Source organism: Bos taurus, chromosome 5 (assembly GCF_002263795.3).
Source record: "Bos taurus isolate L1 Dominette 01449 registration number 42190680 breed Hereford chromosome 5, ARS-UCD2.0, whole genome shotgun sequence".
NCBI classification, from domain to species: Eukaryota; Metazoa; Chordata; class Mammalia; order Artiodactyla; family Bovidae; genus Bos; species Bos taurus.
In genome coordinates, this window is record NC_037332.1 from 6,784,606 (window position 1) to 7,938,038 (window position 1,153,433).

At 38.6% G+C, this 1,153,433-nt stretch overlaps 1 protein-coding gene, 1 long non-coding RNA gene and 1 pseudogene across 8 annotated transcripts; 2 read left to right on the forward strand and 1 right to left on the reverse strand.

The window, feature by feature from the left end:
* Positions 1-5,312: 5,312 nt before the first annotated feature.
* NAV3 (neuron navigator 3) lies at positions 5,313-899,131 on the forward strand. 7 transcript variants are annotated; one of them, XM_059886494.1, is made up of 40 exons: positions 5,313-5,400; positions 282,591-282,982; positions 624,566-624,683; positions 625,332-625,384; positions 643,613-643,685; positions 646,710-646,893; positions 677,878-677,946; positions 681,050-681,189; positions 692,334-693,360; positions 706,946-707,061; positions 728,726-728,834; positions 729,499-729,882; positions 743,289-743,408; positions 796,521-796,653; positions 797,316-797,586; positions 798,743-799,451; positions 801,431-801,919; positions 805,652-805,693; positions 807,086-807,246; positions 813,426-813,614; positions 816,139-816,191; positions 824,484-824,507; positions 827,154-827,231; positions 836,612-836,695; positions 846,578-846,689; positions 857,555-857,676; positions 858,667-858,687; positions 859,373-859,545; positions 861,121-861,274; positions 862,691-862,865; positions 867,568-867,665; positions 870,344-870,439; positions 870,712-870,880; positions 872,224-872,459; positions 882,359-882,513; positions 883,992-884,063; positions 884,628-884,824; positions 885,980-886,098; positions 890,089-890,292; positions 896,502-899,131. In XM_059886494.1, exons 2-40 carry the CDS (start codon positions 282,911-282,913, stop codon positions 896,619-896,621), a joined length of 6,921 nt encoding a protein of 2,306 aa, XP_059742477.1. In that variant the 5' UTR covers positions 5,313-5,400; positions 282,591-282,910; the 3' UTR covers positions 896,622-899,131. The 7 variants fall into 7 exon arrangements, with proteins under 7 accessions (XP_059742477.1, XP_059742474.1, XP_059742478.1 ...); XM_059886491.1 differs by lacking the exons at positions 5,313-5,400; positions 282,591-282,982 and adding an exon at positions 516,299-517,054 and having other exon boundaries at positions 895,898-896,656; NM_001192669.2 differs by lacking the exons at positions 5,313-5,400; positions 282,591-282,982 and adding an exon at positions 516,812-517,054 and having other exon boundaries at positions 896,502-896,658.
* LOC112446634 (ASNSD1 upstream open reading frame protein-like) lies at positions 330,989-331,320 on the reverse strand (annotated as a pseudogene).
* Positions 899,132-1,033,153: 134,022 nt separating the features above from the next.
* Positions 1,033,154-1,044,732, forward strand: LOC132345236 (uncharacterized). Its single transcript, XR_009494441.1, has 3 exons — positions 1,033,154-1,033,252; positions 1,036,912-1,037,056; positions 1,043,792-1,044,732. It is a non-coding gene; the product is annotated as an uncharacterized lncRNA (long non-coding RNA).
* The last annotated feature ends 108,701 nt before the right edge of the window (positions 1,044,733-1,153,433 follow it).

The window sequence follows — 1,153,433 nt, forward strand, 5'->3', positions numbered from 1 at the left end:
GCACTAAGAAGTTTTTTTTTTTTTTTTTTTTTTTTTTGCTTTTTGAGAATGAACAGGTTTTTCTTTCTTCTTCAAGCAATTACAGGAAGAAGAGTAGCCTCTTTGGGAAGGCAAATCGGCTCATATGTGTAGCCAGAGAGGGCAAAATTTTCACCAGCAGTTTTCTTATGCCCTGGACCTGGTGCTTTGGTTTGAGGAGATAGGGACTGTCTTTTCTTTCTTTTCTTTTTCCTGGGGTTTTTCTGCAATCCAATACAGGAACTTTTTCCAATCACATTCATTAACATGGTGCCCATAGCTTTTAGTGCTGAATGCCAAAGGTTTTTTCTGATCTGGTAATTCAAAGTAGGTTAAAAAGTATGTATTACATGATCTTCCTTACTTTTTTTTTTATTGATTCTTAGGGAATAAGTACAAGAATAATCATAATAAGCTTGATGGAGCCATACACATTGGTTTTATTTTGGGACAGATTCCTTTTGAAAACAAATCTCAGGATTATTAATGCTTAGTTACAGGGCTGGGGACATAATAGGACAGTGGTTCTCAAACTGTGATCCCTGATCCTACAACATCAGTATGACCTGGAAACTTGTTAGAACCACCATGGTAGGGATTCAATAGATGCTTACTGAAGGTAACGCTGAGTTCTTAATTTCAAGGGAGAATGATGGCATTTAATACCATGTTGTAAGGTATGTTGGTGCTTGCATGCATGCTCAACTGTCTTTAACTCTTTGTGACCCCCATGGACTCTATCTAGCCTGTCAGGCTCCACTATCCCTGGAATTCTCCAGGCAAGAATACTGGAGTGGGTTGCTTCTCCAGGGGGATCTTCCCAACTCAGGGATCGAACCCACATCTCCTGCATTGGCAGGTGGGTTCTTTACCACTGAGCCAGGAGGGAAGCCCAAGTTGTAAGGCAGTGGTCCCACACTTTAGTGCACATCAGAGTAACCAGGAGGACTTGTGGAAAGACCACGTTCTGGATCCCACCAGGAGCATTTCCGACTCGACAGATCTGGGGTGGGAGTGAGAGTCTGCATGTCCAGCAGGTTTCCAGGTGATGCCTCTGGTGCTGTTCTGAGGACTCTGTGTTGAGAACCGTTGGTATAAGACCATAATCCTCAAACAGAGCACAACATTAGACTCCCCTGGGGTTGCTTTTAGCTGCAGAAAGGACTGGGCCCCAGCTAAACCAAATCAGAGTCTCTACAGGTGGGTCTGGGCTTGGTGGCCTTTAACATTTCCCAGGGGATTCTAAGGAGTGGCCACGACTGGAGTCTGCTGCAGATCGTCTCAGACGTGGTCCTCAATCCTGCTTGTCCATTAGAATTACCTGGTGGGTTTCAGCACTCTTAATGCCTGGATACCAATCCTGGAGGTTCTGATACAATTGCTTCCAGATGCAGCATGGGCACTGAGTTATTTGAATGCTCCAGAAGTGACTTTACTATGCAGCTAACATGTGAACTACTGCCCTAAAGATACCCTCTAGCTGTAAGAATGTCATGATTTTAGCATAATCCTACATAAAGGACAACATTCATGGAAAACGAACATTCCTATAAAGAGGTTCTAATTTATTCTGTCCTTGTATGGTTCCCAAATTTACACTCGTTTTATGAGCTCTGAGAGTTGGTTTATTTATAACACATTAGCTGAACTTTTCATTGAAGCCTTATCGCAAACGTCTATAAAATCTACTTTTTGAAAAATCTCACTTCTGTTAAATATAAAAGAGGGAGCACAAATAATTTTATCTACCATATCTTTAATATTCACATATTTCCTTGCTAGTTAATGTTTACCTCTATTATAATAAAAATGTAGTATAGTGGAAAGAATGGCAAGTGAAGAACTCTGACCCTGTCACCATAATGGATGTTTACCTGTCTGGTTTGGTTGGTTGGTTACAAATTTATATAACATGAAGGATACCACACATAGGTTGAGTACGGCCTCACAGATGATATCTAGCACTCAGAGAAGCCCCTCGCCTCAGTGGACCGCTGAGTCACGGGAGGATCAGTAAAGCCTTTGAGGCCTCAGCCCTTGAGGCAGAGTCCCTTCTGATGGGAAGGGGAGTGAGAGATCAAGCGGCATGCATCAAAATAACAAAAACCCATGAATATTTAGATATAAATTAAACACATCATACGTGTGGTAAGCTGTCTTTGTGGTGCTGGCAGTGAAGCATAAGCTCCCTCCCTTCGCTCCACAAGAGCCACCAAACATTTGTGTGATGTTAAGCAAGTGACCTCACTTTTCCTCGCCTGAGCTTTCGGGTAATGTTTATCTTGCAGGGTAGCTTTGAGGAATAGGAGAGGTAAGAGTATCTGCCTGCTCTAACAAGAATATCCAAGGTTGTTTAAATGACAAATGTTCATTTCTCACAGTTCTGGAGGCTGCTGAGTCCAAGATCAAGAAGCCAGATTTGGTGCTGGGTGGGGACAAACTTCCTAGGTCACAGATGACCATCTTCTCACTGTGTCCTCCTGTGGAGAAAGGGCCGAGAGAACTCTCTGGAATCTCACACAGACACTAAATTCCACTTCTGAGGCACTATCCTCATGACCTAATGCCCTCCCCAAAGTCGTCATCTTCAGATACTGTCACACTGCAGATTAGGTTTCAACATACAAATTTTGGGGAGATACAAACATTGTTTATGATAGCAGACATGCAAAGTATTTATCCCAGCATCTGATACATGCTAGAAGTTCAGAAATATTCTCCCCACCCCCGCCTTTCTAATATTATTGTGTGCGTTAGTCACTCAATTGTGTCTGACTCTTTGAGACCCCACAGACAGTAGGTCACCACAGTCCTCTGCCCATGGAATTCTCCAGGAAAGAATACTGGACTGGGTTGCCATTCCCTTCTCCAGGGGATCTTCCTGACCCAGGGATCAAACCCAGGTCTCTTGCATTGCAGGCAGATTCTTTACCAACTGAGCAACCAGGGAATTACTACTTCCTTTATGTCACTTGGTCTTTTGTCTTTACCATCATCACAATGAAAAATGGTGTCCATCTTCCTCTCCTTATCTCTCCCTATCCGCCTCCACATTTATTGAGCTGCAATATCTTGGCCAGTGTGCTAAGGACTTGGGGATGAGGTAATAAGTAAGCTATCGTCCCTGCCCTTAGCACAGCCAGTCTAGTGAGGAAGCAGACAAACGTGCAGTTTTTATACCTAAGGTGTGAAAAGCGGGCACTGGCAGCACAAGGAGTGGTGTAAACTCAGATGTGGGACCCACGAGTGCTTAGGGAGGCATCCTGAAGGACCTGAGTTTTCTGGTTGAGCAAGTTATCAGATGTGGTGATGGGGGATGTGGGGAAAGTGGGGGAAGGAATTCCTGGCAGAAACCAGCAAATGTTTGAGAAAGCATGGCATCGGTAAGTTTGACCAGCTTAGCAAATGCAGGGTAGGTGTAAAGGATGAAGCAGGAGGAGCAGGCAGGGGCTACATCATAAAAGATGGTTTTAAAAGGATGGGTCCCAGATGCATCAGCTGGGATCTTGTCAGGACTACAGATTCTTCTGCCCCACCCTAAACCCATTAAAGAGGAAAAGTTGAACAGGAATACGGGGCCTAGAAATCTTTGTTTAATAAGCGCTTCTGGTTATCATTTTGATGCATGATAAAGTTTGAGAAGCCCTGTACTATGCCACAGTAAAAAATTTGGTTATTCCCCTGAAGGAAATGGGGAACTACGGGAGGATTTAGATAAGGCTACTCTTTTTTGCAGGCTCACTCTGGAAGCAGGGTAAAAGAGAGCATAATGGATGCACGGAACAGGTGTCAGTACTGGAGGTAAGTCCATAGGGAGAGACAGGGAAGAAATTTAAGACTCGAGTTAGAATGTAGCTGGGCTTCTGAGAATGTGTAAGGTCTAAGAGAAGGATTCATAACTCCTGCCCACAAGCTGTTGATAATCTAGACTGACTGGATTCAGTCCTTCTGACAATACATTCTTCCAACCCGATAGAGTGCCATCCCTGTTTATGGAGTATCTACTACTCTTTGCAAGGGTAACTCTGTGAAATCTGCTTGATTGATTTGGACAAGACCATAGGGAGGGTCTCCTTGTTTTTTATCCCCATGCTTTTTATTCCCCATTGTGGAACTGTACCACAATGGCTGTTTACTATATATAAAGCAGTGAAAGGTAGTGGTTAGAATAGTAAAATAAATTGGATCATAATTTCTCTGATACTCGTACATCCATGGTGGCATTACACCATCTAATTTATAAACACCTTCTACCTGGGCTGTATGTTGGGAATAGCACAAATCTGAACCTTATTTACAATAGCAGTGTGAGAACTACCCAATGAAAACTGGTTTTCCACTAGGCATTGAAGAGGGCCAGCCAGACTAGATGTTTCTTTCTGATAGACACATCCATCGCTATAGAGAAAAGGAGCCAGCAGGAATGTAATTTGTCGGATAATGCTGGACCAGAGGTTGGATTCTACCTTCGTGCGTATTCTCCACGGCTGGGAGGGAAGGGAAAGGGAGGTGCTTCGCTAGCTGAGAGGAGGAGAAAAATAAAAATTATTTTTTTTTTCAAGATGTTTGACAGCTATATCTTCCCGCCACCACCTTCCTTCCAAACCCATGCGGCTCCGCTTAGAGTCTGACATAAAAGGAGGAGTGACCCCCTCCATTTGTCTCTTGGTGCTTTCATTGAAAAAAGTCGCTGCACAAGGACAGAAACGAGCGCTGCTGAAAATAGGTGCATGACTTGTTGAGCATACAAATCATTTCCCCGCTAGTCTCCCAGGGAGGGGGAAAAAAAAAAAATCCCTATCACTCTGCTTGCAGCCTGTGTTCTGCATTCGGGAGAGGAGGCCGGGGCCGGTTTCAGGCGCTCCCCCAGACGTCCCCGCAGAAAACTTTTCTCGCGGGGCTGGCTCGGGCCGCTGGGCGGGGGCGCAGGCGGCGGGCGCCCGGTGTGCCGCTCTCGCGGGCCGCGGCCCCGACCTCGCGCCGCGCCTGTCTCTTTAAATTCCAGCTGCGCGGCCGGGAGACAGCGCCGCCCGGCGCCCAGGCCGGCAGGCGGCGGCTCGCTCGCGCTCCCGCTCCCGGCTGCGCGCCGCGGAGGGCTCGCTCGGCCCGCGGGCTGCTCGGCGGCGGCGGCGCGGGGCGGGGAGGCGCGGCCCGGCCGAGGAGCGAAGAAAGAGCGAGCCGGGCCGGCAGAGGCGCCGCGCCCGGTCCCGCGTCCGCGCTCGGCGGCCCCGGCGGCTCCCTTCGGGGGTGACGAGGATGTGCCTGGCTGCTGGCTTTCCCCCCCGCCCTCCTCCTTAAGACGATTTCCATAGTAACCTGATCAAGTGGCTCAGGATCGCAAACCTGAGGATCTCCGCGGCCCGCCGGCTTGACCTCAGTCAGGTAACGCTCGGATCTCGTCCTCTCCCCTGGCAAACGGCTGCGCTCCCTCCAAACTTCCTTTTGTGGACAATCGCCCAGCCCCACGCAGCCCGGGGTATTTGCAACAGCGTGCTCCTTCCCAGGTGCCTTCCACGGGTCTCCTCCCCTGCTGCTCCCCCAGGACCCACGAGCACCTTATTTAAATATATATATATTACATATAATTGTATAATATGTATATAATTTCTTCTTGGTCGCCCCCCCCCCCTTTGATTTTTCCCATCTCTGTTCTCTCGCTAGCTTTTTCCCTGAGACTAGTGATGGGGGCGCGGGGAGAAGTAGGGGCGGGGGTGGGCGGCCAGCGCGGTCCAGGGAGTGGCGGGCTCGGGTGGCTGGGCTCCGGCGGGCTACTTTGGGCATTTGGGCGCTGGGTGCGCCGTGCAGGGGTCGCGGGGAGGGCTGTCAGCCCTAGGGCGGCGGTACCCGGGAGCCCCGCGTCTCCAGACGGGCGAGCGAGGGACGCAGGCTTGGGGGGCGATGGAGCGCTCGGCTGGGTGGCTGGCGAGCGTCCATGCATCATAGCTTCCCTTCCTACTCCCCCGCCCCTCTCCGGGTTTCTCTCTTTCTCTTCCCCCTCTTCCCATTTCTTTCTTCCTTTTCTCATCGCTGGCTCCATTATCTTCCCTTCCTTATCTCTTTTCCCCCCTCCTCTCGTTTCCCTTTCTCCTTTCCCTCTTAAAAGCAAGGGGAATGGTTTGTAACCTTTGGTTTTTCCAACATGGGAAGAGCGGTGAAACCTGCAGCGTGGCCACCTCAACCTGGTCGTTTCCCGACTCGTCTTCATCCATCAACATATTTGTTTCCTGAGTCTATTGATCTCCCTTGATTCTGCAGAAATGTGTTCTGAGCTGGGCGTCTGTATGTCAGAATCAGAGTTCTGCAGCTCGCTTCAGTGCTCGCAGGAGGACGTGTATTGTAAGGACTGCTTATGTTTTAAATCCACATAAGCCATGGGTGTAAAGAAATCTATCTTTTTTTTTTTTTTTTAAACCCCTAGTTTTCTTCTCGAGGAACTTCCCTCTTAGACTGATAGACTCTTCCCTCTTTGATATTTAATTTTAGGAGAACCGAGAGACAGGTGTGTTTTCTTCTCTCAGTTGATTAGGAACATGCAACTTCTATTACCTTAATTATCTCCTCTTTAAACCTCATTCAGTTTTGCGCTTCTTAGTCCCTACAATGAGTCGATAGAGCATAACTAAGGTTCAGAGGCTTGCTTCCGAAACTCCAGGCTGGGTAAGAAAATCAAGTAGGGGGCCAGGACATTGGGACCTGCCAAAGAATAGAAAAGGCGTAGCAACTCTAGTGTGAAATACATAGCTAGATTCAGACTTCAGTACTGAAGACATGAAAATCCAATAAAATGAGATTTTTGGTTTTGGTTCTTAGCATGTGTATAACCATACTGAGTAGGTATAAGTTAAACTTACTTGAAAACAGAGCCCCTATGTAGTATAGAACCCATTCAACCTTGTTTATGTTGAAGTGATTTTCACCATGGTTTTATTTTTCTTTGAAACTTAAGATGTCTGTATCATGTGAAAACAAAGGGAGAAAAGGATGACTTCAATTTTTACCAGAAATAGGATTTATATGGATTTCCTTTGTTTCTCAAAAGATCTACTTGTTATGCTCTCAAGTTTTCCTGAGGTCAAAATATTTCAGGGGTGAAAACAATATTCAGCAATGATTTTCCTCCACTGTTTCAGCGGTGTTCATAGTTTATACAGAAAAAGGTCTCAGTTTTTAGAGAGCCCCCCTTGCCTCCTTTTCCTTTGTCTGCACATTTGTTTTTAAATTCAACTTTTAATATAGAATAAAGGATCTTGGAGGAGAGAATCAGTCAGGAAGAAGAGAAACTGGTATAATGGAAACTATACCGAAACCAAGAAAAGATAAATATTGCCACGCCACCTCACAGTGTCTTTGTTTTTAGCCATTTAAGAAGCTGCAGCTGTTTTAAATGGATTTTCCTCTGCTTAAATCTGTACCTGATACTTTTCGGATCTGGGGTCGTATTTATGCTGTTCAGATGAATATTTACAAAAGACTTAAATCTCCTTGCCAGTGATATCTGAAAAGCATGTTTTTCCCTACAACATTTTCTTCTAGTGAATGCTGATAGGAGTAATGGTCCTACGTGATTGCTTGCACCTGTCTTCTGATTTTTGGCATTCTTTGGGTATGGTGGGTTGCTCCTGACACATTTACAAGATCCTAGCACGCTGCTTGGAACTTGCATGTGTAATTAATTGTGTGTATAATAAATGTTCATTTTTGTTGTTGTTCTTTAGTTTAAGAGATGGCTTGCCCTCCTGGACATTTAGTGTTTTGATGTGATTGCGTGTGTGTGTGTGTGTGTGTGTGTGTGTGTGTGTGTGTATGTAAACGATTTAATATAAAGCCTGTTCTGACTAAGCCAGTGTGATTTGAGGTTAAAAGGTATGTTAGTGACAAGACATAAATTACTCTTATTTATAGTACATTGATCCTAAAACAGTTTTCTCCTCCTTGTGATTGTATGTTTATATGGATCACTTAATGAAAGGTTGGGAATGTTATCTGTTTTATAATAGGAAAAATATCCCTCAAGTTTACTTACCTCAAGTCCACATTTTCATCTCAAGGGATTAATAGATATTTTTGATATTTTAATAGACTGTATTGCTGAGCACTACTAATTACCAGGAATGTATTTTGTTAATTCTGACATTGGTATAAGACATCTCTCAAGTTGTCTGGAGGGCTGCAAGTGACTCATCCCTGTAACCCATGGCAACAGGAAATGGTTTTCCTGGGTGGAAGCTGAAGTGTGGACCCATATCCACACTTTGTCATCATTCAGGGACTTGATAGGAAAAGTGTGCTGCCTCCTTGGTTTGGACTGGCGTTAACTTTTTGACTTTAGTCAGAATAGCAGTTCCCCCCTTTGCAATTCCCCTTAGCTCCTCATTCACTTGAATGTTCTAAAATTCTCAGAAAACAAGTGAGTTATACTTTTAAATTTAAAAGTGTTTATAAAGAAGTGCATCTAACTTTGTGCATAGCTAGGATAATTAGGGTGAGAATAGCACCCAATCAAACATGAGAGGCATTGTCAACTTTAAAATATTGAGAGTCGGGGAGGTGTGTTTGTAAGTAGGAGCCAAGAGGCCAAGCTTATATCCTCCCTTCTCACTGTATCACAGAGTGCTTCTTGGAGTGGCTTCCTTGTTGACAGATGTCACTTAGCTTTGTTTTTCTTCCAGAAGAAAAATGGGCATAGTGATCTTTTTCCTGTTTTTTTGAATTCTCAAATATATGTGAATATGACATAATCATACATACAAATGTACATGTGTAGAAGCGGTGGATGTTAAAACACATACACACATGCTCAGAGGCAGCAGACAAGACTTCTGTCTCAGGAAAGGAAGTGTTTCCTTATACCATTGAGATATGTGTAATGATGCTGAGTATTTCCTTCCATTCAGGAAAAGGCAAATGCAGTCCTTTCTGTTCTGTGGGTATGGGTAGTCAGTGCTCAGTGAGTAATCATATAATTGAATATGCTGAATAATCCCAGCAGGTATCAGCCTTTTTAGTTATGTGAATGCAAGTGAGGAATACATTCTTTTTTTTTTTTAAACCATTTAAGATCTCCTCCTCCCCTCCTCCATTTTGTAACAAAAAAGTAATTTTCTGTTAGGTTAAGTGGACCTCAGGGTATGAAAAAATCCCCTGAGCTTTCTGCTCAGACTTCATTTTTTCCTCCTAAGTCTGACTGTCAACAGTAATATGTGATATGTGCCTCAGGTGGTGGAGTTTCTTCTCTGGCCCAGATGAAGTCTCAGGACAAGTACTTCAGTAACATAGATTCTGAGATCAATGCATCACTCAAGTTGGTTATGTAACTCAATGGTCTTTTTTTTTTCTTTTTAAGCTTGAGGTCTTTATATCTGTTTACTACTGTATTTTTCCAAACATCATAATTTTTAAAATTAGCTTGGTCCCTGTGAGAATTTAAAAGCGGCTTGTTCATTATACCGTGTTTGTACAGGCCTCCTCTTTTTTTAAATCTGTGCAGCATTTTCGTAAGAGCCGTGGCAGTTGGGACCATTGCTGGTTGTGCTTCTATGATTAACGGGGGCCTGGAGATATCAAGGTCTGGAAGCACCACCAGCGACATAGGGCCAGAGTTTTCTAGAGAGAAGACTGGAAGTCAGCGTTTTTGATAAGTGATAGAGAACAGTTCAGATATAGTCAAGAAGATTTGAAAAAAAGTTTCTGTATTTTAAAATCTTTCTTTGTAGCTATTTATATGCAGAACTCATATCCAGCTTTCATTATTTTTTCTACTGGAAGCACCTTTGAAATCTCCAGTCTCACTTGGCTTTTGGTAGGTTTGAATGCATAGTGTTGAGAAGAAATGGTTCCTTTTACATGCTTGTGTTAACAGCTACAAGCAGGACCACAAAATCAAACCATTAGTTTTTTTCCCCAATCAAAAGAAACATTTACGTTATTGAACTCCATCTTAGGCCACCTTATTAAGATGGAATCAGACACCGTGGCTGCCTGATTATATTGATGCATTTTAAGGCAGTATTGCACAGCGCTTAAAGATGTGGCTTCTTGAGTAGACTGCGTTGGGATTTGAATCCCAGCTCTGGCACTTACTATGTAGGTTACTTTTGGTACCTTTCCTAATCTGAGTCTTAGTTTCCTTCTCTGTAAAACAATTGTTGAAGGATTTTTGTAAAGACTAACTGGAAGAGGTTGTTGCTAATAATATTGAGGACTGCTTCTGACATGTAGCGCACATTCATTATTATTGTTCCATTTTGACAACAACAGCATTACCAGAAGTCCAGTTCTTTTTCTGTTGACTTTTTTCCGTCTGAGTCTGAATGTGCTTTATAATATTTGTCCACATAAGAGCTGTGCCCTTTTCTTGCTCCCCCCACCCCGTGCCAACTTCCCACCTTAGCTTTTCCTGACAATTTCAAGGTGAAAATAATGACCAGGTGCCTGGGTGATAAGAATACATTTATTTGGAAGGGTTTAATTCTCCTTATTTCCAGAAAAGCTTATTTTATATTCAGTATCAACATTATCCATAGAATTTTTTTTTAAATTCACAAATTGAAACTCGAAATCAGGATTAGCTCCAGTAGTACTATATTATATCAGCTTAGAAAATGACAAACATAAAACTTACGTTATGCTTCAGTGTTTCAGTGCTGTTTGCTCACAAGCCACACCTGCCTCTTATTACCCTAATCATAAAGCGACAGACTTTTGCTAAAGAAGGTTGCCGAATAATTTTTTTGTATGAAGTTGCTTGAAGTCTCATTGATGAGAAAACGTTGTTTAAAGGTTTGTTTCATCCTTCTTTTTTTCCTTTGTGAGCTCCAGTATAAACAGTTGCATTGAATAGGTCAATTTCTTTACATGTTGAGAGGTTGTTCTCATCTGCAAAGTGAATGTATTGGGTTAGTATACCTCTTTTTTTCCAAAACTTTCCATAATGAAAAAAAAATTAAAAACCAAAGTAGAAAAGACAAGTACAGTGGGTTTCCAAGGACCCATCATTTCGCTGCAACAAATTAGGTAACAACCTCTTAAGATCCTTCCTAGTTCTGTGATTCTCTGACCATGGAAATTCTGATTCCCTCTGGTTTTGAGAATCCAGAATATCTGCTTTTAGATAATATTGACACTATTGTCAGGAATATTGATACTAAAGTGATAGCGTTATAACACTGAGAATTTAATGGCAGGTGAACAAAATGATACATGAGCAATATGTTGGGATTAATTTGGTTCAATAGACATTTACTAAATGTCTCCCTCAAAGAAGTTAGGGCTTCCCACATGGCATGGTGGTAAGAAATCCACCTGCCAATGCAGGAGGTGCGGTTCGATCCCTGGGTTGGGAAGATCCCCAGGAGGAGAAAATGGCACCCTACTCCAGTATTCTAGCCTGGAAAATCCCATGGACAGAGGAATCTGGCAGGCTACAATCCATGGGGTTGCAAAGAGTCATACATTACTGAGCATGCACTCAAAGATGTTATCCAGTAGGATCCCATATTACCACATTTGAGATGAAATTCCCTGGTGGTCCAGTGGATAATTCTCTGCTTTCACTGCCAAGGGCCCATGTTCAGTCTCCCTTCGGGAAACCTAACATCCTACAAGACATGCAGTGTGGCGAAGGAAAATTTAAAAAAAAAAAATGGGCTATGATAAACTGTTCTAAAACTCGACTGAGCATTGTCTTTCATTTGGAAGCTTATTTTAAGATAGTAAAAGCCAGCTTCCAAGATGGTCCCCAGTGATTCTTGCCTTTTGCTATTCATTCTCTTGTTACTTTCCCACATTTACAGGGTGTTTCTCTGTGACCAGTGAAATATGGCGGATGTGATGGTGTGTGACTTGTGTGGCTAAGTTGTAAAAGACATTGCCCCTTGTGCCTTGCTCTCTTGGATGACTTGTTCTGGGAGACTCTGGCTGCCCTGTTGTGAGGATACTCAAGCTGGCCATAGAGATTGGGAGGCCTTCTGCTGACCCCCAGCACTGGGTTACCAACCACTTGGAGCATCAGCCTTGGAAGAGGGTGTTTTTAAGCCCTGGTAAAAATCTTCAGATGACTGCCGTCCTTGGTAACATACTGATTGTATCCTTTTGAGAGACCACAAGCCAGAACCACCTAGCTAGGCCACTTCTGAATTCATAACCCATAGGAACTGCATGAGTTATTAAATGTTTGAAACTGCCAAATTTTGGAGTAATTTGTTATGCAGCAACACTATGAAAACCTTAAACTGCCTCAAGATTGTTAGTGTATAAATAGTTATGATTGTTCTATAGGTAGAAGCGTCAGTTAGTAGAATTCTAGCTGTGAGACTGCTGTTTAAATCTGCATTTAGCACAGTGAATTTCTGGCATCCTAGCTTCCTTTTAAACTTTTAACTCCTCAGAATGAATCTTCTGTGGACATTATCCATAATTAAATGAGGGCAGAAGGCATGGTGTCTCTTCTTTCATTAATTGCTCACCTTGAACCTAATCTCAGCATTTCCATTTGGCAATGGATCTGTTTAAGAGGGTGGGGCTGGAGGTTGAGGGCTGGGACGTGCTTTAGCTGATGCTCAGGTAAACTTTGAGCAAGTATTGTAGTTTACTTTGAGTGTGTGTGCGCTCAATTGTGTCTGCTCTTTGTGACACCATGGACTATGGCCTGCCAGGCTCCTCTGTCCGTGGGATTTTCCTGGCAAGAATACTGGAGTGGGTTGCCTTTCCTTCGCCACGGGATCTTTCCAGCCTGGGGATTGAACCCATGTTTCCTGCTCTGGCAGGCAGATTCTGTACCACCGAGCCACCTGAGATCCCCCAGTTTACTTTCGGGCTATCCCCCAGAGAGTTCCCCTGACCCTCAGACACACAGGAAGCATTTAAAATTTTGGCTTTCATTGCCATAGACATTTTCTTCTGTTATCTTCTGAACCAGACAAGATTAAAGTGCCTCAAATAAAATATGCCCCAGTGAGGCCCTGGTGGTGTTACCTAACGTAGCCATTCTTCATGAATTTGTCTGCACTTCTGGTCTTTTGTGAATATTGTTAGACTCAGACAGTAAAGCGTCTGTCTGTTGTGTGGGATACACAGGTTTGATCCCTGGATCAGGAAGATCCTCTGTAGAAGGAAATGGAACCCACTCCAGTACTCTTGGCTGGAAAATTCCATGAATGGAGGAGCCTGGTGGGCTACAGTCCATGGGGTCGCAAAGAGTCAGATATGACTGAGCAACTTCACTTCCCTCCTTAAGCATAGTTCTGGGTTGTACATATCAAACTTTTTTTCTCATAAGTTTAAGGGAATCTAATAGGAATAAAAGATTCTGTATAACTATGACATTTTGGTACATACAAAATGACATGATTTGGAAAACCAAAAAAAGACCATAACGTCACTTTTTACTTCATGGATCTGTTTAATGCTATCTACATAAATTATCATCCCATAAACATTTAAAGGGTGACTGAATCGGAGACCTGGGTTCAATCCTTGGGTCGGGAAGATCCCCTGGAGAATGAATGGCTGCCCACTTCAGTATTCTCGCCTGGAGAATTCCATGGACAGAAGAGCCTGGTGGGCTACAGTCCGTGGGGTCACAAAGTTGGACACGACTGAGTGACTCACACACATACAAGTGGATATTAGGCACTTGGAGAACACTAAGAAGTAAGATTTTTGAGCCTTTATATTGGCGTGAATATTATTTTCATAAATGAGCCATTAGTCTCATTCTTTGGAGCTTAAGGTTTTAGTACATTTGCTTTTTAATTTGTCAGGTAGGGTTACTAATAGGATTCTTTTGCCTCTGAGAATGTTTTCAGATCCAAGTTTATCTCAGTATAAAACAGTGATGGTGTTCACTGACCTGTACCAATATCATGCTCTCTGGGAATTGAAATTGATTTTTTTTGGTCCTTGGTATGTGCGTTTGCTATTTGAACAAGCATCACCTGAGATGGCTTAGGAAAACCAGTAAGTAGATGTTCAGAAATTAGTTTTCAAGACATCACAAATTAGTTGCATCACAAGCCTCAGGAGAAAAATAATGAAGTCACTAGCTCTTCTTGATATTTTTATGTTTGAGCACAGTGTGTGATAAGAACTGCCTTTAGAGCTGAGGATAAGCAACATGTCTGGTTTTTCTGTTCTTTGAAGATGTAGAAATTAAACTACTATTCATTTCCGGTGAAAAGGCTATATGGCAGATGTGTATAGAGTCTGGGAGTGTTTTCATAAATGTCTTCTGCTAAGCAGGTTTTTGTTGGATAATGTGACTCATCTTATGTGCTTGTTTTATGTTCTTTGCACACTTGATGTGGCTTTAATTTACTCTATAAAGTAAGCATGATTTTTAAGAGAAAGTTTTAGGTATATATTAATTACTTTCTGTACTGTGATGAGGATAACAGGGGTACAGAAATGAATAAGACAAGGTCCTTGCCCTAGAGGAAATTGGGATGTGCTTAATTAATTTAAAATTTTTTTCAGAGTATTTAGCTGCTTATTTATGGTGGACTTTACAAGTTAGGGTTAGGCTGCACTCAACACAAATCCAGTTAAATTATGTTACCATAATTGAGAGTTATCCTGAGTTCTACACTGTTAATGAATGCTAATACTCTTTTGAAGGTCTCCTATGTATGGCCTCAATAACCACAAAGGCTTTTCTGCCTACAGCAGATAAACTCTCAATAATGTCACAGGAAGTTGCATTAGAAATTCTGCCATTACCTATTTTTTAACTGACTAGCTAGTTGTGTCTGTTCAGTGTATTCCCTATAGGGCAAATGTCTGTATCATACTTGGGAGATTATATATATATATGCCAGAATTGAAATGCATCTTATGAATGTTTAAGTAAATTTTCTGATATTTGTGCTTGCTACTTGCATGCTTTAAGAATTGAGGTGGGGATTAGGTAGTATGTTAGAATCCCAGACATACCTGAATCTGTTCTGTCAATTACCTTTGTCCCTGTTCAGGGCCCCTAGGGAAGATAAGTGCAGGCAATAGCAGCCAAATGGTAATCAGAATACCACTTTATTAATTGCTTGAGCTGGGGCCAATTACCCTTGATGCAGGTCTCTTTGGAAAGAAGTGGTTTTGAGCATGTACTCTTGGCTTGAGTCCAAATATATATGTATTTAGTCTTGATATGCTCTGATCTAGCCATAGTTTGGGAAGGAAGTCAGGAAGAGAAAGAAATGATCATGTCCCAAGAGGGGTCCTAATTTCAACTTAAAAACCACGTAAAACTAGAAAGTAGAAAGAGAGAGGGACTAGATCTTGGTTTTGTTGTCTTTAAAGTGTGGTGACCCTGCTCCCTCATAATTAAACTCCAGTCATTGTTTTTGTGTCTGACCTACCAGAAGAGCAATTCCTTCTTTGACAGGGGTGGACAGAGGAGTTCCTGATGAGGAGGGAGAGATCCATCTGGATAGATTCATCATAGTACGGGTCACAGTCACTTATCTGAAAGCCTAGGGGCAAGAAATATTTCAGAATTTGCACTTTCTCATGTTTTAGAAAGACAGGAGTGTATGTGTGTGTGCATGTATATGTGTATATATCATGTAACAAACCCAGTGTGACCTGTGACAGCTTCTCTAGACGTAACATATGACTATTTCTGTAAGAAAATCCTTGAATATTCAGAATAAGTGAGCAGGGTGGACAGAATAATGCCCCCTTCCTAAAATGTCCATGTTCTAATCCCCAGAACCCGTGAATACATCACCTTTCATGGCCAAAGAGGACTTGAAATTTGTGATTAAGGTTTAAGGACTGTGAGATAAGGCCATGATGCTGGATGGGCCCCGTGTAATCACAGGGGTCCTTGAAAGCAGGGGACCTTGCCCAGCTGTGGTGGGAGGACGAGCTGTGGTGATGGAGACAGAAGATGCTACCTGGCTGCCTTCGGAAATGGAGGAAGGGGGCTGGGGTGAAGAAACGCAGGTGGCCTCCGGAAGTCAGCAAACACAAGGAAACACTGTCACCTCGAGCCTCCAGACAGGAATGCCGTCCTGCTGACACTCTGGTTTTGGCTCAGTGAGCCCACTGTTGCACCTCTGCACTCCAGAACTGTAAGACAGTACATTTTTTAAGCTACTACTTCAGTGGTAACTTATTACAGCAGCGGTACAAAACTAATACGGGCTTCCCTGGTGCCTGCATTGCAGGAGACCCAGGTTTGATCCCTGGGTTGGGGAGACCCCCTGGAGAAGGGTATGGCTACCTGCTCCAGTACTCTTGCCTGGAGAATTCCATGGACAGAGGAGCCTGGCGGGCTACAGTCCATGGGGTCACAGAGTTGGACGCAGCTGAGCGGCACTAACACGGATGCAGTGAGATAATGACTACAGCCTTATTTTACTTCAGGTCTAGTTATGTGAAACCTTTGGATTTGCAGAGCTTTTTAGATTATGAATTGCACTTAGGAATTGTGAGCCTGTAAAAGAAATGGAAAGTCTTGATGTTTTAACTGGATGACTTTACGGTGTTTGAATTAATCATGGGATGAAGAGTTCTTAGGAGGAAAGCCTTTTAGTTGTTATCATCTGAATACTTGAGCCTCTGGTGATTTCTTTGTATGCGTGTCCATTGCCTGTACGGACCTTACACTGGTTGATGATGGCTCTGGCCAGCTTGCCCCGTGGACCTCGGTTCACCTAGATTTAGATTAAAGTAATATATATGGAGGGACTCAAACTCTGAAGTACTGTGTAAATGTTCGTGGTCCTTGATGATGATATTCATTATTGGGCAGCTGCCTCCTGTCCCTCCTTCCTTGTAGAGGGGTTGGAGGGGAAGACATACCGCAGGATGATTTTGTGAGTGTGGCTGTGGGTTGCTTCTTCCTTCTGCCTCTGAGAAATCCGTCCCCTACGGACGTGGCATCTGGGATGAACGTCTCAGCACAGAAAGGCTGCATACCATGGGCTCATCCACGGACCCCCATTCTCAACCATTTAGTTACATTAAGTGAGTAAGAAATGTCCATCTTCTGCTCCTTCCCAGAAAATAACCTGCAAAGTATAAAGCATACTTTAGAATACAAGGCAGCAATTCGCGCTCAGGAGGCAATATTTGTTTTATTTTGTTGTGAGGCTGTGTCCTTGTAGTAGATGCCATGATTCTGGAATGACTGTAGTTGTCTGATACACGTTTGAAGGTTATACCTTCAGTGAAATGTTTCAGCATGATGATGCTAGCTCTGATTCAAATTAAAATGCTAACATCTAGCTTGCACCTTACACTGTCCTTGGTCTATAAGTGAAACTTCAGGAACATCATTTCCCTGTTGATTCCTTTGCTCATTTGCTGGGAGAGTGAGTGTTGCTTTGCCTGGTGCTGGGTGGTGTGGGTGTGTGGTTGTGTTACTGTTTTTCTTTTTTCTTCTAGAAAATTGGTAGATTTTAAGCTGTGGTTTATGACCAAATACATGACTTTAAACGTTTTTTCTCACTGAAGACTATATCTCCTCTTTGTCCCCACAAGCACATCACCCTTACCCATAACACAACCCTTTTCTTCCCCAACATCTTCAGTAGGAGACATCTGAAATCTCTTCTAAGCTTCTGATGGAAGTTATTGTGAATCAAATACAACCTTACAACGTACCCTAGACAAGAGACTGTGTTGAGACTTCATGTGTGTGTCATCAAGAACAAGATGGCTAGTTGTGCAAAGTTGTGTTCCCAAATGAAGATCTAGACTGTTGGGAATTCCGGAGAGAAATTTTATTTGAAATCTGTCTTAAAATTTAGCAGTGATGTATAATCATAAATTGGTTTTCATGCTTATAGACTCTACTGAATTTACTATGAAGTAGTTTCAGAACCTAGGGAATGTGTTATTCTTCACACCACAATGTATTAGGCTTTGGGCTGTGTTCTGGGTTGTAAGTGGCCTGAAAAAGGATCTAGACTTTGCCCTTAAGGAGCTTATGCTCAGCAGGTAAGGTAAGCCTTGTACAAAGGAAGAAGTAGGTGGCTAGTTCTCTGGACGATTAACTTGTGTCCGTGCAGAAGAGCAGATGAAGGAGGGAGGGAGGCTTCCTCCAGATGGGAGAATACAGTGTGCTTGATGGAGGAAGTGTCATTTGAACCATTAAGGTTAGGAAACCATTCATGCAAAATTTAATCTGTACCATTGCATACGGGCCTCCAGGACCTAGCTCTGCCTCTCTCGCCTCTGGCCACCTTCACCTTCCACTCCAGCCACACTGAGCTGTTCATAGCGTCCTACAAGCATCGTGCCCTTCACACTTGGGACCTACGCTAACAGGTCTAGTTGCTGTACAGTGAGAGTTCCATGTTGAGTGTGTATATATATATATATATATATATATTTTTTTTTTTTTTTTTAAAACTCCTCTTAAGACATAGACGTGACTTTCTGTAAATAACGTCTTCCTGGTTCTTCAGTCTTGCCATCCACAAGGTCCTGGAATTCCCGAGCTTATATGTAGGTGATGTTCACCTCCAATAATGCCACCTATGCCATCTTTGCTTATTTTTTGAAACGTGTACTGCTAAATGGATGACAGAGAAAATAGTTGTTCTTAAGGATCTCACTGCTGGAGAGACTAACAAACAGTTTTAATGTGAAACTTCCGTAGCCATACTAGACGTGTGACGAGGACGCCTGGGAGAGCAGGAGTGGGGGTGACCGTTCCTCCTGCTGGCAGGGCCTCAGGGATGAATGCCCAGAGAGGAGAGGCTCAAAGTGAGTCATGGAAGATGAGTGGGAACCTGCCAGATGGACACAATGGAGGAGGATGTTTTGGGATGTGACTCTGCAAGTGTGCAAAGCCATAAGGGAACATGAAAAGTTAGAGTACAGTCAGTCCCCACCAGCAAAATATGTGTTGGGGTGGGTGCATCGTGATGAAGCTGGAAGGGCAGGCAGAGAAAGTGTATACATTCTAGATCAAGGAGTTGTACTTTATTCTGCAAGTATCAATTGTGGAAGGATGTTAAACAGGGGAGCCTTATGTCTAATTCCCTTCAAAAGCAGATACCAGGATTATAGTATCTTAATAAAAAAATTGTTCAGTGCAAAAGCAATAAAGGAAAGTGAAGTCGCTCAGTCGTGTCCGACTCTTTGTGACCCACTGGTCTGCAGCCTCCCAGGTTCCTCCGTCCGTTGGATTTTCCAGGCAAGAGTACTGGAGTAGGTTGCCATTTCCTTCTCCAGGCAATCTTCCCGACTCGGGGATTGAACCCAGGTCTCCCACAATGCAGGTGGGCGCTTTACCCTCTAAGCCACCAGGGAAGCCCTACCATGTGTCAACTAAGAGTTGAGGCTTCACAATATGCTGACATTTCTTATAGGTTGTGTGAGTGTGGGCAAATTATGTAGCTTCTCTGCATCTCAGTTTCTTTATCTGCTTAGTGGGCATGATAATACCCCTGTTGCAGAATCGATGTGAGGATTTGGTGACTTACTGTTGCTAAAGAACCCAACTATTATACTAAGTACACAATAATTAAGTGTACATTTACTATGCATTTTGATTTTATTAAGAATAAAGACTAGATGTCCAGCAAGAACTTGATGTGAAAACTGAAAGAGTCCTTAAAAGTCAGTTGCAGCATGTATTGTTATATGTGCTAAGTTGCTTCAGTCGTGTCCCACTCTTTGCGACCCTATGGACTGTAGCCCCCCCAGGCTCCTCTGTCCATGGGATTCTCCAGGCAAGAATACTGGAGTGGGTTGCCATTTCCTTCTCCAGGGGATCATCTTTCTGACCCAGGGATTGAACCCACCTCTCTTAAGCCTTTTGCATTGGCAGGCAGGTTCTTTACCACTGCACCACCTAGGAAGGCCATTTCAAGTTTATAATAAAAGCCCAAAGCCATAGGCTGAATGTTACATATGTCCTGAAATCTGAGATGGTCATGTTTACCTGCTTGAAGAAGGGTCCTTAAGAAAATGAGATGTTAAAAAAAAAAAAAAAGAAAATGAGATGTGGTAGAAAGCAAAAATGAGGCAGTCTGTGGCAAATAGCGTGTGTGGGGCCTTGACTGGGATTAGCCACATTTGGGTGAGGCTTTTGAAATCCCACCCCGCAGTCAGCAGCATTGTGTTGGGATATCAGGAAAGATGGCGTCTTCATGTGATGCAATCGACAGAACACAGGGAATGTTGGAGATTGAAAGAGCTGCCCCTGCTGTGACTCAGTTGGTCCAGAGAAATGTGAGCGGAAGCTAGGGCACCAAAATGATGTAAGGGTTTGGCATGGCTTTGCTGGCCTGGCCGAGCAATTATCAGTGAAATGTGGATAACCACAGAAACGTGTGTTTGAATGGTCGCTTGAAAATCTCTCACATATCCTTAGGTATCACAATTCAGCTGATAGTAACCACTTATACATAATAAATCTTTCTCAGAACAGAATGAGACACAGATTAATGCTTCAACTGGTGAATGTACTGATGTATGTAGTATTGCTGCTGCTGCTGCTGCTAAGTCGCTTCAGTTGTGTCTGACTCTGTGTGACCCCATAGACGGCAGCCCACCAGGCTCCCCCATCCCTGGGATTCTCCAGGCAAGAACACTGGAGTGGGTTGCCATTTCCTTCTCCAGTGCATGAAAGTGAAAAGTGAAAGTGAAGTCGCTCAGTTGTGTCTGACTCTTAGCGACCCCATGGATTGCAGCCTACAAGGCCCCTCCGTCCATGGGATTTTCCAGGCAAGAGTACTGGAGTAGGGTGCCATTGCCTTCTCCGGTATGTAGTATTAGCACAAAGCACTTCACAGACACAAGCATTCTAACACTTGAACTCCTGTATACCAAGACATATTACATATATCATTGGTCTTTCTGTTAGTGAACAAAATCAAATGTTTTTATGAGATGGAAAGGTGGACTGAGACTTCCTAGCATTTTATTAATTGATGATTACATTTTTCTTTGCTGTTTTGAAAAGTGTTTTTGCTTCCCTTTTACTGTAGCAAGCTTTTAAGGTAATAACCATGATAATTTTTTTTAATGTGGGGTGTGACTTATTTTTTTAACTGGAAGGTGATTGTGTTATAATGTTGTGTTTCTGCTGTACATCCAAGTGAATCAGCTACACGTATACATATATTGCTTCCCTCCCGCTCCTCCCTCTTCTCCCATCCCACCTCTTGAAGTCATCACAGAGCACTGGGCTGAGCTCTGTCCCGTTTTACGCATGGTAGTGTATATATTGGAGAAGGCAATGGCACCCCACTCCAGTCCTCTTGCCTGGACAACCCCATGGACAGAGGAGTCTGGTAGGCTGCAGTCCATGGGATCTCGAAGAGTCGGACACGACTGAGTGACTTCACTTTCACTTTTCACTTTCATGCATTAGAGAAGGAAACGGCAACCCACTCCAGTGTTCTTGCCTGGAGAATCCCAGGGACGGGGGAGCCTGGTGGGCTGCCGTCTATGGGGTCGCACAGAGTCGGACACGACTGAAGCGACTTAGCAGCAGCAGCAGCAGCAGCAGTGTATATATGTCCGTGCTACTCTCAGTGTGCCTCACCTTCTTCTCCCACTCGTACAAGTTTATTCTCTATGTCTGTGTCTCTATTCCTCTCCTGAAAACAGGCTCATCAGTACCGTTTTTCTAGGATCCATATATATGTATTAATATATGATATTTGTTTTTTCTGGGAGTATTTTTATTTCACTGACTTTCCAGGGAAAATTGAGGTGTCCCTAGTTCATCAGGTTAAACAGCAGGACTTTTAAATATTTGTAACTTCTCATAAAATCTGTCACAGGTAAAACAAAATGAAGTCAGGCCTTGGTCCTTCTTGCTGAGCAGTTACTATAGATCGAATGATGAATAATTGTTACTCTGCCAGTCACGTGAATCACGAGTTCCAATGGAAAGCACAGTCTGGAGAAGTCTTTAATGACGAGTTGGTGCCGCTAATGAAGGAAGTGGTTGGTAAATTACAGCTCCAAGCCCTTGAAAATTAATCTCTAGCACATGTTATTAGTTTCATTTTTTGCTTAGAGTTTAATTTTTTGGGTAAAGCAGTTTATTGTCCTCTAAAAGATAGTTAGAAAAATGGCTTCTTTTGTGGTGCTTACAGTGCCCCCAAACAATCTCCCCGTGTCTATATTGTGGCTGCTTTTCTCATTTGCATTCTGAACCCACTATTAGGGCTCTTGTTAGGAACCTGTATGGATTTATTTGTAGAGGAGGACACATTGAATTGGACCTCAGGATTAAATGAATTCTGTGAATTAGAAGGATGACCTTGTAGACAGGAAAAGACTTCTTTATATGTCTTCCCTGCTTTCTGTGTAATAGATTTTGTTGTATGCTTCATATTCAGTCTTTGTGTGTGTGTGTGTGTTTTATGTTGAAAGAATAGATCGAAATTCAGCACCCTGACAGTGGACAATAAATTGACTGAGTGTTAATTGTGAAGACTGTAGCACTGCATTTTATTTTTCCTCCTGTCATGCTCAGCAAATAAATAATCCCATTTACATTTCAGCCTCCAAACACGCCCCTGTCTTTGGGCATCATGGGAATACCATGTAGGCAAATGGGGTTATGGTTAGAATCCTAGTTATATGGATTCTTATTTCTTGTGTGTGTCACCAAGTAGCGTAGAGTCTGCTTTTACACAGGTATTAAAGCTTAGCTGGGGCGAGGGAGGAGAAAATAGAGGGGGAGGAAAGCACTGGACTGCCAGGGCCTGTTTCTAGTGGAAACACAGTTCATAGCCAGCTGCTGCAGGGGGAGGCTTTGGAAGCTGCAAAAGGATCAAACCAAATGGTAAAGTTTTAACAATTTACCGCTAATTGATTGACTTTATGTAGAAGGAGATGCAGCTCCATGCTCTTACAGCCTACTGTCTTTTATTTATTTGTTTTTTTGCTCAGTTTATGTGACTTCTAAACCAGATTCATTCGCTGTCTCTTCAGAGTCGTTTTATTCTGTACAAGGTCTGATTGATTTGACCAAGGGCTGAGTCTCCATGATAGCTAACTGTGATGATGGGGGATAAATTAAAATTGCCTATGGCCAGGACCAGACCATCTCCAAGAGGTAATAGAAGAGTCCCTGAGGCCTGGAGCCAGAGTGCTCAAATTCTGTTTTCTACTTTGGTTAAAAACTAGTTTAAAATGGTATCATTTAAAGTACATGGAATACAGTAAGTCATTTCCTCTCTACAAATTGTTTATGGAAATCTCTAGGAAGTCCTTTTGCTTTATTCTGAAGTACTTTAGCATATGATGGTTTTAAATTTGGAAGGCATGTGGTACATATATTTGCTTCAATGTACAGGTAGCTAAACTGGGATTTGGAATAAAGTGCAGTGGTTTATTCAAATCCAGAACAATGCTTGGTGGTAGAGCAGAATTAGAACCCAGCTCAGCTAGTGTAGACTTTTGAATTGGCATCTGTAATTAATCAGGAAAGGCATGTCGTTGCTAAGGCAATGGATAGGGATGCTCTTTCTCATTACTTCTGGGGCATTTTCAACCATAATAGGGCTTTAATTATATCTGCAACACTGGGGGAAGCATGCATATTTTAAAATTAGTAATAAAAATTGAAGGAAAAAAAGCTTGATCTGCTTATTAGGGAGGCATGGATGGAACAAATACATGCTTTTGCAAAACAGTTCTGCTTATGTTTGGGGTCAGTGTGTCTCATCTTTTGACATAGGCTTCTGCAGAGTCTATAGTGATGATAAATTATAGTTCTATGATGTAGTCTCCTCCTGCTGTACATCACAATGAATCAGGTATGGTAATTTTTGTTTCCATTCTCACCGTAAATGATCATTGTGGATAATTTACTCACTTTTTTTTCTCAGGAGTGTCTGATTTAAAGTATCATCATGGTTTTCTTTTTTTTTTTTTCATTCTCGAAAGGGACTAATAAAACCCGCCTCTGAAATGAGTAAGTATATTATCATTGGTGTTGAAATTGTTCAAATAGAAATGCTTATCCCATCCTTGAGTAAAGATATATTATGTTCAACACAAACACTGTTAATAGAAGCGTTTGAATGTGTCCTTCAATCAGCTCAAGATCACTTTGTGTAGCTAGGGTTCAATCAAACACCACTTTTAATCACCTAATTACATAAAAGCCGATCAGGTTTTCCTGCCAAACAAATGACTGGGGAGGACTAATTCTGTAAGTGTATAGCCCTGAAGAGTTTCCCCCTTGACTCGATGGACGTGAGTCTGAGTGAACTCCAGGAGTTGGTGATGGACAGGGAGGCCTGGCGTGCTGCGATTCATGGAGTTGCAAAGAGTCGGACACGACTGAGCGACTGATCTGATCTGATCTCACAAGTAGTCCTTTGAGGAAACCATGCAGACAAGGTGAAAGTTGTATACATTTCAGATTTTGAAATGTTTGCTTGTTACTTGGGGAGGAATTTGGGCATGTTTGATTGTATTTAGAAAAGAGAATTCTTTTGGCCTTCCTTCCTTGTGCCTGCTACTGAGTCCCCGAATCTCCACGTTTCCTTTTGTGCAGTAACCTTTTCTCCCCAAGTCTTCAGGGTCCTGAGGCTCTGAAGCCCCAGAGCACATGCTGTCTGTGTGGTGACACCATCCGTTTGTCATGGCGACACCATCCGTTTGTCATGGCGATGGTTTCCTGGTCCTCAGAAAAGACCCTGCAGCCTTTCTGTGGTCTTTTACAGCTGGGTAGTTGTATATGTCTTTTGATATTGCTGCTGCTGCTGCTAAGTCACTTCAGTTGTGTCCGACTCTGTGTGACCCCATAGACGGCAGCCCACCAGGCTCCCCTGTCCCTGGGATTCTCCAGGCAAGAACACTGGAGTGGGTTGCCATTTCCTTCTCCAATGCATGAAAGTGAAAAGTGAAAGTAAAGTCACTCAGTTGTGTCCGACCCTTAGTGACCCCATGGACTGCAGCCTACCAGGCTCCTCCGTCCATGGGAGTTTCCAGGCAAGAGTACTGGAGTGGGGTGCCACTAGAAGCCCCCAACTTACATCATTTTGCACAGTTAGTAGGGTAAAGTTCACCTCGCCGGTGCCCAGGGAGGCTAGAGATTTGCACAAGCAGGTGAGTCCTGCAGTGGAGACAAGCGTGCAGGTTTGCTTGCGTCCAGATCTTTGCATTTAAACTAGGACATTGAGAGGTGATTCAGTTGCCAAGGTGGAATAGTCTATTCATCCTTCTACTTACAGTGCAGTCTCAATTACAGTGGGAAGCCGTATCTCACATACAATAAATAACTTTTGAGGCTGCGAGAGTCGAGAGAGCGGCGCTGTTCCCGACCCGGGACTGTTGGAAGCTGTGCTTCAGCTCTTCTTGTTGTTGTTCCAGTGCTCTGTTCCCTGCTTCTACTATGTGGTGTTTCCTCTGTCACCAATAAAGCTTCATATGAGCATCAGTCAAGTAGTGGGGGTTGACAAGATTTTCTCACGTAAACAGCTTAGCACCTTGCTTGGGAACGGGGGCATACAGCACTGGGAGTGCATGTACCGTAAGGGGCTTGTCATAACCCCTGCTCTTTTCTCTCTGCATTTGTGTTTCCCTCTGGGTGTGCAGGCAGCATGGCTGTGCTGAGGTATGTCGCTGGGTCAGCATTTGTAGGGCAGTGCATCATCTCAAGTGAGTGTCAGCAGTCTCTCTCCCCCAGCTAGCAGAAGTTCCTGTTTGGATGTTAATGGCCCGATTGGGACGTGGTCCTAAAGGTTGAGGGAAGAGGCAATACCTTTTTTTTCAGGGAGGCACAACATAAGGAAGACCATAAACAGATGCGGTCACATCCTGAAAAGCAATGATAGTGACCACCATGGCAGGTCAGGGGTGGCAGCTGTAATAGTTACCATGAGGCACTTACAGTAATGTTGATCAGCTTGAAGACGGAAGATAGTGAATACATGCTCTGAGGTTCATGGGGCTGGTCTATGGAAACGAGAGAATCACTTGAAATCTCACATTTCATATGAAAAATGAATGCAGATTTTCCATTCAGCTTCCTAATTTTTATGTTATTTGCATTATTAAAAAATGAGTGAAATAGAAAATCTGGAAATAAGGACCCTGTCTATAGTGGGAATTCCCTCTAGTACACATCTCTGGGTCATTCCCAGATGGTTTTTATACCTCAATTTAAGTCTGGGCCACTGAAAAAAAATCCAGAAGTCTAACATAACTTTTCAGAAGGACAATACAAACAGACTCTATGGTGTTTGATTAATATCTAAGCAAAGAAGCAATGTAGAATAAAATAAGGAAAACGTTCCAGTGATCATTTATATTTTTTCTACGGGTGCTATTAGGTTATAATGGAATTCCTTCCCCTGTCAGTGAAACACACACAAAAAGCAAATAAAAACCATTCTTTCTGATAAGAGGCTAAGTCTGAGTAGCAGGAATAATCCTAAGAGCCATGATCTGGTACTGGCTGAGGCTAGGCAATAGTCAGTCAGTCATGTCCAACTCTTTGTGACCCTTTGGACTGTAGCCCACCAGGCTCCTCTGTCCATGGGATTTTCCAGGCAAGAATACTGGAGTGAGTTGCCATTTACTTCTCTAGAGGATCTTCCTGACCCAGGGATCAAACCTGAGTCTCCTGTGTCTCCTGCATTGTAGAGGGAGTCTTTACCTGCTGAGCCAATGGATACTGGCTGAACCCCACAGGAATGTGGGACCTTAGGCAGATCTGTAACTTAACTGCACTTGGGTGACTACATAATTTATTGTCACATTATGGAGCTGCTATTCAAAATTACAGCAGGTCATCAGGCATCAACCCAACTGTCCTGGGCTGACTTGTTATCCTCTCCAGTTCTCCATGTTTGTTGGTAAAATTAGATGGTTGCATTAAATTAGATGTTATTAAACCTCTTTTCTTTTTTCCATCAAGAGTCCCAAAATATAAAAGGAAAGTTCAGTTTGCAGATAAACTGGGTCTGAGTTCCAGTTCCCCACCCTCCGTTCCACACACACACCCCAGCCAAAGATCCTAGGAGATCCCTGGAGCACAGTTTGAAAACTCTGACATTCCATGAGTGTATTCCACCCATTGCTTGCCCTGGGCTGGAATCCCATGCCACATCTCTGTATCCGGAAGATCATAGGCAAACACATCCTAGCAGGAGGAGGACACAATCTCATCCAGGATGTTCCTTGGGGGCTTCATCTTTTTATTTGTGCCTTAAAAAAAAAAAAAACTCATATTTTGTCTTTCTATCTGGAGTAGGAGCTTGGGATAATTTCATTTCTTCTAACCTTTTTACTGTTTTCTTGTTCGAAAGACCTGAGCCTGCAGATATAAATGTAAGGGTGAAAATATAGATGAAGCTCTTAAAAACAGAAATTCTGTGTGTCTGGAAAAGTGATCAGGTTGTTTCCTAACTCTCTGTGATCATCAAGAAGAACCTCCTAGTGCTAAGAGCCGCCCCAGGTCACGTATAATGAAAGATATAAGGCTCTTTTTAGGGCTGTATATAGAGGCACATAGGGCTTCCCAGGTGGCACAGTGGTAAAGAACCCGCCTGCTAATACAGGAGATACCAGAGACGCAGGTTCCATCCCTGGGTTGGGAAGATCCCCTGGAGTAGGAAATGGCAACCTGCTCCAGTAGTCTTGCCTAGAAGATTCTATGGACAGAGGAGCCTGGCGGGCTGCAGTCCACGGGGTCACAGAGAGTCAGACATGACTGAGTGACTGAGCACATGAAGGCACATACAAAAATAAAGCCCTGATTTGCCCATGAGTTTCACAGATGGAAGAGTCGGTTAATCCTGTCCTTCTGTCCCCACATTGCTCTGCTGTATTCTTCTCCCTTTCCAGTCTCTTCATTGCAGATGTCCCATCCGTCTTCCCACACGTGATTTGGTAGTGTTATTCCTAAGATCGCCCTAATCACTGTGTCTGTTTCCAATACCCAGCGGCAGGAATCCATACCCCTTGCAGAGGAGGTAGAAGAAGTCAACACGCCCCTCCATGTGCCAGCAGACATGCTGCCAAAAGTGATTATAACCCTCCCTCCACACCGGACGTTAAGTGAAACGGGAGAGGAGCAACCTCCTGATTTTGTGTTTTCCCTCGTTATTGACTGGGGCAGCAGGCTCTTGAATTTTTGTGTGTCAGCCCTTCTCAGTGATCATCTGGAGGTTCCTTGTTATGGATGCCATCCGATTTATAGGCTCGGTAGTCTTAGACCTGACCTGAGGCGAGTAGACATCCTTTTTGTTATTTCTTTTCAAAGCACTGTGGTTTTTTTTTCTCTTTTGAATTACAAGATTGCCTTGGGCTAATGATATTCCTGTCTAGGTTTGCTCATCTTCAAAATTCAGCTGCTGCTTGGTCGATGGTACCCCCCTTTCTGGTTCATTTAGTTATCTGGACTATTTCAGGTGCAATTATCTGAGAATGGATGGCTAGAGTGTGATGTCTATCTATAACTTTGATATGTGGCAGGAGGCATACAGGTTGCTACAGGTAACAGACATCAGCTGCAGTGGCAAGCTAGATGACTGAGGTTTCTGAGAAACATTGAGTCCCTCTAGTCACTGGCATCTGTCAGATAGAATTCAACAGCCATCATTTATTCAGAGCCTATTATGTGTGGTGCATTTTGCATAATACTCACATCTCCGTCTCTGGCTCCTCTGCTTCCCTCTTCCTTGTAAACACCCTTGTGATTACATCAGATGTACCTGGATAATCCAGGCTCACCTCCCCATCTCAAGACTCTTTTGTATAATCACAGGTACAAACTACCTATTGACATGTAGAGTATGTATCCACAGGTTCTGTAACTGAAAGTGGGGTCTGCCTGCTTACCCCTCTAGAGCCAGTAAGGAGACCATGTTAATGGAAAGGAAAGTTTGCTTTATTCTGGATGTGGGCAACCAGGAGGCGACTGGGGCTGGTGAGGGTGGGGAATTGGGTTCAAAGGCTGACTCCCCCCCCACCCTCCACCTCTTGCCCCTACCGTGAAAGAGCTTTCACATGTGAGGGGCGGGGGCTGCATGCAGACGTAGTACAGTTAGCTCTGACCGTCATCTTGAAATTGGTCTTACAGTGGTCTGACCAGCATCATCTTGATTATTTTAAGTACAGTGAATCTGCAGTCCCTGAGTCAGTTTGTTGCCATTTCCTTGAGGCCAGTTCTTGGAACTGCAGTGGCTTTTGTCAGGGCCACAGTCTAGTCGTCATGCAGTTAACTGCTCCCTGTTAGGGGCTTCAGTATCTAGTATATAAGGTAGTTCACAATATATGGCTCAGAATATTATCCATAGATCTTAAGACACTAAAGTTTCTAGACTTTGCTTAATGACTAAGCGAATTTCATTTTGTCCCTTTTGACCGCTTTCCTTTGTTTCTACACTTGCTCACTGCTCTGATTGAACTGACTCTTTGGCTAAAGCTTTACTGCAGACAAAAGGCAGGAGGACTTGGCGGGCAGGCAAGGACCATAGGGCCTGGCTCCATCTCAGTCCCAGGGATTAGGATGCGGCCACCTTTAGGGGAGCATTGTACCGCCTACCATAGGTAGTCAGCTCCTGCCACCAGAATGACGGCAGTGATCCGAACCGTAACACGTGTTCAGTTCCTACTGTGTTCCAGTCGGGGCTTATTCAGTGTTCATGGCCACTGTAAGGGGTGCTTAGTTGCTCAATCGTGTCCAGTTCTTTGCGGGCCCTAGGACTGTAGCCTACCAGGCTCTCTGTCCATGGAATTCTCCAGGCAAGAATACTGGAGTGGGTTTCCATTTCCTCCTACAGGGGATCTTCCAGACCCAGGGACTGAACCCACATATCTTGCATCTCCTGCATTGGCATACCAATGGATGCCATATGCCATACCAATGGCATACCATCTGGGAAGCTGTTGGGGGTAGGTAAGGTTATCCTTATTTTACAGTGGAAAGCACTGAGGCTCGGAGAAGTTAAATAACCTGTCTAAAGTCACACAGCTAGTTGGCCACAGACAAAGGATAACAATCCATGCTGTTTGTGGCCATTACGCAGTTCGACAGTCACTGCATTGTTAGTACATAGAGGCTTAGGTGAAAATAGGGTGCTTTCTCTGGGTCATGTTGGTAGTCAGTAGCTGGGTCAGTATTCAGATCGAATATCTGACTGCAAAGCCTCAGGCTGAAATGCTGTTCTGCCTGTGCTGGTGATCCCGGACCTCTGTTCTGAGATTTTTGTTTTCGGCTGTGGTTACAGTGACCTTTGTTTTGTTGATTTGCTTTGATTCCCTTTCTGGTTGGTCTTCATATATTGGTGAAGGCAGGTGGAGAATGTTGTCCCTTAGGTTGAGGTGTCACAGGGCTGAGAGTTAGTGCGTGAAAGCCGTCGGTGCTCCGCAGCTGAACTCTCCTGGATGGTGGCTGCTACTCTGCTCCTGTGAGGTTTGTTTTTGGCATGGCTTGCTGAAAGTAGAACTAGCTCAAAAAATGTTTGGAGGCAGAGGGTTCTGCCCACCCTATGAACAATGAATTGATCCCCTATATACAATTGCTTCAGAGAAGGCAATGGCACCCCACTCCAGTACTCTTGCCTGGAAAATCCCATGAATGGAGGAGCCTGGTAGGCTGCAGTCCATGGGGTCGCTAAGAGTCGGACACGACTGAGCGACTTCACTTTCACTTTTCACTTTCCACTTTCATGCATTGGAGAAGGAAATGGCAACCCACTCCAGTGTTCTTGCCTGGAGAATCCCAGGGACAGGGGAGCCTGGTGGGCTGCCGTCCATGGGGTCGCACAGAGTCAGACATGACTGAAGCGACTTAGCAGTAGTAGCAGTATTGTAGGTAAAGGTGCCAGCGTTGTCTCATATGGAGCGGAGACCCTGCCTCACGGTGGATTGTAAACATGATCCCTGCGATGGAAGGCTAATGTTTGATGGAACCAGCCACAATTTAGTTACCATAACAACTTGGTAATACTCATTCTATCTTGGCTTAGTGCCTCCAAATGTGATGTACAGCAGTCATTCTGGCCAGCTGAAATGGACTCTAACCTTCTTCTTGTCAGGCGTGTTGATAAATGACTCTGTTTCATGACACACATTTCAAAGTCATCACTTTTTGTATATGTCTGATCTTCCTGTAAGCTGCAGGTTGTAGAAAGAGAAGTGGTTGGAGTAACACACTGCTGTTTTGCTGCTTTTCTGTTCCTGAGCTATTTTATTGTAAAATAGTGTGTGTGTATTGTGTGTATGTGTGAATAGGACAGGGGTCGTGAGAGAAATAAGTACATGGTTGAATCCAAGTCTTGGAGCAGAATATCATAGTATTGTAGTAGTGTTTTTATGTCATCTGCCCTGCCCCGAAGCTTGAAATAATGTTATTAAATTCAGTCTCATTCTTTATGCAGTAAATTTGACATACTCTGGAAAAGGTGTGTGTAGTACAATCAAAGAGAGGGTTCCTTTCTTTCACTTAAGTGTTACAAATGCACCGACTATTTATGTCCAATGTTGCTTTGATGATAAGTAACCTGTAGTAGAATTTGAATTTTTTCATGGGGAAATAGCTGGGTTGGTGGGAATTTGAGAGAAGGAAGACATCATCTATTCTAGTAGGTAGGAGAGTGTTCTTCCCATTCAGGAAGGGTTAATAGGTTTTCCTTAGCGGGGATCAGGGAAGGAAGAGGCTGGGTAATGATGCATTCTTTATTCCTCTCTGGGAGATACAGAATCTATATTCACATTCCAAGGCTCTGAAGAGTCCAGCGGCAGAGAAACCTATTTAATTAACTGTTTCACTCAGCCGTGGGGGCCATGGGAGCCCCCTTTCTAGCAGAGCATCTGTGAATTTCTCATAGAACACTGTTTGGGAAATGGTGCTTTTCTAGCAGTAATGATGACGAGGAAACCAAAGTCAGAATTTCGCCTTCTGTTCCTAACTGTCTCTGTAGTGATTCAGCTACAGGACAGGTTCAGTACTGTACTTTGATTCTTCTTTGTGAGCAGACACATTTTCTCTGTTTCCCTCCCCAGATGTTAGCATGGCATTTCTTTTGATTTGTGCCATCCAGGGCTCCATCTTGGCATTGACTTTGGGCACTTTGTACAACATTCTGTTTAGTTGCTGTCTCTCTAAGTATGTAAGCTTATTGCTATGGAAGATTATGGAATCTCCTTTGAAGAGTTCCAAGGATAAGTAGTGATCATCTTTTTTTATGGGATGTCTGGAGTTCAGTCTTCTAGGAAACCCGTAATGCAGCCACAAAAATCTCTATTTTTATTCTAATCATTTCATGAAAACATGAAAGTCTAGTGCTGAATAATAAATTCTAAGCTCTTTGTATACATTGGAGAAAATCTTAGAATAAGTTAGTTATACCTCTCTTTCTCTAATGATGAAAAAACTCATGTCTAAGAAAACCGCCTCTAGAATTTGGATCTCCCAAGTCCCTAAAAATGGATTTCTGTGTTTTGTTATTGGTAATCTTAATAAAGTTAGGGAAGCAGAAATACTTATGAAAGGGATATTAAACCCCTCTTGATGGCAGCCCCTTTTTAAAGAGATAAGCTGGAAAGATCCTCGTCCTTGTTGGCTCTCTAAGGCAGATTGTTTAAGATATTAAGGAATAGAATTTTTAAGATAATTGCCTTCATGCATGCTTATTCAAGATATTATCCAGGGTTATGTGATTTTCTTCCAATCTCAGAGTTGGAAGGAAGCATATTTGTGCAACTTGTTATGTAGGAATAAAGTCATTGACTGCTATTGACTTACCAGATGTTCTCAGATCCAGCCCCAACCCAGCTGGCTTGTGGGATTATTTGACCACAGTCGTGGAGAACTACTGGTCAGTGTATTGTGTGTGATTTAGCAGAGTCAGTAGCTTTTTAAATTCAGAACAGCCTTTGTGTACTGTGTTGTCTACTCATGGTTAACATTATCCAAATGACAATGCCATGCCATGGTTTTCAGACACTTGTTAATCTGTCTGATGAAGCTTTCCCGTATCCCATTTGTTAGAATTAATATGCTTCTCTCTTCCTTTCTTTCCTTAAGTTTTTTCCCCCTACAGTAGCATTGTATGACATTTTTATGTAATTGACATTTGCATTCTGGTTAAAAAAAAATGGATTTTTCCAGCACTGTCTATATTGTTAGCCAAAGTAATTGTACGGTAGGATAACTTAATAATGGAGCACCCAAATGTATACTTAAGAATTTCAAGTATTTTCTCTTTTGTTGATAGAAATTAGAGCTTAATGGCAATAAGCAGATAATAACCCAAGATGTGTGGAAATATTGGGGAATTGTACACAGCCCAGGGGAAAGAAATAGACACGTGTGTGTATGACTGCTAAAATGCTGACTCTGTTTATTTTCAATAAACATAATAACTGGTTTCATATGAGTATATAATTTCTTGGAAGAAATTAGAAAGAGCTGGAGTAAAGTGGAACATATATAAGGCACATATATTTACCCACTAAAGATACATTTCCTGGTATGTAGTCACTCAATTTTTATTTTTAGGAGGGAAAATCAGATGAAGACAATGTGTTAAAAATCCTTCTTGGCTTCAGAAATGTTAGTACTTTGCATATTTTCTTAGGTGCAGTTAACATAGTTACTCATTTCCTGGCATGATATGCTAAAAGTATGTCTTTATGATGATTAAAATGAGAAGGAAAAGGAATATAGGGATCGGGCTTTTGGAAAATTATCTCCCAAGGCAGGATAAAGGAAGAAAGACATCATCTGTGTTGCTTCAGTGAAGCTATAAAAATAAGGCATGCTGTGGGCATGAATAGGATTGGAGCCCAGTGAAAGTCAGATATCATAAAGACAAGAAATGTGTTGACACTGTCATTTCACATGCTCTATTTTTATCTTAATTTTTTTGTTCTGATCAGCTGCTGGGCTGAAGACTCTCTTTTATATCATTAAGTCTTTGATTGGTTAGTGAGTGTGGTTTAGCCTTTTCAGTCTGATCAGCATTGTTTGTCACTGATAGAATTGAGTTATAGAAGGACCATCCCCTGAAATTCACTGAGTTCAAAATATGCCCTTTGAGTGGGCATCCAGGTGCTCCTGTTGAGCACCTCACACTCTGAACAGCCATTCCAGAGAATGGCCCAGGCGCTGTGGGAGCCTAGAGATGGGTGTCAGTTGCTGCAAGAGGGAGGGTTTATGTCAAGAGAAGTCTTCAGAGGAGGAGATGATGTTTGAATTGAGTCTCAGAGGATTTATAAGAGTTTGCAGGAGGTATGGAGGGGTAAATCAGCACAGCATATGTAGGGCTCTGAAAATATACTCTGAGTGCTACATGGCTGCACTCTAGAGAGCATGGTTGGCAGGGGGCGATTGTCAAGTGTCCAAAGGCAGATAGGGATGGTATCACATGGAACTTTCTGAGCTATGCTGTGGGTTTAGAACACGTGGCACTGGAGAGAGTGATGACCTTGCGTCTTCCAAGGATAAATGCTCCAGGGGAGTGGGGGATTGGTCGGGAGAGGGCTGAGACTTGAGAGTAGGAATTTAGTGAGAAAATACATTCAGTGGTTTATGTTAAAGGCCTTGAGGACCTAAGATAGTGTAGTGGCAGAGCGAATGGAAAAGAGGAATGGGTAGCCGGAAGTGTGATGCCTGGATCCTCGACACTTGGGTAATGAACATATTAGAAATGAGGAGCAACAGACTTAGGATTAAATGAGATGCTATGTTTTACGTATTTAACACAATGTGCGGTACCTGGTGCATTGTGAGCACACAGGAAATGAGAACTTGTAGTTCTTTTATCACCCCTGTTGACAATAAGAAACATCTTGGAGATTCCCAGTAACGGTAACTCGGGACTTCACCTCTGTAAAACCCCATCTCCAAATATACACTCTAGCAGGTTTCCTACGTTTGGATTTTACTTATTAGAGCAACTGTGGCCATCTTGTGTTCACTTTACATGGTGGCCTGAGAGTAATATTGAAGTATTTTCAAGTTGTTAACAGTATCTTAATTTTTACACACCCTCATCCAATGACCTGACTCATGTTTTAAATGCAGTTTAGTTGTGGGACCACATCTGTTTACCTTTATGCTCTCATTAGGGAGAAAGCCCCAACCCACCACTCACATTTGACTATTTGTCTAGGGTTTTATTCTGCAAGTATGCTTTTCCTCCGAGTCGTTGGAGGTACCTGAAGATTCTGTTCCTGCTGATGGCTGACTTCCTAGCTTTGTAGACAGCTGCCTTCTCTCAGCGTTCTCACTTGCAGAGAGAGAGAGAGAGAGAAAGGTGTCTTCCTCTTCTTGTAAAACCACTAATCCCATCATGAAGGCTTCACCCTCATGAACCCTCATTGAACCCTAATTACTTATTGAGGGCCCCATTTCAGTACCCTGACATTGGGGGTTAAGGCTTCAGCATAGCGTTTTTGGGGGATTCAGTTCTGCCTTACTTACTGGGATTGGGAAATGTGAATTAAGGTGTTTGCTGCCTTTATGCCCTGCTTTTACATTTTACCATTTCCAGAGCTGTCTTAAGCTGGTTGTGCTGGTTGTTTTAGGTATCTTGAAGAGCCATTCACTAACTGACTCATCATACAGCCACAGAGCTAGGATTTAGAAGCCAGTAAGACAATTTGGTGCTTTAAAAGCTTGTGGCGCATAGCTGTACTTTCTTAACTGAGGGAAAATAAACACACGCAGATTCTAACAATGGGAGTAATTGTCTCTTAGGGAATGGGAATCTGGAAGGTATAGAATCAGGGTCTGGCAAAAAGGCTACTCTCCGAGATTCCTTTCAAGGCCCATATAACACTTGATGTGCTGCTGAAATTGACATTGCATCATGATGAAATTCTGTCCTTTGATTAAGTTAATGATTGAGTTAATCTTCACTATAAACATGGATAATTTCCCTTCAGGTATGGTCCTGTATTTAAAGGAAGGCTGTTAATTTAATGACTTTTAGTTAGTATCATTTTTTTCTCTAATGCTAAAACACACATTTTTCCACATTAAAAAAATCTCTGAGGGCTTCCCTGGTGGCTCCGTGGTAAAGAATCAGCCTGCCAATGCAGGAGACACAGGTTCGATCCCTGATTTGGGAAGATTCCCACATGCCACAGGACAACTAAGCCCATGCACCACAGCTACTGAGCCTGTGCTCTGCAACTAGAGACAGACCCATGGGGCAATGCAGATCCAGCCCAGCCATACATAAATATAGAAAATTATAGAAAGAAATCTCCAAAGCCAGGATGTATCTTAAAGTCAATGATGTATTATGGTTCCTTGATGGTTTTTTTCTTTTCTTCCCTTTTATTGTATATTTTATATTGTTAATTTTATTCTTGTATACAACTGATGGCACAGAACATTTAATGAGATACAGTATTAAAAGCTATGGTAATATGTACCTACATGAGCTCTTTCCATACTATCTCGTTTAATGCTCACAGTGATCCTGTTATCATGCTCACTTTACAGAAGGTTTAGTGATGTTAAGTTACTTGCTCAAGGTTGTTTTTTCTTTATTTAATTTCTCCATGAAATAAACATATATTTTTCTTAGAAGGCCAGGGCACACATCTTTTAGTAACTCTCTAAGGCTGCATATTTTAGAGGAAAATGCTGAGGAGTTGTTCTCTTAATTTTGTATGAATTTGAATCACATAGTTGTTGGAGGAAAATTCCATCTTCTTGTATTTGCTGATGTCCCATATGAATTATATAGTAGTTTTATCCTTCAGGGTATTAGATCTTTGAGGACAGCTGAAATGACACATCTGGCTTCCTCCTCCTGCAGTTTTCTGAATTCTGTAGCTGAGACTCCTGAGGTCTTGCTTGCAGGCTTAGTCTCATCCCTGTCTCTAAGGGGAATCTCTTAGTCAGAGGGAATTTCAGAAAGCCAGGCAATTATCTTGATTGGCTAAGCATAAAATTAGCCATGCTTCTTGTCCTGCTCTTTACAGAGTCTGGGTTCCATTCACTGGGTTCTCTTGTGAGCAAGCTTTGAACCTAGTATCAGTAGCTGTGTCTGCATTATCTCAGCATGTCAGAGCCTCTGTCCAGGCCTTCCAGCACCCAGGCAGTGCCTGCCTTCATCCTCTCTGATAAAGGCCTGGATCTGCTATATCTGGACTTGTTCTTTGGTGCCAGACACTTTGGCCCATCTGCCTTTCTTTGGGGAAAGTCTATGCGCTCTGCTGGCATTCCCTGGCTCTGCCTGTTGCAGAGAGGGGCTGGGTCCTGGCCTCAGTTCTTTTTACTCTCCACCCTGGGCTCTGATTCAGACGTCGGAGATGCTACCTTGAACACTGCTCAGCTTAGCCTTAGCCTAGCATTCATGCTCTCCAGAATCTACCTCTAACTTTTCCAACAGTTTTGTACTATCCACTACTATATCAAACTTCCTATATTATGGTATTCTTTTTTGTTACTGTATCATGACTTCTGTATTTGTATATTTGTCTAATCTTGGCTAGTACATTCTAAGTCCCTTGAACATGGGACCATGTCTTTCATTTTTAGATACTCCCATAATAACTTGCACACAGGAAGCATAATGAATGGACGTAGTAGAGCTAATAACTGTTAGGCACCCAATGTGTACCTGATTGAAGGCTCATAATAAACAGAAAAGCATTCACAGGAAGTTGTCCCTGATCATATAATCTGTGCCTTGTGGGTTCATGTGTTTTGTCTTTGGAATAAAGCTCTTTAGGTTTTGGGTCTTTGGTTATATATCTCTCTAATCCATCTTGTGTATAATCTACTAACTCATTAACCTAGAATTTTGCTGTTTTTCAATTTATGGGTACATATTTTATGCATGATTTATGCATTAGTCTTTCTGTATAAATGAAGGTTTATAATGGTTTGAGTTTTTTGTAGTTCAGGTACTTTAGAACTGTTTGAATGTGTCACTAGAATATAAGCTCAGGGGGGCAGTGGCTTCTGTCAGTTTATTTCTGTATGCCCAGGTCCTAGAACAGTGTGTAGCACGTGGTTCAGTTTAGTTCAGTCGCTCGGTCATGTCCGACTCTTTGCGACCCCATGAATCGCAGCACGCCAGGCCTCCCTGTCCACCACCAACTCCCGGAGTTCACCCAAACCACATGGTAGATGCTCAATAAATATTGAAAAGTGAAAAAGTCTAACACGCTCAGCTTTTCTTGGGAGAAAAAGACTTCAGATAGGGGTGTGTGTGTGTGTGTGTATATATATATATATATATATAATTTTATTTTTAATTGAAGGATAATTTTACAATATTGTGTTGATTTCTGCCACACATCAACATGAATCAGCCATAGGTACACGTACGTCCCTTCCCTCTTGAACATCTCTCCAACCTCCCACCCCATCCCACCCCTCTAGGTTGTCACAAACACCAATTTGAGCTCCCTGAGAAAATTGCTGCTGGCTATGTATTTTACATGTGGTAGCCTATGTGTTTCCATGTTACTCTCCCCATGTGTACAGCCTCTCCTTCCCACCCCCCTCCATGTCCACGACTCTGTTCTCTGAGTCTGCCTCTCCATTGCTGCCCTGCAAACAGATTCATCAACACCATCTTTCTAGATTCCATATATACATTATGTTGTTTGCAGTTTGATTCAACTTTAATTTCCAAGTTGCATGAGCTTATACACTCTTGTGTTTGGATTGGAACTTAAAGCTATATATAGTCCAGCTTCTCTGCCACAGAAGAGCTAACACGTACCATACATGCTGCTGCTGCTGCTGCTGCTAAGTCACTTCCATCGTGTTCGACTCTGTGCGACCCCATAGACGGCAGCCCACCAGGCTCCCCCGTCCCTGGGATTCTCCAGGCAAGAACACTGGAGTGGGTTGCCATTTCCTTCTCCAATGCATGAAAGTGAAAAGTGAAAGTGCAGATGCTCAGAACTTGGACTGGTGATCAATTTTTGCCAATTTTTTAAAATAGGAAGTTTCCTTTAAGTTGTCATTTGTTTGTTTCAGCTCCTGCGCACTATTATTAGTTCGATGTTGGTGCCTTCAGGAACCTGTCTGACCCCTCTCACATAGGTGGCTCTTCTTGGGTTCAGTCTGCTTCCCCAGCCAAGCCTAGAACTGCTTCTCACATACCGTGAGAAGCTCGCTCCCCTTACTATCCCACTATCGTTATTTCTTTATTTTTAAAATAGTTTTATTAATTTACCTATATTTGGCTGTGCTGGGTCTTCCTTGCTGCATGGGCTTTTTTCTCCCGTTGCGGCAAATGGGTGCTGCTCTCATTGCGGTGCCTGGGTTTCTCATTGTGGTCATGTCTCTTTTCTGCAGAGCATGTGCTCTAGGGCACACAGGCTTCAGTAGTTCCGGCTCCTGGGCTCTGGACCAGGGGTTGAACCTGTGTCTCTTACATCGGCAGGTAGATTCCTCACCATTAAACCAACAGGGAAACCTCCCGTTTCCTTCCTTTACGTTAGATGTGTCTTTCTTGCTATATGCTATTTTAAAACAGATTTTGGACAACAGGAGCATAGAGCAGGTTGTATTTTGGGCTATAATCAAAGAGGCTTTCTCTTGAAATAAATGAAGTTTTGTGCATTGTGAAGTGAAAATTTAATCTTAATAAATGAGGCAGGCATCACTTTTTTCCAATTTATAGTTTGTTTGAAAATGGTCACTAGGTCTCTGTGCCTGCTATTATGATCTTTACAACAAGCTCAGTGATAATGGGTTCTTCCTCAAATATGAACAAACACAAACAGAAGGGACATAAACCTGTAATTGCATAGCTGAGACTTAAGGCTAGAAAGATTGTTTAATATGTATTTAGCATACATAAAGGAGATTAGAAATGAGAAGCTCTGTCATCTGCACTTGCTCCAGCCCAATTCTTGTTCATTAAAATGAAAGACGGTTCATTCTCTTTTGGAGCACTGCCATTATAAAAATAAATGTCAATATGTTTCATACTTGCAGAATTTTAGCACTTGTCTACAAAATGCCAAAGGATGACTACACCAGTCCTTCTGGGTGTGGGCTGTGTATTCACAGTAGAATGACATCAATTACAAAAATGTAAGCTTGTGCTCTTAAAGGAGTTTCCCAATTGCAATGGTTATTTAATTACACCAAATGCTTTGTTGACTGGCGAATTCTAAGAAGAAATGTAGGAACAGACTAACTGAGAACAGTTTTGGAGGTTTTCTCTCTACCACTTGCTCCCATCTAGTTCCAACTCTTTTTTTTTTTTTTTTAATTTTCCGTCTGACTTGTCTAACTCTTTCTCTCTTCAATCATTTTCCCCTTTGCCTTGCACTGAGCAGCATGGACATTACTTTGTCCCAATGGTGGCATAGGGATTTAATAAGATTGCTGACCTCTGGGTCAGAATGACTCTTGCCTGGCTGACAGTGGTTAACTCCTAGTGGGCTCTGTAGGTAAGAGAAGTGAAGTGATTGAATTTGCAGGAGCTGCTGAAGCAGGCGTTGAAGACTGGGAACCTCTGTCAGCACTTCCCACCCCCCCTTTCTTTTCTAGCCCTGGGTCTGGATGGGCATTGATCTGAGTGGTTCAGAATTAGATAACTAGAAGGGATTGGTAGTTTTGTATTCCATTTTGCTTATAATCACATGTGCTCACTGTAGTCAAGGAGTTAGAGAGGTAGAGGGGAAAGAGAGCTAAAGAGGCGCCGTAAAGACCAGTTGTGTGCTCCTTGTTCTGTTGCTTAGAGCGTGGGTTCTGACTGTGCTTGTGGAGGTGGGGCTGCTGTAGTACTGACGAGGACTGGGACCTGAGAAGTGGGTTTGGACGAGGAATTTCTGGGAATGTAGGGGCGATTGCTATGGGTTCTAGAGAGGAAACCTATAGGAAATGCTAGTTCACTGTTAGTGCAGTGGAGGTCAAGCCAGTTTTGTGAATTATGTATTTGTTTAATTTACTGCTGTTCACAGTAGAACTGCTATGATTTTTATATTTATATAAAACTTTACAAGTTTTGGACTTCTTAATGCCAATAAATGGATACAGTTTTTTAAAGGAATATTTCCTTCTAGATGCTGATACCTTATGACTTCTTAATACCTTATTATATGGTATATAATATGAGAGAATATGGTATAGTCTCTCTCTTATATATATCTGATTTACAGGAAAAAGATGTTAGTCCCAAACTGGCCTTATACACAAGGTACCTGTGAATTCCTAGCTTTGGGAACAGACAGATCAGTTTCATGGTATTCTTGCCTGGAGAGTCCCACAGACAGAGGAGCCTGTCAGACTACAGTCAATAGGGTTGCAAAGAGTCAGACACAGCTAAAGTGACTTGGCATTCACACGATTCACACATGCTTGCTTACATGTAACCATTTGCCAGAAAAGAACTGAGAAGGGGGCAGAATGGATGGGTGGAGAGTTTTCTGTAATCTACTGAGTTGTTTTTTTGTTGTTTGTTTTTTTTTTTACCCAGTACAAAATCAAATAGCTAATCCAAGGCAATCGATTTCTGCTTATCCCCCCTGCCCCAAACCCTTAAACTCGGATATAAGATTTGAAATTTGAAAGTAGTTCTTAAAACTCTTCTGTGAATATATGTATCTATTGCAGTTATTTGAAATGGAGAGGTCTACTGACTGACTTGATCTTCCTCTCTACTCTTTCTACCAATAAAACAAAATAAGATTTAGTATTAAATAAGTCTTTGATTAGGTCAGTTTTGATTTATGGGGAACCCATTAATGTACTGCACAGACAGGAATTGCACAGATTTGATGAATCAACAAAGCAGGAAATGGAAAATACCTTCTCACCTCTGGGTTTTATGAGTCAGGAAGAACACGTCCCTGGCTACGGTTAGGCTTTCTTATCAGTCATGCGAAAGAAAACGTAAATTAGTTTCCGTTTGTGCTGACCTATTATGCTGTGAAAATACTCTGTGTATTTTCATCTTTAAGAAAGATTTCTGCAAACAGAGCTCTAAGAAAGGAACATAAACGATTGTGGAGATTGTCTAATTTTTCCTAAAAGCAATATCCTTTCTGTCAAAGCAAGGGATTGAGATGGCAGAATCAATAACTTGGTTTCCGTGTCAGACTTGCTAATACACAAATTAGTGTATGGTGCTTATGAGCTAGATAAGCTTAAAAGGCTGTATTCTCTCAGTATTTTATTGCCGTGCAGTCAAATGAAAGAACAGACAGAAACAACGTAAGGGAATGAAACGATATATATCATAATCTTCCTAGGATGTTAATTCACACGCATAGTGGCAACAGCTGACATCTGTGTACTACCTCAGTGCATGACAAACTCCTATAACAAATCACTGGTATTGTGTATGGTATGTTTTCCTAAAGCAAAAATCAGATAGAACCTGTTTTTTTTCCTGTTTTTTTTTTTTTTTTTTTCTAATAAGAGCTTATCATCCTTTGGCATGTATAACTAGGAAGCATTGGCAAATGGACACCCGGCTGGGAGATTTATTCCCTGAAATGCTCTTTTCAGGTCTCCGTGTGAAAGCGTTAGCTGTGTCAGTTAGTTGAGATGAAATGACATAATTTATTGACTGGTAGTGATAACTTTCTAAATACATCGAACATTTGGTGCCACATAACTGCATGCCTCACTAATTGCTTAGACGCATGCCTGCTTTTGTAATCAATGTGCTACTTGGGCTAGCCTCCGCAGAATTTATTGCCTCATTTTCTGTTTCAGACTGCTTAACTATTCACTGGGTGGTATCCCTGAAAATGACAGTCCCTAAGGAGAGGAATTTACATGTCAGGGGCCAGAGGTCTCCCCTTTTCATGGCTTTGGAATCATTCTTTCATATTCTAAGAGCAAGGCAAAGCTGGCAATTTGCATTTAAAGCACTGCTCTCCAAGGTTACCTTCTGCTGAGTGTATCTTTCAGATAGTGGACATTTATCATAGTGTAGCTCTCAAATCTGAAATAGCTGCTGAAGGTATAGCCAAGGAGCCATCACAGTCCCGGGGAACAAGGTAATAAATCAGAAGCTGCCACATGATCACTATGGTAACCGTCAGGCCCTGTCTCACTGCAAACATTATTGAAGGGTAGGTACAATGTTCAGCTCATCAAGTGTTTGTGATCATAAACCTGTTGACATTATAGATTTGATATGATCATATTATTGTCTTTGTGGATTGAAAGGGAGTGCTCTCAGACTCCATGTTGGAGGAAAATAGTATCATATTTAAGGGCACATTTTATGAATGTAGGCTTGAACTTGTCAATATAGATAGGCGCAATAGAGTAGCATGTAGTTTTTCTTTTTAAAGATAAAACCGGTTTTTTCATCACTGTGAAGATACACATTTTTTTCTAATGAGGCATTTCATACTGAGCTATACATGTAGACATATATAATTTTATCCATACTGATTACAGTCACTTTTAGCTATTGAATCACTTAGTATTCAATACTTATATTTGACATAATTTCTTTATGATTATTATGAATAAAGGATCTTAAGATAATGCTTTCTTCCAACTCTGGTTTTAAATACATGCACATAATTGTATTTTGAAATTTTATAGCATGACATTTAGAGTTAGATATAGATAGCATCTTGGTAAAATTGTTGATGAATTTGTTGTGAAGCAATTCAACTTGATTATGAAAGGTAGTGTTTTTTAATTATAAGAACTAACTGTGAATTCTCACAATTATAGTAACTTTAGGTAAGTATGTTCCCTAAAAGCAAAATTTGTGTATCCAGTATATCTTATATGAATGTCATGAGTAGTGGTATTTCAATTGTATTACTCATAATAGAAGGTGGTTCCCCCAAACACATTTAATATGTACTCATTTGGCATTTTATTAAATCACATATATTTAGAACTCATCAGCCAGGGAGGAAAACTCCACATTTAATATTATTATAAAATTGTTAGTATTTTCATAATTATTTTTGAATTTTAACATCTTTCTTTCAGCTGTCTGGGAGGGCATTACTAAACGTTAATGGCAGTAACTATGGTAATCCCCTTGGAAGCGAGATAAAAACTCATTAAGAGGATAATAGGGCTGTCATGTCTCTATATTCCTCCCAAGGATTTGAATTTTCTTCCTTTCCCTCTCGCCCTTTGAAAAGAGGAATCGAACATTAAATTAGTGAGCACACAGCCATGGTTACATCTTCAGAACCTCCTGTCCAGTGATAGGCAGGCGTCACGCCCTGGAAGGCTGGCACTGAGCATGGTCCTTGGTTTCCCGAGTGTGTTAGCAGGCAGGAAGGAGCGAAGGGCTGTGGGAGGGAAGAAGGGAAGCCACCTAGCATGTCCTCTCTTGTACACTGCATGAGTGTGGAATCAATATAAATGTATTTCATGAGCTGCACAGGAAGAGGCACAGCACATATTCAGCAGTTTTCAAAAAAAAAGGATTTCTCCCTGCCACCACTCTTTTCACTTGAAGGGCAGCCTGTAATAGGGTCCTGATGGTGCTGAAATGTAGTGGAACTCAGAGATAGGGCTGCACAGCTGAGTCTGAGCTGGACGGTGCGCGCTGCCTTCTCATGTGGGAGGCCGAGCAGCTGGCACATGGGGAGCTCCTTTGTGCTATTTATGAGCTAGAGTTGAAGTAGCAGGCTGGAGAGGAAAGACTTGGGGCCCACCAGCTAGCTTCTGAGGGCTCTGTCTGAAAGAGTGCTTTTGAGGCAGCAGTTAGCTGTCACTTCTATCCTGACTCAGTTCACTTTGCTCAGACTCAGTTTCCAGTATGCTTATTGCATTAGATTCGTATTCAGAGTTACTTGCACTAGTGTTTTTGTAAAGAAAAACCCCATGAAGAAGTCCAGGATAATTGTACACTGTCAATCAAAGAAGGATGCTAATACTGCTCACTCACTGCTAGGTACTCTGATAAGTATTTGCATATATACTTTAATCCTGAGCACCATCCTGAGAATTCCCACATTGCTGATAAGAGGGCTGAGCCTAAGAAAGATTTAAATGCCTAGAAAGTGGCTGAGCTGAATTTTCAGCCCAATTCTCTCTGATGCCATGTCTGTGCTCTATTTTTTTCTGTACAGTGTGCATGATGCTCAAGAAGGCATAACTTCTTGTTTCTTTTTTGTTTTTTACTCTTGTGGTAAGGAATACTTAACCTGAGACCTATCCTCTTAGCAATGTTTTTAAATTAATTTTTTTATTGAAGGATAATTGCTTTACAGGAATTTTATTGTTTTCTGTCAAACCTCAATATGAATCAGCCATAGAAATATATATATCCCTTCCCTTTTGAACCTCCCTCTCATGTCCCTCCGCATCCCACCCTCTAGATTGATGCAGAGCCCCTGTTTGAGTTTCCTGAGCCATACAGCAAATTCCCTTTGGCTATCTATTTTACATATGGTGATATAAGTTTCCATGTTACTCTTTCCATACATCTCACCCTCTCCTCCCCTCTCCCCATGGCCATAAGTCTATTCTCTATGTCTGTTTCTCCATTGCTGCCCTGTAAATGAGTTCTTCAGTACCATTTTTCTAGATTCCGTATATATGCATTAGAATATGGTATTTATCTTTCTCTTTCTGACTCACTTTGCTCTGTATAATAGGTTCTGTGTTCATCCACCTCATTAGAACCGACTCAAATGTATTCCTTTTTATGGCTGAGTAATATTCCATTGTGTATATGTACCACAACTTCTTTATCCATTTATCTGTCCACAGACATCTAGGTTGCTTCCATAGCTATTGTAAATAGTGCTACAATGAACAGTGGGATACATGTGTCTTTTTTGATTTTGGTTTCCTCAGGGTGTATGCCTAGGAGTGGTATTGCTGGGTCATATGGTGGTTTTATTCCTAGTTTTTTAAGGCATCTCCATACCGTCTTCCATGGTGGCTGTATCAATTTACATTCCCACAAACAGTGCACCGCTTAGCAAATTTTAAGTGATGTTAACCAGAGGCATAATGTTATACAGCAGGTCTCTAGAACTTATTTATCTGTGTAACTGAAATTTCATACCCACTGAATAGCAACTCTCCATTTCCCCACCCCTATCCCCTGGCAACCACCACTCTACTTTCTGCTTCTGTGATTTTAACTGTTTCGGATAACTCATCTAAGCGGAATCATGGAGTATTTGTCCTGGGTCTGCCTCATTTCACTTAGCATATCTTCCAGGTTCATCCATGTTGTTGTGTATGGCAGGATTTCCTTCATCTTTAAGGCTGAGTAATATTCCTGTGTGTGTGTGTATCACGTTTTCCTTCTCCTTTCATCTGTCATGGGCACTCGGGTTGCTTCTGTGTCTTGGTTATTATGATTGATGTTAAATTTTAACAAGGGAGGGCAGATTTCTCTTTGAGATCCTGATTTTAATTCCTTTGGATAAATACCAAGCAGTGGGATTTCTGGGTCATATGGTAGTTCTGTGTTTAACTTGTTGAGGAAACTCCATATGGTTTTCCATATGGTTGCACCATTTTTCATTTCTACCAGTAGCATACAATAGCATCCTATATCTCTGCATTCTTGCCAACACTTGTTATCTTTTTTTTTTTTTATAATAGCAAAGAGCAAACATGACTTACTGACTAAAGACCAAATTCTAATAGATAGGAGATGATATCTCATTGTGGTTTAAACTTGAATTTTCCTCATGATCGTGATGCTGAACATCTTTTCATATACTTGTTTGTCATTTGTATGTTATCTGTAGAGAAATATTTGTTCAAGTCCTTTGCCCATTTTAAATTGGATTTTTTTTTTTGCTATTGAGTTGTAGGAATTCTTTATATATTTTGGATATTAACCCCTTAACAGATACATGATTTGCAACTATTTTCTCCCATTCCACAGATTGTCTTTTCACTGTTTCCTTTGCTATGCAGAAACTTTTAAATCTGATGTAGTTCCATGTATGTCTTTGCTTTTATTGCTTGTGTTTTTGGTATAATATCCAAGAAAGCATTTGACCAATGTCAAAGATTTTTCCCTGTGTTTTTCTCAAATAATTTTACAGTTTCAGATCTTGTGTCTGAATATTTAATCCATTGTTTATTTTTTGTGCATGATACAAGGATCCACTTTTCATTCTTTTTGTGGACATCCAGTTTTCCCAACACCATTTGGTGAATAGACTGTCCTTTTCTCACTGTGTGTTTTTGGCACCTTTATCTAAGAGCAGGTGATATACATGCCTGGGTTTATTTCTGGGCTTTCTGTTCTAGTCCGTTAGCCTGTGTGTCTGTTTTTATGCCAGCACCATACTGTCTTAATTACTGTGGCTTTGTAATAGAAACCTGAATATTGAACAGTGCAGGGGTTAAGGATGCTGAACCTCTGTGCAGTCCAAATTCTGGGTATGATTTATAGTTGACCCTCTGACTACATATAGTTCCACGTCCACAGATTCAACTGACTGCATGTTTTGTAGCTCTATAATAATTATTATTGAAAAAAAATCCTCATATTCATGGACCTGTACAGTTTAAACCCATGTTGTTCAAGAGTCATTGTAACTGAAATTTGATGTGATGCTTTCAACTTTGTTCTTCTTTCTCAGGATTGTTTTGGCTATTTGGAGTTCTTTGTAAAAGGTTCCATATGAATTTTAAGATTTTTCCCATTTCTGTAAGAACATGCCATTGGGATTTTGATAGAGATTTGTGTTGAATCTGTAGAGCAATTTGGGTAGTATGGACATTTTAACAATATTAAATATTCCAATTCATGAGCATGGGAGAAATAAAAGATAGCCATATTGGGAAGGAAGAAGTAAAATTACCTGTTTAAAGATCACATGGTCTTGTGTGTTCAAAACCCTAAAGATTCAACAAAAAACTATTAGAACTAATTAACAAATTCAGAAAAGATGCAAGATACAAAATCAGCATATTAAAATCAGTTTCTGTTTTCTTTTTAAAATTGAGATATAATTGGCATAACATTGTATTAACTACTTTTCTATATACTAACAGTGAACTCTTCAAAAAGGAAATTAAGAAAACGATCGCATTTAAAATAATGTCAAAAAGAATAAAATATTAGAGCATAAACTTAACCAAGGAAGTGCAAGGCTCATACACTGAAAACTGTTTAATATTGATGGAAGAAATCAAAGAAGACACGAATAAATGGTAACACTTCTCTCAGTTTCATTGGTGGATATTTGTATTTTCTTCCACTGTGTAGTCATCATTGCGTGCATGCTCAGTGGTGTTGGACTCTTTGCAACCCCATGGACTGTAGTCTGCCAGATTCCTTTATGGAATTTTTCCAGGCAGGAATACTAGAGTGGGTTGCCATTTCATACTCCAGGGGTCTTCTCAACCCAGGGACTGAACCCGAGTCTCTTGCATCTCCTGCACGGGCAGGCAGGTTCTTTACCACTGTGCCACCTAGGAAGCCCCGTGCAGTCCATCCCCTCTTAGAATTACATTTTAGACACTGTACCTGGTACTAGAAGAGTGTAACCAAGTTCAGACCTCTGGAATTCCATCTGGTGTTACTATAAAGATGACTAAGGAAAAGTCAGCCACTTCTTGGAATGGTACACTTCCATTGGTAGAAGGTGATAGGGAAGAGAGGAGCCTGCACCCTAGCTCTAATGCAGGCAGATTAGGGTAAGAAATCATGCTTTAGCAATCATACTTGGGTTTGATTTTAGGCCTTAACCTGTATTACTTAACTCTTTAATTTGGGGCTGACAAGCTTACCATTCTGGACCATTTTCCTCATCTATAGGGGAGCGATGGTAATGCTTACCTTGCTGTGTTGTAGTGAGGATTCAGTGAGGCATTTGATGATGACCTGGTGTGGATTGGGTGCTGCTCCTCTCCATTCTTACTTGCTGACACTTCCAATTATAATATAAAGTTAGGTTCGGTTCAGTTCAGTTCAGTTGCTCAGTTGTGTCCGACTGTTTGCAACCCCATGAATCGCAGCACGCCAGGCCTCCCTGTCCATCACCAACTCCTGGAGTTCACTCAAACTCAAGTCCATCGAGTCGGTGATGCCATCCAGCCATCTCATCCTCTGTCGTCCCCTTCTCCTCCTGCCCCCAGTCCCTCCCAGCATCAGAGTCTTTTCCAATGAGTCAACTCTTCGCATGAGGTGGCCAAAGTACTGGAGTTTCAGCTTTAGCATCATTCCATCCAAAGAAATCCCAGGGCTGATCTCCTTCAGAATGGACTGGTTGGATCCCCTTGCAGTCCAAGGGACTCTCAAGAGTCTTCTCTAACACCACAGTTCAAAAGCATCAATTCTTTGGCGCTCAGCCTTCTTCACAGTCCAACTCTCACATCCATACATGACCATAGGAAAAACCATAGCCTTGACTAGACAGACCTTTGTTGGCAAAGTAATGTCTCTGCTTTTTAATATACTATCTAGGTTGGTCATAACTTTCCTTCCAAGGAGTAAGCGTCTTTTAATTTCATTGCTGCAGTCACCATCTGCAGTGATTTTGGACCCCAGAAAAATAAAGTCTGACACTGTTTCCACTGTTTCCCCATCTATTTCCCGTGAAGTGATGGGACCACATGCCATGATCTTAGTTTTCTGAATGTTGAGCTTTAAGCCAACTTTTTCACTCCCCTCTTTCACTTTCATCAAAGTGTTAGGTTACAGTAAGCCAAAAAAGTTAATTAGATCAGGGTCAGCATTCATTTTCATGCAACTCCATTGTGTATAATACACTTACCAGTAGAGTATATGACATTCATAATAGTGATATTGCACTCATATCTTATTAGAGAGTTCTTTCTTCACTTATACATTTAACCCTGAAGTATTATCTTGACCACTGGAGGCAAATATGGAAGAGAAAAAAGAGAGACACTGTTCTCCTCAGGCCTCAGTCTGCAGCTGAACCCTGGGGGTCACGCAGCATCCACCTGGGGAGCCTGTGCAGAAGAGAATCCTGCAGACTAGAATATGGAAGGAAATGTTAATGTGCTAACCCTTACCCTTCCTCCAGGAATTGGGTCCTGTCTGCTTCTGTTAACTTGCCTGCCTTTGTTTTTATTTGTCATCTCATTCTTCAGAGCAACATCTTAGGTTTTATCCTTTTCACCTCTTCTTACATTTTATTATAAACTTTGCTGCCCAAGGGTGGGCAGTTGTTTCGTTTCGTCTGGGTTGTTATAGTTATGTTGATCTTTAAAAAAAAATAGGCTTCTGGTTTTGCAGCCCCAATACCTGGAGAAATCTGAGTGTATAAAGGCTCAGTTCACCCCTGGTGTGGAGAGAGGCAGCCAGTGTGGCTGGCTGGGGTCATCAGGGTCATAGTTACAACTTCCTGTCATTGCCAGGCTGATTAACATTCTTTTGAAATGATGGTAATTATTTGATTAATTGAAAGATCCTTCTCATAATAAAAGATTAAAAAAAATTTAAGGTTTCAATTTTGTAATAACCTTGTCAAATGCTGTCAGTTGATGGCGATAGTCTGTGTTTTGAAGTTTTTGTGTGTGTCCTTTTTATTTCAAAGGCTGATGGATGTGTGCAGAAAAAAGATAAAATGCTGTAGGTTTTGTTATCTCGTGTAATACTTAGAATAGAGTGGCCATGGTAAGGCATGTTTGGATAGAAATTCTGATGGCAGTGACTTTTCCTCTATCATCGCTATTCAATTCTGAATATCAGGCAGTAGCTTGAAATTCTTTTTCCTATTAGATGAAAACTCACCTTCTTACTGCAGTGTTTTATTTATCTTGGCTTTGCTTTTCCAGTGGTAAACAAATAAGCATTACTGTGTGCAGAGTTGGACTAAGTTTAAACAGGTTTTTATATTTAGGATTCTTGATTCTAGTCATACTATCACATATATTTTAATGCGCTGTTTTCTAAGAAGTTGAAACGGAAATACTTATAATTGGCGAACCAGGAACTGCTGTGATTGTTGGATGTGTATGCGCACGCACAGTTGTCTAGTTCCAGAAGTTCTGCATTTTCTTATAAGATTTGGGAGCTGAATGAAAGGCAACAAGAGACTTAGTGAATATAGGTACATTTCAAAAATAACATTTGTGTGTTGAAAAGTTTTCAGCAGTTTTACTCACTTTTTGATGAGTAATTCTGTGAATTATGGCAAGTTGCATGGGATAGTATAACTATTAGCACAGTCAAAGATCAGATTATTCCTTAGCTTTTATTTCTTTTTATTTATGTATTATTTAGCTGTACTGAGTCTTAGTTGCAGCATGCGAAATCTAATTCCCTGACCAGGAATCAAACCCTGGCCCCCTGCATTTCTTAGCCACTGGACCACCAGGGAAGTCCTTGTTCCTTTTCTTTTAAAAATTCCCTCACTCTGCCTCTTGTAGTTAACACCGCCCCGTGACCCTTGACAACCACTGATTTGTTTTCCTTCCCTATAATTTGACCTTTTTCAGAATGTGATATAAATGGAATAATATATAGCCTTTTATGTTGGGCTTCTTCCATTCAGTATAGTGCATCTGGGAGCTTCCCAGGTGGCACTAATGGTAAAGAACCCACCCGCAAATGCAGGTGATGTAAGAGACCTGGGTTCTATCCCTGGGTTGGGAAGATCCCCCTGGAGGAGGACACAGTAACCCATTTCAGTATTCTTGCCTGGAGAACCCCATGGACAGGGGAGCCTGGAGGGCTAAGATCCATAGTGTCACAAAAAGTTGAATTTGACTAAAGCAACTTGGCAAGCCTGCATGCATACTGCTTTTGAGATTTCTCTAAGCTGTTTGTGTGTATCAGTTTTTTCCTTTTTATTGAGTAATATTCATTGTGTGGATTTACCATAGATTGCTTACCCATATTCCAATTGAGACATCTGGGCTGGTTCCACGTTTTGGCAGTTATGAATAAGGCTGCTCTAAACATTCACATACAAGTTTTTATGTGAATTTTGTGAATTTAAGTATCTTTCTCGGATAAACATCTAGGATTGGGATTGTTGAATTGCATGGTAAGTGTATAATTAACTTTATAAGAAACTGTCAAACTGTTTGTTTTAAAGTGACTAACATTTTGAACTCTCCCCACTAGCAAAGTATGAGTGTCTTTGTTCCTCTCCTTCTTTGTCAGCACTTGATATCTTTTTTTTAAATTTAGCTGTTCTAATAGGTGTGTAATTATCTCATTGTAGTTCTGTTTTATGTCTTTCTAATGACTGATGTTGAGCATCTTTTCATGTGCTTATCTGTCTATCTTCCACAGTGAATTCTGTGTTCAAACGTTTTATACATTGAAAAAAAGGGTGTTTTCTTATTCTTAAGTGTTCCTTGTGTACTCTGGATAAAAAGTCCTTTGTCAGTTTTGTGACTTGAAAAAAAAAATTTTTTTCCCCACTCTGTGGCTTGTCTTTTAATTCTCTTTTTTGGAAAATATTTATTCAGCTTTTTTGACTGCACAGCATGTGGGTGGGATCTTAGTTCCCAGCTGAGGGATCAAACCCGTGGCCCTGCAGTGGAAACATAGCTTCTTAACCACTGGACCACTAGGGAAGTCCCTCTTTTAATCCTTTTGACAAAGGCCTTTGCAAAGCAAAATATTTTAAATTTTAAGTCCAGTTTATCCGTATTTCTTTTTGGGGTCATACTTTTAATGTATATAATGTATTTTAATACTTTTAATGTATTTAAGAACTATTTTCTTCATCCATGGTTAGGAAAAAAATTTCTTCCTTGTTTTCCCATAAAAGTTTTATGTTTTTTGGCATTACATTTATTAGTTAATTTTTGTATAAGATGTAGAATATATGGCAAGAGTTCTTTTTTTCTTTTTTTTTTTGGGAGGGGGCATTATATATGTTCAGCTATGGGCTTCTATGGAGGCTCAGTGGTAAAGAATACACCTGCGATGCAGGAGATGCAAATTTGATCCCTGGGTCAGGAAGGTCCCCTGGAGAGGGAATGGCAGTCCACTCCAGTATTCTTGCCTGGAAAATTCTGTGGACAGAGGAGCCTGGCAGGCTGCAGTCCATGGGATACAACTTAGTATCCAAAGAGTCGGATACAACTTAGTGACAAAACAATGACAATGACAACATACATGTTCAATTATTCCAGTACCAGTTATTGGAAAAATTCTTCATTTAATCACCTGGACATCCTCGTTCAAATTGATTGTATTTGTGTGCTTTTATTTCTGGTCTGTCCTTTCTGTCCCATTGATATATGTGTCAATTCTTTGATAACACCATACTTTGCTGATTACCATAACTTTATAAAAAAAAAAAAAGCCTCAGAATCAGGTCCTGGAAATCCCCCAACTTTTTTTATTTTCAAATTTGCTTTGGCTTTCTGGTTCCTTTGCCTTCCCATATGAATTTTAAAATCAGCTTGTTTGATTGCTACAAAAATTCCTCCTAGGCATTTTTAAAGAAGTTGTATTGATTCTATAATGCAATTTCTGTATATCAATTTGCGGTAATTGACATCTTAATATTGAATCTTTCAATCTATGAACATGATATATCCCTCCCTTTATTTTTTATTTCTCTTATATCAATGTTTTATAAATTTTCAGCATACAGATACTGGATATTTTAAAGTATTAATCATCTAAATATTTTAGAGAGTGCTGTTATAAATGGTAGTTTAAAACATTTTTTATATCTTAATTGCTTATTGTTACTTATAGAAATACTAAGTTTTGCATTTCTACTTGTTTCCTATAGTCATAGTAAACTTTATTTACTAGTTTTAGGAACTGCTTATGAGTATGGGCTTCCCTGGAGGCTCAGATGGTAAAGCGTCTGCCTGCAATGGGGGAGACCTGGGTTCAATCCCTGGGTTAGGAAGATCCTCTGGAGAAGGAAATGGTAACCCACTCTAGTACTCTTGCCTGGAAAATCCCATGGATGGAGGAGCCTGGCAGACTACAGTTCCATGGGGTCACAGAGACGGACACGACTGAGTGACTTCACTATGAGTATTTCTTGATTTTTTTTTTTAATTCAGGCAATCATCTTGTCTACAGATAAGAACAGTTTTACTGCTTCTCTTCAATCTGTTGCCTTTTCCTTTTTCATCTTATTGTACCTGTTAGAACTTAGAGATGTTAAAAAGAAATGGTGAGAGAAGATAGCTTTATCAGATCAGATCAGTCGCTCAGTTGTGTCTGACTCTTTGCGACCACATCAATCGCAGCACGCCAGGCCTCCCTGTCCATCACCAATTCCCGGAGTTCACTCAGACTCACGTCCATCGAGTCAGTGATGCCATCCAGCCATCTCATCCTCTGTCGTCCCCTTCTCCTCCTGCCCCCAATCCCTCCCAGCATCAGAGTCTTTTCCAATGAGTCAACTCTTTGCATGAGGTGGCCAAAGTACTGGAGTTTCAGCTTCAGCATCATTCCTTCCAAAGAAATCCCAGGGCTGATCTCCTTCAGAATGGACTGGTTGGATCTCCTGGCAGTCCAAGACACTCTCAAGAGTCTTCTCCAACACCACAGTTCAAAAGCATCAATTCTTCAGCGCTCAGCCATCTTCACAGTCCAACTCTCACATCCATACATGACCACAGGAAAAATCATAGCCTTGACTAGACGAACCTTTGTTGGCAAAGTAATGTCTCTGCTTTTGAATATGCTGTCTAGGTTGGTCATAACTTTCCTTCCAAGGAGTAAGCGTCTTTTAATTTCATGGCTGCAGTCACCATCTGCAGTGATTTTGGAGCCCAGAAAAATGAAGTCTGACACTGTTTCCACTGTTTCCCCTTCTATTTCCCATGAAGTGATGGGACCGGATGCCATGATCTTCGTTTTCTGAATGTTGAGCTTTAAGCCAACTTTTTCACTCTCCACTTTCACTTTCATCAAGAGGCTCTTGAGTTCCTCTTCATTTTCTGCCATAAGGGTGGTGTCATCTGCATATCTGAGATTATTGATATTTCTCCCAGCAATCTTGATTCCAGTTTGTGTTTCTTCCAGTCCAGCGTTTCTCATGATGTACTCTGCATATAAGTTAAATAAACAGGGTGACGATATACAGCCTTGATGAACTCCTTTTCCTGTTTGGAACCAGTCTGTTGTTCCATGTCCAGTTCTAACTGTTGCTTCCTGACCTGCATACAAATTTCTCAAGAGGCAGATCAGGTGTTCTGGTATTCCCATCTCTTTCAGAATTTTCCACAGTTTATTGTGATGCACACAGTCAAAGGCTTTGGCATAGTCAATAAAGCAGAAGTAGATGTTTTTCTGGAACTCTCTTGCTTTTTCCATGATCCAGCGGATGTTGGCAATTTGATCTCTTGTTCCTCTGCCTTTTCTAAAACCAGCTTGAACATCGAGAAGTTCACGGTTCACATATTGCTGAAGCCTGGCTTGGAGAATTTTGAGCACTACTTTATTAGCGTGTGAGATGAGTGCAATTGTGTGGTAGTTTGAGCATTCTTTGGCATTGCCTTTCTTTGGGATTGGAATGAAAACTGCCCTTTTCCAGTCCTGTGGCCACTGCTGAGTTTCCCAAATTTGCTGGCATATTGAGTGCAGCACTTTCACAGCATCATCTTTCAGGATTTGGAATAGCTCAACTGGAATTCCATCACCTCTACTAGCTTTGTTCGTAGTGATGCTTTCTAGGGCCCACTTGACTTCATATTCCAGGATGTCTGGCTCTAGGTCAGTGATCACACCATCGTGATTATCTGGGTCGTGAAGATCTTTTTTTGTACAGTTCTTCTGTGTATTCTTGCCATCTCTTCTTAATATCTTCTGCTTCTATTAGGTCCATACCATTTCTGTCCTTTATCGACCTCATCTTTGCATGAAATGTTCCTTTGGTATCTCTGATTTTCTTGAAGAGATCTCTAGTCTTTCCCATTCTTTGTTTTCCTCTATTTCTTTGCATTGATCGCTGAAGAAGGCTTTCTTATCTCTTCTTGCTATTCTTTGGAACTCTGCATTCAGATGTTTATATCTTTCCTTTTCACCTTTTCTTTTCGCTTCTCTTCTTTTCATAGCTATTTGTAAGGCCTTCCCAGACAGCCATTTTGCTTTTTTGCATTTCTTTTCTATGGGAATGGTCTTGATCCCTGATAGCTTTATATTTACCCCCAATTTTAGAGGAAAGCATCCAGTCTGTTATCAAGTTTGATGTTAGCTCTGGGGATACTTTTGGAGAAGGAAACAGCAACCCACTCCAGTGTTCTTGCCTGGAGAATCCCAGGGACGGGGGAGCCTGGTGGGCTGCCATCTATGGGATGGCACAGAGTCGGACACGACTGAAGCGACTTAGCTAGGGATATTTTTGTAGATATCCTTTACTAGGTTAAGATTCTCTTGCTGTTGACATAACTTTTAAAAAATTATGCATGGGTGTTGAATTTTGTTATGTGCTTTTTTCTGCATCTACTAATATAATCAGATTTTTTCACTAGTCTCTTACTAGAGTGAATTACATTTATTTTTAGAATGTTAAAGTAGACTTGTATTATTGGAATGAACCTCAATTAATTATGAAATAATATATGTTTGTATACGGTACGTATGAATTAATAAATGTTTGCAAATGCTGTGTGTACGTGGGTGCTCAGTCACTCAGTCGTGTCCGACTCTCTTACTCCATGGACCATAGCCCGCCAGGTTCTTCTGTCCATGGAATTTCCCAGGCATGAACACTGAAGTGGGTTGCTGTGTCCTCCTCCAGGGCATCTTCCCGACCCAGAGATTGAAGCTGCATCTCTGGTGTCTCCTGCATTGGCAGGTGGATTCTTAACCACTGTGCCACCTGGAAAGCTGTGTTTGTGTATACATACATACATAGGGTATGCTGGTATTTTCTTGAGGATTTTTGAATCTATATTCATGAAGATATTTATACTTTTCTTGTATGTCTGTTTGGGTTTAGTCTCAGTGTAATGCTAGACTCAAAATGAGTTTGGATGTATTCTTTCCTCTTCCATTTTCTGAAAGAGCTACTGTGAAACTGATACAGTGTCCTCCTTGAGTATTTGGTAGAATTTCTAAGTGAAACCATCTGAGCCTGGAGTTGTCTTTGTTGGAAGGATTTTAATTGTAAATTTAATTTAAAAAATTATTCATTTTAATTGGAGGATAATTACTTTATGGTATTAGTTGTAGGCCTATTCAGGTCATCTGTTTGTTTCAGTTTGATATTTTGTGTCTTTCAAGGAATTATCTGTTTTATATTTAAGTTGTCAAAAATGCTATTCATAATGTCCCTTATTATCCTCTTAATGTTAGTAGGGTTTGTAGTGATAGTATCTCATTCCTATTATTGGTAATCGTGTCTTTCTTTCATTCTTTGTAAATCTGCATAGAGATTTACATCTCTATCTGATGAGAAAGATCAAATCTGATAAAAATCAATTTTATTGGTCTTTTCAGAGAGTTGGCTTTTTGTTTCATTGATATTTTTTTCTGCTATTTTTGTGTGTGTGTGTTGTTGTCAGTTTCATTAATTTTTTCTCTTGCCTTTATTGTTTCACTTTTTTCTGCTTGTTTTTGATGTAATGTGTCAGGTTTTGAACCCCGGTCTCCGGCATTGCGGGCAGATTCCTTACTGTCTGAGCCACCACGGAAGCCCAAGATGGAATCTTATATTAATGATTTTGAACTTTCTTATATAAGCTTTTAATGATACCATTTGCCCTCAATGGACTTTGGCAGAATCCAGCAGATTTCGATGTATTGTAATTTCATTTTATTTTTATTTATTCAAAATGTATTCTAATTTCCCTGGGGACTTCCTTTTTGACCTGAGGATTATTTAGAAATGTGTTGTTTAATTTCCAAATATTTGGGCATTTTCCAGTTATCTTTCTGTTATTGTTTTTAGTTTAATCCTGCTGTGGTCAGAAAACATACTTTGTTGCCTTTAATTTCTTTTAAATTTGTTTATTTTGTGGCCCAGGATGAATGTTCCACCTTCACTTGAAAGAATAGGCTGTTGCTGGAGTATATTAAAAATGTCAAGTCAAATTGGTTGGTAGTATTATTTACTTCTACTTTTTTATCAATTTTTCCATATACTTTTTCCATAAGTTTCTGAGAAGTATTGAAGTCTTCCAGTGTATTTGTGGATATATTTTTCCTCTTTTCTGTTCTGTCAGCTTTTGCTATGTATTTTGATATTCTGTTGTTAGATGAATAAAATAGTTTTTTTTTTAATGTCTCCTTGTTGAATTGATGCTTTTGTCATCATGAAACATTCCTTTTTAATCCTTATTTTTTTGGTTCTGATACCTTCTTTGCCTAATATAGCTACTCAAGCTTTCTTTTGATTTGAATTTGCATGATATGTTTTTATTTCTTTTGACTTTTAACTCACCTATATCCTTGTATTTAATGTGAGTTTTTTGTAGACAAAATATAGTTTGGGTCTTTGGTATTAATGTTGCATTTCCTCATACTTAATCCTTTAGTGTGTGTGTTTAAACCATTTTCACTTAACATAATTACTGATATAGTTGGATTTAGGTCTACCATTGTATTATTTTCTGTTTTTATCTTCTGTTTTTTCCCTTCTCTGGTATCTCTTCCTGCCTTTTTTTTTTTTTTTGGTATGATTTGAAATTTTAGTATGTTGAAATGCTTTTTTGACTCTATTTTATTCATAGGGTTTTAAAAAATGTACAGTGTACATAACTGACTTTTGCAGTCTACTTTACACATCTTTATCCTTCCTACCTACACAGTGCTAGAGTTTTTGCTTTATGTATCATACATATTTTTAAAAGCTTTGAGATGAAAAATAATCTATTTACCCTGTTATTTATTATTTCTCTTGGTCCTTCGTTCCTGGTATTTCCCTTTGACATGACGGACTTCCCTTAAGCATTTCTTTTATTGTTAGTCTGCTGGCGACAGATTCTATTTGCTTTCTTTTGTCTGAGAATGTCTTAATTTTGATTTCATTCCTAAAGTGTATTTTCACTGAATCTGTAGACGTGGGCTGATTAATTCTTTTCCTTTAGGACTTGAACAGTGTTGTTCCACTGTCTTCGGCCCTCCATGGTTTCTCATGAGAAATCCACAGTCATTTGGATCCTTTCCTGTGTTAAATGTCTTTTTTCCCTCTGACTGCTTTCAGCCATTTGATTACAATGTGTCTGGATATGATTTTGAGTTTATCTTTTTTGAGGTTCATTTGGCTTAAAGCATCTGTAAATTAGTGTTCCACCAGGTTTAGGGTTCTGTCTACCATTATTCCTTCATATACTTTTTCTGCACCCTGATCATTCTCCTCCGCTTCCAGGAATCCGGTAATACACATGTGTAACCTTTTGAGTTTTGTCCCACATGTCCTTGAAATTCTGTTCCTTTAAAAAAAAAAAAATCAATCTTCTTCAGACTGGTTAATTTCTGTTGATTTATCTTCAGGTCCACTGACACTTTCCCTCTTCATCTCTGTTTTGCTAGCGAGACAACCTGCTGAATTTTTAGATTTCAAAATTTTAGTGTGAGTGCTTTACAAATTTTTAACTTTTTGCACTTGCGTCAAAATAAAAATGGGAAAAAAATTTAATACTCTTTCGTTTTTATGATTTCTTGATTTCTATGGAGACGTTTCCCTTTCAACTCAAGAGTGTGTTCATGTTTACCACAGTTATAATTGCTTTAAAAAAATCTTCATTAATTTTAAGATCATCTTAGACTGGTCCCTATTGTTTGCTGTTTTCCTTGTGAATGGGTCAGAATTTCCTAGTGTTTTGTATGTGGAATGAGTTTGGATTGTATCCTGGACTTTTTGAATATTGTTTTCTGAGACTCTGAGTCCTGTTAAAGGCCCCTTGAGAACGCTGGTTGCGTTTCTTCGTTTAGGCAGGCAGTCAGCCCACTTAGGTTTGTACCATTTCGGTGGGTGGTTTTCCCAATGTCAGTCCTGTTTTCCAACCCTTGGCTCTGCTGCTTTGGGTCCACTTCATGCCTTCCTCACTCTGGGTTTCATTTCAGATGCGGGTGGTGGTTTAGGTCATAGACTAATTCTCAAAGCTTGTGTTGGGTTTCTTTGTGTCTGTGTCACAAAGTGCACAGTTGGAAGGCACTGGTTTATACACAGTATTAGAGGACCTCCTTCTCCAGATCTTTCCTCATTGGATTTCCCCAGTACTCTCTGACTCACAGGGGTCTGTTTTCCTATTTCTGTTGGGGAAAAAAAAGGCTAGTTCCCTGTGCTGTTGCATAGTTCTGCCCCTTTGGGCTGCCCTAGGGAATAGAGCAATAGGGGTTGAGTGGAGTGGGAGGTTTGGGGGAAGACCGAGACAGAGAGAGAAATGCTGATACCGTCACATTCTTCAGACCGCTTGGGTTCATTTGCACAGTTCCTTTGAGTTAAGTGATGGGTTTTCTCTCTAGATCTTAATGCTTGAGTCATAGCTGTGGCAGAACTGCATGGCTGGGACTGCAGCTGGTTTCTGGGCAGGGCAGGGAGAGGAAAAAAGGACGGACGCCCTCCATACACTCCTGTTTGCAGGAGTACCTTTCCCAAGTCCTCTGTCTGTTGTTGTTGTAGCCATTTGTGCCTCCCGTGTAGTTCTGGGGGTCAGGTTCAGCCTTGAGTCAAGTCAGGAATGTAAAGAAGAGGGGTCAAATCTAGAAACCACCATTGAACTGGTTCTTTAGGGTTTTACTTCCCTCCCTAAATCACCTGCTCTTGTTTATTTCTCAGAGTTTTCAAGTGGCTGCATTTTGTGTTTTGTCCAGAGTTTTCAGAAGAGGATGTAAAAGTATTTCTCCATCTTGGGGTGGTATAAAGAAACAAAAATAGTGTTTTTTAAAATTATTATTTGATTTGCCAATAATAAAATACACATTATAGAAAGTCTGGGAAATACAAAATTAAGGGGAAAACTACCCGTGTTACTGTAACTTAAATTTAAGTACTCCAGGCATTTTTACGTATACCGATTCTCATCTTTTTTTTAATTTGGCTGTGTGAAGTCTTAACTGCCACACTCAGGGTCTTCATTGTGTTGTGAAGGGTTTTTTGCTACAGTGCTTTCTAGTTTTGGCCTGGGGGCTCCAGAGCATTGGGGCTCAATCGTTACAGTGTAGACTTGAGTTGCTCCATGGCATGTGGGATTTCGTTTCCCAGACCAGGGACTGAACCTGTATCCCCTGCATTGCAAGGCGGGTTCTTAACCACTGGACCACCATCAGTTCAGTTCAGTTCAGCTGATCAGTCGTTTCCAAATCTTTGCGACCCCATGAATTGCAGCATGCCAGGCCTCCCTGTCCATCACCAACTCCCGGAGTTCACCCAAACTCACGTCCATCGAGTCAGTGATGCCATCCAGCCATCTCATCCTCTGTCGTCCCCTTCTCCTCCTGCCCCCAATCCCTCCCAGCATCAGAGTCTTTTCCAATGAGTCAACTCTTCGCATGAGGTGGCCAAAGTATTGGAGTTTCAGCTTTAGCATCATTCCTTCCAAAGAACACCCAGGACTGATCTCCTTTAGAATGGACTAGTTGGATCTCCTTGCAGTCCAAGGGACTCTCAAGAGTCTTCTCCAACACCACAGTTCAAAAGCATCAATTCTTCGGACCACCATGGAAGTCCTCAATTCTCACTTTTTAATATACAGTTTTTAGTGGTGATCACATCAAATACAATTTTGTATCTAGCTTTTTTTCACTTATTACAAAAGAAACTTGTTTTGTGTTATTAAAATTATACTTACAATGATTTTATGAGTTAATTGAATAAATACACTATCGTTTATTCAGGCATCTCTCTGTCATTGGATGGTTTTTTTTGCCAAATATTTGCTCCCATAAAATTGCTGTGATTAACATCTCTGTGGATAAACACTTCCCTAATTTTAGATTGTTCTTTCGGCTATCTTTCCAGACACATAATTACTAAGTCAAAGGGTATGAATGTTTTTAAGAGACTTGCTGCATAATTCTAAATTGTATGACACCATCATCTTAGCAACATGTAGGGTTGATCAAAGAGTTTTTCTGTAAGATGTTACGGGCTCTTTGGCCAACCCAGTACTGTCCCACTAGCAGTGTGTCATGGAGAAGGCAATGACACCCCACTCCAGTATTCTCGCCTGGAAAATCCCATGGGTGGAGGAGCCTGGTGGGCTGCAGTCCACGGGGTCATGAAGAGTTGGACACGACTGAGCGACTTCACTTTCACTTTTCACTTTCATGCATTGGAGAAGGAAATGGCAACCCACTCCAGTGTTCCTGCCTGGAGAATCCCAGGGGCGGGGAGCCTGATGGGCTGCTGTCTACGGGGTCGCACAGAGTCGGACACGACTGAAGTGACTCAGCAGTAGCAGCAGCAGTGTGTCAGAGGGCCCCATTCCTAGCAATGGAGGTTGCTTCATAATCTTTTAGAAACCTTTATCTTCCATCTCCCTGGACCCCTTGGACATAACCAGGAATCTGCTCACCATAGGAATACGTATATGTATATATGTATGCATATATGCTTGTTATAGCTGTATTCAATTTATTTTCCATAGATTTCCCCCCTACAGTAGATTATGAACCATGCACACTGAAAGTGTTTATTTTATATCCCCAGAACCCAATACATGCATGCCTGCACTTTAAGAAACACTGGCTAATTGAATTAATGCATATCTACAGTAATAAATGCATTCCTCTGAAATGCTCTTGCTTCTGCTTGTTTTTAATGTTCCAGTGACTTAGAGGAACATCTTACTTTTTCTTGTCTGTTTCCACGTGCGTGTGTCTGTTACTGGTGATGGTGGGAAGTGCTGTGTGTGGACTACTGTCTCAGCACTGCTACGTTATGAATGACAGTTCTTGATTCGCAGGATTAAAATGAATATAGGTTCACGTGGCTTGAGCAGTTATTTCAGACTCCGATATATGACAGCAAAACGCAAGTCTTTGTGTATGTTATGTTAAGTAATGTTGTGTGCTGTGCAGTAAGTAAATGCTTTTTTGTCTTTGTTTTTATCTTCATTTCTTTCCCTGTCCTTTGAAGGTTCTACATTTTGTGTCTATAAAAACTTTAATATATATGATTGAAATCATTTTGCTATTGGTCAAAGAACTCTGAGAAACATTTGGCTTCACTCTTAGAAAGTAAAAACAGATTAAAAATGATAAAATACCATAAGTGGTTTTTCGAGGAAGGGCATTTGAGATAATAAAATTTTTCACCTATAAAAACATTGCCTGAGCTTTCTGCTTTTTTCTCTCCCCCTAATTCTCTAGGACGTACCCAAACTCGGTTAAATCTGGATTTTAACGATTTCCAAATAGGTACTCACTTTAAAGTAAACAGGCCATGAAATAACTGTAGGCAAATAGGCACAGCAGAATATAAAATAGAAATAAAGTGAGGCAAAATCTCACTTGATTGTCAGTTATATGTATTCTCTTTGGATCTTAATCCATTAATGTGGACCGACACGTCAGAATTGTCATTGTAACTTTCACCTTTTTTTCCCTGGCAGTGTTTTCCATCTTTCCCTATCACTAAGCATCCTTTTATGTCCTTCTACAAGCACCACCAAGGGGCAAACACCCACCTTTTTCTTTTCTCGTTTAATGAAATATTTGTTCTAGTTTCAAATTGCCTTTAGGTGATCCTGAATTCTGACATGCTATCTCTGGCTCTCAAGATGAGTTGGGGTTTAGAATCTGACAGCTGGTTTGGCCTGTATCATTCATTCATTCAAAAAAATGATCGGGTGTCTGTTATGTGCCGGGTGTAGTACAGACATGGAGTATACATGTGATAAGACACAGTGTCTGCGCTAATGGACCTCATGTGGGGACCAAGTCAACAGGCACCTGCCGATCACGGTGCTGTGAAAGGCACCAGGATAAGAGTGAATGCGTGGTTCTTTGAGGGCATCTACAGTAACCTTGGGCTTCCCAGGTGGCTCAGTGGGTAATCTGCCTGAAATGCAGGAATGAAGGCAGACGCAAGTTCGAAGATCCCCTGGAGGAGGGCATGGTGACCCACTCCAGTATTCTTGCCTGGAGAATCCCGTGGACAGAGAAGCCTGGTGGGCTACAGTTCATAGGGTTGCAAAGAGTCGGACACGACTGAAGCAACTGAGCACGCACGCATGCACAGTAACCTTGGTGAATCAGGAATCGTTTCTGGGAGGCAGTGAGCACTTCAGCTGTTGATGTTATTGATTTATCATCTGGGATATAAAAAATCCTTCTGTGCCTTTGGATATGGGTGTTTGGCTCTCACCCCTGGGTTTCCAAGTCAGTCCTTATGACTCTATACCTTACTACTCAAGCAATCTGTCCTTTCTCTTTCTGGCACTACATCTTTAACACCATGAAGCATCCAAAGAAGTCTTCTTGGAATCTGTGATGAAATGCATAAGGCACATTTATTCAGGGCCCCGGGCTTTCTCCCCTCCCTCTCTGGATCCTTGGGCCAACTGAGAACAGTCTTTCCATCCATGTTTCCCAAGAGCTGTTTGCCAGAAAGAGTGCTGGAGGAAGCAGGTGGTTAAGGTGAAGTTGTGTGTGGCCTGGCTAACTCTTTGGCTATTGACAAATTGTTATTTAAATTTCTCAGAGGCAAAAGAGGGAACTTTTGTCAGCAATTTCAAACAGAGGAAAAAGTGTTGTCGCTAGAGAAATGATAATTTAAAACATACTGTTTTCCATTTTGGAGCTCGTCCTGGTAGCTGTGTGTATTTTCTTTCCCAGCTGGGTGAATGACACTCTGTCAACTTCCAGCAAATTGGGGTGAGTGTCTTGGCTCCAGTCCCCAGGTTATGGCTGAGTAACTGTAAGCGCCACGTTGGCTACACATTCTCCCCTTGAAACATACACAACTATAGGAATTCACATTAAAAAAAAAAAAAACCCACCCATATCTCTTGGTCTTATATATCACTTTACAAATAGATTGAGTGTAATTTTTTTGAGGGGGAATACATTTAAACAGAATATATTTATTGTTTGTTATAGTCAGTGGTGGTGTAGGTTTTAAGGTTTTTTAATTGAAGTATAGTTAATTAACGATGTGTTAGTTTCAAGTGTACAGCAAAATTATTCAGTTATGATATATATATATATATACACACACTTATATTCTTTTCCATTATGGGTTATTACAAGATATTGAATATAGTTCCATGTGCTGTACAGTAGGTCCTTGCTTACTCATTTTATATATAGAACTGTGTATATGTTGGCCACCTGATGTGAAGAGCTGACTCATTGGAAAAGACCCTGATGCTGGGAAAGATTGAGGGCAGGAGGAGAAGGGGACGACAGAGGATGAGAAGGTTGGATGGCATCACCGACTCAGTGGGCATGAGTTTGGGCGAATTCAGGGAGATAGTGAAGGACGGGGAAGCCTGGCGTGCTGCAGTTCATGGGTTCACAAAGAGTCAGACACGACTCTGCGACTGAACAGCAGTGTGTATGTTAATCCTAAACTCTTTAGATCTAGATTGTTTGGGTTCAAATCTGGTTCTATTTAACTTTGTTAAGTCACTGAATCTTGTGTCTCGTGTAAAATGGGAACAGTAATAATCACTTTCTGTAAGAATTAAATAAATTTATATTCATGCACGCATGCATGGGTGTGCTCAGTCATGTCCTCTCTTTGCAACCCCATGAACTATAGCCCACCAGGCTCTTCTGTCCATGGGATTTTTCCAGGTAAGAATACTGGAGTGGGTTGCCATATCCTGTTCCAGGGCAATCTCCCAACCCAGGATTCGAACCATGTCTCTGGAGTCTCCTGCATTGGCAGGTGAATTCTTTACCACTGTGCTACCTGGGAAGGCCCCAGGTTTATATACATAGAGCACTTAAAACAGTACCTGGCGTAGGAAAAGTACTGAAGTGCTATTGGAAGTCATTAAAAATGAACAACACTGAATTATATGGCATCAGAGAATAACAGAAGTGGGAACTGATTAGGGTTTTTGTTAAAGATCTGCATAGCCGTTGAAGATTGCTTTGTGTGGCATGTATAAATTAAAAGAAATATGTTGGCAGTTTCTGTATTCACTGTATTGTGACATTTTTCTACTCTGCCCTCCCTGATCCATATCTAAGGGAGAATTTTGGTCCCCTCGGACATATCTCATTCTTTTATCATAGTTAGTTATCATATAAGTTAATTTAAATCACCCTTGAGGTTACTAGTCCAATGGTAGTCTCTGGCAGCCTTTTTAAAAGTGTCTCATCTTAAATAAGTTTCATAAATAAAGCTTGTTTATTAGAGTCTGGGTTTTTTTTTTTTTTTTTACTCTTTCATGTTATTTATTTACTTGCTATTTCTTCGGAGTGCTTTCTTTTTTTGTTTGAACTTTGTTTTGTGAATGGAGTTTCTCCCTTTGTTTATAATGTTGCTTTGAAATGCTTTCTGTCTGCTTCTTCCTGTTTCATTTCTTACCAATTTGAGGAAATTTTTTCTTTCATTTAGTAATAAAATGAAAGGCTTGAAGTGCATTTAATGCAGCTTCCACATTGTCTTATTCCTGTTTGCATTAGAGCAGTGAGTGAATCTCAAGTTCAAGGACAATTGTTGCACAGCCTACATATGTGAAGCTTTAAAAGCAATATAAGGGGTAATTTTCATTTGGTGAAGTTTGACTCTTGTTCTCCTCTCAACAAAAATCCTTTAAAGTCACTAGGGTAGGCTCTTCTCTGAGTGCTTTGCTATATATATGGATTCATAATCTGTGATAAAGCTTTATCATCAGTCTGCCTCATTGTAAATGTTGCCTAAATGAAAAGGAACTTTTCTATTATATCTCACTTCAGTCTCTATTCAGGGAAGACCATGACATGTGCCCTTTAATTGGCTTAAACATAGCTCATCTCAAAGTTAATAAACCTTTCCAGAAATGCCCTTCCCATAACATATACGGAAAATTGTACTTAAATGATAAAAGGACGCTTAGGGGAAAACACTCTCTGCTGCTGCTGCTGCTGCTAAGTCACCTCAGTCATGTCCGACTCTGTGCGACCCTATAGACGGCAGCCCACCAGGCTCCTCTGTCCCTGGGATTCTCCAGGCAAGAACACTGGAGTGGGGTGCCATTTCCTTCTCCAATGCATGAAAGTGAAAAGTGAAAGTGAAGTCGCTCAGTTGTGTCCGACTCTGTGCGACCCCATAGACGGCAGCCCACCAGGCTCCTCCACCCATGGGACTTTCCAGGCAAGAGTACTGGAGTGGGGTGCCATTGCCTTCTCCAAACACTCTCTAGCAGCTGCTATTAGATTTTTGGTAAAAGGTCGCTAGTATGTGCTAGTCTTATTCTTTCTTAACACCCGAAGCTCACAATTTACTTATAAACACATTTCCCCAGTGTTTTCAGATACTTTTCCTCAAAATATAAACGTAATATTCTTCAGTGTCTCCCTTGGTGTGGACTTTTCCTATTGAGTCCCCTGAATTTTGCACCCTTTTTATTGATCTGGCAGCTTTGAACACACTCAGCTTGTTTTGAATGCTCCTTGTTTCCTCTAGTTTTTCTTTCTTTCCTGAGATTCTGTGTAGATATTGTTGAGTTATGAGATACCGAGTGGGTTGTAAAACTCAAAAGTGGCTTTGTTTTGTTCCATTTACCTCAGCTAACAGTTCTTAGGTGCCTATGCTGTGCCATGTTGAAGATGCCCAAGTGTATACAGTGGATACATGCTTTTGAAATTGAAATCAGTGGTGAAGCTATCTGGAAAGGTGTCATTTCTGTACGTCATGCCAAGTGTAATGATAGAAGCACCCATGGAAAGTGCCATGAGAGCCCAGAGAAAGAGCACATAAGTAGGCAGGCTGGCCAGCCATGGAAAGTTTGCTGGAAGAGCTTAATTTTAAGGGAGAGTAGGATTTAATTAGAAAGAGTGAGCGTAAACCTCAGATGCAGGGTGGCACTCCAGCCAATGGGAACAATTTTACACGGTTATGTAAAATATCAAAATCATGTGGTCATTGCAGGATATAGTCAGGTCTGCTAAAACGTGACATATGCATTGCTAAAAATCACTGTTGCAGAATTGCACAATGAAAAACCACTTGGCTTATGGGGTAAAGGGGATTGGAGCGAAGCATTCAAAAGCTGTATAATCGTAAGGGATTTGATTTAGGTCATACCTGAATGTTCAAGCTGATTTTAGAAAAGGCAGAGGAACCAGAGATCAAATTGCCTACATCCGCTGGATCATCGAAAAAGCAAGAGCGTTCCAGAAAAATATCTACTTCTGCTTTATGGACTATACCAAAGCCTTTGTGTGGATCACAACAAACTATGGAAAATTTGGAAAGAGACAGGAATACCAGACCACCTGACTTGCCTCTTGAGAAATCTGTATGCAGGTCAGGAAGCAACAGTTAGAACAGGACATGGAACAACACACTGGTTCCAAATAGGAAAAGGAGTGCGTCAAGGCTGTATATTGTCACCCTGCTTATTTAACTCATATGCAGAGTACATCATGAGAAACGCTGGGCTGGAAGAAGCACAAGCTGGAATCAAGATTGCTGGGAGAAATATCAATAACCTCAGATATGCAGATGACACCACCCTTATGGCAGAAAGTGAAGAGGAACTCAAAAGCCTCTTGATGAAAGTGAAAGAGGAGAGTGAAAAAGTTGGCTTAAAACTCAACATTCAGAAAACGAAGATCATGGCATCCAGTCCCATCACTTCATGGCAAATACATGGGGAAACAGTGCAAATAGTGACAAACTATTTTGGGGGGCTCCAAAAATCACTGCAGATGGTGATTTCAGCCATGAATTTAAAAGACACTTTCGCCTTGAAAGAAAAGTTATGACAAACCTAGACAGCATATTCAAAAGCAGAGACATTACTTTGCCAACAGAGGCCTGTCTAGTCAAGGCTATGGTTTTTCCAGTGGTCATGTATGGATATGAGAGTTGGACTATAAAGAAAGCTGAGCGTGGAAGAATTGATGCTTTTGAGCTGTGGTGTTGGAGAAGACTCTTGAGAGTCCCTTGGACAGTAAGGAGATCCAACAAGTCCATCCTATAGGAAACCAGTCCTGAATATTCATTGTAAGGACTGATGCTGAAGCTGAAACTCCAATACTTTGGCCACCTGATGCGAAGAACTGACTCACTTGAAAATACCCTGATGCTGGGCAAGATTGAGGGCAGGATGAGAAGGGGATGACAGAGGATGAGATGGTTGGATGGCATCACCAACTCGATGGACATGAGTTTGAATAAACTCCGGGAGTTGGAGATGGACAGGGAGGCCTGGCGTGCTGCAGTCCATGGGGTCACAAAGAGTGACACACGACTGAGTGACTGAACTGAACTGAACTGATTCAAAACTTCCTAAGTGACTTTCAAGGAAAAAGATAGAAACCTAATAAACATGAAATCACAGTTTTACATAAGTTAAGTGTTAGGAAATACAGAAATACCACAACAAATGTGGCACATTTCCTTGACAAGAATCTGAGGTTTACCTGTAGAAGCTGCTGTCAGAAGAAGGGTTGTAGCCTGTGAATTATTGCAAAGTGCTGCCCAGAGGGTTATCTGAGATAGGAGTGAAAATTGTTAACAGCAGCCTTGGTGGCGAGGCTCATAGTACAGCACAGGGAGCTGGTAGATGCTCAGGTATAGGGTCTGCCAGGTCCTTTGTATGCCTACCTGGCTTGGTTCAGCCGGCTTTGTTCTCTTTGTTCATCTGGTCTTCCCCAAAGATGACTTTGCACCTAAGCCAATGCAGAATCTGCTTATGCTTAAATTGTTTTCTGATACAGTGAATCATGTTGGAACCCATTCTTGAGCTGTAGCAGAACTGACTGTCTTGCGCCACTGGAGGGTGATAAGGCACATCTGGTGGGGGAGGGCAGGATAGTGGGGGCTGGGGCCCAGCCCGTGGCTTCCATTTTCATCTCCAGCATTTTTTAACCCTCTTTCATTAAGTAGGGTCATCAAGACTTCTTTAAACCTTTAGCAAGTCTGTCTGATCTTTCCTGACCTTCCTGGTTTTCTTGTCAGTTCTCTTCAGTACTCCACCTTGAATCCCAGAGGAGTTTCCCCTGTGGTCATGCCGTCTGTTTCTGACCTGGTTGCTCCTGAGTGGCCTGCTTTTTTGTCAGCAGCCCCAGCTTTTCCTTGGCCCTCCGTCCTCTCCTTTCAGGCCTTTTCTGCATCAGTGTGAGGCCACTGGGACCTCAGGCCTGTGCTCCCAGCTTTACACTGAGTGCCCCCCTTGCAGTAGTTTGGTTTCTGCGTGGACTGGTCACTCTTACACCTAAGATGTTGCTGCAGGTATGTCTGTATGTCGTGCTTTTGGAAAATTTACCCTCAGGTGCTCACTGTTTATATCTTTGCTTAGCAATTAAAGTGGACCTATGAAGGTGGAAGGACTTCCCTGGTGGCTCAGATGGTAAAGCGTCTGTCTACAATGTGGGAGAGCCGGGTTCGATCCCTGAGTCGGGAATTCTCTGGAGAAGAAAATGGCAGTCCACTCCAGTACTATTGCCTGGAAAATCCCATGGACAGAGGAGCCTGGTAGGCTACAGTCCATGGTGCCGCAAAGAGTCAGACACGACTGAGCGACTTCACTTACTTACTTACTTACTTACTTACTTACTTACTTATGAAGGTGGGGGGGAGGAGTAGGAGTTCTTTTAAATCATTTACCTATTTGGAAGTTACTAATCCCTTGCATCTCTCTCATTCAGTTGTGATAAGTAGCTGCTAACATTTTCTGAATGTGTAGTATAACATTCAGGTTGACTTGGGTTATCTCATTTCATCCCCACAATGGCCATAGGAAGTAGGTACTATTACTGTCTTCATTTTACACGGAAGCCGACTGAGAGTGAGACAGTTAAGTGGCTTGTCCAAAGTCACCCAGGTACTTGTTCAAGATCACATGGTCTAACGCACATAGGGCTCTGGAATGGTTTGATCCAGAGCCCGCACTATTGATCACTCCTGCATAATTGAAAATGTTTCCTTCAGACACTGTCATAGACATCTTGAACTTACACTGGAAGAGGGCAAATGTCACTGAAGGATGATGACATTTGGATAGTTTCCAAATCAGATATACTAGTATTCTAAGACTTTGCCCTTAGCCACATGAGTGTTATCTTCATCACACTGTATGTGTGGCATTCATTTAGAATATTTCAGTGCTGTGTTAATAAGTGTCAGCTAACTTTTTAATCCACACTGTATTATTAGTCTTTTGTTCTCCTTAGCTAAACTTGCCTTGTGGTAGCCCAGATGGGGAGAAGAGAAATGTGATCCTTACCCTGTTTCAGGTTATAGAATCCTTCCTATATACTGGGGTGAGAGAAGGGAGATGTTGTGCGATCTGCCTATGAGAAATGTGCTCAAGTATGAAACCTGAAAAGTTCATGACTGTAAATAAATCAACTTTTTACTTCTGTTGCTGTAGAGCTTAGTCACTCAGTCATGTTTGACTCTTTGCAACTCATGGACTGTAGCCCACCAGGCTCCTCTGCCCATAGGAGTTCTCCAGGCAAGAATACTGGAGTGGGTTGCCATGCCCTCCTCCAGGGGATCTTCCTCACCCAGAGATCGAACCCTTGTCTCCTGCATTGGCAGGCGGATTCTTTACTGTCTAAGCCACCAGGAAAGGTGTGTCTGTAAGCAAAATACTGAAGGTGAAAACGGAAAGCGAGGAAGCTTTAGCGCCATCTCGTGGAAAGACCGCCTCCGTCAGGCTCTGCCGTTTCTGCGACCATGCTTCTGCCGGTGGCACTTGGTGATGCTGGCACTCGGATGAGGGTGTTGCGACATGTTTGCAGCTAAGCATTTCTAACCAATGTTTCACCTCTAACAGTTAGGGAAGGATAAAATTGGATATCTGTGTCATAGGTAACATTGACTGTTTACAGTGCCCTTCCGTATGTGTTATTTTATTTATTGCATTTTTGTAAGGTAGACAGGGAAGCTATTATTCTCATTTAATAGGAGAGGAAATGGGCATTCTGGGAGGGTTAATTTACTTGCCCAGGGTCACAACCAGTAAGTGATAAAGCTGTGCCTTGAAATAACAGCCTTGTGTGTCTTAATCCAGGGGATTTTCTTGCTTTCCTGTGTTCTTCATAATGTATGAGACGGTTTCACGTGCAGGAGGCAGCTGTTTCATCAGACAACTGCTTCTGCAGCTTCTTTTATTATTTTATAGTATTTTGATGCCTCTCGTCATTTTCTTTGTGACTGGCAGTCTGGGATCTGAGGACTTCATATACTTAAGGAAGCCACAAGCCTAGTTTTTTCTAGAGCTGGATGGATAGAAAGTGGCAAGTCCATATGTATATGGGCTTCCCTGGTGGCTCAGGCAGTAAAGAATCTGCCTGCAGTGCGTGAGATCCAGGTTCGATCCCTGAGTCGGGAAGATCCCCTGGAGAAGGGAATGGCTACCCACTCCAGTATTCTTGCCTGAAGAATCCCATGGACAGAGGAGCCTGGTGAGCTACAGTCCTGGAGCCTGGTGAGCTACATTTGTTGGACAAATTATATATACAAATTATTTATATGTATATAATTTATGCATATGTATAATTATTATATACATATTATAATATGTATAAATACATGTATGTATTAATATATTAATACATAATTATATGTGTTAATTATGCATATATAATATGTATAATTATATACACATAAATAAATTATATTATATATTATATAATATACAAATTATGTATATATGTGTATATATACACACATGTATGTGTATATATGTGTGTGTATGTATGTATGTATATATATATATATATATATATATAGTTTGGAATTTGGCATCAAATGGTCTTTGTTGGGGAGAAAGAGCTCTATTTGTATGGGAAGCAAAGTTTAATTTTGGGTTTTAAGGGAGGAGAGGCCTCCGTACATGATTAGGCTGTGCTTTGCCCTGGGCCTAGTTAAAGGGAGTCAGAGTTTCTTGAACAAATAGAAAGCTCCTGCTTCTGCTTTGTCCTTACAGACTTTATCATCAAAGACTCCAGCTAACCCCCAGAGTTTCATTCTGGAGATTTCTATCCCTGCTGCTCTGTTAGTTGTCTGAGATCAAGGCATCTGTCTGTCCTCTTCATTACAGTATTCTTAGTTCCTAGGAGGCACTCAGATAATTGAGGGATGAATGAAGGAACGTTGTTTTTTGCCTCTTTCTTTTGGATCCGTACTCTCATTCATTAGGAAGTTGGTATGGTACAGTGGTTAAAGCTAGACTCTGGAGTCAGGAATATCTAGGTTTGATTCCTACATTTTTCTAATTATTACCTTATCCAAAATGTAAAATAAAGTTTATAATAGCCACACGATATTGTGTCTGTAAAGAATCCAGCATGTATTTGGCATGCAGGGAGTTTTGAACTGATGCTAGTTGCTGTTTTCATCATGATCGTTATCTGGATTCATTTAAACTTCCATATGTTTCGTAGGATGAACTGAAAATCCCAAGGGTATAATGTCTACTTTTGTTTCATCTCTAAATACAGATGCAATGCTTAAGATTTTGGTATCTCTCCAACCCCAAACTCTTCATCTCACCGAATCACTTTGCATATTTGGGTGCCAGCTAGACTCACGCTCATATTCTTTGGTCAGTCGGATAGCAGCTAGACCCTTTCACATTACTATCAACATTTGTGTTAAAGTTTTGTAGAAAACAGTGGCCTGCCTCTGGGCTATGCAGATCAGCATAAGCAAAGTGAAATCTTTCCTGGTGAACCTTTTGTACCTGGTAAAAAGACTCGTGTTTAATTGTCCCTGCAATTGTTTTTCATGTTTTACAGGAGTTTAGACCAGGGTTTCTCAACCTCAGCACGAGTGGTGTTCTAGGCTAGGATGGATAATCCTTTTTTTTTTTTAATTAAAAAAATTTTAAATTGAAGTATAGTTGATTTACAATATAGAGTTAGTTTCTGGTGTGTAGCAAAGTTATTCAGTTTATGTATATATATGTATATATATAAATTGTTCATTTTGTTTTATGTGTGTGTATATATGGCTTACCTGTTTTATGTATAGTAGTATGTATTTGTTAATCCTAAACTCCTAATTTAACCCTCCCCCTCCCGTTTCCTCTTTGGGGAACATAGGTTTTTTTTTTCTATGTCTGTTTCTGTTTTATAAATTATTTCATTTGTACCATTTGTTAAGATTCTACATATAAATGATATCACATGAAATTTGTTTTTCTCTGTCTCACTTCTCTCACTCACTGTGATAATCTCCAGGTCAGTCCATGGGCTGAATGGTTCTTTATTGTGGGGGCTGTCCTATGTATTGTAAGATGTTGAGCATCACCCCTGACCCCATCCGCTAGACGCCGGGGTGTTCTTTCCCTCCCAGTTGTGACAACTAAAAATGTCTCCAGGTGGGCCTAGTGTCTTCTGGGGGCCAGGATCACCGCTGGTTGAGAACCGCTGCTGCAGGCCTGTGAAGTGCTAGAAAAGCCTCCTTTTAACAAATAACTGGCTTTTCTCATGTCTTGCTTTCTCAGTGTCCTTCATTCTCTCAGCTCCCTCCTTTTCTCTCTGAAGATACCCGTGTGCTTAGGTTGAGGGAATAACTAAAGTGCCGTTCTGCCATTTCAAAAGCATCCAATGATTATAAAAGTCTCAAGGGCCAAAACAATCTGCAGAATGTAAAAGTAGTGTTCTTGTTCTCATTTATTAAGGAAATTCAACTTTTGAAGGAAGGATGGGCTTTTGTCAACATTCTGAGACAGTGACATTTGTCATGCTTCCTACTTTCTTTTATCTCCATATGTTTCCTTTCCCAAACTTCAAACTTATTCCTTAATTATGCTCTATAATGCAAAACATTTTACTGTCAGTCCTCACTTTATAAGGAGTTCCATAGGTATTGGATCTCAGCTAATTATTAGAGGAGCCAGATGATCCATCTGATTTATGTGAAATCAGAAATACAGTTGACCCTTGACCAGCATAGGTTCGAACTCTGTGGGTCCACTTAAATGCAGAGTTTTAAAAAAATACATATTACAGTACTACATGTGATCAGTTGAATCCATAAATGCAGAACCTGATTGTAAAATTACATATGGATTTTCAAGGATCTGTACCCCTAACCCTTAGGTAGATCAAGGGTCAAGTATAATTCGTGGGAAGCAGTATATTGCTCTTCTTAGCATTTGCATTTTGTTGACAGTAAAGCTTTCTATTAATAATTTAAATAAATTTCATGAATTGTTCTGTTGATACAATGAAATGAAGCATTTTCAGCAGATGGGTGAGATACTTTTAAACAGAGGAGTCTGCCTTGCACTTATTAAGTCATGTCTCCCAGCCAGCTACTCTTTCTATATAGTGACAACCAAAATCCATTTCAAGAATTTTAAAATAGAGTCTCATTTTTTTTTGCCATTTTGTAGCTTCTTTGAGTCTTCCCCTATTAAGTATAATCATTTCTTCTAATTAAACTAATTTTGTTGTTATTGGTATTGATGGGACTTCCCGTATTTATGGTCTGCCAGCGGATAAGGACATTGAGCAGTGGGACAGTTGATTGGGCATTGATCCAAGCTGATGGAGGCTGGAAGTGAAATTTCAAAATTGTATGAGTTATCTGGGAGGCTTTGGAGAGAAGTGGTGTTGAAGATCTGGTTATGGGAAAGAGTTAATTTATTCTGAAGATTTAAATAACTTTAGAAGAGAAGAGACAACTGGAGAAAAATGTTCTATGTGGCAGAGATGAGGATACTCTAATGAGGAAGATTGGGGGAAGATTAGAGAGACTGTCGGAGAACTTTTGAAAGCTTGCATAGAAGAGCTCTGTAAGGATTTATTTATTGTCTGTAAAATGAGACTATTGGCTTGCTGTCCTCTGAGTCTAATACTCTGTTATTACTAGATGACATTCTTGAGAAGCTGAGAAAGTGGGAATGCTTGCTCTTTATACCAAAAATGCAATAGGAGGACCTTCTTCTCTGTACTTCATTATAGGGAATGTCAGTAACAGGGAAATAACCACAGGCTGTGAGGGTTGTTTAGGCAGAAACCTTGGGCGTATTTCCTCTCCTTTTATGCTTGAGTGTATTTGTGTTCACAGGCTTAGGATTTACAGGTATCTGAGTTTGATTCAAAATAAATTTTTCACTTAACATATTTCCATGGGAAGGGATAAATTAGGAGGTTGGGATTTATATGTATACCCACTACTGTAATATAAAATAAATAACAACAAGGACCTATTCTGTGTGTGTGTATAACTGAGTTGCTGTGCTGTCCACCTGAAACTTACGTGGTACCGTAAATAAACTATATTCTAATAAGAACAAATGAAAAAATAAGATGCTCTCATGGGACTAATTAGCTTTCATAGGTCTTGCTTTCTTTCTGGATGTTGTGAAGTATCATAGAATAATTTAGTGGAATCACTTTCTTCTTTCATAATTTCCAAAATTTGTCTGGGACGATCTTTAAAAACATGTCATCAGAGCAAGTACAGAGGCAGTCAAAGCAATGCCTCTCAGTAGAACATGACATTAGAAAAGTCATTCTTCAACAAGCCATTCTTAAGTGCCTACAATATGCGAGGCATTGTGCTGTATGCTGGGGCTATTAAAGAGGAAACAAACAAATGCAACATCAACCATTTTCAAATTGTAGTTTGCCCTTCTCAGATCACAGAGGTGCAGTGATTAGCATGGAGTCAATACACAATACTAGGGACCCACGGGCTCGGAGTACAGATGGCCAGGGCCCTTTGCTCTGGACATGTCTAAACATCTGGGGTCAGCTGCAGAGGAAGTTTCTGAAGGCAGGGGGAGAAGTGGAGAAAGGTACCCCAGCGTGGGAGTGGCTGTGGTTCTTGTGGAGTCATTTTCTGGTGTTCTGGATGGATTCTTGGTACACCCTGCCCCATTTAAGTTTTTCTGAAAGATTGATTCTGGGTTCAGGTTTCAGCTAGAGGCCATACAATTCTTGGGTCTTTTCCAGGCTATGGGAAAAGGCCAAAAACAGGTTAAAATTCTGGTGCAGGCTCTACTTTCATGGAGGGTCTTCCTACCTACAAGTGGGTCACCTGTGTGCTTTTGTGGGATCTTCAGGCTGAACCTCTGTCTCCTTCAAAGAAGTTCTGGGTTGCTAAATGGCCCAGATTCGAAAGAGAGAAGCCTCGGACAGGAAGGTTAGAAGTGGGTTGTTAATGACGGTTTAATGTAACCAGTTGTTATCCTTGTGGTAAAATGTCTAACTGGTAAAGAGATTGAATTCCACCTCTGGCTTTCAGCTCCCTTTGTGACTGTCAAGTCATGTTTATTCGTTGGGACTCTGCTTCACATCTGTCACATGAAGAAATTAGACTCCATAATTTCTAAAATTGATCAAAGCAGAAATTGTCTCTAATTGTGTGTCTTCTTGCTATTTCTAGTGTTTTTTTTTTAAGAATAGGATTTATTCTGAAGCAATTTATCTAGTTAACAAAATTGTGCTTGTAAAACTCTTCTTTGCGTTAAAGAGGGAGCTGTTTTAGGGTAGGAGTAAGCACCCATGCTTCCTCTTCCAAATAAGATGCCCCATTTAGTCCTACTGCCAAGATCAAGATGGGTTCTTCGGGTGACCTGCAGCATCAGAGGAGAATAGCGATGATGAAATGGGAGAGAATGGATTGGTTGTTGTTGCTGCCTGAGTGGACACAGGCATGGGGCCTCAGGCTTCTGGCTGCCAGTATCATTCTTGCCATATATCTAGAGAAAACGGGCATGGCTTCTGAGTTGGGAGATTCAGGGGGTAACTTACAACAGAGAGTATTTCTGTGTAGAAGGAAAAGGATAGCAATGGGCAGTGGTAGCCAGCTTCAGAAAACGCAGGACTGGTTTGAGATTAAAACCTCATGATGTCCAGAAAAATGATTATGTATGAATGGTACATTCTGACTGGATTTGTCATCAGCCATAGTGTTTGATTCATACTGACCTCTTTTGTAGGAAAAATAAAATAAAATTAGGTACACATGGCTGTTAACATCAAAGAAGCAATCCAGATCTAAAGAAAGAGCTGGACGCTTTCCTCGCATTATCTCCAAAGCTGTCAGTGATGTAAAATGTGATCGTGAGCTTCTGCTATTGTGGCAGTGTTATAAGTAGGAGGGGTCCCAGATGAAATGTGTGTGACTGGCACTTACATCCTTGATTTTGATTTATAAAAACAAGAACAGAATCATGAAGGGAGTGTAAGATTTACCCTACCTAATCTGTCATGTTGTTGGGTTACATCCAATTTTATAACTTCTTTCAGTACAGTTTTGCCCCCTTCCATCTTACTAGAAAAATAAATGCAATGCTACCATTTTTAGAAAGAAAATTCCAGTGTTTATTGTATTTAGAGGGAATCATGAATGATTTATTTATATTAAGTATGAGAGTTTCCAGAACAGTGATTAAAAATGCTTACAAATTCTAGATTAGAAGTGTGGGAATTTCCTTTTGGGATAATAACCCTTTAGAAAGTTAATATTATAATATAACTCACAGGAACCAATTAAAATCAGGTCATTTGCATTTATTCTCTTCAGAGCAGTGTATACCTGTTGCGATTTTTAATTCTAAAAAATTTTTAACTTGCCATCAAAATTTTGAACATTTATTGATATTTGGAAATCATAGTTCTCCCTGATTTAATGTGATCGAAACCATTCCTGAGACACACATCTCGTATCCTCTGATTAAACTCAGTTTTACTTCTACTAAGTTGGAAATAGGGAATGTTTAAACTGCATACAGTAATTCTTCTCCAGTATTCTTTGTTGGAAACATCTGGAACATGACTAATGTTTTGGGAAATAGGACCTATGAGTAAAAGTGAACAAGAATTGGAAATTATTTCATATGTAGATAAATATATGGTGATTTAAATACAAGTTGCAAGTTCATGAAGAGGAGTTGGAAGGACAGTAAATGTCATCCATTCTTCTCAAAACTAAAGAAAATCCTATAAAACAGCAGGAGAAATTTGTGTTGGGAAAGAACTTGAAGATTTGTAGGCATGGCCCAGGGAGATAGCAGATTCTATAATATGTTAGAGAAAGGACAAATAGTTAACTGTCTATGAGGATTTTGGAGCCGGACACAATTATTTCTGAAGTCTGTAGTAATTTTTTTCACTTATCAGTGGAGTGATAAATATGAACTCATATTCTTGAAGTTCATAACATTCATATCTGTTTTTCTGCAGAAGTGTGATTTGATCGGATTCTTCTGGAAGCAAACTGATGTCTGTGGAATTGGTTGTTTCAGAAAACAAAGTCCAGGAGTTAGAGACTCTGCTGGATTCTGAGTAGATTAGAGGTGCTCTGGTAAGAGACAAACCATGATAAGCTGTGTTTACCTGAAGGAGTCTCTAATGTCCTGAGACATGAAAGAGTGTGAGTAGGGATTCATAATTTCTTGGAGAGGAGTTGTGGGCAAAGTGAACACATTGGTTTAAAAATCACTATTGGAAAATGTACATTTTTTTTTTTTTTTTGTAGTCAGACTTCCAGTGCTGAAACTATGGCCCAAATGAGGGGCTTCAGTTAAAATGTAGTGAGAGCAATCTGTTAGATCAGATTTTCATATATTTTTGAGAAAGTGCTAAATATGTTGAGGGCATTTCTCGACTCACTGGCATTCCCTTTTCTTTGTTTCTTTACTTCCTAGAATGATATTTTATGATGCATTCTTTTAGTCCACAAGCACCTCTTTTCTTCCTCTGTGCTTTTTCCTGGGATTGAAATAAAATAAAAAATGTAGGGCTACACAGTGCTGTCAAGCCCATAATGAAATCTAGCTTTATTTATGTGTGCTTAGAGGGTTTAGGGCAGTCTAAGCTGCTAACTGTGGTGTTAAACATTGTTTGACACTCCCCTCCCTTAAATCCTTTGAAAGGAGCTGATTTTTTATGTTCATGGAAAGAGCCCTTAGAGGATTGTGAGGGAGGCATGTGATTTGCTCATACATGGGATTATCTTATTAGATATAACCTATGCAGCTGTTAGAAGCAGCAGCAGACTTAACGTAGGACTGAGCTGTTTCCTATAGGGTGATGTGTGATGTTCAAGTGCTCTATAGCTTGGAAACTTACAGGAAAACCTTGGGCAATTTAATATTTTCCTGAGTATAGATGATGATTATTAGGGTGCTTTTTAAAAAAAAAAATAGGATTTCATGACCTCAAATATCTGAGCTGACTTTTCCCATGAATAGCTGCCTAGATATTGCATAATCATGGCCTTCTGTTTGTATTAGGATATTCTTGATGATTTTGTGAGAAGGGACAGGGTACCTCACGTTTAGCAAGAGGAATATGCATACTGGAAGAACAAGTGATAACTAGCAATTAGGAATGGTAAGGTCCAGGAAAGTAAGGGGGATGAAGAGAAATGTGTTATTCAAATTAGCAAGACCTGCAGCCTAGGCGTGACCTGGGAGCCTGTTAGAAATGCAGAATCTGAGTTACTGCCCTGGACCAGCTGATTCCAGATCTACATTTTTCACAATCCTCTGAGGTGGCTCGTATGAGCTGTAAACTGACTGCTGTGTTCTTAAAATTCATGTGTTGAAACCTAACCCTCAGTGTGATCGTATTTGGAGGTGGAGGCTCTGAGGGATGATTGGATCATGGGGAGAGAGCTTTCAGGATTAGGATTAATGCCCTTATAAAGGAGACCCCAGAGAGCTCCCTGCCCCTTCTGCCAGGTGAGGGCACACCTGGGAGACTGCCTTCTAGGAAGCAGGGTCTCGCCAAATGCTGAACCTGCAGCTTCCTGGATGCCGGGCTCCCCAGCCTTCAGAACCATGAGAAATACATTTCTGTTTATCTGCCTTCCAGCCTATGGTATTTGTTTCAGCAGCCTAAACTAAATAGGGTGCATATTCAAGTTGGAGGAAGACTTGATCTACAGAGTCCCCAAGATGGAATGGGCCAGAAATTGAAATGTAATTTAGAATACACAGAGTTGAAGGAGCTGGAGCCTGGGAAGCTCAAGTAAATCAAGGGAATCAGGATCAAAGGGAAATATATGAGTTTGGGTTTGCTTTTTAGTGATGGGAGGGTAGGAGTGAGGGAAAAGATGGTTGGTATCGAGTGTTTTCCACAGTTAAAGCCACAGTTGTAGCTTGGCATTTGGTTTTATGGAGTGTGCATGGGATGAATTTGTTTACAGTTGAGGATAGAACACACACTGGATTACTGTGGAATTTTGCAGCTTTTAAACATTGGAACAGATCAGAAACTTGGATATCTGGGGAGAATGGAAGACCCCCACCGAGTCAAGTCTGGGGAAATGAATGTTGTTGGCTGAAGGTGGTTCAGCCTTATGGAATTGGAAATCCAATCAGATCTTGCCCTCAGGAGAAAAGACATTTTATTGGTGGGATGTTTGCTGAGTCTGGCTTAGCTGTGTCTGTCTTCCAGGTCATATGAGTAACTATCGCATGCATGGATTTTCTCCAGATGCTGGTGAGGTGGGTTTTTATGGGCAGGCCCAAAGTTTAGTGGAAAAAAAAAAAAAGAAAAAAAAGGCATGAGGTTTTGCAAAGTTGAGATAAGAGAAGCATTAAGACGTACATTGTCTACTGGAAATAACAAGAAGTCACCCATCTCATAACTGGGGACATGTCAATACTTAATTTAAAATTTTAAAAATTCGCACATAGTAATATAAAAAGTTAAAAAAGAGTAAAAATTTAAATTAATTCATATTATACTATACTTCCCTGGTGGCTCAGTGGTATAGAATTCACCTGCCAATTCAGGAGATATGGGTTTGATCCCTGGTTCAGGCAGATCCTCTGGAAAAGGGAATGATAACCCACTCCAGTATTCTTGCCTGAGAAATCCTATGGACAGAAGAGCTTGGAGGGCTGCAGTCCATGGGGTCGAAAAAGAGTGGGACACGACTTAGGGACTAAACAACAATTATACTATACTGCAGTACTATTTTTAGGTTGTATCTCTTTATATACACTCCCTCCTAATTTCATTTCTTTTTTCTTTCCTTGGTAACCGTATTATGGCTTGGTTTACACTTCTTATGAGAAGAACTTTACACTTCTTATGAGCAGAAAAGAATCTTACTGTGATCGCATTTGGAATTTTCAGAAGAGAACAAAGCATATTTTAGTAACAAATTTTCTGAGTAAAAGTTGTATAGGGCTTTTAAAGATTGTAGTAAAGACCAAGACAAGATCTTTCTTTGAACTACTAGCACCGTAGGCAGGAAATGAGGGAGATGAGTTGCAGTATATTTGCAGTGTATTTTGGTCTGTGCCATTTATGTAGTTGAGATCAGAGGTATATATAAAATATATTTTTAGTGGTTGTACAGCACTTAAGCTCTGGCGGTCCTTGTCCTGCACTTCTGTGGTTTAGCTTGGCAGATGCGAGATGAGACATAAGCCACAAAGTGCTATGGGTCTTAAGACATAATGAAGTCATGCATTCATTACGGTAAAGGGTAGGGAGAGGAAAACCAGTGGTTTTCAACAGCCAAACTCTGTGCATCGAGATGCTTCAGATATGTTTCACTCTTTCTGTATTTATAGCCTATTCAAACTCACTCTTTCTGTATTTATAGCCTATTCAAACTCAGTAAAGATTGCCTAAATTTCTCCACCTATAAATTTAGAGGACGGAGTGACTTGTCTTTGTTCATGTTTGTGGGGTTACTCGGTGCTGTGCAGAGCCGTTGAAAACAATGACCTGGCCCTTCTTGGTGCAGTGAGCGTTATGTGGCCCGTTTTCGTCGTTGTTCATAAGTATTAATATTTTGTTGGGTACCCACGGTAGAACTTCTTGACATTGTAGCTGGAGAGGAAAGAACTACTGAGGTCCTTCACTTGCCTAGAGTGGTGCATCTGGGTGAGAGGTGAATATGGTGGAGTGAGGAGATGGTGTGGGTGCACTCCAGCCAGATACAGGAGGATGACAAACCGTTTATGATCAGGTGGCTGATGGCTCACCTCCTTGGCCCTCATGGTCTCGATGACATGAGTGGCGTACGACTGTAGGAGCTCCTGGACTGTGAGTAACTAGGATGGTTAGGAAGCCTTTGGTCTAAGTTAATACTTCAGTTGGAAATTCCCACCAGAGTGTAATCATGCCTGGTAAAGGATGCTTTATCCAAGTAAGTTAATGTTGTTTGGGCTCCAATTATCTGTAAATGATAGAGTGAGAATATATGCTGAAATACAAAGATGAGTGAAATGTTCATCTTTTTGTTGCTTCTGTTGTGTTTTCTATTCAGAATTATGACTATTCCTTCTTTTTGGCATCCACTTGTATTAGAAAAGTTGTTAGTATGAATCCCTTGCAGAAAAATGACTACTTTTAGCCATTTTAAAAAAATGCAAACGCATATTGGTCTTTTTTAAGAGTTGGTTTGTTGGTATAGGAAAGTCCATTCATTTGAAATATTTCCCCTTTGCATGTTTTTTGTTATTTTAGCCTCATTTGACTCAGTAATCTGTGCTCTGCATTTATGTACATCCCTTCTGATTTGGGGGGATGTATTCCTAGGCTTAAATCCATTTCACCTGTAGGTGTTTATGATGTGTTCAGAAAAGGGGACTGAAAACTATCCTCAGAGTAATTCCTGAGAGTTTTCTGTTGCTTCTTTCTTTTTAAAAGACGCTAAAGCATTTTCTGAATTGTTTCCCCTAAGATTGATTTTGTTTCTGAATGGTCATAGATAATTGAAAAGGAACCCAATAATTATTTAAACAGGGGTTGTTAAAATTCACCTGGAGATGTTTTTCTTGGAGAAAAAGAATGTCAGCTTACAGTTTACTGTTCAAGTAACTATCATTCCACTGCACATCAAGCATAGAGGTGTGTATTGTGTGTTAAAATTTACAGACTAATTCTGAATAAGTGCATAGTATTTGTACCATTGTTTTCTATTAGTGCCTTGATCATTTTTTTATATTCACGTCAAGTCCCTGTTTGCAAATCAGTTAGTTAAATGTATACTTGTTTTTTTAGAGGCAGAAGATTTTTCAAGGGGAAGAGGCAGCCTTTTGTCTTTCATAAGTGGATTCATGGAGTGCATTTCAGAAATGGATTTTCTGTGGCAAGACTTGATCCCACATGTTGTTGGAACTTTTATTAGTCAGGCCTTATCAAATTTCCATTTAGCACATTGCCCCCTCCATTTAAACACCAGGACGTGAAGAGAAGTTTAAATAGCCTAGAAAATATACACATAACTATTCATGGAATTAAACTACTTCCTTTTACATTTATAATTTTGTCATTGAAGATTATGTCATAAAGGGTGATCGTCATTTGTGAGACAGCATGGAGCAATAGACAAGAAGGTACTGGTGCCCAGTATGAAGAGTAACAATTTTAATGGGAATTTATTTTTTTTTTTTTTGAGGAATAGTATTTAAGGTCTCATTTGTAAAAACCTCCTTGACACTAGCTCTTAATTCAATTTCCATCTAAAAGCCCTCTATGTAATAAGCAATGAGCCATCCAGGTTGGAGGAAACTTCCCTGTGTGTAAGTACAAAGATCTTGTGCCTGTGTGTGTGCTGGATTTGTAAGTGGAGCTGAGGAGCATATGGGTGTGGGGGTGTGGGTGTGTGTGTGTGAGTTGCAGGTGAGCGTAGGATCTTTGCTCCTGAAGATGCTGTGTAACTGTCTTTTGTTTTCGTGTACTTTTCTCTCCCTTTGTCTGCAGTCAGCTGGATTCTCCTCTGCACCAGTGCCCTGTGTGACAGCCCCTGGCAGTAATGAGGCTGCGCGCTCCACTGTAATTGAACCCTGTCAGGGCTGCCCATTAAGGCCACACTGTGTATGCCAGCTCATTAATCCGAAGCCTCTTTCTTCTCCTCCGTCATCTCCCTTTTTTATCCTGGCACTGTTTCAAGTCCTGATCCCCTCATTGTGCGTGTGGAGATTCAGGAATGGAGAGTAATTGGTGTTGTTGCATCCGTCTTGAGGAGTAACCCTTTTAATAAAAGACATGTTCACATCTGCAAACTAAGATCATTGTGTCATGATTGCGTATTGTTTGGGTTTCTTGGATAGTCTATTTGCAGTCAGAATTTTTCATCTGGGTTTAGATCTAGCATATCAAATTTGCACAGTTCCATGAGCTAAAGATAGGTCTTTATGATTAAAACACACACATATGTGTATATGTGTATTTCTATATATTTTTTCTTATATAACTGATTATATATTATGAAATCCCAGTTGACTCTAAAACTGCAACTAATTGTTAGTTTTCTCCCATGTGCTGGTATATAAATAATGGGCTTCTTTATTACTATACTCTTTTAGACAAAATTTCAAAGAAAAATCTTCCCTTCTTTCTTCAGATATTGTTAAGTGTTAAGATATTAACATCAAAATAATAGCCAGCTAATACTAGCAGGCTTTCATCTTCTTTACTGTTTCTCATACAATGCATTCAGATTTTGTAATTGTTTTCATTTTTTGTGCTTTGTACACATGATCCTTTTGCATGTTCAAATTCTGTGACAGTACAGCAGAAATGACTTAATTATCACTTATATGGCAAAATGTTTCTAACATTATTATGTGAAACTCTGCTTAGAACTCTTCTTTCATCCCATCATGCTAAGTACACCCTCCCTTTTTTTTACACTTGAAAAACGTAATTAAATTCATTTTTGAATCATTTTGAATCTGTAATCTAACTGAGGCTTATCTTTTAATGTGCTTTCTAAGTAGGAATTAAAGAAAATATACTTTGGGCCTTAGTGTAGAGAAGGCAGTTCAACTCAAGGTATCACCTAATTGAAAAGCAGAAATGAGAAAGTGGTCTGGCCTGTAGATCCTGGATGAGGAGATGGGTGTGGGAAATAAATTGGAGGTACTGACAAAAATGGTTTAAACATTCAGGTGAGTCTCCAGAAATGAACAGCTCTAAATGAGTCAAATTTGTCAACATTACCACTTGCTTCTGTTGTAGACAACTTTGAAGTTTATCATAATGAGATTAGGGAACGCTTTTTAAAAAAACCAATAAATGGAAATGCTTGATACTTGATAATTTATTATCTATTAAGATTTTTTTTTAGGCTAACTTGGGCCTAAGTATTCTAGGATGCACTTTCTATAAAAGTAAAAAAAAAAAAAAGAAAAACAGGGAAAATGCAAAAATAAAGTTAGCAGGAATAAAACAAGTAAATTGTGACTTCTTGAGGGCGAGCTTGTGTTTTCGTCACTGTTAATGGATTTGCTGTTTAGTTCAATGTCTGAACACACAGTGAGTTTTCAGTCAAGATTTAGTCAAAGAATGAAAGCTGTGTGTGGACAGAGATTATTTGCCTCTTTTTGTCTATATTTTCCCTAATTCCCAGAATGGTGCCTGGCATAGAGGATGGTGCTCAATAAATAGTTATTGAATTCATTAATTAATTCATTTTATAATAGGGAGAAAAAGATTGCTGTTGAAATGGGGATTTTCAGTCTAGCATCTAAATTGATGATGGAAAGCAAAGAGGAGTGTGTAGCAGAATAGCCAAAGACAATAATCCTTTTATTATCTAGAAGAAGTGAAGTGAAGTCACAGTCGTGTCCGACTCTTTGTGACCCCCATGGACCGTAGGCTGCCAGGCTCCTCCATTCATTGTATTTTCCCAGGCAAGAATACTGGAATGGATTGCCATTTCCTTCTCCAGAGGGTCTTCCTGACCCAGGGATTGAACCAGGGTCTCCCATGTTACAGGCAGACTCCTTAACGCCTGAGCCCCCAGGGACCTAGAAGAATAGTGTGCAATATGAAACTTAGTCTCTAAAGTAAGCCTTGAAACTTTCCTCAACCAGTCATCTTTGTAACTGTTCCTATCCCTGTAACCAGATGTCTAAACTATTAGTTTTAATTTTTACATTTTTCCGATAATTTTTTTCTGTTTCACTAATTGTCAGTTAAAGCATATACTATATAAATTCAAAATTTAATCTCTGTTAAAGGCCATGTAATTTTATTTAATCTCTGTTAAAGGCCATGTATATTTTGATTTGTTTTTTTAGAAAAGAAAGTTCAGAAAAGGCTCTTTGCGGTTATTCAGTTGTTTTGAGGTAAATGAAATTGGCACGTTTTAGATCAGACCTACCAATTTATATCTAATTTCTGGATCATGAGGTCAGAAGATATTTGAGCTTTTGAGGGTTTGTGTGTGTGTGTGTGTGCATAAGGGAGTGGAGGTGAAGGAAAATTTGAACACTGAATGTGGAATAGGGAGTGCTGTCATGGATTTCTAAATAAATCAACCAAAAGGCCAGATTGCTTGAAGCCTCTCTTTATCCTAAAAAGAAAATGTTAAGGTGGGGGTGGCAGTCAAGTGGGCCCCCCTTCTAATTTCAGTGCTCACATTGATTTTGATGTCATTAGCAATTTCACCCTTGATTAAAACCACAGGACTGGGAATTTTCACCAAGATGGAGACATGATTCCTTTTTTTTTTTTTTTTTTTAATAACAGCCCAATTATAGTGAAAGGAAAATAAACATATGCTACAGGTCTTGAAAAATACTTGAGGGATTTGACATCATGCAAGTTTTATACACTGTTTAAATGAAAGCTAAGTATTAATTAACCTGTGGTATTGTGAATATATATGTGAATGAAGACATTAGCAGATTATTTTCCTGATATTTTTTTCCCTGATCTTCATTTTCCTCCCCATTTTCCGCCCAGTTTTTGGAATTGGCCACTATTGTACTTCTTACAGATGTCGCATTACACAAGAGTCCTCACAAAATTGGGTGTGTGACAGAATGAGCCTCTGGGAGCAATAGACAGTGTGGCAGAGGGGTGGGTATATTCTCTCTCATACAGGAGGTATGGCTCTTGCAGAAAAGACGATCAGGCTTAAAAATGAAAAAATAAACTTACCTATTCCCTGGTGGCTCAGATGGTAAAGAGTCTGCCTGCAATGTGGGAGACCTGGGTTTGATCCCTGGGTTGGGAAGACCCCTTGGAGGAGGAAATGGCAACCCACTCCAGTGTTCTTGCCTGGAAAATCCCATGGATGGAGGAGCCTGGCGAGCTACAGTCCACGGGGTTGCAAAGAGTTGGACACGACTGATTGACTTCACTTCCACCCCCCCCCCGACCCCGGCTTTTTTCTGACTTTCATTGAGGTTCAAGCAAACTAATACCTCCAAAGTTTCATTGAATCCCAGTTCCTAAACTCATCACCTTCCTCTTAGACCCTACCTTTAGACCTTGGTGGCCTCCAAATCAGCTAATGGTTGTATTTTCAATAAGGGTAAAGACCTAGTCTGGTCTGGTAGAGAGATCTTATAAGTCAGATTGTCATGGCTCCCCAGTAACTTTGGCTGGGGTCATCCGGTATTTGGGATGGTTGTGTGTGTGTGTGTCGGTGGGGTCGGGTGGGCAGCTAATGCTGACTCTTCTATAAGCTGATTGATGTTAGGTGCTTGGAGACCAATAATCAAGACTTGCAAATAGATGGGACTCTGCATGTCATGCGCCAAAGAACTGTCGTGTCCATCAACGTGAATCAGTCAATAACTGTTCGATCAATTCATGCCTTAAATTTTTGATGATCTTCTTTTTACTGAACTTTCTTGTGGCTTGGAACCTTTTGTTTACTGTGATAGAATTAAATGATAGGATATTACTATCTTTTTATTTTCCTGTGTTCTAGTTTATAATTTTTTTCTTAGGTTTATCCTCTTGTGTTCTTTGCTAAGAGCTTTACCCATGTCTAGTTACTTGGACCCCTTTGTCTCAGAAAATATGGAACTTTTTGCCTTCTCCCAAACACCTCTGCTTTACCTCCTTGAGATGTACATAGAACTTGACTTCCTTTGAGTGAGATAAATGAGTAATTTTTCACTCATTTATTATCTTATTACTCTCATTGGCACGGAATTACAAAACTTAGATTTTACTTAATAAAACTCATTCTTCGATTCTCTTACTTCTTTCACACTGTTATTTCTTCTGCATTCAGCTCTGGGATTTTTGGCCTCTTGTGTACCTAGGACAAGTCATTGCGTCATAGTATTGTTATATGGTTGGTTTCCTGAAGGAGAGGTCAGATTTTAAAAGTCTCTTGATGTGTGCCATTTGTTGATGGTGGAGTTCTTGAGTCATAGCTTCTGACTCTTAAAATTCTGAAGATGAGTCTTCTGTTGTGCTTGCTGTGCTGTGAGAAGTTAGTCTTTCTGAAGGATACTTTGGACGTGCACAAGGGTGTTACAATGTACATGTCCTTTCCGGAACATGTCCTAAAGAAACTGTTAGGGAGTGCACAGAGAGTTGACTAAAGAGGAGAACAATAACAGCTGCTGCTGCTGCTGCTGTTGCTAAGTCGATTCAGTCGTGTCCAACTCCGTGCGACTCCATAGACGGCAGCCCACCAGGCTCCCCCGTCCATGGGATTTTCCAGGCAAGAGTACTGGAGTGGGGTGCCTTTTCTTTCTCCAGAATAGTAACAGAGGAGGAATAATTTAGATCTTCAGTAGTAGAGGCATTTCTTAAATTTCATTTATTCCTAAAATGACTGTGTATGTGGCCTTTCATAATGAAGCTGAATGTTATACCAATGATACTAGTGAGGATTAGCATGGAGTATGATTCCTTGTTTGTTGAAAAAATAAGTGTCTTGAAGTATATTTACTAGGGTACAAATGGATGTTAAATGTAAATTGTGAGGATTATGTTTTGCTTTTGTTTCCAAATTTTATCTCTCTACAAATGCATACTAGGTTGGTAATTAACATGTTTTTCCTTTAAGAGCCCTGCATGCTTATTGAAACATATTTGTTGAATGCTTAGTGAAATAACATGTCATGAAATAATAGCCAGTATTCCTCTAGACATCATGTAACCAAAGTGAACTTGGTGCAACTATTAGCAGTCATTCCCTACTGAACAAACAAAAAGTCTGTTACTTTTCTTTGAAAACTGAGCATGAATATTTTACAGAGTTGTGCTTTTTATCACCAAGGGTATTCTCGCTGACAGTGGTGGTTAAAGAAAACTTGTTGAGGACCATTTTTCATAATCAATATTTTTGTAGACTTCAGCCTCATTCCCTTTGTCCTGAATTTCCTTTAGGTGTGAAGGTGAAGTGTGTCAAGAGATTGTACTACATACAGGTTATCTCCTCTAACTTAGGAGCAGTTTATACTTAAGAGTCTCTAATCGCTTACAAAGTCAAAAAGTGTATTTTTGTAAGAAGAGAACTCAGCCTAATTAGTAACTTTGAATACGAAGTGGAGCAGTGATATTTCACTATGGATTTCATTAGTGGTGAGAGGGAGAGACTCTACAATCACAAACCTGTTATCTAAATTAGATTCCAAATTAGCCTTTTAGGAAAATTGTTAACAGGAATGCTGTAAGACTCTAAAATACTGTGGTATTGTGTCACTGTGTTTTTTTAATTTAAATTATGTTTTGTAGTAATGTATTTAACTGCCAAAACAACCATTCTGCTGTTAATAGACCAAGAAAACATAAATAACTTTTTGCAAATTAAAATGGCTTAAACTGTTCAGGATGGTGGTAATGAAGATACCACAGGTTAATTTTAATTAGTACTTAATCAGTACTTTTTTCAAATAGTTGCAAAAGCAAGATACCTCAGTTAGATCGTTTAAGAGAATGACTTCATACACTGGTATTCCACACAGTATTATTTCTTGAGATGTGGTAGTATAGAGTGAGGGGTTTTGATAACAAAAATAGTTGGGTAACATTATATGCTGTGTTCTCTTGGAGATACAAAAGAACATAAGCATGTTAAAGGTTACGAGAAATCGGGCAACAAAGAGGCCAGCTCAGCTTTGTTTAATCTAAAGTTTTTTAAAAATTTAAAAAATTTAATAGTTGATATACAGTGTTGTATTAATTTGAGGTGTGTGTGTCTGTGTGTGTGTGTTAGTCGCTCAGTTCTGTCCGACTCTTTGTGTCCCCAGGGACTGTAGCCTGCCGGGCTCCTCTGTCCATGGAATGCTCCAGGCAAGGATACTGAAGTGGGGCCATTCCCTTCTTCAGGGGATCTTCCCGACCCAGGGATAAAACCCAGGTCTTTCTCATTACGGGTAGATTCTTTACTGTTTGATCCACCAGAGAAGCCTGATTTCAGGTGTACAGCAAAATAATTCAGTTATACATACATAACCCAATATTGTCACCTTGCCTATTTAAGCAGAGTATGTCATGCAAAATGCCAAACTGGATGAAGCACAAGCTGGACTCAAGATTTCTGGGAGAAATATCAATAACTTCAGATGTGTAGATGACACCACCCTTATGGCAGAAAGCGAAGAGGAACTAAAGAGCCTTTTGAGGAAAGTGAAAGGGGAGAATTAAAAAGCTGGCTTAAAAAAAGCCAGAGAATATTCAATATTCCCCAAACTAACATCACAGCATCCAGTTCCATCACTTCATGGCAAATAGATGGGGAAACAATGGAAACAGAGAATTTATTTTCCTGGGCTCCAAAATCACTGTAGATGGTGACTGCAGCCATGAAATTAAGACACTTGTTCCTTGGAAGAAAACCTATGACCAACCTAGACCGCATATTAAAAAGCAGACATTACTTTGCTGACAAAGGTGTGTCTAGTCAAAGCTATGGTTTTTCCAGTAGTCATGTATGGCTGTGAGAGTTGGACCATAAGGAAAGCTGAGCACTGAAGAATTGATGCTTTTGAACCGTGGTGTTGGAGAAGACTCTTGAGAGTCCCTTGGACTTCAAGGAGATCAAACTAGTCAATCCTAAAAGAAATCAGTCCTGAATATTCATTGGAAGGACTGATGCTGAAGCTGCAACTCCAATACTTTGGCCACCTGATGTGAAGAACTGACTCATTGCAAAAGACCTTGATGCTGGGAAAGATTGAAGGCAGGAGGAGAAGGGGACGACAGAGGATGAGATGGTTGGATGGCATCACCTATGCAATGGACATGTGTTTGAGTAGGCTCCGGGAATTGGTGATGGACAGGGAGACCTGGTGTGCTGCAGTCCATGGGGTCGCAAAGAGTCGGATACAACTGAGTGAATGAACTGAACATATACATATACCCATTCTTTTTCAGATTCTTTTCCCATATAGGTTATTACAGAATACTGAATAGACTTCTCTAAGCTACAATGTCCTTGTTGATGATCTGGTTTATGTATAGTAGTGTGTATATGTTAATAAAAACTCCTAATTTATCCTCCTTCTCCCTGCACCTTTCCCCTTTGGTGACCATAGGTTTGGGGACTTCCCAGATGACTCAGATGGTAAAGAATCTGCCTGCCAATGTAGGAGATGTGGGTTTGATCCTTGGGTTGGGAAGATCCCCTGGAGGAGGAAATGTCAACCCACTCCAGTACTCTTTGCTGGAAAATTCCATGAACAGAGGATCCTGGTGCTCTACAGTCCATGGGGTCACAAAAGAGTCAGACATGACTTAATGACTGAGTGGACATACAACCATGCATTTGTTTTTGAGTTATGTGAGTCTGTTTTGTAATTCTTTTCTCTCTTTTTTAAACTAAAGTTTTAAAAATTTGCTTAACCAGGAGTGTTTTTGCATTTCCTTCCTGATATTCTGTGGACCCTCCTTGGCCTGGATGGTCTAAGCTCTAGAGCAGTGTTTCTGAAACTATTGTAGTAACAAAGCATCTTGACAATTTCTTCTGTCCTAATAGGTCACTAGTGGTGATGAGCACACAGCTGGTATGTAGCACATGAGTCCGCCCACATTCCAGCTGACCTGTATCCAGTTCAATATGATGAGTCCAGTGACCATGTAGTTGGATTTTTGCAACAACAGTAATAGTCTCTCAAAGCTCATTCTCAGTTTTCCCTTTCTGTTCCTGCCTCCTTTAGACTGATAGATACTTGTGGAACAGCACTGCTCTATACGGTACACTTGGGGAGCACGATGTAAAGAGCCTTGATTCCCAAAGTGAGGTCTGCAGACCACTTCCGTTGGGATCAGATTCCCTGGGAGTTTGTTAGAATGCAGCATGTTAGTCTTCATGCCAGACCAGGTGGATCATGAAGCTACATTTTATCAAGATCCCAGGGGAGTTTGATGCACATTGAAAATTGGGAAACATGAATATAGAACCATGCTGTCCAGTAGAAGTAGAATGCAAACCACTTGTGTAACTTCATATTTTTTGATACACTCATAAAAAGTAAGGTGAAATTAACTTTAATAGATCTTGTTTAACTCGTATATCCCAAGCAATGATCATTTCCACGTATCTCTAAGAAGTGTTGGTAAGATATTCTGTGTTTTTCTTGTGTTTTTGAAACTTGGTGTGTGTTTACACTTACAGCACATCTCAGTTCATACTGGTCACATTGCAGGTGTTCAGTGGCTACTTGTGGCCAGTGGCTATCATATTGGGCAGTGCAGAATGGGCACACAGTAGGTGTTTAGCAAATATTTATGAAATAGAAGTATTATAGTTGGGGGGAAACACTTATTGAAGGCCGGATATGTAGCACCTACATTGCCAGCTCATAACTTGAAGGGTGGGTAGTTTTCTTGAAACAGCACTTCCTTGGGCTACCATGTTCTTTTTCATTCCTGACTTTTTTTTTTTTTTTCAATTTCTGGTGATTCTCTTTAAGTAGAATTTTTAGAAATTTAACTCTTAAAGAGCTTACTTTTTCAGTATGTATATGCTTATTTTCAGATTGTTCTGGAAAAAAAAATTAACTGTAAATAGATAAATAATCAAGACTTGAGTTTTTACGGTTTCTTTGTTTCTGTGATACTGTCCTGACCATGTCTCTTTCTCACTTGTTGGAATTTGTAACTTAAAATCCACTTTAAGAAAACTAATCAGATATGTCCTTTATTCCAGAAATTCTTTTTCCAAATTTGCTGAGAAAAGTCTTAGGAAATGGAAAACAATTTGTCAAATAAACAGATTATAAATCATGATACTTTTCTATGTAATGAGACCAATTTAATTAAAAAAAAAAAACTATCGATTCCTGGTATCCAGGAGATGTAGAACCTTGTTGTCTTGGAGAACAAAACAAAACACCCATAGGGTGCTGAGGTAATTATGAACGTACAGAGTTTATTGTCATAGGTAGAGCATGTGTGCCCAGTCGTGCAGTCATGTTTGACTCTTTGTCACCCTGTGGGCTGTAGCCCACCAAGCTCCTCTGTCCCTGGGATTCTCCAGGCAAGAATACTGGAGTGGGTTTCCATTTCCTCCTCCAGGGGATCTTCCTGACCCAGGGATCAAACCTGTGTCTCCTGCATTGGCAGGTGGGTTGTTTTTTTTTTTTTTTTTAACCACTGAGTCACCTGGGAAACCCAGAGATTGGGAGAGAGTGGTATTGAAAATTTCTCATGGCACAGGATGGTGAAGGGCAAGTACTTTGAAGCCTTTTTCTCCTAAGGGTCGTGGTTAGTGATTTTGATAGGATGAGAAATATTTTCCTCTTCTGTTTTTGTTCTTTCCCCTGACTTCTCCCAGTTTATTTCTTTGGCTGTGCCGGGTCTGTTGTGGAGCACAGGCTCTTCACTGCAGCCCGTGGGCTTTCTCTCCGGTTGAGGCACGGGGTGCCTTCACAACTTGCAGTACCACCTTCTCTCGCTGCACAGCACGAGCTCTCGAGTACGTCGGCCTAGTAATTGCGTCATGGTCTTCTCTAGTCGGAGCACGTGTGTCTAGTTGCTCCGTAGCATGTGGAATCTTAGTTCCCTGACCAGGGCTCGAACCCCAGACCCCTGCACTGCAAGGAGGATTTTCAACTACTGGATCACCAGGGAAGTCCCTCTACTCCTATGCGTGAGGCAAATAAAACAGAATATTGACTCTGCACACCTAAATAGCTATTCTGAGGTTACTGTTGCTTCTCAGTCATCTACTGCTTGCTTTGGTGGGTGAAACTTCTCAAGACAGTTGGTGGGGCAAGTTCCCGAATTTTAGTTATGAGCCCACAGTCTGTTGAATCACATGGGAACTTAGTAGATGGGAAAAAGCTTGTCTCTAGGAACTAGGCAGCCTAGGTTTTAATCTTGATTTTGCCTCAACCCAACTTTTCTAAATCTGAGTTTCCCCATCTGTTAAAATGAGGATAATACAAAACTTGCAAGATTGTGTTGAGAGGAATAAATGAAACAACATGTTTTAAGATTCTTCCATAAAGTTGGGCCAACAGAACTGAGTTATCCACCCTTTTTTTTGAGTGAGGGTGTGGAGAAATGGGAGTTTTCACAACTAATAGAGCATTAATAAGGGCAGGCTTTACGGAAGGCAGTTTGACAGTCTCTGTGCATAACTGTACTATCTTTCTTGTGTTTTGGCAGCCTAAGTATATGTTCCTAGGATATATGGACTAGGGGGCTCATGATAGCATTGTTTTATAAAATTTAAAACTGCTGACAACTGAACTGCTCATAAGTTAGAAACTGATTAAATTATGGCAAATCCGTGCAGTGAGATCGATAGAGATTACAAAGAATCTCTATCCTAGGTATCCTTGGGAAGATAGCTAAGGCATAGTAAGTGGGAAAAAAAACGTTGCAGGATGCTCTTCTTTGTACAGAAAATGTATTAAAGAATATGCAATAAATTATTAAGTGGTTCGCTCCTGAGAAGTAGAAATGGGGTCTGGAGGAAAAGAGGCCTTTGATTTTTTACCTTCTGTGTTGTCTGAAATTTTTGTCATGAGCAGGCATTACTTTTTCAAAGTATTTCTATCAATATTTGTAATAGGGAGTGTATTGCCTTTTAGCTAACTATTTCAAATTTTGGATGCAGAAAACAATTTAGGGGTGGGAGCTCAACTTCTTACAGTGTAGTCATTTTGAAGTTTTGCCAGACTCGTACTACAAAATCAATACAAACGCCTGCGTATTCTGAATTTGATTATTCAGCGTGTGAAGTTTGGTCTAGAAGTGATTGTTCCGGTGATCTCATTTTAAACAATCTAGTGTTCTGCATTGGGATTTTGGGAACAACTTAATTCAATATCTTATAAGGATTCAAATGCTTAACGTAGATAGGAGAAGTGCTGCCTTAAAGTCCTCGATGGCGTTTCTTCTCAGTTTTGTATAAACTCATTAGGTCTGACTTAATCTTTCTGGGGGAGGTCAGTTTTTAACTCTTTTTTTTTTTTTGCACTGCATAAAGATACATGAAAGATGAGATAAATGCAAATTGATTTATTATAGGAGGGGCATATTCTGAATGAGCTTAGCTAAGTAGATATTAAAACAAATGCAGCTTATGAAAAAATGCAATAATGTAAGGATTTTTTCCTAATCCTGATTAGATTTCAAATTGTCCCTTCAGTACTTTGCATAATTATAAGGCACTGCCATAGAATGAGTAACAATAGAAAATAACTCATTAATGTCTGTTTCTCTCTGGCACTGTTCCAGGGCATGTAGCTTGATGTTTGCTGAGGAGACAGTCTGGAGCGTCTCCCTGTCTGATAGGGAACATCAAAGATGACTAAGATTTCTCTGTGCTCAGACATTCCTGATTTTGTCTGAAGTGGTAATATCCTGAGGAGCCAATAGCAGCATGAAATTCCAAGTGTTTTGGCACTTCCTATTTCTTGTATTATTTTCAAATGTAGTGATATTAGAGAAGTGGGTTGAGATTTCTTGGCTTTTAAACAAAGAAAACTGTTACAAATCAGGGTTTTGCGCCCAAGGTTAGAAGGTCATTATCATGCCAGTGACTGAGCTGATTTGGTTTCCAGAGCTAGGTTTTAAATACCCGCCACTTTTAAGCCGTCATTTCATTAGCCTTAGTGGATTTTCAGAGGATTGCTGTGACAAGATACTAGATATGCATCCCTGATTAATAAATAATGAGATGTTGAATCTGGAGTATTGCAGTTTGTCTTCACTTTATAACAGTTCTGAATATAGACTGTGCCCAACCATAGTGTATTAGGAAATAGCTATATGCAGCTGATGACTTGCAAATACTTATAAAGTAAGAAGTTCCTGTCTTAAAATGGTTCAATCATTGACAGCCTCTTTGGGTTTAGACTGATCACACCTACTTAGAGGAGAACCCTTTGATATACAGACATGAGTCCAAATGGGAAACTTACATGTGTGTGTTCTTGTGTGTGTGTGTGTGTGTGTGTGTGTGTGCGCGCGCACGCGCGCATCCGTGTGTGCTCGGTCGCTCAGTTGTGTCCAGCTCTTTGCGACCCTATGGACTTTAGCCTGCCAATCTCCTCTGTCCATGGAATTTTCCAGGCAAGAATACTGGAGTGGGTTGCCATTTCCTCCTCCAGGGGATCTTCCTGACCCAGGGACTGAGCCCATGTCTCTTGTGTCTCCTGCATTGGCAGGGGGGTTCTTTACTACTGTGTCACCTGGGAAGCCCGTGTGTGTGTGTGTGTGTGTGTATTCTCCTTGGAACAGACACTGTGGAACAAATTAAGACACACTCTAGTGGTTTAGTGCAAAGATATAGAGTAAATATTAAGACAATCAATTAATCATTTGACATATAATTCTTTACTGTTGTTTCTTACTAATAAATGCTAAGTTTATCGTTTGAAACACTCAAATAATTATTCCTTAGATCTCTGCTTTTTAAAAAACACATTCTTTGGGTATTTGTTAAAAAATTTTTTTTTACTACTACCACCCAGTGACGTTTGAACATTGAACAAGGATTATATAGTTTGTTGTTAGTTTTTTATGAGATATAATATTCATGACAGTAAGATGTGTATCTGTATATGTTTATATGTCTATATAGTACTTTCACACAATAATACCTATAATATGTATTGGCAATGGTAATTTGAAAGTGTTAGGATATAGATATTGAAAACTGGTTTTACTGAACTACCTGAAGGAAAAAAATTCATCATTTAACTTCTGACAGTGAACTTCCATATAATTTATACTTGACAGTGTAAGAGAAACTTGCCCTCTGTGTTCCTCAACCTGATAGACACGTGCTTTACCAGATGTGTGGCCTCTGTCTACTTTCTGGCTATCATGTTTATGGTCCTTAAATAGCCCCAACCAGCAGGACCGTAGTCACTGATGTCTTCCCTAGGATTGGGGGTCGCCACTTCTGAAATAAGACTAGTAAAACATGCTGCCCTTGTTGACCATACCTGAGTGCGTGGAAAGGAAACCAAACTCAGGTAGAACTTTTTTTATGGACCTCTTTAATTCTGAATTGTAGACCCAGTTTTACTACTGAATATGTGGATCCATGGATCTGTCAGCTATAAGGTACCTTTAGTGGCTCTGAACAACTCTTCCTGTGTTCCTCCTGTGAAGAATTTCATGGTGTGCATTAGGAAAGTGAAAAGAGCTCAGTCAACATTATAGAATATCTCTTTAGATACATAAGGACAGTTTTACTTTCAAATACATAATTGTGTTACTCTTACAGTAATACCTGTTTGCTTCAAGCAGGCTGATTGTGACCTAGAATTGAAAAAAAGACAGTTCTACCAGCATTCTGCATAGCTGTATTTTCTGAAATGTCTACTGCAACGTCTAGGAAGACATAGTTCTTGTTTTTATTGAAGTATACGTGATTTACACAGTTGTGTTAGTTTCTGCTGTATAGCAAAGTGGTTCAGTTAGGCATATATACAGATTTTTTATGCTTTTTTCCATTATGGTATATCACAGGATATTGAATATAGTTCCTTGTGCTATAAAGTAGGCCCTTGTTGTTTATCCATTCTGTATATACCGGTCTATGTTTGCTAACCCCAAACTCTCACTCCGTTCCTTTTCCACTCCCTCAGCAACCACCAGTCTGTTCTCTGTTCTGCGTCTGTTGCATAGGGAAGTTCATTTGTGTCATAGTTTAGATTCCAATAGAAGTGACATCATATGGTATTTGTCTTTCTCTTTCTGCGGACTTCACTTGGTGTGATCCAGCCATGTTGCTCAAATGGCATCGTTTCATTTTTATGCCGGGTAGTACTCCCTGGTATGTGTGAACGTGTGTGCACCACATCTTCTTTATACATTTATCAGTAGATGGACATTTAGGTTGTTTCCAGGTCTTGGCTACTGTGAATAGTGTTGCTATAAACAGGCGGGTATGTGTGTATCTTTTCAAATTATAGTTTTGTCCAGCTATATGCCTAGGAGTGGGATTTCTGAATCATAGGGCAACTCTATTTTTATTTTTTTGAGGAAACTCCATACTGTTTTTCCTAAAGGCTGCACCAACTTAGCTCCCCACCAACAGTGTAGGAGGGTTCCCTTTTCCCCACACCCTCACCAGCATTTGTTATTTGTGGACTTTTTAATGATGGTCATTCTGATCATCTGAGGTGGTATCTCATTGTAGTTTTGATTTGCATTTCTCTAATAATTAGTGATATTGAGCATCTTTTCATAGGCTTGTTGGTCATCTGTATGGAAAGACATAATTCTTGAACATAAATTTTCCAGATGTAGAGTATTATTGAGAATGTTGTGAAATGAGAACTTCTCTGAAGTGTTGTTCTGTTTCAGAGTGATGCTCATATGACCTTGATTTATTTTTGTTTAATATTTTCTTTTTCCCCCTTCATTTTTCTTGGCTTTTAGATTTTCTCCAATAGATATGGATTTTCTGAATGAAAAATAAAATTTAACTTGTAAATACATTACAAGTCCATGAATATATTATGAAAGATGCTGTTAAAGAAAATAGTTTATTACTGACCTACTTAATTATACCAAGTCAATGCATCAGTTCAGTTCAGTTCGGTTCAATTGCTCAGTCGTGTCTGACTCTTTGCGACCCCATGAATCGCAGCACTCCAGGCCTCCCTGTCCATCACCAACTCCCGAAGTTCACCCAGACTCACGTCCATTGAGTCAGTGATGCCATCCAGCCATCTCATCCTCTGTCATCCCCTTCTCCTCCTGCCCCCAATCCCTCCCAGCATCAGAGTCTTTTCCAATGACTCAACTCTTCGCATGAGGTGGCCAAAGTACTGGAGTTTCAGCTTTAGCATCATTCCTTCCAAAGAAATCCCAGGGCTGATCTCCTTCAGAATGGACTGGTTGGATCTCCTTGCAGTCCCAGGGATTCTCAAGAGTCTTCTCCAACACCGCAGTTCAAAAGCATCAATTCTTCAGCGCTCAGCCTTCTTCACAGTCCAACTCTCGCATCCATACATGACCAAAGGAAAAACCATAGCCTTGACTAGACAAACCTTTGTTGGCAAAGTAATGTCTCTGCTTTTGAATATGCTATATAGGTTGGTCATAACTTTCCTTCCAAGGAGTAAGCGTCTTTTACTTTCTCTGATAGATATGGATTTGCTGAATGAAAAATAAAATTTAACTTGTAAATACATTACAAGTCCATGAATATATTATGAAAGATGCTGTTAAAGAAAATAGTTTATTACTGAACTACTTAATTATACTAAGTCAATGTATAAGAACAGATATAAAGTATCTAGGCTTCCCAGTAGGAGACACAGGTTCAGTCCCTGGGTTGGGGAGATCCCCTGGAGAAGGCAATGGAAACCCTCTCCAGTGTTCTTGCCTGGAAAATTCCCTGGACAGAGGAGCCTGTTGGACTACAGTCCATAGGGTCACAAAGAAGTCAGACATGACTTAGTGACTAAACAACATAATTACAATAAAGTATCTATAGATGTGCCATCTGTATTAGTTTTCTAGGACTCCGCCATAACCCAGTACCCAAAACTGGATGGTTAAAACAACGTAAGTGTATTGTCTCAATTCTGGAGGCTAGAAGTCTGAGAGAAAGTGGTGCAGGGGAAAATCCTTCCTTGCTTCATTTAACTTCTGGAGTCTGCCACGAGACTTGGTGTTACCTGGCTTTGAGAGGTGTCGTTCCAGTCGTGTGTCCGTCTTTTCTGTGGGTGTTGTCACATTGTCTTCTCTCTGTGCATGTCTTTCTCTTTGTCCAAACATCTCTTTTTCATAAGCTCAACAGTAATACTGAGTTATGGTGTACACTAGTGACCTCATTTAACTCCATTTCCTGATAAGGTCACGTCCTTAGGTCCTGGAGGTTAAGACTGAAGCATAACTTCTCTGGAGAAAACCAGTCAAGCCGTAATACCATCTCATGCTTGAAATGTGGAGGATGTTTATTCATTCATTTAGAACATGTTTACTGAAGTCATGTTATAGGATACAGACAAATAAGCCAGGTAGCAGCAGACAAACCTCTGAATAATCTCTTATCGTTATTCATTATTTAATTACTTAAATAGTTTAGAGAATCTCATAGATTAAAGCAGCATCAGAGTTAGCACAGTGTTTTAGGGACACTGGCGCTTGAGACTGTAATCATGTGAGAAAAGGTTTCTAGGGCTAAAAAATGTACAAAATGCTAGGTTAAATAGTTGAAAAAGTTGTTCTTTGCAAGACTTGTCAGAGCCTTGAATATGCTGTTGTGATTTGAGAGCAACCAGCAAGAGGTCACAATATTTTCCAGCTTACTCAACCACAGGATTCTTTTTTATAATCATCTCCAAGAATTATGTTCCCTAGGACAACACTGGAAAATAATTTAGCATCAAACCATATGATCTTATTTAAAATGTCATTACAGAGTTACAGTAATCTAATGGTACAAAAATAATTCATGGGCCTTGGGAGTTAGACTAAAGGTTTTCAGAATTTACAAAACTGTCATGTAGATAAAGTCAATCTTTCTCAAGAGTACAAATTTCTTTCATGACAGATGCAAGAGAATTATGATTAGAGGACTGAATTCTATGTTTTACCCAACAAATTTGATTTACTTTTGAATTCATAAAAAGCAAGTGACCTGCTCTTGAAACGAAGCAAAGTAAAAAGCTTTACTTTTTACACACACTATTTATTGCCATATTTGAGACACAGGAAATATTCTTAATGGCTGATATTGAACTCTGCCTGATATCACCTGGGGAATTTGTATATCTCAATATGGGTGTGGTTAGAAAAATGTGATACATAGCTATTATTCTGGACCTTGAAAATGTGTATATCCTGTGTACTTTTGAGACAATGCCCCATTACTTACTGTCTGTGTTAGAATGTGAAGCCATGTACTAAATTAGGAAAAATATTAGTGACTACATTTGTATTAGCAGATTACAGTCGAAACAGTTAATATAAACCCATCTTCAGTATGAGGGAATCTGGAAAATAAGGTTACTGAGCAGTGGTCTTAACAACATTAAGAACCACAGATCAGCTAAGAGATACTTAAATGAGTAACCTGGCTCCCCTTTTCAATGGGGATATGGGATTGAGATGGTTCTAGCTCTTGCAGAGAAGACTAGTTTTATTCTGATTATTTGCCGTACCTGTTGGAAACCCATTTCCAGTCATGAAGTCATGGCCAATCTGAGGTGTTATGGAAACTTTTAGACGTATTTACTCTCCCCAGATATGGCAATGGTAGTCAGTTTCCTACAAGTTTCCAATGACAGAAGCTACCGATGTTACTGAACCAAACTTAGGTTCCCTCACCCGTGTGCTTTGTAAAGCCAATCTATTGACACTGGATTGTGGTGAAGGAAAGTGCAACATTGATTGTAAAGCCCCATACAAGTAGTCTTGGACAGTTAGTGCTGAAAACTAGCCCAAAGTCCCCATGCGTTTCAGGAAAGCATTTTAAAGCCTAGGGAAGGGATGGTGGTTTTGGGGTCTGTGATAAGCCCCTGAACGGTGCTCTGGTTGGTAGATGGTGAGATAACAGGGTGATGTCACAGAGGTTAACATTTTCAGTCGTTAAGTTCTGGTAGGTCTGGGAGCTATGTGTTCCTGGTCATCAGGTAGTTAATATCTTCTATTTGTTAGGGGTTTTCACATCTGTAAAACAACTGAGGAAATGTGCATCAGATGCTATCATCTGGGTACTTAAGAGAGGAGTTAAAGCAGAGAATATAGGGTAGAGGTCTGTCTCAAGAAGGCCCCATAGATTCCTTCACAGTTACAGCAAGAATCACTGAACTGTTCTGCATGTGGTTTCTTTTCTTCATTCTACAGCCCATCTCCTAATCTTTTTTATCTTCATTATTCCATACCTACAGATAGAGCTAGCTTAGCTATCCATCTCAGTGGTTCCACACACACAAAAAAAGAGATGGCATGCTTTCCTCTAACCACAGGTCAAATAACTGTGCAGAACTAAACATGAATTCTCTGACTTCCAGGTCCCAGACTGATGATTTTCCAAACTTCCAAACTCAAATATCTCATTAAATGTGTCTGTTTTGAGTTTCGTAGATGTTGTTGCTATTAAAAAAAAAAAAAGAGGCTCAGGTCTCACTGGCGTTGGTTTTGCATTTAACATCTTAGTGTCCAGAAGACTCTGTGTGCCTGGTACAGCATTTGTTGAATTGCTTGAAAATGTCCCTGATGTATAGACTCATAGGAAAGCTAAGTGGGTACTCTGTACAGCCAGACAGCCGTCAGAAAGGTTACATGTTCTCCAGAAATGGAAAGCCACAGCACTAGACTGTGGCTCCCATTGCCTCTCTGGGGCCTCTGTTGAATCATCCAGCCTGTGGTATTCTTTAATTGCAGAGTAAATCTGGAGGTCTTGATGATATTCTTTACTGCCTCAAGAATGGCTCACTTTCAGAAATGGATGTTGAAACTTCTGTGTTTCTTAAAATTTTTTTCAGTCTTCAGATTAATAGCAAAAGAGAAATGTAACACATGATATTATTCTTCATGGTGATAATCTTCTTTGAGGCTACTCCCTGTAAAGAGAGAAAGCCAAGAACTTTCTATTCATTTAAGCTTACGAGGAGAAAGCAGAGTATTGGACAGCAGAGGAAGCTCTGGGATGGATATAAACTTCTCTTTGCAGTGGCCAACAAATGTTTCCCCTCCATTAAGCTCATACAGCAGATGTTCTTAATATCTGTCTGATAACTGGAAATGCAACTCATCATTTCAGAAATGCACATCAGTGACTGGTGTTCAAGCAATAGTGTCTGGGAGGAATATTTTTACAGATTACAGGCATTTCTCTAATGTTCTGAAGGCAGATTTGAGGGTTGTATTAAATAATACTATTGTGGCATGCATTTAACTCCTGGGAGGAACAACCATGCAGTTTATTCCGTCCTAAGTGTGAATCCACAAGACATGGTTGTTTTTGTTGAGAGCATGTGCAGAAATTTTTGTTTACTTAAGTTATCCTCATTTAATTGGAGCAGCTGTGGAAATGTATTTGGTTTGCTCATCTAAGCTTAGAGCAAACTTTTCATTAGAAATTCCATTGAGGACTGGAATTGCCCCCTTTCCCTTGCATCGGAACTCCCAATTTTCAGTACCAATACTTAAACTGTTTTCGGAGTATTAGGTCTTCCGTTCTGTATGTTTATCTCATTGTTACCCCAGGCAGGTGTCATCAGCTGACTGCATGTTGTTTCTTTGGACTTCCAATTAAGATCCTTATTGTTGGCAACTTGATACATTTGCTGCCCAGTCCAGACCGACTGATCTGATCTGATCTGATCTGATCCAAACTGTCTTGTAGCATTCCAGATTTGCTTTCATGCAGAGGTAGCAATCTAAGTAATATCAAATAGGGATGTAGCGCTTTTGTTTGGCAGGACCGGACCATTTACACATATAGAAACTTGTTACCAGAAAAAGCATATATTCTAATGTAATCTATAAATATATTGGGTGGACGGAAAAAAGGAGCTGATTGTATGGCATTGAAATGGTTTGTTTTCACCTTTGGGCTGTAAGTTTCTTGAACATGCCTCTTTTTAACTGGTATCACAAACCTTAACCATCACCTGACTGCTGTAGTTTAGCTTGAACAACATTCTCAATAATTTTGAGTGGCTATTTCTACGACCAGTGAAGGGAAATCTTACATCTGATTTATTACAACTTTCAAATCTTTGTTACAGATTTACAGGGTATGAATGTAATTTGACTTGATGGCTGTCACAACCCCATGAAGGAGAAAAGGCATTTTCCTCTTCATTTTTCATAAAAGAAAAGAAACAGGAACAAAGAGAGTACATAGTATCCTCAGAGCTGCAACTGGGATTTCTCTGTAAGGAAGAATCCAGCATTCTAACTGATACCATATACTTTGTAAAAAAGAATAAACTTTCTAATAGGCTTTAATTGGAATCACCTGTGAGTTATAGGAAGAAATGAATTCTGGTTGGCTTGTCAATTTTAAATGCTAAATCTTTAAATTTTAAATACTAAATCTTGGAAAAGTGGAAAGATTCCAAATTAAAATTAAAAATTATCTTAATTTTGATTAGTTGACTAACTATATATGGATTTAGTTACTTCTCTTTATTTTTGCCTGCTTTTACTTCTGAAATATTTGGATGATAGCAGTTCTACTTTAAAGCACGTCAATAGGCTTTATTTTTGGGTAACTGACATAAGATATGTCTCATATTAACTTCTGTGTTTCTCTATATTTAAACTTTATTTTCCAATGGGATAATTAAAAAAAGAAATATATTCATGTAAGGCATTATTATTTTAAAAACTTTTTATGGTATACTACACATATCCTAAAATTCACTCATTGCAGTGTATAATTCAGTAATTATTAATCAGTTTATGGAGTTGTGCCACAATATAGTACAGTTCGGTGTTGCAGGATTTCTATCAAACCCCAAATTCCTTTGAGCATTTTTGCAGTCACAGTCTAGGTTCACTAATATTTTTTCCCATAGATTTACACTCTCTGGATATTTCATATAAATGTTACCATAGAATACACAGTTTTTCTGTGTCTGACTTACTTCACTTGGCATAAATATTTGAGGTTTATCCGTGTTGTTTCAGTAGTTCATTCCTATTTTATTGCTAAATGGTGGTCAATTGTATGGATATGTTACTCTCATTTATGTATGGATATTTGAATTGTTTCCATTCTTTTGGCTAATATGAATAATAATATTGTTAGCGTTTGTGTACAAGTCTTTGTGTGAACATGTTTTCATCCCTTTAATTTAGATTCCCAGAAGTGGAATTGCTGGGTTGTATGATGTGTGTTCTTCCCTGGAGAATCCCAGGGATGGAGGGGCCTGGTGGGCTGCCATCTGTGGCGTCACACAGAGTCGGATACGACTGAAGCAACTTAGCAGCAGCAGCAGCAGCATGGTGTGTTTTATGTTTAATTTTAAAGAAACTGCCAATATCTTTTTCAAACTGTCTGAGCCAGTTCTCTCCAGAAGTGTATAAATGATCCAGTTTCTCTGTGTCCTCACCAATTTGGTCTTATCTTTGATTTCAGGTATCTCATTTTAGATTTAGTTTGCACCCGCTAATGAATAATGGGCTTCCCAGGTGGCACAGTAGTAAAGAATCCACCTGCCAACGCAGGAGATGCAAGAGACACAGGTTCGATCCCTGGGTCAGGAAGATCCCCTGGAGTAGGAAATGGAACCCCACTCCAATATTCTTGCCTGGAGAATCCCAGGGACAGAGGAGCCTGGCAGTCCATGGTGTCACAAGGAGTCAGACATGACTGATCGTGCACACACCTTTAAAGAATAGTGATGTTGATCATATGCTTACTAGCCATTCTTCTTCTTTGATAAAATGTCTATTGAATTGTTTTGCCAATTTTTAAATTGATTTGTCTACATATTGTTGAGTCGTAAGAGTTCTTTTAGTCGTAAGAGTTCTATAGACAGAGGAGCCTGGTAGGCTACAGTCCATGGGGTCGCAAAGAGTCGGACACGACTGAGCGACTTCACTATATCACTATACTACTTCACTAAGAGTTCTTTATGTATTTCACAGACAAGTCCTGTATCAGATATATGATTTACAGGTGATTTCTGCTAGTCTTTGATTCATCTTAGAAATTTCTTATTGGTGTCTTTTGATGTGGAAAAGTTTTAGCTTTAAGTCCAGTTCATCAATTTTTTAATTTTATGGTTTGTGATTTTGATGTCAAGATGTTAAGTGGTAGGATTGCTATAGTTTTTGACTTCAGCATCCTTACTGACTTCTATTTAGACAACTGAAAAATGAAAATATAATAGAGTGTGAAAGCTGTTGTGGGAAGGATTTTCTTTTTAGGAAATATTAAGGGAAAGGAGCCTGTCTGAGAGTTGGGATGTATGCTTGTGAACTCCATGTTGGCACCTGGGATTAGTGAGCACCTGTGATCAGTGGTCGGAGAAGGCAATGGCACCCCACTCCAGTACTCTTGCCTGGAAAATCCCATGGACGGAGGAGCCTGGTAGGCTGCAGTCCATGGGGTCGCTAAGAGTCGGACACGACTGGGCGACTTCCCTTTCACTTTTCACTTTCCTGCATTGGAGAAGGAAATGGCAACCCACTCCAGTGTTCTTGCCTGGAGAATCCCAGGGACAGAGGAGCCTAGTGGGCTGCCGTCTATGGGGCTGCACAGAGTCAGACACGACTGAAGTGACTTAGCAGCAGAGAACAGTGGTGGTGTCCAGGGACCATCCTGACTTCTTGTAACGCCTGGGTCTTTGTATTAACATTGGTTTTTGTGAAGAAAAAAACCATATGCTGTCACTTATCCTCTTAGCGCTCTTATATTTTAACTCTTATACATATATGCTTGCTTTTATAAAGAAAAAATGTTGATTTTAACACCTCACTAGATTATTCTGGTAAACATGTATTTCCAAGAATTCTGTGTTATAAAAAAAGTCTTTAGGCTTTTTATTGTTTGTCCAGTTATTTAAGAGATACTAATGATCATTGAGCTCCTTTTTCAAAAGCAGGGTCTCATATGATTTAACGTCACTTCTTGATGGCATTGTGAAAAGTTGGACACAACTGAGCAACTGAATTGAACTGAACTTGAATTTCTTACACAAAGTGACACCATAGTGTAGATTTGTTTTGTTGTTGTTGTCAGCAAGCTCCCTGGTATTAATACCAAGATTGACTGTGCCTGTGAAAGTAAAGTTGTTCAGTCGTAGCCGACTCTTTGCGACCCCATGGACTGTAGCCTGCCAGGCTCCTCTGTCCATGGAATTCTCCAGGCAAGAATACTAGAGCGGGTTGCCATTTCCTACTCCAGGGCATCTTCCCGACTCAGGGATTGAACCTGGGTCTCCCGAATTACAGGCAGATTCTTTATGATCTGGGCCACCAGGGAAGCCCCTGACTGATGCCTGTAGCAGTCACCTTAGAGAGGTGTGGTGTTACAGTATGCTGTAGAGAATGCTTCTGTGGGAGAAGAATTAGCATCAGGACAGAGGTGTTGCCAGGAAGAAAAAATACCTGTCCTCTGTGTCATCATCCCCTTATTCATTTCATTATACCAATATCACAGCCTGGCTGACCCCTTGGTCTTTGGGTGAGAGCTTTTTGCCAACTTTGATTTGATTTCTAGCTCTCCTGGTTACCAGTTGAATGACTGCGGACAGGCTCTTTGACCTTGTAAACCCTGCAGTTCCATCGCCCATAAAATGGAGTAGCTATACGTGCCTGTGCTGGGTTGTTTTAAGAGAAAATACACACAAGTCATCTAACATTGTGCTTAGCATATGGTGGGTGCTTTATTGGAGATGGTTATTATTGTTAATTTTTTTATCCTCTTGATTGTTTATGATTTAAAGGACTCTTACATACAGAAATATGAAGAATGAAAAATTGAAGGTGGAACAAATAACCTGAGTACCATAATGAAACTTCACCTTGAAAAATGTATAATTGTTCAGATGTGAATTCATGCCTTTCTCTTATCAGTTTTTTTCTTTCTTTTACATTCTCAAAAATAGAATCTCTTAAGAAGTTTGTGTGTCTGTGTTAGTCGCTCAGTAGCGTCTGACTCTTTGTGACCCCGTGGACGGTAACCCTCCACGCTCCTCTGTCCATAGGATTCTCCAGTCAAGAATACTGGAATGGGTTGCCATTCCATTCTTCAAGGGATCTTCCTGACCCAGGTCTCCCTCCTTGCAGGCGGATTCTTTACCGTCTGAGCCACAGGGGAAGCCTAAGAAGTTTAGAGACAAAAAGACCCTAGAATGAATGTAGTCTGTAGCTTGGAGAGCTTTGAGCCTTCTGTAAAAACGTGGGATGCTCTGAGATCTATGGAATTCCTATATGTGAATCATTTTTTTTCTACCTCACAACCCTCAATACTTCCATGGTCTAAAAAGCTGAGACTCCTGCCTTTGCTTTCTTTGAAGTATCACTTTTGATAATGAGTAATTAACATTTTTAAGCCTAAACATGAAGCATGCTCTCTCAATTCATTATGAAAAAGTGAAGATATCTTGCAGCTTTAACATAAAATCAAATTAAAATTGTTATATTGTAATAGTCAAAGATCAAACATTGTCAGATACTCTAGACATGAAGTGAATAGTTTGTCTCTTGATACGTATCACTCATTATTAATGTGAATTATTTAATTATTTGCAGCTGCTCAAAAGATTTGTTTTCCTGTTTCTTTCAGGTAAATGTTAGTAAAAGTATGGAAAAGGAAAAGAGAAAATGACTCTCCTCTGTGTGTTCTCATGGTTAAAGTTCTTCATTTCCCTCTAACGTACACTTTCCCCTCATAATTATACATCTGAATTTCAGAGCTCAATTACAGATTTATCCATACTAATATTAATAAGAATCTCTCCTTCTGAATATATTGACTTATGAAATATTATAAGGCATTTAATTCTCATATCTACCATTTAAAATGCTGCTGAATATCTTGACCACTAAGCCATATTATGTGTTAAAAATATCCCCAAATTTATGAGTTTAATCTATGTACAAGTTTTAAGTATTCAAATTAATTAATGTATTATGTGACCCATAGAAACAGGAGCACATGGGTATCTATAAATATGATAGAAGTGTTACTTACCTAGTCTGCATAGAATCCTAATTGTAATTTTCAGTTGGCTTCATCTCAGGTAGCTTTCTTTAACAATATCTAAAAGAGTGATTCTAATACTGAAAAAGGAGTCAACATTTATCAACTGCCTACAATATATAAGAGATGTGCTACATGTTGTATTCTGTCATATTTTATTCATGAGTGTTTGTGTGTATGCGTGCGTGCTCAGTCATGTCCAACTCTTTGCCAGCCTATGGGCAGAGTGGCATAACAGTGTAGATTTGTCTTGTTGTTGTCAACAAGCTCCCTGGTATTAATATCAGGATTGACTGATGCCTGTGGAAGTGAAAGTTGCTCAGTTGTTGACTCTTTGCTACCCCATGGACTGTAGCCTGCCATGCTCCTCTGTCTGTGACATTTTCCAGGCAAGAATACTGGAGTGGGTTGCCAATTCACTGTCCACTGATCTCCCCGACGTAGGAATTGAGCCCGTGTCTGTTGCATTCCTGAACTGGTAGGTGGATTCTTTACCACTGTGCCACCTGGTTAGCTCCCATTTTATTCATACACGTGGCTAAAATATTTAAGCTCCCATTTGGTGTGGAATGGTAAGCAAGCAAGCAAGTGAAGTTGCTCAGTCGTGTCCGACTCTTTGCGACCCCATGGACTGTAGCCTACCAGGCTCCTCTCTCCGTGGGATTTTCCAGGCAATAGTACTGGAGTGGATTGCTATTTCCTTCTCCAGCAGATCTTCCCGACCCAGGGATTGAACCCGGGTCTCCTGCATTGTAGAGAGACGCTTTACTATCTGAGCCACCAGGGAAGTCCATGGAATGGTAAAGAAGTAGCTAAATAGCTCAAATGTGAAAACATATGCAGAAAATGAAAATGAAAATATTACTCTGATTTTGACATAGTCAGCTCCTTCCTCTGCCTAAGTACTGGAGCCCCTTTCCTACTCCTCGGCCTCACTTAGGTTCCTCTGGTCTTGATGCTTTTCTTTCCTTATTTACCTGCTTTGTGTTTCTCAGTCATTCTCTGTACCATTTTATCCTACATTCCATGAGAAGGCTTCCTAGACTTGCAATGTCTGACATGCTAGCCACTAGCCCCCTGTGGCTATTTGAGTTAAAATACAATTAAAAATAATTAAAAAAATTAAAGGTTCACTTACTGTATTTCAAGTTCAGTAGCCACATGGACATACTAGATAGAAAAGAACAGAATCTTTCCATCATCACAGAAAGTTGAATTGGACAGCACTGCATTAAGCCAGTTGTGTCTTTATTAGAACTAATAGGCTAATTGCAGAATATCTTTGCTTCCTCTTCCTGAAAGTTCAAACTCTGGTCTTCTTTAACTCTCATTTTATTGTCTTACCTGATTTTCTACATACTTCACTACTTTACTGCACTGTGGAATGCTGGAAGTTAGGGCTCTTCATTCTTCTCTATGAAACACAGTCACTGCTCTGTAACTTGCTTTGCTCCTTTAGCAGAACAAGTCTGAAGGATTATCTTTCCATTGAAGGATGCTTTTTTTGAAATACACTTTGGTATTTGATCTTTTAAAATGTTTTCAATACTCAGTACTCCAGGAAAAAGAACTAGCGGGTCATGTCATGTATTTCTTCTTGTAATTGAAATAAGACAAAGATGGGAGAGGTGCTTACTACTACAAGTGGGGTGATGGACATTGTTTTTTCTTAGCACTCATCAGCAGCAATTATAATTTAATTAGCGCACTCATCAGTTCAGATTATTTCAGGTCAGTCACTCAGTCATGTCTGATTCTTTGTGACCCCATGAACTGCAGCATGCCAGCCTCCCTGTCCATCACCAACTCCCAGAGTTTACTCAGATTCATGTCCATTGAGTCAGTGATCCAACCATTTCATACTCTGTCGTCCCCTTCTTCTCCCGGCTTCAATCTTTCCAGCATCAGGGTCTTTTCCAGTGAGTCAGTTCTTCACATCAGGTGGCCAAAATATTGGAGTTTCAGCTTCAACATCAGTCCTTCTAATGAACACCCAGGACTGATCTCATTTAGGATGGACTGATTGGATCTCCTTGTAATCCAAGGGACTCTCAAGAGTCTTCTCCAATACCACAGTTCAAAAGCATCAATTCTTCAGTGCTCAGCTTTCTTTATAGTCCAACTCTCACATCCATACATGACCACTGGAAAAACCATAGCCTTGACTAGATGGACCTTTGTTGACAAAGTAATGTCTCTGCTTTTTAATATGCTGTCTGCTGCTGCTGCTGCTGCTAAGTTACCTCAGTCATGTCCAACTCTGTGCGACCACATAGACGGCAGCCCACCAGGCTCCCCCATTGCTGGGATTCTCCAGGCAAGAACACTGGAGTGGGCTGCCATTTCCTTTTCCAACTATGCTATCTAGGTTGGTCATAACTTTTCTTCTAAGGAGAAAGCATCTTTTAATTTCATGGCTGCAGTCACCATCTGCAGTGATTTTGGAGCCCAGAAAAATAAAGTCAGCCACTGTTTCCCCAACTATTTGCCATGAAGTTATGGGACCGGATGCCATGATCTTCGTTTTCTGAATGTTGAGCTTTAAGCTAACTTTTTCACTTTCCTCTTTCACTTTCATCAAGAAGCTCTTTGGTTCTTCACTTTTTGCCAGAAGGGTGATGTCATCTGCATATCTGAGGTTATTGATACTTCTCCTGGAAAAGGTCAGTTTTCATTCTAATCTCAAAGAAAGGCAATGCCAAAGAATGCTCAGACTACTGCACAATTGCACTCATCTCACACGCTATGAAAGTAATGCTCAAAAAATTCTCCAAGCCAGGCTTCAGTAGTACATGAAGCATGAACTCCCAGATGGTCAAGCTGGATTTAGAAAAGGCAGAGGAATCAGAGATCAAATTGACAGCATCCGTTGGATCATCAAAAAAGCAAGACAGTTCCAGAAAAATGTCTACTTCTGCTTTATTGACTATGCCAAAGCCTTTGACTGTGTGGATCACCATAAACTGTGGAAAATTCGGAAAGAGATGGGAGTACCAGACCACTTGACCTGCCTCTTGAGAAACCTGTATGCAGGTCAGGAAGCAACAGTTAGAACTGGACATGGAACAACAGACTGGTTCCAAATAGGAAAAGGTACTGGGGTCCAGCCCCAGTGGATCCAGGGTATTTGAAGGGGAGACGGCATCGGTGATCAGGATACGATACAATTAAAGATATAAAGAGTGGTTAAATAGGGATAGCTCAGCGAAGAAATTCAGTGAAGAAAAGAGGCTGAATAACTTGGTTTATGTGGAAAACCAATAAAATTCCAAAACAAGGAATTTGCGCCACCTACGTAGGCCGCAGGTGTCCTCCCATTCTCCCCAAGGAGAGGAGACACTAAGGCCTCCACGGTCAGATCTTAGAAGCCCAGGCAAAATTCGTAGGCTTGGCGAGCCTCCATGCTCCAGATGGGAATTCAGCCAGAAGGTGAGAGAAAGAACGACATGGGGAGACCAAGCTTCTGTGAGCAAGGCCCACACTTTGTTTTCCAAAGTAGTTTTTATACCTTAAGTTGTGCATAGAGGATAATGGGGGAAGGGGTAGAGCCATGCAGGGTCAGCAGTCCTTGATCCTTATCGAAGCCAGGCTTTCTTCCTGCAAACTTATCATATGCAAAAGTTTAGGTGATTTACATCATCTTCTGGCCAGGAGGCCTATTAACATTTTATGACCCTTTCTTCAGAAAACTTATTTTTCTCTAAAGGTGATTATTCTAAAGTCAGGCGCCACCCTCTGAAAGCATTAGATAAAGTTGCATTCCTATAGGGCAAAGGTGTGGTGGGCTATAACAAGAGAAGAATTAACTCAAGGGTCCAAGGTTACAAACATTAAAGCTACTACTTACATTCCTTTACACCAATTATATTAATCAATATACTCCCAGGGACACAGTAGGTAAGGGATATGGAAACTTAGCAGCAGATATTGGCCCAATAAGTGAAAACCCTTCACCAATATAATTTCTAATCAACCCACTATACTATACTAATAATCTTCTAACTGCTCAAAGGAATCTGTATTTAGAAAGTTTAGAACATCTCGTGCCTCTCATGGTTGAGAGGCTGTGAACAATCACATGTGGCCAGAAGAACCTGTTCAGGCAGGCTAGAGAACTTCCAAAGGAGTTTGTGAACTAAAACACTCTTGTCATGCCCAGGAACTTTATTAACTGGAGCTTTAAGTTAACTCCTTCTCTGAGAGAGGTGGTGGGGGACAGCCCCCCGTAAAGTCAGAGATGTAGGTGAGAGCACAAAGCAGTAAAGTAGGCAGACTCTGGTTTTGGGGGTAGATGCTCGAGAATTTCCAGGGGAACTCCTGAGGCTCGATCCCGCCTTTGCGTATGCTGAGCCTCCTTCCTCATGACCTTTGCCACGGGCGGAGTTCCTCACGCTGGCTCCTGGCAAAAAGGAGTACGTCAAGGCTGTATATTGTCACCCTGCTTATTTAACTCATATGCAAAGTACATCATGAGAAACGCTGGGCTGGAAGAAGCACAAGCTGAAATCAAGATTGCTGGGAGAAACATCAGTAACCTCAGATATGCAGCACACTCATTAATATACTCAAAACATGAATAGTTTAACATGTCTAATTTATAAACCTGATATCCACTTGGTGGATATCAATAGACCATCAGTGATTCATTGACCCTATTATGAAAATCAGTGCTTTAGAACTTCAGATGCCTTGAAAATGACACAAATAATTTTATTTTGATTTAAAAATATTCTAATGAGTTTTATAACTGCCTGCTATATTTGCAAGTAGAATAACTTTCTGGGGTGTCTAAAGGAAATAGGAAGCCATTTATATTGATTATTTAATGCAGAATTTTGTCTTCATGATATATTAAAACTTTTGGAATATGAGCCCAAGATTTTTGTTTCTTCTGAATGACCTCGTATATTTGTTCCATTTGATCAGTACTGTATCAGTTTCAATTATCTTACGTTGACTCCTGGGAAAGTTCCAGTGACCTCAGCATTTTAATGTGAAAAGGAAACTGAGAAAACTATGTGTTAAATAACTTTTAAGACATAGCAAATGGCACGAAGAATGGCTGTAAATGCTTTCTATCTATTTGTCCCTATAAGCCTGAGATTGAAATATATCAAGCTAGGCTAGAATTGCCACCACTTTAGTCATTAAACTTCACCATGCTGATGCTGCTATATTAAATGTCCTTTCAGGAGGAGACATCCAAGCAGTTTTCACATTCTCCAGCAATTTTCAGGTACACAGAAGAAAGAGATAACTTGAAGATATTTGTAAGATTAAAGTATTTCATTAAAAATGGCCTCTATGGAGCCACCCATAACTCTACAGATTTGGATCCACAAAAAGCTGGTATGAGACAGTAAAATAATGTCCTGTATTGAAAACTATCTCTTGCAAAGCAATTCAAAACATGGTAGACAATTGGTACAGCATTTTGGGTCCTGAAAAAAAGGGTTTTGGGGAACAAGATTGTATGTAACGTGAAGTGAAAGTGTTAGTCGCTCAGACTTTTTGCAACCCCATGGACTGTAGCCTGCCAGGCTCCTCTGTCTTTGGAATTCTCCAGGCAAGAATGCTGGAGGGGTTGAAAGTCCCCTTTCTCCAGGGGATCTTCACAACCCAAATATGGAACCTGGATCACCTGCATTGCAGGCAGATTCTTTACTGTCCGAGCCATCAGGGAAGCCCTGTGTAAAGTGAGGTTCCTGTTCAGTGAGCAGTTAGTATTCCTGTTTTGCTTAGAAAGCAGATCCATAAAGTACTTAGAATTTATCTAGTATATTAAAATAGATTTTTATGAATATATCCTCTAAATGTCTTCATTTGGGGAGAAATGTCAGTGTTTTCCTTCAAAGAAAATACCACTTGCACAGGAATGGTACATAGTAAGCATAATGTTTGTGGGGTTAAAGAAATGATAATGGTGATCATTTGGTAAGCTTTGTTCTCTAGACTGTGTACAGAAAAAGAAAAATAAAAATTCCATCAGCACCTAAAAGGTATTCTTAAGCTCAATGTACTTCTTCCTCTTTTCCTAAATGTAGGTTCCTATCAGTTCTAGATTTTTGCTTTAAGCAACTACAGGAAACTTAAAGCTCATTATACTTTTACAAAGAAATAGTGCTTTCAAAGGATGTTGAGTTTCTTAACAAGGACCAAGTAGTTGTAACAAAATAGTAAAGGTAACAAGATTAACAATTTCAGCTAAAATTCACTGTGGTCTCAAATACTTAAAAGATTGTATTTCTGTTAAATATTTAAGGAGTTTTAATACATTTTATTTTAAATACGCTCATAAAATTTGACATAGTTCAAATAAACATGCCAGTTAGAGTTGTTACAGTGAATATTTGATTACCAGTAATTTCCTTTACCTGAGAGTTGAGCACAATGTTTACTTTAGGAAGGATTTGAATTGTTCCTCTGAAATTTCTTTTCGGATTGATTATTCCCACAGAGTTGCATTTATTCACATTATTTGAATTTCCCAACAGCCGAGCAAGAATGTTTTAATCAATTCTGTAGCTCAGTAGACTCAGTCTCGGCGAGTAATTCACTAACAGCACACATGTTTAATCAAAAATTTTATTGCAACTTTCTTTTAAATGTACTCTCAGTCTAACATAAGAGATGTTATAATGTAATTTCATACATGTTGAAGACCTGGATATAAAATTCATTTGGACCTGACCTTGTAGACTGGGGGCTGTCTGAAGTCACTTGGTGTAAAGATAAATCTTTCACTTTGACAAAGATGACTGTACTATCACAGGGTGGTAAGTTTGGGTCATTTCCAAATAAAGGGTGTGGGTAGGATATTTTTGTGTCTCAAAATGTTGCTGCTACAGAGCAGGACCCAATTTCGTACTCAGGTCTTCTGATTCCATGTTACGGCCTGCTTCTAGTGTACATGTGATAAAAGTTAAGTGATTGCTTATTTTAAGTACTTAGAATAATTTAATGAATCCTGTCATTTTAAGTTGTGATTATCCTTTTAAAATAGGAGACTTAAATGTTTGGAGACTTTCATTATTTTAGGTGTGAAAATTTGAGTGATTTGTTTTTTCTTTGTTGCTCTTCCCAGTAAAAAACATTAATATAAACTAGGAAGGGTAAATTAAAAAAAAAAAATCCTAAGGGCAGAGAATGAGTCAGAGAGCCATACTTCTTTGCTACAGTATTCTGGCCTTAGAGCATGTATGTAAGTTGGGGAACACGTGACAGGATTATGGAAAAGATGTATATTTATTAACCTCCAAACTTTAAGCTCTGATGGCACACCTGTATCAGCATATACTAGGGTATGCTGCACAACAATCCCCAAATCTTAGCACTTTACCAAAATAAAAGTTTGTTTCTCACTCGTAAAACATTTCTATTGTGATTCAGCTGCAACACTGCTTCACATTTTCTCCAGTCAATTCCATGCCTGTAAGGCAATAGAATATTTCTGGTCTTGTGGCAGAGAGGGAGTTAACATCCAGTGCACTGATTCTCAAAGCCAGAGGTGGCATATATCACTTCTGCCTACATTTCATTGGCTGAATTGCAGGGAAGGGCATCATGGAGGTTGCCACAGAATGAATATGTGGTGAACAGGAATCCAGTCCACCAAAACCCCCTTCTAACATCTTCAGTTTTTTCTCAGAATCATCAGAGGCAAAGGGACCTTTATTAATCTATTTTGTTATGTTAGTCGAACAGAATATATATGAATATAGAAAATGTGTGTGTATGCACATACGTGCATGTATATCCATGTGTGTGTATCCACATACATGAATGCATGTTAATGTAACGGCTACCTTTTATTTATTTATTTTTAAATTATTATTATTATTATTTTACTTTACAATATTGTATTGGTTTTTCCATACATCAACATGCATCTGCCATGGGTGTACACATGTTGCCCATCCTGAACCCCCCTCCCACCTGCCTCCCCATACCATCCCTCTGGGTCATCCCAGTGCACCAGCCCCAAGCTTCCTGTATCCTGCATCGAACCTGGACTGGCAATTCGTTTCTTATATGATATTATACATGTTTTAATGCCATTCTCCCAAATCATACCCTGCTTCCCTCTCCCACAGAGTCCAAAAGACTGTTCTATACATCTGTGTCTCTTTTGCTGTCTTGCATACAGCTACCTTTTTTAAAAAAATAATTTTTGGCTGTGCTAGGTCTTTTTTGCTGCATGTGGGCCGCTCTCTAGCCGTGGTGCACAGGCTTCTTATTGAGGTGGCTTCTCTGTGGAACACTGGTTCGAGGTGTGTGGGCTTTAGTTGTTGCGGCACTCAGGCCCAGCAGTTGTGGGGCATGGGCTTAGCTGTTCCACAGCATGTGGAATCTTTCTGGATCAAGGATGGACCCCGTGTCTTCTGCACTGGCAGGTGGCTTCTTTACCACTGAGCCACCAGGAAAACCCACAGTTACCTTTTTTGTTTTGATATTTACATTTCTCATTCTTATCGAGTCTCACTGCCTTTCATCACCAGTATTTCCTGAGCATTTACAGTGCACGAGGCACAGTAGAACTACAGTAGAAAAATGTATCTGTGCTCTTGAGGACTGTGCATTCAAAAAAAAAAACAATCTATATGTACCTCTTTTAAAAATAAGGGAGTTTTACGTTCAAAACAACATTGAGGTGAAGGGACATAGTTTTCCTATGTAGCTCCTGAGCCCGCACACCCATAGTCTCTCCCATTGCCAGTATTGCCTGCCAGACTGGTAAATTTATTTCAGTTGATGAACCTGCATTGACAAATCATTATCACTTAGTCTGTAGTTTACATTAGGATTCACTCTTGGTGGTGCACATTGTGTGGGTCTGGACAGATTTATAATGACATGTATTCATTGTTATGGTATCAGAGAGAGCAGTTTCACTGCCCTGAAAACCTTTTGTGCTTCACTTCGTCATCCTTCCCTCTGTTCCTCCAGTCCCTTGCAACCACTGATCTTTTTTAGTGTCTTTATCATTTTGCCTTTTCCAGTAAGTCTTATAGTTTAAATCACACAATGTATAGCTTATTCAGACTGGATTCTTTTACGTAGTATTATGATATTTGTTTCCTCCATGTCTTTTCATGGCTTAATAGTTTATTTCTTTATAGCACTGTCGAAAAAGCATTGTCTGGATGTGCCAGAGTTTATCCGTTCACATATTGAAGGACATCTTAGATGCTTTCAGTTTTTGGCAATTATGAGTAAGGCTGATGTAAACATTTGTGTGCTGTTCTTTGTGTGGACATAAATTTTCAACTCGTTTTGGTAAATACTAAAGAGCCTGATTGTTGGATCTTGTGGTTGGGGCATGTTTAATTTTGTTAAAAACAAAACAAACAAACAAAAAAACCCATAAAACTGTCTTCCAAAGAAGCGTTACCATTTTACCTTCCCTCCAGTGAGTGAGAGTTTCTGTTACTCCACGACTTCACCAGCATTCGGTATCAGCAGGGTCTGGATTTTGGCTGCTCTGAGAGGTGTGTAATCTTCACTCATGATTGTTTTATTTTGCATTTCCTGGATGACATGTAACGTGGAGCATTTTGTCACGTTTATTTGCTATTTTTATATCTTCTTCGGTGTGGTGTCCTTTAAGACCTTTGGTCAGTTTTTAAATTTTAGGTTGTTTCACTGTTGTTGAACTGATATGGATACAGAAGTGAAATTTTAGTGAAGTTGTGCATGTTACATCACAGGAGAATGATACTCAAGGCACTTCCACATGGAAGCATAAAGTAATAAAAATGGTTTAAGATGTAGTATAACACTTTGAAAACAGGTTGTCATGATGAAATAATAAAGAAGCAGCAGTGAAAATTGCCAATGGAGAATTAAAGCTGAGGGTCAACAGGAGACACATCTGTTAGATTGCATCAAAACCCTGATTAGCCTAGGTATCATAAATTAAAATGAACTTTTATCACAAGAGTCTTTCAGTTGTTAATACACTATTCCACTGAAGTACTTTGTTTTATAATAAACCAGTAGAAGATGTCTTAATCCAATTTCTTGTTAAGGAACTTGTTTTGAAAGAAGATAACAAGGTAGTGTTTTGTCTGTGGTCAGTCTAGAAACTTTTAGCAATCAGTTGTGTTCAAATGGTTTTGTGGATGTCCGTCCTTGTGGAAATCACCAGGTGTTGGATTTGAAAGTGTTAGTCGCTCAGTTATGTCCATCTCTTTGCAACCCCTCTGTCCAGATTACTGGAGTGGCTAGCCATTCCCTTCTCCAGGGGACCTTCCTGACCCAGGGATTGAACCTGGTTCTCCTGCAATGCAGGCAGATTGTTTACTGTCTGAGAAGCTATCTGGGAAGCCCAGGTGTTGGGTGTACCAAGTACTTACATTTGATCCAACTAGCAGTTCTGTGAGGAGGCTGCTGCTATCACCCCCTTCTCCTTTTTACAAATAAAGAAACTGAGATACGTAGTAGTTACACAAGCAGCTCAAGATTGTCTGACTAGTACATGACTGTGGCTGAAATGTGATTCATATCAATATTGTTCTGGTCCCAGATCCTGCATTTAACCACTCTCTAATGACTGTGGGCTTCCCGGGTGGCAGAAGTGGTAAAGAACCTTCCTGCTAATGCGGGAGACGTAAGAGACGCAGGTTTATTCCCTGGGTTGGGAAGATTCCCTGGAGGAGGGTGTGGCGACCCACTCGAGTCTTCTTGCCTAGAGAATCCCATGGACAGAGGAGCCTGGCAGGCTACAGTCCATAGGGTCTCACAGAGTTGGACACGACTGATGTGACTTAGCGTGGAGCATGCACAGTGGAGTCTGTAAATTATCTTTAATCTTCCAAAAGCTCTATGAGAAACACCTTAATAATTAGCATTGTTATTGCGTACGCTATTTAAATTGTCCTTTAATTTGGGTTGAAGTTGCCACAGATTCTTTTGAAATACAGGGTCTGAGGGGAAAAGGAATAAATATGAGGTCCTTGGTGGGGAGCTGTGAGATGGGACTAATATTTAGAGCAGGAATTAGGAATTGAGGCACGCCTGGACTGAACTCAGTCTACAGAGATGTTAGTTTCTGTCAAATATGGGTTTAAAAAAAAATTCAAGTTTGGATACGTTGGATCAAGGTGTGCACAGCCCACCTGAGTTCCTTTCCATCCTCAGATCTTTCGTCGAGTGTGTGGTTCCAGGTCTGAAGAGAGGTTTTAGGAAAACTAGAGAGTCTTTAGGAAAATAATCTCAGTTGTCCTTGAGAAGGAGCTTGCATTTAGCAAAACCCCAATTCTTCATGATGAAGTTCGAGTGTCTTCTCAGAGGTCAAGGTTTTTGACTAAGAAAGTGTTCCTATCCATCATGTTCAAGGAGTGCTCACCTATACAGGTCCTCTGAATACAAACTATAGAAATGGATTGAGTCTTATTTTTTTCCCTCGCATAACTAGCTTTTGAGAAGTAACATTTGATGGCAAAATATTCTACAGTTGTTTTGGTAAATAAATGAAGAGTGAATGTAAAAGTTTCTACATGGCACACATTCCGAAGGAGACATTGGTGTCATCACTAAGAGCTAAGAGTAGGTCTAAAAAAGAGTGAAAACATCATAAAATTTTGTAGGTGTTCACTTTTTATGGTATTCATGGCCTAAAGGTTGCAATAGGTCTGCTACTTAACTCAGTACATATGCAGTTGGTGGCTGCATTTTCTTTAAAATTTTGAATTTTTGATGTTAAGATACTGAGAAGGTTTCAAATGAACTCTGCCCTCTGAGGACTGATAATATTCATTACACGTTTATGCAGCTCCCTGGCTTCCTGTATCCCCGTCTTTGCTCTTGGGCCACAGCAATGCACTGTAGTTTGCTCTGCTTAGGAACTCTAAATTTAACATTGATTTTGGATGGGAGGAATCCATGGGTCTGCTTTTTTCTGGGCCCAGGAAGACAAGAGATGGGGTGCTGTTAAATAAGATAGAAATAGAGATGGAGTGGGAGTTTTCTGGCTTGTGTATTCAATGAGGGAAGTAAAATGCTTTCAGGCAGAAGATAATTTTTCTCTGGTTCCTCTATAGCAAAAATCTAAGTTCTCTGCATAATGGAAGAAAAAAAATAGGACTTCTATTTTCAACACCTCCTCCAGCTCCTTGTAGACAGACTCCTTATAGAAGCAAGGAGCTCATTAAAACTACACTTACTATCCCTTGCACTGCCCATCTGCACTCTACGGGTGGAGAAGGTGAGAAAAAGCCAAGAAAGCCATGAAAATAACCACTATTAAATTTGCTCAAATCTTACATTAATACGTATTTAAAATAAACTTAGAATGTTCTTTTCCTATTTATTCTTACAGTTGTAATTCTCTTCGATGGACAAATATTTGTTCAGGTAGATTTTTTGGTATCTTAGTGCAGCTGTGTGAGAACTTGTTAATTGCAGATAGGTGAAGGGAAACATTGACAGTTTTGAAGTGCTCTCCCAAAGTATACTAGATTTTTTTAAGGGTATTTACTGTTTATGCTGTAATTTTTTGCACGTCATTAGCTATGAATTTATTCCTTAATTGTTTCTGGCCTTGTTTCTTCTTGCATGTAGTAAGATATTTGGAATAAACCTTGTTAATGTCCCATGGTGCACATAACATGCCTTTGACTTTGTTTTCATTCCCTACAACCCTAGTGGTACTGGGCACTTAGTAGGCATTCACTAAATACTTGAATAATCAGTTATACTTTCCGCCCATTCCACAGAAGAATAGGGATAACTATTACCGTAGATTTAGTCCCCGGAGAATGGACTGCTTCCTAAGTCCCCACGAGTTCCCTTCTGCATCTGTTGTTTGTGTGTAAACCTCTTGATGGCTGGTCTTCTCTAGTTTAGGAAGGATTAGACCCTGTTCTTTCCTTATGGTTGTATAGTTGCTTGTTTTAGCAGAGGTGTTATCGGTAGTGGCTAAGAGCATGGGTCAGTCCTGTTTCTTCTGTTTATAAGCCATGTGACCTTGAAGTTGTAATCATACCTACCTGTTGTTGAGAGAGTAAAATAGAAGTAAATTACAAGGTCGAGAAGAACCTGATACATGGTAACAGCCATATTAGTGTTAGCTTTTTAAAGTGATAGTCCTTTATTCCCTGAACTATGACAATACTGGATATTCAAAAAGCTCTGTGGAAATGCAACTGCTTATTTTATTTAGACTAATTCGGGCTTTTTGTATTGGGTTTATTTCCCTTGACCTTGGATTCCTTTCTTCAACAGAAACCTTTTTCTTTAGAGTTGCCTCCTGGACAAGACAATGATCTTTATGTTTAGAGGAGATAGGCTGAATTACAGACAGAATATTCCTTATTTTCACCAGGTTTCCTTGGCATATTGAATACAGGTAGTCTCTAATGGGCTGATGAGACCCTTGATAATACTAGTGTATGGCCAATTTAGACTTTAAGATTATATATCTTTGGATGTAAAGGGAGTTTGAGGTTTTTTTAAAAATTATTTTCTCAAACAATTTTGTTTTGAAAGAGTGCAGTAACTTGTTCTTTTCTTTGGTAAGTGCTTGTAGATGATCAGATCTTCTTAATTTTTGATATTGAGGTATTATAAAAGTATTCTTCTGGCTTTAGTAAATTTGATACCATTGAAGCAATAAATAGTACCTTCTTGGAATCCATAGACCATTAGTTGAATATTTTAAAAACTGATTTCATAGGCTGTATAAGTACCTTCCCTCATTAGATCTACACAGACTTAAATGACTTGGTTCTCATAGCCTGATAGTTTTGAAATGTATTTATGCTGACCCATTATGAGGACTGGAGTTTGTAAGGGCATCTCTCTTTAACTCCAGGGAAATTGGCCTAACTTTACAATTCATCTAGAATTCCAAGTTATCAATTAGCTGTCAAGTTTGCTGCTTTAGAAATCAAATAGCCTCTAAAATCCAACTCTAAATCTCAGTAGACTTCTTTCTAACCACATCTGAATCATGGTCCACAGTTGTAAAGTGCTGAATAAAATCAACCAGATATTATTTCTGCCTCTACCCCTCCCCATCAAATTGAAACTTCTAGTGGATCAATTAGGAAACATATTAAATTTTTTATAAGAGGCTCTTATCCTAGATAGAACTTATAAACCACAAGAGCATCTCTGTATATTTATGTACAGTTTTGATCAGTAACTCAGATGGCTCTCCATCCTTTGCCAATATGATACTGAAGTACAATTTGCTGTGAATTATGGTCTTTTTTTAAATGGGTCACCAATGAGGATTCATTGTTAAATGCCAGCAGGAAATAGAGGCACCATATTTAGAGTGTGTGTTTCATTTTAGAAAAATGTATTTCAACATTAGAGATGCTAAAGATTCAAAAATAAATCTTCCCATTTACAATAATCTGCATTGGTTATTGTCTGTTTCAAGTGAATTAACTCATGGAGGTTTAGGTTTTTAATAGTCCAATTTAGAAAAAAAAAAGATTCTGTGTTCTGTGATAGTATTTACTAAAAAATCCTTCAAAAGCATTAATAATCATATTTATAAACATTTAAAGTAAAATATAGCTTATTCAGGATCAAACTTATATATATAATGCAGCATACAATTAGATTGATTCCATGGCAGCTTATTTCTCTTTCAAAGATGATGCATATAACCTGTTGCTTTTCCCTCTGTGAGCTCTAGCTTTATGTAATATGTCTGTTTTTATAATGAACTATTAAAAATAAAATATACAAAAGTATCCCCTGGGAGGTCAAACAATAAATGTTGCTGTGAACCTAAGTATTTTTGTCACTTCTGTTTTGGAATTACAGAGGTTGAATCATGTAAGTTAACTTTATAGAGTTAAGTTTTTCTTCTTAAAGTGAAAGTCGCTCAGTCATGGCTGACTCTTTGTGGCTCCATGGACTGTATAGTCCATGTAATTCTCCAGGCCAGAATACTGGAGTGAGTAGCCTTTCCCTTCTCCAGGGGATTTTCCCAACCCAGGGATCAAATCCAGATCTTTCACATTGCGGGTGGATTCTTTACCAATTGAGCTATCAGGGGAGCCCCTCTCCAAGCACAGTGTTGCCCAAAATCACCAACCTCATTCATGAACTTCTGTCTGCATGACTTGGCTATAACCAAAAATTGAAACCCTCTTCAAATAATGAAGATATTCATGTGACAGTGATGCAGATTCTACAGATAGTTCAGCTTTGGAGTCATTCTTATCGATGACTTTGGGGGTTGTTATTAAATGTAATAGCTTTGCCAAAGGAGGCAAACATTTACAAAGAAGAGTGGAAATTTGCTGTTTGTTGAGTAGGGGAGAAAGGGGAGATTGAATCAGCATTCACTGCCTAACTCCAGTCCTGAATATTTTCCCTTTTCTTCCTTCAAGTATATATCAATGGTATTTTCTAAATTCTCAGAATGTGTCCCAAGTTTCCTAACAAAATACCAGCTTGTTTTGTTGAACAGTGGGCCAAAGGGGCATGATGGAGGAGTAGAAACAGTCCTGTGTACTATGTGGAACTGTTTTTGATGTGGAGAATTGCTCACTGTAGGAAGTTATAGAATCAAAAGATAAATTACCTTTTCTTGAAATAGCCCTGATTAAAGAGTTGAACTTATGAAACAGCTTAAACGTATTTATTACATTGTCCTGATCATTGTTGAAAACACAGTCTGGGAATCTTCTTTGCCTTCATATACTGAAGACTTGATGGGGATGTGAAGATATAAATCCCATTGTAGGAACTAAATAACCACTGTGAAAGGAGAGAGAGCAGAAGGCATTTCATGGTTTATTGATAGTATTTTACATGTGTTTTACAATTGTCAAAGTACTCCATGTACCACATCATGTTAGCTTTGCACAATGACCAGGTCCACAGGCTAGATACTGTTATCCTTATATGTTGTTGTTCAGTTGCTCAGTCGTGTCCGACTCTGCAACCCCATGGACCGCAGCACACAAGGGTTCCCTGTCCTTCACCATCTCCTGGAGCTTGCTCAAACTCATGTTCATTGAGTCCAACTATCTTGTCCTCTTCTTCTCCTGCCTTCAATTTTTCCCAGCATCAGGGTCTTTTCTAATGATCAGTTCTGAAGTATAGAAGCTTCATCATCAGTCCTTCCAATGAATATTCAGGATTGATTTCCTTTAGGGTTGACTGGTTGGATCTCCTTGCAATCCAGGGGACTCTCAAGAGTCTTCTCCAGCACCACAATTCAAAAACATCAGTTCTTCGGTGCTCAGCCTTCTTTCTGGTCCAACTCTCACATCCATACATGACCACTGGAAAAAGTATAGCTTATGGACCTTTGCTGGCAAAGTAATGCTTCTGCTTTTTAATGTGCTGTCTAGGTTTGTCATAGCTTTTCTTCCAAGGAGCAAGCGTCTTTTAATTTCATGGCTGTGATTATCATCTGATGATAAAGAAACCTTTCAAAAATTAGCATTCGAACTGACACAGCCAGAAAAAAATTTTGGCAATTGAAAATAAAGGTGGATCTTGAAGAAGATACAGATGGCGTATTCTGGAAAAATGTGAAAATGAGAAAGTCTAACAATTTTCTAAACTAGAACTGAAATTTTGTTTTAGAAACATTCTGTGGGGGCCTCTTGGTTATAAAAACTGCTGGAAATGTGGCTTGTGTTATTTTCACAGTGATTTTCAATAGGACCTGATCCTTGGCCATGTCTGGAGATGGCTTTGGTTGTCACATCTGGGGAGGAATTGCTGACATCTAGTTGGTAGGGACAGGGACGCTCCCAAAAACTAAAAAATCAACAGGACTGTCCCACATAAATAATCTTCTGGCCTCAAATGTGAGTAGTGCTGAGGCGGTGAAATCCTGAAGCAGATTGTGGAAGGTCAAAAATGTCAATTCAAGGAGTTAGAACTTAGTCCTATGTACATTAGGGAGCTGTTGAGTTCTGTTTTTTCTTTTGGTTTCAGGAGGGAGAGCCTGTACCCAGTGGAAGTAGGTCAGAGATGGTAATCTATAAAATAGATGTGACTTTCCAAGTTCTTTGACAGTAATAAAACTCCAAACTGCTACCTTTTACACACAGGAAATTACAAAATCACTTTCTAACGAGCTTTTTAGGTGCTCCTTGCAGGGAAGAGGGAGGTCTTGAAAGGTACTTAAAACCTTACAGGCAAACCCTTGCTAGGTGTGTGAGATAATGAGAATTCAGCTCACAGAAAGGTAGAATCGAGCAGCCAACACAAATTTCTTTTACTGAAATGAGTCTGGACGTTCCTGTTGCGCCCAGCAGAGCTGAAAGGGCACAACACGTCTGCCGATGCCTATAAATCACAGACGTGGTTTACAGCAAGGGCACGCTATACTGATGTGATGGGTGTGCTCCAAGCCATCAGTGGGACATTCCTCACGATGATGAGATGAGAATGCTGCCAGGGTCATGGGAATCTTGGATTTATCCGCTCTTCTCTACTCTGAGTAGCTTCACCAAGAGAGAATTATCACAGCCCCAGCCCCCATTTCTAACCTGCAGGAGATTTCAAATTGGTGAGCTACGCATGATGAAATTTAGCGGCTAGCTTCTGCTCCGTTTGAAATCATCTTCCCATTGCTTTCCCTGCTTTTTACTTTTCACTTACATAATGTTAGTTTTCATTGAGTCATTGCGTTCTAGGTGCTGAAAAGCTGGTTCCTTTTTGCTGCTGTTCCATATATCTCTCTTTCAGACATTCTCATGTGAGAAAAACAACCACTAACAATGTAAGGTGTCTGTTGCTTTAATGGGCTAGCGAAAAATGGAAGGTAAATATCAGGTTATCATTTGATAGTGGGCTCAGTGCCAGGATTGATAAGTATGTTGCTGTACCTCTTTGGGCTGACTATCTGGGCAGAATATGATTAATGTGATGCAGACCTCTCCCAGTGGAAAAACTGTACGTTTTCAGTTACCTGGATAGGCTACTGCTTGCTTTAAGCAAAATCGCATGTTTGCTCCCGCTGTAAACCACCTTGAGGGCCAAGAAAATATCTAACCTTATAGATTGCTTCAAACTGATTCAATCCTGCAAAAAGGTCAGTCTGCAAAAATTTTATTTTGTACTTTTCAAAATCTTCCAGCAGAGAATGTCTGTGTCCTGAGGTATGCCTCCTGGGCTTGGGGACACTTGGTCATCATCTTTTATTCATGTTCTCAGTTTTCTGTGGCGCTCTTTCAAGTGTGGCCAGATTCATACTCTGGATCAATGCTTATTTTTAGGGGAATAAAACCCATTTTAGGTTCATTGCATTTAGCTAGTCTTTAAGGGAAAAGAATGTGACTCTTAGGGAGATATTTTAAACCTTTTAGGTTGGAACTTTACTCAAGAAAACCACAAATGCAGTTGGTAAATGACTTAAGCATAGGATGTGGTGGGTGACCATTTTGTTGGTTTATTGCATCAATTCAGAAGAAATATATTGTGAATATCAAACATTAGCATGAGATAATACAGGGCTGAGCCTAAATTTAGCTATTAGAATGAGGTGCTTCCTGAATTTTATCAATTATACTCCTTTCTTACTGAATCCATAGCTGTAGTTACTAAATATCCTTTGAATGTAAATATGTTGTTGGTTGAGTGTTTTTCTTAATAGTTTGGCGATGACATTTCTTTCATATTCTGAATCTAATACATTTTAATACATGCACCCAGCATTTATGGTTAGTCTTAAATTTTATTTTGTTTGCTGTCTATTTTTACCTTCTAATTTTCTAGTTCAATAAATTTAAGTTAATGGGTTAGATAAAAAGCAAATGTAACTAGTTAGAAATTTATAGGCATATACTACTTGGCACACTCAAGAAGGGCGTTTGTATTTTGCATTGCCAGTTTTGAGAAGACTATTCCTACTTTAAATTTGTTTGAAAAATACTACAGCTTGGGGAATTCCCTGACGACCCAATGGTTAGGACTCTCTGCTTTCACTGCCTTGGCTTGGAGTCAGTCCCTGGTTTGGGGAACTAAGATTCCACAAGCCACATGGTGCAGCCAAAAAAAAAAAAAAAAGAAGACTACAGCTTGATTTGGCAAGTGTAGGTTTGCTGTAAGGGAATCTTTAACTAAAAGAACTTAAAACAAGCCTTAGAAAAGTCTTCAGAATTCTCAAGAAGCCTGAAATCACTTTGATGATATTTGTCAAAATGTTGCTGAAGACTCCTTTTTGAATTTTATGATCCTAGATTTGATGAGAAAACAATAGAACATGGCTTATATAGCACTCAGCTCATGTTAAATAACATGTAACAAAATTGGTTACTGGATTCTTTGACTTCTGTGAACTTTGGAAATTTTTATGCTATGTTGTACCCCAAATGGCTAAATACAATATTTATGCTCATTTCTATAAAAGTTAGGCATTTGAACCTTGCACTTGAGTGTAGACTTCAATTATAAAACATTCATCTTGCTTAATTTATGCTTGTGGATCCTTAGTTAGAAAAGCAATTAGCCAAACGCATATGAATTTTTCTTCCTGACTTTGGTTTTGGGTTCTAAGATCTGGAATCATAGGAGAGATTTTTTATTTATATTAATAATTAATATATAAATATTTATAATAGGCTGGCTGGTATGGTTTACAGTATGGTAAGATGGTAAGGTTTACATTATGATAAGATGATCCATAGCTATTAGATAATGAATAAGTATCCACATAGTCCTCTGTGTGTCTTGTAAAATTCGTTAAATGAAGGTATCTGGTTCAAGATGGCAGAGTAGGAAGATCCAGAGCTCCTCTCTCCCTAGAGCAATACCCAAAATACAAGTGCATATTGAATGACTGTCTCCGAGAACAGCCTGAGGACTAGCGGAACAGACAACCACGGACATGAAAACTGAGATGAGATGAGGAGGAGGAGCTCAACCCCAGTCCAGTCAGAGCCCTTGGCTCCAGTGTTGCAGCCCACAGGTCCAGTGGGAGCGAGGCTCCGCCCAGAGGAGGGAGGCATTCGAGCCCCACGCTGGGCTCTGCAGCCCTGGGGACCTGCGCTGGGAAGAGGAGATCCTCATGGCACGAGGCTTCGAAACCAGCAGGGCTTACAATTAAAAATAGAATTACCTGTCCAGGAATTCCACCCCTGGGCATTTATCAAGTGAAAATGAAGACGCACATTCAGAGTAAAGAACATTTATGTACATTACAATCACCACAATAGGCCTGCTAATCACCTGTCACTATACAAAGTTATTGTAGTATTATTGACCATATTTCTCTGCAGTACATTGCATCCTCATGGTTTATTTATGTATAAGGGCTTTCCTGGTGGCTCAATGGGTAAAGAATCTGTCGACAATGCATGAGATGTGGGAGACGTGGGTTCAATCCCTGGGTTGGGAAAATCCCCTGAGTAGGAAACGGCACCCCCTCCAGTATTCTTGCCTGGAAAATTCCGTGGGCAGAGGAGCCTGGTGGGCTACAGTCCACGGGGTCACAGAGAGTCATACATGACTAAGCATGAGTGCAATGTATGTAAATATTGAATTACTTTTGTACACCTGAAACCAATATTGTATGTCAACTCTAGTTCAATTAAAAGAAGGTACATTAAAAGAAAACAAAAGTTCAGACAATTCATACCTGTTGAGACAAGATAACTTATTTATATATTAAAGTCCAAATTATTTTCAGTGTCTTATTTAAATAACATTCCATCTTCCATAAATAAGCCTTTCATATATAATCGCTTGATACATTGGTTTTTGAATGTTTGCTAAAATTAAGTCAGTTTGAATGAGTCTTTGCCCTTAGACTAGCTTGCTTTATCTGTGATATGTGCTCAGTGCTTTTCACTCAGAGATTGTTTTCTCCCCATGTTTTCAGTTTTAAAAGGCAGTTTGTGTCAAAGATTGTTGGTATTCAAATTCCTATTGATGGTGCTACCGTAAATAATAAAAAAGTAGAACTTTGACCATGAGCAATACAAATAATTGTTTATATAAATTTCAGTGTACTTTTCAGCATGTAGTAGATACTAAATAAAAAATATTTTGATGTCTTTAAATTTCACTGCAGCCAGATTTAGTCTTCCTGGTTGCCTTTTCCTGTTTAACTTCACTAGCCCATACTTGTAACGCTTTTCTCCCTCTAGCCAACCGCCAACTGGATTTGGCCACCGTCACGTTTTAAAGTGATGGCTGTTTCAGTTTTCTATTGCTGCCATAACAAATTACAATAGATTTAGTGGCTTAAAACAATATCTTTTCCTATGCAACTAGAGATGATCATACTAAGTGAAGTAAGAAAGACAAATAGCATGATATCACTTACTCAGGGAATCTAAAATACGGTAGAGATGAACATACCTACAAAAGAGAACAGACCCACAGACATTGAGAACAGACTTGTGGTCGCCAAGGAGAAGTGAGGGGGGAGGGAGAGGACTAGACTGGGAGTTTGGGGTTGGTAGATCCAAAGTATTATAATAAACAACAAGGTCTTAATGTATAGCTCAGGAACTGTATTCAATAAACAATAATGGAAAAGAATATAAAAAAGAATGTATATATGTGTATAACAATCATTTTGCTGTATAGCAGAGTTTGGTGCAACATTGTAAATTGACTATACTTCAGTAAAAAATACGTAAACACACATGCACAAAAAACACTATCCTTTTATTATCTCACACATCTGTGGGTCAGAAACCCAGGGTGCAGTGTGACCCAGCTGGGTTCTTTGCTTATATCTCACAAGACTGGTATGAGGTTGTTAGGTGGGCTGTGTCTCTTTCTCTGGGGATGGATCCACTTCCAAACTCATTCTGGCTCATAGCTGAGTTCAGTTTCTTGTAGTCTTGGGACAGAGGCCACTCTTTCCTTGCAGGCTGTTGACCAGGGGCCGGCCCTTGCTGCCAGAGTCCTTGTTGCATTCCTTCACATGCTTTCTGCTTTGCATATGTCTCTTCTTTCCACCCTCAGCAGCAACAGATCATGTCCCTCTTATACTCTAGGTTTCTCTGACACCAGTGAGAGAAATTGCTCCGTCTTTAAGATCTTGTATGATTTGGCTAACCTGGATGGTACAGGCTAATGCCCCTGCTTTAAAGTTTGCAACCTTAATCACATCTCCAAATCACCTTTGCCACGTAACAGATTCACAGGTTCCACAGATTCACAGATTAGGATGTGGACGTCTTTTGAGTGCCATTCTGTGTACTGAAATTGTAATAAAAACAAACCCCAGAGTTCTCCTAGTCCTCTTTAGTCTCCCCCACTAGCCAGTTTGTGACCTTGATCTTTCTGTTTGCTTGTTGAATATGTTGGATCATGAAATCTTAACAAAAGGCCCATCTGGTTGTTTACACAGTGAGTGTTTAACTCTTTCTAACTTTCCTACTTTTTCTATTTAATCTTGTCTCCCTCATTTAAGTTTTGCTCAAAATATTTTAATTGTTTCTATTATATTGTTTTCACTTTTTCTCTTAATGTGTTTGATGACAGCATGATACTCTTAACTCCCCAGAAAGAGTTGTGTAACATATGGAACATCGCCACATTACTTTCCTAAAATCTGGATTATTTTGAGTTCTGTATCAATCTGACTTCAGTCATTTGGAAAAGACAGCTTCCTGAGTGGTGCGGTCTTGCATTCCTATGCTAGGCCATTTGGTTTTAAGGCCATTTCTATCTTCACTATGCTAGGTGTCAAATATTTGTTGAAAATTAAAATGGATCATACTTAACTGTGATTTGTTTAAAGTACTTTTGAAAATTGCCCACCCATTGTGCTAATAACACGCATCACTTTTGAGAATTGATGTCACAGAGCTTGGCCAGAAAAATACAGTCTCCAAGAATGTGTTGCCAAGACTATTGAGAAGCAAAATGTGCATGAACCACGGAGGGAGGAGACCTCTTTCTTTCAGGGATTCATTTGGTTTTCAGTTAACAAAAAATTCTGGGCATTGTTCCAGAATTTAAATTTACAGTGTTGATAGCAACACATGAATTTGAAACTTGGGAGATTATGCTAATTGTGGTGGATTCCCATAAGATGCACTGGACTTCAGCTACTCTGAATACAAATTGTGATGGGAAAATTTACTGTGTATATCTAGCAACCTTGCTAATTTATTAATTTGTTTAATTTGTGATGCTAAAAATAATTCTTTTCTTGAGCTTTTCCTTTTATTTTGGATATAGCTCCTGTTAACACTTCATCTGGTTAATTTCTTCACTTGATTTTTAGAACGCTAAAGAAATCTTATTCAAAAACAAACCTATGGCTGACTTTTAATTGCTAATTTGCAGAAATGTGAATGCATTTATTTTCTGGTAGTGTTACAGACATTTAAAGCAAGAATCGCATATATTGGAGCTGTGAATATGTTGGCATAGAGTTAAACATCTCCAGAATAATGGACTGCTGCTGCTGCTGATGTTAAGTCGCTTCAGTCGCGTCTGACTGTGCGACCCCATAGACGGCCTCCTACCAGGCTCCCCCATCCCTGGGATTTTCCAGGCAAGAGTACTGGAGTGGGGTGCCATTTCCTTCTCCAATGCATGAAAGTGAAAGTGAAGTCGCTCAGTTGTGTCCAACTCTTAGCGACCTCATGGACTGCAGCCCACCAGGCTCCTCCGTTCATGGGATTTTCCAGGCAAGAGTACTGGAGTGGGGTGCCATTGCCTTCTCCGAGAATAAGGTTCAACTTATATTTAAAAATTTGCTGTCCCCACTCCAACCTTTCTGGAGTTTTACCAATTGAGCTCCAGGTTAGTTACTTTAGCAATGAGCCTCAGGCTCTTAAAGAAGAGGAGTTCTTAGGATCTTGCCCCATTATGTTGCTTGGATTCCCTGAGGTGTATGCTGAGAGGATGAAGATGAACTGTGAACTTGTAGCTGTTTTATATTTATGCTTCTCCATGATGGCAGTTTTTTGCTTGTGGTAATCCCCAAAGTATCAAAGGGGTGGTGGTGGTGATCGCTGCTATTGTTGCTGTTTTTCATAACTCTCATTGATTTCTGAACTCAAATAAGCTTATTTAGATATCCAACTATTCACTTAAATTAAAATATATCTACTGTGGTAAATTATTATTGCTTGCTGCTGCTGCTGCTGCTAAGTCGCTTCAGTCGTGTCCGACTCTGTGCGACCCCATAGACGGCAGCCCACCAGGCTCCCCCGTCCCTGGGATTCTCCAGGCAAGAACACTGGAGTGGGTTGCCATTTCTGGGTAATTCATTTTCATCAAGTTCTACAATAGCATTAAAAATAATTTGACATTCTGACTTTTGTTTTCTTGGTTTATTTTTCTCTTTTATAAGTAAACACTAACAGTAGGTAACATGAAGAAATATTTCTTATTCATCACATCTTCACTTCTTTTGGGTGTGGAGTACTTATGGGAATGGAAATTTTTACTCTCTTCTCTTGGCCATTATGAATTTATTGCCTGTGAGCATTTCAAAGTCCTTTCAATCAAAATTATTTGATTCCTTTGAAGTTTTTGTCACATTCTACTATTTGTTCAAGTTTATCACCTAATGATGAGAATCATTTCCTTGTTTGTGTCCAAAAAACTTATCTTTTAAGCTTCTAAATGAGTATATGGGATGGGTAGAAATTATAGTTTTTGTTTTCTATAGGAAAATTAGGGTTAGGGTTGTAGGTTAGGGTTTCCGTAATTTTATTATTTTTAATATTCCCAGATGGTTTAAAATATCAGGTTTTTAATATAACATCTTTGTACTTTGGTCATATTCTTCGTTAGCTTTTGGAAATAAGGAATACCCCCTTTACCAGTGGTTCTTGAAGTTTGTCCTGGGGACCCTTGGAGGCTCCCCCAATTTTCAGGAATCCACAAGGTGTACCAGCTCTTTTCAACTACAAATCTCTGTGAGTCAGATCATCTTGACATACTTCAACCAAAACAGTATACTCAATAGAATCCATATTGTTTTTATTTAAGCCAGATAGTAAAAAGCTTAACAAAAAAGTAGATTAATGCCACTCTTCTAATTATTTTTGTTAAAATAGTTATTTTTCACAACAGATATATATGTATGTTTTAACAGGCATTGGGTACAATGTTGTTATTTAAAAGACATTAGGAAATACTGGGTTGGCCAAGAAATTAAACTTGAATGAATTTCTTGGTCAACCGATTATTTAAACACTTCTCAATTTTAATTCTAAAAGAAAGCTGAGCACTGAAGAATTGATGCTTTTGAACTGTGGTGTTGGAGAAGACTCTTGAGAGTCCCTCGGACAGCAGGGAGATCCAACCAGTCCATCCTAAAGGAAATAAATCCTGAATATTCATTGGAAGGACTGACGCTGAAGCTGAAACTCCAATACTTTGGCCACCTGATGCGAAGCACTGACTCCTTGGAAAAGACCCTGATGCTGGGAAAGATTGAAGGCAGGAGAAGAAGGGGACGATGGAGGATGAAATGTTTGGATGGCATCACCAACTCAATGGAGATGAGTTTGAGTAAACTCTGGGAGCTGGTGATGGACAGGGAGGCCTGGCATGCTGTAGTTCATGGAGGTCACAAAGAGTTGGACGTGACTGAACTGAACTGAATTTTAATTATAACAGGTAGATTTTTTTAAAATTTAATTAATTTACTTTTAACTGAAGGATAATTGCTTTACAGAATTTTGTTGTTTTCTGCCAAATATCAACATGAATCAGCCATAGGTATACCCATATCCCATCCCTCCCGAACCTCCCTCCCATATCCCTCCCCATCCCACCCCTCTAGGTTGATACAGAGCCCCTGTTTGAGTTTCCTGAGCCATACAGCAAATTCCCATTGGCTATCTATTTTACATATGGTAATGTAAGTTTCCATGTTACTCTCTCCATACATCTCACCCTCTCCTCCCCTCTCCCCATGGCCATAAGTCTATTCTCTTTCTGTTTCTCCATCGCTACCCTGCAAATAAATTCATCAGTACCATCTTTCTAGGTTCTGTATATAGGCATTAGTATACAGTATTTATCTTTTACTTTCTGACTTACTTCACTCTGTATAATAGATTCTGGGTTCATCTAGCTCATTAGAACTGACTCAAATGCATTCTGTTTTATGGCTGAGTAATATTCCATTGTGTATATGTATCACAAATTCTTTATCCATTCATCTGTCAGTGGACGTCTAGGTTGCTTCCATGTCCTAGTTACTATAAATAGTGCTGCAGTGAACAATGGGATACATGTGTCTCTTTCAGTTTTGGTTTCCTCAGGGTATATGCCTAGGAGTGGGATTGCTGGGTCATATGGTGGTCTTATCCCTAGTTTTTTAAGGAATCTCCATACCGTCTTCCCTAGTGGCTGTATCAATTTACATTCCCACAAACAGTGCAAGAGGGTTCCCTTTTCTCCACTCCTTCTCCAGCATTTATTGTTTGTAGACTTTTTGATGAGGGCCATTCTGACCAGTGTGAGGTGATATCTCATTGTGGTTTTATTTGCATTTCTCTAATAATGAGCGATGTTGAGCATCTTTTCACATGTGTGTTAGCCATCTGTGTGTCTTCTTTGGAGAAATGTCAGTTTAGGTCTTTTTCCCATTTTTTGATTGGGTCGTTTGTTTTCCTGGTATTGAGTTGTATGAGCTGCTTGTATACTTTGGAAATTAATCCTTTGTCAGTTGTTTCATTTGCTATTATTTTCTCCCATTCTGAGGGTTGTCTTTTCACCTTGTTTGCTGTGCAAAAGCTTTTAAGTTTGATCAAGTCCTACTTGTTTACTTTTGTTTTTATTTCTGTTACTCTAGGAGGTGGGTCATAGAGTATCTTGCTTTGATTTATGTCATCGAGTGTTCTGCCTATGTTTTCCTCTAAGAGTTTTGTAGTTTCTGGTCTTACATTTAGGTCTTTAATCCATTTTGAGTTTATCTTTGTGTATGGTGTTAGGAAGTGTTCTAATTTCATTCTTTTGCACGTAGCTTTCCAGGTTTTCCAGCATCACTTATTGAAGAGGCTATCTTTGCTCCACTGCATATTCTTGTCTGCTCTGTCAAAGATAAGGTACCCATAGGTGTATGGGGTTATTTCTGGGCTTTCTATCTTGTTTCATTGGTCTGTATTTCTTAACAGGTAAATGTTGATAGATCCAACTCATATAAACAAAAGATTGCTGTGTAATTTTTAAGGGTTTTCAGGGGTTCTGAAACCTCAGTATTTGATAAGACCTACCTTATATACCTTTCACAAAGCCTTCTAAACTTGTATTTCCTTGAAATCTTTTCTTGTGAGTTTTAGCGCTTGGGTATAGAGGATTTATAACTATTTTCTGAAACTTCTCTTTAGTTTTCTGACCTAAAAAATATCAGAAAAGCAATGTTCTGTTTTCCTGTACCTGTCCAGGGATATTTGACTGGTTTAGGGAGTGGTAGTCCAGAGTGGGGAGATTGTAGCAGAATATTGTACCTGAAACTCTTGAAGCCATCAATAAGTAGAGGAGGGAGAATGATGAATAGCTTTGTAGTCACCACTCAGCTTTATCAAAATTCAACATATTGCTATATTTGCTTTGTTTGACCTTCCTACCTGCTTGTTCTTATCAGAACCCTTACTATTATATTGGATCCACTTGGATAATCCCTCACCCCGTTTCAAATCTGCAAAATCCCTTAGTCATATAATGTGAACATTAGGTTTCCGGGATTAAAAGTTAGACATCTTTGGTAGTGGTTGAGTCACTAAGTCGTGTCCTACTCTTTCGACCCCATGGACTATATAGCATGACAGGCTCCTCTGTCCATGGGATTCTCCGGGCAAGAATACTGAAGTAGGTTGCCATTTCCTTCTCCAGAGGATCGCCCGACTCAGGGATTGAACCAGGATCTCCTGCTTTGCAGGCGGAATCTTTACCAACTGAGCTATGAGGGAAGCCCTCAACATCTCCTAGACAACTTTGGAGAGCCATTTTTCTGCCTTACTGTGGGCATATATGTCTTTACTAGGTATTAACACTTCATCATCCAGAGCTGTTTACCAAGTTTTTCAAGAATTGGTCAGCTTCCTTGTCAATACTCCTTACTATCAGACTTTATTATTTTTGCTACTTTAGGCATAAAAGATTTTGTATTTTCATTACTTAGTAAGGTTGATCATCTTTTCACTTGTATTTTTCCCTTTTGCATAATCATTCTCTGATTACATTGTAAGTACCATCATACGAAATGGAGAAGGAAATGGCAACCCACTCCAGTACTCTTGCCTGGAGAATCCCATGGACGGAGGAGCCTTGTGAGCTATGGTCTATGGAGTCACAGAGAGTCGGGCATGACTGAAGTGACTGAGCACACCGTCATACAAATATAACTTGGATTATTTTGGCTAGGAATATTTGGTCACATTTCTTCTCACATAGCTGTGTGCAATCTTCTAGCAATGATTCTAGCAATGATTGACATTTTGCTAGTCAGAAATACTTAGTATCGCCTGCAAATTGAAAAAGACACTATCAAGTTGTAAATTAAAAACCATTCTCAGATTTAGATGGATGAAATTCATCCAGAGATTTACCAGAAATCCACTTGTATGTAATGCTGTACTTGGTAAATGTATCCTTGGAGATTTAAAATGTATACATACTTGTAGACTTATTATGGTATACCTGATTATAGCAAGAATATTGTTGCCTGTTGGTTGTTCTCAATAGAAATTCTGAGCTGCCTGATTTAAGTGCTGTCTGTATTTTTTGTAGCCTGGGCACTTCCTATAGTCTCTGACCTGATTTCCCTTCTTCAGTATCGTGTATTGTCTGCCCAATCTATATTCAGTCCTTGATCCAGATTCATCTCTCCAATGCATAACCTGAAGAAAATTTCCCTGCAGGTGATCCTAAGAGATTTCATAACCATTCTTCATTCATGGACTACTTTTAGAATTTAAAAACAGGTGTAGATCCTTTTCCAGTGTGTTTTTGCTCACGTACACACACACACACACACACACACACACACACAACACATTGTAATTATAGTCTCAGAGTATTCAGTGACCACATCTATTGTCTGTGTCTTCCAAATTAAAACATCTGACTTTCAGGATAAAGATGAAACTGATTAGCCCACACATAATGTCATGATGCCTTTTATTATCTGATCCCTATGTACTGCTTCTCCTGATTAATTTCCTACTGCTGTATCCTGCATAAATATTCTACTACTTGAAATTCTTTGAACATTCTGTCCTCTTACCAGTTGAAACGAAATCTGAAATTCTGGCTATAGAATCCTGATATCTAATTCTGGATGTCTGAGAACCTTACTGGGGCTTTCCTGGTGGCTCAGATGATAAAGAATCTGCCTTCAATGCAGGAGACCCAAATTTGATTCCTGGGTTGGGGAGATCCCCTGGAGAAGGGAATGGCAACCCACTCCAGTATTCTTGCCTGGAGAATTCCACGGACAGAGGAGCCTAGCGGGCCACAGTCCATGGGGTCGCAAAGAGTTGGACATGACTGAGCAACTAACACTTTCGCTTTCAAACAGGTAAGAGACTGCTCATGCCTTCCTTTGTCAAATGCTCTAGATGGCTTTCAGTGCTTGTTTTTTTAGTGTTTTTTCCTTTGCTCTGAGTAGTTGGTTGTCAGTGTGTTAGCTTTGAATCCCTTTCATGCCAGAAGCCCTGGACAAGAGGAGACTCTATTTCTTCTATACCATGTAGAAACTTTGGGGTAATTATTTGCTGCTCATTGTCTTAAAAAAAATCTTACTGTGTTCTTGATTCTGCAGTTTTCTACAAGTAATAGCTGTTCGAGTGTCTGACAGTGGGAAAAGTTGGAGCCAGTATGGTGTAGTGGTTATGAAGTTGTGTTTTAAAGCCAGGTGGACTGGATCAGTCAGCAACCTGAGAGTTGCAAGTTTTGGAAAATGCACTGGAAGGTGGCTTGATGAAGGGCATTTTTCTGATTTATGTAAGCAAAGGTCCAGCAATGTGTTCTTCAGCTGTGGTTTGATCTCAGCTCCTGCACCATTTATCTGTGATTATCTTGGTCATGTCAATTCTTTCAGAATTGTCTTTTCTTTAGAATACTGTCTCTCATAGGAAAAGTAACTGCCCTAATTCTAGGCCTTATACCCTATATCAAGCCATCCAAAGGTACCAAGTGTACTCTTTCTAAACCCTAAAATAGGAGCTTTAGAATTTACATAACTTGAAAAAACTTGGACCACATGCTGAGCTCTGTGGCTAAGGAAATCTCATGTACTAATTGATATATAATGGGGCTGCTGCTGCTGCTAAGTCGCTTCAGTCATGTCTGACTCTGTGCAACCCCATAGACGGCAGCCCACCAGGCTCCCCCGTCCCTGGGATTCTCCAGGCAAGAACACTGGAGTGGTGTGCCATTTCCTTCTCCAATGCTAGTGCTCATCAATAAAAACAGTTGTCTTTGAATAAATTAGCACATTAAAAATTAGTACCTGGAGGACAAGAACATTTAAGGTAAATGCCAGGGGCATGAATTCCTCTTATATCATGCCTGGACTAATATCATTGAGATATAGCTTGATTGATCTAAAATACTAAGTGGTTTAGGATACCACACTTGGCAGAACTCATCTGAAAAACGTCTGCTTCTGAGATTATGAGCGTTGGGAAATGTGGAGCGTCTGAGATTTTACTCTGTTTGCAAGATAATATATTAGTCTGCTGCAATTCATGTTTGCTGGCAGACACAGCCACAAGACTTCTGATTCAGATACAAAGGATTTTGTTACTCATCGCAATAGCAATGGCTGAAGTATTAACATTTGCACTATTTTTCTTAGCCCTGTTTCCATGGACAGTTCAAAGACAGCTTGATAATGTCTGTATGCTGAGAGGGTTACATTAGAGAAAGGGAATGCCAAAAACCAGGACTGGGGAACTGAATTTTTTACATTGGCCTCTGAGCAAACCTGCCTGACCTTTGCCTTGGACAGAGTCTTTGTCTTGATTATACTGGACAGTAAAAATAAACCTGGTCTTTGCTTCAGAGAGAGATACTGTTCCTGTCTTCCAAAGATATTTTCTACACAGACGTCCTTGAAAACATAGTCCAGAACAAAGGCTGTTTGTGCTTCTGCTTGTACTGCTACTACTGCTAAGTCGCTTCAGTCGTGTCCGACTCTGTGCGACCCTATAGACGGCAGCCCACCAGGTTCCCCTGTCCCTGGGATTCTCCAGGCAAGAATGCTGGAATGGTTTGCCATTTCCTTCTCCAATGCATGAAAGTGGAAAGTGAAAGAAGTCGCTCAGTCATGTCCGACTCTTTGCGACCCCATGGACTGCAGCCTACCAGGCTCCTCTGTCCATGGGATTTTCCAGGCAAGAGTACTGGCGTGGGTAAGATATGTGTGAATGCGAGGACCTCATAGAAAATTGTCTCTAATAGTACCCTTCTTTTGTTTCTATTTTGTCTTGACTTCTGAAGAATTTTCCCATGGGTGTGCCTCTCCACTGGCCATGCTAATTAATCTGACCAACAGAAACTGTATCAAATCTGTTTATCTTACATAGTATTTAATTAAGACTCCTATCAACAGGATTCCAAGCAGCATGATGAGGCCAAACTCAACCTCCAGGGTCCCAAACTAGCTAACTGAACAAATCCCATAAAACATCAGGGCCAATCTTAGGAAACCTGTTGCTTTTTCTCTGTAAGCTTATATATTGAGCTTTCCACTTGACCTAAGGCGTTAATTCAGCCATAGCAATGTATGTTGGTGACTGTATATACTCTGCCTTGGCCCAAAATGAGTAGATTAGTGCATTTTTATCATCCATAATAGCCTTGGCCAGTGAACTGAGGCTGACCTGAATGCCTTCCAGAGCCTAGGTGGTGTCATTGATCACTTCAGCTAAAGTCAGGGATAAATTTCCCACCACCTTTTCTAATTACATGGCTCCTGTTGTAGGGAAAAGTGCCCACAGGGTGTGTGTAAATAACAAATCAGTTATAACTCTGGGAAGCTCACCCAAGTAACCCTCTTTTTTTTTTATTATGGATTTTTGCCGTTTTCTGAGAGCTATGTGATATACTGGTAGTATTTCTAGAAGCAGTTGTAGTATTCCTTAAACCTGCTATGGCTTCTCATCCTTAGCAGAACCTATGAGCCTGTGTGTCTGATCTGGCCTTTGCCTACCTTTCAGCTTTATCCTGTCCTAGCCTTCTTGAGCATCCTAGGTGATGCTAGTGGTAAAGAATCTGCCTGCCAATGTAGAAGAAGGTTCGATCCCTGGGTTGGGAAGATCCCCTGGAGTAGGAAATGGCAACCCACTCCAGTATTCTTGGGTGAAAAATTCCATGAACAGAGCAGCCCGGTGGGCTGTGGTCCATGGGGTCGCAAAAAATAGGACACAACTGAGTGACCAAGCACAGCCTTCCTCTCCCTCTTTGCATTCTTTAATCCCCTTTTGTTTACCATGCTCTCTTGCCACTTAGCCCATGTATAATCTGGGCCCTTGATATAAAGTGCATTTCCTGACAATCTCTGACTAATTAATTTCTGCTTACCCATTGTTGTCTCTGCCCTCTCCTTTTGCATTTTCATTATATTCATGGGGTTCTCCAGACAACAATACTGTAGTGGTTTGCCATTCCCTTCTCCAGTGGACCACGTTTTATCAGGCCCTGACTAGCAGGTACATGTCCTTCAGCCACTCCATGTTGCTGGCTCTAGAATCACTGTAGATGGTGACTGCAGCCATGCAATTAAGAGACGCTTGCTCCTTGTAATAAAAGCTATGACAAACTTAGTGTATTAAAAAGCAGAGACATCACTTTGCTGACAAAGGTCCATCTAGTCAAAGCTATCGTTTTTCCAGTAGTCATGTATAGATGTGAGAGTTTGGACAATAAAGAAGGCTGAGTGCCAAAGAATTGATGCTTTCAAACTATGGTGCTGGAGAAGTCTCTTGAGAGTCCCTTGGACAGCAAGGAGACCAAATCAGTCAACCCTAAAGGAAATCAACCCTGGATATTCACTGGAAGGACTGATGCTGAAGCTCTAGTACTTTGGCTACGTGATGCAAAGAGCTGACTCATTGGAAAAGACCCTGATGATGGGAAAGATTGAGGGCAAGAGGAGAAGAGGGTGACAGAGGATAAGGTTGTTGGATGGCATCACCGACTCAATGGACATGAGTTTGAGTAAGCTCTGGGAGGTAATGAAGGACAGGGAAGCCTGGCATGCTGCAGTTCTTGGGGCTGCAGAGAGTCAGACTTGACTGAGCAACTGAAGAACAACAGTAACACCCTCTCCTGGGCTCATTATCCTATTATACTATATCTTCTACTTTTTTTTTTCTTTAAGATATTTTTTGTTGCTCTTGTGGACTATTTTTAAAGTCTTTATTGAATTTGTTACAATATTGCTTTTATTTTATGTTTTGGTTTTTTGGGTGCAAGGCATGTGGGATCTTAGGTCCCCGATCAGGAATGGAACCTGCACCCTTCCACTGGAAGGCAAAGTCTTAACTACTGGACTGCTCGGGGAGTCTTATCTTACACCTTGGGTGTGTTAGGCATCACTTCATAGCCCTTGTCATACCTGTAGTCTGCATCTACTTGAGTCTCATCCGTGTCTGGTCACTGCTAAGTCATATGTTATCTGATGGCTGGTAATGCATTTGATTTGTTTTTACTTACCTTTGTATCCCTGCACCTGCCTAGCACAATCTATGGGAGGTAGTCAGAGATTCAGTAAATGTTATGAAATGAGGGACTTTTGTAGTGCATTTAGAATTAAGAGTTTAGAATATTAGCATCAAGACCTTAGGCAGTCACTTCGCACTCATCAGGGCCCACTCACCGTGGTTGGCTGTAGCTTGATTGACCAGAAATCAGACCGAGTAGTAGGATACCAAGGAAAATAAAGGAGGGTGTAATTAGCAGTCAGTAAGGGAGACCGAAGAGACTTTTGGAGCATTCAGGAAAACAACACCTTGAGGCCAAAGAATGTGACATTGGCTTCCTTGGAATCAGCAGCAGTCCACCTAAGGGGCAGGCAACAATTAATCAAGCGGTGACATAATCTGTAACTAAACCCTGGGCTGCTTAGAAGGCTTAATAGAGTTGTCCTTCTAAGAGCCAGGGTAAAGAAGTGAATGTCAGCTGATTCTGTCCCTTAGCTGCTTCCTCCAGGGATTCAGGGTGAGGAAGGCCTTGGGCTGATGCCCGTGTGTTGTAGATGTTCGTTCAAATGGAACGAACGGGAAATTGCCATACCAAATTTACTTGGACGTTCTTTTTATTTTGTTTGTGCTTTTATTTATTTTTATTAAAGTGGTTTATTATTAGAGTGTTTTTTAGGGTAGTGGAAACTCTCAGTGTTCGCTTTCAATCATTTCCCCCCTTGACTGTAAAAACTTCTCAAAGTCAGGAACCCTACATGGTCTGTGTATCCCGGTTACCTGGCTCAGTGCCTGGGAGGTATGAAATAGTGGCACCCTGAAGATTTGTCCTGAGAGCGCTGCAGAGAGTCTGCTGGATTCAGCTGAGCTCTGCCACCTCTTGCTGTGTGACCTTGTGTGTTTACTGAGTGTTCCCTAGCTTCAGCTTCCTCCCGGGGATAATAGGCCAATCCATTCTCGTGAGAACTGTGCCATAATGGATAGGTAACACTTAGGAAGTGCCTGGTCTGTATGTAGTCCTCAATGAATATTAGCTTTTGTTTATAGATATATAACATCACACTCTACATTTTGATAGAGTTTGAGAACCTTAAAGTCAGTTGGAACATGAGCAGCTCTGTTAGTAGAGGTAATTAGTGGTAACTGCAAGTTAAAAGGCAGTCCCGGGCGGTTCTCATTCAAGTGGAGACACACGGATGCAGAACCCTTCTTTCTTGTGGTTCTGTCTGTGCCCTAAATCAGGGGTCCCCAGCCTCCGGGATCTAATGCCTGATGATCTGAGGTGAAAGTGATGTGATAATAATACAAATAAAGTGCATAGGAAATGTGCTTGGATCATCTGGGCCACCCCCCTGACCCCATGCATAGAAAACTTGTCTTCCATTAAACTGGTCTCTGGTGCCAAACAGGTTGGAGGCTGCTGCCTAGAACATCCTTGGAATTCTAATTGGAATTTCAGTGGCCAGCATCCCCTCGCCCTACTCACTGACCAGCTGGATTGGGGGGATGGAATTCCCTTCTATCACTGTTCTCTTAGCCAGAAAATGGTCACATAGCCCCACCTAGATTGCTAGAAGACTGGACAACATCTTTCTGTGTGCCTAGAAAATGTATGAGGGCCTCCTTATATTTCTCTTGCCACAGATTTCATTACTAATTGTCAAATATCCATGAGCAGCTTGAAATAGTATCATTTTTCAGTGCATTTACTCTAGTTTTATTAATATTGTTATTATTTTCCTTACACTTGTTTTCACAGATTGCCTCATATGATCGTGTCCTGCCTGTGGGTAAATTTATTTTGGCAACTGGAAGAACAGTAGGAAGGATGATGAAAACAAGGGATCTGCCTCCAAACAGGCACCATTAAATTGCTGAAGCTGTTTTATGTCTTGGAAATTATAAGAACTTCAGAGATATTTCATTATAAAATCTGTTGATTTCTCATTAAATTCTAGTTTGGTTTAACTATAGGTTTAAACAGATCCAAGTTTAGGCATTAAACAGCTTCATATTTGAGATTCTAATTAATCTAAAGCTTTTTTTAGTATGGTACATATGGGTACATCTTGGGCTTCCCAGGTGGCACCAGTGGTAAAGAACCCACCTGCCAAGGCAGGAGATGTAAGAGATGTGGATTAGATCCCTGGGTCGGGGGGATCTCCTAGAGGAGGGCATAATAATCCATGCCTTAGAGTTGGACATGACTAAAGTGACTTAGCATGCACGCATATGGTATGTCTTACTTGTTAGTTGTATGATAAGCTTTTAGCAGTTATTTCTCAAGAGACTCATGATCCAGAGGTCAGATATTATCTCTATTTCACCAAGTAAAGGTTACTTAATTCTTACACTAAGTCAGTTGACCAAGTCGGTTTGGCATCCATTTGGGTTTTAGTTTCTTGGCACTTAACCTGGCACATTTCACCTGACCTGCCTCTTGAGAAATCTGTATGCAGGTCAGGAAGCAGCAGTTAGAACTGGACATGGAACAACAGACTGGTTCCACATAGGAAAAGGAGTACATTAAGGCTGTATATTGTCACCCTGCTTATTTAACTTATATGCAGAGTACATCATGATAAATGCTGGGCTGGAAGAAGCACAAGCTGGAATCAAGATTGCCAGGAGAAATATCAATCACCTCAGATATGCAGATGACACCACCCTTATGGCAGAAAGTGAAGAGAAACTAAAAAGCCTCTTGATGAAAGTGAAAGAGGAGAGTGAAAAAGTTAGCTTAAAGGTCAACATTCAGAAAACTAAGATCATGGCATCCAGTCCCATCACTTCAAGGCAAATAGACGGTGAAACAGTGGAAACAGTGAGAGATTTTATTTTGGGGGGCTCCAAAATCACTGCAGATGGTGACTGCAGCCATGAAATAAAAAGATGCTTACTCCTTGGAAGAAAAGTTATGACCAACCTAGATAGCATATTAAAAAGCAGAGACAGTACTTTGCCAACAAAGGTCCATCTAGTCAAGGCTATGGTTTTTCCAGTGGTCATGTATGGATGTGAGAGTTGGTCTATAAAGAAAGCTGAGTGCCGAAGATTTGATGCTTTTGAACTGTGGTGTTGGAGAAGACTCTTGAGAGTTTCTTGGACTGCCAGGAGATCCAACCAGTCCATCCTAAAGGAAATCAGTCCTGAATATTCATTGGAAGGACTGATGCTAAAGCTGAAACTCCAATACTTTGGCCACCTGATGCAAAGATCTGATTCATTTGAAAAGACCCTGATGCTGGGAAAGATTGAAGGCGGGAGGAGAAGGGGACAACAGAGGATGAGATGGTTGGATGGCATCACCGACTCAATGGACATGAGTTTGAGTGAACTCTGGGAGTTGGTGATGAACAGGGAGGCCTGGCATTCTGCAGCCCATGGGGTCTCAAAGAGTCAGACACGACTGAGCGACTGAACTGAACTGAAGTTCTTGGCATTATTTTTAGTCATTCTTTTTTTTGTTTGTTTCAATTTTTATTGATTTATCTATGGCTGTCCTGGGTCTTCACTGCTGTGCAGGCTTTTCTCTAGTTGTGGAGAGCGGGAGCTGCTCTCTAGCTGCAGGGCAGGGGCTTCTCATTGCTGTGGCCTCTCTCTCTGCAGAACACTGGCTCTAGGGCACATGGGCTTCAGTAGTTGCTGCCCACAGGCTGTAGAGTGTGGGCTCAGTAGTTGTGGTGCATGGGCTTAGGTGCCCCATGGTATGTGGGATCTTCCTGGACCAGGGATCGAACCTGTGTCCCCTGCATTAGCAGGTAGATTCTTAACCACTGTACCACCAGGGAAGTCCTATTTTTAGTCTTTTCTTATTATCTGTATTTTTAATTCATTTGATGAAGAAGGTTTTAGATTCCCCAAGGTAAGAAGCAAGTGAGACTGAGTGTCCTCCTTATTGCTTTTAAACCTGAGGGATTATCAGATGCATTACAACTCTGTTAGGCTCAAGGCAATTTAATAACTTGCACATTCCAGATCATAAGAACATGTAAAACAACTAGGACAGTAACAGCTTAAGTAGGACATTTCCTTACTAACCCCTGAGAGGTAGAAGCATTAGACTGAGCCATAATGGAGCTAAATTCTCCTCCTGTACCTGACCTTTGCAGTCAGTTAAGACTCTGAAATTATTTGTAGTGATTGGCTGGATTACCTTTGAGTCTTACCAAGTGCTTATCTTGAATATTATCAAAACTATATGTGAAATTTTGATGGTTGATTATGTGTGTGGAGAAGGAAAAGGCACCCCACTCCAGTATTCTTGCCTGGAGAATCCCATGGAGGGAGGAGCCTGGTAGGCTACAGTCCATGGGGTCGCAAGGAGTCAGACACGACTGAGCGACTTCACTTTCACTTCACTTTCTATGTGTGTGGAAACAGATGTGGGTCATGAGGTTATGTTAATATTGCTGCCACTTGGGGACATGTGCTTTAGTGTTAATACTAGCCCTATTGTGGCACTTCTGCTCTGGGAGCCAGAGGCACAGGAGTTGGTTGCAGGCCTTAAGTTTTCTCCTTTTCACTTTTGGAGAGCTGTAAATCTAGATCAGAAAAACTGCAATATGCCTGCTGGGTGATCTTGTGTAAGGATTCATGATATTAGGTTTAAAGGCCTGTTTGATTGAATACATTTCCCTGTAACTCATACTCTTTCATATTATCTGTGCCAGGAACTTCTGAAAAAGGGCTAGAAGATGAAGTATTGTAACTTCTCTCTCCGTGGTTTCCAAGTAGTTCTTTATTCAGCTGTATTTAATGACCACATCTAGGAGCTGTTTCAACAGACTCTAAGGTTGTCTTACAGGGACTTGTTGATCAGCATGAAGCTTTTACCCCCCGGTAAGATGTCAAGGGCATATTTTTGTCTGTGGGACCTTTCTGGATGTTGGCTGGAACCCGAGGAGCCAAAGAGAAGGGCGATGCTGTTTTTCTTTGATTTATTTTTTTCCTGACTGTTGTACTTTCATGTTTTATGTGTGCTTAGCAGCTCTGTGCAGTTTTTATTGACTTCTAAACTAAGCAAATAGAGCAAACGCTGGTGGTATAAAGCGCTAAGTGAGTGAGCCGCAGGGAGCACATTATAGCAAGGCTCTTGACTCACGTGGCTCTAGCTGCCAGTTTACTTTCAACTGCAATTCAGGAAACTGGTCTTTGGTCGATCAGGTCCTAAGTAATGTAGGCCTGTTCACCTTAGAAATTAGCTCCTTGTGTTTGTACCATCCCCAAGATTAATCATAACTCATCATTCTCAAGTCACGTGGAGGAAGTTTCTGCAAATATGGCATCTGATGGACTCTTCGTACAACATCGTCCCCCTTGTTTACGATGAGCAGCAGTGTAGACGAGTGGTTAGGAGCTGGACATTTTTGAGAGTGGAGTTCAAAATTCAGATTTATAATGTAATAGCTGTGGGATGTTGGTTGACATACTACAGCCAGTGGTATTGTTAATGATATGAGCAAATGCAGCACAACACAACTATATGTCAGGTACTTTTGTAAATTTTAACAAATATTAATTCTTTCACTTATCATTCCCACCCATGTCCTACAGGTATTATTGTTTTCCCCATTTTGAAGGTGAAGAAACTGAGAAAAAATAGTGAATATTAAAGTCTTCCCACTTAAATGTTAATCTCATTCAAGAAACACCCAGAATAATGTTTGATCAAATACTTGGATACTCTATGGCCCAGTCAAATTGACAAATTGAAATTAACCATCACAATCGTATATCTGGTGCCATAATTCATATGATAAATATATTTCTCATGAAATATAGTCTTCTTAGGAGAGTCACGTCTGATTTATTTTTGATAGTTCGGCGTTTTAGTTCCACAGGAACTAAACCCATATGTTTATGGGTGTGTGTGTGTTTATTGTTTCCTGTCTAAAATCATCTATTTCCCCCATGCAGAAAAGGACATTGCTTTTTTTTTTTAATGCTTATTTTGGGGAAGGAGCATCTTTCTTAACTCCTAGATTCCTGGGTATTTGGGCATCCGTGAGGGATGCCTAGAGCAGTGACTCCAGTTTGCTCCAGTTGTAACTGCTATTAGGTGAGGATGTGCCTAAAAGTCTTCTACATGAGTGTTTGTTCTAAGGCTGAGACCCAATCGATCACTTTTGTGTCAAATATATATTTGACTACGAGGTAATTTTTTTTAAGTTCACCTTTTATACTTGAAAGAATCCGGTCAAAATCCACATTTTACTACTCTGTCAGTTTCAGTTTCTCTATTTTAGTTGTTTAAAAAAAGGAGAGGAAATGATACTTTACGTTTGTGAAGCTCTTCATGTTTTATGCTGCTCTTATCTCCGCAATGGCATCTAGTTATTTCAAGATGTAATTTAACTGGCTTTGTGTACAAACATGCAGCAGCCATTATGAAATCATCCTTTCACCTGGTTCTTTATAGCCACACTGTAACATGTTATCTTTGTATGCAATTGGGATAATTTGAAACAAAATGCCAGTTTATCAGAAGACATCTGATAATTAATCATTTCCTATATCTACATTTTCTCTCCTAGACTTGTTTGCAAAATCTAAGGCTCCCTAATACTCACTCTAACTCTATTTAACTCACTGTTTAGTAGGATATTTTCAATGCTGCAGCTGCTCTTTAACTTATGTAATAATTTACACACCTCATGCTGTTTTTGAAACTTCTGAACTATTATAATACTGAGATTGCTGATAGTAAGAGACAGGTCAGAAAAGGGATGAGATATTGAAAACTGGACTCCATACAGCAGGTTGAACCTTTCTATTTAAAAAAAAAAAAAAAAGAATTCGGTCAGTGGGGCTGTCATCCTCTTACATTGGGAAAGCCAGGGTAGAAAGACTAGGAAGACAAACAGTAAAATAGCCAGAAGAAAACAAACCCCCAGGGCGGTTAAAGGTCTTAAACAGTGGGGTGATATTTCTGCCATTCTGTCCGTTCCTATCTTAGGCAAAATGAATCTGCTTAATATTCCTTCAAAATCCTTTCAGTAAACTACTATAGGTGGGGAAAAAGACAACAAGAAAACACTGACATTAAGGAAGGTCTTCTCTTAGCATATATAATGCCCCTTTTCTCTTTGTAAAAGCAATACAGTGCCCTACTGTGACTTTCTCTGTGTTACATAATTTGTGTGTAAGGTTCCCCAGTTGATTCCACATCATAACTGGTTGAAGAGAATATTTCTTTCTTTGAGACTCTGGTGAGATACAGGAGTAAAACCTCAGTGCCTGATGACTTTTGAGGTGGTGCATTTAAACGGTTCTGCCTGTAGGCAATCACTCTAGAAAGAACGCCTTTCGCGTTTATCAGTGGCTCATCGTGACTCCTTAATGAGGGGGACCTTTTGGTGTTCAGCTCTGTAGTCTTGAGTAAGAACTAATCTCCAAGGTTAGAAATGGGCAGAGGGCAGGTAGAATAGAAGGTATGTGTTTTTGTTAGTCTTGGTTTGCTTTTTGAAAACAACGTCTAGATAGAAACGAGCCTGAAGACAATTTAACGACGTGACTCCTGCTGTTGAGCCCAGAAGTCTTGACAGCCATCTCTCACAGTCAACATGGAGGAAAATGTACTTGACTCCACCCCATTGTTGGCTTGGAAACAGACCCATTGAGGCAAGAGGGACTAGGCCGGCCCAAGGACAGCCTCCTCATGTGGATAGGCATTAGGCAGAATGCAAAGCCACCTCCTGTGTTGCACTTACTGAGGCCATGACAGGTGGAAAATTGGCATCTGAAACAGAAATTTTATAGCATCTGAGCAGGAAGCTCTGACCATGAAAACCTTGGAGGAGGCACAATGAAAATGTACAGGTTGCTGATGACGCTGAACAAACTTCCTTCTGCATATAGCGTTCGACTAGTAAGGGAACATTCAAAGGAAAACAGCTCTTAAGAGTGCATGTAGGGTAGCTTCAGGAGACAGATGCACAGCATCAGAAGCTGATGCAACCTGGGGCAGTCCAGGCCACCCCTCAACCCTCCTCCCTTCAATGAATATTCCATTCCTAATCAAAAAGACCCCCACCCATTCAAAGGGCTAAAAGTAAGATAAAAGGGGGGATTAACAGTCCTGCAGGGCACCTCTCATTTGGGAGGATGTCCATACTCTTCTTAGAGAGTATAACTTTTGCTGCTGCCCTAAATAAACTGCTTCTTTGTTCTCAGCTCTTGACAAGGTGAGGTTGTTGCAAAGTTGTGAGATGGAATAAATACTGTGGCCTATTTTGTACACTCTACTGAGATAAAGAATGCTTGTGCTAATTTATGGAGATTCTTGACCTAGACTTGTGGCTGTCCGCGTAGTAGAGAGAAGCAGAGACCGCTCCCCGAAGGCTCAGGCTGCATGTTAACAAAACAGGTTCTACTGATAGCTACTCTCCTGTTAGGATCATTGTGGAGAGCAACTCTTCCCAGCGCCCCTGAGGCTCCTTTCTGCCTTAGGGCCTCTGAACTTAATATTCTCTTCCCCGAAGCTTGTGACCCAGATCTTTTCGATGCAGGTGCTTTTCTGTTGTTTAGAAATCAGCTCAAATATTTACTTTTCAGAGACTCTTTTCCAGTTTGCAAACTAAAGCATCACTTGCTGTCACTTCAGCTGTTTTAGCAGAACACTGTCACTCTGTCTGTGTATTTATTGTCTATCTTTCTCCATCTCATCACTGGAAGGAGGGAGCTTGCCTTTGAGCTTCTATTAATGTGTATAATAATATATATCTGTATATACATGTATTCCACATATATGTATATAGATATAGTGTGTGCATGTATGCACAGTCGCTAGATCCTGTCTGACTCTGTGACCCCATAGACTGTAGCCTGCCAGGCTGCTCTGTCCATGGGATTATCCAGGCAAGAATGCTGGAGTGGGTTGCCGTTCCTTTCTCCAGGCGATCTTCCCGACCCAGACATTGAACCCAGGTCTCCCTCATTGTGAGCAGATTCTTAACCATCTGAGTCACTAGGGAAGCCTGAAAGGTTCTTAACACTTGGAAAGCTCACCTAGCTGGTAAGTGGCAAAGCTGGGAGTAAGACGCACGCGATATGAACTCTTAATAGCTAACTGTGTATTTCAGATCCAGAGATGTTTTTCTCTGGATTATGACAGTTTCTGAGCTTTGCTTTTATATGAATTAAGAATTATTGATGCTTGGCAGTTTGTGCTATGATAGTTTTGGGATTCCATTATGAATGATATTGAATGACAGAGTCTCTGAAGGTAACTCTTTTTTTTTTCCCTCATGCACACTTTACATGTTCTTAAGCTTTCGTGGATGGTGCAAATGGTAATCGTTATTGTTCAAGACATATGAAGCAAGTGTTTTCTGTATTCTGTCTACTGGCAAAATTTTTCAGTTTACGTGTATCAACTGTTGATACAAGATGACTCTTTTTGAGACTTGTGGTAGTGTCTCATTCGCTAAAAGCTTCTTTTCATTTGTCATAACTGGCAATTTTAGTTCACTGAAGGGCTTTAGGAAGAAGTTACCTGTGATCTTCACATATATAAACCAAAGGTAATATATTCTGTTAAAAATCCCTCAAATCTCAATGTTGAGACATTTGCCATGTTTGTGCTGTATATAACTCTTAGCAGTGTCTGTCATTTCTTTGAGTAATGAGGCAAAATGAAAAATGGTCCTTCATTTGACCTGCAAAATCATTGAATGCCCTCATCTTTGGTGGAGCGAGGATGGGGAGAAGGCTTAGCATACCAAGCATTTGATTTTGACCGATTCTCAGTAGAATATCAAAGTAGGTAGCTAGTCTGAATTACCCTCCATAAACTTAAGTATGCTGAAGATGCTGCACCGCTTCACATTCTGTAACTAACAGAATTCCATTTTGCAGAACCTGCTGGCATGATGGGAAGTCCAAGCTCGTTTAAAATTATATATGCTCTCCTTCCTCCGTGGCTGTGCAGAGGTCCCAGGGATATGCAACCCAGTAAGGCGTGGCATGTCATCAGTGTCGTGGTGGGGACTATAGGGACAGCATCATTCCTATCCCAGTTGTTTCCTTAGGGTCCTCACTCCCTTAACTCCATACTAGAATTGTGAGTCAGGATTCGAAAGTGATGTTGAGAATCCAGGAGCCCTGGAAACTAGGACCTCTTCTCCCTCTGTGTCCCACATGGTGGTTTCCCTTCCTGGCCCGACTACCTCCCTAAAGCAGAACAAGGTGCCAGCCCTCAGACCTCGGTCCCTCTGCTAGTCCCAGGATATCCTGCCTGCCCCCCTCCTCCCGTCCAGTTCTTCTCAATGGACCAGTCCAAATCTCCAAAATAAGAAATTACAAGGGAAGGCAGTTTAGTGTTTCAACAGATTATTTTGTCACAATAAATTTGAATGCTTTTTTGAAAAATGAATCCTACCATGCAGCATGACTTCTATCCATTTACTTCATAGAACAAAATAACCGTTTTGGAGTAAGGTCTGGGTCTACATGCAATGTAGGTTGGAGATCATACTAAATGTTAGCCCATAATTCCTTAGAGCAGGGTTCAACATACTGTCTTGAAAAATGCTGTTGTCATCAGGGCCCTATTTCCTGCGAGAACTTATTTTATTGTATATTACTAAACAGGTCTTTTGGAGAAGGAAATGGTAACCCACTCCAGTATTCTTGCCTAGAGAATCCTGTGGACAGAGGAGCCTGGTGGGCTGCTGTCCATATGGTCACACAGAGTCGGACACAACTGAAGGGACTTGGCATGCATGCATGCATGCATTGGAGAAAGAAATGGAAACCCACTCCAGTATTCTTGCCTGGACAGTCCCAGGGACAGAGGAGCCTGGTGGGTTGCTGTCTATGGGGTCGCACAGAGTCGGACATGACTGACGCGATGCAGCAGCAGCAAACAGGTCTTTTACCAGGGAAGCCTTCATAGCTTCCATACTTTTCCACCATATCCTTAAAAAAAAAAAAAAAAAAAGAATGAACAAACAACTAAAGAACGCAAATTGGTTAGCCTCCTTCACTAATAGGAATCATACAACTCCCTGGTCCACACCATAGAGCAGCTGAGTGGTGAGATAGGAGAGGGCCCCACAGCACACCTACTGGCCTCTTCTGGAATAGCATCCTTGGAGGAGTTACTTCCATTTGGAGGATTTGGAAAAGGGCAATACTTTGGCCACCTGATGCAAAGAGTTGACTCATTGGAAAAGACTCTGATGCTGGGAGGGATTGAGGGCAGGAGGAGAAGAGGACGACAGAGGATGAGATGGCTGGATAGCATCACCAACTTGATGGACACGAGTTTGGGTGAACTCTGGGAGTTGGTGATGGACAGGGAGGCCTGGTGTGCTGCGATTCATGGGGTCGCAAAGAGTTGGACACGACTGAGCGACTGAACTGAACTGAAGGCTTACAAATATTTGATCATTATAACACCAGAAACGCGGATTGGCCATAAACAAATATGAAAGAGACATAGAAAGAGCACTTTCTGTTGGTGTTTGTGCACAGTTGATTAGAGAAATGTTCTTTTTCCTCCTTTTTTATTACTGTAGTTCTAAATGTTCTTAGAGGTGTTTGGCCTTTGGATAAGAATAAGTGTCATTCACATTGTTTAATTGTAGTGATTTTCTTGACTTTGTTTCAACTGTTATCTAAGTCTTGTTTCTAATTTCACTTTGAAAAGTCCACGATAGTGGAATTAATTTTGCTTTGATTTGGGGCCTTCTCTGTTGACTGAATACTATAATTTACCCAGTGCACTGACTTTGATATGTTTTTCTTCGTTAAGCTTACACAGGTATTGCATGTCATAACTGGTGGTGCTCTAGTAATTCTACTGTTCACTGAATGTCAAATTAAAAATGTATATGAGATAGTTAAGGATCCTATCCCATTAATTATTCTTTTGGGATTTTTGAAACTCTTCATTAATGAGCTGAAACATTCTAAAGACCAAATTCCTGGATGTTTTAAAAATGAGTGAGTGAGGAAGCTGGAAAATGCACACCAGACCTCCCTGTATTTCCCCATCTCTGAGAGTTTGCTCCAACTCATGTCCAATGAGTCAGTGATACCATCCAACCATCTTACCTTCTCTCGCTTCCTTCTCCTCTTGCCTTCAGTTCTTCCCAGCATCAGGGTCTTTTCCAAAGAGTCAGCTCTTCGTATAAGGTGGCCAAAGTATTGGAACTTCAGCTTCAACAACAAGAAAGTTCATTTGAGTTTTTCTGTAAAATGTTACTGAACTTTTTGGCCAACCCAATATTTTTAATTTTGAGTTCTTTGAATAACTTCTGCAGTTTCTTAGCAATGTATTGCCATTCTGATTGAATTGAAGGAGCTTTGTAGAGTGTGTTCTGTGTGTTGATTACTCTTAGTTCATTGAAGCACAATCTGATAATTGCTTTTTCTGTTTTGGTATAGTAATGGTTTGTTAGAAAATATAGATCTAACAAGCTACACTCATTTGGGCAAGTAACAAAATAGGCTGGAGGAAGGGGTGTGTCAAAAGAATTTCAAATACATTATGGAAAGTTTGAGCTCAGGAATGAATCTTGGTAATGGGATTTTGTGCTAAGCAGCCAGGTGGTCCTATATGGCAGAGTTCAGTTCAGTTCAGTCGCTCAGTGATGCCACCCAGCCATCTCATCCTTTGTCATCCCCTTCTCTTCCTGCCTTCAGTATTTCACAGCATCAGGGTCTTTTTCAATGAATCAGCTCTTCTCATCAGGTCATCAGAGTATAGGATTTTCAGCTTCAACATCAGTCCTTCCAATGAACACTAAGGACTGATCTCCTTTAGGATGGACTGGTTTGATCTCCTTGCAGTTCAAGGGACTCTCAAGAGTCTTCTCCAACACCACAGTTCAAAAGCATCAATTCTTTGGCGCTCAGCTTTCTTTACAGTCCAAATCTCATATCCATACATGACTACTGGAAAAACCATACCCTTGACTAGACGGACCTTTGTTGACAAAGTACTGTCTCTGCTTTTTAATATGCGGTCTAGGTTGGTCATAACTTTCCTTCCAAGGAGTAAGCGTCTTTTAATTTCATGGCTGCAGTCACCATCTGCAGTGATTTTGGAGCCCCTCAAAATAAAAGCAGCCACTGTTTCCCCATCTATTTGCCATGAAGTGATGGGATCAGATGCCATGCTCATTGTTTTCTGAATGTTGACCTTTAAGCCAACTTTTTCCCTCTCTATTTCACTTTCATCAAAAGGCTTTTTAGTTCTTCTTCATTTTCTGCCATAAGGGTGGTGTCATCTGTATATCTGAGGTTATTATATTTCTCCCAGCAATCTTGATTCCGGCTTGTGCTTCTTCCAGCCCAGCATTTCTCATGATGTACTCTGCATAGAAGTTAAATAAGCAGGGTGACAATATACAGCCTTGGCGTACTCCTGTTCCTCTTGGGAACCAGTCTGTTGTTCCATGCTCAGTTCTAACTGTTGCTTCCTGACCTGCATACTGATTTCTCAAGAGGTAGGTCAGGTGATCTGGTAATCCCATCTCTTTCAGAATTTTCCACAATTTATTGTGATCCACACAGTCAAAGGCTTTGGCATAGTCAACAAAGCAGAAATAGATATTTTTCTGGAACTCTCTTGCTTCTTCAATGATCCAGCAGATGTTGGCAATTTGATCTGCATTTTCTAAATCCATCTTGAACATCTGGAAGTTCGTTGTTCACATACTGTTGAAGCCTGGCATGGAGAATTTTGAGCATTACTTTGCGAGTGTGTGAGATGAGTGCAATGATGCGGTAGTTTAAGCATTCTTTGGCATTGCCTTACTTTGGGATTGGAATGAAAGCTGACCTTTTCCATTCCTGTGGCCACTGCTGAGTTTTTCAAATTTGCTGGCATACTGAGTGCAGCACTTTCACAGCATCATCTTTTAGGGTTTGAAATAACTCAACTAGAATTCCATCACCTCCACTGGTTTTGTTCATAGTGATGCTTCCTAAGGCCCACTTGACTTCTCATTCCAGGATATCTGGCTCTAGGTGAGTAATCACAGCATTGTGATTATCTGGGTCATGAAGATATTTTTGTATAGTTCTCCTGTGTATTTTTGCTACCTCTTCTTAATCTTTTCAGCTTCTATTAGGTCCATACCATTTCTCTCCTTTATTGAGCCTATCTTTGCATGAAATGTTCCCTTGGTATCTCTAATTTTCTTGAAGAGATCTCTAGTCTTTTCCATTATCTTGTTTTCCTCTATTTCTTTGCACTGATCACTGAGGAAGGCTTTCTTATCTCTCCTTGCTGTTCTTTGGAACTCTGCATTCAAATGGGTGTATCTTTCTTTTCTCCTTTGCTTTTTGCTTCTCTTCTTTTCACAATTCTTTGTAAGACCTCCTCAGACAACCATTTTGCTTTTTTGCATTTCTTTTTTTGGGCATGGTCTTGATCTCTGTTTCCTGTAGAATGTCATGAACCTCCCTCCATAGTTCATCAGGCACTCTATCAGATTTAGTCCCTTAAATCTATTTCTCACTTCCACTGTATAATCGTAAGGGATTTGATTTAGGTCATACCTGAATGGTCTAGTGGTTTTCCCTACTTTCTTCAATTTAAGTCTGAATTTGGCAATAAGGAGCTCATGATCTGAGCCACAGTCAGTTCCCAGTCTTGTTTTTGTTGACTATGTAGAGTTTCTCCATCTTTGGCTGCAAAGAATATAATCAATCTGATTTCGGTGTTGACCATGATGTCCATGTGTAGAGTCTTCTCTTGTGTTGTCGGAAGAGGGTGTTTGCTATGACCAGTGTGTTCTCTTGGCAAAGCTCTATTAGCCTTTGCCCTGCTTCATTCTGTACTCCATGGCCAAGTTTGCCTGTTACCTCAGGTGTTTCTTAGCTTCTTACTTTTGCATTCCAGTTCCCTATAATGAAAAGGACATCAATTTTGGGTGTTAATTCTAAATGGTTTTGTAAGTCTTCATAGAACCATTTAACTTCAGCTTCTTCAGCATTACTGGTTAGGGTATAGGCTTGGATTACGATGATATTGAATGGTTTGCCTTGGAAACTAACACAGATCACTCTGTCATTTTTGAGATTGCATCCAAGTACTGCATTTTGGACTCTTTTGTTGACCATGATGGCTACTCCATTTCTTCTAAGGGGTTCCTGCCCACAGTAGTAGATATAATGGTCATCTGAGTTAAATTCACCCATTCTGGTCCATTTTAGTTCGCTGATTCCTAAAATGTTGATGTTCTGTCTTGCAATCTCCTGTTTGACCACTTCCAATTTACCTTGGTTCATGAACCTAACATTCCAGTTTCCTATGCAATATTGCTCTGTACAGCATCGGACCTTGCTTCCATCACCAGTCACATCCACAGCTGGGTGTTGTTTTTGCTTTGGCTCCATTTCTTCATTCTGTCTGGAGTTATTTCTCTACTGATCTCCAGTAGCATATTGCGTACCTATTGACCTGGTGAGTTCATCTTTCAGTGTCCTATCTTTTTGCCTTTTCATACTCTTCATGGGGTTCTCCAGGCAAGAATACTGAAGTGGTTTGCCATTCCGTCTGCAGTGGACCACATTCTGTCAGAACTCTCCACCATTACTCGTCCGTCTTGAGTGGCCTTACACGGCATGGCTCACAGTTTCATTAAGTTAGACAAGGCTGTGTTCCATGTGATTAGATTGGTTTTCTGTGGTTGTGGTTTCAGTCTGTCTGCCCTCTGATGCCCTTTCTCAACATCTACCCTCTTTTTGGGGTTTCTCTGACCTTGGATGTGGGGTATCTCATCTCAGCCTCTTGCCCCTCCAGCACCATGTAGCTGCCACTCACCACTCAGGACCACTCTAAATGAAAGCTTTAATTTTGAAATTGCAAAGAAGCTTCATTTTTAGGTTTTCATTCATCTTGTCATGTGAGCCACCAAAAGCTTTACTCAGAAATTTTGCCTATGTCTGGCTAGATTTCTACATTCTTGACAATAATGCTATGTAGCTTTATCCTAAGAATAAATATCACCAAGGAGTTACATAATGTAAGACTGTATTTACTGTTTCATGGGCAGTGAAGATTTTCATCTCGTTTTTGTGAACTCTGAAAATTGACTAAGAGCAAAAGTGACTAGGAGGAGTGTGGGATAAGGGCCAACAGAATTTTAGATTTTTGGTTTCTTTTTTTCCTTTTTATTTATTTATTTTTGGCTGTGCTAGGCCTTCATTGCTGTGCAGGGGCTTTCTCTAGTTCCAGGGAGCAGGGGCTACTCTCTAGTTGGGACGTGTGGACTTCTCTTGTTACAGAGCACAGGCTCTTGGCAGGCTGACTTTAATAGCCGCAGCTTGCAGGCTCGGAAGTTGTGGAGCACAGGGCCATAGCTGTCCCGCTGCATGCGGGGCTTTCCTGGACCAGGAACTGAACCCGTGTCCCCTGCATCAGCAGGCAGATTCTTAACCAGTGGAGCACCAGGGAAGCCCATGGTTTCTTTAATGAGTCTTTAAATGAGTTATTAAAGAATCAGACATTAAAGAAATTTAGTGAAACTGGGAGATACATTTTGCATGATCTGAATTGTCTGGAAAGAGGAGCTAGCACTTCTTAAAATGCTTTTGTTTTCAATATGCAAGAGGGAGTCCAGTCTGCAGGTGTTTTAGCGAGGATTGCCTTTCCATGACACCGAGCTACGGCTCTAGCTCCCTTTTTACCTCTATGGCATCCCTACCCTCTGACCTGTAACTCATGCTCAATTTCATATAGCTTGGTAGTCTGTCTGAACCTTCACCTTAATCTTATGCAGTTTCTTCTCTTCAAGTTTTTTCAAACATGTCTGAAAGTGTTTCCATATTCTTACCTTCTGTTGAAATTATGTACCAATTAAAGGCAAATTTTCTGTGCAGCTCCTGAGGCTTAAACTTCAGGGCCTCTTATTTGTATGAACTCTTTCCTAGACCTCCATAGGGGCCTTCACAATTTTGTATTGATAATTTTGTCCTTTGAAAGGGGATTCTAAAACTGGTTAAATTTTAAGTCCCCCTAAATCTATATCTGTCCCAGTTTCTGTTGCTGGCCGCCTCTGACAGGTTGATACTAATGCTAAAATTATCACTAACTTTAAGTTATGCCTAAGTAGACTTCTTGTACTTAACTATTAATCTCTTTTCCATGAAAACATCATTCATTTGGTCCTTATTTTTCCTTGTATCTGTGTGTTTTTTTAAGTTCCTCTTCATCTCAGATGTAGGTTATTTTTTCATCATCTCCACTGATGCAATCCAGGGCTCTATTCTTAGGCATTCCTTCTTATTTTGCTTATCCATTCTATGTGATACACTCATTCTCAAGTCTTCAACTACCCTCAGTGTTCAGTGCAGTAGCCACTAACAGCATATGGCTGCTTAGCTTGGAACAGGGCTAGTGCCACATGCTGAAAAAATATTTTGGATACATTTGTAAAATAAAATATAACTTCATTTATTCCTTTGTTTTTTCTAAAAATGGAGCTACTAGAAAATTTTCAACTTCATAGGCCAATTGCATTATATTTCTGAGAGCACTTTTAAAAGATGCTGATGGTTTCCCAATCTGTCTCTGGTTCACACCAACCTCACTGGAATTTCTAATATGAAACTCCTACTGGATATTCTCCTGGGCATCTTATGAAGTTCTGGACTGAATGAATATGTCACCTCCTTAGCCAATTACTTTTTCTGTTTTCTTTATCTCAGCTGGAGGTACTTACTATTAATTCACCTAAACTATAGACCTGATTTCATACTTGATTTCAATTTCTTGCTCATGTACAAATGCAATCAATTAGAAGTCCTAGTCAATTTGATCTCAAAGTCGTATTTCAAGTATTTCCTTTTTTGTCCTCACTGCATCTAACCTGGTTTTAACTTTTATAAGTTTTTACCCTAATTATTGTAACTTTCAAGTATTTTCCCCATTAGCTACCCCTCAAACACGTTCTCTGGTGACTGATGGTTTATACAGAAGAAGAAATATAGGCAAACTCTTGGGAAACAAAACAAAACAAAACCGTGAGGCTTACCAGGAGACATTGCCATAACTTAGAGTGAAGAAGTAACCATTCTAGTATAAAGCAAGTGCCTTAATATATAAGGCACTTATATATATATATGTGTGTGTGGAGTGAATTACTGTATCAGATCTTTAATCCCTAGGTACAAACTGCCAACACCATTAGAAGATAGGTTCAGTTCAGTTCAGTCGCTCAGTCATGTCTGACTCTTTGTGACTCCATGGACTGGAGCATGCCAGGCTTCCCTGTCCATCACCAACTCCCAGAGTTTACTCAAATTCATGTCCATGAGTCAGTGATGCCATCCAACCATCTCACCCTCTGTCATCCCCTTCTCCTCCCACCTTCAATCTTTCCCAGCATCAGGGTCTTTTCAAATGAGTCAGTTCTTTGCATCAGGTGGCCAACGTATTGGAGTTTCAGCTTCAACATCAGTCTTTCCAATGAATATTCAGGACTGATTTCCGTTAAGTTGGACTGGTTGGATTTTCCTTGCAGTCCAAGAGACTCTCAAGAGTCTTCTCCAGCACCACAGTTCAAAAGCATCAATTGTTTGGCGCTCAGCTTTCTTTATAGTCCAACATCTGTACATGAATACTGGAAAGCCATAGCCTTGACTAGATGGACCTTTGTTGGCAAAGTAATGTCTCTGCTTTTTATTATGCTGTCTAGGTTGGTCATAGCTTTTCTTCCAAGGAGTAAGCGTCTTTTTATTTCATGGCTGCAGTGATTTTGGAGCCTCAAAAAATTTAGGTCTGTCACTGTTTCCATTGTTTCCCCATCTATTTGCTATAAAGAGATGGCACCAGATGCCATGATCTTAGGTTTCTGAATGTTGAGTTTTAAGCCAACTTTTTCACTCTCCTCTTTCACTTTCATCAAGAGGCTCTTTAGTTCCTCTTCACTCTCTGCCATAAGGGTGGTATCATCTGAATATCTGAAGTTACTGATATTTCTCTCAGCAATCTTGATTCCAGCTTGTGCTTCTTCCAGCCCAGCATTAGTCAGCATATAAGTTAAATACGCAGGGTGACAATATACAGCTGTGACATACTCCTTTTCCTATTTGGAACCAGTCTGTTGTTCCATGTCCAGTTCTAACTGCTGCTTCCTGATCTGCATACAGATTTCTCAAGGGGCAGCTCAGGTGGTCTGGTATTCCCATCTCTTTCAGAACTTTCCACAGTTTGTTGTGAACCATACAGTCACAGGCTTTGGCTTAGTCGATAAAGCAGAAGTAGATGTTTTTCTGGAACTCTCTTGCTTTTTTGATGATCCAGCACACGTTGGCAATTTGATCTCTGGTTTCTCTGCCTTTTCTAAGACCAGCTTGAACATCTGCAAGTTCACAGTTCACGTACTGTTGAAGCCTGGCTTGGAGAATTTTGAGCATTACTTTGATAGTGTGTGAGATGAGTGCAGTTGTGCAGTACTTGGGGCATTCTTTGGCATTGCCTTTCTTTGGGATTGGAATGAAAGCTGACCTTTTCCAGTCCTGTGGCCACTGCTAAGGTTTTCAAATTTGCTGGCATATTGAGTGCAGCACTTTCACAGCATCATCTTTTAGGATTTGAAATAGCTCAAGTGGAATTCCATCACCTCCACTAGCTTTGTTCATAGTGATGCTTCCTAAGGCCCACTTGACTTCGCATTCCAGGATGTCTGGCTCTAGGTCATTGATCACACCATCATGGTTATCTGGGTCATGAAGATCTTTTTTGTACAGTTCTTCTGTGTATTCTTGCCACCTCTTCTTAATCTCTTCTGCTTCTGTTAGGTCCATATCATTTCTGTCCTTTTTGGAGCCCATCTTTGCATGAAATGTTCCTTGATATCCCTAATTTTCTTGAAGAGACCTCTAGTCTTTCCCATTTTGTTGTTTTCCTCTGTTTCTTTGCACTGGTCACTGAGGAAGGCTTTCTTATCTCTCCTTGCTATTCTTTGGAACTCTGCATTCAAATGGATATGTCTTTCCTTTTCTCCTTTGCCTTTTGCTTCTCTTCTTTTCTCAGCTATTTGTAAGGCCTCCTCAGACAACCATTTTGCCTTTTTGCTCTTCTTTTTCTTGAGGATGGTCTTGATCTCTGTCTCCTGTACAATGTCATGAACCTCCGTCCATCATTCTTCAGGCACTCTATCAGATCTAGTCCCTTAAATCTATTTCTCACTTCCACCATATAATCATATGGAGAATGTTGGATCCCACCAAAAAAAGATACCCCATGCCCAAGGGCAAAGGAGAAGCCCCAGCAAGACAGTAGGAGGGGTGAAATTGTATTTAGAATTAAACCCTTTACCCACCAGAGATCCTCAGTGGGCTCAAACAAACCTTGTGCACACCAGGACCCAGAGGCCCCACAGAGAATGAGCCAGAACTGTGTTTGAGTGTCTCCTGTGGAGGTACGGGTCAGTAGTGACCTGCCCCAGGGACAGGGGCTCTGTGTGCAGCCAACTGGGTATGGCATAAGCCCTCTTGGAGGAGGCTGCCATTAAGCCCACCTAGAGCCACCAGAACTTACACAGGACTGGGGAAACAGACTCTTGAAGGGCACAAACAGAACCTTGTGTGTACCAGGACCCAGGAGAAAGGAGCAGTGACCCCACAAGAGACTGACCCAGACTTGCCCGTGAGTGTCCAGAGTCTCCGGTAGAGGGGTGGGTTGACGGTGGCCTGTTGCAGGGTTGGGGGCACTGAGTGTAGCAGTGTCTGGATTGGGATCTTCTGAAGGAGGTCACCATTATCTTCATTACCTCCACTCTAGTTTGGCCTCAGGTCAAGTAACAGGGAGGGAACACAACCCCACTCATCAACAGAAAATTGAATTAAAGATTTACTGAGCATGGCTCCCCTCATCAGAACAAGACCCAGTTTCCCTCTCAGTCTCTCCCATCAGGAGGCTTCCATAAGCCTCTTATCCTTCTCCATCAGAGGGCAGACAGAAAGAAAACCATAATTACAGAAACTAAGCAATCTGATCACATGGACCACAGCCTCGTCTAACTCAGTGAAACTATGAGTCATGCCATGTAGGGCCACCAAGATGGACAAGTCATGGTGGAGAGTTCTGACAAAATGTGGTCCACTGGCAAAGGGAGTGGCAAACGACTTCAGTATTCTTGCCTCGAGAAGCCCATGAATAGAAGATAGGTGGATTTCTCAAATTCCGTGACCCAGCAAAATGCCTGTGCATTCTCTCTGAGAATTTGGGTGAACCCATATGACCTCATAGCATTTTTCTCTTATAACAGAACTTAAAGTTCTTTCCCTGGCTTTACTCTATGATATGCTCAGGCTAAATAATAAGCTACTGTGTGTGTGACAACTATTGTTTTCATACTCCTCTCTTGCTCCTATTCTGTGGTGTCTATTTTGGTTGACTGCTTTAGATTATAGGTGCCTAGAGTATAGGACGGAGGAGCCTGGTGGGCTGCAGTCCATGGGGTCTCTAGGAGTCGGACACGACTGAGTGACTTCACTTTCACTTCTCACTTTCATGCATTGGAGAAGGAAATGGCAACCCACTCCAGTGTTCTTGCCTGGAGAATCCCAGGGATGGGGAAGCCTGGTGGTCTGCTGTCTATGGGGTCTCACAGAGTTGGACACGACTGAAGCGACTTAGCCGCAGCAGAGTATAGAAAGTAAATTTGCTTAAACAACCTGTGCATGTTGGAAATCAATAAATTTATTTTAATTATGATAATCATGTTCCCATATTAATATTTATTAAAGCAAGTGCTAAGGAAAGTAAATATTAGTCTTCAAATCGTATAAGATTGTTAGTGAGAAAAATTAGATAACAAATTAACCAACTGCCATCTTTTAATCGTTCTTTTACATTGAAATTCCCCTTTTCTTTGACCGTGCATTTAATTTATCAACATCTTCACTAATTTTTCTCTTTAGAGTCTGTACATTTACCAAATCAGTACCTGGCACCTGGTCATACTGCCTTCTCTTTATCTGACTTGGAGAAGGAGGACTGTTTTTTTCATAGAAAGTGGCAAGCCTAGTAAAGACGTAAAAAAAGAAAGTCATCTCCAGATGCAGAAATGAGTTATCTTGGTTATATGTCATGTATGCAATAATACATGGTTAGAATCATGTTTTGTCTTTTAAAGGTATAAAGGATCTCTGTTCTCCACTCACAGCCTTCTATTTGGTGTGATCCATTTCAATTTAAAATTTGTATCAAATATGCATTCAATTATTTAGATTTCAGTGCAATTTAATAAGCATTCTTATTAACGTTCTCTATTGTGAACCCTTCAATTTTACTTCTGTGCTGAACTAGGGTTGCGCTGGGATGATTACATTAATAATACATCGCTATCCAAAATTAAAGTGCCGAGTAGAGAACATGCTAATAGGTTTCATTGATTTCAACTTGGAAATGGGTGCAGGCAATCAGAAGGCAGGTGCAAACCTGACTAGCAGTGAACTACTGTGGAAATATTGAGCTGGGATCAGTGGCAAGATTCATAGCTGCGATCTGAGTTAGAAAAATGTTAAACTTAATTAAGTTGGAGCCATTAAAGCCTTCTGGGAGAAATGTGAATGCTTCATTATGCTTTTCAGATTGTGGCTTTGAGTAATAAGAGTTCTAAACTCTGTCATAGGGATTTCATTGGTTTTCTTCTACTTCCTGTGGTGTTATCTACACATAGATTGACTCATTTTAGTTTTCTAAAAATCAAAGGTGTGGTTAAAAGTGCAGCTCAAAGTATTCAAATATGACACTACCCATGCACTTTTCTTTAAAATTAATTTGGATTTCATTTCAATATATATAAAACTGCTTTGTTATTTTTGCTAGTTCTGTAGTTAAGTGTATATTCCTTTATATTTACTCTTGCCTTTGCCCTTAATTTTTTTTTTTTGGCTGTGCTGGGTCTTCATTGCTACATGAACTTTTCTCTAGCTACGGCAAGCACAGCTCTAGCTGTGTGAGTGCTTCTTACTGCGGTGGTTTCTCTGGTTGCGGAGCGTCAGCTCTGGGGCATGTTCAGGAGTTACGGCTCCCCGGCTCCAGAGCACAGTCTCAGTAGGTGAGGGCCACAGGCTTTGTTGCTCCACAGCTTGTGGGCATTCCCAGGTCAGATATCAGAACCCAGTCTTCTGCATTGCCAGGCAGGTTCTTCACCACCAAGTCATCAGAGAAGCCCTGGCCTCAGCAATTTTAAAGGATAGATGGTGATGTACATAAGAAGTGATTTTAGAGTTAATTGAAGGGAAAGATCTCTTAAAATGTAAAGCAAAAGCAGCAGTAATATTTCTACTTTCTTTTTTTTTTTTGTCTGCTTGAAATGCATACTTTCAGGCATGGTACTTCTTGATGCAGGTAATAATTCAGATGATCATTGTCATCAGAAGCCTTCAGTAACACATAGAAATTGATTTACTCACTAGAAAGGAAGAGGTTGATTTGGCTTCGTCATACAGTTTACAGTGGGTGCTGGATTAAAGATCGGTCCTCTGTTTTATGCCGATACCTATAGTACCTAATATCAAAACATTATATATGGTTGAGGGGTCGCTCTTTAGGCATCGTCTTTGGAATCTGGAGCAGACACTTAGAATCTAGGTGACCTGAGTTTTAAACCCTTTTCCAACCACTTTGTGTCTCAGTTTTCTCATTTAAGAAGTGGGGCTCATATCCATGTCTGCTGTAGAGGTGTTAAGAAGATTAAGTGAGTTAATTAATTTAAATCTCTTGGCGCGAGGCCAGGCGCGTGGTCAGCACCCTATAAATGTTAACATGAGTAGTAGTTGTTGTGCTGCCCCATGCCTGCTTTCCCAGGAGTGGCCTCACAGCCTGTGTTGCTCCTTAGAGACACAGCTCCTGTTGTCATTCATTCAAGAAAAGTCTCTTTCTTTGGCATTCCTGCTGAAATATCGCACTACATCTAGTTTGTTTTCATTCTTGAGAAGTCTGAAATTGACTTTCTGACCCTTTCTACCAAATCCTTAAGCGTGGGTGTATATGATGCCAGAGAATGCATTTTATTCATTGTATTGAATGGGAAGAGTGCTCTTGCTTGAATCAGGACCAGATCTACCTCAATGGCTGATTCTTATCCTGGGATTGTTGGAATGATATGCAAAGAATAACTTGGTCCCATGCAGGACTCTCCTTCCTGCAGCTCTTTTCCTAAATCTCCTCAGCTACTATTTTATTGGCATAATTTTAGTTTTTAATGATCTTTCATGCATCTAAAGAAATAGATGTCTCTTTTTTGCTCACGCCACTTCCAGTTGTGTGGTTTTAATCACATTGCTTAATTTCTCTGAGGCTGTTTGCCAATCTATAAACAAGGATGAAAATAGTATCTACTTGATACGGTTGTAGCTAGGATTTACTGATTTAATGAATATGATGTAGCTAGTATACTGTGTGTGAGCTTAATAGAATGTTGCCATTGTTATTACCAGTAAATCTTTTTTATAGTTATATTCCTGGCAAGATCCTGACAAGTCCTTCAGGCCACAGCTCTACTTCTCACTGTGGCATTTGGTGAAGGCCTTTGAGCCACATGAAGGAAATTTACTTAAGCCAGCCCCAGGCAGAATTGGGTACCAAGCCCATTCCCTAGGCCACAGCTCCTTCTAACCTGCTGCCCCCTTGTAGCTGAGAACGGTCCTGATTCCTTCTGCTTTCTTTACACTTGATTATGAATATTAATTTGTTCATCTCTTCAACTATAAGCATGGGTCTTGGTGAGCTAGAGATCAGTATTTTCTTTCTTCAGAAAAAGAAAATAATATTTAAAATGAAATAACTGAAGCAGGAAAAATGGTAAGAGGACATACACAAAGAGGAAAAAGACAAGTGTGATGCTTGGTACATGGTACATGTCGGTAGTCTTATGTGTTCTACAACAAAATGAAGGAATAGAAAAGCAGACTCTCAGAGATTCATATTCTTCATTAATGTTCGGTTAAGGGCTAGAGCCATCACCCTGTGAACTGTTTTACCTGCTGATAACTAAATTAAAAGTGAAGAAATTGAGGCTGTATAAAATTTTCACTATAGCGAGGATACAACCAGAAATTCAGCCATTGATTCATTATAATCAAATTATTCCCTTGTGCATTTTGTCTTCTATGCTGCAAAGTGCTTAATGCTGTTGGTGAGCTTATTAGGAAGCCCTGTGTCATTGTTTCTTAATTCATTTGATGGTGATGTTCATTAGAGTTTGTGAGGTGTACATGGCAGGTAAAATTAGCTGTTGTTAAGCTGCCAATACACATGCTATGGCCTTCACTTATACACTAATTCCTCCAATTATTCATTTTAATTTTCTAAAGCAAGGGTCACAAGAACACATTTTCTTTGAATGAATAAGCACATGGAAATTATTTGAGGCCATGGTGTTACATAATGTCCACTTTTCTTCTAGCAGCAGAAAATCCCAGAAGCTTTGGGAAATAACTGCCTGATTTTGTTTTGGATATCTAAAGAAAAAAAAAGCTTGCAAAGGATTGTTGTGTATTTCCTTAGCTATGTTTGAAAAAGAAATTCAGCTTGGTCGATTTATGGATGTGTATATGCTTCAGAAATACTGCTTCTCTCTTAGCAATTGGATATTTGTAGACATATCCTTAAGTATGTAATATCACAGTGGATTAAGTGAAATTGTGCAGAATACCTCAGTGAGCCATACCTACCATTCAGTTCAGTTCAGTTCAGTTGCTCAGTCGTGTCCGACTCTTTGCGACCCCATGAATCGCAGCACACCAGGCCTCCCTGTCCATCACCATCTCCTGGAGTTCACTCAAACTCACGTCCATTGAGTCAGTGATGCCATCCAGCCATCTCATCCTCTGTCGTCCCCTTTTCCTTCTGCTTCCAATCCCTCCCAGCATCAGAGTTTTTTCTAATGAGTCAACTCTTTGTATGAAGTGGCCAAAGTACTGGAGTTTCGGCTCTTGCATCATTCTTTCCAAAGAACACCCAGGGCTGATCTTTAGGATGGACTGGTTGGATCTCCTTGCAGTCCAAGGGACTCTCAAGAGTCTTCTCCAACACCACAGTTCAAAAATCATCAGGTGGTCTGGTATTCCCATTTCTTTCAGAATTTTCCACAGTTCATTGTGATCCACATAGTCAAAGGCTTTGGCATGGTCAGTAAAGCAGAAATAGATGTTTTTCTGGAACTCTCTTGCATTTTCCATGATCCAGCGGATGTTGGCAATTTGATCTCTGGTTCCTCTGCCTTTTCTAAATCCAGCTTGAACATCTGGAAGTTCACGGTCCACGTATTGCTGAAGCCTGGCTTGGAGGATTTTGAGATTACTAGCGTGTGAGGTGAGTGCCATTGTGCTGCAGTTGGAGCATTCTTTGGCATTGCCTTTCTTTGGGATTGGAATGAAAACCGACTTTTTCCAGTTCTGTGGCCACTGCTGAGTTTTCCAAATTTGCTGGCAAATTGAGTACAGCGTCATCTTTCAGGATTTGAAATAGCTCAACTGGAATTCCATCACCTCCATTAGCTTTGTTCTTACTGATGCTTTCTAAGGCCCACTTGACTTCACATTCTGCTACCATTAGGAGAAAGTTTATTCCATGACCACACATGTATTTGTTTCTAATTTGACTCTTCCTGTCATAAGTGTGTACAAGTGTGTGCTTTTATGTGTGTGTTTGTCTTAGATTCTGCTTGACTACAGTTCAGTTGAGGGAGTATCTATGTTTCCTATTGATATTTGACTATATCCTTTCCATTTTTGTGACTTCTGAGGTGGGGGGTGCAGGTTGCAATATATCTTATTGTTTATTTGCTAAGTCGTGTCTGACTCTCTTGTGACCCTATAGACTATAGCCTACCAAGCTCCTCTGTCTGTGGGATTTCCAAGCAAGAAGACTGGAGTGGGGTGCCATTTCCTTCTCCAGGAGATCCTTCTGACCCAGGGATTGAATCCAGTCCTCTTGCAGTTCCTACATTGGCAGGTAGATTCTTTACCACTGCAACACTAGGGAAGCAGTATATCTAGAAAGTATCACATGCTAAATTTGTTTTCCTTCCAAATCTTTAAAATATAAAACAACAGACCCAAATCTTATTTTCTGGCTAGCTTATTGCTGCAGGAAATAGATGTTATAAAACTGACTTGCTGAATTTTCCACCCTCCCAGCCTCCACCTCACTTCACACCCATGATCTTCAATTAAGGGGTGTATTGTGGAACTTCTCTGGTCGTCCAGTGGTTAAGACGTCAGCTTCCAGTACAGAGGGGTGCGGTCTCCATCGTTGGTCAGGGAGTTAAGATCCCACATGACTCCTGGACAAAAAAACCAAAACATAAAACAGAAGCAATATTGTAACAATTCAATAAAGACTTGAAGAGTGTGTATTGTGAAATTCAGTTCAGTTGCTCAGTCATGTCAGACTCTTTGTGACCCCAAGAACTGCAGCACACAAGGCTTCCCTGTCTATCACCAACTCCAAGAAATTACTCAATCTCATGTCCATTGAGTCAGTGATGCCATCCAACCATCTCATCCTCTGTCGTCCCCTTCTCCTCCTGCCTTCAATCTTTCCCAGCATCAGGGTCTTTTCAAATGAGTCAGTTCTTAGCATCAAGTGGCCAAAGTATCGGAGTTTCAGCTTCAGCATTAGTCCTTCCAATGAATATTCAGGACTGATTTCCTTCAGGATGAACTGGTTGGATCTCCTTGCAGTTCAAGAGACTCTCAAGAGTCTTCAACACTGCAGTTCAAAAGCATCAATTCTTTGGCGCTCAGCTTTCTTTATAGTCCAACTCTCACATCCATACATGACTACTGGAAAAACCATAGCCTTGACTAGACAGACCTTTGTTGGAAAAGTACTGTCTCTGCTTTTTATTATGCTGTCTAGGTTGGTCATAGCTTTTCTTCCAAGGAGCAAGCGTCTTTTAATTTCATGGCTGTCACCATCTGCATTGATTTTGGAGTTCCCCCAAAATTGTCTCTCACTGTTTCCGTTGTTTCTCCATCTATTTGCCATGGAGTTATGGGACCAGATGCCATGATCTTAGCTTTCTAACTGTTGAGTTTTAAGCCAATTTTTCCCCTCTGCTCTTTCACTTTCTTCAAGAGGCTCTTTAGTTCTTCACCTTCTGCCGTAAGGGTGGTGTCATCTGCATATCTGAGGTTATTGATATTTCTCCCAGCAATCTTGATTCCACCTTGTGCTTCTTCCAGCCCAGCATTTCTCATGATGTACTCTGCATATAAGTTAAATAAGCAGGGTGACAATATACAGCCTTGATGTACTCCTTTCCCAATTTGGAACCAGTCTGTTGTTCCATATACAGTTCCAACTGTTGCTTCTTGACCTGCATGCAGATTTCTCAGGAGACAGGTCAAGTGGTGTGGTATTCCCATCTCTTTTAGAATTTTCCACAGTTTGTTGTGATCCACACAGTCAAAGGCTTTTGTGTAGTCAATAAAGCAGAAGTAGACATTTTTCTGAAATTCTCTTGCTCTTTGATGATCTATCTGATGGCTGTTAGCAATTTGATCTCTGATTGCTCTGCCTTTTCTAAAACCAGCTTGAACATCTGGAAGTTCATGGTTCATGTACTGTTGAAGCCTGTCCTGGAGAATTTTGAGCATTACTTTGCTAGCATGTTAAATGAGTGCAATTGTGCAATAGTTTGAGCATTCTTTGGCCTTTCTTCTCTTTGGGATTGGAATGAAAACTGATCTTTTTCAGTAATGTGAAATTACTCTACCTCATTTCTGCCTCATTATCTGGGGGAAAGGAACCAATGAGGAGGTACACTGTGTCTATAGAGCTCAATTAATTAGTAGTTTTCAATAAATGCTAATTAATGAAAAATCCAGGATTCTCTACTTAGGTATTCATTTATTGATGCATTCTAAAAACAGGTATTGAATATCTGTGTTATTTAGGTATCACATATGTAAAACCATGTTTATGGAGTATGGCTATTGAAAATTCATTGCAACATGTTCATCCTAGAGTTATTTGGCATACAGCACAGTAAACACTGGAAAAGACCCTGATACTGCAAAACATGGAGGGCAGGAGGAGAGGGAGGCAACAGAGGATGAGATGGTTGGATGGCATCATCGACTCAGTGGACATGAGTTTGAGCAAACTCTGGGAGACAGGGAAGCCTGGCATGCTACAATCCACAGCATCACAAAGACTTGGACTTGACTGAATGACTGAACAACAACTATAGTAAACGTAATTTCAGGTAGTTTCTAATATAGTAAAAAATACAGGAATTAGTATACAGAAGTACAAATATAGAATGCAGTAAATATAGAATCCATGTGTATAGTAACAAGCAACATTTTCTTATTCAACAATTTTCTGATACATATAGAATATTGATGTGATTGCTGTCAAATCTAACATTTATAGATGTCAGAAACTGGAAATAATTTACCCTGTACTTTTATTTTCCTCTGTTATGCTTTTATTCCTTTGTCTTGCAGCATTTAGAGTATTTCGTTGTTTCTTTCATTCCAGGTTTTTTTGTATGCATATCTGTCTCTTGACAACTACTGTTTGACTTCTGAGTACATAGATACACACCCTGTTCAGACTCTTGTGGATATTTCAGCGTGAAAATAGTGAAGATAGCTGGTGATGTGTGAAATGCTGCCACAGTATTGATTTTCCTGCCACACAAACAAGAACAAACTGAATTACTGCCATCATCCGAGCCTTTTAATAATTATGGGAAAAGGCCAAGGTTAAGCTGAAAGGTGAATTGTATTTGGAATGTAATATGACATATGGATTTTTTGGAAAGGATGGAGGTTGAAGATGGAGAGCTTGTGAACTTTGCCCTGTTACATAGTATGCATTTGTTTGACCAAGATTAAAAATCTGCTGTAATAGGCAGACATGTCCCCTTCAGATAATATAGTTATTATTTAACTGTAGATAAGGTGGTTGAAAAAATTGTTACCTAAAAACAAAACAGTCTCATAGTTAGTGATTGATACATATCACTGACAAAATGATGTAAGTTTACTGATTTTAAGATACCAAACAAAACAGTGAGAAAATAATATTTCATCCTTAGTACTAGAAGCTCTGGCTTGTAGGCTTCTAAATTTCAAATTAAAACTGGTTTCCTGCTTTGGAGTTTTCTCAGAATTGTTTTCTTTTAGTTTTCAGAAACCTGCGTTCTTCAAATGTAAACATTCCATTTGCTTTCAAGTGATTAAAAAATCTTGAGTTTAATATGTGGGTATATGACATCTGAGATAATATTCAAATCATGGTTTCTGTTAATCATCAAAATGTTGAACTCAATCAAGTATCTTTTGTTTTCCTCTAAATAAACATTTTCCCATGGTTTCACATTTTAGTCACTTGCTTTAGAATGATGTAAAAATATAATCTTGTGAACTCTGTGGTCCTAGTTAGTAATATTTAAGATAGAAAACTTGTTAGGCAATAATTTCTCCTTTTAAAAAATCTTTATGAGACACTGATGTATAGAACAGTCTTTTGGACTCTGTGGGAGAGGGAGAGGGTGAGATGATTTGGGAGAATGGCATTGAAATATGTATAATATCATATATTCAACGAGTCACCAGTCCAGGTTTGATGCACGATACTGGATGCTTGGGGCTGGTGCACTGGGATGACCCGGAGGGATGGTATGGGGAGGGAGGAGGGAGGAGGATTCAGGATGGGGAACATGTGTATGCCTGTGGCAGATTCATTTCAATATATGGCAGAACCAGTACAATATTGTAAAGTTTAAAAATAAAATAAAATTAAATTAAAAAAAAATAAAAACAAAAAAACCACATCAGCTTAAAAACTAAAAAAAAAAGAAAATCTTTATGAGCTGTGGTTATGTTCCATCTCACACATCTCAGCACTTGATTACATTCTTCCATTTAATTTTTTTGTTTTATATTGAATGTTTTATCTCATATATAATGGTAAACTTATTCAAGGCAAGCAACGTAGAAAACCCTCAGAATTATCACCTTTTCTGAGGCTAACGTGCCATAGTATAAATGGTGTCATGCTGTGAAAAAATAAGAAACAAAATGAAAGAATTCTAAATCCAGCAATGTTAAAAGTCCACATGGCCCTGATTGTAGAGATGGTCCAGTCTTCTAGTGCTGGACAGTATTGGCCAGGACCTATGGGAAACACTGCCAGGAGCAGACAGTGATGAAAGAAGAGAAGGGGACAGAGATAAGAGCAGAATGATTATTGGTAGTAACGAGGAACAGGGAGAAGGGCATGAATGATAGTAATTTTTCACATGAATGAGTCAGAAATGCACTACATAAGTCAGGTGTTTAATTATTGCCTCTAGGTGGAAGATTATAACAATCTAATACTCTTGCAGGATTAGGCATATAATGAAATATTGATTTACATTTTCTATACCAGCCCTGTCCAGTAGAAATATAACACAAGCTGAATATACAATTTTAAGTTTTCTAGTCACTGTATCTCAGTAGTAAAAAGAAACAGAGGAAATATTGTCATCATAGCGTGCATATGACACCACCCTAATGGCAGAAGGTGAAGAGGAACTAAAAAGCCTCTTGATGAAGAGGAAAGAGGAGAGTGAAAAAAGTTGGCTTTTACTCAACATTGAAAAAACTAAGATCATGGTGTCCAGTATCATCACTTCATGCAAACAGATGAGGAAACAATGGAAACAGTGAAAGACTTTATTTCTTGGGCTCCAAAATCACTGCATTTGGTGACAACAGCCATGAAATGAAAAGATGCTTGCTCCTTGGAAGAATTGCTATGACAAACCTAGACAGCATATGAAAAAGCAGACACAAATCACTTTGCTGACAAAGATGCATATAGTCAAAGCTATGGTGTTTCCAGTAGTCATGTACAGATATGAGAGCTGAACCATAAAGAAGGCTGAGTGGGAGGAACAAGGTAGCAGAGGAGTAGGTTGACGTGGAATACATCTCTCTCCATGGATACAACAGGATTACATGTTCAGACACAGAAGTGCACACAGAACACCAGCTGAGAGCTGACAGGAGTACGTTGCCAGCCAAAAAGAATATATAGACCCACTCAAAACTCAAGATCAAGTCCTCAGCTTTTGAGTGGGAGCACTGACTTTAAGACCCTAGACTACCAGCTAACTAACCCTAGGGGGTATCAAATAGTGATAACTCATACAAAGAAAACCACTGTAATACAAGACCTGGCATCACCCAACCACCATTAGCACCCTTTGCAGGACTCCTCATCTAAACAGCAAACAAAAATGCAAACCCAATCATCAGCAGACAGGATTACCACCTCACTCAGCCTTGCCCATCAGAGGAAAAACAAAGTCTCAGCACAAATCTCACCCTATAAGAAGCTTACACAAACCACTGAGCCAAACTCAGAGGGCAGAAACCAAAAGAAAGAAAGAATTCAACTTTGAAGCCTGGAGAAAGGAGACCTCAAACACAATAAAATTAAAAAAAAATAATGAAAAGGCAGATAAATACTACACAAATGAAGGAACAAACTAGAAAACAGAAGTCCAAATAAATGAAGAGGAAATAGGCAAACTACCTGAAAAAAATTCAGAATAATGATAGTAAAGATGATCAAAAACCTTGAAAGCAAAATGGAGAAAGTGCAAGAATCAATTAACAGAGACCTAGATGAATTAAAGAATAAACTTGCAGAGACAAACAACACAATTACTGAAATTAAAAATACTCTAGAAGGAATCAAAAGCAGAATATCTGAAGCAGAAGAATGAATCACTGAGCTGAAAGATAAAATAGAGGAAATAACATCTGAAGAATAAAGCAGAAAGAATGAAAAGAACTGAGGGTAGTCTCAGAGACCTCTGGGACAATATCAAGTGCACCAGCGTTTGAATTATAGGGGTCCCAGAAGAAGAAGAGAAAAAGAAAGGGTATGAGAAGTTTTTTGAAGAGATTATAGTTGAAAATTTCCCCAACATGGAATGGAAAATAGTCAATCAATTCCAAGAGGCACAAAGAGTTCCTCACAGGATAAACCGAAGGACAAACAGGCCAAGACGCATACTAATTAAACTAAGACTAAACACAAAGAAGGAATATTAAAAGCAGCAAGGGAGAAGCAACAAGTAACATACAAAGGAAATCCCATACACTTAATAGCTGATCTTTCAGCAGAAATTCTGCAGGCCAGAAGGGAGTGGTAGGATATATTTAAAATACTGAAAGGAAAAAATCTACAACCAAAATAACTGTACCCATCAAGGATCTCACTCAAAATTGATGGAGAAATCAAAAGCTTTTCAGACAAGCAAAAGTTTACAGAATTCAGTACCACCAAACCAGCTTTGTAGCAGGCAATGGCAACCCACTCCAGTACTCTTGCCCGGAGAATCCCAGGGACAGAGGAGCCTAGTGGGCTGCCATCTATGGGGTCGCACAGAGTCAGACACGACTGAAGCGACTTAGCAGCAGCAGCAGCAGCAAACCAGCTTTACAACAAATGTTAAATGGACTTATATAATCAAGAAGTACAAGAGAAGAAAAACGATCTACAAAATCAACCCCACAATTAAGAACATGGCAGTAGGAACATATATTATCAATAATTACTTTAAATGTAAAAGGATTAAATGAGCCAGTCAAAAGACATAGACTGGCTGAATGAACACTAAAATAAGACCCATATATGTGCTGTCTACAAGAAACTCACTTCAGACATCAAGACACATAAAGACTGAAAGTGAGAGGATGGAAAAATATATCCCATGCAAATGTGAAGCAAAATAAAGCTGGAATAGCAATCCTCATATCAGACAAAATAGACCTTAATGTAAAGAATATTACAAGCAATAATGATCAAGGGATCAATCCAAGAGGAAGGCATAACAATTGTAAATATCTATGCACTCAACATAGGAGCACCTCAATGCATAAGACAATCACTAACAGACATAAAAGGAGAAATTGACAGTAACACAATAGTAGTAGGAGACTTTAACACCCTACTCACACCAATGAACAGATCATCAAAACAGAAAATTAATAAAGAAACAAGTCTTAAATGATACATTAGATGAGATGGATCTCATTAATATCTTCAGGACATTCCATCAAAATGCAGAAGAATACACCTTCTCTAGTGCACATGGAACATTCTCCAGGATAGACCACATCTTGGGCCACAAATCAAACCTCAGTAAACTTAAGAAAATTGAAATCGTATGAAGAATCTTCTCTGACCACAATGCTATGAGACTAGATATCAATTACAAAAACAAACAAACAAAAACAAAAACTGTAAGAAACACAAACACATGGAGATTAAACAATACATTTCTAAAAAACCAATAGGTTACTGAAGAAATCAAAAGGGAAATCAAAAAATTTCTAGAAACAAATGATAATGAAAACACAACTCAAAACCTATGGGATGCAGCAAATGCAGTTCTAAGAGGGAAGTTTAGAGCAAGACAATCCTACTTCAAGAAATAAGAAAAACATCGAATAGACTGCCTAACTTTACACCTAAAATAACTGGAAACGGAAGAACCCCAAAACCCCAAAATTAGAAGAAGGAAAGAAGTAATAAAGATCTGAGCAGAAATAAATGAAAAAGAAATAAAAGAAACAATAGTAAAGATTAATAAAACTAAAAGCTGGTTCTTTGAGAAGATAAGCCAAATTGACAATCCTTTAGCCAGACTCATCAAGAAAAAAAGAGAGAAGAATCAAATTAACAAAATTAGAAATGAAAGAGGAGAGGTTTACAACAGACAATGCAGAAATACAAAGGATTATAAGAGACTATTATGAATAACTATATGGCAATAAAATGGACAACCTGGAAGAAATGGATAGATTCTTAGAAAAATTCAATCTTCCAAGACTGAACCAGGAAGAAATAGAAATTATGAACAACCCAGTTATAAGCACTGAAATTGTAGTTGTGATCAAAAAACTCCCCAAAAAACAAAAGCCCAGGATCAGATGTCTTCACAGGAGAATTTTATCAAATATTTAGAGAAGACCTAAGGCCTGTCCTTCTAAAACTCTTTCAAAAAATTGCAGAGGAAGGAACATTTCCAACCTCATTCTGTGAGGCCACCATCCCCCTGATACCAAAACCAGACAAAGGCAACACAAAAAAAGAAAACTCCAGGCCAATATCACTGATGAACATAGATGCAAAAATCCTCAAAAAAATTTTAGCAAACAGAATTCAACAGTACATCAAAAAGCTCATACACTGTGATCAAGTTCCTGGATTTATTCCAGGAATGCAAGGATTCTTCAATACACCATATTAACAAATTGAGAGATAAAAACCATATGATCATCTCGGTAGGTGCAGAAAAAGCCTTTGACAGAATTCACCCATTTATGATGAAAACTCAACAAAAAATGGGAATAGAAGGAACCTACCTCAACATAGTAAAGACCATATATAATAAGCCTGCAGCAAACATTTTTCTCAATGCTGAAAAACTGAAAGCATTCCTCCTAAGATCAGGAATAGACAAGGGTATCCCCTTTCACTACTATTATTCAACATAGTTCTGGAAGTCCTAGGTACAGCAATCAGAGAAGAAAAAAAAATAAAAGGAATCCAGATTGGAGAAGAAGTAAAGCTCTCACTGTTTGCAGATGACATGATCCTGTACAAAGAAAACCCTAAAGATAGTATCAGAAAATAATTAGAGCTAATCAGTGAATTTAGCAAAGTTACAGGATACAAAATAAATACACAGAAATCACTTTCATTTATATATACTAACAATGAAAAATCATAGAAATTAAGGAATCAATCCCATTTACCATTGCAGCAAAAATAATGAAATATCTAAGAATAAACTTACTGAAAGAGACAAAAGAACTATACACAGAAAATTATAAGACACTGATGAAAGAAATCAAAGAAGACATAAACAGATGGAGAGATATTCCATGTTCTTGGGTAGGAAGAATCAATATTGTGAAAATGACTATACTACCAAATGTAATCTACAGATTCAATGCAATCCCTATCAAATTACCTATGGCGTTTTTCACAGAACTAGAACAAAAAATTTCACAAATCATATAGAATCACAAAAGACCCCAAATAGCCAAAGCAGTCATTAGAAAGAAGAATGGAGCTGGAGGAATCAACCTTCCTGACTTCAGATTATACTGCAAAGCTACAGTCATCAAGACAGTATGGTACTGGCACAAAACAGAAATATAGTCCAATGGAATGAGACAGAAAGCCCAAAAATAGACCCATGCACCTATGGGAACCTTATTTTTGACAAAGGAGGCAAGAATATACAATGGGGCAAAGACAGCCTCTTCAATAAACAGTGCTGGGAAAACTGGACAGCTACATGTAAAAGAATGAAATTAGAACACTTCCTAATACCACACACAAAGATAAACTCAAAATGGATTAAGGACCTAAATTTAAGACCAGAAACTATAAAACTCTTAGATGAACGCGTAGGGAGAACACTCAATGACATGAATCAAAGCAAGATCCTCTGTGACCCACCTCCTAAAGGAATGGAAATAAAAACAAAAGTAAACAAGTGGGATCTGATTAAACTTAAAAGCTTTTGCACAACAAAGGAAACTATAAGCAAGGTGAAAAGACAACCCTCAGAATGGGAGAAAATCATAGCAAGTAAAACAACTGAAAAAGGATTAATTTCCAAAATATACAAGCAGCTCATACAACTCAATACCACGAAAACAAACAACCCAATCAAAAAGTGGGGAAAAGACCTAAACAGATGTTTCTCCAAAGACACACAGATGGCTAACAAACACGTGAAAAGATGCTCAACATGGCTTATTATTAGAGAAATGCAGATAAAACCACAATGAAATATCACCTCACACTGGTCAGAATGGCCATCATCAAAAAGTCAACAAACAATAAATGCTGGAGAGGGTGTGGAGAAACGGGAACACTCTTGCACTGTTTGTGGGAAAGTAAGTTGATACAGCCTCTATGGAGGGTAGGATGGAGATTCCTTAAAAAACCAGGAATAAGACCACCATATGACCCAGCCATCCCACTCCTAGGCATATACTCCGAGGAAACCGAAGTTGAAAAAGACACATGCATCCCACTGTTCATTGCAGCACTATTTACAATAGCTAGAACATGGAAGCAACCTAGATGTCCACTGACAGATGAATGGATAAAGAAGTGTTGGTACATATACACTGAAATATGGCTGAAATATTACTCAGCCATAAAAAGGAACACGTTTGAGTCAGTTCTGATGGGGTGGATGAATCCAGAACCTATTATACAGAGTAAAGTGAGTCAGAAAGAGAAAGATAAATATCATATTCTAATGCACATATACAGAATCTAGAAAAATGGTTCTGAAGAATTTATTTACAGGGCAGCAAGGGAGAAACAATCATAGAGACATGGGGAGAGGGGAGGAGAAGGTGAGATGTATGGAAAGAGTAACATGGAAACTTACATTGTCATATGTAAAGTAGATAGCCAATGGGAATTTTCTGTATGTCTTAGGAAACTCAAACAGGGGCTCTGTATCAACCTAGAGGGGTGAGATAGGGAGGGAGATGGGAGGGAGGTTCAACAGGGAGGGGATATATGTATACCTATGGCTGATTCATGTTGAGGTTTGACAGAAAACAAAATTATAAAGCAATTATTCTTCAAAAAAAATTAAAGAAGGCTGAGCACTGAAGAATTGATGATTTCAAATTGTGGTGTTGGAGAAGACTCTGGAGAGGCCCTTGGATTGCAAGGACATCAAACCAGTCAATCCTAAAAGAAATCAGTCCTGAATATTCATTGAAAGGACAGATGCTGAAGCTGAAGCTGCAATACTTTGGGCCACTTGATGTGAAGAGCTGGCTCATTGGAAAAGACCTTGATGCTGAGAAAGATTAAGGGAAGGAGGAAGTGGGGATGACAGAGGATGAGATAGTTGGATGGCATCACTGACTCAATGGACAAACTCCAGGAGGTAGTGGACAGGGAATCAGGCATGCTGCAGTCCATGGGGTCCCAAAAGGTTGGACACAACTGAACAACAGTAGAATTTAATTTTATTTCATCCTATGATCAACTGAAAATTTAGTGAGCATCATATATGTGTGTGCGTATGTGTGTGTATACAAACACATACATGTGTGTGTAGGTAGTAAATTTTAGAAATCTGATTTAGACTCGTAGTCACATTTCCATTGCTTAGTAGCCAGTAGTGACTGTATAGGGTAGTGAAGTTAGGGATTTTTTAAATAAATAAAAAGTATTATTTCCTGTCTTCTAAAAAGAGAAGCACGCCCAATTTGAGGGCATTTCTCACATCTGTATGTTGCCATTTATCATCTTAGAAGTAGTCTTTCATGCATAGGGTTTAGAAAATTTAGCAAGATATTCCTAGTGTTATTAAAGTTGCACTGTGTCCTTGGGATCTTACTCTGGCTATGAATGATGAGGGAAGCCCAGGAGACCCGAGAATATTGTTAAAATTCTGTGTTTGTGCAGATATATGATATGTAAATGCACATGTTCTCATGTACTTTTCTGGGAGAAGACTCTGTGCCCGTTTTTTTCTTTTTGTGCCACTGTAATTTTTAATTGAAGGATATTTTCTTTACAGAATTTTGTTGTTTTCTGTCATATATTAACAAGAATCAGCCATAGGTACGATTGTGTGCCTTTTATTTAATTCTCCAAGGGGTCATGACATCTGTACCCCGTCCCCCAAGTAGAGTAAAAATGTTGTCAGTGTTTATTTCCTTTATGTGAAGAGCCCCCATATTAAAAAAAAGTTGGTGAAGTGAAAATACCAAGTGTAGTTAAAATTGCTAAAAAGCCTAATATGTTGGTTCAAATACACATTATAGCAAATGCCTAATTAGGAATCTGTGTTTCGTACGTACAGTATGAATTAAATTACGAGATTCTATAATAATGTATTCATTATCAAAACATGACAAGTCATTGTTTAATCCTTTAGGTTTTTAATGAAGTATTTGCAGAACTTGGAAATGACACATTAATTAACATAACTTGTCTGGGGGCTCCACAGTCTTATTCTTCAATGACACATTTCTGGCAAGTTTACCTATTCAAAGAGTGTGGTGAGAATAACTTCAGTTTATCCAGGAAGCTTTATTTCTAGTGCAGCTTATACTATAGGATTTTTAAATCTCACATTTACATGGGGGAAAAAAATGGAATTCTCTAGTTCAGTGATCTATACCCTAAATCTATGTTATTTTGTTTTCCATGAGATATTTTCCTTGTTTAAAGAGATCAAAATTATATTTCCACTTTGATGTATTTTAGGATGAGAAGAAGTCTGTGTTCCATATTTGTTTATAAGAGGTATCAGGTGGTGAAATCTTATTTCCTTTTTCTAAATAAATCTCCATTTAAAAATGCACTTGAAATGCAGAGACTGGAAAACATTTTTTAGCAATTTGTAATTATTAATTGATTACCAGTGTATTATACAAACTCCCTAGTGACTTGGCTGGAGACAACTGTAATATATCCCAGTATTAACATAAATTAATCATGAAAGAAAATAGGAGTTATGTGAAGAGCTGAAAATAAGATTAGAGGTGACATTCCCTCTAGAAAATAACAAAACAAGAACAAAGGCTTTAGGGAGAATAGAATTGGATCATCTCACAGACAAGTAGAGATGAAAAGCAGATCTCAAAGGGTTGATAACATGAGCGGCTGGGTGAGGTGAGGTCCAGGTTTATGTACAGGCAGCACAGGAGATAAGAGGAGAGTGAAAAACTCATTGGTGGGTCAGAAGGTGAAAGTCAAATCTAATACAAAGCCATTTGGAAAGGATTAAAATGTAGTTAGTAAAGATAATTGTCATGGAGAAGACAGGGGGAAATTATATGGAATGAAAAAGAGAAAATCCAAGAAATGGGTACTCAGTGCAGCCTGGCAAAGCTGGTGCTCCTGAAGCCAGGCTCCATCATGACCTTGATGGAGTTCTCACTGTGTGGCTTGGGTCTCCCAGTCTTCTCTGAGGAACTGAAGCTGACGTCTCGGTTGTGATGACAAGAAATGGACTTGAAGGAGTATTTGTGTCTTAGCCTGTTTGGGCTACAGACTGTGGGGTTTAGAAACCATAGAACTTTATTCCACTTGGTTCTGGAGTCTGGGAAGTCTAAGACCAAGGTTCCAGCAGATTCCGTGGCTGCTTCATGAATCATGCCATCACCCCCTGTGTCCCTGAGTGGCAAAAGGCGAGAGAGCGCTCTTGGGTCTCTTTTTAAAAAAAGTTTACATAACTTTATTTGTTTGGGCTATGCTGGCCCTTGCTGCGTGGGTGCTCTCAGTTGCCATGAGTGCGGCTGGCCTGTAACCAGCACGTGGGCTCCTCATTGCAGTAGCTTCTTTTGCTGTGCAGCACAGGCTCTAGGTTGGGCCTCAGTAGTTGTGGGCGTGCGGGCTCCTCGGCTGGGGCTCCCAAGCTCTAGAGCACAGGCTCAGTCGTTGTGGTGTGCAGGCGGGGGCTTAGTTGCTCCGCCGTATGTGGGATCTTCTTGAATCAGGGATCAAACCTGTGTCTCCTGCACTGGCAGAAAGATTCTTAAGCCCTTAGCCACCAGGGAAGCCTGTCTGGTCTCTCTTGTCAGGACACTAGCCCTGTGCAGAGGACTCTTCCTTTAGCACCTAATCACCTCCCAAAGGCGCTTACCTTCTAGTATCACATTGGGAATATGGTTTCAACATATGAATTAGTGGGGGACACAAACATTCAGTTTATAGCAATTTGCACCTATAATCCTATTCAAGGGGCTGACTTTGAAAATCACATTGAACACAGGGACACGCTGTTTTGTGCTGGTCTCATCCTATCAGTAACCAGCGTTGTAGTTGGACCAGCCCCTGTGGTTCTTACTATGATTGTGAGATGCCCTCCTGATGGTTAGAACACAAAAATATGATAAAAATAGATTTGTTGCTTAAAAGACTGATAAAACTACAATGCACAGTTTGGGGAGGGAGCAAGCTGCAGGGGCTGTTGTTCTGCTTTTATTGGGGTGGAGGGTGGGGGCCTAGGATTTCTAGGGCTCATTATTTGTTGGTGAATTTAAAGCATAGAGCAGAAATGTAAAGAGTGGTAAGAGGAAAAAAGCAAATAGTCCAAATCAGTTGTTGAAATCAGCCAAGATGTCTAAAACAAAGGAGCCTGCTATGGGGAGACGGCCTGGCTCTTTATCTAGTCTAGTGGCTGGCAATATGTTTCTGTAAGATAGCCAGTTTTGGAGTGCATGCCTCCTTGAAATGAAAGCCTGGGCAATCAAAGCTTAAGTCAGGCACTTGTATTACAGAAAAGAAAAAAAAAAAAAAAACAAGCATCTGTGAGCCCTTATACTACACAGACACACACACACACAGGGGAGTGTACAAATACTAAGATCTTCTCGGGCTGAATGGATTTGAAGTACGTAACAATGGCGGTGCTGCTACATTGGAATTTGCAGGTTTCAAAGAAGTCCAGGAGCCGATGTGGCAGGGCCTTTCCTGTAGCTCTTGTGGATCATTAGTTTGTGGAATGTGGGTTATGGAGAGGAACTTAGCTTTGAGGTGGGCATAATTATTAAGGGGATGGGGTTAATAAGTATGATACCATCACAGTATCTCTCCTGCTGACTCCTCTTTGTATGGTGTGTGTGTGTGTGTGTGTGTGTGTGAAGTAAATAATGTCTTGGAAAGGGAAGTGGGGAGCTACGTATGAAATAAGGCAATACTTAGATGGACAGTCTGTGTGGGTATTGATACATTAGGAGTTTAGTAGTTGGGACTCTCATTTTTATAGAAAATATTGTAATAGAGTACAGCCAGAAAAGTCTGAATCGAGACAGTTCCTGCAGGAAAGGAAAGTGGTGCTTTTGGGGCAGGCAGAAGGGAAGGCTACTGTCAAAAGCCCTAACAATATTGCACTTGCCTTCTCCCTGCCCCTCAAACACTCGTTTGCTTCCTTCTGATAAAAGAATCCATCGGGGATCTGGTACTTTCTTCTGAAACTCCGTCCTGAAGGTTCTCAGCAAAACCTTGGTTCACTTTTCCTTCTGCACTGTGAGCATATGTTTCTTCTCTAGCCCTTGATGCTTCTGAGATCCCAACAAGAATGTTCTTATGTATAACCTGTGACAGCCCTCTTCAGCATTAATTGACCCAGCTTCTTATATCCAGAAGTTCCTGGAGTCATTTATACCCACTAATTTTTATGGTGGTACATCATTACTTTGCGGTTCTTTCATTTTCTTTCTTTCCAGCTTTATTGCAAAATAATTGACATACAACATTGTATAAGTTTAAGGTGTACTATGAGATGATTTGATTTGGGTTATTTCTTTGATTTGTTTACACATTGCTTCCAGCTGCAAGTCTCTCTTCGACCAGAGACTCAGCATTTTCTGGGAGACGAAGACTTGTTGAATTGCCTAATAGGACATGAATACATCAGTAATCCTACTCTCTATTTACATATTTGACTGATGATACCCAGCGATGGATGGTAAAGCTGTGTTGTTTTTACTGCTAGTATTTCAAGAAAGAAAATGTGCGCCAATAAAGTCTATAAATTTTAAGAGCTTTAGAACAAAGTGTGTTTCTGTTAATCATAACAAAGGTAAATAAGTTCAGATTTACTGGTACACAGAAATAACTGCCCTCTGAAAGAGCAGTAGAAAAACTCTTCTTCCCACCCTGGTCACAGAGCCTGCTGTCCCCGGGTCCTGTGCATAATGTTTAAATGGTGATCGACACCACAAAATGCAGAAACTGTTTGTGCTGTCTGTAATGTCTAAGTCCGTGCGATGAGAATTTCCTTCCTTCCATTTTCCTTGGTAAACAGAACCTGAGTAGAATATAAAGTAGTCTTAATAAATAAGATTAATGAAAGTTGGTAATCAATGTATCTTACTCTGGATAATAAAATTTCCCAGTAGGAAATTTTCTCCCCAGCAGCCTTCTCAAAGTAATATTTATTAATCTTCCTCATACACATGGTCGTGTGCTATGGGAAAAGATTTTTCTGCTCAATACTTGAATAGATTACATATTTTCTACCCAGCATGTGGTATATTTTAAAAGAATATTGGTTTTGCTGTTTTAGTGTATCGTGTGTCTATAAACAATATAATCTTTCAACTTGAGCCAAAATATTTGCATTTGAGAAATAGCTCATTTGCTTTATTTATTGTCTCCTATTTCTTCCTGTCTGTGTCTGGTTACTCACAAGCTTAAGGGAAAAATAGTAGTGATGCTAGATTTTGGATGTTGTTGACTCAAGCCAGTTGAATTTGTGTCCATTTTGCAGTGCTTTAAGCATATTGTCTTTGTGTGCCCCACTGTAGAAAAAGAACTGAAAATATTTAATTTTGAATAGCATCATTTTCCTTCTAATTGAGACAAAAAAATGTATGATCACTTCATCCTTCTTTTCTTTCACTGAATGAGAGAAAACATATTGATTGTACTCAAGCTCTGAATAACTGTTCATTAGAAAAGGTAATATTACATTTCTCTTTATACATTTTTCCTCACTCTGTAGTATATTAACAGTTGCACCCATTGCTTTAAACTTAGAGACACTTGACCCAAAATGTTTTCTAGGAGTTGATGTAAAATGCACTGAGGATATCAATTTAAAAATGTAACCAACAAACTGTTTTCAAGTCAGCTTTTCCTATGTTTGCAGACTTTTCAGAACTCTGTGTGTGTGTGTCTGAACATACATACATACACAACTACATTGCTTGACATTACAAAGTTGAGTGATCTTACCAAATTCTACCGTCTGGGTAGCAAGTGAAGGTAAATATAAATTTAGAAAATTAGCTCCAAAGTCATTGTGGACTGGCAGACAGTATGTATTGAAGAGAACTGAGATTTATACTAAACCAAGTTTTATAAGGTTGGCATAGAATTTGGAGAGATGGTTCCCCTACATCCAACTACTCAAGCAGTTGCGTCCACATTTCCTGTGTGTTCTACTCAACACCATGCAGCTCCCTGCAGTGGGAGACCTCCAGATTCCCTCAGCCGTGCTTCTTGAGAAATTCCACTGAACCAGGTATGTAAACGGAACGCCGGACAGCAAGACCTCCCACCAGGAGGCGTTTGTGGAAGCAGAGAGAATTCAGAAAAAGAATCGAATCAGAAATTAAAGGCATAGCCTGCCCATAAATGTCAATTCTAGGGATAGAGTCACTTTTTTGTAACTCTTCTGAATATATATCCAGAGGACATGAAATCTGTGTCTTGAAGGGATACCTGCACTCCCATAGTTACATGTGTGCTTGGGCGCTTCATTGCGTCAGTCATGGCCGACCTCGTGTGACGCTATGGCCTGTAGCCACCAGTCGCCTGTGTCCATGGGAATCTCCAGGCAAGAATACTGCAGTGGGTTGCCATGCCCTTCTCCAGGAGATCTTCCTGATCCAGGGATCAAACTCGCATCTCTTATATCTCCTGCATTGGCAAGAAGGTTGTTTAGCACTAACATGCACCCTGCAAAGACAACTTCTATTTATATTGAGGCATTATACCAAATAATCAAAATGTGAAAACCCAAGTTTGTCATTAAATAGAGAAATTGTGACAATATACATATATATCACTATATATGTGTGTATATATATTATATATACACATAAATGTATATAAGATGCATTATCATTATAATATGTTGGAATATTATTTAGCTTTAAAAAGGAAATCCCGCATTTGTGACAACATGGATGAACCTGGAGGTCATTATACTGAGTAAAATAAGCTAGACACATAATTAAAGATACTGCATGTTCTCAGATACGGAATCTAAGTAAGTTGAATACATAGAAGCAGAGAGTAGAATGGTGGTTGCCAGAGGTGGGGAGGTGGAGGAAATGGGGAGGTAATGACCAAAGGGTACAAAATTCCAGTTATGTAGGATGAATAAATTTAGAGCTATAATATGCAACATGTTGGCTATAGTTAATAATACTGTGCTGAATATTGGAAATTTGCTTGATTGTAGATTTCAGGTACTTACCACCCACCCGTACACAAAAGTTATATAAGATGGCGTTCTGTAGTAACCTTTTCAAAACCTCATATGGTACTTCTTAAATGTATGCAGTTATACTGAAGTATAGTTGATTTACAGTGTGTGTTAGTTTTAGCTATACAGCAAAGTGATTCAGTTATACATATACGTCTATCTGTTCTTTTTCAGATTCTTTTCTCGGATGGAAAATTACAGAATTATTACACAGTATTGAGTAGAGTTCCCTGTACTGTGTCCTTATTGATGATCTGTTTTATATATAGGATTGTGCGTGTGTTAATCTGAAACTCTCTGTCCCTCCCCTTTGGTAACTATGAATTTGTTCTCTATGTCTGTTAGTCTATTTCTGCTTTATACATAAGTTCACTTGTATCATTTTTTTTAGATTCCACATATAAGTGATGTGTATTTGTCTTTCTCTTTTATTTCACTTAGTATGATAATCTCTAGGTCTATCCATGTTGCTGCAAATGGCATTATTTCATTCTTTTTGATAGCTTAGTAATATTCCATTGTATATTTGTACCACATCCTCTTTATCTGTTCATGGGTATTTAGGTTGCTTCCATGTCCTTTTTACTTTTAAAAAGGACAGTCTTTCATTCTGGTCAAATTAAAACAAAAAAACAAAAGAAAGTTCACCATAGAATCTGCTAAACTAAGCTGCACACAGTGGCAAACTAGACCCATTGCAGCTCCAGCCACAAAGCTAGGACCACCCTCCTGTATCTGTCCTGTAGATGTACCTGTGGATTTTGTAAGAGATTCTCAGATATCACTACATCCTCGTAACCAATGGCATTTCCAATAGAACAAAATTAGGATTTGGAAACAAGAGTTTTTCCCTCTGTTTCTATCCTGTTGTCATTTTTGGATAGCAAAACAGGATTTAAAAAAAAATTACTTCATGTATTACCAGTTATCCTACTGGGAACCTGCTCAAGTAAAGGCTAATATTAAAACAGGCAGCCTGCAAGTCATCTGAAACTCTGTAAAGTAATACGGATAAAGTTTGCCCAACATGGGAATTTAGAAGAGGAGGTGTAAGATTTTAGTTCCACATGGCCCCTAATTAGGTCAGTGCGTTTCTGGAAGCCAGATAAATACCAAATGATGCTGCTGCTATGTTAAATAAATGGATAGTTGATATGGGACAAATCCATGGAGTATCTTTTGCTACTTTTTTGAGAAAAGAAAAATGCAAATCAGATCTTTTATATTGATGTTTATTTAGTTGAAGATGTGTAGCATGCGGCCCTTCGAGGTCATCCATGGTTTAAACTGGAATTTGTACACTTGAGACCAAATGTCCCAGTTTGTTTTAGGTAGATGTTTGGGTGGTGGGGGAGGGGCGGGAAGTAAGCTGACATTTAAAAATTAGATGTTTTAATTAATTAATTAATTTATTTTTTTGGCTGGTGCACTGGGACGACCCAGAGGGAGGGTATGGGGAGGGAGGAGGGAGGAGGGTTCAGGATGGAGAACACAGGTATACCTGTGGCGGATTCATTTCGATATTTGGCAAAACTAATACAATATTGTAAAGTTTAAAAATAAAATAAAATTAAAAAAAAAGAGGTTTTAATTTAAATACTTGAATGCTTCACTTCTGGGAATACTTGGAATACATGCTGAGCCTACCTTCTTATGTGGTGATATTTTTCTAAGACTCAGTCGATCCCACTGTCATCGTTAAAGGAGTGTGTGTGTTCCCTAGTCTACAGGCCCCATGACTTTCTGCCATCTAAAAGTGAGGTCATGTGCAATGTTATGCTGGGCAGTATTTTCTTGGCTCTGCAGACAGTGAAAAAACCTAGACCTGTAGCATTTGATTTTCCACCATGGCCAATTTCAGGTTACCTGGTGAAGTTGTTGAACACAGAATAGGGAAGATGCTCAGATAGCATGGTATGAGCTTGTCCTAGCCTACTATGGTCAGTTTCATTTATCATCACACTTGTACTATTTTTCTTATGGTAAATATCAAAATATTTCTCGATTCTCTTCTCTATTAAAATTGGAAACTTAAGACAAAAGACAAAATGCTTAAAAAAAAAAAAGGGTGTTTTTTTGTGGTTCAATATGCTAATAACTGGCATGGTTTACTAGTTCGTGGTACCTGTCTGGACCTTCTACGTATTTGTTTGCTCCCTGTGGTCTGAAGGACTCTGAGGATTCAAGAGGATTCTTAGGGAGCTTTAAGGACGCTGTGCTGTGGTGGAAAGCATAGCAGAGGAGCTCTTGGGAGTTTCAAGTTTCAGACTTCTGCCTACTTACTGTTCAGTCTTCAACAGATCATTAACCCCACTGTTAATATTTTGAATCACAGACCATTCGATTTGGAAGGAGCAAAAGCAGCTCTGTCTAACCCACTGTTCTAGACCCAGCTGTGTCTCCCCCGTCCTTGGTAACTTGCCTGATGGATGGCCCCACCACCGTTGCCACCACTGCATCTCCTAACAACTGCTCTTCTGGAGCAAGGTCCAACCATAGGGGTTCACACCCAAGGCCAACCTCCAGGGCCAGACTGACAAGACTCCCTCCGGGAGTCCTCTCACAGCTTCCTGTCTCAGGGGAAGTGTGGTCCCAAGATGCATAGGGTCTGGCTTCTGTCCCTTTAGTGAGATAGAGGGCAGGATAAAGAAAACAGAAAGTATTAGAGGATTACATAACAGGAGGCTGACTCTGACCAATGAGGAAGATATGACAGGAAGCAGTGTGTAGATAAAATTCTCTCCTGCTTGTCCCGAGCTGCTATGGTTCCATGGCCTCTCTGAGGACCTCCTCTCTCTGTACCTGAACCACTGACTATTTTCTTGTAAGCTTCATAAATACCCCACCCTGTATTTTCTTTCCCTCCTTATCTGCTTTTTCCCGTCCCTCCTCAGCATAGCTGCCTTGGAGTTGCCCCTTTCATTCAAGCCTCAGCCCATAATGTTTGCCTCAGACTTGGATTTTTAAATAATCAGTATTAAGATATTAGCCACTTGTCAAAGCAGGGATTCAAATAGATGGCCTTGTGACTACATCTACTTCTGCTTAATTGACTACGCCAAAGCCTTTGACTGTGTGGATAACAGCAAACCGTGGAAAGTTCTTCAAGAGACAGGAATACCAGACCACCTGACCTGTCTCCTGAGAAATGTGTATGCAGGTCAGGAAGCAACAGTTAGAACTGGGCATGGAACAACAGACTGGTTTGAAATTGAGAAAGGAATATGTCAAGGCTGTATATTGTCACTCTGCTTATTTAACATATGCAGAATACATCATACAAAATGCTGGGCTGGATAAAGCACAAGCTAGAATCAAGTTTTCTGGGAGAAATACCAATAACGTCAAATATGCAGATGACACCACCCTTATGGCAGAAAGCGAAGAACTAAAGAGCCTCTTGATGAAAGTGAAAGAGGAGAGGTAAAAAGTTGGCTTAAAGCTCAACATTCAGAAAACGAAGATCATGGCATCTGGTCCCATCACTTCATGGCAAATAGATGGGGAAACAATGGAAACAGTGAGAGACTTAATTTTGGGGGGCTCAAAAATAACTGCAGATAGTGACTGCAGCCGTGAAATTAAAAGATGCTTGCTCCTTGGAAGAAAAGCTATGACCAACCTAAGCAGCTTATTAAAAAGCAGAGATAGTACTTTGCAAACAAAGGTCCATCTAGTCCAAGCTAGTCAAAGTTTTTCCAGTAGTAATGTATGGATGTGAGAATTGGAGTTCAAAGAAAGTTGAGTGCCGAAGAATTGATGCTTTTCAACTGTGGTGCTGGAGAAGACCCTTGAGAGTCTCTTGGAGTGCAGGGAGATCCAACCAGTCTATCCTAAAGGAAATAAGTCCTGAATATTCATTGGAAGGACTGATGTTGAAGCTGAAACTCCAGTACTTTGGCCACCTGATGCGAAGAACTGACTCACTGGAAAAGACCCTGATGGTGGGAAAGATTGAAGGCGGGAGGAGAAGGGGACGGCAGAGGATGAGATGTTTGGATGCCATCACCAACTCAATGGACATGAGTTTGAGTAGTTTTGGGGAGTTGGTGATGGACAGGGAAGCCTGAAGTGCTGCAGTTCATGGGTTGCAAAGAGTTGGCAATGACTGAGTGACTGAACTGATATGACTACTATTTGAGTAAATATTTACTGTATTCTAAAGCAGTTTTAATGCCAAGCTTTCAAGGGGTATTCAGAATAAATATAATTCCTATTTCACATGCTTTGCAAAAAAAAAACTTATAAAATGGTTAATAGTTGGGACTGTTTGAGTCAGGGAAATCTGAGGTCAGATCCTGTTTCCAGTACTTGCCATCACTTGGTATGTGATTGTGGCAAAATGTATAAAAAGTCTCCCCCAGCTTCGGCGTTCTTAAAATATAGGCCTGTGACAATTTAACTCTGTGTCCTGGGCCTTGATGGAAACTGCCATGGCCTTGAGGAACTTAGCCTTTGAATGACAAGGTGGGAGGGGACTGAAGATAGTTGATGGATGTATGGTCCAGCCCGCTACTTTGCGCCAGGTATCAGTCACATGGATTCAGGTGGGGAGGTTATCTGACAACAGCATCTATACGATTGGAAGAGACTGGAAGGAAAAAGAAAATGCAGTCAAAACCAGAAACTGCAGTTGTGCTTGTCAGCTTGTCAGCTGAATAAAAAAATAAACAAGAGGTTAGTAAACAGCACACAGGAATGTAAGATAAGATTAGATGTGACAGCTTTGCCTGGACCTCTTCTTGGGGCTATGGAAAAAGAAGAAGCAGAAAAGCACATTTTGGTTTCTCTCTGTTTCTCTTATCGGCATAGCTTAGGGAAAGTCTCTGTGTTAGAAATATCACTTCCCATACTGTTTTCTGTTTCTCCCAGACAGTTTACTAATCACTGGTTTTCATCTTGATATATTGAATATATCATTTGCAAATATCCAAAATCCTAAGAGGAGGAAAAGTGAGAGAAAAAAAAAATACTTCAACATAAGTTCTTTTTTCCTGGCTAGCTGACATCAGTTAAAGGAATCTTTTGTTTGTGAAAAGTTACCCATTACTGTATTTTTTAAGATTATTAAGTGTCATGAAATTAGAGTTTTGTGACAAAACATTGTGTTTGAAGTTAAAAATGTCTTTCAGAATATGTATTTGATCCACACTATGTAAATTTTTTTGGACTCACTCTCCATTTAGTAGTATTTTCATTTTACAATGAAGAAAATTGAGGCCATGTTGATATTTATTGGTTCACAGTAATAGCATGTGGATGTTATTGAGTTCTTACATAAACCTCAAAATGCATTTGGCAGGGAGGAGCTAACTACAGGGTATTGGGTGACCCAAAGAACATTTGAGCAGTTAGTACTTGGACTTAGGACTTAATTTTCTGGAACACTGAATCAAGTCAAGCTGCTTAGCTGGCCTGTTGAGGAAACTGATGCACCCAGCCATTAATGCTAGAAACTTGAACTTGTTGTATTGATGCCCCTTGAACATCAGTAACTTGACCTTGCCTCCACTGAGGTCTCAGGAAACTGGATGCCTACCAATGCCTACCATCCCCAGTGCCAGCAATATGGAAGCTGCCTGGAGAGCTTGTTTTCACTTGTTGCTCGCCTGTGAATTGATGGCTCAGTGGGTGCAGCTGATGAGTGAAGCATAGGTCCTATGTCTGGGATCTGGCTGCAGTTTAGCATCAACAATGGGGGCATGGGAATACCTCCAAACATGGAAAAGTTTCTAATCTGCCAAATTTAATGCGGTTGGGAGATCCTAGTGCTCACCTGCATGTCTGGTCCTAAGCTGGTGCTCTTCACCATTGTGCTGAGCAGCCTCAGTACTGCCTCTGCTTTATGCCTGCGCTTTGTGAAGGGTAATTCCTGGGCCAATAGCATTGGGACCCTTTAAAACCTGTAGAAATGCGGATGTCTCCCCAGATCTACAGAATGAGAGATACATGCTGGAACCCAGCCAGGAAATTTTTTTTTTTCAACATTTTTTTTTTTTTTTGATGTGGACCATTTTTTAAAAGTCTTTACTGACTTTGTTACAATATTGCTTCTGCAGAATATTGTTTATATTCTGGTTTTTTTGGCTATGAGGCACATGGGATCTTAGCCCCCGGACCAGGGATCAAACTCACCCCCAGCTTTGGAAGGCAAAATCTTAACCACTGGGCAGCCAGGAAAGTCCCCGTCATGTATGTTCAGCCAGTCCTCTGGGTGATTCTGAACTGACTGAAGTTCGAGAAGCACTATATAACCAAAGCTTCATTTTGAGGGACTTGGTACTTTTTGAAAGCTGGGGGAAAAGCAATGGAAAAGTGAGTGAATTAGAAACCATTAACATATTTTTACATAGTTCCTTTGCGATTCTTATCCATGTATATGTGATGTCTTCATTTATTAGGACTTCATAAACTCATAGTAATTTTCTAGAGTTGAAATATATCAAATAGAAGATTTGTTCAGTTGAGCTTTTAAATGAAGATGATGGGGTGCCAGAGATTTTTAACTCCATGTTACAGACCAGAAGTTCCCTTTATAACTGCACCTTAGAAGCTGAATCTTTTAATTTTGCATAAGCCCTGGAGGAATTCTCAGGCTTGGTTACTCTAAGGAGTTATTGCAAAACAAATGGCGCTTGCCTGCAAGGGCGGGAATGTGCATAAAGTCTAGAGTTAAGCGTGCCTTTCCTCCAGGTCTGTATGCTTTCGTCTTTCTGAATTTAGAATTGCTGGCTTGTTAAAATTCTTAGCCACATCTGCAATGAATGGGATAGGAGATGATAGAACAGATTGCAAGGTCCTCAATCACTTGTTCACTCGTTCATCCAGCAGTTATTTATCAAGAAAATAGCTTGTTTTTTTGTGCTTTTGCTTTATTGGGCTTCACAGATACGCAGATACTGTGTTTTTGAAAAACGGAACGTTTGTGGCAACCTTGAATCAAGCGAGTCTACTGGTCCCGTTTTTGCAACAGCATTTGCTCACTGTCTGTCTCTGTCATATTTTGGTAATTCTCAAAACATTTCAAAGTTTTAAATGATTTTTATATTTGTTTTGGGGATCTGCGCTCAATGATCTTCAGTGTAGTTACTGTAATTGTTTCGGGGTACCACGAACCACATTTATATGAGACAGTGTACTTAATTGATCGATGTTGTGTGTTCTGACTGCTTTACTGATGGGCCATTCCCCGTCTCTCTACCTCTCCTCAGACTACCTTACTCCCTAAGAAACAACAGTATTGAAATTAGACCAGTTAATAACCCTACATTGGCCTTTAACAATCAGTATGACAAACTTGATTGTTGTCTTAAGACAATAATTTAAGAAATTGGCATAGCCACCCCAGCCTTTAGCAACCACCACGTTGCTCAGTCAGCAGTGATCAACATTGAGGCAAGATCCTCCAGCAGCAAGAATACCATAGCTTGCCAAAGGCTCAGATGATGGTTAGTTTTTAACAATAAAATGTATTTACTTTATTGTTCAGTTATGCACATTGTTTATTTAGACATAATGCTATTGCTTAAGTATAGCGTGTGTGTGTGTGTGTGTGTGTGTGTGTGTGTGTGTGTGTGTGTTAGTTGCTCAGTCGTGTCTGAGTCTTTGTGACCCCATGGACTGTAGGCCATGAGGCTCCTCTGTCCATGGAATTTCCCAGGCAAGAATACTGGTGTGGGTTGCCAGTTACTTCTCCAGGAGATCTTTCCAACATAGGAATCAAACCCAGGTCTCCTGCATTGCAGGCGGATGGATGCTTTATCATCTGAGCTACTAGAGAAGACCCGCATATAGTGTAAACATTGACTTTTCTCTGCACTGGGAAACTGAAAAATTTGGCTCACTTTCTTGTGATGTTCATTTTATTGCTGTTGGATTCTTTTCCACTGAGCCACCTTGGAATCCCATATAACATACTAACAATGTTCACAGAGTTAAGTAGCAAGTGAAATACTTCAACACAAAAATTAATGGCCTGACACTTCCTCTGGGGAGAAGACAAGGTAGGTATGATTTAAGAGCACTGTTAGCTACTGAGAGTCTGCTTTGGGCTGAGCATTTTACTAGTCACTTAGATGTTTAAACTGCAGTCCACGTGAGGTAGGTGTGCTGCACGATGAGTGCTGGTGGGACAAAGCCCATGAAAGAGCCGCTGCCCTGTCCTCCAGGAGTTTGCACTCCAGTGGGAGACAGGCCTGGGTAATTTCAATATAACGTGACCTAAATCCAAGAGCATAGCAATCTCTACCTATAAATATACGAACTGAAATCCATCACATGCTACACACACCCAACAGTCAGCCTAGGCCCAGTCAGGGACACCCTGTTCCATCAGAGTGGATGCATGTGGATTGAGTTGTCTGGGGTCAGTGGCCTCAGTGTGTGTGTTCTTCTGTTTGGATGCTGGAGAATGAGAAACTGGGCGAAAGATACGGGTATGTTATTTGGCGTCTGTAGCAGGGCTAACAGTGCAAGCTTTGAGTCAGCCAGATGGGTCTCCCTGTAGCCTTGGAACAAAGGTAATGTTGGGACGCACTCCCAGTACAGTGGGAGTCAGTAAGAGTTATAGTGGCTACCCAACTAATCCATCTTTTTGGGTTTAAAACTAATGCGTAGGCACTCCCGAGACACAGAGATAAAATGACTTGACAGAAATTATATAATCGGTAAGTGGCAGGGCCAGGATTACTCTAGAGTGCCTGCTTTTAGCCATTATATTAGAACGTCCACTTAGTCACCACCACTAGACAGAGCAAAGTGGGGTTTAAGGACGTAAAGGAAGACCCCTGCTCGGGCTGGTACACCTCTTAAGTGTCAGACAACTGGGCCTAATTACCTATTGATCTTGCGCCAAAGTCGTATCATGAAAGTGAAAGTGAAAGCGAAGTAGCTCAGTCGTGTCCGACTCTTTGCGACCCCATGGATTGTAGCCTACCAGGCTCTTCCCTCCATGGGATTCTCCAGGCAAGAATACTGGAGTGGATTTCCATTTCATACTTAAGCTAATTGTTGTCAGGAAAAAACATTTATACTTCAACTGTGTCAACTGTTGGGGCTTGTTTTAGGCATAAATTGTCCAAATTCACATGGATACGATTAAATAACATTTCTTAGAGGCACAGCTGGGAAGACAATTTGAGTATCTCTTTTGGGGCTCATTCATTCTGGCAGGCCCTTCAAGAGGTAGTGTTGTGTGCTGGAGAGTGAGAACAAAAGATATTTACATTTCCCTGGCCCGATGCAACATTTTTTTGCATGTTCCCCAATACAGACCTATGCAGTCTCAGCTTAGTACTGGTCTTATCACTTGAGCAATTCCGACTTTTATTCCTTCATAAAAATGTTAGCTTTTTCTCCCAAGGCATCTCTGCAACCTGTTGAGAGCTGAAATAACCTTTGATCTGGGGGGCATTAGATGCCACAGTTTTCACTGTGCAATGTCTGCTCATCACTTTCCTCTCATGTTTCTGAAGGCTTTCGTTCTCCTTTCAATGAACAGTATTATGTTTGTCCTTCGGGCACTCACTTGAAATGCAATTGTGAATTGACTGCTGGGTAAGTTACTTTAAAATGTACAAGATGCTCACAATATCTTAGGCACGACTGGCTACGTAATTTGGGGATGTGTTCGTGCGTGCTCAGTCACTGAGTCATATCCAACTCTTTGTGACCCCATGGACTGGAGCCCACCAGTCTCCTGTGTCTACGGGGTTTCCTAGGCAAGAACACTGGAGTCGGTTGCTATTTCCTTCTCCAGGGGATCTTCCCGACTCAGGGATTGAACCTGTGTCTCCTGCATTGGCAGACAGTTTCTTTATCACTGAGCCACCTGGGAAACCCTTGGGGATGCCCAGGGCAAACTAATAACAGTAGGCATTTTGTATTTTTGAGAAGCTCAAGGTAATGACAAAGCCTTAACCCCCCAGGTGAGAGGCCCTTCTGAGTCCTGGGCCCTGGGAGACTGCAAGGACCACTTACCTGTGAGGCCAACTCTTCATTTTAGGAAAAATGTCTGAGGGGGTAATTCCCAAATATCTGTGTTCTGATACTATTCTGTGGCAAAGCTTTCACTGTTGGTGGCAAATAGTGAAAAAAAAAAAAGAGGACATTAAAAGTATGAGGTGATCTTTAAAAAAAATGTATGAGGTGATCTTACACATTTTATAAAATTTACTAAAGGGCTAATGCTTTAACATATCATTTTGCCATTTAAAATAGCCTTTCTTTTTGAGGTTATTGAAATGACAGACATAAAATTATCTTTATCTGACAAAAATAACACATGGCAACTCCCTGTCCTGGTGTTTTTTTCCTCCCCTGCGCCCTGATTTTACCCATTAGAAATTCCTAATATCTTGGAACCATGGGTCTAAAGTACCTAATGAGACTATATCATTGCTTTCCCCAAATTTTCATCGGGAGGTACCTTCAGAAAGCAACATATTATTTAAGCTTCATGAAATTATCTGCTATTATGTTCTAAGGGATCATCAAGGATTGTTATATAAGAAATGGCTGTATACTTAGGCCATTCTGTATTAAGAAGATGGGGCTCCAGGTGGCACTAGTAATGAGCCCACCGGCAGTGCAGGAGATGTAAGAGAGGTAGGTTTGATCCCTGGGTTGGGAAGATCCCCTGGAGCTGCAGGAAATGCAGGAGGAGGAATCCCCTGGAGGAGGAAATGGCAACCCATTCCAGTGTTCTTGCCTGGACAATCCTGTGGACAGAGGAGCCTGGAGGGCTACAGTCCATAGGGTCACAAAGAGTCAGACTCAACTGAAGCAGCTGAGCCTGCGTGCTTGCATATTAAGAAGATCGTTTGGCTACTCCATGTTCAAATGATAGTTTCTGTCCTATTTCTAGTATCTCCTTTGCCTGTAAGGATCCACAGAATGCATTCTTCCCAGGATTTAATGCCAGCAAAATCTGCCTCTCAAATGAGCTTGCTTGCACAAAGAGAACTATAAAATCCATCCCAAAATTTACTTGAGTGCTAAATTCACTCTTCAATTGCAGGATGGTTTTATGTCATTTTTCTAGGATCTCTCTTCCTTTTCTTTAAATGGTTTCTGATCTCTCTTGAGAAATTTGTATGTTAACTGTTCTTACTCGGTTTTAAACATTCTTACTGTGACACTTTTCAGATCTATTCTTTTTTAAAACACTAGGGTGACTACACATTGTAAACAGTCAAAAATACGGGATACTGAGTGACAAGAGCTGTGAGCGTAGAGCAACATTTTGATGAGCTTGGAGAACTGATCATCCAGAAGGAGTAATGCTTCAGTCAAAGGGATACACTTTCTTCTCCTGATACTTCCTGTATCTGCCTTATTTGCATTTTTCTCATATGATCATGCCAACTGGTAGGAAGACAAGGAAGATGAAGATGACTTAGCTTCTTAGTGTATACGTGTCAATTCCAGGTTCTGCGACGTTGACAGGCTGTTATTCTTTTTCCTCAGATGTGTAGTCAGTGTGAAGTATAAAGTATTATTTCTTTCTCCTCTAGAATATAAACTGCTTCTCTAAATTGCAGTTTCAAACATGAAGCATAATCCCAGGTTCAGTCTGAAAATGCATAGGCAAAAGGTGGTGTGTCTTGAAAATATTGTAGAAGGGAGCCTCTAGCTAGCTGGGTTCTATGTCAGTAAACCTACATCTTAAATGGGGCTTTACAGATGTTTTCTTTCATTTTAACAAGCGACTTACAGTTCTGTAGAGCCACATTCAGTCAGCAGGGCTCTATATTCTTACACTTACGCATGTTTTAACTTGTATTTTCATGGAGGATTGATGTGTGTTCTTCATGAGGAAATAGTACAGAATGGTGGTTACATGTTCCAAAAGAGGGGGAGCTGACCTCATTCAGTAACCTAGAGTTACTGCATGTCAAGAATGCATTCATTGGTCACCCATTATTTTATTTCATTTTCTTTTTTTCTTTTTTTTTTATTTTATTTCATTTTCATGATAATTTCATGAAAATAAATTATTTCTATTTTTTATATATTATGAAAATGAGACTCAGAGAAGAAACTTGCCCAATATGACACAACTAGTAATTTGAGGAACTAGTCTGTGACTATATCTGTCCAATCCATCTGATTTCAAAGACTGCACTTTCCCCTTTATGTTGCTGAGCTGGATATTTGAGGTCTTCAGGCAGCTTGTAAGGGGGTCACTTGGGAGTTGATGATATTGGCTGTATTCCTGATTTATCATCACTCAGCCATACTTTACTGCATGAAGACTTACCTACCAGAGCCAGCCCCATCATCTTGCTAGAACTTTCAGAGCTCCTTTGACACTGCAGTTGTTATCTTTGACAAGAACAAGATTAGGAAGCCTCAGATTTGAGGGAAGCCCTCTTTTTCCCACTCAAGGCCACTCAGTGTAACATCTCATCTATACGTTAATTTGACACAAAGCATTTTTTTTTTGACTATGTGTCATGTTAGAATGTCTTAGGAATGTAGTGATGAACAAGCACATGGGCTTATTTCTCAGAGTGCATTGTTTGAGATGCATGCTGCTGCTACTGCTAAGTCGCTTCAGTCATGTCTGACTCTATGCGACCCCATCGATGGCAGCCCACCAAGCTCCTCTGTCCCTGGGATTCTCCAGGCAAGAATACTGGAGTGGGTTGCCATTTCCTTCTCCAATGCATGGAAGTGAAAGTGAAGTCACTCAGTCGTGTCCAACTCCTAGGGACCCCATGGACTTCAGCCCACCAGGCTCCTCCGTCCATGGGATTTTCCAGGCAAGAGTACTGGAGTGGGGTGCCATTTCCTTCTCCAATGCATGAAAGTGAAAGTGAAGTCGCTCAGTCGTGTCCAACTTCTAGGGACCCCATGGACTGTAGCCCACCAGGCTCCTCCGTCCATGGGATTTTCCAGGCAAGAGTACTGGGGTGGGTTGCCATTGCCTTCTCCAATAATCACACAAATAATTCATTAATTAGAATTCTGAACAATATTGCAACAGAGAAGTACAGTGCCGGGATCCAGCCCCGGCTGATCCAGGGTATTCGAAGGGGAGACGGCGTCGGCGACTATTTAAATATTAATTAGAGATATAAAGAGTAATAGAATGAGGATAGCTCAGTAGGAAAATTCAGTGGAGAAAAGAGGCTGAGTAGCTTGGTTTACGCGGGAGACCAATAAAACTTCAAGACAAGAAGCTTGCACCACTTACGTAGGCCGCAGGCATCCTTCTGTTCTCCCGAAGGAGAGGAGACACTGAGGCCTCCCTGGTCGGATCTTAGAAGCCCAGGCAAAATTAGTAAGCTTGCTGGGTTCCTCACTCAAGATGGAGACTCAGCCAGAGTGAGAGAGAGAGTGACACGGGGAGACCAGTATTTCGAGGAACTGATCCCCATTCTTTATTTTCCAGAGTCTGTTTTTATACACTGAGATGTTATACAAAAGTCACATGGGGACAGCAGTCCTGACTTTTATTAAAGTCAGGTGCTTCATACAAATGTATACAGAGGTCTTAGGGGTGCTACATCATCTTCTGGCCAGGGGGGCCTGCTGACAATTTATGACCCTGTCCTTGTGACAGCGGTCAGTCAACACTTATTTCTCCAGGGATGATGATTCTTAAAACAGACATCACTCAAATAAAGTTACATTCCTATAGGGTGAGGGTGTAGTGGGTTTTAGTTAAGGAAAGAATTTACTTGGCCTAAGGTCTAATGTGATTTATATCAAAGGTTAATACTTATTTCTTCTATATATTCATTAATGTGTGTAAGGGCAGGGGATGTGGAGACTTAGCAGTAAACATTGGCTCAACAAATGAAAAACCCTTCACCAATACAGTTTCTAATCAGCCCACTATACTTATACTAATAATTTTCTAACTTCTCTAAAGAACCTGTTTTTAGAAGGTTTAAAGCATCTCGTGCCTCTCACGGTTGGGAGGCTGTGAGCAATCACATGTGGCCGGACGAGCCTGTCAGGCAGGCTAGAGAACCTTCAGAGGAGTTTGTAAGTTGAAACACTCCTGTCACGCCCAGGAATTATTATTAACTGGAGCTCTAAGTTAACTCCTTCTCCGAAAGAGGTGGTGGGGGACAGCCCCCTATAAAGTCAGAGGTGTAGGTGAGACCACAAAGTAGTAAAGTAGGCAGGCTCTGGTTATGGGGGTAGATGCTCGAGGATTTCCAGGGGGACTCCTGAGGCTTGATCCCACCTTTGCGTATGTCGAGCCTCCTTCCTCATAACCTTTGCCGTGGGTGGAGTGCCTCACGCTGGCCCCCAACAGTACAGGGTGTTATGAGTGTTAGAAAGGAGAACTAATATGTCTGAGATTGAGTAGTGATCAGCTAAATGAAACAGGTGGGATGGGCTGAGCATTCCAGGCCTAACGTGCAGATGGTTTATAGAATTGTCACATGAAAGTAAGCAACGTATGTATTAAGTTGCTGGAGGACAGAATATGAGGATGCGATTACCTGGGGCTGTCAGATACTTTCAGTTGATACTTACACTAATTCTGAATTCCATCCTCAGCCCAGACAGTTTTGGATACACAGTACAAGCTAACTCAGTACCTACGTATTCATTAGGGCTCATGTGTTTGTCCTGAATTTTCAAATTACCTATTGCTGTGTAATAAACCATTCTCAAACTTACTAACACATTACTGATAGTTTGTTAATGACCTCCTGTAATTCTGTGAGTTGTCTGCCTCCATCTAGGTGGTTCCAGAAAGCCCAAATTAAAGCTGTAGGATTCCTTATCTAGCTTTCTTGGTCTCGTGACTTCAGTTTTGCCATATTCTATGAGTCAATAAATATCACTAAGGAAATCCCAGAGTCAAGGGACAGAGGATTTGATTTGACCCTTCAGGGGTTATCTTAGGACTTGAGGAGTGGGTAAGTCCCATTGGAGATGAGCATGTGGGAAGGGAGATATTATTGCCACCATCTTTGAAAAACACAGTCTGCCACGCTGAATAAAGGAGTTGGATGCCAGTCAGGACTGAGATACACTCATGGGAACGGGCTTATCTGCTCCTTATGGTCTCGAGTTTCTGATTCGATTTATATTTTAGGAACTGCCAAGATAGATATATCTTCCTTTTAATCAGATCTTACTTGGATTCATTTAATCTTTATGATATGGCTTTGCAAAATAGATTCTTGCCAAGTATTTTTGGTCAACTTATGTTATTTCTCTAAGTTAAAAAATCTGGTAAAAATATAGAGTGTAAAATCTTCCTTATCTGCTTCATCAGGTAGTGACAAGGTCGTCAGTGATCCGTTGATTCAGAACGAACAATGTCAGTAAACACTTGGGGTGCTTGCTGTAGACGCGAAAGTCTTCCATTATTCTAAGGACTGCATATAAGACCTCGTGACAGGATAAGGGCCCGCTGTATGTGAGGCAGCATGCTCTGCTCTGGGTGTGTAAATATATAGAGGAAAAGTTACAGTGCTGCCCTCATCGGAGAAGGCAATGGCACCCCACTCCAGCACTCTTGCCTGGAAAATCCCACGGACAGAGGAGCCTGGTTGGCTGCAGTCCATGGGGTCGCTAGGAGTCGGACACGACTGAGCAACTTCAATTTCACTTTTCACTTTCCTGCATTGGAGAAGGAAATGGCAACTCACTCCAGTGTTCTTGCCTGGAGAACCCCAGGGACAGGGGAGCCTGGTGGGCTGCTGTCTATGGGGTCGCATAGAGTCGGACACGACTGAGCGACTTCCCTTTCACTTTTCACTTTCATGCATTGGAGAAGGAAATGGCAACCCACTCCAGTGTTCTTGCCTGAAGAATCCCAGGGGGAGCCTGGTGGGCTGCCATCTCAGGGGTCTCACAGAGTTGGACACGACTGAAGTGACTTAGAAGCAGCAGCAGCAGCTGCCATCATGAGTCTCTAGCATAAAGGAAGGTTAGATTAGTCAAATGTTCACACAAATGTGAATTGGCATCTCATACACAAAAGCACTTCATGAGGAGAATAGCAACTTAGCTCAATGAAGATGTACGTACTTCATTCCCAGGCCCTGGAGTACTTTGCAACAGTAGATGGTAATTCCTAGTATGAATGATGTTTAGGAATTATCATCCACTGATGTAAACTGTTCCATGAATGATGTATAAAGGGCATTACTTAGGTGAGTATTCTGGGGTTTGGGGAGTTACTGAGTAATCGTAAGCTTCAGTCTAAGCAGACTGTAGAAAGGAGCTGAAATAGAGATTTGATGATGAGGAAGATCCTTTGAGTGCTGTGGTAGAGTTAGCTCCTTGTGGTATTGATTTGAATGGACAGACATGACTGAAGAGCGATGGGGATTACTTAAAAATAGTGTTTCTTAGCAAATTCAGTCGTTTTTATGACATGTGCCCACTTTTTCCTCCTGGAAAATAAAATAAAAATAAATTCATTTTTCTGGCCCCATAAGTTAGAAAGAATGATGTTCCCATCCCATAGAAGTAATAAAGAAAGGTACTTCTCTGGCCTTTTTGCCAAAACACTTACAAATACTCTTTAGAAGTCACGGAAGTACAATTTAGAACACCAAAATCTTTACCTTTGGAGCCAAGATTTGACTCTGTATTTCATCTCTACCTTTTCTAACCAAACATCCTCGGGTGTGTCACTTAGCACTTTTGAGCCTCAATTTCCTCATCTATAAAGTGGGATAATAATGTCTTTATATTATATAGGCAGTAAAACACTATGGAAAGCATTATATTAACACATTATAATTATTTAATTCTATTTGGCAGCACTTGGGATAGAATATTGTTTCTAGCTTAGACAAAAGCCTTTGTATCTCATATATTCTATTTTAAGATCAATAATTGCTTTCAAAATAGTATTGGACCTTGATATCAGTTGTTGTTAGGGCTGATGGCTACTTGGTGGGTAAGATCACATTTTATGTCATCATTTGAATATTTGACTTAATTTGGTCACCTATGGGTTTAGTGACCAGTCAGTTTATTCTGCTCTATAATATTTTATCATAGAGACTCCTTATTATCTATTTTTTAAAGTTGAGTAGGACAAGTAATTGCTATAACATGAAGTGGTTTATTGATATTTACCTCAAAAAGTAGTCTCCATTCAAACATCTCCTGCTCTTAATGAAGCCGTCTTATCCTACACTTGACATCAGATATCACAATGAGTAGTTGCTTGCTGAAATATAATGCAAATAATGTCAATCACTGGAAAATTATCTCTTCTTTTGAGTGAATTAGAAATGAAGTGTCTTGTAATTTTTTCATGCAATTTTGTCAGAAAAATAGTGCCTCTGAAATTGTATTTTTTGTTTCACTTAAAATATAACTGATTTTTAAAATTTCCGTTTCAAGGAATTCTATCAATTCATCATTTATTATAAGATTACAGTATCTTCTTGATTGGCTGCTTCTGGGTACAAATGTCCTCCAAAACAGAACTCTTATTTTATTTTAAATTGGAACCTGACATTCAGTTTAACAAAGTGTGAAAGGAATTTGATAGAGATCAAGAAAATAAGTTTTGAGGCCTAAAGTTATTTTTAGCAATTAAAAAATGGATTCATATTTTCTTTGTATTTATTTAAACTATATATAAAAAATTCAGCTTCTTAAAAATAGTTACTAGTTTAACATGAATTATTGTTAACTTGATTGTTAGTTCAATAATAACCACTATTCTTCTTTGGAGACTTGGGATTAAAAGAAGTAATGATAATTTGAGGATGACCCAGAGAGTAGTGGATTAAAATATAAGTTACAGTTTTTCTTTTAATTTCTTCTACCTTCCCCTTGTTGCAAATGTTTCTGTTGAAATCACTGAATATTATTTGCTCTGATTGATGATTCTCAAAGTGAAAGTGAAAGTTGCTCAGTCGTGTCCGACTCTTTGCGACCTTGTGGACTATACAGTCCATGGAATTCTCCAGGCCAGAATACTGGAGTGGGTAGCCTTTCCCTTCTCCAGAGGATCTTCCCAACCCAGGGATTGAACCCCTGGGTCTCCCGCATTGCAGGTGGATCTCAAAAGAGGTGACAAACTCTAGAATCACCTGGAGAACTTTTAAAACACTAACATCCAGGCCCCACCCAATCCAATTAAATGAGGGTAAGGCCCAGCCCTGCCTACTTTTAGGATTTGTCCAGGTGACCCTACAGTGCGACCAAGGTTGAGAACCATTGACTTAGATCCTTACCTAGCACTCTCTCAGAAGTCAGTGTAGGATGGCAGTTAGCAACCCCTCCAACTCCTGGAACCCATTGAGTCAAGAAAGTCTGCAGCTTTGATTTGTTATCTATTCTCAGCTGTCCTCCTATTGCTCCCGCTCAGGAGATCTCAGCATCATCATTTAGAGTGCAACAGACCCAGGATGCCGTTTAAGCGAGGTTCCAGCTTGGCTGCCATCGTTGACTGGATTTGCTTTCTATAGAACCAAGCCAATTATTCTCTCAAGCAACTTTCAGCTTAATATCATCATAGATTGGCAAGGGATAAACAGCTGCTTAATCTTCTAAACACCCTCCGACCCTGCTGAAGCTTTTTAGCTGCTACATACTGCCCTTGAAATGGCCTGGTACAAAGTCATGGTGGGAATTTCGCTGATATTCAGTTGAGGAGGTGCCCAGACAAGGCTATGAGGTGGAAAGATCCAGCTGCTGAGAAGGATGAGGCTGCCAGGAATAGCTTTAGTGCTGGAGCCGGGAACTTTGTCTCTCTTGCTCACTGCTTGGTCCCTGGCTCTTAGAATGGTATCAACCACAGAGTGTGCACGTGATGAAAGCTTGTTGGCTGAAGGCATAAAGCGTGAAAAGCTGAAGTGCTGAGTGGCTCTGAGAAAAGCTATGAAACACCAGCCCTCTCCCTCCTCCAACACAACTGAATAATTGTATGATAATGGTTATTATTGAGTGCTTTTTCGTGACAGACATCGTACTGAGATTACACATACACTCACACACATATATGGGCACACAGGTATGCACACACAAATTATATTCTTTCTTGTTTAAAACTCATAACAGCCTATTCAATACTCATTATCCTTATGGCATAGTTGGGGGTAGTGAGACTTCGACTGGCTGACCAACATTTCTAAGTAACAACCAAGTAATAGCAGAATTGTCATCAGAGATCAGATCTCCCGATTCTAAGCCTGTGTGGTAGAACCAACTATATGATAGTGATAAATCTTTCCACGTCCAGCTTCAGATTCCTTAAACATTTTCATAAGCATCACCCCTTATAAAGCAATTATCACTCTCAGAAGTTAGGTTATTCCTGTGTCTGTTGCCTTGCCTACCTCTCTTAGAAAATCAGTTTCAGGAGAAGAAGGGTATTGTTTTTGCTGTTGTTCACCTTATCACCCCTGGAGAGTGATCAGGTACTCATCTTTAGTCCCTGTTTGAATGACTAGCCCCACCATCCAGTTGCTCAGTTAAGGCAGCTGGGCATTGTCTTTGCCCGTTGTTAAGCCTCATTCACTACCCATAATTGGATGCTGTGTTTGCCTCTCCAGTGGCACCCAAATCTATTTTTTTCCCCTCCATTCTCCACACTACTGCTTTAGTTCATGCTCTTACTCTTTGTAGAGTAGCCTTCTGATCGATCTCCCTGTCTTGAGTTTCACCTTCTGATCCACAAAACTTACAGGGCAGTGATTCTTCCCTGGAGGAAATTTTACTCTCTGCCTCCAGGTGAAATTTGTCAGTGTCTGGAGATATTAATTGGTTGTCACATGTGGGTTGTACTGGCATCTATATGGAAGGGACTAAAGATGCAGCTAAATATTCTGCATTGAGCAAGACAACAAAGAATTACCTGGCTACAATGTCAACAGTGCAGGTGTAGAAAAACTCTTCCAGAGTGACCTTCTTAAAACCTCATTCTAAATTTATGTATAATCAGTCCTTTTCAGTGACTGCCCTCTACCAAGAGGGTAAAACACGAAGTTCGTAGTGTCACATATGGAATATAGTTATGATTTGCTGCTTCCTTGCTACTTCAGCTACATCTTTCATTTTTCTTCCAAGTGTGCATAAAATTCCAGCCACTTTAAACAGTTTGCATGTTCTCAAAAGCATTCTGTTATTTGCTGTATTTTACCTGTTAAAGTTCCCAGGCAAGATTCTGAGATGTGCTCTTAGACTATCCTAGATACAGTCACTCAGTAAGCCTTGAGTGAGCTGTGTGGGTGCCGTGTTAGGCGTGGAAGGCACAGCAGAGAGTAAAATAAATGTGGTTCCTCCCTTGGAGGTTCCTGTCTTCATCTGCTGTGGCTAGCTTAGAGCTGTATAGCACTTGAAGCTGTCACTCCATCATCAGTAGACCACTAAATGCAATTTAATTATCACTTCAAAGAAAATGAGCAATACTTACGGTTATTCTCAATTCATATCAAATTCACATTTACTTGTCTAAAAAATATGTGCGTGTTTTAAGCATTTGTTTCTTCAGATCAGCTTCTAGACAAGATCCATACCTTGTTTGTGGTTGTGTTCTTTAAGTCTCTTTGAAGTCTCTTGGGTTTTTGGGATCTAAGAAGCAACTTCTTCCATCTTCCCCTCCCTTTCCCCTTCCTCCCTCCTTTTCTCTCCATCCTCCACCTTTCCTTTCTCCCTTCATGCCTTCTTAATCTCACCCATCCCAGTCTTCCTCTCTTCTATCTTCTCTGTCTCCCATTCAGTTATTTTGTAGAAGCAGTCAGTCGGTGGTCCTGTAGAAAGTCCCACGTTTTGGAGTTTAGAGTTTTCTGACTGCTCCTTTGTGCAGGCATTTAGCTCATTCCCCTATTCTACATGTTCCCTGCAGACAGGAGTTGATAGAAATACTTAGATTTACATGTGTTTTTGCAAGAACAATTCATGAGGGCTGCTGTGTATTTTCATGTATCATCATATCAGTTGTAAACAGTGTCTGGTGGTTTCAGTTTTCAGTTCAGTTCAGTCACTCAGTCATGTCGACTCTTTGTGACCCCATGCCAGGCCTCCCTGTCCATCACCAACTCCCGGAGTTCACCCAGACTTACATCCATTGAGTCAGTGATGCCATCCAGCCATCTCATCCTCTGTCGTCCCCTTCTCCTCCTGCCCCCAATCCCTCCCAGCAGCAGAGTCTTTTCCAATGAGTCAACACTTCGCATGAGGTGGCCAAAGTACTGGAGTTTCAGCTTCAGCATCATTCCTTCCAAAGAAATCCCAGGGCTGATCTCCTTCAGAATTGGACTGGTTGGATCTCCTTGCAGTCCAAGGGACTCTGAAGAGTCTTCTCCAACACCACAGTTCAAAAGCATCAATTCTTCAGTGCTCAGCTTTCTTCACAGTCCAACTCTCACATTCTCACATCCATACATAACCACAGGAAAAACCATAGCCTTGACTAGACGGACCTTTGTTGGCAAAGTAATGTCTCTGCTTTTGAACATGCTCTCTAGGTTGGTCATAACTTTCCTTCCAAGGAGTAAGTGTCTTTTAATTTCATGGCTGCAGTCACCATCTGCAGTGATTTTGGAGCCCAAAAAAAAAAAAGTCTGACACTGTTTCCACTGTTTCCCCATCTGTTTGAGCAATATTTAAATTGGGTCCAGATGCTGAGAGATGACAGTCTGAACTTCCCCATCAACTTTGCACTTACTGGTTTTACTCTTCATTAATGGCTACTGATTGCACAAATCAGTTATTTATTAAATATTGGAAAATGGTGGCAGTCTGATTATTTCATTCTGTTTGCACTTATTAGGTAAGATTTCCCTCTATCAACTTGCCTTATATTTACTGTGAAATACAACTTAAATAGGAATAGTAGCATAAATTTTATTTTCTCTCTTTATTCATTATTTTTTGGAGAAATACAGTGGTGCCTTAACATGTTTTAGTGGAATCCAATGAATTTAATTTTGTGTTTCCCTTTATCCCTTCTCTTCCTTTCCCCCTGTTATGAGTGCATGGCCCTTTTATCTATTACCTCTTTTAAATGGATGTCTTCCAATATTTAATACAAACCTTTGTCCACAAACAATGAATGTTTATAGTTTTTTCTAATAATCAAAGAAGCAATATTTATTTTAGAATGTGGAAAAAAGTTATCTTAGAGAATTAAATAGGGGCTGTTACTTAGGACAATAGATCTCACTGTTCTGGATGTCTTGCCTTACTTGTTAAAGACCTACTATGTGTCAAGACATCAGACTAGGTATTTTTATAGCAGATTTACTGTTGGTCATCAGATCTATGAATTATTTATCATTAGAACCAGATATTAGTGGAATATGCAGTTTGCTAGATGGTCTAGAGCTGTCTCAAGCCTCCTCTTTGCAGCAGGCTTGGGAGGATTACAGGTCACAGTAGAACCTCTCTGACGTGTGTGCAGTTCCCTTGTGTAAGCAAGTGTTAGAGGTTCTTGGATAGTGACATTTTCTAGGTGAACTAACTGGTTGGAAAGGACTTCAGCTGCGTTATAACAGGAGCATAAGTTTAAAGAAATTCCTGCAATATTTTAATTTGCAATTGATTTCCTAGACTTTCTTGGTCAGCTCTTTGCATCTCCATTTTTACCTAATTGCTTCACATTTAGCAAATGGCATTTATGCCAACCTGCTTACCTTTTAGAGTTGTGGTGTAGTTTAATCAAGGGGCTTCCCTGGTAGCTGAGCTGGTAAAGAATCAGCCTGAAATGCAGGAGACCTCCATTCGATTCCTGAGTTAGGAAGATCTGCTGGAGAAGGGATAGGCTACCCATTCCAGTATTTTTGGGCTTCCTTTGTGGCTCAGCTGGTAAAGAATCTGCCTGCAATGCGGGAGACCTGGATTCAATCCCTGGGTTGGGAAGATGCCCTGGAGAAAGGAAGGGCTACTCACTCCAGTATTCTGGCCCGGAGGATTCCGTGGACTGTGTAGTCCATGGGATGGCAAAGAGTCTGACACAACAGAGTGACTGTAGTTTAATCAAGGTTATGTAAAGAGCCTAAGTTATAACTGAGTTTTCAATATCCTATTCCTGTATATGTCTTGATGTCTTATAATTTTACCTGGTTGATGCACACAGACATTCTGTGCTGTCAGTGGACTGTTATACAGCTGATTTCAGTTACAATTGCCTTTCATTATTGGAAATTGGAACACATAGAACAATCTGGGTTTTTTGCTTGTCATTTGTCAATTTAAAAAAATGATGAATATAGTAGTTACATGACCTGGTGAGTGAAAGTTGCTCAGTTATGTTTGACTCTTTGTGACCCCTTGGACTATAAATCTCTAGAATTCTCCAGGCCAGAATTCTGGAGTGGGGTAGCCTTTCACTTCTCCAGGGTATCTTCCCAATCCAGGGGTCAAATCCAGGTCTTCTGCATTGCAGGTGGATTTTTTTTTTTTTATCACTTGAGCCACCAGGGAAGCCCACATGAACTGGTAATAAAGACTGAATCATTGAATGATCCTGTTCCTTGTCTGATTGCTTACAGGAGCAACATATTCTAATGTATCCACTCACTTTCTCTTGATTACAATGGACTATATCTTTGGATTATCTGCTTTGAAACACTTTTAAGACTTATAAAATAATTTTAAATAAAAATAGCTTCCATTTACTGATACTATGTGCTGGATTCTAGGATATTGTACTCTTAATATGCCTTTTATCATTTGATTTTCAAAGCAACTCATGGATTTTCTGAAGAAAACTGAGTTTTATATAGGTTGAGATATTTTCCCAGTCTATCTGGCAAAATATATAACTGGAAGTAAAAGTTGGATTAACTGAAATCTGCTTGACTCCAGACTTTATGCTTTTAACTGTAAACTACTGTCATCTGTTTAAAAGATGAATTCCCTCTCCATAGGCTTTTCCCATCATAATAAATACCTGTTTATATAAATTAGCATATATTTGTAAGTATGAATATATTATGTAGTTCTTAATAACCTAGAAGTCCATTTCTTAACATCCGAGCAGAATGAGATGAAAGAGGCAAAGTTTATAGTCCAAAATTATTTAAAATATATTCTTTATTTTCTCTGACCTTTAACAGACATAAAAATAACCTAAATATGTGGCTTGCTATCAGTAGTTTTTTAAATTCCCTTTTGTAACTCACAGCTCTTCTCTCTTCAGATTAATTCTTCAAATTCCTTTTTCACCATCTGTCTTTTATAAATAATATTCCCCTTTCTATCTTTTTCAGTTAATTTAGGAAAGAGTTATTCCTGTTTAAGTGGTAAGAGATAATCAAATTTGTGGCTTTCAAACTTTCTTGAACACATAAAATGAGTGAAAAGTATCAGAAAATAATGTATTGGACTCTAACATTTCTATTTTATTCTGTTCCATTCTGCTCCACTCCACCCTTCTTCACCCCTCTATTCTCCTCTGTCCTCTATTTAAAACTTCCAGTTACAATTTTATGATTCATTAATAGATTCTGGGCAGTAATAAGAAACTGAATCACATAATTATCTTTGATTAGAGAAAAAGAGAAGTCTATGAACATGGCTAAATTAATAATTTTGCTCCTAACACCCATATAAATGCATGTCACAATTGCTTTGGTAAGAATTACTTTAGTGGGAATTTTTATTTTGAAAAGTCTAATTAAAGTCATTATCAATGAAAGAAAAAAGGGTAATGATGAGGTCAGAGGGGAATGAAGTAAAACACTTTGAAAATAATAGGATTAAAATGGATTATGGCTTTAGTATATTTTGTATCATTTAAAAGTTGTTTCATAGAGTTGTTAGGCAACTTGGTGTTTCCTTGGAAAGGAGATCAGAAGACAACAAGCGATTTTAACAGGGAGTAAACGGAACAAGAGACATTATAAGTATTGAAAATACATGTTTTAAGACAGACAATGACAAGTGTTGGTGAGAATGTGGAAAAAGTGAAAACCTCGTGCATTGCTGAAGGGAACATAAAATAGTGCAGCCAGTCTGGGAAACAGTTGACTGTTCAAAATGGTGAACATAAAGTTACCACTTGATACAGCAGTTCCACTTCTGGGTATGCATCATTTTTATATTTGGCAAAACTAATACAATTATGTAAAGTTTAAAAATAAAATAAAGTAAAAAAAAAAAGAAAACATATGTCCACACAAAAACTTGTATGTTAATGAATATTCATGGCAGCTCTATTCCTAATAGCCCCTAATTTGCAAGAACCCCCAAATCTATCAGCTGATAAATGGATCAACAGAACATAGTATACTCACTCAATGGAATCTTATTTGGCCATAAAAAAGGAAGGATGTCCTGTTACATATTATAAGATGAATGAATCCTGAGAGCATTATGCTAATTGGAAGCAGTCACAAAGGACCACCTGTTGCATGATTCCATTGATGTGAAATGTCCAAAACAGGCAGATTTATAGAGCTAGAAAGTGGATTAGTGGCTGTCTGGGCTAAGGGTAGGGTGTGGAATGAGGCGGGGCTGTTAATGTGTTTGGAGTTTCTGTTGTAGATGATGAAAACATTCTAAAGTTAGATCATGTTGATGGTTGCATAACTCTAGTAATATAATAAAACCCACTTTCAAGTACACTTTAAGTGGATGAATTTTAGAGTGTATGAATTATATCTCAATAAGGCTATTTAAAAAAGGAAATATATATTTAAGGATCATGTGGAAGTATTAAATAAATTCTGCCTGGTGGGCTACAGTCCACAGTGTCACAAAAGAATTGAACACAACTTCGTGTTTAAATAACAACAGCAGAATACTTTGATGAACCAAGTGGCAGTCCTCGTGTTTGCAGTGTAGTGTGCATATGTACTTATCACGTTATGCTCGTAGCACTTGGTGCCTTCACATGTCGAAGCACACAACCAGCATAGCAGTTTGTACATCCATAAGAATATAGCCGATTAATATAAAAGGTTTTTTCAGAAAGACATCTAAAACTAAGTCCAATAAAATGGCCAAAATAGTTTAAGAACAGAAGGAAAGCAACTATAAACAGAATAGGTTTTACAATGTAGGCAGTAGATTTCATGTTTCTAATTTTAATTCAAGATTTTTATAACTACACTTCAGAATTAACCTTTGATCCTTTCTCATGCTTTAACTGGGGACATGATTGCTTCTCTTGCAGAAGTTTAATTACAATTTGAAGTAATTCAGAAATAGATACCAGGCTTTTCTGGTGGCTCATATGGTAAAAGAATCTGCCTGCCACGGGGGCAACCCAGGTTTGAATCCTGGGTCAGGAAGATCCCCTGGAGAAGGGAATGGCAACCCACTCCAGTATTCTTGCCTGGAGAATCCATAAACAGAGGAGCCTGGTGGGCTACATACAGTCCATGGTGTCACAAAGAGTTGGACATGACTGAGTGATTAATACACACAGAGAAATAGATACCAGGATTTTAATTTAATTTCTTTTTTGAAAATAAATTTATTTTTAAATAAACTTTGTATTTGGGAAGTCATTTTTTAATGTAGAAAAATTGTGAAGATGGTAGAGAGTTTCTTTCCTCCTCTTACTCATTTCCCCTTAACGTTAGCTATGGTATTTGTCAAAACTAGGAAACCTATATTAGCACATTAATATTTATAAAGTTCCAGAATTTGTTTGGACTTCTTAAGTTTTTCTGCTAATGTCCCTTTTTCTGTTTAGTGATTCAGTCCAAGTTATCACATTGTACTGAATCATCGTGCCTTCTTAGTTTCCTCTGACTTGTGTTGGTGTTTTACTTAGCCTTCTTTCATACGACCTTGACACTTTTTAAGAGGTACTGGTCAGTGAGAGGTCTAAGAGGGAGGGTATATATATACCTATGACTGATTCACTTCATTGTACAGCTGAAACTAACACAACATTGTAAACAATTATATCCCGATTGAAAAAATTCTAGAAAAAATAGAAATTTTTAACATGTGAACAAAAGAAAAGAATTCTTCAACTTAGTTTTGACTAAATATTAGACTTGAGTTTTGAGGCTTGGGAAAGAATATCACAGAAACCATATTCCCTCCTTCTCACCTCCTATCAGGAGTACAGAGTACCAACATCACTTACTCCTGGTGTAACTTTGATCACTTAGCTTGGGTAGTGTTTGCTAGATTTCTTGACTGGAAAGTTCCTATTTTCCCCATGTGTATTCTATTGTTTGGAGGTAAGAGCATAATTTTATATGATAAAACAAGAGCTACATTTTAATTTTTCTGTTTTATCTAGACACAAATACACCTTGTAAATCTGTGCAGTAGGAAGATTCTTTTTTATCTTTCATTAAAACATTCAAATGATACTGTTATGATTCTTAAGTGAAATTGGTTTTCAGAACACACCAAAGATTCCACTGTAAGTTAGGTGGTGACAGTGAAAGAGTTAATATAAGATGAAAAATTCTCCTATCAAAGGGAACGTATATTTAGGGCAATCTAATTAAAAACTCTTTCATGAGTGTGGGGAAAATAAGTGTGTATTTTGTGTTGTACCTGGGAAGATATGTACATGTACTTTTCATGGGTTTGTCTTTCCACTTATGGAGTTCTATTTATCCTTGGAAATAGTATTTTTTATTTAGTCCATCATACTTTACAAGTTCTACATCAAGAATTGTATTTCCACCCTCCCCCTCGTCTCCTCCAGAGATTAAAATTATCTTTAAGACTTTAAGATTTAAGACTTTTCCTATCCAAGGCTAATAATTCCTCTTGGTCCCGTTACCTCCTTTCCTCTCCAAGAATTGATTCCTTCAATTAGTTCCTCTTTTTGATTTAATTTTCAGCCTCTCCTTTAATATGGGCTTCTTCACTAGAGCTGGAAATAAACTGGCTTAGCTTTAAAATGAACATATGTGCAGGCCCCCATATGTGTGTGTGCGTGTACACACACATGCACGCATGCATGCATGTTCTAGCACTTTCAGGCAAACACAGAACAGTGTCTTGAGGCTTAAGAGCTTAGTCTGTCTGTGTCTCTAAATCTGCCATTCTTCTCCTAAATCTCTTAAAAGAAGAGATTACATTTTCTCTTTAGCATCCTCATTTGCCAATTTTAAACCAGTTTCATTCTGATTTCTACTGATATCTCTCTAATGAAATTGTTTTGTCTTTGTCACCAATCGTCTCTAAATTTCAAATTAAATGGACTTTCTCCTCCTAGAGTTTGACAATTACTGACACAGTGTTTATTTAATAAATATCAGTTTATTGAATGCTGCAAGAACTTTGAATACTCAATGAAATTTTGGCATATATAAAAATACCTTTCACAGTGTTGTGAAATTTAAATTTGCTTCCTTTATTATAACTGATGCCTTTTCCCTTCCATGGATGTATGGTTCATATCTGTGAATCTGAAGGGAGCAGTAATAGCTGGTATAGTGAGACAATGTAATAGCCTTTGTAATGTTCATATGGATGATTATTGTACATTTTACTTAGTTCTATAATTTTAGTAAATGGTTTCAGGCCAGTCCATGACCTTCTTTTATCCAAACACTCTACCCTTTGGATTCCCAAAGGAAAACTTGTACTTGTTCTAGACAAGAGAAAATGGGACGAAGAGAAACATTCCTTACCCAGAATGGGTTACATGTTCTCTCTCCTGAGAAGGATCACCTGGTCGTCTGAACTAAAGACACAAATTCTTAAAAATGAAGGAGGAGCCCTATCCTCTGGTTACAGAAGCAGAATGAGTATCCGGCCACAGAGGAGAGTGGTTTTTAAGCAACGCTAGAGAGAGTTTCACTAATCAGTCCTTGAGAAATATTTTCCCAGGCTCAAATACAGAACCAGAAGAGACTTCTGCATCCTTACATAAGGCCAAGCTGCTTTTCACAGCGGAGTTTTGTCTGTGCTTGTTGGGTCCCAGTGGATCTGCTCAGAGGTTTTCTCCCTTTCTTCTCTCATAAATATACCTTCATTTAAGCTTCCTTTATTTCAAGGCACATTGTAGAGAGTAATGGCATAGATGTTCCTACTAGGGGAAGGTACCTTGGTCTCATCTCAGTATTGTCAGCATTTTGCTGAATTGAGAGTAATGCTGCTGCTGCTGCTGCTGCTGCTGCTGCTGCTGCTGCTGCTAAGTCGCTTCAGTCGTGTCCGACTCTGTGCGACCCCATAGATGGCAGCCCACCAGGCTTCCCCGTCCCTGGGATTCTCCAGGCAAGAACACTGGAGTGGGTTGCCATTTCCTTCTCCAATGCATGAAAGTGAAAAGTGAAAGTGAAGTCACTCAGTCGTGTCCGACTCTTTGCGACCCCATGGACTGTAGCCTACCACGCTCCTCTGTCCATGGGGTTTTCCAGGCAAGAGTACTGGAGTGGGGTGCCATTATGAATATTAATAACAGTGACAGTATCCGTTACCATTTATTGAGTACCTGCCATGTACTTACAAAAGGCGTCCAGGCATTTTACAAATATTGTGACGTCAGGAACCACGTCTCTCTCATTCACTGCTATATCCCCATCCTTGGCAGAGTTACTGTGATGTGGAAGGCAGTTAATAAGTGTATACACACACAACTTAAGACATTGAGGGTTTGGTTTCCAGCTCAATGCAGAGAAGGGAACATAAGTTTATATTTAGTTTATGCTAGTTTTATTAGTCTATCAAATGTGCATTAGCATTGTCTAAAAATGTGCATACTTAGTTTAGAAATGCTTTGTTATTAAAGAAATCCTGACCATCTCTGAGCCTTCAGCAAGCTGTAATCTTTTTGCTGGTGGCGGGCTTTGCCTAAGTTTGATGGCTACTGACCCATCGAGGTAGTGGTTCACCGTCACCCCAGGTGAAGGAGGGGTGGCTTTAGCAATTTTTTAAAATAAAAAAACCAGTAAGGTTTGCTGCATCGATAGACTCTTCTGTTCAAGAATGATTTATCTGTAGCATCAGTGCTGTTTGATAACATTTTATGCAGAGTAGAACTTCTTTGAAAATTGAAGTCACTTCTTTCAAACCCTGCTGTTGTTAAAACAGCTAGATTTATGTAATATTTTAAATCCTTTGTCATCCTTTCAACTTAGGGTAGATTTCATCTCTAGAGAACACTTTCTTTGCTTATCCATAAGAAGCAGCTCCTTATCCATTTAGGTTTTATCATGAGATTACAGCAATTCAGTCTTAAGTTTCCACCTCTAGTTCTAATTTTCTTTTTCTTTTTACCATATTGCAGTTATTTCCTCCACTTAAGTCTTGAGCCCCTCAGAGTCATCCATGATGACTTTAAAAGAGTCATCCAACTTCTTTTAAACTTTTGTTAATGTGGATATTTTGACCTTTTCCCATGAATCACAAATGCCCTTAATGGCATCTAGAAGGATGCCCACATTCTTCAGAGGAATCACTATCTATGGCAACTATAGCCTTTAAATAGCCTTTAAACTATAGCATATTAAATGTCTGTCTTTTTTTTTTTCTTTTCTTTGAAATATTTGGTCGTGCCATATGGTTTTGCAGGGCTGACCAGGGCTAGAATGCACGCCTGCCACGGTGGAAGTGCAGAGCCTTAACCACAGGACTGCCAAAGAAGTCCCCCCAACGTATTTCTTAAATAATAAGACTGGAAAGTTGTAATGGCCACGGGCTGCACAATGGATGTTGTGCTAGCAGTATGAAAACAACATCACCCTCATTGTGCATCTCCATTATAGCTCTTGGGTAACCAGGTGCATTGTTCACGAGTGATGATATTCTGAAAGGAATCTTTTTCTCTGAGCAGTGCGTCTCAACATTGGGCTTAAAATATGTAGTAACCACGTTGTTAACAGATGTTTTGTCATGCAGGCATTGTTGTTCTGTGTATAGAGTACAGGCAGAGCAGATTGAGCATAATCCTAGGATTATGCTAGGATGTTTGGAATGGTAAGTGAGTTTTGGCTTCAACTTCAGGGTGCCAGCTGCATTCAGTTCAGTTCAGTTGCTCAGTCATGTCCGACTCTTTGCGACCCCATGAATCGCAGCACGCCAGGCCTCCCTGTCCATCACCAACTCCCGGAGTTCACTCAGACTCACGTCCATCGAGTCAGTGATGCCATCCAGCCATCTCATCCTCTGTCGTCCCCTTCTCCTCCTGCCCCCAATCCCTCCCAGCATCAGAGTCTTTTCCAATGAGTCAACTCTTCGCGTGAGGTGGCCAAAGTACTGGAGTTTCAGCTTCAGCATCATCCCTTCCAAAGAAATCCCAGGGATGATCTTCAGAATGGACTGGTTGTATCTCCTTGCAGTCCAAGGGACTCTCAAGTCTTCTCCAACACCACATTTCAAAAGCATCAATTCTTCAGCGCTCAGCTTTCTTCACAGTCCAACTCTCACATCCATACATGACCACCGGAAAAACCATAGCCTTGACTAGACGGACCTTTTTGGCAAAGTAATGTCTCTGCTTTTGAATATGCTATCTAGGTTGGTCATAACTTTCCTTCCAAGGAGTAAGCGTCTTTTAATTTCATGGCTGCAGACACCATCTGCAGTGATTTTGGAGCCCCCCAAAAATAAAATCTGACACTTAGCCCCTAACAAAAGCATCAGCCTGTCCTTTGATGCTTTGAACCCAGGCAATGACTTCTCCTCTCTAGCTTTGAAAATTCTAGATGGTGTCTTCTTCTGATGGAAAGCTGTTTTGTCTACATTGAAAATCTGCTTCTTGGTGTGACCACCTTCACTAATGAACTTAGCTAGATCTTCTGAATGACTCGCTGCAGCTTTTACATCAGCAGTTGCTGCTTCACTTTGAGCTTTTATGTTACAGAGGTGACTTCTTTTCTTAAATCTCATCAGTAATTTAAAAATTTAATCCAGTTTTTAAAAGTACAATGTGAAGTTTATCTCATCTCAAACTCTGCTAGCTAGAAAAACTTCTGCAGCTTCCTCAATTCTCTCTGCCTTCTTAAAACTGAAGAGAGTTAGGACCTTGCTCTGGGAGGCTTTGGCTTAGGGCAATGCTCTGGCTGGTTTGATCCTCTATCCAGACTTTATGCCTATCAGCAATAAGGCTGTTACACTTATCATTCATGTGTTCACTGGAGCAGCACTTTAAACTTCTTTCAAGAACCTTTCCTTTGCATTTACAACTTGGCTAACTATTTGGCACAAGAGGCGTAGCTGTCCGCCTGTCTCAGCTTTTGACATTCCTTCCTCACTAAGCTTAATCATTTCTAGTTTTTTTATTTTTGAATTCGAGAGACTTGCAGCTCTTCTTTTTCACTGGAACACTGAAAGGCCAGTGCAGAATTATTAATTGGCCTAATGTCACTATCGTTGTGTAGAAGCCCAGGATGACAGAGAGATGGGTGAAGGGAGGTTGACTGAGCAGTCGGGACATGTGTTTACTGATCAAGTTCACAATCTTCAGTGGGTACAATTTGTGACATCCCAAAACAATTGCAATAGTGATGTCAAAGATCTCTGATCATGGATCACCACAGCAATATAATGAACAAGTTTGAAATATTGTGAGAATTACCAAAATGGGATACAGAGACACAAAGTGAGCAAATTCTATTGGAAATAGCACCAATAGATTTGCTTGATTCAGGACTGCCACAAACCAACTTATTAAAAAACACAGTTATCTGTGAAATGCAGTAAAATGAAGCACGATAAAATAAGGTACCACTGACTCGATGGACGTGAGTCTGAGTGAACTCCAGGAGTTGGTGATGGACAGGGAGGCCTGGCGTGCTGTGATTCATGGGGTTGCAAAGAGTCGGACACGACTGAGTGACTGAACTGACTGATGTTCAATCAAAGAGTCATTCTCATCCTGAGAACAATCCTGAACAGATCTGTTATTACTTCTCTTCTATAGACGGAGAAACTGAAGCTTACAAACAGGTAACTTTTACAAGGTCATTAACTAGTAATCAGTAGTATCATGTTTGAGCTCAAGTATATACAGCTTCAGAGCTGTAAATGTTTCCACTCTGCCATGTGGTTAGTAAGTGGATGGATGACATGATAAAAGAATGAGTTTAGTGAACGAATTGTTGCCCTATTTACTTGAATTTATTACTCAACCATCTGTAGGCTGGAGAAGGCGATGGCACCCCACTCCAGTACTCTCGCCTGGAAAATCCCATGGACGGAGGAGCCTGGTAGGCTGCAGTCCATAGGGTCGCTAAGAGTCGGACATGACTGATCAACTTCACTTTCACTTTTCACTTTTCACTTTCATGCATTGGAGAAGGAAATGGCAACCTACTCCAGTGTTCTTGCCTGGAGACTCCCAAGGACTGGGGAGCCTGGTGGGCTGCCGTCTATGGGGTCTCACAGAGTCAGGCATGACTGAAGTGACTTAGCAGCAGCAGCATCCCTAGGCTACTTTGCTCATGAGAATTTGTTCCTTTGGTTAAAATAATAGAATTGCACTTGCTACTGGGGAGAAGGTGACTTTGAACACTGCTCCCTGTTCTCCATCTCCATAGCATCTGTGGAGATCAGAAAAAGCCAATGGGCATCAGGTTTCTAGATGGATCCACACTGTGGAGACTAGCCTGCTTGTATAGCTGTCAGTCTCCAAGTCTTCCCTCTCCATTAAGTCATGAGAGCTTGTCACCAAAGGTTCTCAGGACTCTCTTTGTCACCAAGCATGGGTCTGTGTGAATGAACGATTCAAATGCCTTGTGAGCTCAGCTTCCAAATGCATTATACTTAGGTAATTCTGTTCTGTGTTTGTCTGGCCCAGAACCTGATTTACTGTCAAAACTTGGGGAACTCACAAATCAAAACAGTCAATTTCAGAGAAGAGCGGCCTATTTAAATGCAATTCCAGGAAGGTGCTGGAACAGGAGGAGTCTTGAATAGAAGGGGTCTTTAATATGGCAGATCAGAGCAAAAGACTGAAATGGGCAAGGACAGAGGAAAGGCATTGTTTGCAGAGAATAACAGATTCATTATCACACTTGGGCACCTTCAAATTTTGATCCTTTTATTTCCTTTTTGTATCTTTTCACTAGAAATCGCTAAGGGAATTGGCCGGAAAGTGGAGTGAAGATGATAAAAGGCTGTAAATCATCGAAAAGTTTAATAATTCTTGTCTGCATTAGAGAATTTTGAGTTATTGGATATTTAAATAGCATCACATATGGAAAGAAAATTGAAGTAGCCAACAAAACTCCCAAAATACTTTTGAAGGATCTATTTAGCAAAAGACATGCTATTTCAGAATCTTTTCCAAACTTCTAGTGAGAGTTCTAGCACTAACAAGGTGTATCAAATATTATGGCCTGTTTATTAGAGGGCTGTAGTTATTCAGCTGGAAATACAGTATTTTAGTTGCTAGACAAATTATGCCTGCTATATTCAATGGTGCTTTTACATACATTTATCTGACAGTTTGAAAGAAATGAATTCCCATCCTCATTTATATCACTAGTGTATGCTTTTGACTCTGCTGATTCTAAAACATTGGTTATGACCGTGTTATATTGTTAATTTATACAGTAGTACACTGTTTATAGACTACAGGCTTCTGGGACTTGAGACATTTTGAGGAAGAACATACTGGCATTCTTCCTATAAAACATAAAAGTATTTTGAGGTTGTTGAATTAGAATTCTTTGAAGATTGTTGCATGCATCCTATTTGTATTAAATCATTGGCTCTTTGTGCTTTTCTTTGCATGTAAAACAAATATTTGAGGAAAAAAGCAATCTCCAAAATTTTGTTTTACATCACTTTTAAGTCTCTTCCACTTAACTTCCTCTTTAACTTAACATCTATCTAAACATGAAATAAAGCCATTTCTTTTATGGGCATAATTGAAGACTTCTTTGATAGTGTTTTGGTACGGTTAAAAGTATGTGCTGCAAATGGACTTTCAGGAGTCATATGCTGACTTCGTTTGCTAGATGCATGGTTTTCAGAGGACGTGATATTTGGCTGTGCTGGGTCTCCGTTTCCGCGAGCTTTCCTCTGGTTGTGGCGAGCCGGCCCTCCCTCTGGTTGTTGTGTGCAGGCTTCTCTTTGCGGTGGCTCCTCTTGTGTGGAGCAGAGACTCGGTAGTGTCCTCGGACTTCAGCAGTTGTGGCGCGAGGGCTCGGTTGTTGTGGATTCCCCAGACTCCAGAGCACAGGCTCAGTCGTGGTGGCACACGGGCTTAGCTGCTCTGCAGCATGTGGGATCTTCCCAGCTCAGGGATTGAACCCATGTCTCCAGTATTGGCAGGAAGATTCTTTACCCCTGAACCATCAGGGAAGCCCTAGCTGTGAGATTTTAAGGCAATGTATAAACTGCTTTGTGCCTTAGGTTTGCCAGCTTTAACTGGGGGTTATAAGAGTTTGTACTAAGGATTGGATGAGATCCTTCTGATAATATGCTTACTTAGAACAGTATCTGGCACATAGGAAACATAATTTATATTATAATTTTTGTCTCTGAGGTTTTATAATCTCTATTTTATTTTGATTGATAATTAAATTTCTAGTGATCTAGTCTACCTGAGTCTTGATCAATCAGGGTTCCATTTACTGCATTTACTGTGGGTTCCTATTCTAGCAATTTGTGAAGAATATTCTTTGAGAGAATCCAAAGATAATGTACAGTGGCAATCAAATCTAAATATATAAGTACATATATAATCATTTTGTATTATTATTTTGTAAATGATAGACTATTTCTACCTAGCTTATCTGTTTTGAAGACAAAGTGCTTTAGTACTTTGAAAAATTCCTGTTAATACTGTATGCTGCACTCTTTTCTTATGCTCCTTAGTAAGCTATGCTTTGTTCTCAAAAGATGAGCACTTCACAGTTATAAAATCACTGAAGTAGAATGATTAAATCTTTTAATTTGGTAATTTGTGTTATGCCCCTTCTTTAGAGAAATAATAGGAAAGTTGGAAACTTTATAGAGCCTATTTTTATTTTAATAAGGCATGGGATGCAAAGCTCTACGATATGGTAATAACTTGATTTCATAGCATGTTGTCAGGAAAGGATATATTCTAGATAAATACACTTTTTTCCAGGTGATTTCTCCCCGTGATGTGGTACTCTCTTCCTTGTCTTTTGATGCAGTACGCAATGAAAATAGTATCAGCTTTCTTCATAATACAAGGTCGTCATTAGGCATTTTTTATTATAACTGCTCAGTGATACAATACTGTCCTCAGATGTATGAAAATATGTAGGCCTTCTTGACCATGTGCTAAATGGATCCAGACAGCTGTCCTGTTGTGAATTCTCATGTCTACTGTTATTTCTCACCACTGGCAATGTGCCTACTTTTAGAAAGCTTATCTTTATTTGCTAATTCTGACTGCAAGCTATGCTTGCTGGGATCGTGTCTAAAATAACACCAGAGCTTGTGTGAAGACGATATTTTCTCAAGTGCAGTTCATGGAATAAGGGAAATGTTAGTGTTTGTAGATGGGCTGAAGACTGCCTTAGGGACTTACTTTGATTTCTGGAACACTGTTTTCTAATATTCAATCAAATGACCTATATGTTTAATATTTTTAATATATGCCTAATATAAGAACTCGAGCACAAATGCTAACATTATATAGATATTATTTAGCTCAGTTATGCCCTACTATTTGCAACCCCATGGAGCCCACTAGGCTCCTCTGTCCATGGAATTCTCTAGGCAAGAATACTGGAGTGGGTAGCCATTCCCTTCTCCAGGGGATCTTCCAGACCCAGGGATTGAACCCTGGTCTACTGCATTGCAGGTGGATTCTTTACTGTCTGAGCCACCAAGGAAGCCTGATTTACTAAATCTGTGAGAAGGAGTGACAGAATTGTGAATTCATGAATTAGACATCTCAAATATAATGATGGTTAGAGTAGGTGGTGGTTTAGTCGCTAAGTCGTGTCTGACTCTTGCGACCCCATAGACTGTAGCCTGCCAGGCTCCTCTGTCCATGGCATTCTCCAGGCAAGAATACTGGAATGGGTTACCATTTCCTTCTCCGGGGGATCTTCCCAACCCAGGAATCAAACCCGGTTTTCCTTCCTTGCAGGCAGATTCGAGGGAAGCCCAAAGGTTAGAATGGGAACAGAATCTAATGTAAGTGGTGGAGAAGTCTCCATCCCTGGAGATATTTCACAGCATCCCTGGAGAGTGGCTCACCCATTTTGGGGAAACCCTTTGGTAGCAGGTGTTTTATGGCCATTTGAAAGTTCTTTGGCATTGCCTCTTCTCTACTTCAGATATGAACATTGATGGATTGCTTCATTGATTCATTATTTGTGAGCTTATCTTCTAAATTAAAGGTATTATTGGAGGGACCATGAAGGTGAATGAAATAGATACGGCCCTTTCCTTTCTGAAAGACAGGAGTAAAACAATTTCAAAGAAATACGTATTTTTCAATTGTCACGTCTTATGAATGAAAATAATTGAATGCTATGAGTTAGGAAAAAGAGATAATTAAATTGGAATTCAAAGACTAGTTGAGCTCAAGTTGAGGTCTGAAGGATGAAAAAAAGAACACTCTTAACAGAGTACACAGCATGGGAACATTCTTAGAAATAGAAAAGACCTTGGCATATTCTGAGAAGTGAAAGAAGGCCGAGGTAACTGGTGTGCAATGAGCAAGGATGGACAAGTTAGGTAAAGATGGATAAATATGTCAGTGCCAGGTCGTGAAGTGCTTTGTAAGGATTTTGAATCCATTCAGAAGTGAAATGACACTGAAAGGTCTTAAGTAGATGATGGCATAATTACAGATGAGTTAAAAAATATTTTCTACTATTCATTGATTAATGAAATTTGGTAAAGGATTGAAGGTGGAAGTGTAGAGACTGGCTAAGAGGATATTGAAAGAATATAAGAGTGGTCAAAATGATGGAAAGAGTCAGGATATACAGACCTAACCTTCAGTTTCATTATCTGAAAAATGGGAGTAGTCATGTTTGGTATAGAGTTCACGTAAGTAAATATTACCTACTGTTGTTATTTGTATTACCCAGTAGAATAAACTAGTTGGTTAGTTAATTGAAAAGTTGATTAAAGGGAAATATTAAATAATATGTACTCTGATCCTATATTTTATTTTAACTTAAAGACTATAAACACTCATTGCCAGTCTTTTGATACAGCTTGGGACCATTTGTTGAGGGTGAATTTGTGAACTGCAATTCTGACCTGATTTTGTTTGGTTTACTTTTATGTGAACTGTACCTATAGTTTCATCTTCCACAATTTCCAGTTTTGGTTCCCTTATATGAAGCAAGAATTTTAAAGACATCTGTAAATGGCTTTATGAATTAGGGATGAGAATGAGATCACAAAACTTTCTAGTTTCTTTTTTTCCCCCCCAGTTTTGCCCATTATGGGATTTTAAAAACAATTCATATAGAAAATTTTCTTGGAGATTTGCCAAACATTCTACCTAGTTTTTATGAAGCCAAACTTTTTTAAAATTCAAAATTACCCAGTCTATGTAGTGTTTAATTGAAATATATCATTTCAGTAATAAGTGCATACTGGTATCAGCAAGTTTGGAGAAAAATACAAGTGACTTCTGGCACAGATGCCATTTAACTGGAGGGAGTAGAAGTGTAGGGTGATGCTCGAAGCAACCCTCGTGTTGACTGCAAGCATTCAGTGTCCCATGGTCACAAGTCTTTTTATGGAAGTGAAAATATCAGTTACTCTAACAACCAGGTAATTGGAGAGTAGATTAGAGTGCTTTTACTGGGTCATGTGTACCCCAATGTTCATCGCAGCACTGTTTATAATAGCCAGGACATGGAAGCAACCTAGATGTCCATCAGCAGATGAATGGATAAGAAAGCTGTGGTTCATATACACAATGGAGTATTACTCAGCCATTAAAAAGAATACATTTGACTCAGTTCTAATGAGGTGGATGAATCTGGAGCCTATTATACAGAGTGAAGTAAGCCAGAAAGAAAAACACCAGTGCAGTATACTAACGCATATATATGGAATTTAGAAAGATGGTAACAATAACCCTGTATACGAGACAGCAAAAGAGACATTGATGTATACAACAGTCTTTTGGACTCTGAGGGAGAGGGAGAGGGTGGGATGATTTGGGAGGATGGCATTGAAATATGTATAATATCATATATGAAACGAGTCGCCAGTCCAGATTCGATGCATGATACTGGATGCTTGGGGCTGGTGCACTCGGATGACCCAGAGGGATGGTATGGGGAGGGAGGAGGGAGGAGGGTTCAGGATGGGGAACACATGTATACCTGTGGCGGATTCATTTTGATATATGGCAAAACCAATACAATATTGTAAAGTTAAATAAAATTAAATTAAAAAACAACAACAACAACAACAAAAAACAAAAATAAGACAGGCCCTGGTGTGTGGTGAGGGAAAGGAGAGTCCCAAGAATGTTTCCAGCATTTCTGGTGTAAGCAAGGAGGAACTGATAGATGGGTGGGAAGATGGGAGATAGGGCCCAAATGTGGTTTTCCATTTAAGATGCCTGGAAGACATTCAAGTGCCAGTATTACAAAGGCCATTGACAAGTCATCCCCAAAGTTTAGAAGGGGATCTTGGCTGCCTTTGCTTGAGGAGCTTTAAGGGGAAATGCCGTGGGGTTCTAAACAAGGATAGAGAGGCCCATCTGCTAGCCTGGATTATGCCAAATATGGAGTCATGGTGGCTGGAGGACAAGGGGTGAGCGGATCTGAATCCTACCAGAAGCAGAGGGGTGTAGCTGCAGAGGTAGTACTCATTGTCAGCAACCAGGGTCAGGGTAGAGCTCCAAATGCAAAAATGAGTAACATGCGTAATAAGAACATGACAAGTCTACAGAATTAGGAGTAGGAAATAGTGAAGTATGGCAGGAAACATATTAAGGTAAATGCTTTAATAGTAAGACTGTGAAAAATGCCAAGGTGTTGGAACATTATTTTTGTATAGTACCGACTGAACAGTGTGTGGGCCAATCTGGGAGCTCCTGATACACAGTCACCCAGGCATAACATTAATTTGATTTTCTGGAAGTGTCAATGGGTTTTTCATAATATGGCCTAAATATGAGGATACCCTTGAAATCAGTTGTGTGTGTGTTTATGAGCACATTAGCCCATGTTGGGGTGAATGAAAGAAAGCAATTTTGAATTCCCCCCAAAAGGACTAAGCTCTTGAACTTGGCCTTATTCACATTGTTCTGTTACAAAATAAACAAAGTCTGATCCTACCAGTGTATCATCTGCATGCACAGCAGTACAGATGTTTGTTATCACCAGATCCCTCAATTCATATGGATGTGAGAATCATTCAATTGTTTTGGAATTCATGCTGAAAACACAACATGTTCAAAAATTGGTGAAAATTATCATTAGATCTGAAAGTACTCTGTCAATCACAGTGAATACTGTGTTGTTTTACCCAGCTGAGTTCAGAGGCAAATTGTGGTCAGGAAGGAAGTGTTTATTTTTAGTTGATGAGTATAGCTAATCTGCCTCTCAGTGTAGGGATGCTGGGCTGTGATATGATATAATTTGGCTCAATGACCACGTGATGGGTTGTTAAGTAATTCCAAACACCCTGGCATGAACATTCTCATTGATTTCCCATTTTCTGAAAGATAAGATTGCTGAATCTGGGTATCTTTTCTTTTTAAAGAGGCAGTTTCTTAAAGGGTAGTTTCTTTCTTCTGATGGGAATATTTATATACTGAATATTAAAACTGAGAATAGCAACTATTGATTTGGGGGAGGGAGGCTTGATCCCTTTCTGACATAGTGAAAATCATTTCCTAAATGTTTTAATATTTAATGTACAAATATTTGGTGCTTATTAAATTCTTTTCCTTAAGCATCTATTTTAAAAACACCCCAGAAGGAATATTCCTATATGTGAGAAATCTGTCAATTTCTCATGTGTGTAATTTTTTTTCATTTTATATTTAAAAGGAGCCAAACACTTCATTATGATTTACCATATTCCCCTACCAGCTGTTCTTCTTTTCATTTCCCTTTCACAGACTTTGGTTCTACCATTGAATCTCTTGTATAAGTCAACAACCTGGGCTTCATCCTTGACTCGTATTTTTCTCTTTTTGTTTGTTTTTAATTTTAGCTACCAAAAAAATTAAAGAAGGATTTAAAAAACATTTTACTTTATTTGGCTGTACCTGGTCTTAGCTGCAAGCTTTGGTATCCAGTTCCCCAATCAGGGATCGAAGCCGGGCTCCCTGTATTGGGAGGGAAGAGTCTTAGCCACTGAAGCACCAGGGAAGTCCCTCTCTTTCTCTCCGTTGAACGAATCCTAGAATCTGGTCAGGATTCCCCATCTCCAGAGCCACCACTTAATTCAGCCCACTATCTCCCGGATGACCGTGGTGGCTTTCTGCATTCTCTCTGCCACTATTCTCAGTGCGGCCTTCCCACGTTAGTCAGCAGGATGTGCTGTCCTGCAGTCTCTGTGCTTAAAGCACCAGTGGTCTTGCCCTTAGGGTCAGAACAAAACTACTTAGAATGTTGTAAAAGCATTCCAAGGCTTGACGCCAGCCACCCCCGCCCCGCCCCGCGCCCCACTTTGTTCAGCTTCAGACTCACTTCTTAACTTCCTCCCTTTCTGAAGCTTAATGCATGGTCTCAAATCTTGCATGGCTACATGGCCCCCCTAGACTTCACGCATGATCTGCCTTTGGTTTCAAATGCTGCCTTCTTGCTTTCTTGTCCTCAATTTAGGTGGTGCTACATGGAGGAAATCTTCCCCGAGAACCACAGACGAGGAGAGGTGTTCTTGCTAACATCCCAGTGCGGGCATTCCATCTTTTCATGGCGCTTTTTAGTTCTTCATTGCTGTTGCTTATTTACTTCTCTACACCTCCCAATAGACTATAAGTGAAAGTGTTAGTTGCTCAGTTGTGTCTGACGCTTTGTGACCCGGCAGGCTCCTCTGTCTGTAGAATCCTCCAGGCAAGAATACTGGAGTGGGTTGCTATTTCCTACTCCAGGGGATCTTCCTGACCCAGGGATTGAACCTGCATCTCCTGCATTGCAGGCAGATTCTTTACTGTCCGAGCCACTGCTGCTGCTGCTGCTAAGTCACTTCAGTCGTGTCCGACTCTGTGTGACCCCATAGACGGCTGCCCACCAGGCTCCTCCGTCCCTGGGATTCTCCAGGCAAGAACACTGGAGTGGGTTACCACTAGGGAAGTCCTAAAAGACTGTACGGGATGGGATGGAATGGGACCATATCTGTTGTTCTGTGTATCTATTGCTACGTGTTTTAGGTTTGTTACAGTGGTACTCTGCTTACAGGAATCAAAATCTGTTCCTGTTACAATAAAAAAAAATACCCTCAAAGCTTAGTGGTAGAAAACAGTCATCATTTGTATGCTCATGGAATACATAGATCAGAATTTTGAAAAGGACATAATGCAAATGTGGGCATGTTTTTCTCTGCTCCATGGTGTTGGACGTCTTAACTAGAAAGATGAGACATGCAGGGGCTATTTTAATGGCCAGAGGATGGAATCCTCTGAAGCCTTCCTACTTCTTTACTTTTAATAAAGTCCAGTTGATTTTTTTTCCTATTGTCACTGTATTGTACTAGTACCTTTGGTGTTGAGAGGTCATTGTCTAGCTCAAGATCATGGAAATTTAGCTCATCAGTAGTAAATGTAGTAGTTCCCACATGTGCTGTGCTTAGTGGCTCAGTCGTGTCTGATTCTTTGTACCCCCATGGACTCTAGTCCACCCGGCTCCTCTGTCCATGGGATCCTCCAGGCAAGAATACAGGAGTGGGTTGCCATTTCCTTCTCCAGGGGATCTTCCTAACCCAGGGATCAAAGCCGGGTCTTCTGCATTGCAAATGAATTCTTTACCATCTGAGCCACTTGGGACTCAATTTGCCTTACACATAATATAAAAAAGGATAACAAATATACGGTCCTATCTCCTGACCATTCCTCAAAAGAAGCAAAAGACAAAACAATGAAAACAAACAAGCAAAAAAAAAAAATGACCAAGTAGCAAACAAACGATCATAGGGCAGCCCGGTAAGGTGAAATAGTATCGTATACCAGCTCAGCTGCTAGGGAAGCCCAGCAAAACTTAATTTAATTTGCAAGGAAGCAGAAACAAAACAGAAATAAGTTACTCATAAGGCAGAATGTCACATTACGGTTAAACGTCCACGGATCTATCGGTACACACCTGCACTGACATACACAGACTACACTCCGGGTAGGAAAAGTTTCTTTAGTTTAACTAAAACCTCTTCAAAACAATGCAACTTTTCCAAGTTGCCACATACTGAACCTTTATCCATAATATTTTGGCAGGAAAAAAAAAGTCTTAAAACTCACCACTTATCTTTAAATTAAAAATATGTGCCGAAATTCTTTTCCTGTTTTTGGTATCTGCCATTCTCTGATAGCTCAGTTGGTGAAGAATCTGCCTGCAATGCAGGAGACCCCGGTTCGATTCCTGGGCTGAAAAGATATGCTGGAGAAGGGATAGGCTACCCACTCCAGTACTCTGGGGTTTCCCTTGTGGCTCACCTGGTAAAGAATCCGCCTGCATTGTGGAGATCTGGGTTCGATCCCTGGGTTGGGAGGATCCCTTGGATCTTCAGGGAATCTTCAGGAAGATTCCCTTCCTGGAAAGGGAAGGGCTACCCACTCCAATATTCTGGCCTGGGGAATTCCATGGACTGTGTAGTCCATGAAGTCACAAAGAGTCAGACACGACTGAGCGACTTTCACTTTCATTCGTTAACATTGCCTTGAAAAGTACTCGGAAAGCAGCATGGCTAACTTAAGTCAGCACCATCTAAGGAATATATACATGCACAAAGCTGTGTACAAGTTAGTGGGATGGTGTTTCCAAGACAAGTAGACAGGCTATAACATTAAGGATTCCAGAAACCACCTGCTCAAACAAGCTCGTTAAGTCAAGTAATTGTGTAATTTGTGTTGACCCAGCTATTAAACCGACTCTCTGAGAAAGCTTATCAGTTTTTATTCATGGAGAAATCATATTAGAAAACAAGATTACAATCTCTAGTGGTATCTTTGGAATTGACTGTATAAGTTAAGGTTCTTTCTTTCAATCAGTGAATTATGATTGGCTTAAACCAATAAATGAATTTATTTGAAGTTTATGGTATAGTTTCCATTATTGAAAGGAATAATACAAGCCAAGCTTCAGATAGACCCGGACCGGGAATATTAATACGGCTTTTGGGAGTAGAGACACTTTAATCATCTTGCTCTGGCAGCTCCCTGGGATTTGTGAGCTCATGCTTACTCTGTCCTTGCATTACCTTTCTTGAATTTCTCAGAGCTTGTATTTCAGGTTGTTCCCACAGCTTAACCTTATATGGATGGAAAAAGAAAAAGACCCATGATGAGACCTTCCTTGGGAGGGTCTGTAGCGGGAGTGTGTGGCACCTTGACTTACTGCTCCAGCAAGATACCCTGTAGAGAAGGAAAAGTTGTTTCCTGAAATGAAACTGGATGTTGTTAGCAAAGCAGGGGTCTATCAGGCAGCTTGAAGGCAAGAGCTCTCCTCTACACTGGCCGTTTCAGGAAATTTCAGGGCAGTTTGGCTTTGCATAATTAGTCCTGCTTCTGCTCACAGTTCTTCTTTAAAAGTGTGAACTGCTGCTGCTGCTGCTAAGTCGCGTCAGTCCTGTCCGACTCTGTGCAACCCCATAGACGGCAGCCCACCAGGCTTCCCCGTCCCTGGGATTCTCCAGGCAAGAACACTGGAGTGGGTTGCCATTTCCTTCTCCAATGCATGAAAGTAAAAAGTGAAAGTGAAGTCGCTCAGCTGTGTCCGACTCTTAGACCCCACGGACTGCAGCCTACCAGGCTCCTCCATCCGTGGGATTTGCCAAGCAAGAGTACTGGAGTGGGGTGCCATTGCCTTCTCTGAAAAGAGTGAACAACCATAGCTTAAAACTAAATAAATATGTGTTCTGGAACTTTCTTCACAATGTTGTCCTATAGACTCACTGTGATACTATACTATGCTTAGCACAATACACCTAGAAAATACAGTTTAGATATTAAAACAAGTACTGTCTTTGGAATGAAAAAAAATTGGGTTGCTACCAGTTTAAACAGAATTTGAGGATAGAACTACAAGAAAATCTTACAAAAATGAACTGCAACCTTTAATCTAATGGGAGAGCAATTAGAAAATTTTGTAACTGTCTAAAAGATAAATATTTGCCTTTAAGAAGCTGCAGAGCATTCAACAAGCTTGCCAAGATAATTCAATAGGGAAAGAACAGTCTTTTCAACAGATAGTGCTGTGCTAATTGGATGTGAAAGTGTTAGCCACTCAGTTATGTCTGCCTCTTTGCAACCTTGTGGACTGTAGCCCGCCAGGCTCCTCTGTCCATGCAGTTGGTCAGACGCAAGAATACTGGAGTGGGTAGCCATTCCCTTCTCTGCGGGATATTCCTGACCCAGATAACCACATGTGAAAGAATGGATTTGGTAAACTTCATACCATATAAAAAGTTAACTCAAAATGGATTACAGACATAAAAGTAAGAGCTACAACTATAAAATTGTTTTAAAGAAAATGTAGGAGTAAACTTTTATGATCTTGGATTAGGAAATGGTATGACATCAAAAGTTAAGCAATGAAAGGAAAAAGATTAGACTTTATTAATATTAAAAACTGTTGTTCTTAAAGGGATACCATCAAGAAAGTGAATCAATAACCCATAGAATAGGAGAAAATACTTGAAATTCATTTGTCTGATAAGAAATTACTATCCATACTATGTAAAGACCTCTTATAATTCAATGGTTAAGACAATTCAACTAAAAATAGGTAAAATATATATGAGTATGTTTTTCTAAAGAAGATATCACAAATGTTAAGTGCCTGAAAACATTATTAGTCATCAGAGAAATGCAAGTTAAAACAACATTGAGATACCATTTCATACCCACTAGAATGGCTAATATCAGAAAGACAATAACAGATGTTGTTTGGATATGGAGACAGTAGAATCTTAATTGTTGTTGTAATTGTAAAATGGTGCAGTCACTTTAGCAAGCAGGTTAGTAGTTCCTTCACATGTTAAGGACATAGTTTAGCTATTCTTCTAAAGAACTCCACACCCAAGAGAAATGAAAACCTATGTCTCATGAAGACTTGTATACATAAGTTTGTAGCAGTATTATTTATAGTAGCCAAAAAATCAGAACAACCCTAATAATTGATCAGTTGATTAGTGGGTAAATAAAATGTAATAATTTATGCAATAGAAGATGGTGTGGCAATGAAAATGAATGAAGTAGTGATATATACTACAATACGGATAAACCTTGAAAACGTGCTTAGTGAAAGGAGTCAGTGACTAATGGCCACATATTGTATGATTATTTATATGAAATGTTCAGACTAGGCACATCCCCAGAAATGGACGTAGATTAGTGGTTTCCAGAGACTGGAGGGATGAGGAAATGGGGAATGGCTGTTAGTGACTATACGGTCTCTTTTTGAAGTGAAAAGATTTTCTGAAATTATGTCATGTCGATTGTTGTACAACTCCATGATTTTTCTAAAAATCTCTGAACCATATCCTTTAAAAGGATGAATTTACTGTCATGTGAACTAAGGATCAAAAAAAAACAAAAAAACAAAAAAAACCAAAATAGTGAAGTCAGGATCAAGACTTGGTACCTGTGTATTTGTAAGAGGAGTGCATCTTTGGTCTTGATTTTCAAGAGTGATGTGTGCTCCTGGTATGCAGAGTGACTTTAACCCTTTACTGGCTGTGGGTGCAGGGCGGAAGATCTGGGCCTTCCTTCTCTTTCTGGAGCTGTGACCAAAAGAAGGGAGTATAAATTATCCTTTAGTAAAAATTTCATTGGTTCAAGTCAGTGAGCATTTATTAGGCACCTAGTGAATGACAACCCATGTGCTAGACAAATTGGCAAAGATCACTTGAGGCATTTTTGTTATTCGTGAATTAGAGCATTAGTTTCCACCTCTGCTGACAAAATTGCTAGAGGTCAGAGGAGAGGAGAAAGTCCTGAATTGAAATTGGATGGCATTTCAAAAGAGACAATAAACTGCATAAAGCACAGCCATTAATTTCAATATTAAGAATATTTATTCACTTAATTTGGTGATTTAATGCTATGCTTTTTAAAGCTCCAATAACTGGTAGCTTGTTTTCTGTTTACAGTAATGCAACGAAAATAGTAAAGACCATTTATTGTGTTGTATTGTTTATTTGTTCATAATAGAAATTATTTCTGGGTATTTAAATGATATTAAAGGTTAACATCTGTTTTTAATCTGTATGTTTAAAATAGTTCAAAGATAATTGTATGCTTGGAATAAAATAGTAATGTTCTGTTGTGTTTTACTTGAGTAATTAATATCATCATGCTTTGTAATTTAATTCAGCTAAAAGAAAATCTGTTTTCTTCACGTTTGCTTTTTATTATCTTATTTCCATTTTTTTGGAAAAAATACACAGATTATTCTCAACACAGAAAAAAGATGAAGAATGAGATGTGAGTAAATTATTTTGACACATGTATTCATTAAATAAAATACAGTTGTCTAGGAAGGGAGTTTAAAGCAAGCAGTGTAAATGAATTAGTGACAAAGTAGGAAGAATGAGTTAAGATACATGTAGAACAGGTTTGGGGGGCACTCTGGGATGTTTTCATGTGCTTAGTTGCTTTCTATCAGTATTTCTGCTAGTTGAATTTGGTAGTTTTGAATTTTATGTATCTACTATTTAGTAACTTTTTAGTAAAGGTAAAGAGTACACTTTTTAATATTATAATCGTGAAAGCAACTTCTTGTTTGTATGGTGGTGCTAGCGATAAAGAATCTGCCTGCCAACACTGGAGATGAGGGTTTGAATTCCTGGGTCAGAAAGATCCCTACTCCGGTATTCTTGCCTGGAGAATCCCATGGACAGAGGAGCCTGGTGGGCAACAGACCATGGGACTGCAGAGTCGGACACGACCTAGTGACTGAACACACACACACACATGTGTGCGCGCGCACGCACACACACACACACACACACACACACAAAGCTATTAAGTATAATGGCTAATGTTGAATATAAGCAGTCTTATTTGAGAAAAATATGAACCCTTAATTTCATTGCTTAATATAATCACATGTCTGATTCTGTTGGCAAAAATAAAAAGATTTTGCAACAATCTAGGATGACTAAAATCTATTTTATCTTAGTAATTTCATTGACCAAGAATGTAAATGTACCCAAAGATACAAAATTTACCTTTTTTCTGTGGCTATACCAATGATATGTCCTATACTAATATTAGAAAATTGTTATGTTTTCGTCTTTATAATGAGGCATAAGATCCTTTAGAGATTATCTGGTAAGAGTGGTAAAAGGAAGACCTTGGTGTTAGTTCACTATTCCTTCTGTGTGATATTTTGTTATATATGTGGAGTGTCCACAACTCCGTAGTTTATAGCAAATGTTATGAAATGCATACATAACAGATTCTCACTTATAGATTTGGCACTTACCACATTTTTTTACATAGACAAAAGTTATATCAAGTATACTTTTAATTTTGTTTTTAACATCACAGTTTTAGCCCTTGTTAATGAGAATACATGAAAGGTGGGTTTGGCCAATAGCAGAGTCTCCATGCTTGATATTCTGTTCAAGGAGGCTTTGATATATCTGCACATGAACAAGGATGTAGATGTTACTCTAAGTAATTTTAAGTTCACTTCAGTTCAGTTGAGTTGCTCAGTTGTGTCCGACTCTTTGCAACCCCATGAATCGCAGCATGCCAGGCCTCCCTGTCCGTCACCAACTCCCGGAGTTCACTCAGACTCACGTCCATCGAGTCAGTGATGCCATCCAGCCATGTCATCCTCTGTCGTCCCCTTCTCCTCCTGCCCCCAATCCCTCCCAGCATCAGGGTCTTTTCCAATGAGTCAACTCTTCGCAAGAGGTGGCCAAAGTACTGGAGTTTCAGCTTTAGCATCATTCCTTCCAAAGAAATCCCAGGGCTGATCTCCTTCAGAATGGACTGGTTGGATCTCCTTGCAGTCCCAGGGACTCTCAAGAGTCTTCTCCAACATCACAGTTCAAAAGCATCAATTCTTCGACGTTCAGCCTTCTTCACAGTCCAACTCTCATATCCATACATGACCACAGGAAAAACCATAGCCTTGACTAGACGGACCTTTGTTGGCAAAGTAATGTCTCTGCTTTTCAATATACTATCTAGGTTGGTCATAACTTTCCTTCCAAGGAGTAAGTGTCTTTTAATTTCATGGCTGCAGTCACCATCTGCAGTGATTTTGGAGCCCAGAAAAATAAAGTCTGACACTGTTTCCACTGTTTCCCCATCTATTTCCCATGAAGTGATGGGACCGGATGCCATGATCTTTGTTTTCTGAATGTTGAGCTTTAAGCCAACTTTTTCACTCTCCACTTTCACTTTCATCAAGAGGCTTTTTAGTTCCTCTTCACTTTCTGCCATAAGGGTGGTGTCATCTGCATATCTGAGTTTATTGAGATTTCTCCTGGCAATCTTGATTCCAGCTTTTGTTTCTTCCAGTCCAGCATTTCTCATGATGTACTCTGCATATAAGTTAAATAAACAGGGTGACAATATACAGCCTTGACAAACTCCTTTTCCTATTTGGAACCAGTCTGTTGTTCCCTGTCCAGTTCTAACTGTTGCTTCCTGACCTGAATACAAATTTCTCAAGAGGCAGATCAGGTGGTCTGGTATTCCCATCTCTTTCAGAATTTTCCACAGTTTATTGTGATCCACACATAAGGCTTTGACATAGTCAATAAAGCAGAAATAGATGTTTTTCTGGAACTCTCTTGCTTTTTTGATGATCCAGCGGATGTTGGCAATTTGATCTCTGGTTTCTCTGCCTTCTCTAAAACCAGCTTGAACATTAGGAAGTTCACGGTTCACATATTGCTGAAGCCTGGCTTGGAGAATTTTGAACATTACTTTATTAGCATGTGTGATGAGTGCAATTGTGCAGTAGTTTGAGCATTCTTTGGCATTGCCTTTCTTTGGGATTAGAATGAAAACTGACCTTTTCCAGTCCTGTGTTGATAATAAATATGTTTCAGAGTTTAATATGTATTTATTGAACATAACACTATAAGTTTTGATATCTTTTTTAAAATTTAACTTTATCTTTCAATTTGCATTCTTTTTCTTTCATTATAGTTAGTTTATAGTATTACATGTTTCAGGTATATCGCATAATGATGCACTATTTTTGAATGTTATACTCCATTTATAGTTATTAGAAATATTGATTATATTCCCTGTGTGCAGTATCTCCTTGTAGCCTGTTGAATTTTTACATCGCAGCTTTTATCTCTCATTCCCCTACCCCCTTCCCTCTCCCCACTAGGAACCCTAGTCAGTTCTCTATATCTGTGAGATATATGTCTGTATCTTTTTTATTATATTCACTAGTTTGTTTTCCTTCTTGGATTCCATATGATATGTGGTTTTGTACAATATTTGTCATTTTGTTACTTTGCTAGATTTAATACCATCCATGTCCATCCATATTGCTGCAAACTGAGTTATTTTATTCTTTACTATGGAAGGGTAGTATTACATTGTGTGATTATGTGTGCGTACCTCTGTGTCTGTCACATCTTTATCCATTTATCTGTTGATCGACATTTAGGTTACTTCCATATTAGCTATTGTAAATAATGCTGCCATAAACATTGGGGTGTATGTATCTGTTAAATTCGTTTCTTTGGATATATACCTAGGATTGGAATTTCTGAGTCATGTGATAGTTCTATTTTTAATTTTTTGAGAAGCCTCCATACTGTTTTCCACAGTGGCTACCCCCATATACATTCCCACCAACAATGTACAAGGGTTCCCCTTTCTCTACACCCTCACCAACATTTATTATTTGTGTTCTTTTTGATGATAGCCATTCTGGCAGGTGTGATGTGATACCTCATTGTGGTTCTGATTTTGCAGTTCTCTAATGAAAAGCAGAGACATTACTTTGCCAACAAAGGTCTGTCTAGTCAAGGCTATGGTTTTTCCAGTAGTCATGTATGGATGTGAGAGTTGGACTATAAAGAAAGCTGAGTGCCAAAGAATTGTTACTTTTGAACTGTGATCTTGGAGAAGACTCTTGAGAGTCCCTTGGACTGCAAGGAGATCCAACCAGTCCATCCTAAAAGAGATCAGTCCTGGGTGTTCATTGGAAGGACTGAAGCTGAAACTCCAGTACTTTGGCCACCTGATGCAAAGAGCTGACTCATTTGAAAAGACCCTGATGCTGGGAAAGATTGAGGGCAGGAGGAGAAGGGGATGACAGAGGATGAGATGGTTGGATGCCATCACTGACTCAATGGACATGGGTTTGGGTGGACTCCAGGAGTTGGTGATGGACAGGGAGGCCTAGCGTGCTGCAGTCCATGGGGTCGCAAAGAGTCAGACAGGACTGAGTGACTGAACTGAATTGAACTGAATGACTAACAAAGTTGAGCATCTTTTCATATGTCTGTTGGTCATCTGTATGACTTTCTTGGAAAAATGTCTGTTTTGATCTTTTGTGCATTTTTCAGTCAGGTTGTTTGTTTTTTGATGTTCAGTTGTATGTATGAGCTATTTGAATGTTTTGGATATTACCCCTTATTGATCATATAATTTTCAAATGTTTTCTCCTATTCAGTAGGTTGTCTTTTAATTTTGTTAATCATTTCCTTTGCCCTGCAAAAGCATTTCGATTTAATTAGGTCCTTTTTTTTTTTTTTTTGCTTTCTCCAATAGGAATTTTTCTGTGGTTCATACTTTTAAAGAGACAGATCCAAAAAGATATTGTTCTGATTAATGTCAAAGAATGTTCTGTTTGTTTTCTTCTATAAGTTTTATTGTTTCTGGTCTTATATTTAGGTCTTTAATCCATTTTGGGTTTATTTTTTATATGGTGCTAAAAATGTTCTAACTTCATTTTTTACCATGTGGCTCTCTAGTTTTCCAAGCACCACTTATTAAAAAGACTCTTTTGTCTGTTATGCCTTCTTGCATCTTTTTTAATAGATTAATTCATGTGTGGGTTTATTTCTGGGCTCTGTTTGGTTCCATTTTTCTATATGTCTGTTTCTGTGCCAGCAGCAGTGTTTTGATTACTGTAGCTTTGTAGTATGGTCTAAAGTCAGGGAATATGCTACTTCAGGCTCTATTGTTTTTAAAGATTGTTTTAGCTATCTAGAGTCTTTGTGTTTCCTTACATGTTAAAAAACAATTTTGTTCTAGTTCTTTGAAAAATGCCACTGCTATTTTTGATATGGATTGTTTTATCATTTTTCTGATTCATTTTTGCATTTGGAGCTCCATGGTGATCCCGGTACTATGGGTACTTTTGGTGCAAACTATCTTGCTTTGCCTCCTTTTTCAAGCAAGATTTTGACCCTCTCACCCCTTGTCCTCCAGCTACCATGACTCCATATTTTATATAATGCAACCTAGCGGATGGGCCACTCCATCTTGATTCAGGTTGTCACCACACTTACAGCTTCTCTAGTGTGGGAAACAAATGTCTAAATGAATAATAATGATTGCAGTCAGTGCTTGGAGAACTTAGATAGAGATGTGGCATTGGAGCCCAGCGGACAGAGTGACTGACAACCAAAAGCAGACAGAGGATGACCTGGATCAGGGATGAACCGTCATTTCCGTGACAAAGGAGGATAAATGCTTTTAGGGATGAGAAGGAGCACAATTAAAGCTCTGGAGTTGTGAAGAAGAACATGCCTTGAGGATGGGGATAAATGAAGCAGGTCTGGAGTTTGAGTTGTCGAAGTGAGAACATTTGGAGCCAGATTTTAATGCTCTCCAGTGGGAATTTTTATGTGGTTCATACGTTATTCTCGGTAATGAGGAGCTGTGCTAAGAGTGATAACAACCACCATTTATTGAGGGCTAACTGTGGGCAGTGGGTTGCTTAAGTTATTTGCATGTATTATCTTCTTCCTAATTGGTAGATAAGGAAACTAAGAGGTTAAGTGACTTAACCAGAGGACCTAGTAGGTGACCCGCATAGCTGCATTTGGAGCCACACAGGCTCAGACTCCAAAGCTTTTGCTCTTAATGTAGTACTTCACTGCCTTCTGTTAACAGTTTTTAAGGAGAGGAGATATCGATTGACGCGAGATGTGTTTAAGGATGATATTGTAGAAATAATGTGGAGGAAGCCTCTGGAGGAAAAGGTAGGCTACAGCAGTAGTGCAGGTGAAAAATCCTGAATCCAAATAAAAACATTGGTAGGAAATTGTTGAGTCTGTTACTGAAGAAGCTTTCTCTGCCTGTGATTCCTATCTTTACTCCTAGAACCCACCCTGCCTCCCCTTGGAATCAGAATGGCTGTCATCCAAAAGAACACAAATAACAAAAGGTAACAAGGATATGGAGAAAAGGGAACCGTAGTACACTGTTGATGGGAATGTAAATTGGTTCAGCCCCTGTGAAAAACAGTAAGGAAGTTTCTCAAAAAGCTAAAAATAGAACTACCATATGACCCAGCCATTCCATTCCTGGGTGTATATCCAAAGATAATGAAAACACTGATTTGAAAAGATATGTGCACCCCAGTGTTCATAACAGCATTGTTTATAGTAGCCATGAGATGGAAGCAAGATAAGCATACACACACAGACACACACACACACACACACACACACACACACACACACACACATACATTAACACAATGGCATGCTGGAAGTGAAAGTGAAGTCGCTCAGTCATGTCCAGCTCTTTGCGACCCCAGGGACTGTAGCCTATGAGGCTCCTCTGTCCATGGGATTTTCCAGGCAAAAATACTGGAGTCAGTTGCCATTTCCTTCTCCATGGGACCTTCCTGACCCAGGGATCGAACCAGGGTCTCCGGCGTTGCAGGCAGACGCTTTACCATCTGAGCCACCAGGGAAGCCCTCAATAGCATGCCACTCAGCCACAAAAAAGAAGGAAATCCTGCCATTTGCATTAGCATGGATGATACTATGATAAGTAAATAATTCAGACAGAGAAGACAAAGCTATATGATACTACTTATAGGTAGAACCTAACAAAAATTTTCAACACACCAGTGAATGTAACAAAAAAGACTCACAGAGATCAAGCTAGTAGTTACCAGGAGAAACAGGAGCAGGGGAGAGGCAGTAAGGGGTGGGGATTAAGTGGTAGACTGATAAATGTATAGAGTAACTTACAAGGATTTAGTGTACAACACGGGGAATACAGCCAGTACTGCCTGTACTGCGTGTGCGTCCTCAGTCATGTCTGACTCTTTGTGACCCCATGGACTGTAGTCCACCATCTTCCTCTGTCCATTGGATTTTCTAGGCAAGAATACTGAAGCAGGTTGCCATTTCCTTCTCCAGGGGATCTTCCTGACCCAGGGATCAAACCTGTGTGTTTTGAGTCTTTTACATTGGCAAGCAGGTGCTTTACCAGCTAAGCCACCAGGGAAGCCACATTGCCAACATTTTATAATAACTGTAAATGGAGCATACCTTTAAAAATTGTGAATCACTATTTTGTATAAATTGCAATGTATAATACTGGACCTCAGTTTTACTTCAATTAAATTTTTTTTTAAAAAGAGAAGAAGCTTCTTGTAAGCCAAAAGCTCCCCAGCCATTGTAGTGTGCCTATATAAACACTACAAAGGAGGAGACCTCCATATCAGAGCTTAGACCATTCACTCACACAGCATCTCAGAAGCAGTAATCCCGCTGTGTTCCAGTTCCTTGTGGGGCCACGCAGTGCGGACTAGACACATCTGTGCATGCAGAGACTGCGCTGAGGGAGAGGAACCCCTAAATTATGAAACTCAGAGTTTTCTATAAGGCAGCAAGCATGTTTTCCCCTCTTTCTCCATGGAGAGATAATTTCTGTCTGGGGAGGGGAGGGAAAGGTCTAGAGATTTTTATTACCCTTAACACGTAAGCAAATATCTCTGAGGCAGATAAGCCCTTAGATCTCTCTGGGAAAATTCTCTGTCTCTAACTTCCATTCAGTCATCTTTTAATCCCAGGTTGCTGGTAATTTTTACCCAGAAAGTCCTGAGTATGCAGAAATGTGAACCTATTCATGAAACATAGTCTCCCAGCAGTGGTATGAACAATCTATTGAAATTAGACAGAATTGCTACAGCTTTTATAAGATACTGGAATCAGTCCATCTCTAGCTTTGAATATCTACTACACCAATTGAAGTGGACAGTTTTTGAGACCAAATTATCTGTTTAAAAGGTGTTCCTGAAAGAAATTTCTGGGTTATTCAAGTGATAGTCTTGGTTTGTATGTTTTTACATTGAGTGCGAATAAATTATGTTTGAAGGAAATCTTATTTATTCTGTGTTCTGCAAGTTTCTCAAGAAATATTGATAAATGTTTAACAGAAAGACCAAGGAATCTTGTTTTTATTCAGAAGCCTGGGAATTTCAGGATTATAGAAATGTATCTTGTGAATATATTCTATGTAATAAAAAATTGCATGGGGTGTGAAATTTAAAAAATAGTTTATTTTAGTTGATAATAGAAATCTTAGTTTAGACTTTAGTTGAATACTTTGTAGGTCTTGCATTTTATTTCTCAAATGTATATATATATTTATGTATGTATATATATATTGAAATGTATGTATATATATTGAAATGATGATAGCAATAACAAGTCATGTTGAAATAAGAAATTCCACTATACTGCCACCACCAATTTACTTTTCTATATTACCTTGTACTTCAGACACACTTAGCAGAATTTTAGTACACATTAGACACTTTCATCTTTCCTTTTAGCGTTGTGGTATGTTTATTTATGGGGTTGTGAAAAACACAAAAGAGAAAATTAATCATATGAGTTAGATGTAGTCAGTCTTTCTATTTTAAGTTTGCCAGAGTCGCCCAAGGCTACTGTTAGTCCTGACAGTGACAAGTTAAACTACTGACAGGGATAAAGCGATCTCTTGTCATAGCTGTTAGCCAAGGTGAGAGTGCCAATTTCACTTTATGCTGATAGCTTTGGAATAGTGATTTTACAAGGCCCCTTTGGGAGCTTGACTGTTGCTTCATCAGAGTTGTTCAGTCTATAATTTCTTTAAAATATCAATTATTTTTGCATGTATATTCGTACATCATAATCATTTTAAGAGAAATGCTTTTGCTACATAAGCCAAAAGCTCCTAGATCTGTTAAAAGCACTTGCATATCTGAATATGGATCAAGTGAAGTCTCAAAATTTGTCGTCTGCCTGGAGTATTGCTTTACAGTGGGGGTTCGTACACATCTCCAGAGAATCTGGTTCAGTCGGTCTGATGGGAGGCCTGCTAAACTTGTATTTTTAAACTGTACCCCCAGGTGATTTTGATGCAAGTAGTTATTGGACCACCTTGAGAAAACTTAAGATTTTGTCTGCTTACTTCAACTTAAGATTTTGTCTACTTGACGCACTTATTTATCAGGTCAATACACTGTGGACTAGGGAGAGTGACTATCAGAAAGGCTGCAGTTAACAAAAAGCAGCTGCACACTGTGTTAATAAGAAATTTTATTGGCTCCTTCAAGAGGAAATTGAGAGGCAAAGGGTTTCAGGTCTGGCTCAGTTAGGACACAGCTCTGTCTCTTCCTGTTACTGAGCTCTTTGCTTCCCCTGAGCGACATGTCGCTCGCTCACTTCTCCTGTGGTTGCTGGACGGTCACATTGGCCACGGGAACTGTATGTTCCTTATTTCTGTTTGGCAGTCATTCCCTGAAACTTCTTAGCTTATTGGCCAGAATTGGATCACAGTTCCATCCATAAAATAATTTTTGACAGAGGAAACAGAATCACTATGATTGATGTAGACTAATTCTCATTTTTGGAGCTGAAATCAAGTTTATGATCTACCTTGCCTATTACTGAATGGGCAAAGGTGAAATAAATGTAGTAGAAATTGAAAGCTACAGTGCCTTGTTTAAGAAAACATTTATCTTGAATGCTGTTTTTCATCGAAATTATGCAAAGTGTTATTGCTTCTCTATAAAGCCTTTCTGTTATTTTTCTTTTCTTAACATGCTTAACAGTCTTGCAGACTTATCCTCTCTTAGGATAACACTGTAATCTCCAAACTTTAAAGTGTTTTTAATATGTAAAAGTTAAAGTCGCTCAGTCGTGTCTGACTCTTTGCGACCCCATGGCCTATACGGTCCATGGAATTCTCCAGGCCAGAACATTGGAGTGGTAGCCTTTCCCTTCTCCAGGGAATCTTCCCAACCCAGGGATCAAACCCAGGCCTCCCACAATGCAGGTGGATTCTTTACCAGCTGAGCCACCAGGGAAGCCCAAGAATACTGTAGTGGGTAGCCTCTCCCTTCTCCAGTGGCTCTTCCCTATGCAGGAATTGAACTGGGGTCTCCTGCATTACAGGCGGATTCTTTAATAGCTGATATCGCAGGGAAAGAAAGCACCAAAGAGCAAGTTTTTATATTATTATTTAATTGAGGTTCTATTTGGAAATATAATTAACGTGTCACATTTGTGTCACATCAGCTTGCTTTTGTCAGTAAGTCTCTTAACTATACACTGCCATGTCAGAGACCATGTCAGTGCTGAGAACATGGTGTTGAATCCAGATAGGTAAGTCTCTGTGCCAGTGGATGTGTATGCGGTTGAATACAATATTGTCTCTGTTCAGAGTGCTGTAACTTATCATAGACTGAGTCCTTAAATAACAAATAATCCTGTTCTGGTGCCTGCAAGTCTGTAAGCAGGTTGCCAGCATGGTCAGGTTCTTGGTGAAAACCCTCTTCTTGATTATGTTGTCACATGGCCTTTCCTTGGTGCTTAGAGAGGGGAGGGGAGAGAAATCTTTGAGTCTGTTAATTTCTTTTCTAATTTTCAGTTTCTTAAATAATACTTATTTTAAATATTTGTTTTCAAATAAGTTCAGTTGTGTCCAACTCTTTGGGACCCCATGAACTGCAGCACACCAGGCCTCCCTATCCATCACCAACTCCCAGAGCTTACTCAAACTCATGTCCATTGAGTCAGTGATGCCATCCGACCATATCATCCTTTGTCGTCCCCTTCTCCTCTTGCCTTCAGTCTTTCCCAGCATCAGGGTCTTTTCCACTGAGTCAGCTTTTCGCATCAGGTGGCCAAAGTACTGGAGTTTCAGCTTCAGCATCAGTCCTACCAATGAACACCCAGGACTGATCTCCTTTAGGATGGACTGGTTGGATCTCCTTGCAGTCCAAGGGACTCTCAAGAGTCTTCTCCAACACCACAGTTCAAAAGCACCAATTCTTCAGTGCTCAGCTTTCTTCATAGTCCAACTCTCACATCCATACATGACTACTGGAAAAACCATAGCCTTGACTAGATGGACCTTTGTTGGCAAAGTAATGCCTCTGCTTTTTAATATGCTGTCTAGGTTGGTCATAACTTTTCTTCCAAGGAGCAAGTGTCTTTTAATTTCATGGCTGCAGTCACCATCTACAGTGATTTTGGAGCCCAAAAGAATAAAGTCGGCCACTGTTTCCACTGGTTCCCCATCTATTTGCCATGAAGGGATGGGGCCAGATGCTATTTCATTTACTGATTTGACTCTGTCAGGTGTTAGTTGAGGCGTGTAGGATCTAGCTCTCTGATCAGGGATTGAACCTGGGACTCCTGCATTGGGAGTACAGAGTCTTTGCCACTGGACCACCAAGGAGGTCCCTTGGGTCTTAAAATTTTTAATAAGGGCATTAATCCCGCCATGGGGGCTCGACTTTCATGATCTCATGTAAACCTGATTATCTGCCAAATGTCTTACCTCCATCCACATTGGTGATCAGGGCTTCAAAATGTGAATTCGGGGTGTAGGGGACACAAACGTTTAGTCTGTACCGAGTATAGTGTGGTGAGTATGGTGACAGGAAGGCACACCAGGAGCCATGGAAGCCTGGATTAGGAGAGGATCTAACCAAGATCAAGAGGGCTGTGTCAAGCACCTGGAGGAAGTAATAGTTAAGTTTGATCTTTAACGGTAATAAGGTAGAAAGGGGTAGCAGAGAGAGTTTCCAGAAAGAGAAAGCCAAGGAAGGACAGTTTGGTTGAGTATCCCCCAAGTTCAGCATGTCATTGTGTTTGGAGCAGGGCTGGCTGGTGGGGGGGAGCGGTGCAGAATACCCAGGGATGTGGGTGGAGAGACTCCCAGTGCCAGATTCTTAAGGACCTTTGTAAGATATACTCTAGAGCTGCAACTTCATCTTGGAGCAAATAGGGAGCCAGTGAATGCCATTTAAAGAAGGAATTGCCATTCTTGAATCCATACCTGCAAGGGGTGACTGTTTCCTCTGAGAATAGTAGATTTCAGAAGGTAAGCTAAACAATTTGAAGTGTTGGTTGATCGAAATGAGGGAGGCTGAAAGTCGGATTGAAGCAGCAGAGGTGTTTCACAGGTTGAATCAGTGGGGCTTTGTGTTTAAGGGACTTCCGTGGGTTAGGATTTAGATCCCTTGGAGAAGGGAATGGCTGCCCAGTCCTGTATTCTTGCCAGGAGAATTCCATGGACAGAAGAGCCTGGTGGGCTACAGTCTATGGGGTCACAAAGAGTCAGACGTGGCTGAGTAACTAAAACTTTCACTTTTTTCAGTGGGTTAGGAAGAGGGGAGTTTGGGGATTGATGCAGGGTGTCTAACCTAGAAAACTGTGATTTGTAATGCCAGCGACTGTGATGGCCATAAATTGGATGATGCCTCTCCATCCTTTTCAACGCCTGCACTATCTCCAGGACGTGAACATGATGAATACATTTGGGCCTGACAAAGTGATATATATGTATATCACTTCTCCATATATATATATGTGTGTGTGTGTGCGTGTGTGTGTGTGTGATGTTATCAGCTCTTTTGTTCTTAAGTTTTACATTTTAAGTTTTATATCAATACCACTAATATCCATAAACATAAAAAATGTATTTAGACACATCTTTTCAACTCTTACTTGAAGTCTTCCTGATTTTGGTCCTTTAAAAATGACTAATTTTCATTTGGCATTTAAACTTATAATACTGCACAGCTATGTCAGTTTTGAATTATGAAATACCAATAAATGAAATATTTGTTGTTAAGAGTTTTTGCACAGTAATTATTTTCTGATTACTGCAACACATAGAGCTTTCTGATATAAAATATAATCAGGTCTCTATGAATAAATCCAAACCAATCAGAGTTATTTCACAAAAGTGTTTCCTACTGCTCATGGTGAGCTTGAAGTTCCTTGCCAGCTGCAAAAGTATGTTACTGTATCATCAAAAAAACTACATGAAGAAAATGAAATGTATGATAATTTCTTACATTTTCTTCAGATCAGATCAGTCGCTCAGTCGTGTCCAACTCTTTGCGACCCCGTGAATCGCAGCACGCCAGGCCTCCCTGTCTCTCACCAACTCCCGGAGTTCACTCAGACTCAGTCCATCGAGTCAGTGATGCCATCCAGCCATCTCATCCTCTGTCGTCCCCTTCTCCTCCTGCCCCCAATCCCTCCCAGCATCACATTCTTTTCCAATGACTCAACTCTTCACATGAGGTAGCCAAAGTACTGGAGTTTCAGCTTTAGCATCATTCCTTCCAAAGAAATCCCAGGGCTGATCTCCTTCAGAATGGACTGGTTGGCTCTCCTTGCAGTCCAAGGGACTCTCAAGAGTCTTTTCCAACACCACAGTTCATTTTTCTTAGTTGAGCATAAATGTTGACAGAGCTGACAGTCTTACATATACAAGCTCTTACATGCAAAACATGTCTGATTTAATACTCAAACACTCAGAATCTTTCATGCTTTCTTACATTTTGCAATCAATTTTTTTTTCCTTAAAGGATCTCCTTTTTGTTGTCGTTCATTACGAAGTACCTGGGATTCCAGTGTAGGATCTCTAAAGATTTTTGACAAATAAATAAGAGGAAAGAAACTAAATTCTGCCTTTCTACATATCTTATTTATATATTCATTGTTAGACAGAATTGCATTATGTATATAGGTTGACTTTAAAATTTTGAGCTCCAGGGTCATACTTGGTATCCTTTTTATTTATTTATCTTTTATACTGTATTATTTCAGAGCAAAGTGTCCTGATTTCTTTTTTTTTTATTGCATGTGTCCTTACTAAAATGTTTTTAAATCCCATTCGGTCCTATTATTCTGTTGTTTATTCACTTTAAACTGTATGTGTTGAGTGTTCTCAGCTGATCATCAGGTTATTATTTAGCTTTAATGTTTTAATACGTTGGGTTATTATATTTGTTCTATTTGTCTTAGTCTCTTCCTCCAAAAAATACCCGCTATCCGTGAGTTGAAAATCAGGTATCTAATTTCATTATTAACTCTCTTTGTCAGAGTCAACTTTTGTATTCTTCCTTCCCATGTTTGGAAAGTCTGTTAAATATGATAATTTATGATTTGATTTTTACATTATTACGTAATGTTCTTTTGAATTCTACCATGGCTTTAGAAATGATCTATGATTCTTTGTGCAACCCCCTTAGTATATTTTATTCTTAGTATTTGTGCTAAATGGTATGAAATAATCTATGTTGCAAGAATAAATGCAAATGTATTTCTTCTCATGCTGCATAACTTATGGTGATGGTGTGCACTATTCCACATAGGCACTCAGTGATCAAAGCTGATGGAGCCTGACTGTTACCAGCACCACTTGGGACAGGCCACATTATCAGTTACCACATTGTGACTTAATTTTTCTGGCTTACTGGCCAGAAGCAGTCATTAAGCCCCTCTCTTAGCCCACAAAACTTCATGTGCCTAGAGGAAAGAGAGACCCATGTATGAGTGAGGGCTAGAAATCAGTGGTTACCTTTTTAAGATTTATCTTTTTTTTTTTTTTTTTGCAATTGTGGGTCTTTGTTGCTACACCCAGGCTTTCTCTAGCTGCAGAGAGCAGGGGCTATTCTTTGTTGTGAGACCCAGGTTTGTGATTGTGGTGGCTTGTCTTGCTGTAGAGCATGGATGCTAGGTACACGAGCTTCAGTAGTTGTGGTTCCTGGGCTCTAGAGCACGGACTAAGTGATTGTGGCACACAGGCTTACCTGCTTTGTGGCATGTGGGATCTTCGGGGACCAGGGATCTTACTGATGTCCCCTTCATTACAAGGCAGATTCCTGGAACACCAGGGAAGCCCAGTTATTTTTAAAAGTTGTTTGAGTGTATAGAGCAGATGCTATCTAATTGTTACCTGTGTTTTTGGTGCAAAACTTTCTCAGATGTATGATTGTTCTCTTGCTTTGGTTTGGCAGAATCTAGAATGCAAAGCATCAAAATATCATGTTTTACTTGTAGTTAGTATATTTTAATATACCAATTTATACTGTATGAAATACTTACAGGTATCTTAAAATGCTGTCTCAGGTTGAATACTAGCCGGTTGCTCCTGTCTACCACTTACTGGATATTTCTTCTCATTGCTGATTTGAATTGACTCTTTGTGTACTAAATGCTAATGTCTTTTAACCAGCTGGTAGGGAAAAGCATTACATTTATTTTTTCTTAAGATTTTTTTGAATCATCTGTATATATTTAACCTTCAAGTGAATTTTAGGGTCATTTTATCCCTCTTAAGATTTCTGAAAAAAAAGTAAGTGAAGGGGTTTCATCCCATCAATATTATGCATGATTAGTAGAAAGCCTTAGGATTATTTTTTGTGGAGTCGGCTTCCTGGAATCTAATCTCCACTGAGCCACTTTACAGCCATGTGACCTTCGGAAAATGTAGGCTTTCTGTCTCAATTTCCTCATCTGTAAAATGGGGATAATAATATCATCTATCTTACAGGGTTTCTATGAAGATGAGTTGAGTTAATATTTGTAAGGCTCGTATCACAGTGTCTCATATGTATAAGGTTTTGTATATGTGGGAGTTTTAAATTTTAACTGAAGTAAATGAAAAGCATAATGCTGGAATACAGTAGAAATGTGTGAGCTTCTTAAGGATATCGTGTTAGAGAAATGTAGTTATTTCCCTGATAGGAGAGAGACACCATGTGTGAGTGGAGGCAGACAGTATCATTCTTTTGGGTGTTGGTTTTTAGGGCGAATGAACTGTAGATGTACCTGAGAACACCTGAGCTTAAAACGTTTGCTATTCCTAAGGAAAGAGTAAAATTCCTGTCAATGGACCCATACATATTGGGGAAAGGCTAACTGAACCCTGCCCTCAAAGCATGGTTTTCATAGTAAAGCTTGCCTTTAGAAGTCTGCATCTTTAGCCAAAACAAACTTGTTGGTTGTGAATTCTTTGAATCAAAGATATCAATTAAAAAAAAATAATGTGTGCAGACAATCATACATTCTCTGAATCTTCTATGTCTGTTAGTAAGGGTAAGTTGGAAATTTTATGTGCTGATAATGCTTTTTAAAAGTAGGCTTTGTTACATTGGGTATTATATTTGAAGAATTATGAAATCTACAAAGAAGTAATATGATCTGACTAATGTACATTAATATTAAAATATGGAGCTGTATGAACTGAAATATGAGTATACTGTTTGCATGACCACCTGAAGCCACATGAATCAGCTCACTTTAAAATGTTAAGAATCCCTTGCCTTTCCCTGAAAGAGGAAGAAGTATACGAGATGAACTATTATTGCCATACTAGTGGAGAGCAATATACCTTCTTTATTACAGAATCAGGGAACAATCCTCTGAGATTCTTATTTGAAGTAGAAAGGAATGAATTTTTATTGATTCGTTATTTCATTTAAGACATCATCCTGCCCTCTTGCTCTCTTGTAGTATGTGTGTTCAATAAATAATACATTCTCTTTTCTCCATGTTGCCATCTAAGAATCTGTTTGGCTCAAAATAAGCCAGGTGTTTCCACAACCTACTGTTCCGGCTTCTCTGTGGTTTTGCCTAACAGCTGTCAGGACTGGCCTTCTTAATTGCTTTATGTGAGTGATGTTAATTCGGGTTGTAACATCAAAGGTGGTTGGGGGTCACTAGCTGAATGCCCCTTGCCCAACTGCCGTGTTAAGGAAGTGTATGTTTCATACTGACTCTGGTTGATTGCGATGATGGCCGTTGACCCCTGACTGTTGTATGTGCCTGGAGACTGATCGATTGAATCCACCTCGGAATGATCAGGAGCCGGGCTTGTGAGGCCAGCAGCAGCCAGAAGCAGAATTGCAAGTAAGACCCTCGTTTCATGGTCTGCTTCAGCAGGGAGCCTGGTTGTGACACAAGCTACTACATTTCCACAATCAGGAAAACAAATGACCAGACAGGTCTTTCCAGAGAAGGTTATTTATATATTTCATCAATGATTCCTTTTGGTTTTTGTTAGGAGGACGAGGGTTGTCAGTTTTAGATTGTTTTAGTAGCCCTAAAATAAGAAGACAAAGGGTATAATTTTATTTTTTTTAATTTATTTGTTTGTTTTTAATTGAAGGACAGTTGCTTTACAATATTGTGCTGGTTTCTGCCATACATCAACACGAATCATTCATAAGGATGCATATGTCCCCTCCCTCTTGAACCTCCCTCCCATCTTCCACCCCAGCCCACCCCTCTAGGTTGTCACAGAGCACTGGGTTTGATCTCCCTGCATCATACAGCAGATTCCCACTGGCTCTGTATTTTACATATGGTAATGCATATGTTTTAATGCTACTCTCTCAATTCATTCCACGCTCTCCTTTCCCCACCGTGTCCACAGTCTGTTCTCCGTGTCTGCATCTCTCCATTGCTGGCCTGCAAACAGGCTCATCAGTACCATCTTTCTAGATTCCATCCATATGTGTTGACATACACTATTTGTTTTTCTCTTTCTGCCTTATTTCACTTTGTGTAATAGGCTCTAGGTTCATCCAGAGGATACACTTTTAAAATGGTACCTAGAAGGATTTCTGTGAGTGTTTTAGTTGAAGTTTGGATTGAGCTAGAAAGCCTCTTTGGTTGTTTCCAGACATTCATTCCTCTGTGAAACTGCTGTGCTCTTTAGGGGAACTGCATAGATAGAGATCAGTCTCAGTGGGAGGTGTCACAGTTAGAAAGGCTGCATGAACTGGGTATGTGGCTTGCATAACATTAACTGCCTCAACTAGAGGGTAGATTTTTACTGTCAGCTAACAACATTCTGGAGAGAGTATGTTCATTTTTATTCTTAGTATCCCACTTGGTCCTTCCCTGTCACTTCTAAGAACTCAGTTTACTATATTCTATGCTTGAACCCTGACACACCTTGACCCCGGCTGGAAGGACAGGATTAAATAGAGTGAAGGCATATCTCTTCGACGATATATTTGTAATGAAGCGTCTCTCTGGGAGCCTACTTAATACAAATCACCTTTCATTTTCCAACAAGGTTGCCAATGTTGGAGTCTGGTAGTAGTTTTAAATAAAAGTTCATTTTACTTCCAACTTCAGAGCTCAAATTTAACATGATTTTTAAAGGGCCATGACATAATATCTTTTTAATATGTTTTAGTTTCCAAATATCACTTTAGAATAAAACATATATTTTGAAGGTATACAATGATTTGTGCTTGATTCTCATCAGGTTTTAAAATTATAAATATCCTAGGTTTTTATCTCATTCAGCATTTGAATAGTTTTGAATTATACAGAGGATGTACAAATAGATGTTAAACATGCATTATAACACAGAGCAGAGATGGCAGAAGGAAAGTGTACGTTGAGGTATTGAGGAGGAAATTGGTGACTTTGCTGTGAGCATTCATCTTAATTTCAAGTTTTGTTTCCCAGCAGTTTAAAGGCCTGTACATCCTCCAAAATTGTGAAAACATTAAGAAGTCAAAGATAATTGAAATAGGAAATGGTAATAAGAGGTCTTCAATGCCAAGTCACTACATATTATGATCCTTTGTATTTCTTATATACCTATTCTTTGTTAATAAGAGTTTACAGTGTCTATTTAGCACTTAATAGTCTCTTGGTCCTGCCTTGGATTCTGTATTTTTATTGAGAAAACATATTGTCTTTTTCTAGTATAAAAGAAATAGTCATGTTAAAATATTTAGAAAATATATACAGTAAAAATTAATGAAAAGAATTCAGGATTAAATGATACATGATGATATTTGCTTCAAAATAATTTTGGATAGAGAAAGAGATGAGGGTCTAGATGAAACTGTATTGGCACTGGTAAGTTTTGGGTATGTAGTGGTTCATTGTGCTGTTCACTTTATTTTTGTATCTTTTGATAATTTCTGTAAGCTAAAATAATAAAAGTCTCTAGTCCCATTGCTCAGAGAAAATTATTTCTTCTTCTCTATAAAAACAGATTCACAGAAATACACTTAACACATATTCATATATATGTTTTTTAATTTAAGCAAAATTGTACCACCCTAAAATAGAGACTCTGAGCTTAGTAGACTCAGGCTGTTCTCTCAAATGCCTGGGAGGCTCCTGTGTAGGGCCACCATTTAAGATCTGTTGACTTGTTGGACGGTCAGGTTTGGTGAGTGAGTAAAGCTACGTGTGAACTCATTTAGGGGGCTTCAGTTCCAAAACACAGTTAATTGCTGTATTTGTTGTTGTTTAGTTGCTAAGTTATATCCGACTCTGTGACCCGATGGAGTGTAGCCTGCCAGGCTAGCTTTGTCCATGGGATTTCCCAGGGAAGAATATTGGAGTGGGTTGCCAGGTCCTTCTCCAGGGGATCTTCCTGACCCAGGAATTGAACCTGTATCTCCTGCACTGGCAGGCAATTTTTTTTTTTTTTTTAACTACTGAGCCACCTGAGAGCCCTTGTGTTCAGTCGCTAAGTTGTGTCTGACTCTGTGACCCCATGGACTGCAGCGCACCGGACTTCCCTGTCCTTCATTATCTCCTGGAGTTTGCTCAGACTTGTGTCCATTGAGTTGCTGATGCCATCCAACCATCTGTCTTCCTCTTTTCCTCTCACCTTCAATCTTTCCCAGCATCAGGGTCTTTTCCAATGAGTTGGATCTTCCCATTAGATGGTCAAAGTATTGAAACTTCAGCTTCAGCATCAGTCCTTCCAATGAATATTCCAGGTTGACTTCCTTTAGAATTGACTGGTTTGATCTCCTTGCTGTCCAAAGGACATAGCTTAAATATTTTCTGTAGGCTGATATTTAGAAAAAAAATAGAAAAATAGGGAAGCTACCTCATTCTTTCCTCTCTCCCTTTGTATTGTTACTCTCTCTTCCTCTGAAAGAAGAAATGGAGGGAAAACAGAGCAGAAGCTCAGAAGGGTTTATTTCAGAGTGAGGAATGAGAGTTGGATTGCCATCTGCTTCTACTGGTTCTAGCCCCTCTATGTCAATACCTAAGCCCAAGTGTGTGTCCATTTCATATGTACAAGTTCTTTTTCCATACCCCAAGCAATAAAAAAAAAAGGTATAAAAATAGAATTTCCAGGATAGATCCTTAGGTAGCATGAGTCAAAGAGTTGTACAGGTGGCTAGGTAAGTCTTCTAGAAAGATAGTTCCTTTAAAGAGATTTAATTATAGTTCCTTTATTTACTTTAAAGGTATCTTTTAGCTTAGGCTTTTAGCAGAAGTTCACATGACTTCAACTTTGTGTGAATGGCATTATACCCTAAAAGCATGTGAGAGGCATTCTTGGTGTACTTGGCCCTTATCCACGGTAATTTTCAGAACACTACAGGAAAGTGTTGACCCTGTTATGGAAAATAATCTCATTGATTATGGAAAGTTCAGTTCGATTCATGAAGCAAATGGCTGCCGATCTGTAAGACTTTTGTTAATGCAGCACAGGTCTCTTGGACTAGCCTACCTTTGCATGACTAGGCATTCTTGAACAGTTTTTCATGGTGCTGAAACTCCAGTACTTTGGCCACCTCATGCGAAGAGTTGACTCATTGGAAAAGACTCTGATGCTGGGAGGGATTGGGGGCAGGAGGAGAAAGGGACGACAGAGGATGAGATGGCTGGATGGCATCACTGACTTGATGGACGTGAGTCTGAGTGAACTCCGGGAGTTGGTGATGGACAGGGAGGCCTGGCGTGCTGCGATTCATGGGGTAGCAAAGAGTCAGACATGACTGAGCAACTGATCTGGTCTGATCTGATGATCCTTTTAAAGTGTTGGTTTCTGTTTGCTAGTACTTTGTTGAGGATTTTTGCATCTATGTTCATCAGTGATATTGGCCTGTAATTTTCTTTTTTTTGGTGATATCTTTGTCTGGTTTGGATAGCTGGGTGATGGTGGTCTCATGGAATGCGCTTGGCAGTGTTCCTCCCCCTGCTGTTTTTGGGAAGAGTTTGAGAAGGGGTAGGTGTTAGCTCTCTTCTAAATGTTTGACAGAATTTGCCTGTGAAGCTATCTGGCTCTGAGCTTTTGTTGTTGGAAGATTTTTTTTTTTTATCACAGTTTGATTTCTGTGCTTGTGATTGGTCTGTTCATATTTTCTGTTTCTTCCAGGTTCAGTATTGGAAGGTTGTACTTTTCTATGAATTTTCCATTTCTTTCAGGTTGTCCATTTTATTGGACATTGGATTTTCCTTTGACAAGGGAAAAAGTGTTTGTTTCTATATTATGGGTTAGTTTGCAAGCCAGAATGATAAAGACATAAACCCCTTTATTCCTCTATCTTGGCAAGGGAACACTATTATTTTCTGATATTTGGATCAATAAAACATTGTTTTTATAGAAAACTGGACACTGTCACTTACTGAGGAATTTGCTTAAAGTCACTTCTTTTTAATTTGCTCAGACCAGGTACTGGAAGATGGTTTTTTCTAAGATGTAGAAGGTATACCCCTTGCTTTTTAAAATTGCTTTGAGTTTCTTTGGGAAGGTAGGGATTTGTGAGATGTTTGAATTAATCCCTCTTCTGGCTATGATGGCAGAAGTGCACGTTTATTTAACTGTTAACCTATCCTCTTAAGACATCTTCCACTTCTTGTTAGGTTTATTCTCTAGACTACAGAGAGGTTTATTCTCAAGGCTACAGAGGTTTATTCTCAAGGCTACAGAGAGCCTTGAACTGAGAGCTCTCATCTCACCCCTTCTCTGTCCTCTCCTCTGTTTCATCACCCTTTCTCCCTTCTTTGCTGTCTTTTCTCTTCTCCCTTTATTTTCCTTCCTCTCTTCTTTCTCTTCCCTCTGTCTCTCCTGCTTTAAGCCCCCCTTTCTCTACCCTCTCTGTCTCCTTCTATCCCCCCTGTCCTGGAATGTGCAGTTTCAATGGTGACTAAGTTAAAATGAGAGATCACTAGATGCCATGGCTAAGTGGCAGCCAAATACATAAATAAGTATCCAGAAAAGATGTTTTCAAACTTGACTTTAATTAAAAATTAATCTCTCTGAAATAACAGGATTCCTTTATTGCTAAGGAGTAGTTCAATCAAACATTACTTGAAGCAACCTATCAACTTCATTTTGAAAGTGCCCTAGGTCTGTTGACCTTAAGTGTTGGCTTAAAGACGATCTTGCTTTGGTTTGGCAATATGTTTCAAAAACTTATTGTTATTTTTACATGGGTCCAGGAATTAGTGGAAATTTTCAACAGAAATTAACTTATTAGAACACAACTGAAAATTCAAAGAACATAAAATTTTTCCTAGTTTCTTAGAGTTTGAGTTGAAGACTTAAAATGCAAGTAGACACAACACCTACTATGAAATGATATTTGGAGGAAATATTAATACTTTTACTAAATGTTTAGGTATCATCTGATATTAGAAAAACACAAGATTACAGCAAAAGTCAATGTAAAATATGATAGAATATAAAGATACTAAAACTAAAAACTAAAAATCCCTCCTTAGTTGTGCCAGGTACTCCTTAGTTATAATCAACATGGGTTTTTAAAATAGCCATTAATGGAAAAAATCATGAATCATAAATTATGTTATGTGGCTATATCATTTAATAGTTCCATCTGCAAAACTAAATCAGTAACTAACTTGAGAGTATAATTCACAATAAATCTGTATTTTAAAACATAGAGCTTTCTAAACCCAGATTAGGGGTGAGATAATTAGATGGCATCACCAACTCAGTGGACATGAATTTGAGCAAACTCCAGGAGATAGTGAAGGACCAGGAAGACTGAGGTGGTCTCAGAGTCAGACACAACTTAGTGACTGAAAAACAACACCATCAAAATATTTATGTCCCAGGTACTACCCTGCTGGTCCAGTGTCTCAGACTCCACTCTCCCAGTACAAGGGGCCTGGCCTCAATCTCTGGTCAAGGAACTAGATCTCACATGCCACAAACAACAATTTGCATGCTAAGGATCCTGCAGGCTGCAACTAAATGAATAAGTAAAAAGAAGTAAAAAATGCCATGGCATCCTAAGTTGCTGGAAAGATTTTAAAATCAAATGATGGAACTGTAAGTATTAAACAGAAGACTGCCAGGAGTCTTCTCTTAATGTAGTCATCCTCTTCTGTTGGTGTAATTTGAAATGTGTCCTCAGGAAAAAGCTTCCGTGGGAGGAGAACGAGGACAAGTATATGGGATCATAAGAACCTAGAAAGTGAGATAAACTAGTTCCTTTGGTGAAGGACGTAAGAGCCTCGCAGCCAGACTCAGTCTGGCACATTGCTGAGTGCTTCCAGGCCACAGCCAGCCGGCGTCGTCCAGGGGTGACCCAGTGAGGCAGAGTGTAAGACCAAGTCATGCCAGCAGATTTATAGTCTAAGCACAGCTGGGAAGGAGGGGTAAGGCTAAACTTTCTAGAAGTGGAACCTGGTAGCAGTAGAGCAGACCCAGATACTGAATAGAACAGTTGTCCTGTGGAGTTCAGTACAGTTCAGTTTAGTCGCTCAATCGTGTCCGAGTCTTTGTGACCCCATGAACTCCAACACACCAGGCCTCCCAGTCCATCACCAACTCCCGGAGTTTACCCAACGCATGTCCATCAGTTGGTTGGACTGATCATATTGATCAGTTCAGTTCAGTTCAGTCGCTCAGCTGTGTCCGACTCTTTGCAACCCCATGGATTGCAGCACGCCAGGCCTCTCTATCACCAACCCCCAGAGTTTACTAAACTCATGTCCGTTGAGTACCTGATCCATCCAGCCATCCCATCCTCTGTTGTTCCCTTCTCCTCCTGCCCCCAATCCCTCCCAGCATCAGGGTCTTTTCCAATGAGTCAGCTCTTCGCATGAGGTGGCCAAAGTATTGGAGTTTCAGCTTCAGCATCAGTCCTTCCAAAGAACACCCAGGACTGATCTCCTTTAGGATGGACTGGTTGGATGATCAGTTAAAATTGCTATTACAAGTAGTTCTCCCTCATAATGTAGCTTAAGTAAGAAAGGTTTTTGGAGTGTGTGGCGTGTGTGTGCATATGTATGGGGGGATGTGGATGCATGTGGATGCTCATATGTGTGTTTTATTCTTACATGGTGCTCTACAGGTAGACCAGGTCTAGTGTGTAATTTTTCACATAGGGACTGAGGCTCATTCAATCTTGTTACTTTATTCTCAATAGGCAGTTTTCATGTGATGGTTCAAGAAGAGTGTCGCCATCATATGTATACTTGAGGTCATCAGAAGAGGAAAGGTCAGCTGAGCATACATCCATTCCTTCTAAGGCAGTACCACACTTCAATTCTCTGTAGGCTCCATTAGCTGGGTATTAGTCATGATCACATTAGATGCAAGAGAGGCTGGAAAATCTCTAGCTAGGCTGTTGTTTACCTATTTAATTCAAAAATTTAAATTTGCCATTTTTGCTATTAAAAGAAGTAGATGATGCATATTCATGCAAAGCCAGTGATCTCTTCCAGAAGTTTTGGGTATGCTAATCCACCAGTGCCTTCTGGTTTAGTCAGTAGGTGAGCCCAAGCTACTGGTTCTGATTCTTATTGGGCCTGAAGAATATAATTTATCACCTGCCATACTTGGCAGGAGCCGAAGGACTGCAGTTCTAAAAGTGACTGGGTGTCGTCTGATATTACAGTGGGTGGAAATATTTCCAGTTAGCAAAGAACAAGCTAAATTGTCTTACTAAGAAATGTAGTTTTTGTACCTTTAAATGTACAAAAGGATTTATTTAAATCTACTAAAGGATTTAAATGGACTAAAGGATTTATTTAGTTAATTTTGTTCTTGTGTGTAAATAAATGTTCTGGCATGCTCCAGTGAAAAACACATAAATAGGGAAGATAATTTATAGAGAAAGTTTAAACATACTCAATTTGCTGTAATTATAGTCAGAGCAGGAAAACATTCCATAATGTATTTGGTACAAATACTATGCATTTTTACAGATATGCTATTTATGGCATATCTTGTATAGCCTTTTTTCTCTGACCTGAATAGCAAGTCTTGTCTGTATCTGATTTATTTGAACAACATATTTTGATCTTTTTGTGTATTTCTGTTAATATCCCAGGGTAGATGCTTTCATATACATTATACTGTTTAATCCTTTGGATATGAAGGGTGTTGTTATTTTCTCCTTTTCACTGATGAGGTCAGGAAGTCTGTTGTCAGAGGAGGGTGGGGATACAAACCTCGTCTGATCACCGTCTTTTGCTTCTTGCAGTTTACTCTACATCCTTTTATTATTGGGGCTCCCCCAGTGGTGCAGCAGTAAAGAATCTGCCTGCAATGCAGGAGACCTGGATTTGATACCTGGATCAGGAAGATCCCCTGGAGAAGGAAATAGCAACCCACTCCAGTATTCTTGCCTGGGAAATCCCATGGACAGAGGAGCCTGGAGGGTTATAATCCTTTTGTTCTGATAGCTACCAATTATTACTTTATATTTGTCTATACTTTAACTTATTTACTCAGTTCTGAGTTCTTTGTAGACAAGAACTTAATTATAGAAAACAAAGTATTTGCTTGTCACATGTCAGCTATGAAAGATGCTCTGAAAGATGCTCATTTTGATTAGAAAACATCTATGCATGCTGTTTATTTTCCTTTTGTATATGGAGCCTAGGTTGTGTGTGTGCAAAGGATCTGAGGAACTTCCTTGAAATTTCTTCTGTGCTTTCATCTCAGGTGTTTCTGCAAGTCCAAAATCATTTAATAATGACTTCCAAACAAAATAGAAAATATAAGATGAAGTTATTAAAAATTAATCAGTAATTAAAATAGATACTTTTGATTTTCCTTTTTCACAAAAATATTTTTTCTATTTAAAGAAATTAAGAATTTCCTCTTCAGTTGTTTTTTAGTTAATATCACTTAACTAATTTAATTTGTAGAAATATGTTTGTGTAAAAAAAAAAATGTTGAGAATTCCCTGGTGCTTCAGTGGCTAAGACTCCATGCAGGAGGCCTGGGTTTGATCCCTGGTCAGGGAACTAAGAATTCTGCATGCTGCAACTGAGATCCCACTCACCACAACTCAAACCCAGCACAGCCAAATAAATAAATATTTTAAAAAAATTGTTGTCATACACACACTGAAAGAAAACAAGTGATTTCCTCTTTACCTTGGTATAAGGAAAGACATGTCTACTTATCATGTATGAAGCGAGATGCCAGTCCAGGTTCAATGCACGATACTGGATGCTTGGGGCTAGTGCACTGGGATGACCCAGAGGGATGGTATGGGGAGGGAGGAGGGAGGAGGGTTCAGGATGGGGAGCACATGTATACCTGTGATGGATTCATTTTGATATTTGGCAAAACTAATACAATTATGTAAAGTTTAAAAATAAAATAAAATTAAAAAAAAATCCAGTCAATAAAAGAAAAAAATTGATAATTTGGATATCACACATGCATAGCTCATGGGATAAAACACCATTAGCAAATCAAAGACAACTTACGAACCGGTAGTTGCCTGGAGCCGGTGAGGCATTCCACTCATGACAACGATCACGAGGAAGGAGGCTCGGCATACGCAAAGGCGGGATCGAGCCTCAGGAGTCCCCCTGGATATTCTTGAGCATCTATCCCCCCAAAAACCAGAGTCTGCCTACTTTATTGCTTTGTGCTCTCACCTCTGACTTTACTGGGGGCTGTCCCCCACCACCATCTCACTCTATCTGTCAAAGAATTAACTTACAGCTCCAATTAATAAAGTTCCTGGGCAATTAGGAGTGTTTAAATCCAAACCCCTCAGATAGCTCTCTAACTCACCTGACAAGTTTACCCGGACTCCTACAGCTATGCATACGATTGTTTACAGTCTCCCAGCCTCGAGAGGCACGGGAAGCTTAAGATATTCAAATAGCTTAGAGCCTCTCAGAGAGTTAGAAACTGTCAGAATAAAACTAGTAAAAGATTTCATTGATGAGCCAATGCTTGTTGCCAAGTTTTCACATCCCCTGTATTGTATCCTTGAATATGTATTAATTAATATAGTTGGCATATAGAAAAAATATAAGTAGTGGCCTTAGTGTTAGCAACTTTAGACCCTTAAGGTAATAAATTCTTTCCTTTGTTGTAAACCCATTACACATCCGCCCTATAGGAATGCAATTTTATCTAACACCTTCGGAAGATGGCGCCAAACCTTAAAATAATTACTCTTAGAGAAAATAAAGCTTTGTCAAGAGTCATAAAACGTTAATAGGCCTTCTGGCCAGAAGATGATGTAAATCACCTAAACCATTTGTATACGATAAATTTGCAGGATAGAAACCCTGGTTTTTGATAAGGATCAAAGACTGCTGATTTGCATCCCCTATTATCCTCTATGTGTAACTTAGGGTGTAAAAGCCCCTGTTGAAAATAAAGCTATGGGCCTTGCTTACCAAAGCTTGGTCTCCCCATGTCATTCTTCCCCTCAGTTTCCAGCTGAGTCTCCATCTGGAGCGTGGAAATACTCTGCAACCATTTATTTGCCTGGGCTTCTAAGACCCACTCGAGAAGGTGTCTAAGGTGGGGCACCTTCTGCTATTCGAGAGGGCGCCTGCGGCCTCCGTGGTCAGAGCTAACCTGGTGTCACAGGTTATATTGATCTTCCACGTAAACCAAGCTACTCAGCCTCTTTTCTCCACTGAATTTTCCTACTGAGCTATCCTCATTCTATTATTCTTTATATCTTTGATGGATAAGTAAATAAATAGGTTGCCGACGCCGTCTCCCCTTCGAATACCCTGGATCAGCTGGGGCTGGACCTCGGCAGGTAGTAAATATTTGCAACATATACCACAAACATAAAGCTTAATACATCCTTAATGTACAAAGACTTCTGAGAAGCTGAGAAACAAAAGACTAAAACATCAAGAAAATAAATGGGAAAAGTTATGAACTATCAATTCAAACTTGCAAGTAAAGATATAAAAATGGGACTTGAGCACGAGGAAAAAAAAGTTCAAGTTCACCCATAATTAGGTAAATGCTAATAAAAATAGTACTGAGATGCCTTTTCTCAACTATCAAGTTAGTGAAAATTAAATACTGTGGTAACACATCCCACTGATGAAGCCATAAAGAAATAGGCTGGTAGGAATGGACCCACTACAACCTTTCTGAATGGAAATTGGACAATACTTGGCTGTATTCCATGTGCTACTCTCTTTTGACCCGCAGCTGCACTTTTAGGAATCTCCCCTGTAAGTACAGTACTCTGGAAATACCTATACAAATTTATGCAGTGCAATTTCAATGAGAATTACAGAATAGTGGAAACACCCAAATACCCACATACAAAGGAATGGTTGAATCAGCTATTGTATAGTCATTGAGTGGAATACTATGCAACAGTAAAAAAAAAAAAAAAAGGCAGGATTATTCACAATTGGTAAAACCTGAAACCAATCCAAGTGTCCACTAACACATAAATGGAAATACAAAATGTGATGTATATTATTCAGAATATACAGAATATTATTATTCAGAATATTATTCAGCCTTTAAAAGAAAGGAAAATCTGCAATATGCTAAAACGTGAATGAACCTTGAGGACATTATACTAAGTGAAATAAACCAGTCACAAAAAGGCAAATGCCGTGTGATTCCACTTACATGAAGTACTTGGAGTAATCATATTTAGGGATTAGGTTGTTATTATAAATGTGTGAAGTGACTAGTTTTAAGATAATAGCAAGTGTCCAGACATGTTGGGAATTGAGAATGCATGATAGCAATTAAACAACAGCAAGAAAAAAATTCCAAAACCTCTCCGAAGCACATGTAACCCCCATGACTAACATACACTCTCTGGTGCTAGGTTTCTGGTCAGGTAGGCTGTCCTTTTCTTTCCTTGAGATGAAGCTGAAGATCTGTCATTCTTAATGAACGCCTTCCTATGATCCTTTTTCATTTGAAGTCATGCTACAAAAATTTAAATATAACAGTTTTACCAAAATTTTACTAAAATAGATAATTGGAATCAGGATTAGTTTGCCGTTTTCTAAAGTCTGTTTTTTAGAATATATTTGAGAAGATATCACTTTATTGTGCTATTGTAAAGTGAAGTAGAGTTCATGCTTGACATTTAGTAGGTACTTGATGCATAGTAATTGAATGAAGGAATACCTGAATTGCTTTTATGAATAATAAGAGCCATTTGTAACTAACCGATTCATCACTTGTAAACAAATTACATAGAGCTGAAGTGCTTTGAAGCATCTTGTGCTTGTTGAAGTACTATTTGTACTGTTGATTTGCTCTGAAACTCCTTTCAAACTAACATTAAAGAAAAATTAAGTCCAATATAATTCTAACTTCTTAATATAAATTATTAGTGTGATGGGTCACTGGTGATTGAAATATTTTAAAAGATTATATTTCCCATTATTAAACAGTTCTTTTTTTGATACATATCTTTATAATATGTACAGACCCAGAATTTCAGAAAGTCAAATATAGAATAATCCTTTACAAAATACTGCTAAGTCACTTCAGTCATGTCCGACTCTGTGTGACCCCATAGACGGCAGCCCACCAGGCTCCCCTGTCCCTGGGATTCTCCAGGCAAGAACACTGGAGTGGGTTGCCATTTCCTTCTCCAATGAATGAAAGTGAAAAGTGAAAGTGAAGTCACTCAGTCGTGTCCAACTCTTAGCAACCCCATGGACTGCAGCCTACCAGGCTCCTCTGCCCATGGGATTTTCCAGGCAAGAGTAGTGGAGTGGGGTGTCATTGCCTTCTCCTTACAAAATAATTGAGTAGTAAATTTCTTTGGTTGGCTACTGCATTCTTCCTTCCTTCTTCCCTTTCTTCATTTCTGTTTCCTTTCTTATTTCCATAATCATTTCTTAAACTCTGTGCTAAGATAAGTTACTCCTGAAGAATAAAAATAAGATAGTCTTAACTGTTCGTAAGTAACATTGTGTTAGAAGGGTACGAGAGTGGCTATATCTCATTTGACTATATTTCCTGTTTCTCAGATATTTATAGTCATTGTGATTGTTTAAACATAAAAGAGCGTGTCTTTGCATTTCATTTTTATTTCTTAATGCCTAACATGAATGAGCAGGTTAAATAATTAAGTATTAAAAACTTTTCCATAATGAAATTAAGATTCTATAAAACTCTAGTCCATTTGGAAACTGAAGCACTATATAACGCATACCTTCCTTCTTCCTGAGTACTCTTCTTGAGCACTCCAAGAGTACTCTTGTGCAGTGGTGCGTTGTGTATGTCAGCAGAAATAGAAACAGAAAAAAAAATTAGGGGCGTTTTTCTTTATTTCTGCTTCATAGGTTTATCCAAGTTTCGTTGATGAACAGAGGAAAACGGTTTTCAGTGCGTGATAGCATCATTCCAGTAGAGAAGAAGAAGAACTGTGCAAAGCTGTGTCGGGATAGGAGCCAGTGATCTTGTACGGGTGAGGGAAACCGTGGTATTAAGAAATTTAAGATGTAAGTGGATTAATATGGCACAGGTTTATTTCTCAGTTGTATCACTTCCTGATGTGAGTTGGGCCACTCTTCTGGGTGACACTCCCTCAACAGTAACTCAGGAATTCCAACTGTTTCCCTCTTAGCTACATAGACGGGAAAGACTCACACTCATTGTATTTAACCATCTAGTTCCAGAAGTAACAGCTCACTTTGGCTTTTGGTGAGAACTAAGCAACATATTCCTAATCGTGTGGCTGAGAATTGTGGTCTTGCTTATGCACAGGAGGAGAAAACGCTGTGGTGAGCACATGGCCTGGTTTCCTATACACCTGTGGATAGTAATACATAAAAATAAACTGCTGAAGAAAGAAAAAAAAATTATGTCCAAAGCAGTTTTTTTTTTTTTTTTTTTTTTACTGGGCACAAAAATAATACAGACTTTCCCTGAAGGGCTTCTGGTATCCCCATCCTTTAACAAATATTACAAAACAGAATGACCTCCACTGAAGGCTGGTGTTTCTTTGATCTCTCTTCAAAATATATTACTAGCCTCTCTAGTAGAAAGTTTCCACAGTTTTATATGCTGGCCAGAATTCTGATTCTCTAATTCACATTGAATTTGTGATATTTAATAATATAATTTGCTCCTTTATTTGTGTCATACTGATGTCCAAAAGTTGGATATTAAGAGAAAGTAAACTGTAGACTCATTTGGCTATAAAATGTCAACAAATCACGACTGAGGATGATCTGAAATCACAGAGGGCCGCAAACATCTCTCAACAAGGAGAATGTTACTCTACTCAGAGTATCTGTAGGTTGCAGTCCACTGATCAAACTAGTAAAGACTCTTGGCTAAGGAAGTGGTGGAAATTAGAGAGCCTACAAAGTCTTAGAAAATCAAAGTTGTGGGGATCCTTAAAGATAGCGTACTTAACCCTTCTGTTTTTGAAGATCAAGTGATTGAGTTGAAACCACATAAAATTTTTTAAAACTTCTAGTTCCAAGTTCGTGAAGTACAAATTGTTTTCTTTAACATAGCATCCCATCTTCTGTCTTTTCAGTATGATATATTAGTTCAATAATGTTGCCTAACCTCTCCCTATTATCTTCCCCCCAAACACAATCGCTCAGAACAGTGGGTATGGAACTTCCCTGGTCGCCCAATGGGTTTTACTCCGTGCTCCCAGTGCAGGGGGCCTGGGTTCCAGCCCTGGTCGGGGAACTAGATCCCACATGCTGCAACGAAGAGTTCACAGACACAACAGAAGGATCTCCCACGCCACAACTAAGACCCAGCACGGCCAGCTAGCTAAATCAATACGTGTTTTTTAAAAAGTACAGCCAGCATTTATTTTCCCATTGATGGGTAAAGCTGGGCTTGACTGAGTTTGCCATAATGCTGTGGGTTGGATTTAGGTTTTCTCCATGTATTTCCTCTTCCTTCATGAGCCAGTGGTACCCAAGATTCTCAGGTTCTTTCCATCTCAATGCCCTGACATTGCCCATAGGACGGTGTCCTCGTCACACGGCTGAAGTTTTCTGACCAGCACAACGTTGCATTCCAACTCATGGGAATTGGGGGAAGGGAGAAAATTGCCACAGAAGCAATGGCCTTTTGAAGTTATTTGAAAAGGATTTCTGCTCTTATTCCATTGGCCAGAGCATTGTAAAGGGGCAGGACTTTGTGACCAGGTAAACTGGTGGATGTAGCCTTTCATTTTGAGGCCCTGTATTCAGGTAAATAAAACCTTGAGGATCGACAGAGAACAGATATTGACAATCAGCAGTCTGTACATTCAGAAAAGTTTGAACTAATATATATATATATATATATATATATACACACACACACACACACACACACATATGTATGAGTGTGGGTATACACACACGTGTATTATGGGGGAATGAGCATGAGTAGAAAAGATGAAAAAAGCCCCCTTCTGCTTAGGAGAAACTATGTAGATAACAGTCTTTTCATAGCAAGAAAATGAGATTTTTGAACTTTTCTTAGCTCATCAGCGTTCAGTATAACTTATATGATTACCTCAATAAAATGATTGTCTACTTGTTTTTGCAACAAGAAACAGCCATGTGTTTCAAATCTCCCTTATGGGAGCCTGTATTTTGTAAATAACCAAGTTCATGTACAGATTAAATGTGAGGACTTGATCAAATGAAAAGTTTGATTAAAATGACATAATAAGGCCTTGCATGTTTATAAGCACACATCATAATTTTATTTCACATAATGTGTGCTGTATTGTCTGGGTTGTGACCTGAATTATTGGAAATATCATGCATGTATGTGTTTTTCTTCTCTCTTCAGAGCTTAGAAACTCCATTTCAGAACTATTATTGAAGATCGAATTGATGTCAGCCAGGAAACCGTAATTTCCTGTCACTTGGCATTGAATTACTACCTTGAGGTTTTAGACAATGAACAAATTTAGCTAAAAGATGCAAGCTTTTTTTTGACTTATCATTAGTACCTAAGAATATGAATCTTTGATACTGTTTCATCTCCATTACAGATATGGTTATTGGCTCAGAATCATATTCAACCCTCTTTGCATCCTTTTATCTTGAACTAATCAAGTCCAAACTTCCTGCTGGAAACCCATGTATGTTCTTTAAATGTGGACTGCAGAGCCAATTTATCTGATAAAGCAAATAACATACCATTTTCTACAGAAATAGAGCAGAGCAGCCATGTTGCAAGGAACATAATGTTTTCCCCTGCTGTTTTTATTTCTCCTGTGTATCACCAGTGGGAAAGATGGGATTGTACGAGAATGTAGTTTGTGAAGCCTGATGCAGGCAGTATTTTTTAAAAGTAATTTTCCTGAATATGTGGTAAACAAGAGGAAGATTTGTTTTGTCTTTGAAAATTGGGTTGCAATTTTCTGAAAACCCACAAAATTTGCATTATATCTTTGTTGACTTTCTGGTTGCCAGGTTCTCTGTGACACCTAAAAAAAGTATACATTTATGTGTGCAAGGGTGTTTTTGGGGCAACCAATAATACCAAGGCTCTATTTCATTGTATACAGCCTAGTTCAGTGGAGCATGAAGGTGTCCTGGGGTTGACTTGATGGAGATCATGTCTTTGCCTGAGAGGATGAGCTGGGAACTCAGCTTATGGGGAAGGGGCAAGACGGAGCCTTAAGCATCCGCTTTCTTCCTGGCCCTACAAAAATCTCTGATACATGGGAGGCTCTAGGAATAAAAAATTTATATATATATATATATATATATATTAAAGAAAGAATCCCAAGGGAGACACCATCTTCTCAAGGCAAGGATCTTGAATTTATATTGTGATTAAGTCAGACATGTTCCAGGCTGCTTGGTATAGTGACTCTCGAGATGTAGGGACAATTTTTCTTTGTGCTGAACTGTACAAATTGCACTGCAAGATGTTTATGTTCCCGCTCCCTCCCAGTAAATGCCAGCAGTGTCTCCAGTTCATGGGACAACCAAAAAGAGCCCACTCCTCCTGGTACATTGTAAAATGCCACTTATAGAGAGGTTCTAGCTCTGCGGAAAATCACTTGTTACAGTCCCATAGTTGGTTAGTTGGTTGATTTGAAGTGAAGTTGCTCAGTCGTGCCCAACTCTTTGTGACCCCATAGACTGTAGCCTACCAGGCTCCTCTGTTCATGGGATTTTCCAGGCGGTAATACTGGAGTGGATTGCCATTTCTTTCTCCAGGGGATCTTCCCAACCCAGGGCTCGAACCCAGGTCTCCCGCATTGTACACAGACACTTTACCGTCTGAGCCATCAGGGAAGTCAGAAAGTGAAGTCGCTCAGTCGTGTCTGACTCTTTTCAACCCCGTGGAATGTAGCCCGCCAGGCTCCTCTGTCCATGGGATTCTCCAGGCAACAATACTGGAGTGGGTTGCCATTTCCTTCCCCAGGGGATTTTCCCAACCCAGGGATTGAACCTGAGTCTCCTGCATTGCAGGTAGACACTTTATCCTCTGAGCCACCAGGGAAGCTCTTGGTTGATTGATTGATTTATCTCTTACAAATAATTTTACATTCTGTAAATTCTTTTTTTTTTTAATATTTCTTATTTTTATTGTGAACTAGTTTAAGTGTTAAGAAAAGCACAATGAATAAGCATAGATAATATACAGAATTAACACTTATGTGTACTCAACATCTAGCCTTGGCACATATTAGCATGTGGCTTTCTAAATTTTTTGAAGCCATGGGGTACTGCATCATTATTATAGCTTTCTTTGCGGTCCTCCTCAGTCTCTTTTCTGTATCCTTACCCCAGGAAAAAAACTGCTGTCTTGATTTCAGATTTTTAATTTCTTATGTGTTTTTATGATTTTTACTGTATTTCTGTATATTTCTTAGTGGTATTTGGTATTTATTTACATATTTTATTTTATTATTTTTTAATTTTATTATTTAACTTTACAATATTGTATTGGTTTTGCCATATATCAACATGAATCCGCCACAGGTATACACGTGTTCCCCATCATATTTTAAAACTTACTATAAATGATATTACAGCCTATTCTTATGCATCTTCTTTACTTGATGCATGATTATGTTTTCAAGATTTGTCTATGAGATATGGGCGCTTTAGATTATTCATTTTAAAAAGCTATAAACCGGGTAATACAAATACCTACCACAATTGATTTATCTATATTTCTGATACTTGTATATTTAGAATATATCTAATTTTTTAGAACTCAGTACCAAGGATGCTATATTGAATGTTCTCATACATATCTTTTAGTGTATGCGTTTATCCCTAGAAATTCAACTTATGGGTGTGAGGATCTGCTGGCATTTAATATACTAAGTTTTGCAAGATTACTCAATAGTGCTTGCCTGTACCAACAAAGCATTGCAGGGCGCACTGAAAGTTCGTGAAATTTCAGTATTATCTTTTGCAACTGCTACCATTGGCAACATTAAAAAACATTAACAGTCCTTTGTGTGGGACATTGTTTGTTTTTAACACTTTGTATTTTCACAGTTACTACTTTTCATATGTTTATTGGCTATTCATGGTTCCTCTTGTGGGCCTTGCCTGCTCACATGATTTTTCCCATTTTTCTACTGGGTCTTTTGTCTTTGTAGATTTTTTTAGCCAGATTTCTGTTTTTAGTATATATACACACACATATGTATATGTATGCTATAAACAGATTTTCCCAGCCTCTGACTTTTTGTATGTTATATGCTTTTTGTTGTACAAATGGCTGAGGCCAATTTTTATCAGTCTCTTTTATTAAAGTTAGCAGTTTTCCTGTATTGTGTCAAAAAATCTTTTTATATTAGTCTTATTTTCTCTAGGTGAAAAGCCAGTTATGCAAAACTCAGCTTTTAAAATTATCATTTTTTTCCACATTGGATTGCATATTAAATAATCTTTATGTGGTATTTCTATTTCTGAGCTATATATTTTATTCTGATATTTATTTATCTTTTCCTTTGTTCAGTACCTCTATGACCTAAATATCTTTGTTTTAGATAAATCTTGATTTTATGAAAGTGTGCATTTTTCAAAATTGTCTTGGCTAGCCTTACGCTTTACTCCTTTTATTTTCTTTGACCACCCCAGGTCTTCCTTGCGGCGCGGGTTTTTCTCTAGCTGTGGTGAGCGGGAGCTCCTCTCTGGTTGTGGTGGAAGGGCTTCTCACTGCCATGGTTTCTCTTATTGCGGAGCCCGGGGTTGAGGATGTGCGGGCTTCAGTAGTTGCATAGGCTCCGGAGTCACAGCTTCTGGGCTTGTAGCACAGGATCAGTAGTTAAGACACATGGGTATAGTTGCTTTGTGGCATGTGGGATCTTTCTGGATCAGGGATGGAAGCTGTGTTTCTTGGCATTGGCAGGCATGGTCTTTACCACTGAGCCACCAGGGAAGCCCATTCCTTTCTCATATATGAATTTAATAATCCTTTTACGTTATTAATACATAAAAGTTATACATTGAAATTTTGATTGGCACTGAATTGAACTTACAGAATAATTAGAATAAAACTGTAATTAACAGAGTTTATTATTAATAATAATTAATCATTAATCATTAATAAAACATCTCTATGCTATTCATGCCTCCTACTCATGAACCTGTTATCTCTCTATTTATATAGAAAATCTTTATGCATTTCGATTTAAAATGAGACCATTCTATAAAAAACTTTTTTCTAGTTGTATCTCTAGGATATTGTGTTCTATGTGTCTCTTATTAATGGAATTGGTTTTAATATTATATTTTCTTTCACTGTTTTTATTGTTGTTCCTGATACAAAGGTATATATTTTCCTGGTGTATTGTAAATTATAGCTTTATTTCTTCTAAATCATTTCAAGATAAATTTTCTCAAACTCTCCATATAATTGGTAATATTATATGCTGATATTTTTCCTACCTTTTCTATTCTTATTACTTTGTTTTAATTTTTTGTCTCAACATGGTGATAAGTGCCTGTGGTATAAAGGTTTATTGAATGGGTGACAGACATTTTTATCTTATTCCTGCCTTTAGAGACTTATCATTTCATGCATGATTTTAAACTTTATATATATTTATAAATGATGCTTAGTAATGATTTACATCGTTTCAGTTGTATATATTGTTCAGTCACTAAGTCATGTCCAACTCTTTGAGACCCCGTGGACTGCAGCATGCCAAGCTTCCCTATCCTTTGCTATCTCCCAGAGTTTGCTCAAGCTCATGTCCATTGTGTCATTAATGCCGTCCAACCATTTCATTCTCTGTCAGCCCCTTCTGCTGGTATCATATTCTATATGTTCACCATTAATATGGTCTTCTCTACTGTAGCTTTTGACTTCTTTCTATTCTTATTTCTGTTATTTAAAATTTTCTTTTTATATTTAAATCATGAATGGGTATTCATATTTATCAAAAATAGTTGTAGACTTTTTTCCTTTTATTTACTGGAATAGTAATTTCCTTTTATTTATTTACTGGAATAGTCATGCTATTCCAGTAGTTTTCTAATAGTTGTACAGTGGTCGAGTCCTTTATTACAGGGAACACTGGAGTCATGGGTCTGGGACCCACTGACGGGAGGATGAGTGGAGCTTCTGGCTAAAAGCCATTTTCTACTGAAGCAACTTCTTAGCCCTTTCCAGTTGGGCTTGGCTCTTTGTGCTTCAGAAATACTGACTGAGCTATGTAGAGATGACAGTTGGCCCTTGAGCAACATGGGTGTGAACTGTGAATGTCCACTTACTGTGGACTTATTTCACTAAATGCGCAGTGGTGTTAGTACAGTATCCAAGGCTGGTTGAGTCTGGTTGCAGCACCATGGATATGGAGGGCGGCCTGTGAAGCTATCCTCAGATTTTCTACTATGCAGAGGCGTGGGCTCCCTTAAACCCCCACTTTGTTCAAAGGGCAACTGTATTTAACAATTCATTACCAGAATTCAAAGCGTAAACAATGGCTGTTTCACCTCAGATTGATGGCTTAAATTCCAAAAGAAACTTCCAGTCATTTCTTAATGATTTCTGGATCTGGTTTTATTACTCAGTCAGCAGTATGGACACAGAGACTGTTGATTCTTTCTGCATTCTCTTTGCCTTGAATAGAGGTCATAGAGCCTGGGGGAAATATGTGAAATAAAGTGAGCCTCTTTATTTCTTCATTTGTAAACACAAGGCATCCGGAAAGCCTGTATTAGGATATTGAGTTCTGGATGGTTAAAAATCTCAGATGAATTTAGGCTTTCTTTTGGGCAAGTACATGAATTGGGATGCATAAGCATAGTCCCCCCTCTATAGAGCAAAAGAAAGTAATGAACTACTGCTGCAAAAAAATGATGCAGATGAATGCTGCAGAAAACAAATAGAAGGGAGATACTATGTGATTCCACTTAATGCGAAGTTTTAAGAATAGAGAAAACAAATCTGAGGTGATAAAGCAGAAGAGTGGTTACCATCCGAGTGAACACAGCTTCACTTTGGGCTTTTCCACGTGGCTTAGTGATAAAGAATCCACCTGCCAGTGCAAGAGACACAGGAGACTCGGGTTTGATCCCTGGGTCTGGAACATCCCCTGGAGGAGGAAACAGCAACCCAAGCCAGTATTCTTACCTGGAAAACCCCATGGGCAGAGGAGCCTGGTGGGCTGCAGCCCATGGAGTTGCAGAGTAGGACACAGCTGAGCACTTACACATGCACTCTCACTGCTGTGGGAGAGGGGAAAGTAGTAAGTCTCAAGGAGTTTTGGAAACATTTTGTATTTTCATATGGGTAGTGGTTAACTAAGTGAATTAACTATGCCTTTAAGATTTTTGTACTTTGTATGTGTGCGATGCCTTAATTAAAAAGAGAATGGCTGAAATAAATTCAGAAAGGGCTCAACTATATGTTTTTGATAAAATACAGTTTTGATATAACCATTTTAGGTTCGGAGGAAATTACAGTTGACTCTTGAACAACAAAGGTTTGAATTGCACAGGTCCACTTATATGCAATGTTTTTCAACAAGTAGGTACTCCAGTTTTATATGATCTGTGGATGGTTGAAGCCATGGATGCAGAGGGCTGACTGTAAAGTGGATTTTCAACTGTGTGATGGTTGGTGATCCTGAAACCTCCTTTGGTCAAGATCAACTGTATTGGTTGGAGCATGTATGTATGTAAGCATGCGTGCATTTCACATGCTTGCTTCACAGTCATATGAATCCCTTTATGAACGGCTACCAGCCTGAAGGCATTGTGTCAGGCCTTGGGGGAATCTGAGAAAGTATATAGGGCTGACAGTCCAGTGGGTGCTGAGTAGCTAGATAAGTGTGATGGTATGGGGGAAGTCTGTGAATGCCAGTACACTCTTAGGAAAGAAGGGGTCAGTGTGCTTGGAGCAGGGTTGGGGGCATAAAGAAAGTAGAGACTTTGGAGAGGAGATGGATTTGAGGAGACATTTTAACGATAAGTAGGAGTTTGTCAAGTAGATGTGTGGCACTTAGGGGATATGTTAAAGCTCAAGCTGTAGAATGAGGCATTGTACTCAGGAACTCTGTATTTCTTATAAAAATATAAGCTCAGAAGCAGTACTATATGAAGCTGGAAAGTTGAGAAGGGATCAGGAATAGGGTAGAATGTTGAATGACATGCTAAGGAATTTTGATTTTGATTTTCCTTTTGGCTTTAGGGGTTAGGGAACTGCTGAAGAATTTTAACTAAGTGTCATGATTATGTTTGCATTTTTCAAGATAATTTTGGCAGTAGAACCTAAGACAATTTTGATCTTCCCTGGAGGTATGCCTTTGGTGCTTTTCTCAATTTATGTAAGTTCTATGAGTTATCTCTTTAGACTGATGACTCTTAAATCCAAATCTCTATTCCAAATGTCTCTCCTTTTTCTTCACACTTCTTTTTTTTTTAAATTTTATTTTATTTTTAAACTTTACAATATTGTATTAGTTTTGCCAAATATCGAAATGGATCCGCCACAGGTATACATGTGTTCCCCATCCTGAACCCTCCTCCCTCCTCCCTCCCCATACCATCCCTCTGGGTCGTCCCAGTGCACCAGCCCCAAGCATCCAGTATCGTGCATCGAACCTGGACTTCACACTTCTGAGTAGAATTATTTCTCTGTCCCTGGATAGAAACTTGTCTTATTTCATGTGTTTGTTCACCTTTAAATAATATAATCTTTATGATCACTTAGGTCACAAAACAAGTTTCAATTTTAAAATTTAGAATATTTATTTCAATACATTTATAAACACATCATTACTCAAAGCTCTTCCTGTTCCACCAAACCAGGACTGGGTTCCAGTTCCCCTCCCTAACCACACTTCAGCCATGTGGAAAGAACCTTCTTTTTTCACCTCCACACATATTCACAAGGATCTTTGTAAGGGAGGTGAGGAAGAGAGAGGAGGTGTAGCGGTAGAACATTTCTTATTGGTTGCTCCTGGCTTAATGGCCAGTATTGGCTTGGTGACCTAATGGCCTAATTCTCTGTAGGACTGGAGGATATGAAAACTAACTCTTGGTTATTTATGTGAGATGCTTGAGGACTTCCCTATTGGGTCCCTCTGATCTCACCTCCTTTGATCTGGAAAATGACCTCTCCTTGAGATGAACATTTCAGATTACCTGAGCTTCTCTTTTCTGCAGTCCCTATAGCCGCCTCCTGCAGGAGTCCCTTACCCATCCTGGCAAATTGCTTTTTTGAGCAGGATCCCTTTCCTATTTTATATGGATTCAGGCAAACATTGCTACCACAAATTCCTGTTCTTGTTCCAAGACAGATGCATCTCTGATCTACAGTCAGAGAAGACTACAATTTATTCCTCAGATGCCTTGCCCTCTCCTGCTGCCACAGGCCACCGTACAACACTTAGGTTCTGAGCTTCTGGGTTTTCTTACTTGCAGGGGACCTACAAATGCAGGGAGCTCTCTGATGATCCCCTTAAAATCCCTGAGAGAAGGCTAGGTCAGGAAGTGGCACATATCCCAATCACCCAAAAATCCTTTCAAAAATCTCTTCGTCTTCATCTTTTTCATCCTGCATTTGTGTGAGGGACTTTTAGATAAGTTTGAGCAAGATGGAAACCTCTTAAGCTATATAAAAATGAAATTATTTATATTTATGCATAAAGTGAATTTTACTCCCATACCCGACCACTAAATTATATTGAGTAAGAGAAGCAGAGAATCGATATGACATACTTGGGATTACCTCCGTAATGAGAGAATAACCTATGAGAATTTTTTCAATATACATAACCTATTCTTTTTGAGCCAGTTAGTTTTATTGTAAATGCTTTTTATTCCATGAAAGTAAGCATAAGTTGTGTTAGATTGTTTATGCATTTAAAATGAACTGAGTGTTAGTTACTTAGTTGTGTCCGACCCTTTGTGACCCCATAGACTCTAGCCTGCCAGGCTCCTCTGTCCATGGAATTCTCCAGGCAAGAAAACTGGAGTGGCTTTCCATTCCCTTCTCCAGGGAATATTCCCAACCCAGGGATCTAATCTGGGTCTCCCACATTGCAGGCAGATTCTTTATTGTCTGAATCACCAGGGAATATATTTAATATTCATTTCATCCCATTCACGTGAAATTCCCTTTTATCATTGGTGTAAACTTCTCATAGGTATTCCAAGGTTTTGATGTTAGACAAAACTGAAGAGTTTTCTGGTGCTTCTTGGTTTTAGTTAAATCTGACTCCTCACTGGACTGTAAATTCTGTAAAGACAAGGACTAGATTTGAAATTTGACTCCTTTGTCCTGCATGGTGGTGAGTACATATTAAGCACTCAGTGCTGTGTGTTTTAAATGTCTTTTCACACTGTAATGAAAAGTAAATTAGATAACATTGGTAAATTTAAATAATTTAGAGCATTAATGGTACTTTGGAAATTCTATTTTATACTCATATAAATTTGTTCACTTGCTAAGTCGTGTCTGACTCTTTGTGACTACATAGACTGCAGCATGCCAGTCTTTCCCGACTCACAGAGTTTGCTCAGATCCATGTCCTTTGAGTCAGTGATGCTATCTAACCATCTCATTCTTTGGTGCCTTCTTCTACTTTTGCCTTCAGTCTTTCCAAGCATCAGGGTCTTATTTCCAGTGAGTTAGCTCTTTGCATCAGGTGGCCAAAGTATTGGAGTATCAGCTTCAGCATCAGTCTTTCCATTGAATATTCAAGGTTGATTTCCTTTAGGACTGACTGGTTGGATCTCCTTGCAGTCCAAGGGACTCTCAAGAGTCTTCTCCAACACCACAGTTCAAAAGCATCAGTTCTTCAGCACTCAGCCTTCTTTATGGTCCAACTCTCACATCTGTATGTGACTACTGGAAAAACCATAGCTTTATCTAGACGGGCCTTTGTCAGCAAAGTAATATCTCTGCTTTCTAATATGCTGCTTAGGTTGGTCATAGCTTTTCTTCCACAGATCAAGTGTCTTTTAATTTCGTGACTGTAGTCACCATCTGCAGTCATTTTGGAACCCTCCCCCCCAAATAAAGTCTCTCACTGTTTCCTTTGTTTCCCCATCTATTTGCCATGAAGTGATGGGACCAGATGCCATGATCTTAGTTTTCTGAATGTTGAGTATTAAGCCATCTTTTTCCTTTTCCTCTTTCACTTTCCTCAAGAAGCTCTTTAGGTCTTCTTCACTTTCTGCCATAAGGGTGGTGTCATCTGTGTAACTGAGGTTATTGATAGTTCTCCCAGCAATCTTGATTCCAGCTTGTGCTTCATCCAGCCCGGTATTTCACATGATGTACTCTGCATATAAGTTAAATAAGCAGGGTGACAATATACAACCTTGATGGACTCCTTTCCCAATTTGGAACCAGTCTGTTGTTCCATTGTGAAGTTCTAACTGTTGCTTTTTGACCTGCATACAGATTTCTCAGGAGGCAGGTCAGGTTGTCTGGTATTCCCATCTCTTGAAGAATTTTCCAGTTTGTGATCCACACAGTCTAAGACTTTGACATAGTCATGTAGTCAATTATGACGTAGTCAATTTATGACATAGTCAAAGTCTCATATGAAGCATATTAGACATCAGAAGGACTGTACAGATTGGTTATTGACCATTTGTATATCCTCTTTTTTTTATAAAATTAAAAAAAAATAATTTCAGCTTTGCAGGAAGTGGTTGAACCAGTTACCACCTCTTTTTCTCCAGTGGTAACATCTTGCATAACTGTAGCACAATGTCAAAGCCTGAAATTGGCATCAGAGATACCAGAATCGATTCATATGTCACCAGACTTATATGCATTTATGTATGTGTGTATGTATATGTGTTGCTTCATGGAGTTTTTCACATGTATAATTTCAAACAACCACCTCTACATTCAAGACTCAACATTAGTTCCTTACTGCAAGACTTCTTTGTATCATGCTTTGGCAACCTGACCTTCTCTGTCCATGGGCAACCCATAGTAACCACTAATCTGTTCTTCATCTCTATTATTATTTTTGGAGTGCTGTTAAAATATTTTTTTATTGTTACCTGTCTTTGCTTGATTTTTGGATGTTTTTACATGTAATTTTATGTTTAACTACATTTTCCTACTCTCTGGGTTGCATTTATATTTTCTTCTTTGTACAATCTGATGATTTTGGTCATCTCATGTGCACAGATGACTCATTGGAAAAGTCCCTGATTCTGGGAAAGATTGAGGGCAGAAGGAGAAGAGGGTGTCAGAGTATGAGATGGCTAGATGGCATCACCAATGCAATGAACATGAACTTGGGCATACTCTGGGAGATGGTGAGGGACAGGGAGGGCTGGCGTGTTGTAGTCCATTGGGTTGCAAAGAGTCAGACACAACTGGGTGACTGAACAACAGCAACAACAGTCTAATGAATAAAATTCTTGATTTTAGTATAATCTTATTTATATATATATTTTATGTAAATATTTCCCTTCCCTCAGATCGTGAAGGTGTTTTCCCATAAGCCTTATTGTTTTGTGTACAGTCCACCTGAAACTGATTACTGGTGTGAAGTTGAGGTCAAGTTTTATTGTTTTCCTTATAAATATCCGGTTGACCCAGAACTGTTCATTGAAGGCTTTCCCCCGGGGCTTTGCAGCTCCCACCTCTGTGAACTGCATATGTGCTATGAGTCCTTTGGATTTTTGCATTCCACTGTTGAACTTGTCTACCCTTGTACCGGTGAAACAGTTTTTTATTTACTGTTGGTTGATAATAGGTCGTCACATCTGCTAAAACAAATAGTTGCAACTTGTTCTTCATGAGTGTCTTGGATTTTCACGATCTTTTACATTTGCATATGTATTTTACAAACATCTTTTAAAGTTATAAAAAGAAAATGGGATTTTGATTAGTAATGCACTGAATCTAGGCATGAGCTGGCATTTCTAGAGTACTGAATCTTAATTTATTAATATGGCATAGGCTTCTTTCGTTTAGATATTTATTTTTGATGGTGTTTTATTGCCCTCTCATAACGTTTTTGTCATCTTTTATGAGATGCATTCCAAGATATTTGTTATTTTTGTGACACCATTAAATAGTATATTTTTAGAGCTTCATTTTCTGAGTATTTGTTGCTGTTATAAAGAATATAAAGGAATGTTATATATTTTTATCCAGGAAAATTGCTAAACACATTAATTCTAGTAATTTATCTCTTGATTTTTTAGTGTTGTCTGCGTGCATCATCATGACATTTACAAATAATATTTTCTGCTTTTTGATGCTTTATACCACTTGCCTGCCTCTGTCTCCTTCCTCCCTCTCCTTCCCTCTGTCTCTCTGCCTGTCTCATATTTTCCTTTCTCAATGCATGACTAGGACTTTAGGTACAATATTTAGTAGACGTAACATTAGCAGGCATTATGTGCTATTCCTGAGCAAATGGAAAATCTTTAGCTTTTCATCCATAAAGTATGTGTTTGCTATAGACATTTTATGAATACACTTTATCAGATAAAGGGTGATTGTGAAAATCCCTTTTTGGTCCTCATTTGCCCAGATATTTTTGCTTTTTTTGATCATGAATCAATGTTAACTATGTCAAATTATATTTCTGTACCAATAGAAATGAGCACATCATTTTTCTTCCTTGTTGATATGGTGAATTATACTGATGGATTTTTAAATCTCAAACCAGTCTTGTATTCACAGGGTGATACCAACTTGAAATTGATGTATGATTCATTTTATACTTTACTGGATTCAGCTTGCTCGTGTTCCTTTAGGACTTTTGCTTCTATGTCTGCCAATGAGATTGGCTTGTCATTTTCTGGATTTCAATAAGCATCTTTGGTTTGCTTTACAAATTATGTGATCTTCCCTGTATCTAAAGTGCTTCTCTTATGGGATTTGCTATCTTAGATAGTGATATCATCATCTGTTCTCAGGATGATGTTCACACACGGATGATGCTCACGGATGTTCACACATGCATTCTCGTGTCCAAGCAGTTACCAGTTCCCTCGACTCCGCCTGTGCACCGTAGCACTCAGTCTTGTCATTTTTTCCCATCTGTCAGCTCCTACACTTGTTCAGAGTGCTGTTGTCTCTTTGATTGTTCTAACGATCCCTATAAAGTTTCTCTGCCGCAAGTTTTGTTCTTTCCCACCTATTTTCCATACTTTAGTTAGATGGACTTTTAAAATTAAAAAAATATATATATTCTTTTTTGTTACATTCTTTATTTAAAAATGTCATGGCTTCTCATTGAATTTCTTTGAATTTCTCAGATAGGCTACGTTTTCTCCCATGTCCAAGTCTTTGCCTGTGTAGTTTCCTTTGCTGGTAACCTTCACGTAGGACAGAAACTTTGTACATTGTATATAGTAAAAATACCTATGCTGCAGAGCAGAGGAGTTGTAGAACAAGCAAGGGTTGGCCAAAGCATGACTAGTCAGGAAACAGTCCAGGAGCTGATTTTTCAAACATTATCTGTCTACTTTATCATATATTTTATGCTTGGCTTGGCATGTTTAGTGGTACCTGGAGGTGAGTTCTTAAAGGGAACATACCATGTTCAACTCTTGTGCTCGTTTCTGGATAGAACAGTTTATGGGTCATGTCAAAAGTAAAGCCTTTTAAGTAAATAACCAGGGCGGTGAGGAACGGTTGCAGGCACAAGGCATAGTTAACCCTGCTAAAGTGATACTTGAAGAACTGTCAGATGAAAAGGGAAATTTAAAAGATTTTGTGTACATTGAGCACTACAAGGATATGAATAATTACAATGTACAGACACATTCAGGAATGCAGACTTCATTTCCAAATTAGGGAGAACAATCTAAAGCCTGGAACTATCCCAATCTGGAAAGAGCTGCCTCCTGAGACACTAAGTTTCCTCCTGTTCGATGTATTCTTGCAGTGGCTGGTCAATTATGTAAATGGAATTTATATATTAGAGCAGTGGTTCCAAGACTCAGGTCATATCTCAGACTACTTAAATCACAGTCTCTGGGGATGAGACACAAGAATCAGTTGTTTCTGAAGCTTCCCAAATAATTCCAAAATGCAGAAAAAAGTTTGGAAAGTGCTCTGCATTAGAGGGGGGTTTCAACTCCTCAGTGGTTTTCTTGCATCAGAAGGGTTTAGAAAAGATGGAAAAACGAGAAAAGCCAGAGTGTTTGTGAGCACTACCCTGTAGCTCCTGAATTGGCAGGGTGGGGTGGACCCCAGGAATCCATGTGATTAAGATTATTACCAGTTGATTCGCTCTTCTGGCTGGGTTTGGAAACCGCTGGATTATAAGGAGAGTGCCTTGTGTGTTCATCGTCTAACAAGGCACTTAGTGAACTCATTTGTGGTTTCCTCGTGGACAATAAAATGCATACTGTGAATTGAGACCACTGTGTCTGGGACAAACAATGGGTTTTGGATTCAAAGTTATCTGAATTGAAATTCTAGTCCTGTTACACTTATTTAACTAGACTTACAAAATTTACTTACCCTCTCAATCTCCTCATTGTAAAATGGAATAATAATATCTATTTTATAGATTCATTTGGAAGTTTAAATAAAGTTGTTTATGAAAAGTGTCAGTCTTGTATGCTGTCTATCAGGCTCTTTTCTAAATTGTAGCTCTATGAATGCTGACATTAATGAGTGGGACCATAGAGCATATACACATTTGGTGAATGTGTGTGTTTTCTTGATTGATTTTTTTTTTTTTTTTGCTTCAGTATACTGTCAATCCCTGGTTTTAATATTCTATTTTGGTTCAGATATTATAATTGGTATTTTAAAGGCCCTAGGGTTAAAGAATAATGCCGTTTATTTCCATTCCTATTATGTGAAATATAATCCATGCCTACAGTTTTTTTCTAAATTTGACATTTCAGATAAAAATTTTTCATTAATTGTACTATAAATGGTGGGCTAGTAGAATTAACTGTGTGCTTTTTTTTTTTATTATTATAGGCTTACAGGAACTGTAATTATTGGTTAAAATGGAAAACTGTGAAGAAAGAAAAAGATAGCAGTTGCAGTTAAAGTTCCTGGATGAATATTTTGCTTTTGAGAAGTCTGCATTTAAAAACGATATGTTGATTTGGAAAGTCCCGGAAGTCAGTTACAAAATCCACTTTTTCCATTCAATCAATGGATTTTTTAATCATTCTTGGAGCTGATGAAATTCAGAGATGGTGCGTGATGGGAAGTGTTTTCCTAATGATTGCATCTTGGATTAGCTTGCTGCTTTTTTGAAGATATTCTATTGTGAAGGGCAAGAACCTAATGTGATGGATTTATCTTCAGAGATGAGCAGACATGGGAAGAATCCAGTGAGTCACAAGCTAGAAGATCAGAAAAAGGTAATACAGATACATTTCCTTTTGCTTGGTCACTTTTTTTTTTGCTTACACAGAAGACTGTAAATTGAAAATGAATATGCTCTGAGAAATAACATGCTATTTCATGAAAATTAATCCTGCCATGTAGCCAAGTGTTGCTCTGGGCCTGGATTTCATCATCAGTTAGTGGTTTAGTTTCTAAAGGCTTCTGAATTCATCCATCCAGTGGGTTTGTAAAGGATTCTACTGTGTTTGCTCACCCTTGACTTGATTCTGTTAATAGTAACATGCTGGTCTGACTGCTCATGAACAGTTTTCTGAGATCCAGATGAAGTGTGAGTCGGGCATCTCTGGAGTAATGGAGCAAGACAGCTGCTGCTGCTGCTAAGTCGCTTCATTTGTGTCCGACTCTGTGCGACCCCATAGACGGCAGCCCACCAGGCTCCCCCGTCCCTGGGATTCTCCAGGCAAGAACACTGGAGTGGGTTGCCACTTCCTTCTCCAAGGAGCAAGACAGAGTTCTCCTAAAAGAGAACAACTGCCTTGCTGCTATTGCTGCTGGAAGGCTTGGGTGGCATTTGAAATTCTCTGATTTCGTGTCCTCGGGGCACATCAACCTCTTAGATTTCCACCTAGCCAAGAAAGAGAGTCATGAGCCAACTGTGAGCTATGGTTTGCCTCTTCATGTGTGATGTCCAAGCAACTAATGGAAAATATCAAGAAAGAACTGTGCTAATATATATATTTTTTTAAGTGGGCTTAGAGAGCTTCTGAGAGGGAAGCTGGGAATTGAATACTGAGGGTTGCATTTCAACCTCATTTTTCTACCTTTTGAGAAACTCTTACCTGCTAAACTGTTGTACTGTTGTGAGAGCCATCTAAAGAGCACTTAGCGGAAGGGTCAGGGATGGTCCCCGGGAGAGGAAGCCTACTCTTAATGAAATGCATTCTCTTTTGTGGTGCCTTTCATTGAATCCATTAGTACAGAGAGGCTTGTGGGCACCCAGGGGCTAAGGCACAAAAGCAAGGAATAGTGAGAAAACAGAAAGATTTTTAGTTAGAGCTGGATCTCAGGGACACGATTAAGGTTTGTTTTTACATCTGTCTTGGAAATTATTTACCACTCACTTTGTACTCCCAGAATGCAACTAGCTCTTTCACAGTTTTAGAGGTAAGAAATTTAGAAGAAGCCAAGAAGAGTCAATAGCTTATTAATTTGTTCTGATTTTGTGACCATTGCCACTAGAATGGGGGCTACAGGGATCCTTTTTGCAGCAGTTTGGGCAGAAATGGATGGATTATTTATGCCCAATTTGGGTCCTTCATGGAATCTACCTTCAGTATAAGTAAGTCTTAGAAAACACTAAGTATTGTAAAGTCCAAAATGGCTGGAATCTGTTTTCAATTCATTGTGGATATAAATTTCTGCACAAATAAGTGTGTTACCAAGAATGCTGTTTGTGTTTTAAATGGTCAGCATTTTTTTTTTTTTTTCCTTGCTGTTTAGCAGTAAGGGTGTTAATCTGAAAAAGTTGGCAAGGTAAGTTTCTATCTAAAGTATGCTCTTCAATTTCTTAACTACAACGGAACCATTTAATCTGTTTCCTCTATCCACATTTCTAAAAATGTTCTTCACACTGATGATAAAATTTTACCTACTGTATCGGACCAGTGAGGAATGTGAATGACAACTACTGCCGGCCATGTCAATAGACAAAGGATGTTGCAGCTGTCAAACCATCGGCCACTACAGCAAGCCCTGATGGTGTGTACCCTGAGGAGACTCAGGATGAAAAAGCACAGGATACTGGCCCCAGATAGCTGAGGTGCATATCAAAGGAATGATTCCAGTGAGCCAAGACTCTTGCCTCTTCCCATATATAGAAAAGCACTAAATTCCTTAACTTCAGTATTTAGTTTTCTTTAATTAATGATAATTTTCCAATATCTGACTACCTGGTCTTTGTTGCAAAAACTCCTTCATATTCTGACTTCTCTGGTAGCTCTTTGGAGCAGTCACTCAGAGCTATGTGAGAGGGTGTGTCCTGGGCTTAAGCCTTCAGTGTTGTCTGCCCGGATAAAACGTAAGTCTCAACTTTTAGGTTTTGAATTATTTTTCATCTGACTAGAGGAAAATGAGTTCAGTTCAGTTCAGTCACTCAGTCATGTACAACTCTGCAATTCTGTGGACTGCAGCATGCCAGGCTTCCCTGACCATCACCAGCTCCTGGAGCTTGCTCAAACTCATGCTGATTTGTCAGTGATGCCATCCAACCATCTCATCCTCTGTCATCCCCTTCTCCTCCCACCTTCAATCTTTCCCAGCATCAGGGTCTTTTTCAGTGGGTCGGTTCTTTGCATAAGGTGGCCAAAGGATTGGAGTTTCAGCTTTAGCATCAGTCCTTCCAATAAATATTCAGGACTGATTTCTTTTAGGATGGACTGGTTGGATCTCCTTGTAGTCCAAGGGACTCTCAAGAGTCTTCTCCAACACCACAGTTCAAAAGCATCAATTCTTTGGTGCTCAGCTTTCTTTACAGTCCAACTCTCACATCCACTACTGGAAAAACCATAGCTTTGACTAGATAGACATTTGTTGGTAATGTAATGCATCTGCTTTTTAATATGCTGTCTAGGTTGGTCATAGCTATTCTTCCACGGAGCAAGTGTCTTTTAATTTCATGGCTGCAGTCACCATCTGCAGTGATTATGGAACCCCCCCAAATAAAGCCTCTCACTGTTTCCTTTGTTTCCCCATCTATTTGCCATGAAGTGATGGGACCAGATCCCATGATCTCTCTTAGTTTTCTGAATGTTGAGTATTAAGCCATCTTTTTCCTTCTCCTCTTTCACTTTCCCCAAGAAGCTCTTTAGTTCTTCTTCACTTTCTGCCATAAGGGTGGTGTCATCTGTGTAACTGAGGTTATTGATAGTTCTCCCAGCAATCTTGATTCCAGCTTGTGCTTCATCCAGCCCGGTATTTCACATGATGTACTCTGCATATAAGTTAAATAAGCAGGGTGACAATATACAGCCTTGACGTACTCCTTTCCCAATTTGGAAACAGTCTGTTGTTCCATGTGCAGTTCAAAATGTTGCTTCTTGACCTGCACACAGATTTCTCAGGAGGCAGGTCAGGTGGTCTAGTATTCCCATCTCTTTTAGAATTTTCCATAGTGTGTTGTGATCCACACAATGAAAGGCTTTGGCGTAGTCAATAAAGCAAAAGTAGAGGTTTCTCTGGAACTCGCTTGCTTTTTGGACGATCAAGTGGATGTTGGCAATTTGAACTCTGGTGCCTCTGCCTTTTCTAAATCCAGCTCGAACCTCTGGAAGTTCACAGTTCATGTGCACCTGAAGCCTGGCTTGGAGAATTTTGAGCATTATTTTGCTAGTGTGTGAGATGAGTGCAATTGTGCGGTAGTTTGAACATTCTTTGGCATTGCCTTTCTTTAGGATTGGAATGAAAACTGCCCTTTTCCAGTCCTGTGGCCACTGCTGAGTTTTCCAAGTTTGCTGGCATATTGAGTGCAGCACTTTCACAGCATCATCTTTCAGGATTTGAAATAGCTCAACTGGAATTCCATCACCTCCACTAGCTTTGTTTATAGTGATGCTTCCTAAGGCCCATTTGACTTCACATTCCAGGATGTCTGGCTTTAAGGGAGTGATCACACCGTCATGTTTATCTGGGTCATGAAATCTTTTTTGTACAGTTCTTCCATGTATTCTTGCCACCTCTTCTTAATAACTTCTGCTTTTGTTAGATCCACCCCATTTCTGTCCTTTAATGTGCTCATCTTTGCATGAAATGGTCCCTTGGTATCTCTAATTTTCTTGAAGAGATCTCTAGTTTTTCCTATTCTATTGTTTTTCTCTATTTCTTTCCATTGATGGCTGAGGAAGACTTTCTTATCTCTCCTTGCTATTCTTTGGAACTCTGCATTCAAATGGGTATACATTTCCTTTTCTCCCTTGCTTTTCGCTTCTCTTCTTTTCTTATCTATTTGTAAGGCCTCGTCAGACAACCATTTTGCCTTTTTGCATTTCATTTTCTTGGGGGTGGTCTTGATCACTGCCTCCTGTACAGTGTCATGAACCTCTGTCCATAGTTCTTCAGACACTTTATCAGATCTAATCCCTTGAGTCTATTTGTCACTTCTTCTGTATAATCGTAAGGGATTTCATTTAGGTCATACCTGAATGGTCTAGTGGTTTTCCTTACTTTCTTCAATTTAAGTCTGAATTTGGCAATAAGAAATTCATGATCTGAGTCACAGTCAGCTCCCAGAGGCAGAGAGACAGGCTTGTAACAGCCAGAGCCAGAAGGCAAGGGGCTACTGCAATCCTAGCCCCAGAGATGGCTTCCTCCACCAAACTGAGAGCAGGCTCCCAGTTGCTAACCAAGTCTTCCTGGGATCCTGGATGGTTGACATCCACCAGGAGGGTCACAGCCTGAGATCAGCTCCCCAGTGGAGACAGACAACCCACCTGAGACAGTGCTCTCGCGGGGCACCCAGGAAACTGGGCAGCTGGGACTAGGGAGGTGATGAAGATGCACAGTCCACCTGGGACACTGCGTTCACCAAGCACCTGGTCGCCTGAGCTGTTCAGACTTGGGAAGGGCACAAAATTCACACCCAGCCCACAGATACTGAGCCAGACTGTGTCTGAATGTCGCCTGTGGATGTATGGGTTAGCAGTGGCCTGCTGCAGGGGCTCTGGGTGCTGCAGACCTACGTACGGCATAAGCCCTCTTGGAGGAGGTCACCATTAACCCCATCATAGAACCACGCAAACTACACAGAACTGGGGAAACAGACTCTTGGAGGGTACAAACAAAAGCTTGTGGATGCCAGGACCCTAGAGAAAGGAGCAGTGACCCCACAAGAGACTGACCCAGACTTACCCATGAGTGTCCAGGAGTCTCCGGTGGAGGCGTGGGTCGGCACTGGCTTGCTTCAGGGTCGGATGTACTGAGTGCAGCATGGGACCTTTTGAAGGAGGTCGCCATTATCTTCATTACCTCCACGTTATATCTATTCCTGTGGGCAAGACTCCCTTAGAAGACATGGAGTAGCCATAATAGTCAACAAAAGAGTCCAAACTGCAGTACTTGGTTGCAATCTCAAAAACGACAGAATGATCTCTGTTCGTTTCCAAGGCAAACCATTCAATATTCCAAGTAATTGGATATTGACAGTAATCCAAGCCTGTGCCCTGACCAGTAATGCAGAAGAAGCTAAAATTGAGCAGTTCTATGAAGACCTACAAGACCTTATAGAATTAACACCCAAAACAGATGTCCTCTTCATTATAGGGGACTGGAAAGTAAAAGTAGGAAGTCAAGAGCTACAGTAACAGGCAAATTTGGCCTTGGCGTACAAAATGGAGCAGGTCAAAGGCTAATAGAGTTTTGCCAAGAGAACACACTGGTCATATCAAACACCCTCTTCCAACAACACAAAAGAAGACTCTACACATGGAAAGTGGGTTAGGTAAGCAATTAGTGCTACAGAGTTCTGATTTTTGATAGCAGCCCTGGTTTTCTCGCAGGCAAACAAAGTACTGCTGCATGTGTTATTCTTTCATTTCCTGAATAAAAGAGATTTTTGCAAACACGGAAGGGAGTGCAAACTAAAGAATGGAATGAATGGCAATGGGATGTATTTTAAAAGTCATTTGAAAATTTCTTGAGTGGAACTTTAAACAATGGTCTGTAGTGATACTTGGTTTCCCAGGCCAATTCACAGAGGACTGTTTAGTACATAGAGAATAGTACTAGAATTTGGACAAATTACGGGGATCCATGATTTTGTGGAAAACAACATAAAAGAACAGCTTGGTGTTGTGTTGTAAGAGAATCCTTATTGCCTTACCTTCTAGTTGGCAGGGAGATGTGGGAGGAATGAACATTTTCATTAAGCAGTATCAAGACAGAAAACAGGGTTCTAAGGATATTGGCTGCCCAATTGGTGCAGGCATTTGCCGTGAGTAAGTCAGGAACTCAGGTGTTGATTGATCAGTACATAAGATGGAAATCTGTTACATGTCAGCAGGAATACGTGTTCTAACAAGTTTTGTGAGTTTGTATCAAGGAGAAAAATGAAATGTTGCATCATAAATCTTCATAGATTAAGCTCTGGACACAGCTCTGACACCACACAATTGCCAGCAGAGATTATAAGATCATTCATGTAATTACTCTAAGTGTTTGTAGTCCTTTGAGATGAATTCATTAAACAGGAGCAGTGTTTCACAGATGTGGAATAAAATTCATTAATTCTAACTCACAACTTGAAAATCCAGTGGTGAAACTTCTTTTTGGCATTACTGAAAAATTTGTACTTTTCATAGTTTGACACATGGTAGACATTCAAAGCAAGATGCACTGAACTAGCTTGAGTCTAGATTCTTATTTTGAACTTTGAACAACCAATTTCTTGTTTTATGAATAAATAGCTCACTAGCTTTTTTTCTTACCTTAGATAGCTCAGTAACTTTTGTTCTTAATTTAAAATGGGTGGATTTGTACTTATTCTCTGCTTCCAAGTGGAAACTTTTAGAGTACTGAGAGTTTGTGAGTATGTCTGTTTTATTGCAATGAGTAGGTAAATATCAGAGATCATTTGTGGAGTACTTACTATATACCTGGGACTTCCCTGATAGTTGAGTTGGTAAAGAATCTGTCTGTAATGCAGGAGACCCTGGTTTGATTCCTGGGTTGGGAAGATCCGCTGGAGAAGGGCTAGGCTACCCACTCCAGTATTCTGGCCTAGAGAATTCCATGGACTGTGTAGTGTATGGGTTCAAAAAGAGTCAGACACGACTGAGTGACTTTCACTTTCACTTTACTGTATACCTGGCACATGCTTGGTCCTTTCTCATTAATTAAGAATGTACCTTCATACAAAGATAAAAACTGTTTTTTACATCTTTAAGATAGTTGGTCTTATAAACATAATGCTCAGTTCTCAAGTATATATACACACTTATATATACACATACATTGGAGAAGGCAATGGCAACCCACTCCAGTACTCTTTCCTGGAAAATCCCATGGATGGAGGAGCCTGGTAGGCTGCAGTCCATGGGGTTGCACAGAGTTGGACACGACTGAAGCGACTTAGCAGCAGCAGCAGCAGCAGCAGCAAATACATACATACATACACACACTATTATTCAAAACTAATAGTTCAAAAGTGTGTGTGTGTGTGTGTATGTGTGTGTGAATTCTTTGGCTTCTTTTAAATAATACCTCATCATCTCACTAACTCTGAACAGAGGAAAACATACTTGAAAGTTAGAAAGTTATCATGTCTACAAATCCTATACTAAAGTGCTCTTCATTATGGATAAGCCAGAAATGTGGATCTTATAGGAACTGAGAATACATCTAAGAATTTCAAATCACCTTGGATTAGTGTAGGAGTAGGTGGAATTCCATTGTCTTTTTTGATTCCTATGATTATTATCAGTAGAACTTCCAGTTAACATTGGCACATGATCCTCCTCTTGGCATTCAACTTCTGGAATGTCCCAGATGGCAGAGTTATGATGGCATTGCAAAACTTCTGGATGCCTCTAATGAGGTCTTTATTTTTGGAAACTTTACCTTCTGAACCTTGTTTGCTCATTGATGCCTGTGAAGTCGGTATATTACTTTCCACTAATTGTATTGCTTTGTGGAATTATTTCTGCAAAAGCTCCCAGAACAGTGTAAGCCCTATAGGTACAAATGTCACTTCTATGTAATTACTTGTGACCCTGAACTCAAAAGCACAGCTCGGATGATTTTACTGTCAGTCTAATTGTAGCAGTTTGCTGACCAGACAGCCCTGGAACACTGCATTTTTGCTCTACAAATATTTTGTGTATTAAACAAAACTGTTTGTCATAGTCAGTGATTTACTAGGTACTGCTGAAAAAGGTAGCAGGATACACATTTTGAAATTGTGGCAGTGGCATACAATAAATGTCCAGTGACCTGTTGGAATTACTTTGTTTCTCTGTTCTCTAAAGCAGAAAGGAATGAGCAGTATTGTTGCATTTATGTGGAGGTACTTACTTTTATGGACATATCCAAGACGGATGCCATCTCGGTTTGTCACTTTTAAAATTATGTCTTTTACACGCTCGGCCTTATCTTCACAGTGCAGTGCAAAAAACTCGAGATAAATCCCAACACGTCATGTCTTTCTTTCTGAGTTGACAGTTATTTCAGTAGTGAATGAGTCTGAGATGTGGAAAATCATGGAAAATGAGAGAAATGATTGTATTTATTAATAGAAAAGAATATGCTGATTGTTGTTCAGTCACTCAGTCATATCCAGCTCTTTGTGACCACATGGACCACAGCACACCAGGCTTCCCTGTCCATCACCATCTCCCGGAGTTTACTCAAACTCATCTCCATTGAGTCGGTGATGTCATCCAACCATCTCATCCTCTGTTGTTCCCTTCTCCTGCTTTCAATCTTTCCCAGCATCAGAGTCTTTTCTAATGAGTCGGCTGGAACAAGCCTGTTATTTTAAGGGCAGGCCCTGTAATGCTGTGGAATTAAAATCAAGTTTAAGTAGTGGGTTAGAGGAAGCATCATCTGTAAATGACAGTGAGTGCTTTGTCATTGTCTTTGCCCATGGACTAGTTGTGTTCTTTTTTTTTCTTTCCTGTTGACATCATGCAGAAGTGTGACCCAGGTATGTATCTGAATATGACTGTGTTAGGCTGCTCTAATAATTTTACTGAAAAATCTTGCCCACTTATGGTTGCCACTGCTTTATAGAGTAAAACTGCTTTATCAGTTTAAAACTAGCATAATCTTTACTATTTATTTGGTGTGATGAGATTTTAAATTTAGACTACCTTTGTTGCATTTTCTTACAGTGATGGTAAAACAGCATCATGCAGGAGTACAGAAGTGTGGGATTATTCTCACAGGTGTTGAAGACTACTTGAAACTTTATGTTAGAAACTAATTAAAGGTCTGTCTTCTTAAGATAAAGTGTGAAGATAAATCACCAGAGAAGAGGGGCTTAGGATAGATTCAGCTCTTTATTCTTTGATATTCTTCAAGGTTAGACTCATTTCATGGTGCTTTATTTTTCTAAATCTGCCGGACTTCTTTTATGTTAGTGTGTAAATATATGTTGAAAGGACTGTGCGGGAGGATGAGGTTTCTGAAGCAAAGCCACATCATTTGTTAATCATCAAGTTCTGAAGCATGAGAGCTAATTAATGAATGCATTATCAAGGGTTTCAACAAAACTGACCAGTCATCCTGTTATGGGTTACTCAAAATTTTAATTTTTGAAATATTGCTGACCTTTTATTAACACTTGGCTTGAACTGTGTGGGTCTGCTTATATGCAGACTTTTTTTCCCCAGTGAATATGTACTGCAGGACACGGTCCATGGTTGGTTAAATCCAGAGACTCAGAACCTTGGCTAAAAAAGACAAGTAGAAAATTATATGTGGGTTTTTGACTGCAAGAGGATTAATGCCCCTAACCTTTGTATTGTTCAAGGGACAAATGTACATCAAGCAACCATTTTGCACTCAGTTCAGTCAGTTCAGTCGCTCAGTCATGTCCGACTATTTGCGACCCCATGAATCGCAGCATGCCAGGCCTCCCTGTCCATCACCAATTTCCGGAGTTCACCCAAATTCATGTGCATCGACTCGGTGATTCCATCCAGCCATCTCATCCTCTGTTGCCCCCTTTTCCTCCTGCCCCCAGTCCCTCCCAGCATCAGAGTCTTTTCCAATGAGTCAGCTTTTCGCATGAGGTGGTGAAAGTATTGGAGTTTCAGCTTTAGCATCAGTCCTTCCAAAGAACACCCAGGACTGATCTCCTTTAGAATGGACTGGTTGGATCTCCTTGCAGTCCAAGGGACTCTCAAGAGTCTTCTCCAACACCACAGTTCAAAAGCATCAATTCTTTGGCACTCAGCTTTCTTCACTGTCCAACTCTCACATCCATACATGACCACAGGAAAAACCATAGCCTTGACTAGGTGGACCTTTGTTGGCAAAGTAATGTCTCTGCTTTTGAACATGATATCTAGGTTGGTCATAACTTTCCTTCCAAGAAGTAAGTGTCTTTTAATTTCATGGCTGCTATCACCATCCGCAGTGATTTTGGAGCCTCAAAAAATAAAGTCTGACACTGTTTCCACTGTTTCCCCATCTATTTCCCATGAAGTGATGGGACCGGATGCCATGATCTTTGTTTTCTGAATGTTGAGCTTTAAGCCAACTTTTTCACTCTCCTGTTTCACCTTCATCGAGAGGCTTTTTCTGCTGTTGTATAAATCTGGAATACATGTGTAGATACAAATATGAATATCAGGGTCACAAAAAAGTAGTACTGGCATTGTGACACATTATAATGGCAGTTAGGACTGCCCCTAATTTCTTCTTCTGCCCGACTGTCTTTTACGAAAGGATGCTAAAAATGGCTGTCTCTCAGCCATTTGACCTGGAGTTCTCTAAGGATGAATTAGATAAGGTGAGTTATTTTTCTGCTCAGAAGTGATTCTAGAAATGTTTCTTTTCAATCTGAACTTGGATTTGAATTGCACATAATTTCCTTTAAAACTTCCTTTATCATGTCATTCATGTTCCTCAAGTGGACTTCTGAAAGCTTGTACAGCCACTGGCCTTTTTGCTTCTGGCAACATACATTTGCCCTATAAACAGACTTGGGATAATGGAAAGAGCTGGAAATAGGTAAAAGTAAACACTGTATACCATGCTGCTTCTTGGGACTATTGCTTATTTTCTAAATGAAACCATGCTCTTTTTCCTGATTGCTGAATTTAAAATGTCAGAAGATATAATGACCATATAATCTGCATATAGATAAATAGACCAGTCTTAAATATATGGTACTTGAATTATAAATTAAGAAGTGGTGGCAAGAATACCCAGAAAAACTGTACAAAAAAGATCTTCATGACCCAGGTAACCATGATGGTGTGATCACTGAGCTAGAGCCAGACATCCTGGAATGCGAAGTCAAGTGGGCATTATGAAGCATCATTACGAACAAAGCTAGTGGAGGTGATAGAATTCCAGTTGAACTATTTCAAATCCTAAAAGATGCTGTGAGTGTACTGCACTCAATATGTCAGCAAACTTGGAAAACTCAGCAGTGGCCACAGGACTGGAAAAGGTCAGTTTTCATTCCAATCCTAAAGAAAGGCAATGCCAAAAAATGCTCAAACTACTACACAATTGCACTCATCTCACATGCTAGCAAATACTTAAAATTCTCTAAGCCAGGCTTCAACAGTACGTGAAATATGAACTTCCAGATGTTCAAGCTGGATTTAGAAAAGGCAGAGGCACCAGAGTTCAAATTGCCAACATCCGCTGGATCATCCAAAAAGCCAGCGAGTTCCAGATAAACCTCTACTTTTGCTTTATTGACTATGCCAAAGCCTTTGACTGTGTGCATCACAACACACTGTGGAAAATTCTGAAAGAGATGGGAATACCAGAGCCCCTGACTTGCCTCCTGGGAAATCTGTGTGCAGGTCAAGAAGCAACAGTTAGAACTGCACATGGAACAGTAGACTGGTTGCAAATTCGGAAAAGAATCTATCAAGGCTGTATATTGTCACCCTGCTTATTTAACTTATATGCAGAGTACATCATGTGAAATGCAGGGCTGGATGAAGCTCAAGCTGGTATCAAGATTGCCAGTAGAAATATCAGTAACCTCAGATATGCAAATGACACCACCCTTATGGCAGAAAGCAAGGAAGAACTAAAGAGCCTCTTGATGAAAGTAAAAGAGGAGAAGGAAATGTTGGCTTAAAACTCAACATTCATAAAACTAAGATCATGACATCTGGTCCCATCACTTCATGGCAAATAGATGGGGAAACAATGGAAACCATGTCAGACTTTATTTTTGGGGGCTGCAAAATCACTGCAGAAGGTGACTTCATCCATGAAATTAAAAGACACTTGTTCCTTGGAAGAAAAGCTACGACCAACCTAAACAACATGTTAAAAAGCAGACACATTACTTTCCTGACAAATGTCCATCTAGTCAAAGCTATGGTTTTTCCAGTGGTCATGTATGGATGTGAGAGTTGGACTATAAAGAATGCTGAGTGCCGAAGAATTGATGCTTTTGAACTGTGGTGTTGGAGAAGACTTATGAGAGTCCCTTGGGCTGCAAGGATATCCACCCAGTCCATCCTAAAGGAAATCAGTCCTGAATATTCATTGGAAGGACTGATGCTGAAGCTGAAACTCTGATACTTTGGCCACCTGATGCGGAGAACTGACTCATTGGAGAAGACCCTGATGCTGGAAAAGATTGAAGGCAGGAGAAAAGAAGGAGACGACAGAGGATAAGATGGTTGGATGTTATCACCGAAACAATGGACATGAGTTTGAGTAAGCTCCAGGAGTTGGTGATGGTCAGGGAAGCCTGGTGTGCTGCAGTCCATGGGGTTGCAAAGAGTCAGACACGACTGAGCGACTGAACTGAACTGATGTGCATGTGTTTTGAACATTATTTATTTTTGCCTGTGCTGAGTCTTTTGCTGTGTGGACTTTCTCCAGTTTTGGCAAGCAGGGACTGCTGTCTAGTTGCAGTGTGCAGGCTTCTGTCTGCGGCGGCTTCTCTTACTGCCGAAAACGAGCTCTAGGTGCACGGGCTTCAGTAGTTCCTGCACATGGGCTCAGCTGTTGTGGTCTCCAGGCTCTGGAGCACAGGCTCAGTAGTTGCGGGGCATGGACTTAGTTGCTCTGCAGCCTGTGGGATCTTCCTGGATCAGGGATCAAACCTGTGTCTTCTGCATTAGCAGGGCGATTCTTTACCACTGAATGACCAGGGAAGCCCTCTTTTGAAGGCAGCATTATATATAAATTGTTTTATGGTTATCAGTCATTAGATCTGTGATAGTGCTTACTTAAATACAAGACTTAGTAAGTTTTAGTTTCTGTCTTTTCATAAATACCTTCCTCTGTCTTGGTATTATCATGGGAGTAATCATGCTTTTATCATTTCATGAAAGAATGACTGAGACTAATTTTTTCCTTAAAATATCTGGGGAAAAATGTGTGCATATTCAGTGTAGAAAACTTGAAATGTGTGAATACATCGTTCTCTTTCACAGTTCTATACACATATCATTAGATTATATATATATATATATATATATATATTTATGCCTAGTATATATAAATACCTTTGGGGCTTCCCAGGTTGGCTAGTGGTAAAGGACTGCCTGCCGATCCAGGTTAGATGTAAGACACTGCATTCCATCCATGGGTTGTCGAGATCCCCTGGAGAAGGTTATAGCAGTCCACTACAGTATTCTTGCCTAGAGAACCCCAAGGACAGAGGAGCCTGGCAGGGTACAGTTTATAGGTTCACAGTGACTTGCCACGGCAATAAGTAAATGCCTAAGTTTTTAAGCAAATGCTAAATCTTTTGTGACCTGTCTTCAGTGGTCATTCAGATCATTGTTGGTTTCTGGTTAAGGCTGGGTTTGTAAAGGGACTGGGAAAGCCTGACAGTGCAGTGCCTGGGATAAGAGTTGCAGGAGATGAAGCAGATTTAATGATAGGTGATGAAAGCAGTTGGCAGGAGAAATTCTGTCAATTTTAGATGCAAATTTTGAAAATTTGAATGAGAATTAAGTATCAGCATCTTTGTTCTTCAAAGTGCTCTGAGGAGCAGCAGCAGCATCTTTCTAGTCTGGAAGCATGTAAGGAATGTAAAGTCCCAGATATCAGGCTAAATCTGCAGAATCAGCATGTGCCAGATCCTGAGGGGATTGGAGAAGCCCTGCCCTGGAAACCATGTCTGAGAGGCCCTCAGTGGAATTGAGCTCTGGTTATCTACTGTTGTGATAAGGTGCCCTTTATTTTCTGTCTTCTGGTTCTCATCTCCCATTCTGACTTCCCTCCTAGTATTTCCTGGAATCATCAGCCAAATCCAAAACTTGCATTTGAGTCTTTCTTTCTGGTCTGTTCTGGGGAAACTTAAACTAGGACATTGTATAGCGAGAGTTCTGGGCTAGTGTTCAGCTCTAAGTTCATGCAAATGCTTAGAATTTAATTTTTTTCACGAATTCCTCTATCTTTTTTTATTCAGATGTATTTTATTCTTGGCTATCCCAAGTGTGTGGCTTCCCCGGTGGTGCTAGTGGTAAAGAATCCGCCTGTCAATGCAGGAGACACAAGGGATAGAGGTTTGATCCTGGTTCGGAAAGGTCCCCTGGAGGAGGGAATGGCAACCCACTCCAGTATTCTTGCCTGGGACATCCCATGGACAGAGGAGCCTGGCTGGCTACAGCCCACGAGGTTGCAAAGAGTCAGACATGACTGAACACACATGCACACACACACACAACCCAAGTGCACACCCAGTGCACACACAGACATCCTGAGTCCACACTCAGACAGATGATAAATCAGCACCTGTATGCTGTGGCTGGCCTGGACGTGTATGCTCCCGCTGACAGGTGACCACTCACAGCACTGCTCTTGCCTCCTCCCACTGTCACCCACTGTTGATGGCCCTTGCGACGGGAACGTTTCAAGCAGTTGCTGAAGTTTCTGCTAGTACCTCTTTCCATCTCCTGCCTTTACCCCATTCACTGAAAAATCACACAATTAGAAGTCATTTATTCGGAGAAGGCAATGGCACCCCACTCCAGTACTCTTGCCTGGAAAATCCCATGGATGGAGGAGCCTGGGAGGCTGCAGTCCATGGGGTCGCTAAGAGTCTGGCGTGACTGAGCGACTTCACTTTCACTTTTCACTTTCACGCATTGGAGAAGGCAATGGCAACCCACTCCAGTGTTCTTGCCTGGAGAATCCCAGGGACGGGGGAGCCTGGTGGGCTGCCGTCTATGGGCACAGAGTCAGACATGGCTGAAGCGACTTAGCAGCAGCAGCAGCAGAAGTCATTTATTAGGGATTTCCCTGGTGGTCCAGTGGTTAAGACAGGCTGGGCTCAGTCTGCCTGTTTCCTGAAGAGAGAGTGTAGGTGGTGCTCAGGGTATTTCCTGTTTTAAAATATGGATCAGGGTCAACCATGTGTGTTTAGAGCTCAACCCTAGAGGGGGTCAGAAGGAAGGTCTGTAAGTTCAGAGTCTTTATTTCCCTTGGAATAGTGAATTTGATAAACCAAAATACTTTCTGGCCATGACATGGTTTGACAGATACTCACTTGCCCTCTAATACATGGTACATTTTATTTTATTTTATTTTTTTATTCCTTTAAACTTTTATTTTATTTTATATATTTTTAAAAATTTTATTTTATTTTTAAACTTTACAATATTGTATTGGTTTTGCCAAATATCGAAATGAATCTGCCACAGGTATACATGTGTTCCCCATCCTGAACCCTCCTCCCACCTCCCTCCCCATACCATCCCTCTGGGTCGTCCCAGTGCACCAGCCCCAAGCATCCAGTATTGTGCATCGAACCTGGACTGGTGACTCATTTCATATATGATATTATACATGTTTCAATGCCATTCTCCCAAATCATCCCACCCTCTCCCTCTCCCACAGAGTCCAAAAGACTGTTCTATACTTCAGTGTTTCTTTTGCTGTCTCGTACACAGGGTTATTGTTACCATCTTTCTAAATTCCATATATATGCGTTAGTATACTGTACTGGTGTTTTTCTTTCTGGCTTACTTCATTCTGTTTAATAGGCTCCAGTTTCATCCACTTCATTAGAACTGATTCAAATGTATTCTTTTTAATGACTTGAGTAATACTCCATTGTGTATATGTACCACAGCTGTGGTACATGGTACATTTTAAATAAAATTTTATTTTCTAAATTCTAAACATTAGTATGGATTTTATTTCAAAGAGAGGCAAAGATTATTGAATATAGGGAAAATTGTCAGTACATTGAGTAATTCATGCTTTATCTGTCACTTCCAAAGTGAAGCTGAGAGTGTAAAAATTGTGTGTTACAAAGACATATGATAAAGGAGACATAGAAAATTGTTAATTGTAGACTCTAGTGTTAGGTGTATAGGTGTTTACTGTAAAATTACTTCAACTTTTTTATATATCTGAAAATATGCATGAAACAGCATGGGGGAATATGTTAACAAAATGTGATGCTTGCTTTCAGTGTATCGGGTTGGCCAAAAATTTCATTTGGTTTTAAGTAAAATAAAGGACACGTATTTCATTTTCACAAAGAACTTTATTGAACAACATATTTCTTAAATGAACAAACGTTTTCCAGTATGTAAAATCCGTTTTTCTGCCTTACTTCCACTAGCTTGATCCTTCTCTCCAGTGTAACCTGGGGATCCAGAGAGCCTGGTGGATTTTAGAGAAGTTAAAGGAGACTACTATAACTAGTTTTATTAAGCTGAACTAGGCAGTTTTTTCAATTCTCCTTGGATCCTCTGTAAGTGTTTTTTACATGATATATATGGGAAATAGACTCACAATTTTTAACGACATTCTTAAAAATCAGTTTTAGGACACCATCACATGTGTCGATTTTTGCCTTGACTTAAGAATAAGTTTTGTATATTTGATCATTTGTATGTTTCGTAAAAGGGCACGATTCTTGTGCTCCAGTTTGAATCTGAGTTGTCAGTTCTAAACATTAATGCAATAAAAGAAAAAAAATCCCTATTAATCATTTTTGGAATCATGTCCTTTGATCAGTTTGTCATATTTGGCAGAATATGCTCTTTTATAAATGCTCCTTAACACATATTTTACTGGACAGTGCAGTGGTTAAAGTACATTAAAACGTGCAATATTAACTTGCCTTTTTTGAAGCTATTTCTTATGAATATTTTTGCATAATGGTAAAAGAGTTCTTTGGTGCCCAGTGGATGCAGTTCATGCCTAAGAATTTTCCACAGTATATTCAGAGGGCTCTGCATATTACTTGCTACCTTCCAGTTAGCTAATTAGATTTTGAAAAGTGATTGTTTCAGAAATAGAATTAGTTGATTCAGGCTAGTAGTGCTTCTTTTAGTTGTATTATATATATATATGTATTAGCATAATATTTTGTTTGAAGGTGGAAATTATCTATTTGTGGATTTACACAGATTTAAATGGCACAGTATTTTGGCTGAATTCAATGTGTTTTCGTGTATTTGTAGAATGCCTTCTAGTGCCCTGTGGTAGGTAACAGTAATACACTTTATGGTGTTAACTGCATTACTAATGGGTTCATCCATTTATATCCCTCCATCCACTTCCTTTTGAATAACAAACAGGGTTAGGCTTCTAACCAATATTTGAATAGCAGCCTGTGGTTTACAAAGCACTTTTCCTCACATTTGTATCTACCCTTGCATCTCAGTGGAGCTGAAGGTCAGATATTCTTTGGATCCCTTCTTGTGAAGGACTTGGCCAAGGTCAGAGAATTCACGAGGCTGCATCTGTCTTTTGTGCTTAGTGGTCTATGATTTTATTCAAAATTCTTATCTACCTATGTTTAGCATGTTTTCTGCGTACATGAAAATTATGTGTCAAATAATTTCTTTTCTTTCTTAAAGCCATTTAATTTATTCATGGTTTATTAAAATCTGTTTGAAGGATATACATCTACAGAAGCCTTTCTAATTTTCTATTCAACCTTTCTGCCATATGAATCTGAGCATGATATACATTCTTTGAGCAAATATTTTTCAAAAGCAACTCCCTAAATGAGTTTGGAAATATGTGAAAAATGAGAATTCAGATTTGGGAAAGTGCAGTTCTTTGTTGGCATTCAACCTGGTTTGGTCACATTAGACTTGTCACATTTGGGGACCCAGATTCAAGGTTCTCTAGCTTATTAAAGGTGACAGATTTCATTAAATCACATCAGGAAGCTTCATTTAGTTGTTGGAAAATACATTGTAAGGAACACAGGTCACGTTTAAATTTGATGGGCTGCATGGAGAAAAATCATCAGTCCATACCGGTAGGGCCATGCTCCATCTCAGCTTCTCAGTTTTGCCAGGCTCGTCAGCCACCAGATAGCCCACAAACTTGGCTCCCAGGTCCCCCGGCTGTGCCAGTGACACATGTGAGCGCATGTAGGTATGAGAGCCGTCCTGCCCTCCTGTCACGAGGCAGCATGTTCTGTTGGATCACGTTCATGTTCAGAATGAATGCTCAGCCTGGTGGAAATGAGTGGGACGCAGGGCCTGTCCCAGAGGTAATATGGCTGACCATTTCCAGGCACAGCCACGTCATTTTTGAGGGAATATTAAAACATAAAATGGATTTGTGCCTATCTTTGGACCTAATTTGCCATATGTTTGATTTGTCTGATGCAAAATGAAGATGAGCATAGGGTTCCAGATAAATGGCCCCTTTGATTTTCCACTCTGATAATATTTTTCTTGTTTTCTGGGGTTTTTCTTTTAAATTTTTTTTTAATAATATTTTACAGTGGTGCTCTGGGTACAAGCATCACATTTTCCTAATGTCTGTGTTTTCATAAACACTAATAGCTATAGGGTACTAATCTAAGTGTTCTCATTCAAGGCTACCTCTTCTTGCAAAGGTGATAGAAACCACATGAATTTTCCTGGTTGCATTTTGCTGCTGATAGTTAATTTTGTACTTTATATTTTTCATTAAAATTAGATGTTCTCCTTCAAAACCCTGAAAAACTCCCTGAGGAAACATCCATGTTAAGTGCAAGGTAGGAGTCTCACCTCATGCTATCTTGGTGAGAAAGGCCTCTGGCTTTTAGCAGAGAATCCCAGGGACAGAGGAGCCTAGTGGGCTGCTGTCTATGGGGTTGCACAGAGTCAGACACAACTGAAGCGACTTAGTAGCAGCAGCAGCAGTATTGGCAAATAGTAATGTTTGCAAATAACAGATAAACACCTTTTATATATATGTAATCTCTAACAGTGGGAAAGGGTTTAGGGTTAAACTTTAAAAACAATGTGAATTTTGTAATAAATATCTTAGTCTTCTTCGTGATGTAAAATCTTTTTTATGTAATTATGAACTGATGCAGTGATTTCCACATTGCTCTGAGAGAAATGTACAAAATAATGTTAAAAACCAGGCCTTAATATTTCTATAGCGCTTGCCACTTATGTCTTTCATAGCCATTATCAAGTGCTACATTAGTGGGTTCAGCCTAAGAGATGACCCTAAGCGTATCCATGGGTATTAACAGTGGGTTTTTTTCCCAATACACTATGCCTCCAGATTTATTCCTTGCTGTTGTAAAGCCTTTTAGTGGCTTTTCAGTGCATTCAGAGTATAATCTGAACTCCTTCACATGGCCCGTGGGGCCGTGCGTGATATGACTTCCATTCTCTCTTCCAGTCTGGTCTCCAGGCCACAGTGTTCAGTGTTCCACACTTTGGGTCTGTACATGTATTCACTTCCCAGGTATCAGCTGGCATCAGGGGCACTGGATCACGTCTGTTTCCAGGGTCTCGCCACTACAGGCATTTACACGAAGATATCAGCCACCGTTTTTTCCCCTCCTGTCAAACACAATGTGCTTAATTATACTCTCTTTTTTTGAGTAGTGGGCTTCTAGTAAAACTTCCTTGAACCTTAGACAAAAATCAATTTCAACGACTTTAAGATAATTTCTAGCAACTCTCTTGCTGGGGAAGAGAAAACATAAAAATGAAAAAATAAACATTCCTCTGAGGAGTCATACTGCTTTATGAAATATATGATGTCACATTAGGCTTGTTGGTTTCCTTACCTCTGAAATATTACGCATGTCCATCTCAGAAGCTTACTGTAATGTTATTTTGTCATTTACATTGACCACCAGCTCCTTTTACATCAATTCTCTTCTGTAAAGTCTTATGATATTGATTGGCCAAAAGTATTGATATTCTTTCCTGGAAGAAAGACTTTATTGTTGGTACTTAGGAGAGCACTTTCCTAGGTAAGAAAATGTAATCAAGTCTCTATGTGCTAGTTTTATATGATGAGATTCTTTCCAATATTTAGGGGTCCTTTAGCACATGCTGCTGTTTTATTTTTTTTCTCAGAGATAATGGACTTCTCATACTCTTGTTTACAAACATAATTAAAAATAGGCTTTTTGTAGAGAGGAACTTGATTCTAATAGAATACTGATTAACTGAAGTGTTATTTAGTTTTTTTTTTAAAAGTCCTAGAGAGCACCTGACAAAATTTAGGATTATTTTCAAGAGAAAGTAAGACTAGAACAACTATTGCAAAATAGAAATGAGAGCTTAGAAAAAATTTGAATACTTTATCTGTGCTTCTTGATACTGTATTCACTAGTCAATTTAAAATGATTAAATTAATTAAAATCAAATCAGTTCTTCAGATGCTCTAGCTACATTTTAAATGCATAGTCATCACATGTGGCTACTGGCTGCCACATTGGACAGGACACATTTACAGCATTTTTATCACTGCAGAAAGCTCTGTTGGACATCGTTGCTGAAATGTCATCCCGGTTAAAATGCACTGGATAATGGGATGGTAGGGGAGCCAGAGTCAGAGTTTGACCAGTGAAAGGAAGGAAAAAGAGCATTCATGAAAGGTATTTTTAATTTTTTAAGTGCACAAAATTGGAATGGGAGGCCATCATTGTTCCATGATAAAGAGGACACTTACCTCTTTTTCTGCTATAAATTAGTGAATAAAGTGCTTGAAAGAATCTTAAAGATCAGTTAGACCAATTACCAAATTAATATTTGAGCTATTTATATTTCTTATTTTTTGCTTACTTGGAAAAACCCAAGCTCCTTACCTTAAGCAGCAACATACAATGAATGAGATGATCAGCTTTGTGTTATATATAAGGAAAATGTTGAATTATCATAAATGATTATCCATAATAAATTATTTGATCATAAATTTTCACTAGTGCACTGAAGTGAAGGCTTTGCAAAGCAAAATTGCTTGCCATGATCTCACAGGGAACTAAATGCTATTTCGAATCTTACATCGTAATACAGTCAGCCAACAAATTAGTATTGGGGCAAAAATATTGAGGTCAAAAAGAATAGTAAAATTCTTACAAAAATACTTGCCTAATATTTTCCATCATTTTAGCAAGTGATTTAAAATCGTAATTGTGCCCATTTATATTTATTGTCTTCTTGCCAAATAATAAGATCAACAGAGCCGTATGTTTTCTGAGCTCTTGTTAGAAATATTATTAATGCTAAAACAAGTAAAATGTTAGCTAGTTAGCAAAGGCATCATTAGTCAAATTTGTTTTCCAGGCAGCATTGATCCAAATAGGTATTGTGAAATCCCATTTTCAGTGAGGTAATGTCAGACCACTTTAGGTACAAAATATAAAACTGAACAGACCTCAGAAAAGCATGGTGAAGCCATTATATTCATTAAAAATGAAAGATTTGCATGGAATTTATATAGTAATACAAATAAGATATGTGAATACTTAATTTACCAAGAATGTTAAGTCTTAGTAGACTGAAGTATGTGTTTCATGTAATAGTTACAGAATTTTAAAACCAAAAAAAGAAAAATCTTAGTGATTACATAGTTCACTTGGAGTGTGAGAAATCTGAGATTGAGGGGCTGTGTAACTCTATAACCAAGGTCATAGCGTCAGATCTGTGATCAAAGACACATGTGTACTAACAGCTACAGTTCCATCAGGGAGATTTTAAAAATTAGACCGACCATTACAGTGTTTAACAACTTATAATCATCCCATGTTTTTTAAACATACGTTTATATACACCAGTCATTCCTAAGGGAGAGGGTGGGATGATTTGGGAGAATGGCATTGAAATATGTATAATATCATATATGAAACGAGTCGCCAGTCCAGGTTTGATGCACGATACTGGATGCTTGGGGCTGGTGCACTGGGACCACTCAGAGGGATGGTATAGGGAGGGAGGAGGGAGGAGGGTTCAGGATGGGGAACACATGTATACCTGTGGCAGATTCATTTTGATATATGGCAAAACCAACACGATATTGTAAAGTTAAATAAAACAAAATTAAAAAAAAATAAAATAGAGAAGCTTGTCTTAATGTTATAAGCCAATACAGGTTTACTGTTATGTGTGACCAGTGATAGGATAGGAACAACCCACTAGAGGACTTACATTGAGCATCTTTCACTGTCATCTTGGCAATTTCAGACAGTGGTGTCCACATTCCAACTTGTGCTATAGTTCTTGATGAATACTAATCAGTAGGAGATGAAAGAAGTCAGTTTTAGGTAAGGACTACGTGTGCTTAGTCGCTCAGTCATGTCCAGCTCTTTGTGACCCCATGGACTGTAGCCTGCCAGGCTTCTGTGTCCATGGGGACTCTCCAGGCAAGATACTGGAGTGAGTTGTCATACCCTGCTCCAGGGGATCTTCCCAAACCAGGGATTAAACCCAGGTCTCCCACAATGCAAGTGGATTCTTTACTGTTTGAGCCACCAGGGAAACCCAAGTTAGGACTAGGCACAGCAAACTAAAACCTAGGAGGAGCTGAAGAGGTTATTCAGATGGGTGATATACTAGAGCTTCAAGTAAAGGCAGAGTACCAGTTTCGGGAAGAGGTGGGGTACCTGTGTCTGCATTGGGCACTTTAGGTCGGTGATGGGCAAACATGGACAGCCAGGGGTTGGGGCTGTGAATGTCTCATCAGTGATGGGTTAAGCTCCTGGCCTATCTTTTGCTTAAGCCCTCCCTCCACAATTAAGATGAGAAGACTCGATAGCATATTCCTCAGTAGGAGGAATGAAGTTAAGACCCCATCTTGTAGTTTTAATTATTCACATCAATGTACTCATTCGTGGAGATGGGTCATCAAGAGTATATACATAGATGCTTTTGTGGAATTTGTGAATAGACATAGAATTTTATAATGATTAACAGAGAACATTGTAGAGTCCTACAGATCTGGGTATGAGTGCCAAGATTACTCTTTGTCTTTATGTGATCATAGCTCTTTTAGCTTCAGTTTATTTATCTGAATTATGGGAGTCATAATAATATCCACCTTATTAGGTATTTGTCATAATAAGGGTGATAAGCCATGGAAGTTCCATTGTAAGTGCTCTTTGTGTAAGAATGGCTCAAGGAAAAGAGGAAGAGGAGGAAATGATATCAGATAAGCAGTGGTGACTTATCGAATTGATTTCTCTGAATATTGCTCATAGTCATTTAACTGGAAAATTGAGGGGGGCAGGGGCCTTCTCATATATGTTAGTTATTTTTCTAAATTCACTGCTCACCAAAGCCAATATCTTCTTAATCTGTCATTTTGAAACCTTATTTATTAAAAAGAAAGTTGTAATTAATTTAAACATTATGTTACTTAAATTCATTTCAAATACATTGAAAGATATTTGTCTGTTTCATTTACTTTTATGGCTAATTGGATAGATCTTATCCACCAGATTTCTTTTGTAGGTTTTTAGGATTATTTGCTGTAAGAGATTTTATAGCATGGGGGACATGCTGGTGATGTTACCTATTTAATTATTTTGTACAAACTTTAAAGTTGAAGATATTTCTGGAAAATTTAGAAAAGATACAGACATTAATGCCAACTCTATACAGATGGAAGAAGCTGAGGAAGCCCGTGCTACTAATTTCTTGAATCAGCCAGTAGAGATAAGTTGAATGGTCAGGAAACTTTATACATAATACTTTGATCAGTCTTATTTAGATGTATCATTTGATTTCAAAACCACTTAAATGTTAAGCATATATTCTAGATATACGTATCTAAAAATCAGTGTACCAGGAGGTGATCATATTTAAATATAAGATTAATATGCACATATTTATTTATATAAGCTTGGATTTATATATCTATGTGTGTTAAATATGTTTATATATGTGTTTCTATATAAATATATATATATTCAAATATGTACATGTGTGGCTAAGTACAGTATCATATTTACTTTATTATTGATCAGAATATCTGTGTGATTTTTAGTAAAATGTAAAGAATATGAATTTCCATGATGATTTATAAACTGTAAAATATACTTTTCTTTTGAAGCAAGGCTTCTGAAGTAGGTTTCAATGGTAGGTTGGTACACTGGGCTTCTTAATGACTAGACGCTTTGCACAGTGTCTGGCTCCAAAACCAGCTTGGGATCCTGCCTGGCTCACTGGGCTTTCCTCTCAGGTTTCCTGATCAGGAAATTGAGGGCCAGCTGCTGCCTGTCATCAGGAAGCGTATTGAAAGTCAACATGGGGTTGGGCGCTGGCTGAGGGCTACTGGGGTGCTGTCCACACTCAGCTAAAGGGTCACTTAGAGCGAGCCTGTGCTGATGCTGCTTGCGGCCCATTGTCTGATGCTCTTGCTCTACAAGCAGCCACCGAGAGGTAATAAATCAGTTCAGAGTGTTCTATCGTAGATGTATGTTGCCTGCCTTTTGTCATTCTTTGAGCTCATGCAAACATTATTATGGGCTTCCCTGGTGGCTCAGTGGTAAGGAATCTGCCTGCAGATGCAGGAGACGTGGGTTTGATCCCTGTGTCAGGAAGATCCCCTGCAGAAAGGAATGGCAACACACTCCAGTATTGTTGTGAGGAGAATTCCATGGACGGAGGAGCCTGGAGGGTTACAGTCCATGGGGTCGCAAAGAGTGGGGCACGACTGAGCGACTAAACAACAATTATTATGCTCTAATAAAGATCCCTTTGGTGTTATTCTGAAACTTAAATTTAGCTGCTTGTCCTTTCCCTTTCTGACAGGAGTCTTACCAAGCCGACCCAATTGTTTCAGTAGAGTAAACCTCAAGGGGTGAGTTATCTTCTGACCCTCCTTAGTGACGATATCAGATTATGTCCTGTAGCTTAGTTCCTAAGCTGTTCCTAAGTCGGACACACTGAGCAACTTCACTTTCACTTTTCACTTTCATGCATTTCACTTTCATAACTCCATTATGTCCTGTAGCTTACTTCCTACACTTTGGTCGGATATATTAGTTGGTGCTGCTACATATGTTGTACTTGTTCATATATGCTACGTTGTAAAACTCTTGTGCCGCTGCTAAGTCGCTTCAGTCGTGTACAACTCTGTGCGACCTCATAGACGGCAGCCCACCAGGCTCCCCCGTCCCTGGGATTCTCCAGGCAAGAACACTGGAGTGGGTTGCCATTTCCTTCTCCAATGCATGAAAGTGAAAAGTGAAAGTGAAGTCGCTCAGTCGTGTCTGACTCTTAGCGACCCATGGACTGCAGCCTCCCAGGCTCCTCCATCCATGCGATTTTCCAGGCCAGAGTACTGGAGTGGGGTGCCATTGCCTTCTCCGGTAAAACTCTTCTAAATTCCTCTGAATATTTTGGTTGAATGATCTCCTGTGCCAGTTGATTATCCAGGTTGCCCATATACTAGGTATTCTGAATTCGTCCTTCTTGTAGCAAACCATTTCACAGAGTCATACTTTTGTTTAGCAAAGTCTACTGAATGAAAAGAAAATGCTGACATTTGAATGGAAAGGCCAGTAGCCTGAGGAAATGCCAGAGGAATTCTACAAATACCCTTTCTCAGTGGCCTAGACAACTGGGATCTAATTCTTCTTAGGCAGCAGATGGAGGTGGTTAAAAACTGAGCTTCTAAATGGTATGAGTCTCTGAGTTAAAGGGCTTGGTGCTGTGGCGTGCAAACAATCCTGCTTTTTGTAGCCTGGAGCAAGGATAGAAGCCAGCTTGCAGAAAAGACTGGGCCTGCCAGAGAAAAGAGAAACCCCAATCACCCTTGGGTGCCTAGAAATGATCATAGTGGAAAAATAATGAATCTGTTGAAAAGGAATGTAACTGTTACGCCAACTGTAACACTCATTAACTCTCTGCAGTATGTGTGTGCATGTGTGTATTTTTATCCTTTATATTTTAAATAATACAAAGCTAATTATATATTGTTTTAACATATTTAACTTCTCTCTCCCTCTCAATTTCTCCCCCTCAATTTCTCCCCGCTTCGCCCTCACCCCTCTTGTCTTCCCCTTTCCCTCTCCCTGGCTGTCTCCTAAATAGCCAAAGTGTCACATTTTTTGTGATTTTTTTGGGCGGGGAGGATGAGTATTTTGGGTAGATGAAAGTGAAAGCTGATGTTTATAGCGTGTTTCATTGTCAGATGTCTTCATGCTCTTTTCTCAGTATTTCCCCTCTTCTTTAACATTCCTTGGTTCTGCTGCCTTTTTGCAGTCTTGAGTATATGAAACTGCATGTATGCTGGGACAACTTCTGTCACATAATATTCACTTACTAATTTTTCAACACATTTCACATGATTTTTATCTCTTCTTTTTTTTAGCCAGCAGATCTACTTAATGCCAGTGACTAACAATACCCTAAAAGGAAAATCTTACTAATGCCCTTTGCTGTTGGAACAGCAAAAAAGATTGCTAATAGTTTTTATGTCTTTTAGCGGAGGAATTGTGGGGACTGTCTCACACATTTACAATTACATTTTATGTAATCATTCCTACTGCCCACAGGGGAAGTGGTGATAGGAGGAATTAGCTAGTGTGCTGTCCTGAAAATACTGTCATGGAGAAGAAAACAGTCACTCAGGATCCAAGCATCTTTTGTAATCATATATCTGTGCTAAGAAAAAAAGAAAAACAAAGGCTTAGCCCTTCTTCCAGTGTTTAAATAAAAGTGCCCAATTATTTTAACTAGTTTCCACTGACTTGTCAAAGATCCTTGTGTATCATAATGGTCTGCCAGTGGCAAGACTGGACAGAATATTGTGCAGTAATTGATTTTGTTAGTTGAACATCTGGCAGAAGAGCCTGAAGATTTACTTGGAAGGAATGCTCCCCAAGCACAGCAAGGTTGCTGTTGGGTTTTAGGGCACTAAAGTGCCAGATCAGGCTTCTTTGGGCATAAAACACATAGTTGACAATAGGCAAGTGAATCATAAAAGAAAATGAGGAAGAGACAGGACACTTAGACATGGATTGAAGGTTAGAAGACCTTTTCCCAGGCCCTCCTTCCTGGGGTGCAAAATGGAAACCAGGCAATATGCAATAGGATCATTGTTTTTACTTCATATGATTTGTAATCACCTATTATTTTCCTTAAATGTAGTTTTACTTTAATAAATGCCAGGTGAGGAAAACCCAATTATGAAGAAAAAAGAATTCATTGTCAGTGTAATGCTTGCAGAAGTTTATCTGTGGTGTAAGAGCCTACTGATTGGAATGCAATACTGGTTATGATAAATACAATCATTGGGCTTATTGCATATCTAACATGCATAGCATGTGTATCTGTATGTTGAATGGTTTAATTGCTTTGCTCATGAATGTGTGATTTGGACAACAATGAAAAGTACACAGTGGGTTCTTTTCTCACCCTTATTTCTCTAGGTGGGCTATAAGCCACAAAGTGTGCCTGAGGATGTAAAATGTGGATATTTTTGCTGTTTATTTAATTCTAAAGATCTTGTGGTAGCTTATTTTCTTCTGGGACACTAACAAAAAAAAGTTTTCCAAGGAAATGGTCAATTGTGCTAAGCATGAATGGTAGGATATGTTGGCATGACCTCCTTATTTGTGTTCCTCAAATCACAACAGTTAATTCATTGTATCTATAGAGGTAGACTTGCCAAGTGGCTGAGGTTGCCGTGTGGGTAAGACTATATCAGACCAGTTTGTATATTCTATTCAGTTTCTGACTTTTAGTCGATTATTAAGTAAATACTTATCGAAAAATAATCCCTCTATCATTTATATTTATTTTCAGCACATCTTTTATCATGTCAAAAAAGTTTATGGAAGATATAAACCATCCTATACAAATGTGAAGTGTTACTTTGCTATGTATATGTTTAACTTGAATACTTGTCACATTCACATACTTCTAATTAGCTTCACGTCAGATACATTTGTATGGCAGATACATAATAAACAAGAAAGTAATGCACTGAACTGTGAAATTGTTTATCTGAAGTAGGAAGAAACTTACCTTAAGAACATTGGAGATTTACTGGACGCATAGGTTTTATTCAACTGTCGGGTCCATTCTGGCCATCTCTGAGCAGCATGTCATTGTTTAGTCATGTAAGTAGTGATCAAAGGTTGGGGGGCGGGCAGATCTGAGTGTAGTCCTAGGTCCATCACTTTCCAGGATGTCTGACCCTGGACAAATGGGTTGATCTCTCTGAATTTCTTGTACTCAAGGGAAATGTTAATAGTATTCTGGGACGGTTGCAGTGTATTCTAAAACCTTTATGAGTGCAAGATACATGGCAGGAACTCAGAAAATGGTAGTTTTTGATTATTTGAGCATATCAACTTAACAGGTTTTATTTGTACAGACTCTGGATTTGATCACTGTTTGGCCTTTATGGGGGCTTCCCCAGTGGCTCAGCAAGTTAAGAATTCACCTGCAATGCAGGAGACACAGGAGATGCAGGTTTGATCCCTGGGTCAAGAAGATCCTCTGGAGGAGGAAATGACAACTTGCTCCAGTATTCTTGCTTAGGAAATCCCATGGACAGTGGAGCCTGGTGGGCTACAGTCCATGGGGTCGCGAAACACATGGCATACATATGTGTGTGTGTGTGTGTGTGTGTGTGTGTATCCCATTTTATTGAAGTATAACTGATTTACAATGTTTCAGGTGTACAGTGAAGTGATTCCATTTTAGATATATATATACATATATATGTTCTTTTTTAGATTCTTTTATGTTATAGGTTATTTACAGTAAAAGAATCTGAAAAAATTTAGACTTTTATCAAGTCTATTTTAGTATTTATTCATTAATACATTGGAACATAAATATTTTACCCTTTTAATACCAGTAAAATAAAAATTTAAATGTAATACTCCCAGTATAATGCTGTTTGTGCTTAGTCACTCAGTAGTCTCTGACTGTTTGAGACCCCATGGACTGTAACTCACCAGGCTCCTCTGTCCATGGGCTCCTCCAGGCAAGAATACTGAAATGGGTTGCCATGCCCTCTTCCAGGCTGAATAGTAGTACTAGTATTTAAATGCAATACTAAAATTTAAATATGGTACTAATTAAATGTATATAATTGGCGGTTCAGTTTTCTTAGCTATCAAGTAAAATTGAAACAAATCTGAGAAAAAAAAAAGTATGCAGATAATCACATATTCAGCCAGTTTCCTAGATTTTAGTTAGAGTAAGTCAGAATATGTTAGCATATCTTTATACTTTCAAATTAAAGATTTGTTCAACAGTCTGGTCTTGGAGCAGTCCGTTACAGATGCACACTAAGTGCTGAGAATAGGCAATGTGAATGACAGCATCTTAGAGACAAAGAATGAAAGAGTTTAATAGGTTAATCAATGAAACCAATACAATATTGTAAAGTAAAAAAAAATAATAAAAAAATTTAAAAAAATGAAATGAGAAGCTTGAATAATGTAGAGAGTTAACACAGAGGAAGTAGTGATTAGCTATTAAAGAACTATTAAAATATTTAACTTCTTTAGTGATGGATATTTATTCAAGAATTTTCAAACATTTGTTTTTTATCATCAAGTGTCATAGTCCACTTTGACAATGAACAAACTCCAAGTATGTTCCTCAGGCTTTCTTATTTCTTTCAACATAATAATGTTATTAAAAGAAGACTCACATCGGGTTTCCTTCTCTAATAAAATACTGTGGTTTACATTTGAGAGACTGTTAATTTTTAATCTGGTTAGTTTTTAGTTCATAAGAATCTAAACACAAACCCAAGAAATACAGAGCAGGAAGGCACATTAACGATTATTTAGCTTTTAGTCCAGTCCTCTCACACTATGAATGGAAAGTCAGTTTGCAGAAATATTTTGCCATTAGGCCAGTGCAGCAGCTTTTTAATTATTAAAGAAGACTGTCAGCTCTTTGAAAAGCTACACAACATCACAGATTTTCTTCTCCTTTGTAGCTGTACTTGCTGTCAGAATATATTTAGAAACATTGATGCTTAAGCAAATGTGTAATACATGTGGTCAAAGTAATGCAGCATTGAGTGTAAGCTTACTCCAGGGAATGCAAAACTAGAGTTTTGATGTTTGCGCTTAAATGTTTAGTTCCTAGGCAGAATTGGGAAAGCATTAGTAATACCTTTGGCATTCATGTATTCTTTCATCGTTTTTTCTATATTCTGTATACTGCGTCTGTGTCTGTGGTTTGTTACTGACCAGTACATCTTAGCTCTCTTTTTTACTTACGTTTACTGGTTCCTATGCCCTCCTGATGGTCTGTTCTCTCTAACCCATCTTTCCACCATGAAGTCTTGTCCAGTCTTCATACTCAGTCTCTGAGGTTTCAGTAGGAATCATGCCAGGTCAAGTGGTGATGGATGACCACTGGATAGGAATAAAGGTCCAGTGTAGGATCAGTCCAGGAGACAGTGCACTCTGGCTTCCAGTATCTTTGCAGATTTCTCTACAGGTATCTTTTCATGTGCTGGGCCTTAAAGTGGCAGTCTTCTTTCAGGCATCCTGTAACCTTTGAACTTTAATTATTTATACAATAATTAGCCAGTTTTAGAAATGTATCCCTACCTGATAATAATGAGAAAAGATAACAAGGAGTCACCCCTACTGTTCACTGGCATCTCCCAGTACTCTCCTTAGCCTTCCTTGTAACACTTTATTTTGAAATTATAAGAACAGCTAACTTTTCTATAATGCTTAGTGTGTGGCAGTTGCTGTTTTAAGTGTTGTGTATGGAAACATTACATATCCAATTCATTTACCCTTTTTATATTTTTACAACTCATTATATAACTAAACTTATAACATCCTCAGTTCAGTTCAGTCACTCAGTCAGGTCTGACTCTTTGCGACCCCATGGACTGCAGCACGCCAGGCTTCCCTGTATGTTCCTCAGGCTTTCTTATTTCTTTCAACATAATAGTGTTATTAAACTCCTGGAGTTTACTCAAACTCATGTCCATTGAGTCGGTGATGCCATCAGCCATCTCATCCTCAGTCGTCCCCTTCTCCTGCCTTCAATATTTCCCAGCATCAGAGTCTTTTCAGATGAGTCAGTTCTTTGCATCAGGTGGCCAAAGTATCAGAGTTTCAGCTTCAGCATCAGTCCTTCCAATGAATATTCAGGAATGATTTCCTTTAGGATGGACTGGTTGGATCTCCTTGCAGTCCAAGTGACTTTCAAGTGTTTTCTCCAACACCACAGTTCAAAAGCATCAATTCTTTGGTGCTCAGCTTTCTTTATAATCCACCTCTCACGTCCATACATGACTACCGGAAAAATCATAGCTTTGATTAAACGGACTTTTGTTAGGGAAGTAATGTCTCTACTTTTTAATGTGCTGCCTAGGAGGCAATGGCACCCCACTCCAGTACTCTTGCCTGGAAAATCCCATGGACGGAGGAGCCTGGTGGGCTGCAGTCCATGGGGTCGCTAAGAGTCAGACACAACTGAGTGACTTCACTTTCACTTTTCACTTTCATGCATTGGAGAAGGAAATGGCAATGCACTCCAGTGTTCTTGCCTGGAGAATCCCAGGGACAGGGGGGCCTGGTGAGCTGCCGTCTATGGGGTCGCACAGAGTCGGACACGACTGAAGCGACTTAGCAGCAGTAGCAGCAGGTTGGTCATAGCTTTTCTTCCAAGGGGCAAGCATCATTTAATTTCATGGCTGTAGTCACCATCTGCAGTGATTTTGGAACCCCCCAAAAATAAAGTCTCCCACTGTTTCCATTGTTTCCCCATCTATTTGCCGTGAAGTTATGGGACTGGATGCCATGATCTTAGTTTTCTGAATGTTGAGTTTTAAGCCAATTTTTTCACTCTCCTCTTTCACTTTCATCAAGAGGCTCTTTAGTTCTTCACTTTCTACCATAAGGGTGGTGTCATCTGCATATCTGAGGTTATTGATATTTCACCCTTCCAACTTGTGCTTCATCCAGTCCAGCATTTCTCATGATGTACTCTGCATAGAAGTTATAGTATCCTCACAAACACTGAATTAGGTGAGAATAATTCCTCATTTCAGATGAGAAAACTGAAGCCCAGAGGGTAAGTAGCATGCCTAGGGTTGTACAACTGGTAGGTGGCAGGGTTAGGATTTGAAACCAGCCACTGTGACTTCAAGTCTCATGCACTTTACAATTCCTAAGCTACTATGTCAACTAATACTTTTCTTTTTGTAACCAAAAAGAGTGACTTGATAGGGGCGGAGACTAGGCTGACTATAAGGGAGAACGGTCACCATTGTATATCTTAATACAGGTAGGATGCTTCCTTACATTCCTTAAATCAATCTTTGTAGATATGCTTAAACTTTTGGAGCTTTTGTGTAGTCATTCAAAAAATATTTACTACCGTTTACATACCAGGGTGATAGAGATACAAAGATAAACAATAAAATGATTTCTATCCTTTGGAAATCTTAGAGTGAGTCAGATGTGCAAATAGATACATTAAAGTACGATTTATAACTGTAGTTACAAAAATATGAGCAAAATCATATAAATAGGACACAGATAACAGAACAGTGATTTCTAAGGGAAGATTTCTAAGCATCTTTATTGATGATATCACATTTATACTGGGACTTAAGTGTTTTTTTCATGTAGATGTTTTCATGACTAAGGAGAGGAAAGGGGATATTTTAATCAAAGAGACTTCAAAAACAAAGGCCTAGGGTCTTAAGAAAGCTGAGGTCATTTCAGAAATAAAGGGAACTTCTGTGTGACAGGAGCAGGTGGTATATAGTGAGGGTGATAGGAAGCGAGAAAGATTTCAAAGATCTGGGTACACAAAACTAAGGGATTGGAACTATATTTGGTAGATACTGGGAACCTTCAGAAGATTTGCTGCTGGAGACTGATATTTGAGGGGTTATTTGATAGAAAGATTGTGCTGTAGGCTGTTGAAGAATAGAAAGCAGCATCAAATATGAGACTTAGAAAATTCTAAGCCAAAGGTTTTGGCAGCTAGAACTAACGGTGTCCGTGCACTTGGGGAAGAGAAATTGGAGATTTTAAAAAACTTTTAGATTTTTAAAATTTAAGTATATTTGATGTATAAGATTATATGTTACAGGTGTGCAATGTAGTGCACAATTGTTACAGTTTATACTCCACTTTAGTTATTATAAAATATTGGCTGTATTCCCCACATTGTACAATATATCCTTGTGGCTTATTTTGCCTCTTATTCTCCTATCCCTATATTGTCCCCTCCCCCTCCTTTCTCCCAGCTGGTTACTACTAGTTTACTCTCTACATCTGTAAGTCTGTTTCTTTTTTGTTGTATTCACCAGTTGTATTTTTAAGATTCCACCTATAAGTGATATTATGTAGTATTTGTCTTTTTTGTCTTACATATTTCATAACGCCCTCCAAGTCTCTCCATGTTGCTGAAAATGGAAACATTTCATTCTTGTTATGGCAGAGTATTATTCCATTGAATATATACTGTGTCCTCTTTATTCATTCAACTGTTGATGGACAGACAATTAGGTTGTTTCCATATCTTGGCATTTGTAAATAATGCTGCTATGATCCTTGCAGTACATGTATGTTTTTTTGAATTAGTGTTTTTGGTTCATTTGGATCCATATCTCCAGGTGCAATCGCTGAGCCCATTTGGTAGTTCTATTTTTACTTTTTTGAGAAACCTCCATATTGTTTTCCACAATGGCTATACCAATTTACATTCCCACCAACCATGTACCACGGTTCCTTTTTTTCCACTTCCTCACCAATGCAACACTTTTTACTTGTGTTCATTTTGCTGGTAGCCATTTCTCCGAGGTGTAAGGTGATCTTTCATTGTGGCTTTGATTTGCATTTCCCTGATGGTAATGATTTTGAGCATCTTCTCATGTGCCTGTTGGTCATCTGCCTTTGTTCACTGAAGTGAAAGTTGCTCAGTCTTGTCTGACTCTTTGTCACTCCATGGACTCTATACAGTCCATGGAATTCTCCAGGCCAGAATACTGGAGTGGGTAGCCTTTCCCTTCTCCAGGGGATCCTCCCAACCCAGGGATCAAACCCAGGTGTCCCGCATTGCAGGCAGATTCTTTACCAGCTGAGCCATGAGGGAAGCCCAGCAAAACTGGAGTGGGTAACCTTTCCCTTCTCCAGGGGATCTTCCCAACCCAGGAATTGAACCAGGGTCTCCTGCATTGCAGGCAGATTCTTTACCAACTGAGCTATCAGGGAAGCTCATTTGCTCATTGGAAAATGTCTATTCAGTCCTTCTGCCCATTTTAAAAATGGTGTTATTTGGGTTTTTTTGATAATGAGTTTTATCCACTGTTTATATATGGTGGATATTAAGCCGATATTGGTCAGTACATTTGCAAATATTTTCTCCCATTCAGTACGTTGTCTTTTGGTTTTGTCAGTGGTTTCCTTTGCTCTGCAGTTGCTTTTCACTTTATTAGGTCCCATTTGTTTATTTTTGCTATTATTTCCTTTGCTTTAGAAGATAGATCCAGGAAGTGTTGCTTCAATTTAAGTCAAAGAATGTTTTCTTTTCCTCTAGGAATTTTATGGTTTCTGGTCTTACATGTAGGTCTTTTATCCATTTTGAGTTTATTTTTGTATATGCTGTTAAAGAATGTTCTAATCTCATTGTTGTATAAGTAGCTATCCAGTTTTCTCAGCACCACTTATTGAAGATAGTCTTTTCTCCATTGTATGTTCTTGCCTCCTTTGTCATAGACTAATCAACCATAAGTGTGTGGGTTTATTTCTGTTCCAGTGATCTACGTGTTTTTGTGCCAGAGCCATACTATTTTGAACTTGAGACTTTTTTTTATCAGAATAAATAAGATTTGTTAAATGAGTAAAGGTAGGGGATGAGATATATTGATGAGACATACCTATGAAGTTTATAGCTTGAGAGATGCTGTGTAGTATTTAGAATCCTGGTTGTCCTCTGTACCAAATCCAGTTTAACAACACTTGTTTAAATAAAGCAGAAGTTGATAGGTGAATGGATCAATAAAATGTGATATTTATATATTTATTCACATGGGATATTAGTAAACTTTAAGAAAGAAAGAAATCCTGCCATTTGTGACAACATGGTTTGAACCTAAGAGACATAATGCTAAATAAAATAAGCCAGATGCAGAAAAACAAATACTGTATTATCTCAACTATATCCAGAGTCTAGAATAGTCTAAGAGACATAATGCTAAATAAAATAAGCCAGATGCAGAAAAACAAACACTGTATTATCTCAACTATATCCAGAGTCTAGAATAGTTGAACAAATACAGTAAGCAGGTGGAATGCGGGATGTTGGTCAAGGAGTACAAAGTTTCAGTTGTGCAGGATGAATTTATGACAGCAGTGCAGCTATAGTTAATAAGATTTTATGCTTGAACTTTGTTGAAAGTATAGATCTTAAGTGTTACTACGTTAAAAAAAGAAGAAAAAGGTACTTGTGAGGTGATGGCTATGATAATTAGCTTGACTGTAGTGATTATTTCACAATACATACATATATCCAATCATCAAGTCATATACCTAACATGTGTATAATTTAAAATTGTCAGTTATTAAAAAATAGCAGAAATTAATTTCTCTTTCAATGAAATCATCCAAGCACAACAGTCTAGTGATGATATGGGAATCTGTGGTATTACCAGTTCAGGTATATATTTTTTTCTTGTTGCTCTGCCTTCCCTTAGGCTGATACCCTCATTCATATGTTTGAAGAAATCTCTTTCCCAGTCTAGAAGACAGAAAGAAGCGTGGTCAGGAAGTCTGCTCACATTTTACTGGCTACCACTTAGTCACATAGCCATTTGTAATAGTAATGAAGGCTGGGGATTATAGTCTTTATTCTGGATGCCCATGTATCCAGCTAAAACTTGGATGTTCTGTTGTTAAAGGAAAGGAGAGAAAGTGAATTCTGAGGTATAATTAGTAGTTCAGCTCTAGAATGTTTTATGACCACATTAATAGAGATCTAAGATGAAGGAGGTGGGACAAATTTAGGAAGACATGGGGAGATAATGAGTTTTGTTTTGGATATTTAAAATTTTAAGTGTCTGTGAGACTGTCTGATAGGTAGTTTGTAATAAGGATTTTGGTCATGAGAGAGATAAATTTGAGTCATCAGAAATTTGCTGCTGTTTCAGATGGACTGAGGAGGGCATTAATAGTGAAGATTAATAGCAGAATCTAAAGGACAGCAACGTTGGAGGGAATGGATTAGAGAGAAGAACAGAAAGCAGTCAGAAATGTTAGTGATGGGGAAGATTGACATTAGGGTTCTCTTTTGAAGTTGTGTACCCCAATCCACTGCTCCTGTAGCAGCAGTCTGTAACATCCTTGCATATATCACCATGTCCTTCAAAGTGATTCCACTTTGCAGCCTCCTATCTATCAGAAAACAATTTCCAAATTCCTTGAACGAAGTCACAATGACCATCAAACAAGGCCTCAGTCTTGTTTGAAGACTACTGTTCTTCAGACACAGTCTACTGTTCAGTCTAAGCACGCAAAGCAAAGACCAGTGCAAGAGGGAAGTCTAAGAAATTTTGAAACACTTAGCCCTCAGTTCAGACAATTGAATAATATATCTCTCAATTCCTTGCAACAAACAGCATTTATCTCCTACCTTATTGTCCTTAAGGAAAGAGTAGAAACAAAGCTATGGGCATCCTGGACCTTCTGATGCTGAACCGTGTTGGATATTAAGGCAACAGACTTTAGAACTGACTCATGGGATTGTGGCCCTTAGGTTCACCTGTAAGCGTATCAGTCCATGCTCATTGGTGTGTGGAAGCCACGACAGAGTGCATATTTAGAAATAGCAAGTGCTGAAGAGAGATCAAGTGAGCTGAGAATGAACATTAATGATATTAACTGACATTAATGAACTCTTTGGTGATTTCAGCAAAAGAATTCCAGGCCAGAATACTGGAGTGGGTAGCCTTTCCCTTCTCCAGGGGATCTTCCAACCCAGGGATCAAACCCAGGTCTCCTGCATTGCAGGTGGGTTCTTTACCAACTGAGCCACAAGGGAAGCCCAAAAGACATTTTAGTACATTGGTATTAGTAGAAGCTGAAGGGTCATAACTTGCTAAGTAATGCCCATTGGACTGTTCATTAACAAAAATTGAGCAAATAAAGACAGAAAATGTAGACTGTGATGCTTTCAAAAACTTCTTGCTGATGAGCAGAAGCTGGATACATGATTGTGATGAAGGGAAAGGGAAGCAGGATAGAACCTTGAATGGAAGACAGATCTCTAATGAGTTATATTCTTCCTTCTGCCCTCCTTCCTCCTTATTTTCTCCCTCTCTTCCTTCCTTTTACATGGAAGTTTTAAATGTGTTTATAATCTCGGAAGAAGTAGCCAATATTAAGGAATTTGCTTGAAGCATAGGAGCGAGAAGTCTAGTGTATGGAGGAAATCCTTCATAAGAAAGATAGGAGCAAATGGCATAAGAAAGTATTCTGTATTGGATAACTTTAGAGATTACATTTGAGGAGACATGTTGGTAGAGTCCCTGTTTGATATTTTCTCTATGAATTAGAAAGCTGGTTTTTCAGGACTTCCCTGGTGGTCTAGTGATGAAGAGTCTGTGCTCCCAATGCAGGGGGCGTTTTGATCCCTGGCTAGGAACAAGATCTCACATGCTGCAACTAAATAGTAAATATTTAAAAAAAAAGAAAAGCTGGTTTATCAACTATGTATAATGGCAACCCACTCCAGTACTCTTGCCTGGAGAATCCCCATGGACAGAGGAGCCTGGTAGGCTACAGTCCGTGGGGTCGCAAAGAGTCGGACACGACTGAGCGACTTCACTTTCACTTTCACGATGTCTGCAGTTGCAGACATGACAAGGAGCTCACTGAGGGCAAACGTGATGAGTGTAGAACAGCACCGATTGCCCAGGTGGAGTCGGAAACCACTCATCATGCGTAGTGGGTAGGTTTTTATCTAGTACAAAAGGATGGGTGCAAGAGAAGAATAAGAGAGGAAATGAATCAAGAATTAGAAGAGGATTAGCATTCTCATAAAGATGAACACTTAAGCCAGACATACTGATACCTTAATAAAACTGTGAACAGAGTCGTTGGTAAAGAATCTACAATGCCTGCTAAGTGTAGCCCCAGATAAATATTCTCTAAGAACCATACATTTATTCTTAAGTGGCTTTCGAGGGTGGGGACACATTTTGGGAAAATAGTTGGCTAGAATGTGGGTGAGATGCAAAGTGAGGATTGGATTGCATTGCTTTTTCTTTGATGAGATTTTCTTCCTTTGGAGTGTCTACTAGGCTGTATAGTTTGTGCTGATATAGTCATTGGTTCATTTCTGTGTCTTTTGCCCTTATTTAGTTGGGTTTAAGCTTTGTATATAAGGTATAAACTTTGTTTATAGTTGGTAAAATTCCAAATATCTTGGGGATGTTTAGATAGCTTATTAAGAGGATTTATTCACCATTTCTCACAAAATTGGACTCTTGTATTAACACTTCACTATGTATAGAAATAAACCTTGTTCCTTTAAATTCTAAATAAAGACTTAACTATTTTAGATGGTGTGCTTAAAAAAAAAAAAAAAAGTAAATGGGATACTGTAGAATGGTTGTTTGCTGTATGAGTTGATCTTATGTTGCCCTTCTTTATTCAGTATTTGTTAAGAGCCTGGTTTTTTTAATAAAGCCGAAGAATTGATGCTTTTGAACTGTGGTGTTGGAGAAGACTCTTGAGAGTCCCTTGGCCTGCAAGGAGATCCAACCAGTCCATCCTAAAGGAGATCAGTCCTGGGTGTTCATTGGAAGGACTGATGTTGAAGCTGAAACTCCAATACTTTGGCCACCTCATGCGAAGTGTTGACTCATTGAAAAAGACTCTGATGCTGGGAGGGATTGGGGGCAGGAGGAGAAGGAGACGACAGAGGATGAGATGGCTGGATGGCATCACCAACTCGATGGACATGAGTTTGGATGAACTCCGGGAGTTGGTGATGGACAGTGAGGCCTGGCGTGCTGCGATTCGTGGGGTTGCAAAGAGTCAGACACAACTGAGCAACAGAACTGATGGACTGACTGATAGCTTATATTATGAAAGATGAACTGAGGACTCAATACTTAGGGAACAAGAGAGAAGGGGCTGCATTAATGATGGATCATTTCAAAAGCAGCTCAGTTTCCTATGCTATAGAAATGCCTGTTAGCTACAGCTACTCTAAAGAAGATGATTATGAGATAAATTGGAATCAAGTTTAACAAAATACCTTACAAGCATTTGTTCAGTCAAGTCATTTAAGCTTTGAGAGTCTCAATTTCCTCTTTTGTAAAATGGGAGTAATTATGCAAACAAGGTAGTTATGAAATAAAGTTGATAGCACTTACCCTCAAAGGGAATGGCTGGAGAAGAGCATGGTGGCCCGCTCCAGTGTTCTTGCCTGGAGAATCCTGTGGACAGAGGAGCCTGGTGGGTTATAGTTCGTAGGGTCGCACAGAGTCGGACACGAATGAAGCAGGTTGGCACACACACCCACTCCAGTGTTCTTGCCTAGAGGATTCCACAGACAGGAGAGCCTTGCAGGTTGCAATCCAAGGGGTTGAAAAGAGTCAGACACGACTGAATGACGAACACTTTCACTACTTCATTCATTTTCTTGCCCACTTTCCTATTACATTAGAAGATTCAATTAATCAGTTGACTCTTACTATATTCCTTCCTCAGTGATGAAAAGTAAAGGAAACAAAACTCCAAACCACGCTGTCTGGTTTTATTTGTACATATCCCAGTAAGAAGAGTGAAGATATCAGTCTTTATTTTGGCACAGTGATTTGTATTGGGCCTTCCTTAACATGTTCATTTTTTCCTCTGAGATTAAAGACATCAGAGGTAACTGCAAGGCATAATCATACTTCCTGCATCTCTGATTATAGTAACAATGTTCACTCTCAAGAGTGTCAATAACCAGCATTTGCCTTCAGTTCTTTATACTCTGTAACTTTCTTTCTTATCTTTTATTGCATATGATTCCATGGGAAACATTTTACTGGTAGAGGAGTATATTTTAACATCCAGCTACTGTTTTACCACTGTGGTTTTTTGAAACTGCCTCACTGAATTTGTTGAATTCAGGTCTTCAGAGATTCCTTCTGAAAAACCCCTCAGGTAAAATAAGTTACTTGATAGTGGTCTAGGAGTTAATACTTTGCATTTTATTCACTGGAATGTCTTTGTCATGCCACACAGTAAATGACAATTTATTTCAGGAATGATTTGGTGATTTCAAGGGGCTCAGTGCTGGGTGAGAGTATTAGTATTTGGCATTTCAACCTCGGGCATTTCATATTGAATGCATAGGGAGTAGCCATGCTGCTAACTGGTTGATACTGTTATACTGTGTATAAGATAATGAGGTAGTTCAGTCTTTATGTTAATTTTTAAGTCATTTTTTTTAAGCAGTGCTGGATTAAGTCCCCCTCTTCATAACTTTCTCTTGTTCTCTTTACCTTCCTAATTTATTATCACACTGTATTGTTCTGTTTACCTTCTTAATTCATTATCACACTATATTAGTTTGGTTGTGTTGTTGTTTTATTTTTTTCAATTTTTCTGCTAGAATGTTCGCGACTTCAGGGAAGAATTTATGTCTCTTTGCTGCACTTCTAGAATTAGCGCATGGCATGTGCTCAATATATATTTGCTCAGTTCATGAGTTATTATGTGTTTGGTTGCAGGTTAAGGGAAAGCCTGCTAAAAATGCCTTGAACAATGAAGGAATCTGACTTAATAATTTAGGTCTACTTCAATCAAGACTCTCATCACATCTCTCTGCAGTTTGGCCCTTTCCATCTCCGGGTCAAAGCATCACCCTTACGCTTCCCTCAGGCTGCAACGTGTATCTCCACGGATTTAGGGCAGGGAATAGCATTTGTGTTCCACACTGCTGGAAAGAGTCCTGAGCTCACTCCAAGAAATTGGATTCTTGTGAGTCACATGCCGTTCTTAAACCTGTGACTGTGGTCAGGCATAGAATCTACAGACTGACTCTGCTGGGATTATAGTCTGCCAAGAGAGGATTGGAGTCAGGAGACAAATGAATGCAAGGATGCTATAAAAAATATTTACTACGGCTAATGAATGGAATTCCAAAACTTTTGTGGCATTGTATTTAATGAAGTGTAGTGAACTGAGGACATTGAAAAAGTTTTTTTAAGTCTGAATTATCTCAGTCTATCATAGTTCAAAAACAGTGGCACACACGTGTGTAAACATGTGTTTTGAATCTATTAGTAATGATTCCGGCAGCACACAATTAACTAAAACCTAAGACTCAGTTTAGCAAAAGTTGTAGTATATACTTGCATTCATGATGCAATTTAGGAGAAATCTTCTACCACCCCCATCTCCACCAACCTACCCTCCTAACTCTGAGAGGAGTTTTAGCCTTCAGCAAGGGATGTATTTTCCTTTTGACACTAGGGAAATGACTGAATGACTAGGTAAGGGAAACACACATCGGAAAGGGAAAAGGGAGGGAAACAAACTTGGCAGATGCATAGTTTTGCCAAGAACCATCCCAGGGATCTCAGACTTCTTACAAACTTGATTTTGTGTGAGCATTTCCACTTTGAAAGAATATACATCACGAGTGCATAAGGTGTCTAAAGGATGGGAGAGGAATAGCCAGGAGGGGAACCAGGAAGCCAAACCAATATTGTGGGGTTGGTGCTGCATATAAAACTTAAGTCATCAACTTGTAGGATGTGTGTTTATCAAGTATTCACCTCCATGGCAGTTCTCCTTTCTTCTCTTTCAACCCCATACAAATCCTATTATCTAGTCCGTCCTTCTCTTACTCCCCTTACTGCTCTGAAATATCATTTAACTGTTTTCTTCCACATATATTGTCTCCCTAAATAGAGTGTAAACATCCTCAGAGCAAGAATTTTGTCCTGTCCTTTTCTGGAATTAACATCTGTTTTCTGGAAAAAAATATCTGTTTTCATCCACATATATTGTCTCCCTAAATAGAGCGTAAACATCCTGAGAGCAAGAATTTGGTCCTGTCCTTTTCTGGAATTAACCTCAGCATTTTGAGAGTTGTGTAGTAAATAATTGGTGCTGAGTAAATGCTTGTGAGAATTGGTTCAAATGTTCTATTTCATAGTAATTTGGACACAGGTAATTGGATTACAGCGATGTGAAAGTGTTTGCCTAGCTTTTTTTCCTTGAGAAACTCAGATTAAAATTTAAATATTGCCAGGCAAAGAAAAAGATTCAGTAAGAAAGAAGACTGTTAAAAGGCTTTCAAAGGGAATAGAACCACTTGAAATTATTTTTCCTGCTTTCTGATGCCAGGTTTCTAATGACTTTCAAACAACTAGATTATAAAGGAAGAAGTTTTATGGGTGTGTCACTGTATTTATCTTACTTCCAAAAAATTCATAAAAATGTCAAGATATGGACATGCTATAGTGTTATTCAAACATCCTTCTTAAACAGATGCAGGGAAATGAGGAGAGATGGTACAGTATCATTATTGTTTCCATATTTGTTGTCATAAGCAGTGAAATCCTTGTCTTTGTGAATTGTCAGTTTCAAACGTTCTGCCAAAAACTTTCTAAAGCAAGTTCTTATTAGAATTAATCACAAGTGTCAGTTGAGACAGTATTATCCTTTCCATGTAATTTAAGCAGACTGTTAGAGCCTATATGCAAAACATTTGCTTTGTTTTAGATGTGGAGTTGGGCCATAACAAGATACTAATAAGATTCAGTTCAGTTCAGTCGCTCAGTCGTGTCCGACTCTTTGCGACCCCATGAATCTTTTGGCATGGCTGAGGCTCAGCATGCTATGCAGCCGGGGTCTTAGCCTCTTGTCTCTAGTACAGCTCTTTTCTATGTCTCTGTCTTGATTTATCCAGGCTGGTGGTAGCATTTTCCCAGTCACATTCCAGAGTGAACTGGGAATTCTCCATTTCATTCTCCTTATCTATGCATTTGTCATGTCTTATCAGTCTTCTCCTTGAACATTCTGGCTATATTTTCTGTAGCATGCAGTGTGGCGTGGGAGAAATCCCTGTGGACTGGAGACAGTCAAGGACGTTGAAAGAGTTGTGCTGGTCGTGGACGGAACTGGTGATGCCTCAGTAGCTTCTGTAGTTGAGATCTCATCCTAAAAGTCTTGCTGGAATCAGTCAGGCTTCATTTATTGAGATTCAGAAGAAAATTTCAAAGAATGTCTCATTTGTGCTTGGAACTGTAAGGCTTCCTACCTGTAGACAGTACTACAAGAGTCGAGTTCTGTGAAGGACCTGAGAATGGGAATGCGGTCTCTGTGGACTCAGACGTAAAGTGCCTCTTTTCTGCCTTCTTATTTGGAAAGTGGGCTGTTTTAGGAGCCGAAGCGTATCTGACCCAAGATGTGTGTGATCTGTACACTTTTAGAAGTAAAATAGACAAGAAACTAGACTAAGAGGGAAGTGAAAATGAAACCCTTGAGAATGGAGGATGCCCAGTTTTCAAGTAATTCTGAAAAGTCTTGTTTAAAAAATATTCCCTAGCTCTGCTTAACAGGAATATTCATGTTTGCTAATTTTGATGACTGTAATAATAGTTTTTCATTTTAAATGTTAGTATGAGAACAGTTTAGTCTTGTACCTAATAACCCACATCAGAGAGTGAAAATAAAAACACTTTAACCAGGGCACCCTGCAGGGCAATGCTTCCCAGTGAAATCTCTCTCCTGACAGGGCAATTTTGTTTTCTAATTTTCCATTTCTTTTAATGTTCCATTTTTGTTTATCTTTTCCTCCTGTCAGAAAGCTTTTTCTTTGAGTTGGAGGATATTAGTGGCAATGCCTAGATTTGTATGCCTCTCTTTTCTGGGGAAAAAATAATTATAATTTTGGTTGAGTTTGATGAGACTGGGCAAAAGGATGAAATGCTAAATATATATACTAGCTGTTTATTCTCCTATTAAATATTACACTCTTTGAAAGAGTTGAAACTCAATTTTAAAAGAACTATGTGCACATAGAAAATTGCATAAAATATGTTAAAAGGAAAATTCTTCTTTAAAACTCATTTTATTTATTTATTTGTGGCTGTGCTGGGTCTTTGTCGCCGTGAGGGCTTTTCTCTCGTGCCAGAGGGGCCACTTTTCTGGTTGGGCATGCGGCCGTCTCGTTGCAGTGGTTTCTCATCACAGAGCATGGTCTCCAAGGTATGGACTCGGTAGTCGTGGCCCTGGGGCTTAGTTGCTCCATGATATGCGGGGTCTTGAAGGATCAGGAATTGAACCCATGTCTCCTGCATTGACAGGCGGATTCTTTACCACTGAGCCACCGGGAAAGCTCCAAATGAAAATTCTTTAGGACATTTTCTGTGAATTACCAGTTCTCCTTCCCAGAGGCAGTCACCATTAACAGTTTTTTGTGTATCCTTTCTGTTTGTATAACACACACACACCAGAAATTGAATCATGTTCTCTATAGTTTACAAAGCCTTGATTTTTGTTTCAAAAGTGCAAACTTTAATGAGAAGCAAAAGTGCTATAATAAAAATAGAAGAAATAAATAATCGAGGACAGCTTAGCAAGTGTACCTTTTGTAGAAAAAAAACCTGAAGCAGATTAACAGTACTCTATCCAAAAGCACATAAGCATCTCTTCATTGTTAAATTGTTGATACAGGAAGCTGGTTTTCATTTATATTTGCTTCTACTCATTGCCTTTTTTAATTCTGTAAGTACTGTTAATGAGCTAAGGAGATAATGACCCTAGAAACATCTTCTCAGACATTTTGGATGGTATTAATGTTATGATTTTATTGTACATTTCTAGTTTAAATTCTTAATAAACTATTAGCAAAACTAAATTTTAGATTATTTGCCAGAAAAGACTAGACCTTATGAGTTCATAATCCCATAGTAAATAGTGTGAACAGACTTATAGGACTGTAATTGCAGCAAAAATATTTTGTATTACAATATTATTTGAAATATGTGAATTTGGTGAAAACACAGTCTTTATTTGACCTTGGTTGTGGAAGAATCACTCTTCAGTCATTCATGTGGAAGGTACCTTCAAATGGTGATCTACACTTGAAGAAAATACATAACTTTGAGTTTTTATAGAGTAAAACTTAAATACCTGCTTCACTGTTGGATAACTCTGTGATTCCTATAATTTCCCCGTGCCACAGGTAGGAAGCAGCAGAATAGAAAAGATGCTCTGTGGTGGTAGCGTACGTGCGTGCGTGCTAAGTTACTTCAGTTGTGTCCGACTCTTTGCGACCCCATGGACTGTAGCCCAACAGGCTCCTCTGTCCATGGGATTCTCCAGGCAAGAGTACTGGAGTGGGTTGCCATTGCCCTGCTCCAGGGGATCTTCCCAACCCAGGGACTGAATCCCTATCTCTTAGGTCTCCTGAGTTGGCAGGCAGGTTCTTTACCACTGGTGCCACCTGGGAAGCTGTGCGTTTATCTGAACCTATCACTGCTTCTTGTGGATTTGGAAGCCACCCTAACAGATTTTGGAGCAAGGAAATATTTTTCTTTAATGTTGCTTTATTATTTTATATAATTAAATTTTTCATAAAGATTTTTGGTGACCTAAATTCTTTCTTCTCACTTTCAAAATGCCACCCCTTCAACTGGAAAGGAGTCTCCTTTAGCAGCAGTTGCAATCTCGTTGAGTTCTAGATTCATATTGCCCTGGAAGCAGAATAGATTTTATTCGTTTATTGGCCAGCTACTTGCCTACTTTTTTTTCAGAATTCTAAATAGGGCAGTGAGTGGATTTCATGCACGCATGAGTCCTGTACTGTTTTAAGTTTTTTGTTTACCGAGGAACCCAACAACATTCATTTCTGTTTACCAGTGTTTTCTCTGTCTAAGGGCATTGATTATACTGGTGCACCATTTGGGAGCACTTGGGAACACTGTCCTAAAGAGAGGTCTGGGAGGTGGTGGTAGCAACCTTTAGCCTCCAGGACCGGTACACAGCCTTTTTACATGAAAGCGGTGCTCCAGGGACCCAGGCATCCTTTGTCCGTGAAGTGTGCAGCCTCATTTCCCGCTCTGCTTGCTTTCACCCTTACTTGGTACTCACTTTGTAGAGAAGAGCAGAGGGACAGTCTTGGTATTCAAGGCAGCCCGTGTTCTTCCAACACTTGTGCCCGTGTCTTAGAAGAGGACTTTGTTCTCAGTGGTTGTGGGTGAGGCTGGAAGGAGTATGTGGAGAATAAATGGCCTTTTCACAGCACAAATCCACATATGATGCTGACGTTTGTTTTCTGTGTTTTGTATGACAGCTCACTGAGCTTTTGTCACTTCTCTGGGGAGTTGTCTTTTTGTCTATTCGAGATTTCAGGGTTCTTCTCCAAGAAGCCATTTATATAACTACAAGCCAAGCTTGCCTGGCAGCTGTTTGTTGGTTTGGTACCAGGGGGCCTGCCTGGCCTTCTGGTTGGGCACCCCTATCTAACGTTAAGTTTATGATCATGGAAAAGGGGAGCTTGGGTCTTTAGACCAGGTACCTATGTGTCAGGGCCTTGCTGCTGCATTGAACCTATGACCCCAGCAAAGCTACTTTGTCTTTTTAGAACACAATCCCTTCTTGAATGAAATATCTAGGGTGTTGGAATGTTTCTAGATGCCCAGCCCTTGGCCTGAACCAAGTAGGTGTATTTAGTGAATAATTCTCCTTCCCACCAACCTTTACTTTTATTTTCCTATTATCTATATATTCCTTTTTAAACAAAAATTGTTATGTTAAATTTCTTATTTAGTATAACTTTTATTGACGTATAGTTAAAGTGTGTTAATTTCAAGTGTACAGCAAAGTAATTCAGTTACACACACACATAAACATACATATTTATAAAATAAGATATTGCGTATAGTTCCCTGTATTATACAGTAGGTCCTTGTTTGTCTGTTTTATGTATTAGTACAGAGTATATGTTAACCCCAACTTCCTAGTTTATCCCTTTCCCCATTTTTACTCTTTTCTTACCAAAAGTTTGTTTTCTCTGTCTGTGGGTCTGTTTGTTTTGCAAGTAAGTTCATTTGTATCTTTTTTTTTTTTTTTTTAGATTGCACATATAAGTGATTTCTCTTTCTGACTGACTTCATTTAATATGATTATCTCTGGATCCATCCATGTTGCTGCAAATGACATTATTTCATTCTTTTTTATGGCTAATATTCCATTGTATGTATATATACCCTGTCTTTCCTTTTTTTTTACAATAAGGCAGCAGGGTATTTTATTCTTTTTAAAAATTCATCATTCAGTAAATGTTGTTACACTCTGAAATATTACATTTTAATCTAGTTTTCAATAGAAAGGTTTTCTAAGGAGATGACTTGGAGCCTTCCACATTTATCAGATGGCTTTTCATTATTCTTTTCTATTTTTGCAATTCTGGATCCAAATTGCCTGGCCTGCTTTGGCAGAAGACCAGAGATCTGTTAGACCAAGTTCCAGTGCTGCAAGGTGCAAAATTCGTTTTTCACCGATTCCACGAGATAAAGTTAAGTTTGCCTTTTCCCAGACTGGTAGGAAATTTAGAAAGGAGACAGTATTTTCATTCAGGAAGGGAAATCTTGCTTCTTTTCCATGATCACCAATAACTCGATCATCACGACCAAGATTTCTAGAAGAAATTTGACCCAGTTCCATTTCAATTTCCTTATTCAGTCTTTCCAACCTGTGTGTCTGGAAGTGGACATGATGATGAGAATAACTTGCAAGCTGCTCCTCTGCACCAACTCCAGAAAGAACTGCCTTCCCACGGCTCTGATATGGGTTTGCTTCATCTTGGGTCACTAACCAATCAACTCCTCTGGGAGCAAATCAGGCCGTGCAGCCACTGCTGTCATTCAGTACTGAAGCCAAGGGCTGAACTACGTGGGATATTCAAGTTCTTCTTAATCTTTGCAATTCTAGAGAAACATTAATTTCAACAAAGTTCCAAATGCGGGAAGGGTTGGCAGCTTGTAGTTCCTTCAGTCCTGCTCTTCCTGTGACGCGATCTGGTACACTGAATTGTTCACCAGGGTTAGCAGCAGCAGTTCGTAGCAATAACATTTTTGGAGCATTCCTCAGAGGGTATTTCATAATGATTTTTCTGTTTTCTTCCCTTTTTGTTAAAACTAGCTGGTACAATCTATTCTTTAGTGATGAAAACCACATTAAGAAGATCAACTGATTCATTGCACAGCAAATACCACACACATTACTATGTAAAATCAAGTTGGCTATTTCTTGATTTTACTCTTCTCTGAGTTTTTTATTCCTTGATATTCTTTCCTCAGCTCACCCAATATATCCTCCTCTTCTTCAGGTTAGAAGGTTTATCCACAACAAATTTTGTTCTTTCAACTTGCTGCTGAGCGCTTCCTTTTGCAGGGTCAGATTGTCAGCAGGGACCAGCCCAGCATTGTCCTTTGGTCATGCACCCCAGCTGGGCACCCCCATGGAGTATCACATACACGCAGCCTGCCCGGCACTCCACAGCCCGCAGCCCCCACCATGCCTTGTTTATCCATCCATTCATTTGTGATGAGCGTTTAAGTGGCTTCCAGGTACTGACTGGTGTAAATGGTGCTGCTATGAACATTGAGGTGCTTGTATTTTTTCAAATTAGATTTTTCTCTGGATATATGCCCGTGAGTGGGACCACTCTGTTTTTATTTTTTTAAGGAACCAACATGCTGTTTTCCACAGTGGCTTTACCGATTTACATTTCTACCAACTGTGGAGCAGGGCTCCTTTTCCTCCACACCCTCTCCAGCATTTATTATTAGAAGACTTTTATTTTTGTCGTGCTGTGAGACATGCAGAATCTCAGTTCTCCGACCAGGGATCAACCTGTGCCCCCTGCAGTGGAAGCACATGGCCTTAGCCACTGTGTCAGCCTTTGCTTTTGATGTTCTAGGATTCTTGGACGTCAGTGTTCATCTTCCCAGAAGTCATTATTTTCCAAAGCATTGGCCTCTCTCTCTTGTCCTTTGAAATTGTGGGTTTGTTTTTATTATTTTTTGTTACTGCTACTTAGAATATTATTAGGACATTATGGGATTTGGAGGTTAGTGGAGATTCCTTAAATATTAATCAGCATATTAGAGTTTGGAAGGGAATGTACATTCAAGACTAGCTCTATAGCACTGCTGACGTTTGAAGCCAGGCTGGGCTTTGCTGTGGGGGTGGTTTTCCACTGGGTTAGGTTGTTTTGCAGCATCGCTGGCTTCTAACCACTAGATGGCAGTAGCATTGCCCTCTCAGTTGTGACAACCAAAACTGTCTTCAGCCAGTGGCCCCCCCACGCTCCCCAAGGGCAAAATCCCCCCTGATTGAGAACTGCTGATCTGCAGGGAAAGGACGTCTGCATGGGGATGCCTCTTAAACATATAGCCTTTATAATGCCAGTGCCTCCCTTTACTGTGGCTCTGTGTGTTTGCGTGTTCAGCTGCACACTTTCCAATTCTTTGTGACCCCATGCACTGTAGACCGCCAGACTCTGCTGTCCTTATAATTTTTCAGGCAAGAATACTGCAGTGGGTTACCATTTCCTACTCCAGGGGACCTTCCTGACCCAGGGATTGGACCCTCACCTCTGGTGTGCCCTGCATCGACAAGATGATCTTTTTCCACTCAGCCACTTGGGAAGAATTCTGTATTTTCCAGTAACCTTTTGTCCTCGGTCTGACCGTAATAGAATAAAATTTTAATTAATATTTAAAATATTTATCACTATGCTAAGTCACTTCAGTCGTGTCCGACTCTGTGCGACCCCATAGACGGCAGCCCACCAGGTTCCCCCGTCCCTGGGATTCTCCAGGCAAGAACACTGGAGTGGGTTGCCATTTCCTTCTCCAAAGCATGAAAGTGAAAAGTCAAAGTGAAGTCGCTCAGTCGTGTCCGACTCTTAGCAATCCCATGGACTGTAGCCTACCAGGCTCCTCCATTTATCACTATTATATTTTTAAATCACTTATTTATATTTTAAAAAATGAAATTGAGCACCTACATGGACTAGGCACTGTCCTACATAATGAGTATTTTAAAATAAATCAGATGAGGCGGTATTCACTCAGCAGTTAAGAGGCTGTGTCCTAGGGTCAGACTGCCTGAGTTCAAAGACTGGTTCCAGCATTTCTGGCTGTGTGATCTTAACCAGTGAGTACCTCAGTTTCATCATATGTAAAATGATAGTTGTGTTGCTATTCAGTCACTAAGTCGAGTCCGACTCTTTGGGATCCCATGGACTGCAGCACGCCAGGCTCTGTCCTCCGCTATCTCCCAGAGTTTGCTCAAATTCATGTTCATTGAGTTGGTGATGCTATCTAACCATTTAATTCTTTGTCCCCTTCTCCTTTTGCCTTCAGTCTTTCCCAGTGTCAGGGTCTTTTCTAGTGAGCCAGCTCTTCACGTCGGGTGGCCAAGAACTAGAGTTTCATCTACAGCATCAGTCCTTCCAATGAATATTCAGGGTTGATTGATTTCCTTTAGGAGTGAATCCAGATCAAAATAATAGTTACGATACTGCCTGTTTTTACACACTTGTTCATAAGGTTAAACAAAACCATGTATAAAGCATTTAATGCAGTGATTGGTGCATATGCTATGCTATGCTAAGTCACTTCAGTCGTGTCCAACTCTGTGTGACCCCATAGACGGCAGCCACCAGGCTCCCCCGTCCCTGGGATTCTCCAGGCAAGAACACTGGAGTGGGTTACCATTTCTTTCTCCAATGCATGAAACTGAAAAGTGAAAGCAAAGTCACTCAGTCGTGTCCGACTCTTAGCGACCCCATGGACTGCAGCCCACCAGGCTCCTCCGTCCATTGGATTCTCCAGGCAAGAGTACTGGAGTGGGGTGCCATTGCCTTCTCCAGATTGGTGCATAGTAAGTGCCTAAAGAATGTTAATTGAGGTGGATGTTACCACTATCCGCATCAACATTATGACTGAGGATGCTGTTCTCGTCAGGAGAGCAATGCCTCATCTTGAGTGGAGGGGTGCTAGTAACCTCAAAAATCTTTCTCATATAGCTGAGCCCTGTAGGACTAGGTCACCCAAAAGGACGTGTGGTAAAGAAGAGGGTAGGGCATTCCAGCAGAAGTATTACCTTTTAAAAAATGTATAATCTGTGATACAGAAACAAATGCATTATTTAAATATTTTAATATGTAACATTTACTTTCAACCTGTATTTCTTAGGTCACAACTCTCTATACCTTATAAAAGTGTATTTTGCTATTAGAATTTTCGTGGAGTATTTTTAATCCATTTTAATGAAGTATTGACTCTCAGTGAAAACCTAATATTTTCCTTGAAAACGATATCATTGCTATATGATAATCTTACCTAATTTTAGAATTCCTTCTTATCACAGACTCAGGAAGGCCTGGCTATTTCCTATTTCCTTTTGCTTCTTTACAAATAATGTCAAAGGGCAAGTATTATTTACCAGATTTTTTTTCCTGTCCTTCATTTCCATGTTAGCTATCCTATTTGTGTGAGAATAGGCATCTAATCATCCTTGGGCAATTCTTGATGAACGGTCAGCTGCCCTGGTGATACAAATATAATATTCAAAAACAAATCACACCCCTTCCTAACATATGTAAGACCTGGTGCTGTTTCTGACACATGTACAGGTCTCTGGAACCCACATAATAACCAGTGGGGTAGGTAGGACAATTTTCAAGATTGGGAAACTGCTGTCAGAAGTATTATTGCTTGCCTAAATTGACCCAGTAAATATCAGAACTGGGCAGGGAAACAAGGTTCTCCTGACTTCAAAGCCTGTTATTTCTAATATAAACACAAACATATATTAAAGTAGACCCTATGCTGTCATACACCCCTTTCAGAGACCTCTTATTACCTGTGAAGGTTGGATGATGTTCTGCATAAAAGCTCAGTATGTCTTCTTTATTTTTATTTTTTACATTTTATGATCCTAAGCTTCTGCCAATGGACTTAAATTACTAATTATTTTAACTCTTCACCGGTTTAGTGATTTTTTGAATAATTCAAGAAGAATGTATTAGAATCCATTTTAGTATTTGCATGATTCTTTTTTTTTTTGGATAGCATGATTCTTGAATAATCATTTATCTTGCCCATTCTTGTGAGTTTCCTGAGGACACCTTCTATGACTTTATCTTGGACGCAATTCACAGTTTTTCTCACTGAGTATCACACCTACTGGAAATGTTTTGGATGAATGACTGTTGACTCTTCTAGAGTAGATCACACAGTTCTTTATTTTTGACCATTTTACAAGATAGGTGGTTGTAGTAGCCAACTTCCAAATGTTCCCCACTGATCCTTACTCCCTTGTATTCATGCCCTTGGGTTCCATCCCACTTGTAGTAGGGCTGACTTGTGTAAAAGGATGCTGCTGTCAGAGACTGAGACCCAAGACTAGATCATAAAACCCATTGCAACTTCCATCTTGCTCTTTTGGATCCCTTGTCCTGGGCGAAAGCTAGCAGCCATCTCCTGAAGACATAGCCGTCTTGGCTCAGCTTTGTGGAGACATACATGATGAACCAAGGAGACCCTTCAAGTCTATGTGAGTAAGCTGTCTAGGAGGTGAGTCCTCCAGCCACAGTCAAGCTTTCAGATGACTGCAAAATCTGCCACTGTATTGACTGAACATCATGAAAGATGGACTGGACCCACACAACTAAACCGCCGCCAAAGTCATGACCTGCGTAAACCAAAAAATAATGTTTATTGTTTTAAGCCACTAGGTTAGGGGATACTTTGTTATACTGAGCAGTAATTAACAAATGTAGTCTTTATTTGAAATGATTTTAAACCTCTTGATAGTTGGGCACTTTTAAAATGGACGTGCTCATCATTTCTTTGTGTGTATTTAAAATGGAAAGTGAAAGTGTTAGTTGTAGTCATGTCTGACTCTTTGCAACCCCATGGACTATAGCTTGCTTGTGTCCATGAAATTCTCCAAGCAAAAGTATTAGAGTGGGTAGCCGTTCCCGTCTCCAGGGAGTCTTCCCCACCGAGAGATTGAACCTGGATCTCCAACATTGCAGACAGGTTCTGTACTATCTGAGCCACCAAGGAAGCCTACAAAATGGAATACACCTTTTATTTGTTCATCTACATTCGATACTATATTTAAAAATGATTCTTTTAATTCATTTTACCAATAGTCATTTAGTATTTTTAATTTAAGATGGAGGAAATAAATGGAAAACATTCAAAACTGAAGTGTTAGGCAGTGATAAACTATTGAACTGAATTCACTTCATAACTGTTATAATGTGTTTTAACCTATTTATATCTCATAATATTAATAAAAGAGCTTGAAGAGACTCCCCCTTAATAAAAAAATAGTTGTAATCCTTGAGTATTACTTTTATCTTAGTATTTGTAAGATTTACTATTTGATCTAATAATGACTCAATGAAGGTGAAGTAAGGATGAGAGGAAGAATGATAAGGCAATAAATATTTTTTGCCCTCATCTACAAATCAAGAATTGAAAGCATGCAACGTCTAAATTGATTGCCAGTAGCCTGGTAGAGTTTGCTCCTGGTATCCAAGGAGCTTATGTTTCTTTTAGTTTCATTGTCAGGATAAGCTTTGTATTGTGTAACCAAAAAGTGTAGCTTTGAAATCTAAGAGTGTAAAGGATGGCTCAAGAGATTTGCTCAAAAAATGAGTATCTTGTAATAATCATTGAAAATATATTTTCATAAGTCAGGTTAGTAGTGTATCAAATGCTTTTAGTATTCAATTTAGTATTTAGTATATCCTCTTTTGCTTTTAACACAATACATTTCCTTCATGAAAGAATTTTCCATCTCCATGTTTTGAAGAAGTGGTTTATTCTGTTGGCATAACATAATGATCACTGCCAGCCACGTTCTTCCATGCTTCTGTAGAATATAAAGCTGCTTCTTTATCCCTACTTAAGTTTATGAATATTGTCAAAAGCCACAAAGCTTCCTGAAATGTTTAAAAGGAATGTGTGCCCATCAATCATATTTTTTAGATTTCATAAGCTTCTGCTGACTAAGACCATAAACCACATCAGACAGATCCAGAAATCGGGCTGGGTTAAGTCTTCTGCTGGTCCTTTGTTCTGACCCGGCCAGTTGCCTTTGATGATTTCCTCTTACTTTGACAACTTTCTTTATTAGTAAGGTAAGGAAAATGCGTGTGTTAAAAGTGTAGCTGTGAATCTTAGCATGTTTTCTTGTCTTGAGCTCTGATGGCTGCATTACTTAGCCTTCTAAGCAGGCCTTTCGTGGTCACAGCAGATGGTGTGTCCTGTCAGTCGGACTCACACATGATGTATGGAATTAATTGTGTCTGCACTATTGAAGGAATGAATGCTTTTGCTATCACAGGGAACTTGTGAGAAAGAAAAATGAGTCAGTAGAGTTGTCACATGTGAATCACGTTTTTATGTCACCATTTTTCTTCATGCGTATTAAAAAAAAAAAAATAAACACAGGAAGGCACTCCATCCTCAGAATGACTTTGGAGTGGAAGCGTTTTTTAAGACAGACTGCAAATTTGGAAGGTCTCTCTGTTTCTTTTTTTCTCTCTCTCTCTCATGCACACACACGCAAACCCACCCCAGATTTGGAAATTTTCAAATGTTTATACACCTTTTGGGTAAAGGGTTTATTAAAATGATATGAAAGATGATTCTGAGTTTATTTCCACTGCCCAAATAGACACATTTTGTTCATTGTAAAATTAAGGATGCTTTTAATTTGGAGACTACCTTTTAGACCAAATCATAAAAATAAGTGTCATTTTTAGAAAAACTAGCGATGTTGCTAGTCTCATACCTGAAATTCAGCCTTCCCCTCCTCCTGTGCCTGACTTTGCTACCTATGAAATCCTAGGCAACTAACTTATCTGCCTGAACCTCATCTTTCTAATCTTGGTAATGGGTTTTTTGAAGATAATAGATGATGGAAACTTCTTATGACATGCTACTTCATATAGAAGTCACCTGGTAAATATGTCAGTTTTGCTACTCATGATGATGTTGGCAGGTGTTGCTGAGACAAAAAAGTAGGCTTCCTAATGGAATCCATTCACACACCACTTACCTGTGCTTGCGCCCAATCTTCAGAATAACATGTCTGATTTTGAACATTTGTTTTATGAAAAAGAGGCCAAATGGCTGATGAAAGAGTACAGAAAGAAGATATTTTGGCATTTATATGAATGAATTGAATGAACAGTTAAAAGCTTAAAACTTACAAAAATCAAGTCGTAAGACACTTGAATCAAAGAGTTGATACACTTAGATGACATCATGACAAAAGCTAGAAACTGGCGTTGGTGTGGCAGCACGAGTGGTGGAAATTTGGAGAAACTGATGGAGGGGTGAAACAAGTGGCTCAAGTTTTTATTTTTTAGTAAGTTATTCTTGAAGAAGGATTGGATTTTTGATGTGTGTGAGTCCATTCTGAAAGTCTGTGAGATGTACTGAAAGTGATAAGCAAACGATTGTTTGCCATTTACAAGTTTGTCATTTATAAAACTATTCTCCCTGCATTCTATGGGTCAATCACCGTGAAACCAGAGGGGATGGTAGTTAGGAAGCCTTCCTACGACTTTTGGGCCTTATTTTCATAGTGGAACTATAGTCATTGGCACACTACCCAACAAAGCGCCCAGCAACCTAGGACATGTGAGGAATGAAATGCTGTAGGTCCTGAAACAGATCATCGCTTTGCGGCTTCCCTGGCGGCTCTGCGGTGAGGCGCCCTCCTGCCAGTGCGTGAGACTCAGGTTCCATCCCTGGTCCAGGAAGGTTCCACATGCCGTAGAGCAACTAAGCCCCTGGACCACAGCTGTTGCGCCTGTGCTCGAGAGCCCGGGGACCACAACCAATTAAGCCACCGCAGTGAGAAGCCTTGTACCACAGCCAGAGAGTAGCCCCTGCTTACTGCAACTAGAGAAGAGCCTACGCGGCAGGGAAGACCCAGCACAGTACCCGCGCTCCCACAAATAAATAAATAAATTTTTAAAAATCCATCACTTTGTTTAAACCCTAAGGAAGTAATTAGAAGCTAATACAACCATCATTGAACTCTCTCTTTGAACCACAAAGCTCCGTTGCATGTCACCTTTGAGCTCAGAAAGTCTTATCAAAAGAAGATAACCCCCAACCCCAACCGACAATCACACGGTTAACATTTTCCTGCCCGTTAATACATCACTCATGTCTTAGAACCTGAGAAATAATATATGAGTGAATACAGTGTATAAGCTTCAGTGATGCTGGGGGGGATTATTGGACATGTTCAAATTTAACATCTTATTCTTTCAACAAGAATGTTTTGGCTCCCTTATCTTTCTAGCATAACGCTTGCCCGAGCCATTATTATTATTTACGTATATAAATGAGGAAAATGAGCAGAGGAAGCAGGAGACTCACAGCGCTGAATTTCAAGTCTTCAGTGTTTCTCTACCGTACCACATTGATCAAGGCCATTGTGTTCTGCATGATGCTCACCCTTATGAATTTTTCATCGGAAGTTGGAGGAGAAATGATTAGGCAGGCACCGAGAAAACACAATGCATAGGCTGGTTGTACTTGTTCCAAAATATTTAGAAAGGCAATAAAGTCCTCGTGTTTTAGTTCCTGGCCTCAACACATTGTGTTCTATCAATCACAGTGATTTTGTTCCATTTGCTAAATGAATTTTGATGTGGAGAATTTATGAAACATAAAGTTGAATTAAATATGTATGCGTGTGTATCTATAATGTGTATCTATAATTTATATAGTTTAAAAAATGCATTTGGTATCCGAAATGTACTGAGAGTTAGATGCGGATGTACTGTTTCTTTCGTCATCTAGAAAGGTACGAGAGTGCGTACGTGTGTGTACCCGGAGAATGTTATATACACATAGTGATTTTCAGTGTATGATATTTGTAATACAGCTTTATGTTGGACAGTCTCACAATGGAAAGTAATGGGTACCAATTTATGTTGACAGGAATGTGCCTTGGCAAATATCAGGGCAGGAAAAGAAATGATTCACCAAAGTGTCTGCTTAGATATCTCGGTATAGGATGGCTTTGAGGTCAGAACACATTTGTCTTACTATAAGTATGTTCTTTTCCAGTTAAAACATAGTATTCTTTTGTTACATAAAATTGCTTGATTCCTTTATAAGAATATAAAATACTGTAAGACTAAAAATAAAATATTAATTAAAATTAAAGATATTAAAGGCCCTTTTTACCCATCGTCTCTTATGCAACCAGAGAGCTGTGGGGGGCATCTTGTTTAGAGATGGGCTTCAGGAGGTTAGTCTGAGGATAATATATTCACTGGATTATAAGCCAATAAGGAATTAAGTCAGACTTGGAGGAGAATATTACAGAAGAATAAGAGTGAACCTGAAAGGCTTCTAGCCTATTACAGGTTCTTCACTGGAGGTGGGGAATGTTTGGGAACATTTTTTAGTTGTTATCAGGTCCCTGGGGATGCCTGTGGTGTTGAGTTGGTGGGAATCTGGAGAGTGAAAGATCCTACATTATGAGAGATCACCTTTACAGCAGAGTTTCTGATCCCAAGTGTAGGACAGCCCTTTAGTGAATTGTCTAACACAGTCAGTGGGAGTTTGGGGTGATACTGTCTAAAAGGCAGCATAGTAAGGGATGAGACACTTCAGGGGAGTCTGTCTTACTTCTGCACACCATTATTAAGGCCTAGCATGTCCTCTAGATGGAGGTATCTTTGTGTTTTTGTTCTTGTCTTAAAGAATGCTCAAATGCCAGGATTTTCCTTGAATTTTTTCTTGCAGAGGATCAGGAAGATAATTCTTATCAGTAATATAAAGATAAATATTTCAACCTTTAAATTATTAACAGCATTTTACAGTAGAAAATTATAGATAAAAATATCCGTTAGAAACTCAGGGCAAGAGCTTATGATTCATTCTCCGTAAAGAAAATAAGATGATGAAGGACTAGATTCAATTTACTGCTGTCCTAGTGAAATGATTGTAAGAAGAAATATTGTATCTAAATTCACCTCTTCTTTCAGCCAATGTTTTTCAGCATCCACTGTGGGTCAGACACTGCTCTAGGAATTAAGCCTACAGCAATGTCTAAAGGGAATTTACATAATAATAATGAAGGCAGAATATCAGTAAGGTCAGATAGTGCAGGAAGCACTAGGAAGACAGGGTGAGTAGACAGAAAATGACAAAGGGTTATTTTAAAGGGGCTGGCCAAGGAAAGATTGTCTTAAGTGGCATTTTGAGTAGAAACGGAATGAAGGGTGACGTCAGCATGTGAATATGCGAGATGTAAGAAATTAAGCAGAGATACCAGTGAAAGCTCTGAGAATAATGGTCATGTTGAGCACCTGTAAGGAGACCAGAGAACAGGAGGAAAGTTGTAGAAACCAAGTTGGAGAAGCAGCCAGTTGGCCACAGGAATGGCAGCTCCATGTTAGCCTGTGGAACGGCTTTTGTTCCGAGACGCCTTAAATGCCCCTGGAAGATCCTGAGTGCAAAAGAGACGCAATCTGATGAGTGTTTCCAGAGGTGCACTCTGTGCTCAGCAGTCTTCTTCAGTAGTCTGACAAGAGTGGATGCAGAGGTTGACCTGAGCCCGGCGAAAAGGCAGAATAGGGAAGTGGCTGCTGAAGGCAGAGCTGGTAGGATATGCTGAGGGATGGCGTGTAGGCTGGGAGAGAAAGAGAAGAGCCGAGAATGACTGCAGAGTTTATGACTCCTCTCAATGTTTGGGATGTTCATTTGAGAAATTAACATGTTACTGCAAAGTTAAAATCAACATCATCTATCAGATTTAACCTCCTTAAGTCCTTTGAAATATTGCATTAGTATTAATGGCTGCTGTTGCTGCTGCTAAGTTGCTTCAGTCGTGTCCGACTCTGTGCGACCCCACAGACGGCAGCCCACCAGGCTCCCCCGTCCCTGGGATTCTCCAGGCAAGAACACTGGAGTGGGTTGCCATTTCCTTCTCCAATGCTTGAAACTGAAAAGTGAAAGTGAAGTCGCTCAGTCATGCCTGACTCTTAGCGACCCCACGGACTGAAGCCTGCCAGGTTCCTCCGTCCGTGGGATTTTCCAGCCAAGAGTACTGGAGTGGGGTGCCATTGCCTTCTCTGGTATTAATGGCAGACATCCTTAATTCTCAGGGATATTTTAGTGGCTTATTGCAGATTGGAGACTTTTCCAACCTTTGGCTTTGATTTTCTGTAGTTTTGTAAATAGTCACTCTAGAGCTTAAGGTTAAAAATACATATAAGAAATACTTTTGGAGGAATGAAGTATCAATAATAGTGTAGTTGTTAAAAGTGTGAATTCTAAAAGTAGACTGCCTGGGTTTAAATACTGACATCCCCACTCATGAGCTTTGAAACTTCAAGGCAATTAGCTACCCTCTTTTCCCTCATGTGTAAATTAGAAATATGAATATTGCCTACTTTAGAGGATTATTGTGATGATTTAGTGGTTTACTGTATGTCAAATGTTCTGAGCAATGCTTGCACATAATAAGTTCTTAATAAGCGTTGATTTTTATTGTCTATCAATACCATTGCTAGTAAGAACAGATATGTAGTGATTTGAATTTAAAAAGAGGCAGGTTCAGAAACAAAAGGCCTAAATATTCCATAAACTGAACAAGCCAAAATGAATAATTGAAAGCGAGTTCTGCATAAAATTAATGGAAAGAAATGAAACTCAGTAAATTCATGTATAAGAAGTTAAAAATTACATCAGACTATTCTTGCCTAACAAGATGTTTAAATTTGTAACCTGAGAGAAGAAACAAAAGAAACTATTTTTAAATTGTTAAAAGAGAAACACTTTTTCAATTATTATTTGTGTCATTAAAGTATAATTATGGTATACATTTGCTGTTTTTTTGTTTGCAAGTTGCTTTTGAGAAATCCAGACTCTATATGTTTTCTGCATTTTCCAGAATTAAAAAATTTTTAATGGCATTCTCAAGCACATTCAGTTCAGTTCAGTTCAGTTCAGTCGCTCAGTCCTGTCTGACTCTTTGCGATCCCATGAATCACAGCACACCGGGCCTCCCTGTCTCAAGCACATTGAGGGTACTGAATTGAATGTACACAGTAAGTAAATCTTAATTGCTCATATAGTTGAAAATAATTTTATCATATTGAAAGAAGTTCTCAAAATTGCCTAAAGGCACAGTTTTATAAGCTGTTGATCAATATCTATACTACTTAATAACAGTTTTTTCCTAGCATAGAAATAATAAAGTTGTAAAAAAAAATGAGGGCTGACTTATTTACAAGCCCATAAATACTGTCTTTCTTCTAGAGTCTAGTAATAGGATTCCAGCTGGCTTGGATGTAAGTATTCAATAAATATTTGCAGCTTGATCAATGTTTAATTATAAATTTCATGTGCTAAGTGAAGTGAAATAGAAATTCTGAGTTTGCTCTATGAATCAAAATAACTTGACTTTTAAAGTGTAATTGTGATAAGTGGCCTTTAGTTTGACATTTTGAAGCTGACCTGACAGCATGGGATCATCCACAAATGTTTATCCAGTGCCCATTATTTAATGTGCATTGTGATTGGAGCTTGGGCATTTCATTTGCAAAGCTGTGGATAAATTTGATTCTTTTCTGGTTCCTTTTATCTCTTGCTTTGGACTATTGCAATACCATTTGCTTTAATTTTCCCCTAGAATAAAATCCAAAACATTAAATATTCTTTTCACTGTGGTACCAACAAATCTTTCCAAGCTGTTTATGAAGTAATATCCTATTTTGCTATCTTGATATGCTTTATTGGTTAAATATATGTAAGCCATATTAACTTTTGTATATTGAAAACACTCCTCTCTTTAAAATGACATTCTGCTTGTTACCTGCTTCTTGGGTGTTCTGGGAATTCCTGGTATGCTGAAAATAGGAGCCAAGTAGGCTTGGGAGAAGATGGGAGAAGCTACCTATGTAATGGATGATTCCTTGCCAGGTTTTAGTAGTCTTAAAATATCCATAATTGCATAATCCAGCAATCTGTGTTGGGGCCAGCTCATGGCAATAATGGTTACAAAAGTAGTTCTTGGAGAGGGTCCCATAGGTTTAGCACCAGAGATGATGGAAGTAAGGTGAGAGAAACATTTCAGTCAGAAATTGGACAGCAAACTCCAGGATTCAACTAACCAGGCTCAAAGTTGAAAAAGCTGCAGCCAGATTCTCTTTCAAATACTTTGGAACATAGGGATTTGTCTTGGGTAGTTTAGTCATTTTAACAATATTGATTCTCCCAATCCAAAAACATGGTATATTTTTTTCCATCTGCTGTGTCATCTTTGATTTCTTTCATCAGCATCTTACAATTTTCAGAGTATAGATCTTTTGCCTCCTTAGATATGTTTTTTCCTAAGTATTTTATTATTTTGATGTGATGGTAAATGGGATTGTTTCTTTTATTTCTCTTTCTGATCTTTTGTTGTTAGTGTATAGAAATGCCACAGATGTCTGTGTATTAACTTTGCATCCTGCAACATTACTGAGTTCATTGGCAAGCTCCACTAGTTTTCTGGTAGCATCTTTAGGATTTTCTGTGTATAGTGTCATGTCATCTACAAACAGTGACAGTTTCACTTCTTTTCTAGTTTGTACACACTGCTGTATTTAAATAGATAACCAACAAGGACCTACAGGAAATAAATAGCACCAATAGGAGAAGCGGTCACCAGTGGTCGTGTAGGGGGACATAGGAGTGTGACGAGCAGGCGATCAACTGCAGATTGCTCTCCATTGTGGTGTCTCCCGATTCAGTGTCCGTACCATCTTCCTAGTGGAATTCAAGGTTATGTCTGCAGGTGAGCAAGTTATTCCTTCTGGCAGCTATGAGCAACTCAGCGGGCCAGAAGTTTCACCATCCTTCAGGGATATTGGGTAAAATCTGTTTTCATCAGTCTCCTGGGCTGGATTTAACCTGCTTTTCTTCTAGGTTCTTAGTGCTTTCTGTAACTCGTTAATGGACCCTAATAGAGTTGGCTTTGTAACAGAGTAAAACCACGTTTCTTTAGACCAGGCCTCCATTCCTCCCTGGTACCTGGTAAGAATTCAGTACATACCTTTTTGAGTGTGTTGGGTGTGTGAAATATTTTAATGAAGTGAGGGAAGAATCAGATTTATTTTTTCTTGGCAGCACCTTCCTATTCTCTTAACTGCTTATATTTAAGATTTTAGGCTCCAATAAGGACCGCCCCCCCCATTTTTATTAAAGCATATGGGAGAAAGACAAGTCTTTTATATTTATTGCTTTATTTAAATAAATTGGCAGATTCACACCTGAAGATTTAATCATCTATTTTTAGACTTCATTCACCCTCTGCACACTGGGTGAACAACTTGCTGCTCATTAAACAGATTGTACATTAAAAACTATAGAGTACAAAAGCAGAAATATCATACATTTGGTGATAATTAGTAGTGTTCATTTCCTCAATAAGCACTAGGGCATACCACACTGTTTCCATAGCAACCTCTATTCTGTTCAATTAACTGCCTAATGTGAATATATGAATAAGTTTCTGTATTTAAGGAAAAAAAAACAAACAATGGGGTGATTTCAGAGTTTACAGTTACAGATGTAAGAATACTGGTTTTACCTTATTTTCTACTTTACTTTTAGAAACACATTTTTGATGTTTTTAGGTACTGGTCATAGCCAGAAAAACCATAAAGAGTGAATAAATTTTAATGAATTTCTAAATGGCCTACTGAACCAGATTCTCCCAGTCCCCAGCTACTCCCTGGTTGTAAATTATGCAAATAAACAAGCTGCTTTAACTCTTTCAGGACATTAGGGTACCATTTGGCAAGTAGCTACTCCAGGGAACTCATCCATCATGGGGGTAAAGAAAGAAAAACAAAGGCCATTTCATAGCAATTAAGTCATTGTTGCTTTAGTTTATAAAATATCCCTGGAAAGCAGGACTGACATTAAGTTTGTTTTTCTGAAGAGAAAAGCTTAGATATTTTCAGCAGAGTCTCAGACCCCATGGCCAACAGCATGCCACAGAGGAGAGAGCAATGACTGGATTCAGAGAGCAAATCCTGGAGCCAAAATACGCTAAGGCTGAGGCTAGAAATACCAGCTTGCCCCACCGTGAAAGTGATAGCAGTACTCTTGATACTGAGTCGATGCTTAATCTTACTTTATCACCTTCTTATGTGATTACGTCAAGGCACAGTGAGTAAAGCTTGATTAGTTTTCCTCTTTTCTTTGGTGGAAGCTTATTAAATTGTTAGCATTAAGCATTTCTGACACCAAAGAAAGTATAGTTCACTGGGGCCTAGTCCATTTTCCTAAAGCACTAAAATGTGTTGTTTGGCTAAATAACCTGTGTAGCCTGACACATTGCAAGCAGCCAGGAATCATTAGTACCTTTTCTATTTCTAATGATTGGTGGGTAGTGGGTGGAATGTCAACCAGAGCAGTGTTGTCATCAGCCTGGTGCTTGCCTGCATGATTTGGGCTGTTGACATCAGGTGGGGAATCAAGAAAACAGATTTATGTCCTACTCATTCCACTAAGACGCACACCTGGTGAGCTTAACTATTATTCCTCTGCTGCTGCTGCTGCTGCTGCTGCTAAGTCACTTCAGTCGTGTCCGACTCTGTGTGACCCCATAGACGGCAGCCCACCAGACTCCCCCGTCCCTGGGATTCTCTAGGCAAGAACACTGGAGTGGGTTGCCATTTCCTTCTCCAGTGCATGAAAGTGAAAAGTGAAAGTGAAGTCGCTCAGTCGTGTCGGACTCCTAGCGACCCCATGGACTGCAGCCTACCAGGCTCCTCCATCCATGGGATTTTCCAGACAAGAGTACTGGAGTGGGGTGCCATTGCCTTCTCCTCTATTATCTAAAATGAGAATGATGATGTTGATGTACTTTTTCCAAAGAGGTTGCAATCTTTTGATGTTCTTTGTAAACAACAACAACAAAAAGCTAATAGGTTTATATTACCATACGTTTTTATATCACTGCCAAATATTTAATATCACCTCTGTTATCTTTTCTGGCTATTTTAAAGAAAATAAATCTAAATTCCAATGCTGGAGAGGGTGTGGAGAAAAGGGAACCCTCTTACACTGTTGGTGGGAATGCAAACTAGTACAATCACTAGGGAGAACAGTGTGGAGATTCCTTAAAAAACTGGAAATAGAACTGCCTTATGATGCAGCAATCCCACTGCTGGGCATACACACTGAGGAAACCAGAATTGAGACACGTGTACCCCAGTGTTCATCGCAGCACTGTTTATAATAGCCAGGACATGGAAGCAACCTAGATGTCCATCAGCAGATGAATGGATAAGAAAGCTGTGGTACATATACACAATGGAGTATTACTCAGCCATTAAAAAGAATACATTTGAATCAGTTCTAATGAGGTGGATGAAACTGGAGCCTATTATACAGAGTGAAGTAAGCCAGAAAGAAAAACACCAATACAGTATACTAACGCACATATATGGAATTTAAAAAGATGGTGATGATAACCCTATATGCGAGACAGCAAAAGAGACACAGATGTATAGAACAGTCTTTTGGACTCTGTGGGAGAGGGAGAGGGGGATGATTTGGGAGAATGTCATTGAAATATGTATAATATCATATAAGAAACGAATTGCCAGTCCAGGTTCAATGCAGGGCACAAGATGCTTAGGGCTGGTGCACTGGGCTGACCCAGAGGGATGGTACAGGGAGGGAGGAGGGAGGAGGGTTCAGGATGGGGAGCATGTGTACACTCGTGGCAGATTCATGTTGATGTATGGCAAAACCAATACAATATTTTAATTAACCTCCAATTAAAATAAATAAATTTAATTAAAAAATTAAAATAAATAAAATTGGGGGGAAAAATAAAGTCCATAACATATGCTATGAGGAATGATGAGTCTTTTAAAAGCAATGTATCAAGTTTGGGGTTTCCTTTTTTCCTATGCTATAAATATCTATATATGCTCTCTCTATATATAGTAAAAGATATACATACATATATGTTGATTTTTGAATAAAGTATGTACAGGCATTTTTGGATAGCTGTATATTGAAAATATCTTAGAAAAATATACAGATACACATCCCCTAATTTAAAATCTTTACTAATGTTTAGCCTTGTGCCTAGTAAGTACTCAGAAATGCCAGCTGTCATTTCAACTGGTTTCCTGTTATTTTTCATATAGTGATGCTGATTTAAAGAAAATTATATTATAGATATTTCCAGTTTTGACTAAGAGGTTCATATTCAGAGATAAGTGGAAAAACATTTCTGCTAGAATAAATTCAGCTGTAAAGTGAATTTTATTGATTTTTAAAAAAATGCTCAGCAGCATATGAAATGTTATATGATTATTATTTCATTGTATGCTCATTATATCCCTATGAGTTATGTTCCACTGTTGTGTCCCTTAGTATCTTAAGTGTACATATCACTTTAATACTTTTATGAATCTGTAACTGTTTCATTACGTTTTTTTTCCATAAGCAGAAGGAAGCATACTTAAGATGAGTCATCATTACAGTCCTTAGACTTTTAAAAAGTGTTTCTAATACTTATTGTTAAAGTCAATGCATACTTAATATAAGAGAACATGTATTTTGCTGAAGTTATTCTACACCATTCCTTATCACAAATTTTTCACAATGAAGAAGTTAAAATGATAATTAAAATAGTCGTCCTTCAGACTTCTCTGGTGGTGCAGTGGTTAAGAGCCCACATGCCAATGCAGGGGACACAGGTTTGATCCCTGGTCAGAGAAGACCCTACATGCCAAGGGGCACCTAAGTCCGTGCACCACAGCTCCTGAGCCTTCACTCCAGAATGCATGCTCCTCAACAAGAGAGGCCACTGCAGCGAGACGCCTGAGCACTGCAGCTGGTGAGCAGCCCCCGCTCCTGGCTACCAGAGAAAGCCCATGCGCAGCAATGGAGACCCAGCACAGCGAACTTTTTTTTTTTTTTATAATAGTCATTTTTCTTCAAAGTTGACAATTCTTATGCGTTCATAAAGATGTTTATCAAAGAAAACTAGATATTATTCTTAGCATTGGCCAGAAAAAGGGCTAAAAGATTCAAAGCACTTTCCAAATATTAAATAATTGACTTAAAAAATTTAAAGGAAAAGCTAAACCAATATACATTCCCAAGTAACATTTTATGTTAGTAGTGAGGTTAGAATTTGGCTACTATTTTTAAAGTGCTGAGAGGTCTTATAAATGTGAGGTTCATGGTCAGAAAATATTTATACACCATTGTTTCAGTGAAGGGGTTTGCAAGATAAATATTTCCATTTGCCACTTCTTTCTTTGAGTAAGAATATACTTAGGTAAAATTAAAAATACTCATTTTACTCTGTTTGAAAAACATGATTATTAGAGTGCTGTTTGGAATTGCATCAAATGTATATATTTATCTTGGGACATCTAACATCTTTATGATAAATTTTCCCATGTCAGTCTATAAAATGAGTTTTTAATTGTTCAGATCTTATTCTATATCATTCAAAGATATTGTGATCTTTTCTTCATAAAATCCTGATCTGTTCTGTTACATTCATCTCTAGCTACTTAACAGTTTTGTTTTTAAGGTAAACAGAATATTTTTTCTGGTTCTATTTCTCACTTTGCTGCTGCTGCTAAGTCGCTTCAGTCATGTCTGACTCTGTGCGACCCCATAGACGGCAGCCCACCAGGCTCCCGTCCCTGGGATTCTCCAGGCAAGAACACTGGAGTGGGCTGCCATTTCCTTCTCCAGTGCATGAAAGTGAAGTCTCACTTCTTTATGTGTATTTTAATTTAGTTTCCAGCCACCTTGAAAAATCTTCTCTTTAATTCAGGCTGTTTTTATAAGAATCCTTTGAGGTTTTGAGAGGATTGAAATGAGATGTGTTGTTTTCAAGCTTAAATGATGCCTGACACAGAGCAAATCCTCAGTAAATAGTGGCTGTTCTCATTTTCTAAGGATACACTTTCAGGCTTCATGGTTTTTATCTATAGGACATCCTCTTCAGCGTTGGATTGCATGCACTGCTATTTTGGTGGTTTAATGCATTCACTTTACTTTTGAACAGTGAACAGTGAAAGTCGCTCTGTCGTGTCAGACTCTTTGTGACCCCATAGACAAAATCGTCCATGGGTTTCTCTAGGCCAGGATACTGGAGTGGGTAGCTTTTCCCTTCTCCAGAGGATCTTCCCAACCCAGGGATCGAACCCAGGTCCCCTGCATTGTGGGTAGATTCTTTACCAGCTGAGCCACAAGAGAAACCCAAGAATACTGGAGTGGGTAGGCTCTCCCTTCTCCAACGGATCATTTATTGGGCTTCTGCCATCACACGCTTGTTGCATTTACAGAGAATTTTTTTCTTTCTGTGAAACAGCATGAGCAATAATTTATTTGTTCTAAAGACTATCATACCATAAACAGTACTACAAGGGACCAACTGCAAGAAAATCTAGCTTTGGGATGACAACTAATGTTAATTAATTAAAGATAGTTATTAAACATGTTGAAAAGAGAGATGCTCTTTTCCTTGCAGTGCCATCATCTTTAATAGATGATGACAATATTTTTGCATCCTCAAGCACAAAAATATATATGTTTTAATGTGAAAAATGTGACATTCATAGTGTGAAACTTTGAGGTAGCCATCATGGTTTGTTTGTTTGTTTGTTTCTATTTTGGAAATTTCCTTAAAATATTCCCTGTGGAAATTATTCCTGGGGAAATTAAAGCTTTGAGAATTGAATAAACTTCCCAAAGTTACAGAATTACTGTAAAGCTGATATAATACTCAAATCTTAATTAAATTCTAAAGTCATCCTCGTATCCTCTAATTCTACTACTCATTACATCATAAATAATGATTTTATTGAAATAAATAATTTTACTTTAAAAATATTCAGCTAGTTTATAAATATCTGCGGCTGCTAAGTCGCTTCAGTCGTGTCCGACTCTGTGCGACCCCATAGACGGCAGCCCACCAGGCTCTCCCACCCCTGGGATTCTCCAGGCAAGAACACTGGAGTGGGTTGCCATTTCCTTCTCCAATGCATGAAAGTGAAAAGTGAAAGTGAAGTCGCTCAGTCGTGCCCAACTCTTAGCGACCCCATGGACTGCAGCCTGCCAGGCTCCTCCATCCATGGGATTTTCCAGGCAAGAGTACTGGAGTGGGGTGCCATTGCCTTCTCCATTATAAATATCTAGGGATGCATAATGGATTTAATATGTAAAATAAATCAACACTATAAATGTTTGACTAAAGGTGATTACCGATGCTTGTGACAAAAAATTTGCCATAGAATTTGTAATATTTAAACCATCACTGAGATTGAAAATTTACTTATGGCACTTAGAATTGTAAAGTTAAGTATTCGTTAGAATTTTAGGGGGGGGAAATAGCATCATGATCAGGAAGATTGCAGCCTTTTTACAGTTTTTGTCCTTAAAGGTAAGAGTTGAAGCAATTTCCAATACTGATAAAAATTTTTTACCCTACAGATACATCGTAGCTGCTTTGTTCTAGAGATTGCCCTAAGCATTTTATAAATATTAACTTACTTAATCCTCATATTCATGGGAGGTAGGCACATTATTATTCCCATCTTAGAGTAAAGAAAATGAAGCATACACACTGGCTTATGTTTACACAGCTAGTAAATGCGGCCATCAGATTTCATCTAGGCTGTCTAATTCCAGAGTTTGTGCTCAGGGCTGCCTTTCATCCATATCATCCAAATACTTCAGTCATTCAGTCAGTGCTTTATTTTAAACATATTGCCTATATTTCCATGTTCTGTGTTCTACAAAGTAGCTGATGCACGCAGCTGTAATTTCAGAGAATTCCATTATTTTTAAAATTGTGCTATGATAGGGCAGAGTCATGTTTTTAAATAGCATTTCCTTATTTGACTACTGTCATAGAAATTTTTAAAATTGACATTTTAATTAATGAGTCAAAGGTTCTCAACAGACACTGTTTGATGGATCATGAAGCAACCTTTGTGTGTGCTCTGCTGCCGTTTGTCATCTCATCTGTGCAGTGGAGCAGAGGACATAATGCTTCTTGTCTATAGGGATTTCTTTTGCAATTGATCATTAATTGAAAAATGTGGCATAACTAAGTCTTAGGAGAGAAATTAATGTCTCGTCCCAATTAAATGCATTAATTAAAAAAATAGGATCTTTGAATGATTTTTATGAATGGCCAAATGTCTTTATACTGCTGTCTTGAGTATAATGGGGGATTTTTTCTGTTGCTTTGTTAGAAAACAAAGGATAAAATCATGGAATTTCTCTTAATGTATCTTCTGCTGTGCTTAGTCGCTTAGTCCTGTCTGACTCTTTGAGACCGTATGGACTGTAGCCCACCAGGCTCTTCCGTCCATGGGATACTCCAGGCAAGAGTACTGGAGTGGATTGCCATGCCCTCCTCCAGGGGATCTTCCCCACCCAGGGACCAAACTCAGGTCTCCCATGTTGCAGGTGGAATTTTTACCATCCGAGCCACCAGGGAAGCCCAAATGGATCTTACCAGCCCCTAGAAAGGATAACTGTTTGCTCTTCTACATCTTCATTCTCTTCAAAGACTGGGATTCCATGTTCTGTACTTCTTGTCAGTGTACGCCACCTCCTGCTCTTTCTATGCTTCGTCCCTTTGCCATTCTGCCACATCCAATGTAGGTGTCTGCTTTCTCTGAGAAGTCACGGTCTCTGGTGTGAAGGTGTACAATCTTCCACAGGAATCTATAGGTCATACTGTGTTAGCTATAGTTCTCTTATTTGATAAGTATCGTCTGGATATTCTGAAAGTACTGATTGGAGAATAGAGCAATTTAAGAGAGGATTTTTACACTATTTTTGAACATGTGACATTTTTATGTATGAATAGTTCATCCATAATACTTGAATAGATTAAAACTCTCCAAACAGCAATAAAATCCATAATATTCATAGCAACATCACCACTGTGTCACAGTGGTGCAAATGACAGATATCATCTGAGCTGTTTATTCTTACCTTGTTACTCTATTTGAGTAGGACTATTACCTTGAACCTGCTCTCTAATGTGCTTAGGTGACAATGTTTAAATGTTCTCTGTTGCTGCTGCTAAGTCGCTTCAGTCGTATCCGACTCTGTGCGACCCCATAGACGGCAGCCCACCAGGCTCCCCCGTCCCTGGGATTCTCCAGGCAAGAACACTGGAGTGGGTTGTCATTTCCTTCTCCGATGCATGAAAATGAAAATTGAAAGTGAAGTCATTCAGTTATGTCTGACTCTTAGCAACCCCATGGACTGCAGCCTACCAGGCTCCTCTGCCCATGGGGTTTTCCAGGCAAGAGTACTGGAGTGGGCTGCCATTGCCTTCTCCATTAAATGTTCTCTAGGAAGGATGAATATCTATTTGGACTGATGCTTCACTTTTTTTTCCCCTTCAATATATTTCACATTCTATTTAAAGGACATTGGAGTGACTGTATCTATATTCAGCAAAAGTTTTAAACATTGAAAAATAATTGGTAATAGACACATTGCATCCTGATTTAGAACCACTGAGGTAGGTGTGGGGAAAATGCCCATTGAAATAAAGTTTGGGGTAGCTAGACCATCTCCCTTTGGGTCTAGATTGCTGACAGATCAAGGATCTATAAGTAAGTTTTTACTGACCTTCATCTTCTGTGTATAAAGGACATTTGAGATTCCTTCATTACTTAATTTAGTCAGGTAACAATCTGATCTAGGTGCTAGGCACTTGTCTAGGTATAAATGGCTCAGAAATGAGCAGGATAGACCCGCTGTCCACTCTTGAGCAATGTATAGTCTATGGAGGACTGCTGAAGCAGAAACTGAATGGCTCATTCATTCCCTGATTCAGCACACTTTATCTGTAGCACTTTTTGTGATTTGCCCCATTATACATTTGTTGGCGGTCTCCCCCAACCAGGATGTAAATGGTCTGAAGGCAAGGGTTTGTCTACTTTGCCCATTGCTGGAACTCCTCTGCTAGAGTATGTGCTGGCTCCTACTGTGAGGTCAGTGTTGAAGGAGAAGAATTAAGTGACACATATTTTATATTTATCTGCTAAGTAAGAGGGTGCTTACTGCCAGGTATAAAAAGATGAATGGAAACCACAGGGAGTAGGAAAGTCTGTTTGGGAACAGACAGTCCACCGAGAGCTGGCGACATGCAGCGACAGACCGAGAAATCAGGTACTTTGAGAAGCACAGAGCAGGACTAATAGGTGCAGACTTTAGAGGTGAGCAATAGCCTCCTAAAAGACATGCTGTCTGACTGCACGGAGCAGTCATCAGCCTTAAAACTCAATACTCTGGGATCTTAGTGTTAGTCCCCGCCTCACCTGCATATGCCCCACATCCAGACAGCTGCCTGCACAGAGACGTTACGCGTGCACTGTTGCTCCTAGGGCATCCAGGCAGCACAGAGGGACATCTGACTGGAGGCCTAGAAGAGACATGACAGGGAGGAAAATGGACCTGAAGTTTCAAAGGGGGTACACTGTTACGGAAAAAGCTGAGAAGAGGTCCCATGGCAAAGGTGGTGGTGGTGGTTTAGTCATTACGTCATGTCTGATTCTTTTGCAACGTCATGGACTGTAGCCTGCCAGGCTCATCTGTGCCTGGGATTTCCCAGGCAAGAATACTGGAGTGGATTGCTATTTCCTTCTCCAGGGGATCTTTCTGACCCAGGGATGGAACACATGTCTCCTGCTTTGGCAGGCAAATTCTTTACCACTGAGCCTCCTGGAAAGCCACATGGCAAAGGTTCTTGTATAGAATCTTCCTGACCATCATCTAATTCTTGGATTCAGTTCTTAGAGATTAAGGCTGGTTGATTAGTCTTGTATCATGTACCTTCCCCCTTCTTTAGATGTGCTTCTGTTTATTTCCTTTGACTAAGTTTTATGGCATTAAAATGTATCAGGGAAGTAGAAGATTATAATTGCCGAGGAAACTGTACAAAAGAGATGATGAATTTGGAAAACTAATCACAGAGATGCAGAGCAGAGAGAAAGAGACTTGTCTTGCAACACCCTGGAAAAAGCAATTCCTCAGTGGGAGATGAGTCATCATTTTGCAGAAAAGACTGCAGAAAAGCAAAACTTTCTTTAAAATACTCCTGATAAAGAAAATATAAATTGTAAAACCACTTTGGAGAGCAATTTGTTAAAACCTAGTAATCCTGACATGACCTGGCAATTCCACTCCTATTAGGTTGAACTGTCTGAAATTGCTGACACCTACCTGTTTTTGACCTACAAAAACACCATTTTCAGATGGTCTACCTGTATATTTCTTAGACACATGTGTCTATGTGTGCAAGAAATACAATTGTAGCAGCAAAAATTGGAAATGAACTAAATAATGCCTTCAAGAAAAGAATGGATAGATCATTGCATATTTATACAATGAAGAGTTAAAAACAAAGCATTTAACTTCATTATAATTAAGAATGACTTGGGGGTGACATTTCTTGGTCAGGGGAGAGCAGCTCCCTTGTATATTAGAAAGGCTTTACGTGTCTTAACTGGCACATCAAATTATGCTTTCTTCTGTTTATGCTTCAGCTAAAATCACAGTAAGCTCAAGTCATTAGTCTTCTAAAACAGCTCTGTGTCACAGCCAGCTGTAGACTCGTAGCACATTTTTCTTTGCTGAAACTGAGTAGACATTTTTCTTTCATCTCAGAAATTTGAGAAAATTTTACCCTCCTTCCGTCTTTCCAGAAACACTTGGAAAGGCACATGATCAGAATCTATCGCTGCTTGCGATAGATTAGTGCTGTTTCTGATCCTGTTCTTTTTGATATAAAATGAAATGATTTATTAACATTTTACAGCCAGTACTGTTGTTATACTGTGCCAACCCTCTCTAAGGCTTGGAATGAAGTAATATAGTTGCACTACTCTTTCTAGTGAAATTACTACTGTATTATGTTTTACTACTACAGAAGAATAAAGCCTGCCAGTCAGGAAATTGCTTGATTTAAAAGCACAGTTCTACCATTCCTATACCATATAAAAGAAAAATGTGGTTTCTGTACCTTAATTTACAGTGTACATCTCAACTTCTCCTAAAACAGATGGAGAAATGCAATAACATTACATTTTGGGCCCTCAATACCAAGGAGAAACCTGGCAGCTGTTCAAAAATACTGAAACAACAAAGAAGGAAACAGATCCTGACGCTTCCCTCTTGTTGCACCCTCTGTCATTGCCCAAACAGAGATTTTGCCCTGTTTGAAAAATCATACCTATTTGGAAAGATATACAAAGTACAATTGAGTCTTGCAGCATTGTCCGGTAAAAGTAGGTCCTGGTTTCAAAGGAATTACTTTGGAGGAGTATAAAAGCCATGAAGCTGCTGAGATTTATCATCAAACAAGGTCTGATCCTGAATTATGCTATGATTTAGCTACAGTTAGAGACCTGATCTTTATTATCTTTTCAGGAGCACATACACATGCACACGTGTACAGCCAGACACCCTTAATTTTACTTAATTAATTGGGCTCTTGGTTGGAGACTTTGTCATGTATGGTGTTTTAAGTCAAAAACATCAAAGGTGGTGAACATTGCAGATAATCAGTTTAATAGCAGTATTTATATCTCACAAATTACAGAGTCTTAGAATATATTACCGACTGGTTATTAAATGGTAATAGTTGGATCAGGGCCAAACTGACTATTCAAGTATTTCTGCTTCTTTATTATGAGCTTGGCAGTCAGTGGAAGAGCTCTCTTCTGAATGTTATTGTTCATCCAACTGTGGAGAAAAACTGTGAAGAAATCTGCAAACAGCAGGTCCCCTAATATATGTCATAAAATTTTTGGCACCTGTTTGCTCTAATAATTATCTCAGTTTTGCTTTGTGTATGAAGTGTAGAGCTGATGGAGCTTGCTAAAGTTTCTTTCAACTCTGTATTCTATGAACTTTCCTGAACTTTTTGCTGGCAGATATTATTGGTTAAGGTATCTACTGAGAAGATAAGTCTTTTTTATTTTCCTTTTCAGAGTCCATTGGAAATCCTCTGTTTACACCCCATATTGTTTTTGATGTAACTTATTCTTTCAGCACATCATAAAGTAAGCTATTTGGGAACTAGGAAAGTAGACTAGGGAGGTGGTTTAGATAGAATCAGGCTCAGATGATAAGCTGTAATCATACATTATCCCCATAGATGATTTTCCTGGGTTGTTCCTTTCTCAACTTCTTAAATAAATTTCAGAATATAATTTGGATTAGACCTTATTCAAGCCAGTGGTTCTGCAGAGAGACCACTGCAACATAGATATACCTAGACCAGGAATGAAAAATTCATTCCATCTTTCAACCAACATTTATTGAGTACCTCTTATATGGAAGGCAGTTTACCAGGCACTGAGGATAACTTAGTGAATAAAATGCAGGTTGTTAATGACCTTAGATGTTTCAAAGTCTGATGATATTTGTGTATTTCAAGTTCTATGATGAGTATTAGTGACAAGAGATGGAGATAATACATTACATGTAACCCCTGGATAGTAATACACTATGTGCTATATTATTTTTTGTCCTGTTGGCACTCATTTCAAGTTTTAATTTATCTTATTTAATTAAAAGGCATAAATTAGCACGTCATATGGTTTGCATCAAATTATGCAGCTCACTGCTTGGATTATCTCTGATTCACACAGTGAAGTCAAGATACAAACAAGGGTTGGTAAATCAGAAATACAAAGAAACTTTCCATTTGAATTTTAAAGTACAAGCAGAATTCATGTGCACTGTATCTGTACATCATTGTGACCATTATATTGATTAATCTTCTTAAAAATGACTTTGTTATAATAGATTCAGTTTGAGCAGTCTTCTGTAATATGGCAAATACAAAATCATTTTGCTTTAAAACTTGCTCTCTGCTATGTTTTGTATGATGAAATATTTTTTTACGTGTGCCTTTGGAAAGGAATAATTTACTAGCTCTTTCTTTTCAAATGACAGTCTTCACTTTTGCTTCTCCTTGCAATAGTCTTATTTTCTTTACCGAGGTCATGTTGAGTTCCTCTTTCACTTTAGTTTAGGTCCTTTCATGAGTCATTTAGTCAGAATACATTGAAACAGAGATCTTTCTCATCAGATATGTTGAGCTATGTTGTTTCATTTCAGTGGTGATGCCCTGATGTCCCTCCATCCCCTCTTCTCTTTGTCTGCTAAGCTTGTCTTCTCCACTTTTGGCTTTTGGCTGGCCTTCTGTTTCTCCCTCCTTTTTCAGATAGTTCCCAGGTGCCAGACCGAGAAGGCAATGGCACCCCACTCCAGTGCTCTTGCCTGGAGAACCCCAGGGATGGGGGAGCCTGGTGGGCTTTCGTCTGTGGGGTCACACAGAGTTGGACACGACTGAAGCGACTTAGCAGCAGCAGCAGCAGGTGCCAGGCTCTGTGCTGGCTTCTAAAGATGCAGTTGATGAAGCCGTTAATCACATATGTCTTCGAGCTAGTAATAAAAAAATATTCCTTAAACAAACAATCGCACACTGAAATGATTCTGTGTTTTTAATGTCCTGAAAGGGAAAGTATGAGGTATATTGAGAGGTGTAATTGGGGAACTTACCCTAGGCTATGGAGGAGGGGGTGAAATAAGAAAGTCTTCCTGAACTTGACATTTAAGATGATCCTTGAGCGCTTCTGGAAAAGGTCAGTTTTCATTCTAATCCCAAAGAAAGGCAATGCCAAAGAATGCTCAGACTACCACACAGTTGCACTCATCTCACATGCTAGTAAAGTAATGCTCAAAATTCTCCAAGCCAGGCTTAAGCAATACGTGAACCATGAATTTCCTGATGTTCAAGCTGGTTTTAGAAAAGTCAGAGGAACCAGAGATCAAGTTGCCAACATCTGCTGGATCATGGAAAAAGCAAGAGAGTTCCAGAAAAACATCTATTTCTGCTTTATTGACTATGCCAAAGCCTTTGACTGTGTGGATCACAATAAACTGTGGAAAATTCTGAAAGAGATGGGAATCCCAGACCACCTGACCTGCCTCCTGAGAAATCTATATGCAAGTCAAAGAAGCAACAGTTACAACTGGACATGGAACAATAGACTGGTTCCAAATAGCAAAAGGAGTACATCAAGGCTGTATATTGTCACCCTGTTTATTTAACTTATATGCAGAGTACATCATGAGAAACGCTGGACTGGAAGAAGCACAAGCTGGAATCAAGATTGCCGGGAGAAATATCAATAACCTCAGATATGCAGATGAAACCACCCTTATGGCAGAAAGTGAAGAGGAACTAAAAAGCCTCTGGAGGAAAGTGAAAGTGGAGAGTGAAAAAGTTGGCTTAAAGCTCAACATTCAGAAAACGAAGATCATGGCATCCGGTCCCATCACTTCATGGGAAATAGATGGGGAAACAGTGCAAACAGTGTCAGACTTTATTTTTCTGGGCTCCAAAATCACTGCAGATGGTGACTGCAGCCATGAAGTTAAAAGACACTTACTCCTTGGAAGGAAAGCTATGACCATCCTAGAAAGCATATTCAAAAGCAGAGACATTACTTTGCCAACAAAGGTCCATCTAGTCAAGGCTATGGTTTTTCCAGTGGTCATGTATGGATGTGAGAGTTGGACTGTGAAGAAGGCTGAGCGCCGAAGAATTGACACTTTTGAACTGTGGTGTTGGAGAAGACTCTTGAGAGTCCCTTGGACTGCAAGGAGATCCAACCAGTCCATTCTGCAGGAGATCAGCCCTGGGATTTCTTTGGAAGGAATGATGCTGAAGCTGAAACTCCAGTACTTTGGCCACCTCATGAGAAGAGTTGACTCATTGGAAAAGACGCTGATGCTGGGAGGGATTGGGGGCAGGAGGAGAAGGGGACGACAGAGGATGAGATGGCTGGATGGCATCACTGACTCGATGGATGTGAGTCTGAGTGAACTCTGGGAGTTGGTAATGGACAGGGAAGCCTGGCGTGCTGCGATTCATGGGGTCACAAAGAGTCAGACATGACTGAGTGAGTGAACTGAACTGAACTGAACTTGAGCACTTCTTCGTTGGCGAGAACAAGGAAGAACTTGAGAAGAAGCAGTTCTATTCGCCACTTCACTTCAAGTGAAATGTCCGGAGATATTTCACTTGATGCTGAGTTTTAAAGAGATACAGCTGGAAAGGAAGCGTTGTTATTACATATGCTGAATTAATCTAATAATGATTTGAAAAGAGAGAATTTGTCTTAAGTGAAAATCTGATGAAAAGAACATTTTGCCATGTACAATGAACCGTTTCATATTTCTGTATTTCTTTGACTTGAATTATTTTGTGTGGTTTATTATTTCAATTTAAAAATTATATGAATTGTAATTGATTTGTTGAAGGATGCTTTGTTTTACGGGTTCAGTAAATCTGAAAATGTTTTTGGAGCCCGATACCAGTCTTGGGAAAACATTGTTTGCTGGTTAGTCGCTAAGTCATGTCCACCTCTTTGACCATGGACTGGAGCCTGCCACCTCCTCATCCATGGGATTTCCCAGGCAAAAATACTGGAGTGAGTTGCCCCTTGCTTCTCCAAAACATTAGTTAGTGTTAATGACTTACATTTCCCACTTTTGATATTATTTAATAGGCTAATAAAGATCATAGAGATGGTCTTTATAATACCTATTACTAGGTCAGCAATAAGATTGAGAATCAAACTAAAGATGCTGCTGTTGATATATGAGGAGTCTGGCGGGCTGCAGTCTACAGGGGGCCAAAGAGTCGGACATGACTCTTCGGCCATTTAGATAGATATGGCCATATCACATATAGATAGATATAGGAACGGTTTTCAAACTTTAATGTTTTCAAGTGATTTGATCCTATTGAATGGGTACTGAGAATTGAAAATTCCATTTCTCATTAATTTTTAGCAACTTTCTTAAATCTAGAGTAAATTCATCCCAAGAACTCAGATTGTTATTAAAACTAGCTTCTTAGCCCTTTAGACTCATCAAAATACAAATATGTTTTACACTGCTAATAACATTTTAACACAAAATGCCTTGGAGGACAGGGTCCCTTTGATTTAAATTAATCATACAACTTTCCTACTTTTTAGACCAGCTGTAGTCATAATTACTTCTTGGCAAATATAATCAATTCCTTAGAAAATTTTGGTCATTTATACTCAAGGGAATTCCCCACCATATTTATACTGACATTAAAAACATTGAAGTAAAATTTCAACTGCTTTTCCTCTGTGACCCCTCAGTCTTTTCAAATGTACGCTGAATGATCCATTCTTACATTTTCTCCATTTTGTTGGTGACTTAGTCTGTTACTACCAGCATCTTTCCTATGCTTTTTTTTTTTTTTTATTAGTTCTTGCTGCTTATATGAATGATGATTGGAGTGGATTACTTAACAGCCACAGGGATTTAGAATACTTAAAAAAAAAAAAAAAAACAACCCTCTGAAATTTGATCCATCAGTAGGGCAGACTTCTCTGCGCTTAACTTTCTAAGGGCTTCCCTTGTGGCTCAGCTAGTAAAGAATAATCCTCCTGCAATGCGGGAGACCTGGGTTTGATACCTGGGTTGGGAAGACCCCCTGGAGAAGGGAAAGGCTACCCACTCCAGTATTCTGGCCTGGAGAATTCCATGGACTGTATAGTCCATGGGGTCGCAAAGAGTCGGACACGACTGAGCAGCTTTCACACACACACACACACACACACACACACACACACACACATGTTATACATAAATGTATTACATCCCTTTATTAAAAAAAAAGTTAATCACTCAGTCGTGTCCGACACTTTGCGATCCCACAGACTGTAGCCTGTCCGGCTCCTCTGTCCTTGGAATTCTGCAGGCAAGATACTGGAGTGGTTGCCATTTCCTTCTCCAGGGGATCTTCCCTACCCAGGGCTCAAACCCAGGTCTCCTGTATTGCAGGCAGATTCTTTACTAACTGAGCCACTGGGGAAGCCAGTGTACATGTAAGCACTGTGTACATGTATGTATATGTCTTTATTTTCACAATTGCAAACACACAGATGTATCTCTGTGGGAAGGGTATTGGGAAAAATTGTAGTTTTCTGAATTAAGAAAGACATTCAGAGAGCCCTGAAGTGAGAAATACCAGATAGCCATTTTTCTTTATGGTAATTATATATGTGTACGTAATATATATATATATGTATGTATAAAAATACATCAGAAATTGCTTATGGTGGATGGAGCAAAATCTAATGATGTTCTTATTCAGCTACCACCATCAGTTTAAATATATGGCTTATTAAGTAGAATAATTTTAGCAAGTAGGTGTTAGTCCCATTTTCCTACTTTAATGGTATTTGTTTTATTATAACATTTAAGTCAAATATTGTGGAATCCTAAGCTAAATTATTAAAGCTGGGAATTGGGGAAAAGTCGGAAAGATTTAGTTCTATGAGCCAATTCTGTGCCTTCAAAGGGATTAGATTTTTTTTTCATGTCTATGCCACAAGGTTTCTACATGAATTGTCTAAAGATATTGCCTTTATTTTTAATAAAAAATTAAAGTAATATGTAAATTGTACTTCATTTTTTAAAGTATAATTTATGTATAATAAAGTTCACCATTGTAAGTTTTCAGTTTGATATATTTGAGGAAATGTGTGTAATCTTATAACCACGGCCTCAGTCCAATTTTAGACGTCTGTCTTCACCAAAAGTTCCTCTGTGGCCCCTGCTGTCCATTCTTTTCCCATCCCTGGCCAAATATAATCCAACACGGGCACACAGTTTTACATTCCCACCAGAGATTATTGCGAGTTCTAATTAGCCGTAACCTCAACAAACAGATTTTTCAGACTTTATGATTTTAATCATTCTAGTGTAAACAGTGGTATTTTATTGTGGTTTTAATTTGCATTTCATAATTGTAGAGAGAAAAACCTTTTTTAGTGAGTTGCATGTGTTTTCTCATGGTCTGGGGCTTATCTTTTTACTTAATGGTGTTTTTTTGAAGAGAAAGGTTACTAATTTTCCTGAAGTTAAATTTAAATGTTTCTTTAATGGATCATGGCTTTGGAGTAACACAAGGAAATTTTACCCAACTTCAAAGTCAGGGGTATTCTTCTGTTTTTCCTATTGTCTTCTCCTGTTTCTTCCGGATAGTTTGTAGTTTTAATTTGTACATTTGAATATTTGTTTCATTTTGTGTTTATTTTTGTAAATGGTGTGAGGCTAGATGTTAAAATTATTTTGTCATATAAATATCCAGTCATCCCAATGGTATTTAGTGAAAAGTTTTTCTTTCTTCTTCATGTTGCCTTGGCACATTTATGAAAAATCAGTTGACATAATTAGAAGGTATGTTTCTGGAGTTTTTATTTTATTCCATTGGTATTTATGTCTATGGAAATAACATACTGTCTTTATTACTGTAGCTTTATATTAACCTCTAAAATCAAAGAGTGTGTGTATGTATACATATATATATATATATATATATATATATATCCTTCAACTTTGGCTTTCTTTTCCAAAATTGCTTAACTTTTCTACGTCTTTTGCTTTTCTATATAAAATTTAAGATTAGCTTATAAATTTCTATAATAATGAGATTTGGAATTTTAATTGAGATTTTGTTGAATTTATAGATCAGCTTGAAGAATTACTTTCTTAATTATATTCTTCCAATCTAAGAATGTGGCATATCTTACCTTTTTTGTGTCTTTTAAAGTTTTTCTCAGGAATGTATTATAGTTTTTAGTCTGCAGGTCTTGGATTTATGTTAAATTTATTCCTATTTTATTCTTTTAATGCTACTGTTAAAATTTGTTTTAACTGTATTTCAGATATTTTGTTTATATCAGATGCAAATAATTTTTATATATATCTTGTATCCTATATATATCTTATCCTATATATATCTTGTATCTTGTATCCTATCCTATGTTTATCATGTACACATTTATTAATTCTAGTACACGAACCATTCTTTCATAAAAAGTTTTTAGGATTTTTATTTATTTATTTTTATTATGAACACATTTTATTTTTAAGAGAGTTTTATTTTATTTTTTTAATATAAACTTATTTATTTTAATTGGAGGTTAATTACTTTACAATATTGTATTGGTTTTGCCATACATCAACATGAATCCGCCACGGGTGTACACGTGCTCCCCATCCTGAACCCCCTGCCCACCTCCCTCCCTGTACCATCCCTCTGGGTCATCCCAGTGCACCAGCCCCAAGCATCCTGTATCCTGCATCGAACCTAGACTGGCGATTCATTTCTTTTATGATATTATACATGTTTCAATGTCATTCTCCCAAATCATCCAACCCTCTCCCTCTCCCACAGAGTCCAAAAGACTGTTCTATACATCTGTGTCTCTTTTGCTGTCTCGCATACAGGGTTATCGTTACCATCTTTTGAAATTCCATATATATGCATTAGTATACTGTATTGGTGTTTTTCTTTCTGGCTTACTTCACTCTGATTTTTAAAGGGTATCTCATTCTGAATGTCTCCCAGAAATAGTCTGTATGCTACCTGAGAGTAGATAACCATGCTTAGCACATAATGAATACTTGATACATATTTATTGAATGATGGAATGGATTTTTGCATATATTTCTCCAATATATTATGCTTTTCCTAACTTTAGTTTGAAAGTACTTTAAATTCATAAAAATGAAACTTTAATAGGTTTGATTATATATTTACATTTTGTTACAAATACATTGCAAATGTTTCGTGCTTTAGACTCCATTCCTAGGTCATACAGACAATGTGATAACAAAACCCAATTTGGTGATAAAATAAGAGTTATTTTATCCAAGAGCATTTTGGTGAAAAAATTCACTTTTTTCTTTTTTCCAAAAGGATACAAAGTTCAAGGTGAATATGTGATCAATACTAAATGCATTAAGAATGCATTCCTTACAATCAGGTTTTTATTTCATGAAAGAAAAATGCTTATGCCTTATCATGTTTATTTTGTAATTTGCAATTTATAGCAACAGGGCATTTATTTAATTTTCACTTAAATTTTGTAAATTGCATTGTTTAAGTATACACTGAGTACAAATCTTTTTTATTCACTTCAGTTTTTTTTTTTTTTTAACCAGCAATCTGTGTCATTTTAAACATCTCACATTTTACTGGGAAGATCTTTTTTTCCTTAAATAATTTTTGAGTGAGGAATTTTAATTGCATAAAACACAAACACCTGTTTTCCCCACGTATGAATTGATATAATGCCAAACATACATCAGTCTGACTACTGTGTGAGTTGTGTCAAAACATAATGTTTCAAGCCAAAGACAGGTTTATGGAGTTTGGAAATTAAGGACCCAGAGAAAAATGTAAACAAACATAAACAGAAAGATGCAACCTACAAAGTTAGCTTTTCCACTACAAGTAAAGATTATCCTACGTGGGAAGCAGTATTTCTTGCGAGTGTGTGGAGTCCAGCCTGCAGCATGTGTGCCCGAGTGTATGTCCACTGCACTCAGTCGCATATATGTATTAATATTACGTGGAAAGTATACAGTAATCAATAAATGCTCAAGAGGTTTTCACCATCCTGGCATCTCTGCATGTGGCTGCCGCTTCCCAAACAATCCATCTGTCGTCACTACCTGTCTTAACCTGTGTGTTGCCATTGCTCCCGGAGGCGGCTGTAAGCAAAGGGCAAGAGCCAGGACTCTGCACTCTGTTACCTAGGTTCACATTTTTGGCTTAGTCACTTATTAGCTATGGACTCATGGGCAATTTATTTATGTGAGAATGGTAACCCACTCTAGTGTTCTTGCCAGGGAGAATCCCATGGACAGAGGAGCCTGGAGGGCTACAGTCCATGGGGTCACAAAGAGTTGGGCATGACTGAATGACTGAAAACACTCGCCCAACACACATACATGTGTGTAGTTATGCGTCTTTGTGTTGGAAGTGCTATTCCTATCTGTTATCTCTCTATATATACGTATTTTCATTTTTTAGTATTAACCCTTTAGCGTGGTACAAAGTTTGATGAAGGAAAACTGATAAAATAATTTCATTATCAAGAAAATGGATTAACTATGAATTTATTCAGGTTTTGGTATGTTCCAGTGCTAAAGTACATATATGAAGAGTTAATAACATATTTAGTAGTTATTTTAGATTCTGAATCCAAATTACTTCAGAAGTATGAGAACTGAACATTTCAGTATCCATGCTCATCCTACTTAAAACATGTCAGAAAAATGTTCCATCCTGTACCAAATAATTGTCATATTCAATGAAGAATTAAGTTCTATTGAACATATCTTATTTTTCTTTTCCCTAGAGGAGTTTGTTTGATATTCAGTAGATGTATGTCCATTGCTTCCTCACAATGCTTGAGGATATTTTAAAATACTTTTTCTTTTTGAGACTTTTAATGTGTACTTGTAATTATATTAAATACATAATCTGACAGTATCATTATTAATGACAAATATGATCTAGTGAAAATATATTATTTTAATATCTACCTGCTAAAGTCATAGATGGTAATCTCCAAGTACTATTATAATTCCTAAGTCACAAATTCCATTGAACTTCAAGAGTAAAACACTTATTACTCTATAAATCTTTGTTCAGAATTTCTTGTCCGTTAAGATGTGATATCTTTACTGCTTCTCCACTTATTTAGTTTTATTTAAATTAAAAACAAGAAAAGAAAAAGCATGCTATAATCTTGTTAATCTATGTAGAGTCTTCTCTGATAACCTGTTTTTTTTTTTTTTTTCTTGATAGCCTGTTGTTTTTGTACACTAAAAATAAATATTGAGTGACAGATCCTGTAGACAAGTTTGCAGTGCTCGGCAGTGCATAAGAGTTGTGATGTATGTTGGCAGTTTTGGAGCATTTTGTCTTTGGTTTATGGATCCTTTTGAGAATCTATAAAGAACCTGTGAAAACCCTAGACTTTTCCTCTAGAAAAGCATATAGGCACTTATGCAAATACAATTTGGTATACAGTTTATTTAGGTCACTGGATCTCTTAAAGCTAAATCAAGGAGATATTCATCGTGTAACTCTTAGTACTAAAAGAAACCCAACTCTTATGGTGGTGATTGTGGTTTAGTTGCTAAGTCGTATCTGACTCTTGTGACCCCCATGGACTGTAGCCCGCCTGGTTCCTCTGTCCATGAGATATTCTAGGCAAGGATACTGGAGTGGATTGCCATTTCCTTCTCGAGGGCATCTTCCTGACCCAGGAAACCAACCTGGGTCTCCTGTGTTGCAGGCAGATTCTTTACCAACTGAGCTATGAGGGAAGCCGATAACTCTTATCAGTTCAGTTCAGTTCAGTCGCTCAGTCGTGTCCGACTCTTTGCGACCCCATGAATCACAGCATGCCAGGCCTCCCCATCCATCACCAATTCCTGGAGTTCACTCAAACTCACGTCCACAGAGTTGGTGTTGCCATCCAGCCATCTCATCCTCTGTCATCCCCTTTCGCCTCCTGCCCCCAATCCCTCCCAGCATTAGCGTCTTTTCCAATGAGTCAACTGTTCACATGAGGTGGCCAAAGTACTGGAATTTCAGCTTTAGCATCATTCCTTCCAAAGAACACCCAGGACTGATCTCCTTTAGAATGGACTGGTTGGATCTCCTTGCAGTCCAAGGGACTCTCAAGAGTCTTCTCCAACACCACAGTTCGAAAGCATCAATTCTTCGGCACTCAGCTTTCTTCATAGTCCAACTCTCACATCCATACATGACTACTGGAAAAACCATAGCCTTGACTAGACAGACCTTTGTTGGCAAAGTAATGTCTCTGCTTTTGAACATGCTATCTAGGTTAGTCATAACTTTCCTTCCAAGGAGTAAGTGTCTTTTAATTGAATGGCTGCAATCACCATCTGCAGTGATTTTGGAGCCCCAAAAAATAAAGTCTGACACTGTTTCCACTGTTTCCCCATCGATTTGCCATGAAGTGATGGGACCAGATGCCATGATCTTCGTTTTCTGAATGTTGAGCTTTAAGCCAACTTTTTCACTCTCCTCTTTCACTTTCATCAAGTGGCTTTTCAGTTCCTCTTCACTTTCTGCCATAAGGGTGGTGTCATCTGCATATATGAGGTTATTGATATTTCTCCCAGCAATCTTGATTCCAGCTTGTGTTTCTTCCATCCCAGTGTTTCTCATGATGTACTTTGCATAGAAATTAAATAAGCAGGGTGACAGTATACAGCCCTGACGTGCTCCTTTTCCTATTTGGAACCAGTCTGTTGTTCCATGTCCAGTTCCAACTGTTGCTTCCTGGCCTGCATATAGGTTTCTCAAGAGGCAGGTCAGGTGGTCTGGTATTCCCATCTTTTGAAGAATTTTCCACAGTTTGTTGTAATTACACAGTCATAGGCTTTGGCATACTCTCATATTCCTGTGTAAATCAGAAATGATTAATAATCCATACTTTCTTGTATTTAGTCAGCATCACAGAAATCCTATTGACTTTTTGTTTTTCACTTTTAGTTCTAAGGATGAAATTATTATGGGCCTTGTGGCACTATTTCATATTATGGTTCCTTTGTAAAGATTACAAATGTTTTAAAAGTTATTATGAAAAAAAAATGAACATTTTCTCTCCATCATGTTTTTCTTTTTTTTTTTAAATTTTATTTTTTTAAAATTTACAATATTGTATTAGTTTTTCCAAATATCGAAATGAATCCGCCACAGGTATACCCACGTTCCCCATCCTGAACCCACCTCCCTCCTCCCTCCCCTACCCTCCCTCTGGGTCGTCCTCATGACGATATTCTTTTCTCTCAGAAAGTTGTAAGGAAGTCTCCATTATTGGTCAAGTAGCTCAGTATGTGGGGAAGGCAAAAACAATGTAGAGCTGAAATAGCTTTAAAATATTTTATATTCTGAAATTAAGTTATAAAAATACTGACTGTTAAACATTTGCGACAGGCCAGGCTTTATCTTCATAAAAAACCTACAAGTTATATCAGTCTGTTCAGGCTGCTCTAAGAAAAATGTCTAGACTAGGCGGCTGAAGCACAGAAATTGGTTTCTCACGTTCTGGAAGCTGGGGAGTCCAGGTTCAAGGCACTGGCAGATTTTGGTATTTGGTGGATACAAGCTTCCCGGTTCATACACAGCCATCTTCTTGCCATGTCCTGCACGGAAGGGGGGACAGGGCTCCTGTCCGAAGTCTCTTTTAAAAGAGTACTAATCCCATTCATGAAGACTCCTCCTTCACGGCATATTAATTGGCTGGGGGTGTATGGGTGAGACAGGGGGACATACACACATTAAATCATTACCACATTAAACATTAAATGTTTAAAACGTTAAAGGGTGTACATGGTCATTCCTATTTTATGGTTAAAGTGACTGTAGCTGTGAGTGGGAATAACCTTCTTAGGATCACTCAGTCAGTGGTTCCTGGAGGACAGATGGGGATTCCCTGGTACTTTGTCTGACTTTCAGCCTCTAATTGTAACCATTCCACTGAAAGTGAACATGGTTTGCCTAGAGTTACAAGGAAATGTTGATTTGATAGTTTCTCAAAAAGGAGATCCAACCAGTCCATTCTGAAGGAGATCAGCCCTGGGATTTCTTTGGAAGGAAGGATGCTAAAGCTGAAACTCCAGTACTTTGGCCACCTCATGTGAAGAGTTGACTCATTGGAAAAGACTCTGATGCTGGGAGGCATTGGGGGCAGGAGGAGAAGGGGACGACAGAGGATGAGATGGCTGGATGGCATCACTGACTCGATGGACGTGAGTCTGAGTGAACTCCGGGAGGTGGTAATGGACAGGGAGGCCTGGCGTGCTGCGATTCATGGGGTCGCAAAGAGTCAGACACGACTGAGCGACTGAACTGAACTGAACAAAGAAAATGGCAACCCACTCCAGTATTCTTGCCTAGAGAATCCCATGAGCCTGGTGGCTACAGTCCATAGGGTTGCAAAGAATTGGATACGATTTAAGTGACTTAGCACACAGCACACAAATTAGAGAAGAAACACATCGCATGACCTCTGAAACTCTTTACACATTTCATTTTAATTAAATTATTCAGTATTTACCTAGTGCTTAGGATTAACTATCCTTACTTTACAAATAAGAAAACTTGAGGAGCCTATACAGTTATGAATATAATTAGTTTGTTGGCCATTAATCATAATTTAAGTGCAATTTTATTCCTAATCTCCTCTGTTTTTATAAAATTCCGTATTAAAGTTGTTCAGGTATATTCATGTAGACGAATCCAGCCCCAGGTGTTTCCAGTCAATTGCTTGTTTTGTTTGTTATCGAGAGGCCTCTCTTGAATCTTTCAAATCTTCCATAAACAATTTCTTTTCAAATTACTGGTAGAACAGTGGTCCTTGGTTTTTATTTTAATAACTACTCCTGTTAAACCAAGCACATTGTGTATAGCAAAGAGCAAATACCTGTAGAAGTAATGTGTGAATGAATGAATTTTATAATGTCTAGACTACAAAAAATTAGAGTACTTAAAAAAGGGATAGAGTTGTTCAATTGGATATGTGTTAAAATAGAAGCTGAATTCCTGAATATCTCTTAGGAAAAAATACTCTATAAGAAAATGATAGTTTTAATTTCGTATATCTTGAGAGTGAATTCAAAGATTTTAGAGCAACTGACTTGTGCTAAGTAAGTCTAAATATTCTGCTACAAGTATTAAATTGTAGGAATTTAAGGAGGAATTAAACCCTATTCTTTAAAGGTATGTTGTGCTTCTTTGAAACTTATTCTATCTGGATTAAGTATTTTTATTTGATTTAAAATTTTGCTTTGATACCCACATCAGATAGGAGGATAAAATTTGTTTGAAAGAAATTCTGGTAAGTTTGATTTGATTTCTTATACTTCTGTTGAACATTTTCTACATGTTGTTTATTATGATGGGTAATAATAGGTTTCTTTCAGAAGCAGAATACCCATTTCTGGGTATTGCATATTTAATTTCTTAAACCAAAAATTTTAAAATCATGGTATCCTATATTGATGTGTTTAATAAGCAAAGATTATATGATCTGAAACAGAGTGTGTATTATTATTCAGAAATAATAACTTGAAAATCAATTTTCAGAGTCAAAGGGTTTTATTTTTTTTTAATTCATCAGTCCCATGTCAAAGTCCTAAAAATAAATTCCCAATCACAGAGAATGTGAATGGAGAATGCAAGGAATTTTGTGGGAAAGGAACTACTTGCTAGTTTAGTCAATGTTAAAATGACTCTAATGTTTTTTGACTATTGTGAAGGGTAATAAGAGAAGAGGATAAAAAAGAAAAAACTAATGGCTTCCAAGTAAAAGGTGCTTGACCTTTGTTCTTTATTTTTTCCCCCACTTTGAATAACTCATATATTTGCACATTAATACTTTTGTTGAAATTATTAGTTATTGTGTTTGCTCATATTTGGTAGTAATCAAGTATAGTTTGCTATATAAATTCAAAAGTTTTCATTAAATCAGGGATATTAACTTATGGGAATAGCAGTTTTTTTATTCATCATTTTGTTGTTGTTGTTGAATGATGTGTCCTTCATTTTGATTAAAAACTCCATTGACAATAATTTTTTGTTTTCACTGTTCATACATATTTGAATTTAAACTTTAAGTCTTTAATAATCAAACTTCATTGCCAGACCTTCATACTCAGCGTACTGTATGAATGATTAAATGGAGCTTAATAGCCATAACAGTAATGTCTTTTGATTCATTGAAAGGTGTAGGTGCGTGCATGCTAAGTCGCTTCAGTCATGTCTGACCCTTTGCGACCACATGGACTGCATAGCCCTCTAGGCTCCTCTGTCCATGGGATTCTCCAGGCAAGAATACTGGAAAGAGTAGCCATGCCCTTCTCCAGGGGATCTTCCTGACCCCAGGATCAAACCTGCCTCTCCTGCGGCTCCTGCATTGCAGGCAGATTCTTTACCACTGAGCCCCTGGGGAAACGTAGTAGTTTACTTGTTAGGTTGTGTCATACTCCTGTAACCGCATGGACTGTAGCCTACTATGCCCCTCTGTCCATGAGGTTTCCCAGGCAGGACTACTGGTTGGATTGCCATTTTCCTTCTCCAGGGGATCTTCCTGACCCTGTGATTGAACCCAGGTCTCCTGCGTTGCAGGCGGATTTTTTACTGATTGAGCAGCACTAGTGGATACTAGATGTAACTGTTAAAAAGATTCCCTCTTAGCAGTATATCCAAAGCATAACATTCATTTTAAAGTTCCTATGTCTGCTTTCAAGCATGAGATCTCCCTTGAACAAGTGAAATTATCTTAGTGAATATGAAAGATGCACTAATTTGTTGAACATGCATCCAAGTAATTCTCTGATTCACAAGTGGCATCAAATTCATTTGAAAGTAAATAGTTGTTCCTGAGTTTTTGTACTGTTTGATTTTAGCCTTTTCTACAATTTCTCCACTTAAAAAGAAATAAGTGAATAGATGGTTGAGGATCCTTTTCTCACGGGAAGGATTTTCAACATGAAAGATTTCATTTCCTAAACTGCAGAAAACATAGAATTATAAGGAGGTTCTATTTCATTTCTACTTTTCTGCTAATATGATCAATGTCTAATGTTTAGGTTGTGCCAAAATACCAAGAATTTGGTTTGCCTTTAGAATATGAATGTAGGTTTTTGTTAAAAATATTTACAACTCCCTAAATTCTCATTACCCAATTTAAACTTCCAAATTAATATCCCAAGTCATGAGATGAATCATTATTTCCAAGGGATTCAAATACTATTAAGAATGTCATAAAATGTGGTGTCATTTAGCTGTCTTGGAGAACCATAAAATCTCTGTTTCTGCATAAATGTAAAATTGGCAAACCAATTTATGAGCTCCTCTTCACACAGCTCTGGCTTGAGCCATTTTTAGCTCATGTGATTTGTATTTTATTAACTAAAAAGAACTTCATGATTGCTGTGGTCGGAATGTATCTCCCCCAAATTCATGTTGAAACTTAACCTCCAAGGTGATATTATTGAGAGAGGAGGCTTGGCAGGTGATTAGGTCATGAGGGTGCTGTCCTCATAATGCGATTGTGAAGCGAAAGTGAAAGTCGCTCAGTCATGTCTGACTCTTTGTGACTCCATGGACTGTATGGTCCATGGGACTATAGAATTCTCTAGTCCAGAATACTGGAGTAGGTAGCCTTCCCTTCTCCAGAGGATCTTCCCAACCCAGGGATCAAACCCAGGTCTCCCACATTGCAGGCAGATTCTTTACCAACTGAGCTATCAGGAAGCCCTTGTTTAGGATTCAGAATGTGGAATTTAGAGGTAAGAAAGGCAGGAGTGATTAGCATTGCCTGTGTACACAGCCCACTGAATACCACTGTTGGTCACTTTGGGCTGCTACAACAAAATACCACAGGCTGGGTAATTTATAAACAGTAGAAATTTATTTCTCATAGTTCTAGATGCTGAAGACTGAGGAAAGTGTGCCTGGTGGTTAAGCAAGGACCCTCTTCTGGGTTTCAGATTTCTTGGATCCTCACTCGATGGAAGGGTTAAGGGATCTTAATTAGCGATCTTATAAAGGAAGACCCTAGAAAGATTTTGTTGTAGCAGCCCAAACTGACTGACACAGGCAATGCTAATAACTCCTGCTATTTTTACCTCTAAATTCCACATTCTGAATCCTAAACTAGAGTTCCTTGAAAGGTATTGCTAAGGATCAACTACCAAAAGCAGATATTTTCAGATTATATTCAAATGTGAAATGCAGGGTGTTTTAAATGTTACACCCACTTAAGTGCATGCATTCACTCAGTTAATACTTGTTTAGCATGTGCTGTAAGTCCTTGACAGTGTGCATGATAGTGAGGATATATAGCTGGCCAAGTCAAACCTGAGTCTATCTTCATAGAGCTTACACTTCAGGGGGAAGACAAATGAATATCAAATAATGAGACATTCGTTTCAATTGTAATACGTGCTACAAGAGAAGAACAGGTGTCATGAGCATGTTTAACAGCAGACCTGAACCTGACTGGTGGTCAAAGGAAGCAGTCCTCAAGGAAGTGGATTTGTAGATCAGGCTTTGGAAGGAGGATGGGCTTCCCTGATGGCTCAGCTGGTAAAGAATCCGACTGCAATGCAGAGACCCTGGTTCGATTCCTGGGTCAGGAAGATCCGCTGGAGAAGGGATAGGCTACCCACTCCATCGGCTTCCCTTGTGGCTCAGCTGGTAAAGAATGGCTCATATGGTAAAGAACTGGCCTGCAATGCAGGAGACCTGGGTTCAGTCTCTGAGTCGGGAAGATCCCCTGGAGAAGGGGATGACAACCCACCCCAGTATTCTTGCCTGGAAAATCCCATGGACAGAGGAGCCTGGCGGGCTACAGTCCATGGGGGTTGCAAAGAGTCAGACATGACTGAGTGACTAAGACTTCAGAAGGAAGATAAGAGACTAGGAGAAGTGCATTTCAGGCCAAGAGGGGAGTAGGCATGAAATACTCTAGGTATGCTGGTCTGACTTACATATATTAAATTACTCATGCCACAAGCCAAGAAGTGAAGAAAAATGTAATATTTACATATTTCATTATTATTTTGGCTTTATTTGATTACATCAATCCGAGTTCAGCCAGAGAAACAGAAGTAGGAGGAAATATGTATGGAGACTTATTGTAAGCGATTGGCTCACACAGTTGTGGGAACAAGCTAGACAAGTCCATTGGCATCCGAAGGGCGGGCTAGTACTCTTGCCTGGAGCCGAAGCTGCTGTCTGAGGCAGAATTTCCTTCAGTTCTGCTTTGAAGACCTATCAACTGAAAGGCCCACCCAGAATATCTTGGATAGTCCTCCTTACTTAAAGGTTACTGATTATGGATTATAATCATATGAATCATATCCACAAAGTACCTTCACAGCAACACCCAGGTTGGTGTTTGATTGAACAAGTGGGAACTCTAGCTTAGTCAAGTTGACACATAAAACTGACCATCACGCTGATACAATTTAAATTCGTCCAACGTGAACATTTAAATGGTCTTTATAGGTTAATGTCAACCTGTCATTTAGACAAAAATGTGCTCTTTGAACTAGTCCCCTTTCAATCTTCTTCCCTCTCTACGATATCATCTAGGTGTCTGAGGGTGAGTATTCTGGAAAGGTTGTGCGTCATGAGACCTGGGGTCATGGAAAGAATGTGGGGCTCTCTCCCATGCTGTCCCATGTATGTGTGTGTGTGTGTGTACACTCACTGCTATTTGTACACTCCAGGTTTTTGTACTTGATATACTTAATTGATGCATGATCTTCTGTTTGTATTTTGGTCCTGGCTGGTGTTTCTAGACACATCCTCAGTGGCTAGTCATGTAGACATTCAAACCTCTCTTTTATCCTCCTTTTCTTCCGTGGCCTGGGAGTTTTCATAGCCCCTCACTCACCAAGAGGGCTCAATGGTTAACCCACTGGTTCTCAACATGTCATTAACTTTGACATGGGAAAGTGAAAGCCACTCAGTTGTGTGACTCTTTGCAATCCCATAGACTGTGTAGTCATGTATAGACTGAATTTTCCAGGCCAGAATACTGGAGGGGGTAGACTTTCCCTTCTCCAGTGAATCTTCCCAAGCTAGGGATTGAACCCAGGTCTCCTGCATTGCAGGCGGATTCTTTTTTTTTTTTTTTTTTTTAATTTTATTTTATTTTTAAACTTTACATAATTGTATTAGTTTTGCCAAATATCAAAATGAATCCGCCACAGGTATACATGTGTTCCCCATCCTGAACCCTCCTCCCTCCTCCCTCCCCATACCATCCCTCTGGGTCATCCCAGTGCACTAGCCCCAAGCATCCAGTATCGTGCATCGAACCTGGACTGGCAACTCGTTTCTTACATGATATTTTACATGTTTCAATGTCATTCTCCCATATCTTCCCACCCTCTCCCTCTCCCTCTCCCACAGAGTCCATAAGACTGTTCTATACATCAGTGTCTCTTTTGCTGTCTCGTACACTGGGTTATTGTTACCATCTTTCTAAATTCCATATATATGCGTTAGTATACTGTATTGGTGTTTTTCCTTCTGGCTTACTTCACTCTGTATAATAGGCTCCAGTTTCATCCACCTCATTAGAACTGATTCAAATGTATTCTTTTTAATGGCTGAGTAATACTCCATTGTGTATATGTACCATAGCTTTCTTATCCATTCATCTGCTGATGGACATCTAGGTTGCTTCCATGTCCTGGCTATTATAAACAGTGCTGCGATGAACATTGGGGTACACGTGTCTCTTTCCCTTCTGGTTTCCTCAGTGTGTATGCCCAGCAGTGGGATTGCTGGATCATAAGGTGGATTCTTTACCAGCTGAGCCACAGCAGCTTCCAAATGCTAGCGCTAAGGTTATCTGCTAGCTAACCTCTATGTCTTGATTCCCTGGCTCACAAATAAGAGCTGACAAGATGGCATTCTCCCATGGACTCTCATAAAAATGATACTCTGATTCCAGTGCTCTCCCAGCAGAGCCACCAAGGATGTATTACATTAGTTTTTCATTTTTGTTTTTTCCTTCCTAACAATCCCCCAGGACTAGAAAGGGGGTGGACTTTCTTTTATTTTTGCAGAACTCTTCTTGTGTCGGTTGCAAACCTGACCCTTTAATGTCTTTTGAAAAGCAGAGTTTGAGTATCAAGTATGTTGGCCTTCAGTAAGCACAGGTTGAGGAGAGAGGACTTTTTTTTTTTTTTGCTTCTGCTGGTAAACTTTTTATTAGGGAAAGTTAAGGGGTGGGATGAGGGTGGTGTGTATTGGGGGTGGGAGTGGGAAAGTAAGGAGTGCATTCTCTAAGCTTTCCTTAGAGCCCCAGAATTTAAATGTCAACTCTAGATAGAAATGATAATTAGATTTTAAAATAAGCTTCTTTACAGTCATAAAAACTCCCAAACCGGCACAAATGGAGCATGCAGTGTTTCACCAGTGGTGCGGATGGATTCCTAATGATCCATTTTTCTTTTCTTAACCTATCTCCGCATTTAACCAGAGGCATTTTCAGCATGAGTTATTGAAGAGAGGGGTTCAGTTTGAGGCCAAGAGATAGGTTTATTTATTCAACAAATACTATTGAGTGTATCTAGGTACAGCCCATAGTATGAATTCTGAGTCTTAGTTTATAATTGGCTAATTGACCATTACAGATACTTATTCTTTGAAGAATACAGTTTAGGTGGGTTAAAAAAAGAGAGAATTGCAGACATTTTGTGATATGATGGAGCAGAGGCGGGACAGACTCTTGTTGTGCTGAGAAGTGCCCGCGCTTGGCTTAGTGCACTGCTCTGGGCATCTTAACATCCCTAATTATTTTTGAACGACGGTCCTCACATTTTTGTTTTGTCCTGGGCCTAACAATTTGTGTAGCCAGACAGGAACAGATGGTATTTGCCTTCTAATCATGGTTTTACTTACTAGCTCTCAGGCAAGTTACTTAACTACTTTGAACGTCACTGTCTTATCTGTAAAATGGGGCTATACCAGTGTCTGCATAGGCCTGCTGAGTAGATAAATGAGGTGTATGAATGGAGTAATTAGTGCTTCGCTTGGCAGTTACCAAGCACGCTGGAAACCTTGGCACCTGCTGCTGCTGCTGTTACTAATACATAAATGAATGTGCTTTGGAACCAAACTGTTTTCCAGGCCTGAACAATGTACTAAAGTAGCAAATAAATTTCACTATTCTAAAATAATAATGATATAAAATCATTTTTTAAAAAATTCTCGTCTTATTCCCTTAACATTGCCAGCCTCTATTCTCTCGTCATTGGCTAGTTTCCACACAGCAAGTAGACTGCTGTTGTTTCCCACAGATTCAAATTTGGAATATTTTGTTTCTTGTAACTTCAAGATTGCTAAATTGCATAATTTTCTAAAGGAGGAGTAGTAGGCTCTGATATTATGCCTTATTAGCACTGATTTGCTGTTAGGATTTTGACAATGTAACTTCTTTAAGGACTTAATATTTGATATGGATTTATAAATAAAGTACACATAAATTCTAATAAATAGAAAAGGATGAAGGTGGTGGGCAAATGGGAATGGAAGATTAGGAGGAAGCAATAGACATTATACCGCTATGTTGTATTTTAAAAATGTATAATCAGCCTTATTTGAGAAAAGATTGGAAGCAGAATACCTCAACCATTCAGCATGCCAAGGGAAAGGGTAAATGAACTTTACTTATAACTGACATTTAAGCACTTAAATTTGTAATGTTTGCTTTAACATATTTTAGTGGAAATTATTTCTATGGGAACCTTAAGTATTGCAGGCATTTGATTCAGAAAATAGAGTGTACTAAGCAGTTTTTATTAGTATCTCAAGATCATCACTATATGAATATCACGCCTTAACTGTTTTCTCTTTGGAGATAATAAAAGGACATAGGGGTTCTTTATTTCTTCAAGGAAGCTCCCCAACCTTCTGAATGATGCTAGCTGGCATTTGTTTCATTTGTTACCAAAAGCCGTGTTTTCTAAATAACCCATTAATGGATATGTCTGTTCTAGTAACTTTCCCCTTTCTCAGGAAGTTTTAATAATTTGATTCTGTTCAGCCTCTATGTGGTTCGATTAAGAGATCTGTAAAAATGCAGGAGCAGTACCTCAGCCATCTTATGCCATATGGTACCCTAAGAAGGAGAGGAATCTAGTCACAGAGAAATCGGAAGTAAACAGAAGGATAGAGAGGCAAGAGACGAGGGTTGAAGAGAGCGTGCCCAGATTTCCTGAAGGCTTTCTGGCTTCTGTTTCTAGAGCCTCCTGAGGTCCTGCTTCCTTTGAGATTCTTTAGTGTCTCATTATCTTTTGCTACTGTTGCTGCTGCTAAGTCGTTTCAGTCCTGTCTGACTCTGTGCGACCCCATAGACGGCAGCCCACCAGGCTCCCCCATCCCTGGGATTCTCCAGGCAAGAACACTGGAGTGGGTTGCCATTTCCTTCTCCAATGCATAAAAGTGAAAAGGGAAAGTGAAGTCGCTCAGTCGCGTCTGACTCTTAGCGACCCCATGGACTGCAGCCTACCAGGCTCCATCCATGGGATTTTCCAGGCAACAGTACTGGAGTAGGGTGCCATTGCCTTCTCCCATTATCTTTTTAATAACTCCAAAACTTAAAAAAAATAAAAAGTTTGCATTTGCATTCCTTTACTTGTGACCAAAGGCATCTTAAATATGATTGTGTCTATATAGAGACTTCTGAGCAGTTACTATTCAATGGTAACTTCATTTGAATTTGCAGTTCAATAGCTCTAGCTCTTTTTCTTTCTTTTTAATCCCAATTCAGGACTTTATATTTAGCTCTTTTTCACTTAGGTCCTGAGCGCAGTGTTTGTATGACTGAGGTGGTGCTTTCGAATATCCAAACCATCTAAAAAAGAGATGGTAGAGGCCTCTGCTAATGTCAGGGTCCTGATGGAGACTCTGGGGAAACCATGAAGCATAGGATAATATTAGGAAGAGGCGTGATAGGTCCTGAATGAAGATAATGAGATGGATGAGCAGTTCAGTGTTGCAAATGCATGGGTAGAGTTTGATGGCATCCACTAAGATAGAGCATGTACAAGTTGGTAAACAGAATGGTACATTTCTTTCAGACCCTGTCATGTTTATAGATGGGAAATAAGTATTTGAATCTGGGAATCAGAAGAGAGACTCAAAGGACATTTAAAAAATTTTTGAGAGTTATCCATTTTTAAGTAATAGTTGACTCTACGGTGGTGAGAGAGACCACTGAGCAAAGGGAGACAGTGTGAGAAGAGAAAGCTAGAGATGGGACATGGAGGAGCACCAGCCAGTGGAAGCAGAGGGGGAACCTCTGGGAAAATAGAGCCCCACAGTCTGAAAGGTGTGAAGGAAGCCGGAAAAGACACCGTCTGAAAAGACAGCGAGGATGTTTGAGGAGGAAAGGACGGCAACAGTGTCAGTGGAAAGTCCAGTAGGAGCAGGAGTGATATACGCTCAGTAGCTTTGGTAGCTCAGAGAGAGTTGTTGACGTGAGGCACCAAACTGTCAGTGGATGGATGGGAGGGAGGCCAGATTACACCGGATGGGGAAGCAGTGGGCAGCGTGAGGGCAAGCATCACGTATCTGTTCCTCAGAAGCTGCACTGCGGATGCAAGGAGACCAGTTACAGATGCGAGAGGGCACGTGGTGAAGGGAAAGGATTTTAGCAATGGAGACTGCATACTATTCACTGAAGGAGCAAGGAAGCCAGGAGGTATAAGGAGAGCAGAGATTTACTGATAGAGGGAGAGAGAATGAAAGGTACTAGAGCTACTGTATCTGCGTTTGACCCAGATAAAACTTGAGGACAGTTGTTTTTATGTCATTAGGGAAAAGGGCACAGCAGGGGTGGAGTGGAAAACAGAGATGTGCTACTTTCCCCGCCAGTGCTGTTTCCTCCACGGGGAGAGAGTACTTACTGGGGTAACACTGCTTCTTTCCACCTTCTACCCACTACTCCCCTAGGCGAAGAGGGAGACATAATTTACTTAATTTGTGAATTTGACACGCTGGGTGTTTGTGGGCTCCTCTTTTTCTTTCCTTCCTGTTGTGAATTCTCCTCTTTTTTTTTTTATTATTGTTATGATTGGGTTGATAAGACTGCTTGGTTTTGATTTTTGATAATATATAGAAGCTTTATTTAACCCTTACGCTTTAGTCATTGTCTCCAGTGTTTACTTCAGTAGTAAGAAAGATGATATTTTGGACTTAATTGATTTTTGTCTTATTTCTCAATCAGCTCCAAATTCAGCTAAGGAAGAGGTACCTTTATTCTTGGTGCCCCTTAATTGATTTTCAGGAAACTTTTCTTCTTAAGTGGAAAATGGTTGACAACAGAAGATGGAATATCTCCATATGTATCCAAATGAAAAGTTAAGAGCATCTTGACCTTTTGCCTTCAGATAGGAGATAAGAGTAAATGCTAGGAGAAGGGGTCAGGGTACAGAATAAAATCTGATGAATCGAATGTGGACACGCAGGATAAGTACTGACTGGCATTTTTCATCTAGTGGAGACAAGAATTTATTAAAATAGCTTTTCTTTTTAGTTTTTTATCCAGATTGGCTAAGATTATAAGAATTTTTGTCACATTCTTTGTCAGATTTCTGGCAATGGATTTTTATCTTAAAAAAAATTTTTTTTGAAGTTGTTGTTACATACCTAGATATACATAGTATTTTTTATTGCTATTATTTCCAAGATGGCTTGGTAACTTATCAGGCAAGTACTTTATCCTAATTATCTTTTAATTTTGAAAATATTTCAGGCCAAAGCAGGGGTTCCTCAACTTACTTTGTCACCCTTTAGAACAATGAAATTGAAAGCCTAGTTAAAATAGCGCCCAAATAATAAAAACACACTTTGCATGTCTTTTTGTTGAAAGACAGGTAGGTAACAGTAATTTATGTTGGTGATGCCAATTCTATCAAACCTTTAGACCTTTAGAAAGTAGGAATTCTGGCCCAGGAAATCTAACATTCCTATTGTTAGGTAGGAATAGGAAATAGGAGTCCAAAATGGCGGTGGCTAAAGGACAAAGAAAGGGAAAAGCCTGGGAAAAGAGAACAAAGGAAAAACTGCCAACCTGAGTGAGAACTTCCTGTGGAACAAACACGCCCCCTTTCGGGCTAGCCCTAAACTGCATGGGGCAGGCTCAGGCGGGAGGAGATGAAGCTTATACAAAGAGGATGGATTCAGGCCTCTCCTTTGAGGTCACAGGCCCTCATGCCTCATGGGTGTTCTGTTCTTTGTTTGCTGAATAAAACTCTAAGCTCTAAACTTTGCTGAATGAAACTCTGAGCTGTAACACTGATCCGCCATTTTAAATCTTTGTTGCGGTGAGACAGAACCCAGGAAATTACACACACTCCCGACACTGTGAGTCCTAGGAAATAAGAGCACAAAGCGTTAGGACAGGAGACAGTTGGTATTTTCAGTAAGATAAAGGCGTATTTTCTTACGGAAATGTCTGTTTTAAAATTTTAACTCAAAAAAGAATCTCACCTGTGTTGAAATACCTTCATGTGAGTGGGATTTGCAGTTGAGAAAAGGTAAGAGCAGTGAAACATGTTAAATGATCACTTTTTTTGTCAGTAGGTTCTGATGCAAGGTATTCCGTTAAATTGGATATTTTATCCTTTTTTGTTGGCATTAATTTCAAACAGTCACAGTCACAGATCTTATGTGTGTTTTGCAGAGTTTGGATAAGTGTATGCACTCATGTAACCGAAACCTCAATCAGGATACACAGCATTGTCATCTTTCCAGTTTATCCCCCTTTCTCACAGAGGCAATGGCTCCTCTGATTTCTTGCTTCATAGAATGATTTTGTTTGTTTTGAAGACTGCAGTATTTTGTTATACAATGAGTGAGTGAAAGCCGCTCAGCCGTGTCCAACTCTTTGTGACCCCGTGGACTATACAGTCCATGGAATTCTCCAGACCAGAATACTGGAGTGGGTAGCCTTGCCCTTCCCCAGGGGATCTTCCCAAACCCACATTGCAGGCAGATTCTGTAACAGCTGAGCCACAAGGGAAGCCCTTATACAGTAGGTGTGTTTTTATGTCTGGATTCTCCTAAGAGTAATGTTTTGAGATTCATCCCTTTGCCCTGCATCAGAAGTTTACTCTTTATTGCTGCATAATGCTCCATTGTATGAATATGTTACAGTTTTATATTCTTTTTCCTATTGATGGATGACTGGGTTGTTTACAGTTTTAGGGTATTATGAATAAGATTTCCATGAATATTCATATATACGTATTTTGGGAGACATGGTTTTATTTATTTTGGGTAAATCCATAGGAACAGAATTAATGGATCATGAGGTAGCTGTATTTATAATTTTATAAGAAACTGCCTCATGATTTTCCACAGATGTAGAGCAATGTTATATTTCCATGTGCCATTGCTCTGTATTCTCTTCCACATTAAATACTATCACACTTTAAACTTAGCCCTTCTAATGAGTATGAAGTGATATCGTCATCTCTCTTTCCTTGGTGGTTATGCTGAACATTTTTCATGTGTTATGATTCCAATGTACAGTTTTCTGAGTGTCAAGTCTTTTGCCCTTTTTAAACTGACTTGTTTGATAATCATGTTAGTATTTATTTGTAGGCATTGTTTAGATAATCTGAATCCAAGTATATGATTTATGTATTGCCAATATTTTCTCATTTTTTGATTTGATTTCTCATTTTCTTAATGGTGTCTTTCAATGAGTAAACTTTTTAAGTCCAGTGAAATCAAGTTCATTATAATTTTTTTTTTAACTTTTTATTTAATTAGTATACATGTATTCCCCATCCTGAACCCTCCTCCCTCCTCCCCTCCCCACAGACCATCCCTCTGGGTCGCTCCCAGTGCACCCAGCCCAAGCATCCAGCATCGTGCATTGAACCTGGACTGGCATCTCGTTTCATACATGACGTTTCACATGTTTCAATGCCATTCTCCCAAATTTTCCCACCCTCTCCCTCTCCCACAGAGTCCATAAGACTGTTCTATACATCAGTGTCTCTTTTGCTGTATAATTTTTTATGGTTTGTTCTTTTTTTGTTCTACTTAGAAATCCTTTCCTAATTGGTCACAGGGATAATATCACAAATATAATTGCCTATCATTCCTTCAGTGAACTTTGTAGTATGATTTTTACTTCATAGTATGGTTTTTGCATTTTCTGTAATCTAGACTTGTGTGTGTGTGTGAGTGTGAGTGTATGTGCACTTGTATACTCTAGCAAAAAAAATAAGCAACTTTCCTTTCCCCACTGAATTCCATTGATACCTTTGTCAAAAGTCATTTGGATCATTTATGGACTCTATTCCGTTGATCTTTTAGTCTTTATGTCAGTTCCAGACTATTATGATTACTTTAGCTTTAAAGTAAGTCCTGAAATCAGTTAATGTTAATTCTCCAACATGATTATTACTTTTTAAGATTTCTGAAGCTGGAATTCTTAATTAGTATTACTTTGTACTTATTGAGAGCCTCTATTTTTCCTCTGCTTTAACTGAAAAATGGCTATTTTGTGAATGGGTTATTGAAGAATCCCAACATGTAAATGTGCATACATCTTCCCACTGTGCTTCCTAGATGCCATGTGTGACCTGCCGTGAAAATGTCAAGTAACTGAGCACTTCTTTAGTTTCTGTGAAACAGGTTTCCTGACAAGTGTGCCATCTGCTGTTTCCAATTGCATTAAAGGTGATAAACTTCCTTTCTTTGTTCATTCAGTGCATCAGTGACAGGTACTCTAACTCAGTTGTTAACACACTCCTAACACAAGCGCAAATATTTGAATTACTGGATTTTAATTTCAAAGGCTATTTTAAGCCTCAGAAGTAATGATGGGTCCACACATAGTATCCATGAGTGCTGAATACTTCGTATATATAATTTCATTGTATTATTATCCCCATTTATAGATGATGACACTGTGCTTAGATGGCTGAGATAACATATCCCAGATAATAAGTACATGGTGGAGAGAAGCCAGTATTTTAACCAGGTCCATCTCACTTCATAAGCTATTAATACGCCTTACTGCCTATTTCTCTATTTCAAATACTCTCTTAAAATAGGTGTTCATAAAGGCTCTGATGAATTTTCAAAGCTCAGATCTCTTCTTATTAGAGTTTATGTTGTAATACACAAGCAGAGTTATAGGAGAATTAAAAAGAAACAAAATTAATAGTGTGTACATGTCTAAAAGGCAATACTGCCTCTTAGTGGGGTCTCTTTTCCATAACAACCTTTTCATTTTCACTATCCTATGAGCCATTGGACAGTGTACTTCTTGTACTGAATCCATAATTTCCTGCATATGCACACAAGTCTGGTTAAAATTTTTATTTTTTCCAGTTTTATTGAGATATAATTGACATATAACATTGTGTAAGTTTAATATATACAGTATGACTTCATATGTGTACAAAATTTGTTTTTTCTTTCATTTTCTGAGTCTTATCTCTGGTCAACCCAGTCTTCTAATTTTATACCTCCAGGCTGGAAGAACATGAGCAATTGATATGCAATGTTCTTTCTCCCTTTTGTTTTTTTATTTCTTTCTTTTTTTTCCTATGACAGATGATCAGTTACAAAAGCTGAAAGAAGTGGCCTGGTGCATTTTATTATCTTAGGTCTGCTATTTGATTTTTTTTAGGGATGTTCTTCATTATTTGGACATATCATATGCTCATATATGAGAAAGGATGTGTGTGTGCATGCACATATGGAAGAAAGCTCTGTGGAGCCCATATTTATCAACCAGTCCTAAAGTGTACACTTTATCCTTCCACTTCTGGGGCCATCCCAAACTCATTTCTGAGAATCCAAGATCTAAAAACACCTAAAACGTCTGAATCTGTGGACAATCAAGAGATGGGAAATTGACCCAGGAAATGCCTAGAGATAATGAAAGAGACTTAATTAATCAAGCTTATATCTGCCAGAGCTTTAAATGGACTATTTATTTGCCCAGTCACAGGCCAAGTATGAGCAAAAAAAAAAAAAAAAAAGAACAGCATATGGAATCATTCTAGCATAATGCTAGGATGATCATGGAAAAAAAAATGGATTTGTAGGCTCAACCACTGAATGGTAATATGAATTAGGTAGGTTCCATGAACTCTATTAAGAGATGGTAATGCCTTTCTTGATTATAAGCTACTTGTGGATCAGGACAGAATCGATTACCCTATTGCATAGTAACAACTTGTAAAAACATCAATATGTCATTTAGTGTTTTTAACCTGTTGGACTGAGTATTCCCTCAAAATTATTTTTATAAAAAATGTATGCTAGTCCACATCTTTTTCATTGTATCTTATAAAGGTAAGGTTTTCAATATATCATAACTATGGATTTTACATAAAACTGCTATATCACACTTTTAATTATATCCAGTGAAATATAAATATCATAGCAAATGAAAACCCACTGATATCCATTTAAATAGTATATTTGTTGCAAGCTCAATTTTAAGTTATTTTTTCTTCTTGAAATTTTTCTTTCCATTCACTTCTCCCACATAATTATTGTTGGTCCACAAAGTTGAAAACAATATTAATGTACTTAACGTTTTTATAAGTGATAGAACTTTACATGAAACACTTATCAATTAGCTTAAGAGATGGTGCAAATGCTGTTTGGTTAAGGACCATTCAGGCTCTTCCTCTAGACCATTCCTGACCCCTGGAATAGGTTAGATTTGGTTACTGTATGTGCTCGCTGTAGTCTCTGCTATTTCTTTCTTAATACTCTGATTACCTTTTTATTGTTTCCTTCCCTGAGGATAAGGACCTTATCTCGTTCACTGTTTCATCGCTAAGGTCTAGTCTAGTGACAGGATAATAATAGATTCATAATGAATATTCAGTTGAATTTTCATTGAAGAGTCAGTAACTGAGGGGGACAGATTGAGAGAGAACAAAAGTGAAGTATTAGAAAAACCAGTGTTCAGATAAAGCACAGTTGTTACAAGAAATGGTTTATTGCAAACACAAGATTTTGGAAAATGAATTTTCAGTAGAAGGAAGTTAACGGACATTAAATTCTAGAGAATTTAGGGACTGATGAGTAATGAAAAAGGAGAAGCAGTATAAGAAAAGGGAAATTTGGTGAAATTGGGATGTATAGGGGTGGGGACAAAGAAGCAAGAGTTTGGCTGACCACTGTAAACAGTGTGTTCTGTAAGCAATACGGGGTGAATGAAAGGACTTCTCAGACATTATAAGAAGCCAACTAAAATCAGAAAATCTGAATTATCAGTGGGCTGAAGTTCCATAGTTCTGTAACTTTCTCTGGAAGGGCCTAGGACGAAACCAAGATAATAAGTATAAAAGAGGGGGAGTTCAGGATTTAAGACCAAAACAGCAGTGGGCTTCCCAGGCGACACTGATGGTAAAGAATATCCCAATGCAGGAGACATAGGAGATGCGAGTTCAATCCCTGGATTGGGAAGATGCCCTGAAGGAGGGCATGGCAGCCCACTCAGTATTCTTGCCTGGAGCAATACATGAGGAGCAATATGCCTGGAGCTCCTCATAAACAGAGGAGCCTGGTGTGCTACAGTCCATAGGACCACAAAGAGTCAGAAATGACTGAAGCGGCTTACCACAGCACAGCAGAAGGATTAAGGAGGAAACAGGGTTGAGAACATTATTAAAGACCTTATCAGTAGAAATATGGAAGATCTCAACACTGAGCAGACTATTTCCAAGTATTAACAAGTCTAAAAGAAGATAACATTTCCTGCTGAAACTGATGCTGCTTTTCCAAGCAAAATATGTTATTCTCATGTCTTGAACATTAGCTGCCAGGAAAAAAAAAATCTCAGAAAGCTCAACATTATGTACCAGTGTTCAAGCCAAAGCAGTGCTAAAATTACTGAATGAATCAAGATGAGCTCATTCGAGAACCATTTTAGAACATAGCTAGTCTTCTACTGATGTTTGAAGTGCAATGAAGATTGTAAACCAAAAATATCAACCTCTATTGATGCCACGGATTCTCTAGTCTAAGATGTATAACCAATACACGGAACCCAAATTTCTCTAGGCAGTGGCTTTTATGTTGGATGTTTCAGGAACGTCGTTAAGATGTCTGTGAACTCAAACTTTTAAGGGACTAGCAGATGGTGGTTACCTTAGTAACTGTAGCAGTGTACTATTACTTAGATGTTTTTCTCCGAGAGCTGATTGTAGAAACACTGTCCCCGTGCTTTGATGTAGTAAAGAATGAATAAGAACATAAACTGAGGTAAGGGTTTATCATAAAGGTAACATTTCCAAATGACTATAGTTAAAGGAGAACTTCATTTTTAGCTGTTTTTATTTAAGGTAATAATTAAAATGGGGAGTCAACATTTTAAGTAATGCACCTATTTTTTACTACACAAATTTTATGTTGCAGTGAAATATTTCGATATTTTCGGAAATCATAGTAGGACTAATTATTGCCATGTCAGCTGTTAGATTTCAGTTCAGTTCAGTTGCTCAGTTGTGTCTGACTCTTTGCCACCCCATGAATCGCAGCACGCCAGGCCTCCCTGTCCATCACCAACTCCCGGAGTTCACTCAGACTCACGTCCATCGAGTCAATGATGCCATCCAGCCATCTCATCCTCTGTTGTCCCCTTCTCCTCCTGCCCCCAATCCCTCCCAGCATCAGAGTCTTTTCCAATGAGTCAATTCACATGAGGTGGCTAAAGCATTGGAGTTTCAGCCTCAGCATCAGTCCTTCCAATGAACACCCAGGACTGGTCTCCTTTAGGATGGACTGGTTGGATCTCCTTGCAGTCCAAGGGACTCTCAAGAGTCTTCTCCAACACCACAGTTCAAAAGCATCAATTCTTCGGCACTCAGCTTTCTTCACAGTCCAACTCTCACATCCATACATGACCACTGGAAAAACCATAGCCTTGACTAGACGGACCTTTTTTTTTTTTTCCACTTGCCATTCTGAAATAAAATTGAATAATCACTAACACTGAGCCATTTTCTCCGCCTCAGACAAGTGGTTCTCATACTTCAGGGTATATTAACATTCAGCTCTATCAGGTTCTTCAGGAGCCACCTATATAAGAGTAATTTATGGAACTAGATAAAATGCAGATTTTCAGGTCCCTTTCTCAAGTATTTAGCGGGGCTGAATTGTTTTCAGTTTCACAATGATTCTGATGCAGATGGTGTCTAGACACCACTTGAGAAGCAGACTGTCTCAGTGTGATGCCCCAGGGAGGTCTTGGGTCACTTTGACAAATGAGAGACTCCAAAGGAGGCAGATAGACTTAGTGTGGATCATATGTGGCTGGAAACAAAAAAAGCACTGCTCAAATGTCTAGAAAACTACCTCCATTCTTGTAAAGGATAAGAAAATCCATTCTTGCAAAGGATAATGTTTAGTTACCCTTTCTAACAATGTAATTAAAAACCAGTAAATACTTGGAAGATGTTTTATACTTTGTAAACATCATTCCAATATAAATACATTTTAAATTCTGAAACTTAACATTTTAAAATTTCTTTCTGTTGTCAAAGGCATGCTTATCTCATTTCTGCTGCATATGGGGCAATATGGTGGAGTGGAAAGAGCCTGGGCTATGCAGCCAGACGGCTGTGCATGCCATTCTCAACTCTGTCATGTAACAGAAGGATATTAGGCAAGTTATCTGCTTTTCTAGAACATTACTATTCGCCTTTGTTAAAGTGGAGGTTATCTTAATTACAATCCTGGATGCTTCTGAATAATAAGTAATAAAATATGTGTGTGATACCTAGAGTAATATTCACTTATAAATGTCCCCCCTTTCCTCCCTTTCTCATTAAAAAAGGGACACTTATTCAGCGTGAATGATATTCTGAGTTTGTTTCAGTAGTTCACATTGCTAAAATTAAAACCAAACTCTTAAACTGCATCTACATCTTAGTAATAAATTATGTTCTAAATTTGTTTTCTTTCATGCAGTTTGTCAGTTATATCCACTATCTTCCTCACATTAATCTCCCAGATGTGAGCCAAACTAATATTATTTTTATATTAATAATATGATTATTAGAAAAAAGATCCTAAATGAAATAATATTGGCAAATTATTATTGAATCTCAATTATATTAAAAAGAAGAAATAGCATTTCAGGAAGCTAAAGTAGAATCAATCCATTACTCTTCATTTTCCTAACACCTGCAACATTACTTAGTGCATGGAGTGAATAATCAGTCAAGCCTTGATAAGTGAAAAATGAATGAGATTAAATGAGGACCTCAATTTAATAGAGGAGACAGTTGGCTGCTGTTGCGCATCTACTAAAAGGAAGCAAGTAATATTATTCTGATAAGAATCGCATGAGTGAACATCTTTCTTCTCATGTTTGTTTTAAAATTAAGAGCATTTAAAATAGCACTTAAAAATATGCAGTTACAGTTTTGAAGTAAAAATAAAGCAGGAGCAGAGAAAACCAAATGGTTAAATATCATAAGATGGGGCAGCAGGTGGCACGTTGGTCAGGAGCGACTTGACCAGCCTGGAGCACGTTCTTTTAGAGCCATTAACAACTCAGTTATTGTCAGGAATTATGGCTTTAGAATTCAATTATGGGGTGACATACCCTTGTAAACGGCATCCTTTATTTCTGCTTGGTTTATCTGAATCTTTAATAGCTTCCTTATCACAGTGGCAACTTAGATGGCAGGGTCTGGTATCACCTCTATAGAAAGTAGTACAGTGTGATTTCCTGAGCGGAAGTCCCCACAAAACATGTAAGATGGAATATTTTGGGTACTATTCTGAAGCTGAAAGTGATTCTTTGAAAAAATAAAAAATTTGTCTCATACTTTTAACTAAAAGTCTTGTGACTTCTGTGTTTTGTTTATTTTAATTTGTTAATATTAATACAACTTCATATGAATGGCTGGGCATTCATGATAATGACCCTTAATGATAAATGTAGCTTTTCCTTTTTTGAATTTTCATGTAATGCAGTACCTACATTAATCAGTATCTTACTATTGTTTCCATATTTGAATGATTGCTAATAAGAATTAGATATAATCCTATGAGGTTGGTTATTACATTGTCATTTATAGATGAAATCATTGAGGCTTAGAAAGTAACTTGTCCCACATTGTGATTGGAAAATCTGGGATTAGAACTCAGATCTGTCAGAATTCAAAGTACTTAAGGTCTTACCCATATTACTTTATTACATCAAATTTTAATAAACACACAAATATATATTTAACTTACTAAACTCTAAGTTCATTTAATATAGGGACTGTACCTTGTACATCATGGTATCACCATTAGCAATGATGCCAAATGTTCATCTACAGTGCTGAGTATTCCTCTGTATTTGTATTAAGCTCTCTCCAGGGATTCTAGTACACAACCAGGTTGGGAAGTTTCTTTGCCTAATATTGTGTCTCAAATAAAGATTATATTGGAATATGTAAATGAAAGACAAGAATCAGTTCAGTGCAGTTCAGTTGCTCAGTCATGTCCAACTCTTTGAGACCCCATGAATCGCAGCACGCCAGGCCTCCCTGTCCATTACCAACTCCCGGAGTTCACTCAAACTCACGTCCGTTGAGTCGGTGATGCCATCCAGCCATCTCATCCTCTGTCGTCCCCTTCTCCTCCTGCCCCCAATCCCTCCCAGCATCAGAGTCTTTTCCAATGAGTCAACTCTTTGCATGAGGTGGCCAAAGTACTGGACTTTCAGCTTTAGCATCATTCCTTCCAAAGAAATCCCAGGGCTGATCTCCTTTAGAATGGACTGGTTGGATCTCCTTGCAGTCCAAGGGACTCTCAAGAGTCTTCTCCAGCACCACAGTTCAAAAGCATCAATCCTTCGGCGCTCAGCTTTCATCACAGTTCAACTCTCGCATCCATACATGACCACTGGAAAAACCATAGCCTTGACTAGCCGGACCTTTGTTGGCAAAGTAATGTCTCTGCTTTTCAATATGCTATATAGATTGGACACAACTTTCCTTCCAAGGAGTAAGTGTCTTTTAATTTCATGGCTGGAGTCACCATCTGCAGTGATTTTGCAGCCCCCCAAAAATAAAGTCGGCCACTGTTTCCACTGTTCCCCATCTATTTCCCATGAAGTGATGGGACCAGATGCCATGATCTTCGTTTTCTGAGTGTTAAGCTTTAAGCCAACTTTTTCACTCTCCTCTTTCACTTTCATCAAGAGGCTTTTTAGTTCCTCCTCACTTTCTGTCATAAGGGTGGTGTCATCGGCGTATCTGAGGTTATTGATATTTCTCCTAGCAATCTTGATTCCAGCTTGTGCTTCTTCCAGCCCAGCGTTTCTCATGATGTACTCTGCATATAAGTTAAATAAGCAGGGTGACAATATACAGCCTTGACGTACTCCTTTTCCTATTTGGAACCAGTTTGTTGTTTCATGTCCAGTTCTAACTGTTGCTTCTTGACCTGCATACAGATTTATCAAGAGTCAGGTGGTGTGGGATTCCCATCTCTTTCAGAATTTTCCACAGTTCATTGTGATCCACACAGTCAAAGGCTTTGGCATAGTCAGTAAAGCAGAATTGAGAAGTGATTCACATAGATTGGATTACTAGCAGTAGTGCCAGTCTGGAGTTTACAAGGTATTGTTAACAAAGCTTATACACTTTGAAGCACAAACAAAGGCTACCATATCCCAATGCTATTTGGTCCAGCCGCTCTGATTCCTATTTGATATCCTGAATAATATTGGGTACACATTCTCTGGAAATCCCATGATAATCCAACAATTGTTGCTCTTAAATCATTTAAAAGAATTCATGTAATGCCATTAAAACTGCCATTTAAATAGCAAGGATTACCAGCTTTTTTTTTTCAGGGGAAAACGCTCCTATTAATGAGTCAGTGGATTTTTGTATACTCATTAATAGCTAAGGGTAACAATAGTAAAAAGCCAGCTCTCAATATTTGCTAAAGTAAAGTGAACTGGGCTGCATTGTAACAAACTGGACATTAGTAAACTGGACATTTAGTAATCTAAAAGTATATTCCAAAAAAAAGTCTAAATAACTGAAGAAATTGTGTAAGGGGTTTTTTTATTTCCCATGTTGCAAACAGCCTTCTTCAGTATGTTCTCTGACTTATACTATCAGCTCAAAGACCCTTAGTGTGTCTAGGAATTTCCCACTCATCTGGGAATTTCTATAATAACACTACTTCTTTCTAGGATATTTGAGTTTTAAATCTAGTTTATATTTTTTATATTTATAAGATCTTATGATACCTTTTTAGGAACTTAATAGCATAATGTAAGTCATTTTTAAGGTTCCAGAGACAGTAAAAAGGATAATGGAGAAATCTTATTGTTGCTGTAATATTACACTAACTTTATTTCTATGTTAGCTTAAAGGAGACTGTATATTTATCATGTTTGCATATGTATTAACCAGGAGTCTTTCTCTCATGATAGTGAAATAAACGATGTAAACTAGCTCAAACTGGCTTGAAATTCAAAGGGAATTTATTGGCTAACAAAAGTCAGAAATTTAAAATTATAAAATGGCTTTAGACCCAGTTCCCAAAATTATATTTTAAAATGTTATCTTTCCTTTTCCTTTTAAAATTAATTTATTTTTAACTTTTTATTTCATTTTGGAGTGTAGCTGGTTAACAACAGTGTGACAGTTTCAGGGGAACAGTGAAGGGCCATACATATACAGGTATCCATTCTCCCCCAAACTTGGCTCCCATCCAGGCTGCCACGTAACATTGAGCAGAGTTCCTTGCACTGTATAGTAAGTCCCTGTTGGCTATCCATTTTAAATATAGCGATGTGTACATGTCTATCCAAACTCCCTAACTATTCCTTCCCTTAGCCTTCCCCCGCTCCCACAACTATAAGTTCAGTCTCTAATGACATCCCTTATATGTGGAATCTAAAAAGAAAAGATACAAATGAACTTTATTTACAAAACAGAAAGGGACTCACAGACTTATCTGTCCATTACTTTCCTCTATGTGGTTCCATTCTTGGACATAGTTTCATGGGAAAAAAGGAGACAATATGGCTATTGGCAGCTCCAACCAGATAGGGTACTTGGTTGGTTTCACCTAGGTCATTTTTTGCCCTTAAGTTCAAGCATGATTCACTGAAATCATAAGTACTGTTTTAAATGCTGATTGCAAACATTCCAAGTTTATGCCCTCAAGGAGCTTAATGTCCTAGCCACAGTTTGAGGATGTAGAGCTGTCAGTTATTAATAATGAACATTTTTAATCTCTGTATTACACTTGGTATTTTTTCTTAGTCTTATATGAGTTTTCAGATATTTTATAATACCCATCTTATTTTTTAAGTTACATATTTTCACTTTACTTCTTTCCTCAATTGGAATATGCCTTTGATGTGTCTATCCATTTTGATTGTGTTTTCCCATCAAAGCTATTAGAATAGAGGATATTCTTACAGTGTATGATATCTACAGTTGAGACTTTACAATTCCTTTATAAAGACAGGAAAGTTATTATTGAACAACCTTTAACTTTTATGACTCATACTTTATATCAAAGAAGATTACCCTGTTGTGTAGCTAAGAGATACGATTTAATAAAAACTTAATAAAATTTCAGGTGGACTTATCACTGTGCAAACTACTCCAGAAAGTCTGGTTAATCATTTTGGAGAACTCAATTAACATTAACAGATCTCCATTATGAATGGTGAAAAATCACATTAAAACTTTAATGAGTAAATTGAACTTCTACAAGTGCATACTATATTTCCCAAGAGTTGTTCAAAGACTTTGAGATCATTTTCTCATTTCCATATAAGGAGACTTTCCTCAAGTTTTAGAGACAAACTCGACCTGTTGATCTATGCCCTCCATCCATTCCTGACACCTCTTTGGCATTCGCCTTTTAATGTTCACCCTCTGATACCTGCCAAGTGGTAAGTTATTACGATTGTCTTCCCTGGCCCTGATCACTCTTCTCACGCTGGAAATCAAAAGACAGAACAGACCCAGGATTACAACATCTGAGGAAAAAGGTGTGTTTTTTTTTTTTTTTTTTGCATGTTGATAGTTTGCAGGTTGGTAAACGTTTTACCAGCTTTCAATTAACTACTAAGTTCCTCTTCTCTTTTCAAGGTACTAGCTAGAATCCTACCTTTTTTCTCTTACTACCAAGTAGTTTCAACTTTCTTTTCTTGTACATTTTAATTTATAATGACTGGTTGCCTGTTATGTGTCTGCTCTGCAAGGCATCATGTTTGTAAACATCCATTACCTTAAAGGGCCATGCAATAGAGTGGGATGGGAGCAATGTAAGTATAAATTCAGTGAAGTATTTTAGGTACCATATTTGATAGGCATAGCAAGGGAGTATGTCAAACATAGTGTTTTAAAGTATAAAATATTCTTTATATGCAATTTCTTCTTAATTACAACAAAATGATGAGTTAGTTATATCCCTACCTGATCATTTAGAAACTGAGATATTGAGTATTGCCACTGTCGTAGTCTGGCAAAGGACTTTTGAATAGAAGCGCTCTTTCTGCTGCATTTGTTTGACACCATCCTGTTAAATCGCAACCTTCTCAATGTTGATTTTGTATTTCTAGCAATTAGCATTGTGCCCGACATGGAGTACACACTCAATAAATGTGTGCTTAATTAAAAGATGTGTGTTTTCCTTCCATATATATTTTCCAGTGATCTTTTAATCTGTCTCTGTTCAACTTGTTAATGTTAAAGAGTGAGCCAAATTCAGTAGGCCCAGATATACCACATCAACCCAGAAGAACTATCTGGAATCTTGAGCTCTTCTACTGTGGGCCTCATATGAGCATCAGCAGAGACAAATCTCAGCTCACATTACTTAAAAAAAAAAAAAATTGGAGTACAGTTGAGTTATAATGTGTTAGTTTCAAGCATACAGCAGAGTGAATCAGTTCTGCATATACGCATATCTGTTCTCTCGTTTAGGTTCTTTTCCTGTGCAGGAACACTGAGTCAAGTTCCCGGTGCTACACAGTGGGTTCTCATTGATGACCTGCTTTCACACGTAGTGTGTTTATGGCAATCCCAGTCTCCCAAGGTGTCCCTTCTCCTGCTTATCCTCTGGTAACTGTGAGCTGGTTTTCTACATCCATGACTTTACTTCTGTTTTGTGAAGAAGTTCATTGTACCTTTTTTTTTTTTTTTTTTTAGATTCCACATACAAGCAATATCATATGTTATTTGTCTTTCTGCATCTGACTTATTTCACTCAGTATGAAAATCACTAGGTTCATTCATGTTGCTACAAATGACATTATTTTGTTCTTTTTATGGCTGAGTAATATTCCATCATATGGATGTACCACATCTTCTTTACCCATTCCTCTGTTGATGAACATTTAGGTTGCTTCTATATCTTGTATAGTGCTACAATTAACCCTCCTACACTGTTGTTGGAAATATAAATTGGTATGGCCACTATGGAGAATAGCATGCAAATTCCTTTAAAAACTAAAATAGAACTACCATATGACCCAGCAGTCCCTTTCCTGGGCATGTATCTGGAGAAAACCATAATTTGAAAAGATACATACACCTCAACAGTACTTTTTAAAAATAATAACTTTTCATAGTAGTATATGTCTTAGAAAGCTGCATTTTGAAAGCCAATAGTTAGTAAATGGATTATAACCTCCTCCCAAAAAAAATAAGAGGATGGTTATTCTTGTTAGAGTGTTTACTTTTTTCTTTTAAATACCCTAATGTATTTCAACTATAGCATACTTCAAGTCAATAAAGATTCAGCTCTCTCCAGAACACTTAAAATCACTTCAGAAACAAAATGCTTTTGCACAGACTCTCTTGATTATGAAGCAAAAATTTTACATCTAACATAGACTTAGTTTGTGATTCTAAAACTTGTTTCTTTCCTGGACTTGATTCTGGGCAGCTGTTACCTGTTTGGAGCTCTTGTCAAATAAATAATATTTTGGATGCCCTACAGCTTACCGACTCCTAAGGATTAAAAGCAGAAGACTGAGTTCAAGTTTGAATCTGCCAATGTTCTTTGTGATGTTGAAACTCACTTGTCTTCTTTGTACCAATTTTTACATCTGGTAAATGGATGTTAATGTGATTTATCTTGCTTCCCCCCGCCCCCCACAGGTACCGTGGAAATTACTTACAAGTGTTTAGAAATATGTCAGTATTACACAACCATAGTTTAATGAACAAATTAATAGAAAAGTTATCAAGAACACAGTCCTGGTAGAGTGTCTCTGACATGCGCATAGACAAGAACGTGTGTTCTTTGTTCAGGCTCTCTTGAATTTTTGTGGAATTCTGTAACATATTAGAAAGATAGTACTTCACATTACTTGTATTTCTAGACATGATTTGAGCGTTTTCCTTGTTCTAGCTCTTGGCAGTGGATTAAATGAACTAATCTAATACACTTGGCAAAATTTCTTTGAGTCAGCTTTTCTGTTTCTGGCAGCTACCTTTAAACATAGTTTAAGAAGTTGTTTCTAAGAATTTTGAAGTTATTCAAATTGTTGATCAGAACTTTTGTACCATGATATTTCTTGATTCCATTTCAACCAAATGACCTTATAAAACAACAAACTGAATAAAAATCCTTGTCAAATACTGTGTTACTTTGCACTTCTCAAAGAAATGAAATCACTAGACATTGTGCATTGTGGAAATAATTGCTAATTAAACTGTCTCAGTATGCAACAAAGCTCAAAATGCAAAGCATTTTGAAACATCAAACTCACTTAGAATCCCACTGTCATCTGCAGACCCTCTGTGACTTTGCATTAGAATTATCAGTGGGAGCCTCAGAGACTCATGTATTCTTCACTCTTGTTAGTGTGACCTAACCCCATGCCTCTGGACTGACGTAGAAGATTGTTTTTTGTTAGTTCATTGGTTGGTTTTGTTTTGTTTTGTTTTTGCTTATCTTTTACATTTATATTTTATTTATTTATTTATTTTGCCTATGGCCTCTGCCCTGACTTTTGTTGTCTGTACATAACTGGTCTCATGAGAAATTCCCAGTCTTCGCTATTAATGTAATGATGTTAAATTAATCTTTCCCTGACTCTGAGGAAATCAGTGAAAATAGGAAGAGTATTGGGCTATTTTTCTTTTCTCCTCATTTTGCTTTTAAAATCTAGGTCAAGGGGCAAGAACTTTGAACTGATCTTGAAATTATAACTTAAAACTGGAAGGAATCCCATCCAGGACCTTACCTCTGCCTGTGGCATGGAGTGTGGTTTCAAGGGAGGCCGAAGGGCAGACACTCCTGACGTCCTGTTAGTCTTGTTCTTAAGCTGCCTGAAGAAGATTAGCCAGGATGCCAGTGGGACAAGGGATCTCTGAGGGAGGAGGTATCCACAGACTGGAAAGCTTTTAGCTGGAACCCCATTGCTGTGAATCTAGTGATAATTTTTTTACTACCATCCCCTGAGAGCCCAAGAAGGCACCCATCCTTTTAAGCCCCAAATGCCTGTCTGTTACTTCTCTCTCTCTTTCCCTCCCAGGGGTCTGAAGCTGTCCTGTAAGTCCTGGAACCTTTCTTCTCACAGTGGGAGGAAATTGTAGAGTGGAAGCTATAATTGCTTGTAGTTTATCAGATGTAGTTACTTGGTTATATCCAGTGAGATGCAGTCATGCAGTGTTTGACAGTCTGCTTGGGGATGCTCCTGTCCTCTTTTTATCAATTCTAGGCTCTCATCTTGAACACTGGTCATGGACTAAGGTCTTTTCAATCTTTAGTTTTGGGGAACAGATGTCTTCATTTGCGGTCATAGATAAAAACCACTACCCCAGTGGCCACTAAGCAACCACTAAATCAGCTCTCAGGAACTTTCTGATTAGTCTTCTACTACTCAACCTCTGTGCCAACAAATAGAGCTAAGGTTATTTACCCCCAAGTGTGATCTTCTTGTTTTCTTATTCATTGCCTCCTGTATTTGGTTTTATCCTTTCTCTGGTGGTCTACTTGTAGAGCTATTTACAGTGAACTCATTCTGCCTCCTCTTTCTTTCTCCCTCCCTCTCCCTCTTTATTTTTTCAAAACCCATAACTCCATTAAAAAGCTTTTAGTTCTTTGAATTAAGACTATATGCATCTCTTCTTCAACCTCCAGGTCATTTAAACCACCTGTAATTTGAGCATGGTAAAAGCAAACTCTGGTTTAGATGTCTTATATTATTTTCTAATAATGCATTTTGTCATGCCTAGCTTTGGTACACCCTTTAAGCTGCAATCTCCTTTTCAGAGAGAGAGAGAGAGAGAGAGAGAGAGAGAGAGATTTGTGAAAATAAGCAGCAGAGACTAAAGGAAAGCCAAGAGAAAAAATGAATGCTGGACTAAGGGAAGATTTAAGTGGATGGAAGATACCATTTTATGTTTATCATATAATGTTTTCCCTTGTGAATTTGTTCCACTTGTAAGAATACTCATTGTTTCTAGAAAGCACCATTCTAAACATACCCAGGCTCCCTCTAAAGTAAAATACATTGAAAGCCCTATCTTTATATTAGGAAGCAGGAAGATGCTGGCCTCGGGTAAGTTCAGGACCAACAAATGCTGAGGTCCAAAAAGTGTTTCCAATGAAAGGCCACTTCTGTTGATAATTAGAATTGAGACTCCAGTAAGAAAAGTATTAATCTGATGCCCTAGCCAGAATATGTTTACAGTGACCTAAAGGTGCTTACAATCTTAGTTTTGCCTGTTGGATTCTTAATAACTGATAGTTATAAGTTCCCAACTATGGACATTTCTTTTCAAATGAGGCTTCATTTGTATAAAATGCCAAACAATTAAGTTCTTTCCGATAATAGTGAAGTAATGGTGCAGTGGTAAAGAATCCGCCTGCAGGAGACGCAAGAGATGTGGGTTCCATCCTTGGGTTGGAAAGATACCCTGGAAATGGCAACCTACTTCAGTATTCTTGCCTGAAAAATTCCATGGACAGAGGAGCCTGGAGGGCTACAGCCCATGGGGTCACAAAGGGTTGTTCATGACTGAGTGACTAAACACACACACACACACACACACACACACACACACACACACGACCACTGTTTCAGAGTTTGCATAGAAATAAAGCAAACTCATCCATGCAAATTACTCATTAAAAAACAGGCAAGCGAGGTGATGGAGATCACTTAACACAATTATATACAGCTAAATTTCATAAATCACGCTCTGGAGCTGTATCTGGTTTTCTCAACAAAGTGGGCATGTGGCTCAGTCCTGTTGGACTGTTTTGTGACGGTCCCAGTGCTCATGGCCACTGCAGCAGTGGGCCCAGATGCCTTCGGGTCAGACACTGCTTGTCCTTCCGCTCCCTGGGTTCGCATCACCATGGAAGCTAGTGCAGGCCTAGTGTTCTTCCGCTGAGGCAGTATGAAGGCCCACAAATGGCCGTTCCATTGGTTACAGTTGACTTAAGCAGCATGTCTATGCATTGCCAGCTCTGCGTGCTCACATATTCATTTAGATAGAAGAAAACAGCAAGTAATCGAGTCATCTGAAAGAGGAAGGTTGATGTGTGTATGCATTAGTTTCTGATTTCTTCAAGCATTTGGTTTTCTATCCAGTTATAAAAATATCTTCACTCACAAAAATATGTTGTGTTCAGAAATTATCTATGCTATGTATCTGTACCTATCTATTCCTATAGTTTTAAAAGTTGATTTATAATGTATATTCAGTTTTATATACTGTTTAAAACTCACAGAGTGAGTAAATTTTGCATTGTAAAATAGTATTCCAAAGCTTGATTTTAGTAATATGCTGCTGCTGCTGCTAAGTCGCTTCAGTTGTGTCCGACTCTGTGCGACTCCATAGACCGCAGCCCACCAGGCTCCCGCGTCCCTGGGATTCTCCAGGCAAGAACACTGGAGTGGGTTGCCATTTCCTTCTCCAATGCATGAAAGTGAAAAGTGAAAGTGAAGTCGCTCAGTCGTGCCCGACTCTCAGCGACCCCTGTTCTTAATTACACATTTAAGTGAAAGTCAGTGAACGGAAAAATAGAAACGGTGTTCGGCAACATATAGAGTATATGAAGCTCATAAAACGCTGATTGGAAGCACCCCTGCTTATTCTATTTTATACTCTTTATCATGCTTTAAAGGTACCTTTAATAATCTTCCTTTCTGATCTTTACTATGTGACTTTTTGATGTCTTTATTTCCTCTGTTGCATCCTTGCTTTTTATCTCTTTACAATCTAAGATTAATAATGGAAATGTGCAAGCCAGAAATGGAAATACAGCAATGTATATACTATCTTGTTGTGGGTAATGGCATGGTTGTTATGGTCGGAAAGTCTGGATCTGAATCCTAGCTCTAACATTTACCAGTTCAGTGGATACTGTCAGCTAAGTAATTCATTGTTTATTAATATTATTCATTTTCATTATTAATTCATTGTTCATTTTGGTTTTTTAATGACTTTTTGATGTGGGCCATTTTTTAAAGTCTCTATTGAATTTGTTATAATATTGCTTTTGTTTTTTGGCCACAGAGAATGTGGGATCTTAGCTTCCTGACCAGGGATGGAACTCATACCCCTGCGCTGGAAGGCAAGGTCTTAACCACTGGTTTGCCAGAGAAGTCCCTAGATGTGTTCTCATCATTTCTAAAAAGGGCCAATAATATTTCCTAGCAAAATTAGGTGCCCCATAAGCCTTAGTTGTTATTTTTGTTACTATTACTAAGACTTCTCAGATGGAGCTAGTGATAAAGAACCTGCCTGCCAATGCAGGAGACCCAAGAGATACAGTTTCAGCCCCTGCGGAAGATCCCCTGGAGAAGGAAATGGCAACCCACTCCGGTATTCTTGACTGGAAAATCTCATGGACAGAGGAGCCTGGTGGGCTACAGTCCATGGGGTTGCAAAGAGTTTGACATGACTAAAGCACATTATTAGCATAGCAAAGCATATTATTATTATATATTTGTATAATATAACATTATTACATTGAGGAAATATTTTTTCTGTATGGTAGAAAATATCATACTATTTTATGGAGATCATAAAGATACATATTTTCTTCTGGGAATATTATTTATTATATGTATAATGCATGGCTTGTGACAGACATTTGGAGAAATTCCAAAGAAGTTTGCTACAGACTCTGCTTCTCAAAATCTAGATTGAGGATATAAGGCATAAAGATGTCAAATCTGTATAACTTAGAAATTTGGGAAATGAAGCTATGAAGAGCTATAAAATAATACTGCATGAATGGATAGAAAAGAAGATCTAATGCAACTCTACCTTATACTCAAATTTATCCTATGAAATTCATCAACTGAGGCTGTTATTTTATTATTGTTTTCAGTTTACTAGCTACATGCTGAACTGTAATGAGCCCTGTGCACAATCTCTGATTAAGAGACCTGGTTTCTGATCTTCTTGATTTTATTCAGTTTTGTGTCCTACAGCCCATCAGATCTTTTTAGAATTGAATATGCAGCGCCACCTATCTGTGAGATTCCATTCTTATTTTATTTCTCTCACTCGGAGAAGGCAATGGCACCCCACTCCAGTACTCTTGCCTGGAAGATCCCATGGACGGAGGAGCCTGGTGGGCTGCAGCCCATGGGGTCGCTACAAGTCGGACACGACTGAGCGACTTCACTTTCACTTTTCACTTTCATGCTTTGGAGGAGGAAATGGTAACCCACTCCAGAATTCTTGCCTGGAGAATCCCAGGGACAGGGGAGCCTGGTGGGCTGCAGTCCATGGGGTCGCTAAGAGCCCGGCATGACTGAGCGACTTCACTTTCACTTTCATGCATTGGAGAAGGAAGTGGCAACCCACTCCAGTGTTCTTGCCTGGAGAATCCCAGGGACAGGGAGCCTGATGGGCTGCCATCTATGGGGTCACACAGAGTCGGACACAAGTGAAGCGACTTAGCAGCAGCAGCAGCAGTGTTCTTGCCTGGAGAATTCCGTGGACAGAGGAGACTAGAGGGTTACAGTACATAGGGTTGCAAAGAGTCGGATATGACTGAGGAAGTAACACAGGGCCACCCTAGAACATTCGTTTCTTTAGGGATTTCTGTGACTGGTATCTACCTTAAACAGCTACCCATTTAACCCTGAAAAATTAAAATATATTAGATTCAATAACATCTATGGTTTTATTTATAATAAATGATTCAACTTATTGAATTCAATTTTTTATTCTGTAACTAAAATTTTTACTTTCAAACCTCATTATGTGCTATCAGGAAGGAAATTTGCAAAGATATGCCTTTAAAAAGTATCCCTTACAATTTGGGAGTCTTTGCCATTTTAAGTAAGCTGTGAAAGTGAAAGTGTTAGTCACTCAGTCATGTCTGACTCTTTGCGACCCCATGGACTACAGCCTGCCAGGCTCCCCCGTCCATAGAATTCTCCAGGCAAGAATACTGGAGTGGGTAGCCACCCCCTTCTCCAGGGGATCTAAATCCTAACGCAAAGAGTCTGTCATGACTGAGCGACTGAGCGTGGGTACATTACTGAAAACACTAGTTTTAGATATTTTAAACCATTGATCATTTCTGAAGTAAGTCTTTTGTCTTTTTTCAGTGTCTTTTGTTACTCTATTCAGGGTGCCTCATTAAGGAGGCACTTAGGGGCTGAGTAGCAAAGCTTTGCTGCCTTGGCCATTTTTTACTTTTTGTGTATTTTCTCTGTGTAGTGTGCCAGTTTGCTGAATGATAAAAAAAAGAGTTATGGTGGCCTTCAACCATTGTTGTAGGAGGACATTTGTTTACATCTTGAGAACTTGAGGTCTTTATGAAATTATAATATAGATATATCTATATGAGCTATGTCATACCTACAGTGCAAATTTTCAAAAGTCTGTAGAGCCTAGGCCATTATCGAGATTTAGAGCCAAAAGAAAAATCATTGTACTTCACAAGTACAATATATTTATGTTATATTTACAATATACAAAACCTGTAATTGTAACTTTGAACCTCTTAGAGTTTGTCAAGTTCTTAACAATGAAATTTTGTCTCATTTTTCAAGCTTCTTTCCAATCTATGTAAGTCTTGAGGACATCAGTGTTTTTTCCTAAATAAGAGTTTAAATTAAATATTGTAATACTTGTTTTTTAAATAAATTTTGAAATTCAACCTGTTTTTTTAAATAAGTTTTGGAATTCAAGAAATCTAATTCATTTATCAAAAGGAAATGATGTAATTTTCCTTTCTTTACACATCTTTAATATCCTCAAGAGCAACCACATTTAGAGGAATAGCAGAAATTATGACCTTTAGTTTTCCTGCACATTTTTTCAGTCATGACATAGAGATTTATAAGCATCTTATCTAAGCAACTAAAATAATTTATCATTCAAGGTCATATAGTAACAAATCAAGTTACCAGTGAATAAATCTAAATTCTCAATTTTTTTCTTGGACAAAAATTGTTAGAATCCTGGACTAGAGCTCCACATATCTAATTTCAATCTAAACTATGCTATTTATTCCCTCTTACCATGTATAAGCCTCAACTTTCTTATCTGTCAAAAGGGAGGTACAATTCCCACCACACCAAATTTTGAATAATATTAAATGCGATGAGGCAAACCCCATTAAATGGGATGAGGAAGGAAATTAGACACCTCATATTGATGGCAGAAATCCTATGGAATAAGGTTTTTAGGAAACTGCTTGTAACATTTATTCTAAGGGAGCACTATAATAAAAAGAGTAAAGCAACTGTGTTTTGCAGCTTGATGAAAATTAAACATATGTCTGTGCATGAGTGTGTGCATATGTGTATGTATAGGGAATTATTGAATATCTCTGGTTTTTATCCTTTTTTATTGTAATAAAAACACATAACATGGAGTCTATTGTCAAATTTTTAGGTGTACAGTTCAGTATTAACTATATGCACATTGTTGTATAGCAGAACTCTAGAAGTTTCTCATCTTGAAACTCTATACTCACTGCGTAGCGACTTCTCATTTTCCTGCCCCCACCACCAGTCTGTCAATCACCATCCCATTTTTGGCTTCTTTGAATTTGACTGTTTTAGATACCTCATACAGGGGAATCATACAGTATTTGTCCTTCTGTGACTGCCTTGTTTTGTTTAGAATAATGTCCTAAAGGTTCATACACATTATAGCATATGAGATTTCCTCCCTTTTAAAGGAAGCATAATATGCCATTGTTGTTGTTGTTTAGTTGCTAAGACTTGTCCAATTCTTGCAACTCCATAGACTGTAGCCGTCAATCTCCTCTGTCCATGGGATTTCCCAGACAAGAATCCTGGAGTGGGTTGCATTTCCTTTCCAGGGGATCTTCCCTACCTAGGGATCAAACTCGCATCTCCTGCATTGGCAGGCGGGTTCTTTACCATTGAGCCACCACGGAGGCCCGTGATATTCCATTATATGTGTGTACAATTGTCTATCTGTTCATCCATCACTGAACATTTAGATTTTTGTACTTCTCTGCTATTGTGAGTAATGCTGTAATAAACATGGGAATGCAAGTATCTTTTTGAGAGGTGCTTTCAGGTTTTTTTTTTTTTCTTTTTTATAAATACACAGAAGTGGGATTACTGGGTCATATGGTAGTTCTACTTTTAATTTTTTGAAGAAACTGCCTGCTGATTTTCATACTGATTTTACCATTTTGTATTATCATAAACACTGCACAAAAGTTCCAGTTTCTCCATATCCTTATCAACGTTATATTCTGTTTTTCTCTCCCCTAGTGACCATCCTAACAGGTATGAGGTGATCACTCATTGTAAATGATTTTGATTTGTATGTTCTTGATGATTAGTGATGTTGAGCATCTTTTCATTTACATGTTGGCTGTTTGTATGTCTTCTTTGGAGAAATATCTATCAAGTTCTTTGCCCACTTTTTAATACAGTTATTTGTATGTGCTACTCATAAAATTGGTTCGTTTTGACAGTAGCTGCTTGGCCCTGTGCTAGCATAATGAAGATATTTGAGTCTGCTGCAAATTCTGAGTAATTAAATGTTTAAAATTACCTGTTTATATTTGTCTTTATTCCCTCACAAGCTTCCCTGATAGCTCAGTTGGTAAAGAATCCACCTGCAATGTGGGAGACCCCAGTTCAATTCCTGGGTCTGGAAGATCCCCTGGAGAAGGGATAGGCTACCCATTCCAGGGTTCTTGGGCTTCCCTTGTAGCTCAGCTGGTAAAGAATCTGCCTGCAATGTGGGCGACCTGGGTTCAATCCCTGAGGTGGGAAGAGTATTCTGGCCTGGAGAATTCCATGGACAGTCCATGGGGTTGCAAAGAGCTGGACATGACTAAGCAACTCTCACTTTCACTTTCACTTTAATTCCCTCACATATGTGAATGTATATCTATTTCTTATATGTGAAATCCTATAATTCAGTAGTGTAGGTATGCATTTTATACTTAAATTAGTGTTAGTTATAAGTAAGAAGCATGGGTAAAAAATACGAAGCATTTAATGGAGAGTAAAGAGAGAAGCTTTAGTCATCTATCTTTTAAAATCAGTGATCCTATTACCATCCTTTATATTGAAATTAAGATGTTACATTCAAGATCTGAAATGCTGAAAGTCATACTAGCACATAAACAACCAAAATTTTAGAAAATTGTTGTGTAAGAATGTAGCAATTTACAAGGCACTTTTACTCAAGAAAAAAAGCAATTCAAGACTTATCTGATTTGTGGGGGGGGAGGGTGGTTAAAAATCTCAAAATCTTTTAATTAAAGGAAAAGAGGCTTTTCTGACTCCAGAGAGCCAACCCTAACCCGGTCTGCAAACCACTGCACTTCTTAGGTTTTCTGAGGGCGAGAAATTAAGGATAGCACCCTTGGAAGAATTGTGAATTTTACTCACATTTGGCAACAACAGTTGCCATAAACCGTGGGCTCCTTGTGTTTAAATGAAACAGAAACTCAACTCAATTTTCTGCTGGACAAATGTTTGCATTGAAAACAACAGTGATGGAGCCCACAAACAAGCCTTTCAACATGATGCACATTTTTTGTTTATTCTCTTGTTTTATTGTAAGTGGGATGTCTCTAGAAAATGAAAGACATGGAAATGATTTCAGTTGTGTTTGGCAGTATTTTTGACACTGTGTACTGGGCTGTGACTGACACTTCATTTGATAGGAATTATAAGCACCCTTTGTTCATGAAAAAGAGGATTTAAGACTTCCTGTAAGTAATATACTTGTGTCCTTTCCAGCGAAGTACACGTTGTGTATTTATATGTTAAAGTGCCAGGTAATATAAAAAAAAGTTGTTAATATGGTATGTGATAGCTTTCAGCTTTTTGATGTTTAAACCTTTGTTTCTACAAAGCATTATGCTAGTAATGCTGCTTAACAATAAGTTTTGATTACTGAAGGGCTATGAAACTCTTTAAGTGGGCAGTATTAAAATTACACATAAATTGCACTGATAGAAAAAAATGAAAGATATTCTGCTATCGTCTGGGAGAAATTTTGTTAAATAATGTTATTATATGGGTCATTGAGTTCTTTTAGAGTCTTTTGAAGAGTGTCCAGGCTGTTTCTATGCTTTGTTTATGTGGGAACATGGTTTAAATAAAAGAATGATCTGAACTATTCTTAAATTAGGCCAAATATTTAACTTGTGGCATTATTGATAGAAGTTTTGTCATGTTCCTTGGAAATCATGCAGTGTTTACGAGGATAGCAATTTTCGAGCCAAGACCTTACTCATGAAGTTCAGCTTTCAAACGATTTCTTTTTTCTCCTTCTTTGCCATACGTATTTGGCATAAGCCTCAATGAGGCTAAGTCCAAATGAGTGTGTGCAGACTTTCTGTTTCTGAGTCTACATAAGGGTACCGCTGTAGCTCTTGGGTGACAAGCTTTCATGATCCTAAATAATCTTTCTACCTTTTAGAATCTTCGTGTTTTTCTGATTTGTGATTAACTCTCTGCACTTCTCTGATAGCTCAGTTGGTAAAGAATCTGCTTACAATGCAGGAGACCCGGTTTGATTCCTGGGTCGGGAAGAACCCCTGGAGAAGGGATAAGCTACCCACTCCAGTATTCTTGGGCTTCCCTTGTGGCTCAGCTAGTAAAGAATCTGCTTGCGAGGCAGGAGACCTGGGTTAGACCCCTGGGTTGGGAAGATCCCCTGGAGAAGGGAAAGGCTATCCACTCCAGTTTTCTGACCTAGAGAATTCCATGGGGTCGCAAAGAGTCAGACACGACTGAGCAACTTTCATTTTCACTCTGTGAAATATATAAGCTGTTTCATTTATTGATTGTTCTTCATTCCTCAACAAATATTTGATTGTCTGTCTACTGTGTCCCAAACGCTGAGCAGGTTACTAGGATGCAGAAGTGGCCGTGGTGTGGTCTCTGCCCTCATGGGAGACTATGTGATCTACGAAAATATCTCTTCTCAGCCCCTTTTCATTTATCAGTTCAGTTCAGTTCAGTCCAGTCACTCAGTCGTGTCCGACTCTGCAACCCCGTGAATCACAGCACGCCAGGCCTCCCTGTCCATCACCAACTCCCGGAGTTCACTGAGACTCATGTCCATTGAGTCAGTGATGCCATCCAGTCAGCTCATCCTCTGTCGTCCCCTTTGCCTCCTGACCCCAATCCCTCCCAGCATCAGCGTCTTTTTCCAATGAGTCAACTCTTCGCATGAGGTGGCCAAAGTACTGGAGTTTCAGCTTCAACATCATTCCCTCCAAAGAAATCCCAGGGCTGATCTCCTTCAGAATGGACTGGTTGGATCTCCTTGCAGTTCAAGGGACTCTCAAGAGTCTTCTCCAACACCACAGTTCAAAAGCATCAATTCTTCGGCACTCAGCTTTCTTCATAGTCCAACTCTCACATCCATACATGGCCACGGAAAAACCATAGCCTTGACTAGACGGACCTTTGTTGGCAAAGTAATGTCTCTGCTTTTGAATATGCTATCTAGGTTGGTCATAACTTTCCTTCCAAGGAGTAAGCGTCTTTTAATTTCATGGCTGCAGTCACCATCGGCAGTGATTTTGGAGCCCAAGAAAATAAAGTCAGCAACTGTTTCCACTGTTTCCCCATCTATTTCCCATGAAGTGATGGGACTGGATGCCATGATCTTAGTTTTCTGAATGTTGAGTTTTAAGCCAACTTTTTCACTCTGCTCTTTCACCTTCATCAAGAGGTTTTTTAGTTCCTCTTCACTTTCTGCCATAAGGGTGGTGTCATCTGCATATCTGAGGTTATTGATATTTCTCCCGGCAATCTTGATTCCAGCTTGTGTTTCTTCCAGTCCAGCGTTTCTCATGATGTACTCTGCATATAAGTTAAATAAGCAGGGTGACAATATACAGCCTTGAAGTACTCCTTTTCCTATTTGGAACCAGTCTGTTGTTCCATGTCCAGTTCTAACTGCTGCTTCCTGACCTGCATACAGATTTCTCAAGAGGCCGTCAGGTGGTCTGGTATTCCCATCTCTTTCAGAATTTTCCACAGTTTATTGTGATCCACACAGTCAAAGGCTTTTGCATAGTCAATAAAGCAGAAATAGATGTTTTTCTGGAATTCTCTTGCTTTTTCCATGATCCAGCGGATGTTGGCAATTTGGTCTCTGGTTTTTCAAACCTTGCCATTTACTGAAGTGCCTATCAATAAAGACTGTATGCATTAACACTTCACTTTTGCAGAATTGCACCACCTGTTACACTTAATGTTGTTGGAAAATATTGGACATTTTTGGCTTCATAGGATGGTGTTTTTTTTTTTTTTAGTTTTATTTTATTTTTAAACTTTACAATATTGTATTAGTTTTGCCAAATATCAAAATGAATCCGCCACAGGTATACCCACGTTCCCCATCCTGAACCCTCCTCCCTCCTCCCTCCCCTACCCTCCCTCTGGGTAGTCCCAGTGCACCAGCCTCAAGCATCCAGTACTGTGCATCAAACCTGGACTGGCGACTCGTTTCATACATGATATTATACATGTTTCAATGCTATTCTCCCAAATCTCCCCACCCTCTCCCTCTCCCACAGAGCCATAAGACTGATCTATACATCAGTGTCTCTTTTGCTGTCTCGTACACAGGGTTATTGTTACCATCTTTCTAAATTCCATACATTTGTGTTAGTATACTGTATTGGTGTTTTTCTTTCTGGCTTACTTCACTCTGTATAATAGGTTCCAGTTTTATCCATCTCATTAGAACTGATTCAAATGTATTCTTTTTAATGGCTGAGTAATACTCCATTGTGTATATGTACCATAGCTTTCTTATCCATTCATCTGCTGATGGGCATCTAGGTTGCTTCCATAGGATGGTGTTGTGTGAAGAGTTGTAATGAGATGTTCATTAAGGAGACAGGCAGACTGCAGAGGCCATGTGGCACGATTGAGCAGATGTTGAGCATGTCTCACCCTGTGACCAACACTACGGTGCCTGTTGGGAGGTCAGTGATGAACAACACAGGGATGATCTTTGCCTGATTAATGTAAATAAATTTCAAAACTTAAGTTATGATAAATACTGTGAAAAGTTTGGCTCTTCAGGCTTATGTATCTTCTCCTTGCAGCAAATCTAGATGTAAGCCAAATTTTGATTCTTGGATGTTTAATGATCATGGAAATAGAGGATTAATGGGAGATCCTGATCACTAGCCAAATCTGTCCTTTCTGTGTCTTCATACAGATTTAGGGACTTGTGTTGACACTTCTGACATTTGGTACATATGTGTCTGTTATAACAGTATCCCATGGTATTGTTTCACTTATAACTTCTGCAACTTACACAGTGAACGCTTTCAAAGTAGTAATGAGCCTTTTACATGTTAAATTCCCAATTTTGACCTTTGATATGTGCATATATTCACATCGTGTACATATCATGTACATACTATGTCATGTACATGTACATATCATATACATAACAAGTCTTCCCCTATAGCTCAGTAAAGAATCAGCCTGCAATGCAGGAGACAATGAAAACACAAGTTCAGTCCCTGGGTCGGAAGATGCCCTGGAGGAGGGAAAGGCAACCCACTCCAGTATTCTTGCCTGGGAAATCCCATGGACAGAGAAGCCTTGTGGGCTACAGTCATGAGGGCACAAAGAGTCGGACATGACAGAGCCACTAACACTTTTTCATGTTAAATTTCCCAATTTTGGTCTTTGACATGTACATGGTGTTAGGTAATGAGTACATTTATCCATACATTTATTCTTTGAATATGAGAGTGCATTTGAGTATTTGTTGTGTTGTTCTATTCATTATTTTAAAATATGTCAATGAATTATTACTTTTCTGTATCCATTAATGTGGATAATAGCATGCACACACATGCATACATCATTAGCTTATTGTTTAACCAAATGAAATTATTTATAATATACTTTACTGTTATCCCAGACATTCATGTAAGATCTCAATAAATGTTGGATATTACTGACACTAAATAATACCACATTCTAAATCTAAAAAATAAAAATAAAGGTACTTTTCTCTTAAAATGTCTTCTTTCATATATAAACCAAGCTGAAATCACATATGTGGGTACTTGTATATTTATCTACAGTCCTGATTTTTGATTCTGCCTTATCCAATTTTATTTTTGAGTTCAAACCTTCAAAAAATTCACCATACCTGAAAATAAATTAACTCAAAGATCTGGAAGAAATCTTAAAATTATCTTTTCTGATATGGACATTTTATGGACACATCACTATAATTACAGAAAAAATATATTTGGACTGCTTTGAGGGATAATCAAGATACTGAGTAATACCTCAAACATTAAATAATGTTTGCAATAAATTCTTCCTATTCATTTTAGGGAAATCAGCAATATACCAAGTTTGCCACCAGAAGGTGCTAGAGGGAAATGAAACCAGCTCTATGAATGCTTTGCACTAGCTTTTTTCCACTTGCTTGGTGGTGTTTTCTCCACCTAAATAATTTCATCTGTTCAGTGACAGGTTTTCATATGGTTTAAATATTAGATATACAAAATTTCAGGGTTTTGGCCATGTGCAAAAACAAAAGCACATTTTTAATCTGTTTATTTATCAAGATAACTAGAAGAGATCTTGGAGGGGCAGGGGGAAATGTACAACTTATTTGAGAACATAATAGTCATGTAATTGAAGATAAATATTTAATGCTTCTGTGTAAAAAATCATCTTTTAAGTCAACTATACAAAGAAACCTTATGATCTATCCTAATTTAAATTTCAGGTCTTTCAAAAGTCAATTGACACTCATTTCAAAATAAGATAGAGCTGAGAATGGTAGTGTTGAATGCATACTTCTAGAGCACACTTTCTAATCTTGTTAGTAAATTAGTTAAATGTAAAGACTCTGCTGTCCTCCAAGTTTCCTAGGTATAATATCAGGTATGCATGTGTATTTTATTGATATAGTTTATTTCAAGATGCTGACATTAAAAATTTCATTGAGGATTTCCCTTTTCTTTCCCATTCAGGAATTACAGCATACGTCTCAGATTCCAAAATCCAGTACTTATCTGTATTACTACTGTAAAGGTATAAACAGAGGATAAAATAGTAAAGGGACAATCATGTTATCACGGGAGCTCTTTCTGTCTTTCAGTGTTAAAAGTCATCAAGCTATATATATATTTTCCAAAGTCCTTTTCTGATGTCAATGTAACTGATGAAAATTTATTCATTCATCATTTTAGCAAGAAAAACTATGGAATTTCTCTGTATATTTCTTTGAATATCTGCCATTTACATTTTCATGTAATGTCCTTTTAGGGACAAAAAAATGCTTGCATGTATTAACCAGATAATTTCTCCACTTTTTTTTTTTTTAATTTTATGGATTGAGTGGAAATACGGCAGTCATAAGGACAGTGCTGATAAAATTGAGCTAAAAGCAGAGAAAGGAGAAGTTACAGAGAACTTATATGAAAAACATGCAAACTTTGAAAACAAAAGCTCATCAACTCTCCTATCCTCATATATCCTTTTACAGTATTTGTCTCCTATTTCTGCTTTAACAGATTACTGCAAACTGATGGATTAAAATCCTAAAATATTTTATCTTAAAGTTCTAGAGGTCAGAAGCTCCACAGTGGGGTTTTACTGGGATAAAGTTGAGGATGCAAAGCTGTGTTCTCTCTGGGGGCCCTGGAGAGAATTTTCCTGGCCTTTCTCAGTTTCTAGGAGCTGTTCACATTCCTCTTCCATCCTACTTGGCTCCTCTGCATCATCTTCCACATTTAAGAGACCCTTGTGATTACATTGGGTCTGACCAAATAATCCACAGCTCTCTTTATTTTAAGGTCAGTTGATTAACAGTTTCCATTACCCCTTCCCGTGTAATACAGCATATTCAAATGTTCCAAGGATTAGAATGTGAACATCTTTGGGGACGGGGTTATTTCTCTGCCTACCACATCTGTCTTCTGTGCATTTTTTACAAAATTGAAATAGTATGTGTGTAACTTGTATGTAGCATTTTCTCATACTAGCAGTTTTTAGTATATGTCTTTTCACCTGTACTACATTGAAAGAATTTACTATACTCACCTCATATTGGCCATTTCACTTATTCAAAAAATATTTATTTTGTTCCAATTATGTTAGAGGTATTTTGCAAAGAAATGGGGCTTTAGTTGTAAGTAAGACAAAGCTTCTGCCTTTGGGGAATTTACGGGAAAATGGAAAAGAAAGAAATGTAAGGGATTAACTGAAGAATTAATTAATTAAAATTCTGACTTGTGTGTGAAAACGAAAACAAGGGTACCATAAAAATGGAGAGAATATTCCTAGTTAGGCCCAGTTTCCCTGATTAAGTGACATTAAAACTGACAAGAAGGATGGATGGATTTATATACTTTGAGAAGTGGGGAGAAGTATTTGAGGAAAAAGAAGAGCGTAATTAAAGGCCACAGGTCAGGAAGTTGCTTAGAAAATTCAAGGAATCTGTATAAGTCAGAGGAGCTTCCCTGGTAGTTCAGGTGGTAAAGAATCCACCTATAATTCAGGAGACCCCAGTTCGATTCCTGGGTCGGGAAGATCCCCTGGAAAAGGGATAGGCTACACACTCCAGTATTCTTGAACTTCTCTGGAAGCTCAGATGGTAAAAAATCTACCTGCAATGTGGGAGACCTGGCTTCGATCCCTGGTGTGGTAAGTTCCCCTGGAGGAGGGCATGTCAACCCACTCCAGTATTCTTGCCTGGACAGTAATCCTCATGGACAAAGCCTAGCGGTCTACAGTCCATGGGGTCGCAAAGAGTTGGACATGACTGAGTGACTAAGCACATACACAGAAGTAAGAGAAATCTCCTCCTTGGTGAGCAGGAGAATGGTTTAAGACAACGATGGAGAGGTGGGCTGAATCTAGATACTACAAGACTTCATATGCCAGGGTGAGAATGTTGGGTTTTGTGTGAAAGACAAAGGAAAGCTATTTTTTTTTCCTTTAATTGTAATGATTCTTTTTTTTTTATTTTATTTTTAATCTTTACAATATTGTATTGGTTTTGCCAAATATTGAAATGAATCCGCCACAGGTATACATGTGTTCCCCATCCTGAACCCTTCCCCCTCCTCCCTCCCCATACCATCCCTCTGGGTCATCCCAGTGCACCAGCCTCAAGCATCCAGTATCGTGCATCGAACCTGGACTGGCGACTCGTTTCATACATGATATTATACATGTTTTGATGCCATTCTCCCAAATCTTCCCACCCTCTCCCTCTGCCAGAATCCATAAGACTGTTCTATACATCAGTGTCTCTTTTGCTGTCTCGTATACACGGTTATTGTTACCATCTTTCTAAATTCCATATATATGCATTAGTATACTGTATTGGTGTTTTTCTTTCCGGCTTACTTCACTCTGTATAATAGGCTCCAGTTTCATCCACCTCATTAGAACTGATTCAAATGTATTCTTTTTAATGGCTGAGTAATATTCCATTGTGTATATGTACCATAGCTTTCTTATCCATTCATCTGCTGACGGACATCTAGGTTGCTTCCATGTCCTGGCTATTATAAACTGTGCTGCAATGAACATTGGGGTACACGTGTCTCTTTCCCTTCTGGTTTCCTCAGTGTGTATGCCCAGCAGTGGGATTGCTGGATCATAAGGCAGTTCTATTTCCAGTTTTTTAAGGAATCTCCACACTGTTCTCCATAGTGGCTGTACTAGTTTGCATTCCCACCAACAGTGTAAGAGGGTTCCCTTTTCTCCACACCCTCTCCAGCATTTATTGCTTGTAGACTTTTGGATCGCAGCCATTCTGACTGGCGTGAAATGGTACCTCATAGTGGTTTTGATTTGCATTTCTCTGATAATGAGTGATGTTGAGCATCTTTTCATGTGTTTGTTAGCCATCTGTATGTCTTCTTTGGAGAAATGTCTATTTAGTTATTTGGCCCATTTTTTGATTGGGTCATTTATTTTTCTGGAATTGAGCTATAGGAGTTGCTTGTATATTTTTGAGATTAGTTGTTTGTCAGTTGCTTCATTTGCTATTGTTTTCTCCCATTCTGAAGGCTGTCTTTTCACCTTGCTTATAGTTTCCTTTGTTGTGCAGAAGCTTTTAAGTTTAATTAGGTCCCATTTGTTTTTGTTTTTTTTTAAATAAATTTAATAAATTTTCCGCCATAGGTATACATGTGTTCCCCATCCTGGACCCTCCTCCCTCCTCCCTCCCCATACCATCCCTCTGGGTTGTCCCAGTGCACTAGCCCCAAGCATCCAGTATCGTGCATCGATCCTGGACTGGCATCTCGTTTCTTACATGATATTTTATGTGTTTCAATGTCATTCTCCCAAATCTTCCCACCCTCTCCCTCTCCCACAGAGTCCATAAGACTGTTCTATACATCAGTGTCTCTTTTGTTGTCTAGTACACTGGGTTATTGTTACCATCTTTCTAAATACCATATATGTGCGTTAGTATACTGTATTGATGTTTTTCCTTCTGGCTTACTTCACTCTGTATAATAGGCTCCAGTTTCATCAAAACCTCGAATAGCCAAAACGATCTTGAGAAAGAAAAATGGAACTGGAGGAATCAACCTACCTGACTTCAGGCTCTACTACAAAGCCACAGTTATCAAGACAGTATGGTACTGGCACAAAGACAGAAATATAGATCAATGGAACAAAATAGAAAGCCCAGAGATAAATCCACGCACATATGGACACCTTATCTTTGACAAAGGAGGCAAGAATATACAATGGATTAAAGACAATCTCTTTAACAAGTGGTGCTGGGAAATCTGGTCAACCACTTGTAAAAGAATGAAACTAGACCACTTTCTAACACCATACACAAAAATAAACTCAAAATGGATTAAAGATCTAAATGTAAGACCAGAAACTATAAAACTCCTAGAGGAGAACATAGGCAAAACACTCTCTGACATACATCACAGCAGGATCCTCTATGACCCACCTCCCAGAATATTGGAAATAAAAGCAAAAATAAACAAATGGGACCTAATTAACCTTAAAAGCTTCTGCACATCAAAGGAAACTATTAGCAAGGTGAAAAGACAGCCTTCAGAATGGGAAAAAATAATAGCAAATGAAGCAACTGACAAACAACTAATCTCAAAAATATACAAGCAACTCCTACAGCTCAACTCCAGAAAAATAAATGACCCAATCAAAAAATGGGCCAAATAACTAAATAGACATTTCTCCAAAGAAGACATACAGATGGCTAACAAACACATGAAAAGATGCTCAACATCACCCATTTGTTTATTTTTGCTTTTATTTCCAATATTCTGGGAGGTGGGTCATACAGGATCCTGCTGTGATGTATGTTGGAGAGTGTTTTGCCTATGTTCTCCTCTAGGAGTTTTATAGTTTCTGGTCTTATGTTTAGATCTTTAATCCATTTTGAGTTTATTTTTGTGTATGGTGTTAGAAAGTGCTCTAGTTTCATTTTTTTGCAAGTGGTTGACCATTTTTCCCAGCACCACTTGTTAAAGAGATTGTCTTTAATCCATTGTATATTCTTGCCTCCTTTGTCAAAGATAAGGTGTCCATATGTGCGTGGATTTATCTCTGGGCTTTCTATTTTGTTCCATTGATCTATATTTCTGTCTTTGTGCCAGTACCATACTGTCTTGATAACTGTGGCTTTGTAGTAGAGCCTGAAGTCAGGTAGGTTGATTCCTCCAGTTCCATTCTTCTTTCTCAAGATAGCTTTGGCTATTTGAGGTTTTTTGTATTTCCATACAAATTGAACACTTTTAATCTAAGGAGGAATACACTGAAGTTGCATTTAAAATGATCCATTTGGCTGTAGACATTCCTGAATGAAAGGGGCAGAATGAAACTGGGAAAGGAGGGTTGTGTTGAGAAGTGTGTGCAGGTTGATAGTGAAGTGAATAGTCAGGGTGACAGGAACCACTGGACAGTTATCTCCATTTACAAGAACAAGTACTGGCAGAGAAAGCAGCCGTAGTGGGAATATTGAGTTTGGGCTTGGGTAGGTTGAGTTTAAGATGCCTTTCCATCATCAGTGTGACACTTCAAGGGGAAAGTTTAATAATTTATTCAAAGTCTGAGAGTTCAGTCTGAGTTAGATCTATATCTGTGGCCATCTTTAGTCTATATAAAGCTACAGTAAGCATGGAATGGAAGCAAAGAGGGGGGAAGAAAGGGAACCCCTTCCTATTTCAGGTCTTAAGGGGAGCAATTAAAATATTGCATAAATCTTTGACTACTTTTTATATGATCTAGAAGTACCATTACCAAGTTGAAGTATAAATATTTTAATATTGAGATGAAATTTACATGGCACTGCTGCTGCTAAGTCACTTCAGTTGTGTCCGACTCTGTGTGACCCCACAGACGGCAGCCCACCAGGCTCCCTCGTCCCTGGGACAAAGGCAGACGAAAGTAGGGAAGGGCATTCCAGAGACCGAGATTAGTGCCAGCATGGCCAAGAGGCACGGAGGGAGATTTTGTCTAGAAGTGGGACTATGAGGAACAGGATAAGAAATTATGCTGAAATATTAAGCAAGGGCCAGGTTGTAATGGGTTTTCTTTGTTACGGAAGAAAATTGATTTTTAACATGACTATGGTTTATACAGACTATTTGTTAGATTTTTCTTATTCTCAACAGTCTGTAGTTTACTCTCTTAATTAGACACTGAGAAGTTACTTTCCCTAGTTATACAGCTAGGAAGTTGTGTTGGAATTTGAGTCCAGACAGTCTGTATTACATAGTGGGCAGTGCTGTTGCTCAGCATCCTTCTATTTATTCCTCCTTTTGTAGGAAAACGCTCCTCTATTCATTCTGTCAATCATCTCCATTCCCATTGACTATCAGAGTAGACAGGAAGCCCTGACTGGCCTCATGAGAATCTTTCTTTAGGATTAAAAATCAGAATTAAGAATAAATCCCTACTTCTCTGGTAGCAAAGCCACTAAAATGTGTGCTGCAGATTGCAGGTGACTAGGACTCCAGCCTTGTGGGCATAGTCAGTGGAATTCATAAACTAACACACCAAGAGAAGCAGAGGAGAGACCTAGTGAGTCTTTGGGAGGTATTCAAATACTTGATTCTTTCCAGTCCTATGGGGGCAAGCATCCCTTTTCAGAAGTCTGGTCACATGAACCAAAAAATTACTAAGGTTATTTGAGTCGTTTATTAGCGCATATGATCAAAAGTGTTTTATTACTTTTCAGTAGGCAATGCCATGGGTAGATTTGTTTCTGGTAAAGTTCTCCCTTGTAATGACATGGAAAGTGCAAGACTATAGACAGAAAGAATATAGCTGGACACTTTCTATAACCCCAGTAAATGTTGTTATAAAGTGGGTTAAAGCATTTGCACTGAGGAGAGGGGACATAGTTATTTAAAACATATTAATTTAATCATGCTTGCTGATTTTGTTTCTTTATTAGATGGAGAAGGATGGGGAGAAGGGAGAAAATGTCCAAGTCTCTAGTTTGAATTGTAAGTTGAGTGGTGGTATGGTTTAATGCAGCAATAGCTTCAATTTTGCAAATGATGTCCAGAGCACACTTGTACATGTGGAGAAGAGGCCTTGGCTCAAATATATAGGTTTGGAAATCATCAGTATGTTGATTTTAGAGTGCAAAGTGTCTTTATTGATCCTGGCTAAAACAGTGTTAGCAGCAAGTAGATAGCCAGAGGGAGCCTACACAGGAAGCCCACCTTGGTGCTCTGTGATGACCTAGATGGGTGAGATGGGGGCAGGCAGGAGGGAGATTGAAAAGGGAGGGAATATATGTATACATGTAGCTGATTCACTCTGATGTAACAGCAGGAATGAATGCAACATTGCAAAGTTAATTATAACCCCAATTTAAAAAGGCTAGAAGCCTGATTTTATAATTGGAAAGGGAAGAGAAGTCTTCTTCTACTGAAACATGGAAGATTGAGTTCATGTGTTTATTTTTACCTCTCAAATCTCACTAAAATGTTAGCAAAGGGAAAAAAAAAATACTCCAGGAAAAGTGATGGGAGAGGATAAGAGTAAGATGTATGGCTTGTTCAAGAGTGAAGTGCAAAGGAAAAATGGTCAGTAGAATACAGTAGAGCTGCAATGTAATTACCTTTAGAAGGAAGAGCCAATGAGAAGTGGAGTTTTGTCCTCAGACCCTGGAACGGCTAAGGAATCAGAGGTGACAAGAATCACAGAAAAGGGAGATGAATGATTGCTGAAATTTAAATAAGCTTAGTCTCCCAGATTCCCTCCAGAGCCATGTAACAGTTCCTCCTCAATCCAGAAATAAGGCAGAAAGTTTAATCACTAGTAAATTGAACCAGAAATAGTATTAGACAGAGTTTTGTATCTGATACAATAATTTCAGACACAATAAAGGCCTAAAAACACTTGACAATGTAGGTATAAATAGACCATGAAATCCTTCCTTTTATATTAACAGAATGCTGCCTCCAAGCTTTTAGCTCCCTTGATGAGAGAATGGTAGCTGTCTTTCTCAAAAAAGGGGAATAGGAAATAGAAGGCTTTGTAGATAGTGACATCTGAAAGCTTCTATGTTGAAAGCAGATTCTATCCACTCACTCCATGATAAGACCCATGATCCCATAAACTCTAAATATTCACAAAGATCTTCTAATCTACTTTATCTGCTTCATGTTAATACATAGACTTCCAAGGATCACAAGACATTATGAGAAATTCCTTTAATGTGAGACAAGAACCTTAGGAAAAATCAGGAAAAATAACTCAAATGAAATGAAAACATTTATATTCACATAGCAAAAGAAAAGTTAAAGAGCAATAATTGATAAGCTCAGAGGAAAAAAATAGAAGATACAAGAAAGAAGAATAGGATAAGATTTTTAAAAAGAACAATTAATGAAAAGATTTTTAGAAGTGAAAAAGCATGATTCCAAGAAATTAAAAAATAATAAGATTTAACAGTTAAAATCAGGGAGACAGTAACAGCTAAAAAGGGCATGAGAGAATCATAATAGGAAAGCGAAGTCAGGAAACTAAACCAAGAGGGCTAATATCCTAATTATAGTATTTCAGTCAAATTTTATTAGCAGTACTTTATGTCATCTATTATTCTAGATGCTGGGAACATGCAGTGGATAAAATAAAATCCTATGATAACGAGATCTAGAAAGACAGAATTGAGAAGTTCAGTTCAGTTCAGTCACTCAGTCATGTCCGACTCTTTGCATCCCCATGAACTGCAGCATGCCAGGCCTCCCTGTCCATCACCAACTCCTGGAGTCCACCCAAACCCATGTCCATTGAGTCAGTGATGCCATCCAGCCATCTCGTCCTCTGTCGTCCCCTTCTTCTCCTGCCCTCAATCTTTCCCAGCATCAGGATCTTTTCCAATGAGTCAACTCTTCGCATGAGGTGGCCAAAGTATTGGAGTTTCAGTTTCAATATCAGTCCTTCCAATGAACACCCAGGACTGATCTCCTTTAGGATGGACTTGCTGGATCTCCTTGCAGTCCAAGGGACTCTCAAGAGTCTTCTCCAACATCACAGTTCAAAAGCATCAACTGTTTGGCACTCAGCTTTCTTTATAGTCCAATTCTCACATCCATACATGACTACTGGAAAAACCATAGCCTTGACTAGATGGACCTTTGTTGGAAAACTAATGTCTCTGCTTTTGAATATGCTGTCTAGGTTGATTATAACTTCCCTTCCAAGGAATAAGCATCTTTTAATTTCATGGCTGCAATCACCATCTGCAGTGATTTTGGAGCCCCCCAAAATAAAGTCAACCACTGTTTCCACTGTTTCCCCATCTATTTGCCATGAAGTGATGGGACTCGATGCCATGATCTTAGTTTTCTGAATGTTGAGCTTTAAGCCAAATTTTTCACTCTCCTCTTTCACTTTCATCAAGAGGCTCTTTAGTTCCTCTTCACTTTCTGCCATAAGGGTGGTGTCATCTGCATATCTGAGGTTATTGATATTTCTCCTGGCAATCTTGATTCCAGCTTGTGCTTCACCCAGCCTAGCGTTTCTCATGATGCACTCTGCATATAAGTTAAATAAGCAGGATGACAATATACAACCTGGACGTACTCCTTTTCCTATTTGGAACCAGGCTGTTGTTCCATGTCCATTGAGAAGTTCCATTTCATGTTCCATTGAGAAGTTACAAGTGAAAAAATTAGGAATTAAATAATACAAAAATAATATTGAATTATTGAGCTTCCTGAATTTTTTAAAAAGGCACATTATGATGGGATTTTGCATAGTCAGAATAAAGAGAAAATTGTTTAAAAGCTTTCAGAAAGGAAGGTAACTTCCAAAAAAGAAGACAATCATTCTTGAAAGGGTGCTGCTGCTGCTGCTGCTGCTGCTAAGTCGCTTCAGTCGTGTCCGACTCTGTGCGACCCCATAGATGGCAGCCCACCAGGCTACCCCCTCCCTGGGATTCTCCAGGCCAGAACACTGGAGTGGGTTGCCATTTCCTTCTCCAGTGCATGAAAGTGAAAAGTGAAAGTGAAGTCGCTCAGTCGTGTCTGACTCTTAGCGACCCCATGGACTGCAGCCTACCAGGCTCCTCCTTTCATGGGATTTTCCAGGCAAGAATACTGGTGTGGAGTGCCATTGCCTTCTCCAGAAATGGGTGCTAGAAGCTAGAAGAAAAGAAAATTCCTGAAGTCCTCAAAGGAGAACAGTTGCCAATCTACATTTTGATATTCAGCTAGTCTCTGATTAATGTGAGGATTAAAAACAAAACAAAGGTATTTGAGAAAATACATGGCATTGAACATTTTACCACTTACATCACATATGGTCCGTCAGATAAATGGATTAAATAAAAAGTGAAGGTAGCGTTAGATTCAGGAATAAGGAGACCTAACCCAGAAGAGAGGCAAAGGTGATTCCCAGAAAAATGAAGTTGAAGGCAAGGGTGATGTCTGTATACCAGACCTACAGGGCAACCAGTACTGACTATTGAAATAAAAGGAAAGAGTCCAGGGGAAGGTCTTTCAAAGAAAAAGTTAAAATGATGGATTAACTATATGCTTCACTATAGAGATTTATAGAATAATTTTGTGACAGGAACATAGAAAACAATGCACATGTTTTAAAAAAGGCATTTAATTCCAAGAAAAGCAAAAAAAAAATGTATAATAAAGTAAATGATTTTATGCTGCAATGCATGACCCAGCAGTAAACAAAGTTACTTAGTTACTGTAATATAAACACTGAATATTGACTTCTATCCAAATTTTGATTGGAAAGAGCGCTTCAGGAAGTAAGCTCATAGGAAAAAGAAAATCTTCATCTTTCATGTAGAAATTCAAGAGATTCTTGAAATTTGAAATAATAGGAAATAACACAGATATTGTTTGTACGTCTGAGATAAATTCTAGGAAAATTAACTCAAAGAGTTCAAATAATTGCTTTTTAAGAAACTGAATTCCATGTTGACACAGGGGACTACTCTTCTTATTAAAATCTTTAATTAAAAAAATTTATATTAGGCTATGGTTGACTTATAATGTTGTGCTAGTTTCAGGAGCACAGCAAAGTGATTCAGTTACATGTATAGACATACCTGTTCTTTTCCAAATTCTTTCCAGTATCTTTTAACTTAAAAAAAAAGATATTTTTTTAACTTAAAATTTGCACATAACATTCTGGATATAAAATTATTCTGAAATAGAAGAGGAATACTTGAAGAAGAGTCTGCACATGTAGTACAATTGTGGTTAGAATTAAGCTGGGAAGGGCAGAAGGAAGAAACTTGAGGAATGGTTGCTCCATTGAGCAGCTGTGTGAGAGAAATTTGAGTCATGTTATGGAATACAGAGAGTTAAACAGGACAGAGAAAAAAGTTTGAAAACAAGGCAAAAAATGAGAGCCCACAAATTAAATCCCTAAAATAGTAAAGTTTGCATGGAGGCCACAGAAAAGGATTAGCGTTAACACAGAAAAGGATTAACATTCTTCTCCTTCATTCTGCATCCCTACTGCTTTTCCATCCCAAATTCCATAGCCCACTTTGCAGCCCATATGCAGGGGTAGTGAAGTAGGTTTTTCTCAGTTGAGCAATTCCCCCAAAAGGTCATGGTGTTGAAATGAAGAACCAATGAGAAAGAGTTTAGGAAGGGAGTTAAACATTAACTGAACTGGAGAAGACTTTGACTGAAAGAGAACATAAGCTGACAGAGGGAGATTGGAAAGGAGGCTCTTCTCATTGTTTCTTGAAGGCGCTTCCATGGGTAAGTGGAACCAAACTATAGGGCCTCAACACTGCATCTTAGCCGCTTGATTAGTTTTGTGAGCTATTTCTCAGACGGGTTAGAATTTAGTACTTCCTGTAGATACTCCTTGCATATATGTTTGGTGCTTACTGCTAACACTTACTGAGAGGTTATTGCTGCCCTGTTTTCATTGCTTCATATGGATTATCTCACCTAATCCTTGCCACGACTCTATGAGGTAAGAGTTGTTTTTACCCTATTTTACAAAAAAGAAAAACAGGAGACCCAGCACTTAATTGGCAAAGCGTCACAAAGCAAGTGAATGGAGGAGGTGATATTGAAATCTGAGTAGCCCAACTCCTTTCCTTTCTGGTTAGCTATTATCCTATGTCAGTTGTAACTAAATTGTAGATAGGAATAGCGAGTGCACAGGTTGGAAAAAAAAAGTGATTTGGACAACTGAAAGTTATAAGCAGAGCCGAAACATAGAATACATGATGCACATATAAGAGGGCATGTGGGGAACTAGTAGGAAAAAATGGGTAGACGTCGGAGAAACTAGTTCATGAAGAACCTTCTTGTCATATTCAAGACCTTTGTTTGGGCATTAGCCTGATAGTTAAAAGGAGCCATTGATGAACTTTAAGTAAGAAAATAACATTTGTATTAGAAAGAGCCCTCTGACATTATAGAAGAAGATTGTTTGAAAAGTCAGAAGAGGAGATACAGCATTGAAAACTTTTAAGAAACTGACATTGATTGAGCTAAAAAGTTGGCACAGAGAAGAGAGGACCAATAAGACAGGCAATATGGAAGTACAGTTAGACAACTTAGTGAGAGACGGGAGAGGGGTAAAGGGTACAGTTACACAGACTCCGTGAGAGACGGGAGAGGGGTAAAGGGTACAGTTACACAGACTCCGTGAGAGACGGGAGAGGGGTAAAGGGTACAGTTAGACTCAGTGAGAGGAGGGAGAGGGGTAAAGGGTACAGTTAGACAGACTCAGTGAGAGACGGGAGAGGGGTAAAGGGTACAGTTAGACAGACTCAGTGAGAGGAGGGAGAGGGGTAAAAGGTACAGTTAGACTCAGTGAGAGACGGGAGAGGGGTAAAGGGTACATTTAGACAGACTCAGTGAGAGAAGGGAGAGGGGCAAAGGGTACAGTTAGACAGACTCATTGAGAGCCGGGAGAGGGAGTAATGGATACAGTTCCTTTGATTTTGCCTTGAGAGACTTGGTGGAGGAAGCACCATTCACCCATCTGAAAAAACCATGAAGAAGAGCATTGGAGAGACAAAATGTGTCGTCAGTTTTCCAACATATCAGCTCTGTGACCTGGAAAGCTTTTACGTGGAAATGTTCAGTGTTGGTTATTTTGAAGTGTGTATGTGTGTTAAGTATGTGTGTGTCCATGCATGTATATATATATGTGTGTGTGAGAGAGAAAGAAAGAGGAGACATGAATGAGTGGATGAATGGATGTGAGACTCATGTATTTCAGTCTGGGTTTTACCTGTATAAGTCACCTGCACATATTGGCCATGGTTTTAACTGTCACAGGAATGTATAGCAAAGTTCCAAAACATCATCTGGGATCATTTGAGAGATATAAACTAAGTGGTAAAGAGGAATGTGGTTATAATTTTGGGGGAAAATCACATTTAAATGGTAGCTAGAAACAAAGACCCCAGAGGAGATTGAAGAGGAGCCAAGTTTAAGGGAAACCTACAAATCATGGTTTCATGAAAGCTTGAGAATAGCGAGTAGAATTTCAAGGAAACAGTAATCAAGTTTTACTGAGAGTCCACTGAACCTTTGGCACTTAGCAAGCCATTATTGACTTGTTTTGATTAGATTCATTGAGGCAGTCAGGTTATGAACTTGTTTTCAGTTTATAAATAAAGAGAGGTGAGGAAGTAAATCTAATTTTTGTAGACTAGGCATTTCCCAAAGCTAAGAGATAACAGGAAAAAATAGGGTCAAAAGATTTTTTTATTTTTAAGATGAGAGAGACTCAAGGGAAAGACTCAGAAAATAAAAATGAATTGGAAGATTCTGAGCAAAAAAGGAACCCTGGGGGGATATATTAAGCTTCCCAGGTGGTACAGTGGTGAAGAACCCTGTCTGGCAATGCTGGAGATGCAGGAAACATGGGTTTGAACCCTGGGTTGGGAAAATACCCTGGAGAAGGAAATGGCAACCCATGCTATTATTCTTGCCTGGAAAATTCCATGGACAGAGGAGACTGGCGGGGTACAGTCCATAGTATGCAAAGAGTTAGCAGGACTGAGTGACGGAGCATGCATGCATGGGGGAATGTATTAATGGGGAGGATGGCATCCAGAGTAGAAAAGGGACATTTGACTTGCTAACAATTGAAATATCTTTGTTCGCTAATGCTGTAAAGGATGAAAGTGAGAACTTGGTAGACAAAATCTAGCAGTCTGTCAACTTGATAGACTCTACTTTTTTGTATCATATCCTGTCTTCAATGAACCACTCATTTTTCCTTTCTCTGAATTCCAGTTGTATTTGTGGTATTTTTTATTTGCATATTTAAATTGGTTCTGATGTTTAGTAACTTTAATTGCATACTTAGATTTCCATTGTGTGTGGGAGGGGATTCCCCTGAACTCCAACATGCCATTCCCAGATATCAGCGGGGTGTCCATGAATTCAACTCAGTTCTGACACAGTTTACTCAGAGATAGCATCAGATTCCACAGGTGTAAGGTTGGAGTCCTTCAAGACTGCGCCCCTACTTCAGATACCAGTTGTATGCCCAGGTTGTTACATTTCCTTCTGAGCTACTGGGTCTAAATCAGAGGTTCCCATAACATCCTTCTTGGGTTTAATTAATTTGATAGAGCAGCAGATAGAACTTAGAGAAATATTTTACTTACTAGAATACTACTTTATTATAAAAGGATAAAAGTCTGGAACAGCTAGATGGGAGAGAGACTAGGGCAGGGTATGGGCAATGCCCACCCAGAGCTCCCATGCCTTTTCAAGTGGACACTATCCCCCATCTCAACAGTGTTCACCAGTCCAGAAGCTTGCTGAACCTCATCCTCTGGGGCTTTTGGAGGCTTCATCGTATAAACGTGATTGGTTAAATCATTGGCTGTTGGTGGTTGATTCAACCTCTAGGTCTTCTCCTCTCTTCAGAAGTCAGGGAGTGGGACTCAAAAAATTCCAACATTCTAATCATATACTTGGCTTCACTGGCAACTAAACTCATCCTCAAGTCATCCAGATGGCCAAAAATGTATTCTTACAAATTGCAGTATCACAGTACTTTTTTATCTTGGCACCACAGACTATGTCTCTCTGTCCTTTAATTTCTCAGATTCACCATGTATGGTAGCCATGTGATAATATTTAAGGAAAATTTGACTGATATCTTATCTATACATGAGAAAAATACCTAGCATCAAACAAGCAAAACAAAAAAATAAGCAACAACTGAGTTTTGAAGCTTTGGCTAAATGACTTTTATAGAAGTCAGTCACAGCAACTAAATTTGAGGTTTTTTGATTTGCGTATTTGGATATAATTTTGCAGTCTGAGCCGATGATCTACAACCTGGCCTCAAAGATCTGCATGCAGTAAATTGTAAGATGTGCCTTCTTTATTTTTTTAACCTCTAAGAGTGGAAGGGATGAGTCAGCCTATCTGGGATTTTAAACAGTCAGTTCCAGGGACACTGCAGAACCCGAAGCCATGCCTCCAACAAATCACCATTAAAAATATTCTCTGCTAGGCAAGACCGCCTAATGTGACAACCTTGACCAGTTCCTGTAAGTAAAAGGAAACATTTAGAAGCAAAAACAACAGAATATTCATTGAAGGCAATGAAGCGAAAACAACAGAATCATCATTGAAGGCAATCATAAGGTTACTTCCTTCATTTGCCTTTGAAAATCTGATGTATGTTTTATTCCCTGGTAGCCTTGATGTTTTACATGAACAGTCAGATGTAACTCGTTTTACTAAGGACAAGATGAAGTTGAATCAATTTTCTCTCCAAAAAAGCTAGTAATATGTAAATTGTATACAAATATCAGTGAATACACTCTGTATGTGCACTTGAATGATATAGGCTTTTTTCCTGCACAGATATCAAGAACATGATATTATTCACATAATTGCAAACATTTTGACACAAGACAAAAAAATATTTTAAAGAAAATTGTGAAATCATACAAATCTTGTTAGTCTTTTAATGTCTTATAAGGCACATTGAAAATTGGTATCCTGAACATTGTTTATAATATTAATAATGGAGCACTAGAAAATGATACTTATATTTGAATATAAACACTTTATTTTTTCTTACAGAGGATTTGAATTTCAATACCAATGAGAATGTACAAAAATGTTAATAATAAATGAATTTACATAAAAGAAAGTGCAGATCACTGTTCACAGTAGGAGTTCACCAGCAGTTAAGTGAATTTGAATGATGTAAAGATAAGAGGGAAAATGTGTTAAACCTTCTGTAAACAGAAGATGCTCCCTGGCAGAGGTCCATTCTTTTTCTTAGCTTGATTAAAGACCTTCTTACAATTCAGGGTGATAATTGTTTTTCTTTAAAATTTCCAATATTCCTTTAATTTTTATGCCCTGTTAGACATTATTTCATTATTATAATAGAAAAATATATTTTTATCCTGGAAAGACAATTACTTTAAAGTAATGGTGCATGAAATATCTGCCATTTGAATCTGCTGTTATACTCCAAACACTGACTTTCATAAAATGAAGTGCCATGAGCAATAAATGAGTTCATGTACCACTACATAGGCTCCCTGGGGGCTCAGTGGTTAAGAACACACCTGACAATGCAAGAGACTCAGGGTTGATCTCTGGTTTGGGAGGATGCCCTGGGGAAGGAGATAGCAACACACTCCAGTATTCTTGCCTGGGAAATCCATAAACAGAGAAGCCTAGCGGGCTCCGGTCTATGGGGTCACAGAAGAGTCAGACAGGACTTAGCAACTGAACAACAGCAAAACCTCTACATAAGATGTGTTGATGTTGATGTTTCTTTGGATATACAGGTAGAAATATGTACTGGTTGCAAGGTTTGTGAGTTTGGAACAGAGAGAGAGATCTAGAATGGAGAAGAAGGTTTAGGAGTCATTGGCATACAACTGGTTTTTTGAAGGCTTAGGAGAGATTGAGCTCATCCAAAGAATGCATAGAATAGTGTTTCATAAAGAGGAGGAGGGTATAGTAGAATTCTCTAGAGGTCATTTGCAAACTTTGGATTCTAATCTTATGCTTTGTCTCCCAGCATCACAGCGGTGGAGAAGCAAGCAAGCAAACAAGCGTGTATTCTTTGAAACACCACCCCCCAAACCCCGTGTGTGTGTGTGTGTGTGTGTGTGTGTGTGTGCGCGCGCGCACGTGTACACACACACACACACACACACTTCCAGGGGATGTGGACATTGATGCTGTTTTAAAAGTTCTTCAGGAGATTCTGATGTAAACCAAAGATTAAGAAACACTGAAGAGAAGTGAAAAGGGAAGATGGGCCAGCATTCCATCTAGGATAAATAAAACTCAAACGAACAGGCCAAAGCTGGTAGTGTTATCTATATAGATATAGATATAGTAACTACAGGATATTAAGAACTACCACAGATTTAAAGATAACTTCATATATGTAATTTCTCTGAAGGACTCATTGTCATTTATGGGGCTCTTTAACAACTCGTGTACCTTCTGTCTTGTAAGAATTCAACAGTAGCTCTTTTTCTAGAGATACAAGTGTTTCCAGTATTTCACATTGATTTGGTGACTGAATTTGAAATCTAGAAACTTTCAAACATGCTTATCTGTATTTTTCTAGTTCTCTTTTGGGGTGACAGCAAATTTCAGTAGCTTATCCCTTGCTTCATAGCCTCTGTTTTCTTCCCTTGATGTACCACCACATCCATCTTAATTTTAGCATCCTTGAAGGATGTTTCCTGTATCCAACTTGTTCTTGCTCCTCAGGTTCTTGGATGTTTACTTTAACCTTAGTTTCTTTCTGTTGTTCCATGGTGAATCTCCTAAGATATGCAGTCTAGTCCACATCTACTTGGATTCTGAAGGCCAATCAAACGTAAATGTGAATTATGGAATTTTCTTCTTGGTATTTAAAAATATTTCCTAACATCCGTCTATCTTATTATCTCTTTATCTTTTTAACTGATCAGTTAATAGAGTGAAAATTCCAGGTCTTACTGCTTCCTCCTTTTTAGCATTTCAATTTCTAATTTGTAAAATGAAGACAATTGCAGTATTTTCCTTATGGAGGAGTTCAAAGGCTTATAGCAGGCATTAGATATAAAATATCAGGTATAGAGGTGGCCGTTTAGTGAGTATTCAATAAATGTTAGTTTTTGTTTTTACTTCCTTATGACACCTCCTTTTCCCACAAAGTTTATAAGCTTTTCTGAATAAATTTATAGCAAAGTATAATTAATGGAAAGTGAAAGTTGCTCAGTCGTGTCCTAACTCTTTGTGACCTATGGACTACACAGTCCATGGAATTCTCCAGGCCTACTGGAGTGGGTAGCCATTCCCTTCTCCAGGAGATCTTCCCAACCCAGGGATTGAACCCAGCTCTGTGTTGCATTGCAGGCAGATTCTTTACCAGCTGAGCCACCAGGGAAGCCCATGATTAATGGAAGCCAGACTCAAAAGTGCACAAGTGCACACACATACACACACATAAGCACACAGGCACACATAAACATAATTTGATTTGGGTGGTGGTTACATAGACGTAACCATTTGTCAAAGTTTCTGAGATCTATACTTAAGATGTATACATTTTCTAGATGTAAATCATACCTCAATGAATTACTTGAGGGAAAAATGTGTAATTAGAAGCAGAGTAGTAGAGCAGTTAAGGTTGTGGCTTCTGGAACTGGATTTGGCTTAAAGCCTGGTTCCAACACTAACTATCTATGTGATTTTAGGCAAGAGATTGACCTCTATACTTCACTTTTCTCATTAGTTAGATCTGGATGAAAGGACCAAATGTTATGAGGACTAAAGGAAGTGATCTAAAATAGTACTCGGAACATCTTAAATAGCATATAAAAGTTAGCTATTGTTTTTTAATTTGCTAATGTATTTTCTTAAAATAATGGCATTACATACTTTCAAGAGTATGTATCTTTGTCTTTGTATAGCCTATATATTTACTTAAATAGTGCCCTTTTTTTCAGAGAATATGGTTTTATAAACATTGTTTGTTACTTCTGTGTGTGTCTAGCATTTAGCATGATGCTACATTTAATATCAAAATCATCATGCATCGAACACTGACCCAGAATGTCACACTGGATCAAAATAAGACATTTTTATTGTAAAAACTGATTACAGTGGGTATTCCTGACGAGTAGTGAAAATTGTATCTGACTGATTAAAGCAAATCTACCCGAAACATAATTACTCATTTCACAGCAAATTTTAAAATGGTATGAAAATAAGTTTGTGAGATGCAAACAGATTTTATTTTAACCTCAACTATTCTACTCGACTTTACAGATCCCAGAAAATTATAGTAATATTAAAATTGGAATAATGTCAGATGATGGAAAATTCAAATCCACGTGGATAATTATCTCTTCTAAGTAGAGAATGGCTATGGTTCGGGAGCATTAAACATTTAAATTTAAAAGACAAATGTGCTAGTGTTTTATAATGATTCACTCAGTGACCTTTTTCATTATGCATTTGAATTGTTTAAATCAAATTTTAATATTAAGTGCAAAATCTGTTTAACTATCATTTGTGTGAATTAAAAGAATGCCATCAATGCCTTAAAAGAAAGTTGTAGACTTTATTTTTAAATTAGGTTGATGGTAACCATATTAATTAATAAAAATATCTATTCTTTCAGTCATATAGTAAATAGAAAAAAGATGCCTCTTAATTCCCAGTTCTTGGATTGGAACTGATAATTTCAATAATCACCACTTATTGTATATTAATTGTTTTTCGTTTCCTATGCTTGGTGGATTTTACAGGTTTTATTAAAACTATGTAATTATTATCCACATGTAAGCATAAGAAAACTAATAATATAGTGCTCAATTTAAATCTTAAAATGGTTCATTGAATGTATGGACATTTTCTTCTTTAATATGATGTTTCTAATATGTAGAAAGCTGGTACACGAACCAGAATGCTTTAAACACTATGAAAATAACCATCTAGAAAGTGATAAGATGATCTGTAACAAAATAAGGGCCATTACAGAACTCAATAAAACATATTTTTGGTTGGAGGAAACGTGATTTTGCAAAAAAAAAAAAAATAGAGGGGATATTTATGATATATGAGGGGAGAGTTATTCTTTTATAAGTTAATTTCAAAACAGTATGCTAAATAATTCAGTTTATTTAGTTAAGGCGTATTTCCAGTGAAGGGAGTGTTTCACCTGTGGTACTGGACTGATGAATGCCATTCTGTGGTTAAGACCACATCTGGAGTCCTGAATCCATTTCTAAGGTCATTTTCTAAGAGGATGAGCAAGAATGTAAGAGGTCTTTCATGGTTTCCAGTGAGGGTAGGCTGTCATGATTACTCCTCCGTGGAAAGGAGACGTCTTGCCAGTAGACTTCAAGAAGGCAGAAGATGAACAAATGGGTGAAAATTCCTGGGAGGTAAAGTATGGCTCCTGGAAGAGAAGCATCATTTTCCATTAGTACTGTTGCAGCCACGATGCAAGGTCGTTAGCCAGGAAGTTAACTGTCATTTACTGTGACTTCTTCAGTAGAACCTGGGTGACCACATGGCAGGGATGTGATAACTGAGGATTCCTCCTTGGGAGAGAGGGACCGGAACTTATAAGCAGCCTTCTGATCCGTAGCCTTTCAGACCAACCGAAGTGCACAGAAGTTTGCCAGGTAGATTGTATGTTATCAGAGTAGGAGAGTCCAATATTAAAAAAATGAATTTATGGAGAAAGTATTTCTTGAAATGTCATTTGTCACTGGTTGTAAAGAATTATTTGATATTAGGAATAACCACAGCAAAATTTAGTTGGCAAAGATAGTAAAAATGAGAATAAAAAAGGAGAGACAGAAAAAAGTAAAATCTTTATAAAATTTGATACAATTAGCACTTTTTTTAACTTGCCTATGTTAATTTAGTCATTATTTTCCATTGTATTATAATAATCTAGGTCTTCCCCGGTGGCTCAGTGGTAAAGAATTCATCTGCAGTGCAGGAGCTATAGGAGATGGGGATTCAGTCCCTGGGTAGGAAAGATCCCCTGGTATGGCAATCCACCCAGATATTCTTGCCTGAAGCATCTATCTCAGGGACAGAGGAGCCTGATGGGCTACATACAGTCCATAGGGCTGCAAAGAGTCAGATACTGATGTGACTTAGCATGTATAATAATCTGAGGTTTAGGAATTATGTTGTTGTTACAAGCTATTAATTTTTACATTATATATTTCTGTCCTTTAAATATGCACTTTTAATTTTTGTATCGCTTTCAGGGTGTTTTTTAATACATTTACTATAGTTGCTGCTGCTGCTAAGTTGCTTCAGTCGTGTCAGACTCTGTGCGACCCCATAGACAGCAGCCCATTAGGCTCCTCTGTCTCTGGGATTCTCCAGGCAAGAACACTGGAGTGGGTTGCCATTTCCTTCTCCAATGCATGAAAGTGGAAAGTGAAAATGAGAGTGAAGTCTCTCAGTCGTGTCCGACTCTTAGCGACCCCATGGACTACAGCCCACCAGGCTCCTCTGTCCATGGGATTTTCCAGGCAAGAGTACTGGAGTGGGGTGCCATTGCCTTCTCCATTAGACAACTTTTATTTAACTGATTTTGTTATCCCTGCCAGTATTCTGTTCCACCACTTCTTTATTCAGTATCTCTTAAATTTGATTTATTACTCAAACACCTAGAGTATGCATTCAAATTGTTTGTTTCATAATTAGGTAGTTTGAGTTACTGGAGATACCTTTCTCTTGCTTCATATATGAATAAAGATATGGCTAAATATAAAGGTACTGGTTGGTCATTAAAATTGTAGGCAGTGATCAATATTTTAATAGGAATTCAGTTTTGCAGATGGTTGTGATAACAAATCAATGTCTTTCTTTTTCATTGATAACTGATTTTCCTAACTTCATGCTTTTTTGACAGTTTATCTTTGTACAAAAAATATTAAATATGTGATTCTACTTAGGCAGGAGGGTAAAAAGCCTGTTATTAATTAATTTGAATTTGTTAAGAATCCAGTGACTTCATTTGATCTTCATATATAGCTTCACTAAGTTTTCTTTCATAATTACCACATATTATTCAATATATATTGAGATTCTTATCGCTTATTTTCTGGTTTATGCATCCAGTATACCTAAAAATCTTTCATTATGATCTGCTCTGCTATCGCTATAAAAATTTTCTTCTGACATAATTTGAACTTTTTGCACTTTTTTGCCCATGAGTTTTTCTAGTTTGACATCTGTGTTACAGTTTTAACCAGCATATCAGCTGTACCCTTAGTTCAGCTGGTACAGTGTTAGTATATATATGTAGCCTATCCTGTTGGAAATAATTTATCTCAGCACATTGCTTTTGCTGGAGGCAATGTTCAGTGATACACCATCATTATAAAATTAAGCGTGTACCTCTCATCTGACACAGCAATTCGCTCCTAGGTATTTACCCTAGGAATCAGAAACATAAGACTTTGATTTTGAGCTGAGACAACATGCTGCAGGAGCAAGTGAGAAGCCTCGTGTATTGTGTAAGAACTTCTCTGTTTAATAAGTGGAAGCATATATGTGTGTGTGCTCAGTCGCTTAGTCATGTCCGGGTCTTTGTGAATGCGTGGAAGGATATATAGGATACGTTATTTTTCCTCTGTCTCATTTCATGGAGTTTATGGAGTGTGGCACTTCCTAAGATTCTAGACAGGCTCTTTACTATACTTAGTTTTTGACTGTGGTGGGAGTTTTTTCAGTGTTTTTCATGGTATATTAATAAAAATATGTCAGGAGAAGGTATGTCAGGAAACTACTGTTATTAGTTAAACTATTTAAGTATTTTTATTTATTTAAATATTTTATCTCTTTTTATGTAAAATAAAAATCATAATGGGCTTTTTTTAATAGATATGAACTTTAAAGTATGTTTCTAAAATAGATCATGAGAATATCCTTTGATGCTAAGTAGCTCCATCTATCTATGGAAGGTTTGCATTTCAAGGGTGAACAATAACTATATTTCTGTCTTGATTTGGACAGTGTCGTGTTAAATGCAATGAGCAACTCCCTTTGTTATTGAAAAAAAATTGACAATCTGGGCTGAAGTGTTGTCTTTTGGTTAAAAACTAGTGTTGCAGCAATTTTTGCTGATTTTAGTATCATTAAACTTTGTCAAATGAGATAGTATCTAAAACCAACACTTTGTTAGTGGTGAGTAAGTATTACATCATTCATTCTGCATGAAACTGAGGCTATCTCTTTTCCTTTTATTAGTAACAGTTTAGACTACTTAGCCAGGTAGTAATCATTGGTTCTTGTGAAAGCTGGGAATGTTTGAGTCAGTTAGAAGAGTGAGAGAAACAAAAGCAGTGATGAAGTAGCCAAAAGTGTGTGATGGAACAAATTGTGAGAAGACTGGGGATAAGTCCAGGAGGCTTGGAAAGTGGAACTCAGTGAAAAAGGATGCATGCAGCAGAGGTCAGCCTCATCTTCTGGTGGAGAGGAAGGAGACTGCAAGATGTCATCTCCAGCGACTGTCGTCTTTGTAAATTCAGAAGCAGAGCCACTGCTCAGTAAATACTCATTGAATGAGTTGAGGGCATTGAGCAAGGGGAAGAAAAGCCTAAGAAGTTCTGATGGTAAAGTTTGGGGTCAAGTGTGGAGGAGAATGCAATAAGGAATCCTTTAGGAAGGAATCAAAGGCTTACTGAGCATCAGTGAGGTCTTGGTGTGGTAATATGTGTATTCTTGGTCAATTACAATGGGCTTTTCTGGTAGTTCTTGACAGAGAGGGACAAAGGAAAGTAACTCTAGGATAAGTGGGACAACAGTGACTGCTCAAGTGAATAGGATACCAAGAAATTTAATGGGAAAATGGGCAGGGGTTTAGAAGCCCTGATTCTGAAAACTTAAACTGGAAATCTATACATACATACATTTCTATACAAGAAATCTATACAAGATTAGCTAAATGTGCTGTGTGTGTGCTCAGTTGCTCAGTCATACTTAAGGTCAAAATATAGGAACATATTCTAGGAACCATTAGTAAAGAGTGGTAAAGAAAAGTTAAAGTGAAGTTGCTCAGTCGTGTCTGACTCTTTGTGACCCCATAGACTGTAGCCTCTGTCCATGGGGATTTTCCAGGCAAGAAATTGCCATTTCCTTCTCCAGGGGATCTTCCCAACCCTGGGATCAAACCCGGGTTTCTTGCATTGTAGGCAGAGTCCTTAGCATCTGAGCCACCAGGGAAGCCCTAAAGAGTGGTAACCTGTTCCCCAATTGGCAAGCTGATAACAACAGCTGCTGCTGCTGCTGCTAAGTCACGTCAGTCGTGTCCGACTTTGTGTGACCCCATAGATGGTACCCAACAGGCTCCTCTGTTCCTGGGATTCTCCAGGCAAGAACACTAGAGTGGGTTGCCATTTCCTTCTCCAATGCATGAGAGTGAAGTCGCTCAGTCGTGTCCGACTCTTAGCGACCCCATGGACTGCAGCCTACCACGCTTCTCCATCCATGGGATTCTCCAGGCAAGGGTACTGAAGTGGGTTGCCTTTGCCTTCTTCAAAGCAGTCAAAAGAAAATCTATCAGGCTAGTCCATCTTCTGCCATTATTCCTGTTAGTTGAGGGCTACTCTGTGTTGTGTGTTTTGTTTGTATGAGATGTTGACAGATGTTTTCTTACTGGGCTGGATAGTATATATTTTTGGCTTTGTGGGCCCTATTCTCTATTGCAGCTACTGAGATCTACCATCATAGCAAGCAAACAGCCATACACAATATGAAAATGCTTTTACATGTAAACTATAGGTTGTTGCCCAGAAGCATTTGTGTGAAACCCACATTAGAATTCAAGATAAAGAAGTATTATAAACAGTGTTGCAGTCCTTGTAAAAATAAACTGTCTAGCCTCCTGGATGTTAAAGAGCTTTTTAAAAATCTATCTACAGGTATCTCTAGCTGTATGTATGTATGTGCATATATTTCCACATATGCACAAATACATATATGTGTGTATATGTCTGTTCATTATATTATATACCTAATACTGTTATTGTTTTTAGGATATAATATCATAAAGAGACATATGACTTCTTTGATAGCTCAGATGGTAAAAATTCTGCCTGCAATGCAGGGTTCCTGGGTTCAATTCCTGGGTGAGGAAGATCTCCTGAAGAAGGAAATGACAACCCACTCCAGTATTCTTGCCTGGAGCATCTCTTGGAGAGAGGAACCTTTGCAGTGATTGCAAAGAGTTGGACACAACTAAGCAACTAACACGCACAATACTGTTATAGTCTCTGGTGAGAAACATATAGAAATTAAAGAATTAGTCTGTCTTCCCAGAAATGAATATCTATTTGAAGAAGGAAATGGAAAAAGGAAGATTGGGAGAATGGAAATAATTATAAAATATCATATCATTGGACCGTGAGTTACTGTTAAAAATGTTACTTAATGACTTTGATTGCGGAATGCCTGTGCACCAAGCGGGGAGATTTTTCTCTCTTTGGACTTGAGGTTTGAGACAGTTCAACAGGGAACTCTTCTCTAACGTAGAGCATTTCAGCTATAGTCATTAGTGTTCCCTTTTGATATCACAGAACAGTATGTTGAAAGGGCCAGTGCTATCACTTTTCTACCAGTAATTTTACAATAAAATACAGTCTGTGATTCTAGATGGAAAATTGTATTATCAGTTGTTCAGTGTCATGACGGTGGTGTCTATAAAGTTTCCTGAGCAGTTTGGTTGCTGCTGCTGCTGCTGCTAAGTCGCTTCAGTCGTGTCTGACTCTGTGCGACCCCATAGACGGCAGCCCACCGGGCTCCCCCGTCCCTGGGATTCTCCAGGCAAGAACAGTGGAGTGGGTTGCCATTTCCTTCTCTAATGCTTGAAACTGAAAAGTGAAAGTGAAGTCGCTCAGTCGTGTCCGACTCTTATCGACCCCATGGACTGCAGCCCACCAGACTCCTCCGTCCATGGGAGTTTCCAGGCAAGAGCACTGGAGTGGGGTGCCATTGCCTTCTCCTAATTTGGTTGCTACAATCACTCAACTTCCATTTGTGGTTTGCCTTTCTCATTGTCAAATTCAAGATTTCTGTTGTTCTAGCTGACCAAAAAAGTTTGTATGTAAGTTTTCAAGATGGTGGGTAAGATTCAAGTTGGCCTTTTAAGATGTATGTAATGTTAAACTATCACACAATGTTGATAGTAAACTTTCAATGACAAAGTGTGAAAGATTCTCCCAACCCAGAACTATTGAAAAGAGATGTTCTTCTTTAATGATGACAGGCATGATGAAGGAAGATTTGATATGAACTGCAATTATAAAGAGAGTGATTCTAATTAGACTGTGGTGATGGGCATCAGATTAACAGAGAAGGAAATATTATTGTAAATGGAAAAGGGAAAGCTTTTCATTTCTAATAATTCTATGTTCAAGGATATCTGAGGATTTGACTATGAAGGATTCAACCCTGAGACTGAGTTTAACATTTAAAAGTGTTTATAAATATTAAAACTTGAATGAGGTCATAAAAGATATATAATTTTTGCAGATAAAAATACAGGAGGGAGCATTCATATGATGGATGAGAACATCAATGGACAAGGTTAATAGCTTCACTTGATGGATATCATCAAATTATGGGGTTAAGTTTGACTGTACATATTTATTTAAAAAATCAATTTGGACAATTTTAAGATAATGGAACCACAGCTTGATAGCAAATGATGCTTTTTAAAAAGGTTAAGCTGGTTTTTGTCTTTAATATTTTTTCCTACCTCCTTTCGAAGAGTTGGGTTGCTTTTCTGGGTGCCTGATGTCCTCTGCCGGCATTCAGAAGTTGTTTTGTGGAATTTACTCGACGTTTAAATGCTCTTTTGATGAATTTGTGGGGGAGAAAGTGTTCTCCCCGTCCTACTCCTCCGCATGTATACCTGTGGTGGATTCATTTTGATATTTGGCAAAACTAATACAATTATGTAAAATTTAAAAATAAAATAAAATTAAAAAAAAAACAAACAAACAAACAGACAAAAAAAAAAAAAAGGTTAAGCTGGGTATTTTCATATGACCATAATATAAACCAGTAGTATGAAGCAGCTGCTAAAAATAAAAACCTTAGTCAGAGAGAAATGTAGTAAAGATCAAAAGAATCTTTTGATTCCTACACTGTTGGTGGTGGTGTAAACTGTAGCCACTATGGAAGACAGTAGGGAGGTTCCTCAGAAAGCTAAAATCGCAGTTGCCATGTATGCAGCAGTCCCACTCCTGGGCATATATCTGGATAAAACTCACATTCAAAAAGTTACATGTTCCTCCGTGTTCATAGAAGCGCTATATCACAGTAGCCAAAGCATGTTAAGTGTCCACTGATAGATGAACTTAAAAGCAACTTAAGTGTCCACTGATAGATGAACGGGTAAAGAAGATGCGTATATAAACACAGCAGAATACTGCTAAGCCATTGAAAAGAGTGCAGTTATGCCAGATGCAGCAACACGGATGGACCTAGAGATGATCACACTCAGTGAAGTCCGAGAAAGACAATATCAGCTGGTATCACTTACGTGTGCAATCTGAAATGTGACACAGATGAATTTATTTATGAAACAGACTCTCAGATGTAGAAAACAAACTTATGGTTACCAATGGGGAGAAGGGAGTGAGGGGGTGATAAATTAGAAGTTTGGGGTTAGCAGATAAACACTACTGTATAGAAAATAGACAAAAAATAAGGATAGCACAGGAACTGTATTTGATATCTTATAAAAATAAACCATAATGGAAGAGAATATAAAAAAGAATGTATCTATCTACCTATCCATATTGTATAACTCAATCACTTTGCTCTACATCAGAAACTAATGCAACATTGTAGATAAATTATACTTCAAAAAAAGAAATAGATTTAAAAGTATTGCTAGACACTTAGCACCCTGTGATGTACAGGCCACATCCAGAGGCTTGTGCTGCCCTCTGTGAGCCATGATTTAACAGAGTGCTTAATATGTCACACTGGGTCCAAATGAAGCTGGAGGCTGACCAGTTTTCCTCAGATGTTCAACTTGCCAATAGAAAAGATGCTAGAATTATTTTCTGTCAAGTAAAAGTCATGGGCGGCCACTGCCAAACAGATATAATAAACAGGAATCTTTGGTTTGGTAGAGATTAAATGGAATAACTTCTGCTCTGTTTTAAATGTCAAAGATACCATGATTATTTAATATTAATTAAAAATTGGAGAGAGCAAAAAGAAAGACAAGCCTGGGTAAGAGCTAAGTTAGGGTTTCATTGGGGGATATCACCCTTGATTAGCTTCTGCACCTATTAAATCATATTGTTTAGACCTTGGGCCTCTGTTTAAATAAGTAGAATTGGACTTAATTGTGCTACAATGTTGAGTGGTAAAAGATTATATCACACGTTGTAACTGTTAGCATTAAAAAGGGAAAGTCAGAAATCGTTCTATGTGGATTTTTTTCCCAAATCAAGCAATGCAATGATGTACAATAAAAAAGGCAAAACACAAACCTCACAAAATGAGAGTCTGTCTCCTTTGAAGGTTTTCATGCACTAACAGAATTATAGTTTTTTACATTATTTCCCTTAGTTATTTATACTATTTCACTTAATTTTTTTCACGATTTCACTTACACTATTTCACTTAGAACTGAAAATAAAGGTGCCTTTGGCTACATGACTGCCTTTATAATATGGTCAGTGGTTCCTACAGTCTCATGGCTAATTGCAAGAATTTTCTATTTCTCCTTGTTTATTTTCAGAGAGATGGGCTAAAGGGTTATGTTCTTTAGAGTTTCACAAAGATGCAGTAGATCTTAGTTTGAACAAACTGAACTTCTTATTTCTTTAGGATCTTTTAAGTGTATGAAAGTTTAGTTTGGTGTGGGTCAGGGGAAAGAAAATGTAAAGATATTAGGTAACAAAAGAGAAAAGAAGGATGACTAACACGTCACACTCTTTAATGCCTCTCTACTTCAAAAATGAGTCTGGAAACGACTCTCTATTTCTCCCTCAAATCCAGTACCCAGACACATGCATACGTAGACTCATTTTATAATCTAAAACTGTAATAGGAATCTGAGAATACACTTTGTATTATTACAGGACACAATGTTCAATTTCTTTTTCTTTCTCATCTGAGTTTATAGTCAATTGTTCTGTAATGTTAACACATTGTAGTTATTCTTAGTTTGTTATTAAAGAAAACATTGGTACTATTAGACATCTTCAGGGAAATTTTTTAAAAACATGTTGCCAGATGAGTGAACATTTATCCTTTCCAAGAATATAAAATTTGTGACTCATTTTTATCTTTGGTTTTCCACTGTAAAGAATGGGTGTCAGCTTCCTATGTAATTTCGATTTGTTTATCCAGCAGTTTTGTTTGTCTGTGCAGTTTTCTGTGTGCCAGTTGTGGTCAATATTTGGTTTCCATAAAAGGTATGAGTTTTCTTTGAGGCTATCTTTCTTGCCATTGCCAAACCCACAACTGATGCACCATTACTTTGACTTTTGTTCTTAATTTAAACTTGGCCCAGATCCTGTCTTTGGTGTAAAATATGAAGCAAACTCCATTTTGACCTGGAATCTGGGGAGGAAACTATTTGCTTGACATTCTCTAAAGGTCTTACATACACAGGATGTTCGTGTTGCTCTAATTAGAAGTGCTACCTGAATGTGCCTGTGCCCACAAGTTCAGGGTTGGACTGCTATTAAAAAAAAAAACCTAGCCAAGTCCATTTTTCTCAATTTATAGGTAAAAGCATATAAAGACACACCAAAATGTCTCAGTTGAATGGAATGCAAAGCAATGCATTCAAACAGCCCAGGATAGGATTTAGATCCAGACGGCCTGAGTTTGAATTCTGACTCTATCACTTATATGCCCAGAAGAGTTATTTCCTGTCCCTGAGTCTTTGTTTTCTCAACGCTAAAATGAGATATCAAAAGTTTCAACCTCATAGAGGTCTTAGAAGGATTAAGTTGAGGGAGTTTGAACAGGGATTGACACAGAGTACACCTCCTCCTCCTTCTCTTCATCTCTCAAAATTGAATATAGAAGTTAATTCCTTTTGCCAACACTATGGGGTTTAAGGTCTTAAAAAGGGTTAGCTTTGGGCATTCTGGCTTCACTGTCACCCTGCTCTCACTCACCTAGTCAGTGACATAGTCTTTACTTCTTCCCTAGTGAAGTGAATGGTAACGCAGTGACCTGGAGGTGTTAATACAGCTCTAAGATGTGAACCATTCCATCGTGAAGGTCAATTCAGTCACTAAGTCATGTCTGACTCTTTGTGACTCCATAGACTGCAGCACGCCAGGCTTCCCTGTACATCACCAACTCCTAGAGCTTACTCAAACTCATGTCCATCGAGTTGGTGATGCCATCCAACCATCTCATCCTGTTATCGCCTTCCCCTCCCACCTTCAATCTTTCCCAGCATCAGGGTCTTTTCCAATGAGTCAACTCTTCACATGAGGTGGCCAAAGTATTGGAGTTTCAGCTTCAGCATCAGTCCTTCCAATGAATATTAAGGACTGATTTCCTTTACGATGGACTGGTTGGATCTCCTTGCTGTCTGAGGGACTCTCAAGAGTCTTCTCCAACACCACAGTTCAAAAGCATCAACTCTTTGGTGCTCGGCTTTCTTTATTGTCCAGCTCTCACATCCATACATGACTACTGGAAAAAAAAATAGCTTTCACTAGAGGGAACTTTGTTGGCAAAGTAATGTCTCTGCTTTTAGCTGTCTAGGTTGGTTATAATTTTTCTTCCAAGGAGCAAGCATCTTTTAATTTCATGGCTGCAATCACCATCTGCAGTGATTTTGGAGCCCCTAGAAATAAAGTCTTTGTTTCCACTCTTTACCATGAAGTGATGGGACCGGATGCCATGATCTTAGATTTCTGAATGTTGAGTTTTAAGCCACATTTTTCACTCTCTTTCACTTTCATCAAGAGGCTCTTTAGTTCTTCTTCACTTTTTGCCATAAGGGTGATGTCATCTGCATATCTGAGGTGATTGATATTACTCCTGGGAAGCTTGATTCCAGCTTGTGCTTCATCCAGTCCAGCATTGCTCATGATGTTCTCTTCATATAAGTTAAATAAGTAGGGTGACAATATACAGCCTTGACTTACTCCTTTCCTGATTTGGAACCAGTCTGTTGTTCCATGTCCAGTTCTAACTGTTACTTCTTGACCTGCACACAGAATTCTCAGGAGGCAGGTCAGGTGGTCTGGTATTCCCATCTTTTAAAGAATTTTCCACAGTTTGTTGTGATCCACACAGTCAAAGGCTTTGGCATAGTCAATAAAGCAAAAGTAGATGTTTTTCTGGAACTCTTGCTTTTTCAGTGATCCAACGGATGTTGGCAATTTGATCTCTGGTCCCTTTCCCTTTTCCAAATCCAGCTTGAACATCTGGAAGTTCACAGTTCACATACTGTTGAAGCCTGGCTTAGAGAATTTTGAGCATTACTTTGCTAGCATGTGGAGTGCAATTGTGTAGTAGTTTGAGCATTCTTTAGCATTGCCTTTCTTTGAAATTGGAATGAAAATTGACCTTTTCCAGTCCTTTGGCCACTGCTGAGTTTTCCCAATTTGCTGGCATATTGAGCACAGCACTTTCACAGAATCATCTCTTAGGATTTGAAATACCTCAACTGGAATTCCATCATCTCCACCAGCTTTGTTTGTAGTAATGCTTCCTAAGGCCCACTTGACTTTACATTCTAGGATGTCTGGCTCTACATGAGTGATTACACCATCGTGGTTTTCTGGGACATTAAGATCCCTTTTGTATAGTTCTTCTGTGTATTTTTAACACCTCTTCTTAACCTCTTTTGTTCTGTTAGGTCCCTACTATTTCTGTTCTTTTTGTGCCCATCTTTGTAAGAAATGTTCCCTTGGTATCTCTCATTTTCTTGAAGAGATCTCTAGTCTTTCCCATTCTATTGTTTTCCTCTATTTCTTTGCATTGGTCACTGAGGAAGGCTTTCTTATCTCTCCTTGCTATTCTTTGAAACTCTGCATTCAAATGGGTATATCTTTCCTTTTTTCCTTTGCCTTCCACTTCTCTTCTTTTCACAACTACTTGTAAGGGCTCTTCAGACAACCATTTTTCCTTTTTGCATTTCTTTTTCTTGGCAATTGTCTTGATCACTGCCTCTTCTATAACATCACAAACCTCCATCCATAGTTCATCAGGCACTCTATCTATCAGATCTAGTCCCTTAAATTTATTTCTCACTTCCACTGTATAATCGTAAGGGATTTGATTTAGGTCATACCTGAATGGTCTAGTGGTTTTCCTTACTTTCTTCAATTTCAGTCTGAATTTGGCAAAAAGGTGTTCATGATATGAGCCACAGTCAGCTCCTGGTCTTGTTTCTACTCACTGTATAGAGCTTCTCCATCTTTGGCTGCAAAGTATATAATCAGTCTGATTTCAGTATCAACCATCTAGTGGTGTGCGTATGTAGAATCTTCTCTTGTGTTGTTGGAAGAGGGTGTTTGCTCTGACCAGTGCATTCTTGGGCAAAACTCTATTAGCCATTGCCCTGCTTCATTCTGTACTCCAAAGTCAAATTTGCCTGTTACTCCAGGTATTTCTTGACTTCCTATTTTTGCATTCCAGTCCCCTATAATGAAAAGGACGTCTTTTATGTGTGTTAGTTCTAGACGGTCTTGTAGGTCTTCATAGAATCGTTCAACTTCAGCTTCTTCAGCATTACTGGTCGGGGCATAGACTTGGATTACTGTGATATTTAATGGCTTGCCTTGAAAACGAACGGAGATCATTCTGTCGTTTTTGAGATCACATCCAAGTACTGCATTTCAGACTGTTTTGTTGACTGTGATGGCCACTCCATTTCTTCTAAGGGATTCTTGCCCACCAAAGTAGATATAATGTTCATCTGAGTTAAATTCACCCATTCTAGTCCATTTTAGTTTTCTGATTCCTAAAATGTTGACATTTACTCTTGCCATCTCCTGTTTGACCCCTTCCAATTTGCCTTGATTCATTGACCTAACATTCCAGGTTCCTATGCAATATTGCTCTTTACAGCATTGGACTTTACTTCCAGTCATCAGGCACATCGACAACTGGGTGTTGTTTTTGCTTTGGCTCCGTCTGTTCATTCTTTCTGGAGTTATTTCTCCACTGATCTCCTGTAGCATATTGGGCACCTACCAACCTGGGGATTTCATCTTTCAGTATCCTATCTTTCTGCTTTTTCATTCTGTTTATGGGGTTCTCAAGGCAAGAATACTGAAGTGGTTTGCCATTCCCTTCTCCAGTGGAAGACATTTTGTCAGAACTATCCACCATGATCCAATCTGTTATGGGTGGCCCTACATGGCATGACTCATAGTTTTCATTGAGTTAGACAAGTTTGTGGTCCATGTGATCAGACTGGTTAGTTTTTTGTGATTGTGGTTTTCAGTCTATCTGCCCTATGATGGAGAAGGATAAGAGGTTTATGGAAGCTCCTGATGGGAGAGAGTGACTGAGTAGGAAATTGGTCTTGTTCTGATGGGCTTGGCCATGGTCAGTAAATCTTTAATCCAATTTCTGTTGATGGATGGAGCTGTGTTTCCTCCCTGTTATTTGACCTGAGGCCAAACTTTGGTGGAGATAGTGAAGATAATCTTGACCTCCTTTAGAAGGTCCCATGCAGGCACTGCTATACTCAGTGCCCCCAACCCTGCAGCAGGCCACCGCTGACCCACCCCTCTGCCGGAAAGACCTGGGCACTCCTGGGCAAGTCTGGCTCAGTCTCTTGTGGGGTCACTGTTCCTTTCTCATGGGTCCTGGTGCACACAAGGTTCTGTTTGTGCCCTCCAAGAGTCTGTTTCCCCAGTCCTGTGTAAGTTCTGTTGGCTCTATGGTGAGGTTAATGGTGACCTCCTCTGAGAGGGCTTATGCCATTTCCAGATCTACTGCACCCAGAGCCCCTGCCCTTGCAGAAGTCCACTGCTGATGTGTACTTCCATAGGAGACACTCAGACACAGTTCTGGGGGTCTCTGTGGGGTCTCTGGGTCCTGGTGCACACAAGGTTTGTTTGAGCCATCTGAGCATCTCTGGCAGCTATGGGGTTTGATTCCAAATGTGATTTAACCCCTTCTACAAACTTGCTGAGACTTCTCCTTTGCCCTTGGGTGTGGGGTATCTCCTCAAAGTTGCTCCAGCACCATGAAGCCACAACTCCACAAAATTCCATTGTATTCTATGAGTAATTTAGGTCTCATAGGCCCAGTTCATCTATATTTTGGAAGGTTTTCAAACTATCTTCAGTAAGAGCTATGTGAGGCTAGAAAATGAAACCATGTAGAAATAGTAAAAGAATTCCAACAAAACTTTACCTGTCAAATCACCCCTTTTATTCGTATTTATTGAGTGTCTAGAACGTTCGCTGTGGAGAATACTACTTATCATTCTCATGAGCTTCCTGTCTTGCACATTGTAGGCACCTAATAAAAAAATTTATTTTTCAACTGAAGTTTATGACCAAGATTTTCACAGTGAAGATTCCTCCTAAAATATTCTCTAAATCTCTCCTTTTAAGAGTATATGCCCAGCCAGAGTGGAGAAGTAGCGATTGCCGAGCTTTGTAGTAGCCGACAGTGAGCTTCAGCACTAGGCCTAATGACAGCTTCTTGGACGCTGCTCACGTGTGCTTCTCTCCTCTCTCTTTTTAAAGACAACCCCTAGGTCTGCATCGACTGCTGATTCTGCAGTTCTTACCGGTAAGGTCATGTTGAGAATCATGACAGCATTAAAAATGAAGGGTTGGATTCCTTTTTATCCTTTGGCACAAATCAGTAGGAAAGGAAGAGAAGAGGAGGTGGTCCATTGCTGTTGTTCTACAACACTGAACTCATGGCTCTTTAAGAAACGATGTGGAAGTTGTAAACATTGTATAAAAAATTTTGTCTACAGTGAAATTATTACAGATGAGGAGAATGTGTGCTTATCAAGGTAATAATGCATCAAATTATATCCAAAGAAGAATTAAATGAGAGATGTTTTGTCATTCTACATGCTATTCACTAATATGAGATTCAGGTTTTTTCACATTGGTCAGATAACCACTTTTAGTGCCATTAAATTATGTGTCATTTTTAGTGTCACATAATTAACCATTATTTTGAGTCTTGATATATGGAAAAAAAAATGAGGCTAGTACACTTGTTTGTTTCTGAAATAACGAATACTTTTATGTTTATCACTGAAATTTTAAATATTTCTGAATGAGCTTTTACAAAAGCATGTTGTAGGCATCTCATCGTTTCACGTCACCCTGCTTCTCTCAGCTTTTACCATTTAGAGCTTCTATTTGGACGTTTCCTCTCATGTCCTTCACGTCCTCAACTGGAATCTTGGCGTAGGATTAGCATTACCAAAGCTTTCAGTTACATGGAACTAGAGTCAAACACATTAACTGAATTATCTGTTGGCTTAGTTCCCCACTATCCTCACGTGGAAAGGGAATAACTCCAGTATATGTAACTATACTCCAGTACAAGCTGGGCTTCCCTGGTGGCTCAGATGGTAAAGAATCAGCTACCCACTCCAGTATTTTGCCTGGACAATTCCATGGACACAGGAGCCTGGTGGACTACAGTCCATGGGGTCAGAAAGAGTCAGACACCACTAATCGGCTAACACTTTCACTTTCCAGTGGAAGCTAGGCTATTACCAGTTCCCTATATTGGATTATTAGATAGCATATTCAAAAGCAGAGACATTACTTTGCCAACAAAGGTTCATCTAGTCAAGGCTATGGTTTTTCCTGTGGCCATGTATGGATGTGAGAGTTGGACTGTGAAGAAAGCTGAGTGCCGGAGAATTGATGGTTTTGAACTGTGGTGTTGGAGAAGACTCTTTTTTTTTTTTTTTAATTTTATTTTATTTTTTAACTTTACATAATTGTATTAGTTTTGGAGAAGACTCTTGAGAGTCCCTTGGACTGCAAGGAGATCCAACCAGTCCATTCTGAAGGAGATCAGCCCTGGGATTTCTTTGGAAGGAATGATGCTGAAGCTGAAACTCCAGTACTTTGGCCACCTCATGCGAAGAGTTGACTCATTGGAAAAGACTCTGATGCTGGGAGGGATTGGGGGCAGGAGGAGAAGGGGACGACAGAGGATGAGATGGCTGGATGGCATCACTGACTCGATGGACGTGAGTATCAGTGAACTCAGGGAGTTGGTGATGGACAGGGGGGCCTGGCGTGCTGCGATTCATGGGGTCGCAAAGAGTCGGACACGATTCAGTGACTGATCTGATCTGATATTGGATTATTATGGTGACCTTCATTGCTCTTAAAAAACTACTTTATCTTATCTTTCTCTTCCATGGTCTGTAGAGCCCAGACTGAGGTTAACTGAACATCTAATTTTTACATACTAAAACTTAGATAGCTTCAGAAAACAAGCTTTTTAATCATGGTTTCGTGTTCCTTGCTGCTACTACGAGAGGAGGAAGGCAAAATTATTAACTAGTATTAGAGCTACTTTATGAAAATCCTAGAAAAATGTTAATGTTCCTTTTGGCTGTGCTTCCAGTGAATGAGTTGTTTATGTGAAATTTTGCCTGAATTGCTCATGAGATTTGTTTCCCTCTACCTTGGAAAGAAGTGTTGCCAGAATCATGTTCCTTGTTATATTGTGACTTTGTTCCTGATTTTGCGCTAAATTCAAAGATATAATCAGGTAGTGTTGGGTGAAAATAATTGACATGGATATAGAATGCTTTATCAAAATATTTAAATATAATATTCTAAATTACAAGTTTCTTTCCTGAATTAAAAGAAAACAAAAACCTAATAGTTTAATTTTCCCTTTTCTTTCAGTTAGCCATGAAGGTAGGACTACAGATAAACCTTTTCATACGGATGCATACCTCACCTCATCTTGGTATTTCTAAGCCTGTTTTTTCCTGAAGTTTGTTTTACTCAGTCTTTTTTTCCCTAAGAGATGATTTAGGAAATTGAATTAGATATCTTATATCATAATTAATAATTTCCAGTTTATGTTTTCCTTATAAGGCTCTTCTAAAATAAAATGAAATACACATATTAACACATGTTAATTAATATGTGATATATCAGATCAGATCAGTAACTCAGTCCTGTCCGACTCTTTGTGACCCCATGAATTGCAGCACACCAGGCCTCCCTGTCCATCACCAACTCCCGGAGTTCACTGAGATCACATCCATCGAGTCAGTGATGTCATCCAGCCAGCTCATCCTCTGTCGTCCCCTTCTCCTCCTGCCCCCAATCCCTCCCAGCATCAGAGTCTTTTCCAATGAGTCAACTCTTCGCATGAGGTGGCCAAAGTACTGGAGTTTCAGCTTTAGCATCGTTCCTTCCAAAGAAATCCCAGGGCTGATCTCCTTCAGAATGGACTGGTTGGATCTCCTTGCAGTCCAAGGGACTCTCAAGAGTCTTCTCCAACACCACAGTTCAAAAACATCAATTCTTCGGCACTCAGCTTTCTTCACAGTCCAACTCTCACATCCATACATGACCACTGGAAAAACCATAGCCTTGACTGAGATCGACCTTTGTTGGCAAAGTAATGTCTCTGCTTTTGAATATGCTATATAGGTTGGTCATAACTTTCCTTCCAAGAAGTAAGTGTCTTTTAATTTCATGGCTGCAGTCACTATCTGCAGTGATTTTGGAGCCCAGAAACATAAAGTCTGACACTGTTTCCACTGTTTCCCCATCTATTTCCCATGAAGTGATGGGACCAGATGCCATAATCTTCGTTTTCTGAATGTTGAGCTTTAAGCCAACTTTTTCACTCTCCACTTTCACTTTCCTCAAGAGGCTTTTGAGTTCCTCTTCACTTTCTGCCATAAGGGTGGTGTCATCTGCATATCTGAGGTTATTGATATTTCCCCCGGCAATCTTGATTCCAGCTTGTGTTTCTTCCAGTCCAGTATTTCTCATGATGTACTCTGCATATAAGTTAAATAAACAGGGTGACAATATACAGCCTTGACAAACTCCTTTTCCTATTTCGAACCAGTCTGTTGTTCCATGTCCAGTTCTAACTGTTGCTTCCTGACCTGCATACAAATTTCTCAAGAGGCAGATCAGGTGGTCTGGTATTCCCATCTCTTTCAGAATTTTCCACAGTTTATTGTGATCCACACAGTCAAAGGCTTTGGCATAGTCAATAAAGCAGAAATAGATATATTTATATTTATATATATATTAATATATTCTATATAATATATATTAATATATAAAATATATGTATTAATTTAACATATTCTGCATATATTTTGACCTCTTTGCTCACCTATGTCTACCAGCTATGGCTGGGCATATGAGGGGTGCAAAGCCATCTGCCTTTTTTTGGTGGGAGCTGTAATCTTTTTCAGAAACTATTGGATAATAACATTAATAGGTTGAAACAATAAGTTGTGTTGAAACAACAAATTAGAAATCCTTTTAAGACAGACTGAAAGGTTAAAACTACTTTAATGATCTTACATTATAGGAAAACACAGGAAAAAGCCTACAGTGCTAACTTAGAATGGCCTTGGGAATAGAGGTACCACCTTTGGAGTCCAGCATTGTTGCTTAGCAGGCACTAATTACACTTGCCTTTTTGCATTCTCATTTTGTTTTCTTTAAAAAGTAGAGGTAATAAAAGTCCCACCTTACAGGGGTGTGTGAGGACCATGGGGTATAACGTGCCGAACCACTGCCGCTCAGTAGGCTCTTCATGCATTTTTGCCTTCTATTTTTACTACCAAAGTTATTAAAAACAAGATTTTATGGAAATTAAGTAGCCTTACAAAAATTAGAAAACTATACGATAGAATAATCTTTCAGAATGTTGGCTTATATGGCTTTTGTAGTTTATGCATGCCATGCTCACTTAACTGTCAGATTTATTTTTAAACTTTCAATTTCCTCTCCTATCTCCAGGAAGCATGTATTTTTATTTTTCCACGCAGTGTGTTGTCCTATTTATTATTCTGGACATGGGAATAAAGGCATTCTTGGAAATGTCTCGATTATCTTTGCCATTCTCTTGTTACATCCTGTGATATCATTAAGACAGGCTCCTTCAGGAGCTGTACAGTTTATGAGTCTGGAGTGTCATATAAAAAAGAAATAACCATAACTTTCTGTTTTATAGCTGGAGGTTATATAAAGATTCTTGGTTGACTTTCTTTTGAGATTGAATATTTCAGTAATGGTTTAAAAGTGATGTCCTGAATTATCAGGTTGTTTTTTTGTGTGTGTGTTGTTCTTATTTTCTCATTTGAAAGTCAAGAGCTCCTAATAACCAAAATGTAGATGTACTTTGTAAGTCTTTGAGATACACAGTATCCACCAAATCTATCCATCTGTCTTTAGTGGGTACATTTCAGCTACTCTATTTAACTGTATTAACTGCATTTATATATATATATATATATATATATATATATATTTAGTAAATTTACCTCATGCCTGAAAAGATTCTTTTGTCATTTAACTTGCTAACTTCACTCTTAGCTTAAGATTTGAGTTACTACTTTAAGATGAAAGGGACCTCCCTGATGACTCAGATGGTAAAGAATCTGCCTGTAATGCAGGAGACATGGGTTCGATCCCTGTATTTGGAAGATCGCTTGGAGAAGGGAATGGCAACCCTCTCCAGTATTCTTGCCTGGAGAATCCCATGAACAGAGGATCCAGTAGGCTAGAGTCCATCCAACAAACCCTTAACATCTAATTAGGTAGCCTTTTCTGGTTTACACTGCAGTAAGAGAAATCTCCATGAAGTCAAAACTTTATTCCCTGCTCATGTTCAATGTTTTCTGAGGCTCCCCTTCATGTTTTTGTCCTGGTGGGACTCAAGCTGAAGGGCAGTCCTTATCTAGGCCATGCGGTAGCAGATTGGACAAAAGAGATTGTGAGACCACATGCTGGCTCTTACTTCTTCTGCTTTCAAGAGGCCCGTGTCTCATCTCTCTCTCACTCAGGTTTCATGAGCCATAAGTCACGTGGCCACGCTTGATAATGATGTGATGGAAAGTATGGCTCCCTGCAGCAATAGGCCTAGTTTGTGGGGGAAGATAGTAGCAAGAATGTTTAGACAAAATTATAGTCTACCACGCTACATCAGTAGTGCTATCATTACATGTTGAAATGTGCCTTCCTCTCCCTAATTTGAAAACATCATATAGTCACTTTTGAGATGTATATTTAATAGTAACTATTACATGTTCCACATAGTTAATAATTCTAAGCACTTTCATTTTTAATTCCCATTTTTGATCAGCAGAAGTATTTATCATAAGTGATACTCATTGAGAGCCACCTATATGCTAGGATTATAGTAGTTGCTTTATAAATGTTATCTAGCAGCAGCTGCTGCTGCTGCTGCTAAGTCGCTTCAGTCGTGTCCAACTCTGTGCGACCCCATAGACGGCAGCCCACCGGGCTCCCTTGTCCCTGGGATTCTCCAGGCAAGAACACTGGAGTGGGTTGCCATTTCCTTCTCCAATGCATGAAAGTGAAAAGTGAAAGTGAAGTCGCTCAGTTGTGTCCACCTCTTAACGACCCCATGGACTGCAGCCCACCAGGCTCCTCTGTCCATGGGATTTTCAAGGCAAGAGTACTGGATTGGGGTGCCATTGCCTTCTCCCTAGCAGCAGCAGCTCTACACAAAGAAATGAAAATGGATTAAAAAGAAAAGGAGGCCCAGAAGCATTACAAAATTTGCCAAAACTCATGTAGCTTAAAATGGCAGAGCTGTGATCTCAGATCTTAGTTTTTGACTGATCTAGGAATTTATATAGGACCAGTGGTCTTCAATTTCCAGGGAGCCATTTATTTCATAGGGAATTACACTGTGCTAATTGAAATGAGTGTGAAGCTGTAAATGTGCTCCTCTGACTCTTAGGTAACTGGTCAAATAAAATCATTCCTGGTGGCCAGTATAGCTGAAGTTAAGTTGAGAAATGGGCTCTTAATGGATTAAATGCCATTATTTTGGTTATCTACTATGTTCAAATGAACAAATATTAATTTTACCCTGTTGTGGATATCCACCACTCTATGAACAAATATGCAGGAGTTAAAGTAAGGTTGTTTACTGATGAATACTGTCTCATTTAAAAAATATTTTGGGATTATGTTCCAGTTTGATTCTAGAGGAATCCACAACTTTTTTTCTAATAAAGTAGTCCATCTTCCCCGTACTGCTCTCTTTCTGGATTCTAAAGCGCTGTCACATGACTTCTGCTTGAAGTTATGCTTAGTATGCTGCAGTTTCCTGTTTGCAACAGAAGCCCGGAGAGTGAATTGAAAGTGTCCTGTTTGTCTATAATTAATGCAGAAGTGCCTCTTCCCCAGGATCAGTTATAAATCCAAGGAAGCTGGAACCTTTCTAGTGGTGATTTGAATATCCTAGACTGTTGAACATTGTGAATATCAGAAGATCTCTGGGGTAGAATATGTTTAATGTTTTGAATTTCTGTTAGAACAACATTAAATCCAGATATGGCAGGAGATACCCATGTGTATGAGGAAAGCAGTATCTTTTGAGTCATTGAGTAGCCACGTAAAAAAGAAAATTTTTTTGGATTCTTGTTCCAAAATAATTTTCCTTTTGTCAGGATTTTAGTTACACTTTCAGGTGGAGATCATTTTTTATGCTGAGAAAGTATCTTGGCCTTGGTCCCACTGTCCTGAATGGAATCAGAGTGGGCAGATGGGTTTCTGGGGAACCACAGAACAGCATGCAAGTTTACTTTGGATTCTGGGGTTCTTGCCATACGTGCAAATTTCAAAGTGAAATGTTAACCTGTCTTAGCATCTCTAAGCCTTTACTGTTGATCTTGGCTATTGTTTAGTGACAGTTGTGCTAGCAGCAGTTGGAGAGTTTGCAAAGCTATCCGTAGCCTTGTTTTTAATATTCCTCTAGCTGTCAGTAAGTTGGACTTCAAAGCTATCATTATGAAGAAGTTGCATTGAAAATGAATTCTGTTTTAGATGAAATTCTTGGTCAAAGCAAGGGAAATATTATCATATAACTTTTCCAGTGTCGACTTATGGGATGAACCCCTGGAAGTATGAACCCAGGACAACATGGAGCTTAGAGAGACTGAGAGGAAGGTAGAAGGTCATAGTTTTGGGTCACTAGGGGGGCACAATTTTTTACCAAGCTTAAGTGTGATATAAGAACCTGAGTATACTAGGAGTTAGCTCTGAGTGATAATGTTTTTCCAGGCAAGTGGATTTCTAGGAAACAAAATTAAGTAATGTTAAGCTCTGACCATTTTAAGAGTAAAAGGAAACCCAGCCTCCTATTGCTGTCTCTCTGACTGAGGCCATAATCTTACCCCAGGTTTCAGGTTAGGTTCCTAAGCATTAGCAGAAATGGAAGATACTAGACAGTTCCAGAAGAGGTATCCTCCAACAGATTCTGTAGGCTTCCCCAGGAATATCTAGTTACAAAAAGTCCTCCCCTGACACCCATTGAAGTAAAGGTTAGCAGAAAGTATATATTAGCAGGAAGTATAGGTATCCAGGAAGTGGCCAGTATTTACCAGCGTAGGGTGGGGATGGAGGACTCATTCAAAGCCAAGTGCTAGAGTGCTTCACATATATTAGAGGATTTCTGAGTGTCCAACACCGAATGCATTTCACAGTAGGGTCCTTGTCCCAGAAGAGTTCAAAATCATAGGCCTGGTCATGAATCAGGGAAACTTTAGGGGAAATGTGGCAGTAGCCCAAGTCTTTTTCAGCTGCAGTAGGAGTATCAGGATGGAGAAGGCAATGGCACCCCACTCCAGTACTCTTGCCTGGAAAATCCCATGGACGGAGGAGCCTGGTAGGCTACAGTCCATGGGGTTGCGAAGAGTCAGACACGACTGAGTGACTTCACTTTCAGTTTTCACTTTCATGCATTGGCGAAGGAAATGGCAACCCACTCCAGTGTTCTTGCCTGGAGAATCCCAGGGACGGGGGAACCTGGTGGGCTGCTGTCTATCGGGTCACACAGAGTCAGACACGACTGACGTGACTTAGCAGCAGCAGCAGCAGCAGCAGGAGTATCAGGAAGAATGTCTACCTGTGCATGGATGTTGGGTGATGCAAGAAAGCAGCGGATGAACCAGGACCTTAGATGATATGAGGAGCACCGCCTCTTGGAAGTTGACCCTAGGACTGCAGGAGAGCCCTGCTGAGGTACTGATCATCTAAATCTAGGTTGATCCAGGCACAGAAGCTGAAAGTCAGTGTGTGCAGGGACCCCTGCTGTGATTGGTTGCCATGGACACAAAGAACACACTGACTCTAGGGACTTCCCTGGTGGTCTAGTGGCTGGGAGTTCTCCTGCCAACGCAGAGTACCTGGGTTTGACCTGAGAAGACCCCACATGCCTCAGGGCAACTGAACCCATGCACCACAAGTACTAAGCCTGTGGAGTCAACAAAAAAGCCTTCCCTGCAACAAGAGAAACCACCAGAATAAGAAGCCTGGCACCACAGTTAGAGCCCTCATGGAATAACAAAGGCCCAGCACAGTCAAAAATAAAGGAGTGAACAAATAAAAGTAATACAGGAAGAAGCTCTTTCTGTTGTCTTCAATTAAAAAAAAAAAGAATACACTGATGCTGTACTAGATCTAGCGGGCAGATACCGGGCATGTCTATAGATCATCTCCTAAGGTAGATCCTTAAAACAATATGAATAAGCAAAACAACTTACCATTTAAAAAAAAGCTGATAGGAAATTATGTTAGTTCAGTGCCTAGTGCTCTCACTAGTCAACTGTTTTTCCTTTGACTGTACTGATCTCTGCTAGGTTGTTGTATGTTAAGAGAACATTATACGGTGACACTGTTAATAATTCCACTTCTAAATCAAATATATATATATATATATATATATATATATATTTCAAATGAAGAAATGGAGTATTTGAAAATATCTTAGATTGATGATGATGTTTTGTCCAGAATGCTTACAGTTTTCCCTGCACAATAGTGGAATTGCATGAAGGTTATGATGGAACTGGGTGATTCAAAGGAGAGAAGAGTGAAGGAGATAGAACAAACCACAGATTCTAGAAACCTCAGTGCACGATTTCCCTTTACTCTAGTAGGAATACTCACGGTCATTCATTGCAAAATGTCATGAGGCTTAGTCAGATTAACAGAACAATGGAAGAACAACAATCTTAGAAATTTTTTAAAATTCTGTTTCAATGGTATGTTTTTCAAAATTGGCAGCTTACGCACCTATTAACATTTTAAACTCAGTTATATCAACTTAATGCAAACTAGTACAGCCAACTATGGAGAACAGTGTGGAGATTCCTTAAAAAACTGGAAATAGAACTGCCTTATGATCCAGCAATCCCACTGCTGGGCATTCACACTGAGGAAACCAGAATTGAAAGAGACATGTGTACCCCAATATTCATCGCAGCACTGTTTATAGTAGCCAGGACATGGAAGCAACCTAGATGTCCATCAGCAGATGAATGGATAAGAAAGCTGTGGTACATATACACAATGGAGTATTACTCAGCCATTAAAAAGAATACATTTGAATCAGTTCTAATGAGGGGATGAAACTGGAGCCTATTATACAGAGTGAAGTAAGCCAGAAGGAAAAACACCAATACAGTATACTAATGCATATATATGGAATTTAGAAAGATGGTTACAATAACCCTGTATACGAGACAGCAAAAGAGACACTGATGTATAGAACAGTCTTATGGACTCTGTGGGAGAGGGAGAGGGTGGGATGATTTAGGAGAATGGCATTGAAACATGTATAATATCATATATGAAATGAGTCGCCAGTCCAGGTTCAATGCACGATACTGGATACTTGGGGCTGGTGCACTGGGACGACCCAGAGGGATGGTATGGGGAGGGAGGAGGGAGGAGGGTTCAGGATGCGGAACACATGTATACCTGTGGTGGATTCATTTCAATATTTGGCAAAACCAATACAATATTGTAAAGTTTAAAAAAAAAAAAAAGAAACCCTATGCTATACCTTGCAGAAACCTGAAATTACTTAGAAAATTGTTTTGATACCACTTTGGGAATTCCGGTGTCTCTCACCAAAGAAGGAGTGATTGAAGACCGTGATAATTCAGCAACACCCTAAAGATCATCTGTTTCCATCTACTGCACTGCAGCTATCAACTCCTGACCTTTCTGACATTCGATCTGTGTTCTTTGATCTCTCTTATCATGGAAAATGTTCAAAAGATGACTATTCCACATATAAACAGGGATAATTGCTACGAAATTCTTAATCAGCAGAACTCTCCTTCCTTAAAATCCCACTCATTTCTTCAAATTCTTTATTCTTCAGTCAGTTCAGTCACTCAGTCGTGTCTGACTCTTTGCGATCCCATAAATTGCAGCACGCCGGGCCTCCCTGTCCATCACCAATTCCCGGAGTTTACCCTAATTCATGTTCATTGAGTCAGTGATGCCATCCAGCTATCTCATCCTCTGTCGTCCCCTTCTCCTCCTGCCCCCAATGCCTCCCAGCATCAGGATCTTTTCCAATGAGTCAACTCTTCGCATAAGATGGCCAAAGTATTGGAGTTTCAGCTTCAGCATCAGTCCTTCCAATGAACACCCAGGACTGATCTCCTTTAGAATGGACTGGTTGGATCTTCTTGCAATCTAAGGGACTCTCAAGAGTCTTCTCCAACACCACAGTTCAAAAGCATCAATTCTTTGGCGCTCAGCTTTCTTCACAGTCCAACTCTCACATCCATACATGACCACCGGAAAAACCATAGCCTTGACTAGACAGACCTTTGTTGGCAAAATAATGTCTCTGCTTTTGAATATGCTACCTAGGTTGGTCATAACTTTCCTTCCAAGGAGTAAGCGTCTTTTAATTTCATGGCTGCAATCACTATCTGCAGTGATTTTGGAGCCCCAAAAAATAAAATCTGACACTGTTTCGACTGTTTCCCCATCTATTTCCCGTGAAGTGATGGGACCAGATGCCATGATCTTTATTCTTAAAAGTGCAGTTTTTGGCTAACTGACTGTTGCTCACTGTGGGCATGACTGTTTTACTTTTAGTGTCACACATCTTTAGAACTATTCATATTGAAGCAATATGCATCTTGCCTCTGTATTTCCATGATGCCATTTATTGAATGCTCAATGGATTATTCACGATACTGCATTATCCATTGTTCTTTCCCTGAATACTGACTTGTGGTGGCTCCCTCAGAGGTTATTGTTATAAACACTAATAACCATGAAAAGACATCTCAGAATATGGAGGAAAATGTGAACCATAATTTGTTTCCTATTTACTATTTAAATTTACTATCTAGAGTGTGAGCTGAAAATAACATATCCATCTTTATTATATCTTTTCATGAACTCCTTAGACAATAGTCAGTGTGTTTCTAGATTGTGATTATTTTTAAGGTAGACTGTGTCCTTGGCTTATCCACAAGGCCATCCCTAGGGTAGGGATGATGAAAACTTTGATAGAGAAGGTGTCTCTTCATACAAAGAATATGTCTTCTTTGCCCATACAGCTTAGGACTGGACTGGGGAAGCAGCTCAGTAGGCAGTAAGAGAGGACATTGATTACAGTGACTCATGAGTGTTAGGGAAAAAGGCCTTTGAAAAGATGGATATGGTCACCACTAGAGAACATTGGAGAAGGAAATGGCAACCCACTCCAGTGTTCTTGCCTGGAGAATCCCAGGGACAGGGGAGCCTGGTGGGTTGCCGTCTATGGAGTCGCACAGAGTCGGACATGACTGAAGCGACTTAGCAACAGCAGCAGCAGAGAACGTTCAGGCTGGGACCTGAATATGGGGATTGATGGCAGCCCTGGATGCAGAGGGTAAGGAGCCCACAGAGTAAAGACTGCATGCTGCCACCCCTGCTACCCTTGAGTGCCATGGATGAGCAGTGTCACAGAGTTGGAACATGGGTGAACTGATGGATGAGCCGTCGAGCTCAAAGTAGCCTAGACCTTTGGTTGCCCACATTCTGAATTTGCCCTCTATCCAACATGATGCTGCTGCTGCTAAGTTGCTTCAGTAGTGTCTGACTCTGTGCGACCCCATTGACGGCAGCCCACCAAGCTTCCCTGTCCCTGGGATTCTCCAGGCAAGAACACTGAAGTGGGTTGCCGTTTCCTTCTCCAGTGCATGAAAGTGAAAGTGAAGTCGCTCAGTCATGTCCTACTCTTAGCAACCCCATGTATTGCAGCCGACCAGGCTCCTCCATCCATGGGATTTTCCAGGCAAGAGTACTGGAGTGGGGTGCCATTGCCTTCTCCATCCAACATAAGTAAACACTATTCAAAACCAGTTATGTGTGCACAATTCTTATGACCTAACCTTGCCCAACCTTATGAAAGAAATAGTGCACTGACCAGTGTGAGGGAGTCCTTGCCCGGCTGCTCTCCTGGAATGAGGGCAAGGTCACTAAGTCCTGAAATAGGTGTGGGTCCCTCAATACAGCATGGCAGAAGACCTCAAACGGAAGAAAGAGGAATAGTGCCCGCGAGGTTCTGGTCTGAGTTTGAGGTACCACACCTACCTAGCACTGTAGACCCTGGCCAGCTCCAGGCACTAGAGAGGGACTTTTTAGGACAATTTCAGTGTTTAGTTATGCAAGAGGAGTAAGTTCTAGAAATTTGCTATACAACATGTTATTAACCTCTAGTTAATAATATTGTATTGCACACTTAACATTTGTCTAGAGGATAGCTCTCACATTTAAGTGTTCTTACCACACACACACACACACACACACACACAAGAGGAAGGAAACTTTCAGAAGTGATGGATCAGACATATCCATTTCTTTGTGGTGATGGCTTTCCAGCTTTATTCATATGTCCAGGCTCATGAAGCTGTGTATATTAGGTATGTATAGTTTCTTTGTATATCAATTATACCTCAATACAATTATTTTAAGAACAGAGGAAAATTTCAAACAAGGCACTTCAGATGTGGGAGCCCCTGAATCCTGGGGCCCAGGATGGGGTCCTCACTTGCCTGTTTGTAAAAGATGGTGCTGCCCATTAGAGCTGTTTAATCATGTAAACAGTTTTCTTCCCAGTTCTGACTCATCTTTTCTTGTCCTTTACAATCTCTTCAAATATTCCCACAAGAGGATGAACGCCTCCTGAAGTATAACAGCATTGTAGATGCCGCTCTTTTATATGTGTGACCATCTGCACACAGGCACTGTCCTTCCTAATTAACTTGTACATACTGGCATCTTCATTGTTTATACATTTGCTTGGCATTCATGCCCTAAGTAATACAGCCTGCTCAAAATCAATAAAATCACCCCAATTGTCCCTCATCAAATGCAAATATTACCACATAGGCCATCATTGTTATTTTGGTATATGTTTTAAGACCCACCCAGAGGACCCTGGGCATTTTGTTACTGAGACCAGTCATTGGTTATTTCGAAAGGAAGATAGAAATGAACTTCTCATATCTGTTTAGGGATTTAAAGACAAATTTAATCCTGAGGTGTTTTAAGATCCCCTTAATCAAGTTGCAAAAGAGAATTTAACTTCATTTAAGTTGCTATTTAGTTGATTTGAATGAGATTAATTTTCTTCATTTCATGGGATTAAAAAAAAGTTTTATTAAATTGGTTTTACACTGTTTTTAAACCTAATAAAATAGTGTTGTTAGCTGTTGGAAAGGAAGAAATTTTCTTCTACTCTTCTAGGTTCTTCTGGCTGGCTTAGAAATTAAATTGACATGAGACAGATCATGGGAGAACATCCATCAAATGTTTAATAATGTGTATACATGGGAGAGACCCAGGAAGACTAACTAGGTGAAATGGCCAAAGCCCTCACCGTAAATGCCATTTCAACTAAAGCCAGAAGAGAATATTGGGGGTTGTGGCTTGGGACTTCAAGAAGAGGAAGGCAGGTCATATGGAAATGGAAAAACAAATGTTTGGTAAACAAATGTTGGCTGGTCCACGCAGAAACAACTGGACCCAGAGGGGAATTTCAACAAGCAGACTTTACTAGATTCCTCCTGGTCTGCCACACATAGTTCATACTCTAGTTATCTATGGTATTAGTTCCTTTCCTGGAATAAGTTCTTTATGTACACTCTTTTAGGCAGGTAGGGGAAAGGCCACAGGGTCTTCCTGAGTCTCTTGGGCCTTGATTATTTTCAGCTCAAAATAATCATCATGCAAAGAGACACATTTTGGGGTGGCAAATTTTGCTCTCCCACATGGCATTATTGCATTTTCTTCTGCTATAACTATTTTATCATGTTACAGGAGGTCTGTACCTCTGAATTAGCTAATGGACCTCTCATTTAGAAATGGAATGAGTCGGTACATAAATTTCTGGGTATTCATGTCAGTGTATAAGTGACATTTGTGAAAGCAAGTCTGGGTCATTGTTTTGGACGCTATCCCAGTTCCCGTAACCTGAGTGTGTAAATATACCACATCCAGGAAGTGTTTGCATAGGTATGCATCGGCAAGCCAGTCCTCCCCATGCCCTCTTGTAAAATCTCCTAATGGTATGTTCTCAATTATGCTAGGTTAGGAAACCTGCTTAAAAGTTTTCATGAACATAAAACATTATGAAGGCTATTAAATTAAACAAACTGGTGTTTGGAAAGTGGAAATCCCCAGAAATCCTAATATTTTAAACATTCTTCTTTATTCACATCTTGTTGGAAATGCCTAGCAGGTTCATACCCTGAACTGAAGGAAGACTTCTGACAACAGTCTTGCTGCCAGACCTGAATTCTTTAGTCTCCAAGGTTCTTTGACCTTTCTGAGACCCTCGGCCACAAATCTCTTTTCCAACCACCTTAGCCTCAGCTCTGTGCTTCTCTAAATGTCAGTGTCAGCTGCTTAACCCATGACTCCAGATTGTTCACTGAGCAGACTGTTAAGAACTAATTGTGGAAGGGTCTATAGAATATAGGTATCATGACAATTACTTGGGCTATGAAGATAAATAATACATTTCAAAGTGGTGCCTTTGAAGATCACATTCTGCTACAGGAGAAGTCTAGTTACAAAAGAAGGTGATAGGTGCTACAGAAACTTTTAAAAATCTAGAAGCAACAGCAGCTGACTGTGTTTCAGGCATTCAGTTAAGATGGTTTTTAAGCTAAGTCAGGAAGCAAAGAAGAGAAGAGCCATGCAAATAAAAGAAGTGACGTGACCAAAGGCATGCAGTTCTGAAAGAACGTAGGATATTGGAAGGGCAGTATGGGTGGAGCCGAGAGTTCATGTGAGAGCTGGTAAGGACTGGTTACCAGAGGAAGAAAGGAAGAGCTGATTCCAGTGGAAGAAAAGGAAATTCAAGATGGGCACACAGACTGAGAACAGAAGGAAGGCCAACAGTGAACTCTGATGAAACTGACTAGCTAGGAAGAGGATACCAAGATCAAAGAAAGAGAGAAGAGGAAGAACCGGGAGAAGAATGTAACATAGAAATAAGAGAAAAATGTAATGGAAGAGGAAAGAATCACTGATGAACTTTGAAGGAAGGACATGAAACCCAGTGAGACGTACAGTGTGTTCTGAGTGTCCAAGCTGGATCTGTTTTAGCTGACTGGTTGAGGAGAAATGGCCATAGTTTGAGAAATTTAAGCAGTGTGAGAAAAAGATGTTGAGTGGTCGAATTTGTTGAAGGAGAACAGAGTAAAGTAGCGGAAACTGAAGCCTTATACAGACAGGCTACTTTTTGCTGCTAGATAGAAAAACTTAGATCAAATTTATCACACAAGGGAGAAGAGCTAGAAGAAGGGAAGATAGTGAAGATACAGGAAATAGAAGAGATGGTAATTACTTTTAAAGGAGGTGTGGAAAATCTGTCAATTCCTTTTATACATCAACACCACCATTTTCTCTTTCTCCATTTCCTTTCCAAGTGAAACTGAACTCCCCTTTTGGCACCACTCTCATCCACCAACAAAGCTATTCCTTTTATCTCCATCTCAGAACCTGGCTCAGCATTTCTGTTAGTGACTGGCCCTTTCATTCCCAAGTCATCATGGCCTCATACATATTCATCAGCTCACTGTCTAAAATGGCTAATGGCCAAGAGAATGTTTTTACCATTCAAAGAGAATGGTTTTCTGTATAAAAAACATATTGATAGAACCAAAGAAAGTAAAAAACAGGATAGCCACATGGCCTTAGAACAAATGCCTTAAGTGTTCTAAGTTTCAGTCTCTTCCTGCTTTTTTAAAAAATATATATTTTTAGTAAAGTTTCAGGTTTACAGTAGAGTTGGGACAGGCACAGAATTTGGCTCTATGCTCCTGACCCATAGTCTCCCTCATTATTAGCATCACTCACCAGAATGGTACACTTTTTACCAAAGATGAAGCCACATTAGAACATCATAATCACCCAGAGCCCTTAATTTACTGAAGGGTTGACTCTTGATGTCGTATGTCCAATGGGTCTGAAAAAGTGTATAATGACATATATTCATCGCTAAACTATCATATCATGCATATTAATTGCCCTAAAATTCCTCTGTGCTTTGTCTGTTCATCTCCCTTTCCTTTAATTCCATGAAACCACTGATCTTTCTGTTGTCTTTCTATCTAGTTTTTCTTTTTCCAGATGGTCCTATTGTTGAAATATACAATATATACCATTCTCAGATGGGCTTCTTTCACTTAGTAATATTTGATTAAGTTTCCCTCGTGTCTTTCATGGCTTGATAGCTCATTTTCTTTTCTTTCTTTTTTTTAATTGAAGTATAGTTGCTTTACAATCTTGTATTAGTTTCTTCTGTACAGCAAAGTAAATAAGTTACACATACACACACACACATATATATATCCCAGGCTATTTATATTTTTCTTCCCCTTTAGGTCACCACAGGATAGCTAATTTTCTTAAAATGCTGAATAATACTCCGTTGTCTAAATGTACCACAGTTTGTTTATCCATTAATCTGCTGAAGTACATCTTGATTGCTTCCAACTTTTGTCAATTGTGAATTAAGCTTTTGCAAAAACTCCATGTGCAAGTTTATGGGTGGATGTAAATTTTCAACTACTCTGGGTAAATACCAAGGAGAGTGATTGGTGATTGCATGGGAATAATATGTTTTTTTATTCAAAATTTGTATTTAATTGGAGGGTAATTGCTGTACAATATTATGTTGGTTTCTGCCATACAGCAACGTGAATCAGCCATAAATAAAGATACAGCCCCTCCCTCTCGAGGCTCCCTCCCACCTGGTTTGTTTCATTTTACAAAACTGCCAAATTGTCTTGCATAGTGGCTGTGCCATTTCGTATTTGCACCAGTAGGGCATGAGAGTTTCTGTTACTCCATATCCTAACATTTGGTGGTGTTAGTGTTTCAGATTTGGGGCATTCTAACAGGTATGTGGTAGTATCTTGTTTTAATTTGCATTGCCCTGATGCCATATTTGTGGAGCATCTTCTCATATGCTTATTTGTCATCCATATATTCTTTAGTGAAGTGTCTCTTAAGGTCTACCCCCCCTTTTTTTTTCTTTATCACTTTTGTTTTAAAGTCTATTTTGTCTGATATGAGTATAGCTAATCTCATTTTCTTGTTGTTTCTATTTGCATGAAATCTTTTACTGTCCCCTCCCTTTGAAGTTGTGTCTTTCACCCTGAAGTGAGTCTCTTTTAGGCAGCACGTTGTAGGTTCTTGTTTTTTAATCCAATCTGCTACTTTATGTACTTTGATCCACTTTTAAAAATTGCATGGTTTTCTTACTACTGAGTTTTAAGAGTTCTTTGTGTATTTTGGGTAGCAGTCATTCATCAAGTGTGTCTTTTTCAGTACTTCCTGCCCCCAGTCCCTGGCTGTGGTTTGTTTTCTTCACAGCCTAGTCTTTGATTTTCATGACGTCCAGCTTATCATGGATTTATGAGTCATGCCTTTGGTGTTGTATCTTAAAAAATGCATCACCATACTCTAGGTCATCTAGGTTTTCTTCTATGTTGTCTTCTAGGAATTTTATAGTTTTGTGTTTCACAGTTATGACTGTGGTCCATTTTTAGTTAATTTTGTGATGGACATAAGGTATGCCTCCTCTTACGATTAAAAATGATAACTTTGTATAGCTTCTGTCTAAGATGTATTCCAGATAAAAATTTAAGGATATTAAAATTAAGCGATTAATCATTTTATGCAAAAGGATGAAATGACTAGTAGGAACTTTGGTGGCAAGTTGGGGGTTACATGGATAGGTTCCAATCTTGGCTTCTCGTGTGGTAGCTTTGTGTCTCTACCTGAGTTTCTTGAACTCAGTTTCGACCTCTTCATAGTGGGTATGTGTAGTTTCCTACAGGATTGTTGTGAGAGCCACATGTGATGATCTGGGTAAAAAAGCCAGCACAATTGTGGCACGTGATGGGTGCTTAGTGAGTACCTGTGATTCTCTTCTTCCTCAATGGCAATGCCTTTTCCTCAAGAAAATACTAGTAGCAGACATTAAATGAAAATTTCTTGTGAGCAATACATTGTTTTAAGTCTTTTACATAAAGTAATATATCTAATATTCTTTAAAAAACTCTTTGAGGTAGGTAGGCATTATTTTCATTACCATCTCATGGTCGAGGAAACAGGCATAGAGATGTTAAATAATTTGCTAGGTCACTCATATAGTAACGAACTAAGCCCAGATTGAAATCCAGTCAAGTCAACTCCAGAACCTGTATTGTAAACTTCTACATATAGTTGCTGCTTATTTATGAAATAATTCTTTTCAAATATGTTTTTGATATAAACTAAATTTGATACAAGGCTTAGCAGTAAGAAAGTAAGAAGTAAGAAAGCTTCCAAGCTTTCAAGTTTTATTTCTGATACAACTGCAGACATATGTAAAATGCCCAGTTTGTCATTAATAACTAACAGAAGAACACACATCTCAGAGCAGTAATGCCATCTGTCAGAAGCATTTTCTGATAGGGCAGTACTTGCTGTATTTGAAAAGAGGAATGTTGACCCATTTTGTATAGTTAGCCGGATAACTACTTCAACATCTGAGACGTTTTCTGTACATTTCCTTGACTGAAAGAGCAAACAGTATATTCATAAAAGAAAAGTAACAGGAGTGTTTGAAGAGACAATTCTGATTATGGGTTAATAAACACGAATTATTGGACTTTATAAATTAGTAAAGGAAAACATTGAATCATTAGAATAATTTAGTAATAATCCCAACTGAAATGGTTTATTTTTATAATTAAGGTCTTTGATGCCAGAGTTTGAAATATACTGCCATTATAGAAACTTAGATGTCTCAACAAGAAAGTGATTTTTAAAACATAAAATGATGACTACAAGACATTGAGTGTATCATATACTGACTTTCCCCAAACAACCTGATAGTGAATATTATTAATTTAAAAACTGTCAGTTCCTGTTTCAAGATAGTAACCTCTCATCAGGACATCTAGTGAAATGAATGTTTGACCAATAACTAGGATATTCAGGTAAATTTCTTTTGAAAAAATGAAATTAAAGAAATGAATAAGAAGGAGAAATTGTCTTTTAAAAGAAGTTGATAAGTTTGAATCTGGGTATGTTTTATTGAGAAATACCAGTAGGAGTATGAAAAGAGAAGACATAAGAAAGTTGCTTATGCCAAACTTCTAGATTTTCTTTGTCATCAAAATATTATGAGCCTGGGAGCAATGGGCTTTCTCTAGTTTATAAGAAAGAATATTGGCATTGAGGACAACATTTATAGGGGAGGAAAAATCATAATTGAGAAAGTTCAATCCCTGTAGGAGGAGAGTAAATTGTCAGTTTGCGGTCTTAGAGATGGAGCAATTCTGAATGAAGTGAGGTCTCTGCTGAAGTAGCCTTGGGCTTGGATGTCACTGGGATTGACTGAGCATGTCACAGAAGTGGGCCAGTCAATAAACTGTCCTCCCAAGTAACCAGAGAATGTTATTCAGTAGGAATTTTGAATTGTAAAAGACCCTGATACTGGAAAAGATTGAAGGCAGGAGGAGAAGCAGACAACGGAGGATGGGATGGTTGGATGGCATCACCCATTTGATGGACATGAGTTTGAGCAAGCTCTGGAAGTTGGTGATGGACAGGGAAGCCTGGCATGCTGCAGTCCATGGGATTGCAGAGTTGGATGTGACTGAGCTACTGAACTGTAATGAACTTCCTTGAACTACACAAGAGCTCTTGAGAAATAGATGTAGAAGGTTGAATTCGACTTAGAGGTGGCTTGCCTCAACAGTTGCTAAGAGCTTCAGATCTGAGTAGTTAATGATAGCCTAGCAATCACACCTGTACCCCTTCTGGAGCCTGTCTACTCTTCCTTGCTTTTATATATGAAGCATTGGATTTAGGTTATCCCAGGATATGATACAAGAGAAGACTCTGCACATGGACATCACCAGATGGTCAACACCGAAATCAGATGGATTATATTCTTTGCAGCCAAAGATGGAGAAGCTCTATACAGTCAACCAAAACAAGACCAGGAGCTGACTGTGGCTCAGATCATGAAATCCTTATTGCCAAATTCAGACTGAAATTGAAAAAAGTAGGGAAAACCATTAGACCATTCAGGTATGACCTAAATCAAATCCCTTATGATTATACTGTGGAAGTGAGAAATAGATTTAAGGGCCTAGGTCTGATAGATAGAGTGCCTGATGAACTATGGACTGAGGTTCATGACATTGTACAGGAGACAGGGATCAAGACCATCCCCATGGAAAAGAAATGCAAAAAAGCAAAATGGCTGTCTGGGGAGGCCTTACAAATAGCTGTGAAAAGAAGAGAAGCAAAAAGCAAAGGAGAAAAGGAAAGATATAAGCATCTGAATGCAGAGTTTCAAAGAATAGCAAGAAGAGATAAGAAAGCCTTCTTCAGCGATCAATGCAAAGAAATAGAGTAAAACAACAGAATGGGAAAGACTAGAGATCTCTTCAAGAAAATTAGAGATACCCAGGGGACATTTCATGCAAAGATGGGCTCGATAAAGGACAGAAATGGTATGGACCTAACAGAAGCAAAAGATATTAAGAAGAGGTGGCGAGAATACACAGAAGAACTGTACAAAAAAGATCTTCATGACCCAGATAATCACGATGGTGTGATCACTCATCTAGAGCCAGACATCCTGGAATGTGAAGTCAAGTGGGCCTTAGAAAGCATCACTACGAACAAAGCTAGTGGAGGTGATGGAATCCCAGTTGAGCTATTTCAAATCCTGAAAGAGATGCTGTGAAAGTGCTGCACTCAATATGCCAGCAAATTTGGAAAACTCAGTAGTGGCCACAGGACTGGAAAAGGTCAGTTTTCATTCCAATCCCAAAGAAAGACAATGCCAAAGAATGCTCAAACCATGGCACAATTGCACTCATCTCACATGCTAGTAAAGTAATGCTCAAAATTCTCCAAGCCAGGCTTCAGCAATATGTGAACCGTGAACTTCCTGATGTTCAAGCTGGTTTTAGAAAAGGCCGAGGAACCAGAGATCAAATTGCCAACATCTGCTGGATCATGGAAAAGCAAAAGAGTTCCAGAAAAGCATCTATCTCTGCTTTATTGACTATGCCAAAGCCTTTGACTGTGTGGATCACAATAAACTGTGGAAAATTCTGAAAGAGATGGGAATACCAGACCACCTGACCTGCCTCTTGAGAAATCTGTATGCAGGTCAGTAAGCAACAGTTAGAACTGGACATGGAACAACAGACTGGTTCCAAACAGGAAAAGGAGTACGTCAAGGCTGTATATTATCACCCTTCTTATTTAACTTATATGCAGAGTACATCATGAGAAACGCTGGACTGGAAGAAGCACAAGCTGGAATCAAGATTGCTGGGAGAAATCTCAATAACCTCAGATATGCAGATGACACCACCCTTATGGCAGAAAGTGAAGAGGAACTAAAAAGCCTCTTGAGGAAAGTGAACGTGGAGAGTGAAAAAGTTGGCTTAAAGCTCAACATTCAGAAAACAAAGATCATGGCATCCGGTCCCATCACTTCATGGGAAATAGACGGGGAAACAGTGGAAACAGTGTCAGACTTTATGTTTCTGGGCTCCAAAATCACTGCAGATGGTGACTGCAGCCATGAAATTAAAAGACGCTTACTCCTTGGAAGGAAAGTTATGACCAACCTAGATAGCATATTCAAAAGCAGAGACATTACTTTGCCAACAAAGGTCCGTCTAGTCAAGGCTATGGTTTTTCCAGTGGTCATGTATGGATGTGAGAGTTGGACTGTGAAGAAGGCTGAGCGCTGAAGAATTGATGCTTTTGAACTGTGGTGTTGGAGAAGACTCTTGAGAGTCCCTTGGACTGCAAGGAGATCCAACCAGTCCATTCTGCAGGAGATCAGCCCTGGGATTTCTTTGGAAGGAATGATGCTAAAGCTGAAACTCTAGTATTTTGGCCACCTCATGCAAAGAGTTGACTCATTGGAAAAAGACTCTGATGCTGGGAGGGATTGAGGGCAGGAGGAGCAGGGGACGACAGAGGATGAGATGGCTGGATGGCATCACTGACTCGATGGAGGTGAGTCTGAGTGAACTCTGGGAGTTGGTGATAGACAGGGAGGCCTGGCATGCTGTCATTCATGGGGTTGCAAAGAGTCGGACACAACTGAGCGACTAAACTGAACTGAACTGAGGATATGATAAAGTATGAAAAATTAACACTATATATTCAACATTGGTGCCTACTAATAATACCTATTAATAATAAGTATCATTCTTTTATGTTGTACCAAACACTGTGCTAAGGGCTTTGCATGATGATCTCCTTTAGACCTTACCTCAACCCTGAATTTGATATCATTAACTTTATTTACAGATGAGAATTCTGAGACTTGGAGAGGTTGTGTCATTTGCTTCAAGTGACATTGCTAATAACAAGGGGCGAAACTAGTATTCCAGCTTGGGTATATCTAATCTCTTAAGTTATACTGATTCTGTGAAGCCTTTTCAAAAACTTTGAATGTTTTGTACTCTGAGCAACAGATGATAGAAACACAAAGATGATTTCAAAATATCGAAGAAATAAAGTTGGAAATCTTTTAATTAGGAAAAATCAGCCACTAACCACCAAGCAAGTATTTTTATTCATGAATCTTTGATTTTGACTATACCTGTCACTCCTTTTATGAATATATGTCTTTCTATAAGGAAATATCAGAATCAAATCCTTGCTCAGGTTAATGATAAATTGTGTTAACACTGATTTTGACTTCACTGAGCAAAGTCAGTAAGGAGATTCTAGCAATTTTCATATTGAAACCTGAACTGAGGTTTTTTTTGGGGGGGGAGGGGGCTATCCTTTTAAATTTCAGTTCTCGGTTTGAGTTTCTATTTCAGTGGGTAAACTCACAGTCACATGAGAAACTGTTTTAAAAGGAAAATCCTTGATGGTTCAAGCGGTTGGAATCTGTGTTGAATTCTTACTGAGGTTTAGGGTGACTGTTGATGGCCGAAATGTGCTTGTGGGACACGCATGTTACACGATAGCACCCAGACCTAGCTTAATGAGCTAAACAGATCGCTGGTCTTTCCTACCAGCTGTTCCAGCCTTCTATAGTTGTTTGCATTATGACTCTTCATGAACAACAGATAAATTTGGACATTTCAACAGCAGATATGTTACATGAAAATTTGTAATGCTGAAAAAATAGGCTTGTTTCTGACACTCTTTCATTCCAATATTTAATCATCCTAAATGGCAGAAACAGATGAGTTCTCCTATTGGCTACAAAGCTATCTGCTGTCATAGATATGACATCATTATGGAATATATATGTCTGGTTGCCATATAATTCAGTAATAAATAATCAGAAATTGTTTTCCCCCAAAGTGTTGATTATTTACTGTATCACCTTATCAGAACTCCTTTTGCTCAAATCATCAGTTTTTTGTTGTTTTCTCCAGTGATCATCCTCAGTGTTTAAAAAAAAAAAAAAGTATTGGAATTATTGTAGACAACAGCAAAAAGGCTGTAACTGTTACCACCAAGATTTCAAAAGAAAAGCAATGTAAACAATAGCATCTTCCATTGGAATATTCTATTTGATGTCTCTACTAGTTTGGTTGTTGCAAGGTGTTCTATAATTTTAAATAAAATTGACTGTTAAGTCATTCTGTGTATTAATTCATAGCTACTTATCAAATACAAAGTGCTAGTAAGTCATACTTCCTTAAACATGTTGGAAATAAATAATCTCTGGCTCTATGAAGTGGAAACATAGATTGTCCCAAAGGAGTTTAAAACCTAGTTGAAGAGTCAGACAATAAATGAGATACATAAGTAAACTATATAATGTTAGATGGTGATAAGAGCTATGAAGAAGTACAAGGCGGGAAAGACAGAGAATGCTGTTGGGGAGTACGGGGAGATGCAATTTAATAGATTACTTATCAAACATTAACTCTCAAATGTGTTTTTTGACAACTTTATATGGTGTTTTCCCCGTGTACATAATGTGTAACTTTGATATATTCGTCTACTTAATTGTGTAATTATACTATACAGTATTTTTGTATTTATGTCAGCCAACCCCTGCTGTTGTGTTAATTAACAGAAAATAAGTGGGATTTGGCAGATTCACAAGCTGCTCTTCTTTCTTGGGAGCTGTAGGCATTAGATATGATTATTCTGCAATTAATCACTATTATACTTTGTATTATGTTGCCAAAAACTCTGTTTTTATTGTACTTAACTTGCCTGTTAAGCACATGATCAGAAATTGGTCATGGGTTAAAAATGCTTGCATTCACACAACAGTTCTACATTAATATTACTGAATTAATATGAATGAAACAATTTTCTTGAGAATTACATAGCAGTTTCCAGGTGTGATTTTCATGCTCTGGTGAACAACACGCATAGTTGCCTGCCTAGTTTTAGAGACTAGACAGAATAAGCATGTCGTCTTCTACTCAGATGCTCAAATGGTTATATTCTCACATACTGGGAAAGACATAGCAGGAAGTGTCTGCAGGTATCCAGTCATAGCCCTCCTTTGACCCACTTCCGTGAAGATGTAGAGTGGACTTCATTAGCTTTCATAAGTTGATGCTGGTCTAGTCTTATGTTTCTGAATAATCAGTGCTCAATCAGCAATGTACAATAGTGTATTCAAGGCATTTCTTGGAGAATATTATTTTGACGTCACTGCCCCAAATATTTATCAAAAGGTAGAATGAAAAAAGGAGTATTTATGGAAGATTCCTTAAGGCAGGTGCAGATCATCTACCCTTCTAGACTAATAATTGCAAACTTAAAGGACTAGAGAAGCCAAGAAAGTAACAAAATTGAATGAAGGCAAGTATGTGACCTATGGCCTCCTGGAGGTTACATGCACATCTAAGGGACGTTAGTCCTCATTCCATAAAGCACACGTTTTGAAGGTTGATTTCTGGAACCGGATGACCACTTTAAAACCATGCATTTAATCCTTCAATTAAAATAGGCTGGTATCTGATTAAGATACCCAAACCACATTTTTCCAATCTGTGTTAAAATGTAATATTTCTGAATTCTAATATATTGTGACTCTAACAGTCTACATTAAGGAAGTTAAAAATAAAGATTATGAAGCATGCAGTTCTATTTATTTATATATCACAGATTAATCCTATAAGGATCCTTGGGAGAAATTTCTGTCTGTTTTTAGTACCAGGATTAGTTGAGCTTAGAAGCTCAGAGCTTCTACTCTGAACAAATGGGTTATTTTCCTTATGAATAAAATAAGTAAGTTGGTTTCATTCTATACCAGGAGCTCCTGACTTTAGACATGGATATTTCAGCTAAAAGAGTCTATTTGTCAATTTGCGCTGTCTCTTGCAAAGTTAATTTAAATTCATGACCAAGCTCTAACCAGTGAATTTCATCTTGCAAGGTATACTTGTCTATCAACTTCACTCCTGACTTTATCGTATCTTTCTTATTCTTATTTTCCCTCTGATATATTTCCCCATCCATTTATTTAAAAATTTGTATTTTGCTTTAGTTCATATGACTATATAGAGCACCTTAGAACTTTTGGAAACTGTGGGATTATAAATAAATGAATAACCAGTTTACAGGATCTGTACTGGTTGACATTTTTCTTACCACAATAGGATTGCATACCAGTATATTATGAGGTCAAACACAAATGTCCCTATTTTTATTGAGGTTTCCTTGGTGGATCAGATGGCAAAGAATCTGCCTGCATTGTGGGAGACCTGGGTTCAAAACCTGGGTTTGGAAAATCCCCTGGAGAAAGGAATGAGGAATGGCTACCCACTCCAGTATCCTTGCCTAGAGAATACAATGAACAGAGGAGCCTGATGAGATATAGTCCATGGGATCACTAAGAGTCTGATGTGACTGTTACCAAGCATAATTAAACAATAATACCAAACTATTTACATTTGACATGAACTGATGATTACTAGATGGTCTGTATAATGCAATTTTAAATAAGACCATTGTTCACTTTCTGAAGTTTGATAAGAGAGTTAAGTTTACATCTAATGCTGGAAGTGGCATGTCAACAGATGTTTGTACTTGTGTGTATACATTACTGCCACTGGCCCATTTGCTTCCTTTCTGTGATTTAAAAAAGGGACATTCTGTCCTCTCAGATGATACAACCCAAGTTCGGGACGCACTTTTGTCCTCAGGATGTGGAAAGGTTTGTAGTCCCCATCCCTCTGAGCCCAGGAATTATTATAGGGGAAGACATAACCTGCTGGAGCATTCAAGAAACCTTACTGTTGTGTTACATGTGAAGTTCATCAGTCACACGTGTCCAACCAGGGAAAACTAGACTGGGGAGCTGATGGGGTAAATTCTAGGTTGGTGACATTTTATAAACACGTGAACATAAACAGGCAGTTCTAATATCACAGAAAAAGAAGACATGACAACGGGTAGATATGTGTCACACAAAAGATTAATAATATTTTGGATATGTATTGAACTTTTCCTGCATTTAATAGCTAAGTACTTTTTGGTGGGTCATAGACCTCTCGAGAATCTGATGAAAGCTAAAGTCCTTCTACGGAAAAATGCACAAAAGCGTAGAAGTGAAGTGAAGTAAAAGTCACTGAGTCATGTCCGACTCTTTACAACCCCATGGACTGTAGCCTGCCAGACCCTGTCCATGGGGATTCTCCAGGCAAGCATACTGGAGTGGGTTGCCATGCCCTCCTCCAGGGGATCTTCCTAACCCAGGGATCAAACCCAGGTCTCCTGCCTTGCAGGCAGACTCTAACCTCTGAGCCACCAGGGAAGCCCTTTTATATAGGTCATAAACCTCTTGAGAAACTGATGAAAGCTCTGGTCCCTCTACAGAAAAATACACAAAGACATAGGCATATTTTTTTAAATTCCATTTCTAGAGGTTATCAGATACTTGGAAACAAACTCCAACTATTGGTTATGGAGAGCTCATTCATTGTCAGTCATTTGTTCAGTAGGATGATGATAACCTCCTTATGAAGGTACCACACTTCTCTGACCCTGTGTCTCAAGATCATCAATCCTTAAGCTCATCAAAGTCGTCTTCTGGGATTGCATCACTGATAAATATAGTCTCTGAACAAGTATAAACAGGAGCTGAGAGTTTTTCACTATTCAAACTGTGATTAATAGAAATGAATGTGAAGATTTCCTTATCCATGTAATCCAATTGTTCAGATTTCATTCGATGGTTAATCATATGCTTGAACTATCATATCATCATTTAAAAGTATGTTTGAAAATAATTAGTATCCATATAGGAAAAAGGCTTGGTATATACTGTTATGATAAAATAGACTACATAAGTGTTTCATTAGTATATTTGCAACACTTTCCCCTTAAAATGTATTTAAAAAAGACTAGAAGATACTATACCAAAAGTGTTAGTGATCCTCTCTGATAAAATTATAGATCATTTTCTTTTTCGTTACACTGTTTTATTTTCTGTATTATTTTAATGAACATGTATTTTAAAATGAAATGGGAAAAAAGTTCCTTTTAAAATTATAAAAAATAGTTTGCTGGAGAAAGGAAATTGTATATAGTAGTGAAGCATAAAATCGTGTCATCAAGCAGAGTTCTCCATCTTCATTAATAAATGTGTATATAATTTGATGACATCAATTATTATCTTTGGGACAAAGAAATAATCAATTTAGTGATTACTGAGATTGACTATCTCGTATGACTCTCACGTGACTAAGTTAAAATGTGGATTGAAATTTGTAATTTTCTCAAATTATTAATAAAAACAAGCATTAATAGGCTTTACAAATGTAAGTTTAATAGAAGCCTTTTTAATACTACCCAGAGCCACTTTGTATATATGAGAATAAATTATTGGCGTCTGTACTTATGTACTGCTTTGTAATGACACTTTTGTGGCAATTGGTCACATTACTTATTTCCTCTGCAAGTGTCAGTTTTGGATAAATGTTATGAAGCCGCTGAGATTTGTGGTTTTGAATTGAAATTTTTTCACCACACTGAAACAAACCTCACCCAGAGGGTATGAATTAAATGTTTGGTGTCTACCCATGAGTTGAGTGAAATCAGCACTACAATAATATCTCAGTGGGCATAAAACCAACCATTCCAATAAGATGGACATACAGGCAATGCCTTATTGTGCTTCATTTATCACTCTTTGCAGACTTTGCCTTTTTTTTATTTTGCAAACTGGCAATTTATGGTAACTTTGTGTTGAACAAGTCTGCTGACACAATTTTTTCAATAGCATTTCCTCATTCATGTCTCCATATAACATTTAGCTAATTCTCACAATATCCCTGGTGGCTCAGGCAGTAAAGTGTCTGCCTACAATGCGGGAGACCTGGGTTGAATCCCTGGGTCAGGAAGATCTCCTGGAGAAGGAAATGGCAACCCACTGCAGTATTCTTGCCTGGAAAATCCCATGGACAGAGAAGCCTGGTGGGCTATAGTCCATGGGGTCACAGAGTTGGACACGACTGAGCGACTTCACTTTCACAATATTTCAAACTTTTTCATTATTATTTTCTTTGTTATGGTGATCTATAATCAGTGATTTTTGGTGCTATGATAGCAAAAAGATTATAACAACCTGAAGGCTCAGATGATAGCAGTTTTTAGCATTAAGTATATTTTGATTGAAGTGTATACATTGTTATTTTAGACATAATGCTATTGAACAATTAAAGACTGCAGTATGGTATAAGCATGCCTTGTATATGCACTGGAAAACCAACATATTTGTGCAAGCCATTATATTGTCATATTCACTTTATTGTGATGGTTCAGAACTGAATCCACAATCTCTCTAAGGTGCCTTCATTCTGAAATTGAGTTCTGTGCAGCTTGTATATACTCAGATCATCCAGGACTGCTGAAAAAGAGAATTAACAGCAGTCTTAAACTGCTTATTGTAAACAACTAATATGTACATCTTGTGTTGCACAACTTCATGAAGTTCTATGTGAATAAGTATGAGAGGTAACTTCTAGAACTGAGCAAATACTGGATGGAGTTAAACAGACAAGAAGACTTTACTATTCATGTCTGTTGCAATAGGGGTCAAGACTATTGTAGTGAGATTATTCAAGATTGTGCAGTAGAGGAAAGAGATTGTTTTAATTATGCTGAACCAAAAAACAGTAGAATTTTTAAGTACTTGTAATGAGCTAGTAGAAAAGTTTGTGGACTAACTGTGGGGAGGTCAGTCAATGTGTTTGCAATATGGCAATTTACCTAATTTAGGCTCCTACCTTCTACAGAGACTGGAAAATTAAGGCTAAATCTTTACTGATGATAAAATTTCAAAGAGATGTTTCCCAGGTCCTTGAGAAAGACTTTTCTAGTAGTAGAAGGAGCCAGAGGCTGGGAAGTGATTTATATCTCAAAGAGAGAAAGAATTTACAAAATCAAGTTTTTAGAAGGAAATCTAAGAAAAGAGAAGGCAAGGGCCAAAAGTCAGGAAGAAACTTATCTAAATCTTAGTGATGCCGAGCGTGCTGTTAAGGGCATCTTGGTTACATTCATTTTCCTTGGAGGCAGAACGAACGTAGAGAATTCTAAACCTAAGAAGTTAGGTTTTGTCTTTGGCTCTGGTTTCTGTATATTTTGTAGATGTTAGTTCTTTATGCATTTTCTGTAGGGCATGACAATTACCACACACCTGGTGGCTTGAAACAACACACATTTATTTATCTCACAGTTTCTGTGGGTCACGGATTGCTTATGCTCTGTTGAAATCAGTGTGTTGACACAGTGATGTTTTCTGGTAGACACTCAAGCTTGAAAGCATCTGCTCCCTCCACTTGCATGATTATAACCAACATTCAACTCTCTGGCTATAGGATTCATGGCATTTGTTTTTTCAAAGTAGAAAAGGGGAGAGAGAGATTCCGGGGCAAGTTGGCTAGCAAGGAAAGTTGTGCATAACACCGTGTAATCCTAGAAATATCATCTCAGCATCTTCACCATCATCTATTGGTTAGAATCAAGTCACATTTTCCACACACACGCAATGGAAGAATTTTACCTAGAGATGTAAATACCAGGAGGCTTCCCGAACAGTCTTATGTGCTATATCCTTCATTTGCATATTTTGTGAAATTAAAGCAGTTTCACTAATAACAGTTTCCTTAGATCTGTAGGAGTCCTCAAGTTGCTGCTAGAGAAGTTTGGTGATGAAGGTGCTGTCCTCATATCGTACAGCTCTGATTCTCTAAATCTACTTTACCTTGAAAAGCGTGCCGAGTTTTCTTGAGAAATTTGTGTTTTTTTTTTTTTCCCTTTCTTCTCTTTTTTCTTTCCTTTTTTGATGAAATTCTTCTCTTTCCTTCAAAATATAATAAAAAATGCACTGTGCCAGGTAATACTTCTGACCCCACTAGCTGGAAAAGCCATGATTCAAATAAAATTTAAAATAAAAACGTCATGAATTAATGCTTAGCGTTATGAATTTGACCAGGCATAATTATGTGACTTGTCCTAGAGAGATTTTTCTCTGACTCTGTGTGACCCCATAGACGGTAGCCACCAGGCTCCCCTGTCCCTGGGATTCTCCAGGCAAGAACACTGGAGTGGGTTGCCATTTCCTTCTCCAATGCGTGAAAGTGAAAAGTAAAAGTGAAGTCGCTCAGTCATGTCTGACTCTTAGCAACCCCATGGACTGCAGCCTACCAGGCTCTTCCATCCATGGGATTTTCCAGGCAAAGTACTGGAGTGGGGTGCCATTGCCTTCTCCGAGAGAGATTTTAAAGATTCCCTGTATTGTGCAAAGAGCCTGTAAATTGGGGGTTTACTTCACACAGAGTCACATAGAAACAATTCAGTCAAACTTCTCCACACAGTTTCACACCATTTTTATCCTCTGCATTTCTTTGCATCTTTCATAGCTGTACCTTCTCAAAGAAACTATCCCACTTGAAATAGGATAATAAGAAAATCCTAGTGGAGCTGAAAGTAGTATCCAGATGAAAAAGGAAGAAGTCACAAGTTGCTCTCATTCTAAACTTTTATTACTTAGTTGCACTTTGCACACATTCGAGAGCATACTTTAATTTGTCCCCACTTTTTATTGCAGAGTTCTCTTTTCTATCTTGGTGTGAGAATGGAGCATCTGCTGATGCAGTGTCCTGGGCTGTGTTTACAGACTCTCTGGAGGTGAGGTGGAAGTGGAAGGAGCACGGGAAGAATCAGTTCCTTAGCAATTGTTTTTCTCATTATGTTGTAAAGCAGCCCATTTCAAGTTATCCTTGAAACATATTTTTTTTTATATTCATTCACCATTGACTCTATTGTGATAATTTATTTTCAATTTATAGTATTAAGGTTGTCATTTTAAAAGATGCTATATTAAAGTCCAGTTTGAGCTATGGATTCCAGCTCCCACTTCATGTTTTACTTATTAGGACTGTTGCAACCAGTCTTCTCATTTGTACTTATAAAGTGTAAGCACATGACCTTTCCAGCCTAATGGGAGAACCCACCCAGAAGGAGCACATGGAGCCTAAAATTGTGAAGGAAGATAAGCAAGGGCAGGTTTGGTGGCCTCTGATCATCAGTGTCTGGCAACCTCATTGCATGCCTTCGAGATAGGCTGGGAATAGGATCAAGCAGAAGACTTAAGTGAGTGCAACAGTTGAGCTTACCAGGAAAGAGAGTGGTGCAAAGAGCAAGCAGTAGAAGAGAAGATCACAGTGTGAGCCTCCAAGGAACTCAGCATCTTGTTGAGGTGGTGTGGGTTATGTAGAGAGTAAATTAAGTATTATGGGAATTAAAATGACGGGCTCATTTTTTTTTTAAGTGGGGGGATGATGGGGCAGGCTTCATTGAAAAGGATGTGTTTGATCTGGATCATATGGAATGAATAGGACAGAAAATGGAGATTATAAGGATAAGAATGTTTTATATTATAGGAAACTACATTAGTAAAAGGATGGCCATCTGGGGCTTAAGGCATAGAGCTTATTTGTAGATATATGCATTTTGATTTGCCTGGAGTTCAGATTCCATGTGGCTGAGAGAGGGAGGAGGGACAAAAGGAGAGAGAATTTTGGAAAGGCAAACAGAAGCAAATCATAAGACTCTCAGTTAGGTAGTAAAGGCTTGATGAGTTTTTTCATGGCTATGTGTGTTGCGGGCAGATTGGAGTTAGAGTGTAGTGATTCAAACCACAAACTTTGGGATCAGAGCAACTTGGGTTTCCATCCTTACTCTGTCATCCACAAACTGTGTAAACATGTTTAGTACATAATGCTTCTCACCTCCAGTTTTCCCCTCAATAAATGAGGAGCAATAATGCTAATTGCTTCAAGGCATTCTGAGGATCAAATAAGATTATTAGGTAAAGTGCTTAGGCTGGTACCTGCCACTCATAACAGTAGTCTGTGAGCAGTAGCTATTATCATGCTAAAAAGAAGGATGAAAATCCCATTTCAACACAGTTATTCTCTTGATTGTGAGTGGAGATATAACAATCCCTCTCCCATAAGCTGAAGCTGTTCCTGCTGGATTGAGCTTCTTGCAAATGGATGAGAATGCTGGACTGAGTGGGAGTCCAGTGATCTCATGGAGAGAACATGAAACCAAAGTTACATAGAAGAATGTGCAAACAGTCAATGAAGAGAGGAAGAATCTAGGGATAAGGTAACAGAAAGCAAAGAGAAACTAAAGGAGATGGAAGCTGGTAAAATTAAGCCTGGAATTAATTCATTGAGATTTTAAGGCTGGGAGAGATTTGTTCAGTTCAGTTCTGTTCAGTCGCTCAGTCGTGTCCGACTCTTTGTGACCCCATGAATCACAGCACGCCTTGCCTCCCTGTCCATCACCAACTCCCGAAGTTTACCCAAACCCATGTCCATTGAGTCGGTGATGCCATCCAACCATCTCATCCTCTGCCATCCCTTTCTCCTCCTGCCCTCAATCTTTCCCAGGATCAGGGTCCTTTCCAATGAGTCAGCTCTTTGCATCAGGTGGCCAAAGTATTGGGTTTCAGCTTCAGCATCAGTCCTTCCAATAAACACCCAGGACTGATCTCCTTTAGGATGGACTGGTTGGATCTCCTTGCAGTCCAAGGGACTCTCAGGAGTCTTCTAGGAGCCTGCAACTATGAGTTGTTCAAAGAGGAATCTATTATGGTATTTCCCTCATATAGACAGAAGGGGATAATAGTTCTTTATTCTTTCTATGAACATTTGATTGTCATTGTCATAAGATACACATCATGAATGGGAGTTCAGATTGCATTCTGATTGAAGTCAGGATCTGAAAATGTAGATAGTGGAGCACATAGCACTGTCAGAAGGTGGGCCATGCAGGGAACATGAAACAAGCACAGTGTCACCCTAAGGAAGGACAAAGTAACTGATATTCCATCATCAAAAATAGAACATTACCTGCTAAAGGCATGTCAAGGTTAGAGGTGCAGTGAGAGTCAGCAGTCGAACTTCACCTATGGCAGGAGTCAGGGAGTTTGGTCAGTGAAGCAGTTAGTTGAACTAGTATCTTATATTTTCCATTTCTTGTTTGGCTGGAGGAGCAATATGTTGGGAGAACCAGTTTAGGTACAGTTGACTTTGGGAGATGTATCCATCAAGGATCTTAGCACCAAGCTACAGTAGCCAACACATGAAAGTGAAATGGATATTAATTAGGATAATGCAAGTTCAGTGAGTCCAGTGAGAAGCAGGAGGTTCAGACTTGGAAAATGAAGAGAAGCTATAGGCAGAGCTCAGGGTGAAGACCATGTGGTCTCCATGCCTCCACTCTGACCTCCAGTGCTCCCCAATTTATGGTATCATTTACTCAACACTGAAAACCTCAGAGAGCCTCATATTGACCTGGAATCTGTCCATGCCTGGCTTCTGTCTGTCCTGAACAGGGTCATGATGATATATTACTTTGACTTCCTTAGCGAGAAGTAGTCACTGTTTCCTAAGACAATGTGCAGTGTGGTGTGGCGGAGATGGGGAAGATTCCCTAAACAGAGATGGATGCTAATCGGAAAAGGGTTAGCATGTTAGACAGTAATGTTCCTAGGAGGTCCTGAGGTGGAGAAGCAGGAGGAGAGGGGAGGGGACTGAAGAGGTGAAGGGACAAAGAAGGCGGGGCAACTTCTGAAGACCCATCCGGTACTGATGGCACATTGATATTTTAAGTATGGATTCAAGGGGAAGGTGGAAACAGAACTGATCCTTGAAGGATTGAGGAGAAATAAGCCAAAAGACATTCCAGACGACAAAACAGGTCTGTGTGTATGCTTAGAAGGGCAGAGCCTCGTGGCCGTTTCTGCCGTTTGTAAGCAGGTCAATATTCCTGGAGTGGGAGGCCTGGAATATGTGTGGGCTGTTTTCTCCATAGTCTTACTGATGAAAGGAATGTAAGAAAGGAAAATTCTCCTTCTTTGTAGATCCTTTGGCTGTTCCAATAATTACATTGATATGAAGCAGATTAATAAGAAAAAACAACATACATTTAAATTTTGAAGGTATGGGGAGCTCATAGAAATATGAGACTCAGAGAAGTGACGAAAAGAGGCAGCTTTAGACAAAGAAAGAATACATTTGTGAAGAATTGACACGACAGAGAAGTTTGGGCTTAGAGAAGCAATTTCGGGTAGAAATAGCAAGATTTGTTTATACAGTCTCCTCAACTCTCTAAATTCTCTCTCTCTGAGGAGATAGATAAGAATCTTTCTCTTCCTCCTGGTGCAGGAAGAATATCTTTGACATGGGACAGTCATCTGCTTCCAGGGAGACAGGGGAGGGTCAGCGTATTCTTGTACTGGCTGTTTCTTAAGTAGCTTTAATTCAAAATCATCAATATCTCAAAGTGGCTTTCTGGGGCAGCCTACCCTGAATGCCATCAGGAATAATGGTGGGCTCCTATAGTAGCTTTAAGATGACTTTTATCAAGGGGACAATTTGCTCAGTATATACTTTGGAAACCCAAGAAATGCATAGTCATCCATCCTTCCAAATCCCTCAGTAACAGAGCCTGTGTATATTAAGATGAGGAGAGGTTTGTCATGTTAAACCTTAAACAAGTCAAGCCTTAGCAGGAGCTGAATGATCTTTTTTGATGAGTGTAGATTTATAAGAATTTTGGCTTGGGGTTTGGGATCAAATTCTCTCACCTAAGCTGTGGGAGCCCACAAAATCTTTCCAATAAAAATCATTGCAGTGAGATTTTTGCAAAAAAATGCCTCTTTAAAAAAATCCCTATTTAAGTCATTTCACAAGAATAATTGAAAATGGCTATTTTGTTATGCTAATGTTATGTGGTACTATTTTTTTTTTTTTTGAGAATATGATAGAGAATAAGATAATTCTGATTATGGTGAAATATGAGAACACTGATACTATTTTATCTGGGTGTTTTCCTGAGTTAAAGCTTTATATTTTTGGATTGTTCATCATATACCCGTTTGCCTGTTATCATTTCCAAATGGTGACTATTATCCATGTATTTTAATATTCTTCACATGTCATTTTAATGTTATTCATATGTTAAAACTGAAGTGACTTTTTTTGTCTTTGTAATACTAGGATAATTTAAAGAGAATGGTTTGAAACATCATTCTATTTTTTTGTAAAATGGGCCAAATAAAATCTTTGTTCATTTGGGCAGCATATCAACAGCCATGTAGTTTAAATAATAAGCATAATTTCTTTGAACATTTTGAAGCAGTTCAGATGGAGGCAGTGTATAAGGTGGATCCTTGGAAAAGGTCATGTTAAAGCTGATATTGAGACATGGGGTTACGGTTGCAAGAACTATATAGGAGAAATCCCTGCATCTTTAACTCTTGCCTTTTTGCTGTCCCCACACCTCCAGCTTTTACCATCTCTGACTTCCCAGGGTCTTTCTTTCCTAATCCTACCAGCAATGGAATTGAAGTCTTAGAATCACATTGTTCTTCTGAAAGATGTCTTGGCCTTTCCTCTCTCAGCACGTATTATTTTCAGTTCTGTTATGCCATTTTCTGCTCTTTTATTCCCAATCTTTTGTTCCCCATTATAACTCAGCACTCAAGAAAGAAGACCTTTGAAGCTTAAGAACTATTTATTACTTGTTGATTGATGAGTACTTCATTTATCCTCTCATGTGATTGGACAATGTCATCCTGAGGTTGAAGGGTGATGGCTGCCAGAGACAACTATGGAGAAACAGAATTCTTATTTGTGTGGCTTATCTGTCCCCATCTGTCCTTTAAGGCTGGCAGCACTTGCTTAGATACCCAGAAGGTAACTTAGGTACAAACACTGATGTGACCAACATATTTTACTGGCATTGTTTCCTTTAGGATGTATTCACTGTCTTACAGATAAGAATGTCCATAAAGTAGTGATTCCTTGAACTAAGTTAAACAGTTTTTTTTTTTTTTTAATAATCTTCTTTGTTATTTAGCAGGTTTTTTGGGAAACTGTTCATTTTATGTAAATGTGATTTACCAAGCCAAGACTATTTTGTAGATCGTCATTAAGTTATTATGGAGTATACAGATGCAGTTTGGTAGTTGTACAGATATACATATTTTAAAATTATTCATGGACTTATCTTGATAATGATTAGATCTATATTTAAATGGCAACCTGTTTGAAAGTATTTTGGTATTATCAATGTGTAATTAGCTCTGTTAGTTTGCAAACAACAAAAAAAGAGATGATTGAGAGACAGTATATTATAGAGTTCAAAATGCTGAAGCTAGATTACTTGTGTTCCAGTCCTAACTCCACAGATTATTAATCCTCTGACCCGGAGTCAGACATTTGACACTGCTGTATCTTGGAGTTTATATTTATTAATATAAAGTGTAGCTAATCCTCATGGGATTGTAGTGAATATCAATAGACCCAAATAATGTCTTTACTGTGGATTTTATGGAGGTGTATTAAATGCATATATGTGAATTCCTTACTGTTATTAGAGTTATTCAGACTGATGCTGAGAGATTTCTAGTAAAATTAGAAATTCTGAATGTTAGAAAGAAATGCAACAGGCGTTCAGTTCTGAGTCTGTGGTAGTGTTTCCAGTTTAAGCTGTGCTGAATGTGATCCCTCGAGGCAGCAGCCTGGCAAGAAGAGCAGTCCCGAGATGGGCCCCTGTGCGTGATCTTGGCTGAATTTCTTAACCCCTCCCTACCCTGTTGCCTCATCTCGAAAAGTGCTAGCTTGGGTTACATGATCTCTAAGATGTCTTTCGTCTCTAAAGGTCTGTGAATCTTTTCGTATGCTTGGACTTAATGAATTTCACACATGCCCTGTTCTTAAACACATTTAGCCTTTAAAAAAAACCCGACTTTCTCAGGTGTTTCCTCTTCCTCCTCCTCCTTCCCATCCCCCCTTTCCTTCTTCTCCCTTCTATTATGTAGAATTTGTAGAGATTCCAGGCCTCACTACTGCTCTCAGGATGGGTAAGTAATAGGATGTCTGTTCCTAAAACACAGTAACTGAGATTTCTTGAGATTTAACTCTTATAGTAGATTAAAACAATAACAACAACAACAAAACTTCATGTTGCCTCCTGACTGAGCCCATCATTTTCTCTATTTCCTGGCTCCTCAAACTCAGTCCCTCCCCTGCATCTTCTTACCCTGTGCGGGGTGTCCCTTTCTGGTTCATCTTCCCCAGCCAGAGCACTGGAAGCCATGTAAGCATGTCCTTATCTCCTACCCCAGCCATGGGCTTCTCTGGGGCCCAGCTGGTGAAGGACCCGCCTGCAAATGGAAGAGACCCAACAGGCGTGGTTCTGATCACTGGGTGGGGAAGATCCCTGGGACAAGGAAAGGATAGCCCACTCTAGTATTCTTGCCTGGAAAATTCTGTGGACAGAGAAGCCTGGCGGACTAGTCAGACCTGGGGTCAAAGTCGCACATGGCTGAGTTGGCACGCACACGCGCACCCCATCTGCAGTAATCCAGTAACCACGTCGGGACTCTTCTGCTTCACTCATGTCCTAGTCCATCTGCTCCTTTTCCATTGCCACTGCCTCCTTTCAGGCTCTGATCATTTCTTGCTTGGATCATGCCAGCTCACCTATTTTCCTCATTCTGATATCACATCCTTCCAGTAAATTTTCCATTTCTCCGCCAAAGTGGGATTTCCTGGAATGAAAATGTGTATCTGATTATCATATTCCTCCCACAGTAAATTTTTGCAGTTTCTTATCAGCGCTTCATCAGCTGCCTCATGCATACATGATTACTTGGCTTATTAGTCATTAGTCCCTGTTTTTCCTGCCCCCCTACCCTCTAACTCTTATTGAACTGCTTTATTTTCCTTAGTCTATTTTCTGGTAACCACCACCTACCTTTATCCTCCTGTTCCCACTTGCTGGAATACCTTTCTCTCCCTCATCTGTCCTGTGTCTGCCAGGTAAGTATTGATACTTTCAAGATTCAGCAAATCTGTTCTGCAGATTCTACCTCTGTGAAACTTCCCTTACTACCTGCTAGCTCACATCACACGTAACAAGCCTGTCTCTGGTACCCCTACCGTCATTTTTCATATAAACACCCATAAAAGAAACGATAGCAAAGTATCTCACACTAGAGCTGAGATGCACAGTGAGCTCATGATGTCTTGCGCTGGGCTGATGCCTTCACACAGGCTCACCTCTTCTGATTTGCCAGAAAAAAAGTAATGAGACAACTGGCAACTGTAAAATAGATATATTCAGTGGGCTGTTTAGGTGATGCTTAGCATCCCTAGGAGAAAATACTCAACCTTGGGTTCAGGCCTCTGTCCCATTTTAGGTTTCTTTCCTAGACTGGTCTGCATATAAGGTATTGAGGAGTAAGTGACTTTGATTATCTTGTGGGTAAAGAGTTGAGATTCTTGGGCTCTGGAGCTTCTGTTTTCTCTGACCCCTGGGTTGATTACCCTTGCCCACCTGGTGCTGGTCTTGGCGGGTGGGAGCAGCTACTAGTATAATTTGCAGTCTGGCTTTGTGGCTTGAGCAAGGCCCACCTTTGCCTCCAGTTGACCAGATGTCGCTTGTTTTAGAGGTTTTCTGGCCTTTGAGGCTCTGCATTATCCTCTGTAGGGTTTGAGATCTGGATATTTATCCTATATGGGATTCACTACTCAGAGGATTCACTACTGCTTGAGTGACTCTCAACTCACTGTCCAGTGATGTAAGAACATTCAGGAGTGAAAACCAGAGACTCTGTGTCTGACTACCCCACTCAGGTACCTTCTGCAGAGCAAACTCCTTCTTATCTTGCTGCTTTCCTCCATGTGCCTTATGTTTTTAAGGCATTTCTCTCCACCACCCCCTTCTCCCCATATACCCATTTAGGATCTTTTTTTTTTTTTAAACTTTATATAATTGTATTAGTTTTGCCAAATATCAAAATGAATCCGCCACAGGTATACATGTGTTCCCCATCCTGGACCCTCCTCCCCTCCCCATACCATCCCTCTGGGTCGTCCCAGTGCTCTAGCCCCAAGCATCCAGTATCATGCATCGAACCTGGACTGGCATCTCGTTTCTTACATGATATTTTACGTGTTTCAATGTCATTCTACCAAATCTTCCCACCCTCTCCCTCTCCCACAGAGTCCATAAGACTGTTCTATACATCAGTGTCTCTTTTGCTGTCTCGTACACTGGGTTATTGTTACCATCTTTCTAAATTCCATATATATGCATTAGTATACTGTATTGATGTTTTTCCTTCTGGCTTACTTCACTCTGTATAATAGGCTCCAGTTTCATCCACCTCATTAGAACTGATTCAAATGTATTCTTTTTAATGGCTGAGTAATACTCCATTGTGTATATGTACCACAGCTTTCTTATCCATTCATCTGCTGATGGACATCTAGGTTGCTTCCATGTCCTGGCTATTATAAACAGTGCTGCGATGAATATTGGGATCTTCTTTCAAAGGAGGCAAAAATGAGGAAGAGAAAAAGGCAAGACCCTTGACCTCAGTTTGGCATTTTCTTCATGCCTATAGGACAGTAAGAGGGTTTCCTTTTATTTTGTCATTTCTTCCTTCCGGTTCATCCTATGAGATGTTCATCAGGATGGGCACTCATGATAAAGGAGGGCATTTTCCTGGCATATGAAACAGACTCTCTGATGAGATGCAACAGACTTAGCTCTTAGAAACTTAGTATGGATGCTTTCAAGATATTGTCTCAGTTAGTCCACATAACTCCCTTATGCTATCATAACTCCTATTTTGAGAAGAGGAGGTAAGACCCACAAAAAGTTATCAGTAGCCCATGGCTAGCCACAGGCATGCAGCAGGACCCCACATCTATACATATTCCTCCAGAATCTACCTAAGCACCAAGCGTCTTACATTTTTTCATCAACATTATCTAACGCTAGTACCATTCTTAATGCCAAACTTGCTTTATTTCAGCTCCTCCAAATTGTCTTTTTGTTGTTGTTTTCATCTCCAGACCATCTGCTTTCCTCTCTGTTTAGAATTCTTTATCTTCCAACATGCAGCAAATGAAAAGCTCAGTTCACCAATGCAGGTGCCAAGCAATAAAATAGTCTTTGTTTCATAATTCAATTCAATTGTCACTTTAACCTGTCTCCTGTCAGGCTGACAAAAAAATTAATCTTCACCCTTTTTTAAGGTCCACTCACATACCACCTGCCATGGCGCACATATATCATGTAGGGCTAAGGCACTGGCTGGGGGTCATGGTGGTCATGACCACAGTCTACAGGGAGCATCGCTGAACCGAGACCCCTGCTGATGTGCCCTGGAATCCATCAGCCCACTGACACAGGATTCCTGGGGCTGCTCTCCACCAGCTGCTAAGCAGAACAGAGATGTTAAGGTCGGTTGATTGCTGAAAGGCATGGGATTCCTCTGGTGGTCAGCTCTGGTTCACGGACTCCCCTCAGCCTTGCTCAGCTGTCCTTTGATTGCTGAGCGCCTTGAGGCACTTTCGCTCTCAACTGCCCTTCCCTCTTTCCTCCCCTGGGATCAGACTGGTACAGTCTGAATGAAGGCACTGACAACCTTTTAAGTCTCCCTGTCTATTTTCTTTCATAGCTGTTTCCTCTAGGAAAACCTTAGCACATTTAATCCTGTCTTAGTGTCTGTTTCCAAGAACTTCCTTCCTGGGAGTTCTCTGGTGGCCAGGTGATTAGAATATGGCCACGTCACTGCCATGGCCCACGTCCCCAGTCAGGGAACTGAGATCCCGCAAGTCATGTCGTGTAGCCAAAACTAACTAAACAAAAATATTAAAACAAAACAAACAAACAAACCCCTTACTAACAGGTAGGGGATTTGGACATCAAATCATCACTTTCCAGCAGTTACTGCTGCTGCTACTGCTGCTAAGTCGCTTCAGTCGTGTCTGACTCTGTGTGACCCCATAGACGGCAGCCCACCAGGCTCCGCCGTCCCTGGGATTCTCCAGGCAAGATCACTGGAGTGGGTTGCCATTTCCTTCTCCAATGCATGAAAGTGAAAAGTGAAAGTGAAGTCGCTCAGTCATGTCCGACTCTTAGTGACCCCATGGACTGCAGCCCACCAGGCTCCTCCATCCATGGGGTTTTCCAGGCGAGAGTACTGTAGTGGGGTGCCATCGCCTTCTCTGGGAGGCATGTCTCTTTGTGGACGTATTACTGTGCCCCTTCAAGTCTTTTGGCTCTTACCTGGTGCATTCCGTACTTCCAGTGCAAGAGTCTTCAGAGAGGCTGCCCGTGGTCAGCCTGGTCACCTTGGTCACAGCCTTCTCTGTGCCTGGTCACCCTAAGAAGCTGAACACTTTCTTAGGCTTTGCTGATGCCAAACCAACTCCATCCATACACCCAGTGAGCTTGCCCTCTATGAACTTAATTTCACTGAGAAAACACAGGCAATAATGAAGTGAGTGAGGGAATAAGTAAAATAATTATATCTGATAGTTAACCTTGTGAAGGAAAAAAATAATAGAGGTATAGTAAAGAGAACTGGGTAATGCTATATTGAAATCAGGAAGGTTTCATTGAGAAGGTGGTATTTTGTCTAAGACTGAAAGAGAAGTGACAATTATTTCTTAATGCCTTCTGTTTATGATGTTATAGCAGTTAAGTTGTAGCATCCATCTTAAAATGAAGAAGAGTCAGGAATCTGTTTATCGTCAAGTCTTCCTTACAAACTATCAAGTAAAATCTTGGGCAAGTAAGTAAACTCAGGTACTCCATTTTCTTATTGTTATTTAAATGCTGCGGTTTTAAAGATCGCTTCACTTCTTATGGTCCTCAAGTTGTAGTCAATCTGCAACCTAGCGACTGGTCAAGATGACTGATCTTGCCAGCTATCTACCTAAATAAAAATATATTTTTAAACATTAACCTTTTTCAGAGCACCATGAAGCAAGTCCCAAGAAACTCAGGTTTGAGTACTGGTTTGTTTTCATCTGAGATGTATGATCTTGCTTCAGGTTTCAACTTCTTTTTACTATAAAATGAAAATAAGAGTGCTTTTCCATATTGCGTGTCAGAATGGAGATTATGTGTGTACAATGCCTAGCACACATGAACAGTTTATCTGTTTTTATTTCATTTACAAAATATTCACAGAATATGCATTATTTTCCTCAAATTACGAATTAGAAAACCGAGGCACATAGAGCACAGCTTGCCCAGATATTAACTGTCAGTATCAGGCTAAGAAGAGTATTAATCAAGGTCTTGGGACATACTTGTTTTTTTCTATAATCTACTATTTATGTGTGGCCTTCTTTTAAAAGCACTATTTGTGGGTTATCAATATATATGTGTTTGTGTATTATAAACTAATTCAAAAATTACATTGTGAATGCACTTCATTATGTACTTAGAGTAAGTAAATCAGTAACATGTGTCCTGATTTAATTTTTTGTGTCGAAGGATTATACAGAAATTGTATAAAGTAGAAAGTAGTTTAAAGATCATGTTTTCAAATACTTTCATTTGATAAATGAGGAAGTAACCAAGTTCAGGGTAGGTAACACACACTGCATGTTTAATAAATTTGCTTTCAGTTCTGTTCAGTCACTCAGTTGTGTCTGACTCTTTGCGACCCCATGAATCACAGCACGCCAGGCCTCCATGTCCATCACTAACTCCCAGAGTTCACTCAGACTCATGTCCATTGAGTCGGTGATGCCATCCAACCATCTCATCCTCTGTCATCCCCTTCTCCTCCCTCCTTCAATCTTCCCCAACATCAGGGTCTTTTCAAATGAGTCAGTTCTTCACATCAGGTGGCCAAAGTATTAGAGTTTCAGCTTCAGCATCAGTCCTTCCAATGAATATTCAGGGCTGATCTCCTTCAGAATGAACTGGTTGGATCTCCTTGCAGTCCTAGGGACTCTCAAGAGTCTTCTCCAACACCACAGTTCAAAAGCATCAATTCTTTGGCACTCAGCTTTCTTTATAGTCCAACTCTCACATCCATACATGACTATTGGAAAAATGGTAGCTTTGACTAGATGGACCTTTGTTGGCAAAGTAATGTCTCTGCTTTTAATATGCTGTCTAGGTTGCTCATAACTTTTCTTCTAAGAAGTAAGCATCTTTTAATTTCATGGCTGCAGTCACCATCTGCAGTGATTTTGGAGTCCAAAAAAATAAAGTCTATCAGTGTTTCCACTGTTTCCCCATCTATTTCCCATGAAGTGATGGGACCAGATGCCATGATCTTAGTTTTCTGAATGTTGAGTTTTAAGCCAAGTTTTTCACTTTCCTCTTTCACTTTCATCAAGAGGCTCTTTAGTTCTTCTTTGTGGTCCCTTTTAAAACTCATTGTTTTTGTGATATATAAATACATTTAGTTTTAATATTGTTTTAAAATTATAAGCATAGAGAAATGCATAACTTTTGTAAGTATATAGTTGTAAAGCTGTAGAAATTATGGGGAAATAGTCCATCTAATAACTATGTAATGGGCAAATTATTTAACATCTTGAACTTTACTTTTCTCCCCTAAGGGATAAGAATAGAAGTGAAACCTCTTTTATCAGTTGTGTGGTGATTAAATGAGATCATGTGCTTGAATACATCAACATTAATTTTTTATCTTTATTTTTAATAATATTTGAATGATGATAAAATATCATACTTGCTATGATCATTGTTGAGCGGGACTTCCTTTCCTTTGATTTCACGTTGCTGCTGTGAGGAGAGTCTTTTTTGTTTGTTTACTTTTTTTGGAGTATAGCTGCTTTCCAGTGTTTCTACTGCACAGTGAAATGAAGGAGCCATACACATATGTATATCCGCTCCCTTTTGAAATTCCTTCTCATTCAGGTCACCACAGTGCACGAAATAGAGTTCGCTGTGCTTCACAGTATGTTTTCCTCAGTTATCTGGTGTGTACATAGGGTCAATAGTGTGCATGTGTCAACTCGTCTTCTTATTCCTCCCACTACCTCTTTCCTCCTTGGTGTCCGCATGTTTGTTCTCTGTGCTTTGCAAATAAGATCAACTATATCATTTTTCTAGATTCCACATTATACATTCATGCGTGATATTTGTTTTTCTCTCTGTGTGACACTCGGCATGGCAGTCTCTAGGTTCATCCACGTCTGTACGAATGATCCAAGGGAGAGCAAGATTCACATATGATTTGACTTTGTTTTTCAATGTGTTATGTACCAAACATAGGTATAAATGAATGAAAACGAATTAATGAAATGAAACACATTTTCACCCAGGTGAATAACTTAGAATTACTTCATTGGAGGAGAAATACTCTTATCAGTTAGCTTTTGCTACATAACAAAACACCTCCAGACCACCGTTTATTAACAAATCATTGTGTTGCCGAGCTGGAATGGCTTTTCCCTGTGTTTTGGCTGCATTCAAGCATCTGCAGTGGGTTGGCTGCTCCCTCGTGGCCCTGCTCACGTATCTGGCAGTTGATACTGGCTCTCAGCTGGACCATACATCCTCAGCAGCCTAGCTTGTCTGTGGAGCAAGAGATAGGGCACACCCCAGTGTGCAGTTTCCATTAAGGCCTCTGTTGGTATGGTGTTTGCTCTTTTTCCATTGGCCAGAGCACATGTGGGAGGAGTCAGTGTGAGAAGAGATAACACAAGGGTTGGGATATCAAGCAACATGATTCATTGGAGCTCTTTCTTATAACAGGCTACTGCATACACAACTTTTGAGCCTCCCTTGCTTTATTGGACTTTTAATTTATAGAAAATTAAATGCTTTGATTAGCTTAATTAATGAAGCAGGTAAACCACTGAACATGATTTTAAAGACCTTAGTCAACACAGTCCTTTATTAAGAATTATTGTCTCGTTATAATTTTAAAGTCAGAATGTGATAGAGCCAAAGTTTAGTTGCTATGGCTCGCAATAAATACTAAGAAGGTTTATTCCTCCCCCAGTGATGATGCTTGTAGTGGTGATAACACCTAAAAATTAATTTTGAGATCTTAATGTACATTGCACATGCTATTAAATTATTTATGTATATTCTCCTATTTTAGCCTTGTCATAGATAATTATTTTTTTATTAAAAAATCAAATAGGAAGGCGAAATACTCAGAGGCTAGGGAACTCTTCCATAGTTACATACTAGTAAGTGGTAGAGGTGATTGACATTTGTTGGTCTGATGTTAGAACACAGACTTCTGGTTACTATACTCTACAGTGTCACAAATTTTATTGGTGTATATATAATGTATATGTATATATTAAAACCTTTATTGAATTTATTTCAATATTGCTCCTGATTTATATTTTGGTTTTTCTGGCCACCAGGCATATGGGATCTTAGCCCCCAGATCAGGAATTGAGCTCACACCCTCTGCACTGGAAGGCGAACTGGACAGCCAGAGAAGTCCCTGTAATATATATTTTAAATATGAAATGAATATATGTAGTTATGATGTTTTATATTATCTGTACTTAGTTTTAATGCTATTATAATTTGATTCTTCCAGTATCTCAACTGTTGTCTCAGTGAATATTCAGAATCAGTGATATAAAAAATCAACGGCACAAGTAGAATAATGTGTTAAAAGGCATCAGTCTCACCATGACATGCCCTTGCTTTCTGAGACATATAACAGTGGAAGACATGTCAAATCATGGGTGAATAATAGCTTAATAATAGTAGAGTTGGACTTTCCTGGAACATCAACATGAGTGTCATGAGATGGCTTTTGAGGCCTTGAACTTGGCAGCCACTGCAAAGATTCAATTTGGCCAGCAAAGCATTGGTAAAGGCCAAAAGGGAAGAAGGGAAGAAGGAAGGGACTGGCTTGTATTTATGGGTGGTCTTTAGAAATGAAACTCTTCCCAAAGCAGAAATGGAACATAGAGCTCAACTCCCATAGCTAATAAACCGAGGTATTCACATTTACAAAATACATAAACTTTAGTCTGGCTGTTTTTATAGAAAAAGTGTTTGTTATCATGGTATAAAGTCAGTGGGTTCTATTATGTGTACAGTGGTCTGATGTTCTTGGGTCTCATATTCTTTTTGAGGGAATGTGGATATTTTGATGGTTACTCATAAAATACCTAGTGCATTTGCCCCTAAAGTCATCAGTTTGATATTATCCTTAGTAATCTAATATTTAACTTACTAACAAACATTCTTTTTGTTGTTTTTAAGTACAGTAGGCAAAACTATTGTCTATGAACAATCCAAAATTTTATTTGGACACGATTATGTAGCTTTGCTTTTAAAATACAGTAGTAACATATTTTGGCATCTGTATAAGTGACCTACATATCTGACTTTATAACAGAATGAGTTGTGAAGAACTAATTCGGAGGAATGTTTTTAAGATCTGCTTGTTAATGGACACAAATTTGTGAGATAAAACCCATGATAAAGAAATCCTCATTCATTTCTAGTAAATTCATATTTCCTTTTTAGGGAAGGTAGAAGTTAGTATTCATTAGACTTTTCTTTATTCTTAAATCCTTTTATTCACCCAGGATACTCCTTGTTGTTTTCTTAAAACTTTTTCATTATTCCCAGGGCATTCTGTCATTTTGTTTAAGAGGTGATTAGGAGAAAATATGACAAAGTCTTTTCTTACCAAAGATGATGTGTTTCTTTGCTTTGCCTGCCTGGGCATTAGAATCTAAGAACATTATCTATTTTGGAATTCAGATTCTAATCCATCCAGATTGATCATGGGTACAATATTGAATCACACAGTCTTAGTTCTGCACTACAAAAGCTGATATGATAACCTAGCTCGGAGTGCAATGCTTAGGATTTCAGTAAGCTACTTTCAGAGTGGCTGTCACATAGATGTTACTCAGTAACTGTTAGTTCCTTTCCGCCACTTACATGATTCCATAGTGTACTGTAGGTATGTATATATGTGTGTATATTGGAGGAGGAAATGGCAACCCACTCCAGGATTCTTTCCTGGAGAATTCTATGGACAGAGGAGCTTGGTGGGCCATAGTCCATAGGGTTGCAAGAGTCAGACATGACTGAAATGACTGAATATGTGTGTGTGTATGTGTATGTATATATATATATATATATATATATATAATACTGTATATGTAATTTACATCATTACATAACATACATTAAAGATACTATCATTGTGAACAAAAACTAACCATTAACTAAAAGTGGTTTTAGAGATATAATGGATCTTAAAAATTAATTATAATACATGATTGTAATTTCTTCTCCTATTTTTAAAATTCATATCCTCGACATTTATATGTATCTCTTGAACACAAACGTACATCCAGAGGAAGAGATGGATATTTGTTTTTCCCATGATTTCAGAATTTCTATTTCAAAACTGTGTATTTACAGTACTGGTTCATTAATATTTTTTAATTTGCATTATTTCATTCTTTGATGAATAAAAATGGTCCTTGGGATATTTGATTTTGCTGAAACTCTAAAAAAAGTAGTGTGCTCCATCTAAGTGGAAAACTTAGTATATAAAGCTTAAATTTTTCTTTCTTGGGTTTTGTACTTAATGATAAGACCACCTGGGATACTTGTGGTGGCTTGCTCCCAAAGACTTCAGTTCCTTGTGTGGAATAGCTAAGAGCTGCCCCTCACGTCTGACCTTCCTCATTCCTCAGCCCTTTGCGGGTAGCTCTCTTAGCCCATCAGAGATGTTCATCTTAACGTTTTAATGATTTCTAGTGAAAAGATCCTTATCTTTGCTTCCTTTTCAGTTAAACTACTGAGGGAGAGATGACATGCCTAATGCCTCTCTCCTCTCTTTGTTCTTTATTAGATTTTTTATTTTGTATTGCAGTATAGCCAGTTAACAATGTCATGAGAGTTTCAGGTGGTCTCTAGTGTTTATAGCGTCTTTGCTCATAGTTGCTGCTGACTCAGTATTTGATAAATGAATGAATGGTCATTTAGTTCTCAGGGGCTCCAAGTTGAACATCTTAGAATTGTACATATAAATATAAAAATGGGTAAACCATGGTAATCCATCTTTTAGAAGAAACCTTTGGCCTTCAACTGTTTGTGCTCATTGGAAGGACTGATGTTGAAGCTGAAACTCTAATACTTTGTCCACCTCATGCAAAGAGTTGTCTCATTGGAAAAGACTGATGCTGGGAGGGATTGGGGGCAGGAGGAGAAGGGGACGACAGAGGATGAGATGGCTGGATGGCATCACCAACTCGATGCACATGAGTTTGAGTGAACTCTGGGAGTTGGTGATGGACAGGGAGGCCTAGTGTACTGAGATTCATGGGGTCGCAAAGAGTCGGACACGACCGAGCGACTGAACTGAACTGAGCAATATGAGAAATGATTCTTATTCAGAAGGTTTGGTGTATATTTTGATGCTTGGTATATATTTTAAGAATATATCCTCCCACCCCCCACCCCACCCCCATTCTCTCCTTCCCCAAGTTAACCTAGATATTCAGGGGATTGTTGTTGTTTAGTCACTAAGTTGTGTTCAACTCTTTTGCAGCCCCATTGTAACCTGTAAGCTCCTCTGTCCATGGGATTTCCCAGGCAAGAATACTGGGTTGGGTTGCCATTCCCTTCTCCAGGGGATCTTCCTGACCAAGGGACTGAACCCATGACTCCTGCTTGGCAGGCAGATTCTTTCCCATCTGAGCCACCAAAGGAATACTGGATAGTAATCAGCTAAAAATACATCATTGACTTTTTATAGCAAATACAATTAATCCTTGCCTGATAAGTGACTCTAGGAAAACCAGGCCTAAGCGATTGAGAAGTTAGGTATGTCATGAATTTCATATTATATTAACTTTGTGGTTTACATTTTGTAGCTCAGTCAAGCTTATCTCTGATTTTTAAGGAGGAAAGATGGAAATAAAAGAAATGGATTTGGTATTATTCTCAGGTATTCAAAAGGAAAACAAAATTTTTCCTGAGAGTTCAAATAATTGTTTTCTGTAAATTGATACTAGAGTAATGAAAATGAGTTTCAATTAAACTCTGTTAATGAAGCCCAAAAGAACTTTAAAAATTACATTCTTCTTGTTTAGCTTTGAAAATTCCTTTTGATAATGTAAAGGGTACATTTATTATACAACATCCTGTATTTGATGATATTTTAATGACAGTGTTACATTGTCTCGCTTTCTTCCTTGCTATACTATTGCATTTTAACCAATGAACTGAGGAATGAGTTACTAACCTTTCTTTTTTTCAGTTATGAAAAAAATTCAGAATAGAAAAATACTTTGTGAATGTGGGTCGTTTATTCTTTGTATTTGATCTCTGTCCTTTAAATTGGGTTAAATTGCTAATTTCCAATTCATAGCAAAACCACTGTTGTGTGGCTTTCTCCACGGTGAATTACAAATCATTTGGCTTTAATGTTTGGCAGATATATACGTGGCCTGTGTATCAGATCTGCCTTTGGTTGGGTTCCTGGTTGCTCCAGTGCAGCAAAAATTGAATTGCTAAATATTTTTATTGGCTTGTCACCTTTGCTGTTATAAAAATACTAACTCAAGTATCTATTAAAACCAGATTCTCAAATGCCTGAGTATACAAACTGTTCTGCTCAGGATTGATCCAGGTTTTGCCTGGATATTTTCTTTTTCTGTTTAATTCCAAATTCTGTTAGTCAGTTTTCTAAACTTCTTAGTCATTTTACAGATTTTTTGGTACAAGATCCATTATGTGTTTTCATATCGATCAATAACTGTTTATTAGTGAATAATTATTTTAAAGTGATATTATGTGATTCCATTTATAGACTGGTAACTGTTTTAAAATCGGAAAATACTTTTAAACTTAGAGTAATGTTGCAGACCAACAAGGCTAAACAAATTTTTCTTCCCACGATTAAACACTTTGGGACAGTTAATTAAAATAAATAGAACTAAGACATTTCATGGGCTTCCCTGGTGGCTCAACTGGTAAAGAATCTGCCTGCAATGCGGGAGACCTGGGTTTGATCCCTGGGTTGGGAAGATCCCCTGGAAAACGGCAAGGCTACCCACTCCAGTATTCTGGTCTAAAGAATTCCGTGGACTATACAGAGTCCATGGGGTCGCAAAGAGTCAGACACGACTGAGCGACTTTCACTTCACTTCACTTCACTTTGAGACATTTCATATATAATGTCAACAAATATGTTTCTTACAAATTTTTAAATTCTTTTCACTACTTAAATATTTCTGCCAAGCCATTATGAGTAAAGGTAGTCCAAAATTCAAATGAAGCCTTTTTTAAAAAAATATTGCCACTTAAAAGTTTTATGTTAAATCAGTTTTATTGCTTTTTTATTTTAATTCAAAATTACTTGCTCATGTTAAAATATGCAGTGAATGATAAAAAAATAGCTGTATATCACATTCCCCTGATATGACTACTGAATAATAAATATTTAAGGCAGTTAGATTTCCTAAGGGGAAAATTTTTAATATTTTCAATTGGAAAGATGTCTCTCAAATAGCAAGTAAACATGCATAGTAGATGAATTTTTAAAATGTAAAAGAATAAAAGTGTTAATTCATATAGTAATTATTAGTTATTTAGGTAGTAGTGCAAACTTGTTTCCACACGTTCTTCACCATCTACTCCTATGGTCCATGAATATCTGTGTACTCACCAGCCGTTCATTCTTTCATTCTTTTGGCATCATGTAAGAGCATGGTAATTTATGTAGAATGTGGTCTTGTTTTCTAATATTTGGGGAGCTAATTATAGTCAATAATAATTAAGAGAGTATACAATAAAGCACATATTTTAAATTCTCTCTTCTGACAACCTCCATCATCAAGTCTCAGTCACATTATTAGGTTGTATAATCTCGAGAAATGTTTCTTTTTATCGAAGTACATTTACTGACTTGATCTAGACCTTCTTTAGTTTGATTACATAATCCTTCCCATTTGTCTCAAGTGAAAGCTTTTCCAGAACTTAACACAGTGCCTTACATAGAGTGGGTTCTTAATGAATAGCTGATGGCCAAATGACTGAATATGAAGGACAACATAAACACTCAGATAAATAAAAGTTAACTTGGGGTTGGAGTTATCAAAGAAGGTATTAATAAGTAAATGACATATGAATTCCTTTCTGAGAAGGACATAGGTGGAAAGAAGGAAGACAGACATTGGCTGAGAATGCTATAAAATAAGATGAGGTAACAAAATTAACCATTTGAAGTGAACAATTTGGTGGCATTTAGTACACTCTAAATTGAGAAGGCAATGGCAGCCCACTCCAGTACTCTTGCCTGGAGAATCCCATGGATGGAGGAGCCTGGTAGGCTGCAGTCCATGGGGTCACTAAGAGTCGGACACGGCTGAGTGACTTCACTTTCACTTTTCACTTTCATGCATTGGAGAAGGAAATGGGAACCCACTCCAGTGTTCTTGCCTGGAGAACCCCAGGGACGGGGGAGCCTGGTGGGCTGCTGTCTATGGGATCACACAGAGTCGGACACGACTGAAGCGTCTTAGCAGTAGCAGTATACTCTTACAGTTGCGCAACCACCAACTCTATCTAGTTTTCCAAAACGTTCATCACATGAAAAGGAAACACTATACTCATTAAGCAGTCACTCCATATTTCTACCCCTCTGCTCATCCCCTGGAAACGACCAGTGTGCTTTCTACCTCTATATATTTACCTATACTGAATATGTCATAGAAATTAGAGTTGTATGATATCTTTGTATCTGGCTTCTTTCATTCAGTACAATGTTTTCAAGATTCTTTCACATTGTAGCACATATCACTACTTCTTTTAAAGGCTAAGTCTTTCATTGTATGTATATACCACAGTTTGTTTATCCATTCATCTGTTGAGGGGCCTTTGGCCTATTTCCACCTTTTGCCTATTATGAGTATTGCTGCTATGAACATGAATGCATGTTTAATTTTTTAGAATTTGTTTGCTTTTTGATTCTTTGAATATTTGTACTGAAGTAAAATTGACTTAGTATATTGTATCAGTTTCAGGTGTATAGCATGCGTGTGTGTGTGTGTGTGTTCAGTCGGATTCGCCTTTCTACAGACACTTTGGACTATAGCCTGCCAGGCTCCTCTGTCCATGGGATTTTCCAGGCAAGAATGAATTCTGGAGTGGGTTTCCATTTCCTCCTCCAAGGCATCTTCCTGACTCAGGGATCGGAAAAGACGTCTCCTGTGTCTCCTGCGTTGACAGGCAAATTCTTTCACCACTGAGCTACATGGGAAATCCAGGTGTACAGTACAGTGCCTTGATGTTCGTATACATTATGAAATAAACACCCTATGTATTGTCACTATATGAAGTTATTTAGGATGTTCAGGTCTTATGTTTGTTTTTAAGCCATTCTGAGTTTATCTTTTTCAGATGGTGTATGTTTTTCAATAGCTTAGGCGTGTCCAACTCTTTGTGACACCATGAATTGCAGCACGTCAGGCTTCCCTATCCTTCAGTATCACCCAGAGTTTGCTAAACCTCATGGCCATTGAGTCAGTGATGCCATCCAACCATTTCATCCTCTGTATCTCCCTGCCCTCAATCTTTCCTAGCATCAGAGTCTGTTCCAATTAGTTGGCTCTTTGCATCAGGTGACCAAAGTGTTGGAGCTTCGGCTTCAGCATCACTTCTTCCAGTGAATATCCAGGACTAATCTCCTTTAGGGTGGACTGGTTTGATCTCTTCACAGTTTAAGGGCCTCACAAGAGTCTTCTCCAACACCACAGTTTGAAAGCATTGGTTCTTCGGCACTCAGCCTTCTTTCTGGTCCAATTCTCACATCCATAGATGACTACTGGAAAAACCATAGGTTTGACTATATGCCCTTTTGTTAACAAAGTGATGTCTCTGCTTTAATATGCTGCCTAGGTTTGTCATGGCTTTCCTTCCAAGGAGCAAGTGTCTTTTAATTTCATGGCTGCGGTTACTGTCCACAGTGATTTTGGAGCCCAAGAAAATAAAATCTGCCACTGTTTCCATTTTTTCCCCATCTATTTGCCATGAAATGATGAGACAAGATACCATGATCTTAGCTTTTTGAATGGTGAGTTTTAAGCCAGCTTTCTCACTCTCCTCTTTCACCTTCATCAGGAGGCTCTTGAGTTCTTCTTCACTTTCTGCCATTAGGGTGATACCATCTGCATATCTAATGTGCATTAAGGGACCACTGACTGAATATCATGCTAGAGAGTGGTGGCCACTCCCAAGTCCAATCTCCCAGAGAAAGTAGTATATCAATGCCCAAGAAGACTCATGGCTTTTCATGGCAATCAGTTGAGGAAAAACTGATTTGAGGTGAACATGCCAATGTCTCCTACCATTTTCTGCCCTGTGATAAGTTTATCAAGAAACCTTTGGGGAGATGTGGTCTCCAAATCAGACATTCTGCCTTCTCTTCCATGGCCTGGCACTGAACTCTACTTCCACCAAACTCTACACCATGCAAATCAAAAAAGAAATAAAGCAACACAAAACAATGGAAATCTTTATTTGAAATGTTATACCAAGAAAACATCAGTAAGGAGGGAAGATTGGGTTCAAAAGGAAAGAGTGGGTTGGTGCCAATAAAAACAACCGATGTGTGGTAAGCAGAGGAAATTATAGAAACAGGGAAAGCACTGGATCCTATGGAAAGGACTAAAGAACTGTGGAAAAGCAGTTTGTAAAGTGAGAAAGGGACCCCTCAATAGCACAGGCCTACTTTCCTCCTAATTACGACAGGAATTGCCCATTTGAGGGACTCACCTGTGATTAAAAACCAGCAAAACACAGTGAACTACTGGATGTGCAAGGTTTAAAACAAGTTAAGACTGTCTTCAGCTTGATCGTGGTTGCAAAATGCTGATTAGAATGTGGCTGTTGCTGGTGCTATTAATCAGTTAGTTTGGAATGTGAATCCACAGTTTGGGGAGAGGAAGAGATAAATGTATTTTTTGTTCGTGTTCCCAAAGATGTGCTGCAAGATGTGCTGATTTTACTAGAATTTATGTCAACGCTATTAACGGCAGGGATCCTTGAAGACTGTCAAGGGTGGGGTGGGGAGTGATATGACATAAGACATTGGCAGTGTAATTGACAAGGTGGTGAGCATCGATCATTGAAGGGAGTGGGGTGTATGTTTCTTGAATTTTAGTCCTGGCCGTATTCACTACCAGTCAGACGTTCTTTGTTATTTCAAAGTAAAATTTTAGGCTGAATAAATAGATAATACAAAAAGCAAATAATTTGTAGACAATAGTTTTAGTCATAACTTCCTCAGTGAGTTTTTTATTTATGGCATGACAGTTACTTATATTGTTTATATTGAAGCAAATGAGGATCAGCCTTGATCCACAGGATACTAGAATAGGCAGGGATGCAATTTAAACTTTAAAAATTCAAGTGGCGAAATTTGAAACATCTAGTTCTGTGAAGATGCTGCTATGTTATTAACCTACTATTTTCTCATTATCAGAATTACAGCATATGTTTTTTCAGAAGCACATAGTAAATGTTGACCTTTCATTTTAAATATTTCAGTAGACTGAGGATATCTCTACTATGAGTAGATAGGTTAAATATAATTCATTTAGAAAATCCTGATACACCCCCTGATGAATGGGTTTTTAAATTATCATGTATACCATCTCCAGTAAGTTGTAGCTTTTAAAATTACACCATAGTCCCATAAAATTATCACTTTATATGAGAACATCTTAGTTCTCATATAAAGTGTGGTCATGGCTTCCTGAGATGTCATAGTTCATCAAATCATTTTCGCCTGCATTTCATCTCCACATCCTTTCTGAACCACACACTGTAATTTTTAGATTGCCAAGAATGAGCTCTCAGAACGAGAACTTGGGTGTGGTAACTAACAGTTTTAGATATTCCAATAAAATAATAATCTGATGTCTAAGAAAACTGGATCATTTTCTATTGATATTTTGTGGTATTTTGAAACTTCTTAATATGTAACCATACACCAGGGAAAGTGGGGAATTGAAATATATTATATTATGTGTCAAGCTAGCCTCATATATTGAATGATTTGAGAGGACAGGGAATGAGAGCAGGGATATTGAGGAAGTGTAAGATAGAATTTCAAAGGCAGGAAGAAGCTTGATGGGACAGTTATTAAGAATTTATTAGTGGAGATGTGTGTATAATCACAAGGTATTTTTGGGAGAAATGAACACAGTATTCATTGGAAAGCGTTAAGAAGGAAGACTTAAGAAATACTAGAAGCAGGAAGTCTGGAAACCGAAGCTATCATTTTATGATGTTTTGAGTATAATATCCATGAATTGTTTAAAGTATTCATCTATATTTTCAGACTTAGTGAATACCCTCTAATGTGATTAATATGTAAAGAAATGATTTTAGCTCTGTCAGAAAAGAAGGTGCATTTTTTACTGGAAGACAGAACTTAAGAGACGTCTGAAAGGTCTGGAAAACCACACTGGAAAACCACTAGTTTCACTTTCTGTTTAGAATTGGTACTGGGTCAGTATTTTCAAATTGAGTCTAAGATAATGGCATTTGTTTTCCTTTGCTTCCCTTCCTATGAGTTTATCATCCAGGATTACCTCGAAGTTCCTTATCCAATGTGAGCACAAACAACTAGAAGAAATGGGTGAAGCCGCCAGGTAGCATGTGACATGCATTTTTATCTGCCTTCCTCTCAAATGATGCCCGAATGTTGACCCTACACTCCTTGTGCCTGAAAGTAAACGTGAAAGCCACTCAGTCCTGTCTGACTCTTTGTGACCCATGACTATACAGTCCATGGGATTTTCCAGGCCAGAATACTGGAGTGGGTAGCCCTTCCCTTCTCCAGGGGCTCCTCCCAACCCAGGGATCGAATCAAGGTCCCCCACGTTGCAGGTAGATTCTTTACCCGATGAGCCACCAGGGAAGCCCTTGTGCCTAGTTGGCTTTGAATATTACTTATACACACAATATCTTGTTCTAGCTAGCTTTATGTTTATTTCATTACTTGCCACTCCTCACCTCCCTATCCAAAATTGGAGAAAAAATAAATTTTATATCAGTAAGCAAATATTTTAAATGAATAATGTAGATTTAGGGCTTTATGTTTCAGCTCACTTCTAAACATCTTTATGATCTGTAATAACCTATGGAGGGAGTGTTTGGTCTTTTCCAGTGAACATTTACAGCTAACATTTCAGAGATAATAATAAAGTGCCATCAATTAGTTAACAACTTTATGAATTCTTGCTGATGGACAAACTGAACTTTGTGGCCGTGTGTCTGTACAGCTGGCATTTTACATGCTTCTGTCAAACTGCAGTTGCTCCTATTGATTTCAATTTTTTTTTCATTCTCTTTCCCAATTTATTATACTCTTTACATCTTCTGGGTGGCTTTTTATTGACCTTTAATCCCAATTTGGGCCTCCCTGGTGGCTCAGTGGTAGCGAATCCACCTGCCAATGCAGAAAGCATGGGTTCGATCCCTGGAAGATCCCCTGGAGATGAAAATGGCAACCCACTCCACTATTCCTTGCCTGGAAATCCCCTGGACAGAAGAGCCTGCCGGGTTATAGTCCATGGGGTTGCAAAAGAGTCAGACAGGACTCAGGAACTGAACAACAACAATCTCAATTTACTATGTACACACTGGTGATAAGATTTTGGGAGCATGCTTATAGGGCCTCTGATACTAAGAAAATATACCAATAAGATGTAAACTGGACAGAAAGAAAGTGGATAACCAAACTTTAAAGCTTATCTAAACTGAGCTCACTATTTTGAAATTGTGGGCCTGGAATGGCTGTGCCCACTTTCAGATTTACTAATAATTTTATGTCTTTATTAAATATTCTGTGTAGGGATAATAAGCCCTATTTTTTTTTTTTTTTGCCAGAAATGCTTTGTTTAAGTCAGATTCTTTGCAGAAAGACCCAAGAGGAGAAGCTGCTGAGTTTACCTTAAACAAACAAACAAAAAGTTTGAATTTTTATTTATTTATTTTTTACTTCAGACTAGTTTCCTTGATGGCAATGCCTGTTGATTAGAAGGCTTTGCAAAGTTCTTCCAGTGATTCTCTTAAGACCACACTGTACTTTTTTTTTTTTTTTTTTTTTACTGCAGAGACAACTGTAACCTCTCCTGAATATTTTCTCCTTTTCAGCTCTTAGCATTGCCAGATGTGCAATTAAATGGTCACTTCACCTTCAGTATAGTTTTCGTGGCATGTTATTGTCATTATTTTCCTTCTTTATGTACACTATAGCAGTTATGGTCTCCATATGCTTATTTTGTAAAATAGCTTTTAAAACCCAGCTGAGAGATGCAAGCTGGTGGGTAAAAAAAATCACGACTGGTCTCTCATTTTTCTTTTAACCCTCAAAGGTGAATTCAACTGGGTAAATGTGTTTCTAAGCATCTTTTAGCAATAGGGCAATATTTTTGTATGGTTTGTCTCTAGTAAGATGGAAGATGCCTACAACTATGGAACCTGCTCTTATCATTTTATATCTTTGGGATGTTGAGATAACACTTTTTAGATAAGATACAGTAAGCAGATGAATTAGAAGCTGAGGTGTGTGAAATAAATGTATGTAGAAGCAAGGCTTTCTGTGTTTGGGGAAGGGAACATGTAAGGATTTCCTTCTGCTAAAGACAACAAAAAACAGCTTCAAAAACATGAGACTTTAATAATGGAGCTAAGTTGAAGTAAGCCATACAATTGAATGGGACTGATTTATCGTGATGCTTTTCTTAGAGAAATCCCAACTATTTTGTTACATGAGAGTCTGGGATGTGTACAATAGAAAATGCAAATATGCCGATGTTGCTGAAAGAATTACAGAAATAAAAGTTCTAGAATGCATATGCTTTGGGGCATGGATTTTAAAACTATCCTATGAAAATGATCTATTTGTAATGAGTAATTTTAATGTTTCATAAGAAACAAGGAAATTGGCTTTATGGGAGAAATCTCTGTCCCATCCAGTTCGAATTATGAAACTTTCCATTTGTTCAAAGTGTTTGGTCTTGTTTTGTTTGCCTGTTTTTTGTCAGAAAGTGTGGAAAGTTGAAAAGTGTGGAAAGTTGGCAGTGTTGTCCCCAAGACTAAGAGTATGTGAACCCTTTGTTTTCAGTGACCTCGTGTAAAAGTTAACACTTCTGTTAGGAAAGTCTGGAGATAATCAGTACATTGTGAGATTTCAGGTTAGCATCTGATGGTCTCCATCAGATGGGGTTTAGAGGAGATGAGACAACGAATTACCTTTCATCTCTAACATTTCCTCTTTCATCTGCCTGCATCTACGAGAAGAAAGTTTTTGTATTAATTCCAGAAATGTATGTGAGAGATTTTGTTTTGCTTATGATAAAGAATATGAAAATGAGTGCATTTAATATAAGCAGAGTTTAAGTAATGAAAAATGAGATTGTTTTAAAAGTTAGCAAACTGTTCATATCCCTGGTTCTGTATTCCAAGTTCCAATGTAGGATGTATTGTGCCAATTGTTGATAGATTTCAGCCCATCCCATTTTCAGCAAGTCTAGTGGTACTTAATTCCATTTTATTTTGGCTGTGCAAATTTTCTCTATGTTCTTAAAGTCCATTGAAGACATTTTCACTGACCGCAGCGATATCTGTCAGTGATGGTGGAATTGATTGATTCCAAACCTTCTTCGTACTGTTATAGAACTTGGCCAAGACAAGACTCATGGCAGCAGTAGATGTTTCTGTGAACTTTTTATGAGACTGGTGGGAATCTTATAAATATTTTGGGGGGGTTCCCTGTCCCCTCACCCTCTTTTTAATTTTTGTCTGAACTGAATATTAACATAAACATGGTATAAATATGCTACTCATCCTGAGTACAAGAGTTGACTAAAATAGGATTTTAAGCTGAGGTTACTAAGAGTCAAACTTGCTCTAAGTAGATGACATTCTACTGTATCACCAGCTACTAAATAGCATGCTATCAGCAAATTTTGAAAATCTCATTTCTTCTAAATTTGTGGATTGTAAATCTTCAAAATATAGCTGTTGAAAAATGAAAAATAGGCTTGTATTTTAGATACCAAACTTAGTTTTCCTTTTTTTTTTCTTCCATGTTCTCATCCTTGCCGAACACATAAAGCTTATAAGGTTTTTGTGGATGCATTTTAGGGAGGATAATAATAGGTACATGGAATAAAGTGAAGAAAACAAAACAAAACATCTCAGCCTTAGCCTAAATTTTCTGCTTTGAGAATTAGATGCTCCTGATATATATCTTACATTGATAATGATAAAGAATTTCCTGTTAAATTAATTGAAATTAATTAAAGTCATCTTTAGAGATCTGTTGCACTTGATCGACATTATGCCCTTCTATTCAGCCATCTTCAAAGTCCAAGGAATTAAAACAGGAAAGAGGAAGATTTTTCAGGGCAACATATGTGTTGTTCATAAACACAATAACCAAAAATATGTAAGAAAGAGTTAGGCAACAGTTTCTGTTGCTGTCAGAAATCATCTTCCATTTTGAAATTTCAAGAAAGGAATCCTTGAAATGTGGATAATGTGGAAGTGAAGGGGATATATATTTGGATATCATATGTTGGTAAGAAAACTGATTGGCAAAGGAAACAGATGTCAAGATAAGGAGAATATTATGTCAGTAAAAGGATATACATAAAGAAAACCATTTTGGTGAAAAGTAGATAAAAAAAGAAAAAGAAAACTTTAAAGTGCTCCCTCAGACTTGTTTATAAAGAATATATTGAAGCTTGCATCTTTTATGGTATATTTTCTATGTATTTTTGAATCCAGTGGGTTAGATATCCCTGATACAAAAACCGTGGTTTTCCACTTATTAGTCTGACTTTATCCCTGGGCTGTTGTGAATGGGGCCGTTGCGTACAGCTGAGAAGATTGTGCACTGCACCAACCCAGGTGTGAAAGGCACTACAGCTACAAGTGGTAGCCCTGGATTGTCGCTTGTGTTCAGTGGGATAAACAGATGCCTCTAATGTATATGGAATTTTATGTTGCTGTTCAAGCACCTGAATAAAATACTTGGGATAGTAGGAGAGTAATCCTTAGACCACGTGTTTTCATCCTCACTCTTCCTAGTTTCTCATTTCCTATTTTCATGTCTTCAAGCAGGATGAATAATACGTGATCTTGCTAAATCTCTCAGTATTTCTCCTCTCCTCCCCCAACCCCCCAACAGCTGTTTTGAAATATCCCCAGGGTTCCTAGTACAATGTTACATGATCTGATAAAGACCACCTTTGCGAAGCTATGGATTTGGGTGGGTTTTCTGGGTGGTCTCCTATAATGGAGATGAAAGTTGGTTATGTCTGAAATCCCTTTGCTAAACCTGAGGGACATATCTCCTCCTGATCACAGGCAACAATTTAACTCACTTTTGGGGTTAAAAGATAAAAATAAAGTTAGGAAGACAACTTTAGAAAATATTTTTCTGAAATGAAAGTAGTTCTTCTGAATTACTCAAAGCATTCTGATGGACCCTCAATGTATCTGAAACCAAGCAGGGGATAGTTAACAATATTCTGAAAGATATAAGAACAGTGGTTAAATATAATGCCATTGGGTACTCAGTATGTGAGAATGTGTAATATTTCAAGTGATATTCCTACAAATTCTTCACGAGAAGTGAGTACAACCTTTGCAAACAACAATTTTATTGATACGTTTTAAACAGTTATGCTTTATTGCTTTATCTCTTATTTTAAACAACTCCTATTTATGTCATATAGTTGAAAATAATGAAAAGTGGCGACACTACTAAAAAAAAGGTTATGTGAAAGAAGTGTGTTAGGCACTCAGTCATGTCTGACCCTTTGTTACACCATGGACTGTAGCCTGCCAGGCTCCTCTATCCATGAAATTCTCTATTAGCTATTCTCTTCTCTGGGGGTCTTCCTGACTCAGGGATCGAACCCAGGTCTCCCACATTGTGGGCAGATTCTTTTCTGTCTGAGCCACTGTATGCTGTAAGTCACTTCAGTCGTGTCTGACTCTGTGTGACCCCATAGACGGCAGCCCACCAGGCTCTGCTGTCCCTGGGATTCTCCAGGCAAGAACAGTGGAGTGGGGTGCCATTTCTTTCTCCAAGCCACTGTATACTTTTATAAAAATAGACTTTATATATTGTCATGTCTAAAATTGGGCTTCCCAGGTGGCTTTAGTGGTAAAGAACCCACCTGCCAGTACAGGAGACGTAATAGACGTGGGTTCAGTCTCTGGGTCAGAAAGATGCCCTGGAAGAGGGCATAGCAACTCACTCCAGTATTCTTGCCTGGAGAATCCTACGATCAGAGGAGTCTGATGTGTTGGAGTCCATAGGATCGCAGAGACGAACATGACTGAAGCAACTTAGTACTCATGCATGCCTAAAATTATTTGGCTGCATTTTCCAGGACCAAACTGTTAGGACTGGCTTTTAGTTCCCTTTCTTTACCTTCATAACACAGTGTGTTTATGTACTTATATGTCAATAGAAATAGTCTTTTAAAGTGTATTATTGAAGTTACTAATGTCCTTTGTGAATAAGATCTGCTGTCTTATTGGAGCACTGAAATTTATCTGGCAAAGCTGTTAAAGAGACTTTTGTCTTAATAAAATAACTGTCCTTTCTCCGGATGTGTATGTTTTTTAGTCTGGAAGATGATATTCTGAAAGGGAGAGTATCAACATGCAGTGCCATTTCAGAGCTTACTACATTTGCTTTTCATTATACCTTGTGGTTAAGAGGCTTCTGAATTTGGTGAATTTTATTTGCTCAATTGACTATATCAGTAGTATATTGTAAGGAAGCCTGTAAGATGCTAAATATATGCCATAGAGCAAATATAATTAGTTTCAACTCTCTTGACTTATTCCTCATTTTACTGGGTATCATGTGCATTTCCCAATGTTCATTAAGTTTTATTATTGGCTCCTTTGTACTCATCACCTGCCTTTATATTTGAGCCAGCTGGTATACCTTCTTTTTCCCTGTCTAATGCCACAATAAAGGCATATTTTGGCTTTCTGCCCCCTCAGATATACTATATGGCTAATACGTCCTTCTACATCAGATATTTCCCAGATATCAGTAGAACAAAAAAAAAAAATGGTGCCAACAGGGATTTGGAAAGAGACATTCTAAAACAGATCTCAGTGTTTTAAGTGTTTCAAGCCAAGTTTGGAGACTAGTTGTAACTTCATGCTCATTGTATCTTATGTTAGTTTTATTATTTAAATGTTCTCATTAGATCTGGCAGACAGTCTAACGCAATCAGTCAAACAGTTTGCAAGTTGTCAGTACAAATTATTTCTTCTCTGTGCTTTAAGGGAAGTACTCAGCTAAATGAAAGAGGCTTACAAACCAAAAAAGGTTTTGAGGTGTATTGTGAAAAACTAGTAACAGTCAGCGGTTTTTAGGGTGGATTGGAGGAGAAAAAAAATTAAGATCTGACTCTATTTCTGCTTCTTACCATTACAGATTAATAGGGATCTGACTTAATCTTCTGTCTTAAACAACTAGAAATGGGACAGTTATAAAAAATGACATTATTCAGTCTTTGGACAAAAGGCAGCATAAATCTGTGATGCCCAGGAGAAGGGTAGTTAAAAACTGGTTCTATTATTGTGCCACCTTACTTCCTGGAGGCAATGTCCAAATTCCAGAGAGAGTCTGTAGAACCCAAGTAGAGTCCAGCAGTTGTGCTGAGTTGTAGAGACTGAAATCAAAGTTCAGACAACCTAGAGGTCTAAATTTTTTAAGAATACCAGAAAGGAAGGGGAAAATGAATGAGAGAGAAAATGAGAATGAACACTGGAAATGTACAGAGGTGTTTTCTCCAGTGTTTGGCAGAGGACTGCACTGTACTCGTATGAGAAGGAGAAAAGCAAAGGTCCAGAAACATAGTTCGATAAACAGTCCGCAGAACTCATGTAAGTCTAGGGACTCTTGGTATCTCCCCAGCTAGAGTGGAGAGGTCACTTAATAGATGAGGTATCTGTATTTCTTTAGAAGTGGTGTTAAATTGGCTCTAGACAACAAGCTGCTCTGTACCTTTTTTAAAATAACTTGTGATAAGTTCTCAAAAGTAACTTAATTGTGCCATTACAAACTCATACATGACATGAAATCCAGCAGACAATAATGTATAATTCAAAACATCTCCCATCCAGGAAAAAATTATCAGACATGTGAAAAGCAGTATAAGTGAGTCATACCCAGGAAGGGAAAAAAAAAATTGTAAGAAGGACATAATCCAAAATGACAGAAAGGATGAAATTCATGTGTAAGAATATTAAACAGCTATTATAAGTATTCCTCATAAACACAGAAGGTAGAAGAGAACATCAATATGGTGAGAAAAGAAATGTTAGGTGCAAAATATTTAAATATTATAGAAGTAAGGGTTGGTGAACTTGACAATGTAGCAATAGAGGTTTACTGATTGTAAAAAAAAAAACAAACCACAGTTAAAAGACCTTATGGCAGAAAGTGAAGAGGAGCTAAAGACCATCTTGATTAAGGTAAAAGAGGAGAGTGTAAAAGCTGGCTTAAAACTCAACATTCAGAAAACTAAGATCATGGCATACGGTCCCATCACTTCATGGCAAATAGATGGGGAAACAATGAAAATAGTGAGAAACTTTATTTTATTGGGCTCCAAAATCACTGCAGATGGTGACTGTAGCCAAGAAATTAAAAAATATTTGCTCCTTGGAAGAAAAGCTATGGCCAACCTAGACAGCGTATTAAAAAGCAGAAACATTACTTTGCCTAAAAAAGTTCGTCTAGTCAAGTCTATGGTTTTTCCAGTGGTCATGTATGGATGTGAAAGCTGGATATAAAAGGATGAGCACAGAAGCACTAATGCCTTTGAACTATGGTGTTGGAGAAGACGCTTGAGAGTCCCTTGGACTGTAAGGAGATCAAACCAGTCCATCCTAAAGGAAATCAACCCTGAATATTCACTGGAAGAACTGATGCTGAAGCTGAAGCTCCAGTACTTTGGCCACCCGATGCAGAGATGACTCATTGGATAAGACCCTGATGCTGGGAAGGATCGAAGGCAGGAGAAGGGGGTGACAGAGGATGAGATGGTTGGATGGAATCACCGACTCAATGGACATGAGTGAGCAAGCTCCAGGAGTTGGTGAAGGACAGGGAAGCCTGGTATGCTGCAGTCCATAGAGTTGCAAAGAGTTGGGCATGACTGAGTGACTGAACAACAAAAAGACCTGAAGAATAATGAGAGCATTAGTAATCTGTGGTACAAAAGCCAATGGTCCAACGTGTGTGTACCTGGAGCCCCAGCAGGAAAGAGGGAGGCAACAAATATTTTTAGAGGGAGAGGGTGGGAAGATTTGGGAGAATGGCATTGAAACATGTGAAATGTCATGTATGAAATGAGATGCCAGTCCGGGTTCAATGCACGATGCTGGATGCTTGGGGCTGGTGCACTGGGACGACCCAGAGGGATGGTATGGGGAGGGAGAAGAGAGGAGGGTTCAGGATGGGGAACACATGAGAAATAAAGGAATAAGAAATTAAAAAAAAAAAGAAACTAGCAAATACAAAATGACATTTACATTGTGTTGAACAATGAAAATATGTGCACTCAGGAAAGAACAGGCTAAAAAAAAGTTCTATTTGAATAGTTGAAAAATGAATGTATCAATACTTAGATTTTTTTCTTCAATGTTCTTGTATTTTCCAAATGATTTGTAAGATATGGGCATACTAACAGGATAAGTAATAGTAGAAGCAAAAAAAAAAAAAAGAAATAACTATTCTAAACTTTCCAGCTTTGGAAGAACTCTAAATACTAAAGAACACAGAAGAAACATAACACAATCACATTGTTAAAAATGAGTAAAATGAGCAAATCATAACAAAAGCTGGATAAGGGAGGAACAAAGATCAGAATTACAACGGACTTCTCCTTAGGAACTATGCAAATGAAGAACTATAGAGTGGCATCTTTAAAGTATCAAAGAAGGAAAATAATTAACTCAGAATTCTGTACTCAGAAAAAAATGTCTTTTAAAAACGGATGTGAAGTAAATCCTTTTACAGACAAACAAGCTGAGACAGTTAATCACCAGCAAACCTGTAGTAAAATCAGTGTTACTGAGGTTGTTCAGGGAGAAGGAAAATGATACCAGATGGAAATTTGCATCTACACAAAGGAATACATACCACAGGAAATAAAATTATGTGGATAAACATAAAATGCATTTGTATTCATTTTTGTTTTTCTTTAAAAGGAATTGATGGTTTAGAATAATGTAATAATGTGCTATTTTAATGTATGCTGCTTTCCCTCAGATTTATAAGAAAAATGACTTAGTTTATCTCATTTTTTAAATTCTCACAAGTAACTTGTGGAAGAACTACAGATTTTTCCCCCATTTTATAGAAGATGAAACTGAGTCATAGCAACTGCCAGATTCGTACAGCTAGTAAGTGAAGAAGCAAAATTTGACTACAGGCAATCAAGCCTTTTAAAACTAATACAATTATGTAAAGTTTAAAAAAAAAAAGTAAAAAAAAAAAATAAAGTCCATCCCTGAACTGTCAAGCTACAAATCAAATAAAATGGTGGGAATGCAAACTAGTGCAGCCTCTATGGAGAACAGTGTGGATATTCCTTAAAAAAATGGAAATAGAACTGCCTTATGATCCAGCAATCCCACTGCTGGGCATACACACTGAGGAAACCAGAATTGAAAGAGACACGTGTACCCCAATGTTCATCACAGCACTGTTTATAATAGCCAGGACATGGAAGCAACCTAGATGTCCATCAACAGATGAATGGATAAGAAAGCTATGGTACATATACACAGTGGAGTATTACTCAGCCATTAAAAAGAATACATTTGAACCAGTTCTAATGAGGTGGATGAAATTGGAGCCTATTATACAGAGTGAAGTAAGCCAGAAAGAAAAACACCAGTACAGTATACTAACGCATATATATGGAATTTAGAGAGATGGTAACAATAACCCTGTATATGAGACAGCAAAAGAGACACTGATATGTAGAACAGTCTTTTGGACTCTGTTGGAGAGGGCGAGGGTGGGATGATTTGGGAGAATGGCATTGAAACATATAAAATATCATGTATGAAATGAGTTGCCAGTCCAGGTTTGATGCACGATACTGGATGCTTGGGGCTGGTGCACTGGGACGACTCAGAGGGATGGTATGGGGAGGGAGGAGGGAGGAGGGTTCAGGATGGGGAACACATGTATACCTGTGGCGGATTCATTTTGATATATGGCAAAACCAATACAATATTCTAAAGTTAAATAAGATTTAAAAAAATAAATAAAATGTAAGATAAGAGAATCAATTTATTAAATTCAATTCATGAACTTCTCCCTCATGATTCTTATTTAGTAGATTTGGGACGAATTTGAGAATCTGTATTTTTAGCAAGCACTCCTGGTGGTAGTTTGTCGAATCCAGTTTGAGAAACCCCATTTTCTCTGACTTTAAGTTCATTACTTCTCAGCACCTTTGTCTCCTATTCAAAGGTTATGTTCTTTTTAGGATGAAATGGATGACGGTACCTGGCACACAGTAAATTCTCTATAATAAGTTAGCTTGTTTTTATTGTACTTAGTGGTTGATGTAATTTCCTAGGCTATCAGCAGTGACTATTGTCAATTCTATATTTCTGTCCTAGTGAAATGATACTGTGTAATAAGCAAAAGATACTTCAAAGTGAAAGATAACCTTTGCATGTGAACATTGGTTTTCAATTTGCTTGTATCAGGAAATAGAGTGTGTTCTCCTCCAGCACATTTCTGAAATACCAATTAGCTTACTTACAGTTGGTAAACAGAATTATGTTGATATAATGTAGCTTTATATGTCATACATTCTAGATCGAGGGATAAGACAAGGTAGAATTATAGCCTTGGGTAGGAAAAGATATCCTCAGCTTTAATACTGTCCACTCAACAGGTGCCCTTTTGGCTCAATTTTAAGACAGTTTAAAGAGTAAGTCCCTTATTCAGGGCCTCCTGTCTTGTGTGACTTTTAAATATTTGCCAATTGTACTGCCCCATATGCCCATTTCAGTGGCAAACCTTTGACTCAAAAGTTTGCCTTTCAACTAGATTTTTTTCCTACCAATTCTAATTAAAATATCTCCAGTGCTTCTGTTCAATATGTTATTTGTTTGTTTTGTTTTAAACTCTGAGCTTGACTGCTTGCCTGGGTGGTCCTAATTATCTTCCGGAGGAGTACTGGTATTATTTTTTATTAGTGATCCGCTCCCAAAGTCGCTTATGTTTTGAATGGCCTTCCCAGAACCTGATTCCCCCTCCCAGTACTATTATTTTAGGTATGCCGTTTTGTCTGCAATGCGAGGATTGCAGGGTGCATGTATCTTCTCACAGAATATAAAACCTGATTTAGGAACTTGAACATCTCCTGGTTTGCAGTATCTTCTCATAGTCTCTGGAAGAGACAGTGTGTTCAATGGTCTATAAATGTATAGTAATGGACTTGCACTAGAAATGTAGAGTAAAGTAACTATTTCTTTATGACTACTAGTGTTATCTTTGTTTCTTATTATCCCATTGTGTAAAGCCCACTTGGGATGCTTTTTAAGTTTGCAAGGTTTCTAACTTGTATGTGAATTTCTTCTATACTTATATCAAAAGAACAAAAAAAAAAAAGTACTTTAGTTCTTGGATTAAATTCAAGTTTAAATTGGATTAAAAGTACATAATAATTTTAGACTTGGAAACAGGAGACAAATAAAATCATTCCTTCACTATAGAGAGATATTTTCTACAATACTGATTATGATTCTCATATTTGCCACCAGTTCTTGAAAGAATACTAAATGTTCATTCATTTTTCTATGGACCTTTACTTAGAATATTACTAAATCTTAATATAGTTGATAATTATAACATAAATAAATTTTTAAAACAAAATCTGTGAATGTCTTACAGAATTCTTCAACGTAAGGGATATACAATCAAATAAATTCCTGTTATTAGGTATACATTTTCTATTGAAATCTCAAGACCATCATATAAGTATGGATTTGCTAAATAGTGGGGGAATTTCTCTGGGGACCCATTATCTAAATCTTGAAAATGTTCTAAAATCGATTGTGGTAATAGTTTCATACCTCTATGAACAGACTAAAAGTTATTGAATTTACATTTTAAATGAATTAATTGTATAACATGTGAATTATATATCAATAAAGGTATTATACAAATAAAAAAAATAAATCCAACTACTTTAAAGACAGTATGCTACATGAGATGCTTTCTTAAAAACATACCCCTTGCTTTTATTACAGATCCTGGTCTGCTTTTACCAGAAATGAAACTTGATCTGATAATTAAAATCATTTTATGGATAGAAGCATTATTTTTCATAGCCATTTAAAACATCAGTGGACACTTTTTAGAAGTTTAGAATTTTAAGTTAGATTTAATGAGCTTGAATAATAGTTTTATTTTAAATTGTTTCTCAGTTTTTAAAGTTACTCTTTAAATAGTATAGGCTCTTTCACTTTTTAACTGCATGGTTTTCATCAAATTACTTAAATGAATCTGAGTTAGCCTTTCTCGGAAGTGGAGAAAATACACGCGCCTATTCTTGAGTTATCCCATTGGTTAAGTGTGATAATGTGTGAAGTGCTTGCCTAGTAAGCACTATGTAGTATATTTCCCATATGTATTAGCTCTAAATATTATTAGTATCACCATTATTAAATTTTAAAATGATTACTGTATATCTGGTGTCTTGCTCTTTGTATTTACTATGTTTTCATAACCTAGGCAGTCATGATCTGCTGAGTGATTTAGCAGTTTTTGCTGCAATTGCATGAATTTAACCTGATTTCATGGGATGAAACAGAATGAACACCATGGTTCATGGCTGTCAGTAGTGAAAAATAGCTGGAAATCAGACAAACAGCTTCATTGCTGAGATTGTTTCCGGGCTAAAAGTTCTTCCAACAGCTGTTTGTTTTGGCCATTAATCGGGTCCATTCTTTTTTTCTTTTCTTTTTTTTTTTTTTAAAGCTGGGGGAAATACAATTTTCTTTAAAAAGAGAATATAGGCTGATTATTTCTGAAGTCAGGAAGAATGCCTGTCCTTCTACTATTGTGATCTCTTGGCTGCTTTGACAGTTGGACTGAAGGGTTTTGCTTTTGTTCTTTTTCACTCGCAATGCTCAGACTCAGACTGCTCTAGTGAGAAGAAAGAGTAAATCTAGGAGCTCTTTAATCCTAGAGAAAGAGCTCTGTAGCAGTTACCTTCAAGAAAAGTTTCCTCCCCAAAGGAGTAGTTAATATTACATGGGCAGTGACGCACTGAACAGAGGAGAGAGAATGAATATATGAGAGAATGAAAACATGAGAATTCAAGCCAGCAAGAAAGAAACTTAACTGAAGATGAAGGGGAGTTTTGCCTCTTCCTGCAAGTTATATTATTAGTTTTTGTTTTGTTTTTTTTTTAAATCACGATGACTGCTAGTTTTGTTTAAAGTATTTGTTCTGGAAATACTAAAGTTGGAGTCTACCAGACTGAGGTTAGAAGCATTTTCTTTGGCAGCAAGAAGATACTTTTATAGAAGCCATGCCTGTACTTGGGGTTGCCTCAAAACTAAGGCAGCCAGCTGTTGGGTCAAAGCCTGTTCACACTGCTCTTCTGATACCAAGTCTTGGCACCACGGGGCCACAACGCTCTTCTTCGAGACCTCTGGAACTAACTGAATTAGAGAGCTCAATGCTTTCTTGTCAGCTCACCTTCAAATCAAACTGTGAATCTGAAGAGAAGAAACCCCTCCAAGGAAAAGCTAAGGAGACAGAAGACAGCAAGGTTAGTGACTAAAGGTTACCTGCAGACTTTAAAGCTGAAATGCAAATTTCCTGTTAGGTAGAATATAAAGCATGTTGTGAATTGGGGAGCAGCAGAGGAATATGGGTGTAAAAGAGTTAAACAGTTTGTATAGTCAAAAGGCCTATGTACAGTTGTTGTAAAAGTGATGAACAGACTTCTCTGAATATGCCTGTGTTATCAGAACTACTTATTGATGAAGTGCCTTGTGAAATCCTAGATATCTCTCTTACTGAAAATCATAATTGATCACAAGTATGAGGTAAAGGGAAGCTATTTTTCATATACATTATGAAGTAAAAATAAGATTTATTTGTGAAAAGTCATACAGACACCATCACTTTTCTCTAAATCATTTGCATTTTATACACTTTCTGACTGGATATGTGAATCCTAGCCTGCTTAATTCATTACAATATAGAAGAAAAGGAAATATGATTTTCCTTGATACTGCACATTTGTCTGGGTTTTCACTTGTAAATTGAAACCCTGGTTTTACTCATTACTGACATCTTTTTCAGTCATTTAATTTATGACATTTGTGAACAGTAGCTCTTGGGTTTTAAACCATACTACACTCGTTTTCTCCAGATGCTGAAGGGTAACAGGACCCTTTAGTTGGTGAACTTCGCAGGAATTCCTTTATACCTTGCATCACTTTTTAATGCAGCATTAACTTAGGATGTCCAGCTTTACAAAGTTACCTCTCTCATCTCTGACTCCTTTGGGATGAGTTGATTTTACTCTCCCACCCAAATGTATGTTAAAAATAATTTAAGAAAAAGTCTTTGTACAGAAATCAGCTGTCCAAGTTAAAAAGAAAGTCACCGTTTTGTCTGAAATGTCCATTCTATCCTCACTTGTTCATATCTTCTCAGGAACAGCAAAGTGCGACTTTCTTCATAAAGTCTCTGCTAATTACCTTTCCTGTCCCTCCGTCTCCTGTTCTTTATCTGTAGCAATGATTGCAACATCTTGATTTATATTGAGTTTTAATTATCTGGATAATTTATTTCTATCCCCACTAAACTGAAAATATATACAGCCCAGGACCGTATTCTCTGTTACAGTTTCCTCTCCTCAAGCCCTTTATGCCTAACAATTAAATAGTCATTGAATGGATTAACACATGAATGAATGAATCACTGAATGAAAAGACAGTTACGCTGAGAAAGATTTAGTTATGTTCATGAGTCTCTTTGGATCATCCGCCTGTAAAACATATGGCTTAGAATGAATGATTTTTAAAGTACTTCTAGTTCTACAATTATTCCTTTTATGTTTTAGGACAACATCTTCTACCCAACAAAAATCAGTTAAAAGAAAGTAATTAATTTCAGGCTTAGTGTTCTCAGCCCAAAATAAGCATTTCAAGGTGAAAGTAGGGAAGTGTAAACTACCAAAAAAGACTAAAAAAATATTTAACTTTATGAAAATAATTAAAAGCAAATGGATGTCATTCTCTTCTAAAATTCCGTGTGCCCACAATGGCTTGTCTGATCTAGATGGAAGAGAAACCACTTTTCTCCCCTGACCGTGGCTATAATCTCTGCAGGTTTAGTCCAACTTGTACTTTGATAAATGATCTTGGCCTAAGACTCGACCACTGTAAGTACAGTTCACAAGAGAATTTTGGTTGGTCTCTTTGGTTAGTGAACATATCAGTCATACATCTGATATTCCAATAAGACTCTGTGGTAAGTAATGTTGTATTTATAAGGATGTTTTTACCATGTCACTTATCAGATTAAAAAATTTTCAGTCAAATGTAAAGAATGCCTGGTCAGCATTCCAGAATATTTCTAAATGTTAGGAAAGAATAAAGACTTACATAAACCTTTGAAAAAATTGAACTGAAGAAAACAGCAAACATGATCAAGGTAGCTGTATTAGAGAAAATTAGATGTGGCTACAAATTGTTTTAAAAAAAACTCAACAATAGCAGAATTCAAATAGGGGTTTCTTTCTCTTTCATTTAAAGGCTATCTGGAAGTAAGTACTCCATGACTGGCAGGGGGACTTCACCAAATTGTCAGGGATCCAAGCTGTCTCTTTTTTGTTCATCACCATTTTGGCATCCATGTCTCAGTCTTGAATGGATAACTGACTTTCACTCAATTAAAAATACATGTCCTATTTCATTAAGGATTCTTCCACATCCATTTGGCCTATTTTGTAGTTCCAAGGCCTTATCTAGTTGTAGTAGAGACTGGAAAATATAAAGTTTATTCTAAGCAACCGTGTGCCCAACTAAAAATTATGGGTTCTATTTCTAAGGAAAAGAGACCATGGATAGTACCCACAATAGATGACTATCATTAAGAAACATTTATGTGGAGTATTTGGCCAGTCCTTGTACTGAACAGCCTCACAGTTTGGTGAGAGAAAACAAATCTGGATATGACAGTGTCAGAAACGGATCTTCAATCCAGTACTCCCTTCTCCTATTCTTGTTTTTTATTAGTGTACATGCCAACATTCCAGTCATCTAATCTTGATTTCCTAGTCTAACTTCTGATAATAAACATTGCTATTCCATGTTCCATAATTTGCTAGAAATTGGAAATTTTGCTTCTGTACTGCAGCTTGTATTTATCCCCTTACACACATCTTCATTGATCCCTTTATGCACAAGCTTGACCTTTGTTAAGTTTTCTGTCAGTTATTGTAATAATTCCAAATTGGTCCCTTCCCCAGGGATTCTCTATCACATCTATTCAAAACATTTACCATTCTGATTAAAAAAAAAAAAAAAGACTTTAGTTACTTCTCCTGTCTTATATTTCAGTCCTCCGATTGGTGTCACTTCTATCTTAGCTCCATCTGGCTACTCTTTTTCTCATGCTTGCTTGTCCCAACCTTTTTCAGTCAAATTAGACTCCCTGTCCTTTTTTTTTTTTTCTTTTTTTTTAATTGAAGTATAGTTTCTATACAATACTATATGTTACAGGTGTACAATATAGTGATTTACAACTTTTAAAGATTATACTCCATTTACAATTATTATAAAATATTGACTATTTTTCTCATGTTGTGCAATATATCCTTATAGCTTATCTTATACCTAATAGTTTGTATTTCTTACTGTATTATACCTGTGCTAAGTGTACTAAAGTACCAAGTCACTTTCAGTCATGTCCAACTCTTTGCAACCCCATGGACTGTAGCCCACTGGGCTCCTAGGTCCATGGGATTCTCCAGGCAAGAATACTGGAGTGGGTTGCCATTTCCTTCTCCAGGGGATCTTCCCCACCCAGGGATGCAACCTGCATCTCTTATGTCTCCTGCGTTGACAGGTGGGTTCTTCCTAGCAACACTGGGAAGCCCATACCTATACCATACCTACTGATTCTCTCTACCTTCCCGGGCCCACTGGTAATCGCGAGTTTATTCTCTATGTCTGTGTCTGCTTCTTTTTTGTTTTATTCACTGCTCAGTGTGCTTTTTAGATTCTACACACAAGTCATACCATAGGATATTTGTCTTTGTCTGACTTATTTCCTTAGCATAATGACCTCCAAGTACATCCATGTTGCTGCAGATGGCAAAATTCTACTCTTTTTATGGCTGAGTAGTGTGTGTGCATGTGTGTGTGTGTGTGTACACTGCATTTTCATTGTCCACTCATCTATTGATGGACACTCAGGTTGCTTCCATATCTTGGCTATTGTAAACAATGCTCTATGAACATCGGTGTGCATGTGTCTTTATAAATGTGGGCTTGGGAGATTTTCCAAGAGTGGAATTGCTGGAACATATGGTAATTTTGTTTTTAGTTTTTTGAGAAACCTCAATACAGATTTCCACAATTTACATTCCTACCAACAGAGTAAAAGGGTTCCCTTTTCTTCATATCCTTGCCAGCATTTGTTATTTGTGTTCATTTTGATGATTGTCATTCTGACAGGTGTGAGGTGATAGCTCATTGTGGTCTTACAAAATAAATAGCTTTAATTACAGATTTCATGTCCCAATTTCATATTCCACCATGATATTTCAAGGATTTATACTTTTTTTCTGTCTACCTTTTGTTCTGATTTTCAACTTTTCTTGAACTTTCTAGTGTCTTTCCTCATATGGATTTGCTTTTCTTTTCTTCCTAGGTGTTCACCCAAATGAGAAAGAGAGTCACTTTGGTTAGGAGATCATACTTAAGAATCTGGAGATTAAGGTTAAGGAAGAGTATTATACATTGTCATGCTTCAGCAAATAGCGTGTGATTAAGTATTAGACATCCCTGTTCGTGAAAGTTCCTTAGACAATCTACCACTGTAAACTGGCCTTCACTTTTAAATGCCCAGCCTCCTTTCCACTTGATCTGTCACCTACATATTACTTCTATTCTCATTTTTAATTTCTTTCACACATGGCTTGTTGACCCCTTCTTTCTTAGATTACATATGCAAACTAAAGTTTTTTTTAAATATTATTATAGAAAATAATTTTTTGAGCATCTACCTTGTACTTTGTAATCACAATGGTGTGATCACTCAGCTAGAGCCACACATCCCGGAATGAGAAGTCAGTGGGCCTTTGGAAGTATCACTGAATAAAGCTAGTGGAGGTGATGGAATTCCAGTTGAGCTATTTCAAATCCTAAAAGATGATGCTGTGAAAGTGCTGCACTCACTATGCCAGCAAATTTGGAAAACTCAGCAGTGGCCACAAGACTGGAAAAGGCCAGTTTTTCATTCCAATTCCAAAGAAAGGCGATGCCAAAGAATGCTCAAACTACCGCACAATTGCACTCATCTCACATGCTAGTAAAGTAATGCTCAAAATTCTCCAAGCCAGGCTTCAACAGTATGTGAACTGTGAACTTCCTGATGTTCAAGGTGGATTTCAAAAAGGCAGAGGAACCAGAGATCAAATTGCCAACATTCATTGGATCATCAAAAAAGCAAGAGAGTTCCAGAAAAACATCTATTTCTGCTTTATTGACTATGCCAAAGCCTTTGACTGTGTGGATCACAACAAACTGGGAAAATTCTGAAAGAGATGGGAACACCCGACCATCTGACCTGCCTCTTGAGAAATCTGTATGCAGGTCAGGAAGCAACAGTTGGAAATGGACATGGAACAACAGACTGGTTCCAAATAGGAAAAGGAGTACGTCAAGGCTGTATATTGTCACCCTGCTTTTTTAGCTTATATGCAGAGTACATCATGAGAAACGCTGGGCTGGAAGAAGCACAAACTGGAATCAAGATTGCTGGGAGAAATATCAATAACCTCAGATATGCAGATGACACCACCCTTATGGCAGAAAGTGAAGAAGAACTAAAAAGCCTCTTGATGAACGTGAAAGAGGAGAGGGAAAAAATTGGCTTAAAACTCAACATTCAGAAAAATAAGATCATGGCATCTGGTCCCAACACTTCATGGGAAATAGATGGGGAAACAGTGGAAACACTGACAGACTTTATTTTGTGGGGCTCCAAAAACACTGCATATGTGGCTGTAGCCATGAAATTAAAAGACAGTTGCTCCTTGGAAGAAAAGTTATGACCAACCTAGACAGCATATTAAAACGCAGAGTCATTGCTTTCCCAACAAAGGTCCATATATTTAAAGCTATCGTTTTTCCAGTAGTCATACATGGATTTGAGAGTTGGACTATAAAGAAAGCTGAGCACCGAAGAATTGATGCTTTTGAACTGTGGTGTTGGAAAGGACTCTTGAGAGTCCCCTGGACAGCAAGGAGATCCAACCAGTCCATACTAGAGGAAATCAGTCCTGAATATTCATTGGAAGGACTGATGCTAAAGCTGAAACTCCAATACTTTGACCACCTGATGCGAAGAACTGACTCATTTGAAAAGACCCTGATGTTGGGGAAGATTGAAGGAGGGAGGAGAAGGGCAAGATGAGATATTGGATGGCATCACCAACTCAATGGACATGAGTTTGAGTAAACTCCGAGAGTTGATGATGGACAGGGAGGCCTGGTGTGCTGCAGTCCATGGGATCACAAAGAGTCAGACACAACTGCGTGACTGAACAGAACTTAACTGATCTTGTACTTTATAGGAAATTTCTCATTTTAGTCTCCCAGTGTTTCAAAGATGGCATTGTATCCACATTTACAGAGGATTAAACTGAGGCCTAGATAAGAGTGGGAAACCAGCATGGGATCAAACAGTTAAGTACCAGTGTCAAAATCCAGAATTTGAATCTAGATTTGTCTCTGCAGTGACTTTTTTTTTTGCCTTTACATTTTATTTTCTCTTCATGATATACTTGCAATATTCTATTTATACTTTTTTCTCCAAATTTTACCTTTTTTTTAAAGACTTACTTCCAAAGTCAAAGAAAAGAATAAATAAATTGTTGTGCAGGTTAAAAGGAAGGAAAGTTTACATTCAGTTGTGGAGATATAAAGAAAGTACTTGTACATGATAGAGTGGAGGTTTGATTAATATTCTTACCCTGTTAGTTGCAAGAACAGTCAAAGTAGAGATCACTTCTTACTATTTTGTTCCTATAGTCCCAAAGCTAATGCTTTGAAAACAGAAGACGCTCAGAAGCATTAAATTGTATATTAAAAAAAAAAAACAGAAATTGTGACATAGACAAGAAAATACATGGATAATATTGATAAGAGGGCAGTTATTTTGTCAGATTTTACATTTGATAGAAATCCTATTTGGCTGGAACATTCAAAAAATACTTCATCATCAAGTAGTTGGAATTTAATGGGCAGATAAGATGCCCATGTAGAGGAGAAAAAAGCATTCTTTTGAGGAGAGGATTTCACAGAGGAATACCAAGTTGGAAAGCCATTATAATTTGAGCAGACTATTGATGAAAAGAAAGTTTAGGGGATCCGATTATAGATGTAGGCAGATAGAGGCATTTGGTAGACAATGAAGGAGTCTCTTCTTATGTAAAAATGAGACAAAATTACACCGTCAATGAGATTTCAGAGAAATCAGAGTGGAAAGGGACTAATATTAACTAATGCTTACAGAGACTTGCTAGATGCCATTTATTGGACTGAGCACTTCATGGAGTATTCCATTCGGTCCTTGCAATAGCTTTATGATATAAGTTCTGTTATTATCCCCATTGTATAGATGAATAAACTGAAACTGAGATTAAATTGCTTACCAGTATCTCAATGTGGCAGAATATGGATTCAGACTAAGACTGTGTGGTTTCAGAAGATGCTGTTCTTACCAGTAAACAACATTTCAACAAGGAGGACTCCTTGTGGTGCCAGGGGAAGAGAAGAAAGGCTATTGGCTGTATTAATTTCTATATGTATTGGTACGGTTTAAGTATTTAATTAGCATTGCTGCTGCTGCTGCTGCTGCTGCTAAGTCACTTCAGTTGTGTCCGACTCTATGTGACCCCATAGATGGCAGCCCACCAGGCTCCCCCATCCCTGGGATTCTCCAGGCAAGAACACTGGAGTGGGTTGCCATTTCCTTCTCCAATACATGAAAGTGAAAAATGAAAGTGAAGTCGCCCAGTCGTCTCCAACGCTCAGCGACCCCATGGACTGCAGCCCACCAGCATTGCTAGTGAGTTGCACTGGTATGACCAAGTGCCTGGAATGATCAGAAGACAATTAAGTTGACACATGGTCTCCATCAAATTGTTTGAAACAAAAATATTGGTAAATAAAAGAAACCCCATGATAGAAATACATAGCAGCAGATGTCAGTAGAGTAGAGGGCGGTCCCTGGTCTCCAGCTGTTTCCTTCATGGCAAGGATGCCTGGTTGCTGAGGACTGTGGACACTCCTGTTGGCTCGCTCACTCGGCACCACTTGCAGGGCTGGCCAGGCCCACGGCTGCATAGGTCAGCCCTCTGTTCTCTAGATGGTTACCCCTGCTTTGCCTAGTTCTGCTGTGCTTGCACATTTAATTATTTGTATTTAAAGAAACAAGATCATTTATTTTTCTTGTTATAGCTCATGCTCCAAGTTTTATAGTGAAGCCATTAATAGTTGCTTTAATTGTTTTTGTCTTTGTGACAGCAATAGTATAAAGAATATTGTAATGATCTCTGAAGTTTAACTTTTTCTCTACTGGCTGAAGACTCAGATTTTCAGTAGCATGCATTTCTTTCCCTTGAGTAACAATTTATAGAAATGTGACAGTGTAATACCATAATTCATTATTTTAGTTTGTACTTTACAAAGTCTTTAAAGAATTATATGTAATGTTTTAAACATATGTGATTAAATGTAATTCAAAATCTCATACAACTTTTAAATTGTTCTGCAGTTGTCACTATTGAGTGAATACTTGATGCCAGTTAGCTAAATGCATTCTTCTTAGCTTCTTCCTTCCCAGTGCTATAGACGTTTTTTCTTTCCTGTAATAAAAATGAAGGTGCTTAATATATTGTTTATGGAAACATACAATCAATAGGTATGTCATTAATTTGTAAATAAAATAATTGCTCTATAGTTGATATTTATGCTATCATGTCTCCAGGAATTACCCTCAATCTTGAACTTAAAATACTAGCTGGCATAGATAAAAGAACATCAAATTAGGAGCTCAAAGATTTGAATTAAACTTCTGATAGATTTTGAAAGGATAAGTTATTTAAACTCTCTCGACTTCAATCTCTGTATCTGTAAAAAATAAAAGAGAACCGAGGACAGCAGTTCTTGATAAAGTTTTTCTAAGGGTAATAGTTTTATTATGTACTCCTTTTCTTCTTCTTCATGATTTTTGTCCTATCCGTTATCACATTTCTCTTTTTATTCAATCTTTCTCTTCAATGGATTTTTTTGGACCAGTATTTTTCAAACTCATCACATTTTGGACCTGATGATTCTGTGATGCAGGGGAGCAGTCTTACTATCATGGGACATTTAGCATAATTTAGGCCTTTATCTACTGCATGCTAGTACGATCCTCCAGTTATGACAACCAGAAATGTCTCCAGATGTTGTGAAATGTGCCTGTGGGGAAGGTGAAGTCAAAATCAGTTAAGAAGCACTGCTTTAGAATCAGCTTCTGAAAATGCTCAGGTCTTTACGATATAATAAGAATAACCACTATTATTATTAATCTTGTAAATGTTAAGTATATTCATTAATTTTAACATTTAATATTTAATGATTATTATTTGCAGATACATTTCTTTAAAGAGTAGTTTGTGTTTATTGCCACTATTCCAAGCTTTACATTTGCTTTACTTTTCTTGATTTCTGACTTTTGTTTTCTGAGAAGTTACTAATGGCTTTTAAAAAGACATCTTTTCTTGGCTCACATTTACTTCTTATTTTCATCCTGTTTGTACCATTTAACATCTGCTGACCACCATTGTCAATTTAGAATACTCTAATATTCACTAACGAAGTGACCCTGGCAAGTCAATTAATACTTAAGCCTCAGCTTCTTCATCTGTAAAATGGAGACAATAATATAAACTAACCACATAAAATTGCTCTGAAGAATAAATGAGATATTTATTGCCTATAAACTGTGTGTCACCATACATAGTTGGTGGTCAACTTATTACCTATTATAATACTCTAAAATACGTAATACTTTAGTATAAAGATTAGCAATATTAAGTATTATTAGCAGAACAAAGGAAATGGTGATTAATTTCCATGTATGAGTAAAGTAACATTTCAACCATGTTTTGAAGACTGAATTTGTTTAGCCAAATAAATACAGAATAAGGAACATTTTAGGTAGAATAGCATCTACCAAGGTATGAAATACTGTGCTGTGGTTAGAAAACTATAGACTATTCAGCAATCCTAAAACATGGATAAGAGAGATGTAGTTGAGATGAGGCAATGGGAAGGTGACATTAAATGCTCAATAAGTAATTTGTACTTATTCTGTAGAGGATAGGGGGAGGATATCAAAGAGACATTATTAAGTCCATATATTAGAAAGATGAGGATAAAATATGGAAATATCCAGTAAAAAGAGAGTTTGGAAATACAGAAGTTTAGGAGTGTGTAATGGAGCAAACTTTTGTCTAAAATAACCCTCTCAAGAGTAATGGAAGAGGGACAAGTCTAGTGAAATAAGCTATAGCTTTTTGAATTAACATACTAATTATCAACAAAACACAACATTCTGTGAAGTATTTTAATTCAAACAAAAATTTACAGTTTATTTAGAAATGATAATTTGTGAATTTGGCAGCAAGTACCAGTTAAAACTAATGATCATTATTAATACTTTCTGAGTACCTACCACATGCTGGATGCTATACCCAATTTATTATTATTACAATTAAATATATGTAGAAACTGAGCTCAGAGAGGTGTCAAAATAGAGCAGGAATGTCAACCGAGGTCTATAGGACCCTTAAGTCCTTACTTTTCAATCTCCCTCTCTGTCTCTCTCTGATAACAATTTATAAACCACAGACAAAATCAGTTATTATTTCTTCTTTTTGTTGCTTCAATCACATAATGGGAAAATATAGAAAACTGTGATTCTTGCAGGAGGGCTGAATTAAGTTTTGACAATTTTCACTTTAAATTCTTTGTCCTCCCACTGTTGCTCCATTTGTGCTCTGAGAAACACTTTACTTTGGATTCCTGGTCATTAGAGCCAGTAGAGAAATTCAATATCTGTGGGAGAGATCATTAATTGAACGCATGGCAGGATTTCTCCACTGTTCCCAGTAAATGGAATGATCTGTTAAAAAGTGTTACAAGTCTGCCTGGAGTTGGGAAGATGGTGGCAAAAATTTACCTGATTCCCCATAAAATAAGATGATACAGTCTCCATCAAAGAGAAAAACCAAACAAAGAAAGAAGAACAGCAGGCCATCTCTTTTTGCTGTATTTTGATGTTTTAAAGGACTCTTGTAGAATTGAAAACCTGTGGGGTGTCACTCCCACAGATTCCCATCATGACATGTGTTAAATTTTTTAAACAATCAAAATGTCATTTGGTTAGTTACTGCTGCTGCTGCTGCTAAGTCGCTTCAGTCATGTCCGACTCTATGCGACGCCGGAGACGGCAGCCCACCAGGTTCCCCCATCCCTGGGATTCTCCAGGCAGGAACACTGGAGTGGGTTGCCATTTCCTTCTCCAATGCAGGAAAGTGAAAAGTGAAAGTGAAGTTGCTCAGTCGTGTCTGACTTTTAGCGACCCCATGGACTGCAGCCTACCAGGCTCCTCCATCCATGGGATTTTCCAGGCAAGAGTACTGGAGTGGGGTGCCATTACCTTCTCCGTTGGTTAGTTAAGGTAATGCTAAATTCTCTAACAGATAAACTCAACGGCTCGGTGGCTTAACACAGTAGGAGGTTATTTTTCAGTCTTTTGGTTGTTGTATAATATTGGGGTTTGACAAACTGTGGTACATAGGTCAAGTCTGGGTTGGCACCCAAGTTTAGTAAGTAGAGTTTTATTGGGATGCAGCTATCACATTGTTTCCATGTTGTCAATGGTTGCTTTTGTGCAGTGAGACTAGACTGGAGTAGTTGTAATATAGTATGGCCTTAAATATTTACCATCTGGCCCTTTATAGAGAGTTTGCTGACACAGGTTTATGGTAACTCAGGAAATCAGATTTTTTTTTTTAGCTTGTGGTTGTACCATCCTACCTTTAGCTAACCATAAGTGAAAGAGAGAACATAGAGGATTGTGTAAGAGGCTTAGAAATTCCACAGAACTCACTTCCACTCAGTTCTGTTGGCCAGAGCCCTATCGCAGGATACCTAATTGCTGGAAAGGCCAGGAAATATAGCCTAGCCACACATCTGGAAATGGTTTGGTGAACTATTAGCAAGAATTTAGTTAGCCCATGACTGCCTAATTAGTCAGATGTTCAAAATCAGCCAAAATTTGCCATATTAGAAATATTCTCAGGTGCCCAGAAGTGGTTTCCAGATTGTCCAAAAGTTCTTGATATAAGGACGTGTCTTTAAGTGCAAAACATTGAATGGGTGGAGGGCCATAATTATATTCAAATTACTAAATGTACAGAAAGAAAACACTTTGTATTTAATTCCGCTTTTAAAAAATAGACCAGGCCCGTGTACACAAATGCATCATATATCATTAATAACAGTGGTATCGTCACTTTGCAGGCTGCTTCCTGCTTGATGCTTTTGCTACCCATCTTTCGTTTCTCCTGTTCAAACCAACTGATCCAAACTTACATCCTGAAGGCAACTCTCTTGATCCTGTGCCCTTGTTTCTACTTGCTTTACTGCTCAGCTTGTAGCATTTCCTCTTGCTGGATTTGGAAACTCTCCATCAAGCTGGGAGCCAGAAGGGCCAAAAGAGCATCAGATCTGAATTCTAGAAGTGAAATGTAGAGCCGGGCTGGAGTCAGGAAAGGAGTCAGGAGCAGGAAGGAGGCGTTTGGTGGCTTCTAGATGTCCAATGCGTGGCTGCATAGTTGTGTGAGGGAGTATCTGCTCTCTCGGCCTGAAGACACCACCTAGCTCTGTAGGCACATTACACGTTGGCTCCAAAGTGGACCTAGTGGCCGTGGATGAATGGGTCATTGACAAATCCATCACTAGCATTGGAAGAAGCAACTCATATTGCAGTCTTTTCAGACCTTGGTGAGCAAATACAAAGAACAGTGCATAAAACAACCTCTTTTCAAATGCAACATAAATTTCTAAATGACTTAATTGGTCTTTAGATTTAATTGTACATCTGGGACTCTCCACTCGGGTTTATACTTCTCTTTATCAGTGTTTATTGTTTAGCTTTAGCATGGATCAATTTAAATTGCTCAGCTTTTAGGCTCTGAAAAATATGCGGGTAATAGGTATTTCTCTTTATTGCCCCTGAATGCTTACATTTTTAATCTTGCTGTGCCTCTATGTTTTTGGCCATTTGTTGCATTTCTGCAGAGCAATATTTTTGCCAGAATCATTTGTGTTATTATTTTGACCCATATACTTTTTTGGATTCTGTTTTACATTTCCTTTCTCCTCAAACCATCTGCTTTTTATAGCTGTTTTTTCCTTCCTCTGGCTGGCTTTTTGATATCCACACTTGTGTGTTGCCTTCTTCCACTGAACACAAGGGTTATCATCTCCAACAATACGTTCCCTCTGCTCTTTTCCTCTGATTCAAGCTAAATCTATTGTATTCTAAAACAAGGTTGCTATTTCACAAATAAATCCCTCCAAGTGCTACTTCTGTGTCTGTGTCATGGATCCTATTTCCTGTATCTATTAATTAGTCCATCATCAACTATTTATGCTTACTATGTAAAAGGAAGTGTGTGTGTGTTTGAAAGCTCATTTTAACATGATGAGCTTTGTGGGAAATATGCTAGCAACAACTGAGTCTTTAGGAATTTATATTTATTATTGAGGGCAACATTAAAATCTTCTTTGGTATTACTTAGAAATATCAGAAACACTTATATTGATAATTCAGGTTTCCAATAATCATAGTGTTTATTATACATTTGAAGTATTTTTTTTTTCTTTAAATTTCAAACAGGTTTATTCTCTTCAGTTGGGACAATCAAAAAATGTCTCCAGACATTGTGTTTCCCCTTGGAGTAGGAGAAATTGCCCTCCGTTTAGTGCCGCCAGTGCAAATCCTGTCTCTCTTGGGAAAAAAAAAAAATGCTTTAGTAGAATTAAAAAAAAAATGCAACATAACTTCAAAACATAGGATCATAAGAAGGAAAGAACAATAGAATAAGATAAAGCTAGAGTGGTGTATAAAATTTATTCCATGATGTTTTGTATAGTTGCTAAAGGTCATCTACACATTTAGATCTGAGCTTTGGAGCTGCTGATACATGAAGGTTAAAGCAAGTGATGTTATTATCAATGCCCAAAGCATGAGCTAATATTTCCTTAGGAGATTCACATCTTTGTCTGCTCTTTGGTGTGCAAGAAAAATTTTGTAGGGGCATAGGGACATCTTACTGTATAATTTAAATAACAATTTTCCTGATACCATTTTTATTCCAAATTTTACTTATTGTTTTCTCCCCTTCTCCTTACCTTCTATAAGGAATCATTAAGATGAAAAAAATTTCAGTCCACATAGGTGAGTGACTATACTGGTTTTCGCAGAACTGTCCTGATTTTTAGCTCTGAAAGTTTTTGTTTGGGGAATCTCTCAGTCCAGGGCACAGTGGAATGGTGGGTCACCCTAATTCTGAATCCGATGTTCTTATTTTTCTCTTTACTTTTACTTCACTTTTATCTCATTATTAATTCTAATTTGGTAGTAGTTGAAAATGTATTTTATATTTATTGATTTTAAAATATCACCTTATTTAATTAAGGATTCGTTGTCAGACTCAGTTGGACAGACCATGTCCTTTCTTGAATGCCAATTATTCAGATTAGAAGTCGTTTCTGTAGAGGTTTTAGTTGTTCGAAGAATGACTCTCTTGTTTTGAAGTTCAGGTGTTTACATCTGCTCCTTCACACCTCCGCCATTTTCGCTGCTGCTGCTAAGTCGCTTCAGTCGCGTCCGACTCTAGTGCTGGCAATACTGAATGCCCTGTTGTTTCATTTTGTGTGAAAGACTCAGGGTTGTCAGTGAAACAAACATAGTTCCCTGCGTCCATCAGGTGATTTCCAACAGAAGTTCCATAGTTCTGAGTTGAATTTGGAACTATCTTGAGGTTAATTTGTGTTCTCTCCACACTCAGAAAAACAGGACTTTTCAATATACTTCAGCAGTGTCTTTCTTCATAAGACAGACAGGATGTGGTCTGGGAGAAAGTCCACACTTTTAACAATAGCCCATTGACAAAAACTTGGGGAAGTACAGAGAGGAAGAGAGCATCTGTCTACACCCAGCATTATCAGAAGCATTTGTGCGTGTGTGTGTGTGTGTGAGAATCTTAGTTTTCAGAAAAATGTCTTTTAAGGTCACCCGTTTACCCCCTGTTTTTATTGGATGAGGAAGACTGGCTTCAAGATAACACAGCATTTTAAATTCAGGGAGGAATTGCATCACACTTTGTCTAGTTATCCCAGGCAGAAAATTAATTCCCTCAGGCACTAAACACATTTTGTTTAGCTCTTATGTCTGGTGCGTGTGAGGCAAGCTGAGAGAATTTAAAACGCAAGAAGATAAAATCCAACTGAAAGGTAAGACTGCAGAGGTTTCAGCAAGAAAGAAATCCTTTTAGGCCAAGAGTGGGCCAGGTGTTGACAACTATCTACGACTCATTTTGGGTGCGATTTGAGAGAAGATGCTGCTTGGAGTAAGGGTATCACACGCACTGATACATCCCTTTCTCTTCTGCAGCCTTGATCAAACAGTCATTAAATTTTTAATTAAATTTAATATTTTGAGGATTTACAAGAAAATCTCAAACATCATATCCCTGTGTTTGTTCTGTTGCATTCATAGTTTGTTTTGCCTTCCAGAGGATAGTTCCTGTCTATATCCACCCCCTCACAGTGGTGACTTGTCTGAACACATTCAGTGGAGCAGCTGCCATTGAGTTGAAAGAGTTAGAGCGAGTCCCAATGTCTGCCTTGTCTTTTGTTTTCTTCTTTTCATGTGTGGTTGTGTAAAACTTTTGTTCATGTCTTACCACCTGGATCCGCTGGTGAATGTGCTGCTACTCTCCAAAGGACTTGGCTATGGGTACTTCCTGTTGTATAGTGGGCTTTCATTTACAGGACATCTGTAAAACCACCGCATGAATTAGTCATAATAGCAAAAATGGCATTCTAATAAATATAGTAAAACTTCAGAGGACATACTTGAGCCAGGAGAAAGTCCCCCAAACAGATGTGATTTAAGATGAGTAAGCCATAAGTCAAGGTGCGGGTCTTATACTCTCTACCAGAAAACAGCACTTGGATTTCCTGGCAATGCAATTATGTAATAACTGTGGTTTCTTTCTGTAAACTGTGTCTCAGACAGGGAGGAAGAAGGAACCAACTGGATTGTGTAACTATATAAATAGAAACAGCCATGTTAAAATAACAGGACTGCTCTGAGTAAAGCCTATGAATGTTGCTACTAGCTGCAAAGCTGGGCTGCTGAATGAATATAAAATCCATTCTGTGGAGTATATCTCAGGTTTGCCCAAGAATACTTAATGGGAGAAGTCAGTGAGAAGTCCTTACCCTCCTTGCATTGTATGCCAAGTATTTTAGTTTAAGTAAATGAAAATTTTCTCTGCTAGAAATAGTCAAGTTGAAGACATATTGGAAATTTGTCCTCCAGTACGAAAAATAAATAATGAGCTCACACCATTTTTAATACAACACATAATTTACTAAACACTTGGAAGAGTTTATCCTGGCAGTGGTATAAAGGATAAAAAGGCACCTATCATCTTATCTATTGAACAAAATGTATGCAACTTTTGCCATATGCTTCTGGAACACTAGATGATTTAAACTTTACTGCTGTTCTTTATTTTAGAGGGCAGCACCCAGGTAAATAGAGATAAATTTCTGTAATAAAGACTGAACCATCAGTCTTCTCAGCATGATGCCATTCGATTAGATATGTGTTCCAAAGAAAGAGACTTGCTATGTTTGCCAGTTTGCTGAGGTTTATAGATCGTAAGTTTTGACTCTCTCAGGCATGACTGTACAATAGCAGTATTTTTGTGATTTTTGTGACTCTAAAAGTGATACTAGTCCTTCCTAGATGCTGTTGTCCAATTAATCTTCCATAGCACATCTGGGAATCTTGGCATTCATTCAAAGTTCTCCCTTCAGATCAGATCAGATCAGATCAGTCGCTCAGTCGTGTCCAACTTTTTGCGAACCCATGAATCGCAGCACGCCAGGCCTCCCTGTCCATCACCAACTCCTGGAGTTCACTCAGACTCACGTCCATCGAGTCAGTGATGCCATCCAGCCATCTCTTCCTCTGTCGTCCCCTTCTCCTCTTGCCCCCAATCCCTCCCAGCATCAGAGTCTTTTCCAATGAATCAACTCTTCTCATGAGGTGGCCAAAGTACTGGAGTTTCAGCTTTAGCATCATTCCTTCCAAAGAAATCCCAGGGCTGATCTCCTTCAGAATGGACTGGTTGGATCTCCTTGCAGTCCAAGGGACTCTCAAGAGTCTTCTCCAACACCACAGTTCAAAGGCATCAATTCTTTGGCGCTCAGCCTTCTTCACAGTCCAACTCTCACATCCATACATGACCACTAGAAAAGCCATAGCCTTGACTAGATGGACCTTTGTTGGCAAAGTAATGTCTCTGCTTTTGAAGATGCTATCCAGGTTGGTCATAACTTTCCTTCCAAGGAGTAAGCGTCTTTTAATTTCATGGCTGCAGTCACCATCTGCAGTGATTTTGGAGCCCAGAAAAAGAAAGTCTGACACTGTTTCCACTGTTTCCCCATCTATTTCCCATGAAGTGATGGGACCGGATGCCATGGTCTTTGTTTTCTGAATGTTGAGCTTTAAGCCAACTTTTTCACTTTCCACTTTCACTTTCATCAAGAGGCTTTTTAGTTCCTCTTCACTTTCTGCCATAAGGGTGGTGTCATCTGCATATCTGAGGTTATTGATATTTCTCCCGGCAATCTTGATTCCAGCTTGTGTTTCTTCCAGTCCAGCGTTTCTCATGATGTACTCTGCATATAAGTTAAATCTGAATGAAATGAAATTTCTCACTTACACTCTAACTTTAAGAAGAGTCCTATTTGATTCATGTTTATATCCCCTGAGATTCCTAATATAACATTTTGCATGCAGTAAGATTTAGAACATATTTTTGAGTTAAAAAATTAGTAATGGTTTTTACCATTTGCCTTGTGATGGTTTTGTTTCAAAAAGAGTTACTGTAGAGTATTCATGGTTGCTGCTGCTGCTGCTGCTAAGTGGCTTCAGTCGTGTCCGACTCTGTGCGATCCCATAGACGGCAGCCCACCAGGCTTTCCCTGTCCCTGAGATTTTCCAGGCAAGAGTACTGGAGTGGGGTGCCATTGCCTTCTCCTATTCATGGTTGTTTGGGTATAAATATTGGCTCTACTGTTTGGGTATGTTTCTGCTGTTTTAGTGATTGAGGATCAAAATCTTCTTAATTCTGGCTTTAGTGTAGTGTTCTAGTCCATCTTGAGTGACTCTATCCCAGTTCAGTGGTGGTTTCATAAGTCTCTATATCATCATACATATCATATGAATAGGACTTTCCTGGTGGCTCAGATAGTAAAGAATGTGCCTCGTGCAGGAGACCTGGGTTCAATCCCTGAGTCAGGAAACTCTGCTGGAGATTGAATGGCATTCCACTCTAGTATTCTTGCCTGGAGAATTTCATGGACAGAGGTTCCTGGCAGGCTATAACCCATGAGGTTGCAAAGAGTCGGACATGACTGAGTGACTAACACACACACATCATATGAATAGTGGAAGGGACAGTGGAGGGTCTTCTAATACAAGTTATCTGTTTTTTGTACCTTGATAAAATCAAGACCCAGTGAATTGAAATGGCCTATCTTAAAGCCATATCATCTTAAAAAGTGAATATACAAATCTTTGACCTGAGTGCCCCAGTTGTTGTTAACGTTTATTTAGGTTGCCCTAAGAATCCTGCTTGAGAAAAATGAATATGACTCTAACATCAAATCCAAGACTCATTGTTTCATAGGAAGCCAGCCATAGCTTTGTGCTGGAGGAACAGTAGGGAGATGGGAGATGTTCCAAGCAAACTCCCAACACTTCACATTATCTTGGCATTCTTTGATTTCCTTGTCAGTTAAAACATAATTGATGAGATCACTCTATTTAGCAACAATGTCCATGCTCTATCACCAGGGTAGGCTTATGGATGTTAACACAGTTTTCCTTGTCTAGGATGATGTATGATCTGGTTCGTCCTGTAAGTAATCACATCCATTGTAGTGCAGTAAATTCAGCCAAGTGCATTGTAATTTATATGTTGGACTTACAAGTCTTTAAGATACATTACTTTCTCCAATGTGTCAGTTCAGTTCAGTTCAGTCGGTCAGTCATGTCTGACTCTTTGCGACCCCATGAATCGCAGCACGCCAAGCCTCCCTGTCCATCACCAACTCCCGGAGTTCACCCAGACTCACGTCCATCGAGTCAGTGATGCCATCCAGCCATTGATTCCTCTGTTGTCCCCTTCTCCTCCTGCCCCCAATCCTTCCCAGCATCAGAGTCTTTTCCAATGAGTCAACTCTTCGCATGAGGTGGCCAAAGGACTGGAGTTTCAGCTTTAGCATCATTCCTTCCAAAGAAATCCCAGGGCTGATCTTCAGAATGGATTGGTTGGATCTCCTTGCAGTCCAAGGGACTCTCAAGAGTCTTCTCCAACACCACAGTTCAAAAGCATCAATTCTTCGGCGCTCAGCCTTCTTCACAGTCCAACTCTCACATCCATACATGACCACAGGAAAAGCCATAGCCTTGACTAGACGGACCTTTGTTGGCAAAGTAATGTCTCTGCTTTTCAATATGCTATCTGGGTTGGTCATAACTTTCCTTCCAAGGAGTAAGCGTCTTTTAATTTCATGGCTGCAGTCACCATCTGCAGTGATTTTGGAGCCCCAGAAAAATAAAGTCTGACACTGTTTCCACTGTTTCCCCATCTATTTCCCATGAAGTGATGGGACCGGATGCCATGATCTTCGTTTTCTGAATGTTGAGCTTTAAGCCAATTTTCACTCTTCACTTTCACTCTCCAGTGTGTAAGAAAATATAATTTTGCATTTTCTGTAACACAACTCACATTACTTTCAAACGTCAATTCCTGCTGCTAGTGATAGAAAAGGAAATTGATGATGATGGGAGAAACCTAAATTAGATCCCCCCACCTTTTTTTGTTTGTTTAGGAATGCCTCATTAGAGTAATTATTTATTAATTGGAAGGTCATTAGGAATGCCTCATTAGAGTAATTATTTATTAATTGGAAGGTCAGTCTTCTTATCTGTGCTGTTTTCCTTTCTCTGTGAGGTTTCTCCCTTTTCTCATTTATTAAATGGCATCATCTGATAGATAAACACAGTATATTTAGGAAACTGTGTGTGTCTTCAAGTTGTAGCAGGGGGAGTGGAAAAGGCTCTCAGGTTTGCTGGCAACCATCTGGATCCTTACTGTTCTGTGCTGTGGTGACCTCACACAGCTCTGGGCTTGCTGTGCCATTTCCTGCTGAGACTTGGGCTTTGCCTACTATGTGAAGACCCACTGCTAGTGACCGTTGCTGGACCCTGCATCTGCCTTCCCCTAATGCTAGCTCTCTTTGGGGACATGGTCCTCTCCTCACTTTCACATACCCTCACTGGATGGAGATATTCTGGATTCAGTGCACATGAGGAATGCTGTTTCAAACTCTGTCTGCCTAACTGTGTCCTATTGCCCTTTTCCCTGTATTTTCAGTATGGATTTTGGCAAGAGGCACCTGTGTTTAGGGTTTCCCAGGTGGCTCAGTGGTAAAGAATCCACCTGCCAATGCAGGAGACACAGAAAACACAGGTTTGATCCCTGGGTCCAGTAGATCCCCTGGAGGAGCAAATGGCAACCCATTCCAGTTTTCTTGCCTGGGAAATCCCATGGACAGAGGAGTTACAGGGTTGCAAAGAGCCGAGCACAGTTTAGCCACTGAGCATGAGCACCCTGCGTTTTAGCCCTGTGTGCATGTGTGCTAAGTTGCTTCAGGGGTGTCCAACTCTTTGCAACCCTATGAACCATAACCCTCCAAGCTCCTCTCTCTATGGGCTTCTCCAGGCAAGAATACTGGAGTGAGTTGTTATGGCCTCTTCCAGGGGATCTTCTGGACACAGGGATCAAAGCCAAGTCTCTTACATCACTGTATTGGCAGGCGGATCCTTTACCACTAGTGCCACCTTCCAGCTACCACATAGGAAGTGGGATGCAATTTCTCATAGCTTTCACTCTAACCTACAACCTGGCTGGGGACTGTTCTTATCCAACAGTCAGTCCTGAGAATGCTCTCCAGGGTCTGGAGTCATGGCCTTCTATGTGGATCCTTCTGGTGTCTTATTTTAGACATATTCCTTCTAAATCTCCTTGCTTCCTTCCTGCTATTTGAACTTTTAAAAATTCTCACCATGACAATAGGTCTCTCTGAAAATACCTCCTGCATCCTCTGAATTGTGTTTCTTATGAACTCTATGCTCAGGTTTTCAATTTGCTTGGTAAAAGGAAATTTTGCCATCTTGATAATACTTTCTTATCCAGTGAATCCTAACTTTCAAAACTACTTTGTCACTTAAAAACTATTTGAAATACAATTGAGCAGTGAGTTCCTTGTTATAGCTGAATTCTGTCTTCTTGAAGTTATAAATATCATTGTTTCAGTGGATGGAGGAACCAGGAGCCAAATGTCAACTAAGAAATAGAGACAAATAAGGACAAACATCTGCACTCAAAAATACACTCCTTTCCACATAAATATAATGAATATATATTATGATCATAAAATTCACAAGTTACTGTATTTGTTTCCTAGAATATTTAGAATATTTTCTAATTCTGGCCTGAATGTCTATTATATATGTCATGAAAGACCAATAATAATTAATTGTTTATGGAAACATTATTTGATATAAAATTGAATATGTATAATATATTTGGTAGCTACTTTTTAATACACATACATAGACACATATACTAAAATGTGCAGAATTGCTCATTGTGCAGAAGACAGATAATCTTATCTATTTTTAAAAATTAGTGTCAATTTTGTTTTGTGTCATGTTATTTCTGAATTCAACTTCATTCTTAAGTAATATGGTGAAACCTCTCATTTTAATGTAGCAAACCTTCTTGTTGTTCTCCTTTCTGAGCAGAGGCCTATTCCACATATGACATGGATTCTACACTCTTTAACATCTTGGCTATTCTTCTTTATACATGGCCTAGTTAGTTATGATATCTTTACATTTAAAATTAATAGCAAGCGATAGGTCCATGGTGTATTACTATTGCAGGAAGGGGGACCCCTTCCAGGGCACAAAACTGGGCTCTTGTCTAACACTCAGAAATGAATTGTCCGAGGAGACACATGTGCTGACAAAGCAAAAGATTTTATTGGGAAAGGGCACCCGGGTGGAGAGCAGTAGGGTAAGGGAACCCAGGAGAACAGCTCTACCATGTGGCTCACAGTCTCTGGTTTTATGGTGATGAGATTAGTTTCTGGGTTGTCCTTAGCCAATCATTCTGACTCAGAGCCATTCCTGGTGGTGCAAGTCTTGTTCAGCCAAGATGGAACCCAGAGAGAAGGATTCTGGGAGGTGGTCAGACATATGGTGTCTCCTTTTGACCTTTCCTGAACTCTTCTGGTTGGTGGTGGCTTATTAGTTCCTGTCATAAAACAACTCATGCAAATGGTTACTATGGTGCCTGGCCAGGGTGGGCGGTTTCAGTCAGGGTGCTTCCCCTAACATTACTGACGAAGAGCCTACGGTTTCCTTAACTCTTACAATGGAAGGTTGTTTGTGTCTGTTGTTTGAGGGTAAAACATCTTTAGTAAATTTTTGGCAGTGCTAATATTATAAGCACATACTGAACTTGAATTTGAATAAATCTTAATAAACCCCATTGATCTGTTCATATGATTGTTGTCAATGAAAATGTCCTCCTCAGCATTTTAATTTATGAATAAACCACAGTTGCTTGTCTTTTTTTTTAGCTTTATTTAGCTTTACATAAAGGTAAGTGAGACTTCCCTGGTGGCTCAGACGGTAAAGCGTCTGTTTGCAATGCAGGAGACCCGGGTTCGACCCCTGGGTTGGGAATATCCCCTGGAGAAGGAAATGGCAACCCACTCCAGTACTCTGGCCTGGAAAATCCCATGGACAGAGGAGCCTGGTAGCTACAGTCCATGGGGTCACAAAGAGTCGGACACGACTGAGCGACTTCACTTTCACTTTCAAAGGTAAGTGAAAAGGTTGGGATATAAAGTTGTGTGATGATTTTAATCCAGTTGTGTGTCTCTGTGTATATATGTGTATTATATGTATCTTTGGATAATAATGTGAATTTAAATCCAGCTACACTAATTTTCTTACCAATCATGCTAGCTATTCCTAATATCTTTTCTTAATCTTTACATATAAAGGAATACCATCTAAATCTTTTAAATCTAAGTGTCTATTACTTAGAAATCGGAGAAGGCAATGGCACCCCACTCCAGTACTCTTGCTTGGAAAATCCCATGGACGGAGGAGCCTGGTGGGCTGCAGTCCATGGGGTTGCACACAGTCGGACACGACCGCACAACTTCACTTTCACTTTCACTTTCATGCATTGGAGAAGGAAATGGCAGCCCACTCCAGTGTTCTTGCCTGGAGAATCCCAGGGACGGGGGAGCCTGGTGGGCTGCCGTCTATGGGGTCGCACAGAGTCAGACACGACTGAAGTGACTTAGCATACTTAGAAATGCTGGTTAATACATCGTTGTCTATGATTCATAGGAATATTCAGGTAGACCGTGGTCTGTTAATCATCATTCTTTAATTGTATTTTTCTAAATACATGTGAAATTATTCAACTGTTCTGTTGTATAGCCTGAATGTCAGTATATTTTTGCAAAAAATTAATGAAGTCATTATCTAAAAAATCTGCTCAAATTAAGATATCTATGTCTTTGTTATTCCCTTGGCTGACAACTTAAGTAATGCTGCCACGAAATGAAAGAAAGTTGTTTGATAGAATCTATTTTTAGAGATTCATGCTATCCCTAAAGGGCACTGGGCTTCCCGGGTGGCGCTACTTGTAAAGAACCCACCTGCCAATCCAGGAGAGCGAAGAGACCCAAGTTTGAGCCCTGGATTGGGAAGATCCCCTGGAGAAGAGAATGGCAACCTACTCCAATATTCTTGCCTGGAGAATCCCATGGACAGAGCAGCCTGGTGGAGCCCAGGCAAAGAATCAGAAATGGCTAAAATGACAACACGTGTGTTAAAGGGCACTACATGTGTTTCTACTTTCTCATAAAGTCTTTGTTTAATGACTGTGTTATTTATCACTATTTTAAAAATTCTACATGACATTGTAGCTCCTCTCATCAAAGTGAAGTGCAGGACTCTATCCCCATTTTGAATCCGAGTTGACTTTGAAATTTGCTTCTAGCAATAGAATACGCTGAAGAGACAGTTTAAGAATTCTGAGTGTAGTAGCTTTCCCCCTTGCTGCTCTTGGGAACCCTAGGTGAATAAGCCTGGGTTGGCGACTGGATAACGAATGGCACATGACTTGGGTCCCTCACCAACAGCTACTGACTGCCATGCTCACTCAAATGTCCTATGATACCAGTCACCGATACCAGTGCAGTGTAGTTACTTGAGGGGCACCAGCCAAGATCAAGTGAAAACTGCTCAGCTGCGCTCAGCCCACATTGTCAACCCACAGTTTCATGAGCTAAACAGATGATTTATTACATTTTCGGTAATGTATTTTATAGCAGATGCTAACCAGTACTGATATGGAGTACATTTGCATAATAGTTACAAAGTTTATTTCCATGTAAGTTTATTATTAACATTTCTTTTCTCTATACATTTTGAAATATTATGGTATTCACATCGGTGTAGTTTTTCTGAAATTCATTTTATCCTGGCACATGGATTGCAAGGGAATGCTTTATAATTCTTTTTACCAGTGGATGTACATTAAAATCTTTTAAGTCCCTTCAGTGTCTTCTCTTTTAGGAAACACATTGGGCTTGTAGATCTTGGGCTTCTGTTTACTAGATCATTCTTATTATTTTCTTGTTACCTTTAGCTGTTTAAGTCTGAATGTAAATACCAGTTTTGTTGCTGTTGTTGAGTTGCTCAGTCTTGTCCAGCTCTTTGTGACCCATGGACTGCAGCACGCCAAGCTTCCCTGTCCTTCACTGTCTCCCAGAGTTTGCTCACACTCATGTCCATTGAGTTGGTGATACTGTTTAGCCATCTCATCCTCTGCTGTCCTCTTCTTTTGCCTTCAATTTTTCCCAGCATCAGGGTCTTTTTCCAATGAGTCAGCTCTTAGCATCAGGTGGCCAAAGTATTAGAGCTTCAGCTTCAGTGTCAGACCTTCCAGTGAATATTCAAGGTTGATTTTCTTTAGGATTGACTGATTTGATCTTCTTGCTGTCAAAGGGACTCTCAAGAGTATTCTCCAATTCAAAAGCATCAATTCTTTGATGATCGGCCTTTTTTTTGGTCGAACTCTCACATCCGTACATGACTACTGGAAAAACCATAACTTTGACTATATGGACCTTTGTCAGCAAAATGATGCCTTTGCTTTTTAATATGAAGTCTAGATTTGTCATAGCTTTCCTTCCAGGAAACAAGTGTCTTTTAATTTCATGGCTGCATTCACTGTCCACGGTGATTTTGGAGCCCGCAAAATAAATACCAGTTTATGAAGTGATAATGGCAGGGTGAAACTGAGAGAAAATACTGATAAATTGCTCATAAAATTTGAAAGTTGTCTCTTGGTCTCTCTGGGCCTCAAGGGCTATGTTCTCACACAGATGGTTCACCCCAAATTTGTTGTCTTTATCGAAAGTATAAAGATACTCATTGGAAATCTAGACGACTTTAAGACTATATTGGTTTAACTCAGTGTTTAAAGTTCATAACTGTAGAAATAAATGAAAAACTTTCTCTGAAAATTTTCTAGTGGAAAAAATATTACAGAATGTTGAATTGATATAATAAAAAATAAAATAATAAAAGTCAAAGTCTTACTATTATATTGTTTTACAATTTAGGGAAATACAGAGACATTAAAATGTTAAATTGAAAACAGGAAAATAAAGTCTATTATCTACTTTCTTTTCTAAAATAACATTAAATATTTGAATATTAGGAAATTGCTTTTAAAAAGCAATTTCCCCAGACATTGTGAAAGTAACCATTTAAAAATTTGAATTGTTTGAGTTGAAAATAAGAAATGATTGTTTTGTGAAAGTAAGATTTTTACAAATCTTTAAGTGATTTAAAATTTTTACACTTTCTTTGAACAGTGAAAGATTAACAATGATTAAATTCTAAATGTTTAGACTTCATTTAGCATTATCAAATATTTAAAGCTCTTTTTTTTCTGACTTTGCATAGAATACATCTTAAACTTTTGTTTTAAACAAATGCATTCATTTTGATAATCTGAACAGTGAGATACTGATTAAGGCAAACTTGAACCTCCATGTTTCTGATAAATTTGGAGAGGATTTCAAGCATGAAAATTGGAACAAGACAATTTTACATACAAATACTAGCCCTTCCACTTTTAAAGGGGTAACCTTGAATATATTGTTTAACCTCTCTGTGCTCCATGTTCTTTCTCTCTAAAATGGAGATTATAAGATGACCTTCATGAAATTTTTGTAAGAGTTATATATCTCTGCCTAGAATAAATTGAGCCTTTAAAAATAATAACTTGTTGTATACTCTAAGATTTTGGTTTCAATTTTCTTTGAAATCATATATAATTGTGGGATTTCTGTTTTATTCTTCATGTGATGATTGCATGGAATAAGATGCCTGCAACAAAAAATTTCAAAAAGAAAAAAAAATCGAGTCTCATTAATTCAGCAACTACAAAAAAAAAAATTAACCAATTGTGTTATCTTTAAATATTCAGCAATGCTTATAATGGGGAATTTAAAATATCTTTGGTTTGATTTCCAACAGTTTCTTTTGTCTAAATTTTGAACTAAATCTTTAGTTAAATATGACATCTCTTGGATTTTTTAAGGGCAAGAAAAAAATAAGATTTTGGAAAATGTGTGTCTTGGATAATCTTTTCCTCACAGGAATTAATCATATTTAAATGTTCTTGCAAAAAAAAAAAAATTGGTCAGATATAAAACCGCATCTTAGAACTGGGGATAATAAAAATCTGTATTATGTAGATGTACTATCTAGATGGAAAATGATCCACCCCACAAACTTGTATTTACAATGCCATGGAGTTGGTTACATTTTTGTGACACAAAGTTGATGAATTTTGTTATTGTTTTCTTTGCTTTTTTTTTTTAAGTATCTTTGTAAGGATGTGAGTCAAAAATTCACATTAGGTACCAAATGTTATCTGTGCATTTTGCCAAAAGACATTTTGCATTTGAGACAAAATACAATCCATATTTATTTCATGGGTTTCAGAATTTCAAGGGGTCACTTCTGTGGCAGAGTTCCAAGGGAGTTAGAAATCTGGCCTGTGATTTTTACTTTTGGCAGTGGCTTCTGAAATAAAACACAATAGCTTATAATATTTCAAAAAGTTATCCGTCATTCACACTATAAAGTACATTGCAGTATTTTAAGCTCTGGAGTATGGCTTGAAAAATATGCTGTTCATGGGAGGTGGAAAACATGAAAAGCAAATGAAAATGGGAGACAGGGAGTTAAGGAGGGATTGGGTTCCATGCAGATGAAGAATTTGACTCAAAATACATATGTTCCAGGAAATGTTTCAGAAGGACTGTGTTGTTAATTAAGATTTCTAAAGGTTCAGCAATACCTCAGGTTCTCAGAAAGTACAATGCATACAGCCACCATGTGAAAAGTTAATATCTAAGACTCCAGCTGTTTACATACACAGTTGATTTACCAGGAGAAATGGTGAGAAAGCAGCTTGTTGAAGACAGATTGGGAACTCACAGTTGTATTTTATTACCACTATCTCGTTGTGGTTTTTCGCACTGTGGGAATTCTGCTTCCAGAATGAGGGAGCCTCTCTACTCTCATTTCAGTCCGACCACTTTTCTTCAGGGAAAGCAAAAAGCTCACAAATCAAAATGTTGTTCCTGTTGAACCCCAGGAAAATATTTAAAAGGCAAATCCTGCTATATAAGCATGCTTATCCACATAACAATAGCTGCTCTACCCAAACCCAAACCAATCCAAATAAATCTTACAATCTTATTAACTATACAACCTCATGTGCAGTGCTTAGCAGAGGAGTTAGTTACCCTGGATGATTCTGTTAGGGGTTCCTACTGAGGGAGATGTGAGCTTCTTTATCCTCGCCTAAGATCGTAAACCTTTTGTGTTGATTGACTGGCATTACAAGTTGGCGTGCATTTCTCCTAGTTTATTTTCATTACAACTGTAAAAAGTGTAGCTCCTTCCTCTATTTTTAAATGAGTAAGAGTGTATCATTCACAATAAAAGAGTTTCAGTCATCCCATCCAAGAATGAAAACTAGTAGTTATAAAGAACTCATTGAGATACCTCTTCACAGAAGAGAATAAAATTTCAGTTGAGCTATGATTTATCTTCAGTTCATGAAACTTTTAGCATATTTTATCATAATTTACACATTCCTTGGAATGCAGTTATAGTCCCAAATTGCAACCTTTAGAAATTATAAGTCCCTGGAAACTATTGCAAATGTGTTTCAGAAACAATTTAAAATATAACTCCAATCTTCGAATTTCTCAGTTTTGTCTAAGAGAAATATATAGTCCCTTGAGATATGTCTTTTGGCCCTCAAGGCTAAGGTTCTGTGACAGAGCTAATAATTTTTCAGGCTTAAGGAAAATTGGATGTGACTTTTGAAAGAGCAATTTTTTGAGTGATGGCAAAAACTAAATTGATAACCTTTTTTGCTGTATCTTTCTGATATTCAAGACAGTATTTAAAATGATGACTTTTCCTTGAATTTGAACTGTGACATGCCTCATCATCCTTGCATTTCTCTTTTCCTCTTGCTCACACTGTCACTATTTTCACTATTTTTATGCTTAATTGTATTTCTTCATGAGTTGAATCAGTTCCTGCTAACAAGTAAAGCACCTTTAAAATATTTCCATGTTCCTTAAAAAATGTGGTTGATCTACATGTACTGATAATGAATTAGACTGAAGATATGGTAACTGGAAAAGTAGAGTACATAACATGGTGGGTAGGATGCTTCCAAATAAACACAAAATATATTTGCATGTATACATACATATGTATTTATGTATGCACATGCCGGCTCTGCAATAACACATTGTTGTTGTTTAGTCACTAAGTCATGTCTGACTCTTTTGCAACCCTGTGGGCTGCAGTCCACCAGGCTCCTCAGTCCATATGATTTCCCAGGGAAGAATACTGGAGTTGGTTGCCATTTCCTTCTCCAGGGGATCTTCCCAACCAGGGATCGAACATGTCTCATGCATTGGCAGGAGGGTTCTTTACCACTGAACCACCAGGAGAACCAAAATACTACATAAAAAAATAGTAACAGTGATTGCCTCCAGGGAGGGGAAGGAAACTCAGACGTTTAGGGATCAAGGGTAGATGCGGTCTTACTTTATTGTTATATATAATACTATAATATACCATTATACTGTTATATACATTTATATGTCATATACATAGTTTATATATAAAAGGATACACATAATTATATTCATATATATATACAACACACATATTTATACAAATATATATACACACACTTATTACATATAAAAGTTATACATGTAAACATACACATATATATGTATATACACACTTTGTATTGTTTAAACTTTTATTATACACATTATTTAAAATCTAAGAATATTAAAATGTTGTTGAGATTTAAAAAATAATTGTTAAATCCTTTTTTATACTTGAATTAGAAATAGCCATTTCCAAAGTAGGAGTATACAGCAGCAATCATGAGTATACAAAAAATTATTTTTCTAATTGCTAGAAAATAATTCTCTTTTGTTAAATGTTTTCTGGGTAGAGGGCACAAATTGCAAGTATTAAATGAAGCATTATTTCTTTCAGGTTGGAATAAATTGGCGTTATTTTATTTGAATAAAATGCAATAATCCCATCTGTATTTAACATTTAAATAGAATAAAGTTCATTTGTGCCATCAAAATATTAGTGCAAATGTAAATACCTAAAGTCAGGTTTACAAGTTTAAGTGGAATTCCATATAGGAATGGAAACAGATGCTAGCAGTGTCTCATACCATTTGAAATGGCAATTAACTTAGCATTTTAGTAATTCTTAGTCAAGTAGTTTTAATTGGACAGTAAAAAGGGAAATAAAGGGACTCGAGGATCAAAGCTGTTTTTACAGAATGGGTAAAAATAATTTATTTTAGTCTGAATTATTTAACTGTATAATAAAATATTCATTTGCTATGTGTTTGTGAAGAAATGACAAAGAGTCATGAGCTACCAGGGAAGCCCCCATTTAAAAGCAGAGCCTTGGTCAGATAGGATCAGATCAGATCAGTCGCTCAGTCGTGTCCGGCTCTTTGCGACCCCATGAATCGCAGCACGCCAGGCCTCCCTGTCCATCACCAACTCCTGGAGTTCACTGAGACTCACGTCCATCGAGTCAGTGATGCCATCCAGCCATCTCATCCTCTGTCGTCCCCTTCTCCTCCTGCCCCCCAATCACTCCCAGCATCACAGTCTTTTCCAATGAGTCAACTCTTCTCATGAGGTGGCCAAAGTACTGGAGTTTCAGCTTCAGCATCATTCCTTCCAAAGAAATCCCAGGGCTGATCTCCTTCAGAATGGACTGGTTGGATCTCCTTGCAGTCCAAGGGACTCTCAGGAGTCTTCTCCAACACCACAGTTCAAAAGCATCAATTCTTCGGTGCTCAGCCTTCTTCACAGTCCAACTCTCACATCCATACATGACCACCGGAAAAACCATAGCCTTGACTAGATGGACCTTTGTTGGCAAAGTAATGTCTCTGCTTTTGAAGATGCTATCTAGGGTGGTCATAACTTTCCTTCCAAGGAGTAAGTGTCTTTTAATTTCAAATCCCATTAATTCCTTTCTTGATCATAGAGACATTTGTTGTGGCCATTCATGTGCTTCAGTTTGATATCATAGTCATGGTTATCTCCTGGGTAGTAGAGATAGCAAGTGATTGCAACATCATGTACAGGCTCATACTTGATTAAAATGTTTCCTAGCTTAAAAAGAAGACATCATTTTCTTTTTCCTCTCCTGTTTTATATTGATGATTATATACAGTCATCTGCATGAAACACTCTTAATTAACCAAGACCAGCAAGAAGTTTTAAGACTTTTTGTCCAATTTTCCTTTATCATACAGCATCAGTCATTATCAGGCATATGTAATGGGTTACATTAACAGCATTTATTCTGATCAAATGCTAAGAAATCTGGAATAATTTTCTCATGAGACCAGCTTGGATGTCTCTCTGGAGAGCACATTAAGAAATGCTTCAATGTTGCAAATACAGTTTTGTTTCAGGAAGGAGAACTCCTAGCAAGGCCTGAAAGGGCGGGTCTCATCTAACACTTGGAAATAAATTGTCTGAAGAGACACACCATGCTGACAAAGCAATAGACTTAATTGTGAAGGGGTGGCCCAGTGGAAAGCAAGAAGGTCAGGGAACCCAGGAGGACTGCTCTGCCGTGTGGCTCTCAGTCTCGGGTTTATGGTGATGGATTGGTTTCCGGGTTGTCTCTGGCAGTCATTCTGACTCAGGGTCCTTCCTGGAGGTGCGCACACTGCTCAGCCAAGATGGAAGCCAGAGAGGAGGATTCTGGGAGGTGGGAGGACACGTGGCATCTCCTTTTGATCTTTACCAAACTCTTCCAGTTGATTATAGCTTATTACTTTCTTGTTCCTTACCAGGACTTCCTGTCATAAAATAACTCATGCAAAATGGTTACTGTGGTGTCTAGCCATGGTGGGCACTTTCAGTTGTTGTTTCCCCTACCAGTTTCATACTATATCCTCATAAAATAATGTGAAATACTATGAAATGTGAAATGTGTCCAACTCTTTGCAACCCCATGAACTATACAGTCATGGAATTCTCCAGACCAGAATACTGGAGTGGGTAGCTTTTCCCTTCTCCAGGGGATCTTTCCAATCCAGGGATAAAACCCAGGTTTCCCGCATTACAGGTGGATTGTTTACCAGCTGAGCCACAAGGGAAGCCCAAGAATACTGGAGTGTGTAGCCTATCTCTTCTCCAGCGGATCTTCCTGACCCAGGAATCGAACAGAGGTCTCCTGCATTGCAGGCAGATTCTTTACCAACTGAGATATCAGGGAAGCCCAAAATAACATTAAATAACATGAAATATGGCCTCCTGGACATTTGCAACCTGCTATATAAGGAAAACCAGGGTTTCCCTGGTGGCTCAGATGGTAAAGTGCCTGCCTGCAATGCGGGAGACCCGGGTTTGATCTCTGGGTTGGGAAGATCCCTTGGAGAAGGAAATGGCAACCCACTCCAGTACTCTTGCCTGAAAAATTTCAAGGACAGAGGAGCCTGGTAGGCTACAGTCCATGGGGTTGCAAAGAGTCAGACATGACTGAGTGACTTCACTTTCTTTCTTTCTTTCTTACTATATAAGCAATAGGATGTCTAAGAGTTTCTGTTACCTTTTAGCCAGATGTCATGGAAGCCAATTTGACTTTAAATTGATAGGATTGAGGAGGGAGTAGATTATGGAAAAAGCTCCTGAAATCTTAGAGGACACAATAAAATGTCCTGAGATCTTAAATAATTTTTCTGAAGTATGTTTACTAGTCTAGATTCTATTATATATTATGTCTAAACTCCATTATTCTACAAATGAAATTCATTTTTTGAGCCATTAGAAAAATAGTCACTCCCTTCCCAGGCTAATATCAATGTGAATAAACATTAGGTAGGATTTTGGTCATTTTTATTAATTGATATAAATAGTGTTTGTCTAAAATTGCTATTACAATATACAATGAAAGGTCAAGAACAAATTTCATACACACAAAGAGATACTTTTTTGCTGTCTCATTTCTGACATGTTTTCTAATTTTTCCAGTGGATCATATTGTTATGATTGTTATTTTAAATAACAGGCAAATGCAGCTCTTCAGCAGTTTCTGCAGATGTGAGATGCACATTAAAATGAATTATGTTTCTGTTTATGGGTCTTTGTAGGAGTACTGAATAAAGTAACAGTCTATTAACTTTATTTTGTATATCAATTAAAATAGTGTCTTTTAAATGCTTTCAAGTTACATATATAGAAAAGAGCAGTTCATCAGTTGTCCCTGAAGGGCGTTTTGAAGATTTGGTGTGACATTTTAATTACCTGAAGGTTAATGACAAAGATACTGTGGTATCTTGCCTTCCTCGAGTCAATTCTGCTTGTCAACAAGATGGACTTGTTTCCAGTTTTCTGGAGTTTGGGGGTAGGTGAGCAGAAAGTTGAATGATAACTGAAACTGATGCTGACTCTGCGATGGCCAGCCTGTAGAATCTGTTGAATAATTTGAGATTGTTTCCTTTGGCTTGATGTTCTATTTGAGATGGAACCAAAAGTGAAAACATGTATTAAATTCATAATCCTTCCTGTAATCCTTCATAGCAAGGTCCAATGAGTGTACCAAGCAAATCATAACAAAAATTATTAAAAAGACAGCATCATTATTCTCCTTTTGTTGGAGAAATGAAACCCCAGAGGGAAAGTATTGTTTCATTGGTAGTGATATGTGATTTTTTAAAAAAACATTAATTTGTTTAAATGATGGTTTATCTAATGTTTCCATATTAATCAGGCAGAAGTTTCTTGGATGAAGCAACTATTTATTTTAAGACTTGAATGGGGACAGGATGAAGGAGGATACTGTCACACTCAATTTTAGAAGGTCATGAAACCTTAGCCTTTTTTCTCTCATCTTAAAAAAAAACAAAAAATAAAACACAACTACAGTATCAGCTTTCTTTATTGCTATCGTATTTTAAACACTGCATGTTACCATTCTGAATCTCCTTTGTTCTTTGTTAATGAAAACTTTTGCCAGTGACTAGATGAACTGTATGCATATTCTTAAGAAATTGACATGTTGAAAATCTTTGTTAAATTATCTGCAACTGCTCATACCAAATAAAACAGGTTTATATTTAAAATGTAAGGCCTGGGAGTGCCAACTGTCCAAATACTAGAGAAACAAAGCGTAAACAAATAACAACTCTGCTGAAGATAGGTAGATCAGAATGCATACTTGTTTGACAGTTAACTTTTAACTTATTTATCTGAGTCAGAATGAATCATATATACTTTAAGTCATAAAAGTTCAATTCTCTTTAGTACATATCAGGAGACATGTTGAGAAGATACTCTGACTCTTGGTTAAACTTGTACAAATCACTCAGATATTTTTTATAACTTTGCATTTCCTTATTTATAGTCACTATTTGGTAGACAACTTTTTGAAGTTCTCATAATTATTTTATCTATTTTTTAAAGTAAATGATAGCATAAGTTACTCTACTTATCACCTTAGCAAGATATTTTAAAAATGTATCGATTCATGTCATTGTATGTTTAACTCTTCAGTTTTCTGTTTATCATGATTCTTTGCATTTCCCATTGGCATAAATGTGTGTGGGAGTCAGCCAATTAGCAACATGCCTAGTCTTAAATCTTCCCTTTGTATGGAGAAGTTTGAATTGATTACATAGGGAGAAAAATTCTATAACTGGAGTCATGTTTTAAGGCTGCAATGAGTATTGAACTTTCAAAGTCAGAAAATTGAGAGCTAAGATTAAAAATTTACCTAAAGACAGTTTTCTCACAATTCAGTCTTATGTGTCTTTTTGCTTCTTTTATTTGTTGGTTTTAAATAATAGGACAGGAAGAGAAAACAAAAATCATTTAAAACAATCATATCGGCAATGAAGTTAATAATACATCCCCAAATTCTCTAACATATATATTTCAATGTGAAAATGCCTCTTGTGGCAGATAGTAAAGTGGGGACAGGACTGATGAACATTTTTGATATATCTTAGAAAATACCTAAACACAAAGATTCATTTAAACACTGCGATTAGGGCGTCTCTGATTTGTACATCCATCCTGTGATACCTTCCTCATTGACCCCTGGTTTAATCTTCTTTCTCTATTTTCAGTCTTTTACTGGGTTCTACCAAGTTATACTTCACTTTTCCTTATCAGTTAATCATGTTTTCAGAGGTAGGGCCCAGTGGTTTGCCAATGTATCTATGAATAATAGTGAAATTTGTTTAGACGTACCTCATTATGAAATGGCTTTGAATCCTTTTCGTAGCAAGTAATCTTTATTTTAACTACCTTTAAAAGTATCACATGTCCACTAGTGTGTGTTCACTGCAAGAATTACCTTGTTGCAATAGAATGGGGGCTTCCCTGGTATTTCAGTGGGTAAAGAATCTGCCTGCAGTGCAGGACACCCAGGTTAGATCCCTGGGAAAGGAAGATCCCCTGGAGAAGGTAATGGCAACCCACTCCAGTATTCTTGCCTGGAAAATCCCATGGATGGAGGAACTTGGTGAGCTGCAGTCCATGGGCGTGGCTGAGTGACTAAAACACGCACGACAGAGTAGGGGGGCTTGCTATACAAAAGCTACTCTCTGTAGTGAGAATTTATAAAGTTTTGATGCAGTTGGTTATGATTTTTGAGATGGTTGAGACAGCAAAGGTTTTAGATATTCTTAAGAGTAATCTGAATAGAAGTAGATGTTCCCTAGAACTATGTTCTAGTGGAGTCTGCTCACTGCCTAAGCAGCATTTTTCCTATCTAAAATTCCCTCTACCCAACCACTGGGTGTTATGTTACCATTTTTAAAAAATTTCTCTCTTGATATGTATCTCAGTCTGTAATTCTCTTTTCTTTATTTTATTTGTTTCAGAATTATGTACCATGAGGGGAGAGCTCTTGCCTGTCATATTTTTTTTTTTTTTATCCCAGATCCCTCTGTGTCTTGAGAAGTCTTACACAAAATTGGTGCTCAGGAAATATCTATTCAAATAATAAATGAAGGAATGAATGAGTGAGCTAAACTGAAAGAAACCCTTCAGAGGTTCAAAGTGTTTACTCTTCTGCAGGATTAGCTTGTTGGCATCAGGCACATTTGTGATTTATTTTGATGATTTAGGGCTATTGCATGCATTATTATAAAATCTGTGAGAAAGGTGTTTATATTGTCAATAGATGATGACTTTAAATGAAATATGAATAGTTGGTGAGGAAATGTAAGATATGCTTATTTACATTAGTTCCTTTTTGATGGCTGAACTGAAGTATATTCTACAGTTCAAATGTAGAATTCTACAGTTCACATAGATGAGTCTATATGTTTTCCTATTTTATTTTATTTTACTTTGAAATGGGAGGGAAAACTGATATGAGACATTTCTCTTGAACAAGAAAGGATTAAGGCTTCCCTTTACTTTCATAATGCCCATAAGGATACTGAATATTTCAAGTCCTTTTTCAAACATTGTTGACCTTGTTTTCCAATCTTCTGTTGTCAGAAATAATTTTTCCAAGAGATATTTTGAGGTTCTTTGGAACTATGAATATCTTTTAGATATAGGAAAAATACTCATTAGTTAATGTCTCATACATTAACATGTATTAAATCACTTCTCCTGATAGTAGTAATTAAAAAAATTAGTTTGCTAAATAGTCTATGTATTATAATTTAAGGAAATAATGAGTAATATTTAGGCACATTTATAAGTTTTAAGACAATGAATTTAATAACAAACAAATGGACAAAAGCTCAACTATTTCACAATATAAAACAACCCATTGTTCTCGTATCCTGCTTGCATGCTTTGTCAGCCTAATCTGTTTGCTTAGTGACTACTGTAAAACAGACTTTCCCATTTCCCCCTTTTTCTCTAACTTTGGGATCTCCAACTAGGTAATACTCAGTATACACTTCTTTAAAATGCATCAAGAGACAACCCACTGCTCTTAGGGGTGCTCCCATTGCCTTCACACTATAGGAGTGTGTCAGCTTGCCACCAAAACAATGTGATTTTTACTTTTGGCAGTGGCTTCTGAAATAAAACACAATAGCTTATAAATTTCAAAAAGTTATCCATCATTCACACTGTAAAGTACATTGCAGTATATTAAGCTCTGGAGTATGGTTTGAAAAATTTGCTGTTCATGGGAGGTGGAAAACATGAAAAGAAAATGAAAATGGGAGACAGGGAGTTAAGGAGGGATTGGGTTCCATGCGGATGAAGAATTTGACTCAAAATACATATGTTCCAGGAAATGTTTTGGAAGGACTGTGTGGGGGTCTCCTGCATTGTAGACAGACGCTTTACCATCTGAGCCACCAGGGAAGTACACCAAAACAATGTGTGATAACATTTTTCCAGTATTTTTTTTAAACAAAAACATTTTATGAAGAGTAATTAATCAAAATTTAAGCTTATAGTTTAAAACCAGATTTTAACATTAAATAAAGTAAAATCTAAATGTAAAAAAAATGATTTTGACACAGTTATATTGATCTTGAATGATTGGTCAACTTGGATAAAATATGTATATTATATTGGTATAGGACTTACAAGAATATTAGAATATTGTCTTTCTACATTCTACTGGAGAATTGACAATAAATATAAGGCTTAAGTATAAAATAAAGTGTAAGACTTAAGGGTTTTTTAAAAATTTTTGTTCATCTTTAGCCATGTTTGGTCTTTGTTGCTACCCACAGGCTTTCTCTAGTTGAGGTGAGTAGGGGCTACCCAGGAGAAGGCAACAGCACCCCACTTCAGTCCTCTTGCCTGGAAAATCCCATGGATGGAGGAGCCTGGTGGGCTGCAGTCCATGGGGTTCCACACAGTCGGACATGACTGAGCGACTTTACTTTCACTTTTCACTTTCATGCATTGGAGAAGGAAATGGCACTCCACTCCAGTGTTCTTGCCTGGAGAATCCCAGGGACGGGGGAGCCTGCTGGGCTGCCGTCTATGGGGTCGCACAGAGTCGGACATGACTGAAGCGACTTAGCAGCAGCAAGCAGCAGCAGGGGCTACTCTGTAGTTGCATGTGTGGGTTTCTCATTGAGGTGTCGTCTTTTGTTGCAGAGCATGGACTCTAGGCACGCAGGCTTCAGTAGTTGTGGGGCACAAGCTTAGTTGCCCCAAGGCATGAGGGATCTTCCCAGACCAGGGATTGAACCTGTGTCATCTGTACTGGCAAGCAGATTCTTAACCACTGAACCACAAGGGAAGTCCCAAGGCTTACGGTTTAGTTAGAATGGCTTTGAGGGTTTATATAGTGCTACTGCATAGCAGAATAAAGTTGTTTTTTTAAATTTTATTTATCTATTATTTTTATTGATGTATATTTGATACATTATATTTCATATAGACAGCATAGTGATTTGACATTTGTATACACTGTGAAATGATCACCACAGTAGTAACCATTTGTCACCATACGAAGTTAATACAGGGTTTCCCTGGTGGTTTGGATTGTAAAGAATCTGCTCGCAGTACAGGAGAACCAAGTTTAATCCCTGGGTCAGGAAGATCCCCTGGAGGAGGGCATGGCAATCCTCTTCAGTACTCTTGCCTGGAGAATTCCATCGACAGAGGAGCCTGGTGGGCTACAGTCCATGGGGTCCAGAAGAGTCGGACATGACAGAGTGACTTTCACACACTCACAAATTAATATTATTGGTTTTATTTCCCATGGTGTACATTACATGCTCATGATTTATTTATTTTATAAGTGGATGTTTGTAGGGAAGGGAGTTTTTTAAAAACAGGAATAAATTAGCCTAAGTGACTGCAGGCTCATGCAAATGGAATAGGCCTCCTGGTCTGTGGGATTATAGAAGCAGTTTGATTTGATTCAGAAAAGCCAGAAAATCCAGCAACCACAGGATGAGGAAGCAAACATTTTCTTTATCCCACATAAAGACCAATAACGAAGATTAATTTTAAACACAGAAAAATTCTGAGAAGGCCTAGAGACAGATTTACTGTTGGCTAGTTATAAGAAGTGTGATTAAGATTTAAAATCTAACTTTGTGTGTAGAAGGTACATATTTTATCTATATTCTTCTTGAATAACTCAGCAAATAATTTGGATAGTTGATTTAATAATTGTAAAAGTAAAGAAATCCTTGTAATATCTAATCAAGCTTTGATCTTTAGCTAAAATAACAAACATACATTCCCAATAAAGATCTCGTTCATATTTAACCTTCTCTTCAGTGTAACCTAATAAAATTATTAACATATACATTTGTTCTTTAGAAGATACACATCACATGGCAAGGATTAAATTTAGTAATGTGACAGTCAAAACAAGCATTAAATTTAACAGTTTAAAATGAAGTCAGTATTTAGACATGATAAATGCAATTATTCAAGTTGAAAGTGGATGAAGTCCAAGATACATAATTATTCTTTGTTCCTCCTGATTGTTGTATTTCTTTTTACATATTGATTTTATCTGATCTTTGTTTCTAAAAGAATATTTGGCATTTCTAAGATGAAAGTATATACAGAGCTTAAGTCCATTGAAAAATATGTAAGCATTGTTATTAACATATAGGTTAGTATATAAAATCCTGAAGGTTACTATTGACAGTCAGTGAAATTAAAATTTAGCTAGGCATGATGGTAACAGGAAGATGAGTATCGAATGCCCTTTGAAAAAAATACTGAATAGATGGGTGTGAGGAAAGGAGTGGAATGCATGATGTCCTTTCAAACAGAATCAGAGATGCAGCAAATTCTAGAGTATGAGAATAAAGTGTGAACATTCCCAAGCATAGCAAACAGGGCTTCCTAGAGCTGTGACACTTAACCGTTGAGTAGACCCAAGATACAAATAAAAGCTTAAATACTAATCTGCAGAAGGAAATGGCAACTCACTCCAGTATTCTTGCCTGAAGAATTCCATGGACAGAGGAGCCTGGTGGGCTACAGTCCACGGGGTTGCGAAGAGTCAGACATGACTGAGTGACTAACGCATACAAAACACTAATTAGTTTTAGTAATTGTTGTGTGGGCTTCTGCGGTGGTTCAGTGATAAAGAATACACCTGCCAAGGCAGGAGGTGCTGTTTCGATCCCTGGGAGGAAAAGATCTCCTGGAGGAGGAAATGGCAACCCGATCTAGTATTCTTGCCTGGGAAATCCTAAGGACAGAGAAGCCTGGTGGCCTTCAGTCCATGAGGTCACAAAGAGTCAAACACAATTCAGTGACTAAAGAGCAACAACAAATTGTTGTATAGCGAAATTAAAGCAAAATTCACGATAATAGCATAACCCTAGGGTGCTGTTGTGACCCCACCTCTTCAGGCTCCAAAGAGGATAAAATGTAGCCAGCTTGCGTTTCTGGGCTGCACTGATCTAGTAGATCGTATGCTGCTGAAGCCACTCCAGTTTGCATGCATTTAGGTAAAGCATTGAGGAAGACTAGAGAGTGGAGCCTGCTCACCCCAGATACTCTCCTTCATTTTAGGCACAGACTCTGCATTGTAGATTTGCTGGCTCTGTAATAAACCAAAGTTTGTCATTTTCTTCTAATCTTCAAACTTTGTCATTGGCTGTAACTCAAAGAACTATTAATATTCAGAAGAACTTGAGAAGAATCAACAGAATGCTGGGATATCTGGATTATAACGTGGGGAGAACTAGAGCCAGGGCATATGTTCCTATGGAATAAAAATAGGTACTCCTAAAAAACTTAACTCGTGCATGAAGTCTGGTTAATTTAAATAATTGTACGAGAGCCATAAACATCACTATGCAAAACCTACCCTTACAGATATGTCCAAACTGTTTAAAATGATGATTTAAAAAGACTGAGAATGCTCTGCTCTACTAGCGGAGAATGCAAGTTTTAATTAATATGGTGGAAATGAGGTCAAGTGGAAAGAAGCTGGGCTTTGAGTAGGGCTGACTCAATTCTTAGGTTTTCCTCTTATTAGCCTTGTGACCTTGGGCAAATCAGCTAACTATTCTAAGCATCAGTTTCACAGCTGTACAGGATTCCATCAAATTATAAATTTCTTGTCATATAATAAGTACCCTATTTGGGAAAATAAATGTCAAGTAGAAACAATATTGCAGAGAAGGCAATGGCAACCCACTCCAGTACTCTTGGCTTGGAAAATCCCATGGACAGAGGAGCCTGGTGGGCTGCAGTCCATGGGGTCGCACAGAGTCAGACACGACTGAAGCAACTTAGCAGCAGCAGCAGCAGAAACAATATTGTATTGAAATATATGGTAATGATAATTTTTTATGAAGCAAATCGCATAAGGTACTGACATATTATGCCTATGATCATTTGTTGAGTAAATGAAATTTTGTTTTAATATATGTTGTCCTGACCATGTCAGCTATTTTGAACATGGCATGACCTTCCCTCCTCAGAATTTTTGAAAGTATTGTTTCTATTTGGAACTTTCTTCTTTGCTCTTAACCTGGTTAACTCTTACTCACTTTCAGATTTTAGTTCAGACTTAACTTCTTCAGGGCTGGCTTCCATGACCACCTGCCTCACCAATCCAAACAGATTAGTTTCCTTTGCTTCATGCTCTCTTAATATCATGTTCCTTCCATTCAAAGCCATTATCTCAATTTTTAATAATGCATGTATTAGTATAATTATTTATTAAATATATTTCCCAGTAGGCCACAAACTTTATGGGGGCAAAACTGTGATTTCTTTTGTGCACCAATATATTTCTAGTGTTTAACATAAAATATATTCTGCATGTAAGTTAAATAAGCAGGTTGACAGTGTACAATCTTATCCTCCTTTCCCAATTTGGAACCAGTCTTTTGTTCCATCTCCAGTTCTAACTGTTGCTTCTTGACCTGCACACAGGTTTCTCAGGAGGCAGGTAAGGTGGTCTGGTATTCCCATCTCATTAAGAATTTTCCGTGGTTTGTTGTGATCCACACAGTCAAAGGTTTTAGCACAGTCAATGAAGCAGAAGTAGGTGTTTTTCTGGAATTCCTTTGCTTTTCCTACGATCCAATGGATGTTGGCAATTTGATTTCTGATTCCTCTGCCTTTCCTGAATTCAGCTCGTACATCTAAAAGTTCTCATGATACATACTGTTGAAGCCCAAGTTGGAGGATTTTGAGTATTACCTTGCTAGCATGTGAAATGAGTGCAATTGTGTGGTAGTTTAAACATTCTTTGGTGTTGCCTTTCTTTGGGATTAGAATGAAAACTGACCTTTTCCAGTCCTGTGACCACTGCCCACTGCTGAGTTTTCCAAGTTTGCTGGCACATTGAGTGCAGCACTTTAACAGCATTATCTTTTGGAATTTGAAATACCTCAGCTGGAATTCCATCACACTGGCTTTATTCATAGTGATGCTTTCTAAGGCCCACTTGACTTCACACTCCAGGATGTCTGGCTCTAGGTGAGTGGTTTCACCATCATGGTTATTGGGTCATTAAGACCTTTTTTTTTTTAATCACATTATCGAATGTTAAATCAGATTATATGAAGTTTGTCTTTCTAAATACCCTGTGAATTAGTTCTTTCGATAATAATGTTTTAAGATTGTCCATTTTTCTATAACTTAGTCAATACTAGTTGTTGATATTATTTTTAATCTTTTCAAATAGGTTGAGTAGCTTTTAAAAACATCTAAACCTATATTAATTGTATTAGTTACCAAGTGAATGCTTTGGGATCTCTCAGAATGGGTTTATATACTATAATTACCTGTTGGAAGCCTTTCTGGAACAAGTTACAAAAGCCTGTGATACTTTAGATTTTTGGTCTCTAAAATGGGTTTAGTAATACCTACCTTACTATGTTATGATAATGAGTGAATAAATTAAGCATAGAGGGGCTTCTCTCTCAATAAATGATTATTTCATTCTCCTTACTCTATAAATTTGGTTACTCAATTTTATATTAACAGTTTCCATGATGAATGTGGGCTTGCTGGTGGCTCAGATGCTAAAGAATCCGCCTGCAATGGGGGAAGATCTCGGTTCAATCTCTGGGTTGGGAAGATCCCCTGGAGGAGGGAATGGCTACCCGCTCCAGCATTCTTGCCTGGAGAATCCCCATGGGCAGAGGAGCCTGGCAGGCTACAGTTCACGGGGTCGCAAAGAGTCGGACACAACTGAGCAATTAAGCACAGCACATAGTGTGATGAATGTATAAAAATATAGAGGAAAGTAACCAAAGTTAATTAACAAGAAATTTATATTTTGTTGTAAGAAGAATGCATATTTATTTTAACTTTATAAATAACTAGCTGTTTGGCAAGAGTAAAGTTTTTCATGGCAAGACTTTAGCTGCCACTGATAGAGGTGAAAGAAACATTTTTTTGGTCATTTGTTGCTTTTTATACAGAAGAAACACTTTAAATGTATATTTTCTCCAGAAGTATTTTTGGGAAAGCCCCCTTTTTCTTCAAGCTGCCAGCAGACGATAAACATTTAAATTACTGATTTACACTATTAAACACTTCATGCATGAGAGCCTCAGGACCTCTGTAATAGTTGTTACCCGTAGGTTACCCAAAGCTCATTTCCTTATTTTACACAACTTTCTGCTCCAATTGCACCTTGTCAAAAAGATCCTCTCTGACTATACTTCTCAAGAAAACACCTTGTTGGTTCTTCTTATCCTGTTTGATTGTTCTGCTTGGTAAGTGATAGCACTTACCAGTACATTATAGTTATCAATTAATCTTCCCATTGGAATGTGAGATCTGTGGGAATAGGGAGTATTCACTATTGTGTTCTCACTTCCTGAAACGTCACCCAGCATATAGAGCAGCCACAGTACATATTTATTAAATGAATGCCTAAATTGAATCAATAATAAGAAAGGGTTCCCTGGTGGCTCAGTGGTAAAAGAATCCTCCTGTGATGCAGGAGACATGGAGACTTGAGTTCGATCCCTGGACTGGGAAGCTCCCCGGAGTAGGAAATGATAACCTATTCTAGCAATCTTGTCTGGAAAATACCATGGACAGAGGAGCCTGATGGGTACAGTCAATGGGATTGCAGAAGAGTCAGATGTGACCGAGTGACTAGATAGCAACAACAATAATGAGAAAAAGTTCTTATTTGATTATGGAATTTGATTAAATTGACAGTATGATTATATCCCTGCTCACATGAGTGATGTATTTTATCAACTATATGTATTTAGGCTGTATGTAGATTGCATAATACTCTTTGTCTCCATTTCTATGTTCCTCTATCAAAAGGCAATACTTAGAGGGATCCATTATAATTTCCTCTTTGTCCTTGAATCTTTTGAGGAAAATACAGCATATTGGAGAAGCACTTAGCAATTCAGGTTCTTAGTCTCTTTCCAAGGCATAGGGTAGCGTGACAGTGGTTCTGTGTGCTATTATTGTTCTTACTTCCATCAAAATTCTAAAATAAATTATACATATATATATATGTATATATATATATTTGGAATAATATATTTGGAAATGAAGTTGGTTAATGTTTCTATTACTGTTTTGTAGCCATGGTCTGAGAAACTGGCAGAGCCAAGAGGAGCCTAAGCAGACATGCCAACTAAAAGTAATAGATACTGAATGGGATCCTGGAACAGGGATAAAAGACCTTAGTTAAAAACTAAGGAAATGAGAATGAAATAGGGAGTTTAGTTAATAACAAGGTATTAACATTGATTCATTGATTGTAACAAATATACCACAGTAATATAAGATGTTAATAATAGAGGAAATTTGGTGCCGGGTATATGGGAACTCTTGATATGGTCTTCTCAATGTTCTGTAAACCTAAAAAACTGTTCTAAAAAAGTCTGTCCATTAAAAAACAAACAAACTGTAATGCGATCTGATGAAGAGGTCTCTGGCAAAGGGAGCTTAGACATTCTGGTTACATTTGTTTTATTTTAATTGTATAAGGGTTGTTAGAGTTCTCACAGTATGTATACTCTTTGCTCTATAAGCAGCTTTTGGCCATCAAACTCTGACCTGAATTGCTTTCTGAGAATGGGTGAGAAAAATTAATGGTCACATCAGTCACGTAAAGTTCAATAAGGTGTTTATAGGAGCGCTCAGTGCTCAGTTGCTTCAGTGGTATCTGACTCTTTGCAACCCCATGGACTGTAGCCCCCCCAGGCCCCTCTGCCCATGGGATTCTCCAGGCAAGAATACTGGTGTGGGTTGCCATGCCCTCCTCCAGGGGGATCTTTCCCACCCAGAGACTGAACCCGTGTCTCCTGCATCTCTTGTGTTGAAGGCAGACTCTTGATGCAGTGAGCCACCTGGGAAGCCTGTTTATAGGAGAGAGACCTGAATTTGTAGATATTCAGTTCCCCATTGAGCATATTTGTGACTATGTCTGCACACACTTTGTCTCAGACAACCATTTCTTAGTTTTTAATGGCTCTTGTGGGAGGAAGCAGCTCTCAGTAGAATGTGGCAGCACTGGGAGGTTGGTCACTCTGTGCCACTAAATATAGTGGATGTAGAGGAACTACTTATGAGTGAGTAAGGGAGAGTTGCAACACAGTCTATATTAAGCAAGTAACCCTGAAAAGTCCCCAGGCTCAAAAATTTCCCCTGCATACCTTCAGAGAGCCATAGGGTTTTAAGACAGCAATGTTTTAGTATCTGTCTAAATCATGTCTCTTTGTAATGCAAGATTCGTGTTCACAGAATTCCTATTTACTGGGAATTAAAATGTTTGACCCATAGGACTATACGAGCTAAATGAGTTCATGTATATGATAATCACTTTACCATGGAAAGCACTCCATATGGATATACATAATTGTTATGTGTAATCATCAGAGTTCACTGCCTTACAAGCCAATTTGTTTCACTTGTTGGTTGGCTATAGCTTTTTAGAAAGCACTTTCTCTCATTAAGTCAACCATTTTTCCATCATTTTTGTGGTACAAAGCAGGTCATAATGAAGTCCCGCAGATGTGGGTTCAAATGCTGGCCCTTTTAATTACCCATCAGGACCTTGGATAAAAGATTTAAGTTCTTCATTCTCGTTTTCCTCATTAATACATAAACAGCCGTAATCTCTGCCTTACAGCAGTCTTGGTAATGTAATATTATTTGTAAAAATGTGTGAATCCTAAGTGCCTAATAAATGGTAGTAGTTATTATTCTATGAATTTGCCTGTTTTGATTCTACATTAGGTAAGAAAGAGTGAGTAGAAGCCCTAAGCCTTTCCAGCCGCCCAATGACTCTTCATGAAAATATGCCTGAACCTCCATTTCTAAGTAAAAAGACAGTGAGTGGCATGATTCTATTCCTCTTACTGTATTTCTCATTTGAGGAAAAGAAAGCCTGAGGGACAGATTCTTTGTTTGGCAAATGGCTTGTCTCACAGTGAAGTCACATGTAAAATGTGACTTCCCTTCATTATCAGGAAAATGGACAATTCTGTTAGCATGCAGTTAATTCTTCCTTACAGAGGTTCCGTGTTTAGAAATAGGATAAACCCTGCAGGCAAGTAGTACTTTTAAAGAACATCTTATTTATTAATTTGGCTGCATTGAGTCTAAGTCATGGTGCACAGGCTCTGTAGTTGTGGCGGGTGGGCCTAGTTGCTCTGAGGCACGTGGGATTCTAGTTCCCTAACCAGGGATGGAACCTGCATCCCCTGCATTGCAAGGTGGGTTCCTAACCGCTGGGCCATCAGGGGAGTCCCAAGTAGTATTTCTTGTAACTTCTCCGTCAAGAGCCTTAGTGCTGTGTCACTCCAACTTTGCTAGATGTTATCTACATAGCATGTAAATGACACGCTCTGGAGTTGTGCAGTGTGTTGTTGCCACCGCTACCTCCCCTGCCAATTAATAATCTGCTATTTTATGGTTGTTCTGAGGCAGAATGCCTAGATAGCTGTACTTTCCTTCAGGCTAGCTTAGTGGTTCTCAAACGTGAGCACACATAAATGTGAGCTTATTCTATCAGCCTAACGTTTGTAAAGGGCTTTTTTGTCATGCTATTTTTGACTTTAGGAACTGGCTCTAATATGACTCTCTCTCCCCGCTGCCCTATTCTAACACTTGCCTCTGCTGTCTGTCAGGTGAAATCTCACATCATTACCGTGTTTGCCGATGGTTAGTAGCTGGGTTCAGAAAAGGCAGTGGCACCCCACTTCAGTACTCTTCCCTGGAAAATCCCATGGATGGAGGAGCCTGGTGGGCTGCAGTCCATGGGGTTGCTAGGAGTCGGACTCGACTGAGTGACTTCACTTTCATGCATTGGAGAAGGCAATGGCAACCCACTCCAGTGTTCTTGCCTGGAGAATCCCAGGGATGGCAGAGCCTGGTAGGCTGCCATCTATGGGGTCACAGAGAGTTGGACACGACTAAAGTGACTTAGCAGCAGCAGCAGTGGCTGGGTTGGAATCTTCCTTGAATTGCATATCAGGATCAGATTTCATCATCTATCAACATTCATGGAAAATGGCAGTTAGTCTTTTACAGCTCTTCCTGCTGCTCAGCAAAATCATTTGATATAATTTTTGGTTAAAAAGCTATTTTCTTCTAGCATGTTTGCTAAGTGAGAGTACAAGAGAGAGGATGCACTGACGAGCGTGTTTCATGGTGAAGAAACATATTTTCTCTTTTCCTCAAAGATGCTCTCTGTTGCATTAGGTTTTTGCAATAGTTACTTGATATTTCTTTCTTTTAACTTTCAGTATACCACAGGGAAATAAAAAATCACAGGTCCATCTGGAAGTCTTTCCTAGAAAAGATTGGTTATACATTCAAGCCATGTATTTTTTTTAAAGATACATTTTACAAAAGGTACAAATTACATTTGACCACCTGAAATATATTTTTTTTCCATGTGATCTTCTTGTGATTTGAAATAAAGCCAAAAGTAAACTCTTTGGGAGGCCCAGAACCTACCATGACTTTAAAACTTTATAGCTCTTTCAGCTAAAAGGCAGAGCTGGCTTCTAAAGCTAGTTGGTTCATTTTATAACTGTGGCCCTTGAGCTTGGTACCTAGAAGCAGCTCCAAATGGTAGCTCTGATTCTTTATTTCTGCAATTCTCAGTTCACCGTCAATTTAGTAAAACTTTAGAAAAAGGAAACAAATACTGACAATGGCAAATTATTATTTAGATGTACTCTTTTCAGAAATGTCAGGTGTGTTTGATCATAAGTATAATAATGAGGATTATGATGATGGATGGATGAAGCATTTCTAGAACCTCATCTTTATTATTGGAAAAGATCTATATCCAGGGACTATAAATCTACCATGGAGAGTATATCATATTAAATTCTGTGTCATTTGCTTTAAAGTAAAGAAATCTAACCGTTTTATTAACTCATTGTTATTCCTGAAAACATGAGATTATCATTAAATACGGTGGGGGGAAAGCAATTAAAATGTTAAACTTTTTCTAGGAGTGAGCATTTTATTAGAGTGAAATGTGATTCAGTTCCTCAATTTATGTCAGAGTCACAGATTTTGAACAGCCCTTAGAATTCAGTGACCTACTTGTATAAATGATCAATCTAAAGAGATTACAGAGTTTGCCACAGCTTTCACCATTGTTTGTGTATTTGTAACTATATATGTGCCTCTTATTTTTAGGGGAGAAAAAAGATAGCAATACACAACAATACCTTGTACAGAACATGTGCTCAGTAAATGCATTTTAGATTGTTGTGTAATAAATGTCTACATAGAAATGCAATGATGCTGCTCATGTATGAAGGTTCCTCTGCTTCTTACCAGTGTATCTGCCCCAGAGAAGTATTTTTGTGAATTGGAAATGGCAAGAATATGCTCCAGTCTTAAGTTGGAAGTGAATTCTGACATTCATTCTAAACGTCTGCGCCTCTCTGGTCGTCTCCTCTCCTTACTTTCTCAGTTGAGTAGCTGACAGTCATTAATGTGCTCTTAAATACACTGGCGTGGTCATGTTCCTGAAAAAACAGTGCTGAAGCAAAGAATATGCTTGCAATTTGAGTCATTCTTTAACTCTCCTGTTGCTTAAGATTAATTTTAGTCCAAAGTGAGACAGAGCTGTAGTTCCATGATCTTTCTCACCATATTTGACAATGGGAGCTGCATTAGGTTAAATTAAACTGGTCTTCTCAATCTTTCCATTTAAGAATATTTCTGTTTAAGCAAATGATACATTATTTTTGGCAGTTCTCTCTCCTGGTTAAAAGGGGCATCATTTATCTCTTTGTCTAAGCCAAATATCTGTTCTTCATTCCTGATATCAATTCAGTCACCAGATACTGCTCGTTTTATGTCTTAACTAGTTCTTCAACCTCCTCCCTTCCCCATTTATCGCTTTTATCACTACCCTTGTTCCCACCATTGCAATCTCTCATATGTACTTCCTAAAGGCACCTTGTGGATAGTTCCAATCCAGTTAGTCTGTCTCCCAAACAGTCTTTAAACTGTTGGCTAGAAATGTCAGTTCCGCCACACCACTTACCCGTGCGTACTGCACAGGGCGGCCGTGATCTGCCCCCTGCATTCACTTCTAGCCTCTTGTCTTTGCTCTAATAACACTAAATGGCTTCTGCTCACACAGCCTGCTGTTTAGTGGTTTAGTTTTCCCCCCAGCTCCTTTGAACGTTTGTATCTCCTCTACCATCACTACAATGTATGTGTCTCTTAGACTTTCATATTATATTGATTTATATTATCCTTCTCTTAGTCTAACACAGATTATTAATCCCTCAAGTATAGTTAGCACACTTTTTATTCATATTTTTTCAATGGGTATAATGTCTTTTTATTTGAAAATATCTCAAATCTGACTTGGATATTGTTTAAGCATTTTGTTGCTTCCACCCCTGGACAACTCATTGCTGAATTCTTCTTTCTCAAAGATATCGTGACATCCTACAATTTTTTCTGATATTCTTGTTTTTAACTGTTGTAGCTTGCTGAATAAAAGTCGTTAAATTTGATACATTTAATGTTATTTCCTTCATCTTTCTGGAATTGGAGATACTTTTAAAATAATCTTTCCTTCTTAAATAAATATCTACAATAGTCCTACCACAAAGCCAGCTCCCTATAAATAATTACTAGGCTGAAATGGGCTATATAATTGTGGTTCTATTCTGATGTTGCCTTTTGACATGATTTATATATAACTCTACCCTTTGATTTCAGACACCATAATCAATTTAAAATGTCTTTGTGTTGAGTTTTCAGTTGTCTTCATGTAGGATACTGTGTATTCCAAGCTTTTTGAGAAAGAAGAGTTCTCTTCTAGGCTTATGGAATTTTGACAGGATTTCCATGCTAATTGAATAAACAATTATTAGGTTCCAGCTACAATGTCTGACTCTTTGTGACCCCATGGACTATAGCCCACCAGGCTCCTCAGTCTGTGAAATTCTCCAGGCAAGAATACTGGAATGGGTTGCCATTCCCTTCTCCAGGGGAACTTCCTGACCCAGGGATTGAACCCAGGTCTCCCACATTGCAGGCAGATGCTTTACCATCTGAGCCACCAGGGAAGCGCACAATGTTAGATGCTAAGAATACAAATTTGATGTTGCCTTAAAGAACACCCTGTTCTCAAGGAACAGATGTGCCTCCTAAGTGGTGTCCTATCACAGCTGCATTTAATTTAGAACATTTTATTTATCTGAGTTGATGAGAGAGAGAGAGTGATTGGGACTGGGTAATGAGAGCAATTAATTTAAATGCCATGGAAAATTTAGTTCATCATTCCATCATGAGATGGACTCGAATCCCTTCTTGGTTTCAATTTCTACACGACTATTTGATTTGTAAAGTTAAGACTATGCATCCTCTACTTTAGAGGAAACTTCAGTATTTGAAAGTGAGAAAAGTGTGTCTTCTATGGTGACTTCAGAACCAGGTTTCAGGGAAAGACTGTGATACACTGTGTTTAGGGATGTAGTAAAGTTTTATCAAAACTTGCATTTATTTGTGTGGTTATGTGACACCTGTTTTCTCCACTAGATTATAAGTTCCCTGATAACAGGGCCTATGTCTACCTTGTTCATTACACTTGCCCCCATTAGCATTTGTGATCAGGGCTTAGTCCTGTTGGACTCTTCTCGACCCTTTGGACTGTAGCCCTCCAGGCTCGTCTATCCATGGGATTTTCTAGACAAAAATACTAGAATGGGTTGCCATTTCCTCTTCCAGGTGATCTCCTCGACACAGGGACCAAACCCACGTCTCCTGTCTCCTGAGTTCCTTGCATTGTAGGCAAATCATTTACCGGTGAGCCCCTTGGGAAGCCGTTACTTAGCATTTAGCAAAACTTAACAGGAACTCAATAAATATTGAAAGGAGTTATCATATGTTAATGTGATTTTCCTTTCCAATAGGTTTATTTAGATATTTAAACTGCTTTTGTGATCTTTAATTGTGAATTTATTTTCTCTAACTTGTAAATTATCTTCTTTAGTGTTCTAGTAACATATATGATTTAATTTATTTTTAAAATAAACAGTAAACTCTAGTAGAAATAAAACATCTCCATTTTATCTTAAAAGTTTGATGAAGTTTAAAAAGAACACTCACCTTTTGGGTCATATGATCATTAATTTTTTGTGTCAACTTGACTGGGTCAGAGAGTACCCAGACATTTGGACAAATGTCACTGTGGGAATGATTGTACAGGTGTTTATGGATAAGATGACATTTGATTTGGTAGACTGAGTAAAGATACCCTCCCTAATGTGGATGTGTTTTGTCCAATCAATTGAAGACCTGAATCGAACAAAAAGGCTTAAGCCAGGAAATCAGTATTTTCCTGCCATTGGGCTACAACTCACCCTTTAGGTTCCCCTACTTCTCAGGCCTTTGGATTCAGGTTGGAACTACACAGTCCCCTCTTGTGAGTCTCCAGCTTGCCAACTGCACACCTTGAGATTCTTAGTCTTTGTGTCACATGAGCCACTTCCTTTTAATAAATCTCATTAGATGTATACCTTCTGTTTCCCTAGAGACCCCTGACTAATACAGGTGGATTTATCTAGGGTTAAAACTTAAGTGCTGGACAATCCATGGTAAATGCAGCTATTTTAACTACCATAAATTATTTCAATGATAACTCAGTAAATACTCTTTTACACTGTAATAATTATCATTATGCCAAACCCAACAAATCATGTTTGTATCAAACTTAAAGGACCTTATCGTCCATGTTTATCAGTTAGTTACAATTTAGGGTTAATGGCTGTTGAATGGTTGAGACCCAGTTGTTAGAGATGTACATGAACCAATAACATTGGGTTCTTCTTAATATCATTCCTAAATACAATTCATGTTTTTAGAGTGGAAGCACATTCTAGTTCTCACATAAGCATGCAGAAAAAGTCCTATAGTTATACCATTTATCTGCATTTTGAAACTTCTCTAGATACACAAAGAATAGCCATTATAAATTTGAACTCCAGCTTATGGAATGTGGTAGCTACCACTCTTATCCTGTAGCTGTGTTAGCCTGGTTAGGTAGTCACAACCGAAATCAGGCTTAGCGGGTGGGTAGAATAAGAGAAAAAACTAAGAACTAATGTTCTAGTGAACTTAATATTTGAATTTTATGTTAGTCTCATAAACCTTCATATTATAAATTCTTGTTCTATGCAAATTGTAATCCATAGTCAGTCAAAATTTAGCTCTTGGTAAAATTTTTTGATGAATAACCTTCCTGAGAACTTTGCTGTTTACAACATACTATGATTTTTTTAATTTTAAAGAAATTATAAAGTAAAGAAATATAATACATGTATCTTTAAGCCCTACCTTGTATCTAATTCTTATGTGGTTATCCATGGTTGGAATTAGAAAAACATGTCTATTTTTTACCTCTCCTTTTTAATTTAGATACCATCTGTTTTGCTTTGATGTTTATTTAAAAAAAAAAAAACTCAGGGTAAATAGCTTGCTCTATTTTGACTTAGGAAAATATCCCTAAATCTCAATATAACAGCTATATTATTAGAATTTAAAGTATGAAGATGACTTTATGCACAAAGTAGATACTCTACAATGTGAATATATCCCCAAATGTCTTAAACAGCTATCTGTCAACTCTGTGGAAACGTTTCAAGTTCTTCTGAAAGTAGCTTCAAGTCAGACACATCAACATCTGAAATGCCTATAATGTTTCAGAAAATGGATCAAAAGGAGGGAATCATGCCCAGTATTCTAATATGATAAATGATTTAATAATTTAGACCCAAGATAGTTCTCCAGAGCAGCCTGTGGTTAGCCAAATATTTTCCTCCCTTTCTTCTCTTAAGCAAGATTATCCTGTTTTATAACAAAGAGTCCTTGTAAATTTAGTGTTCCTAATGAAATATTAGAACTTTTTCTTGATATTTCTGCTTTAAAAATTGGTAAGTGAAACAAACTGAAATAACAAAATAACTTAATCAAGTATATTTCTCCAGTGATTTAGATAGGTTATTCTGTATCTATACTCTGATTCAAGATAAATGTACTACCAAATATTATTTTCATGATAATTCAGTAAATGCTTATGTGGTAAGCATTGTTTTTATAGTATGTCGAACTCAAAATATTCCATATAGCACTTTTGTCTGTCACTTCTTTGTTTGTGTTCTTGGCAGAAATATGTAAATATGGTGTCTTTTGGGGGAAATGCAATCTCATTTCTTGTACTCTCAAAGCTAGATACAGGCAGGAAATATTTCAAGAATTCTTGAAATATAGTAGATTCAGCTGTAGACCATCGCAACAGAGCAAATCCTGTGACAATGCAAGTCACAAAGTCTTTGGTTTCCCAGGACATATAAAAGTTGTGTTTACACTATATTATAGTGAAGTGTTATAAGAAAAAATCATCTACCTTAATTAAAAAATGCTTTATGGCTAAAAATTCTAACCATCATCTGAGCTTTCAGTGAGTCATCATCTTTTTACAGTAGTGACATCAGAGATCCCCAATCACAGATCACCGTAGCAGATACGATGACAGTGAAGATGTTTGAAATTTTGTGAGAATTATGAAAATGTGACATATGGACAGAAAGTGAGCCAATAAATGCTCGTGGGAAATGGCATCCAGAGGTTGCCTTAACACAGGGTCATCACGTCTTCATACGGTTAAAAATACAGTATCTGTGAAGCAGCATGAAACAGAAGCACAATAAACTGTGATATGCCTATATTTATTTCCAGAAGTCTTTAACAGATTTCCAGTTGTATTATTTGTGGCTCATAACATTGTTTGAAACAGAAACTGCCTAAGTTCAGTGACTTAATATATGATGCACTGTATCATGCAAATCACAAACATCTAGCAATTTAACAAACCCGTTTTCACTGAAACAATTGGAGTCGTAGTACTTATGCCCTACTCCAAAAGCCAGTAGCCATGGAGATGTCACTGGGCTCCTGCATTTCAGTCTAATATACTTCTGCAACACTCTGCCGCCTTCCAGAGACAAACCATTCATTCCAGGTGCTGCTGTGCCCTTGTCTGTTTATTTTCTTTCACAGGAACTGTGTTATTGATTCCAACAGTTTCTCTCCTCTCTGTGACCAATAGCCTTGCAGGTCTAATTCCCCATCTACTAGTCTGCAGCCATGAACTTAAAAGACACTTGCTCCTTGGAAGAAAAGCTGTGATCAACCTAGACAGCATATTAAAAAGCAGAGACATTACTTTGCAACAAAAGTCTGTCCAAAGCTATGGTTTTTCCCATAACCATGTATGGATGTGAGAGTTGGACTATAAACAAAGCTGGGTGCCGAAGAATCATTGCTTTCTAACTGTGGCATTGGAGAAGACTCTTGAGAGTTTGTTGGACTGCAAGGAGATCCAACCAGTCCATCCTAAAGGAAATCAGTCCTGAGTGTTCATTGGAAGGACTGATGCTGAAGCTGAAACCCAATACTTTGGCCACCTGATGCGAAGAACTGACTCACTTAGAAAAGACCCTGATGCTGGGAAAGATTGAAGGTGGGAGGAGAAGGGGACGACAGAGGATGATATGGTTGGATGGCATTACCGACTTGATGGACATGAGTTTGAATAAGCTCTGGGTGTTGGTGAAGGACAGGGAGGCCTGGCGTGCTGCAGTCCATGGGGTCGCAAAGAGTAGGACATGACTGAGAGACTGAATTGAATTGAACTAGTCTAGAAGAAGCCTCTGGGAATCTGTTCATCCACTCTGCCATTCTCATGGTATTTAGAGGAATTGACCTACACAAATATTTCTCAGATGTTTTTGACCATGGAATACTTTTATAATTATAATTTTTTTAAATTACTGTATTAACAAGGTACTCATGATAGTAGAGAGGAATAATTCAAACTAACATTAAAGTAAAAGGCAAAAAGTGGTCTCATAAATTGCTTAATCATCAAAACATGGCATATTTAATACACAATAAAGACTCTGACGCTGGGAGGGATTGGGGCAGGAGGAGAAGGGGACAACAGAGAAGAGATGGCTGGATGGCATCACTGACTTGATGGACATGAGTCTGGGTTAACTCTGGGAGCTGGTGATGGACAGGGAGGCCTGACGTGCTGCAATTCATGCGATCACAAAGAGTCAGATACGACTGAGAGACTGAACTGAACTGAAGTGAAGGCTACTAAATTTCTAAGTCCATGTCATAGCCTATAATCACTGAGTAGAAGCATTTAATGCAAAGGTGAGTTGATGAATGCTCCTTGTATCTTCTTGCTCAGGGAAAATTAGTTCTTTATTCATCAGATGATCACTGAAGGTTCCCCTAAGTTCATAGAGGAGGCAATTTGTGGAATCAGACTCTCTGAATTTAATTTAAGCTATATCATTGGCCAACTACATGATTTTGAGAAAATTATTTAAACCTGATAAGCCTAATTTTCTTTATTTCAAAATGAGAATAATAATGAGAAAATAGGAATGCAGCAATTGGTACACAGTAATAAATGTATGTTAGCTATTATAAAAGAAAGAAGGGAGGGGTGATGATTATTTGGTAGATATCTAACTTTGATAATTATTTGGTAGGTGACTTAGTGATGAGTTTCATGATAATCATTCTGTGCCATTGAGTAATAACTATTAATATCTCAGTGGATGTTAGTTTTCTGAAGAACAATGCTTAGAAATATTAACATAGTTATAAGAACTTTATGTCTAACTGTACCATTTTCCCTTACATGGTGTATAAAAGATCTTATCAATATAAAATAGGATTCAAAGGAACATAAAGTACTGAAAGAAATTTGTTATCTTTAAGAACCTCAGGAAGGAGCTAAATAACCAAGTACAACTTACATCATGCTGCAAATCTTATAATGTCAAAGTTTATAGAGGTCACCTTCTACCAAATTAAAACATTTTCTTAGAAGTTTACTGTGAAGTCGAACTTCTCTGCTGTTAAATATGAAGTTTTCCCTCAAGCATAAAACTCAGAAGAGTAATTAGGATTGTTTAAATTGTTATTTATTTATATATTTACTTTTATTGAGGAAGAGTTGATTTACAAGTTTCTGGTGGACAGCACAGTGATTCAGTTTTAAGATTTTTTTTTTCCTTTATAGGTTATTTCAAAATATTGAGTATAATTCTCTGTGCTATACAGTAGATCCTTGTTATCTATTTTATGTATGTGTGTGTGTGTTTAGTCACCAAATCATGTCTGACTCTTTTGTGACTCCGTGGACTGTAGCCCACAACTCCATGACTGTGGCCATGAGATTTCCCAGGCCAGAATACTGCAGTGGGTTGCCATTTCCTTCTCCAGGGGATCTTCCCAACCCAGTGATTGAACCCGTGTCTCCTGCATTTCAGGTGAATTCTTTACCACTGAGCCATCAGTGAATCTCCTATATTATACATAGTAGTATGTATCTGTTGATACTAAACTCCTAATTTATCCCTAACTCCCCTTTCCCTTGGTGACCATAAATTTGCTTTCTGTGTCTGTGGGTCTATTTATAAATAGGTTCACTTGTATATTTTTTTCAGATTGCACATACAAGTGATATCAATATGGTATTTCTCTTTCTCTGCCTGATTTGGCCTACTTGTTCTGATAATCTACTTGTTCTGATAATCTCTGCATCCATGTTGTTGCAAACGGCATCATTTCATTCGTTTTTCTGGCTGAGTAATATTCCATTGTGTGTGTGCACATGTGTGCAAATAAACTTCCTTTTAGCTGTTGATATTAGAATGAAAACTCCAATCATGATTATAATATTGCCTTCCTAGTTGCCATCTAGTTATACTAATATATTCTGAAAAGTAGATGAACAGCTACCTGTTTTTTGCAGAAAACACTCAGGATGTCATAGACAACTGGTTTTTGCCCTCAGTGCTGTTGCTTTTCTAATTTTTGGCAGTTATCTGTTTCCCCTTTCAAATGCATAATTTGATATCCTGGGTCCTAGAACTTTGGCTTCCCTCTCACCTCCTGATTTCCTGAAACTATACCAGCTTCACTTTGCTTTGTTGACTCTGGAATTTTGCCCAGCACGTTCCTAGATATTTTTCCAGTTGACTAACACCATGGTGTTGTCACCGCCCTCTCAGCATGACAATTATAAATGTAACCCAGGAAGATTTCTATTTTTAAAATAAGATTCAGACTAGTTTCTAAGCCAACATATAAGCTAGAGAAAATACACGTTATAGATCTTTAAATCTTGCTCTAAGTGATTTTGTTCTTGTTCCGTTGCTTAATTGTGTCTGACTTTTTGTGAAGCCATGGACTGCAGCATGCCAGGCTTGCCTGTCCTTCACCATCTCCTGGAATTTGTTCAAACTCATGTCCCTTGATTCGCTGATGCCATCCAACAATTTCATGTTAATATAAAAATTTCAGTAATTTGGGTTTGGAAAGCAGTAACCTACTGACAGTGTAAAAGGGTTGATTATCAGAAAAAAAAAAAATCCTTGGCATCGCTTTATTTTTATCCAACTCTACCAACTGTAGCTAGGAGAATTAGAAAGGACTAGCTGATGTCTAGTACAGGAATTGTAAAGCTAAAGAAATGTCTCTGGGGACCTGACAAGAAGAGTAAATGTGTGGAAAGGGCTGATGACACAAAACTACAGGTCATGGTGAAGAGGATTGGTTAACTGAGAAGTGCAGGTTTCATATTAAAGGGAGAACTCACTGCTGACTTGCCAGAGTGTGGACCTAATGCTGCCAGATCTTCCTGCTTCTCAGAAGAAGCCAGAAATCTCAGAGAGTCTGAGTTTAAAAAACTAGCTAAAATCTTTTTATAATTATTGTAATTTTTTTGTTGTTAAAGCATTCCCAGGTGGCTCAGTTTGGTAAAGAATCTGCCTGTCAATGCAGGAGACACAGAAAATGCAGGTTCGATCCCTGAGTTGGGAAGATCCCCTGGAGTAGGAAATAGCAAACCACTCTAGTATTCTTGCCTAGAAAATCCCATGGACAGAGGTGCCTGGTGGACTACAGTGTATGGGGTCGAAGGAGTCAGACATGACTGAGCAACTGAGCATACACACACACGTACTTACTATACAGTGTTGTGTTATTTTCTTCTGCACAGCGCAGTGAGTCAGTTATGCATATGCATATGTACACTCTTTCTAGTTTTTTCCCCATGCGGGCCATTAGAGTACTGAGTAGAGTTCCCTGTGCTACACAGTGAGTTCTTATCTGTTTTACATATAGAAGTACATATATGTCCATCCCAATATTCCAACTTATCTCTCCCCTGCTTTCCCCTTGGTTGCCATCAGTCTCTTTTCTACATCTGTGACTCTATTTCTGTTTCGTAAATTAGTCCATTTGTACCAGTTCTGTAGATTCCACACACAGTGATATCTATGATATTGCTTATATGTGGAATCTAAAATCTTTTTAAACCACTGTGTTTGCCAAACAAATCATCTTTGAAAGCTTGATCCTGTTGACTGACTCCTTCTGCCCTGACAGATATTCATCATGTATTCTATTTTCTTGATATATTTGAAAGAGATATGAGGTGACAGGTTCTTATCATAGAAAAAAGAATAAGAAAAGGACAGCAATGTTTCTTAAAAACTCTGTTATTTTCTGAGATTCCTCCAATGGCCGCCTTGCATGGCTGGGCCTCTCATGAAGGGAGCTGAGGATGTCAAACAGTAGCAAACAGTGTAATACGAACAGAAAGTCAACAGAGACTTGTTGGTTCATCTGGGACTGACCTGATTTTAAAAACATATTTTGAAAAGAAGGGATGTGTTTGTGTGTGTGTGTATGTGTGTGTGTGTGTGTTTTGTGGGAAGGACGAAAGAAGGGGATAGTAGGATGTGGATAGTATAATGTCAAGCCTTGCTGGTCAAACCTTTACTGATAAACAGTAAGGGAACTTTTTTTTGAGTCTTGGACATGCTGATGAATATAAAACTTAGATTATGCTGTCCAAATACAAGGCAAGTATTTTGATTCAGTTCAATTCAGTTCAGTCGCATCCAACTCTTTGTGACCCCATGTACTGCAGCACACCAGGCCTCCCTGTCCATCACCAACTCCCGGAGTTTACCCAAACCCATGTCCATTGAGTCGGTGATGCCATCCAACCATCTCATCCTCTGTCATCCCCTTTTCCTGCTGCCCTCAATCTTTCCCAGCATCGGGGTCTTTTCAAATGAGTCGGTTTGTCACATCAGGTGGCCAAAGTATTGGAGTTTCGGCTTCAGCATCAGTCCCTCCAATGAACACCCAGGACTGATCTCCTTTAGGATGGACTGGTTGGATCTCCTTGCAGTCCAAGGGACTCTCAAGAGTCTTCTCCAACACCACAGTTCAAAAGCATCAATTTTTCGGTGCTCAGCTTTCTTTATAGTCCAACTCTCACATCCATATATGACTACTGGAAAAACCATAGCCTTGACTAGATGGACCTTTGTTGGCAAAGTAATGTCTCTGCTTTTTAATATGCTGTCCAAACACAAGGCAAGTATTTTGATTAGAACCTGCCTTTCTATTACTTGGCTTTGACTTTATGTTGTTAATGTTCTCAGCAGTGCTCTTCAAAGTGCAAAATTGCACTCCTGAGCTTTGTGTAACATATATTAAGTTTTATGTTTTCCTAAATAATTAAAGTGTCTACTCTAAGTAAGAATAATGATTCTTTTTCACATCTGCCTTCTTTCCATGCCACTCCATCCTATACCAACATATATACATACATACACACATTTTTAAAAAATTCTGTCTGGAAACATTTATGAAAATATTCCCTTTTAAAAAAAATACACATATCTGATAAGAGGAGTTATATTTCCCACTCTCTTGCAAAGAGCTCATATAAAAGTATACATTATGATTTATAACCACTGAAACTGAGATTTTATTTTATTCTGAACTGTTTCAGCCATTTAGTTTGTCTTTGATCTCAATTTCCAGTAAAAACAAAACAAGAGATTCTTTCATTGCCGTTTTTAGGACAATGGAAATCTGTCGCAAAACTGAGAAACTGGTGCTAATGTCAAACAATTAATGAAGTAAGCGCTTTAAGTTGTATGTTTAAAATTTCAAACTGTATTTTTAGTCAAGTTGTATGACTTGATTCCAGTCAGCAAGATCCTTTTCAGGATAAGTGTAGTCCCATTCTCTAGGTTGTCAGAACATAACATTCATCTAAAAGATTGAATGAACCTGTGGGTTGACCATAGGTAGGTACAGTTATAGCTCATGGATCTGCCTGCACACGGAAACCAGTGGAAACACTCATGTAACAGAACAGGTACTGCTAAAGGATTTCAAAAGCAGGCTCTTGATTCCGAGTCTCTGTTTTCTATTAGCAATTCATTTCATAGTCTTCTTTGCCAGGCTCTGTCTTAGGTTCTGGAACTAGATAGGTGAATAAAACCATGTATTACAAACTTAAAAACATGAGGGGGCTTGGAATATAATATAAATGATTGATATAGATAAAGCATATAGCGTGATACAATCTGGTTTAAACCTTTAGTTTTAACAGACATGGGATAGAAAATTCTCTCTCTCTGAAACAAATTCAACATAAAATTTTCATGATGAATGAAAAAATGGTCTCTGCCACTGTCAGGGAGCTACTTGGTAGTGAATGAGGCTGTTAAGGATTGGGGGAAATACCTCTCCTGAGGGGTAACTTTCAATCTGCTCTAATGTCAACTGGTGGTTGACAGGTGCAGTGATGCCAGCTGTCTTAGGATTTCAAGAGAACTGAGAAACCCAATCTTTGCATATAATCTCCTGTTTTTTCATTGTGGGCTTGAAAATTGTGTGGGCCAGACAGAGCAAAGCTGTGCATCGTGGCCTCCGGGAGGCCTGTGAACAGCCACAGAAGACCCGTGTCAGGCTCTCAAGGTGCTTCTGTATCAGTGCCTCACTGATTGAAGAGTGCAGGGGTGGACTCATCACCTGCGTTGCCTGTGAACTTGTTAAAAACGCAGACTCTCAGACTCTGCTCCAGATCTCCTGAAAAGGAATCTATATTTAAGTCTCAAGTGACTGTGCTCAGGTGGTAAAGAATCTGCCTGCAGTGCAGGAGAGCTCGGTTCTATCTTTGCCTCAGAAAGACCGCCTGGAGAAGGAAGTGGCTACCCACTCCAGTATTCTTGCCTGGAGGATTCCATGGACAGAGGTGCCTGGTGTGTTACAGCCCGTGGGTCCACAAAGAATTGGACATAACTGAACGACTAACACTTTCACTTTCCACACTTTTATGTAATTTTTAGGCTCATAAGCATTTGACCAGTTCGGGCCTAGAAAGGCATCGAAAATAAAAAGTTGATTTTTCTCTCGGTCCTGACTTTGAATTTAGGATCCTTTCCTTTTCCTTCGTTTTCCTATGCCCACTGGCCATCTGCATTGATTCTTGGTCTCTCCTAGAGAGCAGCTCACTGTAACTTGCATGGAAATAAATCTTCTGAAATGATTACAGGGTGTTTCAGTAAATGACTAGTACATACCGTCACATCACATCATGCTTTAACTTAATGGGATATTTGAGTATTTATGGGCATTCTGTCTGTCATCCTGGAGCTCTGACATCAATCTTTATTGCTCTTTCTTGCTATTTTGCCTTATATCTACTTTCTCATATTTATTTTCCTGAAAGGTATGTGGTCTTTCCCTAGCTACACCTTGGTTACACCTCTGTGAACTTCAATTTCTAGTTACTTTGAACTGCAATTTGAATTGCAAGCCTGTATGTCCTGGGCTTCATACTGATCTGGCTTCTGTGGTTCTTTCTTCTTCTTTCTTTCATCATGAATGGTACATGGGGTCTCCACTAGCCAATTTTCAGCTCCTATTTTGTCCTGTTTTTCTTTTGTATTGGCATACTGTATGTTCCGGTCGCTGATAGGCAGGTGTGTTGCGTTGTCTGTATGTATGATATGTCTGTGTTCTTTGTCATTCATGAGATTAAACATGGTCTGGGAACTGTGTAATTCTAAAAATATCTCAAGAGAGAAAGTCTTTGTACACATGTTATTGTGGATTCTATACCCACTGAGCTCAGTGTCCAATCTCACAACCCTTTTTTTCTTTAGAGCTCTGTGTCCAAGTGGTTAACAGTTCAGCTGACCTAATACAGGAACATCTTATCGATAATTTCTGTTATAAGTACCTATTTTTATTGGCCTTCCTTTACTTTTGGAAATTATACTCTGTTTCTTATAGTAGCTGTTACAGGTTAGGTGTCTCCTATATTTCCATTTTATAGACTACGATGACTATGGAAATTAGCTAATTAACTAAAGCCATACACACTGGAACCAACACTGAATCTCTGGCTTTTGGTACTTTTTTGGAATCATGTTATCTCCCATATTCTCTGGAAAGCATGATATCCTTATAGTCCATTTGCATTTTATCTCATTTCAATTATCATCAAACTAGTCAAACTGAATGAATATGTTTTCTTCTTGTCATATACATAGTTAAATATTAGCATAAAGCTATCGGAACTTGCTGACAGATGGTACACAGGATGTGAAAGAAAGAGGATAGTCAAGGATGACACCAAGGTTTTAGAATGACCAGTTGGAAGGATAAAATTGCTGGGATGTAAAATGGGGAAGAATGCAAGCGGAGCCAGTTTGGGTGAGGTTGGGATCAGTGGCTAAATTTTGTAAATATTAGGTTTGAGATATCTATCAGGGTTATCCAGAGAAATAGAGTATTTACATATATAAATATATATATATATATAATGTATATGAAGAGATTTACTATTTATTATAAGGCATTGGCTTACAATATTATGAAGGCTGAAAAATCCGATGACCTGATCTCTGAAAGCTGGAGACCCAGGAAACCTGGTGTAGTTCAAAGGCATAAGAGCCAGGGTGATGAGGTCGATTCCAGTCCAGGTCTGAAGACCTGAGATCCAGGAGTGCAAAGAGGGGAAGATCCATGTCTCAGCTTAATCGCTTTACAATACTGTGTTGGTTTCTGCCATATATCAACATGAATCAGCCATAGGTACACATATGTCCCCTCCCTCTTGAGCCTCCCTCCCACCTCCCCCACATCCCACTCCTCTAGGTTGTCACAGAGCCCTGGGTTGAGTTCCCTGTGTCACACAGCAAATTCCCAAAGCTCTCTCTTCTACATATGGTAATGTACATATGGCCATGCTGTGTTCTCGGTCCGTCCCACCCTCTTCTTGCCCGTGTCCCCAAGTCTGTCTCTGTGTCTCTGTCTCCATTGCTGCCCTGAAAATAGTTTCATGTGTACCACAGTTTCAGATTCCAGATGCATGTGTTAATATAGAATATTTGTCTTTCTGACTTACTCCACACATTTTTAATGGTATTCATTCATCTTATTCATGTTACATACATACGAGTCCTCACAATTCAATAGGTGTTATCATACCTGATTCTTCAGTTAACATAGCTAAGACTTCAGCACCTAAAATTGTAAACACCTAAAAGGGAGCTAATATGTTCAATCTGTTGGATGCAGGCATGAAGCTGGGCAAGTGAACCAGCTCAGTAAACATAACTGACAGCAAGATTTCACATCTGAATAACACTGTATGTGCCACACACTTGTACATAAGTGTGGATGTTTAGGAACTTTTCTTTCACTGTGTGAGTGGCTGAATAAAGTTACTGGCCTGTGTACGATCCATGGTGATTACCACACATTTTCTTCCATAATATTCTGGAAAGCTGGAAACAAACCACTCTCACACAGAAACTATAGAATTAGAGTTAGCAGTGGGTTTTAGCTTGTTTTCTTATATTCTTATTTTAAAACATAATGAGATCTTGATTGTAAGGAGTAATCACAAATTATATGTATATATATATTTGTCAGCAGGCTATTCCAAATTTGTATGCAGAATTGCTTATTTCCATGTAGATTACTAATAACATATTGGAAAATATACATAAATGTAAAAATCACCATATTGTAAATATAGTATAAAATCAACAACATATGCTTCTAGAAAGTATTGAAGCTGACATATTGTTTATCACTTCATATGGGCTAAATATATTATACTTCACTGGAAAGTTTGGATGTATTTTATTTATTTTAGAACTATAAAATGGTTTCCAAGTGGCCATCACTTAGCAAAGTGTCCACAAATGTATTTGTTAGAAGAAAAAGAAACAATGATACCAATATTTTTAAATGGGAGAAAATACAATTTAAAAAGAATGTTAGTGCTAAGTCACTTCAGTCGTGTCTGGCTCTTTCTGACCCTATGGACTGCAGCCCACCAGGAAAGAATATTGGAATAGGTTGCCATACCTTCTCCAGGGGATCTTCCCGGCCAAGGGATCGAACCCATGTTTCTTACATCTCCTGCATATTGGAGTCAGACAGGTTCTTTACCATTAGCGCCACCTGGGAAGCCTTGAAAAAAAGATATCCTTGTTAATCTCTAGCTTCTGATATCTAAACAGTTTTTGATGATCATATGAATTCTATTTTATAATAATATATAGACTTTTAAAATTATTTTTATGAAAATAATATTCATCAAAAAATGCATACTTTGCTTTGGTGAGTAGCTTCAATTCAATTCAGTCACTCAGTTGTGTCCGACTCTTTGTGATGCCTTGGACTGCAGTACGCCAGGCTTCCCTGTCTGTCACCAACTCCCAGAGCTTACTCAAACTCATGTCCATTGAGTCGGTGATGCCATCCAACCATTTCACCCTCTGTCATCCCTTTCTCCTCTGGCCTTCAGTCATTCCCAGCATCAGTGTCTTCTTCACATCAGGTGGCCAAAGTATTGGAGTTTCAGCTTCAGCATCAGTCCTTCCAATGAATATTCAGGACTGGTCTCCTTTAGGATGGACTGGTTGGATCTCCTTGGAGTCCAAGGGACTCTCAAGAGTCTTCTCCGACACCACAGTTCAAAAGCATCAATTCTTCGGTGCTCAGCTTTCTTTATAGTCCAACTCTCACATCCATACATGACCACTGGAAAAATCAAAGCTTTGACAAAGGTCCAATAAGCAGGGCAAGTGGCTTAGATATAGTTAAAATACCTTGAGTAACAGTTGGATTTTCCCACTGCTTTACTATTTACAATATTTCAGAGAAGCATTCGGCATACCACCCTCAGATATTTTTTCTTCTTTGCGTAATTTATAAATCAGATTGCTCCTTCTGTGTGATAGCAGCACTTTATCCTTTCCTGTGAAAATAGATTGAATAGTTTGTATTTAAAGAAGTTGGAAATGAAAACAAACCATACATAGTTCAGGGAAAAGAACACAGACCACAGATGTCGAAATATGCAGACTGGATTCAGATCATGACCCTTCCATTTGATGTCTGATGCTGCTCAAGCTACTTAATTTCTCTCAGTCTCAGTTTCCTTATCTGCAAAATAGGATTAATGTTATTTGCCTTATAGTTTTGTTGTGAGGATTAAACTAGATTCTGGATATAAAGCCTCTAATATAGGTCCTAGCCTGTAGATGGTACACAGAATGCAGCTTCTGTTATTATCAGAATTCTATTTGTAGGTATAGGATTTTACAGCTATCTGATCTTTAAAGACAACAGAAACTTTAAAATGGGAAATACGAATGAGTATCTGATAGAAAAATTTTTAGGAAATTTTTAGGAATTTTTCTTCTTTATATTGCTTGAAACAGTGGTGCAACTTAGGCCCATTTCCAGCCAGATAAAGACCATGTTCCACTCTGATCTAAGCTAATGCAACGATAAGAAGACGGAACACAAGAGATGCCAACTCAAAGTCTGTTAAAAGAGAAAAAACGTTACGAAGAGATCGTGGTACTACATGCTAGTGCTTGGCGGCACGGACGGAAAGGCAAACCAACTTGGTCATTCTCTTTTAAATAGAAATAGTTCTTCAGTGGAACATAAGTGGAGCAAAATACTTTTGCCTTTTAAAATCAGCCACTAACATGAAGTTGCCACCCGTTATCTAATATGACACAATGCAAATGGAGGCTTTATTTTATGGTTTTCTTATACAAATAATCTTCATGAATGTTTATATATTGTGGAATGATCTCTTCAATCTTTATAACAGATTCTATTGAAATGATTAAATTGGCATCAGAATTATGGTTATAAGGTACATTTTTAAAAGGTATCACAATTTACTTTAAACACAAAATTGAATATCTACAAATGCATATAGTATACAGTTGCCCTGGTGGTATGGATACCTTTAGAAACTAAGGTGAATCATTATAATTAAGCTATCATTTGACTGTTTTCACTATTTCCATTCTTGAGCCATCTGTACAGTGTTTCTACTATTTTTATTTTAAAATTTTCTTCAGAATAACACTAAATGATTGTTAAGGCATTCTTAAACTATACCCCTTAGGGATTTCAATTCAAGAGGATGTCTTACGTTTGGTTATGTGCTTAGTCACTCAGTCATGTCTGACTCTTTGCGACCCCATGGACTGTAGCCTGCCAGGCTCCTCTTTCCATAGGGATTCTCCAGGTAAGAATACTGGAGTGGGTTGCCATACCCCTCTCCAGGGGATCTTCCAAACCCAGGAATCAAACCCAGGTCTCCCACAGTGCAGGCACATTCTCTACCATCTGAGCCAATAGGGAACCCAAGAATATTGGAGTGATACCTTACCCAGGGAAAATTCCCGACCCAGGGATCAAATCAGAGTCCCCAGGATTGCAGGCAGATTCTTTATCAGCTGAACTACCACAAAAGCCCTTATTAGCAATGTATCAAAGTTAAGAATACTGCAATTCTATTTAGCATGAGTATAACCAAACATGGTTATATGTTTTATAACAAAAGATGTTTGGTTATACTCATAATAAATAGAATTGGAGTATTCTTAATTTTGATACATTGTTAATAAGGTTGTTCTTGTTGTTACTATTAAGTCACTTAGCCTTATCTGACTCTTGGTGACGCCGTGGACTGCAGCACACCGGGCTTCCCTATGCTTCACTATCCCTGGAGTTTGCTATTCATGTCTATTGGATCAGTGATGCCATTCAAACATCTCATCCTCTGTCATCTCCTCCTGCCTTCAGTCTTTCCCAGTATCAGGGTCTTTTTCAATGAATCAGCTCCTCACATCAGGTGGCAAAAGTAATAGAGCTTCAGCTTCAGCATCAGTCCTTCCAATGAATATTCAGGGTTGATTTCCTTTAGGATTGACTGATCTCTTTGCTGTCCAAGGGACTCTCAGGACTCTCAGGACTCTTCTCAAGCACCGCAGTATAAAAGCATCAGTTCTTTGGCACTCAGCTTGCTTTATGGTCCAACTCTCACATCCATACATGACTACTGGAAAAACTGTAGGTTTGACTGTGGGAACCTTTGTCAGCAAAGTGATGTCTCTGCTTTTAAATAAGGTGACTAGGTTTGTCATAGCTTTTCTGCCAAGGAGCAGGTATCGTTTAATTTCATGGCTGCAGTCACCATCTGCAGGGATATGGGAGCCCAAGAAAAAGTCTGTCACCCTTTCCATTTCCCCACATCTATTTGCCATGAAGTGATTGAACTGGATGCCATGATCTTTGTTTTTTGAATGTTGAGTTTAAAGCCAACTTTTTCACTGTCCTCTTTCACCTTCATCAAGAGGCTCTTGAGTTCCTTTTCACTTTCTGCCATTAGGGTGGTATCATCTGCATATCTGAGGTTATTGATATTTCTCCTGGCAATCTTGATTTCAACTTGAGCTTCTAGTCTAGCATTTCGCATGATTTTCTCTGCATATAAGTTAAATATGCAGGGTGACAAGATACAGCCTTGATGTACTCTTTTCCCAATTTGGAACCAGTCAGTTGTTCCATGTCTGGTTCTACCTATTGCTTCTTGACCTGCATGCAGGTTTCTCAGGAGACAGGTAAGATGGTCTAGTATTCCCATCTCTTTAGGAATTGTCCAGTTTGTTGTGATCCACACAGTCAAAGGCTTTGGTGTAGTCAATGAAGCAGAAGTAGATGTTTTTCTGGAATTCCCTTACTTTGTCCATGATCCAACAAATGTTGGCAATTTGATCTCTGGTTCCTCTGCCTTTTCTATATCCAGCCTGAACATCTGAAAGTTCTCAGTTCTCGTACTGTTGAAGCATTGTTTAAAAGATTTTGAGCATTACCTTGCTAGCATGTGAAATGAGTGCAATTGTGTGATAGTTTGAATATTATTTGGCATTGCCTTTCTTTGGGATTGGAATGAAAATTGATCTTTTCCATTCCTCTGGCCACTGCTGAGTTTTCCAAATTTGCTGGCATATTGAGTGCAGAACATCACAGCATCATCTTTTAGGATTTGAAATAGCTCAGCTGGAATTCCATCACCTCCACTGGCTTTGTTCATAGTAAAGCTTCCTAAGGCCCAGTTGACTTCACATTCCAGGATGTCTGGCTCTAGGTGAGTGATCACACTGTTGTGGTTATCCGGGTCATTAACATCTTTTTTGTACAGTGCTTCTGTGTATTCTTGCCACCTCTTCTTAATCTCTTCTCCCTCTGTTAGGTTCACACCATTTCTGTCCTTTATTGTGTCCATCTTTGCATGAAAATTTCCCTTGGCATCTCTGTTTTTCTTGAAGAGATCTCTGTGTTTCCCATTCTATTGTTTTCCTCTATTTCTTTGCATTGATCACTGAGGAAGGCTTTCCTATCTCTCCTTGGTATTCTTTGGCACTCTGCATTCAAATGGGAATATCTTTCCTTTTCTCCTTTGCCTTTCACTTCTCTTATTTTCTGAGCCATTTGTAAGGCCTCAGACAATCATTTTGCCTTTTTGCATTTCTTCTTCTTGGGGATGGTTTTGTTCACTGCCTCCTGTACAGTGTTATGAACCTTCATCCGTAGTTATTCAGGCACTCTGTCTATCAAATCTAGTCTCCTGAATCTATTGGTCACTCCCACGGTATAACAATAAGGGATTGGATTTAGGTCAACCCTGAATGGTCTAGTGGTTTTCCCTACTTTCTTCAATTTTAAGTCTGAATTTTGACATAAGGAGTTCATGATCTGAGCCACAGTAAATCCCTGGTCTTGTGTTTTCTGACTGTGTAGGGTTTTTCCATCTTTGGCTGCAAAGACTATAATCAATCTGATTTCTGTGTTGACCATCTGGTGATGCCCATGTGTAGAGTCATCTGTTGTGTTGCTGTCACGGTGTTTGTTATGACCAGTACGTTCTCTTGGCAAAACTCTATTAGTCTTTGCCCTGCTTCATTTTTTTTTTTTCCCCAAGGCCAAACATGGCTGTTATTCCAGGTAACTCTTGACTTCCTACTTTTGCATTTCAGTCGTCTTGTAAGTCTTCACTGAAACCTTCAACTTCAGCTTATTTGGCATTAGTGGTTGGGACATAAACTTGGATTACTCTGATATTGAATAACCATTCAATGAACAGAGATCATTCTGTTGAGACTGCATTCAAGTACTTTTTTTTTTTGAACTCTTTTGTTGATTATGAGGGCTGTTGCATTTCTTCTAATAAGATATAGAAATCTAAAAATTCTCTCGTCTAAGTGTGTTTGCTCTGAATTTCAGCAATTTGCTAGCATTTAGTCACAATAAGCATTTAAAACTTCATATTTGAGAAACTACAGTTCCAAAAAGTCACTCTGAACAACAGAAGAGCCAAGGGAAAACTCCCCAAACTCCTGTATTTGGGACTGAATTGAATGACCACCTTTTTATACTTCCATTAGCCTGTAGCAGTGTTTAGAGATTCAGAAGGAAAGAAAGAAAAGGCTGAGGGGAGAGAGAGAGAGAGAATAACCTTAGAGCATTATTGTGTCATTTCAACCAAACATTAACTGTAGAGTAACTAACTAGACCATTCAGGTATGACCTAAATCAAATCCCTTATGATTATACAGTGGAAGTGAGAAATAGATTTAAGGGCCTAGATCTGATAGACAGAGTGCCTGATGAACTATGGAATGAGGTTTGTGACATTGTACAGGAGACAGGGATCAAGACCATCCCCATGGAAAAGAAATGCAAAAAACCAAAATGGCTGTCTGGGGAGGCCTTACAAATAGCTGTGAAAAGAAGAGAAGCGAAAAGCAAAGGAGAAAAGGAAAGATATAAACATCTGAATGCAGAGTTCCAAAGAATAGCAAGAAGACATAAGAAAGCCTTCTTCAGCGATCAATGCAAAGAAATAGAGGAAAACAACAGAATGGGAAAGACTAGGGATCTCTTCAAGAAAATCAGAGATACCAAAGGAACATTTCATGCAAAGATGAGCTCGATAAAGGACAGAAATGGTATGGACCTAACAGAAGCAGAAGATATTAAGAAGAGATGGCAAGAATACACAGAAGAACTGTACAAAAAAGATCTTCACGATCCAGATAATCATGATGGTGTGATCACTGACCTAGAGCCAGACATCCTGGAATGTGAAGTCAAGTGGGCCTTAGAAAGCATCACTATGAACAAAGCTAGTGGAGGTGATGAAATTCCAGTTGAGCTATTTCAAATCCTGAAAGATGATGCTGTGAAAGTGCTGCACTCACTATGCCAGCAAATTTGGAAAACTCAGCAGTGGCCACAGGACTGAAAAAGGTCCGTTTTCATTCCAATCTCAAAGAAAGGCAATGCCAAAGAATGCTCAAACTACCACACAATTGCACCCATCTCACACGCTAGTAAAGTAATGCTCAAAATTCTCCAAGCCAGGCTTCAGCAATATGTGAACTGTGAACTTCCTGATGTTCAAGCTGGTTTTAGAAAAGGCAGAGGAACCAGAGATCAAATTGCCAACATCTGCTGGATCATGGAAAAAGCAAGAGAGTTCCAGAAAAACATCTATTTCTGCTTTATTGACTATACCAAAGGCTTTGACTGTGTGGATCACAATAAACTGTGGAAAATTCTTCAACAGATGGGAATCCCAGACCACCTGATCTGCCTCTTGAGAAATTTGTATGCGGGTCAGGAAGCAACAGTTCGAACTGGACATGGAACAACAGACTGGTTCCAAATAGGAAAAGGAGTATGTCAAGGCTGTATATTATCACCCTGCTTATTTAACTTATATGCAGAGTACATCATGAGAAACACTGGACTGGAAGAAACACAAGCTGGAATCAAGATTGCCGGGAGAAATCTCAATAACCTCAGATATGCAGATGACACCACCCTTATGGCAGAAAGTGAAGAGGAACTAAAAAGCCTCTTGATGAAAGTGAAAGAGAAGAGTGAAAAAATTGGCTTACAGCTCAACATTCAGAAAACGAAGATCATGGCATCCGGTTGCATCACTTCATGGGAAATAGATGAGGAAACAGTGGAAACAGTGTCAGACTTTCTTTTTCTGGGCTCCAAAATCACTGCAGATGGTGACTGCAGCCATGAAATTAAAAGACGCTTACTCCTTGGAAGGAAAGTTATGACCAACCTAGATAGCATATTCAAAAGCAGAGACATTACTTTGCCAACAAAGGTCCGTCTAGTCAAGGCTATGGTTTTTCCTGTGGTCATGTATGGATGTGAGAGTTGGACTGTGAAGAAGGCTGAGCGCCGAAGAATTGATGCTTTTGAACTGTGGTGTTGGAGAAGACTCTTGAGAGTCCCTTGGACTGCAAGGAGATCGAACCAGTCCATTCTGAAGGAGATCATCCCTGGGATTTCTTTGGAAGGAATGATGCTGAAGCTGAAACTCCAGTTCTTTGGCCACTTCATGCGAAGAGTTGACTCATTGGAAAAGACTCTGATGCTGGGAGGGATTGGGGGCAGAAGGAAAAGGGGACGACAGAGGGTGAGATGGCTGGATGGCATCACTGACTCAATGGACGTGAGTCTGAGTGAACTCCCGAAGTTGGTGTTGGACAGGGAGTCCTGGCATGCTGCGATTCATGGGGTCGCAAAGAGTCAGACACGACTGAGCGACTGGTTTGATCTGATCTGATATGAACTAAGTAGAAATTAATAGAATAACTAATAACATTGCTACTTAGTTTAGTTTCTTAGGAGAAACCAAAGAGCATCTTGGTGAGAAAACTGATCAAGTGCCTCAAGGTTTAAGAAGATTAGAAATGGAGTTTATCCTAACCTTTGGACATTCTAGAATTTCCTTGAGGGAATGGAATTAGAATCTGGCATTTTCATAAAACTTAACCAATTTTTTGAGTAGTGAGAGCATACAACTTTGCTACCAAAAAATTTATTACTCTTGATTTATCATACCAGAATTGTTTTACATTTTTCACTCAACCTGTATCTTTGTTTATGTTACAATATTAATAAGAACAGATTAAAGGATGTTTTAGTTTATTATCCATTTCAATTCAAAGAATCACATCCTATCCAAGACTTTCTGAAACATCCTGGCAAATGATGATCCATCTTATATATTAAAAAAAAAACAAAACAAACTATCACACTGGCAATACTTCATTAATTATTTTTAACTCCAAAAATAAAGCATCTACAGACTGATGTAGTGAGTGTTTACTTATAAGGGTTTGCCAAAAATCCGTTCTCTCAACTTGTTTTGAAACTAAAATTATTTTTAACAGCCTATGTGATAACATTCCATTATAAAATATGTTGATTTTAAAATAAAATTAATGTTTTAAGTCACTCATCATCAGATAAATTTGATTTCCATGGAAGGTGGACCATGTTAATCGGAAAGATTCTTATACCACTAGTCACACATTTTGTATCTCTAGGATGTTCTTACCCCTGTTTCAGAAACACAGGCTTTGTAATCAGTCAGCTCCATGTTTGAGACTCTGCTTCTTGGTTGCTGTGTCCTTCCTCATAACTAAATTAACCTTAGTGAGCTTTCTTTTCATCAGTTAAAAGGGAATGTTGCCTACTCTACTGAGTTTATGGCAACCATTTACTGAGGCAACATAATATACATTGCCTGGAATAAAGTACTCTTGGGGATTGAATTGTGTCCTCCCAAAATGTTTGCAAAAGTCTTAACCTACTGTACCTGTGAATGTGACTTCATTTGGAAATGGGATCTTTACCGATATAATCAAGTTAAGATAAACACATACAGGATTAGGGTGGGCCTTACTCCACTCACTGGTGTCCTTATGATAAGGGGGAAATCTGGATTCATAGATTCATATGAATGTGATTCGTATGAATCACAGATTGATAGGAAAAACACCATGTAACCATGGAGTGTGATGGGCCTACAAACCAAAGGATGCCTGGTAACCTTATTACAAATGATATAGTGTTAATTTGAATTGATTTGTTCCTAGTAAATAGTCTGATTGCTAGAAACATCTTTTACTATGTAAATGCTCAGTTATCAATTGCTCAGAAATTGACACTAGAATTTTTTCATCAATCAGCATCAAGTGATCCGCAAAGATATATTTCCCCCAGTTTTGAAAATTGGATCAATCTCTTTCTTAAAAGATCATGACAATCACGATTATCATTGTTATTATCTCTCTGGTTCTTAAAAGACGTATTTTTTTTCAAGAACATAAGGAAATAGTTTAGTCTTCAAGTATATTTAAAGTACCTAGATAATTTTATTTACCGTATTTTCCGTTATCTTCAGTTATTTCTGTAACCCTTAATCATGTTTTCCTTTTCCAGATTACCAGTTATATTTGAATCACTCTGTTTAATGTAACTTAAAATTCCATTATGATGTGAAAAAAAATGTGCCTAGTGGAATAAAAAAATCTTAAAATAATTTGATTGGCCCTGATACATGGTATACAAGATTATTTAGCATGTGATGGTGGTGGTTTAATCGTTAAGTCATGTCTGACTCTTTGGGACCCTGTGGACTCTAGCCCGCCAGGCTCCTCTGTCCATGGGATTTTCCTGGCAAGAATACTGGAGTGGGTTGCCCTTTCCTTCTGCAGGGGATCTTCCTAACCTAGGGATTGAACTCTGGTCTCCCACATTGCAGGCAGATTCTTTACGGACTAAACCACCAGGGAAGCCCAATTATTTAGCATATGTACATGTATGGATACTTTTACTTGGAACCACTTAGCCACACTGAAGGAAGGGACAGAAGGGAAGTCCACATGCCTCTCTGTGTCCAATGGAGCTCAAGTCACTGTGGTGACTGGGTTATGGGTAGAAAACTCTAAAGAGCCCCTGCAGCTTGTATGTCCCATCCAATAAACCACTAGAAGATTAACATATTTGAATAAGAGGGAAGATTATGAGAATTATCATAGCTAGCATTTACCTAGTATTTACCCATGTTCTAAGCTTAATTCAAAGAGTTTTATATTATAATATTAGCTTTGTTTTTTTTTTTTTAGTTATGATTATTTGACTTAGGTTGTAGTTTATTGGGAGATTAGACTCTCAATTCATGAAAACAAATTGGGATTTTGCATGTTTTTTATCTTCTCTCACTTAAGTTCTATCTTTAAATATAACTACTTAAAATGTTTGCACAATTCTCATTTTATGCTGGGCTTCAGACATTTTTATAGATGATTTTTCAAGTATTTTCTTAGTTCTGTGCCTCTTGTGTCTGTTGTGCTTACTCTTTTTAAGTCTGATGTGGATCTTGTATTTCTCAGGCAGCTTTTTTTTTTTAGCACGTTGTCTAGAATTCAATACAGATTTATTGAATGTTAATTTTTCTCCTAATCCTTCGTGGGCCTTAATCATTTCCAGTGCAGAGGTCGCTCTTTACCTCTAAGCCGTGACATTTTAAGGAAGCCAAGTCAAGATTTTAAGATGTTCTGCTGTTAATTGAATGAAAATTACAACAGATGTTTAGCTGGTTCATGTGTCCCGTAATTTTCACATTTTGTAGCTATGCCAGCTTTGTAAGCTGCTTCAGGAGAGAATCATGTAACGATCTCTTCTGCAGATGAATCCTTATTGGTCTTACTGGCGTGTGAAGAGAGCATGCCTTTGGTTCATATTAGAAACTTCGATCCTTGATTTACTCATCAGTCATGTGGGAAGGTGTAAGATGTTTGAGGAGGTACAAGATGATTTCTACTGCCTGTACTTCAGCTGGCCTCTGAGTTTAGCAGCTACTTTGATATCTTAGTGACCGGTGCTCTCTAGTGTTTTGTTACAAATGTTTCTGTGTCATGAAATTGTAAAATAAATGATTTTGCTTTTATCTAAAAGTCATACTTGAAGAATAACTTCTCATTTGGGGGATACCATTAAAATAAATTATGGTCATAGGCACAGATTATATTCCCTCAAAGGGCTAGCTCATTCCCCATGGGAAAGCCTGAATATCTTGCTTTTGTTGTCTTGTCCTTGCACAAATATGGAGTGACAATCCATGGAGTCTTGCCTAGTCTGTTGTAGCCTGAAACAGATGTTGAATAGTTTTAAAAAGAAATTTTCAGATATCTGTTTTTATTCAGAAAACAGATACTTAAAATTCAAAACAATAAACCTAAACCTGTTACCAAGTTAAGAAACGTGTAGGTGCTTAGTCTTTGTTTCAGGATCTGGTGTTTTTCCATTTTATGCCTAGTTTGTGTGTTGCAGCATGCGTATTATTTTACAATGTAAGTCATTTAAATGGCTTTTAAAAACCCAAGCCAAATGCAGCTCATTAATTTCTGAAGATCATTTAGTTTAGTTATGCAATGTATGTTTAAGGGGTATCTTGCATCTTTTTGATTCTAGCTGTCAGAATCTCGAAAACACCATAAAAAAATCTAAACATCATCCTTCATGCCTTACAGTTCTCCTCTCTTCCTGAGCTCTGCAAAAATTTCTCCACCCTGGATTTACTTCCCAACCAGCTGCAAATTTTCTTTGACTTTTGCCTCCTCCCTGAGTCAAGAGGCTTAATTTCAACGTGCAATTAACTTTTATTTTTAAATACAATAGTGGGCACATCAAAGAATTTCACATTATATGCTTTATGCCAAAGAACGCATAGGTAAGTAGTCATCTGTGTGTACATTAAATTAAACCTAACATTTGTAGAATGGCTAAAAATTCTTCCTGGCATTGCATAGTGCCGTGGAGTTTGTTTAGGGCTTTTCTGAAATTTCCACTTGTATGGCCCTCTGGAGATTTGTCAAATAAATAACAGATGTAGAGATTATCAGTTACTGTTGAATGTTTGACAAAAACAGACAGGCAAGCCAGGGATTTCCCACTGGGTCTCTTCATGTTAAAAGGAAGACAGGTCTTCCAGCCAGAATCAAGTAATTCAACTGAACAGTGTCTTCTTTTTATGCTTTTTTTTTTTTTTTTGCTATTTTATATCTACAAAATTTGCAAGCCAGGGATTTCCCACTGGGTCTCTTCATGTTAAAAGGAAGAAAAGGTCTTCCAGCCAGAATCAAGTAATTCAACTGAGTAGTGTCTTCTTTTTATGTTATTTTTTTTTTTTCTTTTTGCCATTTTATATCTATAACATTTCCTCAAGACCAGGAGGGTAAATTTTCTCTGATCTTTGAAGATTATCACTTTATCTTTGAGAAATAATTAAATTGACTGGATCATTATCTTCTCCGTAGAGCTATAAAGACAAAGTTGTAAAATTGGTAAGATGTTTGCTATGTGTACTCTGTGGCCACATTCATTTCTCATTCATTCATTTTACCCTATCAATATTTATCAGGGACTTCCTGTAGGCTAGACCTTGTCTAAACCACAGGAGATAGATCAGTGAACAAGGCCACGCTAAATGACATGAAACGTACATTCTAATGAGAGCGTGGAGGTAACTGGGAGGCAAATCTATAGGGTATCAGGTGATGTTAAGTACTTGGAGAAAAAAATATATGTAGTTAGGCTGTGACAGAGTTGCACTGGTGAGAGTATTTTATCAAGAAATTTAAGAAAGGTCTCTTTGAGACGATGATTTGAGCATAGACATGAATGAAATGGTTAAGGGAACACATGACTGGGTGGATGAATGATTAATTGATATAAAGGCAAAAGAGCAGTGGATACAATGTCCTGAAGCTGGATAGGACGTATGGGATACTTAAACTGCACCAATTTTTTTATTTAACGATGCGGCTTCCCTGGTGGCTCAGTGGTAAAGAATCTGCATGTAATGCAGGAGACCCGGATTCGATTCCTGGGTGAGAAAGGTCCTCTAGAGAAGGGAATGGCTACCCACTCCAATATTCTTGCCTGGGAAATCCCATAGACAAAAGAGCCTGGTGAGCTACATTGGTTTGCAAAGAACTGGACACGACCGAGTGACTAACACTTTCACTTTATTTAATTGCACACCTAAAGGACGATTTATTATTTGGGAATCATTGGAAATTATGTACTACTGGTCCAATATTTAGTTCAAGGAAGAGGAAAGAATAAATCCAGAAAAATGTTTTGAAGGGAAACACTAAGGCTCCTTTCTGGTTGTACTTTGTGGGAGTCCAGTTCCTTCAACTAAAAGGTACCAAAGCAAAGAGGAAGGAATGGTTAATCATAGCAGGAAAGGGACAGAAGGTGTAAAGATTGTATTAGTAACAGAGAAAAGCTATTAGGCATTGTTGAAATACAAGCGAGGCAGGTTTTCCATAGATTTGAGTCAGCGTTTTTAAAAAAGTCTAAAATACAAAATCTACCTAATATCTTTCTGTCTGTTGTATTCAATATATTTTCATCTTTTAACACCTATGGGTAGTAGGTTGGCATTTTTTGCATTGAATGTGTCTTCTCTTCTGTGGTCTCATCTCTCTCCAGTTGTAGAGAGATGAGACTTTTTTGCTTTTATTAGCAAAGTCAGGTTCTAGGGTCAGCAATACCACACTCTATTTCCCCTCTGCTGTAGAGGTGATAATGACTTCCTGCTCTTTTAAAATCAGGATTCAGTTCAGTTCAGTCACTCAGTCATGTCCGACTCTTTGTGACTGCATGAACCGCAGCATGCCAGGCCTCCCATCAGCAACTCCCAGAGTCCACCCAAACCCATGTCCATTGAGTTGGTGATGCCATCCAACCATCTCATCCTCTGTCGTTCCCTTCTCCTCCTGCCTTCAATCTTTCCCAGCATCAGGGTCTTTTCCAATGAGTCAGCTCTTCTTCACATCATGTGGCCAAAGTATTGGAGTTTCAGCTTCAACAGCAGTCCTTTCAATGAACACCCAGGACTGATCAGTATTAAGCATTCCTTATTTCCCTGGTGGCTCAGATGGTAAAGCCTCTGCCTACAATGCAGGAGACCCGTGTTCCATCCCTGGGTCGGGCAGATCTCCTGGAGAAGGAAATGGCAATCCACTGCAATACTCTTGCCTGGAAAGTCCCATAGATGGAGGAGTCTGGTGGGCTAGAGTCCATGGGGCTGCAAAGAGTCGGACACGACTGAGCGACTTCACTATTTGTCTTTATGGCTATTCAGTGGCCAGAAATTCAGTTCTTCAGTTCTACTACTGTAGAGCATATGTGCATGCTCAGTTGTGTCTGACTCTTTGTGACCCCAGCCCACCAAGCTCCTCTGTCCATGGGATTTTCAGGGAAGAATACTGGATTGGGTTGTCATTTCCTTCTCCAGAGGATCTTCCTGACTCGGATGGAACCCACGTCTCCTGCATTGCAGGCAGATTTTTTACAGTCTGAGCTACCCAGATAAGCTTCAATTTCTCTAGAGTGATTACTATTTTCATGAATAGATCCTGACTCATACTGTGATTTTTGCATCCAAAGGCAGTGACCAAATGGATCCTGTTAATCTGTAGTATCTCTTCTTAAACGTGGAAAGCATGTGATGGCATTTCGAAAAAACTTTCATTCACCTGTACATTGTCAGCAGCAATGTTTTTCCTAGCACAAGGGCCAACAAACTATATAAAGTCCAGATTGAAGTAACCAAAATTAAGCATTAGCACTTGAACTTATACCTAAAGAACAATATTCTGACTTTCTGTATGGAATGGTCAATTGTGGTATTTTTTCCTCTTTTTTCTCAATCCTAGGGATTTCTCTTGCTTTAATTATTAGAGCTCTTCTTAAATGTTAGCACCATTTTGTTACCTTCCCTTTGGACAAGTTTTCATGGTCAGGAATGTTTTCTTTTAGTAACTCTATCATCTTGCATATGACATCTACATTCTGTTAGACAGTGATCCACAAATACAAACTGTTTGGCTGAGAGTGTTTATGGTCTATATTATGGGGACCTTTTACATCAACTAGTCCAGAGTTGTTAGCTACTGATTCTTTTAACACATCCAAACCTATTTTGAGTTATTGGAAAATGTATCTGGTAGCTTTTGCTGCAAAATCCACCCAAACTCCGTATCTTAAGACAACAACTTTTTAGTTCATAACTTTGTGGGTCAACAATTTGGCTTGGGTTCATCCAGGCAGTTTAACTGTATTTCAAGGGTCACCCATGTTTGTGGTCAGCTACCAGACAGATGATTGTTTCTGAGAGTTGGTTAGCTCTTCTCAAGATAGCCCACAGTCTCCTTATCTGATAAAACTGGGATGACTGGAATCTCTCCCTACGTGGTTATTCCTCATCCAGCAAAATAGCCCAGGCTTATTCACATGGCAACTCAGAGTTCATTCAGCTACTGGGGTTCAGCTTAACTGCGTGGCAGTGTTCTCAGTGGCATTTAAATGTTGTTTGCTTTCTGTTTGAGCAGATCAACAGAATTCTAAGTCTCAAAGGGCCACTGTTTATTCAGCCTCATGGAAACCTAATTGAGCCTTGATTGTCTGGTGAACTTTTGTCATTGTTGGGGCCGTGTGGTTAGAATTTGAAGGGAATGAGCAATGTTTTTCTAGAGGGGACTGAACAATCATTTGTATTTCAGTTCTGGAAATGACACTATAAATATAGCAAGTTTAGAACTTACTACCATTTTAGGCACTATTTAGCAATTGCATTTAAAATGTAACATTAAAATATAATATAATGTTAAAAGTTTCAAAGGTTTTTTTTTTGGCTTGCCCAAGAGTCTGCTCAGCCACTTACTATCTGTGTGAACTTTGGCCAGTGGCTTAACATCTCTAAACCTTAGTTTCCTTATCTGTAAAATGATAGTAATAATAATGTCTTTAATGTACTGTCATGACAGTCACATTAAGTGTACCTGTGTAGCTCATAGCACAGCGCCTAGTGGATGGTAAAAGATGCATACATCTTACTGTTATCATTACTGTTACTGTGCAGTCTATAATTCATAATTCAGATTCGAATAGAAAATACTTTGCTCTATCAATGGCAACCCACTCCAGTACTCTTGCCTTGAAAACCCCATGGACGGAGGAGCCTGGTAGGCTACAATACATGGGGTCGCAAAGACTCGGACAAGACTGAGCAATTTCACTTTCACTTTCATGTTATATGTAATTTTTCAGTTACTTTATCCAATCCAAACAGTTTTCTTCCAAAAAATTGGGATTCGTTTTGAGAATGAGCTAACATTTTACATAAAGAAAATGGAAAAGATAAATTTTAAAAAGACAATAAAAAAGCCCCCAAACTATAAAATGAAATGTCTTAAGTGACTTTTTATTTATAAATCTCACAGGACAAATAACTCCTTCTAAGCACTTTCCTGGAAACATAGTTAATTTGGTATTGTGGAAAATAAAAGTTTTGAGAAATATATATTGTGAAAATTAGAACTATCTGAAAGGCAAATACAAATATTTGAACTTACTCTTATGTACTGATGCTCAAACACCTCACTCATGTAACCAAATATTTGACTTTTTTCTACTTTATTTGCTAGTATAAATTCAAATATTAATAATAATATTTGTCATAAAAACTTATATTAAAGAATTGCAGGGGATTATCCTTGTCTTGATACAGACAGATTATCAAAGAATCAAGTGACACTGATAATTGTTTTACCTTGCAAATATGTAGAGTATTAAAATTTCAAAGGTCATTTTTGGGTTTTCTGCCTATGTCCTTGTCAAAAAAGAGAATGGAAAGGCTGTAGGCATTTCTGAGTAGAGAATTTTGGTTAGAAAAAAGCACTTCTAATTATTCCATCATAAGAACATGAAAAGGACACTCAACTGCCAGTGAAGAAGCTGAAATTTATGAGTAGAGTTATATGAAATATTCAGCAAATTTTTTGACAAAGGCTAAACTTTAAATTTAACCTAGTTTGAGAAGATTTTATTTTTTAATAAAGTACTTATTTTTTTGTCATTGTGAATCTAATAACTGAGGTCCTGTGTCCTCTAGATATAGAATTCTATAAAGGTTAATTTTTATTCAGGTTTTAATTTGAAATCTTAGAGACTAATAAATGTTCTGCTAAGTTCATATCAACTGCAAATATTAGACGGAGACACAGAGATGATAATCAAATTTCACTTTTACTATTGATCAAAGTGTTGAAAAATTATAGCTATGTGGAAACAATATACTTACAATCCTACACCCCAGAATTACCCATATATACCCCATCAGAGAAATTAACAGTTTGGAACAATCAACAAATGGTAAACATTGTTAATCCAAATATATTACAGAAAAAACAAAAACAAAACGGAGCCCTTAATAGCTGCACCTTGGAACTGATTTGGGAAGAGATTGTCTAACAGTAAGTTCTTTCTCATAGCTAAGTCTCTTTATCATGGAGTTAGCGTGAGCCTTCTAATATGAAAATATGAAAATTTTTCTGGAAAATGTAGAGTTAAAGTGATATTTTCTTAAGGAAAACAGCTGTTTTATGGTCATATAAAGGTAGTACCAAGACAAATATTTTGAATGTTTTTAGTATTACCCTTTTTCTGTGTTTGTTTATGCCAACAGAGAGGATGGTATGGTGTCAGTGAAACATATGGGTATGGGACAGAGAGAAACAGTTTCAAGTCTGGTTCTGTGACTTGCTATTGACTTTGGGCAGGCTGATAAACTGGTCTGATCCTCACTTGTCTCCTCTGTAAAATTAACACAGTTGTCCTGCAGAGGGCAACAGGAGAAGCAAGCGGCAGAGGATAAGATGGTTGGATGGCATCACTGACTGAGTGGACATGAATATGAGTAAAGTCCCGGAGATAATGAAGGACAAGGAAGCCCGGTGTGCTACAGTCAATGGAGGTCACAAAGAGTCGGACATGACTTAGTGACTGAACAGCAACACTTTGATCTCCATGATGGATTGGTTCCAGGACCCTCTGCAAACACCAAGCCCTTGTATACACTGGCAGAGCATATTCAGCCCCCATACATTTACAGATTCCACATTCGCAAATGCCAAGGGCCGAGTATAACAATGCTCATCTCATAGGATCCTTTGGAAGGTACAGGAAATAACACTTGTGAAGTGCCCAGCTCGTGGGAGTGAATGTTGTGCTGGAGCAGGTATCCTTTGTGACTTAGTGGGAACTGTGGAGGTGAGATTAGAGCTCTCTCTGAGTCTGTGTGTCCGTCAACTTCGAGGCCAAGAGCTTCTGGTCATTTGCTTAAAGAAAGCTCCCACCTCTGTCAGCCCTGAAGACGTTCTGTAATTCAGCCATCAGTTCCAATTACCTCCCTTCCCTGAAGATGCCACAATAGCTGCCTTTGGATGGTTGCCTGTCTCTGTGTTTTAAAAGGCCTTCTCGGGTGACTCTAGAGATCAAGAACCTGCTCCCCAGTTCAGGAGATGTAAGAGACTCAGGTAAAATGCTTGGGTCGGGAAGATTCCCTGGAGAAGGGTATGGCAACCCACACCAATGTTCTTGCCTGGGAAATCCCATGGACAGAGGAGCCTGGCTGGCTCTGGTCCATAGTGTCGCAAATAGTCCTACGTGACTGAAGCCACTTAGCACATGTTTTAAAATCTCTGAGCTGTGAACCAGAGAGGATTTTGTTTTTAAGATTTCTTCCCTTTGGTGGGCTAGTGATTTAAATTCTCCTAATTGCCTTTCTGGCCACTGGGTTTTTATGAACATCCTGGTTTTCGTCTGAGCACTTGATGTGTTAGATCTCTTTTCTACATTCCTCTACTTCCGGGAAGATTTCGTCATCAGTGTTCCTTCTGACTTTTCCAGTTACCCTGTGCCTGCCTTCTGTTTTCATCCTGCACAAGTGTTAGTCTTGCTTTCTAGACATAAATGGACCACCCCAAAGTGCTATGCCCTTTCAGACCACGTGCCAACTTTTGCTCATACCTTGGTCCAGATTTGTCCTCTCTCTTGTCCCTGTGGCATGTGTCCCTCAGTCTGTATGTGGTCCTAACCCCCTCTGGTTACCTGTGGTTCTCTCTATAGACATGATAAGTCATAATGTGTGTTCATATAACTGTTTTGAATTCAGAGTCTCACTGCATCTTTTTCCCAAAAGGCCAAACAGTGCTCGTAAAGAACTCTTACTAATCTTCTTATAGCCCCTGTGAGGTGATGCTTTGAAATCAGTTTTAATTATTTAAGAAATATAATATTATAGAGTTTTGTTAAATATAGAGAAAACTCTGTAAGTCTGGTCATGCTCATTACAACTACTGTTATACTTTGCATTTGCTCGCAGTATTTTCTACAGGCACATCTAAAGATTGCCTTATATTCTACTTTTTTACATTATGCTTTCATATTTTGGTATACAAGCATCATTATTTCTATTTTTCATGGCTACTTAATATTTCCTAGGGTGAGTGAATCTTATTTAGGAATAATAATTTACCTCTTGGGTATTCATTTTAATACTTATTTTTAAATACTCTATTTCATAATATATGTGACATTTTCTTGGCACACAAGGCATATTAAAAAGAGAGTACAGAATGTTATAGGGGTGTATGGCAAAACTAAAACCAATTTGAGAAATATTTTAAAAATTAATTTATTTATTTTAATTGGAGCCTAGTTACTTTACAATATTGTAGTGGGTTTTGCCATACATTGACGTGAATCAGCCATGGGTGTACATGTGTCCCCCATCCTGAACCCCCCTTCCTCCTCCCTCCCTACCCTATCCTTCAGGGTCATCCCAGTGCACCAGCCCTGAGTGCCCTGTATCATGCATTGAACCTGGACTGGCGATCTATTTCACATATGGTAATATACATGTTTCAATGCTATTCTCTCAAATCATCTCACCCTCGCCTTCTCCCGCAGAGTCCAAAGTCTTCTTTACATCTGCGTCTCTTTTGCTATCTCACATACAGGGCCATCATTACCATCTTTCTAAATTCCATACATATGTGTTAGTATACTATATGGGTGTTTTTCTTTCTGACTTACTTCACCCTGTATAATAGGTTCCAGTTTCATCCACCTCATTAGAACTGATTCAAATTCATTCCTTTTTAATAGCTGAGTAATAATCCATTGTGTATATGTACCACAGCTTTCTTAACCATTCATCTGCTGATGAACATCTAGGTTGCTTCCATGTACTCTGCTATTAATAACAGTTGCTATTATAAACAGTGTTATAATGAACATTGGGGTACACGTGTCTCTTTCAGTTCTGGTTTTCTTGGTGTGTATGCCCAGCAGAGGGATTGCTGGGTCATATGGCAGTTCTATTTCCAGTTTTTTAAGGAATCTCCACACTTATTCTCCATATTAGCTGTACTAGTTTGTATTCCCACCAACAGTGTAATAGAGTTCCCTTTTCTCCACACCCTCTCCAGCATTTATTGTTTGTAGACTTTTTGATAGCAGCCATTCTGACTGGCATGAGATGGTACCTCATTGTGGTTTTTATTTGCATTTCTCTGATAATGAGTGATGTTGAGTATCTTTATATGTGTTTTTTAGCCATCTGTATGTCTTCTTTGGAGAAATGTCTATTTAGTTCTTTGGCCCAAATTTTTTGATTTGGTCATTTATTTTTCTGGAATTGAGCTGCATGAGCTGCTTATATATTTTTGAGATTAATTCTATCTCAGTTGCTTCATTTGCTTTTATTTTCTCCCATTCTGCAGGATGTCTTTTCACCTTGCTTATAGTTTCTTCATTGTGCATAAGCTTTTAAGTTTAATCAGGTCCCATTTGTTTATTTTTGCTTTTATTTCCATTACTCTAGGAGGTGGGTCATAGAGAATCCTGCTATGATTTATGTCGGAGAGTGTTTTGCCTATGTTTTCCTCTAGAATTTTTATACTTTCTGGTATTACATTTAGATCTTTAATCCATTTTGAGTTTATTTTTGTATATGGTGTTAGAAAGTGTTCAAGTTTCATTCTTTTACAAGTGGTTGAGCAGTTTTCCCAGCACCACTTGTTAAAGAGATTGTCTTTTCTCCCTTGTATATTCTTGCTTCCTTTGTCAAAGATAAGGTTTCCATAGTTGCATGGATTTTTCTCTGGGCTTTCTATTTTGTTCCATTGATCTATACTTTTGTCTTTGTGCCAGTACCATACTGTCTTGATGACTGTAGCTTTGTAGTATAGTCTGAAGTCAGGCAGGTTGATTCCTCCAGTTCCATTCTTCTTTCTCAAGGTTGCTTTGGCTATTCGAGGTTTTTTGTATTTCCATACAAACTGTGAAATTATTGGTTCTAGTTCTCTGAAAAATACCATTGGTAGCTTGATAGGGATTGCATTGAATCTATAGATTGCTTTGGGTAGTATACTCATTTTCACTATATTGATTCTTCCAATCCATGGACATGGTATATTTCTCCATTTGTGTCATCTTTGATTCCTTTCATCAGTGTTTTATAGTTTTCTATATATAGGTCTTTTGTTTTCTTTAGGTAGATTTATTCCTAAGTGTTTTATTCTTTTCATTGCAATGGTGCATGGAAATGTTTCCTTAATTTCTCTGTTTTCTCATTGTTAGCATATAGGAATGCAAGGGATTTCTGTGTGTTAATTTTATATCCTACAACTTTACTATATTCATTGATTAGCTCTAGTAATTTTCTGGTGGTGTCTTTAGGGTTTTCTGTGTAGAGGATAATGTTGTCTATAAACAGTGAGGGTTTTACTTCTTTTCCAATCTGGATACTTTTTATTCCTTTTCCTTTTCTGATTGCTGTGGCCAAAACTTCTAAAACTATGTTGAATAGTAGTGGTAAGAGTGGCCACCCTAAAGCATGCTTTAGGAGAAATGCTTTCAGTTTTTCACCATTGAGAATAATGTTTGTTGTGTATGGCTTTTATTATGTTGGGGTATGTTCCTTCTATTCCTGCTTTCTGGAGGGTTTTTTTCATAAATGTTTTGTTGAATTTTGTCAAAGATTTTCTCTGAATCTATTAAGATAATCATATAGTTTTTATCTTTCAATTTGTTAATGCGGTGTATCACACTGATTAGTTTGCAAATGTTGAAGAATCCTTGCATCCCTGGGGTAAAGGCCACTTGGTCATGATGTATGATCTTTTTAATATGTAGTTGGATTCTGTTTGCTAGAATTTTGTTGAGGATTTTTGCATCTGTGTTCATCAGTGGTATTAGCCTGTAGTTTTCTTTTTCTGTGACATCTTTACTTGGTTTTGGTATTAGGGTGGTGGTGACTTCATAGAATGGTTTGGCAGTTTACCTCCTTATGCAATTTTCTGTAAGAGTTTGAGTAGGATAGGTGTCAACTCTTCTCTAAATTTTTGGTAGAATTCACCTGTGAAGCCATCTGGTCCTGGACTTTTGTTTGTTGAAAGATTTCTGATTTCAGTTTTGCTTTCCATGCTTGTGATAGATCTGTTAAGATTTTCTATTTTTTCCTGGTTCAGTTTTGGAAGGTTATACTTTTCTAAGAATTTGTCCATTTCTTCCAAGTTGTCCATTTTATTGGCATATAGTTGCTGATAGTAGTCTCTTATGATCCTTTGTATTACTATGTTTTTTGTTGTGATTTCTCCATTTTCATTTCTAATTCTGTTGATTTAATTCTTCTCCCTTTTCATAATATATGTGGCATTTTCTTGGCACACAATGCATATGAAAAAAAAGTACAGAATGTTACAGTGGTGTATGGCAAACCTAAAGCCAATTTGAGAAATATTAAAAAAAAAAAAAGACTTTCTACTATTCCAGCATTCTACCACCTAATTATGATAGTAAAGAATTCTGAATTTTAAAAACCAATGCTTATTTTTTAAACAGAGTTTATAAGCCATTGAATTTAATGTCCCAAGACACACATATCAATACTAAAATAGACAGGAAGCAGTGATGAATTTAGAAATTGATCATCTTCCAGATTTTTAAAAACACATTTTATTGACATTTGGAACCACCATTGCCATAGAAACAGTGTTATAAATGATGGGTAAGTTTTCCAAACAGCCCTCCTAAAACTGTATTACCCCTTCCATAGGTCTGTAAAGTAGAACCATGATTATAATACCTCCTGCCGATGCTGCTGCTAAGACACTTCAGTTGTGTCCCACTCGTGAACCTATGGCCCATAGCCACCAGGCTCCTATGTCTGTGGAATTCTCCAGGCAGGAATACTGGAGTGGGTTGCCATGCCTTTCTCCAGGGGATCTTCCAGACCCAAGGACGTCTCCTGCGTTGGCAGGCAGATTCTTTCCCACTATTGCCACCTGGGAATTCCGTAACAGCTACTTTGTTCAACTCAAAAGAGTATTGTGAGGAAGAAATGACATGAACCATTTGTAAATTGTAAACAAAATAAGGATTTTACATGTATTTAATAGTTCAGTTTTTAATTTTGTTGTTGTTGTTGTTGAGTCACTAAGTCATGTCCATCTCTTGTGACCCCGTGGACTATAGCCTAACAGGCTCCTCTGTCCATGGGATTTCCCAAGCAAGAATACTGGAGTGGCTCACCATTTCTTTCTCCAGGGGATCTTCCTGAAGCAGAAATAAACCTGAGTCTCTTGCATTGCAGGAGGTTTCTTTATCACTGAACTACCTGGGAAGCCCATTTATTAAAAAAAAAAAAAAAAAAGCACACGTGCACAAAAAACGGTTATACCAACTTCTGAGGATATCAGGTATGGAAGTTTGACCAATCTCTGCCCATATTCCCACCCCAGGACCAGTAGCAACAAGTTGAATGGAATTGCTGAGGGTCCAAGCTCAGAGCTTCATAAGGAAGAGATAAGTATTCCTAGTGATGGAGTGGTAAGTGTTCAGATGATACATATGACATGAATTAATGAAAAGATTATCAAGAGGAGAAAGTCCCTGATAAGGACTGTGGGTACAGGGCAATGGTCTCTGGAAGAGAAAATAGAATAGGAATATTTCCTGTGTCCCTCTGTTGACCTCATCGTCAAATTCTGGGATGCATGGGAGCTCTTCTGTGATGAATCTTTCACTGCAAGGAGATTTAATTTAAATTAACATCAGTCTCTAACAAGCACCTAATTCCAGTAGCTTAGCATGGTATGCATTTCTTTCTCACTCCTGCTATCCAAGATGTTTTCTGCTTGTTGGATGTGGAGTCAGGGTATTCTGTTTTGGACTCTCAAGAACTAATACTAATTGTAGCTCTGCCATTTTCATCATGTGGCTTCCATGTTCCACCTAGATATGAGCTTCTAGCTGCCTTGAGGGCCAAAAAAATAAAAAAGGATAGAGAACCGGGTATGGGATGTTTTTATAGGCCAGGCTTGGAAAAGATGAATATTACTTCAGTTCACATCCCATTGGTAAGAACTAGTCCACATTTTTCTACCTAAATCCAAGGAGAGGAGAGCTGGAAGTGGGGTTTCTGTGTGAGAAGCTGCTTGCTAGAAGAGATCTTATCCATGGAAGCTGCAAAACCAATTTTGGTGAACAGTAGCTAAAGGGTAATAGATTCCCTGACAAGAGGTGGGAGTGGGGACACTTCTAATCGGGGAGCAGCTGGAAGGGCATCCTTGCTTGGGTAAGCTCTGCATAAAAATCATCCATTGTCAGCATACACAGCTGATGTGTGACCTTTTTTGGAAGAGACTAGGAAATACATCAGATATGGACAAAGAAAAAAATTGAGTTAAGGATATTTTGTGGAAATAAATTAGGTTCTGTGTCTCATTAATGCAGTTAAAAACTAAAACATAGTTGACCTCCATAGACATGCACAATAGTTCTTTGAAATGGTTGTATGTTTGGGGGAATATGTTTTTAAATGTAATTCATGGGTAACATGTTTCATGGCTTATAATAATGATGCCTTATTTTTGGATAATATATTTTGCTTTTCCAAATGTTTTCTATTATGGTTAATCCTCACAATAATCCTCTGAGATAGGCAGGGTAGATAAGGATATGATCCCCGCATTAAAGAGGAGGAAACTCAAGATCCAGTAGTAAGTGGTGGGACTGGGAAACAAGCCCAGAATTTCTGACTCCAGGCTCCACTTCTGAAACCCTTCAAAATTTTTATTTTTTTTCTCAGAGGGGTTGGGAGTTAGAAAACAACATCTACTGAGATCAGCTTCCCTGCTTAGTGAGAAGTTTTGCCTCCTGAGTCCATCCATGTGGAGTGAATGGCCTAGACCATGTTTCACATACCTCGTGGGGAACAGCTTCAGTCACTGGGATGGGTTCATAAGGAAACAGATTGTAAAATTTGGTTTGGAGGCTTGAACTTGAAATATTGGCCAAATTAGAATCTTTGGTTTCTATTTGCTACCTTGCATTCGTATATAAATACAGTGTGAATTCAGATAATGAGCAGTATGCCTATTTGGTGTTCTTTTTCCATTTTACTTAATGTATTGCAATAATTTGTAAGGGATTTAAATTGAATCCTTAGCAACCTACCTGTTGGGTACATGGTAAATGAAAGGATTTCTTAATGAAATTTGGAGATGTTTGTGGTGACTGTTAATGTGATAGCTTCTAAAACCTTGAGAGGTTCTCTTAGGGGTCAACAGACCACTAGTGTGGTTGTCCCAGGATGTGAGCAGGTTACTCTGCAGTGTGACAAAGCTGTATGGTGGCTGTATGCTGGCTGATGGTCTTGGAGTTATGTGGCTCTAGCCCCTACCCGTGGTGATTCGGAGCTATAGCATGTCACAGGAGAGAAACCACCGGCAGGAAGCCAATAAGTAATTCTGTCTGATTGGAATACAAACTGAATCTATCGCAGTGTCCTTAGCAAACAGCAGACTACATGAGAGATCGCACCATGTGTCACATATATACACAAATATATGTATATGCTATTGTAATTGATTATAGTTTCAAAATTGTCACATATTTATGAAAATAGCATATGCCCCCAAATCTTCCAAATAGTGCTGTGTTGGCTTAGAATTAATGTGATAATAACAAAAAACAAAATGGCACAAAACAAAAATATTTTCAAAAGTCTCTTTTTTCCCCCAGGAATTTCCCTCCTACAGACTAGCAGTGACTGAAAGGCTGTATTAGGGACCCTGGGGTGATGCACTTTTATGTCCATTACTTTTCATTGCAGGTTTTTAGCACAGCAGGAAGTGTCTCTTTCAGCTTCCAAGTTTATGTTTTTAGTCTAAGTAAATACAAACCACCTCTTGTTCATTTTCTTCTAAATAATTTTTTTTAATCTTGAAAAAAACTTTGAAATAGATGCCTACCTTTATTACTAAAAATGCAAAAATTTTAATATAGAATTGAATGGTCTGCAAAGAGCATTTACAGTCAGTATTTTCTGGGCTCATTGTGAGCTTTTTGTGGTTGTTATTGTTGTTTTGGTAGCAGAAGTAGTTTAGGAGCTAAGGGAAAATACCATATAAGCCATAAGTCTTTTGTTATTTTTAATTTACTTAGAAAGAAATGACATTCTCTTCACATTAAAACATGGTTTAAAGTATTAGAAATAAAACCATTTTTATCTGTGTACATCATTTTCTATGCCAGTGGTTCTCAAATGTTAGCATACATTAAAATCACCTGAGGGGTTTGTTAAAACACAGATTACAGGCTTTACCTTCAGAGTTGTGAGTTAGTGGCTCTCCAGTGACAACTGATAATTTTCACTTCTAGCAAATTCCTAGATGACCCTGAGAATGTTGGCATAGGGATCATAGCACTTCGAGAATTACTGGGCTATGTTTAATATTTCTATCCGTCAATTCTTCACTGATAATTATAGGTACATGAAGAGAAATATCCAGGTCAGAAGCCTAGAAACTGTGACTTGCTAAGACTAATAGAGATTTATGCTCTTTTAATTTTGTATTTCATTAATATGATTTTCTTACACATATTTTTCTGCCATTTTATTTGGTCTTTGAAGGCTGGTTGCTAATATTTACCTTGAATTTAAATTGCATCAATTATTAGACTGAGATAAAAAGAAGGTAAGAGAATTTCAAGTATAATGCTTTTTTTCCCCTAGAAAACTATGGGAACTAAAAGTTCCCTTAACTGGTTCTAATATGCAGATTTTAGCTCATGTTGCCACCTGGGTTATTAGAATTTTGCAAGCTGTTAGGATTCCCCATAGAGCATTCTATAAATGCCAGATGTTGTAGCAGTCAAATAAAGGAGATTTTTCCTCATATTTTGAGATGCATGTCACATGCAATGGAAATAACTGTAGGAGGCCGGAATTAGGAAAGCTCGTAACTGAGATATTTCCTTTTGTGTGGGCTAAGAGTACAGATTATGAGACAGAATATCTGCATTATTTGGCACCCTTACTCTTGAGACCTGGGGAAAATACTTTACCTAGCTGTTTCAAGATCCTCATGTCTGCAATGGGATAATATTATCTTCCTGTTAGGGAGCTTTGAGGATTGATTAGTGAAACCATTTAACATGTACAAACAGTGCCTTACTCTCAACAATATTATTAGTAGATACTACATCTTGGAGAAAGAATACTGTAAAGCCCTTTTTTTTAGTCATGCTGCTGGTAACTCTGGAAATACAATTGAAATTAAGTGAAAAAAAAAATAGTACCAGAATTACACTGTATGATTATACTATCCAACTCCTTTTTTTAAAAAAAAACTTACAAGATGTCATATTTTCTATGGAAGAAAAGATCATTAAATAAAAAAACACTGTGAATTTAAAACAGAGTCAGTTCAGTTCAGTTCAGTTCAGTCACTCAGTCGAATCGGACTCTGCAACCCCATGGACTGCAGCACGCCAGGCCTCCCTGTCCATCACCAACTCCCAGAGCTTACTTAAACTCATGTCCATTGAGTCAGTGATGCCAACCAACCATCTCATCCTCTGTCATTCCCTTCTCCTCCCACCTTGAATCTTTCTCAGCATCAAGAACTTTTCCAGTGAGTCAATTCTTCACATCAAGTGGCCAAAGTATTGAAGTTTCAGCTTCAGCAACAGCCCTTCCATTGTATATGCAGGACTGATTTCCTTTAGGATGGATTGGTTGGATCTCCTTGCAGTCCAAGGGACTCTCAAAAAGTCTTCTCCAACACCACAATTCAAAAGCATCAATTCCTCAGTTCTCGGCTTCTTTATAGTCCAACTCTCATATCCATACATGACTACTGGAAAAAACCATAGCTTTGACTAGACGGACCTTTGTCAGGAAAGTAATGTCTCTGCTTTTCAATATGCTATCTAGGTTGGACATAGGTTTTCTTCCAAGGAGCAAGTGTCTTTTAATTTCATGGCTGTAGTCACCATCTGCAGTGATTTTGGAGCCCCCCAAAATAAAGTCTGTCACTGTTTCCATTTTTTCCCCATCTATTTGCCATGAAGTGATGTGACCAGATGCCATGATCTTAGTTTTCTGAATGTTGAGTTTTAAGCCAACTTGTTCACTCTTCTCTTTCACTTTCATCAAGAGACTCTTTAGTTCTTCTTCACTTTCTGCCATGAGGACGGTGTCACCTGCATATCTGAAGTTATTGATATTTCTCCCAGCAATCTTGATTCCAGCTTGTGCCTCTTCCAGCCCAGCGTTTCTCATGATATACTCTGCATGTAAGTTAAATAAACAGGATGACAGTATACAGCCTTGGAATACTCCTTTCCCAATTTCCAACCAGTCTTTTGTTCCATGTCCAGTTCTAGCTGTTGCTTTTTGACCTGCATACAGATTTCACAGGAGGCATCAGGTGGTCTGGTATTCCCATCTCGTGAAGAATTTTCCACAGATTTTTTTTGTGATCCACATGGTCAAAGGGTTTGGCGTAGTCAATAAAGCAGAAGTAGATATTTTTCTGGAACTCCATTGCATTTTCGATGATCCAATGGATGTTGGCAATTTGACCTCTGGTTCCTCTGCCTTTTCTAAATCCAGCTTGAACATCTGGAAGTTCACAGTTAATGTACTGTTGAAGCCTGGCTTGAAGAATTTTGAGCATTACTTTGCTACTGTGTGAGATACGTGCAACTGTGTGGTAGTTTGAGCATTCTTTGTCATTGCCTTTCTTTGGGATTGGAATCAAAACTGACATTTTCCCATCTTGTGGCCACTGCTGAGTTTTCCAAATTAGCTGGCATATTGAGTGCAGCACTTTCACAGCATCATCTTTTAGAATAGCTCAACTGGAATTCCATCACCTCCACTAGCTTTATTCGTAGTGATGCTTCCTAAGGCCTACTTGGCTTCTCATTCCAGGATGTCTGGCTCTAGGTGAGTGATCTCACCATCATGGTTATCTGGGTCATGAAGATCTTTTTTATATAGTTCTTCTGTACCCGGTAGATGCTTCTTATTTATATATTTAATTTCTGGCAGTGTTTAATGATTACTCACTCATGAGGAAATTGCCCAGGATGATGGTCACACTTAAAACCTTAAGTGAAGGAGAAAGTATGACTCTAAAGCCAAAGCAATCAGTGCATTTGCAGTGCTGAAATGGATCAGTGACACGTGACTTCAAACGGATGCCAGGGAGCCTTCACAAGATTGTGGGAAATGATGATTTGGACAAAGGAGCCGGGTGGCTACAATGTCACCAGGTTTTCCTTTTGCATTACATCCTGTCTGTTCCTGCCCATCTGAGATTCTCTTTTTCCCAGTATCAATGAGGCAGGTCTTGTTTTGTTGTTTCACTTTATTGCACTTCACCAATAATCGTTTTTTTAATAAATTGTAGGTGTCTAACAACCCTGCATCAAGCTTTCCCAGTAGTATTTTTTCACTTCATGTCTCTGTGTCACATTTTGTTATTTCTTGCAATCTTTTAGCCTCTTTCATTATTACTACATTTGTTATGATAATCTGTGATCAGTGGTTTTTTTTCAATGTTATTGTTGAAAAAGATTGTGACTCACTGAAGGCTCAGATAGAATTTTTAGCAATAAAGTTTAAGGTATGTAAATTTTTTCCACTTAATGGCTATTGCACTTAATAAACTACAGCATAGTGTAAACATAGCTTTTATATGCACTGGATAACAAAATTCCTCTGACCTGCTTTGTTGAGACACTTGCTTTACTGATGTAATCTAGAATGGAACCCACAATATCTTGGAGGTACGCCTATAGGGAGAGGTAATTCGATTCCAAGCTAATAATTTGTGGTATAAAGTTAAGCAGATGAACCCAGTTGTAAATGAATAGGTCAATATAATTTGTTTCAGTAAATTCAGTAAAATGCACCCCTTGACTAAGTCTTAGTCAAGACTAAGACTTTTCTTAGTCAGGGGGTGCATTTGACAGCTTCATACCAAAAACATGTCACTGGGATCCAGAGGGTTGCAAGCGTGAGATTTGAGAATATTGATGATGATTTGGTTCATCCGGCTTATGCTCAAAATAAAAGACAGTAGGTGGTCTTGGTGTACTGTAGTCTCATATAAGAAATAACTCTCCAAGAACTTGAAACACTAAGTGCAATAATAATGGAAAGTGATATTTTAGCATGTGTATGAATTTTAATCATGTTTATTTAAGACTGGTAATCCCTTCACATGGAATATATTATTAGTAATATATGTGACATGTACCAGAAGTGTACTAATCATCATTAAAGCATTTTCTTCTTTGCAGCCAAAAAATCAGATATTTTAAACAATTAAGAAATATTTATGTTTTCTTAAGATATAAAAATGAAAACATCATGTATATATCATCTATATGGATTGCATACAGATGGCTCAAAAGACGGAAACCCAGACTCTTTTGGGTGTCTACTAAGTGGTAGACACCAATATTATAACTTCCTTGAAGTTTTAGTCTACTCCTGTCTTTTACAGTATTTTATTCTGACTCTTTTATCTGCCCATCTGATGTCTGTATTTTATTTTAGAGAGTTTTATCAAATGTATTGTAAGCTTCAACTCTGTGTGCACCAAGTGTGAGATACTATAAAGCTGAATTCACACATCCACACATTTCTTAATGTCTTCTGGGATTAATTATAGGTCCCCCACTAGCCAGCTGGTTGATTCACTGGGTATCTTAAATTTTGCTGTCTTTGGTCTTAGAGATAACTACTGTTGTCAGAGAAAGACATTACAGTTCTGGAATGAGGCTGGAATGAGGATGGGGAAAATATACTCCTGCATTTCTGAAGGAGAAAGAACGCCAACAGAGGAAGACAGTTGCTGGAGTCTCAACTTCATGATGCATAATATTTATCTCTCATTTTCATTCTTATGCTTCCACCCTCCAGCCTGACTCATAACTCTCAGTCTGGAATTTCTCTGGTCTGTATTTCCAGGCTTTGAATGGTATGGTCTTGTCTCTGGTTCCTCCCATCTTCCATTTGGTCTGTTGCCCACACTTTCTGAGCTCTTCTGGGGTTCTATGGGAAAACTTCCTTGTATTGCTTTGGTATCTCCCTCTGCAGATCCTGTGGGTTTGATGTTTCTTTACTTCTCTTTGCTAAGTCATGTATCACTCTTTCATCTGCTTTCCATGTTCAGGTATTATATAGTCATGGAGTTAGAGTTTTTGGTTTCTGCTCTTGCTCTTTTAAGGTAGAGTTTCTAGAAAATACCAGGGTGGTGAAGTATTTATTTCACTTTGAGAAAGAAGAGTCTTACATCTTAACTTACTGTTCAGTTGCTAAGTCGTGTCCAGCTCTTTGTGACCCATTAGACTGTACACACACTCCAGGCTTCCCTTGTCCTTCACTGTCTCTCTGAGTTTGCACAAACTCATGTGTGTTGAGTCGGTGATGCCATCCAACCATCTCATCCTCTGTCACCGCCTTCTTGTCTCGCACTCAATCTTTCCAGCATTAGGGTCTTTTCCAAGGAGTCCGTTCTTCACATCAGGTGCCCAGAGTAATGGAGTTTCAGCTTCAGCATCAGTCCTTCCAATGAATATTCAAGGTTGACTTCTTTTAGGATTGACTGGTCTGATCTCTTTGCTGTCCAAGGGACACTCAAGAGTCTTCTCCAGCCCTACAGTTTGAAAGCATCAGTTCTTCGGTGCTCAGCCTTCTTTATGGTCCAACTCTACATATGTACATGACTACTGGAAAAAGCATAGCTTTGACTGTATGGACTTTTGTCAGCAAAGTGATGTCCCTGGTTTTTAATATGCTATCTAGGTTTGTCATAGCTTTTCTTCCAAGGAGCAAATGTCTTTGAATTTCATGCCTGCACTCACTGTCCGCAGTGATTTTAGAGCCCAAGAAAATAAAGTCTCTCACTGTCTCCCCATCTATTTGCAATGTAGTGATGGGAATGGAAGCTATGGTTTTAGTTTTATGAATGTTGAGTTTTAAGCCAGCTTTTTCACTCTTCTCTTGCACCCTCAATAAGAGGCTCTTTAGTTTCTCTTCCTTTTGTGCCATTAGAGTGGTATAATCTGCCTATCTGAGGTTGTTGATATTTCTCCCAGCAATCTTGATTCCAGCTTGTGCTTCATCCAGCCTGGCATTTCTCATAACGTGCTCTGCATATAAGTTAGATAGGCGTGGTAACAATATACAGCCTTGACATACTCCTTTCCCAATTTGGAACCAGTCCGTTGTTCCATGTTCAGTTCTGTTGCTTCTTGACCTGCATACATTTCTCAGGAGGTAGGTAAGGTGGTCTGGTATTCCCATCTCTATGTAATTTACACAGTTTGTTGTGATCCCCACTGTGAAAGGATTTAGCATAGTCAATGAAGCAGATATTTTTTTTTTCTGGAATTCCCTTGCTTTTTCTGTGATCAGAGGGATGTTGGCAATTTGATCTCTGGTTCCTCTGCCTTTTCTAAATACAGTTTGTACATCTGGAAGTTCTCAGTTCACATACTGTTGAAACCTGGCTTGAAGGATTTTGAGTATTACCTTGCTAGCATGTGAAATCCTCTTAAGTAATCTCCCTTTATTGTTTTTCTCTGTTCCAAATGATCCTCCATAGCTGTACCAGAGCTAGAGTTTAGAAATACAGTCATGTCTGTCAGTTTTAATGTGTCCTACATAAGAATAAGCTTTCACCTAATGTATTGACATAGCCTTCTTTGCACAGGACCCTTATCTGATTCCTGTTATCTTTTCTCTAGCTTTTCAATATGCCTCTTCCCCATGCTCTGAACAAAGGGAATTATTCTGAACAAATGGATTCAGAATTCAGAATATGAAATACACCCCTGCCTCTTACTATGTTTCACTATCTTTCATCATATATATGGCATGTGCTTTTCCCTTCTCTATGCTTGTCAAAGCTCATCCTTTTGAATGGCATTCCTCAATCTTCCATCATTCTTCTAGAACCTTCATAGTTTTGGCCTTCTTTTTTATCTTTTCTTTTTTGCCATTTTTCTTTGACCAAAGTTGCTTTTAAAAACTGGAGTAAATTGGCTTTAGAAGGAAACTTTTCTTCTCAAATCAAGTGGGAGCTATCCTATAATTCTTAGGTAGGAAGGTAAATTACCTAATAATTTAATAATTTAGCACTTTAAAGCAGTTCCTGTCTATAGTATTTAGAATAGTTTAGTACATAGCCTGCCTAACTTAGAAACAATTCCTAGGACTTTTAAAGTAATTCGTCTGAGAGATGATGAGAAGTGAAACCAGAACAATTACATCAGCAATGGAGCTGAAGGCTCAGAGGCACGAAGAAGATCGAGTTAACAGAACTGGATTAGAGACTGGATGTGAGAAAGAAAAAACAGTAAAAGGAAATTATTGGAATTTATTTTATGCTTACTTTAGAATTCACCTGCTTTCAAAGACCTTCTTCTGATTTGCTGGGTTGTTTATTCATTAATATTCATTTTTTAAGTGCTTCAACAATTTTTTATTAAGTAATGCTATTCAACTCACTAATTTATTCAACAAGTTTTTACTGAGTGACTACTGTATGCCAGGGAATAGACATACAGTAGGCACTTTGGACATAAGGTCAACAAAACTAAATAAGTCACTCTAGTAGGGAAAACTAATTAAATAATCAGTCATACAAGGGCTTACATATCAGTGATTAAAAAAGTGACCACCCTAAGAAAAAATGGCTGCTGCTGCTGCTGCTGCTGTCGTGTCAGTCGTGTCCGACTCTGTGCGACCCCATAGACGGCAGCCCAACAGGCTCCTCTATCCCTGGGATTCTCCAGGCAAGAATACTGGAGTGGATTGCCATTTCCTTCTCCAATGCATGAAAGTGAAAAGGGAAAGTGAAGTCGCTCAGTCGTATCTGACTCTTAGCGACCCCATGGACTATAGCCCACCAGGCTCCTCCATCCATGGGATTTTCCAGGCAAGAGTACTGGAGTGGGGTGCCATTGCTTTCTCCAAAGAAAAAATGGGCAAATACACAGTTAGCTCATCAAAGAAATACAGTGGCAAGGAAGTTCCCCCTCAAAAATGCTGAGAGGCACTACTTCTGAATCTGGGAGGTAGCTTTTCAGAAAAGTTGGTCAACTTACATTCATCTGGAACTTTATAAGAATGCCCTGTCACACTCTTGCCAGCACTAAATATTATCATGTTTAAGTCTTTGCTAATTCTATAAGCAAAATTCACTTCAGTTCAGTTCAGTTCAGTTCAGTCGCTCAGTTGTGTCCGACTCTTTGCAACCCCATGAATCCCAGCACGCCAAGCCTCCCTGTCCATCACCATCTCCTGGAGTTCACTCAAACTCACATCCATCGAGTCGGTGATGCCATCCAGCCATCTCATCCTCTGTCGTCCCCTCTTCCTCCTGCCCCCAAATCCCTCCCAGCATCAGAGTCTTTTCCAATGAGTCAACTCTTCACATGAGGTGGCCAAAGTGCTGGAGCTTCAGCTTTAGCATCATTCCTTCCAAAGAAATCCCAGGGCTGATCTCCTTTAGAATGGACTGGTTGGATCTCCTTGCAGTCCAAGGGACTCTCAAGAGTCTTCTCCAACACCACAGTTCAAAAGCATCAATTCTTCTGCGCTCAGCCTTCTTCACAGTCCAACTCTCACATCCATACATGACCACTGGGAAAACCATAGCCTTGACTAGCCGGACCTTTGTTGGCAAAGTAATGTCTCTGCTTTTCGATATGCTATCTAGGTTGGTCATAACTTTCCTTCCAAGGAGTAAGCGTCTTTTAATTTCATGGCTGCAGTCACCATCTGCAGTGATTTTGGAGCCCCCAAAAATAAAGTCTGACACTGTTTTCACTGTTTCCCCATCTATTTCCCATGAAGTGATGGGACTGGATGCCATGATCTTCGTTTTCTGAATGTTGAGCTTTACGCCAACTTTTTCACTTTCCACTTTCACTCTCATCAAGAGGCATGTGTTCATTTTATAATAGTATCTCTTTGGGACTTCCAAGATGGTGCAGTGGTAAAGAATCTGCCTTCCAATGTAGAGACGCAAGAAATGTGGGTTCAGTCCCTGGGTCAGGAAGATCTTTTGGAGAGGGAAATGGCAACCCACTCCAATATTCTTGGCTGGAAAATCCCATTGACAGAGAAGCATGGTGGGCTAGAGTCCTTGGGGTCACAAAGAGCCGGACATGACTGAGCAGGCACACTCACTCATAACCCTCAGCATTGAGATTTCTAGAAGGTCTGCAAGAGCCATGACATTGACCTCCATGGATCATTGGTCTTATGAGTTCTGTGATAACAACTGAAGATCCAGACTGGGATAAAATTCCAAGCGGACTAAAAATAGCATGTTTTATATCTTAAATCCTTAGTAATTTTTCTAATCCTTTTGTCCAAGTTTGCCTATTGTTCAGAGATTTTTGAGTCATATATTGAGGTGTATAAAATTATAGCTTTTAAGTCTCTATTCCTATTCAGCAGGAGAAAATTGATTTTTCCCGAATCAAAGTTACTTCCAGTTTAAAGCCCAGTATTACCAGAAAAGGCCCAGTCATTTCCCGAGTCTTCTCCTTCCCTGTGCACATTTCTTTCTGAAGGGTGGTCTGGGGAGGGCTGGTGCCCAGTGTTACTTGTCCCCATGGCTCTGTGATGCCACATCTTCTGGGCCACCAGTGCCCCTCCGTGCTGCTGCCTGGTGATGGTGGAACTTATGACGCCTGTCAGACTGGACTGATCATAACCTGTGATCAGATCTTTCTTACTTTTTGTCCTTTCACGTGGCAGTTCTCAGCATTCTTCCTGTCCTGATTTCAAATACTCTCTAGGATAAGTGGCTTTCCCTTAGACAATTCCATGTTGTTTTCAGGAATTGGCAAAAAGCAAAAATAAAAAAGCAGATGCTGTCCCACAGACTTGTGGTACATGTTATGCTTTGTGAGTCCTTCTTGGGTCCACATGTGACTGTGAAATTCTACCCAGACAAGCGGCCTATTAGGCCACATCTTAGCACCTTTCCTTTCTTCCACTTGTCTTGCCAGCACCAGTTCTCTTTCTGGGAAAAATACTTCCCTAGTCCACCGTTTATGGCTTATCTTTTATGTGCTGGGTACTTTGCTGATTTACATAATGCAGAAGCCTCTTATTGCCATGGAAATTCTTGGGTTTCAAAATGATTTCTATCTGCTGTGGATTTAGAGGAGCCTATTTGCCTTCTGAAAGGCAGTGATTTGAAGACACTGGAGAGTAGTGCTTATGAGAATGTCACGACTCCTTGAATGTTGGGTGACACTAATGGTATAAGTAAATGCAGGGTTAAAACTGGCTCAACTAATATTTAAAAATTATCAGACTTCACTTATAATATTTTCTAATTAAGTTATCAGTTCAGTCACTCAGTTGTGACTGACTCTTTGTGACCCCATGGACTGCAGCGTGCCAGGCTTCCCTGCCCATCACCAATTCCTGGAGTTTACTCAAACTCACATCCATTTAGTCGGTGATGCCATCAAACCATCTCACTCTCAGTTGTCCCCTTCTCCTCCTGCCTTTGATCTTTCCCAGCATCAGGGTCTTTTCCAGGGAGTCAGTTCTTCACATCAGGTGACCAAAGTATTGGAGTTTCAGCTTCAGCATCAGTCCTTCCAATGAATATTCAGAACTTTAGGTTATAGGTTAGTGTATTTCTATTAAAATAGATTCTTGACTAAAGAGTCTGTGTTTCCCAACCTACTTGTCTACATTCTTTTGATCATTTAGCACTCATTATAAATAAATTATTGTCTCTCACGGACACATGTGCAGTATATGCAATAATAAAAAGTCATAATAATTTTATTTAACTGTCAGGTTACTTAAAATACACTCATCAAATTCTGAAATTATGGTTAAAAAATTCAGGAATAGATTGCTGATACACAACAGCAGTACATTATGTTGTCAGTAGTTAAAAAGAAGTCATCATGAGCAAAAGTTTAAGACTCCATGGAGAATCAAAGTAGAACCTGTGATGTTGTTTTACTGGAACAGAACCAAAGCAATGTGATATCTGTGTATTGTCTTCTATTTTTGTTTGTTTTGTGTGTTTTGCCATATTTATTTATCCATTTGCAGTTTTGTTGAGAAATAATTGATATATATCACTCTGTAAGTCTAAGGCATACAGCCTGACAGTTCGGTTATATATGCTAGTGTGTGTGCTAAGTAGCTACAGTCATGTCCGACTCTGTGTGACTCTGTGGACTAGCCTTCCAGGCTCCTCTGTCCATGGGATTCTCCACACAAGAATACTGGGTGGGTTGCCATCTCCTGCTCCTCCACGGTATCGTCCCAACCCAAGGATGGAACCCACGTCTCCTGCACTGGCAAGCGAGTTCTTTACCACTAGCACTGCCTGGGAAGCCTTTGGTTTACATACACTGTGAAATTATTATTACAGTAGGTTCAGTAACATCCATCTGCTCACATAGAGTAAAAAGAAAAAAGCAGGGAGGAGGAAGCCTTTTCTCCATATTCACACCGGCATTTCTTATCTCATCTTTTTGATAACAGCCATTCTAACAGGCATGAGGTAGTATCACATTTTGGTTTTAATTTGCATTTCCCTAATGATTGGTGATACTGAACATCTTTCCTCATACCTGTTGGCCTTCTGTATATTTTCTTTAGAGAAATGTCTATTCAGATCTTTTGCCTATTTTTAATTGGATTATTTGTATTTTTTCCTTTTGTGTTTTATGATTCTTAAAAACGTATTTTAGATATTAATTCCATCATCGCATGAGTAGTTTGCAAATATTTTTCCCATTTTATGGGTAGTCTTTTCGCTTTATTGATAGTTTATTTTGCTGTGTCAAAGCTTTTTAGTTTGGTACAGTCCCATTTGTTCTTTTTTTAATTTTATTTTTTGAGCCTTACATGTCATATTCAAAAATTCATTCCCAAGACCCATGTCAAAGAATTGATTCCTGTGTTTATTTCTAGGAGTTTCATGGTTTCAAGGCTTAGTCCATTTTGAGTTAATTTTTGTAAAGTGGCGTAAGACATGGGTGTGGTTTCATTCTTTCACGTGTGAGTATCTAATTATCTCAGCACCATTTACTGAACTAACTGCCTTTTCTCCATTGAGTGTTCTTAGCCCTTTTGTCAAATGTTACTCGACTGTATATGCTTGGGTTATTTTTGGGTTTTCAGTTTTGTTCCATTGGTCTATTTATTGGTTTTTGTGCCCCTATCATATTCTTTTGATGACCATAGCTTTATGGTATGGCTTGAAATCAGAAATATTGCCTTCTCTCTGACCCTATTGTTTTATAATTTAAAAACAAGCATTGTAAAAGAAATATTTTAGTGAATGTGCTGCTGAAGAGAACACTGTAAAAGAAAAATTATAGGATCAATACTTAAGAGATTATTATAACTTGCAGCAATTTTCCTTCATTAGTTAGGTTATCTACATTTGGGTAGACAGCTAATATTTAAGGATTTGACAGTGATACTGATGATTTATGTTAATAAACTAATCACAATTAACATAAATGTATTTTATATTGAAATATGAACTACTAACACTATTTGATATTTAATACATATTCAGTAAGTGAAAGGCCATGTTCCAAGAGTATAAATTTATTCAATCCTCACAATAATTCCATTAGTAGATAATACTATTATTACCATTTTATAGGTGAGAAAAATCTGATACTGAGAGAAAGTAAATGTTCAGTCAGTATCCACATGGATATTAAATGGCAGAGCAGAAATTTCAGCCCTGTAGATTGTTCCTTAAAGAATACCTGCTGTTGCATACAGGCCCTAAAACACATGCTGATAAATACAAAGCATAAAATATGCCATGGTGCATTTAATTCTATTATTTTAACTTACTGTGAATGAATAATTAGACATACAAATGTGCTAGAGTTTCTAAGTAGCACTTTGGTAAGTGTAATCTCATTAATTCTTCTGAATTAACTGAAATATAATTACTACATGAGATGACATTTATATTCATAACATTGCAGTTAAAATGGTTGAGCAAAGTTGGCTTAAGATGCTTAAAGGTAAATGCTATTTAAAGTTTTGGTCAGAACCTTGATGACTTAAATACTCAGTGATCCTGCTATAGAAAATACAAAATATTGATTTATGAGTGATTTGATGTTATTTTCAATTATATTGGTTTCTTCACACACACACAAACTAACCCTCTAATTTGTAGTATAATCCTACAAAATATGTTACCACACATTTTACTCATTCAACTGAGGTTAAAAGGTTAAATAATGTGATTATTTTAGTGGAAATTAACCAAGGGCAACTTTGGAGCTCAGATCCAAAATCTGGTCATGATTTCACCATTCTGTTCAAATAAATTCTGTATTTATTTGAACAACAGATTTTAATGATGGTTGACAAGGTTGTTAGTATCTTCTCTCATCAGATTATTACAGTAAGTTTATTGATGATTTTTAAACACATTTATTGGAGAAGGCAATGGCACCCCACTCCAGTACTCTTGCCTGGAAAATCCCATGGACGGAGGAGCCTGGTGGGCTACAGTCCATGGGGTCGAGAAGAGTCAGACACGACTGAGCGACTTCACTTTCCCTTTTCACTTTCATGTATTGGAGAAGGAAATGGCAACCCACTCCATTGTTCTTGCCTGGAGAATCCCAGGGACGGGGGAGTCTGGTGGGTTGCCGTCTATGGGGTTGCACAGAGTCGGACACGACTGACGCGACTTAGCAGCAGCAGCAGCAGCAAACACATTTATATATCACGTGTCCTTTGCTTGAAGATTGTCTTCTTAAAGACACACTTCCTATTTCAACTTTTTTAAATTTAAGTTTTTATTTATTAAAGATAAGAAACTATAAGCTTATATTTAATATTTAAAATGTATAGAAGTTTCTAGGTAATTGTTTTATATTTCATCATCTATATTATAACCCTTTGGAAAACACTGATTTATTTGAATCAAGTATCCTCTACACATGTCTATTAGAAGGACTAAGTAAAATACACAGGAACTAATTTTCAAGTTCATTTATTTAGTCTGAATATATTTTTCTGATTGCCGCTAAGTCAGAGTTATTGTCTGAGCAAAGTTTCACATGTTGGAGATGCTGGACAAGTCAAAGCACTTGGGCTTGGGATTCCTCTAGAAGAAATCCTGGACCAAGTGAAAAAATGTTTCTTGAGCTCAGTCAGAGGCTTTCTCAACAAGGTCTTGAAGCCAACCAGCTGACTTCCCATCTGTTTTCTCACCTACGTCCTAGAGGGCTTTGGATAGAGGATAAGGCACTGTTAGCATGCATTCGGAGCATAAAAGTATTATTGTTTTTACTTTTAATGCATTCCATTTTATATATATTTGAATAAATATTAAATAAGCATAATTTCTGTAATTTAATGCCTTCATACAAAAAAAATCCATGCAGTATGAGCTTTGTTGGAGGTGGTGTAATGATGGAGGCATTCACTGCAGGTCTGGATGAGAACATTGCAGCCTCAAAATTGGACACATTCCTCAGGGTTTGGATGGGGGACAGATCTGTGGCCTCAGTGAATTAGACAGCAGGAGTCAGAGATGTGACGAGTGTAAGAAAGCAAGGAATACGGTTTCTCCAGTCTTCGACTGCCAGTACTTCCACATTTTTTAACCTTTGAGCAATGATAACGTCAACAAATATTTATTGGAAAGCCACCATAGCAAATAACATTTAGATGCCATAAAATAATAATAGTAGGCCTTTTTTTCAGGATCAGCTCTGTGACAGGTCCTTTACAAGTTCAATCTTATTAGTCCTGACATAATACTCTAAGTATTATATCATCCTTAGTTTGCAGATAAGGAATCAGGTTTAGAAAATATAAGTAATTTGTTCAAGGTCCCAGGGGGAAGCAAATAGTCTGCTGGGCCTCCAAGCTATATCTGCTTGAGTCCAGAACTCATATTCTTCATCATTGTGGATCCTTTAGAGTCAGTTAACTGGTCCTTATAAATAACTCGCTGCCTCGGGCATAGGCACAAATAAAGTCTGGCTCACACTGAAGTTTCTACTAGACACCAAGTGATTAATGCTATTGTTTGATTGATGTGTAGGTGAAGGGAAAGCGCTCAATTTTTTAAGATTATGAACAGTGTAATCTTATAAAATTAAAATTTTGCCATAACACAAGTAGAATAAAATCTTAATTGGGGAAGATGATCAACAAATAAAAATGTCAATCTAGAAATTGTGCTTGTTTTCTAATTAAGGAGACAGTTGTGCAAGTGATTTTTCTTACACTCTAATGATCTTCAGTATAAAGAAGATAATGAATGTGAAGAAAGAAGATGTAGTGTTGCCATTATATATGTTTTTCTTACACAGTAGGATATACCTCAAATTACTGATATCTTTCAGAACACATTCTACCAGTACATATGCATTAAGATGCCACCTTATATTTTCTAAAATAAACACACATTTTCTTTTGTGTTATATTTTGAAATGTTTATACCTAGGATCCATTATAAAGCACTTGGCAGCCCCATTTTTAGATTTTGGTCCTGTAAAAAATACCAGTATAGGTATATGCCAAGACACATTTATAAGATGTCTCTTACAAATTTAGAAGCAATAGAAATATTTTTAAACACAGTAAGTATCTTTTGTTAGGGGGGATTGATACTATGTATAACATAACATCAAAAATAGTGATAAATTTTTGTAAAAAGGTTTTAGAAGTATTATTAAAATATTGTTACATGAAAACCTGAAAATGCAGAGTGGTAGGTAAAACTGAGCTACATTTGGTTACGCATTCTGTCATGAGTGTGTGTATATGATGTGTAATATGAAGTCATGTGGTGAAGTGTGTGGGTGGAGAAAAAATTCTAGAACTATTCATATCAAGTTATTCAAAAGTGGGTGGGGTTGCAAGTTGTGGGAAACTTTTTTTGGTCCAGTTTTTACACTTCTGTTTTATTTTATTTTTATAAAAACGTGTATTAATTTTGTGAGAAATTTTTTTTTCTTTTTTTGCAGTTTGCCTGGGTCTCAGTGCTCGTGACCACAAGGCACAACTTACCTTTCCAGTCTGATTTGTCCTAATTTCAGGCATCCTGCCTTAATTACGTGATTTTCAGCTGTGCGCTTGATTCCTTGGCTCCTGTGCCTCTCTGTGTCTTGTACCCTCTGGGGGAAAGCCCTTCCCTTCACTTCCCCTCTTCAGGTTCTTTTATGTTTCCAGTTCTACTTCCAGTGCTTCTTCCATAACACATTTTTATATTTCTCGGTTATTTGTCCTTTTGTATTCTTACTTCAAGTTTTCATTCTTCTATCACATCATGTTATGGTCTGCCTTGTAAGTGTACTAATATGTCCATGTGAGTCTCTCATGAAACTGAAGTTTTATCCCTATAATTAGATTATATTACATCAGTAAGTGCCTATAACATTTGAAAGATTAGTAACATTTTATTATTTTTGTGAAGTTTTTGAACAGTTTCAATTTTTTCCTCTATCATAATCTGTTATTGGAGAGACACTTCTTCTTTATATAGATAGCCAAGCTTAGAGTTCATAATCTGTACCTCAATTCTATATTAATTACAATTTCTATATAATAGCTGCTTTTTAAACTTCCTCTATTCTCTTATAAAAACACATTACGAGAAGCTGAAATGGGATTTGACAATTCAAATAAAACAGCTTAGGCATCTGCAATTATTTCATAAAATGATGCCAAAATATTATCACATGTAGTATCTCACATGACAGATTTAATAAAGTCTGCTCAGAGAAACACACGTTTTTATAGTGAGATTCCTGTGTAAGTCAATCCAGGTGGCTCTCTTTTATAAGGACAGACAGGATTATTTTCAGTGTGATGGAACCAGAGGCAAGAGAGTACAAACTGAAACTGATTTGCGAACAGGAGCTTCCTCAGTAGTCATCCAGGAAGGGAGTTTTGCTCTGTCACAAGTGACTAGTCCCTGGTTTTGAAACAGAGTGAACTTAAAAGTTATTTTACAACTATTTCCTTTTGAGCTATGACTTCTTAAGCTGGAATGTGATCCAGAATAACATCCCTCTGTATCCAACATTTGTCTTGAGCATTTTTATTGCCTCTCTTTTCCCTCATCTCATCTCACTTCTTCCCTCTCTCTGTTCAACAGATTTACACAGACTGGGCCAACCACTACCTAGCAAAATCGGGCCACAAGCGGCTGATCAAGGATTTGCAGCAAGACATTGCAGATGGAGTACTGCTCGCAGAAATCATCCAGATCATTGGTAAGACCTACCCTCTGGAAAAACAAAACAAAACTTGAAAGTCTCTGCCCCCACCTACTTTGGGTAAAATACAATTTAAGTCGAATGCTTAGAAACTTGGTCCATGTGTCTGTGAGATTAATGTAGCTCTCCCTGTGATTTAATTAAAATGTTTATGTGAGGATGTTTGAAAAAGGCAGTTTGGCCATACTTGTAAATGGCTAGAGCTGTATCTTTACATACACTGAATTGTCAGAAATGAACGCTTCATTAAACCATATGTCTCCCATGTGTGCTTTTCGTTAGCTGGAGCAACTCATACACTCTGAGATTCCTTGAAACTGTATCCTGATCCAGCAGGGACAATTGTGAAAGGTTTCATGTCAGCAGTCATTTGGCACAAGCTGAGGAATTAGCGGCAACTTCCTTCTCAGTCACTTTTTTTTTTTTTTTTTTTTGCCTGATTCCTGCATATGGACTTGGCGGCTGCTAACAAGTGTGTCCTGTACACAGCTTAGGAGACAAAGTGAATGTAGCAGCAGCGTTTTGCTTGTGGTTTTTTTTTTTTTTTTCCCTTTTTTTTTCTTAGTCTCTTGTGTGTGTGTTTCACTTCATGGCTTAAGCATGTCGTTCTTTTTTTCTCTCTTTTATTTTATTTCTTGGCTTTAGCAAATGAAAAAGTTGAAGATATCAATGGATGTCCTAGGAGTCAGTCTCAGATGGTAAGAATCATGTTTATTCTAAATATAATGCCTGTCTTCACTTCCAGAGTTAACTGCATTTATAAATGGACTAGAAATTTCTTTTGCATATGTTCCTGCTTATTCAAGAAACCATTTGATTGTATTCTATCATGTATGTATATCTCTCTGGGTGCAATTTAGGAAAAAGTGATAGCATCAATATGTTTGAATATGTATGACTTTTGAAAAAACAGTCTCCAGGTGTTTTATCAGATCCTTGACATTTTTTTGTGTTCTGGTATCTGAATAATTTCACTAGTGGCAGGAAATCCCATTTCCAGTTTTAAGGGGAGCCTTTTTGTCTGAACAACTGATTTGAAGAACGAAAGTTGTCATGTGCATTTAAAAAATATATAAATAGTATTTTCTTTGCTCATAACAAAGTCCAGTATAAACATATGGACTCTTCAGCACTCTTGGAAATGACTCTATAAAGGCAGGCTGCTGGTTTTGCTGAGCAGGGACTAACTAGGGGATATGATTCATAGCTTTTTCCAGAAAGTAGCCGATCTAGAGATCTGTATCTCACCCAGCCCTCTCTTATCTTTACTAGTTGGTAAAGGGTAGAGTTTTGTCATAAAACAATAGATTGATAAACTGCTGAGATTAGAAGCCCACCCCTTTATTAATTAAATAACCACAATTTAATTTTATAGGACAACCTGAAGCCAAAATGCCTTAGTTGAAGTTACGTCAGCAGATATAATTAGGAGTGACAGCCAAAATTCAGAAGATGAGGTTTTTCCAAAACTCTTTTTAGCATAGAATAGACCTTTAAAATAAAAATAATGAGTTCTTAATTGACAGCAATATGAAGAATGAAAAGAAATGATAAACTTTTTGACCTGCTGACCTGATATTGGTAATGTCAGAAAACTGAAATCCAAAATCATAAAAAAAATAATTTAGTTTTAAAGAGTGATTAACTAGCATGTCTGGTGTGTCTGTGTGTTTAAGCACTCTAAGGACCTAGTACAATGTCGTGAACTCTCTGTCGCTGTTGTAAAAAAAAAAAAAAAATCACTATAAAGAAAGATTCTCTGTAAAACACTTTAGTTTTAGGGAAAGTTCCTGATCTAATTACTCTGGGCACAAAGATGACTCTATAAAAATTAATTATGGTTGTTTCCTGAAGTTTTACTGGAAGTGATTATAATACCTTTGGGCCCTGCTGCAGTGAAAGCTCCTTGATGTTGGCAAAGACATGTAACTTCTCTGACCTTCTGCTTTCTCATCTGTAAAATAAACCCTAATTATGACATGATAATAACATATAACTGTGGACATTCTTTACCACCTAAACTGATATGGAAATGCAGAATAGTACTGCTACTAACTTTATAAAGGGCACATTCATTAATTAATACCTGTTAAAAACTTTGTAAGGTTTCTTATAAAAGCACTATAGTCCCTGAATATCACATTATGTTTCTCAAACCCAACACTATTGGTTTTACTTTCCTTATTTCAGTCATCAAGAGATGTTGGATACTAAAATTCTTATCTTCACTGCTGTCATTCCAACTTGATTCTGATAACAGTTCAGTGAATAGCCAAGCTATTGCTTCATGATAGATAATAAACGAACCTCCAAAGCTCATAACTATAGACAGAGATGCAGTCCTTGGATATTCATCTGAAACATCTGTGCCTAAGATTCTACAAATATGAAAATATCTCATAAGGTCCTCTTAATTTTATTACTTCCTGCTCCTTTAGCCCTCAAATGTCATATAACATCTAGTATACAATGTTATGTTGATATTTCTGCTTCTGATGAAAAAAAAAGAACACAGAAAAATCAAAACCTGAGAAATGCATGTTATAAAATAGGTGTTTTTTCCCAGCCAAAAGTTTTAGTCAGAATTACACTGAAATATGAGTAACAATGACTTGTAACCTCATTTTTATTTTTTTGTGGTTGAATTTTTAACCTGAAATTGGCATGGCTTCCCTGTGGTGATTCACAAGAATACATGTGACACAAATGTAACTTTTTTGGTTGAATCATTTTTGCCTCTATTCTTAAAAATTGGCACTGGTAACATGTTATTAATGAATAAAATTCTAGATTTTAGCCGAGATAAGAAAGTAGAGGAAATAGAATTATGATAGCGTGACTAGGTTTATAAAGTTGATATTTCTGTCCCAAACAGGATGTGGCCTGCTTCTTTTTTTGTGTAACAGCCAAGCAATGCTGCATTAGTAACAGTGAGCACTGTCCTTCCTCATAGAACTACTTGTCCAATTCTTTATATATATATAAAGGATTGTTCATGGCCTTTGGGTTGGCATTCACGTTTGATAACAAAAGGTAAGGTAAAACTAGGTCTGCTACTATTTCTAGTTACAAAGTGGTTTTTTTTTCTTTTTTAATTTTAAACTTGATAACCTTTTTTTTTTTTTTTTTTAGCAGTTAGTTGCTCAGTCATGTCTGACTCCTTGCAAAACCATGGACTATACAGTCCATGAAATTCTCTAGGCCAGAATACTGGAGTGGGTAGCCTTTCCCCTCTCCAGGAGATCTTCCCAACGCAGGAATCTAATCCAGGTCCCCCACATTGCAGGCAGATTCTTTACCAGCTGAGCCACAAGGGAGACCTTTACTGGATTATTTTACGCCTTTATGAATAGATGTTCTCTTGTAGTATGAATCTACAGGAAATCGATGAACAGCCAGATGTTCATATCTGGGTGAGATTAACTGAGCTCATAAGGCCCAGATATAAGGACACTTGAGAATCAGAAACAAATATTCAGATAAGTAATAACGACAGTGTTACATAGGGAAGAACAAAAGGAATGTGGAGGGAGTGAGCTTGGTGTGTTCCAGAAACAGAAGACCATGTGGTTTGGGCACAGTGAGAGGTGTTCAGAGGGGAAGATGGAAGCCTAATTATGTGGAAGCAAAGGAAGGTCCACTGTGTTACTCTATTGATTGAGGGGCCTTTAGAAAACTTTTAAAGCTGGACCATGTTATGATCTGATGTAAATATTTAAAAAGATCACCCCAGGTGCTTTCTGAGAATTGTATAATCCTTAAGTGTTGACTTTCAGTTGGGTGTGGGAGATGAAAAATGTAGGGACTATGCAGTACTCCCCAATTTTTTGGCCTGAATGAGTAAATAGTTACCATTAAATAAGATGGTTATTATGGAGGGAGAAAACAGGTTAAAAGGTGAACGGGGGGAGATGACAAATTCAGATTTTCACTAATATAATTTGATGTATCCATTGGAACGTGAAGTGGAGGTGACTGGAGGCAATTAGGCATGTGTTTCCAAATCGGAAGTAAGGCATTGGTGAGAATGTACTTGTGTGTAGGCACTGATTGAAGTGGACAAGGGTGAGATCTCTAGGAGATCTGTGTGAGTCAGATAGGAAGAAAGCTGAGGTTCTCACCTTGCGGTACACCAGCATGTATGTGACGAGGAGAGGTGTAGGAGTCAGAAGAGGGTGAAAAGAGTGGTGAGAAAGTGAGCCCGTCATTGAGAGGTCACTCAACATGTGTGGATTGTTAATCATTAGGGTAGCTATGGTAGCTTAAGCTATAGTGCATACTTGGGTTAGCCTAGTGGGACAGGGAAAAGTGAAATGAGGGAAATGTGATGGATACTGTCCAGGGCTACATGAAAATAGGTAGGTATACCAAAGGTGAACACTTAGTTCTAGTAATTAGACAGGCATTAATGACCTCCAAGTAAACATCTTCTGTAAGAGTGATCATGTGTTCAGGAGTGGCTGAGAGGGGCAGACAGCCACTGAGTGTTTAATATTTTTCTAGGATTTTCCTGTTGAAGGGGAAACATGGTTTGAGAGGAAGGCAGGGTGAGGGGAGTTTTTGCAAGGGGGAAGTAGAGAAGGAGGAAGCAGGAAGGAGAGGGGAGGGAGATTCCGGGGACATGCCGGATCCTCAAGGAAGTGGCAGAGGAGGAAATTTGAAGTCTGGGTGGAAGATTTAATGTTGGAAAACAATGGGAATACATTTTCGTTTATGTCATGTCATAAGGGAATATGATCGCATGAAGAGGTATTTGTTAGTGGATTACATAGAAATTAAAGAAATTCAAATAAATGTAATGATTTCAGATTATTAGATAATATTAATGTGCTCTTTTCCATGTCATTCTGTAATGATTAACTATAATATAAAAAATTGATTATAGTATTTTATAACATACAATTCAACAATAATTCTTTCAAATATCATTGACTAAAGAGCAGATATTTGGACAATATGAACTTGTCTTTACAGCAGTTTATTAGCATGATTATTGAGAGGTTCCAATTCATATTTATTGTTTCAACTGTTATCTATTGCTATATCTTTCTTTAATAAACTTAAGACTAAATTCATCCTGCGGGGGGCGGGAAACAGAGCTAAGTTTGCAGAAGCTTATTCAATACTATATTTAACCTCATCCAAAGATGAAGTTACTAATATGGATGGCACCTGTTAAGTAATTTCTAGGTGGGTGGTATCAGGATTCAAAATATATGCTGCATGCCACAACTTTGGTGAGATTACATGAGGAAATAAATTAGTCAACTATAAATACCAGGAATGTCCAGAATGCCCAGCAGATTAAAAATAGCAGAAAAAAAATGCCCAACATGTATTTGAAATGCAGAGGCACAAGTGCAAGGTTCGTAGACAAAAATGAAAGACATATAGGGGAAAACTTGTTTGGAAAACAAAATTTTCTTTATTTTAAAATAGCCCATTAGAGCACTTGGCCAGTTAGCTCCGTTGGTTAGAGTAGAACACTAATAAAATAGACCATGGTATTTAACAATCTTCATAAATGCATGGAGAGATTAGGAAATTTGATTATGTGCAATAGTTGCAAACCAAGAATTAGATTATGGGGCAGAACTGAGAATCTGGCAAATGCAGTTCCCAGCTTGTCCTTCCTGTTTTCTGGCTCATCCCTTCACCTCACTCTAGTAGCTCAATTGTTTTCTTAGCCACAACCTTCTACCTTCTTTCCTATCTTATTGTATTGCTTGAAACTTGCTGATATGAGGATTTTTGTAACGCTTGTGCCTCTTACAATTTTCTGTTCCTAGATGAAATAATAGGTTTTAGTCTTCCCTTAATTCTGTGAATCCATGTCCTACAGAGTTGTGGCTGCCACAATAATTACTGTATTTCACAGGCATCTTTGTTCCATTTCTATAGTTTACAGGAATCCAGACAGGGAAGCTATTCTTGATAGAAAAATTATTCTGTTGTTTTATCTGTATGCTGCCCTTTCAAGTTTTAATTCTTCCAGCCACTGCTTGTTATTGCTGCCCTTTTAAAGGATCTATTTAGGTAAGATAAGATGAGGTTTCTAACCAAATAGGGAAAAGATAAAATATTGGAATGCTCTAAAGATTTAATAAAATCTTATAAATGGCACACTGCAGGATTCTAGCACTATGACTCAGAGGAGTGGAATATTGCTAAGTTAGTCCATTCGCATGACCCCCTGCCATTTTGAAACTGTTCATCTTCTGGAATGTCTAGAAAAAGATAGCTTAATGAAGACAAATGTTTTCCTACAAATAGAGCTCTGATCTCTAAAGAACCATTAACTAAATATCTACTTTGTAGTTTGCTTAACAGTTTCATTATTTTTATTTAGGCTCACACTTCAGAAGATTAAGCATAAACTACAAGTATTAGGAAATTTATATTAAATTATTGATCCAATTTATTTATATTATTAATATAAACCACCCTGATGATTTTTAAAGCTGAGTTTGTCTCTAGAAGTTGTTCAGTATACTCATATGTAAAGTTTGAATGAAAAAATTGAAGTAAAATGGGGACATTGAGAGTGTGTCATGTTTAAAGGACAGTGATCACTGGAGTTCTAATTCTGATTAGATGAGTCAGGAAAAAAGTCCATAAATATTCAAAGTCTTCACTAATTTCTATAGTGAGGAAATCAGACTGATAAACTCTGAAATCCGTTGGAATGCTGATGTGCTATACTGATTTAACAAAATAGCAAAGACCATGCTTTCTGTTCAGTATTTCTTCTTAGAGATGTACTTGGGTTTTCAATCTTTATAACTTTTTAAAACAGCATCCATAGTAAGGTAAAAAAGATATTTCCTAAGATGTATTAAGTCTAATTTACAATGAAAAACAATACTGTTATGAACGTTACCTAGTCTGCCATTCAGAAATCAAGTAAATGCTGAAAATATAAGAATGCTTTTCTGTATTAACTATAATATAGAGTAAATAGTGTAAATGTTTTTCTTATAAGTGTCAATATTATAATTGGTTTGTGTCATTAGTAGGACAAATGGAAATTAAAGTTAAGTAGCTAATTTTGAATTGGATACCAGATATCCACATACAATTTTTTTCTTTCTTTTTGAAGATAGGATGTACCTTATTTCTGTTTTTACAGGTAGTTATTAAGCTTTATATCTGTATGGAGAAAACAACTGCAAATGTACTTTGTATTTCTGCTGTACATTTGAATATCGACCACTTTCTTAAATATTTAGAATGTTCTTATCCCTAATAGTTTGACTTAAAATAGTGTACGATGTTTCCCAGTGATAAGCCACTATCCCGGTTAACATGAAATACAGTCACACCTAATATTAGAAAACATATTTTGTAGCAATCCTTTCATAACTTTAGCTTTTATCACCTTAAATGGTCTAATTTTTAAAAAGAACCTACTGCTCCATCTTTTTCAATTCCCTTTTTAAAATTTATAGATAATTACCACTTTCAATACTCAGTAGTGAAAAAAAATATGAAAAAAGAGAAAATTTTAAAATCCTAGCTTGGAAAACAATATACTAAGATATGAGATCATTTTAACTATGACCTGTGGTATTCATAGCTTAACAACCTATAAGTAAAAATACTTCCGTCGGGCAGAAAAACAAAATGAAATGGGAGAAACTTTTTCATTTGACCTCAGTATGTTCAGTTGAGAAGTTTATATTTGATAAGATAAATTACTTGAAAATCAGCAGATGTACCAAATCTCCTTTATTAAATAATTTATATGAGTTAAATTAAACTGACCTGTGTGGATAGCCATAGACAAAAATTCATGATGTATCAGGTTACACTTGAAAACATTGTATTGCCCTTTAATTTGTATAAGTCATGTTTCAAACATAAAAAATACTATGAAATTGCATCCCATGCATGCATCCTAAGTCACTTTAGCCGTGTCCTATTTTTTATGGTCCTGTGGACTGGAGCCCACAAGGCTCCTCTGTGCAAGGGATTCTCCAGACAAGAATACTGGAGTGGGTTCCCATGTCTTCCTCCAGGGGACCTTCCTGACCCAGGGATCAGACCCACTTCTCTTACATGTCCTGCACTGTAGGTTGCTCTTTACCACTAGTGCCACCTGGGAAGACCATTATGAAACTGCATCGCAGAAGCATCAGGCTCTAGAGATGGACCTGAGAGTGCGGCAGTACCAGTATCGCTTATTGATTCACTTGTAGTCTAACTGCCAACCGTCTGTATCCAGGGCTGTACTAGACGCTTTGCTTGCATTTTCATTGCACCATCATAGCAAACCTATGAAAGAATTTGCCTCATTGAGTCTGCTTGTGTCCCTTTTCAGTAAGTGGAAGAATCGGTTTTTGTCTCATGTCTATTTAAGACTAAAAAAACAACAATTTGAGTCTAGGCCACATTGCTTTTAAACTTATTAATAAATGCATTTAACAAAATAAGGTCTGAAACTCAAGTCTTTAAATTTTAACCTCTTCATCTTCCACCTCTCCCTCCTTCTTCTTTAGTGTTTGGATCCTTTTCCTCTCTCCCCTCCCTCCAAACTTGCAACATAAAGGAGTGTTTTTCTTTAATACAATACTTGTTTATTCCATCTACAGCAGAAATAGGAGCTTTGGTTAGTTTGGGAGAGCATACAGGCATATGGGATAATGATTTATAGATTTTATGGTGAAATTATGCATTTGAAAAATATTATTATATGTAGCTTTACCCTTATATGTAATATATATATAGATAGATATTATGTAAGTTTAGAACAGTTTTATAATTTCATAATAAAAAACAAAAATTCCTTGTTTTGTTCTCTGTAACAAACGGAGAAGCAAGAACTTACTAAAAACCCAGAGAATATATTTTCAGGTTAATAGGTACTGATGCAGTATTTTATAATTTTATATTTATAACACTTTCTATTGGCAATTATAGCCTATAATGAAGATTTAATATCATCTTTAATAGGTAACTAATATTAAATGATGTTCATCATTCTCTAACACCAAGTCAGTTAAAGCAGAATATAGAATTTTAAACAAAAAACAATTTTTATCTGATAAAGTCCTAATAAATTTTCCATTTGAGTACCCTTATATATCTATCTAATTGCTCTTATACACACACATTCTGTAATATGTGTGTTTATATGGGCATTTCTAGTATGAAAATATGGAGAAGGCAATGGCACCCCACTCCAGTACTCTTGCCTGGAAAATCCCATGGGCGGAGGAGCCTGGTAGGCTGCAGTCCGTGGGGTCGCTAAGAGTCAGACACGACCGAGCGACTTCACTTTCACTTTTATGCATTGGAGAAGGAAATGGCAACCCACTCCAGTGTTCTTGCCTGGAGAATCCCAGGGACAGGGGAGCCTGGTGGGCTTCTGTCTGTGGGGTCACACAGAGTCGGACACGACTGAAGCGACTTAGCAGCAGCAGCAGCAGTATGAAAATATATACATACACATGTATACACACAGACATAGATACACATATGCCTAGTATAGAGCTAAGCTCTTCATAAACATCTGTATTCCTCACATAATATATTGTGTGGGAGCTGCTTTCATTCTCATTTCACAGATAGGTTAGCTGAGGCTTCAGGAGAGTAAAAACTTTATCAATTTATTTTGTTGAATTCTTACAGGGTGTAAATGTCATAACTAGGATTCAAACTCAGATTTGAGTGCAAACTTTAAACTATTATTCTGTAGTACTTAATCATGTGTCTCACCCCAGACCAAATTAACACAAAAACAAACTGAAGAGCCAAACAGAATTACTATTTCCTACCTCTCCCTATCCCACAGCACAAACTAACTTGAAATAGAAAAGCAAAGCATGGGATATAGGGCACAATGGCAGGAGGTACCAAGTTAAACTGCATCTTTCATCTGCACTCCCCATAGATTAGCAAATCAATCCTCAGAGGACAAGGCCTAGAGATCTGCATGCTCACAGACCCCAACTCACCCTTACGTGCTAAAGACTCACCCTTGCCCTGCTGCTCTGCTAAGTAGATAATTGTGTTAGTTTCTTGTGCTGTAACAAATTATCACAAATGTGGCTTCAAACAGTAGAACTTTAATCTCTCACTTGTCTGGATGCAAGAAATCTGAAATCAGTACTCAGTCAGTCAGTTCAGTCGCTCAGCCATGTCCAGCTCTTTGCGACCCCATGGACTGCAGCATGCTAGGCTTCTCTGTCCATCACCAACTCCCAGAGCTTACTCAAACTCATGTCCATCGAGTTGGTGATGCCATCCAACCATCTCATCCTCTGTTATCCTCTTCCCCTCCCACCTTCAATCTTTCCCAGCAACAGGGTCTTTTCCAATGAGTCAGTTCTTCACATCAGGTGGCCAAAGTATTGGAGTTTCAGCTTCAGCATTAGTCCTTCTAATGAATATTCAGGACTGATTTCCTTTAGGACTGACTGGTTGGATCTCCTTGCAGTCCAAGGAACTCTCAACAGTCTTCTCCAACACCACAGTTCAAAAGCATCAATTCTTTGGTGCTCAGCTTTCTTTATAGTCCAACTCTCACATCCATACATGATTACTGCAGACAGCACAGCTTTGACTAGATGGCTCTTTGTTGGTAAAGTAATGTCTCTGCTTTTTAATATGCTGTCTAATTTGGTCATAGCTTTTCTTCCAGGAGCAAAAGTCTTTTAATTTCATGGCTGCTGTCACCATCTGCAGTGATTTTGGAACCCCCAAAAATAAAGTTTGTCACTGTTTCCATTGTTTCTCCATCTGTTTGCCATGAAGTGATGGGACCAGATGCCATGATCTTAGTTTTCTGAATGTTGAACTTTAAGCCAACTTTTACACTCTCCTCTTTCACTTTCATCAAGAGGCTCTTTAGTTCTTCTTCGCTTTCTGCCATAAGGGTGGTGTCATCTGCATACCTGAAGTTACTGATATTTCTCCCAGCAATCTTGATTCCAGTTTGTGCTTCATCTAGCCTGGCATTTCACATGAGGTACTCTGCATATAAATTAAATAAGTAAGGTGACAGTATACAGCTTTGACATACTCCTTTCCCGATTTGGAACCAGTCTGATGTTCCATGTCCAGCTCTAACTGTTGCTTCTTGACCTGCATACAGATTTCCCAGGAGGCAGGTCAGGTGGTCTGGTATTCCCATCTCTTTAAGAATTTTCCACAGTTTGTTATGATCCACATAACATCAGTATCCCATGGCCAAAATCAAGCCTTCAGCAATCCTGTGCTCCCTCAAGGAGCTGTAGGGGGAATCTATTCCTTGTTTGTTCCAGCTGCTGGTAACTGCCAGCATTCTTGGCTTGTGGCCACATCAATCATTCTATATGTTCATCTACCAGAATATAAAAAGCATTGGATAGTTGTGAAATAATTTGGAATCACTTAAACCTTATAAACTTAGACTCTGTATGGAGCACATAGATTTTACATGTTCTTTATGTCCTTGTTTGTTAGTCAGTCATTTGGGTCTGATTCTTTGAGACCCCGTGGATCATAGCCCACCAGGCTCCTCTGTCCATGGGATTCTCCAGGCAAGAATACTGGAGTGGGAGTGGGTTGCCATTTCCTCCCAACCCAGGAATCAAACCTAGGTCTCCTGCATTGCAGGCATATTCTTTACAATCTGAGCCACCAGGAAAGCCCATACTCTCACTGAACAATTTCATCCTTACATTCAACCATCTTGTGCCAGACCAGTATCCTACCTAGCTGTCTGTTAATCATGTAGAGACCTTGAGTCAAAAGCTAGAACTGACTTAACTCAGAATGCCTCAGTTACAGTGGTAGGAAGCATAGTATGGCAATAATTGTTATTTCATTGAAGACTGATGGGGATGCGTTTGAATTCTGGTTCTGCTGTGTACTCAATTGTGTAAACTTATAAAAAGTACAGAGAATGCAATGGCACCCCACCCCAGTACTCTTGCCTGGAATATCCCATGGACAGAGGAGTCTGGTGGGCTGCAGTCCATGGGGTCGATAAGAGTCGGACACAACTGAGCGACTTCACTTTCACTTTTCACTTTCATGCGTTGGAGAAGGAAATGGCAACCCACTCCAGTGTTCTTGCCTGGAGAATCCCAGGGACGGTGGAGCCTGGTGGGCTGCTATCTATGGGGTCACACAGAGTCAGACACGAATGAAGTGACTTAGCAGTAACAGTAGCAGTATAAAAATATGTCATTTCTAAGGCTTTATTGAATGATCAGAATATCAAATTTTCCAGCCTCTATAGTGAAAATGATAAGGATTTTGCATTTGGAGTAAATAATATACATGCTTAATGTGTATGAATTCCCTTCCTGTGCTGGGATTTTGAGTGATGGAGAAAGAAGTGGCTTCTAACCCATGTCCCCTGCTTCTGTGCTTCACATGTAGTATGAGGTTCCTCACAGTGCAGCCTGTTGTGAAGTTAATATTTTACAAATGACATATTAAAATTAAACCCATTAAAATGGACTTTTAAAATTAAAGCACATGGCAGATAGTATGGGTAGAAATTGATTTGTGACACGTTTATTAATTTCTATCTATAAACCTATGTATATATTGTGTGATCATAAAAAAAAAGAAGATATCTTCCGTGCAACACTGACAATTTATTTCTTTTGCTTCAAATACACTATTACTGTCCTGAGCCTTAAGATCAAGCCCAGCCACTAGCAAGATGTGGAAGATGTTGCACATCCAGCGCCTGTTTATCTCTATGGATTCATCTTCTGCCATTAGATTTGCCAGACTCAAGATTCTTGATCTTGGAGTCCCTTCTTCCTGAACGCTCCTCTGACACAGTTTCTTAAAACCTTTTGAAGGCCACCAGAGAGGTCTATTTTCACATTGATAACAAAGAAGTTGTGGGAAAAGCTTTAAGTAGGGTTCAACTCTTAATATTCCTAGCTATTCTGAATTCCTTGCAAGTCCTTTAACTTAAGGTGTTTCTCACCCCTCAAGAGTTCACATAATGTACCTTCCTTGGCTTCGCTTCACCCCACATCCTGTTATTTGGTTAACCCTTCCTAACCTTTCAGGGACTAGTTCAGATTTCCCTTGAAGCAGAAATATATGTGTGTGTGTGTGTGTGTGTGTGTGTGTGTGTGTGTGTGTCAAGTTAATGACACAGACTCTGGTTTTGATATATTCTGTCTGTGTAACCTTGAGCATCTCAATTTAATTAGCTGATCAACACTTACCCCTGGAAAAAATGTTATACTTATGGTAACTTTGGTAACTTTGGTAAATTTGGCCTTGGAATACAGAATGAAGCAGGGCAAAGACTAATAGAGTTTTGCCAAGAAAATGCACTGGTCATAACAAACACTCTCTTCCAACAACACAAGAAAAGTCTCTACACATGGACATCACCAGATGGTCAACACTGAAATCAGATTAATTATATTCTTTGTGGCCAAAGATGGAGAAGCTCTATACAGTCAGCAAAAACAAGACCAGGAGCTGACTGTGGCTCAGATCATGAACTCCTTATTGCCAAATTCAGACTTAAATTGAAGAAAGTAGGGAAAACCACTAGACCATTCAGGTATGACCTAAATTAAATCCCTTATGAATATACAGTGGAAGTGAGAAATAGATTTAAGGGCCTAGATTTGATAGATAGAGTGCCTGATGAACTATGGAATGAAGTTCGTGACATTGTACAGGAGACAGTGATCAAGACCATCCCCATGGAAAAGAAATGCAAAAAAGCAAAATGGCTGTCTGGGGAGGCCTTACAAATAGCTGTGAAACGAAGAGAAGCGAAAAGCAAAGGAGAAAAGGAAAGATATAAACATCTGAATGCAGAAATCCAAAGAATAGCAAGAAGAGATAAGAAAGCCTTCTTCAGCGATCAATGCAAAGAAATAGAGGAAAACATCAGAATGGGAAAGACTAGAGATCTCTTCAAGAAAATCAGAGATACCACAGGAATATTTCATGCAAAGATGGGCTCGATAAAGGACAAAATGGTATGGACCTAACAGAAGCAGAAGATATTAAAAAGAGATGGCAAGAATACACAGAAGAAGTGTACAAAAAAGATCTTCGTGACCCAGATAATCACGATGGTGTGATCACTGACCTAGAGCCAGACATCCTGGAATGTGAAGTCAAGTGGGCCTTAGAAAGCATCACTATGAACAAAGCTAGTGGAGGTGATAGAATTCCAGTTGAGCTATTTCAAATCCTGAAAGATGATGCTGTGAAAGTGCTGCACTCACTATGCCAGCAAATTTGGAAAACTCAGCAGTGGCCACAGGACTGGAAAAGGTCCGTTTTCATTCCAATCCCAAAGAAAGGCAATGCCAAAGAATGCTCAAACTACCGCACAATTGCACTCATCTCACACGCTAGTAAAGTAATGCTCAAAATTCTCCAAGCCAGGCTTCAGCAATATGTGAACCGTGAACTTCCTGATGTTCAAGCTGGTTTTAGAAAAGGCAGAGGAACCAGAGATCAAATTGCCAGCGTCTGCTGGATCATGGAAAAAGCAAGAGAGTTCCAGAAAAGCATCTATTTCTGCTTTATTGACTATGCCAAAGCCTTTGACTGTGTGGATCACAATAAACTGTGGAAAATTCTGAAAGAGATGGGAATCCCAGACCACCTGATCTGCCTCTTGAGAAATTTGTATGCAGGTCAGGAAGCAACAGTTAGAACTGGACGTGGAACAACAGACTGGTTCCAAATAGGAAAAGGTGTACGTCAAGGCTGTATATTGTCACCCTGCTTATTTAACTTATATGCAGAGTACATCATGAGAAATGCTGGATTGGAAGAAACACAAGCTGGAATCAAGATTGCCGGGAGAAATATCAATAACCTCAGATATGCAGATGACACCACCCTTATGGCAGAAAGTGAAGAGGAACTCAAAAGCCTCTTGATGAAAGTGAAAGAGGAGAGTGAAAAAGTTGGCTTAAAGTTCAACATTCAGAAAACGAAGATCATGGCATCCGGTCCCATCACTTCATGGGAAATAGATAGGGAAACAGTGGAAACAGTGTCAGACTTTATTTTTCTGGGCTCCAAAATCACTACAGATGGTGACTGCAGCCATGAAATTAAAAGACATTTACTCCTTGGAAGGAAAGTTATGACCAACCTAGATAGCATATTCAAAAGCAGAGACATTACTTTGCCAACAAAGGTCCGTCTAGTCAAGGCTATGGTTTTTCCTGTGGTCATGTATGGATGTGAGAGTTGAACTGTGAAGAAGGTTGAGCGCCAAAGAATTGATGCTTTTGAACTGTGGTGTTGGAGAAGACTCTTGAGAGTCCCTTGGACTGCAAGGAGATCCAACCAGTCCATTCTGAAGGAGATCAGCCCTGGGATTTCTTTGGAAGGAATGATGCTAAAGCTGAAGCTCCAGTACTTTGGCCACCTCATGCGAAGAGTTGACTTATTGGAAAGGACTCTGATGCTGGGAGGGATTGAGGGCAAGAGGAGAAGGGGATGACAGAGGAATCGATGGCTGGATGGCATCACTGACTCGATAGACGTGAGTCTGGGTGAACTCCGGGAGTTGGTGATGGACAGGGAGGCCTGGCGTGCTGCGATTCATGGGGTCGCAAAGAGTCGGACATGACTTAGTGAATGATCTGATGGTAACTTTAGAAGAAGAGATCTTTGTAACCATGATAGATAATCTTAGTTCTAATAAATTTCGTAGTCTCTTACCTCTGATTATGAATAGACTGTTTAGCAGTCTGTGTTTCTTTATAACATTCATTGCATTACATTGGAATCATCTCTCCTATGAGATTATATATGTATTTAAGGTCTTGGACATGTCTCAATGAATAAATAATCATTATGTGAATGAATGAAAACAAACATCTTAACAGTTTTAACCAATGCAAAAACATTATTGCATTTTACTTTAATTTTCTAAGTGTTTATATTTTAAAGAGTTATAATAAAATCTTTGGCTGAAATCTATATAATCATTTGTATTTTGCCATATGATAGAAGTTTGCTCAAACCGAGCCATCTTATTTATTTTTTTGGTTGAAATAAAATTTAGTTAATTTATACAATGACATTAGCAATACTTGTTTATCTTGAAAAATGGGAAGAATCATTAATTTAAAATAGCACGAGTCACAAAAGAATTTACATCCAGAGAGAATAAAAGTTACATTTGGTTTATATTCTTCTACATATTTTCTATGTATGATTCATAACAGCAGTACCTACAGACATGCCCTAACCAGGATGCCTTGTGTCTGCAGAGAAAACTCAAGTCTTTTAAGTATTATGCCTGCTATCTGGTTTACAGTTATTTAGCTTTTATATTGCAGTGGTTTTAGGATCCCAGTGGGTATTGGGAGCCTTTTCAGTTCCAGGCCAGATTTACTCTGTAAGCATGACTGCAGAGAGGAAAGGCTGGCACGGTCTGTTTTCAGATGTCCTTGTGAGCAATTGTATTGCTCTCGGTAGCTCTTATGGGCATGCCTGCTCCTCCTTCTGAAGCTTGCCCAACCTTATCAAAATCAGACTTATCCTGTGTGTCCAAATGATACTTCTTCCATAGTGAAAGCTGATAAATCCATTCTCTTCACTGCCACACTGTTCTTTATAATTCTCTTTTGGAATATTATGCCTTGTGTTATGCTGATTTATGAATCTTTTTTCGTTCTCTTCAGCTGTATTACAGACTCACAAAGCTCACAAAGGCAAAGATATTTTTTCCTTCCTTATGTTGTCTCATTTTCTAATAACAAGATGCAGTGTGAAGAAAGGAAAGAATTCAAAGTAGGTTCCAGAACTATAGGGTTTTTGAATATTTCAATGTAAAACAGGTAGAACAAGAAGGTCCACTTGGTCATGTAATATTTAGTGTCTTCAACTCTATAATTCTTTCAGTAAAACTTATTTTGAAATGAATTAATATAAAACTTTTTTTTTTTTCCTCAAAGCACATGTGTATACCTTGGCAGCAATCATTTTAAAGCAAAAAACCTCTCATTGGATATTATTGCTTTAATTTTGCACAAAATTACATTTAAAAAGAAATGTAAACAGTTGTCCATTTTATAAAGACAAAGTCTGGAATGTATTTTTTCTTTTTATTTTCTTTAAAAGACATTTTGACCTTCCTATGAAGCTTAGCTAGAGAAGACATTGGCAGAACTTCGTATGTCCTCATACATAGCTTTTGATGAGAATTTAATAAGACAGAGAACAGTACCTTGCCAAGTATTAACTTTAAACCTTATTTACTTTAGAATTTCAAGATTTATGGAATACCAAAAAACCCATGGAGATGACTCACAAAGAACTGGAACTTTCTAGTTTCCTACACTCTTTTAAAAAGTCTTAGTTATTTAACTTTGCTACATATTGCCATGACTAATACTGAAATCAACTCATGAATTAACATAAATTAATCTGTTTCTTTTTGGTTCTCACCCCAAATGGTTAATCACTCGCTGGTTATTGTGCTGAAATGGACTATTTAAAAGCGGTGGCATTAGTCTTTTAAATTACAAAGGTGATGTCTGTATTTAATCAGAGAATTACTCAACTATGGGAATACAAATATAGTTTTTCTCTTTTTATTTCTAAATTATGAAAATAAGACAACACTTAGAAAATATAGAACAAAGTCATATAGTCCCATTATATAATAAAATTATTTTTAAGTGGATAAATTAAGATTTTTGTTGGAATTTCAATATCAAGCTCTCAAAATTAATAGAATATACAGAAAAGTAGAAGGGTATAGTAGACCTGAAAAGCACCATGAACCAGTTTAATATAATTAAGATTTATACAATTTTCACACAAGAGTAGGTTGCAAAGTTCTATTCACGTTCCCATAGACTATAAACTTGGAGACACTGGAACACACCAGGGACATAAAACAAGGTGTAAAATTTCACGGTCTAAAGGTATTGAAATCATACAGAGTCTGTTCTCTTATCATTGTGGAATTATGTTAAAAATCAATATCAAAAGATATTTGAAAATAACCCACATATTTTCAAGTGCAATGTGACATTTACCAAGAGAGATCTTTGACTTAGCCATTGAAAGTCTCAGTAAAGTCAGAAGCCTGAAAAAACACAGAGGGTGATTGCTGAGATGAAAGCATTTAAAAGAAATTGCTGTCAAGATGAGGAATTAATACCAAAGATCCTTTAAAAACCTCATGTATTTGAAAATTAAATGTCCACTTTTAAATGATGGATGTATCTAAGAAGGCATAGCAAGGAAAATTAGAAAATATTGATAATGAAATACAAATGAAAAGAGAATTTGCCAGAATTTGTTGCATGCAGCTGAAGCTGGCTTATTGCAACTAAATACAATGTGGAATCTTGAATAATGTATAAAAACAAAGAATGGACACTAGCATAAAATTTTGGTAAATTTGAACCAAATCTGTACTTTACTTAATAACACCATATCACACATTAATTTCCTTTTTTATTTTGTTTTTCAACAACAGTAAATACAGTTTTTAAAAGAATTCTATGATTTAGAATGAAAATATACTTCATTTGTTTCATGTGTATCAACCCCTTTTCCATCTTATTTGTCTTTTGGCATACTTACTGACTGTTACTATTCGAATCTCAGTTACCCACATCCTAGTATTCTAAGCATCTCCTGTTTGGATGCTTCAGAGACTTGTGAAGCACAAAACCAGCCTGGTTTTATGTAAGTAGGTGGGTTGCTAATCTGTAAGAATGCCATTCTTGATCAGGCCTCTATGAATTGTTTGTAAGTACCAAATCAGACAATGCAGTCTTTATATTCGTCCTGCAATTAGCCAAAATTATTCTAGTTATAGTCCAGTTAAAGATCTCTAGTATGAAATGAATGTAAAGTATTCATTCTTTCTTTATCTTTCTCTCTGGCTTCATTCTAGCTCATTTATGTACTTAAAAATAATCTTCTAAGTTACTTTTTCACTGCTTTTCGTGTTGCAGATTGAAAATGTTGATGTCTGCCTTAGTTTTCTAGCAGCCAGAGGAGTAAATGTTCAAGGTCTATCTGCTGAAGGTAAGTAGAAGCATAATTGTCACAAATGGCATCTGTGTTTGAAAAGACTTTTGATAACACTAGAAATGTCAAATGAGAGTACATGGGCCCTTAATATAGAAAAGGAAATTAGTAAAGTTTCCAAAATAATAGAAACATAAGTTCTGTGGTTGTTAATGTATGCTTTTATTATGTAGCTATGTTCCAGATTTTGTCAAAGTTGTTCTTTACATTACTGAGTATATGGAATGGGGGCATATTAACAAAGTATCTTTATGATATAACGATTAAGTAGTACTTTTAGAATATTAAGTAGATGGATGGATAGATAATGCTGGGTAATAGATGGACAGAAATACAGTTAAATGGTGTAATTAATGCTTAAATATTGTTTTATCAATAACAATTCTATAATTTGATCAAGTTAGCAGTCCAAGTCTAAATATTTGGTAAGTTTAATCAAGTCCTCAGGAATTCTTAAATAATTAGTATTAGTAACTGTTCTATGTAAAGGCCTTAACATTTTTAAAAGTTTAAAAGATCATCACTGACATTGAAATACAGAAAACAGGAAAAAGACAACTAAATCTGTCACATTTTTCCTGCTTTCTTTTTCTTCAACATATATTTTTTAGGAAACGTTTTCAAAATTTTCAAGTAGTAATAGTAACAAAAACAATTGCTAACGTTATGACATATCAGTTCCTTTGAGATCTATATCAGCAACAAGCATTTTTTAAATTAGAATTTTAATTATATTACATTAATCCCTTTTGGCAATTTTTGTTACTTAATGTTTCTACTACAGTCAATTTACTCTGCAAAGCCTTCCCGACTCTCACAGATAGTATAAATACTAGATAGGTCTAAATTTTACAAGTTTTACTGCCATTGCAAAAATAGGAATTGTGTGACTTCTGAAATATTATGAACATGAACTAGAATTATTTACTTTTCTCAATTTTTCTGCACTGTTTAAATTTTATTTTGAACTTCTTCTATCCTTTATATGTTTATGTCATGATATTTAATATTAAATTATATACTTAAAGGCCAAAACTTAGGTTCAAACCTAATACATGGTTCTGTTACTGAGAATAATATTTGAGAAAATTGTTCAGGATGATACTTTACTTTCTAAGAGGTTAAAAGTAGGTGAGAAATGTTACTATCTGTTGGTTTTATGTCTCTTCCTTTTAACATGACATCTTTTATTAACATAAGCCTGTTGCTTTTTATTTATCTCCTAAAAATATATGAATAGTCAAAATGATTTTCTGTATTTATTAAACATGAATACTAATAAAACAAGTTTAAAGAATATCTTTCAATAAGATTCACAGGAGAAACTTAATACTTGCAGGTTCACCCAAGAAAATTTATCCTGTCTCACTGTAGCTTTATATTGATCAAGCCTATACTTATGGCCCCTGTGAGGAAGGTTGGGGGTTATAATAACTCAGCCTTATTTTATATGAAAAATTCCACTGCATAGTGTGTGTGTGACATTATAAACCATCAGAGAGCAAGAAATTTAAGTAGGTTTATTAATGTTTCTAAATTCTGAAAAGGAGGCATAAAACCTTGACCTCACAAGAGGATATATTTTATTGTCAATGGCAAGTTTCATTTAAAGTATGATTATAGGTTGCATAGCATTATATCCAGCTTTAGTGGTCTCTCTTTTTCTAATTCTAAAATTATAACTCCAGAAGAAAAAAACTAGCTCGTGTTATGGCCTACTTTGTGCATTTTATTTTTTCTTCAGTGTTAGAAAAACTTACACAGGAGCCTCATGTGTTTAGAACTAGAAATTCTACTTATTCTATTATGCTTATTCTACTTACACTATTATGCATGCATAATAAGCATGCATCTAAAGCCATGCATAAAGTGATCTTAATCATTTCTTAATATGTAATGTGAATTAAAAATAAAAGAATTGGAACATTAAAGTGGATAACTATGGTGCCATCTGCTCTTTGGAGGACAAATACATAGTTTTTTAATAAATCACTTGGTGGGTGATTTAGAATATTGCTAACAGTTATTATGAGGTACACCCATACAGCATCAGTGGAGAAGGAAATGGCACCCCACTCCAGTACTCTTGTCTGGAAAATCCCATGGATGGAGGAGCCTGGTAGGCTAAAGTCCATGGGGTCACTAAGAGTCGAACACGACTGAGCGACTTCACTTTCACTTTTCACTCTCATGCGTTGGAGAAGGAAATGGCAACCCACTCCAGTGTTCTTGCCTGGAGAATCCCAGGGACAGAGGAGCCTGGTGGGCTGCTGTCTATGGGGTCCCACAGGGTCAGACACAACTGAAGCGACTTAGCAGCAGCAGCAGCAGCAGCAGCAGGATATAGCATCAGTATTTATAATGCAAGCCACTGAGCTTTCTTTCTCTAGCTCATAGGCATCCCTCCACTGGTAACAGCTGTGTGCATTTGTGAGGGAAAATATGTGTGTGTGTGCATGTGCTCAGCCATGTCAGACTCTTTTGAGACCCCAATGAACTGTAGCCCGCCAGACTCCTCTGTCCAAGGGATGTCCCAAGCAAGAATACTGGAGTGGATTGCTATTTCCTGCTCCAGGAGATCTTCCTGACCCAGGGATCGAACCTGTGTCTCCTAAATCTCTTGCACTGGCAGGCAGATTCTTTACCACTGACCCACCTGGGAAGCCCATTTGAGAGATAAACAGAATGATAAATCAAATGAGGAACACAAAACAGAGCACCTATCTATTGGCATGAAGAAGCTACCTTGAGAAAAACTTTAGTTCAGGGTCAGCAAAGAGCATCCCTTGAGTAACCTTTGTTCTCTCTCTGAAATTTCCAAACTAGTAAAACTGTTAGCATGTTTTAGAAAATCAGACTTACTTAAATGTGTGACTGAGAAAACCAAGTTTTATTTCTGTCTTCAAAGATTTAGTCTATTAAGAATCTATTGGAAGCAATTTGCAAACTGCTTCTAGAATGTCTTTTGTTAAAAAAAATAATTTTATATGATACTGTTTTTATATTTTCCGCTTGATACAGAAATAAGAAATGGAAACTTAAAAGCCATTCTAGGGCTGTTTTTCAGTTTGTCTCGCTACAAGCAGCAGCAGCACCACCAGCAGCAGTATTACCAGTCCTTGGTGGAGCTTCAGCAGCGGGTCACCCACGCCTCCCCTCAAGCAGAAGCCAGCCAGGCCAAAACCCAGCAAGATATGCAGTCCAGGTAAGGGAGGGAAGCGGGGGATGTGTTTAAAATGAATTTACATTGATGGGAGTCTTGGGAGCATGTAGACACAGCCAGGGTGGGATGCTGGCAATTTGTTTTTATAAGTTTTTGTTTGTGAGTTTGGTCACCATATTTATGTAGTTGTATCCATGTGATGCGATTATTTGACTAATGTTATAGAATTTAAAACCTCTTTTGCTTGGATAACCAACATTTGTCACTTTTTAGGTGAAATATTTGTGTTTGTTTTCTAAAGGTGATCGTGGTTTGTATCGAAATGTGTGAAGTGTCTTTCTTGTAAGCTGCGTGTCACAGTTACTTTCTTCTTATTTAGAATGTACTTTTGGAGTCCTGGTCTCCAGTTGTATAGTTTTCTTTTGTTGATGTTTGAGATTGGTTAAATCATTAAATCTGTCAAAAAGTTTAGGCCTGTTAAACACAGGAGTTTGAGTGTTTGGGAACATGCTGTTTTGATGTGAGATTGTATGTGTGTATTTATATACACAGGTTATGTTTGTCTTACTTGAGTCTGTGGGTACATGTAGACACAGCCAGGATCCAGTGCTGACAAACCATTACAACATCCTTTACTCTTTCATTACTGCTTTTTTCAGTTTGGAATTACATCAGTCATGATTCAGGCAGAGAAGCAGAATCAGTAAAAAAAAAAAAAAAAAAATCGAGTTAACAGATTCATTGTAAAGAATTGATTCACGTGATTGTGTGGCTGGCAAGGCGAATGTGAAGACAAACAGCAGCCCAACAGAGAGGACAGGTTGACACTGTGAGCATGAGCCAAAACCGCTATGAACAGGTGGAATTTCATCTCTCAGGGAGGCCGCACTCCTGCTTTTAAGACCTTTCAAGGAGTGAATTGGGCCTACTATCCTAGCGATAATCTAGGATAATCTCCTTTAAGTCAAATGCTATGGATTTAGACCACATCCACAGAAGGCTTTCACAGAAAGACCCAGATTGGTGCTGAGTGGGACTAAATAAACCTAGCTAAATTGGCACGTCAAAAAATGATCACTGAACAAGATTAACAGGTTTCATGCAAATTGTTTATTTGTTTCTGATCAACGTGTGGGTTATCAGCTCTTTAGTTCTATCGCATACATAGCTATGATTGTTTTTCTTAAGGAGAGAGAATGTCCAATACAAAAATACTCTTTACCATCTTCTAAAATATACACATGTATCAAATATATGTAAATATTTAACTTTTTCCATCTTAGAAGCCAAACCTAAAACCTAATAATACAGTTTGCCTGTAGTTTGTTTTTGGCAATTAGTACTGACTGAAAAAACTAATATAAAATTCCGAAATATGTTCACAAACCACTTCCCACTTATTGTCAGATACTCAACAGTTCAGAAATCTCCTCTTTCATCTGTCAACCACCCCTTGCTTCACATTAAGCAATATTTCAGTCTCTGTACAACCATGTAAACTCTACTTCTTTTGGCAAATTTTTCTCATTAGTGAATTATTAATAAAGAAAAATTATAGTTTCACCAAAAAATTTGGGATGTACTACAAAGGCCATGGAGTGATAAGGGAATGTTTGTTTTTACTCAAAAATGCAAATGTGCTTCTGCTTTTTTAAACTTGTCTTGGCATTTTGTGCTGTTGTGTGAAACTGTTCAGGAATCAAAGTGAAAAAAAAAAGATCTATAGTATAAGTTCTTTGGCTTTCCTTAAGAATAGAGGAGAAGAATAAAACATATGACTTATTAAATTGGGGGGTGATGGTTGATAGAAGCAGATCTAGATTTTGAGACCTGCCAGAAATAATATTTCTTAGAGTTTGGTTTAAGCCATTTGAATAGACAAGAAGCAAGAATAGTAGCTAGAAAAATACAGGAACTAAAATGGTATTGTGCAAAGAATGTTGACTCTGGAGATGAGATGAGCTATCATCTGTCACTTCTTTTCCTCACTCTACTTCTCTATCTGTCATTGGAGTTTCTTGCCCCAGACTCCTCAGTGGTTATAACCCTTTGGGGGAGTTTTTTTTCTCTTCTTGCTAGATATGCATGGATATTATGAAGCTGTATAATATTTTAAAATATAGAACTATATATAGAATAGGCATGGTCATTTTACAGCGTCTTGGAGAGAGCTATCTTATTTTTTTTCAGTGAAAGGTTATAAAAAGCATTGGGAAGCCCATTCTTTTCACTAGTGTCCTTTAATTCTGGGATAGCAGGGGAGTTCTTTACCATGAGTGTGACCTGGGAACCCTGACTTTTTTCTTTTGATAAATTGGATTTAATTACTTTTTGGATTGGTAATTTAACAAATCAGAGTACTTACTGTACTAAATGTAGTGCTTAGTTAGGTTCATGATAAAGAGGAGCTCAAAGTCTTCATTTCAGCAGAATTTATTATATGTTTTGGAGAATGCTCTATTTCAGATATTAATACTTCCATTTGTGTGGGCTTGATAACGGAGAAGGCAATGGCACCCCACTCCAGTACTCTTACCTGGAAAATCCCATGGATAGAAGAGTCTGGTGGGCTGCAGTCCATGGGGTCACTAAGAGTTGGACATGTCTGAGCGACTTCACTTTCACTTTTCACTTTCATGCATTGGAGAAGGAAATGGCAACCCACTCCAGTGTTCTTGCCTGGAGAATCCCAGGGACGGGGGAGCCTGGTGGGCTGCCATCTATGGGCTTGCACAGAATCAGACATGACTGAAGTGACTTAGTAGCAGCAGCGGGCTTGATAAGCAATCTAGATGTTTCTATCAATCACCCCTCAAAAGTTAATAATAAAGTGTATGCTTTATTTTTCTCCTTCTCCATTCTTAAGGAATTTCAAAGAACTTACACTATAGATCATACTTTTCACTTTGATCCCTGCACAGTTTCACACATCACAAAATGCTAAGACAAGCTTAAAGAACAGAAGCACATTTGCAGTATTGAGTAAAAACAAATATCCCTTATCATTCCATGGCCTTTTAGTACATTCAGGTTTTTTTTGGTGAAACTGTAATTTTTCTTTATTAATCATTCACCAATGAGTAAAATTTGCCAAAGGAATTAGAGTTTACAATGTTGTACAGAGACAGAAATATTGCTTGAAGTTTGCTAAAATAGTACTTAAATATTGCTAAAGGTTGATATAGTGAAATAGTATATGATTATAATTTATGTGAACTGAAATGGGATAACATATTTAAGCATTTTCAAAACCTATATTGACAGTATACATAGGAAAGGTTTAAGTCTCCATACTATATAACCAAGGTGATAAATGTGAAAAAAACCCCAGGGACACATTTCTCTTTGTTTGCTTGAGATGTGAGTCATCAATCATGATTTATGAAGATTTTCTATTGATTTCAAAGCTCTTTCCAAGTGAACGGTTTAAATGACTGGTTCCTATATTATTCTAGATATTTAGCCAGAAAATGTTCTTGTATTTTTCTTGGTAGACCTGAAAGGATTTTAGTGCACCTTGTTTCATGAGAATGTTTTGGTTTTGTTCACTTTGTTTTTTAAATAAACTGGCATAGCTGCCTAGATTTCCACAACATTTATTTTATTCACTAAGAATTGCTAATTTGTTTTGCTCTTTTGAGCATAACACTGAATGTTTCCATTAGAACATTTTTCATTCAAATAGGCATTTTGATCTAAAGATTAACAAGTAAAATATACAAGACAGAAAATCAAATGTGAACCAAGAGAAATAGAGCGGGGGTGGCAGACTCCCCTCTTGCGACTTCTCAGCTTCCTCTCTCCTGTTGAGTGTGGATGTGGTTGTGTGCTGTGCGCGTAGATGTGGGCACAGGTGCCTGTGTGTGTCCTGTTCGAGGACAGATCTTCTTGTTGGGAGCTCACCTCTGGAATCTGCCTGTACCTGGGTCCCAATTCTACCTCTTTCTAGCCGTGTGACTGTGGACAACTTACCTGATCTCTGTGTGCTTCAGGTTCCCGTTTGCTAAAAGGGCAACGGCACCAATATCATGAGGTTGTTCTGGGGGTTCATTGGGTCAGAATCTAAAACTCACTGAACACACCTGGCAGACGTCACTCTTCCGCTCAGAGCCGTGACATGGCATCAAATAGCCTCAGCTTGCTCCCCACTTAGGAAACACGCTGTGTCTGATTCCTTTGCAAGAGTGCTCTTCCTCCGAGAGTCACTTGGCTGAATGTCTCACTCCTTCAGGTTCACTGCTCCCATGTCACCTTCTCACTGATGGTGACCTTGACTACTCTGTTAGCACTACAGACTGCCCACCCATCCTGGTTGCTGTACTTTCCCTTCCTTTCCATAGCCCTAATCACTCTCTAACCTAAAACATATTTATTATAGTCATTGTTTATTATTGCTACTTCCTCCCCTCCAGATCGTAAGCCCTGAGAGGAGAGTAGTGTTTTTATGTTTTAATACTTTTCGAGGGATTAAACAAGAACATTATACACAGGAGGTGCTTAGTAATGATTTCTGAAGTGATTTAAGGTAAAAATGAATGAATCTGTTATAGCTGCTTCTAATTTTAAGAAGGAAGACTAACATTTGAAGTTGCAATGGTAGGTCATTTAAAATGGAAATTGTGTATATTTATAAAAATACTATATTAAAGATAAATGTATTTCGGATTCTCAGGTGGTCATGATATTGAACTATAGATAGTTTCAGAGTGGTATGTAGTGGAACCATCATCAGACCTTATCTGGATGCATGAAATTATTCGCCTCATCCTCACTGATCCCTGACTATATTCCTTTTTGGTCTTTCACGAAACATGTGAGAAAGAAATGAAATGCATGTGAAAATGTAGCTAAGAAATTACATAGGTGATAGAGTATTAGAGGTAGTGATAACAAATCTTTCTGAACGAAACTAAGAGCTGTTTTGGGAATTTGGGAGATTATGATCCCCACAGAGGATCATTTGTCCCTTCTGCTTTTCATTTTGTAGGAGAAAGTCAAGAATGTGTCCAGTTGCTGTTTAGATGAACTTGCTCCTTCCTACAGGACTCACAAGTCAAATTGCAAAATCTCTGGGCACATGCTTTTTGAGTGACTTGCCTGCTCTCTTTACAGCCCCTTGCCAAGGTTCCTGTGACCCCTGCCACACACATTGCTCTTGGAACCCTCTTCCATGAAAGACATTTGCCTTCCCCTTTTCCAGGAAACATCCTTTCCTTCTGGGAGATTCCCTGTGAAACTGGGGCAGTTTACAGCTTTTCAGCCTGAGGTTATAAATCTTGAGAAGTATAGAAGGAAGTTTAATTTAAGATGACAGGAAAGCTCTGGTAATTTAAGCCCTCATGAACCTGGCTTCAATTAGTTGCTTAATTCAGCTCTATGTTGTGGATTATAGTGTGCTCTTCAAAAATGATGGTGAATCAATTAAACTTTAAAGAAAATGAAACAAACAACAAAGACATTTATGAATCTCCTTTTTAATATCACGATTTTTTTATTCCCAGAGAAAAATAATTGAAGGGAAAGAAATTATTCTTTAATTGATTGATTGAGGAAACCAAGAAAGGGTATAATAGTAACAGTGTGTGTATACACAGTGCTTATGTTCTATGCTTTTATTCAGTGTTTTTAAAACTTGACAGCTAGTCATAGTTCTGCTGTTATGATGGGGTATCATCTCTATAGTTTTGGTTATTTTAGCATCAGGCAAACATGGGTTTCACTTCTGCCTACCAATTCCCAGTGATGTGGCATGAGGCAAGTTATTTTAACCTGCTCAAATACCAGTGTTCCTACCTCTAATATTGGAATGGTGATAACTTTCTCAGAAGGGTATTGAGAAGACCACAGGACATAATTTGTATTTAAAGTGCCTCCTTAACACAACTCTTAGTGTGTAATAAACACTCAAACCAGCCATTTTCATCTTCCCTCCTCTCACTTTATGGTCATACCAATGTATAATAAAATTATAGATCAAAATTAATACCTCAAGTCAACCTCTTCACTCTTCCTTTCTTTCTCACTTTCTCTGATCAGTTCTGTCCATCACACTTCTTTCCCCCCCCCCCAAGGAAATGGAATATTTACTTAGCTCAGCTTCAAGTGCATTAGAAAGATACATTTGCATGTAAATAATGACTCTACCAAGTCTAAAGCACTCATCTCTCTTCATAGAGCAGTTCATTCCTTTCTGTCTCATCCTAGAAGATTGGTTCTTTTTTTTAAATATAAATTTATTTATTTTAATTGGAGGTTAATTACTTTACAATATTGTATTGGTTTTGCCATACATCAACATGAATCCATTATAGGTATACACGTGTTCCCCATTATGCATTACATAAAAGTAGTTCAAAATATATCCTCACAATTTAAAAATAATGACCCAGTGCTCAGACCTCCCAGGCTTGATCTAACTAAACGGAGGTAACCCCATTCATTATTTTAGGTATTTCCTTTAGTAATTAGTCCCCTATAGATAAATAAAATGCTACTGCCACTAATTGTTATTCATTAATTTGATCACTTTTTAAAATTATTTATTTATGTGGCTGCCTCAGGTCCCAGTTGCGTCTCTCCTTGCAGCACACAGACTTCCAGTTGCGGCACGTGAGCTTGGTCACTGTATGGCACGTGAAATCTTAGCTCCACACTGTTGTTGTTCAGTCACCAAGTCATGACCAACTCTTTGCAACCCCATGAACTTCAGTACGCCAGGCCTCCCTGTCCCTCACCGTGTCCTGGAGTTTGCCCAAGTTCATGTCCATTAAATTTGTGATGCCATCCAACCATCTCATTCTCTGTCACGATCTTCTTCTGCCTTTGACAGGCAAAATATAACACCAGGATACATTCTCCAGGCAAGAATACTGGAGAGGGTGAAAGTGAAAGTCGCCCAGTCTGGTCCCACTCTGTGCAACCTCATGGACTATACAGTCCATGGAATTTTCCAGGGCAGAATACTGGAGTGGGTAGCTGTTCCCTTCTCCAGGGGCTCTTCCCAACCCAGGGATCAAACCCAGGTCTCCCACATTGCAGACAGATTCTTTACCAGCTGAGCCACAAGGGAAGTCCAAGAATACAGGAGTAGGTAGCCTATCCCTTTTCTAGCGGATCTTCCCGAACCAGAAATCGAACCGGGATCTCCTGCATTGCAGGCAGAGCTGAGCGACTGAGCTATCAGAGAAGCCCACTGGAGTGGGTAGTCATTCCCTTCTCCAGGGGATCTTCCCAACCCAGGGATCGAACACAGGTCTCTAGCATTGCAGGCAGATTCTTTACCATCTGAATCACCAGGGATCAAATCTACAACCCCTGATGTATGCACTCTCCCATCTGTCCAATCCCCCATTAATACAGTCAACAAATGTTTATTAAGCACTTAGGTGTTCCTGGCACTCCTCTAAACATTGGAGATACAGTAGAGGATAAAATAAATGGAAGAATCCTTGCCCTTTTAGAGCTTATATTTAGTTATAGACAAGCAATAAAAAAATAAATATGTACTAGTAATTGAGCAGCTGTTGGTAGAGAAGCATAAATCAGAGCAGGAGAAATAAGATGTTTTTCTGCATTTCAACAGGCTTCTGGGAAAGTCCTCACTCAGATGATACTGAGCAAAAGGGGAAACAGAACTAGCTCTGCAGTTATCCTATGGAAGAGTGTGTCAGGCAGACAGAAGAACAAGAGCTAAGACCTTGAATTAGGAGTCTATCTGTTTTTTGTTTTTTGTTTTTTTCAAGAAGAGGAAATAACCCAATTTGGCTGTATCAGGAAGAAGGGCATAGAAGAAGAGTAGGATATATTTCAGAGAAAGATCAGGTAGTATGACCCCGTTGCCATTATAAGAACTGTGGATTTTATTCCAGGAGAGATGGGAAACTATAATATGCCATGTTGCTGCAAATGGCATTATTTTACTCTTAATGGCTGAGTAATACATTTTAGTAAAAGAACAGGCCATGGCTCATTTAATGTCACTCTAGAGGGATATTATAAATTGAGGGACCCCTCTTTGCTGGCATCTTTCCTCTGGAATTATTTAGTTGTTATAATTAAACTTGTTTCTTGTTTGTTTGGTCAACTAGTTGGTTTGTTTATGTCTGGTCATAGAGTGAGCAGCAATAGTAATTGACATAGGTATTTGATTAATCTCCCTTTTTGTACCTCCTTCATCTCATCTGCAGTTTCCTAGTCCAGCCTCCCTCTCTCTTATGGGCTGACAGCACCCCTCACTCTTACAGACTGAACCCCCCCCTCCATGTGTATAGTAGGATGAGGCATCCCCTGCTGTGTGTTCTCCATCAAAAATACTTCATTTATTTTCAGTTGCCCAAAATCTGTTTTGGCCTCCTGGTCATTGATGGCCCCCTTTATCTGTAATGATATCCTTTGATGTTATGAGCTTAAACCTTGATTATTTTTTATCAACATGTTATGGCGTCACGTTCTTTGACAGAATAATTCTTCATTCTAATAACTTTATTATTTTCTTTAAATAAATGAAAATCAATTAGCTGAACTTATCCAGGGAGAAAATGAAAACATCACAATTATGTTCTACCTTCTCAAGGGAACTGTGAGAATATATCTTTTAAATTATTAGACTTACTCCTAGTATAGAGAATTTAAGACTTGTTTTCTTTGTGACATAAATGTCTAGATAAAAACAATATAAACCAATGTTTCATAATTTGGTGTTATAACTACCAAACATATTCATGTATCATCACAGAGCCATGACTCAGAATAATTAACTTGTGATTTATTTCTTGAATATTTTACTCCAGGACATTTTGATATCCTGTTTATGTATTGTATGAACTTTGTCTCCCAAACACTAGAAATTTTTCGTTCTATTCAATCTTTGCTATTTCTGGAACACTCTCTTCTCGACTAGGGCATTGGTAATGTAGAGTTGAAGAAGGAAATGACAACCCATTCCAGTACTCTTGTGTGGATAGTCCCCTGGATATAGGAACCTGGTGCGCTGCAGTCCATAGGGTTGCAAAGAGTCAGATATGAGTTAGTGACTGAACAAATGTAGAGTTGATAATTATATCTGCAATTTTATACCATATGCAATGGTTATGTATTAATCTGTTTTGCACTAACATCTGTGTATCAGAGATTCAACTTATTGTCTTACAGTGGAAAAATGCAACTGTCAGAATCATTTCAGTATGACCATTGAATACTTTCCTGTCATAAGGCATACAGAGAAAGCCAAATTATAATCAGCGGATGACAAAATAAGCAAAGAACTGAACTTGGGAGACTTGCGTGTTTCTGCAGCTGAGATAGTCTTGCCATGGGTCAAGAGTCTTTCTTCATTGCGAAGCTCACTGTCACTGTTTTCCTTTTCATATTCCATGCCCTGTGCTTCTGCCTCTGGCCACCCTCATTGCCCACACCATGCCACCCCGCTGCACCCACATCTTTCTGGTTGACCTCTCAGTCTCAAAAGATGTATAAACACAGCACTGCGGGAAGGACTCTGGATCAGAGTCCACCATCAGAAGTGTTTTGAGACCCCAGTCACCCCTTAACAATGTGAGACTTACTGTACTGATGCTTACATTCGCTTTGCAGTAAATTGAGAGGAGCTCAATTGCAAGCACTCCTTGAAATCTACTTTCTCACAGACCTTCAAACATTTATATTATTATTTTATATGTCATTTTCATGAATGTGTATACTAAAAATAATTTGTTAACATATTTTGTGCTTACTACAGTTCTTTTTAAGTGTTCAGAATTATTAAATAATCCAGATTTTTCACTCCTCAGGGTAGAGTTTGCCAACGTTTGTTATTTTATTTTTTGCTTAAAATAGTAATAACCAATATATATAGAAAATAATCTGAAAATTACTTTGCAGAGTCTTTTCTATATGTATACATTAGTTTTCAGATTCATTTATATATATAAAAGGGGCTTCCTTGATGACTCAGACAGTAAATTTGCCTGCAATATGGGAGACCCAGGTTCGATCCCTGGGTTGGGAAGATCCCCTGGAGAAGGGAATGGCTACCCACTCTACTATTCTGGCCTGGAGAATTGCATGAAAAGAGGAGCCTGACAGGCTACAGCCCATGGGGTCACAAACAGTCAGACATGACTGAATGACTAACACACACTTACACATATTAACACACGGCTGAATCACTTTGCTCTACCCCTAAAGCTAGGACAACATGAAATCCACTGTACTCCAACAGAAAACAATTAATTTTTTAAAAATAGTTTTATCTAGAAGTATTGAGAGTCCAGTTTTTGTTTTTGTTTTTTTGAGGTAGTTGCATTAAAATGGACCTTTGGAATGGAGCACTGAATGCATTGGGATATAATTTTCCTCCACACTAAAAGTTGTAAGTGGAAAAGATCCATGCAGCAGCATAGTGTTTTGAGCTACATGTAAGTAAAAGCAGTGTGGAAAATCTAATTTGTGGTAACATTGTGAGAGAAATATGAGCCTGGTTTCCTGAGTTCTCCTTTATCTTGAAGTCCTGCATTCCTAAAAGCATGAGACTTTGATGCAGTAATATCTTATCCAGGCATCTCTCTCTGTAGTTAACTGTTTTGAGATACCACAAAAGCAGACCATGCAGGTGGCCTTATTAACTGTCAGCTGAAATTTAAGATTAGACAGAGGTTGTAAGATATTTACATACCATATTTCACTAATGGGATAAGTTATCACAGTAACCTGTCTCATGTGTAATCAGGATGATATTTCAGCCACCCAGCTGCTAAAAAGAAACACATGTGGATGAAGGCTAAGTTTCTGACTCATTTATGGATTAGGCAATAACTGTTTTTAGTGACGTCTCAGCAAAATTTATGTGTAGGGACAATATATTTTAAAAAATGCTCTGAAGTGAGTAGTTGTTACAAAATGTCTTAAATATTTTTGAATAAGGTACAAAAGATATTTTGCAGAAGTGTCTGAACACTTTCTTCTTTTTTAGAGCTATTACCTTGTCAGTTATCATTTTATAACATTGCACAATGATCCTACAGAAGGGAAACTATATCTACTAAAGGAAGAATTTGGTTTAAATAATATTTATTCTGAAGATCTGGTTTCATTTCTATATTTTTATATTTCTATATTTTTCTATATTTCTATATCATAGGATATATAAGGAAATATATTTCAAGCTACCTCGGTCTTAAAAAATTTTAGGGAATGTGCCCTATTGTCTTCAGTGTTATTTTGTATAAAAATCCTAGTTTAAAACTTTCTTGCAATGTGTTAATTATAGTACATCTTGGGTAATTTATACCTGATTTCTCTCAAGCCTTATTTAGTAAATTTGAAAGGAAATAATTCCTATCTTCTTCACTTAAAACTGTCTTATAAAAGAAAGGTAAAATTTGGAGGTAAAAAATTCCACCAAAATTTATGCCCAAGAAATGTCTCACCTCTTGTTATAAAATTTGTTTCTTTGTATCCCTCTTTGGCTCCTTGGGAATAGTGTTGTTAAGAGAAAAATGTGATCTTATGATTAAGCATCATTTCCCTTTCTTTGGGAATAGAATACTAAAGATCTGACTGAGAGGGATTTTGTATAGGGATTTCCACTCTTATAATATTTGTGTGACTCCAAGCCTAAAGTTATATAGACTAAAAGGAGGAAAGATGGTTGATTCTAAGATAGTTTTGTATAAGGTTTCTTAATATAGATGAGTTGTAAAAACCTACATGATATGAAAATTGCTCTGGTTAACATAGTCTATTCGGTTATTTATGTTAAGTACATCTATTTTAAAAATTACTGTTTTTATGTCTTATTTTTATGTTTTGGTGAGCTAGTCACTATGCATTTGGGCACAGTCCAAAAATACCATATGGCTTAATGAAAAACAATACTGTTCTAATGATCTTTCGTATATTACCTTAGAGCACAATGTGCTTTTTTATTGGTGATTTGAAAGCTCATGTGTGACCTTTCAGCAAATAAAGATTCAGCCCCCTCTATGCACCACGAATTATGCTAGATGTGCAGCTGAGATCTGCCGATGCTTTAATCTTTCACATCACCCACCAACTAATAGAGAACCTAGATGTTTAAACAGATGGTTTGGTGAGGTGTGCAGACTACTACAACAGAGTACCAAACAAAGGCACTGGTGAAGGATGCCATGGCACATTCAGGAAGCTGCCACTTTTTGGCCTAGGAGGAAGTGAAAGTAGAAATGTGTTCTAGGTATCTCTTGCTACATAAAATATTTTGGCCCAAAGTGATAATGATTTTCTTATACTCATGGATAATGTAAGCTTAGGAGTCAGACTGGGAGCAGCAAGAAAATCTTTCTACTCCACTGTGTCTGGGACTTTCACGGGAAAGGGTGGAATGGCTGGCATGCCACAGACTGGTAGGAGGCAAAACGTCTTTGACTGAAGAATCACTTCCAAGGTGACTTTTTCACTCACTTGTCCAGCAGCTTAATTGCAATAGTGACAGCATATATCCTCACCAGCATGGGCATCTCAGGGACATTGCACTTCAAACATGATGACCTACTGATTGAAAGGAGTGACAAGACCACCCATCTTCAAAGGGAGAGTGGGTGGGACAAAGACCACACTTCTTTTTTTATCATTTATTTTACTTTTTTTAATTAATTTATTTTTTAATTGAAGGATAATTGCTTTACAGAATTTTGTTGTTTTCGTCAAACCTCAACATGAATCAGCCATAGGTATACCTATTCCCCTCCCTTTTGACCCTCCCTCCCATCTCCCTTCCCATCCCACACCTCCAGGTTGATACAGAGCCCCTGTTTGAGTTTCCGGAGCCATACAGCAAATTCCCGTTGGCTATCTATCTTACATATGGTAATGTAAATTTCCATGTTACTCTTTCCATACATCTCACCCTCTCCTCCCCTCTCCCCATGTCCATAAGTATATTCTCTATGACTGTTTCTCCATTGCTGCCCTGTAAATAAACTCTTCAGAAGCATTTTTCTAGATTCCGTATATATGTGTTAGAATATGATATTTATCTTTCTCTTTCTGACTTAATTCACTCTGTATAATAGGCTCTAGGTTCATCAATCTCATTAGAATTGACTCAAAGACATTCCTTTTTATGGCTGAAAATATTCCACTGCATATATGTACCACAACTTCTTTATCCATTCATCTGTCATTGGACATCTAGGTTGCTTCCATGGTCTAACTATTGTAAATAGTGCTTCCATGAACAACGAGATACATGTGTCTTTTTCGATTTTGGCTTCCTTGGGGTATGTGCCTAGGAATGGGATTACTGGGTCATATGGTGGTTTTATTCCAAGTTTTTTAAGGAATCTCCACACTGTCTTCCATAGTGGCTGTATCAATTTACATTCCCACCAAAAGTGCAAGAGGGTTCCCTTTTCTCCACACCCTCTCCAGCAATTATTGTTTGTAGACTTTTTGATGATGGCCATTCTGACCAGTGTAAGGTGATATCTCATTGTGGTTTTGATTTGCATTTCTCTAATAATGAATGATGAGCATCTTTTCATCTGTTTGATTAGCCATCTGTATGTCTTCTTTGGAGAAATGTCTGTCTGGGTCTTTTTCCCGTTTTTTGCTTTGATTGTTTTTCTGGTATTGAGTTGTATGAGCTGCTTGTATATTTTGGAAATTAATCCTTTGTCAGTTGTTTCATCTGCTATTATTTTCTCCCATCCTGAAGGTTTCTTTTCACCTTACTTATAGTTTCCTTTGCTGTGCAAAAGCTTTTAAGTTTAATCTGGTCCCACTTGTTTACTTTTGTTTTTATTTCCATTATTCTAGGAGGTGGGTCATAGAGGATCTTGCTTTGATTTATGTCATTGAGTGTTCTGCCTATGCTTTCCTCTAAGAGTTTTATAGTTTCTGGTCTTACATTTAGGTCTTTAATCCATTGAGTTTATCTTTGTGTATGGTGTTAGGAAGTGTTCTAATTTCCTTCTTTTACATGTAGCTGTCCAGTTTTCCCAGCACCATTTATTGAAGAGGCTGTCTTTGGCCCATTGTATATTCTTGCCTCCTTTGTCAAAAATAAGGTACCCATAGGTGCATGGGTTTTTTTCTGGGCTTTCTATCTTGTTCCATTGGTCTGTATTTCTGTTTTTGTGCCAGTACCATACTGTCTTGATGACTGTAGCTTTGCAGTATAATCTGAAGTCAGAAAGCTTGATTCTTCCAGATCCACTCTTCTTTCTCAAGACTGCTTTGGCTATTCAGGATCTTTTGCTTTTCCATGAATTGGGAAATTTTTTGTTCTAGTTCTGTGAAAAATGCCATTGGTAATTTGATAGGGATTGCACTGAATCTGTAGATTGCATTTGGTAGTATAGTAATTTTCACAATATTGATTCTTCCTACCCAGGAACATGGAATATCTCTCCATCTGTTTATGTTATCTTTGATTTCTTTCACCAATGTCTTATAATTTTCTGTGTATAGTTCTTTTGTCTCTTTAGGTAAGTGTATTCCTAGATATTTAATTCTTTTTGTTTAAATGGTGAATGAGATTGATTCCTTAATTTCTCTTTCTGATTTTTCATTGTTAGTGTGTATATATATATATATATATATATATATATATATATATATGCAAGTGATTTCTGTGTATTGATTTTGTATCCTGCAACTTTGCTAAATTCACTGATTAGTTCTAGTAATTTCCTGATACTACCTTTAGGATTTTCTATGTGCAATATCATATCATCTGCAAACTGAGAGCTTTACTTCTTCTTTTCCAGTCAGGATTCCTTTTATTTCTTTTTCTTCTCTGACTGCTATAGCTAGGACTTCCAGAACTATGTTGAATAATAGTGGTGACAGTGGACACCTTGCTCCCGATCTAAGGGGAAATGCTTCCAGTTTTTAACAATTGAGAATAATGTTTGCTGTAGGCTTATCATATATCGCCTTTATTATGTTGAGGTAGGTTCCTTCTATGCCTATTTTTTGCAGACTTTTCATCATAAAAGGATGCTGAATTTTGTCAGAGGCTTTTTCTGCATCTATTGAGATTATCATATGGTTTTTGTCTTTCAATTTGTTAATATGGTGTATCACATTGATTGATTGTGTATACTGAAGAATCCTGGCATCCTTGGAATAGACTCAACTTGCTCATGGTGTATGAGCTTTTTGATGAGTTGCTGAATTCTGTTAAAATTTTGTTGAGGTTTATTGCATCTATGTTCATCAGTGATATTGGCCTGTAGTTTTCTTTTTTTGTGTTATCTTTGTCTGGTTTTGGTATCAGGGTGATGGTGGCCTCATAGAATAAGTTTGGAAGTGTTCCTTCCTCTGAAATTTCTTGTAAGAGTTTAGAAGGATAGGCATTAGCTCTTCCCAAGATGTTTGATAGAATTCTCCTGTGAAGCCATCTGGTCCTGGGCTTTTGTTTTTGGGGAGTTTTTTGATCACAGCTTCAATTTCAGTGCTTGCAATTGGGTTGTTCATAATTTCTATTTCTTCCTGGTTCTGTCTTGGAAGATTGAACTTTTCTAAGAATCTGTCCATTTCTTCCAGGTTATCCATTTTATTGCCATATAGTTGTTCATAATAGTCTTTTATAATCATTTGTATTTGTGCATTGTCTGTTGTAACCTCTTCTTTTTCATTTCTAATTTTGTTGATTTGATTCATCTCTCTCAATGAGTCTGGCTAAAGGTTTGTCAATTTTGTTTATCTTCTCAAAGAACCAGCTTTTAGATTTATTAATCTTTACTCTTGTTTGTTTCCTTTTCATTTATTTCTTCTCGGATCTTTATGATTTCTTTCCTTCTACTAATTTTGTGGGGGGTTTGTTCTTTTTCCAGTTGTTTTAGATGTAAAGTTAGGTTGTCTATTTGATATTTTTCTTGTTTCTTGAGCTGGGATTGTATTGCTATAAATGTCCTTCTTAGAACTGCTTTTGCTGCTTCCCTTAGGTTTTTAGTTTTCATGTTTTTATTGTCATTTGTTTCTAGAAAAATTTTTATTTCCCTTTTGATTTCTTCAGTAACCTGTTTGTTATTTAGAAATGTATTGTTTAATCCCCATGTGTTTGTGTTTTTTACAGTTTTTCTTTTCCAGTAATTGATACCTAGTCTCAAAGCATTGTGGTCAGAAAAGATTCTTGATATGATTTCAGTTTTCTTAAATTTACTGATGTTAGATTTGTGTCCCAAGATGTGGCCTATCCTGGAGAATGTTCCATCTGCAATTGAGAAGGTGTATTCTTCTGCATTTGGATGGAATGTCCTGAAGATATCAATGAGATCCATCTCATCTAATGTATCATTTAAGACTTGTGTTTCCTTATTAATTTTCTGTTTTGATGATCTGTCCATGGGTGTGAGTGGGGTGTTAAAGTCTCTTACTATTATTGTGTTACTGTCAATTTCTCCTTTTATGTCTGTTAGTGTTTGTCTTATGCATTGAGGTGACCTATGTTGGATTCATAGATATTTACAATTGTTATGTCTTCCTCTTGGATTGATCCCATGATCATTACGTAGTGTCCTTCCTTATCTCTTGTGATCTTCTTTTTGTTAAGGTTTATTTTGTCTGATATGAGGATTGCTACTCCAGCTTTCTTTTGCTTCCCATTTGCATGGAATATATTTTTCCATCCTCTTACTTTCTATATGTATCTTTAGGACTGAATTGGGTTTCTTGTAGACAGCATATATATGGGTCTTGTTTTCATATCCATTCAGTCAGTCTGTGTCTTTTGGTTGGAGCATTTAATTCATTTACATTTAAAGTAATTGTTGATATATATGTTCCTCTTGCCATTTTCTTAATTGTTTGGGAATGATTTTGTAGATCTTTTTTCTTCTCTTGTATTTCTTGACTATATAAGTCCCTTTAACACTTGTTGTATAGCTAGTTGGTGGTACTGAATTCTCTTAACTTGCTTGTCTGAAAAGCTTTTTATTTCTCCATCAATTTTGTATGATATCCTTGCCTGGTACAGTAATCTTGGTTGTAGATTTTCCCCTTTCAGTACTTTAAATATATCCTGCCATTCCCTGCTGGCCTGCAGAATTTCCGATGAAAGATCAGCTGTTTAGTCTATGGGGTTTCCCTTGTATGTTGCTTGTTGCTTCTCTCTTGCTGTTCTTAATATTTATTCTTTGTGTTTAATCTTTGTTAGTTTGATTAGTATGTGTCTTGGCGTGTGTCTCCTTGGATTTATCCTGTATGGTACTCTTTATGCCTCTTGAACTTGATTGACTATTTTCTTTTCCATGTTGGGGAAATTTTCAATTATAATCTCTTCAAAATTTTTCTCATACACTTTCTTTTTCTCTTCTTCTTCTGGGAACCCTATAATTCGAATATTGGTGTGTTTGATACGGTTCCAGAGGTCTCTGAGACTATCCTCAGTTCTTTTCATTCTTTTTACTTTATTCTGCTCTTCAGACGTTATTTCTATCATTTTATCTTCCAGCTCACCGATTCATTCTTCTGCTTCAGATATTCTGCTGTTGATTCCTTCTCGAGTGTTTTTAATTTCAGTAATTGTGTTGTTTGTCTCTGTATGTTTATTCTTTAATTCTTCTAGGTTTTATTAATTGATTCTTGCATTTTCTCCATTTTGTTTTCAAGGTTTTTGATCATCTTTACTATCATTATTCTGAATTCTTTTTCATGTAGTTTGCCTATTTCCTCTTCATTTATTTGGACTTCTGTGTTTTTAGTTTGTTCCTTCATTTGTGTAGCATTTCTCTGCCTTTTCATTATTTTTTTTAACTTACTGTATTTGAGGTTTCCTTTTCCCAGGCTTAAACGTTGAATTCTTTCTTCCTTTTGGTTTCTGCCCTCCTAAGGTTTGTCCAGTGGTTTGTGTAAGCTTTGAATAGGGTGAGATTTGTGCTCAGTTTCTTTTTTCCCCCTCTGATGGGCAAGGCTGAGTGAGGTGGTAATCCTGTCTGCTGATAACTGGGCTTGTATTTTTGTTTTCTTTGTTGTTTAGATTACAACCAATGTCTCAAACATTATCAGGAGCAGTGGGGCCAACAGCCAGTAGCAGGACCTCAGTGCTTGGCTTTTCTAATTTTCTGATGTTTTATCTCCCCAAATTTCACAGTAGAGCCTGGGTGAAGAGTAAGGTCAGGAGAGACAAGGCTTTTAAGGCTGCCTGCAGTAAATATAGTTGGTAGGTATGGTTGCTGTGTGAAAAGAAACCATCTCCTGCCATATCAACAAACAAGAAATGACACAGCCCTCAGCAATTTCTGGCCTCCAAATGTGAATGAGGGCTCCCAAAACTGCAACCCAGCAGATGCTGCCACCCCTCATGGTGAATCCTGAGGATCCCAAGACCCCACTTCTTAATGACAGGAGTACCAAGCAATTGATTATAGCTCTGGGTTTAAATTGTCACAGGGTTTGATGATAGGATAGAGAACGAGGCAGAGGTCAATTATGTGTCTCTGGATGCTCCGTCTAGGAGCTGACTGTTCTTTCTTCAAGGTAAAGGGAGTTGCTTTGGAAATTTTATAACAGAGGAAAGATGATGCTATTTATAAATTGGGAACTTGACCTTGATGACAACATAGAGAAAAGATACTCTTTGAGGAGAGGAGTTTGAACAGTTTAATGCTAGTAGGCATGAGGGTAGGATGAGGAAAATGGATTTGGGCTGTTTGGAGATAAGAAAATAACCAAAAAATCATCATGTTTGTAGTTTTGCTGGCTCATTGGTGGTGATGTCTTTTAATAAGGAAAAAAAAAATAACGCTGTGGTAGAAACACATGAGAAGGAGATGCAGAGAAGGAAGTTTAGCTTTGGCCTTTATGAATTTGATATTTCACTGGGACTTGTAGATGGTGATACCTAATATGAGGCTCTAGAGCCCAGAGGAAAGGTCAGGGACAGCTATAAGGACCTGGGAACATTGACTTAGCAATGGTTTGTTGGTTGAAACAATAGAAATGGAAGAGATTACTCAGAAAGAGAGGATCATGCTCTTCCATTTCTGTAAAGAAAATGAGGTATCAGAACAAACTCTGGAGACAGCAAAGGTTTATTGGTCAAGTAAGCAAACAAGAGATTGTTCCTTTTGTTTGTTTTGCAAAGTATTTAAATTATGAGAGCCCATTAGCTACCTTCTTAAAGGCAAATTATTTTTGTTGTTATTTCTGAGGCATGTTATCTTTGTCTTTCTAATCAGTTTTGAAATTTTGAGTACAAATCTAACACAAAACTGTGGTTGAATATTAAAGCAAATGTATTATAGCATTAAACATATCAAAACTGTATTTTCATCTAATGACATATCACAAAATAAAAATTTATGAAACATGTATTTGAGATACTTTGAGGATTATATACAGCACTGAGAATTATAGATTCTGGAAGGCTTACCCTCTGCATGTCGTGATGGGAATGGTGGTTCCTGGATGACCTATTGGGACAATTTCTGATGATTTTTTATAATATTATAAAGACCTATAGGGCTGCTATTGTTGAGTTTAGGGAAAAAAAAGAGTGAGTGGTATCCAGGGAGGTTTGAAGGGGATTAAGACAACTGTATTTGCTTACAAGAAACCATGGTCTCAAAGTAATTATAAACCAGGAGACTGAGAGCCAGAGTTAAAGCTCATGCACTGCCCTGAAGAATCCATGCTTGTTGGTCTTAGAGTAAGAATGTAGTAACATTGAAAGTGATAGGTGGGACCAAAGAATGTGGTGTTGGGTGAGGGCAGGGTGATTATAAGAACATAGGAAGTTATGTTGTACTGAATTCACCAGACTATTTATAGAACCTCACATGGGGACTTAGTGAATCCAGGGACTTCCAAACATTCATCTGAATTCCACTGAGTTGTCTTTTAAACTGTTCCAACACTTATTTCTACTGGCCACCTTTCTAAGTGATTTACAATTTAATCCTTAGGAAAACCATGAGGTAGGTAACATTGTCATCCTTATTTAACCCACAAGGACACAGGCACAGAGAACAGCTGAGCTAGGATTCAGGTAGAGCATTCTAGAGACTGTGCTATTAACCAGTATATTATGATAGATCTTTACTACTGGCATTTCATTTTAATAATTCACAGAGAATAAATATTTGAATGTGTCACTTTTTGGACACTTGCCTAAGTTTTGTTGGGTTTCTCCTTCCAAGCTTGAAGTCAATTCAGTTTCTGTTAAATACCAAGTCATGTTTTTAGGAAGGGTTTTGAATTAAAATGCATGGTCTTTAGGGTTATACTTCTGTGAGTGAAGTGGTCATCCCCGCATGCCTAAACCAAATTTTCCATATTGGAACTTTGTGGTCACAACAATGCTGATACTTTGTCAGTGGTCAATAATAGTGTTTTTAATGATTTATTACTTGGTGGATAATATCAATCAACATATGCTTATTAGAATAAGTGGAACACAAAACTCAATCAAATTTCTCAATATCTATGTGCATCTGCCACTTTAAATACCGTAGGGGTATGAAGTCAATGTCTTCTTTATTGATTCACTCAGTATCCAAAAGTCTTGTGTGCTTTATAAGAGAGCTATTATAATAGGATCATGAAGTGATCTTTCTCTCTGCCGTGAAAGTGGATTTACCCACCTGTGAATATCCATCTTTCTATTATTTCCTGTTATTTATTCATCCTTTGACTAGTAACATAAGTTACAAGTGGAGTCTCTCTCTTTTTTTTTTTCTTTTTACACTGTATCAAGGATGTTACATCTCTTTTCTATGCTCTTATATAACTGTACTATGCAGCTCAAGCCAAGGTCCAGGAGCCGTCTTAGATTTTTTCCTTCAGTTCCTATGTCCATGATTATAACTTATCTCATTAATCATTTTTTCTTATTTCCTGTGCCTCTGCCTCCATTTAGGCCCTCATCAGATCTTTCCTGAGCAGTAGCAGTGATTTCTTATGTGGTCTGGTTCCAAGCTTACTAAATATCCCAACCTCTTGTCCCCCAATTTCTTCATTACATATTGAAGAAAAGGATCTCACTAATGTGGAAATTTATTATTTATTCTACAATTTAAACTTTTTGGTATTCTATGCTATATTCAGGACAAAGTCTCAATTTGTTAGTAAGTTGATATGCCTCTCCAGTTCCCATCTGAGCATTTAATTATCATACTAATTAAGTACCAATTAAGACAATTCAAATATTAACTATCTCCAATGAGATTTATACAAGGCAGAGGAACCAGAAATCAAATTGCCAATATCTGTTCGATCATAGAACAAGCAACAGAATTCCAGAAAAACATCTGCTTCTGCTTCATTGACTATGCCAAAGCCTTTGACTGTGTGGATCACAACAACTGTGGAAAGTTAATAAGGAGATGGGAATACCAGACCACCTTACCTACCTTCTGAGAAACCTGTACGCATGTCAAGAAGCAATAGGTAGAATCAGACATGGAACAACAGACTTGTTCCAGATTGAGAAAAGTGTATGCCACGGCTATATATTGTCACCCTGCTTACTCAACTTCCATGCAGAGTACATCATGAGAAATGCCAGGCTGGATGAATCACAAGCTGGAATTAAGATTGCCAGGAGAAATATCAATAACCTCAGATATGCAGATGATACCACCCTAATGGCAGAAAGGAAAGAGGAACTAAAGAGCTTCTTGATGAAGGTGAAAGGGGAGAGTAAAAAAGCTGGCTTAAAACTCAGCATTCAAAAAAGGAATATCATGACATCTGTTCCCATTATTTCATGGCAGATAGACGGAAAAAAATGGAGAGTGACAGACTTTATTTTCTTTGTCTCCAAAATCACTGTGGATGGTGACTGCAGCCATGAAATTAAAAGATATTTGCTCCTTGGAAGAAAAGCTAAGACAAACCTAGACAACATATTAAAAAGCAGAGATATTACTTTGCCAACAAAGGTCTGTATAGTCAAAGATATGGTTTTTCCAGTAGTCATGTATGGATGTGAATGTTGGGCCATAATGTTGGGCTGAACACCAAAGAATTGATGCTCTCAGACTGTGGTGCTGGAGAAGACTCCTGAGAGTCCCTTGGACTGCAAGGAGATCAAACCAGTCCATCCTAAAAGAAATCAACCCTGAATATTCATTGGAAAGACTGATGCTGAAGCTGAAGTTCCATTACTTTGGCCAACTGATGTGAAAAGCTGACTCTTTGGAAAAAACCCTGATGCTGGGAAAGATAGAGGGTGGGAGGAGGATGGCATGACAAAGGATAAGATGATTGGATGGGATCATTGACTCAATGGACATGAATTTGACCAAACTCCAGGAGATAGTGAAGGATGAGGAAGCCTGGAGTGCTGCAGTTCATGAGTGACTGAACAACAACAAATGAGATATTCAGAAGCTTAATAGTAACCAATGGAGATAAAGAGTAATAGATGTGTGATGTTCAGATGGTATACCTTGGTGATTTTAAAAAGATGCACATATCCTTTATATCTGGGTCCATTTTGATTTTTGAAGATGAAAGGTAACTAATAAGATTATATAATTTTTACTGCTGCATGGAAGTCAACTGTTAGAATAATTACAACAGAAATAGGATCTTCTAAGAAGTCCTGCACCAAACCACTCAAAATCTTTTTTATATTTGGATAGAGTATAAAAGAGGGAATCAGGGAAGTTTTTACACTCATGCCAAGCCTTTTAATAAATATGAGTTCCTGGAATCCTGGCCAGAGATTTTGAGGTTACCATAGTGCTCAACAGAAAAAGTTCAAAAGTTCTGTGATTGCTTGCTTACTTATGTGTGTAATGAACATAAGAGTAGCAAGTTATAAGTAGTATAACTTATTTTCTAGTTCTTACTAAAATGTGGCTTAAAATTTTTAAATATAGTGTTTAATTGGGGGATTTTTTAGGAGAGCTGCCTGGATACTAAAAATACCTTACAATTTAAAGTTTCTTTTACTGCCTATTTCATATTTCTTCATAAAGTAATCTGTTGAATGAAATGATCTAATATTCATTCTCTGAATGCTGAAGAGTATCTATTGAAAGTAGATGTATTTGACACTGGAAAAGATAACACCCTGAAGAAGTTATTCACAAATCCAAAGGGCAATGAATTCATAGAAAAATAAGCATTAAAATATTGCCAGTTTTAATTTGCAAGTAAATAATATGTCATAGTAGAACACAGCATAGTTTATAGAATTCAACAGATAAACATTTAAATTTCATTACTATCATTTATAAGATGCATAACTTGTACAAGTGAGCTAATGTTTAAAGGCATCAATTTCATATTTTTCAGTGAGGAATAGAGCATTAACTTTGCAGGACTATTGTGAATAATAAATGATAAAGGCTAACGTCACTTAATAAGGACACAGTGAAGACATGTTGTTTTCCCTCCTTTAGCATAATTTTGATAACTCCATTCTTAAAACAATTTCACTTGGTTATAAAATGATGATATAATTACCATTGTTGGATACTGGAGTGGGTTGCCATGCCCTCCTCCAGGGGATCTTCCTGATCCAGGGACTGAACACATGTCTCTTATTCTCCCACATTTGGCAGGCATGTTCTCTACCACTACAGTCACCTGGGAAGCCCATTGTTGAATAATACTACTCCTGTATTCTTGCCTGGAAAATTCCATGGACGGAGGAGCTGGTAGGGTGAAGTCCATGGGGTTGCTAAGAGTCGGACATGACTGAGCGACTTCACTTTCATGCATTGGAGAAGGAAATGGCAACCCACTCTGGTGTTCTTACCTGGAGAATCCCAGGGACGGGGGAGCCTGGTGGGCTGCCATCTCTGGGGTTGCACAGAGTCAGACATGACTGAAGCCACTTAGCAGCAGCAGCTGCTGCAGCAGCAGCCAGTAAATAGCAATCAATTATTTAGTATTAAACACATGCCAACCCATGATGGGCTTCCCTGGTGGCTCAGAAGGTAAAGCGTCTGCCTGCAATGTGGGAGACCTCGGTTCGTAACCTGGGTCGGGAAGATCCCCTGGAGAAGGAAAGGGCAACCCACTCCAGTATTCTTGCCTGGAGAATCCTGTGGACAGAGGAGTCAGGTAGGCTCTAGTCCATGGGGTTGCAAACAGTCAGACACGACTGAGTGACCTCACTTTACTTCACTTCAAACCCATGGTAGGAACTGGGAATGCAGAAATGAACATACCATAACCCTTGTCCTGGTGAACAGTGCCATCTGTTCAGGAGACAGACATTTACCCTGATAAATTTCCATATTAACCAGACACTTAGAGATGAGTAAAGACCTGGGGACTCATGGAGGACAAAACTAACTCTACAGTACTTGAGAAATGCCTCAACAAGGAGGTGCCATTTGAGTAGGATCTTAAAGTAGAAGTAAGCTGGATCATGGAAAAAGGAAGAGAGTTCCAGAAAAATATCTATTTCTGCTTTATTGACTATGCCAAAGCCTTTGACTGTGTGGATCACAATAAACTGTGGAAAATTCTGATAGAGCTGGGAAGACCAGACCACCTGACCTGCCTCTTGAGAAACCTGTATGCAGGTCAGGAAGCAACAGTTAGAACTGGACATGGAACAACAGACTGGTTCCAAATAGGAAAAGGAGTACATCAAGGCTGTATATTGTCATCCTGCTTATTTAACTTATACACAGAGAACATCATGAGAAATGCTGGGCTGGAAGAAGCACAAGCTGGAATCAAAATTGCCGGGAGAAATATCAATAACCTCAGATATGCAGATGACACCACCCTTATGGCAGAAAGTGAAGAAGAACTAAAGAGCCTCTTGATGAAAGTGAAAGAGGAGAGTGAAAATGTTGGCCTCAAGCTCAACATTCAGAAAATGAAGATCATGGCATCTGGTCCCATCACTTAATGGGAAATAGATGGGGAAACAGTGTCAGACTTTATTTTTTGGGCTCCAAAATCACTGCAGATGGTGACTGCAGCCATGAAATTTAAAAAAAAAAAAGCTTACTCCTTGGAAGGAAAGTTATGACCAACCTAGATAGCCTATTCAAAAGCAGAGACATTACTTTGCCAACAAAGGTCCGTCTAGTCAAGGCTATGGTTTTTCCTGTGGTCATGTATGGATGTGAGAGTTGGTCTGTGAAGAAAGCTGAGCCGAAAAATTGATGCTTTTGAACTGTGGTGTTGGAGAAGACTCTTGAGAGTCCCTTCGACTGCAAGGAGAACCAACCAGTTCATTCTAAAGGAGATCAGTCCTGGGTGTTCTTTGGAAGGAATGGTGCTGAAGCTGAAACTCCAATATTTTGGCCACCTCATGCGAAGAGTTGACTCATTGGAAAAGACTCTGATGCTGGGAGGAATTGGGGGCAAGAGGAGAAGGGGACGGTAGAGGATGAGATGGCTGGATGGCATCACCGACGCAATGGACATGAGTTTGAGTGAACTCCGGGAGTTGGTGATGGACAGGGAGGCCTGGCATGCTGCGATTCATGGGGTCGCAAAGAGTCGGACACAACTGAGCGACTGAACTGAACTGAAGATATCATAATGTGAGGAAGAGAAGTAATGGTGTTTTATGTTGAAGGAAACCTCATGAGGAAATGCAGAGGGCTGGGAGAAGAGGCGCCAGGCCTTGGCTGAGGTATGGTGACAGTGGAGAACGTGGGGTGGAGGATGTGCCGAGGAGAGGAAGCTGTAGGAAAGTCTGAGGAGGCACACAGAAGCACTCTGTAAACCAGATCACAGAGTTTGGACTTTGTCCTGCAGACAATGGGTAGTCAACAGCAAGCTCAGAGAAAAATCTGGACATGAACTCCGGGAGTTGGTGACGGACAGGGAGGCCTGGCGTGCTGCGATTCATGGGGTCGCAAAGAGTCAGACACGATTGAGCGACTGATCTGATCTGATCTGATTCTTTCTTGGGAAAGTTAGTTCTGTTGACTCTGAGAAGAATGAATTTGACTAGCTGTAAAAAAAAAAAAAAGGACTGATAACAAGGAGACTAGTCACCTGAGTCATTATTAGAATCCATAAGAAGGATGACAGAGGAAAGAATGGAGTGGGTCATGATCAAGATGAAGTTCTTTGTTCAATGGAAAAAAAATTTTGACACTAAATTTAAAGAGCAACAGCAAAGAGAGGATGATTTGGAAGAAGAATAATGAGTTGAGGTTTGAACATTTGGGGAATATCTGGGAGAAATCTATTAGTAGCTGATAGATTCAGGTAGCTTATCTAGGAGATAATGAGATATTTTAGAAAAGAGGCTGAATTTAGAATTGAGATTGGATTATGAAATAGAGATTGATATAATAAAATGGAGGAATAGATTAGCTGATGCCTAGGATTATGACTTTGAAAATATTCATGGTTATAGTACAAAATTCATAAGATGAGTATGGTGAATGACCCTGAGTCTGGGAAGGAAGAGGAGGAGTAGCTCAAGAGAAAGTATTGTGTTGAGAAAGCTAAGGGAGATGACACATGCTTAGTTCCTGCGTCCATGTCCAGCTCTCTGCGACCTTATGGGCTGCAGCCCACCAGGCTCCCCTGACCATGGGATTCCCCAGGCAAGAATACTGGAGTAGGTTGCCATGCCCTCTTCCAGGGGATCTTCCTGACCCAGGGATGGAACCCATCTCCCATGGACTGAGGCAGGCTACAGGCTATGTCTTCCGCATTGATGAACCTGCATTCAGGCAGGTTCCTTACCACGAGTGCCACCTGGGAAGCCCAATTATGTATAAGAATCCTGTTAAAATGCAGATTCTGAGTCAGTTGATTTAGGAACAGACCAGTCCATCTGACTCTTTGTAAGCCCATGGACTATACAGTCCATGGAATTCTCCAGGCCAGAATACTGGAGTGGGACATTCCTTCTCCAGGGGATCTTCCCAATCCAGGGATGGAACCCAGGTGTCCCACATTGCAGGCAGATTCTTTACCAAATGAGCCACCACAGAAACCTCTAAGAAGGTTCATGTCATGCCAGTTCTGTTCATCTATGGACAACACTTTGAGTAGTGAGACTCTGGTGGTTAATAAAAATAGCTAATCAAAATTCAGGATCTGTTTACTTTGAGAAGCATTCTTTCTTTATAAATATGTGGATATTGTAATTCCACGTGGAGATTTGTGCTGAAGCTGTTTTAGATGGTTCTGGCAGTTGGGATCCTTCTGTGTTTTGAATACCAGATGAATTTCCTCCTTTGTTTAATTGGCTATATGGAAACTCCTCCTCTTCCCTTCCATGTTAGAGGAAATAAAAAGCATTCCCTTGATATTATACTTTATTATATAGATGAGCAGATGCTTTTTAGTATAGGACCCACAGTGAGTTTCTAAATATTTTTTTTTGTTTTTGTTCTTTTGTTTCTGATACATTTTGCCATCCAAATTATTAACTAGAAGAAGTTTCCTTTGATAACATTTCTGGAAAAGAAGACAATCTTCCATCCAGATGTCTGCAAATCCTTAGTTGACTGATGCTCTAACTCATTTTATCTACCCCCACTTGCCTCATAGCTGTGTCTACATGTCCCTTGTGTCTATTTCATTAATAAATTGTTTTAACTGTATCCACTCACCTACTTTGTTACTAGCCAGTTTGTAAATATGAAACTAGGGAAATGGTATTACAAGCACTGTGGGAAAAAAAAAAAAAAAATGTTTCTGCTGCACAGGGAGTCAGAGCCAGGTTTAAAAAAAATTAAGAAAAATGAAGGGATCTAGAGTCTCTGTCGGAGAAGGCAATGGCACCCCACTCCAGTACTCTTGCCTGGAAAATCCCATGGACGGAGGAGCCTGGTAGGCTGCAGTCCATGGGGCCGCTAAGTCAGACGCGACTGAGTGACTTCACTTTCACTTTTCACTTTCATGCATTGGAGAAGGAAATGGCAACCCACTCCAGTGTTCTTGCCTGGAGAATCCCAGGGATGGAGCAGCCTGGTGGGCTGCCATCTATGGGGTCACAAAGAGTCGGACACGACTGAAGTGACTTAGCAGCAGCAGCAGCAGCAGAGTTTCTGTGGAAAGTGTTGAGGCTTGAGTTAGCATGGGAAACATGAAAATTGAGGGAGAACATAGATACAGATAAATTTGTAGAGGTCGAATCAGCATGTCAGGATATTGATTGCACATCTATAGTAATTAAAAGGAAGGAAAAACGGAAGAGTTGACTACTGAGGTTTCAAGCCCAGAGGGTTAAATAAAATGGTGATCTTGTAAACAGAAATCATGAAATGAAAGGATCTGATTAGAACTTGGGAGTTAAAAAAGAAAATGGTGAGTTTGGTCATGGAAATGGGTGTCTTTTATTCATCTGATGTTAATCACTGGCAATATGATGCAGATATTAACTCTAGCCTTCGATTATTAATTAACCCCAGCAGGAACCAGGGTTCAATCCCCGGGTGGTGAAGATCCCCTGAATAAGGGTATGGTTGCTGCTGCTTAGTTGCTTCAGTCATGTCTAAGTTTTTGCGACCCTATGGCCTGCCAGGCTCCTCTGTCCATGGATTCTCTAGGCAAGAGTACTAGAGTGGATTGCCATGCCCTACTCCGGGGGATCTTCCCGACCCAGGGACAGAACCTGGGTCTCCTGCATTGCAGGCAGAGTCTTTACCACTGAGCCACCAGGAAAGCCCAAGAGTATGGCTACCCACTCCAGTATTCTTGCCTGGAGAATTCCATGGACTGAGGAGCCTAGCGAGCTTCATTCCATGGGGTTATAAAGAGTCGGACATGACTGAACGACGAACTTTCACTTTCTAGTTGATTTTACCTGAAATCTTATGTAAGACTCAAATGAAAGAATGCATACAAGTGCTTGAGGAAAGATAGCATATGAAAAAGCATGTCTTTAAGAGATGGATAATGAAAGAGGTGAAGGAAAGAGAAAATGATCAAGAATGATGGTGGGCAGATAGATTGAGTTTATTTGTGTTCTTCAAATGACGGTCTATGAAAGAGAGTCAGAAAGGCAGAGGGAACAATATGGTCAAATACAAAGACATTAGAATATGTTAAGAACTGAATCAAATTTTTATTTGTGTTCTTCAAATAACAGCTTCACAATTGCAAGGAGAGAATAGAGCAGAAACCAAGTTTTAAAGCATGGGAGTAGGGTACACAAATGTAGGCAACTTGTATTCTCTGATGCGTGTGCTCAGTCGTGTCCGACTCTTTGTGGCCCAGTGGACTGTAGCCCACCAGCTCCTCTATCCATGGGATTGCCCAGGCTAAAATACGGGAATGGGTTGCCATTCCCTCCTCCACGGGATCTTCCTGACCCAGGGACCAAACCTGCGTCTCCCATGTTTCCTTCTTTGGGAGGTGGATTCTTTACTTTTAAGCCACCTAAGAAACCCTATATTCTCTGATAATTAGAAAACACACATGGGCAATAAAATCACATTGATTTTGGCCAATTAACTTCTCTTGATTTTGCTGTTGGTTTCCACTTCCATAGTAGAAATTATGATACTTTATAAATCATGAAGGAAAGTATCAGTGAGGTGGCCTCAGCTCCCTTAGGGAACGTGCATTTTTTTTTATGGGCATCTGTCCTGCTAATATTTGTCTTCAATTTGAAGGTACAGGATAGAAGACATCAGGGTAAACCTTTAGGTAGTTCTCTTTTTCTCAGTTGACACATTCACAGAAGATTCTTTTTTCACGGCAGGTACTTTTACATTTAAATTTTGAGTGAATGTCCCATTCCACTGTGATGCTCTGTTGTTTCTGTTTTGTAAACTGTCCTCTGATGTTCTGGTAGTTGAGGTGTAGTTTGGCCATTGTGGCCAGCTGTTACTGTCCAGTGCTGTTGGAATACAGAATGCACCCTCTGCAAATGAGAATATATCAGGTATCCTCTTGAAAACAAGTGCTCTGAAAAGCTATCTCGATATGAGGATATATTTGTTCCTCTCTAGCCAGGCAGTTCTAAGGACCTACATGCTCCCACCACAGGCTGCCTCTGTGGAGTCAGAGTTTACTTAGGAAACATGTCACCATTTTAAGGATACCATTAATCATCATTTTGATTACATATCCTCTGCTTGGCAGCAAAGCAATTGGCTGAACAGCAGGGCTCCACACAACCCTTCTACCCTGATTCCAACACCCCCATGTTGTTCCTGTCTCCCTGGAGGCCTTGAAAACTGTGCATGTACAACTGGCTTCATGTAGAGGCACCATTCACCAGCAGTGACTCTCTACTCACACACCAACCCATGGCCATCACAGCGCATGTGAAAATGTCTGGGTCCACTGGGTCTTACTGTGTCCTCAGAACTCTAGTTTCAGAGCCATTAGGTAATTTAGAAACCAGTTCAAACTGAAGCACAGATGCTGATTTTGTTTATAAAGTATCCACTGTTCTTCAAAGCTGTTTCCATGATGCTCTTTGGTGTATTTTTGACCAAAGATTGTGATTTAAAAAATCATTAAGAATTGTAATTTAAGAATGCCCAGAAATTGTCCTCAGCAGTTGTTCAGTCTGTTTTTGAAGAATCTGACTCCATTTTAATTTCAAATTTTGCATAGCTTTTTCTCCGGAAAGGATTTTATTAATCACTTCCTTAAAATGTTGTATCCAGGACTGGAGATCAGCAATAACTGATTAGACAGAAACCAGATATTTTAACTTTTGGTATTCAAAATGGTATTTAGGTTAAATTTTTCTAATTAGATTTCATAAAATAATGATTCTCATTTCATACTTTTTTTTATTTGAATCTTTTTTTGAGAAAGAGATCTTGCTATGGTATAAGTCAAATTTTAGCTTTCCTGAAGTTTTCACTGTCATTTACAAAAGTTGAGTTCTTTATAAGATGGAATACTACTACTTAAGAAGGCACTAATATTGTCACACAGCCATTATTTTACAGTCATTGACAACACACTTATTAAGGGGGTACACAGCATTAATTATTTCATAGTATGTTCATAATCAATGGTCATGGTGTATGTTACATTATCATAATTTTCTAATTAATTTATTCTTTATGCACGTTTATACATGTTCCAATTGCATTTCATTAACTCATAGTTTTCTTGTAAGTTTGTACTTTCTTTCCGTGTTCAAGGAATCTCTTTAATTCAATTTCTCTGTTTCTCCTCATACAGTCTGGCAGCCAGATATGCAACTCAGTCTAATCACAGTGGAATTGCAACCAGTCAAAAAAAGCCTACTAGGTCAGTTAATATCTCTAATTTATTACTTATTAGTGATAATAAAGTAAATGCCCAGTGATATTTTGTCCTATCATTCTAATTTTTTTTGTTTCAAAAAATGACATACTTCTGGATGAAAAGGTTAGAGTACTGAATTTTTCCAAGTAGATTTCCACATGACTTCTTGAGGATGAGCTTGTTGTGTTAAATTATGAAATGGATCTTGAGTTCCTTTAATTTAGTTTTGTTACACATAGTGCTATGACTGGGCTAAAGTCTAGGTTCTAGGCTTAGAGAAAATCAAGGAAAACAATTACTTTGAAGACCCTCTTCTTTCCAGGTCACAAATTCTGGAAGTAAAACAAGATTATAATTGCTTTTTGAAATGGCCTTGCATTGATTATTGCACATTTTGAAGCAGCACTGAGACACATTGGCAGATTTTTGTGGGGCAATTAGCACCAGGTCAACCTGGGTCATTCTTTTAACACTTTAAATTTTTTCTTCTTTATGAAATATGTATTTTAAAGTCAGTGTAGTATAATAAATGACAGTGCATTACGTACTGTTTGAAAAATCAATAGTTTATAAAATGTGTGAAAATTGATCTTTTTTTTAATGTTAATGATGGTACAGCTAAGTGAGGCCACAGCAAATGTGTTTTGCCTCCTGATTATCATGTAGTTATTTGTGCCATCTCACTCACTGGGAGAGTGTCTCACTGGTGGTTAACTAGTCACTACTCTAATAATGAATCATATTATGCAGTGTTTGACCACAAGGACTGCTGATGGTCCCTTGACTTGAAATATTTTCCCCTTGCCTTGGTTTTCTAACTTATGCTCATTTCCATAGTAATTAAACTGATTCTGGATAGGCAAATTGAGAGGGTATTTAATGAAAAACCAGAAGAAATGAGATAAATTAGGATATGGAAAGAACAATGACCTTCCATGTTCAGTGAGCATTTTTTTATTACTACTTCTGAGACTTATGAATGTAAAATGTATTTTAAGTACTTCTTCAATTTAATAGAACATCTCTTTTTTTTGGCTTCATTCTCATTTCTCTTTTTATTACTTTGATGAATGATCTAGAGCTCTGGCTGACTGTCAAATTAGGGTAATGAGAAGAGCAAATGGATTTTTTAATTTGTTTTAATTTGTTCTTCTGAGAACTAAAGATCACTTGGCTCCATGGGTCACAGTCATGATTAAAATGCAATTTAATTGCTTTCTAGAAACATAGCAAGTTTCACTGCAATCAGGGCAAATTTTGTAACAAAATCTGTTTATATGAGTTTGGACTGAACTTTCTAAGTCTGTGCCTGACTCTACAGGACTAGTTCTCATTTTTATTATGATTGGGACATTTAGCCAAATTAATTAATTGAGTTCTTTCTACATAGTGCAATCACTGGTCTCCAAAATTCCTGGTGTCTTGGTTATTGTGCTAGACTTACAAACCCTGTAGATCCATTGGAGCAAAAGTTAAATGCTGGAGTCATTTGGGAAAGATTCTAATCTTGTGTATGACACAACCTCTAATTAGCAAAATAGCTGAAGGAACTATTAACAGCCATATGTATTTAAACTCCAAAATACAGTCAACATTTTGAAGCTATTAACTATTCCAAGATATCAACATTTCGGTTTTCAGGCTGGTGTGTGTGTTTTCCTGATGTACATTCCTTTTTGCTATACCTGTTACTATTGTAAAATATTTATAGTATACATTTAAGAGTTTGATTTCCTAAGGATCTATGGAGATAGTATGTCAGGTAGTGTAATAAGGCGAGTTAAATTTTGAATATGGTAGCAAATGATTGGGAAATTGTAATATATTGGGTACCAGTATAACAGATATAAACATTCTTTTACTTTAAACCTTTTTTAAAGGATAACAGTAAAAAAAAAAATAAATTGCTACCTTTATAAGTTCTACGTTTTTTGTTACTTTTCTTTTAAAATAGAATTTGTTAGAGCAGTACACAGTGACGTTCACATGGGGGCAGCAAAAGCTAGCAAAGATGCTGGCAGTGCTTAATATCGTGTTTTAAATATGTCTAGAATACAATACTAGTTCTTAATTTCTAGTTTTATGTGGACTGGTTATTATACATATGCAGTATACACTAAATAAAATATTGTAATTGCATATTTTAGGCACCATCCTTGAAATAACTGAATACTTGAAATTTTAATATGGGAAGGAACTGTTTAAACAGTGAAATAAGTGATCCAAACTGATGTTTAATTATAGTTGAAGTAAAACAACTTAAGTACATTAACTCTTGTCAAGCTTTCCCTAGTGTTAAGATAGTCTACATGTATTTCCTCTGTCCTTCATATAAAAGGAGCTGAAGCAACTATCACTGTATGTGCATTTTAAATTGTCATTCTACTAATAGATTTTTTTTTTTCTTATGAGACTTGCATCTTTTTTGTCACATGGCTTGTGTGATTATTAGCCACACTTGTGGGGTAACCAGGTAAAGTCCAGGTCTTCACTTTTGGCAAGCAAGTGAAAGTTTTTATGTGAGACAGCTGGGTCCAGTATGAACAAACTCATGACCCTGGTCTCCACACCATGTTTTAGAGTAATTAACTAGCTCAGATATTCAGTGTTTGCTCTTTGCAGTTTATTATGTAACTTTATTCTCCTTGTTATTAACGTGTAAGTTCATTTAAGATACAGCCACCTAAGATAAAAACAAATGTCCCATACATTGAAAAAACTTAACAATAATTGCAGGCAGCTGCTTAATATCCTGAGAACATAATAAAATATTATTATTTCCCTTGCTTTTCATATAATTGTTACAGCCCCTTTAATCAAAGTTGTATTCATCAGGCATGTGATGAGTGAGTTTTTTAGTTAGAATTACTTTATTTCTAATTGTCTTGCATTATTGATATACTTTGGAGGCAGATTAATCATATGAAACAAGACTTTTCTGGAGATTCTCAAATGTTGTATTTAGCAATTTGTCACTTAAACCAACAATTTTTGCTGAACTCCATAAATTATGATTTTCCCATTAACCCTTCCCTACTCAGAACCTCCTTTTCTCTATCTTTTTGTAATGTACTATAATGATGTAATTTTTCTTGTACTATTTCAGGCTTCCAGGTCCCTCTAGGGTGCCAGCTGCAGGCAACAGCAGCAAGGTCCAGGGAGCCTCCAATTTAAATAGGAGAAGTCAGAGCTTTAACAGCATTGATAAAAACAAGCCTCCAAATTATGCAAATGGGAATGAAAAAGGTACGTGTTCTCCCCTTACATCATACAGGCACAAGTGTAACCTATGAGCCTCGTAAATTACATGCTAAATCTAGCGTGTAAGCAATGTTACAGCATTTGGAGTGGAAATGTTATCAGTGGACTTTCTTATGTTTTGTAAGTGCATCCTCTTGAAGAAAGCATCCAGCTTTCTTCAGGACCTTTCTGATCTGGAGAATATTTTAAGGAAATGTAGTCATTTATATTAAAGCAGTTAGTGATATCCCCGTGTTTAAAATCTGTTTCTCAAAGATTTCCTCCTGGATGCATGTAAATAACATTTTCTTTTGTCTTCTCATGTTTTGTGAATGTTTATTCTGAAATCATAAACCTACATAAAATGTCTTTGAATCCTTAGTTTTAGTTAACTAAATTAAGTGCCCTAAGTGTTTGGGGAAGTTGAGTTTGAAGCAATCAGAATTTAAGACATAATTATGGAAGATATTTAGTCTTTGGAAGCAGCAGGACAGATAAATATTATGACCTTAATTTTTCCTTTAAGAGACAAATTATTCAGGTTTGTTTTATTTTCTTGAAAGGGTATATGATAGAAATATCCAACCACATACTGATAAGGAAGAAAGAATACAGTTGGAAGTGTGTTAAAGGCAGATTATATATTAACTATATGATACACAGTTCTCTGTAGTGTGCGCAGCGTGTATTTAAAGAGGCTCTGGCTTGATGCATATCCCTATGGATCATGCATCCAAGTGGGAGGATGTGTAATTTACATCTAAACCATAAGAAAACCAAGAACTTCTGCTGCTGGGAGCAGTGTGACCCTGTGAGGGATGAGAGCATGTTGCAAGATTTTGAGGTAGTGTTTTCTGATCAATAAAACTTCTCTTTGTAGTATTTAACTCTCCATGCAACAGGAAATTCAATAGTGACAAATATGCTTAGTGGTAGAACAGCTGGCAAGTTTAGTTTGACTAATTCAACCAGGTTAAAAGTTTTTTGGCTCTGATTAGAACATTTCCAATTGTTTCATATGGATGATTTGATGAGACTTCTTTTACTCAGAATTGACAAGGGTAATCTATGGGTGATCTATAGGTGAATTGATAGGGGTGATCTATACACTTTACTGAAAATTTCTTACCTATTAAAACACAACTGGGCAGTCTCTAAACCCCTATAAACAGAGCAGTGTAATATCCCCAGTTCTTGAGTTAAATGGAAAAAGAAGAAAATAGTATGTATTTGGAAGTTAGGATTTTGTCTTTAAAATAGACAATAAAATCTTTGATTTGAGAACCAAGAAGAAGTATTTCTGAAGACTTATACTTCTCCTGGACAACAATTTCTTTTTTTTTTTTTTTTTACAATTTATTTAAAGTGTACAGTTTAATGGTGTTTATATATTCACAGAGTTAAGCAATCATCACCACAATCAATTTTAGAATATTAAAAAAACAATTTCTTATCACAAAAATATCTCCCTCATTTTGTGACTTTTCTAGGAAGTGTCAATGGCCTGTGAAATTCTAAGGGAAAGTAAACAGGCTTAGACCATATATGCTGAGTGGAATGCTCAGGTGTCCAATTTAGCTACATGATACTACAGTCACATAATATTTTTGTAAGAAATGACTAGTAACATTGGCAAAGAAACCTAGAAATGCTTTAGATGACCTAACACTTTGATATAACAATGTACTTTTCAGTCATTTAAAAGTGAAATACTTTTTTACATTCCTGGTATCTAAAAGTAAAAATCCAAAGATAGCCAAATACTCCTATTTTTCCATAGCCATTCAGCCTTTCTAAGAAGTAGCAGTATTTACAATAACCGCAAGGTGGAGACAGATGACATACATTATGTGATTTTTGACCACAAGCAGATTTCCTTACATTGGTCTCATGAGCAAAAGTTTTCCTGGTGAATTATAGCCATTACTTTTAATTCCAACAAAGTAAAATTCTAAAACCTTTAAAGTGGATGATCTCACACTCACAAATATTTATAATATATTAAATGTAGGCATTAAATGGTCTGAAACTGTCAATAATAAAGCTTAAATTGCATTATATAATACAGGGCTTTCCTCATAGCTCAGTTGGTAGAGAATCCACCTGCAATGCAGGAGACCCTGGTTCGATTCCTGGGATGGAAAGATTCACTGGAGAAGGGATAGGCTATCCACTCCAGTATTCTTGGGTTTCCCTTGTGGCTCAGCTGGTAAAGAATCCACCTGCAATGTGGGAGACCTGGGTTTGATCTCTAGGTTGGGAAGATCCCCTGGAGAAGGGAAAGGCTACCCAGTCCAGTATTCTGGCCTGGAGAATTTGTTTTATATGTTATGTGGCATTTTCTATTAACATGGAGATGCAACTTCATGTCAGTACTTCCAATATCATTTTTAAATTAATCATTGTATCATGCTATTTTATATTGCCAAATGTGCGTGCGTGCTGTCATTTCAGTCGTTCCCAACTCTGTGCAACCCTCTGGACTGTAGCCCACCAGGAGTTTTGCCAGGCAAGAGATGGGATTCTCTAGGCAAGAGCACTGGAGTGGGTTGCCATGTCTTCCTCCAAGGAATCTTCCTAATCCAGGGATTGAACCTGTGTCTCTTAGGTTTTCTGTATTGGCAGGCAGGTTCTTTAACACTAGTGCTACCGGGGAAGCCATATGGTCAAAATATTATCTTAAACTATAGAGCAAACCAAGCAAATATAAACATCGCATATGAAACAGTTCATAATTTATCCTTTAGACTGTTCCTTGGTACATCTTTTTGGATAAGAATTATTTAACCTTTTTGACATGGAGATGTTTTGTGGTAGGATAACATCTAAAAATATTCTATCAGATAATAAGTTGATCTCTGTGACCAACTAGTTTGCATACATATCCTGGGCATGTCCAAATAAGGTTAAAGTTAAACAAGATTTTCAAAGATTACAGTATTACAATGACAGAATTCAGAAAGTACTGACTTGAGTATTCTAATTGCCTTTTCTTTTTAGTTATTAGAAAGTATAACATTTATGTTTAATAAATATTTTGCTAGAAAAAATAATCATACTATCTGTAATGTGCTCCCTGAATGCTTCTAGATGAAAAATGTACTTTCTACTTAAGTCTTAAATGATGAGTTATATGAATCAATTGGGGAATCTCTAGAATTTGTAATAGATAGTAAAGACTTATTCACAATTAAAGAAATTTCACTTCTTATTTAAAAACATAATTTTGAAAGCACAGTAGCTTCTCACATGTTTGGGATGGTAAAAATAGCTTATTTGGAGTTTTGTGACTTATCTAATAAAGGAAAATCAGTAGAGAATCACAAACCACACTTCAAATGATACATCTAATATCATCTTAATAATAATACAAACCAAAAAATAGTGTGCTCCTTTCACCAAATGGATTAAAATATCAGTGAACATGGCCATAGATTAATTATCACTTGCAGAGAAGGCTAAATAGAAATTTTAAAATATAAAGCAATGCCATCCACCATTCTGTTGAAATGGAATGTAGTAGGGACAAATTTCACAGAACAAACAGTGAAATGAAGACAGCATTGTTTGTAGAGAAGCATTTCTTTGGGGAGTCCAAGTTTCTTCCCTTGATGACCTGCCATTCAGAAACTGACAATGAATAATATATTCTGACACTAGCATTTAGCAGTTTGCTTGTGGAGCCTATAAGACTACTCTAGACAAATGTATGCTTTAAAGAAAAATCAAATACCTATTCAGTGGAAAGCAGGGATCCTATGGGAAAAAATGCTGTGGTTCATTTGGACATATTTTTTATGACTGAAGTAGTTTATCTTAATAATTGTTTTATAAAATTGACATGATAAATATGAAAACAGCTTAACAGTTTAGTGTTATCATGAATGTAAATATTCCTGGTTCTATTTGGAATTCACTTTCTGAATTATGATCCCTGAACACATATTACTTGACAGAGTTTCTTAGCAGAGAGATGTTTTTCTGTGTTGCTAAGAAACATGCCACAGCAGCATAGGGCATGCTCCCGTCTCTTTATATTTCTCCCATGTGATTCTTACATGGAACTTGCACATCTCCAAAAGAGATTTGTTTTCTGTTTTCCTAGATTCTAATGAAGTAGCTTCTGGTGTGGAGGTGTTTTCTTTCACTTGCATTCAATATAGATTTGGTAGACTTGATACAGAGAATTTAGCAAAATTGCTTTTTTTTAAACTACCGGTTTAATGTAAATGTTGTATTACTCATGATTTTTTAAAACAGTTATCTAATTAAGTATTTTTAAAAAATTACTCTGAAATTACTATAAGACAAAAAATGAACTCTTTTTTTTTTTCAATGCAATGCAAATATACTTTACTTATTATGTCCCTTTACTGGAGATTTATGTATTCTGCCATGACTTTTTGCTTTATTTCCTTAATTATTATATAAACCTATAATGATATGATAACTTCAGGTTAATCTTGGGGATTTTTATGAGGTAAAGTAATTAAGTGCATAGATCAAGTGATACGATTAAATAAACAATATGTTGTTTTCTATGTATACATGCTCACATATTGAGGTGTACACATATATACATGCTTATGCATAAATTAGGTGTTTCAAGAATCTGGCTGGTGAACTGAAGCTTCCCTAAATCTTACAGTAGTCCACAAAGCAGCACTCTCACCTTACATACGGTACAATATATACACCAGAGAATGGACAGTGCCTCTACAATCCCTGTAACAGCATTCCAAGTTTCTGTTGAGTCATAAAACTGATGATTGAGGCATTTTGAAAACTATCATTTATGGGAAACAGTGTGGTGAGGTAAACCAGGACCAGTTGATAACAAGCCATATTTAAATCTGAATGCTCCTTTTTTTAACTTTCAAAATGTTCAAAGTATTTTGGTATATTATTATAAAATGAGAATCTAATTATTTACCATGCTAATTAGCATGACTACATTGATCAATCATTTCCTCCCTTCCATAGTGATCTGTGATGCTGAATATTTAGTAGGGACTGTGCATGTCACTGACCACAATGCCGGCTAGACAGTGAATACTTTAAAAATGGAGGTGCTGTTGTTATTTTTGGTGGTTTTTACTTTGTCATTGGGCTTCCAAGATGACTCTGGTGAAGAACCCACCTGCCAATGCAGGGTATGTGGGTTTGATCCCTGGGTTGGGAAGATCTCCTGGAGGAGGAAATGGCAACCCACTTCAGTATTCCTGCCTGAAAAATCCCATGGACAGAGGAGCCTGGCGGGGCTACAGTCCATGGGGTCGCAAAGAGTCGGACACGACTGAGTGACTGAGTACACATGCGCTTTGTCATTACTTTGTAAGTTGAAACTTGTTTGTTTGCATGTGAACAGCATAGTACTGAGTGAGGAATAAGAGATAAATAACTGAGGGTGTTCCCTGGTCTGCTTCTTAGGCTAGTGGCACTGTTGGCAGCACGTCTCTAAGCTCTGAAGCTAACCTGCCAAATTTCCCCAGAGAATCGTCTTTATCTAAACTTCCCATATGTCTGTTGTGACTGCCACATTTACCTCCGTGTAGTAATTTTAGAACAGATTGGCATTTTTCCCAGGTCATCAAAGTTAATTTTTTGCAGTATGAAATAACTAAAAATTAACTCTGTGAATTTAGGTGTTTTTTGAGCAAGAATTAAAATCTTCTTTAACATCAGCTCAGAAGGATGGTGTCAGCAGGATGTCCCAGGAGATAGTATATGGCTAGCTGAATAGTATCTTGTATGATATCCTCCCCATGTATATTCTCCTCAATTTGTTGAGGAAGAAGGAACCCACACTTCAGGGAGTTATCCGATTGCCTTCACTGTTGTGACAAACGTGACTTTCTGGAGAACCGTACTGGCACAATTTCTGGGTGGGCCACGGACATATGGAAAGAAGAGAGTATCAAAATCTTCCAAATGTTGGAGTCACATAAGCCTGGTTTCCAATTTTGAGTCTCTTTTCTAAATTTTACCATATGTATGATTTGGAGCAAGTTGCTTTCTCTGAGCTTCAGTTTTCTCATATATAATAGTAGAGATCATAATTATATTGTAGGTTATTATGAATTTAAATGAGGCATGTCGTTAGAGCTCTCAGGGTGATACCATATATCAAAGTATCTGGGAAAAGTAAGCCGTTAGTAAATAATTGGTTATTGGTTGTAATGGAATTGGTGGTGGTGGAGAAAAAGGGGGAGGAAAAGAACAGGAGTGCAAGCACCTTTCTCTTTGGAGATCAGAGACAAGGAACAGTTATAGGCAGAGAGGGGCCCCTGCAAACACAGGCTACAAGTTTGTTGCACGAATGCCTTTAGATGTACAGAGCTGTGCTTTTCGCCATACCCAGCTAACCATTCATAGAAGCTGAGATAACAACACTCAGAAATGTATCTGAGAGACCAGGCTGCTTACTACCGAAGATGTAAATGGAACAGAGAGCGGAATGTGTGGCGGCCTCTACTCTGTCAGAGCTGAAAGGCTGTCATTTCAGTGGCTATTGTTCTGCAGCCTTTCTTGTGAGGAGCCCAGAGACACTCATTATTCTAATGTTCCCTGGATGCACAGTGACCTATGAATTGTGCTCTTCATGAAACCTGAAGCACCTCATTGAGACTGTGTCTAGATGGGGGCAGACTGAGAGTTGAGCTCAGAGAAGTGTCTTCTCTGTGTGTACTCATCTGAGGACAATTGTACAGCTGTTGTATGACTGAGACTGTGGGCTGGATACAGATGTCATAATTTGGAGTCCCTCCTGTCTCATTTTAGAGTGTTATGGTGTTGAATTTCCCCTCTACTTGAACAGTGATAGCAGTCTGTCTAGCTAACATCAGCACGCTTAAAGAGCATCCTGACTCGTCCTTTTCTGACCCTCTCCTCTCATCTTCACCAAAGCTCCCAGGCAGGCACCAGAGGAATCCCCTGACTTCTTAACCTGATTGCAGAAACAGAAGATACACACTAAGTATGTGCTAAAATGATGAAATGAAAGACATTAGGAAAACCTGATAGGCTTCTTTTGTTTTTAGTGGTCCCTCACCACAAACTGCCAAGCATCTGGGGGAAGGTTGAACTGGCCAAGGTTCCAGAAGTTCACAGAGTAAACAATATTAATGCTGCATAGGTGTGGAAAGTTTAATGAATTTAGCTAATTTCAACACTATCATAATAAACAATTCTTTAAAGCTGATAATTTCAGCAGTTGCCCTGATTTCCCAATCTGTTCAAACTCTTTTACTCAAAGCATGGTCTGTACCAGCAGCATTGCCATCACGTGGAAGCTTGTTAGAAATGCAGGATCTCAGGGCCTCCTGCAGATCTGCTAAAGCACAAGTGATGGGCATTCAGTAGGATCCCCAGTGACTGAAGCACACACTGAAGTCTGAGACCCTTACATTACACACTTAGAATGTTACACATTGTATAGCAACAACAGAGCTTGGGCTCTAGAATCACACACACTAAGTCGCTTCAGTGTTGTCTGACTGGAGTGGGTTGCCATTCTCTTCTCCTGGGGAGGTCTTCTGAACACAGAAATCAAACCCATGTCTCTTATATCTCCTACATTGGCAGGTGGGTTCTTTACCACAAGCACTACCTGGGAACTAGAATCACACATGTGGGATCAATACTAGCCACACAGTAATTCCTAACTAGTTATATTCCACTGAATGAGTTGTTTAGATCCTCAAACCCTTGGCTTATACAAGTGTGTATTAGAAATAGAAGCCCTTCCCCAAGAAAAAGATAGGCAAAGTAATTATAAAATTGTATATATATATAAAAAAAAAAGCTGGTAAAAAGATAGGAACCCTTCTCATCTCATCAGGTTGTTGTGAATGCTAATGTGAGAAAATATAAAGAAACTTCAATAAAATGTTAGTAGCTAGTAGGCATTATTATGTTTGTAATAGTCATTAATAATATTTTCATTCTAGAATAAGAAATATTGCAAATAACTTTTGGGATCAATGTAAGAAAGTGAAGATAAATTCAATATGAGGCCATTATGTTCCTATAAACAATAATACAGCAGACTATGCTTTCATTTTGGGGGTACTTTGTTTCTCTCCAACTCTGAATCCCAATATGCATATTATTTAAAAGTAAATACATAGAATAAATTTTCACATAGTTTCCTGGAAAAATCCTATGTTCCTCCTGCCATGAATGTCTGTGTATCTCCCTTAGCTCATTTGTCTTGGTCTTATTTAATATTGTACAGCCCTTGGTGCACTTCTGAACTCTTCCATTTTCTTTCCCACATCCTACTCATTTAACACTTAGTATATGCCATTCATCTTTTGTGAATCCAGTTTCTTTCCTCTGACCAGATTGTGTCTCGGGGAGTCTAGGACGTTACACAAAATAGCTACTCAGTAAAATTTAACAGCTGTTGTGCCTAGATTCATGTCCCAGAGATCGTAGGAACTAAATAGCACTGATTAATATTTCTATAGATAGTCAAAATAGAGCCATAGATGTTGACAAAAATCACTGAAATAGTAAGTTCACTCTGTGAAATTCACAGGCATGTACACAAGTCACAGAACTTGAGAAAATTCATTATATTCTTAGTTTGCAGTTGAACCTAGGTAATCAAGAAATAAAGTTCATTTGGCAATTCTATTCAAGGCGTTAGTTTGACATTGACTATCTTCTGTGTTTCCACAGTCCAGGAACAGTGTTACTCCTTATCACTTTCAGAAACTGTAAAATTGTATTTAGCACTATATACATTTGAAAATATTATGACATAGTCATTGACAGAATTAACTTAGAACTCCAAGCTAAATTCAGTTCTCAAACATGTCACTTACAAATTTTGTAATGTTGGCCAAGTTATTTAACCTCATTGTGCTTCAGTTTCTTCACATGCAAAATGAGGGTAATAATGAAAATTTCATGCAGTTGTTGGAAAGATTGAATTAATGAATGTGAGATACTTAGTGTCCTACACATAGAAGGTACTGTGTACATAGTATAGAACTATGCATAATATAGACCATAATATATGGTCTTTGCTTTCATGGACTGTATATATAGATGTAGTAGAAGAAACAGACAATTACAGTGAAGTTATAATGGCTATAATAAAAGAAATAAAAAACTATGGTAGGGGCTTTCCAGGTGATGCAGCGGTAAAGAAAACACCTGCCAAAGCAGGAGACTCAATAAGTGGAGGTTCAATACCTGGGCCGGGAAGATCCCCTCATGTAGAAATGGCAACCGACTCCATTCTTGCCTGGAAAATTCCATGGATAAAGGAGCCTGGCGGGCTACAGTCCATGGGGTGGCAAAGAGTTGAATATGATTGAGTGAGCACGCAAGAGTCATCACCTAACCCAGACCTGATGCTAGGGAGAACAGAGGTGAGGGTGGAAATGATGTTTTTGGGTTTTTTTGCAGAGGAAGTGAGGTGAAAGTGAGACCTGACCAATAAGTAGGAGCTGTTCTGAAGAAATGTTTGATAGGCATTTCTAACTGTAGGTAATCAGTGTACTCTATCTGCTACTGAGAATGATTCAGATTACAATGAAATGTTAACAGTTTCTGAAAGGAATCTGTAAGTGAAGTAAATCTGGAATAACCTATACTTAAAACAGATACAAGTAAAGAATTGAAATCCATTCACAGAGACTGAAGGTATTTGAGACATTGGACATTTGAATCTTGTTTGGATTTGTTTGTCTGGAATTAGTCAGATACTTCTACTGTTTATAAGAACATCTTACCTTTTGTGTATGAACCAAATGGAGCCTGACAAATATTCTAGAAATGGACACGATTACAGACTTTAAATACTGTAAAAAAAATCAATGTATTGTCCTATGCTTTCAAATTTAAATATACCAGGTAAGCGTATTGGGTTATCAGTGAACTACTGCATTTTAGTGAAGCATTTTTTTTTTTTTTTTTAGTGAAGCATTTTTAAACACAGAATTACACCAATTTTTATAGTTAAAATGTGGAATTGTAGGAAACATACTGAGAATTAGAAGTCAATGTTGGTGTACCAACTCAATATAAAATAGTTGTCTATCTGTTGTTGTTTTAGTCACTAAATCATATCCGACTCTTGTGACCCCCACGGACTATATAGCCTACCAGGCTCCTATGTCCATGGGATTTTCCAGGCAAGGATACTGGAGTGGATTGCTGATTCCTTCTCCAGGGGATCTTCCCAACCCAGGGATCAAACCTACGGTTCCTGCTGCATCTCCTATATTGCAGGTGGATTCTTTATAGCTGAGCTACCAGTGAAGCCCACGTTTGTCTATACAGTTGTTTTTATTAATATAAACTTCACAAATCTACTATATTATTTTAGGCACATTTATTAAAAAAGAAAACCTAACTCATACAAAAATTCAATAAGCAATTTAACCTTTTTTCATGTCTCTAACTTCTTTATTAACTTTTTTATGTAAATTTTTCTTTTGAAAAATAGGTAAGACAAGTATTCTATACCAATTGACTTAATTACATGTTTTTATCATGCATTTTGATACCCTTGAATAAAACATTTAAAAGTGAAAGCATTGTAATTTTATATTAATATTTAATTGGTTCAATAGACTCCAATTCTGGAATATTATTAAAAGATTCTTTAGTAAACTATTTCCTTTGGACATTTCATCAAGACAACTTTGTATTAATTTGACAATATCTAGTATGTTAACAGTATCATTGTTGCCTTTTTTACATAAGTAGATAATTTAATTTTTTATCACTCCATTTCTCAGAAAAAAAGGATGGAAGAGGGAGGTATTTATGGTAGATGAAACTTCAGGTAAATAACATGACCAGAATTATATGGTTCTCAAATGCTATATAGTTAAATTTATGCTGAAATATCTTAACTCCAAACTCATTTTTTTTCTTCTATATGATATTATAACATCTTTTTTTTTGGTTTAGTTAAGACTTTTAATCTAGCATTCATCAGTGTTGTAATAGTTATATAAAAATTCATATCATAATGAGATTGCTGAGTGGAAAATAAGTTAACACTAGTGCACTGTAAGTACTTATATGACAATAGGCCTTATTTTCTTATAGCCCTCAAAAAGTAGCTTGATATAAATGATCAAAAACTAATCAGCCTTTTAAAAATGTTTGTTCTTAACCATGTCCAGATTCCTCCAAAGGACCTCAACCATCTTCAGGGGTAAATGGTAACATGCAGCCTCCTGGAACTGCGGGGCAGCCCCCTGCCTCAGCCATCCCTTCCCCGAGCACCAGCAAGCCGTGGCGCAGCAAGTCCATGAATGCCAAGCACAGCGCCACCTCCACCATGCTCACCGTGAAGCAGGGAAGCCCAACCACCTCTCCCACACCGTCTGCAGACAGACTGAAGCCCCCTGCCTCAGAAGGGGTCAAAACAGCTCCCTCAGGACAGAAATCCATGCTTGAGAAATTCAAGCTGGTCAATGCCCGGACTGCTTTACGCCCTCCGCAGTCGGCCAGTTCAGGACCCAGTGATGGCGTGAAGGAAGACGATGCCTTTTCTGAATCTGGTGAAATGGAAGGTTTGAACAGTGGCCTCAATAGCGGTGGCTCGACAAACAGCAGCCCCAAAGTGTCACCAAAATTAGCCCCTCCAAAAGCTGGAAGCAAAAATCTCAGCAATAAAAAGTCTTTGCTACAGCCAAAGGAAAAAGAGGAAAAGAACAGAGACAAAAGTAAAGTTTGTACTGAAAAGCTGGTCAAGGACGAGAAAGATCAGATGATGGAGACGGCTCCAAAAAAGACCTCTAAAATTGCAAGCTTAATCCCAAAGGGTAGCAAGACGACAGCAGCCAAGAAGGAAAGCTTAATCCCCTCGTCCAGTGGAATCCCAAAGCCGGGCTCAAAGGTGCCAACAGCAAAGCAGACTGTTTCACCTGGCAACTCAGCAAGCAAAGAGTCTGAAAAATTCAGGACTACCAAGGGAAGCCCTTCCCAGTCCTTCCCTAAGCCCATAACCACTGAGAAAGCAAGCACATCCAGTTGCCCCGCTCCCTTGGAAGGAAGGGAAACCAGCCATGCTTCTCTGGCGGGTTCCTCTGTTGGTTTAGTGGTGCAAGGCAGTGGGCAGAGCATGGGAAATGGTGCTGTCCAACTCCCTCAGCAGCAGCAACACAGCCACCCAAATACCGCCACTGTGGCTCCATTCATCTATAGGTAAGGTGGCCTCTCTTCTCCACAGCTTTAAACAGTGACAGGTCTGTGTACTCAGAGTGTCCTGAGGAAGGTTGCAGAGTCCTATTTCACATAGTCGTTGTGGACAATGGTTCATTCTGAAGTTAGAGGCCCAGAGTGAAAAATTCTATGAGAAAAGCTCCCGTATCCAGTCTGCTAGTCCTCTTGTCCTTCCCCTCTCCCCTTTTTCTTCCCCTCTCTACTCAAGAACTGGAGGCCTTTGAAAGTGAACCTACTCGTTGTCCAAGGCAAAACAGAACCCAGGTGCCATGACTTTTTTCTTGGGCCTCTTACTATTAGTCATTCAAAATAATTTTATTAGTCATTTAAAATAATTATTGTTTTTACAGAGTTTAGGGATATTTCACCCATGGGAGAAAGTAGACCCTAATGGTTAAGGGTGCAGGTTCTAGAATCAGGCATATGTAGACTTGATACCCAGGTCTGCCACTGATCAGCTATATGCCTTTGGACAATGAATTTAACATCCTTAATCTCGTTATTTTCAAGTGTCAAAGAGGAATAGTATCTGACTTGCTGAGTTGGGAAGAATAACAGGCATAATGCATATAAGATGTTTATTGTATATTCCGGCACCTTGTACATGTTTGTTATATGTTGTTTATAAGGCATTGTTTTCCCAACATCAAATGTGTATTAACTTTCCACAGCTAGGCCTGTGTTTCTAGGTAAAAATAATGATCAATGTAATTATTATATTTATACTTTATTAACTTTTTGTTTTATTTATATTTTAGTTTTCATTTATTAAAATATATAGCACATGCTATATTTTCAAATATATATCCTACTACACAGCTCTAAAAAGAATATGTTTTGCCTATTGTTTTGTGGTTAAGTTTTAATCAGTTAGAAATGTCAGTACTGCTGTGTCACAATATTCATTCCCTGTCTTTTCAGTGAAGAGGTTACTGGAGAGGAATAATGCCTGTGATTTTGGCAGTTGTATTATCTATACAACTGGAAAAATAGGAAAAATAGGATGTAGCATTTACTACAAATAGGAAATGATCAAGATTATATTGTTTCAAATTTTATTAAATTTATTGCATACATGAGTTTTTAAGTAAAGAAAATAATTATAATGCTTTGTTTTCCCTCCCTGAAAAACCTAAGTGCTTTAAGTGATCCCCATCCCCACCCCCAACCAGGGCCTTATGTACTCATCCAAACAAATGTTTAGTTACCGAATTCAGATCTTAGCTTACCTTATTTAAGTCTGCTTTTCTGACTTATAGCAATGATCCATTTAAAACTGTTGTATTCAAATGGCACGGTGTCATGGAGCCCAAGCTCACTCTGCTCGCTGCAAGGCAGGGCAGTAAACCCAGAGACGGGTCGCTGGGTCAAGGAAAAATGACTTTAATCAGAAAGGTAGCAGACCAAGAAGATAGCAGGCTAGTGTCTCAAAAACCATCTTCCCTCAGTCGGAATTCAGACTCTTTTTATACGGGGTCGGGGGAAGGGCCCACTGCCGCGCCAGCCAATGTGTGAGCGGGATCCCTAACGGTTGCTCCCTGACAGTTGCTCTAAGGGCCACTCGCCTGGGGGAGGGGCACACTGGGCTGCAGACCAGTGGCTGAGCGGGAGCGCTCTAGGTCATGCCTGCCTCACCCCCATTACAGCGGGAGTCAGCAGATCCTTTTAACTCCAGAGACACTACCTGACCAAAAACAATTTAAGATGTTAGAATCATAATCCACATTTCAACGATATAAGAAGAAATTATAAAGTTTGAAATATGCTACACTCGGCACACTTGAGGCTCTCAAGTATATTCCGTAAAAAACGTCCCTCATTTCAAATCACCACAGATGAATTTCAACAAGAAAGTATCAATCTAAGCAGAAAGGACATACCCACCAATTTAGCAAGCTTCTTTCTGTAAGTAGCAGCAGATGTTTTGGGTTGTTTGCAATAACATATCCAGTGGGTACAGATTTAGTGATTTCCATTTGAAAGTATAGCCTTTGCTAATTTAAAAGAGGAAGCAGCACACTTTAGAGGTTAAAGTGTGAATCAGCTGTGTGACTTTGCCAAATTTTCCAGCCTCTTTCAGTTTCTGTTTGCACTCTTTAAAATGAAGACTATAAACGTGAGGTAGTATAGCCAAGTAGCTAGGATTTCAGGCTGTCGAGTCTGTGTGTTCTACCATGGTTCAGAAATAGCACCTTGTATTGTTGAGATAGTGGCCCCAAGAGCCAGGGTCCCTGGGTTGAAATCTTGATGACATCATTTATTGATCATGTGACTTTGTGTAATACATTTAAAGACGCTGGACCTCAGTTTTTATAATCTGTAAAATGGAGGTAGCAATAATAGAAGCTTCCTCATAAGGTAATTTGAAGGTTAAATGAGTTGATACTTATACAGGTCTAAGAACAGTACCTGAAAGTGAAAGTGAAGTCGCTCAGTCGTGTCCGACTCTATCAGGCTATCAGGCTCCTCAGTCCATGGGATTTTCCAGGCAAGACTGCTGGAGTGGATTGCCATTTCCTTCTCCAGGGGTTCTTCCAGGCAAGACTGCTGGAGTGGATTGCCATTTCCTTCTCCAGGGGTTCTTCCCGACCCAGGAATCGAACCCAGGTCTCCCGCATTGCGGGCAGACGCTTTACCGTCTGAGCCACCAGGGAAGCCCCAGAACAATTCCTACCACATTGTAAATGACCTTCCCCAGACTTCAGTTTCTAACCTATAGAAACTGTAAAGTGTGGTTGAATATCTACCTCATTTGGTTGTTTTAAAGATTAAATTAGGACAATCTTGTGTAAAGACTTAAGCACAGAGCCAGATTCAGAATAAATTGCTTATAAATGTCATTAATTCTGTGTTTTATTTTCAATAATTTAAAGTAATTGAAAACAAAACCATTGAATCAGAAATGTCATATCATATTCTACATATGAAGCAAAGATTGCTTGAAGTGTTTTATAAATTCAGAATAGTTTAGTAATGATAATATAAATCATCTTAGAGTAGACAGTATTCAAGCTTTGTAATGGTCAGTGAAAGTTGTAGAGTCACATCATACGGCTTTTGTGACCCCAGTGTCTTTTCAACTCTACTCCAACACCATTTACAAATTTTTCTTGGAAGATCCCTGACAGACTTTCCTAGTGTTGCTAATCATTTGATAAGATAATAGTAATAATGTACTATTTTATAATGATGTTTGTTGAGTGCTTACTTAATGCAAGTCTCTATTACAAAATTTGTATTCATTTTTTTTTTCATTTAAACTGTGTCATAAACCCAGGACAAAGGGATATAACAGCATTTTACAGGGATGAAGAAGAAGCAATTTCAAGGCAAAATAATGATAATCCCTTTAAGTCACAGGGCTAGCAGGAGTTTGCCTTTGAACCCATATACGCCTGAATCTCTAGTGTGCTCTCCTTTGCTTCACAGTTCTTTCTGTACATGTAGAAATAGGAGATATTGTTACTAAGGAAATTCTGGCTGGGAAAATGTCAATAGCAGATTTGCAGATATCTCCATCAAAATTCATTTATAATGGGAAATACTTTACTGCTTTTAAGTAGAAAAAATTTAAAACACCTATGTGTGTATATATATATGTATAACATGCATATGTTTGATATTTAAAGAAAATTAAATAACCTTTATATAATGAGAAGATTGATGGGTCATGTATATGTTTCCTTGTTCTCAGTCTACTTCTAGGTCATGCTGGTTATTAATTATTCCTTTGGGGACTTTAATATTTGCTTCATAATAGTCTTTACTGCAAATTGAATGTTCAATGTCCTATAAATATAATGTTGAGTTTTAGAAGTTAATGAATTTTATATTAGACCTACTCCTGTATAGTACAAGGATATTCTATATTAAGTTCCTGTAGCTCATTTATCACTACAGTGTGATAAAAGTAGTTCTGAGTTTGGCATACCTTATCCATTTAATGTGTGGATAGCACTAAAATCAAGATGAAACTTGAAAAAGATTTTAATTCACTGTAAGAAGTTTCCAATATTTAGACCTGTATGAATGGATTAAGCTGTCTTAAGTGTTAAGGTGACTACTGAAGATTCTTAAGTGATACAGTGACCAGTTTCCATAGTTTAAGTAAAAGAAAATCACCAAAGTTGTTTTTTTTTTTCTTCTTTTATGTACTCATTACTCATTCTGAAAATACTGTGTTATAACAGTTACAAAGAGCAAAAAAGTCTCTGCTCTGTGGGGGTTCAGTATATTGGTGATAATGATAAGAATTTAATCAAGAACTTAAAAAAAATAATTGTTCCCATGGAAATGTATGCAACAAATAATGTAGAAGAGTTTTCCTGACTCTTGTGTGAGGGTGGAGTCAATGTATGCATTAAAGAAAAGGTGAAAAAACAGATAAGACTTAAAAGATGAGTTAGAATTTGTCAGGTGGAAGGAAGAATGTTATGGCATCATCCAAACTTGACATTTTTACATCAAAGCATGATGGAAAAAATAACGGGCAAATTGCTAAGTAATATGCAAATGCTAGTAACCAAAACTGCTAGAAACTAGAGGTTAGAATTCATGATTACTTCATTGGGAAACTAGGAAGAAAATTTAGAATGAATCCATACTTCATTTTTCTCTTTCAATCATTCCCTCCCAACACGTCTTATTTTCAGCTAGTCCTATTGTCTCATTCTCTAAAACATCCCTTAGTTGTACATTTCTTTCTATTTCCACCCTCCTTTCCTTGGTCCAAGACATGGTACCACCAATTTTCATCTAGTTTCCAGTGAGTCTTCTAGCATCTCCTGTTGGCTCTTTACAGTAACATCGTTCGCACAACAGGGACTCTAATCTTCTAAAAGAATACATTTTATGTCATTTAAACTCATAAAACCGTCTGTTGGCTTTCCATTACATGTAGTAAAACCCAAGCTTCTTACCAAGCCCTACAAGTTCCTGCACAATCTGGCCTCTATCTCGCCTCTATCTAGCCCTTAAACCACAGTCCCTGCATCCCTGCATTCCTTCTGTTCTCAGCAAACTCACTTGTCCTACTTTGGGGACTTTGTCATAGACATTCTCTCTGTATGTAAGGACTTTCTCCTGGATCAGAGCAGGTTCCTTTTCATCAGAGCTCTACTTACATGATGCTTATTGACACAGTCTATCTTCAGCTATCTAATCCGAAGGAATACTCACAAGGCCTCTTGCCAGAATTGTATGCTATATTGTCCTCTTGTGTTTTGTTTATAGTTTATCACCATCCACTGTTTTTTTGTTTGTTTACTTATTAACAAGTGTGAATTCAGCCACCTCCAACTATAACATACACTCATTGAAAAATAAGTCTTGTCTATTTTTATTTGATAGCATAATTGCCCAGGACAAGCCTCCCACAATAGGAACCAAATAAAAATTGAGTGAAATACCATCATCATGGCTTAGACTCACCCACTATAGAAGAATAGAAACACTGCCAAAAATGTACAATGGAATAAGAAAAAGTCAGAAGTCTTTTATTCCTATAAATGGTAAAGTTTAGTTGAAATATAAACAACTTTAAAATGTTTACAAAATGAAACCGTATCTACTCTTCAGGACATTCGTTCATGTATCTCCCCCACTTCTGACTCCCTGCTAAATAGCTTTACTTTATAAGGCATCAGGGTCAGAGTGAAACATCACACATCCCATATGTTATTTTCTTTCTGTGGTCCACAGTGTAGTAGAAGAGAGACTGACTCAAACATAACCACAAAATGAAGCAGGAAATGTTATAAAAAAAAAAAAAAAACACAAAAAACAGTAGTGAACCAGATTTGGCAACTGAGATTTTGAAAAATGGAAAATTACCACTTGTTGTTGGAATCAGAAAGTAGCACTTAAGCTGGATTCTGAAAGAGAAGTGAGAGTTGGACATTTAGAGATGAGAGGGACAGAAAAGGAAATGTAAGACTAAAGGAGCCAAATATACAGCATCAACACAAGATATGTAGGTTGTTGGCAAGATCAGTTTTCCTAGAAAACAAAGATTGATTGTAGCCTGATTGTAGTAGAAACTCTTGAATGTCAAAAACTGTAGACTTTGTGTGAGTGTGTAGTCTAGCACTTGAGTGCATGGGTGGGCGGCACAATCTTAAAATGTACTTTGTCTTCTTGTATAAGTAAATTGTTAGTGGGAGAGGTCAGGGAGGATATACCAGGCTCAGTGGCTGGATGAAGGAGACATTTACTGACTTTCAGAGTCAGCTTTGTTAAACTTGAATTAGAGGTACTGATTATAAGAGGAGAAGAAAGATAAAGAGTAAGAACATACTTAAGAAAAGCTTACTTTTCCATGTTCCTCTTCTTTCTTGGTGTCTACCCTCTATGTTACAGTCTTCAAACTTGTTTCCCTTGCCTGGAGTTCAAAACTTGTTACCGTAGCTCCTTGGGATCTTCAGAATTGTCTCCCCTCTCTCCATGTGCCTTTTTTTCTTCTATTTCTTTTACTTTCATTACTTCACAGCTATACGTTTTGTGCTTGTAAAGATACATGAATAGTGAAGTTAGTCAAGGAGGCATGAAAGACCTGTACATTTTCTCTAAACCTCAGTATTTTTAACAGCACCCAATAAATTTCAAAATAGCTATTAACCGGATTCATAACTTATGAGTTTGAGGAGGTCTATGTGCTCTTTGTTATTTTCTGACCATTTGTGGTAAATGTCAAGAAAAGAGTGTTTTGGACATAGAGCAAACATCTGAAGGCAAAGAGAGAGAATCGGGGGGAAACATTTCACAAAGGAAAAAAAAAATGAACTCAACCTTTAGATAAGGCAAAACATTGTTAAACTGAGAGAAAAATCAATGTGCTTCTTAAACCCATTGATTAACTATTAAATATAAGCAGAAACCTTTATACATACTTGGTTTATAAAATCATGTTAAGAAGGTCTGAATTTAGAGGTTTCCTTTTGTTTGATATAATGTGTCTTGAACAACAACATTAGGGGTTTGGGGGAAAGATTTAGGTTGTAACAAGATTTTGGAGATCTCAGATTTGCCTAGAAAGTGACACAGAAAATTGGCACCTGAATATACAATGTTCTGAAAGGCAAAGAATGCAAAACCTTCGTTTTGAAAATGCTTACTCATATGGTTTTAAGTTTAACTTGTTTGTTGAACCAGCATATTGAGTAGGAGGTTGTGAGTTTACAAAAATTGAAATGTGAAGCATTTAACCATCTTGCAGATAAAACTTTTGTGAGCCCTGCAGCTATTATTACAGATTACGCTGCACTTGTGGTTTTATGGGAACTGGGCATAATTGGTCATCAGCACAAACTAAAGCTTATTGAAAGCTTGCCATGCAAACTTGGCTCTGCTAAATTTGATATATATATATATCTGCATAGGGTAGAGGGTAGCAGTTTAACCTCCCTCACACAGCAGTATTTTAAGCAGGAAAACAGAGCCGATGCTAGAAGAGGGTCTGTTGTGTGGAAGATGGCTATGAGTTGGCATTTCTTCAGAGAGAAGCTTGGTAAACTGCCCTTTCTATATTTATCTTACAAGCTTCAGTGCCAGATTGCCCAACCAAACCACTACTGTTTCTTTTTCCTATATTTCATCTTTTCTTGGAAAAGTTTTTTTTTTTTTTTTTACTTCATAGCATGTAAGGTCTTATTTCCCCCACCAGGGATTGAACTGGAGCCACTTTCATTTGGAGCACAAAGTCTCAACCCCTGGACTACCAGGGAAGTCCTTGAAGGCAAGCATTTTATAGACTATTTCATAGTGTGGGGTTGTTTGATAGTTTCTCATGATTAGACCCACAAATATACTTTTTGTCTAGAATGTCACAGAAATGATGCTGGATTTTTTTTTTCTGTTTCCTTCCTTTCAGGTATCAATAATACTAATATTTCTCATTTTCAGTTCAGTTCAGTTCAGTCGCTCAGTCGTGTCTGACTCTTTTTAGTGATGTTGAATTTGATCACTTGTTTGAGATATTGTTTGCTAGTTTTCTACTCTATAGTTATTTTGCCCCATTTCTATTTCACAGATATTTTTATGGGAAGATATTTGGAGACTCTATAAAAATTCTATTCCTTGATCCACTTTCACCCATAGGATTTTAGCATGCATTGAGATTTCTTGCCTAAATTAATCATTTACTCCAATTGATGTCATGTGATTTCTAATTCCATCTGTATGTATGTCTAGCCATTCAACTTTTAGAAAATGATATCCCTTCTTATTTTTCTCCTCTTTCCCCTCTTCTTTTTCCTTCTCCTATACTCTATCCCTCTCCCTCACTTTAAATTTTATGGACTGGTGGACTCTTCTTGCCTTCAATGGATTATAATCTGTTGATAATGACTCTTTATTGTGTTTTTTAATTTTTCTCAAATCAGGCTACTGGGATGCACTTCACACTGACTTCCGCTCACTCCATTTTTCTTTCATAACTTTGCTTCATTTTGGCTCAAGCTGATTCAGACTCATCATGTACTCTCACTGCCTTAACTTGAGCTTTTACCTATGGTGGCTTGAGTTCTTTTGTGAAGGATAATATTTAGGAGCCTGATCTCACTGCTCCTAGGTTTCCTAAATGGTGAAATAAATAGGTGTATACTTAACACACATATGCATTTATCTCAATATCAGTGAGGAATCTGTTAGAGGATTCACAATGCCTCCAACTCCAAATCAGCATGCAGTTTTGTCTTGCTTTCTCCTTCCCATGCTTGCACCTTCTTTTGTTACCTGAGAAACCTGGCTCCCGCTGTCCTCAGTATACTTCTTATTTGCTCAGCACCCTCCTGCAACATACAGTTCTAACAAATGTCCCATCCACCCTGGCCTGCTCTTCATCCTGACAGATTGCTGGTCTTCGCCCGGCTGTCACCCAACTGCTGCCCACCAATAAGGAAATAACTGCTTTTAGAAAGATCCTTGATTTTTCTTTCTTTTATATTGAATTTATAAAGCAGGAACTGTAGGACCATTTATTAATGTTGCTGATTCAAACCAATTTTGCTTGTGTCCACATTTGTAACTGGTATATCCATATAAAGATGAGTTCATATGGATAGATTTTTTTATATATATAAACCAATGTGCAACACCTCTATTTGTGAAATTGAACATCTGAACACTGATAGTATCTAGATGTATTGCTGAATTCCTTTAGATGGCATGCGTAATAGCTTCCTTTTCTTCAAAGTAAAAATTTTAAGTAGTAAAGAGTAAAATTAAGGTTAGACCATTAAGTACTGTTACATTATTAACTCTTAGTTAATAACTTAGTGGCTAAGCTATCTGTTATCTGGGGAGACATCACATACATTAACATGGTCAGTGTCTAGAGACACTTGGATGGAGTTAAATTGTAGGGTAGTGGTTCATAGAACAATATTTATAAGATGCCAGGTTTAAATACAGTTTAAGTATCTACCAGGGCAAACTGTTACACCTCTAAAACCCTTAATTTATCCACAGCACCTACATTACCAGTGTTCTGGCTACTCTAACAAGAATACTGTAGTCTGGGTGGCTGAAACAACTAACATTTATTTCTCATAGTTCTGGAGGCTGGGAAGTCTAAGGTCAGAGTGCCAGCAGATTCGGAATCTGGTGAGAGCCTGGTTCCTGGTTTTTGATGACCATCTTCTCATTCTGTCCTCATGTGGTAGAAGGGGTGAGGGACCTCTCCAAGTTCTCTTTTATAATGACACTGATCCCATACAGAAGGGCTCCATCCTCATGATCCTATCACCTCCCAAAGGCTCTACTTCCTAGTATCATCACATTGGTTTCAGCACATGAATTTTGGAAGCAACCAGACACTGAGAAAAGAGTGACAGTATTGTTGTGGAGTTTGATATGCCCTGGATAAAACACTAGGCATAGCGCTTGGCACACAGTGAGTGCACTTAAACGGGAAGTGAATTTTATGTTAATCATTGCTGAAATCTACTTTTACCTACTAAGACTTAGTAACAGATGCTAGCACTAACATATTAATATTAGAACTCTAAATAAATTAAATGGTGTCTTCGTCGTGCCCTATCTTACAGTTTCAATGTTGACCATGTTGTAAATGCACAGATGGTCTGCACAAGATAATGTCTTCTGAATAGTTTGAAGGAACCTCATGATACTCATTTTTTTCCCTTTTCCCAGTCAATATGAGGAGAGTTCAATATCAATTTACATAGAAGCAGTGAATGATGCCAATGTGACTGTACCTTTTGATTAGAGAACGCTATTGATTCTTAAGTCTTCGTGAGTTATTTTATGAATCATCCCTGGAGCCTTTTATTTTACTGGAATGAAGCATGCACAAAAATAGAGGACATGCTGAGAGAATTCAGAGTTTAAACTAAACTTATTTGATCATTTGTATAAAAGTTAAATCTTTACCAGTTAACATTGATTGTCCCTCTAGAGACTAGAGTAAAAATCTGACCCCACTTTAACAAATAATGAGGTGCAAATCATGGAGAAATGGATGGCTTGTAACATATGTAGAGCAGAAGGTCTGGAACCATATACATGTGAATACAAACCAAAAAGGATTTCTTGGGGTCTTTTATAATTATTTGAAGTTTAACTTATCTATGTTCCTTCCCTTAATCAATCTGTTACTCTACCATTGTTATTGTAGGTAGCTCAGATGGGGAATAGAGTGACACATACACCAAAGAATGTGAAAATATGGTATAAATAAAAGTATCTCTTGTGACCTAAATTAAAAACAACAAATGGGGGGAAAAAAAAGTTAAAGAGCAAATCAGCCAGAAATATTCACTGTCACATTAAAAAATAAAATAAAACAAAGGTTTCTAAGACTGAAGTTGGAATATTTTTATCTAAGGGTGGGGACTTAGCCAATGGAATTAATACCAGGTTTCATATACTGAGGAAGATAGCCATACACTGAGAAGTACTTTTTAAGTTGTGTTTATTTGCAGCAAGGAAAAACTCTACTCCCAAAATACATTCTATTTTGTATATTTTGTATATTCTTTTGCTCTGTAGAGAGTTTCCTAGCGGGAGATGCTCTGCATCTTTATAACTAACATGGCTACAAGTATTCTGATTCCTGAGATAGCTCAGGTTTTGTCCTAGGAAGACCCAGTTGGCATTGGGCATTAGACAGCCATCTTAGAGAACTGCTCTCCGTGACTCAGCGTCTCTGACCTGTGTGACTGTAGACTACCCTGGCTCCCAGCCAGTTCTCCTAACTGCCCATTCCTCCCAGAGACTCCTTGGCAGGCAGCCAGTATGCTCTCCCAGGGTCTCCTATTTCACTATATACTATCAATTTAAAATTCTTCTGCAAGTAATAACAATCCTTAGAAAATGTCAGAGGAATATTTCCCCCCACATTCATAGACACCAGGCTAAAGAATAGGCCAAGGAGGTGCAATGGCTCACAAGTAAAGAGCCCAAGTGAAGGAATAGATGAAAATGAACTTTGGAAGCAAATGGGCATGGGCAATAGACAGGGGAACTAGGAGACCCTGGGGGCCACAGAAGAAAGTAAGTAGCACAGAGAGCCAGATACACTCCCCACATTTTAACATTGGCCAGAGTCCCACAAGCCTCAAGAGAATGCTTTTCCAGACCTTTAGTAATTATAGCTCTTGAGCGCACAGTTATTTTGTGAAGAACATATTTGTCTACTTTTGCACAGAAGCAAATTGAGGTTCAGAGGAACTAAGTAACTTAGCAAGGTCGCATGAGTTAATAACTGCTCAGAGAGCCTAGTGTCCAACCAGACCCAAAGCATGCATCATTATCCCATGCTTCCTTCCATATATTTTACCCACCAAGAACACTATGTTTATAATCACTACTGATAAGGTTTACTCATTCATATATATGCTAGACGTGGGGCTAGGCATTGGAGTATAATGGTAGCTCAAATACGGAGAATGGACTCTACTTTGGAGATGAACATTTATCAAATAATTGCACAAATGTCACATTGTGAGAGTATGAAGTGCTGTCAAAATAGGAGAGAAATAAGTATTTGTAATTTGGGACTTGATGTGAAAATTAGGAATGTCTGCTAGAAATCATTGGAGGTCAAGGCGCAGCTTTCTATGAACTCTTACATGCCTCTATCTTTCTTTTATTATATCAATTCCTATATACATACACACAGCATTTAATTTTCCATGATTTATTAAGATCCTAATGAATTTTTCAGACTTTCTAGACATATCTTATAAATAAAAAAAAAATTTCTAACATCGGTGACTACACTTTATTTTCTCTTAAACAAAATCAGGATTTAACATAAAAGTGAGATATTAAGTGAAAATTTATTAAAGATATACTGATTTTTCTTTCACATATAAATATTCTTTTTAGATTTTTTTAAAAGTAAGAAATATTTAGTGATTACTTTCCATGGTCCAAACCCTGTAGGAATGGGACCCCAAACCAATGAGGTAACTATGAAGAACAAAGTCCAGGGTGCAGTGCTGTATTGCTTGTCTCCTTCTTTCTCTTGTACTTCATGGTGAGGACTTTCTAAATATGTGGTATTCTTGACCAAATATTTGTAGATTTTGAAACTGCATAAGGAGAGAGATGGAGAAGGCAATGGCACCCCACTCCAGTACTCTTGCCTGGAAAATCCATGGACAGAGGAGCCTGGTGGGCTGAAGTCCATGGGTTGCTAAGAGTCGGACACGACTGAGCGACTTCACTTTCACTTTTCACTTTCATGCATTGGAGAAGGAAATGGCAACCCACTCCAGTGTTCTTGCCTGGAAAATCCCAGGGACGGGGGGGCCTGGTAGGAGGCCGTCTATGGGGTCTCACAGAGTCGGACACGACTGAAGCAACTTAGCAACAGCAGCAACTAGGAGAGAGCCTCTTAAAACATTGCATGAAGACTGGACTATCAAAACATGTGAGGTCCCTCTGTGGAGAGCTTTTTATTTAATTAGACCCAATCTTTACATATTAATCACACACAAATACATATCCATGTATATATATAGACAAATATAAAACAATATAAAAAGGGTATTTTCAGAATGAGAATTTCTTTTTGATTGACTTTTTTTCTGAAATGAAAACATCATAGTGGCATTTATAGCCCATAGCAAAGTCAGTATTTATTTTATATATACTTTGTATTTTAGGATATATTTTATAGAATTTGCAGGGAAAGAATATTTGAGTTATTTTCAATGCTTTTATTATTCTCAGAAGAACACAATTTAGCCAGACTTTATCTAAAACAGCAAAAAGAAAAAAAAGAATCTTTTCAAACCTTTTGTCAAAAAAGAATACACTGGTAATTACAAGCTTTCAAACTTAGAAAAGTCTAAGAAATCTGATTTAACATCTCATTACAACTTGGGTTGTATGTGAAAAATAAGGAAATCTGATTTAATATCTCACTACAACCAGTGTGTCTCAGTTTTATGTGAAAAATAAAGAAATTTCTCAGACATAAAGAAATGCTCATTCACCTTAATAGAAAACTTTTAATACATTGATTTCTTCCTGTGTTAGAGAACTTTGATGAGTCACTGATGACAGCAATCTGCATTTCTGTCTTCTTGGTTAATTTCAGAGCTCATCCAGAAAATGAAGGGACTTCTTTACCATCTGCCGACTCCTGCACCAGCCCTACCAAGATGGATTTATCATACAGTAAGACAGCTAAGCAGTGCCTAGAGGAGATATCTGGTAAGTGACCTGATTGATGCATAGGTCAAACTCAGAATTCTTGTAATCTCTCTACATAAGTCTTTTTTATTAAGTCATGTTTGTGCTATACTGTTTTCCCTTAGGCATATATGGACTGTGTACATTTCATGCTTCAGAGATGTTTAGGTATTTGACTGTTCTGCTTAGAATCATCTCTTTGTTGTTCTGTAAAGAATTCTATAAAGAAGGGTAGTGCTCTCAGAGGCTGAGATTTTAAGTAATTGTTGCCCTCAGTCAAGTTGAATACTCTCAGAGATAATCTGGAGAAACTTCTGTTGTTAATAAGGCAGTCCTTGGATGTATTTGCAGATTTAAAAAATATTAATGATCAGGTGGTGCCGAGGTCCAGCCCCGGCTGATCCAGGGAGCTCAAAGCGGGGACGGCGTCGGCAAGGATCAGGATACAATAGCTTCAATTAGATATTAATTAGAGATGTAAAGAGTAATAGAATGAGGATAGCTCAGTAGGAAAATTCAGTGGAGAAAAGAGGCTGAGTAGCTTGGTTTACGCGGGAGACTAATAAAACTTCAAGACAAGAAGTTTGCATCACTTATGTAGGCCGCAGGCATCCTTCCATTCTCCCAAAGGAGAGGAGACACTGAGGCCTCCCCGGTCAGATCTTAGAAGCCCAGGCAAAATTAGTAAGCTTGGTGGGTTCTGTGCTCCAGATGGAGACTCAGCCAGAGTTTGAGAGAGAGCGACGTGGGGAGACCAGTATTTCGAGAAACTGATCCCCATTCTTTATTTTCCATGGTCTACTTTTATACACTGAGATGTTATGCAAAAGTCACGTGGGGTCAGCAGTCCTGACTTTTATCAAAGTCAGGTGCTTCATACAAATATACAGTATACAGAGGTCTTAGGGGTGTTACATCATCTTCTGGCCAGGGGGTCTGCTGACAATTTATGGCCCTTTCCTTGTGACAGCAGTCAGTCAACCAGGACACTTATTTCTCCAGGGTTGATTATTCTTAAAAAAGACTCCATCTTCCAAAGGTATCAGATAAAATTACATTCCTATAGGGTGAGGATGTGGTGGGTTTTAGTTAAGGAAAGAATTTACTTAGCCTAAGGTCTAACGTGATTAATATCAAAGGTTAATACTTATTTCTTCCATATATTCATTAATGTGTGTAAGGGCAGGGGATGTGGAGACTTAGCAACAAACATTGGCTCAACAAATGAAAAACCCGTCACCAAAACAATTTCTAGTCAGCCCACTATACTTATACTAATGGTTTTCTAACTTTTCTAAGGAACCTGTTTTTAGAAGGTTTAAAGCATCTTGTGCCTCTCATGGTTGGGAGGCTGTGAGCAATCACATGTGGCCAGACAAGCCTGTCAGGCAGGCTAGAGAACCTTCAGAGGAGTTTGTAGGTTAAAACACTCTTGTCACGCCCAGGAGTTTTTATTAACTGGAGCTCTAAGTTAACTCCTTCTCCAAAAGAGGTGGTGGGGGGCAGCCCCCCATAAAGGCAGAGGTGTAGGTGAGAGCACAAAGTAGTAAAGTAGGCAGTCTCTGGTTATGGGGGTAGATGCTCGAGAATTTCCAGGGGGACTCCTGAGGCTCGATCCCGCCTTTGTGTATGTCGAGCCTCCTTCCTCATGACCTTTGCCACGGGTGGAGGTCCTCCCGCTGGCTCCCCGCAAGGTGGGAATGTTAAATTTTCATGGTCAATCCAACCCTACTTTATCTTCAATTCTGTATTATTTTGTATATTTCTGCAGAGTGGCTCTAAATGTGTGTTCTGTGAAAAATCTAATTATGGAAATTTTTTTCATTTTATATAAATAATGTAAAAAAAAAAAAGCCATATACAAATTCCAGACCCAATTTGTCAGATTCTCAGCATTAGTGCATTGTTTTTCCTAGGATCTGGATAAGCCTAGGCACATAGCGAAGCCTTTTGGTATAATTGTATTATATACAGCTCAATATTCACAAGGAGCTAAGTAGGCTCTTAACACAATACAATGCTCCTAAGGAGAAAATGTCCCTGATTCTGGGGAAGATTGAGGGCAGAAGGAGAAGGCAGAAATCAGAGGATGAGATCACTGAATGGCATCACTGATGATGGCATCACTGATGTGATGAACATGAACTTGGGCAAACTCCAGGAGATGGTGAGGGACAGGGAAGCTTGGCATGCTGCAGTCCATGGGGTCACAAAGAGTCGGACATGACTGGGCGACTGAACAACAACAAGGGGGAAGAGGCTTGAAGAACATTTTATCTGTTTCCAAGTATAAGAATGCATAGACATAGAGGTATATTTGTTAGTTCAATAAATCTCTGGCTCAGCCCTTGTCTAAGTAAAAACCTAAAAGGACTATATTTTATTTTTTTAATTACCACAGTACTCCAAGGACTCAAAATACTGCTCTGAAGCTCATGAGCCTAACCATATCACAAATTTGGAAGTTAAGAAACTTCCTCACTTCATCAGACTTTAAACACTTCAGCAAGCATTAGCCATTACTGCAGTATCCACCCATGGATACTGACAACAATGACAGCACAGCATCCCAAGGGTTCCTTTTGGAAATAATATCCATGGTATTCGGCTTTAGAGTTTTCAAGTGGGAATTAAAATGGGTCAGTGCAGGGTAAGGGCTGAAATGGTAATGCCAAGGCATAGCTATGGGGATGTTATGGGGGGAATTGCTTGAACAATTTGTAGATTTTTTTCAATCACTAGGAGAAGGTGTTGGTTTCCCATAGTTTCAGATAACCCCCATGGTGATTGATGATATGTATCTGTATTGTGACTATATATTATTTAAACATAGTGTGGTATGGAGATGTATATGTTTTACATGTTTCTTTATTCATGAATGCCTTCAAATAGTATCAGTATGCCTACAAATTACAAGAACTCAAATCTGTAGCAGAAAATGAATTTATTACACTTTGACTTCAGATTTTTATGTGAATTTTACAAAGAAACTTGTTTTTCTGAAATTAGTATATCATTTAGTATCTCTGAAGCAATAGCATGTTTGATTCTTTCTTCAGTTTCTTTATTCTTTTGACCATTTGATCATTTTTTCATACTTCCAGCTAATGTTTCTACTTATGTAAGTCAAATCATTATGTTTTACGCCTTAAACTTATACAGTACTATATGCCAATTGTATCTCAGTAAAACTGGAATTTTTAAAAAAAATTTCCATTTAATGTTCTGGTTTTAATGAAATATTTGAAAGTGAAATATAAACTAGACTTTAACATTATACAATAGCCTGATGGATTTATTAGAAGGTATAATATTAGTTTTTATAATAATTATTGTTGTATAATCATAGATTTGAGTCTATAATTTAGATAGGAATATAATAAAAGAAAGAAAATGGCAAATAAGTGCCTAAATGAGGCTGATTTGATTGTGTCATTCTTATGATCGTGTGTTTAAAGTGAGTCTGTGGTGGAATATTGGAAATTTCTGTCAATGCAAACTGGAGATTTCATGAAGGAAAGACATTCCCTTGTATTCAGTAAGCTATCATTGGAGTGCCATAATTGGAGAAATCCAGGTGAGAGAATACTGGTAGAGCAGTGATGAGAGGATGATAGTCATAGGGAAGTAGACCAGTGAGATGGCAAACCCTGGTGTTTCTTCTGATGATCTTGTCTTCTTATCCCTCCTTGAGCTACTTACTCTCCTGTTCATACCCTAGATCTGGGCATCATCAGAATCTGCACCTTCACTATAATCCCACTAGCATGCAGCCCACTCTTGCTCATGACAACCTCCTTTCTTTTCAGTGCGCTCCCTTTCATTCTCTGACAACACTACTGATTCTAAGATGTCTAAATTGCTGATCCCACTACCTTTTACTTACCCTCATCAAACTCTACATGTCCTTCCTTCCTTAATCAGATGAATTCCGATAGTGACAGAATATGATTTTACTTTTGCAAGTACTCTTTACTCACTTACCCCTCTCTTACTTCATTGTACTCATTGGATGAAACCATAGACCTCAGTTCAGTTCAGTTCAGTCGCTCAGTCACGTCCGACTCTCTGCGACCCCATGAATCCCAGCACGCCAGGCCTCCCTGTCCATCACCAACTCCCGGAGTTCACTGAGACTCACGTCCATCGAGTCAGTGATGCCATCCAGCCATCTCATCCTCTGCTGTCCCCTTCTCCTCCTGCCCCCAATCCCTCCCAGCATCAGAGTCTTTTCCAATGAGTCAACTCTTCACATGAGGTGGTCAAAGTACTGGAGTTTCAGCTTCAGCATCATTCCTTCCAAAGAAATCCCAGGGCTGATCTCCTTCAGAATGGACTGGTTGGATCTCCTTGCAGTCCTAGGGACTCTCAAGAGTCTTCTCCAACACCACAGTTCAAAGGCATCAATTCTTCGGTGTTCAGTCTTCTTCGCAGTCCAACTCTCACATCCATACATGACCACAGGAAAAACCATAGCCTTGACTAGACGGACCTTTGTTGGCAAAGTAATGTCTCTGCTTTTGAATATGCTATCTAGGTTGGTCATAACTTTCCTCCCAAGGAATAAGCATCTTTTAATTTCATGGCTGCAGTCACCATCTGCAGTGGTTTTGGAGCCCAAAAAATAAAGTCTGACACTGTTTCCACTGTTTCCCCATCTATTTCCCATGAAGTGATAGGACCAGATGCCATGATCTTCGTTTTCTGAATGTTGAGCTTTAAGCCAACTTTTTCACTCTCCTCTTTCACTTTCATCAAGAGGCTTTTGAGTTCCTCTTCACTTTCTGCCATAAGGGTGGTGTCATCTGCATATCTGAGGTTATTGATATTTCTCCCGGCAATCTTGATTCCAGCTTGTGTTTCTTCCAGTCCAGCATTTCTCATGATGTACTCTGCATATAAGTTAAATAAGCAGGGTGACAATATACAGCCTTGACGTACTCCTTTTCCTATTTGGAACCAGTCTGTTGTTCCATGTCCAGTTCAAACTTGCTTCCTGACCTAGTGACATTCAAATCTCCACCTAGTCTATACCAGCAATGAATGAACCTGGAGAAAAACACATGACATGTTGATGTGATTGGCTTTACATTCATGACCACCAACCTCAACTGAGTAATTAATGCTGCCTGGCAATCATTCTATATTTCTCTGGTGCATTTACTCTTTTTTGTCATCTAAGAACAATCTCAAGGTTTTGGATGACAATTTTATACCTTTTCTCTGCTTCTCAAATCTCTAATACCACTTAAGCAGAGAAAAAAAAATTCACAAACCCCTGCCACCATACCTACCCATGCCCAGCATTTATACTTATTTGTTGTTGTCCAGTTGCTAAGTCGTGTTCAACTCTTTGTGACCCCATGGACTGCAGCACGCCAGGCATCCCTGTTTTATCTCCCAGAGCTTGCTCAAACTCATGTCCATTGAGTCAGTGATGCCATCCAACTATCTAATCCTCTGTTGTCTCTTTCTCCTCCTGCCTTCAATATTTCCCAGCATCAGGGTCTTTTCCAATGGTCAGCTTGTATATCTGTTTACTCCACTTTTACTTGAATTAGTTTCTTTTCTACCTCTTTAATATCTCCCTCTATACCAAATCACTCTATAGCCCACAGGATGCTGCTCTCTCTCCAATCATAATAAAAAAAACAACTTTTCTCGATCCTTTCCACCACTTTCTTTCTCTTTCTGATTTCTCTTATTGCTACAGAAACCACAAAGTACACAAACACTGGATTTTATTGCTAAGCCATACCTTAGACTGGCCCGTAGAAAATTTCTTTAAAGACAGTGTGAGATATGAGAAGGTAAATGTTCTAGGAAGTAGAAAAAAATAATTCTGGCTTTTGCACTGCTATTATTTAGCAGTTTGAACTGTTTCTTGGTTCCCTTTTTTTTATGAGGTGACTATAATTATGCTTAATAAACTCACAGGATTGTTGTGAGATATGGTTTATATTCCATAATCATCACTGGTACTTTATAAATGCCAAGCATGCCAAAGACTAGGAAAACAAACACGACTAAGACATGAGTTCTCCTATAGAGGAATAAGAGACAAAGTTTAACACCATGAATAATTGAATTACTAGACTTATGGGAACAACTAACTTTGCTGTAAAGATTTATTTAGGGCTTAAAAGAAGATCACATGTGTACAGTAGAATTCTAATGGATAAAGAAATCAGTATATAATATTCCAGGAAAAAGCAACTTCAATGAAAAAAAATTTGAAAAAAAATTACTTACCTTACTATGTTCATCTATTTATTGTTGTAAAACTGAGCACATTTGGGATTTTCTTAACCCACAGTTTCAATGCTCATGTTATTGTTGAACCTTTACCACTAAATGTTGCTATGGGGACCTCATACATGTAAATAATATAGAACTCCTCTGATGCAGTTAGTCTTGGCTGGATAAGATCAGATTTTGTGAATTTTTAGAGGCTATACAATTTGGAAAAGCCTGAAAATAATTTTAAATATACAAAATTGCATTATTTAGAAAGGGACTCAATCAAGTTAGAAGCTCTGTATATTAAATCATTGGCTTCACAGTGGACATGATGTCCTGGTACAGTCTTCCCTGACCACATTGCCACATCTTCTAAAAACAGTGCCTTGATTTTCTTTTTGGGAACCAACCACAGCCTCATCAACCTTCGTTCATATGGTTCAGATGAAATTTATCCAAGCAGATCCTTTCAGAACAACCCATTCTGTTGACCACAGTGACTCTTTCAGGGGTGGACATGTGACCCAAGTCAGTTGAATTGGAACCAGTGAGAATCAGTCTCAGAATTTTACCTGTTAGGAAAGAGACCTGTGTTTTTCCACTAGATCCTAAGTTAATCAAAAGAAAGCTTGGAGGTGCTGGCAGTTACCTTCACCTCCCGTGAAACAAATGTAGAGAAAACAGAACCTGAAGTAGGAGAGAATTAGCTCAATGTCTGAGCTCTTGAACAAGCCATGTCAGAAACTCTCTCTTCCTTCTTCCCTGCACTTTTACGTTGTGTTACCCAAGAAAATCCCCGTCTGCTTAAACAAACATTAAAAGCACCTCTACTGCGTGACCTGTGAGAGGCATGACCTGTAAAGTTCTCTGATACTGTTAAGGAGCAAACCTGAATGGTTCATTTTGAAAAGCAGACTTGTTAGAGGGATTCCCTAAGTTACCTAGGAAGCTCAGCTTGCTATATAACTCATGTGAGTTAATAAGAACAGTGTCTTCATGATTAATGGTACCAGAAGTTAGAAATGTAGTTAAATTGAGGTGTAAATATAAATGTCAGAAATGCATGACACTCAATAAAATAGCATTTTCTAGAGAAAGCCCAAGACTTTTACAGTTTGGAAACCTTATATCCCTCCAAAGTCTCTATGTATTTCTCTCAAGTTTCCTATTGTTTCTCATGTTCTTGGGGAGCAAACTAGTAATACTCACCCAATCTGATGATGATGTTTCTATTAAGTATTGCAGTCAGGTGATGCGTTTCATGAAATTTGTGACACAGAGTGAGTAAGCTTCTTGCTTCCAGCCTGTCCTTTAGGAGTCATGCCATCCTCTCAGTATTACAAGTTCAGCTGAAATAGCGGTTTAGATTTTACTGCTTGGCTTGGGTTTTATTCTTTATTTCATTGACAAAAAGAATTTGGCCACAGAACCCATCCCTTTCATCAAGTGCCAAGAGATTCTGCCAGATGCTAAGTGGGCTTTACTTTTCATTTCAGTGGAATCGTTTAGAAAGTTTTTAGATATTTTTTAGTACATACATCTACACATGTCCCTTGTTTTGCATAAGGCTGTCTACCAATGTGTATCACATTTATTTAATCCACTTTTTCACCTTTATCTAGAATTTATATTCAACTAAAAAATGATGGTAGATGCCAAACTGAAACAGAATCAGCAAAGCTAATATATCATTTGTAAAAACTTAATTAAATAATTGGATGGATTCAGGAAGTAAGAATTTAGATTAAACAGAGAGATAAACTAATGGTTACATGTGTCTTTTTCTGACTTTCCAGACTTTGTATTGAATAATGGGAAATACTTCATATTAAGATCTTTGTAAATGATTATTTATCTTGCCTCTTTCTTGGACATTTATAAAAACTAAGATGATCAAGCTCGGGTCATTTTAAATCAGTTTAGATCTTCTACTTAAATAGTTACTTTATAATTATGCTTACTAAAGAGCTCAAAAACATTCCTTCTCAGAACATTGTAGTAGCTATGTTTTATGTGAGGTATTGGCTAAATTAGAGTGATTCACATCTTCAGCATTGATTGGGGGTGTTTGTCTATTATGCCCTGAGGCTTCCTCTTCCACCTTGTGTAACGTACATTTAAACAGTTTAATATAAATATATATGAATACACCCATGTTTAAATGTACTCCCAAAGCAAGAAGAGATAACTGCCTCTAGAGAAGCAATAATTAGGTTCCCAGCTGTTGTTCAGGGTAGACTTAAGGACTTAAGGATATAGTTCCCAGAGGAAGAACTACTATAACTACAAGTTGACAGTGTCTTTAAACAAAGAAACAAACACAAATGCCCTTTTGATGCTTTTCTCTGTTAGGATTATGTCTTCAAAATAACCAGCTTCTCGTTACTTAATCCAGTGGACTTAGCCACCTCTTCCTAAATTCACTCCTACAGGAAGATTATGTGTTTTGCCCCACTGAATCAGAATGGACTATGTGGATTCGTTTGACCAGTAATTATGAATGGAAAAATGACATGAGCCATTCTTGAGCAGAATCTGGTATTTCTCATCTCTTTTTCCTTCTTCTCCCCAACTATGGGAAGTTGTTCTTTTAGTATGGCTCTTAGTATGAAGGGTACCTGGATCAGAACTGCAGCCAACGTAGAGTGGACATTAATGTGAGCAAAAGTGCATCTTTGTTACTGTAAGCCACTGACATTTCTAAATCACTTATAAATACAGTATAACTTAATCTAAGCCAGAATTTCTCAGCCTTGGAACGAACCACTGACATGCAGTCTGCATAATTCTTTGTCAGGTGGGAGGAGGTTCCCTGTCATTGTAGTGTGTGTAGCAGCGTCATTGGCCTCTTCTCCAAGGTGTCAGAAACACCACATCCCCATTTGTGACAAACAAAACTGTCTCCTAATTCTGCTAAATGTCCCCTCAGGAGGACCCAGTTGAAAACCACTAGTCTCAGCCTATAAGTTCTTAAAGTGGGGTTCCAGAGCCAGCAGTATCTACTACATCACCTAGGAATACGTTAGACATGCAACGTCTCAAGCTCCTTTCAGACTATCTGAATGAATAGGGCTGGGGATGGGGCACCGCCAGCTAAGTTGTAATAAACCCTCAGAGAGGTTCTGAACATTTAGGTTTGAGAACCGCTGGTCTAAGCTGACTGGTACACAAGTTTCCTTGTATAAAGAGAGGGCATCATTATTGCTTTTACTTATATATGCTCAACTGTTAATGCCTAAAGCATAAGAATTCCATTTTTGGTGAATCTGTAAGACTTTAGAAGATGCTACATGTGTACTTCAGCATAATACCTATCAAACAAATTAATGTTTTCTAACCTTAGCAAATTTACTCTGGTCTTGTAATCTAGTGATTCACTGGATCACAATAACTCCAAGTGAAGAAAGAACAAAGCAAAACAAAACTCCAAAGTGGAGTAGCATTCTAATCTTTAAAAAAAACACTTTATAAAATGATGTCGTAGAAGGACAGTTTTCGGTTTCTGTGATTTAGCCTTTGTACCCTTATTTTATTTAAACATGATATATTTATATATTTATTTATCTCTGGCTGTGCTAGGTCTTTGTTGCAGCACGGGCTTTTCTCTGGCTGCCGCCAGCAGGGCTGCTCTTTAGTTTCAGTGTGTGAGCTCCCAGTTGGGTGGCTCCTCTTGTGGCAGAGCACAGACTCTGGGGCAGGCGGGCTTCAGTAGTTGCCAATCCCAGGCTCTAGGCACAGAGTCAAGAGTTGTGGTGCTTAGTTGCTCTGCGTGCAGCAGGTGGGATCTACCAGCATCAGAGACTAAACCTGAGGCTCTAGCATTAGCAGGTGGATTCTTTACCACTGAGCCAGCAGGGGAGACTTAAGCACATTTTATATAAACATAATTTATTTTTGATGAGTGGAGAATTGAGAATCTGTACTTAAAATTCACAGGTTCATTTAGTCTCAAAATTTTTTATCACAAATAATTGCCATTCTTTCCATCTGATTCTCTTTTATGTATCTGTGTACTCGTGGTCCCTCTTGAGCTTGAGCATAAGCAACAATTATTTTGCAAAGTAAGTTGTTATCTATGTAAAGGTGTAGGCAGTGTACATTGTAATGATAATTTATATAGTTAGAAGATCGGGCATCCCCCTACCCCCAGCTTTGGTCTTCCCTGGTGGCTCAGTGGTAAGGAATCCACCTGCTAATGCAGGATACAAGGGCTCGATCCCTGGGTCAGGAAGATCCCCTGGGGAAGGAAATGGCAATCCACTCCAGTATTCTTACCTGGTGAATCCAACGGACAGAGGAGCCTGCTGGGCTACAGTCCATGTGGTTGCAAAAGAATCTGACATGACCGAGCAAATACAACAACACCTAGTTGAAGTTAGCAATATGAGGTGAAAAATCAGAATTAACTAGATCATTTTAGCTCAGAAAATTATGTGCTAGGGAATTATATCACTTTGAATGACACAAATATTTTAATCTGTTTCTCCATGCTTCCCCCTTTTGGAGAGGAATGTTTACGGACAGAAACAATCTCATAAGCTTTTCCTTGATACTCTTCTCATTAACTCTCAGTAGAACATGGTCTCTACTACACTTGATAAGTATTTTCAAAGTCTTCCTAAAATCAGAATTTCAGGATGGCAATTGTAACCAGTGCAAGATAAATACAAGAAACTTACCCTTTAGGTTTTCTGCTTTTTATCAAAAGATTAAAAATAAATATCTTACACAGATTACAAAGTGATAGGTTTATAGAATAGACTAGGAAAAATGTTCCATGTCAGAAAACATAATATACATTTTATGTTTTTGGCACGTCACTGTCTTCCACACACTTAGCCATTAACTCTCAATTATATGCTTTGAGTAAAAATATTCCTTCTCAAAATTAAAAAAAAAAAAAACAACTTTTAAAGGTTTTATTTTTTGCTATTTTTATAGGAAGAAATCTTGATTTTTATTGTACAGTAGGATTGTATAATACTAAATATCCTCAAAATAAAAAGCCCTTGAATTTGCTCTTTAAAAGAGAAGGTGAAGTCTTTCCCTTTAAACCATTATCTGCCTGCCGGTGGAGAGTGTTTTTTAGGTCCTTTACACTCTTGAATTTGATTTGTGCTTTTGTAGCACGAATCCCAACATTCAGAAGACAGATCTGCCTGCTTCGGCTGCCTGCAGCTTTGGAGAATTAGTCTGTCATTCTCAGTGTCGTGGAGTGTGTTATGTGTAAGAGTGAATAAGTGTGTGTGTGTGTGTGTGTGTGTGTGTGTGTGTGCGTGCGCGCGCGCGCGTGCCTCTGTATCTGAGGCGGGGTAGCCTAGAGTGATTTAAATGTGAAGAGGGTTAATCGTGTAGCATCTCATTCAGGCTTGGCTTTGAAACCTGTGGCATGCCAGGCTGGACAGCCGCTTCCGTGCCTCTGCTTTAATTTAGCAGGATGTTTGCTGCCATGGCAGCCAGCAGCATCCACTGCAGCAGCAAGGAAGAGCCGTAGATCTGCGAATGCAGGTGGAATACTCAAACACGAGAGGCTCGTGCAGGGCTGGCTTTGGTGCTTAATCTGCTCTTACAGGGCTCTGATGAGGAGGCTGTGCATGCTACACCGTGTCAGTTCCTCTAGAGTTAAGGGCTGCAGACCCAGATCAGTGAAGGGCTGGTGAGAGACAGGGAAAAAAAAAAAGCACAGGCAGAGACATCTGGGGTGCTTGTGCTTCACTTCCTCGCGTTTGGGAATACAGAAGCGATAGAGGGAAATGTGGACCCGTCTCCCTGCTGAGACATGTGATTGGATGAAGATTGGAAAACGTGGTTGGCTTCCTGTGCTACTTTGCAGCTGGAGAAGTGTCTGGTGAACTCTCTTCTGCTTCCGATATGTCCAAGCAAAATGTTTGTGAGTACTGCTGATGAGGGCAATGACGTGGCAAGCTGAATTGTGGGCAACTCATTGATTGTGCTACAGCTCTAGAATCTAACGTGAATGTTAGATTCTGGGCTTTTCTTGAAGTGCATGTGTTAATTATAAGCAAAAGGGCCAGTTGACATCTCTGTGCAGAAAGACAATATGAAGTCTAACTGAAAAAGAAGCCAATAAAGAGAGCCATGCAGCGGCCGGCTGAACTCTCTGTGTTTCGGAGCAAAGAAGTAAGGCCAAAGAGAGCTTGTCTTCAGAAGCAGAAATCTCTGACCAGTCTGTCCCTCACCAGTGAGGGGGAGAGGCGCCCTGCTGTGCGCATTTCCAACTGGTTTGGAAATGCCGCCAAGGCCAGCCAGAGGGAATCCAGCTATGCAGAGAGGCGCTCGCTCTCCAGGTGCTCGTCCCGCTCTGTGCAGTCCCTGTACCACACAAGCCTCCCTGGGGCCTGGAGCCTTCTGCCCACCAGCCGCTCAGGCAGTGAGAACTTAGAGGAGTGGACTTCCAGAAGAGGCTTAGAAGGTGAGAGCGATGAAGACAGCTGGTCTGAAGATGAAAATGTGTCCTCCAGGCCCGGCAGCCTCAGCCGGAGCTGGGCTGAGGAGGAGGGAGAAAGCTGCCTGCGGGAAGGCACAGCCCATCTGGATGAAGATGTCATCCTGACGATGCTGGGCGATCTGGAAGAGGCCCTTTACACTGACTTGTTAGGTAAGTTGGGTCTGCTCCTGAAAGGAGGATGGAGTTTTAAGGAGCTGCCCTTTTGCATGAGCCATAGAGCTTCTGTTCTTCCTACTGACTTTTTTTTTTTTTTTTTTTAAAACCACCGTGACTCAAAAGAATTTTAAATTCCTTGTGTCTTGAAATGATTGTCTTTGGCAAACTGAACTATGAGAAGTAGTTGTAAAGTCTACATGGAGAAAGTGAATAGCAAGCACCTGCCCTGGGCATTACTGGCTCAGAGTCTAGATAGCCATAATTAAGTGTTCACGATTTAAAACTCCAAATGTGCTTTTTACTTAGTCTTCAGTAGGGTCTATTTGTTCAACTTCTCTCAAGGTGACCTCACCACAGATTTGAAATGAAGAATGATGGAGCTCGTGGCTCAATATTTTTGTGCAGTCAACTTTTTCCTGCTGCCTCCCTGGTGTCTGAAGGATGGCTTTGTACCTCAGTGACAAGCACCATGCGTTCTAGTTAGACTTCCAGAAATGCAGAAGTCTCTTCTGACAGCTTGACTACTTTTTAAAAAGTGTTGGACAAAAAATATTTAGGAGTGTGTACATTGTAACTGTTCAAATCACTATGTAGATGAGTGTGAACTGTTCTGATGCTTTACAAACTAGGCCTTTTTGATGACATGGTTGTTAGGAGTAACTTCTGATATAATCTTCAGTTAACTAGGTATGAATAAGTCTGAAGTAACTCTTTAGTTCGCCACCTGCCTGAATAGGTAAACTATATGAAAGCGAAGTGAGATACTTTAAATCCAGTGCTCTACTGTACCATATTTATATCATAGGGTGCCTTCTTCAAAAACTCTTAAGTGTTTAACCATTGACCACATCCTCTTTTATATCAGTGTGTTTATTTCCACAAAGGCCTTCATATAGAACCCCTTATAATCACAAGAATTAAACCAGACCAGTGATCTCTTTGTTTCTGATTCATTCAGCTGATGCCAAATATAGGTTTGCTTTTATTCTGTTTGTAGACCTTCCTGTTACAAGAGGTTTTATGAGATTTTCTGGAATCTCAGTGAATCAGCTTTAGAAGAAGAAAGCTTAGAGAGACAGCAGAGGCAAATATCGCTCCATTTTGCATGTCAGTTTAGCTTTAGAAGAAGAATGTTTCTGCAGTTGAAGGAATGGTGATTTCTGAATCTCAATACCCTAGATGATCAAACACTGAAGATTTACTTCTTCACCATTGTGTGATTTCTGTGATGAAAGCTTCTCATAAAAACAAACAAACAAACAAAACAAAACAAAAAACTGCATCCAGAAAAAGGCAAGAAAAGGAGTCTTAAGAATTAAGACTCCTTTTTCTTCTCTTGATACTCTGAAAGGGTAGAATCAAATCACATTTGTGATGTGATTCAAATCATACCTTGAAAGTGGTAGCATTTATCTTGTTCTGAGTACCTCTTATGTAAGTATTTTCAAAGATACGACCAGAGTGAAGTCTTCTGACAGCGTGTGTTGGTTGTTCTGTTCAATTATAGCAGGCTGTGGGTGGGTGTGTATATGACACATGCCTTTTTGTGCATAAATAACTTGGAGCATTAGTGTCAGAGGGTCAGCTCTCCATAGGTGTCTGTGTCGTATATGGTTCTTAAACAGAGTATCTGCTAATTGTATTTATGGGATTGTTCTCCGTAAGGCTTTTTTCTCCCCCAACAGATGCCAGTATTCAAAAATGCAGATGAGAAAGTGAGAGGAAGAGTTTATTCAAACAGCTCTGATATGAATAATCATATCAGGATAATGAAGCATTGCAAGGCAATTCCCTAAATAATGATGCATTTTAAGTTGGTAAATATATCCGAGCCCATAGCACACAGGAATTTCAGGATTTCTGCCAGGTGCTTAACTGGGTTCTGCTTCTGACTCAAAATGGCCTCTTCCAAGTTAGTTTTTAGGCAGAGATCCCTGAGTTCAATTCTTTATTCTTATATATTCTAATAAATCAGATAGACTAGGGTTTGTGTTATAACTATATAGGAGAATATTTAAAAGATAACTAGTAAAACTGCTAGTTATATTTTGCTATTTTTGCCCCCTAATGTGTCTGATTTACCCTGATGAGTTGAAAAATGTTGTATCCAACTCCCTGTTGGGGGTAATCCACAAAACCCAAGGTGATTTCTCCAAATAAATCAGACAGCTAAACTCTAAAAAATAATGTTTGTAATATGGCTATTGTAGAAGATATAATTCTCTGTGAATAAGGTTAGTAAGAGCTGACTCATTGGAAAAGACTCTGATGCTGGGAGGGATTGGGGGCAGGAGGAGAAGGGGACAACAGAGGATGAGATGGCTGGATGGCATCACTGACTCGATGGACGTGAGTCTCAGTGAACTCCGGGAGTTGGTGATGAACAGGGAGGCCTGGCGTGCTGCAATTCATGGGGTCACAAAGAGTCGGACACGACTGAGTGACTGAACTGAACTGAACTGAAGGTTCATTCATATATAATTTGTTTTCCTCCTAAAAGATAACAGGACTGGCAGTGTTCATGTACAATTCATGTAATTAAAGCCTGAAAAATAACAGCAGGACCACACAGTTTAAATGGTCTGTCTGCCGTTAGGTAAAGATTCAGAAGCACCAAACTAAGCCAGTTATTCTGTGTCCTGCTCAGAGAAGAGATATTACAAGCCAAGAGAAAACAGTTCACACTAATGTTGAAAACTCAAAGTGAATTTCAGACTATGGCCTTCTGGAAAATGTGTGTATAAGCCTTTACTATTTTGTCTGACACTTAAGAGGCTTCCTTCAGGAATAATAGCTAGATTTAAGGTTATAAAAATGAAACGGAATACATTTTTGTGACTAAATACATTTCTCACTAAATGCATTTTTTTCTAACTTTTGTAACTAAATATTTCATATTATTTGTGCTTTTATATTTTACCTTTTAGGTTGACATTCTCTCCCCACCACTATTTCTCTAGACATCACTTGGATACAAATTTACAGGCTGTTTCAAGTTCGTGCCATCCTTAGGGGGTTTGCAAGTACATTTAACTTTATCTTGCCTTTTGTGGGTCATTGAGAACATTTACTGCAATAAATTTTGATTTGGTTATTATCTTTCCTGACGTGAATGAGGCAGCGATTATGTTCTGCTCAGTTAGTGCTAGGAGGAAATGTCCATTTGTCTGATGGTTATGAGTGGTGCAGTGTCATGAGTGGATGTCATGAGGAGAAAAACCAGAGGAGGGAGAGAGGTGATGGTTTTGAAACATGAGGGAAGCTGTGTAAACAAGCAATGGATTCAGTGGGAAGAATCCAAACACTTAAGATGCCTGCTGGATTGGAAGAAGGAAACTTAAAATGTGATAAAGGTGTTTAAAAAAAAATGATGAGTGAAAATGGAATGTCTGAAAATATAGTGTTCTTAAAGTTTATGTAAAAAATGTTGAAAGTAATTCAAATATCAGTGTTATTAATATTAAGAAATTGGCAGGTAGGTGATTGAAATGCAGTTTGATTGCAATGTGAAAGTTCTCCCTGAGGGAAAGGGCTTGGTGACAGGATACATATAAAGGTATATTTTGGGAAACTTGTACAAGGGCAATATTGTTCTTTCTTTACTCCCTCCAGTAAAAGTCATCTCAACACTTTCTTTTTTTTTTTTTAATTTAATTTAATTTTATTTTTTAACTTTACAATATTGTATTGGTTTTGCCATGTATCAAAATGAATCCGCCACAGGTATACACGTGTTCCCCATCCTGAACCCTCCTCCCTCCTCCCTCCCCATACCGTCCCTCTGGGTCATCCCAGCGCACCAGCCCCAAGCATCCAGTATCATGCATCGAACCTGGACTGGCAACTCGTTTCATATACGATATTATACATTTCAATGCCAGTCTCTCAAATCATCCCACCTTCTCCCTCTCCCTCTCCCACAGAGTCCAAAAGACTGCTCTATACGTCAGTGTCTTTTTTGCTGTCTCGTATACAGGGTTAGTGTTACCATCTTTCTAAATTCCATATATATGTGTTAGTATACTGTATTGGTGTTTTTCTTTCTGGCTTACTTCACTCTGTATAATAGGCTCCAGTTTCATCCACCTCATTAGAACTGATTCAAATGTATTCTTTTAGTGGCTGAGTAATACTCCATTGTGTATATGTACCATAGCTTTCTTATCCATTCATCTGCTGATGGACATCTAGGTTGCTTCCATGTCCTGGCTATTATAAACAGTGCTGCGATGAACACTGGGGTATATGTGTCTCTTTCCCTTCTGGTTTCCTCAGTGTGTATGCCCAGCAGTGGGATTGCTGGGTCATAAGGCAGTTCTATTTCCAGTTTTTTAAGGAATCTCCACACTGTTCTCCATAGTGGCTGTACTAGTTTGCATTCCCACCAACAGTGTAAGAGGGTTCCCTTTTCTCCACACCCTCTCCAGCATTTATTGCTTGTAGACTTATGGATCACAGCCATTCTGACTGGCATGAAATGGTACCTCATAGTGGTTTTGATTTGCATTTCTCTAATAATGAGTGATGTTGAGCATCTTTTCATGTGTTTGTTAGCCATCTGTATGTCTTCTTTGGAGAAATGTCTATTTAGTTCTTTGGTCCATTTTTTGATTGGGTCATTTATTTTTCTGGAATTGAGTTGTAGGAGTTGCTTGTATATTTTTGAGATTAGTTGTTTGTCAGTTGCTTCATTTGCTATTATTTTCTCCCATTCTGAAACACTTTCTTAAGACTCTTGCTCTCTTACCACCACTTAGAATCATCGGCTTCTCTACTGTGTGACGTGTTAGATATACCACCACATCAGTGTTAACTTTAATGTGTCTCCGGTTTGGTCTCGTCCTTCACTATTACTTTTTTTCTGCCACTTTTAGTAAAACCCCTTCTTTACCTCTGCCTTTCCTATGACTGTAATGATGTTTTTTTCTGTTGTGTTCAATCACTCAGTTGTGTCCGACTCTTTGCAACCCCATGGTCTGCAGCACACCAGGCTTCCCTGTCCTCCTCTATCTACAGAGTTTGCTCAAACTCATGTACATTGAGTCATGATGCTATTTAACCATCTCATCTTCTGACACCCTCTTCCCCTTTTGCCTTCAGTCTTTCCCAGCATCAGGGTCTCTTCTAATTAGTTGGCTCCTCACATCAGGTGGCCAAAGTATTGGAACTTTACCATCAGTCCTTCCAATGAATAGTCAGGATTATTTCCTTTAGGATTGACTGGTTTGATCTCCTTGCAGTCCAAGGGACTCTCAAGAGTCTTCTCCAACACTCTTCTAAAACACAGTTCTAAAGTATCAATTCTTCGGTGCTCAGCCTTCTTTATGGTCCAACTCTCACATCCATACATGACTACTGGAAAAAACCATAGCTTTGACTAGACAGACCTTTTTTGGCAAAGTAATATCTCTGCTTTTTAATACACTATCTAGGTTTGTCATAACTTTTCTTCCAAGGAGCAAGAGTCTTTTAATTTCATGGCTGTAGTCACCCTTTAAGATTTTTCTTATAAATCCTTCCTTTTCCTTCAGGGTTCTGCCAGATTATTTGGAAATAAGAGATAGACTTCTTTATAACCATTTCTCAAATATGCTGTGTTGTATTTATGAAGAGGAGAATAGGAAGAATTTCTGGAGAAGGTGTAATTAGAGTCTTAACGGCTAAGTTAAATACAGTTCTGATATTTAAACACATATTAATCTCCTAGGTTAGAAATCACATGGATTAGGATTGGAAAAGTTTATGCCATGTGCATGAGGATACAATGGGCGACTTTTTTATTTCTTTTTTTATTGAAGTAGAGTTGATTTACAATGTGTTGTTTTCAGGTGTACAACAAAGTGATTCAATTTATATATATATATATATATATATATATATATATATATATGTATATACACACACACATATAATGTATGCATACTCACATAGTTTTTTCAGATTCTTTTCCCATACAGGTTATTACTAAATATTGAGTGAAGTACCCTGTGCTATACAGTAGGTCCTTGTTTACTTTATATATATAGTAGTGTGTATATTTTACTCCCAAATTCCTAAATTCCTAATTTATCCCCTTCAACCTTTCCCATTTGATAACCATTAGTTTGCTTTCTATGGCACCGCACTCCAGTACTCTTGGCCTGGAAAATCCCATGGATGGAGGAGCCTGGTAGGCTGCAGTCCATGGGGTCGCGAAGAGTCAGACACGACTGAGCGACTTCACTTTCACTTTTCACTTTCATGCATTGGAGAAGGAAATGACAACCCACTCCAGTGTTCTTGCCTGGAGAATCCCAGGGACGGGGGAGCCTGGTGGGCTGCCGCCTATGGGGCCGCACAGAGTTGGACACGACTGAAGTGACTTAGCGGCAGCAACAGCAGTTTGCTTTCTATGTCAGCTTCTATTTTGTAAATAAGTTATTTGTATCATTTCTTTTACATTCCACATATAAGTGGTATCATATGATATTTGTCTTTCTCTATATGATTTATTTAACATAGTATGATAATTTCTAAGTTCATGCTTGTTGCTACAAATGGCATTATTTCATTCTTTTTATGACTGAGTAACATTCCTCTGTGTGTGTGTGTGTGTGTGTGTGTGTGTGTACACATGCATGCAACTTCCATATAGTTAATTAGGGAAGTTTCTCAATATTTTCTAAGTTTAAAATAATAATACAGTTATTAATCATATGTCAACAGTTCAAATAATTGGTAAATTAAAAGGAAGAGATTTTCAGACTGGCAGAAGAATGGTGGTTGCTTTGACAATCACCCAGAATGAAGAAAAACGAACAAGGTAGTAATGTGTGGCTGACCACGGAATTAGCAGTTGTCTTTTTGAGGGCCCACCATGGTAAAATAGTGTAAAGTTGCTCTCTTGGTTTCAGAGTTATGGGGATCCCTGGGTGGAAGTTAAATGGAGACAAATTATTACTCATCCTCAGAGTTGTTTTTATAATTAGATCTAATTAGTCTAATATTGGAAAGAACCAGCTCTTACTGGAGAAGAGGAAGTCTTTCTAATCTTAGAGGTTTCAGATAGATACACATGGCCACCTGACTAGTGAGACAAAGATTTGTTCCTTCATTGGCTGAGAGGTAAGGCCAGAGAATCTTTGATGTCCCCACCAATGGTGAGTTTCTATTATAGGTGTTAAATGCTCTATAGATGTTAAAGAAAGAAAGTGAAATCGCTCATTCATGCCCAACTCTTTGTGACCCCATGGACAGTAGCCTGCACCAAGCTCCTCCATCCATGGGATTTTTAAGGCAAGAGTACTGGAGTGAGTTGCCATTTCCTTCTCCAGGGAATCTTCCCAACCCAGGGATAGAACCCAGGTCTCTCACATTGTAGACAGACAATTTACTGTCTGAGCCACCAGGGAAGTCCATATAAATGTTAAATGGGTACAATTTTTCTGTATTTTTTTTTAATATGGCATAAATATTGTGAAAAAAAAGCAAACAGGTTGACTATCTACCTATATTCTTAAAACAGATTGTAGATATTTGGTTTGTTTATGTTACAGTCTTTATTCTGGAATTTAATACAGAATAATTTAATACTGTTTTCTACCTTCACTTTTCCTCCTTGTTTTTTTCTTTTCCCTCCTTCCCTTTTGCATCTCCTTCCCTGCCATCCCCTCCTTTGTCTTCTTCTTCCTCCCTCTCCTACCTTCTGTCTCCTTAATTCATTCATTCCCCTTCCTCTCGCCTTTTTTCTTTTTTTTTAATTCCTTCTTTCTTTTTATTTAAAATTCCTGATCATTGGACATACTCCTGAGCTACATTGAACAAAATGGAGACTATGATTTCTCTCCTCCCTTTTCAGGTTCTCCTTATTTCCAGATTCACCAGCTTGAAAAGGTTACTGGCCTGGACTTTATTGCATGGCCATAAACAAACTGGCTTAATGCCCCCTCTGCCCCCGAATGATATGTTAAGGTTGTATAAGGCCAGCATTTGTCACCCTGGCAGAGCTGTTTATTTTATGTGTAGACTTGTTCCTAGATTAGATGCTTAGGACTTTGTTCCAACTCTTGGTGTCACATGTGCATGGTCTGGTTCCCTGTAGAAAGTGGAGGAATAATTACAAATCAAGTTCTGAATCTTTGTTCATTAGTCTGTTGAAAGACTTGAAAAGATATTGCTTTATGAGAAAAGGCCTCCATCTTATTCCCCTAAATCCAAATGTATACTTGCTACATAATAAGGTTATCTCAGCTACTCTGAGCACACTTTGAAATAGGCGATTATGGAAATAATTAGTTGCAGATTTTTAAATTAAGCTCAGAAACATGGAGCTGGTGACTCTCATTTTGCAACTATTAAGCTCATCAGTTCAGTTCAGTTCAGTCGCTCAGTCGTGTCCGACTCTTTGCGACCCCATGAACTGCAGCACGCCAGGCCTCCGTGTCCATCACCAACTCCCGGAGTTCACTCAGACTCACGTCCATTGAATCAGTGAGGCCATCCAGCCATCTCATCCTCTGTCGTCCCCTTCTCCTCCTGTACCCAATCCCTCCCAGCATCAGAGTCTTTTCCAATGAGTCAACTCTTCGGATGAGGTGGCCAAAGTACTGGAGTTTCAGACCTAAGAAATATTATTATATTATCACCACTTGAAATAATTATTTTTACCATTATATTTGTTTCTATTTGCATTTTGTTTGTAGAACAAAAAAAAATATAATTTCAGATTATATAGTTATTTGGAATTTTCTACCTATTATTTTAAGTTTTGATGAAAGGAACTCATATATATATATACACAATAAATGACATGAATAACAAATTCTTGTGTTACTTTCCTAGGTGAAGACCCTGAAACAAGAAGAATGAGAACAGTTAAAAACATAGCAGATTTGAGGCAGAATTTAGAAGAGACGATGTCTAGTCTTCGTGGGACCCAGATAAGCCACAGGTCTTCTTCAGTTCTGCCTGTTTGGGGGCCAGTAAAGAAAAAATTACAGCAAGCGCCTAACTTCTTATAATGATAAAGAAGGGATTTTAGTTTCCCTTTACTCTTTTCTCGCTTAAATTTTATGTGACAATCAACTGGTGACCTCTCAGCACCTATCCAGTGATTTTTTTACTCCTAACCATCTCTTCATATAATTTCCCATTCAGAGTGAATTAGCTACTGAACTACCACCATCACTGCTAAATGGATTTTCAGGCCTGCCTTAAATAACAATGGCTGATGTTGTAGTTAAAATGCATCTGAGGAGGCATGTTAGAGAGTCTCTCAGACTAATTGTCGTTAACTTCCAGAAGAGTTCCAGGAAGGCTACAGTGAGTTAAATTAACGGTTAGTTGAGAATATGAAACATTGTTTTACCTAAAATGTAATGATGGCCTTTCTTGGAAAGCAAAAAAGAAAAAGCTGTGGCGAATGCCCTTTCCTACATTTTGATACCTACAGAGGTGTTTAGAAATCTCAAAATGAATGTATAATTTGACTTCCATGAAAGTAGACATCGCTCCAAGAAATGACTCTCAACCATAAGCCTTCGCGTGCTCATACACTCTGGGTTCATGGCCCCAGGTGAGCCAGTGTCTAGTGATTTCTCTATTTTATTTGACAGCACCCTGGAGACAACATTTGACAGTACTGTAACAACGGAAGTGAACGGCAGGACCATACCCAACTTGACAGGTCGACCCACCCCCATGACCTGGAGGTTGGGCCAGGCATGCCCTCGACTTCAGGCTGGAGATGCTCCGTCCCTGGGTGCCGGCTACCCTCGCAGCGGTACTGGGAGATTCATCCACACGGACCCCTCAAGGTTCATGTATACTACGCCTCTCCGTCGAGCTGCTGTCTCTCGACTGGGAAACATGTCACAGATTGACATGAGTGAGAAAGCAAGCAGTGACCTGGACATGTCTGCTGAAGTCGACGTTGGTGGATATATGAGCGATGGTGATATCCTCGGGAAAAGTCTCAGGACTGATGACATCAACAGTGGGTAAGTGGCCCTGGGCCCTGGGCTCCAAGAGAATTGTGTAAAGAGCGTGGTCTACTGAGATGCATTAGCTATGGGAAGGGAATTTGTTGTTGTATAGTCGCTAAGTCCTATCTGACTCTTGCAACTCCATGGACTGTAACTCACCAGGCTCCTCTGTCCATGAGATTTCCCAGGCAAGAATACTGAAATGGGTTGACATTCCCTTCTCCAGGGGATCTTTCTAACCCAGGGACTGAAACTGTGTCTCCTGCATTGCCAGGCAGATTCTGTACCACTGTTCTACCTGGTAAGCCTCCAGGAAGGGAGTATATAAGGACAATTAATAAAGTTGTTAGAAAATGTGAGAAATCTAAGATTATTTTGGGATATTTCAGGCTTCTTTTCTGATCACTCATGAACAGTAAAATATCCAAAATTTCTCTAAAATCTTTTCATTATAATCCATTAATTTTTTCTATTGTTAATTCAGAGAAACACATGTGCCGTATGTTTTTCAGAGTGATTTTCACATGCTTCTTAAATCACAGATTTTGTAGTGAAGGACGTGGGAAGGAGACAGGAGGAGTTTTGCTGAACTGCTTGATTTTTGGGGGGCTTGTCAAAGCTGCCTGTAACTGCTCTAAGGAACACATATTTTCTAGTATTCTTAATTATGCACCTCTGATCTAACTTTTACATTTGCAAGTTTCCATCTGTTTATTCTCTTTTTTGTTGACATCTTAGCTTGTTTTCCTTCTGTTTCCTATTACATTCCAAAAAAAAAAAATATTGTGATATAAAACTCTCAAAAAGTATTTTGGCAATTTGGAATATTTAGTTCAATCTTAGGGTGATCCCCAGTGGCAGAAATAGAATAGTCTATTAAAACTACTTCTATTAATGACTGTAGTTGCCACTTGGAAAACTTATTACCTACTTCACTCTTGTCACGTTCTTTAAGGACGTTGTCATTTAACCAGCCCTCCACTAACAACCCTTATGTGGTGTGTATTTTTAAACCTGTTTTACAGATAAGGAAACTGATCACAGTTGGCCCCAATTGTATTAAAGCTAAGGAAAGACTAAAATGGCATTGGGACTCAGATACATCTGACCTCAAAACCCAGGCTCTGTAATACAAGGAAAAACTTTCCAATTAACTTTATCTATATTTTTCACGTGAGTCTGGGTTTTGACCTATTCTTTGTCCTTATGCTTCTGAGAGGACTAGTCTCAGAAGACATTCTTTATACAAGTAACCTTTCCTGACTTCATTCATGAAAAACTTGTTTGAATGGGGACAAGACCTTAAAAAGTACAAAAGTACTTTTGATCAGATTCATAGCTCTGCTTTGATATCCTGATACCCACCAGTGCACTCCTGGTGGCCACCTTCTTTGAGCTTGTAAGGAGCTAGAATTAGGGAGACAGGTTATTGTTAATTAGGGTGGGAGGTAGTTGAGTTGCCACTGGAGTCATAGTGTCTAAATTAAATCTCTTTCTAACATGTGCTGTCTGTGATCTCCTCGAGAGCTTAATTTATCCAAATTCCTCTCTGTAATAAAGACAAAATTGCAGAATCTTCATGAAATTGTTAGGAATGAAGAAAAACCCACAAATTGTCCTTAGCACAAAGTCTTTCACAATGTAAGTGTTCAGTAAATTATCAGTGTCATCACAATTAGATTTTTATCAGTAAAATTATTAACCTGATGATTAATAACCTAATAATCATAGGGTATGATCTCATATAGGAGATAGTTGAAATTGTGAGAGGTATGAAGAAAGAATCCTGGGAAAATAATAGAGAAGAGAGATCATAAGATGAATTACATATGTACCTATTAGAAAAATTTGTTGAGTTCTTCCTATGTGTAAAGCAACATTCTAGGAACTGTGTATTTAGTGGTGAACATATGGACACAGTACCAGCCCATGTATTATTCACATGTTAGTTTTTTTTTATATTTTTATGTGTTCATTTATTCAATAAATGAATAGTAATATATGTACATGTATATGTAAGTGTGTGTATATACATTCTTAGATAAGTGGGTTTTGAAGGCATTTTTTAAAAAAACTTGAGTTCTGCTTATAGTAATATATTTTACCAGCATACCCATACTCAGGAGCTATATTAGGTAACTTCTGTAGCCGAGAAATTTCAAAATCTCAGCAACTTAACACAAAGAAGTTAATTTCTCCTTCACATAAAACCCTTCCTGGCGTTTCTGGTCATCAGTCAGGGAATGTGTACATAAGACACATTCTTTCAGACTAGGATGATAGATAACATGGCTATTACCCAGGCAGATAGCCAGTGTCACCCTGGAGGTTAATTTCAAATAGCAGATGACAGATAGAGAACCGGGGTGTAAGAATGTTTCATATGCACGAGGCCCGGAAGTGGGGGTATGACTTCTACGCACATTCCCTCATGCAGAACTGAGGTGGCCGCATCTGATCGTCAGTGCAGCCAGGGACCACTATTCAGCTGCGTGCCCAGAAGGAAGAGGAAGCTGCCTGGATAAGAGCTGACTAGTCTCTGCAGAACTCTCTAATGAGAAATTTAAAAAATACTGTTATATCCCTTTTCCTTCTTGCTTGTTTCCTGACTCACTGGAAACCTGTTTCTCACTTCTGTTCTCTGGTTTTGTTCACTATTGGTCTTTCAAAGGAGGTCTTGAACAGCCCCACAAATGAGTCTGTAAGTACACGTTCGTGTCTGCGTGTGTTGTGTTGCCCACCCAAGTCACCCATATTCAGTGACTAAAGTAGAAGATGAAGAAAAAACAAAGTAAAAACAACCCAAAGCTTGTTTGGAAGCTCCCTCTGATGATGTTGATGTGCTTGGCCTTATGCACGCTCTCTTTTCCGTGGTGGAGTGCAGACACGGGAATGTGACACGTGACCGAGTCCTGACCCCGAGAGGAGGGTGATGAGCGTGGCAGAGGCGGGGCCGCTGGTCCCAGTTCAGCGGCAGCTGGGGTTGTGGGGGCACCCAGGGTGTGCTCTGCGTCCTCACCGCTCAGCTCTGAGCGTGCTATGCCCCTGTCGAAGTCGGAAGGGTGCGGTCCAGTGTGTCAGCCTGAAACTAAGAGATAGGAAGACATGCTCAGGGGAATGTTAATCTGATACTTTCCTTAAGAAAAAGGGCATAGAAATGTCTGTGCTACAATTCATGAAGAAATACTGAATCACAAAGTTAACTGTCTGTTCCCAATTTTTAGAACTATGTTTTAGTGATTAAATGGACAGAAAAAGGCTCAAAAGGCATAGCAGTGAATGAAGATGTTTCATTTAGGATTTTCTCTTCATATAACTGCAAGGTATGTCATGAAGTAAATGGAAATGGACTTTCTCTTTTTTTTTCATGTACTTCAGGTAGAACTGAGAAAATTAGGTAATGGGCATTCTGAGAATTCAAAATTTCTTGAAGCATGCAAAGGCTTATCTCTTTTTTTTCTCTTCTCAAAATTATTTTAAACACTTGGGGATGTGAATCTGCCAGTAATTAGGAATTACTCAGAGGAAGGCCTCTTACTTATAATGAATATCTTTGAAAAAGTCTCCATGTAGGGAAAAAAAAAAAGGAGTACTCTAGAAAATTGGAGGGGAAATTGCATATTTTAAATGGGTGGAAGCTGGAGTTATCTCTAGGTGTCACAGTGATAAATAGTTAGACCAAGAATATAACCTAAAATTCTACTTTAAATGGCCCAAACACAAAGTAATTTAATTCTGGAGAGTGACATTTTTAAAAGGGAGGTGGATACTTTAATCCTGCTTCTCCCCTGCGTGCAGGCATGAATCATGTCCGACTCTTGGTGACCTCATGGACTGTAGCCCACCAGGCTCCTCTGTCCATGGGGTTTCTCAGGTAAGAACACTGGAGGGGGTTGCCATTTCCTCCTTTGACCCTTCCTCATTTCTCCTGTAGTAAACTTTGTGAGTGACTGAAGCATGCATAACGTTGGAAAAGGTAGGGTTACCTGAATTGGGTTAAAAGGATGTACACGGTAAACTACTTATTCCTAATCATAATGCTTTACTTCATATTCAAGATATGAGAATTATTTTTAGTGAATGTAGAAAGTCTAATGGACAAATAGCTGGTAATGCTAGTCAGCATATACATAGCACTTATTATGTGCGCCAAAGATTTGATGCTTTTGAACCGTGGTGTTGGAGAAGACTCTTGAGAGTCCCTTGAACTGCAAGGAGATCCAAGCAGTCCATTCTGAAGGAGATCAGCCCTGGGATTTCTTTGGAAGGAATGATGCTAAAGCTGAAACGCCAGTACTTTGGCCACCTCATGCGAAGAGTTGACTCATTGGAAAAGACTCTGATGCTGGGAAGGATTGGGGGCAGGAGGAGAAGGGGACGACAGAGGATGAGATGGCTGGATGGCATCACCGACTTGATGGACATGAGTCTGAGTGAACTCCAGGAGTTGGTGATGGACAGGGAGGCCTGGTGTGCTGGGATTCATGGGGTTGCAAAGAGTCGGACACGACTGAGCAACTGAACTGAACTGAATACTCTATGCATTTTACATATATTAACTCATTTTGATGTTGTTCAGTCACCTGATCGTGTCCAACTCCGCGATCCCATGGACTGTAGCATGCCAGGCCTCTCTGTCCTTCACCATCTCCCGAAGTTTGCCCAAGTTCATGTGCATTGCATCGGTGATGCCATCAGCCATCTCATCCTCTGATGCCTTCTTCTCCTTCTGCCCTCAGTCTTTCCCAACATCAGGGGCTTTTCCAATGAGTCAGCTGTTTGCATCAGATGACCAAAATATTGGAGCTTCAACATCAGTCCTTCCAGTGAATATTCAGGGTTGATCTCTCTTAACATTGACTGGTTTGATCTCCTTGCTGTCGAAGGGACTTTCAGGAGTCTTCTCCAGCACCCCAGTACGAAGGCATCAATTCTTTGGTTTTCTGCCAGTTCTTCGGCACTCAGCCTTCTTTACAGTCCAGCTGTCACAACCATACATGACTACTGGGAAGACCAGCGTTGACTGTATAGACTTTTGTTGGCAGAGGAATATCTCAGCTTTTCAACACACTATCTGGGTTTGTTGTAGCTTTCCTGCCCAGAAGCAAACATCTTCTGATTTCATGGGTGCAGTCACCATCCACAGTGATTTTAGAGCCCAAGAAGAGGAAATCTGTCACTACTTCCACTTTTCCTCTATTTGCCATGAAATGATGGGGCCCATTCTTGCCTGGAGAATCCCAGTGATGGGGGAGCCTGGTAGGCTGCCGTCTGTGGGGTCGCACAGAGTCGGACACAACTGAAGTGACTTAGCAGTAGCAGCAATGGGGCCCAATGCCGTGAGCTTAGTTTGTTTAATATTTACTTTTAAGCCTGCTCTTTTACTCTGTACCTTCACCCTCATCAAGAGGCTCTTTATTTCCTCTTCGTTTTCTGCTGTTAGAGCGGTATCGCCTGCATATCTGAGGTTGCTGATGTTTCTCCCGCCTGTCTTGATTCCAGCTTGTAACTCATCCAGCCTGGCATTTCTCATGATGTGCTCAGCATATAGGCTAAACAAACAGGGTGACAGCAGGCAGCCCTGCCGTACTCCTTTCTCGATTTTGAACCAATCAGTTGTTCCATACAGGCTTCTAACTGTCGCTTGTTTTTTTTTTTTTAGGTACAGTATTCTTTATTATAAACAATCAGATAACAGTGTAAGTGTGCATTTGAAGGATAATTGAGGCCTAGCTATAATAAAAAACATGACTTAAATAGAAATAGTTTCTTGTTAGTTTGTTTTACATTAATTTGAACTTAACACATGCCAAGATCATGTAATTTGTCATACAGTTCGGCCATTAGATCCTTAACAAGAGCAGACAAAATTTGGAATGCGTGTTACATTTTGCTTTATTTGTTGACCATGTATACCGAATATTCAGGACATACTCAAAGTTAAGCTAGTGCTTGAAGTCTAACAAGTAATACTTAAAAAATGTTTTTGTTGCTGTGACAGGGTGTTCACTTCCTAAGAAGACAATGAAAAGGAGATTCTGTGGAAAGCTTTTAAAGAGATGGAAATACCAGACCATCTTACCTGTCTCATGAGAAACATGTATGCGGGTCAAGACTAACTGTTGCTTCTTGACCCGCATACATGTTTCTCATGAGACAGGTAAGATGGTCTGGTATTTCCATCTCTTTAAAAGCTTTCCACAGTTTATTATGATCCACACAGTCAAAGGCTTTGGCATAGTCTGTGAAACAGAGGTAGATGTTTTTCTGGAATTCCCTACCTTTCTCTATGATCTAGCAGATGTTGGCAATTTGATCTCTGTTTCCTCTTCCTTTGACTTCCCTGGTGGCTCAGACAGTAAAGCGTCTGTCTACAATGTGGGAGACCTGGGTCCGATCCCTGGGTTGGGAAGTTCCCTGGAGAAGGAAGTGGCAACCCACTCCAGTACTCTTGCCTAGAAAATCCCATGGACGGAGGAGCCTGGTGTCCATGGGGTCGCAAAGAGTCGGACATGACTGACTCTTCCTTGGATTAAACCCAGCTTGGACATCTGTAAGTTCTTGGTTCGCATAATGCTGACTGAGGCCTAGCATGCAAGATTTTAAACATGACCTTACTAGCATAGGAGATGAGTGCACTTGTCTGATGGTTAGCACATTCTTTAGTTCTACCTTTCTTGGGAATTGGGATGAGGATTAATCTTTTCCAGTCTTTCCAGTGGCCACTGCTGGGTCTTCCAGATTTGCTGACGTATTGAATGCAGCACCTTGATGGCATCATCCTTAAGGGTTTTGAATAGTTCTACTGGAATTCCATCAGATCCACTAACTTTATTAACAGCAGTGCTTCCTAACTCATTAACTAATTTATATCTCACCATAATGTTAAGATGTAAGCGTATTATTACTGTCTCCATTTTACAGATGAAACACCTGAGGCACGGATAGATTAAGTAGCTTTAGGTAGAACTCAGAAAGTTAACTCATTGGCATTCCAAAAAAATACAAACTTACTTGATGCATGCATTGCTGAATTTGAACTTGAAAACAATTTGCCTCCAGTCTGCACTCTTAATCATCTTGACATACTGACCCTGTTGTCTACATGTCTCCTTGTCCATATTTCTCTCATAGAAGTTTATTCTTTTACAAACAAACATAAAAGAGCTTCACAGCAATCATTCATTGTTAGTATAGTTTTCCCTAGCTAGCACCTTTGATCAAGGAGATAACCCTTAAAATTATCTGTGCTCACCATCTCTGTTCTAGATGCTAAACTAGAGTTCCTTGGAAGTTAAACATGAACACAAATTTTAGATGCCCTGTGTTTTCATGTCATAAAAAATATATAATTGTTATATTAAGTTTCTGATATGAAATATTGAGTGTAAAAACAGTTCTAGGAAGATTGGTAGGGACATGGGTTTTGAATCTTTCCAAATCTCCACAAGAAACAGACAAAACAACTAGATAGCTAAGCCATAAAAAATGATCATTGTTTACTTAAAAAAGCTGATACCAGGTATCATCATCTCAAACCCCAGGTATAAGTAGTGAGGGACAATTAGTCAAGAGCCAAAGAATCAGAATTATACTAGCTTGCCTGTGTGCTCAGTTGAGTCCAACTTTTTGCTGCCCTGGGGACTGTAGCCCACCAGGCTTCTCTGTCCATGGAATCTTCCAGGCAAGAACACTGGAGCAGGTTGTCATTTCTTACTGCAGGGGATCTTTCCGACTCAGGGACTGAACCCACATCTCCTGTGTCTCCTGTGCTGGTAGGCAGATTCTTTACCACTGATACCATCATCCATGTACAAAGAAACAGAGGGTAGTAGTGGGACATCTGATCACACTGAGAACAGAATAACCCCAAAAGAGCCAAACGACGCTGACTAGAATACACACAGGCCCTGTCTGAAGGCAGCAGCTGGAGCTGGGAGGGTTATGACCAGGCAGGGAGAGTCAGGGCTGAAGGTCATTATCTGGAAGGAATGGAGTTTTCTTGTTCCCATGACTTCATTAAACTATCCAGCCACAACTTCCTTCCCAGACAGGGCCCCACTCTGAGGGGAAACTTCCAGAAGGAGAAGCAAACTGAATGGGATGTGGCAATAAAGTGACAATAGAGAAGGTCCAGATCAAAATGAGGGGTGGGGACAGAGTCCAGAAATCTCAGAAAGCTAATTATCGCATTTTAAAACACTACACAAAAATAATAGAGGCAGTTACTATGTGAAGTTAGAAAGGTATCTAGATCAAATTTCTTTTTATTCCAAATAATTGATTTCACATAAAAATAAGCAAGATAAAAATGTCAAAATAAAAACCCCACATAAACCACAAACATATGCAACATGTGCAACTAATAAAGGATGAATATCAATGAGAAAAGAAAAAAACATAGAATCCAATAGAAAAATGGACAAAAGTCATGAACAGACATTTCACAGGCAAAACATAAATGGCCTTTAACAAAGTAAAAATATGATAAACCTGCTTGATAATTTGGAATTTATAAATTAAAGCTAACATGAAAATTCTTAGTCATAAGCAAGTTTACTTTATAAGCAACTTCTTATTCATAAGAAGTTTATTCTGAAAATATTTTCAAAACTCTTGGGCACTGACTAGTAAGGTTTGAATATGTATATGTACCTATTATGACCCAATGATTCCTTTTCTAGATACAGACTTTAGACAAACACTTGCTTGTGAGCACAAGGAATTATGTTTATATAAATGTTCATGGTAGAGTTTTTTGTAACATCAAAAAAACCCTAAAACAGCTCAAAAGTCTGCAGGAGTTAATAAGTAAACCATGTGTGTGTACTCAGTTGTGTCCGACTCTTTGTGACCCCATGGACTGCAACCTGCCGGGTTCCTTTGTTCTTGGAATTTTTCAGGCAATAATACTGGAGTAGGCTGTGATTTCCTACCCCAGGGGATCTTCTCAGCCCAGGGACTGAACCCACATCTCCCGAGTCTCCTGCACTGCAGGTGGATTCTTTAATCACTGCGCTACCTGGGAAGCCCTGTAGTGCTTTTGTGAAGTGAAGCTACACAACTCTAACATGCAAAACACAGTGATACACATCGAGGTAGACGATTTGCAAAAGTTTAATTTTGAATGAAGGAAACAAGTCACAGAAGAATATATATAATATGGTTCAATTTATATAAAGTTCAAATTCATGAGATGCTAAGCAATGTATTTCTAGGAATATATGTCCATGTGGTAAAATCATAAAGACAAATAAAGGAATGCTTAATACAAAATCCAGGACAGTCGATATCTCTGGAAGCGAGGTTTGGAAATGTAGGGTTAGGAAAAGCCTGTATGGTCACTGAAGATTGGAAATATTGTCTTTCTGAATGCAGGTTATGGGTACATGAAAACTGATATTATTTTTTACTTATTATTTAATGTGTACTTTTATACTCTTGCAAAAATATGATATATTTAACTATGATGCTTAACAAATTATGGATTTGCTGTGAAGATAAAGTTGTACATATTTACGTTGATTGAGAAAATGAGATCGAATCACATACAAAAATAAGATTTGAATACTTCTTCCTATTTTAGTGATTTTGAGACATAAAACACAGTGATGCTGATTCACAGGTCTGAGTAGACTATCCTATAATAGTTGAGGCTGCTGAGTGACAAGTAGAAAATCATCTATCTAGATCGTTGACTAGGTGAATGGAGTGTTTTTCCTGTAACTGTATTAGCATACACAGAAAGAGACTTATCTTTGTGGTGAAGGTAATATATGGGCAGTTTATGCTGGATTTGAGGTGCTAATGGGAATTACAAATTATCTGTGCGCAGGAAGCAGTTTGAGATCTCATTCTAGTGCAGGGTGGAGCAGTATGGCCTGGAAATATTAATTAGGAAAACGTACAGCTAAAGAAAATATGCCAAAGTAAGCCATGTTTTTCTGTAACAGAAGGAAGAAAAGAGATAGCAGTGGGATGGAAGAAGAATTAGAAATGCTTTTGGAGACTGTTGGGTTTTTATGTGAACCATCTTAGAGCTTACAGAATTTCAACATGGCTAAAGTTGTCTTAAGACTTTCATGTTTTTAGAGATTCTTCTTTTTTGTCAGTAACCTTCACAAGTTTCCTTTGCAACTTTTTGTTTATACCAGTCTTCCTTATGACTATTACCTGTTAAGCTCAGCTTATGGTTGAGAAGTTTACATATAACATTATAAGGAGATCTTTTTAAAAATTTTACATTTTCTTTCAAAATGATTTCCTAACATTTATGGTTCCCAGATTGTAGCAAATTTTTCTAGGGGAACTATGAAATTCATTTAAAAAAAAATTTAAATCCTTTAGAAAGACTGAAAAGAAGGAAGAATTTTCAAGCAAAAATTTTTAATCAGAAATTTGCTTTACCTGTGCTTTACCCTGTATATAATTGTCAAATAGCAGACTCATGGTTCGACTATGAAAATTCCTTGCCGGCATTCCAGTGCAACAGTGTCTGTAAACAGAGGAGTTAGACATGAATGACTTTTTTGGTACAATTAATACCTGATGTAAACCTATTTAATATTACCTGGAAAATCCAAGGGTCAATGCAAAATGTGTATCCTTTGAAGTGCTTCTTAAAAAGAATGCTTTTTTTCTTAATTCATTGAAATTTTCAAGCATTTTTTTTTCTTTGGAAATTGAATTTTCAAGGCATTTAACCTTTGTCTATAGAACTTACTCTTCTGTAAACATTGAATAATTGAAAGGCTATGTTTCTAATAGAAGTGATCATCCATCTTATTTCTGGTTTACATGCATTGTCATTGTGGATGAAGTGCTGAGATCTGCTGTCATGGTTTCTTCCTACAGTATGGAAGCCTTTCAAATTCAGTTGAACAAACAATATATATTTATTGACCCCAAACTATACACAAAACACTTAAACACTTTTAGATATTTACCATTGAATAAGAGAGACCAATGAGTTATAAAACTTAACACACATTGTTTTTTTTTTTTTTAATTTTATTTTATTTTTAAACTTTGCACTATTGTATTGGGTTTGCCAAACATCGAAATGAATCCATCACAGGCATACATGTGTTCCCCATCCTGAACCCTCCTCCCTCCTCCCTCCCCATACCATCCCTCTGGGTCGTCCCAGTGCACCAGCCCCAAGCATCCAGTATCGTGCATCAAACCTGGACTGACGACTCGTTCCATATATGATATTATACGTATTTCAATGCCATTCTCCCAAATCTTCCCACCCTCTCCCTCTCCCACAGAGTCCAAAAGACTGTTCTATACATCAGTGTCTCTTTTGCTGTCTCATATACAGGGTTATTGTTATCATCTTTCTAAATTCCATATATATGCGTTAGTATACTGTATTGATGTTTTTCTTTCTGGCTTACTTCACTCTGTATAATAGGCTCCAGTTTCATCCATCTCATTAGAACTGATTCAAATGTATTCTTTTTAATGGCTGAGTTTCTTCCTCCTGAAGTTAAATTTAGGATCAACAATGTTGATCTTTTTTTAATAAGTATCTCAGTTATCCTTAGAGAAAATTTATACCATTCTCAAACATTTAAGACAATTTCAAAAAGAGAGTGAATGAGAAAGCTATTTATCTCTAAACACTTTTACTTTATCAGGAATTCCATATATTTCACCTTAAAAAAAAACAATTAAAAATAGAATTGGTTGAGAATGATGTGGAAGTAAGAATAAACAATAAAACATTGACAGCCCAATATGGCAACTGAAAAATTAAAAAGTGCAAAGGACAAATGTCCTTTACTCTTTGTCTCATTTAGTATCATTGTTATAATATAGGAAATTAATGCTCATAATCATGAATTAGTTGTCAAAATAAGTTGTCATGTCTAAAACATTCCCTGTTTAAAACAATATGTCAGTTTTCAGCACATTTTGGAACCAAAATAATCTTTTTCATTGTTTTAATTTTGATGGGATTAAATTATTTGGTTATCAAGAAAATTAACCATGTAGAGTACCTTACAAGGATAATACACTATGACTTATTGTTTGTGTATAAAATTTATATATTTCCTTTTTAACATGTTGGAGAGACTTTGTGAATAACAAGTTGCTATTATAGGATTCTCATTTTAAGAGTTTTATGTATTTTTCCTTCAATTATATAAAATCTATCTTCAGTAAATTTTATTCTTCCCATTTTCATAGGCAGAAATTGAGATATAATTTAAGAAATTTCTTTATGATCTTTCAACTAAAATGGACAGAATTTATTAATCATGTGAGTGATTAGCAAATTTCATAATCCTAGTTTTAACTATTTGAGCAATATTTAATATGATCATGATTAATTTTTTGTTCTAAATAGTGGAATCAACTCAAATTTGTTTAAGCAAATTGAGGACCTGATTATAAGGAAGCAAGGGTACCTCTTAGAACCCAAGAGGTTGTGGAGCTGAAACCAAGTGACCAAATGTGCTTTTGTGCACCTGGGTCATTCTTCCCACTTTGCTGATCAGTTTTCTCTGTGCCTCTTTGCATTTAGTGAAGAGAAATATCCACAGGTCCTGGGTTTTCATTATCATAAACTTTTCACATAGAAAGACTGATGAGCTGTCTTAGTCCCAGTTTTCAAGAAAGAAACATCTGATTAGCCCCACATGGGGTAGGAGATTAACACCCGTTCTAACCCCAATTGCCAAGGAAGCAATGTGACTATGACAAGTCTACCAGCCCTGTTGATGGCAGTGGTCCTGTGATGGCAAAGAAGTAGTTCTTATAGACAGGAAGCGGCAGTGTGGTCCTTCGGTTCAGACAGCTGTGCATGGTGGTTAAGATGATGGTTTCTGAAGCTGACTTTCCAGATTTATTCTCAACACTCCTGTGACTTGGTTGAGTGACTTGGTGTAAATCCTTAGACATGTTGTGCTTATTTTCTTTATCATTGACATGGGGATAATAATGTTATTGCAAGTAAACCATTTAGAACAGTTTCTGGTGACATCTTAAATGTTTAATACATCTTAGTTATTTTATAATAGTGGTCAATTGTGGTATACATTTTATTTATCAAATAAATTAATCAAATTTTAAAATGACTCCTGGGACCTTCAGTTCTTCCAAAATGGTATTTATAAGATGAAATGATCTTGGTTTTATTTTGTTAAGTCTGTTCAAAATATTGATAACAAGGAGAGAAAGAAGGAAAGTTTTATAATAGGCTAGTTGCTTGTTGCAGTAAGGAAGATTAATTTCTTAATAAACTTCAAGAGATTTTCTAATACTTCCTGGTGAGTAGGATATTTATATAGAAAAACTATAATAGAGCATATTTCATAATTACAATATTGAAATTTGTGAACAATATTAAGTTAAATTATACGGATGCAGTCATTCAATTCTCTGTTGATTAATTAGGCTCTTACTTTCAGCTACATGACAGATGGAGGGCTCAACCTGTACACGAGGAGTCTGCACAGAGCCCCAGACACAACAGCGTCCAGGGACGTCATTCAGAGAGGGCTTCACGACGTGGCCGTGGATGCAGACAGGTAATGCCATCAGCGTGCTCAATGGTGAGGAGTGCATGAAGCAGTTTCACAAGTGAGATCCTAGGAATTTACAGTGTAAACCAAATAAGTTTTTATCCTGCTATAATCATTATTTTTGAACATTTTGAAAACTAAGGTGCTTTTGCTTATAAGAATTTTCATTCTATATACTAAAAGGAATTGTGTTGCTGATGAGAATATTTAATAAATTTTAGGTTACATGGTGGAAAATTTTAATATCTACAAAAGCAAAATTATAAATGTAGACTTTTGCTCCTTCCCTGAAAAGAACCCTGGATGGTAAATTCCTTTCAATTCAGATACTCTCAGTTCTACCTGGGGGCTAATGATGTAAAGATTAAAACATAATTCTAATTATGTTGTAAGATGAGCTTGATGCTTTTCTTAAGGGGTTTCTTCAAAGCATACAACTAAACTTTGCTTTAGGCTAACCTCTTTCATATCTCAAATTGCTTAAAGGCTGGTGTGTTTTCATATACTAGTTATTATTTTGATGGGAATTGTTTTGCCAATATTATAAGAATCACTGCTCTTTAAAAATACTGTCTTTCTGAAATGTTGTTGTAAGACATACTCTGACCTGATTTCACCCCCTCTTCACTCAGAATGTTTGATTTCTTAAGAAAGGAGAGATTGCCTATTTCTAGAACTACTGTAGGCACCCCACTCCAGTACTCTTGCCTGGAAAATCCCATGGATGGAGGAGCCTGGTGGGCTGCAGTCCATGGGGTCGCTAGGAGTCGGACACGACTGAGCGACTTCCCTTTCACTTTTCACTTTCATGCATTGGAGAAGGAAATGGCAACCCACTCCAGCATTTTTGCCTGGAGAATCCCTGGGACGGCGGAGCCTGCTGGGCTGCCGTCTATGGGGTCGCACAAAGTCGGACACGACTGAAGTGACTTAGCAGCAGCAGCAGCAGAACTACTGTATATCAATCCCTGGAGTAGTTCTTTAATTCGCTATTTATGAAGGAGACAAAATGTTAAGACCTAATGCGTCCACATTCTGAAATAAGAACTGTGTATAACTCGTGTATTTTAATACAGCCAACTCCTAAGGCTAGACAGTGCATCCTGATCATAGTCTTCAGTTCCTGCTCACTGAGATGCTGCTGATGCTTTAACTCTTGTTGGCCTAGACCATCCTGTGTGAGTGCTAGTCTCCCAGGCTGTATACAAGGTGTCTGTGTGAAGCATGTGCTTACAACAGGCTCATAAAACATTTTATTCACTCTGACCCCCACCTGAACTATTCTTCAACTGTTTTCCCTCATCAACTCTAACTTCAAACACAATGGTCCTCTTTCTGCTTCCAAACTGATGCTTCCTCTGGCTAGAATGCCCTTTTCAGTTTAAATGTTACCTTCTTAACAAAGTGTTTTTAGAGTAACTAAGGTACATTTCATTTCCAGTCACTTTCTTTCTCATTATCTTAAATTATTTTCTTTAGTGTACACATCAATCCTAATTATTTGTTTACACATTTATTTTGTATCTCCCTTACAACAGTGTAAGCACAGGAGTGCAAAACATTTTTGTCGCATTTTTGATATGTTGAGCTTTTAATAAACGCTTTTGGAGTGAACGAAGAAAGGAATGAATACAGCAATACATTCATATAGGCTAGCGATAGGGTCCAGTTAGTTGAAGAAACAAATAAGCCTGGGGAAAGAGACAAGATACTGCAAGGATATTATGTAAGAATGGGAATATACTGTAAGGATATTATATCAGAGCGGGAATGAGTTATGTTGGGAAATAGAAAGTAGTGATTAGAGGGAAAGAAATCCAAAGGGCCACATTTTGAAACTAATGACCTACATATTGTTAGCTGACAGTGGAAAGCATTAAAGGAAGGGAAAAAATTCTGTTGGTCTTTGGGAATGAGATTTATGATAGCAGAACCTAGGAATTATTACAAAGGCAAAGTATTTTGGAGACAAATGAGATAACCACCTCTCTTTACTCCCTTAAGCCTTCAGATTGGGGCCTGGCTGACAAAACTCAGACCAACAGAAAGATGCAGGGCTCCATCTAATAAATTAGAACCAGCAAAAGTCATTATTCTTGAAGTGTGGTACCTGGATCTGCAGCATCAGCATGACTTAGGAACTTTTTAGAAATGCAGATTATCAGCTCCATTGGAGACTTGCTGACTTGGGGTCCAGCAATCAAAGCTTTAATCAGGTGATTCGGATATACACTAAAACTAGTGAACCACTATCTTAAAATTAACCAGTAGAGGCGAGGCCTATGAAAACTAAACACTGAACATAAACATGTAAAAATAAAACAATGACATTTGGAAATATTTACTTTATTAACTGCGCTTTGTCAAGTGGAAGAGACTATTAAAATAACAATGGCATGAATCGTTATTGTATTTTTGACACAAATCTATTGTTGTTGTTGTTCAGTCACTAAGTTGTGTTCAACTCTTTGTGACCCCATGAACTGCAGCACACCAGGCTTTCCTGTCCTTCCCCATCTCCTGGAGCTTGCCCAAACTCAAGTTCATTGAGTTAGTAATGCCATCCAGCCATCTGATCCTCTGTCATCCCCTTCTCCTCTTGCCCTCAATCTTTCCCAGTGTCAGAGTCTTTTCCAGTGAGTCGGCTCTTTGCATCAGGTGGCCAAAGTATTGGAGCTTCAGCTTCAGCATCAGTCCTTCCAATGAATATTCAGGGTTGATTTCCTTTAGAATTGACTGGTTTGATCTCCTTGCTGTTCAAGGGGCTCACAAGAGTCTTTCCAACACCACTGTCCAAAAATATTGATTCTTTAGTGCTTAGTCTTTATGGTCCAACTCTCACATCTGAACATGACTATTGGAAAAACCATAGCTTTAACTATATGGACCTTTGTTGGCAAAGTGATGTCTCTGATTTTTAATATGCAGTCTAGGTTTGTCATGGAGAAGGAAATGGCAATCCACTCCAGGACTATTGCCTGGAAAATCCCATGGACAGAGGAGCCTGGTAGGCTACAGCCCATGGGATCGCAAAGAGTCGGACATGACTGAGCGACTTCACTTTACTTAGGTTTGTCATAACTTTTCTTTCAAGGTTTTCCTGAGGTTTTCAAGGGAGGAACAATGAAATGGTTTGCCAGTCCCTTCTCCAAAAGACCACATGGTGTCAGGCCCTGACTAGCAGGGACTGCAGCCACGCAGCATAGCTGGATTCTATGCCCAGTGCCCTGGTTGTCCCACTGATGGTCTTGGTGAATGTGTAAACTATCGCTGGCCGTCAGGTGTCAGTCAGTGTGTGATCATGAGTAGAGGCAAAGGCCTTGCTAGAGTGGCTGGGAAGGAGGTCCGGAGAAGGCTGGAGTAAATGTTCTTCCAAGGAGCCAGCATATTTTAATTTCATGGCTGCAGTCATCATTTTTTAAATTAGATAATGATGTGTTGTATCTGTCTCTGTTGGATTCAGATCTTGAAAATTATGTAAAAGTTTTTTGAAAGAATTATATAATATGAGGAATGCAAAAGAACTTTTCCCACTTTTATATATTAAACAGCAATATGGTTATAGTGAGAATCCTACTATAGGAATTTCTCTGCTATTGTAGATAAATCTCAAGCTCTTTTAAAGCGTATATTCAGAAAGTGATTCAAGAGGCATATCGTTTTAAAGTGCATCATCTTACATATTAAAGTTGTGAAAGTCCTTGTGTTAACTTCTGTTGTTTCATAAAATTTTCTTAATTCCGATATCTATTCCAAATAGGAGAGACAAGAATGACTAAAGGTACTGAGGAGTCTTTCAGTTTGAAATAAAACCTGCTTAACTTTATTTAATTCGTTGCTCCTTAAATTTTTCTCATCACTGATTTCCCCACCTTTTTCTCTATAATAATTTGCTCATATAATATTTTAAGAAATGCTCATTTAGACTAATCCCTCATTTAGGGGATATGATAGTGCAAGGAGTTGAATCTTTTAACTCCTTGACTTGTAGCTTCCCAGGTACCTTTGTCAAGCTTTTTTTTTTTTTTTTTCTGGATTTTTTAAGTTTAATTTTTATTTTTTATTGAAGTTTTAAAAACAATATTATGACATAATTTGTGATTAGTTCATTTTAGTAAATTGGTAAATGTTAGGACTTGCAATAACTCACTGATAAGAAAGTTTAAAAGCAAAAAAAAAAAATCAACAGTTTTATTACTTTTTCATGTCTTCTGGAAGGTGTATCAGTGAAAAATGCACTTGTATAATGACAAAGTACCCAGCTGCTAGTATGGCGGTGGATTTGAATTGTTTGTGTTGCTGTAGTGATGGTTACAGGCTCCCCTTTGATCAACTTCTGAAGAAAATGTGATGAACTATAGAGAACAGCTGAATTCCTCTTCTCAGCAGATTAAAATGGCCCCAAAAAGAGGAGGGCTTCCAACAGCCACCTGTATTGTGTTTTAAGTATTTTGTTTCTCAAAGATTGCAGTTATATCTGTCCAATACCAGCCCCATTTCCTCAGTAACCTAAGAGAATATTATAGAATGGGACAAATCCTTGTAGACATGCTGGAGGCTCTCTGAGGGCTTCAAAAAATAAATTCATAACAGAATGTGCAGACTATCCATTTGGCTCTGGTTATAATTAGGTCAGTCCTAATTCACATACACTTTAATGGTTTCATTGAGCTTTTAAACGTTAATTTTGGGGAGAGGGTGGGAGATGATTATTTTTTCAACTTACTAATTCCTATTACTGCCCTCACTGGCTTCTGTACTATCACTAATAATATTTGGTTAATAAATATATAATTTTTCCTAAGGGCCTAACATCATAATAGCACCTTGGGTAAAAGTAAAATAAAATAATAAATGTGAAAGACCCTGAGTTTATAGGTCAGAAAGAACAATGTGAACAAAAAATAAAATGATAGGAAAATTGACCAAGTGATAATAGATATGTATATAAAGTGCCTTAGAAGCACCAAAGGAAAATAATTATTTAAACTTGGGAGTATAAGAAAACACTTCCAAAAGCAATATGATTTAAATGGGGCCATAAATAAAACACTGGACATGAACTTGGGCAAACTCCAGGAGATGGTGAGGGACAGGGAGGCCTGGAGTGCTACAGTCCCTGGGCTGCAAAGAGTCAGACATGACTTGGTGACTGAACAACAACAATTACCAGCTGAGCCACAAGGGAAGCCCAGCCTGGAAGTAATCAATGGGAATAAGGGAATGAGAGTGTAGAGGCATGGTAGAGTTTGGTTTAAGGAGTTAAAGAAATCCAGAAGCCGACAGGAGCTAAAGAAGTAAAAACAGATTTCATTAGGAACTATTGCAGTAAGGGAAAGAAGACCTCCATACAGAACTGGGCTCAGTTCAGAAAACAAAAAGAATAAATGGGGTCATAGACAACAGGCAGAATGAGGAGGGTTAGGGAAGAAAGCCTATTGAAAGGAGATAGAGGGTAGGGGGATTGTTGTTAAATCCATTCAGTGAGATGCTTGCTAATGTCTAGGCCATGCCATTTAGGTACTGAGGGTGGAGGATGGACAAGTTGACCAGATATTGAACATGATTATCTGTCAAGGATGGAGGATTCTTTCTACATGGAGAACCCAGCAAGATTTGTAACAAAACTGGACTATGCAGCCCAGCAAGGGGCCAAGGTCAGGGATGAGTTAAGAAGCGACCTCAGAGGACCTTCAATAAAGTTTTGTCAAGGAGAGAGTATTTGTCAGAGCCATTAGTAATGCGATTTTGCTAGTGTCTTGGGGATGTGGGCAAAAGTGGACAGGAGACAATGGATCCAGATGGCTGTTCTGGAGTATTTGGATCTCTCAGTGATAAGAAGCTATTTTACCTATTTTACTTAGTTTTTTTAAAGCAAGAACACATGTTATAATCATTATCTTTTAAAAAGAACATTTGCACAGCAAATATTCAAGAGGGTGATTCAAACATAGGAAGACTGCTTAGGACATAACTGTAAAAGTCCAGGTGAGGGAAGATGAGCACTAACTGAAGAGCAGAAATGGGGCATCATTTGGAGAGAAACTTGGATTTAGCCTGTATATAGTGCTCTGCTCAGACTGCCCTAACCAAGTATCACAGACTGGGTGGCTTAGGCAATAGATGGCTGTGTTCCCACAGTTCCAGAAGCTAAAGTCCTGATTACAGGCTCAGAAAATTCATTCTCTTGGGAGGGCGTTTTTCTGGCTCTCACACAGGCGCCTTCTCACCATGTCCTCACGCGGCCTTTGCTCTGTGCTCTCTTGCAGTGAGAGAGACCTTTAGGGCCTGTTTGTCTTCTGATAGGGACCCCAGTTGAACTGGAATACTCACCCTCCCTTATGACCTTATTTAACCTTAATTATCTCCATAAAGGTGCAATCCCCACCTCAGACACACTGGAGAATGAGGACTCCACCATGCTAACCTGTGTGGAAGGTGATGACATGGACACAATACAGTCCCTAAAACCATGTAACTCCCAGGTTCAGACATTCTATAGGTGCTTGAGTAAAACAGTGAGTATATGTATTACGCACATCATAAGCCCAAATCCTACAGGGATGAGGAGCATCACATGAAAAGAGTGAAGCAGAAGAGACATGGTAACATGACAAGTCCAAGTAGGCATCTGTCCTCAGCTCTTGCAGCGTGCTGCCTGTGGAAATGCACAGCTGTGGAAAGGAGGGCTGAGAATCACCAAGCCATTTGATTTATTATTTCATTTTTAGTTTATATTAGAGTATAGTTGGTTTTTAATGTGTTAGTTTTAGGTACAAAACTACGTGATTCAGTTATACATATATTACATATATCTAGTCTTTTTCAGATTCTTTTCTCATATTGGTTATTACAGCATGCTGAAGAGAGTTCTCTGTGCTGTACAGTACTTCCTGTTGCTTATCTATTTAATATATAGTGGTGCATATATGTTAATCTGAAACTCCTAATTTACCCCTCCCAACATTTCCTTTTTTTGAAAACCATGAAGAAAAATCAAGTGTCTGGACTTTTTTGAGAACTCTCCCAATTTTTAAGTATTGGTAACTATCTTAGCAGATCTGTGAGGCCAACAGATAATTAAAGATACACATACTTTTTAAATGTCACATAATCTTGGAAATCACATAGGAGTTCATAAAAAGCAGGAGACCATGAACATTCTCCTATATGGTCTTGTAAACTTCCTAGGTCCATTTAAGTTTCCTAAAGATATGCACTAGTGGTGATACCTGTGAGGCAGAATGAGAATGCTGCCAGTCATGAGAACTCTGCCCAGCAGGTACAAAGAATTGTAGCAAAACCATCTGAGTTCATTTTTAAGTTTTTTATGTAAGATAGTACCAAAACAAAAAAAAAGTCTGTATCCCAGTCATAGCGTCACTTAGGTGAGACTGTGAGGCTTGTTATGGAAGTAACTGTAATTAATTTTGTTTAAAACACTCTGCAGATCAACATTGTTCAAGCTAAGAGTACATCTGGATCTGTGATGTAGAATGAAAAAACAAGCCTTGAGAATGTACCCTTCATACTTAAAAAAGAGAATAAAGGAAGAGTAGCAATTGAAGAGACAGAGAAATCAACTCTAACACAAAGCAGAGGACAGACTGAGTTAGCTGGTATTCTTGCAACAGAGAGAAGGGGAATAGACACCAATGTCAAATTCCATGGAGATTCGAAGTTAGGGCAAGAAGGTTTGTGAAAAAAATTAAATATAATGTGAAGTTTAACATTTGAGAGCTAAAGTTCTAGATATTACACAAGGCACAAGTCATCACCTAAGTTACTAAAGTAGAATGATCACAGAAGTCAGAATTCAGTTATGTAGATGATTTATTCAGGTGCCTATTAACTCATGATGATGATAGAATGAGTCTCAAAAGAGAGGAAGACAAAGCTCTAGGTACCACTCTTTACTGAATATGAACAAAATCCCTTAAATTTCAATAACAAACATACCTTTTTCTAGCTCTTTTCTGGATTATCTTACATTTCATCTAAGTTCGGTACAGTTGTATCCAGCTGTTTGCGACCCCATGGACTGCAGCATGCCAGGCTCCCCTGTCCATTACCAACTCCCGGAGCTTGCTCATACTCATGTACATAGAGTCGGTGATGCCATCTAACCATCTCATCCTCTGTCATCCCCTTCTCCTCCTGCCCTCAGTCTTTCCCAGCATCAGGGTCTTTTTCCAAGGAGTCGGCTCTTTGCATCAGGTGGGCAAAGTATTGGAGCTTCAGCTTCAGCATCAGTCCTTCCAATGAATATTCAGAACCCTGTGAACAGTAGGAAAAGACATTTCATCTAAACTATACTCTTAAAAGCAGAGCTTCCATGGTGACTCATATGGTAAAGAGTCTGCCCGCAGTGTGAGAGACCTGGGTTCAGTCTCTGGGTTGGGAATGTTCCCTGGAGAAGGAAATGACAACCCACTCCAGTATTCTTGCCTGGAGAATCCCATGGATGGAGGAGCCTGGTGGGCTACAGACCACAGGGTTGCAAACAGTCAGAAACGACTAACACACTATATTCTTAACAGCAGTGATTGTTTATTTCAATTATAAGCTAAACAATTTATTCATCTTTTTCCTTATTTTTGCCTGTTAAATCATGACTTTTTATAAAAAATATAAAAGCATCATCTATAATAGAAATTATTATTTTTGTATTGTATTAAAGGAGAGCCTGATTTCATTTGTGATACTATAATTCAGAAACTAAAATCACAACTGATGGACAAATTTACAAAATGCATTAAGGACTATCATGATATTACATGCCTGTCAGATTGTCAGTCATTCTAACTTATTGTATTGAGGGAAGTCTAGTGCCAAATACTGAGTCCCCTACTAGAAGGAGAAATCTGTTTTTCCACCCTCTTAGGTTTAGTGGTTGGCGGCCTGCAGATTGCACCGACTGAAAAGCAGGAGCCTCATTCCTACCCACATACGTATGCAGAAGACCACAGAGAGATGTGACTCAGGGAGATGATTGGAACTGAGACCTCTGCATAGGGAAGTAGGGATTGGAAATGGGACCTCTGCATAGGGAAGTGGGGACTAGGAAAAGGATACCTATGGGAAAACAAATGAGTTTTAGGAACAGTCAGTGGGACTGTAGAAGAGGAGATGGGAGATGTGATAGTTGTGTGACATAGTCTATTTAGGCATTCTCTTATTCAGCACCATCTGTCTCTGGTGATAGGAGTCAGTCCTGACTGATTGTGAAGCTCCCTGGGATGAGATTGATGACAGTCTCTCTCTCTTTGGGGGAGACTCTTTTAGGCAGATGAGGGGACTTCAAAAGAAAGAAAAAGCTCTTCACAGTGGTATATTTTGGATGCCTTCATAGTTTTCATCAATGTGTAGAAAACTGCACTGCCTTTGCAAAGGACTCATGGAAGGGTCTTATAAAATCAGAAGGGGCTGTCATTTCTAAGGGGCAGAGGCCTTTGGTATTTTTATGGCTTCTGCAAACAAGATTCACAAAAGCAACAGAGATTTCTCCTAAGCCGCCAAGCAAATGTCTCCAGAGTCTGGACTCATGATGCTTGTCACTAATTTATGTACATTTCAACAGTTCCTTCTATTCTCTGTTGATTCATTCCCACATAATCACAGATTTGGTATATTCCCATATCTTAAGTATTTCCTTCATTAACTTACTGGTTTTCCACAGTAATTAAAAACAAACACAAAAAAGATTAATAGGCTGTGATGAAATAGATAAAAGTAAATGTAATTATTTCATTTATAGTTGAATGGCCTGTCATTTTCCCTCCTTTCTTTAAGTAGGGAGAGACCGATGCAAAACACTGGAGAAGTAGAAAAATTTTTATTTGCCTCCTCAACTTTCCTTTGGTACCTTGCTCATCTATGCAGGCTTACAAACTGCTGCTAACTTCTCTCCTGTGTCCTGATTCTCAGCATTACCTGACCTCATTGTGAATAAACTTATAAACTTTAAAGACTTTTAAGTAATATCCCTCATAGAATTAATTCACACTGTATACATGTATTGAGAACCTGCTCTCTGTCAAACTCTGTACTCAATCCTGGGGGACCCTGTACTCAAAGGTCTTACACTAGAAGAGCTTTTTGGCTGGCTTAATCAAGCCTTAAAAGCCACTGAGATTCAAAGGATACTTGGACAGCATGACTAGCCCAAGTTGTTTTGATTGACATACCTTTTAATATATTTTAAAACAGATACCGTGTGGCTGTAAATGTCACCACCCTTTTTAAGACTGCCCCTGATATTAAACTTGGCCATGGCTCACCTTTGTCATTATATTAGAATTAATCTCCCAATAGAGGATATGGTCCCCAATACTCTTACTTCTGCAGTAGTTTTAACTTATCTCCTGCAGAAACAATTTACTAATAAATCTTTTGAAGATGGTGATGATGATGTTCAAGACAAAGAGGGGACATGCTTTATTATAGTAAAATAGCCATATTATATATTATCTGTCTATATTGAGGATCTAGTATTATAGCCCACATACCATATTATTTAAGTACATTATTATATTTTATCTTTATAGCACCCCTATGAAGTGGAATTTTTATACTGTCATTATTATAAGTGAGGCAGACAGTTCTTTGATCAAGTCACATGCTTATAGACACTTTGTTAATGAATGGTTGTTGTTACTCAGTCTCTCAGTTGTGTCACAACTCCTTGCAATCCCATGGACTGTGGCACACTAGGCTTCCATGTCCTTCACCATCTCCTGGAGCTTGCTCAAACTCAAATCCATTGAGTCAGTGATGCCATCCAACCATCTTGTCCTCTGTCGTCCCCTTCTCCTCATGCCTTCAATCTTTCCCAGCATCAGATCTTTTCTAATGAATCAGCTCTTCACATCAGGTGGCCAAAGCATTGGAGCTTCAGCTTCAGCATCAGTCCTTCCAATGAATATGCAGAGTTGGTTTCCCTTAGGATTGACTGGTTTGATCTTGCTATCAAGGGACTCTCAAGAGTCTTCTCCAACACCACAGTTCAAAAGCATCAGTTCTTTGGCGCTCAGCCTTCTTTATGGTCCAATTCTCATATCTGTACATGACTACTGGAAAAATCATCTTGGAGAACGGAAAGGCTACCCACTCAAGTATTTTGGCATGGAGAATTCCGTGGGGTTGCAAAGAGTCAGACACGATTATCACTTCACTTCACTGGAAAAACCATAGTTTTGACCATACAGATCTTTATGGGTGAGGTAATGTCTCTGCTTTTTAATATGCTGTCTAGGTTTGTCATAGCTTTTCTTCCAAGGAGCAAGTGTCTTTTAATGGCTGCAGTCACCATCTGCAGTGATTTTGGAGCCCCAAAAATAAAGTCTATCACTATCTCCATTGTTTCCCCATCTATTTGCCATGAAATGATGGGACTGTATGCCATGATCTTTGTTTTATAAAGTTGAGTTTTAAGCCGGCTTTTTCATTCTTCTCTTTCACCTTCATCAAGAGGCTCTTTAGTTCCTCTTAGTTTTTTGCCATAAGGGTGGTGTCATCTGCGTATCTGAGGTTATTGATATTTGTCCTGGCAATCTTGATTCCGTTTTGTGCTTTGCATTTCTCATGATGCACTCTACATATAAGTTGAATATGCATATAAGTTAAATAATCAGGGTGACTATATACAGCCTTCATGTACTTCTTTCCCAATTTGGAACCAGTCCTTGTTCCATGTCCTGCTCTAACTATTGCTTCTTAGCCTGCATACAGATTTCTCAGGATGCAGGAAAAGTGGTCTAGTATTTCTACTTCTTGAAAAATTTTCCACAGTTTGTTGTGATCCACACAGTCAAAGGCTATAGCATAGTCAATGAAGCAGAAGTAGATGTTTTTCTAGAATTCTTTTGCTTTCTGTATGATCTAATGGATGCTGGAAATTTGATCTCCAGTTCCTCTGGCTTTTCTAAATCCAGCTTGAAAATCTAAAAGTTCTCAGTTCATATACTGTTGAAGCCTGGCTTGGAGAATTTTGAGCATTACTTTGCTAGCATGTGAAATGAGTGCAATTGTATGATGTTTGAACATTCTTTGGTATTGCCCTTCTTTTGGGATTAGAATGAAAACTGACCTTTTCCAATCCTATGGCCACTACTGAGTTTTCCAAATTTGCTGGCTTATTGAGTGCAGCACTTTCACAGCATCATCTTTTAGGATTAGTTCTTCTGTGTATTCCTGCCACCTCTTTTTAATCTCTTCTGCTTCTGTTAGGTCCATACCGTTTCTGTCCTTTATTGAGCCCATCTTTGCGTGAAACGCTCCCTTGGTGTCTCTAGTTCTCTTGGAGATCGCTATTTTCCTATCCTGTTGTCTCCTCTACTCGCTTGCATTTTTCACTGTGGAAGGCTTTCTTATCTCTCCTTGCTGTTCTTTGGAACTTTGCATTCAGATGGGTGTATCTTTCATTTTTTCCTTTGCCTTTCGCTTCTCTTCTAATAAATGATAGTGGCTGGATTTGAATCCAGTTCCTGTACTCTTACAGTTATTCATAAATTAATAATTTAGATAAGGTTTTTATCATGACTGGATAACATTATCTGATTTTTTAAATTATTTAGCCATCCTTTTTGGTCTAGACATACTGTGAAATACGAATAGATCTTTGTTTTCAACTTTATAAGTGATGGTACGTTCCTTCAGTACATGTAATCATTTTCTATTTCTACTGAAGATTGCCAATAAATGTAAAAACACAACTGACGGTGGAGAAGGAAATGGCACCCCACCCCAGTACTTCTGCCTGGAAAGTTCCATGGATGGAAGAGCCTGGTAGGCTACAGTCCATGGGATCGCAAAGAGTCAGACACGGCTGAGCTGTTTCACTTTTTTTCTTTCTATAGTTCCTTTTGGAGAAGGAAATGGCAACCCACTCCAGTGTTCTTGCCTGGAGAATCCCATGGACAGAGGGGCCTGGTGGGCTACAGTCTATGGGGTTGCAGAGTCGGACACAACTAAACAACTAACACACACACACACACACACACACACACACACACACACCTGACAGAACAATATTTCCACATGCATTAGAGCTTCTAGAAGGCTGATAGTTTGTTAATATTGGTAACAATTCAGCAGTGTCTTGCTTCTTTTTATACGTCAGTCTATCATAATCTTGAAATCTAATGTCTGTTGAAATATCTGTTTCTAACAGGCTCATGAGGTACTAGAAATGGAAGGAAAGAAATACGATTCATCTTATATGTAGGAAAAAAAACTAAAAGAGTACTTATATAAGGGGAAAAACAATGTGGGCCTTTTATATGATTTTTTCCCAATAAAACAGGAGAGTTATCACTGAATTTAATTGTTTAATTTAAGAGTTGCATCTATACATGAAACAGTTATTTTTATTTCCCCTTCAAGGGCTGTGGATGAATTCTTTTTTTTATATAGGCTAACTAATAGGGTGAGACATTCAACTTGGGATCATTAAACTGAGGGTTCCCAGCTGGCAGCTGATACTATAAATTCTGTATCCTCTTTCCAGTTGCACTGAGTGAGTGGTGTGGACAGATTTATTAGTGTCCTATGTGCTCTGTCTATATTCCTTTTCTTTACTTGATTTAATTTGTCTTTGAAATGGTTAAAGTTATTCACAGTGAGCTGGGATTTTTTTAAGCATCAAGAGAGCTTCCATATGTTTTTTTTAGATAAGTTGCAAATGAAAGTGCTTTCATTACAAATGAGTGCTTATTTTCTGAATTAAATAGTTATTTTGTTATTGTAAAGCTTTCCTGTGATTATTGAGGGAAGTTTACAGAATAAATAAAAGTATAAAAAAGATTCTAAAAATAATTCATAATCCTCCAACCCCCAAAACAACCAAGAATACTGCTTTGATACATTTCCTCTTAGACTTGCTAATCACTCTGCTTATACAGTTTGTGCTGTTGCATCCATATGATAGATGATACTTGCTTTACCCACTTATATAAGGAACCTACCCAATAGCATTAAATATTTTTTAAACTATGCCTTTTAATGTTTGCATGCTCCTCTATCACATGGGATAAACCTTATCCAAGGAGTTTGTGAAAGTAATTCTTATACATATACACATGCTGGAATCAGCTGTTCCATGTCTTTGCTTAGACCTGGAATTCCAAACTCAAACCTTATACCTCCTTCATAATTCTTGCTTGTTCTCTGAGACTCACTTCAGTTGTTATTTATTCTGTGAACTTTCCTTAAAACCTTAATAGGCTCAGTGTTTCTCCTCGGTGTACTGGGTGTACTTCAATCTTACAATTCACCACATTATTTTGAATGCTCTTTTTATGTGTCTGTCTCCCCCAGAAGCCTATGCTGTATCTTAGGACAGGGGCTGTGCCCTATTCGTTCCCTTATTCCGAGTTTCAAATGCAGTTTTTGTCTATGTATATCTATTTTTCTGAAATCCCATTTCATCTTGTATATCCTTATATTATATAATACTCTCCACATGGTATCACAAATATTTTTCCATGTCTTATCTGACTTTATATTCTCAGTATCTAGCACAGAGCCTGATACACTGTTAGTACTCAATTAGTGTTTTCTTAAATGAATGAATGAAATATTTTTTTTATGGAGACTTTGTTTGAAAACTGTAGGTAGAAAAGGATGAATGTAGATAATAATGTTAACATTGAAGACATTATGGAAGAGTTTATTATGTATGATATGTCTTTGAAAGTCATTATTATCCAGAATACTACTATTCACTTCTTTTCTTAAAATTGAGATAAGACTGACATATAACATTGTGTAAATTTAAGGTGTAAAATGTATTGATTTAACTCTAACTGGTGATCATTTAAAAATATTTTGGCCAAAACACTCAAACCACAAATTTATTTTTCAATTGAAGTATAGTTCCTGTATAATGTTATATAAGTTATTATATGTTATAGGCATATAGGGTAGTGATTTGCAAATCTTAAAGGTTATATTCCATTTATAGTTATTATATATATATTGGCTATATTCCTTATTTTGTATGGTATATCCCTGTAGTTGATTTTATACCTAATAGTTTGTACATCTTACTTAAATAGTGAGGTATATTACTAGGATATCTAATGACAATTTTCATGAGAAATTCTGCTTTAAGTATGTCTTGATTGCATCTAAAACAATGCAGAACTCATCTGAGTTTAGAAAATTCATTGAATAAAGCTGTAGACTTCTAATATTTGCTGTTTATGTAATTTATATTAATATTTCTAGGGGAAAACCATAACTATATGTTCATAGACCTTTCAACATTTCTTAAGGTTTTCACATGCTTCATCTTTTGATTTACTCCTTGATACTAATTCTGTGAAATTAAAAAAAATATTATAAAGCCTTACTCTGCAAATAAAAATAGGAAAGCTCAATAAATTTAACTGTACTCCCAATTATTAAATGTCACAATCAGAACTGAACTCAGCTTGATTCTTATCTAAGACCAGGGATCAGCAAAATTTTTCTGGTAAGGGTCAGTTAGTAAATATTATAGACTTTTCACATTAAGAAACAAAATCAAGAAATTATTCATGTGCTTAGATAACAGAGAAAAACAATTGCCACAAATGTTTCCAACCATGTAAAAATGTAAAGAGCATTCTTAGCTCATGGGGTCTACAACTTGGATTTGGGTCATAATCATGATTTGGTGATTCCTCTTCTGTCTGTTCTTTAGGCTTGACATTTTTCTCTGTATTAGTTATCTGGGGTTGCTGTAACAGACTCCCACAAAGTGGGCACCTTAAACAATGGAAACGCAATGTCATGGTTCTGGAGGACAGGAGGAGGACATGCAGGTGTCTGCAGGTGTGGCTCCTGCTGAGGCCCGGGAGAGGAAGACCTGTTCTTGTCCCTCTCTGCCTGCATAGATGGCTGTCTTCTCTTTATGTCTTCATGCTGTCTTGCTCTGTGTGTATGTATCCACATGGCCCCTCTTATAGTCACATAGAGAGTCATATTGGATTATGCCCACCCTAAGGACCTCACCTTAACTTAATCACCTCTGGGAAGACGATACCTTCAAAAAGGTCCCGTTCTGACATGCTGGGGTTTAGGACTCTGCCATGTGATTTGGGGCTGGGTAAGGATGGTGGCAATGGCACCCCACTCCAGTACTCTTGCCTAGAAAATCCCATGGATGGAGGAGCCTGGTAGGCTGCAGTCCATGAGGTCGCTGAGAGTCGGACACGACTGAGTGACTTCATTTTCACTTTTCACTTTCATGCCTTGGAGAAGGAAATGGCAGCCCACTCCAGTGTTCTTGCCTGGAGAATCCCAGGGACAGAGGAGCCTGGTTGGAGGCCGTCTATGGGGTCGCACAGAGTCGGACACGACTGAAGCGACTTAGCAGCAGCAGCAGCAGCAGAAAGATGGTGGCACTCTGTTCAGCTGTAACATTCTCCTTCTCTTTGTATGACGTCAAACTCAATAACTACCAGGAGGTAAAGTAACAGATATGAGAGTTGTATCTTATTCTTTCTGTCCTTCTAAATATCAAGCCATAGCTTCTCTGTTAGTAACTCTACAGGGTGATAATAGAAAAATAGAACTAAACCAAGAAAATGGAAAGATGACCCTATAAGACTTGCTACTTCAACCCTACAAAACACCTGGAAGAAAATGTGGCATCATATCAATCATCTATTTACCATTTTAAGAAACAGGCAGCAATATTTAGAAAAATCTAATTATAAGCAAAATTACTAATTTTCATCATATTTCTAACAAATATTCTTCTGGCTAACATCCTTAACTCTGCGATTCCCTAAAAATATCAAGAATAATACACAAATCATACCCATCTGTGTCCAACAGCAGGCAGCATTGACTCTAAAATAAAACTGTCATTTGAAGTCCCCAGCTGTGAATGTGCCTTGTCCTTAAGAAGTATCATACCTTTTTGTAACTGGAGTTGTCACAGCATGCAGAGCTGAGATGCCATTGAGTCAAACAGCCGGGGCAAGGATGGATTAGCACAGGGATTCTAAAGAGGTGTTTTTTTTTTTCCTTTTTAAGGCTTAAATGAAAAGACTGTGTGAGGTTCTTAGATATAAAAGCTTAGATTTGTAGCTTACATACCTGAAACTGGAAAAATTAGTCCATAGTCATCAATTTTGAAAGAAACATGCTTTAAAATAGAGCATGGTGTTCTGTCTCTTTGAAATCTTATTAGGCTGCCATTGGATCTGTGCATTATTCTCAGAACTGATGACATTTTTATCAGCAAAAAGAGGCAATATACTTTGGTATGTGTGGTTTGATATTCAGCTCTTATTCCTGCTCCATCATCCCAAGTCTGCTTTAATAGGACAGTTGTAATCTTTTACAGTGCCAAGCACAATTCTCTTTCCTTCTCATCACAGAAAAAAAATTGTTAATTAAAAAAAAAATTTCCCATCTTTAAAAGTAAGAAAACAAACATAAGACTTCTTTACTTACCTAGAACATGACTAATATCTGGTACACTGATCATACCTCTAGAATAGAAGCATACAGAAACATCTTCAAAGAGAACACTGGAGAACTGATTAGGGCTGTCTACTGAATGGAGTTTCTATCACATCTATGCAGCATAATTGATATTTGCTCCCTTTTCCCTGCGTATGGCAGTAGAGAAGTGGAAGGGGACTTAACATTGTTTAATTATAGGTGAGATGCCATGCCACGCGACCTGTATTCATAACCGAAGTGCTGTATTCTGCATTTTGCAAATGAGGCAACCAAAGCAGGGAGAGTGAGTGCATTTACCATACCAAATGCATTTTGTTTATATTTCAGTACCATATGAACATGATCCTTCCCCTCTCTCTCACACATGCACACATTCTGTTGACTGCCAGATCTCAAACTATATCCACATGCCTGGGCCTTCTTGACTGATATTCCAGTTTAGAGATTGGATATAGTTAAGATTTTTCTAACTTAAAGTGTCTCTTGCCTAGTGGGTACTCATGTGGTGTGGGTTAAAGTATAACAGTACAAAGAACCAGTGGGAAGCAGAAAAGACGAGTGTCACATCCCCTTAGCCAGCAAGCACAGAAGGAGAGCTGGCCTCCTCTCATTTTCTAAAAATCAATAAGAACCCTTTTGTAAAATTAAGTTGTCTGTGTGATATATGGAGTGAGCCTCAAATTAACTTTTAAATGTTTTCTCTCTTGCAACATGCTTTTGAAATAAATTTTCACCCACAGAAATGTTCTCTTTGAATTAAAGGCTTAATCACCACACTTTGAAGAGATGCTTTTCTTAACCTTCTGATTCCATTGTTATTGTAATGACAGCAGCTCATTAACACAGTGGGTGTCAGTATTGATTATGACTTTTAGATTTTACTTCTGCCTATTATGGTTTAATTTCTATCTAAAATAGATCATAATTCTTGATTGGCTGTCGCCTTGGAGTTTTTCCAAGATATTGGACTCGTGGTAAGAAAATAGTGTTCAAATGGATACTGATGGTCACTAGGGACTCTAAACGTTTTTCCCAGTTACTGTGATGCTCTGTTTTGCAGAATGCAATAGTATGGGTAGTCTTCAATGCAGAAATAATTATGAACGTCAAGTGCATACCCCAGGTACGATCAGCACCATGTGATTATCTCAAAATTGTTTGTCTTATGACTTTATTTAGCTGAGCACATGCACACAATAATAACAAAAAGGCTAATTCAAAGTCCTGTCAACCACAGGCCATTTAGTCATTGTAAATGTGGCCTGGTGCATTTTAGACATTGTATCTATGTGGCAGGCTAGCAGGTATGAAGAAGAAAGGCAATAAGATACAAGATAGAGAAGTTAGAGTTTGATTTCCCCCCTTACAAGAAAAATCTATCAAGCTCTAGAAATTTTCTTTGTTCAAAGGATATTTGAAACATTCACGTATTTACATTGTTATAGCATCTCATAGACTTCCCAGGTGTTTCTAGGGCTAAAGAATCCACCTGTCAATGCAGGAGACGCAAGAGACTCAGGTTCAATCCTGGGCCTGGAAGATCTCTAATGTCTTATAAACTATTTAACACTATAATACATTAAGAGAGAGTGAGGTTTATTTTTCAGACTACAGGAATGCTCTTTTCTTGAAAGACTCTCTCTTGGTCAGAGTCAGCAGACCCTGTCATGCCTTTTATTATCCCTTGTGTGTAGGTGCAAGTGATGAGCCTGTTGGTTCAGCTCCACAAGGCTTATGGTGGGTCTGGTGCAGACGCAGAGCGTGGTGCTCAGCGCAGCCAAGGGCCCCAAGGTGGCAAGTGCCCGCCTTCATAGGCTGTGAATGGCAGGAGCTGCATGGGGGAAGCGCTCTCTGTCCTCTCTGCTCCTCTCATCTGCGTCAGCTGTCTTGCTGCCAGTCTCTTGCTCGCTGTCCACAATCATTTCCTCTCTTTGTATCTTGCTTCTTTCTCTGTTAAAACCCTGTCATAGACCTTTTTATACACCTGGGAAATCTAATAGGACCCATCCTGAAGTGGGAGAGAGGCTTGTCTGAGGAACTAAACCGAGTGGAAACAATCACCTTTCTTCCAGTCCCCAGAGAAGGGCTGCCCATCACCCTCACAGGGCCAGGCACCCTGAGTGTTGAACCCTCTACATTCATGGGCTCCGTGGGTTTTGTAACCTGTGCCCTGTGTTTCAGCTGCTGACCATACCACAAAGATACTTTTTCGCTTTAAAATACAAAAGTCCCTAAAGACAAGAATGTTAACTCACTATTTCCCTGGGTGTTCTTTAATTTATCTCATTCCCTGGCATAGGCACATTTTCCAATATAAACATACAAGCTGATGAATTATTCTTGCCTTCATCGTTTTGTCAGATTAATGATGTTTTGAAAATATCTTTGTAAAAGGTTTCAAGGAAAACATGGTCTTTTAGGTTAGTTAACTTTTTTCTGCTAAAATTTAACTTGAGAGTAACAAGTTGTATGTTGAACACTTTGGTATTTTGTTTTAGACATTCTCTATGTGGTTTCTGTTCATCTGTTATTAAACAAAAGCATGTGTGATGTATTTCTCCTGTTGACATTTATATAGAAGAAGTTTGATTTACAAACTGTGTTGTTACATGCATCAGACTTTTCAAGACATACATTTAATGTGATAATTAAAAGTTGCTCTCTCATGTCTATACCCCCAAAGCTATAGAGTTTGGTAAATCCTCCTTTTCCAAATTCCATCTTCCACACCTTCAGATATTAGAAGCCTTTTCACCACACTTCTTAGAAGTTAAAACCATCTCCAGCTAAGTTGCCTCTAACAGTATTCTCGTGCTGAATCGCACCTTTCATCTACTTTTCCCAGTCAGCCACCTCCGACCGGCAGGCTTCTGATTCCCGGCACGGCGTCACCCACAGACCTCCTGCAGCTGCACCCGGATGCAGCTGACCAGTCGTCCTGCTTCTAACCACTGCCCCGCCTCTTCTGACAACATCCGGTTTTGAAGCTCCTCCCTAGCATCAATGTAGACTTCCTGCTACCCATTCTTGGTGTTGTCATTCCGAGAACTTCAGGCTCCTCTCCCTCAGTTACTCCAGATGGTAACTCAGCTTTTGTCACTTCCTCTAACGTAACTCCTGTCATAACCCATTATGGTATCAGTGTTTACACGGACTTCCGCAGAGCCTATCTTCTCAGGACCTTGACACCATCCCTTGTGATGATCCTGCCTTCTGTTCTGTCTTGAACCGCGTTCTCCCACCATCACATCCTAGAACTTGTTGTTAATAAGAGCTTCTGCCCTCCGCTTTGGAACAATTTTGAATATTTTTATAATCATTCTAATTCTTTCAGTTTACTCCTTTTAGTATCCCTGCTCCAAGAATAATATAATTCTGCTGTGTGTGCATGCCTGCTTAAGCCTGTCTGACTCTGCAACCCTATGAACTATAGCCTGACAGGCTCCGCTATCCATGGGATTTTCCAGGCAAAAATATTGGAGTGGGTTTTCATTTCATCCTCCAGGGGATCTGCCCAACGTAGGGATCAAACCCATGTCTCCTGCATTGCAGAATTCTTTACCCCTTGAGTCATCAGAGAAGCCACGTAATTCTACCAAGACCTTTTATTCCTTAATTTCAAACTTGCCAAAATGCCATACTTTCATTGTATCCTCATAGTCTCCTTCATGCAAGTTAGATTCCATGATTGCTAAAAACAAAACAAAACAAAACCTTTATTGGCTATAGAAATCCCCTCTATCCCACTGCCCACTCGTCCCTTTGCTTACTTGACGAACAAAACTTTAATCTGTAGTTGAATCCGACATTTCATCTGCCCAGCTGAATCTCTCCAGCTGAATGTGGCCGGAGAATTTCAAAAGTCCTGCAGACTGATTTGTGACTACTAATCTCAAGTGGACTCCTGCTTTGCCCCCAAATTCTACATTCTCTTATTCACTCATCCTTCCATTTTCTTAACAGATAATCCACACCTCTTCTTTTTCCTATGCTTCTGATCTCCTCTTCCCATTCTCATTCCCAGTTAGCATGCTTACCACTTCCCTGAGAAAATGGAAGCAATTCAGATACAACTGTCACCACCCTAGATCTCTTCTTACAGCTCAGTTTATATCTTCTATTACTCTATCGGAACTGTCTCAGCTGCTGATACAAGACTGAACACTCCAGTTAAGTACTGGATCCCATCCACTATCTCCTGATCAAATGTTTAGCTTCATTACTTCTAAGCTGCCCGCATCATCCGTTTTTTCTGTTTGTTCCCACTTGGTTATTCCTATCAGCACACACACACACATGTTGACATTTCTTTCTCACTGTAAATAAATACGACAAAACCCGCTTGGCAAAGTCCATATTGCCCTTGAGCCACTTCCCTCTTTCTTTGCTTTTCTTTACACCAAAACCCTTGAAAAGTTTTTTTTTAATTGTCTTGCTGTCTCCATTTCCTCTCTTCCTATTGTCTCTAGACTGTACACTGCCAAATCTTTTCTTCCTGAGGTAATGAATGACTTTCTTATTAGGGTTAGCAGTGACTTTCATTGATATCAAATACATGTTGCTAAATTTAGTGGTCATTTCTCATTCCTCTCTGACTTGACCTGTCAGCACTATTTGATAAATGGATTACTTAGTCTTCTGTGAGACTTGTCCTTGCCCTTGGAGAATCATTTGTATTTGAATAGTGAGATGCTCAAAGTGAGATGTTCAAATTTCACTTGAGGAAGAGTCCTCTAGATAGAAACTAGAGAAAAAGACAGGCATGAGGAATTGCAGTTACCAAAGGAACGGTAATGATCAACATAATTTGGATAGTGGCAGTATGAAAGTAAAAGGATGGAAGATACATTACAAATGTAGAACTAAAAGCAATTGCAGTGGATTTGATGACAAAGTGAGAGCAAAACAAAAATGTATAGCTGGAGTTACAAGAAATAACCTATTAACATCCATGGTTTAAATAACAAGTATTTATTTCTTATTTACAAAACATGCCACAATTGTAACTTGCCTGATGTTGCTTAGCTTTCCTTTGTTTTCTCATTCCCAGACCCAGGCTGAAGGGGCAGCCCCTGTTTGGGTATTATAAGAGAGGAAGAAGCAGAAAGTCAGCAGAAGAGTGCAGTGCTCCTTAAAGAATGTGGCATGTGACATATTTGCTGATATCCCTTTCACCAAAAAACATCACCAGGTCAAGGTCAAAGTCAGTGGGTTAGACATGGATGAGCCACAAAAAGAGATGAGAGTAGGGTGTTTGTGAACAGTAATACCATTTTCTATAGGGGTGATTCACACTACTAGCTCTGTCCTCTTAAGTGATTGTGAAAAGGGTAGGCAGAAATAGAAAATTGAGTAGAAAGAATAAATTTGAGAAGGAAGAAGATGAATTCAGTAAGAAACATATTTTGTGTAGGCTGAACATCCAGGAGCAGATGTCAGACAGGCAGATTGAAATGGAAAACTGCACTTGGGGAAAAGTTCAGGGCTGGCGATTCTGAATAGAGCCAAGAACAGATCATTTGGAAACACCTACATTTTGGCAAAAAGAAATAAAGGATTTAACTCTAAGAAACAGAGTAGCTGGTTCCCAATACAAAAATCCAGCTCAAAGTAACATGCATCCTGATAGAAGTGTGGATTGGTGATCCACTATTAAATCACCTAGACGTACTCAGCAAGTGGGTTCTGAGTTTTGTGAATTTATCAGAGAGACAGTATGCCATGGAAATTAAAACATAAACTCAGGAGTCCAAGATGTGTGTTTAAGTTACCACTTAGGCATTTTGTAACACTTTCAGTTTGGGCAAATTATTTCACTTCCCTAAACCTGTTTCCTTTTCTGCAAAATAGTAATAATAACACTTACCTTACAGGATTGTGGAGAAGTTTAAATGAGATTATTTTTGCAAAATGCTCAGACATTTCTTGGCTTGTTTTAAATATTAAACTTAATGCTCTAACTAAATAACAAAAATGAAACATTAAGTCTGGTTTTATTTGCCTTTGCTTTTCTTGAAGTTGGTTCTTGAAACATAAGTTTTTTTTTTTTTATTTTATGTGTTAAAATTTCTTTTGGCAACTAATAAAAATGCCTGGAATGTGTATTATTAGCCAATTATGTGAAAAATGCAAATAAGAATAAATTAAATTGTAATATGTACACAGCACTTTGGTTAATAACTATAATTTTTAGATTCATTGTACCCAAATGCTCACCTCATGCCCCTTGCAAGAGTATGGCTGTGTAACATGTACATCTATTGCTACCAATATTTTTATCACACTGACATTATGAGAGGCTATTTGCATGGTATTGATACATTAACCTTCAGCTTCTTATGTTTTTATGCTTAATAAGAAGTTATATAGTAATGAGAAACATTTGAAGGAGTGAAACATTGCTGAAGGGCTATTTATTTCATTCAGCTTGAAGAATGACCTGAAGCAACTCGTGACAGTCAGCTAGAGTTAAAAACCCGGAACGATACACCTATTTTAGCATCAGAATTTCTGTAGCCCACTGGTGGCCCAGGCTCTCTTTACGTCCCATTCTGCACTATCACTTCTTTCCACTGAGATACGATTTCCACTGACGTGTATCTCTGTGTTGGGGTTATCGTGGTTTCACTGTCCATCTTTTATTCTAGTTAAAAAAAAAATACTCTTTGGTGAAGAAGATTCCCTTTATGATGCCAACACTTTTTTCCTGTTTTTTGAATTAACTGCCTATGAAGGCTTAACCATTGTCAGTAAAACAGTATGTATTCTAGAGCCTGTAGCCCATATTGCTTTTTTACACTATCTTGTGGCTTTCCTGTGAAATGGTTTTTGGTGTTTATTTTTTAAACATCACTAGCCATTTGTTAGCCTGCAGTGCTAATTAAAACCCAGACTCCCATACGAGGCTTACAGATGTTGCAAAATGAAAGGAAATTAGCTTTAGGTCTGGCAGTGATTTTCTAAAAATGGTTCTGTTGATCTCACTGAAATTGAGGATTTCTTTGCTAAGCTGCCAAAATATATACATTTTCTATGAGAGCTGATTTTGTAACAGACCTTGACATGTATGATTTAATTCTAGAAATCAAACTTTTAACTGAAAATCAACAGGCTCAAGGCAGATTAAAGGTTATATTGGTATCCATATGTGTATTTTGTCCTGCATTAGGCAGATAAGTTTGGAAGTTGTTACATTCAGAAAGAGTCCAAAAGCATCCATATATTATCACTGTAACCTCCCCACCCTCCCATGCCTAGTGGCAAGGCACAGTCAAGAAATGGATGTTTAGAAGATGGGGTTGTGACCTAGGTGACCTGCATGGGATTAGTTCTGCAGTTTTATGCAGTTATGTTGTTTAAATTAAAAAAAATTAATTGACAGACTTATTGTACTGTGCATAGTCACTCAGTCACGTCTGACTCTTTGTGACCCCATGTACTGTGGCCCACCAGGATCCTCTGTCCATGGGGATTCTCCAGGCAAGAATATTGGAGTGGATTGCCATACCCTCCTCCAGGAGATCTTCCCAGCCCAGGGATCAAACCCAGATCCTGCATTATAGGCAGATTCTTTACCATCTGAGCCACCAGGGAAGTCCAAGAATACTAGAGTGGGTAGCCTATCCCTTCTCCAGGGGAACTTCCTAACCCAGGAATTAAACTAGGGTCTTCTGCATTGCAGGCAGCAGTACTAAAAAGCAGAGACATTACTTTGCTGACAAAGGTCCATCTGGTCAAAGCTATGGATCTTCCAGTAGTCATGTATAGATGTGAGAGTTGTACTATAAAGAAAGCTGAGTGCTGAAGAATTGATGCTTTTGAACTGTGGTGCTGGAGAAGACTCTTGAGAGTCCCTTGGACTGCAAGGAGTTCTAACCAGTCAATCCTAAAGGAAATCAGTCCTGAATATTGATTGGAAGGACTGATGCTGAAGCTGAAGCTCCAATACTTTGGCCACCTTATGCGAAGAATTGACTCAATGGAGACGACTTTGATACTGAAAAAGATTGAAGGCAGGAGGGGAAGGGGACGACAGAGGATGAGGTGGTTGTATGGCATCACTGACTCGATGGACATGAGTTTGAGCAATCTCCAGGAGTTGGTGATGGACAGGGAAGCCTGGTGTGCTGCAGTTCGTGGGGTCACAAAGAGTGAGACACGACTGAGAGACTGAACTGAACTGAACTTCTGCATTGCAGGCAGATTCTCTACCAGCTGACCTCCCAGGAAGCCCTATTAGTGGGTGGTAAAGTAATCTAGAATTGTCATATAGATTTATAAAGTATAAGGTCTCAACCTTCTTGTCTGCTTCTAGGAATAATGGTTTATAAAATGCAAGCTCTAAAATTGACCTCTTTTGACTATTTTCCCTGTATATAATGCAAAGAGTATTTTAGAATTAAAATGGCCAGCTACTTAATTTTATAGTCTTACAGAGACTTTCTATTGAATTAAGGATTTATTTACTTGCCCTAGTTTTGCAGATGAGATCCTAATAGAAAATTAATTTGAATATTCACTTATAAATCAATGTGATTAATATAAACTATCATCTTTTTATTGCAAAAGCAACATAACATCATAGAGAGCTTTTGCTGCTTAGAAAAAAAATGTCCTACCTCTTGTCTAAGCAAAACTAGTGTTACCATTTTCTTTTCCAATCTTTTTTCATATGCATATTTGTATATTATATGATAGGGTATGTTTCATTGTTTTATATGCTAGTAATTCATTTTCCCTTCTTATGATGATAGTTATAATTGATCTTTATTGTCACAGCTATGTAATTCATGTAATATATAAAACATATTAAAATCAAATAGTTGTTCTGTAATGCATATGAAGAAAAATAAATCCAGAGGTAGCATATTATAAGCAAAATATAACAGGATAAAATATAAAATTCATTCAACATTGTGTTTTCTTTCCAAACACCTTTCCAACAAAACATAAAATACTATTGTTATAGAATTTGTAAATGGATTATCACTGCAACAATATTATCTAAACTAGGCAAGCAAAGGGGGAAGACCCAATGATTAAATTAGCTTGGCAACTTCTGCTTTTCACTGCTTTGTTGAAATGCAGTCACATAAATTTACAAGAAGTGCTAAGGACATCCTCTCTAGAGGAGAAGATAAAAAGTTCTTCATCCTGCTTCTTTCTCTTTTTGTTCTCCTGTCAAGAGAGAAACTTAGAAAAGCAACTAAAATAAATACTCTTACCCAGAACTCTGCTTAAATGCTACTTCCCTTGCAGTATTTCAATCCTGTAGGTCTTGTTGTCTTAGGCAGCAACTGCTTGCTTTTACAGGGGTCCCCAGAGACATTGAAGATGGGATCTCTCTCCCAGAATCAAGAGCATGAGCAGGAAGATGGCTGTATGTTCCATATCACTACAGAATTAATCTAAGACTGCAGGCTGTAGTACAGAGATGGGAGCCAAAAAAAAGAAAAGAAATTACATCACAAATCTCTCAAATCCCTTACTGGCATTTAAATTAGGTGTTTTGGATTTTGAGAGTATTAAGGATTCTATTCTTCATATATTTTGAAATCAGTATGAGAGACATGATTGTGTATTGCTCTCTGTTTGTAAATATGGTAGGTCTGGCCATTTAAATCTGTGATTTAGTCAACCAACTTACTTTCTCCCACCAGTACTTTCTCTCCCCTCCCCTCCCCTCAAAAAATCTTATGGAATTCACCTATGTATAAGCTTATATTTGTTTTCTGTGAGGTTTAATTCAAGTGGAGAGATTAAGCCAATGCAGGGGAAACAAATGAGAAAAATAAATGCTAAACCATGAGAGGAGGCCATAATTGTTAATAAAATATTGAGATAAACATGTTAACATGCCTAACAAACTCCATTTTATTTCACATAGTAAAAGAACCAACGCGTTTGCCTTGGTTAGGTAGATACCATGGTTTTTCTGATTTGTTAAAAAGTAGGCTATAAATCCGGTCCCACCACTTCATGGGAAATAGATGGGGAAACAGTGGAAACAGTGTCAGACTTTATTTTTCCAGGCTCCAAAATCACTACAGATGGTGACTGCAGCCATGAAATTAAAAGATGCTTACTCCTTGGAAGGAAAGTTATGACCAACCTAGATAGCATATTCAAAAGCAGAGACATTACTTTGCCAACAAAGGTTCGTCTAGTCAAGGCTATGGTTTTTCCTGTGGTCATGTATGGATGTGAGAGTTGGACTGCGAAGAAGGCTGAGCGCCAAAGAATTGATGCTTTTGAACTGTGGTGTTGGAGAAGACTCTTGAGAGTCCCTAGGACTGCAAGGAGATCCAACCAGTCCATTCTGGAGGAGATCAGCCCTGGGATTTCTTTGGAAGGAATGATGCTAAAGCTGAAACTCCAGTACTTTGGCCACATTATGCGAAGAGTTGACTCATTGGAAAAGACCCTGATGCTGGGAGGGATTGGGGGCAGGAGGAGAAGGGGATGACAGAGGATGAGATGGCTGGATGGCATCACCGACTCGATGGACATGAGTCTGAGTGAACTCCAGGAGTTGGTGATGGACAGGGAGGCCTGGTGTGCTGCAATTCATGGGGTCGCAAAGAGTCGGACACGACTGAGTGACTGATCTGATCTGATCTGATCTGAAGCTATAAATCTTCAGAGTGTTAGCCTTTTCAAAGACAACTACATTTGGTTTTCCAGAGGTTTTCTTTTTCCTTCCCTCTATTTTGTGCTGTGCTTAGTCACTCCATCATGTCCACCTCTTTGTGACCCCATGGACTGTGGCCCACCAGGCTCCATGGGGATTCTCCAGGCAAGAATACTGGAGTAGGTTGTCATGCCCTCCTCCAGGGGATCTTCCCAATCCAGGGATCCAACCCAGGTCTCCCACATTGCAGGCGGATTCTTTACCATCTGAGCCACCAGGGAAGCCCTCCCTCATTTTTAAGATGAGATAAACTTCATTGGCGTCTGTCTGCAATGCAGGAGACCCAGGTTCGATCCCTGGGTTGGGAAGATCCCCTGGAGAAGGAAATGGCACCCACTCCAGTATTCTTGCCTGGAAAATCCCATGGACAGTGGAGCCTGGTAGGTTATCATCCATAGGGTGGCAAAGAGTCGGACATGACTGAGCGACTTCACTTTCACTTTCAAACTTCATTTCAGTTATTTTATTAGTTTGGATAATGGCTTTTAGGTTTAACATTATAAATGACTTTTGAAATGTTCATCCTGTTTGAATGCACTGCTTAGTGATGGGATAAAGAGTGGAAATTAGGACTTGGGGTTATGATGAGACTTGGTGTTTTATAGGAAGTTGGTTCCCTTATGCCTCCTCACCATATGCAAGTTGGTACTTTTGGCCACCAGTATATATCTATCCTACTTGCTAACCCTTCCTTATTCTTCCACTATATCTAACTCACCAAATAAAATAATTTCAGATCCCAGATGCTTCTGGGTGTCTATGTACCCCCACCTTCCATCCTTCTTCAGCGTTGACCTTGATTTCCTGCCTGGCTGGTACCTTCAGTCCTTTTGTGCCTTTGCTCTATCTTCTACATCTTCTAATTCAAAATGACCTCTCTCTCAAACTCTGGCTTAAGCTTTCTTCTGCTCTGCTTGACTTTTATGATTTTCTTTGCTGATTTTATGAATTTAACTCTATCATCTTTTTGCAGAATTAATATTGTATGTAGGTTTCTTCTTCTCTCATGTCGCTATCATCCTCTTCATCAAACGATGACAACCATACTTTGATTTCAGGTGAATCCAAAAACAGTTTTGAAAGTTGAACTAAATTGCAGATATTCCTATGTCCATGCTTCTTTGGTTCCAGTACTGCAAATAAATGTATAAGCTATGGAAAATTCAAAAGTGTCAAGAAGTTTATCTAAGATTCTAATTTCAGCTTGTCTGAATTTAGACCCCCTGCTACTAACATTAACCACATTGCCTGAAGATGCCTGTTAGATTTCACCATAGAAATTGTGCCTTAAGTCTTTCCAAACAGATAATAGAAAGTATATGATGAGTGGGCTTTTTGGGATACTTTCCCACTGATCATGGTGCCATTGACATTAAATAGAGCTTTGTTGTGGGTGTACTGTGAACTTCATTACTGAGTAACCATGGACAGTGCTTTTATAGGTTCTTAAATTTACCATTACATGTATTTTAAAATTCTCTCTAAAACAAAAACTGCTGTGGTTGACACCACATACCACAGTCTTTATGATCTATCTTTGAAGTGGTAAAGAGGATTCTACAATAGTTGCTCTCATATTTCTAAAATCCATTGATTTCTAAAATAAAACTTAAAAAGATGAGAAAATCCCTCTTCATGGGATCCATGTTTTCCCTTCCAAACTCTAACAATAAAAGTAAAATGTTAATGGCATCTTGCAAAGTGTCAGAGCTAATTCTGTGCTTTGTGTGGACATGGACTTGTGTGTATGTGTAAGTGTGAACATATCCAAAGACATACAGGTTTAGCTTTTTACTCAAGTAATTAGAGTATTGTAAAATGACATAAAATAAAATAAATGTACAGCTGGTAATTTAAAATCCCTTTTTGAAACACTAAAGATTAATAACCTAGCTAATTAAGGAGATCTTCCTTAAGATATGTGCCTGAAATGTTAAAGATCATAGAAATTATACCTACTGATTCTTACTGATGTTTTGACATTTAAAAGTTCATTTGGAGATGTAACATTTAATAATAACCTTAGTTTTGTAAACAAAGATGGTTTCAGAAGAGGATTCTGATGAGTTCTTTAGAGGTGTGTTATTGGCCCTTTTTTGCTAAAATGCATTGTTCTTTGATTAATGTTAACAGTTTTTAGATTGTTGAAAATTAGTAATTTAGGAAATGACCCTTAGTCAGTGGGTTCAACAGTTTACAGACTTTATTCAAAATAAATGTTAAGTGAAAGCAGTGTTTTAATCAAGGACCAGCAAGTAATTCATCTATTCATTGGCAACATTTATTTTTGTTCTTTCTTTTCTTCCTTTTTGAGTTTCATTTTAAAGCCCACACAAAATATAGAAAATTACTTCACACTCAGTCCATTCTCAAAATAGCACTCACTCTAAGTTAAAAAGAATAGTCATAAAAGTAAGAGCGAAAATAATAGTTTAATTTTTCTGATATTTTCAGCCTACAACATTTATTCATTATTATTCTAGCAAATATCCAAACGTAATATATACAAAACTGTGGGAATACAACGATGCAGGGTACAGATTCCATATAGCCTAGATTCTTGCAGAATTTTGACTTAGTGGAAAGTTCACATTCAAGTTCAAGGTTATTTTAAGTAAAATTTCAAATCAGTACCTGTGTAAATTGGGAGTCAAGGAGGCAAGGAGAGGTCAGCCCCATATGAAATACTTGGCTTATATTGATAGAATATTATAATGTATTAAATAAATACATCTGTAATGATGTGTTCACACTTAATATAGTATTATTTTTCTAATGCTGTGAAAAAGACTCATTTTATTTGAAGGTATTTATTATTTTCCCAGCTGTTTCATCGGTATTCACTTGGGCCTTAACCAAAATTCTAAGGCTAATTCCATATTAAGGAGACACAGACATTTGTATCTCTCTATTACATAGGGCAGAGTAAGGTATGTATTTGGCTTTCATACAATGATTAAGTTATTTGGTTGGTTGATCAAATCACCCAGAGAAACTTGCCAAGTCATGTCTGCTTCCTGCAATAATTCCCATTTGGTCAAGCCCTAGGAGGCTGAATTTTGTCTCTCTCATTTTCATGAGTTAGCAACTAGTAAATCATTGAAGAATGAGTGAATAAATAAAAATAGAAATTATTCACTAAACAATAAATATGATTCATTGAGTAGCATTTTCAAGTTTCTGTGGCCAAATCTGTGACTGCCTGTTGTGGCAACAAATTCAGGGGTAGGTTTACATAATGCTTCTGTAGTTTTCTTTGTTGACTACAAACAAGCTGAAATAAACGTCCTCAATTACAGATATTTACCCATCTGTATTTTTGTGCATCCTCTGCTTATTGAAGACACAATCTAATTTTCATTCATTATTTTATAACAGCAAGTAGTGTGGAGCCTGGAATTTAGAAGGTGCTCAATAAATCGAGAATGGAATAGAAGAACAGAGGAGGCATTTTAAGCTTTGGTTCGGAAATTGAAAGTATCCTTAAATCTCTTGGTATATGAAGTTGTGGTGGAATAAATGCAAGAAATCTAAATACTGTTTGGAAATAAAACACACAGCACTGGAGTATAGAGATCTGCAGAGCACTGGAAGAGCTGTAGGGACAAGACACCGTAAGCTCTCTGTGTCAGTGTGGCAAAGCACAGGGACTCTGGGGATTAACAGAAACGAAACAGAACACAGTGGCACATTAAACCGGAAAACAGACAAACTTCTTCTTTCCCAGTGAACGTTATTTCCTACCATCTTTCCTTTTACATTAGAAGATATATAGATATATTTATTCCAGAGCATATTCAAACGATTGTTGTTTACCAACATGTTTTAAAAAATCATTTTATTACTATTTATATTTTTAAAGATAGATTGTGAAGTACCAATTTGAATACAATTGGAGGATTAGACTTTCACCCTGTGTCCATTTATTTGAGTTCACCTATAAACACTGTGAAGCTGATTGTTTGTAAAGACTGGAGCCAGGTGGGAGTTTCCTTCTAACATGCAGTTATGAAGTCGACTTGTTCTTTATCCCAAAAGCAATCTAGAAAATACAACTTTCAAATGCCTGAGGTATAGTATTATGTTCAGTTTGTTAAGTTCTGGGCTGTTTATTTTTTTAATAATTTTTTTTTTGCTGTTCGCTGCTGCACGGACTTTACTCTGTGGACAGCAGGGCCTGTCCTCTAGTTGAGGTGTGTGGATGTCTCATGGAGATGGCCTCTCTTGTTGCCAAGCATAGGTTCTGGGGTGTGCGGGCATCAGTAGTTGCAGACTGTAGGCCCAGGAGTTGCGACTCCGGTCTCTAGGGCACAGGCTCAGTAGTTGTGGCATATGGGCTTAGTTGCTCTGTGACATGTAGGATCTTCCCAGATCACAGGTAAACCTGTGTCTCCTGCACTGACAGGCAGATTCTTTACCACTGAGCCACCAGGGAAGCCCTGGCTTGTTTATATTTAATGAAAATGATTCAGTGGAAGTAATGATACAACATTTTAATGAGAAGAATATAATTCTCCAAATCAAAAGCTATACCTGATAAATTATTAACAGTAACTGAGATGATTAAGGATTACATACATATTTGAACTTGGAGGATGACATTAACCCTGTCATATCATTATGAACATGATAGATTGATCTTTTAAGGTCATAATGATAATACTTTGTAGCTACACAATTATAAATATGTTCTATTATAGTTATTATTGGAAAAAAATGCTCAAGAATATGATGAAGAATAAAATTAGTGTTTTCTTAATTACCAGCTTATAAATCAGAAGCATATAACTTCTATTTATATTGTCTTACATGTGAAAGATATTTTAAAATATTTCTTTATATGATAGATATAATTGCTATTCTTCCCAGGTGGCACTGGTTGTAAAGAACTGGCCTGCCAGTGCAGGAGACGTAGAAGACACTGGTTTGATCCCTGGATCAGGAAGGTCCCCTGGAGGAGGGTATGGCAACCCACTCCAGTACTGTTGCCCAGAGAATCCCTCGGAGAGAGGAGCCTGGCAGGCTACAGTCCATAGGGTCATACAGAGTCGGATGTAACTGAAGCGACTTAGCATGCATGCACACACACACATGCTAGGTGTTTATTCAAAGAAAAGTTCCAGAGGGCTTTGCAGGTTAGGTAGGCTCCACAAGAAGGAATTCCAATTACTAAAACTGACTCCTGTACACTTCCTCAATCATCTCAAACTCAAGGGTTAAAGAAAGTGTGTGTTACTAAAGAAAGTGTACATTACCATATGTAAAATAGAGAGCCAATGGGAATTGGCTGTATGGCTCAGGAGACTCAAACAGGAGCTCTGTATCAACCTAGACGGGTGGGATGGGGAGGGACACGGGAGGCAAGTTCAAAAGGGAGGGGGTATATGTATACCTATGGCTGATTCACATTGAGGTTTGGCAGAAAACAGCAAAATTCTATGAAGCAACTATCCTTCAATAAAAAATAAATCAATTTAAAAAAAGGAAAGTGTAAGGGTAAAAGGGAGAAAGAACATGAGCATATATGTTTATAAACACAGTGGAAGGGTTCCTGGAGTTCTTACTTCACCACTCCACTAGAAGAGCCCTGACTCCAGAGTGGGCACAGATGGGGAGACTTCTGTTTGTGGTCCCCTTATTCTCCTTTCCACTTGTCCTTTAGAGAGTGAGACACACAGTGATTCTAGCACTGGAGACATGTTTCTTTCATATATTTTGGGATAAAGTGAAGAAATTGCAGTATGTTGTAATGACACCACCTAGGGAGGAACTAGTGATAAGAAAGGAAGATCAGTGGAAACACTTTGGCTTAGGAATGTCAAAATCTGCCTCTTTTACCTTACGTGAAGTCTTACTGGACTCAACCCAGTGTTTTATGTATTAACATTTAAATTTTAATGTGTTAACATTAACCAACTTACTACATTTTATTTTTCAGAGATTTTGTCTAAAAGACAAGCAGAGATTGGGTGATTATAATATTTTAGCTTTCTGAGAATGAAATCTACCAATCTTATATAACCTATTGTTAATGTAACCTATGGTATTTGTACATGCTACAAAATTCATTGTATATGTAATCAGAAACTCTGTTTAAACAGATCACATGCCAATGAAAAACACAGATAAGTAGAATAAATAATATCAAATTTGATGAGAGAAGTGCTATAATGAGTATAAATATTTGAATTGGATACACACAGTATACACAGGAGGGAGAGCCTCAGGTGTTTGAGAAGTTTTCTGAGAAGGAACCGAAGCTATATAACAGCCTGGGGGAAATGTACATAAAAATATTTTTGTACATATAAAATTTTATATTTAAATGTACATATAAAAATACAGTAAGGAATGCATGAATTTATGCAATTGAGAGAACACTTGAAAAAGTACAAGATGGCTCCACATGATTATAGATAGGGAAGCCATGGAAAACTGGGTTAAAACAGTAAGAATAGACTTCAAAGAGTCTTTGTACTATGCAGAGTTCTTGGTAATGTGTTCTGGCTTTTTGGAGGATCCAGTGGCTCAGACCAGAGGAAGAGATGACCGTTAGGAGATAGCAGTACTAGTCTGCTGGGAAGTAGTGAGATCATTTAAGACAGCGGCAATGGGGATGAAGAGATGCAAACAGAGGAAATATAGAGCAAATTGAGCTTGTTGACCAGTTGGATTTAGGTTGTGTAAGAGAGAGAAATCTAGGTTTTTGTCTTGGCTAGTGCTTCCATGACAGTACTCAGGATGGCCATGCATGATCATACACGTTGCATACTATTCAAGGATGCACAGCTGAATGACTGTGGAGCTGAACTCCAGATGAGATTTTGCTTTCAGAGCCATGCTCCCATGGAACTGTAAAAGATACTTACTACATTAGGCTATTGATAGCCCTAGAAGCAACTCAGATGAAATATAGGAAATGCAGTATATTTGGTTTAAACACTACAGAAAAAATTCATTTGCTGATTCTAGCATTTTAACTCACATCAGCCTGAGAAGAGGCTTCCATATATCTGTCGTATGCCTGAAGCTAAGACAAGACAGTATTAAATCTACCGTGTGGAAAACAGAAATACACTTCTCGTAATCAATCCCATGACTCAGCACCACATAGGATACACCCCAACCAATTATCTCACTTCCTCCAAGCTTATAATATGAAACCCAGTTCTCCTCTCTTGAGAGGACCAAAGAATGACATTATAACCTGTATCCCAAACCAACTGGAAAGGAGATGCTTTTCTCATCTTTTCTCCGAATCTTTACATCATTCTGTCAGACCCTTCTGTTTACCCTCACCATTCCTAAGAAATTGATTTCTGCTTGAGTGATATAAATGCTCTCTGTTTGAAGCAAGAGACTGACCCATTTCTCAAAATATTTTTTGTTACTGAGCATTGCATTTTTTTTTCTCCTACTTATGTTCTGAGCCTTTTCAACCCCTGTAAATCCACTAGCTCTCAACTGTGCAAGGACTCAATGACCTCTCTCTTGCTTGTTTGTGTTCTGCCCTATCTCTTTCTTTTGGGGTGTGCCCTGACTCCACTTTGCCTGTCTGAGGTGAGAGATGGTCTGTTTACCAACCACTGCCTCATCTTTGAAAGTGTCACCTTTTCTGAATCATCTGTTCGTGCTGGGTGGGACCCAACATGAATCTGGTCAGATATTATGATCCAGGTTTAGCAATAGACATCTATAGATGAAATCTTCCTCTGGAAGAAAACAGAAATCAAGCAGAATTTTCTAAGCCATGCTCAGAGACACAGAGACTGGGGTGTGGAAAGTGAGAGAGTAGTTTGGAAGCAGCCGACAACATTTCAGATGTAGGTAGTTCAGACAAAGCATCAGCCATGAGTTGGTGCCTGGTAAGTCTCAGGAGACTCAGACACCTGACAAGGTTCATGTCATCACTTCATTCTTGCTTTTACGGTTTAATCATTTCCCTGTGAAGGCAATTCCAGTGTCATTCTTGCACTTTTTTTTTCTCTTCTATATCCATACATGCAATACAAGGAAACAGCAGTTGACTGTGGTGGGAAATATAAATGGCCATTTTGAAAGTGTGCCAGCCAGGATCTGCTGCAAGTTTTCATTGTTACTGCTGCCATCTGTTGTTCTTCAGTGCTGGGATGTGAATTTCCTGGCAGACAGCTCTCTAATTCTGAACTATGTTTGGCTTCCTCCTGGAGATATTCACTCTCTAGAGTAGCTTGTGAGAGGGTGTTCTTTACCAAGGCAGCTTTGAGAATGTTTTAAGATACAAGAATCTGGAATGTTTTTATATGACCTATTTTATATTATTTCAGAGCAAAAATATTTCTTCATTGTTAATAATATTTCTCTCTTAAAATAAAAATACTTTATTGAGATCTTGTTACTTTAATGTATGCTATTTCAAGTAAGATAACATTGAACAATCTTCAACCTTGTTTTGTGGATAGATCTGTAGATAAGTTGTCGGGTTTTATCTGAGTTGTTTTATTCCTACATAATGTTTCTCTTCACTCAATCTTGAAATTATAGTAATTTGAGGACTTCTATTCTTCTGAAAGATAGAGCTAATGCCAAAAATATTTCGAGTGGGAAAGGAGGCTTTTGAGAGAGCAGACAGTTTAGCTGAGGATTGCTGTCCTGTGCCTAGTCACTCAGTCGTGTCCATCTCTTAGCGACCCCATGGACTGTAGCCTACCAGGCTCCTCTATCCATGAGGATTCTCCAGGCAAGAATACTGCAGTGGGTTGCCATGCCCTCCTCGAGGGGATCTTCCCAACCCAGGAATTGAACCCAGGTCTCCCTCATTGCAGGCACACTTTTTACTGTCTGAGCCACCAGGGAAGCCCAAGAATACTGGAGTGGCTAGTCTATCCCTTCTCCAGGGGATCTTCTGGACCCAGGAATCCAACCAGGGTCTCCTGCATTTTAGGCAATTTTTTACCAGCTGAGCTACAAGGGAAACTCTTATCTGAGGATTAGTGGCTGCGATTGCTGCTTATTAAGTAAAATGCCTATAACTAAATGTTCGGAGAAGGCAATGGCATCCCACTGCAGTACTCTTGCCTGGAGAGTCCGATGGACAGAGGAGCCTGGTAGGCTCCAGTTCATGGGGTCTCTAAGAGTTGGACACGACTGAGCGACTTCACTTTCATTTTTCACTTTCATGCATTGGAGAAGGAAATGGCAACCTACTCCAGTATTCTTGCCTGGAGAATCCCAGGGACAGAGGAGCCTGGTGGGCTGCCATCTATGGGGTCGCACAGAGTCAGACACGACTGAAGTGACTTAGCAGCAGCAGTAAATGTTCAGTTATCAAAAAAAAGTCTGAATTCTCAAAAGTGAAAATTGCACATTTTCTACATTTGATCAAAAGTTGTATCTTTATAATATTGTATTGATTTCTGTATTCTCAGTATCTATGATAATAGTATCATTCAGTTAACTTGTCATGCACTAACTGAATAAAGCTATGGAAGTGAAAGTGAAAGTCACTCAGTCGTGTCAGACTCTTTGCAACCCCATGGACTATACAGTCTATGGGATTCTCTAGGCCAGAATACTGGAATGGGTAGCCTTTCCCTTCTCCAGGGGATCTTCCCAACCCATGGATGGAACCCAGGTCTCCCCCATTGCAGGCAGATTCTTTACCAGCTAAGCCACAAGGGAAGCCCTTGTGGCTATAAATGACAATAATTTTTAGAAGAATAGCTAATTGGTGTAATTTTGAGAAAGGTTTTTTAAAGGCTTCGATTCTTAGTTATATATATATGTATCTATCTATCTAGACATATATATATATATATATATATAAATATTTTGAAGTTGTAGTCTTCACTGTGTAAAAAAAACCACAGCTGTGTACCTCACTATACTAGAACAGCATGTATTACTGCAAAAATCAACAGGTAAGTCAGTGGAACATATCTGATAATCATTTTTAAAAATACCATGCATTAAGACTTGGTAAGTGAACTATAATGATAAATAGAAAGGAATAGTTGTCAATAAATGATGTCTATGAAATTCACTGGCTGTTTTTTTAAAAAAAGTAGTTTCTCACTTTACCATAACAATAGTATATAAAAAGAAAGAGGCAGAGAAACCAAATTATACGTGCAAAATTTCCTGGGAGAAATTGGAGAAAAGATCAGAGATGGATTTTTTCAACTCTATACATTAAAATGTAATAAATAAAAGTAAAAACCATGAACTAGATTGAGAAAATATTTGAAACATTTTTAATATATAAAAACATTATTAGATTTTTTTATTGTTATTTAAACTCTGTTGGAAAAATATACAAAAACATAGATAATTTATGGATATAAAATTAGCTAATAAACTTATAGAAAATGTAATCCCACTTACAATTTGATCAACTTAATTAAGACTACATTAAGCAACTATTTCACATCTCAAAACTTTTGAATCACTGAAGGAAACCACGTGCCTGAAAGTATCCAGAGTTTTGTAAGACTGGTACTCATGGCTTGCAGGAGCATAAAATGATGTCTTTTTCCCTTATTATGCTGCATGTGCAGTGCTTGAAATGTTTGTATTTTGTGAATCACTAGTTCTCTTTCTAGGACTTTATCCTAAGAAAATAACTGTAAATATAACCTAAATAGTTACATACAAATATTCATTGAAGTGTTAGTTACATAGTAAAAAAATTTATAAAGTATTTCATATATCCTAAAATGGAAATGGTAAAATATATAATAGTTGATATAATTATATCAAAGAAAACTTAAAGATATTAAAAATCATCATAAAGTTATACAAATGAAGAAGTTACAATCAGACGTGCCATCAGGTATAATCAGCAATGTCTCAGTGAGGTCAGTTTACATATGTATATATTATACATCCGGAAAATGACTTGACAGAAATCACAAAATGTTGGTGGGTACTTCTAGTGGGATTTACAGATAAATTGAAAGCTTTGTCTCTTTTGTATATTTCTGGACTTCCGAGTTTGCAACAATGAGTACATACTGTTTTTTTTTATTCATGTAAGATATAAAAAGATACCAAGTGGATCTTAACCCCAAGTTAGCTTTCATGTGAGTTATATGTTATATTCTCAGCTTATCACTAATAGGAAACCTTTAAAGAAACTTATATACTTTTCAACTATGTAACGGAATCATTAAAGAAGGCTTTGAAATAAACTAGCAAAACCATAATAAGCACTGTTCCAGTGATGTGTTTCAGCAAAATAAGTTTAATAAGATTACTTTATCTCTTATGGTATCAGCCTGGATAATAATAAAAACAAAAATAGAGGTTTCTTATCTGCCTCAGATACCATTAATTCTTAAAATCTGCCTGATTACATAGATTCATTTCAAGCTAACATCATTCATCATATTTAATCAAATCTACCTAGGACTTTCTTTTATAAAGAACAAGAGCTTTTTTGTTTATCTTACCCTATCTGATGCCATAATAGAATAACTGTAAATATTCATTATTTGTTTTCTAGAAAAAAGAAAGGGGAAGGAAAAGGCCAGTGAATAGAGTTTATTGATGCTCTCCTTATCCAAAACCCCCACAGAATAATGGTAGTCTCTATAAATATTTCATGGATAAATATATAGCATGTTGTACACACTGAAAATAGCGAAAATGGAGAAATTTTAACTTCATGTTTATGTGAATTGCCAGTTTTTCCAAGAGTTATACACTTAAACTATGATATTAAACTCATATAAGTTTCCCTTGATGTATAAAAATAACAATACTAAGTGCAAAGAAAATTTAAGATGAAATTATGCTTTATGTTCTGTTGATGGATTCTTTACTTTTCTAAAAATCCATTCATGCCTCTATTGCCAGTAGAAACTCTACAAGAGATCTAGTCTTTTTTTTTTTTTTTCCTCTCTCTCTTACCATATTCCAACTAAACAAAAACTGTTTTTATATAACTTACTCACTAAATACTTCTGACACCAAATGTTTGGTGTTTTCTTTTTTTCCACACCAACCAATTATGTGACACCAGCTCTGTTTCCTGTGTTCAGTTCAGCTCAGGTCTGGCCCTATCTACCTGGAATTTGCATCTGATGCCACAAAGCTAAAGGCTCAGTCCCATAAGACTGCCCCCACTTCAGATGCCAATTGCAAGCCCAGGCCTCCTGTTTCTGACTGACCAGCTATAAATTGGAGGTTCCTATGACCCTCTTCAGGCTCTATAATTTGCTAGAATGACTCACAGAACTCAGGGAAACATTTACTTATATTTGCTGGTTTATTATAAAGGATATGACAAAGGATCTAGATGAATAACCAACTGAAGAGTTTCATACAGCAAGGTAGAGAGCAGGGACATGAAACATCCAAGCTCTCTCTTGGCAACCTACTGTCTAAGCACCTCTGTATGTTCACCTGGAAGCCCTCTGAACATCATAATTTATGGATTTTTTTGGAGGCTTTGTTATGTAGGCATGATACATTAACTCAGTCTTCAGCCCCTCTCCCTCCCAAAGAATGGAGGTGTGAGATACATCAATAAATGATCTAGTCTCACATAGTCACAAACTAAGGCCTTAATCTGCGATACATTCACTCATTCTAATATGTAAGTGCAAGTAATTTTGAATTGTGGTTTAAAAGAAAAAGACCAATAAGCCAACCAAGCGTTGTCTTATTAGGCAAAAGATGCTCCTATCACCCAGAAGATTCCAAGGAATTGAGGAGCTCTGCCTTAGAAACTGAAGTCCAAGACCAAATAGAACAAAAGGTCGTCCTGGCATACTTATCACCTAAAAAAATTACAAAACTCTTAGGAGCTCTGTATAAGGAACTGGGGATAGAAACCAAATATATATTGCTTATTGTGTCACACCAGCCAACAGCAAATCCTGTCATTTCTACCTCCAAATATATCTTGAAACTGCCTTCCTTTTGTAAAATTTTACTTATTTATCTGCTCTGAGTCTTAGTTTGCAGCATGTGGGTTCTAGTTCCCTGACCAGGTATCAAACCCAGGTTCCCTGCATTGAAACCACAAAGCCTTAGCCACTGGAGCACCATAGAACCCCCAAACTGCCTTCTTTTAATTTACTTCTAACCATCTCATCAAAAACTGACAAAAATCTCTTCACTGAACTTCCCAATACTATTCCTTTTTACCTCTAATATACTCATAACACTGGAGTATTACCTTAGATCTGCTCATGTCATTTCATAGCTTGGAACTATTTGATGAATGTCTTTCATACTTCCAAGGAACTCTAATGTCCTAACATTGTCTAGAAGATCATTCAAGACCTGGCCCTGCCTACTTGCCAGCCTCAGAACTGACACTTGCCCCCTTGCTTGGGGCTGCACCATCCTGCTGCCCCTTGACCTTTGCTGCTGCTGGGTCTTTACACTCGCTGTCTCCTCTCCCTGTTGTTGTCTTCTCCACCCCTTTCACAGATGGCTTTCCTTTACCCTTCCCTCATCTACTTAATGACTGTCTACAGCTGCCTCCTCAAAGAGGCTGTTCTTTATTCACCTGACATAACAGATCCTTCTGATTGGTTTTTCTCTCGTATAATCACATTGATTTTTTTAACCACAATTCGTAATGATGTGCATATTTAAGTGTTAGAATGAGTAAATGAATCATAGATTAAGGTTGTAGTATATGACTATAAGACTAGATGATTTATTGTGTCATTTGAAAAAGATGCACAACCTAAGCATTGAAATTATTGTCATGGTCTGGGCGCGGGTTGGAAAAGAATTTCCAGACATGAGACAGAATGAGAGGGAAATAAAGCTTATTAGAGTGGGAGACACTGTTAGAACAGCGGGTCAGCTCAAGGGAAAACCGATGTTGAACAGGGGTCCTTTTATACCCAGGGTACAAGGAGTGGGATAGGGGTCTTGCGGGTCATTTGCCGATTGGATGAGGCATTTGCTGATTGGATGAGGCACATATACGGAGTGCAGGAAGAGTAAGGCAAATACCTTCTCCCTATGGGGGAGGAGGGGAGGCAGGTTATACTGCTCAGGAGGACCTGAAATCCATTAATAGTTACATCATGGGGGAGGGAAGGATGATAGGGGTCTGGTTTTTCTGTTCCTGCATTCCAAGACCCTCCTTGGTTTTATCTGCTCTTTCGTCCTTGGGTCACCACAATTATGTTTTATTTCACGGAAAAAAACTGAGGACTTCAGTCTGGGATACAGACTCTCAAGTAGCTTTGAGAAACTATTCCAAAGAAGTAAGGGAGGAGCCAAGATATACAGGAGTTTCTGCAACAAACACAGGTATTCAGAACATCAAAATATTACTGTTACTAAAGAAAAACCAGACATCTCAAGTGACTCAATGTAATGCTTTTCTGTGTATAAGAAAATGCAAAATGCTGGGCTCTTTGAACCCGTTCTTCAATGTGTACCTCAGCTACTTGGGATCCATATCCTGTGTTTCCCTCCAGAGTCTCCTCAGGGTGCACTGCCGGGGAGTCACTGAGGTGACTGATGGCTTGATGGAAGGCATGGCGTTTCTCTCTGGAGTCCCCTCAGGGCTCACAGTAGAGGCCGGATGATCGCAGCATTCTTCGTTTACTGCTATGGGCTGCTGCTGCTAAGTCGTTCAGTCGTGTCTGGCAACTTTTTTTTTTCACTCACGATTTATCCCACAAACATTAAGAACCTATCATGGGCCAGATGCCAGTCTGAACACTGAAACTACGAGAAAAGCCACTCTCTTTGCCCACAACCACAGTCCTGTGGCTGTACCTACATTGCAAGCAGATAAATTACAGGACCGTAGAAGCGCACTGGTAGTAAATACAGACAGGGAAGAGTTAATGTGTCCTTGGAAATCCTAGAAGCGTTCATAGAGGAAATGACATTTCAACTGGATTATAAACCAGTTGCTTATACTCCACTGCAGAGTTAATGAGCAGTGGAAGGACAGAATACCTTGGAAAGTAGGACATTTTTAAAAAAACTCAATGAAGACCATGTTCATTTTATAGGTTGAAAGGACTACTTTAAACATAAAACTGTGTTTAGTATATTGATGTTATTATATACTTAGGTTTCTCCAATAATAAAATCTTTTTTAATGCCTCATTCTTTTTTTCTTGGCAATAAAATATTTTTCGGGGGAAATGCTGAATGAATCATTGTTGAGATACACGCCATTGCTTTCTTCCAATGACCCTGAAGTAATGTAGAATTTACACTTCAGTGGTTGCAGTGCTCAATGTGGCAGGTAGTACATTGTGCTGCTGATTTAAAAAAAGAAAATGTATGGAATAGGTCTAAATGGTTTTATGCATATTTAGTTTTGAGGAAAAGATCATTGACTTAACATATTAGTACCAAACTGCAAAGCCTCAACAGTTGATTGTCAGTATTTTTAAGATTATTATTGCAAAGATCATTGTGTCTAAATATTTTTGAGATGACTGTTATCTTTTTATGTATATTATGTAAATTAGCATAAACAGTGGGAGTGGAAAACAAAGCTATCCCAGAATGTGATAGAGTTTTAAGTGGTACCTTTATTTTCTTATTTACTTTTGCCTTAGAAACAGAAAGCATATCCAGAAGTTTTCACCCAGTTGTCTTACAGATAACTTCAGAGACTCCTCTTTTATTTTCATGAAGAAATTACTTGTCTTAAGAAATATATAGTAAAATCCTTAAAACTTGTACTTTATCATATATTATTATTTTTCATATATCAGATATTTGTACTTTATCATATATTATATTTAGGTTGGAAGAAAGCAGCCTATTTTTCTCAGTATGACTATTTCAGGAGATTTTTAACTTGGACATCTGACATACCCATGGAATGTTTCCCTTTTCTTCTAGCCTCTACGTTTTTTCTGTTTTTGCCACCTCACTTATAACTAAAAAATCCTCTTTTTATAATAGACACTCAGGGAATAAATGGGAATCTCCACACTTGTCTGTGTCTGCAGAGCCTAAATGCAACTAGTGTATTGGACTGTATGTGTGAGATGTCTCCAGACTCAAGCACTGGAGTGAACACTTTATTATGTTATCTATGTTATTTACCAATGGCTGGAGAAGGCAACGGCACCCCAGTACTCTTGCCTGGAAAATCCCATGGACGGAGGAGCCTGGTAGGCTGCAGTCCATGGGGTCGCTAAGAGTTGGACACGACTGAGCGACTTCACTTTCACTTTTCGCTTTCATGCATTAGAGAAGGAAATGGATGGCAACCCACTCCAGTGTTCTTGCCTGGACAATCCCAGGGACAGGGGAGCCTGGTGGGCTGCCATCTATGGGGTCGCACAGAGTCAAACATGACTGAAGCGACTTAGCAGCAGCAGCAGCAGCAACTTTGTTTAAATCATGTGTAAAAATGATGGATTTGCTTATCATGCAGGTGTGTGTTGAAAAATTACTGACCAACAGCACTAGCATTTTTCCCTGAAATTAGTTTTATATCTGTAAAATTACTTTAAAATTTATTTACTTAATATTTCAGAATTCTTCAACATAAAAAGCAAAAAATAAAAAAAGATTATGAATATATACCACATATATTTGCTTCTCAGTATAAATCCAGGGGTGAACATGAGTGTCAGAGCCACAAATGCATAGCCAAATAAATAAAATAGATCCCCAGCTTCATTGAGTTATTCAGTTCAGTTCAGTTCAGTTCAGTCACTCAGTCGTGTCCGACTCTTCGAAACCCCATGAACTGCAACACACCAGGCCTCCCTGTCATCACCAACTCCTGGAGTTTCTCAAACCCATGTCCATTGAGTCAGTGATGCCATCTTATCATCTCATCCTCTGTTGTTCCTTTCTCCTCCCGCCTTCAATCTTCCCCAGCATCAGGGTCTTTTCCAATGAGTCAGTTCATCACATCAGGTGGGCAAAGTATTGGAGTTTCAGCATCAGTCCTTCCAATGAATATTCAGGACTGATTTCCTTTAGGATGGGCTGGTTGGATCTCCTTGCAGTCCAAGGGACTCTCAAGAGTCTTCTCCAACACCACAGTTCAAAAGCATCAATTCTTCGGCACTCAGCTTTCTTCAAAGTCCAACTCTCGCATCCATACATGACTACTGGAAGAACCATAGCTTTGACTAGACAGATCTTTGCTGGCAAAGTAATGTCTCTGCTTTTTAATATGCCTAGGTTGATCATAGCTTTTCTCCCAAAGGGCAAGCGTCTTTTAATTTCATGGCTTCAGTCACCATCTGCACTGATTTTGGAGCCCCCCCAAAAATAAAGTCAGCCACTGTTTCCTGTGTTTCCCCATCTATTTGCCATGAACTGATGGGACCAGATGCCATGATCTTAGTTTTCTGAATGTTGAGCTTTAAGCCAACTTTTTCACTCTCCTCTTTCACTTTCATCAAGCGGCTCTTTAGTTCTTCTTCACTTTCTGCCATAAGGGTGGTGTCATCTGCATATCTGAGGTTATTGATATTCTCCTGGCAATCTTGATTCCAGCTTGTCCTTCATCCAGCCCAGCATTTCTCATGATGTACTGTGCATATAAGTTAAATAAGCAGGGTGACAATATACAGCCTTGATGTACTCCTTTCCCTTTTGGAACCAGTCTGTTGTTCCATGTCCATTTCTAACTGTTGCTTCTTGACTTGCATACAGATTTCTTAAGAGGCAGGTCAGGTGGTCTGGTATTCCCATCTCTTTAAGAATGTTCCACAGTTTGTTGTGATCCACACAGTCAAAGGCTTTGGCATAGTCAATAATTAATCTTTAAAAGTATAAATATTGGGACTTCCCTGGTGGTCCAGTGGCTGAGACTCTGAGCTCCCAGTGCAGGGGGCCCAGGTTCAGTCCCTGGTCAGGGAGCTAGATCCCACACGCTACAACTAAGACCCAGAGCAGCCAAATAAATAAATAAAATTTAAAAGTATAAATATTAAAGACATGCCAAAAGAGTCACTTTCTTCTTAGAATGATTAGTAATCTAGTGTATATCCAAATTGTGATTTACCAGCAGATTAATTAGCTACTTTTTAAAAACTTTACATACAATAATATTTTTATATAGTTCAGAATTTTGACATATGCATCAAGTCAGGTAACAGACACCACAGATCTTCCCATACTCCTATCCACTGGCAGTCACTGATTTGTCCTACATATCTGTAGTTTTGCCTTTTCTAGAATGTCACATAAATGGAGTGTATGTGAATGTTCTTGACAGCTTTATTCATAGTATTTTAAAACTGGAAATAACTCAATGTGTAAATGCAAACTATGTGTATAAGATACTCAGATTTGTATTTTTTTTTTAACTGTCCTAGTTTGTTGAGAAAAGCATAGCAGAGCAATAGATCTGTAACTTGGAGGAGATAAGACTTGCTCTTTTATAAAAAAAATATAGTCAGGAATTCTTAGAACATCTTAATGAAATTAAAAATGAAATAATGAAAATATATTGAGTTTGAGACATATTACTTGGAGCTAATTATTTGAGTAAATTAACATTTTTGTCAGTTAAAAAAGGCTATTTTCTATGGAGTTTTTCACTTAAGTAAATATGCCATAATAAACAAGATTAATTGCATCCTACCTAGGGAGAATTCTGGTTCTAACCAAAGATGAAAATCAAAACATAGAACCTTAGGATGAGGAAAATCATGTTGTCATCAATCAAAAGGTATTCCTTTAAGATTACTTAGCAAAGAAATATGTTGAACACATTTTTTTTCTCAAACTCTGCATTTATTATTGCATTTAGTCTAAGTTAACATTATTGGATAGAAGCAGTATTCTCAAAAGTAAAACTGTTTCATTTATTTAACAAACATCAACTAATCATCTGTTCAATGGTTGACACCATGTTATATGCTAGAATTATGAAGATAAATGTCACACAGTCTCTGACGTCAGGTAATCCAGATTATGACCAAGAAGATGGGAAAACACCAAAATAGTGGCATAACAAGCGAAACATGCTTTAATACAGTGATTAACATTTATTTCCTCTGATCATGCTGCAGTATCCCTGTCTGGAAGAAATGCTTGAACTCTTCCAATGAGTGGTAGGGGTGTTGTTCTGCCACATATTTACCATTCATCTCTATTACAACCCTTGCCATTTTGTATTGTAATGGTCTGTTTATGTTTGCCCTCTGCAATACACAGTGAGTTCTTCAAAGGAGAGGAGCTATAATTTATTAATCATTTAATGAATAAGAGCAGATTCTTACTAAAAGCTCTTATGGAAGGAGTATACAGATTGGTAATACAGAATGCAGGGAGGGCCATGCCACCTGTAACTGAGACAGACTTTGGAGGATAAGAAACAACTTGATTAATAGTGAATCCAGGTGAGAGAAGAGAGATACTAGCAGTAATATTTTGAAGAAGGATGAACAGGTAGGCAGTAACTGAAAGGGAGAAGAATTTTTAAAGAGAAATGATGGGATCTAGGTAGACTGCATTTGAGATGTGAATAGGACATCCTTGAGAAACTGTTCAGAGGAAGGCTGGAAAGGCTGATCAATTAATCAAGAAAGAAGTCTGAATTAGAGATGTAAACTTGAGTATCGTCATCATGGAGGTGATATTGAAGTTATGAGAGACTAAGAAATTTCCAAGAAAGAATCTCTAAGGTGATTTAAGATTAAGTTCTGAATTTTGAAGAATTTGAAGGAATCACAAAGAAGAGAAAAGTAAAGGGTTCTGTTGACTGGGGGACTTTGCAAAAAGCCTCTAAAGGCTCATCACTGGTGTATTTCAAGATACAAGGGGTGAGAAGATGGGAGGCAAGGGAGAGAAGTGCTGACCAAGTTTTAGGGCAAAATTCCTGAGTTCACATCCCAGCTCCATCATTCAAACTACCTGAACCCCTTTATCTATATAATGTCTGTCTTTTGGATTCATTTGGGGATTAGATAATATATATTAAGTATTTTGGAGAAGGAAATAGCAACCCACTCCAGTGTCATTGCCTGGAGAATCCCAGGGACAGAGGAGCCTGGTGGGCTGCCATCTATGGGGTTGCACAGGGTCAGACACGACTGAAGCGACTTAGCAGCAGCATTAAGTATTTAGAAGAGTAAGACACACAGTAAGCACTCAGTCCATGGATTTATTGACCTTTGTGAAATCAGTTTCACTAAAATACTAGGAGGAAGATCTTGAGATCCAGAGAAGAGAGAAACAAAGCTTTATCATTGGAATCTGAAGAAAATCACTTTTGGATTAGGCAGAATTTCTAAGTGAGAAATCTAACCTCAGCTGAGAAATCACCTGAGGTTAGGTAACTTGAATCTATATTATTATATATTATACAAATATATAATAATATTTTTATATTAGTCATTCTCATTAATTGACTTTGTTGTCATTTTCCAAAGTAGTAATAGGGAAAACATGTTTAATTAACAGAGTCAAGACAGGTATGGAAGACCAGTATGGTGGCAAGAGCTAGAATAGAGTACTTCTCACTTTAGCAGTCCTTTTGTTCCAGCATCTTTGGATCCTGCATCATTCAGTAAAGAGATCAGTGGCTTAAAAAACACGAGAAGGCCATTAAAAGTAGACAACAGGAAAAGTGAAAGTGTGAAAGTGAAGTTGCTCAGTCGTGTCGGACTCTTTGCGACCCTGTGGACTGTAGCATACCAGGCTCCTCTATCCATGGGATTCTCCAGGCAAGAATACTGGAGTGGGTTGCCATTTCCTTCTCCAGGGGATATTCCTGACCCAGGGATCGAACTCAGGTCTCCCGCTTTGTGGGCAGACATTTACCCTCTGAGCCACCAAGGAAGCCCACACAGGAAGTAGCTATCAAATAGTCTTAAAAATTAAGAATCAGTAGATTGTAGAATGCTAGAAGTATGGAAGATTGTGATCAAAAAATGAGACTGCAGCATTTGAAATCTTGGAGGTAAAGCAGTTTGAGGAGATGGTAAAGTATAAAATATTATAAAATGGTTCATATAAATGATTCATTTTCTTCCCATGCTACCCTGTGAGATAGGGAGATCAGAATAGCAAGACTAGCTATGTGCCTCTAATAAAGGCTCACGTGAAAAACTTTAATTTTAGAAATCCATTGTTCTTTCCATTACACCAAGATAAATTCAGATTGTTCATGTCTATGATATTTCTTAATTTGATATATTTTTTAATTTTTCTGTTGCAAGATTGAAACTTGATATCTTATTTTGGATTCTCTCCTTTATATTATTTTAACCACAAAGCCATTGTGATCATTTGAGACTTTAAATGGCTTTAAAACACAAGTGTTTTTTTTTAATTCCTTAAGAGTTGTTGCATTTAACTTTGAATTGCAAATGCTAGGATTTACATTGGTGAAAGCTATGGTTAGAAATATTGATTCTATCTTCCTTGCCAGAGAAATAGTTACCTTAAAAGGATTCATTTTTAAAACAGGTTAAATTTCCTTTTTGTTTAATTTTCTTTGAGTACTTAATATATTGTGATAAGTATTTCTTAAAACTCCATTTCATATGAGTATGAAGGATTATCTCTGTAATTTTCTGTCTTTTAATCTGAATAAAACATGAGAATTTATTCAACATTTACGTCAGTCATTGGCATATAGTAGAAATTGCCAAATAGTAGAAATTCAAAGAAAACTATCACACAGTTCTGTGCTCAGAAAACTCATGGGCTAAGAATCCATTTCTACACATTTTTGTAGATTTGTAAAACAGTGTGCTGCATCCAGTCCTCTAAGTCTGTGCATCAGTATGATGACAATGCAGAGAGGAAGCTACCTAGCTTTTCCTGAAGATAGTTGCTCGAATTGCTTTATAAGGCAAGTATGAGGTAGTCAAGTAGGCCAAAGGGTAACTTGGTCAAAGGCAGAAGTTGCAAACAATGTGATGGTGATAGGAACTGAATGCAGCTCTAAGTCAGAGTGCACACAGTCAGGCAGGGGATGGAGAGTTTAAGCTGAAGAAGTAGTCTGCTGCTGCTGCTGCTAAGTCGCTTCAGTCATGTCCGACTCTGTGCAACCCCATAGACGGCAGCCCACCAGGCTCCCCCGTCCCTGGGATTCTCCAGGCAAGAACGCTGGAGTGGGTTGCCATTTCCTTCTCCAATGCATGAAAGTGAGAAGTGAAAGTGAAGTCACTCAGTCGTGCCCGACTCTTAGCGACCCCATGGACTGTAGCCTACCAGGCTCATCCATCCATGGGATTTTCCAGGCAAGAGTGCTGGAGTGAAGTGCCATTGCCTTCTCCAAAGAAGTAGTCTAGGGCCATATAATCCGGAAAACCATATGTTTTTTAAAGGAATCTGATAAGTAGTTGCTTAATTAGATAGCAACTAGTAATTGCTTAATCTAATTAAATAACTACTTAAATAGACAAGTAGTTGCTCAAGTGTGTATATTTAAAATTTTATAATTATATGCATACATTCCTATGAGAGTATACGTATTATGCTATGCTAAGTTGCTTTAGTCATGTCCGACTCTTTGCGACCCTACGGCCCGTAGCCCACTAGGCTCTTCTGTCCATGGGATTCTCCAGGCAAAGATACTGGAGTGGGCTGTCATGCCCTGCTTCAGGGGATCTTCCTGACCCAGGGATCAAACCCGCGTCTCTTATGTCTCCTGCGTTGGCAGGTAGGTTCTTTACCACTGGCGCCACCTGGGAAACCCAGTATATGTATTGGATAGCATTTATAAACATTAAAAAATTTAGAGGATATGTGAAAGAATAAATATTTTTAAAATTATGAATTATTGATAGAAGTTCTTAGTTTCAAACTACAGACTCTATCTAATTTAAGGAATGAAGTGATATAAAAAGGCTGTTGGAATAATTGAGGTGATTGAATAATGAGGCTCTTCGCAGGCTTTTAGCTGACCATAGATCTAGGGCATCACATCTTCCTCTACCAGGAACCTCTGAACCCTGGAACTAGAGACGAGATATCTGCCAGTGTTTATAAGAGAAAAATCGAATGACTACTACTGTGTTTGCCAGAAGATTATTTTTCTCATTTGTGACTGTGGGTGCATGTGTAGGCCCTGTGTTATGTGTCATATCTGTCTATAAGGAAATCTGGAAATGTGAGTTTCTTACATTCTGTCTTGAGAAACTAAGACTCCTAATGTGGGCAATTATCAAAATAAGATGTGGGGAAGATAATCAAAAGATTAGAGCAGCCGCAAATGGCAGGTATTTCCTACAGTGGAACCAAATGCCCTTTTGCTGTGATTAAAAATATAATTATTATTGGTAAAAATATGATTTATAAATGTGTTTGGTCATCATGTTTTCTGCTGTAGTAGCTCACCTAGGGACAAGTATATTTTCTATAAATTCAAATTTTCTTCTTGATAATTACATTTCTAGTCAGTTTGCTCTATGATGTCAAGCCATCCCTATTATTTTTCATGTATGGTGTGACTCAGAAAGTACACAAAGCAGAGTAGGAAAAGTTACCAGTTTACCCTTCCTTTGCAGTTAGCTTGTCCTTTCACTATGCATAGTCTCTTCTTTGTGTGGATTACTTGCAGATGGTGTTTTAAAGCCACTTGTCTATTTTATGAGACTTCACTCTTGTCTGTATGTGATATATGTACCTAGTTTACACAAATCAATTAATAGAGTGCAGGTGAGCAGCAGTATTTCACAGGAGACTGAAAACCAGCCATTAAGTGAGAGCCGTGGTTCACCTCTTTACTCTCTGGAGTTCCCATTCTCATCAGGTGACCCTGGTCAGCCTGCATGACTTCTGCATCATCTGACATGTTGACTGAGTGAGGGTTCCCATAGTAGTCTGCACATGAATATTGATATAGCCTATTTTATTTATTCTTCTTTCAATTGAGAACAGATTTATTCAGAATTTCAGATACTTTCCTTATGCCCCAAATGATTACTTTGTGTACCTTGAAGGGCAGGAGCTTTATACGGTGGAACCTACAGCTTTGGTAAAGAGAAGTCTTTGAAGAGTATTAAGTTAGGGAGTGACACGGCTAGATGTGAACTTCTGAACGTTGACCCAGGTTTACCAGGTGAAGTTTATTGAGAAGGACTGAAGGCAGGAAGGCCAGATGAAAGAATACTGTATGTTGTCCAGGTCAGAAATCTTGAAGTATTGCAAGAGGAATGCTATGATAAAAGAAGTCTCAATCTTCAAGACTTGGTAAATCATTGGAAGTAGTTATTGGTAGGAGAAAGAGTGAGCAATGATTTTCTGGTCCTTGACTAAAGCACAGTTTTTGTGTGCTTGTGTTTCTTCTTATTTTTTTAACACAAAGGATGGATTCTTACATGCCACATGACTTCTGATTGCTTTCTCGGGGAAAAACAAAGGTTATGGGTACAATTTTTTTTTTCCCTGATGCTTTGCAGTATTAATAGCAATATTTTTTGTTGTTGTTCAGTTGCTTAGTCATGTCCAACTTGTTGCAACCTCATGGATTTCAGCATGCCTGGCTTCCATGTCTTTCACCGTCTCCAGGAGTTGCTCAAACTCATGTCCATTGAGTCAGTGATGCCATCCAACTATCTCATCCTCTGTCATCCCCTTCTCGTTCTGCCTTCAGTCTTTCTCAGCATCAGGGTGTTTTCCGATGAGTCAATTCTTCAAATCAGGTGGCCAAAGTATTGAAGTTTCAGCTTCATCAGTCCTTTCAATGAATATTTGGGGTGGATTTCCTTTATGATTGATTGGTTTGACATCCTTGCTGTCCAAGGGACCCTCAAGAGTCTTCTCCAGCACCACAGTTCAAAGGCATCAATTCTTCAGCTCTCAACATTATTTTTACTCGTTTTATAAACATTTTCCCCTGCTCTAGGCACTGATTCTTAGCAAACCTTTGATAAGGTTATTCTCAGATTTGTGCTCAGTTCTTAACAGTATGATTTTCCAAAAATGAAAAGTGAGTATTTTTCATCATAAGATTAAAAAAAAAAGAATTCTTTTCCCAATACGTGATACATGTTAAGTGGAAATACGGGTGATTTGTGTTGTGCATCCTGTGCTTAGTCATTGCCACTGCCTGTCTTTAGCTGGGATGACAGCAGTTCCGTGAGCAGTGGTCTCAGCGACACCCTGGATAACATCAGCACTGATGACCTGAACACCACGTCCTCTGTCAGCTCTTACTCCAACATCACTGTCCCGTCCCGAAAGAACACTCAGGTAAGAATTGCCTCCTTTCTTTCTCCAGTGCTTCTGCCAGATTTTTCCCCAAGTTATGTTAAATTGCATTAAAATATAGCACAACCTCTTAGTCTGAAGTAATTACATTAAACTGAGGCAGCTTGTATGTATATGTATTTTTTCAATTGATTACAGTCTAACCCAGAAAGCCTTCTATTGCATATCTTTCTTTATAATATTGATATAATTGTTTAGGAATCCAAAAATGATATTTAAATTGTCTAATTTTGGATAGTTCGTGATTCATTTTATATTGACCTCTGAGATGCATCGCTGAATCTCTTGAGAATGGTGAATCGAGAATGAATATTAGATAATTAAGTTTTATCTTGTCTTACATTTCCTTGTTAGATTTGACATAGAAAATGCCTTCCTCTCTGGAGTGTTTAATTGAAGTTTTCTGCACACATTTCTTCTGATATTCTTTAATATGTGCAAGTGAGAATTATAGGACTCAAATTAATGAAACTTAAATGAACATAGAGATAAAAATAGAGGCATCTTTGGAGTTCTTTTGAAATACAAATCACTGCTGCTTTTTTTTTTTTTTTAAGCTAATTATCTGAAAGGACATTCCAGGGCCCAATTCACACTTGATAGATTTTTCTGCACAAAGTTCTTCTGTCCTATTTTCTTCACAGCTGAAGACAGATTCAGAGAAACGATCTGCAACAGATGAACCTTGGGAGAGCACCGAGGAGCTGAAAAAACCCGAGGAGGACTTTGACAGCCATGGGGATGGGGGTGGCAAGTGGAAGGGCGTTTCCTCTGGGCTTCCTGAAGACCCTGAGAAGACGGGGCAGAAAGCCTCCCTGGCTGTTTCTCAGACAGGCTCCTGGAGAAGAGGCATGTCAGCCCAAGGAGGAGCACCTTCCAGGCAGAAAACTGGGACCAGTGCACTCAAGACACCTGGTAGGCTGGTCTTCTGGCCGCTGTTAAGCTCAATTGTTTCCATTTGATCTTTCTTGTCTTTAATAGCAGCGTTTCATAATTATATCAAAAATACAATTATTTATATTTATATAATACTTATACTTCTCCATATAAATACTTTTTCTGTCTAAATTTCACATGCCTTATCATATGCATCCACATGAACACAGCACTCCAGGCATCCTCTAGAGGGTATCATCACAGTTTGGTGAGTGTTTTATTTTGCCACAGTCATTTCTGGTCATGTGGAAATAAAATAAGCCAACTTATTAAAAAACATAAGATAGCTTTCATTATGATTTTCTATAAAGTTTGAAATATTTATGTTACCTCTCCCCCTATGTTTCACTTCTAAGAGGCAAGAAAAGTCACACTAATCTAATGGGCTGGAAGGCTGGAGATTTGAAACATTATTTCCAAATTAGACTTGATGAAAAAATAGAGTAAAAAATTTCTGCAAATGTACCACCTTTTTTTTTTTTTTAAGACTCTCTCCCTATTTTTAAAATGGTGCTTCATATAAATAGTGCCACCTGAGGTACTAATGTACCAGGATACTTCAAATACAATCATCTGATGAACTCTTTTTCAAGCACTTAGTTTGATGAGATTAAGTGCTATCTTTATAAAGGAAGAAGAGTTGCAAGCTATAAGGCAATAATACATAGCAAAATAGGCATTTTCACTTTATCTCCTTAATCTCTAGTCATTTTCCTCTAACAGCCATATTTTTATAGTTTTGTACTTAATCTTCTGAATATATTGCATACATGCCTATTTAGAGCCAAAATAATGAATAGGAAATTAAGTAGTAAAAAAATATATTTGGGCTTCCCAGGTGGTACAGTGGTAAAGAATCTGCCTGCCAATGCAGGAGACACAGATGTGAATTTGACCCCTGGGTCAGGAAGATCCCCTGAAGTAGGAACTAGCAACTCACTGTAGTATTCTTGCCTGGGAAATCCCATGGACAGAGGAGCCTGGTGGGCCACGGTCCATGGGGTCGCAAAGAGTCAGACACGACTGAGCAACTAAGCACGCACACAGATGTATTCACATTTTGCACTCTGTTGAAAGAAATATTGTGAAATCACAATGTGCAGGCACATAAATGTGTATATTTCTCACTCATTAGGTAAAACCGATGATGCCAAAGCTTCTGAGAAAGGAAAAAGTCCCCTGAAAGGATCATCTCTACAGAGATCTCCATCAGATGCAGGAAAGAGCAGTGGAGATGAGGGGAAAAAGCCCCCCTCGGGCATTGGAAGATCAACGGCCACTGGCTCTTTTGGATTTAAGAAGCCAAGTGGAGTCGGGTCCTCTGCTATGATCACTAGCAGTGGAGCCACCATAACAAGCGGTTCAGCCACACTGGGTAAAATCCCCAAATCTGCTGCCATTGGTGGGAAGTCAAACGCAGGGAGGAAAACCAGCTTGGATGGGTCACAGAATCAGGACGATGTTGGGCTGCACGTTAGCACCAAAACCTCCCTGCAGTACCGCAGCTTGCCCCGCCCGTCCAAATCCAGCACCAGTGGCATTCCCGGCCGAGGCGGCCACAGATCCAGCACCAGCAGTATCGATTCCAACGTCAGCAGCAAGTCAGCTGGTGCCACCACCTCGAAACTGAGAGAACCCACGAAGATCGGCTCAGGGCGCTCGAGTCCCGTCACGGTCAACCAGACAGACAAGGAGAAAGAAAAGGTTGCAGTCTCAGATTCAGAGAGCGTTTCTTTGTCAGGTTCCCCCAAGTCCAGCCCCACATCTGCTAGTGCCTGTGGGACACAAGGGCTCAGGCAGCCAGGGTCCAAGTACCCTGACATTGCCTCACCAACATTTCGAAGGTAAGAAAGCGTAAAATGGTGCTGGGACGACATATAATGCTTTATCTTAGGATATTTGTGTGTCCCATAGCCTGTCCTATAGAAGATGTGTATCCTCCATGCTTATATATATGTATATAGCCTCAGTGTATGATGTATATAACTTACACTTAGTCAGTTTCTGAGTACAATGGGTTTTCAGAAGCCAATGCTATAAATAGCTAGTGGAAAAATATTGCTCATTTTGAGAAATGATCCAACTTTGCAGGTTCACTATTGTCACAGCAAAACAAAGAGCATTTGTGAGTAAAAGCAGATGGTAGTACCTAGGGGGAGTGATGAAATAGTAGCTTGTAATAGATTTTCATCTTTACACAGTTAATAATAAAATAGATCTTTATGACGATTGGTATCCATTTCTAGTGTTTATTATCTTGTTGGCTCTTAATGAGCTGATGCTAATCATGAACATAGATGAAGTTGTGTTCCTTATACAGTACTGGATCACAATAGACCAATTTATGTAGCACCATATCCTGAAATCTTAATGAAAGTCAAGGTATGATATGATTGACAGAATTTGAAAACCTTTAGATACTTGGTATAGGATTATAACTAAGAAATGTGCTAGGTTTTCTAACTCATCATCAGCTTTCATTGATATGACTTGCATAACCTATAGGACTTGGTTTCTGCATGGGGATTGTCTTTGATATTCAGTAAATGGAGTTCTCCTTCCCAATATCAGTGTTTTTAAATACTGATGTGTTTTAAGTGGCAGGAAAATACATACAGGTAAAGATTTAGGACATACAGTTAAATTATTCTGGGTCTGTTCCCTCATCTATGAAATGATAGAATATGATTTATAGTCCATTTATAATGCATTACATGATTATGTTTAGTGTTTTTAATGTTTGCTTTTATTATACTGACTAAACCAAGAGCCTTGATATCTGGGAAATAGAGTGTCTTGAAACATTTACTTTTACATTTCAGTAATCTCAGATACATGATTGTTTATTAATCCTGAAGAAGTGGTGTTTTGAAATGTTGATTCTCATTGGAAAGTGTAATCACTCGTAGTGAGAGTAAATATTTCCGTTGCTTAAGTAAAAGCCAATAGTGCCCTCCAGTGGCCCATTACCTATGAAACAATTTCTCTTATTCATCATATTTCACTATAGGAAATAACGATTTCATTGCAACTTAATTAGAGATCATTATGTCATTTTTCATATCACACTTTATTTCCATATTTACATAAATTCAATTATGTCATCTGCTTCATTTACAAAACTAAAATGTTTTCTGAAGAAACTCCAACATCTAATTTAGCACCAACCACGTTTCAAATCACTATTATAAATATGTATTGGAATAGCACTGGCAACTGACATCTGACCCTTTGGCCTTTCTTGGGGAAACTGCAGACATACTGACATGTTGCCGACAGTATCCAATATTGTTTCTAACCAACTCCTCTCTGACAGTCACTTAGGCCCCCGGCCATACAACACAGCCTCCTAAACTTTGCCTTAAGCATTCCTTCTAGATTTTGAATAAGCCGACAACATGAAGGAAAAAAAAAAAGAAAAGAAAAATAATTTAATATTATATACCAAATGCATAGAAGTTGTTTCATTATAATGGTTCTATAAATAGGCAGCAAGTATATGCAAACTACTTAATTTTGCAAAAAACTCTCATGATCACTTAACTGCGGACCCCAGGGCCTTTGATGTTTGGCTTATCCTTCCTTCTGTGTGGCCCACATTGCCCCATCAATGGGATGGCAGCTCAGTACCAGTTTACCCCTAAGGCAATATGAGAGAGAGATTAGGAAGTTCAAGCTTATCAAGTTCATTAACATAGAGACAGGAAGTGCTCGGTGGCCCGTCCACCGGAGCACGCTTGGCTCTATGTACTATAACCCTAAGTATTCAATGTGGATGTTAGTTTCTCGGAACAACTGAAGTTGTTATTTGTTTTTCTTTTAGGTTGTTTGGTGCCAAGGCAGGTGGCAAACCTGCCTCCGCACCTAATACTGAGGGTGTGAAATCCTCCTCTGTAATGTCCAGTCCCAGTACCACACTAGCGCGGCAAGGCAGTCTGGAGTCGCCGTCGTCTGGTACGGGCAGCCTGGGCAGTGCTGGTGGGCTCAGTGGCAGCAGCAGCCCTCTCTTCAATAAACCCTCAGACCTCACTGCAGACGTTATAAGCTTAAGCCACTCATTGGCGTCCAGCCCAGCATCGGTTCACTCTTTCACATCAGGTGGTCTCGTGTGGGCTGCCAATCTGAGCAGTTCCTCTGCTGGCAGCAAGGACACTCCGAGTTACCAGTCCATGACTAGCCTCCATACGAGCTCTGAGTCCATTGACCTCCCCCTCAGCCACCATGGCTCCCTGTCTGGACTGACCACAGGCACTCACGAGGTGCAGAGCCTGCTCATGAGAACTGGTAGTGTGAGATCTACTCTCTCAGAAAGGTGAGCTCTCCTGGAGGCCTTGCTGAAGTCTTCACCTCCCTCCTTCCCACACTGTACCTACCCCTACCCTGCATTCAGTTTTGTTTTGTTTTTTTTTTTAAATTTCAGTGAGAGTGCCACTTTGCAAAGGGATGTCGGATTGTTGATACTGGGCCTTTTATTTGGTGTTACTACCACATTTGCAGAAGGTGAAAACCATTAAGAATCCATAAAAAATGGATTAGTTAGTTTCTTGGTATGATGCATACATATACACCCACTAGCCAATTTAAATAAAATTCAAAGCGTGTTTTTATGTATTGAATGATGTTTTCTCAAGGACACAGCAATGATTTAGCTTGAGCTCCAGGACAACACAGCTTCTTAGGATGATTTAAGCATATTTAAAGATCAAATCTAAATGGATTCTACAATTATGCTCAGAGTGAAATGTTCAGGTGGCTTTATTAGCATTTCTTTGGAAAAATAGCAAATGGATAGCTAGGAATCCTAGTTGAATTGGAAAAAAAAAAAAAAGATCAGTTGTCAGATACGAATTCTTAGACAAAATTACAACTCTAGTGACATTTTTATTAGGCCCTTTTTAAACTACATTACAAGATATTTCTCACTGATTCAATTAATTAGTTTTCCTTTAAACTTAAAATGACCATACGAAGGCATTCCTTACCTAATATACTTAAGATAAAGCATCTCTGTTGGCCAAGAAGACTCTGGATTCTCCTCCCTAAAAAAATCCTTTCTCAGATATTTTGGTACTGACTCTTTTCCCCAGGAATGTATCTTAAACCTGCCTGGTTTTCCCTGATGAACTTAATGCTGTTTGTTTCTTGGCACACCTAAAGTTTTCAGAAATGCCCTTGGCTGTATATCTTAATTGTGTTATTTGTGAAAGTGCCACAGGTCACTGAAAATGCCTGATAACTTTCACAAACTTTTATTCAGTCTATTGTTGATGATGACGTATCACCTCAAACATAGCACACTGCAAACAGGTTATTTGTTAACAATACTCACCTTCCAAAATACTGATTATTTTTATCATGAATATGACCACAAGTTGACCATTTAGCCATCAACTCATTTCTTTGGCATTCATACATTAAAACACAGGAAAGTGGTCAAGTAATTATTTGTAACCAAGTAACTCTAAAACAAATCTAGTTGATAATATTGCTGAGTTTCATAGCTGCAATATAAATGCGGTGTTAATATTTTACTTTGATCTGTATTCTAGCAGAAGTCAGTATATATATATATATATATATATATATTTAACTATGGAAATACACTGACAAATATACAGTTAATTATTCCCTTTAAACAAATCTTTTTAAACTTGGTTTTCAGTCTTCAAATAGACCAGTTTTGCGGATGGATGTGTTCTGGTATAAATAGATAAATAATTTTTCTAAACTAAATTTTAAAGCTAATTTTGAAGAGATGAAATTTTTACCTTTTATTCTTAGTAAGATATATTCATGACTATTAAACTGTGAAAAAGCAAATTATCTTCATAGTTATGGTATACAATATAAACATTAACTAGTTTCTTCCAATAAATTACTTGATTGAAATAATTTTTGATATAAGAAGTTGTACTTTTTTTTCTTGTGAACAAAATTGCAAGCAACCAGCAATCCATTCTAATCCTTTAAAGTACACCCAAGAACTATATGATCCCTCGAAGAGAAAATTAGATCCTATCAGAGACCCTGGCTTAATTACATAGTCCACATAATGTTGGGAACACTAAGGAAGCCAAATAGATGTGCCAAAGTCTAAATATTTTAGACAAAGTGATTAGAAAGATACAATAGAGATGTATGTAAGTTAATGACTTTCCTGTTGATCTACAATTTCAGAAGACTTTATTGGTATTTATTATTCTAATACTATTAAAGAAATAGCTTTCACATAGATTTTAATTTTGGTCTAAATTTCTCATTAAAGTATCATAAACAAATTATTTAAAATATAACAGTTTTCTCCTCTAATTGTTCTAGATCAGAGCAGCCCTTGGCTATAATTAGTTCACATTTGTTTTGTACATTTTGTTTTTTGTGACCAAAGCAAACCTTAAAAAATTTAAAGTTGTAGCCAACTTTAAAAACGTCTGGCTTGTTTTTTACTGTCAGATCCAGCTACCCTGCCTTTAAAATCCTGTACCACATTTACTGGCTTCAGACAAACACTGCCTGTCCTCTTCAGACTGTTAACATTTCTACTTCATTTATTCCCATTGCCCTCTTGGCTCCTGCAGACGTAAGAGTTTTTAGCCTTTCAGCGTTTGTGATAAGTGTCTATCTTATAAAATCATTAATATCCAGGTTCAAACAGATATTTCTACTTGAAATTTTAACTTTTATTGGTAAACTTATTTTCTGATTTTCCTTTCATTAAATTCTCTGTACAATACAAACACATAATGTTTACACAGTTAATAACATGGGCAAAACAATGCCTATTTTCACTGTTCTCTGTGATGTTAAAATTTAATAAATTCATACATATGAAAGAGATAATCTTTAAAATAGCTTACGACGCTATCAGTGCTTCAGCATGTTGTAGTGTATATTTAGAGTGCTCGTGTAGTTGTTCAGTATGATTCCTTTCTGTTGTACTAAAAATACAGATGTACTCAGAATACATCTAGAGTCAAGATACACACTAGAATTGGCCGCTACATAATTGTGCGATTACCCTATTTGGGCATTCCCAGTACATAAAGTAAAAGAAGATAATGCCTTTGGATGCTTTCTATTGCAGTGCTAATTAATGGAGTACCCATAGAAGAAAACATTTTAGCTTTGATTTTTAGTGATTAATTTCAAGTCATCGTGTTGGCATTCATGTTATATCATCCTCATGTGCATATCCTGTGTATTCAATTTTGACATTTGAAGTTTAATGAAACAGATATCATCCTGAAAATCCAAATTAATTTTATTATTTGGTTATCCATATGCCGGAGATTATAACAGAAATTCCTTGACTCGTCCCACTTAATTCTTGACACCCTCTTCCTCTATTTTTAGGGAGGCCACTTCTCATTTTCTCCAGACACATTCTTTCTTCCCTTTTTAGGACCAATTGAGAATTCTTTAAAATAGACGTTGAAAACTCATAGCCTTTTAAACCTCCAATTTATAATTTGAAAAGATAGCATAGTTTAATTGTATTAAAATATTTAAATAAATGACGCTAGAAGGATTACATTTCAAGCAGTTATATATTTCTCTTCTTTTCTGTGAATAGGAATATATCTGCCTTTATTTTTACTAAAGATCATTTAAATACAAAAAATAAGTATTGAAAGGGGATTTATTACATCTCTGTCTGTTGGAACATGCCACTTTAACTTAGGCAGAGATCTTTCTCATTCCTCCTCTATGATTCTCTTCCATGTGAAATCATAGCAGAAATCTAGTCATTTGCATGGGGAAGGAAAACCTACCGTAGCACTAGGTAAATAGAATCTAGAGGAGAAGTATGTTAATATATAACTTAATCATTCTTCAAATAGACCTGTCACTAAGTTATCATTGAATGAGTTACAACAGTGAAATCTTTGGTTGGCCTTTTCCAATGAGTTAAGCATTAAATATGTTTTTACAAAAAAAGAAAACCTTATTTTGTGTAACAGATTTCAAACAGAGTCATTGATGTTGGATGTATAGTTTGGAAGGTTTGTTTACATTATGTCCTTAGGGGTTTTCTTTGTTTTAACAGCATGCAGCTTGACAGAAATACACTACCCAAAAAGGGACTAAGGTATATATTTCTCTCAGCACAGTCGCTGCTTCTCTGTTGTTACGTAAACGTTGTGTGCTGTCTCTCTGCCTCTTTCTTTCTTTCTTTGCAAAGAAGCACCTGACATCAAGGGTCAACTCACTCTTATCCTGAGGTTTCCTCTGGCCTAAGGAGTTGGTGAGATGGCCCTCAGGTAGAAGTTTTTGGTAGAGGCCGAAACCCAGTAAATTAAATGTGATGTAAAAGACATTATTTGGGGGGCAGCAATTTTAGTAGAATTCAGAGCTCACTTCTGAAGAATAAAATCAGTTTCCCTAATGTTTGTATCTTGGAGGCATATGCCTACAAAAGCCTCGACCCCTATAGTCTGCACATGTGGCCAAATGAATGTTGAAAGATTGAAGGATGCTCTAATTTGAATCAAAGAAAAGTTATTTTCATCATCAGAGGACAAATAGTGTAATTAAGGGATAATTTTTAAGAAATCCTTCTGGTAAAAACTCAGAAGAGCTTTTTTTCCTGTTTTTCAGAAGTGCTGATATCTATCAAATCAGTACAGACATAAATTAGGCTAGTATTTCATAATAATATCAAAATAATTATTAAGTTCATAAAAATATAAAATGAAAATTTAATGCATGGCTATCTTTTACTGTACACTTCTATCTAATGAGAAGATATGGAATGAACTATTACTAGAGATATGATACTATATGAACATGATAAGTTGACTGCTATTTGGAACTAAGAATTTACTTACTCTGGCGAAAGTGAATACTGGCCTATTAGATCTTTATCTATTATCTTCCTTCTCTCCAGTTTCTTAGCAAGAGCAAACAGTTTGTAAATATTCCATTTTAAGATTTTGTTCCAGAAATTTATTTTCTAATAAAGGAAGTTTATTTCTCTTTCCATTAAAAACAAAAAAAAATCCAGACATGGTGTCAAGTGGCATTTTTAACCAAATAAATGTTTTCCCTTTCCTTTAAAAAAGATCTGTCTTTTGTGTTCTGCTTCCTGTGTCTTATTGTGACCATCCCTCCAATTCCTTTGGCTCTGGACAACTACTGTCTACCATATTTACTTTCTGTTTTCACCCTCTTCACGCCCTTCTAAACACCATGCTTTGTGCCCTTCTCAATTAACCTGGCTGTCTGCTCGTTGCTTATGATTTTCAACCACATATCTCACAGGAACATAATTTTCTTTTCAAAATCCTTTATTTTTTTTTCCTGTGAGATTCAAACAGATGGTGTCAAATCATCTGGAAGAACTAAGCAATTATAATTAAATTCAATCTGTTTGAGAATGTTGTTCAGTCTGAATAGTAAGCTCCTCTCAGTTGTTTTCTCGTCCTGATATTGCCTTGCCCTTGCAGATGTGCTGAAGTGTCTTAGCTGTGCTGTTTTGCAGATACACCCCATCGTCTCGGCAGGCCAACCAAGAGGAAGGCAAAGAGTGGTTACGCTCCCATTCTACTGGAGGGCTGCAGGATACTGGCAACCAGTCACCCCTGGTGTCCCCTTCTGCCATGTCATCTTCTGCAACAGGAAAATATCACTTTTCCAACTTGGGTAAAATCTTCTAAACCATCCATTTCATCTTGTTCCTTTTACCATCTACTCTCCCAGGAACCCTGGGATACGTTCACAAGGATTGCTAATTTAAAAAGGAGATAGACACCTTAACATTGCCTTTTATTTGTACATTTACAACCCCCCAAATAATTCCCAAGCATTACACAGTTTATTTCTCTTGACAACCAGTTGACATAGTTAATACTGTTGTTATTTTATATCCTAAGATCCAGAGGCAAAAAGAGATTTTTTTGACTTAAAAAAAAAAAAAATCACTAATCTTAAGGGGCAGAGATAGTAACTGATGCCAGAACACCTGACCTTAAACCTAGGAGTTTTCTCAGAGTCCTCTTAGAAACCAGTAAAACCCCTCCTTCTTTTCTGTTTAAATTTTTTAATTCTTATAAGAAAATTAATTATCATTTTGTAGAAGAAAAAGAAAATAGAAATAATTAAGAAGAAGAAAAAATATAATTCCATGACTCCATAGTCACATCTTCATTTTAAAGTTAAAACTCTCCTTAAAATGCATATGAGAATTCCTATTAAGATAATACCCTGTGAACATTTTTGGATGAAGGCAATGAAAAGAAATGATTATTTGAACCACTGGATTACTTTGTGTTTAGCATAACTTTTTACAAAATATAAAATTATTTGCACAAACATCACAGAAAACACAAGGGAATGTGACAAAATAATGAAAGCCTAAATATGCCAGTTATCATTGAACAGATCCATTGCTTTTAAAAATAGATGTCTCTTCTATAAAGTCATGTATAAAATAGTCACATTATTTTTTTCACTTGAGGTTTTTTGTGTAATGATAGACCAACAGAATGAATAGTACATTCTGGAGAATGTCCATTATTGGAGAATCTCCAATATTCTGGAGAATAGACATTTGGAGAATGTCCAAATTCCTTAATAATTTGGACTTTTCAAACTTGCCCCCTGCTGGGATAGTCAAGGCTATTTCTCTTCTATTATAACTGTTTTGCTATAGAGATTATGACAATGAAAAACAGTTATTTAGGTTATCGTTCTATACATACTAGTGAATGTATATCCAACACCAAATTTTTACTGATGAACCTACACAGTGATGAGATTTCTTTGTCCCATAATGGCGAAGGATGGTAAAACTTTTACTTTTGAGTTGTACTTATAAAAAGCAACAGGAAGCTTAAAACTTTGATTTCAAAAAATGAAATGGAAATGTTTTTGTAGAGTCATAGACATATGAAACAAAATCTGATATTGCACAATATTGAAATCAAACCCATGTCACCTAGTTTGCTGAATTTGCTGGGTATCTCACGGCTCCCTCCTGTCAATCTTTTCATTAATTGACGTTAATCTGAATATGTGAATCCTTACTCCATTATTTTTCCATTGTTATTATTTTGATTCAATCAATCCCATTTTTTGTTGAGAAGGAAAAAACTCACTACTTACTGTGTCTGATATTAGCAGTCATTTAACTTCAATTTTCTCATGTATTAAATAGATTCATAATACTTAGGTTATATTGTAAGGAATGATGAACATATGCAAAGAGACGAGAGATAGAGTACCAGACTTGGTAGACTCTGCTACATCATCGTTTTTATTAGAAAGAGATGTCTTACACTAGCAGAGAATTGCAGTAGGTTTCAAATAGATCTTACTATCTCTACTTTCATACCTCTCAAAGTGTTCACACACTGGGACTTATGAAGGAAGTTCTTCCCATACATATCCACACACTTGTATGTGCCTCCTGTATTTTATAAGTGGGTATGTGGGTTCATATCAGATATGCTGTATTATTTTACAAGAGAAGACAAAATAACTAGTTTCAAAACCATGAAAATTGCTTTTGAAGACTTTTGGTTGTGTTTCCAGACCACTGGAACTCACATTTATTAGGCAAGAGAGCGGATACTATTAAAATGCAATCATAAGTAAAAATTACTTTATTATTAAATTTTAAAAATATATCCAATGTAACACTGTAACTTGAATATGGGTAGCATTGTTCTACATTTTACTTTAGTAATCACTTGTTTTCAATTTGATCATTTTTTTGAATAATCACTAAGATAAGTGATTATTACAAACACTTAAGAGTTGCAGTAACCATGCTTTTTATTCTTACCCACTAAAAATATTAATATTGTATATAGAATTTGTGGAGATATTACTGTAAAAATCACATATAAAAAATAAACATTAGAAATTTAAGGTCACTACGATTATGTCATTATTAGTAGACTACTGTGAGCTACTGCCGAAGTCAGCTCTGGTTTGTATATGGTTTCTGGCATGATAGCTATAATAGAAATCATTCCTCTCCAAGAAAGCATTACAGAATATAACTTACATAAACAGATTATTATTGGATACAATTTTATTTACTATTGGTCACAGTCCTTGTGAGGCATCCCATAACCTAGTGAGACATTGTCATAGTCCCATGGGTGATGACAGTTGCTCAGATTCTTTTTCACCTTGCCTCAAGGGTTACCCTGTAGAAGCATTACTATCAACATGTCACTTTCAAAGTCTACATATTTGATGGGATCAGACAGTAAAGAATCCATCTGCAATGCAAGAGACCTGGCTTCAATCCCTGGAGAAAGGAATGGCTACCCACACCAGTATTCTGGCCTGGAGAATTCCATGGACAAAGGAGGCTGGCAGGCTACTGTCCATGGGGTCGCAAAGAGTCAGACAGGATTGAGTGACTTTCACTTTCACATAGAGTGATGTTTAAATACCTTTGTATGGGAAGTTTCTTTGCATTTACTCCCAAAGCTCCCTACACCTTGAATGCCCTTCTACTCCCTCTCCATATTCACCCTTAAGCCATTCAGGATTAAGCCTTTTCTTCTATACTCAAGGAAGAGTAGGATCTCACAGTTGGAAGAAACCTACATCTGATTCAATTTGAATCTGTTATGCAGGTTCCTGTGACAGCTCTAGCTTCTCTAAACCGACCAATGACAAACTACCTATATCTAGATATATTCCACTTTTAAAGTTCTTTAAATGATCAAATAAACATTTTCTGAATCTCCACCTAGTTCATAGTTATATTCCCAGATTTTAAAAAATAAAAGTAGGTTGCATATGACAGCTTTTATTAGAAAAATATCATAAACTCATTAGCTAACATGTCTACGGCAGCAAAGTCTGGAGTCACTTGCTGTATTTAAAAACCCACTCCATCTTTCTGTCAGTTCCTGTTCTCAGATCATCACATATAATTTAATCGACATATAATTTAATAAAAACAGTGATGTTAGTATGATATATAATTTAAGGCAAAGCCAGTAGCCCTCTTTTTCCATAATATCTTGTCACACCTATATCTTGCTTATTAGAAATGTTTATATGTTCCCTGGCTTTAAATGGATCTTAGAGTCCATTTATTTCATTTTTTTTTTTAATTTATGAAGAAACTGAAGGGTAGATATGGAAATATTTGCCTAAAGCAAGTAGAAAGCAAAGCTACCACTACATGCCCTGTACTAATTTGTGTCCCATTACAGAAATTCTCTGTCCATCATACTTTTGTCTCCCATTACATAGCTTTTCTCTGTCTCTTTTATGTTGTTAATTTGTCTACCTCTCAGTCACCTCCTCTAGAGGTCACTCTTGAAACCAGAGATCTTGCTATATTGATCTTTCTATTCAACCATGGTAACAAAAAAGCAAACCTGCTATAGATTTAACTAACTGAACATTCTTAAATAGAATGAATATATTTCCAATGGAGAACCTATCAGAAATGCTTCTAAATACCCATATTCCTTTTATTTTTAAAATATAAAGCACAGTTTAATGAATATTTCCAAGTGAACATGCATGCAGCTCTCATTCTGGTCAAGACAGGACATTCTCAACACCTCAGAAATTCCCTTCCACCCATCTAGCAACCCAGCCACAATCCATGCTTCCCCCAAAGCCAGCTACTATCCCTATGTCATTTTTAACATCAGAGTATAACTGCTTTATAACGCTGTGTTTCTGCTGTACAACAAAGTAAGTCGATTACATGTGTACATGCATCCCCTCCCTCTTGAGCCTTCCTCCTAGTCACCCCCATCCCACCCGTCTAGGTCACCACAGAGCACTGAGCTGAGCCTTCTCCTCTACAACAACTTTCCCCTAGCTAGCTATTTTACACATGATAGTGTATCTATGCGGAGAAGGCAATGGCACCCCACTCCAGTCCTCTTGCCTGGAAAATCCCATGGACGGAGGAGCCTGGTAGGCTGTAGTCCATGGGGTCGCTAAGAGTCGGACACCGCTGAGCGACTTCACTTTCACTTTTCACTTTCATGCATTGGAGAAGGAAATGGCAACCCACTCCAGTGTTCTTGTCTGGAAAATCCCAGGGACGGGGGAGCCTGGTGGGCTGCCATCTATGGGGTCGCACAGAGTCAGACACGATGGAAGCGACTTAGCAGCAGCGGCAGTAGTGTATATATGTCAGTGCTACTCTCTCAATTTGTCCCATCCTTCTCACTCCAAACCATTCCTTTTGAAATCTGTCCTAGTCCTCATTACTATTTCATTTTGAATGAGCTAAATGTTATGTTTTGAAATTATATAAGGAGACTTTACCTGGATATATCTGCAACCATTTTGTAAGAATTTGCACAAAGTCAGTGAATGAAGTGTGTTTCTAACCTCTCTCTCTCTACATATATATGTATTAAAATGATGCACTTGCAAATGTATTCAGTACCTCATTCATTTAGCAAAAAGTCAATTCATACTGTGAACCTAAGATAGTAAGATTTACTCCCGTTCAGACACCTTAAACACACACATTCGAGTCTAGAATGTCCTTTGGGGTATCTGTTGGTTGTCTTTAGCAATCACTGACTTGTCACTGCTGACTGAAGGAATGTACCTGAAAGATCTTTCTTTAACTTCTACTCTCTCTCTCCTTTCTTTCTCCCCCGCCCCCCTACTTTCCACCCTTTCTTCCCTTCTTCCAGTGGGTTGGGGACTTTGCAAATCCAAAGTTTCTTTCTTTCATTATTATATGTCACATATGCACACATAGATATAATTCTAAGTCTTAAGTTACTTTTCTTGGTCTTATTTTACTTCAGTTCACAACTAGCTCTATCAGATTCCTTAATACCTGTAAAATTTCCAGCATAGTACCTGGCAAATAAGAGACAGTCTTCTAAAGTTATCTCATAGTATATATGCCCCATATTTTACATTGTTCTGAGATTCAGCAATTACATTAAGAAATGTAGTGCCTGTGTCAAAGAAAAGAAATAACAAGTTTTGAAAATTTATCAGACCAGTTCTAAGCCAAAGACATAAATTCTCCAAGATTTTGAAAGTACTCAGCCATTCTTTTCATATCTTAAATGTCTCCTGCCTGCTTCCTCATATGTCTATAACAACTTGTATTTCTTAATTATGAGCATTTATGATAAATATATATCTTAATTTTTCTGTTTTGCTTTTATTCCAAATTTAAAGCAATATTGTTTTCCAATTCAGTCAACCACATATTTCTTTAAATTAATGACAATTAGTTGGCCTAAAAACTTGAATGTTATTAGGACTATTTGGCAGTAGGCACTGGGTAAATAAATTCATGTTTCAAATTACAGACTTAAGGTATTGCTTGAGAAATACAAGTTTGTGACTTTTGACAGTCTCACTGTGACATTCTCATCTTAGATACAATGGAAAGTAGTTTTAAGTGATTAACGTCACAATGAGCTGTGGATAACCATGTACCTTACATTATATTTCATTTTTATTTTTCTTTATTATAACCTAACTCTGACAATAGTGATAGTTCTGATTATGAACTGACAAAAATTTAGAACTCAAACTGACTGAAAGTCTTTGGTTGGAAGCTTCATACACGTTTTCCTAGAAAATTTAGATTTCTTTTTCTCGAAAAATAAATGTTCAGACTCTAGGAAGACAATTTTTTCTTCATAATGGGCAGCAGAAAATACCATATCATTTCTAGGAAAAAACAGTAGAGGTGACTTGATGGTTTTGTTTAATATTGCTTTAGAAATTGACATGCTGCTTCCCATGAAAGTGCTAGAGAAAAGAGGGACTCCACTGTAACTGCTATTGAAAATTTCAGAGGCAAACTTCCAAGCCCCGGAATAATGGGCTGTGTGCACTTTGTTTTCCAGTGAGCCCAACCAATCTTTCTCAGTTTAACCTTCCTGGGCCCAGCATGATGCGCTCAAACAGCATCCCAGCCCAAGACTCGTCCTTCGATCTCTATGACGACTCCCAGCTTTGTGGGAGCGCCACGTCTCTGGAGGAGAGGCCACGGGCCATCAGTCATTCAGGCTCATTCAGGGACAGCATGGAAGAAGGTAGGCGTGGGGGAAATAAGGATGAAGCTGGTTAACTCAGACCTGAAAGCTATCATATCACTCATGTCAAAAGAATGCCTTCAAGAGTAAATCAAGTAGGCTAGTTCCATTTCGGGAGCCCTGAAACTTGAAGACATTTTAGTCTGTATTACCTTCTGTTTCGTTATGCATTTGGAAATATGACAGACATAGTTTAGATTAATACTTGGCTATAGAACAGTTCAGAATAAATCTCGTGTCCTCCTACACAAACCTGGGCAATTTTAGAGACTATTTGCTTTGGTTTGCCAAATATCAAAGTGAATGTTTCATTTGACACATTGGTTAAAAACCACAAAAGATACATACACCAGAAAAAATCCTCATATGAAACAAGCACATGCTGCCAACTTTTATTCTCAGAAACTCCCTCTGGTGTTAGTTTTTATTATCATTTCATTTAAGAATTCCTAATACACCTACATTTTGCTTTATAAGTTATATTTCCTTTATCTGTCACATTAAAATTCTCACCTGACCTAATAAGTGTCTTTATCATTGTAAAATTCTACATGAGCACTTTATAACAAATACTCTTTGAAAAGCTCAAGAGGCTTAATTGATTTTCCAATGTATATAATTTTCTAAACTGTATAACCCCAAATGTGAAATTTGATAATAATATTTGAGAGATTTTCCTCTTTGATTTAATGAATTTGTTTTTAAATGCTCACAACGTAAAATTGTGACACACATTTTATTTTTTATATAAATTTATTTATTTTAATTGGAGGTTAATTACTTTACAATATTGTATTGGTTTTGACACACATTTTATAAAGCACTTTTCGTTAAGAATAAAACAAAGGTAAACATCGAAGTCCAAATTCCTTAGAATAAAATCAGAGGCAGTCAGCTATACTATCCTGAGCTTAGTAAGTTTCTATAACAGAAAAGACTCGATCTTGAAACATACTGGTCATCTGTCTCTTTGTGGTATAAACTTGAGAAAGTTTCATAACTTTGTTACGTCCGATTTCTGCGTCTGTAATTTCTAAGGATGAAAACACAGTAAAGAGCAATTCTGTTCCTTTATTTTTCCCCTTCCTACCTTCTTATTTAAAGCATCTTCTGACTAAAATTGACGCAGCTGTGAAAATTGATGGTCTTCAGGTCATCGTTGTAGTATGTTTATTTACCAGGTGATTACTAAATCAGTTGACTGCAGTTGCCACTGCCTTTTGCGATATTAACCAAACCACTGAATTCACTGTGACAGATAGTGAATTCTACCCTGAGAGCCTCCTGATAGCTGCAGATGTAGACAAAATATAACAAAGCTGAAATGTAAAGTCGTTGCATTTCTAAAATGGTTCTACCTCTCTCTTCACAGATAGGCCTTTTATAAAAAAAAAAAATACTGGAAAAATGATGTACTAAACATGCTCATGGCTTTCTATGGTGTTTCCCTGGCAGAGAGAATACTGTTTATATGCTTGGAAATTCTGGCCTTCCTTTATGTGGATAAATAATCTGACCTTATAGCTCTCAAATTCATCGCTTTATTATCATCCCACCTGCTCTCCTAGACCTCTCCAGACCAGGTGTGAGCGCCCCTGGGGCTTGCTTAGTACCCAGTACATTGCTCTCGATAGTATCTATGTGGCCCCTTTGTGATTTTGTTTTTAGTCACATGTATTTCTATTTCTTTTTGAGCTCTGAGAATTGTGACATTCAGTGTTATAGTCCCAGCACCTAGCAAGCGCCTGTCACATTGTGTGTACCCAACTAATGTTTCTTTAATGGATGAATAAGCAGAAATAACTGTATATTATCCCATGAAAAGAGGAAGAACTTTTCTACAAGTATAATTAAGCACAATTGTATCCTCCTTTGAGCCTAACACCTTGGACTTGCAGAAGTAATAAATCATTCTGTTAACTGATCAAGATGATATTTTTCTACACCTCCCCAAAAGACAGTATAAAATTTCCACTCTTAATTTCTAAGAGACACCTCCTTGAAATAAGTACTTTTCTATTACTAAAATTATGAAGAAACCATACTTCATTTAAATGAGTATAATAAGCTCATCACAGATAATGTTGAAATAGCTTATTTCCCTGAATGTATATGGAGAAAAATACTGAAAATCAACCTGTGTTGTATAAAAAATGAAATAGAATAAAATACATAAATTTTTTTATAAGTTTACACTTTCATAGTAACTTAAGAAGTCCTTGATTTTCTGATTAATTATTGTGTGAGAGCTTGCTCTGGTTTGCAGTATGTGCCTGGCATACTAGAAGGGCTTGCATTTGTCAATTCTTCTCTGTACGTGATGGAGGAAGTACTTTAGGGGACAAGTATGGAACCTTTCCATGGCTCAACCTTTGGATCTCTAAAAATTAACAGCAGGCTTGTCCTCAGATTCTTATGCAATTTTTTACTTCCTTAACCACCCATTCTTCATTTTTCAGTAAAGGCCTGGGGGTTCTGAACAGAAATCCTTATTTTACCTCTTGTTCTTTTTTGCTTTCTTCAGTTCATGGCTCTTCATTATCACTGGTCTCCAGCACTTCTTCTCTGTACTCCACGGTAAGTGTTGGCTGTAAAAAAACGTTTTGCCTTCGCCAATCTTTGTTAAATAGGTTGACATTTACACAGAAGTTTCACAGTGACATAAAGGTGTACTCTAAGCTCTTGCATATCCGCTAAGGAGGCAGGTACTCTACCAATTCTTCTATAACACACTTGTATTTGTAATCAATGAGTGGATGAAAAACTGAACTTCATAAAATCTGATGGTTTATGACTCAAAACCCTTAAAACCATGTACTATTCTCCATCATAACTTTATCATACTGATCACTTTTCTTTGTTTGGTTCTCTGACTGGTAATTGTTTTATGGCATTTTCTTCATTTTCTTTTTTTTTATTTTTTAAGTTCATTTTTTGAGAAAATTGTACTAAAGGGTAAAAGCCTAAAAGGCTTAATGAATTTTTAAACTAAATCTTCTTAAAGAGGGTGATTTTTAAAACTTAATTTCTTAAGAGACAAATGCCAGTATATCAACTTATTTTTCCAGTGTGTGAAATATATTTTGTTTTTACAAGTGTAAGTTTTCTGCCCAGTTACTATAATTTCATGCTTTTCTAAAAATTAGCCTACAGGGAGTTGTTTTACAAAAAAAATTCCTTCATCCTAAGTATATTTTAGTTGATGAATCTCATTGAGGCTTGAACATTATGACTAACCCCTAATTCATATTAAAAGTTCATGAAAAGTTCAAAAGCCTCAGCTGTCACCAAGTAATTAAGCATTAAGGGCAATACTGATTTTTTCATTCATTTGCATTAGTTCAAATATTATGGCCCTCTTATATACTTATTGCTTTAGAAAGTTCCTCAAGATCAAACTATCATTGGCAGAGGCAATATTTTTCTTATCATTTCTCCTTTTAATGACTAAAATTGTCAATAGATCTAAGAATAATTAAATTCCTGTTAGTGTTTAGATAAATCTACTGTTTTGGGCAAATGGAGAAAAAAGTGAGACATGTTAAAATGTTTGGAAACAAACAAACAAACAAACAAAATATGTTAAGATCTAGTATTCCTCCTGTTGGGCCAATACCACTGCTTGAGGGGAGGTATATTCTGAATTGAACCCTTGCAGTTGAAGTCTCTCTATAAGATCAAAGGTGCAGCATCATTGTCATCATATTTTAAATTATACAGAAGCAGTATTTGGATAAGAAACCACCTTCATGTAGCCTGAGAAAAATTCAAGAAGAAAAAAAGCATGAGCTGAGGAAAAACAGATGGCTAATTAGTATACACAAGTCCAATAGGCCTTTCTGTGATAATAAAAATACTCCATACCTGTACTAGATAATATAGTAACTTCTAGTCACATGTGGCTATCGAGTATTTGAAGTGTATGTGGTATGACAAAGGAACTGAATTTTTAATTTTGCGCACTATAAATTTGGGCTTCCCTGGTGGCTCAGATGGTAAAGAGTCTGCCTGTCAATGCAGGAGACGTGGGTTCCATCCCTGGTTCAGAAAGCTCCTCTGGAGGAGGAAATCGCTACCCACTCTAGTATTCTTACCTGGGAAATCCCACAGACAGAGGAACTGGGGAGGATACAATCCATGGGGTTGCAAAAGAGTCAGGCACGACTTAGTGACTAAACAAAAACAACTTTAAATTTTATAGACACATGTTCCTGTGACTACTATATTGGATATTATAGGTTTACAGGAGATGTCAAAATAACAAGGGTAAATTAGAAAGTATAATGGGAAGTACTGCATTAAGAGTACAATATGAAGTAGGAAGAGATGAAAATAAAGAGACTATACACACATGTTTATGTGATAAAATAGATGCTCATGTTAAGTGTGAAAATAGTGGATTAGGTGATCCAAACATGAGAAGGTGATATTATTCAGAAATGAGGAAATTTAAATAGCTTTATTGGAAATGATGGAAATTATATACTTGTACTGATAACCTTAGACAATTCAGATAAATGCATTTTTAGTGGAATAATGAAGAGAAAACTCCAGATGATGAGTCACTCTGTCTCCAGTGCTCCATTACCAATGCACTGAGATTTAACTGGCAAAGAAAAGGTATCTGTGAAAGTGTTTTTCAAACCAGGAAGTGAAGAATCAGTTTATCATTTTTTTCCATGCCTCCTTAAGGATTGTGGATAAAGATTCGGTTGATTTACATTTTTGACATCAGAAAAGTTGCTCAATTTCTTTGGACTATACCTGTAAAATAAGTTGGCAAAGAGCAGCCACATCTATTCGGTCTGTTCAAGGGACTTCTGCAATTATTAGAGAAGAGGGTCATTCTATACCATTAATTACAAAAAAAAAAAAAAAACTGTAAACTTCATGGGAGCACCATTGATATCATAGTCTTTGTGAATTGCACCTTTTGAAATTATGCCAAGTGCAAGTAATACAGTTGTGCATGATATTCCTTCATGCACATTCCTTCATTCCATTCCTAATTAAAGAGTTCCCTGACAATCCAGTGGTTAGGACTCCACACTTGCACTGCCAGGGGCCTGGGTTCAGTTCCTGGTTGGAGGACTAAGATCCCGCAAGCCAAGCTATATGACCAAAAAAATAAAGAAAAGAAAAAAAAAATTTTTTTAGAAGATTGTTAGACACTTTGTTTTATTAGGCAATACACTGTTCTTAGGAACCAGGGATAGAAACAATCTTTGATACCATCATTTACACAATTTATCAGATTATATTAAACTAACAAAGATGACATTTGCCTGTCAAGTTACAAGTACAATAAATCCAACTGAAAGGATTCTTTCTTCACATACAGCTTTTGAAGTCTCTACCAATTATAATTTGGTGAAATTTTCAAAAGTATCTTGTTATAAAGCTGAGTAAATCATCTTTCAGAATTTTTGAGCAGAAAGATCCAGTGAGATTACAAACTGGTTGAAAAACACAGACTCAATCTGACCCACCAAGCTGTTACCCTTGGCAAACTTTGGGTTTGTGTGTTTGTTTTTAATTCTAAGCCAACACCATGAAATATGGAGTTTTACATGAAAATTCTAATTTCTAAGTTCCTTTTGAAAGTAAGTGGAATATCTAGCAACATGGAGATGAAATTCTTCCAGGTTTACGCATGCTAAATTGTTTCAGTCGTGTCCAACACTTTGCGACTCCATGGACTGTAGCCAGCCAGACTTTTCTGTCCATGGGATTTTCCAGGCAAGGATACAGGAATGGATTGCCATTTCCTTCTCCAGGGGATCTTCCTGACCCAAGGATTGAACTCAGATCTCTTACGTCTCCCTCACAGGCATAGGCAGGAAGTCTTTACCACTAGTGTTTACAGCATCACCCCTTTAAGTGTTGTGTGTGATCTCATCACACAAGATGTTAGTGTGATCTCAGACAAGACCCAGCCTCCACCGATTCTTCTCTTGCTGACACTGAAGCTGATTTTGCATTGTTAGTTATTATTGTGCTTTTGCATTTCTTGAAGAAAAGAAATAACTCTGTAGTATCCATATCTTTATGAAAAGTGGGGGGAAATAGCCTAGGAAGGCTGTGTGTGTGTGTGTGTGTGTGTGTGTGTGTGTGTGTGTGTTGTGTGTGTGTGTGTTTTAATACCCAGGGCACTTTTTATTTATGTGTCTAGTTCTATTAAGTATTTAAATTTTTGATCTTTGCAATAGATGTTTTCTGAGTGGCTGTACATTAAAAATTGTATTGAACTGGTTTTGTACTTTTAATCTACTTTGTATTGATTTAATAAGAGTGAGGGCTGTGTTAGTTCTTTGTGGATCCCTTCAGCATATTTCCTAACACACAGCTAATAATAAAGCAAATATTTTTTAATTAATAAATTTGAAAGGATGAATGAATGGCCAAGAAAGGCCTACAGAATAAAGAAACATCTAATATATATTTTATTTAGGCAAGATGTTTTATACTGTTTACCATCCTTGAGGACATTGAGCCAGCTTCAAAACCATTATTTAACACTGAGAAGTAAATCATGTTTCATCATATATCATCAATCTATACCTAAACCACCAAAAGAAATATAATATTAATAATCTGGCTCATTGCTTCCACTTTATGGTAACAACTACCAAGTATTGCTAACCAAAGCATATGAAAGAAAGCAAAGATTAAAGAAAAAGTTATGAAAAATCAGCAAACAAAATGATTCTATACAGTATGCATATACATATATATAATTAATATGTAATAGTTATGCATGTAGTTAGTGTATGTAACTTATTCAGGGTTTTTTATTAATAATAAGAATGTGATGGATTTCTTTTTAGACAATTTTTGTAAATAAAATACAATGCTCTTTTAAACATGCAAAGTACTTACTGAGCGTCAGTTCTGTATAATCCTAGCAATCCTAAAAGCAGGATTTGGACAGAATAAACTGGCAGTAAATATTCAAAATACCAGGGAAACCAAATAGGGTTAATCACACCATATGTGTCAAGGTAAACAACTTCCAACTTTCTTTCTGTCTATGAAATTGTCTTAAAATTCCAATATATGTCTGATTCAAAAATCAAACTATATGAAACTTTGAAATTATTATAATTTTAAAATTTTGAATTTTTACTTAAAGATTCACTTAACTTTAAAATAAATTTGAGATGTAAAACATTAAAGCTTTATGTCAATGTTTATTTTTAAAACAGTTTTGTTATAAAGGCTATTGGGATTCTACTAGGTAACTACTGTTTATATAACCACTATCTTACTAAGTATTCAGTTCAGTTCAGTCACTCAGTCGTGTCCTACTCTTTGTGATCCCGTGGACTGCAGCATGCCACGCCTCCCTGTCCCTTACCAACTCCCGGAGTTTACTCAGACTTATGTCCATTGAGTCGGTGTGCCATCCAACCATCTCATCCTCTGTCATCCCCTTTTCCTCTCGCCTTCAATCTTTCTTAGCATCAGGGTCTTTTCCAATGAGTCAGTTCTTCGCATCTGGTGTTTCAGAAGTTTCAGTTTCAGTATTAGTCCCTCCAATGAATATTCAGGATTTCCTTTAGGATGGACTGGTTGGATCTCCTTGCAGTCCAAGGGACTCTCAAGAGTCTTCTCCAACACAGTTCAAAAGCATCAATTCTTCAGCACTCAGTTGTGTTTATAGTCCAACTCTCAAATCCATACATGACTACTGGAAAAACCGTAGCTTTGACTAGATGGACCTTTGTTGGCAAAGTAATGTCTCTGCTTTTTAATATGCTGTCTAGGTTGGTCATAACTTTTCTTCCAAGGAGCAAGTGACTTTTAATTTCATGGCTGCAGTCACCATCTTCAGTAATTTTGGAGCCCCCCCAAAATAGTATGTCACTGTTTGCAATGTTTCCCCATCTATTTGCCATGAAGTGATGGGACCAGATGCCATGATCTTAGTTTTCTAAATGTTGAGTTTTAAGCCAACTTTTTCACTTTCCTCTCTCACTTTCATCAAGAGGCTTTTTAGTTTCTCTTTGCTTTCTGCCATAAGGGTAGTATCATCTGCATATCTGAGGTTATTGATCTTTCTCCTGGCAATCTTGATTCCAGGTTGTGCTTCATCTGGCCCAGTGTTTCTCATGATGTACTCTGCATATAAGTTAAATAAGCAGTGTGACAATATACAACCTTGATGTACTCCTTTCCCAATTTGAAACCAGCCTGTTGTTCCATGTCCAGATGCAACTGTTGCTTCTTTACCTGCATACAGATTTCTCAGGAGGCAGGTCAGGTGGTCTGGTATTCCCCCCATCTCTTGAAAAACTTCCCAGTTTGTTGTGATCCACACAGTCAAAGGCTTTGGCATAGTCAATAAAGTAGAAGTAGATGCTTCTCATAACTGTCTTACTTTTTTGATGATCCAACAGATGTTGGCAATTTGATCTCTTGTTCCTCTGACTTTTCTAAATCCAGCCTGAACATCTGGAAGTTCATGGGTTATGTACTGTTGAAGCCTGGCTTGGAGAATTTTGAGCATTACTTTACAAGCGTGTGAGATGAGTGCAATTATGCAGTAGTGTGAGCATTCTTTGGCATTGCCTTTCCTTGGGACTGGAATGAAAACTGACTTTTCCTGTCCTGTGGCCACTGCTGAGTTTTCCAAATTTTCTGGAATATTAAGTATAGCACTTTCACAGCATCATCTTTTAGGATTTGAAATAGCTCAACTGGAATTCCATCACCTTCACTAGTTTTGTTTGGAGTGATGCTTCCTGAGGCCCACTTGAGTTCTCATTCCAGGAGGTCTGGCTCTAGGTAAGTGATCACACCACCATGGTTATCTGGATCATGACGATCTTTTGTATATAGTTCTTCTGTGTATTCTTGCCACCTCTTCTTAATATCTTCTGCTTCTATTAGGTCCATACCATTTCTGTCCTTTATTATGCCCACCTTTGCATGAAATATTCCCTTGGTATCTCTCATTTTCTTGACGGCATCTCTAGTCTTTCCCATTCTGTTGTTTTCCTCTATTTCTTTGCACTGATCACTGAGGAAGGCTTTCTTATCTCTCCTTGTTATTCTTTGGAACTCTGCATTCAAATGGGTATATCTTTCCTTTTCTCCTTTGCTTTTCACTTCTCTTCTTTTCACAGCTATTTGTAAGGCTCCCTCAGACAACTGTTTGCCTTTTTGCCTTTCTTTTTCTTGGGGATGGTCTTGATCCCTGCTTCCTGTAGAATGCCACAAACCTCCATCCATAGTTCTTCAGGCACTCTGGTCTATCAGATCTAATCCCTTGAATCTATTTGTCACTTCCACTGTATAATCATAAGGGATTTGATTTAAGTTATACCTGAATGTCTAATGGTTTTCCCTATTTTCTTCAATTTAAGTCTGAATTTGGCAATAAGGAGTTCATGATCTGAACCATAGTCATCTCCCAGTCTTGTTACTATCTATCCCAGTATCTTACTAACTATACATATTTTTAAGACTAGAGAAAATATATAAAAGAACAAAACCCTGTTTAAAAGAGGTGCTTATGCATAAAAAAATATCCTGAGTTATTTTACTTTGATTCATTTTATGTTTTCTGGAGAAATGAAAGAATTAAAAAGTGGTTCAGGTAGTTCTGCATCAGTTAATCAGGAAGTGTCTGGAAAAGAGAGATAGGAGGTAAGAGATTGTTTTTCAGCCTTGGAGCTGCTCGAGGCAGTGAACAGACTTGTAATATTCAGCAATATTATGCATTCTCCAGCTTTTTTCAGGTTGAGGGAGCTTCCCAAGTATAATGGCACATGTAACTCATTGGCATTTTTGCAGCCCTGTGAGAAGAAGAAAAACAGAGCTAGGAGTTTTCTACAGCTGAGGCCAAAACACCCCTTGAGGTCCTACAGCAGTGCTTATTTCTGGCATCTGTAGAGCCTGTGTTTGCCAACCACTTTTCTCACCACTTCACAACTGGGTGTTTTACTGTTTTGCTGACTTGCAGCCAAATAAACTTATTTAATGATCATTGCTGCTGCTGCTGCTAAGTCGCTTCAGTCGTGTCCGACTCTGTGCGACCCCATAGGCGGCAGCCCACCAGGCTCCCCCGTCCCTGGGATTCTCCAGGCAAGAACACTGGAGTGGGTTGCCATTTCCTTCTCCAATGCATGAAAGTGAAAAGTCAAAGTGAAGTCGCTCAGCCGTATCCGACTCTTAGCGACCCCATGGACTGCAGCCCACCAGGCTCCTTGGTCTATGGGATTTTCCAGGCAGGAGTACTGGAGTGGGGTGCCATTGCCTTCTCCAATGATCATTAGGAAAAAGTAAACAAAATAGTAGCTAATACGCTGATTTTCTGTGGCTGTCAGTACAGGTAAATGTTTTTCCTGTAGTTGGATTTGGTATTCTTTATGATTTATAAATCACAGAATAAAATTCCGACTCCTAGGTCTTGGCTAAAAATCTCTATGATTTCATGGAGCACAAATTTCCTAAAATCTGTATTAAAAAAAAAAAACAAAAACCTCTATTACTTTTTTCTGCACTCACCTTTTATAAAATATAATTTTATAACTTTTGTTTGTGTTATTTGTTGTCTGCATCTTAGGGTAGCACCATCTTTTAATTCTATACTTTTAAAGATTTTAAGACACAATATATATCCATCAGTCAAATAACCTATGTTTTCAAAATACAATATGGTCTATATATAAATAAATATCATTGCAGTTCTACAGTTCCTGCTTTCACTATTAATTTATTTAATATCTTATATTTTATTATTCTTACGTTAGACCAAAATAACATTTTAAATGACACAGTATATTTATTGTATTCTTTTATACTGTGAAATAAATTAATACTAATTATTTACAGTTAAATTATTTTTCCTTTTATCTTTTACAGGCTGAAGAGAAGGCTCATTCAGAGGTAAGAACACAGCAGCATTTTTAGTTGACTATTTTCGATTGCATTTAGGATGAAATGAGTAGTTCTACCGCCAGAGGGCTCTGTGATACAGCCCATGACTCAACACTGCTGATAGAGGTGACCCAGCAATGATAAACAGTCTTGGATATTTTCTCTTAAAAGAAAGTGAAACTTAAGTTTTTAGAAGCAAACTCTCTTCTCACATTCTAGCTTGGGGTCTTAACTCAGCACCTATTAAGTTGTCTCTAGTAGTAATCACTTAAAAATCTTTGATGCATGAATAAATGTGTGGTCTCTTCCCCCACTGCTGTAAGACTAATCACAGGATTATGGCAAGTATTACATTTGAGGCCCTAGACCCCCACAATGCAGTTTACCAGCATCTCAGTCCATCTATTATTTGGTCCCAGTACTTTTCTGCTTCTAATCACTTGGCTAATGCAGTATGTTATTCTAATCACACACTTCACAAGTATTTCATTATAATCACATACGAATCAGATTGCAACCTGGAGAGAACATTCTTTTTCTTTCCCTTTGTTTGAAAGTTGTCCTTCCAAGGAGAGCAGAGGGACTTCAATTAGGCCTTTATTCACAATGTGCTAATGACTATTTGATTGGTTTTACCCTGAGCAAAGAAAAATGCTTTGGCAATAGCCTTTGCAAAGGAACTATTCCCTTTGAAGTTTTATTTTATCTGTCTTCTAAAGTTTTGTACTATTTTCTTTACAATATGTACATTAAAATATATTTTATTTTCTATATATATATTAGGACTTCCCTGCTGGCTCAGGTGGCAAAGCATCTGTCTATAATGAGGGAGACCTGGGTTCGATCCCTGGGTCGGGAAGATTCCCCTGGAGAAGGAAATGACAATCCACTCCAATACTATTGCCTGGAAAATCCCATGGACAGAGGAGCCTGGTAGGCTCTAGTCCATGGGGTCGCAAAGAGTCGGACACAACTGAGCGACTTCACTTTCAATAAAAATATTGAGAAAGTGTAAATTATGCCAATTTTATCTGTATAATTGCTAGACCAAAGAGTAAATATGATTTTGAAAAACTTAAATTATTTATGTATGGCGACATGGCAGAGCTTCCTACATTGATCATAATATGTGTAGCTACTAAGGCGTACAAGTACCACATCTATTTGCCATATTAGTAGTTACCCACCTCCACTTTAATTATTCATAGCCATAGTGGGTCATTTTCTTTAATGATTTACATTAGTTTCAGGTTTATTGTAGTCTTAATTTTAAAGGAAACATAATCATGTAATAGAGAATAGAAATTTAAGAAGTGTTCTTTGGACTTTGTACTGTTTTAAGAATGAAATAGATGCCTCTTAGAACTATTTGTGGTCACTATCATCTGAATGAACCCAAATTCTCTTTGGATCTCGGTGTGTCTTTTTTTTAAAGTACAGGAGTCAAATGGAATCACATCTACTGAAATTATATTAATATCCCCTGCTTCTATTCCCAGTTTAAAATTTTGTTCTTTTTTAGAATCTTTGAATATTGACCACCATTTCTTCTCTACAAAAATCTAATGAGTAGGAAAAAATAAGCACTTAATGAACTGTACCAAGAATGTTCTTTCAAACTAAGATAGTGTTTTGAAAGTCCAACTACAACAATAGCAACTTGTTTTTGAAGAAATGAGAATCATCAGAGTAGAATGTTTGGCATCTAAGTAATTAAAATCCCTTGAGACCAAAAGTGTACTTGTAAACTTAGTCTTAGATTCTTGTAAACATTTTAACCTTACTAATCACTGTTTTTCATGGCATCATAAGACATGCAGATTAAACTGTGGAAAGTACTGAAACTTAAAAATGATACATACTCTCACCTTTTTTTGGTTCAATTTATTTGAGTATGGAGTGAACCGAAAAAGGAAAATGTTTTAGCATATTTTTGTTATTGGTTTATCTAGCCATTTACACAGTTTTACTGATTTTTCCCCTGTTTTTCCAAACTATGGATAATCTGTAAGGCGATTCTGCTTGGAGCTCATAGTAACTCACTGAATAAATGACATTATAATAAATATTTGAGAAGGCTTCTCTAAGTGTTAGTAATGAAAACTCCAGCCAATAAAATTATTTTCAAGTATAGAATCATTAAATGTTGAATTGTAGCCAACTTTCAGTGACTGTGGGAATATTCTACAGCTTATTAGTACTTATCAAAATATAGGAAATAAAAATAAACATACAAAAATGGATAGAAAAAGAAAAAGACTCAGAAAATATATATGTGTATTTAATTTTTAAAAAGAAAAGCTTTTATTACCATAAATTTCTAGAGATAGAAGGACCAATAGACAAAGTGAACTGATTCTGGATTCAAATAGCAATGGCAAATAAGCACTGAAGCAAGCAGCAAATGAACAAAAAAGCATCCTTTAATGTGACAATTCAAACTTCAGTTGTGAACACAGGCACTTGCCTTTCTTCTTATAAGTGGCATTTAATTGTTACTCAGCCAGTTTTTACATTTCTTTAAGTTTTGGAAATTGGTGCTGATACAGTGGTATTAGAATGAACTAATTATAGAGTTTGCTTTTTTTGGACTAAGTTCTTAGTTTTAAGTTAAAATCTACTACCATATTGATTTGATTTTTTAATTACATTCAGCAAATCCATAAACTACGGAGAGAGCTGGTTGCATCACAAGAAAAAGTTGCCACCCTCACATCTCAACTTTCAGCAAATGTAAGTCACTTTTAATTTTTTTGACATATTAAAACAGACATTTATATAGTAAATGAGATAATTCTAGTAACAGGCTCACAAACATTAGATGTCCACATGATACAGACTTAAGTCTCTAAATCAGGGGACGTGCACATGGAATCATAACATCTAAATCCAAGGTGATGAGGAATCAGAATGTGGTTAAAATGGCTTTTTGTCTCTTGTAAGGTTGGAATGTTGGTAACATCTAGAAAGGTCATTTCTTTTCTTATTTCTTATTTTTATCATTCCTCATACATAAGACTTTCTTAAGCCACAAGACAGTGAGGGCTTGACAGTGACTGACCATGGAAGATAAAAAATTCATGCACGCAGACTCCTTCAGCACAATTTATTGAACAATTAATGAAGCATCCAATTAATTCTCCAAAATTAGGTTGGTCTGAATTTGGATATCTTAGCTATATTGTAAAGGAGCTATAGTTCTGTCGAAAACCTTGGTAGCCTTCTCATAGTTTAAGGAGCCAAAGATAGCAAAAATGATGGTGATAAAGACTGCCAATGATATTACCATTTACTGAAGATCTGTCAGTGTGCCAGGGAGCACTCAGAGTAGATGCAGACGTCCCGGAGGACATGTGGCGTTGTGCCTGGTCCTGAGGAACAGGGTCTCGAAGCAGCAGTGAGGGGTGAGGAAGCTCCTGCTGTTTTGCCATGTGTCCTGACACCTTTGCTCAACATCAATCTGCTCACTCCCACTGGGTGGCTTTGGGCCTGTTCACTGCCTTACCACGCTCTGCTCTCTCCCTGGAGTTTTTCCATCTCAACAAAGCTTGACATAGCAAAAGTGAGCAGGTGTGGGCCCATTGTGTATGATTTAAATAAGAGAGAATTTCCTTCTGCAGTGTTTAAGTTCGTTCCCTCACAAGGAGTTCATTTTAGCACTGTATTTGAATTGATTTTATCTTTTTTTAACTTTGCGGGAAGTTTGTCTGCAATGAGGAAGGCTTCTATGCCCTGGATAGTAAAGATACAAATGTCTTGAATGATTACTCAGAGTTTTCTTTTCTTTTGTAAATGTCTCTTGAATGGACTTGTATACTCAGTTATTGGATTAATAAATTACTGCTATACAAAATGGAATTTGTGCTTTTACACAGTGATATATATATACCATCTCCATTTAAAAAGTAATGCAGTTGACCCTTGAACAACACAGGTTGAACTGTGCAGGTCCACTTATGCATGGATATTTTAAACTCCTCACATAAGTGGATTCACACATTAATTATCTGTATATAAATGGACCCACATAGTTCAAATCCATGTTGTTCAGAGCTCAACTATACACCATCCATGGTTGGTTGACCTCTTGAATGTGTAATTCAAATGCGGAGGGCCAACTATGATATGTGAGTATTCATGGACTTTGGTCCTGAAACTAATCTCCCATGGATACCAAGTGACAAATGTACATGTATATTGTATTAAAAAGAAAAACAGAAATTAAAATAAGCATTTAATAAAAGCATTTAATAAAAAATAAAGCATTAAATAAAATAAAGCATTAAATAAAAAATTTAAAAAGCATTTAATAAGAAGAAAATATATTTGTTTTTCCTGCTGAGGCTCCCAATTCCATTCATGGTTATTGATTTCTTCTGTGTCCTTTAAACATTGTTCTTCTATATACTCATGAATACATATATATATAGTGCACATTTGCAAAGGCTTACACACACACACACACACACACACACACACACACCCCGGTGGAAGGAACCAAGTTCTAACATAGGAGGACTGTCCTGGGGGACAACTTAGTGCCACTGTTTCAAAGGATAACATTTTAAAAACATTTTAAAAACATGTGAGACATTGGCTACCTACCACTTCTCTCAAGTCATGCATGCCACACTGTGATCACTGATTTGTTTTCATGACTATGGAGTATGAATCCTCAGCTGGCAATTGATATGACCTTCATCCATGAGTATAGTTTCTTACAGTTAAAAAAAAAGTGTTCTTTTATGCATAAAGCAGAGATATACAGAGAGAATATAAATAGGTATCCATCATATCTGTGATAATAAAATGGCCATGGAAGAAGGGGGCAATTAGAGAAAAAAAAAATCTATATTGTCTCCCTAAGGGTCAATAAAGAAGAAAAAAAGTAAGAAACACAAAATTAGAGAAAGTGGTGGCAAATACATAAATTTGTTTAAAAAGTGCTAGTCTTGGAAAAATGATCCAAATATCTCCAGCCTTTCCTGTCCATGTCTGTGTTATCAGTAATAGTATATTTTACACATGGCTGGGAGCTTAATCCTATTTTGTATGTTATTCTAGTTTTATGTCATAATACATTTTAGAAATATTCTCAGATCACCTCAGACCCACACAAAACACCACACATAGAACCTTTATTTTGTTTAATAGTGAAAAAATTGGAAATAACAGAAATGTTTTAATAGGTTGATGGATAAACAACTTCTGATACATACATACATACCATGGACAATAGCTATTAATACACACAGCAACTTGGATGGATCTCAAGTGCATTAAGCTGAGTGAAAAAAGTCTGACTTTTAAAGTCACATGCTGTAGAATTCCATTTGTTCAACATTCTCGAATGACAAAATTGTATTGATTGCCAGGGTCTAGGAATGGTGGTCACCTCCTTCCTGAGAGGTGAGTATAAAACTAGGGAGAGCTTGGTGGTGATGAAAGGTGGTTCTTTACATGTGTGCATGTGCATATGTGTACCAATAATGAACTTCTGGCTTTGACGTTACACTGCTGCTGCTACTGCTGCTAAGTCACTTCAGTCGTGTCCGACTCTGTGCCACCCCATAGATGGCAGCCCACGAGGCTTCCCCATCCCTGGGATTCTCCAGGCAAGAACACTGGAGTGGGTTGCCGTTTCCTTCTCCAATGTAGCCATGGATGCAAGCTGGGTAAAGGGGTACAGGAGTCCTTTCTGTACTCTCTTTGAAACTTCTTGTGAATGTATAATTATTTCAAGTTAAAAGAGCAAACACCTAAAGATCTATCACAATTTTTAAAAGAGATGTCTAGTTTTTAATTTCTTGCACATTTCTATCTTATTTCACCATTTAGTGCTTTTATTATTTGGTGGTAATATGCATTGTTAAAGTTTTTCACCATCAGATAAATGTATTGCTGAAACTGTCAGAAGATAAAAGTCAGGAGATTCAGATAATGAAGATATGCATTATCTTCTACTCTTTTACAAAACAGTTTATCAAAATTCACTTTAAAGCTATTGCAGTAGTGAAGAACTTGTATAAGTGGATGAGTTCATCAATGTTTATAAAATAATTTTATTGCCAATCCTATTTTAAACATTTAATAGTTTCATAATTACTAGGGGTAGAGTCTTATATATTTATGTCCCTTTGTATTTTTAAGGATATAATCTCCTATACACATTCAGAAATTTGAATTATTTATAAGGTACAAACTGTCTTGAATTCATTATCTTTAGCATCTAGTTTAAAATGTCACTTTAGATTCAGTGCACCATTATGAGTCATCAAAGGATTTACTTGAGAAAACGCTTGGTTTTTCCTCAGTTCTAGGAAATGCTGCATTTGAATTTCATCCAGAGTGTGCTTTACTTCATTGCCTCTGAGTTGGCATCTGTTGATGTATGTAATATATATACGCATATTTTAATATACTTTTATAAAAATTAATTATAAGACTGAAAAAAGTTTCTGTAAAATTGCTTCAATATAAGTCAAAAAATGTTTACTCTTGTACATTTCCTATTTGGAGTTAGAGATATGTCTTTTATTATTTTATTCAAACCACAAGTAAACTTAACTTTTTGGTTAAATGAGATCGCTATAACGGCCATTGTTGTATAGAAGTGTAATAGCCATGGTTTATAAATATAAGTTGGAGAAGGCAATGGCACCCTACTCCAGTACTCTTGCCTGGAAAATCCCATGGATGGAGGAGCCTGGTAGGCTGCAGTCCATGGGGTCGCTGAGGGTCGGACACAACTGAGCGACTTCACTCTCACTTTTCACTTTCATGCCCTGGAGAAGGAAATGGCAACCCACTCCAGTGTTCTTGCCTGGAGAATCCCAGGGACGGGGGAGCCTGGTGGGCTGCCGTCTATGGGGTCGCACAGAGTCAGACAGGACTGAAGTGACTTAGTAGTAGTATAAATATAAGTTGCAATGTTTGGTTCTATAGAAAATATCATTAACTGTTATTGTTTATTTAGTAGTCATTTTAAGATCTATTCAGTTTACTTAATATATAAATAATTCTGTCAGGGCTTAAATGTTTTTCCTAAATTTGGGGTATTTTTGGTTTTTGTAATTGGTGTATCAGATGATTGGACCTGACATTATTATATTTATATGGAGTCCACACAGCAATCTGTGTTTTAATATTTAAATTGGAAACATCTGCTTCTCTACTAAAATGTCTTTTTCCCCTTTGTTAAAAGGGGCACTGGTAAGTCAGAAATATATATGGCTATCTCATCTCATTTGCCTGACAGAGTATAACCCACGTTCAGTGGAAGGTACACTGAGCCTACCCAGCAATTTGTGCAGGTCTCTGCGCAGAGCTGAGAAAGCCCTGGGAAGCCTCTTCATAGAGGTGTGTGCATTAGGATGTCTGTAGAAAGGAGAGGAGCAATGTGGGCCAGTACTGTCGCCTGGCTTTCTTTGAATGAGTACCATTGAACCATTGAACAGGAGCCCCACAGTCCATGGCCCCCAGGAACGAATGGTCATATCAGACAGACAGCCAGTTACCCCTGACCTCTCGCCCACAACTGCTTAAAGCCAAGCCAGGTGGAATGCATTTATTTGTGTCTTAACGTATTTTCTTACAAATACCAGCCCTTAGATAATCTGGAAATGGGCACGAAGGCTAGTTATTACTACTAGCTTTCAAAGATATTGCTGAATGAATGTGTAACAAAAGAAAGTGCTTTGCCTTTCAGCACGTAAGTCATTTAACCAAACATTTCTCAGGTTTTATTTTGCTTAGGATTGTGCCCTATTTCTTTGCTCTAAAGAGCAAATACTAAATGTATTTTTACATAATCAGGCAGTTACTTTTGTTTTTCTGCATCTCACTTAAGAAAAAATATTTTGCACATAATTAACAATGACAAACACTGTAGGGATAATTATATATATAGATATATAGATATATGAAATCTTTATGATGTTTCAGAGTCATGTATATAAAATCATCTATACCTAGCTACCTATCTATCTATCCCCATATACATCTATGTAAAGAGTATTTTTTATTTTATTGATGGGATGTTGTTGAATTCTGAATGAACAAATGCAACTGCAGGCATTTTTCACAATGGTATTCCATCTTATTGTTTAGTACCACAATTCTTTACATGTGTATTCAGATTATGTTATGTGATTCCCAAACTAAAGACAGTATATTTTAAAAACTTATCCCTTAACTAATATTCAGTCTTGTCTATTTTATTACCTTGACAGACTTTACCTAACACAAGCAGGGAATATTCATTAATCAGTTCAGTTCAATTCAGTTGCTCAGTCATGTCCAACACTTTGCAACCCTATGGACTACAGCACGCCAGGCTTCCCTGTCCATCACCAACTCCTGGAGCTTGCTCAAACTCATGTCCATTAAGTCAGTGATGCTATCTAACCATCTCATCCTCTGTCGTCCCCTTCTCCTCCTGCCTTCAGTCTTTCCCAGCATCAGGGTCTTTTCTATGAGTCAGTTCTTCACATCAGGTGGCCAAAATATTGGAGCTTCAGCTTCAGCACCAGTTCTTCCATTCAATATTCAAGACTGATTTTGTTTACGACTGAAAGGTTTGATCTCCTTACAGTCCATGGGACTCTCAGGAGTCTTCTCCAGCACCACAGTTCAAAAGGATCAATTCTCTGACACTCAGCCTTCTTTATTGTCCAACTCTCGCATCCATACATGTCCACTGGAGAAACCATAGCTTTTACTATACAGACCTTTGTTGGCAAAGTAATGTTTTTTATTATAAAGTAATGCTTTTTATTATACTAAGTTGGTCATAGCTTTTCTTCCAAGGAGCAAGAGTCTTTTAATTTCATGGCTGCAGTCACCATCTGCAGTGATTTTGGAGCCCGAGAAAATAAAGTCTGTCACTGTTTCCATATCTATGTGCCCTTAATACACTAATGCAACTTTACTCTGACTTGAAAATTATGCAACTTCTAAGGGAAAACTCAGAACCTGTAAACTATGATTAACAGTCCCCCTGAAAATCCACAGTTTTTTTAAAGTCATCATTTTATAAAGTTTTTCAGATAAGATATATTTTCCTATAGTGTAATCTGATCTTATATTCTCTTTTCTCTCCAATAAGGTGACAAAGATTATCACTGGTAGAAATTCCTTCCTTTATTTACTTATTGTACTGCCTTTCTATTAATCTAATTGGTGAGAAATTTAACCTTGTATTATATTCAAAGTAACAAAGCTATTGTGATAAATTAAGCCAAGGAGACATAACTTAAAGCAGCACTTAATAAACATACTTTTAACATACTTTTTATTGAGAACAATATGACTCAAAATATTCTTTTATAGCCAATTATAAGTTATTATAAATTAATTAATTTATATTAATTATATAAATAATAAAGAGCAATGTTCTAAAGATTAAAAATTGGCATTCTAATGGTGAACATTTTATCTTTACTGACAACTACTACAATAAGCAATATATTGCTCAGATGGTAAAATGAACTAATTTTCTATAAAATGGCACATTCAAGGACTCATAGTCCAACAGCTAAACCTTACAGTTATTTGAGAGACTTGAAGCTTTTCAATGTTATATAGAATCTTGCATTTCTTTTGGTGAATATTAACAAAACTTTTGTATTTTAAAGGAAAGCAAGGAATTTTATCATTAGGATTTAGTAACCCACTGTATCGTCATAGCAGAATTCTTTTTAACAGTTTAAACTGGAATCAGCTCTAATGGTCACTATAGACAAATAAATTTTAAATCAGATAGAGCAGTGCTTTACAGTACATTCTAACTCCTGCTAACACACCACATGTGTGAATCTGAAAACACGATGTTAAGCAAAAGCAAGCCATCACCAAAAATATCATGCCACTTGATTCCACTTGGAAAGTTTAAAAATAGGCTAAGCTAAAACATAGTGTTTAGGGATTCAGGTTCAGGTGGCCAAACTCTATAAAATAGAGGCAAGAACATAATTATCACACGAGTCACAATAGTGGTTATCTTTGTGGAAGGCAGAAAGGACAGAGATGAAAAAGGGACAAGGGAGGATTTCCAGATCTTCAAATGTCCTGTTTCTTGACTTGGCTGCCAAGTGCATGAATGTTCACTGTGATAAACCAGTGGGCTGTACATGTTCCTTTTTTTCACTTTTAGCATAGTGTGAAGGTTAAGTACAAGAGAAAGTGGAACACAACCTTATGCCAATTTCTGAGGGTAATGAGTCTGATGTAATGACTTTCCTTGTCATTGGAAACATTTTGAAGTATAAGATACTGTTCTTTTTTTTAAAAAAAGATCATTTATCCAAATAAACCTGCTAACACACCTTGGAGTACCATTCTCAAGGTTGTGTGTATGTGTTTGAAAGAGAGAGAAAAGAGGAGAGAGGGAGAAGGGAGTGGGAAAAGAATAGATTGGAGTTTTTGGGTTATTTTTCAAATTTTGTATTAAGTACAGTTGACTTACAGTGTTGTGCCAATCTCTGCTGTACAGCAAAGTGACTCAGTTTTACATATGTAGACATTCTTTTTTATATATTTTTCCATTATGGTTTATTAAAGGATATTGAATATAGTTCATCTTCTATGCAGTAGGACCTCATTGTTTATCCATCTATATATAATCAACTATATATAATAGTTTACATCTGCTAATTCCTCACTCCCAGTTCTTCCCTCCTCCCACCGCCTCACCTTGGCAACACGTGTTCTTTCTATGTCTGTGAGTCTGTTTCTGGTTTGTAGATAGATGGAAAGAGAATAGAATTTTACGCATGGACTGAAGATTAATTGCATTTTCTACAAATTATTTTTCTATATATTACAATGTCTGAAAAAGAAAGGCATCCCAGGATAGACTCAGAGCCAGAACAAATATACTTTCATATTAATATCATCCTGTTAATGGAAAGAACTTGTACATTCTAGCTGTATGAAACTAGAACACTTTCTAACACCAATAAGGGAATGAACTTCTGGCTGTTACTTATAATGAAATAAACTTCTGGTGCCCTAACTCTTAGAACACCTGTGATCCATTTGATAATAGGTACCTCAGCCTTTCAGTTCTGGTAGGGTTACAAAGCGATTTATTTTAATTACACCCTCTCATTCCTTTCTCTTTTACCTCTCATTTACTAAATTTCCCCCATACATAGTTTATCATAGGTGGAAGTTGTAAAATATTCTATACTTGAATCTTTTATGGATGCAATAAAACTCCATCACATTGAGACAACATATCTGTGGTTCTACATCAAGCCACAGTGAGAGGTTGAAGCATGTCTTCATGCTTAGTATTCTGTGGTTCAAGCCTTTGCATAATGGTGTGTCAGTAGAAACTGGCCTATTTTAGAGCTGTAATAGGATTGTCAAATATCTCTTAATCGTGAGAGTTATGGTTATACACTGCACTGTGTATAATTCTCTGAGATTTAAAAGAAAACCCCAGAGCCACAAAAACTTAAATAAAATATGACCGAGTATTATCTCTCACTGGCCTACCTACAGTTCCTTAGTGGGAGGGAATAAAGTAAAAATAAAAGCCCTTTTTATTGAAAAGAGTTTGGAGGGTGAAGACAACTCTTTTCGATTGAATTCTCTGTAAGTAGGAAAAAAGGAAAGATAATGTTAGAGCTGTCAGCAGATGTCTGACACTTGGAGGAAGCATCAGTTCAACAGAGGAGCTAACAATATCTTCAAAGGTCATCGTGCAGGTATAAAATGTGAGGAACGTTTTTCCATTGACTGTTGGCAGTGAGTTCCTCTTGGGCTTTGAGTCTAAAAACTTGGCAACTCAGAACTTTCTGGCGGGTGTCAAATGCTCTATGATGTGCAAGTTAGAAGGTGTTATTATTTGCAAAATATCATTCCCTTTCAGTAGTTGAACTCACATTACATGTCAGGACTGAAACACTGATTTTTAAGCTGAAGTTTGGAAATAACAGATGAAGATTTGTGTTAAAGGAAAGTCAGCACTGAAAGCCAGCCATGATAGTCACAGTACTTAAAGAATAAGAATACCTGAAATTAAGCACTTTGGTAAAGTGAGGGGTTTTCATCCATCCACATAAGGTTCTGACATTTAAGATATGTTCCTTTCATTTTGTTCACAGGCTCACCTCGTAGCAGCTTTTGAAAAGAGTTTAGGGAATATGACTGGCCGACTGCAAAGTCTAACCATGACAGCGGAACAGAAGGTATGTTCAGGAATGGCCACTGGGACTTGAAATAAGGCAGCAAGTTGCATAGATGTTTAAACAACACCTGAGATGCAGCTCCTTAGAAATAATACTGAAAGGATCCACCCTCAGGTATATTGGGACTATGACAAGAGGATCCCTTTTCTTTTCAGATTTTAATTTAAAGACTTATGACTCGGATTAACCTTTTTGAGTTTGTGCGCACACACACACACACACACACACACTCACATTCTTTAAAGGCAGTCTACTATTTTACTTCTGACAGAAACTATTGAAAGAATATCTAATGTTAAGAAACAAGAGATGAATTAAAATATTCTAGGAATAATTGTTAACGCTGTTGACAGGAATTGTACGCTGACAAGAATTTTCCCAAATTCGTGGTCTATATTGTAGACCATATTGTGGTCTGAGATACTCATGAAAAAGGCCTAAAATGGAGGTTAGGGTCTTTTTAAAGTAAGGAGCCTTAGGTTCCAGTATCCATGGGACAAGACACAGTCCTGTGTAATTGGGGAATAACAAGGATGTGTTGGCATCTGGGGATGCTGTTTTTGAAGTAAAGCTAAGTGACAGCAAAAGCTTTAAAATAAACTTAAGGATTTTACAGATTGGGAGAAGGAGTACTTAAAAGAAAGAAACAGAGAAGTTGGTTCACAAAGGCAGAAATATCAAAAAGGTCCATACTAGATAGAAAAAATCTGGACACTTTCCATATGATGACCAGTAACTTACCTCTGGTCATGAATTTGGTGACCCTAATCTGAATTCTTGGATAAGTGTCTAAAAAGTCTCTAAAGTAGTGTAGAAATATTTTTAAAAATCACATACGTGTAAAATGTGAGCAGATGTCCATGGTTTTCCTCTAATTTTCAAAGAAATCCATAATCCTAGGTTTTGGATAATTTCATAATCAGTACCTATATCTTTCCATGAGGATGGCTTCAGTTTTGGCTTCAGTTCTATAAAGTCTGGTCTGGCTTTAAAGAACTAGCATGTGTTACTGAGTTTTGTCAGTTTATCATGGTTTTTTAAAGTTAAAAAAAAAAAGGTGAACAGTTCAGTTAAACCAAAAGAGAAAATCAAATATGCCTATAGATGCATGGTATGAATATAAAACTATATTCTGCTTGCCCTTATCTTTCATTCTCCTATTTCATAATCTATCCTGCCCATGAAAGAGGACATCCTCTATCCCTGTCAAGTCTGTTCAAAAACAGACGATAACAAACCGCTTTGACTGTAAATATAAATTTTATCTTAATCTTTTGGGAGGATACATATTTACAATTTCACTAAATAATATAAGGACTCAGCAAACAGGATTACAAGGCCTTTTTTAGGGCAGCTTAGTGGTAACGATTATAAATGTTAGAGTCCAGGAGCCTTGTTTAAATCTTGGTGAGGTCTGCCAAGAGCTGTAGAATCTACCTTTCCTAACTCTCAACTTTATAATTTTGAAAGCGGGTATTATAATACCTACCCGATAAAATCCTTATGAGGAAGAAGGGAGGTATTATAATGTATCACAGGCAGTGAATAATCAACAAATGTTACCTTTCTTGACATTTTTCTTCTTTCTTCCATTAAAAAAATGTAAGGTAAACCAAATTCATCGCTGGCTATGTGCCAGGCATATTGCTAGAAATCTGGATAATATTTAAGTGTAAGTATCTTTAAGAAGTCAAAATTGATATATTTTGCCTCTGCATATTTCCTTCAGCTCTTTTATATTTATAGGCAAAATTTCTCATGGAAATCAGAAATATATACATGTATATTACTTTATAATACCTATGAAAAATTTCTAAATATTTTGCAATATATCTCTATACTACAAAGAATTATATAATTGTTTTCATATTATCCTTGAAGTAATATTGCCAAAATTGTAAAGCTTTCTTAGAATATATCATAATGTCTGCAATTGCCCTTGACATTTTTTAACTGAAAATGGAATGATTGCTCTTTTAATTGAAAGCTATATAGCCACAAAGCAATGTTCATTTTATTAACATTGGGTTTTTTAACATTAGTGTTATACTTTGTTAACAATGTTTACTTTATTAATCTGGGATTTATAACTTGCTTTTTTTCCAAAGTGGTTTTAAGAATCAAATTTATTGGGTTATGATATAGCACAATTCAATGACAGAATCTATTGAAAACCAGTAGAGGAATGTATGTAAAAGGTGCTTAAGCCTAGGTAATTACTGCTCCAAAGTAGTGACTTACTGAATTGAATTGATCTCAAAGAAGCTAAGGCACAAAGGGAGATTTCTTAGAATGTGTAGTTTTCATTTTCTGACCAGGAGAGCGTAATTTAGATTGAAGAGACACACTTACAGACACTGAATTCAAGGACAAATTTATTGTAAAGTTTCTTAAATTGAGGTCATGAAATAACAAAAGACAAAACCGCTGTTCAAATAGGCATTTCTCTAAAAGCTGAGGGCATAACATTTAGCCATATTTCAGTAAAGCCATTTCTTCAGGGAGCTGAGATAAAAGGGCATATTACTCTCTGGTGATCCGACAAACCTGAGGAAAAAAGAACAGATAATATAGAGCACAGGTTTTGACACTCTCTTCTAGAATTCCAGGGTTCCTTTGTCCATGTAGTCATTCACCAAAGTTATGTTGAACTTTGATTGTGTATGAGATACTATTTTAGCTACTGAGAATTCAGCAGTGAAATACAAACACACATACACACACACACACTTACATCCTAGTTAATAACTGGTTATAATATAAAATAGAGTTCAAATTCTAGTACATGATAGATTGTGATAAAAATATAATTTCAACATGCATGATTTCAGACGAAGACAAGCACCACTGAGAAACTTTAAAGCTGAGAATCAGTATGCTGTACTGAGAAGCAAGGTGGAATGCTAACACATTAAGAACTAAAGGCCAAGATGGTCACATGTGCTTTGTTACCTAGTTTTCAAATAGATGAACTACACTAACACTCAAATCCAAGACTCCTGCTTCAGTGTGGGATTTTTAATAATCATATGGCATCAATATCCTGAAAACTGTATCAAATTTTTAATTAGAAATAGCTCCCTTGAATAGTGTTCTAAGTTTCCTCCTTGTTTCCAGGTGCCAAGTCACACTGATTCTCTTGCCAAATGTATGTGTCAAAACACTGCTTTTATATATGTGTAGCCTGGTTAAAAAAAAGGAAAAGACATGAATGAATAACTCGGGAGACAGAAAACTATGAGGTACACTTAGAAATATAACAGGATAATGCCCTGACTGTTTTCACAGAGAACCATTGCATTTTCATACTGGTTTGTTTAGTTTGTAAGTAAATATTATGTATTTACTTATGTTTTTATTTTTTTATTGAAGTGTAGTTGATTTATAATCTTTTATTAGTTTCAGGTATAGAGCAAAGTGACTCAGTTATATATAGCTATATAATAAGTTACATCTATTCTTCTCTGAATTCTTTTCCCCTGGAGGTCACTACAAAATACTGAGTATAGTTCCCTGTGCTATATATAGGCCCTGATTGATTATTTGTTTTGTATAGATAGTGTGTATATGGTAATCCCAAACTCCTATTTTTCCCCACACTGCTTTCACCTTTAGTAACCCTAAGTGTGTTTTCCTTGTCTGTCGCCTGGTCACACTAGTTTTATAAATGAGGTGGCACACCGGACACATGTCAGGCTCTTGGTGGATGAAAAATAAACTCAGGAGAGATGAAGGATGCAAGTCATAGAGGAAGGAACACCATGGGAGAGAAGAGCAAGGAGGGAAATGAAGGGAAAAGGGAAGGGAGTGTGTGGGGAAATGTGGAACCAAGGCCTGAGAGATATCTAAGGAATTTGGTCTTTGGGGACAAGGAGCCATTCAAAGGCTTTTGACACCAGACTAACAGGATGAAAGATAGTTAATGGAGGTAAAAATCTTGACTACATTTCCCAGTAGTTTAACAGCATTTCCAGTAGTTGCCAAAAAGATCAAGCTTCCTGGATAGTTCAGTGGGTAGAGAATGCATCTGCAAGGCAGGAGACACAGGTTCAAACCCTGGGTTGAGAAGATCCCCTGGAGGAGGAAATGGCTACCCACCCTAGCATTCTTGCCTGAAATATCCCATGGACAGAGGAGCCTGTCAGCTTGCAGTCCAAAGGGTTGCAAAAGTGTCAGACACGACTGAACACAAGACAAGATTCACATGTTATAGAAGAGTAAGTCTATAAATAGGAGTGGACGTCCCAGGCGGCGCTAGTGGCGAAAAACCTGCCTGCCAGTGCAGGAGACATAAGAAATGAGGGTTCCATCTCTGGTTTGGGCAGATTCCCTGGAAAAGGGAATGGCAACTCACTCCAATCTTCGTGCCTGGAGAATCCCATGGACAGAAGAGCCTGGTGGGCTATAGTCCCTGGGGTCACAAAGAGTCGGACATGACTGAAGCGACTTTGAATGGATGCATGCATGCATTCTACTTAATTACTAAGTAGAAGTAATTAAGGTAATTGTCAATAATGTTTGCCTGGACAGCAATATTATTTCTAGGTACTGCCTGATACTTACTGCTCAACAAATTGTAATGGTAACATAGTTTGATCAAGAATTTTACCTGGATTCCAGGTCCTTGTCCCTTGACTAGTACTCTTCTACCAAGATTGTTTAAAAGAATTGAGATCTAATGCCCTGAAGCATTGTGATGAAACAGTATCTTTTCACTGCATCTAAAGTGGTACTAGCAATGTACCAGCCTTGCCAGAATTGAAAAAAAAAAAGTCACTAAAATTATTATTCAGGATTTTATTTTCTTATGCTACAATAAAGGTCATCAAAATGGCAAGAATTCTGCAAATCTATATTTTTATGAATGAAATTTTTATACAGCTACTGCTGTTTTGCTGTCCTTGAAAATTTACTAAGGCTGTGTACTCACTGATAATTAAAAGACTCCCAAATCACTTCTTTATATCTAGTGCCAGAGCTGATTAGAACACATATTAAGGTGTGGTAGGTTAGTCTTGTTACAAGGTCAGAGCACAACAGAGCAATGTATTTTTGTATGAGTATTGGAGCTCAGATATTGATCTTTGTGCTAAATATAATATCTAGGGTTTGCTTATTCTCACCTCTGCCAAACTACGTTTTTGGATAGCTAGATGAATATACAATTAAATACTAAAATAGGAAATTCAGAAACAACTCTCTGGAAGTGGTTAACATAAAAGCTAAAATTTTAGTTGAATTGGGTATTTTACATTAATTCCTCCTAGCTCACGTTAAAATATTTATATCTAGAAATGTTTTTTTAAAAATTTATCACTAGACTCAGAAAATGCATTCATTAGCCTTTTAGGGTGCAGCATAATTTGAATCCGCAAGTTACTTATAGATTCAAGTTACCTATGCTACTGGGGTTTGACGAGTTCAGTTCACTTAGAACCAGGAATGGCCAGATTCATTTGGTAGAAAACCTCATGGTATTTCAAGACACACACAAGGGAATGGCAAGTGGGACATTGTCAAAGAACATGTCTAATAGCTAACATGTCTTCTAATAGCTTGATAATGTGGAATTAATTGTGTCAATATGGGGAAGCAAAAGGCAGGTTTAGTGGAAAAATTTTAATAACCTTGCCTAGAAGTTCCGGTTGGTTGAAAAGATTTGTTGCCAAGCTGTGGGATTCTCAACAAGGCCTGTCCAGGAGAAATTTGGAAAGAAGTCAGATGTAGTTAGGAAATTAGGTTGGAAAAACACCAAGCAAGGCTAGTATTCTGACACAATATTTGATCATTTTATTTTGAAGCATTTAAAATCTGACCGTGATAACTTGTTTTGCCTCAGAAATGTGTATAAAACAGTTAGAAGAGATATTGACTCCATCTAACCTCTTTTACACAAGAAACTGTCATAGAATACTGAAATCTTACATGACAAGCTTGTGTTTGAGGCATCATTATCTTGAAAGGCTCATTGTAGGTAAATAAAATTTTAGTTTGGTTCTCACATTTTAAAGTATCAGTTTTGAAAAGTTGGAAGTATAAACAAAATACTATCTGATCATCTTATTCCCAAGACCCTCTGCAGAATTGTCTAGGCCCAGTCTTCTCTTTGGCACTTAATGAGCGGAGTGGAACAGAAAACTGCTGAATTGGAGAAATAGACTTCAGATTCATCTCTTGATGGTACCTACATTTTCCAGGTTCTTTCTGAAGGCTTAAAAGGGATCCTCAAAACTTAAGTATCTTCTATTAAGTCACCTTTAAAATGAAAAGAGTATGTTAATATATTTCAGATTATCAAAGAATTTTATAGTTGGATATCGCTGGAACTCACTTCTAATTCTTTTTCTGATTCACTCTCTCCCTACCACGGCCAAAAAAAAAAAAAAAAAATACAGAAACCATAGTTGTACTTAGAGGCAACGTTGGAAGTTCCATGAATTATGACATCTTAGAAAATATGTAGCTTAAAACAATGTGAAAATCAATTTAATTATAAAGGGGAAAGAGGAACCCTAGAAGTAAACTATTTAAAAAATTGCTGTCTCAATGAAGTTTTGAAATGATTTATATTCATTTACATACTAAAAAGAGAGAAAGAAAAAAACTTACTTTGTTCCCATCCAAAGGATGTAATTCCACTGATTTAGCTATATTGAGACTTTTGTTTTATAATGAATGCTAAGGTTTTGATGTTTTTAGTATATGGCATGTATTTGATGAGACACCCTCTTGTTAAAATATGCAATAGAATTGAATTGTTTCATCATTCTTTGAAGGGAAGAAACATCTGTTTAATATAGACCAGACATTTGAACAAAATCATTCCAACATTTATTGAGATCAGATCATAAGTCAGATGAAAAGATAAACTCTTCAACAGCTAACTACACTCAATGCATTAAGTGGTCTGGACATATAGAGAAGGAACTTTTTCATTTTTCCTCAAAATAAAATTCATGTCATGTCATTGTGTATAAAGATAATTCACCATAGTCCTTAAGGGTGAAGAAGGATATTCAAAGCACAGGAAGAAATCACGTGGAAAGGCTCAGAGAAAAATATGTGCTAGTTGGAGTTATGGTGACGGTGGGTCTCATTAACAGAAGAAAGAAAAAAGGGATTTGGGAAGATACGGAGAGATAACTAGTTCAGATTTGAACAGATTATCAGTGTAGAATTTAGCTATTTTGTTTATTTAAAGTCAATGTGACATTTTATAGGTACTTGCTTATACTTACAAAGTTCTCCTGAGGAAGTACTGAGTTTGGCTAAACTAATTTTTTCATAGATGTGATTTTCCCATATATATAATGGAAATATTTCTTACATAGTTATTCTCCCTTTTGGCTTACTGTGCCACCCTGAGTGATTACTACCCTGCCAATAGCTGTTGTTTTTAATGTGATCATTCTATTTCATTAAATACAGTTTTCTGAAAAAATCAATATTACCTGACCATTCTACTTCTAATTTAAAAAAATAATAGTTTCTAGAAGAGACTTCTCTAGAAAAGAACAAAATTTGAAATAAATGAAATAAGTCAACCAACCCATAAAATTAAGCTAAATTGTTAGACATTTACATGAGATTTAATTTTCATTTTTTCCTCTTTTAACCTAAAGGCAAATGTTTTAGCACTGTTGATTTTAAATTCAAGTATGAAAATCTGAGTTTAATTAAAATTTAACATCCATGCTAGTTGTAAAATTACTTAAATTATGTGATTCATTAAATATGCACTATAGGTGTTCTTTTGTGAATATATTTTTGGTAAAAGCAGAATGAATTTCCAGTAAATATTTTATCACTTGGGAGATTTATTTTAAATAGGAAGCATATTAAATTTTGGTAAAATAATCTATTACTAGTTGGACAAGGGGCAAAATATAGATAGAAGTTGGAGAGACTGAAAAAATATGACAAATTGTGATAGATTTTTTGTCACAGTATTGGTAATTTTCACAAACATGTTCTTTTTCCTTTATGACAAATAAATGCAAGTGAAATTACAGTCAAATATTTGAGGATCCAGGTGTGAATCCAGGAGGTCACTACCGATTTTCTATTATGAGATTCTTTGATTTATAAGCTATTAAAAGTCTATAAGAGGTTTTTGTTTTTTTTTTAATGCCTGTCTTTAGGAATATGCCAGATACTCAAGGAAAATAGATATATGAGGTGCTGAGTATCTATTCTGAACTTGGATATCATTTCAATTAGCACCATCCATCTTTTTTTTAAAAAGTGTTGAAGGCTGGAATAGCCATTAGATATTCCCATGCATGAAGCAGTTTTCTTCAGTGGCACTTATCATGACCCTGCTTTTTTTGATACATACTGGGAGACATTAAGTAGGGATAAACTGCTTACTACTGAGTGAAGGACTCAAGTGCAGTTCTTTGGCTTTCTGCCAAAGATACTGGAAGAAATGATGAATGACAAATATATTATGGAGGAATTCTCCTCCTAAGAGGTCCACAGGATTCTAATTTTTAGGATTGCTATCACAGCCAGGGATACTCTGTGTTTTTGTGCTCCTGATGGAAACACTGCTTTCGCTGAAACAACACTCCAGTTCCTGGTTGTTGTTGCTACTGTTATCTAATCTTCCTTATAGTGAGTCCTTTATTTCTGGTAAAGATACTCATTTAAATAACTATGGATTATGAAATTTAGACAAGAATTTTCATTGAGACATAAAGTTACCCTAAATTCAATAAGAAAATTGTGGTGGTGGTGGTGGTGTAGTTGCTAAGTCGTGTCCGACTCTTGCGACCCCATGGACTGTAGCTTGAGAGACTCCTCTGTCCATGGGATTCTCCAGGCAAGAGTACTGGAATGGGTTGCTATTTCCTTCTCCAGGGGATCTTCCTGACCCAGGGATCGAACCCATGTCTTCTGTATCTCCTACTTTGCAGGCAGATTCCTTGGCTGAGCTACGAGGGAAGTCCCAATAAGAAAATAAGTGTCATAAAATTTTTATTTGTAAGCTTTTTAAATAATTTGACTATTTTAAGGACTATATGTTACATGTATTTCTATTCAGTTTTTAAAAATTCCTGTATTTCTTTGGCTTGCTGAAGCTAGGTCTTTATACTAGGAATTTAATTGCCTAAAACGTGCCAAAATCTAAGATGACCTTGATATGATAGCAGATTTAATAATATGGCATTTAATAGGAGTGACTTAGGAATGAATTCCAGGTTTTGTTATTGAATATGAAGACTATTTCCCAGATGCAAAACAGATGGGAAAATCTAAAATCACTCATTTGACAAAACCTCAGGGTTTCCAATTAACAGTACATGCAATATGATATACTTTTGGTAGTAGTAATAAGTTTGGTATCTAAATGAGCAATGTGCTCTCTTGTTTTAGGTCACATTGGTCAGCTTTGGGTGCGTGCATGCTCAGTCGTGTCTGACTCTTTGTAACCCTATGGACTGTAGCCTGCCAGGCTCCTCTGTCCATGGGATTCTTCAGGCAAGAATACTAGAATAGGTTATCATTTCCTCCTCCAAGGGCCTTCCTGACCCAAGGATCGAGCCTGCATCTCCTGTGTCTTCTGCATTGGCAAGATTCCAGGATTCTTTACCCTGGAAGCTCTCAGTTTGGGGTACCCTTTTAGAGAAATAAAGACTATTCAGATCACATTTGTAAGAGAGTAACCAAAACATTTTTTAAATTCTCTATCAGATTTAGCTTCTTACATTTACAAGTAAAAGATTGTAGGATACAGCTTAGAAGGTCAGCCAAGCATCCAGATCTCCCAGGACAGTAGTGCTACATAAAACCAAGCTCATTAGATAGGGAGCTGTGAATAAAAGTGGTTTGTTCTTCTCTCTAAAGTATTAAAGCTTCTAAATTCTGTTTGTTTCACAGGAGTCTGAACTGATAGAACTAAGAGAAACCATTGAAATGCTGAAGGCCCAGAACTCTGCTGCCCAGGCAGCCATTCAGGGAGCACTGAATGGTCCTGACCACCCTCCCAAAGGTATATTCAGAAATCTTGCCATTTTTTCATGCAGTCTGATAGGCATCTATTTTTATTAATTAGAGCAAAGCTGCTTTTCCTCAGTCACACTGCCTTTGATAATTGCTATTATTCAGAATCTCAGAATTTAAGAACAGGAGCCTTCAGTATCAAACTGACCTTAGGAATTGGCTCCTACAGTCGAACTCTTCTCTCTTCTTGATTTGGTGAAGTTGGGTCTAGAGAGATTAGGTAATAGATTCATATCTGCCATTGAGCAAAACAAACCAGAGAAGAAATATGGAAATTTGGATCTTTACATTAAAACATAGCAATCAATATGGTGAAGTAGTGGGTATTGGGAGCAACTTGTCCTGTGCGGTTCAGTTCAGTCTCTCAGTCGTGTCCGACTCTTTGTGACCCCATGAACCACAGCACGCCAGGCCTCCCTGTCCATCACCAACTCCCAGAGTTTACCCAAATTCCTGTGTGAGGGCAATAAGAAATATATTTTTTGTAGAAAACTTAAAGACGGGAAGAAAATGGACTAAAAGTTGGTGTGTTTTTAATTATTACTTTGCTTCAGCAGGGCTTTCAAGGTGGCTCAGTGGTAAAGAATCCACCTGCCAATGCAGGAGACAAAGGTTCAATGCCTGGGTTGGAAAAAATATCCCTTGGAGAAGAAAATGGCAACCCACTCCAGTAATTCTTGCCTGGGAAATTCCATGGACATAGGAGCCTGGGAGGCTACAGTCCATGAGGTCAAAAAAGAGTCAGACCCAACCTAGTAACTAAACAGTAACAATGCTTCGACAACCTTAATGATAAAATAATCTTTTTTGCCACCACCCCCACACCTTTGATTGCCACTTAAGAAATACTCTGTGATAATGTCATGTCATTTTTTTCTTTACATAAGTTCTACTTATTTTTAGTCTCTTTTAAGTAGCATTCAATATGCTCAACTCTTACCAGCTGAAAAATGCTTTCTTAAATCCTGAGTGCTCTGTCATCTCTCTTCCCTTTTCCAGATGAATGTTTGATAGAATTCTTCAGTGTCTTTAACCACCAGTCATACTTCAGACACTGGAGTGTGGTTTTCTTTCTACTACTCCACCAAAACTGTTCTCTCCATCATCAATAAGGACTTATATAACTCTAAATCCAGTACATTTAAAATTCTTATTATATTTATCATAGAAATGGCATTTGATACTGATGTCCATTCCATCCTACTTGAAACATTCACTTCTTCTGATGCTCTTTACATGCATATTCTTATTCTTCTATGCTTTTTGAAAGTTTCTTTCACTGTTTCTCTTGTATATTCACTTGCTTATTGCATTTGTTAAATATTGATGTTTCTTAGAGCCCAGTTCTAAGCTCTCTTCCATTATAATTTTATACATTTTATGATTCTCTTCATCCTATCTGAATTTTTATACAAGGCCATCTAATACTCTTTCTATAATTATTGTTTTTGTGTTTATAACTGTCAAATATCTCTCTCCAGGGCAGGCTCATCTCTTGAGTCACACATCTGTAAATCCAGCTGCTAAAGAGGGAACTCTACCTGGTTATCTCTGGGTGTGTGTTTGTTACCTGAAACTCAGCATCTCTAAATATGAACTTGTCTTCTTCCTTCTTAGACCTGCTTATGCCTTCAATGCTGCTTTCTCAGTCAAAAGCATCACCATCTTTCCATATTACCAGCAATCCTCCTCTCCTCACTCAGCAAATCACTAGGTTCTGACCCCACCTCTTAAACATCTCTTGTTTCCATTTCTCCAATCCTCCTATCGCCAGTCCTCATCTCCCCCCTGAACTGCGGCCACAAGCTCCTCAAGAGCCTTCCTGCTCTGTGACTTTCGCCTCTTCGTGCCATTCTTCACCCTGAGACCAGAGCAGTGGCCCAACAGTGTATGTCTAACAGGCATCCCATTGCCTTTAGTTAAAATGCAGACTCCGTAACATGACATAATCTCTCTTTGCCAGTTTTGTTTGTTCAACAAGTGTTTAATGATCATCATTTATGTTCTAGATAGTCTTTTAGACATTATGTCTTGCATTTTGTCATTTCATGCTTTAGCTATCCTGAACTTCTTTCAGTTCTTCCAAAGTTCTTTACATATTCTGTTTATTCTGCTTGGCACTTTCTACAGTGTTTGTTCAGCATAAAAACTTTCTGAGATCTTGCGAGGGTTAGCCTAAACATACCTCCTTGGGGCTTCCCTATTAGCTCAGTTGGTAAAGAATCTGCCTACAGTGTAGGAGACCCCGGTTTGATTCCTGGGTCGGGAAGACCTACTGGAGAAGGGATAGGCTACCCACTCCAGTATTCCTGGGCTTCCCTGGTGACTCAGCTGGTAAAGAATCCACCTCCAATGCAGGAGACCTGGTTTCAATCCCTGGGTTGGGAAGATCTTCTGGAGAAGGGAAAGTCTACCCACTCCAGTATTCTGGCCTAGAGAATTCCATGGACTGTATAGTCCATGGGGTTGCAAAGAGTTGGACACAACTGAACGACTTTCACTTCACTTTCACGTACCTCCTTGACTCTTAAACTATATGAAGTCCCTTTGTGATGTTTTTGAAAATAACTGTAGTTCCCTTAAAAAAATTGCATTACACTTTGGTGCCTTCATTTATTTATGGTCTACCTTTCCTGGTTGATAGCAGCGTGGTTTGTTTTCTTCATACTAAATCCTGGCCATGTTGATGCCTTGTACATGAAAGGGGCTTATTCAAATTTTATAGAAAATACTAATATAAATTTTTAAAAACAAAATTTAAGTTTTGGGAAAATAATTATATAAAGTGAGATATACTGAAATTAAAAGAAAAACTAGTTCTCTAGGGGCTACTGCTGTTAAGAATTTAGCAACTTTCCATGTGGGGGAGTTAATTTATATGCAGCATGGAAAATTACTGCATATTTAAAGCTTATCTTAGAGCTATAATAAAGCAGCTTATGTTCTAAATCTTCATGTTGTAAATAGGTCCAGAAGGGATTTAAAAAGGCTTAATCCCTTCTTTACTGTGGTACAAGACACTGAAGTAAAACTTTCTGGAAAGATTCATTTTATCTCAGGCAACAGGTAGCTTAATGTCTACTGGAATTGAAAAATAGGAATTCCTTTGCTCAGATTTGTGAGAGGGTAGACTAAAATGAACAAAAGGATAACAGTTACTAACAAATTGGTCAAGAAAGATTAAATGATAGTTTTATAAAGTTTAAAACTAACAAAAACAAATAGTTATAAAGGATTGAATGTATATAGGATATTCAGATTAATATTAAAACTCAGTGTTACACGGAATGAATTATAAAAATATATTTATTCAACAATTACTTGCTGATCGCCTACCATATGATATACTCTGTATACAGCCCTGAATATATAATGGTAGACCAACTAAACATAGTCTTTCTCAACATTTAACTTTTAATCATAAAGGAAAGCAGAAATAAAGAATTGTTGTGATGATTAGGGTAGCTGAATGTGCATGTAAAACAGTTATAAGTTCTAAAATGGACAAGAATGTGTGCCATAGAGAGCAAGGGTACAGAGAACCTACTCTGGTTACAGAGTCAAGAAAGTCCTTTACCAGATAGTAATATATAATGGGAAACCCAGGGATCAATTGTCAAGGCAGATTTTTTTTTTTTTTTTAGTTTTTAATTAATTGTTTTTTTTTTAATTTTATTTTATTTTTAAACTTTACAGTATTGTATTAGTTTTGCCAAATATCGAAATGAATCCGCCACAGGTATACCTGCATTCCCCATCCTGAACCCTCCACCCTTCTCCCTCCCCTACCCTCCCTCTGGGTCGTCCCAGTGCACCAGCCCCAAGCATCCAGTACCGTGCATTGAACCTGGACTGGCGACTTGTTTCATACATGATATTATACATGTTTCAATGCTATTCTCCCAAATCTCCCCACCCTCTCCCTCTCCCACAGAGTCCATAAGACTGATCTATACATCAGTGTCTCTTTTGCTGTCTCGTACACAGGGTTATTGTTACCATCTTTCTAAATTCCATATATATGCATTAGCATACTGTATTGGTGTTTTTCTTTCTGGCTTACTTCACTCTGTATAATAGGCTCCAGTTTCATCCACCTCATTAGAACTGATTCAAATGTATTCTTTTTAATGGCTGAGTAATACTCCATTGTGTATATGTACCACAGATTGTAAATACTGACAGAAAAGCATTCCATAAGGGTCTTAAGACAGAAAAGAGATCCAGGCCCTTACGGAACTGACCCCAAGAAGATAATGATCAAAGATAAAATAAACTGAACCAGTTTGGAGAGATGAGTACTGACCAGATTACTTAGGAATCTGTAGGCCGTATTTAAGAGTTGGAATGTTTTCTATTCTTGCTCAAATTGGATTCTACTGGGAAGTCTTAAATAAGAGAGTCATGGTAAGATTTTTCTTTTTTTTTAATTTATTATTTAAATTTATTTATTAACTTTTTTACTTTACAATATTGTATTGGTTTTGCCATACATTGACATGAATCCACCGTGGGTGTACATGTGCTCCCCATCCTGAACCCCCCTCCCACCTCCCTCCCTGTACCACCCCTCTGGCTCATCCCAGTGCACCAGCCCCGAGCACCCTGTATGATGCATTGACCTGGACTGGCGATCTATTTCACATATGATAATATACATGTTTCAATGCCATTCTCCCAAATCATTCCACCCTCACCCTCTCCCACAGAGTCCAAAAGACTGTTCTATAGATCTGTGTCTCTTTTGCTGTCTTGCATACAGGGTTATCATTACCATCTTTCTAAATTCCATATATATGTGTTATTTAATGGTGTTTTCTTTCTGGCTTACTTCACTCTGTATAATAGGATCCAGTTTCATCCACCTCATTAGAACTGATTGAAATGTATTCTTTTTAATAGCTAAGTAATATTCCATTGTGTATATGTACCACAGCTTTCTTATCCGTTCGTCTGCTGATGGACATCTAGGTTGCTTCCATGTCCTGGCTATTGTAAACAGTGCTGTGATGAACATTGGGGTACACGTGTCTCTTTCAATTCTGGTTTCATTGCTGTGTATGCCAGCAGTGGGATTGCTGGGTCATAAGGCAGTTCTATTTCCAGTTTTTAAAGGAATCTCCACACTGTTCTCCATAGTGGCTATACTAGTTTGTATTCCTACCAACAGTGTAAGAGGGTTCCCTTTTCTCCACACCCTCTCCAACATTTATTGCTTGTAGACTTTTGGATAGCAGCCATTCTGACTGGCGTGAAATGTTACCTCATTGTGGTTTTGATTTGCATTTCTCTGATAATGAGTGATGTTGAGCATCTTTTCATGTGTTTGTTAGCCATCTGTATGTCTTCTTTGGAGAAATGTCTGTTTAGTTCTTTGGCCCACTTTTTGATTGGGTCGTTTATTTTTCTGGAATTGAGCTTCAGGATTTGCTTGTACATTTTTGAGATTAATTCTTTGTCAGTTGCTTCGTTTGCTATTATTTTCTCCCATTCTGAAGGCTGTGTTTTCACCTTGCTTATAGTTTCCTTTGTTGTGCAGAAGCTTTTAATTTTAATTAGGTCCCATTTGTTTATTTTTGCTTTTATTTCCAATATTCTGGGAGGTGGGTCATAGAGGATCCTGCTGTGGTTTATGTCGGAAAGTGTTTTGCCTATGTTTTCCTCTAGGAGTTTTATAGTTTCTGGTCTTACATTTAGATCTTTAATCTATTTTGAGTTTATTTTTGTGTATGGTGTTAGAAAGTGATCTAGTTTCATTCTTTTACAAGTGGTTGATGAGTTTTCCCAGAACCACTTGTTAAAGAGATTGTCTTTTCTCCATTGCATATTCTTGCCTCCTTTGTCAAAGATAAGGTGTCCATAGGTGTGTGGATTTATCTCTGGGCTTTCTATTTTGTTCCATTGATCTATATTTCTGTCTTTGTGCCAGTACCATACTGTCTTGATGACTGTGGCTTTGTAGTAGAGCCTGAAGTCAGGCAGGTTGATTCCTCCAGTTCCATTCTTCTTTCTCAAGATCACTTTGGCTATTCGAGGTTTTTTGTATTTCCATACAAATTGTGAAATTATTTGTTCTAGTTCTCTGAAAAATGCCTGTGGTAGCTTGATAGGGATTGCATGAAAGATTTTTCTTTAAAAAGATTTGAAGATGACTTGGCTGGCTGTTCTTTCTTAGAGCAAGTAAGTGATGGCGATGGCTCCAACTAGAACAGTGACAGCACAATGGATGGGGAGTGGAATGTGGAGAATGAATAAACATATAACTGAAATGTATATCATTTAAAATAAGCTTCTCCATTCATTCAGATTGTTGGTATTCATTTGGTCAACCATTTATACTGAACTCTGTGATGCTGCATGTACTCAAATACTTAACTCTAGAAAAGAATTGTCAGAGAAAAGTAAAATGCATTCCTTTCATCCTGTAATGTTATTGAAATTACACCCTTGCCAGTCTTTATTGGAAATGCGGTCATAGTTGAACATAGCTAATACTTCCAAGGACTACTTTTTAACCTATCTTTAAACATTTTGGGATTATTTGAAGTCAAATATAATTTATTAATTCTGGATATAATAAAAACTCTGAAATACTTTAACTCTTAATACATCTGCTTTATTTGTAAAAGTCAGTTATGATGAGAAAACTAGCAAATGCTAATCTTGTTCAGAAAAGCTTGTAGCCAAATATAGCAGATATTTAAAACACAAATACCTACACATGTTCTTTTATTGCTTATTCACATAATTTCCACATTAGTTGATAAGGTATACTGTGCTCCTTTATTGTTGATGCAAAATAACTCACATAAATACCATGATTTAGGTTTTGGCACTGGTAATGCTTTTTGCATGCAAAAACTGTAAATGTTTTCATCATTAAAAAAAATATACTTTTAGACCAAATTCTAGGGATTCTTAAAAACAGCTATTATATTTTTACCCTCCTATAAAATTTTTCAGCATGGTTATTCTCTTAATGGAAAAGTCAAAGTACTTATGGATAGGTATGTATATGAGATTAAAGATGGAGATATGTATATGTATATTACCCACCCACACATATACTTATTGTACGATTTGAAAGTAACCAGTTAAGCTTCCACTTCCATTGGTCATTTTATTGTCAAATTACTTTGCTGAATAGTTTTGATTATATACTATTTTTTCTATGGGAACTTTTTGAAAGCTATATTGTGATTTCTGACCTCAGATAAGTTCCACTGAGATTTTTTTTGCTTGGCTAATCTGCATTGATTCCAATTAAATATGACAGTAAGAGATGGCCTAAAAGCACATTTGACCTTAAAAATAATTTTATAAATTTCTTGTTCTTCACTAACTCTTTGGTCAGTTCACTATGAGTAGAAATAATTTCAATTTTAATATTATAAATAAATCTTATAAGCTTGTATGGAGTGGCTACCTTCAAAAAATGATTTAGTATCAAATAGTCTCCTTTTCAAATATCTTATTAGCTAGAGAGAAGTTCATGCTTTTTACGAGTCATATTACCTGGCAGTTAGTACAATAGACAGTAAGATCCATCTAAGCCTCTTTTTCAGCTGTGTTACTGCAAGGAAACTTTAGTGATTACACTCATTTCAGTGGTTTGCTTTAAGAGTAAAATTAGATTGCTCCCAGAGCAAAGTAAGCATGTAGTAAAAGCTAGCTTTAATATTACCTGTTGTTATTGCTACTACTATTACTCTTCCAAGTCATGGGCTGGGATTAGGTGTAATGGGAGAATTACACTGTCTTAAATATGATTTCTGTCCTTTATCGAGCCCATCTTTGCATGAAATGTTCCCTTGGTATCTCTCATTTTCTTGAAGAGATCTCTAGTCTTTCCCATTCTGTTGTTTTCCTCTATTTCTTTGCACTGATCGCTGAGGAAGGCTTTCTTATCTCTCTTATCTCTCTTATCTTTCTTATCTCTCCTTGCTATTCTTTGGAACTCTGCATTCAGATGCTTATATCTTTCCTTTTCTCCTTTGCTTTTCACTTCTCTTCTTTTCACAGCTATGTTTAAGGCCTCCTCAGACAGCCATTTTGCTTTTTTGCATTTCTTTTCCATGGGGATGGTCTTGATCCCTGTCTCCTGTACAATGTCATGAACCTCCGTCCATAGTTCATCAGGCACTCTATCAGATCTAGTCACTTAAACCTATTTCTGACTTCATAAGGGATTTGATTTAGGTCATACCTGAATGGTCTAGTGGGTTTCCCTACTTTATTCAATTTAAGTCTGAATTTGGCAATAAGGAGGTCATGGTCTGAGCCACAGTCAGATCCTGGTCTTGTTTTTGCTGACTATATAGAGCTTGTCCATCTTTGGCTGCAAAGAATATGATCAATCTGATTTCACTATTGACCATCTGGTGATGTCCATGTATAGAGTCTTCTCTTGTGTTGTTGGAAGAGGGTGTTTGCTATGACTAGTGCATTCTCTTGGCAGAACTCTATTAGCCTTTGCCCTGCTTCATTCCGTACTCAAAGGCCAAATTTGCCTGTTACTCCAGGTGTTTCTTGACTTCCTACTTTTGCATTCCAGTCCCCTATAATGAAAAGGACATCTTTTTTGGGTGTTAGTTCTAAAAGACTTGTAGGTCTTCATAGAACCATTCAACTTCAAGTTATTCAGCATTAATTGTTGGGGCATAGGCTAGGATTACCATGATATTGAATGGTTTGCCTTGGAAATAAACAGAGATCATTCTGTCGTTTTTGAGATTGCATCCAAGTACTGCATTTTGGACTCTCTTGTTGACCATGATGGCTACTCCATTTCTTTAAGGGATTCCTGCCCACAGTAGTAGATAAAATTGTCATCTGAGTTAAATTCAAGGACAGAAATGGTATGGACCTAACAGAGCAGAAGATATTAAGAATAGGTGGCAAGAATACACAGGAGAACAGTACAATAAAGAGCTTCACGACCCAGATAATCATGATGGTGTGATCACTCACCTTGAGCCAGACATTCTGGAATGTGAGGTCCAGTGTGCCTTAGAAAGCATCACTATGAACAAAGTTAGTGGAGGTGATAGAATTCCAGTTGAGCTATTTAAAATCCTAAAAGATGATGCTGTGAAAGTGCTGCACTCAATATGCCAGCAAATTTGGAAAACTCAGCAGTGGCCACAGGACTGGAAAAGGTCAGTTTTCATTCCAATCCCAAAGAAAGGCAATGCCAAAGAATGCTCAAACTACCGCACAATTGCACTCATCTCACACGCTAGTAAAGTAATGCTCAAAATTCTCCAAGCCAGGCTTCAGCAATACGTGAACCGTGAACTTCCAGTGAGCTTACCGTGAACTTACATCAAGGCTGTATATTGTCACCCTGCTTATTTAACTTATACGCAGAGTACATCATGAGAAACGCTGGGCTAGAAGAAGCACAAGCTGGACTCAAGATTGCCAGGAGAAATATCAATAACCTCATATATGCAGATGACACCACCCTTATGGCAGAAAGTGAAGAAGAACTAAAGAGCCTCTTGATGAAAGTGAAAGTGGAGAGTGAAAAAGTTGGCTTAAAGCTCAACATTCAGAAAACTAAGATCATGGCATCTGGTCCCATCACTTCATGGGAAATAGATGGAGAAACAGTGGAAACAGTGTCATACTTTATTTTGGGGGGCTCCAAAATCACTGCAGATGGTGACTGCAGCCATGAAATTAAAAGACGCTTACTCCTCGGAAGGAAGATTATGACCAACCTAGACAGCATATTGAAAAGCAGAGACATTACTTTGCCAACAAAGGTCCGTCTAGTCAAGGCTATGGTTTTTCCAGTGGTCATGTATGGATGTGAGAGTTGGACTGTGAAGAAAGCTGAGTGCCAAAGAATTGATGCTTTTGAACTGTGGTGTTGGAAAAGACTCTTGAGAGTCCCTTGGAGTGAAAGGAGATCCAACCAGTCCATTCTGAAGGAGATCAGTCCTGGGATTTCTTTGGAAGGACTGATGTTGAAGCTGAAACTCCAATACTTTGGCCACCTCATGCAAAGAGTTGACTCATGGAAAAGACCCTGATGCTGGGAGGGATTGGGGGCAGGAGGAGAAGGGGACGACAGAGGATGAGATGGCTGGATGGCATCACCAACTCGATGGACGTGAGTTTGTGTGAACTCCGGGATTTGGTGATGGACAGGGAGGCTTGGCTGGCTGCGATTCATGGGGTTGCAAAGAGTCGGACATGACAGCGGCAGAACTGAACTGAAATATGATTTCTATTTAATTCACTAATGAAGTCTACCTAGATTCTCTCTTGATGACTTTGGCTCTTTGACCGTGGTCAAGGTACTTCCTTGCATTTCGGTTGTCTCATCTATGAGATAAAGTGCTTAGATGACTCACAAGGTTTGTTTTGGCTCTAACAAGGTATGCTTCCATGAAATGGAAAGTCGGTATATCTGGCTTCAGTAGCTTTATTCAAAGGACAAATATTAAAAAGACACAATTAATTTTCATGCCATTATGAGTTTCCATTTACTCCATGGAATATATCATTGGGATAAATGATTTTCTAAGTGCTGTTTAATCTAGGTATTCAGTAAAAATCACTAGCATAGCATTTAATTTGGCGACAAAACTCGGAATTCATTAAACTGCCAATGCTACAGACTTACCTGAGATTCCTATTGAATCTTAATACAGGTAACCTAATTAATTAAAGCAAATAGGGTGATACTTTGTTAAGCTTATAAAACTAAAACTGCATTGAAATGATCTATACAAAGCTGTGTTGACTATTATTAGAGAACTTCCTCTCAGAAAGCCTAAAATTCTTATTTGGTCAGATTGCAAGTCTTTTTGAGTAAATGTGGCTCTCTCTGTCTGTGGCTAGATCTCCGCATCAGAAGACAGCATTCCTCTGAAAGCGTTTCTAGTATTAACAGTGCCACAAGCCATTCCAGCATTGGCAGTGGTAACGATGCCGACTCCAAGAAGAAGAAAAAGAAAAATTGGGTAAGCTATTAGCATTCATCTAATTCACAAACTTATTACTGCACAGTGAGGCAGGATTTTTCCTTTTGGGCTTTAGAGATTCACAGCAGTTTACAGTGTCTCGTTCAAGTGACTCACCCCTCAAATTCTATACTCATCAAAAAGCTCAGGGCAGCCTGTTGCTGAAGAACAGACATCTTGGAGTTGGGACTAACTGAACTTAGATTTGAATCCCAACTCTGATGCTTACTTTTTGGCTCTTAGGCAAGTTACTTCACCTTTTGGCGAGCCTAAATTTTCTTGTTTGTAAAAACTGGATAATTATACTGACTTTACAGGGATATTGTAAAGAAAAATAGAGTAGCATCTATAAATAAATGGCTCAAAGCAGGACCTTATTGTGAAGGTGGAGATGAAGAAGAAGAAAAGGATGAGGGTGATGGTGGTGGTGTTAGTAGTCGTGATGATGGTGATGGTGGTAAAGATGCTGATGGAAGAAGAGGAGAAAAAATAGAATTGGTAAAAAAGAAAGACGAGTCCTTGCAAACTTCTGCACCCCTTGCATCAACAGAGCTTCTGGTGTGAAAGTACCACTGTATCAGAAATCAACTCTGTATATTTTCACCAAAAGAACATAGGAGAAATATAAAAATGTACTTTAACAGAACTACCCCTTGTTAGCTAGAACTATCCCTTGTTAGCTAATTTATGATATAAAGTAATTGCTGAAAAACTGAGGGGAAGATGCTACCACTACAAAATGTTTAAAAAATAATGAAGTAAAGGATTTTTTTGACTGCTATGAAAGAAAAGTAAATTTTAAATAAGTAGAACTCTTGATGAAATCCAAAATGAAATTAGGAAAGGATTTTACTAGAGTGCTTTCTGTAAATAATGAGAGAAATATCTTTTTTGTTTTAAAAACAATGTTGATGCAGGTAATATTTTAAAATACTGATCAGCCTTCCTTCCCTTGGTTTGTAATTGCGCACTCTTTCATGTTTCTGCAAGGTGAACTCTAGAGGAAGTGAGGTGAATATAAATCGTGGACAGTCTGGCATGCATCTATAAAACACCCACCCTTGGCATGAATGCTATTCATTTTGGCAGGAAGCTTTTATACCTTTTAAAAACAGATTACCTTGTTTGTCTTTTCTTTGTGTCTTTTCATTTTAATCTTCAATTTTAAAGAGAAGTAAAACTACTTTCCAAATAGCGCTGTAGGGCGTACCAATTCTGGTTTGCATAGTCTGGGAACTGAAAATTTGAATAGAAACTCACGATTGATGAAGTGTTAGGTGAATTTGATTTCATTTTGCTTTTTAAGTTTGTACTGTCAGCAGGCCCTGACTTGACAGTAGAGCTAAAGTGGCCATTTAAAACAAATTGCCTTGAAGAGAGGAGCCTTCTGAAAGGAGATCCCTTCAAGGTACTTCGTTTTAAATGAGTGCTCTGATGGCCCTGCCCTTGTCCCTGCACTGTTTAAAAGCCTTCCATGTTTGCGCTGTGCTGGATTAATACAAAAATAAAACAGAAACACAAAACACGGTATCTTTTTTTTTTTTTAATTAGAGATACCGTGCTGCAGCTGTTAATCCTTTGCTTATACATACTGACCCCAGGCAGTGGCTAGGATGGCACTTGCAAACTAACGGCCCAAAGCGAGATGCCCCCAGTGCAAATAGACAAGGAAGGTAATTTCTGTCCTTTCTTGCAGCTGAGAAGCTCATTCAAACAAGCCTTTGGGAAGAAAAAGTCCACCAAGCCCCCTTCCTCACATTCGGACATTGAAGAGCTTACAGATTCGTCCCTCCCAGCATCCCCCAAGTTGCCCCACAATGGGGGTGACTGTGGGTCAGCCTCCATGAAGCCCTCCCAGTCTGCCTCTGCGTAAGTCACCCCCTCTGCAGCACAAGGAAGAATCTATTGAAGACGACTTCAGGCCAGGCCCACGTGTGTGTTCTGAATGGAATCGCAGCATCGTCTCTGTGTCCGTTATTTCCAGATCTTCCTTAGAATAGCAGACAGCATTCATTTCTCTTCTGTTTTCCATACATTAGAACGTGAATGATTCTTGATCTCATTCTCCCCTTTTCTAAGTTATTATTTTCACTGGCATTTGTCCTTGTATCTATCTAACTGTGCATTAAATGCAGGTCACCCCTTGTCTGGCCACCAAAGAAACGGCAAAATGGCCCTGTGATCTACAAGCATAGATCCCGGTAAAATGGAGTGTGATGCATGAAAACTGCTCAGATCCCAGTTCTAACCTAAGCAGTGTTCACTCCTGCTTTCTCTAAAATCACTCGCATGTGTTTCAACAATGACTACCTCCTCTGCCCTCCTGTTGTGGAAGTAAAATTTTGTTACCTTAAGCCAAACTGCAATCCATTTTTCTTCAATTGTGTTAGATAATCTAGCATAGCATTTTTTATAGTATCCCACTAGAATGTTATAAGAAAGAATAAAACATGTAGAAGGTTAAACATGTGCTCTGATAATTCTCTTTGTTCTGTACACTGTTCAGTTCAGAGTCCATGTGTGCCCGTGACGGCAGCTCCCTGGAGCTGTCATATACACAAGGCCACAAATAGAACCATTTAAGACCGTGCACACTCTGTTTAATTCCCTTACTTAGAAGAACATAGCACGGTCATTTTGTGACCAGCAACTTAATCCTCACATTTTAAATAGAAAAGCTACTCATTAATACAACAGAAATTCTTTTTGACACATTTCCTCCCAAGCTGTCTACAAAACAACAACACAACAGCAGCGAGGATGTCGTGTATGTGACCTTCAAGCAGCCCCAACTAGCCGGCTTGTTTGGGTTGAAACCTTGCTTCAGTTTCATTAGCTGACCTCCTAAATCAGCCGAGCCTACCAGAAGGATTATATAACACTCATCCATTATTTAAATGTCCAAAACTAATCTCCCTGATTTATTGTCTACAATATTTATTTTGAAGTTTTGTGGTAACCGGGAGATAGTATTATGGCAAAACAAGATTATTCTTTGCAAAATTTTATAAAACTAGAAATCAACATTTTGATACATAATAACTTTGTTTTAAACAAATTTAATATGTTGCAAATAGAAGGTTAAGTCCCTTGAAAAAATGGTTGAATGAGATATAGTAATACTCTGACTTTCAGCCCCACAAATATTAGCAACAAGGGAATTTTGAGTATCAGTTTCTATACAGTAAAGATAGGTTGTTTTTAAACTTCAAAAAATAGAGATTAAAAAAAGAGAGAGAGACAAAGGCCTACTCTTTTCCGTTTTGAACCTATGAATGTATTTCTGTTTGTAAAACTCTTTTTCCTTTTCTCTAGGTTTTGCCAGCAGCAAATAATCTCTGTACCTGCTGGATATTATTGCAGTTCAGCTTTTCAAAGAATCATTGCCTTTCCTAATCCTCTGGCTTCCCCAACTGCTGATTTTGTGCTTGTTTCTTTCTTCAGGATCTGTGAATGCACAGAGGCTGAGGCAGAGATAATTCTGCAGTTGAAGAGTGAGCTCAGAGAAAAGGAATTAAAATTAACAGATATTCGGCTGGAGGCCCTCAGCTCTGCACATCATCTCGATCAGATCCGGGAAGCCATGAACCGGATGCAGGTTGGTCTGTAAGCACCTTCAAGGAGTGAACAGGAGAGCTTTGAAATGCTGCTTATTCTCTTGTCTCAGTTATTGTAAAAGCAAATCTCACATTTAAATCCCTTTTGGAAATGCACTCTTTTTATTTAATCTCCGCAACTCCTTTCCTAATATCGGTTGGAGAATTTTGTAAAATCCAGCTTTGGAAATGGGAATGCAAACTGGCTGGTTGCACTCAAGGACCATTGAAGGCACCTTTACTAGTGATTGAACTGGCTGAGAGCTAAGTTTTCAGAGAAACTACTGCAGCCCTTGCTTCTTGACTTCCCCGTGATTTACCTTTTGGTAACTTCTTCCTATAATTTTGAAATCTGACTTTCAAACACCTTTACCTGTTTTTTATTGAAAAACAAATGAAATGAGGAAAGGACAGAAATATAACACAAGCTTTCTAAATATGAAAGTAAAAGTGATGTAGAATGCCATCTGTAAAAGTAAAGCTTTTGTATATCTTGGAAGGATCCGAAGGCTAAATTCAGAACCAATCTGTGCTCAGACTTTCATTTTATTATTGTCAACCAATAATCACTTGGTACCACAGATGACTGAAACAGGAAAAGCTCGTTGCCAAGCAGATTCCTATACCACTGATATATTCATCAAAAGGCTTGTGTTGTTTTTATGAGCTTAGTGCTCTGTTTCGAAGGAACAAAAACTTTTTCAGACGTTAGCTAGGATTCTGAAGTGATAATTTGAAATCACTTCATTTATATAACTTTTGTTTTACTGTGATTTTCAACTCTTCCTGAATTCAGAATATTACGAAGGGCATTTTCTTCTATGAGATATTAATAGTATTGCATTAAATTTTTAAATTTTATTTTATTAAAGCATAGTTGATTTATAATGTTGTATTATAAAGTTTCAGATGCACAGCACAGTGATTCAGTTATATATATATATACCTGAATATAGATAGATAGATACATTCTTTTTAAATTCTTTTCCCTTATAGGTTTTTACAAAATATTGAGTATATAGTAGGTCTCTCTGTTGGTTATCTGTTTTTATATATGTTGTAGTGTTTAATTCTAAAATGAGAAATGGAATGACCTCTTCAATTATGTTATTCTTAATTCAGGTGAGACCACATCCTGGAAAACTCCTCAAATATATGATAGATTTTTTTTTAAGTGTGAAAAAATTCCACTGGTCAGTGTATCTATATTTGTGAATATCTGAATATGTATATATGGGAGACAGAGAAAGAGATTTACTTTTCCTTCTTTGGAAGGAAATCTTGTTTTCATAATTCATAGTTGTTTTTTAATATCTCACCACATTAAAAAAAAAAAAAACACTGATTAACACTACTACTAAAAGAGTTGATACCCTTTTCTCTTCAAGTTAGCGCCATGTTTTTCAATTTCACAACAGAACGAGATTGAAATACTGAAGGCTGAAAATGACCGGCTGAAGGCGGAGACGGGGAACGTGGGGAAGCCTGCTCGGCCCCCGTCCGAGTCCGCGAGCAGCACCTCCTCCTCCTCCTCGCGCCAGTCCTTAGGGCTCTCGCTCAACAATCTGAACATCGCGGAGTCTGTTACCTCAGGTGATTTTGCGCGCACAGTGCCTAATCACAGCATGCCTAGGACTTCACAAGCGAGGACACCTCGAATTTGGAGACCCTTGCCCACCACTGCCCTCACCCATTCCCTCTTCAAAGCGTTAACACCCTAATTCTCAGAGATAGCCCTTTTTCCTTATAAGTTCATTCTCAGTCATGATCATCTTAAAAGAACATTCTGTGTAAAAGAGTGAAACGACTTAGACATACGGTTTTCATATCATTTTTTAAAACAATTGTTTGTGCTTGACAAGTACTTCCTCCAGGATTACAGATAGGATGAAGGAGTAGTATTCTCTGATGATGGTTTGTACTCATCACTGTATAATCAGAACCCCATGCATTTTGATAGCGTTTTGCCCATTTACAGGTGTTTCAGGCCCTATTCCTAAATTTGACTAGTGATCCTGCATTTTGCAGCCCAGGGAGAATACAGTGCTCCTCTGTCACCGGGCTATAGCTCTATTAAACTGTCACCAAACAGACAAAAAGGAAACGCTGGGTTCCAGTATTGAGTTTAGAATAAGGGTAGCGTTTTAGTCAGTTGCAAATAGAATCATATAACCTAACGTCTTAATATCTGATGAACTACTCAGTTATAAAGTATAACTGCTCCTTTAATTGAGTGCACACACACAGCATTTAATCATTTTTGTATACATAAAAGACTTGGTTGAGAAAGATTTACAGGAGGACCTGTAGTGATTACAAAGCACAGCCACTAGATGACGCTTGAAAACCAATAATATACAAAATATACAAAAATTCCTCGGCAATTTTCAGTTCGGTTCAGTTCAGTTGCTAAGTCGTGTCTGACTCTTTGCGACCCCATGAATCGCAGCACGCCAGGCCTCCCTGTCTATCACCATCTCCCGGAGTTAACTCAAACTCACGTCCATCGAGTCAGTGATGCCATCCAGCCATCTCATCCTGTCATCCCCTTTTCCTCCTGCCCCTAATCCCTCCCAGGATCAGTCTTTTCCAATGAGTCAACTCTTCGCATGAGGTGGCCAAAGTACTGGAGTTTCAGCTTTAGCATCATTCCTTCCAAAGAATCCCAGGGCTGATCTCCTTTAGAATGGACTGGTTAGATCTCCTTGCAGGCCAAGGGACTCTCAAGAGTCTTCTCCAACACCACAGTTCCAAAGCATCGATTCTTCGTTGCTCAGCTTTCCACACAGTCAAACTCTCACATCCATATATGACCACAGGAAAAACCATAGCCTTGTCTAGACGAACCTTTGTTGGCAAAGTAATATGTCTGCTTTTCAATATGCTATCTAGGTTGGTCATAACTTTCCTTCCAAGGAGTAAATGTCTTTTAATTTCATGGCTGCAGTCACCATCTGCAGTGATTTTGGAGCCCCCCAAAATAAAGTCTGACACTGTTTCCACTGTTTCTCCATCTATTTCCCATGAAGTGATGGGGCCAGATGCCATGATCTTAGTTTTCTGAATGTTGAGCTTTAAGCCAACTTTTTCACTCTCCTCTTTCACTTTCATGAAGAATCTCTTTGGTTCTTCGTCACTTTCTGCCATAAGGGTGGTGTCATCTGCATATCTGAGGTTATTGATATTTCTCCTGGCAATCTTGATTCCAGCTTGTGCTTCTTCTAGCCCAGCGTTTCTCATGATGTACTCTGCATATAAGTGAAATAAGCAGGGGGACAATATACAGCCTTGACGTACTCCTTTTCCTATTTGGAACCAGTCTGTTGTTTCATGTCCAGTTCTAACTGTTGCTTCCTGACAGGTTTCTCAGGAGGCAGGTCAGGTGGTCTGGTATTCCCATCTCCTTCAGAATTTTCCACAGTTTATTGTGATCCACACCGTCAAAGGCTTTGGCATAGTCAGTAAAGCAGAAATAGATGTTTTTCAGAAACTCTCTTGCTTTTTCAGTGATCCAGCGGATGTTCGCAATTTGATCTCTGGTTCCTCTGCCTTTTCTAAAACCAGCTTGAACATCTGGAAATTCACGGTTCATGTACTGTTGAAACCTCGCTTGGAGAATTTTGAGCATTACTTTACTAGCATGTGAGATGAGTGCAATTGTGTGGTAGTTTGAGCATTCTTTGGCATTGCCTTTCTTTGGGATTGGAATGAAAACTGACCTTTTCCAGTCCTGTGGCCACTGCTGAGTTTTCCAAATTTGCTGACATATTGAGTGTGGCACAGCATCATTGTTTAAGATTTGAAATAGCTCAACTGGAATTCCATCACCTCCACTAGCTTTTTTCATAGTGATGCTTCCTAAGGCCCACTTGACTTCACATTCCAGGATGTCTGCTCCAGCTGAGTGTGAGTGATCACACCATCGTGATTATCTGGGTTGTGAAGATCTTTTTTGTACAGTTTCTGTGTATTCTTGCTACCTCTTCTTAATATCTTCTGCTTCTTTTAGTTCCATACCATTTCTGTCCTTTATTGTGCCCATCTTTGCATGAAATGTTCCCTTGATATCTCTGATTTTCTTGAAGACATCTCTAGTCTTTCCCATTCTGTTGCTTTCCTCTATTTCTTTCCATTGATTGCTGAGGAAGGCTTTCTTATCTCTCCTTGCTATTCTTTGGAACTCTGCATGGTTAGTGGGCTCAAACTTGACAGTTAAAAGTGCTTTTATGCTGGGGCTTTTTAACAGAAAAGCTTTGTAGAGTACATGATTAATTAAAAAAGAAGTAGACAGAGGACAATTGACAGAGGTCCAGTTCCTCAAATATAGTGCATGTTCCATGCATCCAGTGAAGACAGAGGTGTGAAAAAACCTTTAATTTTCTTGTCAGTATTTCACTTGATTGGAACCAGAATGGCAAACCTTTTTATTCTATTTTCAATATGTTGACAGAAAACCATAACTTATTTTCCAAATAAATAAATAAACCAAAAACAAAACACAAAGAACCTAATCTCAAATTGGCTGTTGTTTGTTTTCCCTCAGAGTTGTTTGCTCCGGTGATCATCCCATTGGTGTACCAATGGGGAGACCCAGAGTGAGCCACGGTGTTCTCCTCCAACTATTAATACAAGGAGTTAGAATAGACACACAGAGAAAAGGAGTAATGGTTAGAACAGGTGAACTTACTAAATACTGAGGATAAAGTGCTTTAAAAGCATTGTCTGTTATGCTCTCAATAACTCTACCAAGCTGATGGTTTTATAACCCATTTTATAGATGAAGAAACCAAGACTTGGGGATGTGATTACTATAATTAGTTCAGTAAATGATAGAGCAGGGAATTCATCTTCTTTCTCACCATGGTATTCATTTCCAGTGCCCAGGACAGTACCTGATTTCTTTGATGCTTAATAAATTATTATTTTAAATAATTATTTTTGAATATTTATAAACAATTATGAATAATTGAACAAAGTACTAAAGAGGTGATTTGGTCATGAATTATAAGATATTTAGATGTGAATAATTAGCCTGTTTAAAATTTTGAGAAAAGGAACGAGAATTAAAATGACACTTAAGGAAGAGTTTTGAGCAGGATAAGCAAAAAGATGAGACCAGGAGGATGTTCATCTAGTAAAAAAAAAATTAATTCCAGCAAGGGAGATTGTCTTTGACAATTTAAAAATTTCTAGCAAAAAAATCTCCATATTCCTTAAACTCTAAATTTGTTTTTCATTGTTACGGTATTATGGCATTTTTTAAACTCCTTTCTTTGCAAAATTGCATATTCCAATTATTAAAGTAATACAACAATTTTATTTTCAGAACCCATTTGATGAAATTGTTTCTTTTATATAATGATACAAAGTCCTTGTCTCTCTGAATTTACAGTGTGAGCAATTGAGTCCTCTTGTCACCAGGCACATGTGATCTTCAACATATAGCTAAGTTTCCTTTGTCCACAGAACACTATCTTCATATTAAATATGCCTCTATAATATCATCATTTTCAAAGGAAAACATATGTGGGATAGTTTGCCTTACTCATTCTCCAAACTGAACATTAATCTCATGTACTATATTTAAAAAATTAATCTTTAATCACATTTAAAGTTGGTAGTTTAAAGGTTAACTAGCTTTATCATGCTTCTGTAACTCTTAGCTGATTACTAGAAATATCATTTTTGTTTTGAAACTGTGAGCAGAAAGAGGACAGAAGAGCAATAATTAATATATTTTTGCAGGGAAGTATAATGCCATCATTGAAATTCAAAACATTACCTAAAATTACAGATATAAGGAAAAGTAGTCATATAGCTGTGTTTGTACCAAATGCTTGAAAATAATTTCAGTTGACAGTCAATCTCAGCACCTTTGCATTCATAATTTCATGGGGTTTGAGCTTGGATATTTTCAGCTAGATAGAAAATCAGATTGCTTTTCAATTTGTGGCAGTTATAATGGTAACTAAATATTACTCAGGTATTACTCAGACCTGTGCATAATAGGGGAAGAAACCCCTTATTTCCTCATCTATTGCGATGGCCCAACACTTGGGTGAAGATCTTTGAAAACAGAAATAAAGTCTTAGATGAAAACTTTAACCCAACCACAGCCACCCATCTTCTTGAAAGCTGAGGTTTTTCACCTGTGTTAAGTTAGAATGCATGGCAGAAAAGGTAAATATTCCCCTTGAAAAGCGTAAAACTATGGGGGAGAAAGTGATGACAGTAGACAAATCCGAGCTAACATGACTCTGTTATGTGTGTGTATGTTTCTTTGGAAATTTGGTAGATATTTTGCTGGATGATCCTGGTGATGCAACTGGACACAAGGATGGCCGCAGTGTGAAAATTATAGTCTCCATAAGCAAGGGCTACGGCCGAGCAAAGGTATTTCTTTCATTTTAAGCTCTTTATTACCGTTTATGACCACAAGTCAAATATATTGAAATATGAGTATTTTTCCTGATAAATATACCACCAGCAGAGTTTGTCTTGGCATTGGCTTAATGTGTTTATAAAAGCATGAAAGTTAGGGACTCAAAAAGAAATGGCCTCATCCTATAGGTAGAAATGTGTCTCCGTACTTCATGTTTATTCACTGAAAATAGTAGCGGCTGTCAGCCACCCTCATTCCTAAAACCTAAAAAGAAACACATGGCTTTCTTTGACATAGCATCTTATCTAACTAAATACAGGTGATGTTTATGATGTATGGTACCGTGTTGCTAGAACTGTCAAGATGGTCTTTCCACAAAGAGGAGACTATAAGCTATATGGCCATTCTAGACACTGGAAAGATAGATATATTTTATTAGACTCATTATAACAATGTCCATTAATACTACTTTTGTGTATCATTTTTAAGCAAGGCCCTAGCTGAAAAGGCAAATATTTAATTTTTCTGGAATCAAATATTGCCTTCAAATTGGCAGTGTCATCCTGATCCTAGACTCTTCTTGAAACAAAAAATATTTTTTTTCAAGTTGAAATTGTATTTCAGTGGCCAAAAATACAAATTTGTAGGTATCCAATTTTTTCGTATCAAACAGAAGAGCAAAGAACTTTAGAATTTTAAGATAATTGCAGTATTTAAGTTTGAAAAGTGAGCTAGCAATTGTGAATTTTTACATTGAGCATATATTCTAAGAATTATAATGCCATAAGCTTTCTGCTTGAGCTGCAGATCTGTGCCTGAATTTCCCATGTGGGTCTTTTTGTAAAAGACTATAATAGTCTCAGTGAAGCTTGAACGATCTCTGATTTAAAAGCAGCAGCTTAAAAGCACTGTAAGCATGTCCATTTTGACTCAGTTACATTAACACCAGAAAACAAGTTTTCTTTTTCAAAATAATTCTGAAAGACAATATTTCTGAATGTTAAGAAGAAGATATCTTGGTCTTCTTGAGTTACCATAACAAAATACTGCAGATTGGATGGCTTAAACAATGGAAATTTGTTTTCTCCTGGTTATTAAGTCCAAGATCAAGGTGCTATCTGGTTTGGTTCCTGAAAAGGGCTCTCTCTTTGGGTTGCAAATGGCACCTTCTTGGCTATGTTCTCACAGGCCTTTCCTCAATGTGTGTACTTGGGGAGAGAGAGATCTCTCTCTTACTTCCCCTACTTAGATAAGGCTGCTGCTGCTGCTGCTAAGTCGCTTCAGTCGTGTCCGACTCTGTGCGACCCCACAGACGGCAGCCCATCAGGTTCCACCGTCCCTGGGATTCTCCAGGCAAGAACACTGGAGCGGGTTGCCATTTCCTTCTCCGATGCATGAAAGTGAAAGTGAAGTCGCTCAGTCGTGTCCGACTCTTCGCGACCCCATGGACTTCAGCCTACTAGGCTCCTCCGTCCATGGGATTTTCCAGGCAAGAGTACTGGAGTGGGGTGCCATTGCCTTCTCCGACTTAGAAGGCTACTGATCCTGTGATGTCAGACCCACTCTCATGGCCTAATTTAACTCTTATTACCTCCTGCTGATTCCATTTCCAAACACCATCAATTGGGAGTTGTGGTTTAATATATGAATTTGAGTGGAACAAACATTCAGTCTGTAACAGTGGTATAAAAATAACAGTGGTTTTGCTATGAATTTCTAACTTTTTTTTAAAAACAAATATTAGTTTCAGGTTATACCTAAGTAGTGGTGATAATCATTTACCCTTATAGAGTTAAATGCTATAGATGAAGAAATGTAGGTCAGAGCCAGCTAAGTGACTTGACCTAACATCACTTTTCTTAATTACATGTAGACGTAGTTTCATCTTTAGACTTTCATATATGAAAAGTAAACTAACCACTTTAATAGTTTTGCTATGAAATGAACCATGTTTATATTTAAAACACCAAAACCCTACCAAAAAACAAAAAAATCAAGTCAATGAAAATCTTTGAGTTTTGAAATGTAATTTTGAAGATTCTCCAAGAATCTTCAAGGATTCCTTGTAATCCTGTAGGATTTCCTGGCAAGTATTCTAAATATTGAATTTTCTGATAAATTCAAAGTAGAGCCTGAGTTGTGAATATATGAATCCCATACTGCCATGGATAACTTATTTTTCAAATTTGGATTCGATCTTAGAGATAATCTAAATAAAAAATAATAAACTGAGTTTTGGACTTAACATTTAGATTGCAAAAATGTTAAGATGGCATTTTAGAACTCAAGATATAGTTCTGTTGCATCTCTATCACCATCTCCTTCCCACCAAGCTGATTCTCTTCAGAAATGTACATGCTCGCTAAAATGGAAGGCTGTTCTCTCCTGGACCTTTCCTTTCTACTGAACAGGTCATGAATCAGTTTTCCTTGGCCATACCACTTCATCTAACTTCTCTCTCTCTTGTTTTGTTGCTATTCCTGTTACTTTGCTTGTTAGTTAATTAGTTACTTTGGTTGTTTTGTTTGCTGGGGTATTTTGTATAATCCACTGTGTATGTCTACTGTTATATAAACCATAAGTTTGATATATATTTTAGTGTTAATCACCACCAATATTAATATTTTAGTAGATATAATAAAACAAGATGCAGTTGGGTTTTATCTTATTTTATTTTGATCTTACTTAGGATCAGAAGTCTCAGGCATATTTGATAGGATCCATTGGTGTTAGTGGAAAAACCAAGTGGGATGTCTTAGATGGTGTAATTAGACGTCTCTTTAAGGTACGTTGTACAAGATATCCTGATACTAATTTTCAAACGTGTTTCATTTTGGATGTTTCCCTTAGCTTTAATGGCATGTGCATATCTGTTTTTCCTCTCCTGCATTTTAAATATTAAAGGAAGCTTTCTCTTTATGCTGCGTGATATTAATAGTTATTGTAGTACCCAGTTCTAAAATTCATGATAGCTAGTTTCATATCCCCGTGAATTTTACACTGGTAGAAGAGTGGTCCCTCTGTTTTGACTTTGCATCTTTGTGTATACAATTTCAGGAATATGTGTTCAGAATTGATACCTCCGCTAGCCTTGGTCTGAGCTCTGACTGCATTGCCAGCTACTGTATAGGAGACGTGACCAGATCCCATGGCCCAGAAGTGCCTGAGCTGCTGCCGTGTGGGTACCTTGTGGGTGATAATAACGTCATCACTGTGAACCTGAAAGGTAAAAACAAAAATGGAAAAAACCCCCCACAATTTCATTGTTACCAATGTTTCTTTTCTTTTTTTTTTTTTTTTTTTGCAGTTTCACTTCAAATTTTCATATTTGAAAAGTAGGCTAACTACTTTAATACTTTGGGTATGAGATGAGCCATATTTATATTAAAAACACAAAAATCCAACTAAAAACAAAAATCAAGTAAATTAAAGTCTTTGAGTTTTGAGATGCAATTTTGAAGATTCTCAAGGACTCATAAAGGAAGTGACTTGTCAAATTTCAAATTTCTAGGTTTTCTACATTATCCTCTTTGATTTAGGGGAAATTTCTAAAAGTTTATTGAATAGTCTAAGGTAATATATTCATCCCTATACCTTCAATTTTAAAATATATATGCTCAGCAAGGGCTTCCCTGGTAGCTTAGATGGTAAAAAATCTGCCTGCAATGCAGGAGGCCCAAGTTTGATCCCTGGGTTGGGAAGATCCCTTGGAGAAGGGAATAGCTACCCAGTCAAGTGATCTTTCCTGGAGAATCCCATGGACAGAGGAGCCTGGCAGGGTACAATCCATGGGGTCACAAAGAGTTGGACGCAGTGAAGAGACTAAGCACATATTCAGTGAATACCCACTGGGGATAGAGAATGGAAGTTAAGAATCAGGGATGAGAAATTCTTTTGCTTTGAATAATGTGATTATTTCTAGGTAAATGGAATATCTCAGGTATGCTTGTCTCCATAATTTCTTGTTCACATATGTTGATGAGTTCAGAACATATCTAGGTAACTATGGATTAATAGAGGGATTTGTCAATATTTGATTTTATGATTAAGATAGTTGAGATACTGTTGCTCTCCTTAATTCCTTGCCAAATATCACAATATATATTCTTCAAAAGCTTAAGTGATGGTATAGCAGGGATGTATAATGAGAGCTAGAAGGAAGTACAGAGAAGGAGAAAAGAGGAGGAAAAAGAGAAGAACACAAATTTTTATATTTATGCTTAACAAAATTACCACCTTCAAAGAGAAGAATAGTTCTTGATAGCATTCATAGTAATGCTTCCATTTCTCTGTGGAAACATAAGCGGGAAGCATGAAGAAGACAGGGGAGAGAGTCTCAGGAAAAGCAACTGGCTTGCTTTCATTCCTGTGTTCACTCTGCCTTATTTCTCATGTATTCTATCTTAAAATAGCAACACATGTTTGTGAGACAGAAATGTCAAGGAAAGTCTCTTGCAAGGAGTGTTATTCCTAAGGCTAACAAAGCCCAGGTGCCAGTTGACACTGTGTTTTAAATTCTAGCTTATGTAGAACCATAAGCCATTCTCTTCCCTTTGTTTCTCCCTTTAGGGGTAGAAGAAAACAGTCTGGATAGTTTTGTTTTTGATACTCTGATTCCTAAACCAATTACCCAAAGATACTTTAACTTGTTGATGGAGCATCACAGAATTATACTCTCAGGACCTAGTGGTACTGGAAAGACTTATTTAGCACACAAACTTGCTGAATATGTAACAACCAAATCTGGGAGGAAAAAAACAGAGGATGCAATCGCCACTTTTAATGTGGATCACAAGTCTAGTAAGGTAAGTCACAGACTCCTAAGACAACCGCTGCCATTTATCCTTAATTGTATTACTCAACTAAGCATTAAGATTACATGAAACTTCCATATTGTGCCTGGAAACGTATCTATCTCATTGGCTAAGGCTGGAATCTGGAGAATGAATAAATCCTATTTGTGAATTTGAATAAGACTGCTCAGTGGCATTCAGTTATCTAGTACTTCATAAGCATTGGGAATTGACAGCAGAAAAGAACAAGGTCTCTATTGTCTAATTTCTCTTAGACATCCATTTAGGAAATGTTAGAGCAAAAAGAGATCCAAGTAAATAATATGGAAGCAAGAGGCTAGAACTCTTCCTGGAGGAATCAGAGCTTTCAAAAGTCAGTATCTGGTCTGGGTCATAATAAATAAGGAATTAACTGGAATATTGTAATAATGGAGATTTGGGTATGATTAATATATTCTAAGCAGAAATTCTGGGAGCAGAAAATTGTTTACATCATATTTCTATAAGATTTCTGTGTAGGAAACTTAGGAAATTGAATAGTATTCCATTTCACCATCACCTAAGGTCTCAGTCAGTTCATTTCAGTTCAGTTGCTCAGTTGTGTCTGATTCTTTGCAATCCCATGGACTGCAGCACTGCCAGGCTTCCCTGTCCATCACCAACTCCTGGAGTTTACTCAAATTCATATCCATTGAGTCGGTGATGCCATCCAACCATCCCATCCTCTGTCGTCCCCTTCTCCTCCTGCCTTCAATCTTTCCCAGCATCAGGGTCTTTTCCAGTGAGTCAGTTATTTGCATTAGGTGGTCAAAGTATTGGAATTTCAGCTTTAGCATCAGTCCTTCCAATGAATATTCAGGACTGATTTCCTTTAGAATGGACTGGTTGGATCTCCTTGCTGTCCAACGGACTCTCAAGAGTCTTCTCCAACAACACAGTTCAAAAGCTTTAATTCCTCAGCACTCAGCTTTCTTTATGGTCCAACTCTCACATCCATACATGACTACTGGAAAAACCATAACTTTGACTAGATGGACCTTTGTTGACAAAGTAATGTCTCTGCTTTTTAATATGCTGTCTAGGTTGGTCATAACTTTTCTTCCAAGGAGCAAGCATATTTTAATTTTTCTGGCTGAAGTCATCATCTGCAGTGATTTTAGAGCCCCAAAATATAAAGTCTGTCACTGTTTCCATTGTTTTCCCATGTATTTGCCATGAAGTGATGGGACTGGATGCCATGATCTTAGGTTTCTGAATGTTGACTTTTCAATCTCCTATTTCGCTTTCATCAAGAGGCTCTTTAGTTCTTCTTCCCTTTCTGCCTTAAGGGTGGTGTCATCTGCATATCCGAGGTTATTGATATGTCTTCCATCAATCTTGATTCCAGCTTGTGCTTCATCCAGCCTGGCATTTCACATGATGTACTTTGCATATAAGTTAAATAAGCAGGATGACAATATATAGCCTTGACATACTCTTTTCCCGATTTGGAACCAGTCTGTTGTTCCATGTCCATTTCTAACTGTTGCTTCTTGACCTGCATACACATTTCTCAGGAGGCAGGTCAGGTGGTCTGGTATTCCCATCTCTTGAAGAATTTTCCAGAGTTTGTTGTGATCCACACAGTCAAAGGCTTTGGCGTATTCAATAAAACAGAAGTAAATGTTTTTTTCTGGGACTCTCTTGCTTTTTTGATGATCCAGTGGATGTTGGGAATTTGATCTCTTGTTCCTCTGCCTTTTCCAAATCCAGCTTGAACATCTGGAAGTTCATGGTTCGTGTCCTGTTGAAGCCTGGATGGGAGAATTTTGAGCATCACTTTGCTAGTGTGTGAGATGAGTCTATACTAAGGTCTAGCATACCAGAATTATCATCCTGAACACTCTCAGCTCTCAAATAGCCGTGAGGGATATAAAACGCAGCCAGTACTTTCATATACTCCAAGCAGTCAACAATTTTAAAAAGAAAATAGTTGATGTGTCACATACCGCTAACACAGGGCTACTTTTACTGATAGTTAATCTAACTACATTCTCAGTCAGTGCAGCCTGAGGCTCTCTTAGGAAACTACATTTGTTATTAGCAATACCTCGAGGTTACCCAGATGACACTGGGTCACTGTGACTTTTTTCAAAAATGACCTGGTTAAATGATCTAAACTGACCCAGTCTCACAGTAACCTCCCTCCTACAAATATTTAGAAAATAAACACGACTCCCCAAAGCAGCCCCAAACCACTAAATTCTTGAAAGATGTTTAATTTAGTGAACAAAAATGCCTTAAAGGAATAGTTCATTAAGTTCATGACACCAACCAACTGTGGAACCTAGGGCTGATTCTTTAATTTCTTTGTGCCTCAGTTTTCCCAGCCATAAAATGGGGAAAATAGTGAAGTTGTGTTAAGGACTAAAGGAGTGACTCTGTGTGTGTGTGTGAGAGAGAGAGAAATAGAAGCCAGGAAGAGAGAGAATAGTGCACATAGCAAGCACTGTCTAAGGGTTGCCCACAGTTACTAATTATAGCTCTTGGCTACAATGAGGATTTCTTATACAAATACACTCAGACCCATACAGACCACCCACCCCTGTGACACACACAGACCTTTGTTCAAATTGTCTTATATGTATTTTTCAAGGAGAGCAGAGTTGTGTATAATGCAGGATATTATCTCCTCATGTTGACTCAATAAAGCACATGAATTCTGACTACGTCCTTGGAATTCAGCACTATTCAGATTGTTGATGAACCAAATATTCTCATTTTAAGTAGAGAGAGACATGGCACCTGAGACAGAATATTAAACTCTTCTCTAAGTAAAAGCAGAAGACACAGTTGCTTGTTTGCCTCAGCCTACATGTTTAATGCCTCCAATGAATTCTGGGTCTCCTCATCAGTTCAGTTCAGTTCAGTTCAGTCGCTCAGTCATGTCCGACTCTTTGCAACCCCATGAATCGCAGCGCGCCAGGCCTCCCTGTCCATCACCAACTCCCGGAGTTCAACCAGACTCATGTCCATCGAGTCAATGATGCCATCCAGCCATCTCATCCTCTGTCGTCCCCTTCTCCTCTTGCCCCTAATCCCTCCCAGCATCAGAGTCTTTTCCAATGAGTCAACTCTTCGCATGAGGTGGCCAAAGTACTGCAGTTTCAGCTTTAGCATCATTCCTTCCAAAGAAATCCCAGGGCTGATCTCCTTCAGAATGGACTGGTTGGATCTCCTTGCAATCCTTACAGTTCAAAAGCATCAATTCTTCGGCGTTCAGCCTTCTTCACAGTCCAACTCTCACATCCATACATGACCACAGGAAAACCATAGCCTTGACTAGATAGACCTTTGTTGGCAAAGTAATGTCTCTGCTTTTCGATATGCTGTCTAGGTTGGTCATAACTTTCCTTCCGAGGAGTAAGCGTCTTTTAATTTCATGGCTGCAATCACCATCTGCAGTGATTTTGGAGCCCCCCAAAATAAAGTCTGACACTGTTTCCACTGTTTCCCCATCTATTTCCCATGAAGTGATGGGACCGGATGCCATGATCTTCATTTTCTGAATGTTGAGCTTTAAGCCAACTTTTTCACTCTCCTCTTTCACTTTCATCAAGAGGCTTTTTACTTCCTCTTCACTTTCTGCCATAAAGGTGGTGTCATCTGCATATCTGAGGTTATTGATATTTCTCCCAGCAATCTTGATTCTAGCTTGTGCTTCTTCCAGTCCAGCGTTTCTCATGATGTACTCTGCATATAAGTTAAATAAGCAGGGGGACAATATACAGCCTTGACATACTCCTTTTCCTATTTGGAACCAGTCTGTTGTTCCATGTCCACTTCTAACTGTTGCTTCCTGACCTGCATACAAATTTGTCAAGAGGCAGATCAGGTGGTCTGGTATTCCCCTCTCTTTCAGAATTTTCCACAGTTTATTGTGATCCACACAGTCAAAGGCTTTGGCATAGTCATTAAAGCAGAAATAGATATTTTTCTGGAACTCTCTTGCTTTTTCCATGATCCAGCGGATGTTGGCAAGCTTTATTTAAAAGCTTTAACATATTTTGTTTCTTTTCAGCCAAAATGATAAAAGAATTGACATATCTTAATTACCCTGTGTTCTCTTTGATTTTTCCTTAATGTTAATGTGAAAGAACTCTTTAGAAGTACTTTTTTCTGAAAAAAAAAGAAAAAAAAAAAAAGCAACTGGTTGGAAAATAGGAGATTAATTAGAGGAAACGGGACTTTGATAAAGTTGGAGAATCACTTAAAGTCAAATTTTGAGTCAAGTTGACCATCCTTCCTCAGGATATAATTTGACATGCTAAAATAAAGTAGGGTAACTTACATTAGTTCTAAAATTTGCCTCACTCCATAAGACACTGTTATATCTGTTATTTTTATTTCAGTTAAAAAATGTTTAGTGCTTGGGGATGTTTTTAAGCAATAACAATTTATATGGCCTTTAAAATTTGATCAAATACAGCCAGCACTCTTATTTTCTACTTTTTCTGAATAAAATCACTTGTGTCATTATGAGGTCAGTTTAATCTTTGTTATTATAAAGTAATAAATAAAGCATGACAAAAGTGAACAGAATGGATGACGCTAGAGAACAGTTATAGGAAGAAATCCGTGGACAAGTCACATAGTGTTCATCACCAAGAAAGCACAAAATCCAACTAACAAATGTTTATTATTTCTTTACGGTTGTAAGATATGAACGACCCATCAGTAATGTTGGATACCAAGTCCTGGCCTGAGAATTTGGCCAGTTCTTGCCACATTTTTAGAGAATTTGCGATTATTTTCTGGGAGTTGATGGTATGTGAGAGTGGTATAGGAAACTGGGGATGGCAGGCTAGCGTTGTGGGAGGGACAGTTAAGTGTCGGTTACGACAGTAAAGGGTGGATAAGGTGTGAGATAAACGCCTTCCCTGAGAGTCAGAGCTGCGTAACTGCTGACATGCTTTATGCTGTGCCTCTGATAGCTCCGAAGGGACAAGGCACAAAGTACTCAGTGATTCCAAAAACGTCCACCAATAAACCATCAAATGAAAACAAATCTTTTCATGTTTTGGGTGTCTCTGCATTTTACATTCTGTCCCTCTTCCCATTCTTCAAGCCCTCTCTTGAGCTGCCAGCTGGAATACTTTGATTGAAAGCAGGACACATAAACAATTACACTTTGTGACATTTGATATAGTGGGCCCAGAAGGCTGGAGATGGATTCAGTAAAGAATATGTGCCGGCTGAAGCCATTTGGAATGTTAGGTGGGAAAAGATCAGAAAGCTGGACTTGGCAGATTCATTTTGAGTGTGTCTAGAGTCAAAATGAGGGAAAACAGTGATCAATAGTTTTTATGCAACCTCTGTGTTCTGTGTGTATTTTCAAAGTATGGGATTCGTCTCATTATCAATATTCATCTGGTAGATATACCTGTTTATTTTTCTGCCTTATTAGATCTTGGACTGAAACTTCTAATGCTAATATATCAGTACTTCAATCTAAGATTTTACCCCAGTTAAGCTAGGGTGAAGTTCATGAAATGATTTCAAGTGGGGTTAAAAAAAAAAAAAAACTCAAGTTATATGACTGAATTACTTGTGTTTGCCTATTTCTACTTCTGACTGGTCCATACCTTTTATTAGATTCCCAAAGGAATCTGCTACCAGTCTCAAGAAAAAAGAGAACTGTAATAGAATCTTCTAGCCCTATTTTTTCAGAAATCACCCAGTGATTTCTTATTTATCAAATCCAAGTCAAGCTTCTCCACCTCCCTGTACCCACCTCCCTCCCTCAGCCACCTCCCTGCTTCACCTCCTCCTCTTCCTCCTCTCCCCTCGCCTCCCTCCTCTTTTCTCTCTTTTGATTTATGTGTACCTGATTACTATAATTGATCCCCCTATCTAGAAATTGTTCTCATTTTCATGATTATGGAATTCTCTCCTGTTTCCTTCCTACCTTCTAGTAAGCTCCTTCTTAGTGTCATTCACTGACTGTTTTTCCTTCACCTTCCAGTGAATGTAAATATTCCTCAACATTCTGATCTCCTCCACATCTGTTTTCATCCAGATAGCTTCCTTGTTTGAACTTGTGTCGGTTCCAGTTGGACACTATTAGCCATACCCGTGTTCCATATGGTAGACATTTCTGTTAGCTTACAGATATGTTTCCATTAGTACAGTAAATATACATATTTAGAAATGCCAATTCCAACTCTGAAAATGTATCACAAATGCATCTTCTTCTATCCATCTCTGCTACCACCACCCTCCCAAACAAATGAACACTCTATCGCTTACCTGGGCTACTGCAGTTGCTTACTAACTGCTTGATTTACAACTTCCATTAAATTCCAATTCTCTCTGTGTGTCTCTTTTTGCTTTCAGTTCATGGAAATGGAATGTCTTTTCATAATTAAAAGCTGATCACTTTAAAATCCAGCAGTGACTCCCCATTGCTGTCTGCTCTAGGTCAAAAATCTTCCCATACCTCTATTATTCCTCTTGAGTCCCACAGTGTGTCTTGGCGTCAGCAATTTCAGTATTCTCTTGACTGATTTCTCTTCTTCCTTTACAATATACTTGTTGTTGTAAACAAACAACTTGTCAGTTGCCCAGTTGTGTCTGACTCTTTGCAACCCCATGGACTGCAGCAGGTCAGGCCTCTCTGCCCTCACCATCTCCTGAAGATTGCCCAAGTTCATGTCCCTTGTATTGGTGGTGCCATCCAACCATCTCATCCTCTGATGCCCTCTTCTCCTTCTGCCCACCCCCCCCCCCCATCTTTCCCAGGATCAGGGACTTTTCCAATGAGTCAGCTGTACACATCAGATGACCAAAATACTGGAATTTCAGTTCAGCATCAGTCCTTCCAACAAATATTCAGGGTTGATTCCCCTTAAGGTTGATGGTTTGATCTCCTTGCTGTCCAGGGGACTCTCCAGAGCCACAGTTCAGAGGCATCAATTCTTCACTGCCCCACCTTCTTCACGGTCCAACTCTCACAGCTGTACATGACCACTTCGAAGACCATTGCCTTGACCATATGGACCTTTGTCGACAGAGTAATGTCTCCACTTTTCAACATACTGTCTAGGTTTGTCATAACTTGCTGCCAAGAAGCAAACACCTGATTTCATTTCTGCAGTCACCATTTGAAGTGATTTTAGAGCCATAGAAGAGGAAATATGACACTACTTCCACCTTTTCCTCCTCTATTTGCCATGAAATAATGGGGCTGGATGCCATGATCTTAGTTTTTTTCTTAGTATTTAGTTTTAAGCTGGCTCTTTCACTCTCTTCCTTCACCCTCATCAAGAGGCTCTTTAGTTCCTGTTTGTTTTCTGCCATTAGGGTGGTATCATCTGCATATCTGAGGTTGTGGCTGTTTCTCCCACCTATGTTGATTCCAGCTTGTAACTCATTCAGCCCACCTTTTCTTATGATGTGCTCAGAGTATAGAGTTAAACAATATATTTACCTCACTTAAAAATCATGATTCTGGCTACATTACTCAGATCTCCAAAATAGTGAATGTTTCTTCACTGTCAGTAGGAAAAGTCCAGTAGTCTTACCAATCATTCAAAGTTGCAAACTTTTCTTTCCAATTTACTTACAACTCTTTCACAAAACATATACTACTGGTTCTTTCCTACATGGAGCTCATATTTTTGTGTTTTGCCTTTGTTTGTCTCTATGTGGAAAGCTATTCTTCCATTTTTAAGCATCAAAATATCACCTAACCTTTAGAATAAAAAGTTAATATCAAATAATACTGCCACCAGAAAGTCTTTCCCAGAAGCCACAAGTAATCTTTATATGCAGTGAACAAAATCTTTGTTGTATACTCTTTTGAGGTAATGTATTATTTTCCACTATGAATTGTAGTTATCTGCATATTGTATGTGCCTAACCTACTCAAGGCAGTAAGCATCTTGATTGGTTTTTCCATTTCTAATTGATCATCCTGTCCTTCAAGCATCTACATTAAAAGACACTTGCTCCTTGCAAGTAAAGCTATGCCACCTAACTAGCATATTAAAAAGCAGAGACATCACTTTGCTAACAAAGTTCCATATAGTCAAAGCTATGGTTTTTCCAGTAGTCATGTATGGATGTGAGAGTTGTACCATAAAGAAGGCTGAGCACTGAAGAATTGATACTTTTGAGCTGTGGTGTTGGAGAAGATTCTTGAGAGTCCCTTGGACAGCAAGGAGATCAAACCAGTCAATCCAAAAGGAAATCAACACTGAATATTCATTGGAAGAATTGATGCTGAAGCTGAAGCTCCAGTACTTTGGCCACCTGATGCCAAGAGTTGACTCATTAGAAAAGATCCTGGTGATGGGAAAGATTGAAGGCAGGAAGAGAAGGGACAGCAGAGGATGAGATGATTGGATGGCATCACCAATTCTATGGACATAAGTTCGAACAAGTTCTGAGAGTTGGTGAAGAACAGGGAAGCCTGGTGTGCTACAGTCCATGGGGTCACAAATAGTCAGACATGACTGAGCTACTGAACAATGACAAATCCTTCAAATATATGTTTTCTTTGATAAATTCTCTACCCTTGTCAAAACAACAACAGCATATGAGTGGTGTTTGTGTTTATATAGTAAAATCCAAATTTCTCTGCATGGATTCAGTCTTTTCTGTTTTCTCTCATTGAGATCACTACTACCGTGTACCATTTTATGCAAAAGCAGAACACTGATATTTCTCCAAACACATCACACACTCATATCTTCCAGCTCTTATGCTTTACTCTTTATTCTTCAATTATACCTCCCACCCCCATAGCGTATTTCTCTGAACCTTAAATCTGAATTAGATATCTCTCTTTAGTTTTTCTATAGTGCTTTGTGCATTTCACTTATCACACTACATTGTGATTTACTTGTTGGCCTGCTCTTTTGTTTGTCAACTATAATGCCTAGAATGTAGAAGTAAGCTCTAAATCCTTGATGCCAGAGTACCTGGCACATAGTAGGCACTTGCTAAATCTGTGTTGAAAGAGTAAAAAACTACATACTTATCATTTGGAATTCTATTCATTATTTTCAAGATCCATCATAAAATTGATTTTAACCCTGCTCAAGATTTACAAATTGAAAATGTCATTGTAAATATGCAAATATTATGGAAATGCTCTTACTGATTAGGATAATTCTAAGAAACCTAATTATGTTTCTGGCCTACCCATCTGTGACAGCAATCAGTGAACTGGTTATCATATTTAGATTAAAAGCTATTAGAAAGGAAAAATACCTGTAAATAACCAAGAAACTTAATAAATGCTAAATGCTAATGTCAAGTGACCCAATGAAATATAACAACTTTTGTCTTTGTTTTAAACTACAACAGTTGCATGCAGATAATAAATAAGTCAATCAAACAACCAACCAACCACAGTTTTATCTGAGTCCCAGGGCTGTATTTTCAGATGCACCTCATCAAAATAATTAAGACGTTTAGAGTCTAAATGGAAATTTAGGGGTATCATTTTGGATTTAGTCTATACCTCAAATTATAAGGCTTGCTAAAATCCATTTTTATAATTATATCAAAAGTAAGAATGGAGTCTCAATATTTATGGTTTACCATAAGAGCTCATATCAAGAATTCTTTTTTTTTTTTGCCTTTCTTCCAGGGAGAGAACAAACTGAGAAATATGTCCTTGTGTTTACAGTTTTATATTTGCTTCAGATGTTCTGTACTGGCTTTTATCTTTGCTTTAAAAATGTACACTTTCAACATTATATGTTTTTTGCTTTGTAGAATAAGATTTTATATCAATGGAATGATCTATGAGTTTTAATCACAGAACTCAGATGGAAGACAAAATGCATTATTCCTAAAGTATGAATTGCTTACCATTAGTATGAATTTATCATTGATGTGTTTGTTTTCTTTATTTTTTAAAGGAATTGCAACAATATCTAGCTAACCTGGCTGAACAATGCAGTGCTGATAATAATGGTGCAGAGCTTCCAGTTGTAATAATTCTCGATAATCTTCATCATGTGGGCTCTTTGAGTGATATCTTCAATGGTTTTCTCAACTGTAAATACAATAAATGGTATGTTTGAAATATTTTGAATGATGAAATATGAAAAATGGGGATCAAACTTGCATTTTTGTGCCTTTATTCCCTTTAGGACCTATAGTAGATGCCATTCAGAGAAGGCAATGGCAGCCCACTCCAGTGCTCTTGCCTGAAAAATCCCATGGACGGAGCCTGGTGGGCTTAGTCCATGGGGTTGTGAAGAGTCGGACACTATTGAGCAACTTCACTTTCATGCATTGGAGAAGGAAATGGCAACCCACTCCAGTGTTCTTGCCTGGAGAATCCCAGGGACGGGGGAGCCTGGTGGGCTGCTGTCTATGGGGTCGCGCAGAGTCGGACACGACTGAAGTGACTTAGCAGCAGCAGCAGCAGCAGTGGATGTCGTTAATTTGAAAAGCCTTCATTACTGTTATACCATGTTTACAAACGTCTGTTTATTCATTCAACAACTGTGTCCCAGGTGCTTTTATAGCAACAGTATTTACTTGATGATATTACCTTCCATGCGTATGCTAAAAGTCTGGAAGACTATTGTCAATAAGAGAATGTTTAAATCAGGAATATTAAGAACTAGAACGAGGCTATGTGATGTGATATGAAAGTCGCTCAGTTGTGTTCAACTCTTTGTGACACCATGGACTATGCAGTCCATGGAATTCTCCAGGCCAGAATACTAGAGTGGGTAGCCTTTCCCTTCTCCAGGAAATCTTCCCAACCCAGGGATCAAACCCAGGTCTCCCACATTGCAGGTGGATTCTTTACCAGCTGAGCCACAAGGGAAGCCCTATTATTGACTCTTATCAATAACAGAATGTTTGAATCAGGGAAATTAAGAACTAGAACAAGGCTATAGAACTGTTTCATTTTTAGTCCATAGTAAAGTTTAAATTCAACCTTCCTATAGAAGTAAATTTATTACATTCAGATATACCTTTGTCCTTAGTGATTCTAATGTTTAACTATTTACATGAGAGAAAAGGTTAAAGTAGGGTATAAAAAATCTGAAAAGATTGTTAAGATTCACTGTAGTATGATCTCTAAAAAAGAACATATAAGAACAACTGCATAAATGTTAGTTTCAATGGTGCAAGTATCCCAGTTATCTCTGCTAGAAATATGAAATAATAAAGGAAAAATTAATTAATTGGATTATAAGCAAAAGAATCATTAGATATTAGAGTGGGATGAGATCCCTATGATTATTCTACTTAATCTCTTTATTTTATATATGAGTAAACATGGGATTAGAGAGGGAAAATGATTACAATGATTTGCCTAGGATGCCAGAGCTGATATTTGAGCCCCAAATCTTAATTTCTACTTCAGTGATCTTTGTCATTTTCCAGCCAAATGTCATAAAATTACCCCTTTACAGCATAATTTTAAAGGGAAGAATACAAGTTTATCCAAATTGTTTCCTGAGACAATTTTAACGTATTAATATCTTTTACCTTTAATGCATATACATTTTCTTTTCTTTTTGTCTCCAGTCCATATATTATTGGAACAATGAATCAGGGAGTTTCTTCATCACCAAATCTAGAGCTACATCACAATTTCAGGTAAAAATAAGTTGGAATTGTTTGTATTGTCTCTTTTCTGTTTGCTTTTGGTGGTTGTTTTTTTCCATTTGTACACTGACGAATCGGTAACCTGGGGTGTGGAAATAATTCTCACTTCTTCTGACACTCTTTCTCAAGCAGACATTTTGTGATCCCTGACCTATAATCAGAAGTGTTTCTTTAAAAAAGAAGAAAAAAGAAATGTTTTTCCTGCTCACTATGTCACAGCTAAAGTAGAACACTTTTCTTCTAAATGTGAGAAATGTGAAGAGAGTTCCTATTTCAGGATTTGTGATTCTCCTACAGAAGAGTGCTCAGCGTGCACACTCCCACTCACTGCTGTGACGCACATGAGCTTCTCTTTAGCTCAGAAAGAAAAGTTACATACAGTTTAGCTCTAATGTTAATAGACTGTCTCATCTCTTTGATCATTAACATATGGCCTCCAACTGAAATAGGAACATTATTACTTTATATTGGAGAGAGAACCACTGTGGACTTTAAGTTTAATTTATATAAGGATTTCTGGGTTTTGGTTTTGATTGTTTTTTTTTCTTTTTATAGGTGGGTACTATGTGCAAACCACACAGAGCCAGTGAAAGGCTTTTTAGGCAGATACCTTCGAAGGAAACTGATAGAGATGGAAATTGAAAGGAACATTCGCAATAATGACCTAGTCAAAATTATAGATTGGATTCCTAAGACGTGGCATCATCTCAACAGTTTTTTAGAAACACACAGTTCTTCTGATGTTACAATTGGTGAGCTCCAAAATTGCAATATGCCATTTTCCAGGAACTAAGAGTACTTGGTTAAGATAGCCAGATTGGAAGTAGAAAATAACAACTGAAGCTAATGTTTTTGAAGCTTCCAAAAATTTAAGTGTTCATTTTTTTTTCCTCCTTCTGAAAGTTTGCCTTCAAGCTTTGTGTCTTTTCATCTGACTGTTACAGTTTACTAAGGCTTCCCAGGTGGCACTACTGGTAAAGAACCTGCCTATCCATGCAGGAGACATAAGAGATGTGGGTTCAATCCCTGGGATGGGAAGATCCCCTGGAGGAGGGCATAGCAACCCACTCCAGTGTTCTTGCCTGGAAAATCCCATGGACAGAGGAGCCTGGAAGACTACAGTTCTTAGGGTTGCAAAGAGTCAGACATGACTGAGAAGACTTAGCACGCATACAAGCATGAAACTTTGCTAACATCAACTAATGTAGACAGCTATATTAGTTTAATATAGACACCTAAAAGTCAGGTAGCCATGTGAAATAAATCATATCTTTTTAGAGTATCATTTTTATGCTAAAACAAATTTTAGCATATATGAATTATAGTTGTGAGAGATTTTAAGATAATTTAGGCATTTTATATTTTCATGAAGATACAATTGTTTGAGTTATTTGTCTTGAGTTGGCATAACGATGTTTATTTTTATATTCCTTCTTAAGTTGCACACAAAAAAAGTCCCCTTTTCCTTGCTGATCCTTGTGGATCAGAAAGATATACTCACTAAAGGCACAGTGTAGAAAGAATTAGGACAATTCTACAATTGGGATCAGAAGACCACTGCAGAGGCCCACTTCCAGCAAATAATGACATATTTTATATTTGACAATTCATTCCTTCATAGTTTTGTCATTTGTAAAGTGGAGCAGATTGACTGGATTATGACCTTTAAGGTTTCTCCTAATACTAAAATGTTATGTATTAGACTAAGATTTTAGTGTAAAAATAAAGGAGGGTCCTGAAGATGGATCTTCAGTAAAACACTGATAATAATTAAGCTGACCAAGATTATAATTTTCTAAGAATCCTATAAGAAGCATATTAATACCCCCAGAACGGTGTCTAAATATGTCTTTAGATTGCTAAATACAGGGATTCTCATAAATGGCTTGTTATTTCTTTCTTCTCAGGCCCTCGACTTTTCCTGCCTTGTCCCATGGATGTAGAAGGTTCTAGAGTATGGTTCATGGATCTCTGGAACTATTCTTTGGTACCTTATATTCTGGAGGCAGTAAGAGAAGGTCTGCAGGTATAGTACTCAATTTTCTTAACTGTTTTAAAAGACGAAATAGAAAAAAAAATCATCCTTTAAAAGCAAAAAAACAAACAAAAAAATAATTTCTCTGATTTGTGCAGAAAAATAAAGGTAGCTTGAAAGAACAAATAGTTTCTAATACATTTTTTTCTGAGAATAAATATGTAGGAGAAAGAATTCCAATAAGAACACATTGAAGGCCAAATTTATTGCCATTGGTATTTACGAACTGTTCTTATTAGATAGCTAGTTAATTGCACAGTTCTGCATCTTATAAAACAGGCATGTTGATATGGACCGTGGTCATTTGTTCTCTTCTTTTTTTTTTCTTATGTCACACAGCATGCGAGATCTTCCCTGACTAGGGGTGAAACCCATGCCACCTGCAGTGGGAGCACTGGATCTCTAGGAAATTCCCCATTTATTCTCTTCTTACATAATCAGTAACAAGTAGTTTGTGCTTACATTAATAGATTCCCTGCTTTAGGATGTTTCATTGCTTGAAACCCTTTAACATCCGTTGCAAAATTCCTTTCTGTTTTTACAGGTGCTCTAAATCTAAGGCATTTCATTTTTCAAAACAGGTTGGTTTAGCAGCATCTCTGCTCCTCCCTCCTCTACCTTACATCAAGGCCCTGCAACCACCCCTTCTATTTACTCTTAACTAAGAAATCAAAATACATCCCTAATAAGAAAACCCCTTTTCAACAAAATATATCATCCCTTTTCTGTAAGTCTTGATTATTTTTCCTTGTGTGAATTTTTTTTAAGATTCGCGTTGTATAATCACCAAACTTGTGGCAGAAAAATCCAGTCATCTTTACAATAACTCAGCCAAGGTTTAGGCAGTTTTTGCTTTTCTCTATTCTCAGTTTTAGGCATCTCTATTTCTGGTTATCACAAGTGCTGCCAGAACTAAGATATACTTCATGCTTTTCACATTTTGTCATCTGCAGCTCTGTGTTAAGTCTTTATATCACTGTCTAAAAAAAATTGGTTGTCTATTTTCCTTCATTTCACTTCCTTTCACTTCCTTATGCTTTCCTCACCTTGTAGAAAGGCATGGCAGTGATTTAGAACTAACAGGATGGTGAACGTGATGAATATTATGAGGATGTTCAGAACGTACAGAGGTAATGATCCTAGAGAATGCTATCAACTGGTTCTACCTCAGATTTAAATAACTCAGTTTCATATTTTTAATGGTATGAGCCAAACCAGCCTGAGAAAATGTTTCCAACAAAGTTAAAGACTGTGCCAAAAGTTTTTATTTTCAAGTATAACTTAGTACATGTCAAGATTCATCTAAAACTATTATGCTATCTCAGAAGTAAGTTGGGTCTCTTGGTTTCAATTATTTGTTCCAAAAACATCATATATTTGTATGAAATTTTATTTAAAATATTCATGAGGTCATGATTTTTAAATTAATATTTAAATTAATTATGTGTTCCTCTAGATCTATTTCAGCATTAGTAAACTATTATCCAAATCTTTATATATTAAATTTTCCTTATTTCTTATTCATTTGCTAATACATCAGAAGAATTAGAAGGGTTTTGAAAACTCAAAAACAGTAATACCTTAAAAATCCTTAAATCTCGTTTTTTAGAAGTATGTAGCATTTTTAATGTTCAAATCATTATTTATAAAGCACCATCCTAAGAATTTATCATTCTATAAAAATTCCCTTTAAATAAAGATTTGGAGAGATACTCCAAAAAATTTTTTTTGAGGAGAAATAAAAATATCTCAAGTTTTCTGCTGTGGTTCTAGATGTTTGTTAGTAGGTTAGAGTGAAAGTTGGATCAATCACAACATAGGGAATAGCTGAGGCTTGGGGGGAACGGAGGATGCAGGAGGCAGATACAGCACTTTGAGAAAAAAAGGAAAACCCTTTGGTGAGGAGAGAGTTATCACTACTGAAGGATATGCTGGACTGGAAGTCTGTTGGCAGATGATATTCTTGGGATGGTCCATATGTGACTTCTGGAGGAACAGGAAGAAGAGAAATCACACATGTCATGAACTATTTTCTTGGATATAATGGCAACAAAGAACCATGAACTGGAACAAAAGGTGGAAAAATAAAGCATGGTTGTAAAGATAAAATCTGAGTTGAGAGGAATAGAATAATTTCTCCCCAAATGAAGGCTGATGCTTTGGTGGGGGACCGTATGGCAAATACTCTTTGCCAGATGTTCTAGTTCGAAAAAACACTGTGATGCACTGGATTCTGATTTTTATCCTGATGATTCTATCTTTCTTGAAATGTCAGCAGTCAGATCATCTCCTTCTGAATATTTAAATGTCTCTTCTTTCATTTCTTGTTCTATAACATCTACTTAACTCTGAAATACAGAATTGAGCCTATTTACCTTTTTATTGGTCACCCCCAATTTTGCTGTCCATGATGATTCTGGACATCATCAATTGATTCTGCTAGATTTTCATATTCTTTTTGTAATGTTTCCATTCCAAGATTTATATACTTTCCTTCAATTAGTTTAAGTTGTATAGCAATCTAAGTAGATTTTTAACTGAGAGACAATTTCTGCTCCAAAATAACAGAACTATTTTTAAAAAGCTGATTACTACTCCTACTGTTATCCCCTGCTGCTGCTAAGTCATTTCAGTCATGTCTGACTCTGTGCAACCTCATGGACTGCAGCCTACCAGGCTCCTCCGTCCATGGGATTTTCCAGGCAAGAGTACTGGAGTGGGGTGCCATTGCCTTCTCTGACTGTTATCCCCTAGATGTGTAGATATCAAGACCTGAACTTTTTTTTTCCTTAAGGCAAGCCTGCCACAACCCATGCAACTTCTCCAGGAGAAGCTCAAAAGACAGTTCCAAGCAGACTGTGGGCCTTTCCTGGACTCAGCATCCGCCATTTTGTTTTTGTCTCACTGAAGCACAGCAAACCACACGAAACGCTTCACACTGGTATTCGGTGCCTCCTGGGACCAAATGTACACCTAATAACCAGGGTTGCCCTCAGTAGAGTAGGAAAGTCCATCAAAGAACTAGTGTGCCTATGTTACTACCCTCTACTCTTAATTTTAACCTTTCTTTCTATGCCTTTGTGGTCTGTACTTTTTCTTTTTTTTTTTCCCCAAGCCCACCAACCTCTGTCTCCTTAGTGTGCTGTTTCTTGTTTGGTTTTGGCTTTGCTTCCAGTTTAAAATTTTTTTAACGTCACTTGTGTTCATCTGCTGTCTACTCCACTACCTGTATTTTAACCAGGCTTTATAATCTCTTTCTTATCAACTTTCTTCCTCCAGAGGAGTTCTGACAAAGTTTTCAGTGGTCTTACAAACAAATATCTCAAAGAAGTTTTAATAGGAAGCAATGAGATTACAGAGGAAATTAATCTGATGGAAATGGTTGTCAGGGAAAGAATGCTTATTGTCAAGGAAAATCTGAGTAGAATGAAGTAGAGAAAAGAAATCTCTTGTATTCATCATCTTTCCAAAGTACACTTTAGTAAATAAAGGTATTTAGTGTCTAGCATGAATCTTTTATTTCTCTATTACTGGAACTTCCCTTTCTCAATGTTGAGCTTTCATTTAGTTTGTAAAATTACTAACAAAGATAAATGTGGGTAGTCATTTCTTTATGTATTTAAAATAAACATCCCTCATACTCTCCCCCAAATGCTGCCCATTTATTTTGTCTAGCCTTCAAATTTAAAGTGAACTATACAGATAGTTTAAAATCTGGGAAATAGCATATAGACACTTCATTCCCCTGAAAGTCCCACAGGGACTCAATGTGCAATTAGTAGCCACCTCTGAACTGAACAGAGATGTAGGGAATTCCCTGGTGGTCCAGTGGTTAAGACTCCAGGCTTTCACTGCTGAGGGCATGGGTTCAATCCCTGTTCTGGGAACTAAGATCCTACAAGCTGCATTGCCAAAAAAAAAAAAAAACCACACACACAAGGAATTTATTTTATATGTGCTAAATATGTGATCACTTTTTAGATGTATGGGAAACGAGCACCTTGGGAAGATCCCTCCAAGTGGGTGCTTGATACATACCCATGGAGCTCAGCATCTCTGCCTCAGGAAGGCCCAGCATTACTTCAGTTGCGACCAGAAGATGTTGGGTATGAGGGCTGTATATCCACGAAGGAAGCTACAACCTCAAAGCACATTCCACAAGCTGACACAGAGGGGGATCCCCTGGTAAGAAGCCGATGTTTGATTCTTCCTGTCTAATCTTGACTACAGTGTGCAGCCACTAGCATTTAGTCATTTGCATCAGAGACACTAATTCGTTTTCCTGGGTAATATTTGAGATTGTCCTGATGTTGATACTCAGTTTTCAAATTTTTACCTTTGGCCTACATTCATTGGGTGAAACTCTTAAAAAAGACCAAACTTGTATACTTCAAAATAATCAAAAACATTTAAACCAGGCTGAGCTCTGAGGCCATAATTTTTCTTTTATTAAGCAGAAAATTATATAAATAAATAAACGTCAAACATTGCAGGACTCAATTCATTAGGTATGTAAGAAAAAGCTGAATTTTGTTCTAAAATGACAAAAAAAAAAGAATATAATCTATACTTGAAAAACTAAAGAATATTTTACATGTATCAATTTTACATTTTACATGTAAAATTTTGTCTAACTAAATTTAGGATTAGTGCTCCATTGCCAACAGTAGAGAAGAATGAACTGACTTTGGAATTCAGTTCAGTTCAGTTCAGTCACTCAGTTGTGTCCAACTTTTTGTGACCCCATGAACCTCAGCACGCCAGGCTTCCCTGTCCCCTCACCAACTCCCGGACTCCACCCAAACCCATGTCCATTGAGTCAGTGATGCCATCCAACCATCTTATCCTCTGCCGTCCCCTTCTCCTCCTGTCCTCAATCTTTCCCAGCATCAGGGTCTTTTCCAATGAGTCAGCTCTTCGCATCAAGTGGCCAAAGTATTGGAGTTTCAGCTTCAACATCAGTCCTTCCAAGAACACCCAGGACTGATCTCCTTTAGGATGGACTGGTTGGATCTCCTTGCAGTCCAAGGGACTCTCAAGAGTCTTCTCCAACACCACAGTTCATAAGCACCAATTCTTTGGTGTTCAGCTTTCTTTATAGAGGGCTATTATTCCCTGCCTTGCTCAGATTGCATTCTTGGAAGTCATACTATAAGTCAATAAAACCCCGAAGCATGAATACTCTGGAAATACTAAGCACATGCTGTTCCTAGTAAAATAACTTTATTCTCATATGTATTTTTTTATTTTTAGAGATGACTTGCCATAAATTTGTCTCAAATGTAATGTGTTTTTTAGGTTACTATTCTGGCTAAAGAAATCACTGAATAACCAATACAGTAAGAAGACATGCTGAGATAAAGATCCTTATGTTACTTAAACATAAAAAGTGAAGTCGCTCAGTTGTGTCCAACTCTTTGCGACCCCATGGACTGTAGCCCACCGGGCTCCTCCATCCATGGAATGTTCTAGGCAAGAGTACTGGAGTGGGTTGCCATTTCCTTCTCCAGGGGATCTTCCCGACCTGGGGATCAAACCCCAGTCTTCCGCATTGCAGACAGATGCTTTACCATCTGAGCCACCAGGGAATCTAAAGAAATGATTAAATTATAGTCTGTAACCATATCTGTTGCTGCTGCTGCTGCTAAGTCGCTTCAGTCGTGTCCGACTCTGTGCGACTCCATAGATGGCAGCCCAACAGGCTCCGCCGTTCCTGGGATTCTCCAGGCAAGAACATTGGAGTGGGTTGCGATTTCCTTCTCCAATGCATGAAAGTGAAAAGTGAAAGTGAAGTTGCTCAGTCGTGTCCGACTCTTAGCAACCCCATGGACTACAGCCTACCAGCCTCCTCCATCCATGGGATTTTCCAGGCAAGAAAACTGGAGTGGAGTGCCATTGCCGTCTCCAACCATACATAAAGACATAAAATTATAAGTTGATATTTTGTGGAATATCCTTACACTAATAACCACAACACATGTACATCTCATCATTTCAGTTGACCATTTTGAACATCTTGGAATTTACATGTGAACCATCTGATAAAGTTTCATGACTTTTTTCCCGATAAAATGCATGCACACAGAAGATTTTCCATACTATGTCAAAAAGTTCCATAAAGTCATAAGAAATATACATTGATCTACTTAGAGCCCAGGGATCTCTTATTTAGAACATTTGATCTAAACTATAAACTTCTTGGGGCTTCCCTTGTAGCTCAGCTGGTAAAGAATCCCCCTGCAATGCAGGAAACCCCACTTCAATTCCTGGATCTGGAAGATCCACTCGAGAACAGATAGTCTACCCACTCCAGTATTCTTGGCTTCCCTGGTGGTTCAGCTGGTAAAGAATCTGCCTGTAATGCGGGAGACCTGGGTTCTATCCCTGGGTTGGGAAGATTCCTGGGAGAAGGGAAAGGCTACCCACTCCAGTATTCTGGCCTGGAGAATTCCATGGACTAGGGCTTGGAAAGAGTTGGGGCTTGCAACTCTTGGGCTTGCAAAGAGTTGGACATGACTAAGTGACTTTCAGTTTCATAAACTTCTTGAGGACCTGAACTTATGTTTTTATAACAAGTGTCTGGCCCTTTAGCTCATACATAGCTAAATAACTAAACAAGAGTGATGGTGAAATTGTTTTGAATTCCACAAATCTGTGACTATACACTAAGTAATTCCTGATCAGTTCAATTCAGTTCAGTCGCTCAGTCATGTCCAACTCTTTGCGACCCCAAGTACTGCAGCACCCCAGGCCTCCCTGTCCATCACCAACTCCCAGAATTTACTCAAACTCATGTCCATTGAGTCAGTGATGCCATCCAACCATCTCATCCTGTTGTCCCCTTTTCTTCCCACCTACAATCTTTCCTAGCATCAGGGTCTTTTCAAATGAGTCAGTTCTTTGCATCAGGTGACTAAAGTATTGGAGTTTCAGCTTCAGCATCAGTCCTTCCAATGAATATTCAGAACTGATTTCCATTAGGATGGACTGGTTGTATCTCTTTGCAGTCCAAGGGGCTTTATAAGATTCTTCTCCAACACCACAGTTCAAAAGCATCAATTCTTTGGCTCTCAGCTTTCTTTATAGTCCAACTCTCACATCCATATGTAATAGACAAAAAATAAGCCTTACAGTACAAATATGGGTTATTTCTTCTGAATTTTTTATAATTTCCAGTTCTCCCTTTGCAGTTTCTCATACAGTTCCTGATACAGGTAAGGTGTTTATAAGGTTTGTTTTCAGGGTTACACTATAGAGTATGGGACGTTTAGGGGATGTCCTAAATTTTCCCAGTTCACACAGTCCTGGTGAGCTAAACCCATTAATCACTCTTTTCCCTGACTGTAGATGTTCTTATCTTCTACTTTAGAAAAGGGATCAGAATCTCTACATTCTGAATGAGAACTTGAGTTAAAAAAAAAATCTCTGATTCCTAACCCTCTGCTTCACTCAACATCTTAAAGAACAAGGGGTTATGATGTTTGACATATTAGATGAGAAAACCTTCTCATCTAGATATCTGTGAATCAGGCACATTCTGATTGGCAAGTATCTCTCTGCATTTATTGCTCTATATTTTTATAATGACTGACATAAGGTAACAACATATTTGTAGTCCAATCTAAATCAGAAGTACTCAGAGAAAACCTCAGTGTCAGTAATATATTTTTGACTCTGAACAAGGATGTAAGTTTTTGGCACATCTCACAGTATTGAAAATATAATGTGTATTCATCATCAATAGACTCGTTAATTCAGTAAATATTAGTAAATAATAAGTATGTACTCCAGGCTAAATCCTGGTGATCATAAAATCAATATCATTTCTGACATTAAGAAGCTCATAATCCAGCCATGGAGAAAGATATCTACATATATAAATTACAGTGCAATAATGATAGAAGTATGTTCTAGGTAAAGTTTTGAGTCTGTTGAGAAAGTGGTTAGGATAAAGCTCCTCAGAGGAGGATATTCTTGAGCTAGGTCTGGAAGGATGAATAAAATTTCATAATGAGGTTGGATAGAGACGATCCAAAATTTAAAAAACGGCAAGTGAAACATGATGAAACAGTACAATAAAAATACTGAGTTTAGGGAGCTGTATACAAATCTGTGGAATTAGAATAAAAGGGACAGAAAGAATTAAAGCTACAGAAGTCTACAATTGATAAGTGATGTGAAGCCTTGTTTATCTTGAAGTTAAATTTTTACCACACAATGGGGAGCCACCAAAGATTTTTGAGCAAGGGACTTACTAGATTTGCAGTTTATAAAAATCACCTTGGTAATAGAATAGAGGGCAGGTTAAAGGAAAGAGGATAGAGGCTGGAGGACGGGCAGATGTGTAAATACCAGGGATGATAAGGACCTGACCAGGGTGTTACAAATGATAGGCACTGTGTTTATGACTATGGGTATGGGAAAGAAGCAGGGGAAAAGAGTGCAAGGAAATACTTGTGTAGATAATAATGATCCACCCTGATTATACCCAGTCATATTACTGATTGATGTGAAACTTACCTACCTCCTTTGACTCGAATGTACAAAGCAACCCTCTGAGAAGGCTCGGTAAATCCTTTATAAGTATTTACCATGAATCTGAGACTTGGAACTTATTTTAATGGAACATATTTACTATATGGCACCATTTTCAAAACATAAGACTTTAATAATACTATTATTATACCATAAAACTTTTATAACAGTCAGCTTTCAAGTGATTTCAAATATTTGAGATCAAGGCATAACCTTGAAAGCATTTTTGAGATCAAGGCATAACCTTGAAAGCATTTCTATTCTTGAAAGGTGCTCAAAACACAGTGTTTTTGTTTTTGTTTTTTACAAATTATCTTCACCCAGATGCTTGAACATACAGCTAGCTACTTAGAGAGAGTAACAAAAGAAAGGAAAAAGGAATATGAATGTGCATGAAGGTGGGAGTGTATGTGTGTGTTCAAAAGAGAGACAGAGAAGGGGGGAGAGAAAGAAACACTATGTTGATGGAGACATTTAGCTTTTTGACTCACTGAGTTTTAAGAGGTTATCATCAGCTACTTTTATATGTTTATGTAGCTTGTTTAATAAATTCAGGGGATTAGACAGAAACTTACGTTGAAAAATATTGTCCTAAAGAATATTAAAATGACTTTAAAATATGCTATAACTATAGCTTCTTTGTCAGGAAGGCATTCTTGATGGAACTGGTAATTACCAGTGTGTCACTTTATTTCACAAACATTTTTTTAATTGAACACACATTTTACACTGAATGTATCAGCAAGCAGAGCTTAACATATGACTAAGGAATCCTTTTTGATTTAGCCTTTCTATTGGATCAGTTTCCCTAAATTTTAAGTTGGGGGAAAAAAAGAACATCTTTGATTACATAATAAATAGTAAAGTTAGCATGCATTAAACAATACAAAGATTATTACCATTAACAGAAACTCTTGATAAGAAAACAAGTCCATACCCTCCCGAAGATGTGCCAATTTTTCTGTGCTTTCTAAAACTGTCAAATCATTTATTCACGATTTGCTTTTGAACAAGATTTCTTTATCCATCTCTACCACTGAATCTGCAGATCTCTCAAAATGCAAGCAACGTGGCCTCCTTTTATTTTCTAATACCCGGAAACACTAGCTGCCTTTCTCCCCAGCTGCTTTCCTGCCCATGTCCCTTTTATGAGAACAAACGTTGCCATTGTCCTAAAAGGCTGGGAAACTTGAGACAGCTGCTCTTGTTCCAGAAGGTGGTTTTTCTTTTCAGTGAGATATCCGTCATATTTTAGCCAGGTGTTCAACAGCCACAGAAGCTTGACGGTGATTCTTCCCTTTGCCCTCTTCAAATGCTCATGGTCGGCTTCATTCGGTCGCCTCCCCTCGAGGTCAACGCTTAAGCAGCAGATGGGGGGCTTGTATGAAGCAGCTGGTTCCATTCTACTCCAGCCCCGCCTTCTCTCCAGGGACCCTGAGCGGAAGCCTGTGTGACCGTCGGCGTGTAGGAACGTTCAGGACTTTCAGTTGCCATTCAGCGCTTTCTGCTTCTCACAGCCAAAAAGCTGGGCAGCTTGGCGTCCTCTGCAGCCACGAGCCCAGATGTCCGGCTGTGATACAGTTTCCTTTCCGCGCTCCCTGCTGGCGCTGTATTCATTTACAATCGCGAATAAAAGACTTATCCAGAGGCCCTATTTTGTCCTTATGGTTTGCCGTTGTAGTCATGTGTGGGAGAAGCAGTCTGGGAGCCGGGGCAACCAGTCAAAGTCTAAAATTGTTTTCCGTTTCCCTTGGAGGGGATGAGATGGGTGCCCCGTGTGGCTCGGGGCCGTGTATTTTCTGGGCCTGGCTTTTTCCATGCATCATCGCCTCCATCGATGTCTCTTTTTCTTTCTTCAGATGAATATGCTAATGAAACTCCAAGAAGCAGCCAATTACTCGGGCACACAAAGCTGCGACAGTGATAGCACCAGCCATCATGAAGACATTTTGGATTCGTCTCTTGAATCTACCCTCTAGAGGGTGAAAAAAAGTTAGGGGAAGAAGACTATGCTTAAAAAAAAAAAAAAAATGTTTGATAAGTAAGGTATTTTCATTAAACCACTGCCAGTATGAAAGCATCCTGTCAGGGCCCTGACCCAGAGTTGTGGTCTCTAAGGAGACAGCAGAACTAAGTCTGAACCGCCAAGATACTCAGTTGACACAGAGGCGTAACTTGCTTTTCTTTCTAGGCATTTTTTTTTTAAATCTCTGTGGAGTGATGTAAGGCTCCAATACTCAACTGGAAAGGACCCTAACGACAGGGCACCTGAAGATTGCGTGTGGGATAGCCAAACTGGACTTTCTGTTTTTTCTCTTTAAAAGTTTACAGTGCAGACCTTTTCTTTCTTTTCTTTGTTCTTTTTCTGTTATTGTCGTTCCTTCTCTTGGTTTCCTCTGAGGGGTTCTCCCCGAGCAGGGGCCGCTCTCCTGACCCGTCCAGCCTCCTTTGTGCCACATGGTGCTGGTCGCGGAGCCCCAGTAGTGTTTGCGTTGTGTGCTCACCCCATTCCAAAACGAAGAGGCCAGGCCTCTACAAGCACAAACGGAATTGTGCGACCCCAGGGAAACACTGCTGTGGCCAGCTGGAGGAGTGCCAGCATCATTCTCTACCGCCGTGAGCACGGGATGTTGCTTCACCCACGCTTTAGTGTCTGAGTCACAGGTTTGATAAGGTTGTTTTTCCCACTGTGGTCTTTTTAAACCACCTGCCCATTCCCTTTAAAAAAAAAAGTTTTATACCAATTATTAGTCAACACTGACAACAGGCTTTTTTAGGGCTTTATTTGTTTGAGCCTTGTCAGTGAAAAGAAGGAACATTTCTTATGGTGCTGTCTCACTGCCTTAAACCGATTTCTACAACAGTTTAACAGTTGGTTTAAATCCTGAACCATTGGTAATTTCCACCATCTTCACTTTTAACACCAGTTAACACAGTAGCCTCATCTCTATTTTTGTGTTTGTTTTTGAAGAAATGGATAGGAGAAAGATCAGTATTTTTACCTTGAGAATAGATTGCTTTGCCTATCCTCCAAAAGACTCAAGTAACCCAGAAACCCTCTTTGACTGTCATTTAAAAGCTAAGCCATGTGGCTATCTTCCATCCAGTTCTAGGGGAAAGAGTTTCAGAAGGCGGGAGAGGGTGAATTTTTATCCAGCAGAGCTGGAAGCACTACATGCAGCATGAGCACAACTATTCGGCTTTTCTCTCCTATTTTTTTTTTTTAATTATTATGAGTTTTGAGCATGTTGTTTTGATGGGTATTATTGTACATGAGAAATTCAGCATTCGAGAACACTGAAGCAGTGAAGTCACTGTGGATGAGAAGGCATTTATACTGTAAAAGAAGGTTAGATTTGCACAGTCTACTGGGTAGGTATTGTAAATAATCATTTAAAAAACTTGCACAACTCAAAACAAACACACACACAAATTGTATTTTATCCTGTGGGTGTTAAGAGATGTTTCACTTGCTGAGATTTCCTGTACGTTGCAAACAAATACAGAATGCAGACCCTCAATGCTGTTGTTACCTGGTGTGTTTGTCCTGTATTTACAGTCGTGATGACCATGCAGGAGCTATCAGTGCTAGAGTGAGCATGCTTCAAAACTGTCCATGAAGCCAATACATTTTTGGAAAAGTAAAAATGTCTGAAAGTGCATCTGTCATGGCAGGCTTTCAAGAGAGTATATGAGAGCTGACGGGAGTGACTGGAGAAGTTCCCACCACGCACAGAGGACAGGTTTGAAATTCATCACCCCAGGGGCTAGGCCACGGTGTAGACTTGGTCCATGCGTGTGAAAATTTGCTACTTCAGGACGTCCAATTGGTGCTACCCTCTGTGACGGCCCACGGGTCAGCTGCTGTAGAACAACCACCGCACGAGACACCGGTGCAGCTGCCAGAGTCGCTCAGTCTGCAGGCCCTCCACGGTGCTATCGCCCTAAGGGAAGTCGGGACTGGACATGTGCACATAGGAAGGGCACCCTGACTGTGAAGCCTCAAACGTGGATCACGTCTGCAGGGAAACGTCGACGTACGTAGCTGGATGAGTGACTGGTGGCCCTTGTACAATATGTGATCTAAGAAAATTGCTAATCTTTCCCTGCCGTTTTGAGAACCACAGTCCAAACATGATCATTAAACAGAAATTCCTGCAATACATCCCAGTAGGTCCGCCTAGTTCACAACTTAAACTAGTTTGTGAAACATTTGTCTGTATACATTTTATATTTTGTACATTTTTGATGTAACATACCGTGTAAATAGAAACAGTGAAATAAATCATCTGAAAAGTTTTGTAGTCTTTGTAAAGCCCCGACAGCAACTACTTGGTGTCAGTGGACTTAACTGGGTGATGTATTTTCTATTGGTTGGTTGTTCCTCTAGCTTGTAAACCAGCTTGCATATATTTTTTTGCAAATGTGCACCCTGTATCTGTCTAAATTATTACTTTGACATTAAAGTGGAATTATTTATTGACAACAAGGTGTGGTGTCTATATGTGGAGAGAATTGAATAATTATGCACCAAAAGTATCAAACTTTAAAATGTTGCTTGCACTATTAATAAGCCATGAGTAGGATGTATGTGATTTTTTAATTTTATATTCCTCATAGAAAGAACCTCATAGCTTTTAAATGAGTAAATATATTGAAGGCACTAGGTATATCTTTTTAAATGAAAGTTATTTATTCAGTGAATATTTTTAGAAAACTCATTATTAGTCTACCTAAGTGATTATAAAATAAGCATTAATATAAAATAAAACATTAATATTCACTTAATTATATCAACTTATTAAATGTTTCTTTGTTTTTATTCCATTAACTTTTTTTGACCTTTTAGCTCTAAAGATGCTTTTAACGTAGAAGAATTCTTCTGGTGATGGTTTATTTTTAAGAGATTATAAAAAGAAAAGGAACCCTCTTTAAAATGAGAAATTTTTTTCAAAGCACCTTGGTCTTTCATACCAGTAATTGGAATGCTTACTTGGGTACTCTAAGTAGGGTTTTAATTCTAAAAGCAGGAAAATTAGGACACTTGTTGAGAAAAAAAAAAATATATATATATATTAGTTAAAATGAGTTGAAGAACAGTAATAGATAAAAATGGATAAATGTTTCCTTTATTCACACCTTCAGAGATTTGGAAATTTCCACAATTCATCTTATCCAGGTAAACACTGACTTGATATAAAACTTGAACATTATTCTCACACCTTTGGTATCAGGCTGTGTAAGTGTGGGTCCCAACAGTATCATTCTTTGTGTAACCTTGGCCAATTACTCACACTCTTTATGCCTAGTTTCCTCACCTATCAACTGGATGACTGGAATAATATCCAGCTCTTACAATTACTGTGTTTTCAAAGATCAACAGTATTTTTTTTTTAAGACTGCATCTTCTAAAACTCAGTGTTCTCATTTATAACATGAGGTAATAGTACCTATCTCATAGGGCTATTGGGAGTATTGAATTTAGATCTGTAAAGTACTTCAAATGATGCCTGGCACTCAGGAAATGGAATAAATGCCAGCTACTATATTAGCACAGCCATTATAATACATTAATAACATCAGTAGTGTAACAAATACTCTCATTATTGAATTTGTAAATGTATTCATGTTAATATTAAAGTCTTATGAAAAGTATGTCTTTTATCCAGTTTGCCAATCTGTAAAATGGGATAGTTTTAGTTCCTACTCATAAGATTGCTTTAAAGATGGAATATTTTATTTATTTATTTCAGTTTCAGTTCAGGTGCTCAGTCGTGTCCAACTCTCTGCAACCCCATGAACTGCAGCACACCAGGCCTCCCTGTCCATCACCAACTCCCGGACTCCACCCAAACCCATGTCCATTGAGTTGGTGATGCCATTCAACCATCTTATCCTCTGTCGTCCCCTTCTCCTTCAGCCCTCAATCTTTCCCAGCATCAGGTTCTTTTCAAATGAGTCAGCTCTTCGCATGAGGTGGCCAAAGTATTGGAGTTTCAGCTTCAACATCAGTCCTTCCAATGAACACCCAGAACTGATCTCCTTTAGGATGGACTGGTTGGATCTCCTTGCAGTCCAAGGGACTCTCAAGAGTCTTCTCCAACACCACAGTTCAAAAGCATCAATTCTTCTGCGCTTAGCTTTCTGTATAGTCCAACTCTCACATCCATACATGACCACTGGAAAAACCATAGCTTTGACTAGATAGACGTTTGTTGGCAAAGTAATGTCTCTGCTTTTTAATATGCTGTCTAGGTTGGTCATAACTTTCCTTCCAAGGAGTAAGCATCTTTTAATTTCATGGCTGCAGTCACCATCTGCAGTCACTTTGGAGCCCCCCTCAAAAAAAGTCTGTCACTGTTTCCACTGTTTTTCCATCTATTTGCCATGAAGTGTTGGGACCAGATGCCATGATCTTTGTTTCCCTAATGTTGAGCTTTAAGCCCATGTTTTCACTCTCCTCTTTCACTTTCATCAAGAGGCTCTTTGGTTCTGCCATAAGGGTGGTGTCATCTGCATATCTGAGGTTATTGATATTTCTCCTGGCAGTCTTGATTCCAGCTTGTGCTTCCTCCAGCCCAACGTTTCTCATGATGTACTACTCTGCATATAGGGTAAATAAGCAGGGTGACAATATACAGCCTTGACGTACTCCTTTTCTGATTTGGAACCAGTCTGTTGTTCCATGTCCAGTTCTAACTGTTGCTTCCTGACCTGATTATTTCCTATTTTTCATTTTAATTTTAATTTGTTAAGTATAATTTATTTTCAATGTTGTGTTAGTTTCATGTGTACAGCAAAGTGAGTCTGTTATATATATACATATATTGATCTTTTTTTTTCAGATTATTTACCATATAGATTGTTACAGAATATTGAGCAGAGCTCCCTGTGTAATACAAGTAGGTCCTTGTTGGTTATCTGTTTTATATATAGTAATGTATGCATGCTAAGCCCAGCTACCTAGTAGTGTATGTATGCTAAGGCCAACTACCTAATTTCCTCCTCCCAACATTTCCTTTTTAATAACTATAAGTTTGTTTTTGAAATCTGTGAGTCTGTTTCTGTTTTATAAATACGTTCATTTATATCTTTTAAAAATTAGATTCCACGTATGAATGATGTCATATGATATCTGTCTTTATCTGACTGACCTACTTCACTTAGTATAATAATCTTTAGGTCTATTCATGTTGCTGCAAATGGCATTATTTCATTCTTTTTAAATGGCTGAATAATAATTCCGTTGTATATATGTACCACGTCTTCTTTATCCATTCCTCTTTCAATGGATATTTAGTTTCCTTCCACGTCTTGATGGCTGTAAATAGTGCAGCAATGAACATTGGGGTGCATGTCTTTTCAGTGTATGATTTTATCCAGATATATGCCCAGGAATGGGATTTCTGGATCATATGATAGCAGTATGTTTATTTAATAGTTTCTTAAGGAATCTCCTTCCCTTATAAGGATCTGCATGCAATGCAGGAAACCCGGGTTCGATTCCTGAGTTGGGAAGATCCCCTGGAGAAATGGCAACCCACTCCAGTATCCTTGCCTGGAAAATATCATGGACAGAGGAGCCTGGTGGGCTGCAGTCCATGGGGTTGCCAAGAGTTGGACACGACTGAGCAGCTAACACACTTACACTGTTCTTCATAGTGATTGTACCAATTTATGTTCCCACCAACAGTGTAGGCGAGTTTCTCCACACCTTCGCCAGCATTTGTTGTGTGTAGACTTTTAGAAATATTTTATTTACTTATTTGGCTGTGCCAAGTCTTAGTTGCAGCACACGGAATCTTTAGTTACGCTCTGGGGCCTCTTCTACTTGTGTGTAGACTTTTGGATGATAGCCATTCTGACTGCTGTGAGATGATATCTCATTGTACTTTTGTTACGCTTTTCTCTGATAATTAGTGAATTTGTGCATGCTTTCAAGTGCATTTTGGGAAGATGGAATATTTTAAAATCATGAAGAACTTAGAAAAGTTTGTCACACCTTAAGTGCTATATATTAGCTATTATTATTAATATTGTTCAATAAATATTTATTACATGCCTAATATGTGCCAGGCAACTTTCTTAGGCATCATTGAGACTCAGGCCACAAACCTAAGGAACTAGTTAGAACTGTTGGGTTTCTGCTTCTTATTTTCATGGGTACCTAAGTTCTCTAAGAGAATGATCAATGAGAAGCCCAATTAATAGTATCCAAAGGAGATTCTGACACTGATAGAGTCAACAGTACCAGTGGGTTATGTTTTAAGTTTGGAGAAATTCACATACCTTTATTTCAGACTTTTGGACGTTCATGTTAAAAGAAAAAACACTTTTATAAGAAATAAATCTATGTCCAAATCTGTGTCTTTGATCAGTTAAGATGTTTAAAAAGTTTCAATTGTGTTTTGCTTTGGGGGTAGGACAAACAAATAACTAAAATACTGCATTCAGATCAGATCAGTCATTCAGTCGTGTCCGACTATTTACAACCCCATGGACTGCAGCACGCCGCACTTCCCTGTCCATCACCAACTCCCAGACCTTGCTCAAACTCATGTCCACTCAATATTACATTACTGAATTAATATTACTTTTTAGTTCAGAGGAGATGATCTGGATACATAATCATTGTAATCTCTCTTCTGCACATCAAGTATATATTATCTGTTAGTTACCCAGGAGTTCTGCTAGAAAACATATTTATAAATTTAAACATAGCACACTCTGAAGTAGAATCTTATTAAAGGAAAATAAAAAGTTCTCAAGTTCCTTTCTATAAAATTGTAAAGACATTCATGAACCTTTTATTTATCACTGGAATTTTTAAAGTTTGCCAGTGTTCTATTATAGCATGATAGAGTTGAAGTTGGTGTACAACTGAGTAATTTTTGTAGTGATTACATGTTGAGATGAAAATATTTTCAGTATATTGAATTATATTAACTGTAGTATTAAAATTCACCTGATCATTTTTCTTTTTTTAATGTGGCTACTACAAATTGTACAATTAAATATACTGCTTGTATTTGTGACTCACTTGATATTTCTATTCCTATTGACTAACACTACTATAGAAAGATTGATCTGTATGAAATTTGATCACCCACCTCCCTCATCTCTTCTGCATTTTGTTTTTAGGAATAAGGTTCAAATATCAAATGACAATTCTTTGCTCAACCTGGATTTCGCTTATCCCTTGATTTCCTTTTTTTTTGTTTGTTTGTTTTTTTTGTTTGTTTGTTTGTTTTTGATTTCCTTTTTTACCTTGTTCACTACCCCTATTTTGATTCTGTTCTCTACATTACCCTAGTTTTAGAACCAAGAAGTAATTGTTGAAACATTAACAACAACTTTCCAGACAATTTAGCTATGAGCATGTGTCAACACTTTAGTATAATCTTGGGAAAAAAAAAAAAAACAACAACAACCCTCTGGTAGGCCAATTTAAAGGTTGCTCTTCTAGTAGAGAGACATTTATTAAAAATGTAGGTTAGATTACAAAATACTTAAAGATTCCCAGCTTAACTGTCAGGTGGATGGGTAAGTGGAGGGTTTCCCAAATCAAATATTAATCCCATAACTAATTAAGCAAATATTGAACACTACTAAACATTTATCACCATTCTAATTTATTCAAAGAAGATTTCGGAGTTCATCAAGCAATAATATTTTGTCTGAGACCAGGTTTAGAAGAGCATTTCTTTTGCTGTAATTTACTTCCTCTTAGCCCAGTGCTGTGTGCTCAGTTGTGTCTGACTCTTTGCGATCCCACGGACCATAGCCCACCAGGCTCCCCTGTCCATGGAATTCTACAGGCAAGAATACTGGAGTGGGTCCTCTTACCCCAAGGGCCTTATATATTCTCAAATGCCTTAGACAAGCCTTTTGGATCCCTCAGACAAGGTCAGACAAGACTCTGAATTATTTACTTTTATATATAAAATCAAATTATGTACACATACACACACACACATATATATATATACCTCTGGAGGAGGAAATGGCAACCCACTCCAGTATTCTTGCCTGGAAAATTAAATTCCATGGACAGAGGAGCCTGGCAGGCTACAGTCCATGGGCTTGCAAAGAGTCAGACATGACTGAGCACACATATCATATATATATATACACTGTGATCTCACTTATGTTCAGTTTTAGGGCCTAGAATATAGTGCATGCTCAATAAATATTTACTAAATAAAAATATTTCTGAACATGGAGACAGCAGCTGAACGTAAGCTTATGCTAAATAAAAATATTTAATTTGAGAAGAGCCACTTTCACAGGTGGAGCTCCCCGAAAAGACAGATGAATAATGAGCGTGCTGCTTAGTGGTCACAGGAGGAGGACAGAAACCTGAGGGTTTGTGTCCTCCAGTACAAAGTTCTGCTTCATGCTTGGAATTTTCCCCCCCTTTAGATGTAATGTACTACGTACTTTCGACCAAATTTTCTTTTTTCTTTCTGCTTTTCAAGTCCTTTGAGGATGGTTTAGTTATATAGTGCAATTTAAATATATGGATTTTTTAGAGGAAGAGATAAAATATACCAAGCAGTTGGAAATCTAATGCTAGAGCCTAGAAGATAGGTGGAGCCTGGAAAGATCAAAATGGGAATCCTGAGCAAAGAAATGATAAGTGCTGTGAATTTCACCTTGGGATAGTTCTCCCACAAGAAAGATCTTGACCAAATAGATAAAACAGAAGAGAGAGTAAGCACTGTGGTGAACATCTTTATAGTTCATTGGCTTTAGTTTTTAACCAACATATTTAAGCCTGTTTAATGGGACACTTATAAAGGAGGAGTATAATGTAAAACCATTGAATTCCAAGTCAGAAAATCTATATCCTAATCTCATTTTGTGACTTTTTTTTTCTAGGATAAATTAAGTACTCCATGGTCAGTGTTAATCTAGATTTTTATACCCTATAGATGGCATCGGATAATGAAGTACAGCCACAGTAAATGGAGTCACTCTGTACATCATTTGTGATACAAATCATGTGTATCTGTCAGTTCCTAGAGAACCATATTCACAAGACATAGTAGAAAGTCTAGAAGTCCGGTCATAGCCTGCTTAAGAATGCCTGGGTGCTTGTAGGTATCTTTGGTAATTGTGCTGAGTCTGGTTTAGTTCTGACTTGGTGTTCTGAATGGAGGCAACTGAGTATAAGTTGGTTGTAGAGGATGATATTCAAGGTGAAGAAGCGGGACCAAATTCCCTATAGACCCTCTGAATGTGGGAGAATGATGGCGTGCCTAATATCAGTATCTCTTTGAGGGCCTGCTGTCTAGTCCCAGGCAAATGGCTCTCCTGGTAAGCTTGCCATCCCTAGGCCAGCCCTTACACAGGGTACGGGGACGTGCAGGGACGGGGCAGGCTCTTTGGCCAGTTAAGGGGCTAGAGACTCAGACAGTGTTGGGGCAGCGCTGCCCAGAAACCTGGTACAGGTTGAACTTCTAAGGCCAAGAGTGAACACAACGAGCAGCTGAAGTCAGGCTCATGGTGGCTGGAGCGAAATCGTCCAGTTTGGCCACTTCAGAGTCTTTGCCAATAGCAGTGGTTTCCAATGGGAAGGAAATTGACCTGGACTCTGCTCATACGTGAGACTTCATACTCTTTAGACAATTACAGCCCTTCGACTAGAAATGTAACAGGAGCCTCACATACCATTTTAAACTGTCTAGTAGCATTATTACTTAAAGTAAAAAGAAACAGGTAAAATTAATTATAATAACGTACATACTTTCTTATCTCAACATATCAAAATATTGTTTCAACATAAAAGAAGCTGAAATATGTTTTAATAAAATCTTTAACAGTTTGCATTTTCTCTCTTTTTCTGTACTGTCTGAAATCCACCCTGTGTTGTTCAATTTGGAGTCTAAATATTCATCAGAAGAACTTCATCTATACTCAGATTTCAAAAACTTAGTTAAGAAGATCCACTTAGGCAAGCTGTTCCAAACATAGTTAACATGAACTGAGTACCAGTTTTAAAGTTAAATTTTAGACAATTAACATTAAAGTTAAAAAGTGAGTTCCTCAATTGCTATACAGCCTGCAAGTGGACACAGGTGGACAGTGGCCACTCCTGAATAAGACGGCCCAACCTTAGCCTCAGCCAGCAACCAGCTTTCTCAGATCGCAGTGTGTTCCTTTCTTGTTTGGACATCTCATCTCATATAATATACACACATATGTACATATGTGTGTGCATATGTGTGTATACATAGAGTAATTATATAATAATTATGTGTGTATACTTACATGTATTTATATCTTTACATATACATATCTCCATATGTTTTCTAAATCCCGGGACAAAAATTGTCTACTCATCCTAGAAAAAATTCTCTTCTCTAGATTAAAAAGAAGAATGAGCAGGTAAAGACATTTTAAGTAGCAAAATGACTCCCAGAGCTAGATCAGAACTTCCATTCAAATCTGAAAATAATATTAACATATGTAAATATAAAAAGAATATTTTTTAAGATTGGAGGTAGTAGAATAACAAACACACTAAAATGGACAAACATATTAACCAAGAGATATAAGAAACAGGTTACAGCCGTGCAAGTCCTGATCTGTATAAAATATCCCTGGGGGCTGGCCACCTACTGGTTTTGCCAGTGTTCACTGTTTACCAAACATTCCAATTGTTTGTCTGCCTTTCCAGAAACCCCCAAACCTATAAAGTTATTTCTCTAATGCTTTTTTCTTTCTTTCTCTTATATATTAAAATTCAGTGACTATTTCTTTCCAAGATCTGAAACTTCACATTTCCTTGACTATACATTTTTTTAAAGATTTGGTACTAGAAATTTAGTTCATCTGCAGAAGCCACAGGGCTGACCATAGAGAGCACACTGTAAGACATCCCCTTGTTAATATAACACAGTAAGTAATTAGCCTTTTTTAAAAATAGTATGCCCTTTAGCTGTTTGCTTTTTCAGTACCAACCAAGAGCTTTATTAGCTAGCTTGAAAAAAGGATGTCTTATAATTGGGCATACTCAGAAACTGGAAATGATTAATACCCCAAACACACTTTAGGGTTTAAGTAAAATGAATGGGTTATCAAATAAAATTATACTTGATGCTAATGTTATCTAAATTGCAAACTTGGAAACAAAATTTCTATATGCCATTAGCAAAAAAAACAGAAGTAGAGGAAAGTTTTCCAGTGAGCCAGCTGGCGTATTAACTACATGAGAGCGATTCCTGCATGACTCCTTGCGGGACACCATGGATTTGCAGTATGCTCTGGAAATTTCCTTTTCACAGAATGATTTGCAGAAAATATCCAGGACCTCCAGAGAACTAGAAAGTGGATCATGTGCAAACAGAGGAAAACATTTTACCAGCCAGGCAAATATTGATACCGCCGGAAGCCAGTTACTCTGTGACTATTAATTTCAAAGAAAGGTCAAGTTGCAAATCAAGTCTCAACATTACTAAGGCAAAAATGGAATAGGCGTTTGAACATGTCATAGGAAAAAAACAATTTTAAACCATTACCATTTATTGTAAATAATTTTAAATTGTTATCATGTTAATTTGAAGAGAAAAAAACAAGATTTTGTGGCCAAACAATTGTAACTTCTAGCATATTATGTTAACAATATCGTAGAAATCTCTCTAGGGAGTAGCAGTAACCAATTTTTAGAAGGTATACAAAAATATGTATTAAGTAACTTTGTATTTCTCTTCATATAGAACAAGGGACCCGAACTGAAAAAAAGTGGAATACCAGAATCAACACTACTTACTGTTCATAGGGGAGAGTTTAATGGATGTCCTGTTTAATATGTCTGGGACACTAATTGGAAAATTCCAAAAGAAGCAACAGTGATACTGTGATTATTATGTTTTACATATGCCTTAGCATTTCTAAACAGGTGTCAAAAGTCATCTGTAGCCCCTAAAGATAAGACATTTGCTTTATCTATTGAACATCCATTATCTGATGGCTCTATTGAGTATGCAGATGGCTGATTTTAAAGACATAATAAGTGCTAATGAAAGGATCGCATTTCTCCTCTCCTCACATTTTGGCCTTAGGCCACAGGGAATAGAAATTTCACCTGGAAAGAGCTGCTGACGGACTCTCTCTCCAGCCCCACCCCCCAAGGTAAGGCATTCTGGAAAGGAGGCTTAGGGTGATGGGGCTGAGTCAGAGTCTGAACAAGGTGTGTGTAAAATTCATGAGGAAAAATGATTAGCCAGGGTTCCCTCGGGTTTACCCCAGGGCTCTAACCTGCTCTTAAAAGCTCTACCCCGGATTTGAACGTGCCCAAATGGGGAGTGCTTGTGTGAATGGTAATACACGCGTCTGTCACATTTATCCGCCAAGGAGGGCAGAAGGCTCTCAGATCTGCTTGTGTGCAGATCCAGCTCACCAGCATTTATATGTAAGCACCCCTGGGCAGGGTCGCTGTAAGCAGTGGGAGGAGATTTTGGGAGGATGTTGAAGTTCCCTAACTTCTCCACTTGCAATCGAATGGGTCCAACTGTCTTCAAATTGTTACTTATCTGTGTGATGGTGAACAGCAGTAGTTAGGAAATATTGATAGCATCTTTAATAGAATCCATACGTGCCCACTTCTAACTATAAGAGAAAGATTGAATAAGAAAAGGAAGATAGTAAGGAACTTGAAGCCAGCCAGCTATCCTGTCTTTTTAGTTGTCTTTGTTCTTAGAATTCTGTTAATGATATAGTGCCTTAAACATAATAGATGTTCAGTTAAAGATGCTGAATAGATAAGTAGTGTCTTGTAAGGCCTGCAAGGAAAGATATTTGCTAATTAATCATTTGTATATTGAAAAAGTACTTTAGCCAAAGAATGCTATTGTTGGGAACATGAAATGAGCATAAATATATTTCCAGGCCCACTTGGAATAATCTTCCAAAATTTGTTTACACAAAAGAAACTACCTCATATGGAATTTCTGAACTTACCTGTATGTACTGTTTGCTATTCAAGCTAGAGACCATTTGGGAATGCAAATTTTGTTGCCACTTGTCTTAAAGATATGCCCAAAATCAAGGATAAATGAAGCACATCTGTGGTGCATTCAGTAAGTGTTTTAAGAAAATAATCATTCCCAGTTTGTTTTTAGGAAAAAAGTAACAGAAATTTTCCTTCTTCTTGATTTACCTCAATGATCTCAAAGTAACAAATGCAGAAAACATCCACAAAGCTGATAAATCAATGCACTTATGTACTTCATCACCTTATGCTTTCATCCATTATCCAAAATGTGGATAATTTTTATTTGCATTTCAAATCAAAACATTTTTTTAAGGATGCTTTTAAGTTACGACCATAAGAAGTACATTGAATAGTCTGTTACCTTGGAAGATGGAAAAATGCTTCCATCTGAATTCATTCACCTCATTTATAACATGCATGCGTGCCAAGTTGCTTTAGTCGTGTCCAGCTCTTCGTGACCCTATGGAGTGTAGCCCGCCAGGCTCCTCTGTTCATGGAATTCTCCAGGCAAGAATGCTGAAGTAGGTTGCCATGCCCTCCTCAAGGGGATCTTCCGGACCCAGGGATCAAAACTGTGTCTCTTATGTCTCCTGCATTGGCAGGCAGGCTCTTATCTACCAGTGCCACCTGGGAAGCCCTAGTTAAAACCAAGCTGCAAACTAATACTTCCTTGACTGATTTGTACTAAGTGACCTACCAACAACTTTTAAAAATTTTAATTGCTTACGGTATTAAGCTTTCTGTTGCTGGGTAACAAATATCCACATAGTTAGTGACCTAAAGTCACATTGTTGTAGCCACGCGTTCCCGGCAACAAACTCACTCAGATGCAGTTTATTACACTGGTGGCCCCAAAGCAGAGTCTCCTCTTAGCCAAGGACCCTGACCAGTTTTTGTGAAAACCTTACATAAGTAAGTGTACTTGCTCAAACCTTATATAAGTGTACTTGCAAACCTCAAACCCATCTCCCCAAATTCCTTGAAACTAGTCTAGACAAGGTGAAAGAGAGATGTGATCAAAGTTAATCCATGATTCATGTGTCACAAGACTTGATAAACAGTGGATATTTATCAATAGGCCTGTGGTCATATCCTGATAAACATAATGGAATTTACCACTTTGTTCTGTTACAGAGATAATTAGCATATTCTTTTAGGCAACGGAGAGTCCAAGTACAAGTCTTGAGGCTCCCTTATCCAGGGGTCTGGTTTTCCATTGGTATGCCATTTCTATAGACACCAGGCACAAAGTTCAGAGTCCATTGGGAGGGTGACGATACGTGTAGCCTAATGTTCTCAGCCTGGCCTCAGATGGAGTCCAGCTCTGTCTGTTTCCTCCTTCAACATCTGTTTATTATCTCAGAGTCTGTGAGTCATAAGTCAGACTGGGCTCAGTTGCACTCTCTGCTCAGGGTCTCACAAGACCAAGATGAAAGTGTTGACTAAGATGAGCTCTTCCTGGAAAGATCTGAGGAAGAATTTGCATCTAAGCCCATTCAGGTTATTGGCTAAATTCAGTTCCTTGTGGTTGTGGGACTAAAGTTCCTTCTCTCTGCTGGGACCACTCTCAGCTTCTGCAGGCTTACTGGATCTTGGTCATGGCCTTCTATATTATAGCACCAAAGCCAGCAAATGCCTATCATATCTACAATTTCTCCTGCTTTCCCCCTCTGATGCTATGTCATTGATTAGATCAATTTAGAGAATCAACATTTTGCCCCATAACATGAAAGTCATGAACAAATACCTCGTCATATTAACAGATCCCATTTACATTCAAAAGGGATAGGATGAGACGTGGAAGGTCATACTTAGAATTACGCCTACCACTTACTACTTACCTACTTACCTGCTACTAATTACAACTATTACTACTACATACTTGCCAACATTTAAACATCAGGGTATTCATATAGACATCCAGAAATATGGTTTCTCTCAAAATGAGAATGTCCAGCAACTTGGACCTCATTCCATCATTATAATCGGCTAGACTTGACAAAGGACAGCCTCTTTCGGAAGAGCATTCCCCAGTCCCCGTTCACGTACATCCACCCACTTTCACTCTACATATCTGTTTTCAACAACTGCATTACAGAGCAAACAATACTGCAATACAGGCTTCCTAACAGAGTATATACTGATACGTCTTCAAACTTAGATTTATCCAGGAAACTCATCTCGATGATGTCTGCACTTTGAAGATAACGAGAGAATCTCAAGCTGGCACTGATGTCCCTTTGCCTCTCAAGACTGATTCCTGTAATAACATTTGAATAAACTTAGTAATTCTGAGCATGCACCGTCTTTTGGTCTGGTAAGTGAATAATGGTGCACAAATTAAATGCTACCACTGAGTTAACCCATGCAAAAGACACAAATGTACTCTCAGTGGACAAATGTATTCCCGTGTAATCATGCCAGCAGCAGAAAATGGAATCTGTCATAAAAAATAAATCATCCAAGAGTCAGACCATGTTCACACAGCTCGGGACTAAATTTCATTTTCCTTGTTCTTCAGCTGAGAGTCTAAATAAACACTTATAATATAGTCTGAAAGATCGCATTGTTCATCAAAGTTGGATTCTACAGCCTCAGAATTCAGATGTCTGAAACCGTGGCAGTTGGGAGACCCGATGCTTCTCCTGCGCGGGTTTCTCTGTGATCTTACCCTCTCTCAGTTAGGCTTTCTGGTTTCAGGAAGCACAGCAGTGCAGGATGGTGGTGCAGAGCCTGCTGGCGCATGCTTTGGGTGACTGTGAGAGGAGAGTCTGGAGGTGATAAGGGTTGAAGTGATGGAGTTGAAGTTAAAGGTTGTTGGCTAAATAGTGAAGGTGCTACTTGTTGTCAGGATAAGACATTTAGAAATTATCCTTTGGCATCCAGGGAATCTCATGTAGGATAACAAAAGACTACCATGGCTAGAAGTCAGCCTTTGGAGCCAGAGTATCTAGACTCAAATCCCACTTCTGCCACTTCCCACCTGTATGACTTGGGGGGTTAATTATTTTTAGGTATGTGCATCCTCAGTCACTCAGTCATGTCCAACTCTTTGTAACCCCCATGGACTGTTCCCTGCCAGGCTTTTCTGTCCAGGGAATTTTCCAGCAAGAATACTGGAGTCGGTTGCCATTTTCTCCTCAAGGGGATCTTCCCAACCCAGGGATAAGCCCATCTCTCTTGTGTCTCCTGCACTGACAGGTGGATTCTTTATGACTGAGCCACCCGGGAGGTACTCTGTCTTAAAATCTTGATGTAGAAATGGAGAGAATAACGGTGATGTATTAGGATATTTAGCACCGTTCCTGATACATACTAACAGTGCAGGATATATTAGCCATCACTATTGCTCTAACAATCCGTGTTGAGACTAACATTGAGGTTAAAAAAAGAAATAAGAAACCCCAAGTAAAACTTGTGGGAAGATAACGAACACAATTTTTATCCCTTTAAATATGTATATTAGATTCCTCTGGGTTGCCAGGGAGAGGCACACTTGAGTTGCCTCAGTTAATTAGACTTTATTTTAAAACTATTTTGCTTCTTTCTGCCTCAGGTTTAATGTTTATGCAAGGCTTACTGCCATATAGCTCTTCGTCTCTTTGCTTCTGTTCTCTCTACTAACTTATTTTCCTGCTAAGGGTTTCATATTTAAATGGAAAAGAAAGGGTGTGCGTGGTTTTTCCAATCACCATTAAGTGTGGCTGTCTCAGCTGTGCCTAGCCTGGCAGAGAAAACGTTTATAAACTTGTGTCTCGCCTACTGCATGATGGTAGGTTACTACGCCTACTTCAAGGTAGGTTGCAGATAACTATATTGTTTTGCTGTCTCTTCTGCTTTTAAGATCTTTAGTGCTTTGGGTTGTGGTATTGAGTCTGTGAGAGAAAAGACAGGAGCAAACTTGGCCGCTTTACTGCCAAACTTTTCAACAATAATGAGGAAAGAATAGCTAATATATTTCGGGGATACTGACTCAAAGAAAGGCTCTTGTGAAAGCAACATATTGTAGGTGGAGTGGGAGAAGGGGAGAAAGCAAGGCATAGAAGGGCATAGAGGATGCAAAGAGTTCTGTCAGAATGCGAGACTTGGGAGTATTCTGTGATGTTAGAGAATAGAAAAGCAGTGAGGATTTTAGTAAGAATTCTTATTGACTATGTACACGGATCCTCTTTTTTGTTCTTTGAGAGATTAGGCATAAGTTGGAAACATCACTTGTACTGTGCTTCTTTGATGCTGAAATTCCCTAGCCTAACCATGTGGGACACAGTTGAAATAAGACTATACACAGGACCAGCAGAGGAGGTTGGAATCGCTCTGAGACCCCTGGAAGGGCAGTTTAATTGGTTATTCAATACAACAGTGGATTCTGGGATTCCAAACGCCACATTGATTCTAGTACCTTTTTTGTAAACATAAGTCTAATTATTTGACTTATAGACATAAAGTTATAGACATAAGTCTATATACTTGACTTATATATAGGACTTTAAAAAAAATACCAAATTATAATATAGCATTCAGGAACTAACAAGTTTTTTAAATACCTTTGAAATCAACAAAAATTGAGCTAGATACTTGCATTTGGTTTCTAAATGTACTCCCAAGAGATCATGTGTTCAAATGTATGGTTGCTCTAGACAGTAGGGAGCTGTGATTAAAACATCTGGTCCAGGCAAAGATTGAAACTGTCGGGAAGAAACGCACAACGTGAGTGCTTTATGTGAGGCAAGATGAGGACTGCAGCCTGTGAGACACCATCTCAGGTCTGAAAGAGTGCTCAGAGGAGGCAAGAGGGGAGCTAGGGTATATAGGGGTTTTGCAACAGACGGAATAGTCCAGCACATCAAAAGATTACTGTGTATTAAAGAAAACCAGATACTCCATTTAAGAAATTTGGTACTTTTTTACATATGGGAAGCTCCCAGAGTCTGGACTCCCTGAAATCATCCTTTGATGTGCACCTCAGCTCTCTAGTTTCCTCAGGAATCAGAGTAGGGAGGGGCTGCAGTCTGAGGGCTGCTAGGGCAGTTATTCTTTTCTTCCCTCAGTTTCCTCAGGCTACAGGCTCACATTGCAAGGCTGCAGTTGCTGATCATGTGACATCCTTGTTTACGGATATTGCAGGAAATATTTCCATTTCTCCAAACAAATTCAAATGCAGGCTTTTCCACTTATTACTTCCATTGCTTTAAATAAGTTGTCTATAGTGGATTTAAATTATGCATACAGATTCTTTGACACTTTTTCCTTCAAGAGTTGGAGCCCACTTCCCTTTCAGTTGAGCTTCTACTGAATGTGGTGGTTTGCTTCTAACGAATAGATTGAAGAGAAAGTGAGGAATTTGGATTTAGAGAGTAGGTCTCAGAAAGCACTTCAGCCTGCTCTCCTGGACTGCACAGTCCAGAGAAACCCAGCTGTCATGAGTGAGAATACAGCAAGCAGCCCTAGGAAGAGCCCATTGGCTGTGAAACAAAGCTTTCTGCCAACAAGCTGTGAGTGAACCATTTTAGAGTTAATCTTCAGCCCAGCTGAGCTTCCAGATGCCTGCAGTCCCCACAAACATAACTACAGCTCCACGAGGCCTTGAACCAGAACCACCCAGCTAAGCTGCCCCCCAGTTCCTGGTCCATGGAAACTGTGAATCGAAAGAGTGTTGTTTTAAATTACTAAATTCTGTGGGTACGTGCCAAGTCACTTCAGTCATGTCTGACTCCATGCGACCCTATGGACTGTAGCCCTCCAGGCTCCTCTGTCCATGGGATTCTCCAGGCAAGAATACTGGAGTGGGTTGCCGTGCTCTCCTCCAGGGGATCTTCCTGACCCAGGGATCAAACCTTCGTCTCTTAAGTGCCCTGCATTGGCAAGTGAGTTCTCTACCATTAGTGCCACCTGCTGCTAAGTCGCTTCAGTCGTGTCCAGCTCTGTGCAACCCCACAGACGGCAGCCCACCAGGCTCCTCCATCTCTGGGATTCTCCAGGCAGGAACACTGGGGTGGGTTGCCATTTCCTTCTCCAATGCATGAAAGTGAAAAGTGAAAGTGAAGCCGCTCAGTCATGTCCGACTCTTAGCGACCCCATGGACTGCAGCCTAAGAAGCTCCTCCCACGGGATTTTCCAGGCAAGAGTACTGGAGTGGGTTGCCATTGCCTTCTCCCAGTGCCACCTGGGAAGACCCCAAATTCTGTGGGTAATTTTTGTTATATAAGAAGTTGTTTTGGTAATATTTGGAAAGCCAGCATTTGACAGAGGTTCAAAAAAAGTACTGTTCTCCTGGCCATTACAGTAGCTGCTAGCTAGATGTGACTACTTAAATTTGAATTAGTTAAAATTAAATAAAATTTAATATTCAATTGACCAATCACATTAGCTACATTTCAAGTAACCCTATAGCACATGGGACTATTGTATTGGATAGAACAGATATAGAACATTTTCATTATTGCAGAAAGTTCAATTAGTGTTTCTCTAGAGCTGCTGCTCAGAGAAGGTTTCTCTAGAGCTATTTCTCTAGAGCTGCTGCTGTTAGCTGCTGCTGCTGCTCTTAGCTGCTGCTACTGCTGCTAAGTCACTTCAGTCGTGTCCGACTCTGTGCGACCCCAGAGATGGCAACCCACCAGGCTCCCCTGTCCCTGGGATTCTCCAGGCAAGAACACTGGAGTGGGTTGCCATTTCCTTCTCCAATGCACGAAAGTGAAAAGTGAAAGTGAAGTCGCTCAGCCGTGCCTGACTCTTGGCGACCCCATGGACTGGAGCATACCAGGCTCCTCCGTCCATGGGATTTTCCAGGCAAGAGTACTGGAGTGGGGTGCCGTTGCCTTCTCTGTTCTCTAGAGCAATGAGGCTCAAATTGGAACCTGCAAAGACTTAGGAAAATAGGGATACATTTTATGATATTTATTTGGATTTAAATATTTGATATATTTGGCATGATGATTATTAAAAAAAAAAAAAACACACCCACATTCTGGATCATTTGGAAAACTATCTTAAAACCAAATATTGCTAACTGACTGATTTCTGTTCATGATTTAAGACCTTGAATTTGGATATTTATAGTGGAGTTCCAACCAAGCAGTGCTACTTTAAAGACTGAAGGCTGTTGATTTAAGAACAAAGTCTCTGCGTAAGCAGTGGGCACTTGAGATGAATGTTGTAACAGCTCATAGTGTCAAACATACTGACTGAAAGTCTAGTCATGGGAAAATAAGTTTTTCAACATAACACGCTGAGCAGTCAGTGATATACTTTAAACAAAACATCATTCTCTACATATGAAATTTATCTTCTTCATTTAACTGTTATTGATTATTATAATTTTGTTTGTATTTATAATTACCTTTGACCTTGTAAAGAGATAGTGGCTATACATGCAAATACATTTATGCTTATCCAATATTGTCATATAAAAATTATGATGATATTACCAAGATTTCAAAATATTTTCCTCCTTTAAAAGTCTACCTGCATGACTGAGATTTGAGAAGCAAAAATCCTAAGAGAGAGTTCATTCATCTAAATTTGCAACTCCTAATTTCTGTGTATCCAAGTTTAAATTTTTGAGCAAAAGATCCTGACTGGCCCAGCTTGAATCATGTATCCTTGGTTGCCCAGCAAGCTATGATTAGAATGACAGGATCTCCCCAGATAAATATTTCTCTCAGGCCAACTCATTTTAATTGGAGTACTTTACAAAGAAGAAAAGCTGGGGAGATACCCCCAAGTTACCATCTACAATGCTATTAGAGATGAGAATCATGCCTGTAAAAGAAGTCTAATTTTCCTTTCAGTTAACCTTACCTTTTCACCTGACTTCACAGAAAACAATTCCTTAGTCTGAATGACCCAGCTGGGGGTACCTTTTTGTGCACCGTACCGAGCCCAGGAGGGAGGTATTTTTCAATAGGGAAACTCTCCTTGCACTTCACAGCATATCCAGTAGGTGGCCACGCCTATACTTTTGCAAATGCCCATGAATACTAGTGCTTCTTTGATAATGCATTTCATTAGCTCTGAGACATCTAACTGCTTGCAGAGAATAGGCTTCTAAAGAGAGAAAGGCTTTTGATGAATGCAATAGAATTATATTAAGGTATCGGCATACCTTTTGTTATGTTGATTGTGTCCTGGTTTTGATTTGAACTGGATGAAAAATGAAAAGTGCTGAATTTCTCCCACAGCTTTGTCCATGCAATCCTTTCCAACAGTTTGCAGAACGAGGTCAGTCCTTGCTGGGTGAAACAGGCTGGCCTTGGGCCACGCTGTTTTCTCTGGCCCTTTTTTCCTGGGCCGGACAGTGGCCTTGAGAACTGCTTTCTGTTTTTGATGGGGAAACCAAACTGCCTTTAGTAAATACCAATGTCAGTGTCACTGCTCTTGCTTCCTCTTTGCCTCCTCTCCTCCCTCAAATCCACTAGAAAAAGTCTTCCGTCGTCTCCTCTGCTCTGCCTTGTCACTGCCCCAGGTTCCTATATTCTCCATCCTTGCTTAGTTTCTCTTTCTTTAATTACACTTAAACCGACATCTATTTTTCATTTGGCATTCTGAGAAGTCTCACCAGGCTTTTCCTCTCAAAGGTTTTGCAATTAGCTTTTTTATTAAGTGTTGCTGACTTCTCATTGGTGACATCCATTCATATGGTAATGTTATCTTTGTGATGTGTTTATTCGAAGAGGGAACAGGGCCTGCTTTCATAGGTCTGAAAGCAGGAAGTTCCCGTTTTCTCACAAAATTATCTCTTGAAACTCAAAGAATAAATCAGGGCTCCTTGAAATGTGTCATATTTCCCATAAGAACAATTTTATGACTGGCGAATTCACATCGGTGATAACAGACATTTAGTTATATAAAATACGTGTGCATCACATTCAAGTTCTTAGCAATTCTATAAGAGTTATCGCAAATACACCTGATTCTTTACAGACCCCTGACCCCAGTAAGAAATGAAGTGAAATAAAATCTTGTGTGTACTTAGTCGTTCAGTTGTGTCCAACTCTTTGCAACCCCATGGACTACAGCCCACCAGGCGCCTCTGTCCATGGGGATTCCCCAGGCCAGAATACTGGAGCGGGTTGCCATGCCCTCCTCCAGGGGATCTTCCCAACCCAGGGACCAAACCCAGGTCTCCCGCATTGCAGGCAGTCTCTTTACCAACTGAGCCACCAGGACTGTGCCTTATAAGGTATTAGCACTCTGATTTCAGTTTTTTAAATAATATGATTTTGTATGTGTGTCTCAACACTCATAACTAGAATAGCAACAGTGGATTAGGTTCAGGTACTTACCTAATGCCTTCTACCTCCATAATAATTTAAAATGGTAAAGTTATGTGGAAATGCTCTAAATAGGCACAATTGAATCACGCTTGTTTCTAGGACAAAGATGTCTCATATACCATAAAATATTGTCAACAGCCAAACTCTGCACATGGAGTGAAAAAAGCAGAAAGATGAGTTTATTGCAAAAGCTTCAGCCTGCAAGCTGAGAAATTCAAGGCTACAGGAACAGCTCTGAGTTGCTCACAGACTGAGGAGTTTTTATGGGATACACGTGGAACTTTTTTAGCTGATTGGTTGCCTCGAGCTCTCTGTCCTCATTGGGATAGCAGATAGCTGAGTCAGGGGAGTAAGGAAATCCAGAGATGAGATACACACACCTGGCATTTGGAGACCGGCTCGCATCCTCTGTGGACTTCTGAGAAGTTCTGTAAATTCCTGCAACTTATGTTAGGTAAAATTAAGTTTCATTCTCTTTCGGGCACCTGCTTTGGCCAACTTATGTTAGGTAAAGTTACGTTTCCTTCTTTTTAAGGCACATACATTGCCAACTCCATTTTGTCCCAGACTTAAGTGACTAGTTCAACTACATTAAATAAAATTCTACCCATGTGTAGAATTGGGTCACTAGGGGGTGAAGGATCTATTGAAATTTTATATTGTTTAAAAAAAAATTCAACTAAGACAATTTAAGGACCTACTTTTTGTTCAATGATTTGTGAATTGGTCAGCATGCGATCTGACAGACAGAAAGGAGCTCTGAGGAGCCACTCAAAGTGAAAAACTTTTACAGGCAGAAGGACGTGGGAATAAGAATGTTATACCAAAAGAAAAATCAGGTTGGTTACTGCAAGGTCCTGTACCTTTAGGGCAGACATCCTCCAACCATTTTGGGACCAGGGACCAATTTCACGGAAGATAATTTTTTGACGGGATAGGGTGTGCGGTGGGGAAGGGGATGGTTTTGGTTGCGCCTGCTGCTCATCTCCTGCTGTATGGCTTGGTTTCGAACCAGGGGAGGTGGGATGGCTAGAGAACCCTGCTTTACGGAATAGCAGGGGGTCTATCCAGCAGCTTACCTAACTACTGCTGATCAGGTTATTCCTAATTGACTGGTTTAAGATTCCATTTCTGAGAGAACAGAAACTCTAAGTCAAGTCTCATTTTGGCAGTTTGGTGACATTAGCCTTAGCATAAGCAACTCCATTTTTCGCCTGTTGTCTTGTTTTTTAACAGTATGCTTGCAAAAATAAACATCAATTAAAATCACCAAATAGTATCTTTATTGATATTTTAGGTTATAGAAGATTTATTTTGAAGGGCCATTTCTTTTAGAATGTTGATTGCTTTTTAATAAACGATCCAAAAGAGTTTGTACAGAGAAGGTCACCATAGTTAATGTTCAGAGTCCTTTTATTAACCTTTTAGTGGCATTCACATCTGTGGTCATGCTTTTCAAAACAATATCTGAAAGGCTAGGTATATCAGTAAAGTATTTTAATAGTTAATGTGAGTTCTTAGAATGCCTTTTGGCAATGAATATACTTCTACATTTTGTAGTTAAATTGACAATCAGTTTATTAGAGTTCCAAATTAAAAAATCATGTTTTCCCTAGGTCTTTAAGCTATTTTTCACAAAATTTATCTTGTCATTTATACATCTAATAAATTCTACTTGAGAACCAACAGTCACCTCTACTCCCTTACTTATTCTTTAATTAAATTTGATTTGCTCAAGTCTAATGGTTTAAGCTCTCAGATAATCAGTTCCTTGAGCAATAGTGTTAATTAAATCCCCTTAAATATTTTAAACAGAATTTATAATTTTAATATCTTCAGGTTTTAAGCACTGAACTGACCAAATCTTGAAGTGAAAGTGTCAGTGGCTCAGTCGTGTCCTACTCTTTGTTACCCCATGGACTGTAGCCTGCGGGTCTCCTCTGTCCATGGAATTCTCCAGGCAAGAATACGGAGTGGGTTGCCATTCCCTTTTCCAGGGGATCATCTGGATCCAGGGGTCGAACTCATGTCTCCTGCATTGCTGGCAGATTCTTTTTCTCCCAAAATGCTCCTTGCCCAAGTTTGAAACCTATTTATTTTTCAGTTGATTAATTTAATAAACATAAAGTGCTTACTTTCTCTCAAACTGCTCTGCCCCATAGTCAAGCAGATGTTTTAAATTCCAAGGTTGATGAGTAAACAATTCACTCGTCTTCTCTTGTGGGGGAGGGATTGGAACAGGGAGTCATCTACTGGAGCACTGAGATGAGATGGTGAGATCAAGAGAAAGACATGCCCTCACTCACCCAGCTGACGTACACACACACACTCACAACCTCCAGTCTTGAAATGCTGTTATTCCTCAGTTCAGTTCAGTTCAGATCAGTCACTCATTCGTGTCTGACTCTTTGCGACGCCATGAAACGCAGCACACCAGGCCTGCCTGTCCATCACCAACTCCCGGTGTTCACTCAGACCCATGTCCATCGAGTGAGTGATGCCATCCAACCATCTCATCCTCTGTCATCCCCTTCTCCTGCCCCCAATCCCTCCCAGCATCAGAGTCTTTTCCAATGAGTCAACTCTTCGCATGAGGTGGCCAAAGTACTGGAGTTTCAGCTTCAGCATCATTCCTTCCAAAGAAATCCCAGGGCTGATCTCTTCAGAATGGACTGGTTGGATCTCCTTGCAGTCCAAGGGACTCTCAAGAGTCTTCTCCAGCACCACAGTTCAAAAGCATCAATTCTTTGGTGCTCAGCCTTCTTCACAGTCCAACTCTCACATCCATACATGACCACTGGAAAAGCCATAGCCTTGACTAGACGGAGCTTTGTTGGCAAAGTAATGTCTCTGCTTTTGAATATGCTATCTAGATTGGTCATAACTTTCCTTCCAAGGAGTAAGCGTCTTTTAATTTCATGGCTACAATCACCATCTCCAGTGATTTTGGAACCCCCCAAAATAAAGTCTGCCACTGTTTCCACTGTTTCCCCATCTATTTCCCATGAAGTGATGGGACCAGATGCCATGATCTTAGTTTTCTGAATGTTGAGCTTTAAGCCAACTTTTTCACTCTCCACTTTCACTTTCATCAAGAGGCTCTTTTGTTCTTCTTCACTTTCTGCCATAAGGGTGGTGTCATCTGCATATATGAGGTTATTGATAGTTCTCCTGGCAATCTTGATTCCAGCTTGTGCTTCTTCCAGCCCAGCGTTTCTCATGATGTACTCTGCATAGAAGTTAAATAAGCAGGGTGACAATATACAGCCTTGACGTACTCCTTTTCCTATTTGGAACCAGTCTGTTGTTCCATGTCCAGTTCAAACTCTCGCTTCCTGACCTGCATATAGGTTTCTCAAGAGGAAGGTCAGGTGGTCTGGTATTCCCATCTCTTGAAGAATTTTCCACAAAGCTTTGGCATAGTCAATGAAGCAGAAATAAATGTTTTTCTGGAACTCTCTTGCTTTTTCAATGATCCAGCAGATGTTGGCAATTTGATCTCTGGTTCCTCTGCCTTTTCTAAAACCAGCTTGACCATCTGGAAGTTCACAGTTCACGTATTGCTGAAGCCTGGCTTGGAGAATTTTGAGCATTACTTTACTAGCGTGTGAGATGAATCCAATTGTGTGGTAGTTTGAGCATTCTTTGGCATTGCTGTTCTTTGGGATTGGAATGAAAACTGACCTTTTCCAGTCCTGTGGCCACTGTTGAGTTTTCCAAATTTTCTGGGATACTGAGTGAAGCACTTTCACAGCATCATCTTTGAGGATGTGAAACGGCTCAACTGGAATTCCATCACCTCCACTAGCTTTGTTCATAAGGATGTTTCCTAAGGCTCACTTGACTTCATATTCCAGGATGTCTGGCCCTAGGTGAGTGATCACACCGTTGTGATTATCTTGGTTGTGAAGATTTTTTTGTACAGTTCTTCTGTGTATTCCTGCCACCTCTTCTTAATATCTACCTCTTCTGCTGGTCCATTCCATTTCTGTCCTTTATTGAGCCCATCTTTGCATGAAATGTTCCCTTGGTATCTCTAATTTTCTTGAAGAGATCTTTAGTCTTTCCCGTTCTGTTGTTTTCCTCTACTTCTTTGCACTGATCGCTGAGGAAGGCTTTCTTATCTCTCCTTGCTCTTCTTTGGAACTCTGTATTCAGATGCTTATATCTTTCCTTTTCTCCTTTGGTTTTCGCTTCTCTTCTTTTCACAGCTATTTGCAAGCCCTCCTCAGACAGCCATTTTGCTTTTTTGCATTTCTTTTCCATGGGGATGGTCTTGATCCCTGTCTCCTGTACAATGTTACCATTAACCATTAAACTATGCTCAAACAGTGCCCTGAACCTCTGCATCAGAGGAGGCCATCAGCATGTGACTTGTCCAAGTAAAACTCTTCCTAATGTTACAGGAAAGGACAACTTTATTCAAGACCATTACAGTAGGAATTAAGACTGTTACAGGAAGAGAGATAATGAACTAAATTTCACTGATACAAAAAGTGATAAAACTGCGATGAGCCGGGGGTAAGTATAGGAGGACTTTTGGTGGGTTCATTTATGAGATTAAGCCATCTGAGGTTGCTAATTGGTGCTGATCATGAAGGTAGGCTCTGATACTCTCACAGAGACTGGGAGATTGAGGCTCCACCTTTCTTTATTTTTTTTTTTTTTTTTGGCTTTTAAAATTTTAGCATCTTTTTATTTGTTTAATTACTAAGGCTAAAACTGTATTGGATTTAAAAATTGAGTATTTATAGTAAAGTGTATAAAAGTGTAAAAACCTATCTTTAAACACAATTTTAAAATGTAGCAATAGGAAGAATTAAAAACACAGGCAAACAAAAAACCTTATCCATACCTGAAACTCACTGATTCCAATAGAATGTCTTCCCAGAATGCAATTAACTGACACAGTCTGATGCAGTAGTCACAAAATCATTAATTTGAATAAGGAAAATAGGCATTCACTGTTGGCTTGAATGAATTGTTCAATATTCATGTTTACTTCCTTTATCTCACCTGCAAAGCCAATGAGAGTTTTTGGATTTGCATTTAAATGTTTGGCAATTTTTTTTTAAATTTTATTTTATTTCCAAACTTTACATAATTGTATTAGTTTTGCCAAACATTGAAATGAATCCACCACAGGTATACATGTGCTCCCCATCCCGAACCCTCCTCCCTCCTCCCTCCCCATACCATCCCTCTGGGTCGTCCCAGTGCACCAGCCCCAAGCATCCAGCATCGTGCATCGAACCCGGACCGGCAACTCGCCTCTTACATGATATTTTACATGTTTCAATGTCATTCTCCCAAATCTTCCCACCCTCTCCCTCTCCCACAGAGTCCATAAGACTGTTCTATACATCAGTGTCTCTTTTGCTGTCTCGTACACCGGGTTATTGTTACCATCTTTCTAAATTCCATATATATGCGTTAGAATACTGTATTTATGTTTTTCCTTCTGGCTTACTTCACTCTGTATAATAGGCTCCAGTTTCATCCACCTCATTAGAACTGATTCAAATGTATTATTTTTAATGGCTGAGTAATACTCCATTGTGTATATGTACCACTGCTTTCTTATCCATTCATCTGCTGATGGACATCTAGGTTGCTTCCATGTCCTGGCTATTATAAACAGTGCTGCGATGAACTTTGGGGTACACGTGTCTCTTTCCCTTCTGGTTTCCTCAGTGTGTATACCCAGCAGTGGGATTGCTGGATCATAAGGCAGTTCTATTTCCAGTTTTTTAAGGAATCTCCACACTGTTCTCCATAGTGGCTGTACTAGTTTGCATTCCCACCAACAGTGTAAGAGGGTTCCCTTTTTTCCACACCCTCTCCAGCATTTATTATTTGTAGACTTTTGGATCGCAGCCATTCTGACTGGTGTGAAATGGTACCTCATAGTGGTTTTGATTTGCATTTCTCTGATAATGAGTGATGTTGAGCATCTTTTCATGTGTTTGTTAGCCATCTGTATGTCTTCTTTGGAGAAATGTCTATTTAGTTCTTTGGCCCATTTTTTGATTGGGTCGTTTATTTTTCTGGAGTTGAGCTGTAGGAGTTGCTTGTATATTTTTGAGATTAGTTGTTTGTCAGTTGCTTCATTTGCTATTATTTTCTCCCATTCTGAAGGCTGTCTTTTCACCTTGCTAATAGTTTCCTTTGATGTGCAGAAGCTTTTAAGGTTAATTAGGTCCCATTTGTTTATTTTTGCTTTTATTTTCAATATTCTGGGAGGTGGGTCATAGAGGATCCTGCTGTGATGTATGTCAGAGAGTGTTTTGCCTATGTTCTCCTCTAGGAGTTTTATAGTTTCTGGTCTTACATTTAGATCTTTAATCCATTTTGAGTTTATTTTTGTGTATGGTGTTAGAAAGTGGTCTAGTTTCATTCTTTTACAAGTGGTTGACCAGATTTCCCAGCACCACTTGTTAAAGAGATTGTCTTTAATCCATTGTGTATTCTTGCCTCCTTTGTCAAAGATAAGGTGTCCATATGTGCTAGAACAAATAATTCCACCTTTCTTTAAAAAAAGTTATTAAAGTAGAGTTGACTTGTAATCTTGTGGTAAGTTGTGCTGTATAGCAAAGTGATTCAGTTACATGTATATACATATATATACACACACACACACATATATGGGCTTCCCTGGTGGCTCAGCTGGTAAAGAATCCACTGCAATGTGGGAGACCTGGGGGTTTGATCCCTGAGTTGGGAAGATCCCCTGGAGAAGGGAAAGGCTACCCACTCCAATATTCTGGCCTGCAGAATTCCATGAACTTTATAGTTCATAGGGTCAGAAAAAAGAGTCGGACACAACTGAGCAACTTCCATATATGTATATATGCATATATACACTCTTTTTCCTATTCTTCTCCGTTATGGTTCATCACAGGGTACTGAATATAGCCCCTGTGCTGTACCGTAGGACCTTGTTATTCGTCCATTCTGTTCACAGTAGTTTGCATCTGCTAACCCCAACCTCCCACACCCAGCCCTCTCCCCCACTCCACCTTGGCAACCAAAAACCTACTTTTTGTATCAGTGAGTCTGTTTCAATTTTGTAGATGAACTCATATGTGTCACATTTTAGATTGCACATATAAGTGATATTACATGATATTTATCTTTCTCTTTCTGACTTCACTTATGTCACACTTTACTTCATTCTTTAATATAATGATTATATTAAGTTCATCCATCCATGTTGCTGCAAATGGCATTATCTCATTATTTTTTATGGTTCAGTAGTATTCCACTGTGTCTATATACCATATCTTCTTTATCCATCTGTTGATGGACATTTAGGTTATTTCTATGTCTTAGCTATTGTAAATAGCGCTGCTATGAAAATAGGGGCAAATGTAGCTTTTCAAATTATAGTTCTGTCCAGACATATGTCCAGGAGTAGAACTGCTGGATCCTAGTAGCCTCCTACTGTTTTCCACAGTGGCTGCCCCAGGTCAGATTTCCACCAACAGTGTAGGAGAATTCCCTTTTTTCCGCACTTTCTCCAACATTTGTTATTTGTAGACTTTTTAATGATGGCCATTCTGACTGGTATGAGGTGATTTGCATTGCTGTAGTAAAGATGTTTGGAGAAGGAAATGGCAACCCACTCCGGTGTTCTTGCCTGGAGAATCCCAGGGACGGGGGAGCCTGGTGGGCTGCCGTCTATGGGGTTGCACAGAGTCAGACATGACTGAAGCGACTTAGCAGCAGCAGCAGCAGTAAAGATGTTGAACGTCTTTTCATGTGAGGCTCCATCTTTCTTGATTATTTCATTTCAAAGGAATGAGTCTTTATAGATACCCGAGGGAAAAAAAAATCTGGTTTGTAGAAGATTTACATCTCCAAGTGCCAGAGAAAGTATAAAGTAAATGCCCTAAGAAAGGCAATATAATAAGCCAATAGTTAAGAAGAAAGCTGTTTAAAATTTACTTAAGCTGAGGGGTTAGACTTCATATGGGTAGTGACAGCTTTCACTGAGAAACCTCAGAAATGGTTAAAAACAGTCACCCCATAAATCTCAGTTACTCTGTACTGAAGGAGAAAATATTAGGAAGAGACAGCTATTCTTTGTCCAGGCTAATATTTGGGGTGTCTAAGAGCTATTTGTATAATAGAGCACCTTAGATCTATTCTAATCTCTGATGCAGTTAAAATTCCCATTACATCCTCTGCTTCTTCCTCCCATGTCTTAAATGCCACTTCATCCTCTTCTAGGAGGTGCTTAAATAAGGTAATAAGAACAGAAATATATATAGATACTTGATATTCTGAGCATTATAAAGGGTAGAATTTTGTTTCTTTTTTTATATTCATTGATTTATTTATTTTTGGCTATGCTGTGTCTTGGTTGCCACATGCAGACCCTCTAGTTGTGGCATCCAGGCTTAGTTGCCCCGCAGCATGTAGGATTTTGATTCCCCAACCAGGGATCAAATATTTGTCCCCTGCATTGAAAGGCGGATTCTTGACCACTGGACCAGCAGGGAAGTTCATGGAAATTTATTTCTTGATTGGCACATAGTATTACAAATTCTCTTACTAAAATGTGTGTTCTGAAGAAGAGGAGACACATTCACACTAAGGAAAATTCATACCTGGAGAGTTTAATCTTTTTGAAAAAAATTTTCTCCAATCATCTTCTTCATGATATACTGAGCTTTTGTACCAACCTGCAATTTAATTTTTCAGTTCTTAGAATACAGCTAAACCTTCTGAGGGCAGAGTTACTAGTCTGGTTTAATAAAAGCAGTGAGCCCTGTACAGAAGGTGAAAAGAGGTGGACTCTATTCATAAGGGAGGAAATTAAATTTTCAAATTTTGATTGATTCTGGAATCCACACTTTTGGGGGCTGATAAGTTGATAATATACTTTACCTGAAGGAAAGCTGAATTTAATAAAGTGCAAATGTGAGTATGTGCTAATTGAAAAAAGTTAGAAAGTGTTAGAAAATCAATTCATTTTGTAAGTACAGTGATAAAGAAGTTACTGCAAGGGGATTTTTGTAACTATAATGAATTAAAGCATTTATCTTGCAAACTTGATAAACAGCAATAGGCACTTTAGAAGGTGAAAATAATTAGTTCCTCAGCTCCCATGTGAGCTCAAATCATTGTTACAATTATATTTATTTATTATAGCAAAATGACTTTTTATTTTAATGCAATACAGGCTTAGAAGCCTATAATCACATCACTTTTTTCCTAATAAGTTTTGTTTGTGTTTATTGTAAGAATGAATTCCCGTTTCTCATGTTATTGACCTTTTATCTCTCTCTCCTTAAGAAGACACAGTAGCACTGAGTTATCTGCTTGTAGACAAGATGGATTTAGAAAAGACGACTCCTCTCCCTAGCCCCTCTCTAATACATTATCTAAATGTCACTCTGTGATTTTATTTGATTTTTTTAGAGTAAACATAAGCTCTTGTCACTCCCTTCTTTTTTTTTTAAATTTTATTTTATTTTTAAACTTTACATAATTGTATTAGTTTTGCCAAATATCAAAATGAATCCACACTCCCTTCTTAACAACCTTCCAATACCCCACAATTACCCAGCATAAAACTATCATAAGACAACTTATAACTCCTGGTAATTAACCCCAAATCATCCTAAACTATTTGTCCCCACCTTGAACTTTGCTTATCAGTCAGATGAACTCCTGTACTACTTGTGTGCATGTCCAGTCATGTCCAGCTGTTTGCAACTCCATGGACTGTAGCCCACCAGGATCCTGTCCATGGAATTTTCCAGACAAGAATACTGAAGTGTGTTGACATTTCCTACTCCAGGGGATCTTCCCAACGCGGGGATCAAACAAACACTCGTCTCCTGTGTCTCCTGCATTGACAGGCAGATTCTTTACCACTGTGCCACCTGGGTAGCCCTGAATGAACTCTTCTGTGCCCTTAAATATGTTGTATATCTGTTACCAAACATAAGTTCATGTGCCTGGTGTGTGTCGTGAGGCCAAATAAACCAAAATGGCAGAGTTTGGAGCAGAGTTTCATTGCAGGGCCAAGCAAGGTGAGTGGGTGGCTCGTGCTCAAAATCCCTGAATTCCTTGATGGTTTTCTGGGAGATTTTATAGGCAAAATTTGGGGTGAAGTCTGCAGGGTACGTGACTTTCTTCTGGTTGGTTGGTGATGAAGTTACTTGGCAGTGCTCTAGGAATCTTGTGCTCAGCCTGCAGTGACCACCCTCCACCTGGATGGGGAGGGTCTTTGTTTCCTGCAGAAGATCTCAAAAATACTGTTGTGTATATCCCCTAAGGAGGAACCAGGATGCTGCTTTATCACTGCTTGTTTTTTGATTTCTCCTCCTTTGTTTCTGCATGCCCTTCCTTCTCTCATTAACAACTGTTTGAGTCTGCTCTTTGGTGTTTAGGAAGGTCTAGGAGGCTACGGCCTTTATTCTGCCAAGAAGAAATCTGGGACAAGAAAGGCTTTTTACCCAGGAGGGCCCCACAGGTCCTACTCATTTCAATCATACTGACCTTAAATTCCTCCTGCTCCTTAACTTCTTTTCTATCCTGGGCCTTCCCAAGGACTGACTTTGTGTTCAGAACGCTTCTCACATCTTCCTATCTTGTTAATTCATTTTCACTACTGGTATCTCGGGTAAAGTCCGCCTTCTCCAGTAGCCTTTCTTGAGTTCCCTGGCCAGTTCAAATTTCCCCATTTTCTTGGCACCATAACCACTTCACACCTTAGCACCATCGTAGGCTTCTTTATAACACTTTACATAGGCTCAGTAAACCCAGGGCCACAACCTCCCTTATGCCCTCCACTATTCTGAGTGGTACCTAGTAGGTGCTCAAATATTTGTTGAGTGAATAATGATTGATTGTGTCTTTCATCCAGGATGTGGTTGTTTCTTTAGTCTTCTTTTCTGCCATCAGACCTTCAGATCCTGGATGGAAAATCATTGTGTTCACCATACTTAATCGTGTTGGTCCAATAGTGTACCAATTAAGATAGGCTAAGTTTTGCTCCAGTAATAAATACTGTCAACTTCAGATTGGCACTTGCTAAGAATTTTACCAGCAACTGAACAACAACCACATGGGCATTTGCCATCTGCCTCTGCAGAGATTGAACCCTGCCCTGCTGCAGCTGCCCACCTTCAGCAGCCCCGAGGGGAATTCAGGGTGGAGAGTGAGGCACTCTGTGTTCCAGGGAAACTGGTGGGACAGGTGATTTCATGATCCCAATCCTTGCATCTCTTCATATTTAGAAAATCATGAAATCCCTTCATGGTGACATTAGCTCCTCATGACTAGCAGAAAAACTTTTGTAAAGTAAGTGCTTGATTGCACAGAATCCCCCTCCACCAAAACCTGGTATATTGAGCTTCTCCCACTGCCTCTACGGAGCAGTCTCTCAGAGCTATATGAGCTGCTGTCTCCCGGGCTGCCGTCCTCATTTTGCCCTCAATAAAGCTTAACTCTCAACTTGCACATTGTGGATCATTTTAGATAAAAGTATTGCAAAATTTTAGAGTATTAGCACAAAAGTTTATTTCTCTCTTATTTGGTGAATAGCAATAATGACTGTAAAACAGATGGGGTCTAGCCTGTATACTGACTAGAAACAAGGGGTTTGTCTTGTCTTGTTCAGTCACTCGTCATGTCTGACTCTTTGTGACCCCATGGACTACAGCACACCAGGCTTCCCTGTCTTTCACCAATTCCTGTAGGTTGCTCAAACTCATGTCCATCGAGTCAGTGATGCCATCCAACCATCTCATTCTCTGTCGCCCGCCTCTCCTCCTGCCCTCAGTCTTTCCCAGCATCAGGGTCTTTTCCAATGAGTTGGCTCTTTGCATCAGGTGGCCAAAATACTGGAGCTTCAGCTTCAGCATCAATCCTTCCAATGAATATTCAGGACTGATTTCCTTTAGGATTGACTCATTTGATCTCCTTGCAGTCCAAGAGACTCTCAAGAGTCTTCTCCTGCATCACAGTTCAAAAGCACCAATTCCTTGATGCTCAGCTTTCTTTATGGTCCAACTCTCACATCCATACATGACTACTAGAAAAGGCATAGCTTTGACCATACAGACCTTTGTCAGCTAAGTGATGTCTTTGCTTTTTAATACACCATCTAGGTTGGTTATAGATTTTCTTCCAAGAAACATGCTTCTTTTAATATCATGGCTGTAGTCACCATCTGTAGTGATATTGGAGCCCAAGAAAAAGAAAAAACCAAAAACAAAGGGATTAGTTGATTAATGATTCATGGAGAAATCAGAGCAGAGTGTCGAGGAAGAAGAAATTTTCCTCTAACATTCTAGATTCTTCTGGCTGGTCTAAGAATTAAATTGATATGATGCAGGTTAACAGGAGAAAATCAAACAAAGTTTAGTAACATGGATACATGGAAGAAACCCAGGAAAACCAAAAAAAAAAAAAAATCACTCAAATGGCAACAACCCTCACTTTAAATACTATCCTCAGCTGAAGATAAGAGAGGATGTGATGGTGGGGAAAACACAGTAAACAAGAATAAGGTTGTTGTGCAGATTTAAGTCCTTACCTTCTCTGTTCACGGGCTTCCCTGGTGGCTCAGCTGGTAAAGAATCAGCCTGCAATGCAGGAGACCTGTGTTCGATCCCTGGGTTGGGAAGATCCCTTGGAGAACGGAAAGGCTACACACTCTAGTATTCTGGCCTGGAGAATTCCATGGACTCTGTAGTCCATGGGGTTGCAAAGAGTTGAACACAACTGAGTGACTTTCACTTCACTTCTCCATTCATAAGAATTTCTAGACATGTGGTCATCTTCCTCTTTCTGATAAAGCAAGGGAGACACCCTTACAGATGGAGATTGCCCTTATGTGTTTATGTGTAGATATTTCTTCAGAGAAGGTGATGGCACCCCACTCCAGTACTTTTGCCTGGCAAATCCCATGGACAGAGGAGCCTGGTAGGCTGCAGTCCATGGGGTCGCTAGGAGTCGGACACGACTGAGCGACTTCACTTTCACTTTTGACTTTCATGCATTGGAGAAGGAAATGGCAACCCACTCCAGTGTTCTTGCCTGGAGAATCCCAGGGACGGGGGAACCTGGTGGGCTGCCATCTATGGGGTCGCACAGAGTTGGACATGACTGAAGTGACTTAGCAGCATAGATATTTCTTGCAAAAAGGTAATTCCTACTTGGTTTTCAGAATTTTTCTCATATCTTCTATTTCTTAAAAAATAATCAGCTTAAAATAATTAATGTGCCAAACAGAGATGCATTTTGGGGTGGCAAATTTTCCTCCCCTACAATAATTAACTTTTTATCTCAATTATAATCTAAGGAGGACTCTCCCCAATTTGTTATTCTAAAAATTAATCAATTATGATCATGTTTAATAGATAAAACTTTAATTTGGCTAAATATCCATGAATTCAAAACCAATACTTAGAAAATTATAGGTTTCAAGATACTGTTATGATCCAAGGAAAGGATTTTAGGCAACTCTAGACTGCATGTTGAGAGCAATGTGAACTATGCTCGGTAGAAATTATGCTCAGTAGAAATAGATAAATAAATATCCTGTTCTTCTGCCTTCACCACAGAAAGATGTGTTATCAGAGAAAACAGGAAATTAAACATAGGAACCATCCAATATCTTTGCTTGACTAGACTCACCAAACCAAAATGATTTCACCAAATAAGATTTGTGGCTTGTCTACAAATATTTATGTATAATCAAAAATTCTCAGTGTAGGTGGCACAGCATAGGCCTTATCTTCCAAATACCACAAAAGTACTGGAAAGAGTGAGGCTTCGTAGGTGGTACCAGTGGTAAAGAATCTGCCTGCCATTTCAAGAGACACAAGAGAGACTGATTTGATACCCGAGGCAGGAAGATTCCCCGCTAGAGGCAACGGCACCACCATTCCAGTATTCTTGCCTGGAAAGTGCTATGGACAGAGTTGCCAGGTGAGCTACGGTTCATGGAGTTGCAAAGAGTCAGACTTGACTGAGAATGCACACACTCCACATATTTGTATTAGAACCATACATTTTCACTGCAATATTGAACCCCAGTCTGATAACAAGTGTTCATTTTTAGCTTTCTTCCTTTTCTTCTTTTGAGCATCTTACTCCAACAGAGAGAAACTAGACTCTCACTATTATACATTTAGCAATTTGGCTCTAATCTAGTATACATATAAACAGGTTTTGAACTCACTTATACCCCTGTGAGAAAGATTTTATCAGCTAGATAACAACATTTATGTACAGTCTTTTGGTCTTGCTGTATCTGAAGACCCCCTGGAAAAGGGAATGTTGACCCACTCCAGTACTCTTGCCTGGAGAGTCCCATGGACTGAGAAGGCTGGTGGGCTGCAGTCCATGGGGTCACACAGAGTCAGACACGACTGAAGCGACTTAGCTCCTTCGTATCTGGTTTAGACACTGTTTTCCAGTTATCTAAGTTTATTTTTCTCTTCCCTACCACAAATGAATGAATGAATGTGGTTACTATTCAATTGTAGTGCATTTAATGCTCATTTGTTAGTGTTTGTATTCTATTTTGGGTTCTTACCTATTTTGGGTGGTTTTATTGTTTTTTGTTGTTTTCTATTTTGAGTATGTGAAACATTACTATGGGTCTTTGGGTCAGAGCTACACACACACACGCACAAAAGTACATGCTTCTCTATGTACGCAGAGAAACATCATTCTCTCCTGTCCCTGCTACCGTGTTCCCACTTCTCACAACAGTCTTTCACTAGTGCTTATAGGTAATTCATTGTTTTCATTTCTGGTTTATCCTCCCAGTATTTGGTTTGCACAAATGAACAGGTACGTATGTTTTTTCTTATGTTCCTTTTCTTAAATAAAGTTTGCATACTGTTTTGTGCCTTGTTTTTTTCACTTAGCAGTATGTTTTTGAAAGCATTCCATATCAGGTCATGAACTTATTATTAATTCTTTTATTACAGTTGAGTAGGATTCTGTTCTATAAGATATGCTAGAGTTTACTCAACCGCTTTCCTATGTATGAACATTTAGGTTGTTTCCATATTAAGTAATTACAAACAATGCTACAATGAATGACCTTATGCATATGTATTTCTGTATTATTGGAAGTGTATTTTGAGGGTAGATTCCTAAATGTATGATTGTTGGTCTGAGCCATATGTGCTATATCCTTGTGTTAGGCAGTGCTAATTTCATTTTAGAAGGGCTATATATCTATTTTCATTTCTAGCAGCAATGTATAAGAGTGTCTATTCCCCAATTGTTTCACTTACAGAATGTTCTGTTGTATTTTAAAACTGTTCCAGTCTCTAACAGATCAAAAATGACATCTTAGCATTATCTTAATTTGCAACTATCTCATTATGAGTGAGGTTAAACATTTTCTCCTTATTTGAGAAGACTTATCAGTTCAGTTCAGTTGCTCAGTGGTGTCCGACTCTTTGCAGCACCATGAACCTCAGCACACCAGGCCTCCCTGTCGATCACCAACTCCTGGAGTCCACCCAAACTCAGGTCCATTGAATCGGTGATGCCATCCAACCATCTCATCCTCTGTTGTCCCCTTCTCCTCCTGCCCTCAGTCTTTCTCAGCATCGGGGTCTTTTCAAATGAGTCAGCTCTTCACATCAGGTGGGCAAAGTACTGGAGTTTCAGCTTCAGAATCAGTCCTTCCAATGAACACCCAGGACTGATCTCCTTTAGAACCGACTGGTTGGATCTTCTTGCAGTCCGAGGAACTTTCAAGAGTCTTATCCAACACCACAGTCCAAAAGCATCAATTCTTTGTGCTCAGCTTTCTTTATAGAGGGCCATTATTCCCTGCCTTGCTCAGATTGCATTCTTGGAAGTCATACTATAAGTCAATAAAACCCTGAAGCATGAATACTCTGGAAATACTAAGCACATGCTGTTCCTAGTAAAATAACTTTATTTTCATATGTATTTTTTTTTTACTTTTAGAGATGACTTTCCATAAATTTATCTCAAATGTAATGAGTTTGTTAGGTTACTATTCTGGCTAAAGAAATCACTGAATAACCAATATAGTAAGAAGACATGCTGAGATAAAGGTCCTTATGTTACTTAAACAGAAAAAGTGAAGTCACTCAGTTGTGTCCGACTCTTTGTGACCCCATGGACTGTAGCCTAGTTCCCTTTAGACTTTGTTTATTGTGATTTTTTTTTCATGAAAATTAAAAAATATTGTCGAACTTACCTTTTTGTTATTGCCTCTGAATTCTGAGTCATAGTTAAAAAAACCTTTCTCTGTGAAGTTAAAAAAATTCATCTGTGTTTTCTCTTATCATTTGTGGGTTTTTTTCCATTTTGGTTCCTAATCCATTTGGAGTTTATTCTTGTTTATGGTGTGAAACATGGTTTAATTTTATCTCCCCCCCAACAATGACTCCTTAGTTGACCCATCACCATTTATTTGAAAACCTCTACCTTTACCCAGGAATTTAGAATGATGTCTTTGTCAGATAGTCAGCTTCCATGTACACTTGCATCCAGTTATGGACTTTCTATTCTCATCCACTAACCATCTTAACTCTCAAGGTACCAGCTCTATACTTGTACTGGCAGAGACACTAAACAGTATGTTTTAATACCTACTAGGGCTAGTTCTTACCTCATAATTTTTCTTTAGCCATTTTTTCGTACTATTCTTGTATGTTTGTTTTCCCATATGAACTTTAATAGTGATTTTTCTAACTACAAAAAAGCTTGTTTGCATTTTTATTGGAGTTATATTGATTTTATATATTAACTGAGGGAGACCTGACATCTTTATGTTGAGATTTTCTATCCAAGAAAAAGAATGTTATTTCAAGTCTATTTTTGTGACTTTTGAGTTGTTTTACCATTTTCCTCTTAGAGATTTTATACATTTTATATCAAATATATTCCCAAGTATGCTATCTTTTTTAAAAATAAGATTTTAAATGGGTTTTTCTCTACTTTTATGACCTTTAACCATTTATTACATGTTTATATGAAGACTTTTGTTTTTCCTATGCTAATGTTATAGTTGGTTATTTCACTGAGTTATTTGATTATTTGAGTTAATTTATCATTGATTCCCTGGTGATTTTCCAGTATACTATCATACCATTTACAAATGAAGATAATATTGCTCCTGTATCTATTTTTATTCTCTTGTTTACTTCTCTTGTCTAATTTTACTAATATCCTAGTAAAATATCAACAAGTAAAAGGGATAGTAGAAATGCATGAAGTAATGAATTATCTCCCCTTTAAATAAGATAACTGTTTAAAGAGTAAGGTATACACATACACACATATGTTAAGAAAATATCTATGTCTCAATTCTTATTTTCATGAGTTTTTTTTTTTTTTAGCAATAATGGATGTTAAATTTTTGTCCAAGTTATTTTCAGCACTTTTGAAATTAATCATAATATTCCCCTTAGATTTAATAGTATGGTGTGTGATATTAATAGATCTCCTAGTGTTAAACTAATCTTACATTTTGGGAACAAATCCTACTTGGTCATGGTACATTATTTTCTTAATATGGTGCTGTATTTTGCTTACTAATATTTTGTTTAAAATTTTTTTACCAGTATTTATGGGTGCAATTAGTCTTTAATGTTCTTCCTTTGTACTGTTTCTGGTTTAAATTAGATTAACATCTTGTTTCATAAGGGAAATTAGGAAGCTTTTCTTCCTTTTCAGTGCTCTGTAATAACTTTAGAGTATTAAGACTATATGGTCTTTGGAAATTTGATAAAACTCCTTTGTAAAAACCTCCAGGTGTGGGGCTTTTTTATTAGTTTGTTTTAAGGATTGTTTGTATTTCTTCTAAAAATGTGTCTGGTTCAACTTTCATACTTGAATGAGGTCAATAATGGGGTTTTATTTTTTTAAGCCAAACAGAAAATCTTTTTTCTTTACTAGATGAACATTTTAGGATGAATTGTGTTCCTCCAAAATCCATATTAGGGCTTCCCAGGTGGCGCTAATGGTAAAAAACCTGCCTGCCTTTACAGGAAACCTAAGAGATGCCCTGTTCAATCCCTGGGTCAGGAAGATCCCTTGGAGGAGGTAAGGGCAACCCACTCCAGTATCTTTGCCTGATGAATCTCATAGACAGAGGAGCCTAGCCGTCTACAGTCCATGGGGTTGCAAAGAGTCAGACACAACTGAAGTGACTTAGTACACACACAAAATTCTTATTGAAGCCCTAAACTACATTATATAGAATGGGGATGAATATGAGTATAACGCCTTTAAGGAAAGATTAAGTTAAAATGTGCCTGCAAGAGTGGGTCCTCAGCTAATCTGACAGTGTCTTCATAAGAAAAGATTGGGACACAAAGAAAGATACCAGGGATGCACGTGCAGAAGAAAGACATGTGAAAATATAGAGAGAAGGCAGCCACCTGCAAGCAAAGGTCGAAATAAACCAAACCTCCTGGCCCCTTTCATCTTGGATTTCTAACCTCCAGGACAATGAGAAAGTAAATTTCTGTTGTCTAAGTCACCTAGTCTGCGGTATTTTGTTCCGGCAGCCCTGCTAACTAACACAGTGAATTAAGCCCACTCACAGCGATTTCTGTGACTGGTATGTTTGGTCTCTATGTGGCATATATTATTTACTCATTACATATGTTGCCTTATGAGATTCTTTCTTTTTAAGTTGCATGTATAGTTTGCTCTTTTATTTAAAAAATGGGGGGCTATACAGGAAGGTCTGTTGTTTTGTCTAATGCTACTCTTTCGAATGTTCTTTTTTTAACCTTTTACCACATAGCTTATCAACTTTCATTTTATTTAGCACCCACTTTTTGCCTATGCAATAAGAAACTTTTTATATTTCCCTCTTTTCCCCTCCTCTCTTCCCATTTTCAACTGCAATATTTATAATTTATCACGATATATAACAATTGGGTATTAGTATTCCACTCTCACCTCTGACATTGCTTTAGTCTTATATGTATATTCCTACATTTTAAAGTGCTTACATTCAGTCCTTATGCCAAAGTTTTCCTCATCGTTACTTGGTTGGATAGAGCTTGTGCTCTGCTTGGCAGAGGTCAGCAAACTTTTTCTGTAAAGCACCAGATAGTAAAATCTTGGGGCTATGTAGAGCAGGAGAACACAAACTGTTTCGGTCACAACTCTGTCATAGTATGAAGGTAACCATAGGCACTATGAGTGAGTGACTGTAACTTACCAAACAGGACCTTGGACCACAGTTTGCTAAATAGTACACTGGGATATTTCTCAAAAAGGATGGATATATACAGAATTTCTTAAGTTCTTGTATATTGAAAGTGAAAGTCGCTCAGTCCTGTCCAACTCATTGTGACCCCATGGACTATACAGTCTGTGGAGTTCTCCAGGCCAAAATTCTGGAGTAGATATCTAATTCCATTCTCCAGAAGATAGTCCCAACCCAGGAATCAGACCGGGGTCTCCTGCATTGCAGGTGGATTCTTTACCAACTGAGCTGTCGGGGAAGCCCCATTTTCTCCTATGAGAACTCCAAAATTACAACTCGCGACTGAATAACCATCAATAGGAAAACGTTGGATCCTACCAAAAAGATAACCCACATCCAAGGGTGAAGGAGAAGCCCCAGCAAGATGGTAGGAGGGGCGAAATCACGTTTAGAATCAAACCTCATACTTGCCAGAGACACTTGGAGGGCTCAAACAAACCTTGTGCACACCAGGACCCAGAGACCCCACAGAGACTGAGCCAGAGCTGTGTTTCAGTGTCTCCTGTGAAGGTACAGGTCAGCAGGGGACTGCTGCAGGGCAGGGGCTCTGGGTGCAGCAGACCTGGGTACGGCATAAGCCCACTTGGAGGAGGTCGCCATTAACCCACCATAGAGCAGCCAGAACTTACACAGGACTGGGAAACAGACTCTTGAAGGGCACAAACAGAACCTGTGTGCACCAGAACCCAAGAAAAAGGAGCAGTGACCCCACAAGAGCCTGATCCAGACTTGCCGGTAAATGTCCAAGAGTCTCCGGTGGAGGCGTGGGTCAGGGGTGGCCTGCTTCAGGGTTGGGGGCACTGAGTGTAACAGTGTATCCATGGGGCCTTTTGAAGGAGGCCTTCATAACCTCCACCATAGTTTGGCCTCAGATCTAACGACAGAGAGGGAACACAGCCCCACCCATCAACAGAAAATTGTATTAATGATTTACTGAGCATGGCCCTGCCCACCAGAACAAGACCCATTTTCCCCTCAGTCAGTCTCTCCCATCAGGAAGCTTCTGTAAGCCTTTCATCCTTCTCCAGCACAGGGCAGACAGAATGAAAACCACAATCACAGAAAACTAACCAATCTGATCTCTGTAAGGCTTTCATCCTTCTCCAGCACAGGGCAGACAGAATGAAAACCACAATCACAGAAAACTAACCAATCTGATCACACGGACCACAGCCTTGTCTAACTAAAGGAAACTATGAACCATGCCATGCAGGGCCACCCAAGATGGACGTGTCATGGTGGAGAGTTCTGACAAAATGTGGTCCACTGGAGAAGGGAATGACAAACCACTTCAGTATTCTTGCCTTGAGAAACCCATGAACAGCATGAAAAGGCAAAAAGATAGGACACTGAAAGATGAATTCCCCAGGTCAATAGGTGCCCAATATGCTACTGGAGATCAGTGGAGAAATAACTCCAGAAAGAATGAAGAGACGGAGCCAAAGCAAAAACAACACCCAGTTGCGGATGTGACTGGTGATGGAAGCAAGGTCCAATGCTGTAAAGAGCAATATTGCATAGGAACCTGGAATGTCAGGTCCATGAATCAAGGCAAATTGGAAGTGATCCAACAGGAGATGGCAAGAGTGAACATAGACATTTTAGGAATCAGTGAACTAAAATGGCCTGGAATGGGTGAATTTAACTCGGATGATCACTACATCTACTAATGTGGGCAAGAATCCCTTGGAAGAAGTGGATCAGCCATCATAGTCAACAAAAGAGTCCAAAATGCAGTACTTGGATGCAATCTCAAAAACGACAGAATGATCTTTGTTCATTTCCAAGGCAAACCATTCAATATCATGGTAATCCAAGTCTATGCCCTGAGCAGTAAAGCTGAAGAAGCTGAGTTGAATGGTTCTGTGAAGACCGATGAGACCTTCTAGAACTAACACCCCCAAAAAGATGTCCTTTTCATTATAGGAGACTGGAAAGCAAAAGTCAGAGATGTCTGGAATAACAGACAAATTTTGGCCTTGGAGTATAAAACGAAACAGGTCAAAGGCTAACAGAGTTTTGGCAAGAGAATGCACTGGTCATAGCAAACACCCTCTTCCAACAACACAAGAGAAGTCTCTACACATGGACATCACCACATGGTCAATATTGAAATCAGATTGATTATATTTTTTGCAGCCAAAGATGGAGAAGCTGCAGCCAAAGACAGATGAAGTCAGCAGAAATAAGACCAGGAGCTGACTGTGGCTCAGATCATGATCTCCATATTGCCAAATTCAGACTTAAATTGAAGAAAGTAGGGAAAGCCACTAGACCATTCAGGTATGACCTAAATCAAATCCATTATGATTATACAATGGAAGTGACAAATAGATTCATGGGATTAGAACTATGGATGGACATTCGTAACATTTTACAGGAAGCAATGATCAAGACCGTCCCCAAGAAAAAGAAATGCAAAAAGGCAACATCATTGTCCAAGGAGGCCTTACAAATAGCTAAAAGAAGAAAAGATGCAAAAGGCAAAGGAGAAAAGGACAAATACACTCATTTGAGTACAGAGTTCCAAAGAATAGCAAGGAGGGATACAAAAGCCTTCCTCGGTGATCAATGCAAAGAAATAAAGAAAAACAATAGAATGGGATAGATGAGATCTCTTCAAGAAAATTAGGGATACCAAGGGAACATTTCATGCAAGGATGGTAACAATAAAGGACAGAAATGGTATTGACCTAACAGAAGTGGAAGATATTAAGAAGAGGTGGCAAGAATACACAGAATAACTATACAAAGAAGATCTTCATGTCCCAGATAACCATGATGGTGTGATCACTCACCTAGAGCCAGACATCCTGGTATGAGAAGTCAAGTGGGGCTTAGGAAGCATCAATAAAAACAAAGCTAGTGGAGGTGATGGAGTTCCAGTTGAGCTATTTCGCATCCTAAAAGATGATGCGAGTCGCTAGTCCAGGTTTGATGCATGATACTGGATGCTTGGGGCTGGTGCACTGGGATGACCCAGAGGGTTGGTATAGGGAGGGAGGAGGGAGGAGGATTCAGGATAGGGAACACGTGTATACCTGTGGTGGATTCATTTTGATATATGGCAAAACCAATACAATATTGTAAAGTTAAAAAATAAAATAAAATAAAATATTAAAAAAAAAAGATAATGCTGTGAAAGTGCTGCACTCATTATGCCAGCACATTTGGAAAACTCAGCAGTGGACACAGGACTGGAAAAGGTCAGTTTTCATTCCAATCCCAAGGAAAAGTAATACCAAAGAATGCTCAAACTACCACACAACTGCACTCATCTCACATGCTAGTAAAGTAATGCTCAAAATTCTCTAAGCCAGGCTTCAGCAGTATGTGAACCGTGAACTTCCAGATGTTCAAGCTGGTTTTAGAAAAGGCAGAGGAACCAAAGATCAAATTGCCAACATTTGCTGGATCATCGAAAAAGCAAGAGAATTCCAGAAAAACATCTATTTCTGCTTTATTGACTATGCAAAAGCCTTTGATTGTGTGGATCACAATAACCAACCTAGACAGCATATTAAAAAGCAGAGACATTACTTTGCAAACAAAGGTCTGTCTAGTCATAGCTATTGTTTTTCAAGTAGTCATGTATGGATGTGAGAGTTGGACTATAAAGAAAGCTGAGCACCTAAGAATTGATGCTTTTGAACTGTGGTGTTGGAGAAGACTCTTGAGAGTCCCTTCGACTGCAAGGAGATCCAACCAGTCCATCCTAATGGAAATCAGTGCTGAATATTCATTCGAAGGACTAATGCTGAAGCCGAAACTCCAGTACTTTGGCCACCTGATATGAAGAACTGACTCATTAGAAAAGACCCTGATGCTGGGAAAGATTGATGGCAGGAGGAGAAGGGGACAACAGAGGATGAGATGTTTGGATGGCATCACCAACTCAATAGCCTTAAATTTGAGTAAGCTCCAGGAGTTGGTGATGGACAGGGAAGCCTGTTGTGCTGCAGTCCAGGGGGTCATAAAGAGTCTGACACAACAGAGTGAAAGAACTGAAGTGTATATTGAAAATTTTTCATTGGCTTTTGTTGCAACCTTGGTGTTTGAAAGGCAGATTGGTTACAAAATCTTTGGTTCATATATTCTTTCATTGAATTTTTAAGAATTGGAAGTCCTGCCATTGCCTTGATTTTTGTGTTTTGTAAAGTCAGACATCTTTATATGGCATTTTGCCTGCATGTCTTGAAGATCTTCCTCTTTGAAATCCAATAGTTTTATCTAGGATATGTCTCAGAATTGATTGATGTGGTTTAACTTGCAGATGGTGACTGCAGCCATGAAATTAAAAGATGCTTACTCCTTGGAAGGAAAGTTATGACCAACCTAGATAGCATATTCAAAAGCAGAGACATTACTTGGCCAACAAAGGCCCATCTAGTCAAGGCTATGGTTTTTCCAGTGGTCATGTATGGATGTGAGAGTTGTACTGTGAAGACAGCTGAGCACTGGAGAATTGATGCTTTTGAACTGTGGTGTTGGAGAAGACTCTTGAGAGTCCCTTGGACTGCAAGGAGATCCAGCCAGTCCTTTCTGAAGGAGATCAGCCCTGGGATTTCTTTGGAAGGAATGATGCTAAAGCTGAAATTCTAGTACTTTGGCCACCTCGTGCAAAGAGCTGACTCATTAGAAAAGACTCTGATGCTGGGAGGGATTGGGGGCAGGAGGAAAAGGGGATTACAGAGGATGAGATGGCTGGATGGAATCACTGACTCAATGGACGTGAGTCTGAATGAACTCCGGGAGTTGGTGAGGCCTGGCGTGCTGCGGTTCATGGGGTCGCAAAGGGTCAGACACAGCTGAGCGACTGAACTGAACTGAACTGAATTTGTCCAGGTAATTTTTTAATTTCTTTCAGTGTGTACAACTGGGTTTCATTTTATATTTTTGGAGAGTTTTCTGAGATTAGAGTATTGAATATTATCTCGGGTCCACTGTGTTTTTGTTTTGTTTTTTTTTCCTCCAGTGACTCTGATCATACTTTTGTTATTCTTTCTTTGCCTGTCTTCCATTCCACTGCTTTCCATCTATTCCTTTTAATTTCTTTCTTTATGTCATTTTCATTCTCTTGATTATTTTCCTGTATTTCTTGATTGTACCTATAAATTTTCATTTGAGTCTATTTTCCCTTGAGTATTTTAAAGCATTTTTGTATTTACAAGGGCTTAAGTGTTAAGGTGCCAAACTAACATCCACATTTTTCATATGAGAAATCTGAGAGTTTATGCCCTGAACAGACTATAGACCTGTTGGAATGGAAGTTCATGAAGTAGAATCCAGGATCGCTGAGTCCTAGGGAGCAATGCTTGCATAACAAGATGGCCTCATCCACATTAGTGCAGAACAGAAGAATCACAACACTAGAGTCACTCTACATGGGTCTGCAAACGCTAAAATATGAGCTCCAATATCTGGAACAGAGGCTGGGACCATAGTAGATATTGAAAAATGTTGCTGCATTATTATTGAATGAGTCATATCCACATTGAAACTGCAAAATACCCAATCTTTAGGACACGAAACTACAGATTGTAGGCTAGCGGTTCTTGTGATGGTTGATATCTGTATTGACCAGCAAACCACTTACAAGCCTCCTTACTCTCCCAGTATCCAGCTGCTGTTGTTGTTTCCCCACTACCCTGCAGCTTTATCCCATCTGCCCTAACAGGCACATGTCTCCCTGCCAAATGGTAACCAAAGCTCTGTGGGAAACTTGAAGGTAAGACTAAAAGCACTAACTAGATAAGTGGTTTGTAGTCTACTCATACCAGATTTTTTTTTTTTTGACTATTTACTGGACAAAGTGGAAACTCTCCTAAAAAGATCCTGAGGGTTAGACTCTGTAGCAAAAGCCATCGAAGATTATCTGTGGATTTGTCTATAGAGAACAGAGATATGTTTGGGGAGGAGGAGGTAGAAATAACCAAATAGTTGAAGAGCATAAATTTTACAGATTTCTATCCCCTCTCCATTTTTAAGGATCTCCTTAATTACACAGACCTATGTGGCAACTCTCCTGCTTTTATATTTGCTTCGTTTCACTTATTTAGTCATTTACTTGCTCCCAGCTACTGGGGAATATATGCAATAGGAAGTGTAGGTGTTTTATTCAGTGAGGTAGTACAGTGGAATATTGAATGTGAACCTCCTTGAACCAATTCTTCCCCTAATCAGTCAGAGTATGCATGTTTCCCGGAGAATAAGACTGTTGTGGCAGGAGTGCAAAAGGAAAGAGACAAGTTTCAGTGTTTGTCTTCCAGACTGGCAGTGAGCATCAGAAATCAGAGTCAGCACCAAGAGACTGCTGAAAGCTCTCAGTTTCCTGTGCCAGGAAGCAGAGAGGGAGACTAGCCAAGGCGTGTGGGCCTCGGCAGCACTTGAGCAAGGTCATTGTGTTCCTGATTCTGGGGAGCCTCATTAGCACTTCTTGTCAATGCCAAGGGAGTTTTCATCAAAAACTGCTGCCTGAACTTATCCAGGTGATGCCCACCAGTGCTCAGAGACTTTGTGGACATCTATTTAAATAGGCTCATATAGGCCCTACTTCCCTCCCCTTTTCTTCCCTCTCCCAGTCCCTTTTTCAGTCCCTAGGACCTTTGTAAGTCAAATGCTTGAAAACAGAATGCAGTGGGCCATGAAACCCAGAGTTGATCATGCTGTAAAGAGAACGTCCGTGGTGCATTACTTAGGGGAGATGAAGCAGTGGAGAAATTCTCAACTGTGACAAGTGAAAGTGAAAGGCACTCAGTTGTGTCTGACTCTTTGCGACCCCATGGACTACACAGTCCATGGGATTCTCGGCGCCAGAATACTGGAGTGGGTAGTCTTCCCCTTCAGTCTTCCCTGCAATTCCCTATTGCAGGAATTTTTAATGCTTTTAGGTGAAAACAGACATTCTGGGGATGCCAGCTCTTTAAATTATGAAAATATAGACTAGAAACATTTTTGAATATGTATGTATGATTTAGGTAGGACTAAAGAGAAAAGTTTAAAAACAATTACAGCACTGTCATGAGGTTGCTCTGGTGGCTGGTGTAATTGAACTAGTTATTCCATGTACTGCAATTTACTTTACTAAATCTACTGATTCAAATGTTAATGTCATTCAAAGACACCCTCACAGACACATCCAGAATTATGTTTGACCAATATCAATGGCCTTGGCAAGTTGATACATAAAATTACCCATCCTAGGGGCATAAGAAACACTCTGGATATAGTGAACCAATTTGGGGGATGGGTACTGCAAGAGAAGGCTCTCAAAACTATTTTTCCTTCTTTAACTGTTTTATTGGATCTCCTGAAAGAGAGAAAAGCTCAAGATGGGGAGAATTGGGATAAGTAATTTTGGGGAAAGAGTAAAGGAAGTAAAATATATCCTCTGTATCTTTATTTTTTATGAGACTGTGATGATGTATGTACACGATTTCTGTCACAGAGAGCACAACCAGGTAAACTTTAGTTTGAAATAGTAGAGGAAGAAAAAGGTTGTATCATTTTGAGGTCTTGCACAGAACTCCTCCTAGAGAGAGAAGAGTCATGTTCAGTCATAAGTATGAGGATCAGGCTCTTTGGGAATGAGCAAATGGTTTGTGACAAAACAGAGAGTTAGCTAAACATTTCTGCAACAGAAATGATCTTAACCTTGGTGGCAGCTATGGATAAGTGAGCTTGGTTTGAGGAGAAAGATGGACAGTGACATCATGCAAGGTTAGAATCCTACTAGGAAAAATGGCCACCACAAATTCCCTAGGTCAGTTCAAAAAGCGAGGTGTCTAATTGTCAATGTTAAGTCATTTGTCCTGCTGTGCAGCTAAGTAATCCTACCTCTTTCCTCGTTATCTCTAAACTCTTAAGTTAGATCTGAAATACACATCACCTTGGATTGGAGGCTTTTGAGAGAACAAAGGTATATATGTGTGATTTCAATGGACCAATGGGGTGCAGAACAAACAAGTAGGAGATATCACTTGTGACAGAGAGTAAGAATTAAGCTGAAATGACACAGAGAAACATGGGCTTGCCTACCACATCTCTACCCAAGTAATTATTGGGAATTTAAGGAGTTCAAGCCAATTTCATGCAAATATTCATATAGTCACCACAGCCAGCTGGAAAAATTAAATATGTTCAGATATTTGGATTACACTGTAACAGAAAACTTTTCTGATGTACGTCTTCATTTAGTTTTCAAAAAAAAAAAAAACAAACTGTTGGCCTATATTGGAAGGCCTACCTGGGGTTACAGTCAAAAGTGTATGAAATCATGCATTGGATATTTTGATCCACGTTTGTCCTTTGGTTCCTTTTCCTTAAAAACTAAGCTCTGGCACATTTGCTCTGGGTTGTTTTCTCTTCTTTTCTCTGTGTACATGCTGTTGCTTTCATATTCATGCTCAGTGGTGTGTTCTCTGAAACCTATATCAATCAAAGCCTTTCAAAACAGAGCCAATGTGGAGAAGATCTGGAGGTCCCCGCTGGAGTCTCACTTTGAGGTGGACTTGGAAATCAAAAAATGCAAATTGTGTTAGTAATCAAAACAAGCTCAAAGAATATTTGCTTGGGCAGCACTGTAGAGAGCAGTAATAAAATTAAAAAGCCCCTGTGGGTAGTTACATATGAAAAATATTTCTTTACTTATAAAAGGACAGATAAATGGTGAAATAAATTAGGATCCGAAACCCACTTTGGAGGAAGCCTGTGAGAATGGCCCTTTACAGACCCCAGCTGGTTGTCAGAGTCTTCCATACACCCTAATGGCTCCTCTGCTGTGGTTGCCAGGGACTGATATTCAATCTCATAAAATAAGAGTCAGAATCTCTTCATTGTTTCAAATTGGAGGCTAAATATTCTAATAGGAAGTGGCACCTGGAAACAGGGACTGAGTATCATGCCAAGGATGTGGAAGGTAAGCCTTGGCTTTTTAAGTCTTTCATTGGCTCATTCATTGGGCTAACAGATGCTTACTAATTCATCATACTTGCTCACTACTGCAGAATACAAACACGATTTAGACATGTTTCTTTACATAAAGGAACTTTCCATTTAAAAGGAGAAAGAAGGAAGATACACATAGTCAGAAGTGCCACAGATAAGGAGTGCTAAATATTATGAGAGTATTATTAGGTATATTTTCACTACTGCTATTATTGAAATGGATGAGGCACTATAGATTTAAGAGGTCTATACTTTATGTCTGCAATTCTTTACCTCTCACTCATCCCTCAACCCACTGTAATCTGATATTCATCCTCACCAACTTCTAAGAACTATGCTTTGCACACATTATCAATGACCTCCTAAACCTAAAAACTTCAAAAGATCTTAAGTCCTCAAAGCAACCTGATGTCCATACCTTTACTTCCTTCTTTATTTTCTGTTCCATATTGAGAAGGCAGACAAACTCTTCCATTAAGGAGTTGATTTCACCATCAGCTTCCAAAATGGCCTCTTCTATTTTCTCCCTGTGTCACTGGTTTCTCTTTTCCAAGTCTCTTCCTTTGCCTACGCCATCAATCAAACTGATGCTTTTATCTTGACATCCTTTCCTCTTCTCTTTTCTACTCCCTTTTCCTTGAAAAGTCCCACATGTGAACGGAGCTTTTCCCATCAGTTTTATGTTGTGGACTCCCAGATTGCTATCTTTAGTTACAGTATTTTTTGTGCTCTCTATTTCTAAATCCCTAGTGAGAAAATCCAACTAGATGTCAGATATTCCAAATTCCTAGTTCTGAAATTGAATTCATTAAATTCCTTCTACATGCATTTTCTATCTGCCCAAATCAGCCCTCATCCTATTTTCTTTATTTCCGAATGGTCCTACCATAATGATACTCAATGGCTAAGCCAGAAACATAGGGGTCACCCTTCCCTCCTTCACTGCTTGACACTTACCAAATTCCCAATATCAACTGAACCCATCATATTGTCTTCATCTGCAGAGTTAATTATGGCCTTCATATTTTATTTACATTATTAAAATAGCTTTCTAATGAGTCTTTCCACCTTTTAGCCTTTCTTCCAATCCATCCTTCACACTGCTACCAGAATTATCTCTGAGGAACCCCAGATAGTTGAGGACAATGGTGGCTGCCTATGTCCATATTTCTTAGTATTTCTTCCACAAACAATATGGATCAACAAGGAGGAAAAATCAATACGTTTAGCCTAATTTAGAGACAGGACATAATAAAATTCATACAAATTCTAAGGCAGAATTCTGAACAAGCAAAATCCAGCCTGAGGTCTCTCATCTGCTGCTGCTGCTAAGTTGCTTCAGTTGTGTCCAACTCTGTGCGACCCCATAGATGGCAGCCCACAAGGCTCCACCATCCCTGGGATTCTCCAGGCAAGAACACTGGAGTGGGTTGCCATTTCCTTCTCCAATGCATGAAAGTGAAAAGTGAAAGTGAAGTCGCTCAGTCATGTCCGACTCTTAGCGACCCTATGGACAGCAGCCTACCAGGCTCCTCCATCCATGGGATTTTCCAGGCAAGTGTACTGGAGTGGGGTGCCACTGACTTCTAGCACTTCCTAAAGCAAGACCTTGCAGTAAGCAAAGAGAGGCTGGAACGATTCTGGGAGAGAGAAGGTGAGAGCTAGAATTGGCTTAGAGTTAACACAAACCTGCCGCCAGAAAGACTAAGCCTTTAAGAAGGCTGGAAATACTAAATGTGCCTGGTAGATCAGAGCATAGATGAAAGAAAGGAATTTAAAAGTATGTAGGATTTGAGGAGGCAGTTTTTGAAAGGCTTACCTTCTGGAGAGAGAAAAAAAAAAAAAGCCAAAAGGAAGGGAGAAGAGCTAGTTGGCAATTAGTTTGTTTGGGTTGTTATAATAAAAGACCATAAACTCTGTGAGTTATAAACAAAAAATATTAGTTTTCACCATTCAGAAGGCTGGAAGTCTTGAGATCAGGGTTCCAGCGTGGTCTGGTGAAGACCTGCTTCCAGGCCCTTTTATTGTTTTATCCTTATGTAGTGGGGAAGGCAATGGCACCCCTCTCCAGCACTCTTGCCTGGAAAATCCCATGGACAGAGGAGCCTGGAAGGCTACAGTCCATGGGGTTGCTGAGGGTCAAGCACGACTGAGCGACTTCACTTTCACTTTTCACTTTCATGCATTGGAGAAGGAAATGGCAACCCACTCCAGTGTTCTTGCCTGGAGAATCCCAGAGACGGGGCAGCCTGCTGGGCTGCTGCCTATAGGGTCGCACAGAGTCAGACATGATTGAAGTGACTCAGCAGTATGTAGTGGGAGACTCTAGGGAGCTCTCTCAGGTCTCTTTTATGAGGGCACTAATTCATGTATGAGGGCTCCACCCTCATGACCTAATCACCTCCCAAAGGCCCCACTTCCTAATACCATCACCATGGGGTTTAAGATTTTAACGAATGAAGTTAGGAGAGGACATAGTCAATCCATAGGAACATGTGTGCATTTTTTTTCAGGTAAAACATCTATCCTTTTCATCAGATTTTCATAAACATCCTTCCGTCCAAACAGTTTAAGAACTTATGCTTTTGACAGAGATAGGGAAAGTCTGTCAAGATATGTCAGTGCCTTGGGAAAAGGACTATTAGACAGAAAAACAATAATATGTGCTTCGGAAGGAAGAGAATGAGTGGGAGCATTTATTTCATATAGTCAGGCAAAGAACAAACAAACCCACTCTAATTAGACTAAAGATATATCTATGAGGACTGATAATGTATATAGTACTTTATAAAGTCTGGATTATTCTGTCAGGAGAATGATGAATAATAAATAATTTTAAGATACAAGAAAAAATTTAGAGATGATATATTTCTGAGTTACCAAATGGTAGAAGGCTGAGACTAAGACATTGTAAGTCATATACAGAAAATGTGTAGCCACAAGGACAGACTTTGGCCAATTTGCAGTATTCCATCAGGCAATAACAGGTACCCAATAGGTGAATCAAAGATGACATATTTGTTTCTGATGTTTTCTTTATTTATTTTGCTCCATGTGGACAGAACTTATAGTAAGGTAGTGAGATAATTAGAAGATAAAAATAAGATAAGTTCAGTCAGTTAGTTATGTCTGACTCTTTATAACCCCACAGACTGCAGCACACCAGGCTTCCCTGTCCATCACCAACTCCCCGCACTTGCTCAAACTCATGTCCATTGAGTCGGTGATGCCATCCAACCATCTCATCCTCTGTCATCCCCTTCTCCTCCCACCTTCAAACTGTCCCAACATCAGGGTCTTTTCCAGTGAGTCAGTTCTTCATAGCAGGTGGCCAAAGTATTGGAGCTTCAGCTTCAGCATCAGTCTTTGAATGAATATTCAGGACTGATCTCCTTTATTTTTTTTATTTTTTTTTAAATTTTATTTTATTTTTAAACTTTACAAATTGTATTAGTTTTGCCAAATATCAAAATGAATCCGCCACAGGTAGGATGGACTTGTTGGATCTCCTTTCAGTCCAAGGGACTCTCAAGAGTCTTCTCCAACACCACAGTTCAAAAACATCCATTTTTCGGTGCTCAGCTTTCTTTACGGTCCAACTCTCACATCCATACATGACTACTGGAAAAACTATACCTTTAACTAGATGGATGTTTGTCAGCAAAGTAATGTCTCTGTTTTTAATATGCTGTCTGGGTTGGTTATAACTTTTCTTCCAAGGAGCAAGCATCTTTTAATTTCATGGCCACAGTCACCATCTGCAGTCCTTTTGGAGCCCCCCAAATAGTCTGTCATTGTTTCCATTGTTTACCCATCTATTTTCCATGAAGTGATGGGACCAGATGCTATGATCTTCGTTTTCTGAATGTTGAGTTTTAAGCCAACTTTTTCACTCTCCTCTTTCACCTTCATCAAGAGACTCTTTAGTTCTTTGCTTTCTGACAATAAGGGTGGTGTCATTTGTGTATCTGAGGTTATTGATATTTCTCCCTACAATCTTGATTCCAGGTTGTGCTTCATCCAGCCTGGCATTTTGCATGATGTCCTCTGCATATAAGTTAAATTAGCAAGGTGACAGTGTACAGCCTTGACATACTCCTTTCCCAATTTGGAATCAGTCAGTTGTTCCATGTCCTGTTCTCACTGTTGCCTCTTGACCTGCATACAGATTTCTCAGGAGGCAGGTAAGGGGTCTGGTATTTGCATTTCTTTAAGAATTTTCCATGGTTTGTTGTGATCCACACAGTCAAAGGCTTTGGCATAGTCAATAAAACGTAAGTCGATGTTTTTCTGGAACTCTTGCTTTTTTGATGATCCAGCGGATGTTGGCAATTTGATCTCTGGTTCCTCTACCTTTTCTAAATCCAGCTTGAACATCTGGAAGTTCATGGTTCACGTATTGCTAAAGACTGGCTTGGAGAATTTTGAGTATTACTTTGCTAGTGTGTGAGATGAGTGCAATCGTGCGGTAGTTTGAATATTCTTTGACATTGCCTTTCTTTGGAATTGGAATGAAAACTGACCTTTTCCAGTCCTGTGGCCACTGCTGAGTTTTCCAAATTTGTTGACATACTGAGTGCAACTCTTTAACAGCATCATCTTTTAGGATTTGAAATAGCTCAACTAGAAAAATAAGATAGTAAGATAATTATTTAACAATAATATTGTATAGATACTGGAAGCGTGGCTGTGGCTTTTCTGTATCTAGTTTCATTATTGTCATTATCAGAGCTAACATTGGCTCCACCTTTCTTATTGGGCTATTAAGTTACATACATCACCATGTTTAACCCTTAACAAAAGTCAGTATGTAACATATACTGTTATTATACCAGTTGTAGGGAAGTTGAGGCTGATGGCAGCTAGCCCACTTCCCGTAAGGTGGCACCCCCACCTTGGTCTATGGGATATTGAAAGCCATTTTGCTACTGTGCTCCTTGCAGAATGTTTCCATTTTAGTTATGAGAGAGCACTGAGAAGAGAAAATTAGCATTGGGACAACCTGGAACAGTGATTCAGGATGATGCAGCCTCTAAAAAGGAATCAAGAACATGGGTTCCGATTTGCATCAAACTGCAAACAGATTGCCAAGTTGCAGGATTCCTAGAGGAAAATGCAGAGAAAAGGAGAAAAGAAATGGAGATGTAGTGAGAGAGAAAAGGAAAAGCTGGCGAAAACAGGAAAAAAAAAAGCAAGCTAGCAGAGACTAGAGACATCTGAGAAGAACAGGAACGTGGCTGCTTCCCCTCATTCTCCACCCACACGAGCACTTGCGCTGAGCTGTGTGAAAATCTGTGAAGCGTGAGAAAGAGCCCACAGTCCATTATTGTTTCCTTTTCAGATTTTTATGAAAATTATTCTTGAATTCAAGGAAACCATTTTATTCCCCTATGTATTTAGATTTCTTCAGTGTCTCAGGTTGGGATCTTCAATTTAATAAAATTTTGTTGACATATAAGCTTTTCAAGGTATAATTTTTGACTACTGGCTTGAACTGCTTTTTCTATACATTTTGTTTATGACTTTTAAAACTCATTTCCTTTAAAACTCTATCAGTACCAAATAGAATAAAGAAATCTGCATACTCCAGAATTATAGGTAATTTCCTTTTTAATGAATTTTACATAGTGGAATCCAATGTCCCTAGTAATTGACTAATAGTAGTAACAGTAGCTTCTGGGTGCTGACAGAGGATCAGACTCTGTGCTAAAAAGTTAACATGGGTTAACTCATGGAATTTGTCTATAATCCTGTGTGGGACATCGTGGCAGAGACTGTGGGTTACTTACCAGTCTAATTTTTCTTTTCCTCTCTTCTACCCAAACTTTAGCTGAAGTGATAAAGTGTTCACTAAAAGATTCCCTTTCCAAGCCCACATGGTAGCTTCACAAGGCCCTGGGACTGAGTTCTGTCCAGTGAGAGGCGCACAAAACTGTCGTGTGGATTTGAGGCTGTCAGGAGCTTCCCTTTGAGCCCACCGTCTACCTTCACCTTGCCTTTTTTACTTTCTGGAACACAGGTGTGATGCCTAGTGACTCAGCAACCAGCATGGACTATGGGAGCCTGAGGAAGGAAGCCTGTGCTTAGCAAGGGGGAGCAAAAAGCCAGAAAGATCTTAGGTTCTGAATGACTTCCTGAAGCCCCCGCTACCATAAGCTTTGTGATTCTTGCATCTGTACCTTTTTAATGAGATAGATTAATCCATATGTGTTTGCTGCTGCTGCTGCTAAGTCACTTCAGTCATGTCCAACTCTGTGCAACCCTATAGACGGCAGCCCACCAGGCTCCCCCGTCCCTGGGATTCTCCAGGCAAGAACTCTGGAGTGGGTTGCCATTTCCTTCTCCAATGCATGAAAGTGAAAAGTGAAAGTGAAGTAGCTCAGTAGTTTCCAACTCTTAGCGACTCCGTGGACTGCAGCCTACCAGGCTCCTCTGCCCATAGGGTTTTCCAGGTAAGAGTACTAGAGTGGGTTGCCATTGCCTTCTCCCCATATGTGTTTAAGTCACTGTATTTTGGATAGTCTATTTAATACTATTCCCCAGAATTCTTAGTTGGTACACAGGTATTATCTCAATTTTATGAATGAAGAGTCCTATGGTTTAGCCACGTTATGTAACTTTAGTAATTGGATTCAAACTGGGGCCTGGTTCTAGAACTCAACAATTTACTATTGATAGAGAAATTTTTACTGTGAACATCCAAGTCATCTAGCATTCAACAATTTTTCAAAGCAGAAATAGTAATTCATAGAGGAGAAGAGACCACAGCAAGTCAAGGTCATGAATTCCTTTCCCAAGGAAGTCAGATTCCTTTCAACAATTTGCTACTGACTCTGGCTACTCCTCAGCTCCTGACCCCTGCTATACAGTCATCATACAGTAAGCTGGATTAGGGTGTGTACAGCTGTTTACCAGCAGTGAGAAACAGCAAACAGTACATCCGTGAGGCAGGGCATATGCATGTGCACATAAAATTGTTTGTATTCTAGACCTGGCAATTAGTTTACCCGCAACACTCTACTTTCCTTCTTGCATATCCTTTCTGATCACAGCCACAGCCATTTACTTCAAGACCTGACACTGTTTGCTTTATTCCCCTTCCAGAGGCTGACTCCACCAGTGGGAGCACCAAATGTTAGCCAAACCCTCCATGGATGAGGCTAAGTCAGTCCGATTCCCCAGTTTAACAACAGAGACCATAGGCTACCTGTAACAGCCTACTGCTGCTGCTGCTAAGTCGCTTTAGTCATGTCTGACTCTGTGCGACCCCATAGATGGCAGCCCACGAGGCTTCCCCGTCCCTGGGATTCTCCAGGCAAGAACACTGGAGTGGGTTGCCATTTCCTTCTCCAATGCATGAAACTGAAAAGTGAAAGTGAAGTCGCTGAGTCTTGTCCGACTCTTAGCGACCCCATGGACTGCGGCCCACTAGGCTCCTCTGTCCATGGGATTTTCCAGGCAAGAGTGCTGGAGTGGGGTGCCATTGCCTTCTCCATGTAACAGCCTAAGGGTTATGTAATTACTGGATTTGAAATCATCTATATTTTGGGTCTCTGCAAAACTTATACATAGGCAAAATAAATTGCATAGACAGAAGGATAAAGCAGATGTATAAAGAGAATGGGTTTAGATAATACACAATTATACTAATTGAAACTTCATAGCATCAACTTATTTGGTTGCCTTCTGTTTTTTCTTAAAATTTCAATCTCAACTTCCCTTCTAAGAAGTTTTTGCTATCCTCTCAAAATCAGCTGGTTTCTGCATCTAATATTTCTTCTTTGTACAATACTACTATTTAAAAAATATTTTAAATAATTAATTAATGTCCGTGACCTCCAAGAAACTGTGTCAAGAGGGCAAAGACAATTTCTCATTTCTGCTGCCTAGACAGTGCCTGGATCATAGAGGTTACTCAATATATATGTGTGGTAGACACTATGACCCGAGAGAAAGAAAGAGTCATCTTAATCCTTGACTTTCTTGTCCTGGTCCTAATTATATACAGTGGCACACTGATTTTTATTTCTGAGTGACTAATAAACTACAATGCTCATGATGATAAAAATAACTCCATATTTTCTTTATTTAGCTTCATACATTTATATTTCTTGACAACAAAAGAATATGTAATTAGAGAACATATATTTAATACATGGTTATGTAAACAGAGAAGGAAAAAGCCATAGATGTAGGAAAGTAGAAATTCAAACATTGCATCATGTGAAAAAACAGCACATGTTCAGTTAATTTATTGCTCTATGTTTAAAATGAGGGTAATTATGATTCTTGTGATACCATTACATCAAACTTCTATTTGACCAGCAGTTTAATAAATGGTAAAGTTCAAATTGAAGAATTATGTAGATTTTCTTCACTGACGTCTTCTTCTTTTTTTTTTTTTAACCCAAGGAGGGTATAAGGGGTTCAGTTCAAGTTCAGTCGCTCAGTCATGTCTGACTCTTTGAGACCCCATGAATCACAGCATACCAGGCCTCCCTGTCCATCACCAACACCCAGAGTTCACTCAAACTCACGTCCATCGAGTCAGTGATGCCATCCAGCCATCTCATCCTCTGTCATCCCCTTCTTCTCCTGCCCCCAATCCCTCCCAGCATCAGGGTCTTTTCCAATGAGTCAACTCTTTGCTATAAGGGGTTAACATTGCTTAAATAAGAAGAGAAAACTTATGGGGAGTGATGTTTTATAGAAAGCTCATTTGGTTGACTGGCATGTCCATGAGAACCTCCTTATTGAGGAAAATAATGGTTTAAAAACCTTCTATGCAACCTATCAACTCAAATGCAAATTTCCATTATATTTTATGAATTCATTTAAATATAAATTATAAATAATACAAAATCATAAACAAGTTCTGGTGGCAGACAGGGAACAAACAGGTTTGTGTCTAGCACTTTGGAAGAAAGGGTTGCCTGGAACAATTTAAGCTAAGAAATGCCACACCATTGCTTTCCTTGAAATCGTGCTTCATAGGTAGCAGATGGCACCACATCAATAGCTGATCGGAGAATAGCACTTGGCATTCTATCCGCTGGGTAGGAGGAAAAGAGTGTTTAAATTTTAAGGGGGAAAAAAAAAACAGCTCATGAGCAAGATTGGCATACAAATACAGAGAAAATTGCTAAGGAAAAGAGTCACTTTTCTTTCCCTTCAATATCCAGAAAAGTGATGAACAAAAATCTGTTTGTCAGAGCTCAAGTCAAATGATAAAATTTCATTTGGGATTATTTCTCTAGGACTGGTTCTTAAATTTCAAATCATAAGTACTGTTAGGGATGTATTCCCTCCTTCCTTAGGTAAACCTACTGGGCTGTTTCTTCACGTGACTTGATGTGTGGTAGGAAAATCGAGGGCTGAGGAGACTATTGGTGCCCAGCCCCATCAACTCGCCATCTTGTTACAGTATGTTATAAGTCACCAGGAAAAAATCCCGCAGTCTCTTCACTCTGTCGTCCTCTTCTCATGCCTCAGGCTGTTCACGCTGGCTGGGTGTGGACCAAGGCTCTCTGGGGGCTGCCCTGATCGCACGTCTGTCAGCACCTTCTGTCAGCACCTTCTGTCAAGTGCTACGGTCTGAATTCGTCCACCCATGCTCCACTGGAGTTGACCACAAGACGTCATATACAAAGGAGAACATTTAGAAATACTGAATGTTAGGTGGCCTGTGGACTTGCTTTGTGTGTGTGTGTGTGAGAGAGAGAGAGAGAGAGAGAAAGAGAGAGATTTAGTTAGTGACAAAGGCTGAAGTTAGTGTTAAAGCTAAAAGTTGTGCTTCCCTGGTGGCTCAGACCATAAAGAATCAGTGCAGGAGACCCAGATTCAATCCCTGGGTTGGGAAGATCCCCCAGAAAAGGGAATGGCTATCCACTCCAGTATCTTGCCTGGAGAATCCCATGGACAGAGGGGCCTAGTACGCTACAGTCCATTGGGTCTCAAAGAGTCAGACATGACTGAGTGTCTAACACCAACTAAGACTAAAACTTAGCAAATCCCAGCAGTTTCTGTAAGAACCTGGAGTTTATGAAGGTGTCTGTGGTGTATTAGCACAGGCTTTATGAAGAAAACATCCATTACCCCTGGCAAAATACAAGCATAAATCAGATTTCCAATCTAAGAAATCTGGTAAGCAGCCAGGCATTTGTCTACAAAAGTGAGAACAGGATATTCATGAAATCAAGATCAGGGAGAACAAATGGACAAGAAGTGTGTGTGTGTGTGTGTGTGTGTGTGTGTGTGTGAGATTGCTGCTTTTTCTTTTCCCTCAGAAAACATTTCACAGTAAAACTTAAAAAGCTGCTGGCTCTCTAGGTAGAAGATCAGGAAGGGGGAAGGAAGTACAGATGACTGGGGCTGGTAATCAAATGATAAGTCTTCCATTAGTCATCTCAGTCACGAGATCTGAAACCATCTGTAGTTAAGAGAGGTAATACAAACTCTGACGAGTACCTGGAGTTGTATTTTGTGTAGATTAGGTTCTAAAGGTAGAATTTCAAGGGGAATTCTCACATATTCCAATTCAGGCAATAGTAGTCATGGATTTTAGTATTAATCAACCTGGACTATGTTGCCCTGCAGTAATAAACAGTCCCTAAGTTTTAGCAGCTTAAACTCAAGATTTGTTTCTTTCTTGTGTTCACTGGCTAGATTTACTTGCAGGTTGGCTGCACATGCTCTCTTCATTCTGCGATCCAGCCTGTGTGGGTGCTCCTCTCAGGATGTCCGATTCTTGCTGTAGACTGTGCTTAGTCAGTCGTGTCCAACTCTTTGTGATCCCATGGACTGTTGCCCACCAGGCTACTCTGTCCTGGGGATTTTTCAGGCAAGAATACTGAAGTGGGTTGCCATTTACTCCTCCAGGGGATCTTCCTGACCCAGGAATTGAACCTATATCTCCTGTGTCTCTTGCGTTGCAGGCAGATTCTTTGTGCGCTAAGCCATTGAGGTAGCTCATTTTGCTGTACATAGTGAGGTGCAAAGGGAAAACTGATTGATGGCTCTTTAAGTTTCTGTGCAGTTAAGGAAATTTTCCCTCCTGCTCACATTCCACCGGCCCAAGCAAGTCACATGGCCAAGCATCAAGTTGATGCCAGTAGAAGATATTTACATGTCTTCCACCAGGAAAGTTACATGCAATGTGGCGGTGGGTGGGAGAGGGCGGGGGGTGCATATAATGCTACCATTCCAAGTGTAGAAAGTAACAAGAAAAAGATTAAAATCTGCCATACAAATAGGAGCAACAATATAATCTGGCAACTTGTCACTTAAGGAGGTGTCATAGTGCTGATATACATATGATTACTTAGTATAGAGGTCATGTAAGCAGCCTTGGTCTCTCTATATGTGCAATTGATGAGGTAGTTGTGTTTGAGGAGAGGAGACATGGGTTTTAACACAAGAATCACACAGTCTTCTGGGAGAGGTGCACATTTGGGGAAGGCAGTTGGGAACCGAGACTGAGTTTCCAGGAGATGCATCATTCTCGCTTCATTCTATCCCCAGGGATAATCTCTACTGATTGAAACAGCAGCCAAAATCTTCCACACTATTGAATTTGGTATTGTTTTTCCTCCCTCTCTTTTAGTGTCAATCATATACAGTGAAATTACTAAAGTTAAATATTTGTCTAATGAAATTCCATTATCGTTGAGAGGTTATGCAAGCATGTCTCCATAGATATGTCAACTGTGACACTTACTAACTCTTCCTACTTGACCTAGACCTGGAGAGCACAGAACAGTGTTTGCCACTTCTAACGGCTCAAAACATATGTGTGTGGTGGTCCGTTCTGTTCTGTGGTATAGTGCAGCGTTTAAAGTGTGTACACTGGAGCCAGAGTGCTCAGGTAGTGTTCTGATTTTACTACTTACTACGTGTTTCTTAAGTTTTTTATGTCTCATTTTTCTCACCTGCAAAATAGTTTCTATTATATAACACTTATTAAGGGTTAAGTGAATTTATAATCATGTGTGTGTGTGTGTGTATGTGTGTGTGTTTGTAAATATATATAGGCTTCCCTGATGGCTCAGTGGTAAAGAACCCACCTGACAATGCAGGAGACATGGGTTCAGTCTCTAGGTTGGGAAGACTGCCTGGAGGAGAAAATGGCAACCCACTCCAGTATTCCTGCCTGGAGAATCCCATGGACATAGGAGCCTGGTGGGCTACAGTCCATGGGATCAAAAAGAGTCGGACAAAACTGAGCAACGGCACATGCACACACACACACACACACACACACACACACACACACACTATCAATTATTACAGTGCTTCAGTTCAGTTCAGTTCAGCCGCTCAGTTGTGTCCAACTCTTTGCGAGCCCATGAACCTCAGCACATCAGGCCTCCCTGTCCATAACCAACTCCCAGAGTTCACCCAAACTCATGTCTTGAGTCAGTGATGCCATCCAACCATCTCATCCTCTGTCATCCCCTTCTCCTCCTGCTCTCAATCTTTCCCAGCATCAGGGTCTTTTCCAGTGAATCAGCTCTTTACATCAGGTGGCCAAAGTGTTGGAGTTTTAGCTTCAACATCAGTCCTTCCAATGAATACCCAGGACTGATCTCCCTTAGGATGGACTGGTTGGATCTCCTTGCAGTCCAAGAGACTCTCAAGAGTCTTCTCCAACACCACAGTTCAAAAGCATCGACTCTTCTGTGCTCAGCTTTCTTTATAGTCCAACTCTTACATCCATACATGACTACTGGAAAAACCATAGCCTTGACTAAACGGACCTCTGTTGACAAAGTAATGTCTCTGCTTTTAATATGCTGTCTAGGTTGGTCATAACTTTTCTTCCAAGGAGTAAGCGTCTTTTCATTTCATGGCTGCAATCACCATCTGCAGTGATTTTGGAGCCCCCAAAATAAATTCAGCCACTGTTTCCACTGTTTCCTCATCTATTTGCCATGAAGTGATGTTACCAAATGCCATGATTTTAGTTTTCTGAATGTTGAGCTTTAAGCCAACGTTTTCACTCTCCTCTTTCACTTTCATCAAGAGGCTCTTTAGTTCTTCACTTTCTGACATAAGGGTGGTGTCAGCTGCATATCTGAGGTTATTGATATTTCTCCCGGCAATCTTGATTCCAGTTTGTGTTTCTTCCAGCCCTACATTTTTCATGATGTACTCTGCATATAAGTTAAATTAGCAGGGTGACAATATATAGCCTTGATGTATTCCTTTTCCTGTTTGGAACCAGTCTGATTTTCCATGTCCAGTTCTAACTGTTGCTTCCTGACCTGCATACAGGTTTCTCAAGAGGCAGTTCAGGTGGTCTGGTATTCGCATCTCTTGAAGAATTTTCCAGTTTATTGTGATCCACACAGTCAAAGGCTTTGGCATAGTCAATAAAACAGAAATAGATGTTTTTCTGGAACTCTCTTGCTTTTTCAATGATCCAGCAGACGTTGGCAATTTGATCTCTGGTTCCTCTGCCTTTTCTAAAAGCAGCTTGAACAGTTGGAAGTTCTTGGTTCATGTATTGCTGAAGCCTGGCTTGGAGAATTTTGAGCATTACTTTACTAGCATGTGAGATGAGTGCAATTGTGTGGTAGTTTGAGCATTCTTTGGCATTGCCTTTCTTTGGGATTGGAATGAAAACTGACCTTTTCCAGTCCTGTGGCCACTGCTGAGTTTTCCAAATTTGTTGGCATATTGATTGCAGCACTTTCACAGCATCATCTTTTAGGATTTGAAATATCTAAATTGGATTTCCATCAACTCCACTAGCTTTGTTCATAGTGATGCTTACTAAGGCCCACTTGACTTCATATTCCAGGATGTCTGGCTATAGGTGAGTGATTATCTGGGTCATGAAGATCTTTTTTTGTACAGTTCTGTGTATTCTGGCCACCTCTTCTTAATATCTTCTGCTTCTGTTAGGTCCATATCATTTCTGTCCTTTATTGAGTTCATCTTTGCATGAAATGTTCCCTTGGTATCTCTAATTATCTTGAGGAGATCTCTAGTCTTTCCCATTCTGTTGTTTTCCTCTATTTCTTTGCATTGATCGCTAAGGAAGTCTTTCTTATCTCTCCTTGCTATTCTTTGAAACTCTGCATTCAGATGCTTATATCTTTCCTTTTCTCCTTTGCTTTTCACTTCTCTTCTTTCACAGTTATTTGTACGGCCTCCTCAGACAGCCATTTTGCCTTTTTGCAGTGCTTGGGACACATTAAAGAGTCATAAGTATCAGGCATTATTATTCCAGATACATGTCTCTATTTCAGATCCAATCACCTAGAATGGTGCTTGGCATATAGCAAGTATTCAATATGTATTTGTTGAATAAATGCATAAACCCCAGGCTTGGTCCAGGTTATTACTTCTCTGACTCACTGCTTCTTAAGCCAGAAATACAAGAATTATCCTTGAACTCTCATTCTTCCTTATTCTCCAATTCCATCTATTTTTCCTCTACAAATAAATGTTTTTGTACATTTCCACTCCTACTAAATTGGTGCACAGTTCTATCATCTTCTCCCTGGACTAAGGAAGAGTCTCTTTCCTGGTCTCTGCTTCCTCCCTTGCCCCTCCAACCAATTTTCCATACAGCATGGAGGGAGATTTTCTTAAAGAGGTAGATGCTGTAATAGCATAGCCTTGCTTAAAACCCTCAATGATCCCCTCTGTCTTAGAGTATCGTCTGAAATCCTCAATATCTCTGACAAAGCTCTGCCTGCTCCAGTGTCTACCAGCCTCCTGTCATGCTTTTCTCTTCCTTTGCTTTTTCCACATTAGTCACGGACTTTTATTCCATTTCTCAAACTCTTTATACTGCATCTTTCTCCCTGTCTCCCCCTTAGCTTATCCACAGTAATTTAGAAAAACTGAGATTAATAGTTGATTCCTGAGAAAAACCTTCTGTCTTTAACAGGTAAAATGTGCTTCTTCAACACCTTTAGATACTTCTTATGATTTTCTTCTCTGACACTTACGCAAGAAGTACTCATTTAAGTCATTTTTGAAATTTATTGAATAGATTGTTGTTGTTGTTTAGTTGTTAAGTCATGTCTGTGTCTTTGTGATCCCAGGGACTATAGACCCCAGGCTCCTCTGTCCATGAGATTTCCCAGGCAAGGATTCTGGAATGTGTTCCATTTCCTTCTGCAGGGGATCTTCCTGACTCGGGGATGGAACCCGTGCCTCCTGCATTGCTGGCAGATTCTTCACCCCTGAGCCACCAGGGAAACCCATTGGATAGATCAATGTGGCTGTTTATTTATTTATGTTTTAAACATGATTTAAAGCAGGGAGGCCTCCAAAATCCATATTAAAACCTTTCCCACTTGGATATAAAGCTCTTCAGTGAATTCCCCGTAAGAGTTTGTGCTGAATATTGCAGGAGTCCTCAAAACATATATTTGCTGGAGTCCTAGATGTAAAGATTCAAAATGTATCTTCTAGTATAGCAGTTTGAAGACGATTGAGACATAGTGGCTGCTGCTGCTGCTAAGTTGCTTCAGTCGTGTCCGACTCTGTGCAACCCCATAGACGGCCTCCAACTAGGCTCCTCTGTCCCTGGGAAGAACACTGGAGTGGGTTGCCATTTCCTTCTCCAATGCATGAAAGTGAAAATGAAAGGGAAGTCACTCAGTTGTGTCTGACTCTTAGCGACCCCATGGACTGCAGCCTACCAGGCTCCTCCATCCATGGGATTCTCCAGGCAAGAACACTGGATCGGGTTGCCATTTCCTTCTCCAGTGCATGAAAGTGAAAAGTGAAAGTGAAGTCGCTCAGTCGTGTCGGACTCTTAGCGACCTCATGGACTGCAGCCTACCAGGCTCCTCTATCCATGGGATTTTCCAGGCAAGAGGACTGGAGTGGGTGCCATTGCCTTCTCCAAGACATAGTGGTAAGCACAAATAATTTCTTAAGTAGGCTTATTCTCCTCTGCAATTAGTGCTTCCATGCTCAGTAACAGAAGACAAATAAAACAGATTTAACCTAGAAGTGTTACAGCACCTCCTGGGCTTGGCAGTGGATTGTGGAAGGACTCATCTGGGCACATTCTGAATTGTCTAAGCTATCAAGTGGAAGAAGACCTTTGGCAGACAGCCTCTAGGTCCAGAGCTGCACTAAGTTCCTTTGACCATTATCATGAACTTTTCCATAGGCTTCTTATAAGATATGCACTTGTATTAATGAATATCCATTAATATAACTTATGAGCATTTGGTATATGCCTACATTGTGTTTTCCAGAGCAAGAGCCTATTCCTCAGGTTTAATAACTAACAATGTTTTAATAATTCATACTAGAAATATAGTATGACTGGCATGGATTAATGCTTGTGTGTTCTTTTCCCAGCCCCCCATTTTTTGTTTAATTTTAACCAGAGAAACATCAAGAAATATTTTTCACTGTACCTGAAAATATGGGAAATATGGGTCTTGAATGAAGTTCTTCCTCAAGGTGGAAATAGCAATGAACAAACTTTTAAACTTCTAAGAAATTACTATGTGCCAAGACATGACAGTAAGAAAAAGACAAAAGATACCAGAAAATTATATCTTTAAGGCATGACCCTTTAAGTTCTCAAGTATAGTTTACAGCAGGGAGTCTGACAGTTGGCCATTTTAGGACAAATGCAGCTAAGACTTGGTAAAGAGGTTATTTGAAAATTATTTCCCCCAATATTTGCTTTTTAAGTTAAAGGACCCAAAGCATATACCTTCTCCCTGCCACCTTATATAGAATATTCAGTTGATCTACTTTTGAAATACACAAGTAGAATGTTATTGGGAAAGAAAAGTGACTAAAGCCTGTAACATCTTTAACTGGTGCTTAAGTTCAAGCAGCTGTCTTTTCACAGATAGCCTGTGTCTGACAACCTCCCTTAATGGAATGCTCAGGCTTTTGTTCTGAGCAGTCTCTCCCACTCTATCCTGGGAGGTAAGATTTGCATGTTTCTCCCAAATTAACTTCCCCTTTTAGAAACAAAAGTATGCATGGGAAGCTTCTAAGATAAAATGCTCTTCTTTTTTCCTGAACTGAATTCAGTCCTGACTGAAATATTAGTTCATGAGTTTATATCTCAAGCTAATGGGGGACAGAATTTAGCCCTTAAGCCCAACAGATTTCAGAAGCGTGGATGCTTATTGTCTTCTTACCTTCCTTTTCACTGTGGAATGGCCATGAGCAACGTCATCCTATTATGTACTGTTTTTCTCTGCATTTTGAGAGGCAACGAATACTTTTTAAGTTATTATATAAACCATGTTTTGGTTGTCTCTAAGCGTTAAACCATGTTGATTGGGTAAAGATTTTCATCAAACCATAAAATTTAAAGGGGTTTATTCCATCTTACTGTCTTGAAGTGAGATGGCAGTGTACTGTACTGGACTGAATTTTGCAATGAGGAGTTCATGATCTGAGTAACAGTCAGCTCCTGGTCTTGTTTTTGCTGACTCTATAGAGCTTCTCCATCTTTGGCTGCAAAGAATATAATCAGTCTGATTTCACTGTTGACCGTCTGGTGATGTAGATGTATAGAGTCTCCTCTTGTGTTGTTGGAAGAGGGTGTTTGCTGTGACCAGTGCATTCTCTTGCCAAAACTCTGTTAAACTTTGACCTGCTTTGTTTTGTATTTCAAGGCCAAATTTGCATGTTACTCCAGGTGTCTCTTGACTTCCTACTTTTGCATTCCAGTCCCCTATAATGAAAAGGATATCTTTTTTGGGTGTTAGTTCTAGAAGGTCTCATAGGTCTTCATAGAACCTTTCGACTTCAGCTTCTTCAGCATCTACTGCATAGACTTGGATTACTGTGATGTTGAATGGTTTGCCTTGGAAATGAACAGAGATCATTCTGTCACTTTTGAGACTGTATCCAAATACTGCATTTCGGACTCTATTGTTGACTATGATGGCTGCTCCACTTTTTACAAGGGATTCTTGCCCAAATTAGTAGATGTAATGGTCATCTGAGTTAAATTCACCCATTCCAGGCCATTTTAGTTCACTGATTCCTAAAATGTTGATGTTCACTCTTGCCATCTCCTGTTTGACCACTTCCAATTTACCTTGATTCATGGACCCAACATTCCAGGTTCCTATGCAATATTGCTCTTTACAGCATTGGATCTTCCATTACCAGTCACATCTGCAACTGGGTGTTGTTTTTGCTTTGGCTCCGTCTCTTCATTCTTTCTGGAGTTATTTCTTCAATGATCTCCAGTAGCATATTTGGCACCGACTGACCTGGGGAATTCATCTTTCGATGTCCTGTCTTTTTGCCTTTACATGCTGTTCATGGGGTTCTCAAGGCAAGAATACTGAAGTGGTTTGCCATTCCGTTCTCCAGTGGACCACATTTTGTCAGAAATCTCCACCATGACCCATCCATCTTGAGTGGCCCTGCATGGCATGGCTCACAGTTTCTTTTAGTTAGACAAGGCTGTGGTCCATGTGATCTGATTGGTTAGTTTTCTGTGATTGTGGTTTTCATTCTGTCTGCCCTGTGCTGGAGAAGGATTAAAGGCTTACAGAAGCTTCCTGATGGGAGAGCCTGACTCAGGGGGAAACTGGGTCTTGTTCTAATGGGCTAGGAAATGCTCAGTAAATCATGAATCCAGTTTTCTGTTGATAGATGGGGGCTGTGTTCTCTCTCTGTTGTTTGATCTGAGGCCAAACTATGGTGAAAGTAATGAGGATAAAAGAGACCTCCTTCAAAAGCTCCATGCTCACACTGCCGGACTCAGTGCCCCAACCCTGCAGCAGGCCACTGCCAATCCACTCCTCTGCCAGAGACTCCTGGACACTAATGGGCAAGTCTGGGTCAGGCTTTATGGGGTCACTGCTCCTTGCTCCTGGGTCCTGGTGCACGAGGTTCTGTTTGTGCCCTTCAGGAGTCTGTTTCCCCAGTCCTGTGTAAGTTCTGGTGGCTCTATAGTGGGTTAATGGCAACCTCCTCTACGAGGGCTTATGCCGTACCTATGTCTACTGCACTCAGAGCCCCTGCCCCTGCAGCAGTCCACTGCTGACCCGTACCGCCACAGGAGACACTCAAACACAGTTCTGGCTCAGTCTCTGTGGGGTCTCTGGGTCCTGGTGTGCACAAGGTTTGTTTGAGCCCTCTGAGCATCTCTGGCAGGTATGGGGTTTGATTCCAAACATGGTTTCACCCCTTATTCCATCCTCCTGGGGTGTCTCCTTTGCCCATGAACATGGGGTATCTTTTGTTTGTGGGATCCAACATTCTCCAGTCGATGGTAGTTCAGCAGTGACTTGTAGTTTTGGAGTTCTTGCAGGAGAAAATGAGCGCACCTCCTTCTACTCCACCATCTTACACCACTCACTAGACCATTCAGGTATGACCTAAATCAAATCCCTTATGATTATATAGTGAAGTGACAAATAGATTCAAAGGATTAGAGTTAAAAGAGAGAGCGCCTGAAGAACTATGCACAGAGGTTCATGACTTTGTACAGGAGGCAGTGATCAAGAACATCCCCAAGAAATAGAAATGCAAAAAGACAAAGTGATTGGCTGAGGAGGGCTTACAAATAGCTGAGAAAAGAAGAGAGGCTAAAGGCAAAGGGGAAAAGGAAAGATGTACACATTTGAACAAAACTAGTGGAGGTGATGGAATTTCAGTTGAGCCACTTCAAATGCTAAAAGTTGATGCTGTGAAAGTGCTGCACTCAATATGTCAGCAAATTTGGAAAACTCAGGAACAGTCACAGGACTGGAAAAGGTCAGTTTTCATTCCAATCTCAAAGAAAGGCAATGCCAAAGATTGTTCAAACTACCACATGATTGCACTCATCTCACACACTAGTAAAGTAATGCCCCAAATTCTCCAAACCAGGCTTCAGCAATACGTGAACCATGAACTTCCAGATGTTCAAGCTGGTTTTAGAAAAGGCAGAGGAACCAGAGATCAAATTGCCAACATCTGCTGGATCATTGAAAAAGCAAGAGAGTTCCAGAAAAACAACTGTTTCTGCTTTTTTGACTATGCCAAAGCCTTTGGCTGTGTGGATCACAATAAACTGTAGAAAATTCTTCAAGAGATGGAAATACCAGACCACCTGACCTGCCTCCTGAGAAACCTGTATGCAGATCAGGAAGCAACAGTTCGAACTGGACATGGAACAACAGAATGATTCCAAATAGGAAAAGGGGTATGTCAAGGCTGTACATTGTCACCCTGCTTATTTAACTTATATGCAGAGTACATCATGAGAAATGCTGGGCTGGATGAAGCACAAGGTGGACTCAAGATTGCCAGGAGAAATATAAATAACCTCAGATATGCAGATGCCACCACCCTTATGGCAGAAAGTGACAAAAAACTAAAGAACCTCTTGATGAAAGTGAAAGAGGAGAGTGAAAAAGTTGGCTTAAAGCTCAACATTCAGAAAATGAAGATCATGGTGTCCGGTCCCATCACTTTCTGGCAAATAGATGCAGAAACAGTGGAAACAATGACAGACTTTATTTTTCTGGGCTCCAAAATCACTGCAGATAATGACGGCAGCCATGAAATTAAAAGACACTTACCCCTTGGAAGAAAAGTTATAACCAACCTAGACAGCATATTAAAAAGAAGAGACATTACTTTGCCAACAATGGTCTGTCTAGTCAAAGCTGTGGTTTTTTCAGTAGTCATGTATGGATGTGAGAGTTGGATCATAAAGAAAGCTAAGTGCCAAAGAACTGATGCTTTTGAACATCACTCTTGAGTGTCCCGTGGACTGCAAGGAGATCCAACAAGTCCATCCTAAAGGAGATCAGTCCTGAATATTCATTCGAAGGACTGATGCTGAAGCTGAAACTCCAATACTTTGGCCACCTGATAAGAAGAACTGACTCACTGGAAAAGACCCTGATACTGGGAAAGATTGAAGGTGGGAGGAGAAGGGGATGACAAGAGGATGAGATGGTTGGATGGCATTAGTGACTTGATGGATATGAGTTTGAGTAATCTCCGGGAGTTGGTGATGGACAGGGAAGCCTGGTGTGCTGCAGCCCATGGGGTCAAAGAGTCAGACACGACTGAGCAAATGAACTGAAGGTACCACACTGGACTGATGTAGCTTTTTCCCTTTACCCAGTGATGTTCCCAACTCTGGGATCAAACCCAGGACTCCTGCATTTGCAGGCAGATTCTTTACCATCTGAGCCACCAGGGAAATGCAAAGATCTTTAGTGAAATGATTTTAACTGCACCCCTGCCCTCAAACATGGTTTATTGTTTGGAATGAAGATTAGAAGGATCAGCTCCACCTGAAACCTTTTTGTGTGTGTGTGTGTGACAAATGCAAATTCCCTGAGCTAAAATGTCTCTGGTGGTGGGCCAAAAGATGTGTTTTAACAAGACTTCCTGGTTATTGTTTTGTTTGTTTAAGTGTGGGGAACAATGAGCTGTAAAATACGTACGCTGTGCACTGTGGTTGGTTGAGTGTATGACTGTGGGTTTTAGAATGCCTGAATTCAAATTCTGTTGGGGAGTCTCATTAAATTGTGAACCTGCTTGGGTAAATTACCACTCTGTACTCCATGTTTTCTCATCTGTAAAAATGAGGTGTTAAAAACATCTAAACTCATGGATTTAAGTGAGTTAATACCCAGAGAACATATGGAATTGCACTTGGAATGTAGACAGTAAGTTCTCGTAAATAGTTCTCATTATGAGAAGCTGATTTTATTTTACACAAATATTTGGCAACAATTCTGTGTTCGGCATTTATGGGAAACTCAAATAAAAATAAACCTTTATTAGAAATCCAAAGAAATCAGAAGGCTTTTTGAGAAGTGAAAAATATTTTGTCATTATTTATTCTAATGAAGAATAGCCTGTCTTCTGCATGTCCTGAAGTTCATGTGAAACAGAAAAAAAGAATAAGAAAGAGAAAAACCAGAGAAAATGTGTATAATATTGCAGACTTAATTTTGGGAGTCAGAGTAAGTTTGAGTACAAGTTCTAACAGTTTGTTATTCATGAGACTGTTGATTTTTTTTGCTTTGTTTTCTTTGTAGGAAGTGCTTTTGTATCCTTAGAAATATTTATTTATCTTCTAGGTTGCAAATATTTTTTATGTTTTCTTCTGATAATCTTATAGTTTTTTTTTAATCTATAACCCATTTCAGTTAATTTTTGTGTACAAGTTGAAATTATGGTTAATGGTCATTTTTTTCCTTGTGAATATATAGCTCTTCTTTATAACATGTTGAAAGAAGACTCACTGAATTACTTTGCATCCTCAGTAGAGTATTTGTGCCCTTCTATTTCTGACCTCTTTGTTGATCATCTACACATCTTCTTTACATGAACACCACTCAGTCTTGAGAACTTTAGCTCTACAATAAGTTTTGAAAATTAGTAATATAAGTCTTCTAATCCTGGCCAGACTTTAACATGTTTTTGGCTCTTTATCTTCTAAGTCGCTTCAGTTGTGTTCAACTCTTTGCAATTCTGTGGACTATAGTCCAGGCTCCTCTGTCCATGGGATTTTCCAGGTAAGGATACTGGAGTGGGTTGCCACTTCCTTTTCCAGGGGATCTTCCTGACCCTGGGATCGAAGCCACGTCTCTTGCTTAATAGGCAGATTCCTTATCACTGAGTCACCAGGGAAGCCCCTCCCTCTGTTTACTTAGATCTTCTCTAGTTCTGTCACTGATGCTTTGTATTTATTAATGTGTATCCCTCTCACATAATTTGTTAAATGTTCCCCTTGGTATTTAATATTTTGGGTGCTTTGACATTGGTATTTTTTTTTTTACTGTAAGTTTTTTTTTAAAAATTTATTTATTTTAATTGGAGGCTAATTACTTTACAATATTGTGGTGGTTTTTGCCATACATTGACATGAATCAGCCACGGGTGTACAAGTGTCCCCTATCCCAACGCCCCCTCCCCATCCCATCCCTCTGGGTTGTCCCAGTGCACCAGCTTTGAGTGCCCTGTTTCATGTCTTGAACCTGGACTGGTGATCTGTTTCATATATGGTAATATACATGTTTCAATGCTATTCTCTCAACTCATCCCACCTTCACCTTCTCCCACAGAGTCCAAAAGTCTGTTCTTTATATCTGTGTCTCTTTTGCTGTCTTGCAAGTAGGGTCATAATCACCATCTTTCTAAATTCCATATATATGCATCAATATACTGTATTGGTGTTTTTCTTTCTGACTTAATTCACTCTGTATAATAGGCTTCAGTTTCATCCACTTCATTACAACTGATTCAAATGCATTCTTTTTAATAGTTGAGTAATATTCCATTGTGTATATGTACCACAAATTTCTTATCCATTCATCTGCTAATGGACATCTAGGTTGCTTCCATGTCCTGGCTATTATCAACAGTGCTGCAATGAACATTGGGGTACACATGTCTCTTTCAATTCTGGTTTCCTTGGTGTGTATGCCCAGCAGTGGTATTGCTGGGTCGTGTGGCAGTTCTATTTCCAGTTTTTTAAGGAATCTCCACACTGTTCTCCATAGTGGCTGTACTAGTTTGCATTCCCACCAACAGTGTAAGAGGGTTCCCTTTTCTCCACACCCTCTCCAGCATTTATTGTTTGCAGACTTTTGGATAACAGCCATTCTGACTGGAGTGAGATGGTATCTCATAGTGGTTTTGATTTGCATTTCTCTGATAATGAGTGATGTTGAGCACATCTTTACCTGTGTTTGTTAGCCATCTGTATGTCTTCTTTGGAGAACTGTCTGTTTAGTTCTCTGGCCCAATTTTTGATTGGGTCGTTTATTTTTCTGGTATTGAGATGCATGGGCTGCTTGTATATATGTCAATGGTAATATTAAAATTTCATTTTCCAAATATTGCTGATTTATACAAACAAAAAACTCATTTTTTACCTGCTACCTACTAAAATAATTTATTCATTCTAGTAGCTTTTTGTAGATTCCTAAGGATGTTCTATAAGTACAAAAATATCCTCTAGGAAAAGATAATTTACTTTTTTCTTTCTAGTACATATTTTTTTCTTGGTTTACTGCACTCGCTAGGACTTTCAGTACAAAGATTAATGCAGTAGTAAGTGGCTGTTTTTGTCTTCTGGTGCTCCCACCTTGGGGCAAAATATTTTTTGTTTTTCCTTATTAAGCAAGATGCTAGGTCTAATTTTTTTTTTTAATACTCTATCAATTTAAAGGGATTATCTTCTGCTCTTAGTGGGAAATTTTAATCATGAATTAGTATTAAATTTTCAAGTGTTTTTTCTACACTGATTGAGATGGTCATAGTTTTTTCCCTTCTATTCTGTAAATACGGTAAATGATATTAATTGATTCCCCAATGCTAAGCTAACCTTGTATTTCTGGGTGTCAACTGAAAAGTAAAATGCACAATGTGAGAGTTGAGAGTTAAGATTTATTTGAGTCAAAATGAGGAGATCGCTTTGAGGAACTGCTCAGAAGAGGCAAGGGAAAGGTCAGTATTATATCTGATTTTAGTGAAGGGGCTTACATGTGGTCAAGCACACCTTTTGGCAGAGGCTTGCTGTGAGTCGTGTCTCCATTAATGATTTTAGTGCTTTTCTAGATAGGAGTAGATTCAGGACAGAGAAGCTTGGTAGGCTGCAATCCATGGGGTCGCTAGAGTCGGACACGACTGAGCGACTTCACTTTCACTTTTCACTTTCATGCACTGGAGAAGGCAATGGCAACCCACTCCAGTGTTCTTGCCTGGAGAATCCCAGGGTCGGGGAAGCCTGGTGGGCTGCCATCTATGGGGTCGCATAGAGTCGGACACGACTGAAGCGACTTATCAGCAGCAGCAGCAGATTCAGGAATTTGGACTCATGAAATCTTCTCCAGATATTTAACTATCTGAAGGCCCATTCTGCCAGTTTTTCCCTGAGCAAAAAGTACCTGATATCCGTCCGGAACTCCTTTAGGGGGCTGTTGAAGGTCAGTGACTGCAGTGGCCAGTGAGCTAATCCTTAGAGGGGCAGACAGCAAATGACAGGTTTTATTTGGCATGGAATAAGCCCAACTTGTGTTATACTTTTTGTTGATCTGGAAGTGTTCCATTGTGTCCTAAGGTTTTATGGATTGTCAAAATGTTCTGGCATGTATCCTTTCATTTTATTAAATTTTGGTAACTAAAAAGGTGAATTTTCTCTTTTGTGAAAAAGTGTTTCAAGAAGCTGTAACCAGAAGCCAAGTAAAATGAAAGGTGGCAGCAATGTATATTCTGAAGTAATAATCACCTGTTTATTCTCTCAAGAGGCTTATTATGTCTATTGCTTTGTTCTTTAGAAAATCATTTCAAGACTTGGGACCTATAATTTTGTAGGCATATAAATTTCAACTTAACTCATAACTAATTGAGATAATCCATGTAAGCCAGTGTAATTGATAGCCATCAAGGTTAGAGAAGGGATAGATATAGATATAGATATAGATATAGATATATATCGCTGTTGTTTTTCAGTTGCTAAATCATGTCCAACTCTTTGTGACCCCACGGACTGCAGCATGCCAGATCTCCCTGTCCTTTACAATCTCTCAGAGATTGCTAAAACTCATGTCCATTGAGTTGGTGATGTCATCCAATCATCTCATCCTTGGTCGTCCCCTTCTTCTCCTGCCTTCAATCTTTCCCACAATCAGAATCTTTCCCAATGAGTCAGCTCTTTGCATCATCAGGTGGTCAAAGTATTGGAACTTCAGCTGCAGTATCAGTCCTTCCAATGACTTTTCAGGGTTGATTTCCTTTAGGATTGACTGGTTTGATCTCCTTGCTCTCCAGGGGACTCTTAAGAGTCTTCTTCAGCATCACAATTTGAAAGCATTAATTATTTGGCACTTAGCCTTCTTTAAAGTCAAACTTTCATATCTGTACATGACTATTAGAAAAGCCATAGCTTTGTCTATACAGACCTTTGTTGGCAAAGTGATGTCCCTGCTTTTTAGCATGCTGTCTAGGTTTGTCATAGCTTTTCTTCTAAGGAGTTAACATCTTTAAATTTTGTGGCTGCAATCAATGCCTGCAGTAATTTTGAAGCCCAAGAAAATAAAATCAAACACTTTCCATTTTTTCCCCCTCTATTTGCCATGAAGTGATGGTGCCCGATGCCATGATCTCAGTTTTTTTGTATGTTGTATAAGCCAGCTTTTTCACTTTCCTAGTATATTAACAACTAGCATATCAATATTAACCAGTACATTGTTAAGCTCTATTTATTCAATTTTAATTTGGAAAAATAAACATAAACCTATCATCAATAGCTTTGCCAAAACCATTAAGAAAGAAACAAACAAAACAACAAAAAATTCTTAAAAGATCAAAGTAGGATCTAGCATGGAGAAGCAAGCTACACAATATTCCCCCAAACAACCACTTTAGATAAATATCAGTTAACTCATATGTTGTCACAGAATTGCTAACTCCTAGATTTACTACATCAAGCGTATTTCTCTTGGCCTTTAAAACAACAACAGAAACCCTTAAAAGAACTAAAGAAGTTAGCCTTAAATAGATATAGTTAATCTCATAAGACTTGTTCTATTTTGTCAAAAGCTACCACTTTAAACATTAGTTATAAATTTTTTTTTATTTAGAAAAACATAAATTAAAACTGTCCATAGATGATATAGTCCTCCTTTTAAGTATCATGAAAGAGTGACCAGGCCTTTCTTTCCACTGTTATTTCCCCATCACCTAGTACAGTCTTTGGATGTAATGGAAGTATAACATTTATTAAAAAAGTGAATGAAAAATGTATCCATTTTTTAAAAAACATAGTTAAAACTAAACTAACTACTGTGCTAAAATTTTTAATTTTATTCATTAAAAAATAGTTACACTAAATGCATATACACATATAAGTGATATATAAATGTTGTTTTGCTTGATTTGAATACTTAAAATTATATAATTAGTATCCAATTATACAGTCCTCAAGTGACTTTTATTTGTTCACTCTAAACATTATATTTGTGAGACTTATTTGTGTTTATAATCATAGCTCTAATTTATTAATTTTTACAGCTATATGCTGTTCCACTGTGTGGGTATTCCAGATGCAGTCATATAATTCCTAAATGAGGTTCCCTCCAATCTTTCATATCACCATTATCATCATCAGTATCGTTCTCCTCCTCATTTTTGTATTAATATGATATATAAACAAACTTGAAAGATCTGTGATAGATTGTCCCAAAATTACCCCCAATGAACCCCATTCTCTGTACTTATACTCTTGTGTAATCTCCCCCTGCACTGTATCTGGCCTAGCTGTTGGCATGGTTTAAGCTATTGGAGTATTATAGATATGATGGTGTCTTAGTTCAAAAGCCCAAACTTTATGAAACACTGTAATTTCTTCTTTTCCCCTCTTGAGGTCCCTGAAATGTAATGTCAATAAATCTGAGCTATGGTAATGGTGAGATCCTCTTACTGACTTTGAAGAAAATACTTCTAATGTTTAACCTTTTTTCTCTCTCTTTTTAGAAGCAATCATGATAATTTAGTTTACTTCTGAGTATTTTAAATATAATGATGACAAATATAACAATTTTGTTTCCAAAACTCTCTTGAGGTATCAACCATTAAAAAATGGAGGTTTTGTTAAACACACACACACACACACACAGGTTTACTGAATACTTACAGTGTTTACACCTTCAGTATTAATTCCACTTAATTTTAAAGGACAGAAGTGCACAAAACAAGGAGATGGTGGAAACATCTTCAAAGTGGGAACAACCACAGGTGGAACCGTGGTGCCAGACACCACCCCCACCATACGTGGTGGTGGTGGTGGTGGTTTAGTCACTCAGCTGTGTTTGACTCTTTCCGACTCTTTGGACTGTAGCCCACCAAGCTCCTCTGTCCGTGGAATTTCCCAAGCCAGAATACTGGAGTGGGTTGCCATTTCATTCTTCAGCTAGCATTTTCCTCTTAAGCATAGTGTTTTCTGTAATGCTCATCGGGTAGCATCTAACAAGTTAAGACAGTTTCCAATAGACCATAGCTTACAAAAACTTTAGTTTGTTGGCCCATTTTTTGATTGGTTCATTTATTTTTCTGGAATTGAGCTGCAGGAGTTGCTTGTATATTTTTGAGATTAGTTGTTTGTCAGTTTCTTCATTTGCTATTATTTTCTCCCATTCTGAAGGCTGTCTTTTCACCTTGCTTATAGTTTCCTTTGTTGTGCAGAAGCTTTTAATTTTAATTAGGTCCCATTTGTTTATTTTTGCTTTTATTTCCAATATTATGGGAGGTGGGTCATAGAGGATCCTGCTGTGATGTATGTCAGAGACTGTTTTGCCTATGTTCTCCTCTAAGAGTTTTATAGTTTCTGGTCTTATGTTTAGATCTTTAATCCATTTTGAGTTTATTTTTGTGTATGGTGTTAGAAAGTGTTCCTAGTTTCATTCTTTTACAAGTGGTTGACCAGATTTCCCAGCACCACTTGTTAAAGAGATCGTCTTTTCTCCATTGTATATTCTTGCCTCCTTTGTCAAAGATAAGGTGTCCATAGGTGCATGGGTTTATCTCTGGGCTTTCTATTTTGTTCCATTGATCTATATTTCTGTCTTTGTGCCACTACCATACCAATCAAAAAATGGGCCAAAGAACTAAATAGACATTTCTCCAAAGAAGACATACAGATGGCTAACAAACACACGAAAAGATGCTCAGCATCACTCATTATCAGAGAAATGCAAATCAAAACCACAATGAGGTACCATTTCATGCCAGTCAGAATGGCTGCTATCCAAAAGTCTATAAGCAATAACTGCTGGAGAGGATGTGGAGAAAAGGGAACCCTCTTACACTGTTGGTGGGAATGCAAACTAGTACAGCCACTATGGAGAACAGTGTAGAGATTCCTTAAAAAACTGGAAATAGAACTGCCATACGACCCAGCAATCCCACTGCTGGGCATACACACTGAGGAAACCAGAATGGAAAGAGACACGTGTACCCCAATGTTCACTGTAGCACTGTTTACAATAGTCAGGACATGGAAGCAACCTAGATGTTCATTGGCAGATGAACGGATAAGAAAGCTGTGGTATATATACACAATGGAGTATTACTTAGCCATTAAAAAAAAATACATTTGAATCAGTTCTAATGAGGTGGATGAAACTGGAGCCAATTATACAGAGTGAAGTAAGCCAGAAAGAAAAATGCCAATATAGTATACTAATGCATATATATGGAATTTAGAAAGATGGTAATGATAACCCTGTATGCGAGACAGCAAAAGAGACACAGATATATAGAACAGAGTTTTGGACTCTGTGGGAGAGGGAGGGTGAGGGGATGATTTGGGAGAATGGCATTGAAACATGTATAATATCATATAAGAAATGAATCACCAGTCCAGGTTCGATGCAGGATACAGGAAGCTTAGGGCTGGTGCACTGGAATGACCCAGAGGGAAGGTATGGGGAGGGAGGTGGGAGGGGGTTCAGGATTGGGAACACGTGTACACCTGTGGCAGATTCATGTTGATGTATGGCAAAACTGATACAATATTGTAAAGTAATCAGCCTTAATTAAAATAAATAAATTTTTAAAAAAAACTTTAATTTTTAAAAATCTTTCCCCCATATCTATTGTAATGATACTCCTTTTTTCTTTCATCTTTTAGCATGGTTAGTTACATTTTCAAATGTTAAATAGTATTTTCATGTCTAAGATGAACCAAATTTTATGTACATTGCTACATTGTCTTTGCCAATATTTTATTTAGGATTATTATGTGAATCCTGTGAATATAAATTTTGCATTAGTTTTCTTCAGTTTTTCCATATCTATTCTTGTGTTAAGATTGTATTGTCCTCATACAATTATTGCAAATACAGACATCCTTTGTTATTAATATCTAATACATACCTGGAAATATGTTGGACAGAACATATTTGCATGTTATGTGTGTGTTATATTCCATTTTTAAATGGTTCAAATGCATTCTTGGATCATCCTAAGCTTTCACTCAAGTTGCTTCACATATCACTAAAACTTACTTTTTTTCAAAATCTTATTTATAAATGTATTTGTGGCTGTGTTGGGTCTTCGTTGCTGTGTTCAGGCTTTCTCTAGTTGCAGTGAGTGGCGTCTCCTTCCCAGCTGCGGTGCACAGGCTTCTCTTGTTGCAGAGCATGGGCTCTAGGATGTGTGAGCTCAGTATCTGTGGTGCATGGCTTACGTTGCCACAGCTTATGGGATCTTCCTGGACAGGGGTTGCACCCGTGTCCCCTGCACTGGCAGGTGGATTCTTCACCACTCGACTACCAGGGAAGTCCCACTAAAGCTTTCTTGATTCTAAGCTATTCTATTCTATTCTAAGCTATTTTGTTCTATAATAGAAAGCATCTGAAACCATTTATTCCACTATTTTCACTATTCAGTGATGACTCTTGATGCTGCTGCTCCTAAGTCGCTTCAGTTGTATCCGACTCTGTGTGACCCCATAGACGGCAGCCCACCAGGCTCCCCCGTCCCTGGGATTCTCCAGGCAAGAACACTGGAGTGGGTTGCCCTTTCCTTCTCCAATGCAGGAAAGTGAAAAGTGAAAGTGAAGTCGCTCAGTCGTGCCTGACTCATAGCAAGCCCATGGACTGCAGCCCACCAGGCTCCTCCGTCCATGGGATTTTCCAGGCAAGACTACTGGAGTGGGTTGTCATTGCCTTCTCTGCAGTGATGACTCTTAATCAGATATAAATGATACTTGCAAAGTGTACATTACAAAGAATATATTCTAGCATATTAAAATAGTGAAATAATAAGTTAATTTTAACAGAATCCATTTGCTTAGCATAAGAAAACTATAATGCCCAGGGAATATGTGGGAACATGTAATGGTTAGGCAGAATCTTTTAAAATAATAGGAGATTAAAATATTATCCTTAGAAGACACATTGCTTTCTATGACCATGGGAGTGTACAAATTCAACATTTTTTTTTTTCCTGGTGTATAAATGTAGATTTTTAATAGAAAGTTTTGACTCAGATAATGAATTTGAGCAAAAATTTGTGGTTCATCATGTTGAATATTCATATCAAGAAAACTTGTGTAGTGAGGTAAAACTTGTAAAGCTTTAGCTTGTTTCACAGAGTTTTTTTTTTTATTTAACTTTACAATATTGTATTGACTTTGCCATATATCAAAATGAATCTGCCACAGGTATACATGTGTTAACATGTGGCAATTTCATATTTGAATATTTGAAATTTATTCTAACTTCTATTATTTTTTGATTTAGTTATTTAGAAATGCTTTCTAAACTTTTCAGATGTGTTTGTTTATTTTTAAAATTGTCTGTAAGTGCAATGCTTTATCATTAAGAATGTGCTCTACATGTTACCTCTATCCTTTGGTATTTATTTCAGACTCATTTTATTATTTGATGCTTGATAATGTTTACGTAAATCTATCTTGTGAATTTGAAACATTGTGTAGTCTTTAATCCTGGCATGCAGTGTTCTATACATGTGTCTTCATGCCAAATTTGTTAATCGATATGTTCAAATCGCCTATGTTCTTATAGACTATTTGCTGAATATTCCAATTACTAGAGAAAATGTGATTTTTTAAAATGTCCCACTTTGGTAGTACGTTTTTTAATTTCTCCAAATAATTGCCTCAGTTGTGTTCTGAGATGTGTTCTTGGATACAAGATGATTTTAAATTTTGGTATTTTTCTATTAAGTATTACTTTCATTATGTAGAGAACATTTTTTTTTCCTTCTAATTGTGCTTTTTACCTTAAAGCATATTGTGCTTAGTCATGCTAGCTCTCTTTGGGTTAACATTTTCATGGTATTTTAATACCCTTTTTCAAGTTTTGCATCTGATTAATTTTACCATCCAGTCCTCCTCATTGGTCAAAATTAGCTTCTAAATGAGTTCCCTTAGTTGACTCTTCTTCTCTCTGGGAGTTTTAATTTTCAGCAAAGCTAAGACAGAACTTGTCACTCTGTTTTGAGTCAAAGGATTCTCTCAATATAGTACTAAACCTTGCTTCTGAGGAAGCTTCTTTTTTCCCATTTAGTGGCCCTAATCCTAATTTTACCCCTCAGCTGAACCTCCTGATGAGGACCCATTCTGTAACCCCATAGCAAAATCTCATGGGTTAATTATTGGTCTTTAAAATAAAAAATTACCTTTTAGATCTTAAGAAGCTTTACCTCTTAGAATCTTGGTTTTCTAGATGGACATAAAATTATGCCACGTCTTTTCCATTCCTTAGTAGATCTATTTGCCTTTCTAACAGCGTATTCCCCTTGTACCAAAGTCTACCAAGTCCATGAACTGATTTTGCTTTTTCTCTTAAAGTTTAAAATTCACAGTACTTGGACCCTGCTTAGCATTATATATTTGCATTTGAGGTTCTGAGTGCATTTGGAGTTAGACGGACTGGTACCAGGCTCGGCTGTTTTCTCATATGACTCCCTGGTGCCATCCACGGTGTCTTCCTTCTTTCAATGTTATAGCTACTGTTTTCCATAGTAAATTGATTTACATACTTATCTCCATGTTTTTCTCCTCCCTCACACATTAAGTTTCAATTTCTCTTGATTAGTTTATTCAGCCTCAAGGCAAACACATTCTCCAAAGAGAAAATTGTTTGAGCTTGACAACGCTTAGAGAATAAGATGGAAATAAGGAAGGCTTTCTAGACAAAATGAATGGTGCCGAGGTAGAAATATATATATGACTAGGGAATATTACATGGGAAATTGTAGGATTTCTGAAAGAAAGCAATAAAAGTTTGGGTAAAAATGGTTAGAATAGGGTACAAAAGTAACCTTAAATTTCAAGTTGAAAAGTTTAGCTTATCCTATAGATAAATTTCATCTGAATTTGTTGAGCAGTGGTACTCAAAATGACATTTTAAAATGGATTTTAAAAGATTTTTAATCTTTAAAAAGATTACTGTGGAAATGACACGAAGAAGAACATGGGAAATAGACATCAGATACATAGATTTGCATAACAATCTGGACTACAATTCTAGAGAAAATAGGAAGGGAGAAATACGAGAGATCCTCAAAAATGGGTGAGAATGAAGTGAGACAAATATGAAAGAAGAGACTTTGGAAAGATCTTTTTTGCTTCTTTGAGAAAAACAGTAAGGCTGATACACACAGGAAGTCACATTGGGGAAAGTAGTTGCAGAATAAAGAATGCACTTTTGTTACCTGTGGGGAACTAGAGGCACTTTCAAGTAGCTTTGGATGAGGAGTCTGTTAAATGATGCTTTATACTTGATAGTGGAGAAGGCAATGGCAACCCACTCCAGTATTCTTGCCTGGAGAACCCCACGGACAGGAGAACCTGACAGGCTACAGTCTGGGGGTCGCAAGAGTTGGACGTGACTTAGCGACTACACTACTGCTACTAAAATTCACATTGGAGAAGGCAATGGCAAGCCACTCCAGTACTCTTGCCTGGAGAATCCCATGGGCAGAGGAGCCTGGCAGGCTGCAGTCCCTGGGGTCACAGAGAGTCAGACATGACTGCGTGACTAACACACTGACATACTTGATAGAGTTTGAAAGATACAATCAGCATCTTCCTTAATAAGGAGCACAAATGTGTGATAGTTTAAGAGGAATGCTATATCATGACTTTCTGTTGTTTGAGTGATAGTAACCTAACTTGAACTAGTTTAAGCAATCAAGATTTATTGGAAGTGGGCTAGGGGAGCTCACACAATGAAGGAACAGCTTTGCTACGGAGCAAGGACTCACTGACTGACCACCTAGAAGCCAGTACAGTGGCACTGACTTTTGAAAAAAGAAAGGGCTTTAATGCAACGTCAATGGTCAAGGAGACAACAGTCAAGGAAAGTGTGAAAGTGAAAGTGTAAGTCACTCAGTCGTGTCCGACTCTTTGTGACCCCATGGCCTGTACAGTCCATGGAATTCTCTAGGCCGGAATACTGCAGCGCAGGAGGCATGGCCCAAATCTGTTTCCCCTACCTGGCTTTGGTCAAAATTTTATGAGTCAGGGAAAGAGGATTATTATGCTGAAGTGCTGGTGGGCAGGTTTTGATTGGAGGGCTCTGGAACGTGGCCCTTTATGGTAAGGTATGGTTAAGAGACTTCCGGACTGCATCTTCTTGGACATTAGGCCCTTCACTTCAGAAAGGATCTGACACTCAGTTCCAGTGGCACCCTGGTCTTTTGATTCCATGAAGGGAGAAACCTTGGTTCTGGGTGTTATTTGAGGTCAAAATGTTCTCTTCTGCCCATGACTGTATGACTTGCAATTGTGCTCTGTTGTCTCTGAAAAAGAAGGGCTTCCCAGATGGTGCTTGTGGTAAAGAATCCAGCTGCCAATACAGATTAGACATAAGAGACACGAGTTTGATCCCTGGGTTGGAAAGATCCCCTGGAGAAGGGCACGACAACCCACTCCAGTATTCTTGCTAGAAATAGGATAGGGCCAGATTGGGCTGGTTCTGTGGTTACAGTTTCAGGACTTGGACAGTTCTAGGGGCCTGAGGAATAAAGCTGGGGCTTGGCCATGACCAGAACTCTTGTGACTCTGTCTCTGCATGTTTATCTCCCTATGGTCCTATTTCCTTCCCTGGTAGACAAACTTTTCCCTTGTGGTAAAAGTAGTAATTGCTGAACAGCTTTGGAATTACATCATGAGAGAATTTTTTCTAAAGAAGAATTTCTAGTTCCATAAAATCTGGGAAAGGACTCTGATTCCTTCGGTTTGGGTCATAAACCCATTCCTGGGTCACTCAGTGTGCTCTTGGGTGAAGGACACTCTGGTTAAGATCCATTTCTGTGGACAGTGTTGGAGACCAGGGTAGGTCACTGTAAATATGCCTCAGTGGTGTATTGATTATTTTGAATTAAAGTGACTAAAGAATGACCATCTCATGAGAAACACTGACTCTCCTTTCTGTCTTCCTGAGAATAGGAAATAGATATATCATGTGAAGGGTGGACTCCCTGAATCTGGGGGTAGAAGGAAACCTTATTGCCACATACAGGGAATTTGGGGCCAAGAGGTCTATGTAAACAAACCTTGTTACTGCTTTAACTTACTACCTGAAACCTACACTGTTTAGATTCTTCACTAATTGGGCATCCAAAACCTAAATCTCTTTGTTCTAGTAATTCCTCACAAATGTATTGTTTCTTTCGAAAAACATAAAAACTGCCTACTTTGGCAACTTTTTAGGATCTGTTACTGAGGGACATTAATTAAATTAAAATTTGTTTCTTTTTCTCATATTAATTTGTCTGGTGTCAATTTTATTGTTAGTCCAGCCACAATAACTCAAGAGGGAGAAATGTCCCCTTCCTCAACAACAGGAAGGTAGAATGTATTACTAGAAGTGATGGAGGGAAATATGTCTACAGAGAAAAGAAACTACAGTTTTGATTAAGGTGGCTTAAATTGTACCTCCCAATTTTATGATACAGCAATGAATAAAAGGGATATGCACCTGCATAATTGTGCTGATGTTAATCCTAATGCATGTTATGCTAGTTGACTGGCAACCCTCTCAGTGATGATTAAAAACATAACCACAAAAAACTTATGGGCTGACACTGAAGTTAAAAAGAAAAAAGAACTAAGCAACTCCATACTGTGTCTTATAGCAAATCTATGTGCCTCTAAAGCAAGTAGGGGTATCATCAAAGGCATTGTCTTTCTTTGAAATAATTAGGATCAAGCATGATGAAACATCAAAGGAAAGGTTTCAGGATGAGCCAGAGAAAGTCTGGTTCAGAAACAAACAAAATTCGCTTGGTATGTATACATTAGGGTAGGATGAAGTCAAAAGCATGAAGACAATAATCCATCAACCTGTGACAGGTTGACTCTGAACAAGTCAGAAAGCCAATGATGTAAGATGGGCTTATCTGTTACAAAAGCCATGAGGCAACTGGTGTCTCGAGAAAGCAGAAGTTATGAGGCAGCCAGGAGCCGAATAGGAAAAAAGGGAGCATGTGGAGAGAGAGAAAAACAAATGGAGTTATCATTATGTCAGGGCAGAAGATATTTGAGTTAATTGAGGTGACACTGGAGCTGTTTGCAAAATCAGCATCTCACTTCTCTATGAAATTTGACTGTGTGCACACGTTAGTTCTTACTTTCCTATGGCGTTCCTCAGGATAGACATCTACTCACTAAAACAATCTCTTGGTATCTCCGTTCTTTCAAACCTTTAAGAATCCTAGTCTTACGTATCCTTTTCCAGGCAAATCTTTTGTTAAAGACAATAGGTTCCTAATAAAAATCTGTGAACTTTTCAGTGCTGTATCCTTGATTAATATGTATCTATGCAAATATGTATTTGCATATTTTTGAGATTCAAGCAACAAGTACAGGTTGAATTAAGTTGAATTCATTTTCCAAATAATTTCTCTAGTTTAGCAAGAGCATGCTAAAAAATATGATTTTGAGATATTTAAATATATAATATGATTTAGAAATTTTGGTTAAATAGACTTGGTTTTGAATTGGGAAAGAGTTCTTCTGTGTCCTCAAGCACATTTTCTAAGCTTGAATTTTAACTTTTAAGTGGAGAAATAATAGTACCTCACGTCAGGCTGCTTTGAAGATTAAGTAGACAACATGTTTTCCATAGAATTATCATCATTATTAGTGCCCAAGAATTTTAGCTATTAATTATCATTTGACTGCTATTACCTCACATTAAATTATTGATCTGGAATTAATAAAATGAAATTTTGCAAATACTAATGTCTTATTGTATCTTTGAATAGGTTATTCAGATAATTGCTTTTTTATGCTAAAATTCTTATGTAACAGACTGGCTGGTCAGAAAGAAAGCATGAGAAAAGAATGGTTTTCTTTCAGGTCCCTTGATTGTTCCAAACATATAGACATATAGTAATGATCTTTACATTATTTATTCTCTTTAGTGATAAACAAATTTAGTAAAATATATTTTCTTCAAACTTGCAGGGCTTGGGAAGCCTAAGAAGCGGTATTATCAATTTCCTACCTGCAGATTTGAACTGACATATAAGGCAAAAGAATAAAGCAACGTTATTGGTAATACTGATAATGCAGTGGTGGCTTATGTCTGCAGGAAGGTGGGATGTCTAACATAAAGCCACAGAATTATCTAAACCCACCCACAGGCAAGCCTGGCTCTGGGTCAGAGCACACAAAAGCAAAGCAGAATGTCTTTTCCTGAAACCACGCTGGCTCCAAAGAGGAAGAAAAGGGGAGTCTCCACTTTTTCATTGCAAAATCACCAATCATTTTAAGTCACCATATATACCTGGGGAAAAATGAGTAAGGAGACAGAGATGAGGAATGTTACCTTACTGGAGTCTCTTCCATATGAAAGGAAACACCAAGAGGGTGAATAAGTAGCCACTCACAAAGCACATTTATTTACTCTGTTTTAGTCTTATACTTTTTTCCCTAAATACTCTTATCTTATATTCTTGACATGAGTAATTGCCAGAAAATATCATAGTATTACTGACTCAATGGACATGAGTTTGAGCAAGCTCCAGGAGATGGTGAAGGGCAAGGATGCCTAGCGTGCTGCAGTCCATGGGGTTGCAAAGAGTTGGACACGACTGAGCGACTGAACAACAACAACCTTCTGGCTTAGACATGATCTAACTCAAATTTGATGCTGACACAGTCTATTTTCAGCTTGTCAAATATATATTGTGCATGTGTTTTAATGATTAAGGAGAACATAGACCAGAAGTAAAAATATTCATGTTAAAAATGAAGAGTGAAAAAAAAAAAAATGAAGAGTGAATGCCTCTCTTCCTGGGATGTGGATGCTGCTGCTGCTGCTAAGTCACTTCCATCATGTCTGACTCTGTGTGACCCCATGGATGGCAGCCCACCAGGCTCCCCTGTCCCTGGGATTCTCCAGGTAAGAGTACTGGAGTAGGGTGCCATTGCCTTCTCCGATGTGAATGCTAGTATTCTTTAAATAAGAAGACTCCCTTCCCAGGTATCAAGGACACTCTGACTTGTGGACATGCTGATCTGTTTTTTAAAACCTTGAAATGATGCGTCCCTGACTTGTTTGATGTTACTTGTTCTAACAAGGTATAAAACTGTACTGAAAACCATACTTGCCCTGAGTACTTCTTCAGAGTTACCTGAGACATTGTCTTCTGGGATAGCATCCTATTTGGCTCAAAGAAAACTGTTTTATATTCCTATTACACATTGCGTATCGATGGTTTCTATAGATAAGGCAATTTGTGGAAAAGTAGATCACTGTTTAGAATAGAAAAAAAAGAGTGATGATAGTGTTAAGTAGACTTTGGACAGATTACAAAAACCACCACCAAAACATAATAGCCTTAAGATGGTCATTAATAGCAGAGTGAACAGGGTCAGAGTGGCTGAGGCAGGTCAGAGTGCATTCTTGAGTTCTGCTGAGCTCCTGCATGATCAGGATCAGGGGAAAACTTAAACCTAGATCCTGTGGAGTAAAGTACAGGTGCATGAGTTGGAGAGAGAGTCTTAGTTCTGAATTTTCCTCCTTAGGAAATTCATTTAAATTTGACTAATTTTAGAGCAACACTGTCTTACTCAAAGTTGACAAAATATCCATTTCCTCTAAAGCCAAGACTTCACCAGGGGCTGGGTGCTAACAGATGCGGATAATGATTTGCACTAGGAACATGTGATGGTGTAGAAATGTATGGGAGAATCACTGATTCTTGGTTGAGAGGTAATATTTCAGTATGGTGTGGTATTCATGCAATGGCAAATGGCTAACAACTCACCAACAAATTTCCTCTTCTTTGATTATGCTATTTTTAGATTTAGAGAAGCTTGGTGCTTCTTTTACCTAACAAGTGGGGCCTTTTTTTCTTTTTCTTTTTTTGTACAACTTGTGAAAAATGTGTTTAGATGGTGAGATCTCAGCTAAAGGAGGCCTGGCTCCAATAGAACAGCCTCTGTGATGTGGAGTTTCCATCTTAGACATTGTGGGAAATTGTTAATAGATGAGCCTGTGTACTGGTGGCTAATACTATGAATTTCTCCCAGCTGTAATAGCTTAAGCTTTATTTCTCTTCCAGTGAACCCAAATAGAAATGTCAAATTCATGGAGAGGTAAAATTGAAAAGTTCTAAAGAGTGGAATACATGAATTAAAACCTAAAGTCCTGCAAGAAATAAGAGGATATTGTGTTGTATGTAGTGATTTTTTATTTATTTTTTTCAGAGAGAATGAAATTGCTAGGTAATTGCTGTATTCTAACAATGATATTGCTTCCCTAGAAATTGTCTGGTTCTTATTACAGAGGGAAACATGGTTGCCCTAAAAAAGAAACATTATTAGAAAACATCAAATCTTTAGGGGAATTAGAAGAAAAGTTTTGAAAGTCACTTCTTGTGAAAAAAAAAAAAAAAAAGACAATGTGATTTTCACTTGGATTTTGCTTTGCTGCTGAATTCACATTTCTAGTTTTTTGGGGTGACTCATGGTTTATTTTAGAAACGTACTGTTTAGACGTAGATGAGATGCAGGGAACTTTCTTAGCAGAGATATTTTTCACAGCTGCATTGATGTTGAGAATTATTATGTGAGTTTTCCTCAATAATTAATTTTGATGATGTTAAATGTTTCTTTCTTTTTTCCTCCAAATCCAGTGAGCCTTCCATAATGAGTTAAAGTATGGTACAGAAGGGCTCTTCCATAAACCTAATGAGAGTCTGGGGAAGTATTTGTTATGCATCATTTCTGGTTTACGTGGAAGGATATTAGATATTAATTTCCTATTGACAATTATTTAATCATGGACTACTTACTATTATTTCACTTTTTTCAGAATTTAAAGTTCCTACCTTCTAAAAATGTCAGTCTTTAACACCCAAAGTTGTATTGAAATAAATGCGGACAGCTGGCTAAATAGTAATACACAAAACTTGCCTCTTTTTGTATATGAAGTATTTATTTGATATAACTTTTCATTAATGTTGTTTGAAAAGATATTTAGCACACAGTCCTCTATTTTTTAAAGTTGAGAGGGTCTTTTATTTGGAAAATAAAATAATAATAATAAAAACATAACTGTGCCACACTGTGGTGCTCTCTAGGCTGTCAGGTGATGCCACTCTTATACAGAAAATACTAATTTAGACTGTTGTCTTATTTTGTGGGTCTTACAAGAGTACTGACTTAATAAACCCCAAAGGAAAACTGAGATAAGTGGATAGGTTATCAACACCTACTTGGTGTATATTCCTTCCTTCTTTCATCAAGACCCTATTAAGTTGTTTTATCTTTTTAAAATAGAAGAAGAGTCAGAGATCAAAATACTACTACAACTTTATTATTAACAAACCAAATTGGAAATTGTATTTCAGATTCATAACTCCAATCAGGCTTCCTAATATTCTTCCTTCAAAATAAAATCCATACACTCAGAAATATAGTCATCTCCCCTTGACAGATGCAGCACCTGCTTTCCAAAAGAAAAGAAAGCCTGCATCTTGAAGCAAAACTGTTGGCAAGAAATACAGGAGCAGGGATTTTCATGCTCTGGTTCTTCCTCTATTTAACCACTTAGATAAGTCACCTCTCCTTGAGAAGGAAAGGGAGGCCCCCATGAACCTCCCCTCTTTTCTCTCCAGGTTTTCATTCTCCTCCCTTTGCAGAAAAAGTGTGAGGCAGAAAATTGAATCCAGCACCCCTGTGTCTGCCCTCTCCATTAGTGTTCATTCTGGGCAGGCAGTTTGCCAAGAGCTAAGAGATATCATAGCTAAAAAATTCAGCTTCCTTGGCTCTCGAACGATCTCATGTAGATGGGAAACTGATACCTAAAGTGCTAAGTGTCAAAGAGACATAAACTCTTCTTCCTTCTGGCCCAGATATTGGAAGAACATTAAGGTAAAGAGAGCTTGAAGCTGGGCTTTGGAAGAATAAGTAGGATTTTGTCAGAAAGAGAAGGATGAAAAGGCATTAAAAAATAAGAGTGAACATAAGGTGATTAAAAATCAGAATAATAGTTGGACTAGAAAAAAAAAGATGGATGCAAGGCATTCTGAAGGAGAAATAAAGTAGTCAGGTATTCAATAGAGAACACAGAATAAAAATATACTCAAAGAAATGGGTCTTTAGAAGCTTAATATTTCTGGATTTAGTATTCTTGATTCAAGTATTTAAGAACTACTCCTAACATTTTGTGACAAAATTTGAATGGAATTAATTCTACTTCATAGGCTTATTGTGAATTTCACATGTGCTTATACATGTAACACCACTTAAAATAAATAGTAATTCTGTGGCCTGTAAACTTGGGCTCAGATCACTTAGCTAAAGACCAAGCCCAAAGCTCACTTCCAAAATAGTGGTTGATAAATAAGTGATTGGATGAATTCCCAAACATTTTCTTTTTTTTTTTTCCCAAACATTTTCGATAAACCAGTTTCAAATGTCAAAATAGTCTACTCTCCTCAAAGAAGAAAGTGAGGATCTTGTTCCCTCAGAATCTCTGAACATTCTGAGTTTCATTCCCTTTGCAAATATTTAAATTGCGGCACATAAGAAAGAAAAGATGATACCATATTAAATATTCTTTAGTTTTTGAACTATTCAATTCTGTTTCAATCTCAACCCCTTGCCTTTTAGGAAATCAAAATTTGTCACCCCAAAATGTGCCTCGCTGGCATGAGAATTAATTTACGCTGACTATTTTTAAGACCCAAAAGACTCAGGAAGAAATGTTAACCTTCACCCTAGTTGCTAAGTGTCGGACACGAATGAGCGACTTCACTTTCACTTTTCACTTTCATGCATTGGAGGAGGAAATGGCAACCCACTCCAGTGTTCTTACCTGGAGAGTCCCAGGGACGGCAGGGCCTGGTGGGCTGCCGTCTCTGGGGTTGCACAGAGTCGCACATGACTGAAGCGACTTAGCAGCAGCAGCAGCTGCCTAAAGAAATGTAGATAGAAGACCTGTTCCAGGAAGGGAGCCATCACCACAGATAATTACAGTATGAACTAGGTGTATAAACAGGAGGAACCCAGCAAGGTCTATTACTTAAAATTCCTCTCTATGTCCCATTGTCTCTACTTGGCCCAGCAAACATTCGGTTACCAGACATTTGCTTTTCCATCTCCATGTCAATTGCCTTCCTTCCCTTTGAAGTCCCAAACCGCTACTCCTAAGATCCCTTTTTGTTGTTGTTGTTTAATTCTTGGGCCAGCCAGGGGAACCTATTAATAGAATCAGAGGAAAATTTCTTCCTCCCTGGCCTTTTCTGCATGGACTGCTTCAAATTCTGCATGACTAGCTCCTACACACCATTCATGTCACAGCTCAAATGACACTTTCTTAGAAAATCCTTTCTAGTATACCACTCTGGGCTTCCCTAGTGTCTCAGATGGTAAAGAATCTGCCTGCAATGCAGGAGACCCGGGTTTGATCCCTGGGTTGGGAAGATCCCCTGGAAAAGGAAATGGCTACCTACTCTAGTATGCTTGCCTGAAAACCCCATGGACAGAGGAACCCATCGCTCTAGAGTAGTTATTCTAAACTACTCAGAAAATTAGTTTCTCTCCTACTTAAAGCATGGTATTGCAGCAGCATCTTTTATTTCATTCAGAGCACTTATGAAATTAACTTTTTTTTTTTTGGTCAACTTACATATTTTCTGTTTTCTTCCACTAGATGGAACTTCTTTGGGGTTGGGCAATATTTCTGATTCTGTACACTATTTCATTCTCAGCAAACAGAAGAATGCCTGTCAATCAACGTGTATCAGTAGCTTTTGGATGAGTGAATGAATCAATGAATATATAAATAGGCCATCACTTTGAAGAACTGAGAGGTGTAAATCCTAAACCTTGGCCAATTTTGGTACCAATTAATCAATCTTTAATATATCTTTAAGAAAATAAGAATCGTTATACAATCAGTCCTGAGTATTCATTGGAAGGACTGATGCTGAAACTCCAATGCTTTGGCCACCTGATGTGAAGAACTGACTCATTTGAAAAGACCCTGATGCTGGGAGGGACTGGGGACAGGAGAAGGGGACAACAGAAGATGAGATGGTTGGATGGCATCACTGACTCAATGGACATGAGTTTGAGTAACCTCTGGGAGTTGGTGATGGACAGGGAGGCCTGGCATGCCATGGAGTCTCAAAGAGTCGGACACGACTGAGCAACTGAACTGAACTGAACTGATGTAGATGGGTGGGTCAATGGCTATCCCGTGAGTTGCTTTCTTAACCTGATGCCACATAGCCAATAAGGAGAATGGTTCCTGTAGGGACCACATTCCCTTGATTCACTAGGGTACTCTGCTATCCTGTTCTGTGGCTGTAGAGCATTGTCCTCTGAGAGGGCTAGCAGAGAATGAATAAAAATATAGGAAAAACAATAACAAACAAACAGAAAAACTTGTCTCAGCTTTCAAAAATTTTGTTCTGGTGATTTGTTTCTTGAAACAATTGTGAAAATTTGGGTAATTTTAAATAGAGTTTTTAAGCCTGTATTACATATCTTTGATCACCCCAACTTCTACAACAATAGGATCAGATTCATTTGAGGAAAATATTAATTTGAAAATTTTGAATAACCTAGCATTTTAACCTAATTTTATAATAAATATTCATTTTAAAGTATCCAAAGAGCTGCACTGATCTTGAATGGGTCAATTCACAATCACTATCGGTTTTTCATGTTGCTGCTTCCTCTGTACTGAGGAGTTAGAGACAAAAATTGTGATTCTAAAGCTATAGAAGCTATTTGAAGTTATATTTTCATCAGGATACAAAATGGAAGTGTTTTTTTCTGTTTTAACAAAACTTATTTTTTAAGAAACATAAATAGTAGTAATTTAAAGATGTTTTCTGATGCCCAAAGTAGTTATATATATATATATATATATATATATATATATATAGTCACTATATCTGAAGACAATTAACTAAAATCTATTGGGTAACTAATAATGCTTGTTCTAAATTCTCACAAATAATGTTTATACTCTGTCAAAACATTGAGCTATCCTGATATGTCGTGATGTGAATTCACATCTCAGAAAAATTACTATCTTTACAATAACATAATCTATTACATTGAACCCTTGAAAAATGCAGAGGTAGTTCTGTGACCATTCACATAGTAGAAAACCTTTGGATAATTTATAGTCAGCCATTCAGGAGGAGCTATTGGAGTAGGAAATGGCAACCCACTCCAGTGTTCTTGCCTGGAGAATCCCAGGGACGGTGGAGCCTGATGGGCTGCCGTCTATGGGGTCGCACAGAGTCGGACACAACTGAAGCAACTTAGCAGCATTCAGAAGGAGCTACCCCATGCCCAAGGTCAGGGGTGGTGGCTGGGAGGAGCAAACCCACGTCCAAGTAGCGGTGGCTGCCTGGGCGCAGGAGGGCTGAGAGGAGCTACTCCACATTCAAGGTCAGGAGGGGCGGCTGTGAGGAGATAGCCCTCGTTCAAGGTAAGGAGCAGTGGCTAGGTTTTTGCTGGAGCAGCCCTGAAGAGATCCCCACGTCCAAGGTAAGAGAAACCCAAGTAAGATGGTAGATGTTGCGAGATGGCATCAGAGGGCAGACACACAAACCATAATCACAGAAAACTAGTCAATCTGATCACACGGACCACAACCTTGTCTAACTCAATGAAACTAAGCCATGCCGTGTGGGGCCACCCAAGACGGGCAGGTCATGGTGGAGAGGTCTGACAGAATGTGGTCCATTAGAGAAGGGAATGGAAAACCACTTAAGGATTCTTGCCTGGAGAACCCCATGAACAGTATGAAAAGGCAAAATGATAGGATACTGAAAGAGGAACTCCCCAGGTTGGTAGGTGCCCAATATGCTACTGGAGATCAGTGGAGAAATAACTCCAGAAAGAATGAAGGGATGGAGCCAAAGGAAAAACAATACCCAGCTGTGGATGTGACTGGTGATAGAAGCAAGGTCCGATGCTGTAAAGAGCAATATTGCATAGGAACCTGGAATGTCAGGTCCATGAATCAAGGCAAATTGGAAGTGGTCAAACAAGAGATGGCAAGAGTGAATGTCCACATTCTAGGAATCAGCGAACTAAAATGGACTGGAATGGGTGAATTTAACTCAGATGACCATTACATCTACTAAGGCGGGCAGGAATCCCTTAGAAGAAATGGAGTAGCCGTCATGGTCAACAAAAAAGTCCAAAATGCAGTACTTGGATGCAATCTCAAAAACGACAGAATGATCTCTGTTCGTTTCCAAGGCAAACCATTCAATATCACAGTAAATCCAAGTTTATGCCTCGACCAGTAATGCTGAAGAAGCTGAGGTTGAATGGTCCTATGAAGACCTTCAAGACCTTTTAGAACTAACACCCCAAAAAGATGTCCTTTTCATTATAGGGGACTGGAATGCAAAAGTAGGAAGTCAAAAAACACCTGGGGTAACAGGCAAATTTGGCCTTGGAGTATGGAATGAAGCAGGGCAAAGGCTAATAGAGTTTTGCCAAGAGAACGCAATGGTCATAGCAAACACCCTCTTCCAACCACACAAGAGAAGACTCTACACATGGACATCACCAGATGGTCAATACCAAAATCAGATTGATTGTATTCTTTGAAACCAAAGATGGAGAAGCTCTATACAGTCAGCAAAAACAAGACTGGGAGCTGACTGTCGCTCAGATCATAAACTCCTTAATGCCAAATTCAGACTTAAATTGAAGAAAGTGGGGAAAACCACTAGACCATTCATGTATGACCTAAATCAAATCCCATATGATTATACAGTGGAAGTGAGAAATAGATTTAAGGGACTAGATCTGATAGACAGAGTGCCTGATGAACTATGGAATGAGGTTCATGACATTGTATGGGAGACAGGGATCAAGGCCATCCCCATGGAAAAGACATGCAAGAAAGCAAAATGGCTGTCTGGGAGAACTTACAAATAGCTGTGAAAAGAAGTGAAAAGCATAGGAGAAAAGGAAAGATATAAGCACCTGAATGAAGAGTTCCAAAGAATAGCAAAGAGAGAAAAGAAAGCCTTCCTCAGTGATCAGTGCAAGGAAATAGAGGAAAACAACAGAATGGGAAAGACTAGAGATCTCTTCAAGACAATTAGAGATACCAAGGGAACATTTCATGCAAAGATGGGCTTGATAAAGGACAGAAATGGTATGGACCTAACAGAAGAAGAAGATATTAAGAAGAGGTGGCCAGAATACACAGAAGTGTACAAAAAAGATCTTCATGACCCAAATAATCATGATGGTGTGATCACTCACCTAGAGCCAGACATCCTGGAATGTGATGTCAAGTTGGCCTTAGGAAACATCACTACAAACAAAGCTGGTGGAGGTGATGGAACTCCAGTTGAGCTATTTCAAATCCTGAAAGATGATGCTGTGAAAGTGCATCATCAATATGCCAGCAAATTTGGAAAAGTCAGCAGTGGCCACAGGACTGGAAAAGGTCAGTTTTCATTCCAATCCCAAAGAAAGGCAATGCCAAAGAATGCTCAAACTACCACACAATTGCACTCATCTCACACACGAGTAATGCTCAAAATTCTCCAAGCCAGGCTTTAGCAGTACGTGAACCGTGAACTTCCAGATGTTCAAGCTGCTTTTAGAAAAGGCAGAGGAACCAGAGATCAAATTGCCAACATCCACTGGATCATCGGAAAAGCAAGAGAGTTCCAGAAAAACATCTATTTCTTATTTATTTTTTTAATTTAAATTTATTTTAATTATAGGCTAATTACTTTACAATATTGACTATGCCAAAGCCTTTGACTGTGTGGATCACAATAAACTGTGGAAAATTCTGAAAGAGATGGGAATACCAGACCACCTGACCTGCCGCTTGAGAAACCTGTATGCAGGTCAGGAAGCAACAGTTAGAACTGGACATGGAACAACAGACTGGTTCCAAATAGGAAAAGGAGTACATCAAGGCTGTATACTGTCACCCTGCTTATTTAACTTATATGCTGAGTATATCATGATAAATGCTGAGCTGGAAGAAGCACAAGCTGGAATTAAGATTGCCAGGAGAAATATCAGTAACCTCAGATATGCAGATGCCACCACCCTTATGGCAGAAAGTGAAGAACTAAAAAGCCTCTTGATGAAAGTGAAAGAGGAGAGTGAAAAAGTTGGCTTAAAGCTCAACATTCAGAAAACTAAGATCATGGCATCTGGTCCCATCACTTCATGGGAAATTGATGGGGAAACAGTGGAAACAGTATCAGACTTTATTTTGGGGGGCTCCAAAATCACTGCAGATGGTGACTGCAGCCATGAAATTAAAAGACGCTTACTCCTTGGAAGGAAAGTTGTGACCAACCTAGATAGCATATTCAAAAGCAGAGACATTAGTTTGCCAACAGAGGTCCGTCTAGTCAAGGCTATGGTTTTTCCAGGGGTCATGTATGGATGTGAGAGTTGGACTGTGAAGAAAGCTGGGCACTGAAGAATTGATGCATTTGAACTGTGGTGTTGGAGAAGACTCTTGAGAGTCCCTTGGACTGCAAGGAGATCCAACCAGTCCATCCTGAAGGAGTTCAGTGCTGGGTGTTCTTTGGAAGGAACTAAAGCTAAAGGATGCTAAAGCTGAAACTCCAATACTTTGGCCACCTCATGCGAAGAGTTGACTCATTGGAAAAGACTCTGATGCTGGGAGGGATTGGGGGCAGGAAGAGAAGGGAACGACAGAGGATGAGATGGCTGGATGGCATCACCAACTCGATGGACATGAATTTGAGTGAACTCCTGGAGTTGGTGATGGACAGGGAGGCCTGGTGTGCTGCAATTCATGGGGTCACAAAGAGTCAGACACGACTGAGAAACTGAACTGAACTGGGCTTCCCTGATGGCTCAGTGGTAAAAACCCACCTGCCAATGCAGGAGATACAGGTTGGATCCCTGGGTCAGGAAGATGTGCAGGAGAAGGAAATGGCAACCCACTTCATTATACTTGAGTGGTAAATTCCATAGACAGAGGGGGCTGGTGGACTGCAGTCCATGGGGTTGCAAAAGAGTTGGACATGACTTAGCGACTAGACAACAACAATACGTAAATATGTGGTTTCTCCCTATTCAAATTTCCGTATCAGTGGAAGTTTCAAGCAACCTCAGGTCATGAAATACTGTGAAGTGAAGTGAGTGTTAGTTGCTCAATCATGCCTGACTCTCTGAGACCCCATGGACTGTCCCCACCAGGCTCCTCTGTCCATAGAACCCTCCAGGCAAGAATATTGGAGTGAGTTGCTATTCTTTTCTCCAGGGGATCTTCCTGACCCAGGGATCAAACCTTGGTCTCCTGTCTTATAGGCCATTATTGACCATGTGAGCCACCAGAGAAGCTCTCATGAAATTCTGTAGTATGTATTATCAACAAAAAAATCCACTGGTAAGTGGATCCATGCATTTCAAACCTGTGTTGTTGAAGCATCATCTGCACTATGTATGTTAGTCAGTGTGTTGGAAGGAAGAGAAAGAAATTTTCATAAGATATTTGAAGAGTTTTGAATTTGATTTTCAGTTCGGAGAATACCAAAATATTTATTCTTGAAATATAAGCAGCAAGAATAGAACATAGAATTTTAAATGTTTCAAAAGCCATAAAATATAATACAGAAGAAAAAATGAGAAATGTGTTTTTGACCAGTGCAATTTTATAAATCAGTAATAGAATTAAAAGGGTTTAATGGGAAATTATGTGTTATTTCATATTTGCTATTTTTCTGTAATAAAAAGAAGGATGAGAAGCATGGTTGCAAAAGAGAAGAAATTTATTTCATTTACAGAAGAACTTAATTACAGTGTATTTGCTAAATCCAAGTTTACTGAAATTTAAAGTCGGCTTTTAGTTTTTTGTACTCTAGATCCATGATAATCTTTTAAATCAATTGGAATTGAATTCTTAAGCAACAGAGGTTTGCTGGGAAATGCAATTTGGATAAGATGTCTAGAAATCAATGTGCTAGCATTAAACCAGTTCTCATCTTTCTTTCCTTAGGTTTCTGTTTTATTTTCTCTTTTCCTGAACTTGTGGTTTTCCCCTATAGCTTGTAATGTCAGTGTACTGTATTGGCATGTTCTATGAGGAAACAATATTGTTATTAGAAAAAAACATTGCTACATGCATTAAACGTTCCTCACTTGGTTATGTAAGCTTGGGGATTTCAGCCTGCTCTCAGCTCTCAAATTGTATTTGCTCCACTGAATTATCTCTCTTTCCCAAAGTCCCTTGTGCCAAAGTACAGCCCCAAGATGGAAGTTCTGAAAGAGCAAACCATGAATCATAGTAGTTGGTACAGTTTGGAATAAAATGATGAAAACTTATAAGCAGCACCTTAGGGTTACTATAGAAAACAAGAAATGGTCTTGAATATGTGGTTTGACTTTTTTATTCTTACTTTGATTGGCAACAAAATATTCACTAGAGCTAGAGGGTAAAAAAAGAAATGAAAAAGGAAAGTCTGCCCATAAAATCTTGACAACTTCAGGGAAGAAACTTTGCATTTTCTTTCAGTATTCATGGAAGGGAATCTTGAGCTGCTCAAAGGTTGGTTGTTATTTTACAGTTCATTAATCATTGAGTGTTAAAGGGCTGTGGAGGAGCTGAGGGAAGCTGGGGTCAGCCAGCCTGTAGACAGCCCATAATAATGACAGGTGGCAGAGGTCTTCAGCTGAGGGCGGCCAGCCCAGGCACAGGGACCGTGGTGATTAGTCACCATAACCGATTGGTCTTGACATGCCCTCTGATTTCAAAGAAAGCAATGCTGAAACTTGCAAGTCCACTGACATAATTATGTAATGCAAATGGCCTATTTTTCTAGATTTTTCAAAGTAATAAAAGCTGAGGTGGACTGAAGAGATAATGACTAAATCAAAATGTACAAGAAAGTTTCCTCTCCTTAAATAATTGCCAGTTGATCTACAAAACCATTTCAGGTTTGGCAAAATAATTCTCACTTGTTTAGTATTAAACATACTATTACAATTGTTTTACCACAGGTTTTTTTCTTTTTCAGTTGCCTTCCAATTCTTTTTCTTTTATTCTTCCCTAAATTCAATCTGCAGGCCTTGGCAATAAACATTATATAGACTTGATTTGCAGAGTTCTTATAGTAACAAATCCTGGCTATAAATGCATAACAAATTGTACTGTAATTTAATCAATATAACAGTTGAATGTTGCTTATAAAAACAATTTAAAAACAACTAGCACTTTCTTTGTAAGAGTCTTGTAATAAACATGCCTTCTTTCACAGGGAAATTATTTATAAGTACCTAGAATTGAATGCCTTTCAAATTATAATCAGACATTTTTGTGTTTATTTAAAGGATTTGGTGATACTTTTTATGTTTTAAAATTTTACTCATCAATAATTATTTTATGTGTTAATGTAAAAAAGTGAAAGTGAAAGTCTCTCAGTCGTGTCCAGCTTTTTGTGACCCCATGGACAATAGAGTCCATGGAATTCTCCAGGCCAGAATACTGGAGTGGGTAACCTATACCTTCGGAGAAGGCAATGGCAACCCACTGCAGTACTCTTGCCTGGAAAATCCCATGGATGGAGGAGCCTGGTAGGCTGCAGTCTATAGGGTAGCTAAGAGTCAGACTGGACTGAACAACTTTCACTTTCACTTTTCACTTTCATGCATTGGAGAAGGAAATGGCAACCCACTCCAGAGTTCTTGCCTGGAGAATCCCAGGGACGGGGGAACCTGGTGGGCTGCCGTCTATGGGGTCGCACAGAGTCAGACACAACTGAAGCGACTTAGCAGCAGCAGCAGCAGCAGCAGCCTATACATTCTCCAGGGAATCTTCCTAACCCAGGTTTGAACCGGGGTCTCCTGCATTGCAGGAGGATTCTTTACCAACTGAGCTATCAGGGAAGCACTTTATGTAAAGAGCAGTATAATATTCTAATAGAAAACTCATGTATTCAAGTGGAAATTTTATTCATTTAGAATATATTGTCTTTCATATAGTACCTAACATGAAGCTTGATTTTGCATTTCATGATTAGAAACTTCACTAAACAAAATGAATTATGCACAGTTAGTTGCCAAGACAATGTTTTAAAAGAATTAGAATGTAATAATGAATGTTGTTTTTAGACATATGAAATTTGGAAGCATTCATTTACTTATAAATAATTGAATTCCTAATTATAAAACATTTTTCTATATATCCTATATACCTATAAGGAAAAATGCTAGCCTTTTATATTCACTTTGCTTGAAATATATGACTTTTTGATTTATGAAAAAATTCTAATGTTTTCTTTCTTTGGATTAATCTTTTTCTTCATTGAAAGTGAAAGTTGTTCACTTGTGTCCGACTCTTTACAAGTCCATGGAATTCTCCAGGCCATAATACTGGAGTAGGTAGCCTTTCTCTTCTCCAGGGGATCATCCCAACCCAGGGATCAAACCCAGGTCTCCAGCTTTGCAAGCAAGTTCTATACCAGCTGAGCCACAAAGGAAGCCCAAGAACACCAGAGTGGATAGCCTATCCCTTCTCCAGCAGATCTTCCCAAGCCAGGAATCCAACTGGGATTTCCTGCATTGCAGGCAGATTCTTTACCAACTGAGCTATCAGGGAAACAATAAACAAGTATATTTATAGACACATTTAAAACTTATTTTGATGTGTGTCTTCCCTAAGGGAATTGGTTTAACTGTGGTAGCGATAGGGCATATTGCCTGGATTTCGTTTCATTGCATCTTGGACACTATCAAGCCTTGATTCAGATCTTCTATCTACCATATTGATCACCCCAAGATGTACATGGAAGAAAAGTCTGATAAAAACTAATCTTAACAACTCAAAACCACATAGATACAAGGATAATCTTTATTAAATAAGTCAGGAGAGATGCAGATTTACATAGGGGATGAGCACTGCATCGACCGTAAAGTGGTACACAGGTAGCCTGACTTTAGGCAAAGCCGGCCAGTACAATCAAGCTGCTCCCAGGTAAAATCATCTTGTTTACTCGAATTCTTGATTGGAAGAGCTCCGGCTTCTTATTGGAGCCCCCGCTTTGTCTCTCCGTCTCCCTGACAACTATTCAAATTATTTGCTGACATCCTGGTTAAGACTTACATAACTGATTATAGCAAGTGCTTTTGTCTTCCAAATTCTGCCTAGGGCAATAGGAAAACCCAGCAGATAAATTATGGGTTGAACAAAGGGAGACTTATTACATTTCTAAAAGGTTTCACCTCAGGATTTATTTAAATATTGGACTTCTCTAAGGCAATTGAAATAATTCAATTAACTTAAAAAGGACTTTCAGAAAGATATTCATGTTTAGTTTTGGTTAATTCTTGTCATGTAGCTATTAGCACAGTGGTGATGTTTTGAAATACCATTACAACCAAATGAGAGCTTTCCAAGTTCCTTCAATGTTCATAATTTCTCATAATTAAAAATATCATGAAATTATTCAGAAGTATTTATGGACTAGCAAGTGAAAGGCAGTGACAGAATGCAGAATAAACAATATATACTAAGAGTAAGTGAACATTTGGCTTCCTATATATTTATTAACATTAGTAAATAAATATATATTAAAATGTATGTGTCAGTAATTAAAGTGAAAGGCAAAATATAAGGATAATATCCTTAGGAATCCATAGGAATAAGAAAAGGAAGGAAATAATTATTTATCTTTGAAAATAACAATGAAGAATAACTGAAAATCCACAGTATTGGTGACATATATGGGTGAAAACTAACAAAAATAGTGAAGTAGAATAGATATAAGTTTGAGCAAACTCTGCGAGATAGTGAAAGACTGGGAAGCCTGATATGCCGCAGTTTATGGTATCGCAAAGAGTCAGACATGATTTAGCGAATAAACAATGGGAGATTTTAGGAGTCTTAAAAATGTGATAAATTAATGTTTATTTCTGGAAACTTTCTACAATAGATTATTAAAACATTTTTATGTCAGTTAATATTGTGTTTGGCTGCATAACAGAACTCTGACTGCTGTAACTTAATGTTCAGTTCAGTTCAGTTGCCCAGTCATGTCCAACTTTTTGCAACCGCATGGACTGCAGCACACCAGGCCTCCCTGTCCAGCACCAACCCCTGGAGTTTACTCAAACTCATGTCCATTGAGTCAGTAATGCCATCCAACCATCTCATCCTCTGTTGTCCCCTTCTCCTCTTGCCTCCAATCTTTCCCAGCATCAGGGTCTTTTCCAGTTCTTTGCATTAGGTGGCCAAAGTATTGGAGTTTCAGCTTCTACATAATTCCTTCCAATGAATATTCAGGACTGATTTCCTTTAGGATGGACTGGTTGGATCCTCGCAATACAAGGGACTCTCAAGAGTCTTCTCTAACACCACAGTTCAAAAGCATTGATTCTTTGGTGGTCAGCTTTCTTTATAGTCCAACTTTCATATCCATACATGCACGACTACTGGAAAAACCATAGCTTTGACTAGACAGACCTTTGTTGGCAAACTAACGTCTCTGCTTTTTAATAAGCTGTCTAGATTGGTCATAAATTTTCTTCCAAGGAGCAAGTGTCTTTTAATTTCATGGCTGCAATCACCATCTGCAGTGATTTTGGAGCCCAAAAAATAAAGTTTGTCACTGTTGCCACTGTTTCCCCATCTATTTGCCATGAAGTGATGGGACCAGATACCATGATCTTCGTTTTCTGAATGTTGAGCTTTAAGCCAACTTTTTCACTCCCCTCTTTCACTTTCATCAAGAGACTCTTTAGTTCTTCTTCACTTTCTGCCTTAAGGGTGGTGTCATCTGTGTATCTGAGGTTATTGATACACATCGGTATTGTTTCTCCCATCAATCTTGATTCCAGCTTGTGCTTCATCCAGCCTGGCATTTCACATGATGTACTCTGCATATAAGTTAAATAAGCAGGGTGACAGTATACAGATTTGACCTACTCCTTTCTTGATTTGGAACCAGTCTGTTTTTCCATGTCTGGTTCTAACTGTTGCTTCTTGACCTGCATACAGATTTCTCAGGAGACAGGTCAGGTGGTCTGGTATTCCCATCTCTTGAAGAATTTTCTACAGTTTGTTGTGATCCATACAATCAAAGGATTTGGCATAGTCAATAAAGTAGAAATAGATGTTTTTCTCAAACTCTCTTGCTTTTTTGATGATCCAGTGGATGTTGGCAATTTGATCCCTGGTTCCTCTGGCTTTTCTAAATCCAGCTTGAATATCTGGAAGTTCACGGTTCACATACTGTAACAGCATTTAATTTTTTTTTTTTGCAAAAGAAGGTCATACTGACATTTATGATGATTCAATGATACCAATAGTGACCTGAATCCTTTACTCATCCTGCATTTGTATCTTTCTTTCTCGTACTCCTTACATTGTTGGTCTATTTCTAGATACATGTCTATAAAAGATGTTTGCCAGCTAAATGGGTCCCTCCCTTTTTATCAGGAGGACAAAAGCAGAAGTCAACTTCCGCTTACATCTTATTATCCAGACTATACCACATAGCCACCCTCCAAGTACACATCATTGCCCGTCACCAAGTGCTCATAATTTCCCAAGTTTAAACTTCTGCTTTGTCTTGACCAAGCTTTATCTGGCTCATATCTTTCCCTGAAGGCCAAGAACATCAGTTTGCCTCCAAGCACAAACTGCCACTAGAATGCAGAACACACCCACCTATCAGCATATGCGAAGCGGCTGACCACAAGACAACCCTGTCCACCCTTGCAGGACATAGAGTGCTTGCTCCCTTTTTGTTGCTGACTTCCTCTTACTTAATGCTTTGTTGTCATTCGGTCACCAAGGCATGTCTGATTCTTTATGACTCCATGGACTGTAGCATGCCAGGCTCCTCTGTCCTCCACTGTCTCTTGGAGACGCCCAAATTCATGTCTGTTGACTTGGTGACGCTCTCTAACCATCTCATCCTCTCCTGTCCTCTTCTTCTTTTGCCTTCAGTCTTTCCCAGCATCAGGGCCTTTTCTAGTGGGTTGAATCTTCCCATCAGTGGCCCAAGTATTGGAGCTTCAGCTTCCGCGTCAGTCCTTCCAATGGATATTCAGGATTGATTTGCTTTAGGATTGACTTGTTTGAACTCCTTGAAGTCCAAAGGACTCTTAAGAGTCTTTTTCAGCACCACAGTTCAACAGCATCGATTCTTTGGCACTCAGCCTTCTTTACGGTCCAACTCTCACATCCATTCGTGACTACTGGAGAAAATACGGCTTTGACTATACATACAGACCTTGGTCAGCAAAATGATGTACTTCTTTTTAATAGGCTATCTAGGTTTGTCATAGCTGTCCTTCCAAGGAGCAAGTGTCTTTTAATTTTATGGCTGCAGTCACTGTCTGCAGTGATTTTGGAGCCCACAAAAGGAAAATCTGTCACTGTTTCCACTTTCCCCTCATCTCTTTGCCGTGAAGTGATGGGACTGGGTGCCATCATCTTAGTCATTTTAATGTTGAATTTCAAGCCAGCTTTTTCACTCTCCTCTTTCACCCTCATCAAGAGGTTCTTTAGTTCTTTTTTGCTTTCTGCCATTAGAGGGAAATCATCTGCATGTCTGAAGTTGTTAATATAGCTCCTGGCAATCTTGATTCCAGCTTGTGATTTGTCTGGTGTTTCACATGATGTACTCTACATAGAAGTTAATTAAGCAGGGTGATATACTCCTTTCCCAATTTGGAACCAGTCGCTTGTCCCATGTCTGGTTCTGTTGCTTCTTTACCCACATACATATTTCTCAGGAGGCAGGTTAGGCGGTCTGGTATTTCCATCTCTTTAAGAATTTTCCGCAGTTTTTTATTATGCACACAGTCAAAGGCTTTAGAGTAGTTAATGAAACAGAAGTAGATGTTTCTCTGGAACCCCCTTGCTTTCTTCATGATCCAACAAATGTTGACAATTTGATCTCTGGTTCCTCTACCTTTTCTAAATCCAGTTTGTACATTTTTAAGTTCTCAGTTCATGTACTGCTAAAGCCTAACTTGAAGGATTTTGAGCATAACAATGCTAGCATGTGAAATGAGAACAGTTGTGCAGCAGCTTGAGCATTCTTTGGCATTGCTCTTTTTTTGTGATTGAATAAAAACTTACCTTTTTTAGTCCTGTGTGCCACTGGTGAGTTTTCTAAATTTACTGACATATTGAATGCAGCCCTTTAACAGCATCATCTTTTGGGATTTTAAATAGCTGGAATCCATCACCTCCACTAGCTTGTTTATAGTACCACTTGATCTCACACTCCAGAATGTTCAGCTCTAGGTGACTGGACCCCACCATCTTGGTTATCTGGCTCATTAAGACCTTTGTATAGTTCTTCTGTGTATTCTTGCCTCTTCTTTTTTTTTCTTTTTCTTTTTCTTAATTGAAGGATGATTACTTTACAGAATTTTGTTGTTTTCTGTCAAATCTCAACATGAATCAGCCATAGGTGTGTATATATATATATATATATATATATATATATGTATGTATATATGTATGTATATATCCCCTCCCTTTTGAACCTTCTTCTCATCTCCCACCCCATCCCACCCCTGTAGACTGATACAGGGCACCTGTTTGAGTTTCCTGAGCCATACAGCAAATTCCTGTTGGCTATCTAGTTTACATATGATGATGTTAGTTTCCATGTTACTCTTTCCATGTATATCACCCTCTCTTCCCCTCTCCCAATTTACGTAAGTCTATTCTCTATGTTTGTTTCTCCATTGCTGCCCTTTAAATAAATTCTTCAGTACCATTTTTCTAGATTCTGAATATATGCATTAGAATATGATATTCATCTTTATCTTTCTGACTCACTTCACTCTGTATAATAGGTTCTAGGTTCATCCACCTCATCAGAACTGACTCAAATGTGCTAGTTTTTATAGCTGAGTAATATTCCATTGTGTATATGTACCACAACTTCTTTATTCATTCATTTGTCCATGGACATCCAGGTTGCTTCCGTGTTCTAGCTATTGTAAATAAGGCTGCACTGAACAGTGGGATACATGTGTCTTTTTCAATTTTGGTTTCCTCAGGGTGTATGCCAAGGAGTGGGATTGCTGGGTCATATGGTGGTTTTATTCCAAGTTTTTTAAGGAATCTCCATACCATCTTCCATAGTGGTTGTATCAATTTACATTCCCACCAACAGTGCAAGAGAGTTCCCTTTTCTCCACACCCTCTCCAGCATTTATTGTTTGTAGACTATTTGGTGATGGCCATTCTGACCACTGTGAGGTGATATCTCATTGTAGTTTTGATTTGCACTTCTCTAATATTAAGGGTTCCCTGGTGGCTCAGATGGTAAAGCGTCTGTCTGCAATGTTGGAAACCTGAGTTCTATCCCTGGGATGGGACGATCCCCTGGAGAAGGAAATGGCAACCCACTCCAGTACTCTTGCCTGGAAAATCCCATGGACAGAGGAGCCTGGTTACAGTCCATGGGGTTTCAAAGAGTCGGACACGACTGAGCGACTTTACCTTACTTACTTTCTCTGATAATGAGCCATTTTGAGCATCTTTTCATACTCTTGCCTGGAAAATCCCATGGACGGAGGAGCCTGGTGCGCTGCAGTCCATGGGGTCGTTAGGAGTCGGACACGACTGAGCGACTTCACTTTCACTTTTCACTTTCATGCATTGGAAAAGGAAATGGCAACCCATTCCAGTGTTCTTGCCTGGAGAATCCCAGGGATGGGGGACCCTGGTGGGCTGCCATCTATGGGGTCACACAGAGTTGGACACGACTGATGTGACTTAGCAGCAGCAGCAGCAGCCATCTGTATGTCTCCTTTGGAGAAATGTCTGTTTAGGTCTCTTTGCCACTTTTTGATTGGGTTGTTTGTTTTTCTGGTATTGAGTTGTATGACCTGCTTGTATACTTTGGGAATGAATCCTTTGTCAGTTGTTTCATTTGCTATTATCTTCTCCCATTCTGAGGGTTGTCTTTTCACCTTGCTTGTAGTTTCCTCTGCTGTGCAAAAGCTTTTTAGGTCCCACTTGTTTACTTTTGGTTTTATCTCCCTTACTCTGGGAGGTGGGTCACAGAGGATCTTGCTGTGCTGTGTGTCACTGAGTGTTCTGCCTATGTTTTCCTCTAAGAGTTCTATAGTTTCTGGTCTTACATTTAGGTCTTTAATCCATTTTGAATTTATCTTTGTGCATGGTGTTAGGAAATGTTCTAATTTTATTCTTTTACATGTAGCTGTCTAGTTTTCCCAGCACCATTTATTGAAAAGGCCGTCTTTGCCTCATTCTTGCCCCCTTTGTCAACAATAAGGTACCCATAGATGCACAAGTTTATTTTTGGGCTTTCTATCTTGTTCCATTGGTCTGTATTTCTGTTTTTGTGCCAGTACCATACTGTCTTGATGACTGTAACTTTGTAGTATAATCTGAAGTCAGGAAGGTTGATTCCTCCAGCTCTATTCTTCTTTCTCAAAACTGTTTTGTCTAGTCAGGGTCTTTTGTGTTTCCATATGAATTGTGAAATTTTTTGTTCTAGTTCTGTGAAAAATGCCATTGGTAATTTGATAGGGATTGCATTACCCTGTAGATTGCATTTGGTAGTATAGTCATTTTCACAATATTAATTCTTCCTATCCAGGAACATGAAATAACTCTCCATCTGTTTATGTCATCTTTGATTTATTTCACCAGTGTCTTGTAATTTTCTGTGTACAGTTCTTTTGTCTCCTTATGTAAGTTTATTCCTAGATATTTAATTCTTTTTGTTACAATGGTGAATGGGATTGATTCTTTAATTTCCCTTTCTGATTTTTCATTGTTAGTATATATAAATGCAAGTCGGAGAATTCTGTGTATTGATTTTGTGTCCTGCAACTTTGCTAAATTCACTGATTAGCTCTAGTAATTTTCTGGTACTATATTTATGGTTTTCTATGTACAGTATCCGGAGAAGGCAATGGAACACCACTCCAGTACTCTTGCCTGGAAAATCCCATGGACGGAGGAGCCTGGTAGGCTGCAGTCCATGGGGTCGCTGAGGGTCGGACACGACTGAGCGACTTCACTTTCACTTTTCACTTTCCTGCACTGGAGAAGGAAATGGCAACCCACTCCAGTGTTCTTGCCTGGAGAATCCCAGGGACGGGGGAGCCTGGTGGGCTGCCGTCTATGGGGTTGCACAGAGTCAGAAACGACTGAAGTGACTTAGCATATGTACAGTATCATGCCATCTGCAAACAGTGAGAGCTTTACTTCTTCTTTTCTGATCTGGATTCCTTTTATTTCCTTTCCTTCTATAATTGCTGTAGCTAAGACTTCCAGAACTATGTTGAATAATAGTGGTGAAAGTGGACACACTTGTCTTGTTCCTGATCTTAGGGGGAATGCTTTCAGTTTTTCTCCATTGAGAATAATGTTTGCTGTAGGCTTATCATATATGGCCTTTACTATGTTGAGGTAGGTTCCTTCTATGCCCATCTTTTGAAGAGTTTTAATCGTAAATGGCTGCTTAATTTTGTCAAAGGCTTTTTCTGCATCGAATGAGATGATCATATGGTTTTAATCTTTCAATTTGTTAATATGGTGTATCACATTGATTGATTTACATATATTGAAGAATGTTTGCATTCCTGGAATAAACCCAACTTGATCATGGCATATGAGCTTTTTGATGTGTTGCTTAAATGTGCTAAAGTTTTGTTGAGGATTTTTGCATCTATGTTCATCAGTGATATTGGCCTGCAGTTTTCTTTTTTGTGTTGTTTTTGTCTGGTTCTGGTATCAGGGTGGTGGTGGCCTCATAGAATGAGCGTGGAAATATTCCCTCCTCTGCAATTTTTTGAAAGAGTTTTAGAAAGATAAGCATTAGCTATTTTCTAAATGTTTGACAGAATTTTCCTGTGAAGCCATCTGGTCCTGGGCTTTTGCTTTCTGGGAGATTTTTGATCACAGCTTCAATTTCGGTGCTTGTAACTGGGTTGTTCATAATTTCTATTTCTTCCTGGTACAGTCCTGGAAGACTGAACTTTTCTAATAGTCTGTCCATTTCTTCCAGGTTGTCCATTTTATTGCCATATAGTTGTTCATAATAGTCTCTTATAATCCTCTGTATTTCTGCATTGTCTGTTGTAACCTCTCCTTTTTCATTTCTAATTTTGTTGACTTGATTCATCTCTCTTTTTTTCTTGATGAGTCTGGCTAAAGGCTTGTCAATTTTGTGTATCTTCTCAAAGAACTGGCTTTTAATTTTATTAATCTTTACTATTTTGACATCTCTTCTTAATCTCTTTTGTTCCTGTTAGGTTCTTACCATTTCTGTCTTTTATCATGACCATCCTTACATGAAATATTCCCTTGATATCTCCAGTTTTATTGAAAAGATCTGTAGTCTTTACCATTCTATTGTTTTCCTCTATTTCTTTGCATTGCTCACTTCAGAAGGTCTTCTTATCTCTCTCTCTTTGCTCTTCTCTGGAACTCTGCATACTTATTGCTTACCCACTCCTTATAAAGTAAACCTTTTTTTTTTTAATTTGATTTAAAAATTTTGATTTCTAAGATTGAAGAACTCTCCCTAGTGCAATAGTCTTTCTTTTAAATAACGTCTTTCTTTTAAATAACGTCTATTGTTATCTAAGTCCAGATTTGTTTCTATTTGACCCTTCCGTGTCTGGTTTGAGGGAATAAGGAGAAAGGTCAATATTGGTATTGGGTATTAGGTCAACATTCAGAAAACTAAGATCATGGCATCTGGTCCCATCACTTCAGGACAAATAGATGGGGAAACAATGGAAACAGTGAGAGACTTTATTTTTAGGGGGCCTCCAAAATCGCTGAAGATGGTGACTACAGCCATGAAATTAAAAGAAGCTTGTTCCTTGGAAGAAAAGCTGTCATCAACCTAGACAGCATATTAAAAAGCAGAGACATTACTTTGCCAACAAAGTTCCGTCTAGTCAAAGCTATAGTTTTTCTAGTAGTCATGTATAGATGTGAGATTTGGACCATAAAGAAAGGTGAGCACTGAAGAATTGATGCTTTTGAACTGTGGTGCTGGAGAAGACTCTTGAGAGTCCCTTAAACTGCAAGAAGATCAAACCAGTCAATCCTAAAAGAAATCAGTCCTGATTTTTCACTGGAAGGACTGATGCTGAAGCTGAAGCTCCAACACTTTGGCCACCTGATGCGAAGAACTGACTGATTTGAAAAGACCCTGATTCTGAGAAAGATTGAGGGCAGGGGACAACAGAGGATGAGATGGTTGGATAGCATCACCAATTCAGTGGACATGGATTTGAGTAAACTCCAGGAGTTGGTGATGGACAGGGAACCCTGGCATGCTATAGTCCCTAGGGTTGCAGAGAGTCAGACTTGACTGAGTGACTGAACTGAACTGATCAGGTCATATGGGGTATCTGTGAAAGTTTGTAAGCACTTGGCAGGGCTTAAGCAGAAGCTGGCCTATTTGCTGGTATTGTTATGTAAGGAAATCATTTATACATTGGGAAGAAGCTTTGGCTATATGATCTGAATGTTCTCTTCAAATCTAGCAGAGTGGGATTCTAAGCATGGTTGTCACAAATCCTGAGATTAGCTTTCAGGCAGAATTCATGTCTTATTTTAATCAATTGGGAAAACATTTAGAGACAATAAAGTTTAAAATTAAAGTTTAATCACACGTAGAATTTTGATTATTGAGACGATAGCAGGACACATTTAGGCAGGATATGCTCAGGATTTGTAGTTCTTTGTCATATAGCTATCTGATATCTTGTATCTAGCCACTGGTGACTTCTCAACTCCCAACTTTGGTGAGGAGAACAACTAAATTCAAGATTCCTATACATGTTGATATTTTACCCCCAGAGATACATTCTTTGGTTTAAAAAAAATAAGAAAATCTACTCTATTATTCCCATTTTAGTTTAATCCAGTCTTGGTGAGAAACTAAAACCAGTTTGCAATTTTGTTTTGTCTTGATTTGATCAAAAAATGTGATAAAACTGTATCTCTAGCTCATCAAAAGTAATTTAAATCATCCAAAGTGTCAAATATCTAATAATGTTTGGAAATAAGATGTAAAAAGAAGTCCTTCACTAATTCTCATGGAAAAAAATAATCCTGTTTTATGGGGACTCTGAAAGGTGTTACTACAGCTTTCAGAGAGAAAATATATGTAATTCAGTGTAGTAGAAGAAACCCTATGAGTAAGACAGAGGTTGTTAAGAGAAATACATTGATAAAACTTGAAAATATTATTTTCCTGAAAACTCACCTCCCTTTTGTTTCATAAACACTTTTCAATCACATTAGCTTATTTGTTTTTTTCTGAAGAAGTGAAAAATTATCACAATTTTATTATATGCTCATCTTAATAGTATACATTGACATAATCATTTTAATAAAAAAGGGAGCAGAAAATAATTTTGGAAGTTTTTATCTAAGGTTTTAATTCTACCATTCAATTCTCTTTACATACTTTTAAATAGACTTTAATATTTCCTGATCTCAATCAGCAAATATTTTTAGGCAGACACCCCACATTAAACATATTTGTCTTGGTTCAAGGAATATAATAATTCTGTCAAATTTTACTTCTAAAGTAGCCTTAGTAGGAAATTTCTGCCATTTTTTATGAAGTAAAATATATTTTTCTTTGTGGAGATATAAAGTTTCTTATACTGATTTGTCTTTGTTTTGAAAAATAAATAAATAAATGAATAAAAAGACAAGATACACTAAGTACCATAAAAATATCAAGTGCCTACCATACAAAATTGGCCAATACTGACATGTTAAAAGTTTTGCTTTCTGTCTAAATAGGAATATAATGTATTTCCTCACTTATTCATCTTTTGTGTTCTTTAATATTTTGTATTTTTTTCTTTGCAGGCCTCACACAATTTTTATTAGGCTTACTCCTAATGGGTACTAAGATAATTTTCTTTGCTTTGCGAATGTCTACACTTTACATAAGAATTTTCTAATTTGCTATTGCTTGTTTCTAAAAATTCTAATGATTTTAGTATTTTTTTTCATATTTGACAGATTTATTAAACTCTTTATTAGACTGAGAAATGTCTAGGATTGTCTTGATTTTCTGTGTAAATAACAACTATTTTGTGAATATTTTTTGCATGCTAATTATTAAAATGTATCAATCTTGCATTCCAGAATAAAAACATTTCTTGGTATTTTTAAATACTCTATTAGGTTGAATTTGATTTCCGTGTTTTCTTTTACTTTCTTCATGTATCTCTAAAAATGAACTTTAATTTTTATGCCATTGCCTAATTTCCATATATATTATATTAGATACACAAAATGATTAAGATTGTTTTTTATATATATTTTTAAAGTCTAAAATATTTTAGTAATATAGAAATTACTTATACTTAAGGTCTGGTAAAACTTGACTCTGCAATGATCTGGATTGAATGACAATTTTAGACAAAGTTTTTTTTTCACATGATTAAATTTTAATGTCTACTGATTTATTCAGCTTTTCTACTTATTAAATCAAGTTTTGTAATGTATTCTTTTATTTATTTGTATATTTTAAAATTTACTTTTGGCTGTGCTGGGGCTTCATTGCTGTGTGGGGGTTTATCTAGCTGCAGTTAGCAGGGGCTGCTCTCTGGTTTCAGTGAGTAGGCTTCTCATTGCAGTGGCTTCTCTTGCTGCAGAACACGGTCTCCAGGGCTTGTGGGCTTCAGTCACTGCAGCATATTGGGCTCAGTAGTTGGGGCTCCCAGGCTCTAGAGCACAGGGTTAGTAGTTGTGGTGAACCAGCTTAGTTGCTCCTCAGTACCTGGAATCTGCTCTAATCAGGAATCAAAACCAAGTCTCCTGCACTGGCAGCTGGATCCCTCCCACTGAGCCACGAGGGAAGCCCCTGTAATGTATTCTTTACACACGATTGCTCATCTATATTTTTATATACATTGGTATAAAGTGGTTTATAATATTCTCTTATCAAAAATCATTCTCTAATGTACTATCACCATATTGCCCCTGTAAGAAATACTGTTTATTTGTATGCTTCTTTTGTTTTCTTTTTACTATTACATACTTTATCAATCTTGCTAGAAAAACTCACGTCTAAGCTTGTGACACATGCAACTCACCCAGCCACAATAATTATTTCAGGAATGGACATATTGCGGAGGGAGAAATTTTCGAGCAGTCTTCTAGGTTCTTCTGGCTAACCTAAGTATTAAACTGATGTGAGACAGATTAATAGAAAACCACACAAAAGTTTAATACCATGTATCTATGGGAGAGATTCAGAAAAGCTTAGTAACTCATCAAGATGGTTGAATCCTTCCCTTAAATACCATCTTCAGCTAAGGACAAAAGGGAATGTTGAAGGTAGTCATTTAGGAACTCAAAGGGGTAGAAGGCAATGGAAAAGCAAAATGTTTGGTAGAAAAATGTTTGCTGGACCAAGCAGAGACAACAGGACACAGTGAAGAATTTTCAACAGCAGACTGAGCTGGGTTCCTCCGTGTTTACACACCTAACTTATATGACAGTGATTCTATGGTGACAATTTCCATCATGGACTAAGGTCTCTGTATCCTTTAGGCAGTTAGAGAGATGGTCAGAGTTACTCCCTCAGTCTTCTGGGGCTTGACTGTTTTCATCTGGAAATAATCACCATTCCAAAGAGATATTTTGGGGTGGCAAATTTTGCTCCCCTATAGACACATGCTCTGATATATAACCCATGATAAAGGGGGACGGGCTTTCTGGAGCTTTTGGAAAATGTGCTCTTTCCCTTAAGAAACAGCTACAAAAAGAAGTCATTTCTTCCTTCTGAGCACTTTCGAGCCCAGACGTGTTGCCCCAAACTGCTCTACCTCATTCATATTATCCTAATAAGAAAAGGCACCCAAATATGAGGAAAGAGTTGAGCATGATTCAGGGAGAGTTAATCTTAGCTACTGGATTAAATCAACAATCTACCTCTGAACTCCAACAAAAGTCCTGCACAGTTTAAGCCACTTTGAAGTAGGGTTTTAGGCTTCCCTGGCGGCTCAGTTGGTAAAGAGGTAGGCTTTTACTTATTCAAATTCTAACCGTTCCACTGCTGCTGTAAGAATCGAGTAATTGATGGCACCCAGCCATCTCATCCTCTGGCGTCCCCTTCTCCTCCTGCCCCCAGTCCCTCCCAGCATCAGAGTCTTTTCCAATGAGCTAACTCTTCGCGTGAGGTGGCCGAAGTACTGGAGTTTCAGCTTTAGCATCAGTCCTTCCAAAGAAATCCCAGGACTGATGTCCTTTAGAATGGACTGGTTGGATCTCCTTGCAGTCCAAGGGACTCTCAAGAGTCTTCTCCAACACCACAGTTCAAAAGCATCAGTTCTTCGGCACTCAGCTCTCTTCACAGTCCAACTCTCACATCCATACATGACCACTGGAAAAACCAAAGCCTTGACTAGATGGACCTTTGCTGGCAAAGTAATGTCTCTACTTTTGAATATGCTATCTAGTTTGGTCATGACTTTCCTTCCAAGGAGTAAGTGTCTTTTAATTTCACAGCTGCAATCACCATCTGCAGTGATTTTGAAGCCCCCAAAAATAAAGTTGACACAATTTCCCCATCTATTTCCCATGATGTGATGGGACCAGATGCCATGATCTTCGTTTTCTGAATGTTGAGCGTAAGGCCAACTTTTTCACTCTCCTCTTTCACTTTCCTCTTCACTTTCTATCATGAGGGTGGTGTCATCTGCATATCTGAGATTATTGATATTTCTCCTGGCAATCTTGATTCCAGCTTGTGCTTCTTCCAGCCCAGCGTTTCTCATGATGTTCTCTGCATATAAGTTAAATAAGCAGGGTGACAATATACAGCCTTGACATACTCCTTTTCCTATTTGGAACCAGTCTGTTGTTCCATGTCCAGTTCTAACTGTTGCTTCCTGACCTGCATACTGGTTTCTCAAGAGGCAGGTCAGGTGGTCTGTTGTGCCCATCTCTTTCAGAATTTTCCACAGTTTATTGTGATCCACACAGTCAAAGGCTTTGGCATAGTCAATAAAGCAGAAATAGATGTTTTTCTGGAACTCTCTTGGTTTTTCCATGATTCAGCGGATGTTGGCAATTTGACCTCTGGTTCCTCTGCCTTTTCTAAAAGCAGCTTGAACATCTGGAAGTTCATGGTTCACGTATTGCTAAAGCCAGGCTTGGAGAATTTTGAGCATTACTTTACTAGTGTGTGAGATGAGTGCAATTTGCAGTAGTTTGAGCATTCTTTGGCATTGCCTTTCTTTGAGATTGGAATGAAAACTGACCTTTTCCAGTCCTGTGGCCACTGCTGAGTTTTCCAAATTTGCTGGCATAGTGAGTGCAGCACTTACACAGCATCATCTTTCAGGATTTGAAAGAGCTCAACTTTAATTCCATCACCACCACTAGCTTTGTTCATAGTGATGCTGTCTAAGGCCCACTTGACTTCACATTCCAAGATGTCTGGCCCTAGGTGAGTGATCACACCATCATGATTATCTCAGTCATGAAGATCTTTTTTGTACAGTTCTCCTGTGTATTCTTGCCACCTATTCTTAATATCTTCTGCTTCTGTTAGGTCCATACCATTTCTGTCCTTTATCAAGCCCATCTTTGCATGAAATGTTTCCTTGGTATCTCTCATTTTCTTGAAGAGATCTCTAGTCTTTCCCATTCTGTTGTTTTCCTCTATTTCTTTACATTGATCACTGAGGAAGGCTTTCTTATCTCTCCTTCCTATTCTTTGGAACTCTGCATTCAGATGCTTATATCTTTCCTTTTCTCCTTTGCTTTTCACTTCTTTTCTTTTCCCAGCTATTTGTAAGGCCTCCCTAGACAACCATTTTGCTTTTTTGCATTTCTTTTCCATAGGGATCATTGATCCCTGTCTCCTGTACAATGTCACGAATCTCCGTCCATAATTCATCAGGCACTCTATCTTCAGATCTATTCCCTTAAAGCTATTTCTAACTTCCACTGTATAATCATAAGAGCTTTTATTTAGGTCGTACCTGAATAGTCTAGTGGTTTGCCCTAATTTCTTCAACTTAAGTCTGAATTTGGCAATAAGGAATTAATTAAATTATCAGCGAATTTGATTTTAAATAAAACAATCAACTTGGGCTACCTTACACAGAAATGGAATTTTGTGAGGATATTGGAAACTGTATACAATCCATGCTCAGAAAATAGAACAAAAGAAAGGCAAAATACAGCCAGGATTATGTCACAGGCACAGTCTGCTCTGGTTGACTAAGTTTTGATCCCTTGTAGAATCTTAAATCCCCAGAGTTTTAGAGAGGAAATATCTGTCTGTGTTCCCTTTAAAAAAGAAAAATTCTTTTCTAGAACATCCTTGGAGCTGTATTTTTTAAAGTAGTTATTAAGTTTTAGTTGTACTGGGTCTTCACTGCTGTGCAGGCTTTTCTCTGGCTGCAGAGAGAGAGGGCTACTCTCTAGTTGAGGTGCATGGGTTTCTGACCGTGGCGGGTTCTCTTGCCGTGGGACACGGGCTCAAGGGTACATGGGCTTCAGTAATTGTGGCACCTGGGATCAGTAGCTGGGGCTCCTGGGCTCTAGAGCAGGGGCTCAAGGGCTGTGGAACATGAGCTTAGTTGTTCCTCAGCATGTGGGATCTTCCTGGATCAGAGATCAAGCCCAGGTCTCCTGTATTGGCAGGTGCATTCTTCACCACTGAACCATGAGAGAAGCCCTCTGTGTGCCTTCTTTGGGGAGCTCTTTACCAAAAGGAAGGATGTTCATATAGCAGTGGTTCTCAAGTTCTCCAGTACAAGCTCCACAACATAGCTTGTAAAAAAATAAATTGAGCCCAGGTTTTATTTCTTCTAGAAAGTTCTTCACTTTCTGGTTGTCATTCATTCTACTGTTCTCAGATTAGAAATTACTTCCTCCTCTATCCCTAATTCTCATGCCCAGGTTGAAAGTTCTTCAATGTTCTCATAGAACTGAGTGTACTAAAATGTCTTCTTCTTATGTTAGATATCATTCTACATCCCCTTGCCTGGACTCTATACTGTCCTCTATTTCTGCCTTTCATATAAGATGATACATGGCACAAATAGGCACTCAGTAAGCATGTATTGAAGAAATAAACATTGGTGTAAACATTCAATGGAATTTCTAGGAAATATTTTGGTATTCACTAAAATGACTATGCCAAACCCTTTGACTGTGTGGATCACAATAAATTGTGGAAAATTCTTCAAGAGATGGGAATACCCGACCACCTGACCTGCCTCTTGAGAAACCTGTATGCAGGTCAGGAAGTAACAGTTCGAACTGGACATGGAACAACAGACTGGTTCCAAATAGGAAAAGGAGTATGTCAAGGCTGTATATTGTCACCCTGCTTATTTAACTTATATACTGAGTACATCATGAGAAATGCTGGGCTGGACAAAGCACAAGCTGGAATCAAGATTGCTGGGAGAAATATCAATAACCTCAGATATGCAAATGACACCACCCTTATGGCAGAAAGTGAAGAGGAACTAAAGAGCCTCTTGATGAAGGTGAAAGATGAGAGTGAAAAAGTTGGGTTGAAGCTCAACATTCAGAAAACTAAGATCATGGCATCTGGTCCCATAACTTCATGGCAAATAGATGGGTAAACAGTGGAAACAGAGGATGACTTTATTTTTCTGGGCTCAAAAATCACTGCAGATGGTGATTGCAGCCATGAAATTAAAAGACGCTTACTCCTTGGAGGGAAAGTTATGACCAACCTAGACAGCATATTAAAAAGCAGAGACATTACTTTGCCAACAAAGGTCCTTCTAGTCAAGGCTATGGTTTCTCCAGTGGTCATGTATGGATGTGAGAGTTGGACTATAAACCTGAGCACAGAAGAATTGATGCTTTTGAACTGTGGTGCTGGAGAAGACTCTTGAGAGTCCCTTGGACTGCAAGGAGATCCAACCAGTCCATTCTGAAGGAGATCAGCCCTGGGATTTCTTTGGAAGGAATGATGCTAAAGCTGAAACTCCAGTACTTTGGCCACCTCATGCGAAGAGTTGACTCATTGGAAAAGACTCTGATGCTGGGAGGGATTGGGGACAGGAGGAGAAGGGGACGACAGAGGATGAGATGGCTGGATGGCATCACGGACTCGATGGATATGAGTCTGAGTGAACTCTGGGAATTGGTGATGGACAGAGAGGCCTGGCATGCTGCGGTTCATGGAGTCCCAAAGAGTCGGAAATGACTGAGAGACTGGACTGAACTGAACTGATGGGGCAGGAGCTTCGACAACTTTTGATGGTCTTTTTCTACAATAATAATTTCATCTCAGTAATGCCTCTTCGGATTTTATTTTCCATCTAAGCAGAAATGCTGCTGTGAGCCCTAGGGCATGGCTGGTGCATGTGATACTCTGCATAGTGTTCCTTCCTTTGTTCTCTGAGCTTAGAGCTGGTAGAGGCTCATGCTAATTATGTTTGAATTTCCTTAATTTTATCATTGGGAGTGCAGCGTGCATTGCCTGCTGGTTTCACAAATGATGGTCTTTTTTCATCTTACTTGCTAATAATTCAAGCTATGTATTTTCTATAGAAAGTGAACTAATTGAGATATTTCTTACTCAACTGTTATTTTCAAAGTAGAACTTTCAACTATAACTTTGAGGGGGAGGCTATTTAAAAATTATGTCATTTATTTTTACTCAGTCAATCTTTATTTAATATGCATGTATTGGGTTTGATCCCTGAGTCAGAAAGATACCATGGAGAAGGCAATGGCAACCCACTCCATTATTCTTGCCTCGGAAATCCCTTGGACTGAGGAGCCTGGCAAGCTACAGTCCATGGGGTCATAAAAGAGGAGTACATGACTTATTGACTAACCAACCAACCAACCTTTGGGTACCTAATATGTTTTAAGCACTGCAACAACTGCAAATGATACCAAGATAAATAAGATCCATTCCCTTCTCTGAAGGAATTTACAGTGTAACTGAGGGGTACAGACATTTAAACCATTCATTGTAAAACAAACAAAACAATGAGTAAAGTAGAAACACTAAGAGGGATATCCCTGGATAAAGACAAAAATGGCAATTCTGTGTCCTTGATATTGAAGGAGGGATAACAAACCATAGGGTTTAATTGGAACACCAAGACTTTGGATGCTCCTTAAGTTCTGATTCTAAAGAAGTCAGATATAGGGAGTTGGTTAAAATAAGTATCAGTCGTATTCTACCCAAGTAAATCAAACTAAAATTGTGAAAGCATTCACTCAGAGTACCTGAAGAACATTATGCATTTCAATGTACAGTGATGAAAGACTTATTTTACAAAGTAATTTCTGTAACTTAGAACTGTTAGGTGTTACGATGAGGAATTATGGAATAAAGAGTTTCCAGAGAATGACTAAAGATCCATGGTTTCCTTATTTTGAAAAGGATGGGTTTAAAAAAATAATAAAAAGATGGCTTGTGCCAATAGACACATTAAGCAGTGGATGACTAATTAACTAGGAAGCAATTTTTAAATTGTAGATTTAAAGTATGACAAATTTAGGTGATTTTATAAATTATGATAAAATTGTAGAGTATAAATATTCCAACTACTTATTCAGTGTTTACTTGATAACATTTCCATAAATGCCTTATTATTGTTTATCTCTTCCCCATCCCTGTTGTGATTCTTGGTAATCTTAATGTCCTTGCTTGCCCATTGATTTTGGATTGGCCATCTGACTTCCTTTAGCAGTGAGATGATGGTTCCGTGAGAATGTACGGACTCTGAGCTGAAGCCACAAGGAACATTAATTAGTTTCTCTCATCCTTCTTGGAGATTCTTCTACCCATAAATGATAAGCACTCACTTTGGGTATTTGATAGACTAGAATGAGAAATACATGGTCCCAACCCTAATCTTAAATCTGAAATAGAGCTTTCCAGCTCATCTATAGAGCTGTAAGCATGAAATAAATTGTTGCTTTAAGCCATGGAGATTTGATGCTACTAATAAAGCATATGTCAGCAGAAATCTGAGAAATACAGATAGTTAACTCACTCTCTCAAGTCTGTCTTTGCATGAGGATGATGAAGAGAAAGAAATTAAGCTGGTATAAATTAAGCTGTGCTAGATGCTATTTTAGGTATATAACACTTATTACCTCATTTATAGAATAGCTCAGTGATTACAGTCTTAAAAAGTTCAATTCCAAGATTTATCACTTACTATCTGTTTGTCCTTGGCAGTTACTTAATATCTTGCTGCCCAGATTCCCTGTTTGATATATAGGAGAAAAAAAAAAATAGTCTCTATCTCATTGGTTCTCTAATGGTTTATATGAGATTTTAAAAATACTAGAAGAAAATTGTCTAATACGTAATAAGTAGTCACCAAATGTTAGCTAGTATTACATGAATACCCTTTATCATAGGCCAATGGGACAAGTTTTGTTAAATCAGTTTTAAGGATTAAAAAAAAAAGAGGGTAAGTAATATTACCAGTTCTTATGTGGTTTCAGACTCAGGTTTGCTTAATTATTGTCTTTCCTGGTGGTTCAGATGGTAAAGAATCTACCTGAAATGCAGGAGACCCATGTTTGATCGCTGGGTAGGGAAGATCCCCTGGAGAAGGGAATGGCTACCCATGCCAGTATTCTTGCCTGGAAAATTCCATGGACAGAGAAGCCTGGTGGGTTACAGTCCATTGGGTTGCAAAGAGTTGGACATGACTGAGTGACTAACACTAACACTGGCTTAATTTTAAAGTTAATACTTACTACATAGATTTCTGATCTAGAAATCATCCCTACAAATCCTACATTTAATAAAAATCTATTAAGGCTTTTGCTGTTGTTTGATGCTATGTTGCTCTTGGGCTGATGTATCTAATTATTTCAATATGCTTTAAACCAGTGGTCCCCAACTTTTCTGGCACCAAGAATCCATTTTGTGGAAGACATTTCTCCAGGGACCATGGGGGTGGTTGGTTTTGGGATAATTCAAGCACATAACATGTATTGTGTACCCTATTTCTATTATTATTATATATAGTTCCACCTCATATCAGGCATTAGATCCCAGGGGTTTGAGACCCCTGCCCTGAAATATATGGAAAAAAATAACTAAGAAGTTGAGGAACAATTCCTTTGAGAAAATGTAAGAGGAAATGATGTTTCATCTGAGGAAAAAGGGGGAAGGGGAAATGTGGATTCTCTCTAATGATATATAGCATTTTAAGAACTTTTATGTATGTTTTTTTAAATATACAAAGGTAAAGATTGTCATAAACTCCAGTATACTCATACCCCAAATTTAACAATGAATGTTTTCTAGGCATATTAAAATTCAGCCAATTATAAGATGTAATAAAACACATTAATTGCACTTTGCTATGGATATAAAAAAGAATTTCACTGTATATTGCTGTGTGAAGAATTGCCTCAAGCCTTTGTGGCATAAAACAGCAAACATTTATTATCTTACAGTGCCTCTGGATTTATTTTCTGAGCTCAACTTAGTTGGGCGCCTGTACGTTTAGTTCTCTCCTGATGTTTCAGTCAAGCTGTCATTTGTGGTCTCATCTGGAGGCTCAAGTGGGCAAAGGTTTTTTTATTTTTTGTTTTGAAGCTCAGTAGTGTGGTTGTTGATACTGGAGAAGGAAATGGCAACCCACTCCAGTGTTCTTGCCTGGAGAATCCCAGGGACGGGGGAGCCTGGTGGGCTGCCGTCTATGGGGTCTCACAGCGTCGGACACGATTGAAGTGACTTAGCAGTAGCAGCAATGTGGTGGTTGATAGGATCAAGTTTCCCACAGAATTCAATTGTTTGATGGCTTGTTAGCAAAGACTTTTCTCATTTCAGGTGGCAGAATTTAGTTCCTTAACATTTGCCAGCCAGAGAACTTCTTTATTCCCTTGCCTCGTGGTTCTCGCCATAGTATAGCTTGCCATAGTATAACACATTGTGGGCAAATGAGTGAAAGAACCAAAAAGAAGAGTTACCCAAGGTGGAGGCCACTGTCCTTTTACAGCCTAATCTCAGAAATGAAATTCTTGTTACTCTTGCTGTATTTTACTAGTTAGAAGTCAGTAAATAAGTCTAACCCACACACAAGGGTTAGAGTGCAGGAATATCAGGAAGCAGGATGTTGGCCCCATCTTAGAGGCTGCCTTCCCACAGGTGAGGTATAACTTTAAAGTCTAAGATGTCCAAGACACCAGGTCTATAAATATGGCAGGAAGCATTAATGAAAAATTCTTATCTGACGTAAATGGTAGCTGTGTGATTGGCAGGCGACAACAGGGTTCTGGACATGGTTATAGAGTCTACATTCTCAAAACTCTTTAAGAGGATATCATTATTTATCTTAAATCAACCAGACCAGTGTTTTTCAATCAGTGGTCTACAAAATCCTTGGGTGTTTACAACTATTTTCTGGGTTCTCTACTTTTAGAAACATGAGGTTTATAAAATCTGTTGTATTTTTATGGAAAAATTTACACAGCTAAATCTAAAACAAAAGGTAAATGAATCACTGAATGAATGAATAAGTGAAACTTACTCATTTGTCTGTTAGACATGCTGATATGATGGCATAATTTCAGAGTCTTTGCTCTGATATTAATCCTATGAAGAAGCAGGTTCTCCTTGATTGAAAACTAATCCTCATTACTATACACCCTCTTACAAATTTTCCATGGACTAGAATATCTAGCAATTGACACTGTATTTTTAATACTAATTTTCTGTATGCATTTCTATAAGTTTTATTTCAAATTATATTGACATTTTAGTTATATTTGAATGACATAATGATTTTCTATGAATTGTGAACAGCTAAGTTTTACATTCAGGCCTCAGTTGCATTTTCCTAATGATTGATGACATTGTGAAGTTAGGTTTTTACCTTCCAGTGCAAAATCAATTTTTCAACTAGAGTAACCTGCAAATGTAATGAGTTTGGAAAAGTCTTTTCTGGTTTCCTGCTGAGATTCCATTAGCTGCATTTAGAGATGCTATGTACACAGATGCACAGTGCCAGTGGAATGCTATGTTTCTGTAGTTGCCCCAAACAATTCAGTGACACAAAGTTTGAATGAGTGTCCTAAAATTACAGCCTTTGGAGAGCCTTAAAAGCCTGGGAACAAATACTGTAGTGTCAATCAGTGTAGATATCTTCAAATCTGGGATTTTATTCTCCAGAGTAAATGTTTTACTTGGGAAACTTCCAGAAATACTAGGCTTCTAGTACCCACTGAATTCTCAAACTAAAAATATTCCTAAAATGTCTGTGTTGAGAGGAAGTTAACTAATTCTTCATTGTTTTTTTTTTTTTTTGGATATTCAACAATGCCAAAGCAAAATATATGTACTGCATTTCATAAACTAGAAGGAAATTAGTATTAAACTTTATTTGCAAGTTTCAGTATTTTAGCATTAAAATTTTATTCACATTGCCATGCTCTTTAGTGTGAATTAGTTAATTTAAAAATATTTGAAGTTGAGTCATTCAAGGGTTTTACAAGTAGCATTGATAGGAAATGTTATAATTACCATAAGAGAAAATTTAATAAGTGAAACCTCAAATCTCTGTAGTCATGATAAGTACATTTTGCATATTTTTCCCCATCTCTTTTTACGGCTTTCTCTCTTTGATTATTGCATCCTCATGACACTAATATGTGTTTAAAAGCAAAATAACATATTTGATCAATTAGTCTCCATGTTTACATAATGAAAAAATAATCCACTGATTATTTTTTTCCACAGAATTTCTGAAATCACTAGTATTCTCCATTCCATATGGTATTCACAGACTTAGAATGTTCAAAAAAATTGTTCCAAAGTTGACAAAAGGAAAGTCAATTTAGTACCTCTGAGGGGAAAAATAAATCTAGTGCAAAGCATACAACAAGAAGGAAAACCTGTGAAGAAATAATGTTAAAATATCCAGAGGTGAGAGCAGAGAGAAAATTGTATATGACCTTGCATTATCCATCCAACTGACGCAGGACTGCACAAAGTGCCGTTGAGTTTTCCCACTGGATACAACTCCCATCATGTTATCTGTTAGGGAGGTGACAGACTCTCTCCTTATGCTGCCCTTGTGAGAAACCCCCTAGGGTCTTAAATTCAGCCCTGGACAGCTCAGTATTAGAGAAACAGATCAAGGGTTTAAACACACACACACAACACATTGTATGAAATATCTTAGGATCCTGGGGCTGACAGGGACCCAGAAAGGGCATTTAATCTCCCAACTTGCCTCTGGGCATGATTGCATTTAAATCACTGAATCTCCTTTGAGAAAGGAAACTGCACAGAATTTCTACTGTTTTAATATTTCAGATGTATATTTGGCATAATAAACCTAAAATCGGGCCTCCCTAGTAGCTCAGATGGTAAAGCATTTGCCTGCAGTGCAGGAAACCCCAGTTTGATTCCTGGGTCAGGAAGTTCCCTGGGGGAAAGGATAGGCTACCCAATTCAGTATTCTTGGGCTTCCCTGGTGGCTCAGACAGTAAAGAATCCACCTACAATCCAGGAGACCGGGGTTCAATCCCTGGATTGCGAAGATTCCCCTGGAGAAAGGTATGGCAACCCTCTCCAGCATTCTTGCGGGCTACAGACATTAGGACCGCAGAGTCTGACATGACTGAGCCACTAACACACAGAACCTAAAATCATTAGACTATAACTTTTTGTAAACATTAAAAAAAAATTACATTGAACAAATTTTAGGGTAAAGCTCCATGAATTTTTACAAATAAATGCACCAGTGGGATTACAACCAAAATCAAATGAAATACCACATTATCTGTATTACAGAGGCTTTTATCAATCCCTTACAATTCAGTATTTCCCCACCACCCCGCAAATACACTGAACGTGTGTTTATATACCTATTAATTAGTTTTTATAATTGTTTATATACATATTATTATATACCTTATTTATAACATATTAATTTGTTTTCCTATGTTTGAACTTAATATAAACTTAATTACATATGTTTGGTCTTTGTTTTGGGGTGTTTTTGTTCAATATTACATAATTCCACTTTGACTAAAGACATTTTTGGTTCTATCATATTCCGTTGTATGAAAATAGTATAATTTAGCCATTCTACTGTAGATAATTTTTTTTTCATTTTATTATGAATAAAGTTGTTTTGAGCATCCCTATGTAATTGTTTGGTCAAGCTATGTGTGCATTTCTGTTGGGGAAATACATAGGAGAATTGTTAGATCATAGTATATATTTATAATCACACACACGTGATTAGTTTCAGTAGCATCAATCAAACTCTTTTTCAATTTATACCATAATTATCAGTGTATAAGAATTTCTGTTCTTTCACAATCTTACCACTATTATTTTATAAGTCATTTTAAAATCATAGCCATTCTGGCAGTGTATAAAGATATCTCATTGAGATACCTCATTGAGGTTCCAACTTGCACTTTCTTGGTTACTAATGCCCTGGAAGTCATTCCATGACAGTTAATTAAAGATGAAAAAAATAAAAAAGAGAGAGAAAGTAGGATTGCATGAATATGCACTTATTGGGAAGACCTGAAATTGATGTCACTTCTCCACATATTGTTTTGGTCAAAATTTAATTTGGCTACAGGAGTTCCATTAACTGTAAGATGTTATAATTTTGTTGACTAGACAGGATGTAGAGACCACAGGTTTGAACACCCAGGTGGTCTCTCATACTAAAAAGTGATCTATAAAAAGGTTTTAGAAAGCAAGACATCTCAGTATCATTATTAAATCAGCCTTATCTTGACTGTCTCTCTATTAAAATCCAAAGTCATGTCTGTGCTTACCATTTATTTCTGATTTTGATACTACATGTGTGTGTGTGTATATATATATATACACACATATGTATGATGAATTGATTCCATCTAACCTGTGTTGAATTGAATTCATCTCATATATATTTTGTTATATTGATTCCACAGTTTTTTTGTACAATCCCAGAGTGGAAAAAGACCATAGAGGTCATCTGGTACAATCCTCATCCAATGCATAAATCCCGTCCAGCTGGTTAAACTCATTTTTAATTCCAAAGCTATTCTCCAAGCTTCTAGTCATTTCGTCAGCAAACTTAATTAACAGGGACTCTATTGACTCACGAGGCCAGCTTAACAAAATTAATAAATATATAATTTGGCTGACTGCACATTGAGGTGAAAGATTTGGGAGTAATGTGCATTACTACAATGCCTGTAATGCCTTTCATAACATTACCAAGCAATATTAAATAATCCTACATTCACTTTGCTGTGAGAAAAATGTATCTAGCTACAACAGCATGCTATGTGAGATCAATAATATTGTGCTTATAAGTAAGATGTGCTACATGGGCAAATTAACATTCCAGATGAACTAGATGAAGCAAATAACATTTAAATCAGTAACTTTATTAAATTTTTCTTGAAGAATATACCATTTTTACTTTACCATATAAAAGTTTCCATGACTATGGATCAAGCTGCAAATCTGAGGTGCCACGGCTTGTATAAACTGCAACATGAAAAATATTTCCTGGGCTTGTGCAGTTCACAAACATTTGATCCTAAACAGTATGTTCATGTATACAACTCAACAAAGAGTAAAATAAAAAAATTTGAGTCTGTTTTATATAAAATTTCAAATTTAATTATGGTAACAAAGATGCTATTGAAAATACTTGACATCTACTTATAAGGCAAATTGGGTAACTTTATTTCATATTGATAAAGTATTTCCTTTTTCATTAACATTATGAGTTTTCATAGGTCATACCATATCCAGTGAAGATGCTGATTGATCAATTGCTTGTGAAAACTTGTTTCTCTATAGAGGCACAATAAAACCCACACTGTGATGGACAATAGCTATCATAAATTACCTAAGGTGCAGATTATAGTAATGAAAAAATATTTGATCAACTTTGAAGTTTCTTATCGGTAGAGTGAATTTTGATGGATTCAAAATGACTTTTTCAGACACAAAAGATTATTCAGAGGTCAAATTTAGTTTTTAAAATATATATTTCATCTTAAAGAAGCTAGATCTTAAACGTTTAAGCTTATTTTACAACTATTTCTATTCTGTTTGGAAGTCTAACAAATGTGAGCAATCACTTATAAGACGATTTGTTATTAATATGTAGTCTCCTTCCTCAACTTGAAAAATTAAGAATTATTATAAAAATTATAATTATAAGCTTTAACAATATTAAATTTTTATCTTTATGTATTTTAGTTCCCTATGGATAAGTCTTTAAATTCATTATAGTTTAAGAGTCTCCACATGGACCTTTTTTTATTTTTATTTTATTTTTAAACTTTACAAATTGTATTAGTTTTGCCAAACATCAAAATGAATCTGCCACAGGTATACATGTATTCCCCATCCTGAACCCCCCTCCCTCCTCCCTCCCCATACCATCCCCCTGGATCGTCCCAGTGCACTAGCCCCAAGCATCCAGCATCGTGCATCGAACCTGGACTGGCAACTCGTTTCATACATGATACTGTACATGTTTCAATGCCATTCTCCCAAATCTTCCCACCCTCTCCCTCTGCAACAGATTCCATAAGACTGATCTATACATCAGTGTCTCTTTTGCTGTCTCGTACACAGGGTTATTGTTACCATCTCTCTAAATTCCATATATATGCATTAGTATACTGTATTGGTGTTTTTCTTTCTGGCTTACTTCACTCTGTATAATAGGCTCCAGTTTCATCCACCTCATTAGAACTGATTCAAATGTATTCTTTTTAATGGCTGAGTAATACTACACATGGACTGTTTTTATACGGTAACTTTCTTATATAACAAATATTACTTATTGACCAGAGATTTAAACCAGGAATACAACTTGAAGATGTTCAGTACCAGAGGGTCTTGTGTTTTTTTTGTAATTTTCTTTTGACAGCTCTAATGAAACCCTTCTTACAGCCCACAGACTTCAAAATTTACAGAGAACACTGGTTATGTAGCACAAAAAGGAACGTTTGAGTCTTATTGTAGCCAAAACTCAGATTAGAGTCTAATCTTACTCAAGGTGATTATGCCACTGGTTTCATATAACTAGTGAATTTTCTAAAGTATTCAGCTCTGAATGCTGTATGTATTTTCTTTTTTATCTGTTAGAATCTTTCCAAAGATAATAAAACAGTATCTTCTGTGCTCTGTGGCTCAGTCATGTTCAACTCTTTTGCGATCCTCTGGACTATAGCCCGTCTGGCTCCTCTGTCCATGAGATTTCCCAGGCAGGAATACTGGAGTGGGTTGCCATTTCCTTCTCTAGAGGATCTTCCCCACCCAGGGGCTGAACCCGTGTCTCTTTTGTCTCCTACACTGCAGGAGGATTCTTTACTGCTGAGCCATCAAGAAGTAAACAGTACCTTGTGTGTGTGCCTAGTCGCTCAATCCTGTCCAACTCTTTGAGACCCCATGGACTGTAGTTCACCACGCTCCTCTGACTATGGAATTCTCCAGGCAGGAATACTGGAGTGGGTAGCCGTTCCTTTCTCCAGTGGATCTTCCCAGCCCAGGGATAGAACCCAGGTCTCCCACACTGGAGGCAGATTCTTCATTGTCTGAGCCACCAGGGAAGCCCAAACAGTATCTTACTGAATTTTAAATATATTTTATTGATATACCTGTGCCTTATAGTCCCAGCTTTTAAAGTCATTATACTGAACTATAAAATTAAACATTTTGAATTAATTTTACATATATCTGATCTACTAATTTCATATTGTATGCCTAAGGTTAGAGTAAGGTAGATTAGAGAGTAATGATAGACAAATGAAGTCACTCTTGGTCATCAAAACCTCCCAGTTACTATTGTTAGATTCCCTGGTATTTCATCTCTCTTATTGCTCCAGGTATATCTTCCAACCGGAGAAGGCAATGATACCCCACTCTTGCCAGTACTCTTGCCTGGAAAATCCATGGACGGAGGAGCCTGGCAGGCTGCAGTCCATGCGGTCGCTAAGAGTCAGACATGACTGAGTGACATCACTTTCACTTTTCACTTTCATGGATTGGAGAAGGAAATGGCAACCCACTCCAGTGTTTTTGCCTGGAGAATCTGAGGGATGGGGAGCCTGGTGGGCTGCCGCCTATGGGGTTGCACAGAGTTGGATACGACTGAAGTGATTAAGCAGCAGCAGCAGCAGCATATCTTGCAACAAACTTTTATGAAGTAGTATAAGTTTTATATCACGGTAGCTCAGTGGTAAAGAATCTGCCTGCATTGGAGATCCCTAGGTTGAGAAGATCCCCTGGGTCAGGAAGATCCCGTGGGTCAGGAAGATCCCCTGGAGAAGGAATGACAACCCACTCCAGTATTCTTGCCTGGGAAATCCCATGGACAGAGGAGCCTTAGTGGGCTGCATTCCATGGGATCACAAAAGAGTTAAACGTTACTTAGTGACTAAATGACAACAAAAAGTAGTAGCTAGAACACATCCACAAAGTATACTCAAACCCTCCCTGTTTATTCAGGGAAAGCATCATACGAAAGCTCAGTCTGAGGGATTTCCTCACAGTCCACTGGTTAAGAATTTGCTTTCCAATGCAGAGGCTGTGGGTTTGATCCCTGGTCAGGGAGCTAAGATTCCACATGCCTTGTGGACAAAAAACATTAAAGAAAAGAAAAAGAAGAAGCAATATTGTAACAAATTCAAAAGAATTTTTAAATGGTTCACATCAAATAAAAGACTTAAACACACACACAGAAAGAAAACAAAACTCAGCTTGAGTAGAGACCAAACAGAGCAAGGGAACATATTCCGTGCAGCTGTAGTAACCTGGATTCATCTAAAAACAGACTTCAGAGTACTTGCAATCTTGCATTTCAAACTAGAGTACTTCCAGATGACAAATCATACAAGGATGTCAGTGAGTTTTCACAACTGTAGGACAACCAAAGCACATTTCAGTTCAATGCCAAATTTTCCTGAATATTAAGAGGCAAAGAGTTTTGAGTGTGTACCCTCTTGAAAGGCATTTTAATGCATGCCAACCAGTATGCAAATCAGTAGAATCCCACTTTACTATGTCAGCCAATTTCATAGATATGATTTGACAGTAGGTTCTTTTATAATACTAGGAATTCCATGGGACAGTTGTATCAGTGTGAATAGAGTGTACTGTTCTACAATAAGCAACACATAGTAATTATGGCATTATTTGAATTGAATTGATGCTGAATTGATGCTTTTGGATTGTGATGCTGGAGAAGACTCTTGAGAGTCCCTTGGACTGCACGGAGATCAAACTAGGCAATCCTAAAGGAAATCAACCCAATATTAATTGGAGGGACTGATGCTGGAGCTGAAGCTCCAATACTTAGGCCACCTGACGCAAAGAGCCAACTCATTGGGAAAGACCCTGATGCTGGGACTGAAGGCAGGAGGAGAAGGGGGTGACAAAGAATGAGATGATTGGATGGCATCACTGACTGCATGATGAGCAAACTCTGGGAGTTTGTGATGGACAGGGAAGCCTGGCATGCTGCTGTCCATGGGGTCGCAAGAGTTGGACACGACTGAGCGACTGAACAACAACAACAAATGGGATGGAATAGCTATGCTGCTGCTGCTGCTGCTAAGTCGCTTCAGTCATGTCCGACTCTGTGCGACCCCATAGAAGGCAGCCCACCAGGCTCTGCCGTCCCTGGGATTCTCCAGGCAAGAACACTGGAGTGGGTTGCCATTTCCTTCTCCAATGCACAAAGTGAAAAGTGAAAGTGAAGTCGCTCAGTCGTGCCTGACACTTAGCGACCCCATGGACTGCAGCCTACCAGGCTCCTCCTTCCATGGGATTTTCCAGGCAAGAGTACTGGAGTGGGGTGCCATTGCCTTCTCCATAGAATAGTATAATAACTGCTTATTGAATCTGTCATATTGCAAGGCTATTTTCTTTATCACCTTGTAAACCAGTCTAATTTTTATTTTTATTTCAATTACTTAGAGAAAAACTTGATTCTCAAGTATCTGCTCATCTTTCTGCTGCAATTACTGTAGATCAGATCATTTGTTTACTGTTGTATTGCTTAGTTCCACTTTCTCAGTGTGATTTCGTTGCATCCACAGTTTACCACTTTACTATACCTTATTTTGAAAATATGTGTTAATTTGCAATGATAATTCAAGAATGAAGAAACTAAACAATGTTAGAAGTATGAGAATAGATTTCCTAAAATGAATAATTTATCAAAAGGTTCAAAGGAACATTAAATTATTAAGATAACAGCACAGACGTTACTGTCATCATTCTAATTATAACGTGTGACTTGATGGTAGGTGGTGATAAATAGTCAAGAAGGAGTAGAATATACTTAATGCTTATTTAAACGATGAACACAAAAAAATGAAATGTCATCCCCCTGAGCAAAAATTGTGTAAATTCACCTCTTTTTTATAGTGTGTACATAATCATGAATTTAAATGATTATCACTAAAAGATTTTACAAAGTAAATGAGAAAAGTGCTGTGTGTAGGATACAATAAAATAATACTTGATCAAACCAGCAAATAAAAATTGTTTGAATCTTATTTCAGGGTCAGTTTTAGAACTACCTAAGAAGAGGTTCGGAGAAGGCAATGGCACCCCACTCCAGTACTCTTGCCTGGAAAATCCCATGGATGGAGGAGCCTGGTAGGCTGCAGTCCATGGGGTTGCTAAGAGTCGGACACCGCTGAGCGACTTCACTTTCACTTTTCCCTTTCATGCATTGGAGAAGGAAATGGCAACCCACTCCAGTGTTCTTGCCTGGAGAATCCGAGGGACTTGGGGAGCCTGGTGGGCTGCAGTCCATGGGATTGCTAAGAGTCGGACATGGCTGAGCGACTTCGCTTTCACTTTTCACTTTCATGCATTGGAGAAGGAAATGGCAACACAGTCCAGTGTTCTTGCCTGGAGAGTCCCAGGGATGGAGGAACCTGGTAGGCTGCCATCTATGGGGTCACATAGAATCGGACATGACTGAAGTGACTTAGCAGCAGCAGCAAGAAGAGGTTAGAGCTTCCCTGGTGTCTCAGACAGTAAAGAATCCACCTGCAATGCAGGGATACCTGGATTTGATCCTGGGTTGGGAAGATCCCCTGGAGAAGGGCATGGCAACCCACTCCAGGTTGCCTGGAGAATTCATGGACAGAAAAGCCTGGCGAGCTACAGTACATGGGGTCACACAGTCGGGCAGGACTTAACAACTAAGGACGGCACAAGAAGGTTAAGTTCTAGGCTAGTATATGAGACTACCTTTTTAGGTCATTTTTATTGTAATTATTATTAACCTATTAAAGAAATGGACAAAAAGAAGCAGCAAAACTAAAAATATAAAGTGTTTGTTAAACAATGCTATCTAATTACAATTTAAACGTAGTAAAAAATGTGGTTACAAATGTGATTCTGAATCTTTATTTACAGTTGGGTTACACTATTAATATAAATTACTTAGCCATTTCATATATTTATATTTTTATAATGATATCTGTGAAAACATGAAAATTTAAAGAATGATGGATAATAAATTATATGATGAAAAAAGATAGGTCATGTAAAGAGGATATTGATTCTTTAAAAAATCTATTTACTGAAAAAAAATGATCAAATTTGCATAAAAAAGATTGGAATGGTAACTAACATTAAGATCATTCTGAACTGAACTGAAATGTTCAGTTTAGGCACTCAGTCATGTCTCACTCTTTGTGACCCCATGGACTGCAGCACGCCAGGCCTCCCTGTCCATCACCAGCTCCCTGAGTTTACTCAAACCCATGTCCATTGAGTTGGTGAGGCCATCCAATCATCTCATCCTCTGTCATCCCCTTCTCCTCCCGCCTTCAGTCTTTCCCAGCATCAGGGTCTTTTCAAATGAGTCAGCTCTTTGCATCAGGTGGCCAAAGTATTGCTAGTTTCAGCTTCAACATCAGTCCTTCCAATGAATACCCAGGACCGATCTCCTTTAGGATGGACTGGTTGGATCTCCTTGCAGTCCAAGGGACTCTCAAGAGTCTTCTCCAACACCACAGTTCAAAAGCATCAATTCTTCAGTGCTCAGCTTTCTTCACAGTCCAATTCTCATATCCATACATGACCACTGGAAAAAACCATAGCCTTGACTAGATGGACCTCTGTTGGCGAAGTAACATCTTTGCTTTTTAATATGCTGTCTAGGTTGGTGATAATTTTTCTTCCAAGGAGTAAGCGTCTTTTAATTTCGTGGCTGCAATCACCATCTGCAGTGATTTTGGAGCCCCCTAAATAAAGTCTGTCACTGTTTCCACTGTTTCGCCATCTATTTCCTATGAAGTGATGGGACTAGATGCCATGATCTTCGTGTACTGAATGTTGACTTTTAAGCCAACTTTTTCACTCTCCTCTTTCACTTTTCTCAAGAGGCTTTTTAGTTCCTCTTCACTTTCTGCCTTATGGGTGGTGTCATCTGCATATCTGAAATTATTGATATTTCTCCCAACAGTCTTGATTCCAGCTTGTGCTTCATCTAGCCCAGCGTTTCTCATGATGTACTCAGTATATAAGTTAAATAAGCAGGGTGACAATATACAGCCTTGACATACTCCTTTTCCTATTTGGAACCAGTCTGTTGTTCCATGTCCAGTTCTGTCACTTCCTGACCCACATACAGATAAGATCATTGTGTATCTTCCTTACTTTTCTTCTTCAAAATTGTCTAACTATTCCTGCCTCTCTGTATCTTCTCTTCATTTTAAAAATCAATTTGTCATATGTCATGAAAAAATATGTCTAGAATTTTAATTGATTTCTTTGAAATTATATATAAATCTGAAGGAAATTGATATTTTTGCATTATTGAGTCTTCCAATCTATGAAAATCCCTCCAACTCTTTTTGTATTCTATAGTATCTCTCAATAATATTTTGTAGTTTTATGTATAAACTAGTTTTCTGTATTTTCTTTCTTTTACTCTCCTTACTTTAATCTTTTTATTTTTTTAATATAAATTTATTTATTTTAATTGAAGGTTAATTACTTTACAATATTGTATTGGTTTTGCCATACATCGACATGAATCCACCACAGGTATACATGTGTTCCCCATCCTGAACCCCCCATCCCTCCACCCTCCCCATACCATCCCTCTGGGTCATCCCAGTGCACCAGCCCCAAGCATCCAGCATCATACATCTAACCTGGACTGGTGATTCGTTTCATATATGATATTATACATGTTTCAGTGCCATTCTCCCGTATTATCCCACCTTCACCCTCTCCCACAGAGTCCAAAAGACTGTTCTCCACATCTGTGTCTCTTTTGCTGTCTCACGTACAGGGTTATCATTACCATCTTTCTAAATTCCATATATATGCATTAGTATACTATCTTGGTGTTTTTCTTTCTGGCTTACTTCACTCTGTATAATAGGCTCCAGTTTCATCCACCTCATTAGAACGGATTCTTTTTAATGGCTGAGTAATACTCCATTGTGTACATGTACTACAGCTTTCTTATCCAAAATCTTATTATATTCTACTAACTTATTTCTCTCCAACTACACTTCTCTTTAGTTTGTCTAGTCTGCTGTTAATTCTACCTACTGAATTATTTTGATATTTATTGTGTTCTTTAACTCTTGGTTTTCCATGGTTTCCATAGTAATTCTTCATAGATCCTGGTTATGTGCCAAAATTAACCATATTACCACCCCCCCAATTTTATTAAATATTTTAATTATAACTATCTCAAAGTCAAAGTCTGATATCTCTAAGATCAGAATCTCCAGTAGACTTTTAAAAGTCTTGACTGTAATAATTCATGTGTCAAATGCAGTGTAATCTATTGCTGTATCAAATTATTTGTGATAGCATGCTGAAAATTATATATGAAAAGTTATAGATACAAATTGGATCTTTTGAAGATCTTATGTTTCTTCATTGAGGATTTCCTCTGGCCTGTAGCAGGAGTTAGATTTGGAAAAATCACTGAAGCCTATCATAGATTAAATTGTCTTTCTGTCACTGTGAAGACTGTATCTGATTCTCCATTAATTTTTGGTGTAGCCATTTAAGAATCCAACTGAAAAATTGAGAATTTCACCAGGTTCCCTCCTCATTGATAGTCTCTAGTTTTTCTTTTCTTTCCAGGCTTTTGAAACTGCTCAACCTACTCAGTGGCTCATCCATCACTGATGAAAATGTGCTAAATGACAGACTGTCCCTCTGCACTTCTCATCAGGATCTTAGGTATAAATTGGGTGTGCTATTCGCTCTCTCATTTTTTCAAAAAGGTGTTTTAAATGTGTATTATCCATCTTTTCCTGTTGTTACTGGTGAGAGGACTGGTCTGATGCAAACTAGTTCATTATAGCCAGAATTAAAAGTGGTGCTTTTACCTCTTCATTTCAGATTTCAAGGAGTATTTATGTGAGACAGTCTCCATGACTAATCAATGGTTCCTAGACACTCATAGCAATAATATGTAACATATCTCCTTACAAGAAGATGTACATCAAAATGTCCAAATCTGTGTTGTCAATATATCATGCTTTCAGTCATACCCTAGGCATCCCTTCTATGTGATCATATAAATCTCTAGCCACTTTTCCCCTCACATACTGAATTTTATTGTGTTTAAGATAACATCAATTTTAAAGAATAAAATTTTATATATCATAATTTTCTGAAAAGATACTATGAGTTATAATTATCACATCAAAGATATAAAAATGCCTCCTGATTTAAAAAATGCCAATATGTTAATAATATGAAACTGTAGGAAATATAAAACTACATTTAGTTTCATAAAATAGGAAAAAGGTTTTTTTTAAATTAAACTTGGGATATCAAAATATTGGAAAACAAAGAAATAAAAAATTGCCTGTCATAAAAATCTGATATATAGTGTAGGTTTTATTAATTCAGTCATATTTTTTGCAATCAATGATGAACTAAAAAGCATTATTAGCTAATGAAATTTTTTTAAAAAATTAATGATAATTAATGTAAAATCTTTGTGTTTTAAAATATATACACAAACATACATTATGGAATAGGGTCCAGGATTTTGTAAACACTACATACTGAAAGTTTTTGTGAAGGATATGAGAAATGCTGATTACATGTTATGGATCAATTTTGAATCCTTTTAGAGATTCTTTAAAATCATGATCCTTTAATATGTATCAAGTTGTGGCTAGTCAAACATTATTATATCCCCCAGTGAAGGAAAATTTGTCTGAATGAGTGAGGATACTATAAGCATATATATGTGTGTATCATTTTAGTTTCTAATTTTCATTAATTCAACACATGTGTAGTACCAGTGCACCAACCAGTATAATGAATGCTGAAATAGCTGAAATAACAATTCTCACTTTACTACCTGGTGCTGGTGGTAGTTTTTGCTCCCAAGTATTTAACACATGGAACAATCATAGAGTTAATATCTATTCTAGAAAATCATATAATAAAGAGTACTATAGCAAAAAAGAAAAACAAACAAAAAAACCAAGATGGTAAAGGTATAATTCCCATAGAAGATACTCTAGTTCTCCACTGGGAGGTAACATTCTCTGGGCAAGCAAGCTAGGTTTCCAGAGTTCTAATCTCTTGCAGGCAAAGAGATATGAGAAAGCATTGCCTATTTAGTATGAAATTGTCCGATCTGGCTAAAAGATTAGAATGTCTGAGAGTGAGAACTAGAAGTTAGCATTAGAGGAATTATCACAAGCCAGCTTACGTTTTATGACCTTGTCATAAAACAAGGGATTGAGAATTTATCACACAGACTTAGTGAGTCTATTAAAGAAGAGTAGCAAGGGGTGACCATAGATATGATGGGATATGGCAGGCGTTTTCCAAGATGTGCTAATAATAGAATTTGGCCTATGTGGCAGCAGTCTTCTATTCAAGGAAGAATATACTGAAACTGTGACCTCCTTATCATCTTTGGCTTTGTTATAAGAGCTAGCGTGAATTAAGGGCTTCATAAGTGCCAGGTATAGTTCAAAGTGTTTTACGTGTATAAACTCATCTGTTTGGCATAACAATCCAGTGGAGCAGCCCCCATTCTTTCTTATCCCACTTAACAGATAGGACAGGCTGCAGGAAATTATATAAGTTGTCCATATTCACATAATTTGAAAATGTTGAATCTGGCATTCAGTAGACATTAAAACTCCAAAGCTTGAATTCACAGCCTGTCCCTTAACTACACACTTGCTACTCCATGGAAGTACATTAGCTTATCACTTCTGACACATTCACTGACATCTTTTGAAAGTTGTGGGAAATATAAAATTTCAGGCCCTGCCTAGACCTGCATTTTAAAAACATCTGCAGACTATGTACATGAACATGAAAGTTTGAGAAACTTGGCACCTTGCTTCTGCACCCCAAGCTCTTTTTGAAGATCATTCTGGGATAATAGGCCCAAAATGCCATTTATTCCTATGGACTCTGTTTCAGTTTTTCAGTCATAGCCAGAGATTACAACTAAGTAATAAATATCAAGGAATCTGGATGAAAATTGGAAAACTCACTTTGGATACTTGTCTGTACAGTAAAAATGGCTGTCATATCTGCCTTATCTGCTTAAGTAGGAGCACCAGATTTGGAGGTAAAACGCGCTCAAAGATACATCGTGAAAAAAAATATAGCACTATTGTACTTCCCAAAGGATATGTTAAGTATCACTGGATTTCAGACAGATCTTTTTAGGTGGTTCATGGACATGATGTTACATAACAATGATGAGGAACATAGCTCCATTTTCAACTCTCTCTCAATCCTCTGATCAACTCAGACCAAGAACTGTTGACACTCTATTTATCATAACATCTTTCTACCACTGCCCCCTTTTAAAAAGATAGAAAACTAGCTTTGGGGCATGCAAGAATAATAAAGTGGAATTTTTATAACTGTTTTGGTTTTGTTGCATTTTTATTTATAATCATTTTATATTTATAGTTTTAAAGAATGATGGGTTTGAAACTGCCTTTAAAATAAAAGTTAAGTAAAAATCTACTTTAAACAAAGAAATTAAGACACTAATAACATAAGTGATACATGGATATAACAAACGCTGTGACGGATGTGTGTCAATCCTGAAGATTACAGATGTTCAGGAAAAACAGTGTTAAAATATTTAGAAAAAAAATCTAAGCATGTAAATCCATGACAGAGTTTATTATCAAAGAGTTTTAAGCAAGTCTAAAAATCATGTCAGTTCACAATGGCTTTTACTTCCCTTTGTCTGGAGCGTGGTGTTAGCTGAATGTCCTGCCAGGAGGGCGAAGGGTCTGGGTCACCCTGTGACTCACCATTCTTCCTTCCAACCGAGACGACACCTGAGTGGAAGAAGGAGCGTGACGCGGTCGGTCGAGATAGGAACACACATTTCCTTTTGACAGGAGCACAGATTTTGTTCCCTCTCTGGGAGAATCCCTAAAGACAGTAGCTAGTGGCTACTCAGCTCACCTCCATCACATTCCTGACCTTGTCTTCGTTGGAGGAGGACCAAGAAATTGGGGATGAGACAGAGAGAGATACACTATATGAAAGATCCTTATGAGAAAAGTGCTATACAAATATTGCTGAGGCATAATATTATTTTAAGGAGAAAATTATCTTCCCCATATGTAGGTACCAAATGGAATAAGGGGCTATTTGGACTCTACTCTACAATCTTTTTTTTACATCCAAAACTTATTTAAATAACAACTAACTCCTTCTCAGAGCCACTAAGATCTATAAATCACTATATTTTTTAATGCTAAGTAAAATAAAATTACCTCTAAGTGCTTCAAATCCCAGCAGTGTTTTTAATGAACCAAGCTTGTTTTTAATCAATACTTAAGCTGCAGGGGTTTTATTTATTTATTTTTTTATGTCATTGCTTTTAGATTTCTGTGCTTACAAAGAGAAAATAGCAGATGTCGTGCTTGGAGAAGGGAAGTGACTTTGTTCAGCTAAGTATGACAGATAAACGTGGAAAAAAAATGCCGTTTCCCAATCTTAAAAGAAATCACCATCACGAGGCATCCTCAGGTAAGCACCAGAAAAGGTAGCTTTTGAGCCTGGAGCTTTAGGATGTTTGCAGGAATCTTTTCAGGTTAATATGAGTCAAGTATAATGCATTCCAGAACATTAAACCTGTCTTTAATTGTTAATCTCTTTTATTTGTAGACCATTCTATTTTGTACAAACTCCCTTTACCTCACATTATATCCTTTAAATCTCACAACAGTTCTGACAGGTAGACAGAGTGAGGTTTTATTATACTCATCTCGCAGATGGAAAATTGGAAATTCTAAGATATTAAACAATTAGCCTAAGGTCATGCAAACTGGTAAACGGCAAAGCACAATGGGTACATAATTCATGTACAGTGTCAAGAGAGAGGATTGTTCTTACTTCATAGCCAAAATGTTCCCAGTGAGTATATTGAAGAGAAGGGGTTCAGTTTCAAATCTAAAAGTAATCAGATGCAAATTAAATTCTTTAAATCCCACATAATCTCTATTAATTTAGTCAAGTAATATTTACTGTGTGCTGACTGCATGCTAGATGTAGTTACGATGCTGAGAATAGGGTAAAATCCAGGACAGTAGCAGTCCCTGAGTTTGAGAAATTTACAGTTCCCTGGTGGCCCAGACAGTAAAAAATCTGACTGCAAAGCAGGAGACCTGGGTTCGGTCTCTGGGTTGGGAAGATCCCCTGAAGGAGGGAATGGCAACCCACGCCAGTATCCTTGCCTGGAGAATTAAATGGGCAGAGGAGCTAGGAGGGCTATGGTCCAGAGGATCGCAAAGAGTTGGACATGACTGAGCAACTTCCACACACATACACACAGTCTAACAAACTATGGTGAAATGGGTTTTTTTTTTTCACCACTTATATCCAGTTTTCCTGTTAATTAATTTGACATTGTACATTCAAATTTAAAATAAATAAGATTTGACACAACAATTCTACTTTTAAGAATTTATTGTGTGGCCAAGGTGTTGGTATAGGAGGAGCCTGAGCTCAATTCCTCCCATAAGCACACCATAATTACAATTATTTACAGAATAGCTGTATGATAATGACCTAAGGACTAGCAGAAAAGATTTTCCGTAACTAGAAATATAAAGAAGGAACTACAATTAGATAGGTAGGAAGGGCAGGGATGTAATATAGTCAAGACCTACACTTTTAAGTAGGCAACCCACAAATAGGAGGATAGTCATAATTGTTGACGAGACCTCTGAGTGACACTTAGAGTTATTTTATTTTTTTGTGAAGGATTATATATATTCACGGATCTATTAGCCTATGTCCTGCATAGAGAGTCTCAGAATTCCAACAGTCGCCTTTATTTCATCTCATTTCTGCTCCTTTCTGTCCAAGCTGGCAGCAGTTCTGCTTAAATGACTGATTGGATCCATGGGTTGCATGTCTAATCTCTCCAGAAAAAACTTGTACAGTCAGACTTTGGCCCTGTCTCAGATCATACTATCTGAACAGGCTGAAATTTTTCCAAATTACAAAGTTCCTTTTTGCTTAACAGTTCCTTTTAAAATTTATCTGTTGCTCTCACATTTGCTATAAGCAGCAATGAGAAACCAGGTTACATCTTCAACATTTTGCTAGGAAATCTCCTCAACTAATTATCCGAGCTTATTGTCTAAAGTTCCACTTTCTACTCAACAGCAGAAAATAATTCGGCCAAGATTTTTGACACTTTACAAAAGAATATATATTTTGAAGTATAGCCAAGATGGATTCAATGTATAATTCAATGGATAAATTCCTGGAAATGCACAGTCTCCCATGACTGCATCAGAAAGAAATACATAATATGAACACACCAATTTTAGAAAGTTTGCTCAAACTCATGTCCATTGAATCAGAGATGCTATCCAGCCATCTCATCCTCTGTCATCCCCTTCTCCTGGCTTCAGTCTTTCCCAGCATCAGGGTCTTTTCCAAAGGATCGGCTTTTCACAAGCGGCCAAAGTACTGGAGCTTCAGCTTCAACATCAGTAATTCCAATGAATATTCAGGGATGATTTCCTTTAGGATCGACTGGTTTAACCTCCTTGCAGTCCAAGGGACTCTCAAGAGTCTTCTCCAGCACCACAGTTCAAAAGCATCAGTTCTTCGGTGCTCAGCCTTCTCTATGGTCCTTCTCTCACGTACGTACTTGACTATTGGAAAAACCATAGCTTTGACTATATGGAGCTTTGTCAGCAAAGTAATGTCTCTGCTTTTTAAACTCTGTCTAGGTTTGTCAGTGACTCAGCCGTATCAGACTCTCTGCAATCCATGGACTGTAGCCTCCCAGGCTCCTCTGTCCATGGAATGCTCCAGGCAAGAATACTGGAGTGGGGTGCCATTTACTTCTCCAGGGTATCTTCCTGATCTTCCAGGCCTGGGTTTCCTGCACTGCAGGTGAATTTTTTACTTTCTGAGCCACAAGAGAAATCATAGCTTTCCTGGTTTGTCATAACTTTCCTTCCAAAGAGCAAATGTATCTTAATGTCATGGCTGAAGTCATTGTCTACAATGATTTTGGAACCCAAGAAAATAAAGTTTGTCACTGTTTCCAGTTTTCCCCCTTCTATTTGCCATGCAGTGATGGGAGTGGACCACCTAACCATTTTTTTGAATGTTGAGTTTTAAGTCAGCTTTTTCACTCTCCTCTTTCACCCGCATCAAGAGGCTCTTCAGTTCCTCTTCATTTTCTGCCATTAGAGTGGTATCATCTGCGTATCTGAGGTTGTTGATATTTCTCCCAGCAATCTTTTTTTTATTTTATTTTATTTTATTTTTAAACTTTACATAATTGTATTAGTTTTGCCAAATATCAAAATGAATCCACCGCAGGTATACATGTGTTCCCCATCCTGAACCCTCCTTCCTCCTCCCTCCCCATACCATCCCTCTGGGTCGTCCCAGTGCACTAGCCCCAAGCATCCAGTATCGTGCATCGAACCTGGACTGACTCCCAGCAATCTTGATTTCAGCTTGTGATTCATCCAGCCCAGCATTTTGCATGATGTACTCTGAGTATAAGTTAAATAAGCAGGGTGACAATATACAGCCTTGTCATACCCCTTTTCCCAATTTTGAACCAGTCTGTTGTTCCAACGTCCGGTTCTAACTGTTGCTTCTTGACCTGCATACAGGGTCTCAGGAGACAGGCAAGGTGGTCTCTTTAAAACTTTCTACAGCTTTTTGTGATCTACACAGTCAAATGTTTAGTGTAGTCAATGAATCAGAAGTAGATGCTTTTCTGAAATTCGCTTGCTTTCTCTAAGATACAATGAATGCTGGCAGTTAGTGCTGGGAAAACTGGATAGCTAAATGCAAAAGAATCAAACTGGACTAGTTTCTTATGCCATATGCAAAAATAAACTCAAACTGAATTAAGGACTTAAATGTAAGACCTGAAACCACAGAAAAGTGAAAGTGTAAGTGTCCAACTCTTTGCGACCCACGGACTGGAGCCCACCAGGCTCCTCTGTCCATGGGATTCTCCAGGCAAGAATACTGGAGTGGGTCGCCATTTCCTTCTCCAGGGGATCTTCCCGATCCAGGGATGGAACCTGGGTCTCCCGCATTGAAGGCAGATTCTTTACTGCTGAGCCACCAGGGAAGAACTCTTGAAGAAAATCTAGGCAATATGCTCTTTGACATTGCTCTCAGCAATATTTTTTGGCTCTGTCTCCTCAGGCAAGGGAAATAAAAGCAAAAATAAACAAATGGGACTACATCAAATTTAAAAAATTTTTTCATAGTGAAGGGAACTATCAACAAAACAAAAAGTTCTCCTGCTGAATGGGAGAAGATATTTGCAAATGAGGTATCTAATAAGAAATATTTAAAATATAAAGATAACATATAACTCGAAATCAGAGAAACAAAAACTTGGTAATTCCTTCAACTTCAAAATATTCTCTTCTTATGGTTAGTTTCTTGCTATCAAAATTTGCTAAAAGCAATAAAAAGTACAGCTTCTTTGTCAACCACTCTCAGAACCATGGAAAAACCTATGTGAAGAATGTTGATTGAGTGTTTAATTTATATTTCTTTTCAGGTAGAATTTTCCCATAGACAAGTGATTATTCCTCCTTAACTCCATCTAAGTTTCTTCCAGTTTCTAAAACCTGATCTTAACTTACACAATAAAAAAATGCCAGCTTTGCCTTATCTGAGATGAATGCAGAAAAAAAGATAATCTGTTTATTTAATACTTTGATTTATATGATTCAGATTTCCTGAATATTTTCTTCCCCCTTTGGGAGCCTTTGGGTTTGGAAAAGTAGTTCCAAACTTCTACTCAGTAGAGGCTTCTGTAAATTCTCGTGTATTGTGTTTAGATTGTGAAAGGTGAAGCCTGCATCATTCTTTATATAAATGAACAGATTCTCTTACTGACATGGTACAATACATCACCAGAGATTATCTACTGTATCTATGCCAGGGACTGGGAAAGGGGGGGCGGTGTAAATAAAATTAGAGAAGTGATAACTTCGGACTCCCAACCTCAGGACTTTGGACAGTGAACTGTTTACTCTCTGTGTTGAAAAGAGTCATGGTATATTGAAGGGAAATAAATGCGTGGTCTGAATTGCCAACTCCTCATCCAGGGAGTGGCACACATTTTGCAATTTTGACTTGGTCCAAAAGGTCTATGTTTTGTGGCTGACTTCTCCATTCATTATGGGTGCTTTAAACGGGAACCAGCAATCATTATTTGCTTTGATCAGAGCCATGTAATTATCGTATTAGAATGACATTTCTAACACTTTATTGGCTACTGGAGCTATGAGGAGGAAGACACTGAGGTCCAGCACAAGCTCACTGGCAGAATGCTAAACTCCACCAGTGGTATCTGCCATCTGCAAAAATAGCCCACATTTGCCCTCTGTTGAAGTTGCCAGTTGGCACTCTACATTCTGGAAAGTTATACCAACCAGGCTTCTCTGGCTGGTGTATAAGAGGAATCCTTAAGAATGAAGATACTAGTGAGAATTTTTATTTTAGGAAGAAAACAAGAGGCAATTTGCTGTGGTAAGAGAAGACTCTAACCTAGGTACTTTTAATCTGTGTGACTTGCACAAGTTATTATAATTCTCTGTATTATTATTTCTTCACTGGTAAATGGGATTGTGCTTGTCTTTCCTCAAAAGGTTGTTACAAAGGCATTTTCCAAGGTTTTACTCTGAATCAAGTACTTTGCTATACATTGTATCTAGTTGAAAGTGAATAAACTAAGTCCTAATAGATAAATTCTAGTGGATAATCTAGTTCTAATGGATTAAAAGTTTAGTGATATAGTGGGTTTTACTGACATAGCAAGGGTGGCAGATGGCCTTTTACCATTAGGCCAGATGTGTTACTCCTTGAGACTTGTCAAAATATTACATTAATATCATCTCGGTAAACCTGGTGGCTTAGATGGTAAAGAATCTGCCTGCAGTGCAGGAGACCTGGGTTCAGTGCTTGGGTTGGGAGGATCCCCTGGAGGAGGAAATGGCAACCCACTCCAGTATTCTTGCCTGGAAAATCCCATGGACAGAGGAGCCTGGTGGGCTACAGGCCATGGGGTTGCAAACAGTCAGACAAAACTTGGTGACTAACACTTTGACTTTCACAATAATGAGCACACTGGTTCTAGATCTTGGTTACCAAGGATTCTTGAAGAAATGGTCAAATCTAGAACATGGTCAATAAACATACAAGTTGAGCCTGGAGCATCTTTAATTTCAGAAGCAGTACTACCACAGATGGAATGTATGATACAGGAGCCAGCTAAAGAGCTCCCAGTAGCCAGAGCTGGAGCAATTTGATCAGCCCGTTCTGGATTTTCATCCAAATCATTAATTAATATGTATGAGTTCATACTTATGTAAATAAATGAATAAATAAATAAATGGGGAATAGACAAATCTCTCACATAGGAAAATCTGAATAATCTATGTAGATATCTTGTCCTGAAGGAAGTGGATTATAACTCCCCATTCCCTAAGTGTGAGCTGTACACAGGGACTTCATCCCAAAGAGGCAGTGTGGAAAGAGGGGAAAAGAGCCATTCTACCATAGAGAAGCCTGACAAACAACACCTCAGTCAGGTGATCAAGACTAACGTCAACAGTGATGTATTGACAGTACACACCCTTGATGAATTCTGATGACAATGGTCTCTAAAAAATATTACCTCTCTGGTCTTTCTCCCCAAAACCCATAGCCAAGGTCAGATAAATCTCAATGAAGGCATGTGTTATGAAAAAATCTGGCAGTACTCTTCAAAATTACCCAGGCCATCAAAAATAAGGAAAGTCCGAGAAACTGTGACAATCAAGAAGAAGTTAAGGAGACATCTTAACTACATATAATGTGCGTCCTGGGTGAAACCCTGAAGCTACAAGAAGGCGTTTGGGAACAACTAAGGAAATCTGAAAAAAATGGAGAGTTTAGTTAATAAGAACCTATCATTATTTATTCATTAATTATAAGAAATGTATCATACTAATGTTCCTAATGGGGAAACTGAGGGTGAGGTATATGGAAATGCTTTGTACCATCTTTGCAATTTTTCTGTCATCCAAAACTATCCTAAAATTAAAATTTATTTTAAAATCATATTAATAGGAATGTATCTTCCCCATGGGGATATAACAGAGTTCTTCACAATAAAATGAGAAAAACCAATGAAAGCCAGGACTAAAGTCAATAATTCTCATCCCTAAAAGCTAGACCAGAATTCATTCACTGCTTTCTCTCTTTCTCTTACAGAACAAAGCAAGACTGAGAAATGAATGCCTGTTTCTGTCTTCACATATAATTTGCTGGGGGATTTTTGCAGAAGCTAAGGCCTATTGCTGGTGATTTGTTATGTAAGTGAATACTGAAACATCTCTGGTCAATATAATTTGGGTAACAAAAGATATACGTCTTTGGTCAGTAAGTGGTCAATAAGAGATGATAGAAATTATGTGCGAATATTTACCTAACACTTGAAATCAAAAATTTTAAGGCAATAGGAAGTAGGACCTGATTAATTTTCTATAGAAATGTATCATAACATCTAAGAAGAAAATGAGGGTTAGAGAGATCTTTTGAAAGTAAAGGGCAGAGACAGAATAAGCAACACACCCAAATGACAATCCAGGATAAAGGAGGGAGTGAGGCAGTGGGGTCTAGCTCAGGGTGTGGAGTAATATCCTACACCCCTCCTCTTGCTAAACCTCTACAGCTTAGGTAAATTGCTTATGTCTTTGAGTAAAAAAAAAAAAAAAGCATAAAACTTCATTGGAGTCCTGTATGTGTTCAGTCAGGTCGCAGTGACCCTTGAAGTGATAAACTTGCCCACCAAAAACTTACGTAATGTTTACGTAATGGACATCACAGGCTACTGGTTGCTCATGACTTGCCTCTGCTTAAGATGATGCAACTTAAGGTGTTGCAAGTTTGATTGCTCATCCTCCAAGGATGCTTAAGGACACTTTGTGGGTCAGAAAATAACTTCTCAGACAGTTTCCTCTCAGAAGAAAAAAAAAAACAAAAAATAAAACAAGAATATTTAAATGATACTTTGTCCTTTATTAATAGTTCAAGTAGGTCCTTGGTTATTTAAATGGCATCATGTACTTATCACCCTGATGGTAAAATTGAGCTGAATAGAAAGAAAGCAGGGCATACCCGCAATCCTTCTACATCCCCAAGGACACAGAAACCCTTGGAGGTGCAAGCAGTCACCCTCAGAATGGCATGGGGCTGAGTCAGCTCTCCTGCCCAGCAGTCAGGCAGCAGGACTTGGCTTGTACGTGGCAGCTGGGAAAGAAATATAGATGTTCAAGTTTTACATGATGTGTTGAGTTTGCTCTCTGACTCAGAAACTTGGGTGTCCCTTTTGTCCCTTTTTTGTTTGATTCTTTTAGTTTGCAAAGAAAAGGGATACATAAAGGAGGTTTATTATACAAACATGCAGGAGGAAATAGCAGCTAGAACTTGTGAAAGGCAGCAATTGCCTTTAAGGCAGGCCTTACAGAGACTGGTTTGACATTTGGAAGCTGGAAGATTGTTCAGAGGAACTCACTGATTCCTCAGAAACAGACTTTTTTTTTTTCCCCCCAAAGTGTACTAGTGTTCTATGATTTGGGTGACTTTCTTCTGTTCTCCCCATCTCTCTGCCTCTAATATTTTGGGGTCTATGATTACTTTTTCACTATTCATCACACTGCTGCTAACTGCTGCTAAGTTGCTTCAGTCATGTCTGACTCTGTGCAACCCCAGAGATGGCAGCCCACCAGGCTCCCCCGTCCCTGGGATTCTCCAGGCAAGAACACTGGAGTGGGTTGCCATTTCCTTCTTCAATGCATGAAAACGAAAAGTGAAAGTGAAGTCACTCAGTCGTGTCCAACTCTTCGTGACCCCATGGACTGCAGCCCACCAGGCTCCTCCACCCATGGGATTTGCCCGGCAAGAGTACTGGAGTGGGTTGCTATTGCCTTCTCCAATTCATCACACTAGCTGATTTTTTTCTTTTTTTTTTTTTTTTTTTTTTTTTTTTTTTTTTCCTCTAATTTTATTTTATTTTTAAACTTTACATAATTGTTTTAGTTTTGCCAAATATCAAAATGAATCCGCCACAGGTATACATGTGTTCCCCATCCCGAACCCTCCTCCCTCCTCCCTCCCCATACCATCCCTCTGGGCCGTCCCAGTGCACCAGCCCCAAGCATCCAGCATCATGCATCGAATCTGGACTGGCAACTCGTTTCCTACATGATATTTTACATGTTTCATTGCCATTCTCCCAAATCTTCCCACCCTCTCCCTCTCCCACAGAGTCCATAAGACTGTTCTATACATCAGTGTCTCTTTTGCTGTCTCGTACACCGGGTTATTGTTACCATCTTTCTAAATTCCATATATATGCGTTAGTATACTGTATTTATGTTTTTCCTTCTGGCTTACTTCACTCTGTATAATAGGCTCCAGTTTCATCCACCTCATTAGAACTGATTCAAATGTATTCTTTTTAATGGCTGAGTAATACTCCATTGTGTATATGTACCACAGCTTTCTTATCCATTCATCTGCTGATGGACATCTAGGTTGCTTCCATGTCTTGGCTATTATAAACAGTGCTGCGATGAACATTGGGGTACACGTGTCTCTTTCCCTTCTGGTTTTCTCAGTGTGTATGCCCAGCAGTGGGATTGCTGGATCATAAGGCAGTTCTATTTCCAGTTTTTTAAGGAATCTCCACACTGTTCTCCATAGTGGCTGTACTAGTTTGCATGATTTTTTTCATAACATGTGTTTTCTCAAGGTTTTTGCAACCATTATCTGAATCTCTCTGCATGCCTTAGAGTTACAGGAGAATCTGGTTCATTTGGAAATTCACCATCTTGTTCAAGGAATGCCCACTGGGCAGGGCTTTTTGTCACAGGAGACCGGTGACCATCCTACATTTTGGTAAAGTCAAGGGGCATAGACAACATGCTTGTGGAAAACTGGACAGTGAGCACTAGCTGTTCAATATAATTCAGCTGAAGAAATCCTAGATTGATGCCTGCCCCTCAGAGAATACTTAAAGATGCTCAGTGCGTCAGAAAATGAAGGAGCCTGTTAGGTGCAGTTAACTTTGGTCAAAGGGGAGGGCAGAACTGTCCATGGTCCTGGATGCCACTGTCCCAAGCAGAAGGCAGCAGTGGACATGTATATTTTCCTCAGGATGGCCTGTGTGCATAGCAGGCACTTGGGTTCTTTTTTTTCTTTCTTTCTTTCTTTCTTCTTCCATTCCTCCTAGACTAGAAATAATTCAAGAATGCAATAATGAAATGTTTATAAAGTTTACTAAGAATAAGGACCAAACTCTGCTTACAACAGGATTTTGTGGTACATGTACGAGGAAGCTTCAGTTCAGTTCAGTGCAATCACTCAGTCGCGTCTGACTCTTTGCGACCCCATGGACTGCAGCGTGCCAGGCCTCCCTGTCCGTCACCAGCTCCCAGAGTTTACCCAAACTCATGTCCATTGAGTTGGTGATGCCATCCAACCATCTCATCCTCTGTCGTCCCCTTCTCCTCCCACTTCAATCTTTCCCATCATCAGGGTCTTTTCAGATGAATCAGTTCTTTGAAGCAGGTGGCCAAAGTATTGAAGTTTCAGCTTCAGCATCAGTCCTTCCAATGAATATTCAGGACTGATTTCCTTTAGGATGGACTGGTTGGATCTCCTTGCTGTCCAAGGGACACTCAAGAGTCTTCAGCACCACAGTTCAAAAGCACCCATTCTTCGGCACTCAGCTTTATTTTAGTCCAACTTGAGAGGCTATACGTGACTACTGAAAAAGCCATAGCTTTGACTAGATGGATCTTTGGTGGCAAAATGACCACATATACTATGGAAATGAAAGTTAACAGTCTCAGGACCCTCTTGACCAGTGAGACTAGTATGGCTGGGAAGAGGCACCCAGTGAGAGGTAAGTGATTTTCTTTCTTCTTCTTTTTTTTTTTTTTATTTTAACTTCTTTTTCCTAAGTCAAGTTGCATTCCTTTCATTCACGTTCTTTTTTTTTTTTTGGCACTAGCAGTTAGCAGTTTATCAGGAGAACGCAATGGCACCCCACTCCAGAACTCTTCCATGGATGGAGGAGCTTGGTGGGCTGTAGTCCATGGGGTTGCTAAGAGTTGGACATGACTGAGCGTCTTCACTTTCACTTTCATGCGTTGGAGAAGGAAATGGCAACCCACTCCAGTGTTCTTGCCTGGAGAATCCCAGGGACAGGGGAGCCTGGTGGGCTGCCGTCCATGGGGTTGCACAGAGTCAGACATGACTGAAGCGACTTAGCAGCAGCAGAGCAGTTTATCAGTGGTCTCCCTTACCTCTGAGATAGTTTCCCTGCAAATTGTTAAAGATTCTAAACAGAGCTCTGTGGTTTATTTCTATCATTTAATTTCAATAATTAGTATATTACTTTTTTGTAATTGCAATTTTAGAATTTTAGGTCCTTCTTTGAATAAGAGTTTGATTGACCCTGTTTGCATATGTGACTAATACTGTTTGGTGTGCACTGAGAGTATTTCTTAATGTTTTAATTAAAAACCATGCAAATAATTTTCATCCACTATTATATATAATAAATATTGGTATTAGATTAAACTGTGTTGTACAAACATGCCTTCAAAAGAAATTCCCTGTAATAGAGATTGGTTTCTCACAGAATTTATGTCAAAGAATACAGTAGTCAAATCTGAAATTGAAAAAACTCACCAAAAGTCAAAAGTTGTAGTGTCCTACCAAATCTTTCTAAATTATACTTTGTAAAATAATGCATAAAATTTAAAGACAAATGAGATATTATAACATTCGATAGGCATGTATCTCAAAAAAATACTGAGTAAAAATAACTAAGAGTGAGATACAAAAAAAAAATTCTGTAGATATTCAAGGTACTTTGGACAACTTTTCGTTATTTTTCATAGGTAAAATTGTAATGCTAAGAATATAGCTTCATGTTTTTGTAATGTAAAAAAGTTATACTTGTAAATTATGCCTATAATGATATTACTATGGAGACATGAATCTCTTCTTTTTCTTTCTCTTTATATTCTATTTCACCACTGCTTGAAGATAATAAAGACCCCAGGCACTGCAGTACTTACTAACCTGTTTCTTTTAAGTGTGGAATTGGAAACAGTTCCAATTCCAGTTTGAGATGAATATACATACACATATCAAATCCAGCAAGTGTTTCACATATGAATTTACTTGTGATTGTTAACTGAAAGTTGATAATAATTGCTTTCACTGTTATTGTTAAAGTTGAGCACTTGAAGCCCTATTAACAATCTCATATTGAACATAAGGGTATTTTTCAGTCTTGATGGATGTGTTTCATGTTTTAGCTAGACAGAACACTTAAATGCAGACAATTTAAATGGATGAGCTGTTTGAATACTTTCCTTTCTAAAACTATATTCCTTCCAAAGCTCTTTCTACTGCTGCTGCTAAGTCACTTCAGTCGTGTCCAACTCTGTGCAACCCCATAGATGGCAGCCCACCAGGCCCTGCCGTCCCTGGGATTCTCCAGGCAAGATCACTGGAGTGGGTTGCCATTTCCTCCTCCAACACATGCAAGTGAAAAGTGAAAGTGAAGGCGCTCAGTCGTGTCCGACTCCTAGCAAACCAACTGGACTGCAGCCTACCAGGCTCCTCCTTCCATGGGATTTTCCAGGCAAGAGCGCTGGAGTGGGTTCCTTTTTAATCTCTGACAGCTAGTAGTTACTTTGTATCCCTAAGCACTTAACCAAGGGTAGAAACCATTCTAGGCTTAACTTCACACAAGTTCTGGTTTAGGAAACTGCTGCCAAGTTGGACCAATTCCCTCTTGGTGATTACATTTGTGTCCCTCTCTCTGTTCTCAGTGGACCAGCCTAGCTCAGGTCTTTACAGCCTTTTTCCTTGGAGTTTCAGTAGCCTTCTGGATGAACTGTGCACACTGTCTTACTCATGGCTGCCAAACAATATTGTTCAAAACACATTTCCTGATCATGTCAATTTCATATACATGAAATTAAAATGACTACTAAACAGTAGTCATTAAATTAATGTAGTCATTTAATTAAATTCAATGACTACTTAATGGTTTAAAAGATTAAAGTATTTACTAAGTTCAGGAATTGAGCAGAGCCCTGCTAATACAAAGATGAATAAAACAGCATTCTTGCCTATAGATATTTACAGATTTCTAGGGAAAAATTATATATATATTATTTACTAAGTGGAATTTACTAGAAATTAAGTGCATAAATTTATAGCCCTATTGACATTGATGGGAATACCAGACCACATGACCTGCCTTTTGAGGAATCTGTATGCAGGTCAGGAAGCAACAGTTAGAACTGGACATGGAACAACAGACTGGTTCCAAATAGGAAAAGGAGTACATCAAGGCTGTATATTGTCACCCTGCTTATTTAACTTATATGCAGAGTACATCAGGAGAAACGCTGGACTGGAAGAAACACAAGCTGGAATCAAGATTGCCGGGAGAAATATCAATAACCTCAGATATGCAGATGACACCACGCTTATGGCAGAAAGTGAAGAGGAACTCAAAAGCCTCTTGATGAAATTGAAAGAGGAGAGTGGAAAAGTTGGCTTAAAGCTCAACATTCAGAAAACAAAGATCATGGCATCCAGTCCCATCACTTCATGGGAAATAGATGGGGAAACAGTGGAAACAGTGTTAGATTTTTTGGGGGGGCTTCAAAATCACTGCAGATGGTGACTACAGCCATGAAATTAAAAGACACTTACTCCTTGGAAGGAAAGTTATGTCCAACCTAGATAGCATATTGAAAAGCAGAGACATTATGTTGCCATCAAAGGTTCGTCTAGTCAAGGCTATGGTTTTTCCAGTGGTCATGTATGGATGTGAGAGTTGGACTGTGAAGAAGGCTGAGGGCCGAAGAATTGATGCTTTTAAGGGTGGTGCTGGAGAAGACTCTTGAGAGTCCCTTGGACTGCAAGGAGATCCAACCAGTCCATTCTGAAGGAGATCAGCCCTGGGATTTCTTTGGAAGGAATGATGCTGAAGCTGAAACTCCAGTACTTTGGCCACCTCATGCAAAGAGTTGACTCATTGGAAAAGACTCTGATGCTGGGAGGGATTGGTGGCAGGAGGAGAAGGGGACGACGGAGGATGAGATGGCTGGATGGCATCACTGACTCGATGGACGTGAGTCTGAGTGAACTCCAAGAATTGGTGATGGACAAGGAGGCCTGGTGTGCTGCGATTCATGGGGTTGCAAAGAGTCAGACATGACTGAGCAACTGAACCAAACTGATTGACAACTCAAAATGCATATTTAAATACACATGTGTTATAGAATCACACAGATAGGTCTCGGATATGTCAGTTCACTCACTCAGTCATGTCCGACTCTTTGTGACCTCATGGACTGCAGCACACCAGGCCTCCCTGTCCATCAACAACTCCTGGAGTTTACTCAAACTTATGTCCATTGAGTCGGTGATGCCACCCAGCCATCTCATCCTCTGTTGTCCCCTTCTCCTCTCACCTTCAATCTTTCCCAGCATCAGGGCCTTTTCAAATGAGTCAGTTCTTTGAAGCAGGTGGCCAAAGTATTGGAGTTACAGCTTCAACAATGAATATTCAGGACTGATTTACTTTAGGATGGACTGGCTGGATCTCCCTGCAGTCCAAGAGACTCTCAAGAGTCTTCTCCAACACCACAGTTCAAAAGCATAGATTCTTCAGCGTTCAGCTTTCTTTATAGTCTGACTCTCACATCCATACATGACTACTGGAAAAGCCATAGCTTTGACTAGACAGACCTTTGTTGGCAAAGTAACGTTTCTGCTTTTTAATAAGCTGTCTAGTTTGGTCATAACTTTTATTCCAAGGAGCAAGTGTCTTTTAATTTCATGGCTGCAGTCACCATCTACAGTGATTTTGGAGCCCCCCAAAATAAAGTCAGCCACCGTTTCCACTGTTTCCCCATCTGTTTTCCATGAAGTGATGGCACCTTATGCCATGATCTTTGTTTTCTGAATGTTGAGCTTTAAGCCAACTTTTTCACTCTCCTCTTTCACTTTCATCAAGAGGCTCTTTAGAGAAATGTCTATTTAGTTCTTTGGCCCATTTTTTGATTGGGTCGTTTATTTTTCTGGAGTTGAGCTGTAGGAGTTGCTTGTATATTTTTGAGATTAATTGTTTGTCAGTTGCTTCATTTGCTATTATTTTCTCCCATTCTGAAGGCTGTCTTTTCACCTTGCTAATAGTTTCCTTTGATGTGCAGAAGCTTTTAAGGTTAATTAGGTCCCATTTGTTTATTTTTGCTTTTATTTCCAATATTCTGGGAGGTGGGTCATAGAGGATCCTGCTGTGATGTATGTCAGAGAGTGTTTTGCCTATGTTCTCCTCTAGGAGTTTTATAGTTTCTGGTCTTACATTTAGATCTTTAATCCATTTTGAGTTTATTTTTGTGTATGGTGTTAGAAAGTGTTCTAGTTTCATTCTTTTACAAGTGGTTGACCAGATTTCCCAGCACCACTTGTTAAAGAGATTGTCTTTAATCCATTGTATATTCTTGCCTTCTTTGTCAAAGATAAGGTGTCCATATGTGCGTGGATTTATCTCTGGGCTTTCTATTTTGTTCCATTGATCTATATTTCTGTCTTTGTGAAACCAGAAGGGAAAGAGACACGTGTACCCCAATGTTCATCGCAGCACTGTTTATAATAGCCAAGACATGGAAGCAACTTAGATGTCCATCAGCAGATGAATGGATAAGAAAGCTATGGTACATATACACAATGGAGTATTACTCAGCCATTAAAAAGAAAACATTTGAATCAGTTCTAATGAGGTGGATGAAACTGGAGCCTATTATACAGAGTGAAGTAAGCCAGAAGGAAAAACACCAATACAGTATAATAACACATATATATGGAATTTAGAAAGATGGTAACAATAACCCTGTGTATGAGACAGCAAAAAGAGACACTGATGTATAGAACAGTCTTATGGACTCTATGGGAGAGGGAGAGGGTGGGAAGATTTGGGACAATGGCATTGAAACATGTAAAATATCATGTATGAAACGAGTTGCCAGTCCAGGTTCGATGCATGATACTGGATGCTTGGGGCTAGTGCACTGGGACGACCCAGAGGGATGGTATGGGGAGGGAGGAGGGAGGGGGGTTCAGGATGGGGAACACATGTATACCTGTGGCGGATTCATTTTGATATTTGGCAAAAACTAATACAATTATGTAAAGTTTAAAAATAAAATAAAATTAAAAAAAGAAAAAGAAAAAAAAGAGGCTCTTTAGTTCTTCTTCACTTTCTGCCATAAGGGTGGTGTCATCTGCATATCTGAGGTTATTGATATTTCTCCCGGCAATCTTGATTCCAGTTTGTGCTTCTTCCAGCCCTGCGTTTTTCATGATATACTCTGCATATAAGTTAAATAAGCAGGGTGACAATATACAGCCTTGACATACTCCTTTTCCTATTTGGAACCAGTCTGTTGCTCCATGTCCATTTCTAACTGTTGCTTCCTGACCTGCACACAGGTTTCTCAAGAGGCAGGTCAGGCGGTCTGGTATTCCCATGTCTTTCAGAATTTTCCACAGTTTATTGTGATCCACACAGTCAAAAGCTTTGGCATAGTCAATAAAGCAGAAATAGATGTTCCTCTGGAACTCTCTTGCTTTTTTGATGATCCAGCAGATGTTGGCAATTTGATCTCTGGTTCCTCTGCCTTTTCTAAAACCAGCTTGAAGATGTGAAAGTTCACGGTTGATGTATTGCTGAAGCCTAGCTTGGAGAATTTTGAGCATTACTTTACTAGTGTGTGAGATGAGTGCAATTGTGCGGCAGTTTGAGCATTCTTTGGCATTGCCTTTCTTTGGGATTGGAATGAAAACTGACCTTCTCCAGTTCTGTGGCCAGTAAAGATTCAAACCTCCTTAAAAGCACAGAGCGTAGAGCACGCAAAAGCACAGAGCGTAAAGCACGCCCTCTCCATCAGGCCAGCTGGGCCTGATGTCCTAGGGCCCTTGTCAGGTGCAGACTGCGCATGTGCCGCAGCTGACATCGTTCAGGCCCTCCGGGTCCGTCCGGATTCCAGGCAGTGTAGGAAGAGGACCTGCCACGGGCAAGAGAGCGAGGTTTGCTCTGTAAGCCACACTTGGCTACCAGGGTCCAATGTCTTTTAAAAAGAGAGAGAGAAAGATTTCAAGAGAGCTTCCGTGTACCTTCTATCATGTGAGGACACGCTGAGAAGACGGCCGGTTGTTGAACCAGGAACCTGCTGTCTCCAGATGCTGAATCTGTTTATTCCTTGTTTTTGGACTTCTTGGCCTTCGGAAATGTGAGGAAATCTTTTCTTTTCTTTCTTTATTTTCTTTTGCTTACTGGTCATCCAGTATATGGTGTTTTTGTTACAGCAGTCCGAGGTAATGAGACAGGCCCTGTGAAGGGAGGGTACATGCTCTTGCATGTTGCCTGAGTGTGCAGGCAGTCACTGAGGTGACCTTCATCCTGTCTGGTCCCCTCTCATCTCTGATAGAACATGCTTTGTTCACATCTACATGGCCATTGCAAATGTGGTTCCGCCTTCCTCCAGTTTCTGTTTGTTACTTCAAATTCTGGAACCTCTTCAAATGGTCTTTCTTAAGTGTTTTGTTTATATTTAATTTTTTCCCCCTTAACATGACTGCTAAGTGTTCATAAGTCAACACTAACTGGCTCCTTTTTTACCTTGCTTTCCATGTCCACAGTGATCACCGAATAGCCCAGTCACTGTTCATAGAAGGGGGTTGGGGGGCAGAGCAGTGCATGAGGGAAGAAACAGGGCCAAGCAGAGGGCAATAGAGAGGACTAACAAGGGGGAACATCTACTGTTTCAGAAGTATTCTACCCCTTATGACGCACACGATAGACATTAGAGATATAACTATATGCTGACCCTGGTGTGGTAGTGGTAAAGAGCCTGTGTGCCAGTGGAGGAGACACAGAGACACTGGCTCTGTCCCTGGATTAGGAAGATCCTGGAGGAAGCCATGGCACCCCACTCCAGGATTCTTGCCTGGAGAATCCCATGGACAGAGGAGCCTGGCGGCTACCGTTCATGGGGTCGTAGAGAGTCAGAGACGATTGACTTGACTTAGCACCTGTGCTGCAACAGGAATCATAACACACTCGTGTTGCTTACACCACTTTTCAGATCCCATGGGCATGAGTAGCATGTGCAGAAATGCAGGGAGACCCTCGGGATATACAATAATGGCAAACATTAACAGTATTTAGGTTTTTTCATCTAATTACATTGAACTCATGCTATTCGTTTGGGGCTGATATTCTAGACAGTATTTAAAAAACGTTTTTCAGAAAACCATAATCCGATATGGAAATCTAGCATTTCACTTTAAAATCAATATCCACTCTGGTATATTATAATAGACTTGCCAGTTAAGTATGAGCAGAACTCTAAGATTTTGATGCTCTATGTTGCTGTCTAATCACCTACCTAAAATAGATAATGATGGTAATTGATAATTCTTTTACTTACTGAGTGTTTATTTTGTTGTGATTATAAATGAAAACTTTAATATGAATTATCTTACTCAGTCCTCCCCAAGCATAATATGATATGCATGCTCAGTCGTGTCCAACTCTTTGCCAACCTGTGGACTGTAGCTCTCCAGGCTCCTCTGTCCATGGAATTTCCCAGGCAAAAATACTAGAGTGGGTTGTCATTCCCTTGTCCACGGAATCGTGCTGACCGAGGGATCAAGCCTGCGTCTCTTGCATTAGCAGGCAGATTCTTTACCACTGTGCCACCTGGGAAGGCCTGTAATATGATATACTTGAGTTTAATATATCCCTTTTGGAAATGAAGAATTAAACCTTAGAGAGGTATAAAACTTATCCAGAATTACACAGTTAATCGTTTGAGTCTTCCCTGAGACTCTGGCACATATGTCAGGTTTTGGGGGGACAGAGTAGAGACAAATGGAAAGGAGTATGATAAAGTAAACCTGTGTCGCACACTTTCTTTATCCCCACACTGGCATAATAGTGGTATGTATCTCATAGAGTTTTGCGTATTAAGAATAAGTAATGTACCTAAAGCATTTAACATGTTGACTACACCTACAAAAAGCAATACATGCTCTTCTGTCCATGGGATTTCCCAGGCAAGAATACTGGAGTGGGTAGCCATTCCCTTCTCCAGATGATCTATCCAACTCAGGGTCAAACCCCGTCTCCTGGTTGCAGGCAGTTGCTTTACCCTCTGAGCCATCAGGGAATCCCCAACAAATGCTAATTATTATTCTTATTAAAATTTTCATGAAATGAGTTAGAGGTAACTATATTTGGAATAATAGATGTACAAAGGTTTTATTTAAATATAAATAATGTGGTGTAAACAGCACTGAGACATCACAAGTGGCATCTTACCAGTGACTAGCTATGGGACAGACTATGGTGCCACGGCTGGGAATATCCCTTGACTGTCTCTCTACTTTTGAATAATTTTTGTTATCTCTTTCTTTTCTTCATATACTCTATGGTCCTCCTTACCACCTCCCTCTCATATCTTGCTCCATACTTCTTCAAATGGTCCAGCAATTTTCCTTTATGTTTTTCTATGTCATTTACCTACCAGGCTGTTAACAATTGGCTATAATGTTGCACTTAGGAGCCTGCCTGAGAGTTGTTTTTCTCATATAGGTCCTTAGGGATTGACCTCTCCCACCAAAATGTTAATTGAGCAAGACTGTATTTAACAGGCTAAGATGAAAATATGTAGGAACACTCTCCTGCACTTAAAATCATGAGAATTCAGGATGAAAATTTTAATTTACTTGTGGGGAAATTGTTTTTCACTGTGGAGTCACTTTTCTCAAAATTATATTTATGTAAAGATATGTTTCATAATGACAATGACATATTTTGCTAGTCGATATATTTTACGATGTCACTTCCTGAGATCGGGCTCCAGCTCTTGTCCTTGTGTTTCCAGTGCCTAGCACATAGTAGGTGCTTAAAATTGTTGAAAGAATAGGGACATAATTAACAATAACTAGTTGTTCAGTTCAGTACAGTCACTCAGTCGTGTCCGACTCTTTGCGACCCCATGAATCACAGCACGTCAGGCCTCCCTGTCCATCACCAACTCCCGGAGTTTACCCAGACTCACGTCCATCGAGTCAGTGATGCCATCCAGCCATGTCATCCTCTGTCGTCCCCTTCTCCTCCTGCCACCAATCCCTCCCAGCATCAGAGTCTTTTCCAATGAGTCAACTCTTCGCATGAGGTGGCCAAAGTACTGGAGTTTCAGCTTTAGCATCTGTCCTTCCAAAGAAATCCCAGGGCTGATCTCCTTTAGAATGGACTGGTTAGATCTCCTTGCAGTCCAAGGGACTCTCAAGAGTCTTCTCCAACACCACAGTTCAAAAGCATCAATTCTTCAGTGCTCAGCTGTCTTCACAGTCCAACTCTCACATCCATACATGACCACAGGAAAAACCATAGTCTTGACCAGATGGACCTTTGTTGGCAAAGTAATGCCTCTGCTTTTGAATATGCTATCAAGGTTGGTCATAACTTTCTTGCCAAGGAGTAAGCGTCTTTTAATTTCATGGCTGCAATCACCATCTGCAGTGATTTTGGAGCCCCCCAAAATAAAGTCTGACACTGTTTCCACTGTTTCCCCATCTATTTCCCATGAAGTATAAGTATAATTATAGTAATAATTATGATGTGTGAACCTGTACTCCTTTTTTGGACGATATACCCATTGACAGTGTTTCAGCTCAGGTCTCATTGATTCTGGGAGACATATGTACAGAAACACATACACACTGCACAAACACAGCCCACATCTAATTAAATCAATAATTGAAATATTTGCTTCACTCTGGAAGCCTAACATTGATGATGCTATGCATAAATCTATGTGACTTTCTAAAGAAGCCCAATGATGCTTTTTCAGAACTGCTTTACTCCCTAAAAATGTCCTAGGGATAAAGCCTTAGTAGACTTTTTTTTTTTTTCTATTTGCAGGCATGTTTTAACTGGCCTACTTGAAATACTGTTATGAGGCTTAGGGAATCCACGGTTATTATCTGTGAACTTCATGTTTATATCTTTGGTTATAGCGGAAAGACTTTAAAATTTGACTTATAAAGAAAGACTTCTGAAAAACAGATGATTAATATTTTTTTACAAAAACAAGGATCAAATCGAGAAGCAAAGGAATTCATTACCCTTAGTAAAATAAAATGACTAATGTGCAAATATGGGAAAGGTCATTGTATTTGATGCTCGCATTATGCATAAAGAGATGAGACTTCTTTTGAAGTGTTTATTATGGTGATTTGCCATGGGACTGAGTTTTGAAATCAATGCATGCAATTAAAATGCAAAGTGTCTGAGTCCTGTGGTAACACACTAGTGGCTTAATACAACCTAGGACACACACACTTGGTTATTTGTGACCATACTTTTTGTTTAGAGAAGAAAAGGAATTAGCCATCTATGGACAAGATGAGTAACTTCATAATAAAACAGAGACAGTTGACATCTCAATATGGTTTGACTTTCTCCTGTCTAGTGAAAGATCATTTCATGGGCTTTATCATGGGAGTGTTAAACTAGAAATTTATTAAAGGGAGCAGAGAGTGGTGACCTAAGGATTTGAGTCAGAACATAGGAATTCACATTCTGGCTTGCTTCCTTCTCCTTTTAATAAAACTAGGCCAGTATCAACCTCCTTCAGCCAGTGATTCTTCATCTTCAGTGAGGACTGGGAAAGCAGTATCCCCTCTCCTGTCACCAAATAATTTATATATATATATATATATATATATATAATTACATAAAATGCTAGTTAAGCTTCAAAAGTAATGATTTTCTGTATTGCAAAGGATTGATAGGAGTGAGACATGCTTAATGACCACAGTGAGCTGGGGATTGATCTCAGGGCACTTGCTGACTTCTCTATGGCTCTTGCACAACCTTTCACAGTTCTGAAAGATGTTTGTGCAAATATGCCTTTAGTTTCAGTTCTTCTTCTAGCACATTCATTATTTTTTCTGTCACTTCTTGAGGGCCAGGTTTCCCAAGCATTTTACAATTTAGCTTTTATGCATCTATGCAAGAGATTTATGTGTGCTATTTTTGAATGTTTTTAAAGGAATTATTTGGAATAGTTTTATTCTTTCTATTGATTTTTTTTGGCTCAGTTAATAGGTTGCCACATTACTTAGTGAGTCTAAAATTGAATATCCTGTTTGTATATCTGAAGCAGGTAATGGGTAATTATTGTCATTTTGAGGCTGGTAGTGTTCACTTGAAAGTAAAAATTACATTGATTCTCTGATTTGAGTAAAAATACTTTCTACAGAAAATGTTCATGACACTTTGTTCTAGACTTTTTAAAAAAAAAACTCTATAACAGTCATATCTAAGTTCCACCAAAAAAATGAGTTTATAGTTGTACTGAAAGCAGTTATCTTCAAATATTGTCTGTTTAGTTAGTTAAATAATTTCTATAATTGAGAATATGTGGATTGGTTTTAGCTAATGACATAGTTTTCTAAATATTTTAATGAAAAAAAAAAACTCTCCATGCAGTTCAGATATAACTAGATTATTTAATGAACTATGTGGAGAAAATGGATTCAGCAGCTTGTGTTACCAGCTGTGTAACCCTGAGGGAGTTAATCTCTCTAGCACTCAGTTTCTCTTCCATGAAATACTGACATAAATGATAATACCTAATCTAGTTGTACAGATTTATGGTTGAAATCAAATGATGCTTATATATTGTGCAAGGATGTACTATAAAGTATAAAATATTACATACTCTTTAGTACTAGCAAATATCTTTATCACACTAAAACATCATTTAAATACATTTCAGAGTTGCAGGCTCTTTTCTTCTTGAAATGCCTTTGTTAAAAAAAGGCTACCAATTTCTATCTTTTTGGTTTCTTTCTATTGTCTCCTCGTCCTCTGTATGTCTCTTGCGGTGTAGATATTAGTATCCTTTGGTATTTGATCTGCCCTCTTCACTCCTTAGTGGTTGGAATTTTTCTGTAATTCACTAATCCATCTAGGGCATGACTGTCTCCTGAATCATATTTCTCATTGTGGAAAACTGTAATAGCACTCATGCAATCACTGATCCCAGATATATTTCATCTTTAACTTCTATATTCAGCAGATTACCAAGGTTTGTACAAGGTTTGTTAAATTCACCACTTATGTATTTCCCAGATCTCTCTACAGATGCTATCTTTGCTCAAGTCTCTCTCATTTGGATTGTTTAGAGCCAGTTAGTTTTGCTGTCTTCAGTCTCACCTCAACCCAGTCAAATACTCCACACTCTGTTTGGATGAGTTTTCTCAAGTACTTCGTGGACCTTGTTTTCACATGGTTTGTAATTCCACATGGTTTTTGATGGGTTCCTGTCAGGACAAAGTACAAACTCTGTATTAACGCAAACATTTTTCATACTGTGTTCCCATATGCACCTCACTCCAGCTAAACAGATCTGATAGGATTTCCCAAAATTCCAACATTCTGGAATAGAGTATGAATTCCAAAATTCTGTGCCTTTGTACACATCCTTTCCTTGAAATGGCCCTTCTCATTTTCATCCCTCATTGCCTGGGAAAATGTTCACCTCAAACATAACTTTCTCTCTTGAATTTTCCTGTGCAAAATCACTACATTCCTTTGTGATTTTATGAACTCCTTTATAGTCAGGATTACAGCCTTTAAGATGGTTCCTTTAAAATTAGTTTTTTCAGATTTGTGTTCCTCAGTAGGCTGAGCTTTTGGTCTGTTTTTCCTAATAAAAATGCTTGTTGAAAATGTTTATGAGAGAATGAATGAATGGTAATGCTGTTTTGGGTTTCATTTCTTATCACTTCCAAAATAATAAGGCAAGGAGAAGGCAAGGAAACTCAGGAAATGGGAAGAACGCAAGGCCTGGTGATAAGCTGCCATCAACCTTGACAGGAAGAAACCTCTTTTGCTGTTGGCTGTGTGCTTCAAAAGACATTCTTTATGACTCATGTTGTTTGTGACAAGTTAGGGCCTGTCCTCTGTTTTTTCTTTAAAGTATATTTGTAGACACCATTGTGTAGTGAATATAATAAGTTTTTCTAAGTTTTTCTGAGGCTTCAGATTAGTAAATAGTTTTCTTTTCATGCAGACATTAAAAGCTAGTGATTCTGACAAACACTGCTTCTCATTTTTGAACAGTAGATTTCCTTTTTCCCTCTAATTTAAAGATCTTGTGAGCAAATTCACAGTTACTATGAACATCAGATAAAAAGATACTCTGAAAGAAATATACATAATATTTTTTTATTCATGCTAGGTTATTTGTGACATTATATCTATGTTTAAGACTAAAAACAAATGTCTGATAGGACATTAATAAGATTTAAAAGCAGCATGCTGTTATCAGAGAGACCTGATAGTACTATGGTGTGATCATATTCCTGAAGCCCACGATCCATCAAGACAGGGAGCTGGTGTATCATATTGTCATGGCAACGGGATGTCGTCTTAGGTTTAAATTTGTTTGTATTGCAGATCCATAACTTTAAAAGCTTATCCAAAGCTTTTAAAGAACAACTTGTATTGCTTCCATGGTTCATGCTTATGCTAAAAATTCATGGCTGTTTTGCAAATGGTAATTTGAGTATTCTTTACTTTTGTTCTCTTTGTGTCTAAAGTGTGCAGTTATCAGACTAAAATGGTTATGCCTGAGTGTTTTGTTTTGTCACTTGCGCGGCTTCAATATAGAAGTGTGGGGGTAAAGATTTTCTTCCCTATCTTTGCCATGCAGAGACTCTGGCTTTAGGCTTTTGAATGTAAGCACGTATATGCTTTCACTGAGGCAATAATGATGAAACACAGACAGCTATTTTAACCTCCTGAATATTCCAAACCTAATAAGCTTATTGTGTTGCTCCAAAAAGCCAAACCTTGCAACACTCTCACTGCTTTCTGCACGGCAAAGACACCGCTCATGCCCAGAGTCTCCGTAAACACTGAAGAAAAACAGTGATCAATGGTCCTGTTCATTGCTTAGCAGAATGCCCTTGACACCCCTCGCATTGCAGCACAAGGCTGACAGCTGGGTTCCCATTCGGAAGCCGGGAACAGAGAATCAGGGGAGCAGGAATCACAAAGGGTGAGAAGGAGACAGTGAGGGAGGGCGGAGGGAGGGGAGAGAGACAAACAGCAAGAGAGACAGAGAGAGAGCTGGTTGTTGTTACTGTCTTTGCACCTGTTAACCACTTAGTGTTAGAGGTGGAAATTTCCCACATCAGCTTGCCCTGTATTATCGCCTCCAGTGAAGCAAATTGTTTTTGTGAGTTAGCTTTGTTTTTAAAGAGGCATACAGATGAAGGTTATGAAGTGAATGTGAAATAGAAAAGGCACTCTGTGGTGGAGCTGATACCGAATTGAGAGGAAAAGCATCTGCAGAAGAAAAAAAGGAAAAGCATCTGCAGAAGAAAAAAAAACAAAACTAGGAACTAGACTCAAGTGGGTTCTGGTTTGTTTTTTTTTTTTTTTTCTTTTTCCTGTTACCAATTATTTGTCTCAGTGTCTTCATATTTGGGTGATGAAAAAGACGAGATGAAAGACATTCCATAGGTTTTTCAAGTGGACCTCAGATGTTTGTTTTGTTCTTATTTTTGTTGTTTGATTTTTTTTTTACTTCTTCCTGGATGTAATAAAGATTACAGGAGTTAAAATCTTGCCATTTTTATGCCTGTGTATCTACTTTCAGCTTGCCAAGAAACATGATGACTTTTATAAAGTCAGTTCAATTATTTATAATTTGATTTTAGAAAACTCAATTTGTGGGTCTAATTGTAATTCTTTAGTATTCATAACTCCTTCTGGAGCCCTGGGTCATATGCTTTAAGAAGGAAAGTGAGGAGTATTGAATAAAAAAAAGCAACCCTTTGTTTGGTCAGCAAAAATTCGTCCTTCACTTCTATTGTTGGGAAATTGAGCTTCTAACATCCCTGGTGATTATAAAATATGCCTATTGCAGAAAGACAGACAATAACATTTTAATATCCCATCGAGCCAGATGTTCAAGGGCATGATTTACTCCAGCTGTGTGCTGGACATTTTTCTTTTTGTTTACTCAAGCCTAGGATTATTTATGACTATCAGAGACCCTCAATTGATCTCTGGTAACTTGAAAGTGTAAAGCCTTGGTGTAAACTTCAACTTGTCCAAAGAAAATTGCTGTTGGTAATGGAAAATTTTTAAAAAAATATTTTTCTGTGGGGAATAAGTATCTGTTTGGAATATCTTAATAATATTAGGTATGCATCCTTAGAATTTTTTTCACAGAGCTGGAACTGGCTGTGAGCAAAGTCAGCTGGAGAAAAGGCCCGTCTGGGCAAAGTGCACCTCTCTATTCCGTTCTCTACCCTTGCCCCCTGATCATAAGAAAAGAAGTCTGAGCTCATCGTCATCTGAAGAAGAGACAATTATCAACAGGAAAACAGACTGTTTCAGCTCTTCAGTGACTCTGTTTGTGGAGAATATTCATTCAAGGTGTAGTTGGTAGACATGTACCTCTCCCCTTCCCCACAAAAGATAAGCCTCCACATTAAATGCTTAGACCCATTTGATGTTACCTTATTTGAAGAAAATGACTTTGGCAGATGTGATTAAGAATCTGGAATGAGATCATCCTCGATTATTAGGGGAACCCTAAATCCGCTGACAAGGCTCTGTATCAGAGAAAGACAGAGGGAGGTTTGAGACAGGCAGCAGAAAAGATGATGTGAGCACATCAGTAGAGACTGGAGTGGTGCAGTCATAAGTGTAGGAATGCCAGATGCCACAAGGAGCTGGAAGAGGCAAGGAGCTGCATCTTCCCTAGAGCCTCTGGAGGGAAGCTGATGCTGCTGATCCCTTGATTTTAGACTTCTGGCCTCCATAACTGTGAAAGAATAGGTGTCTGTCGTGTTTGATGATGACAAGTTTATGGCAATTTGTTACAGCAGCCTCGGGAAACTGACACGCAGAGGACTGTGGGACCTGACTCATCTGTGATGGTCGCTGCTCCGGTAGCAGCCTTCCTCTCTACCTCACTCTGTCTCAGGCAGTGCAGAGTCCTAGAGAGAAGCAGCCAGTTAGAAACTGAGGAAGCCGTCATTTTGGCTTTGGCTTTGAGTTATGCCTGTTTCCTTCTGCAAACATTCTTTGGCTCTTATGCATCATCCAACTCTAAATCACCAACTTTAGCATCTTTGGTTTTTGCTTCTAATTTATATTCTCCCTTCTGCCTTCCCTTCTTTAACGTCAATATCCTAGGTTTTATGTCAATAGATTATAGTTTCTTCCAATAGAATATTGTTTGCATGTCTTAAAACCTTTGAGGTTGTTTCCTGAATCACAGCTTTTGCAACTTCTGGCTTTTTCTCTAAAAAATATATATATATACTGGGTTTAACTAAGAACTGATCATAGAGGAATGTCAACCAAATGGAATATACAGAAAAGGGCTGGCTGCCAAAGGCAGTCTCTTCTTTTGCTTCTGATTTTAGTGATCCATGTGGTTTTTCCCCGCCTTGTAATTATCAGTATCCCTTATGGCTAGGCCCTGCCATCCTCCTAAAAATCATAGCAGTCTGAATGAACAGTAACCAGTGAGTTTCTTCCTTTCTAGCAATTTTAGGTCAAAAGCTGTTGAGAGATTCTGATCATAGAATAATAAGAGATCTTAGCTTGTCTTAGTAGCAACAAATATAATTTCTCAAACATTACATGAAATAATTGACTTAGAAGAGATGGATTGTTTACTCACATTTCTTTTCATGTCTGGGAGACAGAGATATTACTCTAATGGCAATGGTTTAAAGGATGGACAAGGCTAGAAACTCTCATGGCGTTATCCTTTGCCACCATCTAATAAGTAGAAATCTAATGGCACAGGTTAGATTTTAATATGCGGTGGCTGATAAAGTTGACTTTTTTCTAAGACATGCTTTGATTGTGTGTGTAGAGCGTAGAGCCTAATGGCTAACAATGGACAAAATTTTGATGAAAAATGTGATGCTTTCTTTGGTGGCAGTGGGTAAAAATCTCATTTAGCGATGATGTGGTAATTGTGGAACTGCTGTCTTACATAATAGTTGAAAATTATTTTACTAATCCAGCACTATTATACGTTTCAACAGGACTCTGCCTAATAATTAAACTTGTGATTTTTGGAATTAGATAGACAGCTTAAAATTCTGGCTCTGAAACATATTCCTAGACTTGTGTGTTATCAAGCTTAATTTATCCGTACCTCATTTTCCACATTATTATTGGGATAGTTATAATAGCTACCTGAAAGAGTTATGAAAATTAAAGGAGGCCATGCATAGCAAACACTTAGAACAGTGGGTATTATGTACCAAGTGCTCACAATATGTGTTTTATTGCTACTTCTCTGTATCAAACCTTGGAAATCTTTACTATATTTTTTAGTATAAACCCAGAGAAGATGAAGAGGAACATGTAATAAGTTGGTATGAGTTAAGCATTTCCTGCCCTGCAATCAAGGTCTTGACAGTAATATAGGGAAGCAATGAAATCTGGAAAAAAGGAATTGATTAAGATGCAAAGGAAGAGTGGATTTTTACATGAAGTGACAATTTTAATTTAAAATCTAATCAATAAAAATAAGGACCAAATAAAAGTCAGCTTAGAAAGCTAATAACATTAAAGCATTTTCATCAACAGAAGTCCTGAATTTACAATTACACTGTTCTCCAGGATAAAAGTTGTTGCTGTTCAGTCACTTAGTCATATTTGACTCCTTGTGACCCCATGGACTGAAGCTTGCCAGGTTTCTCTGTCCTTCACTATACTCCGGAGTTCACTCAAATTCATGTCCATTGAGTCGGTGGTGCTATATGATAAAGCAAAACGACACTGCCCCATAATTTGTTTTTATGAAGTATTAAGATAATCAGAGGTAGAAGGGAGGATTAAGAGCCATTAGCAGTATTTTGTGGCTTGGTGATGGGAAACACTAGTGATTTCGTTCTTCTGAAAATACGAGAGACGAGTACCATTATTTCAATTTATAAGTGAAGGTGTAGGGGAGGAAATTTTTTCCTTAACACTTCTGAGTTCATTTGACTGATCTAATTAAATTCACATAAGACTGATTTGGGCTTCCTTGGAGGCTCAGAGACTATAGAGTCTGCCTGCAGTGCAGGAGGCCTGAGTTTGATCCCTGGGTCAGGAAGATCCACTGGAGAAGGAAGTGGCAATCCACTCCAGTATCCTTGCCTACAAAATCCCATGGACAGAGGAGCCTGGCAGGTTACAGTCCATGGGGTCGCAGTCAGTCGGACAGTACTGAGTGATTAAGCACACAAGACTGATTTATAGGAGAAAACAAATTTAATTTCGTATATAAAGGAGCCCTCCATACGTGAGAGTCTCCCAGATGGTCAGGCAAATGAGACTTATATGCCATCCTGAGCTAAGAAGGTAAGGATCAGGGCCTCAAAGGAAAGGAAGATAATTCACAGCGAGATGGGAAATGAGAATGTTTGCAGGACATGCAGAAAGCATAGGTTCGATTCCTGTATTGGGGAGATCCCCTGGAGGAGTAAATGGCAACCCACTCCAGTATTCTTGCCTAGGAAATCCTATGGACAGAGGAGCCTGGCAAGCTACAGTCCACAGGGGCATGAAGAATTGGAATCAACTGAGCGACTGAGCCCTCGACGCACACATGTCCATCCCAAACTCCTTAACTGTCTCTTCCCCTCAGCAACCGTAAGTTCATTCTCCATGCTTGTGAGTCTGCCTCTGTCTTCTAAGTTCATCTGTATCATTTCTTTTTAGATTTCACATATAAGGAGTGCCATATGATATTACTTCTTCTCTGTCTGACTTGCTTCACTCAGTATGTCAATCTCTAGGTGTGTCCATGTTGCTGCAGATGGCATTACTCCATTCTTTTAAATGGCTCAGTAATGTACCACATCTTCTTTACCCATTCTGGCTGATGGGCATTTAGGTTGCTTCCATGTCTAGGCTGTTGTAAACAGTGCTGAATTCTGTGGGCAGTTAAGGGGGAGGTAAAAAGCTCTTTGAGTCTGTAGATCCTTGAGTATCTTTAGCTCAAAGAAATCCATATTCCAAAGTGGCACAATCTGAAGCAGCCTGCCTAGACCCCATCAAAGTAATGGAAGCTCAGAGAGGTTAAAAAACTTGTCCAGTATTTCAGACTATAAGTGGTTTAAAAAGTGCTGACAACTTTACTGGAGTTTAAGGTTGAATTGATAATAATCAATAAGAAATCTGGTAGAAATGTTTTTTCTCTCTTTTTGATCCCTGAGTTTAGTTGTCTTAGTGTATTTATTTGTGTTCTGGATGGTGTCATGGGGGAGAAAACAGAAAATCTACTCTACAAGGAGAGAAAGAGGTTGCAGAGGAGCTGTTTTCTCTTCCTTGGATTAAAATGTGGATGGCATATTACATCATTAAGGCTCATCTCTGACGTCAGTTCAGATATCCTGTTACTTTGGATAATTTAGGCAAGTAAGCTAATAGGTCTGGTTTCACTGGAAGCAGGAAATTCCAAGCTTCTGAAATTTATGCTCTTATTTTAGAGGCCATAAAACATGTAGTCATTAAAAATATACTTACAAGTGTGAAGATAAGTTTAGACTTGGTTCTTGATATAAGCCATGGAATCCTTAAACTGTGATCCCCAGAACAACAGCATCAGAATCTCTTGGGAACTTGTTAGACATGAAGATCATGGGCATGTCTCTAGAATCAAAAATCTCTGGGGGTGGGGCCCAGCAATCTGTACATTAACAAAACTTCCAGGTGATTCATTCATGTTTGAGAACCACTGCCCTAAAGCTGCAAATGAAGCTTAAATAAGGGGACTGAGAATGGGGAAGATCTCCTGATGGGGTTGCAGAGAATTCTAAGGAAGAAACAGTGATAGAAAAATTAGCTTTAATTAGAGATGTGTCCACCAGAGCTAGCACATAGCATGCGTTTGTTGTCTGCATGTATGTGTCCTGTGATCAGTCTTCCTTACTATGGAAAATAAGCAATTTTTATAATTCCCCAGAATGAAAGCATCTGCTGAAACCCTAATTAGAAAGGGTTTATCTCCTACAGAACGTGCAAAAGCTCAAATGATACCTCACTTCCCTTCCCCATGGGTAACATGCATCAATAGTTACCCAAGGCCTAAACATTTCTTGTTCTGCCACCAGTAAATCTTTGTTGGGCATTTCCCTGGTGGTACAGTGGATAAGAATGAGTCTGTCAGTGCAGGGGGCATGGGTTCAATTCCTGCTCAGGAAAATCCCACATGCTGCAGAGCAACTAAGCCTGCACATTCCAACTATCAGAGCCCACGTGCCTAGAACCTATGCTCCACAACAACAGAAGCCACTGCAGTAAGAATCCCATGAACTACAACAAAGACTAGCTCCTGCTTGCTGCAACCATTAGAGAAAGCCCACATGAAGCAAGGAAGACCCAGTGCAGAAAAAAAAAAAAAAAAACCAGGTTGGAAACTGCAGAGGAGAGAGGGCTTCCTGTACTGCAGCCAGCACAGATGTTATGGACTAAATTGTGTATCTGCCCCACTCCCCCTAACCCTCATATTCGTATGCTAAAGTGCTAACCCTCAATGTGACTGTTTTTGAAGGTGGGTCTTTTAAAGAGACTATTAAGGTTAAATGTTGTCATAAGGGTGGAACCCTAATCCTATATGACTGTTGTCCTTATACAAGGAGAAAGAGACGCCAAGGATGCCAATGCACAGAGAAAAGGCCATGTGAGGCACTGAGTGTGAGCCATAATGGCTCCTCCATATGGCAGGAAATATCCAAGATGCAGCCTTTATCCTGAAACAGAGATTAAGGTAACTCTTATGTCACTGAAAAGCTCATATGTTTCCCTCCTTGCTGCTCTATTATTGCACATGAGTTAAGAGGGAAATTTAGGTCATGGTGGAGAGTTCTGACAGAATGTGGTCCACTGGAGAAGGGAATGGCAAACCACTTCAGTATTCTCGCTTTGAGAAATCCATGAACAGTATGAAAAGGCAAAAAGATAGGACACTGAAAGATGAACTACCCAGGTTCGTAGGTGCCCAATATGCTCCTGGAGATCAGTGGAGAAATAACTCCAGAAAGAGTAAAGAGATGGAGCCAAAGCAAAAACAACACCCAGTTATGGATGTGACTGGTGATGGAAGCAAAGTCCGATGCTGTAAAGACAAATATTGCATAGGAACCTGGAATGTTAGGTCCAGGAAAAGGCAAATTGGAAGTGGTCAAACAGGAGAAAGCAAGAGTGAACATCAACATTTCAGGAGTCAGGAAATTAAAATGGACTGGAAAGGGTGAATTTAACTCAGATGGCCATTATATCTACTACTGTAGACAAGAATCCCTTAGAAGAAATGGAGTAGCCATCATGGTCAACAAGAGAGTCTGAAATGCAGAACTTGGGTGCAGTCTCAAAAATGACAGAATGATCTCTGTTCGTTTCCAAGGCAAACCATTCAATATCACGGTAATCCAAGTCTATGCCCCAACCAGTAATGCTGAAGAAGCTGAAGTTCAAGGGTTCTCTGAGAACCTACAGGACCTTCTAGAACTAACACCCCCAAAAAGATGTTCTTTTCATTATAGGGGACTGGAATGCAAAAGTAGGGAGTCAAGAAACACCTGGAGTAAGGGGTAAATTTGGCCTTGGAATACGGAATGAAGCAGGGCAAATGCTAATTGAGTTTTGCCAAAGAACGCACTGGTCATAGCAAACACCCTCTTCCAACAACACAAGAGAACACTCTACACATGGACATCACCAGATGGTCAATACTGAAATCATACTGATTATATTCTTTGCAGCCAAAGATGGAGAAGCTCTATACAGGCAGCAAAAACAAGACCAGGAGCTGACTATGGCTCAGATCATGAACTCCTTATTGCCAAATTCAGACTTAAATTGAAGAAAGTAGGGAAAAACTAGACCATTCAAGTATGACCTAAATCAAATCCCTTTTGATTATATAGTGGAAGTGAGAAATAGATTTAAGGAACAAATCTTATAGACAGTGTGCCCAATGAACTATGGACAGAGGTCCGTGATATTGTACAGGAGATAGGGATAAGACCATCCATCCCCAAGAAAAAGAAATGCAAAAAAGCAAAATGGCTGCCTGAGGAGGCCTTACAAATAGCTGTGAAAAGAAGAGAAGCAAAAAGCAAAGGATGGGGAACACATGTATACCTGTGGTGGAGTCATTTTGATATTTGGCAAAACTAATACAATTTGTAAAGTTTAAAAATAAAATTAAAAACAAAAGACAAAAAAAGCAAAGGAGTAAAGAAAAGATATACCCATGTGAATGCAGAGTCCCAAAGAATAGCAAAGAGATAAGAAAGACTTCCTCAGTGATCAGTGCAACGAAATAGAGAAAAACAATAGAATGGGAAAGACTAGAGATCTCTTCAGGAGAATTAGAGATACCAAGAGTTCATTTTGTACAAAAATGGGCTCAATAAAGGACAGAAATTGTATGGACCTAACAGAAGCAGAAGATATTATGAAGAGGTGGCCAGAATGCATAGAAGAACTGTACAAAAAAGATCTTCATGACATAGACAAACAGGATGGTGTGATCACTCACCTAGAGCCAGACATCCTGGAATGTGAAGTCAAGTGGGCCTTAGAAAGCATCACTATAAACAAAGCTAGTAGAGGTGAGGGAATTCCAGTTGAGCCATTTCAAATCATGAAAGATGATGCTGTGAAAGTGCTGCACTCAATATGCCAGCAAATTTGGAAAACTCAGCAGTGGCACAGGACTGGAAAAGGTCAGTTTTCATTCCAGTCCCAAAGAAAGGCAATGCCAAAGATGCTCAAACTACCACACAATTGCATTCATCTCACACGCTAGTAAAGTAATGCTCAAAATCTTCCAAGCCAGGCTTCAGCAATATGTGAACCGTGTACTTCCAGATGTTCAAGCTAAATATAGAAAAGGTAGAGGAACCAGACATCAACTTGCCAACATCTGCTGGATCATCTAAAAAGCAAGAGAGTTCCAGAGGAACATCTATTTCTGCTTTATTGACTATGTCAAAGCCTTTGCCTGTGTGGATCACAGTAAACTGTGGAAAGTTCTGAAAGAGATGGGAATACCAGACCACCTGACCTGCCTCTTGAGAAATCTGTATGCAGGTCAGGAAGCAACAGTTAGAAATGGACATGGAACAACAGAGTGATTCCATATAGGGAAAGGAGTACATCAAGGATGTATACTGTCACCCTGCTTATTTAACTTACAAGCAGAGTACATCATGAGAAATGCTGGGCTGGATGAAGCACAAGCTGGAATCAAGACTGCTGGGAGAAATATCAATACCCTCAGATGTGCAGATGACACCACCCTTATGGCAGAATGTGAAGAAGAACCAAAGAGCTTCTTGATGGAAATGAAAGAGGAGAGTGAAAAGTTGGCTTAAAGCTCAACATTCACAAAACAAAGATCATGGCATCCCGTCCTGTCACTTCATGGCAAATAGATGGGGGAACAGTGGAAATAGTGACAAACTTTATTTTTTTGAGCTCCAAAATCACTGCAGATGTTGACTCCAGCCATGAAATTAAAAGACACTTACTCCTTGGGAGAAAAGTTATGACTAACCCAGACAGCATATTAAAAAGCAGAGACGTTACTTTGTCAACAAAGGTCCATCAAGTCAAGGCTATGGTTTTTCCAGTAGTCATGTATGGATTTGAGAATTGGACTATAAAGAAAGCTGAGTGCTGAAGAATTGATGCTTTTGAACTATGGTGTTTGTAAAGACTCTTGAGAGTCCCTTGGACTGCAAGGAGATCCAACCAGTCCAGCCTAAAAGAAATCAGTCCTGAATATTCATTGGAAGGACTTCTATTGAAGTTGAAACTCCAATACTTTGGCCACCTGATGTGCAGAGCTGACTCACTGGAAAAGACCGTGATGCTGGGAAAGATTGAAGGTGGGAGGAAAAGGGGACGACTGAGGATGAGATGGTTGAATGGCATCACTGAGTCAGTGGACATGAGTTTGAAAAACCCTGGGAGTTTGTGATGGACAGGGAGGCCTGGCATGCTGCAGTCCATGGGGTTGCAAAGAGTTGGAGACGACGGAGTGGCTGAACTGAACTGAATTATTTAAAATGTTTTTTGTTAACAAATAACTATCTAATGTGCATCCTGGGATAATTTTTCAAACTGCATATAATCCATACTACCTGAGAAAGAGTTTCATTTTTAATAATTGCATCACACTTTTTGTAGTACAAAGTGAATTAAAAACTTTAAAAAATAGCCCCAAGGTAATGCAAATTAAGTATACCATCTTTATAATAGAAGCCTTACACAAGTTTAAAACAATCCTTTATCTAAATGGTTAAACTTAGTAAACACCCAAAGTGTACCAGCTTATGTAATAATTGCAGAGACAGTAAGAACCTGAAATATGTGCTAAACAAAGAGGCAAAATAGCATCACACCACTGAGGCAGAGAGATTCACTTGGAATGATGATGAGTAGGTGCTGTGCTCATATCATCTTAGCTGTCAATGTTTCAACTTTTAGTGCATTATTTTTAGCAAAACATTCAATACAAATTTCAGAATGACAAAAGCCGCTCTTTACATACAGATCTATAATTCTAGACACCAGCAGGATGAAAAATAATAGCCCTTGGGTACCATTCCTAAAGGTTGTCAACTTTCAAAGATTCAAAGCATGCTAAAGATGTCTTTTCCTAGGTTCCTTGAAGTAAAGTTTTGCTAAAGCTGGAAATAATTGCTGTGAAATCCTACTTCTGGTGAGTCATTGTGGTAGAGTAGGCAGGTTGACAATAACAAAAAGAGACCATTTTAATTCCTGTCTTGCAAGGAGATATGAACCCAATTCCTAGCTAAGGATACCGGGTCTGAGAGTTCAAATGACTTGATGAGGACCACCCAATGATAGGAAAGAGAGAATTTAGTCTCAAGCATATCTAATCTAAAAGTCAGGGCATTTTCCTACTCTTATCTGCCATATGGCCAGAAAGTTCTGATGTTAATTATTGTTTTTGTTTGGTCACTAAGTTTTGTCTGACTCTGTGACCCCGTTGACTGCAGCATGCCAGGCTTCCCTATCCTCCATCTCCCAGAGTTTGCTCAAACTAATGTCCATTGAGTCAGTGATGCCATCCAACCATCTCATCCTCTGTTGTCCCTTTCTCTGGTTCCCTTTACTCTTTCCCAGCATCAGGGTCTTTTCCAATGAGTCATCTCTTCGCCTCAGGTGGCCAAAGTATTGGAGCTTCAGCATCAGTCCTTCCAATGACTATTCAGGGTTGATTTCCTTTAGGATTGACTGGTTTGATCTCCTTCTAGTCCAAGGGACTCTCAAGAGTCTTCTCCAGCACCACAGTTCGAAAGCATCAGTTCTTCAGTGCTCTGCTTTCTTTGTGGTCCAACTTTCACATCTGTGCATGACTGCTGGAAAAACCATAGGTTTGACTATATGGATCTTTGTCAGCCAAGTGATCTCTCTGCTTTCTGACGGTACTTAGGAGGGTATTAAATTGTCAAAGGGCTCCTGAATGGAGTGCTTTCCTGGTGCTTCCCTGGTGGCTCAGATGGTAAAGCATCTGCCTGCAATGCAGGAGACCCGGGTTCGATCCCTGGGTCAGGAAGGTCCTCTGGAGAAGGAAATGGCAATCCACTCCAGTACTCTTGCCTGGAAAATTCCATAGACAGAGGAGCCTGGTGGGCTATAGTCCATGGGGTCGCAAAGAGTCAGACACGACTGAGTGACTTCACTTTTCTTTCTTTCCTGAATGGAAAATATGCAGCAGGTGTTAAAATTCATCCTTAATTCACTAGATTTGGGAACAGTAAACAGCCACACCAAAACATAGAAAATATTCATCATGAGGACTTATCTTTCTGGCTTGAATGATGACTGTGTAAATCACCTGCAGAAAAGCAAATAAAAGGAACCTGCCTCTGAAGCTTCTTGCATACTGAATGTGTCCCGCATCCAAAGGAGCAGTCCTGATCCATTAAGTAGACACATCTATGGAGACACGTAAATCCACCTCAGTCATCTTCACACGACTTCCCTACATTGGGGAAGGAGGAGGACATTCAGAGTGGGGACTTCAGAAGTGAGGTCCTAAACAACTTAAAAATTTGATTTTAATTTTTTTCTCAATGTTCCTTGACCACATGGGCCTTGTATTGCTAAAAGGCTGTTTAAATGGGATGATTGAAGTTTTTAAGAATTCAAACCAGAAATTTCAGAAATTACAGCCTTGCATAAATATCAAAGTAATTAATCAAACATTAATTTTGCTCTAAAATGTGCTATATAGAATATGGTTACTGAGGACAGTGTTATGCTTATTAATGGGAAAGAAGAGATAATTATTGATCTGCTCACTGATAAAATCTTATTCGTAACCTAGAAATTCTAATCTGGGCTCTCACAGAATAAGATATGGCTGCTGCTGCTGCTGCTAAGTTGCTTCAGTCGTGTCGGACTCTGTGCGACCCCATAGACGGAAGCCCACCAGGCTCCCCCATCCCTGGGATTCTCCAGGCAAGAACACTGGAGTGGGTTGCCATTTCCTTCTCCAGTGCATGAAAGTGAAAAGTGAAAGGGAAGTCGCTCAGTCGTGTTTGACTCTTAGCGACCCCATGGACTGCAGCCTACCAGGCTCCTCCATCCATGGGATTTGCCAGGCAAGAGTACTGGAGTGGGGTGCCATTGCCTTCTCTGAAGATAGGGCAAATTCACCACCCATAGCTAATTTCTCCCTTTTCTTTATTAATATATCCCAAATTTGTTCCAGGAAGCAATATGCCCAGTTCAGATCTTTGCCTCCTGCAATTTCCATGTAGCTATGGGTAGCTGTATTATGAAGTTCTGGCAGGCATCTACTGGATGGGGCTCATGGGAAAACCTTGTTATCCTGAATAAAAGGGGGTAGACACACTCGTATGTCCCCTTGTCCTGTTCTGTGTGTGTGGTAGCTTTCTTTCAATAATTAGGGTAATGGACCCACTCAAAGAATGGCAAGGCAAAGCAAAACAAAACCAAACAAAATGAATAGAAGTCTGGCATGTGGAATGGCTATGCCAATCAATCGATTCCCGTATTCCCTTCCTCGGCTTATTTTTAGGTGAGAGAAATAAACCTATCTGATTAAAGCAAATTGTATCATTTGGAGTTGAATGCAGTCCCTTAAGTAATTCGTTTGTTGATATCCAGCAAAATCACAATATTGATAATTACCAGTGGCTCTGGATCAACCTCAGTAACATTTAAGACAGTAATTCACAGAGCCCTTTCCAAAGTTATTTGATGGTTTTATGAGAACCCAGTAAAATAAAATCTATGGTATATGTGGATAATAAAAATGATGTAATTCCATAAAAACATAGTGGAATTCAAAAGGAGAAGACATATCATCAAGTAGGTACTAATAGTAAGGACAGTGATTTATAGGAGCAAATACATAGCTTAGAGAAACAGTAGAGCTTTTTTTTTTTTGCATCATGAAGTAAATATAAATTGTTGTTATGATTCTGAGGTGAACAACTAATCTACTTACTAAGTACTTCCTCTTCTTACTAATATACTAACATATGCCTGAATGTCACAGGGAGGGATTGGAATACTCTTTCTATTTGAATTTGCATTACTCAGACTCTTCCTGGATTACTTCAACCCTCTTAGAGTTTTTCAGCTGGGCCTGATGTAAGACAGATTAGCAGGCAAACAGCACACAGATTTATATTGTTTTACATGACATGGAAACCTTCATAAGGATTGAAGACCCGAAGACATTGTAGAACCTAACTTTTATCTTAGCTTGAACAAAGAGAGGAAATTGTGGAAAAGTGATAAACTATATGGGGAATGTAAAGAAACATGAGAATGATTTTCGCAAAGTCTGTACAGAATTCCCTAAGTCTCAAGCCCTCATCCTTAATAATACTACTGTCCTGGTAAAAAGACAGTATTTTTCATGTTGAAATGTCATCTCCTGGAAAGAAGATCCAAGTATTGTTCTTGTATTTGCTATTTTTCAAGTGTCTTTAACTCAAAATTGTCAGTATGCCCATGTGGGATATTTGGTGATGACATGCTCCAAACTCATTCACTGTACAGCTTATGTGCATATTTAATCATTATATTTTAAAGAAATTCTGAGCAACTGAACAGAATCCAGAAGAGAGTGACAGTGACATAATGATTAAAGTGCTGAAAAGTAAGTCTTTCAAAGAAAGGTTAAAAGAATTGGCATTTAGCCCGGAGGGGAGTAAGTTGATTACTGTGCTCAAACAGATGAAGTTTTTTGGTGTGACGCTGTGGTAGACTAAAAAAACAGTAGTCAGTCTTAGAATTCTTCAGCATCTATTCAGTATACATTTCTTGAATGTCAGTGTGAGTCAGGCCCTGGACTAAGTAAATAAGTCATTGTTCTTTGAGAATGTCACTGTACAGGATGAGGATATATGTATGTCTGAGGGTAAAGGCTGAGTTACCCTATCAATAAGCTCCTCAAATACAGTTATTCAAATACTATACAATGCAATTACCCAGACACAGCTGCTGTAGCTGACCTGCTTCAAGAGTTGTTAGGGAAATGGTCCTTCCCCCACGTCTCCCGCCCTCAGAGGTAGTATGTTTATCTATGTGATTGAAGCTGAGTCATCGCCCACCCATGGAAGATGATGACCCCAAATGGAGGGCATTAGTTTATTAGGAAAGTGAGGAGAAGTTTGCTGTTAAGTTCACTGCCCTTATTATGAATTTAATCACCTATCTAGTTGCCAGGTGAGTTGGAAATATTCTGTCTAGCTGGGCAGATGTATGGTCAGCTGCAGTCATATTATTACGGAGGAAGGAGAGAAAGATGTTAGGAAACAGCTAGCAGTTTTCCACAGATAAGAAGTATTAGCATACCAGTATTTCCAGTCTTAAAAGTTATGAGCAAGTAGGCTGCAGTGCTGCTGGGAAGTTAAGTTATACTTTGCCTAAAGTCTAAAGGGTGAGTTGATTTTGTCTATAAAATGTGTTACAGAGTTGGAATTATTTTTAGTCATTTTTGACTACTTGGTTTTTAGTCTTTTTGGTCTCTGAGGATTGATCTCTATAGTAGTTGAGAGAATACCTAAAAGTCCTTAAATTCTGTAAGTGAAAAATAGGATCAAAGAGTGAATTTGGTTTTGAGTTTCTGTGTTTGTCTTCTTGCTATGAGGTTTCTCATCCTGGGGAAACTCTTCCCCTAACCACTGTAGAATATTAAAATCCAGTTATGTTCTACTCACCTGTTTGTGTTGACAAGGCATTTGGGTCATCATATTCTCTTAACATCTAGTAAAGCTCAAGCATAGAACTTTATTGAAGTCTCCCTATAATGGATCCTCTTTATTTGGTGTGTATTTAACTTTTTCTTAAATTTAAGGAAAAGTTTAAGTGGTTATTTTCTACAAAATCCTATCTAATAATCCTGACATCATATGCAGTACATTGGAAAGGTCTCATATGATCTAATAACATTGTCAATCAGATTTATGTAGTTCACTTCTTACAGTTCAAATTCCATAAGCATTGTAACAAACAACTTTATAAAACATGGCAAGATTTTTTAAATAATTAGTCCAAAAGCCAGGCTCTCAAAAATACTTCTATATAAAATTACTTGTAATTTATCCTTAAGAAGATATTATTTCAAACAGAATAAATCACATTCTGCATCATCATGTGTTGTATTTTTTTGCAGAATGACATATATACACTGTGACTCCATCTTACAATAATAATTGGAAATAGGAATTCTTTCAAAGAAAACACTAATTATCAGATTAAATGAATGCTTAATATTAGATTAAATTATTAAATCCCAGTTGAGTATTTCTAAAATGCAATGATTTTTTTAAAAACTATAGTATTCACATAATACTCTTGAATGAAGTATTAATTTAAATAATTTTTCTAAAACAAAGGTTCTAGTAAACACAAACAAAATTAGTTTGATTTTTTTTCTGTACAGATTGGTGAATTGATTATAGTCATTTGAGTCAAGATGTTCATATTTATGGTGTGTACAGATAAAGCCTTTATATTTTGAAGTTCCAATTTTACTAATTCATGTCTAGTGCAGTCACAATGTATATAAAGTCTTAAGAAATTGAGATTCAAATTATGTATTACTAAGTGATTTAGCCAATCAGATTTCTGCAGCTAAAATATGGTCCCCTGAAACTTTATATATTCAGAAATTATAGTCTTAGCTCTTGCGAGACTATTTTAAATAACCACAGAGGAGACAAAAACTTCACGTTCTGGGTATAGCTGGAAGTACACACGTTGAAAAATTCAACCTGCCTTTTATGCACAGTTGAAGTGGTTTTTTTTCAAATTTGTTTGGTAATCTTTAAGACAACTGCAGCAAAATTCTTAATTCAGATCTGTCACTACAATATCCAGAATATGACTGCTCTCCAGTTGTTTCCCCATCTTTTTGATTTTTTGACTATTGTCTAGACTAATGCCAAAATGATTGGAATAAGAGTGAGTGTTTTATGCTGGGGTTTACTGCTGAGAGTAAATATTGTCACTAACTAGTTTCTTGCATTTATGGTACTGTAGATCACTGAAGTATGTCCCTATACAGTGTTGAGACCAACTATAAAGATGTCTGGAGGGAACCGTGAGGCCTGGCAGTCCAGTCTGGCAGCATCTCAGTGAATCTGTTTTGTCATGGTTGAGGATAAGAAGGAAGGTTGTATTTGCTTGTTTACTTTTTTACCACCTTTTGCATGGGATATTTCTTATCTCCCCAGGTCTCTGAAAATACTCCCAGTCTTTTGCTGAAGCAAACTTTTCAGCAAAATTATCTGATGTAACCTTTTCTCTCTTCTTCCTCATCATCTCAGGACCTGGATATGGTTCAAATGATTCTTTCATCTCTTTCTTCTCCTAATGCCATGACCTCACTCCTGTTCTTCGCTAATTACTGCCTGGACTTGGCTCACGTTTTCTTCTCTTCCTCTGGCTTGGTGCCTGTGCTATGCTGGATTCTCTCTGGAGCAGGGGGATTATGTGAGTTCTGTTCTCATGCTCAATCTGGGTCTCATGTGCTCCAAGAATTCCATGTTATTATAGCCCAGTCTGTGTTAATTCTTTTCTAGTACAAGCTTGGGACATGTAAAATTATGGGGGGAAAAATTAAAAACAAGAAAAAAAAATTAACTGTAGGGTTGTGTTTAAATCAATTATATGTATTACTGTATTCCCTGAAATATGAGCACTAAATATTCTTTGGAAGGACTGATGCTGAAGCTGACACTCTAGTACTTTGGCCACTTGCTGCGAAGATTGAGGGCAGGAGGAGAAGGGGGTGACAGAGGATGAGATGGTTGCATGGTATCATTGACTCAATGGACATGAGTTTGAGTGAACTCCAGGAGATAGTGAAGGACAGGGAAGCCTGGCACGCCGCAGCCCAGGGGGTCGCAAAGAGTGAGCCATGATGGAGAGACTGAATTAACAATGAATTCCCACAACTGATAGATGTTTTCTGTTGTTTTACTTTCTCAGTTTTTTGCAATTACAGAAAAATATTGCAATGATTCAGTTCAGTTCAGTTCAGTCACTCAGTCATGTCCGACTCTCTACAACCCCATGAATCGCAGCACGCCAGGCATCCCTGTCCATCACCAACTTCCACGGTTCACTCAAACTCATGTCCATCGAGTCAGTGATGCCATCCAGCCATCTCATCCTCTGTCGTCCCCTTCTCCTCTTGCCCCCAATCCCTCCCAGCATCAGAGTCTTTTCCAATGAGTCAACTCTTTGCATGAACTGGTCAAAGGATTGGAGATTCAGCTTTAGCATCAGTCCTTCCAATGAACACCCAGGACTGATTTTCTTTAGAATGGACTGGTTGGATCTCCTTGCAGTCCAAGGGACTCTCAAGAGTCTTCTCCAACACCACAGTTCGAAAGCATCAATTCTTCAGCACTCAGCTTTCTTCACAATCCAGCTCTCACATCCATACATGACCACTGGAAAAACCATAGCCTTGACTAGATGGGCCTTTGTTGGCAAAGTAATGTCTCTGCTTTTTAAAATGCTATCTAGGTTGGTCATAACGTTCCTTCCAAGGAGTAAGCGTCTTTTAATTTCATGACTGCAGTCACCATCTACAGTGATTTTGGAGCCCAAAAAATAAAGTCTGACACTGTTTCCACTGTTTCCCCATCTATTTCCCATGAAGTGATGGGACCGGATGCCATGATCTTCGTTTTCTGAATGTTGAGCTTTAATCCAACCTTTTCACTCTCCTCTTTCACTTTCATCAAGAGGCTTTTTAGTTCCTCTTCACTTTCTGCCATAAGGGTGGTGTCATCTGCATATCTGAAGTTATTGATATTTCTCCCAGCAATCTTGATTCTGGCTTGTGCTTCTTCTAGCCCAGTGTTTCTCATGATGTACTCTGCATATAAGTTAAATAAGCAGGGTGACAATATACAGCCTTGACATACTCCTTTTCCTATTTGGAACCAGTCTGTTGTTCCATGTCCATTTCTAACTGTTGCTTCCTGACCTGTATATAGGTTTGTCAAGAGGCCAGTCAGCTGGTCTGGTATTCCCATCTTTTCAGAATTTTCCACAGTTTATTGTGATCCACACAGTCAAAGGCTTTGGCATAGTCAGTATAGCAGAAATAGATGTTGTCCTGGAACTCTCTTGCTTTTTCGGTGATCCAATGGATATTGGCAATTTGATCTCTGGTTCCTCTGCCTTTTCTAAAACCAGTTTGAACATCTGGAATTTCATGGTTCACGTATTGCTGAAGCCTGACTTGGAGAATTTTGAGCATTACCTTACTAGCGTGTGAGATGAGTGCAATTGTGCAGTAGTTTGAGCATTCTTTAGCATTGCCTTTCTTTGGGATTGGAATGAAAACGGCCCTTCTGAGTTTTCCAAATTTGCTGTCATATTGAGTGCAGCACTTTCACAGCATCATCTTTCAGGATTTGAAATAGCTCAACTGGAATTCCATCACCTCTGCTAGCCTTGTTCATAATGATGCTTTCTAAGGCCCACTTGACTTCACATTCTAGGATGTCTGGCTCTAGGTGAGTGATCATATCATCGTGATTATCTTGCAATGATTGCACTGATTAGCCCTATAGATTTGTCATATTATACATATGCTTGTTAATTTGCAAAACAAATTATTGGAACTAGAGATAGATGCATCACACAGTAAATGCATTTTCATTTTAATAATCATTGTCCAGTGGCCTCCATAGACATTGCATAATTTTTTACTCTACTAGTAGTGTATAAGAGGAATTATTTTCTTTCAAATAACCTAACAGAGCTTATTACAAATTTTAGATTTTTGCCATATCTAAATAGGTTAAAATTTTATCATTGTATAGTTTGCTGTTCTTTTATTCTGACAGAGATTGATTATGCTTTCATAGTTTTAAGAGACTTTTATTTCTTTTATCCTATAAATACTTGGTTTATATTATTTGTTCATTTTTCTATTGAATCTTGGTTTTTTACTTAATTTTTAGAGTTTCTTATATATTCTTTCTGTGATGTTTATTAGGTTTGTTTGTAATTTGCTTTTCTTAGAGTGATTTTAATCTTGCAGAAGTTGAATTTACAGAACTTTGAATGGCTTATGGAACTGAGGTCATAATTTGGAAGGTTTTTAGAGCTCCAGGGGTACAATCAGTGTGCAGTGTTGTACTTATCTAATTTGGAAGCTTTCTCTGCTTCAAGACTTTGGAAAACTTTGCTCATGTTTTCTTCTAGTATTTACATGATCTTGTTTTCCTTCTAGACTTAGGTTACCATCTGTTCCACTGCTCTGTAACAATGCAGCAATTTATACTCTGACTCAATTTAGGTTCTTATTAAGAAAGAAGTCAATTCATAGTGTAAAAAAAAAAATGGACTTCAGTTAATATATGCTTATAAATCCATTTAACATTGGAAAAGTAAGAAAAGGCTCCAGCATGCTGTAAAAAATGAAAGAAATTATTTCTTGTTGATTATTTTTGGATAACTAGTGGGAAAGTAAGTGTATCTTTGAAGTCTATTATAAAACTACACACACTGTTCTTTTCAAAATAGCTGTTTTCTGTGAAAGAAAATGGAGTCTATTTTCAGACAAGAAAAGACTAGAACACTTTAAACCACCTCCACGTATATTCCTAGCTAGCCATAAAGAGAATGGTTGAGAGCATGGCACACCAGGCATGCCTCCCTATGGTTATGTTACTTTGGGAAAGTCATTTACCCCTCAGCTGCAGTTTCTCAGAGGTGAGCTATAGAAAATAATGTCTTTTTCATAGCACTGAGAGGATTAAATGAGATGAAATAAGCACAGTGCCTGGAACATATATAGTTTGTGTGTGTGTGTGTGTGTGTGTGTGTGTGTGTGTGTGTGTATATATATATATATATATATATATATATATAAAATAAGCAGCTTTCATTGGATTTTGAAATTAGATTTTATTTTAGATGACTCCATATTTTTTAAAAAGATTTTGATTTTGCCATACATCAAAAAACCAATACAATATTGTAATTAGCCTCTAATTAAAATAAATAAATTAAAAAAAAAGATTTTGAAATATTAGTATGAATATACACATTTATGTTAGCCAAAAGTAGAGGCAGCATTGGAAAATACGGGAATGTGCATCTTCGGACTGTCTCATTTCCTGATTGAAACTGGCAACATTGCTCTATTGGATGAGGCCTTGGAGACATTTCCAAGGTATCTGGAGACTATCCTGGCAAGAACTCACTTGCTGGTGACAATTCAGTTTGTTCCACATCTTTCTAGTGGTATCTTGAGTAAAATATACAAAACCAGGTGGTAAATTTTGGTTACCAAAATTTGGTTACCATACCAGAGGCTCTGGTATGGCGGCCTCATGCATTAAGTGTACATCAAGCTTTCTGGAGGCAACTCAAGATGGATGTTCAGTATATCGGTGTCACGTTTGTAGACATGTTCCCAAAGTCTCATTATTTTGTCTCTCCATTCTTAAATGTCAGCAGTTAGAAATGCCCTCTCTACTTCAAAACCCTGTGATATCTCTTTACCATAAATTTAGATTCTTAGTGCCATTGTCACTTGCTGAATGCCCGTGTAAGAAATGTGTAAATCAGCAAGAGTTTTTGAAGTGTATTTTGGCCAAATTATCTGTATTTAATGAATAGTTCCAAAGCAAAAGGCATGGGCGATAGTCATTATCCTACTTTTGTTCTTGTTGCCTTGGCAAAACTACAGAAGACAATTGGAAGCAATCAGTTGTTCTAATGCATGAATAGTAATGGGTCTTTGTTACTGTGGCTTCTAGAATTTGGCTTTGTTAAAGGTACTGTTGGAGAGCTGCTGCTGCTGCTGCTGTTGCTAAGTCGCTTCAATCGTGTCCAACTCTGTGCAACCCCATAGTTGGCAGCCTACCAGGCTCCCCCATCCCTGGGAGCTATAGAAATATAAAGGTTATAGTAACAGAGCAAAAATGCATTCTCACATAGACACAGATTACACCTTGTGAAGACAGTGATTCTCTGTACTGAAATGTTGAATAGCAATAGGAAAACATTCTTAAAACCGCTATGTAAATATAAGAAGGTTTGCCAATTATTACTATTAATAAAGACAACACAGCATTCAGCTTTAACACTCATGAATTGAATGAATTTGAAAAAAAAAAAATTCCTGTGAGCCTCCATGTTTTCAGTGTGGCTAATAGTACCTGTCTCCTTAGATGATTATGAGAATAAAGTGAGAATATGCATCTGAAGCTGTAAGCCCAGGGTCTTGTCTATAGCAAGCACACAATTCTAGTTATTCGTGTAAAGAGAGAAAAAAGGATGCTTGCTTATATTGTGGGCACAGATTCTTACTTTATACCTCTGTGTGCCTTCACGTGGGCTTATTTCAGACATGAAGCTTATTGACATACTTTTCTACTTATAGATTAGGTAGCTGATTTAATAACCATTGTCAAAATTAAAACCACATGTAAATTCATATTTACAGCCAGTTTTTGCTTCTGAAAGTCTCTTTTTAAGTCTGTTTGTTCAGGGATTCAAGATTTGCAAAGGATCATTAAAGGTTATAGTTCTTCTGCAAGTATGAATGTAACTGTATTCTCTGTAGCTTTAAAAAAATTCATGGTATTTCTTGCAAATACATGTTTTACATGGCAACTTTATCTAAAGTAGGCTACCCACTTTATCAACATTGAAAATCTGTGAAATCAGGTAATGTACCAACATGACATTCTTTCACTTTATCTTAAGTCAGTGCTATCCAGGAAGATAGCTACTTACCACTTATAGCTATTTAATTTATTAACATTTAATGATAATATTGATTTTTAAAATATTATTTATTAGCTAAGTAATATTAGAAATTTATTATAATCAGAAATGACCTTAGTCATACTAGCTCCATTTCTAATTCTCTCCAGTCACATGTGGCAAGTGGTTATTTTATTCGCCACAGATGTAGAATATTGCCAGTACCATGGCCAGTGTTATAGAATCTTAGGATCTACTCCATTATAGATGGAGTAATAGACTCTGACCCTCTGTGGCTTGAGATGTTTTTATAATCAGACCCTTCTCGTATCTTAAATTTAAGGTTTTGAATGAATTCCCAACCTCCTGCATTAACATTATACAGCTGGCATCTGGCAAGGATGCTGTTACCTTAATTCAGTGATCCTCAGTCTTGGCTGCACACTTGGAGAGATTGAAAAAAATCTAGATCTCCAGGCCACATGCTACATCACAGACCAATTATGTTAAAACCTCTGGGGAGGGGTGAGTAGACATCAGGATTTTTAATGGCCTCTCAGTGAGTCCAGCATCTGGCACAGTCTGTGACTGTGGATCCAGTGACACAGATCTGGGTTTCCCTTTTGTAACTCATTTTTCTTATCACTGATGATTGTGTCATATTGCAAAGGTCCACAGCTCTTTCCACACATTGCATGGGCTTACTGTTTTACTTTGGGAGAAGGCGATGGCACCCCACTCCAGTACTCTTGCCTGGAAAATCCCATGGATGGAGGAGCCTGGTAGGCTGCAGTCCATGGGATCGCGAAGAGTCGGACACGACTCAGCGACTTCCCTTTCACTTTTCACTTTCACGCATGGGAGGAGGAAATGGCAACCCACTCCAGTGTTCTTGCTTGGAGAATCCCAGGGACGGGGGAGCCTGGTGGGCTGCCGTCTCTGGGGTCGCACAGAGTCGGACACGACTGAAGCGACTTAGCAGCAGCAGCAGGAGCACTGTTTTACCTTAAAGTAATGTTCCCTACTATTCTTTATGTACACGCATTATTTTTTCACAAATTACTGAATTTACTATTACTATTTTCATTCCAAATCAGAAGTCTTCTTTACTTGGAACTTTTCACATTCTCACTGCTTTTGCATTTTTGAAGTGCTGGTGAACTTAAGTTCGCAAAATACATAACACCAACTCTAAATAGGAACAAATGCAAAAACCAAAAATAGAATGAAGAAAACAATATGACCTTATACCACCCTCCTTCCAAATGCCTATAAAACCAGAATTAAGGTGCTTTGCTGTAGAAGGAGCTTTTGTACATGCACAAAACTTCTTAATTTAAAAATTTAGAAATGTAGGAGCATCTGTATTGACATCCTTCCAACCAAAATGATTTTCTAGGAACAAGTTTTAAGCTACCTGATTATTTTGGGAAGGCTCATGATGCAAAGAAAAGTTTATATTGAGAACTTTGGGCAAATGCTAACACTTTCTTAAAATAACAGGTGAGGAAAATCTGTGGATGGTGATAATTGAGAAATAAACTTGTTAAATAATATTTTAGACCGATGTGCCACTGAAGTTGCATTTTGTTCATTTACCAAAATAATCTAGTATGACAGAAACTGCTCGTTGTTCCCCAATATCTAGTCTTCCTTTTTTGCTAGTGATGTCACTTTTAGATGACCGTATTAATCTTTCAAGAGAGAACAAAAAATAAAATTAAAGTTTTATTTATTTAAAGGACCAAATACTATATATATGTGTGTGTGTGTATATATATGTATACATATATGGGGGGGAGGGGACAAATGCTGATTCTTTATGAGGATGAGTGAATATGTTAGTTTGATTATTGGTTCATCTCAGTAGTAGAGAGCAAAGGTAATAGTGTTTTGATCAAAACGGAATTTTTTCTCTTTCATGTGAATGCTTAGGAAATTGGTCCAGGCTAGCATGGTAATTCTACAAATATGCAATATTCAAGCTCCTTCTGTTTTGTTGCCCTTTCATCTTTAACAAACAACTTCCATCTCATCGTATAATACAGGTTTTGCTAGTCAGAAGAAGGGAGAATAAAGATGGAAAACAGAGGCTGCATTTTTTCCTTTATGGATGTGATTTGCAAATTGTCCATGGTAGCACCATTCATATTTCATTGGCCAGAACTTAGTCACAAGATCCTGCCTCGCTGTGAGGGAAGTTGGGGAACATTGTTTTACACTGAGTGGCTTTGTGATTAAACAAAAATCCTATTACTATGTAAGAAGGAAAAAGTGGATTCGAGAGGGAAATGTTAGTCTGTGCAGTAAATCATACAAATACACAGGTATTTCTCCCTCCTCCTTAAGTAGGCTGCCCCCAGCCTCCTCCTCGAACAAGAGATCTACTTACTGAACTCAGCTCAAAATCAAGGATTTCTAAAAGCTTTACAGTCTTCCTCTTTAGATCTCAAGCCACAGTTTAAAATAAAGATTTTATCTGTGGCCAGTTTCAGGGTCTGGCCTATTATTAGCAAGAACCCATACAGAGTTAATTAGAAGGGAGAAAATATCAAGTGTTGCTGTTCAGACTTCTGAAAATAGTATTGTCCTGCTTGAGTTGCCTTTTGATATTTCTTATTAGAAAGTGGAAGTTAGAAGCAGTGGCAGTGAGACACCTAAGAGTTCAGTTGTCAAATCACATTTACAAAATCTGGAGATGTGACCCTATGTCAAATTATTCTAATAGTTTAGAGGAAGTAGAGGTGAAATATGGTAAAGTTGGGGACTAATAACACAGTATTCTATTAGTATGTCTTTCCTTATAGCATTGATATTTACCCTAGCCCAGATTTAATATATAAAGTCTCTAACAATGTATATGGGGCCTTGTTTACACAAAAGGCAATGTGATGGTTATAAAACTCTTCATTTTATACTGTTAATTATGTAACTGAGATGGCATTTTGTATTTGGTCAAGTCTCAAAAGTGATAAATTCCAGGTTTGTTTACCATTAACAATCTGCACAATCAAGATAGAATCTGTTAAAAACATGAGGAGATAAGAAATCTCCATTACCTTTGTGCTTGTAACTACTAAATGTAGTAAAATGTTTAATGAACATGTTTACTTAGAGATTTAATCAGCTCATTATTTGCGAATAAAGATAAATTATGCAAGGGAAAAATGTAATAGACCATATAATATAAAGTATAAATGTAGAGTGACTCCAGGCTCAGTTTAGATACTTTATTATAACACTGGGGACCCAAGTTCTTTTTTTTCTGATCTGCAATTTCAGTGTTGACATCTATCCATAAGTTAGTTTCCTCATTGTCACCAGAAGGCTGCCATAGCTCCAGGCAGGACATCCTCTTTTTCTGAAAAACAAAAATGCTTCCCAGGAACCTATCAGCAAACTTAACCTTGTGTCCTACTGATGAAGATTTGGTCACATGTTCATGCTCTACCTGAAAAGGATTGAGTGACTATGTGGCGTTTTCTGTGTCTATAGCAGAAAGTAGAATATACTAGCAAAGAACAGGACAGAGGAAAGAATGACTGTTGTGTAAGCAACTGAAAGTGTCCTCCTCCATACCCTATACATTTCATTTCTAGCAAAAAAATATAAAGAGCAAAACTAGTGTCTTTTCTATAATTTTGCACAAGGCTTCCAAGCCCAGGGCTAATTTGCTGTACTGAACCTAGATGAAATTTTATTTAAAACTGCCATTGACTGGACACGTGGAGGGCTACACCCAAGGACTCACTTATGGATTTAACTCAGGAGATCCTTAAATTGAATGGATTTCTAAGAACAGATAAAAAACAAGTCCAAAAGGTGGCTAGGGGGAATTTTTAGAATTGGGTATTATATTGTCCCTATTAGTATTCACCACTGTGAAAAGATCTATAATTTAAAAATCATGCTGATATAATATATGTAAGTTTACACACATTATGTGTAAAATAAACTCTAGGTAGCTTTGTCATCATTGAACAAAGTAACCTGAAAATATTGTAAAATTCACAAAACTGTTATGCTGTAGATAATGATCCATACTTTTTAAGTAGGTCATATAAAATATTTGTTCAGTTACCATTTTAAAATATTTTAATCATTTTTATTCTTCATTAGTGTTACAGTACTCCTGGCAACTAAAAAGTTCATTATACTCAGCAGTAATTTTGCTCATATTAAAAGAGAAACTCTGTGACTTTCTCTTCTCTGTAATTCAGGCTCTCAGCTGTATAAGGTTACCAATGAGATATACCTGCAAATCAATATATAGTATAATAGTGATTCTTTAGCACACCTTTTTTAAAAATAAATTTCTCATTTTGATCAAGTTATCAACCAAATAATTCTACCTGGTTGCTTTCAAGCAAATGATTGCTTAGCATTGAGGCAACACTTTTAATTAATCCCTGAATCCTGCCCCAAGATTGAGGGTTTCTGACAGAGAACTAGAGAGACAGACAACTCTAGTTAAGAGGCTGTGGCTGGCTCACTGGAAGTAAGAAGGTACAACCATCTTAATGTAGCAATTGTGATAAAGATGCAGGACAGGAAACGACAGTGGAGGGAAGAGTGTGCTGTAAGAAAGGGCTTTACGTTCTGAGCCTTTGAAATCTTTGTGGAAGCTGAAGAGATGATAGTTGTTAAGATTCAGTGAGAAAGTGGAAGACACCAGTAGCGGATTTGGTAAAGAAAAATAAGAGGCGATTCAGAAAGTGACCTTACTTGTTATGACAAATGCTGTCTGTGGGATATAACATTGCGAGGTGGAAGACTTAAATGATGGACTAAATCAATCTTGCCTTCCCACCTGCATTTCCTGTGTTCATCTGTTTGTCCTAACGCACCTATTGCACTTTGCTCCTGCATAGCTGATGTTCTGGCTGCTTTAAACTACCCTCCCTATTCTTGGAGCTCATTGCATAAAAAGGGAAACGTATCTCTCACCTCTGCCTGCCTGAGTTCTGAAGTGCTTTCACAATGCAAATCCGCTACATCTTTTGCATAAAATGACTTCATTGGCTTTCCATTGGTCTTCTGATAAAGAGCAAAATATAGAAAATGGCCTACGAAATTCTGCATGACCTAACTCACTGCCCGGCCCCCTCGCCCTTTCCTCCTTCCCTTTCTCTCCTGCTCCACTGGCCTCTCTGGTTTCTCCAGCACCAGCATCAAGGCCATCATGCATGCTCTTTCTTCTGTTTTGCCTGTCACCCTTCTTCCTCAGACTTCAGCTCAAATTCGCCTCCTTTTTTCACAGCACTTATCAGTATTGGTAACCATGCGTTTGTGTATTATCTGTCTCAGAACCAACAATGAGCCTATTTCTATATATCATAAAAGCCTAGACATGTCCAGCAAGCAGTGAGGACATGGGGCAGAGAGTATCCTTAGAGAAAAACTCATTAATGGATTCCCAGTGGAGGTGGGATAAGGCATCATTTCTCTGAAGAGGCACCTCTGAAGTACATGGTGGGGGACGATCTTTAGTTGTTGCGTATTCTGGCATACACTTCTCCAGAGATATGGTCCAGTGGGTGTAAATACTGTAGAGAATTATTGTTTGTCAATGGTGCAAAGATGGTGTAAACTTTAGGACTTTGAAGTGGAAAAGATTCAGTACCTCGTCCCCATTCTGCAATCTTGGCTTCTTATTGCCCTGAAGAAAATAGAAAGCAATCAGGAAATAAATTCCACCACATCTACCATGACATACCTATTCCCGTATCCCTGTGATCTATGTTCCCTGCTGTTACTGTGGATAACATGCTCCTGCTCCTGTCTAAAACTAATTTCTCCTGTTTACTCACTTGATCTCACTAGGTCTTACTTACTCACTGAAGAACACTTCCACACTTACTTCCCTCACTCTATCCAGTATCTTTATTGTTCCTGATTGGTTTAATCCCACAAACATGAACACATACTGTGATACTAACCATATTAAAAATAAAATGACAACTCCCTTGACCCAGTATCTATCTCCAGCTGTCCTCCCAATTCTCTGCTCATTTATACAACTCTTTGAAAAAGTCATGTGACCCCATGGACTGTAGCCCATCACGCTCCTATGTCATGGAATTCTCTAGGCAAGAATACTTGAGTGGGTAGCCATTCCCTTGTCCAGGGGATCTTCCTGACCTGGGGACTGAACCTGGGTCTCTGGCATTACCGATAGATTCTTTACTGTCTGAGCCACGTATACACTATGATTTTGTTGTTGTTCAGTGGCTAAGTTGTGTCCAACTCTTTCTGACCCCATGAACTGCAGCACGCCAACCTTCTCTGTTCATCGTTATCTCCCTAATTTTCCTCAAACTCATGCCCATCAAGTCAGTGATGCCATCCAACCACCCCATATACACTATGTCTGAAGTTTCTGTCCTCCCATTTTCTCTTGAATTCTCTCCAACTACTCTTTTACCCACACTACTCCACTAAAACACATTTTATCAATGTTACCAAAGACCTCCAAATTGCTAAATCCAGTCAACCTCATCATATAAAAACCTTGAAGAGAATTCAGCACTCAATTACCTTTTCTTTCTCAGAGGAAAATTTTCACACAGCTTCACACAGCATTAGGGTTCTCCTCTCTTACTCATGGCTCCTTCTGAGCCTGTTTTATTAGTTCCATCTCATTACCCTCACCTCCGGATATTGCTGCACCACAGAGCTCGGTCATTGCACCTTGCTGTCCTTGGCCACTCTCTGGAGGGAGCTCATGGAGTCTCATGGCCTTAAAAAATCATCTGGAAGACCCCAAAGATTTCCAGATATATAGAAGCAGATTTATGTAACAGGCCAGGACAGGTGTACCTGGAGGTCTAACAGACTACCTCAAACTTAGTTAAGTCCAAGACCAGACCACTAACATTCTTTTCCCTTTTCCCAGCATGTTTCCACCACAGCCGCCCAGCGGCCACAGAGGTCCCTTTAACATGTAAGTCAGGCAGTCACTCCTCTGCTCAATGCTTTCACTACTTATCTCATGGAGAATAGCATGCAGAATACTTACAAGGGCTTATAGACACCTGTTTCAATCATCTGCACCTTTTCCTTTTCTGGCCTTGTCTCCTACCACGGTATTTGAATTGTGTTTTCATAAATTTTCTATTTGTCCATCTGGCATCCATTAATCACAGGGCCAGTCTAATGATCAAATTTGCTTATATCTCACTGTGATCCAGTTATTGCAGGCACTTAAAAACTGTATTACTAACCATCTAATCTATACTGAGTCGATGCGTCCAACCACCTTTTATCTAATTCTCACACAGCACTTCAGAATTTCTCCTGCCCAGACAGGGACCAGATACCAGATAACTAGATTGAACCCTAGTGTTCCAAAGTCCACTGGACTTACTCAAACCAGCCAGTCCTGAACTGTGCACCCTGCTTCCTTTGTCTTTCCCCCAGAAACCCCGGTAAAGGCTGCACGCTGTGCTTCCCCTTCACTCACGCTCTGCCTCCTGACCAAACGCAGTGCTTGCCCCTGTGGCTCTGTGTGATGTGGCAGGCTGTCTTTTCTCTGGAACTGTCAGCAGTAAATGCTTCTTTCGGTGACATTAGCCAACCCGTGTCACTCAGTTATCTTTCTGAACCCAGACCTGGACACATATCACACTGTTCCCCTCGTCTATCCCCTTCCAGCCTCACTGGTAAGTCCCCTTAATGTTCCTTCAATGAACCAAGCATGCCCCCGCCTCAGGGACTTTGCTTTGCTCTGTCATCTGCCTGCAGTTCTCATCCCACCGTTGTCCATGGGGTTCAATACTTCCTTTGCTTCAGGACTCGCTCAAACAGGTCATCTTACCAGCAAGGCCTTCACTGAGTCCTTTTCAAAGATTGTGTTTACCTCTCACCTTCCCTCACCCTAAATGGACACTGTTCCCCTTAATCTGCTTTATTTTGTTTTCCCAGAGAGTGAATCCTCACTGCAAATATTACCTATTTGTTTTTCTAGAAACGTAACTAGAATATAATCTCCATGAAGGAAAGAAGCGTGTTCACAATGTGCAGGGCCTAGGACAGTATTTGGAATCAAGTAGACATTCAGGAAATATTTATTGCTTGGAGGAATGAGGGAGTGAATGGGTATGGCCACTCCCAGGTTAGTCCCATGAGGCTGTGGACAGGAACATCAGAAATTAAATATTAACACTTGTCTGCTTGTCTTTCTGTCATAATGACCCTACCTTGCCCCAGTCGCCATAGATACATACATGCAGCAGACTAACTGGAGAGGGGTTGGCTAGTCCATGACCATAGGAAGATGTATTATTCCCATTATGAATGAATAACTAAAAGCAACAAGATAGAACCTGGAAAGGGAGACCAGCAGTCTGCGTGGGGCTGCTCTGAGCTGTCTGATGCAGGGGCAGGAGATCCGGTGAGCCCCGTGGGGCCCAGGTGACATGAAGATGCTAGAGGTTGACTTGAATTTTATCTGTCCCAGTGTCTCGCAACACGACATTGAATTGACCTGTGTTCAAAATGATTATATGTGATGAAACAGAAGTCTAATGGAAGTCTTGACTCTACCCAGTTTCTGGAGGTCTTCCTCTCATCAGAGATGCTAGACTCTCTGACAAAGAGAAATATGAACTGCTCTGATACTTTCTTTCAAAAGAAAACCCTGATTTGCATGTAATTTTTTTACTCTTTCTAGATGGTAGCAAGTTGGTTATCATATGATTTCTTCAGTTTTTCACCCAGATATAAAATATAATTTCTGGATTAATTTTCCTGCCTGTTTATTTGCAAAACAAACAAACGTTTTCTGCTTTTAAGAACTTATGTTGACCCCAAAGATACACATTTTCACCTATTATTTCTACCTATGTATTTTATATGTGAGCACTGAATGGTTCTGTAAATTCCTATGGAGATAGGCCTTTTTGTGGCTGTGGTCTTCAGTTGTTCCTCAGCAGGGTCATGAAAACCTAAAATCAAGGCAAGAGAATCCCATTATCTTAGTTAACACAGTGTTTGCAGCCTACAATTTCTTCCACACTTTACCTTTAAGAAAAACCCACTGAATGACTATGTTGTGCCAAGCAGTGTTACATACTATTTTATGTCAGCAAGAGTGAAACAGTCAGTGTTCATCTGTGCTGTTATCCAGTGGATGCATTTTTGGCGGTTTAAAATTACATAACACAGAAACTCACAGAAGTTGAAACACGGAAAACTGATCGACTGAAAAGTGGAAACATCAAACTGATGTGGCAGGTGGTTTTAAGCATTGTGTAGTCATGGCTTCCTTGTTTCTGTCTTCAACTCTCCTGTTCATTGTTCCCTCCATACTTTAATTTCCCTCTTCAGAGGTTGGTTGCTTTTCTTCCCATGCCCACTCTTTTTCCCTTTCAATTGTAATCTTTTCTACAGCTATAGAAACATCTCTCTGCATTAGTGTATTAGTATGTATGTCCCTTCTAAAAACCCTTTGAAGATATACTATTGTCAATGAAATGGAGCCCCATTCCCTAGCACAGAATCCAAAGCCCTCCCAACTTCATCCCACTGAATGTTTTTTCTTTTTTAAGATTTATTTTATTTTGGCTGTGCTGGATCTTCATTGCTGAACATGGACTTTGTCTAGTTGCAGTGAATGAGCGCTACTCTATTTGCAGTGTATGGGTTTCTCATCGTGGTGGCTTCTCTTGCAGAGATTCTAGACACATGGGCTTTAGTAGTTGAAGTACACCGGCTTAGGTGCACTGCAGCATGTGGGGTCTTCCCAGATTAGGGATCAAACCTGTGCCCCCTGCATCAACAGGTGGATTCTTAACTACTGGACCACCAGGAAAGCCCCATCCAACTGAATTTTGATCTCTTGTCTTTATCCTTCCTCTCCGTTACTTTTTCCTTAAACCATGACATTCATTGTACCCTCTAGAGAATGTGAGCTTTTTCTTTTTTTAAACTCTTTATTTTGCTCAAGCTGTTTTCTCTGCCTAGAAGGCCTGAATCCTATTCATCCTTTAAAATGAAGGATGAAGTAAGTCTTTCTAATTACCTCTGATTGGAACTAGATTGCTAGAGTTTTTGCATAGAACATTTTAGTAGCATTTATAACATTATCTTAATCGTTTGTGTCAATGGTTTATCACATTTCACCTTGACCTACATACAGTGAAGTTGCTCAGTTGTGTCCGACTCTTTGCGAACCCATGGATTGTCCATGGAATTCTCCAGGCCAGGATACTGGAGTGGGTAGCCTTTCCCTTCTCCAGGGAATTTTTCCCAACCCAGGGATTGAACCCAGATCTCCCAAATTGCAGGTGGATTCTTTACCAGCTGAATCACAAGGGAAGCCCAAGAATGCTGGAGTGGTTAGCCTATCCCTTCTCCAGCAGATCTTCCTGACCCAGGAATTGAACTGGGTTCTCCTACATTGCAGGCGGATTCTTTACCAACTGAGCTGTCAGGGAAGGCTAGTTATATGTAATATAATGAAGTTAAATAATCTTCCCTTTTTTTATGAATTTCCATATGTTCATTTTATTTTTTTATTTTTCCTGTCTTTGGAACAGCCTGGCTAGAAATGAGTACATACATCTCCCTGACAGGCCTTCTGTCAAGATTTTCTCTCAGAGATCTAATTTTGAATGTTTAAGGTCTCAGTCTAGTGTTGTACTGAGTAATTCTTAGTGCACAGACCCAGGCTTCCCTTATAGCTCAGTTGGGAAATAATCTGCCTGCAATGCAGGAGACCCAGGTTCAATTCTGTTTGGGAAGATTCCCTGGAGAAGGAAATGGCAACCCATTCCAGTATTGTTGCCTGGAGAATCTCATGGACAGAGGAGCCTGGTGGGCTACAGTCCATGGGGTCGCAAGAGTCAGACATGACTTTTATCGACCAAACCACCACCAGCAATGCACAGATCATAAGGATCTTAGTAATTAGTGAAGTATGAATAAATAGAAACACAATCCCCATGGGCGATGGCTTCATCTTTAAGTTTCCTGTGTTTGGTCTCAGTTTCCTCTTCTGTAATATGATGCAGATGATCCCTACCATCATTAAAATATTTCCTACATTACCTGTGTATCCTGTTTGCATAGTGTTGTCCATCAAGACCTAGTCCAACTTTACCACTCCGATTTTCATATTTTAAAGCTGATTATTAAAATTGAGTGGGCTGTCTCTGGTAGCAGCACTGCATTCATTACAGAGACAATCACATCACGCCATCAGTCCCCTTCTACCGGAGAAGAACAGATGGCTTTCAGGTAGGAGCACATCCATCCCCAGGCACCAGCCAGCTTGCCGGCATTGCTCTCATCTGTCGAGGGAACTGAATGAAATTGAGGATGTGAAACTGCTTAGTAAGGTCTAAAGCAGTAGTCACATCTAGTGGATCACTATTATTCGTTTTGTCACCAGCTTTATAGTGAGATTATAAGGCCGTGACATTTTTGTTTTAAGCAAATTTACTATGAGTTATACCTCTGAATGAGTTTTAGCCTCTTCAAATAACATTTGGGAAGTTATCCACTTATCACAATGGTGTGGCTATAATGCTCAGACATGATTTAGAATCCATTCCAAAATAGACTCATTGATTATGGGCTCACTGGGATTTTAAAGAAGACTAGTTGTTCATGTTCATGCTGGAGAAGGCAATGGCACCCACTCCAGTACTCTTGCCTGGAAAATCTCATGGACAGAGGAGCCTGCTGGGCTGCAGTCCATGGGGTCGCTAAGAGTCGGACATGACTGAGCGACTTCACTTTCACTTTTCACTGTCATGCATTGGAGAAGGAAATGGCAACCCACTCCAGTGTTCTTGCCTGGAGAATCCCAGGGACGGGGGAGGCTGGTGGGCTGCCGTCTATGGAGTCGCACAGAGTCGGACACGACTGATGCGACTTAGCAGCAGCAGCAGTTGTTCATGTGGTATAATTGCAAACACTAAAACTATATAATGCTAAGAAACTACATAATTTTGGACTATTAGACATTTAATAGAGAAGAGAAAGAGGTGGGGAACTTCACGTAGGAGAGACTATTCAACGTTTTTTTGCTTCTGGTTTGATAGAATCAGAAGAACTAAGAACTAAGTATATAGTACCACCTATGAACTATTTTTGCCAAAAAATGTGAATCTAAGTCTTATCAGCATCTAAATATGAAATTAAATGATATAGACAGGAGGGAGAGACATTTTATGGTAAGGTGATATAGTTAGCAAAAATCTGTAATTTAGAAATTTCTATATGATTAGTAACTCAGTTTCTTTGACTGATCAAAGAGATTATGGAAAGAGAGGATTTGGGAATTATTATAGATTGAAACATATTTGAGTGACAGATCAACCAAGTGCTAAATGTTGAACTTGTTTGTACTCCAATTTAAACAAATCAACTATTAAAAGGCATTTATGACACAATCAAAGGACAGTTAAACACTGATGGCATATTTGATGACACGAATAAATTAACTTTACTTTGTAAATTTATTTTATTATTTTAATTTATTTAATTTACATGTGATAATGGTTTTATGATTATATTACTAAAAAGAATGTATCTTTTAGTGGTGTGTACAGAAATATTTGCTACAGAAATGTTATAATAAGTCCAGAATTTGCCTTAATATGTTCTAATAATGTGGAGTGAAAGAAGAAAGTAAGAGATGAAATGGGAATGACAGAATATTTTAATTGATGAAGCTAAGTTATAGGTGAACTGCTGTTAGCTATCTATATCCTTTCCTCTAATTTTGTGTATAATTGAAAATTTTCATAGTAAAAAGTTTAAGATAAAAGCATACAGTAGACATATAAAGAGAAAGAAGAGGAGTGAGATTATTTCTGGGCCGTGCATTACCCCAGCTTACAGAAGACAGACCAGCTGCTATGCTGCCCTCGGGTTACACGAGATATCCTCAGACTTGTCTGTCTTTAAATTAAATTTGTACTAAGATTCTTTTTGCAACTGAGATCCCTAATACATCAAACCAGCCAAAAAGAATGCTAATGAGCCTCCTTAGTAATCATATTAGAGAACTAAAAATATTTCAGGCTACTTTAAAAATACCCTGAAAAGATGTGCTTTATATAGATATCACTGCTTCCATTCAAGTGTCAGTCATTTTCTTAGCTAAAGTTTCCTGGCCTATATATTGAGCATATTTATAACCCAAAGTAAAACAAAATACAATTGGGACTATTGAAGTAACATTAAGAAAAAATAATAATAAAATAAGCTGGAAATACTCAAATCAGTGACTCTCAACCTGGAATAATCTTGCCTCATGAGAGACATTTTGCCATGTCTGTAGACAGTTTTGAATATTGTCGTGACTTTGGGGAGGGGATGAGAGGAGCCAGGGTGTCCTGTGAGGCACAGGACAGGCTCCCGCCTTCCTCCTGTATACAGCTGGGGACTACCCTAATTTATTCAAAATAGCCTTTGTGATGAAACCATCACTTCACACATGGGACAGTCAGATACTCTTAGAATTCTTTTTTTTATTTTAGCATTCTTAATTTAGTACTATTTTATCACGATTTAGCACTATTTCCATTATGTACTTCATACCTGAAAATACAGAAAAACTTTTTTATCTTTTATTTAATTTGGTAAACAGATACAACAATCTGAAAAAATTGATCACTTAAGGATTGTTTCTGGCAAATCAAAAAATGTTATTTTCTATCTTTAAAATTTTATCTTTTCACTCATTTGAAGTCACTAATTCTCTGCTAGCTCAATGACCTATATATGGTAATGTTGGTATCTGTCATATCTGTAGTTTGTATATATCTATGGTTAATTTCTATATTAATTTTCAGGTGACCTAGAACATAATTTATCAAAAAAGTAAAAATATGGATTTTAGATGTTCCTAGTTGAAATTTTATTAGATTTTGCAGTCTCTAGATAAACACTATACTAATAACTTAATGCATATCAAAGTTGCTAGAAAAGTTATTATTTTAATGAGTGCAATATTTATATGTGATATAGAAAATGTACTAGTAAAGCTGTATCTTGTCTTTGTGGACCCTCATTGTTTTATTTAAAACCCAATATGTTTTTTATATACTAAAAGGAAAAGAATGAATGTTTTCTCCCTGATTACCTATTATTATATAAATAATACATGCCACCTGTTAGTGACATGGGAAATGCTATTACTTAACCTGATTTTTAAAAATGATTTATAAAAGTATGCTGTGGCATTTTAACGATATACCTAAAAATATTTTACTCTTAATTTTCTTACAATTCTTTTTCCAAACTACTTTTCAGCTGTACTTTTAGGTATATATTTTGTAAAAGTTATTGCTAGATTTTAGTTATTTAATCTTATCTATCTTTTCTACTCAACAGTTGTTTAGTTCATTTGATTTTTTTAAATAAACGGTATATTAATATTTGCAATTATTTCTGCCATCTCACTTGTACTTACTATGTTTTAGCTTCCTTTAGGTATTTCCTCATGATTTATTGCCTTTTTTTAAAATTGAGTTTTTAAATTCTATTTTCTCCCTTCAATTAATTTTGGAAATACGCTCTCCATACCCATTATTTGTTCATCAGAGTTTTCACATACATACTTAAAATCTGATGTTACTATCTCTATAATATTCTTAAACCTTGGAAAGTTTTAAAACCATCCACATCAGTTCAGTTCAGTTCAGTCACTCAGTCGTGTCCGACTCTTTGCGACCCCATGAATCGCAGCACGCCAGGCCTCCCTGTCCATCACCAACATCTGCTGCTGCTGCTAAGTCGCTTCAGTCATGTCCGACTCTGTGTGACCCCATAGACGGCAGCCCACAAGGCTCCCCGGTTCCTGCGATTCACCAGGCAAGAACACTGGAGTGGGTTGCCATTTCCTTCTCCAATGCATGAAAGTGAAAATAAAAGTGAAGTCGCTCAGTTGTGTCCGACTCTTAGCAACCCCATGGACTGCAGCCTACCAGGCTCCTCCGTCCATGGCATTTTCCAGGCAAGAGTACTGGAGTGGGTTGCCATTGCCTTCTCCGTCACCAACATCAGTCTTATGTAATTCATTAGAAAACTGTGATTCTGTTATTTTTCACCACAGCCTGGCTGGCTTAAATAACAGAAGTTCATTGCCTCACAGTTTTGTGTCTCGGTGTCCAGAGTCATGGAGAAGGAAATGGCAACCCCACTCCAGTACTCTTGTCTAGAGAATCCCGTGGACAGAGGAGCCTGGTGGGCTACTGTCCATGGGGTCACACGGAGTCGGACACGACTGAAGCGACTTAGCATGCATGCATGCGCTTGAGAAGGAAATGGCAACCCACTCCAGTGTTCTTGGCTGGAGAATCCCAGGGACCAGGGAGCCTGGTGGGTTGTCTATGGGGTTGCACAGAGTTGGACTCGACTGAAGCGACCTAGCGGTAACTGTAGCTGTACAGAGTCAAGGCATCAGCAGGGTTGCTTCTGTCTGAGGGTCTGTTTCAGGCCACTCTCCTTGTCTTGCAGATAGTCATCTTCTCCCTGTGTCTCTTTGCATCATCTTCCCTCTTTGCATGTCTGTGTCCAATTTTCCCCTTTTCATAAAGACTCCAGTCTTGTTAGATTAGAGCCCACCCCAATTTTTTAAATTGATTAGGGCCCACCTCATTTTAACTTGATTATCTCTGTAAAGACCCATCTCAAAATGTGGTCACATTCTGAGCTACTATGGGTTAAGGACTTCAATATATGAATGCCAAGTAGTGGAGGGGATACAATTCAACCCATAACACTACTCAAATTTGACATATTATCATTATTAATTTTTACTGTCAAGATTTAATTTATCCATGTTTATAATTTTCTTTGTTCTAAAACAAAGTGTTAGATTCTGAAATATTTTTCAATATGACTCCTTACTTCCTCAAAAGAAGTTATTTTAAGGAGGCTTTATTTGTAATAAACTACCTACCTTTATCTGGAAATGTCTTTATTTAGCCTTGGCTGTTGAATGATAATTTATCTGTGTGCCTGACTCTGGGATGACAGTTGCCTTTTTACCTTTATCAGAAGTCTTTTGGCTTCCTCTGTTGCTTTGGGAAGTCTCATGTTGGTGCCATTTTTATTTCTATGTGCATATTACATCTTTTGCCTGTAATTGCTTTGAAATCTGCCCCCCTCCTTTATGCATTTTTACTGTAGAACATTTGTTTTGATTTTTATGTATCTAGCTTTGGATTTGTTAAGCTCCCTGAACCTGAAGAAATGCATCTCTATAAATTCTAAAAGTTTTCAGACATTATTTCTTTGAAAATTTTGGTTCTCTTTTCATTTCTCCTCTTTGAACTGGAAGACATTTCTCATTATGTCTCTCATATCTTTTCATCTTTCTTTTATATTTCCTATCTCTGTTCTTCTATGACTTTGGAAATATTCCTAACCTTCTTGTGAAAGCATTTTGTATTTGTAAGTGTTTGAATTATATCCAAAGTAGGAATTTTGTTTGATAAGCTTTTTAAAGAAAATTCACATTTCATTTCTAATCTCTCCAGGGCTCAGGACAAGTATAAAATAGAGGTCTACATGGCATATATGTACATATTTAAATATCATAAGTTAAGCCATTAAATAAAATATGTGCTTGACAAGTAAACATTTATAATGATGTGAAAAGCCAAGTTTGAATTTAGAATTCTTGGATTCATCATATATCTTTGCTAGAACGTGGTGGTACAGAGAAAGCCGTCTCCTAGCCCCAGGGTCCCTGGTCTGTAGCCTGTTGCCTACTCCCCTTCTCCATTCACCATTGCATACTCTCATAGAGAATTCCCCACTTGCATGTAGACGTGACATCCACAGATCCAAGCTCCATCCCTGCCCCCATAAACAGCTCTCCCTTAGTCACCCGTCCAGCCTGGGGATGTGCATACCAGTGGTTCAGTCTGTTCTTAGGATAATCAACCCAACAAAGAGACACAAGATAAATGAGGTTTATGTGGGCATGGAATTTGGTTTCCTATTTACTGGGAGCATGATGTGGAAAAAGAAGGCTAGAGACTCTGGCTGGGTAGGTCTCCTTGAATCCATATTGCTTACACTTTGAAGATGGGCTTGGCCAGAACAGGATCATTTCATGATGCCAAAGTGCAGGACTTGGGCATAAGCCTCTAATGCTTAGATCTGTGGTCATTATTGCTCTAACAATCACTGACTTTTCCTTAGCCTCCAATTCTATTCAAAGTAATCTACTTGTGGATGAAAAAATACACCAATGAATATAGCAGATATGTATCTAACCATGTGCTTCCCAGGTGGCACTAGTGGTAAAGAACCCATCTGCCAGTGCAGGAGACGCAAGAGATGTAGGTTCGATCCCTGGGTTGGAAAGATGCCCTGGAGTAGGGAATGGCAACCTACTCCAGTATTCTTGGCTGGAAAATTCTATGGACAGAGGAGCTTGACAGGAGTCCATGGGGTTTGCAAAGAGACATGAATGAGTGACTGAGCACAGCACGTATCTAACCATTTCTCTTTACCAGGCACCAAGCTAGTGCTTATATGTATTTTCTCATTAAAGTCTCTTAGTTGAGCCACTTCCTATCCATTCTTACTGTTACTGATTCATTTAAGTGTTTATTATCTTTCTCCTGGACTATTGGAATGGGTTTTCCTGTCATACCTATTTTAAATTTATATTCGTGCTCTTTATTGACTTAACGATGAGATTCAAAACTAATGTGACATGTGTGACATCAGCCTTAACCAGCTTTCCTACCCTAAATCCATATCGTCCCTCCCTTACGTCTTCCAACCGTATCAACAGAATTGTAGTTCCTCAAGTTTCTCTTTCCTAAGGCCATCTCTTTCTTTTCTCTGATGCTTTTACTGGAGAAGGCGATGGCACCCCACTCCAGTACTCTTGCCTGGAAAATCCCATGGATGGAGGAGCCTGGTGGGCTGCAGTCCATGGGGTTGCAAAGAGTCGGATACGACTGAGCGACTTCACGTTCACCTTTTACTTTCACGCATTGGAGAAGGAAATGGCAACCCACTCCAGTGTTCTTGCCTGGAGAACCCCAGGGACGGGGGAGCCTGATGGGCTGCCATCTATGGGATCGCACAGAGTTGGGTACGACTGAAGCAACTTAGCAGCAGCAGCAGCAGCTGCTGCTTTTACAGTTCTATATTTCATTTGTTCTATGAAGCATTTTCTTGACAAGTTGATAGAAATCTTTGTGCCCCATTATATGCTGAGGGACTCAATTCAGTTCAGTCGCTCAGTTGTGTCCAACTCTTTGAGACCCCATGGACTACAGCAGGCCAGGCTTCGCTGTCCATCACCAACTCCTGGAGCTTACTCAAACTCATGTCCATTGAGTCAATGATGCCATCCAACCATCTCATCCTCTGTCGTCCCCTTCTCCTCCTGCTTCAATCTTTCCCAGCGTGAGGGTCTTTTCTAATGAGTCAGTTCTTTGCATCGGGTGGCCAAAGTTTTGGAGTTTCAGCTTCAACATCAGTCCTTCCAATGAATATTCAGGATGATTTCCTTTAGAATTGACAGGTTTGATCTCCTTGCAGTCCAAGGACTCTCAAGAGTCTTCTCCAATGCCACAGTCCAAAAGCATTTCATTCTTTGGTGCTCAGCTTTCTTTATGGTCGAACTCTCACATCTGTACATGACTACTGGAAAAACCATAGCTTTGACTAGATGGACCTTTGTTGGCAAAGTATGTATCTGATTTCTAATATGCTGTCTAGGTTTGTCATAGCTTTTCTTCCAAGGATCAAGTATCTTTTAATTTCATGGCTGCAGTCAGTATTTGCATTGATTTTGGAGCCCAAGCTAAGGGACTGCTGAGTGTTAAAAAATGGATTATGTGTATTGCCTAACATGTTTGTCTCCCCCTAGTGGATACAAGCAACCCGTCTCTACTGACTGGAGTTGCAGGGGCTTAGACCTTGTGAGTCATACACCACACAGTAATTATTTGAGCAAGTGAATAAATCAGCCGTTGCAGTCTATCTTGCTGCCTGATTAATTCTAAGGTAGTATATCCCAGACTGTTCCTTTTCTCTCGATTTGAGTCCACCTTGTAGCATGGTATAGGGTAGTGTAAGATTAGGCAAAAGCAGCTGATTATAGGAGTTGAGTTCCTTAGGGCTTCTTATACTATATAGAATCGGCAGTGACTTTGAAGCTGGCTTGGTTCTTGTGGACTCCTATGGAATAAGTTTAAGATTCCCTCAAATTATTGTGTTTTATTTTTTTCCCCAAATTCTCTCTGTCTGATATTAAGGAAAAAAATATCAGATATATTACAGAGAATGAAAGTGAAGAATGTCACCTCTTTCAAGTCTAACTTAGAAAAAGCTTCCAGGCAATTCTTCCCAAGAAGAAAACAGTTATAATTGCCTTTAAGCCTCCAGAGAAAATGAGACCAAAGTATGCCTTTCCATTGCTGTTCCTTTTTTTCTTGTATATAATATATAACTGTCTGAGTGCCTTTTGCTATGTGCTATGGCCCATGTCATTTCAGTGCAAATGCTAAAAGTCTTAGTTCTTATGGATTAAATCCTATCTGAGAGACAAAAGTACATAAATGATAGTTGTAACTGAAGAGGCTTTAGAAATCAGAAAAAAAAAATTTTTTTTCAGTTGAAAGAGTTTGAGGGGCAAAAAGTAATTCATTTATTGCTTTCTTCTATTATATATTGTATCTTACTAATAAACTCAGTGCTCAACCAAATATTATTTTGTTACATTTTTGTCAGAACGCAAAGGGCCATTCTGTGACTTCTCCACACTGCTTTATAATGACCAATTCTGGGCTCTTATGAAAGGTTTTTGGATGACTTGGAAAATAGATGCCCATCACCAGGAAGTCTTCACTGTGAGCTATTAGAGGTGCTCCAGCTCCCAGCCCATAGAAAGTCAGGAAGTAGAACTTGGTTTAGCATCAGAATCGGATACTTAAGGATGCCTGTGAGCACAATCACAGTCTTTACAAATTGATAGAATGAAAATGTTTACCCAGTTCAGTACTTCTGTATTTTGTAAGCACGCTTGTAACTGCATCCGAGTCTACTGGAAGCGTGGAAAAGGCCAGTGAGCCAGAACACAAGAGGTCAATGTTTACTGGCGACTTCCCGACAGCACTGTGTTTGTTGAAGTCCGCTTCGTGCTCCCGACCTCTCCCTTCCATGAGTTCACACTCCCGCGGCCCCCCGCGTTCTGGCTGCGATGAGCATCTTCATGTTCTTGTGTTTACGAGTTCATTTAGGAAACTTTTATTGTGGTGGTGTTATGCATGGCACTGTTCTAGATGCTGAGATAATTAGGATGAACTCGGGAGAGGGTACTCACTATCTAAAAGGCCAGCTATGAATGCAAACAATTACAGTGCCTGAGTTAAGGACAAACTCTAGGTGAGCATGAGATTTCAGGAAGCGCGCAGGAGGGAGGTAGCAGTGGGATTACTGAAAGGGAAACTGATTCCAGATAAAGCAGATACCATGACCAAAATGTGGGCTAAACTCTCATGTTTAGGTTGATTGAGCAGCACTCAAAGTTCAAGAAAAAGAGGAAGGGGATTTGGACATAGCTTCAAACCCCACACCAACTTGCATAGTTTGAACTCATGTGGATTACTGTGCAGATCATATGAGCCAAATCACACAGCTAAGTCAGCCGGATTCCTCTCTGTGGTGATCAGAGGGCAGCATCATGCTTGTGTGTGTGTGCTCAGTAGCTCAGTTATGTCTGACTCTTTGTGACCCCCTGGACTATAGCCCAGTGGGCTCCTCACACAGGGATCGAACTCATGTCTCCTGTTCCTTCTCCATTTACAGGAGAATTCTTTACAACTGAGCCACCTGGAAAGCAAAAGGGAGGCAAAGGTAGGGTTAAAGGAGAGGGTGAACATAAAAGAGAAGCATGCTTCTAAAATATTATCATTTAAATGCCATCTGTTTGAAATAACCCGTCTTTCAGCTTCCCTGGTGGCTCAGATGGTAAAGCGTCTGCCTGCAATGTGGGAGACCCGGGTTCGATCCCTGGGTTGGGAAGATCCCCTGGAGAAGGAAATGACAACCCACTCCAGTACCCTTGCCTGGAAAATCCCCTGGACAGAGGAGCCTGGTGGGCTACAGTCCATGGGGTCGCAATGAGTCGGACACAACCGAGCAACTTCACTTCAAAAGATGAGGGTTTGATCCCTGGATCAGGAAGATCCCCTGGAGGAGGGTATGACAACCCACTTCAATATTCTTGCCTGGAGAATCTCATGAACAGAGCAGCCTGGCAGACTACAGTCTGTGGGGTCGAGCAACTTAGCATGCACTTATGAGATATCATCTTGTAATGACAACACTGGTAAATTTGTTTCAGATATTATACTGTTTTATGCCAAAATACTGGAGATATCAGATTAGTGATAATCAATTATGGAATGTGATTGAGCAGAAAGTAGAACGTGGCAAATGTGTTACAGTCCTCATTACAGGGTTTGATGTAGTTGGAGGAGGAGCATAGGATCTTTGTTAGGTTGTCACATTAGGCAGAATAACTCCTGATTACTCTGAAATGAATTTACTATTTTATATTTGCTTTGGAAATACTAATGGGAGGTTGGGTTTGTTATTTCTGGAATGAAAGCTCTTAATAGCATATTGCTATTTTACAAGCAATTTTATTTAAATAATAATAATTAATGAAAAACCCAGAAGCATCAAAGTTTAGCACCACCACCTTCTCTGAAGAGTCAGTGTATTGCCTCAAACCACATTTTTAAAATAAAGCTTTGTCTCAGATTCATTTTTGTTTGAACACTTGCAAAACCTTGTTCACTGTTGAAATTTTTATCCGCTGAGAATCAGTGTTTATTTTCCTCCAGATTTCATGTAATTCCAAAATGGAAATTAAAAAAAAAAAAAAAACAACTTTATAAAAGGAAAGTAATTCATTTTTTAAAGATGTACATTTATTTTTTTTTCTCCTGCGAAGCCATATGGAGTAGACCCTCAGACCTGTGCTAAGAAAAAGACAGCTGCTTTTTCCTATCCTAGTCATGTGCTGGGGATAAATGCAGTCTGAAAAGGGTGTGACTGTGAGCTCAGAGAGATCCTTAGAATTTGAGGTATGGTGATGGGGTATTATTATTTATTTTGAATAGCAAAGTAGTAGGCTGTAATTAATCCTGCAGGGTATGAAACCCGCTGAAAGTATTCAGAGTCATCTGTTAAGACCTGCAGGTGCTTGGATCTCTGAGCTTTTTATCTCTGATTGTGAAAGACTTAAGTCTCCAGTTAAAGGCTGTTGGGAGTTTAATTTCCCTTTTCTTCTCCTTTGTCCTTGTTATTTTGTCATATATCTAGGAGTTGGTTTGTTTTCTGTTCCTGACAGCATCCTATACCTGAGATTATCATCAAATATAAGCCTCCTTTAGAAATCTAGGATGCAAAAGTGTTGCAAGAAGGCGGACCCCTTCCAGGGCCCGAAACTGGGCTCTTGTCTAACACTCGGAAATGAATTGTCCGAGGAGACACATGTGCTGACAAAGCAAGAGATTTTATTGGGAAGGGCACCTGGGTGGGGAGCAGTAGGGTAAGGGAACCCAGGAGAACTGCTCTGCCGCGTGGCTTGCAGTCTTGGGTTTTATGGTGATAGGATTAGTTTCCCGGTGGTCTTTGGCCAATCATTCTAATTCAGTCTTTCCTGGTGGCGCACTGCATCACTCAGCCAAGATGGATGCTAGCCAGAGGGATTCTGGGAAGTGGACGGACACGCGGTGTCTCCTTTCGACCTTTCCCGAACTCTTCCGGTTGGTGGTGGCTTATTAGTTCTGTATTCCTTATCAGGATCTCCTGTCATAAAACAACTCATGCAAATGGTTACTATGGTGCCTGGCCAGGGTGGGCAGTTTCAATCAGTGTGCTTCCCCTAACAGAAGCAGATTGATGGATGTAGAACTGAAATTTGTCTTCTAGACCCATGGATTTAAAACTGGTTTTGATGCGTTAATGAATGGAGAAATCAATTTATGGGCTTGAATATCACTTTTATTGGAATAGACTAACAGAAAATATCACAAGGTATTACAAAGAGTAGTTTTCTTGTTAAATTTTTCTTTCAGTTATACATACAAATGAATGGAAAAGACTGCTGCATTTTCTCCAGATACCTATTCTCCTCTTCTCAAATGATAAGCAACTGCATTTTAACTATCTTTCACAGTTATCCTCTAGCAACGTGGTCATCTAACTTTGAAGGGTACCAGAATATGCCTCCACAAAATATGCCAGTTTTATTTTGAGCTGAAGGCCACTGAAAACCAGGAGAGGCAGTAAAAGCTCTAAAAACAGGGTGCCTGTTTTTCCCTTTGTAAAGGAAATTTCCATTTTGTGAAAGATGTCTCCCTCTCACATAAAAGGAAGAAGAGAACTCTTAACAACCCATCCACTGAGAAGGCACCCACTTTTACATCTGCACAACAAGGCTTAAAAACAACCCCGTTTACTCTACTTGTCTGGTTACCTTCTCTTAATCCACCTGCCCTACCTCAAAGCAGAAGCTCCTTTTCCTTTGTTTAGCCTTTGGGCTTCTCTTGTGTTTCAGCTGGTAAAGAATCCACCTGCAATGCAGGAGACCTGGGTTCGATTCCTGGGTTGGGAAGATCCCCTGGAGAAGGGAAAGGCTACCCACTCCAGTATTCTGGCCTGGAGAATTCCATGGACTGTATGGGGTTGCAAAGAGTTGGACATGACTGAGCGACTCCCACTTTTTTATCCTAAGATGGTATATTTGCCAAGTTCTAACCAGTCCTTTGGGGTTGTGCCTCAATGGGAAATCCTGCATGTATATGCACAACACACACATTAATAAACTTCTGGGTTGGTTTTTTCCTCTCGTTAATTTGTCTTTGGTCAGTGTAATTTACATGGTCCCAGTAGGTAAACCTAAGGTAAGTTGAGGATAAGATTTCTTTTCCTGCTTTACAATCTAATTCTGGCTAAAGGGATAAGTGCAGTGCCCTGCTTTGGGATTGAGTCTTTGAAGGAATGAAATGGGACCTCTTCCTTCCTCTGACTCCTCCCTTAGCTGGAAAACAAACATTGGTGACAGCTGGAGTAGCCAAAGCACTAAATAGAAATCACGTATTGTGAATGACTAGACAAGGAAGTTAAATAAGCCTACACCCCTAATGGTTACAGAACTTTCATATCAGCCCTGGACTTCCTCACTGTCTCCTAATTAAGAATAAATAACCCATCTCCTGCTTCAACTTTTATTATTTCAGATTCTTTCTGACCATGATTGAATTGGTATTCCAACTGGTGGCTCAGATGGTAAAGGATCTGTCTGGAATGCAGGAGATGCCAGTTCAATCCCTGGGTTAGGAAGATCCCCTGGAGAAGGAAATGGCTACCCACCCCAGTGGTCTTGTCTGGAAAATCCATGGACAGAGGAGCCTGATGGGCTACAGTCCATGGGGTTGCAGAGTCAAACACAGCTGAGCAACCAACACACACACATGGTAGGCAGGAATGGGACTGTAGGAGCAGCACTTAAAGATAGTACATGGCTTCAGTATTGGATGGAATGGAATGAAGACACAAATATTGGACTGGAAAACTGTTGATAATAAGTGTGTTGTGATGAAACATTGACCACATTTCATGTGGACAGATCTTATATATAAGACCATGTGCCAGTCAAGCCTTTGATACATATTCTTGTTGCCTATTGGCTATTTTTTCCATATATATATATATATATATATATATATTTAAGTTTGCCATGTGACAAGGCCTATCAGAGAGGTGACTTCATCTTAGAACAAGCAAAGAGTAAAAAAAAAAAAAAAAAATAGAGTGAGGCTCTGGGAAGGTAGGCTTTCTGTTTCTTTGGCCTGCAAACTAAATGGACTGAGAGTCTTAAAATACAGGGTTTTATAAATCAGTCCTGACAAGAAACAAAGATGTTTGTGCCCAAACTGAGGCAGTGATCAAATGAGTCTCTAACTCCAGAAACAGCCTTAGCAGGAGATAAGACTGGACAAACCATTAAGACTACCAGACAATGGGAGCCAGCCCAGGGGGAACATTAAATTAAGGACCTTCGCTTCCTACTGAAGCCAATTGTTTTATTTGGCCTTAAGGTGGCCACTATTAAATTGAGCAAGAGAGTGAATTATAGGGCATAGAGGCAAGTAAACAAAAGACCAGAATTTTGGCTAAAGAACTAACATACAGATGATAATTTTGTCTTTATTCATTCGCAGTTAGAATTAATGGAAATAAGAGTCCAGGGACCCTCTAAATTTTTTGCTACAGTATGTTACCAAAGAAATCATGGGCCAGACTTGTAGACTTCTGTTACTTTTCACCCTTTAAAGCAAACTTTGTCTCCATAAACCTGTTTGTCTTACCAGCAGGAATCAGAGTACCAACAATCTGCAGTCCCCAAGCTGGGAACATTCTCTAATGCCTACTTAGTATGTGGCCATATAAAAACCTGTCTGAAGACAAAATCAGACACCGGCAGGACAGTGACCAAGGAGGTATGCCCCACAGGGTGGAGTCAAGAGCTGCCAGGTAGCATATTAACATAGGAAATTATTCCATGGCGCTAAGTCCAGTTACTATGAGCTATTCTTGTTCCTCTCTTTTCAGAGCTGAGTTTTTTTTTTTTTTTTAATATGTTCGTTTCTTATCAGCACTTTATATTAGGTTGGAGATGGGGACAGATAACTCCATTTTGGCTTCTAGACATCATGAAAAACCACTGCCAGTTTTGATAGACATGCGCATTACCCAAAGATGCTAGACTTGGAACAGGATGCATGACCCAGATGGGACTTTGGGGTTGTCTCTCTTGCAGAGTGGGAGGACAGGAACCTAGTCTAGCTATGAAAGTAAAGAAACTGTGACCTGAATGGGTCATGAGGACAAAGACATCTACTTTCTGTTGCAAAGAAAACTCCCTTTCCACTGAAATCCATGCTCCCACGTATAGTAGAGTGTTGATCTTGGGAAGTGGATGCTTATCCAGGGACTACATTTTCTAGTCCTCTTGTACCTAAATGAGATCATTTAATGACTTGGTAATAAATGCAAGCCCCTGTGACACATGGAGTCTGTCATTTCTTGGCCAAGTTAAGAAATACAAATACCTTTTTCATCCTCTTTCCTCACTATCCCATGGCTGGAAAGGAGATATAATCCTGTACCCCCAGAAGTAGAGTCTATATACTGAAGATAGCGGAGCCGTCTTTCAACTAGTTTCTAAATATGGGCCAAACATAAATGGGAAGTGAATTTTTATTGTGTTTGACCTATTTTGCATTTGGAGGCGCATCTCTTTCTCTCCTTTTTTTAAAATACCAGCCAGTGATACCCTACCTAACACACCTTTTTACATATAATAGAATATTATTTTGTCACATGTCTACCCAACTGAGGCCTGCATTTTCCAGCCCCTTTTGCATCTGGATGTGGCACATGGCCAAGTCCTGCCTGTGGGGTATGAACTGACATATGTGTGTAACTATAACTTCTGTGACATGCCTTTTAAGAACACAGGCGTGTCTTTCTCTTGCCTTTTTTCACACTGAATGTGGGGATGATGATAGGAAGTAAAGCACCCATCTTAGACAAAAAAGTGGTCTGAACAGGAAGGAGGGACACCAAGATAGAAGGATCCTAGGTCAACATTTCAGGCCTGGGCCTCTTTGGAACTTTACATGAGAGAAATGAACTTTCTTGTTTAAATCATCATTATATAACATGTGTCTGTTATAGCATATGAACAGATAGCTTTTCTAATGCATGTACCTATGTATGATTGACAATACAATGTATGTGTGCTTTGGGTTATAGTTTTAAAATGTTTGAAGAGGCCATTGCATTGTATTAATTCTGTTAATATCCTTTTACTCTGATGTCCATTCATTCCTCCTAAGCATTCACTTCTTTATGCCACCTCAGGAGATCAATGACTCATGAACTCTGTCTCCATGGCAATTATGCTAACCTCCTCCCCTAAAAATGATCTTTAGTTAAATGTATGGGAGGAAAGATAATTTTCCCTTTGCCCTTCTAAGTTCTTGGCTGAATCCTCTCCCCCTGTAATAAAAGACATTCAGTTCAGTTCAGTCGCTCAGTCACGTCCAACTCTTTGCAACCCCATGAATCGCAGCACACCAGGCCTCCCTGTCCATCACCAACTCCCGGAGTTCACTCAGACTCACGTCCATCGAGTCAGTGATGCCATCCAGCCATCTCATCCTCTGTCGTCCCCTTCTCCTCCTGCCCCCAATCCCTCCCAGCATCAGAGTCTTTTCCAATGAGTCAACTGTTCGCATGAGGTGGCCAAAGTACTGGAGTTTCAGCTTTAGCATCATTCCTTCCAAAGAAATCCCAGGGCTGATCTCCTTCAGAATGGACTGATTGGATCTCCATGCAGTCCAAAGGACTCTCAAGAGTCTTCTCCAACACCACAGTTCAAAAGCATCAATTCTTTGGTGCAGAGCCGCCTTCACAGTCCAACTCTCACATCCATACATGACCACTGGAAAAACCATAGCCTTGACCAGATGGACCTTTGTTGGCAAAGTAATGTCTCTGTTTTTAACATGCTATCTAGGTTGGTCATAACTTTCCTTCCAAGGAGTAAGCATCTTTTAATTTCATGGCTTCAGTCACCATCTGCAGTGATTTTGGAGCCCCAAAAAATAAAGTCTGACACTGTTTCCACTGTTTCCCCATCTATTTCCCATGAAGTGATGGGACCGGATGCCATGATCTTCGTTTTCTGAATGTTGAGCTTTAAGCCAATTTTTTCACTCTCCACTTTCACTTTCATCAAGAGGCTTTTTAGTTCCTCTTCACTTTCTGCCATAAGGGTGGTGTCATCTGCATATCTGAGGTTATTGATATTTCTCCCAGCAATCTTGATTCCAGCTTGTGTTTCTTCCAGTCCAGCGTTTCTCATGATGTACTGTGCATCTAAGTTAAATAAGCAGGGTGACAATATACAGCCTTGATGTACTCCTTTTCCTATTTGGAACCAGTCTGTTGTTCCATGTCCAGTTCTAACTGTTGCTTCCTGACCTGCATACAGATTTCTCAAAAGGCAGGTCAGATGGTCTGGTATTCCCATCTCTTTCAGAATTTTCCACAGTTTATTGTGATCCACATAGTCAAAGGCTTTGGCATAGTCAATAAAGCAGAAAAATAGATGTTTTTCTGGAACTCTCTTGTTTAACAGGAGAAAAACCACCGAACTTTAATAACATATATACCTTCTGTATACTTGGGAGATACCTAAGAACACTGAGTAACTCCTTGAAGGTGAAGTTTTGGTGGCCCAAATCACCGCCTTAAATACTATCATCTCCAGCTAAAGACAAAGGATGTTAGATGTTGAGGGAAGGCAGTTATGGGAGGTTCCCAAGGAAAGCACAGTAAGTCAGGATATAGTGATTGTGAAGATTTAAGTATGTGCCTTCTTCACTGATAAGAGTTTCTCTGGGTTTGATCATCCTCTTCTTCCTGCTACAGAGAGGGAGATATTTTTGCAAATGGAGATTTCCATTATAAATGCAAGAAAAAGGTAACTTTAGCTTGGTTTTCAAAGCTTCTCCCTTGTCTGCAGTTTATTAAAAATAGTTAGCCCAAGATAAAATCTTATACCCAGGGGCATATTTGGGGGTGGCAAACCTGCTTCCCTTCAACAGTTATTCCAAAGGCTTGGCTACGGAGAAAGGTTTCTATCTATTATGCCTAAAGGATTGGACAAGTATAGTAAGCTATGGGGATATTCAGAGGAATCTCCCCAGATGTTCCCTGTATGTAGGGGTAAGAACCCTTGGAAATCCCATTCAATGATGAGTAAAATTTAGGACTTCTGAATTCTAATGCAAGTAAAGCTGACTTAATTTTAGCTTATATCAATAAATTACCCAGCCCTTTTGAATAGGAATAAATAAATATTGATGAATAAATTAATAAATGAGTAGTGTTAGTGATGTTTATATATATATATAGCAAATAAGTTAAAAAACCTAACATAAAAAATACTTGACTATGTGAAGCTGTACTTCCTGCTAATTTATGATTTATTTATACTTTCTATATAACCCATTGATTGGCTGTCTTACTAAGCAGAGATCAAACTAATGTGGTTTAGTTTTTTTTTTTAATTCTAATATTCACTATGCAAGGACCAAAGCTCTTTTCCTTTTCCTTTTAAAATGCAGCAACAGCTCTGAACCTTATGGGAAATAAATATCAAAGGCTCATAAAGGATAAGTAGGCCAGTCTATAAACTAAGCACACAAATCAATCAGTGCCCCTCACTCTTCCGCCTTAATAGCTTGTCTTCTACCAAAGGTATGTATGTACCTTAACATCAACACTTTTGCTGACTCATTTGTAACATGTGTTTTTCTACTTGGAGACTGGCCAAGTGATTCTTTACAAGATTGGGAAGCTTCTATGGCCTGATGTTACTGGGAACAAGATCTTGCAGAAATGAGGACATTTAATTTGGAGACAGGAGACTTGTGTCTTTTGGATCTGCCATTAGTAAGTTATAAGACAGGGCACCTTGTAGCAATATTGGACGCCCATTTCCTCATCCTTGCAAAGAGGGGCTTATGCTAGGTGAAATTTTGACTTACAGGCAGTAAAATAAAGTCAAAAAAGAAAGTGATACAGCATAAGGACTGAAGCCTATTTTGAAAGAAACAAATGTATTTAGATGTGTATGTATTTTGCTTTAGGGGGAAAAAAAAAAAAAAACAAGGGTAGGAACAGGACTTCACACTTATCTGAGAAGCACTTTCATCACTCTCAATTTTTTCAGATTGTTACGGAATCTCACCTCTTCCTCTCAGCTCAACAGCAAATGACTGTTAAAATTATACCCCCAGATGGCAGTGCAGTATTCCAAGTTTAGAATGGTGTGGTCCAGCGCTCTGGAAAAAGGCAATGTAGGCTGTCCCTGGCACATTGACGCTCCATGTTTCTTCCTTCTGGAGGAAATATGCTGTAATTCGGGCTTCCCAGGTGGAGCTAGCGGTAAAGAACCCACCTGCCAGTACAGGACGCATTAGAGACTCAGATGTGATCCCTGGAGGAAAGCATGGCAAGCCACTCCAGTACTCCTGCCTGGAGAATCCCCATGGACAGAGGAGCCTGGCAGGCTTCAGTCCATGGGGTCACACAGAGTCGGACACAACTGAAGTGCCTTAGCACACCCACACATGCTATAATTCTGACGCAGCAAGACTTGAGTAATCAATCATTTCAAAGCGAGCACAGCAGCGATCTAGTTAGATGCTTGTGTGGCCCCATGTCAAGTAAATAGGGAGTGAAACAGTCTCATCAGTCTAATGAAATGCTAGGAGTTTAAAATGTGTAAGTCAAAGAAATCCCCTATATTTAAATTTTTATTTTACACATTATTTTATCAGAATTAGGAAACATTTACTAAATGTAATAGGATTAAGTAACTTTTATCAGCAGTTTCTTTTAAAAGGTACAAATGAAGTGGTAGCATCGACTGTAACCATCATTCAAAGGACCGTACGCTTTTTATTCTACTATGGTTGCTGAGACCTGCTTACGAGACATGTAAAAATAAACAAAATAGCATCACATGGAAAGCATGAAAAGAAATCAGGGAAGGAAAAGAGATACGTTTCAGTTTTATAGTAAAAATCCCACAGAACCATTTGGATCAAAACTGTATCTGGTCATTTGTATGATGGTCAAAGAGATTAGAGTGAATCCTTTAAGTTTCTACTGTTCATTGGAGACATTAAATTTTATAGATTTATAGTACTAAGATAGTATTCATTGGTAATTCCATGAAAGCGGTGTAAGATAGGAAAGTAAAAAAGGCTATGAAAGATCATCTTGAAAATATTTTATTTTCATGGCTGTGGAATGTGGTTACAGTTTTATTTTCTAGAGATTCCTTTACCTTTAAGTTCTGTGAAGACTTCTCTCTAGTTTTATGTTTCCTAGTAAGAAAAAGGATTCATGCCACAAAGATTATGAGTGATAAAAATAAGTTATTTTTTTAATCCACAGAGATGGGTTATTTTATTGGATCTACTGTTTAGGAATTGACTGTCTACCTTTACCAGAAGCATCCCAAAGGAATAATCAATCACAGTATAAACTCTTATATACTTCCATATGTAGTTTTCTAAACTACTTCTTTATTCAGTTCAATTGAGGAAAAATTCATATATGCACTGTAATATTCTAATCACTGACAGGAATGCAGAGAAAAATATATCTCTGCCTTTGGTGAGCTTGTACTCTAGTGGGATGATATGCAAATTTCAAATAACAATGAACAGAGCAGAAATTGTAAAAGAGGTAATGTGGTAAGAATAGCAGGCTCTGGAGCCAGCGTGCTTGGATTAAAACCTTGGCTCTTCCTCCTGATGTCTCTGTAGCTTTGGAAAGATTATTTTTCTGATTCCTTATAAAGATGATGATTGGATATTTATCTGAAGGAAATGAAAACACCGACTCAAAAAGATATCTGCATCCTCATGTTCATGCAGCATTATTTACAATATCCAAGATCTGGAAACAACCTTAGCATCCAGTGATGATGGATGAACAGATAAAGAAAGGGTTACAGAGAGACACGCACACACATGCAGTGGAGTATCATTCAGACTTAAAAGAAGGAAATCTTACCATTGTGATAATGTGAACGGACCTTGAGGGCATTATGCTAAGTGAAATAAGTCAGACAGAAAAAGACAAATACCATGTAACCTCATTTTATGTTAAACCAAAAAAAAAAAAAAAAGAAGGAACTCAAAGGTACAGAGATTGATGGTTACCACGGGCTTTGAGTGGGGCAGAAGGTGGGCAAGACGGGTGAAGGTGGTCAAAAGGTAAAAACTTGCAGTTATAAAATAAGGCATGAAGATATAATGTACAGCGTGGTGCCTGTAGTTAATAATACTGTATTGCACCCTTGAAAGTTGCTGCAAGAGTAGTTCTAGTTCTCATGACAAGGAAAAAAAAATAATTATGGTGATTGACTTAGTATGGTGATTATTTTGTAATATATAAATATTAAATCATAATGTCATGCACCTGAGACGAATGTAATATGTCAGTTATATCTCTTTGGCACCTGACAAATTCATTAACAGTTTAGAAAAAAAAAAGTTCCATCAGGTTAAGAGGAGGGAAAGACCAGTAAAGAACTAACATTGGAAATTAGACTTTAAAAATACGCTTTCAGGGCTGTCCGTGATTTGCTAAAGTGTGGGGAATGGAAAGGGCGCTGTGGCCTAAGACAGCAATATACCGAATGTCAGAGGAAGAGACAGGAGCTTGGTCTGACTGCATGTGGAGTAGGAAGAAGGAAAATATAGGCTCAAACCTACAGGTAAAGGGTGATTGCACTAGGCTAGATCCCTGGGGTGGGAAGATCCCCTGGTGTGGGACATGGCAACCTACTCCAATATTCCTGCCTGAAAAATCCCACGGACTGAGGAACCTGGTGGGTTATAGTTCCTGGGTTCACGAGAGACGTATACGACTGAGCAGCTGAGCACGCACACACAATCTGGAGGCGCTTCTTATTGACAAAATAGGGGACAGCATTGAAGATTTTTTACACAAGTAATGGATAGTCAGATCAATGCTGTATACATATCATTCTGGTAGCACTGTGAGAATTTGACCCTAGGATGAACTAGAGATGGGGATATCAGAGATGAGAAAGGCAATATCACGCAGGAAGATAGAGCGGCCACAGACCTGGCTTAAGAATCATGACTGATTCAATTGCCACTGATTTAAAAATTGCATTATCTATCTTAAGTCCTTTTCAGGAGTCTACACATTTTTTTCTCTCTTTTCCTATCAGGATGCAGAATTCTATTCCTTTTCCCATATGCGTAGCATTTTAGATGCAGAGTTTAAAAAATAACTACATTTATCTACAGGCCTTCTCCCCTGCTCCCTGAACACTTCAAACCCAAATACAAAATGAACCTCATTTTTGCTTCAAACCGAAGTTTGTTTTGAAGAAGCTTGAACTGGTCAAGGCTTCTAAGAACAGTCTTATTTTTTGGCCACTTAATTCCTTGTGGAAGTCCCATCAGTGAAACTGGACCTGCCAGCAAGAAACATGTTAAATGGAGAGATTACAGGGTTTGCCATCCTCATTTTCTCTTCCTCTTATTTCTTTTTGTCTGCTTAATTTTCCCTTTCTATCTGCCTCTGATACGTTTCTTACAGATGCATGGAGACACCATCCACTTCTGTTTTCCCTGCTTCCCAAAAGTAATTAAAGTGTTTTAGCACTTTCCTTCTTTCTCCCCACCACTGAAGCCAGAGGATCTTCATTTAGCTAATGGGCCTTGCTCTTCTGAACAAACAATGTGATCTGAAATAAAGCAACAGGCCGTCCAGATGGGATAGTGATTCTTGCTCCCTGCTGCTGTTGGGGAAGAAGTACCTGAATTACTAAATTGGAACAGTGTGATCTGAACTTTTGAGTCTTCACTAGAGAACAAGTGCAGTGATTAGTCTCTGGAGGAAGAGCAATAAATGGCCTCGATATGAGGTCTGCTGTAGGAACTTTCCCAACTCCCAGCTGCGATCAGAAGAAGACAACTGAAAGAAAGGCTTAGAAGTTTTAATTAATGAGAAAAGAAAACCAGGAAATCAAAACTTTCAGGAAGCCAAGCTGTTCCATCACATCTTACATTACATCTCTGGGGTCTCATGGTCTCTCTCCCGGGTACCGTGCCTTGATTACTCACTTCAGCACTTTGGTTTTATTTACTTTTACCTCCAAAGGACCGAAGGAGGCTGCTCCCAGCTCCTAAATTGATATGTCCTCAGTTCCAGAGGTCAGTGCAGAGAACAAGAACCTGGCCCAGCAAGAGTGAGCTACTCAATCTTGGTCCAATTAACTCGGGCTCTGAAGCCACCAGACTTGGCTCATAGGGACTGTATTGGTCATTGTGTGATGCTGCTGCAATTAAAAAAAAAAAAAAAAAATCAGTGGATTTCCAGACTTTGGTTCTCCCATCTTGTCAGAGTTCTCCTCTGGATCTTCTGCAGAGGGAAGCTAAAGAGTGAAGAGAGAGAGCAATAGGAGGAACTCGTGGAAGGAGTTTCAGGCCAGTCCTGGAAGAGGCATTCCTCACTTCCCCCCATTTTCCACAACAGGGCTCAGTCACTGGACCCATCTACATGCAAGGGAGGCCAGGGAATTCTACCCCTGAGCTCAGGAGCAAAGGAAATGGAATTATTAATACTTTGCCACAGGGATCATCCTTGTTGGTCAGCAGAGGAGTTGTTGAAGAAGAGTGTTGGGCACTGGCCAAGTACACCTAAGCTATCTTCTATTATGAGACAGCCACCTGGCTTTTCCTGGGGCTCCAGCAACACCTTGGTTGGCTGGCTCAGATCCTGAAGCCTAGTTTGAATTACTTGTTTCTATGGGACGATGTTATTTTCTGACAGCATTCAAGAGAATTAAAGAAATGACTTTACTCCCTTTCAGTGCTACTCATCTGGGTTCTCAGGCTGTTTATTGGTAATCTCTATTTCTTTTTAATGTCATCTCCAGGGGAGAAAATCCTATTTCAGCCAAGAGATTTCACTCTGTAATTACATCACAAAGAATCACTTCATAAGGAAAGCATTGACTTTGAATTTCTGTCAGCTTCAATTTAAGTAGATGGAAAACTATGGAATATATACTATAAACAACAATCTTTTTTAAGCTTTACAACCAGGAAGATGTTAGCTCTCCAAGTCAGCTGGTAAGCCTAGGACCTGCTCATCAATTCTCTGCCTGAATAGTTCAACAAATAAACACTTTGTTCATAAAACACAAAGTGGATATGATATTTCAGACAGAAGAGAACAGAGCTGTCTCTCAAAATGAGGTTTCATTGTTTCAGTACATCAAATTCCCAGTCTCCTTCACTCCAACTATCCTAGCAAGGCTGACTGCAATCGCTCTGTGTGCTGAACTTCCAGAAATCTATACTAATCAAACCTTTAAATTACCTCCTCTGTTTAACAGAAATCTGCCAGGGGATATGCTGTGGGAGTGTGGAAGGAATCCTAGCTGTTAAAAACCATATCAGCCCATCACAGAAATGCGATTTCTACTATCATTATCATGCCCATATTAAGAATTGGGGAAATGAGCCTTTTTGGGAAATGAGCAGAAGTTACCCACTTCTGCTGCTAAAGTCAAAAGAAACCCCTTTGGTGTGCTTGCCTTTGAAGTTCCACAGTGCATTGTGGGAGTACAGATCTGCATGCTTGCAAGACTGTAGATTCTGAATGTGCATGTCGCTGTGTAGCCAGGAAGCTAATCCCTGGATTGTTTGTTTGGAAAGAACCCAAATACCGGGTCAAGGCAATATGCTTAAATGTATGCATCTTCTAAACCATTTAAAACATTTGAGAATAAATACATTGGATTTCATGGACCAGAGGCAACTGAGTGGAGAAAATTTCTTATATATATATATATATATATGAGAAGCTGAAAATAATAGAGTGCTTTGTTTTGAATAGTAAATAACATGTTTAAAGACACCACAGCCTCCCCCATCCCACTAGCTATGCCAGAAATGTGAGAGGCATTCTTTCCTCATCTCCCACACCTATATGGTTATAAAGACCTGCTCCCGAGTCTGTTTTCTTCCCCCGAATCCACCTGCTTCTCTTCAGTCTCACTGCTGCTGCCTCATCCAGTCTCCATTGTTTCTTACCCCAGATCCTACTATTTGCTACTCAGAGGGAGGACCTCAGTTCATCAGTTTTAGCATCACTTGGGAGCTTGTTAGAAATATGGACTCTCAGGCCCCACTTGAACCTAGAAAAAAGCTCTAGAAGATCCCTGATGGTTTTGAGAAACACTGATATATCTCCCTGCCTCCAGTTTTGTTCACCTCCATTCCACTCTGAACACTGAAACCACAGTAATTATTATAGAATTCAAATCTGGTCATGTCACTCTGAAACTCTTTATAATTTCTTCTTCTTGACTTTTGGTTAAAGAGCAAAAGCTTCAAAATAAATTCCCAAGCCCTTTGTGACCTGGTTCCTGATTACCTCCCTAAGTTCAGCTCTGAACACTTGCCTTTCCCACACTTGTGCTATACCCATCTTTGTTCCAAATATGACTTAAGTATCAGTTTGTTAGAACCCTGTCCTCTGACCCAGATAGACTTCATCACATCGTTTCTTGCCTTGTCATCATACTCAATGTTGTATTAACTTCTTCGATGAATGTACTTCCAAATAAACCTTAATTTCCATTAACACAAAGACCATGTCTCTCTTGGGCAAAGCAGTAGCCCTGTGCTTAGAACAGCAACTGACCACATGGCAGTTGTGAAAGAGTGACCAAATGAACTAACTTCTCATGAAGACGAATGGGCAGTTTTCCACATCTTTAAGAATAACTGTCTTCCAAAATTATGATGCCCTGTCACAGGGAAGATGGATCAGACTTACTCCAGTGGGTTCCAGAGGGCAGGATGATACAAGCAGGGCCTGCAGATGACTGTTCTGCCATATCTTAGCACACTGTTGCCAAAGTATCTGCTGAAAAAGTGAACCAGAAATAATATATAAAAATTTTAGGCAAAGAGAGAAATTATTAAACAATTTAGTATCATTTATCAGATGCTAAAAAATGGAATTGATTGTTTTGTGAGGGATCTCAGACTGTATGACCATTCAACAGCAGCCTATGGACTAAACATTCTTACCTTAATAAAGTGGTTGAAGAAGATGATTTCTTACATCCTTTGCAACTCTAAAAATCCATTGTTTAATCCGTTCCTCTATAAGGGGAACCAGTGTTAATTATACGTTAGCCTTATTTTAATCATAAATGCTAACCTTAATTTTTAAAAATGTCACATAATTGTTAATGATTGTATCACTAGTTTTATGTAGACAGTGGGAGTTGCTCAGTTATTAGGTATAAGCGAAAGGATACTGACACCACATATTTGCCTCTTCTCTCGTAACTGCTCCTTACTCTCCACTGTTAGAGGGTCATTCATTGAAGATATTCCTTCTCCAGGCACCAATGTTAGGAATGCAGATGTCACAGGAGAGGCAACATATTTGACAGTTACCAATAATCACCATGTTTATTTGATATGTTTTATGAGAACCTCGTGCCTACAGTGTTAGTTGCTCAGTCATGTCTGACTCATTGCGACCCCATAGACTGTAGCCCACCAGGCTCCTCTGTCCTTGGAAGTCTCCAGGCAAGAATACTGGGGTGGGCAGCCACTCCCTTCTCCAGGGGATCTGCCCAACTTAGTGATCAAATGCAGGTCTCCTGCATCGCAGGCAGGTTCTTTACCGTCTGAGCCACCAGGGAAGCTCCTAATGATCATTATCTTTATTTGATGTATTTTAAGAGAACCTAGTTTTTGAATTGAGAGTAAATGATGGAGGAGATATGGAGAGAATAGTAGCATTTAGAACATGAGAGGGCTTCAGCTAAAATAGCTTTCCCATCAGAGACTGCTTTCTGATACCTCAGTCTAAATGATATATCCCTTCATATGATTTTTTCCTGTATTCTTCATTCAGAATATATGTATCGAGTGCCTACTATGTGCTAAGCACTGTTCTAGGTGCTCCAGATACATAAGTGAACCCAAAAGACAGAAACAGACAAAAATACCTGCTGGTGTGAACCTTGCCTTGCATGATAGTGAAGTGTGGTCCAAGGACCAAGAATTCCAGCATCACCTAAAAATCTGTGAGAAATATGGAATGTCTCACCCAGACCTACCAATTCCCCTTTGGCCTTTTAACAAACTCCTCAGGTTAATCTGATGCATGTTTAAGTTTGATACACACTTTTATAGTGCACCTGTCTTTTATTTTGGAGTATTTTCATGATTTCAAATGACTTCTCTGTCTGTCTACTTGCTTAAAACCTGTTTGCCCATGAGGTTGTAAGCTGCTTGAGGTCAAGGATTAGTGGGCAAAGAGGGAAGAGATGAGAAAATGTCAGTAACAAACCTCATCTGTTACTCAGCTCTGCCAAGGCACAGACTTCTCTTTTCAGTCTCCAAAGCTGATTCACCTACTGCTCAGCAGGCTGGGCAATGGAAACCTCTGCAGGGGAATTAGCTAACATCTGTGAATTCTCCTCCACCTTCTGTCTCAACTTCATCATCTCTCGCGTTTTTAAAAACTCCCATAAAAAATTTACTAGCATAAGGATATTTGTAATAAAATTTGTTGGTACTCATCCCTGTGGACTAAAAAAAAAAAAAAAAACCCTGTGGTTTGTGACAACCCTGCCTCTACTTTTGTCCCTGCAGTCCTCATTGATGATTTTCTTTTCTATTCTAATTTTATAACATAACCTAGTCCTCTTTAACATGGACGATATGTGAGTGCTCAGTCGCTCAGTCGTGTGACCCCCATGGACTGTAGTGACCCCATGGAGTGTGGTCCACCAGGCTCCTCTGCCCATGGAATTCACCAGGCAAGAATACTGGAGTGTGTTGCCATTTCCTTCTCCAGGGGAATCTTCCCAACCCAGGATCCAACCCATGTCTCCTGAGTCTCCTGCATTGGCAAGTGGATTTTTACCACTGAGCCACCTTGGAAGCCCAGCGTGGACAATGGGCTTCAGTGAATGATGGGACTGGCCCTACGTGGCCCCTTCTGTGGCCCATATGTAGCAGGAGTTAGCAAGCTCTGTCTCATGCCCCAAATCTGGCTGATCATCTCCCATCTATTTTTGAATGACTCATGAAGAAAAAATTTTTTTATGTTTTAGATGATTGAAAAAAATCAACATTCTTAAGTAAAGTTTTATTGGAATACAACCATGACCATTCATTTGCTCTTGTCACTGCCTAATTTCATACTATAATGGCAGTGTTGAGAAGTTGAAACAGAAACCATATGGCCACAAAATCTAACATATTTACTCTCTGGACCTTCTAAAGGAAAGTTTGCCAACTCCTACTCTATTGTAACATTGTTCAGTAGAAATATAAGCACATGTGTAGTTTTAAATTTTATGATAGCCACATTAAAAAAAAGTAAAAGAACAAAACGGCTAGGTGAAATTAATTTCAAAAAGATTTTATTGAGCCTAATAAATCCAAATGATCATTTCAATATGTAATAAGTCTTAAAACTTGTCAATATTTTGTATTGAGCTTCAGAGTCCATCGCACAGCTTGCCTTTACAGCACACCTCTGTTCAAACCTGCTGCATTTCAAGTGCTCTCGGCATGAATGGCTAGTGGCTACCACTCTGGTGAAGTTTTAAAGGATGTAGCTAAGAGGTGAATAATTTATCTTAATGGTAAGTATGGATATAAATTTATTACTAAAATTCAATAATACGCATGATAAGTATATGGCAGAACACCATGAAAGCCAAGTGTCTAAACTCCTTGGTCCTCGAGTTTGCATTGCAGAAAAGCTTTTTTTTCCCTTAGGTTTCTGGGGAGGGCAGCAGAACCTTGATAGGATGGAATTTTGTCAAGAGAAAAAGATGGACTTAATTTGTGGATTCAATTTTTCTGAAGGTTCTATAGAAATGAATGACAGGGAAAAAAAAAAAAACCCAGGGGAACTTCATCTAACAAAAAGCACAATTGTCTCTAATTACTCAGGATAATCTATTTTAAACAGACCACTGGGACGACCACCTATTATTAAAAATAACTTGTTTGAATTGGACTCCTTGAAAACAGGTCACTGAGGATATTTTTAATATGGGCCACACTTTCCAAAGAGAACTATTTTTACAACCTCATGTAAGGCAGTATGACTGGCTTTCAAAGTTTGGAAGTTCTTTCATACTTAACATGCAGAATAGCACCTGACAGCCTTCCAAGTTACTAAAGGAAGACCTCCATCTTCGTCCTTGCCTTCACTTACCATCTGTTCTTTTTCAAATCATAGTGCCTCAGCTGTGCTGTGGAGATTGACAGAGTTAATGACTTCTAGCTCTGGCTCTTATTTCCAAGCACTAGGTAGCTCTAATTATCTTCCACTCTCTCAATTTCCCCAGCCGTTAAATGGGGATAATGACGACTGAAGAATGGGTATGATGTGACCTGGAGTTAGAAGTGTTCTGTTTTGTCTGTTTGCTTAGATGGAGAGAACACGGTGTTGTTTTAATGCTGTAGAAAAGCCAGAAAATGCCCTTTGCTATTTAGCAACTCATATGCTTCGCCTGCTTTAAAAGATCCAACTTTCCTTAATTAAGTTTGGCAACAAATGGGCATCTCCTTCAGGTAGAACCTGCTTCATAACAAAAATAAAAGGATTTGACAGCGCGCTGGGACACTTCCCAGTTCAGTGCAGGGCATTAGAGGGTAATTCAATGAGAGGGATATATGGTCTGAGAAGGCAAAGGAGGACTCCTAATTTTATGAAGCAACAAAGCATGTTTGCAGCAGTCAACAGTGAGCCTCAAACGAGAGGGTTTTCCTGAGGAAAATCACTCACACCTGAAGAGAGCTCTGAGTTTTAGTGTTTGTTCAGTGTGGCCCTATCCTGTGCTGACAAAACACATCCCTTTGTGGATCATTCTTTGTGATTCTTCACTCTTAGGGCCCTGAGCCCTGTAATGATGTATCATCTCTACAGAGGGCAGGGTCTGCCTGATGATGGATGGGAGCACCCACAGTGAGGGAGATTCATCGTCAGTTCCAGTTGAGTTAGTTGAAATGACTCTGCCTGTGGCCGGTTGCCTGAAAGTACCCTGTAAAAAAGAATCTGGATGTGGCAGGACAGGCACGTTATTTCTGGACTGTGGCTGACCTGCCATAAGAGCCTTAGTAAAAACGACTAACCAAGCGGTCAACTAAAATGAGAAGCAAAATTATGAGAAGGCGACCTGTGTCAGTTTGGACCTTTGACTCACTTCAAGGAAAGAGTAAATCGTCTAAGCAGGCTGCAGAGCCACTGAATGTGTCATAAAAGCCCCGTTTGGAAATTTCTGAGATTTATAGCATGGTTGTGGCTCAGTTGCTAAGTTGTGTCTGACTCTTTGCCTCCCCATGAACTGCAGCACACCAGGCCTCCCTGTCCTTCACCATCTCCTGGAGTTTGCTCAAACTCAGGTCCATTGAGTCAGTGATGCCATCCAACCTCTGTCACCCACTTCTCCTCCTACCTTCAATCTTTCCCAGGATCAGGGTCCTTTCCAGTGAGTGGGCTCTTCACATTATGTGGCCAAAGTATTGGCGCTTCAGCTTCAGCATCAGTCCTTCCAATGAATATTCAGGGTTGATTTCCTTTAGGACTGACTGATTTGACCTCCTTGCTATCCAAGAGACCAATGATTTTGTTTTCATAGATCCGAGTTATTAGATAACTCAGATAACCACTATATCTACTACTGTGGGCAAGAATCCCTTAGAAGAAATGGGGTAGCCATCATAGTCAACAAAAGAGTCTGAAATGTAGTACTTGGATGCCATCTCAAAATCGGCAGAATGATCTCTGTTCGTTTCCAAGGCAAACCATTCAATATCAGAGTAATCCAAGTCTACACCCAGACCAGTAAGGCTGAAGAAGCTGAAGTTGAATGGTTATATGAAGACAGAAAAGACCTTCCAGAACTAACACCCCCCAAAAATGTCCTCTTCAGTATAGGGGACTGTAATGCAAAAGTAGAAATTCAAGAGCTACCTGGAGTTAACAGGCAAATTTGGCCTTGGAGTACAAAACGAAGTAGGTAAAAGGCTAATAGAGTTTTGCACAAGAACACACTGGTCATAGCAAACACCCTCTTCCAGCAACACAAGAGAAGACTCTATACATGGACATCACCAGATGGTCAACACCGAAATCAGATTGATTATATTCTTTGCAGCCAAAGATGGAGAAGCTGTATACAGTCATCAAAAACAAGACCGGGAGCTGACTGTCGCTCAGATCATGAACTTCTTATTGCCAAATTCAGACTTAAATTGAAGAAAGTAGGGAAAACCACTAGACCATTCAGGTATGACCCAAATAAATGGATTTAAAGGACTAGATCTGATAGACAGAGTGCCTGGTGAACTACAGAATGAGGTTCGTGACATTGTACAGGAGACAGGGATCAAGACCATCTCCATGGAAAAGAAATGCAAGAAAGCAAAATGGCTGTCTGGGGAGGCCTTACAAATAGCTGTGAAGAGAAGAGAAGTGAAAAGCAAAGGAGAAAAGGAAAGATATAAGCATCTGGATGCAGAGTTCCAAAGAATAGCAAGGAGAGATAAGAAAGCCTTCCTCAGCAATCAATGCAAAGAAATAGAGGAAAACAACAGAATGGGAAAGACTAGAGATCTCTTCAAGAAAATCAGAGATACCAAGGAGAAGGCAATGGCAACCCACTCCAGTAATCTTGCCTGGAAAATTCCATGGATGGAGGGGCCTGGTGGGCTTTAGTCCATGGGATTGCTAGGAGTTGGACATGACTGAGCGACTTCACTTTCACTTTTCACTTTCATGCATTGGAGAAGGAAATGGCAACCCACTCCAGTGTTCTTGCCTGGAGAATCCAGGGACGGGGGAGCCTGGTGGGCTGCCATCTGTGGGGTCACACAGAGTCGGACATGACTGAAGTGACTTAGCAGCAGCAGCAGCAGCAGCAGCAAGAAAACATTTCATGCAAAGATGGGCTCAATAAAGGACAGAAATGGTGTGGACCTAACAGAAGCAGAAGATATTAAGAAGAGGTGGCAAGAATACACATAAGAACTGAACAAAAAAGATCTTCACGAATCAGATAATCACAGTGGTGTGATCACTCCCCTAGAGCCAGACATCCTGGAATGTGAGTCAAGTGGGCCTTAGAAAGCATCACTACGAACAAAGCTAGTGGAGGTGATGGAATTCCAGCTGAGCTATTTCATATCCTAAAGTGCTGCACTCAATCTGCCAGCAAATCTGGAAAACTCAGCAGTGGCCACAGGACTGGAAAAGGTGTTTTCATTCCCATCCCAAAAAAAGGCAATGCCAAAGAATGTTCAAACTACCACACAATTACACTCATCTCACATGCTAGTAAGTAACGCTCAAAATTCTCCAAGCCAAGCTTCAGCAATACGTGAACCGTGAACTTCCACATGTTCAAGCTGGTTTTAGAGAAGGCAGAGGAACCAGAGAACAAATTGCCAATATCCACTGGATCATTGAAAAAGCAAGAGGCTTCCAGAATAATAGCTACTTCTGGTTTATTGACTATGCCAAAGCCTTTAACTCTGTGGATCACAATAAACTGTGGAAAATTCTGAAAGAGATGGGAATACCAGACCACCGGACCTGCCTCTTGAGAAATCTGTGTGCAGGTCAAGAAGCAACAGTTAGAACCAGACATGAGACCACAGACTGGTTCCAAATCAGGAAAGGGATATGTCAAGGCTGTATATTGTCACTCTGCTTATTGAATTTATATGCAGAATACATCATGAGAAACGGTGGGCTGGATGAAGCACAAGCTGGAAATAAGATTGCTGGGAGAAGTATCAATAACCTCAGCTATGTAGATGACACCACCCTTATGGCAGAAAGTGAAGAAGAGCTAAAGAGCCTCTTGATGAAAGTGAAAGAGGAGAGTGGAAAAGCTGGCTTAAAACTCAACATTCAGAAAACTAAGATTGTTGCATTTTGTCCCATCACTTCATGTCAAATAGATGGGGAAAAAATGGAAATGGTGAGAGACTATTTTTGGGGCTCCAAAATCACTGCAAATGGTGACTGCAGCCATGAAGTTAAAAGATGTTTGCTTCTTTGAAGAAAAGCTATGACCAACCTATAAAGCATATTAAAAAGTAGAGACATTACTTTGTTAACAAAGGTCCGTCTAGTCAAAGCTATGGTTTTTCCAGTGGTTATGTATGGATGTGAAAGTTGGACTATAAAGAAAGGTGAGTGCTGAAGAATTGATGCTTTTGAACTGTGGTGTTGCCAGAGACTCTTGAGAGTTCCTTGGACTTCAAGGAGATCCAACCAATCCATCCTAAAGGAAATCAGTCCTGAATATTCATTGGAAGGACTGATGCTGAAGCTGAAACTCCAATACTTTGGCCACCTGATGCGAAGAGCTGACTTATTGGAAAAGACCCTGATGCTGGGAAAGATTGAAGGTGGGAGGAGAAGGGGATGACAGAGGATGAGATGTTTGGATGGCATCACCGATGCAATGGACATGCGTTTGAGGAGGCTCCGGGAGTTGGTGATGGACAGGGAAGTCTGGCGCGCTGCAGTCCATGAGGTCGCTGAGTTGGACACGACTGAATGACTGAACCGAACTGAACGGAACGGAACAAAGGATAACCCTCTAAGTTTTCTACTTCAGTATGTAGAATGTAAACGTACCTCATGTGAGTTCAACAAAACTAAATAGAGCAGCAATGCTGTAAGCCTAGAAAAAAGCTTCTAGTTGACATTGCATTGCTCTATAGCTAGGAAGCCTTGAGAAGTTTATTAGTCTCATCTGGGCTTTTCTTTCCTAAATTTTGATGTGAATATACATTGAACTTGATGAGTTTAAGGCTGAATAGTCCAGTATGGGAGCCACTAGTCATGTGTGGCTGCTGAGCTCCAGCAGTGTACCTTTTGCAACTGAGACTTACTTTTAAATATAATTTTAATTCATTTAAATTCAAATTTCAAACAAATGCAGTACAAATTTGAAATTGATTAGTTGCTGAAATAAAATTCACTTCCCTGGAGAAGGAGGGTTACATTAGGAACTTGGGATTAAAATAAACACACTTTATATATATATATACACACACATATATAATGTATATATAATAGATAACCAACAAGGACTTACTGTATTGTACAGCACAGGGATCTCTACTCAACATTCTGTAATAACCTATATGGATAAAGAATCTGAAAAAGAATGAATATATGTATATGTGTAACTGAAGCACTTTGTTGTATACCTAAAACTAACACAACATTGTAAGTCAAGTATACTGTGATATAAAATTCTAAAAATGTACACACACATATAAATATCTGTAAGAAAACACATATACAAAGTTCATTTATCTTGTTTCTTTTTACTTCAACATGGCTACTAGAAAATTTACAATTGCATATGTGATTCTCATTATATTTCTTGTGGACAGTGCTATCCTAGGGAAATAAGTTGTGTTCAAAATCCTGCTTCTATGGACACTTATAAAAATGACTATAAATATCCAGTAGAAATATTAATGAGTTTATATTTGTTATCCTTTCTATAAATTTATTGTTTTTCCTATTTTAAACTTGAAAGCAGTTTTTATAAGAGGGAACATATATTCTAGATGAACAGGGGTCAGAATATCACTTTCCTTAGGACTGTAAGCACCTCATAGTTACTCTTTATTAGTGTCTGCTCTGCAACTCCAGGTAGAGGCATTTATCTCCAATTTCACTTTCCTCTTTTTAAGAAACTGCTTAAGATGCATCTTTTAACTATTAAAGACTACCTTTAAGAAAGTTACTAATATAATCTCTCTTAGTTGAAGAACAAAAGTAATAAATGTTTGCCAACTTGGTGTCATTTGAGAAACATACATTTTCTGGATTTTGAAAGAATTGAGCTATTTGCTTTTTCTCCATCAGCAGGAAGGATCTTGGTGCCACTAGATCTTTAAGAGCAGTGTCTCAACCTTTCTTGCACAGCCCCTGACATTTAAAGGCCAGGGCAATCAAGCCCATCTCAGAGGTTAAAACTGCCAGTTCAAGGTTGCATATGCCAGCTTCTTCCCAATGCCGTATTCATGGCTAGGGATTTAAGATCAGCAGGTCATAATTTCCAGAAAGACAGTGCAGAGGAAAATGCACTTAGATTGTTTCATGTGGGCTGTATCTTTCCTGAACAAGTAAGATTGATACCCAAGCTGAGATCAGGCATGCTTGCCAAATGGCTGTGCTTACTAATTCAGATATTATTGTCATATGAAAATACTTCCTTGGCTATGTAGTAGTTTGCCTCAGGAAAACATCTTTATTGCAGACAACTTACATTTGATCATCCAAATGGGAAGCTTGTCCCCTTTAGCTCAGAATAGTATACTATGTTTTTGAGGGTTGAGATGACTTATTTTGTTTTCTCGGGTATTTTTTCCATGTTTACAAAAACTGGGACTTTAACTTTTTGTGGCTGCCCTGAACCGTATCTAATCAGCATCATTCAAAGTTCTCTATTTAGTCTTTTGTCTGGATTTTGAGAGAAACCTAGGTGCTTTTCTGCAAACAATTTTCTTGTTTCTAACCATTGCAATTTCAACTAATTTCCTTGAAGATCAAGAAATATCCTTCACCCTAACTGCGTTTGAAGAGCTGCTAAAGGCTTATCACGCTAGAGTAAAACAACATTGCTCTAAGTGAATGCTTTTATATTTTTCATTTATGTATATTTAAATTGTTTGGAAGAAAAAAGGTAGAAATGATTCATTGAACTGAGAGTGTTTTCAAATTTCTTTTTCTCCCATTTCTTAGAATAATAATCACTGAAAATATCTTTTTCCAGGACCAGATATTTGTTTTTTCCTTAGCGTTATGACTTTCCAGGAAAAGCTGTTTGTGTTTTCCTGGTGTTATGATTTTCCTTTGTTTGCTGTGCTGGCTGATGACTTGTGTCCAAGGGAGGTGAGCACAGACTCTCTCTTCAAGGGGAAATCACTTCTCACAGGGAACTCAGAATGGCAGGCCTTGCAAATAAAGATATTGTGTTGATACAGATATGAAAACAAAGCATATCCATTGCCACAGATCAGTTGCCCAGTGTAGGGGGCATCTACCACTGCCTGCTTGAAGACTAATTGTGTGCCTTCTAAAGATAGGATGGGAGGATTACAGGTGGCCCAGATCATAAACCACCTTTTTAAACATAGCATACAGTGAAGGCCTTGAAGATCTTCTTGAAGATCACAGTGGTAGAAGCCCGGACCCACTGTTCAATTACTGTGTGACTGTGCAGCACAGTTAGAGAAGATATCTCAGTATTTTATTTTCTTAACCCATTGTTCTGTTGCCTGGCATTTTGTAAAACCTATTGAGCTGGGGAAAATCTGTCCATATTTTAGTGTTTGTTAAAAAAGACTTCTCCAGTTGCAAACCATTCTCAGAAAGTGTATTCTGAAGTTCTTAGTAATATCTTTACCAGGAAATGTGATAAAATAAAGCCTGTTAATTCCTGCTAAGGCTACCGAGAAGCTTACTGGCATGGATGTTCTCTCTCCTTTCCCTCTCTTCCCCTCTCCCTCTCTTTTGCCCTTCCCTTCCTCTCTCTTTGTCAAGGTTTCTGATGCTAATATCATTTCTTGTCCACACTGCTTGATTGGGTGTATGAAAGCTTTTACTAACACCAGTGATGCCATACACCTTGTCACCTCCATTTAGTTTTGATATGATCTATCAGACATGTTATACGGCAGTGAAGAACAAATAATCCTCATAAGTTATGATAAAAGGCCATTAGCAACTACCAGAAATGAAGCGAATACTGAGCTGTTTACACTGTAAAATCACTGTTAGTGCCAGTATTTCAGGAACAAAATGAGAAGTGAAGTCGGAAATTTGGGCTTTGAACCAAAGAACATTTTCCCTGTGTTTGGTTTTTCTCATTGGACCAGGAAGCCGTGCTTTTTTGTTGTTGTTAGAAAAAAAAAAAAGTACATGCTTCTTACAGAAAGGGAAATAATTATATGTGGTTTCACTAATTATATTCCTCACTCTTTCTTCTCTATGTGAAAACTTTCTAAAAGGAAAAAGCTCACATTATAAAGTCATGGATTGAACTTGTGTGTGATAATTTTGTTTAATAGAGCTGAATAAAATCAAGTTATCAAAGGGAATTTTTACGGCAAAACTATTTCTATGTCCTGTTACCCAGTACTGGTGATTTGTTCATCTTAAATTAACTCCTTATGACAAATTATCCTATTGAGTACATTTTAAAAAAGATTCTGATATGTGAATAATGATGAGTCACTCCATCAAAAATAAACCATCATCTATTTTCAAAGCATATTGAAGAAGGTATATCAGCCAGAATAGACTAGGTAATTCTGGGCAACAACTATAAAATTATAGTGGCTTACTGAGGAAAAAAGATTCATTTCTTTTTTTATGCTACATGTCCATTTCAAGGCAGTTGTGGTTCTACTTCACTTAATCTTATGACAGACAAATCTAGGCAGCATATTAAAAAGCAGAGATATCACTTTGCTGACAAAGGTCCATATAGTCAAAGCTATGGTTTCTCTAGCAGTCATGCACAGATGTGTTGGATCATAAATAAGAGTGAATGTCGAAGAATTGATGCTTTTGAACTGTGGTACTGGAGAAGACTCTTGAGAGTCCCTTGGACTGCAAGGAGATCAAACCAGTCAATTGTAAAGGAAACTTACCCTGAATATTCATTGGAAGGACTGATGCTGAAGCTAAAACCCCAATAATTTTGCCATCTGATGCAAAGAGCTGACTCACTAGAAAAGACCCTGATGCTGAGAAAGACTGAGGCAAAAGGAGAAGGGGACTACAGAGGATGAGATGGTTAGATAGCATCACCGATTCTGCACATGAGATTGAGCAAAATTCAGAAGGTAGTGAAGGACAGGGAAGCCTGGCATGCTGCAGTTCATGGGATCACACAGACGGGCATGACTTAGCGACTGACCACCAATAACAAATCTTTCTTCTAGGTTCTATGAGCAAGTAGACATTTTCTGGAACACAGCCAATTAATTAAATTGACAAAGGCAATGAAGAAAATGCTAATCATGCACTCACTGTTCAAAAGTGATACCTGTCACCCCACAACTTTCGTTGGTCCAAGCAAGTCACACGGGCAAATTTGTTAAAGAGATATAGTGTCCTTCCATAAGGAGGAGCTGTGAAAGGAGGCACCATATATGTGTGAACAATAATAAAATCTTCTTAGAGATTATACATCTTGCTCATATGAGATCAGAACTAATGCCTTTATAGTTTTCCAAACCAATTTCTTTTCCAATGTTTTACCTTAGAAACCTAATTGCCTCAGCTATATGTATAATGAAAGAAAATCACCATATGTATGTTACTAAAACCTAACCCAGAATAAAAGAAAATATTATGTCCAAATGTTTATAGAGTAAGGAAAAAGGCAAGTTGAAGTGTGGACGGTGGGGTAGAATCTGACTGTCCTCTATTAAGTTTAAAATTAGGATCAAGGTGTTATTGGCCAATATACCAAATAAAATCTTGGCCCATTTCTCTTTCAGATCAGCTAGGCACAATTATTTATTATAAAGAATTTACTATAGTCCAGTATATTTGGGGATTAAAATGGATTGTTTATTTAATAACATTTATTTTGAAGATAAGTGTAAGTGTGAAAACAATTTCACGTAAGTTTCTGTTACTTTGCCATAAATATTTGGTATAGTAAATATGAAAGGGGCTATGAAGAATTTACACACTTTTACAGACATTTCTTAATCAACAGTGCAATTTTATACAGCTATGCCTGACATTTGGAATATTCGGGAGAAATTTATTCACATTTGGAGGAACATATTCTCATACTTCTCTGTTTCTTCATCTGGAAATCACGTCATGTAACTTGACATTAATATTGTCAGTTCAGTTCAGTTCAGTCGCTCAGTCGTGTCTGACTCTTTGCAACCCCATGAATCGCAGCACACCAGGCCTCCCTGTCCATCACCAACTCCTGGAGTTCACTCAGACTCACGTCCATCGAGTCAATGATGCCATTCAGCCATCTCATCCTCTGTCGTCCCCTTCTCCTCCTGCCCCCAATCCCTCCCAGCGTCAGAGTCTTTTCCAATGAGTCAACTCTTCGCATGAGGTGGCCAAAGTACTGGAGTTTCAGCTTTAGCATCATTCCTTCCAAAGAACACCCAGGGCTGATCTCCTTCAGAATGGACTGGTTGGATCTCCTTGCAGTCCAAGGGACTCTCAAGAGTCTTCTCCAACACTACAGTTCAAAAGCATCAATTCTTCGGTGCTCAGCTTTCTTCACAGTCCAACTCTCACATCCATACATGACCACAGGAAAAACCATAGCCTTGACTAGACGAAACTTTGTTGGCAAAGTAATGTCTCTGCTTTTGAATATGCTATCTAGGTTGGTCATAACTTTCCTTCCAAGGAGTAAGCGTCTTTTAATTTCATGGCTACAATCACCATCTGCAGTGATCTTGGAGCCCAACAAAATAAAGTCTGACACTGTTTCCCCATCTATTTCCCATGAAGTGATGGGACCGGATGCCATGATCTTCTTTTTCTGAATGTTGAGCTTTAAGCCAACTTTTTCACTCTCCTCTTTCACTTTCATCAAGAGGCTTTTTATTTCCTCTTCACTTTCTGCCATAAGGGTGGTGTCATCTGCATATCTGAGGTTATTGATATTTCTCCTGGCAATCTTGATTCCGGCTTGTGCTTCTTCCAGTCCAGCGTTTCTCATGATGTACTCTGCATATAAGTTAAATAAGCAGGGTGACAATATACAGCCTTGATGTACTCCTTTTCCTATTTGGAACCAGTCTGTTGTTCCATGTCCATTTCTAACTGTTGCTTCCTGACCTGCATACAGATTTCTCAAGAGGCAGGTCAGGTGGTCTGGTATTCCCATCTCTTTCAGAATTTTCCACAGTTTATTGTGATGCACACAGTCAAAGGCTTTGGCATAGTCAATAAAGCAGAAATAGATGTTTTTCTGGAACTCTCTTGCTTTTTCCATGATCCAGCAGATGTTGGCAATTTGATCTCTGGTTCCTCTGCCTTTTGTAAAACCAGCTTGAACATCTGGAAGTTCACGGTTCACATATTGCTGAAGCCTGGCTTGGAGAATTTTGGGCATTAGTTTACTAGCGTGTGAGATGAATTAATATTGTAGTCCCAAGTTATCTCTGTGACTGCTTTCTGGAAAAACTGTTTATCCAGTTCTGGATTCATGAGTCTTCCTTAACTTCATGGGGTTGGGAATAATGTTAAAGTTGATAAATTTAGCTCCAATTATTTATATATATATATAAATAAATAATTTTTATATATGTATATATATAATATGTATATGTGTGTATATATAATATGTGTATATATTATATATATGTATATATATTGTATATATGTATGTATATATTATATATATATATATATATATATATATATATATATATATAAAGCCATTTGATGGAGTAGGGAGCTTTGTGGTATTTCAAAAATTTAATACTACCAATGCCTGCTATTTTATAATATAGTACCTGGTAAAAATTAATGTTTGTAAGTACTAGACTTGAAAGTGAGTCAGTCCTTAGGTACATGGAAAGAGCTCCCTATTGGGGAACATCTCAGAGGTCTTAAGAATTTGAATTATAGCCAAAAGAAGTTGAAGAGTAATTGGGAATTGAGAAGTTGAATTGTTGTGGACTTCAGTTTATTGCTTGGATGTTTGTGTTCCTTTTATTATATATTTATGGAGCATGGCCAGGCTGTTTGGTGATTTATAACAATATATATGAAACATGAATCTCTACTCTCAAGAGCTCAGAAACTAAAAATAAATAAAAAGAATGCCAGACCTGCAAATAAACTATGCAGTATGAAGAAAAGTGTGCCTCCTTCTATTTGCATTTAATTTTTCAAATCTCTATTAAATCATCTCTGTGCAAAGTATTCATTGTCATGCTCTCTTTCTGGCTTATCTTAACTGCATGGTTGTGGAAACAACAGGTAACTATTTCCTTTCTCCACAATGTCCAATGTTATCAAAGCAGGGCCTTGTCTTACTATCCTTAATTTTAGAGTTAGAAGTTGACTCTCATTAGACAGTTGTTCCTTATCTTGCATGAACTAAACTGATTTTTAAACCATGACACCAGTTCGCAGCATATGATCTGTGGTGGCTAATCTGTCTTTAATGTAATGAGTGAATGTTTTATAATCTTAAATGTTTTGGTTTAGATTATGTTATTTATTTATAAACGTAAAATCAGATGAGATATCACAGTTGATGTTTAGATTTAAATAATCAAAACAGGTTATTTGAAGAGGGAGACTTCACAGTGGAGAATAAGGGGTGGATTTCAGGTTACAGAGTCCACAAATATTGTGGCTATTACTCTAAATAGACAAGAGTCGACTAATGAGAAAAACCCAGATGCTGGCAAAGATTGAAGGCAAAAGGAGACGGGGGTGGAGGGGGATGAGATGGTTAGATGGCATGACTGACTCCATGGACATGAATCTGAGCAAACTCTAAATAAAATGGACAGGGAAGCCTGGTGTGCTACAGTCCATGAGGTCTCAAAGAGTTGGACACCACTTAGTGACTGAAGAACAATACAAGAGAGACTTAACTATCTCATGGATATTACTATGTTGCTTATCTGTTTGAAACCAAAATTTAATATCACATTCAGGAAATTAAAGTAAATATCACTGAGTAAGAATCAGAAGCATAATGTGGTGTGGACCCTGTATAATTTTTTAAGTGCAGTTTATTTATGATATTGTGTTGGTTAAGGGGTACAGCATAGTGATCTGCACATTTTTATAGATAATACTTCATTTAAAGCTACTACATTGACTGCTTCCTGGTGCTGTATGATATATCCTTCTTTACTTTATACAGCATAATGTACAACTCAATCCTGTTCACCTGTCTTGCTCTCCTTCTTCTCTCTCCTTAATGGTAACCACTAATTTGCTTTCTGTATCTGTGATTCTGTTTCTGTTCTGTTCTATTACTTGATTTGTTTAATTTTTAGATGCCACCTATACTATTTGTCTTTGACTAACTTCTCTAAGGATAATATCCTCCAGGTCCATCCATGTTGTTGCAAATAGTAAAATTTCATTTTTTTAATAGCTGAGTCGTAATCTGTTGTGCATTTATAGACCGTGCTTCTTCTTTATCCAATCATCTGTTAAAGGAAATTCAGCTTACTTCCATATCTTGGCTATTGTAAAGAATTGTGCTGTGAACAGTAGGATGCATGTATCTTTTCCAATAAGGGTTTTGATTTTCTTCAGATAGGTACCCAGGAGTAGAATCACTGGATCATGTAATATTTCTGATTGGAGTTCTTCTTTGCAGCACCTCCATACTGCTCTCCGCAGTGGCTGCCCCCACGTACATTCTCACCAACAGCGTACAAGAGTTCCCTTTTCCTCGACATCCTCCACAACATCTGTTATTTGCAGTCTTTTTGATGATAGCCATTCTGACATATGTGAGTTTAGATATTCTGTTGTAGTCTTGAGTTGCATTTCTCTAATGATTAGTGGTGTTGAGCATCTTTTCATGTACCTGTTAGCCATCTGTATGTCTCCTTTGGAAAAACGTTTATTCAGTTCTCCTGCCCGTTTTTTAATTGGGTTGTTTGTTTTTTTGATACTGAGTTGTATGAGCTTCATATGTATTTTGGATACTAACCCCTTATCAGTCATGTCACTTGCAAACATTTCTCCCACTCGGTAGACTGTGTTTTCATTTTATCCATGGTTTCCTTTGCTATGAAGAAGTTTTAAGTTTAAATAGTCCTATTTGTTTATTTTAGCTTTTGTTTCCTTTGCCTTGGGAGATATATCTAAGAAAATATTGCTAGAGTTTACATAAAATATGCTCTGCCTATGTTTTTTTCTAGGAGTTTTGTGGTTTCCAGACTTAAATTTAATTTTATAATAAATTGTTATTAAAAATAAGTGTTCAGACATTTATTATTTATTTGAAAATTTATTATGAGTTTAATTTTGGGTTCTCTATTCTGTTCCATTGATCTATGTATCTCTTTTTATACCAGTACCATACTGTCTTGATTACTATAGCTTTGTGAAATGGCCTGAAGTCTGGGGGGGATATGCCTCCAGCCTTGTTAAATTTTTATCAGGATTGCTTTTGAAGTTCAGGGTTTTTGTGGTTCTATGTAAATTTTAGGGTTAGTTGTTCTAATTTTGTGAAAAAGATCATGGTTATTTTTAATGAGAATTGCATTAAATCTGTAGGTTTCTTTGGGTAAAGGTGTTAGTCACTCAGTTGTGTCCAATCCCTTGCAAATTCATTGACTGTTGCCTACCAGGCTCCTCTGTCCACGAAATTCTCCAGCAAGAATACTGGAGTGGGTACCCATTCCTTTCTCCAGGGGATCTTCCCAACCCAGGGATTGAACCCAGGTCTCCAGCATTGCAGGCAGATTCTTTACCATCTGAGCCAGGGAAGCCTGGCCATTAAAAAAATATGGATTCTTCCAATCCATGAATGTGAAGTATCTTTCCATTTCTTTCTATCATCTTTAATTTACTTCATCAGTGTTTTACAGTATAGGTAAGACAGTATAGGTCTTACAACTCCTTGGTTAAATTTATTCCTAGATATTTTATTCTTTTTGATGTGATTTTAAATGGGGTTATTTTCTTGCTTTTTCTTTCTGATGGTTTATTATTAGACAGTCAGTATATTTTTGCATATTAACCCTGTATCTACAAACTTTATTGAATTTATTTCTTAGTTCTAGTAGTTTTTTGATGAAGACTTTAGAGTTTTCTGTATTTAGTATCATGTCATCTGTACACAGTAACAGTTTTACTTCTTTCCTTCTAAGGTTGATTCTTTTATTTCTTTTTCTTGTCTGATTACTGTGGCTAGGCTGTCCATTATGGTGCTAAATAGAGGTTGTGAGAATAGGCATCCTTGGCTTGTTCCTGGTTTTAGAGGAAAATTTTTCAGCTTTTCATCACTGAGTGTGATGTAAGCTATGGGGTTGTCATAAGTGGCCTTTACTGCAGCCATGAAATTAAAAGAAGTTTGCTCCTTGGAAGAAAAGCTATGACCAACCTAAACAGCATATGAAAAAGCAGAGACATTACTTTGCTGACAAAGGTCTTCTAGTCAAAGCTATGGTTTTTCCAATAGTCATGTACAAATGTGTTGGACCATAAAGAAGTTTGAGTGCTGAAGAACTGATGCTTTTGAACCATGGTGCTGAAGACTATTGAGAGTCCTTTGGACTGCAAGGAGATCAAACCAGTCAGTCCTAAAGGAAATCAGTCCTGAATATTCACTGAAGCTCCAATACTTTGGGCCACCTGATGCAAAGAACTGACTCATTGGAAAAGACCCTGATTCTGGGAAAGATTGAAGGCAGGAGGAGAAGGGGACAACAGAGGATGAAATGGTTGGATGGCATCACCAACTCCATGGACATGAGATTGATCAAGCTCCGGGAGTTGGTGATGGACAAGAAAGTCTGGCATGCTGCAGTCCATGGAGTTGCAAAGACTCGGACACAACTGAGCGGCTGAAATGAGCTGAACTGAACTGTGTTGAGATTTACTCCCTGCATACCAGCTTTGATGTGAGTTTTTATTATGAACGGATGTTACATTTTGTTGGATACTTTCTCTGTATCTTTTGAGATGATCATGTGATTTTTATCTTTGTTTTGTTAATGTAGTATATAATATTGATTGGTTTGTGGATATTTAACCATCCTTGCATCCCTGGAATAAATCCCACTTGATCAAGATGTATGATCCTTTTAATATATTGTTGAATTTGGTTTACTAATATTTTATTAAGGATTTTTTGCATCTATCTTCATCAAAGATACTGGCCTATAATTTTATTTTTTTGTAGTGTCTTTGTTAGGTTTTGGTATCATGGTAATGGTGGTCTCAGAATAAATTTGAGAGTCTACCCTCCTCATCAATTTTTTGGAATAGTTTGGAAGGGATAGGTACTAGTTCTTTTTTATACATGTTTGATTGAATTCCTCCTTTGAAGCTGTCCCATCCTGGACTTCTGTTTGCTGGGAGATTTTTGATTACTAATTCAATTTCACTGCTAGTGATCAATCTGTTCAGATTGTCTGTTTCTTCCTGATTCAGTCTTAGGAGTTTGTGTGTTTCTAGACATTCATCTGTTTCTACTATTAGGTTGTGCAATTTTTTGGCATAGAACTGTAGTATTCTACTTTGATTTTTTTTGTGTTGCTGTGATATTGGTTGTATTTTCTCCTCTTTCTTCTTTTGTTTATTTGGGTTCTCGCTCTTTTTATCTTGCTCAGCCTGGCCTAAAGCCTGACCCTCAGGGCTTCAGCTCCAGCATCTTGGCACCTGACCCTGCTGCTGATAGAACGGTGACAGCCGCTGAGCACAGGAGAAGCCCCAGCTCACACCTGGTTCTGCCTCTAGTCATTCCATCTGTGGTCTCACCTCCCACTAGTGTGATAGCTGCCAATATAATTTATCTGCAGAAACTGACAAATATTTTGATTCAGGAAAATATAGCAAAGGTGTTAGTTTATGAAGATTCAAGTGCTTTCTACTCTATAGAAATAACAAGATGTAAGAATACATGTATTTACCTTTATATCGCTAATAGAGTATACACATTTTCTTTTTTTTTTCCTTGTCTTTTTTTTTGAGTTTTTTTTTAAATTTTATTTTATTTTTAAACTTTACATAATTGTATTAGTTTTGCCAAATATCAAAATGAATCCGCCACAGGTATACATGTGTTCCCCATCCTGAACCCTCCTCCCTCCTCCCTCCCAATACCATCCCTCTGGGTCGTCCCAGTGCACTAGCCCCAAGCATCCAGTATCGTGCATCGAACCTGGACTGGCATCTCGTTTCATACATGATATTTTATATGTTTCAATGCTATTCTCCCAAATCTTCCCACCCTCTCCCTCTCCCACAGAGTCCATAAAACTGTTCTATACATCAGTGTCTCTTTTGCTGTCTTGTACACAGGGTTATTGTTACCATCTTTCTAAATTCCATATATATGCATTAGTATACTGTATTGGTGTTTTTCCTTCTGGCTTACTTCATTCTGTATAATAGGCTCCAGTTTCATCCACCTCATTAGAACGGATTCAAATGTTTTCTTTTTAATGGCTGAGTAATACTCCATTGTGTATATGTACCATAGCTTTCTTATCCATTCCTCTGCTGATGGACAACTAGGTTGCTTCCATGTCCTGGCTATTATAAACAGTGCTGCGATAAACATTGGGGTACACGTGTCTCTTTCCCTTCTGGTTTCCTCAGTGTGTATGCCCAGCAGTGGGATTGCTGGATCACAAGGCAGTTCTATTTCCAGTTTTTTAAGGAATCTCCACACTGTTCTCCATAGTGGCTGTACTAGTTGAGGTATCAAAAACACATTTTCTTTAGCATGCTAAAATAATACAATCACTTCATGATAAATAAAAGAGAAAAAATTGCCAAAATAATTAAAAACCTGAAAAAATTAAGTTTTTAGTAAAAAGAAATTAATATGAGTTAATGACTGCCGGGAGCTGTTGACTATTCCCTTGTATTCAAAAGCAGAGACATCATTTTGCCAACAAAGGTCTGTCTAGTCAAAGCTATGCTTCTTCCAGTAGTCATGTATGGATGTGAGAATTGGACTATGAGGAAAGCTGAGCACCAAAGAATTAATGCTTTTGAACTGTGGTGTTGGAGAAGACTCTTGAGGGTCCCTTGGATTGCAAGGAGATCCAACCAGTCCATTCTGAAGGAAATCAGCCCTGGGATGTCTTTGGAAGGAATGATGCTAAAGCTGAAACTCCAGTACTTTGGCCACCTCATGCGAAGTGTTGACTCATTGGAAAAGACTCTGATGCTGGGAGGAATTGGGGGCAGGAGGAGAAGGGGACGACAGAGGATGAGATGGCTGGATGGCATCACTGATTGGATGGACATGAGTCTGAGTGAACTCCAGGAGTTGGTGATGGACAGGGCGGCCTGGCGTGCTGCGATTCATGGGGTCTCAAAGAGTCGGACACGACTGAGCGACTGAACTGAACTGAGGAATAATGGAATTTTGAACTCTTGAAAATTCGCATTTGTTGTTTTGTAAGCATCACTTATATGGTCTATTTTTTCTGACACCTGAATTTCAAACAAGTGCAAGTTTTCTCCATATAACTGAAAAGGTATTGTGTATATACAACCATATGTATGGACTCGTAAGTATTAATAGCATATAAGATACAGTATTTCTATTTTGCTTACCTAAGATTTTTATTCTGAAGCTTAAGCACTGTGCCATGGGCTAATATGTTATATGAGAATGGGATGTTTCTGTTTTATATTGAGAATCACTTTAATGATAAGCCTTGCTATTATTAGGTATTAATAGAAAACTCCTCCCAGAGACTCCACTCAAACATTACCTCTTCATTGGACAACTTCAGGCCTCTCAGTCACCAATTCTTCATCTGTGTCTGTGTTCTTCTAGTATTTTATATATGTCTTTGTTATATAACTTGTACTGTTTATGTGTCTTTATAACTTGTTTTAAATATATAGCATTTTATATACGTCTTTATTAAATAACTTGTACTATTTGTCTTTCTCTTTCATGATACATGGAGCTTCTTATTTTTGACTCTCTCCTTCTTAAAATAATTTCTCTGCTTCCTAAATTTAATGCTGTTAAGACTATTAGGTTTTTTAAAATGGCTATTGAATCATGTATTAGATACTATTTCTATTATTTAGAAGTTTTCTAGATATAGTAACTTTTTAAGGTAGAGGATAATTATTATTCCTATTTTAAAGAGGAATCCTAGATATTTTCATGGGCTTATTGGAGGTGTGGTTTGTCCCATTTCAGACAGTTAGTAAGTATAGATTTGAAACTCAAGATTTACATATTTTGTCCCTAAAGCTTTGTCCTCTGAGTAGCTGAAACATGAGAATTCTCATTGATGCAAATGTTGATATTTAAATTGAAAGATATAGGAAAATGTAAAACAGTAGAGCTTTAGATGAAATATTAAGACAAATAAACAAAGTTTAATTAAAATATTCAAGGGTCTGAAATGATTGTGGGTTGGTATGGATTTAGATCAAGATATTGTTTTTATTTTATAAAAATAATATTTCAAACTATTGGGTGGAATTATTATATTGTTTTAGTTAATCATGTAACATACATACTCCCTTCATATTTCTGTTATAAGAAAAAATAATGATATTTTCAGTAACTTCCTTAGAATTCTCTGACTGCTTCTCAATGTGAAATATTATTGGATCATAGAAAAAAATGCATTCTTACACTGGGGGATGTCTTTGGATAGTGCAAGAGTTTCTAACAGAGAATGAAAATGAGAATCAGTGAGGACCCTGAAAGTTTAAGAAAAATTTTATATATGTAAATTTTGCATATGCATTTTTCTGGGAAGAAGTTTATAGCTTTGATGAAATTTTCAAAGTTGTTCATGACCATGTAGAGGAAAGAGCTGTGGAACAAGAATTAATTTGAATCCCATTTATAGACTCCTGTATATAAATTGCTTACCTTATGGGGCCGATGGGGAATTTAATGATACAGCAGAAGAACAGGTTTTGGAAGCTATAAAAATTCTTGCAATATATAGTATATTTCTCATCTTCATCTATTGCTTGAGATTAAAGTCCAGATTTTCATCTTGGCATTCAACAACATGGATGAATTTTATCAAGCTGCCTTTTCCGTCTTCTTTTCCCCATATTATATTCTCCAGTCAGACTGTGTTATTCACTCTCACAGGATACCCACATTCTCACTCCTCTGGGTTCTTGTTAATGCTGTTCACTCTGTCCAAAGCCCTTCCTGCCAATTCATCTCTTCTAAATTTTGTCCAAACGTCAAGGCTCATTTCTGGGGGAGGAAATGGCGACCAACTAGTATTCTAGCCTGGGGAACCCCATAAGCAGAGGAGCCCAGTGCGCTACAGTCCATGGGGTCACAGACTTAGCAATATGGGGGGACATGACTTAGTGACTAAACAACAACAAGACACTTTTCAAGAGCTACTGGCTCCATGGAACCTTTTCTGTTTTCTCTAGAAAGAGCTTGTAAAGATACCCCTCTCAATTAATAGCACTTTGTAACCTCTAATGATTTTTAATATATTTTATTTAACAAAAAGGGATATGTGTATATCCTATAACTTCTCTTTTAGCCTATATGCTCCTTGGATCAAAGACCACATTTTCCTCAAGTTTATATGCACCTAAAACCCAGAATAAGAACTTACAATAAGCTAGTTTGCATGAATGATATAGATACTCAAATTCAAGAAATAAAATATATTCCTTTCTTTCAGAAGAAAATCCAATGTACCTTGTATAGCACTTACGTCAGTATCTGAGCCTATGTATGCATAAAAAAGTGTTAGTTGATCAGTTGTGTCCAACTCTTTGCTACCCCATGGACTAGCCCACCAGGCTCCTCTGTCCATGGCATTCTCCAGGCAAGAATACTAGAGTGGCTAGCCTTTCCCTTTTCCAAGGGATCTTTCCAACCCAGGATCAAACCCAGGTCTCCCCCATTGCAGGCAGATTGTTTACCATCTGAGCCACCGTTTATATGTCATTCAGTTGCTACATCATGTCCTACTCTTTGCGACCCCATTGACTGCAGCATGCCAGACTTCCCTGTCCTTCACTATCTCCCAGATTTTGTGAGTAGACAAAATCATGTCCATTCAGTCGGTGACGCCATCTAGCCATCTCATCCTCTGTGGTCCCCTTCTCCTCCTGCTTTCAATCTTTCCCAGCATCAAGACCTCTTCCAATGAGTTGACTCCTCTCATCTGGTGGCCAAAGTATTGGAGCTTCAGCTTCAGTCCTTCCAATGTATATTCAAGGTTGATTTCCTTAGGACTGTCTGGTTTGATCTCCTTGCTGTCCAGAGGACTCTCAAAAGTCTTCTCCAGCATGACAATTTGAAAACATCAGTTCTTCAGTGCTCAACCTTCTTTATGGTCCAACTCTCACATTTTTACATAACTCCTGAAAAAGTCATAGCTTTGACTATATGAATCCCCCAACACATGCATAAAGTGTGTTAAAATGAATTTGTGTGTGCTTTTGTTAAAAGTCATTATATTATGTTTTATAAAGGTAGTTAACTTTGGCTTCAAAGTAATGAAACTTTCATTAATATCAACTATAGAACCTATAATATTTTCCTCTTTTTTACTTTTGGTGATTCTTTTCTGAAATTACTTCTGTTTCAGAACTGGCTATCCAGACTGCCTAATCCAATTACCACCCATTCCCTTCCTCACAAAGTACAGCTCCTTGATCTGCTTTCATTCCCAACTCTCTTTGTTTGTAGTAGCTGAATATTTCAGAATAAAGTGTCCAGGGAGCACTATTGTAGAATATTAAGAAATATCTTGTCAGTGGGGAGTCATTGCTCTTCTACCCCCTCATTATTCCACAGAGAAAGAACGAAAGTTCAAGATTTCTTTTTCCCCAGTAATACAGAGGTCTGTGAAAGTATAGCCTGTTAATAAGCAGTGTTAACAGCATGCGTTGGTTAATGATTGGATACTCTATAGATGCAACAACGCAAGTGTTGCCCTTTCACTTATATAAAAGGTCTTTGCTCTGTGTAGCTGGAAACTCAAATTTAAGTACATGCCTACTTTCCAGAGGTCAATATTTGGCAAAGTATTACCTATCACAGTTCCCAATTACCTTTAGTGTAGTTTTTTTCTCCTTTTACCTAAAATGATTCCTGAGGGACAGAGAGAGACAGAGATAGGGTAAAATTGAGTTAGGATAGCACTCAATGAACTTAGGTGGAATAAATTTCTTGCCTGTGATGAAAACAATCAATCTCAGGAACCCTGAGAAACGTACTTATCGATCATAAAGAACATTGCAAGGGAAAAGATATGAGGAGAGATTAAAGTTATCACAAAAGGACTAGAAATTGGCTTCCTTCTCTCAGTGAGTTGTCATACATTGTTTTTATCTGTTTATCAAAACACTATACTTGGAACAATAGGTGAAACTACAGGAAACAGGAAAAGCAAACACACACACACACAACACATATACACAATCCCCAACAACCTTTTAGCAGGAAGTAAAATCTTTTGAGGCGAGATCCTCTAAATCTTTACTTTAAGACAAGGGTGTATTTAAAAGAAACGAGATTTCAATAGACCTTAACGAAGCTTGATTTCACCTTCGTTAATCAAGTTGCCGCTGCTTGAGAATGTGAAGGCTGCACTAAGGTATTTTTAGAACCGTTTGATCACACATTTCATGCCTTTACAGCATGTACTTGCTAATGTTCTTAATAAGGTCACCTTTCAGTAAATGGCGTGTATTTTCAAATCCATGTGGGGTTCTTGCCTAAAAATTGGGCCAATTTATGTGAGCTGAGGATTCTTATTGTATCCCAGGTGTCTTTCTTATTACAGTATGCCCAAATCAGAAGAAATGGCTTTGGCAGCACTTATTCCTGTTCATTTCTGTCTTTCTTCTTATGGTCCAATGAAAGAATGAATGATGTCGGTGTTAACTTCTTACCCAGGTTCTCCATACTTGGAGATCTTCAAAGGCAGGGATAATTTCCCCCTTTCTTTTGTGCCAATACACGGTGCAACAGCACAGGCTCTCCACAGAGAAGAGGCTCAATACACCTTGTTAACAGGGGACTGAAGTCCCATAATCAAGTGGGGAAAGATTAAAGAAATACTCATACTGTCTCAACTCAAGGGGAGGCAGAGTGAGAAAGTAGGTCCTGTCACCCTAGCTGATGAGGCTTAGGAATCAAAGGCTCTCTCATTTGGAGAGCTGGCCATGTGCGTTCCTAGCATCTTAAGGTCAGCTCTGCCCTAGTGTATAGGCTCTGTTATTTTGCTAAAACAGCAGGAGGGACTGGTGATCACTTTCTCTGAGCGTCTTGCCCCACGTCTTCCTCAACTTGTAATTTTCATCCCCATGTGAGTCCCTTAATAAAAAATCCTAAACCTTTTGCCTCAGAACTGTCAAAAAATATATTTCAAGCTGATGAGTGTTACGGTGTCAAAGACAGTTTCTAGTAAAGATCATGAGTGTTCTAGAGTGCTAATTGAAACAGCAGGAGAGAATGATTATTTTCCAGATATCCCAGGGGAGTTCCATGTGCCAAGGTGATGATATAAATAAGCTAGACTAATGGACTTTGATTTCTTAAGCCACAGACCAAATGCATAAATTTTAAGAAAGAAAAGTTTTTTTGTGCCATGAAAATTTGATCAATACCATTTATAAATTAATATAAAAAATCTGTTTAACACAGATGAAAGGACTCTTCCATATGGTAGTACTTCATTTGCTTAGAATCTGTCTGAGGTATAAATACTCTTATTTTGCTGTATGCATTTTCTTTGATATAAAATCATTACTTAGTGGATCATTTTTTTAATTTATTTTTTTAGTGAAGGATAATTGCTTTATAGAATTTTGTTGTTTTCTGTCAAACCTCAACATGAATCAACCATAGGTATACATAGATCCCCTCCCTTTTGAACCTCCCTCCCGTGTCCCTCCCCATCCCACCCCTCTAGATTGATACAGAGCCCCTGTTTGAGTTTCCTGAGCCATACAGCAAATTCCCGTTGGCTATCTATTTTACATATGGTGATGTAAGTTTCCATGTTACTCTCTCCAGACATCCCACCCTCTCCTCCCCTCTCCCCGTGGCCATAAGTCTGTTCTCTTTGTGTCTCTCTATTCCTGCCCTGTAAATAAGTTCTTCAGTACCATCCTTCTACTGCTACTGCTAAGTCACTTCAGTCGTGTCCAGCTCTGTGCGACCCCATAGACGGCAGCCCACCAGGCTCCCTCGTCCCTGGGATTCTCCAGGCAAGAACACTGGAGTGGGTTGCCATTTCCTTCTCCAATGCATGAAAGTGAAAAGTGAAAGTGAAGTCGCTCAGTCGTGTCCAACTCCTAGTGACCCCATGGACTGCAGCCTACCAGGCTCCTCCATCCATGGGATTTGCCAGGCAAGAGTACTGGAGTGGGGTGCCATTGCCTTCTCCCCCATCCTTCTAGATTCTGTATATATGTGTTATAATACGATATTTATCTTTGTCTTTCTGACTCACTTCACTCTGTGTAATAGGTTCTAAGTTAATCTAGTGGATCATTTTGGTTCACATTTTTAATAACTGAGTGATACAAAGAAACAATTTTGCTTGTAATGAGTTCATTCATGAATGAAATATTTACTGAAAACTGAAAAAGACGGCAAAGTGAGATCGCAGTGGTGAATTAGACATGAATCCCGATCTAAGAACTTACAAATCAGTGGAGAATAAAACACGTATATATAAAACTATAGTGGAAGTAGAGAGTGATAAATGACATACGACAATACAAAGTGCTATTAATTTCAATGTTTTTGGTCAAAAATTTAATGAAAACTCATATCTCTATTTTTTTTTTTGACTTGTAAATAAAGCTTGCAATATATAATGGGCTATTTGAAGTTAGAAAGTCTGCAATTCTCTCATCATAAATATCAATTCTTATTATACAATCATATAGAAAATAGAAATAATCGAATTGAGTCCATTGTACCCTCATAACAAGAAATGTAGCAATAATCGTGTGGAGTACCTGGCTTCTGCTTAGACAACTGAGTTATTTCTGTATTGTATGTCGGGCATTCTGAAATAATGAATAATACATTTGCCATTTGATTTTAAGACACACATAACAACCCACAAGGCTGAGTGATCTCACATATATTGAGGAACTGAACTGTCATTATAAGAACAACATCATTAATTTAAAATTATTAGAAATAAAAAAGCACTTACCTGTTACACCACAGAGTGCTAGTATTTCCATTGCTTACAGGGAACAAGGTCTTTACCAAGGTTAAAAGAAACTGAGTTTCCTTCACTAAAGGCTATTAACACAAAAGAAATTCAGCCCAAATGGAACTGGCACACAGAGGTGACATTGTGAGAGAACAGGATTTCAAGCTGGGGGGCCTGGGTTCAAATCCCAGCTGCGTGTGCCAGGCACACAAGCCTACAGACTGAAGTCTATTGTTCCAAATCCACATCACAGAGTTCATAACATTAAACACAAGGATGTTGGTAAAAGTAAATCGCAAACATTAGTTGTTTTGTATTTATACTTATTTCTTTCCTGAAATTCTTGTACATTTAATCTTTTTCTTTGTACCAAAATGAAGGCTTTCTCCCACAGAGGTAATGCCCTCTGACTACTATCTTTACAGGAGGGAAAATCACCTGTCCATCAGTCTGCTTTATCTTTATTAATTGATTCCAGAAGAGAAAGTGTTTTGGGTTCTAATGTATTTTATCACATTTTTAGGTATGTCATAACAGTGCCACAGACTACAGAGCTTAAAAAAACAGTTTTATCTTCTTCAGTTCTGAAGGCTGTAAATCCAAAATATATGCTTTCAGTATTTTTTTTTTAATTTTTACCAAAACATTGACATTCTTCTATGGCATTTGTTTTAGAATTACACTATGGTTTTATATGTGAATGTGCTATCCTCTACTGAGGTGTAGGTTCCTTAAGATCCAGATTCAGGTCCACACAGAAATACATGTAAAATACTGGGAAATATTTCTAACTTTAGACATTCTGCTCTATCTTTTCAAGTGGAATTATTGCCCCAAATCACAATTTCTCTCCATGAGCCAAGAGAAAAGAAGGCATCTATTCAAATAGCAAACAAATCAGCAGGCATCTGATGCTAGGCTAGTGCCCTCTGGAGATGCTCTAGATTGGCTAGCAATCTATTTTCTTCTAACCATATGGTTTTGTGCAGATGATTTAGCATGAAAATAACCTTCTTCAGTGAATAGTGGTGCCGTGTGCAGAAAGCTCGCCCTTCCTTTTTAACCAGTCGCAGAGGTGTAACCTGCCTCCCAGGAAAGGCACCATCCTCTGGCACAGTCAAAACCAGAGGTTATAGATTTGACAACTCACTGAAATGTCACGAAGAATCATTTTCTAAACAAGAGTCTAGTATTCCTCTCTATTGAAGTTCAGAACTTCAGCAATGAAGCACAAGCTCTCTTGAGTTCTGTGGGGTTATTATTTTCATTTCAGCATTTTAATATTTGATTCTGCTGGTCCGTTAAGCCAAGGCGAATGATGTAGCTTGCTATTTTTTCTCCTTTTTCTTATCTGTTGTTTGTTTAAAGAATGGAAGTTATTTATTCCAGTATTTATTCACTGTGTTGCCACAGAAAGTATACATTTAATGCTCTATGTCCTAAGTCTCTTCCAGGTTTTATTGCACATTCCTGTGAGACTGGGAAAAAATGCAGTATTTTTCAAACTGTAGAGTTTGTGTTTATAAAGTGGAGGCAGGTAAAGTACATTATAGTCAATAGCTAATAAAGAGATTAAATGTTAGAGCCAATGCTAAAAATTAAGTCAGTTTCCCATGGGCTGATTTCTAAATAGCAGGTCAAAGATCCTGATTAACATCTGCCATAGTACTATTCATTCATCCATTCACCAAATATGTTTTGTGAGGTGTTATTCTACACTCTTGGGATACACCAATGAATAGAACAAAGACTTTTGTCCTCATAGATCTTATACTTAAACACAAGGAAATCTGCACCTGATAATAATCATAAATACATAATTGATATAGTTATGTTAGTTGACAACAAGGAAAGAGTAGAGCAAGTTAAAGTAAATTGGGCATTAATTGGGCATTGGGCATTGAGCAAGTTAATGAACTGGGCATTCAGAGTTGAATTTTAAACGAGTGGTCAGATAGGGCCTCAAAGGCAATTGTAGGCCAGACCATTGTAATAATAGAATAAATAATGCCTAAAATGAATCATTTTCTTAATTCTTCTTTCTTAAAAATGAAATCAGTTTTCAGAATCAAGTATGAAAAGTTTAGCAAAACACGTTTAGCATTTCAGCTATTTGTTTCTGTAGCAAATTTGTATATGTGTTTAATAAATGGTGATACTTTACTACTGTAGTTTTCCTTTGTCCCTGTCTGGGAAACATGGTTTGATCTAGCTAACTAGTTTCCTGTCTCTCTCTCTCCAAACTTTAAGCCTGTGCCTCACAGTTCAATTCTCCATGTTTAGGCATGAGAATGTCAGATACTGCAAAATAAAACAGGGCATTTCTTTTTCCTTCCAGGCAACTTTCTGTAATCTGTCTAGATACCATGGGACATGAAAAGAAAAGAAGGCCAAACATCAAAATAAAAATTATCAGTAATATTATACTATTGAATAATCCCAGGGTGCATATTCATCCAGGTTAATTTGCTTTCAGCAATGCTGGGTGCTACCAACTAAAGTTTTTGTGGCTAGGTGTTAAAAGAAAGCACCTAAGCCTAGGAAATGTTAGCAAAAGGGCAGAATTGTATTTTTAACGAGAAAGGCTAAGCAAGATAAAGGAGCACAAAAGCAGAGAGGGTACTTTGCAAATATACAATGCTCTATGAAGCTGGCAAAACATTTCAAGACGTCTCATTTCAGCTGTCAGAGGGGCTCACATTGATTTTTGTGTGCACTGTGTATACTCTTAGGGTCCTCTAAATGGAGTCTTATTTATTTGGCTCTTCTGTAACCTATCTTTCTCAGGGGAAAGTTAATAGTACTTTCTAGGAGGAAAATAGGAAGTTAGTTTAGATTGGCATAGTTGAGAGTCCATTTGGCTTCTGTTTAGATTCAAGAAAATGAAAAGGCTTAGACTTTTCAGGTAAAGAAAGCAACAGAAACCCAGAAACCCTAAATCACTGCTCTAAATGCACATGTCTTTGTTCTCCTGCTCCATGCTTTTGTTACTGTCTGATTCATCTATTTTTCAGCCTCCCCAAACTCCGAATCGCACAAAACTACTTCTGAGAATTAAAGGAATATCATGACTCAGTTAAAAATAGTTCTGTAAGAAAGCATTTAAAAGCTAGCCAAACATTAAACCCAGACCCTGACCAAAAGTATCTGTTTAGAAAATATAATCTGCATTTAAGGATGATTCATCTCTGCTGTTCCAAAATATTCTTTTCCTAAAATACCTTGGCAGTAGTTTATTAAAACAAACCATTTTACTATCTTACTTTCACAATATGACTTAGTTATTCTAATGGTCCTTATAAATAGAAAATGTAATTGTTTTCCTTCAGGCATGATATTTTCTTTTGTCATTTTATATTATGTCTGTTTATTGCAGACTGCAGGGTTTTGTCTTTGAAGCTCCTATAATGGGTTTAATGAATTATTTCAGCTTCTGATTTAATGTACAGTGTAATCCCAAATGTTACACTTTAGAATCTAGTCATGCTTCGACTGGTCTAATTGTCTCAAGATGAGACAGTTTCTGTGATATGAATTCATGTGATATGTCAAGTGGTATTTTATAGTTTAAATACACCAGGAGGAGAATAACTTTCTAAAACTCTGAAATGATGGCTTTTCTGCAATCAACCAAACCATCAAATTGGTGGGAATGTTAGTAACCGTTGTGTTCACTAAGTCAAAATGTCGATCTCTGAGTACTGATGTATCTGTATGGAACAGGGCAGTTTCGGGGTTTGCATTTCATCATTCAGATCTGTTCCACATGTTTTAAAGTGTAACCCACTTGAGTGGGTTCAAAACCAATTTCAGGAGGTTAAAAAAAGGATAGACAATGCAGAGATACCTCTTAGGATGCCTTCACTTGGGATCCACAAACCTTAAAGGCTGCTATCTTGGGGGAAAACATTCCCAATTTCATAGATACAGTAAGACCTCTTTTAAATACAAAATGATTCTAGATTGTAAGAAGAGACATTTTGGGGATAACATGTTGGTCCTTTGAATTCAGTAACTCCTGGACAAGGGTGATAATGCAGCAATCTTGGAAAAGGGAGATGGAGAGTATAGAAGTATTAAGCAAAGTCCAGTAATTGATGGAAAAAATAAGCCTACTTTTTTTACTTAAGAGGCAAACTTCTGCAGTATTTATGTTAAAAACCAACTATACCAATAGCTGGCCCTAGAAGAGCCAAAAAACTATATGTAGCATTCAGATGGTTGGACTAGTATATCTTTTTCCTTCCTAGCATTTAAATCACTATGTAAAACTTGTAGTTCAGTTCAGTTCGGTTGTGTCTGACTCTTTGCAACCCCATGGACTGCAGCACATCAGGCCTCCCTGTCTATCACCAACTCCCGGAGTTCACTCAAACTCATGTCCATTGAGTCGGCAGTGCCATCCAACCATCTCATCCTCTGTCACCCCCTTCTCCTCCCGCCTTCAATCTTTCCCAGCATCAGGGTCTTTTCCAGTGAGTCAATTCTTCACATCAGGTGGCCAAAGTATTGGAGTTTCAGCTTCAATATCACTCCTTCCAATGAACACTCAGGACTAGGATGGACTGGTTGGATCTCCTTGTAGTCCAAGGGACTCTCAAGAGTCTTCTCCAACACCACAGTTCAAAAGCATCAATTCTTTGGCACTCAGCTTTCCTTATAGTCCAACTCTCACATCCATACATGACTACTGGAAAAAACCATAACCTTGACTAGACAGACCATTGTTGACAAAGTCATGTCTCTGCTTTTTAACATGCTATCTAGGTTGGTCATAACTTTTCTTCCGAGGAATAAGTGTCTTTTTATTTCATGGCTGCAGTCACCACCTGCAGTG

What these genes read in the sequence shown, in the direction of transcription:
- NAV3 (NM_001192669.2), top strand. Translation starts at nt 516,812, where the DNA reads ATGCCTGTACTTGGGGTTGCCTCAAAACTAAGGCAGCCAGCTGTTGGG. An exon ending in AGTCAAAAAAAGCCTACTAG is followed by an intron (nt 677,947 to 681,049) that starts GTCAGTTAATAT and finishes GTACTATTTCAG; the next exon opens with GCTTCCAGGTCCCTCTAGGG. An exon ending in AACTGTAAATACAATAAATG is followed by an intron (nt 882,514 to 883,991) that starts GTATGTTTGAAA and finishes TTTTGTCTCCAG; the next exon opens with TCCATATATTATTGGAACAA.